The sequence below is a fragment of the Halichoerus grypus genome, chromosome 9 (assembly GCF_964656455.1).
Source record: "Halichoerus grypus chromosome 9, mHalGry1.hap1.1, whole genome shotgun sequence".
Classification (NCBI taxonomy): domain Eukaryota; kingdom Metazoa; phylum Chordata; class Mammalia; order Carnivora; family Phocidae; genus Halichoerus; species Halichoerus grypus.
The window spans coordinates 33581415-34734847 of NC_135720.1; the positions used below are offsets into that span (position 1 = coordinate 33581415).

The following is a 1153433-nucleotide window of genomic DNA, read 5'->3' on the forward strand; positions in this document are numbered from 1 at the left end:
GTTCCCTCTCTCGCGGTGTCTCTCTGTCAAATAAATAAATAAAATCTTTAAAAAAAAATTTAGGCATTTCCTATTGACTTCCCACTGGAAGGGATGAGGACTTAATTTTCTTTCCTTTCTCTGCTCCCTACTCATATATATACCTGTGCCATCCCCCTCTGCCCTAAGAGAGCTGTATCATAATTTTGGCTTGATATTTTTGGCTTGATATTCAGTGTTGTACATTATCAAAACCACATAAAAGCTCTTCACAGCTGAAGATATTAATGTTAGGGTTTTTTCTTCCTATTTAATGTATGTGTCTCTCAGGGGGCTTCTGTTTTTCTTTTTTTTTCTTTCCTTTCTTCTTTTGTCCATATCTTTCATATCAGATCTGTTGACAGTTGCTTATCTGTGCGTGTTGGTGAGAGAGGAACGATTAGAAGCTCTGGGTCCATGTGTGGGTCTTGTGAATAGTAAGCTTCACTGTCATGTGATCTGAACGGGCCATTTAATGATGGAGCCTACAATGATGGTATTTTTAGGACTTTTCCTGGAGCCAGGAAGTTTTCCTCCTGCTCTGCAGTCCAGAAACCTCACCAGAGAACAAGCCTCCAATCTTTCTCCAGGGTAGGTAAGAGACAGCTGCCTAGCCACATGGAATGCAGGAGTGGATCTGACTTTTCTTAAACAGATGGTAGACTGGTCCTCCAGTTTCCTGAATGAATAAATACTACTTGTGGTTGAGAGAAATACAGCAAAGAGCTAGCCTGAACTGGGAGGAGTGACTGAGGGGAGCCTACAAATAAGTCAAGACATAATTATGATGCCAATATATAAAGGTGTGCCAACATTTTCAGTCAGGAGAGATGAAACTGACTGAGAAACACAGGGACAAAGTTACAGAATGAACAGCAAGTTAGTTACATGGAGGCAGAGACTGTAATAAGACTCAAGATGCAGAATGGATTAAGTATTTGCATTCTGCTGCAAGGAAGGTCATTTATCTACTTTGTAGTGATGTTGTGATAGTTATAGATTGTATATGTAGCCTGTTTTACATTTTAGGTTCTTAATAAATGGTAGTATTATATCATTTTTAGTTAAGATGTTACTCCATTCACATTTTTTTTTTTTTTGAAACGGGCATATTTTAGATTACGACCAAGAGGAACCATCTGGAAAATATTTGTGAAGGGAGATATATGCTTCCGTAAACAGATACCAATAAAACATTTTAGCAGGAACTCATGGTCATCTGTATCTGAAGTTAGTCATTGTGCTTTCTTTCCTACCTGTTGTTATCTCCACCGCAGATTCAAATACCAACTAGGGAGAGTCTAGTTAGCTTGGATCTTGGTACCCAACTTAAAAGGGTAATTCCTCAAGTGATATAATAATAAAATAGTGTTAATAATATACAACTCAATGTTTCATACATAGATTCATACCTAAAAAAGGTAACATCAATAAAATGTCCCCCCAAAATGCTACAACTGTGTTTTTTTTCTTAAATGGTAATTCTTTTAATTACTAGAAAATGTGAGTCATCTCAAATCAGGGTTTTAATGCTTTGTTTACGTGTCACATTCTAGGAAATAGTTCTCAAGGGACTGAAAAGAATATGCCCCAAATGCCTTTGTGAAATTCACTCTCATTTTCTGACATTACACATGATATGAGATAGAATAAAGACACCCTAAATTGTTTTGTAAGACACCCATTATCCCCATTTCTAGAAGTTTCTGCCTCAGCACAGAAAAATTCTTGGTTGAGGACCTTAGATCACTCCAATTTTGAGGGCAATTTATCTTTGGAATCACAGCAATAAAGCATACGTTGTTATTTTTTTATGTTACTCTATTTCTCATGACAATCCAATGCCTTGCTTATATTTCAGTACATAATACTTTATTGAAATAATTATTTCACTTCAAGGAGTTTTAAAAAAAAACTGTTAATGAATAATTAGAGAAATTTGCTAATTTTTAAGTGTCCAAAACTCAGTTATACTATTTATGTTATCATTTCAGCCAAACCAAAAAGATGGAAAAGAAATCAGATTACATACTTAAGAAAAAAAAAGAAATAATAGCAGGTCATGGTGATGTTGAGGGCCAGTATATCATCTCCTTTCTTGATTTAGCTACTACTATCATCTATATTTAAGTTCTACTAATTTAAAAACTACATCAATTTTATTAATAAAAATAATTGTGTCCTACTGAATTTTATGAGTACTTAATGTATTTATTATACATTTCTGGTTTTTACACAAACACCATTGGACATTTTATATCATGGTGGTCTGCCAGTTTTTTCCAGTATGTTCCATTTCATCAAAAAAAATAAAAAGAACAACAAATGATGAATTTCTTCATGTATATATAAATGACAAAAAACAATAAAAAATAAGTGACAAAATTTTGTTCTTTATAGAATGTAATAATATAAGTGATAGTAAAATACTTATACCAGAAATGTCAGAGGAAAAAAATTGATGCTCTTATTCTGTTTTGTTTGTTTTTAGTTTGTTAATGTGGTGACATTGAGTTTTGAATGATAAACCACACTTGCATTTCAGGGATGAACTCAACTTGGGTCATGATGGCCTTTTTAAATATTACTGGATTCTTTTTGCAAGTATTCTATAATGTTCCTGAGTCTATGTTCATGAGGGATATTAAAATGTAGTCTTTTTTTGTTATGTCTTTGTCTAATTTTAGTATCAGGATAGTGACGGTATCATAAAATGAGTTAGGAAGCATGCCCCCCTCTTTTAATTCCTGGAAGTATTTGCGTAGAATCGAGATTATTTATATCTTAAATACCTGATGAAATTCAACAAAGAAACTTCTGAACCTGGACTTTTCTTTATGGGGACATTGTCAACTATGAATTGTACTCCTTCAACGCCTATAGGGCTTTTCACATAATCTATGTTTTCTTGAGTAAGTTTTGTTAGCTTGTGTCTTTCAAGGAACAAATTTATTTCATCTTAGTTATCGAATTTATTGGCGTTATATTTTCCATATTTCCTTACTGCCTTTTTACTATCTGTAGCACATGTAATGGTGTCTCTCATTCTGAATATTAGCAATTTATGTCATCTCTCCTTTATTTTCCTAAATAATGCATTTAGAAGTTTATCAGTTCTATTGATCTTTTAAAAAATAATGGTTTCATTGATTTTCTGTGTTGTCTTCATTTTCGTTTTATTGATTTCTGCTTTTATCCGTATTGTTTCTTTCTTTTTTTTTTTTTTTAATATCCGTATTGTTTCTTTACTTCTTTTTATTTTAGGTTTAATTTGCTCTTTCTAGTTTCTTAAGGTGGAGTTTAGATAATTGATTTGAGATCTATCTTTTCTTCCACTGTAAACATATAATGTTCTGAGTTTTCTTCTAAGCACTACTTTTGCTACATTCTATAAATTTTGATGTTGATTTTAATTTTTACTCTGTTCAAAAATTTTTCTCATTTTCCTTGTGATTTCTTTTTGTTTCATGGGTAATTAGAAGTTTAGAAATGTGTTTTTAAATTCTACTGGTGTCTTTTAGTTATTGACTTACAATTTAATACCTTTGATTTTAGACACCATAATTTATGCAATTTCAGACTTTTAAAATTTATTGAAACTTGTGGGGTGCCTGGGTGACTCAGTTGGTTAAGAGTCTGCCTTTGGCTCAGGTCATGATCTCAGGGTCCTGGGATCGAGTCCCACATCTGGCTCCCTGCTCAGTGGGGCATCTGCTTCTCCCTCTGCCCTTCCCCCCCACTCATGTTCTCTCTCTCTCTCTCCCTCTCAAATAACTATATAAATCTAAAAAAAAAAAAAAAGAAAAGAAAAAAACTTGTCATATGGCCCAGAATGTGATCTATTTTGGTGACTGGCCCATTTGCCCTTGAAAAGAATGTGTATCCTATTTGTTGGGTGTTGTTGGCTGATAGTATTGTTCAAGTGTTTTGTATCCTTATGACCGTCTGTCTATGTACTCTCGATTAAGGAGAGAGAAGTATAGTTGTGGTTTTGTCTATTTTTTCTTTGAGGTTATTTAATTTTTGTTTTGTGTATTTTGAAGTTCTGTGTTTAAATGAATATATCAAAAGTTTTTATATGTCCTTGATGAGCATATACATATTTATCTTTATCATTAAGAAATGTCCATCTTTATCCTTTGTAATATTCCATGCTCTGAAATCTACCTAATAGGAAAATACCTCTTCTTTCTTTTGAATAATGTTAGCATGATATATTTCTCTTAATCATTACACCTTTCACCTGGTAGAGGTCGTTTGTGAGGTGCCTGGGTGGCTCAGTCAGTTAAGTGGCTACCTTCAGTTCAGGTCATGATCTCAGAGTCATGGGATCGAGCCCTGCATCAGGCTCCCTCATCAGCAGGGAGTCTGCTTCTCCCTCTGCCCCTCTCCCCCAGTTGTGTTCGCATGCATGCTCTCTCTCTCTCAAATAAATAAATGAAATCATTAAAAAGAAAAAGTGTCATTTGTCTTTATATTTAAAGCAAGTTTTTTTTGTACTCAGCATGTAATTGTCCCTTTTTTTATTCAATCAAATAATCTCTGCTTTTTAATGGAGTGTTAGCCATTTACATTTATAGAAATTATCAATACATTGGTCTAAATCTATCAGTTTGTCATTTGTTTTCTATTTGTCTTATCTAATCCTTGTTTCTTTTTACCTCTTTTCCTTATTGGATTAATTTAATAATCTTCAAGATTCCATTTTATCTTTTCTATTGATCTATTAGCACTAACATATTTTTAAGTATTTGTTCTAGAGTTTACAACATATTAAATTAGTCCCAGTATACATCCAAATAACACTTTATTATAGTATACTTCATCTTGCCTTTTTAGCCCTTGTTGAAAACTACTGTTACATACATTTTACTTCTACATAAATTATTAATTCCCACAATATGTTATTTTTTAATTTAGACCATCAATTATTTTTTAGATCTTTTTTTAAATGGGGAAATAATGTTTCATATTTACTCACACTTTTACAATTTCCGGTGCTCCTCATTCCTTTGTATAGATCCATATTTCTATCCAGTATTATTCCCCTTCTACCTGAAGAACTTCCTTTAACATATTTTTGTAATGAAGTCCTGTAGGCAATAAATTCTCCTAGCTTTTGCTTGTCTAAAAAAGACTTTACCCTGCCTTTATTTTTTTATAAGATTTTACTTATATATTTGAGAGAGCGAGAGAGAGCACGAGTGGGGTGAAGGGCAGAGGGAGAAGCAGGCTCCCCACTGAGCAGGGAGCCCAGTGCAGGGCTGAATCCTGGGACTCTAGGATCATGACCTGAGCAGAAGGCAGCCGCTTAATCGACTGAGCCACCCAGGTGCCCCACCTTGCCTTTCTTTATTTTTGAAAGCTATTTTCGCTGAGTAAAGAATTCTAAGATGACTGTATCATTTTCTCCTCCTGCTCTTTCAGATGTCCCTCCATCATCTTCTGTTTACATTGTTTTTAGGCAAGAAGTCTGCAAAAATTCTAACCATCATTCCTTTGTATGTAACATGACTTTTTCCTCTGGCTGCTTTTAAGATTTTCTCATTATCACTGGTCCTTAGCAATTTGATTATATCACATGGTGTAATTTTCTTTGTTTTTTCCATTTGGAGTTTGTTGGATTTCTTAGATTTATGGTTTTATGGTTTTTATCAAATTTGGAAATTTTTGTTGATTTTTTGTTGTTGTTTCTCCTGCTCTTTCTGTTTCTCCTGCTCAAATTGCATATATGTTAAACTAATAGTTTTCCTCGGGTCACTGTGCTCTGTTTATTATTTTCTGTCCTTTGTCTTTCTGTACTTCATTCTTCTCGCCCTCCTCTCCACCCCAGAACTTCATTTTGGAGAGATTCTCTCACTAGGTCCTCCGCTTCACTAATCTTCTATTTTTCCAAAGTTAAAATATGCTGTTCATTCCCTCCTTTGTATTTTCAATTCAGAGATTGTGTTTTTCATCTCTAGGAATTCCATTGTTTTTTTTTCTACACTTTCAATTTCTTTCCTCATCATGATCCTACTTTCTTTTACACATTTGAGCATTTGTATCATATTTGTAATAATGCCTCAATATCATTTTCTGCAAATTCTGTCATCTCTGCCATTTCGTTTCTATTTCTAGTGACTGACTTTCTCATGGTTATGGGTTACATTTTCCTTCACATCTAGTGAATTTTGAGAGAATGCTGAATGTTATGAATTTTATATCATTGACTGTTGCATTTGTTGTACTGTCAAATAACATTTGATTAGTTTCTGGAAAGCCGTCAAATTTCCATTAGATGAGCTTTATTCCTTGGGGGATTTGTTTTTAAGCTCTTTTAAGTTGGGTCTATAGTAACCTTTATTCTACGAACAATTTTGCTCTACTTCTAAGATGTGACCCTTCCAGTCGCGTGTTTTCAATGAGATCTCTCCACTCAGTACTTCAACAATTTCTGACTCTATGTGGGCTCTCAGGATTGTTTGTCTTTCATATTCCCAGTAATTGCTCTTCCCTTGAAAGCTATTTTTGTCTGGCCTTATGGAGCACTCCCCCTACGTATGAACTCTTTGGCATTCAGATAAAGACTCAAGCGTTCCCTATTGTGGTTTCGGGAGATTTTTCTCTGCGAACCTTCTTTCTTTAGGGTAATCTGTCCCATGAATTCTAATTGATTCATCCTCTTAGACCATCAACCTTGGTCTACCCAACTCAGAATGATTGTCAGACCTTATTAAGTTTCCCCTACCTATGCTACAGAGAATTATCTCTGGGCAGAAAGTACAGGTGATGGTAGATTTAATGTCAATTTTTTTCACTTTGGAATTTACAGTCCTGTGTTGGCAGTTCTCCAACGTTTAAAAATAGTTTTCCCCTATAATTTTCAACTATTTAGATATTTATGGCTGGAAGTTAATTTGACTATATTACTCCCTCATGGAAGAAACAGAATTCCACATACTCATTATTCATGTTATTATTGTATTCCTTTGTATGGATGGAGAAGCTTGTACAGAAAGAAATTTGCTGTTATAAATTATCAAGCTTTTAATATCTTTGTATATAATGCTTCTCCTTGGGGGCAGGGTATGAGTGTAAGGTAGGAGATGAAGTCTGTTAGATAATTAGGCCTGTGGTTTCCCAAGGGAAAGAATCATGTCTAGATTATCCTTCTATTCACAGAATAATCATAATACTTTGCACATAATTGGCTCCCTAAACACTATTGGCCAATGAACAAAGGAAGAAAGGAATGAATGGATGAAAATGGAAGAAAGCTATATAATCAGAGGTAGCATTCTTTTGTCAAATAATATAAATATATTTTTAAGATCTTGTTTCATATTGCCCTTTTGCTCTTTGAAAAAATGGTACCCATTTATATTACCATCAGTCATAAAAGCATTTACTCATTTCCTTGAAGCCCTGCCAACAATTTAACTAAATCATTTTTATGTCTCTAAGAATTGATGCACAGCAAACATCCAGAACCATTAATTTAGCATGCTGGACTTTCAAACTTCTATGCCAATTTTCTTCCCAGAATTAGAATCTCTTAATGAAAATTTTTGTCTGAGAATAATTCAAGTTATTTACACAATTATCCCTTCCTAATCATTTCTGTATTCACAGTGTTCTTTAAAAGAAAGTTTAAAGAAAAGGTTGCAAAAATTCTAGATTACTGTTTTGTTTATTAACCTAAAGTCAGCATTTTAGTCTTTTAACATTAACTATTTATTGGTCATGTTGTATAATTTCATACTGAACCAAAGCCATTAAAAATATCTTCAAAATTAATATCAAAATATTTTGAGGAGTTTGAAAGATGTGAGTAAATTAATATATTTTAATATCATGTAAAAAAAAGTCTTCTGAAAACTAGGGTACTAAAGTAAAAATGGTAGTAAAATTTGAAAGATGTGAGCAAATTAATGTATTTTAATATCATGTAAAAAAAAAGGCTTCCTGAAAATCTTTCCTATAAAATATAATAGAAATGATAAATAAAAGATAGCAAACATCATTTTGATACACACAACTATACTCACAAGAAAGAGGAAAATCTCCAGAGGATAAAAATATGAAGGAAACTGACCACAAAAAGAATAAGTGTAAGTTAATACTTAAGCTTTTTTAGAGAGGTATTCACATACCCTTTATACTCTTGATAAACTAGAGGCTTAGAAATTAACTGAGCATAAATCCATGCTGAAATAGCATGCAGGGAATTGGTCCTACAGAAAAATAAGGAGTTAGAACTTATATACACATATGGGGAAGGGTAGACTAAAAATTACTCAACCCCATCACAGGTAGATGACAAGAAAAACTCAACTAAGACTCTAGTTGAAAAAATGAACAATCCCTTGCAAATTTATAATCATGAACCTGATCACACAAGTTTGAGCTGTGAATTACCACCATCTCTGTAGCCTGGTAACTATATACCAATAAATCAACATAAATTTTAGTTCTAGACTAGGTATAATCCCAAGATACCTCAAATCGGGTCACAAAGGATTACTAAAGTCCTGGGAAGATAAGCTCACAGTCTAAAATTATAAAACACACATGGCAACAATCTACCATGAAAGAGATCAGCAGAGAAAAAGAAATGATTGGACCCTACACCCAAGAATAGGATTATCAGGCACATAGTATAAAATAGGTACGTTTAAATGATTAAGATATTATAAACTAAACAAACAGAACATGAGAAAACTATATAAGTCACTATGAAAATTGCCAAGCAAATTTTATAAAGAAAAAATGAGTTTGTAGAAAAGAAATAGTCACTGGAATTTAACAATGACTAAGTGGATCAAACATAAGATTTATGAATATAGAAAGAGATTTGGCAAATTGGTAAATTCTGCTGAGAAAACTATCCCAAAAGCAACACAGTTAAAAAAGAGATGACGTGAAAGAGCAGTGAATACACATAGAGGAGAGAATGAGAAAGTTTAATATATGTGTAGCTGGTATTCTATGAGAAGACACTACAGAGAATACAAGAGAGGCAAATTTTTAAATAATATATATAAGGAAGTTTTCCAAATTTAATGTAGATAGGAATCCATGCTTTCTAATTCAAACAAGTTATCAGTAGGAGAACAACATTACATACTCAAGGTCAGAAACAAAAAGAAGATGTTAAGCACAGAGGCACCAAAAACAGACTTATAAACAGCATCATTAGAAGCAAAAAATGGTGGAATAATATATTCAAAATGTTCAGAAAAGGGGCGCCTGGGTGGCTCAGTCATTAAGCGTCTGCCTTCGGCTCAGGTCATGATCCCAGGGTCCTGGGATCGAGCCCCACATCAGGCTCCCTGCTCCACGGGAAGCCTGCTTCTCCCTCTCCCACTCCCCCTGCTTGTGTTCCCTCTCTCGCTGTGTCTCTCTCTGTCAAATAAATAAAATCTTTAAAAAAAAAAAAATGTTCAGAGAAAAATAACTGAGAAGCTAGATTTAATCTATTATTCAAATGTGAGGTCAAAATGAAGGGCTAGTAAGATAAATAACACCCAAGGGAATTTACTGTTAACAAAAGTTGCTGAATGAATTATTAAGGAAAGTATTTCAGAAAGAACAGTAATTGTAGAAGGCAATGAGATGTGAGAAGGAAAAAATCACTTTTTTACATTTTGGTAAATCATAAAAGGGGATTGGGTATATAAAACAACAAATATGATGACCAATTTGTAGCTGTAAAAACAAGGTGATATGAACATTCCAGACAATATTAGCATGTAGGATAGGTGGTGGATCATTACAGTTAAATTACTCTCCAGGAAGAGAAAACAGAGAGTAATTTTTAAAAATATTTTTAATATTTATTTTTTAATATACAGAATGTAAATTCACTCAATTTGCTATATAGTTCTGAGTTTTGACAAATGCTCAAATAGAGTCATGGAGTCACACCACCATCAAGGTATAGAACAGTTCCATTTCTCAAAAAATTCCACTGTGCCCCTCCTTTGTGGAGGATCCCTCTCTCTACTCCTGACCACTGACAACCACTGATCTGTTCACCATCCCTATAGTTTTGCATTTCCTGACTGCCATATAAATGGGATCACACAGATCCCACTCTGCTAAGTCTGGCTTATTTCACTTGACATATGCAATTGAGATTCATCACATTGTTGCATACTTCACTATTCTTGCCTGTTTTATTCCTGAGTAGTAGTCTTTGTCCATTAATTCCAATATCTTATCATCTCAGGGTTGGCATCTGATGATCCTCTTTTATGTATCTTTTCCTTTATGTATCCTTTACATATTATCCTTTATGTGTCATTTCCTGGGACCGTTTATAGATTTGTATTGGATCATGGGTATTTTGAATATTATGCTGTGAGATGCTGGATCCTCTTAAAATCCTGTGGACAATGTCTACTGGAATTGGTCAACGTCAGACTGAAAGCCCTATTGCAATCTCTGGGCTGTGGTTCTACTGTCAGTTCAGTTTTCAAACATAAGCGATGCTATGTGGTCTGCCCTTTGCACACACCACTCACGGGCCAGCCTGGAAATCAGACGCTATTTTGTATCATAGTTCAGTTCTCCAAGCCCTTGCTGTGCTTCTTTTTTATCTGTTTTGTACATAGATCAATTGTGAGCTTGGTTTGTGTCAAATTAGACACATAATTAGGGAGTCCCATTTCCCAGCTCTGTCATTTCAGGGATTCCCCTATGTTCTCAGGTGCCTAAGGCCCCCTTTTCTCAGTTCTTCTGGCCAGAAAAAAATGGTCCTACTAAGCTTTTACTAAGATCATCATGTTTGTTTTTCTTTTTGCCCTTTGACCTACTAATGGGATTAAACATATTTCCTATTACTGATCTGTTTTTGCATTCATTCAATGAATTCCACTTGGTTATAATATTTTACCACAATTATGTTCTGCTAAATTCTATATATTAATATTTAGTAGGATTTTTGCATTAACATTTTCTCTCTCTCCTCTCTCACCCCCCCTCCATACACATTGTTATGGACTGAATTGTATGCCCCCCCAAGCCCCCAATATGATGGCATTTGGAGATGGGGCTTTTTTTTTTATTATGTTATGTTAATCACCATACATTACATCATTAGTTTTTGATGCAGTGTTCCATGATTCATTGTCTGTGTATAACACCCAGTGCTCCATGCAGAACGTGCCCTCTTTAATACCCATCACCAGGCTAACCCATCCCCCACCCCCTTCCCCTCTAGAACCCTCAGTTTGTTTTTCAGAGTCCATAGTCTCTCATGGTTCATCTCCCCCTCCGATTTCCCCCCCTTCATTCTTCCCCTCCTGCTATCTTCTTCTTTTTTTTTTTTAACATATAATGTATCATTTGTTTCAGAGGTACAGGTCTGTAATTCAACCGTCTTACACAATTCACAGCGCTCACCATAGCACATACCCTCCCCAATGTCTATCACCCAGCCACCCCATCCCTCCCACCCCCCACCACTCCAGCAACCCTCAGTTTGTTTCCTGTTATTAAGAATTCCTCATATCAGTGAGGTCATATGATACATGTCTTTCTCTGATTGACTTATTTCGCTCAGTATAATACCCTCCAGTTCCATCCATGTCATGGCAAGATTTCATTCCTTTTGATGGCTGCATAATATTCCATTGTATATATATACCACATCTTCTTTATCCATTCATCTGTCGATGGACATCTTGGCTCTTTCCACAGTTTGGCTATTGTGGACATTGCTGCTATAAACATTGGGGTGCACGTACCCCTTTGGATCCCTACATTTGGGAGATGGGGCTTTTGGGAAGTAATTTTGTTTAGATGAAGTCATGAGGGTGGGGCTCTCATGATGAGATTAGTGGGCTTACAGGAAGGGACACCAAAGAGCTTACTCTCTTCATCATTGCTCTCCATTATATAAGAACACAGAAAGAAGGTAGCTATCTGCAAGTCAGGAAGAGGGCTCTTACCAGAACCTGACTATGCTGGTACCCTGATTTCTGATTTCCACGCTCCAGTTGGTTAAATCATCCAGTTTATGGTATCTAGTTATGGCAGCCTGAGCTGACTAATACACACATCCTATTGATTCTATTTCTCTGGGGAACCTTGAATAATGCAGAGGATTTCCTTCTTTCCCTGTGCCTGAGACAATTTAAATAACATTGAAATTCTTTGCACACTGAACATTTGAAACATATTATCCATGAGACCATTTTTTGTTTGGGGTTTATCTGTTTACTTTCTGAGTTTCTAATGTGGTTGTTCATATGTTAGGTCTTCTATCTTTTCTGGGGTCAATTATTATCATTTTCTAAACTTTCTAGAAAATCATGTATTTCAAGTTTTCATATTCATTTGCATAGTTCTGTAAACTATTGTCATGTAATATTTTATGCTTCTTTTTCAATTGTGGTTATTCCTGTCATTACTTTTTCCTTCAAACTAAATGTATCAGAGTGAGCTTTCAAAAGAATTTCAAATTGCATCTTTGTACCTATTAGTTGTTAATATCTTTGGTTTGCTCTGGGTGACATTTTTCAAACATTAATGAATAATGTTACAGCCCACTCCTCCATATTCATGTACTTTTTGCTGTTGTTAAATAATTTTTTGTCTTTCAAGTTAAATTTTGTACCTCCGCTCCTAGTCTGCTATATTTCTTTAGAAATTTCTGATTTTTTTAATTTATTTTTTTAATGTGCTTGTTTATTTCCTGGCACATTACTACCAATTTATTTTGTAAAAGTGAATGGTTTATATTTTTTTAGTGGCCTATATATTAATTTAATGAAACATGGTAATAGGAACTATAAAGGCTGACCTCAATTCTCTAACCATTTAACATATTCAGAATAGTTAACATTATTTTTTAATCAACTAATATTATAGAATTTAAGTATTCAACATGTTTCTAAAATGAGTATTTAAAACCAAGCAACAATTTTAATAATATCAGAATAAAGATCTTTGTGTAGTCGAGACTGCTTTCATTCTCTCTTCTGCCTTTCCTTTTAAGACAAATCCCAATCCAGCTAGAGGCTACATTTCCCATCCTACCTTGCAGAGAGTTAGAACCATGTGACCACATTCTAGTCAAGGGAATTGAGTGAAAGCGCAACATCAACATCATTTCTCTCCAAGGGAATTACTTACCATCTACTTTCTTTCTTTTCTCTTTTATGTGGGCTAGAACCAAAAGGTGCTGCTCAAGACAACATGAGCACAGTGTATATTTGCTCAAATTTTTAAATAAGTGAACCACTCTGGGAAAATAAAGATGTCCTTACTTTGTCATTGAACTGAATAAAAACACTTACCTTGCAGAGATGATTTACAAAAAGGTGACTTTTGGATGGACTGATGAAAACCAACTGCTGTACTCACTTATCCCTCAGCGAGTGTGAGAGCGAGGCATGGTCTGACTTTTGCCACTGAGCCACCTTCTACCACGGGGACATGGTAGACCTAAGGAATGGTCAAGCAACAAGAAAGAAGGAACCTGAGTCTTGGAAGACTTTATGGAGCAGAGTCTACCCCATGTCTATAAGACCAGAAAGAAACTGATTTGTATCTTTTTTGAGTCATTGTATTTTGGGGTTCCATTACTGTAATAACTAAGTCTATACCTTAGTTATACTTTGGTCCCTATTCTGTAGGAGGCACTGATTTAATACTTGATATTGACTAAGCACATTCATCTCTCAATTCAACTCCCAGACTCATTGAGTGCAGATACTATCTTCAACGTAAGTTGAAATTAGTCTTTTAATTACAACATCACAAAAAATGGATCTTGTTGATGCATATACCTAAGCACAATGAACTTGTTATATATTTGAATCGTTTTATTTTTATTTTTCCATTTTACTAGAGTCTATGTAAGGTGGACATCATGTAGCTTACAAGTATAATTACTTTTCTCATTTTCTCAGTAAATTTCTGCATAGAATAATCTGCCTCTAAAAAGGAGAGGTTTCTTTCTCTCTAGTGATTCATGGAGGAGGATTTACAGTCAACCCCAACCAAAATTCCTAGGGACTACAAAAACCCCATTTTTAGAAAATGGTGACTTACAGATGAGCAATGTGTCAATTACCACTATTGCAAGTTTCCAAACAATGGAAGTAATGGTCTCCCTTCACGCCAACTAAATCTGGGCAGACCTACTGCTTGTCAGACCAAGTGAACCTTTTAGTGCAGGATGTGATATTTATATATGCAGTACCACATTTTGACAAATGTTTGTTAAACACATAATATGTGCCAGGCACCATGCTACACATACACTATAAAAATTATCCTTACCTTTGAGACACTTACTCATCAGCTGCCTGTGGAAGAGATAAATGAATAAAGAGATAATCTCAATATAAAGTAGTGGTTTTGACAAAAGCACAGTGCCAGTCAGTTATTAATTTATTGCCTCTCAGCTCCCAATCCATCCTTCATTGCCTGCTTGTGACACGGAAACATTTGTCTCGTGCTATCTATTAAGCTTTGTCAGTAGAGGGTGCTGGAGGGACACTGCAGGAGGTAGGGAGGTCCCTTCCTGGTTGTGGATTCCTGGAAGCATTCCAGAGTTCGTCTCTTGCAGTGCTGGGCTGGCATGCAGGACATTTAAGTGGAGTTCCCATCTGGTGGGTTTCAGCAGCATCCCCATGAAAGTCTTTGCAGTACCTCCCCCAAGTGCTGTCCTAGGCTTTCCAGCAGTAAGTAGAGCAGTACCTCCCAGGCAGTTAGCAGGTGAGTTCTGCAGTCATCTGAGCAGGCTCTCCAGCGGGCAGTCCCTTGGCAGCTCCCCATCTCCGGGCAGCAGCTTCTGGATGAGTTCTGCAGTCACTCTAGCTAGTTTAAGATCAGGAAGTTCAGTGGCACACCCTCACCCATGGATTCAGCTGTGTTGTGGGGGTGCTCGGAGAGTTCCACCATACCTCTCAGGTGACTTTTTTGGTAAGCCCAGCTGGTATCTGTCTAGCTTTGTTCAACAGCAGCCTCTGGAGGCAGCCTCCCAGCAAGTGTCATCAGTATCCCAGTGGGCAATGCAGGGATCGCTAAACTAGCCTTAGCCCATTGGCACTGCTGCAGGAAGGCTCCAGCTTGGGAGTCCCAGCCCCTACGGTTCATGCCCACTAGCCTCAGCTTACTGATTGTGGACCAGTTCTGGCCTGGCAAGAGCAGCAAACTTCTTTACCATCCAGTGGGCAACAGCTATCCCAAAGAGGGCTGGATCCCAGGCTTGGGGAGGGCCTCCTTCCTCCCTCAGCCCAGGGATTGTCAGGGTGGAAAATTTTCTTCTGCCCTATGGTCCATCTAGCTGGATTTAGAATCAAATTGACATGAGACAGATTAACAGGAGAAAATCACATTTAATAGGTGTACATATGGGGAATCCACACAGACATGAAGTTCCAAAGACAATGAGGCAACAGGAAGCTTATATGAGCTAAAAGGGGGGGGGGGTGGTTCGAGGACACAAAGAGGAGAAAGCTCATTAGCAGGAAGGTGAAAGGAGGTATCACTTTTAACTTATTTTTATCTGGAAAATGTACCTGAAAGATCCATTCTCATATCTCCTAAAAATGAATGCTGAGGAAATAGTACAAAGTGTAACATGCCAGAGAAATTTATTTTCCCAGTCAAGAACCCAAGTGCATTATAAATTTAACCCAAAAGTTCAGGAATCCACTGGCCTTGGGGATTGAGTTTGTGAAAAATAGGGCATTAATCAGCCAGTACTCAACTTCACTGCCTCATGGACCCTGAAGTTTCAGAGTATGGCTTCTGTGTGGAGACTCGTTGACCTGCAGGTTTAGTAGACAAGGGACTGAGACTGTTCATTCTTTTTAAAAATATTAATCATGGAATAGTATTTGATATCTTCCGGAAGCAAGTTCTCATGGACTTTAGGGGGGCATTCTCCCTATCACTTTTTTATTTTTTTTATTTGCGAGAGAGAGCACAGGCATTCTTCCTATTACTTTTTTATTTTTTTTAATTTGACAGAGAGAGCACGAGCGGGGGCAGAGGGAGAAGGAGAAGCAGACTCCCTATTGAGCAGGGAGCCCTACACAGGGCTAAATCCCAGGACCCCGAGATCATAGGCCACATATTCTAAAATTCAGCTTGAGTAACAGAGTAACAATCTGCTGGGATCCTACTATGTGAAACATACAATGGGACAAAGATGGACCCAATTCCTACCCTTAAGGAGTCTATAATGTAGTAAAGAAGAGACTCATCTATATGACAAATAGAATGTAGGACAAGATGAAGTGAGTGATAAATAAGAAGCATGGCAGCCATGGGAAAGTGCCTCCTACCCTTCTAGCTGCAGGGCGCACAGCTGACTAAGGCCACAGCTCTTATGCCCTTGACAGTCACACAGTTTTTTGCTCAAGCCACCTACGCCACAGGCTTCTTCTAGGTAACCAGTGATGGTGGCAGGGATACTAAAGCAGCTCATTTCTGGGGAGAAGCTGAACCCCTCCCATGGAAGACTTTGGCTTGAGGATTCATCAACAGCCTCACAGAACTTTCCATAGAACTACACTGCATCCAACTTCCTTCCTTCCTTTTCTCTACTTCACTCAGGGCCAGACTTGATTCTAGTCTGATGGCTCCCAGCCTTGCCCAGCTCTCTCCTCATTTTGTTTTTTCAGACATTTTCCTTAATAAAGTTGTTGCACATATAATCCCATCTTGGCTTGGCTTCTTGGGGGACCCAAACTTACACACAGAGGTACAAGCAACATGTATGAAAATACAGAAGGTTGAAATATTAATTCTGAAAATCCGCTTCAGAGAAAGTATGTTTTAATCTGGACCTTAAAGAAAGAGTTGGATTTTTGTAGGAGAAAATGCAGGACGAAGACAGGCTGTGCAATGGGATAGCGAATGACATGATTAGAGCAAGTAGCCCAGCATGGCTAAAATGTAAGATGCCTAGCAGAAAATAATGGGAAACAAACGTACAAATGCAAAGGGGCCAGGAGAACATTTTCAAATGCTATGCTAAGAAAAGTAGTTTTCTTTTTTTTTTTTAAAGATTTATTTATTTGACGGAGAGAGACACAGAGAGAGAGGGAACACAAGCAGGGGGAGTGGGAGAGGGGGAAGCAGGCTTCCCGCGGGGCAGGGAGCCCGATGCGGGGCTCGATCCCAGGACCCTGGGATCATGACCTGAGCTGAAGGCAGACGCTTAACGACTGAGCCACCCAGGCGCCCCGAAAAGTAGTTATTTCTTAATCATTTTAGCATTTTGAATAAGAAATTGAAAAAAAAAAAGCTATCTCAGGCAGGAGGCTTTGACTGTTTAAAAGTGCCTTTAAGCAGATTTTATTGCCTCACATTCCAAGAGGTGAGGTAAGGAAGGCATTTGGGTAGGTAGATCAATTTAATGATATTCACCAAGGACCTGGGTTTTCCATCTCTGCTTTTCGCTTTGTACAATGTTGGTTCTTTATAAGTATGATCTTTTCAAGGTAGAAAGATGGTTCCCAGTAGTATTAGGGGCTGCATGTTTACCTGTTTAAAAATGAGACATTAGCGGCTTTCCATAATTCTCGCTTATGAGAAAAGAAGAAACTTCCTGACATCTGTTGCAAACTTTCTTAGCCTCTTTATGAGTTACAATTGGGTCACATACCCGTCCCTTGTCCCTTATCCAATGAATAGTGAAGGTGTGGGAAACTAGACCAGTTAGACCAGTCAAGGTATTATTGGGCAAATGGACTATTTGATGAATGAATAAATAATCATAATTGGGGATCTACTAGGAGAAACTTGGGAGGACTCGCCAAGACACCCAACAAAGTTCACTGTAATGATAAAGGAATTCTAGGAAGAGAATTTAGGGGAAGTATGGGAAAAGAATTGGAGAAAAAGAGATTAAAACAGAGTGGCTAGTTGGAAAGCTTTTGAGAACAAGAGTCACTGCAAAATGACGAATAACAAAGAGAAAAAAATGTAGGAGGTTAATGAGGGAAATGTTATAAAAAGTCTTTGCTATGAAATAAAATGTGTGTGTCCATAGGACCCATGGTAAGGATAGACGTACCTCTACCTCTATTTCTATTTGGGATAGAGAAGCAGGAATTAAAGACCAAACTGCTCTACCCTAGTTATCTGTATTTATCAGGTCTGCACAAATAGGCCTACATCTTCCTTTCCCGCTATGAAATCTTTGACTTGATTGAAAAAATTATTTTCCTTCTGGAATCACTTCTAGGAAATGTCCCTAATTTAACTCCACCAATTTTGTAATTGATCAGTACAATTAGAAGGACTCCCTAGAGTGCCTCAACTAATCTGAAAACATGTGAAAACCAGTAATTCTGCAAATGTACAATTGTATAAATGCAAACAGCCAGCATTGTCTCAGTCCTTAAAGAATTCACAGCTGGTGGTCGGTGAGGCATGATTTAGCTAAGGACAATCCAGGAAGTGTGGTTATAAATGTATGCACTGGAGAGGCACTGGGGAGGGGAGCTAGGAAATGTTCTGGACTCCAGAAGCACTCGGGAGACACCGAGTCTTAACTGGAGAATAGAAGGCGGTCAGAGGATGGAGGAAGGGGGAGTAGAGAGAGAGAAATTTTCCTGCCTAAGGGATTAGATCAATGGGCCAAGGCAACACCTGGTAAGGATTTGAGAAACACCTCTCAGCTCACCCATGTGTTCTTATGGATTCTTACAGGCCCAGCATTCAGCCATGAACGCCTCTTGGATTCACCCTCCACAGACTTGGCAGGAATGACTGGCTTGAAGTTTTTCAAAATGAAATAATTCTGTTATCTGCAAACCATGGAGAGTCAATGTCCCTGGTTTCAACAGTAGCAGAAAGAACATGCTCTGGGTTTGGCTCAGCTTGCCAAAGAGTTCTCTTAGAGGGCTGGAAAGAGAAGGAAAGGGGACACACACACAAAACAACAACACGAAAATGAAAATCATATTGAAAAACTAATTTGCTTATGTGTTGGACACTTATATGACAGACTTCAACTGTATTCCTATTTTCAGGTACTTGGCCAGCCCAAAACACAAAGCTAAGAAGGTCAAGAGTTCATATCAAATTCAAGAACTTCAGCCTTCCTGTGCCATTTACAGATCAATCCACAATTCATTCTCTTGCAAGCGTCTATGGAGTACTTGTAAGCCCTGATAAAGGGTTTGGTTCACAGTCCTGAATAAGCAACATTCCCTGGTATCTGAAGCTTGCCATCTGAAAGATTTAAGCTTCAAAATGTGAGTTATTATGATATAAATTAACATTTAAATCTCAAAAATTGCACACTTTATAAAATATGTTTTTCTTAAGAAGGTCATTGTCTTTAGGCAGTTGTGTAGACATCAACTGATTCATGACGCACTGCTAACTCAGACTTTCAAAAATAGGCAATTTCATACCGAATCTTTGAGTGATAGTGATTTTCTAGGATAAAAATCCTTTCACTGCCTACACTACATACTTGACCCCAGAGACAACTTAATTGTGCAGAGAGAAAGACTAAACAGTAGTGATAGCTTCCAAACATCTCTATCAACCTATGAATAATATTTGCTAATTGCAATGCAATGTCTTTTGGGGGAGGGGGGCGGGAGAAGGTCATCTCCACGTTGAAGAAATCACCTCCGCACACTTCTCCGTTCTCCCTTTCTCAAATCAGGAAGAGAAGTCACCGTCTGAAAGGCCCTCGCCGCGCCGGGGACAGCCGAGCATGCTCAGTAGCCGGGCCGCTTCCTGGGCTCTCCGCGAGCTCCAGCTTGCCCTGGGTTCCGGGAAGCGCCCGCGCTGTGCCACAGCTGGTCCTCGTTCCTGGAAAGCTGCTCTCTGCCCGGTAACGTGCGGCTTTAGGATCGTCAGCTGCGGCCGCGCAGCCCCGGGCTCCCCGGGCCGCACTCCGCCTGCTCAGCGTGGGGCTCGTGCTCAGCACCCCCCGGGTGCACGCTGCAACCCGGTGCTTCTAGCAGCTGCTGGGTGAGGGAGCCGAAATGACAGGCTTGTGGTTAACCGTGAAGGGCGAGTGAGAGCCACTTGTCTTCTGAGCCTGAGAGAGAGGAGGTGTGTCGCGGGAGAAAGGACCCTGGGAAGATTCTTGCAGCCGCTCCAACCTTGGCTTCCTTCTTGACTTCTTGTCACTCTGGCATTCCCGGCTCTTGACTTGGAAAGGATGGTTACGGTAGTAACGAAGCTGGTGTACTGCTTTCACTTCAGGTAAGGAGGGCTCCTTTGCATGCTTTTCTCTTTTCAGTGCTTTTGCTAGCTCTGAAATCCACAGCTGGGAAAGGTTTTGTAACTACTAGCCTTGTTCTCACATTGCAAGTTTGCTTTTAACGGAGACTGAAAAACAGGACTTTTTGTGTGATTTAAAAATCCTTGCCGGATGAAGTTGAAGTAAGCATTAGTGTTCTTTATTACCTCTGTTATTCTTAACCCTGTCCCCGACCTGCTTGGTAAAATTTAGGTCTCTATTTACAAGATGAGGTTAAAAGTACTTAAAAAAAAATTCCTGGCATATTCTAAAGAAAGATACTTCATGCCCTATAGGCAAATGGATATCATAATTGGCAGCCTTTTCGAAATGATTGATTTCACTTACAGCCCAGAGAGAATAATATTAAAATTCAACATCAACCTTGCTCAGCATTGAACTTCAACTGACTAGAAAGGAAACGTTCATACTACAGGTATCTGGTTATTTGTAAAAAGAAATGTTTAGGGTTTAACTCCCGAGAGATCAATAGGAGTCCCCAAATTTAAAGAAAAAAAAATTAGCACCCCTCATATCCTTTGGGTCTTGAGCAGGATAGCTTCTCCACAGAGGCATCAGCTAAAAAGTAAACATGTAAATCAACTTCGTGGTTGCAAATTAATATTTCTGATAAAAGCTGGAGTCAACATCTTCAGATGGATCTTCACATAAAAGAAAAAAGAGGCTTTCAGAACATAAAGAGTATTCAAATAAGTGTAAACTCTGCACTACCAAAGAAATTGTCCAAAATGACATGTAAGAGTGGCTACAGTTTCCATCACTGTTAATTCATCTGGAGGTTTTGAGAGAAAGGATCACTTTACCAAGTAAACCCCAACCTACTCAGCAAGAGTGGGTCTACAAGTATTCCCTAACATTTAGCGATTGTAATCAAATGGGGCAGAAAAATGTTTTCTTTCTAATCAGCTGTTAGATTTATTTCCTCAATTTAAAGATAAACTTATTAATAACAACTCATTTAAAAACAGTATGTTATTTCTCTAAGACAGCAAGGACCCAAACTGAAAAAAATATAACTCTTGCAGTGATAGAGGAAGGAAAAAGATAAGGAAATACTTCATGGAAATACTTGACTGGAAAAAAGTTAGAATTTCTGGACAGATTATTGCTTTTAAGGCCTTTTTATTTATTTGGGGAGGCTTGATGTTTAGTCATTTATATTTAATTTTTATGTTCAAGTATGATTAACATACAGTGTTATATTAGTTTCAGGTGTACAATATAGTGATTCAACAATTCTACACAGGACTCAGTGCTCAATATAAGTGTCGTAATCTCCTTCACCTATTTCATCCATTCTCTTCCTCCCCTAAAGCCTTCGTTTTTTTAAATTTTATTTTACTATGTTATGTTAGTCACCATACAATACATCACCAGTTTTTAATGCAGTGATCCACGATTCATTGTTTTCATACAACCCCCAGTTAAAGCCTTTTTTTTTTTTTAACGTAACAGGTGTTTGTGATCCATTCTCTTTTGGGTCCATTTAACTATGAATAAGTGAACAACTTCTAGTAAGAAAGGGTGAGGGATCAAGGTTGCCCAGACCTAAAAATTCCTATTTCTAGTTTATTTTGTAGGGGCTGGAACCAACTACCTTGAGTTCAACAGGCTTTGTTCTACAGAAAGGATAAAGTTCTTTAAAGTCACGTTACTAGCCTAGGAACTGGGAGAAATCCATTCCTTCCTCCCTTTTCTGGTGTAACTATTCTGGCTCTATACATTCCTGACACCCTGAGTTCTGAACTCTCGGCTGACCTGTGGCAAGACAAAAGCTGCCAGGGACTCTGAGGTTAATAGTCTGGCCTCTGATTTTTACAGGCTCATACTACCTGAACACAAACCCAGGTGTCCCTCAGTGGAATTAACAGAAGAAGCACCTTTTTCAGAAGCTCCAAAAGACCCGGGGTTCTACTGAGAAAAACTATCATCTGAGGCCTGCCTCTGCTCGTTCTTGGTCTCTTTCTGTGGAATGGTTTCTGAGAGGTGCTTTTTTCCCTTACCTAATTAGTAGTGATCATTCCGGTTCTAGTTAGACATAAAGTTTGTTCTAATACTAAGAACTACTCTCAGCCATCACCTAGAAGGGAGTCCTAATGATCAGTTGGAAGAAGAAGGAAACAGGAAACAAAGTTATTCTACATTTGGATGTTAGGTAGGCCATTCGGTTCCTTCTCCTCTTCTCTCCCCTGTCATCCAACTATGACAAACAAATCATGACACATGATGAGGATTCCAGTGCAACTCTTTGTTTCCCTTTAGAAGAGTTGAGAATGGTGGTGGGGCTATCCCAGCCTTTGTTACTAACCTGTCGCAGTCTTACTACCCACTGTTCATGGTTCTTCCATATCCGATAGAAAACAGGTGGGATGTCACAAACACCCTCAGTCTGTGAAGGAAACACTTGAAATATAATGAATTTCATTTTTCCTCTTAACAATCAAATAGTACTAGAACTTTAGTCCTAATAGGTATAGTTTTCCAGTCTTTTCCTTTATTAAATGAGAACTTCTGTCTGCTTCTCTATTTCTGCCACTGTTTCGGAGATAGGCTCAAGTAGTTTTAGGATTCAAACCCAGTTCAGCTGCAATACGTTGATCCTCAAAACCTAGATCAGGATATCCCATATATTTTCAAGAGAGGAGGTACATGATCAGAAATGTTTCCATTTTAATAATTACATAGAACTTTCTCAGCTATCCCTCCCATCAGACTGTTTGTAGCAGTCTAAAAAGAGCTAATCAGCTATCTTTATGGCATGAAAGTTGTCAGTCACTGATTGCCTTTGATTTAATGAATGAGTTTTCCATTATTTAGGACAACTCTTGGGTTTTAGCAATTTAAGGAAAAGATAACTGTACCCATACAGAACTCGAAATTCTCAAGTATTAACTGGAGTCTAGGCAAGAAGCCAGACATCAAACTAGTTGATCTATTTATGTCCAAAATCCCAGGAATTCTGGACCTATTTCAAGGGCATACTTAGCTTTTAGCCCAACCAGCAACTTTCAGATTGTCACTGCTAAGAACTTAATTTGGGAATACAAAGACATCCTAAGGTTTGAAGATAAGCCTGGTTTTGTTTCTCTGTGACATCGTTTTTTGCTGAATAGCTCAACAATGGGAGGATAAGAGTACAAATCCAGTTTGAATCTGAATATCTGCATTTTTTGGAACATATGGGTATCTACGTTCCACTCCCTCCTTTATCTTGAAGTTTCTTGCATTATCGTGTTTGAATGTCTTGGTTATATCACATGTAAAAAAAAATGTAAGCCATTGCAGAGTTAACCTGGTGAATTTCTTAGTTCAGTTCCCAGGAGACCCCAGTAAAAGTATACGAAGGAACAATGATAACTCAATCCTCACTTTTTGCTTCTACTTCATTCAGTATATCACACAATCTGGCAATGTGATGTCATGGTGTGCTGAGAAAGAAAATGCGCAGTCTTGATAGCTTCCTCAAACACAACATAAAATAAACTTGAGGCAATGTGCAATAAAATCTTGCCAGCTGATAACCCCTACCCCTTACCAAAAGTTCATTGTGCATCTATATGACGAGCTCTGTGGTGATATTCAGGACAGATGTTTGAACAAGATGAATAAGGTTCCTGTTCTCAAAGGGCTTATAATATGGTGCAAGGGGATGGTGGTTCCTAAATAAAAAAATATCAGGCCCTTGTAAGTGCTGTGAAGAGCAGACCAAGAAATAGTATGGAATGTGTCTTCTGGTAGGGCACTCAGGGAAGCCCTCTCTGAAGAGACAATATTTGATTCGGGACCAGTGCGGAGGTAAAGTCTGAGGACCTGTTCCTGGTTGCTTGGTTTGTTCTAGAGACAGCTGTAAAGCAGTGTGGCTGGGCAGAGAAAGGCATTGGGGAGGGAGAGGGTTAGGGAAAGGTGTGGTGGTGGAGGGTGGGTAGGAATTAGGGACAGGTATGTGGGGGAGGGGTAAATTAGGAGCTAAGATCAGAGGGATAGGCCAGGGCCAGGTGGATGGGTCTTGTGGAGAATGAATTCTTTGAGTGCAATGAACCTACTGGAGGACTCTACATTTTAAAGGAGCGTTATGGCTGCTAAAGGGAGAAGGCACCGTAGGGCCAGAGAGAAAGCTGGAAGATGTGTTGCAGACAGGAGGTATCAGTAACTTGAACTAAGGAGGTGTGGAGGTGAAGCCGGCATGAATAGACTTTCTTTCCTCTGCACGTTACATTTTATTTCTGATTACAGAAGTAATGTAGTTTTGTTACAGAAAACCTAAAAAATACACAGAAATGTCCCCAAAGATATTAAATCATAATCCTACCACCCAAGCTTAATCCCTGTAATATTTTTGGTAGCTGTCCTATGGAAAACTTAGAAAATACAGGGACCTGTTCCCAAAAGAAATGAAATATTCCACAATCTTACCACTCAATTTTACATGTAATATTTTTGGTATCTATCGTGTGAATCCTTTTTGAAGCCAAGATATTATTTTTAGGAAACTAGTTTATTCTGGATATTCTGATAAAACATCTTTAGGTTTAAATAAACTAGAAAATGTCTGCCCTAAATCTGAATGAAACAATTGGTTTATGTGCCGTAGAGTCAGTCCCTTCTTTTTTCATTAAATATTTCACTGTACCCCAGATGCTCTATGATCTATGGTGAATGCTGTCTTAATAAACCATTCCCTCCCAGGGTGCCTGGGTGGCTCAGTTGGTTAAGCATCCAGTTCTTGATTTCGGCTCAAATGGTGATCTCAGGGTCATGAGATTGAGCCCAGCGTTGGGCTCCTTGCTCAGTGGAGAGTCTGTTGGAGAATATCTCTCTCTCTCTCTCCCTCCCTCCTTCCCTCCCCTCTCCCTCTCTCCCTACCCCCTCGTTCTACCCCTCCCGCGTGTTCACTTGCTCTCTCAAATAAATAATCTTAAAAAATAAACCATCCCTTCCCATGTCCCAAACCAATACCATGACATCCCTTGGGGTTAGGAAGGCCGAATTCGACCCTTTGACCTTAGATGTAAGTTGTGCTGTTCACTGTCCCTGCTTTTGAGAAGACGTGGGCACTAGAACTCTCTGGCTGTTTCTGGAATCTTTTCACTAATGGTAGCCCAGTGAGTTTGGTAGGCCTGGCCTGCCGTGGCCTGGGCCAAGAGTAATCTTGCAGCTGAGAGGACCAAACATTTATTTTTCTAGGTTTTTGTTGATAGGCCTTCACTTTCCAGAGGTACTTATTGGTAGGGGGGCAATCTGGCAGTAGTCTTCTATGCTTCCCTAAAAATGTGACCATTTCACGCCTTACGCTGGTTTCAACATGCATTACATTTTATAGGTGCATCATATATTGGTTACTGTTAAAAATAGTAGTAGTTTGGTTTGTGTTTTTAAGCTTTCAGAGTGGTTTCATATAAATTACACTATTAAACGTTTGAGACTACACTTTATCTTTCCCCAAGTATCTGAAGTTCAACATACCCACAACAGAATAGGGTCTATCTTTCTTGCTTCTCCTGTTCTGTTTCCTGACTCAGGTAAAAGTCTCCCAAATGAGAAAGGGGAGAAATCTTCCTTAGCTCTTCCTTCCCCATCTAACAGGAAAGAATATCTATGCAAATTCAGAAAAGCCTCTCAATTTTTTTTTCTCCCATCCATTCTACTGGTCACTGTTTTGGTAGTCAACTTCTTTCATTGGGTCCATTAAGCCTGCTCCTGCAATACTCCCCTATTTGGGCCTCTGCTTCAGCAAGAGTGATTTATTGGGGCTTTTTACCTTTAAGTGTCTGATCACGGTAGTTTCCAGATTATATGGTATGATGTCATATGTTTGGATAATCTCTGAACTTCTCAGGCATAAGATACATCTCAATTTGCCTTCATTTTTTTTTTTTTAATCTCCTTTTTCTCACCAGTTTACCCCTATGGTCCAGCTATGTTGATTTTTCTCTTTGTTTCCTGAATGTTTAATCTTGAGCTTCTTGCCTCAGCAGCTACTGTTCCCTCTACCTGGAATATGTTTCTCCTTGTTCTCCAAGTGGCATAATCCTGTTCATTCCCGCTGGTCCAGACCTAGTGCTATTTCTTAGCTGCTTCGGGGGGTTTCCAGTCATCCCTACTATATTCCCAGAGCAATTTGATCAATTTTAAAGTATTTTTTTTTTTTTTTAGGGGCCACTCAATAAATGACAATTGTTTCATTTCATGTTGTTATACAATATTTATTCTGTGCCTTCCATGTGCCTGATACTACATTAGTTCTTGAAGATACAAGGATGCATAAAATATGGACTTGCCCTCTATGAATGTACAGCCTAATGGCAAGACACCTACAAAGACAGAGGCCATGATGGGAGAGAAGGGGGATGTCGTTTGGGGTCATTATTACCGTTATTACACAGTTTGGCCTGTGTTTGGACCACGCTTCTTTCTCTAGCCCTGTGGGCTCATTACACAATTAGTTCACTTAACCCTGAAACCATGAGCTGAGATCCATGAATTAATGGGTCAGGTAGTGTGACTTAATGGAACCAAACTGTCATGACTGGAACAACAGTATAGTATCAGATGTCTCACTGGCATTATTTTTACATTCTAATATCCCTCTACTAATAGTCCTATCAGATCTCTTTTTCACTCTGTGCATTGGGAATATTGTTTTTTTAATGGACTTTTTTTTTTGGCACTTCTAAATTCAAAACAAAATTGAGAAGATCCTTAGGGACATTTCCCATGTACTCCCTACCCCCACACAGGCATAGCCTCTGCCATTATCAACATCCCTCACCATAGTAGGACATTTGTTACAATTGTTGAACCTACATTGACACATTGGCATCACCCAGAGTCCATAGTTTACTTTAGGGCTCACTCTTGGTTTCCTACATTCTATGGGTTTGGACAAATCTATGATGCATGCATCTCAAGGCGTAGTATCTTACACAGTAGGTTAACTGCCCTGAAAGTCCTCTATGCTCTGTTGATTCATCTACCCTCTCCCCTAATCCCTGGCAACACTGATCTTTTTACTGTCTCCATCGTTTTGCCTTTTCCACACTGTCCTGTAGTTAGAATCCCACAGTATGTAGTTTTTCCAGATTGGCTTCATTCATTTAGTAATATGCATTTGTTTTCCCATTGCCTTTTCATGACATAATAGCTCATTCTTTGGAGCACTGAATAATATTTCATTGTCTGGCTGTATCACATGGCATTGTTTCTAATTTTTATTTCTTCTTCTGTTGGATTTGTGTTTATGGGGGTAGGGCTTTGATGTTTGGTTCCAGGCACACAGAATGCACCTAATTAGTATTTCTGTGAGAATAAGTTAGAAATGAGACACACCACTTTTTCTTTCTCTCCTTTTCTTTATAGTCTGTTCTTCGCCTGGAAGCAGCTTCCAGATTGGATAAGTTTGTGCTCATGGGAGAATGTGCATTTTTGGGTAAGGGATGGTATGTTTCATTCCTCTCCACACCCCTCTCCCCCAACTAGTCTGCCATTATTTCTTAAACTCAGGGGTCAGCAAACTATAGCCCTTGGGCCAAATCTGGCCTGACAGCTGTTTTTGTAAATAAAGTTTTATTGGAACACAGCCACACCCATCATTTATGCATTGTGAATGGCAGAGTTGAGTGGCTGTGACGGAGACCATATGGCCTGCTGGGCTGAAAACCTTTACTATCTGGGTCTTTATAGCAAAAGTTTGCTGACCTCTGTCCTAACCCAGGGAAGGAGCTGGAGGCTGAGCTCAAGGTGGCCAGAGTGATTGCTTATAGAAATATGTCCAAGGTAGCAGCTGTTAGGTCCTTTTAGGGAGAAATAAATTTCTGAGATTTATTTTGATATGCGTGTTGAATAAAGAAACCATAAAAGAAAATCTGCTGATTTTCTGGTTGCTTTGTTTTAGTAATTATAAGACAAATGAATTTGGCCTAACTCATTTTTTAATTAAACAGATATTTTCAAACTTGAACATGAATTAGAATCACCTGGAGGGCTTGTTAAACTGCAATGTGCGCTCCTCCTCCAGCAAGGTTCTAATTCAGTAGGTCTGGGTGGTAATCCAGAAGGGGCCTTACAAAGGAGTCCCCAGTGTTGCCGATGCTGCTGGTCTGGAGGCCACAGTTTGAGAACCATTAGTTTAGAACACTGGGTTCTGAGACTTAGCTCTCTGTGTCTCAGAATCACCTAGTGAATTTAAAAGCATTTTATTTAAAACAAAACAAAACCAAACCTGCTTGGGTCTTGTCCTAGACTTACCAAGTCAGAATCCCCAGTGTTGGTCTGTATTTTAAAAAGAATGATTCTGAAGAAAACTTATTTAGTTGACATGCTTTTGAAACTATCTTATGGGCTTTGCTGAGTAAGGTGTGTATGTTTTGACTAATAAATTTGAAATAACAGTGAGATTCAGATTTCATTATATTCTCAGTTTTAAGAAAAACTCTAAACTGGAATCTGGTTTCGTCTACGTACATTATGTTTATCAGTGGACTTCAAAAAAAAAAAAAAAAAAACAGTCCAAAAACTACACTGTGTTCAATTTGACAAATAATTTTTTCTTTTCCTTAGCAAACGTGATATGTTTGTAAATTTTCTTTCACTGGGTAAGATTAATTTTAAATCTGTACTTGATGATTCCCTTTTCCTCTTTCCTTGAAAGTGAGGTTTAATTTTGAATAGGAGCATGAACAGTTCCTATTCCATCACCTATGGGTTCACGATAGCAGGTGAAATGTACAAGTGCCTGTTAGAAATGGCACGAGAGGTCTTCTTCCTGACTCTTCCTCCTCTGTGCGCAGGGAGAACACCTTCTTTAACATCTGGGTAGGTGTTTTTAAAACAATACAGAGCCCTGGGGCGTCTGGGTGGCTCAGTCGTTAAGCGTCTGCCTTCTGCTCAGGACATGATCCCAGGGTCCTGGGATCGAGCCCCGCATCATGCTCCCCTCTCCCACTCCCCCTGCTTGTATTCCCTCTCTCGCTGTGTCTCTCTCTGTCAAATAAATAAAATTAAAAAAAAAAAAAAAACAATACAGAGCCCTGCTGCTCTTATATGCGCTTTTGCTCAGAGAACTTGTTCCCCCTCGACCACAATTTCAGCATGCTATAAAGTTGTGTTCATTTTAATTTTGTTGATTGCTATTTGTAATGTTCTGAAGCTGAGTATTATGTCAGAATGCAAATAAGGCAAAGCAACCATGAAATAGTAAATGTAGAAGAACCAAGTCTTTGGCACTTCGGCAGCTAATATAGTAACCTCGACCATCATGAGCCATACAAAGAACTCTTAAGCGCTGTGTTTATGAAGGGACAAGCGTTTTGGTCATGCTTTTTGTCTGTACTTTGTTCTCCCCCCTCTTTGACCTTAAAAGGTTAGGAATAAATACCAAGATTTGGGTTTATAGATCCCCAAATCCATATGACAAAACAGTCATCAATGTCTTAAACTACATAATTCTATATTATGAAATCATGATGGTTACTCACATGAAATGTCAGAATATGAGTTTGACAAATGGCTTAATAAGAATAATGTTCTGAAGTATGGAAGAGCTCGCTTATTTAGTGCATTTGGATTAATTCAAGTTTCAAGCTGGCTGTCTTGAATGAAAATTTTCACACTTTTTTTCTTTCTTTCTTTCTTTCTTTTTTTTTTTTTACATTTCCTTAGAAGATTAGAAAGGGTATTAGGAAGGTATTGTGAGCTAAGTAGAAATGAAGACTGGTTATTTTTTTCCTTTTCATGAACTCATGGATATCACTTGCTTATGCCTCTGTCAGCTCTACAAAGAGGGACTTTTATTCCTAAGTATTAATTTTTATAGCTTCTAGAAAGCAGTAGCACCCAGGAAAACCCCCAAGGTAATGGAGAATAGTAATTCATTATTCTGTGGTTATTTTAAGCTCCCTCATTGGAAGTGTTAGGACTACTTATTCAACTAGAAGAATTGATTGAAATGGAGACTCTTTCGTAATGATAAGTGTCTTTTGGTTACCTCATCACTTTTTGCCTGTTTGAATGTCATTTCTCAGGTGGGAATGTTCTAGATTCCTCCCTTATATACAGGCAAGGCCAGTGTCAAAGGCATAGCTGAGAGCTCTTGTTTTCAGAGCAAAATGAAGTACTTCCTGTTGTTTTCTGCATTGCCGTTTGTTCTGAATGTCCTTTAGGTCCGTGGGTTCCCAATATGAATATGCAGATGGGACTTATGCTTGGTTTAATGCTCTGCTGTCACAGTCCTAAAATGCTTAATACTCTTTTTTAAAAAGATTTTATTCATTTATTTGACAGAGCAAAATAGGGGGAGAGGCGACAGAGGGAGGAGTGGGCTCCCCGCTGAGCAGGGAGCCCGATGTGGGGCTTGGTCCCAGGACCCTGAGATCACAACCCGAGCCGAAGGCAGACACTCAACCGACTGAGCCACCCAGGTGCCCCTGCTTAATACTTTTTGAACAAGGGGCCCTGCATTTTTATTTTGTCCTGGACCCCATAGTAGTGTAGTTAGCCCTGCCCACAGGAACTGTATCTTATTCATCTTTATTTCCCTGCACATTTTTAGCATGGTGCCTGATGCACAAATGAGTGAGTGAATGAGAGCTCCCCTTGTTCTGAGAGCAAAATGACTTAGTTATTGTTGCTTTTTGAATTGCTTATAGGAGTGCGGTTTTGGTCATTCAGTGGGTTCCTAAAATGAATATTCTTCAGATACAGTGAGGTGGATGCTTGAGCGGTTGGGTAGAAGTGATGGTAGTGAATAAACTTTGAGAGAGTACAGATTCTCTGGCTCCACTTCAATTTTCCTGAATCAAACTTTTCTGCGAAGAGAGATCAGGAATCTGTGATTTAAAAAGCTTCTTAGGTACTCTTGTGTCTGTGCATGGAGTATGTATGATCTTCTCCCATAGCGCTCTGGAAGGTCTGTAGGTCTGTTCTGCCATGGGCATGGGTTTCTGGCTTGTCTAGGTTGTCAAAATAAAGGGCCTGATTCAAGTGACATCAAGTGCAATTTAGGAGACAACAGGGCATGGCTAGGCTAAGAATTAGTATAACACACCCAGGTCCCGGATGATACTTCTGTGATACCAACAAGGCTACCATTTTTCTGATTGTTTATGCCTCCATTGGAAGGGATTTGATGCTTTGTGCAGCTTGTGCTTACCAACTCCCCAAGCATGAGGTGAAGGTTGGCCTTACAAACCACGTTAGAGTATAAAGTACCTGCAGCCTAGTCACTGCCCTCTCCTCAGGCTTGGCAACATGACGGCTACTTCCAAGTGGAAGTAACTAGAGGGCAATGGAGTATGGAAAGGCCCGATGGTCAGCCTGGTGCCTTCATGTGCAGTTTGGATGTGGGTCTTACCAAAACCACTACAGATTTGAGGGGGCGAGGGGTGGAGCAGAGAGTGTCTAAAGGTAGCTGTGGGTTGGATGTAGGCTTGTCATTTAGAAAGCAATGATCCAGTGCAGGAGGACGTCTTACCCAAGTCATGGGTCAGAATGGTGGCGATGATGTACATCCCTTAATGAATGATGATGCTTCTAAGATGCAAGTCTCAATATGTATAGAACCGTGTAACTCTAGACATGCTGGAGAGTGCAAAATTCATGTTGCTGAATGAAAGCATCTAGTCTATGAGAAACACCTCAGAAGTTTCATGAGGAGAGGTGGAACCGTCCTGACACAACCACCCAAAGGAAAGTTGTGTCCTTCAAGCGTAGGTATCCTCAGAGCTCAGGAGCAGGCAGCTAACAGCTCAACCCTAAACAATCCCTGGCTGTCCTTGGCTGTGAAGAGAGTTCAGACTAAGGCATAGTTGTTAACCAAGGCAAGAGGAAATTGCTTATAATGGTTAGAGCCATAGCAAGGACAACAACTAATAGCAATGGATGAAAAAAATATTAGAAACAGAAGGTCATTGTTTAACCACTTGCTTTCGTTCATTACTCAGTAACTATTTTTGAGCATCTTTAATGTGTCGGGCACTCCTGGAGATACTAGGGACACAGGAGTGAGAAGACAAGATAGTTCCTGATGTCCGGGAACCTGAACTTTGGTGGGAAAGAGACACCGTGAATAAACATGTCAGAGTTATGAGTGCTGTGAAGAGGATGCAAATAGTATTACATGAAAGATTGTCGAGTTCACGCTGGGTGGTCAGGGATGGGGGGAGTCCTCCTCTTCCTTCCTTCTACACCAAATATAATTACTACAGTAACCTGTTAATTTGTCATGGGCTCAGTTCCCTTTTCTTATGAACCCTACCGATTTCACATGCTTGGCCAGGCTATTGAATAGGCTTGGCTGTATGGGATGATTTATGAGGGCTTAGACTGAGGTCAGTGCTGTCTATTATGTCAGTACAATAATAGCAAGTAGCCGCTTTCCAATTATTGAATATGTATTAATTGAGTGTTAAAGAATGTAGTGTTTCTGGGCACCTGGCTGGCTCAGTAGGGAGAGCATGTGACTCCTGAACTTGGGGGTGTGAGTTCAAGCTGCACGCTGGGCATAGAGCTTACTTAAAAAAATTATTAAAAATAAAAAGAAGAATGTAAGGTTTCACTAATAAATATTTTTTCTTTTTATTATAAATGTCTTGCTGACTTGAAAATAAAAACAAAATGCCAGCAGGTAATGTTTTCTTCTGCTAATATTCAGGTTGACTTGTGACAGATTTCCCCATTGTTTTGTGTTTACAAAAATAAAGAAATCGAGACTGGCCAATGATTAAAGAGGTGACAATTTTACCATTAAATATTTAAATATTATAAAATGAGAGAATATGTGAAATAAATCAACAAGCAAGTTTTATCATATTTTATATCTTTCATATAGATTTAATACATTGTAGATTTTAACAAGTCAGATCATGTGAGATAATTGGTGGGTTTAAATTCTGGGCTTATAGAAAATTTGGGCATTATCAAAATGACTACAGAGTTAAATGCTATATGTATAAGAACAGATATCCTTATACTTTTTGAATTCTGAATTAGATAATATCAAATTTAAACTTTTGTGGAACCGATATTGATAATTGATAACTTTTAGAACACCAATTATAGAATGCAATAGAAAAATCATGAGATGTATTTTTAAATTTTAAATAAATAAATTTCTAGATTCACCAGCCAGATGTATGAAGTAAAAATATGTGCTTTAAATTCTGGTGTTTCAGTATTTTGGACCACCTGATCTAATCACTGTCATCTTAGATGTGAGGAAAACGGGGACTTAGAGAAGCGAAACAATTTGCTTCAGGATCTGGGGATTATTTCACTTTGAAGTATTTACAGAAACTGGTTTCAACCATTTCTAAGTAGTTGTAAACATTCCTGGATTGGGATTCTGGTTGGTTTTTGTTTGTTTTGTTTTGTTTTGTTTTTTCCATACACATCAGCTCTATAAATTTGGGTAAGTTACTAAATTTCTCTAAAGGTTTTAGTTCTTCATCAGTACAGTCTGGGAAATGGTCATGCCCTCCCTGGGGATTGAGTGACACAATAACCACAAGCATTTGGTGTAATATATTGCATAGAGAAAGAAATTGGGGAAAATTTTATTAAGACAAATCCTTCAAAAACGAAAAAAAAAAACCCAGAAATCCTTCTATCAAACAGATCTTTCAAGAAGATGACATTTTTTTAAAGATTTTATTCATTTGTTTGACAGAAAGAGAGCACAAGCAGGGGGAACGGCAGGCAGAGGGAGAGGGAGAAGCAGACTTCCCACGGAGCAGGGAGCCCGATGCAGGGCTCGATCCCAGGACCCTGGGATCATGACCTGAGTCGAAGGCAGACATTCAACCACTGAGCCACCCAGGTGCCCAAGAAGATGACCTTTTTAAACAATATATATTGGAAGCACCTAAAATATAGAAGTGTTCCTAGTTATTTCAGATGAAGGAAATCAGCCTCTGTATTAATCTTTTCCTTGAAAATTTAGGTTTAGTTAAATATTCTATAACAGTGTTATTAGCACTTGTACCAAGTAAATGACTTGTTTTGTTTTGCTTTAAGTTATAGCTAATACTTAACAGAAATTATATAGCACTTTCTGTATGTCAGGTACATATAGCAACACATTTAATCCTCACAAACCAATGAGATAGGTATCATCATCCCTATATGACAGATGTTGAAACCTTACCACAGAGATATCAAGTAGAAAGTCTGAGGTCACTCGGCTGATGGGTGAAGGTGGGGTTTAGACCTACCTGAGCACTAGATCCACTACTCGTACACGTTACACTGTACTGAGTGTACCACGGGAGGAGGAGGATTGCTAGTAGAAAGGATCCTTCAGTTATTGTACAGATCCAAATTTGAGTGCCAGGATGGGTGCTGATCCGATGAAATATTGGCTTCTGAGAACCCCATTTTATAGGGATACTCATAGAATATTAAAAATGGATGCCACTTGGGGGCACCTGGGTGGTTCAGTTATTCGTCTGACTCTTGATTGCAGCTCAGGTCATGATTTCAGGGTCATGGGATTGAGCACTCACCAGGTTCTGTGCTTAGCACAGAGTCTGCTTGTCCCTCTTCCTTTATAATAAATACAATCTTAAAAAAAATGGCTGCCACTAATTGACTACTTCCATGAATCATAATCTCTACTAGAGACTTCACCCATTTTTCTTTCTCCATAATAGCCCCCTGAGATAGATATGATGATGATGATGATAGATACAGTGATGCACATTTTACAGATGATGGAACTGAGTCTGAGTGTAGTGTATAACCTTCCCCAAATCAGAGTTATTTGTCTCCAAAGTCACTGTAATACTTGAGTTTCTATTCTAAATATTGTGTGTATATATATATATATGTGTATATATATATATATATATATATATATATATATATATCTCAGTTCTGTGCCACCAAAACTGTTAATATGATTAAAAACAGTAAAGTCAACAGAGAATTATGGAGAATGTCCCCCCACTATTCTAGAATAAAATCGAATCCCATATTTATCAGCAATTATCTGTGTTTCACCTCCATAGAGCAGTGAATGCCTCATACAGAAAATGAGGGCAGGGCTTTGGACTAGATGGTCTCTTTCCACACTAAGGCTTTCATCAGCGACTCAGCAAAAATGAAAATTTAGCCGAATATTCCCTTACACAACACTAGATGGCGCACGAGAACAAAAGAGATAGAAGACATTTATAGGACACACGCAACCCTTATTTCTAATTGCGGTAGAATTTATTTTTAAAGTGAATCAGTGCGGATTTCAGACTACCGATAACTAACAGAAGGAACACCTGACCTGATATTTTGTCAGTATAAAGCTCTGTCTTATCCCCAGTTTGGAGTCGAATTTTGATAAACCTCATAGAAAACCAGTTCTTTATTTTTGGCAGAGCATTAACCAAACCTATCTGGCATTATTTCGATTAAGTAACTCTGGTTCTGCTGTAGCAAAATTAAATTAAATCGAATATCTGAAAAAGTCGGTATAGTCAAGGACTACTCCTGTGAGCGCTATAAAATGAATTTCTATGCTATTTTGGACATTACAATATATGTTCCCAGGAACACAGGCTTGTGACATGCAAGGCACAAAGAAAATAACCAGAAAGGGGACACATTTATTTCTAGAGATCTTTTGGGGGGTCATGAAACTTCTAGGCTTTGGCCTCTATTAATTCAATTTATATTTTTAACTATTACTAAATTATTATTAGCCTGAATATTAATATTACCAAATATTTTTTGTTTCTCTTTTGATCATCTGTGCTTTCTTTGAGGAGTTGCGGAGCCTTGTGAGGTAGAGTAAAGCACAAGGTAGAAAACAAAGGAAAGAAATTAGAAGGGTAAAGACAATGAACTATTCAGGTTAGATGCTCTAATGTGACCCAGGTCGATACCATTCCACCACGTTTTCTGAATGTCTCTGAAGAAATGAAAAATAGTGATGGACAGAAGGATGAGTTTCAGCCTTGTACCTTCAAATAAAACATTGGGAAGGGATATACTAACCTATGTTAATTTTAAAAACAGCTTCCCTGGAGGGGCACCCAGATGGCTCAGTCGGTTAAGGAACCGACTCTTTACTTCGGCTCGGCTCATGATCTCAGGGTCATGGGATCAAGCCCCGTGTTGGGCTCTGTGCTCAGCACAGTCTGCTTGTCCTTCCCACCCCCTCACCCCCACCCTGTTTGCTTGCTCTCTCTCAAATAAATCTAAAAAAAAAAAAAAAAAAAATTATTCCAACTAATCCACAACATGGTGTACTTCTCTCAAAGAAGACCATACTGACATTCAAAGTTGAACATTAAGCATCAGACCTGGTTCCTGCAATTCAGTAGCCATGTGACCCTGTGCTTGATACTGTACCTGATTAAGCCTCAGTTTTCTCATCCGTAAAGTGGGGATAATAACTGAATCCCCCTCACAGAACTGTTGGGAGAATAAAATGAGCTAATACAAATAGTAGCAAACGTTAGGCACATAGTAAGTACTCAATAAAGTAACTCTTAAACATGCTTCAAAATAACTGGACTATCTTTACCCCAAGCCCTCCGCCCTTAATGGCTTATGTAGTTGTGAAGAGCAAAGACACTCAGGAGGCACCCCCTTACTGCTACTATTCTTCTCTCTAGGAAAGCGTTTTGTTGTTGTTGTTGAAGATTTTATTTTTATGAGAGAGAGAGAGAGCGGGAGAGAGGGGCAAACAGACGGAGAAGAAGAGGGAAGGAATCCCAAGCGACTCCGCACTGAGTGGAGCCCGATGTGGGGCTCAAGCTCAGACTCTAAGATCATGACCCTGAGATTATGACCTGAGCTGAAACCAAGAGTCGGTCGCTTAACCGACTAAGCCACCCAGGTGCCCCCATTAATTGGAATATTTTTTAGATATTCTTTCGGTGTTGCCCTATTGCTTTCTCAGTTATATTCCAGTGTCCTTGCCTCCTGCCCCAGTTGCCCGCTCTTTCCCAGAGAACCTTGGGCCCTATAGGTCACTTTAAAAAAACAAATCCAAACCCAAAGCTATTTCACCGGTTATTGCGACCTCTAACAGGTAATCTGATGCTTGAACCCAGTTGTTATGTTAGCAGCCAGATAAAGTAGACTTTTTGATGGCTGGAGGCTGCTCTCTTGGACTTAAACACAATTTATCTCCCCCAACTCCAAAATTGTATGCAACTCGTCGCATGGAGGTGATTGACCTCATGCTAATTACCCTCATTTTGAGAAGATAAGACAAATATCAAACATTTCAGGTAGGAAGATATGTTTTGTTTAGGCTCCCAGACCATTCCCACCTACATGTTGGCCTTGTCGCTAAGAAAGTTATCTATGAGTTAATTTTTTTTAGTAACTTAGGTGAATGGGTAAGAGATTATTATGAAGTATGTTATTTTGGCACAAGCTCAAGTGAGGCCTTGGAGAACAGGATGTGGCTTATTGTATGCTAAGTCGACTTCGTGGCTGGCAAGGTGAAATCCACCATGTCCCTTAACTCTGGTAATCTTAGAACCTCATCTATAAACGTGAAGTGGGGCCCGATGGGTGTTAACAGCTGTCCAGGCTCTAACCTTCTACGATTTTTTTTTTTTGTAAGCTTCCCACCTGAAGAGAGTAACCAAATGTAGGGCACGTAATTTTTAATCACAGCCCCAAATTATTTCAGGACAGTGTTGTTATAATTAATATTCAAAAGTTCTTAGAGATACTTAGATGAAAGCTCAAAAGGAAAGATGATCATGGCTTAGAAAATTCAATGAGTAATTAATTGCAAATGACTAAGGCTCTTCCTCCTGCTTCAGGAGCACAGGAATGGGAAAAGCAATAAAAGCGACTCACATTCTCCCTGGCATCCCTCAGAGCCAAAGGAAATTTCTGATGTGATTTAGCATGCTTAGTTTTCTACCCTTGTTAATCATTGTGAAATAGAATCTGTTTAATATCAAATAGTCCTTCTAACCTCATTTGTAATTCTGAGTAGTCTAATAACATCCTTTGTCAACACTATCAACTAATCACAAATTTCACTGCACACAGAAGTTGGTCGTACTCCGTCTCTCCTCCTTCCTCAGTTCTGTATTTCTTCATTGCGCCTGTATAACTCCCCTAATGTGAGAATTCTTAAAAAAAAAAAAAAAAAAGGACTTCAGAGAGACAGTACCGATAGGTGATTGTTGGGGTTGGAGGAAATGGGTGGAGGTGGTCAAAAGGTACAAGCATCCGGCTATAAGATAAATTCGTCTTGGGATGTAATGTACAGCATGGTGACTATAGTTAACAGTACCGTGCGGTCTACTGGGAATTTGCTAAGAGAGTACATCTTAAAAGTTCTCATCGTAAGAAAAAAATATAACTGTGCGGTGATGAATGTTAACTAATTTGTGGTAATAATTTCACAATATATACATCTATTAGATCATTATATTGTGAGCCTTAAACTAATATAATACTGGATCTTGATTACATCAGTAAAACTTGGAGGGGGTGGAATTAGAGCAGATGTTTGGTCAGTCCTGTAGCAGAGTGGTCTCTTTTTTTCTTTTCCCTCTAATGAGGATGCTGGACAATGATAACAAAAATTCCAAATCAAAGTGTCAAATAGAAAACGGAAAGTTTAAAGTGGGGAAGTATTATTATAGGTTGGGTCAGTGGGCTTCAAAGCAGAGATTAGAATTGGAGGGGATTAGACTGGAAGAGGTTTTAGAAGTCCTTTGTTCATCTTTCTTCCCTTCTCACATGTAAGGAAAGTAAGGAAAGAAACTAAGGCATGTGTTCATGGTCCTATGACAGGTTAGTATGAAAGCCAGGACTAGAATCCAGGACTCCTGGCGCCCAAGTTCAGAAATCCTTCTCCGCACCACATTGCCTGTCTTAGCAGCCATTTCATATGGGGAAGAAAAATGGAAAGCAGAGAATTTGCAACCTGTGTAATCTTGCTGAATTAGTTGATTTTTTGTGTTTGACTTCTACTTTTGACACTGAGACTGAAAGTTCTGGTTTCGTGCATTCCAGAGTGCATGGCATCTGCATAATCTCATTATTACTTCCAGGAGAAAAGGTATGCAGAATCAACCGTATTTTCTTCCCAGTGAGAAATAATTGCATTTTTTGTTGGGCTTAGAATACATACTCTTGACATTAATATTAAATATAGCAGTAACTTCTAATAATACATTTGTGTGGTGTGTGTGTGTAAGCGAAAGTAAAACCAAATGAATTATTAAGACAGGATGAGGAGAGCCATGCCTCATCAGTGTCTGTCAAGACTCTTGCATAAGCCAAGACAGCAGCCCTGAGAGGCACTCCAATTTCTACCACCAGGAGCCTCGTAATGAAAGAGCTTCCGTTAGGGTGCTTTCATTCATACCAGACTCTATCAGGAAGGTTTCTTCTCAGTCGTGATCCTTTTAACTCCAAGTGCGTGGATGTGTTTTTGCATGGAAATGGAAAATTGGTGTCCGTCTGATGTAGCTCAAGAATACTCCATTTTTATTTCTCAAATCCTCTTGGGGAAATTTAGAGACAGACAGCTCTAGATCACAACCCAGGTGATAGAACTCCTGCAAAGCAAACCTAATCTTGTAGAATCTACTCCTAAGTTAGATTTTGATTAATTGAGCTATGAGTAAAAATAGAGAATTGGAGGATTCATCTCCCTATCTTGGATGCATTGTACCTGCTCTCATCTAGAATCCAGGGGGTTCCAGATATGTCCAAATTCCAGTTTGACCACGTATATCCGTATAGAAACACAAGTTTGATAGTTTCCTGTGAGCCTGAATTCCCCTTATATATGAGTTAACCTTAGGTATAGCACTTGATGCCCACCATATATGTAAATGGGAACTGCTAGTTTACCTGCGTAATAAATAGAGAAGAAAAAATACTGTGAGGAAGGTGGCTTTTTTTTTTTTTTAAGCAGCACTGAAATCTAAGAATTGAGATGTATTGGAAAAGAGGAAAATGTTAGAAAAAAGGGGTCAAGAATACATGAATGGTCATTTCCCAAGAACTCCAAAGAATTGTTAGAACATAACATAGTAAGAAGAGCTGGGTTCTTCTCTCTGGTCGCAGATCTTGTTGAATTATTAGTTTGCATTATAATGAAGTTTTAATTTTTTTAATTCATGTAATTAACATAGTGTTATGTTAGCTTCAGGTGTACAATATAGTGATTCAACAATTCTGTACATTTCTCAGTGCTCATCAAGGTAAGTGCACTCTTCTTAGTCTCCTTTACCTATTTCCTCCTTAGCTCTCCCACTTCCCCTCTGGCAACCACCAGTTTTCTGTTTTTAGAAAAACTGTTTTTTGTCTCTTTTTTTCCTTTGTTCGTCTGTTTTGTTTCTTAAATTTCACATGAGTGAAATCATATGGTATTTGTCTTTCTCTACAAAGTTATGATTTTTCTTTTAGAATTTGTTCCCTATTACATTTTTTCTTTTAAGTGAACTTTAAAAAAAAAATTAAGATTTGCCGAGGTGGGGAGCCTGGGTGGCTTAGTTAAGCATTTGCCTTCTGCTTGGGTCACGATCCTGGGGTCTTGGGATCAAGCCCTGTGTTGGGCTTCCTGCTTAGCAGGGAACCTGCTTCTCCTTCTCCCTTCCCCCCCACCCACCCAATATTCTCTCACGCGTTCTCTCAAATAAATAAAATCTAAAAAAAAAAAAAAAAAAGATTTGCCTAGGATTTTTTTCTCTTATATACGTGGGAATTCATCACTGAAATTTGAAGTCTCCTAACCCTTACAACTAACACCTTCCTATCTGATGTTCCTTATCTGTTGGGATGCCAGAGGCTAAAGCATTGCTCTTACAAATAAACTATAACATGTGATAGATACACATCGCTTGAATGAAACACTGGCTCAGGGTTAAATACTGAAAATCCACCAGAAGGCAAGCTGACTTGGAAATTATAAGTAGGGCTCTGAGAGATCTACACACAAACACATATATGTAGTCATTGTTAGAAAGTGTGGAGCTGAGACCAAGTGTTGCCAACTGAGAATGTAAGAGGTTTGAAACAGCAGATCCTTTGGTTCCTTGAAGAATGAATTTTGGGTGATGGGAATTGGGTGGTAGAGGTGCTTCACTGCAATCTTTCCCCTCTGGTATAAGGGTAGGTCAGCAAGGACCAAAAGTAATTTTCATGCAATGTGTCATTATTGATTTTTTTCCCACTAAAATTGGTCTTATGGTCTCTTCTCTTTTTTTGATAGTAAAAAAAAAAAATCCAAAATGAAAAATAGCCTCATTTTTCTTGTGATTATGTAAAGCTCTCATAAAATATTTAAACATAAATGTTTGGAAGCTAAAATTGTTCTAAGATAACTACTATTAATAGTTTAAGGACCATCCTTTCATGATTCCTTTTATACATGATGTTATTTATTGTGTAACTTTTTTCTCATAATCTTTTTTCTCTCCCCTCGCTCCCATGACTGCTTTCAAAACACTACAAAAACAGGAAATCCCTATTTACAACCTGGTGTGTAATCATATAGAAACATAAGAGCATAATGTATTTTGATGTGTGTTTTATAAAACTAAGGACCTTATGATACTAGAGCTTAAAACCTCTTCTGAATGTAGAATTCTAGATTTCTATCCATTTCCCTCTAATTTTTTTTATAGCTGTCTCGCTCTCCCCTAATCCAACAGCATTTGTCTTGGCATCCTGCCTCTGTCAAGGATTCCCAAGGCATTCGGCTTGGTTTTCATAGAAACCATTCTTTCTGAACTTCTATTTCACCAGTTTGAATAATATATAATTAAATTCCTTAATTAAAATAACAGGTCAAACTAGTCTGAATAGCTTACTAACTCTTGGTCATCATATATAACTCAGATGGTGAGAGGAGAGCTTCACCAGCCTACACAGAAGCCTGCAGGTTTCCAGCATTCTGCTGCTGCCAGTGGGCTATACGTGCGGTTGGGAGAAGTGTTGTATACATGTTTGGCATCAAAAATGGCAGAGACTGTACACATGCCATTTTGCGATGTCTCCACCATCACCCTGATGAGGTATCCAGAGATTCTTTTGAATTTGTGATTATAAGAAAACAAAACGCTTTGTTAAGAATGAACAAACTTGCACCCTATTTACTAATTTTGTATGCTGTTTTTTAAGATTTATTTATTTAAGAGAGAGCGAGCAGGGTAGGGGGAGAGGGGGACAAGCAGACTCCCTGCTGAGTGGGGAGCCCCACAACATGGGGCTCGATCCCAGGACCCTGAGATCATGACCTGAGCTGAAATCAAGAGTCTGATGTCTAACAAACTGCGCCACCTGCGTGTCCTAATTTTGTATACTTTAAATAATATGCAGTGTTCTGATACCAGTTCCCAGTTTGTCTTTACTGATATTTTGATGATCAACCTTATTCAATATGTCAAATACTAGAGTCTATCGAATCTCCTGCATATTTCACATTTTGCTAAGAGGGTGTAATCTTCCCCTTAATATATGTCACTTCTGGAATCAGAGTCCTTATTATGAAGCCTGCATCTTTGGTTTCTTCTTCTCCCACCTGCCAAAGTAGCTTGGAGCATAACTGCAAAATAACTGCATGCTCATTATTTTATGGGTTATCCAGTCTAGAAGTTACAATGACAGTGGCAGGCTGGGGGTGCCAGCATCTGGAAGGTGCTGATTGGTATTAGGGTCAGCTAGAAGGTAGGCTGATTGGTATTAGGAGTCTGGCATGTCAGGAGTCAAAGTCTGGGGCAAGGTGACCAAGCTGTGAGGGATGGGCCAGACCCACAGTCCAGGCAGACAAACTGTCAACTTCAACACATCAACAGACAGAGGAGTCAAAAACTCAAGTTTAGAATCCTGGTCATGGCACCAGGCAGAGAAATGTGCAGAGAGGAGGATGGAAGATGTATTTAAGGAGTCCATGTGTCAGCATCTAAACACTAGGCCTTAGGAGCAGATCACTTAGCAGCAATATAATGGCACTTGATAGTGGAGTCGTTTGAGGGAAGTTATGTCCCCATAATGAGGGAAAGAGCATAAAAGGTCATGCAGAACTGATAAATACTCCTCTCATTATTTAGGTACCCGCAAAGTTTACCTCTTTGGTATAGCCTTAAAAGGGTCAGAGCAAAAAGCAGAAATGAGAGGTGGTGATAATGTTTAGTGTCTGTGGAGCTCAACTGTTCGTTAATTGCTCGGTGGGGCTAAGAGGAAGAAGCTGATGGCCACTTGGCTATACTTACTCATTCTAGATGAACTGGTTTCTTCTAGTTTATGAACCTGGGTTATCAATCTACAAAAAGTAAGGGAAAACAAATCCATTAACTCAGTGTAGCCTATAGCAGATCATGGGGGTAACGACAAAAAGTATGGAAATTATTGGCCTTAGTTTCAATAAAAATAAGGTGACAGAGTATACTAAACTTATGGTCTCCTGCAAAATCATGAAAGTAAATGGACTATACTTTTTTCTTTGTCTTTTCACATTTAAGAAAAGGATAGCTGCAAAATATGAACAGAAAATTTTAGAATTGTTTGTGTTCTACAAAGTTGTTATTAATGCTATTTGCCCGCAATGCTTTAACTGTTTCTAGGAAAGTGTCTAGTGGTGTTGGCACATTTTATGTGATTAATTGTATTTCTCCATTGATCACTTTTCCTCATAGTTACATGTTACCTTACTTATAAGGGAAACCTGGAAAAATCTTAGTTAAGCCAATTTAAAAAGTGCTTTATTTTTAAGGATAGCCAAAGTAAAATTACTAGAGTGTGTCTGATCTGTGTGTTGTATAAGTCATGTGAATAATGGATTAAAGTTTAAATGTAGTTGATTTTTCTGCAATACTGGCGCTTTTGATTAAGGTTCTAGAATAAAGAAGCAGCTTGCCTATAAAGTTACTACAGATTATTCTAAAACAAACCAGAAGTGTTGTCCCCTTTGAAGAAAATTTATGAGAAAATGCCTTGGGGACCTGTTATTACAAGCATGTCATGGATCAAAGTACTCCAGCAACCCGTCTACTGGAATATCTTTTGGAATAGGCTTATGAGCCACATAAAAATCTCTCACATAGACAGTTCTTTTGTGGTACTAGAATGTGTTTTATTGTAAAGCCAGTGGACTGACTTTATAGTCACTTGTGAGCTGTAAGCTGTCCCTGACAATTTAAGTGGGACTAATGGGGTTGTCATTTGTAGAAGTGCTTCTTTGTTTTCTCTGGCTAATGGGCTCTTTGTGTTTTAATTACATAAGAAAAACTTGTATCTTCACTGGTATAACTTTTTCACTTCTGGTTTGTTTGTGTTACCCTCAGCCCAGCACATCTTAAAATTGCTGGTCTATCCAAAGAAAATGGTTGTTCTTTTTTGTTTTTGTTTTTAATGTAGTTATGGTGTTCTCCCAACAATCAGAGGAAAAAGACTTATAAATACTTCATGTTTCCATTTGCTTTTTAAAAATTGTGGCAAGGGGCGCCTGGGTGGCTCAGTCGTTAAGCGTCTGCCTTCGGCTCGGGTCATGATCCCAGGGTTTTGGGATGGAGCCCCACATCGGGCTCCCTGCTCCGCAGGAAGCCTGCTTCTCCCTCTCCCGCTCCCCCTGCTTGTGTTCCCCCTCTCGCTGTGTCTCTCTCTGTCAAATAAATAAAATCTTTAAAAATAAATAAATAAATAAAATAAAATCTTTAAAAAAAAATTGTGGCAAGTTATATAGAATATAATATTGATTGCTTTTTTTTTTTAAACCATTTTTAAGCATACAATTTAGTGGCATTAAGACCATTTGCATTCCCACTGGATAACAAATGGAGGGATCTGGAGCCATTCAGAAGTATACTTTTGGTAGGAATTCTGCCTCCACAAATCGGCTGATGAAATAAGAATATTGGGTACCTTAATCTAACAGTTATTTTATTTTGATTCCCCTCTGTGAAAAGAGCTGGTGTCATAATTTGCTATTCAATTATCATTCATTTAACTAGTATTGGGGAAGAACCTCGTATCTGCCAGTCTCCCTTAATAAAAGACCAAAAGGGAAAGGTCCTACCATCGAGGGATCTCATTGAGACTTACAGGGAGTCACAAGAAGACAGTCAGTTATAATCTATTGTGGAAAGATCTGTGATGATGCAAATTGCACTGGAAGATGGAAGTCTAGAGGAAGGTTTGGCCCTGCCTCCCTAGCAGGGCAGAGAGCTGAGCAGCGTGAAGGACGAATAGGCGTTTACCAGCTAGGGAGGCTGAAGGAGAGTAGCGTGTCCATGCTGTGGAAATGGCATGTACCAAGGTGTGGCTTTTGTGGGACACTAGGGTGTCTACAGGGAGTGGCAGTGGCCTTGCTGTGGCGGTAGGCTGGTGTATCTGGAAGGATCTAGAGGTGAGGGTGGAAGGCTGATGGGGATCATCATGATGAGCAGATAATGCTGGTGTTTCCACTGTGCGGCCTTACTCTGAGAGATTCTTAGTTGTTGAGAGTGGGGAAGAGTGGCTTAGGTAGCCAAATAAGTTTGGGAAATGTTTAACAAAAAGGAGGTTTTTGTTTCCTGTTATAGGACTTCTGAGAGCGTCACTCTACTGTGCAAATTTTCCTAGGCTAAGAAATGGCATATCCTGTTCCCTATTTTTTATTTATTTTTTAAAAATTTATTTTTTTTGATGGGGGGGAGGGCAGAAGGAGAGAGAGAATCTTAAGTAGGCTCCACAACCAGCATGGATCCTGAGGCAGGCCTCGATCTCACAACCCTGAGATCATGACCTGAGCCGAAATCACGAGTTGGACCCTTAACTGACTGAGCCACCCAGGTGGCTGTAGGTTGTTTCCTAAATACACTGACCACAGAATGCCTGACCTCTCTCCCAACCTGATTAGGAAATGCCACTGCTGCAGGCCGTGGGGACCCATGGAAACACTTGATTCTTAAGACCGACTCTGTTTTCACCCCGTTTTCTCTGTAAGGTTGGATATGGACCCTTTACATATTAAAAATTTCCAAAACAAGTGACTAAAATCAAGGATCCTCAAAGTCAAAAATGTTTCATCCAACTTAGTGTATTTTTTTAATGTGATTGAAATTTATTTTGTAAATGTGAACAGATCCTTATTCCCTTTATTTATTGTGAAAAGCTATACATAAAGCCTGTCCCTGTTGAGTTTCTTGTTGTTTGTTTCTTTAATGAGAGATGAATTGATTAGAATGGAATATTTTCAATGTTAAAGGGATCCTGGAATTTATGGTTAGAAACTCCTTGTTAACTTGCACATAGCCCATAGTAAAACAAATAATTTATTTAACCGTTATGAAAAGAAAATAATCTCTGTGGTGGGATTATGGATAATTAATCTTCTTTATGCTTATTTGGAATTTCTATATTTTCTGCAATGAGCATTTACTACTTGCATATTAAGAAAATGTACTAATAAAGACATTAAGCTGTAATAAAAATAGGAAATCAACAAGGACTGCTTCTGAAAGGTTGTCATTCAAGTTACATTATTAGCTGTGTATTTTACTCTGGTCAAAGAAGTTTAAAATCACAATATATTATTCAGCTTTTCTCTTCTTTATCACACAGTTTTGTTTACTGCTTTATCTTCAGTGCACAGACTAGAGCCCAGTAGGTTTTCTTATAAATGCTGCAGATATTTTTTCCTTTAACTTTTGAGGTATAATTTACCAATGGCAAAATGGAAGCATATTAAGTATGCAGCTTGATGAATGTGTACAGATGTATGCACCTGTGTAACCATCAGCCCAGATCAAGATGAAGTTAAATCCATCATCCCAAAAGGTGCCCTGTGTTCTTTTCAGTCAGATCCTGCCCCTACACTCCCACTATTCTGATTTCGATCACCATGGATTATTTTTGTCTATTAATGAACTTCATTTAAAATAAAATACATATAAGCCTTTGTGTCTGGCTATTTTTTTTTTTTTTTTGGTATCTGGCTTTTTTCTTAATATGATGCTTTTGAAATTCACCTGTGTTCATGTATCAAAAAAAAATTTTAAAAATGTTCATTGTATGAAAATACCACAGTTTGTCCATTTTTCTGTAAATGGGCATTTAGATGGTTTCCAGGTTTTGGATAATATAAATAAAATCAGGATCTCATCTAGATTTAAATAATTCAAGAAAGAAATAGGACCATAAAAAAGGAATATCAGAGGCAGGTTTTTTTTTTTTTTCCATTTACTCAATTTCATCTAAAGATGAAAAAATTTTTGAAGGTAAGGCTTTTTGGATACAAAGTATACAAACATCTATTGAGCACCTATTCATACTGCATTAACTACAAAGATGAGTAAAGCTTTATACAAATTTATCATTTAATAACGTAGATAAGACTAGTACACCAATATCCATAAAGCCAAACATAATATGATAAATGCAATGATAGAAATATGTTGCTGTAAGGATTGAGGAAAGAAAACAGTCCTATTTCTTAAAAAATGATTATATAATTTACTAAAATAGTGAAGTTAGGGAAAAAAGATGCTTGAGGGATGGGGGAGGATTATGCATTTTATTATAAACTGAAGAATGAGAAATAGCAAGAGCGTGGAGGGGGATGGAAGAAAACATAAGAATGAGAATTGCATAAACAGGAGTTAGTGACCTAGAGGCGAGAACACCATTAAAGCACCTTCTGAAAGGTCCACCTTTGATTTGACAGTTTGAAGCAGAGGTTCTTAGCATACGGTCCAGAAACATGAGCCTCTTTTTTTTTTTTTTTTTTTTAAAGATTTTATTTATTTATTTGACAGAGAGACCAGCGAGAGAGGGAACACAAGCAGGGAGAGTGGGAGAGGGAGAAGCAGGCTTCCCGTTGAGCAGGGAGCCCGATGCGGGGCTCGATCCCAGGACCCCAGGATCATGACCTGAGCCGAAGGCAGACACTTAACGACTGAGCCACCCAGGCGCCCCAAACATGAGCCTCTTAATAGAATTCAGTGTGCCTGTGAATTTGGACAGAAAAAATTTGCAAATTTATTTTCACTAATGTCTCACGGATTTTAGAACATACATTTTCCATAAGGATATAGGCAGTAAACCACAGTCGTATTAACAGAACCTTACTTTGTCATTAATATCACAGATCCTTCATATCACATAACAGTTTTGGCAGAGATCTTGAAGAGCTATTTGTGCTTATCATTAGTTTGAGACTTTGGAGGTGATTAAAAATCACCATTAGATCTTGTTATTGAAAGCACCAGAAAAAAACAATTGTGTTTCAATATCACAATTATTTTTTAACATTTAAAAATTCTCTTTGGAGTGTAGTTGACATACAACATATTAGTTTCAGTTGTAAAATGCAGCAATTGGACAATTCTATACATTATGTGATGTTTACCACCATAAGCTTAGTTACCATACCACATTATTACGATATTATTGACTTTTTTCGCTATACTGTATTTTCATCCCTGTGACTTATTTTATAACTGAAAGTCTGTACCTCTTAATCACTTTCGTTTATTTTGCCAATTCCCACCCCCACCTCCCAGCAGCTACTAGCTTGTTCTCTGTATTTACGAATCCATTTCTGTTTTGTTTTTTAGATTCCACATATAAGTGAAATCATATGGTATTTGTCTTTCTCTGCCTTATTTCACTTAGCACAACACCCTCTGGGTTCATCCACGTTGTTGCAAAGGGCAAGATCTCATTCTTTTTTATGGCTGAGTAATATTCCTCTGTGTGTGTGTGTGTGTGTGTGTGTGTACATGCACATCATTTATCATCTCTCAAGGGACACTTAGGTTGCTTCTATATTCTGGATATTTTGAATAATGCTGCGATAAACATAGGGATGCAAATGTCTTTTTGAATTAGTATTTTTGCTTTCTTTGGTTAAATATCCAACAGTGGAATTGCTGGTTGGTACGATATTTCTATTTTTAATTTTTTGAGGACCCTCCAAACTATTTTCCACAGTGGCTGCACCAGTTTGCATTCCCACCAACAATGCACACAGCTTCCCTTTTCTCCACATTCTCACCAACACTTGTTATTTCCTGTCTTTTTGACACTAGCCATTCTGCCCAGTATGAGGTAATATTGTGGTTTTGATTTGCATTTCTCTGAGGATGAGTGATGTCGAGCATCTTCTCGTGTCTGCTGGCCATCTGGATGTCTTCTTTGGAAAAATGTCTGTTCAGGTCCTCTGCTCGTTTTTCAATTAGATTATTTGTTTTGGTTTTGTGTTTTGGTGTTGAGTTGTAGAAGTTCTTTATAGTAACACCTGATTGGATATATATACCATTTGCAAATATCTTCTATTCAGTAGGTTGTCTTTTCATTTCATTGATTGTTTCCTTTGCTGTGCAAAAGTATTTTATTTTGGTATAGTCCCAATAGTTTATTTTTGCTTTTGTTTTCTTTATCTGAGAAGACCTATCCATAAAAATGTTGCTAAGACCAATGTCTAAAAGATTACTGCCTATGTTTTCTTCTTGGAGTTTTATGGTTCCAGGTGTCACATTTAGATCTTTAATCTGTTTTGAGGTCATTTTTGTGTATCATGTAAGAAAGTGGGCCAGCTTCATTTTTTTGCGTGTAGCTGCCCAGGTTTCCCAACACCATTTATTGAGGAGACTGTCTTTTCCCCATTACATATTCTGCCTCCTTTGTCAGAGATTAACTGACCATATAAGCATGGGTTTATTTTGGGGCTATCTACCGTGTTTCATTGGTCAATCTATTTTTGTACTAGTTATACAGTATCTTGGTTACTATAGCTTTGTAGGCTATCTTAAGAGCTGAGATTGTGATACCTCTAGCTTTGTTCTTCTTTCTTAAGATTGCTTTGGCTATTTGGAGTCTTTTGTGGTTCTATACAAATTCTAGGATTATTTTTTCTAGTTCTGTGAGTAATACTATTGTATTTTATAAGAACTGTGTTGAATCTGTAGATTGTTTTAGGTAGTACAGATATTTTAACAATGTTAATTCTTCCAATTCATGAGCATGGAATATCTTTCCATTTGTTTGTGTTGTCTTCAATTTACTTCATCAATGTCTTATATTTTCAGAGTATAGATCTTTCACCTCCTTGGTTAAATTTATTTCTAGGTATTTTATTCTTTTGGGGTAATTGTAAATGGGATTGTTTCTTAATTCACTTTCTGGTACTTCACTATTAATGTATAGAAACAACAGATTTCTTTCTTTTTAAAATTTTTTTGCTATGTATTCTTTTTTTTTTTAAATTTCCAGTATAATTGGCATACTATGTTATATTAGTTTCAGGTGTACAATATAGTGATTCAGTAATTCTATACAGTACTCTGTGCTCATCACAGTAAGTGTGCTCTTAATCCCCTTCACCTATTTCACCCATGCTCCCACTCACCTACCCTCTGGTAATCACCTGTTCGTTTTCTACATTTAAGAGTCTGGGGTTTTTTGAACTCTTTTTTCTTTGTTTTGTTTCTTAAACTACCAATATGGGTGAAATCATGGTATTTGTCTTTCTCTGACTGGCTTATTTCACTTAATATTATATCCTCTAGATCCATCCATGTTGTTGCAAATGACAATGTTTCATTCTTTTTTGTGTGTGGCTGAATAATATTCCATTGTGCACACACCACATTTTCTTTATCCAATCATCTATCAGTGGATACTTGGGTTGTTTCCGTACTTTGGCTATTGTAAATAAGGCTGCAATAAACATAGGGTGCATAGATCTTTTTAAATTAGTGCTTTCATATTCTTCAGGCAAATACCCAGTAGTAGAATTACTGGATCATATGTTAACTCTATTTTTTAATTTATTGAGGTACATCCTTACTGTTTTCCACAGTGGCTGCACCAATTGGTGTTCCTACCAACAGTGCATGAGGGTTCTTTTTTTCTCCACACCCTTGCCAACACTGGTTGTTTCTTGTGTTTTTGATTTTAACCATTCTGACAGGTGTGAGGTGATATCTCATTGTGGTTTTGATATACATTTCCCTGATGATTATTGATATTGAGCATGTTTTCATGTATATGCTGGCCATCTATATGTCTTTGGAGAAATGTCTGTTCATGTCTTCTGCCCATTTTTAGTTGGGCTATTTTTGTTTTGGTGTTGAGTTTTAGAAGTTCTTTATATATTTTGGACACTAACCCTTTATCAAATATATCATTTAAATATCTTCTCCCATTCAGTAGGTTGTGTTTTTAAAAAATGTTTCCTTTGCTGTGCAGAAGCTTTTAATTTTGATGTAGTTCCAAGGGTTTATTTTTGCTTTTGTTTCCCTTGCCTCAGGAGAACTATCTAGAAAAATGTTGCTATAGCTGATGTCAGAGAAACTACTTCCTATGCTCTTTTCTAGGATTTTTATGGTTTCAGATCTCACAGTTAGGTCCTTAATCCATTTTGAGCTTATTTTTGTGTATGGTGTAAGGAAGTTGTCCAATTTCATTCTTTTGCATGTAGCTGTCCAGTTTTCCCAACACCATTTGTTGAAGAGACTTTTTTCCCATTGCACATTCTTGCCTCCTTTATTGAAGATTAATTGACCATATAAGCATGGGTTTATTTCTGGACTTTCTATTCTGTTCCATTGATCAATGTATATTTTTTTTTGCCAGTTCCATACTGTTTTGATTACTACAGCTTTGTAATATAAATTGAAGTCCAGAATTGTGATACCTCCAGTTTTGTGGTTTTGTTTTGTTTTTTGCAAGATTGGTTTGGCTATTTGGGGTCGTCTTTGGTTTCATAAAAATCTTAGGATAATATGTTCTAGTTCTGTGAAAAATGCAGTTGGCATTTTGAGAGGGATTGCTTTAATCTGTAGATTGCTTTGGGTAGTACGGACATTTTAACAATATTCTCCCAATCTATGAGCGTGGATCATCTTTCCTTAGTGTATCATCTTCAGTTTCTTTCTTCAGTGTTTTATGATTTTCAGAGTACAGGTCATTCACCTCCTTGGTTGTTTATTCCTAGGTATTTTTTAATTTTTGGTGCAATTGTAAATGAAATTTTTTTCTTAATTTCTCTGTTACTTCATTATTAGTGTATAGGAATGCAACTGATTTCTGTATATTTATTTTGGATCCTGCGACTTTACTGAATTCCTTTATCAGTTCTAGTAGTTTTTTGGTGGAGTCTTTAGTTTTTCCTATATGTAGTACATACCATCTATAAATAGTGAAAGTTTAACTTCTACCTTACCAATTTGAATGCCTTTTCTTTTTTCTAGTCTGATTGCTGTGGCTAAGATGTCCAGTGCTGTGTTAAATAAAAGTGAGAGTAGACATCCTTGTCTTGTTTCTGATCTTAGTGGAAAAACTCTCACTTTTTCACCATTGGGTATGATGTTAGTTGTGGATTTTTCATATATGGCTTTTATTATGTTGAGGTATGTTCCCTCTAAACCAATTTGGTTGAGGGTTGTTATTATGAATAGATATTGTACTTTGTCAAATGCTTTTTTTGCATCTATTGAAATAATCATATGGTGTTTATCCTTTCTCTTAATGATGTGATATATCACATTGATTGATTGGCAAATATTGAACCAAACTTGCATCCCAAGAATAAATTCCACTTGATTGTGGTTAACATTTTTTTGTAACGTATCATTGGATTTAGTTTGCTAATATTTTGTTGAGGATTTTTGCATCTATGTTCATCAGAGATATTGACCTGTAGTTTTCTTTTTTGTAGTATCTTTATCTGGTTTTGGTATCCGGGTAATGCTGGCCTCATAGAATGAATTTGGAAGCTCTCCCTCCTCTTCTGTTTTTTGGAATAGTTTGAGAAGAATAAGTATTAACCCTTTAAATGTTTGGCAGAATTCACCTGTGGAGCCATCTGGTCTTGGACTTTAGTTTGTTGGGAGTTTTTTGATTATTAAATCAAATTCATTGCTGGTAATTGGTCTGTACAAATTTTATTTCTTCCTGTTTCAGTTTTGGGAGGTTATATGTATCTGGGGATTTAACCATTTTTTTAGGTTGTCCAATTTTTTGGTGTATAATTTTTCATCATATTCTCTTTCAATTCTTTGTATTTCTGGGGTGTCCGTTATTTCTCCTCTTTCATTTCTGATATTTGTTTGAGTTCTCGCTCTCTTTTTTTTTTTTTTATGAATCTGGATAAAGGATTATCAATTTTGTTAATCTTTTCAAATAACTGGCTCCTGGTTTCACTGATCTGTTTAACTGTTTTTCAGTTTCTATTTCTAGTATTTCTGCTCTAATCTCTTAATTCCTTCCATCTACTGGCTTTGGGTTTTGCTTATTCTTCTTTTTCTAGCCTCCTTTAGGTATAAGGTTAGGTTGTTTGAGATTTTTTTTTTGCTTCTTGAGGTAGACCTATATTGCTAGAAGCTTCCCTCTTAGAACTGCTTTTGCTGCATCTCAGATTTTGGACCATTGGGTTTTTATTTGCATTTGTTTCCATGTATTTTTTGCTTTCCTGTTTGATTTCTTGATTGATCCATTCACTGTTTAGTAACATGTTAGTTAACCTTTATGTATTTGTGGTCTTTTTAGATTTTTACTTATTGATTTCGAAGTTCATGGTATTGTGGCTGGAAAAGATGCATGGAATGATTTCAATCTTGAATTTGTTGAGGCTTGTTTTGTGGCCTAACATGATGTATTCTGGGGAAAGTTCTATGTGTTCTTGAAAAGAATATATATTCCATGCATACTTGAAAAAAGATGGGAATATATGTGTTAGATCCATCTGGTCCAATATGTTATTCAAAGCCACTGTTTCCTGGTTGATTTTCTGTGTGTATGATCTATCCATTGATGTAAGTGGGGTGTTCAATTTCCATACTCTCATTGTATTACTGTTGAATACTTCCTTTATGTTTGTTATTAGCTGCTTTATGTATTTGGGTGCTTCCATGTTGGGTGCATAAATATTTACAGTTGTTATATCTTCTTGTTGTATTTTTTTCTTTATGAATATGTGTGTTCTCCTTTGTCCCTTGTTACAGTCTTTATTTTGAAGTCTTTTTTGGGGTGCCTGGGTGGCTCAGTGTTTAGGTGTCTGCCTTCGGCTCAGGTCATGATCCCAGGGTCCTGGGATTGAGCCCCACGTTGGGCTCCCTGATCAGCAGGGAGTCTGCTTCTCCCTCTCCTGCTCCCCCTGCTTGTGCTCTCTCTTTCTCTGTCAAATAAATAAATAGAATCTTTAAAAAAAAATAATAAAGTCTGTTTTTATCTGATATAGGTATTACTACCCAGGCTTTCTTTTCACTGTCAAAGACATGATAAATGCTTTTCCATGTCTTTATTTTCAATCATCTGCATGTGTCTTTAGGTCTGAAATGAGTCCCTTGTAGGCAGCATATAGGTAGGTCTTGCTTTTTAAAAAAATATTTTTTAAGCAATCTCTACACCCAGCCTGGGGCTCCAAATCATGACCCCGAGATCAAGAGTCACATGCTCTATGAACTGAGCCAGCTAGGCACCCCAGGTCTTGCTTTTTTATCCATTTCATCACCCTGTTTTTTTATTGGAGTGTTTAGTCCATTTAGATTAAAAGTGATTATTGGTAGGTATGTATTTATTGCATTTTGTTTTATGGTTGTTTATGTAGTTCTCTGTTCTTTTCTTGCTCTCTTCTCTCACAGTTTGCTGGTTTTCTTGAGTGATACATGTGGACTCCTTTCTCCTTATTTTTTGCATATCTATTACTGGTTTTTGAATTGTGGTTACCATTAGGTTTATATGTAACATCTTATGCATATAGCAGTCTATATTAAGTTGATGGTCACCTAAGTTTGAACTCATTCTAAAACAATTAAATTTTTACTCCTTTCCCCTCTCCCCCACATCTTCAGTATATGGTGTTATACTTTACGTGTGTGTGTGTGTGTGTGTGTATTGATTTTTTTTTTAAGATTTTATTATTATTTATTTATTTGAGAGAGAGAAAGAGCACACGAGAGGGGGGAGGGTCAGAGGGAGAAGCAGACTCCCCACTGAGCAGGGAGCCCAATGCGGGACTCGATCCAGGGACTCCAGGATCATGACCTGAGCCGAAGGCAGTCGCTTAACCCACTGAGCCACCCAGGCGCCCCAATGTGTATTGATTTTTATAGATATACTTAATTTTACCACTTTTGTGCTTCCTACTTTTCTGCTGCTTATGGTCTTTCCTTTCCACTCAAAGAGTCCCCTTTAACATTTCTTGAAAGATTGATTTAGTTGGTGATGAATTCCTTTAACTTTTGTTTGCCTGGGAAACTCACTCTCTCCCATTCTGAATGATAGCCTTGCTGTATAGAGTATTCTTGGTTGCAGGTTTTTTCTTTCAGCACTTTGAATATATCCTGCCAGTCCCTCTTGGCCTGCAAAGTTTCTGGTGAAAAATCTGCTGATAGCCTTATGGGATTTCTCTTGTATGTAACTGTTCTCTTTTCTCATTCTGCTTTTAAAATTCTTTATCAGTACTTTTTGCCATTTTAATTACTATGTATCTTGATGTGGACCTCTTTGTGTTGATTGTGTTGGGGGTTCTCTGTGCATGCTATATCTGGATTTCTGTTTCCTTCCCCAGATTTGGGATGTTTTCAGGTATTATTTCTTTAAATATATTTTGTGCCCCATTTTCTCTCTCTTCTCCTGAGATAATGTGAATGTTATTATACTGATGTTTTTTCTAAGTCTGTTAATCTATTCTCATTTTGTATTTTTTTTTTTTTCTTCTGTGTAGCTTGATTGATTTCCATTACTCTCTCTTCCAGGTCTCACCTCCATTCTTCTGCTTCCTCTAGTCTGCAATTTATTCTATCTTGTGTATTTTTAATTTCGGTTATTGAGTTCTTCATCTCTGATTGGTTGTTTTTTGTCTTCTATCTCTTTGTTGAGGATCTCACTGAAGTCCTCCACTCTTTTCTCAAGTCCATTGAGTATCTTTATGACCATTACTTTAAATTCTATATCGGGCATATTTCTTATCTCCATTTCATTTAGCTCTCTTACTGTGATTTTGTCCTGTTCTTTCATTTGGGACATATTCCTCTGTCTCCTCATTTTTTCTCTCTGTGTCTGTTTCTATATGTTAGGAGAGCTACATCTCCTACTCTTGAAAGTAGTGGCCTTATGAAGAAGAGGTCCTGTAGTGCCCTGCAGTGCAATGTCCCCTGTTCACCAGAACCTGGAGCTTCATGGGTATCTCCTGTGTGTGTGGTGTGTACCCTACTGTTACAGTGCTCCCATATTTGCCTTCAGTCTAGCTGTCTGTGATGGCTCTCATTACCTGTTGTGGGCAGCATTTGGTCCTTGTGTTGTGAGTGGGCAAGTCTGGGGCCACCCTGGCCTTGAGTTGGGTCAGACCAGGTGTTTGCCAGAGATGCAGTAGCATTGAACTGCAGGGCACTCTCCCTGTGTTGTTGTCTGAGAAGCTTTTATTAGTGGGCAGGCCCTGTAGTCAGAGCAGATGTCTTCCCCAGCCCACAGCTGGGACTGCAGTCTAACTGGTGTATGTGGTTATCTTTCTCTGTTCCTGAGGCAAGAGTCATTTTGGGGTGGTGCTGACCCCTGTCAGGGCTACTTGCACACTGCCACACTTGTGACACCACTTTGGATGGACTCTTGCCAAGTCCACAGAAGAATGTGGGTGTGGGGTGCAGTGTTAGCAAGGTTTGTGCCAGTCTGCTATGGGAGGAGGCCGATTGGGAGGAAATGGTTCACAGGAGAGTGTGAGATGGGGCACATTGTGTTAGCAAGTTTTGCACAGGTCTGCTGTGGGAGGGGACATGGAGCTGAAGCTGGTTTGGAGGGGACAGATCTGCTGAATTGTGTGGGGGTTAGCAAGGGTTAGCATGCTGTTAGCAAGGTACATGGGAGTGTTCATACTGTGCTGGTTCCCACAGTTGTCGGTGTATCTATGCTGGGACATGAGGGGTGGGGGGAATGGCACCCACCAGCTCCTTTGTTCTTGAGGTCTTCCAAAGATCCCTGCCCCTCCAGCATAAGCACTGAGATTAGCAGACAAGTGCCCCTCTGGTACACCCCAGGCATCTTTCAAACGGCTGCTTCTGTACACTCAGTGGTGCTGTTTGTTGCGCTATCTCTTCAAGGGTGGGGACTCAGTTTCCCATTGCCCTCTGGATCTCCCATAGCAAGCTCATTGATTTTTAAAATTCCAGGTGTTGTGGCACCTGCATGGCTCAGTCGGTTAAGCATCTGCCTTCAGCTCAGGTCATGATCTCTGTGTCCTGGGATCGAGCCCCATGTCAGGCTTCCTCCTCAGTGGGGAGTCTGCTTCTCTCTCTCTCCCTCTGCCTTTTCCCACCACTTGTTTTCTCTCTCTCTCTCAAATATATAAATAAAACTTTAAAAAAAAATAAAATTAAATTCTAGGTGTTAAGTGCCATGAATTGTAGGAATTTGAGAAATTAAGCCCATCTGGTTTTCATAGCCAAATGTTACGAGAATTTGTCTTCCCAGTGTGGGTCCCCCATGCCTGGCATGGGATCTGTTCCTCTCCCCTCTTGGTGCTACAGCATCCCTCCCTCCTGTGGACAGTCCTGCAGTCAGTTTGGTTCCCAACTGCATGTCTGCCCTTCATACCCACTTTGATATGGCCTCTTCTTTACATTTAGCTGTGGAGAGTCTGTTATGCCAGTCTTCGGGTCATTTTCTGGGTTATTTACACTGATGTGGGTATCATCTAGGTGTATCTGTGGAATGATGTAAGCCCAGGATCCTCCTTGTCCTCCACCTCCATCTTCCCTTCAAGTCCAGATTTCTGTATACTGATTATGTATCCTGCAAATTTATTGAATTCATTTATTCAAAATGTTTTTGTGGAGTCTTTAGAGTTTTCCATACATATTCAGTATGTCATCTGAAAGCAGTGACAATTTTACTTCTTCCTTACTAATTTTTTTAAAAAGATTTTACTTAGAGAGTGGAGGGAGGAACAGAGTAAGCAGACCCTGCACTGAGCGTGAGCCTTATGCAGGGCTTGATTCCACAACCCTGAGATCATGACCTGAGCTGAAATCAAGAGTTGGATGCTTAACCAACTGAGCCACCCAGGCACTCTTCCTCCTTACCATTTTGAATGACTCTTATGTCGAGTCTGATTGCTGTGGGTGGGAATTCCAGGACTATGTTAAATAAAAGTGGTGAGAGTGGACATCCTTGTCTTGTTCCAGATCTTAGTGGAAAAGTTCTCAGTTTTTCACTATTGAGTATGATGTTTGATTTGGGTTTTTCATATATGGCCTTTTATTATGTTGAAGTATGTTCCCTCTAAACCTAATTTGTTGAGAGTTTTTCTTACTGTGAATGGATATAGAATTTTGTCATGTGTTTTCTGCATCTATTGAGATGATCATATGGTTCTTATCATTTATTTTGTTAATGTGATGTATCATGTTAATTGATTTGTGTATATTGGTTTGATGATCCTTACATCCCTGGAATAAATTCCACTTGATCATGGTGAATGATCTTTTTAATATATTTTTGAATTCCATTTGCTAATTTTTTGTTGAGAATTTTCACTTCTCTTTCATCAGGGATATTGGCCTGTAGTTTTGTTTTGTTTTTGTTTTTGTTTTGTTTTCTGGGTAGTGTCTTTATCTGATTTTGGTATCATGGTAATTCTGGACTTGTAGAATGAATTTGGAAGTTTTCCTTCTCTATGTTTTGGAATGATATGAGAAGAATAGGTACTACCTCTTCTTTAAATGTTTGGTAGAGGGGTGCCTGGGTGGCTCAGTCGTTAAGCGGCTGCCTTTGGCTCAGGTCATGATCTCAGGGTCCTGGGATAGAGCCCCACATCGGGCTCCCTGCTCCATGGGAAGTCTGCTTCTCCCTCGCCCACTCCCCCTGCTTGTGTTCCCTCTCTAGCTGTCTCTCTCTGTCAAATAAATAAAATCTTTAAAAAAATAAAAATAAAAAAAACTGGTAGAATTTACCTGTGAAGCTACCTGGTCCTGTACTTCTGTTTGTTGGTAGTTTTTTGATTACTGATTCAACTTTATTATTGGTTATCAGTCTGTTTAAATTTTCTGTTTCTTCCTGCTTTAGTTTTGGTAGGTTATATGTTTCTAGGAATTTATCCACTTCCTCTAGGTTGTCTATTTTGTTGGCATATAATGTTTTGTAGTAGTATCTTATAGTCCTTTATTTTTCTGTGGTGTTGGTTATTACTTATTCTCTTTCATTTCTGATTTTATTTATTTGAGTGCTCTTTTTTTGTTGATGAGTCTGGCTAAAGGTTTATGAATTTTATCTTCATAGAACCAGTTCTTGGTTTCATTGGTCTTTTTTATTGTTTTTATTTTCGTGTGTTGTTTTTGTTTTTTTTTTTTTAGTTTCTCTTTCTTCTCTGATCTTTATTATTTCCTTCCTCTACTAACTTTGCGCTTTGTTCCCCCCCCTTTTTTTTCCTAGTTCCTTTAGTTGTAAGGTTATATTTTTGGTAACTTCTTGCTTCTTAAGATAGATCTATACTGCTGTAAACTTTCCTCTTAAAACTGCTTTTGCTATGTCCTCCAAATTTATTTTTTAACATTTAGTTGACTACATTTTAAAATAATTTCATTTGTTTTCTTATTTAATGCATTTAAAAACATTATTCTGAGACAATGCCCACACATTTCACTAGACTGACAATAGGACCCAGGGCACAATGTTTGAGAACCCCTGACTCTTGTGGGTACTTGGGCCATTTAAGAGCCTGATTCACTCTATCCAAATAACACTCATGGAAGGCTAAAGTAAAGATCAGAATGCCAGTTCATTAATTTGCAGTAAGAAATAACTGCCACATAAAATTTACAGAACTACAATGAGAAATGCACAAATCCACAAACATAGGGGGGATTTTAACATATCTCTCCGAATAACTAATATAATAAGCAGGGAGATTAAAAGACACACACACACAACAGTAAATATGTAGAAAATGTGAACAGTATGATTAGACTTAATAAGAATATATGGATTCCAACAACTGCAGCATAGACCTTCTTTTCAGTATATGCAAAACATTAAAATTGTATGCTGAATCAAGGACAGTTCCCTAAAATTTCAGAGGATTAAAATTCTACCCAGTATATTCTCTGATCACAATATAAATAAGCTGGAAATCAATAACAACTACAACAAATACTAGAAAAATCCCTTATGTTTGGAAATATATACATAAAGTAATTCTTGGACCTAATCTGAAATTAGATAATATTTTACAATGAATGATAATAAAAAATATAATACTATGTATTGTTTATTTGTGAGATACAGATGAACCTAAGTCTTATTTAGAAGGAAATGTGTAGCTTGATATGCATATGCTAGAATAGAAGAAATTCTGAAAATCAGTGAGCTTGTCATCTAATGTGAGAAACTAGAAAAAGACTAGCAAATTTAACCTAAAAACATAGAAGAAGAAATAAAGGTAATAATATAAATTAATGACACAAAAAATAAAGTACAATAAAGAACAATTACATATCCTAAAGTAGATTCTTTGAAAGGATAAATGAAATGTAGTAACTTCTTTGCAATACTAAGATTAAGAAAAGAGATGGCACAAAAACCAACATCAAGAAAAGAACATGACATAACCATAAACTGTAAGGATACTGGATAAAGGGATATCATGAACAACTTTATATAAATGTATTTGAAAATTTAGTCGAAATAAATTTCTGGGTAATATAACCTAAGAAAACTAGCCTAAGAAGAAATAGAACATTGGAGTCTCCATATAACTTCTAAGTAGGTTGAATTTGTGATTAAAACCTTTACACAAGGGCTGCCTGCCTTGCTCAGTAGGTGGAACATGTGACTCTTGATCTTGGGGTTGTGAGTTTGAGCCCTGTGTTGGGTGTAAAGCTTACTTAAAAAAACAAAACAAATAAACCTTCACACAAAGAACACCCTTGGCCCAGATAGCTGCAGTGATGAATTTTACAAAACACTTAAGAAAAAAAATGAGTATTTTTCAAACTCTTTGAGATAGGAGAAAAAGAGGGAATGTTCAACATTTTGTTTGAGATCACAAGAACCTTGATGTCAAACACTAAGAAGGTTATTACAAGAAACTAATATGATAATATGATTATTTGCTTTTCTTTGTGGAATTCCACCTATGCTCATGTAATAGTTTTCTACTGCAGCTGTAGCAAATTACAATAGATTCAGTGGCTTAAAACAAATGAACTTATAGTCTTTAAATTAAAAATCCAATACTGTTCTCAATGGGCTAAAATTGTGTTAGTAGGGCTGCATTTCTTTTTGGAAGTTCTGGGGAGAATCTTTGCATTTTCTAGCTTCTAGAGGTCTGCCAGCATTCCTTGGCTCTTGACCCCCATCCCCATCTTTAGAGCCAACAATAGCAGTTGAATTCTTATCATATTGCATCATTCTGACCTCCTGTTATGTTTCCTTCTTCCACTTTTAAGGAACTTTATAATTCCAGTGGGCCCACCTAGATAATTGAGGGTACACTCTCTATTTTAAGGTCAGCTGATTAGCAACCTTAATTCCACCTGTAGCCTTAATTTCCCTTTCCTGTGTAATGTAACATATTCACAGATTGCAAGGATTAGACTTCGGACATCTTTGGGAGGAGAGCATTATTCTGCCTACTACAGCGTATTTTCCTATTTTATTTGTGACACTAGATGCAAAAGTCATTAACAAAATGCTAGCACACCAAATTTGACAATATATGAAAAGGATAATATGTGAAAACAGAGTTGGGTCTACTCAAGAATGGTAACGTTGGTTTAACATTAAAAAATTCAGTCGTTATAACTTACCACATTAACAGAAAAAAGGAGAAAATTATTTGCTTGATAAAATTCACCTTTTTATGATTACAAAAGTTTTACCACCCAACAAATTGACTAAAATGCAAAAGGCAACACCAAGAGTACAGTAGGAACTCTCCTATACTGCTGAGCCAATATATGGGTATGCACCCTTTGGAGAACTATTTGGTATGATCTGCTAAAGTTGAAGATAATGCATACCTATCTTAGCAATTCTTCTGGGTAAATATTTCAATTGTAATGTGTTCACGTATGTACCAAGAGACATACAAGTACTTTCATAACATGTTATTTGTATGGGTAAAAACTGGAAGCAACCTTCTCTTCACAGTAGAGTAGATAAAGTTTCATCTATCCATGCAATGGAGTACTATACAGAAATGAAAATGAATGAGCTACAGTTACTTGAACAATGTAAATGAATCTGATGAGCATATATTATTATTATTATTTTAAAGATTTTATTTGAGAGAGAGAACGAGTGGGGGGGAAGGGGCAGAGAGAGGGGAGAAGCAGACTCCCTGCTGAGCAGGGAGCCCGATGTGGGGCTTGACCCCAGGACCCTGAGATCATGACCGGAGCTGAAGGCAGACGCTTAACTGACTGAGCCACCCAGGTGCCCCTGATGAGCATAAATTATAAACAAAAAAAGCCAGGGAGTAAAGAATAAATATTGTATCTTTAAATTCATATAAATTTCAAAAAGGTAAAACTGAATCATGGCTCTCGGATGTATGCTTAGGTGGCAATTCTCCAAAAAAAAAAGGGGGGGGCACGGAATTCATTATCATGTAAGTTCAGATAGTAGGGGGTAGTGAAGGAAAGAAAGGGCATGGAAGGAAGGAGCACAAGGTTTCTGGGGGCTGGTAGTGTCCTATTTCTCAACTGGGGTAGTGGTTACTTGAGTGTTCGCATTGTAACATCAATGCAACAAGTTGCAAAGATATATATTTGTTTGTATATTTTTCTTCATGTATATTTGCTTCATCACAAGGATGGAATATTTAGACATGGCCAATTCATACTCTGTAAGTCAAGTCAGTTAGAAACCATGTTACTGACATGTTATTGGGGATCAGTAGTGACCTAGATATGGGAAGTTCTTAAGAATTTGATAAGCAGAGTATCTTCTAGGCAGACCAACATGTGAAGCCATGCCATCAAAAAAAGATTTTGTCAGTAAAAACAAGAGGTGTTAGATGCATTAGACTTGAGAGGTTTCTCTCAACAACAAGGTCTACCTAGCTTCCACATCCAGTTGGTAAGGCTGTTGGCCTCCTGGATGTCATTTGGATAGGTATTGCCATTTCCTGCAATTTATTGCCATTTCCATGCATCTGTCTGCTCTACCTGCTTGGCCCAAGTCTCTCCTCCCTCACCCCTTTGATCTTTGTTTAAATATGTTCACTCAATAAGATTATAAACTTGGCATGGTCCTGCTATCCTGAGAGTCGATTGGTCTTTCAGATTACTTTGCATCAGTAGACCCAGGGCTGCTCATTGCAGTCACTTTTTTTTTTTTTTTTAAGATTTATTTATTCATTTGAGAGAGAGAGAGAGAGAAAGCATGAGTGGGAAGGGTAGAGGGAAGGGGAGACAGAATCTCAAGCAGACTCTGTGCTGTGTGGAGTCCTACACGAAGCTCAATCTCACAACCCTGAGATCATGACCTGAGCCAAAATCAAGAGTCTGACACTTAACTGACTGCACCACCTAGGTGCCTCTCATTGCAGTCATTTTTAAAAGTTCTTTGGGAGAGGAGCCCCTGTCTGGCTCAGTCTGCAAGGCTTGAGACTCTTGATCTCAGGGTCCCTGCATTCAAGTCCTGCCTTGGGTGTGGAGCCTACTTAAAATTATTTGGAGGCATTTGTCTGTACTCTCCATAGACCAACAACATGGGCATATATAAAGTTCAGATATTGAAGGGATGCCCAATAAGAGATATCCAGCAGGTAGCAGAATGCAAGACTGGCATATTAAAATGAAGAGATTGAGAATAGAAATCAAGATTGCAAGTCATCTCCATAGAAGTGATCATTTTTAGAGTAGAATGGCTATATAACATGGATTTTCTATCAGTCTCTTAGTTTTTTTTCAACCATAACCTTAGTTTGATAGGAAAATAAATTTGTCACCTAAAAACTTTTGATATGGATTGTTCCAATAAATACTCAACATGAAGTTTTCTTGTTGATTATGGATGTTTTAAAACATTTTTCATTAGCAGTATCAAGTTATATATCTAAACTATTTGAAATTATGGAAATATTTTAGTATTTAGGAGATTCAGAATTTGTGTAGGTTTTTTGAAAGACACTGCCTTGGGAGGTTGGTTCCTGGGTAGCTCAGTCAGTTTAATATCCAACTCTTGGTTTTGGCTCAAATCATGATCTCGGGGTTGTGAGATCAAGTCCGCATAGGACTCCACGCCCAGCAGGGAGTCAGCTTGAGATTCTCCCTCTCCTCCCTCTTTGCCCCTCCCCTCTCTCTCTTTCTCTCTCTCTCTAAGAATAAATAAATAAATCTTAAAAAAAAAAAGAAAAGAAAAGAAAGACACTGCCTTGGGGCACCTGGCTGGCTCAGTCCATGGAGTATGCAACTGTTGGTGTTGGAGTTGTGAGTTCAAGCCCCATGTTGGGTGTAAAGATTACTTAAAAATAAAATCTTTAAAAAAAAGATACTGCCTTGAATAGAGTGAAAAAAAATAATAGTCAAAAGGTACACAGAATATAATTTTAGAATTTTATAATATTCGGATCCCGGGTCTACTTTTGGTTCTACTATACCATTGTTAGGAAAGAAATCAAAATACTGTACTCCTAAGGTATGGATGTATTCAACATTGAATAAATTTAAGATCTGTATTTTCATTTACATATTCTCTTATTTTGAGATTCTCCATTTTATTCTTAAGTAGTACCAGAAACACCCAGATAGTCTAGATAGTCACTGAGTCATCCCATTCATTCTAGTTCTGCCATTTAGACTAACATAAAATTCATTCTCTGTTCAATATATTTTCCAATATTTGGAGTTACGAGAATTTATGCTATAGGAGACTGTGGCAATCATCCCAACTCTTGTAGATGATAGAACAGTCATGTATTGAGGTGATCATTTACCTAAAGTCTTATTTCCCAGGTGATGGCAGCAGTGGTAGCAGAACCACATCCTCTACAAGAGAGGCTGGGTATCGTCCCTTAATTGTAGTCACTATAGCAAATCGAACTAGATATTAGTTTTTTTTTTTTTTTTAAGATTTCATTTATTCATTTGAGACAGAGAGATACAGAGAGAGAGAGAGAGAGCATGAGCAGGGGAGAGGCAGAGGGCGAGGAAGAAACAGGCTCCCCACCGAGCCAGGAGCCAGACGCGGGGCTCGATCCCAGGACCCTGGGATCATGACCTGAGCCGAAGGCAGATGCTTAACAATCTGAGCCACCCAGGCACCCCTAGGTATTAGATTTTAATATAAGGCAGACCTATAGAGAAGTTTTACCTTCCCCATTTGTCAGCTTGTGATCTTGGGTGAATATTTCTAATCCTCAGTTTCTTTGTAAAATAATATCTAGTATGGTAGTTGTAAGAAATAAATGAGATAATGCATGTAAACTATTTAGCACAATTCCCAGTCTATAATACACACGCAGTAAAAAAATGTTTGCTATTATTATTTCTGAATATTTTTTTCCTTTTGAGGACTAGCATCCCTACTTCCTTTTTCTCATACATTTTGAGATTTTTATACCATCCCCATCATCATCTCTAGGTACACATTTTTCTTGAAATGTGGCATTAGTGCTTAAAACAAATACAGTTTATTTAGCTCAGGGACAGAGCATGATGTATCTATCTTCAAGCTATTGGCAATGATTATAAAGATTTTTAGAACAATGAAAATTATAACTCACTTGTAAAATTCTCTATGGAATCGCCTGCATTTACCAGAGTACATTGTTCTTTTCTCCACTTGCATTTTTCTTTTCCCACCTCCCACAGCCCTCATAAAGGAAAACAAACACATCATTCTATGGTATTGTGTGTGGCGGAGGGGCAGGGGGTGGAAGAAAACATGGAGCCATATAAGTATTAATGCCCTGAGAAATTGAATAAAAAGAATCAAAGAAGAGGGGTGCCTGGCTGACTTAGGAGAGCATGTGACTCTTGATCTCAAGGTCATGAGTTCAAGCCCCATGTTGGGCATGGAGCCTACTTAAAAAGGAAAAAAAAAAAAAAGAAACATTTATCAAATTCCTTTAGGTCTACTTGTCAGTGACCATCAGCTATGACTTCGTCTTTCTAATTCGGTACAGGTTACTTTCCAGATTGTCTGTGTATCTCATTATACACACTGCTTTCAGTGTCAGTATTTTGGTTGGTGGTAAATACTAGTTATAACAGTATTTTCCAATTATAGCAGTATTAGATGAATGTGAGAAATGGTTATTAAATAATGTTATTCCTTCCAAAACTTCTAAGTGAAATTCCATCCAAGAATAATGATTTTGTGTAGGCGTTACTTCTGGAGTGATGTTTGGAGTAGATTGTAATTCTCATATTTTTCCAATTGACTTCAGAATGTAAAGCTGCCTTTTAAATTTGCCCCCAAAGTTGGTAATCATTCTAACTTGATAAACCATGTCAATGGGAGTTCATGTGCTTCCTCAAAGCATAAGGTATATCTGAGATGTCTAGTTAATCATTTCTCCCTACAGGATGTTACTTTGGGTCAGGCCCTTTTGGGCTTCCACGATAAAGAAGGAGTTCACAGCTTAGTGGGAAGTCACTCATGGCCTCCAAGCAGCCTCACTTGGAATAGACCCACTCCATAGTCATCACCGCTACAGGTTCTGTTCCCAAAACCTGACCTTGAACTACCCTAGGTGATGTGGATGAGTCTTCTCCATGTTCGCTGTATCCTTATTCCTTTTTTCAGGAGAACATGGTGGTAGTAGTCGAGAACTGGACTGATGGTTGGAGAGCAAGATCCACTTCTGACTGCTTACCTGTACAACATCTGATAAGTCACCTGAATTTTATGTTCCTATTCTTGAAACCAGGACAATCCTACTTCTCTTAGAGGCTGCAGAGCCTTATCTTTATAAACCATGGAGCAAAGTGCCTGGGTTTGAACACTGTTCTGTTACTTAAGAGATCTGTGTGATTTTAGACCAGTTGTCCTCCTGCATCAGTAAAAGAGAGTTTAAAGATACCAGTTATCACATACCACTATATAAAGATTAAGTTGGCTAACATATGTGGAGTTAGAGCAGTGCCTAGAACCAGCACTCAAACACTAGCCATTGCGGTCTTCAAAGTTAGTGCCTAGTGCCTCTCGGAGAGGAATGAGATGGTAGATGAAAAAGGGGCCCGAGAAAGGGGCTTAGAGTATAGAAGCTCTCTTTATATTGGTGTTTGGCCAACTGGATCATGAGCTTCTTGAGGCTGGAGCTAGTCTGCGTATGTGTTCTATTGGCACCCAGTACAGATGGTCCTGAGGAGATGGATGTGCAGGTGACTATTTCCTAAATGGATGAATGAAAAATATCCAACCCTCCTTTTTTCAATTTTTTTTTTTTTTTTTTGCTGAAGGATTGAATATTTGAAATTATAACTTCTAATTCATTATTTTGGGGGCACCTAGCTGGCTCAGTTGGTAGAGCATGTGACTCTTGATCTCTGGGTTGTGAGTTCAAGCTCCACATTGGGGGTAGAGATTACTTAAAAATAAAATCTTTAAAAAAAAATAAAATCCATTATTTTTTCTGATTCCCTAAAACTGCTTTTATTGATGGCTCTCACAGTACAGTCATTCTCCCTTACTTTGATTAATCACTGCCAAATTTACAAAAGGTTTATCTGGCTTGTCTCTTCTCAACTTGTAAAATAGCATGAAGGTTTTGTAACTCTAGGCAGTGAGTTGTAGCTCTGTTTCTAAGCCTCAACTCAGAATTTTCTTTATAGTATGGGATTACTTGGACATACCACTGTAGAGGACAATCACAGCATAATGGAAAGATCATGGGTTGATGAAGAAAAGCTGATGTCTGAGTGAGACCTGGTTTTGAATTCATTACCACTCTTGGTTGTGCAATCCAAAGTCCATTGCTTTCTTTAAAAGAGTGGCATTGATAACTTAGATCATCCACATGGTTGGGGGCTGATTAAATGTAATAATTTATCTCTAGTGTCTCGCGCACCGTGGACACCCTAAATATTAGTATCCCTTTAGAAAATAACCTGATGTCACCCAGACTTGTGTTGCGGATGATAGAGAATTCCTTTGTGTACATTTGTCCTCAGTTACCAAGCTGGTTTTGTTGTAGAGGGAAGATTTTGTCTTTTAGCCAGCAGGTGGCAACCAAATTAAAGCTAAAAGTTCATCTCATTATAATAACTGGTAAAAATATTGCCTTTTCATATTAATGCATGATGGAAATGACAGGTGGATGAAAAACATTTCGCTCTGAAGTGGAGTCACCCCTGGCCAAGGCATTTTTAACACTAAGCCCCAGATACAGATTAGTTTCCTTAAGGCTGCTTTTGATTTCAATACCAGAGTATCACAGCTGTGCATCTTGTTAGAGGTTTGTCACAGGAATCCTTGAGATTTATGCAACATTGTGTTTAAAATAATCCATTCACTTGATTTGGCAGTTTAACAAGCAGAGTAAAAAGTGAAGCTATCAGTTGATAAAATAGAGTGCTTATAAAAATACTATTTCATTTTCTTTTCAGTCTGGTTGTATGTGATTTTGTTTGGTTTTCCCTCTGTGAATTTGTGTGTGATTTTTAAACAAGTACACTTTTTAACTAAAAAGACTTTAAAAGGTATACGAAAGACAGAACCCTTTGTGAACTCTGTCTTTGAGTCTTAGTTTTTTTTTTTTTTTATCCATAAATTGGGGACAATATCATGTACTGTTGTAAGAAATAAAGTAGGCGATCTGTGAAGAGCACTTAGTGTGGTGCCTGGCACACAGTAAGCAAACATAACAAATGGTGCTCTTTAGAGGATTAATATTATCACAGAATCACTAAAGGTGGGAGGGATCTGGGGGCCTATGTTATCTAACTAACCCCTTCATCATACCGGATCCCCCAAAGCCACTGTTCTTTTTAACACTCATACCCCTGGATTAAGCATTCGCTCTGGCTGGAGGTGGATGGTAGAGAACATGGCTGTTGAGGATTGGCTACCCCTTTTCTAGGGACTGTGGGCTGCCTACTGGGAATGGCAGGTGCTGTGATAGCTGCATTTACAAGAGATGTCCTGATCAAAACACAGTCACATGATACGTGCTGCTATGCTTTGAGAAAAGTTAACTCTACATAGTAAGATGAACCTCTGATACTAGTGGTTCTTTTTTTTTTTTTCAAAGCAAGTCCCCGCTATGTCACCTTTCTCTCAACAGCAAAACCATCTAGCCATTGTACTTGATATATGCATCCTGTTCAGCATCCTGTGATTGTCAGGAATGGTTAATAGCACCATCACCACCCATGTTCTGGAAAGAAGAGTTAGCAGCACTCATTTTGCTAAGTTTTCTACCCCGCAGCTCCCTTTAATAATCTGCATTTTCCTAGAAAGGCCTTTCAAGGAGTAGGAGGCCAGAGGGGCAAACCCCCTCCACCCCCCAACCCCCAATTTTGCCCGTTGCTTGTCACGCTTGGCCATACAGTAGCTGTAGAGGTCAGCGATTTGGGGACACTGTGCCTTGAATCAGTTGATAAGGCACCATCGCTTCTGCCTAACCTGCCAGTGTGGGAGTGTGGTCCCTCACACTGTCAGGGAAATTCATGCGTGTTAAACCACAGACCTATCAGGTTGGGGCTGGAAGGGGAACAGAGGTCCCCGTGTGCCATGTGAATCCGAAACTCAGCAGAACATCATTGGGCTGTCCTATCCTGAATACCTGCAATGGCTTCCTCCTTCCTCTCTTATCCCAATACTTCATAGTACTTTGGTTGTCTCAATTCTAGGTGGAAATATTCAAACCCAACAAAATATAAGCAGTAGTGGTTCAAAGCTGGGAGCAAAGGGCTTACGTACTCGTACTCTGCCACGTATTTGTGTAGAGTCGGCAGCAGGTGTGTTTCCTCCTTTTCTGACACTTTTCCCATGTCAGGGTCCTCCCTTAGTCAGGTCTTTGTTAAACTGATAGGGCTTGGATTTACCACATTTCCTGGGACTATTCATATCAAAAATCACAGCAAGACCTCAGGGGATCAGGATCAAGTAAAACAAAAACTAAAATGGGGTGCCTGGGTGGCTCAGTCGGTTAAGTGGCTGCTTTTGGCTCAGTTCATGATTCCAGGGTCCTGGGATTGAGTCCCGCATCAGGCTCCCTGCTCAGTGAGGAGCCTGCTTCTCCCTCTGCCTGCCGATCCCCCTGCTTGTGTTCTCTCTCTGACAAATAAATAAAATCTTTAAAAAAGAGAGAGAAAGGGGCACCTGGGTGGCTCGGTCGGTTAAGCGTCTGCCTTCGGCTCAGGTCATGATCCCAGGGTCCTGGGATCGAGCCCCATGTCGGGCTCCTTGCTCAGCGGGGAGCCTGCTTCTCCCTCTCCCTCTGCCTGCCACTCCCCCTGCTTGTGCTGTCAATAAATAAAATATTAAAAAAAAAAAAAGAGAGAGAGAGAAAGAAAGAAAGAAAATCTAAAACCCAAAGGGATGTTTCAGGTGTAAGAGGACGAGAGACCTGGGTGGTAGCATACAGTTAGATTCTCAGAGATGCTCCGCTCATACCAAATGGTCGCTGCCTCTGACCCCTGGAAGCCCAAGCAAAGGATGCTGATTACAGGACTGGTTCTAGGCCAGATAACATGAGGCAAGAATGCACGAAGGGTTTCTGGCCCTGGAATCATTTCAAGTAGCTAAGTTAATAACGTCTCTAATGTCTAGGATTTATAAAGCAAAGGTCTTCTAAAATTAGATACTTGTAATTTCTAATTAGGCTTAATTACGGTTGTTGATTAGTGATGCTGGTGGTGGTTTAATGCTGTGCTGTGAGGAATTATAGACTTTGTTCTCTCCCTGCACTTTTATCACATATCCTGAAGCTCAGTAAGATAAAGACCGGTTGAGACTATTGACAAATTAGTCAATTCTGGTGTGATAGTGATTCGGGTTTCTTTAGGAAAGGGAAGGTAAAAGGATACAGCGAAATGATGATTTTTTTTCCCCTTCCCATTCCACAATGCATAGCTGGCATGGCATCACAGGTGATATAGGGTTGTATTCACAATGACTGATTCAATAGAAGAGCTTATTCTTACTACAGACTTCCAGCATTTATCTTATCAGCCAAGAAACTGTTCTAGCAGGGATTGAAATCTCTAGCATGTCGCTAGTATGCCATTCTCAGCGTTCACGTGGCTGCCTCCACCCCATCTGTGGGGAAGCCGGACTCTTGAGGCTTTTACTCGTGTTTTTGGCCAGTTCAGTGGCTTTAACTGGGGTACTTAGCATATCCAGTCAGTAAATACTAATGAGTGACTGTGTCCAAGTTTTGAGAGTACCATATGTCGAGAGTACCTCGAGAATCTCTATTGTATAGGGTGTGTGTATGTGTGTAGGGGGGATTTGTCAGGAAAACAAATAACTTCAGTATAACAGGATGAGTGGCAGGCTAGAGGGCCAGACGTCTTTTTGGGAGCATGTTCTAGATGAAATTACCATATACTGCAGTGCTGGTCCTACCTCAGTAATTCAGCCTTTCTGTCGACTGTCCAAAGGAGATCTAAGTTAATACCTAGTTCTTCCCTGTGAGAAATAAAGGCTTTTGCTTTTTAAAATGCTAGGCTATGTATATGCCTGATAGTACACATTTAACTAAAATGTCTGTAAGAACAGCCTCCAATCCCTCTCAGAGCGGGACAGGGTACAGAGAGAAAAGGAAAGTAAGTGGTAGCCAGTGCTTTGCTACAGAGCTGACTCTAATCCAAGGGGGTTTAGTTATTGGAACCAACTATTCTCTGTGTCAGAGTAAGTCACCTTTGGAACAATCCTTTGTTATGAACCAGGATTCATTGTTATGAGGTTCCAAGGACTACAATATAACTTTCCACGTATACAAAGTCTTGAGAAATATTAACATCCCTTTCCCTGGAAAGGATAAGACAAGCTCATTACAGAGAGAACGTGTAGAGCACTTGTGTGATTAAAATATGGATCCATGGGGCGCCTGGGTGGCTCAGTCTTTGAGCGTCTGCCTTCGGCTCAGGTCATGGTCCCAGGGTCCTGGGATCGAGCCCCACATCGGGCTCCCTGCTCCGTGGGAAGCCTGCTTCTCTCTCTCCCACTCCCCTGATTGTGTTCCCTCTCTCGCTGTGTCTCTGTCAAATAAATAAATAAAATCTTTAAAAAAAATAAAATAAAATAAAAAAATAAAATAAAATATGGATCCATGGTATTTCTTTTGTCAAATGAAAATAAATATGAGAGCTGAAAGACATCATAGTGTTCAGAGTGCTATAGCTCTAGTACCATGCTCAGCTGCTAGTAATTTGTGCTCTCAGTTTCCATTAATGACGCAGCAATGCTCAAACCAACAAAACGCAAATCTGCTTGAGATTGAAACTTCTAACAACACTCAAATATTCATTTAGCCAGATGCCGTGAGCAACATGCCTTAGTAAAAAGACTGTATGATTGATTTGAAGTCAGGAGACCTGGGTTCAGATGTGAACCCCACTAGTTCTCCCTCTCATAAATTGCTTAATCTTTCTGACTAATCTTTCTGTTTTCTCATTTGTCAAAGAGAAGCAAAGAAGTGAGGCTATTTGAGATCGTACAAATGAAATAGCACAGAGTAGCATATAATTGGCATTTAATAAATGCATTTTTTTTTCAATTGGGGGATCTAAGAATTTGGGCCCATTGGTTTTTTGCAAGTTCGTTATCTCATTCTTCAGTTTATTACCATCAACAATTACAGTGCCTGGCACTAGTAGGTGCAGACCAAAAGTATTTGCTGAATGAATAAACTGATGAGTGGCCAAGGAATACATCCTCATAGAACAATAAACAAATGAACTGACAATATTTATGACATGAGTGATAGTCTAGGTCCAATCTAGTGACCCTCACATTAATCCAGGAAGTGGAGGATTAAGAGGGAATTTTACAACTACCAACAGGTATTTAGGGATTTTCCTCTTTTATTAATAAATTTAAAGTTTACGGTATCAATTAATGGGGCAGGTAAGTGGCTTTGGTGTTGAAAAATGAATGTTTGTATCTGAAATCTTTCAGGCTACAGTAAGCTCACTCTTTGGCGTGAACCAGAAATCTGAAAGGAAGTAAGCCATGTCCTTGCCAAGTGATCCCAGGGCACATCAGATGGTTTCTAGGACTTCCCTGGGAGGCTCATGTGCACTCCTAGAGAACCCAGCATCTCATCCAGTAGGATTGGCTCAGCAAAAATGCTGAAATAGAAGTCAGCCAAAGGACAGTCCCAGAGTCTTTCCAGGAGCCCAACAACCAAGCCAGGGAATGTAATGGGTATAAGTGGGGACATGTGAAGTCTGGTAGAATCCAGGCCTGGGCAGGTTCCAATTAAACCATGCCCCATTGCAAGGACTTCTGTGTGACTCTGGAAGGCCATGGGCCTTTTTAAAGATGAAGAAAGATAAACAGATGACCAAATAAATCCAAAGAGAAAGTTTTCATATTAAAGATGGGAACTTTACACCTGAAGCCAGCTATTTTCAGAGAGATGAGAAGGTAACTACTTGCAAGTAAATTAGCCTTTGTGTTCTCCATAAAGAGACTGAGGACTTGTTTTATCCCTGAAAGAGCTGACTACTCCCACGCTTTGTGTTCCTGCCTGCCTTTGCAATCTTCTACTCCCATACCCTGAGCACTTACTTGATTGCTATTTTAAGTAACATTGCTATTTTCTGATAACATGTTTAGCAACTTGATTGATATTTTTTGGTAATATGTTTTTGAGGGTTGAGACAGTGCTAAGCACATAGTAGTTAAATAAATGTATAGATTAATGACTAAATAAATGACTGTATCAGAATCATTTATTAAAAACTTGAAATACCTGATAGATCTTTAAAGAACCAAATTTGTGACCTTTTGGTAAAATTAAAAAATTGGTTCTACTTGATTATTCTATTTCTGTATTTCATTGATTCTAAGATGTGTATTTCTTTCATTAACATTTAAACATCTCTGAAATTGGGATGCAACTTATAGTTGGTGGTGTTTATAATATTATAATAATTAAAATTATAATATTATTAGTAGCATTTGTTTTAACCAGTGGTTTGCAAACTATGGTGAGTCAAAAAGGGATAAGTTTCGGGGCGCCTGGGTGGCTCAGTCGTTAAGCGTCTGCCTTCAGCTCGGGTCATGATCCCAGGGTCCTGGGATCGAGCCCCGCATCGGGCTCCCTGTTCGGCGGGAAGCCTGCTTCTCCCTCTCCCACTCCCCCTGCTTGTGTTCCCTCTCTCGCTGTGTCTCTCTCTGTCAAATAAATAAATAAAATCTTTAAAAAAAAAAAAAAAAGGGATAAGTTTCTTAGATATGATAAACTATTATATATATATATGTGTATATATATATGTATATATATATATCACCTTCATAATGCATATGCTGCTTTATACAAGGATAGGATAATGGGAAAAGCATGGCTTTTATATCAGAGGAATTTTATTGTGAACCCTGGCTCTGCCTTTTTTTTTTTTTTTAATCTGAGCAAAGAGCTTGCCCTGACATTAATCCTTAGGTTGCAGTGTTGTCGTTTGTATGATGGGAATAAAGCATTCATATTAGGGTTTTGCACTAAAGACATTCAATGAAGAAATTTCGTTGAATGCCTTTTCTTTTTTCTCTCTACCTTTTCCATCAGCCTATTTGTACCTTAGGACAGCCCTATCAGGTAAGAATATGTAATTTCCATTTTACAGGTTTAGAAACAGAGGTTTAGCGCATGAGTGAGTTAAGAGAAAGACCTCCCTGGAGCCTTTGATTTTCCATTATTTCCCTAGCTCTATTAGGCTTCTCACAGGTAACTATTGATGTAGGTGAGAGCTTACCTACGTTTTTGTTGATACATTTCTGGAGGCAGCGTGTGTAACAATTTTACACAATACCTTAATAACAATGTCCCACAACTACATCCTTTTTTGGAAAGGAATTTACCTCTTGCCCTCATCCTGTAAACAAGGATGGGCTTCTATTTAAAGAAGAGGAAAAGGAAGAGGGAAAAGGATATTATATCACCTGGCCTAGCATTTTTGGGAGCAGATGTTTTCCTCGTCTCATTGTTCACAGAAAATTGGTTCAAGATGGTATAAACCAAATGTTGAAAAATACTGTGATCCATAAATCAATTCATACTATTCTTTTGTTTGGCTAGAATGAAATGATGCATCGAAATTAAAGATCAATCCTAAAACCTCAGGGCTTGGTGCAAAACCAAAAGCAAGTTATCATTTCTGTACTGTGATAGACCAACCAGACAGTGGATATTAGACCTCCAGGCCTAATCCAGGCTGGAATCACAGAGGAGCTGTGGAAATTGCTTTTATACTTTCTCAGTTTTGCCTGAAAATTTTCAATTATGGGATTTTCTTTTCTTTGCCTCAGCATTTCTCTTTCCTATTTGGCAATCACATTTTTAATTAGGTTGCAAATGGATCAAATAACAAGCAGATAGTCTTAGTTCAGGAATAAAATATCAAACGTAAATGAAGAGATGAGTAGGTGCCTGTAGTTTGAAATTGCAGTTGGGTTTCTGAATGAGCCTGGTCTGCTTCCAGACTGTTCCGGGCCTGGCTGGCTGGCTGGTGGTGAGCAGTGCACTGATGCATCTTAAAAGCTTGGGGTCCTTGTATGGAAAACAGGGGATTGAGAGGGTGAAGCAAATTTAAAGAGTTGAGCCAGTGTCTGAAACTTGATGGGTGCTCAGTAAATTCACCTTTCTCATTTTTCTTCTTCCTTTCCTTTTCAATCTTTTACCCCGATTAAAAATATTTATTGTCTGAAACAGTTTTGAAGCTTAAGGGTTCTAAGTGGACTCCCAGAGTGGGAGTTCAGCACCCCTGAGAAATGGGTAAATGCTACATTCAATAAGGAGGCAGGCACAGGAAGAAACTCTTGGGGCTACTAGTTCTCTTGGGGAGGGCTGGCTAGGGATCACAGACTTTAAGTATGGAAACCAAGTTTCCATCATTTTTTCTTAACCTACCTGCTATCTCCAAGCGCTTCATGGCCAAATGTTGCTTGAGGCTTTCCTATTGTGGGAGCACATCAGAGTCTGTCCTTTAGTTGTTTTGTTTATTGTATTTGTTTTAGATTCTTTTTTTTTAGAGAGAGAGAGTGTGTGGGCATGAGCACAAGCGTGGGAAGGGAGAGGAACAAGCCAACTCCAGGCTGAGCGCAGAGCCTGGTGCTGGTCTCTCCCATGACCCTGAGATCATGACCTGCGCCAAATCAAGAGTCAGAGGCTCAACCCCCAGCCACCCAGGTGCTCCTAGTTGTTTTTAACCATTTGTTAGACCTCTTCATTCACCCGCAGTTAGAGATGGCGGGTAACTTTGGACTTCTCCCTTCTCCGTTCCCACCTCCACACGTCTACCAGGTTCTTAAAGATTCTATTGTCCAGGGTCTGTGTGCATTGTCCCTGCTGCGTGTAGCATGGGCTGTGAGTGTAGATGAAGAACACACAGGGCTGCCGCCGCTGTAATTCTATAGGAATATGACAGTACCTTCTCACTGGTAGGGTATGAGCACAGATCTCTCTTCATCTTTTCCCTGCCTTCCACGCTATTTACAGCCACCGGAGTGTTCTTTCTCCTAGTAGAGCTGATTATGTTACTATCTTGCTCAGTAGTCTGATTATTCCTTGCTGTTTGTGGAATATAGACTAAATACTTGCAAGGCACTAGAAGTCCTTAAACATCTGGCACGGATTTATATATATATTTTTAGGTTAGTTCTCCTTCTCCTGTCTCCCCTTCCCTGATTTGCATTCCTCATAGCGCTTGGGCTGTGAACACGCCTTGACTTGGCGTAAGCAGTCAGCTAGAATCTGTGCCTTAGATGCTTTTGTTCTCCCTTCCCATGGAAAGTCCTGCTCTACCCGGCCTGATTCCAGACCTAATGGGTGGTTATTGCTTGATGTCTACTTACTAGCAATTTCTCTAACTGTAAAATAATGAATGTTTAATAGAGAAAGCTTGGGGGAAAAAATCACACAAACACCTTACTTTAGTTGCGCCCCCTTTCTTGAAATCTTAATAGATCTTGGAATTCTATACCTCCTTTTAGTTGTTCTAACTGTTCCCTTAGCATTTGTGTGTGTGTGTGTGTATTTACATTATTACGTAATGCTTCTTATTATGAATACATACATATTTGTCCATCCTAACTAAAAATAACCTCCTGGGGTTGGGTTATATCTGACTCACCTGTACTTCCCTCAGGTTATCTGTCTGAAATGAGCCAGTGGCCAAGCAATGTAACCCCACAGGGCACTTCAGTGGTGACACCATAGGCTTTTGGAGAATTTTGCTCTTTTAGAGGCAGGCCTACTAGTGTCCTTCAAAGGACCCAGCAGGCCATGGTATGTGCCCTTGGGACATTCGAGGCATCTCCGGAGGGCTCCTTTTGTGCCTGTAGATCACATCAAGGTGGTAGAATGTTTGCTCTGGACTGAAATCTTTGCAAGAATTTTTGTTGTGTTTGATGGCAACCCTAGACAGCTGCTCTCTATATCCCTCCAATATGTGAATGCTCAGGGGCGCCTGGGTGGCTCAGCTGTTAAGCATCTGCCTTTGGCTCAGGTCATGATCCCAGGGTCCTGGGATCGAGCCCCATGTCTGGCTCCTGGCTCAGTGGGGAGCCTGCTTCTCCCTCTCCCACTCCCCCTGCTTGTGTTCCCTCTCTCGCTGTCTCTCTCTCTGTCAAATAAATAAATAAAATCTTTAAAAAAAAAAAAAAAATATGTGAATGCTCAGACTGCAGGCAGTGCTGTGAAGGCAGTCTCTCCCGAAAGAAATCAATTCCTAGAGGGTTCTACCCATTTCACTTTCTTTTCTCTAAGTGATTTATTCATTTGTTCACCACAGCTTTATTTTGATGATCTTTGCAGCAAAGACAAGTATTACTTTTCGCAGGGGCAGACTCACAGTAAGGAATATGCTGATATATGTCTCATTTTTGTGACTGAAAATGTGGACCTACTGCCTTGATTTGAATCCTTGATAATTTATAGTGATATAAAGTTCCAGAACATCAGACTGTGATTTAAACTCAAAAACTCGGAAAGTTATATTCATCTTCTGGAAACATTTTTAAAAACTAATTTCGTTTAAGAGGAAGAGGCAATGTGATAGACTGTGTGTGGAAACTCTGAAAGAATAATCTAACTTTGTCACACTGAAGCACTTCTCTTCCTGCTTTTCTTCTCTCTCATGCCAATTTATGATAAAAGCTGTTCCTTGCAAATATTTCTAGTCTACAGTGTTTGTGGTTATTTGATGTGGAAAAACGATGACTGAAAGAACTTTGATTATGTTCATTGTTACTTATCCTTACCTGTAGGAGTGTGACATCTGATATTAAACATATAATTTTATTATTGGGAAAGGAAAATAGGTATCTTACATGTTTTTAAAGAAAAGTTAAAAAATGAAACATGGTGGGAAATAGGTTGATGGAAAAGAATATATTTTCTACCCTAAGTAGTGAAATTCAAATTTTTTCACTAAAATTGAATGGTAAAGAACCTTATGGGTTTTTTTTTTTTTTTTTTTTTTTTTGGAGGGGAGTGGGTAGGATAAAAATTATGGAGACATTATTTAGGAGTGATTCATAAGAGCTAGACATCAGTTATTACAATAGACACTTTGAGCCAGTGACTGTGTGTTAAGGCAGTCTCTGAACTTGAGCAATTTGCACTGCAAGGAAGTATCCTAGTGCCAGGATATGGTGTTTTCCTCAAATCTTTGAGTCCTGGCTCTGTTACCATCTGCCTGACCAGCTTTTGTGTAACCTTTCTTTCCTTAGAGCAGCTGCTTCTATAAAAGAAGTCATTTGGATGAGATATAGATAACCTTTAGACAACATCAACACTATAATTTTGGGTTTTAAAATTTCAGGAGACCACAGTTCTCATGAGTATAGCTATGTTCTTTGGGCTTTGGTAACAAACCAGCTAGCCAAATTATTAAATAGAATGAAGACAAACAAACTCCTGGAAACTCTCAGAAAATATTTCAGGAACACAGTTTGGAGCTAGGATCTAATGTAAGGAGATCATTCTCAATTAGAGTGAGGTATGGGGCATTGGGGTGAAAATGGTTCTCCATTTTTTGTGGACGCATATTGAGAATGTATTGAAACTTAAGGACTCTAGCTCAAAAATATCAGTATAAACAATTATTCTCAAAATTTTGGATATGATTTACTTCTTTCACTAGAAATTTATTCTTTCACAGAGAAATTTCCAATGAAGTAAGTACATTGTAAACAATGAAGCAAATATAGTATACCCAATGAAATAAGTATATTATACAAAAATTTTGCAGAGATTGAATATTTTCATGATACTGGATTTCCATTTATTGTAAAACAAGTCAAGTTAATAGAGTTTTGGGAAATAAAAGTGTTGCCACCATGTGAAATAGTCTGGTTCATTTCAAAAATGTTAAAGTCTGTGTCTTAGTATTGAGGGAATATGGTATAATATTTTTTAAAACCAGGAACCGTGACTCACTTATTTGAAAAAATATTAATGTTTATTTCCAAGGAACAAAATGGTCAAACAAGAAACAACGTAAGTTCTTCCCAACATAATTTTAATGAAAAGCTGTTTTTCCAGAAAGTAATATGCATATTTTCTTTTATGTATAATTTACTTTTATTTCATTTTGAAATTCCTGAAAATGCTGATTCCCAGAGGTATGTAGTAGTAGTTGCAGAGAAAGTTAGAATTCATATAACTTGCTAGACACCAGCCTATGTTAAGGCAGGTCTATCTAGAACCTTCTAAGGCCCTGAGTTGAATTCATGTTAGAAAGTTAAGGACTATTACTCTCCCATTCATCCGAGTAGAGGCAAACTTGAAAAAGGGCTCTCCTGAGATTTTTGCATGTAGCCAAACTGAGAAGTGGTAGATCCTCTCTACACCAGCATTCATTTATGGCATTCAAAAATTTGTCTAGTATTTCAGTTTCTGATCTCTGCTAGCATGATGGCTGTTTGTCTAAAACAACTCTGCTTATTCTGCATCTTTAAAAATGAAAAGATTTACTCATCCAACTGGCCAGCTATAATTATCATTAAATAAGCCTAACTCCCTGATTAAATACCTCTTTGAAATTATTTTGAGGGTTATTCTTTTCTCTTAAAACTAAAACTTCTCCAGAAAATAGAATTGGACATATGTCAACTAGGAAACTAGGGAAGCTCTGTGTAATCAAAAGCATACTGATGTTTTTCTATTATTGCTTCACACCCCTTTCTAAAAAGATAGTGCTTAAGGCCCAAACTCTTATCATGATGAGAACCTGCATACTTCTAGAGTAGTTGCTTTTGCCATTAGGTGCTCACTTGCAACAACATGTGAATCTAATTTCTATCATGACATTTGAATCTAATTTCTTCATCGGAGAAGCAAAACCCAGGGGGTGTTGCTGAACATTTTAGATGCTCCATCTGTAAGTAGGTACCAGGGTTTTTTTCCCCCCCCAGTAAAATTATGCTTCATCATTCTTGAAGTCCTTTCTAGCCTTCACAATTTCCCAAGGGGCTCACAAAATAGAAAATCTTCTTTGGTTACTTATCTCTGTGCAGTTTTATCAAGTATTTTGGTCAAGGAAAATAGAGTAGTTCCTGGAGTAGTTACACTAAAACATTAGAAGACCCACCTTCATTATGGAGTGCATAACTGCCATTTTTTCCCCCAGTATGCTTCTATTTCCTCATTTCTCTCCAAGCCACAAATCAACTGAGCCCTTTCCTCAGACACTCAGCTTCATTAAGTCTTCCCCAGTCACTGGCTTCTTTTACATTATGAGAAAAATAAGTGTTCTTCATAATCTACTTGTATTAAGGCAAGTCTGGGTATTGATACAATTCCAGATGTTTCAAACTGAGCCTTTATTCGTAATCCAAATACTACCTTTCCAGAACATACCTCCCTCCAGAGAATACACTTCAGTGTTCCCGACTTCATACTTTCAGTTGGAAGTGTATGCAGCATGGGTCTTACTGTATTCAGCAATGAAGAGAAAAACCAAAGGAAAAGTTAGGTTCATTGCACCTTCTTTTCTTGGCTAATTTCCAGGTTAGGCTAGTTTTGATAAGAGGTAGATTATGAAGCTAAATGAAGTTCTTAGAGTCCTGTTCTTTCAGGTCTCCCTCCACAAACCTGTATCTAACAAATTCTGTAAGCTTCAGGTCTATAAACCTAAATCTGTCTTTGCCTAATATTAAAAAAAAAAAAAAGATGTTTATAATCATAATGACCATAGTATGTTTCTTTCATTTCTATCAGTAATAAATAATTTTAGGTAAGATGGTATAGTAATGATGATCTCCAGTAGTTTGCGTACTAAGCCATGCTCCCCCAGTAATTTGACATAAAAAAGAAATTTCAGAGTGCTAGAAAAGAAAATATTGTTTGTGCCTGTCTGAATGTAAATTTCCGTTAACATTGCATTTACATCACTATTCTATTTGGTTAAACAGTTTAGATTTGCTGTAGCTTATTTTTACCTCATTAATTATTCATGTGGGTTTTTTCATAAACAAAAGAGAGTCAGGACGGCTGTAACCTTTACAGTGTTGAAGAGTGAGCTCAGGCTCAGTGGTTATATACACCCTGGTTTACATGTCCTGGTTCTGGGACACACTAGCGTGTGACCTCACGTTCCTTATCTCTAAAGTGGGCATAATTATAATATATCTTTCAGTTTTTGAGACGATTAAATGAGACTGTGTATGCCATGTCTAGCAAAGAATAAGCACTCAGACATTAGCTATTATTATTTATTGGTCATAAACTCTTTAACTGAGAGAGAGATCTTGTCTAGATGTTTACGGAGAAGCCTAAATTAGCCTCTGGCAATAGCAGTTACAAATTATCCCAGGCATGGCTAGTATTTTCTCCCTGGAGGAGCAGTTAAGAAAGTAACTTTGAAAACAGAGAAAGTTTTAAAGCTGTCCGGAGAGAGGCATAAGGCTTTTTTCCCCCTTATTGTTCCAGACGCAGAATTAGTAAAAATGAATGCAATTTCCAAGGAAGTAGGTTTAGATTCTGTATATGCAGTGATTTTCAGTAACAGTTCCCCAGTACAGAATTGGTTTGCTTGCAAGCTCACAAGAACTATTCACACAAAGGCTTGATAAAACGTCAGGCAGGTAAGATTGGAACACTTTCTTTTTTTTTTTTTTTTTTTTTAAAGATTTTATTTATTTATTTGAGACAGAGAGAATGAGAGAGAGAGCACATGAGAGGGGGGAGGGTCAGAGGGAGAAGCAGACTCCCCGCTGAGCAGGGAGTCTGATGCGGGACTCGATCCAGGGACTCCAGGATCATGACCTGAGCCGAAGGCAGTCGCTTAACCAACTGAGCCTCCCAGGCGCCCTGGAACACTTTCTTAATTAGTCCGTGCTACCGTGTAAATCCAGTTTTTATCACTTGTATAAAACTTTAACTTCACAGTTGATTACTTTATTCAAGTTCTTATTAGCGTAAATTGAGTTTTACTTTGCCAATTGAAAGGTCAGTTTTCACATGGCCTGTGTCTGTTTATAGGCTTTCAATAATCTGACAAGGTTTGAGTGTACACATTCTCCTTGGTTAATTCCATTTAAAGCAAAAGAAACTGATTGAGAAAAATTTGGTAAATATGTTGATTCTATTTCAACTTTAATTCCATACTACTAAAAACGCTCCTAAATCAAAATATGAAAAACAGTTAGTAAACCCTTTGATATTACAAGCACTGAATATAATAATTTTTTTTTCATTATTTTTGAACATGATTGTCAAATTGTCAGAGGCTACAGTACTATCTCCACCCTATTTTTAACAATCTATTTGGGTAGAAAAATCACAGCTGCTTTTTTCCTCCCTATGCCATCTAGTATGTCCCATTTATTTATTTTAATTTTTAAAAAAGATTTTATTTATTTATTTGACAGAGACACAGTGAGAGAAGGAACACAAGCAGGGGGAGTGGGAGAGGGAGAAACAGGCTTCCTGTGGAGCAGGGAACCCGATGCGGGGCTCATCCCAGGACCCTGGGATCATGACCTGAGCCGAAGACACATGCTTAACGACTGAGCCACCCAGGCGCCCCTATTATGTCCCATTTAAAGAGAATGAATGAAATGAATGTTTAAACTGTCTTGCTGTTATTAATTACTTGGTAAGATGTTTCATAACAGGAAAGTGTTTGGCATGCAATCAATAGCCTGGAATATTAACATCTTCAAGGACATTAGGTTTTCAGGGTTTGTTTAAAGTGATTGCGGAAGGGAGTAAAATAGTATTTTTTTTTTTTCCGTAAAATCTGCTTCTAGTGGGAAGGGTGATGGGGCATAAGGGAGGACTCTAGTTAAAACTTAGAAGGGTTTAAGGTGTGAAATAAGAACAACATTTTCAAGGGAGCATATTGATAGTGAGATTTGCTTCTGTGATGGTCATAAGAAAATTCTGAAAATCATTTTTTATCTACTTGAGCCTGTATTTAAGACAGTGTGCAGGGTGGGTGTCTGGGTGGCTCAGTCGTTAAGCATCTGCCTTCGGCTCAGGTCATGATCCCAGGGTCCTGGGATCGAGTCCTGCATCGGGCTCCCTGCTCGGCAAGAAGCCTGCTTCTCCCTCTCCCACTCCCCCTGCTTGTGTTCCTGCTCTCGCTGTCTCTCTCTCTGTCAAATAAATAAATAAAATCTTAAAAAAAAAAAAGTGTGCACCATGGCATGGTGTGTGTGTGTGTGTGCGTGCACGCACGCGCGCACGCAATCCTAGCACTGTCTGCCTATGACAAGCAAAATCCTCAGACCAGTAACGACAGGGCTTAGTGAGAGGAAAAAAAGAGCCAAGAGGACTTCCATGTACCTGGCAGTTAATAGGATTCAATCTTATGTACTAAACTATGTAAATCAACTTGTGCCACATTTTCTGCCTCACAAAAATTTAAAAAGCCACGGTTATTAGGAACCCAAATATTATTCTGAACTTACAAAATAGTTATATGTTAATGTGTGTATTGTGATTTATTTGTAATTTAAAAAGTGAAGAGAGTGTAATTAGGCAAAGATACAACTTAATCATCATTTTGGTTAAAATTGGGCAAAGATACTATCATGAATTGTTTTGTGAGAGACGGCAGTGCTCATGACTGTCAGTGGGTATGTGACAGCTTGATGATATAGCAAAGGAAGAAGGGAAAATAGAAAAATGAAGGAAGAAGGTAAAAAGGAGATCCAGGGAATTAAGGGCAAGGAAAACAGAGAAGAAAAGCATTTCTGAAAGAATGTATGGCCTACCACCAATAATTGTAGAAGGTGGTGATTCCTCTATTTTTACATTTGAGAGCAGATGCATAAAAAAAGAAGGGTGACTGTGAGGGGCATTAATCATTATCATATATTTTATGTTCTATTTTATATACATAAGGTCATTAAAAAGATAAAACTCATATATTCCAACTGACTAAACTTTCACCTCTCTTCCTGTAGTTTTCATTTTGCCTGAACTCTTGAATATTTCATCATAGGTTCACACTGTTTAGTATTACCAATCAACTGTTTAATATTACCATTTTTTTAACTAGGCTCCACACTCAGTGTGGAACCCAACACGGGACTTGAACTTATGACCCTGAGATTGAGACCTGAGCTGAGATCAAGAGTTGGATGCTTAACTGACTCAGGCACCCAGGTGCCTCAATATTACCAATTTTGACTAAAAATTTAGTAATCTTTTTTTAAAAAAATATTTGAGAGAGTGAGAGCAAGCGAGCATCAGGGGAGGGGCAGAGGGAGAGGGTGAGAGAGAGAGAGAGAATTCCAAGCAGACTCCCCGCTGAGTGTGGAGCGCCATGCGGGGCTTGATCCCACAACCCTGAGACCATGGTCTGAGCTGAAACCAAAAGTCAGATGCTCAACTAGTCAACCGACTGAGCCACCCAGGTGCCCCAGTAATCTTCTTAAGGACACATGAAATTTAGTTTTTTATTCAGTCAACATTCATTAGAGGCCCACTATGTGGAAAGATTCAGTTAGGTGTGGAAGGAAAAGAAAGGAATGACGGTGGGACCAGACGGAATGGTGTCTGGCAGATGAGATGGGAAGGTGTGTGTGTGTGGGTAAGGTAGCAAGAATGTTCAGTGGTCCACTCAGAAAGTTTGGAACTGGTTCTTTCTGTTAGCCATGCGGAGCCAGTGAAAGTTTTTTTTTTTTTTTTTTAATATTTTATTTATTTATTTGACAGAGAGATAGAAAGCACAAGCAGGCAGAGAGGCAGGCAGAGGGAGAGGGAGAAGCAGACTCCCCACTGAGCAGGGAGCCCGACGTGGGGCTTGATCCCAGAACCCTGGGATCACGACCTGAGCCGAAGGCAGACGCTCAACCGACTGAGCCACCCAGGCACCCCCGCCAGTGAAAGTTTTTAAGCAAGGACAGACACCATCAGGGCTGTGCTTGGATGTGATAATACAGCTGAGCTTGAACAACTGGGGGTGGGTGGCGGTTAGGGGCACTGATCCACACCCTCACCTTTGCAGTCAGAAACTCGCGTATAACTTTGACTCCTCTAAAACTTAACTACTACCAGCCTGCTGTTGACTGGAAGCCTTGTCAATAACATAGTTGATTACCACATATTTTATGTTCTATGTATTATATACTATATTCTTACAATAAAGTAAGCCAGGGAGAATAAAATTAAGAAAATCATAAGGAAGGGCACCTGGGTGGCTCAGTTGGTTAAGCATCCGACTCTTGGTTTCAGCTCAGGCTGTGATCTCAGGGTCATGAGATTGAGCCCCGTGTTGGGCTCTGTGCTGAGTGTGGAGCCTGCTTAAGATTGTCTCTTTTCTTCTCTCTCTCTGCTCCTCACCCATGCTCTTGCTCACTCTCACTCTTGCTCGCTTGCTCTCTAAAAAAAAAAATTAAAAATTAAAAAATTAAAATCCTAAGGAAGAGCCAACTATACCTTGAATTAAAAAGACTAAAAAAATCATAAAGAAGAGGAAATACATTTATTGTACTGTATTTATTGAAAAGAATCCACTTATAGGTGGACTTCTGCAGTTCAAATCCGTGTTGTTCAAGGGTCAACTGTAATGTGCAAAATAATTTATTTTTTATTTTTTTAAAGATTTTATTTATTTATTCATGAGAGACAGAGACAGAGAGAGGCAGAGGGAGAAGCAGGCTCCCAAGGAGCAGGGAGCCCGATGCGGGACTTGATCCCAGGACCCTGGATCATGACCTGAGCCAAAGGCAGACGCTTAACCATCTGAGCCACCCAGGCACCCATGTGCAAAATAATTTAGAAGAGAAGGCAAAGAAGGAGCTAAAAGGGCTGTTGTAATATTGGAACTAAGACTTAACTATAAGGGCCTGAAAGGGACTCAGGCAATGGAGACAGAGTGGGAGGGATGCAGAAATGCTCTCTCTTTTTTCTTTTCCTTTTTTTGGAAGACTTCTGTAAGTGAGAATTCACTGTAGAAAGGGAAGAGAAGGTTTAAAACATTTTTAAAATACTTTAAGAGTGTGTAAGTACAAATAAAGTACTTATTTCTCATGATTTTAAGTAATGAAAAAAGTGTAAACAGAATGTTTATGGAATGATGAAGTTGAGAACTTGCTTATGAGGAATTTTAGATACACTGACTAATAGATCATCAAGATCAACAACAACAGACCAATTCAGATATGGGGTATATAGAAGAGAGTAGACTTTTTTGGGGGGGGGAGAGAAAGAACAGAAACATCTCTTTTATGTTTCATAACTTTTGAGCTTGTTTCCTAATCTACAAGGTAAAGAACAGCATGCTCGTTAAAAAAAAAAAAAAAAAAGGAATTTAGAGTTCTGTTCAAATGCAGCTTCTGGCACAGAACAAATGCATTCTCTTAGCCAAGAGAACTTACCCTGACCCCTCAGCTTTATTTTTCTTAGGTGATAATGAGGCCTATCTTGTAGGGTGTGTGTGTGTGTGTGTGAGAGAGAGAGAGAGAGAGAGAGAGAGAGAAATAATTGAAATGAATGGAAGGGATAATACACGTGAATCACATGTCACAGAGGGCCTGGCATATGGTAGGTGCTCAACAAATGGTAAGCACTTCTGGTATTCTCAGCAATAACATTTAACAGAGCATTGGTAGATGTTTCTAGTACTGAAGGGTGTATTGACAAAACCAAGAGGTAAATTTGGCATGGGCTTTTTATGTGAAAGATGACATTCCAGGATAGACAATGGTCCCATGAGGACATTTTAAACCAGAAACAGAGGTAAAGCTTTTCTTCTTACCTGTATTGCACACTTTTGCTCCAGGTTCATTGGTTTTTGCTTTGGTTAATTTTAACACTGAACATGAAGGGGTTAAGAAATGCCCTTACTCATGTTACATGAAGTAGCAGAAATTATCAGATGGAAACAGGAATTGGGAAGGGGGGGGGAAGCTCTGTAGTAACTCATTGTTTTCTGACAAAGACGGCTAGTACTTCCATCGATGAGCAGAGGCCACAACCCGGCAGTTTAATCGGAATAACTCAGGGGTGGGGGCAATTCAATACCCCCCGCCCCCCACCCTTCCTTAACTAAAGCCGCTCGGACTGGAATTGCCCGGGGTTGAAACAATACTCTGAGTCACAGCTCTTCTCATTGGAGAGCCAGCCAGCCCTTCCCGGGCGAGGCCCCGCCCCTCGCGTGCGCGTCACCGGCCTCGGGAGGAGGAGCGGCCAATGCTAATGAGCGGCGCTGCCCGGAGGAACTTCATTCCCCTTCTCTGGGTCAGGATCGCAGAAATTATGCCCCTTCTGTCACCATGAACTGGCTCTCCAGTTCCCAGGGAGTTGTCCTCACTGCCTACCACCCCAGCGGCAAGGACCGGGCCGTGGGGGGGAACCATGGCAAGGGAGGGGAGGAAGCCACCGCAAGGTAAGCCCGAGAGCAAAAAAAAAACCTCTCACCTGCTCCAGGAAAAAAGTGACAGGGAAGTTGGCGCGGGGAGAACGGACCGGCATCGCCCGTCGAACCTAACGTCCTGCCGCCGCCGAAGTGTTTGGCAGGGGTTTTGTGCACTTTGCGTCTCCTCTGGTCCAAGCCTGAAATAGCGCCTATGATTGCTGGGGAAGATGAATAGGAGGAAGGAGCTGGGGATATGCCTACCAGGCTTGCTGCTTAGCAGGTGCATTTGCAAATGTTGAAAGATCAAATGACTATGTTTGAAACACTTCCTATGAGATGGAATTCTTGAATGGGCTCAAGGCACAGCCGCTGGAACTGCTAGTTGGGGAAGTGTGCCAACAAGTAAGGAGGCTGTTCACTGTACAATCTGTTGTTAGAGTGTGGGGTTCCCAGCCCCCCCCTCGCTGAAAGCAAACTTCTTAGGCAAAAAGCCCAAGACACTGGCCTGCGGCAGTGTGTTTCACATTCCTTTGTGTATGTGTGGGCATGGGGTAGAGCTTTCGAAAAGGAGTTTTTTATCAGGAGGTAGTATGCTGGGGCCAGAGTGAAATGTGGTTAAGTTAAATCACTTTATAGGCAGAGAGGGCAAGTGTTCTATAGGCCACTGAAGCACAAAGAGTACCTTTTTTTCTCTGTGTACTTTGTTCTGATTTTTCAAGAGCTTTTTTTTTTTTCTTCTTTCCCTTAATGACCTTCTTCCTAGCCGTACATTTTTACCTCCAGTCTTAGATATAAATCGTAAATATTGGCTTAGAAGCTTGCAGAAAGCAAATGCTTAAACTAGTAGTGTAGCATAACCTACCTTAGCTTTCGGTAAGCGTATTTCCTCCTTGATGTTTAATGTGATAATAAAACCTTCTTTGTTCTTATATGACTTATGCTGAAATAATGCCTTCTTTCATTTGTCTTAAAATCCTCAAATGTGGGGGAGGGGAATAAAAACCAAAGGAATGGCTGTAGTACTCTGTTAGATTCTCAGGCTGACCAGAACTTTTCCTCACATAGCTGCCACACTATGTATTCTGTTGAAAGAATTAATTTCCAGAGATAAAAGGGAATTGCTACTTGTGCTTTAGATGTGTTACCATTTTATTTTCTGTCACTTTAAGTATTTTGCGTCATTAAGCGTTTTCATTTTTTATGTGGTTTGCCAATGTATTAGTAACCTTTTAGCTGTAAGCAGCCTGTAACCCCAGCCTCATGTCATCCCTAACGTGGAGTCCACATCAGAGTCAAAATTGCCAGAATGACACAAACCTAGTACATTCTCCAGGGACTTGACTTTGGAGTGGCCTGGGGATCTGAGCTGAATTTTGGATCTTGATTGTGAGAGTGGAAAGAACCTTAGGGACATAGAGTCCAATCCTCGCATTTTCCCTTTAAGTCCTCAAACCCCGGCAATTATTAGGGTGTTGCAAGGCCTGTGGATCTAGGCCTTTGCCAAGGGACTGCATATTCAGTTCTGGAGGCTTTATTCTGTATTTGCAGTTTTGCAGCCTGTTGGTGGTGGCCTGTACTTGAGTGGGTTGAGAGAACAAAAGAGAGGACAGATTACTCTCAGTCTATGCTAAAGCAGAATCAAGAGGTGCTAAGGCAGCAGGGTAGCAGCTGAGTTGTGAATGCTCCCCCTGGGGCCTCAGCACCAGTTCTGTTCCCACCTGCTTCCCCTGCTGGCTGCCATATTGCTTGTCCACACTGGCCCCAAATTCTCACCACTGAATTAGAGCCCTAAGGACTTTTTTTTTTCTTTTTTAGTAGGCACCATCCATGCCCAATGTGGGGCTTGAACTCATGACCCTGAAACTCTACTGACTGAGCCGGCCAGGCACCCTGGGACAGTTCTTTATATTGACTGGAGAAGATGGGAGCCCTGGTTTGAGGGCTGGGAGGAAAGGCAGGAAGGAGGGAGAAGGGACAGTCTCTAGGGCTTTTATCATTAAGTATGGAATAATTTAGCTTAGTGTTATTTTGGGAGGCACCCTCTTTAGCCTGGAAGGGTTGAGATATCACAAGTGGAGGGGGAGGGGGTTGGATGGAGGCAGGGAGGGATTCGAGGATGGGATGGTGTCAGGAGTGACCCCCTAAAGTTGGGGGAGCCGGGCACACAGGGCTTTCACTCTGATCTGATTGGTCACCTGCTGCTTTAAGTACTGGGAAGCTGCTCTGAGGTACAAGGTTGATGGTTGATGCCTCTTTTAAAAAGCTCTTCAAATGCAAACCAAACCAAAACAAACAAAACTCAAAAAGAGGCCAAGTTAGACTCTGTTCTCTCCCACCCATTTAACAGTTGGTGGAGGGAGCATGGGAGTCTGAACTTCGCTTACTGCAAGATTATGTCTTTTCCAAATAATAGGCACTTTGAACTATTTAATCAAATGTTTAGTTCAATAAGAACTCATATATGTCATTTGAAAAGTATAAAGATCTATGTATATGATTTAGGGTATTTATAGAACGTGTTTGATTTTTAACTTTGCCTAACCAAGTCCTTTTTTACTTTTATTTGGTCTTTGGAGAAGCTGGGGTAGTAGGGAATTAATATTTTTGTAAGTAATCTGTTAGTCTAAAATTCCTTCCATTCCATTCCATTCCATTATCCCTCTTTATCAGGACACATTCACTGGATGACTGATTAAGGAATTCCTCCTCCTCCTGGTTAGAGTCTCTCAAATATTTACAGAATCCTGTTTTCAGTTTTTTGTCCTATTTCTTCCTTAAAACATTAGGATTTGAAGAAATATGTTAACATTAGTTGTTCTGACTGACTTATACACAGATATTTCCAAAGGAAACCACTTTTTATGACTAGCTATATTTATGAGTATTTACTTGTTAATTTTCAAGCAGGTTTCTTACTGTTTGCTTTAGCAAAGCAGTTTTTCAAAGAATACTGCATTTTGTCTATTTTTACTATTCTCCTTTGACTTTTTTTTTTTTTTAAGATTTTATTTATTTATTTGACAGAGTGAGAGCACAAGCTGGGAGGCAGAGGGAGAGGGAGAAGCAGGCTCCCTGCTGAGCAGGGAGCCCGATACGGGGCTTGATCCCAGGACCCCAGGATCATGACCTGAGCTGAAGGCAGCTGCTTAACTGACTGAGCCACTCAGGCGCCCCCTCCTTTGACTTTTTAAGAAGAACTTACTTGCTTTATATCTGTTTTTGTCAATATCTGATAAATATTAATGTCAAATGATATTTTCTTATTGAAACTCTTAACTCTAGTTGACATTTGAGGTATTTTTATGTCTTCCATGAACAAATATATAGCATTCATTGTGTAAGGTCTTGTTTTGTTGGCCCCATTTGCAGACCATTGGAACTGGGCAAGCAGGACCAAGGGGCAGTGTGTCATGGTGACCTAGGCTCTGAAACCCTGGGCTCGGGGCCAACCTGCCTGGGTTCATATCCCAACTCTCCCACTCATTAGCAGTGGAACCCTGGAGGGGTTCTTTAACTCTCTACTTGTAAACTGAACTTAATAGTACTCGCTTCATTGGGAGGACCAAGTGGGTGGTTCCGTGTAAAGCCCACAGGACAGTGTCTGCTTTTTAGCTAGCTGCTACTCTCTTTAACATTAGGTAAAGTAACTATGGAGCTTTGCAGCATACGAAGCATTCTTCCTCCTTTCAGGAGCATTTTCGTAAATACCATTTTGTCATGTGTTCAGAAACATGGGCGTGATTTATATGCTTAACTAAAATTGGCATAACTGAAAATTAACCGTAAGGTAAAAGTTCAGGCCTCTGGCATTCGAAAGACCTTGGAAATGTCCTTTTGATCTGTAGCCACATTGAGAATTTGAACTAGTGACCGCTGCTGGGGCACTGATGGGCTGCACTGAGGTCTGTAAACCCTGACTTATGGCAAGATGGAATGTGGGTGGGTCTTCTTTTGGCAGCTGGACTCCTTGCTGTCCCAAACTTCCTTCCTCCTCCTTTAAGAACTACTGCCCAGTGTGCCAGATGGAAGAGGGTGGCCATCTTCATATGCTTTGTTTAATTCCAGACTTTTTCAAATCCTACCCATTTCTTGGTTCTGTAAAATTATGTCGTAAGCATAACCATTTGGTCACTCAGTCATTCCACATATAATTACTAAGCACTTACTGTGTGTCAGGCAGTTGTCCAAGAGCTGGGGCTGTATTGGGGGAAAAAACAGACAAACACCTGCATGTGGGGGTAAAGGGGAGGCACAGAGTAGAAAGTGAAGGCCTGAGTAGGTGAGCCTTGCAGATATCTGGGGACAAGAGTTAGGAGAAGAGCTTTCAAGGTAGAGCCTGGTAGAGAGTATGGAAGCCATGAGCTGAGAGTAAGCCCTATAGCAAGCCCCCAGAGATGCAAAGAGCCTTGCTGGGCTGGAATGGTTGGGAGTAAGTGGCTTAGAGGAGGAGAAAACTAGACCAGGCAGGTAGTTCAATCTGGTGGTTTTATAGCCCACTTGAGGAATTTAATTTTTGCACAAAGTGAAATGGGAAGCCAGCGTTTGGGGAGGATAGTGAACAGTGGAGGAACAGAGCATGTTTTGGTTTCAAAGAGTGTCTCTGTCTGTTGTGTAGATTGTAGACTGTAGAAGTAGGCACACGACTCAGGAGGGTAAGGTGATGGTGGTTTGGCCAACGTTTCAGTTGTTTGGGTGGTGGGGCTGGTGGGTGGTGAAATATTCTGAAGGTAGAGCTTTTTGGATGTCCTGATGGTTTTGGTATATGAGCCAATGGGAATAAAGATTGTTGCAAGGTTTGGCCTATGCAACTCCATTTTATTTAGATGGGGAAGGATTTCAGAGTGAAAGGAGGATGGGCTGGGTAAGATCTGAAGCTCAATTTTGGACCTACAACTTGGAAATGTCTTTTTCAAAGAAGCATTCAGGGAAGGACATGGTTGTCTTTCTTGATGAGTTCAGAGTTTTTCCATGAGAACACACATTAAAAAAATTATGTACTATATATCATGAATAGAGTTTTTTTCCTTTTGAATTTGTGTTTTATCTGAAATTATGTTTATTTTTTTGGTAAAGAAAAGGATGGTCAAGAGTTTTTATAATGCAGTTATGTAGTAAGTGAAATAACATTTCTTATTATTTTTTCCCACTTTAGCTTTTAAGGCATTCCAAATGCATTTTTAACCTATCCATATGGATAACTGCTTCTAGATCAATCTAGTCATCTATTTCATGACATAAGAGTACTTTCTCAAAACTTCTTTACTGTGAAGTTTAGAAGCCTTATCCAATTTTCTCTTGAATCATTAAAAGACACACCCAATACTCCAACTGAGCAGGTCTTACCTGTAGAGTTACGGGATATTTGCCTTTTAACTGCCCTCATCTGTAAAGTTTGTGATTTCTGTGGGCCTGTTTAAAGTGATCTTCATGGAACTTATATTAGCTTTATGCCTTTCAAATGTGAGGATTTTTAAATCTCAAGAACTGCTCCCCCAACCACTCGCAAAACAAGAAACAAAACAAAAACAAAAAAACCCAAACCCTGCCAAAAACCTTTTATTATCCATGGTACACTTACTTCACTGTCCACCTGCACTGTCTCTTCTTGTCTCTCTTTTCTAAGTGGGACTTGTGCTTAATTGAAGGTTTATGTTCTTGGGGCGCCTGAGTGTCTCAGTTGGTAAAGTGACCGACTCTTGATTTTGGCTCAGGTCATGAACTCAGAGAGTCCTAGGATCAAACCCTGCATCAGGCTCTGCACTCAGCGGGAAGTCTGCTTGTTCCTCTCCCTCTTGCTCTCTCTCTCAATAAATAAAATCTTCTGCCTTCTCTCTCTTCTCTCTCCTGCCTTTTCTTCATTCAGCTCTGCCCAAGGGTCCTGAGAAGGCTTTCCACTTGTCACCCTAGTGGTGTCCCTGGGAGAGAGCTTGTAACTGCAGAAACTTGAGGCCTCCAGGCTGTTGCCTGGTGGTGATGGTGGTGGGTGGGGGTGGGCTGGGGGGAGGTCAACAGCATGTTCTCCATGCTTGGTTTGGGGAAGGTGCACTAGATTAGGTGTGATGCAGTCCTCTCCTGAACTCTCCCCTCTAGAGGATTTCTGACCCAAATCCTTCATTTCAAACAAATACTCTGAGAAGAAATTGCTGTAAAGTTTTAGTGGGTATTGATATTTAATGACGTCTTTGCTCTTTTGATAAGAGATAAAGTCTCCCTACTTGAGGGGAGTGGGGATGGATAAAGGTGTTGGGAGTGAATTAGGGTAGATGGAGCAGAAGGGATGATGTCTGGATAATTCAGAGGACACATTCTTTTGATTGCTATGTTTGTTGCTGTGACCCAGCCAAGTTTATCCCATTTTTGCAAGAAGTAAACAGAAACCATGGAGACTGGTGTGGCCAGTTTACTACATCTGGAGTCTCTTCCAAACTCAAGTGCAGTAAGTATCTGAATTTCTGTGCCGAAAGAGAGTGTGAAATGTCATCTCCTTTATGCATGCTGTTTGGTGGCTGCTTTGGCAGAGAACCCTTCAGTGTCTTTAGGGAAAATGAGGTTTATTGCAGGCAACTGGGTCCTGGGGAGAGGAGGCATTGCCTGTCTTTTTCCCTCACTGACGGGTCATGTGGCAAGTCTGCTCTCTCTCTCTGTGGACACTCTTTTATTCTTTCTGTCTGCTGGCTTTATAATCTCATCATTTTAAGCTTGAGCTCAGCTCATAATGGATGCCCCAGGCTTGTTGCCCTCTATCAACTTGTATCTCATAGCAAACTGACCCATCTCTCCGTTTCCTAATTTCAAAGTTTTGAAAGGGGATCCAATTGCCCAGTTAATCTTCTTGAGCTGCCCCAGGAAGCCTGTGATTCTTATGATTTGACCACTCGGGGTCTTTCTAGTGAGGCAGATTCTGTGGGTAGGGCAGATCCTCAGAAGGGATGTGGCATCTTTGCTAAGTTGTTGGGTTGAGTACCTCCTACCTTTATCTGTTTCCTCATCTATGAAATGGGTGTAATAATGCTCTGTCTTCTTCACAAGGTTAATTATAAAGATCAAATATGTGGCTTTTAAGAGTTTTCAAAAAATAGATGAGGAGTATTACTATAAATCCTTTCAAAACAATATCTTAAATTTTCCCTAGACATTTTACTTAATTAGAACTGTCATACTGAACTTTTTGGTCTAAGTTAAGTAACGTTTGTAAGTTCCTTGAGGTTGGAGACCTTTCCTTTTTTTTTTTTTTTGTCTCTTACACCTAGGCCTTAGCAAAGTGCCTCAGGCAGGTAATAAAAGTTTTAATGAATGAATGAGTGTGAGAGCGAATAAGGTGCAGTGATAACACACAGAGACTTTGGAGCTACACCGTATGGGTCGGAATCCTGGCTCTGTCTAATAGCTGTGAGACCTTGGGCAAGTTGTTAAATGTCATAGGTCCTCAGTGTTTTTCTTTTCCTTTTTCAAAGAGGAGAAAAAAATAACTAACTCAAGAGTTGTTAGGAGGATTGAATGAGTTAAAATATGTGATGTACTTAGAAGAGTGCTTCATTAAAAGCACAACAATTTTTATATGATGATGTAGGGCAGTCAAATTACCTGTTGGTGAATTAATTTGGAAATACTCTTAGAAAGCATTTTTGAGATTGATCTGTAAATGACTTGGGGAAAATAATGTTTGCTTTAATAGACAGTATGACTTATTGATTTTAAAAATGTGGGAAAAATAAAAATAATTGTGGAATAAGTTATGAAAATATCTCAGATTATATTTTAATAACTACTAAGAATACAAAAAATATCTTAAGGATTTAAAGGTACTGACCCCTTGTTGGGCTCAGTTTTTTACAGTTTGGTCAGATGTACATTTCTAAATCATTTGTTGCTCTTAAATGCTTTTAAATATGTGAAATCATCTCACGTAGAGCAAGGAAGACTCATTTGCTTGTGTTGCTCAAAGAGCAAATTGACTTCACATTATTTGAATACTTACAGGTAAATGTACTGGTATGTTACTGTTAACTAAAGCAAAGTATTTGAGGAAAGAATACTTCTTACTTTTTTCCCCCTTAACATATATGTATGTGCTTTATGAACAACTGTTGATTTCATAACCAAGCAGTGAAGGGGGCACCTGGGTGGTGCAGTCGGATAAGCGTCTGACTCTTGGTGTCAGCTCTGGTCATGATCTCAGGGTCATGAGATCCAGCCTGGCGTTGGACTCCATGCTCAGCACGGAGTCTGATTGAGTTTCTCTCTCCATCTTCTTCTGCCCCTCTCCACCACATGCTCGTTAGCTCTCTCTCTCTCCAGTAAGTAAATAAATCTTAAAAAAAAAAAAAAAAGGAAGTGATGTTTCATGGAGCAGATCTCTGGAGGGTATGATAATCCGTAGCACAGATCTGGGGGGATCCCCCTGAGTCCCGAGCCCCATCCCCTTTCCCATTTAGCGCACAAATTTGAAAACCGTACTGCTGATTTTTCTCTTCATCTGTGTTATACCTAATAAATTTACTTTAAATGCCTACTGGGCCCTGGGCTCTAGGCCAGAAACTCTGTCCTTTTCAGCAATTCTCAAATCCCTCCCTGCACCTGCATTTCAAATTGGTAAAAACTCTGCAGCTCTGCTTACAAAAGGCTCACAAGAGCACGTGGTTTTGCCTCCAGCTCTAAGAGACTGGGGACTTTTGGTGGAAGTAGAGGTACTAGAGGAAGAAATGAGGGGGTGAACCGGCGGGAGGGGAGAGATGGATACAGAAGCTGTTTTCCGTGGGAAAACGATAGCATAAATTATGTCTAAATTCCGTAGGTATGCAAATTCTCCAATTGCGCCATTTTATAGTTTAGTAGATTTCTTTTCACTAGCCACACAACTCAACACGCTATTTATTTGTAGCATTGTTGCTATGGGGAAAATGTGTTCAGAGCTCCCAGTAACAGGTTCCCAAATACATTTTTCAAACTCAAATAAAATCTTCAACAAAGTTGGAGGTTATTGCTCCATGTTTCCTTGGTGCCTCTCAGGACCTTCATGAATTGAGAAGTGAGAGTTGTTTTTTTTTGTTTTGTTTTGTTTTGTTTTGTTTTGTTTTCCTGCTTGTAGTTTTGCCTTATTCTAGTACCGTGTGCGTTGCGAGGCCCACAGGAGCTCTGCGCATGCCCTCAACGAAGACTTTCCCTGTCTCCTACACATGTGCCTGTCTTCCATTAGGGATTATTCACTTGTTTCCATTTGTCCTTTATTTTGGAAGAGTTAGGAAGGTGGAAATTGATGTATGTTCTTGCGATCCTAGTTGAATCAGGTGAGAAGAAAATGTGATTAAGTGGGAAATGGTTTAACATTGTGCTTTTATGAAATTGGAGGGGTGCTTGGGTGGCTCAGTCGTTCAGCGTCTGCCTTCGGCTCAGGTCATGATCCCAGCGTCCTGGGATCGAGCCCCGCAACGGGCTCCCTGCTCAGCAAGGAAGCCTGCTTCTCCCTCTCCCACTCCCCCTGCTTGTGTTCCCTCTCTCGCTGTGTCTCTCTCTATCAAATAAATAAAATCTTAAAAAAAGAAAAAAAGAAATTGGAATCGCGTGGGAGGATATGGCGTCTCATTAACAAGTATGTTTGGGTTTGGGCGGTTGGGCTGTAGAGATCTGGTTTATCTCTGAATGCTACTGTCTGTCAGATGTCATCCATATTCTGAGGAAAATCATAGGAATGATATTGATAAGCAGCATAAAATTGAAATCTTACCTAGAAAGATTCAGGTAACTTAGAAAGGTATTAGGATATGTTAATATGGAATATCTATCTTAAATTTTAAATTATTTAAAAACTTTTAATAGGTATCTTAACTAAGCTGTGAAGGTCTTTTTTTGGGTGTAAATGATAAGCCTAGAATAAAATAAATGTAAGAATTCCTGCTCTGAGGGAGCTTCTGATATAATTCAAATGGATTCTAAAATAATTTTTTTCAGTATCGTATTTAGGAAGTCCTGGCATGAGGTATAAAACTTTAAAATAATTTATTGTTGAATAATTGAGATTTGGTTTGAGTAAGAAAAGGTAAGCTGGCAACTGAAAGTTGAAAGGAACTTTGGCTATTTATAGGTGGTCTAGAAACATGTAACTTGATCAACTTATTCTATAATTAATGTTTTTACTAGAGTTACTAAGTGTGTGTCTGTTATTTCTCTCTGATCCAAATAATACGGTCAAAGGTGTGGCCCATCATCTGATAGAAGTTATTTGGGTCAAGGTAAAAGTAAATTTATATAGTGTTCTATGTTTTGAAACCAATCACTGTTAATTTTTAAAATTTATTATTGAAAATGAGTATGTGTGTGTATATATATATATATATATATTAGTATTTGCAGACGAAAATTATTTTGAATTATAACTTTTTTTTTTAAGATTTTATTTATTTATTTGACAGAGACACAGTGAGGGAGGGAACACAAGCAGGGGGAAGTGGGAGAGGGAGAAGCAGGCTTCCTGAGGAGCAGGGAGCCCGATACGGGGCTCGATCTCAGGACCCCGGGATCATGACCTGAGCCGAAGGCAGACGCTTAATGACTGAGCCACCCAGGCGCCCCTTGAATTATAACAGTTTGAGTCATTCTGTACTATAGCATAATCACACAGTGTTACCACACTGGATGTATTTAGGTAATTATGTAAGTGTGTTAATCCTTTGCTCTGCATTTTTTAGGTAAGGTTTGTATACTTAAGACTCAATAGAAGGGGGTGCCTGGGTGGCTGAGTTGGTTAAGCATCCAACTCTTGATTTTGGCTCAGGTCATGATCTCAGGGTTGTAGGATTGAGCCCCGCATTGGGCTCTGCCCTCCGCTCAGAGTCTGCTTGTTCCTCTCTTTCTGCTCTCCCCCTGCTCAATAAATAAATACATAAATAAAATCTTAAAAAAAAAAAAAGAATAGAGGTTTGGCAGGTTATATAATAAATGAATGAATTGGATGACTGGAAAGTGCAGGCCTCAGAGAAATGTGCGTTTTGGTAGAAAATTTAACTAGAATTAAAAAAATACTGAGCCCCCCCCATAATCCTGCCTGTAGGTTGGATCTGACTTAAGCACCACTGGTTTGTGACCTCTATCCTAAAGGTCAAGGTGGTGGTTTCAGTTATCTGTTGCTCTGTAATATGCCACCTCAAAATTTAGTGGCTTAAAATAAATTTAATAGGCATTTTAAGTCTATCAAGCAGGGTGGGCTGAGGGTGGAGGTCACCAGAGGCTTCTTCACTTACAGGTTTGGTACCCGGGCTGGTGGGTCATTTTCTTTGCGTGCATCTTCCCCGTATGACTAGCCTGGGCCACCTCTCCTGGCAGGGCTAGCAGGATTATCTGACCTCCTACACTCTTGCTGGCTTACCCAGAGTTAGCCTTCCAAGAAATGAAGGGGGAACCTGCCAGGCTTCTTAGGGCCTAGTCTCAGAAATTACTCAGTGCCACATGGCCATGTTCTATTGGCCAATTAGTCCTAGGCCACTCTGATTCAAGAGCATGGAGGAATACGCTTCACCTCTTGGTGGGGGACTGGCTTGCACCCAGGGAGGCCATCTTTGGCAATAAACCACTCCGTTATCATTCCAGTCTCTCTGTGTCAGGCCCTCCCTGCCTTTTTTGTCCTATTGCCTACTACTCTTATACAGAAGTCTTTGTCCCCTGGAGCTTGACTTTTTAAAATTCTCCACTAGTATATACATATTCTATGTGTATTTATCCCTCTGCCTTGCTTTGTTAGGTAAGTTTATTTTAGAGAATTTTGTTGTATTCATAGACTGTGAATGCCGTAAATGGGGACTTAATTTTTCTTACAGTAAGAACTAGATGGATTCAGTGCCCTCTATGTGATAGGAATTCAACTATATTTGTGAACTGACTGATACTTGATATTTTGGAAGGGTTAGATTTTATTGTGTGCAGAACAATTTATTATATAGCCTTTTCTTCTTTCCATCAAAAAAAAAAGCTCGATTCTCAAAAATATGATTTTCAAAAAAGGATCTAAATTTAGATTTGATTTTAGGCACAAGTGAATTTGAATTTGAGAAGAATGTAGTGCTGAGAAATGAGCTACTCCTTATAAAGAACGTGTTCTCTCTCTTCTATAGCTCCAGAGTTGCCAAAGGCCCTTGTTTGTTTACATCTAAAGGTATTTTCTCCAAGGGGCTGTTGGGCTCAGATGTAGTGTTTTGGAGTACATAATATTTTTGAGATCACATCGTACATATGGAAAACCTCCCAGAGGCTCTATAGAAATTAATTGCTAGTGTTGGAGCCACTTGTTTTTTCTACTGCCAGTACGTTAGTTACATTTGGCTGTCCAATAACTCCTAACATTGAGCCTTAACATAACCAAACAGCATCACTGTAGGATTTCCTTTCCTGTTTAGAAACTTTTGCTTTACTAATGTATTGCTAAACATGTATATATACATTTTTGGCCTCTTGCCACACTTTCTTCAAAGCAAGGAGGAAGGTAAGTGGCCAGGACACCCTCTGAACTCAGGGGGTGGAGTGTGTTTCTCTTAAGGAAAAAATTTTTTGAAACAGTACTTTAAGATTAGAAGATGTTTCTATATCTTTAAAAATTCTTTGTATCTCCCAGTTAGGGCTGCTGCTGTTTTGGGGAGAACCTATTGCATACATTCAAATTACTGGTCTACAGAAATGATGGCGATGGTTTATTTGTCAGATCACTGAATTCCTAAGATTTGAGGGTCATTTGGAGAAATACATTTTCACCAGTTTTGCCGTCTCTACATGATGGATTGAAATTGTATCATCTCCATTTTTCAGACGAAAGAAAGCCTAATCCCTTTTCAGCTTACTTTGCAGCTTGAAACTTGAAAGCAGAGTCTGTGTTAGGTGTCCTTAAGACGAAAAGCCCATTCTAATAGCTTTTTATACATTTCAGTAGAGACTAATACTTTGTTAATCTGCTTAAAGCAAAATTTCTTCAATAAATAAGTCAAAGCGTTAGCTCTCTGTTCCTGAAATTGTGTCTGAAATACTGACACTAGGTGTTCCATTTAGAAAGGGTTTGTGGAGGGGTGCCTGCGTGGCTCAGTTGGTTGGGCGTCCGACTCTTGACTTAAGCTCAGATCCTGGTCTCAGGGTTGTGGGATTGAGCCGGGAGGGATTCTCTCCCTCCCTCTGCCCCTCCCGCCCCACTCATGTTCTCTCTCTCAATAAATGAATAAATAAATAAAACCTTAAAAAAATAAAAAGGGTTTGTGGTGGTAGTATTTTGGTGTAAGCCACGTTTGCTATAGAATGTCTTGTAGCATATAATATCTTAGCATGTACTATGAATTCCTAAAAAACTTGTAGCAAGAAGCATATTCCAAGTTTATTTGACCTAGAAGTTCTTTCTCTTTTGCACAACACTTATTACCAGTGTTCTAGGGAACACAGTTTGTGAAATTTCAAAATATTGGTATCTCTTTATATGTGGAAAAATGTTAAAAATTGCATATTTTGGAATTAGTAATATAGAATTTTTTTTTTTTTTTAAGTAGGCTCTACATCCAGCGTGGAGTCCTATGCAAGGCTTGAACTCATGACCCTGAGATCAAGAGTCTGACGCTTAACCAGCTGAGCCACCCAGGCATCTCTGGAACTAGTCATGTATTTTGGGCTTTTTTGTAGGAGGGGAGAAGGAGGAGGAGGTTGGTTTAAATCACCCTTCTTCTGCTGGCCACAGTTCATTTTGCCAACACAGCCATACCCTGCAGAATCTCTCCTTGGTGAACACGTTTCCATAGTAAGAAGGTTTCTTGTTTTTTAAATACCCAAGCTTCACAGAACACAAGTTTTTATTTTATTTTTTTTTATTTTTTTATTTTTTATTTTTTTTAAAGATTTTATTTATTTATTTGACAGAGAGAGATACAGCAAGAGAGGGAACACAAGCAGGGGGAGTGGGAGAGGGAGAAGCAGTCTTCCCGCGGAGCAGGGAGCCCGATGCGGGCTCGATCCCAGGACCCTGGGATCATGACCTGAGCCGAAGGCAGATGCTTAATGACTGAGCCACCCAGGCGCCCCCACAAGTTTTTAAATACAACATTTTTTAGTGTATGTGTTGATACGGAAAATTTATATGAATGCCTCCAAACCCAATATGTCATTTTAAACACAAATGTTTGGAGAAATATCTCAAGTTACATTTGTAGTATGATGTGGTCATCTTGAAAAACATACCCAGTGTCACTGAAGAGGGTATGTGCCATATCACTGCCTAGAAACAGCACTTAAATCTTACTAATCATTTGTTCTTCATTGAACAGCCTTCTAAGCATTTTCCGTTTAACATGATGGGTTGTTAATTATGTATTGGAGTTTTACTGTGTGTTACATTTTAGAAAACTGATTGAGGGTCTTGGATGGACCTTCATATGTTGCTTTTTCCATTCAAAATAATAGGACAAACTTAGTGTTTCCTTGCAGAACATTGGTTTTCTTCAGGTAAGGATTACTACTACCATTGAGTTAGAGAGGCTATCTTAATTCATTGACTCCTCATAACGACCCAAGCAGTAGGTGGTTTTAGCTCCAGTTGACACGTGATAAAGGCATGGAGTGGTAAAGTAACTTACTTCAGGTCCTGTAGCTGGTACTGGGCGGGGGTGGGGGGGATGGGGGGCAGATTTGGACCTGGGCAGGCTGCTGTCCGTGTGTTCACCACTTGGCCATTCATAGAAATTACTTGTCTCCAACTTTTGTAAACTGAATGTGGTTTCTAGAAGTATATACAGAGGAAGTTAAATTCCAGTAGAACACCAGATTAGTAGTTTGTGTGCCTGTTTATAGTAAAAACTCTTTTTCATTTTGGTACTGAGATAAGGTTATGCCAATCTAGATTCAAAGTAATTCACTGGTAATAAAATAGGCACTTTGGGAGATCATTTTAACTACTTTCAGGCCCTAAGATACCCTTTACTGCAATGAAGGACTAAATAGTTTTACTAAATTCTTCCATTTAGTAAATAATTTTGTGTGGCCTTGAGGTGTCTCCTGGCATTTTGTGGTCAGCTATTCATGTAACTGGGGCAAATTAAATCACAGAGGAAAAGAGAAACAGATATTTATTGAGTACTGTATGTGCAAAGCCCTTTAAAATGGAATTTGTTTAATCCTCACAAGGTGAGAATTATTATCCTTTTCTTAAAAAAGGCAGCTCATGTATATGGACTAACTAGTCTCAGATCACACAGTTTGTACACAGAGTAATTCCAATGTGAAGCCTGCTCATTGTCTTTCTACTGAGAGGCATAGAGTAAGTGCTGTTCTCATTTTTCTCCCTTAAGGCATGTGTGTCTGAATGACCATGAGGCCTCCGTGGGAAAGATGTCTTCCATGGCAGGCCTTGATCTGGGTCTTTTAAAACAGCAGTCTGGGCATGCCAGGGATGTGGTAGGGGCCACAGGGGCTCATGGGGGAAGGGAAGGTTCCTGTAGATAGGGTAGAGGAGAAAGCCCTGGATGGGGGGAGGGGGTGGTTCTTTTTTCTGTCCATCAGCGGGCATTTATAAACTTGAAACTGTCTTCAGATGCATTGAGAAATCTCCCAGAAGCAGCGTGACCCCACAGCACCAAGGTATGCCTTTTTTTTTCTTTCTATTTATTTATTTATTTATTAATTAATTAGAGAGCGAGCGAGAGAGAAACAGCATGAGAGGGGAGAGGGTCAGAGGGAGAAGCAGGCTCCCCGCTGAGCTGGGAGCCTGATGTGGGACTCGATCCCAGGACCCTGGGATCACGACCTGAGCTGAAGGCAGTCGCTTAACCAGCTGAGCCACCCAGGCGCCCTCAAGGTATGCCTTTTTAAAACACCACCACCACCACCACTGTCTTTGCCATTAGGTGGTTGTAATTTTTTTTTTTAAGATTTTTTATTTATTTATTTGAGAGAGAGCGAGAGAGTGTGCACAGAGGGAGAGGCGGAAGCAGGCTCAGCAAGGAGCCAGATGTGGGGCTTGATTCCAGGACCCCGAGATCATGACCTGAGCCTAAGGCAAATGCTTAACTGACTGAGCCTCCCAAGCGCCCCTAGGTGGTTGTATTTCTCTATAAAAGATGAATAATCAATTTTTCCTTAGCCTTGAAATAGGACAGTAAGACCGCTGTGAGTCCATGTTGTCTGTAGGTCTTCTCCAACCATCTAGATGGTCTTAGGACCCTTTCTCTTGCGTGAGAAATTTCCACTGAAATCCAAATGAGCATTCTCGTTAGCTGTGAAAGTGTGGAATTCTCACAGTTGCTAAGAAACAATTCAAGGCATTCAAATACTTCAAGGGGCTCCAAGGACATTAAAGCCTTGACCTACCACAGACTCAAAATAAAATGTCCTATTTGGTGTCTCAAAAGCACTTTTGATTCAATTACTGAAGATATTTAAGAAGGTGGTGAGTGAGGGTTGGCTGGCTGGGGAGCATATACTTGTAACTATCTTTTAGCCATGGATATTTTTCATAGCAAATAGGTTTTCTTAGCTTATAACTATTAGCCAAATGATCACCTCCCCACAGTCCTCTCTGGAGCTTCTCATTTGTAGGCAAAGTAATTTGAAACTTCTAAGAAAGCTGAAGGTTTGGGACTGCCTTATTCTTGGTCCTAAACCTAGACCTGTTTTATAAATAGCTGATTTCCAGGCCAAGGTGTCCCTGCATGACATGTTCCCATAAATGTCCCGCTGCCACAAATTGCTAATCTTAGCAAAAACAGAATTCTGTGTCCACTCAAAGTGCTCCCGCTTTCCTGGGATGCCATCCTTGTGTCGCTTTACCAGGGAGAGTTCTTTGGGGGATGTCTGCCTGCTTTTCTATTTGTCTACTGTCGTTCTGTGCCTTTTTAAGCTCCTTGACATCATATCCTTTCTCTGCACCCAGGCAAATGGTTTGCATGGGGCGGTCTTACCTAACTGTCCAGTGTGCAGATCGCGTGCAGGAAGGACAGAGAGGGGAAGGAAGATGTGAATTGTGTGCTGCTGAGGAGCCCAAGTATGATGGAGTGGTCTTGAGAAGGGGGCCGACTGAGGCAAGCTTAGCCCCCTGGATAACCTGCCTCCCTGGGGAGAAGGAAGGAAGGAAGCATGCGTTTTGTAAAGAGTAAAACATTTCATGATGTAAAAACAAAATTGACAAAAAAGCCTCCTGTGAGGCCAGTGGGCCCAGTGGTCTCAGTCTAGGGAAGAGGGGTGGGCCTGGGCTTCAGGGTCAAAAACAAGCAAGTAGGCAGAGCCTAGAAGAGGAGAGCAGTTGTGGAAGTGAGGGACAGTGGCCCCTGTCACCTTAGAGAGTGTCAGGTAGTGTCAGCACTGAGGCTGTGCCTGGAGCCCCCAAGGCAATGGAGGTGAGCTGCAGGGGCGGCCAAGGACCCAGGAAGACCGCGGTGGGCTGACCAGCCGCGGGAGCATCAGGCAGGTGCGCAGAGAAGTTGCCAGACCTCTTGGCTACAGGGAGGCATGTATGTAGCCGCTTGGCAGCCTTCCGGGGACCTGAAAACAGACTATGGGGGGGAGATTACATGGATGAGCTATTTGCCGGAGACCATTTGTTTGCTGCTGTTGTGTGTGGGGGGTTCACATCCCCTCAATTATGCTTCCTGGGTATGTGGCCAGGGAAGCACCTGTTCGGGTGTAACTTCTTTTATTTTTTAATTGATAGCACTGAGATGAAAAATGTCTCTTACTAGATTTTGTCCTGGGAACCCTTGGCCAGTGAGCTTGAAAGCTTGGAGAAAGCCAGTCTTCAGATTTCCGGCTAATAGCCCAATAATCCAAGCATCTTGAAGGAATTATGGAAAGGGTGAATTTCATTAGGAAATACTAGCTTACTGAGCAAAATGTGAAAGTTCACAAAATTCATTGTAAGATGGAGAGAGATCATCTCCCGGTGATGGCTAAAGCAAAGGGTCTGCTTCATTTGAGGTCTCCCTGCCCCCATCCCTATCTGCTGGCTCTTTAAGTGGAATCCCCAGGGTTCCTAGGGCCTCAGCTGATAAGGGCTGGGGCCAAAGTCTGGGCAGTCCTTTATCAACGGGGATAGGGAAAGTGTTGGTGTATTTGTGCTGCAGGTGACCATTTCTGAGTCATTCACCGCCTTTCTTCCCCCTCACATACTCCCTGCTACTCCCCCCCACCCCTCATTTTTTCTTAGTGAACTAAAGTCATGATTGAATAGCCTGTTAAATTGTGAGGCTTTTGTGCAGTAATAGAACAGGCCTTACATTACTCATCAAAGAACAGCTTAAATGGAGTCCAATACACAGATGATGAAAGTGCAAAGCGATTGTTACACTATGTTTTTGCATACCACTGGCATCTTTTTTCCATAACTCAAAAGTAGTTTGTATTGAATCAGTGATGACAGCCTGAAGTGAATTTGCAGTTTCGGAGGTTTTAAGAAAACTTCCAAATGTTGTGAAAGCATGTAAGATTGATTTGATCCCTAATGAATCTTCTAAATTGTGACATGTATGAAATCATAGTAGGAAATGTTTTCCTTCTTTTTTGAGAGGAGTAGTAAATGCTACAAGTCTACCTAATGCAGAACTGTAGATATGTATCCTCTTCCCCATGCATCAGTATTTTCAAAGTGAATTTATGCTATTTAATATTTTATTTGCATTACATCTCAGATAAAAAGTAAACAGGGACAGTATTAATTATTTGTTTGAAAATGAACCTTATCTACAGATTCTAAAATTGTACTTGAGAGTAATGTAAACGATCAACTGTTTCTTTACTATCTGGTTTGTCAGCATGTTTTATTATATTTGAAACATGAATCATTTTCTATTTGGGGAATTAATATGTTGTACGTAGGGATAGATAACTTGAGACTAGGGTAAAAATCTCCCATTTTGGTGTAAGCCACGTCAGATATTTAAGACTTTTTTAAGTATGTGTCTCCTTCGTAGCAATCTGTCTGGTAAGCATGTATTTAGTTCAGCAGTGGTTTTATTCATTTTAATGGCATGTGCCACTTTAGACACTGCACATATGTGAGGATGATATTTGTACTTTATAAATAAGTCATTTGCTTTATTTTCACTTATAATTTCCATGCAAATCATTTTGTATACACACGTACATATGGATTTACATGGGCAGGAAATTTGTATTGATTTCATGATGAATAAAATGTTACAAATGGACTGTTTAGCCAAAGCAATCATGTTTTCTGGTTATTAGCATTAGATTCATAATTTAAATTTAGGTTGGTTTGTTTGTTTATAGTAAGCTCTAGGCCCAATGTGGGGCTTAAACTCAGGAGCCCTGAGATCAAGAGTCCCATGCTCTACCAACTGAGCCAGACAGGTGCCCCAATTTATGTAATCATTTTAAAAACAGAAATTAACTAGTCCCCTTTTAAACTTAAATGACAAGTTGACTTAAATAGTCAAACCTCTGCTAGTTCCAGAATTCAGAATGGAAATTTGAAGGCTGGGATGCCGGGGGTGAGGGAGGTCTGGCAAGAATTGTTTTTCCAGGGATTCTGTTTCCCCAAGTCCCCATGAGAAGCCAGCGGAAACATATGTGATTTTTCTGAGGGATGGCAGAGAGGACCAGAAAGATGTCTATATGTATGTGCTTTGTCTTCACACTCCCAGTGATTTCTGAAACTGTGCCCGAAGGGCATCTCCTGCAAAATAATGTGCACGTGGATTATCCTTCCCGCATCTTTCCTCCAAGTCCTCTGGTGACGTTTTTCAAATGCAAAACCATTACCTTCCCATTTCTGCTTCCTGGGGGCTGCTCCCATCTTCATCAGAGAGGAGAATCCTTGCCTTTCAGCTGTCAGATTTCTCGTCTTTTAGACTAGAGACGGATGAGTTCGTCCCCAAGCTGATGAAGGGGCCTCAGAGGCCTGGCTGAGAAGTGGTCAGCAGTGGGAAATTTAGCAATAGCCCCTCTGGTTCTGCTTGTTCAGTAAATTCCAGACAAAGAAGAAGAACAGCACATATGTTTTTGAATGTTAAAGAAGTACTTAGAATCTACCTCTTTTTTGGTCTTGTGACATTGAGATCCTCAAGGAGGTAGAAAGAAAGGAGAGATTTTTTATATTGGACAGTATTGAGATGCAGTGCACTTAGAATCAGTCTACTGAATCTCCAAAAGATGGAATCCTCATCACTGGTAGTGGCTACATTTGTTTTCATTACCCAGTGCAGAGGTTGTTAATGAGGGGGCATCTTTAAGAAAGACAAGCAAACAAGCAAGCAAACGGTGCTGTCCTAACTCCTTGAAGTTTGTTGAACAGGTGCTTGTTAGAGTGGTTTAGGTAGGATTTGGTTTTGGGGGAAGAGCATTCTGAGGAGAGGGAGGTTCATGTAGGGGCCAAGGGCAGGTAGCCCCAAGATGGGACACTTTGGCATAAAGATGATTTTGAGTTAAAAGTAACCCAGGGGCACCTGGGTGGCTCAGTCGTTAAGTGTCTGCCTTCGGCTAAGTCATGATCCCAGGATCCTGGGATCGAGCCCCACATCGGTCTCCTTGTCGGCAGGGAGCCTGCTTCTCCCTCTCCCACTCCCCATGCTTGTGTTCCTGCTTTCGTTATCTCTCTCTCTCTGTCACATAAATAAAATCTTTAAAAGAAAAAAGTTACTAAAAAGTAACCCAAACCCTGTAGATGCAGGAAAAGCTCTCTGCCTCCCTGTCAGCTGCCTAAATTTACATTGGAAAGAAGAGCCTGTACCAGGAAGAGAGCTATTAAGAGAGACTCCCCTTTACCTAAGGAACTCATCTGCATAATAGGGCAACCTCGTTTTTTCCAAACATCTCCTTTCACCTTCCTGCTAATGAGCTTTCTCCCTTTGTATCCTCAGGCCCCTACTCCTCTCCTTAGCTCCTATAAGCTTCCTGTTGCCATTTGTCTTCAGACTTTCAGGCCTGTGTGGATTCCCTGTATATACGCCTATTAAATTTGATTTTCTCCTATTAGTCTGTCTCCTGTCAATTTGATTCTAAGTCCTGCTAGAAGGACCGTAGGGTAGAGGAAGTTTTCCTCCCCGATATTCAGATGGGGGTTGATTCTATGAGGTTTATAATTTGGTAGAGAACAGGATACTTAGAGGTGGAAGGGAAGGCTGGAAGGGGAGGTTGAGGCCAATTTGTGGCAAGCCTTAAAGCTCAATCTTGACTGAAGAACTGGGATTTCTTTCAATCAGTATTAGCTTGTGACCTTCCCACTTTTCAGAATGCCCAACTGCTCATGGATCCTTGGATCTACTGAACTGAGGCAGGTATGATGTAATGACACCGTGGTGAAGAGGGAGCTCTGGAGTGTGAGACAGCATGGTTTCATATGTTGAATCCATGACTTCCTAGTTATATGACCTTGGACAAGTTGCTGGCCTCTGTGCCTCAGTGGTGATATGAAGATTAAATTAGGTAAAGCACATAAACTCACTGACTGCAGCAAAAGAAACATGTTTGGTCCCTGAGGAACTTAGGCTATCTGAGGGAGCCTCCTCCACCTGTCCTAGTATGAATGTAGCACCATGAGCTACATGACCATACATGAGATGGTCAACACAGGTAAAGATGTAGGTTAGAAGGAAGGGTGGCTTTTCGTATGAATATAAGTAGCTGCCTGGAAGTTCATTTCCTGTAGTGAAGTCTGCTTTCCTAGAACAAAATGCTTGTCTACCTCCTTCCGTGCTCAGAAAAGAGAATGAAAGAAGCATCCTTAGGCTCGGCCTACTTTGGTGGGCTTTGAGCCTGTGCTTGGGGTGTCCTGGAGAATACTACTTGATGCTCAAGGAAAGAGATTATGGCTTGTCAGCACCAGACAGGCAGGAAACACTTTCTTAACTCTCTGGGAGTGAGGTTTCAGCCACACACTGTGTCAGTAGATGCTCAGACCCTTGCCGATCCAGAGTTAACATTTGTAGTTTCTGCCATTCACAGTAATATGGAAGGTGGGAAACTGTGGTGGTTTACAATTTCTCTGAGACCCACGAACTAGAGTTTCAAGTCCTGAGGGTGTGGTATATAGAAGCTGATCCCGAACAAGTGAGCATAATACCTCCTTAGCACTTGCAGCCGGTTGACATCTTGAAGTGTTGAAACCATGTGCTTATAAAGAATGGTTTTTTGGGGGCACCTGGGTGGCTTGGTCGGTTAAGTGTCTGCCTTTGGCTCAGGTCATGATCCCAGGGTCCTGGGATCGAGCCCCATATTGGGCTCCCTGCTCATCAGGGAGTCTGTTTCTCCCTCTGCCCCTCCATGCCCCCCGCCCCTTGTGCTCTCTCTCTCGCTCTCTCTCAAGTAAATAAATAAAATCTTTAAAAAAAAAAAATGTTTTTGTTTTGTTTTTTAGGGAGATAATTCAGTGAAAGTTGACAAGGCAGCTCCCCTGACTTCTGAAAGCAATGTGAATCTGGAGAAAGCCAGAAGTTTGTTATAAATACTTCTGGGTTGAAAATCTGAGGATTCTAGAAGTCCTCAGCCCATATTTTGTGGGAATATCCAGGTGGTTGGCTTTCTTAGTATCCCAGGGAAAAGACTGAACTTGGAAGAAGTTAGTTCCCTGTGAGGAGACAAGGGAATTCTGGGTACGCCTCTGGCATTTGCCAGCTTACCCAACGGGGAAACTGGTCCAATATCTTACTGGTGGTGTGCTAGGCTAGAAGCTGCTGTCATTTGCCCAGACTGAGGGGTGGGTGGGCTTTCTAGGGCTCCCTAATAATAAAAAATAGAATTCTCAGAGAGCTTATGTGAATGGCTGGGAAAAGACAGGCTCACTAGGAGATGAGCAGCCCAGCCTGCAGAGGGCAAGTGCAGATGACAGCGGGGCTGACGGGGACATCAGCCTACCACGGCTGTGTGTGTGTGTGTGTGTGTGTGTGTGTGTGTGTGTGTGTGTGTGTGTGTGTGTGTGTGTTGGGGGGGGGTTGGCTCTCATAGAAGTTCGTATTTCAGTTTGTGCTGGCACTTCGTACACAAGTGGGTGGCCAAGCTGGGAAAAGATTTTTTATCCAGACAAGTGACTTGAAATAATCAGAGTTTGGGTTCCTAGAGACTGGGTTGCATGGTGGGAGATCTAGTTTAGAGCCTTTTGTAAATATATATATTTATTTAATTTTCCCTTAATACAGACTTTTTTCTTTTACAGTGAGTCAACTTGCTTTTGATTTTAAAAGTCATTGTCACCACACTGGATTTTTGAGTAAAGAATTTTCCTTGGTGTCTTAGGGGAGGGCTTGAGCAGGAAGGAGCATGATGCAGTTGGCAGGGGGAAGAAACATGTAAGCCTCTTACTCTTGGGATGCCATTATTTTTGCGGAACTCCAGTATCAGCTATGTTCATCTCTGTATGTAGGTCAGGAGGGAAAATAAGAGGAAGTGGGAAGGAAAAAAAAGCAACTTTGTATTTTTGAGTATGGCAAAACGATCAAATGGTTACCAACATGATTTGCACAGTCTTCGGTTGCATCTAAGTATAACTTTTGAGAAGGCTGAGGCTTTTTCAGCATCTTGCTTTAGGATGAAAACAATATTAGTTAACCTCTGTGCAGTGTCCCGTAGTTGCCCTAGTACTGTACTGTGTGCTTCACAGTGTCCTGTATATGAACATTGACTCCTGTGTGTTTCACAATATCATGAAGGTAGGTATAATCCTAGTCTCTGTTTACAGGTGGGGAAACCGAGGCACAGAGGTTGGTAAACTTGTTCAAGGCAACACACTAGGAAAGTCGTAGAGTTGGCCTCAGAACCCTGGCAGTCTGGTTTCCAGAGTCTGTTGTCTTTTTTTTTTTTTAAGATTTTATTTATTTATTGCTGAAGAGAGTGAGTGAGAGGACAAGCAGGGGGAGTGGCAGGCAGAGGCAGAAGCAGGCTCCCCGCTGAGCAAGGAGCCCGATGTGGGACTCAATCCCAGGACCCTGGGATCATGACCCGAGCCGAAGGCAGCCGCTTAACCTACTGAGCCACCCAGGCATCCCCAGAGTCTCTTGTCTTAATGACTGCTACATGGCCTCAGTCCACGGGCGGAGTTTGGGGGAGGAATAATGACCATTGTCTGTTTCAGTGATCCTGCATACTGCATTTGCATTTGCTCAGTTTACTTTGGAAGTATCCATTCTTTATTACCATGCGGTGCCTTATTTAATACTAGGAAATCTTAAATTCTGAGATCTTCTGTAATTCTAGAAGGATTTTTTACAAATCTCAGTGAAAAATTCTTTTTTTTTTTTTTTTAAAGATTTTATTTATTTGAGAGAGAGAGAATGAGAGACAGAGAGCATGAGAGAGAGGAGGGTCAGAGGGAGAAGCAGACTCCTTGCTGAGCAGGGAGCCCGATGTGGGACTCGATCCCAGGACTCCAGGATCATGACCTGAGCCGAAGGCAGTCGCTTAACCAACTGAGCCACCCAGGCGCCCCTCTCAGTGAAAAATTCTTTGTGACACTGGTCCTTGGCAGTGTCAGGCTTTAGGTTAAATAACTTACGTAGTGGGCTGAAATTTCTTGGCCATTGTGATTCACGTGGCTGAGGTATGGTCAGTCTGCATACTTCTGATACATGTGGCGTATGTGAAAGTCACCAGATGGCAGACCATGATGATCCACATTAACGTCTGTGGATGTATTCGTGCTGTTTTGAAGTGCTCCCAGTGTGCTAAAAGCTCTATGATACCTAAAGTAGGTGGACACGTGTGTGTGTGTATGTGAGCCCATGAAACTTACAGACGAACACACAGCATTCTAACATAGTTATGAAATTCCAAAACTTCTACCAACAAAATAGCGTTCGCATTAGAGAAAATTTGTAAAAATAAAAGTGCAAAGAAGAAAATTAAAGTTCCCTTATACCACTGCTCCAGGGCTAGGCACTATTGAACTTAACTTTCCCTTGGTATCCCCTCCCCCTGCCCCGCCCCCCATGGGCACATTCCTAGACATCTATGCTAAAGCAACAGTTTGTGGAAAGCAACAGTTTGTGTCATTAATACATTGTTGTTCTCCCAGTTATATTTTAACCAAGGTGTAGAATGCAGACTGTTTCACACATGCCTTCTTGCTGGAGAGACCACAGACATGTAGCTATTTATAGTGGCTCTTAGCTATCTTATGCATCATTTCCTCTCTTATTTCCTCTGTGTCACTGGCAGTCCTGTTGCTGGCCTGCCTTTTCTCCACTCGTGACATCTGAGTCATCACTGACACCTCTCTCCCCCAGCCTGCTCAAGGAGCCCCTTACTGAGCTTTGTTATGTCCCCCCCGACACCCAATCTCTCAGATCTGCACTTTATTTTTCAGCTGCTCCAACCCTAATCTGTACTTCCACCGTCTCACGCTGTCAGTGCCTGTTTCTTGGCCTCTAGCTTCTGCACTTTTCAATCCACACTTTAAAAAGTCATTTTCTCACCACTGTTTTCTCAGCATCGCATTCTAACCCTCCCACGGTAACACCTCTGTATTACTTTCCAATTCTTCCAGCATCATTTTTAAGATTCTTGATGGTGTCCTCCTTCACCTCATCCACTCCATGCACACACAGATACACCTTGCTTCTTTGTATCACTTTGTTAACGGTTAACTGGGCTGGCCCTAGTGAAAATTGTGAACTAGGGAGAGTCTTTGTCATCTCCAGCCTCTGTGCTTCATTACATATTTGATCCCTTAGAGTTTTTCTCTCCTCCAGTTTGTTATTTGGTATCTTTCTTGCTCTATAATTTACACTTCTTTTTATTTTTTTATTTTTTAAAAGATTTACGTGTTTATTTGAGGGGGGTGGGAAGGGGCCAAGGGAGAGGGAGAGAGAGTCTTAAGTAGACACTCTGCTGAGCACAGAGCCCCATACGGGGCTTGAACCCATGACCCTGAGATCACGACCTGATCTAAAACCAAGAGTTGGACGCTTAACCGACTGCACCACCCAGGCGCCCCTATAATTCACACTTCTAATCAAATATGAAAGGCTCTGATATTGGTGGCTTATACTTAAATGAATGCGATCACATTCTTTTATGTGATCAAGTGTCTTTGCTGAGATGAAGCTAGTGCAAATAGATATCCAGTTTTTCATTTAAAAAAATGCTGTTCTTTGGCAAGTAAAAAGTTTGCAACTCTGTGTTGATTCCCTCCACCCCAAAGTATTTTTTTTTTTTTCCTGGAGTATGTAAGTCTGGGAATAACTACTTTAAACCATAGGAGTAAGGAAAAAAGGAAAGGAGATGCAGAGGCGGGAGAAGGAGAAATAGAACAGACAGTAGGAGATAGTAATATTATGAAGCTATGTCCTTTGATAAAAATGTGTTATTAGGAGTATGTTTTCTTTGATAAAATGCTTTATGTGAGCGACTTTTTCAAGAACACCACATTCTCTTTTGTGTTTTATTGTGTAGTCCCTTGTTTCTTCTCAGCTACGTGTATACATTTCTTGTATCTGTCTAGAATATTAACCATGGTAGCATTAGACGTGGTGTTTTCTTTATCCCTGAATCTCTACGTCTCGTTAATGTGAGGCGTGCTCTGTACAATCGATACATGATTGCTGGTTGTATGACTGTTTGGGGGCATAATCATCCTTCTTTGTATCCCTAAGGTGTCATCTTAATGTGTTACCCAAATATGAAAGAATTTGACTCTCTAAACACCAGTATCAGCAATCCATGTTTCCACAGCTATCCACAGATAATGACCCCCAGGTGTCCAGGAGATTTCATTTGCACCCTGTTGGTGGCAGATCTGGTTTGACTCCTCTTGTGCTGCTGTTCGGTTCTAAGACCTCATCTGTTGCTTTGGGGACTGGGCCAGAAACGGAAGTAGCCCAAGGCCACATGGAAGTGAGACAAGTGTGCCTCAGTGGTCATATCCGTATTCCGGCTTGGCAAAGAGAAATTGCACAGGTGGTTTTATATTCCAAAGCTGAGGTTCTCTCATTGGTGACCCTGGCATGCCTTCATACTTACACCAATATCGTCCTTGCCTTGCTTCAACCAAAACTGGGGAGGGGAGAGGAGGGACAGAAGGACTTTTGTCTAGAAAGTATGATATGGATTGATGCAATGTCTGCTTTCATATGATCTCTAGTGACCCTACTTTTTAAAAACTCTGTGATTCTGGGCGCCTGGGTGGCTCAGTCATTAAACGTCTGCCTTCAGCTCAGGTCATGATCCCAGGGTCCTGGGATCGAGCCCCGCATCGGGCTCCCTGCTCCGCGGGAAGCCTGCTTCTCCCTCTCCCACTCCCCCTGCTTGTGTTCCCTCTCTCGCTGTGTCTCTCTCTGTCAAATAAATAAATAAAATCTTTAAAAGAGAATTCTGTGATTCTGTAATTGCAGTGTGTTCCATTGGCACAATCGTTGCATTTTTAAATTTAGTAAGTTACGATGAGTTCTATAAGAGAATGTAAGTTTTTCACTGCAGTGGAAGGATAGTGCATGATGAGATAGTGGAGGAGGCACAGTGCACACATTAGGTAGCTGCCTGTCACATCTGCTATCTGAGGCAAGCTGATAAATGATCATGTATTATGTATAGATTATGGAACCCGTGAGATTGCTCACCATACTCTTAGAAAACAAGAGAGTGAAATTCAGTGTTTTTTTGTTTTTTTTTTTAATGTCTTTGGACTTGCCCATGGTGCTTGCCCTACGTGAGATAACCCTTGAGTAGTATGTGGATTTTAGTGTACTATTCATTTTGCATTTGCTTTCTTGTTGTTGTATTTTAAGCCGATGCAATCATGAAGTGTTTTATTTATTCTGTTTATGAAAAAGCAAAAAATGTCAATAGCTTAAATAAAATGGAAATATATTTGTAATGGTGTCAGAGCATATGAGGGGGTATCTTTCTTCCTGCTCGAGAGGCTAAGAATTGAATTTATATACTGATGCGGGTCTGGAGTGGGAAGAAAGTTGATGGAGCTTGTATATAGGCTATTATTGATTCCCGTTAAATATTTTACATCAAAATGTTTTCATTTTTAGGGTTCAACCTTATATATTAACAATATTAAATACTTCTGAGTAAGAATTTTAACTAAGGATCACTGGCTTAGTGGATTCTAGAATAGCAGAATTTCTCCATATCTAGATGACCAGATAATGGGGCAGGGCAGGATTAAACTGGTCTGTGTTATTGTTCTAGTCAAATGGTTTGGTCAGGAAAGCAAAGATTTGGTCTAGCCTCCAGTATTGTAATTGTTAAAGTGCACAAGGCATAATGGCTCCTCAGTGATTTGACTGGAAATCTTTTTTTTTTTTTTACTGGAAATCTAGAGGTTTCTGTCTACCACTCTTCTTGTCCATATGATTTTGGCCTTAGACTTTTTTTTCTTTTTAAAGTAATCTCCACCCCCAGCATGGGGCTCGAACTCACGACCCCAAGATCAAGAGTCCCATGTTCTACCAACTGAGCCAGCCAGGCACCCCTGACCTTAGACTTCTTATGCATCTATAGCCAAGACTTCTGTAGTTAGAGAAAAGTGGCTATAACTAGAATGTCACCAGTGTGAATGCCCATGTCACTTTTCTTATCCTAGAGACTGGAAAAGTTCTGGCTGCAGAGTTCCGCCAGAACTATGGTCGTAAAGACTCCACAAAGAACCGGCCCTGTGCTGGGTGGGCTGCCTTGCTGAACTTTCTGGGACTCTTTCTCCCCATACTTAATATGGCAAAGAAACAAGCCAGAGTTCTGAAATGGGTAAGTGAAACTTACAGAAGCTGTTTTGCAAAGATACTTGAGGTTATGACTAAGGAGGCAGAAGAGAGAAAAATAGTAAATATTACTTTTAGTTTGTATGGTCCTTTCCCATCTCATTTAACTAAATTCTCACCATAAGTACACAGATGTAACAGGAGCAAACAGCCTTGCATTTCAGGACCTGTATAGAAGCAGGTGACCTCTTTAGATGTGTTCGGAGCAGAACACATTGTAAATGCTCTGGTTTAGTCAAGCTGGTTTTTCTCCCCGTCGTCCTTTTTCTCTCTTTGTCTTTCTATGTGGGTGTGGTAGTCTGATAATGGCTGCTAAAGATTTAAGGTCCTAATTCTCAGAATATGTAAATGTTACCTATTTGGAAAAAGGGTTTTTGAAGATGCAATTAATTTAAGGATTTTGAGATGGAAGGATACCCTGGATTATCCAGTTGGGCCCCAAATGCAATCACCATCATCCTTGGAAAAGACAGAGGGTGACTTCACAGACACACCCAGACGTCATGTGAAAATGCCAGGCTGAAGTTGAAGTCACGCGGTGAGAGCCAAGAGCAAGGGAATGCTGCTACCAACAGATGCACAGGGAGAAGGCAAGGAGTGGATCTGGAGGCAGGATAGCTTCATTGTCACCTTGGTGCCAGTGATCCTGAATTTGAATGTCTAGCTTCTAGAATTATGAGAGAATAAATTTTAAGCCACCAGGTTTGTAGTAATTGGCAAACCACATGTAACTAATACAGTAAGGACAAGAAAAGTGAAATGGAAAGCAACTGGGTCAGGAGGACTATACCATTAAATTTTGTTTTCAGAAAGAATCTCCTTTTATTGTGTACATTCTACACTTTTAATGCAAGCCTAGTCTAGTTTATTTCAATTCCGATCATCCTATTAACTTTTCAGAAGCAACACTCTAATTGTGTCATGCATGCTTGTCTGTACTCCTAATGTGACTATACATTTGGGATCCTGTTTGGCTTGTTCACAATGGCATCTACATTGCATGTGCATAGTAGGTTCTTAGTAAGTACTTTACAAAGGAGTACATGCTTAAGTATGGCTCTCTCTCTAATCAGGGCTCCAATCTGCTTTTCCAGCTATATTTCTCACTATTCCTTTTTATGTTTTTGCCAGGAAAAAAAAATCAAGTTGGTAAGATATAAATAATGAATTATAACTACAGCTTCCCTTATGAATAATAGCTGTCCAGATGACAGATGGCACTAGAATAGACTGATTATATAATATTAATTGGAACATTTTGTTACATCTTTAGGAGAAAGAGGCAAATTAGGACAAATCAAATGTATAGTAAAGATTTATTTAAAAATGTACTTTATATCAGTGAGACAAACTGAGGGTTGCTGGAGTGGTGGGGGTGGGAGGGATGGGGTGGCTGGGTGATAGACATTGGGGAGGGTATGTGCTATGGTGAGCGCTGTGAATTGTGTAAGACTGATGAATCACAGACCCGTACCTCTGAAACAAATAATACATTATATGTTTAAAAAAAAAAAAAGTAGGAAGGGAAAAATGAAGGGGGGGAAATTGGAGGGGGAGATGAACCATGAGAGACTGTGGACTCTGAGAAACAAACTAGGGTTCTAGAGGGGAGGGGAGTGGGGGGATGGGTTAGCCTGGTGATGGGTATTGAAGAGGGCACGTATTGAATGGAGCACTGGGTGTTATACGCAAACAATGAATCATGGAACACTACATCAAAAAAAATAAATTAAAAAAATGTACTTTAAAGTGTGTTTTTAGGATCAGTATAGATAAAATCCAAATGTATTCTAATACTCAGAATAATGTCAGTGAGGTACTGTTCTTTCAAAGATAGGATGGTTTTGAACTAAAACTTTTTAAAACATTTTAAAACAAGCACTGAAACAAAAGGACTTCATAGTAAAATGATTGTAGTAAGCTCAAATGAAGAATTCACTTGGTGAATTCTGAAACAGTTCCTGGCCTCTGAAAGTAGTTTTCTGCTTGGGAATTGCTGAATTTCGTACTCAGGACAATATCCTCTCTAAGACAATCTAGTGAACAAGATGATTGATTCCGTTTCCCCAACTTTTCTTGTGAAAACTGTAAGCACTTAGAAATGTGTATTTATGTGTACACATAAATCTTACATCTGGATTCAGAGGTTTAATTTAAAGAAGTTTAAAATTCCAAAACTCAAGCCATACTCCAGACTAATTAAATCTCAATTCTTGGACAGGTCAATGGCATCAGTATTGATTGATTGATTGATTGATTGAAGCTCCCAGCACCATTTCAATGTGCAGACAAGTTTGGAAACCACAGGACTATACCACTGTCACACTGAAGATAATTACGGTCTAATATGCAATCCATATAAAAGTTTCCACAGTGTTTCCCTTTTATAGCTGTTTTGTTTTCTAAACTACAGTGTATTTGATACACAAGACAGGGATTTTTGTCTGTCCTGTTCACTGCTGTATCTGCAGTGCCTAGAAGAGGGACTAGTGCAGAGCGGGTGATCAAGAAACATTTGTAGGTTGCAGGAGCTTCATCAGTGACTCCTGCATTTTGCTGGGCATCTGTTGAGCGCATTGGATGTGTGTGAGCAACATCTTTACCTATGCCATTTTTCTTGAGCACAAATGTGTCACCCTGGACTTAGAAAAAAGATTAATGGAGAACTGCAGCTTTTTTAGCCAGTGATACATTTAGGTTCAAATACATGCCCAGAGAAAGGTGGAATTTTATTTCGTGCTTTGTGTAAACATTGCTTGGAGAGATGGGAAAGGGCCCACCTATGTGGATCCCTGGGGTTCAGTGGGGCACAGTTTGATTCCACCCTCCCCTACCCTTGGGAATGCTGCTCCTCCCCCATGGGGAGCCTGGTGTTCTTGTATGCACAGATTGCCTTTTCATTTTCTTATATCCATAGGTGTAATTACACTTTGTGGAAATGTGAAGCATAATTGGTAAACAAAATATGGATAGTACTCATACACAAGTTTTTGTTTTGTTTTTATTTATTTCAGAGAGAGTACAAATATGAGTGGGAGTGGGGAGGGAGGGGCAGAGGGAGAAGCAGACTCCCCGCTGAGCACAGAGCCCCATGTGGGGCTCAATCCCAGAGACCTGGGATCATGACCTGAGCCGAAGGCAGACATTTAACCGGCTGAGCCACCCAGGCGCCCCTCATAGAAAAGTTTTATGTTTTACTTTTAAGTTACTGCTATCTTGTATTCCCTTTTCTCTTCACACATTAAAATTACTCCTAGCTTTGATGGAGTTTTGGGGTTTTGGAGCAAAGGTTTTTGCAAGGACAAGGAAAATACAGTCCTAGGAAGAAGCAACTCCTGAATGGCATTGGGAAGAGACAAGAAGATGGGGAATGTGTGTCCAGGGAAAGAGCCAGGGAGCCTTTCTCTTTTATTAGTGACAAGATTCTGAACAATGTTTTCACTATTGCTGTTTTTTGTCTGTCAATGAATATTCTCCAAGCATCCAACATTCAATTTTAGGACGGCTCTGGGAGTTTGACGAATAGCACACGTACCTCTAATCTAATGAAGAGGTAGGCTCTAAATGCTTTAAAACAGTGCCTTATTTCTTTTAAAGCCAGAATTTTTAAGTTCTTATGCTTAGTGAAAGTAACAGTTCACCAAACTGGCTAATACTAGCTACTCATAATTCTAAGTGAGTATGATTTTTATGAACAAAAAAAGGTGGTGAATATATCAGCTAGCGAAAGTAAGTTTGACCTTTGGCACTAGGACCCTGGCAATCTTTTAATTTACAGTTTCAGATCTGGCCTTGTGATTTACTTATCTAGGTTCAGAGAGATAAAAATTTAATGGTATTATTGCCCCTGAATATTCTAGTTTCTTTTCTTTTCTTTTTTTTTTTTTTTAAGTAGGCTCCATGCCCAGTATGGAGCCCAACACGGGGTCCAAACTCACGACCCTGAGATCAAGACCTGAGCTGAGTTCAAGAGTTGGTTGCTCAACCGACTGAGCCACCCAGGTGCCCCCCCTTTTTAATTAAAAAGTATACAAGCAGTTCTTCATCTGTTTTCAGATATATCACTGCTTCTTAAATAATTTTCAAGGATAATACTTTTATGTTGTAATCCTGGGGACTTCAAATGTCATTTGGTAACTCTTTTATACATGAGCAGACAGAGGTTGGGAGAGCTAAAATGGCTGTTGGAGGTAACCCACAGCCAGCTGGTAATGGAACCAAGAACAGAACCTACAATTGCTGATGAATGTTTAATGGCTGGTCAAGGTTACTCACACACAGCTGGTGATGGAAGGAACGGAACCTGGAATCCCTGATGAATGTTGTTAAGTGAAGTGCCTGCTGCATGTCTTTTATTTTTCAGGCATTTTAAAGAGTATTACTGCAACAAGGGCGCCTGGGTGGCTCATTTGGTTAAATGTCTGATTTTGGCTCAGGTCATGATCTCAGGGTCCTGGGATCGAGCCCCGTGTCAGGCTCCCTGTTCAGCAGGGAGTCTGCCCTTGCCCCTGCTCGTTCTCTCTCTCTCTCAAATAAGTAAATAAAATCTTTTTAAAAAAGTATTAGTGGGGCGCCTAGGTGGCTCAGTCGTTAAGCATCTGCCTTCAGCTCAGGTCATGATTCCAGAGTCCTGGGATCGAGGCCCACATCGGGCTCCTTGCTCAACTGGAAGCCTGCTTCTCCCTCTCCCACTCCTCCTGCTTGTGTTCCATCTCTCACTGTGTCTCTCTCTCTCTCCATCAAAATAAATAAATAAAATGTTTAAAAAAATTTTTAAAAGTATTACTGCAACAATCTAATATTGAAATTCTACGAAGTGTAGTACTTATGTTGAACTCCAAAGATGAGTAGAGTGTTTTTATTCCATCTTCATAAAAGATTATAAAGGAATGTTTTTAGCGTGAACTCTGACTTGGGAGATGCTAAGGGCGTGGTGAGCAGGTTCATGGCATGCACACCATTTTTTTTAGAGAGTCAGTGGTTGATTTGGGATAGTTTGGTGGTTCCATACATTTGTGAAGATTCAAGGACTACCTTAAGCTGTATTTAATGGATGACCCCATGATGTAGGTTCTAGTGGTGGTATTTGACCTGTTGGCCCCTCTGCAGCTCATGGGGGTGGGGGGTCATTTAACCCTTATGGGTGGTCAGAAAGCAAAACTAACAGTACTTACCACTTTCATATGTAAGCAAACATCGACTACACTTGCCACAGCTGTATTACTTTCCCATCTGCCACAGGAACACTGACCAGCTGTGTCAGATGTGAGGAAGCTTGGCCTAATCTGCTCTCCCCATTCTCTCCCACATTTCTCACCATTCAACAACCCCCTCTGGAGTACAGCCAGGAGAGAATCAGAGCCTCACGCTTGATACACCACATCAAGTGCCTGACCTGAGTGATACCAACCAGGGTTTTTGGGTGGATCTGTTTTATACTTGTAGCAGAAATGAGAGCTGCCATTTAAAATGGTCTCTGGGGGGACACGTGGATGATTCAGTCGGTTAAGCGTCGTCTACTCTTGATTTCAGCTCAGGTCATGATAGCAGGGTTATGAGATCGAACCCCGTGTTGGGCTCCGTGCTGGGTGTGGCGCCTGCTTAAGATTTTCTCTCTCTCTCCCTCTGCCCCTCCCCTCCCCCACTTGCTTGTGCATGCGAGTGCTCTCTCAAAAAAAAAAATCTCTGGCTCCTTACTCGTCGGTCCTTAGATGGGATCCGATTGCTCCTTCAGTGGTGGGCAAGTACAAGCAGAGTGGGTGGAACAGGATGGTGTGGGTAGCTGTTGGTTGAACTTGGAGTGAGAGTTGGTCTGGCATTGAGAGCTGTTTGATTGGCAGTACAGGTAGTCCTCGGGACGTAGGGAGGGGGATTGATTCTAGGTATCATGCAAGGAACAAGAGGTGTGGAAAAAACAAGTCTCCGTTTCTCATTCCTTCTGAAATACTTTCTCATATCTCTTAGGGCGGGGAACCAAGGCTGCTTCCTTGGTTATAGATCCATTTATTCAAAGTAAGGCAAAGAGCAGTAGGCGGCTGTGCTATGAGAGATGCTCCTGAGAGAAATGCCCGTCTTTTTAGATGTCTGGGTCAGTGAATACTCACATGGATTTTTATAGATTACGACACTAGGTAGTGGAATGCTAAAGCTGCTCCACCATCCACGCTCATTGTAGATGTGGACACTGAGTTCCAGGGATAGGTAGCCGGCGAGTGTCAGACTGAACTAACCTTCATATTGCTACTCAGCCTCCTCAATTTGATGTCGGCAGGTGGAGGGGTTTGCCACCTGAGTGAGTGGAAGGTGCACTGCCAGACCCAGATCTCCTACTTAGGGTATAACCTTGTCCAGTTACTTAACAACTTTGTCCCTCTGTTTCTCAACTGGCAAATCCAAAGAGTAAGGTTGTTGTGAGGAGGAAAATGCAAAAACACCCATGCAAATGCTGAACCGAGTTCCCGGCTGACGGCTAGAGCTCAGTAAGGGCAAGCTACTGGCATCATTGTGATTGTTATTCCCTTTTGGCTATTTTGCTCTTTTCCTAGCGATTTTGTCAACATTTAAAAAATGAAAAGTAGAAATGACACCTTATGAAAATGAAACTTAGGAATTATTTATAGATTCAATTGGCCACATTTAACATGAGATGATGTGCTGATGCTGTATGTAAAAGAGAGTCGTAGTTTAGCTCTCATAGAAAGGCCAACTGTGTGTGTGTGTGTGTGTTTAAGAAAAATCCATTTTCTTCGTTTAGGCATGTAACAGAAAAATGTTGATTTTTTTTGGTAACTTCCTAGAACCATAGGGTTTTGAAACTTAAATAAATAGTATGTTCACATTCGCTACTCCCTTGATTTATAAGGAAGGAAGTAGGCCAGAGAGGTAAGTGACATATTCATAATAGAGCTAGGCAGGCAGCTTGTGGCCTCACTCCTTTGTGTCATAGACATGTGTTATAGATTTTCATGAGTATCACCTGCTTAGCTCATCTGACACGAATTTGCTTCAGTATCGGATGGTTGTAATGAGAATTTCACTGAACACTTCTCATGCAGATAAAAATAGCTAATTGAAATTTTTAGACAGTTTATAAAATACTTCAGTAAGGTGTGTTTCCTTAATGATGGAGAGATGAAAAGCTTGAAGCAGAGTTGGGAAGAAGCTAAAAACAGATCAGTGATTAAAAACCTCTTTCAAAGAGAGGAGTGAGTGTGTGTGTGTGTGTGTGTGTGTGTGTGTGTGTGTGTGTGTGTACTACTCTGTGGGTCTAGAGATTAACAAAATGAAATTTGAGCCAGTATCTTTGAAGCCTTTTCCTATTTTGTCATTCAGTTGAGTGGCTTTGGGAGACTGTCACTTTCCCTTTCCACATTTTGACTGTGTTTAAAATAGAGCATAAAATAACTTCGAAGGATAGAAGTCCTTCAAAGGATCGAAACATCAGATTTTTAAGGCTGACGAAGTGCACTCAGTACAGTAATACTTTACCTGCACGTCTGAAATGAGTTGCCATTCTGGGCTTTGGCTGTGGTTTTCTTCAGATACCATTAAAATCAACGGGTGGCACATTAATTTTAAAAAGGCAAATAGTGAAAAGTTTTTGAAAAGGATGGAAATAATCCAGTCATTCAGGCATTTATCACCTTAATGACTGAGGGGTGAGAAATTGCAAGGAGACAGCTATCCTGAGCTGAAAGTGTGTGAATCGTTGCTGACTAATTCACAGTGGTTAATTAGTCAGGCATGCAAGCCACACTGCAGAACTTTAAAAAATGATTTCAGATTAAATATTGTGATTTTCTATACTTCATCCTTCCTATATAGTTATAAAATAAAGAGGAAAAGCAAATGTAAAATAAACCTGGTGTGAAACCAAAATGTTACAAAACAAAACAAAACAAAAAAAGCTTCATTTGTGATATTCATTTGGTTGCTCCATTTAAGATTGTTTGGCATGGCTATATTATCCTCGAAAGCAAACTGGAGGTGGTTTTTGACTTAAAAAAAAAACTGAAATGAACAAGGGAAATAGGAACTGGATATTTGCATTCGGTTTCCATTTAGTATGAAAATATGTAACAAATAAAAACATTTCCATTTTAAGTACCGAATGAATGGCAGTATGAAGCAAAGAATTAAATTTATCCAAAAGCATGTTTTTAAACAAAAAAAAGTGTTTTTTTTTGGGGGGTGGGGGTGGGGGAGGCTTGCAAATGTTACTCATTGGCCTATTTGAAAGAAATGGGCAGGAAGGCAGAGAATGGAGCGGCAGCCTGTCTGAAAACCACCAGTTATATGATCGGAGACTGTTTCCTCACCTCCCTGGATCCCGGTTCCTTCATCTGAAAAATAAAATGATTTGACTAGGTCATCTAAAGACGGCTTTCATCTCTGCAAATAATCTGTCATTATTAATAATTGGAGAATTCTGAGATCAGTATGGGCCGAGAGCTTGAAAGCTTCCTTGAAGATATTAACAGGGACCAGATTTTGAAGGAAATCTAAAACTTGTTTGTCAGCAAGAGGGCATTTCTCTTGGACATAGAGCATGAACAGAGACACTGGCAGGCGGTATCCTCGCAACTTATTGCCTGATGATTAGACAAGCAATAGTCATTGACTCTGTAGGGGGATTAGATCAGGGATTACCTCAGCAGATTTGGGGCAGCCACCGAAAGAAATTTCCAAGCCCTCGGAGAGAAAGTGCTACTTTGAATAGAGGTCTATGGAAGTTGACGAATATGAAGGATTGCAGGTCTGCTTAGGTGCGAACTTTAACATACTTCCCATTTTTATGAAGTAAGGACTAAGGAAAAAGTGGCAGGGGGACATTAACGGAAGACTGCAGATACATCTGCTGGCTTGGGCAGAGGGAGCCTTGTGCAATGAGTTCTCCTGAGTGCTGAGAGGGAGCTGGGGGAGGAGAGGAACTGACAGAATGAGCTGGCTGAGAGCTGGGAGGTCCCAAAGACTGTCAGGAGGTGGCTCTGCTTCAAGATGGGGAACACTGAATTAGAAATCTTTGTGATTTGAATTAATAAGGCTCAGGCTGTGACCACATGAATGAGATTTGCTGTGCAATGGGGACAAGTCAGCACACACAATTCGGGGGAGAATGCGCGAGGTGTGTGGGCAGAGTGACACAGTTGTTTAAAAGCTAAGGCTGATGATTGCAGAGTGCGGGGTGAAAAATCTGAGCCAGGAGCAGGGGAAAGAGGGGAGGGGAGGGGAAGAAGTGCGTGTGTGTTGGTTGTGAGACTTTTTCCTAAAACTGGCTGTGTCATTGTGAGTAACCTGCTGTGAGTGTAATCACTTAACCTCACAGGGCCTCTGTGTTCTCAGAGGCGAAAATGAGGGTGAACAGAGTTGAACTGTGTCTGTACTTCTCGGTGGGGGCAGTATTGCCCTCTGAAGGGCATTTGGGAAATTGGTGGGGCTGTTTTATGCCATCTCATTGTTTGCAGGGCAGGCTGCCGTTGTGATAGATATCCTGCAGTTTCAGGACAGTCCTGCCAAACAGAGAATTGCCTGGCGGCCTTCATGCCTTTAGAATGACCCAGTTGGCATTCCTGAAGAATGTCCTAGAAAAACGTTTCATTTCTGCTTATCTTTTTTTTTTTTTTAAGATTTTATTTATTCATTTGAGAGAGAGCTTGCGCGGGAGTGGGGGGGGGAGGGGCAGAGGGAGAGGGTCAAGCAGACTCTGCACTGAGCACGGAGCCCCACAGGCGGCTCAGTCTCACAACCCTGAGATCATGACCTGAGCCAAAATCAAGAGTCAGACGCTTAACCGACTGAGCCACAGGGTGCCCCTCATTTCTGCTTAACTCAAGTGTTTAATTCCATGTACCACTGATCCCTTTGATCTCTTAGTTTCTATTTTTTTTTAAATTTTATTTATTTATTTATTTGACAGAAAGAGAGACATCAAGAGAGGGAACACAAGCAAGGGGAGTGTGAGAGGGAGAAGCAGGCTTCCCGCGGAGCAGGGAGCCCGATGCGGGGCTTGATCCCAGGACCCTGGGACCATGACCTGAGCCGAAGGCAGATGCTTAATGACTGAGCCACCCAGGCACCCCTCTATTTTTTTTAAGAGGAATTTTTTCTGATCTTGTTTCTTTCCCCAAATCTAAACTCACTCATTATAAGTAGATCTAAGCAGTTGACTACTTCCTTATGTCTTTTAGTATCCAGACATCCACTTACTGAAATACATCATGTTTTAAATTTCTTTATTTTTCCTTACTCTTATGATAAAAGGGCATATGCACATACGCATATATCTTATTAAAATTATGTAGAGCTAAATGATCAGATTTTCACTTTAGTACGGTGAAGGCAGAGATGATAAACTATGTATTCTCTTAAGAGCAAGTCTGTTAAGGTTGAGAACCACTTAACCAGAGAGGTTTCAAGGTTCCCAATTTCTGACTTCGGTAAATAACTGTGGCTCTGTGAATGTTATGATTTGAAGAGGTAGGTTTTCTATACTGGGAAATGTTGAAAACTGACAGCATCAGAATGAGAACTGAGGGGAAAGCAGACACTCCTTGTGAATCCAGGAAGTCCTGAAGAGGTTGTGATCTATCTGGAGGGGAAGTACATGATGGGTCCTTGGGGAGAGAGTGTTTCCTGCTGATGTAAGTAGATGGGGTGAGGGGGAGAAGAGTGTGTTGGTTTGGCAGCCCATGGAGGAGGGGAGCAGAGGGGGGAGGGCATTAAAAAATAGGAGTTATGACTTCACACTCATTTTTTAAGCTTCATCTGGATGATTCTCCTTTTGATATGAAGTGAGTGGTGTAAGAAGTTTTTCAAATAATTTAGCTACCTTCCAGTGTGTATCCCTTTCTTCTGGAAGTTTACTTTTTTACATTATGACATGGTACCATCACTCATCATTACCGTCAAGGTCCTCTACCGGAATGCAGGAAGAAAGTTACCCGTGATATGCAATCTTCCTTTCTGTTTCAATAAGCCCACTATTGCCACGAGTTTTAAATGGGAGAATTTCTCTGTCTTCTGCTTGTAAGCTTGAATAGTATATGAAAGAATACCTAAAATAGTAGAACTACAAGCAACTATAGATACCTGCCATAAGAAAAAGTATAAATGTCAAAATAATGCAATGCATTATTTATTTATTTAAAATGCAATGTGGGATTTTTCTTAGGTTTATTTCCGTTTCTTTAAATTTATTTTTATTTTTATTTATTTTTATTTTTAAAAATATTTTATTTATTTATTTGACAGAGACAGACAGCGAGAGAGGGAACACAAGCAGGGGGAGTGGGAGAGGGAGAAGCAGGCTTCCTGCAGAGCAGAGAGCCCGATGCAGGGCTCGATCCCAGGACCCTGGGACCATGACCTGAGCCGAAGGCAGACGCTTAACGACTGAGCCACCCAGGCGCCCCTTTAAATTTATTTATTTTTAAAAGATTTTATTCAAGAGAGAATGTGAGCACGGGGAGGGGCAGAAGGAGAGGGAGAAAGAAAATCTCAAGCAGATGGCACTGAGCACAGAGCTCGATGTGGGGCTTGATCCAGTGACCCTGAGATCATGACCCGAGCCTAAACTAAGAGTCAATGCTTAACCGACTGCATCACCCAGGCGCCCTTTGGGTCTCTATTGTGTAGTATTTGGCCCTTTGCATATATTATTGCCAGGCTTCATAAACCATGCAAGGTAGATATTTGTATTTAATTTTACAAATAAGGAAAGGGATGCTCCAAGGCGTTAGACAGTTTGCCCAAGGCTCTCTGTGCAGCTAGTGATAGGGTTGTTGGACTCAAGCCTGCACTTGTCTCCGTAACACTGGACTCTCTTGGGACAGGACTCCCATCAGAATCTGGGATTGTATCATATACTCGCTTTGGACGTCAGGGAAAGTAGGGAGAATGTGAGACAGGATGGGGAGTGTGCAGACAAGGTGCTTGGGGGAAGGAAAGGTACTTGAGTCAGATGGGCTTGGCAAGTGCTCTTGGACAGAGTAGGGTCTTTGAAGGGAGAGGTAGGTTGAGTCCAGAGTCAGGGGAGAAGCTGGGGCAGAGCTCCCAGGGTCCCAGATCCTGAAGAGCAGACCGAAGGGTCTGGAGACCAAATGAGCCAGACTGCTCCTGTGCTGTGTTCTTAGGGTTTACAAAGAACATTAGAAGAGAATTTGGAGATGATGAAGCTTGTTGAATCTGTAAAATGTTTTTCCATAGCTTTGGGTGAATATTTGGATAAACTGACAGTTTGAGGATGAATGGTTGAGGATGCTACATTGCTACTGCACACATGCTCTATCATGCAGTGATGACTTTGTTCAATAAAAAAAAAAGATTGTTCTCAAGTAAATGATGGTGAAAAGCAGTGGGTTGCTGTCATGTCTTGGCCTGAAAAGCACGATTCCCTCTACCTCTAGAAAAGGACTACTTGAATGAGGAAAAATGAATATAACAATACCAAATAAACTTGTTGTATGATAATTCCCAAAGGATAGTAGGTAGTGACTAGGGGACTTTAAACGTCTGTGCTGTCTTCAGGTTGCAGCCGTGCTCGTATTCCCGGGGGCGGGGCATTTGAAAGCCAGCAGGAGAAGAGAGATGGGAACTGTTATTTGCCTCTTTCCTCGTTCTCTGTACTTCTTTTTGATAGATGTGCACGTCCTTTTTTCCCCCGGAAGAAAGGATACCAATGATGCTTCCTCCTCTTGCTTTTCCAATGTTCCATTGTCTCTCGACCTTCCTCTCCTTCCTTGTTTTTCGACTCTCTTGCACACACATATTTCCAGAAGCCTGGTGACCTTCCTCCTCTCGGCCAGGAGCTCTGGCAGACATTATCAGCCTCCAGTCCTTGGCCAGGAGCCTGCTGGGAACCACTGGGGTTCTTGTCAGTTTCCCTTTGCCCTTCACATATATATTGCCTTCTGCTTGGCAGACCCTGACCTGAGGATAGTAGCCAATACTGTGCAAGCCACTCTGGATCTCAGTAAATGTTTCCTGAATGAGTTTGTTACTCACTGGGAGAAGAGAACCCTTTCATGGGAAGACGTCCTCCTTAGGTATCTGTGGATCCCAATATATATTTCTTTTTCTGTAGACCTGGTTGATGCCTGACTCAATATTGCAGGTTTTTAGTTATTTTAGATTTATAAGTGCTCTGTGCAGAAAGCATTTATTAAAGACATAGGGAACATCTGGCTTATGGACCAAATAGGGGTTGTAATTTAATTTTATTTACCCCTGAAAAGTATTGAGATATCACAGTTCTGAAGATGTCACCATGATTTTTGAAAACATTAAACAATAGTGCCCACAAGATGGGGATGTTATTCCATGGGAAAAAAGAAAAAAAAAAAAAGGCTTTTTTTTTTCTTGGTAAAATTGGGGCAGTGTGGGATTCCCCACTTTTCAGAGTGGGAAGATAGTGGTTTTTTAAAATCTGAAAATAAGGAGTAAAAACGATTTTATAAAATGATTATTATAATTTGTGTTTCAATATTTTCTGAAATTTATTGACACTAATTAATTTCTCTGTTCTATATGGGAGCTTGAATCTATTTTTCTTTTTTTTCTTAAGATTTTATTTATTTGTGGGGCGGGGGAGCACGCAAGCACAAGCAAGGGGAGAGATGGCAGGCAGAGGGAGAAGCGGGCTCCCTGCTGAGCAAGGAGCCCTTTGCAGGACTGGATCCCAGGACCCTGGGATCATGACCTGAGCTGAAGGCAGACACTTAACTGACTGAGCCACCCAGGCATTCCTTGAATCTATTTTTCTTAACAAAAGAATATTTGTGTATAAATTAGATATTTGACCCTCAGTATAAAAACTGTGCTTCATCTCAGATTTAAGGGAGGAAGTATTCAGCATGGCAAAGAACAGGAAATAGACTTATAACAGGTACAGGAGAAGAGGATGGGGTTCCCTGTCAACAAGGAGTTATAACCTCATTTGTGCATTGAGATATACACACACAAAATGACTAGAACACCAGCTAGTGTTATTTATAACTGCATGTGCATTTGTTTTTAATCTCTACCCTGTGTATTCCCAAAAGGATTTGTGTCTGTTTGTATAGGAGTATTTATAGTCCGGGTGTAAATCAGTTTATAATGAGGTACCTTGTGAGAGAATTAGCTGGGGAAGAGAGGAAGCAGGGACCGGAGTCAGGTTGGAAGGCTTCCCAGAGCAGTGAGCCTCCGGGATGGGGATGTCTGGGTAGTCCTGGGGGTTTCTTGGCAGGGGAAGCGGTGTGAACAAACTAGTGGGTGCTCTAAAGGAGTTCACTGAGAATGTAATAGTGGTGTGGTTGAACACCTGGCATCCTTTTGGCTGCTAAACATGGGAGCATCCATTCTGATTTGGGGAACTCCTTTCTGAGCTTTGCTAGGAGGCAGGGCTCTCCTTTAACTGAAAACTAGGTATTGGCGGTGTGAGCTGCATTACCTACTGTTTCACAGTGTCCTTGGACCAATCCATGGCCTGATTTGGGGGCATTATTCCTGGCTGCTGGACATTCTGGGAGCCTGCCGGTAGGTTTTTCGTAAAATTCTCTTCTACTTAATCAGAACTGATGTCTGTAACTTACAATCAAAAGCTCTGTAGTTAGAAAAAAAAAAAAAAGAAGAAGAAATAGATACACATTATTGAACTCTGTTCTTTAAGCCAAGAAAGTTCCATGTGTTTTGTGGACATAAGCTCATTCAAGTCTCACTTGGGCTCTGAAAGGAGGTAGTGATGTTGGGCCCCAATGTACAGGAGAAAAAAACTGAGATTCAGGGAGGCTAAGTAACTTGACCAAGGTCATACAGGTAGCAAACAGAGAGCTGGGATGTGATCCAGGCTTTTCTGACAAGGAGATTGTGATCTTAACCTCTACACTCTGCCACCTGCCCTCCAAGGAGAGCAGATCTTAAATATTCACTACCTGTATGTATTTGAGAATATACTTGATTACAAAAGGATTTTTCTCAGAACACAGTTGAGGAACGATTTGACTCTCTTACTTGGTTGGCTGTCAAAAAATAGGCTTTGACAGGCATAGATTGTCATTGGTTAAACATGGAATTAGAGGTGAGGCTTTCTCACCCTTGGCCTGCTTTGCTTTCATATGTTTGGTGCTAATACAAAGGCAGACAGCAGATCCTGAAAGGCTATGCCCCTTTAGAAGGGGAAGAGATGGAGAAGAAAGGAGCTTATCACTGCTCTGTCAAGAGTTCTGCTTGTCATATCATTAAATTTTAGTAACCTGGGGCGCCTGGGTGGCTCAGTCGTTAAGCGTCTGCCTTCGGCTCAGGTCCTGATCCCAGGGTCCTGGGATCGAGCCCCACATCAGGCTCCCTGCTCGGCGGGGAGCCTGCTTCTCCCTCTCCCACTCCCCCTTGCTTGCGTTCCCTCTCTTGCTGTGTCTCTGTCAAATAAATAAAAATCTGTAAAAAAAAAAAAAAAAAAAATTTAGTAACCCCTGGGTAAGTTTTGTCTGGAACAGTCTATCCCCAAATATCTACACGGCTAAACCTCCCCTACCCCCCAGTCCATTCAGGTCTCTGCTCAAGTGTCTCATCAGAGAAGCCGCCTCTTTCCGTCTCTAACAATCCAACCTCCCCTCCCCCACCCTCTTAACCCACTTAATTTATTTGCATAGCATTTCTCACCCCTGATAGGTTATAAATATTTTTGTTTCTTTTCTGTCTCCTTAACACTAGAATGTAAGCTTTGAGAGTGGAGACTTTATTTTGTTCACTGTGGAATTCCCAGCATTTAATTCTTTTTTTTTTTTTTTTTAAGATTTTATTTATTTGCGAGAGAGAGAATGAGAGACAGAGAGCACGAGAGGGAGGAGGGTCAGAGGGAGAAGCAGACTCCCTGCTGAGCAGGGAGCCTGATGTGGGACTCGATCCCGGGACTCCAGGATCTTGACCTGAGCCGAAGGCAGTCGCTTAACCAACTGAGCCACCCAGGCGCCCCGAATTCCCAGCATTTAGAAGGTACCTAATACATAGTTGATGCTCAATAAATCATTTTGAGTAAATGAATGAATGGGAGGAAACTGAAGCTCTCAGAATTTTAGATAATTTGCCTAAGATCTCATGGAAGATGATGGAACCACGTATCAAACTCTAGTCTCTGTGGCTCCTAAAATCTCTCATGATCCCCCTTTTATTAATGTCCCTCTGGGAAAATTCATATATTTGTACATGATCAGAGTCAGAGACCGCTCACGGGATTTTTTTTAGACGGGGGTGGGGAGGGAATCTTAAGTAGCCATTCCAACTTTCCGATTTTACAAATGAGGAAATAAACATGATCCATTGAGGTTAGGTGACTTGATCAAAGTAATCCTGCACTTGACTGATGGAGGAAGGACCAGAATCACGATACCCAGTCTCCAGTTCATCTCCCCCAACCCTGCTGCATTCGCTTTCTTCTTGATAGAATGAGCCCTATTTTAATGCAGAATTCATATATCCGTCATCAGTGATGGCTTTGAAATAATGGGGTCACGTTATTTCAGTGCCTTAATATTAATGCAGTGAAGTGGAGACTGCGAACCAGAGACCCACAGGGACCAGCAGATAGCGTAACATTCTGGTAGCGAGGCTGGGAACTCCGGCACACTGGAAGCATATCCCTTGATCAAGGGGGCAGCCCCACAACACCTGCTGCCTACCCAGAGAAACCTGTTACAAGAGAAAGATACGGTAAATGAATCTAAAAATGTTCGAAACACCCTGCTGACCAGACAAAATACTTCTGCCAGCCAGATCTAGCCTGCAGGCTCCCAGTTTGTGACTGCTGAGGTTTTAGTCTGAACAGCTTTTTTCTTTCCAGAGGAGTATGTTTCAGTAAGTGGGAAGATGCTGGAGAATATATGTGAAGTTCTATCAGTGTAGTTTGTTGTTCTTTAGACCAGCCAAAGGATCAGTGGGTTGGCCTGTCAAAGTTCACAGAGGGAAAATAAGTATCAATAAAAGAGTATTTACTGCCTATCTTTATTGCCCTGGTGATAAAGTTGAAGAGTAATGTGTTTTCTCTTCCATAATACCATCTGTCCTAATGGAAGGTACTTGGTTATGCTATTTACTGACCGAGAATCAGGAAACCTGCTTGGAGATTTGGCGTAGCTATTAACTACCTGTACGTCGCTGGACACATCCCCCAGGTTTTTCTGTTCTGCTGTATTCATGTTTGAATCCTTAGGGGCTGGACCTTAGGAGGTCTAGGAAGCAAAGGATGTGAGGACTTCACGCAGGACTTGAACTCGGTTCTTTGTCTTTGTCTCTTAAAAAAGCCCTTGTTGGACTGGGAATGGATTGTTTCTGTGTGTCATGTGGGTCTGTAAGTGTATTGATAGGTATTGGTAATCACAGTGGATTTGCTGCCATTCCTCCTGCGTGTTGGCTGTGAAACGGCAGGTGTGAGAACCGTCTGACCTACTGATTGCCAGGGTCCTTCGGGCTCCAAATTCCACTACAAATTGAGTTTTGAGGTTTCAAAGGCTTTTATCATGTAGAGACTAAGAGCCTAAGAGCATGGGTGGGTCCTGGGGCCCCAAGGCGTGGGTTGCAGCCTGGCTTTGTTGGTCACGTTCATTGAGTTTTCTTTAAGCTTCAGTTTCCCCAGCCCTAAGATGGGGATAATAATAGTGACCTCCTCATAGTCTTATTGTTGAGACCATTGTTCCTGGCAAATTATCAGATGCTCCTTTTATTATTCTCGTGGAGCGGCTGTGCAGTGTGGTTAGGGAACGTTTAATTAACATTTACATTTGGAATACAGCGTGAGAATTCCCCCCTTGCCCGGCAGATTGCGGCCCTCTAAGTGTCTTTGTAGGAACCGAGACGTGTGGGGATTAGAAGTCGGCAGGGTTAGTGTGCCACCTGGGATTGGAATAACACTGACGGATGAAGTCTGGAGGGAGAGGCAAGTGAATCTTGTATCAATGCAGATGTCAGCTGTGGGTGTCCTGATGTTAACCAGACAGCTACCTTTGGGATCTGTGGCTGGGTGAGCGTGCCCGTGAGCCCCTGCACAGCGAACCCAAAGGCTCTACATGCGGATCTGGTGTTAGCTGAAGGAGACCGTCTGAGGCCAGCGGGCTGCGGAGAGAATTTACTACATGACAAGACACTGCGGAGGCTCTTCCTGTTCTAGTGGGAATGGCATTTGCACCGGAGGAACAAAACACCTCTTCACAGCCATACTGGGCAATAATTTAAGGCAAGAGGGTGGCAGTAGACAAATTGCGCCCACTTCAAAAGAAGAGTTGGGGTTTACACTGAGTGTTTGTTCCGAGTTGCCGAGAAGCAGGCATCGTCGTGCCCTCCTGGGCCCTTCAGACGGGTTGCTACTTGAAAGAGCCTCCTGCCCGGGTCTGCTGCCTTTTCACCTTCTGCCATACTGGTACTCATGGACGCTGTCTCCCACATAGGAGCACAGCTTGCTGCTCCCGGCTTTGCTTCTGTGACCTGCAGGAAAACCAAATTTAAAAATATATATGTATTTTAAGGCTTTTACATGGGATGGAAATTACACACAGTGGTTTTAATCATTTGGCCGTAGCAAGAAGCATTCTGAGGGTCTGGGGCCTCAGGGACTTGCACGGGGCTTGGGAGGGGCCCTTGGTTGCAAGGCCTTACTTAGCATTAGCATTCTGTGTGTGTGTGTGTGTGTGTGTGTGTGTGTGTGGCAACACCCGGCAGCGACGTCAGTGTCACCTGGGAAACAGAAGACACAGAAGAGCACTGGATGGACTTGAAATCAGCTCTGCACAGCCGTTGGAGTCTGGACAAAACTTCAGGAAAGTTGTTCCCCGGGTGAGATGGTGGGATGAGGGAGCTGGGATGGGCTGAGGGTGGGGAATGGGACATTCTTCATGCTCTTGTTAGGGAGTGTTTGGAGGCCATAAAGGAGCTGGGATGGGCTGAGGGTGGGGAATGGGACATTCTTCATGCTCTTGTTAGGGAGTGTTTGGAGGCCATAAATAAGTCTCACCTTCCTACCAATTTAAATAATAGGCAGTTGCAGCCGGAAATCTCCTTGGAGGAGAGTTCTCAAGCCCCCCTCATTATCCAGCTGAGGAGACAGGCATGCAGGGGTGGGGGGTGGTGAGATGCTCTGCCTGGGGTGGTGGGATCTGGTGAAGCCAGCCTGGAATCCTGGCCTTCTGATTCTCTCACTCACTCTGGTCACCTCTATCCCAGCAAGTGGTGGCCCCAAAGTTTCCACTGAATTCTGCCTCCACTCACATCAGATTTGTTTTTCAACAAATTTGTTCAGTATTTTTGAATACTAAGGAACGTTAATATGATTTTTTCTTAATCATAAGTGGAAGTTCTTTGTAGCTTTAATGGGGATTCACCGTTGTGGTTCTTTCATTATTTTTAAAGGTTTTGTTTCCTTTCTCTCCTCTTCCTCTTCCTTGTGAAGGTTCAGTTTTTATTAAATGGACTGAACAAGAGAGCACCGTTGTTTGCCTTTATGATGATTATTTTAATTCCAAACATGTGGCCTCCTCCTCAGCACACGGCTTCTTCTGTCCTATTTAAAGTTCTCTGTTTTCTGTATGCTCTCTCTTTCACCCCTGTAGTTTCAACTCATGTATATGCTGCTGACTTCTAAACTCATCTTCCCTTCGGTCAGTGGTCAGTTCCTCTTTCACGAGCTCCTGATCTCAATTTTCAGATATTCCAGCAGTTCTTCTCCAACTTAATGTGCATGGAAGTCACCTGGGAATTTTGGTAAAATGCAGATTGGGATTCAGCAGGTCTGGAGTGGAGTCTGAGACTCTGCCTTCCTGACAAGCTTGTTGCCAATGTTGCTGGTTCTGGGAACACACTTTGTACCCAAAGGACCAGTGAGTACGGTATAGAGGTGAAGGCAAATGATTCTCGTAGAAGATGGGTGTGAGCCATAGGCATCCTGATGTTGCCCCTAACATTTCAAATCCAGCACATCGTAACTGACCGCATATCTCTGCCAGACCTGCCCTTTGCTCTGTCATCCCCCTCCCTGTGAGTGACAACCATCCACCTGCCTATCGGAGAACAAACTATATGATCATCTTGATGTCTTCTGTTTCCTTCATCCACTATATATAATTTTGAGTCTACTTGGGAGAAGCTGCTCGACTTTGTCCTTTCACTTCTGTTTCTACCCATGCCCTTTGGATTCAAATCCTTACCGTCTCCCAGGGACCCCCGGACTCCAGAGCATTGTAGCATCAGGCTGTCTCTGTGTATTTTACTTCTTAAACTTTGTTTCCTGAGCATTAATTTGGTAGTGACATTTGCTTGTTTAAAAACCTTCCACCATTGCATTCCAAGTGTCTCGAGAGGACAAGTAACGTCCAACACAATTTGGCTGTAGCCTCTTTGCCCCCCAATGCCTAACACACCCCCAACCCTTCCAGCCGGTTGCACCTCCCTGCAAGTCAGTTCAGTCTGTCTGCATCAGTCTGTTCAGTTCCCGGGCTCACTGGATAGGCTTCTCTTGCTTTGTTCATACAGTTGCCACTGTCTGAATGCCTTTCTTGTCGTGTTCTACCAGGCAAAGTCCCATTTAGCCTTCAAGATCCAGCTCCTATCACCCTTGTGTGAAGCCTTTACCAAGTCCCCAACCTGGCGCTTGTGACTTCGGCCATCTGTGTTTCCATAGCAATTACCACTTGCAATTATTTCGGAGTTTCCATTGTGCAGGTCATTGTTGCCTACTAAATTCTACATCTACTGTGTCTGAAATACATCTGAATTCTATAGTTCAACATAGCGTGGAGTAAAGTAGTTTTTCGCTAAATATTCTGAGTCCATGAAAAAAAAAAACTAATATTCTGTAGACAAACGGGCATTAACTTTTGCATGTGGGAAGGAGGGGGAATTACAGCATTTGTATGTATTGGGCTCCACAAAGAGAACCTGCCCAATGCCTCACTCGTTCTGCAGCCACATTGCCAAGAAGCTCGCCGCCATCCACCTGTGACTATTGTGCACTTGAAATACGGCTAGTTCAAGTTGAATGCAAACGGAAGTTACAGGATTTTGAAGACTTGGAATGAAAAAAGTAAAAGATCTCATTAATACTTTTTATATTGATTACATGTTGTAGTGATAATATCTAGGGTATATTTGGTTAAATCAAGTATACTATTACAACTACCTGATTATTTTTTACTTTTGTTTTTAAAGATTTTGTTTATTTTAGAGAGGGAGGGAGAGCGAGCGAGCGAGCAGGGGGAGGAGCAGAGGGAGAGGGACAAGCAGACTCCATTCTGAGTGCAGAGCCTATTGTGGGGCTGGATCCCATGACCTGAGCTGAAATTGAGTCAGATGCTTAACCAACTGAGTCACCCAGGTGCCTCTCTTTTTACTTTTTTAATGTGGCCACTAGAAAATTTTTAAATTAATTTTGTGGCTTGCCTTTATTTCATTTGGATAGCAATGTTGTACAATAATTTGTCACATTCAGGAAGGTTTCCTACCACTCTCCAATTGTGCTTTCTAAGATTCAGTGAAGTATTTAATGTTTAGGGTCAAAATTTCAATCATTATGAGTTATTTAGTTAAAAATAAAATCACTTATGGGTACCTTGCTGGCTCAGTTGGTAGAATATGTGATGCTTGATCTCGGGGGTTGTGAGTTCAAGCCCCATGTTGGGCATAGAGCTTACTTTAAAAAAATCATTTATTTGAATATACTACCACTGAATTCAGTTTTCGTGTTGTAGCGTCTTTTGAGAGTGTTCTCTTGATTCTTCACTGAACTGCCAAACTGACTCTTAGGGACCTTACCATATTTCATCTGTATTAGTGTCACCTATCCATAGAAACTCAATGTTTATTTTTTTTTTTTACCGTTGTCTATGGAGTAATAAGAAATGGAAAGTGATAAATTTTATTATAAAATTTGGAATCCATGTCCTCACCTCTACTGCCTGCATGGTTTCTCACTACTTGTGCTGGATCAAAATCACATTCGTTACATACCATCATTAAAACCTTCTGCCTAATTAATTTTTCAGTGTTTAAAGCTTAAGGATTCTATAAAAGTTTTTTTTTAAACTTGAGATGCCTAAGGCAGTTGTTTTTCTAATTTTCTGTAGTCATAAGATACTTTTTCCAGTGCATTCTTAAATGGATCTCAAATCAAATCAAAGGGAAGCTGCTGTGGTTGAGGGATGAGTGGAAGACCCAGAGAGGCCCTTCCCCACCACCTCAGTTTGCCCTGCTTTGGAAAATGAAACAGTAAGGCAAAGTGGCAGGTTCAATTAAGGCTTTATATGTGAAAAATCAGTATGAACAGATTAGAGTTATATAATTTTTAAAATTGGAAGAGACTTGAGGTATTATTCTTCATGTTGTAGAGTGAATGATCTGTCATGCTCACACAAAGAACAGCAGGGCTGGAGATAGGCCAACTTCTGTCTGCCAGTAGAATTTTTCCTAAACTATCCTATGATAATAACTTAAGAAATATTCTTTCTTGGGACATTAATATGGCCCAGGAGTGATGACAGCATTTCAGGAGGGAGTAAGAACCTACTGGGCATAAGGTGAAGGTGTGTACGTACACACACACACACACACACACACACGTGTGAATGCTTAGGAGGTAGCCAGTGAATGTGTTTCTCTTCTCTGCTCTCTTCATAGCTTATTGCAAGTCACTGATTAGGGTTTAAAATGGCACAATGAATTATGCAAAAGCTGTTTCTGCAGGAGGGGCTGTCTTGCAGCCTAATGCAGTGCAGATGGAAAGATCGTCTTTTAATCATTGTTCTCACGATACTTGGAAGCTTTTTGAGGAATAAGCAGTCAGAAGTGGAAGTGAATGGCCTTCAGCAGTAAATGAATTCCTTCTGCAGAGAGGAACTGAAATGTATTTATGATGCAGATGGTTGCCCTGTGTTTGAATGCTCATCCTTGTCATCTGATATTCATGCTTAGAAGCAGAATGTATCCTGAAATACTTGGGTTTTAGATGGTTCCACTGGAGAAATTACTTCTGCTCAGGCTGGCCCAACATGTATTATTATTTCTCTTCAAAAATGGTTAGGAGTATTTAAATGCCAGTTCGCTCCAATCATGAAAATATGCAAATTACCTTTCTCTCTCTCTGATCCTTAGTTATTACTAAAGAGACTGAATTAGTTAGCATTCCCTTACTTTTATTAGCATAATATTAATGCAAATGATCAGCAAAGGCTTTTTTAAAAAAGAAAGCAGAACCATGGAAAGCAATTAATAACAGTGCTCACTTGCCTCAGTGAGGAAGAAAAAACATTTATGATTAGGTTTCTAACTTTGGTATCTGTGCCAAGGACCACCCACATGGGCCTAAAAAGGTTCTTGTTTCTAAAATCAACATCAGCTTGGAGGTTTCAGTTGCAGGGCAAAAGCCAATCTTAAAAAGGCCCAAAGGGAAGTTTTAGGATGATACGGATTTACCTGTGGGTAGTTCTTCACAATTCAGATGCTCTTCAGCATGAGTGCCATAGGATATATTTCTAAGACATTGATGTTTAACCTATAGGCAGGAAAAGTAAAGGAATGCTATTCAGTGGACACCTCAATGTATATAGTAAGGACTGAAAACTATTCCCAACAAAGGGGTTAATATAAAGAAGACACCGATTAATTCTTTATTTGCTCAGAGGAAATGGGCTTAAATGAGAGGGAAGTAAATTTGAATCCAATAACAGAAAGACATGGTTGGCTCTGGGGAGAGCTTTATAAAATTAGAATGAGGTATATAGCAAGAGCCTGGAATCTCCCTGCTTACCTGCTCTCACTGTGCTGCAAAGATTTCTTACACTTTCTGGCATCTGCGTCTGCCTCAGTTTCACCGGAAGTGAGCACTGTGATGCAACCCATTAGCTGCACCACTCACAGCATGAGGCCAACGCTGCCTTATACTGTTATTTTTCTACATGCTTTATCTCCACTATTAGAATGTGTGTACTCTCAAGGATCCGAGGTGAAGTCCTGGGTTTGGACATCAGTATGGATAGCGCTTTGCAGTCAATGAGGAGTCAGTATTTGTTGAATGAATGTGTGAATCACAGTGTGGCGATCTGTTTATTACTAAAAAGCAAGAACCCAAGCTCTAGAGCATCATTCCACCAAAACACTGAAGTATTGACTTCATTCCGGTTGCACTGCTCTTTTTAGTATCTACTTTACTACTTGAAATGGAAAATATACTTCATTATGTAGATTAGTTTCATTATTAAATCACAATCACAGTGATTTTTAAAAATAAAACTTAAATACAGAATTCTGACTGATACCCATAACGAAGGAAGACCAGTGAATAAATGTAAGCGCTGTTGTTCAGTGAAACTTTTTATTCATAAAGCTGTTGGATTAAGAAATTACCATTCTTGTATCAGAGTGGTTGGCATATGCTTAGAGCTTCACAAGTATTTCTTATAAAAAGCTACCCATTTTACTTTATAGAACCTGCTTCAGCAAATAACTGAAGTCTTTTATAGGTGGGAACCCGGGTTTTTTAAAATAAGATTTATTGGGGCACCTGGGTGGCTTAGTCCTTAAGCGTCTGCCTTCAGCTCAGGTCATGATCCCAGGGTCCTGGGATCAAGCCCCGCCTGCATCGGGCTCCCTGTTTGGCCGGAAGCCTGCTTTCTTCCTCTCCCACTCCCCCTGCTTGTGTTCCCTCTCTTGATGTCTCTCTCTCCCTCTGTCAAATAAATAAATAAAATCTTAAAAAAAAAAAAATGCAAACTTAAAAAAAAAGATTTATTTATTTACTTTCGGAGAGAGAGAGCGCGCCCAAGCAGGAAGGGGAGAGGGAGAGAATCTCAAGCGGAGATTCTGAGCACAGAGCTCAACATGGGGCCCCATCTCCCAACCCTGAGATCATGACCTGAGCCAAAAGCAAGAGTCAGACGCTTAACCTACTGTGCCGCCAGGCGCCCCAAGGTGGGAACCCTTAACAGTTGGCGCTCAAACACCTGAGTGAAAAGAAAAAAAAAAAAGGAAAAGGAAACAAAGAACAGAAAATACTTCTTAGTCTTGGATCTTTACTATAAATTGACACCTTAAGTCGTTCTGAAGACTTACCCTGGCCGATAGTAAAGGAAGTTCATCTTTGATGTCCTCATTCACCCTGAGTATTTTGGGGTACATTGCACAAATACTGCCTTCTGCCCTGGTTGGAACAACACCCTCTCAATGCCTTCATATTCTCCATTTAGAACTCACTCAGACTCTGTTCTGGTGTCTAGAGGCTCTGTTCTCTGTTCAGTAGCCCATTGGCTAATCTCTTCCACAGTGTTAGCTTCTTGAGGCAATAGTTCTTTCTTCCACCTCTTTTTCTGGCAATGAGCATCATTGGTACAAGACTGGCTGCGATGTGAGGTCCTGGGAGCCTTGGCCAGTGCAGAATGCAGGGCTCCTGAAGGTGATCCTGCTTTCACCAAAAGGTGACCTTTTGGAAAAAAGTAGAAATCAATCAACCTGGATTGTTTCTCTGTAGGGAATGTGCAGAAAGGAGAATCCACATCTAGAGCAATGGGGAAAGTAGAGGGGAGAGCAAGAGAGATGGCAAGGGAAGACTAGAGGTGGGAATCCTTGAGCTGAACATTGGTTTAGTATCAGTTTTCTACAGAGTGTCCAGGGAGGGAACTCTCAAGGGCATTGGACTTCTTGGCCTGTTTCAAATTCCCACATGAAATGACATTTTGGAACCAGATGCCATATTGCTTTCACTTAAGTGGGAATTTTGCTGCCCCACGTAAGCAACAAGTAGACTGTAGGCTAGCCTAAGCCTGGTGATGAGCAGGAGACTCAGAGGATTCCTTTTAAGACAGCAGTTAAACTAGGCCAGGTTCAAATACTGCCAGTTTGGAGGAGTTAATCCTCTGAGAATTTGATGTGCCTGTGGGTGGCATTTACCAGGGCTCAGTGTGCCCATAATTCTGCCGGATGATGTGTTAATGCTAAGGAATAGTTTTAGCTATGTTTTCATATTAAATGATTTTTTTCTTTACCTTCTGCATTTCCTCTGCTCACCCCCTGAAGGTTCCCTTCATTTCTTCCCATAAAACCCTTACCCATCCCTCATGGTTACATTAGGTCTCACTGCCCCCCTGAGCCCTGTTCCTGAACTCTAAACAGAGCTCAGTGGCTTTGACTGAAACCGCTTATGTTGGCGGGATTTTTGTTTTGTTTTCCTTCAACTGTTAAGCTTAAGATCCCCATCCACAAGCAGTATTTTACAATTAGAAATGACCTTTAGTTCCTCATGTTCTTATTTTTCATGTATCTTTCAGGTTACCTGCATTCACATGTCTTGTGTTGTGTCAGCTGATATTCTAAAACATACTAGGAAAACAGGGGTCTTAGATAATCTCATTTGAAGAGGAAAAAATTGCCCCTTGATATTCACATATTCCACTTTGTAACTGATTGTGGAAGACATGCAGTGAAAACATCATGGATGAATTGTTTCTAAGCTTGGCTAAATTATTTGATTAGCTGGAAATTATTTCTCCACCCCCTCCATCTCCTCAGCAGAGCTTTTAGCACCTGGCTTATAAAAATACTTCCTGGCCTTCAGTACTTATCTGCGGAACATTATGGTATTTGAAGGTCATTTGGAACTATCCATAAAATTACACTTCGTAGCCTATGTGAAGCAGATTTCTTTTTTCTTATCCAAGTATTTGCCATGCTGTTGCTGCCTTTTGGTTACTATTAATGTTATGTTCTTTTGAAATAATATATAAATATCCTCTTCCTATTTATTGTATGTAGCATAAACACGTAGGGTGTGTGCATAAACACAAAGAGAGCCTTTCCCTTTCAACATTTTCTTCCAGTGTCTGTGGTTGGTTTTATACTTCTATAGCCCACTGAGATATGAGATGATTTCTCTATCTTATTTCAATAAATAATCACAAAGAGAGGCGCCTGGATGACTCAGTTGGTGAAACATCCAACTCTTGATCTCTGCTCAGGTCATGATCTCAGGGTCATGAGATTGAGTCCTGTAAAGGGCTCTGTACTGGGCGTGCAACCTGCTTAAGATTCTCTTTCTCCCTCTCCCTCTGCGCCCTACCCCAGCTCATGCGCACTCCTGTGCGCTCGCTTTCTCTCTTTCTCTCAATAAATAAATAAATAAAATCAGAAAGAAGCAAGAAGAGTTTAATAATAACGCTCACATTTCTTCCAGAATAGGCCCGTGTATTTGTCTTTAGTTACTATCGAAAGGGTTTTTTGTTTTTTTTTTAAACTCCCAACTATGCCTTGTCAAACGGGTTTTTTTTTTTTTTCCCTAAATCCAGCTATGCCTTGTGCCCGTGTTTTTATTAGCATAGGAAAGTTGATGTTAATATGTATATAAAAGTCTTATGAAAGGCAAAAGTTTTGCCCTTAGGCAGTAAGTAAAACCAATATTATATTCACTATTCTGACATTAAATTTTTTTTTTTTTTTAAGATTTTATTTATTTATTTGACAGAGAGACACAGCGAGAGAGGGAACACAAGCAGGGGGAGTGGGAGAGGGAGAAGCAGGCTTCCCGAGGAACAGGGAGCCCGATATGGGGCTCGATCTCAGGACCCTGGGATCATGACCTGAGCCGAAGGCAGACGCTTAACGACTGAGCCACCCAGGCTCCCCCCAACATTAAATTAAAAAATGTTCATAGTTTGGTGTTATATCAACAAATATTTTGTTAGTACCTATATAATGATAGGCATTATGTATCAAATAGCAGCCTACTCTATGAAGTGGAGGGGGATATTGGAAAATTGTAATTTGTCAACTGACCAACGGTTAAACATCTCTCCCGGATCCCAGATTCTGAAGTATATTGTTAAGTTTTGTATGTGACAGTTGCACATTGGTGTAAATTTATCGGTTTGTATTCATGTATGGTTAAGGCACATTGGTAAACCGTAATGATGAGATTCTAGTCTAATAGAAGGCTTGATAGGGAGCTTTTGAATGACAAGTTCAAAAATATCAGGGAAGATGGGAGGACTTTTGGTTTTCATCAGTGAATCCTCTTCTTCATTTCACCTCTGAGAACCTGATGGATTCTTTAGAAAGAGAAGAGGGCACAGCTTTGAGACAGAAAAGGCAAAAACATTGATTTGTTAAGAGCAATAAAAATAAATGGATAAAAGGTTGACAAAAACTTGGGATGCTGATAACTACCTTTGAAATCAATGACTGTTGTAAAGTAAGAACCAGGTAGTAGACAGTGAGTAGACAGTGAGGAAGTTGGACTCCGTCTCAGGAACGGACAACCTTAGGAATAGGCTGGTGAGTGGGTTTCAGGCAAACCCACGAGGACTGTGAGAGACAGCAGGAGAGAGGGAGGGGTCCCAGCATGGGCTATGGAGATGACCTCAAATTATTGGTTTCTGCAGAAATGTTTGTTTGGGGAAAGGTGGGGAACATGAGGTGGAGGTAAGCTGATAGCAGTGATAGAGAGGAAGTGAACTTCTTTCTGAGGAAGGAATGGTGAACCACACACAGCCTGAAGCATGTTAGGGACAGTGCTAAAGCAGAGGTCATGACCCAGAAGCTCATGCTGGAGAGCTGTCTGGGCCACAAGTTTAGTGAGGAACTGGAAAATTCCACCCTTACTTGGTGTTGGTGTCATTTATAATCTATCTCCTGATAAATGTTTGCGTAGCTTGCTTGAACAGACATCTCTGATAAGGTGCCTGACATATAGTAGGCATTCAACAAATATTTTAAAACTTGTTTGAGCGATTGAATTGACAGCATGGAAGCAGGGAATGTCAGCTTAATAAAATGTAAGCCAGTGCTATTTATGATTTAATATTAGGTACGGTCTAATATGAAATCAGCTCTTTGTTTTGTAACCTCTATTCCCTCACAAGGAAGCCTCCTTTCAAACAAAACAGTCAAGAATTACAGAGGCGTAGAATAATTACTTATTAATTGCCTTTTAGGGTTTCCTGATGACTAATTTCTTCACCGTCTACTTTTCATGTTTCTGTCTCACTCCTTTGTAGTTTTGTGCAATTAAAGAAAAACCACCTTAGAAATTAAAAGGAGGTGGTTGTTTTAGAGGCAGCAATAATTGAACAGTTAATAATTTAACAATTTACAAGCATCTGCTATGGCAAGCAGTTTGCAGAATTTAGGGATACCTAGGTGAACAAAACAAAACACGGATTATTACTGTAAGGAACACGCAGTGTAATGGTAGACATATAAGGCCTGAGCATCACAGTGCAGGATGTGGTAGGGCTGTGGGGAGACTGAAGAAGCGGGGAAATGCTTTTATTCCAACCCCCATGGAGAAAGGTACCAAGAGATGACATTGAGTAACAACAAGTGGAAAACAGATCCAACTGGAGAGCCTATGACCAGAGTGCAAAGTAGCTGCTGGGAACGAATCTCCAGGTGGCTCTACAGCTAACTAGAAGGAGAAGAGGAAAGAGTCCTGGAGTAGAAATGTGGTGGGGTAGATGTAAGCCATGGGGATGGATAATTGAATGAAGTGTAGATGCAAAACTCAATTTGCTATGCCTAGCTCCACTGTTCCAAGATCTTGACATTTTATGTCAAAGCCCCACTCCAAATCCCTCTACCCTTATCTTGGAAAATGATTTTGGCACTGAGATCCTGTGGCTCCCATTTGGTTACTTGTTGAGTTGTTCCTTCGAGTGAGGAGGAAGGCGTGCCTCCTGAGAGACGTTTGGGGAGCTCAGGAACCAAGGGGATCTCACTACACGGAACCAGAGTCTAAAAGAGGAAGGGCCTATGTCTGTAACCATGGCCCGTAATTTCCCCTTATCCTGCCTGTGTCTGTACATTGAAATGGAGTTTTTCCAACATGCCTTGGCTGCCCCCTGCCTTTCCCACATGCCTTCCCTCCTTTCTACCAGACCTGCTGGTGGCAGCCGCCTATATCCCTGTTCCTTTAGTGTTGTTCGCACATGAGTTGGTTTTGCTCTAGTTTTCTGTGAAAGTGATAAAGCCAAGTTCTGAAAACTAGCTCTTCACAGTGTCACTGAGCAGCCTTCTCTCCTCAGCTTTGCTTAGGCAACGCTGTGTAAATAGAGGGTGATCCTTTCCCTTGCTCCTTGTTTTGCTGTGTGTTGATATGTGGTGGACACTCTGTGAATACTTAAATGTGCTGTACAGATACTCTTATTTTTAAAGAAAAAGAATGCTGAAAGAAATAATGACGAATTTTAATTCTCCCCGCCCCAAAAGGAAAGGGGTAATGTATACAAAGGGGAAAAGTAAATTTACTTGAAATGTGAAATTTGACTTACTAGGTTTTTAAAACTGTAGCAATTGGGTTGTGTAGAAGAGATGAGGGATCCCTTTTCCTGAGTTCTGAAGGCTGCCTGGGTGCGGGAGAGGCGGTGGGGTATTGCTTTCTAATCAGCTTCTCACTGCCTTCGGGCATCTCCAGTGTTCTTTCTTCCTGGATGTCAGCGCCACTTCTGATAATTACTACTTTCAGCTAAACAATAGTAGGCATTCACTTCCAAGGTAAAGAAATGACTTGGGTCAATCATAGGCTGCAGCTCTTCATAGTCATTCCAATTCAGTGTATTCTGATGGGCAGGGCCATTACGGAGTATTAATAGCTTGGCCATCTCCTGATGGCAGTGATTACTTCTTTAATGCCCCTGCCCCCCCCCCCCGCCCCCGAAGAAAAATCCATACAGCAGAAACACCGTTTTTTCGTTTTCTGTTTTGTTGTTGTTGTTTTAAACACAGAGATAATATAAAAGGAGAAGCAGAGTGAGTTAAACATTTTTGAAAATTTCCAACTTCTTCAAAACAAAGTGTTTTAAAGACAGGTATATTTGAAGTCACGTCCCAGAGTGACACAAAGCATATTTTAGAAAATGCGTTGGAAAAGATGTCTCATGCATTTTAAAGAGAGATGGTTTGATTGTTAAATGTATTTTTCTCTAGGTAAGTACACTGGTCATTTAAAAGTGTTAAGGATAGACTGTGTCACCATGATCACTTTTGGTTTTGCTGTGTGCGGTACAAACTGAGAAAGATTGGAGCGTCTGATGCAAAAAAAGTAAATTCTACTCTTTCTAGTCTATTTGGTATAATAAAATGACTACTGAAGAAGAAGTGAGGACACTAATCTTGGCTCTACCATCACTTTATTGGGTGACTTTGGGGAAAATTTAACCCTGGGACCTCATTACCTCATCTAGAAAATGATGGGATAGGTTTAAATCCCTGGGTCCAGTATCATTCTAAAGTTTATGCTTCAATAAATATGGCTTTATCTAAAATATACTTGGTCATTATGGTTAATGGTAAGTTATGGCGTAAGAAGTTTTGTTGCTGTTTTTTGGTGCATTAAAAACAGAACAAGAAACCAAACAAAAATAAACCTTATTCTCCTGTTTTGTGTCTCCCAATCCAGTCACTTCTTTCTGTGCATTGGAAATGAATGTTGGGATAAGGAGCATGAAAGAAAGTGTAGCTCTTTTAGAGAGGATCTTGTAAGAAAATAAAAGAAACACGACTGAATCTTAGCATCAAAGGACTTGCGGAAAGCAGACTTTGGGCCATGAAAGTGTCTCTAGAAGGGTCAGAACAGGAGACAGACTGATGAGTATAGCAACAGGACTCTTGATGCGGTGGGGTACAGACAGTAGAGATTGGACCACATAGTTAAATATGAGTTCAGAGAAACATCCTAGTTCAAAATAAATTTACCTTGAGATGGTTGAGGAAGAGGTATGGATGACAAAGGAGTGTTAAGGAAAATGCACATTTTCAAATGCACTGGCCCAGAGGGAAGCTTAGAGAGAATTTCTGCCCCTTATAGTTGATAAATAAAAGCAAATGATGAAAGACATTGGCAAGGCAGGGGTTTTTAAATGATGTTCTATTCTTTGTCATTGAAGTATAAATTAAATATGGTTATATCATTGGAATAAGTCCCAGTTTTGATGAAAGGCTGTAAAACTAAACTAAAATAAACAAAGAAGTAGGTCAAGAGTCACCAGGAAAGCATGGCTGTTTCTTTCAGTACGGCTTTCTGGAGCGTTCGTTGCCCATAGAATTGAAAAGTGCGGGGCGCCTGGGTGGCTCAGTCGTTAAGCGTCTGCCTTCAGCTCAGGTCATGATCCCAGGGTCCTGGGATCGAGCCCTGCATCAGGCTCCCTGCTCGGCGGGAAGCCTGCTTCTCCCTCTCCCTCTGCCCCTGCTTGTGTTCCGTCTCTCGTCGTGTCTCTCTCACTGTCAAATAAATAAATAAAATCTTAAAAAAAAAAAAAAATCGAAAAGTGTTTTTTGAGATCCATTAGGTGTTGTTTCTGAGAAATCCTAGAACAGTGGTTTTCAAAGTCTGGTCCTGGAACACCGGGGGGTCTCCAGACTTTTAGGGGTCTAGGAGATAACAACTGTTTTCATAACACAAAGACGTTATTGACCTTTTTCAATCTCATTCTCTCATGAAAACACAGTGGAGTTTCCCAGAGACTACATGATGTGCAGTATCAGAAAAGATTGAATGCAGAAGCAGATGTGAGAATCCAGATGTCTTCTATTAAGCCAGACATTAAAGACAGTTTCAAAAAATGTAAAACAATGCTACTCCTCTCACTACTTTTTTTTTTTTTTGGTATGGAAAATAGGTCCCCCCCGCCCAAAAAAAGTTATTTATGTTAAGATGTTGATTATTCTTATTAAATGATTTAATATTTTATTTTTTCTTTCCAATTTTAATAGCCAGTAGTGTACCTCTCAAAAGATATAACCTATAAAAGCAAAAGCTCTTTGGGAGTCCTTGAAAATGTTTAAGTGTATAAAGGAGTCCTGAGACCAGAATGTTCAAGAATGGCTGTCGTAGAGGTTAAGTAATTTTTCTGAACCTTAGAAGAGGGCAAAGGTGACCTTATTAAACTATGGGAGGGGCAGTTATTTATAGTAAGCAGGTTTACATGTTAACAGTGATACTAAATTGTGCTTGCTCTTCATGGTTACCCAGGAGGCATTTCGGGGGGAATTCTTACTTGGTAACTCAGACCACACAAAGCAGTCAAGGCTATTGGTATTCTTCCCATTCTATAGATAGGAAAAGTCAAGGTTAGAGAAGTCAAATGGTTTTCCAAAATCATAGGGATAGTTAAGTAGAACCTGAATTATTTGGTACCTGGTCCCATATAGCTGCCTGTCATTTCTCTGCATTGGTCCTAGGATGAATCATCAATCAGCTTGTTTTCTTCTAGCAGACCACAATCTAATGTATGGCACCGTCCACCTCCTGTGAAGAACAAATTGCGTCAGATCAATTTAACATTCTCTATGACAAAATAAATAAGAGGCATGAATGATAACACTGTGTGTGAAATTCACTGACTGGGGGGGAAATATCACAGAAAAATAGGATAAAATATACCTGGGGAAAATAAAACAAAACCCCACTTTTTATAAACACAGCATAAGAACATGTGAGCAAGAAGAAAAAGAAGGGACATTCCATGAAGGCCCGTAAGGGTCTGTTAAGTTACTATTTGCTGGTAATGTTAGCGCCCAGGAAAAAAAAAAGGCATGGTGATAATACTAGTTCTGTGGTTAGAGCTGTAAAAGGTGAGAAATGTGAGAGTGTCTATAGAGTGGCCCTGGGATGATTGGCACATGGGATTCTGGAGGGCAAGTAAGGAAGAAAAGCAATTGTTTGCCAGTAAGTCAGGAGAGGGTAATTGGTAGTTGCTTATGGTACAAACTGCACGTTTCTTTGATTTTAGCGCCATGTGTTGGCTTGGGCCTTTTGGAAATGTAAAATATTTCTGCTCTGCACTTCATTATGTCTAACAGATGTTACTTTATGGTCTTGAACCCAATTTGCAGAATGAATGTGGTATCAGATAACGTACCTCTAGAAACAGAAGAGAGGAACCAGTTAACTGGCTTCTTACCAGGACAGTTTTAAGAAGGGCTACACTTTTAGCCATTGCCTGTCTGGAGTTCAAAAGTAGAGTATATTCTAAGAAAAGAAGTGACACAACGCGTTTATTGATGTAAACTGTAATTTAAAAGATGTTCAGCTACATTTTTAGAGAAAATGTAACATCCATGGCGTGCTAAGGAGGGTAGTCTACCACTGAATGCTTGCCTCCTCCCTCCTCCCCATGCTCTAATGTTTAAAAAAGAAAATGTTTTCTTCCAACATTTACCAATGATCCAAAAAAGAAAAAAAAATCCTCCATTCCAAGACTCCGTATCATCGGGTTATTACAAAAAACCTATTCAACTTTGAATCTTATTAAAGTAAAAATATTGAGTCTATTCATTAGCACTAGGCGATTAGATTTTTGCTTTATGCCTGTTTTGAAAGCCCGGCTTGATATAAAAGGTATATTTACGTAACAGTGTTGTTGCTCAATGCCCTTGCGTTTTTCTGCACATGCTATCTTAATGGAAATTTACTGGAAAATTCTTGCCAGAATAAACACATTCCTTCAGAAGTGAAAAGCTTAATGTACTTTTAGTTCAACTGCACCTCTTTTCTGTGAGCAGATAAACCAAATTATTTGGCATTAGTCATTACACTTCACACATTCCACAGTACTTATTATGGTCTCCCACGGAACTAGGGGTTGCGGGAGATAGGAATTAGGGCTACGGCAGTCTTATAGTGAGAGAGAAGACAAAAACAAGGATGGGGCATCTATGTATTTGACATGAAATAAACCAAAAATGAATCTGGTAGACATTCTGTCAATTAGCTTTAACTATCCTGGTAAAGCCGGATTAAGGAATAAGAACGTGTGGATAGGGGCGCCTGGGTGGCTCAGTTAGTTAAGCGGCTGCCTTCGGCTCAGGTCATGATCCTGGGGTCTTGGGATCAAGCCCCACGTCCAGCTCCCTGCTCAGCGGAGAGCCTGCTTCTCCCTCTCCGTCTGCCTGCCACTCTGCCTACTTGTGCTCTCTCTATCTCTCTCTCTCTCTCTCTCTGTCAAATAAATAAATAAAATCTTAAAAAAAAACATGTGCATAGGTTGAGCTGCTGATCACAGGAATAAAAATAGAACTTATTTTTTGTTTTTAAGAGAGAGATAGCTTTCCCATTCACATTTTAATTTAAGAATCAGGAGTGTAAACTCTAAAATGACAACACTGAAGGTGAGGCCTGTGGGGCAAGGGCAAGGGACCAGGATGGGATACAGGGATGTAAACAGGACGGTTGGGGCAGGGAAGGAGGAAGTGCCCCTGAATTAAGGGATGGGGGAGGCAAACAATGGACAATGGAGACTGGAGGAAAGAGAAGCACACAAATATGTCTAGACTTCCTCCTGCTGGCCCTACTCCTAACGCCCACCCATCACCACGCCAGACTTGCTACTGGGGAGATATTATAGCGATTGTTCATTCATGCAACCTGCATTATTAAAGTACATAATCAGGGCAGAGAGAACCATCTTCAAAGGAATAAAACTGCCCTGTTAGCATATTACAGTTAAGTAGTCAGTTATATTTATTTGTAGCAATAGGTAATTAAGTGTTTTGACTTTTTCTAAGAAACCAGTTGGAATTAAACTGCTAGGTAGAATTGACCAGAGTTTAGTGACCCTCTCCTTTATGCAGTATTAAATCCTACTGTCTTATGAGACTGACGCGCTGCCCACTGCGCCAAGAGGGCCGCTTAAATCCTACTGTCTTAAATAATTATGGGAAAGGTCAGTTTAAATGTGAAAATGTTCACATACTATTAAAGAATGTTGTTTTATGGTATTTTTTTATTTTCATATGTGTAGTAAGAAAACCAATGCAGCAGAGTATTACTTCCTAACATCCTCCTGGGAGATAAAAGAGCACTTTGAAATTAGAATAACAAAACACTAGTTCCTCAATTATTGTCCCCACTCAAATTATATATATATTTTAAATATTTTATTTATTTGAGAGAGAGCATGAGCAGGGAGGGCAAAGAGGGAGAAGTATCTTATTTATTGATTGCAGATATTTGCTATATCAGGGCTGACTGAGTTTTGTTTGTAGGTATAAATGACAAAAAGGGAATACTGTATAAAAAAATCTCAATTAACTAATGACCTCTAATCAAGGTTTAACCTGTTGCTTTCTAAGAACAGTTTTAGGTTTAAAGAAGTCCTAAAATAATTTACATGAAATGGAAAGGAAAAATGGTTTATCACATTGCCAGTGAAACTTCTTGTTCGTTCTACAGGCATATTATAATTACTGGTATCTCAAGGTAAATAGCTTCAAAATACAGATCTCTTTGGTTTTGTGAAGGGGAACTTACGGAGTTTCCAAATTGTTCAGTCAGTACTCTGATGTCTTAGAATTTGTACTACTTCCTCGTGTATTAAAATGAACTGTGTTTTCTTTTGAATTTATAGCCGCAAATATGGCCAGTACACTATGAACCAGGAAGTCACCAAAGTTCCCGAAAAGCCTCCATTTGACCGGTCAAGTTCTCAGGATTCTCTGGATGAACTATCAATGGAGGACTATTGGACGGAACTAGAAAATATCAAGAAATCTAGTGAGAACAGACAAGATCAAGAGGTGGTGGTTGTCAAAGAGCCTGATGGTAAAAACTAAATAAGTAAAACTTCTGTTTGTTTGTGTACGTATTTCTGGGGGATGACTACATGGGAATGACGGGGACATCAGCAGCAGCAAGAATTAAAGATAGGACAACCCAACTAAGATCATGCTAGTTGGCCTTTCAGCTTGAAAATTACTTGCTTGTGGCAGATTTATGGATGTGGCTGCCACATTTAAGTAGCATGAGGAAAATCACTTCGTCTGAGAGATGGCTAGAATCTTGTTGGCTAGGCTTACTGTATCATGGAGCCCTAGGATTTGACTGGGTCTTTGAAGTGATCTAACCTTCCTTCTGTGTGGGATTCTAGCCACATGGTCGATTGTTCTCTAGTGAGTATAGATGCTGCTGGAAAGCTCACTACTTTGCAGTGATGTTGTTTTTCCATTGGTCAGTTAGCTTGAGTTGTCTTGATGTTCTTCATTTTATTGCTTCACGATCTGCCATCCTCTACCTTGGACATACTTTTTGCCTTTTGGAAGAACAGAACAAGCCTATTTTATTTTTACGGGATAACCTTTCAAATGTTTGAGGATGCTCATCTTGTTCCTCACCAAGTCCTTCCAGAAGGAAAAAAAAGATTTACATACCAGCCCTTCTGGTGGTTTTCGGACCTCTCTCAGTCCTGGTCATCTTGTATACCTAATTGGATATAATGCTGCAGGTTTAGCCAGCTAGCCTGGGGGTATAGATTTGGACAGTGTATGGCATTAGCGTTTTCAGCCTCCATATTTGCTTCTTTCTTCTATTTGGTCCATAATTTGTCTCCAGTTTCTTTCCACCTATATTTCCCACAATCTCTACTACTATATTTGATATTATAGAAGAAACGTATAAAACATTTTTTCCCCTCAAAATTCATACGGTTTCTTTCAGTCTCGTAATTCAAGAAGTCACCAAGTTTTTGATGACCAATTCTGGCATCTATTATATTAGCTTTCTTTCTTTCTTTCTTTCTTTTTTTTTTATTAAAAAAGCATTTAAAAACAATTTTTATTTTAAGTAGGCTCCACGCTCAGCATGGGGCTTGAACTCACAACCCCAAGATCAAGGGTTGCCTGCTCTACTAACTGGGCCAGCCAGGCATCCCATTTTAACTTTCTTTCCCTGCCTTGTGCCACCCATATGTCAGTTGATCTGGATGCCAAAAAAATAAAGAGTGCCTCCTGACCCACTAATAATGATCTCCTTTTCAGCAGAGGACTTCTTGAGTATATGACTTAGCACTGAGCTGTTAAACAGAATCCACATACATAGATTTTTCCCCTTGCTATGGCATTTTTTGAAAAATCTACCAATAATACTTTAAAAGAGAAATTAGAGATTTTTCTTAATTTAACATTTCTTAGATTTGTAAAATTATAATCAAGTCATTCTTTTGTTTGGGTTTTCCTTTATTTTACTCTCATTCTTCCTCACTTTACCAGTAAAACTGAACTTACTTGAGAAAATCAGTGCATGGCCCAAACGTTCTGTCTCAGTGTTTCAAGATGGAAGCAGCATACCAGTGGTCTGCTGAATAAGGAGAAAATATTCCACAGAAAATAGCATTCAAGCCTGATACATAGATGTGTGTCATTTATCTATTTCATAATTTTTCAAGACTAAAATGAATTTAGAGATTGTTGTTCATAATGTGATTATCAAGAAGAATTGGGAATGTTCGTACATGCCCATGCTTTTTCTTTGACCTTAAATGGTTTGAGTTTTACCTCTACTTTTTAATGGATCAAGTGATTCTGTATTCAAATCTTGTTTACTTTACCTATCATGTCAATATCTGCTTTCTTTCCCCTGGCAAATTGGTTTCATACATGTATACTGAGTTCTACCTTAACAGCATTCATGATAATGGCTGACTTTTTTATGTCCATAAACAGTTTTATTGCCCAGCATGCAGAATGCCTGGCACTACATTATGTTTCTTAAAACCGAGGGTATTAATACTAGATTCTTGCCCTCAAGGAGTTGATACAATGTGGAAGAATACACAGGTTATGGTAGAGCTCTGCAAAGCTCTTCCCATGTAATGTTCTCTCATGGTTAGGAGGAAGCCAGGACAGCTAAGCTTTAGGTTATAGATGAGAGAACAGCGTAGACTTGAGGCTGAGTGACTTGTTCAAAGTCACGTGGCTATGAAGGTGGAGAAATGGAGTGTAGATGAAGGTCTTTTGGGTCTCAATCTTTCATTTTCCTCTATAAACTTAGTGCTTGAAGGGAATCTATCCTCGTTATCTTTCTGTTTTTCTGTAATTTTCATAGATCTTACACAATATTTGCTTTGCTGTTTACTTTCTGCTTTCAGTATTCTGAATTGATTATTATGTAATTAGTTTCCCATAATCTCTCTCTATGTATTTTTGCTTAAAATAGTGTGCTTTTCTTTTTTAATTTGTAAAAAAACAAAACAAAACACATGAATCTGATGTGCTTACTATGGGGATTAAAAACTTAATTTGAAATTGATTAGTTCCTGATGTCTGGATGCTCTTTACTTTTTTGCCATACTCCCATGTCAGCAACAGTGAACAGAGAAAACAAGCCTTTCCATCAATTAGTGTTGGACTCTGGGGCAGTGCTGAATTTAAGCCAAGAAACGGCTTTATTGGATATCTCCAGCATTGAGTTCCTTCTGTAACTTGATGGAAGTAAACTATCTTTTCATTGCTTGCTCCTCTCTAGAAAGGGGCCAGTACTATCTTGCCCTAGTTAATCTGCAGGGAAGTTATAGAGGTTAATCACATGTGAAGTCATTTAATTGAGTATATATGAAATGGACCTAAAATTTGATATCTTTGTGGCTGGAGTTGATGGCAGTTGTCCAAGTTTCAGATAATGATTCTTAGCACTGCGGTTTGATTTCGATAGAAGAATGTCAGTAAGCGTGTTTGAAAAGCTTAAAAAAAATGTGCAAGTTTTCATGTTTTGTGATTTTTAAACCCCATTTTTCTCTACTGTCTTTAGAGGGAGAACTGGAAGAAGAGTGGCTTAAGGAGGCTGGCTTGTCCAATCTCTTTGGAGAGTCTGCTGGAGATCCCCAAGAAAGCATGGTGTTTTTGTCAACACTGACCCGGACCCAGGCAGCTGCTGTTCAGAAACGGGTAGAGACGGTCTCCCAGACCTTGAGGAAAAAAAACAAACAGTACCAGATACCTGACGTCAGAGACATATTTGCTCAACAGAGAGAGTCAAAAGAAAAAGTAGGTTTTCTTTTTTGATGTTAAAGCAAAGGAATAATTGCTTTGAACTGGTTGGACCAATCCAGTTTAATTCAGATCATTAAAAACTTAACGAGCACTTGTATGCCAGGCACTAAAGCTCCATGCTGGCGGGGATCAAGAGAGACGTAGTCCCTGTCCTTCTAGAAGTTATACTGCTGGGGCAGAAAATTAAACGAGTTAAAATTCATTGCATAATCCTTGCATTAGTTGTCCTTGCAGTGTTAGGAATGGCCTGACCGCTCACACATGGGACTACCAATTGTTACTTATAGAAAAGTAGGAGGTAAGGGATTCTTCCTTATTTATTAACTCCTGCAGGAATATTTGCTTTTCCTGAGGCTCATCTGGGGATGAAGTGAAGTGTAGGGAGGGGTGGTGAGGGAGCTAGCTGCAGTATAATTAGAAAGCAGGAACCCTGAAACATGAAATAACTTCCCCTTTGTGTCTAGTGCTTAACACAGTGCCTAGCACATAGAAGATTTGAGTAAATATTTGTCAAGATGATTAATTTATAATGGAAGCTGTTGGAATTGGGCGGGGAGAGACTGTGGGACTGATGGATGAAGAGATAGCAGGGTAGGCATGGTGAAAGTGAGAGGCCTAGGTGGCCTAGAACACCCCCTTGGTGGGCTCTTTGTTACTCATCCATGAGCACGTAAGGAGCTTGCACAAAAGGTAAATTAATATCACCTCTTCCTTTATCAGGAAAATCTTGCTTCTAAAAAAAAAAAAAAGTCAGCTGAACTAAATGGTATTCTTCGGGTTAAAGTGGATTTACATTCTGGATTATTCTCAGGTGTACTGACTAGTCCTGGCCTAGAAGACCCAAGAGGGTTGTTGGAATGAGAACAAGCAAAAGGAATCTTGAACAGTGATGATAGTAGTACTAATTACTGCCGCCACTGCTGAATGCTTACTGTGCTAACGACTTTGCTTGCCTTATTTCATTTAATCCCTACAGCCGTCCTGTGGGTGAGGTATTACCATTTCCATTCTATGGCTGAGCCTCATAGACTTTAAGTAACTTGCTCAATGTCCCATAGATAGTAAACCCAAATTTGTGTGACTTCGAAGTAGGTGCTTTTAACCACGATGTGTCCTACTGTATTTGGGTATCCATATATGATTCTGATATTAAGTAATCCGAACATGAGATTCTATTTATACTACAAATGAAGGGTAACAAAAATCATATGATTCTAAAAAAAGAAAGGTACCTTGAATTTAATCCAGAATGTCATGTAGAGGGTTTTTTTTTCTTTTTGTAGACATTTTATTCTTCCGAGAAATCCTTAATAGCTTCAGATTGCTACTGTATTTGCATGGGCAATTGTGGATCAACTCCGGTCTATTTGATGGGAGTTTTGGGGTCACTGGATTGCTCCAGGCAGGTCTCTTGCTCCTGAGAGGCAGTTAAACACTTGCTTACCACCCAGTGGTTATTTGGGACAACGACTGGGGTTGAAGCGCAGGACTAGGTTTCCAGATGTAGGAAAATGAATGGTAAGGAAATACAGTATTATGACATTTCCTTCCCAATTAAAGAACCCTCGCTAAGGGAGTTAAGAGGAAGTAAAAAGGGGGAGGGTGAGAGAACTGAGTCTAAGCAAAATATCTACTGTGGGATTCGTGCCAGTCTCCAAGAGGATGTTGCTACTCAGGGCTAGAAGCAGCATTTTCCAGCAAATTCCCAGTAATATCTAAGCCACATGGTTTGATTCGAAGGTAATGGGTGGATTGTATCATCTGATGGCACCATTAAGAGACAAATAGCACAAGTAAATTAAAATCACGTTAACTTGCTTACACTGCATGCCTTTAATTGGAACACTGTCACCCATTAGAAATATGTCCCCCATTCCTCAAGGAAACATGGGCCAGCCATCTTCACTTGCAGTTCTTCTGTTCTCAAATAGGTACAAATTCAGCTCTTCCATTTTAAATGCTTCCTCACGAAGCCCTTGCTGACACTAGGAAATATAATACAGAAATGAATACCATCTGCACTGTTATCTTCACTTGCTAAGGAAAACGGTTCTGACCACATGCTCCAAAATATGTGTTCGTATGGAAGATTAGCATTGCTCACTGTGTTCGTTGTGCTGTGGAGGGCTGGCCTTCCGCAGTCTTGTGGATGAAGAAAGGAGGATGATATTTGCTCTGTCCTGGTGGGGGGTTGAAGGAGTGTCCCGACCCTCATACCGCTTTTGTGATTGAGTAGTCACTGTCCCGAGTACGTCTGCCTCTAAGAGGTGCCCTGGTGTCCTCTGTGTACCTGCCCTGGTGCTTTTCTAGACTCTTCTTAGACTGCAGGTGAAGGGGAGAGTCCTTCCCGGCCAACAGCATGAGGTGAAATGTAGGCTCTGTCGTCCTTTCAAACACTTTATTTGAATGGAGATGAAAATCCAATAGAGTGATTATTTAAAAAATAATTATTTCAAGCAGACCTCTGTGTCTGATTGATCTAGACTCCCCTTCCTGATTCCTGAATTCCTTCTGAAGACTGACTTGGAAGGACGAAGTATTGCCCAGCCACACTTACTGGTGAGGGGAGCCAGCCATGTCCTACTGTGTCTATAAACCCTTGGAGGACCACAGTTTTCAGGTGTCACTGCCCCAATCCCTTCGAAAAAGAGTTTCTTTGAATATCTGAGCTCATATTCCCTGCTTGGTAATTTAGTTTTAATTTATCTCACATGTATTACTGGCTTTTTTTCTTAATTTGAAGAATTTTTATTTTATTACCTACATGTCAACTTGTAATTTTGTTTTATTATAGCGTTATCAAAATATAATTCACATACCATCTAATTCACCCATTTAAAGTCTACAATTCAGCGATTTTTAGTATAGTCCCAGATTTATAACCATCACCTCAGTTTTAGCACATTTTCATTATTTCCCAAAGAAAGCCCGTTAGCAGTCTTTCCTGTATTCTCCTCCTCACCCCTAAGCAACCACTTATCTACTTTGTATCTCTCTATGACTTGCTTATTCTGGACATTTTATAGATAAGGAATCCTATCTTGTGACTGGTTCCTTTTACTCAGTATACCGTTTTCAAGGTTCATCCATGCTGTAGCCTGTAGCAGTACTTAAGTTCCTTTTATTGCTGAATAATATTTTATTGTGTGGATAGACCAGATTTTGTTTATCTGCTCTGTTACTGGATATTACCAGTTTTTTGTAAGTTTGTCTTTACCCCTCAACTAAGTAGTGGTGTGCTTGATGGCAAGGACACTTTTTTTTTATAAAGATATATTTATTAGAGTGTGGGGAGAAGGGCGGGGAGAGGGAGAGTGAGAATCCTCAAGCAGGCTCCCCGCTGAGCATGGAGCCTGACACCTGACGTGGGGCTCCATCCCAGGACCCTGAGATACGGCCTGAACCAAAATCAAGATCAGTCCCTTAACCGACTGAGCCATCCAGACACCCCATTGGCAAGGACACTCTTAGTGTTTTTCATATTCCCTACAGGGCTTAGTATTGTGTCTTAGTGTTGTGTCTTAGTATTGTGCCCCTAGGGGGCAATCTAATATTTGTTGGATGATTGCTTGTTGATTATAAATATAGTACTTTTTTTTTCTGTGGTGGTTGTAATTCTGAGTGTGTTTCTTGTAGTCTGAAGATTGGTAATGGGATTATTTACAATACCATTTCTCTGGTTGTGAGTTGGAGATGACTCAATGGCCCACTTTCTATCTTTAGGCTCCAGATGGCATCAACTCACAGTCAGTCAGAACAGATGAAAACAAACATCAAGGAAAAGATGGTATGTTGGACCTGTTCTCTTGTATTTTCCTATTTATTAGCATAACAAACAGATACAACCTTTTAAAACATTCACCTTCAATTCTAGTAAGCAAATTTTGTTAAAATGCTAATATAAAGTGCCCAAATAGATAATTACAAAAGGCTGGGAATATAGTGGGACTTTGATTTTTTTTTTTTTTTTTGGATGTTTGTGTAGCTCTGTTCTGACATCTCTATGCATAGTCAGTTTTCCCAACTGTTTACCATGTTCTAGGTACTTTGTGACGATGTTTACCTAATTTAATTTACTCAAGAACTCTACATAGTAGGTACTGTTCTGAACCCGTTTTACAGATTACAATACGGAGGTTTATAGATAGGAAGTCCCTTTCCTAAGGCCATACAGCTAGTGAGTGGAGCTGAAGAATTTGGAGCTCCATTCTGAGATCATAAGTTCTTAATTCATAAATGGATTCCTCTTCAGAAAGTTTATAAAGGCTTAAAAAACAGTATTTTGGGGAATTCATTATAATTCTTTTCATACTTTTTCTCTTCTATACCATGGGTGAAAATAAGTATTAAGACTTCGTTAGCACTTAATCAAGAAAGAATTTGTAGCTTTTCCCCTTATTTGCAAAAAGAAAAAAAATATTCCCAATGAACCTTAAAAATTTAATCCTTACTGTGTTATTTAAAAACTGTAACAGAGGTGGTCTGTGGTTGCCAGATACCAGCTCAGGGACTCGTCCTTGTTTTGTTTATGTTCTTCAGACCTGGCACCTGGAGTGCTCACGCCATTAATAGTGTTGTATTGGGATTAGCGGTAGTAGGGGAGGAGTATCAGGCCGACTGTGGAGGACTGGGAAGTGTTTCCCGCCTTCTCATCACAATCGGATTAGTCCAAGATTACATGGGACGTCTGGGGGGCTTGGAACATCAGTATCTCTATTTTTCCTTCCATACTTTTCTCAGAACTTCTCTCCTGCACCCCTGCCTTTAGAAATAAGTAAATAAGTGTGTGCATGTCTGTATATGGACACAGACATGTCTGTATGTTTCTATCAAAGCCTTGCTATTATGTGGAGGTTTCTTTAGTTGTATGTATATTTTTATATCAGAATGAAATCACTGGGTGTTTCCCCAGCTCTGCAGACCAGCAAACACTGAAGCGGCAAGCCAGCTGGAAGAGCTAGTACTGGCCTGCTAGAGAGCTAGGTCATCGAGAGAGACAGATGAACCTTTTGTGCCAATGTCCGTATGCTTTGGGGAAGGGTGCCTGGCAATTGCTAAATGAATACTGAGTAAAACATTGTCCTTTCTTGATGTTTTCCTCCCTTGCCAGAGGTGGTAGGCTCTATAAACAGAAATTCTGGAAGACAAGTTCCTTATAAGAGTACTTTCCAGGCTCGCTTGCAGCTGCCGAGTAAAACATGACAAACTTGCCTGATTTACATCGCTTTTGCCCAAATGCTATGAGGCAGGCCTAGAGCCTCCGATCAGAATAATAAGACAATATGTGTAATAGCATCCGAGGCACTGAGTTTTTACCACTGCACCTGTGGTAGGCAAGGCCATATGCTTTCGATAGTCAGTGAATTAGCCGGTGCCATGTACATACTGAAAGGTTTAGAATGAAGGGCACAGAAAAACATTGTCTGGAGTTCAAAAATGGAGCTCATTCTGTTTGAAATCTGAAGGTGTGGGTGACCTCGTCTATTTTAAATGTTTTCCTACACTTGGGTTTTTATGTATGTTCAATGAGAGATATTTATTCTAAATGAAAAAGTCATAGCAGTCTTAATGTTGCAAGGGTTATCACATTTCAAATTAATTAATCAGCTAAGTATTATTCTTTTCATCAAATTATAAAACTCTATGTATGCGAATGGCCCATCGTTTTTATACCTACACTTAGAACATTAATAATGCCCAAATAATTTTTAAAACTTTCATGTTGGTACATATATTTACTTATTTCCTCTTGATTTCTTTGGAGGAGGGATAATTCTTTTTAAAAATAAAGGCACTTTGGAATATTTTGAACAGTTGAAAAACTAAGGAGTTGTGTAAAATATTTATAACCCAGAGCTATTGTTCACTTCAAAACCAAAGGAGAATAAAGAAATTATACTGTTTACACTTTAGGACTTTAAGAGTCAAAGGTTTATGTCAGAATTCTCTGTTAACTTTTCTCTATGAGAGTAGATCATTGATTCATAGATATTTTTATTAGCCAATTCACCATCCATTTCTTGTAACAATGCCTATTACCCCTGAAACAGTTTTTCCTACTATCTACCTTAACTTGATCTACCATTTGAACTCTTAGGTTCTTATGCTCCAAGTTTTTTTTTTTTTTTTTTTTTTTGCCACAGTTTGGAGGAAATTCGTATATATTAAATATATTGTAACTTAATTATAATTTCTCAATTTTGAAATCAACACAGGAGATTTTTTTTTTCAGGGGTACAGGTCTGTGATTCATCAGTCTTATATCACACCGAGTGCTCATTACAACACATACCCTCCCCAATGTCCATCACCCAGTTACCCTATCCCTCCATCCCCCTCCCCTCCAGCAGCCAACACAGGACATTTTTTATGTGGGGCAGTGGTGATATGGGTGTGTTGAGGGAAAAAAAAGAATAGTTTTAAAATTCTTGTCCATAAACACTCTGCTTCTGGAAAGGTAGCTTCTAATTTAAGAAAATGGCTAATCATTTTTTTTCCCCCTCTCAGAATGGTTTCCTAGGAAACCAACATACATACTCACAGTAAAACATAAAACAGTGGAAGCCAGTGGGAAAGGAAAACTAAAACTGTGCTCTGACATTTAATACTTTAAAAATTAATTGTAAAACGGTTTAGTTATTCTAATTAAAAAATTTGTCACAGGCTCTTGGAATAGCAACATAAATAGTATATAAATGTGCCGTAGATGGCAGCAGATAATTACCATCAAGGAGCTTCAAATTCATTCTTAATTTTGGAATTGGCATCGGTCAGTGTTTACCTATTATTTTAACTGGGAGATACTACCTGGCCACTGATGTAGTTTGCAGGGCCCAGTCCAAACTGAAAACGTGGGACTTCTTGTTGAGATTCCAAGGTGGCAACAGCAAAGCGTTAAACCCAGAAGGGGGTCCTTCTGAACACAGAGGCCCATGACAGCACAGGTCATGTGCCCAGAGGCCTGCCCTGCTTCTCAAACAGAAGTAATGAGGCTAGAGTTGTATTTATTCCTAATTTTCTATTGGGTGAAACAAAAACATATTTTTTTAATTTAAATGACTATAAACATATTTTTCTGAAGGCAGCAGTGTTAATAACACATGTATAGATATGGCATGCCTTTATTAAATTTTTAAATTAACTTTACCTTCTATCACCTTGTTGTGTTAGTACAGAAGCATGCAAATGCACTATGTAAGTTTATTTTGTAATACATAGCTGCTCACCATGATTTAAAAGTCTGCAATGAGAAAAAAACAGTAATCCTGTTGTTGGTTCCAAGGTTTCTCTAATGTGAGTTGTGTTTAAACCAAAAACTTACCGAATTATGTCAGTTAGAACTATTTTCTTCAAAACTTTAAAGCTAGTGTTTTCAGCAAAGAGGCTTGCCAATGTTAATTCTTTCCTAGAAGGTTAACAACAGACAGACAAAAAACAATATTAAACTAATTATATAGCCTTAAAATGTTGATGTAAATATCCAGAATTTATTTGACTAGGTTTATAGTTGTGAGAACCTTAATAGTCTTTGATATAATTGGGTACAAAACCTATTGGTTCCTGTACCAGGTACTTCCACACCTGACTCCCACTGTGGCAAGTTTTTGGCACTAACTCTTATTTTGGAATTCTTCCTCTGATAGGTAGATAACATTCCAGAAAGGAAATGCAGGGTGTGGAAGAGGTCTGTTCCAGTAATCTGTTTCACTCTGGGAAACTGAAATGGTGTATCACTAATTTCCCCCACTTTTTTTTTTTTTTTTTTTGCTTTTGCTTTTGCTTTTAATCTCCCATTGTAAAATCAAACGACAATTAAGTTTACTAAATTTTTGTGAGGCTTCTCATTCAGAGTTTGAGATCATCTATCAATGTTGGATGTGTCAACCCAGTCTAAGAATTGTGACCTCAGAGAAAGATTCCACAATTGAACTATGGATTCTAGTCTCCACCTTCCCTCCTATACCCTCCATCCGCCATTGGTAGGATTCTTGGAGTAAACTTTTTAAAGTATCCACTAATTACTGACTATAGTAAATAGTATTTTTCCCAAAAGTTTTTATGTAATTGATGTAAAGAAGTAAAAAAAAGAAACAAAGAAAATATATTAATTGAACCTTTTGGTTTTTTTCCCCAGACCAGGCATCTAGCCTACTTGTTGGTGAAAAAGAGCTCATTCCACTGGTTCCTGAGGAGGCACCTGCCTCTGAAACAGATATCAACCTGGAGGTATCGTTTGCAGAGCAAGCAGTCAATCAGAAAGAGAGCTCCAAGGAGAAGGCCCAGAAGAGCAAAGACGGTGATGCTTCGTTACCTGTACGTAGTACACTATTCAGATTTCACTAAAAGAGAAGAATGTATTTTTCAACAGCTTTTTATTTTGGAAATTTCAGATCAGGCAAACAGACAGAAGAGAAGCTGGAAGAAGAGTATAGCAAACACCCCTGCAGGATTCATGTAGACCCATTTAACAGTTAACATTTTGCAGCCTTTGCTTTTCCTCTTTCTACATCTCTCTGTTTATATGTTGTGCTATCAGCTATGAACTCACTTTTTTTTAATTTAAAGATTGATTGATTTATTAGAGTGTGGGGAGGGGGACAGAGAGAGAGAGACTCTCAAGCAGACTCCCCACTGAGCGCAGAGCTGCCCAGCGGGTCTCCATCTTCCAACCCTGAGATCATGACCTGAGCTGAAATCAAAAGTTGGACACTCAACTGACTAAGCCACCCAGGGACCCCTCACTTTTTTTTTTTTTAAGTAAGCCCTATGCCCAACATGGTTTTGAACTCAACGACCCCGAGATCAAGAGTCCCATAGTCTACCCGCTGAGCCAGGCAGGCGCCACCCCCCCAACTTTTTTTTTTTTTTTTAGCTTAACAAAGGCATACAAACACAGCTATAATACTTAAGAAATTGAACACTAAAGCAATAATTATATTTAACATATGGTCATATTAAAATGTTCCCAACTGTCACGATATTGTTGTTTATATCTTCCACCTTCTTCACCCCCATCTGGAATTCTGGGGTCCGATGTTGTATTTGATGTTGTATCTTTTTGGTTTCCTTGAATCTAAATCATGTCCCCTGCTTTTTCTTTAATATTTTTGAAGTGTGGAAATCAAATTTCTGACTTTGTTCCTCATGACTGGATTCAAGTTAAACGTTTTTGGCCAAACTACTGCTTAGATGAGGTTTATGCCTCTGATTGCATCATCAGAAGAGAGGCATGGCATCACATGGTCCCTTTATTGGTGATGGAAGTTTGACTCCTTCATTAAGGAGATGTTCACCACATCTCCCTGTTACGAAGATACCTTTTCCTATGTGCAGTTAATACTAATTTGTGATCCTTGGGACTGGGTGAATATCCTATTTGTCAGTAACAACCATTGCCCACCAGTGTCACCGTACATTTGTGATCCTTGCCTGAAACGGTAATTAAACTAGTGTTTGAGAAATGGTGATTTTCTGATTTTTTTATTCCTTCTATTATGATTGGTTGGCAATCTTCTGTAATACTTGCCCTCCCTTTTCTCTTTTTGTTTTTGAATATCACTATGGACGGAGGGCTTCCTTTTTTCAATGTTTTATAAATCATTATTGTTTTTCTTTCAAATTTGCCTAAATTTGACCCCTGGGAGCCCTCTAGGCTGGTTCCTGTGTCATTTTAACACGCTGTCATTCTTTGACTTCTTTGCTTTCTTGTATATGTTCCAGGCTCACTTTATACTTTTCTTCTCTCTGACTTGAAAGAATCCATTTCTTCAAGGAGCCCTGATTTCTTTTAGTAGCAAATGCCTCCGTGTACTGAGTGTTCTTGTTACTACTGAATATGTCTTACATTTTTAAAAAAATACATGTATTTATTTATTTTTGTAGAAATTCACACCCTACAAAAGCTAAAAGGAATTGTGTAATGAACTTCCCAGTACTTCCCCACTTGCCCCAACATTCATTAATCCACGGCTAGTTCTCACCTCTCCATACCCGCTACCAGTGCTCCATTCTGTGTTATTTTGAAACACATCTCTGAATTACATATTGTCATCTATAAATACATCAGTATGTAGTTCTAAAGGAGGGTTTTTTTAAAAACGTGCCCAGATTCCCCGTATTGTACCTAAAAAATGCTAACAATTCTTAATTTCCAATATCCAGTCAGTGTTCGAATTTCAAATTGTATCACAAATTTCATTATTTTTTTTCAGGTTTGTTTGAATATGGATCCAAGTAAGGTTTATGCATTGCAGTTGGTCTATATGTCTTTTGAGACTTTTAATCTCTCCCTCTCTCCCTTTCTCTCCATCCGTTTTTCTCCCCCTTTGTCCCTCAAAATTTATTTGTTGAAGAAACCTGGTTATTAACTTGTAGAGAATTTCCCCCTCTAATTCCTCATATTCTGTTTCTTAGAGATTGTTTGACTATAGATTTATCAGATTCAGTGTGTTTTTCTTTTTTTTATCAAGATTATTTCATATGTGATCATGTATCAAGAGACACAAAATAGCTGATTGTCTTTCTCTTTTTGTGAAATTAGCAGCTGCTGCTAATTAATGCTTGATCCATTTGCTTATTAATGTTGACAAGATGTTTTCATTTCTTCTCTTATTCATTTATTAATTTGAATACTTCTTTTAAGAAAAAGTTTCTCAAAACGGTTTTTATTTTCCAGTGTTCATTGTTTTGCTTCCTTCGCGTCTTTCACTAGTGACCAATTAGTGTTGTTGTATTTTAATTTCCTTGCAAAAACAGGATTTAGCTCATAGATGTAGACCTGACATGACCCTAGACGCGGTTTCCCGTGGCATCTGCCGTATCTACTATAGCTTCTGCTCTAGATCTAGAATTCCCTGTTTCTGTAAGAAACTGTGGTTCCATTTAGTAGAGGTATACTTTTGTAACTATGATCAGGACTCTAGGACTGTTCCTTTCTGGGGGTTGGTCATTGCTGAAAGCCTTTTCAAAGGCCAGAAGTACATCTGTTATCTTCTTTCTTCCATGCCGAAATAGTCACTGTCAGGATACCCCAGGTGATATAATTAGAACACATATAATTACTTGTTTGTTGTATCCTCAGTTAATGCCCAGCATTCTCAGAATAACAATACTACCACCGCTATCAACAATATGATTACTAGAAAAACAGTTTAAACTTGTTTTTCTTTTCGTCAGTTGTTTGTGTCCTTGAGATATGTCCCAAAAGGGCTGTAATAATAAAATGACTGTGCTTTAGGCTGCATAGGATAGTTATTCTCCGTATGGTTAAGCTACCAACTGAATACCTGGTGGGGTTAATGGTTTCATTTTATTTTCAATTTTTAAGGATTGCTTTTTTGAAATTTAATTTTGTTTGTAAGCATGTAAAATATTTACATGATCCAGAAGTCAGATTTAAAACCAAGATGCATTAAAAGTCTGGCTTCTGTCTTTGAGCCATCATTCTGTTCTTTCCCTCCCCTTACAAGTAAATTTACCTTCTAGGTAAACTCCTTTTCATTTTAACTTTATAGTTTATCCTTCCATTCTTAGATAAATGGTAGCCCACTCTACACACTTTTCTCAACCTAGAATTTTTTTTTTTTTTTTTGACTTAGTATATTCTGGAGATCACTCCATAGTAATATACAGAAATATTTCTCATTCTTTTTTATAGATACATCATACTCTATTGTGAAGATGCATCATAATTTACTCAACCATTTCCCTAATGGTAGACATCTAGGTTGTTTCCAGGTTTTACCATATATTACTAAGAATCTGTTTTTATACCTAATGGGAAAAGTAAAGGAATACATACCATTTGACTTGAAGAGATGACTTATGCTCCCAGACTATCAGGATAGTGACAGTCTATATCTCAACAGATGGAAGGGGTTGTAAATGAAGGTCACTAGAGTCTAATTTAAAAAAAATGAAGACATTGTTGGCTTTTAAGTTGTTAATTCAAAAGTGGAATAAAATATAAGTTCCTATATATTTCAGAGACTTAAGACTTCCTCTCTTATTTTATTCTCTGCTTAACATTTGTGCTCACCTCCCTTCTTGACTTTATTCATGTTGTGCCCCAAGCTTGAAATGACCTTCCCATTTCTCCTCTCTGTTGTTCCCTGTTTACCAAGGAAGTCTTACCCCATTCTTTGGGGTCTAGTTCAGTATCTAACTTTATTATTAAGTCTTCCCTGGTTGTGAATTTACATTAGATACAATATATAAAATAATACTTTAGCTATTAAGATGCCATGCTTTTGGTAATTATTATCAATGTATTCTTGTATTTATGCATATATGCATCTGTTCATCTATACAACCATTTATCCATAGGTCTCCTGGAAGGCATGGGCGTGTAAGCTTTTCACAAGTCCTCAGCATGGTTGATGGAATGAATATTTATATTCATCACTCTGAGGCAGGTGTCTAAGCAGATAAACCTTAAATTCCATTTCTACTCTATGCTCTCCTGCTTCTGTAAATAAGCAGTGAGCTTTATGTAAAAATACATTGTTTTCTGTTGACTTCATTTTTTTATTCATTTCTTTTATCTTACAGCATCAGGTAGTCTTTGTTAATTCTTCATGATCTCTCACAGCAGATTCAGATTTCTCCTCTTGGGGGTATAGCTCAGTGGTAGAGCATTTGACTGCAGATTTCTCCTCTTAAATGTGGAGATCAGGTTTCATAATCTTTAATGGGCTTCAGTTTGAAAATGTAGCTACTACTTGTTGTGTTTTGTGTACCCACTGTATCTCAGAAATTATACTCTGTAGTTATTTATCAAATGATCTCTTTGAGGTAGATATTTTGATTCCTATTTCTCATACAAGGAAACAGGTTATATTTTATGTGGCATGCTAAGACTTGGCTTTGGTGACTCAACTTTTGGAGCTGGAGTTTTTTCTGGAAGACCATGTTGACTCCACTTAATGTGCCCTGAAGGTATAAATGCATTTAATTTAGGTGTGAGTTTAAGTGGCTCTATATATTGGTGCTGCTGACAAACTCGTTCAGGATAGCTTGAGTTATTATATAAATAAGATTCTGGCTTGTTGGGTCCATCATATACAATAGAAATTTAATAATACTCCTTCACCCAACTTTGGAGACTGAACATTAAGGGTTTATGCAGAAATTTTTAAGATCATAGTTTTAAAATTATAACTGGTAAAGCCTATATCCTAGATGCATACCGATATTTAGTTCATAAGTCTCTATTTAATGCCTTTGGATTCTTATTGAATTATGTTTAATTCAAGTAAATTCTTGTTCTGTAATGACTTTGGTTGTCTGGTAACACCGCTCTGTGAATACTAAAGGCCAGAAACTAGGCATGGAGGCCCACGTTGGCAGTTTGCTACAGAACAGAACACCTTTGGAGGAAGCTGAAGGACAGTGGATGAGGTGTTGTTTCAGGATTGAGTGAGGACTCTGAAAATCAATAGCAGACACACACTTGTACACAATACAAAAATAGGTGTTTAGGGTTATGGACCTGAATTGTCAAGAGAAGGTTAAATTATGGCTCTTTGCTCTCCATTTAAAAAAAAAAATGCAAGAAATATAAAACAACTAAATTCAAAAGTTCATTTGTCTAGAAAAGTATTCATTCTCAGGAAATGACAATGAATGAAATACTGTAATAAAATCACATTTTACACGTGGAAAAATCTTGGGTAAGAGATGCATTTTCTAGCAGACCAGGGGAAAAAAAAAAGTCATCTGTGGAAATTGACCAGGTGAGGATAGATTCTCTTGCTTTCCAAGTCGAGGCTAGAAGTGACTTAATGTAGTGAAGTCAAGTCCATCAGAGTCCGTCATTACTGATGAAGTGCCTAAGGGGCCCTTTGTATTGTGAGGCCTGCAAAAGAGGGGTGCGGGCTGAGAGAGCTACCTGATTAATTTATGGTAACACATGGGAACCAACGACCTTATAATTTTTGAAAAATTGTATTTCACTTCATTCTTGAAGCAGTTTTCAGAAGGCAAAGAGCTTTTCTTTTGCTGAAATTGCATTGCCTTCTCTTAGCCAACGAACTGAACCATCCAGTCTATTAACTAAACAAAAATGACAGGAAACTTCATAAATATTTAAAGCTGTTGCTATGAATTAAACATTGGGATAAAGAACTAACTCCTTTCATTAAAGCACAATATTAAATAAATAAATAAATAAAGCTCATGACATAGATTGCTAGGTAAGTCAAATGTTGAACTAATAATATTTCAGGTTTCTCTAAACATTTACCTTGGCTAATGCTTTAAATAATTATATTACATATGTTTGGCTTATGAGATCAATAGCAACTGATTTTAATGAAACATTTAGAACTTAAAAAAAAAAAAAAAGGTTGGTAAATAGGATTGGTTCAGCCCTTCGGAAAACAATGCAATGAGCAGAACTCTGGGGCCAGGTCTGGAAGAAAATGTGAAAAGTTTTGTGTGATTTTGAACGTGAGGCTCAGTGTGAATCATAGGGCAGTGGGGAAGCATCCAGCCAGTGGCTCGTACCTCACTGAGCTTGATTCTGTGCTTTTCACCCCATAGGGCATGTGTCTTCGTTCGCTGAGTAGCCTGGGACAGAACACCTGCAGTGTGCCAGGTCTTTGGTCCAGTAGGGCTATGGAAGTGATTAAGACATGGCTCTTCTCCTTGAGGGGCTCACAGTCCTCTATCAATACCTTTCAACCTAGATTCCTCCCTGCATGCTGTGGTGGACAGAGAAAATGGAGCACAACAGAATGGTTATTGCTGAATTTAGGATCCAGAAGATCTGAATTTGCATCCTTATTTTTGTCACTGGCTGTGTGGCCATATTTAGTCTATTAGTAAGCCTTAATTCCCCACTGAGAATGTGCTGTAATAATTCTTATCAATGGGGACTTTTGCAGGATAGGACAAAAGGCCATTTATCAAATACGAGTATTAGCCTTATCATTTTTCCCCTTACCTTACAGTAATATTTAGGAGAAGAGGAAAGGCATGAAATCTTGAAATTATTGAAAAAGCTTTGTGAAAGAAAGGTAGTAATAACACTTAACACTTTCTGAGTGGGTTCTGTTGTTATTCCCATATTACAGATGAAGTGGCCGAGACGGCACAGAGGTGATGTAATTTGCCAAAGGTCACATAGCTAGTAAGTGGTGGAGACAGGATGGGCCACCTGAGGTCTGGCTCCACGTTCTCAACCCCCAGGCACGGCCCCATTAACACTTAGGCTGGAAATTCACTTAGACTGCATGTTTAATGATGTCTATTGCTGTTTTATTTCATGTTCTCATCGGGAAAAAATGTATTGCAAAAAGTTAAGAAAGACCTGTTTTCTCCTATAGTGGACTCTTTTTGAAAGTATAGCAGATTCTATAGCAGAAGTTTCTGTAAAGAACTATGTACAGAGGTTCTCTCTTGGAGTTGAGTTTGCTGGAAAGGATTTAGCTGCTGAGTTACCAAAAGTTATAGGTTTTAGGAAATGCTCTAAAACAATGATACTTAAACAGTTTGGTCTCAAAACCCTTTTAGGCTCTTAAAAAGCATGGAGGACTTCAGAAAGCTTTTGTTTCACCTGTCAGGAAGGATGTCGGTATTGGGGACAGTAACTATCACAGCTTCCAGCACTTTGATGAAACCCCAGATACGCAGCTTTCTGGCCAACAATCTGATTTCCTATTGTCGGGGCCTCTGTTGTCCTCCTGGACTTCCAGCTCTGTGGAAGTATGTTGTAGCTGAACCAAGAAAGAAGGCCTACTCATATTTCTACAGAAATTAGGATTGCATGAAAGATTTTGAGGAGATAAGAAGACTGCTATATGTGATTTTGGAATGTGAAGAATTTCTTTGGCTTGAGTTCCCTGGAAGTTTGTCACTGGCCTGTCTTCTTGAACTATGAAACATGAATATGTAGACTAAGGAATCATTTCTCGTGATAAGTAAACAACAAAGACTGTGGGAGTAGAGGTTTTGCTTACGTCAGTTATACCTATGGATATTTACCATATTAGAAATTAAAATTGAGAAATTCAAAAATTATTAATCCACTTTAAGTACAGTATTACAGTTAGCATAAATAACTTTTTTTTTAATGAAAAATAGTCCTGTTTTCTAAAAACAAACTATTAAGAAGTGTGCCATGGTTTTACATTTCAGCAACTCCAGCGTCTCACTTTAGTAGAAGTCAGTTGGATTCTCACATCTACATCTATATTCAATCTGTTGCAAAAGCACCTATCTTATACCTTTGGAAAACTCCAGTGTACACTCATGAGCGGATGGGAGTGAAAAAGGCAAATAATGTCTTAGGATTAATTATTAATAGTTTGGCCTCATAGGCTCCTTGAAAGGGTATTAGGTAACTCTTTGGTTCCCTGGACCTGACTTTGAGAACGGCTGCTTTAAGACCTGTTTTTTGCACTGGATTTTAGACCAGGAAGTGTTAATCATATGGTGAAAAAATGAGCGACGGGAATAAAAGGGAACTAGTTGAACATCCTTGGCCATTAAATGAGGAAATCAAGGGTAAACCCAAAAGACATAGCCTTTATAACCATTTTTTAAAAAAAGATTTTATTTATTTGACAGAGACAGCGAAAGAGGGAGCACAAGCAGGGGGAGTGGGAGAGGGAGAAGTAGGCTTCCTGCGGAACAGGGAGCCCAATGTGGGGCTTGATGCGGGAATCAATCCCAGAACCCTGGGATCATGACCTCAGCCGAATGCAGATGCTTAACGACTGAGCCACCCAAGCGCCCCCTTTATAATCATTTTTTAAATCAAACCATTAGAGAACAATCACAGTTTTAGGAATCAGTAAATACAGTGGGACTATAATTTGTATTCAGCGTATTAGAGAAATTCATGTTTTTACTTTGTGGTTTGTTTTCTTAGATTTAATGTATTTAATATTAAAAGTGGCTAAATAAGTGGTGGATAATATTTGTGAAAGGCAGAAAACAACGAAATACCACTTACTTGCCTGTGATCGTGGTATCTCTAAGTCTCTTTATTCAGCAGTGAAAGTAATAATAATAGCAGCCATATAAAGGTGCTGGGGAAGTGCCAGGCAGTGAAACTCCACAACAGCCCTCTGAATTAGGTGGCCTTTTCCCCCTCCTTCTCCCCCCTCCACCTGTTCCCCCCTCATCCCTCCCCCCTCTAGCTATGCGCACCTCCTTCCTCCTCCCCCCTCCCCTTCTGCCATTTTAAAGAAAGGGTAGTTAATCATTTGGCAGATTGTTAGTAGCTGGCCAGTAGCTAGATGCCTGGGAGGCATTCTGGCTTTTAAAGTCCATGCTGTTACTATCCCTTGCACTCTCCCTGTCGCCCCAATGCTATGCAGACCTTCTGTATCTACCTTATTTGGGGTTTTATGACAACATTATAATATATATTACATTACAAATATTCAATATTACCCACCATATTATACATATTTGTGGCAGTAGCATAGGTTAAGGGTACCTTGTACATTGTAAGTACCCCCTCACGGCTACTATTCCTCTTTCTCTTCCTCTTCTTCCTCCTCATGGTTTCTCTTGACTCCTAATCTTCCTTTGTTGTTGAAAGTCAGTAAGAGTTCTTTTTCTCCTTCAGTTTTACTGTCTCTGTTGTGCTCTTAGCCCCTGGGATCAGTACACCTGGTCCATAGTCTGGTCGCCTTGTCTGTTGGACTTCACATATGGACTTCCCACAGCTTTGAGGATCATCAAGAGGATGGCTCTTCATTCTGACTGGAGCAATTTTGCCATAGCTTTCATTGTCACTACTCTGAGTACAGCTTCTTTCTATAGTTATAGTTTTGTCATCTTTCACTAAAAATGGGGTTAGACCCTATAAACCCTTACTCTATTAATGGTACTTATTTTAGAATTTCAGATTGCCAAAAGACAAAACAGGGACCACCAGGATTGGTGACCTAGCACCCCAGGACATGAAGAAAGTTTGCTATTTAGCCCTCATTGAGCTGACTGCCCTCTATGATGTATTGGGTGTTGAATTGAAGCAACAAAAAGCTGTGAAAATCAAAACAAAAGGTAATTTTGAAATGAAAAACAGTTGGATTTACTTCAAAAGAAGAAAAGATGAACTTAGCTTCTTAGTATTCTTGGAGGAGGAAACACCTACAAAATAAACCAACACTTGAATACATCTAGAATTCAGATTCTAAAACATTGCCTTCAAAAACTTTGTAACTTGATAAACATGCACTATTCTCCTAGACTATAGAAAGTAAAGAGATGACCAAATACTTAATTACCTTGGAAGGAAATTCTGAATTAAAGAATCTTTTTTTTTTTTTTGAATCAAATCTTAAATGCACTCTCATTCGAAAACTATGTGTAAAAGATACATTTGGTACATAAACTTCTTTATTTCCAAAATCAGATCTTGAAAAATGACTTTAAGATAGTTGATCTTGGTTACTTACTTTTGCTTATTTATTTGATGGGAAATACATGGGGTAGTTAGTAGCCTGTCCCTTTGCTCATATACATTCTACTTGTAACTATTTTACAAAGCATTCTTCACTCTACTAAGAAAATAATGCCATTGTGGCACATAATGCCACTAAATTGTACTCATTGTGGGTATATGTAGTTTTTGTTTTGTAAGCAACTTGCTTTACCTATTGCATAAACAGACTTTGTTTTTTATAATATGATAGAGAACAGACACCTCCTCAGTTTTTATCCAAGATTTTATTGGTCTGGAAATCCAGATAATTCTCTATTAATTTAACAAAGTTTAACTGTTTAGGAATCTCTGACCTCTTATTTAACTTTTAAGTTCTCTCCTAAAGAGATACCAAGAATGAGGATTATCAAGTTGCTATGGTAACATTAATAAAGACACAAATTCACCTGATTTAAGTTTTAGAGGCAATTTCTCTATAGGACTGAAGTATACCTTCCCTCGAGGTCCTCTCTCCCATGCTGGGCCCCAGAAGACCTCATTCTGTGCTCAGCTCCTCTGAGTATTATAGCTTAAGGCTTGGGATGGTGAATTTCTGAGTTAAATGGTGCTTCTGATTTTCCGCAAGGCCATTATGGATAATGAAAGAGTTTAGATGTTTTTTCAGAAGCTTGTCACAAAGCCTTTTCCAAATATAAAATAGAAATATAATTTAAATAGCTGTGACTCTGCTCAGGACTTTTAAAATGGCTTAGAGAGGCTTTTTTATGTTTTAGAATTGCTTCCTAGCGGAGAGAGAGATATTAAGCCATTCTCATTAAGAGTATAACTATTAACAGAATAGATTTTCTTTCCATTTTTAAAATATTTTTGTAGCTCATCTAATATATTCATTTTATAAACTAGACTCTTGACATTTTTGAAGATTACATTTTTTTTTCATAATTCTTAAGCTACAAATTATTAGGTTACTGGTATTCTCTTGAATGGCATCTCTATCGAGTGTCAGTTTTCAAGGTCCTTGTTCCACAATATAATTCCGCCTTTCCTTGTTCACAAATGATTTGTATCTCCCCTGATGATGTGTGTTACACGTCTGCACTAACTGTTCATTAAGTGATGGGGGTGGGGTGGGGGGTGCCAAGCAGAAGCTATTGCTCACACCAGACTGAAGGCATATGATTTTAATTTAGAAAAATTATAAATTATTACCTTTCAGTTCTTCGTAGTTATTCCCAAATATACGAAACTACAAATCTCAATTCAAGACTACCAAGTGTCGATATTTTCTAAAGAAAAACATTTTTAGAACAAGATCATAATGTTGACTGGTTTCTTGAAAAGCAAACATTTATGTTTTGCTTATTGTAGAATGTTAAATGTCAATTAAGTATGGAAGAGATGAGTAATACTTGCTTTAACCAAAACTTTTAAGTTGATTACCTTTAGTAAATTATTTGCATATTTCACATACTCCCATGGCACTATTTCTTTTATATGACAGTATAACTTTTCTAATTATTTTGGTGATTATTTGCAGTCATTTACTTAGCTGTCTTTCCTTGCTAGATTGCTATATAAGACAGGGTCAAGATTTTCCTATGGAGAGGTATGTACCTAATGGCTAGACAGTGTCATTCACTTAGTGGGTGCTCAATAAATAGTTGTTTGTTTGAATGACAATATCAGAAATCTGATGCCTTAATATTTTTGCATTAATATTTTATAGATGGATGGAAGTTAAGAAATTTTATTTTTTGTTGCAGATTCTGGCCTTTTTTGTATTCCATTGATAGCGTTGTTAGAACAAGATCAGAGGAAAGTACCGGGAACTCGAATACCCTTGATATTTCAAAAAGTAAGTAGGCCTAAATGGGTCAGCATAGAGAGAACATACTTGAACTAATAGAAGTTTTTTTTCTTTTTTGGCATTCATAATATATAATATAGTTTTCCAATTGATGTGCTCTTTTATTTTGTACTTTGATTTTCTATTCAGGAAACAAATTTGTTTCAAGGGCTCATAATTTTTATTTCATGGTGATGTTTTCTGTGTTATTACTATAACTGTGATTACCTGGCATCATTTTCCTGTCTTATATTAGCTAGCTTTGTATAATTGAGATTTCAATTCTATAATACACAGGAGTGGGAACTGCTTATAAATTTCTAGGGAATTGAATCCTCATGAATATTTCATGCCTGTGTGTATTTCCCAAGCTTTCCTATTTACAGGGAGGATGTCCAATTTAATTTACCAATGCCTACTTCCAAAGTAGGCAAAGAAACCATAAAGTAGAATTCGAAAGTGATTGCTAAACTATCAAGTCATTGGTGTCATCAACACTCAATTATTCATAAGGGGATTATCTACGGCAATATAAAAATTCCAGTCTAATCTTTGAGCCATCCTTGTTCAGAAACACAGAGTACACATGCTAAGAGCCAGGAAAGCACAGCGAGGAAGGTGGGTCAGATCAATTATGGACTACCCACGCTGTAGATTTTTTGCAGCAGCCCCAGCACATCACAAATTTCTGATAGTTCTGGGGATAGCAGGAATGGCAGTGGGAACTTTCACAATCAACTAGCTCAACAAACTCATTCAATACTCAAGCTCAATCTACTTGGCACTGATTCTTCCGCTATTCTAAATCAGTCGTTAGCGGTCTTATCTACTAACCTCTGGTTCCATTATTTCTCATGATCACCATCACATCCAAACATGTATCTCATTGTTTCTCTTGATGAACTTTGTTCTGCACAGTTTGTTCTACTCACCAGCCTTTGCCAGCCATTGCCTATAGAACTTGTATCTGTATGGATAGTTGTCAACAGCACCTGTGATGAGCCAGGAGGTGCTGACAAATATGGGCCATATACTCATACTGATTTAAGTAAAAAGTGCACGTTACCACCTACAGATGACTGTGCAAGGCAAGGATCTCAGCAGCATCCTTTCCAAGTGGATATGGGTTCTCCAAAGAAACAGAACCAATAAGAGGTGTGTGTGTGTGCGTGTGTTTGTGCGCGTGCATGCACGCACATGTTCGTAGAGAGAGATTTATTCCAAGGAATTGGCTTATGTGATTGTGGGGGCTGAAATAGAGCAGTCCAGAGGCTGGAAACTTGGGCAAGAGTTGATGTTGCAGTGTTGAGTGCAAAATCTGTAGGTTGGAAACTCCTGTAGGCTTTCCATGTTGCAGTCTTGAGGCAGAATTGCTGCTTCTTTGGGAAACCTCAGTCTTTGCTGTTAAGGCCACCAACCCACTGGATGAAGCCCACCCACATTATGTAGGGTAATTTGCTTTACTCAAAATGTACTGATTTAAATGTTAATTACATCTAAAAGAACTTCACAGCAACTTCTAGGCTGGTGTTTGACCAAAAAACCAATGATGTGTCACGTTTGACTTTATCAAATTCACCATCACATCAGTGAAAAGTAAGTTTTGGTCTCCACAAAAATTCAGTGATGTCTCCCGATCAGGCTGAGGTTTGCATGCAGTCCTGTGTCATTTTCTCTTGAACTTGTTTTATTTATGTAGTTATTTTACCTTTCTGGTCTCTTCAATATTCTGAAGACTTGGGCTTCCAACCAGTTTGAGGTTGTTAGATAACAGCCTTGAAGACTTTTTTTGTTCACACAAAAACCAAAAGAGTATATAAAGAGTTTACTATTAGATAATACTCATCTATTTGCATCCCCTCTGAATTATAAGCAAAAAAATCACAGTGATCTAGCATTGAAAAATATTTTTTCGATTGATCAACTGTCACCTCAATTAGGTATTTCCTCAGTTTTGTACAAAGGAAAGAATTGGAAATCACTGATTTGCCAAAAGTTTTATTACTAGTTTTTAGAGGATTATACTTTCTCATTTATTAAGAATTATACCCCAAAAAGGGCTTTAACAAAGCTTATCTAATGTCTGTGAATTGTATCTGTTGTTTTCTTGTTTGTTTTGTTTTTGCTCAGAGACACATTGTTTAAACCATATTCTCAGAAAAAATTAGGGAAATAAAATACTCTTAATTTTTACCTTTAGAAAAATTCTGACAAATTAGCAAATTCTGTTCTCACTGTCAGACTAATCAGCCAAATCAAAGATACTTTGTTTCAAAAACTTCTGACTTCATTTTCAATTCATAAATTCATATAAGTATGTAATCTCTCTTAGGAAATGCTATGAACATTACTGATAAATTATGCAATGTCTCTTGTAAGATAAATTACTAAAAAGGAACACGATTAAAATATATAGGACAATATAGTTATTTTCCATTTTTAAATCTTGAAAATAAAAGAGCTATAAAGTATTATTTATATTTTAATAATGCAATATAATGTGATGGCTAAAAATGTTATTTTTAAAGTGAGAAATATGAAAAACCACATGGCATTCTTTTAGGCATTATATATACATATCTCTATTGAATGCTAGTATTCCACATTAGAGAGTATTAAAAAGAACTTAAATATAAAAATTCAGATCTTACTCTCATTCAGTTGTTTAGAAATCATCTATTTTCCTGTGTATTTGATGAAAATGAAAGGCATGTACTATTGCTAAAAACTAATTTGCTGTAGCAGCTAGCATAGAATTTCATTTTTTACTACTAGAATCTTTTAAACATTTTATAAGATGAGATAAAATGAAAATTGCTCAAACATTGAATAAATTTTGCATGGTATTATTTGATAAGTTTGGTTTTAAATCCTTTATTGAGTAATGCCCATCTAATCTAAAATAATTCTTGTAAGGTTTTTTTGCTGTGGGTTTATTATCTAGTGTAACATGAAAAATGTGGTCTTGGAAAACATTTGGTTGAATTTTTAAAAATCATGCACTGCTTTGACTGGTCAAAGATAGTTCTTTCTTTAGCTAATAATAAATCCGGAGAATTTGGAGACTACTCTTTGCTTTATTCTTACCTGACTCCCTGAAAATCAGTGCATTCTTTGGCCATAATCCAGGGATAGGAGAGATGAGGTCATTAAAGAAAAATTGCCTCTCTTCCAGTGTCTACATGCTACAATATATCTGATTTCAGAACATCTGGACAAAGGTCAAAAGACCTCATTTTATGATACCTTGCTTTGCTCCTAATAGACACTTTTATAAGCAAGGGAGAAGCAGTAAGCTTTATGTAGTTTCTAGAGCCTTGGTAAATCATTAAAGGAGGTTTCCCTGAAAACAAAAAATAAAATTTTACATCCTTTGGCACTCTGAAAGATTTTATGCCTTAGGGTGTGCAGAGAGATTATAGTAAGTTTGGGGATGAGTGAAGAGTAGGTCTGTCTTTTGTAGAGTAGAAGGCTATGGTGAATGGGGGTGGGTGGTAGGAAGGAAAACCCATGTGATGTTAGTAATTGCCTTATATTTAACCGGAGGACAAGGAAATTGATTTCCTTAAAATAGCAGAGTACCCCCTATAAAGCCTTTGTGCACTGCCCAGGGAATACATATTTCAATTGGAAGATCATTCTGCCAAGAAACTAACCACTTTTTTATCATCTTCCTAGCTTCCAACAGTATGTCATTGTAATTTCTCCATTTGCCTTATTCTTGTGGGTTTCTGCATTATTAAAAAAAATCTTTGTTATTTTAATGGGGTTCTGTAGATAGATCTGTGTGTATTCATTGGGTATCAGGTATGATTTAGAAGCCCTATACAAAAGTTGTTTTTTATCTTGGTTTATCACTAAAAGCTGCAAAGCTTAAAAATGAATATTTGCAAACAGGATTTTTTTTCCCTTCATACCATAAGCAAGTCTTTCAAACAAACTAAAAATGAGATGTAAATATGCAAATACTGGAATTTCATAAGATTTATTTGATTGCACAATGTATGTTTCTGGAAAAGCAGAAGTCATGGCTGGTCTTAGTTGCTTTTAAACAGTGAACATCTTCAGTCTCCATTTGTTTGGAGTACGGCAGCTGTTGTGTGAAATGATTACACTTCTGTAACAAAGGAGGATAAAACTCAACTTTTTTTTTTTAAGATTTTATTTATTTGACAGAGAGAGAGACAGCGAGAGAGGGAACACAAGCAGGGGGAGTGGGAGAGGGAGAAGCAGGCTTCCCGCTGAGCAGGGAGCCCAATGCGGGGCTGGAACCCAGGACCCTGGGATCATGACCTGAGCTGAAGGCAGACGCTTAACGACTGAGCCACCCAGGTGCCCCAAAACTCAACTTTTTCTCAATTGGAAGTAAAGTTCTGAGACTTCCTGGTTTAAAGGCTAGTGCTGGTGCAGTAGCATTCACAACTTTGTGAAAGCCAGCTTACACATCATTGTGATCAGTTTGCATTTATTTATATGTGAAGCAGATGTTAAATTTGGAATTGTACCTGTTACGAATAACCAAGTCGGAATGTTCTTCTGTTTGTACATAGCTGATTTCTCGAATTGAAGAGGGAGGTTTGGAAACCGAAGGCCTCTTAAGAATACCTGGAGCTGCTATTAGAATCAAGGTAATCTCTTGGTTCTACTCATGTAACACTTTATTGTTTAATTACACTTTTGCATTTTAACAGCTAATTTGTCCTCCCCACCCCTTCTTCCCATTGTTAGTAAAGTAGATACAGTATAATGATAAAACCTCTGAATGTTCAGTTTATATTTAGTTTTTCTAGGGTCTCTGCTGGTTTTTGTTAAGTTTTGATTTTTCTTCAAAATCACCGTATTAGCTATAATAATACTGTGATAAATAGAGAAGCAAATAATCTCTTTGCTGTGCAAACATAAAACAGGAACAAAAGTGAACAAGCAAAAGCCAAGAGTAGTTCCAGCCTTCTGATGAAAAGAGAACACAATGAGTTCAAAATTGACATTAATAGGGGACTGGTGATAGATTTAGTCAGCGTGAGTAATAGCAATTGAATTAAAAAAAAAAAAGTGCGGATGATAATCTCCACCAGGTGAGCAGAATAGGAGATGTGACCGTAGTCCCCATACACCAGTTCATGGGGGCTGACCAAATGAGATGTGACCGTAGTCCCCATACACCAGTTCATGGGGCTGACCAAATGAGATGTGACCTAGTCCCCATACACCAGTTCATGGGGCTGACCAAATGAGATGTGACCGTAGTCCCATACACCAGTTCATGGGGGCTGACCAAATGAGATGTGACCTAGTCCCCATACACCGGTTCATGGGGCTGACCAAATGAGATGTGACCGTAGTCCCATACACCGGTTCATGGGGCTGACCAAATGAGATGTGACCGTAGTCCCCATACACCGGTTCATGGGGCTGACCAAATGAGATGTGACCGTAGTCCCATACACCAGTTCATGGGGGCTGACCAAATGAGATGTGACCTAGTCCCCATACACCAGTTCATGGGGCTGACCAAATGAGATGTGACCGTAGTCCCATACACCGGTTCATGGGGCTGACCAAATGAGATGTGACCTAGTCCCCATACACCGGTTCATGGGGCTGACCAAATGAGATGTGACCGTAGTCCCCATACACCAGTTCATGGGGTTGACCAAATGAGATGTGACCTAGTCCCCATACACCGGTTCATGGGGCTGACCAAATGAGATGTGACCGTAGTCCCATACACCGGTTCATGGGGCTGACCAAATGAGATGTGACCTAGTCCCCATACACCGGTTCATGGGGCTGACCAAATGAGATGTGACCTAGTCCCCATACACCGGTTCATGGGGCTGACCAAATGAGATGTGACCGTAGTCCCCATACACCGGTTCATGGGGCTGACCAAATGAGATGTGACCTAGTTCCCATACACCGGTTCATGGGGCTGACCAAATGAGATGTGACCTAGTCCCCATACACCGGTTCATGGGGCTGACCAAATGAGATGTGACCTAGTCCCCATACACCGGTTCATGGGGCTGACCAAATGAGATGTGACCTAGTCCCCATACACCGGTTCATGGGGCTGACCAAATGAGATGTGACCGTAGTCCCATACACCGGTTCATGGGGCTGACCAAATGAGATGTGACCTAGTCCCCATACACCGGTTCATGGGGCTGACCAAATGAGATGTGACCTAGTCCCCATACACCGGTTCATGGGGCTGACCAAATGAGATGTGACCTAGTCCCCATACACCGGTTCATGGGGCTGACCAAATGAGATGTGACCTAGTCCCCATACACCGGTTCATGGGGCTGACCAAACGAGACTCTGCCTCAGCTCCTTCCCTGACCTTCGCGGTTCCTGTCTCACCCGATGCAGCGCAGCCTGAGTCTGGCTTGTGAAAGGGGCAAGGTGATTCCCAGACTGCCCTTTCTCCCCGCCCCCGCCACCTCTTCTGGCAAGCTGGCGTTTTTTTCCCACTATCTTGGGACGCTGTGCATCCTCCTCCTTTCCCCCTGTCACCCAGCTCCTGCTCTGGGGAATACAGCATCCAGTAAATGCATGGCGAAGGCAGAGTTACCCTACAGATGATGCATAATGCATAAGTGTCCCAGGGGATTTGCATGTTTCAGGGACCTCATGCTTGGAATTGTAGCTCTATCTGGAAAACATATCTAGGAAGAGTGGTTAGCAGCCGTGAACAGCCTCCCAAGCCTCTACATTCAGCATTAGCTCTCAACTGAGGTGGCACAAATCATTGCCCACATCCAATCTATTGTCTTCCTGAATTTGCAAATCCAAGCGAAAAAAGGGTAGGTCGAGGAGACCTTTTCTGCTCATTTCCTTAAGACCTATTCTATAGGACGTTTTTAGAGCTGGATCAGGGAGAACTGAGTGTTGGTGGGCGCACGTGCTCCTCGTCTGTGACTGTGGCCGCGGGGCTGCCAGGATTGGAATTACTCTTCAGACATTGCACTGTTTACATCACCTGCTTATGCTGATAAGCTTCCTCGATGTGGGATGCTAGTTTCGGCCTACTTGGCTCTTACTGCGTAGAGCGATCTCCGTTTAATCGGATTCGAGTAACCTGATATACCCTGCTCCCAAATTTCATTCAGCTTGTGTCCCCTGGGTTTGGTGTCCGGTTCACAGAGGTCCCCAAAACCCTTCTGGGGCCTGTGTAAGTTGGATAAGCTGCCATTGTCTCGCTCCATTTGCTAACATTTAGGGCGATCTTACCAACAGTCAAACATGGGCATTGTGTGTGTGATTCTGAGATAAGTTCTGTTGAGAGGCACATTCTCTTACAGAGAGCGAATCCCTCAGAAACAGGTCACGTGACTTCATATTACCACATGCGCAAGGGTCTCAGTCCCTTGGTCACGGCACTAATGAGCTGACTGTGAGGCCTGACTCCTAAGAGTCATAAACAGGTCACGTGACTTCATATTACCACATGCGCAAGGGTCTCAGTCCCTTGGTCACGGCACTAATGAGCTGACTGTGAGGCCTGACTCCTAAGAGTCATAAACACGTTTACTTCACTACACAGTGGTGAGCAGAATGTGTATTTTATGTTTTTGACTGGATAGCTGACAGAAGCGTAAGTTCAACTAAATGTGATTTCTAAGAAGGTCGGTTAAGTGGATTCCGTTGGCTCAACTCTTCAACCCAGCCTGTTTTGTCACATCCCAAATTATGCAGCAGCTGGTCCATTATAAATAATTTAAAGATAATATGCAAAATTTTTGGTTATCTTTCTCCCCTGCTCCACCAAATTTTTTGTACTCTTCTCTCTCCTTCCTCCCCCTTCCCCTCCTTTTCCCCCTCCCTCCCTCTCTCCCTTTTTCCCTCTCCCTCTCCTGTCTCCTCTTTCTCCCTCCTCCTCACTCCTTCTCCCTTTCATTCCTCTCTCCCTCCACCTCTCTCTCCTCTACCACCCCCCCCCCCCCGCCATTTCTAGGCTCACCTTTATGTATTTCACCAATTACAGGAATAACTGGAGGAGAGGATGGAGTTGTGTAGGAAAGAGAAAGTGTAATAAATTCACCCCACAAGAAAAACGAAGAACAGTCTTTGGGAGAACAGTTTAAAATAATCAAGGAAGTGACAGAAACTTGGAAGGATTTCTAACCTAATAGGATTTATGCCACAGTGAAAAGTCCTGTATAAAATAGTAATTATGAAACTAAATTGATTACTGATAATTTGTCTGGCAAATCTCATGGATTCCTCGAGGTAAACGAACTAGGTATTTCTAAATCTGCACGGACTCACACTGTTCTCTGCAGTTGGCGGCAGGTCGGCCGTGCCACTTAGGGCTCGTGCACCTCAGACAGGTGTATTGATGTCTCTTCAGGCCTCATTTGCTGTAGAATGTGGTTCTCCATTTCCCAGAGGTGACTAATCAGAGGTAGCCTCCTGTTTGAGGCCCAGAGATTGATTATGTCTTTTGTTATGTAATGTACTTCTAAATAATTTAAGAGACTTTTCTTTTTTTTTAAAGATTGATTTATTTGACAGAGAGAGACAAGCGAGAGAGGGAACACAAGCAGGGGGAGTGGAAGAGGGAGAAGCAGGCTCCCCGCCGAGCAGGGTGCCCAATGCAGGGCTCGATCCCAGGACCCTGAGATCATGACCTGAGCTGAAGGCAGATGCTCAATGACTGAGCCACCCAGGCGCCCCAAGAGACTTTTTAACAGATGATTTTTACAGTCGAATGAAAAATTGTAGTATCAGAAGTAAAGCCCCCACATGGAATGACTGTTTTAACTAATCTTTTCGTGATTAAACCTTTACTGCTTAAGGTCTGTTGCAGAGTCAGGAAAATGTATACAGTTTTTGAATTCTGTGGCCTTGGCTATAATTTGTCACTGGTAAATTACACTTGGCCGAGTAGTATTTTTCTGAGTGACAGAGAAGTGTTAGCCTTTGGTACTTTCAGATTCTTTTCTAAGGAGTAGAATCTCTTGGAAAGTCGGAAGTGGATCACACTCTCAGCAGGAAAAAAAAATGCACTTATTGGTAGCTTTTTTTTTTTTTTTTCTTCTGCCTTTCAGAATCTTTGCCAAGAACTGGAAGCAAAGTTTTATGAAGGGACTTTTAATTGGGAAAGTGTCAAACAGCATGATGCGGCCAGCCTGCTGAAGCTCTTCATCCGGGAGCTGCCCCAGCCGCTGCTCAGTGTAGAATATCTCAAAGCCTTTCAAGCCGTCCAGAGTAAGTGCCATCTCTCTTTGAGGCAGCCCTTGTGCTGGTGCCATCCATATTAATTGTTTTAATGACACTTTGCCTCACAAAGAATATAACCGGATATATTCGGAGAGACGTACTGACTCTCTGTCAACAGCAGCTCAAATGCCATACATTGTTGTCCTTTTCCTTTATAAATATACATCTCTGAGTAAATGGATGACAGAATGTTCTCGTCAGGTACAGACCAATTGCGTGCCCATTAAGCCATACAATATATTTTCTTGTTAAAACTTGGAACTTCACATTTCTTGTATAATAGAATGAGTCACGTAATATCTGATACATTTTTCTTGCCAAGTGTTAAAAGCAACACTTACTGGAGAAGCTGTGGATTAACAGTTATCATCAATGCACAAGGAGATGAGGCAGAGTCTGTGATTATTTCCTGAAAAATTAAGTTCTGAAATTGTCATGCAGAAACGTGGAACAAATTATTTGGCTGCCTCCTTGGAGGAGGGCTACAGACTTCTTCTACTTTGCCATTTTGGGGTCTTGGGCAAGCTCCAAATTAATGTCTCGAATAGTTCTTGATTCTTTTCCAGTGAACACAAAGGTCTTACAAGGTTTATGTACTGGTGTAATTACTCCTTTTAGTCCTAGCGGCCATTAGAAAAGGAAAAATGCCATCACCATATTCTAATGACCATATCTTTAACTTCCCAGCTGGGACACTCTGAGAGGGAAAGGGTACCACTATTGATGATTATGGTGAGCTACAATGTCCACCAGGACTATTCTGGGCTATTCTGATTTTTTTTTAAATTGAGATAATAATTGACCTACAACATTATGTACAGCATAATGGTTCAGTATTTGTATATATTATTGAAGTGATCATCACAGTAAGTCTGGTTAACATCCATTACCACACACAGTTACAGAATTTTTTTCTCTTGTGATGAGAACTTTTAAGATCTACTCTCTTAGCAACTTTCAAATATGCAATATATTGTTATCAACTGTAGTTGCCCTGCCGTACATTACGTCCCGATGACTTAACTATTTTATAACTGGAAGTTCGTACCTTTTGATGCCCTTCACCTAATTTGTCCACTCCCCTCCCAACCCCAGTTTCTACCAGTCATTCTGTATCTATGAACTTATTTTTGTTTTGTTGTTTGTTTGTTTTCTAAGATCCCACATATAAGTGAAATCATATGGTATTTGTCTTTGTCTTATTTTACTTGGTATAATGCCCTCAAGTTTCATTCATGTTGTTGCAAATGGCAAGATTTCTTTCTTTATGACTGAGTAATATTCCATTGTTTCGGTCTATTCTGAGTAATATTCCATTGTTTTCCAGGCTATTCTTAAAGCATATAATATTGAGATGATTCCCATGTGTCCTCTCATATCATAACATTTCTTCAGAATTTCTAGGAGAGACATGACTGAAATCATCTTGTGTTTAAAATACTTATAATGCTTAAGTTATGCTGTTTTGTGTACATTCTTTAGATATGGATTCAAGAACAAATCGATTCCTGAGGAACAAAATACCAGAATGACTCCAACTATCCATGAGTATTACCTCTATGGGTCAAGGGTTACTAAAAATGATAACTATCAATGATAATCATGTACCTCTTCGACTCAATCATTGCTGGTTGTTTTTCTAGTTCATTCCGTAGACATTTATCGAACACTTACTGTGTTCCAGGCTCCGTTTTATATCTTCCTGTTGGAATCGATGGACTCTTACCACATAATTTGTCCACTCACCAGCGAAGAAACAACCTTTACTGTTACAGATGCACCCTGACACCATACCATGGAAGGGCCGACTTCCTGTGTCTCTTCATTGGGGAATAATTATCACGCAGAAGTTAAAATCATTTCCAAAGCACTGTTGTGTGTCTGCAAACATAAGGCCGCTCATCATATGATCACAGTTGGAAGTGAGCATTCTGAGAGGAAGCTCTAACGTGGCAGCTGCTTCCCCTGATCTCTCTCAAACACACTCTCAAGAATGCTCACTGCTCAGTTGTTGTGTCTTAAATTTCACAGGGATGTTTATGCCAGATAACTTTTTTCTTACAAAATGATGAAAAGGAAGTAAAAAAAAAAAAAAAAATGTTTGGTAAAAGAGTTCAGATTTATTTAATCTGTCTGCAGATCTTCCAACCAGGAAGCAACAACTACAGGCTCTGAACCTTCTTGTCATCCTCCTGCCTGATGCAAACAGAGACACACTTAAGGTCAGCGGATTCATTTACATTAAATATCCCTCAGAACTCAGCAGAGTAATTTCTCGTTATTTGTGGCAAAACAATGTGATGTTTTCATGGAAATGTTCAGAGTTAAGTCTATAAAGAGAAGACTGACTTTTAAAGATGGTGGAAGTTTTTAACTCTTCATTAGTGTATGGATTAGGCTAGTCATGTTAATAGTATTAGCAGGTGTTTAATTTTTGCTGTAACGCTTCTACCAAAACCAGTGAGTGAAGTTCATTTTTTTTTTTTTTTGATGGAAACATGGGTGCTTTGGTTTCTCCTTTTTATTTTTTGTGCATTTTCCAAATTTTATTTGATGAGCATATAGTAAGTTGAAAAATGGATGTTTAAAAAGAAAGTTGTAAGGCTCATCAAATAAAACCTACTGTTGCCTAAAGATGTTATATTTGTAGTTGTAAGCAGTAGAGTTTGAAATAAGTCATGATGATGATTTTGAAATGTTTGGTTAGCCAAAAGATAGGCCAACTCAAACAAATTCTAGTTATTTCTCTAAGGGCTTACCCTGAGTTTTTGATTTACATCATCATTTCAGAGTGATTTGGTCTATATGATTTAATACCATTTATTATAAGCATTGTCAGAGGCTTTTATAATAATCAGTGGATTGCTGCACGTTGATTTATTTTCTTAATAACAAAAGTTTATAGAGTAGTCGTAAAAGTTTAGTTATAAACTTACGAAAGAAAACGGAAACTTCTAAAATATAATTTAGAAAGAGTATTTACCTTAAGTTTTGCCATTGCTTTAAAACTTATATATCTAATGGTAGAACCCTTGCCTCTTTACCCCCTACATTTCTTTCTGTTTAAAATGAAAAATCATGTCAAGAAAACAAAGCCAGTTGTTAAATCTTGGAAGTTTTTCCTGTACCTTATTAAGACTCCTTGAACTGAAACTAGGTGATAGTTCTTTCATGCCCATGGAATTGAATGTTAATACTCAACTTTTCTGGATGAAAGAGTTTGCGGGGATTACTGGAGTAAAATCCCTGCATCTCTACAGGAGAACTTCCAAAGAGTTATTCCCTTTACTAAGTCAGGAAAAAAAAATCTTGTGCTTCACTGATTGTTACATGCTGAGAAGGCTGCATTAAGTGTTGTTTTGGAGACAGAGACCAACTCCAGGAAGGGTTACATTTAACCATTGTGTGACCAGGGTTGCTGTGTAAGGGTAGATTGTGGCTGAAAGAGGACAGCGTGGGGACTGATTTCCACTCTGCTTGTCAGCTGTACCCTGACACAGAGCCCTGAAAGAGAAATTTAATCCATCTTTTTTCTTATTCACGTAGAGGTAACCTGTCTGTGATGGCTCTGTGAATGACCAATATAATATAAGGGAGGCATTGAATGATACATGATTTACTTAAAACATGTCTGCATTCAAAGGAGTACAAATATTTGTGAGAGTAAACACTTATTCCAGTATGGTTTCTATTGGGGCAAGGCTGGTCTACAACTCAGTTTTGGAATTTGCCTTCAGAGTCCCAGGCACACTCTTTTGAAAATTCTGTTTGAAGAGATATTGTCTAAAATTTTAGAAAAGCTTTAATTTTTGCATATAAGGTTACTGGGAGTACAGTTTTATAAATCAAGAGGGAAATACTTTTTTTGGAATAAAAAATTGGGAAATGCAAAAAATGTAAACTTAATAATTAAGTAAGCTTTATTTAAGAGGTTAATTAGCTAGCCTTGAATGTTTCAAACAAGATTTCTAATAATAGAAACATTGAAACAGAAATGCCATATGTACGAGGAAATAAACCATTTACGTTTAGTTCAAAGTGAAGGAAAACTCTGCCACAAGGTAATTTTAGGAAGCTTAATGCAAACTTCTCCAATTTTTACGAGCCTAGCGCCACTCTTTCAGTTGCTGTTTGGAGGACTGGGATCACGCGTATAACCTTTGTAGACTATTATTACAACACATCGAAGGGTTAGGAGGCACTACATTCTACTAGTACCATGTCCTACTTTAAGCCTAAAGAGACAGATGTCTGGGCAAACTGCTTGACCGGGATTTTTTTGACCTTGGATTATTATTGTATATTTGGATCATGATCGTAACTATTTTTGACTTGGAGGAATAATGAAGACCAGCATTAAGATATCATTGGGGGATCCATGTTAATAAAATTATTGGTGTTTATTTATTTTTATTTCTTTTTAGGAAGTTAGCTATATAATTGTCTTGCTCAATCCTGGCAGGCTGCGAGTTTAGTATTTCTGTTTTATGAGTAAGAAGACTTTAAAGGGCAGAGATGTCAAAAGTTTACCCTAAGATAAGTAACTGTGCTGGGACTCAAACTGGTTTTCAGGGAGTGGGTCCAGTAAGACTTATGTAATACCAGACTAGTGATAGATACTTCTTTTTAGAGGTGGGGGAGGGGCACAGGGAGAGAGGGAAAGAGAGAATCTTAAGCAGGCTCCATGCCCCTCGTGGAGCCCAACATGGGGCTCAATCTTACGACCCTGAGCTGAAATCAAGAGTGGGACACTTAACCGACTGAGCCCTGATACTTTTTTTTTTAATTAAAAAAGGTCAATTCTTCTATTTCAGGTAAAGAGAAAATATATCTGAAGATGAAGTGCTTTCAGCAAGGGCCAGGCTACCTTTTTATTAATTTCATATCTAAATACACAGAAACACATTCTAATATTATAGTAATGGTTTGAATAATCTTATTGCATATGCGCACCACAATTAAAATGGTTTATTACCTAATCTCTATAATTTATGCTTTGTAAAGAAAGAGATACACTGGTCCCTGAATAATTATTCTGGTCCCTGTAACAAAATTAAATCTTTTTTCCCAAACCTCACCAGTTAATCTTTTGTCCTCATTTGAGCGGGTATTGTTACCGTATAACCTTACGGTTGGATTATAGTTTAACTTTCTGAGAGCTGTACCAGAAATTAGATACATAAATCTTATTGTTAGATATTGAGGCTGTGCCTTTAGTTTGTTTCAAATGTTTGAAGTCTATATAGCAGCTAAACTTGATTTAAGATCCACCTGTTAACACAGGAATTTTTTCCCCCCTAAATCTTGTGAGAGATGAACAGTTTCTTTTTCCACTTCGGTATGGTTTATTTGACCTCTTTCAGGTTGGGATTTTAAACTAAATATGAAAACATGATTCTCTTTGTAGTTAAGAGTTCAGAAACAAAAGTCAGATAGACCTTCTCCACCATTTGCTAGCTCTGTGATCTCTGGCACATTCCTTAAACTCTCCGCACCTTGTTTCCTCATCTGTAAAATGGGGATAAGTACAGCCTCTCTCTCGAGTAATGATTAGTGAGATGGTATCTATGATGTGCTTAAAACAATGCCTCACTCCTAGAGAACATCGAATACTTGTATCGTTGTTAGTGTTCTAGACCAAAATTAATTCAAGGAAGAAGGCAAAAGAAGAACTTAAAGCCTTAAGTCCTGTCAGGAAGGTGATATAAGTTAACCTGTGGCTGTTATGAAGGGCAGGCTCAGAGGACACAGGAGTGTTGGCAATAGAGGTGGGAGCTGGGTGGTATCAAAAGGAGCATAAACCAGCCTGTTCTGGTGAAAAGTTCCTTTTTATTTGCTCATTCAGTTTTTAAAAAACTCTCTTCTCTTGGTCTCTCTTCATCCCCCCTTCCTCCACACGACAGTCTCCATTCTTTTTTTAGAATTCTTGTCAGCTAGCTATTGAGTACCTTAAAGCAAATGAAACTGAGGTTAAATGAGCCTTTCTAAGGGGGATTGTTTTAAAAACTCCTAAAGATAAAAGTGAAGCACTTCCTGAAGCAAGGGAGTATTTGTAGGATATTTGAAACTGCTTTTCGGTGCTCTGTGGCTCCGGTAGGCTCTATGTCTGATGCTTCTCCATTCCTCTCCCCTCTGCCTAGTTCAGATGTGTGTGTGTCCTGTCTGCTTCATTCCCCTGTGCCATAGCCCTTCACAGAACAAAGCACCACCTCAGGGTGCTAACCAAATGGAGAAGCTTTGATGGCAAGGCCCATTGAAGGTAGCTAGCCGACTGTGGTTATTCACAACTTACTTGTTTTTAACTAAGTAAAAATCCCATACGGGACAGTGCTTTAATCTCTTACCTTCATGAAAACACAAATCTCAGAGTCATTTCTGTTTCAGGCCCTGCTTGAATTTCTCCAAAGAGTAATAGACAATAGAGAGAAAAATAAGATGACAACCATGAATGTAGCAATGGTCATGGCCCCGAATCTCTTCATGTGTCACACGTTGGGTTTGAAGTCCAGCGAACAGCGAGAATTTGTAATGGCAGCTGGGACAGCTAATATCATGCACTTATTGATTAAGTATCAGCAACTTCTGTGGACAGTAAGTATATATTTTTAAGCTCTGTTAATGGGTGGTGATATCTAGCTTCTAAAGTCTTTTTAGAAAGGTTAGATTTTCTATAAAAAGCGAACCAAAGAGGTGATTTCAAGTGCAATTAAAAAAAAAAAATAATGTCGGGCGCCTGGGTGGCTCAGTCGTTAAGCGTCTGCCTTCGGCTCAGGTCATGATCTCAGGGTCCTGGGATCGAGCCTCACATCGGGCTCCCTGCTCAGCGGGAAGCCTGCTTCTCCCTCTCCCACTCTCCCTGCTTGTGTTCCCTCTCTCGCTGTGTCTCTCTCTGTCAAGGAAATAAATAAAATCTTTAAAAAAAAAAAAAAAAAAAAAAAAAAAAATAATGTCCATACACCTGAAACTAATATAACACTGTAAGTTAACTACACTGGAATTAAAATTAAAAAATTAATGTCCACTTATTAAATCTCAATTCTTAAAATACCAGCATTATTTCATTGTTTCAATTTGGTAACTTCTAAAATATTTTATTTTTGCTTATGTAATTTCTGAGGATCAGTTTTTCCTAGGTTATTGCTAGATCCCCGTCAGCTTTTATTGATTGGTGAGTTTTTGTTGTTTGAGGTGAGGCTAGCTGGTTATCAGAAGGGACTGCAGGTTAGCTAAAGGCTAGGTTGTTGACAGGTGGCTTCTAAAGGGACCACCTGTCAAGGTGGTGGCCCCTCATGCCAGTCACCCCAGGCAGTCCCTAATCTTGGCATATAAGGCATAGAAGATGGCCACTATGTCCTTGAACTTTACCAAGCCTCTTTTTGAACCTCACTTACACAATGGGAGGTAAATTACTTCATGTGCATGCTCTGTACTCATGGTGAATGAATAATACGATGTATTTTTTTTGCATATTTAATGAATAGTGCATGTAAAATAGCATAGTCTTATGAAATGGACAAAACCTTTACTTCCCTCCACATTTAAAACATAAAGATCATTATTTCCATAGTTCAAAATGGTGCCACTTCTTTTTCCTCCCCAAACTTAATTTTATTTCTCTGTAGATTCCCAAGTTTATTGTCAACCAAGTGAGGAAGCAAAATACTGAAAATCATAAAAAAGATAAAAAAGCCATGAAGAAATTGCTGAAGAAAATGGCTTATGACCGAGAAAAATACGAAAAGCAAGATAAGAGTACAAGCGATGTAAGAAAAACGTGAAGATACGTATTTATGCAGATTTCAGTATTTTTACTATCACACGCGCGAGAAAGAGTTTCGTATGTTTCTGCAGTAGTAGGGACTTTCTACACACTTACTGGGCCCTGGTACTAATTATTAAGTTAAAGGCCTCAATAAGGGTAACTGTGCTCCTACTAATGATCTGTATTAACAGTTGCTCAGGTGTTGGTGACTCAGCATATGAGCTGTTAATGGGGAACAAAGGAAAATAACAAGACCAGAATGTCTCAACACACACCCACCCACACACACACACAAAGGACTCTGGAGACTAGTTGCCCACTGAATGTGTAATCTCCACACAGCAAAGAGTCCCTGTGTGAACCACTGATCTTTTTTCTTCAGTTTTCTCATCTGTAAAAGGGGGAAAAATAACTAAGATAAACATATAGGTCAATGGTTGGTTATGCCTAGGATCCTTCCTGGGTTTCAGTAGGTACGGAAATAGTTCTTCATTGGATCACTAGAAGAATTTGGTGAGATTTATGTTGGAATGAAGAAGAATAAAATGTTTCAAAAAAGAAACATCTAAACATCAGCATTTACAAACTGCTGTAAGAATATATTAAGAATTCGGTTTAAAATGATAAAATATACATGAAAACACATTTATGAAGTGAGTTACCAAAGCTCTAACTTAAGATCCTGAAATGAAAGGGTTTCTATTGTTCTCTTTATGGTGGAGACACCGCCCCCCCCCCAACTAGCACCACCATTGAGGTTACTCAGTTACATGCTGACATCTTGTGGAATAATGTGGAAATGCAATTATCAGCTTGTGATTTTTTTTTTTTTTTTGGCTTTGGCTTTGTCCTACTTACGGATCTAGTAATTGTAAAAAAAAAAAATATATATATATATATATATGTACATGTATATATGATATATATTCTATATTATGGCTCTCACCATTACAAAATAACATATTTTTTGGCATGAAATATTTTTGGCCCATTTTAAGTATCTTTAAGAACATAAAATTTAATAAAGGGGAATTGTAAATAGTGTTATATATTTTTGAGAAAAGGTTTGATATTGTCATGGGTTAGAAAGGATTTTTGGCATACCATTTTTGTTTAACTTAGAACAGTTTATTTCCTCTAAAACCATTATAAATAAGTGAATATTATCTTGCTTTGTAGCTCTGCTTATTCATATTAACTTAGGTGACTTTATAGCCCTGTCTTTTATAATGTGATTCTCTGAGGTACATTATCTGAGGAAACATTTATGCTGTACATTTTAAATAATAAAACCTTAGACAAAATAATTTAAAAGTTGTGTTTTGGAGATGAAACGTTGACATGATTTTGTTATTTACAGAGACTTTGTGTTAACTTGGATTTCTTTAGTTTGTACTTTGGGCTTATTAGATGAGAGTTGGCTTGAGAATTATCTCTGTACTAGTTAGAAGCCATATTGTCATTTTAAGTCTTGGGATTTAAACCTGGATTTTATCATGTATTAGCTATTACTCAGGGAGTAAACCCTGGAGCCTGGGGTACCCTGGGCTACAAAACAGGAAGTGGGCATCAGAGAGGCTTCACTGGGAAGTAGAGCTGAGATGTGAAGAACACGCAGGTGTTATTTAGACAGCAAATTAAATAGGGAGGTCTCACTAGCAGAGGAAGTTTCCTGGCAGAGTGGTAGCCCCTAGGTAATAATGACCCATGATGGCGGTTCATTGGCCCTGTCGTTTTGGTTGAAAAATTTTAGTCACTTGCCAGAATTTTGTTCAAGGTACTGTCATTTTATTAGGGAGAATAACAGTACACAGAAAACAGTTACAGAACAACAGCGACATTGTTGGATGGAACATGGGCCATCTACTTTGTGATTGGCCGCCCAATCCCATTCTGTCTTATTAGTTTGTGTTTCCTTACTTTCCCCCCCAAATCATTTGAATGTGTAGCATGAGATTGCGGAGCATAAAACTGCCTGGGATGTTTTATTCATTTGCCAAGCAACTATTTAATGTATGGCTCTCATGTTCCAGGCACTGTTTTAGGCACCTGAGAGACATGATTAAACAAAATAGGTGAATATTGCTGTTCTTGTGCAGCTTAAATTCTATAACTAAAAATTAATAAATAAATTACATAATATGTTAGTATGTAGTTAGTACTCTAAAAATAATAAAAATAGCACAGAAAAAGAGAATTGAGAGAGGGAGCTCCTTGCAATATTCAGTTGGGTAGTCTAGGTATTATTTGTATGAAGACGTGAAGGAGGGACAGAGAGCCAAGATGGATGTATTTCTCAGGAAGCACAGATGGAATAGTCTGTCAAAAGCCTTTTGGCAGAAACTTGCTTGGGGTATTTTAGGACCAACAAGGAGTGCTTGTGACCCAATTGGAGCTGGCAAGGGGAATGGCGGTATGAGATGAGATCACAGGGACCATGGGACCAATAGATTATATAGGGCCTTATAGGCCATCTTTAGGAATTTGAATTTATCCTGAGTGGAGTGGGGTCATTGCAGGATTTGAGCAGAGGTTTGAAGATCTATGTTTTAAAATGTTCCCTCGGACTATTGTGTTGAGAATAGACTACAGGAGAGCCAGTATAGATGGGGAGACCATATAAGAGGAAGAGGTTCATGTCTTAATCCAAGTGAGAGACCAGGATATTAGCCCTGGAGGCGACGTGGTCAGGCAAGACAATTCTGTGACTTTGAAGGTAGAACCGTTGGAATTCCTTCAAGTCGAAATGATACGAGTTGTAAGAGAAAGAAGTAAAAAGTGACTCCAAGGTATTTGGCCCAAGAAACTGGAAGGATGGAATTGCCCCTTCAACAGGGAAGATCGCAGTTTTCAGTTAGGGTGTGTTGAGTGTGAGATTTGTGTTAGAAAAGTAAGTAGGGATGTTTGAGGGTATTTGGTGGGAAAATTAGGTCATACAGGCCATTGAGGTGCATGGTGGAGCAGGGGCAGAAGGAAGGCCAGACTGGGTCTCTGGGCGGAGCAGGCTTCTATTCTGGGGAATGTCTTGACCCCAGGAGTTATAGGATTATTTTTGCATTTTTTTTAAAGGTTTTATTTATGTATTTGTCAGAGAGAGAGAAGGAGAGTGAGCGAGGGCGCAGCAGGGGGAGCGGCAGGCAGAGGGAGAAGGAGGCTCCCTGCTGAGCAAGGAGCCTGATGCAGGACTCAATCCCAGGACCCTGGGATCATGATGTGAGCCGAAGGCAGGCGCTTAACCAACTGAGCCACCCAGGCATCCCTATATTTGCATTTTAAAATCATTGCTGTGATGTCAGAAGAAGGAAAGTTTGGAGCAGTGAAAAATAAGAGGTTACATAGGAGGAGATGCCAGCTAATTTCATTGCTGATGGGAGTACATAAATTGGTAGAATCCCTCTGGAGAGCAGTTAGCATGTGGTAAAGGCCTGAAAACCATGCTCCTTGTATTCAGAAATTCCTTCAAAGGGAGTAATAAGATGAACATGCAAAGAGTTATGCTTAAGTTCATTGCCATATTCTATATACTGGCCAGAATTAGAAATAGTCTAAAAGGATACAATCGGGTACATATGTTATAGCATATTTATGTAGTGAAATATCATGAAAATACAAGTGTATATATTGACATTGGAAGATGTTCCTAATATGTTAAAGAAAGGTTACAAATTAGTGAATATTGCCATATTTCTAAGGGGTAATAATTATCATGAGGTCAGGCATGGTGCTAAACATTTTGTAAACATCATCTCATTTAATATTTACAGGAGTTTAATTGAAGTATATGGTATTATTGTCTCATTTTTTATAGATGAGGAAAGTGAGGATCAGCAATCTTAAATAACTTACTGAAGGTTATCTAGATAGGAAGGGGGGGGCTGGAATTTGAAACCAAATCTGGGTCACTTTACTCTTATCCTCTATTTCCTTATAGGGCACAGAAAAACTCTGAGAAGGATATGTACCCCAGTCCTGGGCTAATGTGTAGTAGTAATACAATGAACATGTATTACTGTCATTATTAACATGGGTTTAATAGATAGCTTTTAACACAGTCCTGGGCCATGCCAAGACCCAGCAATGGGAATGGAGGGAAATGTTAAATGCGAACCAGGAGGACTCACAAGATGTGGAAACTAATTGGATATGAGGAATGTTGAATGAGGAGAAATCTAGAATGACTCGCTGATTTTACCTTGGGTGATTTTATCATTGAGAGAAACCATTAAGGAAAAGGAACAGCCTTTGATGAGGTAGTCAGTTTTTGACATTTGTAGTTGACTTGCTTGTGTGAAAGTACTTTGGCTACATGGGCCTGAAGCTCAGAAGGCAGCCAGAGCTGGAGGTGTGCTTTTGGGACTCGCATAGAGATTTCCCTTGAAGCCAAAGACACCAATATTTTAGTTGTGGGCCATGGGAGAGGAGCTGGTAAAAGAGGCCAAGAAATAATAGGAAGTCAGAGGAAATGAAAGATTATAGCATCTTAGAAGCCCAGGGAGGGAGACGAGGTTGGTAAATGAGCTTGGTTAGTAGTACCCCATGCTAGAGAGAGGTTGAGTAAGGTTAACATTGGACAGAGGTCCAGTGAATTTGGCATTTGGAAGGTCACTTCTGACTTTCTCAAAAGCATTGTCAGTAACTATTGATGGAAAAAGCCAGATTGGCAGGCATTGAAGAGGGAAAGACAGACTGTAGATCGTGAAAATTCATCAAGGTAATATTTTTTAAAGCATTCTGTATGCTATTAATGATAACTATATATAATCAGGATTCAAGCTATTGAGACATGATTGACTAGATAAATTAATAGTTTGAACCAGGTTGTAAGGGACACAATCTACTTAATAAGACAAATGTTTTTAATGACTACAGCATATTAATTGTTTGATACAAATGTGAATTTCTTGAGTACTAAAGACACATCAGTTGCAGCGGGAGGAAACACTTGGTGAAAACAACAAAATTGTAGACCATAAAAATAACCATTTTGTGATAGCCTTCAACTTGCGGTGGGATTGATATTACACATGCGCACACACACACACACACAAACACATACACACCACATCACACACCAGAAGTCATGTGGCTTGAGGATATAGTTCTAGCTCTGCCATCAACGAGCCCTTAATGACAAATCATTTTATCTCTCTGGGCCTTACTTTCCTCTATAAAATGAGGGGTAAGACCAGATTGATGCTATCTCATCCAAAGTATGCAATAGGGTTATCTGTAGTAGTAGTTTTTTTTTTTTTTTAAGATTTTATTTATTTGACAGAGAGACACAGCAAGAGAGGGAACACAAGCAGGGGGAGTAGGAGAGGGAGAAGCAGGCTTCCCGCGGAGCAGGGAGCCCGATCATGGACGCTGGGATCATGACCTGAACTGAAGGCAGATGCTTAATGACTGAGCCGCCCAGGCGCCCTGTAGTAGTATTTTTTATAAAACATGACTGGGCCACTCCCTGGACCCAGAGTCAGAATCTCTCAGAGCCGGAGCTCGGTATGTGTATTGTATAAAAACTGTAAGTATGACTTTTCCCCCCCATTTGGTATGTATGTGTGTGTAAACATATATTTAATTGTATTATGGAATTTTTCTCACCTATACATGAAAACAGAGTAGTATATGAACCCCATAAACCCCTCACCAATGATCAAACCTGTTTTTCTAATCTTGTTCTGTCTCCCACACCTTGTTTCCTTTCGGTATTTTTTTTTTTAATTTTATTTATTTATTTGACAGAGAGAGAGACACAGCGAGAGAGGGAACACAAGCAGGGGGAGTGGGAGAGGGAGAAGCAGGCTTCCCGCTGAGCAGGGAGCCCAATGTGGGGCTCGATCCCAGGACCCCGGGATCATGACCTGAGCTGAAGGCAGACGCTTAATGACTGAGCCACCCAGGCGCCCATCCTTTCAGTATTTTTAAGAAAATCACAGACTTACCATCATTTCGCCCATACTTACCTCAAATCGCATCTCTGCCTAATAAGGGTCGAGGGTAGCTTTGATGAGCATCTGGTTATGAATTGCTGAATCATACCGGTTTCAAGTCCATTGTGGACTTTGATCGGTATGATTTTTCTACCATCATTCTGGCTCACCTTTCAAAGTAAAGGGAAGCTATGCATTTGTTTTTTAAGATTCATTTATTAGAGAGAGAGAGAGAGAGTGCATGAGCAGGAGGGGCAGAGGGAGAGGGAGAGAGAATCCCAAGCAGACTCCATGCCCAGCGCAGAACAGGATGCAGGGCTCGATCTCACCACCACGAGATCAAGATCATGACCTGAGCCAAAACCAAGAGCTGGAAGCTCAACTGATTGTATCACCCAGGCGCCCTGGGAAGCTGTACCTTTATGAGAAAGAGATTTTGCGAAATAAGCCAAGCTCCTCCAATCTTCCCTTATTTGTAGAGGGCGTGTTCCCTGTGTTCCCTCTGTGGTTTAACTCAGGATGATCTCATGTCACACCCTTAATTTACAGTTGAGGAACTCAATTTTTAGAGAGCTTACATGACTTGCTAAGAGGTCAAGATGATCTTGTAACATTTTAACATTTAGGGCTTTGTGCATGGAAAAGAAATCTATTGCTGCCACTCTCTGCCATTCTTCTCCAGAAGAATCCCAGAGTTGGCAGCAGTTGCGGTGTAGATTCTGGGTTGTTTATAGCCAGGGCTGCATGTCTTTGGTCACAACTCTGTTTAAATTCCATCTCTGGTTTCATTTAACAACTCTGACCCAGAGCATCATTGCAGGTATTGTTTAAAGCATCTGCTTTAGGTCTGGAAACAGTGTCTGGATCTACTTGGGGACTCACATGGAAAATCAAATTATAGTATCAAGCACAAAATCTTGTTTCTTTTTAAGATGTTCTGTGATTTTTTTTATAGTGCATAAAAAATACCAATTAAAAGAGAAAAATATCAGAACTTAATTTCATTGTAAATTAAATGCATATTACTATAGAAGTTATTTCAGGTTCTTCTTTAAAAGTCTTTGAATCTGAGATGGATAAAAGTTTAAGCATTTGGATGATAAAGAGCTGATTATAGTCAGGACTTAGGCAGTTCAAGATAGCAGAGAATGCCTCTGATATTTCCACTTCCAATCAGACTAAGGTGATGCCATTTTTGTTCAAGATACCTTGCTAAAATGTCCTTGTTTAATTTCCTAAAATATGTGTTATATTCTTTTTCTTAGGAAAGTTGTATTTCCAATTGGCCCTTTTGAAGATAAAAGATTTTTCTGTAGCATTAAAAATGTCAGCTTTACATTTAACTTAGCTTTTAATGAATAAAAGAAGAAATTAATATCTCTTTTAAAGGTCTGACATTGAATTTCTAATCTAGAATGCAAAAATATGAGCAATGTGTGTTTATCTACATGTTTCGAAGAAATACTAAAATTTTCTATTTAACCAAATAATAAAAAGAAATAAAGTCTTCTTTTTAAAAATATACTTTAGTTCAGTATATAAAACATGTGAGGACCATATGAGATTATTTTCTCCATTATAAGTTTTTGTATGCATAAGAAATTATTATTTTGTAAGTTGTGAAATCCTTTGTGACTAAATTTTGATGGTGTCTTAGTGAAATACTGCTCTTCTCCAGTCTTGCTGTATATCACATAACTTGAGCTCACCAGCACACCAAAAATAAATACATAAAAAAAATAAGAGACAGAGTCACAGCTGTTAAGACAAAAAAAAAAAAAAAATGTGAAAAAGGAAGGTTACAAAGATGATACTATTCACAGATTCAGTCATTACTATGGCTCAAGTTAAGAACAGACTGGCTTAATGATCAGGCATGTTGTGTCTGTTCAAAGCTTGGCAGCTCAATGTAATTAGTGTACTAATAGCTTGAGTATTTGATACAGCATGATTCTGGAGCTTAATAGGAGTTGTCATACACCATTTAAACTAGAGCTTTGGCATCATTTATTGTTTATCGTCTTTAGCAAATAGCATTTGGCCACCCTTGTCAAGATATGCGGAAAAAAAGTTTCCAGAAACAACTTCTAAACTCTCCATCTTTAATCATTATATCTACCAGTTGGGCGCATTTCTACTCCAAAAGTGAAGGGCATGGCAGATCCAAAGTGAATCAGACTCTTCTATGTATGTATTATTGTGAGAACTTGGATGGGATGTCTTACTACATAAATGAACACTTAAGAATTGTTCCTGTCCTATACACTCGTGCAGACCCACATACACACACGTACACGCACCCACACCCTCCCCGCTAGAACAGTCTCCTGAGTTGTCAAGGAGCGTGGCCAGTCAGCCCAGGAGAGGGCTGTGTGCCATTGGCCCAGAGAAAAGGGTTCCACAGGCCCTGATACCCCAGATCTCTGCAAAAGGAGTCAAAATAGTATAGTCAGTGGTTCGGGAAGGGGCTAAAGCTGATCCAGAACTGGCCTGGCTTCACCTGCTCACCAAGGGGAGGGCGTGAGATAGTCAGTAGTTCGGGAAGGGGCTAAAGCTGATCCAGAACTGGCCTGGCTTCACCTGCTCACCAAGGGGAGGGCGTGAGAAAGTGTAGTTTCACAGCCAGAAGGAACCTGACCCCATGCCGCTCCCCATCCGCTGGCAAGAGCCACAACACGGCGATTACCTGACATTTCACATACACATGAGAACTCTCAAGTGTCCTCAGAAGCTAGTCCCTGAACCTCCTTTTTCCAAACTCTGTCAGAGAGACTGGATTCCTGTGTCATGTGGGCTGCGCTTGGGTGTAACCCCCAACACTTACACTGACCTCAGTGCGGTTTATAAAGAAGCATGGTTGTACTCTCGAGAGCACGATCTCTGAACTCACATAGAAGGTGTAGACCATGGCCACAGTTTTAGAGGCCTTCAGTTGTTCGTGAGGGGTCTTGTGGGACGAGCGGGTGCATCCTCAAGCAGGTGCATGCAAATGCTGGTGACTCCCTGCAGGAGTAAGTGACTGAAGTATTTCTCGTAACACCTTTAATTCCTTCCGTCCTCTCTTCTCTCAGTAGTAGAGGAAATAACCATGCCATAGATGGAGGCAACTTGTTTCTTTTAGAAAATGTTCCTAAGATGGCCTTTTTGCTCTTTAGGAAATACATGTTGGCATATGTTATTTTATTCTAGAGAAATAACTAAAATGTTAGCATAGCATTCTTGGAAATACTTTTGAGTGATTCATCTGATCAATAAATATTTGCTAGCTGGCTCCAGCTATGACTCAACTATGTGGTGTGTAACTAGAAAGCAGGTGTCATATGTTAGAATCCCATCATAAAAGAGTTTCAATGGAAGGAAGAGATTCTTTTTGATTGTGGATCATGGAAGGTTCTATGGAGTTTGATGTATTTGAGTTGGGCCTTGAAATGTTACTAGAAGAGATTACAGAAGAGGAGTAGAACACACATAAAGACAGGAAAGCTTGGGTGTTTGTAGCAAATTTTGGTTGGCCTTTTTAATCCAAACAATAGAATGTACCACAGGAATAGTGGGGGAAAAGGCAGGGAGCAAAGGTTATCATATCCCTGAACTCTCTGGCAGTGTATTATTTTTCTGGATCATTTTGCTTTTGTAACTCACTTCTTGTGGACCTTCTATATGTAAAAACTTAACTATCATTATCTTACTTCACCGTAAATGTCAGCATAGATTTGCCTGCCTTTCTGATATTTTAGGGTTGGATAAGATGTAATTATGGGGACAGTTTTTGTCACTATTACTTTTTGCCCAAGAAAACCTGTATGTAAGGATATCTGGCACTATGACTTGAGCAGATTTCCTAACTTTCTTAAATGAGCATAAAGCATTTGGGTGTCTGCAAACCCTAGCCTGCCATTCAGGGCCCTCCATAATGTAATCATAATAGACCAAGAGAAGCCACAATACCAATAATTGTTTCTTAGTTGAGGGGACAAGGTGGATTTGGGTTTTACGGACACAGGCTCTGTGCTGCAACTGTTGCTGTTACAGTTTTACTCCCAGCATTCGTGTTGTCTGCCAGCTTATTGTTTTCCACCTCCTATGAGGAGACAGATAGGTGAGGCCGGGCCAGCAGGTAGAATGACCACAGTGGGATATAGGCTAGTGATGAAACCCAGGGGAACAGGGCGTGTAGCATAATCCCTGAGTTAGAAGATACACCGTTGATTTAATATCTGCTGGGAAAGAAAAAAAGGGCACACTGCCATATAAAATGCCCCATCCATCATACGAAGCAGCTCATTTTCCAGTGTTAAAAATGAAAATAAATTGTCACAGAATCCACTAAAAAGGTAACTTAGATTTGCATTCTAGGGGAGAGGCAGAGGTGAGAGACTAGACTAAGTTATCGGACCAAAATATATGCCCCAGAAATTGAAAGTCAACAAACTGAGCCCAGGGGCCAGGCTGGGTGGGAGGGAAGCAAGCGTTGAGGGGTCTGGGAATGGGTTGGCATTGGGACGTCCTTCAGGGATGGGATTGAGCACATTACCCCCAGGAAGAGAAGTTGAAGGACACTAGGAACATGGTCCCTCTTCCAGCAGGATGGCGAGTGGGCAGCCCTGGATGCATTGTCTGTCTTTGGCTGGAGGGAGTGCTCCCTGGCCCTTCCCTGAGTGCTCAGGTGAGGGCAGCAGAGTCTCACATGTTGGCGTGAGGCCCTCTGCCATGTCTCCCCAGGTGTAACAGGTGCTTGCAGCCCTTTGGGGAGCAAAGCCATGGTCTTACACAATCCCACACTTCCTCGTATGGCCTTCTATGAGTATCACTGCTTTTCTTTGTTATTTTCACACTACATTTCACAGGTTACTGAGAAGCAAGTGTAAATCTTTTGGAGGCACCTACATCTTGACGTGGCCTGATTCTAAAGCCATGTTATTTTTATTGAACTTTGAAAGAAATCACATTAATTCCATTCATGGTATATCCGTGCTTTATGTTGGGGTGGGGGATAAAAGCACATACGAAAAACGATATTGTGAGCACAAAAAATACTGTGTACTAAAAGACTTGTGTCTTATCTCCTAGGTAAGTAGACCTAGCACGATGCTTGGTACTCAGTCAGTGCTTAGTAAATTTCAGTTTAATGAAACAGGGTTTTGTAGTATTTAAAGCATTATCTTTAAACATAATTTGTGCATGCTGTTTGTCCTAAGGTCTGTTCGTGACATATCATTGTAAATAATAAATTACTATTTACTGTGGTGAATGATTAGGAATTAATTAAGCCTAAAATTTTGAGTGTCATAGCTGATATTTTGATATTACAGTCCTTAAAATCTTTCACTGACATCTCACCAAATATATCAACAGTTCTTAACATCTATAGGCAAAGGATTTAGAATTGGTCATCTGAAGTCCAAAGCGTGTGGTCACAGTATAAGCTTCTTAGCCAAGTGAGAAGCAGATGCAGTACAGATGTATAGAAAAGTATGTTTCATTTTTTTACAAAGACGCTCAGGAACAAAAATTTCCGTGAAATTTGGTCCATGCACAGGCAGATTTTTAAAATGCATACACTGCAGTCGCACACAAAGTAACTTCTGATTCAATTTCATAAATTGCTACATGAAGAAGCACTCTATGGTAGATAATCCTCAGAAATCAGCACTTAATATGGCAGTAATGGTTATTGCTGTCATTCTTTACATCTTTAAAAATAATTAAGCATTACTGCCTAGGCATTATAAAGTTCCCCTCTCACCATTAAGAGGATATTTGAGGTTTGAGGTAATTTAGCAGATTACATTATGCAGTAGTTAAGGGTTTTACGTAGTGGAGTAGACTGCGTGGTAGTTGAGCGCACTTCCCGTATAACGCGCCGTACGGGGTTCTGAGCCGCGGCTGCCACCGGCTTGGCTCCAGTGTCCTTATTGCTTTGCAGGCCGACGTTCCTCAGGGAGTGATTCGAGTGCAAGCTCCCCATCTTTCCAAAGTTTCCATGGCAATACAGCTCACTGAAGAACTAAAAGCCAGTGATGTGCTTGCCAGGTTTCTCAGCCAAGAAAGGTAGAGGCCTGTTTTGTTTTAATCATTGCATGGTATAACTCACACGCGCGCGCTCTTTCTCCTTCCCCTTTTAAAAAACACACACAACGAGGGGTGATGGGAAGTGCTTCAGAATTTTGTCTTCCCAGCAGAAAAGAAGAGCAGACTTAATAATTAGACGGTTGGAATGGGCTGCGTTCCTGTGAGGTCGTTTATGGGCAGGTTGAGCCTGTGGCGAGCAGGATGTCGGAGCTTGCCTTCACTGTGCTTGCAACGGGCTTGGCACAATGAGAGCACTTGATATTCTTTCCAGAATGTGCGGACTGGGGGTGAATTACTGTGTGGGGGCTGTTAGGAAAATCACTAAGATACAGTGGGATTAAAACAAAGAAACAAAAAGTGCAACTTTTTCTATGAAATTAATGAATAAAGAGAAATGCTCATATTTGAAAAGCAAGGTCTGAAGAATTGAGAGAGGACAGCCAGTCCCTGGAGCTTTGAAGTCCCCTGGACACAGAGCACACCGTCCCCGTTAGGGACAACCAAGCCTTCTCCTCTGTTCTGGTGCTGATGGGGTAGGAGGAGGAGTTCTCTGAAAGCCGTTGGCATCCCTCTGATGATGATTAGAGCATACGCTTTCTGAGACATCTTACAATATCTGTTCTTAAATTTTAGAGGTTTAACAAGTGTGTTGGATTTTTACTTTTTATCCTTTTAATTCTTATTTTTTAGCTAAAGTTATTATTTTAATGATTTCCACCTCACTGAAAATTAATTTTTTTTTAAAAGGGAAATCCAGGGCCCTGGCATCTTAGCTTATGAATTCTCTTAGTCTTCCATAGGATGTCATCTCTGCATTCTAACATTCAAGGGCATCAGTGAAGTTTTCTGCAAAAATCTCTCGGTGTTAATACAGTACCACGAGTATTTAATATGCTTCTGCTCTGTTTAAGGCCCCCTGCTGGATGTCAGAAAGGGTATAAAGATGTATTTTAAAGTATCTTCCCTCAGGGTTTATAAATTGGGAGAAGAGATGAGCCTGAGCAGTAACAGATGGTGGGGAAATAGAAGAGAAGCTTATTGGTCGTATCTGGGCTTTTGGTAGCCAGCACCAACTCCCCTCTCAACTGTACGGTGAAGTAAGCACTAATATTACTCCTGTTTTACTGATAAGAAAACCGAGACTTTGCAAGGTCACACATTTCATAGGCGGTGGTGCTAAATTCTAAATGTGTGGTTTCCATCTCCAAAGGCTGCCCTTTAAACACCCTCCTTACAAGCCAGGATCTAGCAACCATCACGGATCTGGGTCCATTGATGCAGAGTCTCGGAGGAAATGGAATTTTAGGGGATTAAGCCCTGGAGCAATTAGGTGTCTTTGCTCCGCAGAGGGTGTCTCTGCTTCCTCTCTGCTCCCTGCTGTGACCTAGTAGATACCAACTCTTGCCATTCTGCTCACCAGGGATGACTGCCCATCTTTTCCCAGAGTGGTTACCTGAAGATCATCTGGCCAGACTTCAGATATATAGCAGCTCTTTCAGCCTAGATACAGTTAATTCACACAGCATTTACTTTAAGGACCCAAGTGCTCAGTTGAGTCTGTACTTTTGTTGCTGTCCTTGCAGATGATGGAAGAGGTGACTATGAAGTCAACTGTGACTTTAATATTTAGGGGATAGCATGATTGTTCTAGAAAGTACCAGATTTGTGACAATTGTCCTCTGGATATTTGGATTTTCTGCTTGGGGTGCTTTTATTAAATAAGCATTTGCTGCCCCCTGGAGTGTGGGGCCTGTTTCTCTACCTCCTTCCTTCTCCCTATCTTGCTCCACTCAGAGGGCCATCTGGTAAACTTCTCTGTCCATTGCTTAACCGCCCCCCCCCCCCAACCATTCCTCAGCTCCTTTCTTTATGCTTGGGGATGCTGAAAGCAGATGATCTGGATCCAAATGCCAGCTTTTCCTGCTTTTTTTCAAGCTAGATTTATAATCTCTTTAAGTCTCAAGTCTTTTTATTTGTAAGAGTAGACCATAATAGGACCTGCATTATAGCCTTGGGATAATGAACTAGGAAAATGACCGTGAAGCACATAGCACTATCTGGGCCATATAAGTGAAATTCTCAGTTAAGTGTTGATATATATGTTCTCTTCCACCACATTCTCCTCTTCTCCCACTTGCATTCCACCAGTGTAGGGGCAGTTGGAAACCCTCCTTCCCCCATCCTTTCCCTCCCCTACTTTCTCCACCAAAGACAAGAACACATGAATGACATAAAGTGAATATACAATAAATTTCACATTTACTTATCAGTCTTGATAAAGGCTGTTGCCTCTCTTTAATTATGGATTTTTGATTAGCATTATGCAAAGCTTGTATTTCCCAGGAAATCCAGTTGAGGTTTTTTGTTTTTTTTTTTTTTAAGTAGAGCAAGAACACAGATACTGGAGAAACAATCTGAGAGCAATATCTAGCTGGGGTTTTTTTTTCCCCCCTTACCAAGTCTCCCAAAACATTCAGCTTGATTTTCATAGAAGTAATGACTCTTTTTATACTCATAGTTTATTGTGCTATATTATAAATAAAATAATTATTATTTAATTTTAAAAACAAGCATACACTGGTTTGGAACAAAGTGAGCTGTCTCTTGGTTAGGATACAACTCAGCAGGTGGAGGCGTATAAAGCCCCAAGTGTCTATCATGTTCCATAGAGCAGAGTAGTTAAGAGTTGGATAACCCAAATGAGTCATGGGACGGTTGGTTAGGAAAGCTTCTACTGTGCCATATTTTTCATAATGGTTTGAATAAAAGTCAGATCTGCCATTCCCTTTACAATTCCAGGGAGTGTGTCTTTGGGGCCTTACAGAAGTGGTTCACAAACCCTCCTGTGTATCACAGTCCGCTAGAGAGCATTTGCAAAACAGATTCTTTGGTTTGATCGAGATGTACAAAATCAGTTTCTAGAGCTCTGGGTCTGAATTTTTAGCAGGTTTCTCAGCTAATTTGTATACAGAGTTTTGAAAACCACTGAATTTTGCCAATTTTTATTATTCGAACCTAATGTTCTGGAAGAGTTTATTCTTTGAAGAGCATAACTCTGTAAATGCATCTCCTACTTGTGAAGCCTTCATAATGACTATTTGCTTCTACTTTGAGTATATGTAACCCCTGTATTTGAACGGCCAACACAGGAAGGGTTATGAACCATGTCCTATTCTTTACGTTCATCTTGCATACTGTGAGAGTTGTCAGCACAGCAAACACATGATAAATACTTAACGGAATAAATGCAGTGGGAAAACTGAGGTGGAAATATTTCTTTTTATAGTTTTAGGAGGACCTTTCTGGCCCCTATGCAAAGTAGTTGATCAAATTAACAATTTTATTGGTAGCTAAAAGTTGTGTTACTTTTCTTTTTAATTTTACAAATTTAGATGCTGATTTATTATTTTGCCTTCAGACATATGAGTCCATTTGTTTATTTTAATTTACAGGTGTGACATTTTTATTACCTATTTGGCACACCTAACAGATGGGAAAATACAAATGTTAGATAATTACAGTGTGTCTAAGTTATGAATTTCCCATACAAGCCAGAATTCCCCAAGCACATTAAAGTGATTTACTTGCAAGCTGTTTGATGATACAACTAATCAGTTTGTTTTGTCCCTAATAGTGGGATTGCCCAGACTCTTAAGAAAGGGGAAGTTTTTTTGTATGAAATTGGAGGAAATATTGGTAAGCACATTTTGTTTCTCTCTGTGTTACATATGCTGATTTGACATTGCCAATGGTTATTATTTATATCTTTGAGGAGAAAAAAATCAGAAGTTAAATATATAATATTTGCATGCTTTAGATAGTTGATGAATTTTGTGAATTTGTTCAGTGGTCTGACTTTTCAGGCTCTATTTGAGCTCCTCCATACAAATGCCCATCTGCGTTAAACCTCAGCAAGGGCACATTCCCTTAAAATAGTAGCAACTTTTAGAATGGTAATGAACTTTTTCAAAACTTCTTTTTTTTTTTATATGCTTACATCACATTCTTAATAAAGGAAGTAGCTGAGCTTATTTAAGGCCAGGATTACATTTTTAATATGGCTCAGTACTAGATATTTTTAGTGAAAGCAGAAGTTATTTTTGCCATTGTTGATTGCCTTCTAAATAATGCACGCACACACACACACACAAAGACAAACAGATATACACACATACGAATACAAGCACATTGGTAACTTAGGAAGTAAAAATAGAATGAATGGATTGATTTTGACCATGCCCATTTTCAGTTATCAGTGGGTTGTACTCATCTCTATTAAAATTTAAAGTAAACTTTTTCTCTTTATTTTGACCTTGAAAATGGTACAGGTGAAATTGTTAACAAATAAATGAAATAGTGTTTAATTCAAAGTAATAATTGAAAATATTTTAAGATTTTAAGTTTTGTGGAATTTTTTCCTGGGACACAAAAGTGTTAGTAGATACTGAAACTTTAACATGGGAATATGAAGGCTTACTCTTAAAATTTAAATAAACTGCAGCTCTGTTAGAAGCCTGGAAATGTTAACTCTATTAGCAAGGTTTATTTAAATATTTATATATGTTTGATCTTGCATTTTTACTCTTAGATATTGGGAATGAAGTATTTTCTTACTTAGGTAGACCCAAAGCTGTTGCCACTCTTAATAAAGGTGAATAAGCTCTTAATGAGCCATTGCAGAGCCCTTCACACAAAGTCTTTTCAAATTCCTAAATTAATTTGAAACCCTTTCCTTTAGAGAAAGCCTACTAAATTGACTTTTTTTCAGTATTTTGGCCAAGTCTTATAATGTCACAGGAGATGGGAAAGGATGAGAGATATTTTGAAGTCTAAGATTTCGGAGTTAAACCATGAGGAATAAGTTTAAAATTGCATCCCAGCCTCTGCACTGTATTCAACTGATCCAGTGTCTCTTTGGTAGGAGAACGCTGCCTTGATGATGACACTTACATGAAGGACTTGTATCAGCTCAACCCCAGCGCCGAGTGGGTCATAAAGTCAAAGGCATCGTAGGAGACTGAAGCTGCAGTTAACCACGAGGACCTCCTGAGACTACTTGCTGGGGCAAGCGTGCAAATGAAAGAAACGGCGGGACTCTTCCATTGTTCAAATGTACCAACTATTGAATACTGACACTCTGAAGCCTTAAAAAGTCAGATTTGTGCTGCTGCCAGAATTATGTTCATTATTAATAATGCGATGAGCAGACAAACATCTCTGGAGTCAGAGGAAAAAGGGTTAATTAGCTTGGTGGCCGTGATGCTCTGTGAAAGGTGCCCGGATGTGGCAATTTTTTTTTTTATGTGAAAACATACTCTCTTCCTTCTCACTTTTTTCTCCTAAAATCATATACATGGTAATACGTGCTTCCTCTCCTTTTTCTCCTCCTCATGTCTGCCTTCTCCCAACTAGGTTTGCTTTTTAACCGAAAAGATCACAAATACCAGGTATTTGGCAAGTCGTGAAGACAATGCATCTTAAAATAGACTGAATTCAATAGTGTTCATGTCACCATCGAATGTTAATATTCCTCCCTTTGAATCATTTGTTCAGACAATAACATCCCACTTCTTCCCGCTGTATCACATGAAGTGATTTGCATTGTTTTCGGCTCATCTGACACATGTGCGCAGAACCGTATCCGCTATCAAGCAAATAAAACTGTCAGAAACTGCCAATTATTACTGAACTTTTAAATACTTCTACACTAAGAATAAATACAATATATCCACGTGGAATAACTGGATTATGTGTAACAAGAGAGTGAAAGCCAAATCACTTCATGTATGCTGTATCCTCCTAAGTGAAATTTATGAAGTCTTAGCTGGCTTTACCTATTGTCGTATTAGTACAAATATGCATGATAGTATAATCCAGTAATGGCTAAGAATGTATTCTACTGAAAGAGGGATTTTTTTTTTAACTCCTAAAGAAGGCTGCAGGAAGCATTATTTTTTTTCTGGGTATGACATAGTCATATGAACAAGTTTTTGTTTGTGTACTTTAAATAATCAGAGTAAATTTATTAAAATGCTGTGGAAAGTACTATTCCCAGGGAGTTTAATGCACAAACCATATTGTGACAAGAGCTGAGCCTCTGAACTGTAAATAAGAGGAACGAAGTGAGAAATGTTCAATATTTTATGAGTTTAGAGTGTAGTAAATAAAAGGTGATGTAAATGAATGTTGCACACCCTGTGTTTTTGATACTTTTAGTAGTATTTTAGGGAAAATTACACATTCTCAGAAGCTCTTGATGTCACTCCAGTTAAGAGGGAAAATGCCGTTAATGAGGACAGTCATACATTTTTAGCATGTAATTATAAGAGCAGCCTGTGGGTATGATCACTTAAATAACATTGTGGTGATTTGTGCCATTGCTTTTTTTATTTAAAAAATTTTTATAATTAAATGTGTTTTTCTAAATCATCTTCTCTTGAAATTATTACTTTTAATCCTCTATGTTTATGAATGTACTATATGTTTGTTGGTATTTGTGGTTTTTTTAAAAGCCACTTCTTTTATTTTTTCCTGTTACTCCTGTATAATGTTTAAATTGGGAAGACATGTGGAAGATATAAAACTGTTTCCCTCCTTCGTTTTTTCCTTATGCAAACTTCTATTCTTTAGGATTTTTCAAAAACACATTGTATTCTGTTTTTGATCTTGACAATATATATTAATTTCCCAAAATGTTTTATTGATAGTTTAAGTTAATGAAAGCAATTAATGATATAAACTCGAAATTAAGTGCTTAATACATTTTAGGGGTGCACAACTTCAAAAAAAGGAGTGAATATGATTTAGATAAATGGCTTCCTAAAGCATATGTCAACTAACTTACCACATTTACTCTCCCCCTGGTATGTGTGTTGGTTGCAGGCGGGTGCGATGTGGGGACACAAGAGGCTTTTGATAATGAAAAGAATGCCAGATCTTGGTAAATAAATACAAAGATGCCATTGCATTTCAAGGCCTTAGAACTCATGACCCATATTCCTTGATATTGAACAATATTGCTTTTACATTATCAAGAAAGATGTCTCTCTACAGTTCTAAAGAGGAGAAACTTAGTAGTGTAGAGCCTCAAATATAAATAGCCTAGAAATAACCCAAATGTTTTTTTTTCTATAATTTTTTTTTTCTTATTGAACTTTAAATCTTGTGGTAGATTAGTTTTTATATGCGAGGGACAATAAAAACAACAAATATATTTGGTATGAGTCTCAAACATCTTAATTCTTAAGAGTTGCTGTTGAAAAGTTGAAGAGCTGGTTTTTATAGAAGACTGGTTGACCTGTTAATATTTCAGAGATGTTTCCTCTTTTCTGAAGTGGATTATTGTAACTATTTACAATCTTTGCTTACTGCTGCTATAGAATTCAGTGTAAACTCCTTGCTAGCGCTCTTTGGGAAAAGCAGTTTATTTTACTGACTTCATGAAATTTTTCATGATTTTCTTTTCCCAATTTTTGTTAAACTGGCTTTCATTTTCTCCCTCATTGAACTGATTTCTCATCCTCTTGATCAGTAGGTGGCAGTATTGGTCAGGGATTCCTTTGCACCTGAACTCTGGGAAGTTTTAAAAGTGAACCTGAGTTCATAGGTAAGTGGTTGAGACTCAGTGCCAGGCATTTACAAGGCAGTTAGGTAAGAACACCATGGATCTCTCACTTTAATCACTGTTTTTGGAAAATTATAACTAACAATTAATTTCAGAGTTTCTGTGTTCCATTTATTAGTCTGCTTTTATTCTTAACCTGTTGAGTGGGGAGGGAGAGAGGTGAGGGTTTTTTTTTTTTTGAACCAAGATGAGACATTTTGACAATGTCTATCTCAAGCAGAAGGATCAAGACAAGAGGAAAGACAGTGAACCAGGAAAGGAAGAAGAAGAGTGTCTCAGGAGGCATAATGACATATGTCTTTAGTGTGTATGTGGTTGTTTCTTCATTCAACAAACATTTACTGGGCATTTACATATATGTGCCAGGCATGTTCTACCCTTGAGATAAATGAGTGAACAAAATAATAAGTAAAAATGAATAAGTAGAATTATCTAATATGTTGGAAGGATATAAGTGCAGTAGACACAGAAAAGAGATGAACAGGGTAAGTAGGATGAAGGGTAGAGGGATAGGTTCACTGTAGGAGTAAACAGTATCTCATTGAACATCTAATAACAAAGACTTGAAGAAAGTGAGAAAATTGCCATGTGTCTATCTGGGAGAAGAGCATTCCAGACAGAGGGAATAATTAGAACAAAGACCCCAAAGCAGTAGTGTGCCTGGCTTACCAAAGGTTAGCAAGGGTACCAGCAGGGCTGGAGTGGAGTGAAGCAGGGAGGACTAATGGATGAGATCAGAGAGGTAACACTGGGATAGGGTTGGGGGATGAGATCATGGCCTTATACTAGGACAACTATAATTCATTGTTTAAGACATTTTTGAGAGCGAAACAGGGCACCATTGGTAAGGGCAGTAGCTATGGAGTGATAGGAAGTGGTCAGATTCTGGATATAGTTTTAAAGATCGAGTCTATAGGGTTTCTGGTATGAGAGATAGAAAATGCATTTTTAATCGAGACAAATCACAAGATTTGTTACTTGAGCAATTGGAAGCATGGAGCTTCCAACCACAGAAATAGGGAAGATGAAGGTAAATTGGGTATTCTGAGGGAGTCAGGATTCAGGAGTTCAATTGTGGGTATGTTGAATTTGAGGTGCCTATTGGGCATCCAAGTGGCAATGTTAGGCAGTTATATGAATAGGCAGTTATCTGTGCAGACAGTAGGAGAGAAGTCTAGGCTGGGGTCAGCAGCATGTACATGGACTTTTCACTTTAACCATGAGCTTGCCTGAGATCACCAAGGGAGTGATTGTGGATATAGTAGAGAAAATCAGCAAGAGGTGAGCCTTGGAGATGCCTGATGTTAGAGGTTAGGAAAAGGAAAAGGAACCAGCAAAGACACTGAAAAGAAATGACCTTTGAGATAATGAAGAGATTGCGATGTACCAGATACCAAGGGAAGAAAGGCAATCAAAGAGAAGAGAGTAATTGTCATGTCAGATCCTACTTATAGCTCACGTGAGCTAAAGGCCAGGAATTGACTCCTGTATTTACTATGTGGAGGTCATTGCTGACTTGATGAGCAGTTTAAGTAAAGTGATAGGGTGGAAGACAGATTATAGCCAGGTTGAGAGAGAGAGAGAGAGAGTGAGTATTGGACAACTCTTAAAATTCTGTGATGCAAGGGAGCAAATAAATGAGACATTAGCTTAGCAGAAGAAGAAGGAGGTGTACCGAGGGCCTTGAATGCTGGACTAAATAGTTTTTGGAATTTATGCAATTATATAATACATTAAGAGGTGACATGGGTACTAGAACCAGACTACCTGGGTTAGCTAATGTGACCTAAGACGAATCACTTAGGTTTCATTTTCTACTTTGTATAATGAGAATAGTAGGAATATTTACTTCTTGGCAGCTTACAGAATCAGTCTATGTAAAGGGCTCAGCAGGCTCAGCAGCGTATCTGCCTGATAGTATTCAATAAACTTGACTAGTTTTATTAGGAGTATAGTGATCAGTATTATCAGATACAATATTATTTGCTTTCTCATTCAGTGTTGGTTTCAATGCCATATTACTTTTCCACCTAGAAATCACTGGCAATAACTCTCCCTCAGGGTATCTGTGATACTGTAAAGGGCACAGAAATAATTCCATAACAAGTTTTCTCTACTTCAAGGTCAATGCAATTTTAAATAGGACTTGTTTCATTTAAAGTAAACTGGCGTAGGGGACAGAATTCTCTCTGCATCTCAGACCAGGAAGTCCAGGAGGAAAACAAACTGGTTTGAGATGCAGAGAGAATTCTGTTCCCTACACCAGGTCCCAGAAGAAAACAAATTCTTACCCAGTTTCTTTTCTTACCTGATACCTTGATTGCTCAAAGGATAATCCTGGGCCTCTGCAGTTGCTGTTAGCTGCTCCTGCTGACAGAGGTCCCATTCCATTGTCTTGCTTTTTCTGGATTTGTGATTTCTCTAATTTTATTTTTTTTAAAGATTTATTTGACAGAGACAGCGAGAGAGGGAACACAGCAGGGGGAGTGGGAGAGGGAGAAGCAGGCTTCCCGCTGAGCAGGGAGCCCGATGTGGGGCTCGATCCCAGGACCCCGGGATCATGACCTGAGCCGAAGGCAGACGCTTAACGACACTTAATGACTGAGCCACCCAGGTGCCCCTCTCAAATTTTATTTTTAATAAATATAGCAATAGTAATTTTCCTTCCATTTCACTTGGCCTCACATCTTAGAATCTGGACTTGGCATCCAGCTTCTTTTTCACTTCTAACCTTAAGTATTACAAGGGGTAACTTGACTCTGATACAAAGGGTATTATATGAAACATTAGAATCCCCCTCCCTCCATATAATTATTTCTTAAACTCCGTAAGATTTCTTTGAAGGGTTTCATGAGCTATTTTCACACATAGCTGCCTACGGTAATAAGAGAAACAGATTGGTTGCCAGAAAAGCTGCTTCTATGGTTTTTCCAGCTAAAGCCAATATGCACTGGCTTTGTCAAAAGCAAGCTTTTTATCTTGAGATTTCAAATCTTGATTTCTCAACCAAAGAAACTCAGATAAGCTTCAGAGAAAGCAGTCTACTCTCCACTGTCTTTACTCCTCTTTTGATGTTCACCTGAACAGCTCAGTTCTTGTTGCATCTCCTACAACCTTTACAAAATGGCAGCTTTCGTGTAATCTCTGCCGTAAGTCCCATTCCCCTTCAGCCAGGGCCAAAGTGAACAAAGAACTTAACCCTGGACTGAAGGGTCATAAGGACAGTCATAGAGAGTGGCCCACTTCTGAATAGTAGGTCAGTTAAATTTTTCTCTTTCACCTGACAGAAGTCTTTTACAAAAAGGAAGTGATTTAATCATTACATGTGTCTTTGAAACTCACATTTCAGTGTGGGAACTCTTAGGGCATCTTCGCTTTGGTTGCTTGTGTCACCCAGTTTGTATTAGGCAAGAGAAAATTCTGAAAACAGGAAGAATTAACTATTGAGAGATTATGCATCCCCTTTTGTCCAAGAATCTGGAAACACATTCTAGGACATGCCTCTTTCATCCTCAAGCTTGTCTTCGTGCTAAAAATGAGGAAAGGGGGCGCCTGGGTGGCTCAGATGGTTAAGCGTCTGCCTTCGGCTCAGGTCATGATCCCAGGGTCCTGGGATCAAGTCCCACATCGGGCTCCCTGCTCCTTGGGAGCCTGCTTCTCCCTCTGCCTCTCTCTCTCTCTCTCTGTCTCTCATGAATAAATAAATAAAATCTTTAAAAAAAAAATAAAAAGGAAGGGATTAACATTCTTTATTCTTAAGAAATCATTAGGCATTAGTAGATAATGCCTTAAAATATACTGTGAGTTCCTTAGAAAATGTTATTATAAGGAATACTCTAAAGGTTCAGAAGAAAACATGGTTCTCCATTTGTTCCCCATTTCCTTTTCTTTCCAAACATTTTAGTATTTGCTATGTGCTGCACTGTGGTTTATATTTTGGTGATGTAAAAATCAATCATCTGGTGCATGCCCACAGAACACTAGATTTAGATTTGTAGATACCATTAGTATGGGCCGGTGATAGGGAATGTATTCTCAGCAAATGGACTCTGATTGGAGGGCGGCGGAAATGGGTGCAGCTAATGACAGATTAAAATTCAGTGGGAGTATAGAGAAAAGATGCTGTTGATTGGGAAATTTTAAAGGAGGCTGTGGCATTTCAGCTGGAAGCCCAGTTAGGATGCCACAGACTAGACCAGGCCAGAAACAATGAGTCTCAGAATAAAAATGAGTTAGAATGGGTTATATTGATGTTCCAGAGTTGGGGTCAAAAAGACTTGATGATTCTATGGGATGGAGAGGACAAAGAGGGAGGTGTTAAAGATTCCTGGGAGGACCGCTCAGTCAGTTAAGTGTCTGACTTCGGCTCAGGTCCTGATTTCAGGGTCCTGGGATTGAGCCTGTGTCAGGTTCCCTGCTCAGCAGGGAGTTTGCTTCTCCCTCTTCCTCAGCCCCTCCCCCCACTTGTGCTCTCATGGTCTCTCTCTCTCTTTCTCTCTCTCAAATAAAATCTTAAAAAGAAAAGAAAAGAAAGACTCCTGGGAGAAGATGATAGTGTTTTGCATTGTACCCCAGAATGGGAGGTACCGGTTTGGAATGAAGGGATTGGGGCAAGGGAGAAAGGAGTATTATGAGTGTGGTAGGGAGAGACAATGTGGATATGTTGAACTTGAGATGTATGGAGAACTTAAACAGAAATGAGATCTCTTTTAAGAAAGACTTCCCTGAAAGATGTGTATTTAGAACATATTTGCTTGGAGGTGATGGTTAAAGCCGTTGGAGCAAGAGGAGTCATCCCCTGAACGTGTAGAGCCAGGAGAGGGCTAAGAACAACTTTGAGGTATCCCACCACTTCAGGGATGCAAAAAAGAAGAGATGCTTTAGAAGGAGCAGTTCAATCCAGAAGAGTAAAAATCATAGATATCAGGGAAGACAACAGATTTAACAAGTAAGAAATGGTCAACTATGTCAAATACTTGAGAGAAGTGAACGAGACGAAGACTAAGTAGCAACCATTGAAGCTGAGGTTTACACATTCAGGGCTGGTTGACCTTGAGAGCAAGTGTTTTGGAGTGATGTGAACAGAAGCCTATTGAGATAGGCCAAGATGTACATAGGAACTAGAAGCTATGGGTTTAGTTGGGATTGTTGGGGAGGGGCAAAAAGAATAAGATTTATTGCTTTTCTTTTTTTTTCCTTTGATATTTTGCAAAGGTGGGGAAACTTGATCATAAAATAGTTTTCACACATAATTCCTAATAGCTGATATTACCTGTATTTCTTTCTTTAGTTAATTCAAGAGCATCTTGGCTCCTGCTATCTAAAATATTACTCAAAATAATTGAGTACTTTTGAAGAAAACTGACCATGATAAAGGTGAAAAAAATCCCTAGGAATGTTGTTTGTCCTTAAGAGATACCATTAATTTTGTTTCTGTGATTTTTAAATTTAAGACTCTTTCCTAACTTGAAAGCAAATGATTGTTTTAACTTTATTTCACTTTTTTTGTATAGTTGATACATAAGGTTACATTTGTTTCTGGTGTACAACATAGTGATTCCACATCTCTCTACCTTACGCTATGCTTACCATAGCTGTAGCTATCATCTGTCACCACAGAATGCTGTTATAATATCACTGACTGTATTCTCTATGCTGTACCTTTTATTCCCATGAATTACTCATTTCGACACTGGAAGCCTGTGTCTCCCAACCCCCTTACCCCCATTTTGTCCATCTTCTACCTCCATCCCCCCTCTGGCAACCAGCAGTTCATTCTCTGTATCTATAGGTCTGATTCTGTAAAAGCAGATGTGATTTTAAAATAAGCTTGTTTGGAAGCTGGTCTCAAAGAAGCTGATAATTTGATCTATTGAGTTTGTCCCATGTTAGCAGGTCTTTGAAAATACCCTTGGTTGGGAGAGATCATTCTGTCTCTCACTGCTTTTCTGCATTGCTGCATATAATGAGTCATTGCTCTGCCCACTATAATCTAGATAGCAAAAGCTGGGAACTACATGTTAGATAAATTGGAAAATATGATGCTATATGAAACAAGATGAAGACACATGTTATAAGCTTCATTTCCAAATCTTTAATTTTTGAGAGGTAAACAGAAGGCGTTGATGTGCCATATAATTCTGTTTAAGTTTTTTACTCACCCTCTAAAATGATTTTTACAAAGTACTGCATATTTTTACGTAGAAATCTAAAATTTTTATCATAAGCTTAAATAACTGCAAAGGAATTCTAATATTTTAACATGTTTCAGGTGAAATTTAATGCCATAGTGTTTTGATACTGTTACGTGATTTTTAAAAAAAATACATGAAAGCTCTTCGTTAATAGCAAGAAATTTTACATTGTTGCTTTTTTCCTATTTTCATTGTACTTTCTCCTTAGAAATTTATCCTAATGTAATATATTCAGTGGCACAGATTAATTACATTTCTCTGTAGCACAATAAGTATATACCGAAGTAATAGTTGATCAAACAACAAAAATATATTACAAATCATAATAAAGTTAATAAATACAAAATTTCAATTTTATTAAAAATGGAGTTCTTAGTGAGATAGGGTTTTTAGTTTTTTCTCAACTGTGAATGGCTAGATATAACTTATTCCTAATAAATTTAGCCTCAATTATTCTATTTTTCAATTTTATTTATGTATATATATGGCATATATAAATATGTAGGCATTGAGAAAGTTGTTAACATACACATGTAAATCAGAAGTTTAAAACTTAGTTATAGCAGTGATACAGTTTTTTTAAACTCCTTTAAAGTTCATTACATGCCAAAAATAACTGTGATCTATTACCAAAATTATTTGTGATCTACAAGCTAATTGGTCCTTCTTCATAAGTGTTGAAAGCAAACAATTTGGAACAATTTGACTCACATACAGGTTTGTTAACTCAGCTGTTGTAGTAATTTATTTTGTCAATTTCTGAGAAGTATGCTGGAGTCAGTATAAAAATATTTGAGGTTCTTGTTGCATATATTGTCAAACGGCTTTTTAGAGAAGTTGTACTTATACTTCTATCAGTGGCAGTCAAGTAATAATCTCAATGTCTTCTCACTATCACTATTTTCTTTAACATTCATTAATTTCATGGTTGAAGAAATTCTATTTTGCTGCTTTAATTTGCACTTTGTGGGTAATTATGACGCTAATTATGTTTCATATGTTGTGAATTTGCAAAATCAGGATAGGTAGCTCTATAGTCTTTGTTCCTCTATTACAGAAATAGTTATGTGTATATTTGATATTTAACCTATTAGGATACTTAGATTTATCATATTTTTGTATTAAATGAGTATAAATGTATAGTAAATATTTAATGTAAGTGTTATAGAAGGTAACCTGGCCCATAGTAAGTAATACAAATGTCAGTCAGCATTGGCATTATCGTTATCACCAATAGAAAATAGTTTCCTTAGTTTGGCCTTAAATAATTTGATTTTTTTTAAACATAAAACTTCCTTTTGTTTTCATATCTTATCTAGGTGTTCTTGAGTTCTTTTGAACTGGGAGGCCACTATTTAATAAAGAAGGCTTCCTTAGTAATGTAGACTATCCATCCTTGGGAAGACAGTGTTTAAAATAATGGGGATTCTCACCATCTCCTTTAACTTGTTGGTTTGAGTGTAGGAATTGCTAGAGAAGAGGAATACCCTTTCAGCCATTTTCCATTCAATTTGAGGTTTCTTGCCTATCCATCCTTTTCTACAAAGTTACAACGATATTTAAAACTGGGGCATCCTATATCAAAAATATATACAAATAAACTCGTGGGCGTAGGAGTGATACTCAAATTTTAATCACTTGTGTGGCATGGGCACTGACCTAGCAGAATGGACATGGTATTTCACTGCAGACCTGGTTTTGCACTGGACTGGTTGGTATGTATCACCTGAAAATTAGGCCAAATGAGGGTTAAGAGGCATTTGAGTATTTGGAAACTAGTGTGTGTGTGTGTGTGTGTGTGTGTGTGTGTGTGTATGATGTAAAACTGGTTTCTCAAACTTTTATACCAACATGTATTTAAGTACAAGGTATATCTGAGTTCAATGTTTACGGAACTGTCAGTCATTTGGTTAGGGAACGTATGGAGGAAATAATAAAGAATAAGGAAAATACGCTTAGCTGGGTAGAGAAATACAATGACTAAGATTCCAGAGATATATGGATACATTAAAACAGCCTCATCACCACTGCCGTGGTGTCACCCCACTAGGCATTGGGTAGAGAAATACAATGACTAAGATTCCAGAGATATATGGATACATTAAAACAGCCTCATCACCACTGCCATCATCATAGCTGATAGTCACTAGATAATGTGTACAATTTACAAAGCGCATTCACATAAATGGTCACATTTGCTGTCCCCAAAATTCACATAGGGGTTGGTTTACCAGAGCTCTATGGAGTATAGTGTCTGCTGGGTTATTTTTGTGTTTGATAAGCCTACCTTTTGCTCAGTTTGCTTTTTGGCCATTGTATTTCTCTACCCAATGCTTTTGGGGTCCGTGTCACCCCACTAGGCATTGGGCAGGATTCTGGGTCAGGTGATGGGAGGGAGAATAAAAAGTAGTAAAACAAACAAACAAAAAACCCACCAAAAAAACCTTTTCAGTCTCAGGACAACATATGATCATTCTGGAATGAGGATGATTCTTTGGCATCTGACCTCAAACTATAGGAAGAACTTGCACATCTCTGAATGGGTGCAAAGGTCGCAGATGACCTCCAAGGATGGTAAGTACAAAGACAAAGATTTAGGAGAAACATTAATTCCCATTTAAAATGTAAAATGTATTACTCCGGGTCTGAACCTAAAATAGAAACTTGGCAGACACTATGCAGATTGTTCCATGAAGAAAAAGACCCAGTGACCTGTGGTGGCCAAAAAGCAAACTGAGCAAAAGGTAGGCTTATCAAACACAAAAATAACCCAGCAGACACTATACTCCATAGAGCTATGGTAAACCAACCCCTATGTGAATTTTGGGGACAGCAAATGTGACCATTTATGTGAATGCGCTTTGTAAATTGTACACATTATCTAGTGACTATCAGCTATGATGATGGCAGTGGTGATGAGGCTGTTTTAATGTAACCATAGCAAGTCTACACTAGGGTTTGTAGTGACAGCATCCTCCATGGAAAAGATCATGATTCTCCAGCTCAAGAATGTGAAGACCAAGAGGTGAAAGCATTACCAATCATTACGTTGTATGAATTGTGGATTGGTGAATGTGAAGTAAGCATTAAGCTAAGTGTTAAAGTAGATAACACATCCAGGAATGAGATTGTCAGCACATTAGAACAGAGGCTGCTTTGGCTCATCTGGTGTCTGCAGTGTTTAATGCAGTAATTGGCAAATGGTAGGTGATCAGTGAATGTTTGGGGCTCATAAACACCTCGAGCTTACGCACATGCAACGTAGGTAGGATTCTGAAAAGGATTCAAAGAAGACAGGCAGATTTAGCCACAACAGAGGCATAATTAGCTTAAAGAAGCTGGTATCTTTGTCATGTTTAAAGTTGTCATTAGGGAAGATGTCCGTGTCACCCCACTAGGCATTGGGCAGGATTCTGGGTCAGGTGATGGGAGGCGTTGTCCTCGAGTAGCCATTTTTCTATTTAATTCATTTATTGTTTTCATATTTAGGTATAGGCAATGTACTCAAATATCAGTAAGATACGGACTGTTCCCGCAAGAAATAATAACAAGGTTATTAGCATTTATTGGGTACTTATTTCATACCAGGCCATGTGTCACGTGCTTTATATACACTGCTGTTTAATTTTCACACTACATCTAAGAGGGTGATATTTTTATCCCTTATTTTATCAGTGAGGAACCTTCTCCAACAAGGTCAGTGAAATCACTGCATCAGGATCCAAACTGACAACAAAGCACATACCACTCCCCATAGGCCATAATGTTTACAAACCAATCCAGGAGGTAAAACCAAAGTGCTCAATTATTACATCACTTCAGAGGAGAAGGAAGAGACGTCCTCACGAGATGGAGCATGGCAGGCCAGTACTGTCGTGCTCGGTACCTCCAAGGGCTTGTAGCTCTGCAGACGAGAGGTCGTTCACAGCCAGCTAGCATTCTGTGACTCTATTTATGAGTTGCTATGTCAACTGGGACTAATTCAACAATATACCACTGGGGATCTTTTTGAGGTAATAACGCTATGATTTCAAAATGCCTGGCTGGGATTTAAAGAGACTCAAACTACCCCAGTACCTTGGGGCGCCTGGGTGGCTCAGTTGGTTAAGCGACTGCCTTCGGCTCAGGTCATGATCCTGGAGTCCCTGGATCGAGTCCCGCATCGGGCTCGCTGCTCGGCAGGGAGCCTGCTTCTCCCTCTGACCCTCCCCCCTCTCATGTGCTCTCTCTCTCTCTCTCATTCTGTCTCAAATAAATAAAATCTTAAAAAAAAAAAAAAACAAACTACCCCAGTACCAGGCTCCCATGACATGTATGCCAGTATCCACGTATGGTTCCTGGTAAGGAACCAGCACATACCAGAGAAGCCCCACTCTGAACATCCCCAACTGGATGTCATCTTGTAACCTTTACTCAGATCCATGTCCTTTAAGCTTACCATAGTAAAATATAATTTAAGATTTATGAGTCTGGGCATGTATTCTGACCAATTCCCAAATTGAGTTCTTGAGGGCTGTGTCTGATTTCTCTTTCCAACAGGTAGATCTTAGAAAAAGGGCATTCCACCCTGAGGAAATCATGAGGAAGCCCAGAGAAAGGAAGCGGAAGGAATGGCGAATGGTGTGACGTGCCTGCGTGTAGGCAACAGGAGAGAGAGAGAGGGAAAATGTAAGCTGGGCACACTTTAGGACCTCTACAAAATCTCCAGTTTCCCTTCCCTGAGGCATGTTTGTGGTGTGAGACTTGCCATGTCTAATTGGACCAAGAGTGGACACTTGATTTGAGATGGACAGTTTTTTCCTGGGAATTTAGAATTTAGAGCAAGCATCCTCTTGTTAGTCTCCACACCTAACTGGGATTGTATTTGGGACACTTAGCGTTTCTTTATCCCATCGTGGGGACTGAGCAGAGAAAGGGAAGGTTTTTCAAAATCAGGGTAGGCAATGGGGAGCTAAAATCTTTTTCGTACGCGGGTGATACGTAATCAATCATATCTAGTCTGCCAAAGACATCTAATCCTTCTTAGTTCTGAAAATTGCCAAATTCATCTTATGACAGCCATTCAAAGTACCTGCTCTAATGTACTTTGCTGAGATGAAACCAAAGTACTTCTTTTCTATAGGATTAAATGCACTCGTCTCAGCCTGAGTTTATGGGGCATCAAAAAGAAAGAATATCAGCTAAGTGATTCTTCAGTTCCCCTCCTTTCTGATGAGGCTTGGTCATGTAGACATCTTTCTTTTTCTTATCCTTGACTTACACTTACCCTTTGGCTTTTGGAGAGTTAGATTATCTTTTAATTTTTTTTTTCTAATCACATGCAACTTAAAAGCTGTGGCAGTCCAAATCTGTTGGAAAGCTCTGAAACATGGGCTCTCTGGGTCTTGATAATATCTAATGAGATTGTCTGCAGAATTTCATTTGTTGACAATGACGGTCTTGTTATTTTTAAGTGGTTCTTTTTCATATTCCAACAATGCCCTCTGGAGAAGGCTGCAAACAGCTTCTTCCCACATTTCATTTAAGGAGGGTGAATGTGCCTATGTTTTCACAGAGAGGGCAGCTGCAGCCCCAAGAGTATGGCCAGTGTTCCCTTTTATCCTCCTCCTCGTGTGCTGTCAGATTCCTGGTGACAGTGAGCCAGACACTCCAGGAGATGAGCTGCTCAGCGCATCAATACTGTCATTCTCCCCTTGGCTCCTGCCTTCATCGTCCCTTGCCTGCTCTTAGTCTGCTCTTTGCTAACACACATTGACCACAACACAATTCCTCCATCCTTGCTTGAGTCACAGGCAAGTATGTTCTGTCTTTGATAAAGATGACTTGGTATTGACCCTAACATTCCCTGTGCTGCTTCCTTGCTGGCCTGTTTTCTGTCTCCCTTGCCTCTCAGGATGCTCTTTGCAATTCCTTGAAAGGTATCGAATTGATAAACATAAAAGGAAAAAAAAGGGACAACAATAAATAACATTAATAATAACAGTAACCATTTAGGTACTTTGGTTCATCCACACTGTTAGCACTTTGTAAGCATTTTCTCCTTAAATTCTGATGAAGAACCATGGTGAAGTATTTCTATAATTATCTTAATTTTCAGAAAGGGTAGCTGAGACTCAGAATTCACATGACTTTCCCATTGGTAAACCTAGTAAGTGACAGAGACAGGACCTGAAGCCACATGTCCTGCCCAAGTCGATGTTTCTGCACACAATACTGTTATAATTCGTTGCTTGGGGACATGAAGAAAAGCACTTTTGAGAAACATCTACATTGTTCATTTTCATAATATTTGGTCTTTGGCAGCCAAGAGTCCCAGTGGCAATTTTGTTTCTCCTTGTTTCAGTGTTACTGAAATCCGGGATCCAACATTCTCTCTGAGTGTGTAATCATCTCTTATCTCCTTTATTTAGCAAGAGGTACTTAACAGACATGTTTTCTGGACCTCATAAAGTGGTGCAGAGGTTAGCTACTATCCCACCATGCTTATGTCAATATTTTATTGTTTTTTAAATACCTTGTGTTAGATATAATCAATACCTTTTTTCCTTTTAAACAGTATCTTTGTAATTTTGTGATAGGAATGGATAGCTAAAGTCTGATTCAGTGTTACAACGCCAGGAGCCAGCTCAGTTTATATGTCCAGCTCACCGCTTTATATGTATTCTCAGTGGATCATTGCAATAGGCAGGTGAGGTTGATCACAATAAGATCTTCATTTTCAGAGAAGAAACTACAGCTCAGTATAATAGCAAGCCACTGTCACCAAGATTATTGCACATTCTCTCAACTGGTCTTTTCACATGTCCTCATGCTCTCACTTTCTTTTTCCACGTTATTACAAGAGTGATATGCTTTAAAATGTAAATCTGATCAGGCCACTTCCCTGTGTAAGTCCCCTGCGTGGTTTCCAATTTCCCTTGGAACCAGGTCCAGAATCCTGAATGTGGCTTAGGAGAGTTGCCATGTCTCACCCTGACCAAGTTCTCAGGCTCATGTATTACTTCTTTACTCAAAACTTCTCTAACCCTCTTCTGCTGGTTTTCTTTCCCAGCTCTAGTATATGCCTATTCAAGTAGAAATCGTATTGTCTGGCTTTCAAGTTATCTGAAAAAGAGCCTGAGCTCCTGTTTGGCTATCCCTTATTGGGCCTGACACACTGGCAAATACAGTAGTTTTATCACATCTCTTCAGCTGTTGCCTGGTTATGTTAAGCTTCACATACCAACCCAGAAAACCATTTTCCACATGTGCTAGGTTGAAGTATGGCCTCTCAAAGATGTCCAATCCCAATCCTCAGGACTTGTGAATGTTACTTCATGTAGCAAAAAAAAGACTTTGCGGAAGTGATTAAATTAAGGATCTTGAGATGGGGAGATTATCCTAGATTATCTGGGTTGGCCTGATGTATCATGAGAGTCTTTATGAGAGGAGGCAGGAGATGGAAGTAAGTGGTAGAAGATGTGACAACAGAAGCAAGAGGTTGGAGTGATAAGGAAGGGGCTAGAAGCCAAAGAATATAGGCAACCTCTAGAAGCCAAAAACAAAACAAAACAAAAAAAGGCAAGGAAACTGCTTTTCCCTGAACCCTCCAGAAGGAACACAGCTGTACTGGCAACTTGATTTTAGCCTTCTGACTAAGAGAATACATTTATCTTGTCTTGTGCTACTAAGTTTATGGTAATTTTTTAGAGTAGCAGTAGGGAAGTAACATACCACACACTCAACTTTCAGGAGTCTTCATAACTGAGAAACAGAAGTCATTCCATTTGTTCAACAAATACCTATGAAGTACTGGGCACTCTACTTTGGACGTTGCCCTTAATGGTCTTTATATATATATATATATTTTTTATTGTGTTATGTTAATCACCATACATTACATCATTAGTTTTTGATGTAGTGTTCCATGATTCATTGTTTGCATATAACACCCAGTGCTCCATGCAGTACGTGCCCTCTTTAATGCCCATCACCAGGCTAACCCATCCCCCCAACCCCCTCCCCTCTAGAACCCTCAGTTTGTTTCTCAGAGTCCATAGTCTTTCATGGTTCGTCTCCCCCTCCGATTTCCCCCCCTTCATTTTTCCCTTCCTACTATCTTCTTCTTCTTCTTCTTTTTTTTTTAACATCTAATGTATTATTTGTTTTAGAGGTACAGGTCTGTGATTCAACAGTCTTACACAATTCACAGCATTCACCATAGCACATACCCTTCCCAGTGTCTATCACCCAGCCATCCCATCCCTCCCACCCCCACCACTCAGGGAGACAGAAAATAAACAATAAATATCATGTTGGAATTATAAGTGCCATGTATTTAGAGAGAGGAAAAAAGGAACAGGAGGAGAATTATAATTTTAAATAAGGTGGTCAATGAGAGACTCAGTGAAAAAAATGAGTCATGTGAAGGAGTTCGGCATATGGACATATGAAAGGGCATTCCCCAGGCAGATAGACAAACCAGGACAAAGACCATGAAAAAGGACATACCTGGCATGTTTGTGGAATGGTAAGAAGCCAGTTTGGCAGAGGAAAAGTGGGCCAGAGCGGAGTAGTAGGATAATGAGGTCAGAGAGATAATAGTGGAGCCAATTATATAAGGTTATTTCTTTGGATAAAGTGGGTTAGTCTTGAAGGGTTTTGAGCAGAGCCGTAAGATGCACTAAAGGGGCCCCTGGGTGGCTCAGTTTGTTGGGTGACTGACTCCTGATTTCAGCTCAGAATCTCAGCTCAGGTCTTGATCTCAGGATTGTGAGTTCAAGTGCCACATTAAGGTCCACACTAGATGTGGAGACAACTTTAAAAAAATGCACTAAAGCAGGTTTTTGAAAGAATCACTCTGTTTCTGTTTTGAAAATAAATCCGGATTTGGGGCGGGGATGGGGATAACAAGGATAAAAGTAGAGACACAAGTGAGAAGGCCGTTGAAACAACCCAGGCAAGAGATATTGTTGGCTCAAATCAAAATTGTACCTGTGGGATCGGTGAGCAGTGGTAAGATTCTGAATATGCTTTAAAAGGTGGGGCCAACAAGATTTCCTGCTGGAATGGATATGGAAGTGCAATTCCAATATATTTTGTGTAATCAAAGGGGAACGGAGTAATCTTTAGCAAGTATGGGGAAAACTGAGTAAGTAGGACTGAGGGCAAATATTGGGGCATGTTAAGTTTGGGCATATTAAGTTTGAGTCCAGTTAGACATCCAAGTGGCGGTGATGAGTGGCAGTTGGATAATCAAGTCTGTCCATCAAGAGAGATCTGGATTGGAGTTGACAGCACGTAGATGGCATTTAAATGATCAAGTGAATGAGAGGCATAGGAGATGGAAGCAGGCTAGGCGGTATACAGAGGCTACCCCATGCAGATTAGAATACAAAAAATTAGGGGTGATTGGGAACTCTAAATTAGAAATGATTGCAACATTTGTAGGAAAAAAATAATATAGTTTATCTTAGAAAATTAGTTGTCTAGGGACTCCTGAGTGGTGCAGTTGGTTAAGCAACTGATACTTGGTTTTTGCTCAGGTTGTGATCTCAGGGTCATGAGATCGAGCCCCACATGGGGCTCTGCATCAGCGTGGAGTCTGCTTCAGATTCTCTCCCCCTCTCCCCTCTAAAATAAAATAATCTTTTTAAAAATGAAAATTAGTTACCTATTTTTACATAGAGGAAGATATTAATTTTCTATAAAAAACCCACATTTCTTACATCAAATCTTCTAGGTTTTTTTTCTATTTAATTCTAACAAAATGCAATATAATGAGTCCACTTAAGTATCAGTATTTGCATTTCTTTTTCTTTTTTTTAAATTTTATTTTATTTTATTATGTTAGTCACCATACAGTACATCATTAGTTTTTGATGTAGTGTTGCGTGATTCATTGCTTTCGTATAACACCCAGTGCTCCACGCAATACGTGCCCTCCTTAATACCCATCACCAGGCTAAACCATCCCCCCACCCCCCTTCCCTCTAAAACCCTCAGTTTGTTTCTCAGTCCATAGTATCTCATGGTTTGTCTCCCCCTCCGATTCCCCCCCTTCATTTTTCCTTTCCTTCTCCTAATGTCCTCCATGCTATTCCTTATGTTCCACAAATAGGTGAAACCATATGATAATTGACTTTCTCTGCTTGACTTATTTCACTTAGCATAATCTCCTCCAGTCCCATCCACGTTGATATAAAAGTTGGGTATTCATCCTTTCTGATAGCTGAGTAATATTATGTTGTATATATGGACCACATCTTCTTTATCCATTCATCTGTTGAAGGGCATCTTGGCTCTTTCCACAGTTTGGCTATTGTGGACATTGCTGCTATGAACATTGGGGTGCATATGGCCCTTCTTTTCACTACATCTGTGTCTTTGGGGTGAATACCCAGTAGTGCAATTGCTGGGTCATAGGGTAGCTCTATTTTTAATTTTTTGAGGAACCTCCACACTGTTTTCCAAAGTGGCTGTGCCAACTTGCTTTCCCACCAACAGTGTAAGAGGGTTCCCCTTTCTCCACAGCATCTCCAATATTTGTTGTTTCTTGCCTTGTCAATTTTTGCCATTCTAACTGGTGTAAGGTGGTATCTCAATGTGGTTTTGATTCGAATTTCCCTGATGGCTAATGATGATGAACATTTTTTCATGTGTGTGTTAGCCATTTGTATGTCTTCTTTTGAGAAGTGTCTGTTCATGTCTTCTGCCCATTTTTTGACTTATTTGTTTTTTGGGTGTTGAGTTTGAGAAGTTCTTTATAGATCTTTATAGCAGTAGTATCATTTTCCAGAGCCCCGTAAATCTCCACACATTATCGTTGAAGATATCTCTTCCTTAAGAAGTGAAAAATCAGGGGTGCCTGGCTGGGTCAGTCAGTAGAGCATGTGGCTTTTGACCTTGGCTTGAACTTTAAAAAAAAAAGTGAGGGGCACCTGGGTGGCTCAGTCAGTTAAACATCTGCCTTTGGCTCAGGTCGTGATCCCAGGGTCCTGGAATCGAGCCCAGCTTCGGGCTCCTTGCTCAGCAGCGAGCCTGCTTCTCCCTCTCCTCCTTGCTTATGCTCTCTCTCGCTATCTCTGTCTCTCTCTCTCAAATAAATAAATTTTAAAAAAGTGAAAAATCAGTATGGTGACTAGAAAAAAAATAATTTTGTGGTTTGGGAAATGGGTTTCCCAAGCGTATGGTTGTAGTCTCCTCCCTCATTTGACAGGTTGTTCTACTGTGCTCTTTTGCTGGAATTGGGTGATAGCACTTACCAGGTATTTGCCACTTTATATTTTTTAAAATCCTTTAATATATGATATCATTTATTCCTTACAATAGTCTTAGGAAGCAGATAATGTTATTCTCATTCATAGGTAAGGAAACTTAGGCTCAAAGAGGCAAAGCAATTTATCCATGGTCACTAGCAAATTTTGGACTTGACACAAACTTAGAGCCACCAGCTCTTTTCCTACTTCATTAAGATGCATGAAAAACTTTAAATTATTAAGTTGTTTTTTTTTTTGAATATCAGTTCAGGGAAAGAAAGAAGGTAAAGGACATTTTCTGGGCTTATTAGAAATGGTCTACTAGCTATTAAAAAGTGGTCTAAGGTTGTATAAAATCTAAAGAAGATTAAGCTATTATAAATTTCTTCTAAGAAATTACACTTTCTTAGTTCTTGTGTGCTTCTCTCTTGAGAAGATTACTTAACGTATATGGCATAACTGTTCCTGATTTTTCCAAACCTGCCTTGAGATTGGTCATAATCAGAAAGCATCATGTAATGGCCATTGAAGACTAGCTGCGTGCTCTGGCTCACTAAAATGGGGCTTGCTAATCATCCCCATTTTCCCATTTTGTCTGAAATTTCCTGTCACTCTTCTCTCTTATGTTTTCTAAAGTCTGTACAATGTGACTGTGAATTAAAAAGCAGTGTTTTAGGAATTCTTGGATAGATTTTATGAGTACTGTGAGAAGAAGTAATAGTATCGGAAGTGGGTGATACCATTATTGTTATAAACAAGTTGGCATGGGGGTAAGATTTCTAACTTGATTATTTGCTGCCATTGATGAAGTCTGGCTTTATGGGGATGAAGAGTGAGACTGCCTTAGAGTATTGAAAGAAAAGGGAGGTATTGGGGAGCAGAAGGGACAGGACAGATAAAGTTAGGCCTGGTGGCTGGGAACCCACTATGTGGAAAGCATCGAAGAGTGACTCCAGAAGGAGTGGGGATCTGGAAATGATGCTTATCAGTAAGATATATGTGTAATTGGAGAGGAAATAACATATCCCACAGGACAGCATCCAGGTATATTTAGTTAGATGCTTCCATGTGAAAGAAACAAGACATCAGAGTTTGGTGACAGTGTGACTCAGGAGTAAATAACCATTAAAGAGAACAATTTGGTAGAAGTGAGCTAGTGGATGGGTGGGAGCATTTGGAAACTCAGAGAGAGTTAAGATTGTTATCTGATTCCTGTTCTCTCTCCCCAAATATATAGAGTTATATACAGGGTAGGTATGTTTTCAGAGAATACCATTGCTTTAGTATAATCAATATGCCCAACCTAAATAAAGTAGGATATTCCTGAAAGCATTAAATGGGCACTCTATGACACTTACAGTCACCAAGGAGCCTATACCTGTTTTATTGTTTTTCTTAGGTTCATCTATGACTGAAAATAATAGAAAACTGATATTTACTTAGGTTAAGCTGGAAGGTAGTGGAAGAACATAATAGTAGGCAATTAAAACTTCTATTAAAAGTTTATTCTGTTAGAAGGAACAGGAAACCAAAATTTTAAGAAATTAAATCTAATATTTGGGAGAACACTGATTTAGGAATTAGAAGACAGCTACTACTGATCATTAGTTCAATGATATTGAGCAAGTCATTGGATCTTATTTTTTTATCTGTAAAATGAGGATAATAAGCCTATGTCAATGAGTCCACCCACTCAACAGACATTTCCTGGGCAGCCACTGTGCGCTAGGCCCTGTGCTAGCCTTTGGGGGTACAAAGTGGTCTCTGCCCACAAGGACTTCAGGGTTGACTGAATGATAGAGTTGTTGTAAAGAGTATATATGTTTATGAGATGCATATAACAACACTGCACATGGTAAGGCACTATATAAATATAAGATAGTATTATTTGTGTCAGTGAACATTCATTAAGCACTGAATGTGATAGACCCTGTACAAAACATAGTATTAAACCATTGTTTAAGATCTGTAGTCTTACTTTGCTTCTAATTTTTCTTTCTGTTAAGTGTTTGTGTTTCTAAGCATAACTTCCTTGAAAACAAAGACACCCTAAGAAGCAATGAGAATTTCACACCCACACCATGCCCTTTTATTCATTAGCTTTCTTTCTTTTTCTATTATTTTGAAAATAATGAAGCTGAAGGAGAGAACCTGCCAAGAAGTGCCAGGCAAGCATTACAGCTGCCACATACAGAATGGCAGAAATTCACAAGCAAAATGCAACTGTGGGTATATTTTGAAGGTAGAACAAATAGGATTTTCTGATGGGTTGAATACGAAGTGTGAGAGAAGTAAAAGATTTAAGAATGCTTCCAAAGATTATGGCTTGGGAATCTGGGGAGGATATGTTTGCCATCATCTAACACAGAGAAGCCTTCAGGGAGAGAAGGTAGGGGAATAGAGTGGTAGAAATCATATGTTTGAGTTTGGAATATGTTATATTTGAGACTTCCGTTATCTTCCAAGTGGAGATGTTAGGCAGTTAAGACATGTGAATCTGAAATTCAGGAGAGAGGTCTGGGTTGAAGGTGTAAGTTTGAGTCATCAGCATCTTTATGCTTTAGCCAGGAGACTGTGGGATCACCAAAAGAATGAGTATGGATTGAAGAGGGATGAGAGCCAAAAATAGACCCAGAGCACTGCAGCTTTTAAGAAGTCAAGGAAAAATGAAACCGATGGAAGGAAATCCAGGGAGAGGCACCCTAAAGCCATAGGAAAAAGCATAACAACTCTGTTACCCTATCAGATGTAACCTATCAGAAGTTGTTAAAAGGAGGACTGACAATTGATCATTGAACTTATCGACATGGAGATCATTGGTGATCTTGACAAGAGGAAATTTAATAGAATGGCAGGGAGAAAACCTGGGTTGAAGAGGGTTTAAGAGAGATGAAGAGGAGAAGAATTAGAGGAGATATGTGAAAATACTTTCAGAGAGTTTTGCTTGTAAAGAAGATAAGAGACAGGGGTGATAGCTGGCAAGAAAAGTCTTTTTTCTTTTGTTTGTTTTTTTTTAACGTGGGAGAAATAACAGAAAGGAAATGACCCAGGACGGGAGAAATTGATGTTGCAGGTCGGGGGAGAATTGTTGGAGACATATTCTCCAGCAATGAACTGAGAAATATTAAAGTAATCAAATGAGGAGACCATAAGACCAAGGTGACTCTACCACCTTGGTAGCCTATGTTAGCAAGCCAAAACCTAAGCCAGCGTCAGTTCCTATAAATGCCTCAGGGTGAAGAACAACCACTCACAAGCAGCTAACTAGGCTTTCCCAAATAATGCAGTAGCTTAAGCTAGAGCCAATCGAATAATTTCCTTGCTTTGTTTGTGTTCTCTATAAAATCCTTGTCCCTGGCTCTGCTTGGGAGTGCTTCGCCATTTCCAGTGTGATGCTGTTCAACTGGAATCGATGTTTGCTCAAAAACTCCTAAAATTTTTAATATGCCTCAGTTTATCTTCTAACAAAATGAATGGGATATAGTTCGCAAAATGGCTAGATGAGAAGGAATGGGATATAGTTCATAAAATGAGGGACTGGCTGTGGAGAAGTTCATGGATATGTACATGGATAGAGGACCAAGTGTTCCTTGGTAGTACTAGGAGGGAAGTCAATGGATGTGAATACAGATGCTGGCCAGTAGGTAGGTGGTGGTGGTAGGAATCTGGGAAGTTCTTTTCTGGATCCTAAGTTCTTTCTTAGTGAAGCAGGGGGAATCCAGGTCATCAGTTGAAAGCAAGCACAGAGAAGAAGTGTTGGAGGTTTAGGCAGTGTGAGTGTGTATGTGTGAAACAGTCATTCAGCAGAGCAGGAGAGTAAATGAACGAGAGAAGTGCTGTGTGATCGCCCCTTTTCTCGTTGGATAACACACTGTCCCAGTTTGCCCAGGTCTCAGGGGATTCCCGCGACCTGGACTTTCAGTGCTAAAACTGGGATAGTCCTGGGCAAACCACGATGGTTACTCATACTAGTTTTTCATCATGAATTGAGGGAAGTTGATGGGGTTACTTTTCTGCAGTCAGGAATAGCTACATGAGTGCAGGGTTAAATTAGGAAGTGAAGGAAGATTGAGATTTCATCATAATTGTAGTTTTGCCAAAGAATACAACAAACACTATGAACCACCAATGCCACTGGGAGGTATATACCCCAAAGAATCAAAAACAGAGTCGTGAAGAGAGATTTATACTCCCATGTTCACAGGGGCATTATTCACAATGGCCAAAAGATGGAAACAACCAATGTGTCCATGGACAGATGAATGGATGAACAAAATGTGGTACATATATGAAATGGAATATTATTTGGCCTTAAAAGCAAAGGAGATTCTGACACATGGTACAACATGGATGAGCCTGAAGACACTGAGGTAAGTGAAATAAGACAGCCACAAAAATATGAGAATTCACTGACTCCACCTGTATGAGGTGGAATCTAAAATAGTTAAGAGCCCTAGAATAGTCAAATGTATTGAGACAAACCAGAATGGTGGTTGCCAGGGACAGTTAATAGGAGGAGGAACCTGTCCCCATCCATGGAAATATGAGTCTGAGTGGGATTATTTGGAGGGTCCCAAGTAGGGGAACAACTAGTTTGAAGTTTGTAAAGTGAAGTTACATGAGGACCCAGGGCAGAACCTCATCTCTTGGTGCCTTTTTCAGCAACAGCGGATTTTTCCTATGTTTTCCTCCATCTTAGACAAAAGCAGCTTTTCCCTCCCAGGTTGTTAGCCTAAAAACTGAGTAATTTCCAGGTTGTCCTTCTTTGCCTTCCGTTACCATCATCCCCTCTGTGAGACTGTTTTAGTCCCTCTGCCATTCCAGGGGCACTCAAGGGTATCTTCTATAAATGGTGCCCTTAGCATTGGTGTCAGGTGGGATGCTTCCGTATGGGCCCTTGAGCAGGGAGAGAAACATGAAGAGCCTGATGTGCCTGCGGTGATTGAATGGGGGATCAACAAGAATATAATAGACATAAAAATGAAACTTGTATTTCTAAGCACTGCCAAGGCCAAGTCTCAGTACAATATCTGCGTAGACTTCAGGAATCAGATTTTGTGCCATACCCTTAAATGAATGAATTTCAAATATAAAAACACAGCTCTGCTCTGCACCTTTTGTGACATGCTTGTGAAACAGAATCTGGCCATGCATTTCGGCTACTGGGAAAAAGCCCATTGTTTACTTCATATTTTATGCTTAGATTTTAATTTTTCAGATGAATTACTTTTTTCAGCCGAGATTAAAGTGACCTGACACACGTATGAAGAGATATATGTACCCCCATGTTTATGGCAGCATTATTTACAATAGCGAAGATATGGGAGTAACCTAAGTGTACATCAGTGGATGAATGGGTAAAGATGTGGTATAGCATATACAACGCAATATTACTCAGCCATAAAAAAGAATGAAATCTTGCTATTTGTGACAACATAAATGGACCTAGAGGGTATTATGCTAAGTGAAATAAGTGAGACAGAGAAAGACAAATACTGTATTTCACTTAAATGTGAAATCTAAAAAAAAAAAAAAAGACAAACAAAACAGAAACAGACTCATAGATACAGGCAACAAACTATTGGTTGCCCAAGTAGAGAGGGGTTGGGAGGCAGGCGAAATGGGTGAAGGAGATGAAGAGGTACAAACTTCCAGTTATAAAATAAATAAATCATGGGGGTGTAATGTACAGCATAAGGAATATAATCAATAACACTGTAATAACTTTGTATGGTGACAGATGGTAATTAGACTTATTGTGGGAATCATTTTGTAATGTATAAAAATATCAAATCACTGTGATGTACACCTGAAGCTAAAAAAAAAAGTTACCTACAACTATAGGAACAGTTAGAGCATATTTTTATTTGGGCCAAGAAGATAAAGGCCATTAGGGGTATCAGACCAAAGACATCATTGTAGTATTTTTTCAGAACCTCTGACTTTAATGTCTTACTTATCTAGACTATTAGACCAGAGTCTTATAGTGCATTTCTTTTATTTATAGTCATCATAGGAAGTCAATTTGTCACTACTCTGGTCATGCAGTGGAAAATTACCTAATGAGCGCTGACTTTCTGTGTGCTAGGGTGGAGATGGATTATAGTGTCAAAATCAGGCTACTGTGGTTGTGATACTGTCCAATGCAATTCAGAAATTCTTGAATGACCTTCACATTATGAAGATTTCTGCTGTTTCTCAGCATGATTTTCCAGGGCTTTCACTAACTTGGCAATTTGCAATATTGATCAATTCAGAGTTCTATTCAAGTATCTGCTACAAAATATCAAGTTGTGAATTTTTTTAAAGGTCAGTGTACAGGTTTTACCTTAGTACATTTCATGTAGAAATTAAAATGATTCTTCTTACCTGCCTTAGATGTGTCTAAGATGGGCAGAAATGTGGGGGAACTTGGAGTGAGAGAGGTAGGAGTCTCTAGGGGGCAGCATTCCATGGGTTTAAGCCAGTTATCACCATTTGCTGAGAGCAGCCAATGGGAGCAAGGGTGTTGTTAGGAAGATGGGCACGTGGGGCAGAAATGCCAGGGGTGAAGCAGCTCTTCTTTCTGTGAAGCACTGAGAACCCCTCTCTTCCTTCCCACTGAGGAATTGTATCAGTGAGTGTCCAACAGGAAACAGAAAACACAAAAATATTGAATAGAGAAAATTCAACATAAAGAATTAACAGGGGATTTCAGTAATGAGGGATTGGCAAATCTGAGCCAAGAGAATGCTAACAAATATAAGAATAGCAGATAATAGGAGTAGCCATCACCCCAGGCATTGATGTAGAGCACCCCAGGAGAATGCCATGTTTCCCAGGGTGGAGATGCAGACATTCCTGGAGAGGGCACAGTCGCGGCTCACTGGGTATGTGAAGTTCACTAGGCATATTCCCTCTGGAGTGCTGGGAGAAGCCGTCCTCATCATGGCGGTGCTGTGCCTCAGAACTCTGCAGATTGCAGTGGTCTGGGAATGCTTTTTTAGGGGAGGAGCCATGTCCACCAGCCCTCATGGAGAGGTGCTAAGCAGTGGCTTTCCCCTAGGAAACTGCCCAGGGGGAGGGGAGGTGCTGAGAATCCAGCCTCCGTGAGACACACTACCGTGGACATGTCTGAGGGGGGTGTGCCAGTAAAGGGCTCACTTGCTGCTGGCCTATAGGCATTGCTGAGAAAATCACACACTCTGCAGGAGCCCTAGAAGCTCAGTACTTCAGACCAGGCAGAGAAGCCTCTCCCTCGTCCAGCGTCCCTCTCTTGACAGTCAAACGCTGGGCCAGCTGGCGATGGAGAGAGATTTGCAGAATTCAGCTCTGTTTTTGCAGAGCATGGAAGAAACGTGGATTTGGAGCTGAGAGATAATATATGGATAACTCACACTGTGCTCTAGATGTCTCCCTACCACCTCTCATTCTTTGAATGAGGGTGACCGTGTTGCTCCTTGCTTTCTGGAGAAAATTCTATTTAAACAAAAACGTTTGCTGCAAGGTGCCCTCTTTTGTGCTTAGAGCCAACTATGAGATTCAGAGTCTCTTAATGAAGAAAAAGACTTAGTGCACAGCATAACATGCCCTGCACATAAAACAATTACAGCTCTGTGCCAGGTGTCATTACTTTGGACAAGCCCTCACAACAATACCCAGAGATTGATCTGAGGCTCTGGTAGAGAACAGCAAGAAAGCAATTTAGAAAAGCAATAATAAAATGGATGGTGGCGGCCAAAGTCTATTCACAGGGAATTACCTTAAATATATTTGCCATTTTAGTTTTCTGGAGTGTTTCCTTTGTAATTACACGGAGGCCTCTAAGGGACTCTAGTTTCTTTATCAGCTCCTTCAAATTACATCTGTAGAAGACGAGGCAAATAGTTATCTAGGTCAGCACAGTTTTTGTATTTATTTGTCTTCTGCATATATTTCTTAACAAACAACACAAAAGAAAAAAGCACTTAGTCCTAACACAAGAAAACTGAAATCTAGTCTTCTTAATAGGACTCTAGTCAATTGAAATCAAATCAGAACCTATACTTCTTCATCTACTTGGGGAAGAGACCGCTTCTTTGGCAGATGTGGCAGATTTGCTGGTTTTTCATTTTCTGAGCTAAAGATCCCCCCTCTGTGCACCCTGCTCCAGTATATTCACATGCCCACAAAACAGTGCAGCTATAGTAGTTACTACCCTGATAGGAAACCTGCCCGTGCAGATGTTTGCTACAGCAGGAGGTCCCACGGCTCAGGCACTATGTCCCCACTGTGTAACGAAGCACCCTGGGAGGGAGAGCAAGGAGGCCGTCAGAACCGAGCTGCTAGTTCTATATGATTTGCACACAATGATTGACTTGTTCAGCCTCTTTGCTTTCACTACTCCTGAAGAGGATGCAGAAGATAATCCAGAATGAAGGCAGAAGAAGTAATTTCCTTTTTGCTTAGAAGAGAATTTGGCATCTTTCAAGACATGAACTAGGACCCATAAGGGAGTTGTTCAAAATAATCAGCACATAGCAATGGACAAATGGTGGTCTTTAGCACTTAAAAGCATGGTCAACTTTAAGTTATGTATAGATTTTATGAAAAAAGGCAATCAAAATGAAGAAAACTAAAAAAGAAATGATAACCTTGTTGCCAGTTAATAATAATGTTATATTCTGATGTTTGTGGTTTTCTGAGTGTTTTTTAAACCTGTAGTGATTTCTTTTCTCATTCTGAATGTTCACTTTATTAAGAGAAAGTATGTAATAAATACCACCAGAAAACTAACAGATTTTCCTTATATGAAAAAGTGAATATGAAATGAAAAGAAAATGAAAGGCAAGTTTGGAGTAGGGAAGGTTTTGGAGACATGGAAGGGACATCCACAGGAGTAAAGACAACAAAAAGTGAACTCTAGTAGGTTTTATAGCTATTTTTTATTTCAGGCAATTATATAAAGGGAAATATGACTAATTCTAGAGTTTAAATACACACACAGGAGACCTTAAAGTTTTGAGAAAAAGTCATTGAATAAAAAAAAACGAAGTCGGGCGCCTGGGTGGCTCAGTTGGTTGGGCGACTGCCTTCGGCTCAGGTCATGATCCTGGAGTCCCGGGATCGAGTCCCACGTCGGGCTCCCTGCTCGGCAGGGAGTCTGCTTCTCCCTCTGACCCTCCCCCCTCTCATGTGCTGTCTCTCTCATTCTCTCTCTCTCAAATAAATAAATAAAATCTTTAAAAAAAAAAAAAAACGAAGTCTTTAGCACCTGTTAAACCCATCTCTAGGGAGATAATTCATTTAATAGAAACTGTGGTCTCAGATATCCAGCAGAATAACACTAATCCCTCAAGAGCTTTTGAGTGATGAGTAATCTGATACTGTATCCCTTATCACATTTTATTTTTCTAGGAGTTAGAGTGTGCTGAATTTTTAAAAAGCTTACTGTATGCAAGACTTGAAATTATTATTATTTAGCATAGAATGACAGGGTGGGTTCAGGGACTAATAATCAACTGCATTACTTTTAAGATTGCCTGGTACACATATTCCCAGGCTGGCAGTGACCAAAGTCCATTACTATTGGACAGTTGTACAACAGACCATTGTATTTATGTTTCCTAGACTCAAGCTTGAAACAGGAAGAATTTTCTGCCTCAGGAACTCTCTCTGATCCTTAACTTTTCCATAATTGTTCGCTTTCCCTAGCTACCTCTAATACTCGTTGTTTCCTCAGGTCCTGCTGTGATATCATTACATGTTCCATGAAACTTGATCCCTTAGCAGTGTTGGTTATAGCTCACCCTGTATCAGGAGAGGATGCGGAATCAGAAATGCATCGAATCAGCTTCTCCTACTGCATAAGCTGCTCCCCCAAAGGGAGGCAGGCTCACCGGGAGCCTGTAATAATCCGGGCCACTAGGGCACCACTTCATAAATTACTATTTCTTCATGGTAAGCTTTTCTCTTCATTGCAATTTTCTTGGCTACTAGTGGTGACTACTTTTAATACCCAAAAAAGAGAGAAAGTGGGGCAATGACAGGGAAATAATAGAAGCAGGATCCAGAGCTTGGAATAATTTTAGGACAGCATTGCTGACTGTAAAACATGGTCTACTGAGTGGAGTAATGTTAGATGTTTTATCCATCCATCCATCTGTTCACCCAGATGGCAGAATGAATATTCTAAAAAAAAAAAAAAAACCTCCATGGATATTATGTAGAGAAAGTTGTAAGATTAAATGTAAAAAGAATACATATAAAACTGAAATTTAGGTATGAAAGATGAATCATACAAGTACAGCATTGAAGAACCCTACCTTGAGCACTGTGTACATGTGTAAAACACAATAGGTAATTAAAATGTTAGCATCAGCCAAATAGCTGCTGAAAATCTTTGCAATCATGTAAACAGAATTAAATGTCTGTCTCTGTGGTTTAAGAGTCATGTTTTCCTTGATTTTGTTTGCCTTACATCAGGCCATTTGGTTCTGCACACCACATTTAAGAGGAGCGCTGAACATTGGAATTCTCAGACTGAGAGTGGTCAGGAAGCTGTTGGAATGTGATTCTAGGAGCTGCTGATGGCCATCTTTCCAGGTACTTCTCTGCAGTATGAAGACTAAAGTCAACAAGTACGGGGACGGATATAGTTTGTCAGTATTTGAAGTACCTTCATCAAGAATCCATATTGCTACAGGTGAGTGCTTAGCATTTCAAATAGTATCAAATTCTTCACCAGAAAGGTTATTAGTTTAAGCAATTTTAGAAACATTTTCTTTTTTTTTTTAAGAAACAATTTCTTAATTGGCAAAATGAGTCATGTTCAAGATCAATGTGTTCGGTTAGCAACATTGTGCTGGTACAAAGTATAAAACTCCAGATAGCTCAGAAGACTTCTACAATTATTGTAATGCTTAAGGTCTACAGCCCATCAGTCTTAAGTTCTTCCAGTTCATGGGAATCCAGTCGTCTCACCTGACTATAAGTCTAGGTAGTTCTGCCATGAAAATATTGTTTCTGTACTGAAGCAAGCTTTTCATGCAAGGTGCTGTAAAGCAAAGACCACAAGCATGTGACTGTTTTTGTACCTGCTTGCTAATAAATGTTTGCCTTCTTTTTTGTGGGGGGAGTGCTGGTGAGCAGAATTTGGTTCAAGACTTGCTTTCTTTGTGATATACCATCTGTTATTGAAGTTACATACATGTGGTGTATGTGTGTTTGTGATCACGTGTGGTATCAGCTGCTACCTACCTCGATCCACAGGAAGATAGCAACATTTACCTCCCAAATCTGCTATTTGCTGAAATGATCAAACTGTGGCACATCTATTTGCAACAAGGGGTGGAGGTTTCAATACCAGTGCAGAGATGGCCTTGCAGCTTCAGGCCCCATACGTGGTAGAGTGAGCTCTGAGCTCTATTCACAGAGGTGAACAGAACTGCCTCATGGGGATGCCTCCATAGGCCAGGGCACTTTAAGACTCTCATGATAGGCACACAGTCAAAAACTACAAAACACATAAGGTACTCTACCATCCTGAGGTTGTTAAGTGGCACAAAACTTGGGAGCATTCCCACTCAAAGAATTATAGATAATAGAACAACTTAGAAAAAATTAAAATATAAGTATCTTTAAATCACAAGAGATACAGAAGAAGAAATTGAATGCATAAGATGACCATAGGATATTATTTCTTAAAAATTAGGGGAATGGGGTGCCTGGATGGCATCTGACTCATGGTTTTGGCTCAGGTCATGATCTTGGGGTCCTGAGATTGAACCCCATGTTGGGCTCCTGAGCTCAGCTCGGAGTCAGCTTGGGATTCTCTTTCTCCGTCTCCCTGTGCCCCTCTCCCTGCTCTCACGCTCTCTTCTCTCTCAAATAAATAAATAAATAAATAAATAAATAAATAAATAAATAAAAATACTTTAAAAAATAAATAAAAATTAGGGGAAGGTGTAAAAACAACAAAATAGGAATTTTAGAAATGAAAACATTATCATTGAAATGAAAAAGTGAAGAGATGGGATAAATGGTACCTTAACTCCAGTGAAAAGAAAACTGATGAAATGCAAAAAAGCAGTGAAGAAATCAAAATATAGTGGAAGGAAATAAAGAAATGGAAAATACGTAGACTCTAATTTACCAGATTTGTCATGAAATAATGATACTGTAGGCCCTTTCCTTGCATGGGAGAAATATGTCTCTTCTTAGCAATGTGTTCATATTGTTATAGGTTTCTATAAAATTTGCAAAAGTGGGATTTCAAACTAAATTGGTTAAGACTGCTGTATCTTTCCAATGCTCTTGGTCCCTGTCACATATTCCTCATGTTGGGTAGCATTGGAATGGCTATGTATATCCGTGGGAAAATTGACTTGGGGATATTTTGGGATATATTTATGTAGTGTGCAATAACTTCTCTGTGTAGCTAAGTTACCGTGGGGATCTTAAGATAGGAACAGCTTCCAGGAACAAAATACCTGGCATCATGTCACAGAAAGGCAAGGCCAGAGGTTGTTGTCATGATAGGAAAATGTCCGATAGCCCCCATCACTGAGGCAGTAAAACAAGGTTTTCCATTTGTATGTTCTTATTGAAGCATAATTAACATACTGTGTTTTATTAGTTTCAGGTGTATAGTATAGTGATGTAATAATTCTATACATTACTCAGTGCTCATTATGGAAAGTATACTCTTAACCCCCTTCAAATACTTCATCCATTCCTCCCCCCGCCTCCCCACAACCATTTTTCTGTATTTAAGGGTCTGGGTTTTTTTGGTTTCTCTCTTTTTTTCTTTGTTAGTTTATTTCTTAAATTCCACACGAGTGAAATCATATGGTATTTGTCTTTCTCTGACTTTTGATTACTGAAGCTTTGTAATAAAGTCTGGAATTGAGATACTTCCAGTTTTATGTATCTTTTTCAGGATTGCTTTGGTTATTCAGGGTATTTTATGGTTTCATACAAATTTTAGAATTGTTTGTTTGAGTTCTGTGAAAAATGCTGTTGGTATTTTGATAGGGATTGCATTAAATCTGTAGATTGCTTTGGGTAGTATAGACATTTTAACAGTATTTATTTTCCCGATCCATGAGCGTGGAGCATCTTTCCATTTCTTTGCGTCATCTTCAATTTCTTTCATCAATGTCTTTCACCCTCTTGGGTTAAGGTTATTCCTAAGTATTTTACTATTTTTGGTGCAGTTGTAAGTGGGGTTGTTTTCTTACTTTCTCTTTTGGCTACTTCATTATTAGTGTAGAAATGCAATGGATTTCTGTACATTGATTTTGTATCCTGCAACCTTACTGGATTCCTTTATCAGTTCTGGCAATTTTTTGTTGGTCTTTAGGATTTTCTTTCTTTCTTTTTTTTTTTTTTTTAGGATTTTCTATATGAAGTATCATGTCATCTGCATATAGTGAAAATTTTACTTTTTCCTTATAAACTTGGATGTCTTTTATTCCTCTTTCTTGTCTGATTATTGTGGCTAAGACTTCCAGTAGTATATTGAATAGAGGTGGTAAGAGTGGACATCCTTGTCTTCTTCCCGACCTTAGTGGAAAAGTTCTCAGTTTTTTACCATTGAGTATGTTGTTAGGTGTGGGTTTTTCATATATGGCCTTTATTATGTTGAGCTATGTTCCTTCTAAACCTACTTTGTTGAGAATTTTTATCATAAACGGAAGTTATACTTTGTCAAATGCTTTTTCTGCATCTGTTGAAATGATCATATGGTTTTTGTCCTTTCTGTTTGATGTGATGTATGATGTTGATTGATTTGTGAATATTGAACCACCCTACATCCTGGGAATAAATCCCTCTTGATTGTGGTGAATGATTTTTTTAATGTATTGTTGGTTTTGGTTTGCTAATATTTTGTTGAGGATTTTTGTATCTATGTTCATCAGAGATATTGGCCTATAGTTCTCTTTCTTTGTGGTGTCTTTATCTGGTTTTGGTATCAGGGTAATGCTGGCCTCATAGAACGAATTTAGAAGTTTTCCTTCCTCTTCTATTTTTTGGAATAGTTTGAGAAGAAGAGTATTAACTCTTTAAATGTTTGGTAGAATTCACCTGTGAAGCCATCTGGTCCTGACCTTTTGTTTTGTTGGGAGTTTTTTGATTACTGATTCAATTTCATTGCTGGTAATAAGTCTTTAAATTTCTATTTCTTCCTGCTTCAGTTTGGTAGGCTATATGTTTCTAGGAATTTATCCATTTCTTCTAGGTTGTCCAATTTGTTGTCATATAATTTTTCATAATATTCTCTTATAATCTTGTGTATTTCTGTGGTGTTGGTGAGTCTGACTAGAACCAGCTCTTGGTTTCACTGCTCTGTTCTATTGTTTTTTAGTTTCTATATCATTTATTTCTGCTCTAATCTTTATTATTTTCTTCCTTCTACTAGCTTTGGGTTTTGTTTATTCTTTTTCTGGCTCCTTTAGGTATAAGGTTAGGTTGTTTCTTTGAGATTTTTCTCAGTGCTTGAAGTAGGCCTAATTGCTATAAACTTCTCTCTTAGAACTGCTTTTGCTGCATCCAAAGATGTTGGACCATTGTGTTTTGATTTTCATTTGTCTCCATGTATTTTTGATTTCCTGTTTGATTACTTGGTTGACCCATTCATTGTTTAGTAGCATGTTATTTAAGCTCCATGTATTTGTTCTCTTTCCAGATTTTTTTCTTTTGATTGATTTCTAGTTTCATATCACTGTGGTTGGAAAAGGTTTATGCCATAATTTCAGTCTGTTTGAATTTGTTGAGACTTGTTTTGTGGCCTAACATGTGATCTATTTTGGAGAATGTTCCATGTGCACTTGAAAAGAATGTGTATTCTAATGTGTTGGGATGAAATGTTCTGAATATATTTGTTAGATCCATCTGGTCCAATGTGTCATTCAAAGTCACTGTTTCCTTGTTGATTTTCTATCTAGATGATCTATCCATTGATGTAAGTGGGTTGTTAAAGTCCTCTAGTATTATTGTATTACTACTGATTTCATCCTTTATGTCTATTAATAGTTGCTTTATGTATTTGGGTGTTTTTATGTTGGGTGCATAAATATTTATAATTGCTATATTTTCTTGTTGGATTGTTCCCTTTATGATTGTGTAGTTTACTTCTTTGTCTCCTGTTACAATCTTTGTTTTAGAATCTATTTTTTTCCGATGTAAGTATTGCTATCCCAGCTTTCTTTACATTTCCATTTGCATGATAAATGTTTCTCCATCTCTTCACTTACAATCTGCAAGCATCTTTAGGTCTGAAATGAATCTTTTCTAGGCAGCATATAAATGGGTCTTGGGGCACCTGGGTGGCTCAGTTGGTTAACTGTCTGCTTTTGGCTCAGGTCATGATCCCAGGGTCCTGAGATTGAGCCCTGTGTCGGGTTCCCTGTTCAGCAGGGAGTCTGCTTCTCCTTCTCCCTTTGCCCCTCCCCCAGCTCTTGCTCTCTCTCTCTCTCTCTCAAATAAATAAAGAAAATCTTTAAAAAAAAATACATAGGTCTTGCTTTTTAGCTATTCAGTCACCCTATGTCTTTTGATTGGTGAATTTAGTCCATTTACATTCAAAGTAATTATTGGTAGGTATATAGTTATTGCCATTTTGTTACTTATTAGTTGTTGTTTTGGGGTTCTTTTTTTCCTTGTTTGTTTCTTTCTTCTCTTGCTCTCTTCCCTTGTGGTTTGATGGCTTTCTTTAGCTATGTGCTTGGATTCCTTTCTCTTTATTATTTGCATATCTATTAGGGGTTTTTGATTTGTGGTTACCATTAGGCTTATATGTAACATCCTATGCATATAGCAGTCTATATTATGATGGGTGCTTAAGTTTGAACCAATTCCAAAAGCACTCAATATTTACTCCCCCCTCCATACTGTATGCTTATGATGTCATACTTTATATTCATTTATTTTGTGAATTCCTTGAATGAATTTATAATTGATTTTACTGCTTTTGTGCTTTAACCACCATACCAGTTTTGTTTTTGTTCTGTTTTTTAGAGTGTGAGCATTGGTTGGGGGGCGGGTCAGAGGGAGAAGGAGAGAATCTTAAGCAGGCTCCACACCCAGCAGGGAGCCCAACACATGACCATGAGATCAGAACCTGAGCCAAAATCAAGAGTCAGATGCTTAACTGACTGAGCCACCCAGAAACCCCCTCCATACTAGTTTTATAGTGATTAGTCTACTACTTTTATTATGTTTGTTTGTACCTGTGATTTTTTCTTCCTTTCCTAACTTTTTTTTTTACTCCTGATTATGACCTTTTATTTTCACCCAAAGAGTTCCCTTTAATGTTTCTTGTAAGGCTGGTTTGGTAGTGATGAATTTAGCTTTTGTTTTTCTGGAAAACTACTTATCTCTCCATCTATTCTGAATGATAGTCTTGCTGGATAGAACATTCTTGGTTGCAGGTTTTTTCCTTTCTGCACTTTGAATATATCATGCCACTCTCTCCTGGCCTGCAAAGTTTCTACTGAAAATCAGCTGATAGCCTAGGGGGTTTCTATTGTAACTGTTTCCTTCTACTGCTTTTAAAATTCTCTCTTTGTCACTACTTTTTGCCCTTCTTTAAATTACTGTGTGTCTTGGGTGTGGATCTGGTGCTTCCTAGATTTGGGTGTTTGCTTCCCCCCCACCCCAGATTAAGGAAGTTTTCAGCTATTATTTGTTCAAATAAATTTTCTGTCCCCTTTTCTCTCTCTTCTCTTTCTGGAATCCCTGTAATGCAAACGTTATTATGCTTGATGATGTCTCTGAGTTCCCATAACCTATTCTTACTTTTTTATTATTCTTTTTTCTTTTTGCTATTCATCTTGGTTGCTTTTCATTACTCTGTCTTCCCAGCTAGCTGGTTCATTCTTCTGCTTCCTTTAGTCTACTGTTCATTCCCTCTACTGTATTTTTAATTTCAGTTATTGAATTCTTCATTGATTGGTTCTTTTTAATATTTTCTATCTCTTTGTTGAAGGTTTCACTGAGATCCTCCAGTCTTTTCTCAAGCCCAGTAAGTATCTTTATGACCATTACTTTGAATTCTCTATCAGGCATATTGCTTATCTCCACTTCACTTAGCTCTATTATGATTTTGTCTTGTTCTTTCAATCAGGACTAATTCCTCTGTCTCCTTATTTTGTCTAACTCACTGTGTTTGATTCTATGTATTGGGAAAGTCAGCTACATCTCCTGGTCTTAAAAGTAGCGGCCTTTTGAAGAAGAGCTCCTCTAGTGAAATATTCCCTGTTCACCAGAACGTGGAGCTTGAGGGCTATCTCCTGCATGTGTTGCATATGCCCTATTGTTGTGGTTGACCTGCATTTGCCTTTAGTCCAGTCAGCTGCAATGGCCCTCTTTGCTTGTTGTGGGCAAGGTTTGGTCTCTGTGCTGTTAAGAGACCAGTCTGGGGCCACCTTGGCTTGTAGTTGGGTCAGATCAGATGCCTACCCTCAGTCTGTTGGAAATGCAGTTGCACTGAACTGCAGGGCACTCTTCCTGTGTCGTTCCCTGAGAGGCTTTCATTGGTGGGTGGGGCCCACCATTAGACCAGATGCCTGTTCCCAGTCTGTCTGTTGGAGTTGTAGTGACTCCAAACTACAGGGCTCTTTATTCTGCCCCCTGTGAGGTTTTTGTTGGCGGGTGGGGCTGGCAGTCAAGTCAGATGTGTGCCCCTAGCCCACTGTTAGGGCTGTAGTTGAGCCAGTGTGTGTGGTTATCTTCCTCTTTCCCCAGGGCAAGAGTCACTTTTGGAGCGGTGCTGGCCACTACTGGGGCTGCTTACAGAATGAGACACATCAGGCACTGCTTTGGAGGCACCCCTGAAGAGTGGGGCAGGTTGGATGGGGCAAGTCCACAGGAGTGTTTGAGCAGGGCAAGTGGTATTAGTAAGCTAGGTGGCAAATGTTCACTGGTTTCTGTAGGTGTCCTGGTATCTAGGCTAGGAACGGGGAGTGGGGAGAGGGAGGGAAGAGAAATGGTGCCCATCAGCTCTGTTGTTTTTGGAAAAGTCTCCTAAAGATCATTGCCCCTCCAGTGCACATTCTGAGATTAGTAAATAAACCTTCCAGTATATACAGACACTTCTCCAACTGCTGCTTCTGTGCTGTATCTCAGTAAGGTTGGTTGTTATCCTATCTCTTTAATGGCAAGGACTCAGTTTCCTATCCCCCTCCAGTCTCCCAGAGCCCATCCTGATGATTTTTAAAGTACCCAGAGTTAAGCCCCACTGATTGTAAAAACTCATGACATTAAGCCCCACTGGTTTTCAAAGCCAGTGTTATGGGGACTTGTCTTCCCAGTGCAGGTTCCCAGTGTCCAGGGTGCCTGGTATGGGATCTGTTTCTCTCCCCTCTCCCTGCTGTGATGTTCCTCCCATTTGTAGTTAATCTTACAGGGAGTTTGATGCCTGATTGAGTCTCTGCCTCTCCTATCATTTTCCACGTGCCCTCCTCTCTAGGGTTAGCTGTGGAAAGTCTCTCCTGCTAGTGTTTGGGTGTTTTCTGGGTTAGTCGCTCTGCTGTGGCAGTTATCTAGGTATATCCATGAGACAAGGTGCACTTAGGGTCCTCCTATTCCAGCATCTTCCCAGGCCCCAAGCCAAGAAACGAGGTTTTATACATCTGGAGTCAGAAGGTGCTCTTACAATTTACACATGAAAGTAACTTCCTAGAGATTTTCCCCATATTTGATAATAATCCTAAACACAGATATTACCAATGATGAGTTGAGACACTAAAGGACACCTTTTTAAAGACAAATTATCAATAATAAGACCCAAACTAGAGAACAAACTGTAGGAACAAAATCTTCTCTTCTCTTCTCCCCTCTTCTCTGCTCTCCTCTCCTCTCCTCTTCTCAGTTCTTTGGCCAGTCTAATAATTAAATTGACATAAACACAGAGTCACAGGAGAAAAACTTACTGGCATACATACAGGAGCTCATAAAGATATGAGATTCCCCAAAGTGACCAAAGCAGGCAGCTTTTGTACTTTTTAGACAAGTAAACAATAAATTTGTGAAAAATTGACAAAACAATGGGGTTTGGGCTTAGGGTAGCAAACTAGTGAAGTAACAGGTTTGTTTATACAGCTTTCTCAGCCCTGAATTCCCTATCTCTGGTGATAAGAATGCCTTCTACCCTGGTGGTATAGGGAGGGTACCCTCATATGGGAGATTTATTTCCTGCTTTTAAGGAGACAAAGGAGAGTCAGAGTGTCCTTCTTATACTGGCTGTTTCTTAAATAACTTTAATTCAGAATAATGAATATACCAAAGTGGCATATTTTGGGGTGGAATATATTGCTCTCTTTCAAGCCCAAAATATCTATTTCCTTAGCTGAAAAAGATATGACATAATTATTGTCATAGAAGAATATGCAACCAAAAATGAAGGAGGAAAAAGGTATTATGGAAGTACTCCAGCAGTTAATATACAAATTATATATTTTTAGACATAGGAAAAAAAGAAGGAAAGGGTGAAAAAAATCAAAACCTCTGCATCAAACACAGAAGAGGGGTATTATTATTATTTACAAATGAGGCTCAAAGAGTTTAAATGATTTACCTAAAATCAGACATCTAAGTGGTGGAAAGCAAACTCTGGTCTTCAGCCTTTTAGGTAGGTTACTTTTCTATCTCACCAAGCTGTGATGTTTCCTTCACTTCTAAAAGAAACTCTGAAATAACTCTGACATATGGTTATATTTGAATAATTCCAACTGACCTCAGTTACTGGAGCTGTACCTCTCTGAGAACCAGTGCCTTTTATGGAGTGGTATAAGCTTGTTCAGTGTGCCAGCATCTTTTATCAGAATTGTGTCTGCATACATATGTTCACATAATTTAATGTTCTTATTTCATTTTACTCTTTGGTGAGTGGGAAAAATTTATATGCAAGACACAGGGCTGACACAAAATAATCCCTTTACAGAAACATAGGAAAAATTTAATTGACTAGAATTCTCTCTTTAATTTCTTGTTTTCCATTCACTGTTCAAACCTATTCTTCCTCCACCAATCTCGAGAAGCAGCACTTGTCAAGGTCACCATGTTGTCTACTCAGTTTATCTTTGAAAAACACATCAACACTACCTGTATCTTGAAACACTCTCCTCTCTTGTCTTTTCTGACATCCCATTTTCTTGAAAATCTCATTTTCTGTTCCTTCTCATTCTCCTTTGTTGATATCAGCTCCTTTATGTCCAACCTCTAAATGTGGTAATTCTTTAAACCTGGTTGTGGGACCCCTCTCTCTCCCTAGATCTTACTAATCTCCATGGATTCTTGAGTCCTTGCCTCCCAGATTCATATATCTTGCCCAGATCTTTCCTTTCAATGTCAGATTCTCACATCCAACTGGGTCTACTTAACATATTCATGTGATGCTTCCCGTCTCAAATTCAGGTATGTTTGAAAGGGAACAGGAGTTCTTTCCCTCATCCATTGTAGACACTCTTAGCCACCTGTGCAACTCTGCTCATCTTATATTTGTTGCTGGTAAAACTCTGACTTTATTTTATTTCACTAGATGATATTTCAAGTAATTTTAGGTTTTGAGAAAGACTAAGTGGAAAGTACAGAGAGTTCCCATACAGTCCCCCTTTGGCCCCCCACTTACAGTTTTCCCTACTATTAACATCTTGCATTAGTGTGGTATATTTATAACAGTTGAACCAAAATTGATAAGTTATTATTAATTGAAGTCCATAGTTTGCATTAATGTTTACATTTGTGTTGTATATGGTTGGCTTTAACCAATGGATAATGTCATGTATCCACCATTATAGTATCAGATGAATAGGTTTACTGTACTAAAAATCCCTAGCATTCCACCTATTCATCTCTCCCTCCCTGACCCCCTGGCAATCACTGATCTTTTTTTTTTAAGTTTTTATTTAAATTCCAGTTAGTTAACATACAGTGTAATATTAGTTTTCAGGTGAATGATATAGTGACTCAACACTTCCATACAACACCTGGTGCTCATCACAGGGTGTTTTGTCCCTTAATCCCCATCACCTATTTAACCCATCCCCCCAACCACCTCCCCTCTGGTAACCACCAGTTTGTTCTCTATAGTTAAGAGTCTGTTTCTTGGTTTGCGTCTCTCTCTCTCTTTTTTCCCCTTTGCTCATTTGTTTCCTTTCTTAAATTCCACATATGAGTGAAATCATATGCTATTTGTCTTTCTCCGACTGACTTATTCACTTAGCTCCATCCATGTCATTGCAAATGACAAGATTTCATTCTATTTTATGGCTTAGTAGTATTCCAGTGTGTGTGTGTGTGTGTGTGTGTGTGTGTATCTTGCTTTGACAAAGCAGGAAAGAATATCCAGTGGGAAAAAGACAGTCTCTTTGATAAATGGTGTTGGGAAGACTGTACAGCAACATACAAAAAAAAAAAACAAAAAAAAACACTGGACCACTTTCTTACACCATACACAAAAATAAATTCAAAATGGATTAAAGACTTAAATGGAGACCTGAAACCATAAAAATACTAAAAGAGAACACAGGCAGTAATCTTTTTGAAATCGGCCATAACAGTCTCTTTCTAGATCGGTCTCCTTTGGCAAGGGAAACAAAAGCAAAAATAAACTATTGAGACTTCATCAAAAGAAAAAGTTTCTGCATAGTGAAGGAAACAATCAACAAAATAAAAGGCAACCTACAGAATGGGAAAAGATACTTGCAAATGACATATCCAACAAAGGGTTGATATCCAAAATAAATAATTTACAAAACTCAACACCCGAACAAAAAATAATCCAATTAAAAAATGGGCAGAAGACATGAATAGACATTTTCCAAAGAAGAGATACTGATGGCCAATAGACACATGAGAAGATGCCCAACATCACTGATCATCAGGGAAATACAAATCAAAACTGCAATGAGATATCACCTCACACCTGACAGAATGGCAAAAATCAACTACACAAGAAACAACAGGTGTTGGCAAGGGTGTGGAGAAAGGGGAACTCTCTTGCACTGTTGGTGGAAATGCAAACTGGTGCAGCCACTGTGGAAGACAGTATGGAGATTCCTCAAAAAGTTAAAAATAGAACCACTCATCTATTTAATGTCTGTATAGTTTTACCTTTTCCAGAATGTCACATAGTTAGAATCATATACTCAGATTGGCTTCTTTCACTAAGAAATATTAAGCATTTAAGGTTCCTCTGTGTCTTTTCATAGCTTGAGATCCCATTTCTTTTATTGATGAATAATATTTCATTGTATGACTATGCCACAGTTTTTTGATTCATCAAAAGATATCTTGATTGCTTCTAATTTTTGAAAGTTATGAATAAAGCTGGCATAAACATTCTTATGTAGGTTTTTGGGTGAACATACATTTTCAACACATTTAGGTAAATTACTAAGTTCTGATTTTATTTTATTATTTGCACCTTCCTCACTTAATTTGGGGACAGGATTCTGTCTTCAGTCTCAGGGAAATATCCTGATTGATACAAACCAATATGGAGATCACTTTCTTCTTGCATGCAGCTGGGTTTGAGTGGTCATATTCTGCTGATAACACCCGAGTAAGGACTTCTGCAAGACTTCTAGAAAAATCTTTCTTCACTCTTAGGAAGGAGACAATGATCGGGATGGCCACTCCCATCTCTAGACAGGCTGATGCCTAAAACTCCTACCGCTGTTGTGGCTGAGGATAGGTCCTTTGTAAGGAATAGGAGAGAGCTAAGAGGACCGCAGAGAAGTAAACTTAGAGCTCTAAAGTACAGCACCTGGATCCTGTCCTGCTTACTTCTTTGTTTTATCAGATTACACTTTTCATAAGATTTAAAGCAAATTAACTGGGTTTTCTTTAGCCAACAGCTATCTAATTGTTACCCTCCCTAGTCTTCCTTATTCTAGTAAATGACATCATTGTTGTCTACATGGTCATTCAAATCAGAAACCTAAAATCTGTATTTAGATACTCCCTCCCTGCCTACTCCCTCAGGAAACTCCCAAGCACCTAGTTCATCTGTAAGTTCAACTGCTTCTTCAAAACTTTCTGTAGTTTATCCTCTTCTCTGTTTCTATAAACACACCTTAGTCCAAGCCACCATTGTCTTTTTGCCAGAATTACTGCAAGGTCCTCTTTTGTCCACTCCAGGGCCCTTCCAATCGTGTCTCCAGAAAGCAGCAACAGAAATAGAATCAGACCCTATGTTTAATGTCCTAGGTGACTTTTCATCGTTCCTAAATCAGTATCCAAATTCATCCCCATGGCCTCCAACACTCTGCATGATGTGGCTCTGTCACTGTCCAAACTCAGTTCACACTATCATTCTACTGGCTTGCTATCCTTTCACCACACTGATTTGCTTCCCATCCCTAGAAGACATCTGACCTACTTCAGGGTCTTTGCACTCTCTAGTCCTTCTGCTTGGACTGCCTTCTAACATGATGCCCTGCCTCTCTCACACACATGCACATACATTTCACATAATTGTCTCTTCACATTTTTAGATATCAGCATAAGGATCACCTTCTCAAAAGAGCCTGCCCTGAATACCTATTCTAAAGTTCCTTCCCTATTGATTCTCTCTGGTTTAGTCTCTTGTTTGTTTCCTTTTAAGCCATTGCAAGGTTTGTTTATTTGTTTTTTATTTATTTTACTGCTCTACTTACCCCTCTCTCCCACAAGAATGGAAGAGACAAAGGATTCCCCTTGTCTTGTTCAACATGATGTCTCCAGCACCTAGCCAATGCATTACATATAAGATGCAATATTCGGTGCTGGATGAAAGAGGAGTAATAAACTTTTCTTTTATTTAATTCCAGTATAATAAACATACAATGTTATATTAGTTTCAGGTGTACAACTTAGTAATTCAGTAATTTTATACATTACTCAGTGCTCATCACTAAAAGTGTACTCTTAATCCCCTTCACCTATTTTACCCATTCCCCCCACCACCCAACTGGTAACCATCAGTTTGTTCTTTATGAGTCTGGCTTTTGTCTATTTTGTTGTTGTTCATTTGTTTCTTTTTCTTATTTTTAATAGCCATGTCTATTTATCTTAATCTGGCATTCATTAAGCTTTGACTTTTTTTTTTTTTCACGAGAGTGACAGTGGAAAGGCAGAGAAAAGGGGAAAAGACAGTTAAAAGGTAAGAGGCATTTTTTTTTTTTTTAAAGATTTTATTTATTTATTTGACAGAGAGAGACATAGCGAGAGCAGGAACACAAGCAGGGGGAGTGGGAGAGGGAGAAGCAGGCTTCCTGCCGAGCAGGGAGCCCGATGTGGGACTCGATCCCAGGACCCTGGGATCATGACCTGAGCCGAAGGCAGACGCTTAACGACTGAGCCACCCAGGCGCCCGGTAAGAGGCATTTTATAATTTTAAAAGGTAGGAGGCATTTTATAATTTAACATCCTATGAATATTAGTATCTCATTTTAGAATTTGAAAATTCTCACTTCTGAGACATTTGATTTAGAGAGCATAAATAAAGGTCATTATATAAATTTTACAATTTTTATTCCATTTGAGTGGGAAAACAATCTAGTTCAGTAGAGATGACTGTGAATCCAGTGACCATATTCCTCTTGTGTGAGTTTATAAAGGGCTTGCAGATAATAAGAGGTCACTGGGATTACTATTCACTCTTGAGAAACATTTTTATTTAATGTCTGTCTTCTTGCCATGAGGAAAAGTAGCTTTATTAATCTTTCAGAAATACATTAGATGAGTCAATTATAGCCCTTCCATTAAGAAAATTAGATTTTTTTTCATATTTGCACTATGTGGATGGCAATAAACACAGAAACCAAACATTTTGAGTAGACACTAGGCCTTTAAATTATGGAGCAATTTAGATTGATTTATCAAGCAGATGAAGTTGTTTAGAAGCAGGGGAAGAAAGAAGAAGGATTTAAAACACTCATTATCATTTAATCAATGACTAAATATTTTTTAGTTATGGTGATAAAACTTTCATTTAAAACCAGTACCTAGTTTAGAAATTCATTTATCAGCTGTCTTTTTGGAAGGATTCTAAGAGACACCACATAATTCTTAAAAATCTCTTTGGGACTATCAGAAAAGCTCTGGTTTCAACATGCCAGTTCATCTCTTTTCAGTGTATGTTCCTGTTGCTAAATATTTTATTAAAATATGATACAGGTTTCAGGTTTCCCTATTAGTGTTACCTTTCCTTCTCTTTCCCAAATCCCTTATGGCCAAGTTCAAATCTGTGGTATTGTGATTTATAAGAAGAAATATATATTTGGTGTTCCTCCGATTTATGGCACTGAACTCCTGAAACCATTGGAATTTCCTAAATGATAAGAACGAGGAAAGTTGTCTTTTATTATGTTAATGAGGTGAATTTTGGAAAACACCTAGGTAACCTAGTGATGGGGGTTGTTTGCCAGGAGACCCAACCATGTGCTTAGAAGATTGGAACTTTCTATCCCCATCCTCACCCCTGGACTTCCAGGAAGGAGTGAGGGGCTGCAGGTTGAATCAGTCACCAATGACTGATGATTTAATCAATCATGCCTATGTAATGTGATGTTCAGAGAGCTTCCAGGTTGGTGATCACTTGGAGATTGGGAGAGAGTGGCCCACTTAGAGAAGATGTAAAAGCTCCACGACCTTTCCCCATACCTTCCATCTGCATATTTCTGAGTTACATCTTTTTATAATATACCAGTAATCTAGTAAGCAAAATGTTTCTGAGTTCTCTGAGTAATGCTAGCAAGTTAACCAAACCTAAGGAGAGAGTCATTGGAACCTTTGATCTATAGCCAGTTGGTCGGAAGCACAGGTGACATCCTGGACTTAGGACTGGCATCTGAAGTTGGAGGGGCAGGCCGTTGTCTAAGGACTGAGCCCTTAGCCTGTGGGATTTGATGTTATCTCCAGGTAGACAAAGTCCAAATTGCATGAAATTGTAGGAGAGCCAGCTGGTGTCTGAGAACTGCTAGCTGGTGTCCGAGAACTGCTAGCTGGTGTGGAAAAAACTCTCACACACTGGAATTGGGTGCGGAATCATAGTTGGTGATGGGAAAGGGGATGAGAGTCAGAATCTGAAAGTCCTGCCAGGGACTCAAAGCCTCTGCTGATGGCCTCACAGAGCCCCTTCTCTCCTGAACTTCTATGCACCCTAAATTTAGCACTGACTTTTTCTGGTTTTGTCTTGCTTCTGTGCTATAGTAGAATAGATTGTTGGGTTTCTGGTGTAATCCTACTCTCCAGAATTGCTCCCACCTCTGGGCCACCAAGGAGTGTTGTTACTATACAGGTATGTTTATACTACCTGATCTTTCTCATAGCCATATCGATTTGATCACAAGAGGCCAACACTTGATTCCTGCCCAGCCAATCATGCTTTCTTTTTAGGAATTTAACATTTGGATGTGAGAACAGCTAGTCCTTCTCTGTGGGTTCCTTGAAAATAACTTTGTAATCAGAAGTTGTCTATTCACATGCAATCATAGCAGGGGATCCCATCTGGAGAGAGAAGCCTGGAGCAGCAACATGATGGGAAACAGATGAAGGTGGAATAGCTGGGGGAGAACTCAATGATTGTCAGTCCTTCATCACATGACCTTATGAGGCCAGGCTTTTGTTCTTTCTTTGGGTTCCATGAGCAACCCTGATATTTCGATAATAAATACCCTTGTGTTGATTTGGCTGGCCTGACGGTCTTAATACACTAAAGAAAGTTGGAAAAAATATATATTTCTCATCTCAACAGTGACTGTATATTCTAGGATTTGAAAATATTTGTGGAAAGAAAGGTCAGGAATGATAGCTTCTCCTCTCAATGAGAACAGCACTGGACTCACAATAACTACTTCTTAAACTTAATCTTCAAATTCCATTTATTAAAAGTAATATAAGTGTAAGAAAAATAATAATCTAGGACTTTCCTTTCGGAAAATATTGAACCTTATATGGATGTTTTCAATTTAAAATTCATGGTTCCAGACTTCCTGGCTGTGTGACTTTCGGCAAGTCACTTAATTGTTTCAAGCCTCTGTTTTTTCACATCTAAAATGGGGATGCTAACAGTGCTGCCCGAAAAGCTGTTGAGAGGATTAACTTGGAGAATGTGTATATAGGGTAGCATATAGTTAGCATGTCTGGCAGTAAGAATCGAATGTTCCAAATGAGAGAAAAACTCTAATATTGGCTTTAACAATAAAAAAAAATTATCCTAGTGCACGCAACTGAATAGGCCAGAGTTGTGACAGCCTTTAGCAGAAGTTAACTCACTGATGACATGATTTCTCTACTCTGCCTTTTGCAATATCAGCTTCATCCTTGGGTTCCATCCTGAGGTCCCTTGGCAGATGTGGGTGCTCCCCACTTAGTAGCAAATTGGATGCAACCATCCCAGCTGTCACATCCTTATGCACACAATGCATTAGCTTGGAAGAGGGGTATATCTTTTCACACATGCCTCACAGAAAACTCATTGGTTCTAATTGGATCCCTTACTATGCCAGTCACTGTAGGCCAGAGGATGGGATGGGATTTACTGATTGAATTGTCAGCACCCATTTCTGATGTAGGAGTAGTGGAAGGGATAGGTCCCCAAAGGAAATGTAGGGAGTTCTTTTCAGAAGCAAGGGGAATAAATTTGGAATACATGTCTTTTACAGCTCAATAAGTTCAATAAATGTACCTTCCTTTTACCTTTGGAGGGATTTAAAACACCTACACAAAATAGAATATATTATTTTCCCCAATATTTTGTTATGTATGAGCTCTTACAATTGTTGCATAAACTTTCTTTTTTTTTTAAAGATTTTATTTATTTATTTGAGAGAGAGAATGAGATAGAGAGAGAGAGCATGAGGGGGGAGGGTCAAAGGGAGAAGCAGATATGTCTCTTTTGGAAGAGTGTCTATTCAGGTCCTCTTCCCATTTTTTAATTGGGTTATTTGGGTTTCTATTTGGTGTCGAGTTGTAGAAGTTCTTGATATATTTTGCATAATAACCCTTTATTGTGTATATCATTTGCAAATATTTTCTCTGATTCAGTAGGTTGCCTTTTTTTTCTTGATGTTTTCCTTCACTGTGCAAAAGCTTTTTATTTTGGTGTAGTCCCAGTAGTTTTTTTCTTTTGTTTCCCTTGCCTGAGGAAACATAACTAGAAAAATGTTGCTGATGTCAAAGGAATTACTGCCTATGTTTTCTTCTAGGAGTTTTATGGTTTCAGGTCTCACCCTTAGGTCTTTATTCAATTTTGAGTTTTATTTTTGTGTATGGTCTAAGTGGTCCAGTTTCATTCTTTTGCATGTAGCTGTCCAGTTTTCCCAGCACCATTTATTAAGAGATTGTCTTTTCCCCCTTGTATATTCTTGCCTCCTTTGTCATGGATTAATTGACCATATAAGAGTGGGTTTATTTCTGGGTTTTCTATTCTACTCCATTGATCTATGTGTCTGGTTTTGTGCTGGTACCACACTGCTTTGATTACTACAGCTTTGTCGTATATCTTGAAATCTGAGAATCTCCAGCTTTGTTCTTTCTCAAGATAACTTTGGCTATTTGGGTTTCTTTGGGGTTCCATACAGTAAATTTTAGGACTGTTTGTTCTATTTCTGTGAAAAATGCTGTTGGTAACTTCATAGGGATTGCTTTAAATCTGTAGGTTGCTTTGGGTCGAATAGACATTTTAATGATATTACTTCTTCCAATCCATGAGCATGGAAATAATTTATTCTTAATTGAAAGGTTGATTTAAACAAATAGTTCTTTGTCTTTTTATTTATTTTTCTTTTTATAGGGGGTCTACTCTTCATAGTCTTCTAAGGAAAAGGGATTTTGGCACTGTTTTAATTTAAAGAGACTCCTTTGATTTTAATATCTGGATCCTGATATCTTCAGTTCCTGTTGCATTTCTGTCCAGTTATTCCTTCAAGAACTTTGTTCTTCCATGACTCTTCTTTATTATTACTATACATTTTCAGAGATGAGGTTCTGGACACACTTGAACCCACTGGTACCTGGTAGAGTCAGAACAATCACATTTGGGAAGCTATTTTAACCTATGCATTTAAATATAATATTCTAGCATGGTTTAGGAATTCAGTTTAATTATATACATTACATTTGTTTAAACCAATATTAGTTGGATTATTACATAAATTTTTTATAAATGTGTTAATTTAATCTCCCTGAAAAAATTCCTTATTAGTCCCCTTTCTTTTTTCCCCACATTATTGTTTCTGATTATCCCTACTTCAAGTTTTCAGTTATTCAGTAGGTTTACTACCCAATAGAGAGATGCTGGGCATCTTGATGTTGTGACTATAATGAAGTTAATTTCTGCAAATTTTCCTCATCAGATTCCTAATTTATGCCATCTGATAAAAAATTATGTATGATGTATCCTAATTATCTCTAATACATTAGAAGCCAATTTATAAGAGAAAATAAATTGTTAAATTATATCCAATTAATTTTTATTTACTGGCACTAAATTATTTGCAGTAACAATATGTCATTTTTGAGAAGTGCCTGCATGTAGTAGTGGAAAAATTCTTCTTTTAATTGTAATTGAGAAATAAAAAAGGAAAAATGTTAAAATCAACCAATTGATGTTTTATAGTACAAAAATATAAAAATTGCAAACATTAGATTATATAGTTTTGATCCATTTTTGATGCCACAACACATTGCTAAAATTTTAATCAAAATATATGAATTCTGTATATTAAGATCAAACAAAAGGAATTTATCAATAAATTTACTTTTACTATATATTTATTTAGTTTTTTTAAAAAAAGATTTTATTTATTTATTTGACAGAGAGAGACACAGCAAGAGAGGGAACACAAGCAGGGGGAGTGGGAGAGGGAGAAGCAGGCTTCCCGCGGAGCGGGGAGCCCGATGTGGGGCTCGATCCCAGGACGCTGGGATCATGACCTGAGCCGAAGGCAGACGCTTAACGACTGACCCACCCAGGTGCTCCAACTTTTACTATATATTTAAAGTGGGCATTGCCTTTAAAATGAGAAAAGTCTCAGTCTTTTTCTTTTTCTCTCCCTCTCTTCTTCCATCTCCATCTGTTTATATAGAAAGAGGTTGGCTGGCTTTACTCGATACCTCTTAGAAGACTCATGAACCATCATTTATTTAATTAAATAAATCCTGACAGGTTTAATCCTGGAACATACTCTGTAGAGTTTCCAATGCAAAAAACATCTCAATGAAACATTGTCACCTAAAATTTGTAGCATCTGTTCAGTGAGTTTTGATTTGGGGCTCATACTTGATATTACGTGTTTTTCCTGTTCATCATGTCTTAGTATGTATGGCATATCTTTCTCCATCTGCAGTCAGCAGTCTTTAATGTTGATATTTCAGTTTTTTAAAAAAGATTTATTTATTTGAGGGGCGCCTGGGTGGTTCAGTTGGTTAAGCGTCTGCCTTCGGCTCAGGTCATGATCCCAGGGTCCTGGGATTGAGCCCCACATCGGGCTCCCTGCTCAGTACAGATTCTGCTTCTCCCTCTCCTGCTCTCCCTGCTTGTGCTGTCACTCTCTATCAAATAAATAAACAAAATTAAGAAAAAGATTTATTTATTTGAGAGGAAGAGAGAGCATGTGGATGGGGGAGGGGCAGAGGGAGAGGGAGAGAATTTCAAGCAGATGCCCGGCTGAGCAAGGAACCCAATACCGGGCTCCATCCCAGGACCCTGAGATCATGACCTGAGCTTAAATCTAGAGTCAGGTGTTCAACCAACTGAGGCACCCAGGCCCTGGTATTTTAGTTTTAGGGTTGATTGCCCATTTCCGTGAAGTGCCCATTTAGGGTACCTCTGATGAATTCTGTGGTTGGTGCATAGCTTTCATTTTAAGTCATCTAATCCAAAACATACTCTCCAAATTTGGTCAGTCTATTCAGATATTTCCTTTGTTATTTTTAACAGTCAATTTGATTTCTATTATAGGTAAGATAATAGGCTTTATTAGAAAATATTATATAATAAATTATATAAAATGATTTTAATGTACTGATCTAATTTAAGTGTTTGATTTATCCTATGTAATTCAAAAGTAACAAAATGATTAAAAGATTCTGTGCATGATTTTATGATTAGGTGTTATATACAAGAGTTTGTCAAAAGGACTTGTGTAAAGGAATTTTAAAGTCAATAGTGTATCTGGCCACAGATAATCTGTTCCTAGCTCCAACATTACTAAATAGCTAAGACTGGATGTGTGTGTGTGTGTGTGTGTGTGTGTAAAAGTAGAGGCTGAACTAGCAGGAGAGAGAAATTATCAATAAAAGTGAGATAAAAAGCTGTTAATTCTTTTCTTCTTCTTCTTCTTCTTTTTTTTTTTTTTAAAGATTTTACTTTTTATTTGACAGAGAGATAGAACCAGAGAGCACAAGCAAGGGGAACAGCGGAGGGAGAAGCAGAAGCAGGTTCCCCGCTCAGCATGGAGCCCGATGTGGGGCTCGATCCCTGAACCGTGGGATCTGAGCCAAAGGCAGATGCTTAACCAACTGTGCCACGCAGGTGCCCCTGTAATTCTTAAGCTTTTTTTCTCTCTTAACATTATTTTAGGTTTCTAAAGTAATATTTACTTCACAAGAAAGGTAGCAATGGAAACAGAGGGTTAGGGAAAATTGAGAAAATTCACTCATAAATGAACAAATTGTGTGACTTGATTTTTGGTTTTGATTTAAGCTGGACAGATTCAGCTGGTTCCTTCTCCTCCCCTTCTGCCCTGCTAAAGTACAGTTTTCAAAAGGTTAAATATTTATGACTCTCAGGCAAACATAATGTGAACACATGTCAAAGATTTTATTTAACTCAATTAATGAGGGAAGAAATAAGACGATGAACTGGCCTAAAGAGCATTTGAGAGTCTATATACATGCATACACATAAAGGGATATTAGGATAAGATTACTCAGAAAAAAATTGTTACCTTCAACCAGACAATTTATTTACATTTCTATGAGACAAAAACCTACAAGATACTTTTGACCCTACAGAGTTGTAAAATAGTCCAGTCAATAGAGAGTCAAGCCCAGTACTGCACTGAAAGAACAGTACTTTCTTTTTCCTATTTTTAAGTTCTGAGTAATTTTTATGATACCCATACTCTTAATAATTTCGGTGTGTCCATAGTCCTCTCTCTACACTCACTCCCTTGGTGATCTCCTTCAGTCATGTGGCTATAAATAACATCAGTATTCATCATCATTTATATCTACAGCTCAGACCTGTTTTCTGAACTCCAGACTCATTATCTAACTGCTTATGGTACAGTGTCCTTAGATACCTAGTGGATAGTTTAAAAATAATATATCTAAAACCTATCACCTGGTTTTCCTTTCTGTAAAAAGCCCACTTCAACTACAACCCCCATCTCTGAATAATGGCCACTCTGTTCTTTCAGATGATCAGAAGTTATCAGTACCTTATTTTCTCATGCACCATAGGCAATCCTTCAGGAAACACTAATCCGTCTTCAAAATATATCAGAATCTAATTACTTCTCACCACCTCCACTGCTACCACCTTTTATATTATTAGCTATGTCCCTGCAGTGGGCTGAGCTCCAGAGGGACAACTTTCCTGAATAAAACAGGGATTTGATTTGTCCAAGGGTAAATTAGTAGTTCTCTAAACCTGAATATACAAACCAGAAAAGCTCTCCAGAGAATCCATTCTGATGAAAAGTTCAGTAAGTGGTGTTATTGAGAAGAACATTATTTCTTTGATTTATAATTACTGTGTAGCTATTCCTAATATCCCCAGGCACATATAAAAACAACTTCCTCTATTTAAGTATGTTGTGAATATTCTTTTTTTTTTAGTCTCAATCTTTTTTCTATTCATTTACGTAAGTGATAATGGTCACTGTTCAAAATAACTGGTTTCTCTGATGTACATGTCATTCTGAAGGAAGCTGAAATATGCTGATGCTGTATGTATGTATGTATGTATATATGTATATATGTATATATGTATGTATGTATGTATGTATGTATGTATGTATTTATGCAGAAAAGCTCTGCATTAGTTTCCTGGGATTGCCATAATAAAGTACCACAAAATGGGTAGTTTCAACAATGGAAATTTATTTTCTTACAATTCTGGAGGCTAGATATCTGAGTTCAAGATGTTGGCAGGGTTGGTTTCTTCTAGAGGCATCTCTTCTGGGCTTAGATGGCCATCTTCTCTCTCTCTGTCTTCACACGGTCTTTTCCCTATGTCTGTTCTCTTCTTATAAGGACATCTGTCATGCTGGATTAGGGCCCACCCACGTGACTTCATTTTACCTTAATTACCCCTTTAAAGCCCCACCTGCAAATACAGTCACATTTTCAGGTACTGTGGGCTAGAACGTCAACAAATGAGTTTGGAGAAGGGGGAGCACAGTTCCTGTCATAATACTCTCCCTTTGACAATGGGCACAAATTTCATACTCAGGTATCCGGCACAAATGCCAAACACTAACCTGCATTATCAAGATTCCAAAATAAGAGAATTCCAGGCCCAGCCTGAAGCATTCCTTCTCTTCAGGTACCCATTGGGTCTGAAGTATGTACTAATCTCGGTCAAGCAAATGAGTACAGTACATAGATTTGTATCTCTCTCTCGATTCAACAGAGATTAAATTTAGACATTGAAAAACAGAGATAAAGTTGCATCAAGAAGAAGTCATATCTTTTGCAAGTGGTTAGTGAAAGATTACACTCTGCACTTGTGAAAACTATTGTTTTGTTTCCATAATCATTGTAGATACCAGTTTTATTCCCAAATATTTCAGCAAATAATTAACATAAAATTGAGATTTTCAATTCATAAAGTAGTCATTTCCTCTGTTGTTAAGCAGAAAATCTAGAAGAGTTCTGTAGTTAGAGATAATAGGCTAAATCAAAGAAGGAGAAAATAGTTGTGATTTTTTAAAACCACTAATTGAAGCTTTAAGTGTCTGGCAGTGTTCTAGTGCTTTGGGGCTGAAATCTGCTCAGTTCCTTATTTTCCTTTGTCAGCTGTGTTCACCATGGTAACTTCAATAAAACTCCCCTCCTAAATGTTTTTCTTCTGAAGTGCAAAGCACCTTCTTAAAGAAGAAGGCTGGCAACCTGGTAAGAGTGGGTGTTTGAAAAATAAATGAAAAGTATTCTGCTTTCTTCATGATTGCTGTGGGTGGGAGAGGTGAGGAAATTATTGAAGGGATAATGTTGGGTGAAAGAAATGTTTTGTTTTGGGCTAAGAATCTGATTATTGAGGTAGAAAATTTATGTAAAATATGCTAGAGAAACTTTTCCTGTTCCTAAAATTTCCTTATTTCTCATCTTCGAATTTGGACAAGCTTTGTCCATACAAATTCATGATCCATTTTGGAATGTGGATTTTGTATGGAACAAATTTAGCCAATACCTGTTTTAGTGAATTCTGCTTGGGTCCAGATTAGCTTTCTTAGGACTGCTTTGGAATACTTAACTAATGTGGGACTTTGAGCACACAATCAGCTCTCCCTGGGTTTCCTCAAGTTCCTCCCCATAAAATATGGAGGCAGTAGAAACCTGAGTTCTCAGCCTTAGTCACACATTAGAATCAGCTGGAGATGTTTAGAAAATGCCAATACCAGGGCCTTATCCAGAGATTATTTAAGGTCTGGGGTGATATCCAGATATGATTCTTTTCTTATGTACTCAAGGCAATTTCAGTGTCTAGCAAGAGTTGAGAATCATTGTATTTATTGATTTCAAAGCACCCTTCCAACTCCACCACTTTTTTTTTTTTTTTATTAAAGAAAGAGAAAGCGAGTGCATAGGAGTGTGCAGGGGGTAGGGGAGAGAAAGAGGGAGAGAGAAACCCCAGCAGACTCCATGCTGAGTGCAGAGCCTGACATAGGGCCCAATCCCAAGATCCTGAGACCACTATCCGAGCTGAAACCAAGAGTCGGTTACCCAACCAACTGCGCCAGCCCGGCGCCCCTCCGACTCTACCATTCTAAGGTACTCATATACAAATTGACTTCAACAGGGCTTGACTCTGATAGGAGTGTTAATTAGGTACCTCTACTTTCAAATTTGTTATATTTTTTCTGTTCAGGCTCCAGGAAAGAAAGGCATTAACTTTTAATTTAGGAACTTAGCATCTTTACTTCTGTTTATCCATTTATTTTCCAGATAAGCCCAAATCTTGTCAGTGTTCAGTGCAGAAGTAACATCTTCACTTTCTTAAAACACATTGGTTTTCAAAGAGTTTTATTGCTTAAAGATGGCTCAAAAGGCATTAACTTGATTCAATATTATTTTTGTGTGTGAAGAAGTGGCCAAGACAAAGTCAACAATAGATTCTCAGATGACTCTACAACTGGTGGCATAGTGGATAATTTTCCTCTTTAAAATAGTGGTTTTCATTCCTGATGGCACTTTAGTATTGCCTGGGAAGATTTTTAAAAAATCCTCATGCTCAGGCTACATCCTAGGACCCTGAGATCATGACCTGAGCCGAAGGCAGATGCTTAACCATCTGAACCACCCAGGCGCCCATCAGGCTACATCCTAGACCAAATCAAGCTTCCCAGGTAATTCCAAAATGGAACCATTGTTGAAAATCACTCGCTCTAGAATGAAGCTGTGTAAGCAAATGGTAACAAGCAACTGGCCAATGATGAAATGCTAAGAGTGTGTTAGCCATCTCCTTTGTTAGAAACAGCACCTTCTTCTCCCTTGTAGATAGCACTGTCAGAAAGGATTATTCTTCTTTTGCTAAAACTACCATGTGATCTGTTCTTTTAAATGTTTGGCATTATTAGACTACAACTATTTCTACTGAAGATGGCAAATGAAACACTTCCTTCTTAAGTTGATGAATAAAATCTAGACTAGTCTTCTCACAGACCCTTTTGAAGATGATTTAAATAGTGGATAAAAGAAGAACAAAACAAAGACATTTTTAAGGAAATGAATTTGTTAGGTCAAATTACAACTCAAAAAGACTCAGCGATGTACTTCTATTACATTTTTGGTTTATTGTTTCCTGGTAAGTAAAAATGTATTTCAGCATTATTCCTCTGATTATGTATATTGTGATAGTCACTGCAAACTGAAGGAGCCCAGAGTGTCAACACTGTAGTAGCAAATGTGTGCTGAATTGTTATTCTGGAACTTGGTTCTGATGTCTCCCCAAAGCCTATAAATCATTATCAAACAAGAAAATCAAGTAATTAAGCTCTCTGGCCTGAATCTGATCTATACTCTCTAAATATATGCTCAGCATGAAAAAGTATTCACTCATATGGCTAGTTAAACTCCCTAATAATGAACTTGCATCAGGGAAATGATTTGCTAATGCCTTCTCAAACAGAGAGAGTAAAGGAGCTGATTTCCTCCCAAACATGCCAAATCCACTGTTGTTTTCAGTGGCCTGAACAGAAAGCCAAGGCTGACATAACGTGGAAAAGGATGATAAAAGTATTAATAGGAGTTAGTAAAAACAAACAAAAAAGTTACCTTCACAAATAACATCTAAGCTCTTCTTGAGATGACTCCAAGGCATGTTGCAAATTCATTAATTTATGTCAGTTGTCTTTCATCTTTAAAATCACACAAAACAAGCAATTATTTAGAATGAAATAATTGGTTTAATATTTATGGACTTGAGAAAACTTGAATTTAAATTCAGTCTGGGATCTGAATTAGCACCATCTGAGTACAGAAAGAATTCAATATACATGCACAAATTAGTTTTAGTAACATATATAGGTAAGATATATTTGTTTTACTTGATATACTTGAAGGACCTTTCTTGGAGTTAAACTTATTTGTATCAGTTGACTGGGCAGGATACAGGCTGAACGCCCCATAGCTCCAGGGCCTTGGCAAAATTGACCTCCAGTGGCTTGCTCGTGCCTTTGGTGAGCCTCAGAGATCGGATGCAACCCTGAAACCTGATGTTGGTTGTCAGACCAAACTGGTTGAGGCCATCTGAAAAACAAAGCAAAAAGGGCTCAGTTTTAAAATGCAGCTTCTATGTTAAAGGTATTTTTAAAATTGTAATTCTAGTGTAAACACACAGTGTTATATTATTTTCAGGTGTACAACCTAGTGATTCAAGAATCCCATATATAACTCAGTGCTCATCAAGGTAAGTGTACTCTGAATCCTGTTCATCCATTTCACCCATGCCCCCGCCCACCTCCTCTCTGATAACCATCTGTTTGTTCTCTATAGTTAAGAATCTGCATTTTTGTTTTTTGATTTTGTCTTTTTTCCCTCCTTTGTACATTTGTTTTGTTTCTTAAATTTCATATTTGAATGGAATCATATGGTTGTTATTCTCTGACTGGCTTATTTCGTTTAGCATTATACTATCTAGATCTATCCATGTTCCTGCAAATGGCAGGATTTCATTCTTTTTTAATGGCCGAGTAATATTCCATTGTGTGTATATGTGTGTACATACACCCACACACACACACACCATCTTAATCCATTCATCTATCAATGGACACTTGGGCTGCTTCCATAGTTTGGCTACTGTAAATAATGCTGCAATAAACATAGGGGTGCATATATTTTTTCAAATTAGTGTTTTCATATCCTTTGGGTATATACCAGTAGTGTGATTATTGGATGGTTGGGTAGTTCTATTTTTAATTTTTTGAAGAATCTCCATACTGTCTTTCACAGCAGCCACCACCAGTTTGCAGTCCCACAACAGGCACAAGGGTCCCTTTTACTCCACATCTTCACCAACACTTGTTGTTTCTTGTGTTTTTAGATTTTAGCCATTCTGACAGCGTGAGCTAGTATCTCATTGTGGTTTTGATTTGCATTTCCCCAGTGAGAAGTGATATTGAGCATCTTTTCATGTGTCTGTTGGCCATCTGGATGTCTTCTTTGAAGAAATGTGTGTTCATGTCTTCAGCCCATTTTTTATTGGATTATTTGTTTTTTGGGTGTTGAGTTCTATCAGTTCTTTATATTTTATATACTCTCTATTGGATATGCCATTTGTAAATATCTTCTCCCATTCAGTAGGTTGTCTTTTAGTTTTGTTGGTTGTTTCTTTTGCTGTGCAGAGCTTTTTATTTTGATGTAGTGCCAATATTTTTGCTATTGTTTCCCTTGCCTCCGGAGACAGATCTAGAAAAATGTTGTTATGGCTGATGTCAGAGAAATTACTGACTGTGATGTTTTTTAGGATTTTATAGTTTCAAGTGTTACATTTAGGTCCTTAATCCATTTTGAGGGTTTTGGGTGTGTGTGCGTGTGTGTGTGTGTGTTTGTGTTTGTGTATGGTGAAAGAAAGTGGTCCAGTTTCATTCTTTTGCATGTAGCTGGCCAGTTTTCCCAACACCATTTGTTGAAGAGACTGTCTTTTCCCCATTACATATTCTGGCCTCCTTTGTTAAATATTAATTGACCATAAAAAGGTGGGTTTATTTCTAGGCTTTCTATTCTGTTCCATTGATCAGTAGGTCTATTTTTGTGCCAGTAGCATATTGTTTTGATGACTACAACTTTGTAATATAACTTGAAATCTGAAATTGTGATACCTCCAGCTTTGTGTTTCTTTTTCAAGATTGCTTTGGCTATTTGGAATCTTTAGTGGTTTCATATAAATTTTAGGATTATTTGAGTTCTGTGAAAAATGCAGTTGGCATTTTGATAGGGATTGAATTAAACTGAAGATTGCTTTGGGTAGTATGGACATTTTAACAATATTTGTTCTTCCAATCCATGAGCATGGAATGTCTTTACATTTGTTTGTGTCGTTTTCAATTTCTTTCATTAATGTTCTGTAGTTTTCAGAATATGGGTCTTTCGCCTCCTTGGTTCAATTTATTCCTACGTATTTTATTTTTTTGTGCAATTATAAATGGGGTTGTTTTCTCACTTTCTCTTTTGGCCACTTCATTATTAGTGTATAGAAATGCAACGGATTTTGTACATTGATTTTGTATAGTGACCTTACTGAATTCCTTATCCATTCTAGTAGTTTTTTGGTGGAGTTTAGAGTTTTCTATATATAGGTATCATGTCATCTGCAGATAGTGAAATTTACTTCTTCCTTACCAATTTGGATTGCTTTCATTCCTTTTATCTTACCTGATTGCTATGGCTAGGACTTCTAGTACCATGTTGAATAAAAGTGATGAGAGTGGACATACTTGTCTTGTTTTTGACCTTGGTGGAAAGCTCTCAGTTTTTCACCATTGAGTATGATGTTAGCTGTGGGTTTTTCATATATGGCCTTTATTATGTTGAGGTATGTTCCCTCTAAACCTACTTTGTTGAGGCTTTTTATCACGAATGGATGTTGTACTGTGTCAAATGCTTTTTCTGCACCTATTGAAATGATTCTACAGTTTTTATCCCTTCTCTTGTTGATGTGATGTATTATACTGATTGACTTGTGGTTATTACATCAACCTTGCATCCCAGGAATAAACCCTACTTGATAGTGGTGATTTTTTAAAATGTATTGTTGGATTCAGTTTCCTAGTATTTTGTTGAGGATTTTTACAACTCTTCTCATCAGAGATATTGGCCTGCCGTTCTCTTTTTTGGTAGAGTCTTATTCTGGTTTTGGTAATCCTGGCCTCATAGAATGAATCTGGACGTTTTCCTTCCTCTTCTTTTTTTTTTTTTTTTGGAATAGTTTGAGGAGAATAGGCATTAACTCTTCTTTAAATGTTTGGTAGAATTCTCCTGTGAAGCCATCTGGTCCTGGACTTTTGTTTGTTAGGAATTTTTTGATTACTGATTCAGTTTCATTCCTAGTAATTGGTCTGTTCAAATTTTCTATTTCTTCCTGACTCAGTTTTGGGAGGTTTATGTTTCTAAGAATTTGTCCATTTCCTCTAGGTTGTCCAATTTGTTGGCAGTTTTTCATAATATTCTCTTACAATCCTTGGTATCTCTGTGGTGTAAGTTGTTATTTCTCTTTCATTTCTGATTTTGAGGTTTTTTTTTTTTTTAAATCTGACTAGAGGTTTATCAGTTTTGTTGATCTTTTCAAAGAACTAGCTCCTGGTTTCATTGATCTGTTCTATTTTTTTTTTTTTAAGTTTCTATTTCATTTATTTCTGTCATAATCTTTATCATTTCTTTTCTTCTGATTTTGGGTTTGTTCTTTTTCTAATTCCTTTGGGTGTAAGGTTATGTCGTTTATTTGAGATTTTTCTTGATTCTTGAGATAGGCCTGTATTGCTATATACTTCCTTCTTAGGACCACCTTTGCTGCATCCCAAAGATTCTGGACCATTGTGTTTTTATTTTCATTTTTCTCCATTTATTTTTTGATTTCTTGGTTGACCCATTCATTGTTTAGTAGCATGTTATTTAACCTCCATGTATTTATGGTCTTTCCAGACTTTTTCTTGTGGTTGATTTCTAGTTTCAGTGCATTTTAGTCAGAAAAGATGTATGGTATGACTGGGATCTTTTTAACTTTTTTGAGACTTGTTTTGTGGCCTAATACGTGATCTATTCTAGAGAATATTCCATGTGCAATTGAAAAGAATGTGTATCCTGCTGTTCTGGGATGGAATGTTCTGAATATATCTGTTAAATCCATCTGGTCCACTATGTCATTCAAAGCCACTCTTTGTTGATTTTCTACTTAGATGACCTGTCCATTGATGTAAGTGGAGTGTTAAAGTCCCCCACTGTTATTGCATTATTATCAATTAGTTCCTTTACATTTATTATTAACTTTTTAATGTATTTGGGTGCATAAATATTTACCATTGTTATATCTTCTTGTTGGATTGTCCCTTTAGTATCATATAGTATCCTTCTTTGTCTCTTGTTACAGTCTTTGTTTTAAAGTCTATTTTGTCTGATATAAGTATTGCTACTCTGGCTTTCTTTTCACATCCATTTGCATGATAAATGTTTCTCCATCCCCTCACTTTTGATCTGCAGGTGTCTTTAGGTCTCAGATGAGTTTCTTATAGGCAGCATATAGATGGGTCTTGTTTTTTTATCCATCCTGTCACCTGATGTCTTTTGACTGGAGCATTTAGTCCATTTTCATTCAAAATAATTATTGATAGGTATGTATTTATTGCTATTTTGTTATTTGTTTTGTGGTTGTTTTTGCAGATCTTCTCTTTTCACTTCTTCCCTTGCTTTAGTGATATACTTGGATTCTTCTCTTTTTATATTTTGCATATCTATTACTGGTTTTTGATCTAGTTACATAGGATTGTATATAACAACTTCTGCATATGGCAGTCTATATTAAACTGATGGTCACTTAAGTTTAAACCCATTTTTTATTCCTCTCCTCCCCACATTTTAGGTATATGGTGTCATACTTTACATCCTTTTATTTTGTGAGTCCTTTGACTTATTTTTTACAGATACACTTATTTTTACTGCTTTGTGCTTCCTACTTTTCTTACTCTTATTTATGGTCTTTCCTTTCCACTCCAAGAGTCCCATTTGACATTCCCTGGAGGGCTGGTTTTGTGGTCATGAACTCCTTTAACTTTTGTTTGGGAAACTCTTTATCTCTCCTATTATGAATAAAAGCCTTACTGGGTAGAATGTTCTTAGATGCAAATTTCCTTCCTTTTAGCACTTTGAATATATTATTCACTACCTTCTGGCTTGCAAAGTTCCTGCTGAAAAATCTGCTGATAGCCTTGTGGGATTTCCCTTGTATGTAACTATTTTCTTTTCTAATGCTTCTTTTAAATTTTTCTTTTTATCACTATGTGTTTTAATGTGGACTCCTTGGGTTGATTTTGTTGGGGATCTTTGTGCCTCCTGGATCTGAATTTCTGTTTCCTTCCCCAGGTCTAGAAAGTTTTCAGCTATTATTTCTTCAAATAAATGTTCTGCCCCCTTTTCTCTCTGTTCTTCTGAGATCCCTATAATGTGAATGTCCTTATGCTTGATGGAGTCACTGAGTTCTCTAAGTCTATTCTCATTTTGCATAATTTTTTTCTCTCTCACCTGCTCAGGTTGATTACTTTCCATTACTCTGTCCTCCAAGTCGCTGATGTGTTCTTCTGCTTCCTCTAATTTGCTATTTATTCCATCTAGGGTACTTTTAATTTCAATTATTGTGTTCTTCATGTCTGATTGGTTCTTTTTTTATCTTTGTTAAGGGTCTCATTGATGTTCTCCACTCTTTTCTCAAGTCCAGTGAGTACTTTATGATCATTACTTTAAATTCTCTATCAGGCATATTACTTATCTATATTTCACTTAGGTCTCTTGCTGCAATTTTGTCCCATTCTTTCATTCATTTGGGACGTTTTCCTCTGTCTCCTTATTTTGTCTCTCTGTATTTGTTTCTCTGTGTTAGGAAAGTCAGCTAAATCTCTTGCTCTTAAAAGTAGTGGGTGGGTATGCACTTTTAACAAGGCAGAGCTGGTCACCTGCCAGAGGGAATGTGCCTCTGCCACTGCGACCAGACCAATCTGCAAAATGCACATGATCAAGGTGCACAGTTTTAACAAGGTGCACATGCCCTTTGTGGGAGGTGACAGCCCGCTGCTGCTGGCATGGAGGCCCTGCAAAGCATGAGGTTGGGAGATGCAGTTTTGGCAAGGTTTGTGCTGGTCTTTGGAGGTAGGGAAGCCACAGAGCCAGGACTGAAGCATGTGGGGCTTGGTGTAAGCAAGTTAGGTAATGAATGTTGGGACTGCACTGGTTTCTGCAGGTGGCTTTGTGTTTGTGCTGGGAGGCAGAGGAGGGAAATAGCACCTGCTGGCTTCTTTGATCCTGGAGGAGTCTCCTAGCAATCTCTGTCTTTCTGGGACAGTAAATAACTCCTTCCTCTATACCCCAGGTGTTTTTTTAAATTGCTGCTTCTCTGCTGCTTCTCCACAGGCTGTTTGTTGTGCTCTCTCTTTATGGGTGGGGACTCAGTCTCTTATCATCCTTCCAGCTCTCCCAGAGTCAAGTCTGCTGATTTTTAACATTCCAGGCTTTAAGTCCTGCTGGTGGTGGTAAGAACTGACAAAATTTGGCCTCTCTGGTTTTCAAAGCCAGGTGTTATAGGGATTTGTCTTCCCCATGCAGATTCCCCAGTGTGATAGTCTATTTCTCTCCTCTCTTCACACCCGTGGCTCCCTCACTTCTGCCAATGGCCTATAGTCCTTTAGCTCCTCACCACATCTGCACCCTTCCTACCCTCTTCAATGTGGCCTCTTCTCTACATTTAGTTGTGGAGTTTTTTCTTCCTGTCTTCCGTTCATTTTCTGGGTTATTTACACTGATATGTGTGTTATCTACTTGTGTCTGTGGGACAAGGTGAGCTTAGAGTCCTCTCTGCCATCTCCTCTGAAAGTTTTTTAAGAGAATGTTTTGAAGTCGGCTGCTTTAAGTAAAGTTAGTGATTTTGTTCTTAGCTTTGCTAACAGTTAAACTTACAGTATTTCTATAGTTATGTATTCTGAAATCTGGAGACCTATAGAAATTATACATTTTAAGATAGCAATTTGGTTTGGAATGAACAAATTTATAGCTGTGATATATTATGGAATTCAATGAAAGAATTCAGTTGACCAAATACTTTACTGAATTAATTAGGACATGGGCTTTTAATGGTGACTTTATTACTTTTTTACATTGTAAAAATACATCCCCAAAGGTTAAGTTGGTTGAAAACTCATACAAATTTTGTTGTTGTTAAGAAGACACTCCATTCTTTCAGCAGGCCTTGTAGGTGCTAACTAGGATCCCATTTCATAGACCGTGAATGGAGAAATACATTACCTCCTTCATAGTATTTTGGGGGTTATCCTGATTGAAGCAGAAGTAGGTTCTTTTCAAACTTAGAAGCAACTTTGGAAAAAGGAGCTGTGAATTGGTCCCCATTGCTCCTATATCTTTTCCTCCATTAATGACTGCTGAATATATATTTTGCTTGTTTTGTTAAGCAGAGGAGCTTTACATAAATGGGAATGACAGTTTCTCTTGCCAAAATGCTGAAAGACCATTCCAAGAGTGTGTTATTACAGTATTTATAAAGAGGCAGTTGGGTTATTTCTCATCAAGTTGGGCACTCTTGTTTATGGGCACTTTAGGTAACTCTCTGTGGTTTACATGCTATACTTAATGTGCTGGATGGGGATTTTGAATGCAGATTTATTGCTTGGGTTTCTTTGTAATATAAATATAAACTCTATAATAACCTAAGGGGGAAATTAGCTTGTTTAACCCAATGATTTCCAGAACTTGAGGAAATAAGTTCCATTACATTTTATGATTCCTTTGGTATATTAATTTTCAAAAAATCAGAAAGAACACCAACTCTGGCCTTTCATTGCTGTTAAATGTCTCATATCTTTTATAAGCCAAATTCATTTCCTCTAGCCCCCATCTCCCCAAGAATGAAACTTTGGGGGCTATCATGTAAAGTTCAGTCCCATGTGGTCTATATAAGTAGTATGCTCATTTTACACCCTGGAAATTTCAGGTAAGGTGTTATTTATGGGAGTAGATTCTAAAGCTAAGAAGTATACTTAAGCACACATTCTTGGACATATTTACAGAAATATAAATATTTTAAATCCAGTAACAGCAAAGAAATTCTTGCTGGAGTAGATAAGGCTCACCTGGGAAACCACCAACAAACACAGGGTCATTTGTATCAGCTGATGTAGATGCTTGGTTGGGGCTCTGGGCTTCCACCTGATTCCCATCTACTGTTAGCTCAATGCGGTGTTTGATCTTGTTGGCTATGACTTTATGCCACTTTCCATCACACAAATGCCCTGGGATCCCAGCATCATAGACAGCAGTGAATCGGCCGGCGCCATTGTCCACATGAAACATAAGCTAGAAAGCAGGAAATTGAACAGTCACAGATGGTTTCATTACAAAGGTATCATGGTGGTTCACATAGCAAAAATTGTTGTTTTTAGGGGAGTCATCAGCTAGAATAGCTAGAAATGAACATATCTGGGCATTTTAAAAATTAAAAAGAAATGTTGACAGAAATTAAAATACAAATTTAATAACCAAGAGTCACAACGTATGTTCTTTGCTTCTGGGCATTGGCGGGGGCAAAAGGCAAGATGTGTGAGACTCGTAATAATTCTGCTTTCAGAAAATGTGACATATAATTTGAGGCTAGCTGACAAAAAAAAAAAAGACCTCATATGCACAGGGACAAATCCTACCATAGATCTTTATAGAGTGTGAGAGTTCTTAGTGAACCTTATAAAATTTCTTAAAAGATGTTTAGAGTGATTCATTCGTTCGAATTACAAATTCATTTTAGAGGATTATTGGTTTTTTTAAAATGTAAGCTTTTGATGTTTTAATTGTATGTATTCTTTTTTTCCTTCATGGATTCCATTTTATATGCAGGATTGAGAATAACATCAATTACTTTCCTGGGCAGGCTTCATGTCAATGGTGCCAAAGACTTTGAGCCAGGAGGCCAGTTAAATTCTTAACAATGAAAAATTTAGATTGGAAGTTCATGTCTAAATGAGAAAAATCTGTTTTCAGTAACATGGCACAGTCCCTGAAATTTGAGATGACAGAATTCTTTTGAAGCTGATGAAGGAAAGAAACATATTGAAACATTAAAAACAGTCTGGCAACACATTTGACAAGGTAAAAGAAAAGACATAGGGGCTTTAAAAAGATGACAAACTGCAATAGGTGAAAAGTTTGTAAACTAAATGGTGATATAAAGATTAAGATCTTACTATATTGGGTGGAGTTTGTAATAGCAGGACTTGGTGAGAAATACACATGCATTGTATTGGAACTTGATACCCCAACAAATTGATAGTAACAGTGGTTATAAGCAGGTGATGAAATGAAGCTTACTCCAACAAGATGTAGTGAACGTGTTTGAAAATCTGGCAAAGCCATTAACTATTGCTTATCCCCTTTTTTGCCTCTGTACTCCTGGATCTTTTTTGCTTTATTGCCTTTGATGATGGTTCGAAGACAAGAGGGGGAGAGGAGGCAACAGAAAGCATATTTGAGGTTACTATGTGGTCTTTCTTCTTGGGAGGCCGCAACACTGTATGAGTGGAAATATGACCAGAGATGAAGTATGATTCCTATTTAAGAGCCAGATAGAAAATTTGGGTAACTTCTTGCTTTGCCTGCTTCTTTACCTGCTGCCTGTACTACAAAGTATATACACAGGTCATTTTGTTGCAGGATACTGTTCATAGGCAGGCAGGGACTGGAGAGGTGTTTAGAATTAGCTTATCCATTGTAAGCAAATTGACAAAATTTATTATACTAATATAAATTTAGTATAAATCTGCACTTTTTAAAAAATGGTATCAGGATGCTTTTAAATAAACATCGAGCAGCTGGTAGGTCAGCTGGCCACCTTGACTTCTGAGAAGTGCCTACCGTGTGAGAAGAGGCAAAGACTGATTTTAGACAATCCAGTCCCCCTCCTCTTTTTTCCATTGGAATCTATAGTTTTATATACAGTGTATTCATGTACTTTGAGCAACACAGTAAGAGTTTGAGATCTAAAACCCTTTGGCCTATTATTTGTCAACACAAGTGGCTTACTGTAGAATTAGCACATTTAAAGTTTACACTGGTCTACAGAGTAAATATGTTGAAAACACACAATCTAGTTTCTCCCAACAAAGAATACAGTAGGGCTTCACAATAGAGGTTCTTACATATGAACAACACTATCATAAGGAAATCAGAAATAGTTAGAAAACTGACACTCACCTTTTCATCAATCATTTCAATACCCATTCCATCCATTTTCTGACTGCTGATTCCCAGAAGAACTCCAGTTGTTCTAGTTGTGCGGAATTCAAATTCTACAAGAAGGTCCAATCCCACTTTGAACCCACCAACTGTAAAATGAAGATTTTTTTTTTTAATTACAGATTAGAGTTTAGGGATTGTTAATTCAAATTTGTACAATGCAATGGTTTAGATTTCAGTTCAGATATTAGTCAATTATAGTAAGCTCCAGACTCTCTTATGGCCCATACTTCCATTGTATCATATAACACACTTTATAGTTATTGCTTATTTTCTTGGTTGCCTTCCCTCCTAGCATGTAAGTTCTGGGAGGGCAATTTTATTCCTGTGCCTACCAAAGTATCTGGAACACAGGGAGGTTTAATACATAGTTGTTGAATGAATAAATAAATGGATGACCCCACACTGAGATTAACTTAAAGAATCTCATAGCAATGTATGGTTATGTTGGAAGTCCTACTGTTAGATTAAGTCAAGCATTTCAGTGATTATTCAGTAAGATTTTACTAGGCCACTCGAAGATTACTGTGCCACAGTGATCTGAAAGGATTCAAAAGTTCCCATTTTATTAATAAAGAAAAGAATTGCAAGCACAATTTTGAAGGAAGAGAATCTGGGACATAGATTTTTCCAGTTCACCCAGGTAAGATTTTTCTATAATTTCTTATATTTGATGCATTAATTTATTTACTCTTTCAGGGAATATTTAAGACATGCCTCTTAGAAGTAAAGCCATTCATTAAGAGCGGGCTAGACCACATTGACTGCATGGAGTACTAGGGAAGAACTCATGGAAATTTTCTGCATGTCTTCTATTTATTAGGCAAGACATAAGTGCTATGTGTAACCACCATTGTCTCCAGTGAAGGGTAATGTCTGTTATGTGAAAAACTTATTGTTCTACTCAGAGCCTTGATGGGTTTAGATGTGCACAGGTGGATTCGGAGCAGATTTTAAGAGAAAAAGAAGCTGAATTGTTCTGCAAAATAAAACCGAAAGTGCTTGTTTTTGTCCCTGAAAGGGAGAAGTAAGAAGAAAGGAACAACATGAAACAGTTCAGCTGAAGACGGAGCGAAGTGGCCAGTAAGAGCCATGGTGATCAGGTGGCTGACAAGTTTTTAAGGACAAGGTTGTTAAAGGTTTAATTGAAGTTGTATGTTTCCAGTGATGTAAGCTTTTCTAAAAAGTCTTAAATAGATTGTATTTCACTGTCTGTTGAGGGGATGGCAGGAGTTGTTAGAAATTGGGGAAGTGGCTCATTTTCTGGTCCAGTCTGATCCAGAACCAAAAGAGCCCAGGCAGAATGGCAGGTCAGTATATCAACTGCAGAAGCTGAAGCTTGCCATCAAATTTGACCAAGAAAATGCCAGCCATCTGTGAATTTGCAGAAATCTTGGGGAAGGCTATGGATTTTCACTGTATGTGGAATTTCGGGCTCATCATTACCCCCAGTGTTTTAATGTTTAACATACCCTTTGTTTATCTGTTTTCTGCCTCTGCTGTAGGTGAAATTTCCCACCTCTACTCTTTGTTCGAGGGCCCTGCCCCTCCATCTCTGAAAACTTTTGCATGTGAGTATTCATCTCACCTTTTAAATCCTAGCTCAAATGTCAATTCCAGATTTCCCCAATCAAAATTAATTTTTCTTCTAAATATCCACAGAACTTTGCTTGTATGTCTTTTATAGTTTTAAATATATCTTACTTACCTTCTTGTGATTTCTGAACACACCGATTCTTACCTATTGATGGTATATATATATATATATTTAAAGATTTTATTTATTTATTTGACAAGGAGAGACACAGTGAGAGAGGAAACACAAGCAGGGGGAGTGGGAGAGAGAGAAGCAGGCTTCCTGCGGAGCAGGGAGCCCGATGCGGGGCTCGATCCCAGGACACTGGGATCATGACCTGAGCCGAAGGCAGACGCTTAATGACTGAGCCACCCAGGTGCCCCGATAGTATATTTTTGAAGGAAGGAATGACAACTTATTTACTTCCGTTTCCCATGATAACTTCTATATATTATGTGCACATTTATTCTTTTTTAAAAAACAAATGCATGTATCTATGGTAACCCTAAGACTGAATAGTCTATCCTAAAGTATGTTAATGTCTTTTTTTGTATTATATAGAAGTTATTTCATATTTTTTCCCAAACTGTACATTTACTATCAATGATCCAGACCTACTCTGGAGATGTTCACTAGAAGGTGCAAATCCTTAAAGAAAGTCAGGGAAAAGTACCAGTCATCATCACCATCAATGAGAAATGGGCACCAGTATGTGTGTATTGGGTGTATGAGTGGGAGTGGGAGATCATGACATGAAGCCTTACAAGGAATTGAAGAGAGGAAGAAAGAAAAATGCTATCTCATCTTCAGAAAGGTAGACAGGGAAAACTGGAATGTAGATAAATTACACATATAAATATATGGACCTTCTTTTGGAATTAAATTCATTTTGCTGTTATTGATCTCTAGGGGAGATGAAATAAACTCTCCAAATAGCCTTTTACTCTACTTTTTCTATTAGTTTGCTTCAGAATCAGATACATTAATCTTTGATGTTTTTTATTCTATACATTTTTATTTCTGGTTTAAGTGAAGTATACTAATTTAATAAATCCAGGACTTTTATTTTCCCATACAAGCAAGAAGTTAATATTGGTACCTGCTTAATATTCAACAGGAAGAAAATGGGAGTGCCTCACCTGCTTTGGCAAAACCTGTTCCATCAAAATATGTTCCTTTCTGAGCATTAGCAAAACATGTTCCAACATGGAAGCTGGAGGTTGGCTGTTCAAGATCAGCAGGGGCCTCCACCATCTGAAAATTCCTGATGCAGCCATCAATGCTGTAGGTCACCTAAATATTCAGGTCAGAAAAAAACAAATATCAGGTTTTACCAGAACTTTGCCTTCATATGGAATTCAGTAATTTGTGGGGATGCTCTGTGCTTGCAATCATTGGCCAGTTGTCTTAAGGTAGCCCCCAAACTACCTGGATCTGTGCTGTCACCCCGAGCTCCACACAATGGGTGCAGAGAATCCTGTGTTGTGCTTCTCAAGTAGGATGTATCTAGCTTGTTCTGATATTCTAAATAGTGCATACTGTGTCTCTAACGGGACCGCTCGTTTGGCAGAATTATGTGCTCCAAGTGAATATCGTAACTTTTAATTAGTTCCTTACGCTGGTTCTGGTCCAAGATGGTGTGATGTAGGAAGATCCTGAACTCACCTCCATGGACACGCTAAATCTATACCTATTTATAAAGCAATTCCTCCTGAAGAAGAGTTGAAGGCTGACTGAATAGCGCAACAAAAGGTAAAGAGAATGGCAAGAGACACGGCCGTGAAGGGAACCTCCGCCCCCAACACTGTGAACAACAATGGGGAGGGATAGTACTGAAGGACTGAGAGCAGATTCATCTGACCTAGGGCACAGAAAAAGAGCAACTAGTACATAAAAGGTTCAGCCCTCAAACTCTGCCAAATGGCAGGGGAGCTGCTGGAACTCTCTGGGTCAGATGGGCTGGTGAGAGCCACGATTTATCTTCCCCCTCCACCTTGATAGCATGGACCACAGCAGGGTCCAGCTTCTGGCCTATTGCCTCAGGAAGCCCCAGGCCCCTAGCTCGCACGAGCCCCAGCTGTCCCACCCAGGTGACCCCAGGGTGGTACACACTGAGACACCCCTGGTCAGTGCTCCCTCTAGCTCCAGCCATCACAGCAAGGTGACACAGGAGCAAAGCATGCTGGAACACTCCAGGCCTGCATCAGCCTCAGCTGTCCTGCCAGAGTACCCCCTGTGCAAAAAGCCTCAGGACCACTCCAGCACAGGCCCAGTTCAGTTCCAGCACAGAGTGCCCTGTGACCCTCAGCCCATGCCAGCCAGCAAGAGTCACCAGGCACACACAGTCCGCACAGGGGATGACCATACATAAGACCACTCCTTACAATTTAGGAGAAGTAGCTGTTCCAAAACACAGAAAGTCAAGCAAAATGGGGAGACAAAGAAATATGTTCCAAATAAAAGAACAAGACAAAACTTCAGAAAAAGAACTAAATGAAACAGAAATAAGTGATAGGCCTAATAAAGAGTTTTAAATAATGATTGTAAAGATACTCACTGGACTGGAGAGAAGAGTGGAAGAACTTAGTGAAAACTTCAACAAAGAGACAGAAAATATAAAAAGGACCAAATCAGTTTTGAAGACTACAATAACTGAAATGAAAAATATACTAGAGGGAACAACAGTAGATTAACAGATGCAGAAGAACAGATCAGTAATCTGGAAGATGGTAATGGAAAGCACCCAAGCTGAACAGCAAAAAGAAAAAAAGAACTTTTAAAAAAATGAGGATAGGTTAAGGGATCTCTTGGACAACATTAAGCAAATAAACATTTGCATTATAGGGGTGGCAGAAAACTTCCTTAACCGAGGAAAGGAAATAGACTTACAGGTTCAAGAAGCACAGATAGTTCTAAACAATAATTAAAATGCCAAAGATTAAAGATAAACAGAGAATTTTTAAGAGAAGCAAGAGAGAAGCAAAGGTATGTACTAGGGAAACCCCATGAGTCTATCTGCTGATTTTTTAGTGGGAATTTTGCAGGCCAGAAGGGAGTGGCATGATATATACAAAGTGGGGAAAGAAAAATAAAACTTATAACCAATAATATTCTACCCAGCAAGATTACCATTCAGAATTGAAGGAGAGATAAAGTTCATCATCACTGAAGTGGCCTTACAAGAAATGTTAAATGGACTTCTTTAAAGGGTAAGGCCACAATTAGATGTAAGAAAACTATGAATAAAAAGATGTAAAATATGACAACATAGACAAAAAATGTGGAGGGAGGAGTAAATACGTTCTTTTAGAATGTGTTTGAATGTAAATGGTGATCACTATAGACTGCTATGTACTTAGATATTGTATGTGAACTTCATGGTAACCACAAACCCCAAACATTTAATAGATACACAAAAAGAGAAAGAAAGCCAGCCATGACACTACAAAGAGTGAGTCATCAACCACAAAGAGAGCAAAAGAAGAAAGGAACAGAGAAGAACTACAAAAAACAATGAGAAAGCAATTAACAAAACGGTATTAAGTACATACTTAACAATTATGTTAAATGTAAATGATCTAAATGCTTTAATCAAAAGACATAGAGTGGTAGAATGGGTAAAAAAACAAGACCCATCTATCTGCTTTATACAAGACACTCACTTCAGACCTAGAGACACTTACAGACTGAAAGTGAAGGGATGGAAAGAGCTATACAGTGCAAATAGAAGAGAAAAAAAGCCAGGGCAGCAGTATCTATATTAGACAAAATAGATTTTAAAACAAAGACTAACAGGAGACAAAGAAGGGCATTACACAATGATAAGGGATCAACCCAGCAAAAAGATATAACAATTGTAAATATCTATGCACCCAACATCACAGCACCTAAATACAAAAAGCAGATATTAACAGACATAAAAGGAGAAATTGACAGCAATACAATAATAGTAGGAGACTTTAATACCCTACTTACATCAAAAAATACATCATCCAGGGTGAAAATCAACAGGGAAATAACAAATATATACAGAACATTCCATCTCAAAACAACAGAATACACATTCTTTTTAAGTGCAAATGAAATATTCTCCAGGATAGATCACATGTTAGGCCACAAAATATGACTGAAGAAGGCTGACATCATCTGCATCTTTCCTGGCCACATGGTTTAAACTGGAAAGCAATCACAAGAAAAAAAACTACAAAAATACAAATATGTGGACACAAAACAGCATGCTACTAAACAACCAATGGATCACTGAAGAAATTAAAAATGAAAATGAAAATACAATGGACACAGCGAAATCAGTTCTAAGAGGGAAATTTATACCAATTTATAGGTCTACCTCAAGAAACAAAAATCTCAAGTAAATGACCTAACTTACATATAAAGTAACTAGAAAAAGGACAAATAAGAACAAATGTGAACAGAAGAATGGAAATAATAAAGATCTGAGCAGAAATAAATGAAAGAGACAAAAACAATAGAAAAGATCAATGAAACCAAGAGCTGGTTCTTTGAAAAGATAAACAAAACTGACAAACTTTTAGCTGGACTCATCACGAAGAAAAAAGGACTCAAATAAAATCAGAAATGAAAGAGAACAACTGATACCACAGAAATACAAAGGATTATAAGAGAGTTCTATGAAAAATTATATGCCAACAAATTGGGCAATCTAGGAAAATGGATAAATTCCTAGAAATATACCATCTTCCAAAACTGAATTAAGAAGAAATAGACAATTTGGAGAGACCAATTGCTAGTAACAAAATTGAATGTGTAATCAAAAACTACCAACAAAGTCTTAGACCAGGTGGCTTCACAGGTGAATTCTACCAGACATTTAAAGAAGAGTTAATACCTATTCTCCTCAAACTATTCTAAAAAGTAGAAGAGGAAGGAAAGTTTTCAAAAACATTCTATGAGGCTAGCATTACCTTGATACCTAAACCAGACAAAGATACCACACAAAAAAGGAGAACTTCAGGCCAGTATCTCTGATGAACATAAAAGCAAGAAATCCTCAATAAAAATGTTAACAAACTACATTCCACAATATATTAAAAATACAATCAAGTAGGACTTATTCTGGGGATGCAAGAATGGCTCAACATTCAAAAATCAGCATACACTGCATTTAACACAATGGAGAATAAAAATCATATAATCTTCTCAATAGATGCAGAAAAAACATTTGATAAAATTCAACATTTGTTAATAAAAACTCTTAACAAGGTGGATTTAGAGGGAACATACCTCAACATAATAAAGGCCATATATGAAAAACCCAGAGCTAACATCATACACAATGGTGAAAAACTGAGCTTTTCTCTAAGATCAGGAACAAGACCAGGAAGTCCACTCTTGACACTTTTATTCAACATAGTACTGAAAATCCTAGCCACAAGCAATCAGACAAGAAATAAAAGGTGTCCAAACTAGTAAGGAAAGAGTTAAACTGTTAAACTGTAACTGCTTGCAAATCACATACCATACATAGAAAAACCTTAAAGACTCCACCAAAAAATTATTAGAAGAAATGAATTCAGTAAAATTACAGGACACAAAATTAATACCTAGAGATTGATTGCATTTTTATATACTAATAAAAAAGTAGCAGAAAGAGAATTTAGAAAACTACTCCATTTATAATTACACCAAAAAGAATAAAATACCGAGGCATAAACTTAACTGAGGAGGTAAAAGACCTGTACTCTAAAATCTGTAATGCATTGATGAAAGAAATGGTGAAGATGACACAAATGGAACGATATTCCATGCTCATGGATTGAAAAATTAATACTGTTAAATAAATATTGTTAAAGCAGTCTACAGATTCAATGCAATCCCTGTCAAAATACCAAGAGCATTTTTCACAAAAGTACGACAAATAATACTAAAATTTACTGTATGGAACCACAAAAGACTCCAAATAGCGAAAGCATTCTTAAGAAGGAAGAACAAAGCTGGAGGTACCGCAATTCTAGATTTCAAGGAAACTACAAAGCTTTAGTAATCAAAACAGTATGATACTGGCACAAAAATAGACATGTAGTGCAATGGAAAAGGATAGAGATCCCAGAAATAATACCACACTTATATGGTCATTTAATCTACAACAAACAAGGTAAAAATATACAATGGGGAAAAGACCGACTCTTAACAAAGCGTGCTGGGAAAGCTGGACAGCGACATGTAGAAGAATGAAACTGGACTACTTTCTTAACACCATATACATGAATAAAATCAAAATGGATTAAAGACCTCAATGTGAGACCTGAAATCATATAACTGCTAGAAGAAAGCACAGGCAGAAATTTCTCTGACATCAGCCATTGCAATATTTTTCTAGATATGTCTCCTTAAGCAAGAGAAACAAAAGCAAAAATAAACTATTGGGACTACACCGAAATAAAAAGCTTTTGCACAGCAAAGGAAATCATCAAGAAAATGACAAGGCAACCTACCGAATAGAAGATATTTGTAAATGACATATCCAATAAGGGGTTTATATCCAAAATGTATCAACAATTTATACAACTCAATACCAAAAATAACCCAATTAAAAATGAGCAGAGGATATGAATAGATATTCTTCCAAAGAAGACACACAGATGGCAAGCACACACATGAAAAGATGTTGAACATCATTAATCCTTAGGGAAATATAAATCAAAACCACAATGAGATATCTTCTTACACTCTCAGAGAGGCTAGAATCAAAAAGACAAGTAATAACAAGTTTCTGCAAGGATGTGGAGAAAAGGGAACCCTTGTACACTATTGGCAGGAATGTAAGTTGATGCAGCCACTGTGGAAAACAGTATGGAGGTTCCTCAAAAAAATTAAAAATAGAACTACCATATGATCCAGTAATTCCACTACTGGGTATTTACCCAAAGAAAATGAAAACATTAATTTGAAAAGATATATGTTCCCCTATGTTTATTGCAGAATTATTAACAACTGCCAAGACAGGGGAGCAAACTAAGTATCTATTATAGATGAATGGATAAAGAAGATGGTATTTATATACAATGGAATATTACTGAGCTGTAAAAAAGAATGAAATCTTGCCATTTGTGACAACATGGATGGACCTAGAGGGTATTATGTAAATGAAATAAGGTAGAAAAGACAAATACTATATGATTTCACTTATATGTAAAATCTAAAAAAAAAAAAAAAAAAAAAAACCAAACGAATGAATGAACAAACAAAAAGCAGAAACAGACCCATAATTACAGAGAACAAATTGATGGTTGCCAGAGGGGTGATGGCGGGGGTATGGGCAAAATGGGTGAAGAAGAGTGGGAAGTATAGACTTCCAGGTATGGAATGAATAAGTCATGGGAATAAAAGGTACAGCATAGGGAATAGTCAATGATATTGCAATAGCATTGTGTGGTGACGGATGGTGCTTTACTTGTAGTGGTCATAGCATAATGTATACATTTGTCAAATTACATGTATACCTGAAACTAATGTAACGTTGTGTGTCAATTATACAATTAAACAAATTTTTAATTAGCCCCTTATGTTTCGATTAATAGTTTAGTAACCTTACTATATATATACATTTTGTCATAATCTAATTTCAAATTCTATTTGAAAAGATCATTAAGTTTGGCTTAGTGCTTCTTCCTTAATGAAAATCTAATGAAAGCAGTGAACTCTTTCCTAAGAAAATGCACATACACTTTGAACTTGAAAGTTTGCATGAAGCATTTAGAGTTTAGGGACCATGGATATAATTCAATCATACTCTGCTCCACTATATTTCATCTGATTTTAGGGACACATGTTAATCACTCTTGCCACTCTCCAGAGACTCTCATTTTGATAGGCCTGGGTAGCATATCCAATAGCTATGAAAGGAGCATACTACTGATCACCCACAAGGGGAGCCAAATGCTGAGAATTACAACTATGATGAACAGATGTCTTTGATGAAGAACGGCTCTGCATTATCACATGTTCTGAGTATAGAAATGTAATACATTTCTTTCTAATATGTTCTCTAAGAACATTGATCCCCTGTATTTCTTAAAATCATGCTTTCCAAAGGAAACCCAGACACATGGTCTGACAAAACATTATTTTGTGAACACTGGTTTATAAAATTGTGAGGACTTTAAATTTTGAATCCTGTACTGTACTCTAAATACTGTAGTACAGTATTGGACAAATGTAGTTTAAATACCGCATCTCTCAATATTTGTGAAATCTCTAGTTCTGAAACAATACCATCAACATTATCTTCCTTGTTTTCCAGTACTTTCTATATGCTTAGTACTCTTCCAAGCACTTTCAATATATTACCTCATTTAATCTTTACAGTAACCTTGTTTGTTTGGTACTATTATCCTACTTTACAAAAGAGAGAACTTTGTCAAAGGAAGATTAAGTAACTTGCCCCAGACCACACAGCTAGTTAGTAGGTATTCAAACCTAGGGAGTCTGGCTCCAGGGTCAACACTCTGTTTGGTGATATTACCTCTCCTAGTCAAATCTATCTAGAAAACCTGTCACTTCTCAGAAAAGACAATTTCCTACTCATCTCTAAGTCGTCTGGGGCCGATATGACCTAATAATTCAACATATATACATGACTCAGGCAGTTATTTAAGCCACACACACACAAATAAATAAATTAGACCCTTACTGGACCAATTCTTCGGGTAGTGTAGTTGATGGGTAGCCCGCCAACATACAGCATTCCCACAACATCCAGGATATCCGCTTTCTTGGGACTGATGGTTCTGTTGGAGGCATCATCTACATAAATAATTCCTTCTTGCTTAATTCGCATAATCTTAATCTATAAAAAGAAGAAGACTCATTAAAGCCAATCATGGATAAATTTCAAATACGCAGAGTGTAAGATGTAGGAACTTCCTGGATATTCGTCAGGAAAAATGAAAGAATTTACTAAGTGCCTAATATGTGTGAAATCCATAAGTGAAATTAACCAGTTTTTACAGAATATCCCACACTCTGTCTTTTCCATGACTACCATCTCCAAAAGGGTACAAAATCATCCTGGGTGAGTTTTAGATTAAAGACTTTGCTATAGGTTGCCAAGGGAGCCTATGTATCAGGAGGCATGCATGTTGTCAGGAGCCTTGCCAATTGAGAGCTCGGTCCTGAATTAAGTGGGCTGCAAAATTCATGTCCGGTTTTAAACATGCATTTGTTTGAGCTAAGCCTGGTCTCCCCTGCACAATTTCAGATCTGCTACATCCCTCTGCCTAATAGGCACTTCTCACGCGGAATGGAAGGAAGGGCTGCTCATCAAGGCTGCACAGCCGTTTCCACGGCAGCCGTGATTGGTACAAAGGGAGGGAGGAAGACGGACAGCTCCCTGATGCTGAAATTATAGCAGTGGGGTGAATTCTCTTTGGGGGCAGGGCGAAATCAGGGGTTGTCAAGACTGGCTTGGGCATAAAAAACTTCGGTCTGAGTTTAGGAAAAGGAACGGGTGGCCCAGTCTAATGTTGGAGTACAATGATGGTTTAAAATGAATCTACATCAGGATTAGAATAATTAAGACCTCATTTTACACTTATCTATTCTGGTTTGGGAAGCAATTGTTTAAAAAAAAAATCTTCAAAAATAAATCCCTCCTTAAGTTGGCTGCTTATAGTATTTAAACTTTCTTTCTTAATCCCAGACGCATTGTGGACCAACAATATGTCAGTTTTTCAACTGTCATGTTTATTCTATTAGCCAGAGAGGAGAATAAGCCTTAATGAGAGCTCCTTCATGAAGATCTGTATTTGCTACTCATAAGCTCCCAGGCAAATAGGAAGATTCCATTTCTTATTTCCAAGATAACAAATTGATTGACTTTGCATTTGTATTGTATTTTTTCAGGTTCTCTGACTTTCTATAGGATATGCCAAGTCACAGTATGTTAATATATAAAATCCACCACCTAATAATATCACACTCTCAAAATTAAACATTTTATTGGTCGACCGAGGGAAGCTTTACTGAATAGGCGATCACAGGTGCAGAAACAAATTCTGAGTTTTCATTTTAATCAGGCAGTATATTATCTATTTGCAGTCATGCCAAAGAGGACAGTAAGGTGGCAGATGATCCTTCTGTGCCCATAATAGTACCAGTTTCTGGGGGTAAGGCCAATGTTTTAAAAGTTGTTCCAAATGGCTATCGCTGGAAATGTGGCCCTAGAGCCCTTTAAACATGATCTAGCAGATTCTCAGACTCTTGGTTTTCACAGACCAGTATGGGGTGTGATGGGGGAGGGGAGGGCAAGTGTTAGGGCCCATTTTAGTTTCCCAGCTTTTAAGTTCGTCAAATATTACTTCATAAAAGAGAGGCCATTTTAGCACCTTTTAAAAGGAAGGACATATAATCTCAGGATAAATATTACTCCTTTACATTGAAGACATAGAGCTAATTTAAGATGAACATGCTCCATCGTCCCACATTTCTCACTGAGAGTAGCATGTCTTCAACTACCTGGCCCTGGTTTGTGGACAGATGTTTGGGAACCACAGCGGTATGGTAATAATGGCATCTTGTGGTACCGCGATGCAGCATGTGAGTGCTCGAACATAAACCCACCCGGGTCCGATTACATTTCCCCAGGCTGGGCAACTGTTGTCTGTGGCGCTGGCTTTATTTTTAGCCTCAGCCACATTCCAGTAGCAGCAGGGTCAGGATCTGCACTGGCAACATTGTATCTGCACCCGGGGAAGGCCTGTGGCTGCCACCCGGCATCCCCCTCAGGGGACACTGCCAACCTCCCATGGACTATTATTACCTTGTGCCACTGACCGTCGTTGATTTTGGTGGGGATCATGGTGTGGGTGTCACCGCTTCCCAAGTCATAACTGAAATAGGGCAATCCATTTCTCAGCTGAACGGTAGCAAAATCCGCATGATTGATCCGAGCCATGTAAAAAAGCAGGCCCGATTCAGCTTCCGTTCGCACTTCAAACTCAATTGTGAGGCTGCGGAAAGAAAGCATGCAAAATAAAACCGAAAAACAAAAGCATTCTTATTCTGAGATTAAGTTGCCTCTGATCCCGTAGGTGAATTGTCATAAAGGACAGTAAAACGTTCTCTGAGATGAGGACTTTCCAGGTGATTCCAAATCCACTTTTCCTGCTGATTTCCAAAACTGAGCTCCGCAGGCTCAGGCCATTAGAATTCGATTCTCTATTGTACTCCGTGAATTAAAAGGCTTACTGCATTAAATAAGTGTAGTTGATTAAAACTTGAATAAGTGCAAATACTTAGTTCTTCCATTTATCAGTTCTTTTCCAATATCTCAGAATAATACATACCGGTTTTTAACTTTGGTGTCATCAAAAGCAATTGCAATGTGGCTATTTCTTGAAAGCCCAAACTGCTTGCTCCCTAATAAAAGAGCTGGTTCTGATTCTGCTGCACAAGGACCCTGCAAAATTACCCAGGAGAGAAAGAGGAGATTATGGACTCTGCTCTTTAAAAATTTAATCCTGTTATCTAGTTATTTCTTTTATTTTCGCTTAATGTTCTTGTGTAATCTTATTGAAGCTCCTTAAGAAGAAAAATGGTCTCTTACTTATCTCCGTACTCTACCACATAGTAGGCACTTCCTATGAAATGTTCAGTGAGTGGGAATCCGTTTTCTTATAGTGCACCCTTGAATTGCCAAATCAATATGCTCAAAAATATTTATTGATCAATTCATGTTTTCATTACCCTCTAAGAAAAAAAAAACTGTTGATGTTTCTGAGAAAACTGGAGTTTCCTTTTCATGTTTACTTACTTATGAAGAGTTATAGTCTTCGAAGATGGGATGGGGAAAATGACAAGCTAGCCACCAAGTTATAAGAGTAGAAAAAATGTGTTCCTTCTTGCCCTCCCCATTTCTGTCTCCCACTACATTACTTCTTCTTGAAAATTATCCGTCTACTAGAAGGCTTCCATGAATTTAGACTTTCAAGATGGTGTATCTAAACTTGCAAGTCAGGCCATTCAGGCCCTGAGCCAGTTGCTAGGCAACCCAGTACATTTTTAATGTAACCCACCATATACCATTTCAACTGTCACTGTTCAAAGATCCACCTCCTGGGGTTCTTAGGAGGGAGAGCTCGGCGCAGGGCTGGCTTACTTGGTTTAATGCTCTGCTGTCACCATCTTGAGTTTCTTAATACTTTTTTTTTTTGTAAAAGGGGCCCTGCATTTTCATTTTGCTCTGGACCCTGCAAATGATATAGCCAGTCCTGGTTGGGTGGACTGTGTTTGGCCAGCATAACCCTTAGCTCAGTAGATAATCAAGGCTCCTCAAATTACTGAAGTCATAATTCCTTTCTCTGTTCTCTCTTTTCACAAAAGAGCTTGAAGTACAGGCTGCTTCGGGAGTCTTTGAGAACACGCAGTACGCGAGAAAATAAATAACCTGCACACTCTCAAACAACACATCTGTTTTTAAGATCTGCACTTAATAGCTTTGGATGGGCCACTGCCCCAGTGAGCGCTGACTCAGCAGAGGTTCTCAAACAGCCCAAGGCAAGCTTTTGATGGCAGAATGTTCTTCTCAGATAGAAGATGAGATGAATCATCAGCGCACAGGACATTCTTACTTGATGAGGAAAAGCCTTGTTCTCTTTTCTCTTGAGCTTAGTCAAACGGAGCACGCGGCTACAGCAGGTAAAAGGCTTTAAGTGTTTGAAATGCTGTAAAATTGGTCTTCGTGGAAGTATTTCCCTTCTTGCTTCCCAGGAGATGGTCAATTACAAAGAGCAAACTGTGGCAGAAATTCATACATATATGTAAAAACCCAGTGGGTAGAGCAGGAAAATGCTATTTATTCGCACAGCTGAATGGCCTCTCTTGGAATCAACATGTGGCCCCTTTCTTATTACACTGCCTGTAAAAAGAGCCCAAATGGAAAGGCTTTGGTAGCTTAATGTCTCAGCCAGCCATGACGCTATTAATAGACTTGGGATCATTTATCAACCTCTCACCCTATTTCCTGTACAGAGGCCCACTGCTACAAACATTAGTAGCCTGCAGTCCTCCTCTGAAATCTCTAAGAGAATCCTCCCTGCTGTGAGTCCATCAGGGGCAAAATTTGGCTAAAACATCTCTAACCCATCAGCTCTGAAAACTGGGAGATCAGAAAAGTCAGTGGATACTGAGGAATTAGGGAACCATGATGTGTGGCCAAAAAGAAAACCACCAGCAGGTTGTTATTGTTAATCATTGCAGTCACTCGTCTCGTTACTACATACAAATATTAATATAAAATAACTTTTCTAATATAATTTTTTAAATGATCCAAGTGGTGATTATAAAGATTAGGTATTTTATTGGTAGTAGCTGTAGGTCATGGAGAACTTTTGTCTTTATATATTTTGGGCACTGAGGCCCAAACGCCATGGGAAGCTTGCTTGCTGGTGGACTGGACAGAGATTTCCAGCACTGGCCCTGAGCTGATTAGCAGTTTTCTATCACATACTGTCAGATCTTCTAGATGCAGAAGACCCTGCTTACGTTATTTTAGGAAAACCTTTGACCAGAAAAGGACAGGGACTTCGTGAGGGTTCTTCTAAGAAGCATTACATGACACATCCACTGGAAATTGAGGAAGAAGACCAGTTCCTGCTTCACTTTTATAACAGGTGGATCTTGAGGAGCAGGTAGAAATGGTGGCTAATAAAACAGTGTCCTCATACTGGCCAATGTTGTAGAAGAGAGTGATAACAAACAGGTCACCCTACTAGGTAACCTCAAAGTCTAAAAGCCATATGCTAAGTTCATTGTATGTTAAGGACACCCAGATTGATCTTTTATATCATCAATTTGCAACAGGATGGATATTATGAATATTTCTTGAATAAAACGTCTACCACCTTCCTTTATAAAATTGGCAGTTGGAAGAGGACCGAGAAATGCTAGTAGAGGAGAATTTTTATATATATGTAGTTTTGGATTTAAATGGGAAGACAGGGGCTCCTGGGTGGCTCAGTCGTTAAGCGTCTGCCTTTGGCTCAGGTCATGATCCCAGGGTCCTGGGATCGAGCCCCACATCGGGCTCCCTGCTCAGCGGGAAGCCTGCTTCTCCCTCTCCCACTCCCGCTGCTTGTGTTCCCTCTCTCGCTGTTTCTCTCTCTGTCAAATAAATAAATAAAATCTTTAAAAAAAATAAATGGGAAGACGATTTTCCCATAATGTTTTTGGTGAACGTGTAGCCCTCTCCTCTCATTTGGCTAAAGGCAAGTGGGACTGGATCTCGTCTGCGCTGCCTCACTTTCCCCTGGGTGAGTCTGAAACCAGGCTGAACTTGGGACGCATGCAGGAGGGCACAGACCCCAGTGATTCCCCCCTCTCCCTAGAGCCCCTCAGAGGCCCCCTGCTCCTCCCACTGCTCAAGCATTGTCTTTTTTTCTCCCTCTAATATCTTAAAGGGAATCTGTGAGATGGAGCAGAAAGTACCCCGTGGTTTGCACATGAATAAGATGATCTTATGCTTCCTAGAGAAATCAAATGGGTAAGAAAAAGGGTCTTCTAATGAGGTAATTCCAAGGAAGGTTTTTTTTAAAAAATTTTTTAAAAGATTTTATTTATTTGAGAGAAAGTGCAAGCAGGGGGAGGGAGAGGGACAAGCAGACTCTGTGCTGAGCACAGAGCCTGGCAGGGGAAGCAGGTGGCTCCCTCTCACCACCCGGAGTTCACAAACTGAACCAAAATCAAGAGCCTGATTCTTAACCAACTGAGTCACCTAGGTGCCCCTCTAAGGAAGCTTTGAAAAAGAATGATGGTTGCAAGACAAATTCCTCCACCAAGCTAATGTGAGCTGGAGGGAAGGCATCATCTTTATGTATGTGATACTTTACCTGTATTATTTTGGAAACACTTATCTTTGAAATGTATTAAAACAACAATAAAAAAAAAAACACACAAAAAAACCAACAAAAAACCCACAGGCTCATCAATCTCAACATGTTACAATCCTGCCACCTTGTGGGGACTCTTTGAAGTACTGCTAGTGCATAAGGGGGAAAAATGGGATCTGGAGGACACGGTGTGCTTGCTTGTCTCTGTTTGACAGGTGACAAGCTGTGGGCAGACAGGATTGGGGGGGGAGGTGGAAAGGGGGAGGTCTGAATGTGGCGATGCACGTGCTGATCAGAGCAGTGGCATAGCTGGAGAGGACTGTGAAGGAAGCCACGCTTCCTAAAGCCGAGCTTAGGCAAATGGATCATGCCACAGATTAGTAACAGTGAAAACTTTTTCGCCTCACAGTTACTCCATCTCCGGTCAGACTAAAGCAGTGGTCATTTCCAACTGCTGTTTGTTGGCTGACACTTGGACATGAGTTATTGGCTTCAGAGTAGCATGTGATTGGTAGGCAAGCGTTCCTTGAATTCAGATTGGTGCATAACAGAGATTTAAATTGCATTTATCAAAACTGGCATCTTTGTTCTTGAAAGCACCGAGTGATGAATGATCATAAAAACTGCATCATTTTCTTCTTTCATGAGTCAGTAATCCCTCTAAAAAATGTGGGCTAAAATCACATCTGAGAATTTGGAGGTTTCTTTGTGATGCTCTTTTTTAATGGATGAATACTAAGTGGAAGATACTTTTTACAGCACTGACTTTAATGTTCTGAAATATAAAATCCCTACTCAAGCTGTTTATCGAGAAAGTGAATTATGTTACCACCCTGCACAGGAGCTCTTTTGGTAAATATTGGGCATTTGTAGTAATATTTACACACTAACGCCTGAATGGAGATTTCTTGTGGTATGGAAAATGTGTGTTTTCCCTTTAAATACATATCAGTGTCCAACTGATTCATCCTTTGGCATGGACTGTGCTTAGCTTTTAAAGTTGTAGTATTAAAGTTGCTAGAGAAATAGCTTTCTTTTGGTCTATTCTTTCCTTCTCTGCCCGCTTCTTTCCCCCAACTCTCCAAAGCCCTTAACAACACAGGGACTGTTCATGGCTATTTATATCACTGTTCTTAGTGTTCACATTTCAGATTTCAAGGTTCAAAATTCAACTTTCCAACGAGCTTCAAGTAAAAAAAATACAACCAGTTCATTGTATACAAATCCGCACAGGCCATGCTGGTTATAAAGACTTGGTATAAACACCCTATATACCTGCAGATGGTGTTTGTAGAAGTCTACAGTCCTCTCTAACCCCACCCAACCACCCTCCCTGAGAAATCTCCACAAATACAATATGTAGAAATATTTAATCCAGCTCTAAATGGGCCAAAGAATAAGAGAAAAGCATAAAGGGAAGATGGGCTACCACACCAGCAAATGAGATAATATACATACGATGCCCTCTGATCAATGGCGTTTTGGCCTATATTAATGATGGGACTGACATAGTCCATTTCGTGGGGCAGGGCTTTCTCAGGATACCCTGAAACTGCGCTGGGGTCTAGTGAATGCCATCCTCATGGTGTAAGATGTTGGCAGGGAGGGGTGTGATGGTGTAAAGGAGAAGAAGAAGGGGACCGAGAATAGGGGATCGTTTCTGTCCACTCTGCTAGAACAAAGAGAGGATAGTTCCTACGTCAGGAATTAACTTGTCTTAGTTCTTAACTACATTCTTACAATCTAAATTCTGATTAGAAAAAGGGAAGAAGATGGTGAGAATGGAAAATGATGTGAGACTGGAGCTACAATAGCCATATCCTACTGGAGTCTAATTTTTTTTTTTTTTTTTTAAAGATTTTATTTATTTGACAGAGACACAGAGAGAGAGGGAACACAAGCAGGGGGAGTGGGAGAAGGAGAAGCAGGCTTCCCGCTGAGCAGGGAGCCCGATGCGGGGCTCGATCCCAGGACCCTGGGATCATGACCTGAGCCGAAGGCAGACGCTTAATGACTGAGCCACCCAGGCGCCCCTGGAGTCTGTAATTGTTGAAACGTGGAATACTCACCCCCTTTTCTCCTGGCATTTGCTCTCCCCCTAAAAATGTGAAAAGCTAACTATTCCCACAGAAGAATGAGGCGTTACTGTGAGCCAGGCAATGTGCTGAGTGCTTTGTATACAGTGTATCATTTATTGCCTCACGATAATCCTTGCAGGTAGATAGTATCCTCCTTATTTTTCAATGGGTCAGTCTTACATTTAGAGAGGACAAGTAACCCGACAGAGTCCACTGAGTAAAAGTAGGTGGGCTATGGCAGGGCAGGTGGGCAGGCCCAGTTTCCAGACCACTGGAGTAAAGGCCAGTATGCTTCCTTAGTGGCCCCCAACGTGGAGGGCGTGAGGGGGGCCATTCACCACGTCGCACTTCCCCAGAGGGGAAATCAGCTATCTAGTGGGATGTTGCAGAGGAATAAAGGTTGAAAGCCACCGCTTTTGATTTCTCTTTTTAAAAAAGTTACGAAAATAAAACACATGTAAGAATTTTCTTTTAGATGATGAAAATCATCTCTAGTCCATAATCCATCTGCTGTTAGCATCTGATATATTTTTTGCAAGGGGTTTTTTAATGCGTTTTTCTATCTGTTGATGTAGATGTGATTATGCAGTATGTATGGTTTTATATCCTGTTTTTTCCATACTTACAACATGTCATCATCATTTTGTATTGTTTCAATTGAAAGATTTTATGTACAACAGTGTGATGACATATTAAAATTTGCATTTTATAGACCTGTTTTTACACTTCCAGAAACCACTAATCATTTTGTTTGGATGGCGTTTAATGGGACCCTGCCATGTTTCCAATTTTCAATCTTGAAAACTAGCAGTTTGTGTTTGTAGCCCACACTCCACACTTATCCCAACTGACCTCCACCCATACTCGCTCACTGTCATTTATATTAATGTCTGATTTCTCAGATCTCTGTCTCTCCCTTGCTAGCAATGATGATATCGTATTCATTTTTGCATTTAGTAGGCTCTTAACAGATTATGTTATAAATTGTCAAACCTCTAACTTTTAGTCACCTTTAAAAAACAGACACTTCTCTCCACACAAAGAATGAAAATAAGAGAAAGAAATCAAATTAAAAGATATGTATAGTTCCATGATCTGAAACTGTAAAAATATAACTCAATAGGGATGGAAATTCTAAGAAATGTAATTATGACCACATAGCGTAAATAATTATAAAGTACAAGAGAAGGGGAGATAGCTGTTGGAATTTAGATATCGGGGTTTTAGTGCCAACTATCAATAATGTGTGTGATCACAGGCCATGAGGTACGTTCTAGGGCTTTGTTTTCCAATGTGTAAATTAAGAGTCAGAACCTTTAAGGTCTCTTCTAGCTCTGATGTTCTGTGAGTCTTTGTACACCAGCCCACGGGACTGCCACTCAACTTCTCTTTTGCTTTTGTCTTGTCTAAGTGGGATGCTCTGTTTTGGAAAAGTTAAAACATACACTGCTGAGAGAAAATGGAAATTGGAATTAGAACAGAAGGTTACAAGAAAACTTAAATGAGTTAAAATCTCCAGTCCCAGATGGGAAAGTATCTTTATTTTCAGAAAAAGGGAAAAAATGTGATCTCGAGAAACCATGGAGGGAAATGCTTGAGACTCCCTATAAAACACAGTTTGTGTGGGCACTTATAAAAGAAAAGCAATCACTGCGGACCAGCAAGCTTCTCCACCAGTTAACTGTACCAAGTCAAGATGGGCTGGCTGAGACACCTGATGCAAGAGAAGTTCAAGTCATACAAAGGCGCCCAAGATTGTGGTTGACTGAATAGGGGACCTGATGATGAGCTAATAGCGAGATCTGTTTAAAACATTAAAGTATTCTCAGGTGTAAAATATGAGGACAAACCAAAGGAATGAGAGGTACTGCTGTCCCCTGAACTGGGCACTTTGAGTAATACGGTCTTTTCTAGGTGCCACATTTTGAAAGGGATATTTCAAACTTAAGAATATTGATCAGTGGAAATATGGGAATTAGAAATTAGGTCACATGAGGGGGTGCCTGGGTGGTTCAGTCAGTTAAGCATCTGCCTTCAACTCAGGTCATGATCTCAGAGTCCTGGGATCAAGCCCCATGTTGGGCTCCCTGCTCAGCAGGGAGTCTGCTTCTCCCTCTCCCTCTGCCCCTACCCCCCGCCCCCCGTGCTCTCTCTGTCTCTTTCTCAAATAAATAAAATCTTTAAAAAAATAAAATAAAATATTGGGTGCCTGGGTGGCTCAGTTGGTTAAGCATCTGCCTTCAGCTCAGGTCAGGATCCCAGGGTCCTCCAACAGAGTCGCACATTGGGCTCCCTGCTCAGCAGGGAGTCTGCTTTTCCCTCTCCCTCTGCTACTCCCCCTGCTCATGCTCGCTCTCTTGCACTCTCTCTCCCTCGCGCGCACGCACACTCTCTTTCTCTCAAAGTGGGAGGACCGGTTAGCCTGGTGATGGGTATTAAAGAGGGCTTGTTCTGCATGGAGCACTGGGTGTTATGCGCAAACAATGAATCATGGAACACTACATCAAAAACTAATGATGTAATGTATGGTGATTAACATAACATAATAATAATAATAATAAATCTTAAAAAAAAAAAACAGTATGGAGTTTCCTCAAAAAGTTGAAAATAGAGCTACCGTATGACCCAGCAATTGCACTACTGGGTATTTACCCCAAAGATACAAAAGTAGTGATCCAAAGGGGTACGTGCACCCCAATGTTTATAGCAGCAATGTCCACAATAGCCAAACTACGGAAAGAACCAAGATGTCCACTGACAGATGAATGGATAAAGAAGATGTGGTATACACACACACACACACACACACACACACACACACACACACACACACAATGGAATATTATGCAGCCATCAAAAGGAATGAAATCTTGCCATTTGCACCGATGTGGACGGAACTGGAGGGTATTATGCTGAGTGAAATAAGTCAATCAGAGAAAGACATGTATTGGATGATCTCACTGATATGAGGAATTCTTAATCTTAGGAAACAAACTGAGGGTTGCTGGAGTGGTGGGGGGTGGGAGGGATGGGGTGGCTGGGTGATAGACATTGGGGAGGGTATGTGCTATGGTGAGTGCTGTGAATTGTGTAAGACTGTTGAATCACAGACCTGTACCTCTGAAACAAATAATACATTATATGTTAAAAAAAGAAGAAGATAGTAGGAAGGGAAAAATGAAGGAGGGGAATCAGAGGGGGAGACGAACCATGAGAGACTATGGACTCTGAGAAACAAACTGAGGGTTCTAGAGGGGAGGGGGGTGGGGGATGGGTTAGCCTGGTGATGGGTATTAAAGAGGGCACGTACTGCATGGAGCACTGGGTGTTATACGCAAACAATGAATCATGGAACACTACATCAAAAACTAATGATGTAATGTATGGTGATTAACATAAAAAAAAAGTTCTGATTTTTAAAAATTCTGTAACTATGTACTTTGATGAATGTTAACTAGACTTGTTGTGGTGATCATTTTGCAATATATGAATACCGAATTATTACACTGTACACCTGAAACTAATATAATGTAGGTCAATTATACTTCAATAAGAAAATAAAAATAAAATAAATTAAAAAAAATTTTTAAAAAGAAATTAGGTCACATGAAGAATGCTTGAGATTATTGACTATTTACCCTGGGGGGAAAGACTTTGCTATTTTTTTCTTTTTCTTTTTTAATTGAAGTATCACTGACATACAATGTCACATTAGTTTCAGGTGTACAACATAGTTGATTCGATAAGTCTATATGTTATGCTATGCTCACCACAAGTGTAAGGATTTAGCTATTTTCAAATCCTGGAAGGAATGCTAGAGAAGACATAAGCTCAAAATATTTCTAGTGACAAGGAGCAGACTGCTCTACAGAACAACTAGTTCCATCATGGAAACTAAGGAAAAAAATGAAATGTTCAAGAGTTTTCAAAATCTGTGCTCAAGACAGCCTGTTCCGCCCATCAATTGGCAAGCATGATAAATATGATGCGTGTGCTGTCAGAGTATAGTGAGATCCACCCTCTTGGATATATTGGTGGTGAGAATGTAAATTGATGGAACCTTTGGAAAAAGTAATTCAGATATATGTTTTGAGAACCTTAGGTATAGTCATCATTTAATCTTATAATTATCCATCTAAGAATCTATTTTAAGAAAATAAACAAAGAGAAAGTTTGGCATAGAGAAGCACTCATCAGAATATAGTTTCTAATAGTGAAAAACTAAAAGCACTCTAAATGGGCCACAATGAGGAAAAAGTAGAATAAATTGTAAAGACAGAGTGTTGCAGTGATAAGGAGCCAGACTGTAGAGTCAGACTTACTGGATTAAAATTCCTATCCTGCCATTTACTGGCTGTGTCGGTAGGCGGGCGACTGAGGCTAGATAATTCTTAACAACTCAACCAAAGATGGGGTGACATATCGTTCACAGAGCCATTATGAAAGTCACATATAATGCTGAATGGAAATTGTTTAGGCAGTGGTTGGCACTTAGTAAGCACACAGAAGCAGTCACTAGGATCATCACTATATGGTAATTACGCCATTTATTAAATGTTTAGTATATACTAGGCATTTAACAAACATTATTTTTTCAAGTCCTCACGTTAACTCTTAGACTCATGTGTCATTAATATTGCACAGATGAGGAAATTGAGGAATAGACTGGCAAAATAGCTTTCCCAAATTCATATACATGGTAGAGTGGAGTGTAGGCACTGCAACCCAGACTGTTACTCAGGAACCCATGCTCTAATCAGTGATATGATTACCTCCCATACAATGAAATATTCTGTGTGTCTCTTTGTGTGTGTGTGTCTCTCTCTCTTTCTCTCTCTCTCACACACACACACGTAATTGAGATAGGGAAACTGAAGGACTCCATAAAAATTTGCTTTTTGCTCTTTTTTGCTCCTTTGCTCCTCTCTTCTTGCTAGGACCTGTGCCCCCACCCCACTTTGCACACACCTCAGAAAGCAAACAGTGTATGTCCTCCTTGGAAGGGACAAAGAGTTAATGATTTCTTTAGAATAGATAACATTTAAGGAAGGACCAGGTGAGAATGACCAGACAAAGCTATCATATGTGTATTCCAGATCACCAGCCTAGACATCCTGATGCCAAGGCCCCCGGCTCTAACGAAAAATACCTGGGCCCTCGTGTTTGTTCTAACCAGTTCCTAGATGCCTGAGAGGACAGGACATGTACACTGGACCACAATTCTCAATAACCTCCCCCCCAGGCCCGAACAAAGACGAGACTCATACTCCTTTCCTTTTTGAGTCTCCCAGATCCTCCGAATATATCTGCTCTCTCTCTATCTCCAGTAAACTCTGCTCTCACTTCCTGTGGGCTCATGTTTGATTTCCATCCCGCGAGAAGCCAAGGACCCTCTTGGCTGGTCCTGTGAGACCCTCTCTGGGTCCATGGACATGGCCTGTCAGCATCATAATCAGACATACACATTTGTTTGATGTTTAATTATGTATTACCAGTTTTAAAAAACAGAATACCAAATGATATACATGATACGAGATCTACTACTTAAAATGCAAATAAAAGGGACTGAAAATTAATATGGTTGCCTCCGTGTGGTGATATTATATTATAGGTGGATCTCGTTTTTTATCCTGTAGACATTTCTTGGCTATGCTAACTTTTCAACTGAAAACACATGCCATTTTATAAGGAAGAAAATTAAAGCAGAACAGATATATAAATAAAAGTAATCCAGGAAAGATGTAAGGACCAATTACCCTCCCTCTAATTCTAGGAGTAGAGCATACTAGCTATCCTGAATTTTCTTCTCTCTGAAAACAACTAAAAATGAGAAAGCAATAGAATATAAACACTCACATGTGCCACAACTGGGGTGGGTGTGGGGAAGGCGGGGGTGGGGACTGGCTCCGGCTGGGTCACTATTTCAGCTGGAACTGCTCCATCTTCATCCTCAGGGGGCTTCTGATGGGCGCAACGACCAATGTCCGCATTTTTGAAGGATACGGGCTGTGCAAAGTCCATGGGGCTAGTGGAAAGGAATTAAAATCAAGTACTTTTTATTATTTTTCATTGTCTCACTGCCTTACAATTAAATTCTCCCTCCCCCTTCGAAAGGCCATCAGTGCAATTTTTAAAAATCTAATGAGAAGCTCTTGTTTCCTGTCTGCCCACCTGCCTTGGTTTTAGATAGAGTGTAGAGTGATCCTCATACCAAAAAAAAAAAAAAAAAAAAAAAAAAAGGCAGCGAGCAGATGTACTTACACAGAGTTTATAACAAGGTTCCATACACAGCCTTCAAAAGGAGGAATATTTCTGAGGGGTGGAGGCTGAAATTCAGGTGGAGCACCCCCAACGAAAAGCTTTTTAACTTGGATTGCCTGTTCTACTGTCAGGTTTTGCGTATGCCTCCTGTCTTCATCGACTTGAACAGTGAAGGTGCTGATAAAACAGTGAAAATGAGCAGTATTAAGCACCTAACATCCAGTATAGTTGGAAAATCAAACTCTTTTCCTGCTACCCCTCTCCCCTTCCTCCAGGAGCTTTTCAGGGAGCCAACATTTGATAGTGAGGAATTCTACACTAAGGTAACGATACTGCCTCTCAGGATCTTGTCCCTCTGCCTCCCTCGTTAGCTCTCCCTGAGAGCTGACTGAAAGGCGCGATGATGGGGCTGCAAGCCTAGCCTTTGGTGCTGTTGACAAGAGCCTGACACGGAGGCCCGTAGAGTTGAGGCTTCCGTACAGTGTGCTTATGTCTAATCGCATGAGGCTCAGTGGGTTTAGCACAGCATGGGGCACATGCTGTTCTGTTCTTTATTTCTTGGTTTGTGCTAGCTATTATCTTCTTGCTGGGGAAAAAACTCTGCTCCTGAGAGTTTGGATTGCAGGACTCGACAGAGAACACTTACAGGGCATTTTATAAAGAACATAGCTGCTAGCTTTTTAAATTTTTTTTTTAAGATTTATTTATTTGAGAATGAGAAAGAGAGAGAGAGGGAGAGCACGCCAGAGCACAGGAGCAAGGGGAGGGGCAGAGGGAGAGGGAGAAGCAGACTCCCTGCTGAGCAGGGAGACGGGGCAGGGCTGATCCCAGGACCCTGGGATCAAGACCTGAACTGAAGGCAGACTTAACCCACTGAGCCACCCAGGTGCCCCAGCTGCTAGCTTTTGAATAGAAGAAGCAGGCAAGAACATCATGCTAATTGTTCCTTGCAATGATTTTCCTTAGTGACTGTTTCATTAATTTCCCTAATTTGCTTATGAGAGAGAACTCACACACTATTAATTGAGAACCTCATGCTACTTATTCACAACAATCCCTGGATCCTGGTGCAAAGAATCAAAGGAGACAAAGAGTTCTGATGACAAAAATGACCAAAGGCATTTTTTTTTTTTTTTTTTTTTTAGTTTAAAGAGAAAAAGTTTTTTTTTTTTTTAATTTTTTATTGTTATGTTAATCCCCATACATTACATCATTAGTTTTAGATATAGTGTTCCATGATTCATTGTTTGTGCATAACACCCAGTGCTCCATGCAGAACGTGCCCTCCTCAATACCCAACACCAGGCTAACCCATCCTCCCAACCCCCTCCCCTCTAGAACCCTCAGTTTGTTTTTCAGAGTCCATCGTCTCTCATGGTTCTTCTCCCCCTCCGATTTCCCCCCCTTCATTCTTCCCCTCCTGCTACATTCTTCTTCTTTTTTTCTTTCTTAACATATATTGCATTATTTGTTTCAGAGGTACAGATCTGAGATTCAACAGTCTTGCACAATTCACAGCGCTTACCAGAACACATACCCTCCCCAGTGTCCATCACCCAGTCACCCCATCCCTCCCACCCCACCCCCCCACTCCAGCAACCCTCAGTTTGTTTCCTGAGATTAAGAATTCCTCATATCAGTGAGGTCATATGATACATGTCTTTCTCTGTTTGACTTATTTCGCTCAGCATAATACCCTCCAGTTCCATCCACGTCGTTGCAAATGGCAAGATCTTATTCCTTTTGATGGCTGCATAATATTCCATTGTATATATATACCACATCTTCTTTATCCATTCATCTGTTGATGGACATCTTGGCTCTTTCCACAGTTTGGCTATTGTGGACATTGCTGCTATAAACATCGGGGTGCACGTAGCCTTTCGGGTCCCTACTTTTGTATCTTTGGGGTAAATACCCAGTAGTGCAATTGCTGGATCATATGGTAGCTCTATTTTCAACTTTTTGAGGAACCTCCATACTGTTTTCCAGAGTGGCTGCACCAGCTTGCATTCCCACCAACAGTGTAGGAGGGTTCCCCTTTCTCCGCATCCCCGCCAACATCTGTCATTTCCTGACTTGTTAATTTTAGCCATTCTGACTGGTGTGAGGTGGTATCTCATTGAGGTTTTGATTTGGATTTCCCTGATGCCGAGCGATATTGAACACTTTTTCATGTGTCTGTTGGCCATTTGGATGTCTTCTTTGGAAAAATGTCTGTTCATGTCTTCTGCCCATTTCTTGATTGGATTCTTTGTTCTTTTGGTGTTGAGTTTGAGGAGTTCTTTATAGATTTTGGATACTAGCCCTTTATCTGATATGTCATTTGCAAATATCTTCTCCCATTCTGTCAGTTGTCTTTTGGTTTTGTTGACTGTTTCCTTTGCTTTGCAAAAGCTTTTTATCTTGATGAAGTCCCAATAGTTCATTTTTGCCCTTGCTTCCCTTGCCTTTGGCGATGTTTCTAGGAAGAAGTTGCTGCGGCTGAGGTCGAAGAGGTTGCTGCCTGTGTTCTCCTTTAGGATTTTGATGGACTCCTGTCTCACATTGAGGTCTTTCAACCATTTGGAGTCTATTTTTGTGTGTGGTGTAAGGAAATGGTCCAGTTTCATTCTTCTGCATGTGGCTGTCCAATTTTCCCAACACCATTTGTTGAAGAGACTGTCTTTTTTCCATTGGACATTCTTTCCTGCTTTGTCAAAGATTAGTTGACCATATAGTTGAGGGTCCATTTCTGGGCTCTCTATTCTGTTCCATTGATCTATGTGTCTGTTTTTGTGCCAGTACCATACTGTCTTGATGATGACAGCTTTGTAGTAGAGCTGGAAGTCTGGAATTGTGATGCCGCCAGCTTTGCTTTTCTTTTTCAACATTCCTCTGGCTATGCGGGGTCTTTTCTGGTTCCATACAAATTTTAGGATTATTTGTTCCATTTCTTTGAAGAAAGTGGATGGTATTTTGATGGGGATTGCATTGAATGTGTAGATTGCTCTAGGTAGCATTGACATCTTCACAATATTTGTTCTTCCAATCCATGAGCATGGAACGTTTTTCCATTTCTTTGTGTCTTCCTCAATTTCTTTCATGAGTATTTTATAGTTTTCTGAGTACAGATCCTTTGCCTCTTTGGTTAGATTTATTCCTAGGTATCTTATGGTTTTGGGTGCAATTGTAAATGGGATCGACTCCTTAATTTCTCTTTCTTCTGACTTGTTGTTGGTGTATAGGAATGCCACTGACTTCTGTGCATTGATTTTATATCCTGCCACTTGACTGAATTCCTGTATGAGTTCTAGCAGTTTTGGGGTGGAGTCTTTGGGATTTTCCACATAAAGTATCATATCATCTGCAAAGAGTGAGAGTTTGACTTCTTCTTTGCCAATTTGGATGCCTTTGATTTCTTTTTGTTGTCTGATTGCTGTGGCTAGGACTTCCAATACTATGTTGAATAGCAGTGGTGATAGTGGACATCCCTGCCGCGTTCCTGACCTTAGGGGGAAAGCTCTCAGTTTTTCCCCATTGAGAATGATATTCGCTGTAGGTTTTTCATAGATGGCTTTTATGATATTGAGGTATGTACCCTCTATCCCTATACTCTGAAGAGTTTTGATCAAGAAAGGATGCTGTACTTTGTCAAATGCTTTTTCTGCATCTATTGAGAGGATCATGTGATTCTTGTTTTTTCTTTTGTTAATGTATTGTATCACGTTGATTGATTTGCGGATGTTGAACCAACCTTGCAGCCCAGGGATAAATCCGACTTGGTCGTGGTGAATAATCCTTTTAATGTACTGTTGGATCCTATTGGCTAGTATTTTGGTGAGAATTTTTGCATCCATGTTCATCAGGGATATTGGTCTGTAATTCTCCTTTTTGATGGGGTCTTTGTCTGGTTTTGGGATCAAGGTAATGCTGGCCTCATAAAATGAGTTTGGAAGTTTTCCTTCCATTTCTATTTTTTGGAACAGTTTCAGAAGGATAGGTATTAATTCTTCTTGAAATGTTTGGTAGAATTCCCCTGGGAAGCCATCTGGCCCTGGGCTTTTGTGTTTTGGGAGATTTTTGATGACTGCTTCTATTTCCTTAGTAGTTATAGGTCTGTTCAGGTGTTCTATTTCTTCCTGGTTCAGTTTTGGTAGTTGATACATCTCTAGGAATGCATCCATTACTTCCAGGTTATCTAATTTGTTGGCATAGAGTTGCTCATAATATGTTCTTATAATTGTTTGTATTTCTTTGGTGTTGATTGTGATTTCTCCTCTTTCATTCATGATTTTGTTGATTTGGGTCATTTCTCTTTTCTTTTTGATAAGTCTGGCCAGGGGCTTATCAATCTTGTTAATTCTTTCAAAGAACCAGCTCCTAGTTTCGTTGATCTGTTCTACTTTTCTTTTGGTTTCTATTTCATTGATTTCTGCTCTGATCTTTATTATTTCTCTTCTCCTGCTGGGTTTAGGCTTTATTTGCTGTTCTTTCTCCAGCTCCTTTAGGTATAGGGTTAGGTTGTGTACTTGAGACCTTTCTTGTTTCTTGAGAAAGGCTTGTATTGCTATATACTTTCCTCTTAGGACTGCCTTTGCTGTATCCCAAAGATTTTGAATAGTTGTGTTTTCATTTTCATTGGTTTCCATGAATTTTTTTAATTCTTCTTTAATTTCCTGGTTGACCCATTCATTCTTCAGTAGGATGCTCTTTAGCCTCCATGTATTTGAGTTCTTTCTGACTTTCCTCTTGTGATTGAGTTCTAGTTTCAAAGCATTGTGGTCTGAAAATAGGCAGGGGATGATCCCAATCTTCTGGTACCGGTTGAGACCTGATTTATGACCTAGGATGTGATCTATTCTGGAGAATGTTCCATGGGCACTAGAGAAGAATGTGTATTCCGTTGCTTTGGGATGGAATGTTCTGAATATGTCTGTGAAGTCCATTTGGTCCAGTGTGTCATTTAAAGTCTTTATTTCCTTGTTGATCTTTTGCTTAGACGATCTGTCCATTTCAGTGAGGGGGGTGTTAAAGTCCCCCACTATTATTGTATTGTTGTCGATGTGTTTCTTTGCTTTTGTTATTAATTGCCTTATATAATTGGCTGCTCCCATGTTAGGGGCATAGATATTTACAATTGTTAGATCTTCTTGTTGGATAGACCCTTTAAGTATGATATAGTGTCCTTCCTCATCTCTTATTACAGTCTTTGGTTTAAAATCTAATTTGTCTGATATAAGGATTGCCACCCCAGCTTTCTTTTGGTGTCCATTAGCATGGTAAATGGTTTTCCACCCCCTCACTTTCAATCTGCGGGTGTCTTTGGGTCTAAAATGAGTCTCTTGCAGACAGCATATCGATGGGTCTTGTTTTTTAATCCAATCTGATAGCCTGTGTCTTTTGATTGGGGCATTTAGCCCGTTTACATTCAGGGTAACTATTGAAAGATAGGAGTTCAGTGCCATTGTATTGCCTGTAAAGTGACTGTTACTGTATATTGTTTGTGTTCCTTTCTGGTCTATGTTGCTTTTAGGCTCTCTCTTTGCTTAGAGGACCCCTTTCAGTATTTGTTGTAGGGCTGGTTTCGTGTTTGCAAATTCCTTTAGTTTTTGTTTGTCCTGGAAGCTTTTTATCTCTCCTTCAATTTTCAATGACAGCCTAGCTGGATATAGTATTCTTGGCTGCATATTTTTCTCATTTAGTGCTCTGAATATGTCCTGCCAGTCCTTTCTGGCCTGCCAGGTCTCTGTGGATAAGTCTGTTGCCAATCTAATGTTTCTACCATTGTAGGTTACATATCTCTTCTCCCGAGCTGCTTTCAGGATTTTCTCTTTGTCTCTGAGACTCGTAAGTTTTACTATTAGATGTCGGGGTGTTGACCTATTTTTATTGATTTTGAGAGGGGTTCTCTGTGCTTCCTGGATTTTGATGCCTGTTTCCTTCCCCAAATTAGGGAAGTTCTCTGCTATAATTTGCTCCATTATACCTTCTGCACCTCTCTCTCTTTCTTCTTCTTCTGGGATCCCAATTATTCTAATGTTGTTTCGTCTTATGGTATCGTTTATCTCTCGAATTCTGCCCTCGTGATCCAGTAGTTGTTTATCTCTCTTTTTCTCAGCTTCTTTATTTTCCATCATTTGGTCTTCTATCTCACTGATTCTTTCTTCTGCCTCATTTATCCTAGCAGTTAGCGCCCCCATATTTGATTGCACCTCATTAATAGCCTTTTTGATTTCTACTTGGTTCGATTTTAGTTCTTTTACTTCTCCAGAAAGGGTTTCTCTAATAACTTCCATGTTTTTTTCAAGCCCAGCTAGTATCTTTAAAGTGATGATTCTGAACTCTAGATCTGACATTGTACTAATGTCCGTATTGAGTAGGTCCCTGGCAGTCGGTACTACCTCTTGTTCTTTTTGTTGAGGTGATTTTTTCTGTCTTGTCATTTTGTGCAGAGGAGAATAGATTAATGAGAGAACAAAATGCTAGCAGGGTAACAACGTCCCCAGAAAATATACTCTAAACAAATCAGAAAAGACCTGAAGCAGTGGGAAAGGAAAGGGAAAGAGAGAAAAAAGAAAAGGAAAGAAAAAAAGAAAAAAGAAAAAGATAAAGATAAAAACAAACAAAAGCAGAACAAAACAAAACAAAACAAAAACAGAATGTGATCAAATATGATCAGGCTGGATTATAGATCAGTGCCACCCACTAGATTTTGGGTGTATTTTGGTCTGTTAAAAGAAAGTCCCTCCCAAAATTTTAAAGAAAGAAAAACTTATATATGTACAAAAATAAGGGTTGATATGATGAGGGGATGGAATATGACTGTAAAGATGGAAATTATAAAAAATTTTAAAAAAGGATTTGATAAGTTGTTTGAAAAAAGAAAGAAGAGGATTAAAAAAAAAAGAAAGAAAGAAAAAAGGGAGAGAATGTGATCAGGCAGGGGAGTAGAAAAAAACCATACACTAGAGATTTAGAGTATATTTTGATCTGTTAGAAGAAACTATCTCAAGATTTTAAAGAGAGAACAACTTATATATATATGCCAAAAATACGGGTAACTACTATGAAGGGATAGAATATGACTTTAAAAATGAAAAATAAAAATGTTTTTTTTTTTAAAAAAGGGATTGATAAGATGTTGTTTGAAAAAGGGAAAAAGAAAAATTCAAAAAAAAAGAAAAAAGGAAAAAAGAAAAAAAGACCGTTAAAAAAAATAATTAACTTTGAAAGACTAAAGAATCATGGTAAAAAAGCCATGAATTCTATGTGCAGTGTTCCCCTAGCGCTGGAGTTCTGCCGTTCTCATTGATCGGTAAACTTGGTCTTGGCTGGCTGTTCTCGCTGATCTTCTGGGGGAGGGGCCTGTTGCCGTGGTTCCCAAATGTCTTTGCCGGAGGCGGAATTGCCCCGCCCTTGCCGGTCCGGGCTAAGTCATCTGCTCGGGTTTGCTCTCGGGAGCTTTTGTTCCCTGCAAGCTTTCCGTACAGCTTTGGAGGCGGAGAGTGAAAATGGTGGCCTCCCAGTCTCCGCCCTGGCGGAGCCGAGAACTCGGGGTCCCGCTCCTCAGCGAGCCCCCAGAGAAAAGCAGTCAGTCACTCCCGTCTCCCCGGTCTCCGGCCACACTCCGCGCTCCCCCGGCCTGTGACCGCGCCTTTCTATCTGGCACCCGACCCCGGGTGGAGTCTCCAAACCCAGCAGATCCCCGCGATGCACTCCCGCACCTCTCCTCCCGGGGGAAGAAGGTGAGTCTCCCCGGATCTGCCGCTTGTTGGGTCCCTGCTGGAGGAGCAGTGGCCCGACTGTGCCGCGGATCACGGTTTATGGCAACCCCGAGCTGAGAGCCCGCGCCTGGGCTCCGTCTCTGCAGCCGGCTTCCCTGCTCCGATACCTGGGAGCTCTGCCGCACTCAGGCACCCCCGGTCTTTCTGTGACCCCGAGGGTCCTGAGACCACACTGTCCCACGAGGGTTCCACCCCCCACTTCGCCACCAGAGTGACGTCCCTCAGCGGAGCAGACTTCTAAAAGTTCCGATTTTGTGCTCCGTGGCTCTATCACTTGCCAGAAGCGGCCGTCGGAGGCCCCTCCCCCGCCGTCTATCCTCCCGAATATCTCCTCGGATTCACTTCTCCGCACGTCCTACCTTCCAGAAAGTGGTCGCTTTTCTGTTCAGAGAGTTGTTGCTATTCTTTTCTTCGATCTCCTGTTGAGTTTGTAGGTGTTCAGAATGGTTTGATCCCTATCCAGCTGAATTCCTGAGAGGAGACGAAATCCAGGTCTCCTACTCCTCCGCCATCTTGCTCCGCCCTGACCAAAGGCATTTTTTTCTTTTGTTCTAGAAGCAGGTTTTGAATTTCAGTCCCAAACAGGGAGCATGAGGCTATTAGTATTAGTCACTAGCCTGAGGATCACGAATGGATTACTAAAAACTTACTACATATCTGGGGAGAAAACCAAAGTACTTAGATGGAAAACTCAGTCCTAAAATGTCATCCTACTTGATTTTATAAAGAATAAAAACCACATGTGGAACTAGAAATAATAAACCAGGGCAAAGAGACTCTGAAATGGTCCTGAGCAACTGGTCCACTTTGAGACAGTTCAGATGTAAGAGAATGGAAAAATAAAAAAAAAAATGGATTTCATTGGTGCTCAAAATGTCATTGGTTCAAGGGGTGGAAAGGGAGCAGGTTGGATTTATTTTCAAAGGAAACATGGGGGGAAATGACATATTGGTTTTTTACCAGACTCTGGAAGAGTGTGTTGGCAAAAATCAGGAGGTTCAACATTATTGCTAAGAATGCTGGTGGTTTTATGAGACTTTCAGAAAAACACTGCTGGGCATGTGTGACTCACTGAGAAGTCCCCCCACCCCCCCCACCTCTTTTTTTTTTTCTTTTCCTAAAAGCAACTTCTTACTAACATGACATAGCAATGTTCCTAAGAGTTTTAATGAGGGGTTTAAGCCACTATTAAAGATTGTCCAAGGAGAGCAAATCTCTGCTCTTGGTTAGAGTTTCAGAGAGCCAGAGGCCCTCATGTTTCTGATGTAGACTGTCTGATCTGGTTCTGCCCCAAGGACCATTATAGTGGTCCTTTCTTACTAGATCACAGGGTGGAGATAGAGAATGAGCATGAGCTTTCAGAAGGAACAGACTGGAATTAAGTATTAGTGTAGAAGCTTACTAACTGTGTGACCTGGGCCAGTTATTTAATCTTGCTCAGTCTCACTTCATTCATTTATAAAATGAGGATAAAAATACCTACTTTAAGCCATGGAAAACATTAATTAAGGGATTGCACTGAAGCTGTATTACTTAATAAGGGCATCGCTAGAAGACTATAGCTAAATCCTGCTTATATTTTACATTCTAGGAGCACCAAACTAGATCACGTATTTAGTTCTTTTGTAAAGAGGAACATTACCAACATGTCCATTATGATTCTGGTGTATTTCCTCTTTTTTAAGTAATTCTTTACTGAGGACCTATTATATGCAAAAAGCACTATAATAAACATTACTATTAGTATTATGACAGGTTAGCTGTATTTTCTTACAAGTTCAACAGTTGATTCTTAGAGTTTCATAATTAAACCTTTCATTACTAATATTCTGTTTCTTGTTTGTTTGGAATATTAGTCTAACCTTTTGTTTTCAAACGACTGCCAAATGGGTTGTATATGTACAAGAAGATATTAAGAGAAGTAGGTGCCCTGACATTTGTAATTTACATGGACAACATCTGCAATTTTATTTTATTTATTTTTTAAACAGATTTATTTATTTGAGAGAGAGAGAGAGCATGCACACATGAGTCCCATCACACTTGCAATAAGTGGGGGGGGGGGAGGTGGAGAGGAGCAGAGGGAGAGGGAAAGGGAAAGAGAGAATCCCAAGCAGACTTCCCGCTGAGCATGGAGTCCAACACAGGGCTCCATCTCATGACCTTGAGATCATGACCTGAGCTAAAATCAAGACTCAGATGCTTAACCGACTGAGTCACCCAGGGGCCCCTGCAATTTTACTTTGATTGAACATATTTTGGATGGTAAGAAATATTTGGGTTGCAGTGTCCAAATCATGATCCCCATTCTGGAAATCCTGGATTATTCCTGAAATATTTGATCTAACTTTGTGGCCTTCAGTCTAATTCTGTACCTGTATGAAGAATGCTCTCACAGCGGAGAAAACTACTTGCCTATGCATCTATTCCAGACTCTTAGAGTTGAATGCTTTTGTCCAGTCAGAACAACTGGCCCCTTAGGTGGAGTCCAGGAAAAGGGTCAGAGGGCAAAACAGTTATAAAAGGCAGGGATCACTGGACCACTGGACCACAGAATTAGACACCAAAGTGACTTAAGTGAGATTTTTGCAGAGGAAGGGGTAGAAAAGGAGAGAGGTTGAGGGAGGAAGGGTAAAAAGAGGCAGAGGGGGAGAGAACAGGGCAAGAACAATCTTGAAAAATTTGCCTCTCAGTTTGATAAAAATCCAATAATTTTGTAAGGTGGTATTAAAATAACCATCTCATCCAGGGCTTTAGGGAAAGAAGTGATAATTGACATTTATGATCTGAATAGTGTTGGGAGAAAGCAAGTATTTCCAAATTAACAAGAGTATCATAATCAACATGAAATAATACAATCTTTGAGGTCACACAAAAGGGTAAGAAAAAATAGTTGGCAAGCACAGTTGGAGGTGTTAAAAGTGTCCAGTATTCGACACTGAGTGTGCCATAGAATAGGTACGAAGCATTAAAAAATGTTTCTAGGTCAAGTTCTTAGGGTCATTAGCGATCCCTGGTTAATCAGTTAATTGAAGCACTTGCTGAAAGGATAGGTGATGATTGTGTTTTGACCTTAGAGTGCTGAATGAGACATGATGGTAGCAAATGTGTTCTTGCTTTGCCACAGAGTTCAGTGACTACCCACTAATATGTCCAATACATTATCCTTTAATTAACAGCGAATGGCAAAACTGTTTGTTTATATGGCCAATTAACTGAATGACCAGTTTTCAGTGATGTACTATACACTGAACTTAATCAAATAAGGTAGATTAATGGCCAACAGCTGTGAAGTTGGCATAATAAAATGCCCTTCCTGAAGAGACACCTGTTAAAAGGACACCTTAGCGCAACATCATAATGCACTGGGGAACGTCAGAATCCTTTCTCTACAAAATAACATATTCTGGATGATTTTTTTTTTTTTTGTCAACTGTATTTCTCAAATCTGCACTTGTTTATTGAAATTCTCTAAATTTTAAAGACGTTAAAAAGTCCTTCCGACGATGAGAAGGATTAACGTTTGACAAAGAACCTGAAATCTAGTCTGGGAGATATGTAAAACAATATTTTAGAGTTGTCTGTAAGATTCAAATGAGAAAATTCAGTTTGCAATCCTCCTCAGAGACCATGACCACAGTATCTGGCTATTAGGTTAGAAAAAGTTCTTAGTTTGTCCAAATATCAATCCCTCATTTGTCTTAATCATGGTTTCTAAACATCTCACTTAGTAGATATTCTGCAAGAATGTTTAGTATCAATTCAGCCCACAACCTAATGCTCTATATAATAAAAAAAAATAATAAGCCAAGGAAAGCTTTATCATTTACTCGGAAGATAAAACATTCTTGCTACTTATCTAAACTGTTTTACACACAAGAGGATAATTAGAAAATATAGGTCTGTATAGAATAGCATCTGCTCACTTGAACTATTGCTACACATGCCTACTGTTGTTTTTTTTTTTTTTTTTAAATAACCTCTGTGTCTTGAGGTTTCCTCACATTTGATTTCCAGGTCTTTTCTATGTCTTCAGTCTAATTAAATGGCTTGCTGGCTTGGAGGTCTGAAGTCTCGGGGCTTCTGGTTTCCTTTTCTCTAATTGTCCTTCTAAACGAATTACCTGAGTTGTCATACAACATTTCGATGAAAATACAGACGACTTTCCCAGTAGAGGAAATACCAAATGCCCCAGCATTCTGGAGAAATGAGGGATCGGTTTATAACGCGGTCACTGCCAATTTTGTGACTCAGGGCTGGGAAGCAAGTGCTCTTTCAGACCCACAGAGAGGCAACCTCCACGCACTGATGGGTGGACAGCAGCCTTTTCCAGTCTTTCCCTCGGGCTCTGTTCCCTCCTGAAGCCACTCTGCAGGGACCCCCACACCTATTGGGCAGCGAGGGGGTACAGGGATGAGGCAGGCACTTAGCAGCTCTCAGGAGGTCCTGCCACGGCGGCCGCACTCCAGGTCTGTGACAGGTTTCTCAGCTTTGGGACCTGAATGAAAGACCCGCCACTAAAGGCTGCAGGGTCCAGCTGAGCTCTTCTGTATGCTTCTCTCTGCGCCTACCTTACCGAGAGGAGGATACTGGAGAGGTGCGGGGGGGAGGGAGGGATCTTTCTTATCTATAGCTTCAGAAGAGGCATTCGGTTTTTCCAAAGCGAGAGTGGAGAACTGCACAGAATAAAAACGTGAAGAGAATTCCCAGGGGCCAAGGGACATGAGGATCCCGGAAACATGAAATGTCAAGAAGATGAACTTAAGCTACTTGACAGGTTTGCAATGCATTGTATGACCACACATACAAAGGTCCAGACAGAGGGTCGTGTGAGCAGGGGAGTTGACATTAGTTACAACAAATTGTCTAGAGCTATTGTTACCCTTTAGTTCTCTCGACATGAACGGAATGTTCTCTCCCGTCGTGAAACAGACTCGGCTCTGGTTTGATGACGATTTTCCTCATTGTTCGTGTGCCCATGGAGAGATGCACTTCCAGACGGCCCTTGTTCAGGAATATCGCATAATAGGCCTGCAAGAGCAAGTGGTCATGGAAGATTAAAGAGGGGTCTCAACTATGACAGCCTTAGAGGTTCCCGGACAGAACTGCAGATTCCGTGGCTCGGAGATCTTACCTGAGCCCTTAAGACTCAATATTTTCCTAGAGTGTTTAAAGCAGCTGAGAATAGCTTTTTAATCATTGACCATTGTTACTTGTTAGATGATGTGGAGAGCGGATGTAGTAATACAACAGTCTCTGCAGAGCAAATCTGCCACGCTGAAAGGAACAGCTGTGCTTGCACCGGGGTCTCTAACTCGCAAAACCCATCAGAAAACAAAGGGTTCCTTCCTTATATTCACAAGTGGACAGCTAGCTTCTGGACATCAGATCTGACTCCTGATCTCATGGCATTTTGAGTGGTTAGCCTTCAATATGTTCTCTGAGCTGGTCGAATAGATTGCTATCACCAACATGTAACCTGTCTCCCACACTTAGAAAGAAGGAAGACAATTTTTCATCCACAAACACGACTGCTTTCTTCTTGCTATTGTTACTATAGCAACCAGTATGGTTTTGAGATCAGATTATGAACCCCAGGGAGCCTGAATGCAGTGCTAGTCCCCAAAGCCGAAGCCACGCGTGCTCCGTTTCTTGTGGAGTGTGAGGGCGCCTGCTACACGATGATCACTCGGTCCTCCACGAGTCACCGGAGGTGGTGGAGACGGTTTCAGTCAAACATCATAATGTCTCCGATGATCTACTGAATCGTCTAGGCAGCTGTGTGTCCAACACAGAAGGTCTAGAGGACCTGGACTAGTGCTCACCATCCACCAAAGGGGCAACTGCAAACTACTCACTCAATTAAAATTTTCTCAGCTGGATTGATTGTTCGAGGTAAGAAACTCCTTTAGCAGAAAAGAATCACAAATAACCCAATGGCATCAAAACGTTAGCTTTGGAAAAGAAAATATGTCAACGTAACCAACACTGATTCTATAACCGACTGGAACCATTTAACATTGTTTCCTCTTTCAAATAGCACTTATTATGAGATTTTTAAAAAATGAATATTTATTATTATTAAAATGTTGAAACATTAACATATTATTTCCAATTTACTTTGCATTATGGTACTTAATATTTTCTTTTTAATTGTTTTAATGGGCACAGGTTCTATTTTAAGAACAATCCTGAAAGCTGGTGATTTAAGTCCATTTACTTAGTCTTGATGAGGAGAAATTTGGAACCAGTAGGTGGTGTTAATTACCTGACAGTGACCTAGGAAACACATATTCTTTAGTGAAAATCTACTTCAGAATGTTTGATCTGGCCCTCTTATTATAACTAGCTCATCATTTATAATAGTGAGAAAATAATTTATTTTTCAGGATTAAAAGAGAAGGAATTTAAGAGGAAATTTAAATATATGTATTCAGTGCTTATTATGTGCAGTAAGAAATGAGAAAAAATAACACTTTTTCCTCCCTCTCTTCTTTAAAGAATATTTTTATTATGACTATTTGATAAATTCCTCAAAATATAAGAGACATGAAGCCATGTTCCCAACTATACAATTAAATGAATACCAGTAAAACTACAACCCATTTAAGAAATAATCCATTGCATCTCCTGTGAGTTTCCTCCCAACACCATCCCCCAGCTTCACCATCTCAGAGGTAACCACTAACATGGATTTTATGTTTACCATTCCCTTGCTTTTTAAAAATTATTTCTGGAAACTCACATATATATCTGTAAACAATATGTTGCTTAGTGTTACTTTTTTTTAAAGATTTTATTTTCAAGTAATCTCTACACCCAATGTGGAGCTCAAACTTACAACCCTGAGATTAAGAGTTGCACGTTCTACCAACTGAGCCAGCCAGTAGCCCCTGTTTAGTGTTACTTGTATTAGAAATCTGTAAAAATGATATCATACAGTATGTCGTACATTTTTTTCATTTCTCTTCAGTTTCTAATATCCATCCATATTGTTATGTTGGATTGTTTGCTTGTTTGTTTTAAATCAGGAATGAGTATTAAATTTTGCCAAATGGTTTCTCAGCATCTATTGAGATGTTTATATAGTTTTTAGATTTTCTGATATTGAAATACTCTTGTATTCCTGAGATAACCCAAGTTACTCATGGTTATACATCTTTGAATTTATTTTGTTTAGTCTTTATTTTTTTGGGGAGAAGAATAAGATTTATTATATAATACTTTGGATAACATGGCTTTGAACTGTGTGGATCCACTTATATGTGGATTTTTTTTTTTAGATACATATAGTATGGTACTGTAAATGTATGTCTCTTTCTTATGATGTTGTTAATAACATTTTCTTTTCCCAAGCTTACTTTTAGAATACAGTGTACAATACAGTGTATAATACATATAACATACAAAATATGTGTTAATCTAGTGATTATATTATGGGCAAGTCTTCCAGTCAATACTAGGCTATTTGTGGTTAAGTCACTGGGGAGTCAAGAGTTATAGGTGGATTTTTGACTGAGTGGGGGGGGGATTGGTGTCCCTAACTCCCATATTGTTGAAGGGTCAACCATATTACTGACTACTCAATTTTAAAGGATAAATGTGATTTTAAAAACACATAAAATCACAAACAACACAAACTGGTTTATAAGGATGCATGCGTATTTAAGGACATATTTGTAAAGCATTCCATTCTTTGGTAATGGCAGACTAGATAATTCCTATGAACTCTTTCACTGATAAAAACAAGATTAAATGGAAAAATGCATATATTTAAAAACATAAGATCAAAAGTGCTGGAGAAATATCAAGGCAGTAAAGGGTTATGATGCCTAAGAGATCACTTTTAACAGAATCAAATGGCTATAGGGTATGAAAATTGAAGTTCACACCTTACTCTGTGGGCTTTCTCTTCATGTCATGAGTGAACCTGAGCATAGGCTACTGTCTTTGCTTGTGTGGGTTGGGCTCTATTTGCCTTCTCCTATCCCAGGTCCATTCTCTGCCTTTTCTGTGTCCAGAGAGACTGAAGTGGGTCAGATTTCAATAGACTGCATCACGTTGGCTAGCAAAACTGGGAAATTGATCCTAGAAGGAATTTAAATTTGAATTTAAGGGACCCTAGCAAGATATCTATAGATGCGGTAAGTAATTGGACTTCGAGACAAGAGAAAATTATTATAATTTGAATATATTTGAAGCTTTCTCTCTTTAAACACACATATGCTAAGCCCGTATGAAATACAGGTGCAAATACAAGTGTCCATGCACCTAGAGCTGACCAACAAGGAAAATCCTCCAGGAAATAACTGTCCTAAAAAAGATGAGAGTGGAAATAAATGATGCAAACCTAAAAATACAAAGGCAATTTATAAAACCTAAATGTCTCACCAGTCTCCTTATAAAATAAGTGTTTTATATAAGCACTAGGAAAATGCACTGTCAACCAGGTATGAGGGTACCTGTCCAGTTTGCCTTCGTTTCCTCCGAGGTTGTGTTGGTGTCCCTCCACTTCCCAAGAGAATGATCCCAGACTCATTCTTGGTGCTGAAGGACAGGTTGATTTCTGTCCCTATGTCAATTGGCACAGGGGGCAGCTCTATGAAACCAGGCTTGGGGAAGCTGACTGTGTAAACGTTCTATGGGTAAAAGGGAAAAAGAGAAGAAAGCATCAGAAATGAAAATTTAAATTAATTTCTCTGTCTCACTCAGCCTCCTCCAGGCACTCAGTGTCACCATGAAATACATTGTTTTAGAAAATATGAAACTCACAGCTATATGGAGAGCTTGGGAGCAACTGGAGAAATACTATTTCTAGGTGTGACTGAACTTTCTGAGCAGTCTGGGTTAAAATAAAAATTCTGGCCTCTGTTTTTTTTTTTTTTTAAGATTTATTTATTTTAGAGAGAGCGAGCGAGCAGGGGGAGGGGCAGAGGGAGAGGGAGAGAATACTCAAGCAGACTCCCCACTGAGCATAGAGCCCAACGTAGGTCTTGATGCAGGGCTTGATGTGGGGCTTGATCCCAGGACCCTGAGATCATGACCTGAGCTGAAACCCAGAGTCAGATGCTCAACCTACTGAGCCACCCAGTGAGAACTTTTGATTTCAAATACAGACGATTATCACTGACAGATCACATTTTCTTTTGGTCTAAATCTATCTTGCTAAATCTCCCTGGTCTAAATCTATCTTGCTAAATCTCCCTGGAAAACACTCTCATAATCCCTTGAAAACCCTCAATCAACTAATTGTTTATGGAGAGAAAGCAAAAATCATCCCATGTCAAAGCTGTGTAGAAGCATATAGCATTTCTCGTTCATTCATTCATTCATCTGTTCATCATGCATGCATTCATTCATTTACTTTTCATAACCTTGCCCTCTTCCTCTCTCCTCCTAAACTAAATCTTGATAGGCACATTCTTTTGTAAATTCTTTTTTTCACTGCATCTGTGGGAGATACCTCTCTCAGAAAACACAGGTCTCATCATCACTTTTAAAGGCAGGAGATCACTCCATTGCATGAATGTGCTAGGATTTAGTTAAGCAAGCCCATGTAGTTGGGCATTTCGAGTGCTCAAAATGCTCATTTTAAAAGTCCTGGATTTTGCTGGAGTAAAAGCAAGGCATCCTCTAACACAGGATATTTTCCCGCACAGTCTTTCAGGCCCAGTTAAGTGACAGAAGTGTTGTAAAATGTATCATCTATTTTCTTTTCCAATTTTCAAATCATAGACTTTTGGATAGTTCAGATAAAACTACTGTGCAGACTTTTCAATATTTATCCACATCATTTCTGCCTCATATTTCAGTTGTAAAATAATTCCTGGTGACTGAAAAGTGCCTTTACAGAATTATGATTTTCACACATACAGGCTATTCATTTTCTGGACAGTTTTCCATCCTCATATATATATCTTTTGGATGTGGATGAGAGTTAGGCTTTGGAAGATTAAAACTCTGAATAAAACTTTCTTAAAGAAGCCAGCTTGGATCCTTAGAGTTTCAATTCTGTGTCTCCCTATTCCTTATTCCCAAGCTTCTCATGGTGGATATCTATGGCTAATTCCAAATTAGAGCCTCTAACTATGAAGACCCTGAATGCTCTGTTTCAGTCTTTAAACCTCATGTCTCAGGGATGGATTCACTTTTTCTTTCTCCTGATTCTCCTTCATTTCCCTGAATTCTATAGCCATGCCTTAAAATAATTCCAGGTGGAGAAAACAGCTAAAATGAATTGTGGTGTCATATCAGCGTAATCAAAATTTTATAAGCATGATATATTTAATATTTTTTTAAAAAACAAACTCATTACTTTAAAGATGCCCGTAAACTTTTTACTAATATTTCCTGATGACTGTTGACTCTTGCTTATAGACATTTTAAGAGAGTAGAGCTGGACCTGTGTTTCTCCTATGAGTCAGCGCCCAGTGAAGAGTCAGGGCAGAGGAGTTAAATAGAACTAGGGACATGCTTTGGCAACAAAGAAAAGATACTGAAGATACCCAATAGCAGGGGACTTCGCAGTCCTGTCAAAGATGGTCTTTGTAGATGGTTCTTAATCTGTGCCATTTTCAAAGAAAAGGAGGTTTGACTTTCAAACTATAGACAAGATGCTATGCACTAATGTTTATAGTGTAAATGGTTACTTGTTATTTGTGTAACATGGATGTGGAATGTGAAAAAAATGTGGAAAAAAAATTAAGGTTGCTAAAAAGCTATATGTAAGCCATAAAGATAAAATAAATCTAAAATAGATGACAAAAATGAGGAAAAGGGAGAAGTAGTATTGGAAATGAAGAGAGAACCAGAGAAGAGATTAATATTAAAAATACATGTTATGAAGTGTTTATTATACATGTGGGAAATTGCTTCATAATTTTGGGTCTTCATCAAACCATTTCCTACGTTTATGTGATTATGGTAATTTATAGAAGTGCTTCAATCCTGCTTTGTTATTTGAGAATTGCTAAGACAAGGGTCAGTAGGAATTTAAAATATATTAACAAGGGACTACTCCCTGTAAGAGCACCCAAACTAAGTAAATGAAATCAGAGACGAAAGTATCTAGGAAGCCATTAAAAACAAACTAACCTCCAGTGAACATCCTTTGGTAACACCGACATAATCAGGGCTACTGAGTATATTATATGGAGTTCTTGAAATTTCAATATCCTTGAGGCAGCCAGAATATTTCTTCAAATTTACTTCTGGTCTGTTGAAAAGTTTCACAGAAAACAAAAGCAACAGCATGAGGGAAATGACAGTACAGTGTTTGTGACTACGGGATGCAAGCCATACGGAGCAAACGGACACATGGGCTGGCACACATTTCTTGAACCATGCGCACGCGTACACACGTAACTAGCAAACTGTGGTTCCATTATCTACTGGTTGGATTAAGTGCATTTTTTACCCCCATCCTGCAGAAAGAATCTTTATGTAGTTAGTTCTTCTTGCTCTTTTAAATTTAAATTCAAGGTACAGAAATTAACGGATTTCTTAAGTGCTTCATATGCGTAATGAAATGCATTTTTTTTTGTACCAAAGCATAGACAGTTGTGTAGACAGTATAATAAAACTACATACCAAAAAGGTTTAAAAAACTTGCTCAAAATTTAGGGAAAAAATCTGGACTCATTTATTTTGAGAGGAAAATATTTTTGTCATTGAGACTTTTTTGGGGGGACAAGGGGCAGCTGAAGATTAAGATAATATTGTATTTCTCTTTAAAGCTTAACTAAAACAAAACCTAAGAAACATTCTTTTGGATTACATAGTCTAAAAAAATACTTCAACACTGGATTTACAGAATGACCCCAAAATCCTTATTTTATATTGGAGCAATAACAAAACGAAGCAACCAAAGGCACAAAACATACATTTTTTCCCACTAAGGTTGAATGGCTTCTATACCCAAATAACATTTGAGCATTTACTCTTTATTCATTACTTCTTAGGAAAAGACAAACATGCTAGCACCCAGTAAGTGTTCAATAAACAGAAGCTAGTATAATGTCAGTGATGATACTTCTTTATTTAGTCGAGAGCAGTGCTATCCAATAGAACTTTCTGTGGAGATGGAAATATTCTGTTCCGCATTGTCCAAATTGGTAATTACTAGTCACATGTGGCATTGGCACTTGAAACGAAGCTTATGCCAATGAGAAACTGAACACTGTTGTTTAATTTTATTTAATTGAAACCGAACACTGTGGCTGATGGCTACCATATTGAATAGTACAGGTCTATTGGGTTAAGAAATACCTTTTTTTGGTGTTAAGAAGCATCTGTAAAACCTGTCCAACCAACACCAAGATATTATTAGGATAATGATTAATTCTCTCCTCATGGTCCCATGATGCCAGGATTCCCTTTTTTTGCCTCAATATAAAACACACGGCATGAGGAAAAACAGGTGGGAAAGGAATTCAGACCCTGGCATGTGTAGCTGGTGATTTATGTCATGCCAGGTATCTGTTCTGTTTCTTTTTTTTTCTCTCTCTGGAACCGCTTCATTTTCTTTCATCATTTCCCTTTATTCCCAAGGTCTTCTCCTTCTGTTTAGTCAGTTGGTTATTACGAAGAACATGCCCAACTGGAGGGTGAGGATCTTGCTTAGAATCTTATTTATAAAGTGAAGGGAATGGGTGAATTTCATTCCAAGTGTTCATTTTCCTTTAGAGGATGAGTAATTTATCCCCAGTTTTTCAGAGGTCTTATCAATAAAGTAAATCACTTCTAAAAGTTATATATTTCACTGTTTCATGGGCGTACAATGAACTATTTCAAAACACGATGATTTAGCAGGCTAGGTGCTAGGAAAAGCATGGGGGATAAGCAATCACATATGGTGTTCGGACTCCTAATGGTAACCAAAGGCCTCTGTTTCCTCTGTTTGCCTCAAAGGCAGCATTACAAAGCTACACAGTGTCACTCCAGAGTTTTATATAGTTCCACTGAAAGCCAGGCTTTGCCTTTGAGCCATCTCAGCAAATAGCATGACTGGGCTCATCACTATATTGTGATAAAACAACTTGGATTATTTTTTGTATATACTTTCATTTCTGTATATTCTACTTTCTGGTATTAGAAGTCTGGCATTTGCTTTAAAAATTTCTTGGATAAGCTCAGCCATATTATGTCCTTTCCAGAACGATGGCATAGTTGGGCTCTGAAATACCAAAGCACCAGGCTCTAGCCAGCGTGTGCCAGCCCTGCACATCTCTGGGGTTTGATCAGCCACTTACAGGGGCCTGCACCTCATAGCTTTCATGCTAATGCCTTTCCGCAAACGGGAATTAAAATGCTCCTGGGAAGCTAGGGGGGCTGTCCACAAACTTCTTCACCATTAAGGCAAACACTTGTTTTAAGTATAGTATTTCCAGAGGTTCCTTTTATCTGGCTTCATAGCTAATTCTAAATAAACAAATCGATAAATAAGCAGCTTTGCGAAGAGGTGCAAGGGCCCTGTAAACGTTTGCGTATTTGCAGGCTTGCAAAAAGCAGCAAGGCATTGGTGAGCATTTGGGAGCACAGGCTGATTGTTCAGCAGACAGCATAGTGCTACAGAGATGGGGGTCCAGGTTTCAACCCATCAGACCGCTTTACTCTGTTCCGCTGAACTACGCCGTGCCCGTAAACCTGACCAGCTGCCCTTGGCACATGTGCTGCCGCATATCTGCGCCAGGGGGCACTGTGCGCGGGCAGTTGAGAAAAGCAGAGCAAATCCGTCCTCGTGGCTGTGGCTGGTGAAACAAGCGAAATTGCAGCCCAGTTCATGGTGGGTGAGCAGCAGCATCTTTGTAAGTAAAGGACAGCATGAGAACTCTCAGGATGCAGTACGTGCTCATGAAATGTAGTAGGAATAAAGCTGCATAGGTGTTGTTCTTCATCTCCACTGCTTTATCTAAGAAGCCACATTTACCCAACCCATGCACTTGAAGAAGGCATGCATAATTTAAATTTTACCTTGCTTTCATACTAGGTCAAAGGGAAGAAAAAAGAAAAACACAATTTACTTATAATTGCATTTTCATTTAGTAAAACAATAAACGTTAATCATAAGTCTTTTTAAAAAGTATCTCATAGGGATCTTAAAAGGAAGGGAATGTAACAAAACCAACAGAACAGAAAACAGACATAGGCCCTTGACTACAGTGGAATGAGAATCCAAAGATGACCATTTTCCATACTATTCTCTTGGGAAATTTTTATTTTGAAGTAGAAATTTAAAATACTAATTTTAATCTATTTTATGAACAGGAAAATGCACAAATGTTGCTATGCTGTAGTATTCATGAGTAGCTGATAAATATTGCCTCTCAAGGAGCTTGAAATTAATATAAGGAAAAATAATTTCTGTTTACCTCATCTTTTGAACTTTATCATATTATGATCCTGTCTGTGGGCAAAATAACAGCAAACTATGAATGCGTGGCTCCTTGCTTAATCACAGACATATGTCTAAAGATTGTATCGGAATAATGTGCCATGCCATAGAAATATTATAAAATGCTGTACTGTGCAAGTAAAAACATCTTAGTGATACAGACTCATTAGATATGTAGTCTGAAAGCTAATACATAAACCCAGCTCCACGTAGTTCAACATATACACCTTTGTAGATAATACCTAAAAATCACTTTATGGTAATTAAAACCAAGTCATCACTAGAATATATAAAGCAATGCCTTGATAGCCTTATTTTCACTTAAAGGGAATTTACTGAATGATCTTGCAAAATAAATCTTAGACTTAAGCAACTGTTGGATCCCTAGTATTTCTATGGTGTCTGACACAGAGTAGATGTTCAACAAACACTTGTTGACTGAATAAATAGATTTTTGAGTAATCACTACATCGTTACTCAAATATATTTGATCTGCAATGTTTTTTTCTGACCAGACACTTTAAGTTTGCAATCCTAACACAAGTACATTATAGTGTGGGTGAATGCAGAACCAGTTTATCTGCCCCATGAAGCTTATTAACGTAAACCCTTGAAAGACTGGTAATTAGTTGCCTGGTCTATGAGTTTAGGTACAGGGAGAAGAGTAAAACTCAGTCTGTATGCTAGCTATCATAAAATGAGGTTGAAATTCCTCTGCTCATTTGGAAAATACGAGAACAACCGACTACCATACTTTTTAATTATTCTGAGATTCCCTCCAATTGTGGTGTGTCTTTTTCGAGTAGAAACACCGACACAGGACATTTATAACCACTAAAAACTAACTAAACAAAACAAAAATTTAAAACATGGTAGTCTGTATTTGCAGCAAACTCTTATGGTTTAACCAAATCAATTCATTCCATTCTAGTTACATTCAATTAACATTTATTGAGCATCAAGTGCTTTATAACTTTTATTTCTTATGAGATGTTTTACAACAAGCAGTAAATTAATTAAATACCATATGAAATATTTTCTGAGATTTTTTAGTTACTTGCATTTATTTTTTGAACTAAACTATGAGTTAATTATATCTCCCCATCCTGCTATCTATAAAACATATGTGAAATTAAAAAAAAAAAATGTTGGCATGGGCATGAGAATACCTAATATAGCTTTAGCATTAGGCATATGGGAAAGCTCCAACATATCATTAGCATGCTAATGCTTAGCAATAAAATAGGTTATACTCCCAGGATCCTGGAACACTGACTGATTTTTAGAACACTAAGCAGTGTCAGCTTCCCATTATCTCTAGCGACTGTGCAAGGGGAACGGCAATTACAAGATGCACATTCAACTCTAGTTTCCACCTTTAATTACTTTTATAATTCTTTCCATCAGGTGAATATGAGAGAAATCATGATTTCCATCCATCTCTTCAACAAAGATATCAAATTAATCCTTGGGTTTCTAAATCCTGGTGTTGTTCTAACATGTCACATGATTTTTTTTTTTTTAAATTAAGCCTTTCTGCAACTAAAGGTTATGTGACATTCCTATTGTAATTAAACTTCAGAACTCTACAGAGTGGCCATTTAATTAAAACTTAATCCTTAGCTCTAAATAGACACTAAATTACCTCAAGTTTCTCAGTGTTGGCAGACCACCAAAATATATTTTGTCATCTGCTTTCAAGTCAAGACCAAAGTTGTTCCCGGAAGATGAAGTTGCTATGCTCTCTTCCTGGTTAGTATCTATGTCTACAATTGATATGTTGGCTGTAAAGGAAAGAAAAGGCTTACTTGAGCAGGGCCAACCACATCTGTATGGTCACTGTTACTTCAAGATAAATTTACTTTCATTCTCAAATTAACATTGACATTCTCAAGCATCTGTATAATAACTGCAGAAACAATGACATTGATAAAATAAACTATTAAACTATCCACAAAAAGGGCATAAAAATAACAGCCAGACAAAGGAAAGAAGAGAGGCATTTCCCTGTTTAAACTGTTTTTTTTCAGAAAGCAGATGGGAACCCCTTATCTCATTGATTTTCTCCCCTTTATTTTTGAGAGTCAGGCTAGGCTCTTTCTGAACTATGTGCTCTCTCACCATAATATTTGTTTAGGCCCAGCCTTTAACTGCTTTATATATTTTGGACCCGCAATGCATGCTGAGGCATCAGTTCATTAACATGACAGATTTGGCCTCTAAATCTTTGCCTGATATAGGATCTGAATTAGCAAGGGTCTGAAAATGGCTATTTGAACCAGTGGATTATAAGGGTATTTCTAAATGTTTATTCTTTGGAACACTAGTTTCCTGGATGTTCCTGGTTCAAATAAATATGACAAACATTGGGTTAAGCAAAATTAAACGTATATTTTAATTTTACGACTGCCCAGATCTTTCGACATGCCAATATTCAATGTAATGCTCCAACAGGGGGATATAGAGCAAGAAGTATTTCCCAAATTTATTTGACCATGGAGCATTATTATTTTTCCTTAACATGTCATCTTTTAGGATAGTGTTCTTTGAAAAACAAAGAAAGAATATCAAACTCTAAAATTCCACTGTAATATGTAGAAAGTATCTTCAATAAAACCAAACATAAGTATCTTATTAATAAATGACCAAAATAAAATACCAAACCAATGAATACCTCAAATCCGCAAAGTAGAGCTTTGTAAAAACAAACAACAAAAAACACCTGTTAAATAATTGTCCTATTAAAAAATACTTAGCAAGTCAAGATTTAAAAGTTTAATTACTTTCATACATATATTAATTTTATATGCACATATCCTTTTGACTGGACTGGTGGCTAAAATAAAAAAAAAATTATAAAACCATTTTCAAGACTTTTTCATACATATTCCTTTTTATCCAGATCAGCAAAGAAGTTTTCATATGGAGCTGTTGACTGGAACATGAAAATAGCTCTTTCTACAGATCTGGTGCATATTTTAATGGTATCTGTGAAAATGAGATTCTGCCTCTCTATCACAGGCAAGCCAGTGACTGGAGGTAGTTTTCCCCCTTATCCCTGAGTGAATATATGCATTTTTAGAAACCATTCTAAGAAAAACTGATTAAAGAGCAAAAATACATTGAATTGAAACTCACTGGCCCAAGCGTTAACTCCAGCAGACAGACACAGGATGGCATATTTTTACTGAGTTAAAGGAAGGGTTTTACTCTCTCCTGCATGAGTGATAGCAATGCAGTGGGCTCTGCTATGAAATGCCAATACTTGCTTTTATTTCCTGCCCTATTTCTTTCCCTTACAGAATAGCTATTCGCACAAAATTTCAGAGCTGATGAGTTCAGACATCATTGGGTAAGCAGGGAAATAAGGGTTTTATTAAATACTAGACAAAGAGTAGGGGCTTACAAGTATTTTATAATCAATGCTGAGTTGTTGTAAATGAATTGTTACTTTGGTAATTCCTTTCTTCTCTCTCTCAGCTCAATGAAAATCTAACGATCATTCTCCATCTTGTGTTCGTATGGGTGCACTTGAGGGATACGGCGTGCTCCTTGTGGTGGCCATGGTTCTACTGACTCTCAGGGAAGGTGCCGAATGCCCCCTGATGGAGTATATCTGAATTTCAAGGGACAGTGCTTCTATAAACTAGCGGAGAGCAACTCATATGAAACAACTAATCTGGTCACTAAAAAGGAGGAATGGTCACATTGCTGGAGGCTTATTTGAATTCCTATGCTACTGCTCTGAGGAATCTAATCTTGCTCAAATCTGCAGGGACCTCCCCACATCCAAACCCAGTGGGGTCTTTTGGTCTCTATCTTCGTCCCCATCTGTGCAGTATTTGATGTTGTTCACATTTCCTTCCTTCTAGGAAATTTCCTCTTTTGGCTTCCCTAATACCAGCCTCTCCGGCTCTTTGCACCTTTCCAACTTCATTCTCAATTTCCTTCTCTGTGACTTATGTCCTTGAACACTTCTGAAGTGCTCTGTTCCCTAATGTGTCTTCACTTGGCCACTTCTCAGGTTTTAGCTATCCAGGTGACCTCCAGTTTATAGCTATTTACTATATGGTGACAATTCAGAAATACACATGCCTGCGCCTGACTTTTGCCTAGAAATCCACATTCAACAGATGAGACAGCATCATCTGCATATCTTCTCTGTACTCCAGTCCCCTCACCGTTCCACAATTCATCAGTCAACAGCCCTACTAATTTCATCTCCTCAATAACGCTGATATCTACCCTATTTTTTGAAAGTTTTACCAAACTATAAGTGACATAGTAGAAGTTGCTTATGTTTAAAGTATACAATTTAGCAAGTTTTTAGATATGCATACATCCATGAGACCATCACCACAGTCAAAAAACTAAACATATCCATCACCCCAAAAGTCTTCTTATGCCTCTTTGTCATCCCTCCTTCCTGGGCCTCCCTACATAACCTCATTCTCCATAGCCTCTATCTGCTTTCTGTGACTATTGGTTCATTTGTGTTCTTTATATACTTGACATAAATGTATTCTTTTATGTCTGCCTTCTTTGGCTAAGAATATTTATTTTGCTAGTCATCCATTTTGTGTGCATATTAATAGCTCATTCTTTTTTTTATTGCTAAATAGTATTCCATTGTGACGATATACAACAATCTCTCTATTAACCTGTTAATAAATTAACCTGTTTTAGTTATTCTTTGTTTTTTGGATATATGCTTAATGTGTCTTGGGTGAATGCTTAGGAGTGGAATGGCTGGTTCATACAGTCCGTATATACTTAACCTATTAAGAAACTGCTAACCTATTTCCCAATGTGGCTGTACATTTTCTACCCTCATCAGCAGAGTGTAAGAATTCCAGTTGCTCCACATTCTTGCCAGCCCTGGGTATGTTCAGTCTTTTTTTAAAAGATTTTATTTTTTGACACACAGAGAGAGAGACAGTGAGAGAGGGAACACAAGCAAGGGGGAGTGGGAGAGGGATAAGCAGGCTTCCCGTCTAGCCCAATGTGGGGCTCGATCCCAGGACCCTGGGATCATGACCTGAGCTGAAGGCAGACGCTTAACGACTAAGCCACCCAGGTGCCCCATGTTCAGTCTTTTTAACTGTTGGCATTGTAATAACTGTATGGTGGTATCACCTTGTGGATTTATTTTGCATTGCCCTAGTGTCAAAGCCCACTACAACTCTTATTTCAAGCCATCATTTATCTCCTGCCTGGACTATTCTTGAACCTAATTTGTCACTCTGCTTTTGGTTTGATCTTCTGAAAATTTATCTTCCTCATTTCTCCTTTCTGTGATTATTTCTTTACAGCCCCCTTTGTGGGGTCTACCTTTACTATATCCCTTCAACACTGCTATTTGCTGCAGGGCTTTGGATCATCTCACTCTAGAAATGACTGCTTGGTTTTTCTCATTCCTATTCAGCTATAACTATTAATGGCATGATAATGATTCTAAACTGTCCATCTCCCCTATAGCTCTGCTAAACCTCAGGTACATGCAACTGATTGCCTGCCAATTACACAGCTTGCCTAGGCTGCTAAAGATATTAAGAGTGCTTTTAATACAATATGTCCAAAATAGAACTCAGCATCTTTTCTAGAAAACCTATTCTTTTTTATATTCAGTACCATATGATTTCACTAAAATATTTTTGTTATTTAAGGAAAAAAAAAGGAATTATTCTTGACATCCCTTTTTAAAACATTTATCCTCCACATTGAATATATCACAAAGCTCCTTGATTGTAAAATGCTTAATATCTTTCAATTCTACTCTTTCCTCTCCATTCTCATGGTTTCCTTCTCCTCACTCTTCACTTGGTTTACTGCAGACTGCAGTAGCCCCTGAAATTGTCATAAATCTACCCTCCAAAGTTTTCTAAGGAAACTTTACTAAAGCACAAATCTGATGGTGTCACATCCTCGATTAAAACTCTTAGTAGTTCCCTATAGCTTTTAGGATAAAGTTGAAGCTCATTAGCTTAGTTCACAAGGCCTTTTATGAACTGGCTCTGTTATCTCTCTAGCCTCATCTGATACTTTTTTGCCAACATTCATCCTGTTAGGCTATGGATTTACTTGTAGTAACTGTAGGGGCCAAGGGCAGGCTACCCCAAGATGGACCACTCTGACATGAAGGTTAGTTTGAGTTAAAAAGCAATCAAAACCATTTGCAATGACGTGGATGGAGCTAGAGAGGATTATGCTTAAGCTAAATGAGTCAGTCAGAGAAAGACAAATACCATATGATTTCACTCATACATGGAATTCAAGAAACAAATGAACATGGGGCAGGGGGTACAGGGAAAAAGGTAAACCAAGAAACAGACTCTTAACTATAGAGGACAATCTGATGGTTACTGGAGGGGAGTGGGGGTGGGGAGGGGTTAAATAGGTGATGGTTATTAAGGAGAGCACTTGTTGTGATGAGCACTGGGTATTGATGTGATGAATCACTAAGTTCTACACCTGAAACACATATTGCACTGTATGTTAACTAGCTGGAATTTAAATAAAAACTTGGAGGAAAAAAAAAAAAGCCATCAAAACCCAGTAGATTCTGGAAGAGCCCTTTACCTCCCCCACCAATGCCTAAAAAGAATTTAGGTAGAGGACCTGCCCCAGGAAGAGCACTATCACCAGAGAGAACTACATTATACGTGAACAATGGTAGACAGGGAGAAACTTAGCAAAGTTTGATTAAAGTCCCCTTTGTCCATTGAGTGGTTCAAGCAACATTTATTTACCAAACATTTACCCTTTTTGTTATTTTTATCTTCCTATAAATTGCATTCCTCCCTTTGAAGTCCCAGACCCCTACCTTCTTCTTAGTTCAGAAAGACCTGTGTACCTCATTTTGCCTGACTATCTTCGGAATTCCCATGTGTGTGTGGATTCCCTGCCTGTACAAAATTAAATCTGATTTTGTCCTGGTCATCTGTCTCATGTCAATTTGATTCTGAATCAGGCTAGAAGGACCCAGAAAAGGACAGGAAATTCTTGCTCCTCGGCATGAACTAAAGCATTTCCCAAAGTGTGTTCAGCAGGAATGGAGAGATTTTGGAGATTATAGAAGTTTGGGAAATGTTGGGTCAAACGGAGTTAAACATTCTTCTTAACTACTCTGCAGAGCCTCTCCCATGCAAATGTGCCTCCCTTATGTGGGAACGATGTATAAGGTAGTACTACAACTTATATAAGCGCTAACCAGTTTTTGTTCAAACAGAAGAGTTTCTCCAGGCCTCCACGTTCCAAGGAAGAGCAACTGGAAAATGATGAACGATGATGGATAATGCTCTCTGAGGCCTCCCGGCTTTCACACTACTCTCACCCCCCTGAAATGTCCAAAGGCACTGTCCATCCGGTGAAATCCTCAACTCCCGCTTGTGCCTCAGGGAGCTGACCTCTCGGTGTGACTTCAACATCTCTCTCCTGTGATTCCTAGCCTACTGTACCTATCTTGACGCAGCTACTCGCTTTCTATCCTCTCACCATTGATTTATTTACTTGTCTATCTCCGCAGTAGACTGCACGTTCCTTGAAGGCAAGGACTTGTGACAGACCTCACTCAGGTCTGGTACAATAGTTAGTGGGTGTTTGCCAGATACTTGTTAAATGCAGGAAGTGAAGGATCGTGCAAAGTTAAACTGAAATTCTCATGAAATGTCACACTGGCATGGTCAAAATTAATTAGGTTTAATTTTATAAACAGAAGCATCAAATTTCATTTGCAGATATTGGTAGTGCTATAGTGCACAGAATTAGGGGAATTATACTGAAATAACAGTAGCAGCACGCTAAGACCTAACATATTTGGATTTCTGCCTTGGTTGTGAGAGCTTACATACATACGTCTTTGACCACGTGTAAGTTTGAGCCTATGTTTCCCTTTCTCTAACACTAAAACAAAATACCTGCTTATCTCAGCAAATGAAATAATTGTGAGTATATTTTTAAAGAGTTCCTGGACTATAAAAATGTTACATTATTATTATTCAATTCCTTACTTGCATACATACAAATGTTTGGCATTTTTAAAAAGCAAAGACCTGGTCATCGTGTTCTATCACCCCTATAAATTCGACGAGTGGGCCACTGTAACTACAACATCTTGGTAAAACAAGATGGAAAGAAAAGCACACAACCTTTTCAAACCTAGTACAGGATATAATTTTACAAGTTGTAAGACAGTTTTATGCTTTCAAATTAAGCTCTCAGTTTCCAAAGAAAATGACAGAGAACCATTTGGCTCTTCAATAGTCATGTGTAACCCAAGTCACCTATAATCTAAGCCAAAGAAATGACTAGATCCATTTTTCACGGAATTTGTGAGTCCCTAAAATCACAGACACAGGGTCCTCCTCCTGATGAGGTACAGGGGAGTGTTGGATAGCATGATTAAGGCTCACAGTGCATCATTACTATAGAAACTCACCTTGTTTCTGAATTCTTGACAGGGTGAAGGATTTCCATTTCCCATCATTATGGTTTTGATTGCTGACAACGGAAGCCATTCCTGAACCCAGATCATAGCTGACTTTTACATGCCCATCAGTGAGCTCTACACTCATGAAATCTTTCTATTAATAGAGTAAAAATACACCAGTGATTCAATACACAGAGAAATATGAGTATTCACTTTTTTGTGGGGGGTTTATAATAGGGCCTTATGGCTAAGTTACTGAATGTGTTGATCTGTAAATGATATCCCTTTTGGAAATAGAATTGGTGTTACTACTTTGTGAATGTGGGTGTGACATTATGGTGTAAATGGTCACAACCAAATTACTAGGACATATCTTTTATGACAGGAGAATAAAGGAAGTTCCTTTGAAAACATATTAAGTCAACTAAAAGATATGTTCCCTGGAAGAATTTACTAAGAAATATTAACCTGGAAAAAATAATGAGGACATTTAGAACCACCTTTCAACTTAGGTCTTTAGAAGAAGACTAAGGGAGTAGTTCTGCTGCTGCATGATTCCATACTGGAGGAATCTTTACTGGGCGCTTCTCATAAAGGATTATATGGGGAGCTGCATTGAAAATAAATAATAATTGCAACTGTAATTGAATTTATCAATGAAAATATATAAGTACTATCTGTATCACCTACTCTTGGTTATCACACAGCATCCTGGAATCCTTTGAATAATAATTGATAATTTAACAATAACTGATAATTGTATTGGAATCCTATGGAAAAGAGGCAAACATTTTTAATCATGGAAGATCAGCCATGCATGTCTTTACCAGGTCTCGTGTGGCAAGGTACATCAGGAGAGCACTTGAAGAAAATGTCCTGAACTTGAACATGACAGTTGAGATGTTGGGGTACCAGCGAATGGGGCGGCTGACCAATGCGTACCCTTCTCCATCAAACTGAATAGTCCCTTCACTATCTTCTACCTGAGGACTGAAGAGAGACATTTCACATGAACCAATGTCTGTTTTGTCCATCAGTATTCAATACATCAAATTGTCTTCTGAGATTAGACTGTGAGCTGTTATAGGACAGGAACCATCCCAAATAGATCTTCCATCCTTCCATTTTTCTCCAACTCCACTGCCATCATTCTAGACCAAGTAGCAATCACTTCTTACCTGGACTTTATTTGGTGTTCAATAACTAAGTCACTGATGTTTTAAATGCTTTATGTTCTCTTGAAATACTTGGTGGATAGTAATATTGGTATTTAACTGTGTCTTAGTGGTATGAAGAGGTGGGGTTTTGGATGGACTGATAATGTCTTATTACATTTCTCATATGCATAAGATAATGGGGGGGTTTGGGTACAATGAGTGAAGGTGGTCAAAAGATACATACTTAGAGTTATAAGAAAAAAAAAAAAAAAACGCCCATGATGGAATAAAGGTCCCTACTCTCTGAATACTTGCTGTCCAATAGATTTTTCTGGGACAAATGAGATTAAGACAATAAAGGATGCCTCTACTTATCTCCGTGGTTATCTGTTGTTCTTTAATAGATTGCAAGCTCTATGAGACCAGCTAGAGATTATGGGCCAGGCTCTAGTCAGGCACAAATTTAGCACCTAGTGTGGCACGCGGGCCAGAGCAGAATAGGGCATATGGAATGAAGGAGATTTTAGTATAGCAGATTGCCCCATGGAGACTATATGTTCAATCAGTGTTGGTTGGATAATTAAGAAAATTTAAGATAAATCTTGTAAAAATAACATTTAAGAACATTTCTTTTTCAAATGCAGTTATCTATCATCTATCAATCAATCTACTTAACGATGTTATTACAGAGTAAGTCTCAAATTGTGGAGACTTTTTAAAACTTTAAAGATCTGCATGTTAGCATATATTTGAATCTCTGAAATTGGAGTGTTGTATTAACTTGAGGGTAGAGAGGAGATATGAAGAAACATTATAGTAATGTCATTGTAAAATAACAAGAGCCTAGAATATCATTTGCATGAAATCTTGGCTAAATGAGAAAAATGACAGTGTACGAACATTAACAGGCTCATGAAGGAAGAACTGTTCCACATTTTAGACAAGTTGGCTTTCTCTATGTTCCTGGATCAGAAATAAAACTGAAAGCAAAAAGAAAAGAAGGGAAGAGTCTTATTCTGTGTCTTGCACGGTCAGATCCTTGTAATTTTAAGTTATATCTAATTTGGAATAAGATCAGATGATGTCATAATTTTTTTTTCTAATGTAAACTTAAAAGATACTTTTCAGTATTCCTGCAAAGTGCTAACGGAAAGTTTGAGGAACTAAATCAGACTATTAACTGTATAATTGATAGTGAATAAATTGGCTATGATTTGGCCTTTCTTCATCATTACGACAAATTCATTAATTTCCGGATCACTGCATTAGAGAGAAGAGAATGTTGTGTGCAGTCTACTAAGGAGAAGTCCCTTGTAGTTCTCAAATACTAGAATTTTGCATTTTATGCTGTCACACTATCATTGATGACCCTGGAAAGGGTTGTGGGAGTCACTGTTAGTTTTCTGGATGTTTTAACACAATGCACTGTTATTTATAATTTAAACAAACAAACACACACAAAAACTCACTGCACAGAACAAGTATTGGAATAAAAAACATCACTTTTTTTTTTTTTTTTTGTATAAGAACTCTGGGATATTTATAACCTGATGTCCTTATGCCCTTAATCTATTAACTCCTTCGAGGTGAAAAAAAGAAATAGCCGAGTCGATGGCAGGTACCCTGGAGTCTGATGTGGAATCTCACTGAGATCCTGCAGCAAGTCACCTAACCCTTTGGGTGTCACCTTGAGATAAAAGGGTTAGATCAGTGAATGATTTCTATGGCCTATTCATACTCCAGCCCTTTAGAAAATTCTCGTATTCAAGCAAAAGGCAAATCTGCAGGGAAGGGTTTTGTGCTGAGAACAGCTAAACACACAGATGTAGATCAGCCTACTTCCCTTAACTCATTGGCCAAACCCAGGTAAGTCTGGTTTTAACTTGGTGAGTTTGAGACAGGGAAAAAAATGAGTCCTTCCAGGCGTAGTCTATAATATCTCAACATCTAACATTAGAGTGTTCTTATTCATGTTTGAATACGTTTACTAGGAAAAGTAACTACTTTTTTTTTTTTATAATTAACACTTGCTAAGCTCCTTAACTTGCCTCTTGTTTCTCTTTTGAACCTTGATGTCTGGTCAAGTTATTAAGGATTAATTATGTTATTTGGAACAGCCATGTTCTTCCACATGTAACTGTTAACTATAGAACTAGATGTATATTGGGGTTTATTTAGTATATTAACATTTCATCATTGTTTCAGTGTTGAGCTAAATACATTAAACTTGTAGCAGTTTTTTTTTCTATTTTAATTTTAATGTGAGTTTTAGAAGTTTAAGAAAAATAAGATATAGTTCTTTTCTTATAGTCCTGGCAGATAACTCTTTTTAAAGTATAACAACAATTATATCCTTTTTCCTGATTACTGAATAAATGCAAATTTCTAAAACGGACATTCTAAGATCGACAACATGTTCTTAGTCTATGTCCTATAGCCTCATCTTTTACATCTCCCACATATAATCATTTTTGCTCTAAAACTGAACGATGGGTCTTTATGTTAAAATGTGATATGTATTCTCTTGAACACAACCTAACAAACACCAGGAGTTCTGTAAAAATTATTCCTACACATACACACTAAGGCTTATGGGAAGATAGGGTTGGTGCAGGTCACTCAAAACTTATGCAACTTTATAGTCAGGGCACTCACAGAAACAATCACAATCTTGATCGAAATATTAGCATAATTCAAAAAGGTATGCTATAAAATTTAAATTGAAGAATTTTTTCAGTAAATATAGAACTTTACCTTCAAAGGCATAGGTAAAGGTAACTTGATGGCAAGGAGCTTAAGGAAGGGTTGACATGCTGAGTGATAGAGGTGGTAAAAACGCACAATGATTGGGCAGGAACTGAGCGATCAACTTCCAAGACAGAGTGCTTGGCCAAACCAAGGGCAGGTTCATGGGTGAAGAGGCACTGTGTGTAGGCTTGAGCTTGGTAAACTCAGCTGTGCTGGTAGACTTTACATTCAGCTGCCTTTACTTAGTGGGGCAAAACCTTTACACACTGGGAAGAACTGTGTAGGAACCTACCTGACTTCGGCACCTACTTACGTCATTGTCCCCTTTGCCAATTCTGCCTGAGCGAATTCACGCTTATGAAGCAGAACAGATTTTACTTGTCCCTTCCTAAAAACACTCTGGCCTTCCAGCCTTCCTACCTTTGCTCTCACTGGTCCCTGGGACTAGAATGCTCTTTACCTTCGTTTGCAGCTCCTCTCTGGAGTCTGACTCCACGGCAAGCCCACCCCAGATACCACCTCCTCTACGAAGCAGATCTAACCCTCTGGGAATAATCATACTATACTCTGAGTGTGTCCTTTTTAAAGGGATTTTTTATTATCCCTTGCATTTTGATTATTTTAGGGCTTGTCTTTTCCTCCCTTTCTGGCTGTGAATTACTTGATGGCTAGCCCTGGACTGTATTCATCTCCGTATCAGGAAGTTCTACGTGTGAATCTCTGGCACCTGAAAAACATCCTATAAATGTGTGTGTGTGTGTATGTGTGTGTATGTATGTGTGTGTGTGTGTGTGTGTGTTGTGTATACACACACACATATATACTATAATTATATTAATTCATATAATACTTTAGATACTAAGGTTCAAGATCTTTGCAGAATTTATAATTAGCATGTTATAGTCCTAACACATTATATGCACTGCTGAATGGACATTTAAATCCTTAGATGTTTTGTTGATGATAGGCTTTTGAAAATCCTTTTTATAAATTTACTAAATAAATGTTCAGGGAAAAGTTGGCATTAATTTGTGAGTAGAGGACAATAGGACAATATTAACGTGAACCTCATTGTCCTTGTCATATTGAAAGACAAGGACAATATTAACGTGAACCTCATTGTCCTTGTCATATTGAAAACATTTTACAGAAAACATTCCGTAGTAGATTTTGTTGAAGAGTATTCACCAAACCAATCTAAACTATGAATGGGTTAGGCTTTTAAACTGTCTTCAATGCTGCATTGACAAGTCCATGATGACAGAAATAAAGAGTTGGAAGTTAAACTGGAAGTAAAGTGCACTCTGCTACACTGGTGGGAATTTGGGGCCCTGGCAACGTGCATGTGCTCTTTAAAATTGGAAATAAAAAATATGAACCACATAGCACCTAATGATTTGGAGTTGCTATGTGTGTGTATTAAGCATCCAGGTATTTAATTTAAATTTTATAGTTTTAATAGGCTCAGTTGATTAGCTGGGCTCAAGTTTCTTATGCTGAGAAATCCTGCCCTTCTAGCTAATTGTTTTATATCCTCTCTTCAGGTTTGTATAAGAATATTTATTCTCTATATATGCTCTGTCTGCTTGTTAAATATTTTTAGATTCCTACACTCTAACCTCTATGTAGTAATTGATGATGTGCGTTATGGCACTTTCTCCTGGCCTATCTTGGCCCCTTCTTATCCTTCTCCACTTAAGCAGTATCTTCAAGTCCAATGGGTCTCCACTTGAAACACTGCCAGGACCCTATGTGTCATGTGGAAAATCCTGTTGGAGATAACACTTGTACTAGCATTCTATATTTTGTTATAAACGTAAGTGGAGTGAGTCCAGGCTCTGTGACACCTGAAGTTTGATCAGTTCAGGGAAAACTCTCTTTAAGAAAAAAAAGAAATGATGATGACAGCAGAGCTACAGACATGAAAAACCTCCTGGTTCCGGACATGGAGGGAAGTTGGAGGGGAAGGAGATAGTAGTCTCAACTGATCGAGGAGAAAATACCTTTCCTTGCAGATTTTACAAATACATTCGAAGTACTGCCAGGGCACCTCCCAGAGCCTTGGAAAGTACTCGTACAAATGGGTGAAAGGATTTGAACTTTTATCATGGAAAATCACCCCCGGACATAATCCTGTCCAACCTGCTCCATATCACCCACACGATAATCGAATATTGCACAACAAAATTAAAGTTTTTGTGAGGCATAGGCCAGACCTTAGGGGAGTCCTCATTTCAACTCACCTGACAGTACATCCTTTGCAGTCACCTTCTTTTTCTCGGAAATTCCACAACCCTATAGGTTTGCTGTCAAAGTAGGTTTCTCCCATACAGCCCGTGAATGTAATCACTCGCACGGCATCGGCCTTCTGCAGAGAGAAACATAATATTTGTTAGAATTTAGAATTTCACAAGAAGTCTTAGAGCACCCAGGAGAGTTACTAGCAGTGAGATCTGGAGTAGTTATTATCCGCTCTTTCTGATACTCTTGGTTTGCACCTATTCATCTTTTAACCGTATTATATCCTCACAGATCCTGGTTATTTATGGGCTACACCAGTTTATCACCATTAGTAAATGAACACTTCCTAGCTTCCGACTTCAGGTGAGCTGCTTATCCACTTTGAGATTCTATTTCCTTGTCTCTGGGTTGGGATCGTTAGAATTAAATTGGGTAATTTATTTATGGTACCACAGTCAGTGCCTGGCGCAGAGGAGCTATTTAATTAATGTTAGTGTTCGTACGCCACTGAAGAGACATCGCTCCAAAGATCTTGAGAAGGGGCGCATACTGACTACACAGAGGGAACAAAGCTTACATAGAGATCACTTAATGATAGTGCTGTCCCCAACTTTTCATTTCCTCTTATACCCCCAAGCAGGTTTCCAACGCAGGAGAATGAAGGGCAACAGTGAATTTGTAAGAGAAGGGACCATATTGTGACTGTCTGCTGGTATACACAGCACAGGGCCTATTAGGGATCAGTAAATATTTGTTGAATGACAACCCTGGTGTCATTTTCACAGGGAAAGGTCTTAAGCTTGAGATATAACACAATCATGAAGGAGGGGAATGACCTGGTCCACTCTAGAGAAACTTGCTGTAATTTAAACAACTATTTCTTTTGGCACTCACACATTGTAGATAAATTCTATATTCCGGTACCTGTAACTTTAGAAACGCTTTGCCAAAGGCTTCCCCACAATTACCTGAGTAATCTAGGGTTAAAAAAAAATGAATTGACCTGTTGGGTTCTAGAACAAATGTAGGAAGATGATCCCTGAATAGCTAAATGTTTGTAGTTACAATTTAAACTCAACATGTGCTTCTTTCTATTGCTGTGTCCGAGGGGTGCGCTGCCTTGTAGGAAGACTGTGTGTCCCAGCCACTGACATTTACAAGTCAGCACGGCCCTTGGAATTCTCCGTTATCAGTTGGAGTCTCCCTTGATTTTCTGGAGGTTGATTATCCTACTTGTGGATTCTACTGCCTTTTTGCTTTTCCTTCTTGCATCCTAAAAACTAGACTAGGGATATTTTCCTGCTCCTTTGAATTTTCATCAGCATGTTGATTCAGTTACTTGTTTTCAGCTTTTGGTTCATATTCTGATGTAGCAGGAGCCTTGAAACTCTTGGCCAAAATGGTTAAGATTTTCTGTAGATTTCAGTCGTCTGTTTTCTTTTACCTTGAGACCGGCATAAGAGAGTTTCTTTACGTCTGGTGACATCTGAATAATAATAAGAACTATTTAAGATGCAATTTCATGTGTGACTACCACGTTTTAGGCACTTGTTGTAAATTTTATGCACATAATCTCTCACTACTCACAGTGGCAGTGAAACGTGGTGACTAAGAGTGGAGGCTTTTGTGCCTGGTAAACTGTTCAAATCCCAGCTCTGCCACTAACTGCTGTGTGACCTTGGTCAAGTCATTTAACTCCTCTCTGACTCAGATTCCCTAACTATAAAATGAGGAGGATATTATCTACCTTTTGGGGTTGTACGTTAATTCATGTAAATTACTTATAATACGACTTAGCCTATCATAGGGTTATAATATGTTACAAAAGTTTATTATTGTATCCTTCACTATGCAAGCAAGGTAGATATATATTTTTTAAAGATTTTATTTATTTATTTGAGAGAGAAAGAGAGCGAGAGCATGAGTGCGCACCAGTGGGGGAGGGGCAGAGGGACTATCAGACTCTGCTGAGCACAGAGCCTGCCGTTGCAGGGGCTCCATCCCAGGACCCTGAGATCATGACCTGAGCTGAAACCAAGAGTCAGATGCTCAAACGAGGCACTCCAGGTGCCACCAAACAAGGCAGATATTTTATCTCCCTTTTCTAGTTGGGAAAACTGAAGCCCAAGGAGCTAAGTGACTTGCCTAAGGTCACATTTTAGTAAGTGAGAGAACAGGGAATCCAACTTGGATTTGATTTCAAGATTCATGGTTTTTATACTACTCCGTGCTACCCCTATATTTATCTTTCTAGGGAGGAGAGATAAAGTTGGCAATATAACTATATATTACTGTGTATCATGTATATTTATATGCGGTTCTAAGAAGTGAGGATGGTTTTAGTGTGTAGTTGTAGAATCAATTCCAATACTTTAGAGTCACATCTCGTACACAAAGCAAATAAAACAACCTCACTCTATATGAAGGTTGAGTTCTCATAAATTTGGGGTCACCCTGGCTTTTCACATTTTCTGACTAATCTCATCCCAGGATGATTCTGACAAGTCCAGGATTATCCATCGTATTTGGTTGTGCTCTCGCATCTCACCTACAGGTCGTTTTCCAACACCTAATTTCATTTAATCAACATGAGCTTCTTTAAAATGCAGGCACTTAGCAATTTGAAATGCACAAGGACCTGTCATGAAGCAATTATGAATATTAAGTGCACTGCTCTAGAAGAATGGAGAGAAGAGCAACTTGAAAACTTTAAAAATCAGGCCATGATTTGAAAGCTTATGGCTTCTGTGATATTTCCCAAGGTATTCATAAATCTTTTAATTAGATGTGAGCTTGAACTTTATAGCACTTCATATCAATAAATCATAAACTGATTCAGAAAATGGGGTATATTTAAAAAACACTTTGCTCTTGAGGCAACTAAAACAAGACTGTAAAAAAATTGGTGCCACAGATAAGGGCAAAACAAGTGTTTAAGTAAATACACACAGGCTTAAAAACATTGTGTTTCCAGACTGGATATTCACAGAAGAAAAAAATTCTTACTCAAAAGAAATGTATGTTTTCATAAACAAATTAAGTAAAAAGTCACTGAGTTTTTGCAGAGCTTTAGCGTGCCTTCCCCCAGAGCAATTATGTCAGGAGTTATAGGCAGAGATGAAACAAACAGCACGGGAAAGAACACACTACCTTCAGTTTCCCAGTCAAGCCACCAACGAACAGCATTGCGTTTGCATCCACATCGAGAATAGTGTACCCTGGAGGAGAAGCTGCGTGGTAGGTACTGGGCACAATGCTGGCTTTGGGTCCATCCAGGGCTCTCACAGAAATGGTCCCATTCCTCCCAGTTCTTGAGGGGTGCGTGTTGAAATGAAATGAAAGAAAATGCAGAACATAAAATATGTATCACATTTATAATAACTTTAGTTTTAAAGGGTACGAAATGTAGGGGCTTGTTTTAGAGTATTTAAGAGATAACTGGGTGCTTAGCTTCAAAAGATCTGGATTTATTAAGTTGCAAATCCAGACCAAGAGTCTGATCTTTGCTGGCTGTTTACTGGCAGACGTGGCCAGGACCGGTGAGCAACACGCCCTGACTCTGCACGTGAGAGTCGAGGTGAAATGACCCAGCAGGATTCAGCGGATGGCGCTGCCCCTGCTTAAACGGAAAGCCTTTTTCCCATTGCCTTACAAAACAATTTACTGTTTACCAGCACATGCTATTTAAACGAGTTGATACTACTTCGCTTAGCATTTTGTCTAATTTAATTCAGCAAGTGAACCCCAAACGAGCCACTCTTCTGCATTATAAGCTGCATCATTTCTCTTAAAATCCCTTGTTATATCTTGGCTCCAAATTTGCTGAAGTAGTCTTCCTGGAATTGTGCATCTTTTATTGTTGGGCATCCCATCTCAATATATATAGTGTAATATCTCATCCTCAGAGTCGTGTATACAAAGTGTATAGAAGAACTGCACTTTTAAATTCAATGAATGGAATTTTGGAAGCTATTATTATTTCATTTCATTTTCTTAAGTGATTGATGTCTATGAATTGTTAAATATGAAAAACTGATCTCTCTTCTGAGACAAGAAGTCATAACAAAACTTGAGGGTCTCTGTCTCTCCCCGCTGTCTCATTTAGGTAATCTTTTTATCTCTGATGGTGCAGCATTAACTGAAGCACATGGAAACAATAGAATGAATTTATCAAATAAGGTTCTTCCTCATCTTACCAGAATGTATCTCTTTTGATCAACGACTTGACCTTTGTGAATATAAATGTTCTTAAAGTCATGAAAGTACTTAATCCCTCCCCTACTCTCAGGCATGGAAGCATGTTGTCTGCTGCTTTCTCTCGCTACACACACACACACACACTCACACACACACATTCACACACACACACATTCACACATACACACATACTCACACACACACACACACTCACATTCCTTTACTGAAGATCTTAAAAAGGAACTGAAAATATTGCTTCTCATTAAGTTTTAAGCTTTTATTATGAAAAAATGTAAGCATATACAAACACAGAGTGAAACTCTCTGTACCCATCATCTATATTCAACAAGTGCTTTACCCAGCTCTAGACCCAGGCCCTTAACTATATCTCTCGACTGTTAGCTGCTTTGGGTTTCATAGGTGTGGAGAATTAGGTAAAGAAGAGAAGGAAATGAGGGGAAAGGATTGAGGACAGGAATGGGTTCTCTACGTTATCTACACACTGCTAGAAGTTAATGGAATGAAAGCTTCAGACAGAATGAATCAATATCCTGTTATTTACCATTTTAAGTAGCACGGATGCGACATGTTATATATTCATGCCAGCATTTAGATACTGCACCTGCCTGTAGGGGCAAGGCTGCTGTGTAGACCAGAAGAGGAGCTAAGCACCAGCAGTAGCCCTCATGCTCTGGCTTGTGCATAATGAGGGCCAGTCTCAGTGCTCCTTCTTCGGGGGAGATAGTATGACTGAGAGTATGATAGCATGACTATGAGACAACCAGATGAACGGCCCAAAATGGATGGGTCACTCTGGTCAATACGTGGAAGGCGTGTAGTTTCCAAACAGATATTACAAAGACACCCATTCAAACACATCTGTACATGGTCGTATAATATATAAAATTTGTATACATGCATACATAGCTACCTCCTTAAAATGGAAAGAAGAGTTTTCTTATAAACTGGGAAACTACTTCCAAATTTTGTTATTTAACTGTCTTAATCTTTATTGAGTTAGTTACCTTGATGCCTCAATACGGTACCAATAAGAGTCATCAATAGTCAAATCCGGATACTCTACACGTCCAACTCCAGATCCAACATCCCAGAGGAAGCTTACTTTGCCTTTCCGCATTTCTATAGCCAGAAAGTCAATCTGGTTCAGAGAAACACAAAAACAATAGATTCAGATATCAGATACCCCGAGGAGGCCAACGGAGTTCTTTTCAACAGGTGCTATTTATAGGTATGTGAAATAATTAGAAGTCTCACAATAAAAATTCCCAAATGATATGATTTATCATTAGGTATGATTAAGTCATATTTTATTATTGCATCTTTAAGGCATCACAAGTATCCATACTGCTGAGGCATATGTGTTAATTTAACCAATTCTACTTTGAAACAAAAGTCTTTTCTCATTCTGGTTCTTGTGGAAGAGACAAAAGAAAATATTTGGATGCAGAATCCATTATTGTTTTCACCAAGGACACTGACATTTTTAAGGGGACAGCTGTGATTTTTTTTAACCCAAGGTGACCTAAAACTTCTCAACCGAATGACAAGTATTGACTTAAGCAATGACTGGTCTGTTGAAAATTTTATTCATTTTGGAAGATTCCCATGCACACAAAGTCAAATGTTCAAATAAAAGGAATGAAAACTTTTGGGGGTAAGTGTTGGTAGAATCAACTTCTGTTTTTTTGGTTTGAGTCGTAAATTTAACATGAGTCAAAAGAGTTTTCAGTGGTAGGGAAGAAGTACACAATTTGTCATTTTCATTTAACATGAAAGTTCATTGTAATTTCTTGGAGACTTTTTTTATAAAGCTTTATTCCTCTTAGTCCTCCTTCTTAAATAGTCAGACCTGAAAACATAATTCTAAATAAATGCTTGTCTACTCATAAATGAAAGCAGATGTGCCTAAATACTGTAAAAAGTTTTCTTCATTTCATTTCTCTTCTAACTTAATTTGACACTTCAGAACTTTGCAAGATAAGATTCAGAGGTTTTCAAATCTGAAAGGCTACATCACACAATTTTGGGACCATGTTATTAGATTCTATACATTTTCCTCACTATGAGGATTAACCTCTGTGTATTCACATATCCAGGAGATGGAAGAAGCTGAACATCAAACTTACAAATTTGGCACTTCCAAGATAAAAAAGGAGGTTGTCAGCAACAGCTGTCTTTACGTTGACAATGATATTATTGTAGCTTCCTTTCTTGATTTCCGGCTTGTATGTTCGAATGCAGTCACCTCCGGAAGACACAGATACTTTGATCTTCAAGAAAAACAAGGTACAAAGAACCAAGACTAAATCTCTCGGCAAATTTGAAATACCTCCCAAACAACCACAAAACCATCATCATCTCTTCTTTGAAGTTATTTTTTTTTATCATCAAATAGAATCATTAAATACCCATATGCAGACACCATTATACTCATTAATGAGGGCACAGAAGAGCAGCTTCCACCAGGGTTTTGACAATGAGCTGTTCACAGCCCCATATCTTGTTAGCACACTACTACTTTTCGGAGCATGCAACTAACAAATTCTTACCTTCATAACTTCCTCCTTTATGAATGTGGGGACATTTTCAAAAGGTGATTTTATATGAAGCTAGTGATAATGATCTTCATTAAGGTTGTTTAATGAAATTTTACGATTCAAATTTCAGTGATTTTGGTATCACTTAAAGTAGGACACCACTTTTCTTTCTGTTTTCAAGAGGAAATTACCTACCCTCTCATGTTCTTATAGTTGGAAGAGGCCAAATAGATTTTGTTCTAGATGTTCTAACAACACGAAGAATATTAATCATGCTACTCAGGACATACATTTGAGAATAAATTATACCTATTTATTAAGTTGCCAGGAAATGAAATGGAAATAATTTTCAATGGTTATCCCTACTAATGTATTTAACAGCTCCTTTTTCTTTTGACTAGTACTTTAAAAATTACTATAAATTGCTAAGAAAGAATAGAACTGAAACTGTTCATATCAATTCTTACTTACATTTAGGGAACCTTTCTTCAGCCACAAATAACACTAGTTGATTATGGGATTTAATTTCCTTTGGTTCAGGTATACCATCAAAGGGGCATTTTCAGGATGGAAGTGTAGCTGCTTGGACACAGGAAGAAGCTGCTGCTTTGCTCCATGAAAGAGCTCAAAGGAGGAAGCAGAGACAGGGAAAGGTGCAAAACTTTTCTTTGCCACTGATTTAAAAGTTCAGCTTCAGGAAGCCTCTTGGGTCTCACTAGCGGTGAATTTTCTAGCACTTTGTGCTACTCAAATAGTTTTTGCACTTGGGAGAAAACCAACTAGCTTTATTGCTCCCCCCATGAAAGGGTACTACGGACTCCAAATAAGATCACCAGTCTCCATATTATGGTGACACAGGAAGCATCTCCAAAAGTCTCATTAGGGAATGGGTATAGGCAGCCCCAGGACTCCTCCCCAAGGGTGGTATAGACTACACCGAAGAGGTGCTGGGTGAAAACTTTTTTTAGAATTTAAATTCAATTAATTAACATATAGTATATTATTAGTTTCAGAGGTAGAATTTAGTGATTCATCAGTTGCATATAACACCCAGTGCTCATTACATCACGTGCTCTCCTTAATGTCCATCACCCGGTTACCCCATTTCCCCACGTACCTCCCCTCCAGCGACCCTCAGTTTGTTTCCTATAGTTAAGAGTCTCTTATGGTTTATCTCCCTCTCTGATTTCATCTTATTTTATTTTTCCCTCCCTTCCCTTTACGATCCTCTGTTTTGAAAAACTGGTTAAGTTTTAAAAAGAAAGCTACGGAGGGGTTTTTGGTTCTGATGAATATATAAATTCAGATGTGTCTGAGAGCTTCTGGGGATATAGCAGATGTGTTGCTTTTCCTACAGACTCTGCAGACGGCATGTATTTGTATATTATCGTTTCGTCACCTCATCTGCTAACTGACTTGCATCTTCTGCAGAGGAATCACATGCTGCAAAGAAACAGGGGCTCAGCCTAATGGAGCCCTGCGTGGTGGCCCAGGGCTAGAATAACCTCAAAGTCTACTGCTTAGACTGTTTCCCTTGTCCTTGCCTTCCTCCTAAGGTTGGGGCCCAGACCACAACTCTGGTACCCGGAATGTTTGCTCTGCATTCTGGGGGAGATTGTCTTCCTGGTAAGTGTGGTTCTCCATCAGGAAGTTAGTTCTTTGCTCCGCAAATGATGGGATTTTCCTTCTATATAAGGTGCTGAGAGTCAGTGAATCAAAATGAGTTGCAGAAAAACAGAACCAGGAAATGTGCAACTTGTGTTCTGGATGTTAACACTATAGAGCACATGTGCAGTGAAGGTTGGCCGAGGGTGTTACATGGTAGAGGAGCAGCTATACAAAGGGTTATCCGAGGGCTTAGAGATAAAAAGTACAGAGCAAAGCAAGAGAAAGATAATATAGTGGAGGGCAGGTAGGGGAAATGCAGCCTTCAGATGTTTTTAATGTTCAGGAAAAGGTACAGGATATGGTGAGTTTTTAGAAATTGTTAGCAAGTGAACCGAAACCATCATCAGAGAAGACCCTGGCACTGAGTAAATTCAATATCTGAGGCAGGGTATAAGCGTCATTGACATCATAAGATGATCAAAGAGAAGAAGTCAAGGTCTGACTGGAATTCATGAGTGGAGCTGAGCAGCAGATTGAGCTATAGGAAATCATATCCAAGTTCCTAGTGGGGCTGGATTAGTAATCAAAAGGAATTGTGTGTGTGGTCTGTTTTATCCTTATTTCACAAATGCTTTATAGGCTTGGCCATCGAGCCGTATTATGGCTAATTTAATCACAACTAACTTCTTTTTGTTTAAAGAATACAATGTGGGGTGCCTGGGTGGCTCAGTCGGTTAAGCATCTGCCTTCAGCTCAGGTCATGATCTCAGAGTCCTGGGATCGAGCCCCACATCGGGCTCCCTGCTCAGCGGGGAGCCTGCTTCTCCCTCTCCTCCCTGCTCGTGCTCTCTCTCACTATCTCTGTTGCTATCTCTGTCTCTCTCTGTCTCTCTAATAAATAAATAAAATCTTTTAAAAAAAGAATACAATGTAATAATCCTCCTTGTTTGCTGTTTAGAGAAGAAATGACTGAATGTGGGCAAAATACATGACTGTTTGATCACAGGATTGGTTTCTGTCCTTGCTTGGGTACACCTGGTGGAAATGATAGCAACCTCCATGATGGTGTGTTGAAAAGGGGATTACCAAAGTGTAGATGACAGAGCACTGAGTACCAAAGCCCAACTGAACTGAGGAAATCCTATCTGAGAATTGAAAGGCTAAGAGAGCAGCCTTTTTAAAACAAAGGATATTTAATGGCAGTAGGAGTTACAATTAATCTACTTTATGGCATACTTTACATACCTAAAAAATATGGTTCTCTGAACAAAATGACGTTGTTATGCCCTAAATGCCAGCAACTTATCTTGTAAAGTAGCCTATTGCTCAACTCTTACACATTTATATGAAAAACCCTCTGGATTTTCTGTTTTCTGGCTTGTGGTTTTGAATATACCCTCAGTACCTGAAAAATTCAGGGAGCCCAAACTCTTGGTCAGCGGTCCAAAGCTACTAATCTCTACTTTAAAATACCTTGTGTGTTGATTTCCAACTGTAGAGACTTCTTAAACAAATTAAAACAGGTAAATCAAAATACAGTATTTGTAAATTTCTCCAGAAGAAGTTGCTAGGACATTTCCCTCTCATAAGAAGGGAGTAATTTCTGAAACACAAACATCTCTTAGAATGTTTGGTTTTATCAATTATTGTTATTTCTAATGTGAGGCCTTTGTAAGACTCCTAAACAAAAATCACTAAGCCTTAGGTATCTCTAAGGCATTCCTCATACAACATTACCAATGAATCATTATGAACTCAATTAAACATTACTGAGGATCCCATTATTATATCTATTGGATTTTCACTGCATTTCTCTCATCCAGTAACTAGGTCATTTGTTTAAAAAGAGTATCAGCTGCTCAATTTCAGAGTCAACAAACTAAAGAAAGCTACTTTAAAAGAAATGTCTTTAATTTCTTGGTCATATTGAATATGTGTCAGGGCCACATACAGACACTCATACCAGGTTACAAATACATTTATAAAATCACGCAAATGTCATCTTCAATTAGTACAAAACTCTCTTGAAAAAAAAATTGGCTCGCTTACATATTTCTAACATCTTATAAAAAATAAGACACTTTGTTGTAACTTCCATTTCAAAAAATGATTGAAAATTTCCTTGAAAGTCAAGGACAATGGTTACTTTTTGTAGCATTTCTTTAAACCTGTCTTTCATTTTGTATTTTGAGACAATTTTATATACTTAACACGCCAGAATTTTATCTTTTTCCCTGCTCAGGGCGAGGGGTAGGAGGCAGCACTCACAACTGATGAATATATGGCATATTTCTAGATTTCTTTACAAGAAGAAATAATAAAAATGACCAGATTTCCCCACACGATGACTAAGAAAATATGGCTAAGTGTGTGATTCACTGGAGAATATTACTATTATTGCTTTTTAAAATTAATATTGCAAATGACAGGAGTGGTATCTCAAGCTCTCCCTTTCTCTAGCTACTTCCACCTGCTACAGTTGGGGCTCTTATTAAAGTTGTCTTCTTCGTAGTTTCCTCTCATTTATGCCCCAAACGACTTCTAAATTCATATTCAAAAAACACAGCTCTGATAATATCACATTTCATGTTCGAGAACTTTCAGCTTCTCCTTACCAATAAGATTCATCCCAGGAACAATTCTGGCTAAACGAAATTGCTTACTTTGCCATCCAAGGCCTAACAAGACCTGGCCTCCATTGACCTTTCCAGTTTAATGTTCACTCGACCAATAATCCTGGAAAACTAGACCACTCTTTCTTGAAATGATCCTGAAACTTTCTTTCCTCTCTGCCTTGGTTCATTCTCAGAATGCTCTCCTTCCTTACTCTCCCCATCCAAATCCAGCACTACCTCACTCAAGGCCTAGCTCAAATTCTTGTCTTTGGGAAATCTTCTGGCCCCTATTAGAGGGGATCTTTTCTGTCAGAACTTTATAGCACTTCCCATTGCTCATGCAATGTAGCACACTATTTGGCATTACCCTAGAGTTATTTATGTACATGTCTTATTTCTTCTATGGTGTTACAAACTATATAAGTAGAAGTTGCCTTCAATATAGGAGATGCTTTTTCTACATGGGCTAAATCTTAGCTAAAACCCCAAACCTTGAACTAACATCTACTTCTTTTCACTTTGTGCTTCACGTATACAATAATCTTATGTCATCATACCGCCCACATGGTTTTCAGATGGTAACTCAATATATGTGTTCTCAACCCTATCTGCTTCTTTACTTTGACCTTATGTACATCATCTTGATGTTCTCAACCCTATCTGCTTCTTTCACTGTGAGCTTATGTACATCATCTTGACTAATTTTTTTATCATTTTCTTAGTCAGGCATGAATTCCTTTTTAAAGTGCACCTTGAACTTACTGTCTTAACCTTGTTTAGAGGTATCATCTATGTATAAGGAGGAGAAATGATATACTGCTCTTTGGGCATTATATTCTTGGCCACTACTCAAAAAATTATAAGTTGATGGATTAAGAAAGGGCATTTCTGGTCATTCTAGTTTCAAAGTTGTTCAGAAAATGGAACTTTCGAGACGGAAAACTTGGAGATCTAAAAAGATTTGCGTTTAAACCTGACAACATAAACTGTTATTTTTTTTCTTCTATTCTAAAGTCACCATGGGATGAATTTGCTAGTCTAGATAAAGTTTCACATTGGCACTTAGCAATTCTACCCTAGTTCACCAGGTTACTATCTTCTAGAAAGTTCTTCTCTCCTAAGAGTTTTCTAATTGGGTTAATAAAGAGCCAAATTTTGATATAAGTGAGGTATTGACAAAAAACAAAAAACCCTGCAGAAATTGTAACCAAAATAATTTGTGTTGTTGTAGTACTCAGACAAAAAATATAGAAAATAATGGTTGTTCATTGCTATTACTCTATATAACCTTGTTCATTCATTGCTGATACAACCCTACTGGTTGGCCTTTTTTGCTTTCATCAAAAGCATCCATGCCTTTTAAACATACAATAGTAAGATTTCCATCTTGCTCTTTGTGCTACTCTATTCAAACAATGATGAAATATATCAAAATTCCCATTTCTATAACAATAAATGGTGATTATTCTTCCTATGAGATGTCTTTTGAAATTTATGGAAAAAAAATCTAAACTTTTTTCCTCCCCTCCGCCTAAAATTGCTTCAGGTTAAAGGAAAATGACCAGTGATTAGTCAACAGGATACACTGGGGGAAGGCATTCCCTCTGGGAATAATACCCAAAATGACAATCAATTACTGACACTGAAAATAAAAAGAGCTTACAGAATTAGCCTGTTTCCGGGCTTGGTTTATCAGTTCCTTTATCTCAGAGATGTTTTTCTTTAGGTTATCCTCAAGTTCCTTGATGGGTTTGAGTCTATCTATCAGACGATCAGCTTCTTGTTCTAGATTTTTCACAGTGGCATCGGCATCTGCAACTGCATGGGACAAGATGAGCGCATACCACACATACACACAGAGATGAGAACAGTAGTAGGCTTCATTACATAATTGGAAGGATTTCATCTTATTCACATGATAAAGCAGGGTGATGACTGCAGAAGCACAGTGTGTGGTGGCAAATGGGAATATTTCAGCTGGGACTCAGGCCGGCCAAAGCAGGAGGTGTTAGAGGTAGAGGACCAACACTCTGGCTTTGTGATCAAGGTGAAAGTTAGCGTTGAAGGTAGAGAATACGATGACCTCAATTCGACGATTAATTTCTAGCTTCAGCCCAAAAGCTAACCTTTATAGAATTTTAGTCACAGAATCAAGGAAATGAAAGTGTTTTAAAATGTCACTTCGTCTGTCCAAGCCAGAAATGTATTTAAATCATTGGTTCATTCTCAGAATGCTCTCCTTCCTTACTCTCCCCATCAATTGCTTTCTGTCACTGTGACTCTGATGAAAAAGTAAAACTGCTTAAGGACCAAGGCTGTGTGCCCTGCTCAGCTATGACTGATCAGCTCTCTGGTGGCCAATGGACCACTGAGAACTAATCTTGGGAATGAATCAAAGGTGCTCAAAAGAATGACATGATTATTTTTAAATTTTTAAGCATATTTATTTATTTATTTTTTATTTTTTGAGAGAGAGAGTGGGGGGGCACACGCACGCACACACACACAGGTAGCATGAGAGGGAGAGAGAGACTCTTAAGCAGGCTCCATGCACAGAGCAGAGCCTGAGGCAGGACTCGATCTCACGAACCTGAGATCATGACCTGAGCCAAAATCAAGAGCCAGTTGCTTAACTGACTGACCCACCCAGGAGCCCCAGAAATTATTATTTTTAAACTAGGCTTTGAATTATTTTGAACTCATGCTCGCAAATATGAACAATATTGTAAGTGATGTTTAAAAAGGACATAAGTCTATTATTAAATTTAAGTAACAGAGTTGCTAGATCAAAGCCTGAAATGCAGGTTACTGGGGTCAAAGCCCTGGTTACATAATTGTATATTCAACACAGACACAGTTACCACTTTGTTTTGTATACTTTTAATAAACCATTTGTCCATTTTTTCCTTCCTTTAATTCCCCAATATTACCCTGATATTCTACAAATTATTCTGGAAATGAGAAAAAATGATTTAATTTAGATTCATGGGAAAAAGAAAAAGGGTAAAGCAAAGACTATTTCAGCTTCATCCAAGAATGCATTCTTTCCTTTGAAAGCTCTCAGATTCTTATAAAATGTTTCCAAATGAAATCCAAAGGTTCCCCACTTCCCTCATTTTTTTTTTCCCCCTTCTATCTTCTGGAGCAGTTGAAGTCTTTTGGAAATTATCTTCTTGATGGTTTTAAAAATAAAACCTCTGTGATATTGAGTTTGATAATTTTTTATATAGTACTTTTTAAAAATTTGTGACTTTCTTCTATAATTATTTGAGTGTATACATTTTAAAATCACTTTTGAAGATAGATTATGATAATTCAATGTTTTTCTAGAAAATTATTGATCTCTTTTAGGCTCTAAAATTCATTAGCATAGAGTTTTGACAAGTACTCTCTTATGTGTTAAAAGTTCCCCCCGCCGTATCTAGTTAAAGCTCCTTTAGAACTTTGCCTATCTGCACTTTATTATTCTCGAGTAAGCCTGCCAAGTATTTAAAATGTTTTATCTTTACACTCCTAAGGATTCACCTCTTGGATTTATCAAGTGTATTATTTTCTGTCTTCTAATTCACCATTTTTTTTTCATCTTCTTTAATTTTATTTTGTCTAACTTACAGGGTTGATAACCTAAATTGTTTATTTCAGTGCTGCTTTAGTAATGTAATCACCCCCATTCTCCACTGAAGACAGCCTTGGTCATATTTTTCAGGTTTCGATATGTTGGATTTTACTATTATTATTTTCCATTCTGCAATTTTATTTTTGACTTTGAATTTAAACTATGAGATGTTTAAGAGAGAATATATCCCAATAATTGCTCATTTGATAAGATCTAATTTTATTAGTTTTATTATGTGCTTCTCCAAGTAGAATTCTCTAGAAGTTGAGAATAATTATTCATAAGGATGGGGGAAAGTGAGCATCGGGGGAGAGAAGTGATGATAACAACATACACTGAATCTATGTTAATCCTACTGCGAAGAAGTTGTTTGAACTTCAGGGGCTGAATCTGTCTTATTGGACAAATTACAATTTAGTTCAATCTGTGGAAGAATTCTGTTTTCTACTTTTCTGTTGGTATCATACAGGTATTTCACTAATTTCTATAATACAATTGAAAGCATTTTATATCAAATACATCCACATGCTAACTTTTTGTAAAAACAGATGTCTTTTTTTAATATATCTAATATTAATACTGTGACACTGGAAAGAATAGCTATATAAGGTTAAAGCAATACCAAAACATGGTAACATGCAGAGCTGAAGCATTTGCAATAGGCAGTCAAGCGAAAGTTACTGAAAAGTATGCAAGTAAGCATATACATACTGATTTCTTCAGGTAATTTCATATGGAAGCAAAACAAAAAGAAATTAGAAAATTCATGAGGAAATATTTTTATAGATTTTATAAAGCAGTGATTATCAAAAAAATGGTACTTTTCACAACAGGTACTAATTACAAATGCACCTTATTTTAAGTCAAACAAGTGTGATCAAATAAAAATCCACGAACACATGTCAGTTAGCAGGCTATTGTTCATATTGAAAGAAACTTTATTATGATGTTCTAATAAGATAGAAAACAGACCCAGTTGAATTAATATTACAGGTAACTATCTCTAGATAGAGGGTAGGATCAAAAAGTTAGAGATAAATATTATGCAGAGGCCACTGTCAGTTGAGAATCAATCTGAAATTGAATGAAATAATATCTTCAATTATAAAATAAGAGAATGACTTTAAAACTTATTTTCACTTGTGGGGAGGGAGATATTATGATCTGGCAGGCATTGGTACCATTTATTCGGATGGAATCTTTGAACTACAGAGAACAGCTATCTCTGGGCTTATATAAGAAAAAATGAAAAAAATGATTGTATGGCCTCTTTTTCTTTTTTTAAGAAATGGCAAATTATAAATCCTCCCTAGCTCTGAAATCCACGTTATATATGTTTGCACTCTTCCTTGCTCTTTAAGGAATCATGCTAGTAGCATTTACAAGAAAAAATGAAAAAAATGATTGTATGGCCTCTTTTTCTTTTTTTAAGAAATGGCAAATTATAAATCCTCCCTAGCTCTGAAATCCACGTTATATATGTTTGCACTCTTCCTTGCTCTTTAAGGAATCATGCTAGTAGCATTTACTATTTTGTAGCATCATTAGCATTTGATTTGAGGCAATTCAGCACCTGAATTATAGAACACCTAACGTCTATAACAGTGTTTTTGTTATTACACGCTACCAACATTTGGATACCCAGTGGAAATGTTGGTATATAAATAGAGGGCTAGTCTCTTCAGAGTGACAAGTACAAAAAAAATCAAGTCTCTCCTTTGGTGAAATCACATACTAAGATAATGTTGCATCACTTCAAAGAATGGAAAAAAGACTATAAAAAAATCATAGTGTTTATTAACTACAGTTTATAATTTAAATTATCATTATATTAAGTTCTACCATATTTTCTCAGTAGATCCTTATTAACTTGCTATAATTTAATGTAATACACAAAAGCTGTGAAGAACTATCGATAAACTAGATACTTTAACTTCCTGAAAATAGTTAAATAATTTATGTAAATTTAAATAATAAAATATTAATATTTTTGAATTTTAATGCATTTCAGGTTGATACCATTTTAATATCCTGCTCTAACAGGCCTGCTGGTAAGTATGATCCTCGACCTCTATGTTCCATTGAACTTCACCAACTCAGAGGATGTAATTTCCCAAGTACAACTGTATTTTCAATTACACTGAAGGATTAAAAAAGTATTTGGCATCCCTATACCAAAAATCATGCAGATTTTGATAATTCCGAATACCCTCTTGACTGGACAAAATGTGGATGAAGAAAGCACTAGTGCAGAGCCTGGGGACTCGGATTCTAGCCACTCAGTTCCTGAGCCCAGTGCGTGAGGAGAGCAGACAACATCGCTGTGGGGTCTCCTCCACCTCTGCAAGGTAGGAGTCCAGGGTCCTTTTATAGTGTGAGGAAACACATGACATAATCAAAGGAAACAGGAGCTCTTACTGTTCTTCGAAGGATCTTCTACCACAGCGTTTGTTCTGGCTACGCTGTCTGCTAGTTGATTGTAGTTTTTCCTCAGGCCATCAAGGTTCTGGTGGAGATCTCTAATCTGTGCCAGTACGTCTTTTGCTGTATCATTGGCTTGTCTTGCTTTGTCCTTAACGGCTTGCAGTTTAGCGGCTGTGTCTGTTGGCAGGAGAGCGTGTGAGGGACGAAGCAAAGGGTCTGGAGTTCGTGGCTCGCACCACGCCTGTCAGAGGGAGGCTGCAGCCGGCCCACCTCAGGGGCACACGCACAAAGGGAAAGGCTGAACTCTGTCTCATTTGGTTGGAGCAAATGAAGTAAATTTTTAGCTAAATTAAATTTTCTCAGGGACCTTTGCTATGAATACCTGATTGGCTCTTTAGATAGCAGAGTGATCATTCTAAATGTTCATTGTATAAGGGTATATTGTGATTTGCTGCCGAACATATCACGGAGAGAAATTTATCCACAAGTCATAGTTTCATCAAAACTAGGTTTAAGATTTAATCTGCACATTCCGAAGGGGGAATGATGAATGAATGTACTTCAACTTAAAGATGGAGAGACTCTCTCAGGTATTTTAGACCTTGTGTTTATGTACTTATATTTGTTTTCAGCATTGGAAACTTTCTATGTACGTCCTTACTATTGAAGGAGATGACGAGTAATCCTGGACAGTTAGTTTTTTTTTTTTTTTAATGTTGAAAAAGAGTAAAAATCATTACTATTTCCTGTGTTATATAAATGTATGCATTAGTTCCCTTGATCATAATTTGTATAAAAAACATATACTGAACATATAGATGCCTACTAGTATGTGTAGATGACTCGCTAAGGCCACGGGCTCCAAAGTTAAACTGTGGGGTTCAAATCTCATATACGCCACTTTTAACAATGGCCTTCAGCATTCTGTTTCATTTCTTAAATTCCACATATGAGTGAAATCATATGGGATTTGTCTTTCTCTGATTTATTTCCCTTAGCATGATACTGTGTCTCAGTTTGTTCCCTGTAAAGTGGGGATAACACTATTAATTTTGTAGGATTACTGTGAGGATTACACACACTTAACAAGCATACTGAGTAAGCACTCAATAAACATTAGCAGACTTTGTTATTATTGTATCACATTATTAAAATATAAAGGATAGTGCTTTCAGGAACTAATACCAAACAATAACTTCAAGTACTTATAATAGGTAGGAAGATATTACAGACACGGTTCAGACATTAATGTTTTCAAAGCTGAAACACTTAAGGAACTGAACTTTGCCAAGAAAGATGTGCTGACTGTTGCCAGAGGGGAGGGCTGTTGGGGGGAGGGGCAGGATGGGTGAAGGGGGGCGGGAGATACAGGCTTCCAGTTATGGAATGAATATGTCATAGAAATAAATACACAGCATAAGGAATATAGCCAATGATCCTGTAATCATGTTGTATCAGGATAGATGGGAGCTACACTTGTGAGTATAGCATAACCTATAGACTCATTGAATCACTATGTTGAACACTTGAAAATAATGTAACATTGTGTATCAACTATACTCAAAAAAAAAAAAAGAAGTAAAGAATGATGTGGGGAAAGGCTCTCATCTGTCATGTAGGTATTATAATCACCTGTGACTTTGTAGCAGAACATTTTAGAGAAGAGTACCCATGTGATTTCATATTTTCCCATTAACATGAGATTACAAACAATATCATTTCTAATAATCTTATTAGAAAGATTTTATGGGCTGACACATGGAAGAACAGTATAATAATAAGATGGCTATATTTTCCTTTTGGCAACATATACTAATGGATGTCAGCTAGGGTAACAAAGTATAAGAAATATCACAGGGTAAAGTATGGCTTAGTTTCTCATTCTCACAAAGAAAAATTCATAAGTAAGAAAACCAATATCTAATTTTCTGACAACAGTCCAAGTGTAATGTCAGAAAAGATGGTAAACGTTAGAACATTCTTTAATAGTTCAGGTCAACTGACACAGTTTGCAGTGTCCCAAATGCTTACCATTTGGAATGGCAGACAGCTTCCCCAAAGTGTCATTCAAAGCTCTCAGGATATCCTCATTTCTAACATCTGCATTTTCTAATCTGCTTATTAAGCCATTCAGATAGTCATCATTTTCTGTGAATGGAAAACAAAAAAAGAATGAAACAATTTTAATCATCTCTGAGTTTACACATCTCTGATATGGATATGTAATTTCAGATTAATATAAGGTTTATAAAAGGCAGGAGAACTAATTTAATTCCTTTAATTTATTGGCATCTATCAATAAATACATTTCAGATCATAATATAAAATAGGTGTTTATGAAATGACCATTTCACTCTGCAACAGGTTCAACAGCTATGTTTTCTTCTCGGTATCTGATCTTTATCTGACTTAATTTGAGGGTTTTCTATTGAGAAAAAAACTGCAAAAGAATCAATCGCTTATTGCATTTGTAATGATGCCCTCTTGACATCATTCCCATTAGTGTTACTTATTTTAAAAATTTCATCACAAAAATGGATCACTGGATTAGTTTTTAAAAATCTCAAATAGATATGATTGTTAAGTAGAATCTCCCAACTTCAGTAAATACTGCATTAATACATAGTTGAAAATGAATGAAAAAACAACTTCTAGTGCATTTCTGATAAACTGGTATTTTTGTTAAATAGAGAAAATAATATTTTACAAATTGCTTTCAAATAGGCTTTTTAGAGGTTTTTTTTCTTGCTACCTTAGCATGATTTCTTTAACATTAAAAAAAATCACTTACTGGGGATAATTTAATATTATAAGTGTAAATTTTTCAACTTCTTTCCACTAGTTTTTAACATTGCCCAAACTTTGGTTTAGTTTGTATTATAATAGCAACTGAGAGCTTCAGAGTTTGAGTGTAACAATATAAAGGGTAAAAATTATAAAATCTTTTAGGGAAAAGAAAACAAAGATCCAATCTGCTGATAGAAGAACAGAAGTTTAGAAATTTTGCTTAGGTACACATCAAACTGCAAATGTATCTTAAGACCAAATCTGCCTTTTTTTTTTTTTAAACACTATTTATTAGTGACAAGTGGAATTCAATGAATGAACGATATAAAACTCTGTGCTTCCTATAATACTTTTCACCTTTCCTGACTGGATAAAGCAGATCATTTATTTAAAAAATATTTTACATAGTTTATTTTGCCATAATATTTGTTTCCTGGGGAGATGCAGGCTGATCGTTTAAATTAGCTCTACAGAAACGCAAAATGTAAATAAAAGGCAGAGTCCTCAATTACTTGTATGTTTTGCTTGTATGTATTGCTTGTATGCAGATCCCTCGTATAGGCAGCGGACCTGACTTCTCAGGGGAACTGAGCGGGCCCCTGTCAGCTAGAGAAGGATCCCTGCCCTTTACTGGCCTTCATCCGGGGAGAAGAGCAAAGGGAAAGGAAGATGAAGGATTCTTTTTTTTTTTTTAAAGATTTTATTTATTTATTTGACAGAGAGAGATACAGCAAGAGAGGGAACACAAGCAGGGGGAGTGGGAGAGGGAGAAGCAGGTTCCCCGCAGAGCAGGGAGCCTGATGTGGGACTCGATCCCAGGACCCTGGGATCATGACCTGAGCTGAAGGCAGACGCTTAACCGACTGAGCCACCCAGGCGCCCAAGATGAAGGATTCTTAACTATCAGTACTCTGGCTGTGAAAAAGAGGACTGAACATATTAATTAATGAGCCACTTCATTTCACATAAGGCTTTTATAGGCAGACAGATTAAACCACTGTTATACAACAGTAATGCAAGGACATAGTACAGTTTAACACGTCTGCCTTTAAGTTCCAAGCCAAAGACCTGACATCATTGAAAAACAAAGCATAAAATATCCTAGCGAAGCACAGTTCGAAAACATCAATGTGTCCATTTCAGTCACTAAGATGTTATTATTTTCAATTCCAGTACCTCAAAATATACTTTCTAAGTAATTAGATTTTTTCCTCTGTCAATCATGATTCATCTTTGTTTTAATACTTCTGTTATTTTCACTGTTTGTACTAAAATAAAATCTTTGGATAGGTTATTGAAAGTCTACTTTCAGAGAGAAAGCTGGTCTGATTATGACTGTGATCGCCATATGAATTCCTTGAGAATAAAGGGCTGTTCTGTTCTTACCTTGGAAGTCTTCATCAATTAAGGAAATGGAACAGTACAAATTTTATTTCTTAGCTTCTTGATTGGATTTGATTTTTTAAATAATGAAGCATTCAAAATGTTCTGGCAAGCAAGATCTTCACGTACAGTGAAAGAACCGTTAATTTCAAGGGCATCACTTGGTTTATACTATTTTATGCATTCGAATAGCAAATACTGGCTGAACAGTCAGGCTAATTATTCAGAAGAGAGATTGATCCGAAGAACATTGTTGCTGCTATTTCTCAAGTTCCAAAGCAGTAATTTTGATCCTCTGCTTTCTGTACTCGGAGGTCAGAATGTGAATATTCTGACCCCATTCTGATTTCTATGTTTCACCTATTTGATTCAGATTCCTTCTTGATGGATCCTCTCCTACACTCTGATCATTTTTTCTGAAGTAGTTTCTGGAATGCCTTAAAACCAAATCTAAACACTTTATAGCTTTGTCAATAGAATTAGATGGGTAGAAGCTGTGTACAGAAAAGTACTGCAGATTTCAAAATGGAAAACCTGCGAAACCATAGCAATGAAAATCTCAGAAAAGAAGCCCTCCAAGGTTGGCTTTAAATGAAAAGAGATATGAGGCACAGTTTATCTATAGCTGACATATAAGGAAGATTGCATTTGACCTAGTTTGAACTGTAACATGACCAAAGAAGCAGAATTATTAATAGTTAAAGAACATCCAACCTGATCCTTTAGTTGTAAATTTTGGAGAACAAGAGAAGGATCCGATTTATAATTCATAGCGATATTTTATAGGATTTCCTCTCACTTCTTCAGCTCTCATACCCCGTAGCTGTAGTTAAGACCTTCTCTTTATCTTCTCTCTAGATATCACACCCACCAAACCTCAAAGGCTACACACACATGCTTTTTCCGCTTTGGTTCTCCCTTTCCCATCCTGTCCTCACACATTAGAACACAAATGTCAGTGGGTTTGGCAGACACAGAGCTCACACAGTGAGAGAAAGCAGCAGAGCGGTAAGGGTCGACTGTGAACCTTCCTGGTGATATCAGTTCCTTTTGTTGCCTGTCCACTGACTGTACGGGGTAGACATATTCAAAATGAAATTCACCAAATTTGTAAGTCACTGCCACTCAGAGTACACATTTACTCATTTACCATGTTCCTGATGCCGGGCTGAATATGAATGACAGTTTAGTTAAATTAGAACTGATAACTTTGAGCTATGTTATGTAATATCTCAAAATAAAGCTGTTATGTTACTTCTTTCATCATCAATAATGTTTTCTTGTACAAAATTCTTGTCATTAAAAATGCGGTGCAGTGCTGGGGCGCCTGAGTGGCTCAGTCGTTAAGCGTCTGCCTTCGGCTCAGGTCATGATCCCAGGGTCCTGGGATCGAGTCCCGCATCGGGCTCCCCGCTCTGCGGGAAGCCTGCTTCTCCCTCTCCTACTCCCTCTGCTTGTGTTCCCTCTTTCGCTGTGTCTCTCTCTGTCAAATAAATAAATAAAATCTTTAAAAAAAAAAAAATGCGGTGCGGTGCAATGACTGAGAAGTGGAAGATGAGGTGGGTTCAAATGCCATTTCTTTTTTCCCTTTCTATGTGTATAAAACGAGGATAGCGCCTTCCTTCATATGACTGATACGAGAAATAAATCTGTGGATGTGTATGAGAAAGTACTGGATTTATGACTGGCAGTAAATGATAACTAATTCACATTGGCTTGATGATTGCCCTGGTGCATTTACCAGTTTTCAATGATGTTGAAACAGGTTTCAACTAAATATAAGAATGCTTTTTATAGATTTTACTGAAATGTTCTCTTTGACTGTTGAAACTCATCTAGGGGCGCCTGGGTGGCTCAGTTGGTTAAGAGAACAGGTTAATCTCTGCAGCGTTTCTCTGTGTAGTTCTGAAGCAGAAAGTTTGAAATAGGCAAGGGATCAGCATGAGGTCACGTAAAATATCTTGATTGTGACCTTCCTGATAATGAGAGATTTTGGCTACACTTGGGTATTCATCCACTTATTCATTGATCAAGCATTTGTTAGGATCATGAATGTCACTGTGCCACCTTCTGGACTATGGCGGAAGCCCAGTGTTTTTGCCCAGCAGTAGGTAAAAGCATCAGCTTTGGAGACAGACTAATGTGGCCTAAAGTGTTGGTCCCACTATACAAATGGGGTGCATTCAGATTGTTGGTGTTTCTTCAAATGATTTTGTTTTACATATGAGAGGTGGCCAAATTTACCAAATTACATAATATGTGATTGCTTTACACAATTTTCAATTTTATTGTATTATATTATGTATTATCATCTTTGGATATTTTAAGAACATAAGAGGTACAGTTTCCCTCAAGTCACTTTACTATAATTTTTCACTCACCTATCTAGTCCTTTGCCTGCTTAATATTTCTAAATCTTAAAATTTCCAAAGAGTCTGTCCCTTAAGTCAACCCCACGACCCAGGGCAGGAACCTGGGGCCTTGCAGAAGGAAGGACAGCTGCATAAGGAAGGAAGCTGGGTGAAAGTGAGAACCGGAGTCCTGTCCCCAGCCTCCTGTCAATTGACTCGATGAGGTCGCTATGCCCAGTTTTGCCACTTTTTTTGTATTTCTAGCCCTCTTTCATGACTTTACTCCCACGCTCCCCTTTCTCCAGTTGCTGTCACAAGTTTGGGATGTGTCCTGTCTCTGACTGCCTCTTCTGCCCAGAGTGCACTAGAGTGACCACGCATGGGGACCTCTGAGATCGCTTGGTCGGCAGGTTTATAGGGAGGCATGTTATGGAGAAACCTTGTCCTGCTCTCAAAGGGCCAAACTCGGTCTTGTTCATCACGGGCACAGTGCTTGACCGGCCCTCAGTAACCATCGGCTGCCACTGAATGTGCTCTTCCTTCCGCTAGAGAGAGGCTCATAGTGAAAAGTCTAAGGAGAGGAGGTAAGGGGGGTTTGTGTGGTGGCAGGATCTCCAAAGACTTAAGAAACCAGAATAGAGGGGCGCCTGGGTGGCTCAGAGGGTTGAGTGTCTGCCTTCGGCTCAAGTCATGATCTCAGGGTCCTGGGATTGAGCCCCGCATCGGGCTCCCTGCTTGGCATGGAGCCTGCTTCTCCCGCTCCCTCTACTGTTCCCCCTGCTTGTGCTCTCTCACTCTCTCTGTCAAATAAATAAATAAAATCTTTAAAAAAAAAAGAAAAAAAAAAAAGAAACCAGAATAGAGGCAAGGCGAATCCTCTCTTCAGCAAGCATAACGAGAAACCAAAATGGCCAGACGTTGAAACCTGTTTACAGTTCCGCTAGGACAAGCTCTGAAGCCCGACTGTGGGCCTGCAGGCTCATTGCGTTCTGGCCAGCAAGGTATTCTAAAAGCACTTGAGAAGAACCACACAAGTACTGTCTGGCCCAATAGGTTCTCCCTTTCCATGTCTGCCACTACTTTGTTACTTTTCATTTTAACTCCTCAGCCAACTCCAACCTGGCTTTATTATCTTGATTTTCTTTATTCACACTCCAAAGGAGGAACTACAGCCCTGTATGAGGAAGCGGCAATATCTCTGGGAAAAGACGGTATTGTTCTCCACACTACGGTCAGCTAGGGGATCCAAGCTTGATTTCATCCATTTAGTCCAACGTTGTTTTTTGTCCATGGAACAGATTTTGTTTGTCCTTCACATGTCTATCTTCAGAAAAACTGATTCTGGCAAATGGTAGTAAGTGAAGTCAAAAGGAGTATATCTTTAATAATAAAAGAAGGCTTTGGACAAAATTTAAATCCTACATCATACTTTGGTTTAACAGCACTGCAGTATTCCTGTTTATTCTTTTTTTTCTAATCTAAAATAATAACAGAATCTCACCAGGTTAGTCAATGAAACTGTATTACATTCATGAAGGCAGAACCTTTCTGATACACTTGTCTAGACTGAAAGCCTGAGTGTTTGGAGGATCATAATATAGAAGAAAAGCATTGATTAATTTGATAAAAGATAATGTGTGGAATAATTTTTGTACTGTTCTTTGTGCTGGACAGTACCATGTGTCATGCAGTTTACTGAGTCAGTATTTTTGGGTTTGGGAATTGATCTGTTTATTTCATAGGAGTGTCATCCAGTTTATAGAAATGTTATCTATTTGCTTCTTAGTAATTGAATGATTTCACTTACTTGGGCAAAGACAAAAATTAGGGATATATTAAGAAGTAAATAATATTGAGAAGTTACTCTGTATAAGATAAGGTATATAATTGTAAAGTCTTAGTATTCTCAGGCTTCTAATATACCATCCTCTGCTTCATTCCTTGCCCTGTACACATTCTCTGAGAACCTCAACTGGCCATTTGATTGACAAACTCTCTTGTCAGTCTGCAAAGGAGCATTAATTCACCTGCTGGTATTAATTCATCTTCTAACTCTCTCGATCATCAGTTTGTCCCAAGTTCCGTATCTATCAAGGACATGATTTTTACCTCCGTAGACATTCAATCAGTGCAGTGTAGACTGGTTTCAAATTTCAAATGCGTACAAGGGCAAATTGACTTTTAACAAATGTATATTCAAAAATTAAAAAGCAAAACAAATTGCTCCTGGCAAGTTCAGACTCCCTCAAGGCAAGGACAGCATAAAAATGGCAGGGAGCAGCACTAAGTCATTCGTGACTAAAGCATGAACTCACCGGATTATACTGAATTGAACCAAGTAACAAATTAGAAATATGGAGGGTAGACTGGCCTCACCATTTTTATTCCTTCTAATTCCAGGCACCAGAGAAAGGGAAATGACTAAATCTCTATTTTAATAGCTGCTGTCAAGAGTTTTGCTCTGTAGGGCCTATTTCAGCGGTTCCTGGTGGTAATATATGGCATTTCCCTGATTAACAGCCATTTTATTACTTGTGTAATTGGCCACAAATCAGGGGAATGTCATAATGTAGCAAGAAAACATTCCCATCTCCGTCAGAGCCTTGGCTTGGATTTTTGGAGAAATTATTACTTGAGTAGTTTGTGGGTTTTCATTACTTTAAATAATGTACTACCTGAAGTACAAAAAAAGACATTTAAACTAATGAACATTTCTGTCTACTAACCCTTTCTACCGCCTTGTCTTCAGATTTCTTTTTTTCTTGAAAAAAAAAAAAATCTCTGAAAATGGAATTCTTTCTTTCTTTTTATAATGCCAGTATTTTGGGGGAAATAGAGGTGAGGGCAGAGCAGGGAGTGAGGGGAGGTGACACAGGCATTCACCTCAGGTATAAAATTTAAAGGGACACCAAAACACTCAGTAACCAAAAATATTTTAATGCAGTATTTAAAAAGATTAAAATGGATTCAAAAAAGATCAATGATGAACAAAATATTAAACTTTTAAATAATACAGGACCTGACCCTACACTTGCATGACCTAACCTCACTCACCTCACCTTAATCCTTCCTAGCACTGGACAAAGGCACTGGATGGGAAGGAGTGGCCACAAAGTAATGAGATCAACTCAGCTTGCCCAAGAGGAAAATAGGTTTTGACTCTATAGTTACTCTTCAGGTTAGAATAAGAGCAAGCTCCTGCACAAAATCATGTATACAGGTTTTTTTTTTTTTTCACCTGTGACACACAGTCCAAAACATTTTGCTATCAAAATACCATCACACGGACACCAGAAGTTGTAATCTCCTATCAGCCTCTATTAGAGACCACGGACAATTAGTTAAAGCATGACAAATATAAATGCTTATAAAACCTCTTCTCTTTCTAAGGTTAGTAAAGACCAATACCATTCTGTTCTTCTCAAAAATATGCTTATTTCCTGATTTGACTAGTCCCTGTGATATTATACACTAGAAAAACAACGCTAAAAAGAAGACCCCGTGTCCGTCCTCAAGAAGATGGACTCTAAGTACATGGTTGCAGTTTGACAAGTCTGTGAGAAAGGTACAGACTTGCAGTGAGAGATGCAGAGAGAAGGGGCATGTGGTTCAGATGCGGTGTCGAGGTTCCTGGGGAAGATGACATCTGAGCTTCATCTTGAAGGTCTGGTAAAAGGTAATTATACGAAAAAGAATGAAAGATGGAGAGGCATTCCAAAGAGAAGGATTAACACTCTGAAATACGGAGGCTTGGAATAGTAGTATGTTTTGGAAGGACCATGAATATTTCAGGAAGTTGGGGAGATGGATGCAAGCCAGAAAATGGCAAGGAATGAGGCTGCAGAGAGAAACAGGAGATATTTGAATGAAATAATAAATATAATAGCTTACCTAGAGAGCAGCTATATTGAGTAATACATTTTTAATGCAAAACCCCTAATGAATTAGAGTAGATATTTTATGCACTTTGGTGATTGAATTAGGAAGAAAATACAAGAAAAATGTATTTAAAAAGTGTGAAAACTTTTCAGGAAATGTGACCACTAAAAAATTGAAAATTTCATAAGGACATTTATACTACATCTGCCTAACTCATTCCTTTGTGACTGTCATTTCTGAAGCCAAAACAAGTGGGGTTTGGTACTCTTAAAAACTTGTTATACTTTAATTTAAAATCACTGTACTTTAGATATAAGTGAAATGATGTTATATAAATTAGGTCTGAAAATTATGAAATATTACCCAATGCAAAATGAGATGTGATGACAAAATGTCATAAAACTGGTGAAATAGTTTACTTGCATTAAATCCCAATAATAAAAACCATCATAAAAACTCTAGTGAAACAATTCCACTTTTCCAAGAGTGTAATAAAATATCCTACCAAATAGAACTACAATTAGCCTGAAAATAATAACAAAGAGAGGTCACACTAACCTTTTACGGCATTTGCTAACTTCTTGGCTTCATTAAGAATCCCAAAGCTTTTCTGAAGAGAGCCTTTGGCACCTTCCTTTAGTGAACCCTGAGGACCTGTTGCCTGTGGACAGAAAAAGAAGTGTCACATATCAAAACCCACAGAATTATGGAGTAGACATATCTGGCGGGCAGCTGGTGTACAGAGCTTACTTTCAGGAAAGCATTCTGGGCTACAGACATATAATTATAAATTATCAGCACATACTGGCGATTAAAGTCAGGAGACTGTTGGGAGAGGAGAACAACTAGAACAGAAACCTTAGGAATCTTAACATTTAAGGGGTAGGCAACTGGCAAGATAACTGAGATTCTAGAGGGCAAAGAGAAACCAGGAGAGCATGATATTATAGAAACCAAGAGATGCAGAAGTGACTCAGAGCATGATGGTCGGCAGTGTTGCAAGGACATAATTGGTCAGTATTGAATGCCATAGAATTGTTGAGCAAATTAAGGACTGAACACATCTACTGACTTTATCCCTAAGCACATTTTACTTGAGTTGTGTGATAAGTGGGGGAGCAGTTCCTATCCCCTTCAAATGAGGAAGAACACCGCTCCGTTTGAAAACATGTCTCCAAGCACTACAGCAAAACAAAATCTTCTAAATAACAATCTCTGAGCTACAGTCATCTCCTAGCAAAGATGTATTTGTTGAGGCTTGGATTAAAAAAGATGACACAAAGATAGAAGAATGATATGGGAATGGGATCATTTAACTTAATGTCTAGGGATCCATTTTAATAGTGTTTGCTCCTCAGCAATCGTCACGCAATACATTTATACCAAGAGATAAATTAAACAGGATCTTAGTGTAAAGTTTAAATTGGAGAAGTATTTCAGGTGCAAGAAGAGCCAGAGAATGCTAAACTGACTGTTGAAGTTATAAAGCTGAATTCAGGTTACCCCAGACATGACGCTCCAAATGGTACCAGCAATGCCTCTGGCACTTTTTTTTTTTTTTTTAAACCAGTCACATTATTTGAGCATTAACTAGGAAAGATCATGGAATTTGTGACTATTGTGGTAAAATTTATTTTCAGGTCTTATACTAACAGCTCTACTGTTCACAGAACAGATTGATGGTGTAATACTAAGATATCTACAAAAGGACATATTGGATACATCTACATAAATAAAAAGGGACATTGTGCATATGTAGCTAGCACTTGCAAAAAGAGCTGACAAATCCAGAAAATTATTCTATGGAAAATGGACAGTTTCTTCAACTGAGAATACAGAAATTTTTAGTCCTACAGTTTCCCTTGGAAATTAGATACAGTAACATCACATAGTGTCATTTATCTCAAAAAAAAAAAAAAAAAAGGAAAAGAGCATCGGTGTAAGTGGCACAAATCCAGTGGACCTCACTTAAAAAAAAAAATAAGCCTTAGTTAGCTACTCAGGTTCTACATCTGTTCCAGATTTACATGCCATTCTTACTCCCTTGGTTATAAGTTTTCTGTATCAAAACAGATGAGAGGAAGGAAATTACAAAGAAAGAAGGATGAAGATTCTCTAAATAGGCACGTGAAAGCAGCAGAAGTGATAGCTGACAATCTGTCTGACAATGAGGAAGGAGAAGCAATCAAGTAGAGAAAGAAATTTAAAGCTCAGGAGTCCAAATCAATTTGGATAGGGATAAAGAAGGTTTCAGTAGATGCTAATATCATTGTAGTAAAATAACTAATGTTGGTATTGACGATCTTGAGTCACCCTGATGATATGGGTCACTCAGAGTACTAGATGAAATTAGGCAAAGATGGGAAAGGGAGGAAGGGAGGAAGGGAGGAAGGAAGGAAGGAAGGAAGGGGGGAGGGAGGGAGGGAGGAAGGAAGGAAGGGAAACAGCTTCTCCCACAGCCTTGAAATGTGAATGTCTTTCTAGAAAAATATAATCTGGCAAGCATTTAACAACCACAATTTTAAAGCTTATCTTGGATATGCAAAGTGAGTCTGTGGATAAAGGAGGGAGAGAAAGTTGATTTGCTGCAAGGAAGAAATAATGAAATGAAGTGAGAGGAAAAGAGGGAGAATGGTCAGACAACATGGAAAGAGGCTAAAGTTTGAGCTGGGGAAATTGAGGGACTATGGACAATGGTGACCAGTATTCACTTTTTGTCTGCCTTTTTACACTTTTCAACAGTTTTACTGAGACATAAGTAAACTTCCCATGTTTAAAATTTACAATTTGGTAAGTTTTGACATATAGACACCCATGAAACCATCACGACAATTAAGGTAGAGAACTATTCATTTCTTTTTAATTTCTCCCTTCCACCCTTCCTTGCATCTCTACACAAACACTGCTCCTCTTTCCATCACTATTAATTTGCATTTTACAAAATCTTATATAAATGGGCTCATCTAGTTTGTTCTCTTTTTTGTCTGGCTTTTTTCACTCAGCATAATTATTTCAACCTTTGTCCACATTGTGCTTGTAACTATATGTGATCCTTTTTAAATTAAATGGATATGCCCCAATCTATTCATTCACCTCTTGATGGACATTTGGGTCATCTCCAGCATTGACCATTGTAAATTGAGTTGTAGGTGCATTTGTGTATAAATCTTTAGATAAACATATGCCTTCATTTTCTCCTGGAGTGAATACCTAGAAGTGGAGTGGCTAGATGATATAGTAGTATGTTTAACTTTTTAAGAAACTACCAACTTGTTTTCTAAATTATTTGTGCCACTTTAAATTCCTACCAGTAGTGTATGAGAATTATGTTTGCCTACATCCTTGCTAGTACTTGATGTAGTCGGTCTTTTTAAATTTAGACATGCTAATAGGTGTGTGTATCATTTTGGTTTTAATTTGCATTTTCCTTGTGACAAATAATCTTGAGCACCTTTTCATATGCTTATTTTCCATCTGTTTAAATCTTTTGCCCAATTTTTTATTGGGTTGTTTTTTGTTACTGAATTTTGAAAGATATTTGTGCATAATTTGGATACAAATCCTTTATCAGAGAAGTAATTTGCAAATATATTCCCCTAGTTTGTAGCTTATCTTAATAAATGGTTAGATTTGATCTGTAATGACTTTGTCAAGAATTTTCACATCTATGTTTATGAGGGATGTTGATTTAAAATTTTCTTTCATAATGTCTTTGGTTTGTATTAGAATGATACTGGCCTCATAGAATGGGGTGGGACATATTTTCTTCTCTTCAATTCTCTGAAGAATTTATTACTTCTTCCTTTAATGTTTCATGGAATTCACCAGTGAAATCATTTGGGGGCTGAATTTGTGTGGGGTGTGTGTGTGTATATGTGTGTGTGTGTGTGTACAAAGGTTTTTAAGTACAAATTCAATTCTTTAATGGACATTCAAGTTAGTTATTTGTGAGTTTGGGTAGTTGGTAATTTTCAAAGAATCTGTCCATTTCATTCAAATTGTTGAATTTCTGGGATAAGGTCATTAATAATTTTCTTTTTTTAAATCCTTTATTGTCTGCAGAAGTTGTACTGATTTTACCTCTTTTATTCCTGATATTGAATATTGGATATTGATTTTTTTCTGATTAGTCTGATTATCAACTTATTGATCTTTCATTGGACATTGGCATCTTTATCCAACAACATGACTGAGCCCTAACTGAAGTCCATCTGCTGATAGACTTCCCTGCTGCTAATTTCCTATCTTCTTGCATTTATGAATGTCACCTCTCTTTTGCTCCCAAGCATCTTGTCTTTCCTGCTTTTCAGGAAGCTGATGATTTATTCCTGGATTTTTAGTCAACCATTCCTTGCTCAGGTAAGGGAAGGAAAGGCAAGGATGCAGGAATTTTTTTTTTTAAAGATTTATTTATTATTTATTTGAGAGACAGAGCGAGAGAGCACGAGTGGGGGGAGGGGCAAAGAGAGAGGGAGAGAATCCTCAAGCAGACTCCCCGCCGAGTGTGGAGCCTGACGTTGGACTCAATCCCAGGACCCTGAGATCATGACCCGAGCTGAAATCAAGAGTTGGATGCTCAACTGACTGAGCCACACAGGTGCCCTAAGGAGGCAGGAAATTTTGATGTGCGGAGAACAGAACAAGTATTTCAGTTGCAAAGGACTGTAGAGTTTATGAAGGGCAGTATGAAGAACTAAGGCTGTTAGGTAGGTTAGAGTCAATTTCTGGAAAGCTTGAATGTCAGGCTAAAAACACTGGGCAATAAGCAACATGGAGCCATTGAAAGCTTCTGAGTAAGAGTGTATGGTCAGAGTTTTAGTCCAGGAAGATGAACTGGGCAGATGTGTGGCAGAAAAAGGAGACACCAATCGGCTATTATCATAGTATAGCCTAGAGAAAAAAGAGTTGTAACCTCAGGCAAGGGCAGTGGAAATGAGAGGTTTGTGTTCAAGGGATGTAGAGGGATAGACAGGTTTTCAATGTTTCAAGAAGCACTCCAAAATACTAACGTAAAGGGCTGATGACATACATCTGTCAGTCGTAAACAGTATATCCACAACCCAGGTTTAAAAGACCAGCCTTTCATATGATAACAGAATGAAAACTACTAACATGTTAGGGATGAACGGAACTGTTGCAACTCATTGGAATTTGGAGAGTTCCTTTTCCAACATGCTTAGTAAGTCACCGAAGCACATCAACAATACCAGGACAGGTGATGAAGCAGCATTTTCCAAGCTAATTATACTTCATACATATTTATAAGCATTGCATCTGAGTTTCTGAGCTGTGTCTATGGCATATGGGAAATATAAATGAGGTTCTTAGAGTTGCAAGATATGTTGTTTCTTGCTTTTTAGAGATTGTATTTTTATAAATAATAAGTTCTTTTGTGTGTATATGTGTATATATAAATTATATAAAAATGTTTATGAAAATATATCATACACATTATATGTAGGCTGCTGTATGTTTTTATTAATGATTATTTATGAAAAATATGAGATAATCTAAGACATTTTTAGAGAAGGAAAGATACAGAAAAAATTGAAATGATAAAGTCTACAAAGATTTTATAGAGGGCAGGGCGCCTGGGTGGCTCAGATGGTTAAGCGTCTGCCTTCGGCTCAGGTCATGATCCCAGGGTCCTGGGATCGAGTCCCGCATCGGGCTCCCTGCTCCTTGGGAGCCTGCTTCTCCCTCTGCTTCTCTCTCTCTCTCTCTGTCTCTCATGAATAAATAAATAAAATCTTAAAAAAAAAAAAAAGATTTTATAGAGGGCTTGGCATTTAATTGGCTTTTAATACATGTTAGTATTCTCCTTCTTACTATTTGTTAAATATTCATAGTAACTCTTGTTAAAGTACCATGTCATTGATGAAGGAATTGACTGATTTACCCAAAAAAAGTTTTTAGCTGTCTCAAGCACCAAAGTAAGTTCTGATTATCCAAAGATGGAGACAGTCTGCCTTCCCCACTGGAACTGTAGTAGAGAACAAAAAAACAATCCCTTATGAAGAAAATGTTTACTACCGTAATGGAGCATGGAAACCTGGCAGTGTTTTGTTGTCAGAGGAAGCTCTATTAGGAGAAGAAGATGTGAATATGAGACCTGAAGTTAAGCTTATCAGGGTGGTATACCTCTTTCCCAGTGATTTATTATTTAAGAAACAAATTTAAAAGCTATTTTTTAGAGGTGCCTGGGTGGCTCAGTTGGTTAAGCGTCTGCCTTCGGCTCAGGTCACGATCTCAGAGTCCTGGGTGATATCAAGCCTCGCACTGGGATCCCTGCTCAGCAGGGAACCTGCTTCTCCCTCTCCCTCTGTCTGTTGCTCTCCCCGCTTGTGCTCGCTCTCTCTGTCAAATAAGTAAATAAAATCTTAAAAAAAAGAATTTTAAAAGCTATTGTTTATATTACCTTCTATGTTATACTTTTATTACTTTTCTAAATGGTCCTCAATAATTTCTTTATTAGAGACAGAATTTCTGAATTCATTCAAAGAGTTGTCTCTAAGGACAGATGTAGAATATTTCTTTTTGCTTTTGTTTTTATTTGTTAGAGAAGTAATTGAAGATTCATCAGCATCGTTTATGACTTATTCCATTGCTCCCTCTTTATGAAATAATTTATTTTAGAAGATAAGTCTTGCGTATCTCTAAAGGAGATACTCTGCAAAGATATTACATAACTTAAATGATTTTAAGTTTAAAAATTTTTTTAATAAAGAAAATGGTTCCAATAATATGCAGGGATACATGTAAGGGCTGGTGATTCGCTGTAATGTGTTTGTATGAGGTGTTTATCAGAAGAAATTTATATTCAGGTATGTTAGAGTGCTGTTAAAAATCAGGGAGAAATTTCTTACTCTAGTAAAATAAATTCTCAGAAGAAATGGTGGAATCCAATCCTATGTACATTGTAAAAGATATAATTTTTGAGAATACTGAAAAAAAAAGTGCATCTGATGTTAATTAGATACATTTATGTATTAAGCTACAAAACAGTTCTGTATTTGCAAAAAAGTTGTTTGCACAGGAAAAGGTATGTGCAGATAAACAACATTATAAAAGTGATCATTTGTGTTTGGTGGGCTTATGCACATTGCATATTTTCTCCTTTTGCTTGTATTTTCCACTTTTCTATAACAGGTAAGAACTGATTTTGTAACAATTAAAAGAGATCATAATTTTAAAATAAGGAAATCACTATTCATTGATTTTAAAGGTGTTTTAATATGACCTATATTTTAAAAATACTACAGGATATTAAAATGAAATAATAAATAAAGAGTGAGGAACAAACAACCCAGGGAGATGGCTGTGGTCAGAAATTTGTTGAAAGGCTGTAGGTCCTGGCCTCGCACATTATGCCCTAAGATGGGAGAGAGATTAGATGAATCTCTGCAGAAGACTGAAAGCCAGTGAGCATACAGAGGAGACTTGCATGAAATAGGAATCCTCAAAACTGCAAGTTTAGAATTTGTGACTGGGCACTTTCAGCTTGATGAGAACACCGAGAAGGACAATCAAGAGAGGATTTAAAAATATATGACTAAGTGAGAACAGATTTTCACCAACTACAGCCTGACAGCCACTGCCCCAGCACCTATGGGTGCCACTAGTTTCCTGCAATGAGGCACGAACTGAACAAGTTGATGGGGGCAGAATGAGCAGATACTGTAAGAAATCTGGATTTGGAGTCAAGGCAATAGAGAAGCATCTATGGAGTTGGAGAACATTCTCAGAGGACCTAATATTTTTTTTTCCAGTTGATGTTCAAAGTCCAATCCAGCATGGCCATTTCACCTCTTGATTATTGCACGTATAGGTGGAAATCCTAAATAACCAAGTCTGAGAGCACAACTACCTTGAACGAAATTAGTTCTCACTTATGTTGCATTATAGCATCACCCCAAAGAGTTGCCATGTTTCGGACTGATGATACAAACAATCCCTTTGGTTTTTAACATTTTATGCCCTGAATTTTTAAATATGTCTAATGCTGGGTCATAAAACAGAAGTTCGCTTTTTTGTTTCCAATCTAGTTTTTAAAATTATTGACTCCAATGAGCATATCATATACAGGGAAAATCACTAAAATCAGAGTGGCTTAATGAATACTACTTTTACATAGAGATTCAATATTTTTCTAGGTGACTTCGATTCTCACTGACTTTTTCCATATTTGCTATTGTGTGAATCACTCAGTTGTTAGACAAGTTGCTGAGCTGCTGATGGAGAAAAAATGCTCACCAATCTTATCAGCAGATTCAATTGTCATATCAATTACAGGTTATGCCATTTTCCCATTAATACTGCATGGGTACAAAATTTAAATTCCAATGATTGTAGGTATATTTTTTAAAAGATTTTACTTATTTATTTGACAGAGAGATAGAGCCAGAGAGCACAAGCAGGGGGAATGGCAGAGGGAGAGGGAGAAGCAGGCCCCCCGCTGAGCAGGGAGCCCAACGTGGGGCTTGATCCCAGAACCCCGGGATCATGACCTGAGCTCCCAGAACCCCGGGATCATGATCTGAGCCAAAGGCAGACGCTTAACCTACTGAGCCACCCAGGAGCCCCCAATGATTGCAGGTATTAATAAGAAGTCAAAATGACTGTGTGAATGACTTCTAAGCAGTGGTTGACAGAATAAAATACAAGGTATATGTGATTTAAAGGGTACAACTTGACTAACACCGTATTTTATTGAGCCTTTTGAATGCAGTATGTACTCTGCTAATATTTGCACAGTCCTTTATGTAGGAAATAAAAACTCAAAAATGACCTTGCAAGTATTCTTTATGTATTTTGGTTCATCCAATTACACAAAGCAAATACTAAATAAGACAGACTGAAGAGAAGATATGACCATATTTCTAAACAAACACTCATTAGAAATGCCTTAATGTTTAATCATACTATTGCAAGATTCACAGTGTTTACCCTTATGATTTATACACCAATAGCCATGATGTCAAAGAATCTTGCTACTATAAGGACTCAAAAACTAATAAATAAGAAGAAATTATTAGGAATAATATTAATAATATTAAAGGACAGAATAATAGGAAAGAAAGGAAAACGTATAACAAAGAATAAATTAGGTAAAAGTTGAAATGTATTATTTTTATTAGCATGACAAATGAAAACATCTATGATCATTGCTGGTTTGAGGACAGGTTAGAATTCTAATTATCTCTGATTACCCTGTATGTTGTATCTTGTAATGCTATTTACAAATTAAGTACATTAAGTATATGATCACAATTTTTAAAATCTTAAAGAGAAAATTTAAAATGTGGACATGTGTAATACCTCGTACTTGTCAATAAATAGTTCATGAGCACCTCTTATAAGTACCATAACTAGGCCAATGAAGAGTAAGAAATGATCTTAAGAGTGTTGGAGATTGAATATTAAATCAGATAAAAGGATCTGGACTTTAAAAGGACCATATTTACCATAAGAATCAAGTCAAGGGAGGGATCAGAATAGATCGTACAATGCTCTCAATTTGAAGGCAGATCTTCTAATTCTCAAATTCTATCCTGCTATTTTCTTTCCCCAACTTGATTTAGAAATTCTAGCACACCACTAGAACCTAATTCCCATCCATCAAAAAAAATCCCACATGACATCTACATTCAAACAGATATTCAGACATTACCTCAAACTAAATAGGGAAAGAAAGTAATTTTATTTTTCCTTTGAAATCGTCTTCTCTCTTCAACTTTCGTATATCTCGTGACAATACAAATATCTTGTCAATTCTGAAAATCTGACGCATCCTGGCCATGCTAGATTTCTGACATTAGTGTTTGGAGATGGGAGGTGGCCATCTACATTTGTGATTGGCTACTGTGTATCAAGTGTTACCTATATGAAAATCATGGCATCCTGGGTGAGAAATAGTTAAAGAGCAAAATACTCAAAATCCACGTTTCTGTCCACTAAAGGGTCTATTATCAGCCTACATTTTAATTCTGAGAACATTGTTTTCTGGAAAAAAGCAAGTAGGAAGGAAACAAAACATCACAGTCACCAAGCAGTGAAAGAGCATGGGAGCTCACTGTGCACAGCAGAGGGCAAGCAGAGAAACTCAGCAGCTTCCAAAGCCCAGGGATCTTGGGACTGTGCCCAAAGGTTTACACAGGGGCACTGGACTGGCCAGCTTACTGCTCACCACACTGTGGCCTGGTGTATCTCACCCAGTGGGGATGCCTTTTTCTGACTCCTCCAACCACTGCATGGGTTAGTGGAGACCCTCAAACATACCCTCTCCACGAGGAAATAAAATATAGGAAGAGAGCAAAAGACTCCTCAGAAATATGGATTACTTAATTTAAAATCTGAGTTTCTGGGGCACATGGATGGCTCAGTTGGTTAAGTGACTGCCTTCGGCTCAGGTCACGATCCCAGGACCCTGAGATGGAGTCCCACATCAGGTTCCTTGCTCGGCAGGGAGTCTGCTTCTTCCTCTGCCCCTTCCTCCTGCTCGTGTTCTTTCTCTCTCTCTCTCAAATAAATAAATAAAATCTTAAAAAATCAAATCAAATCAAACCTGAATTTTCACTCAATTCTACCTCTGAAACTAAAACTACACTATAGGTGAACTAACTTGAATTTAAATAAAATTCTGAAAAAGAAAAAACATTTTTTTAAAAATCTGAATTTTGAGCAAAAGACACTGTTTTCACAAAACAGTACCAAGAGACTAAATAAAATGGAGTAAGTGTGCAGGGGAGATGGTGGGAATTAAAAGTATGGGGGTGTAAAGAAAAGGAGGTAAGAGAAAGTGTATGACTTCAGCAGAGGAATCTTCACTTTAGAAGGATAGACACGTCTCCCTCACCACATCAACACAGGTCCTTAGATACTTACTCCCCCCCTCAGTCCTCTGCAGTCACTGGACCCTCACCTTGCTCAGGAGGGGGTAAGCCAGGAAGGAGGCTCACAGACTTTGAAGGTGGCCAGGCTCAGAAACAACGGGTGAGGTAGAGGATGAGAGTCAGTCATGAGGATAAAAACGGATAATGCCCTGCAAATCCTTTTATGGAACAGAGTGCCCTTTACCCCTTCACTGGGGGCACAGGGCAATGCAGCCAGACACCAAGTGCCCCCCAGGCTTCCCGCACTGAAAAAAATCAGAGGCGGTCTTTTAAGGAAGTGCTTCCAATTAAGATTCTGGTTATAGACAAAAATTTAAATTCTATTGATATGACAATATGGAAGTTAGAAGGGTAGAAGTTGGGGGGCGCCTGGGTGGCTCAGTCGTTAAGCGTCTGCCTTCGGCTCAGGTCATGATCCCAGAGTCCTGGGATCGAGCCCCACATCGACTCCCTGCTCGGCGGGGAGTCTGCTTCTCCCTCTCCCACTCCCCCTGCTTGTGTTCCCTCTCTCGCTGTGTCTCTCTCTGTCAAATAAATAAATAAAATCTTTTAAAAAAAAGGGGGGGGTAGAAGTTGGGAGGAGAAAGGGAACTAAAGGCAGGATGAAGGCACAAAGGTCTGCATTTACAGAGTGGGGAGTCCATCATTGACAGGAACAGGAAATAAAGCTCTGAGCCCCTCCACTTAGGTTTAAAAAGAAAACAGTATAGGATCTAAACACCATAACGTACCTACACTGGGAAATGGGTGAGAGGGAGATGTGATGTGATAGGATCTATGTGAACTTCATGTCACCTATCACCGCAGTAATTAAATAGATAATTCCCTAAAGTAACGAATCGCATGATAGCATGATAATGATATTATCAAGAGAGACCAAAGGAGAAGAAATAGTTGGAAGACTTAGCAATGATTATCCCTGGGGGTGTGAGTTTAGAGGTGAGAAAAGTTAGGTCAGGGGATTGTTGCTTGAAATTTCCTGCTTCTCCTTTCAATTTAAAAGGAAATAAAATATGCATGCATCATGAATTTTAAAAGAAAGAAAGAAATGTAGGGTCTCTTGTTGGTGTGAAGGATGAGGGTTGCTCTTTCATTTCCAGGAGCCTTTAAAAACCACTTTCTTCGTATTTTTCAGGGCAGATCTTCCTGGAGAACTGATTTTCAATTTCCTCTTACTTTCATTTTAGTTAAAACACTTAAATAGGAAATAATTTAAGTATACTGATAAGAACAGAAATTAATATAGATACCTGTATCCCCATCATCCATATTTGACTAATATTAACTTTTTACTGTATTTGTCTACATCTTTAAAAATATAGATTTGGATTTGGTTTGATAATATTTTATTTAAAGTTTTACATCTCTATTTATGATTGACCCATAGTTTTTCTTTTTGATCCTGTCTTGTTCGTACAGCGTTCTGCCATCAAGATTATATCAGACTCATAAAATAAGCCAGGGAATATTTGTTTTTCTATTCTTTGAAATGTTTTGGATATTGAGTCCTTGAAATTTTGGTAGACATTATTATTCTGTTATGGGTAGATCATTAACAACTGACTCAACTCATTTAATGATGAGACTTCTACTCAGGTTTACTCTTTCTTTTTGAGTACATTTAGATTTATCGTCCCCTTCATCAAGCACTCAAATCTCTTTGAAAAAAGTTGCTCATGTACTTGAGTATATCCATATTTATTAAATCTATATTATCTCTATCGTTATGTCCCCCTCTCCATTCCTAATCCCGTCCATATGTGTCAGCTCTAGTTACTTAGTCTTGTTTTGCCTGTTTATTGTAAGAATCAGCTTCCTAATATTTCCCTAGGTCGTTAATTTCTGCTTTTATTTTTATTCCTTTCTTTATATATTATTTTGAACTTCTTGATCAGAAGCTTTAGATAATTGGGTTCAGTTCTCACCTTTTCCTAATAACTGCATTTTAAACTTCACTTGCCTTTTTAGTGCCACTGGATGTGATGTGTAGTTTTATTTCCATTTTGTTATGAAATACTTTGTACTCGTAACTTCAAACTATATTTTACTTTGACCCATGAATTACTTTGAAATGTGATTTTTATTTAAAACATTTCTGGGGAACAATATTGATGAGTAATTTTTTAATTTTATTGCACTGCGCTCAGAGAATACAACTGAGGTGCTATTGGAGTGTTGGGATTTACTTATACTTGCTTTGTGATCTAGTTCATGGCTCTCTCTTTTTTTAAGTTTCGTGAGTGCTTTATCTAATGGGACATACAGAATTATCTAATTAACATAGAGTTCTATAAGACCATTAAATCAAGCTCATTTATTATACTTTTCAAATCTGTATCCTTACATCTCTTTGCTTGACCTATCAATTTTTAAGAGAGAAATGACAAAATCTCCCTTTATTATTATAGTTATGTTGATTTCCTCATTCTCACATTTGCCTTTATTCATTCTTAGGCTTTGCAGTTATGACTTTGTGGATTCAAAATTTTTTAATCTTCCTGCTAACTTGATCCTTTTATTATATTGTGATATTTTCTTTATCTAACTCTTTTTTAAAAAATATAAAGTCTATTTTGATTATTAATATTAGTACACCAGCTTTCTTCTGGTTAGTGTTACCCTGGTGTATCTCTTTGCGCCTCTTCTTTTTCAGTCCTCTGTACCCTTACAGTTAGTGGTATTTTGTGTATACCATATATTGATGGCTGTATTTTTTCAACATTTTTAAACCAATATAAATACTATTGTCATCTAGTAATTTTAATCTGTTTGCATTTATTATGAAGACAACTTGATACTAGGACAGTTAATGTTCATCAAAAATTTGATGTGCTTATATTTCCCAGCCTCTTTTATAGTTAGATTGAAGTATGTGACCATTCCTGATCAACAGACCAGATATGGTCCAGGCCAAGGCAGGGAAGAGCATGCATATCTCTTTTGTCTTTCTCTTTCCCTGCCAGGACAACCTCAGAGGCTCCATGGTATGGTGTAGCTACGAGATGGAGTAGGGTTGCTTGACACACATTGGGTACGATATGAGACAAAAATTTGGATTGTGGTAAGCAACTGATTTTTCAGGGCTTATTTCTTGAGGCAGCTAATCATAATTACTCTGACTGCTGTATTTTGATTTAATTCTATCGTATTTCGTGTTTTATATTTACCATTTTTTTTGCTTCTGTTTTTCTATTTTTGGCCTTTTATGGAATTGATTGAAAATTCCACTGTCCACATTTTTTTCTCTTCGCTTATTGGGAAAGTATAACTGTTTGTTATGGTTAAATTTATGTGTCAGTTTGGTTAGGCTATGTCTCCAGGTTTTGGTCAAGCAAGTCTATACCTTGCTCTGAAAGTATCTCAGATGTAATTACCATTTAAATCAGTAGAGTTCAAGTAAGGCAGACTACTCTCCATAATGTAGGTGAACCTCATCTAATCAGTTGATGGTCTTAGAAGAAAAGACTGAAATCCTCCCAAAAAGAAAGAATTCTGCCTCCAGACTGTCTCTGAACTTGATACATCAACTCTTCCCTGGTTCTCCATCCTGCTGGCTTGTCCTACAGAACTCAGGCTTGACAGCCCCCACAGTGGTGTGAGTCAATTCCTTAAAACAAATTTCAAAAAAATCTCTGCATTCATCCATCCATCCATCCATCCATCCTGTTGGTTGCTTCTCTAGAGAACTCTGATTAATATCCCTATTTTTATTCTTCGATAATTATCCTCAATGTTTAAAACATATATTTAACAAAGTTTAAATCTAATCAGTCTTTTTTCACTCTCCTCCCAAAATTTTAAGGACTTTACAAACTTCTAACTCTGACCATCTGTCCATTTTCATGCTGTTGTTCTCTTGTTCTTTTGGCTCAACTTTTTAAAGCAATTACATACATTTAGTAATTATCTTCATTATTATTTTCACTATGCTTACTTAAATTGTATACATTTACTATTTTTCTGTTCACTTTGTCTCTTTAATCCCCAATTTCCTTGATTTTGTTGACTTTCCTTTTGAATTGTATTTTATAGTAGCTCAGTGAGAGTCTGTAATCGGTAAACTCTCAGTTTTTCTCTGAAGATGGCATTATTTTGTCCTCCCCTCTGAATGAGGTATAACAGGATATAGAATTCTGAGTTGAGCGGCATATTGTATCATATAATTATATAACATACCATGAGGATATTAGTGCATTGTCTGACTTCTATTGTGACTTCAATGGGAAGTATGCTAACCAGCAAATCTTATTCCTTTGTAGATAGTCTGCATTTTCTCTCTAGATTATTTTAAGATTTTGTTTTCTTTTTCTTTTTGGTTTCTGTAAGTTTAACAGTGATCTTTCCAGGTGTGGACTTATTTTTATTTATCGTGATGGTTTTCCTTAATTTGGGGAATCATATTTTTCACCAATATTTGAAAATTTTCAGTATCTCTTTGACCATTACTGTTCCCCATTTTCACTCTTTTGACTTTGGAACTCCTCATAGACTTATATTTTTACAATCTGCATTCCTTGTCTCCTAAACTCCTTTTATGTTTTACCGTATTTGTTGCATTCTGCACAATGTTTTCAACTCTTTCTTTCTAACTCATTCTCTTTTCATCTGTTACTAATATGCTGTTTGGCCCTCCCATTCAATTTTTAATTTTAATTACTATATTTTTCATTTTTAGAAATTTTATTTGGTCCTTTTACAAATTTCCATAGTAAATGGAAATTTAGTCTTCCATCACTCTTTTCTATTCATTCTTTTAACATTTTAATAATTTAAACAATTTTATATTCTCTTTCAGATTTTTCAGTAATCTCAGGATCATGTTAAGTACTTTGCCTGCCTATCCTCACTCCTACTTGATTATTTATAGTGTATCTAAACAGAGTAGTTTTCTGTATCTTCCTAGATGCTCTAGAGGTTTCAGTAGCCAAGACTAGTACCTCTGCCGTTAATTTCACAGCTTGAAAAGTCTTGTACCATATGAATGGTATAAATTTGGACTTCAATCCATAGGCTTGTGATTTTAGCATCTTATGAGACACATTTTTCACAACTGGGGGCATGAAAAGAAACAAGACTTCCGGGAATGTTCCAGGGCTGGAAGGCATGAGTGCTCATTAATGAAGACAACTGTTCCAGAGTCTCATGTTTTTGCATACCTTCAACTAGAGACTTCTGTTATAGGTCTAAGGTGATATCTGTGATGTCTCCTCTCCCTGCCTGGTCTTTAAAATCCCAGCCCCTAGATATTATGATGCATATTTAGGTTCCAAATTCATTGAGCCACGAAGGTGCCAGCTTTAGAGTGTGCCTTTCTGTTTTAACCTCCCTCTGTACTTTTAGATTTCCTTTTGTTTCTTCTTTCTAAAATGAAGTATGCATTAAATTTGGGGAGTTATGATTTATTTAGCATGTCTATGAATTTCTAACATCAGGATGGATCTGAATTAACTCAGGCTGCGTGTTGTCAGAAATCTCTGGCTTTCCTTTCTAGCGTCCTTGCTTCCTATCAGGGTTTTTTTCCCCACTGATCTGCCACGTAAGAGTAAATTTACAAAAATCCAGTTTATTCCTTAGACTCTTGACTCTAAAGCAAGAGAAAACTCCTTTTGAGGTTTCTATGGATTCCCACTCTCCTCATGTTAAAGGAATAAACACTAGAAAATCACTTACAACAGCAGTTCATGTATTTATTAGAATCAAGGCTTTAAACTTACTTAATTTTTAGGTATATTTCCTCCTATAAAAAATATATTTTTTAGACTACCCCCTCATCTCTGTAGTTTATCTAAAGCCTACACCTTGCTGATACAGCCCTGTTCTTTACTACCTCACTCTTCTTGTTTCTATGGAAAAAAAAAAAAAAAGATGTCACAAATTGCTTTCATTTTATTCTGTATTTTATATTTTTTTCTAGAAATATCTGGAAAAGACCATGTTTTAGACCATAATTTTTAGAATTATGGCTCCCTCAAATGATGGGTAATTGTAGTAAGTAACAGAACTTGAATTTGGAGACTAAAGAGAAAGAACACAATGTACTGGAGTTGAAGCCTAGTATAAATTCTTCTATTTCTAATGCTCATTCTACTGAAGATCAGACTGAACACTGACTCTAATTGAGAAGGGGGAGCCTGGGCTAGAGGGTATTAATGAACATTGCTGGTGTGTGTGTGTGTGTGAGAGAGAGAGAGGGAGAGAGAGAGAAAGAGAGAGAGAAAGAGAGAGGGGAGAGGGGGTAGAGGGAGAGAGAGAAGAGGGGAAAGAGAAGGGGGGAGACAGGGAGAAGGAGAGGGGGAGAGAAAGAGAGTGAGTTTGAGACAATGACTCCAGGGTAAACAAGAGGGTACTGAAGAGAGGAAACCTCCCATTGCCAGGGGAATGAAAGAGTGATTCATTTTTTTTTTTTTTATAAATGCAAGATACCAAGGGAAGGTGATGACTGCCTAAATTTCCTACATGTTAGTATATAGGACATAGCACATTCCACTGACTTAGAGAAAGGGAGGGAGGAAGGAAAGGAAGGGAGATGACATTGCAGAATGGGTGAGACTGTGTGATTATTACTATGTGATGATTCTTTATGATCTTAGTGATCCAGAACTATGGAATTCACTCTACATAACCCTTCTTTTCATTGTTGTTGCTGTTTGTTATTGGAAGGCACCAGATTCAAGTGCACAGCATCTAAGACCATTCGAGTGGAAAGCTCAGAGGCCTCATATCCCAGGGCCACTGAAGTCTGTTGCCTCTGGTGGTGATTCCAAGCATCCAGCAGCATATGAAATCTATTTGTCCACCTACTTTTAAAACCTGATCTGGCTGATAACATAAGTTTTAACACCCCCAACTGAAAATTTTTTTTAAAGTTTTAATTTTCAGTTGTTTTAGCATCAGAGGACTTTTTATAGACCCAAAGCAATTAAGATTAGAACAAAATAACTGGATCTTCCTATTCTCTTTTCTAAAGTGACACATTTTCCCTCTCCTTTCCTTGCACCCACCAATGAGAGGTATGAATGAGATGTTATCTTGGAGATTGTGTGTTGGAAAACAAATGCTTTATAGTATTTATCCCACCTGACACTAACAGAAAAATAGTGTTTGTTTCTTCATAATATCTACACTTCCAAAATACTTTATTTCAATATTTAAATAAATGATGCATGCAAGACACGTAGCTGTTACTCTTTACATAGGAATGCTCCACTACAGTCTTTAATTGTACAAAACCTCCACCTGCTTATTATTTAGTTAAATGATCAACTTTCTCTCACTCATATTTTCTTTTCAATGACCTTCTTGATTATGTGTGTGTTTATAAATAGGTAGACTTAAGCAGATTTTTTTAAAAGTGAAGTTGCTTTAAAAATGCTGTCAATTATGCTTTGAGGTTATTTCTACTATTCATTTGTTTCTGTCCGTATGTTATTTTCAATGCTTTGTTTTTTTCTTCTCACATTAATTCACATCCATTTTCTTCACAGTAGTAATTGGTTGTTTTATTGCTTGTCTAACAGGTCTTTTCTCTCCTCATGCAAATTCCTGTTTTGTTTCTTTGTGCTTTCTGATTCACTGAAAACATTTTTCCTTCTTTTTAGGGAGAAACTCAAATGAGTAAAGGATTCTTCCGTATTTTTATCCTTGAATTCTTTCATACATAAATAATAAACTTAGTCTCACTCTTTTGTGTTTATCCAGCAATAATACCAGATCTTACATATACAGAATGCTAGCCCTGGCTATGTAATTGCTCAACCTAATGACTGGCGAATATATTCATTTTCTAGCAAAACAGAACTATATTATCATGACATTAAAATTAAAAATTTATTTCTTTTGTTCAAGAAACAAACTTTCTGTTCAGTCCAATAAGTTTTCTGGGACAAATCAGTCTTCTGTGAGTTTGCGGATAGCCATTTAATCAATAAGGGATTTCTTTAGCATTTATTTTGTACTTTTTCAGACATTTAATTATTTTTTTTATGTGGGATATGGAAAAAGAGAAGGAATGATGATAACAAGAGGACATGTTGCAATGCATTATAGTTCATCTCAGCTCTATGTTTGAGGCTGGCTAGATTGTCATGTAAAAGCATCAGTGTTAAGGAAAGAGAACATTTTGTGCCCGCATAAAAATTACAGTCTTCTACATATAAAGTGATAGTATTAAATTTGGGTGAAATTAAACAGCTCTTTAATATAAAAATGTTAGAAGTTTATGAAGATGAAGCAAGGGCAATAGTGAGATTTTGACTGGTACAAATGATTATAGATAGACTTGAAAGATATTAGTTAGAATGACATTCATTCATTCATTCCTTCATGAGTGCCTACTATTTGCCAGGCACAGTGCTAGACGCTAAAATGGTCCTACAATAAAGCACAGGTCAGATGAAAATGGTGAACTTGGAAATTTGGGTCTTTAAAATAGATTATGAGAAGATAGATAGTTTAGATTTGAAAAATAAGTTCCTTTTGAAAAGATAACTGGGCATAGGGAAGTTTCTGCAATGACTGTATCACAATTTTGAATAAGAAATAAAGAGAGCATATGGTAATAGAGGTTATTCCAGAGGAACCAAAACAGTAGTAACTGCTGATGGAATATGATGTTTTCATTACGACCGCGAGATAAGCCTTGTAAGAGTGTGGTAAATATCTTTATTATCCCTGAGGTCCAAAAAACCTTTTGTGTCCAATACCAAAGCAAAGCAAATATTGATCTGTTTCTTTAACACTAATTATTTATGTGTATCATTCACAATCAAAGGTCCAATCTAGTTTTTTTTCTGAAATTCTGATGCGAAGACCAAAGGAGTTCAGAACATTTAGTTCAGAACATTTTAACTCAGCATGTGCTTCCTATGAAATATTTTTTAGCTTAAAATAGTATTATGAAGGTGTATCACATGACTTATTTTCAAAATGTTGCTCTACATGTAAAGAATGAAGATTTGTCAGTACTGAAGATACTCAGATAATGTGCTATACTTGGAGACCCCAAATTCTGCAATATTTCCAAATGTATTTTGAACAATGACAACAGCCCAAGGTTCCTTTGTAGGTACAGGTTTCAATTGATAAAATTGATACAGGATTCAATAGTATAAATAGTTTAGAAGCATATGATCTCATGTGTTTTGTAAAATGTATACTTTCTAGTCAAGCTTCACATATAACCAATTTGTGGGTGAGTATAAGCAGTGGTGTTAATTTTCAGGGCACTTTCTTATTGATGATATTTGGAGCAATAGCAATAAATTTCCCTGTCCAGAGTCTTATGTTTGACTGTCTTTCTTCTGTGAGTTGGTGGCAAAAAACTGCTTGGCATCTGCAATAATTTCAAGACCCTCATCAGTAGTGGGAAGTAGTGAGAGACTGAGAAAAGAGTTCTATTATTACAGCACACTGAAAGTTTATTTTGGATACAATTTAAAAGGAGCCTTTGAAAATAATTCAAAATAAATATTCTAGTTTACTGGGATTTTTCTGAGCTCATTTAAATTCGAGAAATTCCATTTAGGTACTTTTTCCAAAAGATTGACCTGCATTCTTAGTACATAACACTATTCAGTTCTTACCAGTTTTGTAGCTTCATGTGCAAGACCTTTAGCTTCTTGGGCAATTTTCTCAGCTTCATCAATAGAGTCCTTAATATGGCTGTAAGCATTGAAGGCTGCAGTGGCATTGAAGGAGATGTTTTTGGCCTCATCAAGGATTCTGTTGGGATTACCCCCAAAAAAGAACATCAGAGCAGTTGGTACTCAAATGAAGAACATTCTACTTATAACAAATATGGCTTCCAAATGATCACAGCCAAGATCATTATGATTCCAAGTCATAATGAGGTATCTACTTATTGTATTATAGCTTTCAATTTAAACTCCTATTCCTAAATAATTCAGCTGTGAAATACTACCAACACATTTTTAAACACCCGTAGTATCCTTCAAAAATTTCTGCAACCACATGCACCATGCAACTGTGAGCAGGGAGATGATCCTTTAGGGCATTTGTAAAGCTTGCTATATGTTTCAGAGCACTTGTACCATATTACTGGAATGAATTTCACAAAATCTCTTTAGGGGAGGTGTACTGCCCAGATGAGAACAAATGAATCTCAGAAGGTTAAATAGCTTGTCTCAGGTTACATGACCAACACATCCCTAATTAAGGACCTGGAGCCTGCATCTGTGGACTTCTAGCTTACCTGCTAAATGGGCAAAAGTTTACTATAAAATGAATTGTGCATGAATTGTGGCCAGGGTCTTCAAACATTAATAGTCTCCTTTGTATCAATGATATCAAGTCCTGGAATAGAACCTTACACATGTTATATATTAAATAACAGATTTGAGGCAATTGTTCTTGGGGCTTATAGGACCGATACTTATTATGACAATCCCAAAATTGTAGGGGAAGCATACCAGTTAGACCTAGAAGGCTATTTATAGGTCAAACACACTTTGCCACTTGACCTTGCTCCTCTGACCCATGTAAGAGTCCCAGCTATAGTAAACTGTTATTTCACAGGGGAATATGTAGGGTCTCCCTGGAGTTTGAAAGAGAAGAAACAGACTTAATGCCTATGTATTTGGCATTGTCAAAAGCCAATAAATAGTTTTGATTTCATTAAAAATATAAAACTAGAATTTGAAGCAGGATGTGTGTTTATCCATTATTATTTAAAATGCTAATAAAGCAACCGCTGTGCTCTCTAATAAAGAACAGAAAATATTTTTCTCAGTATAGCCTAGGGCTATGTTCACTCCCCACCAAGCCGTATTTGAATCCACTTTGAACTCAGACTTTTGATGCTGCTTCAGTGGAGCTTTGCCCAGACCCTCCTAATTAGGCTCTTCCACAGAAAGGCCATGTAGCTCGTATGTTCCTAATTAGAGAAATCAAGATTTGAAAGAGATTCTCTACCATTTCTGCTAGTCACAACTTTTGGACAAGTGTCAAGATACATGGACATTTCCAACAACAAATGACATACCCATCAAGGACAGCAGATGAGTCATTCAACTGAGATGCATGGCTCTCAGCCTGGGACACCTTCTCAGCAAGGTTCCTGTCCTTTATTTCCTGGGCAAGGTCATCGATTTTATCTTTAAGCTCTTCAGACATGGGTGGCAATTTAGTTTGAATGTCTTCAACATACTGATATATAAGAAGAGAGGGCATTTTAAGTAAGTGGATCCAAGCTTCCTCTCAGTTACTAATTTCTCTAGGAGATATAATTACACACTTTTTTTTAATGAAACTTCAATTTTACTAATATAGCAAAAAGAGAATACAGAATAAAAGCTGTTATTTAATGAGAGAGATTAGGAAATATATGGAGCCAATTCACACCAAGAAGAACCTAACTATCTTTTTCTAAGAAAATGCTTCTTCGTAGGTATAAATGCATAAATGATAGTCATTAGGATTTTTTAGAGCATATGTGTTTCTCTTGCCATATAGTACAGCATCTACTGCATTATGCACTACATTGAAAGTCTGCTTATAGGTTTACATTTCTCTTTTAACCAATTTTATATAAATATTGAAGCAGATTTTAAGAGCTATCCTGGGAACAAGAAATGCCCTTCATCACTGTGGAGAAAAATACAGGTTTATAGGAGTGTTGTGAGTATTCTCACACAGGCACTCGTGTCTGTTGGGAGAACAATGTGAAGTTTTAACTGTTGCCAAGAGCTAGGCACGGTCACAATGGAATCAAGCAGAAACGATCTGACACCCACAAGAAAAAAAAATTAGTATTTGCTTATGTTACTGAGATTTATCACTGCTTCCCACTTATGAAAACCTCTGCCATTGTTATTTTCTTTTAACTTTGGCTTTTACGAAATACTCACATCTATGACTGAGTTGATTTCACCTGCAAGACGGTTGGCTTCATCAAGTATGTCCTTGCCTTCTTTTAAAGTGTTCTCAGTTTGTTGTTTGTCACGTTCAATAGCCTCCTTTTTTTTCTGTAGTACAGTATGAACAGAACATCAAAACCCTATCCAACCCGATACTCCTTCCTGACTTCCTTCAGCTGACTGAACACAGGCTTTGCAAACAAGGCACATCGTGTTGACGATGAGGCTGGATGGGAATGACATCAACTACCTGGCCGCTCCTTCAAGAGTTATTTTATTTAAATGTCTATCTAGGTACTTTCCTCCTCCCAATGTGAGAAAGTCATCCAAGAGAAGAAAAGTTATGTGATGTTAGCTGAGGAATTAAGAACTATTTTTGAAGCAAGATGGACACCCATTTTAAACTCAAGTGTAAGTGCTGAATATATATTCCTGAGCATGTGGTAGCACCCTGAATTACATTGGAACTAGACATTACATTCCAGAATCGAAGTCCAAATGAGTATTTTGTGAGCATAAACATAAGCAGATTTAGTCTAGGGGAGTTCTGTAAAAATTGGAAGAAGTGAGATTTTTAAGGGAATTTAGGGGAAGTGCTTTTCAAAAAAAGAGAAACGAACACATGGAAGAATAAACTTAATGGATTGTTCCATAAAAAGAGAGCAAGCTCTAATTTTTCCTTGATGCTGAGAGTTTGTCTCAAAACTACATGCAACTCATTCCTAGCCTAGAAGAGTAAAATCGACGAGAGAGAAATATTGTTATTTTTCTATTCGGAGTGTACCTTTGCCTCTTTTTTTTTTTCTCCTTGATATAGCTCACTCATTCTCCCAATCACTTGTGGATTTAAAGGCATCCATCTTAAACCTCTGCCATTTATGTTTTTATATAGATAACAATGTTAGTTTTATATGCATTTATATCTCAAGATGTGTCAGGTAGCTTATGGGCTTTTCTCATTAAATTCCACACTAACTCGACAGGTCCTGTGTTTATCACCTTTTCAAAGAATAGGAAAATGAACAAATGATTTGCTCAAGGTCACACTAACTATGCAGTAGAGGTTTGGACCCTGGTCTACCTAATGATAAAACCTGGGTCTTGAGCAATGAAAGCACTGTCTCTCCTATTATGGAAATCACTTGCCTTATTTGTGCTGGAAGGCACTAATTTCATACCCTTCTTTCCCTGTCTCTTCACCAACCTCCTCAGTGGGCTAATATACATACAAAGTAATATGTTCAGTGATACTGCATGGTGTATTCGGTATGTTATGCTTCTTCAGTTATGTACGGTTCAACAGGCTGTGCATTTGTGTATGGTCCCTATACTCTACATGCATCTTACAATGAACTGGTGTCCCTGATTTTCATTAAACAGTGCTTTTAGCAACTGTCAGAAATGTAGATTCTGAGTTGGTAGATCTCACTACCTTTTCAACTCAGAATCTACATTTTAACAAGAACCCCAGGTGATATATGCAGTAAGATTGGAGAAGAACTGGCTTAGAACACTGCCTAGCACACAGTAAACACAATGTAATTGCTAACTATTATAATTATTTTATTCTTCATCTTGGCACTCATTTATCTGAATTCTATTCTATAGGGTGGCCACAAACTACAGAAACATAGGTAATGTTATTTTATATTTTCTATAGATTGAACTGTCTTGATTGCTTCTTCTGACAGTTGCTAAAAGCACTGTTACTTAATATCACTGAACATATCACTTAGTATGTATATTAGTCCATGCTCCAGACTTTATGTCCATATTATGTACTTACTTATTGGTCTAGTGACCATCTCCCTCACTTTAATATAAATGCCAGAAAGACAGTCTATATGTATCACTGTACCTTCAGGACCTAGAAAAGTTTCCTCCATAAACATTTTTGAATGAATAAATGAAATTAGAGTCCATTCCTGGGACTTGCACTGGTGACACTTGGATCATTCAGCTAGTCCCATCACTGGCTAATTCAGGGCAAGTTTTGTTATGTCAGTCTTATTCATGGACAACACAGGTAGGGGAGTCCTGGTGTTGTGATTACAAGTCACATCTTATCTTCCAAGGCTTTGACATTCTTTTCCATAATTACCAATTAGTCCCTAGCTTTTATGTGAACTGATTTAAAGTCATGCCATACTCAGACATTTGATAATCTTTTCAATTTGGCTTGTTTATATTCATGAATCAAGCTAATTTAAAATGCTGTACCAATCAGAGGGAGAGAATATTTCCACATGGATGTTAGATAAAGAGCTATATCCATTCTGATTTCAATTAAGTAGTGAATGAGAATCTTCCTAAAAGCTCTGACTCACTTTAGGGAACCAATTGTTATGCAAAGGTCAAAATGTGTTCTTTATCATACTAAAGCAGAAATGATAAGCCAGAATTTAGGGAGATTTTAGAGGTGGCTAATTTTCAAATTAGACACTAATGGAATCTAGCTTTGAGACAAGGAAAGATGACTATTTGGAGCTCCCAAATATTAATGAAAGTATTGATGTAACATTTATTTGTTTTTGCTTTATGGTACTTTATTCACTGGAAAAAAATTCGGTTCTATCTTTGCACCAGACACTGTTCTTGGCCCTGAGGATACAGTGGGCAGGAAAGACATGTGCCTTGTGGCCTGTCTGGAGGAGGGAGTAAATGAATGAATAAATTAATATGATAATATTTTTAAAGTAATTCTGAGTGCCACAAAAGTAAAGAGAAGATAGAGAATGATGTAGGATAAAAAATACCTAATGTAGGAAGCTTCAAGTGTTCAAGGAACAACAAGGGGGTCCATGGATAAAGGGAATTCTCCCAAAGTATGCCATAAGCATAACTATTAAGTGATTCCACTTGAAGACCAAAGTTGATTATATTTCTACTTTTAACTTCTAATCAGATCTTAATTCATTCCAGAGCTCTCTAAGTTTAAAACCTTTGTGGGTGGGGTGGAAGGATTAAGAACCCAAAGAAGCTTATTTTCCTGCCTGTCTAGCAACTAACTACTTTCTTTGAATCCTTCCTTTTGCATCCTTCTAATGGTCAATTTGGGGACTGACTCTTCAGTATATGTTTCCTCGCATAACTGAATGGCTCACATTCTTGGGGTCCACCAGGCACACAGTCCCCTCTGCCTTCTCTGCATTGCTGGAAGTGCACTCGAAGCCCATGCCCCTCCAGAAGGCTGCATTCAAAGGCTTCTATGATCTAGCTCCAAATGCTATTTCCAGAGCCATCTTCTGCTCCACACTTCCGGAGCTGGGCAATGAATTTTATGGCTCTCTTTGACATTTTGTAAGATCACCTTGCCCTTCTAGAACCCTGCGTTTGGGCTCATGTGACTCCATCATCTCTCTCAGTCTCTGCTATGATGCCATCATTTTTGTGACTCTTTTGTGGATGCTCCTAGCCCATATTAATCACAGTATTATGTACTGTGAAAGGTTAAACTGCCTGAATTGTAAGGTCTATGAGGCCAGGAATCATTCCTAGTCAATCTCAAACACCCTGGTTACCAACAGCCCCTTGCTGTGACTGGTATCTGACAGGCATTTAATATTACCACTGCCTATTTTCCTAACCTTATACCACACTATTTCCTAACACAAAACTAATTCTCCAGTTTATATAAACCACTCACAAATTTTCCAAAATGTAACTTTAATCCATGACTTCAATATTTCAATTGTTAATGATAGTTTCCAGGATAAGACCCAAATTCCTTCACTTGATCTCAGAATGCACTTGGTCTTTCATTACTCAAGTTCTGGAGCTTGTCTGTCTTCCTTGGCTCTCTATCTGCTATTCGTTCCCATGCAGTCTTCATTCCAGTCCTATCAAACCACCGAATTTTCCCCCAGATTTCTTATGTTTTCTTTTTTCCCCTCCATGTCTTTGCATATAGTTTTCCCTATTTCTGGGATATTCTTCCTTTTCTACTTTGACTAACTAGTGCCTTTTGTTCAAGACTCAGCACATTTATCATGTCCTCTGTGAAGCCCTCCTTAACCCATGGGTGATTTCGATGCCCTTCCTTTGCTTAGCTCCATGATAATTACTGCAGTGCATATAGAGTGACTTACTTATGTGCACCTCTCACTAAATACAAGTCACCTGAAGTCATCAGAGATGGTGTTTTATTCTTTATATCACTGGTTCTCGAACTTAAGGCTATATCCGAATCACTGGAGGGATTTTTAAAACACAAGTTGCTGGGCTCCACTCCCAGTTTCTGAGTTGATAGGTTTGGGATGGGGCTCAAGAATTTGCATTTTTAAGTTTCTAGTTGATATTCATGTTGCTGTTCTAAGGACCACACCATAAGGACCAGTCTTGGATATAATCAATTTTTGTGTTTGGCACATTTCTTGAACTTAGTAGGGGCTTAATAAGTGTTTTTAATAAAAAAAAAAAACAAAAAAACATGCTTATCTCCTTAAAATCAACAAATAACATTTGAGCTGGGTCTTAATTATAGCACCTTCTTTGTGAACACAGGCACAATGCAGTTATCTATTTAAAATACGCTGTATCCATTTGATTGAATAATCTGTATCAGTTATTCTCAAACCAGTATGCACATCGGATTAACCTAGGGAGAGTTTTAGAATATGAACCCTAGGCTACAGCCCAAACTAACCGACTGACACTCTGGGTAGGAGCTCAGGGAACCCGTCTTTGAACAAACTGTTCAGGTGATTCTCAGTTAGCTGGTCTAGCAGGAACCTTGGTAAGCAACCTAATCAGCCCTGGCAATCTTAAGTAAGCTGTGCCTTACTGGTGTTAATTTAGCCAGTTTATCTATTTACTCCAGTAAGTTTTTAACAAGTCTTTGGCTAAGCATGACACATAAAATGAAAATACAGAAAGGACCACTTAGAATCGCAATACTGACTTCGTAAGCTCTAGGCATCTCCAGGGGCGCCCAAGAATGATGGTTCCTGGTTTTAAATATCACTAAAAGAAAGGAGTAGCTGCAAGGACCATTTACTGCGCCACTATAACTCTTCTTGAAATACTTCCCAAATGCTTATTATGCTTTCCACACAGGTAATTTTAATTTCTTAAACTGTTGCCATAAAATGGAGAGGTGCGCATCTGGGTAAGTCACACCACTGGTGTGTCACCGAGCAGGATGAATCATGCTGGCACTGGGGAGAAGGTATCCCAGCAACCTGCCTCTCAAGATGGTAGTTTTCTTTAATATTTCCAGCATGTCAGTAGACTCCAAATTGGTTAAGATTAGATACTGCAGTTAAGAAAAAAAATGAACCTCCTCAATCTTCCTTCAGAATGACAAGGATAAATCCCAGGAGAGGGACTCGAAAAAAACACTTCAAAAATTAACTCATCGGGGCTCCTGGGTGGTTCAGTCGGTTGAGCATCTGCCTTCGGCTCAGGGTCCTGGGATGGAGCCCTACATCGGGCTCCTGGCTCAGCATCATATGTGCTGAATTTACTCTTGAGAAAAGTGCTCAATTTGCCATGTCAAGTATTAAGGAAAGAAAGGAAGGAAGGGAGGAAGGAAGGAAGAGAAAGGAAGGGATGGAGGGAGGAAGGAAGAGAAGGAAGAATCTATTTTAGTTCTAGCCTCATCAGCTGTCTAAAAAAGGCAGAAGCTGCCCATCATTTCTTGAGGAGAGAATTATCTCTTGTCTGTGAGGAAAAAATTACTCGGACGTGATCTGTTCATGTTAGTCCCTTTTAAAATTTCATTTGCATAGAACACATTGCAAAGAAAAAGAAAACCAAAATCTTCCCAAGCACTGGACTCTCAATGTGCCAGATTCCATTAGGAAATACTTGGTACTTTTGTGACCTATGGCAGCTAGATGTCTAAACAATGGTGTATGGGTTATGAAATCATATGATGTCAGTACTTAGAGATACCCTGGATGTGCTCTAGTGTAATGCACTCATTGTGTAGTTTGAAGACTGAGGCTTAGAGACTTGAGTTGCCTTGCCCAAGATGTATTTCTAGAAAGTGCCACAGTTGCCATTAAGATCAAGGTCCCATTTGTATCAACCATCCTCAGAATCTTCAATATTTTGTTACCTAAATTTTATTTGATTCTATAGCAATGGTCATTGGCTTTTTTTTTTTTTTTTTAAAGGGATCATTTCCTGTTCTGCTTTTTAGAAGTCTCCTTTCAGAGTTGTTCTTGATTTGGGTAAATGTGCAGCAACTTGACTTATCCAGCCATGTTCAACTCCCAACCCTCTACCCTATCCCTACAGATTCAGATGAGAATCCCTAAGACTCACCTCCAAAGCAGTCATGTTTTTCTGGTTTGCTGCAGATAAGCGATTAGCCTCTCTGATTTTCTCCATGGCTTCTCTCAACAGGTCCCAAGCATCATCAACTTTGTCTTTGTAGGCTGCCAATATTGCCTGGAGACCCTTCTCCATTTCCTCGTTTTTCCCTCGGGACTCTCCAAATAACTTCTTCACCTTCTTCAGAAGGCCTTCTGCAGCCCTGCAAGCACCCCAGCCCAATGACAGACAATAAGCCCTTGTCACTGTCTCACGGTTTATTGGTGTTAAACTGTGTTACAAAGAGATGCCAGCATTCAAAGAATGGAAAAATAAGACAGTATTTAAAGCAGATTGACTATGTACTAAATCAAGATGAAAACAGAAAAGTGGCAAGGCCATTTATAATTAATATATTAAAGTACAAAAAACCTCACACATTTAAAATGTATTAGTAATATAGCATCTTCAATTGGAAAGAGTCATGTTATTCTCATAATCTGACTGATGAAATAAATTTTATGATTCACTTCACATACCAAAAAAAAACAACCCCTAATTCACCATGGTGATACATTTTCTCTGTTACTTTGAAATATAAGGTCTGAACATTGATATATTTGGTTTTAGTATACATACTAAATGAACAGTATATATATGTATATATATATATATATAATTTAAGTATTAATAACACCATCACTTTGAAGTTAGCTGACTATAAATGTAAACATGTATTTTTTTTATTGAATGTATGGTCACAGAGTTCATTTGCATTAGTAAAATCACGATTGCTATTCCCAACCTCAAATTTTCAGCCCTAATTGCAAAGTCTTAGGTATTTATTATTTGATGACTCCTCTTTTCAGCATTTCCTAAAATGACCAAATGCACAGAATGGACTGCTAAATTCGTAACTTTATTTATTCAGAGATATTTTCATTAAAAACAACAAAAAACTATTGATGGTTTAGAAGTCCCTAATACAGGCAATTAATAAAGCAAGTCCATTAGCCTAATTATGGAAGGGACAGCTCCAGAAAAGATCATTTATTTAATTATTTAAATATAGGCAAAAACATGCTTTTAATCCATTTTAGAGCAAGAGAAATCATAACTAAATGAAAAATAAATAACAGAGCATCTTCTACTCCTAAGCATGATGAAAATTTTAGAAAACTGAAAGCAATCATTTGGAAAGCTCAGTGTATCAAATGAAAAAATAATAAAGCATCTACTCACACTAACTCATCTTCAGCAACCTCCTTTTGTTTATCTAGATTTTTCCTCCTCAGTTCTGCCATCATCTGATCAATCTCTTTCTGAAGCCCTTGCAAATTTCTCTCAAAGGCCTTGTCTTGAGTTTCTAGAGTTTCATTTAGTCTTACAGCTTTTTCATTTACAGCTGCAGGGGGTAAGACAAATTTTGTAAATTAGTAAACAAAAGTGCCACATGCAAAAATGGCACCAAGCATCTGCTCTTCCCCATGATCTCCAAATGAAATGTAGTTTGCCACGGGTGTTCCTGCTGGGAACAGAGAGGTAGTTAATAACGATCCATAACAAACAGGGAAAGGTGACATATTTCTCCAATTATATTTCTTTTGGGGGGTACAGTAATTAAAGCATGGTGTTTCTATCTCACAAGGGAAAAAAATGTAAATAAAGAAATGGCCCAAACCTTCTTCAGGTCAGAGGTAAACAATGAGACACGAAGCATAGCCCTCGGAAGATGAAAATATAAGGTCTGCGCTGCTGATAATACACAATCCTATTCAGTCAAATTTGAAAATACCCGGTACAGAAAAACTCTCGGTGATGAGATCTCTGAAAACAAACCTGCCCTTTGTTCTTCCACACAGTTCTATGTTCGTTTGTTTAAAGGAATGAGGGAGGAAGCACTGGTCTTGGGATGAGGGTTATAGATTAGGGCTCAAAGCTACCTTCTAGCAATAACATCCATTGTAAGAGTGTGTTTATTATGCATTGAATAAAGTTTCAAACTGTGCTCTTTGGAATCTTAGGATTCTCTGGGTGCTTCAGGTATTCTACAAACGATGTCTATTCTGTTAAGTATCTATTTGATAGGTTAGTGTTCTGGGCAAGATTTCATTTGAAAAAAGAATTCTATGTCAAATAAAAGTTTGAAAAACTGGTGAGTTGAAACATTTATGTAGTTCTACCATTAGTTTTAGGCCAACTTCTCCTGAAGTGTGTTTTATGGCACATTAACTCAACAAGTTGAAGGGAGATGTTTTCTCAAACTCTTGTGTGCCAAACCCTTATTTCGGTAATATCACCTGTGAACATCCCTAGAATGAAGCTTGGGGTTGGCTAAGAGACATTTTCTACTATTCAGTGCTATATCCTAAGATGTCTTTAGGCAAAGAATCCTGAAAATTCACTTCTATTCTTGGAGAAACTTTTCTGATTAATACTGGTTGGAGCTGTCCCAGGGGTAACAGTTATTCCAAGTTGTTGTAACAGGTGCACACAGGCCAAACAGAGCTGCCATGGAGGGTGTGACGTGGTGGGTTAGTACCTTGGTTCTGAAATGACTCTCAGGGCCCACCCCAGACCTATTGACCTAAAAATTCTGGAGGGAGGGGACCAGCAATCCGTGGTTTAACAAGCCCTCTAGGGGCTTCTGCTGTATGCTAGAGTTTGAAAATCATGGTTTAGCAGAAGCAATTGGGTTTCAATCTTTAATTTTACCCTTTCCAAAATGCACCTTTCGAATTCTCTTTTCATGATTAAGGTAATCGGTCAGGCAGTTGTTGCTGTCAACCCCTTATTCCGACAGCCATGATCTAATCTGCAGAACCATTTGAATCAGCTGTTTTAAAGAACAAACATGGCCATTCCTAGCCCTGTGGTAGAAATTATTGCTCAGGTGCCATATTCCTAGAAGTTAGTGAGGGTGGCTCTTTCTTGGTCAACTACTCATAGTCACACTTTGACATACACCAAAGAACCTTCTCAAGATCCCACCACTACTGTTATTAAGTTATCACCTAGGCTGCACTGTGTTTGTTAAGGAACCACAGTGACCATGGACTGATTAATTGGAAAGCTCCTTGATCCAGCAGACTTTGTGAGAACTATGGCAGAACGCCAATGGTTAAAATGTAAGGTTTATACTTCTTAGATTTCAGGAAAGGCGGTAGATTTGGCCTTCCCTGTGGTACCTCTCCTTCTTTGGTCTGAATGCCTATCTGTCTGTATGTTGACTTTAACTAATTGTATTATGTAACTAACCACTGACCTCATTTGCATTCATAAATCCCACTTTTCAACTCGCCAAAGGTGTATGTTTTTCTTTTATTAAGTGAATATATAAATGAGCTTTGATTAGAGGTATTTTTTGAAATTTGATTGAATTTAGGTCCTGGGCCTAGGTGGTTATAAGGGGGTAATGTAAGAGATATAGCCTCACTTGTGGTCTATTCTCAAAACTAAACTTCTGCAGAGAAGAACTTGCTGGAAAAAGCATGATACAAGAGAGAGGAAAGGAAAAGATGGCTGTACCTTTTGGAACGTATGCATCATTTCTTTTAAATGAAAGTAATATGTAAGCAACTAGAAGAAATTATTAAGGCACACAAAAACGACAATAGAGATACTGTAGAGATACTGTATTAAAAAAGAAAGCATCATTTTAATAGAAGAGATGTGATTGCTCCATTCCTTATATATATGGAATTTGGAAATTCTCTGAATATTTTTAAACTAAAGACGAACGTGTTATTTAGTCTCTTAGATTCAAAGGTATATACTATCAGCACTTTCAGTTCAGTACATTTTCAACAGAATTGAAATTAATTATGACATTAAGATAGCTCTGAAATTTACTTATTTATTTCTACTTTATTTCAAAGGAAATTTTAAGTAGCTTTGAAATATCTTTAAAACAAGATAAAATTAACAGAAAAGGAGATGGAGTAAAGATAAAAAATAATGTAAATCAGAAGACATCTTAATAGACAGTATCTCAGTAGCCAGGGCAGAGCAGGGGATAAAAAAGGGATACTTAAGAAGTATACAGGATCTGTAACATATAAATGCATTAATCCCCCAGGAGAAACAAAGTTGTTTTTCACACTGAACCAAAAAAAAATATGCTCTGATGGGTAAATTCATCATGAATGACAAATACTACTGTGACCTGAGAAACAGGAAAGAAGGTGTCTAGCATTTATTAAGTCCTAATATATGTCAGTACATATGCTAATTAATGAGTTGTTTATATATATATGTATATATATACACATACATGTATACATATATATATATATATTTGCTCATTAATTCTAATAGTTCATGGAATGAAATATAGAGTATTTGTGATCTAATCAGGAGTCATAGCAAAGATTTTAAAAATTATAGGGATATAAGAATACCTTAGATTAATAGATCGTGATTATCTAGGAAGAGACCATGACTTATAATGGAAGATAGAGGGAGTAAGGTATTCCAACTAAAAATAAAACTGAACTAGACAAATGCCAGGCTAACAAATTCACTTTTCCCCACAGCAATTTATTGTCATTAATAAAACCTCAAAGTACTGATACTATCTCCAATTAGTGTAGTTCTAAGAGAAAAAAATGGGTGTGGATATGTCGTATAACCTACTTAAGGCTTTGGTGAGTTTCCTTTTCTTAAAAAAAAAAAAAAAAATCTCCTGAACTGCCAAGACTTGTAGTACATATAAACATCCCAGTCAAGATTTCGTTTACCTCTGGCATATTCAAATTTAAACATTCAGGAAGTTTTAACAGTTGGATTAGTTTTGCCAAAGTTCTCTTCTAAAGGGCTGTGCATATCATGTGTGTTATCATTTACATTAGTAGCTGCTGGAAGAAGGGAGTAGTGTCCACATTTCTCCCGGGTACAGGATCACAGCTATCCCACATGGACCTTCATGTAAATTAGGAAAAAGGTGTCCTGTCTGGACAGACACAACCAGACTGTCTGATGGATGCACAATTTTGAGAATGGGAGACACTTTTGATAATACATAACCCTTTTCTCTGATGGATGATGGACTGTGGGCGATGAGCAAAACCTGGACAAAATCTCGTCTCCACCTGCCCCCTGCTGGTGCCTTTGTGTGGTGCACAGACTGGGTGGGGGGTACAATGCAGAGAGCGAGCACATGAGCAGTGCTGATGTTGGAGTCTGTTGAAAACATGGACAAGCATTTATTCTTATGCATGAATATTTGATTGGAATGATTTCAAAATAAGTTTCCAGGATCGGCTGAAGTATTGAGTGTTTGAGATTGAGGTAGAAGGAAAAGGAAAATTACTGGGTTATTGACCATGCCTTCATGGATGCAGGCAGAAATTGTTTTACCTGCAATGGGATTTTTTTTTTTTTTTTTTTTTTTTGTGGGGTGGAGGGAGTGCTGGGGGGGAGAACACTTCAAGTCGCATTAATGGAAAATAAAACCAGGAAAAGCACAAAAAACTCCATCTAGCAGAAGATAAACCATAATGAGTTAGTTAAAAATTTTCCGGTAGGTGTAACTTCTGTTTCAGGTCCTGACATGTTTTGCCTCAGATTAAAACTCTGTTGCTTCTTGCAGTGGGGAATCTTTGGGAGTTTTCTGTCTCTTTTTGGCCAGTGATTCCTAAGATTTACCTGTCAGGATCTGCCTTGAAGGTTATCTCATGTTCTGACTTATTTGGCTGTATTTCCAAGCAAAATATCTAAAACATGTAACACTGTAAAGCAATAAAAATATTTTATTTTTTAAGAGAAAAAACCCAAAACATTTTTCCTACTTTCTAAACCTGCATGTATGTTTACTGTATAATAATAGACACTTAAGATCTAGATTTTTGGGTTTTTTATGTTTTCTTTAAGAGTTCTTAATCTGGGGTTTAGCCCCCAAATAGCTTCCACTTTGATCCTAAATCAGATTGGTAGTTGCCAAGCACTAATTCCTAGAGAATGATGGACTAAATACAGTGAAGCTTCTGGTAAGGTAGCAAGTCCAGACTCCAAGCAACAGATGTTCATTAAAAACAGCACCAAGTATTTTAAAAGCCATTTTGAGAAATTAAAGTGCTGCTTTAATGTACTGAGTGGAATGATAAAATTAGCTTTTTAAAAAATTAATCTTCTCAATAGTTTTGAATACAAACAATAGCAAAGCATAAGTTTATTGGTTATTTACTCATAATAGCCATTCCTCAAAAATTAAGGCATTCCTAAGGGACTGCATTCAGTTTACCACGAGCCTGCACTCATAATGACTAATTCACTGACTATTATGCCCTATTTAACATTGTAGATTGGAGATGCTTGGCAGATAATGCCCTTGACTGTCCCAACCTAAGTACTTTTCAAAAGCCAACCCTCAGATTGAGAAAGGGCATTTCTTACTAGAGAAATTCCGGTCCTGTGTAATCCCTTTTTCTATTTTTCTGGTGGGAGACATAATGATTAAATTAAATGATTCTAATACCTTCTGCATCCTGGGAAAGCTCCTTAATGAATCCTCCTAAGGAGTCTGCTCTCCTGTTGGTCCTCTCAGCATCCTGTCCAGTTTGCTCGCCATCTGCTGTCACTTTGGTAGCCTAATGATCCAAATTCAGGAAAAGCATAATTAATTGAGATGATGAAGCTACAGCGAGATAAGCTCCCACTGGCTACATTTTCTTTCAAATATAACTCTGAGCCAAAGGCAATCGATGAATTATTGATCAGATATACTGGAAATGACACCCCATGCTCCAGTATACAATTAAACTTTATTACTTCTTCCATTAAATGGAAATCAGAGAGTTGTATTTGGGCTTTTTAAAACCCTTGCTATATGCAATGACATAGAAGAAGCGATAAAACACAATTATTTTTGAAGTATCTTTGAGGTACAGTTGCCAAAAGTATTTAATGGATTCTTCAGCCTCCACATGTTGCAGTTTTGTCCATATTTTATTTACTGAAAAAGTGTGGAGCGTAGCAATGATCTCTTGAGGAGGCACAGGCAGTCTGTCTCAATAAGCTTGATCCTATAGATGCAGTCTAGATCAATACGTTAATTAAAGAAACAAAGAGGGAGAAATGCTCAGCTACTCAGTAGTAAATGCTTGTTTTATAACACTCTGAAGATGCCAGGAAACCGTTAAAGAAGAATAAATGATAACTTTTCCCATATGTCATCACCAGAAAAGACAGCTGTTAATCACAGTACTATACATCATTGTCAACAAAATAAAACAACTCCACAAATAGCTTCACGCCCCCAAAGAATATCCCCACACATTTGCACCTTCATTCCCATTGAAGATACCACTTGACACAAAGGAATCCATTCAATGCGTTCATAGTTAAGATATGCTATATTTAGTCAAATAAAAATGGCATATGCAATATTCAAAGTTTCTTAAAAGATACTATAAGGTTTAGAGCACCTTGAAATAGGCGTACAGTTCATTTTTCTACGCATGACATATGCTAATAAATAGGACTTTTTTTTTTTTTACTAAAAAGATAGGGATAATCTAACTACAGATAATGAATCAAAGAATCACAAACTGCCTTAAAATAATTTGAAAAAGGTCCAAATTGGCAGAGTATTAATATCTATAATCCTGTACCAGAGTGTTTGCATTCTAGACATGCCCAGAGATTCTAAAATTTTTTTTTTTTACACACATAAGAGAATTTTAGATAGAAATTAAAATAGAACTAAATGTCTGGCCAACACAGAACACAGTAAGAGATGCTATAGAAATTATATTGCATTTTGTGATTTCCCAGGGGGCAATAAGAGGTTTAATTCATGACCCCTTTCAAGGTTTTACATAAAAGGTAGAATATAAAGTCCAACTATCATCAACTAATTTCTCAATCTGTGAGTGTTACCATCACAAATAAAAGGATGAAAGGATAAGATCCACTGGAAGTTTTAAAAATCCCTCTTAACAGTCTGCAGTAAATATACAAAATTATTTAGAAGGTGCTAATCAATATTTTTACATATACACACCACATGCATATACACATACCTATAACATTTTAAATGTTACTTTAACATTACTAAAGTCAGCTGCTTAAGATGTTGGCTTTCTAAGCTGTCGTAGATGTTTGTCTAGCCTGGACTCGATTGTACTCTACAATATCACTCCTATTTTCACATATCACAGACTTTACTAAGGGACTTGATCCACATTGTGGTCATTTTCAATATCTTAATTATTAATGTATTACCAGCACTGTATTACCACACAGGAAGTGTACATTATGATTTAAACTTAAAATTTATTCTTTGCTTTATCAGTATCTTATCTATATTACTAAAAGATCATAACTTACATATTCACACAACAAAGGCTACCAATTCTGGCTCATAGCCTAAAGCATTTAATTTTTTAAAATAAATATATATTGATACACTGTCTCTTAAATTCTGGATGATCACGATCCCATCCACTGCCTTTAATTCTTCTTTCTTAATTAATTTATACAACAACATGTAAGAGTCATCATTAACAAACTTGGTACTGATTATAGGAGCACTCCAATAGTAAAGATGTCAAGAATTCTACATGACCCATGATAAGAAACAAGTTAAAAGAGTTATCATGAAGACCCTGTGCAATCAATCTCCCTGGCTTCTGTTTAGTATGTGAAATATGCCAAACTCTTTCCTTCTTAGGCTCTTCTCGGATCCTGCTGTCTTTGCCTGGAATAAACTTTTCCTCGGTCCTTTCAATGGATGGATCCTTGTCATTTGTCATCTTTCATCTTTCATCTTTCAGTTTCAGTGTCCCTTCTAGGTCTGGCCATTTCTAGGGCACCTAGCCAGGTTTCCAGACTTTCACAGAACATTTTTTTTCATAATACCATGCATTTTAGAATTACTTATGGCTCCTCTATTTGTTGGTTACCTCCCTGACTAAAAGGTAAGCTCTAAGAGAGCAGGGACTTGGTCTGTTTTGTTCATCACTTTATATCCAGCTCCTAGTGTGATGCCTCACTGAGAGCAAATATTGAATGAATGTTCAATAAATGATTAAGCAATTACCTAGTGAATCTTGCCGACCTTATTACCATTCCCATTGCCTACCTTTCTATGAACACTCCCAGAAAGGGCTTTTGTTTATACTATTGTTCCTTAACTCCTCTCCAATTATCCAAAATAAATCCAGCCTTCAAGAGTCAGTTCCAACTCAACCTTCTTTGTGAAGCCACCCCTGACCATTTTGGCTTATGCTTTCCTTTCTTCGATTTTTTTTCTCTTTTCTTTTCTTCTTTCTTTCCTATTAAAATTTTTCTTTTAATATGCCATGAGATATCTTGATTGTATATTTTCCAAAGTACCTTCCAGTTGCATCTTCCAATTCTTCTAAAAGACTTCACCAGTCTTTCCAATGCAATAAAAGATTCTGTATTATACTTCTGTCCTCCTTCTCTTTTTGAAAGTAATATCATCCTAATGACATCAATGGTCATACATTCTTATCTAATATGGAAACATATTTACAAACATCAGAAACCCAGTTCTGAAACCTTTGCATTAATTCTGAACTGAATTAGCATTTTCTGGCTTTAAAGAAAGGCAGCAGTTTGAACTTGTGACTTGTTGATAAACACATTTCTGCTGAGGGAAGGGGAAGGAGAGTGAATGCTGCATTTCTCCGTTGGCCCCAAAATGCTCACTCTCACAAAGGGGTACTTCCAAAGTAAACATGCAATGGTGATTTTAAAACTTTTACTGCAACACAATAATGAAGTAAACAGTAATTAGACACCTACCAATTTTTTCCCCAAAGCAAACCAAGAAACAAACAAACCAAAAAACGTAAACAGGAAGATAACTCTGCCTACTCTTGCAGTTCCTCCAATCATGTTAGAAGGATGTCATATTCAATGATCAAAAAATTTTTTTAAAAAAATTTTTTAAAGATTTTATTTATTTATTTGACAGAATGAGAGAGAGCGCACAAGCAGGGGAAGTGGGAGAGGGAGAAGCAGGCTCCCTGCCGAGCAGGGAGCCCGATGCGGGGCTCGATCCCAGGACCCTGGGATCATGACCTGAGCTGAAAGCAGATGCTTAACCGACTGAGCCACCCAGGTGCCCCAGTGATCAAAAAATTTTCAAATCGCAGTATTTTCATTTTAGAATGTTCCCCTTTTCTCCTCCTTCCCCGTCCCCAGGTATTTAACTTGAGAGAATGGGCTTTCTTACACATTAATTTTATACATATATGAAGCAGCGACAATAAGTCCATAATTTGGCATTTCTGTTTATAGTTGCTCCAACTGTTTTTTCAATTTCACAAAGCCATTATCCAGTGTTGCTCCAAAATAGAGACTGTAGATTACAGGGAGCAAAGATTCTTTTTTTAGATTTATTTATTTGAGAGAGAGAGACAGAGAGAGAGCATGCACGTGAGCAGGGGGAGCTGCAGGGAGAGAGGACCTCAAGCAGACTCCCTGCTGAGCCCAGAGCCAGGTGCTGGGCTTGATCTCCCAACCCATGAGATCATGATCTCAGCTGAGACCAAGAGTCCCACGCTTACTGAGCCACCCATGCACTCTACATAACATTCTGAAATCAATGTTAAGTCAAAGAAATGTGAAGCAGGGCATTACACTAAATTTTTGGATTCAATACACTAAAAAAAAAAAAAAGTGAAACCTAGGAAAAGTTACCTTGTGTTTTATAGAAGAAACAGAGACCTGCAAAATCTGACTTTGGGTTGTATAGTATTTTACACACTGTGCGGACTGTGGCATCTGCTAAATGCAGCAGACATGTAGGCATTTATACCTGCCCTGTATCCCCACCCCCAACCATCTCCTGCCTGATACCAAGTATCGTGCCTATGAGCCCAAGTCATCTGAGACAATCCAGTGAATGCAGTGTGATGATCTGCGTGACATATGAGGAAAAAAGTCCCTTTCCATCTTCATCAAAGTTTTGCTATAGAAGAAAATTGACAGCCAAGTTCTCATTCTTCTCACAAGCAAACTATGCTCGTATCACAAGTCCTTCAGGAAACCCTAGCGCCTTTCATCCTTCTATGGCTTCTCAGTCCCGAGACGTTCCTTGAGTGTAGCTCACAGGCGCACTTCGGCTTGTGCAGCTCCGCCCCCGCGCCTCCACGCCCTCCTCCTTGACCACCTGCTTCTTGAACTGGTTCATTTAACACCGGAATCAAATGATCCTGGGGTTGGCTAATATGCTGCAGGAGTTGAGAATGTTCTTGACCTCTGACAGCAATGCCAGAAGCAGGGAAGGATTCTGTTAGTCCTTTGTCTCATCTGTTGAAACTGAGGCTGATCCGTAAGAATTCAAGGGGCTTCTCCAGAACTTGTAGGGTTGCAGCTGCAGCCACTGAAGACTGAGGAGCCCCCGTCCTAGCTGCTGGGGGAGGGGATCAACCACAGCCCGACTTTCTCTATCTCCGGGGTTCCCATAGAAAGATGCCCCACTGCTCTGTCAGGGTAGTTGAAACCAGCTCTTAGGGCTGTGGTCATTTGCCGGCCTTCATAGCCCATTGACGTGATCTCAGTTACCACGTTCTCACAAGACTGCCCTGGGACACGTGCACCTGTTGCGTCTTCAAAAGTGTTTGGCCGAGAAGACTCTCCTGGTGCACCATTCATTTCTGCTGGCTTTTCTGCAGGGTTTTCTTGTTTTCATTGCCCTGGCGGGTGCAGGTGTGGGAGTGGGGCCCCGAGCCACAGCCCACCTCCTGGAGGAGCTAATGGTGGTGCCCTGGCAGGATGTGATCTGTGCTGGTGCTGGGACGGCTTTAGGTTTTGCCACTGTAACCATCACAAGGTTTCTTCATCACTTTTATACTCTTTTAGAGCAGTATCATCATTGAGGACTTTGCTGGAATAAATTAATTTTTGACCTGCTACAGGAAAGACATCTTTCCCCCTTTCCAGATTCAACCTTCTCTTTCAGTGCTTTCATCGCCCCCTGGGGTCAATGTCAGTCCTGTTGCTGGAGGGTCTGCGGGGTAACCTACTTGGTGCCACCAGGCAGCGGGTCAGCTGGCCATGGGGGCAGGACCCTTTCTTAGATTTTTAAAAACAACTATCATTACCACCATTCATGACTCTGTTGGGTAGTTACTTTGTTAGGTGTTTTGCCATTTCTATCTAATCTCTGTCCTTGGGGCTGAGGCTATGTCTTATTTTTTTAATGTCTATTTTTTTTTTTTATTCCTCAGAGTGCCAGGCATAGTAGATATTGAGTGATTAGCTGGTATAATAATCATCAAACCAACTACAAATCCCTTTGAAGTTCCAACGCCTATTGAAGGAAACAAAAAATCTCTATGCCTTCCCAATACCATGCAAACTGGCCTTCTGCCAAGTGCTAGGCTTGCCAGTGAATGTGGATGGCTGGGCAGTTCCTGGGTATTTTTCAGAGCCTAATGGGAAGCTTGTGCTCAAGAGCTGCAGCTGAGTGCTTAGGAGGAGAGCCAGGCAGGAGACCCCTCAATTCCAACCACACTGTATTCTTGTCACTGGCTTCATGGTCATTAAAAACTAACCTGCAATTACACGCCAAGTAATGCGGGCAGGATTGGGTTTGGGAGGAGGCAGAACTCTTTAGGGCCAGCCCAGTTTAGGGCCAGCACAGTGCTTCCTGAGGAAGAAGGTAGCCTTCCCCTACAGAAATGAGAAAAGCCGCCCCTCTCGGCCATGCTCCAGAAGAGGAGGAAATGTGAGGTTCCTGGCAAAAAGGCATTGATTCATGGTATTAGCGCTCCAAAATATGGGTTACAGAATCAGGCTCAACCATATCCTGGATTGATATGTGTGTTCAGAAGGGCTTGTAATACTCTCCTGTGTCTCATTTACCCTTCCTGCTTTTAAAGATACACAGAGGGCATAATCCCTATTTTTACACTGATGAAAGTGAAGGTATGGAGAGGTTAAGTGACTCATCTGAACTCATACACACAGGGAACTGGGGGCAAAACACACATTTTCTCACAGCTTTATATTTTGTCCGTATCAAGCACTAACTTATATTATGCTAATATCCGGGAAGAATAGGAAAATACATGAAAAAGGTGAGCATTCTGGGTGAAAGGAGGGATGCTGCTTGAGCTTAGGTAGTACTTGAAGTGTATCACCTTTAGGTTTTAGTAAATTAACATATTTAAAAATCCATAGCAGAACATCATATAGACACATTTTTAAAAGTCATGTCTTATTACACAGTAATTAAGGTGAAGAGTCACCCTTGTCAAAACCACCCATGAGAGACTCCATAAAGGAAGCCTATGACAAATGCACTATCACCCATAGGGAGTGGTGATAGATAGCGGTATCATGGTGAAATTCACGACAATCAGTTTTACCCAGGACAGGCTATTGATAATGTTACAGATGAATGCTAAATACTACATGATAGGAGCTATCTGTCTGATTCAGTTTAGTTCTTCTTGCATTTTATTAAATTACCATTCCATCCCTTAGTCATATTCCCTCTCATTCACTATTATCTTGTCCTTTGAGTATTTGACAAATGTCTTCTCATTTATCCTACTATGCCGTACAATCTTCCTTTGATTCTCTATCTTTGATTTTCTTATTTTTACATCCTCTTACCTCAGTTCTACAATCTTTCCAGCATTCCCTTCTAAATGATGCCTTAAGCAGTACCTTGTGTTTCTCTCTTACTTTTGATTACCTTTTTTTACATTCAAGTTCACTAAACTAGGTATTTTTTCCTTCTATTTTTCTTTTTTTCTTTTTCCTTTATTTTTTTAGAGTATTTATATTAGGCAGCATGCATTACCATTAGGCACGCATTAATTTACTTCTGAACAATGTAGCTGTTACTTTCTTGCTTTAGCTCAAGCAGTTCTCACTGTGCCTCTTGAAACCTGCACATAATTTTCTTGGTTGGATATTACTAGTGTCTTTCATTTTCTGCCTTCTTTATGTTAAAACTAGAATCTAATGGGGCAAATCTAACTAGTGAATAGACAACATTGCTTAGATGCCATCCACTTTTGCATTTGCAGACTTATATGCCCTCCTGCTGAAATTAAATTTCAGATCTAATCATTTATATGATATTCTCAAGGGTCATCTTCGAAAACTACCAGTTTTGTATATCTAAGTGTCAGTGAAGGACTCCTCAGGCAAGCTATTAGACAACACACAAGGAAAGTGATAGAGAGAAGCCAAGTGGCTCTCTGGAATGGTAATAAGTGAGTTCTATACAATTTCTCCCTAAATATTTCAGGTGTCTGTTTTCAGAGTCCCAAACCAAACAAGTATGATGTGCTTTACATTCTCTCTCTCTCTTTTAAAATGTAATAGGAATAAAAAAAAATTGTAGGAAACTTAAATCTCTTAACACTATAAATAAGATAAACATATACAATATTTTTGGCACTTAAATCATTTAAAAGCTAGTTTCATCATTTTAGAAATAATTTTTATTTAAATTTGATTTTAAATAGGCAGTAAAAGACAATGAAAATAAAGCTCAATTTTGATATTTTATATAGTTCAGTCTATTACACAGCATTCTCACCTTACGGATAAACATTTAGAAGATGCTTATCAAAGGAAGTAAAACATCCAACTGAATATAATTATAAATATATGCCTGATTTTAGTGTATTTTAGAGACATTAAAAATCAATGCTTATTTTGAGTTTTTCTACCTGTCATCTAGTTGTTCAAATGCTATTTTTAAATTATTCACAGTTAATTAATTAAACAAATTACTGAACTACTGTGTGCGTGATATTGGTGATACTGTGGTGAGAAAAAAAAAAATTAAAGGACATACCTCCTGCCCTTTTGGAGCCTATAGTCTGGTAGAGTAGAGATGTATTTGTTGAGTGATCATGAAAATAAATTTATAATTACAAACTGAAGAAAAAGCACAGTGGTATAAGACAGTTATAGAGGAGTCTCATCACACCTAAAATGTCTCCCTAAGGCAGCGTTCCATGAGCTGAGGTTTGAAAGGTGAACTGGAATGAATAGAAGTTAACAAGATACAGGAGAAGGTGATTTACTTCAAAGGCTAAAAGAAACCTATGGAAAGGCTCAGCGGTGGGATGAGGTAACTGAAGGGCTGTATGGCTGGAGCGCAGATGGTGAGAAGCACAGGTGGCAGGAGATGCGGCCAACAAGAGGACTGGAAGCGCTCACTTAAGAGCCATGAGAAGTTGGAGGATGAGTTTAAGCACCCGGGTGACATCTTCAGATTTGGAATAGCAAAAGTGCATTCTGGCTACACTGTAGAGAACAAAGTGGAAGGAAAACAAGAGTAAAAGCAGAGGGAGTAGCTAGAAAACCCACGTGGTAATTCCAAACTAAAGATTATGGAGATGGAATGAGAGTTGGATAGCGGAGAGGAGATCTATACAAGAAGAGCAACCCCCTGCATTTGATAATGGGTTGAATAAGTGGGAGTACAGTGAAGAAGAAAAAGGACTGAGGAAAATTTCTAGCTTTCTGGCTTATATGTTAAATGTATCAGGGTCCCGATAACCAGGCCACGAATTTGGGGAGAGATGAGGCTGGGCAGTTAAGCAAGAATCAGATCACAACGGGAGAGCATCATATGTCATACTACACCAAATGGAGAGCTGTTGTAGAATTTGGAGCAGAGCAAAATGATCAGGTCTGTGATTTGGAGAGTTTACTCTGTTACATGATTAATAATTGGTTGGAGTTGGAGATGGCTTGGAAAGAGAGGTCATACATGGAAACTGAATTGGATTGGGTTGAAAATGAAGGTAAAGGGTAACTCATTCATTTTTTTTGGGGGGGGAACTGGCTACATATTGGAGGACAAATCACTGAGATGCTCTAAATAGGAAAAAGTATGGGTTTTAAGAGGAAGATGATGAGTTTAATTTGAGATGTCCTATCGGCAGCTAGGTTTCTAGGACTGAAGCCGGAGAATAAAGTCTGTTTTGAAAATATAGATTTTTGAATCTTCAGCAATTAAAGCCCAAAGAAAGAATTTACAAGTGAGAAAAGATGTAGATTGATGACTGTACCCCAAGAAAACCAACTTTAAAGGGATAGACAGAGTAAGAGCCTGAGAATAAAAGGACAGAGAATTAAGAGAAAACTAGAGGAGAATATGTGAAGAAGGAAGGAAGGGTCAAAAATGGCAATTGCTACAGGGGGTTCAAGTAAATTAAAGTTTTCATTGGATTTAGTGACCAACATGTCACTGGTTATCTTTTAGAAATAGCTTTAGTAGCAAGCTGGGAGAGGAAATCTAAATTGCAGTGGAGTGAGAAGAGAATGCAGACCTGTCTCCAAAGCCTTCAAAAACTTTGGCTGTGAAACAGGAGAGGGAGCTAAGAACAGTAGCTATGGAGATATATGGAGTTGGCCTCAAAAAGCATCTCGGTATTCACACACATTGTAGGACAGTTCAAATATGCTAAATATGATTCCTATGTTTCAAGAAACTTATATTTCAAGAGGGAAATCAAATGGCAATAAACCAAAATACACTGAAAGAGATGTGTGATTATGTAATATTTTGCCTGTGTAATATTTGCACTATAAATTATATAAAATGCATGTTAAGTGTTAGTTTGGGGAGGAATATGATTCTCTTTACCACAGGTTATTAGAGAACTAGATTGCTCCATGAAAAAATGAGCATAGAATATATAAGCACTTGTAGGAGAAAAGGCAAGCACCTACACCAGCTATGTAGGATGAGACTCACCAAATGCTTTAACAAATCTAAAGAATGTGTTAGTCATAAATCGACTGGTCAGCCAACAAAGCAGAAAAAAAGGAGCATAAAAAGACTGGCTGTACCAGTGAAAGAAGGGAGCTGGAATTATCAGGTGATTATAAGCTCACAGTAGTTTTCAACCTTGGCTGACATCAGAATCATCCCAAGAGCTCTTGAAAATCCCAGTGCACTTACTGCCCCCCTCAGAGCAATTACATCACAACCTTTGGGAGTGAGACCTGGCCCCAAGTAATTCCCATGTGGGCTCCTAGTTTAAGGCACTGTCTCCTCTAATGTAACCATGAAAGTCATGGCTACCACACTTCTCAGACTGTGGTCCCAATGCTGGATCATTCATGGCCACGAGATAAAGGTACTGGTGGTCTTAGGCTGATACTATTGGATATTTCAGTCATCTAGCCTTCTAGTGATGATTCCATATGTATCAATTCACCTTTTGATTATCATGCAGCATGACAATAGGGGAAGAATTGATCATGTTGACTTGAGTATTTATGGTCTCCATGATAGTTATGTCTCTAATTATAAATGTGATAGAGACAAGGTTAATTAATAAATGAGGATTTTCATTTCCTCCTCATCCTCACTTCACTGAAGAGATCTTTGCTTTCAGTAGTCTTATTTCTAGGCTTTTTGTGTTATAAAATCTGAAGATTGCACAGATAAAAATGGTCTTAGAAAAAGAATAACTTTACAGTGGACAAATCTGGCAAACACTACCTTAGCCAGGTAATCAAGATAAGAAGACATATGGATTGCATGGGTTCTTAATTTGATGTAATAAAAATGATAAAATGATAAAAATGATACTTTACTTCTTTAGCCTTTCCCACAAAAACCCATAACTCCATACTTATCACAAAAACATGAGTTAAGCCCCAACTGAGGGACATCCTACAAAATACATGAGCTTGTCAAAACTATCAAAATCATCAAAAACAAGGAAAGTCTAAATCTCAGTCCATAGCCTAAGAAGGCACGATGACTAAATGTAATGCAGTATCCTGGAGGGGATTCTGGAATAATATAAAGATGTTAAGTGAGAACTGAAGAAATCTGAATAAAGTACAGTTTTTAGTTAATAATAATGGATCAATACTAGTTCATTAGTTGTAGCAGACATATCATACCAAGAAATTAACAGTAGGGGAAACTGGGTATGGAGTATAGAGAAAATCTCTGTATTACCTTTATAACTTTTCTGTAAATCTAAAACTATTCTAAAATAACAAGTTTATTTAAAAATAATATTGAAATTAACTGAAATTGGATCATAGACCTGAATGTAAAATACAAAACTATAAAACACCTAGAAGATAATAGGAGAAAATCTAGATGACCTTGAATATGGTGACAACGTTTAGATACAATACCAAAGTCAAATCCATGAAAGAAATAATTGATAAGCTGGACTTCATTAAAATTAAAAACTTCTGCACTGTGAAAGACACAGTCAAGAGAATGAGAAAGCAAGCCACAGACTGGGGAAAAATATTTACAAAAGACATATCTGATAAAGGGCTAGCACCCAAAATATACAAAGACCTCTTAAAGCTCAATAATAAGAAAACAAACAACGCAAATAAAAAAGAAATGAGAAAAGATTTGTCTTAGTCCATCTGGGCTGCCATAATCAAATATTATACATTAGGTGGCTTATAACAACAAAAGTTTATTTCTCATAATTCTGGAGACTGGGAAGTGCAAGATCAAGTCCCCAGCGGATTTGGTGTCTGGTGAGGACTTCCTAGTACCATTTTTCACTGTGTCCTCATAAGGCAAGGAAGGGGAAAAGAATCTCTCTTCTATAGGGGTTCTTTTATTTTATTTATTTTTTATTTTTATTTTTTAAAGATTTTATTTATTCACTCATAAGAGACAGAGAGAGAGAGAGAGAGAGAGAGAGAGAGAGAGAGAGGCAGGCTCCCCGCTGAGCAGAGAGCCCAATGCGGGACTCGACCCCAGGACCCTGGGATCACGACCTTAGTCGAAGGCAGACGCTTAACCATCTGAGCCACCCAGGCACCCTATAGGGGTTCCTTTTATAGGGCACTAATTCCATTCATTAGCATTCCACATTCATGACCTAATCACCTCTCAAAGGCCTCACCTCCTATTATCATCACCCTGCCAGTTAGAATTTCAACATAGGAATTTTGGAGGGGACATAAACCCTCAGTCCATAGCAAGACCTAAAGAGACATCTCACCAAAGATGATACACATGCAGATGGCAAATGAGCATATAAGAAGATGCTCAGTATCATATATCATTAGGAAATTGTAAATTAAAACAAGGAGCTACAACTACACACCTATTAGAATGGCCAAAATTCAAAACACTGACAACACCAAATGCTAGTGAGGATGTGGAGCAATTGGAACCTTATTCATTGCTGGTGAGATGCAAAATGGTACCACCACTTTGGAAGACAGTTTGGTGATTTCTTAGAAAACTAAACATACTTTTACTATAGGATCCACCAATTGAGCTCCTTGGTATTTACAAAAATGAATTGAAAACTTATGTACTCAAATGTTTATAGTAGCTTTATTCATGCTGCCAAAACTTGGAAGCAACCGGGATGTCCTTTAGTAGATGAATGGATAAATAAACTGTGGTGCAATCAGACAATGGAAAATATTATTCAGCATTAAAAAAGAAATGAGCAATCAAGCCGTGAAAAGACACAGAGGAAACTTAAATGGATATTACTAAGTACAAGAAGTCCATGTGAAAAGGCTACATAGTGTATGATTCCAACTATATGGTGCTCTGGAAAAGGCAAAACTATAGAGACAGTAAAAAGATCACTTCGCCAGAGGTTTGAGAGGAGGGAGGGAGGTGGAGCACAGAGGGTTTTTAGGGCAGTGAAACTACTCCATATGATACTATAATGGTGGAGACATGTCATTAAACATTTCTCAAAACCTAAAGAATGTACAACATCATGAATGAACCACACAGTACACTATGAACTTTGAATGATAATGATTGTCAACGTAGCTTCATTTATTTCAACAAATGTACCGCCCTGGGGGTGGGGGTGTTAATAATGGGGAAGCTATGTATGTATAGGGTTAGGGGGTATGTGGGAACTGTCCATACTTTCCAATCAACTTTGCTTTTAACCTTAAACTTCTCTAATATATGCATTCTATTTTGAAAAATTTATTCCGCATGGGAGAGTCTGCTGAAGAGATGAAAAGATGTAGGCTAAGACATAATAAAGGTCTGACTTTCCTAGTAAAATATTTCTTGTGTTTCTAGGCTCAGATCATTAGGCTCTAATCAGATCAATGAGAGAATGCTTGTGTCAGTTTTGCTTATCCCTCTATTCCCAGTGTCTGTCATTCTGACAGAGTACCTAGAACACGGCAGCTGCCCAATAAGTATTAATAAAATGAATGAATAAATGAAATGCCTCCTGTTCCATGGAATTTTCCCTAATTACCCTTAAAGAGATTAAATCATTCCATTTATGTTTCTCAGGTACATTTCTTGTACCTTTATTTTATTTCATGTTTTATTATATATTTGCATGCAGCTGTCCCACATTACCCTCCACACATCTAAATAACATATCTTATACACACACACACACACATACACAGATATATGAGCGCGCGCGCACACACACACACACACACACACACACACTAGACCGAAGTTCCTTGAAGACAAAGACTGGGCTTCATTTATATCTTTCATCTGCAAACACTTAGCTTGGGTGAACATTCATACATGCTTGTTGAATTGAGTTTACTTTGTTTGCTATGACCAGTTTAAAATTTCTTATTTAGTTGTAATTACATAGCAAATACAAAGTTATTAGCTATTAAATTAATATGAGATAAATGTACTTATTAATCTAATTAATACCTAACAAGAACTGGCAAACAACTCTGTTCTGTATCTAGCTGGTACTAGATTCTGAAAAAGCGTTTCATATGCTATTTGTAATCTCAGGGCCATTGTTTAGTGTTATGTGCTCAGAAGCCGATTTGATTTCCTTGTGGAAATTTTCCTAAACCAGCAGCATGCATGTGAGGTGGAAAGATTACTGGACCAATGGGAATCTGGAGACTGGGTTCTACTTAGGTCCCTGAGTTTAGGGAATTGTATGGCCAGTGGTAATTCTTTTCATTGTCACGCCCTGAGGTATCGCTTCTTAAACAAACAAACAAAAATGCACTAGATAATATGTAAGAACATTCTAGCTCCAATATTTGTTGTCATTTAAAGCTCTTAGAAAATCTAACTGGATCCCTAAATGACAAGCCAGTTCTCTGCTCATGCATTTTTCTGGCCACAAGATGGCGGACTTTGTGCTGTTTTCTTCATTTTCTAACAGTAAAAAGAAACTTGACCTTCTTGCAGTTTTGAAAGTTTAAAACACCCAATTCCTTAAAAAGTCTGATAAATGTAACATGGACTTTACATGCTAACTTTTCAAAGTGTCTTAAATGCTTTGGATTTTCACAATAAAGATTTCCTCTTTTGTGTGGGAATACTGATTTAGACTGTATTTCTATACAAATGCAAATATCCCGTGATGAGATCAAAGCGTCTGTAAGTATTTTCATTTGTTTTTTTTTTCCTTACATAGTCAAAGACAGTGCTGTTGGAATTCAAAATTGATAAAAACTTTCATGTGTGACTGGATAGAATTTTCAAAATACACTGTCACTCTGATATTTTTAGCCCTTGTCCTTGGCGCTGCCCAAGCATCACAACTTCCTTTGATGCTACTGAGTTTCAGGATTTTATTTGAGGCAGAAGTAGCAAGTCAAAATACATCTACTTCATGCACCAAATTGGGAATTAGAAACAACAATAGTTGCACTTCAGAAATTTGATGTAATTTTCCTTAAAATACATGATCTATCTGCTATAAGAAGATTCATGACCCTCCCAGCTTACCCTGGTCAGAAGCTCATTCATTTCCGACACGAGCGTGTTCAGATTGCCCTCTGCCAATTGAATGAGCCTCTCTGGGGCCCGCTGAGGTGAGAGCAGGTGCTGAAAAAGATTTCATTCCACATACATTTTAGTAAAAGGTTTTGCAGTGATCATGGGGTTGTACATTTAACACAACAGTTTTCCTTTTTATACAAAGTATTTCACCATCTCGCCTTCAAAGGAAAGATAAACCATTTCAACTGGGCACATATATATGAAGTGCAATGCAAAATATCCTGGCAAGCAATGCAAATTGCAGTCATTTATTGAAAAATTACTATGTGCCAGGCTTTTTTTTTCCCCACTTAATTCTTACAACAATTCTATGAGGTAAATGTTTTTTTGTTTTGTGTCTGAAGAGACTCTGGCTCGAAGAAAGTTAAAACTTGCCCAAGATCACATGGCCCGTAAGGGGTAGAGTCAAGATGAACTCTGATTGTTCAAGGCTCCCATTTCACCAACAGAGAGTTTACAGGAAAGAAGGAGAGGAGGGGCCTGGCCAGGCACTCACAGAGGGGCCGTTTTCTTCTGTTGAACACAATGTCACAGAACAGTAACATTAGACAGGGTCACCCTGTGACAGTGATGAATGAAAGAAAACAAGGCCACTCCATAATCTTGTCTAAGCACAGACAAAGCCATGGTTTCAAAGGTATCAAAAATCCATTTGCTGTCGAATCTGAGTGACCACTGCCCCTTTGGTCATTATAGCTTTAGCCTCCCTGTGTTCTTCCCTCCTTCTCCATAAGATTCATTAGAATAATCCATTACCTCCATTTCCTAATAGCACCCAACCCAGCCCAAACCCCTGCTTCCTTACAGCTGGCCCAGAACACGCAGCACAAACCCAATACTCGGAGTCATTTCTATGACCTTCTTATGGAGACACACCCACATGCCCCAGAGTGGGCAGTGTCCCTTGTTGCAATGAGCTCAGAAACACAACTCTGTTCTCAGTGGTCTCTGGCTGGACACAGGGAAAGGAAACAAACGAGGAGGTAAAATAATTTGCTTACCATTTTAAAATATCAAAATAGGATCCCAAGGATCCAGGTATTAAATAAATTGTAGAAGAAGGACACAAACCCCGAATCAAGAAAGACTGGAATTGAAGGAAAATCAAGGTGGTGTTGACCAACGCTCAGCCAGCCCTCAGGAGGTAGAGGACTGTATCTCTTGGTTCAGGTAGTGGCCACAGATTAAAAGCTCTTCCATTAGGGCCTTTTGCTACTTCATCCAGTGCTCATGCAGTATTTTCAAAATGGTTTATGTCCTACTGAAGTATTTGCTTTTCTAGTTCAATCTCCTTTCTTTGTATTCCTCCCATGCAGAGTAGTCCCCCCTCATCCATGGGGGCTATGTCCCAGGACCCCCAGTACACGCCTGAAACTGCTGGTAGTATTGAACCCCGATATACTGTTTTTCCCTCTGCATATGAGCCTAGGATAAAATTTAATTCATAAATTGGGCCCAGTAAGAGATTAACAACAATAAAATAGAACAATTATAAAGATATGCTGTAATAAAAATTATGTGAATGTACTTTGTCCCTCTCTCAAAAAACATTACTGGAATGTATTCACCCTTCTTGTGATGATGTAAGATGATGAAATGCTTACATAATGAGGCACTGTGGCGTGGCATGAGGCTACTATTGACCTTCTAATGACAAGTCAGAAGGGGGATCATCTGCTTGTGAACCAAGGTTGACTGTGGGTAACTGAAACCGTGGATGGGGTGGCGGGGGACTAAGGAAAATTACCAGTCAGCATCTTCCTCATTAAAACTCCCATTTCTGAATATGAGGCCTACAAGGTAAACTCGGATTCCTCTGTCTAGCTTTCAAGGTTGTCCTTCATAACACCCTGCCCCACTCAAGTTTCTAGCCTTACCTTTTACGAGCATGCCTGCCTTCTCATGTAGGACAGAGAGGCCCTGTGAATTCACAGCTCCACCTCTGCTCACACACTCTCTTCTTCGACTCGAGGAAGGAGTATGAGCCCAGGGCCAGCGAGGCTTTATCGATGGCAGGCTAGGCTGGGCCTTCCCAGGCAAGTTACGTTCTCTCTCTGAGCTTGACAAAGGTAGTTTCATTCTCCCCAGCCCTAAAGTCATAGGGCCTCTACTCAAATCCTGGCTCTGCATTTAGTAGCCATGTGATCTTGTGTCTCACATTAACTTCTCTGTGTTTCGGTTTCCCTACCTGAAAAAAACAGTACTTCTTTCCTACCTCTTGGAGTTTGTAGAAGATTTATGTATGATAATTCATGTAAGACTTTAGTCATTTAATTGCTTTGCACAGAGATACCCACCACTAAGTGTTAGTTATTTTTGCTGTCATCATTATTGGCTTCCTCTTCTGGAAAATAGGAATAATAATACTTGCCTTGAAGGCCATGGTCCAGATTACAGAATATACTCCCTAGAAGAGTATCTGCCAGTGTCTAGTGAGTAAATCTTAGATTTTTCCTCCAGTCCTTGCCAACATTTCTCTGCCTATTAAATTGTGTCTATTCTTCAAGTTCCAGCACAAATTACACTCTCATTAATAATGCATTCCCTTGTTTCTCTGAATATTACCTGTTTCTCCAATCTTTGTACAATATTGTAAGTCAAAAATTTATAAAACACATGATGATTATCCTGATTGTTAAATTATTGCTTTAACCACATAGACTGTAAGCTTCCTGAGGGTAGTGACCACAGTGTACGAGTCATGAAACTCCTAGGGAACCAAGTGCAATACCGAAACATTCCAGAATTTCTCAAAAAATACCTGATCATTGACGGATAGCAAATCGGGAGTCACTTTCCATCTTTTGTTATCAGATGAAGTCCCAATTTCCTTAACATTTCCTCCTCTCCCACCCACTACCGAAAGTTTTAACAATGTTTTAGAATAGTGTTTTTCAAATTAGTTCTCATTGAAGTGTTTTCAAAGGTCTGCTAGCTCTCTAGTACAAAGTTTTAATCTTGTGTTTTCATTTTGACAGGAAACTTAAATGTTAATGTAAGCATTTCTGGAACTCAGGCCGGGCACCTGAGAGATGGCTATGGCCATCTGATTTCAGCACCTACCTCTGCATGCATGTCTGATCGTATGGCAGATTGAACACGTAAATCATGTGACCTTGTCAAGTAATGCCAAATGTCATTTTAGGACCCCTTGCAAGAGGCTCTGTAGTTCATACTGTAGAATGGTAGGAATTATATGTAATATACATACTGATGAAAGAACCTGTGTGGAAGTAGTCAGGGTCATATTCTTGTTGCAAGCAGCAATTTGCTCTCAGCAAAAATCATCTGTTATTTTATATTAATGTTTTTAATTTTAATTTTATTGGTTTTTTTTAGGCTTTTGTAAGGATTAATGTGTTTTGATTTTATCAAGCTGTAAGTATAGGAACTATACCTGATTTTATGTTTGTACATATTTAAATAACATAATAAAGCTGATTTAGGCCAAGCACTGAGGGTACATAAGCCACTTTCCCTTAACAGCAATCTGTTATAGTTAATACTCAAATTTGAAAAACACTGGTTTAGAAAATCTCTGAATTTTCCTCCTGGTTGCTTGCCTTGATTTGGGGTGAAGGGAAGATTTACTAATTCTGGCCACTACCCCTTGGGAAGCTTCTGTCATCTTTTCCCTGGCTCTTGCCATGACTGCTCCAACCTACCTTTAGTTCTTGAGTCATATTTTCGAGACCATACAGCATTTTATATGGGGCAGGTAGTGGGCCAGTGAGGTTGATACTCATGGCCATCTGCTCCAGGCGAGCCAAGTCACCGAGAAGAAGGCCCGTGCATTCATCTCCACAAACTGTGAAAGGGGAAATGACATAGAATATTTACTTCTGTTAAACATCCCAGGCAGATGTTCAAAGATTTCAGCTATGAAATATTTTATGGCCCACGTATAATTCCACGAGAGATGATGCTACACATCTTAGATAATTAACACTTTCAAATGGATGATGGTTGGAAAAAAGAGGAAAAGAACAACAGGAGAGCAGACATGCCTGTTGGCCAGAAGCTGAAATAGGGACAAGGACGTAAGGTGAGGAACCAAAGAGGAGGAGCAAATGGATTTTGAGGGGAACGAGCATGTTACAGAAGTACGAGAGGTAAGACATGGGATATAACATTTTGAACGTTCCAGCAGTTCCCACATAAGCAATCTAGAGGACATCCGTAACTAGAGCATAAGACATGCTCCCGTGTCTAAAACTGTATGCAAATAACGTGCTCTACTGCAGTGGACTGGAGAGTGTCTACAGCAATGGGGTCTCCCCGTGTTTCACGTACCATGTAGGCTGCATATCCCAAATTTGTGCAACTTTTCCGCTTGACAACTACGGAAAAGAATAATTTTTAAAAAAGAGAAGTCAAAAGAAAGAACTTTTCTTTTTATAATTTGTGTTTCTTTGGCTCATGGTATGTATGTATTTATTTACTTACTTACCGACTTATTTGCCAACTTTTCCTCTTTAGCCTTTCAACCCATTATCGCCCGTCATTACATGCTCTCCCACAAATTCCTGCTTTGCTAATTAACCTCATCCAGCCTTGTGGATAAATGATTGCTAAGGGCCAGGAAAGTGTTATTCCGTAAGTAGCCAGAAGTGCTAATATTCTATGTATAATCTTTTCGGTAATTAGAAAGAGGGAGTGCTCATGCTTGGCGTGGTGGAAGGGGGCTGGTGGTAGAGTTAGTAGAGAGAAAAAAAAATGGATGGTTTTTTCATTATTAGATTAATTTCATAAACAGTAGAATTTCTAAAATGAAAATACATGAATTCTCTTGTAGGATTTTAAATATATACATATTCAGTTTGAAGTTTTTAGTTCCTTTTTTTTTTTTTAACCCTTTGCAACGGAGGAACGAGGTGTAGCTTCTCCATGCCAAGGAGCATGTATTACCGTGTTTATGATATGCATTTATGTAGACAGTTATAATTTCTAGCATATATTCAGCAGAAGGAGGTATCAAAACTATGCACAATGAGAAGAGAGGTAAATGCATAACACGGCAAATACCAAGATTTGGAGTAGCTTTGGACCATGCCCCAAATTGGCAAGAATTCAATCAGTCCTCTAAAATAGCACTCCCCTGAGCTGCCTAATGGAGAAAAAGCCACTAACTAAAGCTTGTAAACAAAGAGAAGTAGTACAGAGGGTGATTTTTTTGATAGGACAGCAGTTAAAGGTGAGTTACAAGATCCCTTCACAGGGCTTCAACTGCCCCAGCAGGGCTTTCAGTAAATCAGCTGCGTACAGATGATACTTGCAACTGTAGAGTGTCCCCTGCAGGAGCTTCGCCAGCTGAGTGAACAAAGAGGCTTTGGAGGCAGGAGCCCAAGTGTGGAACTAGAGCTGTATTCTCTTCCTGTTCTGCTAACCGGAATGAAAGGGAATTTGCTCTACATGGAAACTCAGTGTAAACAACAGAGTGCTGTGTCTTCCTGCTCCCAGTTCAATGGGAGTGCTTGAGAAGCTTTAACACACCTGTCTACATGAAACATTTACAGAAAACACAACCGGCAACATAATTAGGTGCCGAATTGACTCTGTCTAAACATCAGAACACAGTCTGGGTGTCAAATGCTAGTGGGTCTCAGAATCATCTGAACAATTTTCTTAAATCACAGAAGACAGCCACTTGGCTGTACATTAAAATCCTATGGGGATTTATAAAGTACAGATGTCCAGGTACTTCCCACCCCCACCTTCAGAGCATCTGATTTCTTGGGTCTGTGGCAAGGACTAGGCATCAGGATTTTTAGATTACAGAGGATCCGATCATACAGCTAGGGTTTAGAGACACCATTGCAGATGATAAGCTTTAGGGATGCTCAATCCTAAAGATGAAAGTCGTCATTTTGCTTGTTGTCTCCTCTGCCTCGGATACTTCTCCCTCCATCTTCCCCTATGCAGCTCCTGGATATTCAGGTCAAGGGCTTAAGTGGTACTTCCTCGGAGGGGAAGGCCACGATGACTCAGAAATGACTGTCTCCAGCAATCACTATTGCATTCCCTTGGTCTCGTTATCTTAACACTCATGTGTGTATGAGCTCCCTTATTACTTTGTTTATATATTACTTCTTCCATACCAGAGAAGAGATCTTAAAAACCTTTGGTCACAGTGTTTAGGATAGTGTCTTACACACAGTAAACATAGTAAAAAAATATGTGCTTACGACTATCTTTGTGAAAGAAGAGCAAAAATATTTTGGAGAAGAGCAGAGTGTTAGAGGGAGAGAACAGAGAGAGGGAGAGAGGGAAAGGGAGGGAGGGAGGGAGGAAGGGAGGGAGAGAAGAATGGTCAAACAGGAAGTGTCTAAATGGGAGAACATGATAATGAGATAGGAACTGGAGAACAACACAGATATGTGAGGAACAGGAGAACAGAATAAAAACAATGGTAAGGAAAAATTGTCTTGTGATTGGAGAGGCAGAGACTGAGTACTGTCGGGATATGGCTGTTATGATACCCACATAAAGTAATTCAGGTTTTTGTTTGTTTGTTTTGAGGTAATTCAGTTTTGACTTAGGAAAGAGTTATTGGAATGGAGGAAGGGATGAGAAGCAAAAAGATAAGAAATGTTATCAAGAAAGAAACAACACAGATGGGTTACTGACCAGATAAGGGCAATGCTCAGTTCTGGGGTGGATTAAAAATGGTCACCACTTCCTTCCTGTTCTCCCATTAAGAGGTAGAGCCTTATTTCCCCCCCTTAAATCTGGGTTGGATTTATGACACACTCTGACCCAAAGAGTGTGTCAGAGGAATACTGTGTGACTCTTCAGCCTCAGCTTCAAGGCGTTCAGCATTTTCTGCTTTCACATTCTTGGAACCCTGCTGCCTTATGGATAATCCCAAATGAGTCTCCTTGAGGAAGAGAGGCAGCTGTGAGCAAGAGAAAGGCAGGCCCGACTATTCCAGCTGAGGCTCCATCATGTGAATGGGGCTATCTGAGCCTCCCCAGGCATGACAACAAAAGAACTATCCATTGGAGCCCAGCCCAATCTGTCAACCTACAGAAACTTGAGGATATATCCAGTTGTTTTAAGCTATTGAATTTTGGAGTGGCAGCAATACATAACTGATACACTTTCCCAAGTTTTGCAAGTGTGATTTAGAGTTCAAATTCAGATCAGAGACTTACAAGTTGCAATTCACAGGCTAAGAACAAGTATTAGCAAAAATTCTTAATTTTATTAAAAGTTAGGAAGGATACAAAGGTTCCTTTTCCACTGAGGCCAACTTTATCATTATTATAAAGTTCCATTCAACTTCTAGCGAAGATGGATTTTGGGCAGATGTTCCCAGGATGTAAACAAAAAATATGTTCTTTTTACTTTCAAGATCTTGAGAGATACTTCATAATAGGATGTCTCACCATGCTTTTTAGGGCAGTGTGTTCTTCAGGAATCCTTTGCTAGCTCTTTCTCTAATGTATTTATAATTTATAACCTACCTATTTCCAAGAAGAAATTGAGTCAGCTCACTGATAATAGTGTGGCTAGAGGTTCCTCACTGGTGGCTCCAGAAATTTCCAGGGAAAAGTTTTCTCAGATTTTACTTCATATAAGAATAAATCAAGCACTGGAATGCAGAACTAGATCTGATTTACTGTAATACACTACAGAGTAAATTGGTGAACTAGAATGCCAAGAGGCATGATGAATACTGATTTTTCTCTCGCTTATTCTATCCCCTGCCCATCTGTTTTGGTTCCTCATCTTCAGTTGTTGAAATAAAAATGTATTTAATTGCTCTTTCAAGGACTCATACATCCCATTTTATGTTTCTGTTCCAAAGATCTATTATTGTCCCATGTCTTATGGTCTCTGTATTTGCTTTTTGAGGAACAAAGTAGAAGCACATTTCCGTAAGTGAAAGGTAAGTTTTACAGTATGCTCCAAGTAATATACTAACATCTGTCCAAATGGGTCAGAAAGACTTATGGATATGACAGCCATGGGGATTTTCCTAAAGCTTCTATATAAGTTTAGTTCATGCAGTTAGAAGATACACCCACGAGGAAATGTGCCTTTTACATAATGGTTTGCTATTTTATTCTGACACAAAATATTTTACATATACCGCAAGCTACTTTTATTTGCCCTCAAAAAGTCTGAAGTGTCTGGCAACAAACATGGATGCAAATTAAAACCACATTTAATTCACTATAAGAGGGAAGATTTGAAGAGTGTACAGAGACATGGAATATTCACATTATGTAAACAGTTGTTCTTTGATGAGTGTGCAGTAACTGCTCAGTGTAAATTAACACCTATCTTGTAATCAGGACCCCCAAAGAACCTCTTCCAACCATTCTATTCAGCAAGAGATAAGGTTATAAAGTGAGAACCTGGCTAAACTGCATGGGAACAAAAGCAAATATTTCAAGACTATGATTATATTTTACATGACTTAATGTTTCTGAGGCTTTGCCTATAAAAGTGTCAGGATAAATTTGTGTCTAATATTAACAAATGCAGTACTAAATTCAGATCGTTATAGCTGGGCACATGTAAGGGACAAATCATGCAACTGATATTACAGATCTTTCTGTTAGCAATTAGTACAAAATACTGCATTTCTACCAGAGTCCCCCATGCATAATAACTACTGGCTTACTGTCACAAAAAATTCACACACTACGTCCACACCAAAGAAGCTGAAACTGAAATGAGTGCATTGAGTATTTTTGAAAAGGCCAAACCCATTAACCAATTTTAGGTAAAATACATAAATTGTCTGCCCTAATAGAATAGGGATGAATGAGTAAATATACATTTCTAACAAAAGACAAAATTTGTGTACCTATATTCATGTTTTAATTTAACTCTTTTATATTAAGGCCATTGATATTTCCTAGGATATGGATTTTATATTTCTCTCCTTTCTCTTTCCCTTTCAAGAAGAAACTTTTAGATTGGCATATATTTAGGGCTTATTATTATGTAGAAATAATATCTTCTAAAATAAAAATTTGGTTTTAAACTGATTAAGAAGTCTTTTTTGCCTATTATTTCTCTGAATAAAGGGAAAGGTATTCTGTAGGCTTTAGATGAGGCTGATGAATTTGTTCATGCACCAAGTTGTTTTATATATTATATATAATTTATAATATTTAAGATATCATATAATATGTAAGTATAATTATATAAAATACATAATATAAATAACAAATTTATAATTAATAAACTAATAAATTCATATAATTATGTTATATAATATAAATTTTTATATCTTAATTTTAACTTAATTTTTAAATATTTATATATAAATTTTATTTTATATATGTTAAACAAAATTCTGTACATAAGTATATATATATAACATAAGTTCAATATGGCTTAAGTATGGCATAACTGTTCCAAAAAAAAAGGAGGGCACCTGGGTGGCTCAGTTGGTTAGGTGTCTGCCTTCAGCTCAGGTCATGATCCCAGGATCCTGGGATCGAGTCCCGGATCAGGCTCCCTGCTCAGCAGGGAGTCTTCTTCTCCCTCTGCCCCTCACCCTGCTCTCAGGCTCTCTCTAGCTCTCTCCCTCAATCTCTCTCAAATATATAAATAAATAAAATATTAAACAACAACAAAAAACAAAAGAAGGAAACTTTTTTGTAAGCACTATAATAATAATGGGATAGTAACTTTTATCTTTATGTTCATTACATAGCAGGCAATACGTTCTTTCTTGCCTTCATTATCTCATCTAATGTTCACAGCAATTCTATAAAGTGCTATTAATATCCTCATTTAAAAGATGAGTAAAATAGTCAAAATAATTGTATATATGAGTCTATAAATATTGCCATGTGAAAACTTAAAGAGAGGAGAAAATATAAGGTGGTCATAAAAGGGGTTTTCAGTGAGTTGAAGAGCCTAGAATTAGAATTATAGAAAACCAGAAGTCAGCCTAACCTAAATATTTCATCAGAAACTGATGAGTTGCACAAAACATGCTTTTGCAAAAAAGTGGTCAAATAATAACCATGATGCTAATAATGCCTAGAATTTACTGAGTATGTATTATGCTTAAGTACTTCGCATATATGTATACAGTATTTTGTTTCCATTTTACAGATGATGAAATGAGGTTTAAAAGAGTTGACTACATGGTGTCACACAACTTGTATGTGACCAGCCAGGATTCGAACCTTCTAGAGACACATCATGACAGCATGCTTCCTGGCATCAGGAGATGGTCTGCTTCAGGGACACCACAGAAAAGACAATTGCACTATCTTACTTATAAGAATTCCTCTGACTTGAAGATCTTATGATTCTATTGTTCTTCGAGGTCAATGAACTCCTTCGATCTAGCACAGTGAAAACTGTAATCAAATGGAGTTTACTCTTAAAATTAAGCCCGACAGAAAATACAGGAAGTAGTGATCAGCCTCCTGTACGTGACAGTTCAATAGCACAACTCCTTCCTCCATTAAGGGAATGGCTTTCCCAATGTGATATACAAACCCAATGATTAGGAAAATTACCTAGAATCAGAGTGAGAGTTGCAATCTCGTAATCCTGGACCTGTGCTAAGAAGGTTGACAAAAAACTCAAAGCATCTTTTACTAACAAAACAGATACAAGTCAAGTGCAAACAGGGTGAACAGAAGTTGCTTCTATAGATTCTATGACATCCGAATTTGAATAACATGCCACAGCTTGGAGTTGTAAAAAACTACAGTAGACATACTGGTCTTTGGATAGGAAATAGCATTTGGGGATTAAGTGGGAGCAGAGAGAGGATGGCATTTAAGGGGTAAGGATGGAGGGTGATCACATGTCCCGCAAGCAAAGCCATAGCTCATTAAAAAGCATCTGGAGGTCAACTGATGCTTTATCATCATCTTTTATTATGGAAAGTCTCATTTTCTTTATAGTGATCAGCCCCATTGCACTATTTTGTTCCTGCTTTCATTTATAGGGGAGCAATAATTGCCATTAACAATCATCGTTGATTTATAAGAGTATAACACTGTTCTAACAATAATATATAAGGGCCGCTACATTATTATGATAAGATCCTTGCTGGCAACTGGATATTAAAAACAATAATCTTGACCATCTCTGCAGATCAGTGTCAAGGTAGGACAAAACTTCAGATCTTAGCTTTCACCAAGTGGCTGAGAAGTATGTATTTTACAGAATTAAGGTGTGCTATCACATTTAGCTAGGTTGCAGGTAAAAAACACGCTTCATAACTGCTTTTGCAACACTGGCAAGCAAAACCTCATCTTAAATGTTATATTATAGATAAATTGTGACTATAAGCAATAAAGCTCTTATATTCTTAATATCTCATAGGCAGTGAATAAAAATAGGAAGCATCAATTTGATATTTATAAAATGCTATTTCAGGCACTCTTTATGGAATAACATCTTGCCAACAGCTCCTAATTTTAATTTCTGTTCTCTATAAGAGTAATATATTTTACTATGCCACTCATAATCTATTTTAAACATTACATGAGTTGTTTTGTGCTAACTACTGATCTGTAGAAAATAGGACATGAAAAATCTGAGTTTTGTGACTCACCATACAGAACTTTACTATTAAATAAATAATGCCTTTCTTGCTCATTCTCAAATTTCAGAAAGGCAGGTGGTTGTTCTCATTTTATAAAATGATAATGTAAATTGTGAATGAGGGTTGGAAGAGGAGGTTGGATTTGTATTAACCTAACATACTAAGGAGAAGTCCGTCCTGTTTTGGGAAGTCTAACAAAATATCTCTTCAGGACTCACCAACATTTATAAGGGAAGAACACGCTGTAGAGTTGTCCCAAATTATTCCTATTAGAAAAAAGTAAAAAGATCTAGAAAGATATCTGAGCACCCAGCTAATGTGTTTTTCACTTGCATAGAAGGTAGGACTCTACTTGACAATCCTTGATGAATAAAAATCTATCCTAACTCCCATATAACTATCATAATGTTTTAAATCTTAGAGGAGAGAGTCTCAACAGTTAGTAGGAAAAAAAAGTATGTATCTCTTAACATATATATTTAAAGTTTTTCATTTTTTAGCCCATTTTATCTTTATTCTTTATTGAGGTAACATGGGCTTTAAGCCCAAGAGGTAAATGAATAAAGAGCTGAATTAATTAATGTTGAATATACTGGGAAAACCATGTCTGCTTTCAGTGTCTTGTATTGGCAGTCAGCATAAAAGAAAGTAAGATTTGCAAGGCAAACCTAAGTTCAAATCATAGCTCTATGGAAAAGTCACTGTGAGCTTTGGAAAAGCAGCTCTCTTGAGATAATGCAATGATCATGCCTAGATCATTTACTGTGTTTTTTTTTTTCTTTCTATTTTTAAAAATACACAAATCCACAATGTGGGTGAAATTAAGTCCTGTTTTCTAGAGAATTAATTAAAGAGAGAAAAATTAACTATATAATGCATGCTACTAACCTGAGTGCTAATTTATTACATAATAGGACAAACATCTTAATTTTTATAGTCACCACCATCTTAACAACCAGCACCCATTTATCTCTTTTCTTCATCAATGTAACATGGGCTCTAAGCTCAGAAGAGATTTTTCTTAGAAGACATTTCTCTTACTACACATACATATTCTCTTGCCCAAACCAGGCTACCTTCATACACACCCACTCACAGGCCTTATACAATTCCACTAAAGTCACATGTGATAAAACAGGCTTTGCAGATCAAACAGGCCAGGTGAATCATTCTTTGGTATCTTGCTCTTATTTAGCTTAAGGATATAGAAAGATACTAAAAAGAGATTTGAAGATAAGTCAGTTATGTCGTTATTTGTGTCTCGATTATCTTATCTCAAAACTAGAAGTAGAACCTGAGTCTTGGCGCAGGTCAATATAATAGAAGTATGGCATATTTTTCTGCCATAGGAGAAATTTTAAAATATGAGAAAAGAAGAAAAGCCTATGCAACAATTCTAACAGTTAACCTAATAAAGGGTAAAGAGTAAACATTACTAGAAATGGAAATCACTAATGTTTAAGAGCAACATGAGGAAAATCTACACAGCATTTATAAAATTAAAATATTTCTTATAAGTATCTTAAAATATAAAAGAAATATTTATTTATAAAATAAACACTTAAGAAAAAATGTCTACATATAAAAAAAAATCCCCATAACTTAACACTTCTTTTGTACAAGAAAAAAACACTATTATTTAATCCTCCAGAAGAATATTAAAATTTCCTGGATATAGAAACTGAACCGAATATCATGTATAGCAATGGGAAGTACATTTCTCTGTGGGACAAGAAAAATGCAAATGAACATTATAAGGCTAGAGTAACTCCGTAACTGAAGGATTGGCACTTTTGCTATTACCTGGGACCCTGGGAGGTTTAAATTCCATTGATGTGACAGAGAAAAAAAAATGAGTTTTCTTATAAATTTATTTAAATGTATATAAAGTATTAATCACCAACAGAATAAGAACTTAGAGGCACTGTTGTTGATGGGAAGAATGACAACTCCCTTTAAAATAATAGTTCAGAAAATAATCCCATTATTTTATCTCATAGACTTTAATGTGTTATTGCAATTTTTTGTGATTAACATCAAATGTGGTATTTGTATTTCAAGTTTACTTCTGGATAATTAAGAAAATTGATGATTTAAAATTCAAGGACTGTTTATATTACTGTTTATATTTGGAGCATCTATATATTATCTAGTTAAATATGTCAATGTTAATAATCTAACTTGACAACAATATTAAGATGAATTCAATTACATTAGAAGTCCGCTTCAATTATCATTAAAATATGTCATTATATTTGAAAAAGAGTTTATATGCATATAACCAATAACTGAACATGATAATGTGTATATATATATATATATATATATATATATATTATATGTTACACTTAATCTTTCCCTCCCTTCAACCTTGAAATTTATTTTTATTCTAAACGTGATACATTTTTATTAAAGATGATTGAAATACATTGAAAACATGATTTAAAAACCTATATTAGCAAACATACCCAGTTTTTACCTTTTCTGGCACATTTTAAAAGCCAGTCTGAACACATGGAGACTCAGCAATATGCTACTAAAAAATGAATTGACAAAGAAATCAAAGAGGAAAAAAAATATACATGGAGACACATAAAAATGAAAACACATGGTACCAAATCCTTGGAATGCAGCAAAAACAGTTCTAAGAAGGAAGTTTATAACAATACAGGCTTACCTCTGGAAACAAGAAAAATCTCAAATAAACAACCTAACTTTATACTGACAAGAACTAAAAAAGGGAGAATAGAGGGAAGATTGTGGAAGAGTAGGGGACCTGCATTTCATCTGGTCCCTTGAATTCACGTAGATATCTATCAAATCATTCTGAACTCCTGTGAATTCAACCCAAGAGCTAAGAAAAGAATTGCTGCAATTCTACAAATAGAAACATGACCACTTTTTGCAAGCGGCACGAAACCCTTCAGGGAACAAAAGCCACATAGAGCAACCCAAAGCGGCTTACACTGAGCTTGGCCCCCTGGCAAGGGGTGGTGCAACTCAGCCCAGGCAAAGACACCTGAGAATCAGTGCAACAGGCCCCTCCCCCAGAAGACCAGCAGGAACATCGGGTGATACCAAATCTATGGATCACACAGAACTGAAAAACTCTTGTGCTAGGAGAAAATAGTATATAGAATTTGAGGTCTTTCTCTCATGAGTCTTTAGTCTTTCAGTTTAAAATTTTCTTTTTCTTTTTTCTTGTTTTTCCTTTTCAACTAGTTGCTTATTTTATCAACTCTTTGTTTTTAAGTCTTTTTTAATTTTCATTTTTACATTTTCATTTTATAGATATATTCTTCATTTCTGGCTTCCTTTCACTGTATTCAATTTTATTTTTGTATATATATGTTTTTCTTTCCTTACAATTTTGGGATTTAGTGTCTTCTAACAAAGAGACCAAAAAATACCCAGGACCAAGAGGATCACCCTGTTTTGTCCACCTGTGAGCTTATATTCTTTTTTCCTCCCTTTTATTTCCTTTTCTTTTCTGGTTTCTGACCTCTTCAGATTTGTTTAGTGTGTATTTTGCTGGGGTTGTGGTTGATATTTTTGATTTTGTTCTCTTGTTCATCTATTCTTCTCTGGATAAAATGGTGAGAAAGAGAAATTCACAACAAAAGAAAAAAACAGAGGTAATACTCTGCTGTAGATTTAATTGATATGGATATAAGTAAAATGTCAGACCTAGAATTCAGAATAATGATTATAAAATTACTCTGGGCTTGAAGAAAGCATAAAAGACAATAGAGAACCTCTTAGTGCAGAAATAAAATCTAATCAGGCTGAAATAAAAAATGCTTTAACTGAGATGCAGTCTAAAATGGATGCTCGAACAGCTAGAGTAAATGAGGAGGAAGAGAGAGTCAGTGACGTAGAAGACAAAATGATGGAAAGAAAGGAAGCTGAGGAAAAGAAAAAAAAAACAACTAATAGGCCATTAAAGGAGGCTTCAAGAAATCAGCGATACTGTAAAGCAAAACAATATTAGAATTATTGGGGTCCCAGAGGAAGAAGAAAGAGAGAGAGGGACAGAATGTATATTTGAGTAAATCATAGCTGAGAACTTCCCTGATTCGGGGAAGGAAACAGGGATTCAAGTCCAGGAGGTAGAGAGAACCCCCAGCAAAATCAATATATAATTGATATATATTAGTGATATATAATAGTGAAGCTGGCAAATTTCAGAGATAAAGAGAAAATCCTGAAAGCAGCTCGAGACAAGAGGTCCTTAATGTACAAGAGTAGGAACATTAGACTGGTGGCAGACCTATCCACAGAGACCTAGCAGGCCAGAAAGGGCTGTCATGATATTTTCAGCGTACTAAATGAGAAAAACATGCAGCCAAGAATATTTTATCCAGCAAGGTTGTCATTCAAAATACAAGGAGAGATAAAGAGCTTCCAGGACAAGCAAACTAAAAGAATTTGTGATCAGTAAACCAGCCCTGGAGAAATATTAAATGGGATCCTGTAAGCAAAGAGAGAGCCCAAAAGTAACACAGACCGGAAAGAAACAGAGACAATATACAGAAATAGGGACTTTACAGGTAATACAATGGCACTAAATTCATAACTTTCAATAGTTATTTGAATGTAAATGGACTAAATGCTCCAATCAAAAGACACAGGGGATCAGATTGGATAAAAAGCAAGACCCATCCATATGCTGTCTAAAAGAGACTCATTTTAGACCCAAAGACACTCCAGATTGAAAGTGGGGGGGTGGAGAACAATTTATCATGCTAATAGACATCAAAAGAAAGCTAGGTTAGAAATCCTTATATCAGATGAATTAGATTTTAAACCAAAGACTGTAGTAAGGGATGAAGAGGGACACTATATAATTAAAGGGTTGATCCAACAAGAAGATCTAACAATTGTAAATATTTATTCTCCTAACTTGGGAGCAGCCAATTATATAAACCAATTAATAACAAAATTAAAGAAACACACTGATAATAATACAATAATAGGAGGGGACTTTAACACCCCACTCACAGCAATGGACAGATCATCTAAGCAGAAGATCAACAAGGAAACAAGGGCTTTGAATGACACACTGGACCAGATGGACTTCACAGATATATTCAGAGCATTCCATCCTAAAGCAACAGACTACACCTTCTTCTTAAGTGCACATGAAACATTCTCCAGAATAGATCACATACTGGAGCACAAATCAGGTCTCAACTGGTACCAAAAGAATGGGATCATTCCCTGAATATTTTCAGACCACAATGCTTTGAAACTGGAACTCAATAACAAGAGGAAATTTGGAAGGAATTCAAATATTTGGAGGCTAAAGAGCATCCTACTAAAAAATGCATGGGGCAACCAGGAAATTAAAGAATTTAAAAAAACTCATGGAAACAAGTGAAGATGAAAACACAACTGTTCAAAACCTTTGGGATGCAGCAAAGGCAGTCCTAAGATGGAAGTACATAGCAACACAAGCCATTCTCGAGAAATTAGAAAAGTCTCAAATACACAAGCTAACCTTACACCTAAAGAAGCTGGAGAAAGAACAGCAAATAAAGCCTAAACCAAGCAGGAGAAGAGAATTAATAAATATTTGAGCAGAAATCAGTGAAATAGAAACTGAAAGAACAGTAGAACAGATCAATGAAACTTGAAGCTGGTTCTTTGAAATAATTAATAAGATCAATAAAACCCTAGCCAGACTTATCAAAAAGAAAAGAGAAAGGACCCAAATAAATAAAATCATGAATTAAAGAGGAGAGATCATGACCAACACCAAGAAATACAATTTTAAGAACATATTATGAGCAATTATATGCCAACAAATTAGGCAAGCTGGAAGAAATGGATGCATTCCCAGAAACTTATAGACTACCAAAACTGAAACAGGAAGAAATAGAAAACCTAAGCAGACCCATACCAGAAAGGAAGTTGAAGCAGTAATCAAAAATCTCCCAACAAGCAAGAGTCCAGGGCCAGATGGCTTCCCAGGGGAATTTTACCAAACATTTAAAGACCTAATACCTATTCTTTGGAAGCTGTTTCAAAAAATAGAAATGGAAGGAAAACTTACAAATTTGTTCTATGAGGCCAGCATTACCTTGATCCCAAAACTAGACAAAGATCCCACCAGAAAGGAGAATGACAGACCAATATCCCTGATGAACATGGATGCGAAAATTCTCACCAAGATACTAGCCAATAGAATCCAACAGTGCATTAAAAGGATTATTCACCATGACCAAGTGGGATTTACTCCTGGACTGCAAGGGTGGTTCAATATTCACAAATCAATCAACATGATACATCACATTAATAAAAGAAAGGACAAGACCATATGATCTTCTCAATAAATGCAGAAAAAGCATTTGACACAATACATTGTCCTTTCTTGATTAAAACTCTTCACAGTGTAGGGATAGAGGGAACATACCTTGATATCATAAAGGCCATATATGAAAAGCCCACAGCGAATATCATTCTCAATGGGGAAAAACGGAGAGCTTTTCACCTAAGGTCAGGAACACAACAGGGATGCCCACTCTCACCACTGTTGTTCAACATAGTACTAGAAGTCCTAGCCTCAGCAATCAGACAACAAAAAGAAATAAAAGGCATGCAAACTGGCAAGGAAGAAGTCAAACCCTCACTCTTCGTAGATGACATGATACTTTATGTGGAAAACCCAAAAGACTCCACCCCCAAATTTCTAGAACTCATACAGGAATTCAGCAACATGGCAGGATATAAAATCAATGCACAGAAATCAGTTGCATTTCTATACACTAACAATTAGACAGAAGAAAGAGAAATTAAGGAATCGATCCCATTTACAACTGCACCCAAAACCAAAAGATACTTAGGAATAAACCTAACCAAAGAGGTAAAAGACGTATACTCTAAAAACTATCGAACACTCATGAAAGAAATTGAGGAAGACACAAAGAAATGGAAAAACATTCCATGCTCATGGATTAGAAGAAAAAATATTGTTAAAATGTCTATGCTACCGAGAGCAATCTACACATTTGATGCAATCCCTATCAAAATACCATCAACTTTTTTCACAGAGCTGGCACAAATAATCCTAAGAAATGGGCAGAAGACATGAATAGACATTTCTCCAAAGAAGACATACAAATGGCCAACAGACATATGAAAAAATGCTCCACCTCACTTGGGGGAATACAAATCAAAACCACAATGAGTTACCACCTCATATCTGTCAGAATGGCTAAAATTAACAAGTCAGGAAACAACAAATGTTGGTGGGATGCGGAGTAAGGGGAACCCTCTTAAACTGTTGGTGGGAATGTAAGCTCGTACAGCCACTCTGGAAAATGGTATGGATGTTCCTCAAGAAGTTAAAAATAGAGGTACCCTACAACTCAGCAATTGCTCTACTAGGTATTTACCCCAAAGACACAAATGTAGTGATCCGAAGGAGCACCTGCACCCCAATGTTCATAGCAGCAATGTCCACACTAGCCAAACTGTGGAAAGAGCTGAGATGTCCATTGACAGCTGAATGGATAAAGAAGATGTGGTGTATATGTATACAATGGAATATTACTCAATTATCAGAAAGGTTGAATACTTACCATTTACATCAATGTGGATGGAACTGGAGGGTATTATGATGAGCGAAGTAACTCAATCAGAGAAAGAAAATTATCATACAGTTTCACTCATATGTGGAATATAAGAAACAGTGCAGAGGATCATAGGGGAAGGGAGGGAAAAAAAGTCATCAGAGAGGGAGAAAAACCATGAGAGACTCTTAACTATAGGAAACAAACTGAGGGTTGCTGGAGGGGCGGTGGGTGGGAGGATGGGGTAATTGGGTGATGGGCATTAAGGAGGGCACGTGAGGTAATGAGCACTGGGTGTTATATGCAGCTGATAAACTACTGAACTTCTACATCTGAAACTAATGATGTACTATAAACTGGCTAATTAAATTTAAATTAAAAATAAAGAAAAATGTACATAGAATAATAAAGCAAATGTTACAAAAGATAAAAAAAGAACTAAAAAAAGAAAAAAACAAAGCCCAAAGCTAGTAGAAAAAGGAAATAATAAAGATTAGAACAGAAATAAATGAAGTAGAGGCTAAAAACCAACAAACAAAAAACCATAGAAATGATGAAATCAGGAGCTGCTTCTTTGAAAAGATAAACAAAACTGATAAACCTTTAGCCAGATTCATCAAGAAAAAAAAAAAAAGAGGACTCACATAAATAAAATCAGAAATGAAGGAGGAGAAATAACAACTGACTCTAGAGAAATACAAAGATATATAAGAGATTATGAAAAAGTATATGTCAACAAATCGGACAACCTAGAAGAAATGGATAAATTCCTAGAAACATTTAACTTTCCAAAACTAAATCAGGAAGAAATAGAAAATCTGAATAAACCAATTACTAGTAATGAAATTAAATCAGAAAAAAAAAAAAAAACTCCCAAAAACCAAATGTCCAGGACCATATGTCTTCACAGGTGAATTCTACCAAACATTTAAAGAAGAGTTAATGCCTATTCTCCTCAAACTATTCCAAAAAAAATAGAAGAGGAAGGAAAACTTCCAGATTTATTCTATGAGGCCAGCATTACCCTGATACCAAAGCAGACAAAGATACTACAAAGAAAAGAGAAAAACAGGCCAATATCTCTGATGAACATAGATGTAAAAATCCTCAACAAAATATTAGCAAACTAAAATAAACAATACATTAAAAAAATCATTCACCAGAATCAAGTGGGATTTATTCCAGGTATCTAAGAGTGGTTTAATATTCACAAATCAATCAGTATAATACATCACATTGCAAAGTAAAGGAAAAAAATATATAATCATTCCATTAGATGCAGGAAAAGCATTTGACAAAATACAATATCTATTCATAATAAAAATTCTCAACAAAGTTTATTTAGAGAGAATATGCCTCAACATAATAAAAATCATATGAAAAACCCACAGGTACTCATACCCAATGGTGAAAAACTGAGAGCTTTTTCCCTAATATCAGGAACAGACAAGGATGTCCACGCTCACCACTTTCATTCAACATAGTACTGGAGGTCCTAGCCATGGCAATCAGACAAGAAGAAAACAAAAGGCAATCATTGGTAAGAAGGAAGTAAAACTGTCACTCTTTGCAGATGGCATGATACTATATACATAGAAAACCCTAGGGGCGCCTGGGTGGCTCAGTCTGTTAAGTGTCTGCCTTCGGCTCAGGTCATGATCCCAGGGTCCTGGGATTGAGCCCCATATCGGGCTCCCTGCTCAGTGGGGAGCCTGCTTCTTCTTCTCCCTCTGCCTGCTGCTCTGCCTACACGTGGTCTCTCTATGTCAAATAAATAAATAAAATCTTAAAAAAAAAAGAAAAAGAAAACCCTAAAGACTCCACCAAAAAACTGTTAGAACTGATAAATGAACTCAGTAAAGTTGCAGGGTACAAAATTAATATATAGAAATCTGTTGCATTTCTATGCACTAATAATGAAGTGGAAGAAAGAGAAATTAAGAGAACCATCTCATTTACAGTTGCACCAAAAATAGTAAAATACTTGGGAATAAACTTAAGGAGGTGAAAGACCTGTACTCTAAAAACTATAAAACATCGATGAAAGAAATTTAAGATGACACAAAGAAACACCTCATGGATTGGAAGAATTAATACTGTTAAAATGTCTGTACTACCCAAAACAATCTACAGATTTGATGCAATCCCTATCAAAATACCAATAGCATTTTTCACAGAAATAGAACAAATGATACTAAAATTTTCACTGAACCACAAAAAACTCCAAATAGCCCAAGCAATCTTGAGAAGGAAGAACAAAGAGGTATCACAGTCTCAGTATTCAAGATATACCACAAAGCTGTAGTAATCAAAACAGTATTGTCTGGCACAAAAATAGACACATCGATCAATGGAACAGAATAAAGAGCGCTGAAGAAAACTTATATGGCTTATATGGTGAATTAATCAACAACAAAGGAGACAAGACTATACAGTGGGGAAAAGACAGTATCTTCAACAAATGGTGTTGGTAAAACTGGACAGCTACATGCAAAAGAGTAAAAGTGGATCATTTTCTTAGACCATACACAAAAATAAACTAAAAATGGATTAAAGACCTACATGTGAGACCTCAAACCATAAAAATCCTTGAGGAAAACATAGGCAGCATTTGTCTGACATTGACCTTAGCAACATTTTATTAGATATGTCTTCTCAGGCAAGGGAAACAAAAGCAAAAATAAACTGTTGGGATTACACCAAAATAAAAAGCTTTTGCACAGCAAAGGAAACCACCAACAAAACTAAAAGCCTACTAAATGAACAGGAGAAGACATTTGCAAGTGATATATCTGATAAGGAGCTAATACCCAAAATATACAAAAAACTTCTACAACTCAACACCAAAAAACCCAAATAATTTAATTAAAAATGGACAGAGGACCTGAATAGACGTTTCTCCAATGAAGACCTGCAGATGGCCAACAGACACATGAAAAGATGCTCAACCTCACTGATCATCAGGGAAATGCAAATCAAAACCATGATGCGAAATCTATCACCTTACACCTGTCAGAATGGCTAGAATCACGAAGACAAGAAATAACAAGTGTTGGCGAGGATGTGGAGATAAAGGAATTGTTCACTGTTGGTGGGAATGTAAATTGGTGTAACTGCTGTGGAAAACAGTATGGAGCTTCCTCAAAAAAATTAAAAGTAGAGACACCATACAATCCAGTAATTCCACTACTGGGTATTTAGCCAAAGAAAATGCAAATACTAATTCAAAAAGATATATGCACCTCTATGTTTATTGCATTATTTACAACTGCCAAGATACAGAAGTGAACCAAATGTCCACTGATAGATGAATGTGTGAAGAAGGTGTGGTATATATATACACAGTGGAATACTACTCAGCCATAAAGAAGAATGAAATCTTGCCACTTGCGACAACATGGATGGACCTAGAGGGTGTTGTGCTAAGTGAAATATGTCAGACAAAGACAAATACCGTATGATTTCACTTATAAGTGGAATCTAAAAAACAAAACAAACAAGTGAAAAACCAAAGTCTTAAATACAGAGAATAAACTAATAATTGCCAGAAAGGAGGTGGTGGGGGGATATGTAAAATGTGAAATAGGTTAAGAGGCTCAAATTTCTGGTTATAAAATAAATCAGTCATGAGAATGAAAAGTACAGCATTGGGAATATAGTCGTCTGTGACAGATGGTGACTACACTATGGTGACCACTGAGAAATGTATAGAATTGTTGAATCACTATGCTGTACACCTGAAACTAATATAACTTTGTATGTTAATTATACTTCAAATACATATATACATACATCCATGCTATCCAGCCTTAGCTTTTGAGGTAACTCTTATAAAACTGGAGCACAAACAAAAATTCGAATTAAAATGTTATTAAGATTTACACACACATAAGATGTGAAAACCAGAAATACTGGCATGCATAAAATAGGTTAAGTATTGAAATAAAAGCTACTCAAATATTTTATATTTCTATCTTTTTAAAAAAGAATTAAGACCACTAATGTAAATTCTCTCAAGGCAAAGAAGAACGTTAACAGTCCCTCTTAAGTTTATAAATAACCTAAGTTTAGATTAGAATTTATATAATCAAATTATATTTAACTACTGATATTCAGTGTACTTTCTATATGGCACTACCGAATCCAGCAGCAGTTCCAAAAAAAAAAAAAAAAGAAAAGAAAAAGCAAACTGCTTTCCATTTACTGCACCTGTGAGTAAAAATACTTGAGTTCACTGTCACTGCTTTCAGGATCTGCAGCTCAAGAGAAAGTTATGAAGCACTATGCCCGTGGATTTCCCTACAAGCTAGGAAAGAAAAGTCAGTTGTAATTCAAGGCCTAAAGTGCCTGTCCAGCCGATTACGAATTCAGGAGGATTCTGAAAAATTGAATGAGCCCAGGTCTTTAATCTGTCATGAAGCCTATGCCAACTCCGTGTAAAACTGCAAATTCGGAGATGGACAAAATAAAATATGCCTCCAGGAGCTGGTTGTAGGTCTTCTGCGCCCTGACTAAAGCATGCTGAGGATTTTCTCAGCTGTTCTCAGCTCAGCCGGATAGAGACAAAAACCGCATAAGGCAAACAGCATAAGGTAGATAGGTAGTGTCAGGAAGAATGCCGAGTAGCGTTAGCTATTGCAGGAAAAGAAAAACAGAAAAGTCAGTTGTTCTCATTGGAAAGGAGACAGAAGTGGAACCGAGGCCCCCAGAACGAATGGGGAAGTTAGTGTACGTACACACACACTCCATGCCCTCGCGTGCATGCCAGGGCTTGCAGCCGTCACACTTCTGCCCTGTGGCTCCGGGTCGGCACGTGCAGAGCCCTGTGATGGGGTCACAGGGGACAGGCAGCGATCCACGGGGGTCACACTTACATTCTTGGCAGGAACCTCCAGGGCTGCTGGGGCTGCCAGTATAGCCAGGGGCACACCTGGATTCAAATAGTGAAAAAGCAGAAGAGATGAATAGTAAGTCACGTCTCTTAATTGTTGCGTGTGTGTTGTACAACGCATTTTGTTGGATGGAACAAAACTGATACCAAGAGTCAATAGATCAGGAGCCAGTACACTTTTCCTGTAAAGAACCAGCCAGTACCTATCTTAGGCTTTTCCAGACTAAGATGCAGAATCAAAATCATTCAGTGAGAGAGAAATATATTTGCAAACATTTTTTTGGTTGATGGAACTCAAAACATCATCATTGTCATCATCATCAGCAAGTACAAATTATTTTGTAATAATAATCTATTAATGTAAAATCAATCTACTACTGAGAAGAAGGAAGTTCTTGTTAAGGTATCAAATTTACTTAACTAGGGCTCAAATAGTGCTTTCTATCATCGCACTGATTGTAAACATTTGCCCGTAACAACCATTCTTGGCTTACAGTGCCGTACAGAATCAGGGAATGGGCCAAATTTTGTGGGCCAGTTTGCCCACCACTGCTCTAGATCGTAAATATTGTTTTGAGGCCTTCTTTTTTAAAATTAGAAATAAATAAAATTATATATTGACACTTGGGCTGTCCTAGACTCATGCATTTTAAAGATCAAAATGACCAAATAATTCAACCCACTATGTTTACTAATGAGCAAAAAGAAGTAAGTTAAGTGGCAATAAACTACTATTTTCTATTTAATTTTACTGGTCTTTCTATCACATCTTCCTCAAGATGGATTTTCCATTATATATCCGAGGAGGTGGGTTAATGTTAGGCAAATAAAATATATAACATTAATTTGAGATATTAGAAAGAAAATCCAACTGGATGAACCCCAAATGAAATCAATTCATTGACTTCTACTCACTCACACATCCATTTACCTAAGTATATACCACTGTGGATTATGTTATTGGAAGTCTGGTAAAAACAAGATACTAGCAGGACCATATGCTCTGGGTTACCCAGGATGGTCCCAAATTACCTGTTGTCCTGGTTTAATTATTAAAACCCTTCCTATGTCTCCTTAGAGTATTGCAGTTTGGACAATAAATTATATATATGGTCAGCTAACTATAATCAACACCCACAGTTTTTGTTCCAGAGACAAGTCTGGGAGGAAGTTGAGAGACAGTAGGAGGTTGAAGCTAAAAATTACAAACATTAGACAGATAATCCTGAACTATCTTTAGTGGTCTAGGATTGTGGAAATGTGCACAGCTGATTGTGAAAGTTAATTTATCTTGTGCTGGTTAGAAAAGGCAAAGCAAAAGAAAAAAAAAGTTATCCGTAACTAGGCTTTTATACATTTGTGGTTTTTAATTATTTTATTTTCAATGTAATATTATAAATGCTCAATGCAAGTACCATTTAAATAAGTCCACTTAAATTTTTTCTTAACATTTGCAGGTGAAAGAATTCTATTCTAAGCAGGTTGAGATTGATTAAATGCTCAAAGAATTAATTACAAAAGTAACAAAGATAAAACATGGGGAGGGGTTTCCTACATTAGAGGGACACTCAAAACATGCAAGCAATTTTAGACCTCAGCTGATGAGCTTAGGCAGGTCATAAGTTGATTTAAATGATTTAAGAAGCTCTCAGAAGTGGAACAAATTTATTTGGAAAGTTACAATAAAAATTTAACCAAGACCTTTGGTTTAATTTAGCTGAATAAAAGCAATTTTTCAGGGAAATATAACTTGATCATTTATATGTTAGAGATGATGAATGTAAAGCTGTAACAACATTTGAGAACTGTGAAAACAATTCAAGACATTCACATTTGATAGTATATGCCCCTGTTCATCTATATGCTATATGATCTGTCAACTCCTATTGGTTAAACATTAATGGATATGAAAAAAAATAAATTTTCTATAATCACTTTGCCTTAAGACAGTAATTGTCATTTCAGTGCACCCTTCCAGTCTTTTCTATATACATGCTTTCATAGATAGTGGGAACTCCAATTTATAAATGTAGTATACTACCAAACATTTTTCTCATAAATTACTTCAGATAATACTGGTGTCCGGGGATGCTTTTAGTCATCATCCTACTGGTATTTACAAGGGCATGAAATGAATTTTAGCCTAACCATGAATACCAAAGCACATTAAAAAAAAAAAAAAAATATATATATATATATATTCAAATGTTGTATATATCTCCAAAACAAATGGAAATATTTTTGGATTTTTGTATTGCTTTGAATTATTTAATTGCTATTAATTTCTGTTGGCACAGAAATTGTGAATGCACTGTTATATATATGAAAGTACTGGATATTCTGTTTAGAGTTACCACATACAGAATTATTTGGAAATATAATTTGCAAACCTGTAGAGACTTCATTGGAATTTATAAAATTTAAGTTTAATTATTTAGTTATCTACTTACTTCTATTATTAACACAACCATTGCTGGTTATATCAAAAGAAGACTTTTAAATGGGTAATGATACAATTAATTAATATTGGTTTATATTTGAAAAGAGTGTGATAATTTGATATTCAAGTTTGATAATTTAAGGAAGTGGTCCTAGAAGAACCCAGCAAAGGGGTGGGTAAAGCAGGGCACGGAAAAGAAAAAATCCAAGCAATGGTACGATTCCAGGTCTTAGCCCAATTCCATGGAAAACTCTGGAGCAAGCATAAGCATAAGCATCTGGACTTTTGTACTCCCACAGTAGTCAGTCATTGGCTATGGACCACTGGAGGAAGGTGGGGTAAATTCTCAGGCCTTCTTGACCCTCCTATGGGAGAGAAGGCTTCCACGTAGGCACTTAGGGAGGGCACCAACAGTTTCCTCTACACATTCAATCTTGACAATGTTAGTGTAAAGTAAGTAGAGCATTAGTTATTCTGATAGTATAGGTATAAAAAAAAAAAAAAATGGGACCTAGCTAAATTGGTGGAGCTAGACTATATCCATAGATAAAAACTTTATATTGTTATCAATTAATGCTAAAATTATCATGTGTGTATAATGTAAATAGTTACTTTAGAGGTAATACCTAAAACACTAAAAATGGTGGTGATAAGCTTCAATATCCAAGATACTGATCTTATGGAAAATATGGATCCAGAAGATATTAATTACCTTACTAGACAGTCAGTCTGAAGCTTTGTTTCTTAATTTACCATGTGTATTACAGTTAGTATGCAATTTAATAGCTACATAAATCCATTATCAGATTTTGTAAAAAAAAAAAAAAAAAAAAAAATGGTGAACCAGAGGGTAGGTGGTGGATGGATGGGTTAAATAGATGATGGGGATTAAGAGTGCACTTGTGGGGACGCCTGGGTGGCTCAGTCAAAGTGTCTGCCTTTGACTTAGGTCATGATCTCTGAGTCCCGGGATAGAGCCCCACATGGGGCTCCCCGCCCAGTGGGGAGTCTGCTTCTCCCTCTCCCTTTGCCTCTCTCCCCACTCATGCTTGCTCTCTCTCACTCACTCTCTCTCTCAAATAAATAAATAAAATCTTAAGAAAGAGAGAGTACACTTGTGATGAGCACTGGGTGTTTATATGGAAGTGTTGAATCACTAAACTGTACACTGAAACTAATATTACACTGTATGTTAACTGACTGGAATTTAAATAAAATCTTAAAAAAACAACTTTTAAAAAATATGGTGGGAAGAAGCATTTAAATAATAATGTTTGCTTATTGGAAAGGCGAATCAAATCTATTATTTGTGTTGTTCTAATTAAGAATGCTTGATACATTTAAATTCTGAATTCTGTCTACATTTGGTGGCATGGTGCCATAACATGGCAGAACATGGTGTCAAAACAGTGACATGCACACAGTTAGTGCTAGCCAATACTTTCCAGCGGGTTAAGATGAGAATTATGTGTAGCCAGCCTTTTAGCATTGTTAACTATTGATCATATACAGACATATAGATACGTATCCAGTAGATATATATGTGTACACTAAATATAGATATATAATATGTGCCACATATATAGATATGTGTACACGAAAACATAAATTAGATCATTGTGAAATAATTTGGAATCTTTGAGAAAGTCTAAATATAAGACGGAAATAAACAACTGTCTTTTGAGAAAGTCTACAGATATAAAAATAAAAAATAGCGTGGAAAGCATACGAACTCCCAGACAAAATGAAAATAAATTATGAGAATAATGAATACGGTTCTATTGTGATCCTTTATTGTAGGATCTCTAGGTTTCATGACTGCATACCGTTCACAGTACTGGCCTTCATATCCCCTGGGGCAGGTGGTGCAGCGGTAATCTTCCAGGCCTTCCATGACACAAGAAGGGCTAAAACTGAATTGGAAAGAAAAAAAAAAAAGATTGTAAAAAATCTTTTAACCTATTTATCTTATATATTTAAGTAATTCTGTCCATTATCCAGATGATTGGAACTTATTTTGGGGGTAGTTATAAATGGCATATCTATAATTATTTATAAGTTTCTAGTAAAGGGTAGGATGTCACAACAAAATACTACTGATAATAGTTGACAAATAAATATGGTCGGTTTTTAATGAATTCGCGATGCTTCACACTAACTATATAAACATTTTGAAATTTTAATAATTATATGACAACCATAAAAATATTAGACATCCAGCAAGTGTCCTGTTTTTCATGAATTGAAAGAAAAATAGGACTAGAATTCATGCACATTTGTCTGACAGCAGAATAATTATTACTGAATATTTTTCAAGTTAAAAAAAATGGTCCTAAAAGCTATATAATTTTTTTTCCAAAAACTCAGCCCAAATTGCCACTAGCACTTCAACACATGAAGTGTGAATAAATATTTCACTTAAAATAAGAGTGCCTTTTCTAATTTACATACGGATTTCAAACTAAATTTATTTTAAACACAAAGTAATGTGATTTAGTGTGAGGAAAGAAGGGAAAGCTCTCTACATGAAAATGAATAAGATTTTCTGACAATTTTATGATCTTTTCTATTAAGTAGGTCTTATATAACTTGCCCTGTTCTCACGACTGCACTGGTAGACCACAGCCAGTCAGGCTTTGCCAGGATTTCTGATCATCTTACCCTACAAAAGAAACACTTAACACTTGAAAACTAACCTGTACTAACATGTAATTTTAGGCTGTTACAAACTTCTTTCAAATGTAAGTAGAGGATTCCCACTAGATAAAACTGCATGATGCATTGGAAACTTGGAAGGAAAAAATAATATTATTTGTTGCAAAATGGTAATGCTGCAAACACCATTTGTTGTTGTTGTTGTTGGTCTGCTAAAGAAGTTGATGCTGAAAAAGATACATTGTGTATAGACCAGGGCCACAACTCCTATCGGTCAGGTACCATTACGACCCTATTTTAACTGTCTTCTAGTGCATTGAATCAATAAATAGTATATGAATGAGTAATAAACTCTAACCTTTGCGAAGTACGTGAACAAATTGATCTACTACTCACAAACTCATTATCCAACAAATTTATTTTTTGCCTTCGTAAAATAGATCCACAAATACATAATTGACACATTCTGGCAAGCTTTTAGCTCTCTCAGTTAAAGCTTGAAGCTGAGTGCATCTGTACACACACATATAAGCTCATACACACACAAACTCATATATCACATTTTGAACTCACATATATATGAGCTACATATATATATATACACAAAATACAAGATATATATATACATATATATATATATATATATATATATATATATATATATACACGCACTTGGAAACAAGTTTTTAGACATTTCAAGTGAAACTCTAGAGAGCCAACCTAATTAAATTATAATCCTTTACAGTAATATATCTGTCTCAATTACTATGCAAGAATGTTATAATTCTCCTTGAATAGTTGATATAACTTTTTTGAATTATGATATTATGGTGTATTGAACCCTTTCCTTAAATCACATATGAGAACTTACGAAGGAGGGCATAGGGATCACAACTTACTTGAAGTTGGAGTTGATTCTTTCTGTTCACAACTCCCTCATCTACTCTCCATTCTCATATTATCTGCAGGGCCACTCAGAAATCCTTGTGCTTTTCTCTTGGTGGCCATCTTATGTCTGCTAATTCAAAATTTGCCTCAAGAGAGTTTCTAAGATTTAGAGTCTGCTAGTCTGTGTTGTTCCTGTGAATACTACAGAGATGAAATGGCTTCCTGGATCCTACCCCCTTCTCCTTTTTATCCCAGTTCACTGGTTGTTCTTTTTCAGTCTCCTTTGCCGAATATATGTCATGTCCTTGACCTCTTTATGTGCCCTTAATTTCAGTCTTCAGATTTCTCCTACCCTGTCCTGCACTCTCTCCCCTAAATGATCTCATTCAGTCTTAAAACCTTTGCATTTACCCTACCAGATCTAAAACTGAGTTTCCCACTCCAAAACAATCCCACTGACCTTTCTATAATTTTCCACATCTCATCCATGGTCACTCCGTGCTTCCATTTATTCGGCCATAAGCCACAGAGTCAACTTTGTCTCCTTTCTCTCACATTCCACATACACTCTACCTGAAACTGCTGATCTTGTTGCCATCGCTAACATCATTGCATTTCCCTGTTCCAAGCCACGTTTTGCCATTGGAAGACTGTTAGCAGCTGGGACATTTCATTAGCCACTGGAGCTTCCCTGAGTCATATCTTGGTCACGCTTCCCCTGACACCATTTACTCTGCCCCAGCTGCCCTGGATCCATGCTGTCTACCAAGCATGGGCCAGTCTCCGGGCCAGTGTCCTCGCTTTTTCCTTTGGTAGACTACTCTTCCTCCAGGCAGTCACGTGGCTCTCCCCATTACTTCATTTGTCTCTGCACAAGCCTTTGTTTAGGGAGATCTTCATGGAAGCCCCTGGCTAAAAGGGCACCCCAGCCCCTCTTAATTCACTGAGGCTGCTCTGTTTTCCCTGGTAGCACCTGCACTGTCTGATATCACATTACACATCTACTTGTGTTTTGCTCAGCTTTATCGAAGTATAACTGGCAAATAAAATCGTAATATAATTAAAGTGTGCATGGGATTTGATATACATATATGTACAAATTAATTAACACATCTATCACCCCCACATATTTCCTTTTTTTGTGTGTGGGGGTTGAGAACACAGGTTCTATTTGCTTAGCAAGTTTCAATTATACAATAAAGTATTATCAACTACAGTTACCATGTTATATATTAGATCCTTAGACCCCATTCACCTTATAACTGAAAGTTTGTATCCTTTTACCAGCCTCTCCCAATTTCCCCCCCTCCCCAACCCCTGACAACCACCATTCCACACTCGGTTTCTATGAGTTTAATTTTTTTTAATTCCACACGTGAGTGAAACCACACAGTTTCTGTCTTTCTCTGTCTGACAAAGATGGCTGGCGTGTTTGGGAAAGAACAAGGGACTCCAACGTGGCCTCATTGTAGAAGGAAGGAGAGGGCCTTGGTGGGAAAAGGTGGTCAGATTGCAGAGGGGAGAGGGTTTCTTCTACTCTGCTGAAAGATATCTGACCTTTCCTGGAGTAGGCGGTGGATAACCCCTGAGCTACACTGTCACGATGGTTGACAGTTTGTCCTATTTGTCTTGGTAGGAAATATTGAAAAACTCATGCATGGAAGTGAGTTAGTGATCACTCGCCTTACTCCTTACTTTTCATTGGCTGCACAGATTGAAGCCACTGAAGAGAGGTACCTCCACCTCCTTCAACTGTATTTCATCCTTGTATTTCTTTGCTTTGTATTTTAACTCTTCTTACCACACACAGGTCTTTGCTTTGTTAATTAATGTGCCAAGCTTTAGGTGGTGATAGGAGTGGGTCATGAAATCACTCTAGTAGGTTTGGACTTAAATTTCTTCTAATAATGCAGGAGAATAAAATTGAATAAAAGTTATAGGATATATATATACATATGTATATGTACAAATATATTTTATATTATATACACACAAGTTTTTTGTGTCCCAAGTTATGATATAAAAGAATGATTTCTTACAATGGTTGCAGTTAAGAAAGTTTGAAAGCCACTGAACTAGCCACTTGGATTTGGTATTTTGATTCTTAGAGGGTCTTTTCCATAAAAATAGACTTAAATTATACAAATCACAGAAAACAAAAATGAAAACACACCTTTTTATTGATCCTGCTAACCAATCAAGGTAGCACTCTTTCTTTTTCCTTCTCGGAAATTCCTAAAGCTATAAGCGGACATCCTTGTAACATAATGTCTGTTTCCACAATTGACTATCAAAACTCTTCCGTGACCCTCACAGGTCATGGCTCCCCTGCGAACTTGGGCTTCTCTGGAAGCAGCTGCTTTTCTCGCTGGGGGTGTCCGTAGCCCTGTAGTCTCCATTCCCTTGCCTCCCTGACAGATCCTGTCTTGGCTCATCTTTCTTTTCTGGTTTCTCTAGTATAGGGAATTCTGTTTTTCCTTTTTTTCCACATGCTCCCCTTGGGAAACATAACCCTGGGAAATCTTATCCAATTTTAATTCATTTATTAACATATCTCTTCCTCCATCTGCCCTTCCAATTCTATTTCCATTTTCTGCAGCTATTTGCATATTTCCATTTGGACAGATCTATCATATCAATTTTAACCTATTCAGAACATAAATTGTCTGTCCTCTGCAACAGCTCTCTCCTGGTTTCCCTATTTCGGTTAATCGCGCTACCATTTTTGAGGTCAACAACCTGGCTAACAACCTTGGGCTTCAACACCTGCCTGGTCTGAACTGCTCATGTCTAATTAGTTAGCACTTCTGGAGAGCTGCATTCAACAAGGCTCTCATCACACCAGTCCTCTCCTCTCCCTTCCTGTTACTATCGCCTGCCTTCACAGCCTCATTATCTTTTGCCTAAATTAGTGCAATAGCTTATATTAATCGCGCTCTTCACTTTTTTCTTTGCCTGTTTTAATTCATTTTACTTAGTTCTCCCATAACAGTCTTCCTAAAGTGTGGCTCTGGTCACATTAACCTTTTCTTTTTGTTTGTTTTAACTAAACGCTTGCAATGTTTCCTCATTACAGAGAAAATTAAATAGCAGTTTCTTAGATGGGTATTCAAGGATTTCTGTACCACGGCCTCCATTCTCCTGCTCAGTTTCATCTGCAATTATGAATTCTATTCGAACTCCATGCTCCAAACTCTTACTTATTAGTTCTTAAACGTGAAGAACTGTGTTTTCTGTTTTCTGAGCTTTTGTTCATGTAATTTCCTGCTATCTCCCCCAGTAAAAACCTTTCAATCCACTGTTGATGATCTATTATAATAGATGCTACTACTAGCATCTACTGCTAGGACTAGGAGCAGCATCTACTTCTTTCAATGCTACTACTTCTTTCAATATGTTCTTGAAGCTTCCCAGATCAAGTGTGGTATTTTGTACCTTTGAATTCCCTTTATATTTAAGTTGACTTCTCTTAAGACACACATTTTATTGTGAGCCTTTTCAGCAGACGTTATGCTTCATTCTTATCAAAGAAGTTATCAGTTAATTACTGAATCTTTCTAATCCAATGGCTCACACTTTAATAACAATACAATAAATAACATTCTCTTGTTTAAATCTAGTCATCAGAAGGAGATTAGGGAAAGGAAAATAGAAATAATGTTATTTTTCATACACCTACCACTTGGTGCTTGTGTGAACAAAAAGAACACGTATTTTATCCTTGTCAATATCCCACTTACCTAAAAATTTACATTTGACAAAAGACCTGTGATTCTCTTAAGCAGAAAAAAAAAAAAAAAGAGGAGATTTCAGAAGAAAGGGAGACAATTTACATGACAATGTTTTCAGAATAAAGCCAAGGACAAGAAAAACAAAAACAAACAAAAAAACCCTGAGTAAGCAGCGGGGGAAATAATCTCTTTATCTCAATTGCTTCGTGGTTCTCATACACTCAAGAAAAGGAGTCCAGGATTCTAATTCTGAACACACTGCCCTACATTCTTTTCAAAAGCAAATTCTTAGAGAAAAAAATGCCCTACCAGGTAGAGATTGAAGTCTATAAATCACTTATACTTTCAAGTATAGACATAGTTAGCAACAAGGGTTTTCATCAATATATAAACCAATGCAGAATGTGCAGACAGCGCTGAAATAAGATATTCTGGCTTTTGTTTCCCCTTATGGCTGTGTTTCCATGGTACCAAGCTCAGACCATCTTAACAGAACGGGACTGTGATTCTGGGAAATATGGACTTATTTTGGAGCATAAAAATAAGTCACCGTCCTTTAACTATTTTTTCAACTATTTTCTTAATAATTCTTTACAAATTGTGAATTAAATACACAAAATGAGTGGAAGGAGTCACAAAAGTCAGATAATATGTACCCAAACAATCCTTCATAGATGAGTTTATGGCAGAACTATATGCAAATACAAGACCCTTATAAAAGTGTATCAAATTACACACATGTGTACAGATATCATTTATTTCAGAAACATAAATTATGTTAATACTAGTATTGACATTTTAATTAGTGCAAATTAGTAAGTATTATTTACTTGGGACAGGCTTTTAATGGAAAAATAAACCACAGAGCATTATGTGCTCACTTTGTCATGTTTTTATATTGTTTAAAAAAAAAGTCTATCTTAAACTGAGAGTTTGTCTACATGGAAAAAATAGTTAAATCACAGAAAGCCCGTGTGCTACACAGATGGTGCTACTGATTGGGAAATAAGGTAATATTTCTCAATCTTACTTGTTGCTGGAAGAAATTAGAGGGCAAGCACACTGCTGACAGTCATCTGGCAATCCCCTGACAATTCCATAATATCCAGGAGCACATTGTTCACAGAAGTCACCAGCAGTGTGATGTTGACAATTCTGTAAAGGAAAAGGGAGAAGTTCGTTTTTCATTTACTGAGAGTTAGAATGTAATTTATCATACAGCTCCCCACCTGTGTGTGCTCCTGCATATACACACACAGACACACACATCTCATTGAAAGAGTTCTTGAGAAGTATATACTTTAGAGAGAGGGGGAGAGGGTGCGTACGGGGGTGGGCTGGGGGAGGGGCAGAGGGAGAGGAAGAGAGAAAATCTTAAGCAGTCTCCACACCCAGCACAGGCCCTGACTCAGGGCTCAATCTCACAATCCTGAGATCATGACCCTGAGATCATTACCTGAGCTGACGATAGCCCCCTATTTTCAGAGAAAAGGAAGCACTCATTTGAGTGTTCCCTCAGCTTCCTGTGAAAGACTTGCCATTTGTCTTGCAGTACTTTCCATCCCTTTAACATTTATTCCTGTCCATAGGAAGTGGTGTTTGTCCTTTGTCTAAAGCTACTCTCTTGCTAAACTGGATTCCTTGCCTTTCTGCCTCCCCCTTTTGACCAGCATCTGCATCTTTCCCTCCTTTGCTCATTTATTCCATTGGCATTTGAGGTTGGTCCAGACTTCCCTAGCTCAAAAATATCTCTGGGCCTCAAGGCTCTGGAAATTTCCATCTATCTTTGATAAGCATTTTAAAAGCATTATTTGCATTCCTGATTTCTATTTCCTTATCTCCCTTCAGCTCTCCCCACTTTAAAAAAGCTTCTCATGTCACCAGGACTCCAGGCTCACTGATAAGATCTTTGTTGATAAATAAAAATTCCCTGACAATAATAAGTCTTCATGATATATGAATTTTCTGCAGCAGCTAATATTTCTGGCTACTCTTTGAAATTTCTCTTCCTATGGTTTCTTTAATGGTATGGTCTGCTGATTTTTCTCCTAACTCTATGGCTACTCTTCCTTATGCTCATTCATGGACTCTTTCTTCCCTTTCTGTGTAGTAAGATTGGTGTCCTTGATTCTAACTTTGGCTCTCGCCTCTTTTTTTTTTTTTTTTTCTTTTTCTTTTTCTTACACACTCTACCTTGGTGATTTCACCCATTACTATGACTTTAGGTATCATCTAATTGCCAAAAACTCTAAATTTTACATATTCAGGCCAGATTTCTCTAATGAGTTCTAGACTTACATTTCCAAATGCTTCCTGAATAGATCTTACTGCATAACAAAAGCACCTTGAATTTAAACTATCAAAAATTAAGCTCATCTCTCTTTAAACCTGCTAATATTTCTGTATTGTCCATTTCATCTGGGGTCTCTATCACCTGCTCAATTGCCCAGGCCAGCAATCTAGAGGCCTCTCTCATGCCAGAGAACCCGTTTGATCAGTGCGTTCCATGATTCTATTACTCTCTGTTTCTTTACTTCCTTGTCTCTACTATTTTTATCTGGCCACTCTCATTTTTTACCTGGTTTATTGGAACAGAATTTAGGTAAAGATCCTGCTTCTAAATTTTTTTTTAAAAGAAGGATTTATTTATTTACTTTTATTTTATTCATTTATTTGACAGAGAGACAGTGAGAGAGGGAACACAAGCAGGCGGAGTGGGAGAGGGAGAAGCAGGCTTCCCATGGGAGCAGGGAGCCCGATGCGGAACTTGATCCCAGGACTCCAGGATCACGACCTGAGCCGAAGGCAGACACTTAATGACTGAGCCACCCAGGTGTCCCCTGCTTCTAAATTTTTTTATGCAGTGGTTTTCCCACACTGCAATCAGAATGACCATCTTATAGAACTTATCAAACCATGCCATTCTCTTGCTGGGAAGCCTGCATTAGTTCTCCATTGTCCTTAGGGTGAATTATAAACTTTCCAGCATGGCAAGAAAGACACTTTTCATCTGCTCGCTTACCCCTCCAGCCTTACCTCTAGCCCCTGCTACCTTTGTATGCTATGTGAAAGCCATATAGGACCATCTGAAATTCTCATATTATGCCATGCTCTCTCTTTCCTCCGGGACTTCTTATATGCAAATCCCTTGTTTTGGAATGTTTTCCCCTCCTCTTATCTGATTAGCACCTATTCATTTCAGCTCTCATTTTAAATGTTGCTTTATCTGATAAACATTCCCTGATGTCCTAAGTCTGGGCTAAATGCCCATTCTAGCTCAACACAGTGACTGAAATATGGTAGTCATTTGATGACTATTCTGAATGACTGAATGCACAATGTAGGAAGTATAGATGAAACTGGTCAGTTTTCTTAAGATGAAAAAGGCCAAGTTTCAAGTCTAATGACTTTATAGAAATGTGGTTAACAGAATAAGATAATTTGTTGTATTCTGAATTAGGATTTGCTATATAAGTACCATGATCTTCTTTTATTCAGCCATCCAAAGGAACCAGTATTTTAGCAATAAAATAACCATTCCATATTTAAGAACAGCATGGCAAGAGATGGTTCCAGGATAAATTACCCATACGTTCCAGTCTAAATCATTCAGCAAGGTGTCAAATGGTAAGTTAACCAGGGAGTGTTTTAAGGACATATTTTATAGCTATGTGAATAAACATGTGCCAAAAAAATACATAGGCTCTTGAACAATTATCAGCACTTTGCTTTTGTAAAAATAAACCCACTGCATAATGAATTATTTTATGTAACCTAATATAGCATTAATAATTGACTCAAAACACTTAGATAATATTGATCACTACCAGAAATACAGAGATTCAAAAATATGGTTTGCTGCTCTTATACCTACAACTCTATATACTTTCTTCACAGATCAAGCAAATATTTTAACCTTCTCTGGACAGTCAGTCTTTCACAGGTTACTGACATACTAAACTTGGTTAACGAAATCAAATGTTCTGGTTAGGTCCACAAACACAACACATAAATCATGATGCTATTTTTGAAACTTTTTGACACAGACCTTTTATATGACTTTCCTGTCTACTTTGAGACACAATATTCGTCTTGTACAGAAATTAATCTCGGGGCACCTGGGTGGCTCAGTTGTTAAGTGTCTGCCTTTGGCTCAGGTCATGATCCCAGGGTGCTGGGATCGAGCCCCGCATCGGGCTCCCTGCTTGGCGGGAAGCCTGCTTCTCCCTCTCCCATTCCCCCTACTTGTGTTCCCTCTCTTGCTGTCTCTTTCTGTCAAATAAATAAATAAAATCTTTAAAAAAATTTAAAAAAAGAAATTAATCTTTAGGAAAAATTCCTATATTTTAGATGTCTAACGAGAAGTTTAATTATATTCTCAAGAGTGATATTATATGTTCTAGTACCTTTTCAATAACAGATTAGGATATATGATATTTGTATTTTTTTGCACATGGAAAAACTGGTGGTATATATTCCTTCTACTAAATCAAAATAATATAACATTAATATTATATAGTACCTTAGATCTGAGGTGAGAAGTTGCTTAACTTAGTCTTCTTTCCTTAAAGAGATGCCTCCCCACCTTTTTAAAAATACATTATTGAATGAATGATCCTTATAAGGCAGCCTTTTTCATCTTGTACAATTATAAGCTATGAACTTTTTCCTTATGTTGAATGAAAACATATCTCATTCTAATTTTCAGTTAATGATCCAAGTTCTGCCTTCTGAAGCTACGAAGATTAAGTCTAATTCTCATTTCCCAAGGCAAGTCCTCAAATGTCTACAAAATACTATTACTTCCTAAATCTCTTCAAGTTAAACATTTAATAATCTTGATCACTCAGAATTTCTCTTAAAATAGATATTAAAGTCTCTACCTGTGATTTGCAAATATAGTGACTATATTCCCTTCCTCCATCTGGATCTTGGATACATAACTCTGCAGTCAAGTAAAAACTCCTATTTCACAGGAATTGCTACTACACGTCATTTTCTCTGCTCTTTCCCTAAGCACTAGAATATAAGCTCCTAGAGGGCAAGGCCTCTGCTTTCCTCATCTTGGTATCTTTTCATCACCTACTGCAATACCTACGCATTGGAAATATTTACTAAGTGCCACAAGAATGAATGAACAAGTGAGCCTCCCTAAGTTCAGAAACTCTTATATTAATTTCATCTTGTTAATTGTGGCTCATACTTCCACCTGTCAGACTCTTTTAGCTTCTTGACCACCATCTAATACATTAGATTACACTTCCAGCTTTATTTGATACATCTCATCCAGATCACTGATCACGATTTTGAACAGGATGGGGTGAAACACAAAGCCTATGTCTCATCATTGGAGATATGAACCTAGAACCCAGCACATATTCTTCAAGGGTAGAGAAACTTCTACAGTCATTAAACTTGTTAACTGATTACTACTATCTGGCCCAGATATCTCTTCAAACTTGTTTGTGAAAATATCATGAAACATTCTGTCAAATGCCTATTTAAACAAACCAGAGTTTGGATCATAGATCTGATCTTTAGCAGCTTATGACGTAAGCGAATTATTTAATTTCTGTCAACATTAGTTTATCAACTGTAAAAGAGGGAACAATCCTATCTGTCACATAAGTTTACTGTAAGAATAAGTGAGAAAAAAAATCTATCTATAATGATCAGCCTTGGTTCTGGCACATATGTAGATAGGGTTGAACATTTGGGGGCTGTTACTATTTTTGCTGAATTTGAGATATGACCTATCACACTTTCTGATGAATTTGATATCATAATGAGATTCAGGAAGGATCTCAGATTTATACATATAGTAATCTAGCAATTAGTCTGATATGTTTTATTTTGAGTGAACCTAATGAGCACTATTTTTTCTACACTTAACAGATATTAGTTAAGTAAGCAATCCTTAAGTTTTACTGGAAATCAAAAATCAATGTTTGCTACAATTTACTTTCCTTTATAAACCTGGAGTGGCATTTCACAGCTTTCCATCCTATGGCAAATTTCATAATTCCATGATTTTTGCAAATACTTTTCATACATGGCTCTTAATCATATTTGCAGATTCTATCAGTACTCTAGGATGGAATTCTAGGCCTTCAAAGTCAAATCATTTAATCAGATAACAGTGTGTTTACTCTCTCTCACAGTCTGTAGATAGCATTTTATAGTGGATTTGAAACCTGATTCTAATACACTTTAGCCAAGGCTTGTAGGTTACTGAAATTTTCTAAGCATTAACTTTCAGAGTTGTAATAAAATGCTAACTATCCCTATTTTGGCCAGATTGTTAGATAAATTCAATGAGATAGTGTTTATAAAGTACCTTAAACACAGTAGATTCTAGTTATGAGTCTCTTTACCAAATACAGGGCTAACTGCTTAATCATAGATGCTGGTGGTTTCAGACAACAGAGCTGATCAATAATGATTTTTTTTCTTTTCATTTTAAAATAAGAATTGTGATAGAGTGAAAATAATATTTTCACAAATTATTTGGTCTTCAAAAAGTTATTTGAGCTAGATGAGAATTTTTAATATTCTCTTTAAAAATTTTGCAAAAATAATACTAATCATGGGGGTGTAGTGATAATATATCCAGAAAGGTATAGATAGAGATATAGATAGATATAGATGTATGTATTATATCAACTTGGAAAAACTATCTATCTATCTATCTATCTATCTATCTATCTATCTATCTATCTATCTATCTTATCTACCTACCTACCTACCTACCTACCTATCTACCTACCTGAGACTGTCTATTGGGTGTTTGTGTGTCTACTGATTAGCATTTGCTCCCTCACCTCTGCTTCCGCTTGGCTTGGGGTTCAATATCACATAGGTTTTGCTCTTCCATTTGGAAGAAAATTTTCCTTAAGGGACAATAGTCACTGAGTTATTGGTAGTAACATGTCTAGGATATATTAATGCCTCGAGTGAAGCAACGGTTCTCTGATAAGTCTCATTAGGAATTATGAAGAGAATAGTTACAAAGTGATGTGGATTTTATTTAAAAGTAGAAATGCTTAGGCTGTAAAGTTTTCTATAGTGTTATTCTTCTCTACTCCATATTTTTGAAGAAAGATATAAAGAAAAAGTGAGGAAATCTAGCATAGCGCTGATAATGATTTTTATGTGTTTTGATTAATTATTATCTGATTGATTCTTAGACTATAAATGGTGGATAACATGTATGGTAATTACTATCTTCTTCTTCATCATCATCATCATCATCATCACTATCACTTCTCTGGAACTTGCCATGGACTAAGTAGTGTTCCACACCCTTTATACAATATTTCATTGAATCCTTACAAAAACTTTGAGTAGGTACTATTATTATCTTCATTTTATAAATGAGGAAACTAAGACCTCACTGACTTGAGATAACTGACTGGGCTCCCACAGCCCATAAAAGATGAAGCGAGGATTGGAACCAAAGCAGTCTGACCCCAGAGTCATGCTTATGATCACTCTACCCGAAGTTGAGGGCATTGCTCTGTGTAATGGCATTGATATTAAACTGGGATCCATACTACACATAGAAAAGAAATCAGTATGCTTCAGGTTTCCTCAGTTATAGCATCAGAGTAATAATAGCTATTTCCTATTGGCCTCCTGGGGTTATTTCAAAGATGAACAAAGTTGCCTAAATTCAAAAGTTATATATGTTCCCTGAAGGAAAATATAAAAATTCAGAGCACAGAAATTTATACTAGCTGTGCATGTGTGATTGCACACGTATTTATTTTTCACTTCATCTGGGGATATCTCAAAAAGATAGACCTGTAGCACAAAAATAGCTATAATAGCCAATTGTTCTAAAGAGGACAATATAAAGACAATTTTTATCCTAAAAAAATGAAATTAAACTGTATCCTTTATGAATGTTTTAAAATTAATCATATGGGGGCACCTGGGTGGCTCAGTCAGCTATGTGTCCAATTCTTGATTTCAGCTCAGGTCATGATCTCAGGGTGTTGAGATCGAGCCCTGTGTCGGGCTTTACACTCAGTATGGAGTCTGCTTGAGATTCTTTCTTTCCCTCTCCCTCTGCCCCTCCCCTCACTCACGCTTTCTCTCTCTCTCTCTCTAAAATAAATAAATAAATCTTTAAAAAAATCATATGAATTAAATATAGCCCTGCTAAGAAATACCAGTGCAGATTACATAAGAAGAAACAATGCATTTCATTCTCACTTAAGATGTATAAATTAATCCCCTCTCTTGAATTATTTATTGAATTTTACAAGCCAGCAGATTAGGGAGAGAATACTACACTGAGCAAATAATAATTGTTTCAGGAATTCAAGGATGGTTAATATTATTCAGTTATTCATCTAGTCAATAATATCATTCATCATTCTGTTTAACCAAATGAACCACCCAGGTGCCCCTATTTTTGTTTTGTTTTTTGTTTTTATTTTTACTATTATTTTTAAGATAGCAAAGAAACCAAAAAGTGATGCTGCAAGAGAGAGGGGAAATAGGGATGGGCAGAATGATGTCTTTGAGCAGAAGAAAGGGCTGGGATCTAGAGCATAAGTGCAGACTTGGTCTTTTCTAGAAACAAGAAAAGTTCATCTAAAATGATGGAAGAGTTGGAGTAACTGCACAGAGATGCAGAAAAGTGGGTGCATGCGGTAATGGAAGATCCTATTAGTTCTCTTCCAACTACTTCTAATCTTTCAATGAAATAAAAGCATGACCATCAATTGAGATTAAGTCTGGAGAAGGATTGGCGGAGGGGTTTGAGGGCTTGAAGAGGAAGGGGAAGGTATGAAATAATCATCCAGAAATGTGGGAGAGGAAATGGACTGAAGTAAAGTGATATGATTGCAGAGGAGCACAAAGGGTCGATCTGAAGCGAGTGATAATGAATTTATGGTGAGACTAGAAAACATAGTTGTTTTTCATCAGCCACATTCAGCTTAGAAGGCATAGGTGTGGAACAGTAGGATTTAACAAGCGTTAGAATTAACTGAGTGAAAACAAAGGAGTAGCAAGAGAAATGAACATTACAAGGCAGCTATACTAATGAAGGGTTGTGAATATTAAGCTGGTTGAGAAAGTGAGGGCATGAAGGAGCTAAGGAACAATGAAAAGGTGTGAGCATCAATGGTGAGACTAAAAAGGTTGGAGTTGATGTATCAAGAAGAAGTGAATTGGAAAGAAAAGAGATGGTGGTTGAAGAAGAGGACAGTTGACCTTGAGACTGTGGAGGCATTTCAGTTTCTTGTAATGACAAATTCTAGAATAGCACCATGGAGTGAGGAAAAGCAGAGTTAAGGGTATGGAAGAGTTAATTTCACGAACATTAAAATCACCAAGAATTATGATAGGAATAGTGCTAGAGAGAATGGCAAAGATACAAAGGAAAAATCTTCAAGGAATGAGGTGAGTGACCTGAGGGTTAGGAGAGAACATCGATGAGCAGGTGTAGTGGGCAAATAGATGGGGGCATGAGATTCAAAGCCATGTGTTGTTATGGGGGAGAAAGGAGGATGATAGGAAAGCGGCAGTGAGGAGCAAGGATACCTGCCTTCAGACTCAGGGAAATGAAGAGTGTGAGGCAAGAGCTACCACTTGGAGGGCTCTAGGGGGAGCAGTATGTTGGGGACAGCAAAACAAAGAGAACATTAAACAAAGAGGGATAATATGTGGGCGGTTTTGCTGAGTTTCTACTTTGAGTTCCAGAAGCCTCACTGGAGGGGTTTCAGTAGATGAGGAGAGATGGGAAATGGGTTTAGCAAACTGATGTCCAGACCTGAGTGAGGATTAGTCTGGGGAACTCTATGTGGTGACATGGCAAACCTGAATTTCTTGAGAGTCCTGACTGTTCCAAGGTGAATAGCAGTGGTGGAGGGCAGGCTGTTAGCATGAATACAACAACAACAACAACAAGAGTAGCTGGAATTCTACGGGAAGTGGTTAAATTATGGGTTAAATTAAGTGGTTAAATTAAATCTTTAGTCTTTGATAAGAGATCATAACCTGAGCAGAAACCAAGAGTCCATCGTTCAACCAACTGAACCACCCAGGTGCCCCTATTTTTGTTTTTATTTTTACTATTATTTTTTTTAAGATAGCAAAGAAACCAAAAAGTGATGCTGCAAGAGAGAGGGGGAAATAGGGATTTCGTAATCTAATCAAAGACTAAAGATTTCAAAGAACATCCAGCAACATAACATGCTCATAATAGGTATATTTAAAAAGCAGAACATAAAATGGCACCTATGGTATTATATGAATCTTATTTATAAACACATGCATAAAATTCATAGAAAATACCAAAAATATTAAATGTTTATGTTGAATTTTAGATGACTTTTATCTTTTTTTAATACTTTTTTATAATTTCCAGATTTTTTATATGTTTATTTTTGTATGTAATCAGAAAAAAAGCCCTCGTATGATTTTAAATAAATAGTAGTGTCCTCAGGTGTTCTCCTAAAATGCTGTTAATATTTTATTTCTTGACACGAGCAGTGGTTTTTGCAATGATCAATTTTTAATTACTTTAAAAAATGTATAATATGGTAAATGTCTTTTTTTCCCACGTTTTATTTCACACACACATACACAATTAAGTTCCCTGCTGTTTAGCTCACTCGCCTCTGCACATGCTATCTGAGCATGTATAAAGATAAATGATCACAGGGGCCTTAGTCAAGAAAGACGTGGTAAATACCTGGCACTTGGAGGTTTCAGGGTCACACAGGCTGCTGTGTCCATTACACTGACATGGAACACAGGTGCCCAGAGTTGGTCTAGGAGTGTGGCTACCCGGCTCAGACCGCAGTCGATAAAATCCTGGCATGCATGTCTAAAAGAAAAGGAAAGCAATTAGGACAGTCAAGTTATAAACCTTGGTTTAGCAATACTTGGGTTCCTCAGGGGTGAAAAAGGACTTCTTTCCCCCTACCTGCATTAAAGGTAATATCACTTATAAACACAAGGGCCAGTTTTGATTCCAAATGTGTATTTCTGTGTGGTCCTTAACGTATACAGGAAGCATCCAAGACCTCGGACCTTAGCAAAGGAGGGCTGTCATTTGCATATACCACTCAATCTGAAAAAGCTTCAAATAATCTCTTAATCTTTTTCTTGAGAAAGAGGTTTGTTTTTAAATAAAATTGTCATTTGGACTAAAGAGAGAATTCCAATGTCCTTGACAACCTAAAGTCTGCTTCTGCTATGCTTGATGGATAACTAGCTAATGTCCAATGAGACTCAGAGAAATATTAAATAAATAGAAAAGTGTCGCAGTTGCATTTTTTATATCGATATAATTTAAAGACGATAAAAGCAAGAAATTCAAAATTCTCATGTCTTGGGAATATTATACCACCAATAAAATTTCTCTTTCCCTGATCTATTTTTTTCATTTTGCAATAAAAAATCTGAGAGCAAACAGAAAACTTCCAGGAAAGCTGACATATGCAGAATCAAGACTTCCATCTTCATTTGGGTTTATTATGCAAATGTATCAAAGAAACATCTCTGGCTTTTAGAAGGAAGCCCATAGCCCCGGAGGGAATGAGAAAGGTCTTGGGTTCCAGGCTCAGTCCTCTTGGTATGCAAAGCTACCACATTTATCAGACATTGTTTGATTTATGAGTGAGAGATAAGAGTTAGTTCTTCAGATCCCAATGAAGATTATAAAGGGATCGTTTTACCACCTTAGCTATGTAGGATTTTTTTCCACAGGATATCTTGCTGCTGTTGATGAAAGAATGATTGCCGAATAAGCAGGAAAAATACATATGCGTTAAGAACTTCCCAGTGGGGGCACCTGGGTGGCTCAGATGGTTAAGCATCTGCCTTCGGCTTGGGTCATGATCCCAGGGTCCTGGGATCGAGCCCCATATTGGGCTCCTGGCTCCGCAGAGTGCCTGCTTCTCCCTCTCCCTCTGCCTCTCCCCCTGCTCATGCTCTCTCTTTGTATCTCTGTGTCTCAAGTGAATGAATAAAATCTTTAAATAAAAAAAATTAAAAAAAAAAAAGAACTTCCCAATGCCTCTGAGTTCTTTTGGTTCTGGACTAGGTCATCCAGAGTGGTATATACAAAAAGGTTCCTTGGAGAAAGAAAAAGATCAATAGTCAACACTCCCTCACTTATTTTGATTTGGATACTGCAAAAGCACCTCAATTAAGCATTCAATTAAGAGTCTCTCTGCTTTTATCATAGCCTGTAAGATATTTTAATGAGATTAAATAATGTCCCAGCTTTGAGCAAGCTGATAAAGAAAATCGGGAATAGTATTCAAAATATTTTGAGTCTCATTTGTCTTATAGTGGACTTAATCATATATTTTAATAAGTTTATTCATATTATTTAAAATCAAGGTTCATATCGCTATTGTTACTAAATAAGGCCTAGAAATTATGGCTGAGGAATTGATTTAAGAAACTGAAGAAACCATTCAAAGTGTATTTAAAAATATTTCACAGTATGAGTTGCTCCAGTTCTTTAGTATGCTGATTATAGAATAAAACTGGATTTTCTTTACATGGATTTCATCCTTGGATACCTATATAATTATTGTTATTTTACTGGTGTATTTGCTTGGGGTGTGTGTGTGTGTGTGTGTGTGTGTGTGTGTGTGTGTAGGTGTGTGTGTGTGTCTCTATGTGTCTGTGTCTGTGTGTGTGAATGTGAAAATCACACAAATAGACAATTTTTTTAGCTCCATTTTATACCTTAAACAGAAGTTCAAGACAAGTCTCAGAGGAAGAATAAAGTTCAGAAACAGGACTTTTCATTGAGGAATTACATGAAATTCAGTGTTATATACTGAAACCTGAAGGTGAGCGGGGCAGGTGAAGTTTACTGTAACACACACCCAATTACCCATATAACTATGACTCTTCCCGGGAAAGAGAGCAGGACAAAGCCGAAAAGCCCCTGTAATGGGAGTCTGAGCCTGAGCTCCCACTGGAGCTCTGCGTTGGAACTTCTAGGTCTATCTTTGTGGTTCCCAACCCTGGCTGCACATAGAATCATCTGAGGGGTTTTATATACTGATGTCTGGTTCCACCTCCAGAAATTCTTTTTTTTTTAACTTTTAAATTTTTAAAAAAATATTTTATTTATTTAGTTGAGGGAGAGAGAGAGCGGGGAGGGGCAGAGGGAGAGGGAGAGAGAATCTCAAGCAGACTCCCCAACCAGCGAGGAGCCTCATGTGGGGCTCGATCTCACGACCCTGAGATCATGACCTGAGCTGAAGCCAAAAGTTGGATGCTCAACCGACTGAGCCACCCAGGCACCCCCACCTCTAGAAATTCTTATTTAATTGGTGGAGATTAGGGCCAGGATTGGTTTTAAAACTCCTAGATGGGTCTAAGAAGCAGCCAGAATGGAGAATCACTGGCATGCTCCTCACTCTCTGCTGGTAATGTGTGCCTTTTAAAGGGCATACAGACTCCAATACTGTGATGCAAATGAATATGGAAGCCTTGATCTTACAAGTTAGTTTTTTCTAAGGGATACAGGCAAGTTGCGTGGCATCATTGAGATGTGGTTTCCCCACCCCACAAATGAGCAGGTGTATTAACTCAGATGATTTCTGAATCTTCTTTTAGTTCTAACACTCTAGATTAAATTTTATGTCCTGCTAGATCAAATTTCTAAGAGTTAGCAAAGCAAGAGACAATGCAAGAGTTAGAACCTTAAAACACTCTTTAAAGGAACTGGATGTATTCATTTCATCTTAATCCCCTCCTTTCTTGGATCCTTTTTGTATTTATTCTTTCCACTTTTTGGTATTTTTGTAAGTTTTTCAATATCAGATGTTCTCAGTGAACTGGGGCAACATTTATGAGAATGATTATGCTTGAGTTGGAATAAAAAGAGGAAAGATAATAACTATTTTTTCAAGTCCTGTCTACAATCCTTTCTGAAACAAAATGGAGAATTTAAAAAAAGCAAATAAACACTGTCCCTTTTTTTTAACTCAAACTTTTCCAAAGTTCTCTTTCCTTGTGCTAAAGTTATTCATAGCACAATTGTCTTCTGCAGTCCTTCTATCTTTATTTTCATAATATGGCATCTCATCAAAATGTTCGAATCTCAAAATGTTTGAATTGCATAAAAATGTGGGAGGATGGAGACAGAGAATAGAGAACCCACAGCTCCAGGTGCAGAGTTACACAACATTTCCCACCTCTCTCCTCAGACTTTAACAAGAACACTTGTGCTTGTTGCCAATGGAAACCCTATCTTATACCTTCACGCGGGTTTTGCAACCAGGCAATCCTCAGTTTCATTCTTGTTCACCTCTCACTAATATAATTTCACGCAGGTGTTGAACACTGAGGGCTGCAGTTTCCTCACCTGGAACATAAGGATCTTGTAGAACATCAGAATTGAGTATGTAAGTGCATCCAGGTTTTTTGAAACAGACTTAATTGGGCTCAAATTGCAGTTTTGCTGTTTTCTAGCTGTGTGGTCGTGGGCAGGTTTTGTAACCTGCCTGGGCTTCCATTTCCTCATCCATAACTTGGGGGTCATAATACATACTCAGTGTTGGTGTAGGTATATTAGGAAATGTTGTGCAGGATACAGTAGGCATTCAGTAAACGGTAAGTTGTTTTTTTCTTTTATAAGGTTGTTGTGAGGATTAAAGAAGATGATGTATGTTTAGTGCTTTACATATATCAACATAGATGCCTCTATTCCAGATAATTTTTTAAATATAGTCATTGAAGACAGACTAAAAATAGAAACAACAGTAATTGTTCTACATTGCATTGGGTAACAGAATATGCATGTCTGCCTACTTACCCATACCATGTGCCTCAATATTTTTGTGCACAGGAAAAGAGTCTTTGGATCTTCCACATATAACAAAAGTGGTAAAGAGTATCCCAAGAGATGTGTGTATGGAAGAAGAAAAGTCTATTTTCACGATTTTGTCTTTTGAGTTTTATGAGTTGATAATAGGTATACATTTTGGGGAGATGTAAAAAATTATTTTTAGTAGCCAAAAGTAACAGCTTTTGAATGGTGACCCAGTAGACAGCAGCCATTCAACTGTGAGCCCCCTATTATAACATGAGGGTGAGGAGACAGAGGCTGAACTGCGCAACATACGATCTAGAAATCATCTGCAACTGTTTGATCACCATGATCTTATTGCAGAGAACCATATACTCAGTGCTGACTATTTCCATTTCTACATACAACCTAACCTGAGTTTAGGTCAGTTTAGGTCAGTCAGGCAATCATGTGAACTCAGACAATGGTGAGAAACTCAATGGCTCCCACACCAATAAATGTGGTAAGGAAAATGAGTCCTCTATTTGACTTCTAAAGGTAATCTCATCTTTACACGAAATCATAGATTGTAATAAGTGGGCATTTCTAGAGCTAACATTCTCAATGAATAGGGCCGAAGCATTATAAGATGAGAGGTAACAAGCAAAGGCTAAGTGTCTTCACAATTCGCTATATTTTCAGCACTTAATTCTGTTTATTTGCAACCACATTTTGGGTAAAAACAGGAAATGAAGAGCTTGTAAATGCAAATGTCTCTAGAATACCATACATTTGGCAAAAATATTGTAAAGGAATTGCTTTGTGTATTCATGACCCAAAGCATATGTTACTGGAATGGGAGGTATTATTTCAAAACTGTCCTTAGCTCTTAACTGTCCTTAGATTAGATTTTATGCTTGGGCAATTACACTTTAGAATCAAGATGAATTATAAATAAGATGTATAATGGATTAGAGGCAATGGGATGTGGAGAGCACCTCAGGCACCTTATTATGAGAGGTAGGCCTTTATCCGCATAATCTCAACACTAGGATATTACTGTAATTATTGTCTGTAAATAGGAGCTTAAGTGAAATTCACAGGACATGGACGAAGCCACCAAAGCAGATGCTGGTTTGTATGTGTTCCTAGTTTTCTTAATCTTCTTCATTTATCAGTTTCTTTATTTGTGCTAATATATATTTTCACATAATGATGGAAAATTACTAAGATTAATGGAAAAGCATGTTTTAGAATATGTTATTTAAAAAGCCTACCAATCACAGCAAAAAGAGCTTTTAACATTCAAAATCCGGAATGGAAGGTAGACTGCATTAAAATAATTTGCTCCTCTACTCACATTTTTATTTGTAAGTGAACAGTATTCTTTTAAATACATGCAGAAAAAAATATAGCTGTGGTAGCTTTCTCTTTAAGACGGCGAAAGGTCAATCTTGACTACTTATGCAATACCTTTTATAGCAAAATAATATTGCAGAGCCAGAGAATTTTAGAACTTCAAAACCCAACCTGTTATTTTATAGATTGGATAAGTATATAGCAACTAAGGCCTATAACAACTAAAGAACTGACCAAGGTCACACAGTAAACCCACAGTATAGCCAAACGCTTCTTGGGATAAAATTCTACTTGTGTAGAAAAATCTCAAGTTCTTTCTGTCCTCCGTCTTTAAGTCTTGTATGCTCATTGGAAAGGTAGCATGTTTTATATGCACCACATTCACTGTCTCATTGTTCACATCTACACTGTGTGCATCTGTGTATTTTGGTTGGTTGTGCATATAAGTGCAATAAATACACCTACTAGTATGTGTACAAGTGCATATATGTATAGGTAGGAGTTATGACTTCACAATGAGGTGGGTTATTTGACTATTTATTAGACCAAAATAGACATATTCATATGAATATTGCCTTTCAGAGCAGCCACAAAGTTATAAAATTATTCCAAGTGTGTTTTACAGATACTTGCATTTATTCTTATGAACTTGTTCTCTGAACAGCATGGAATTTATATAATGGTAACTAAGTTGAATAGCATTTCAGATTAATAGGGCTTTCACACATATTTTCATTTAAATCAATCCTCATGATGATTCTACAGGTAAAAATCCTAAGGGCCAGCAACAAACAGAGTGAATGCCCTGCCCGAGTGGTGGAGCTAGGGAGGAATCACTGAAACCAAACTCCTTTTCTTTTCATCATAGCATGCTACATTTCAAGATATTTATATTCATTATTTTTAAGTTACTTTAGTTTTGAGCTGGTGCCACCATCTGCCTTACGAGCCATACTTACCAAAACTCCTCAAATCCTATTTACAAAAGATGCATACTGTTTTCTGTAAAGAAATCAATGCATGGATATATAACTAATTATTCCATAATAACACTACTAACATCAACCAACGTTGACTACTGCCAGGCACTGTAATAGTGCTTTAGGGTCATAGGTCGTTTCATCTTCATATGATTCATCAGCTGTAGGTAGGAGAGGTATTAAGAATATCTAACCAGCTATGTGGTGGGCCCCAACCAATGTGCCTACCAGGAAGGCATCTACACTGCAGGACTGGAGCAGATCCTGGATGCCCCTCCTACACCTTTGGTTGTTGCACTGTGGGGAGGACTATGGTCTGCAGGAGAGAAGCAAGTATGGTGGCAGTAAGGGGCTTGGAGGTTTAGTAAATGGTGCAAGGTCTCAGTCCTGGTATATGGTGAAGTCGAGATTCAAACCAGTCCAGTTTCCCATCCATCCCACTTTCCCCCAGATTATACTCTTCCTATTGATATTTAATATTCACAAAAATTAAATAGACTTCCAGAGGATAAAGATCTAGAAAATATACCAGTTCTAAAGATAATCAAAGGAAAATCCCAGAGAGCAAGATAAGCAATTTTTAAAAATATAATGACTGGTGATAGTGGCATTGTGGGAAAAATATACGTCCTTCTGGGAAGGTTATGTTGAAGGAAACAGTCTGCTATTCAGTGCCTACATTTTGTCATGTTCCATACAAAAACAATCTTTCAAAACCCAATATAATCCTATCTCATAATCATTGCAGCTTAAATGTCTTTAGCCATTCAGAAGAGGTGCCGAGAAAATAGCTCAGATATAATAAAGGTGCCTTATGAAAACATTCTTATTTCCTGACTGCTCCGTATTTTTACAAATCTTTTAATTTTCATCAAATATTTCCCTTCAGATGTGATTCCTACTTCTAGGTCACAATAACACCATCCTCATCTTACTGTGTTTCATGATGTGAGCGGAGGGTTAAAAACAAAAAATAGGTTAAGGATATGCATGAACAAGGAAAACTGATTGTAGCCAAGATAGTTCTGGAAGTATTTCCATTTGGCTGGTTAGGTGAGTTGAGCTTATGCAGGTTAGCGGTAGCCCCTTACCTCACAGGACAAACCAGAATAGCCTGGGGGACAATCACATCTTTCTATCGAGCGAGCTGGAGGAGTCACGGCTGTTAGGTGCCCTTGCTCGGCTACCTCCATCGAGATCTCAGAAATCCTGCAAACAGCGAGTACATTTAGATTATCACACCAGTAAATTAAGCTCACATAGCAAGCACCCAAGCCTACAAAAGGAGTCTTCTCGGGTCTTTGTCAATAACCTCAAGCTGCTGTTTTCAAGCTGCCTAAATTCCAGGGACTCATGTGCCACATCATAGTCCTGCATCTTTGCTTCCTCAAAGGCTGAGATTACACATTAGCAAAATATTCACATAAATCATAAGGAGTTTAGTAAATTAGATGTCTGATGTCCTGTTGAGAAGTTATTATAAAGATCTTTTTCCCCACATTTTAAAATGTGAGTGGCTTCAGGTAGACATGGCCAATTAATTAGACATTTATATTCCTTCCAATAGACAAACCAAGGTCATTCCCCATTAGAATATCTCCCGTAGTCACTAGTGAAATTGCTTTTAATTTATAACTAGCCCGATTTCTTCCTTTTGCGTCTCTGAATGTCCTTTCAAGAACTTTAGAAAACCGTCTAGAAAATGATTGAACATAATCCAGTAATATTGATCTTACTGGAGAAAGGATAAAGAACCATTCAAATCAGTGATTCTGTTAATTTTATTAAATAAGCCCTTCAACTAACTTAACTCACCTTTCCTATTGGTAGAAAGGTCCTTAAAATTGAAAAAAAAAATACATTCCTAGTGCAAATGTTGATACCTTTTACATTCATTTGAAATTATGCATTAAAAAATATATGCGGTCCATAAACTCAGACTATTTCATGACTGACTAACAGGTAACATGAAATGTTCTGCAAATAAACTTTTAAATGAGAAAATGAATAGTTTTGCTTCACTAAAAGTCACCTCCAATAGCTTAAGGAGCTTGAATCATAAACTTTATAACAAGCATAGGTAGGTTTTATTGACACTGAATTATGGATACGCACCCTGACTTCGCTAGAATGGAATCGGCCCACGGAAGACCAGCCAGCCTTTATGAAACACATGTTCAATTAAAATTCAGATTTCACTCTTCCCTCCTTAGAGTACACAGAGCAGTTTGATCTATAAACAAGCCACTCCCCTCCTGTAAGAAAGACTCTACCTTATGTTCCCCTGGATTCTCTGTGGGAATGAGCAAGTCATCTGAGGTTTGTTCACGAGTCCCCTCTGTTGGCATTTGATGGTATTTTATAACATGAGGGCTTACTAGCATCATCTTCCTTTCTTTCCCACATGCATGCACACAACAGGCTAGTGAGTATTTAAAAAACCGAGTAAAACTTGAATTGTATGTCAACAACAGATATTTCTACAATGCACCTGGTTTTTCTCAGGAGCTGAAAGAGCAACTGTTTTGCTTGAATCAGGGATTTGGCCAAACTCAAGCTTCTATTTAAGTGAAGGCTGAAATGCAAAGTTGTTACATCCTTCAAATGAATGTAAGAGAAGAAAAAAAGGCAATGTCAGCATTGACATCATATACAAAGTCTCAAACTACATGTAAAACTCTCAAACTCTCTGCTTCTGAGACTGTTTTAAATTTGTAACTGCACAAAGATGCAGGATTATGTTCTATCTTTGAGGGAAGATTCAAATATATTTTTCACTGTTGTCACAATTCCACTGTATTAGAAAATTAAGTGCTGATCCATTGCTTTATTTATATTCTCATTGTTGACAGACAATGGCTTTGGTTTTTACTGAGTCTAGAACAAGTGATGTATTTATTTATTTATCCTTAAGCTTCACAAAATGATCTCTTAAACCAAAGAATTTTATTTAGGGAGGTCTGTGAATAATATGATAAAAGAAAGAGACTTACTGGGTTGGGGGGGGTGGCACCAGAATAAAGGTGGTGTTTTACCCCATAAAAGGGAATCAGTGTGAGGGAAGCAAAGAAAGTATAATGAAAAATTCATGACAACATTGTTTCTATCAGTTCCACTAACACAATGTTCTGTGTGCTACCCAGCTCACTGCAGCATGGAAGAATTTGCAAAATAATTATTTCCACCCTCACAAAGTTACCTGCTGTCTTCCATGACATACGAACATGCCTTGGCTTCTGCCACCTGATTTCCACTTGATATTTTAAAATAATTAATGCTATTGCTGACAATATATTTTTTGGCACATGCCTTTATTTTTTAATTATTTCACATAAAATAATCTTAGAAGTGAGAAATATAAAAAGAACACCAAAGGAATACAGATTTGAAAATGAATTTTGATCCTTGATTTATTCTTTTACCCAAAGCCCCTACTTATGGTACAATCAGAAGAACAATATGGATCTTCTGGAACAAAGAAAAAAATCTTCTCCTATGTTTAGTATAGTTTAAATATCTGAAATGCAGAATTTATATATTCATTGGTTTGCCAGTAAAAGCCTTCATAATTTTTTTGTTTTGTTTTGTTTTTCTAAACTGATCTACTAATTTATTACATAAGACTGTTTTCAAACATCTATTGATTCCATATTCTTACAGGAAATAACAGAGAAACTGACATGTCAGACAAATTGAGACTACCTGTACGAACTCAACTCACCTTTCTGCCTCCATGGTAGGAAACTTAGCTACATGTGAGCAATTCCTCATTTTATCTCATTGGATAAATTGTCCCTTCCACTCTAGAAAATGATCATGCGTGCTCATGTTGAAATCTCCTGGCTTCTCCATTATTTATTTTCTCTTTATCCTATCATTTGTAATGTATATCTTGCTACAAACTCCTTTCCCTCAGGGTTTGTTTTTTTTTTTTTTTTTTTAAAGATTTTTTATTTATTTATTTGAGAGAGAGAGAATGAGAGAGCAAGCACATGAGAGGGGGGAGGGTCAGAGGGAGAAGCAGACTCCCTGCCGAGCAGGGAGCCCGATGCGGGACTCGATCCAGGGACTCCAGGATCATGACCTGAGCCGAAGGCAGTCGCTTAACCAACTGAGCCACCCAGGCGCCCTCCCTCAGGGTTTGTAAACAAGTTTACTTCTCACTCAGATTAAACAATCATCCTTGGATCTTTGACACTATCTCATTCCTCTCTTTTACATTTATCTTCATGGAAAACAATAGTCTATGCCCATAATGTTAGGGCCACTGTGTCCCATTCACAGCTCAAAACTTTGAGATTTGCACCAGGATTCTACAAAAATTGGTATTATGAATGGGACCAGTGCGATCCTAAGTGTCAGTCTCAAAAGCCTCATTTTAATTGACCTCTTTGGGTTACATGAAAACACTATACTCCTTTGTAGTATTCTCATCTTTTGGCTTCCATGACTTACTATTCTTCTGTTCTTCTCTATTTGGTGTGATTCCCAATCTTTTCACATCATGATGCACAGTGAAAGGGACAATATTGTAGGGCACACTGGGATGAACACTTGAGAATGCTCACGGTTGGAAAAGATGACACCAACTTGACCTGCCTGGCTCCCCTGAAGGTTGAAGGGGGTCACTTTCTCAGCAATCTTGTAATCTATTTATAGCACAACAGTTATCTATCTCTACCCTGCAGGGCTTTTTCTTCTGAATTTCTGACTGGCATCTAAAACTCACCAGGTCAAAGGTCAATTTGACCCCCCCCCCCTTAAACTTGCTTCTCATCCTATTTTGTTTTAGGGGGAAATGGTAGTATCTTCCACCAGGTGACTTGGAAGCCATCCTTGACTTGTCTTCTATCATCACACTCCCAAACCAAACACTTCTAAATCTTTCTTGTCGGTGTCTTACCAATCTTACCTATAGACTCTAAAATAAGAATTGAACTTTTATTCTATTACAGTTTACCTGCTTTGTCTCATGATATTTCCATAAGTTGCCTTGATAAGAATATAATGAATATCATATAGAATATCCAAGAAGTCTTCACGGGTCACTGTTCTACTGATTCGAGGATCATCACCATAATATTTCCATTCTTTCTGTTAATAGGAAAAGAAACCACTTTGATGAAACTAAATACAAAATCACTGGCGTCCTTGCACCAAACTGATAAGCTTACCTCCGTCATTTCGATTTCATGCCGTGTCAATTGGCCAATTAGAGGAGCAGCCATATGCCTGATGATAATTCTAGCATGCGTAGGGGTACCACCTCGAATGATAACTTGAGGATTATAGGTAGAGAAACCTGTCTCTTCCCGAGCCTCAAAATAGATTGCATACTTGAGTTTGCCGCCATAGGCCATCAACTGACAAAATAAAGTGAGGAGTGATGTGTCAGATAAAGCCCCAAATGGTGTGAGTCCAAAAACATATTTTACTTTGTTCTCATATGACTTTGAAGTTCTTGTCCTTACCTTCCTTCCTTCAAACTGTTCTGGAAGTTTCCAATAAAAAGGTTCCAGATGGAGTTCCTGTCTCACGAGGTCCATGTGTGCAACAATCTCTGGGTGTTGAAAAACGATGCCTTTGGTAGTGGTGTGCTGCAGGGCCTCGTCCACCAGGGGCAGAATGGTCTGCTCAGGCTTCAGAGTCGCCTGCGTGGGCACCAAAACACAGCAGGGCGCTCAGCTCCAATCTTTTGGGCACCCCTTTAAAACTAAGTTAGGGACTGCGTGTCTCTCTGAAGCCCCATTCTCGTTCTGATGAGAAATAAAACTTGTGCATCGTGAGCCACCAGGGCAGGGGATGAGTCTTTCTGCCTTTTTGCACAGTGAAAACTACAACATCTGTGAAAATTGGTCTTTTACGCTAATAAAAAGTAGAACTTAAAAGTGGGAAGAGTTAGAGAAAAATGAAAGTAAGAATGAACACGCTGCCACCCTAAAAGGCAGTGATTCTCTAAGGCTGGTTCGAGTGAACATGCAACAAGTCCTGGTTCTCGTGACTGCCTTAGCACCTGCCTGCATTCATGCTCTGGTGCCCTCACTCCCCAGAATGCAGCTGCTGCCCATCCCCCAAACATAATGCTTGGTTACAACGTCTCCCTTTCTCACTGGGCATCTATTTCCTTATCAACAATAAATGAGCTATTTTTAGGAGGGAAAATAAAAGGCATTTATCCCAACTGTCTAATGTCACACGGCCCCAGTTGTAAATGTGCACAGGGGAAAAGCTTACTTAAATGTTTCACCATTGCCTCCTCCCCCTCAGTGCCTGGCTGACGGACACCAGCAGGAACTGACATTACACCATGACATGGCTCAGCGGTTCCTTACTCACCCACGTACGGATCAGGCCTTTTGCTTCAGAGCACTGGGTAGTAGCCCCGAAACAATAGCAGTTGCTGCAGCCTAGTGGGTTCTTGGCATCAAGTCCAAATGTGCCCGGCCGGCACCTATCACAGTGGACACCTTCTACGTTCACCTGAAGGAAGAGGAGAGTTCCTCAGGGTCGATGATGAAGTTAGGAGAGAAATCAACTTGAGAATGAGTAATGCTTCTTCTTAATTAACCAAAAAGGAACACTGAGTATTAGACTCACATCTCAAATGGCATATGTAGTTAATTTCCTTGTTAGGATTTCAGAAGTCTAAAAAAGGCTTTATTTATACATAAATACATTGCAGAGGCTACTGTACATTGGTCTTAAAATCTAAGCAACACATTTCCTAATATCCGCTGTGAACAATATGAAAGAGTCATGAGAATTTCAAAAGCAAAACAGAAACATTGATTCCCAGACAGTGGTGTGATACAAAGTTGTAAAAAACAGGCAGGGTGTTAAAATAGAGGGCTTATAGAATTATCATTATGTAGCGTATATAAGCACATGGAATACATATTAAATACAGTGTGTAATCATAGTATGTAATAATGCAGCACTGGACTTTGTGTTTTGCCTGGGGACTTCAATGGCAAGGGCTGCCATTTTCTTAAATTCTGAAGACTATTTTAATAATCACTCCCAGGATTTCATTTTCCTATGTCCTCTGTCCCTCTTTGCATAGACTTTTTTCTTGAAAAGCTACCTCTGACACAGTCTTAGCAGCATTTATCCTGGGATTGATTTTTCAGAAATATCTAAGGGGTGGGGGGGAATCCCTCTTATCTTTTTTAATTGGCTGTTTTTCTACATCATTTAACAATATTAAGGAGAGCTGAATTTTGCACATAGTCGCTGTTTGTTATGTCAGTGTTTATACATGATGAAATTTTACTGAACTTCCACAGCAACAAATATATTTTTCAGTGTACAGTGACTGTGGATTAATTTGAAGAGAAATGGTTTTTTAGAAGCCTTATTATCTAGCTGTGGTTTTCCTCTGATGATGTTTAAGAGAACTGTCATTTTTTTTCCTTCCCAAATTATTCCTGTTTAAGCAAAGCAAATATGTAAAGAGAAATTTAACTTTACCATTAAAAATATACCATCTCTATCAACTGGAAACAAAGTTGGATTTGGGTGGAAAACAAGTTCTTAAAGAGCAGTGCTTATCTGTATGCCAATGAACATATATGAATAAACATTGTGTCTGGCAATGAATTTTTGTCTATTTGTTTAATGTAGTGAAGCATGAATGAAGTTAAAAGTGAGCAACGGAAAGAGAACCCAGGGAAGGTTTTCGTTTAGTGTATTTCAGCAGCACACACCTTACAGGTGCACTGCCCAGTCTGATCAACACAGGAGCACTTTTCAGTCTCTGGGTCACAGGTCCTGTCGTCAGTCCCGGGCAGGAAGCACTCGCAGGGACTGCAGTGAGGGTAGTTCCAGTGACCTCGGTTGCACTCTGTACATTTGGCACCGGAGAATTTGGGGTGACAGCTGCATTGGCCCGTGTTTATATTACATTGGAAATCCAAGGATCCCACTGTGCTGCAGTTACAAGCCTATGGAGGAGATAAAAACAGCAACCATTAACACCATTTCATGGGAAATAGCTTAAAATTTTAATTCGAGTGTTTCTATGCTTCCATTAAACACATATTCATCATGTGTCTATTATATGCTTTGTACTGTGCTAGTTTAGTCGCTTGGGAAACATCAATGAACATAACATTAAAATTGCTTCCTGCATTTACTAAAATAGATGAGTGTCCAGAAACCATAATCCTATTGAATAAGAAAGAAAATGTGTGGGTTTTTTTTCTGTCTTTTTGTGGCAAGGAGGAGGTAGGTATGGGTTTTTCTCAACCACTTTTTGTTATGAAGATTGAAATTTAGACAGTCATTTTACCTTATCATCTCATTTTTACAGAATTTACAGAATTTACAGAAATTAAGCTGTAAAGAGACTTCTCTCACAATGTAACAGAGGGAGACAAGTATATATATATATGTATATATATATATATATACACACTTATATATATATATGTATATATCAGGATAAACTTATATAAACTTATATATATATATATATATATATATATATATATATATATCAGGATAAAATAAGAATTATTTAATAGGAGAAGTACAGAAGTCTCTGAACATACAGAGAGCCCCAAACCAGATTTGGGGAAATCAAGAGAATTCAGGAAAGTGACATCTAGCCAGGATGTTGTTTTCCAGCATTTTGTTTTGCAGACAAGCCTGATTTGAGGTGTTTTGCTGGTAGCCTATTTTCTTCTTCCTAGGCATGCATAGGATTGTTCTCTTTATTTATGAAATTCAAAATTTTGCTAGAATTTTTAAAAGTTTGAGTCTTTTTAATTAATTTATTAGAATCTGATGAGTTCTTTCAGTTTGAGAACAACAGTATTTTTTTATTTAAATTTATTTTTGATATTTACTTCTGTCCTAATTTACCCATTTGCTTCCTCAGGATCACTTTCAATTTTTAAAGTACACCGTTTTTGTCTGTCTGCCCGACCTGTGATATCCTAATGTTCTCTACAGCCATTTTCCTACTTGCCTCTCAGATTTGTTGACCATTTTACAGTGGTCAACAGTGAAAATTCCATTGCATGTATATGCTACCAATGCATTTTTAATTACACTATTGTATTTTTAGCTGATTTTCAATAATTTATTTCATCTCACTCAGTTTCAATCTGTGTGTCTTTTTGTCTTACATTCTTTTAAGTCTTTCTGCTCTTGATTTACAGAGCTCATCTCTCATTACAATTTAATGAAAATGCCAATTTAGGATTTTGGAATAAGTCATTTTCAGAGATCAGCAGTGGCAATGATCAATCTACTGTCTCTGAGCTGTAAATTCCCTCCCTCCTTGTCCTGCTTTATGATACTGTGGTATCATGTCAATGTAGACATTTCTCTGTGATTGGGTAGCAGAACGTTAGGCTTGGTCAACAGTGGGCCCTGGAGAAACCTAATAAGGTCACAGTGGTGGGAAGACACTTCTGTCCTGGGTTCTGGTTCTTCATTACTATTGTCATTATTACCATTTACTATTTAGTATGAGAGCCCAGAAGCCCAGAAAGAATCGCAGCTGTGCCCTCAGGCCACTCTCTTCCCACAGGCAGCTTTCTGAGTAGCTTTGGTCTGCACACATCCTCGGACCATGACAAGTAGCTTCAGTATGCTCATATCCTGAAACAATGGTGGACAGCATCTATAGACCAGCTACTTGCCCACAATCTCTGTTTACCCTCACTCAGCCTAGAAATAGTAGCTACTCTTTTGTACCTGTTACTTCAGGTCCCCTATATCCTTCCTTTATGCTTTTTCAGTAACTAACTACCTTTAACCAGTTAACAATTCTTTATATTCTACTCCCCCTGTTTAAATAACTGTTATGGTTTCTGTCGCCCAAGTAAGTCCTGACTTGGTACCCACGTGGGTACCATCTTTCTTTGTGTCTGAGTTTTCCACCATGAAATGTTTGTATGTCATCAATGACCTGATTCTTTTTGGAGCTGTTTTATTATCCTTCTCAGATCTATATCTGTATAGCTCTATAGCAGACTTGTATGCATTTCAACCTGCCAAATTCCCAGATCCAAGTCTGGCCGGATACCCCTTTGCATTTCTCCCATTTTCATTGCTCAGCTTAATTCTTATATCCACTACTACTGGGGATCTTCTTGCCTCTGCTCTTGCCAACAGTAGTTTACTTATGAGTCTACTCTTTCTAGGGTGTGATGTACAATCACCAGCTTCCATCTATCATCTCTTTCCTGTCCAAATGTTTGGTGAAATACCTTCCCAGATTCTGATATTAAAGTAATCATCAGGCCTTATTATTTTTGATGTCTTTATGAGTAAGTATTTTTCTGTCCTCAATGCTATCCAGTTTAAAAAAAAATGCTACTGAAAGTTATTTTAAGCCCAAAGATCCAAAATATGATTATTTATTATATTATAAACATGGACATAGTTTCCTAAGCATAGAATAACCCGTTGCTGTCACCCCAAGTAACTCATTCTTATAAGAACATCAGATGTAGAATGAGATTTCAAAATAAGAATAATTAGGGGTGCCTGGGTGGCTCAGTCAGTTAAGCATCTGACTCTTGATTTCGGCTCAGGTCATGATCTCAGAGGTTGTGGGATGGAGCCCCATGTCAGGCTTCATGCTCAGTGCAGAGTTTGCTTGTCCCTCTCCCTCCCCCTGGTCTCTCTTTCTCTCTCTCTCTCTCTAAAATAAATAAATAAAGAAAATCTTAAAAAAAAGAATAATTCTTTCACTTAAATGATTTTTCCTTGACTCACTTAAATAAAATGGGCCATAATCAGAAACAGAAAATTATGATATATTATAGAAACTATATACATGTAATATATTTTAAAATGTCTCATGAGACGTTCTTATCCTTTAACTAAAATATGAAGTGTCTGCTACCCAATTTATTATATAATACCAAAGCACTAATTCTTAAAGACTAGATGACAGTCCAAGTAGACATTGGGGCCTTTCCAAATCAGGAAGTTTATTTAGGAAGTTATAGTGGAGAATAAAAGGGACCATTAACCATATGTTTAGATAGTACTATAGCCAACATCAAACTTAAATCATAATTAGATGTAATGTTTGTTTAGAATAGAGGATTTATGCACTATTCCCCTGCTAGTGAAAGGTGGCAGGCTTTGTATTCTACTTCAGTGAAATCTCAAATGATGTGTGTGGTCACACTTCAGCACAGAGAAATTACCCATGGCACAAAGGAAGCTATAAATCTCAAATCACTGTTCATTTACATTATAATCATCCCAATTTTTTCAATAGTAGAATACATGCTCATAAATATTTGTGAGGACTCTATGAATTTTTTTTGTAATTGTTCATAATGATGAAGTGTGTAGCTATTCAGAAATTCAGATTTTGAACAGTGGTTCAAAGTAATCAAAAATTTTCAATCAACTTCAATCAACATAATGTTTATTCAACGACCAGTAAAAATAATAGTATCAAACATAGAACTACTTTTTTTTTTTTTAAGGAAACTTGGTCTATATTCCATCTTGATTTATATCCACAGTAGACATCAGCTTTAATTTCAGGAGATTATTAGAGTTTGGCCACATCACAAGATTTTGTGGATAGAACGGAACCCTTTTAAGTTTCCTTGGGGTTTATTCAAGAGTCCAAGGGATGGGTAGATGCTTGGATTCAAAGTTGAAAATGTAAAGAGTCAGTCACGGAAACTGATAGCACTGTTCATACTCACAAAAAGCTTTGGAACTCTTGATAAGTTTTTGTTTTGTTTCCAAAAATATATTTCAAACTTAATAGTGCCATTGGCACTAGAAAAATGAGTATCCTGTCTAGTTTTTATTTAATCATATGACTAATTGAAGTCATATATCTGAACATCCTTGAACAATCACCAATACTCTTGTTTTCCTCCAGATTATGTATTCTGGGCCAGTGTATTCAAATGCCTTATCATATATGTAAAGATGATTAGACCCTGCATGTGTGCTAAGTGAGCAGAAAAAATGGTTTACATCTCTATTTGGTACTACCGTGGAGTCAAACAGGCCACATTTGGCCATCATGTTCTAATATTTCTCAACCCAATGTGACTGATTGGAATGACTCTCGTTAACATCAAAATGCCCTTATTGCTCTTAATGGACACCGGTCAACCCTAATCCTATTCGTCCATCCTCTGTGTTGCATTTGATACTAAAGAATATTCCTTCTTTTTAAACAGTCTTTTATTTAAAGCACTTACATGGTTTATCTTCTCTCTTTTAAGCTGTTAAACTACAAAACCAAAAACTGAAAAATGAAAACTAAGAAACAATTATTTTCAGACAGTGGATGTCAGGAAGCACAGGACTGTGATTTCTGAGAGAAGGAAAGCAAATGAGGCAGGGCATGAAGGAAGTTTCTAGGCTGCAACCCAAAAAGGGGGAACCCGAATAAAGCCAGCACTATAGCTGGATTGAGAAACACAGAGTTTGGAGAAGCTGAGATAAAATTTATGGGGCCAATAGAATATGTGTCTAAAAAACAAGAAAGTCACACACAGAGAGTATTCCAGAGATCTGCAGAAGGGTCTGCTTGAATCTTTGGCGGAGTACTGATCTGTGTATGCATGGGATAAAATTCTATGTGGCTGAGGGAAAAAAACAAAAAAAACCAAAAAACATTGGAAAGCCATAGCCTGAAAAAATTCCTAGAGCTCACAGAAGGCTTGAAATAATTCATATTCCCAACAGCCAGAGTAGAAAGACACAGTAATGCACTAGGTAGTGTTCTCAACGCACTTAGCCCCTTAGTAGTAGAGCTAAATGACCCCTGGATTAAAGCCTGCTCTAGACCCTCCCTAACTAAACTAAACTTACCAAAAACTTAAAAGCAAGACTTAAAAGGATCCAAGTGATCAGTGAGTAATTAACCTGTTTGCCAAGATGAGTTCAATACTCTTTAAAGGAATACAAGGAAAGCCAGCCAACATGCAACAATGAAAAATGTACATCTGTCATCTAAATAAAAATTATCGGGCATGGAGAGAAGCAACAAAATATGATTCATAACCAGGAGGAAAAACAACCATTAGAAATAGTATTGAAATAAAAGAAATGGTAGAATTAGCAGTCATATTGCAAAAGCTGTATTTACAAATATAAATATTCTAGAGAATAACTGGAAATGTGAATATAATGAGGAGAGAAATGAAAGATATAAAAATATCCAACTGGAATTTTTCCAGATGAAAAATTTGAAATGAAAAAAATACAACCAACTAGATTAAAAACAGATTAGACGCCGCAGGAAAAAAAAAATATCAGTAGATTTGGACACTTAACCATAGAAACTATCAAAAACAAATAATACAGAAAAAATGAGAATGAAAGAATGAACAGTCAGCTGTGGAAAAATACCAAGTGGACCAACATACACATAATGAGTTCCAGAAGGAGATAAGGGGGTAAAGAACAGAAAAGTATTTGAAGAAGTAGTGGCTGGAAATTTTCCAAATTTAATAAAAACTGTGATCCCACAGATCCAAAAGGGCTAACTCACCACATGAGAAATAAACAAGAAAACCATAAAAAGATGGCATGATCAAATTGTTAAAAATCAGGATTTAGGATTTTATACCTAGAAAAAATATCTTTGAAAACTGATGGAAAAATACTGTTTTTGAACATAAAAAATTGAAAGAATCATTGTCAGTAGACCTGAAATACTAGAAATAACAATAGTAATAATTAGCGATGCATCTAATGGAAAAAGAAACAAGATATGAAACAGAAATTTGTACACAAAGGAATGAAGAGCACGGGAATTGATACATGTGTGGAAAAACAGAAAAGCAGCATTTTTGCCTGGTTTAAACTGGCTATTTATTTAAAATAACTGACTATTTAAATCAAAATCATAAGATTATATTGTAGGATATATAATATACAGAAGTAAAATGTATGACAACAATAACATAAAGGACAAGAAAGGGAGTGACAAAGGATAAAAAGGGAATTAGAGGTCTACTCTTATAAGGTCTCTATGCTTAATATAAAGTGTACACTATTATTTTAAGATACATTATGAAAAGTTAAGATGTACATCCCTAGACAAAGACAAAAAACGTAAAATAGGTATAGTTAATAAGTCAAATGTGAAGATAAAATATAATTATAAAAATTACTCAATCCAAAATAAGACAAGAAAAGAAGAAAAAAGAAGGCAAGAGCAGATAAGGCAAAGCAAACAGCAAAATGTGGACTTAACCCAATCATACTGATAATTACATTAAATGGAAATGTGTTAAATGATTCAATTAAGATCAGAGCAACAACAAAGATTTAAATATACTCTATCTAAAAGAAACATATTAAAATATTTAAAAAGAGATGGAATTAATGATGGTGTGGAAAAATGTAAACCAGACAAATAGCAATCAAAAGAAAGATCGAACCATGGCTCTATGATTATCAGAAAAAATTTTCTGCAGAAGAAGAAACATTACCCAGGATAAAGAGGGACATTTCGTATTAATAAAGGCATCAACTTTTCAAAAAGACATAATAATCCTAAGTGAGTATACACCTAGTATTATCTATCCAAAATACATGAATCAAAACCTGAGAGAACTGAAAGAAAAAAATAGACTAATCATAAGTATAAACACCCTCAGTTATTGATAGAATACGTATGCATAAAAATCATTAGGAATAACTGACTTTTATAGAAGATTTCATCCAATGATACCAGAATATGCATTGTTTGCTAGTACATTAATTGAGATGGACACTATTATGAGACATAAAACAAATATGTAAATTCAAAAGAACTGAAACAATACAAAATGTTATATGTATTATAATACAGATATAACAGAAAGATACAATATACTTCTAAATAATCAATGTATCACAAATAAATAATAAAATAAATAAGAAGATTTTAACGATGAAAATTTAAACAACATATCAAAATGTGTGCGATGCAACTAAACTAGTGCCTGGAAGGATATTTATAACATGAAATGCTTATATTAGTAAAGAAGAGCAATCTCAAGTCAATGATCTAAGCTTTCATCTTAAGAAACTTGGAACACAAGAGAAAATTAAACTCAAAGTAAACAAACTGAAGGAATTGTTATTTTTTGTTATCAAATTCATTGATTAAAGCTGCTCATATTATTTTCATATTATTCTTTTAACATATGCAGGATCCCCATGATGTCCCGTCCTTTATTTATGATTTTGATTATTTCTTTCCTCTCTTCTTATTTTCTTGATCAATCTTCTTAGAGTATTACCAACTTTATTAATAATTTCAAAGAACCATTTTTTTGGCCTCATTGTCTTTTTCTAAAGTATTTTTGTATTCATTGTTTTTCATTGATCATGCAAACTCCTTTAGAAACTATGAGGAAGGAATACTTCCCAATCTATTTCATGAGGCTAGCAATACCCCAATAACAAAACTAGATAATAAAACTACCAAAAAACCCCCATACTATGAACCAATATTCCCATGAACAGAGAACCAGAGATCATTAACAAAATGTTAGCAAACATAATCTAAAATAATTTAAAGTAGATAATCCCTCATGATCAAGCAGGATTTATCTGAGGATTGGGTCAACATTTGAAAATGAATTAATATGATTTACCATATTAACAGCTGAAAAAGAAAAATCATATAATCATCTCAATAGATGTAGAAAATGCATTTGACAATATTGGACATATATTCTTGATAAAAGTACTTAATAGACCCAAGAACATGAGGAACATCCTCAAACTGATAAAGAGGATCTGTAAATAAAATACAGCTAACAAAATTCTGAATTATAAAAGCCTGAATGCCTTCTACTTCACGTAAGGAATAAGGCAAGGGTATTTGCTCCCAGCACTGCAAGTCAACATTTTACTCCAATAGGTCAAGAAAGTGAAATAAAAGTTACACGGATTGGAAGGGAAGAAGTAAAACTCAATTTGCAGATGGTATGATTGTCTACATAGAAAATCCTAATGAATCTACCAAAAAGTAACTAGAATAAGCTTAGCAAGTTTGCAGTATAGAAAGTTAATATACAAAAATAATTGAATTTTTCTATGCTGGCAACAATGGGAAATTGAAATGAAACAAATAATAACATTTTGTAAAAAATATGAAACACGATGATAAATTTAACAGAACACATACAAGACTTGCACACCAAAAAGTATAAAACATTGCTGAGAAAAAAAAATATAGAAAACTAAATTAAAAATTGTCATATTCATATATTGGAAGATGCAATATTCTGAAAATGTTGATTTTTCCCAAATTGACCTGTAGATTCAATGTAATCCCAATCAAATCCTAGGAGGCTTTTAATAAAGAAATTGATAAGCTGCTTTAAAAATTTATATGGAAATGCAAAAGATCTAATGAACCCAAAAGGTATTGGAAATGAAAAGCAATTGGAGTTTACACCACCTGATTTTATACTATGCTAGAAAGCTGCAGTGATCAAGACAGTACTGTGTTAGTCCAAGGATAGACATAGATCAATGAAACAGAATAGAGTTCAGAAATGTATGAGGGACATATAAGGTCACTTTATTTTGACGAAAGTAATTCAATGGGGAAGAAGAACAATCTTTTCAAAAATGATGTTGGAAAAATTGGATATCCATTAAAAAATGAAATTTGACCATTACCTCAAACCATACAGAAAAATTAATGAAAATGGAATGTGGACCTACATGTAAAAGCCAAAACAATAAAACTTCTTGAAGAATACATAGGAGAGGTATCTTTAGACCTTGACTTAAGCAAATATGTATTTCTTAGAAAATAAAAAGGATGCCATGAGAGGAAAAGATAATAAAAACAGTCTTCATAAAAATTAGATGACAATACTACAGAGGGAATAAAATACAAGCTGTATAGTGGGAGAAAACAGTTATAGAACATATATATGTTAAAAGACTTGCATCTAGGATATATAAAGAACACTTACAGCACATTACTGAGAAAACTAACAACCCAAAATAGAAAAGATTTGTATAGACACTTCACCCAAGAAGATATATAAATGGTAAATAAATAAAATTATTCCCAATATCATTGGACATTAAAGCAATGCAAAGATATAAAAAAACACCCAACTGAATGCTTAAAATTTGTCAGAGTCCTAAGTGTTGGGAAGGATGTGGAGTATGCTTGTGACAAGAAACGAAATCATACATCTATACCTATGCTTTTGACTTATACACTGGTGTTCGTAGCAAAATTATTCATAATAGCCCCACACTGGAAACGACCCAAATGCCCATTAAATGGTAAATAAACAAACAAGTCATAGCATATCAGCTAATGTAAAATTATTAAACAATTAAAAATAACAAGCTACCGATAATATGCAACAGTATGGATGAATCACAAAGGCATTATACTCAGGAAGCCAGACCAAAAGTAATCCCCCAAACAAACAAACAAACAAAACCCAAACGACAACATGGAATATGGCTCGATTTATATGAATTTGTAGAAATAACATAACTACGGTGATAGAAGGAGAAATAGTAGTTTCCTGGTGCTGATTGAGGGGTGAGGGGAAGTTGACTACAAGGGAGCATAAGCCCCGTTACACAACTGTAATCACTGGTCAAAACTCATCGCTTTAAGTGAGTGAATTGTATTTTATTTAATTAATATCTCACAAAACACTGACAAAAATCCTGAACTCATCACCTTTCCTACCTGAACTTGAGTCTCCTATAATCTCTCTAGCAGTAAATAATACCCTCATGTAATTTCCTGAAAAGCGAAACCCAGGACTCGTCCTTAAGACGTCTCTTTCTTAGCCTTCAAATCTATGCGTTTACCAAGCCATTCCAGCAGTAAAACAGCCTACTCCCTCTGTCTTCGTGGAGGCTCACTGACTGGGTGCACGCTTCTGTGATCTCTCACCAATATAACTGCAGTAGCTACTATGTATGTAATATATGTTATGTAATCTGGTCATGCCAGTTTCTATGGTAGGCCCACGGGAAAAATGAGGAGTCTTTCAAGCTAAAGGCTGTTAATATAACTCCACAGAATCCTCTCAACTGCTCCTTGAAAATTGAAACCTAGTCATAATTTGGGGGCAATTACTATAGATTTTTGGCAAATTGCTTTAGTTTGTTCCTAATTTCCTTATAGTTTGCAGATATTTCACTGGGTTTCAGTATGAAGTTGTTGCTGTTTCTGGTTTTATTATAATTTTTCCCCTGTTTTTGTAGGTATCATGAATGAAGATACATAAATGTGTACTTACTTCATCATATTTCCCACAAGTAAAATGTAAGATAATGATCAGTATCTCCAGTCAATCTATACTGATAGTTCTATACTGATTTATAATATAATATCGGCTTTTGATTTCTCCAACTAGAAAGCTTTAACAAAATAAAAAAAAATTCTTAAAACATGATCAGATAAAATAAAGCAATTAACTCACCTTACAACCAGTGATGATGCTGTGGCCCCAGGTACTAGGTGCACATTTAGAACATTTCTCTCCAATGGTATTGGGAGGGCAAATGCACTGACCAGTCTTGGGATCACAATTATTTCCCAGATGGGAACAGTCACAAGCTTCACAGGTGCAAGGGAAAAAATTGTAAAATAGTAAAAATTTGATAGAGAGTACTGAATTTATATTGGGATTTGTGTTGTTTTATTTTCCATATTATGGTTAAGGATCCTTGAAAGTGAAAACTTACCTCGTTCATCTTTTATATCACAGTAAGGTGTTTTTCGCAGAGGAGTTGATCAAAAAAATTTCATTGCCTTGCTTTTAATAATTTCAAAAGGTAAAATATTTTTAGTTTTTCAACTAAGTTTAAAGAAAGAAGTGGACTCTCAGATTCTATGCTAACTGTATCTAGATACTATAAAGTTCAAAATTTAGTTTCCATAGTTATTCTAAGTTCATAACTAATTTTTCTATGCTGTATAGATTAATATTTCCTTCCTGTTAATGACTCTGTTTTGCACTAAAAACCAATAAGCTCAACAGGCTTCTTAAATTCAGTATAGTTGCCACACATCAGGATATTTCAGTTCTACAAAAATTTAAAACAGCTGAGTTATGTAACAGTGTGTATATGTGTGTGTGTGTGTGTGTGTGTGTATGAAGGTATTTGAGTTTTATTTACCACCTGTCTATTCTTTTCAATATATTTTTCATTTTCTCAGCTATGATATACGCAGAGTAGAAATTCTCAAAGAATGTGAAAATAAGATTTAAAAAAAAAACAATTTCAGAGGCGTTTCAAAGTCATCTAAGATGAGCAATGGACTCTAATAATATAGCTATTAAGTAGCTGTAGTTGACTCAGTTAGTATGTTTTAGTGCAGCGTTTCAAACTGAAGTGAAAGCACGGGGAGAAACACCACCAGATACTCTGATTCAGACAGAAGACTAATGTTATAAGAAACCTTTGCATTGGTTACGTGATCATTAAATCTTTAAATGAAATACGTTTAGAATGTTTGATTAAGTTCAACTTTTAAGGGATCACAATTATCATTGTTCACAGCATTCCATACCAGCTGTGAAAAATGTTTAGTATAATATTGGCCCTAAACACCAAATAAAGGTTAGCTGTTTTGTTATTATTATTGTTGTTGATAATTTTAAGTCAAAGGATTTATTTTGTATGTACCATTTATTAAGAAGAAAAATAGTTCACATTATGTTCAAATTTATGTGCTAAAAAAAGTCTTGGGACGGTTTGAGTCGTTACTTGCAAATAGAAATTCTATGAGCGGGGCGCCTGGGTGGCTCAGTTGGTTAAGCGACTGCCTTCGGCTCAGGTCATGATCCTGGAGTCCCGGGATCGAGTCCCACATCAGGCTCCCTGCTCAGCAGGGAGTCTGCTTCTCCCTCTGACCCTCCTCCCTCTCATGCTCTCTGTCTCTCATTTTCTCTCTCGCAAATAAATAAAATCTTAAAAAAAAAAAATTAAAAAAAAAAAAAAAAAGAAATTCTATGAGCAGTTCTTCAATGGAATCGTAAAACTGAGTAGGGAAAAGACTTGAATCATTAGCTAGCTTTTCCCTGCCTAAACAGAATGTTTACCACAATTCAGAATACTAATAAACACTGATAATAATCATAATAGTGATAAACACTTACAGGGTGCCTACATGCCAGGCAGTACTCAAAATATTTTATAGCCATTAACTCAACTAATTCTTACAAAAACCATGAGATAGATATCATTGTTTTCTTGATTTAATAGATGAATTTTGTAGAGAGACAGCAAGACCCAGTCACTCAGTCAAGGTCACATAACTAGTTACCCATGGAGCCACTAAACTGATCCAAGCTATTTTGTGGAAGTCATACCCTCGACCATAATGCTATCCTGTCTGTTTGGGGCTGTTTTCTATCCTATTTCTCTGGATTTGAATGCTAACTGAGTTTGCATTTCTAATGTTATCACCATTTCATAATTTTGAATAATGTTCTTTTTTAACTTAAAATTTCTGGTAGTGAATATATTTGAACGCACAGTATCATTTCATTAAATCACATCAACTGAACATGTTAAGAGGAGTTGGATTTAAAGAACAGTAAAGGGTGCGTGGGTGGCTCAGTTGGTTAAGCAACTGCCTTCGGCTCAGGTCATGATCCTGGAGTCCCGGGATCAAGTCCCGCATTGGGCTCCCTGCTCGGGGGGAGTCTGCTTATCTCCTTCTCCCTCTGACCCACCTCCCTCTCATGCTCTCTGTCTCTCATTCTCTCTCTCGCAAATAAATAAAATCTTTAAAAAAAAAAAAAAAGAACAGTAAATTTTAGGGGTGACTCGTTGGCTCAGTTGGTTGGGTGTCCAACTCTTGGTTTCCACTGAGATCATGGTCTCAGAGTCCTGGGATCAAGCCCTGCCTTGGGCTCTGCGCTCAGCTCGGAGGCTGCTTGAGATTCTTTCCCCCCTCCATTTTCCTTCCCCTCTGCTCCTCCTCCTGCTCATGCTCTCTCTCTCTCAGATGAATGAATGAATGAATGAATGAATGAATGAATAAATAAATAAAATCTTAAAAAATATATATTTTAAAATGCAGCATTATAGTTTTTAGTATATATAGATATTGACTTAGAGATCACATATAGATTCTTAGAAGATCTACAATTATAACTTTCAGAATAACATAATGGCTTATCTTTATGATACAAAGTGTATATTGAAAGTGATTGAGAATATCTAAAAGGTATTGTTTTTAAAACAATTTGAAATTTTACTCCTGCCACTTCTTACATAAATTTGCTACAATAGTCAATAATAATGTTTTAAAATCTTACCACGTATTTATCATGGTACTGAAAGTAGAGGAGTATCATCAGTGTTGAATCAGTGAGTTTAGTAAGCAAAGGTGATACTCAATCTAGTGAATGTTGGAATAAGGGTCAATTCCAAATTAGTGGCAGATAAAGCAAGGCTAGTGTTCAATCTTCACTTTCATCTGCAGTATGCTAATTCCTATTTTCTTAATTCATGATTTGTGGGAAGAACATGAGAACACTGCTTGTGGGAAATCATGGTTAGAAACCTTCCCGCATTTCCCCAAGAACTAGCAAATACCTAGTGCAAATCTGTTTCTTTCTTGGAACATCATAGTTTTCAAGGCACATGAAAGTAGATGACAACATATTTTTTTGTACCTGAAAATGGTATTCACTTCTCTGATCCTTGTACCAATTTTGCAATAGGAAAAGGGAACATTGAACTGTATTAACTTGAGAGTGAAGTTTACACTAAGAGAACACTGGCAAAAGAAAAACTGAACATTTGACTTTCAGGCTACAGTAGCCTTTGAGTGAGGGACTGGCGGTCACGTAGGAAGGGACACAGCAGAATTGGGACCTGCTGATGGATTTTTCATTGACTACTCGCAAGCAGTTATTTATGGGGTGATGTTTCAAACTGCGATATATTTCGTTTGTTAGTTTATTTAAAATAAATATACATTACTTATTAGTTTAAATATTTTGGATCATATATTTGTTGTCAAGGTGCCTATGCTTTCAACCCTGGGAATGCAGAAGAAGGAACTGTTACGGTTGCCAAAATGCCAGAACCAGAGAATGAATGTGTAGGGCTTAGTCTTATTTACAGACCTGTGCAGCCTCCTTCTTGGAAGTTGAAATAGCCATGGGCACAGCGGTCACATTTCTTTCCTGTCACTCCAGGCTGGCACCAACACTGACCACTCTCTTCACAGTCGAATGATTTAGACCCAAAGGAATTGCAATTGCAGGGAACACACCCCCTTCCTGATTGTAGGCCAAAGGTTTCAGGCTGGCATAGGAAAGGAAAGAGAAAAATTAAATTTAAATCAATTAACTCGTTATGAAACAAGATGCACAATATCAAGAGATGAGACAGGAAAGAGGAATCTATGGGTTGTCGAGGTTCTTCACTGATGTTATGACAACGAGGTTGCAATTTAATCTAATGGATCATTTACTACAAAATCCAAAAAGAAGAGTACGATTACTTTAAAATTTTATCAAAGTTAACAGCAGAATTAGGGTACTATCCTTTATGTCGGCTATATTTTCACCAGTTTTTCCCTATACTTTCCAAGATTTTAACAGCAATGTGGAACTAAGCTATGAGGTGTTACTTATATTTTAATTGAAAAATTTACTTGCTTCATTCCTAATAATCTGAATTGATTAATTTTAGACCTTATGAACTCCTCTACTTGTTAAAAATGTTTCCGATATTATTGACCAGAAGCCTACAGTTAAAATAAATGTTTTTCTTCTAATATTCGATCTAATTTTTGTCATCTCTCCATAAATCTAATTATCATTCTAGAGATCACTTTATAAATATAACTTACAGATTTATGCCTATGCTGACAAAATAATTGGTTTACAAACATCTAGTTTCTTGGGTTTCATTTTAACAACTGAAATTGATTTGAGAGAACACACATTAAAGCACCAGATTAGGTAGATGAAAGGAAACCTTTATTCTCTGATGAGTTATTCCTAGGCATATCTCTTATCTATGCATAACAAATAACTTTCTATGATCGGTTTTCATTACTAGGTTTGGCTTGAAATACATGTTTTCTGACCTAGAGTGACTATGTTAGAAAATGTGGATGGATTAAAAATGACCTCTACTAGAAAAGTGAAAAATGCATATCCTACTTAAAGTACAACAGGGTTGTATTTTAAAATATGAAGTGTGTCACATCATTATGATATTTTAATCTGAAAAATTAGTCTTTTAGTTCTTTGTAAAAAATAATTCCTATTTTGGATTATTAGACTTAATAGTTACTTCCTGGTAAGAATAAATCTTGCTATTTAATGGGAGCCACCCAAAGAGAAACAAATAAGGCTCATTACATATTTTTGCCATTATTGTTAACAGTATGAAAAACAGTTCTAGAAAACAAAATCACACTGAAAATTACTCTCTTAAAATTACTATAGCTAAGAACAGTTTTGGTTTTTAAATATAAAATGGGTTGATTGAGTTTAACAATCATTTAATCTTTGTATTTACTGCTGGCTTTATTTTTATTTCCAGTTCAAATTCAGATGTCATCATATGATTAAAGAAGAAAGTGTGTTTGTGGACTCACTATATTGCACACCTGAAACTAATATAGCACCATATGTTAACTCTACTGGTACCGAAACAAAATTTAAAAAATAAAGAAAGAAAGAAGAAAGTATCAGTTCTTTTTTTTTTTTTTTTTTTTTTTTTTTTAAAGATTTTATTTATTTATTTGAGACAGAGAGAATGAGAGAGAGAGAGAGCACATGAGAGGGGGGAGGGTCAGAGGGAGAAGCAGGCTCCCTGCCGAGCAGGGAGCCCGATGTGGGACTCGATCCAGGGACTCCAGGATCATGACCTGAGCCGAAGGCAGTCGCTTAACCAACTGAGCCACCCAGGCGCCCCAAGAAAGTATCAGTTCTAACAAATGACTTAACACACAATTTTGAAATTAAATTTCATTATATAAGGAATGATTAAGACATATAAGATTTTTATTCATAAAAAGCAACTGGCTGTAAAATTCTGGACACCTGACCTAGAGAAATAATGAGAAATTGGGAAAATGGTTAAAGTATGAGCATGCCCATTACAGTATTATTTATGAGAGTAACTTCCCAATGTTAGAGAGGAAGTTGAATAAATTAAATTATGATACATTCATGCTATGAAATAATACGCTATCATTAAAATCCTGTTTTGAAGCAGTTTTAATGATAGGAATATGCTTAGGACATAGCATTATGCAAAATTTCAAAAAGCAGAATACAAAATTATATACACACTATTATTCCAATTATATACCTATAATGACACACACACCACTCAGGCACACACAAACAGAAACATCCATAGAAAAAGGACTAGAACATACTACATTAAAATGGTTTTTAAAAATCTGAATCATAAATATATTTGTATTTCTTATGCAAAGTATTTTGCATTTATTTCCTAAATTTTCTTGACTTAGAAATCTGAATTGTAGAGAAAATACTTTTTCATCTTTATTTCCTAAATTTTTCTTTGCTTGGCATATCTATATATCTTTAATGGATATATCTATATAGTGTTAAATGAACTTCCAAATCATAGTTATTATGAAAATTCCAAAGTTCATTATGTAAAACATATGTAAGAAGAAATATCTTTACCATACTTTTCAAATACTTAAATAATGTAATTTTAAAGAGTTAAATTACACCAAAACAAATAGAAACAAATTTCAGCAACAAAATTTTAATAAATTTGACGTGCAAAAATTTAATTCAGAAACTAGGGAAAATCTCTGTAGTAAACAAATTCAAAAGTAGACATTCCTAGTCAGTAATTGAGATTAATGAGGTAAAATGAACATGGGAGACAGTCCCTATCCAGTGTCAATGAGATGTTTGATGATCTCCCAGAAATTATTTTCACTTGGGGTAATAACGACAATGAGCACTTACATATGGTGCTTGCTGGGTGTCAAGTACTGTTCTAAAGCCCTTTGCAAACATTAATTCATTTAAACCTCCAGACAATCCTGGGAGATAGTTATTACCATCACCTCTCTACAGAGTGAGGAAACTGAGGCACAGAAAGTGCAAGTTGTTTGCCTAAGGTCACCAGTTAGCCAACCGCAGAGTCAGGATTCCACGTCAGCCAGCCTGGCTTCAGAGTCTGTGCTCTTTACTCTCACACATACTGTCTCAGAACAAAAATGGTCTCAGGACAAAACACCACCCTGTACAAAGTCCTATAGGACATGTAGGAAAAGGGTGTGAATAAGGGTTGAATTTTGCTAAATTTCTATTTTGGAGACGTTTCGATCAATTCCTGTCCCTTTCTTTTACTTTAAATGTATGCATTTGTTTGTTTTTTTTTTTTAATTTGTTTTTGAAAAACAATCTTTTTAAAAGATTTCTTCCTTTAATAGCAACAATAATAACAACAGCAATAATACCTAACATTTACTAAGAACTCTCCAGATGCGTGCCTTATGCACTGTTCCCACGACAATCCGGAAACAGCCATGGAGGTGCCTAGACAGATCTCCCTACAAAAGAATCTGCAGCGGGACTGTGACGGGTTGACATCCTCTGGTTTCTACTCTTGTGGATTCCCTGGAGGAGCTTGCACCAGGTCAATGACTGATAACAATAAAGTATTAGAGCCTTCCTGCCCAATCCAGGATGACTCTAACAGGCAAATGGTGCCTGGGCACTCCCCCTTGGCCTGGCACGCATTTGACGTTTTGGCAGAAGGCAAAGAATGAGGCTTTTCTACCCAACCTTTCCTTCCCTTTTTCCTTGCATTTCAGTCTGGCCTGCACTGCAGCAGAAGGCTCCCTGCGTATTATACTCTCTCCTCCTTCATCTTTCATAGGCATTTCCCTATCTGTAGTGGGTCCCACTACAAATGAAGCAGGTGAATTACAGAAAGATTGAAGGAACTGTCTTACGGCTAGCAAGTGGCGAGACTGGGATTTGACCTGAGGCATTCTGATATCAGAACTAGTTTTCTTAAAATGCCAATAAAGAGCCTAGAAATAATGCATTTTTTTTTTCTTTTCTACTCCTTTGCTTTTTACTTTACTCTCACCTTCTTCTATCTGTTACCTGCCCCTCCCCTCCCCCCACCCTGGAGCTGTGATTCTATCTTGGCAAGTCTAATCTCCTGTCATTCTGCAACAGGGTCCTGGACCTAGTCTTCCTCCTTCCTCCTTCTTTCCCTCCCCTTCCTCCCTTTCTCTCTTCCTTCTGGTATTTGCTTTCTTTTGCCTTGTAAGATGGGGGGCTAAACTTTTGTAGTACAAAACATGCTTCCTTACTTTGTGTATGTGGTACATTTGTGGGATGTGAAAATGTATGACTTGTGGTAACTATGGGCAAACTTACAACGTGGGAAAGTCCCAAAGCCATCAATTATGATAAATGTTAGCAGAATGTCAGACCAATGGGCTACATTTTCTTGGGCAAGTCACTTTCTCTGCTAGATCTCCCTTCATTTGTTCATTCGTAGAAGTGAATTTGCTCCAAATGATGCCTGAAATTCCTTCCACTTCTAAGATCATAGGTTTCTACAAATAAACTTTCATTTCTCCAGATCCACGGTTAGTTGAAACTTTTAGGAACCTATGAACTTGAATATACTTTTAAAACTACACAGATAGGGCTACTTTCAAAAGGCAAGGCTTGAAGCGGGAATTGCCTAGTGTTGACATTCGCAGCTGGCACCCTGAGCAACCCTCACGGGAACAAGGCCATCGGGGAAGGTCGGTGGCAGCACACGCAACACGACATGCGGAGGCATGAGCCATGCAGCGCCTCTGGGATTACCGGAGCTGGGGCCCGATAGGCTCCCCGAGGGCAGCCGCTGGAGCTGCTGACAGCCCACCTCGGAGGAGGCCCTGGCCCCCGCTGCGCTCTCTGTGACTTCTCCTCCTGCCGCTGCACCTGCCTGCTGAGACGGCACTGACGCCCTACGAAGCCAGATTTACACGCACATCTTCCTGTCACATCACACCATGGTGTCACAGAGCCAACGGGATTGCAGTCACACAGCACACAGAATTGCTTCTCTGGATCCCACCACATACCGGGCTTTAAAAGCCAACAGAAAAACAAAACAAAGGAACAAAAGAGCATATGCCATTATTCACAAGATCGACACAGGTGAGACTTTCAAACTTACTACAGAGGGGCCAGTTTGCCCTCTGAGAAATGCTTGTTCTGTTTAATAGTCTTTATCACCAAACATACATATTTAGAAGAAAGAGGTAGTGCGGATCCGTCACTCTCACGGAGGGAAGGAAGGTGTTTGCCATCCTGAAGGCAGGGCAATATGCTCAGGAACAGAGAGCAACGTATTTTGATATTTTTGTTTCCCTTTTAGAAAAATGATGTAACTAAAAATATGTGGATTAGCTTCTCTACTGAAAACTTTAGTTGAGTGCTCCCTGGAACTCACTTGTAAATGATAGAACTAGAAAAAAGTGTTTGCTAAAAACAAAGGATGTGATGCATTTCATTCTGCCAACATAAGAGCAAAGAGTATTTTACTCACTATAGACTGGGATTAAATTGATATGCTATTTGTTTTAAAAATGTCCGAATTACAGTAAATATGACACAAATTCACTGCCAAGGAAAAATAGGTTGAAGGTCAAAAGCTAGTGTATAGCAAATTTTTTTCTAATTTGGAAAAAATATTTCAATGATCACAGTGATGGCACATATAGAATTGGATAATCCTGGACTCCTCTTTCAATATATTTAATACGTACGTCGTTGAAAGCTAATGAACATTTTCGAGGAGGAAGTGATTCTTCATCAGCTCCTACTCCTTACCTTACACTCATCACACCGCCGTCCCTGCACGTTAGGTTTGCATTCGCACTGTCCCGTCCTGGCATGGCAACTCTCAGAGAAGGAGCTGTTGACATTACAGCGACAAGCTGCAAAAAGAAGAGCGATCTGTGGTTGGGAAAACACTTGCTGTAGTATTAATAGGCTTGTTAAATAATAATATCCCCCATATGGTAACATTGGAACTAAGTTTTAGAACAGAATGTGTTCTGATTTGCTAGGTGTTCTGTTAGGCATTATAGCATTCAATTCTTATAATGACTCTACAATCTGTAGAGATGATTCATGTAAAGCTGTATCACAGTGCCTGGCACATAATATGTTGTTAAAACATTATTGTAATCATTATTATTCCAATTTTGAGAATGAATTATAAATGTTATATTATATATTATCTAATATATAAATATTGTGTGTGTATATATTTATATACACACATACATGAACACATACACACATACACATACTCACCTTTAAGATTAGAAAAGTATGTAAGGCAGAAGAACTAAGTAGACATTTTTCCGAAGAGGACATTAAAATGGCCAAGAGGCACATGAAAAGATGTTCAACATCACTAACCACCAAAGAAATGCAAATCAAAACCACAATGATATATCACCTGATACCTATTAGAATGGCTAGGATCAAGAAGACACAAAACAACAGATGCTGGCAAGGATGTGGTGAAAAAGGTACTCTTATACAATGTTGGTGGGAATGTAAATTGGTCCAACCACTTGGGAAAACAGGGTGGAGTTTCCTTAAAAAATCAAAAATAGAACTACCATACAATCCAGCAATTCTACTACTGGGTGTATACTTAAAGGAAACGCAAACAGCATTTCAAAGAGATATATACACTCTTATGTTTACTGCAGCATTATTTACAATAGTCAAGATCTGGAAATAACTTAATGTCCATCAAAGATGAAAGGATAAAAAAAAATAGCTGTGGCGTATATACACCATGGAGTATTATTCAGCCATGACAAAGGAGAATATCCTGCCCTTTGCAACAACATGATTGGAACTTGACCACATTATGCTAAGTGAAATAAGTCAGACAAAGAAAGCCAACTACTGCATGAAATCACCTCTATGTGGAACCTGAAAAAATCAAACTCATAAAAGATATAGTAAAATGATGATTTACCAGGCGATGGATGGTGGGGCATAACATTGCTGTTGTTTAAGAGTGCACACTTGCAAGTAGTAAATAATGAGTAGTAAATAAGCTACAGTGCTCTAATACAGAGTATAAAGAATATGGGGACAATATTGTAGTATACTGTGTAATAGAATAAATATACTACATTGGCAGTCATATTGCAATATATAAGTATATCAAAGTAACACGTTGTACACCTTAGATTTACACAATGTTAAATGTCAAATATATCCATTTAAAAAGTATATAAGGTGAATGGATAAAGAAGAGGTGGTATATAAATAAAATGAGTGGAAAGATCGCCTTAACTTTATGGAGGGAGTTATTGGAAGATAGAAGAAGAGGTCACACAGCCCTAAAACAAGCAAGCCACAGATACAACGACTATGAGCGCTACTGCCAAAGGAGCTACCACGTGGGGGCAGCCCAGGCCCAAGCAGTGTGCTGCATACTGTCCATGCGCTAGATCTTTAATCCCCACAGAAAATCATGACCTTTTATGTAAATGAGGAAACTGAATCTCAGTGAGGTCAACTGTCTTGTCCAAGGTCACATAGCTAGAAACTGTAGACCCTAGATGATGTCTTTGAATGGGAGAATTTCTTAAGCTCCCTGTGATTTTACACAGGTAAACTTACAATGTTTAAAGGCACTTCTTTCTGAGACTGTTGGAAATTTTACTTTAAAAAAATACCAATTTATAGGTGATATTAATAAATGCTTTGTTATTGAAATGGGGTGTCCTACCTGGTCTTTGGTGTTTATAGCAGAGACAATAATAAGACATTACAGTGGTTTCTATAATTTTGCAGCTCCTAGGTCCTAACTGAATGACTGGAAGAAACCCTTCTTACATAATGAAGTTGGCAGAAGTGAACTGTGGGTATCATAACCTGCCCTACCTAAACATTATGGCAGCAGGTGAAGTTGAGGATGGCATGTAAAATACTCAGGTGCTGACATGGATTCATATTCCACTGGACTCTGTACAATAAGATTTCCCTTGCATATTATGTTACTGCCAATATAAAGCATTAGTAAATTCTATGCAACGCTGAATAATGCAGCTAAGGAGGTGGAGGTGACAGGAGAAATGTACTGATTAACATGGATAAGCCCTACAATAGCTAATTTTGTGAAAGGAAACACAGAAATATCATTCTGTGAACAGTCCTAAGGTGAAAGTCAATCATTTAACAGTTACAAATGCCAGTGTGTAGAAATATGGGCAGAATTTTACACCCATTATGAAATGCAAGAATGTGAAGTTCACCTATGAAAGCCTAACAGATGAACAGCTACAAACAGGCACCAAAGAAATAATACGGACAGATAAATTCATTAAGAAAATGATTACCATTGAGATAAACAATAAGGATAAATGGGGCTTACCTAATTTCTAAATTCTTCTCTCCTATCATGGGCATAAGTTTATTTTAAAATCTTCATTTGACACGTAAACAAAAACAAAAATGTGTGCATCATTTGAAAAACAACAACCCTTTGACAATGCGGCAATTTTCAAAGGATTGACTCTATTCGTCCAAAGAAATATTTTAGGATGTGCAGACTCTGTGTATAGGCTGTGCATCTATGATACATGTATCCACATAATTTCCTACCCTCCAATCCCCACTCAAGAACTCATCAGCTGCTTTGAGGTGCGAGGCATCAATTCTGTCAAGGGCGTCAATAGTTCAGGACTTACGCTGACAGTTCTTTGCATCAACTGCGTCTCCAAAATATCCATCAGCGCAGAGCTCACAGAAGCGGCCTGTTGTACCTGGCTTACATATCAGACAGGAGCCAGACAAGCTGTCACAGCTGCCAGGGATGGAGAAGTCAAGGTTGTCACTGCATTGGCATGGCTGACATGATCCTCCAGGTACAGAAGGTTGTCCAAAATAGCCTTCTGCACACCTACGGGGAAAAATTTCATCAGTGAGTATTTGGGAGGAACTCATGAAACCCATCGGGGGCAATGCTTATATATTTTTCACACTACCCTCTCCCAGGATGATAGGTTTTTCCTTTTAAGTGCTCCTTTTCTCGAATGCAAGGTGATTAAACATGTTTTTCTATAACTGCAGTGTAGATACAAGATGAAATCCTGCCAGCCCCACTAGTAATTAGATTTCAGCCAGGAAAAAAAAAAATCTTGTCACTGGCACCGAAGACGAGACCAAAGCATAATAAGAAATCTGCTGCTGGCACTCTAGAGGAATCCAGGTCCATGTTGGAAAGCCTTTGTAGTGCAACACATCATATGTATCTACTCCAATTGGTTGTTTTCTGTACAAATATGTAAGGTTCACGTTTTTTGTTGTTGTTGTAACAAAAGCTTGTTATGAGGAAACAGACTTGCAAGGAAATTTAGCAGCGAGAATTCAGAATTTATTAAATAGAAAATTGTGACTCAAAATTTGATTCTCATTATTATTCAGGTGGGGGCTCTGGGTATCGCTGCATTAATAATAGGTTTGTATATATTTGCATTTCCATACAGAGGCAGATTTTCATTGAAGAGCTTTTACCAAGAAGCAGGTATGCCTACATCTTAGGGTAACACCCTGTAAGGTGATGCTTAATTGTGCCACAACTCGTATTAGCAAACTCTAAGTCTCTCTCTCTCTTTTTTTTTAAGGACTAAGTACTCTTTTACATACTATTGGAAAAACAAGTTTGTTTATTTATGAGGCATAGCAGAGAAGATTTTTTAAATTATAATATCAAATTTCCCTTTATCCATATGCTGTTTCAAAATGCTCCTTAATGTCACAGATGCACAGATATACGGTTTTAGGAGGCATCTATTTATATTCTGCTCTGTATTCTCTTTCAGTTACATTTGTTCATGCTTCATATTAAACCACACTTGCCAGAGGAGAAACAAAAGAGTGCATCTCTAGTCTTACAGTCAGGCTGGCTCTGTCATCTGTACCATTTTAGCAAAATAAAAAGTCCTTTGCAGCAAAGATCAAAACTGAAGGGGGACAAAAACAATATGGGAGAATATAATTTCAATAGTACACACTTTTATGCTCCTCTAGTCACAGACACATAAGTAACTGTGTAGAGAAATGCTCTCTACCATTCAAAATAGAAATGATTTAAATCCATTACATCATGTGAGGGTATTTAATAACATCACAATTATGGGCCAAAGTCATTAATGACTCTGAGTTTTCTAGAACACTTGTAAGTGCCATAATAATCTTTTTTTTTTAAAGAGAATTAACCTTTGTCCATAGTTTTTAAATGAGATTACTAGTTTTAATTATATTCACAAAATATTGTACAAATCATGAAAGTCATAGTATAAATACTGCTTGGAAGAATATGTCACCCACAAATATAATTGCTTATTAATTATCCACTGTAAAATATGAACTAACATTTTAGTGCATAAAATTTCCCCACAATTCACAAGTGGTATTCCATAAAGATAATAGGAAGACACTTTTGAATTTGAACCCAATTCTCCTTGCCTTACTTGATATGCAGAGCTTATGATCACATCCACATATACTTGCATCTCATTTTGTTTACCATTAAGAGTGCGACTCCACTCCACTAGAATAACGATATACAATGATCATTATCGCCGCCAACAAAAGCCCATTATTTTCAGCTCACTTTCCTCAAAATGACTTACTGCCCTCAGGAGAGATGGTATTATATAACAAGATCTGGGAATTTTTCTTAACATAGATACCAATTAATAAGCCTAAAATTCTCCTACAATAAAAAGGAAGCTTCTGTTCATGAGAAAATAATTACAATTAAGTAGACTAACCAAAGAAGCATGTTTTATTTTTTTGTTGGAGAACACGTAAGAAAGCATACTGAATATACATGATAGATAATTCATATGCCGCTCCATTAAAAGTGTGCATTCAGGTTCTATTACTGGTGTGTGTATATGTGTGTGTGTTTCCATACATAGAATAGTAGTTTTAGAGACATAAAAATGTGTAAGTAGAAATTTAAAAGTAATTCTAGGGTCAGCGAATATAATACTGCTAATCATATAACTTTTGTTAATAATAATAGTGTTTTATAGTCTGATCAAGTTGGAGTCACTTAATTAAAATTAGTGTGAATGACAGCCTTTTAGACCTTGCCAGCCTCTCAGTTTTTCACTCTATAAAAACTAATTGTAATTTGAAATCTCAGGGTCTCTCATTTTCATACGTAAGGCAGAATGAGGACATTTCTTAGCAGAGTTTATTGTATTCCTTGCTACATATAGACGTTCTGACAATACAAAGTCGCTGTTCCTTTCCACTTTTGCTAACTTTTTTCATACCAAATTGCAATATTTTAAAAAGAGACCTTTTAATGTAGATGAGATTCTAGATGCCACATGCCGTTATGTAATATGGTTCTTTCTATCGACGACTTAGGAACAATATTAGAGAGAGAGAGAGAGAGAGAGAGATGAGAGAGGGAGAGGGAGGATAGCAAAAGTGAAGAGAAATGGCAATGAGAAGTGCACAGCAATATTGGCAAGATTTCTCTCACTCTGCTGCTTCATTTTTTCAATAACTTTTGGCTAAAATATGTGGCCTACAGTCCTATTCAGTATCTATAGACTCAACACAGTGCTTCAATCTCTATAAGCATACTAGAAAAGCTCTTGTTCTTTTCCTCTCCTGCCCTTCCTCAAATACCTACTGAACACTTCATCATACTAATATAAATAAGGCACAATCTTTATGCTGCAGTCTAGGGAGAAGAAAAAGAAATTAAAAATGTAGCAGGGAGCTACTGCAGATATGCCAATGTTCTCATAGAAGCACAAAAAGGGGCAACCAATTCAGATTAGGATTCATCAAGGACACTGTCAGGATGATAGAGTTGAATTGGAAAAGTTCAGCAGGGTGAGTCTCAAGTGGAGGAGTGGAAGGGCTGCAGGCTTCTAGTCAGAGGGAACAGTATTGGCGAAGGCACAGAGGACGGTGGCTGGCGTGTAAATGGGAGTGGCTATGCAATAGGGATGTATTCTTACTACTTCCCATGTGACTGAATCACTTAAAGACTGAGTGAGTTTGCCTGCTTATGTGGTTCCTTTCTGCAAATTAGAGGAAGAAAAGGGTCCTCTTTGAGCATATGCAGAAAAACGAAGAGATAGTGGACATATTGAGCACCCGGGATTCAAGCTCTTAATCTCCCCCTCGGCTGAGTACTTTTGTGCAGTATACAAACTTCCCAAGCACATAGGAGCAGACTTTGAAACCTTACTGGTAGTCACAATTTTGCTAATGGTACTACTGAGTTAAGTATGACTGTCTTGCTTTTTCTATTTCTGTGACTATACACTCCACATCTGAGACCCAAGGGCACAAGGAGACTCAGGCACGAGTAGAAATTCTCACCAGCATAGTGGTAATATGGTAATTAGACTCATTCAAAGTCAGGAATTTATGAAGCAGAGAATATCTAAATAGGATTTTGGAATTGAAATTTAAAAAGCAAAAAGAAACTTTTCTGACCTAGACTATGTATCATATGGATAAAATTGTAGGTAAAATTCCAAATTTTAAGCAATTAGGTTCCAATACCTTCTGCATTCTCAGTGGCCATTGTGAAATTAGTCTTGACTTTGACCTCTCTCTCCTCACTTGGGGAGGAGTTGTTAAAAATTTGCCAGCTAGGGAGGGGACAGGGCTTTGGGGGTCCCTGTACCTCATTAAGTTTCATGTGGATCCAACTGGGTCAACTTGCCACAGTCTTTTTTTCTTAAGATTTATTTATTTATTCTGGGGGGAGGGGCAGAGGGAAAGAGAGAATCTCAAACAGACTCCCTGCTGAGTGCAGAGCCTGCTCATGTGGGGCTTGATCCCACGACCCTGAGATCATGACCTGAGCTGAGACCAAGAGTCAGACGCTCAACTGACTGAGCCACCCATGCGCCCCGCCAGTCTTTTTAAGTGTTTCTCCATTAAGTATGATATATTGCTGGAGCTACAATCTTATTCTGAAAGTAGCTTAGTGACAAGTAGAGCAAGTCTCATCAGCATTTAGCTCACTGTTTCTCCATGTTCTTTTAAATTTCTCTTGATGCTCCAACACTCATCCTTTCACCCTTCAAGATACTTTGTTTTTCTATTTTTTCTCCTCCTTGATGATGACAGATGCCCAGAATCTTAGAAAAGTGCCATGATGAATACTTCATTCCCTCATTCTCTCTCTGTTTTTCTTTTGTTTAAAATATTCCCCAGAGGAAAGCAGTAATATCTGAAAATATGGGCGCTTTGGCCCCAAGCAAAAGTTTCTGAAAAGTGTAACTAGTGTTCTACATGTTATAGAATATCAGACAGTATTTTAAATGAATTAAAAAAAAAAAGCAGAATCAGACCTATAAGACCTATAAGTACAGAGAACACACTAACGGTTGCCACGGGGGTGGGGGACTGAGGGTAGGGCAAAATGATGAAGGGGAGAGGGAGGTACAGGCTTCCAGTTATGGAATGAATAAATCATGGGGATGAAAGGCATAGCATAAGGAATATAGTCAATGGTACTGTGATAGTGTTGTATGGTAACAGATGGGAGCTACACTTGTGGTGAGCACAGGATAACCTATAGAGTTGTTGAATCATTATATTGTACACCTGAAACTATTGTAACATTGTGGGTCAACTAAAAAAAAATATTAGTTAATATTTTGTTATATCTCGTTTTGCCATTCTCTTGTTTATGATTGTTTTCATTCCCTCAGTTCTAGCAGCAAGACCATCTTGTGCTACATGACTGAGTGAAAGGATCTGACAAGGACGAAAGCGGAAACACAGGAATCTTCTGGACTTTGGGCTCTAAAAGTCACCATTTCTATGAATGTGGCCCCTCTTACTGCAATTCATCCCCAAACAGAAAATGGGATGAAGTTAGAAAGGCAGATGGAGAAGGGATGAGAGTAGAGAGTTGGTGGGTCCCAGCATGGAGTGAAGGCAGCAGAATGAGTCCTGCACCCCCACTGGTGGTATGAAGTAGTGCGGCGTTATTCGGCCTGAAGGGAAAGGCAGTTGGGAGGACGGGAACAAAGAAGAGGTTGGCAGAAACACCCTTGGATGTTTGTCCCACCGTCTGTCCATTGCCCCCCACAATACAGAGCCACACGTGCGTGTGTGCACGTGCACACACACACACACACAGAGCCACACACTCATACAAACTCACAGCCACACACACACTCACAGTCACATACACACTCACAGACTCACACACAGCCACACACATACTCACTCACTCAAGCATTCAGGTTTCCGCGTACTAAGTAAGCTTGTTAGAACTTTAATTCAAGCCTGGGAGATGGGGAGGAGAGAAAAAAAAACAGATTTTTTAAATAGAAATATAATTGACATATAACATTGAGTAAATTTAAAGTGTACCTGACTGAAATTATGTTTCCAAGCTCTCACAGCTCCCACATATAGAGATTTGGTCTCAAAATAGAAATTAAATTGAGATAAAGAATATAAAGTTATAATTCCTGTCCACCTGAGCTGTAGTCTGAGATGCATTCTTGATATATATATATAGATAGATAGATAGATGGATATAGATATAGATAGATATAGATATAGTAAAGATTTATGGTCACACAAGATTAGAAAACGCTGGTTATAGGATAATGGATAGAGTTGTCTAATCACTATGTCGTATACCTGAGACTAATGTAACATTGTGTGTCAGCTACACCTCAAGAAAAGAAAAGAAAATGCTTAAAGAAATTAAACAGATTTCTTCCATCCAGGACATGTCAGAATTTTTAACATGCTAATAGATACTTCAATACTTACGTGATCACAGAACACTATTTCAAAAACATCTACAGTTTGGGAAACACTGCTCTAGTTTTCCAAGGCTGATTTTATGTAGATGATGTGCACAAACTGATTACACCAATCACTTACAGAATAGTTTTGATTATAAGATTTTCAGGGCAACCAGGATCTTCTTCTTCCTCTGACCCTTATTCTCCTCTCCTTCCACTTCAGCCGGCACATCCTCAAAAACGTTTCTTCTAATATTGTGAATCCCTCTACTAATGGACTTTTGAGCTCATATAAATACAGAGAAATGATAAACGCTGAATATTCCTGGAAAACCCTAATCCAAATTCTGGCTAGAAAAATATAATATTCCATCTTCCATATCATAATAGTTTAAGATGATTTTTGACTGAAAAACTTTTGGAGAAAAGATATGCCATTTGAGAAGCAGCATATGTCCATTTCCATTTTTTTTAAGCCAATTAATAAAGATTTTGAACAGAAAATCATGCTTACTGTCAGGTATTTCTTTCTTCGGTGATTTTGATTATTCAGATTAGATTTGTTTCCAGAATACATTCAACCATTGTCACCCACACACGTACACACACACACACACACAGAGCCACACACTCATACAAACTCACAGCCACACACACGCACTCACACACAGTCACACACACTCAAAGCGATGGGAGCTGCTTGAAGGTAAGCACGGTGCAATGCATCTGTTTGTCTCCTATATAGCAAGCCCCATGCCTGTCACGTGGTAGTTGCTAAACTGATGTTTGTTAAGTAAAATGCAGAATGCTAAACTGTACCTGGTTCAGAAAGGATTGTCTACCACGTATAGAAAATACAGAGCATGAAGCAAAGTAACATAAATACACCAGAGACTATGCTCCCCTCGATAAGTGGATTTAATGGCGTGGCGTGACAGATCAGCTATCATTTTGCAGTTGCTAAAGAAAAGGTTGCCTGTAGTGAGCCAGGGGCTTAGGCACTTGGTGGAAGTCTGTCTTGGCAATGATGTGTCCTGCGATTAGAGTAAGTAATCTACATGTGCCCTCCTTTTTATTTTTTTATGATTAACACAAAGACCTCCAGTTCCTCGGTTGCAAATAAGTCATCCTTATTTCAGTTCTAAGTCTTCCGTTACTCATTTACAGATGTTGCCATGCTCACAAACAGTCCTTGTTGCTGCTGGGAACTGTCACTGGTACCTCGTCCGCAGATGGCTAGCTGTTGGCTAAACTCTCTCTGGGTGATCGGCTCCTGCTTCATTAACTTTATGCACCCTGGCTGAACTAGGGTGACAAGAGGACAGGAAAGAAGAAGCGGAAATAGCCCTCTGTGGGCTCTGCCTTGGTGAGAATGGGTGAAAGCAGGTCACTTCCTCTGCTTCCCCCACCCCCAGTGATGGCAGCAAAGGGGAAGACTTCCAGGGCTAAAACCAGAGAGATGTTGGTGTACTTGTCAATGATATCAAGGGAGAATTTTGTACCATTTTTATACTGAGACTGAAATACAGAAGAACCTTTCCTTCAAAAATAGTTCAGGAGAAAAATAATCACACAAATTACATAAAATCATATCTCTGGTTCCACTGCAAAGCAACCTAGTAAAATCAACAGGAATTAAAATACGGGCTTAGAAGTAATTAGAAGAGGATAGAAATCATGATAATAAATCACGTTTTATTTCTATTTTCAAATATATTTAAAGTAAATTATGGACCACTTACTGAACTATGAACTACACATTTAAGCCCCATTTTAAGAACAAAAAACTAATTATGAAAAATAAATGGTGCCAACATAGACAGTAAGATAAATCTTAAAGTGCATGACTTTCCACTTGAGCAATACTTTCTAGGAAGATTGTAGGTTAATGCTTAACCTTGAAGATTAAAACATTAATCAAACACTCTCTGAGTGAACGGAGATTTACAGAGCAATTTCTAGAGAATAAATAAACTATAAGAATAAAATGCATTTGTTTGACAAGTACAGTGAGAAGCTTTACTTCATCTCACTGAGTGTGGCGGCATTTCTGAAGTAGTGCGAAGGATGATAATGCCTGTGGTTTTATAACTCCCGAGTTCGAAATCCTTGTGACAGACAGTGTAGTCCATGCTTACCTCTCACAGCGTGGTCCTCTGTACCCGACAGAGCATGCATCACAGATCAGTCCGAGACTTCGGTCTAAATGGCACGTTGGGCTAAAGCTATGTTGACATTGTCGGGGAACAAGAGAGACAAGGAAGAAGCACATACACAAAGTCATTAACGGCATATTTTCATTTCTCTTCCTCCAGGACTGCTGTGACAAAAGGGTACACAGGATGGTCATTCTTGTCCCACAGACGGAGATTAGGATCTGGCCAATCGAGGATGAAATGACACTGTTATTTCTGCAGATGTGAATATAGCCCAGTGGAGAGCAGGAGCTTTGTGGCATGTTATTAACTGACTTTGGACTGTTCTGGGTCCATGATCATCAGTAACAAGTGGCACTATACAGTCACTTTGTAGGGATAGCCCAGGCCTGGCAAGACACGGCATCATACACTTTCTTTCTAGCCAAATCCTTCTGAATTTGAAGCAGCTCAGAAAAGTCTGTTAGAGATTCTGGAAAACTCAGTATGTGATCTTGGGAGTAGTGGTGGGAGTGGTGGTGGTGATGGGGCTCCTACTTTCAGTACTGGTTCCTTGTGTGTGGGGGGGCGTGGGGGGGTGTGCACGCATGCGTGCATATGCGCAAGCTAATGCCCATGTGGACCCAGGGGCATGCTGTTTAGGCAAATGAAATCTTCCAAAAAGTTTTCAGAAGAGATAAAGCATACGGATTCTGCTTAAATATATAGTCAACCAAACAATCCCCAAAAACCTTGCCATTGCACATCTTCTGGCACATTCCAAAGTTGATCTCTCTCTTTGTACATATTTTCAGTTTGGGTCTGAAGTAACAGAACTGAAGACCACATTAGGATCCAGCAGAGTAATTACAGAATTACATGCCAGCCTTCAACAACATGTACAACCCCAGACATACTTCTTTGCCTTGTGAGAGATACCGCTCACGCATGAACACTTACCCTAAGATTGACCCAATCGCTTTCGGAAGAGCCATCAACCCTTCTGAATTCTGAGATCTGCTGCTCTACCATTTTAAAATAAAATGCCTCCTATTAATCTCTCTCCCATTATGTTTTCCCTAAATAGATTTACTTTTCTATTTTATATGACAGGACAATTCAATAGAGGCTTGCTTGATGGCTAAATGAATTAATGAGCGAACAACAAATTAAATACTCCAAGTCCTGATTGTGTTCTGCTCCTGACACTTGAATAACTTTGGAATACTTCCTTGACTTTTGTGCAGGTCAGATCACAAGTACTACTTCTGAATAATACTCCTCTGGCTTAACTCATAGCAGTCTTGCAAAGATTTAATAATTCTTTTTTTTTTTTTTTGATAGTAGCAAGTTATTAGAATTTCTGTCACTTAAAACATTTCAACTCAATGGAAAGTCAAAATGAATCTATTGAGGTAAGGCAGGGGAGAAGCCTGGCTTGGGCTACCTTGAGTTACAAACATTACCCAGATAAAAGACGCCATGTTAAGTAAGGGGTTGTGGAGGCTGCCATGAGCAGCAGAACCAAGTCCCAACTAGCCTGTGCTCTGTGAGGGAGAGCCATCTTTTGGAGAGCAGCCTGGCACTTGCTCCCAAAAGGACCTCACCATGAGTGATTTTCTTGGCAGGTGAATGACTGTGTTTTGGCACACGTAAAAACGGAAAGAAACAGATGTTTTTTTCCCTCCTCACCTCGTGATTTGCTATTGTTTCCAGACATAAAAGGGAGTTCTGGATTTTGACAAATCTCTAAAATACATGTATGTCTTATTTTAAAATTGGCATTCTATAACTGTCTCATTGTCTAGGGACAAAATGACTCTAACGAGAAGCCCCGGGTCTCCCACTCATGTGGGGCTCCAGTGATTGAAAGAAAACCGCACCAATTATTTTTTAAAATCCTAAATCAGTTTACCATAAGTCATGTCAAAGGTGCTTGACAAGGTTTCTGACACTTTGAAACTATAAAATAGATTTCAAATTCTTAAATATACTCATGTGTCAGTTAAAACCAACAGAAGTAAAGGAAAATGCACCCACTGACAAAAATCAATACTTTTTCAGGAAAAAAAATAAGGAATAACAGTATCTTCAATTTGACCAGCTCTTTACATGTTCAGGGGACTTTTACAAATAATTTTATCACATTTGCACAAAATCTTATAAGCTGGTTGGGGCAGGCATCATTTGTCTTGCCCAAGGTCATAGCTAAAATCCAGGAGCCTTTAGCATGGAATCTAGGACTTCTCATTTCTAATTTGACATTCTCTTTTCCCTGTAACCAACCAGCATTCATTCTACTGGTAAGAATTAAGTAAGTTTAAACTTTTGGTAATACATCACTTCACGTGATGCATCTAAATAAAATATCCTCATAAATTATGTCTGTATTTGTGATTCAATATTCTTTAAACAATATAAACTGAGGGTTTACTCACTTCTTACTATAATTACAGTTACTGCTATAAGGAAGAGGGCATTCAACAACAGAAATAAAATGAGAATGGGAAATAAACATGTACAACAGAAAATGTCTACAGAATTTATTTTGGCCAACGCAAGTGACTTGACACTGATTTTGGCCAAAATAGGAAGCTAACTATTCTGTGACAGAAAGAGGGAACTGTAAGATCATTGTTGATTTCCAGTGATCCCAAGATTATGCCATTTAACTCTAGTTGGCTAGCTCTCCATCAGCAGAGAGACTGTGTTCTGCTTCCTGAATTATCCACTTCATGCCACAGAAGACACAAGTGATCCAAGAATAGCAGGCATTTTCCACAAGTAGGAGGAAGATAAGAAGCTACTGGTCGACTACCTAGTAAGGATCTGCACATGGAAATAGTCCTTCTTAATGGCTGAAATTCTTAGATTTATAATGATCCATTTGTAAGTATGTAATATGTGTATGTTTATGTGTGTATATATATATATATGAATATATATGCAAATATAGGTGTTTGTGCTAACGTATGCTCCTATGTACATATACAATTGGCCTTGCTCCAAGAAGAATTTAATTCTACCTGTCAAAGTATGTCCATTAAGATAAAATGGTGCAATAAGGTTCAAGAGAAAAAACACGATAAAATCAAGGGTGTTTTTAGAGCACAAAATGCATACATATCATAAGGTTTTTTTTTTTTTTTAAGATTATTTATTTATTTATTTGACAGCGAGAGAGAGACAGCGAGAGCAGGAACACAGCAGGGGGAGTGGAAGAGGGAGAAGCAGGCGTCCTACAGAGCAGGGAGCCCAATGCAGGGCTCCATCCCAGGACCCTGGGATCATGACCTGAGCCGAAGGCAGAGGTTTAATGACTGAGCCACCCAGGTGCCCCAGGGTATGTTCTTTTGAAAGCGGCAGTCAACATATGGCTTTGAGCTTTCTCTCAGCTAACGCAAGAGGGAACTGCATTGCCTCTTGGGACCCTGATGTGATAATGAAATAACCACCCCTTTTGCCACTGGTGTGAAATTTCCAGCATTATAAAACTAGGGTTATAAAATCAGGGTGTGTTCTATGTTGCGTATACAATAGGGGAGCAGGACTCCTGCTAACTAACTGCAACCTGGAATGTTTGAGTTGGGGAAAGAGAAACCAGAAGATGATGCTGCAGTGTCCACAGAGAGCTGCAGGAAGGGCGATGAGAACACCCAGTCACAGCTGCCCAAGGAGCAGAGGACTGAGAAGGAAGGGAGAAAAATGAAGGGAAAACTCCTTTACTTGATGATGGTGGTTTGGGCCACATGAAATTCTGAAGTGTCTCTGTAAGGTTTTCTTCTTTCAGGTCAATGATCTCTGTCCTAATTCTCAGGAGAACCAGTAAGCAAACATATATACTTCTTTAATTACCTTCAGATGATATGAAATCTGATTTAATGTCCGTCCCTGAATTTTGTAATTAGAACTGGGTTATTTTCTGTGTTTTTGGATGCTCTTTGTCCTCTAAACTTGAGTTTCTCATTCAGCAAAATGAGAGAATATGATCTACCTAGTAAAGCCTTTCATACTGATCAAGTACAAAAGCAAGTGTGTCGCAGAGTGCCACAGTAAATTACGGCTGCCATTTAATAATGTTTTAGATTGTTTTTGCCAAAATATGTTGATTTGTTTCCATTTTAAGGTATTTCATTACTTGTTAATTAAACCTGCACTTTTTCATCATGCTCTAATCCCTACATTTGCGTTAGCATAACTGTTGCCAAACCCTGGGATCATTTCTTATGACGAACATTTACGGTGTGTCTAACATTGAACTTGTGTTAATTTTCTTTTCTTTCCTTTTGTTTTCTTGCTTCTCTTCAATGTCTCTGTAATTGTTTCTATTTCTATAGCTGCCTTGGAAGAAGCACAGAAAGGTGAATCAGAGTATATGGGTTCTAATATTGGTTCTGCCACAAGCAAGCTGTAATGATCATGATCAAGGCATTTAACTTCTCTGGAGTTTAGCTCTCCCTCTGGTATGAGGGACTGGTAAAATACATCATAATCACTCATGGAGACATAAAACAATGTGTATGAAAGTGCTCTGAAACATCTAACACCCTCAAAGATTTCTCAAGAATGTTGCTGAATATTTTCTTAAATTTACCTTCTGTCTTGGAATAGTTCTATTTCTCTATTAAAAGTAATAATTACAATGGCAATAATTCAATGTAGCCCTCTGAGTGAGCCCAAAAATCAGCTCTAGGAGTGTTCCATTCTTTTAAAAATTTAAATTCTAGCATTCCTGATGCACACAAAGAAGTAGTATTCAAAACGATATCAGTAAATAGGACTTTATTGAGGGCCTACCCTCTGTCCAGTCTTGTGGCAAGAATATCTTGAATTTTATTATACAAATGATTTCAATGATATTATCTATTCAAACACATTCTAAATGTTCAAGGGTGGACATTCATGTGTCTCTTTCATATTATATTTAATTTATAAGCTATGTGATGCCAGAAATTAATGAATACAAAACATTTGAAATATTTACATATTTATTTGCTTCTCTAGAGATAAATTTCACTACCTAGTTACAATCTATAGCTAGAATATATACATCACCAAGATGAGAGGGCTAAGCAAACAGTGGACACTGTGCATAGCTGATGAAGTTGATAGATATGCATAATTTAAATATTATATGCTTGCCTGTATTTATATATCATAATAATTATACCAATCTATCTTTATCTCCCTACATATTTGATTTATTTAGCAATATTATCTAAGAAATTTGGAGCCAAAATGCTTGTGATCTATAAGATTTATGATCAGGGATTAAATAGATAAATCACCAAAGCAAAACTATCACTAAGCCTTATACTTCAGATGAAGGTTACAGCAACCTTTAGCTGATTTTTTTGTTGTTGTTGTTATTAACCTATGAAAATTTGAATTCCATCTTCTGGATTATTTGTGAATATTCAATTTATTCCTCAGAGTTTTCAACTCAGTTTATAATAGTAATGACTTTTCAAAAAAATTTTTTTTTAAATGGAGAGTTTCCCTGTCTCATTATTTAGTGATTTAAAAATAAAACACTTCAGGCCATCAGATTACAGGGGATTTTTCTAATCACAATTGCACAGCTAAACAATGTTAATGTTCCACGCGGTTTTAAATTTAAAAGTCTTTATAACTTTAAACACAAAACTAAGTATTTTTAAACTAAGTGGATTATCACTGTCTTTCTACTTGGAAAAAAAAGCTATATTTGAAACTGGAATTTAAAACAGGTTGCTACTCTATTCTCAGTTCTACTTCTCAAGATAAAATTATTATTTAGTAATTTAATTATTATTTAATGTAATGAAACATCTCAAAAATTGAAGGATCTTTAAATACTTGGTGTCACTGATGCTATGGAGTTGTCTTTATTTTTTTTTTTTTTTTAAATCAAGATCTGCGTAATTATACAAAATGCGAATATATATACTTGAGGAAATACCATCTTTGGAACTGCGACCCAATCCCTTTGTTACTGATGGATGGTGATGCTGATACACAATTCTCAAAATGTATTAAGTTCAGATTTGCATTGTATAATCAACGGCAGCCTGCTGGATTGGTAGTTCTGTTAGAGACTAACATCTTGCCTGAGAAGAAGTACAGCAGAAATGAGTGGCCAGATGTAGTCCCTGTTTTTCTCAGTGAGAGCAAGTGTCGAACACTGAATTTTGAGTATATTGGACGGCCCTGGAGAATTTCATTCAGCCATAGTGAATGAGCAGGTTCTCCATTACATGGTCTAACCCTTCACAAGTACACCAGCGAGCTTGTGTCCATCCAAGCTCATGCCCTAAACTCTGGAAATGTTTTGATCACTAACATATGTTAACCCAATTTCCCATTTAATTGCTTTTAACGTTAGCACTTAAAATTCAGTGTGTTTTTTAAAAAAGTTCTCAATGTAGACTGCAGAGGCCTGGAAAGTACAGTGACTTGAAACTTAAAATTCCGACTCTGATACTTTAATATTATGACTCTAAGCAAATTATTTAATAATAATCAGTCCTTGTATTGGACTCATCATGTCCAATCACTGTTTCAAGTGCTTGGTGTATTTTAATTTACGTAATTCTCACAACAACCCTATAAGGAGGTCCTATTATCACAACTAATGATGAAAGAACTGAGACACAGAGCATTTAATTAACTTTCTCAGAGTCACACAGCCAGAAAGTACAGAACTCAAAATTTAAATCAAGGATTTCTAGCTCCAAAATTGGTTCCATAATGCTATTTTTCCACTTGGAGACTTTTTCTTAATCTGTAAAATGGGGGTAATAATATTCACCTTATTGGACTGTATATTGCTATATATAGAATATAGTAGTCTGTTTTATTTTATTTTAGAGATTTTATCTACTTATTTGAGAAAGAGAGAAACAGAGACAGAGAGAGTGAACATGAGCAGGGGGAGGGGTAGAGGGAGGGAGAAGCAGGCTCCCCACTGAGCAGGGACCCCCACGTGGGGCTCGATCCCAGGACCCTGAGATCATGACCTGAGCTGAAAACAGACGCTTAACCAACTGAGCCACACAGGTGCCCCTAGTAGTCTGTTTTAATTAAATATTAGTTCTCTTCCCCCCCCCCAATGATTAAGGTGTAAAATTCTGAAAGAGGAGGTTTGTTGGACAGGAGGATAAGGATTTCATGTGGACTGAAAAGTAGGAACCATAATTTCCATGAGGACTTTTAAACTTAGTGACAGAATTATTATCTACGTCTTTAGCTTATAGTATTCATTGACTCTAATAAAAAGACCATTTTCACTGGCAGTGTGTCTTGGGTAAGACCTCATTCAGAATATGACCAAGTTGATAACACCTTTACATTAAAAGACCATAGCTGATAGATTTAAGGAAAAATGAAGGGGGGGAATCGGAGGTGGAGACGAACCATGAGAGACTATGGACTCTGAGAAACAAACTGAGGGTTTTAGAGGGGAGGGGGGTGGGGGGATGGATTAACCCGGTGAAGGCATGTATTGCATGAAGCACTGGGTGTTATACGCAAACAATGAATCATGGAACACTACATCAAAAATTAATGATGTAATGTATGGTGACTAACATAACATAATAAAATAAAATTTAAAAAAATCACCAAAAATTTAAGCTCTTCAAGCATTATCACAGCATTTAGAAATAGCTGGAAAGTGCCTAATATAATACGGACATTATTAAGCACTAAGTTTACCTATTTTTTAAAGATTTTTAAAATTTATTTATTAGAGAGAGAGAGAGAAATAGAGAGAGTGTGTGTGCTCATGAGAGAGCATGGCTGGGGGGGAGGGGCAGAGGGAGAGGGAGAAGCAGACTCCCTGCTGAGGAGGGAGCCTGAGGGGGATCATGACCTGAGCTGAAGACAGAGGAAGCACTATGCTTACCTTTAAGAAAAGTCTCCAAAAAGATGCCTTTCACTTACAATCACCATTATTTACAATTTTTTACTAGTACAGAAGGGTTGGATTTTGTTCAACATAGTATGCCCCATTAAAATAAGAACTGTTTGTGATGCAGGGTTTTGCTTAGGTAATGGCTTAAGGTTGGCCACTCGGAGGGAATGGGAATTAGAGCAGCTGAAAGAAAGCACTCCCCTAAAAGGTAAGGGGGGGAGGCAGACAAAACACATACTCTTAAAAGTCTTCTCCAAGACTCCAAGGTTATTGTTCTAGCTGAATAATTAGAAAAAATTTTTAAAAATAAAGAATAAAAACTAGATGACTGGAAAAATGTATAAAGTTTCATTAAACTTTTTAAAGACTTAGTTTATGCAAAATAAGGTGCTTATATCACCCATATTTCAATATTCATATAATTTAAATCTAGTCCTTACCACTAAACTGTTTTAGTGAGATAAACTGATATATCTATCTATCTATCTATCTATCCTATATATATGATATCATATGATAATGTGATAAACCATGTGATAACCAAGGGATAGGATGGGTGCTTAAAGGTTAGCTAGATTGGTCTCTTTACTTTTTCTAGGAGTTTGTGACTTGCCAAAGATTCATAAATAAATAGTGTGAGACTGGGACCCAAATGAGAAGTAAATGTATTAGTGATCTTTTAAAAAAAATTATTTAAGTAAACTCTACACCCAATGTGGGGCTCAAACTCACAACCCCAAGATCATGAGTCACATGCTCTACCACTGAGTCAGTCAGGTGCCCCAGTATTAGTGGTCTTTTTATTACTATATGAAGATACGTATGTATGTGTGTGTGTGTACACAGGTGGGCATGTATATACATTTGCATAAAATATGTCTGTCCTTTATAGTTGTTTTAGAAATTCCATTTGAGTTCTGTCACTTACATATTAAATCACCAGAACTAGAATGAAAATATTAAAAATTCTGCAGAATAAATAGCCATAACTTTAAATATTTTATATTTAGAAAAATTCATGCATATATTTATTATTTATTTATGTGTGACAAGAGAAAGAAACATTCTCTATCAAAAATGCACTTGCAGAATTGGATGTCCAAATCATTAGAGAGGTAAGTTGGTTACTCACTTATTGGATGGGATATTGAGCGGACAGGCACAGGGCTGACAGTCTTCAGAGGTTCCTTTACTAGGATCACCATAGTAACCAGGAAGACATTTATTGCAGTATGGGCCACCTGTGTGATTCTTACAGTTCTGAGAAAGAAATGCACATCAAAGGTTATTATTTTGGTCTCAAGCATCAACATTTTATCAAAAATAGATCTACAGAGTTATTAATCTGTTCCCTGTTAGGAAGAATAATTTTCCACATTAAATGGTCAATTTTACAGCTGGGAAATTGCATTGAAAATTAATCTAATACATAGCTTATAAACTACATGTCAGTTTCAGCATATGCATGCTTAACAAAAAACAATGGAAATTCCTTAAAATTCTTTTCATTATACAAATCTTATTTCCTTTTTGTTAGTTTTCAATTTTTTTCATAAGGAAATACATGTGATTGTGCTTATGTATGTACATGTGCATAGTTACAGAGTCCTAATATTATATATTTAATGGAAATTGTAGCTGATTCTAGGTAAAAGTCAATTGTTCAGTTTAAAATTGCATATTTAATGAGAACAGTGGCTACTCATACAATCCACTGGGACAATGATGCTCTTACCTCAGAGATTAATTTGGACCTTAGTGGGCTCTGATGATTTGGACGATGCACTAACATATCACATCTGTGAGGGGCCTGCTTGGCTCATAATTAAACAATGAGAATACTGAAAGATTTTTAAATACATCAATATGTAATGAAACCACAAGGCACATAACAATTTTTCTCCAACACTTTTTTTTAGATGAAACTGCATTTTTCTACAAAGTAGTAATTTTTGGTCCTATGTCCTTTCCAAAAACAGAAAATCAAAATTAAATAATTTATATGTAGATTTCTTCATATTAGCTAAAGTATACTTATCAACTCAGGCTGTGTTCACAAAAGACTGGTATAAAGGTGAACAATCCCGTTAACCAAACACTGGAATTGTCTATAAAGCTTTCAATAGCACAATTTGATAAATTTTTATGTTTTGGCACCACATAGACCTAACTTGTGCTGCCTCCAATGGTAAAATAAAATGCATCTAATTCCTTTAAAAAATAATCAATATGGAATTATTATGACTGAAATACATTTTTATTTTTATAACCACATAAAATAATAATATTTTTCTCATGTTGAAAAGAGTTCATCAGAGCTTAGGGGTACAAAATCTTTATTTTTATGATCATTAATTAAAGATGCAGAAGAAATACCTAAAATGTAAATTGCCTTTTAAGGATAAAGCAAATATTTATTAATCTGGATGACCACTGGGATGGCCAGCCTAGTTTAATGAAAGGTCTGAAATATTATTACATCAGTATATTTTTAAAGAAGCTCATTTTAATTACATTTAGTAAATGGATTTAATAAAACCACAAATAAATACATGGTTTTAAATGAAGCTTGTTAAATTCCTTGGGGAGAGGGACAGCTTCTTTATTGAGTAGAAGATATTAAATTAAAATCCAATCATTTAACGCTCTGAATCTCTCACATTCTATAAAATGAGGGAGTTAAAGCCTATGATTCATGAAGTTTTCAAGCTCTGAAATCCCATGACAGTTTCATCAGCTACAAGTGAATAGGTATTTCTTTAGTATCTGGTGATACTTGAAAATAGGTTTTTCTTTAAGGTACTTTAATTTCTCTCTCAAATGCATTTAGCAAGCCTTTTTTCAAAGAGAGCACAGACATTAACTTCACTATCAACAGTTGTCTAAATAACAGCATATTAAGATGGAGTGTATAAAACATGGATCAATGTGAAGAAGGGCTTTCCTCTGATTTCATCTTCATATTAATTCCTTTAGGTCTTCAAGCTTAACTAAGGTTGGCTATTACTAAAAAATTGTGTATTTTTTGCAATAGTCTTTGCATATTGTCATGATCAAATTGTAACTTTCAAAGACTTAGGGGTTTTAAAAGATCATAAAATTAATTGTCTTAATCATGTTGAAAGTGGTATTTCTAAAATTCCACCGAAAATCTTGCATAACCCAGACACACTGCTTTTCTTTAACTACTGATCTAAAAGAAAAAGAACATGTAGAAGTTGCTTATATTTACTAATGGCATTTTTCATCTAGTGGAAATCATAAAATTAGTCTTAACACTCGAGTGTTTTTGCAACTGAGCCTATAAACATTAGACAACAATACAGTGGAAATCAGAACTGAAAAAGATAAATGTACTCTGATGGGTTGGTTATTTTCACAGGTGTCCTGATATAAAGTGCTTTCCAAATGTCCATTCACAGCACATATGACAATAACAATGAGAAGGGCCAAGTATACAATCTTCCCATGTGGCTTTGAATGTTTCCTGGGTCACTTCAAATGTACTTTGAGTTAAAATGACCTTTTTATAAAGGTCCACACTGTAACAGAGGTCTGGATTTTGATCTGATATCAAAAATATATTTCAGTCCATTTCTAATCATATTTCAAACCAAGCTAACTGAAAAGTAGTTTACCTGTAAATTTCATAAATTCTCTGTTTAATGCTGAGGAAAAAAACATACATAATAAAAAAGGAGATAAAAATGCAGGTTAAGTAAACACTAAAAATGTCTTTAATGTGCAACATTCAAATATTCTCTGTGGATCATATCAGAACCAATATGCTCAAAATGGGATATTAGCACTTAGTTATCAATATCATTTCAGATAAAAGGCATTTGAAATTCTCCAGAAATATCTTACATGATCACATATTAACCAGCCATAATGGGAAACCCAGAAAACACGAGATTCTACTTCTATTGACAAGATCTCTATTGTTTCTCTAAGATTCTCTCCGTTATTTGAAGGTGGGCTCCTATTTTTTTCTCTGTGAAACGGAGTCAATAAACAAGGTTTCATCAGTAGAAGATCTCAGATAATCGTTGTTTCCTCCCTTCTTCCTCCCCAAATTATGCTGAATGAAACTATTTTATTCTAAAAAAAGGGCTTCCATTCTCAGAAATATCACATAACCAAATGGACCAACAGCATGATTTGATTTACTCCTCATCAATTCAACATGAATAGGACTATTGGAAACAGTGTAAGTCTGGTATTGTGATCTATTTATTTTGTCTTTTTAGGTTTAAATAAAGCAAATCCATATCAGCTTTGGGCTGAATAGTTCCTATAGCATGTTAGCAAAGTGTTTAAAGGTAACTCAATATTTTTCCCAAGGTACATTTTAAAAGACTTATGGTATAATTAAAATGGAAATTGCTTATTCTTTCTATCCATAAAAATGCCATTTGAAAAATCTACTGATCCACAAATTAAGGCTATCATGCTTTATACTGCAATGCAATTAAACAAAATCTTATAGAGAGAAAACAGAAAGAGCATCAATAAACCTAAATGTCAAATTGCATTGAAACAAAAGCCCTGAATTTTCATTTCGCGTTTTTCCCAGAAGCTTTTAAGTGGACGAAAAAGGAGGGAAAACTAACAGGAAGAGAGAACATTAAGAAATAGAGATAACAGAGTCTGCCTTTAAATTCTACAGGGAAATGAGAATATGATATCCTCCTAAATTGGCACTGTTTCAAATTGTGTTTCTTCAAGACTAATGAAATGAGAAGTGTTGTTTCAAGCTTCATGCCACGTCAGACAATATGAAATGAACATGCCCTTGAGTTCATCAGAATGGTCTATGCAGCGTACATTCTCTAATCTAGAGGCTTCTCAGCAGCATGGGAAGTGTTGGAATTTGCAGAGCTTTTCTTCTGCTTAAAAGTTTAAACTTAATTGCAGAAGGGGTAAGCAGCTCTGATGACTATGCATATAATTATGCATATATTTATTATTTTTTAATCTACATACAATACTTTGTTTTTACTTAACTGTTGAAATTTTAAAATAAAAAAACATGCAGCATGCCCTCATTTTTTCACTGTGGGAAAGAACTGAATTATGTCTATTATAAAGACTATATTTTATACTTTCATATTATGAGGATACAAATCATTTCCTGTTATAGAAATACAGTCTCTTTTTGATAGATTTATGGAAGGGATTGAAGCCATATATCTTCATGGTAGATAGGTATCCCAGTCAGGAATTATATTTTATTATGATGTATCTAATTCTAATTCAATTCTCAGACTAATACTTGTTAGTCAGGATGACCACATATGAAAGAGCACTCTTGGCTTCCAACTCAGTTCAATATAAAGATCCCTGTCAAGTCACTTCTTGCCTCAAGTGTTTGTCCCACAGGTAGTAGTTGAATTGCTGGGCCTCTTGAGCTGATTTCAGCCTTGTCAATCAGCACACCCAGAAGAGAAAGCACTTACCAGGCATTCTCCGGTGATGTCATCACAGGATTCTGCATGACCAAAGCATTGACATGGTTCACAGATGCCACCAAAAATAGTGCCATTAATTCGTCTGTGCCGAGGCCAACAAGACTGAAAGGAAGATAAGGTGTCAAGTCTCAGGGATTTTTTTTTTAAGTTTGTTTTTTTGTCTTCCTTAGATAAAGGAACATATGTAGGTAGCACGTGCAGCAAACATGCTCTTCAGAGTGCGGCCATTACTGAAACATTGCTACAGAGCTAGTCCTCCTGGTACTTGGGACTTGGTACTGACCTTAGCGTTACTGGCGGGTATGAGATTAGAGGAAGCATTAGCTTGGTGTCTCTTCTGAAATGGTAAAAGAAAGAAGAGATATAAAGAAGTGAAATGGGACAGTCTCAAAGTAAAACGCACGGACAGGAAAGGAGAAGGGAAAGCACAGAAAAAAGGCAGCAGACATAAAGGACTTTCAGAGAACCTCAGCCTAAGAGAGCACCTAATGTCATCCCAAGCAATGTCGATTTTTCTGGAAAGTGTTCCCTTACCCACATAGAACTGCCCTGAACTCTGTCACTTGGCAATCATTTGGAAGAAAGGTAGTGCCCCCCTCTTACATTTGATCACATACATAGCTGACTTCTACACATAAAGAAGTCACCTCTTTCCTTCTCAATTCCCTGCATCTTTGTACGTTTTCTCCAATTGGCACAAAATAGTTCAGGATTTCTTTACCACGTATTCCCTTGATATTTTATTGCATTATTCTACTGGAACTCTACTTATATTCATCATTCCCTTTTTAAAGTGTGGAACACTATAATATACAAAAATGGAGGGGCGCCTGGGTGGCTCAGTCGTTAAGTGTCTGCCTTCGACTCAGGTCATGATCCCAGGGTCCTGGGATCGAGCCCCACATCGGGCTCCCTGCTCAGCGGGGAGCCTGCTTCTCCCTCTCCCATTCCCCCCTGCTTGTGTTCCCTCTCTCGCTATGTCTCTCTCTGTCAAATAAATAAATAAAATCTTTAAAAAAAATGGAATTCTGATTCAAAGAAATGTTCGGTTCTTAGAACTTTGTGTCAGTGCCAACTCTAGGTCCACCATCAGCCTTGATGAAGTTTCCCTTCCGTGGGGGTTACTACCAATTGTATGGGATGCAAAATTAAGGGGGGGCAAACACTGCTGCCCTCTAGAAGCTTGTGTTCTCCCTCAAGTTAGAACTGCATTTTGTGGGTTATTTATTATATTTCTGGATGGTTAACTATAACATAATGTATCATGAAAAGGCCTTTTTTTTCCCAGTTGAAAATGGAAACAAGAGAAACCACTGAAGTAATAAAGTATAGAGAATTGTGTTGTGTACTGTTGGAAACGTTCTTTCTGCCTCAGGGTGTGAAGACTCTTAAATTTGAACATCAATAACAAACACATAAAAAAAGGGTCTGCTATACTTCACATCTGAAAGGAAAGCAAAAATGACTTTCCTCTTAATTTGGGCAGTACAAAAAAGGTGTCGATTTTCTATCCCTTTCTTATAATTTCTCCTCATTAAAATTTTTGCCACCCTAGATTCATTGTAGAAGAAGAAGAAATTTCCTTCTGTGGTATGTATTTCTAAAAACTGGTGAAGCGGCAGACCCAGAAAGGGTGGAAATTAAGCATGTTGATAACAGGGAGAGAACTGATTTACTGTTTTCAGGACAAATATTCATAGAATTGTCATTTGTAAGCTTTTCTTTTTACTCTGCAAATGTACTACTCATACCACATCCTCATTGAGTCCAAAAGCATCAGCAATATCTCCATTTGCCATATTCCCCTCTAGAACAATGGGGTAGGTCATGTGGGTTCTCACTCCTCTCAAAGGAGTATCACTATACTCATAATTTGCATTCCATTATCTGTTGTCTTTCCAGTATTCTCTCTCTGGGTCGTATCAGTAATAGCTTTCTTTTCTACTGGATCACTACTATCAGCTCAAAAATTAACTAATGAGAGTGACAAAATTACTTCCTTAATATCCCATAATTTTCCAGTTACCTACCTGTTTTTCTTTTCAGTATAACTACCAAAAAAGTCTTTCATTCACTTCCCTCTCATGCTTCATTCCATTCTACTCTGTCTTGTGCTGCCACCACTCAATTAAAACTGACCGTTGGCTATGTCACCACATTCCAGGTAGCCAAAGCTAGGAGACAATTCTATGACTGCACTTTATCTGACCTCCCATCAACATATGGCTTAGTTGACTCCTCTCTCCCTCAAATGCCCTCTTCTTTCAATTTCCACATCATCACAGTCTCATTTCTGCCCTGGCTCTTTGCTTTCTCCTCTGCTTTGACCCAACTTATTGTCCGGAGCTCCTGGGAACTTGATCACTTTTCTCTTTCTCATCATGCTCTCTCCTAGGTTTTTTTTATTCAGTCCCATGGTTGATGATGCCTTCCAAATACATATCTCTAGACCAGACAGATATTCCAAATTCAAGACCTGCATATTCTAACTGTATATTGACATCTATAATTTACACTTTTCAAACCCAGTATTTCTAAGATGGACTATTGATTCTGTCCTCTCCCCACAGCTATTCCTCCCTAGTTTTTCCCAGCTCAGTAAATGACATCATATCCAAATGTTCAAGCTGGTAATCTGTGACTCATTCTTAAACTGAGTAGTTCTTTAAACTCTCCCCTGGTGTGTAATCTATCAATTAATCCTATTGGCTCTACTACCAAAATATATAGAGAGTAAACCCATATCTTTCTACATCCCTGCCATTAGCCTAAAACAAACCACAACAGCATATTCTACCATAATAGCATGCTCTACCACAGTAGCATATTAACTATTCTTCCTCTCATTCTTGCCTTCCTATATTATGTTCTTCAGACTATAGCCATAAAGTCTTTTTCAAATAATAAAACTCAGGTCATGGTACTACCCACCTTAAAATATTCTCATGAATTTCCATTGCACTTAGAATAAAATCCCAAATTATTACAATGCAGGCAAAGCTCTGAATGGTGCGGCTCTTCCAATCACATCTTGTGCTACTCTCTCCCTTGCGTACTAAGCTCTAGGCTTCCTTGCCCTCTTTCAGGTCCTTGCGGACTCCAAAAATCTCCTTTCCACTCCTTCCTCATCTACTTCCAGCTTCTTCTATAAGGTGACGCTTCTCATTCTTCAACACTCAGATTACATGTTACCACTTCAGAGAGCCTCTCCTGACAACCTTTTATAAAGTACCCCTCTCATCTACTCTTCCAACACCCATCCTTAGTAGCTCTATCAAGATATCTTATTAATTTTCTTCATGGCATTTATTACATTTACTTAAATTTGCTCTTTGGCATATTATCTAGCCTACCACTAAGTGTAATGTCCTTGAGGGAGGGACCACCTTATCATCCATGTCAAGGGTCTTGATTGTGTCAAAATACATGATTATCAATATCTATTAGCTAAAAAAAAATGTATGAACACTTCCATGAGGTGGTTAATATTACTCCCATCATATAGAAAAGAAAACAAAGATTTGAATTGAGATACTTCTTTTTTCAGTATCCCACTTTGCTTTCACTTCTTCACCTGTCCCACTGTGTAGTGAAATGAATTATGCTGGTACTAGGAAAGTCAGAAAATATTTGAAAGATAAACTGTGGAGTGATTTATACGAAGTTGGGGAGAAATGAGAAAACAACATTTCGAATCAACATTGTGACCCCAAATAAAGTAAAAGAGAATGATATTATAATGAGTGCTTTGACCTGTTTTTTGACAACCAAGAATTACGACATTCTGGTCTTTGTAGTTTACTCAGCTTTTAAGTGGTCTGTGGATATTGGTGATAGCAAAGCTAGCATGACTGGCCTTATGAACTCAATAAAAAGCAAATGAAATCAGGAAAGGATAGGAATGAATAATAGTAAGTCTAAAAATTGGAAGTTTTGATGAGGAAAAGAAGGAATTGTTAGTTGAAAAAATGAAAAAGTCAGAGAGAAATTCTGGAGTTCCGGAATTCATTGTCTCCTGATTCACTAAAATCCTTTATGGGCTTCAGAACACCTTTATTTATCAAACAATTATTGTGTGAAAATCACAGGAAGCTTTTATTTTACCTCCTCTGTTTCTTTGTTTTGACTCTTCTATGCTTCTCTCTTCCTACCTAATTGTTACCATTATTTAGCATCCAATTTGAGGTTTTTCCACTCTGGGATTTATTCTTGCAAACACTGAAAAGTGACACTGTGTTCTACTGGAACTGCTCACCTCTTTGAATGATTATTGCACTTATGTTCTGTACCATTTACCAGTCCCTTAATTATATGGTGCTGTGATCCAACTTTTCATAGGTATTTGTTCTGTCTCCCTAAATAGATTGTTAGCTGTTTAAGGACAGGGATTATGATGTAACCTTCTAGATAATCCCCTCAGCATGTAGTACAGAATTTACCAAAGATTCACAATAAATATTTTTGAAGAGAGGAAAGAATAAACAAAAAATATAGCCAACTGAACAATTCTAATATTCAGTTTTATATCAGTGGACGTTTGGGACTCATAAAGATGAAGAAGAGTACAGGGAATAATGAATGTGGGGATAGGTATTAAAGCAAGAATAGAATCAAGGTATTTATTATTCCAATTGAAATAGGAACTTAAAGGTTCAAAGGGAGCTTTCTGGCTTGAATAAAAACTGGTAGGCTCTTAATAAAAGAATATGTTTCATCAAATACAGCATGTGTTTTAAATGTAAAATCAAATTTAGGTTGACAGAACAAATTTATTTCCACAATTATTTTTCTCTTTAGATGAATTTTGGAAAAGCATGTATCTCAATGAATTTCATTTAATTTTATTTCTAGATAGATGAATCTGAGCCTAGTTAAAGAAAACACATTTGTCATGAATATGACTCTAAATCCTGCATATCCTCCAAAAGCATGCATCATTTTAGAGTACAAAAGAACTGACAAAGCAATGCCTAGAGTGTTTCTACAAATGGCATAATGGGATAGTGTGTTGAAGTGGAACATTTTGGTGTACTCAAATGATTCCTTAAAGGCACCATTTTTAAAGAATTTAAGCTCCTATATAACACAAGCTATGTCCTCTATCAGGAAAATGGTGTTTACATTTTTTTGACCAGGTTTCAAGTAAAACCAATTTCAAACTACCTAAAAAAAGACATACATATAAGTACATGAAAATTATTACCTTAAAATGACACACTGTGGTATTAAATAAGAAATGTTAATCTTATTACAAAACTAGAATATTGGGGTAACAATAAATATCTCAAATTTTAGGTGTTAAGCAAATCAAAGACATGTAGGAAATTTTCCAGATCAAGGCATTTCTTCCATATATTATATTCTTGACATTTTAAAGATTGTATCCTTCAGATGCTTGCAGTTTGGTATTCTTAGAAATAAAGTAGAGAAAGAGTGTGATACCCAAGATTAAAAACCAGAGGAAAACGGGAAAAAAAAGTGCTAATTCCTGGTAAGTACAGAGACAGAAATGAAGGGAAATTATTTTGAAATATTAAATATTATTCTGCTATCATTCATCTTATTTTATCAACCAATTAAATAGGAAATACACACTTAGGAAAATATCAGATTTTCAGCTGTCGTAAAGTAAAAATATCCAGAACAGAAACATAATTTCAAGATGACATAATGTGAGTAGTACTCTATTTGAAAGCCACGATTTCTGGCAGACACTCAAGTTTCTTCCTCAAGGAAAACACTATCATTTATTTGTGCAATCATTGATGGAAGAGCTAAACTACTTTTAAAACAGCGTATTAAAAGCGATGTGGAAGGAACTTGGAATGCGCTGAGGATTTATTCTTGCAAACTTACTTCACAAGAAGAGCCAGTGTACCCAGGAGGACATTGACAAACCTCCACAGCTGCTGCAAGGCTTCTGTCAGTAGGATAGGGGACCGCGGATTCAAGGCCAACAGAGCCTAACCTACAGTGGGAAGAAAAAGAGATGGTAAATAGCTTGAGAAATAGTGTAGCGATAAGAATGTAAATATAGGTAAACAGCCAACAGATATCCATAACTTGAAGCTCTGGTCATTCATTAAGTCTGTCCAGTGAAAAGTGCTCATCACCACTACAACAGCAAATGTTGAAAAGAGAGGAGAATATTCTTGTTCACTTCTTGGGCTTTGGCTATGTGTTTTGATTTCCTTTCTTGGGGAGAGAGTTTAAAATAACATGGTTGAAGGTATTTTTAAAACAGAAAACATTCACATGACTTATTTGACTCACTTTAACATTTAAACTACGAAATCAAAAGAAGACATTATTAACACCAGCTTGAGGATTTAAATTGGAAGGAAAGATGGAAGCAAAAAAAAAAAAAAAAAAAAAAAGAAGCTATTCTGATTTCTTTTTTCTCAGAAACAAATCTGCCCATTGGTAAGTAAAAGTGAAACTTTCAAATGTTCAGTTGAATTACTTAGAACTATTTTCTTAATTTGTTTTTGGCCTAAATTAAAGGCATTGGTCTCTGTATCTGTGCGTTTCATTTTATCAGCACTTCTGTATAATCCAGTGATTTTAGCAGAGTGATTTGGTGTCACTCATTAGTTTGGGGAAAAGCTGGTTTGGCCAAATTGAAAAATACTGTTATATTTGCCTTTTATTTATATATGTGGTATTTATGTACATTACATGTAGATGTATTTCCTTCCAAAAATATGAAAACTTAAAACAATTTAAATAAATGTTATTTGTGTCTTCTTGGCTTTTCCCATTTTTTTTCATAAAAGAAATTTTAAAAGCTTCATTGTTAACAACACAGACTTGGGAGTCAGACAGACTAAGATTCATATCCTGTCTCTGACATTTACCAGTCCTGTAGCCTAGAAAAAATTACTAATTTCTCTAGGTCTCAGTATTCTCCTCTATGTAGTGAAGATTATATAAGAGTTCATACATCATAAGCTTGATTAAAGAATTAAATGAAATAATGAATATAAAGTTCATATATACAACACATAGTAGGTGATTATTAAATAGTAGGCATTTTATTAACCTTATTCTCATTGACTGTGAGACAAGATAGAAAATGTCTACATGAGTACCTACAAGAAATACTACTTGAATCTCCAAATCTAGCTTCTTGCCATTTTAATATATTAAAACAAATTTAAAATAAACTCTAAGGGCACAAAATTAATTGATTGCTATTGACTAGTGATAAGTATTGTTTCTTAAAATGATTGTTAACCTCCCCTAACACAACATTATATGCCATCCTTTAACCATAAGAAAGATATAACCAACTCTTGCATTTTCAGTTGCTTTCCAAAAGAGTGGCAGTAGATTTTTATTAATCGGTGATTCACATTTATCAAGGAGTTTCCGAGATTTGGGAATCTATGCTGTAATCAATCCAGACAACAAAGCTAATGGGCTCATTTAATGTATCTTCAAAAGTAACAACCTTTAACCAAATTGTAAGCTTTTCAGCTAATAAGTTTCTAAAATATTACTGTTTTGGGGCAGCTGGCTGGCTCAGTCAATAGAGCATGAGACTCTTAATCTCAGGGTTGTGAGTTCAAGCCCCACGTTGGGCATGGAGCCTACTTAAAATAAAAAAAAAAATACATTAAAATCTTTATTGTTTTTACTCTTACTTTACTAATCCTAGACACTTGATAGTACCTTGGAATGTATATGACCTCAGACATAACCAAAAAGTTGAAAAGAAAAACCAAGGCAATTGGAGGGGATCATCCTCGGTGCTGAGTACTAACTGACATCTTCTAAAGATAAGGGATTTATCTTTAGCCACAGATTAATTCATTGAACACTACTTCTTGACTGCTTTCTTCTCTGGGGGTACAGTCTGGACAACTTAATAGAAGGTCCTAAAATGGTAAGTGTTAAAAATCACTCTTTTACAGTGTTCAGGTTACAGAGAGATTTTTAGGAAAATCTCTAAGTGGTCATTTTCTCCCCCATCACATAAAATTGTACAAGAAGTATCACTGGCAATTCCTCTTTTTTCCATTGGGGTGAAATTCATATAACATAAAATTAACCATTTTAATGTGTTCATTTAGTACATTCACAATGTTGTGCAACTACAACCTTTATTTGGTTCCAAGCATTTTCATCAGCCCATAGGAACACCCTATACCTATTAAGCAGTCACCTCCTATTCTGGCCTTTCTCCCAGCCCCTGGTGAGCCATGAGTCTGCTTTCTGTCTCCATGGATTTATCATGGATAATACTGGATATTTCATATAAATGATTGAATTATACAATACATGACCTTTTGTGTCTGGCTTCTCTCTTTTGGTATAATGTTTTCAAAGTTCATCCATGTTGTAGCATGTATCAGTACATCATTCCTTCTTATGGCTGAGTAATATTCTATTGTATGAATACACCACAGCATAGGGTTTGAGTTACTAAGGAGAGTACTTGCTTGTGTTGACGTGAGCTTATGAGCTACTTCTCACAAAACCCTGTTGTATCATCTGTGTACCTAGCCAGATCATCTCAATACATGCTCAATAAATTTTTGTTGGATGGATGAATGGATAGATGGATAGATGAATGAATGGATACAAGACTACATACACAAACATACATGCATGAATAGATGAATGGATAGGTAAATGAATAAGTGAATGGAATGTAGTTATATTATAAACACCGACTAACATACTCCCAAACAAATGATACACTGAAGCCTAGTATCCACATTCCAGATAAATAAAGTCAGATAAGTAAAAGACAAATTAGTTGTTTGATCTGGCAAAAAAAAATAAGTAAATAAATAAACTGAAAAATATTAGAGTTAGAACTTGAGGTCAGAGGTCAGAACTCATCTGAATGAATTGTGACATCTTATTGCCTGCAATTAATGGACTGTCACAAGATTCACTTAGATTTCTGATCACTTTAATTTCAGAATTAGATGATTTCAGGGTTGTTATACTAGTTTATTATCACATAAAAGACTGTCACAATTTACTAAACAGTAGACTGGTCAATTGTGTATATAGTCCCAGGATTTTCAATATAAAATTGAGTATTGGAATGTTTCAAAATAGAAAAGTGAGTAATTGACTACTTTAAGGAACAATTTAAAATATAACAAAACAAAAACAAATATATTTTCAATGAATTGCCAAATTTCATTTGTCTTTTGAACAACAGATGTTCCTCTCCTTAATCTGTGTAACCATTTTGAGTTAATTTCAATATTCAAACATCTTTCCCAGTCATATCCCACATTAGCATTCACTGAGCAGACCCAATGTTCATCAGGTTCTGCTGTTGGTAAATGGGATTTTAATATGTTTAACAGTTTTAAGTGTTACTCATAAAGAAGGCTGCAGTTTTTTTTCCCCCCTTCAATATAGACATGTTCTTTACTTGATACCAGGCTGCATTCATTTAAATACATAATGCTGATAGTAATAAGGTACTAAATTTTAGAAGTACATGAACTATCAAAGATTTGTCAACTAAGTCACATGCTTTAGCTGGCTATTTCCCCTTATTCATATGACTTGGAAATATGGATAAGATGATGAAGAGAAAAGACATAACTATATAAGCTTGTACTGAAAATATTAGAATCATATCAGAAGTATTGTCCTGGTACTGACTTAAAGATTGTTCTCAATATTTTTGTTTCACTATATTTCTACCAGACTCACATAGGTTAAGCTTTGCTAAGATAATAATAACAATAATATATAAAATATTCTTTGAAACAATAAAAACTTTGATCATAAAACTCTTGTAAATAATTTTTTTTCCTATCTATCTTTTTTTCTATTGAAGGCACCATTTAATTCTACTTAAACAAATGTTACTTTGGGTTAGCCACCAGAGATGAAGATTTTATTTTGCTGTTTCAGGTGCTTTGTTCTCTTTCATTTTTGTCAAAACAAGATGATGACTCAGAACTTCCCGTAGTCTCTACCTTGAGGAAGTTCCATCAAGTACCACTCAGGGGGAACGGATAATGTTACTCCACTCCTAAAAAGGCAAAGAATCATTTAGTGGCCCAGGTAATGTCTGAGTGGGCCATCTGAACAAGAACTAGACGTTTCCTACAATCATTTTTAATTCCCCATCTAGTAAGGGAAATAACTGACAGAATCAGATACCACTGAAGCCATTCACAAACGTTATATTAAATGCTAATATGATAATTCATTTCTTTCTTCTTAGCTCTACCAGTATGTACTGTGTACATTCCTAATGCACTATTTCTTATACTACTATAAATGCACATGTCTGCCTTCCATCCTGGAGTATGCCTTTTTTTTAATTCAGTGATCATTTATCCATCATTGTATCCTTTTTGCCTAGCCTAGAACTACCACATCATAATAATTACTGCTTACGGAGTGTCTGCTATCATCTGTGTACTATAATGGGGCTTGACAGACATCTCATTTAACTATGAGCGAATGCAGTGTGGTAATCGTGTTATTGTCCACATTTACAAATGAAGAACCTGAGACTCAGAGAAGTGCTGTGTCCAGTACAATACAGTCAGCCAACAGTGCAGCACAGATTCAAACCCAAAACCAATGATCATCTTGTGACCCTACGTTGCCTCCCAATGTATTGCTAGATAGCATAGCAGGTGTTTTTTGGTACATCATTTTCTCACCTAGTCTTCCATCTTCAAAGTTAGCGATAGTTTCTGCCATTTTACAGAAGAGGAGACTGAGACTTAGAAAGATATATGTGTATATATATAAAATACACTCAGTAAATGGTGGCAGACTGAATGAATCCAATATTTACAGAATTGATTTGGTATGTAGTCAAAGACAATAGGGAGGAAAAACAGGTGGGTTTAAACCCCTTACTAAGAGCCCAATGCCTAGTGAGTTGTGTAAGATTTTTTTTTTAAGTTTTAAAGGCTTTATCAGTATAATTTCTTCAAAATCCAGTTACCTGTTTCATTTATTTCAAAAGGTAGATGCATACCATACATCTCTCAACACTATTACTAAAATCATCAAGAAACTCCTTTATTTACAAGGGTTTTTCTAGATTATTTATTCCATAAATTCTGTGTAATATTTTTGGTGCAAACCCCCAATACACATTTACTCTAAAAAGCCCTATGAACATACCTTGCCTTGAAATGATTCTGAATTCATTTTCAAGCAATAAAGACACAATGGGGTATATCACAATAAAGTCATGATGGGGGCTCAGTTATGCTGTGATAACAAACAACTCCCCCAAATTCTTAGTGATTTAATGAAAACAAAAAGTTTACTCATGTAAAATCCTCCACAGTTCTGGGTGACTGTTTAGGGCAGCTGACCTCTATATGCTGTCAATACTTCAGTCTATTTTTATCTTCTTGAGGTGGATAAGCTCCAGAGAGTCTCATACTGGCAATTCAATGCTTTTCTTGTGTGTGTGTGGGTGGACGTGGGGGGGTGGCAGGGCAAATCATTTCTTCTCACGTATCATTGGCTAAACCAAGTCATATGACCACATCAACCCTCAGAGATTAGGGAAATGTAATATTACAAAAGGAGGAGTTTGGATCTGGGTATTTACCCAAGGGGAAAAAAAACCCCACGAATTTAAAAAGATGTATGCACCCTATGTTTATTACAGCATTATTTACAACAGTCAATATATGCAAACAACCTAAGTGTCTAATAATAAATGAATGGATAAAGAAGATGTGGTATATATACCAATGGAATACTACTCAGCCATAACAAAGAATGAGATCTTGCCATTTGTTACAGCATGGAAAGCCCTAGAGGGTATTATGCTAAGTGAAATAAGTCAGACAGAGAAAGGTAACTACCATATAATTTCACTTATACATGGAATCTGCAACACAAAGCAAAGGGACAAATAAACAAACAAACGACAACAACAAAGATGGAAACAGGCTCATAAATACAGAAAACAAATAGGGGTTGCCAGAGTGGAGGGAAGTAGGGGATAGGCAAAATAAGTGAAGGGAATTAAGAGGTACAAACTTCCAGTTATAAAATAAGTAAGTCATGGGGATGAAAAGTACAGCATCAGGAATATAGTCAATATTATTGCAATAACTTTGCATGGTGAGAGATGGTAACTACACTTACCAAGGTGAGCATTTTGTAATGTATATAATTGTCGAATCACTGTCATACACCTGAAACTAATGATAATATATGTCAACTATACTTCAATTAAGATTTTAAAAATAAATTAGTAAATAATAAAATAAAATAAAAAAGGAGGGGATTGGAAATTTGATGAATTGAACTAATGTCTGCCATAAGGTAAAAGGAAAAAAACTGTAGAGTTTATACCTAATTGATATTTAAGAAAAGCTGAACAGACTCCTTGTTTGAGTTAAATATCAAGGGTGCTAGTAAAGCTAATGTTTAGAGAATTTAGAGGAGAAAGATGTATGATTTGGTTAAGTTCATTTCTATTTCTAATAGAAGGATGAAATTTTTCTGTTTTCATCTTCCCAATGAGGGCAATGAGAAAGAAATCAATTTTATTGTGTGAGCCTCTCCGCATTCTGGAAAAGAATGACAGCAAAAATTGTCACCATTTTGGAACTATCACTATGTGCTTTATCCTCCATGTCTCCAAGGTCTTAATGGTACTTGGAGAAAATGGTATTGCTTGCAGTGACTAAGGTCAGACAGAAATGCTTCCTTTTGTGTGCCTATTTGCCATTAGCAAAATGCTTTTGCAGCTCTCTAATTCTATTCTCATGGTGACCTTTGAAGTTGGCAAGGCAATTGTCCTCCTCCGCATTTCACAGACGAGGTGATTGAAATTCAAAGAGGTCAAAGCTACACTTATGTTTGCAACTATTAAATAGCTGAATTGAAAACAGAAGTCAAAATCCTGACCCACAGGCTAGTTCTCCTTCAACCATTCATCTGCATCTAACCACACAGCTGGAGGAAGCGAAGTCCACGTGCTGAGAACTACCATGGAAGTAAATCTTCCTTAAATACAACTAAAACACCAAGTTTTGTGGAGATAGCTTCAATTTACTTGTGCTTGCATAAAAACTGGATGCCAGGTCGGAAGCCTACTGTGCAAGACAAGTTGAAATCAATTCAAGTGATGTTTTACAAATATGATTCAATCCACTTGTAGATCAGAGATAAATAAAATATAACAAGTTCACAGAGTCAGGATTTATGCTGACTTTCTGCTTACCTGAAACGGGTAGGAGTTTCAAATTGGACACTGGCTTTTCCTTCTAGAACAACAGTACTTTAGGTAACTTAGGCTGCAGAAAGCAGCCACCTACTTGGATTATCTCCAGTGTCGTTCCCATACCCTTGCTCTGTGAACACGTCACTCATATAGGGGAACACTTTGGAAGGCTTCAAATGAAAACGATGATTTTGATAGGTAGACACTGAAATTATCTGACATAAATCAGGAGGAAATGCCTTTGGATGAACTAGTCTGAGAAGCAAGGCTGACAAAAATAAATAAGCCCCCTAGCCACTTTTTGTCAATTTGGTTGTCATTCACATTGAAGGCCAGAGGACTCATCTCTCTGTACTGTTTAAACATCATGACAATCTCTATTTACTAAATGGGAGAAAACATAATTAATTCCTAAGTGCTGCTTCACATCTTGATGGCATTTTAACCCAGCTTCTAGCAGAATTGCCTATGCAAAAGAGGTACACTGTTTGACAATAGTTCTGTTTATGAATCTGAGTCCCCTCCTTTGGGAGATGGTAATGATGATTACACTTAGTTGAAATGGCACAAGTGAAAGACAAACTAGGCAGCAGCACGAGCAAATGATGGGGGTGGGGGAGCATCAGCATAAACAAAAAGAATCCTTCTGTAGATAAACCAGTATTGGAGACATTGCTTTGATTCTGAATATGTCACGTTGTCAGTGTTGGGTCATGTTTCATCATCTAACTTAATCTCATTTAGGGGGGACGTTGCCATGCTAGCTTGTGCTTATTATCAGAGCAGAAAAGCAGAAGGGGAAAAAAAGCTCATTCAGACATAGTTGAAGTTTACATTTCACTGGACTAATACATCACTGTTTTTAAAATGAAAAGCACAGCAGCCTACAGTTAGTGGGATATGAGCATGTTTGGTTCCAGTCAAAAGTGCTCTCTTTAAAGAAAAAAAATGGAAAACAACCAATTCCAGTTAATGAGCACTTTCCATAATTATCACGTATAATTTCCACAATGACCCTGAAAGGTAGACACTATAATCTCCACTTTACACTTGAATAAACTGTTTCCACAAGGACGAATCACTTGCCAAAGGACACACATAAAATAAGGAATTGAGCTCACAGAATTCCGAGTTAGGTTGGCTCCAAAGCTCATACTCTTTCCTTTACATCACACAGCTATCCTAGTCTTTTATAAAGAGACTTGGGATTATTTAGATGAAGGTGCTTATATTTCTTATTACAAACTATATAAATATTAAGTTAGATACACGTTAATTAATTAAGGGAAGAAAATACAAACTACTTTCCGAATATGACTACCCTGGAGTTACGCCTCTTTAGTTCCCCACAATCTGAGTCAGCATAATGGAGATTTTATTTTCCAGTATAGAATTTCTCAGAATATGGATCATTTTTTATCACGTGCTCTGGCCAAACCGTGAAGGAATCTTCAATACTAGAAAAGGGCTAACACACATTCCTTCTGGGTATTTAAATTTTGAAGTTTTAATAGAAATGCTTTTTGGAAAACTAGGGCTCGATTCTTATCTACTATTTGAAGGAAACCTACAGATCTTCAAAGTCACTCTTCTACCGCATGCATGTTTGCTCCAAAGGAAGTGTGCAAACACCGGGGGATGCAGTTCTTGAGTTTACCTGAAGATGGCATCCATCCCAAGGCTGTACGTGATTTGTAAGAGGACTCTCTTCAAATTCGCAAGCACTGTCATCAACTCTCTTCTACTGACAGGGAAATTTGTGCCATGTATGGTAAACAATTCTTCTTTAAGTGACAGTACATGAATATGTTCTTCATACGGTTGCAGATACACCTCATCTTGGGCTGTGCTGATTCTCAAGTCATTTCCCTAAAGGGGAAAAGAAAGTACAAAAGGGTAAAACTGTGAAAAGAAGGTATAAAAGGGTAAAGAGAATGCATATTTGGATTTGCCACTTGGTGAATTATCCTCAGTAGATTTTTAATTCCAGGTTGGCTTTCCTTTCATTCAGTATATTTCTGGTATATACGGAAGTAAGAGAAGGCAAATTAGCTGTTAGCCTTAACCAGATCATCCTGATCACTTAATACTGGAAATATGTATGCTGGGGGAAGAATTTTGTCATTGATTCACATGCATGAAAGGTTTAAGGCAAAGAACAACAGAGCGCAGTGCTAAATCAACATCAACCTATTGGGCGCGGTGCTAAATCAACATCAACCTATTTGGAATCACAAATGTGCATGCAAGTGTGTGCTTTTGAGATTGTCTGAGTATTGGAGGAAGAGTAAGAGAAAAGGGGGGGAGGCTCTAAGATATCTTTAGGCCTCCAGCATTTTGGAATTGTCCATGGCCCCCCAAATCCTGAAAGCAGTTTCACCTATATCTTTCTTATCTAAATTATGAGTTCTGAAGTCAAGATTTAACTACACCTAAATAAACAAGTTTCCTTTTTCATTTGCATCTGCCAAGTAGACCATAAAATTTACTTGGAAGCAAGAGAAGATGGAAAAAATTAAGCTATGTAAATCAGCATTTGCCTAAACACTTCATCATACTTATATTCTTGGGAATATGGTCAATATGTTTTTATTTTAAAGTCCAAGTCTGGTCTAAAGGTCTCCATTATCACTGGAACCTAATGAATATGGTCAGTCTTTTAGATATCTCTCAGGGTGAAACATAAGACAGGCATAAAAAAATTTCCCAAGATATAATATTCCCTAAGTCATACGTAAATTAATGTCAAACCAATCAGGTAAGGAATAACTTAAGAGTGTGAAACAGTTGAACATAAATAATCTGCTCCATACTCTACCTCTAAGATAACGATAATCTGGAGTACATGTTCTGTATCTTCTTCTTCTTCTTCGAAGTCATATGATATGGTAAACGTCAATTGTCCTCCAGCTGCTGTAAGCTACAAGAGAGGAGATACGTAATCATTACAAGACAGGAGATGGGCTATTAAATCATATTTTACTTATCATTTTAAAATCATTTTATTGTTCTAGAGGGTAGGATTTGAAAGAAACAGAAATCACAAGAGTGCAGAGTGAGAATGATAGACATTTCTTTAGCAGTAACATTTATACGAACCTTACCCATCAACAGCAAGCCTGACATAAATATAAATTCATGTATTATTTTCCCCAGTATTGCAGGCTTGCTGAAATAGGTTAAGTTCTGTGAAACCAAACACAGCCCCTCCTGTCATTTTCCTCACCTATAACTTGAGCTTTACAATTCCCAAGCAGAGAAGGATCTTCGTCAAAATTGGGAGATTTCTACCCATCCCTGAGGGTCACTCACTTTCTGTTAGTCTGAACACTTTCAACAAAGACATCACTCCATTTGACAGTGACTTTATATAGACTATAAGCTAAATGGGGAAATGTTGTGGGTCAGAGCAAAATAAAAGAATGGCAGCAAATTTTATATTATGATACAATTCAATCAAAACTCCCAAAGAAGATACGCTTTTCCCTGTGCAATCAAATACGCTTAGCTGAAATGAATGTTATTGTTCCTCTTCATTAAATAAACTTCTATATGCCAAACCCCGTATAATGGATGCTTGAGGTTCACATCTTCTGACATTGAGAGTAACCTTGTAGAAAGGAAAAAAAATAGGAAAGCAAGATCATTTATAGGACAGGAATCAACATTGGAACTTGAGTGACAGACTCGATGCAAATACTGCAGTCCTTTTTTAAAAATTCCACTCTAGCATTGTAAATAAAGACATTCATAAAACAAAGCTGATGATTTGTATTCCACTGTTTCCTCCATGCTGACACACAGAGGCCCAGCTTTGCAGCCGCTGGCTCTCTGTGGCCTCTTACTGCAGACCCTGAACACAAAGCAATTCCCGGCGATGCACTGGATGGAGGAGGAGGAACCTGGATTCCTCTCAGAGTTGCTCCATAGGGAATGCCACATAGCTTGCCATGGCTGATTAAACAGGGTTTTCAAATCACAGCTCTGCAATGTCTTCCAAGAGCTCATTACATGGAGCTCTATGAGGAACTAGAATTCAGAAAACTTTTATTCCCCTGTTCCCCTGAGAAATAGCCCTACTCTAATGTCTTTTCATATATAAAATAATAAATATCTGCCTGGACTATAGCACTTGGCATTATTGTGAGTAATGAAGGGTGAATCTATGTAAAAGGTTTTTGGTTCTATTAAGATAAGCATCCTAAATATTACCTTGCATATTTGTTCAAAATCAGCCAGACCATTTTCTCAATGAGAAGAATCTAGAGAGGCAGCAGGAAAGAATGCCTTACATATTTTAAAGACTGAACTTTTTAGAATTTTCTACACTTATAAAAATATTTAGTAGGAACCTACAGATGGAGATTGGGAAAAACACCAGGATATAGAACTATAATGTTGCAAGACTTTTAAGCTTCCAAATATATTTTGATCATTTAAAATGTGGACTACATGCTTTTATTTATTTATTTATTTTGGGGAATATGTTTCCCTAAAAAAAAAGGAAAAAAGACCAATTTTAATTCATAGTCTCTTAATTTAAAAATTACACAAATGTGAGGAACTCAGAACAAAAGGTAATGCCTATTTTGCTCATAAGAGCCAAAGCGAGTATAATTTGAATATCCAAACTTTTTTTTTTTTTAAGATTTATTTGAGAGAGAGACAGAGAGAACACAAGAGCATGTGCGCATGTGCATGGGGGAGGGGCAGAGGGAGAGGAAGAGAGAGAATCTCAGGCAAACTCTGCCCTGAGTTTGGCACTGGACTGGGGACTTGATCCCATGACCCTGAGATCATGACCTGAGCCAAAATCAAGAGTCAGACGCTCAACCAACTGAGACACCCAGGTGCCCCAGAATATCCAAGCTTTTAAGACTTCAGATGAAATAGAAAAATGTTTGATTTGTTACAACATTTCATCTGTTTATATTGTTTCCACACCTACTCATAATAATTATAAAGTCAAATAACATATAAAATAATATGAGAGAAGAATGAGGATGGAAATGGGAAAAAGAAACAAACAAATATAGAAAAAGAAAGGGCTCTTCTGCAGGTCAATCACAACCATAAAACATGAACTAAGGAGTAGAATTAATTCAACCTATTCTTCTGAGGGCTTATGATAATAATAGCAATAAAATGAAAACTTGACTTTTCACTCACATTTCATAACACAAAGTTTCCCCAACTCTTCCATGCATCTTCGATACCTATACCAAGGTATTGTTAGAACCAGTTTTTGAATTATCTAAAAATTTTCATGAGTGAATCCATTTTACTTCCACCTAAGTTATGTGGAAACAGACCATTTTAAAAAGGTATATGATGATGATGTTGGTTTTTTCTCCACATCACAAATACCCATTTCCATAGTATTAGAATTACTGTCTTTTTCTTTCACTCTAAAGCTGTATATTTATGTCCATTTCTTTTTTTTAAAGGTATTTATTTATTTATTTATTTATTTATTGAGAGAGAGAGAGCACAAGCAGGGGGGAGGATCAGAGGGAGAGGGAGAAGCAGACTCCCCATTGAGCAGAGAGCCCTGTGTGGGACTCAATCCCAGGACCCTGGGATCATGTCCTGAGCCGAAGGCAGATGCTTAACCAACTGAGCCACCCAGGTGTATGGCCATTTCTATATCACAGCTTAGTCAAGTACTTATTTAATTAATTTTCAAAAAGGACTGCTTAAGATGTGGGATCACAGTTTAGAAGTTGTCTTTCCCAACAAGTACATACCATTATATGGAAGTCTTTGTAATGAGTCAACTATAAGACAGCATCTTCTTTTCTGAGGGATATTGGGATTTGGGGGAAAAACCTGTGAGAACATTCAGAGTATAAACTGTCCTTTCCTATAGCTTTGGATGAAGAAGTCTCTGCCGCTTCTCCATCTACCCACCACTCCATATTCCAAATGTCACCTTCACTTGGCTCTTCTACATCCTTGCTTTCCCACTCTCCTATAATCCCCCTTCATTATCCCAATCATCAATCTCTCCATCAAATCCAGTGTGCACAGGGCTGCCAATCATCAACTGACTTTATTGTTTCCTCTAGCTATTATCTATGGTTATTTATTAGTTTCACTGTCAAACTCTGAGATATAGGATATTGCACTCATTTTCTTTATTCTTACCCAGCTAACCTTTTCTATTTTACCTACTGCATCCTGTCTTTCACCCTTGGTACTCCATTAAAAGAGTTTCTTGAAAGGTCATTTATCAGTTCTACCTAGCAACCACTAATGGACCTTTGGTTCAGTTTTATTCTTACTCTCTATGTGGCATGTAATTATTCTTAAAATTCTCGACTCCTTTGTCTTCTATTGCACCAAACTTCCGTGATACTCCTTCCTCTGTCTTGGTCGTACCACTGTCTCATTTGTAGATACATTTTTCTTTCTTATTCTATACTCCGTGGATGGATGTCTCCAAGAATCTTACTCCCTTTGGCTACCCTTTCTTATTGACTCTATTTCTTTCCAGTGGATTTAATTATGTTTATACCTGGTTCCTAAATCGGTATCTTCTATCCTGTGCTGTGTCCCTATATTAGTTTGCTCAAGATCTCATAACAAAATACCACAGACTGGGTAGCTTAAACAACAGAAATCTGAGATCCAGGTGTCAGCAGAACTGGTTTCTTCTGCAGTCTCTTCTCTTGGCTTGAGGCCATCTTTACCCTGTGTCCTCACATGGTCTTCTCTTTGTGTTCATCTGTGTTCTAATTTCTTCTTTTTAAAAGGACACCAGTCATATCAAATTGTACCCACTCTAATTACCTCATTTCAACTTAATTACCTCTCTAAAAATCCTTTCTCCAAATAGTTACATCCTAAGATTCTGGGGGTTAAGACTTCAACATATGAATTTGGGGGCAGGGATATAGTTCAGCCTGTAAGAGTCCTGTACTGAGTGATTGTTTAATAACATCTCAAACACTCAACATACCCAGTTAATCTTATTATCTGGATCTTCCCAGGAAACAAACTTGATTATTTTCCCAACTTCCATGATTGGGTCAGGCCAATTGCTTTATTTCTCTTTTTCAATTAGAAACCACAGGTGTAACATAATATTGTTTTTCACTGTGTTATTTATAACGAATTAGTCTCAGTCTTATTCTATTGAAATGCTTCTTGTCTAACTTTCTATTTTCACTACCAAATCACACTTACTAGGTCCTCACCAAGCATTTGAATTCAATTCTCTGACTTCAGTCATTTTGGGGGGAAAATTTTTATCAACTATTACTTCTGTTGTGGCCTTCCTAATGAAGGACCTCTAGTGGTCCTGGATCTATAATATCATTCAAGTTTCTACTCAGTCTCAACACTCTCTAGGATCTATTTAGCCCCCTATTCACAAACTGTGTGCAGAGGTGGCCCAGGGCATTGCAGTAAACTCACAAAGGCACTGTGGGATACTGTCAATGTTTAAAGGAAACACAAGCAATACTATGTATCTGTTGGACACCACACAACCAACTAGCTTGAGGTACTTCAGTTTTAACATGAGAAAACTTTATATTCCTTTCAGGGATATTCTCAAAACATTGAGCTATGTTTTTGCACTTTCAGCCATGCCGGATCTTTGTTAAGGGAAGTCTTCAGTGGATGCTGTGATAAAAACCACATATTGCACAAAAATCAATGTGAAACAGGAATTAAAGGTAGCAGTGTCCAACCTGTTTCTAGGTTTGAGAAGTTGTGCATTACCCAGCAGGCACACAAATCCCCTTTAGTAAGTCATTGTGGTTATTTATGAAAAAAAAAAAAAAGAAATTATTATATTGCCTGAACTTATGTGCATTATCTTTTTAAGTGGTTGCTCAGTTGTTAAAATGCAAGTATTTATTAAGTTGTTTGCCCCTCACTACTGTGGCATATTTCAATTGGCCTAGGAGACACTGTGAAAAAAAAAATACAGAGACAGTAAGAGTACCACAAATTGAAGAAGTTTTGGCACTTCCGACCTATCCCCTGTTTATATCTACCCATTCTGCTACTTTGATTTGCTTCAATTCATTTTCCTGCTGAAATTCTCACCCCTACAGCTCTCTGACTATTCAAATGCTGCTTTTCTTCCTCTCCTTAGCTAGTGTCCTGCTGGTCAGAAGACTGAGGAAGCAAAAAGGGTTTCTCAGTGATATTCCCAGACTCAGTGGCAACCACAACAAATAAGACAGCTAAAGGACTCTAGAACAGGGAGAGCTCTGCATGAACCATCTCATCCATTAACGCTGGAGAATGCATTCTAACATCCCACGACATTGGTAAGTTACATGTACTGTGCATAACTTTAATTTTCCACAATTTTGGACTTTGTAGACTCAATTTATTAATTTTATCTTTGAGACTTTCAAATTCATCCATTTGGGGAACAACACTGGAGCACTGCATGTACCACCAATAGAACATTTCATTTTCTCCTGCTGCTGAGGAACACAACTGTCACTATTGGCCAGAGAAATACAGTTTTCCACGGAGAGAAGTAAGCATAATTCCAGTTCACACTGAGGCAATTCTTACATTTACTAGATAGATTAGACTATATTTACTAAAGATGAAAGTTGTATTTCTTTTCAATACAAAGAGAAAGTGAATTTAATGAGAATAATTCATTTCATAAAGGTCTCCAAAGTCCTAGCGTTGTATTTTTTTTTTTTTTTTAACCTTTCTTTATATCCATTCAGCAAAATTCTCTTCAGGAAGATTCAGATATCAAATTGAGAGACACTGCAAGGAAAAGGAGTGGCATCCATTCACTCCGAGCAATGGTTCAATTCTAAGCCCTTCACTCTTCTGATCCTCAAATTCACCCCATTAAGAAAAGAGCACACAAGTAGCTGTTTCCCATGAGTACCTGTTTTAATTCTACCTTCAGGGGAAAGAAACAGCTTGTTTGCAAGTAACATTACAATTACTATGCAATATATAACCTAATGTCACACATAATAATGTAGTGTGCGTGCAGCACATTGCATTAAAGATTTAATGAGGCAGGGAAGTTCTCTCTCATGAGTGGAAAAGGCTAAAGGTAATTCTTAAAACTAAGCTTTACATTAGTATTTAGTATTAGGCTACCTGTGTTGTAGCCTCCCTTACCCGCAATCTCAAGAAATATGAATTGAAGGGTGAAGGGTGGGTGATCTATGGGGGACAATATACTTGGGGGAGAAATTCTTTTGTAAAATAAGACTGGATTATTTGGTTGTCTGACATCAGAACATCATCTCTCTTATTCCATTAAATGGGGTGTAAAATCTAATATTTACTTTTGCTTACCAGAGCAAATATTTCGGGAGGGATATACAAAAATCAAACGAGGAAAAGTCTTTGTAATATGGAGCAGGATAAATGAAACATATATGTTTCTTTTATTATGTTATGTTAATCCCCATACATTACATCATTAGTTTTTGATGTAGTGTTCCATGATTCATTGTTTGCGTATAACACCCAGTGCTCCATGCAGAACGTGCCCTCTTTAATACCCATCACCAGGCTAACCCATCCCCCCACCCCCCTCCCCTCTAGAACCCTCAGTTTGTTTTTCAGAGTCCATAGTCTCTCATGATTCGTCTCACCCTCCGATTTTCCCCCCTTCATTTTTCCCCTATCTTCTTCTGCCTTTTTTTTAACATATAATGTATTATGTTTTCTTCTTCTATCTTCTTCTGCCTTTTTTTTTTAACATATAATGTATTATTTGTTTTCAATTTAGCATCATAAACATGGCGAGGTTTCATCTTTCTAGATTTTGAAGCTCCATAGCCTTAAATTCTGAAAATGTGTCCCTCTCACCAAAGTGTTTACTGATGCATCTATTCATGGAACTCTCCTTTAACATAGAAACAGAACTTCATGTTTTGTTATGCTTTTCTGTACATTTATAACATTGAGATAAGAGCATGTTTCTCTTCTTTCAAAGTTTGATAATTAGAATAGAATGGGCGTAAGGGGATGTTGAATTAGAGAACAGGCAGAATTTGCATAGGAGGTCCTAACGTTATATCACCTTAATGCATAGAAAAAGGAGTAGGACTTGTGAGGGTCAAACAGAAACAACACATTCTGGAAACACTGGCTTGTAAGGCAAGAGACCACGTTATGTAATCTAGGAGATACAAAAGAGGAAAATCTTGAGGATTTTCCTGCCCGCCTGCCTCCATTCCTCCCTTCCTTCACTTCTTCCTATCTGTCTGGTTTTCCTGCCCCCTTCCTTCCTTTTATCCATCTCCTCCTTTTATACCTCCGCCTCTTTTACTGCCCCCCTACTCCTCCTCTTCCCCTCCCCTACCAGCTCCATCTCCTCCTCCTTCTGATTATTTTTTTCCTTTTAGATGTGGCCACATTCAACTTGATAATTTTGCATTCCTTTGTATTTTGTATCAGCTAAATTTCATAAGTATTCCAAAGTAGGGATGAAAATTATGAATGTGACTGTGCCAAGGACAGAGTTTTATGGCAGGCAGCCCATCAGAGGTACTCTCTCTCAGTGTGACACCAACTGACCACAGTGTCCCTGGAGACCAGTCCCCTAACTGCTTAATGGAGAAATCAGTTATGAGCTTCTTATATGAATTTTTATAAAATAAAATAATGCCAACCTATCTTCAGCATAAGCTTTATGTCTTCCATATTACAAAGTAAGGCCCGATTTTACTTTCTCTATATTCAGTTATGATTCAAAGCAAACAGAATTATAAAGGTTTGATCAGGTAAGAATGTTTCTGGCTGTAACTGAAAGCCAGACAATTAGCGATTCTCGTATGATACGAGGTCCAGAACTAAACAGATCAAATTTTAAAATACAACAAACAGATTATCCACACCCTCCCACAACTTCATACATTTTCTACAAACACTTAAATCCATTTGGGGACACTTAAAAATATAAGCACCTCATAAACAGATTTGCTAACCATCCTATAGAAGATGATGAAGTACACTACCCCGTACACAAATTAAGATTTAGTGTTTCCTCTAGGTTTTCCGACAGAGAGAACTACTTGTTACTTTTGTGACATGCACTGATAAGTGTTGAGTTGAAATAATACTATCTCAACAGATGTAAGTAAATGGTAGCAGCCAAATTCTCTAAACTGTTTTTTGTTACCAGGCCCAGACTCAAAAACAGGATTTTTGCAACAGCTGCTTGTCTTCTGTTTACTTACTTACGTTTGCATGGAATGTTCCATTAGTACTCTTGCTATGGGTTGGATTAATTTACGTGTAAATATTCAGTACAAAAAATACATGTAATACATAATTAAACATTGATCTAATCAAATAAGCTGTAAATTATAGTTTTATATATATGTAAATTTCTTATTGACTAGGGACTTAATTTTTTTTAAGTTCTCTGCCAAGAAAACAGAAAACTGCATGCTCATGATATACAACATGAATGTTGGTTAAAATAACAACATTTTAATCCAAGTTCCATTAAGTTAAAGAGAAACAGCCTTACTATTTTCATTTAAATGATAAATGAATATATATATTTTTATACATTTATGCACACACAAATTCTGGGGAAAAAAACTTATGAAAACATTGTAAAATGGAGATATCAATAATGGTATTTTCTATTTGAATACGAATTTTAGCTAACCTTTCTCTTAGTGCATAAGCATTTTGTCCTATAAGGATATTCTTTACTTTGGATAGTATATGGCGATTATATAGCTTTTCCCCTCTTATTGCAAAAGCAGGAACAAATAAACAGAATTCTGTAATAAAGAGAATTCCTATCTTTCCCATAGGCAATGCTCAATGTTTATACCTTCGGCAACACTAAATATAGCCAGAAGGGCTGTATGCTTAAATGAGCTCAATTAATTCCAGGTTACATTATTTAAATAGCGGTTATTTTGAAATAACAGTCAACTTCCCACAAAGGCAGATGCCAGAATATTAGTCCTGGAATATAATTTTTATTTGATTCAAAATTGGTCTACCACACTTCGTTTTCTCTTTTCTCTTATTCATGAGCTCTGCAGGTGATTATTACAGCAGAAGCTGGTTATGAATTTTAGAAGAAAAGATTCCCAAAGATGCAATGGAAACTAAGTCACACCCCAGAGGACAATCAACAGGTTAATAAAATATATTCAAGTGTCTTCTTCCAGAATGAACAGATAAAGATTTGTGTTAGTTATCTGACATGTCTGTTAACATGGAAATCAGATATAAATCACACAAAAGATCAAGCTCATTCCTGGAGATTTTTCAGACCTGGTTTTGGATTCTCTTTCTGCCTTTAAATGTTGTATGGCCCTTGGGAAAGTAATTTATGCTTTCAGAGTCTCTGTTAATTTTCCCTAAAATGAGCTGAATTACACCTACCTCAGAAGTTTGTTCTGAGGGTGAAACGAGAAAAACACATAGAAGTCCTCACTTGATACCTAGCACATAGTATCTATTCAATAAATGTTGTAAATCATACTGTTTTAATAAGAATAATTTTCAAAATTGAAATACATACATACTTCACACTAAAAGCCTAATCATAGTGATATTTATTTCATGATCTAAATGCACTTTGCAATCTTAGGGTTTCTGGAAGAGATCACAGTGTTGGCAGGATTCAGATCTTATTCATGTTTTAATGTTTCCCTATGGTACTTTGCATAAGCATCTTACAGATAGTAGATATTGCATAAATATCTGCTGAATTTTAATCAAATTCAACACCATATATCATTTCAATGTATTTTAGATGGAGAAGGCATAAAAAACCAGGACAAATTTGTACTACCCCCATGAGATAACTTGCAGTTGTTATTAGAATAGGCCTTTATTGGTTTCTCTATTCTTATCTTTGTCAGTCCTAAAAACAGACCAAAGGAAATATATCTATTTGAGTTTTTTGGTGATTCGAGCCTATTGCAGGAACTTACCGTACTGCTTACTGGCAAACTCTAAGTGCATTTATTTTAAAATAAGGCCCTTTAGCATTTGGGAAGTTTGATCTGCAGTTGAAAGGAAAAATCAACATTTAAATCATTTAGACATTTACACACATAAAGCAACTATATGCCATTACTTTTCACCAGATTCTATATGCTAGGGTAATAGTGTAAATTCCAGCACCCACTAATACATATTTTATAAGTTACAAATACATTTTCAATATGTTCTGATATATTGGCAAACAATGTACCCTCTGTATTAAAAAGACACCTAGCATACAGATTATAGAAAGCAATGAGCCAACTGCAACATAACTAGTCAGAGCACATTCTTGACACCACCATTTAAGGGAGTAGTTACAAATTAGAGGTCACCCAAACAGGTGTGACCAGGATGCTGATGGCTCTAAAAGCAGAACAAGAGGTTTAGAAAGGTAATGGGGATCTTTAACCTTAAAAACAGAAGACACAGGGAAAACATGACTGTTTTCTTTGAGTGTCTGAAGGTCTATCATGTATCATAAAAAGAAAACTTGCTCTGTTTGTCGCATAAAAATGGAGTCTATACAAGGAAGTGGGGGCGGGGATATTTTTTGATCCTGCATAAAAATTAACTTCTAATATCTAGAACTGTTGAAAATGGAATGAGGGCGCCTGGGTGGCTCAGTTGGTTAAGCGACTGCCTTCAGTTCAGGTCATGATCCTGGAGTCCCGGGATCGAGTTCCGTATCGGGCTCCCTGCTCGGCGGGGAGTCTGCTTCTCCCTCTGACCCTCCTCCCTCTCATGCTCTCTGTCTCTCATTCTCTCTCTCTCAAATAAATAAATAAAATCTTTAAAAAAAAAAAAGAAAATGGAATGAGCTTTGTAGGATGTACATATCCTTATAGATAGATGAACAGGGATCCATCTGTCTGGGATGATGGAGAAAGAATGCTTACATCTGCTAAGAGTTTGGACTAGATCTGATATCACTGGCAATTTGTAATTCCGCCATGCTAAATTTTACAGCTAATTTACTAATAGTTGGTTAGTTAAATATCAGGGTAACCCTTTTCAATTTCTATAGTAGAGTACCAGGATAGTAATTAGCTTTTTATACACCTGCTCCTTGCTCTGTGGTTTTAGAAATAAAGCATTTAAATGACAGGGCAACACATTTCATAAAGAAAATACTACTTGTGTAGACGGTATCAGAGATTTGGAATGGCATAGTGGGAAAGAGCACAGGTTCTAGAGCTAGTCTTGGGGAAGCAGGGAACAGAGTGCTCTGCCATTTATTAGCTGTGTATAACTAGATTGAACAAATTATTTAATCTTTCTTTATATCAAGTCTGCATCTGGAAAATGGAGAGGATGCAATAGTATATGCCTCACAGGGTTGTTGTGAGAACTCGACTGAATGATCTAGAATAGTGTTTGATACTTTATCAATGTTTAGTAAAGGTTAGCTAGGTACAAAACAATGGTAACAAAGGTTACCATTGTTTTGTTATTGTTGCCATTATGGAAAACAATCTCCAAAATTTTGTAACTATTCAGAGCAAGATTCTCTGACTACCACCATACCACTGGGACACATCAGTATGATCTGGATGTTTTAAGCTTGAAGATAAAAACATCTGCCACTTTTTTAGGCAAGATACAGATAACATAAAAATATGGTATGTCTCAAAATTTAAGGGGACTCAATCGCTGAGCCATACAAAATCCAGTTAATATTTTTATTGAACTTTAGAATTTAAATAGCACTTTTTGCATCATTTTATTGAATCTCTACAAATCTTATAGGGTAGGTTTATGATTATTGTTATTATATTGTAGACACGAGGAAATTGAGGCTTTAAGACGTTAAGTTGTACACAATCACACTGTTACTTTGGTGATACTGAAATGCATTCTTGATTTATGCTTATTTTTAAAATACTCCCCCCTCAAGACTGTCTCTCACTCTCTCTCTCTCTCTCGCTCTCTCTCTCTCTCACACACACACACATTCACTCTCAATGTGCAAGGTGTCTAGAATGCAAAGATCATGTGCTTCAGAATAAGACTGTCCTATTAGAGAATAAGACTGACCTATTAGAGAATCTTAGTCCATATATTTACTGTGTGACTTTGGGCAAATTAATTTAATTCTGAAGTTTACTTTCTTATTTATTTATTTATTTATTTATTTGAGAGAGAGAGAGAATGAGAGAGAGCACATGAGAGGGGTTAGGGTCAGAGGGAGAAGCAGACTCCCTGCCAAGCAGGGAGCGCGATGCAGGACTTGATCCAGGGACTCCAGGATCATGACCTGAGCCGAAGGCAGTCGCTTAACCAACTGAGCCACCCAGGCGCCCCTGAAGTTTACTTTCTGTTACGTCTAAAAGAGAATGAAAATACCACCTGGAAGGGTTTTTATAAGGAATTCACAAGAGAAACTCTGTAAAACCTATTCTCCGTGTTCTATACCAAGCATACAGAATTTCATGAAACATTATTTCATTTTCCCTCCTAATTATTTTGAGAACTCATTAAGTTCAAAATAGGTTTGCTAATTTGAATTGATGTACTTGTGTAGAAAAGAAAATACTATGGTTGCTGAAACATGAAAATATACTATCTTCATTAATAATAATAAGAAAACAAACTTTTCTAAAATGCTATTTTTTCCTCATCAGACTAGTAAAGATCTAAAAGTCTGATAGTGTACTCTACTAGTGAGGGGATTAGGGAAACAAGTACTTTCACGCCTTTGTGGTAGTAGGTACAAAATCTATGGGGTCAATCTGGCAATGTCTATTTAAATTAAAAATGCATATACATTTTGACATAACAATTTTAGCTCTGAAAATTTATCCAACAGCTCTATTTGCACATATAGGATATAGCTAGGCATGTGATTATTCAGTGCAACAATGTTTGTAGAAAAATATTGAAAATAGACCAATGTCCATCAATAGTGATTGCTAATAGACATATTAATAAGAGAATGATGGAGATGCCACTCTGCAAAGTGATTTTATATACACTAACTCTTTTAATCCCCCAAACAATATGCACACAGCCTTAGGTAATAGGTATATTACTATTACCACAGTCATTTTTTTAAATTTAAAAAAAATTTTTTTATTTTATTATGTTATGTTAATCACCATACATTACATCATTAGTTTTTGATGTAGTGTTCCATGATTCATTGTTTGTGCATAACACCCAGTGCTCCATGCAGTATGTGCCCTCTTTAATACCCATCACCAGGCTAACCCATCCCCCCACCCCCCTCCCCTCTAGAACCCTCAGTTTGTTTCTCAGAGTCCATAGTCTCTCATGGCTCATCTCCTCCTCTGATGTCCCCCCCTTCATTTTTCCCTTCCTACTATCTTCTTCTTTTTTTTTTTTAAACATATAATGTATTATTTGTTTCAGAGGTACAGGTCTGTGATTCAACAGTCTTACACAATTTAAAGACTTTATTTATTTATTTGACAGAGAGACAGCGAGAGAGGGAACACAAACAGGGGGAGTGGGAGAGGGAGAAGCAGGCTCCCCACTGAGCAGGGAGCCTGATGCTGGGATCAGGGCCTGAGCCGAAAGCAGATGCTTAATGACTGAGCCACCCAGGCACCCTTATCACTTTCATTTTGATATTGAGAAAAACTGAAGCATTGAGTGATTCCCTAACTTGCTTATGGTTGTAAGGCTGGCAGGTGGTGAAACCAGGATTTGAACCTCAAAACCTAGCAGCAGAGTCAATGTTTAGCCTCTTTTATGACAGCTGAACAAACTTGGGTGCATTCAACAAAAGACAAATAACCAACCAATCAAATAAAACAAACATATACCACACACACACACACACACACACACACACACACACGAAGAAAAACTTTATTCATTAATATAGAATTATCTTGATTATGTTAAGTAAAACAACTATAATGTGCTTTTATAATAGGTATGCCATGTAACCATTTGTGTAAAGTGAGGGAAAATATATATGTATGCAGATATGTGTGTGTATAAATATTCATATATATATTCTATTAAAACAGAAATGTAGAAATAGAGAAAATAAGAGTTAACCCAAAATACATGATAGTTACCCTTTTGATATTATTTATTCTTAAATTAATTTTATCAGATGGAATGACTAATAGAATCAGCATTGCTATCTGGAATATCTGAGTGAAGTAAAATATTTGTGATTTAAGCACCTGCAAAATGTCTCTGGTAACCAATTAGCAAGTGTGTTTTAAAATATATTTGTTGGGGTTTCTAGAGGAGTGATATTGAGAAAACACAGTGAAAAGGGGATCAGACCTGAGTGCTAGCCAGCCTTGCACAAACCAGATGTGTAATTTTTAAAGTATTTGTTTCTTAAGAATGAAGTCAAAACCAAAGTATAGAATATGGAAGTAAAGAGAGCTGACATGATGACTTACTCAGGTCATGAGAATCTCAAGGAAGTATGACTTTGAGCAAATATTTAGCTCAGTGAGCTTTAAAAATCGCCTCTACTGTGCAAATTCCAACAATTTCCCTGCTTATTTTGCTGTGTTATTTTAAGATTTATACAATGTACTATTTATTAACACATTTTGGAGACTACATACATTCACACTTTTATTATTTGATACCTTTAGTTCTAAAATCCCCTGACTTAAATGACAATAGAAATCTGGTGCCTATCAGATCATCAGATTTCAACTAGACATTCAAGATTTCTTGCTTCAGTAGGGAAACCCTCTAATATGCAGAAATTATTGCACTCAAGTAAATATATTACATGGTATTTTAGATTTTTCTTCCCTTCATTCCTTCTTTGTTTCCAGTAGATAAATCATTAGAATAAAATATCCTCACCAAATTCTATAAATTTCATCATTTACTAAAAGCAGATCAGACTCTGGCCTCGCTGACTAAAAAGACAACAAAACAAAAAAAGCCAAAAAAAAAAAAAAAGAGCCAGAAAGAAAACTATACTATAAGTCAAGGAAAAACAATGGTGAAAATTTCAAGATGAAGCTGAGAATTTTTCATAAGCTATATGAGACAGTTTGCAATTTTTCTACTAAGCTCCCCAATTCCCATAAATTGTAGGTACAAAGGGAGTACAGACAGTGTTCTTTACTATTTTCTAAGAAAACAGAGTTCCTACCATATAAAGGCAGACAGACCCTCAGGACACTCCAAAGTTCCTGCTAAGAGTTCAAAGAGGGCCATGAAAACAGTCCTATCAATCACAACATGAAACACACACTTTCTCACACTCTCGTGGGGGTGCGATGTTTATGCAGCTTTGGACACTTATTTTCTTCATGTAGTTTACATCAACACAGCAACTGCATACTTCTTGGTGGGGGAGCAACATCTATGCATTCTGTGAACTTTAACCTATTGCATTGAATTTTGTAGCGTGTATTTCATTTTATATACTATTTCTATAAGGTTTTTAAATTTCTGTTGTTTCTTTTTCTTCTCAATCATAACTGAACATCCCTCCCACACAGACCAGCTGTTTCTCCATTTAAAAAGAAGGCAAGTGATTTAACATCATAAATACCAAACTGCATCTCAAGGTCAGAGTCAAAAGCTTTTATGTCTCATTAATTTTCAAGCTCTTCATCAGTTTTTCTCATTGAGTTACCATTTATATCTTGGTATGTGGAAAAGCATAAAACTTGTGTTATCAGTTAAAACAGAAGGCTATCTCCAGCTATTAAACTAATATAAAATATTTTCAATTAAACGAGTAGTAGTTCGTATACTTTGTAAATGGCAACAGCAAAACTTCAAAAAGCTTTCGGGTCCATTTACCAGCAACTTCCCCTCCCTACCCCCAACTGAGAGAGATGAAAGTCGTCTCCTTGAGTCAATCAATGCTCTGGCTGCTGAGACATAAAAATATTGACCTTTATCTCCTAAATCAAATCATTTAGGTCACCCATGTAATTCTTAGAAATGATACATTTTAAAATATTAGCTATTTTGTAGAAATTCACTAAATGTGCATAATAAAAAACCTACACACATCACCATCTGATTTTCAGTAGTCATTTATCTATTCAACAACAAATAAGCAGTAGTTCGATAATATAAACAACCTTGCATCACTTTAGAGTTTAAGCAGTATTTCTGAAAGTAATCATATATATAGAAATTGACTGAAAATCTTACTAACTTCATTTCCTCACCTATCAAAAGACTTAAATTTTTTTTAGCCCAAAGCACTTATTTTACCATTAATAAAACATAGGGCCAGAGGTTATCTACGATCTGTCCAAGGCCAAATTGCAAATAATGGCAGAGATTCTGGGTGTTGGCTTTCACTTCCATGTCTCCACATGGGTTTGTAGATACTATTGCTTAGAACAACATGTTTTCTGTTCTATTTTATTTTGTTATAATTGTTTTAAAAGAAGGTCACAAATTATCTGACACTCATCCCATTGAGTGTCATTGGGGTCTTTATCTCCTCTCTTGAATCTGGGTAGGTTTCTGACTGCTTTAACCCATGAAATATTGTGTGCAACTTCTGGAGGTAAGGTCATTAAAAACCATTGAGCTTTTGCCTTGTTACCTGGGCACATTTTCTATTGGAGCCCCACGCTGCCAATTACCCCGAGGCCACCATGCTTGGAGGAAGCCCAACGTGCATGTATTGTTCATACATGGGATGTCTGGTTGTCTCAGGTGAGTCCAACTTTTGAGTTATTGTATTCCAGGCATTAGACATGTACATGAAGTCTCCAGCTTCTTCAACTCCCCCATAACCATTCAAGTCTGCTCTGCTGGGCCCCAAGACATCATTGAGCAAAGAGTACCTATCCCTGCAATGCCCTGTCCAAATTCCTTACTGGGTAACATTTGTAGGCATATTAAAATAGTTAACATACACTATAAGGTTTGAGATGGTCTGTCACTCAGCAATAGATAACTGGAAAACTCTCAGATCTTAATTTTCTCCAATATGGGTTAAGCACCATTGGCTAGCTTAATATTAAAGTTCAGCCACCTCCAGTCAAAAGCTATGCTGTTCTATAGCTTTGCTTTTCTTAAATGATCTTTCTTTGGAGCTACAATTGTGTCATCTTTTTATATATCATTTTTATGCACGATTACTTTTCTGAGTCAAATTTCTTTTTTTAATTTCATTCATTCACTAAACATTTACTTAATATATAATCCATGTTTTTAAAATTGATAGATTTCAAAGATCTAGAGATGAATAAATATGAATAAAATAATTGTCTTCAGGTGAGGGATGAGGGGAGAGAGAGAATTGCTACTTAATTTATTTCTCCTTTTTGTCTTTATAATGAAAGCATTTAAGACTTTATTTTATTTTTTAAGATTTTATTTATTTATTTGTCAGAGAGAGAGAGTGTGTGAGCACAAGCAGGGGAGCAGCAGGCAGAGGGAGAAGCAGACTCCCTACTGAGCAAGGAGCCTGATGCAGGATCGATCACAGGACTCTGGGATCATGACCTGAGCCAAAGGTAGACATTTAACTGACTGAGCCACCCAGGCATCCCAGCATTTAGGACTTTAGACTTACTCTTGAATGCTGCTTTTGCTTCACCTCAGAGTTTTGGCTTTCTGATACTTTGTTTTCAGAATTATAGTTGTAACTTTAATTTTTTTGTGGCTAGAATAGTTATTTTATAATATGTTCTTAAGTTTTTATTTATTTTATTTTATTTATTTTATTTATTTATTTTTAAAGATTTTATGTATTTATTCATTAGAGACAGAGAGAGAGAGAGAGGCAGAGGGAGAAGCAGGCTCCCAAGGAGCAGGGAGCCCGATGCTGGACTCGATCCCAGGACCCTGAGATCATGACCTGAGCCGAAGGCAGACGCTTAACCATCTGAGCCACCCAGGCGCCCTGTTCTTAAGTTTTTAAATGGTCTTCTAATTTATTATTTTTAGTTTATACTTGACCACACTGTGGTCACAGAGTGAAAACTAAACATTTTCTGGTTTTAGAATTTTTGAAAAGTATGTGTGTGCCTGAGTGTGTACATATCTGGTCTCTCTCTCATGAGACTGATTTTTAAAATATTCCTTTGGCATAGGCCTTATTTATAAATATAAGATTAAGAGAGTACTATTATTTTATTTTTTAATCTTCAGTACAATTTATTTGCTAAATGTTTACCTCCTCTTTCCTCACATTTCAAAGACTGAGTAATGCATTAAAGTCTATTGCTACTATAGTGGTTTGCTTGCATAGCAATAAAAAAGTATCCAGTAATATGAATATTCAAATGCAAGACGAAATTCATGATATGTTGTCATAATTTTCAATTATAACAAAGAACTGCTAATGGAAAACTAATGGGATGAATAGTTTCATAGCTGTAAGAGGTAATTAGGAGCATTTCTAATTAGGAACCAATTCTAAGAAAATATACTAATAAGAAAAGATTGCCTCCCTGTTTAATCATGTTATTTACTTACTTAAAAATAATAAGAATCAAATAATTTTTGAAAGAATCAAATAATTAAACCTAAAACAGTCAAGGAATTTCACTATTTCTAAAAAAAAGTGATCGGGGCGCCTGGGTGGCTCAGTCGTTAAGCGTCTGCCTTCGGCTCAGGTCATGATCCCAGGGTCCTGGGATCGAGCCCCGCGTCGGCCTCCCTGCTGGGCGGGGAGCCTGCTTCTCCCTCTGTCACTCCCCCTGCTTGTGTTCCCTCTCTCGCTGTGACTCTCTCCGTCAAATAAATAAATAAAATCTTTAAAAAAAATAAAAATAAAAAAAGTGATCAAATCTGACAACATATTTTAAATATATTAAAAGTTTAAAAATGAAAGTATTCTTTATGCAAGACATGTTGCGTAATAAATTTTTAACAAATTAATGTAATAATAGACATTTTTAGAGTTACATTATATTTAACTAATGAGAATTGAAGAAATGTTACATATGGCTTGGTGTTAGGTTTGGCCCAATTAAAAACAAGTACAAATCCAGGGATATAGCAAAGAGAATTACATATTCCTATTTTGGTGCAATTTACAAAAATATAAACCTCTCTTTTTTTAAATTAAAGACAGAAAGTTAAAGAAGCCTGGTGGTTTTGTCAATAGAAGAAAAAGGTGAGGAGAAGCAAACTTTGCTCTTTTGGAGAGGTGCTCACATACACAGGAAGTGAGGGGAGAAAGAAAGAGCACAAAGGATCTTTGAGTCATTTTGTTAATGCTCATTGCCTTCTCATCATGGCTGATAAAGCAAAGCAAAACAACCCAAAACTATGGATACTCTAGTAGCATTATAATTGGAAAGAACCCATTCTTTTTGTCGACAAACTCAATACATTGAAACACCTAATGTTTCTTTTATTCTAGTTCAGTTGATTCTGTGCTTCCCAGTCCCTGGAATTTTCTTGCTTGTCATTCATGTCAGTGTGAGCATTCAAGAGTGAACGTAAAACATTCTCAGATGAGTCAGTAAGTTCTTGTAAAGGTTGAAGTTATGAAATTATCTTTTTAACATTTCAGAGACATGTTTAAGATTTTACTTCCAGTTCTTTTAAATCATACATTTATGTCTAAAATAAACTAGAATAAGACTAACTTAATTTACTGCATTTTGTTCACTCAAATACATAGGCCACAATTTGTAGTAGGCTACAAATGAGCCTAAGATTAATTCAGTTGAGTTGATTGACAATTTTTCACATATATATATATATATATATATATATGCTTTCATAAAGACACAGAGTCAATGATGAGTTTTATGCCTCCTAGTATATGACCGAGGTGGTTTAACACTCAAATATTAAAATACATTCCATGTAATTGAGTTTCCTAAATAGCATGAAAGTACATATGCAATTAACAATGAGCATATGAATTTTGACTTATTCACATCAATATGGCTTAATTTAAAAAATGCATGTACTCATGAATGTACTCTCTTAAATAAATAGTCTGTTGCTTTAATGAAGTTTACTGATCCAATTTAAACTATATGCATGTCAATGGAGTTCTTACTACAAAACATAGCTCCAATATAGATGGCCCCCGACTTCAATGTTTTGACTTAACAATTTTTGACTTTACGATGGTGCCAAAGGGATATGCGTGCATTCAGTAGAAACTGCACTTCACATTTTGAATTTTGACCCTTTTTCTGGGCTAATGATATGTGGTACAATACTCTCCCATGATGCTGGGCAGCAATCCTGAGTCACAGATCTCAGTAAGCCACACAATTGCAATTAAACAACCGATACGACTATTCTGTACTCATACAGCCATTCTGTTTTTCCCTTTAATTTTTATTCAATAAATTACATGAGATATTCAACTAAAACAGGCTTTGTGTTAGATGATTTTGTCTGACTGTAGGCTCATGTAAGGGTTCTAAACATGTTTAAGGTAGGCCAGGATAAGCTATGATGTTCCATAGGTTAGGAGTATTAAATGCATTTTTTTAAAAAGATTTTATTTATTTATTTGAGAGAGAGAGAGAGAGAATGAGAGAGAGAACACGAGAAGGGGGAGGGTCAGAGGGAGAAGCAGACTCCCTGCTGAGCAGGGAGTCCGATGTGGGCTCGATCCTGGGACTCCAGGATCATGACCTGAGCCGAAGGCAGTCGTTTAACCAACTGAGCCACCCAGGTGCCCCAAATGCATTTTAAACTCACAATGGGTTTATCGGGACATAACCCCATCCTAAGTTGAGCAAGATCTGTGCAACATGTTTATGGAGAAGAAATACCACTACACATTCTTCTTTCAACTTAACTCCCATTTTTTGTTATACTTTCAAAATCCTCACTCTGTGATATTAGTGAAAAACTCATAAAAGTCAGCAAGACCAGGTGGCTTCTGAGGGCCTTCTACATATAACAAATAGCTAGACTGGTAGTTACGATGGATGATTCACTTTTTGGATTTCCATTTATATGTGTAGCATTATGTACACATCATTTAAAATGGCTGAATATTTGGACATTAATCACCTAAGGCTATTCTAATGATAAATAGTCTTTTTAACATAATGCACATACTCCCAGGCCTTACAAATCTATGGATAGAAATGAAGTCTCTCTGACACTGATGTCCAGTAAGAATAGTTCTTAGGCCCCTTTACAATTTCCAAAGCAAATCCATTTTATTTTCTCATCAATACATCTCTTTGTTACTCGGCTGCCAGTATCCAGAGTGGGAACCCAGTTTCACGTAAATCTGCCTTTGACCCTCAGTCAGATGGGGGAGAGTGGGCTTTCCTCCACCCTGTGCCACAATCTGTCTCACAACATCTTTCACAAAAATAGCTCCCTCACTTCCAGTCCTCTGCCTTTATCTCTATTGAAGTGAGGATTCAAACCAGTTTCTCAAGGCCCCACAAAGAGGGGATAGGAGAAAAGGGACACACCCCATGACATCTTCTCTATTGATTTTTTTCATCCCATTATTTCCTCTTGGTCTTATAAAAATAATTCCCACTTTCTTCTATCCAAAGATACAAGCATCCATCTATACCAGATTAGTTTCTTATTGTTTTCATAACAAGTTTAGCAGCCGGAAGCAACACAAAATTATCTCACAGTTTTGTGAGTGGGAATTCCAACATGGGTCTCACTAGGGTACAATGGCTAAAATCATGGTGTCAGCAGGGCTACATTTCTTTCTGGAGGCTCTGGGGAAGAATCCATTTTCTTGCTCATTCAGATTGTTGGCAGATTCAGTTCTTATGGTTGTAGAACTGATGTTCCCATTTCTTTACTGGGTATTGGCCAATGCACATTCCTAGCTTCTAGAGCTCATCCACATTTCTTGGCTCATGGGCCCCTCTGTCTTCAAAGACGATGATGATGGACAGAGTCCCTCTAAGGCTTCAAATCTCTCCTTCCTCTTCCTTCATTGTCACATCACTCTGACTCCCTTTCCTGCCTTCCTCTTCCACTTTTAAGGCCTTATGTGATTAGATTAGGCCCATCTGGACAATCCAGGATAATCTCTAGGTCCTCAAACTTAATCACATTTGTAAAGTCACATATTTATAGGCTCTGGGGACTAGGACATGGACATATTTAAAGGGATCATTGTTCAGCCTACCACATATGTCAATATAAAGAAATTCCTGAGGGGTCACTACCCACCAGCTCTACAAACAGACCCAGATTTGCAATTTGCAATCAGGTACAGTGACAATAATTTTGAAATAATAAAAACAAAATATTTTAGGGAAGGGAAGTAGAAAGAAAGAAAAAGAAACTTGCATATATCGATTTTGTTCTAAGATACAGGATGGCTGCATAGTTTTTAGGGAGCAATAGAAGTTAGCAGATTAAATCATAACACACAGAAAAGGAAGGCTTGCATTGAAAACTTTGGCAGGTTTCTAACAAAAGGACTGTAGCCTGAGCAGACACAGCTATAATAAGAGCATATACTTGGTCTATGTATCCGATGTCATTTTGCTGAATTTCAAGCAGGAAGATGCTGAGATCTCCTTAGAATATAAATCATGTCAAAAGTAAGAGTTAAACTCCAAAATAAATTAAGTAAAACTTAAAGTGACTTTTCTAAGCCTAGCACAGATAGACACAAATTAAGACCATATTGTACATACGCTGTGCGATCGTAATATTCTGCCAAACAAGAAAATGTCTTCTTTAAATAGACAGCTATATTTCTCAGGTTATTGAGCTGAAAGGAAAGAACATTGTATGATGCAGTTTCAATCAAGGGGACCTTAGTAACGCTATTCCTTCTGTATCATTTTTGTGCAATGTATTTGGAACTCCATATATATTGTACTGATATAGAAATGGTAACTATATAGAAGTAGACAATATCTATTCCTTCATAAGTAAATGTCACTAATAGTTCATACCTGTCACTTCAGATGTTGATAATTTTCTTTAAGCAACTGAATCAATTTATGTTTAAGACGCACTAAACAATATTTTGGAGGGCATATCTTCCATTGGCTTGCTTTTTGTTTTAAAAGAAAGTCTAACCTCTCAATTTTAATCATCAGAGTAAAAGGAAACATTGGAAGAAAGTGCATGACCAGTTTCAGGAAATACAGGACAAAGGAATAAAGTGTGTTTATGCCTGGGAAAAAAGATGCACTCTACAGTGTTACCTTAGCAGCTGGAAACTACTCAATGCCAACATATACAGATGAAAAGTGAACAGCAAAAAAAACCCAAAAAAAACAAACAAACAAACAAAAAAAAAAGAAAAGTGAACAGCCATATTATAATACTGCAAAACATTCCTCCATTCTCCTAGTACTAAGCACATTTTTATGCTGTTTGCTATATAATAGGAATAATGATAATACATACTTCAGAGCACTGTGTGAAGATCCAGTGAGATAGCTCAGATAAAACAATTAGCACTGCGCCAGGTATATATGTGAATACTTTATACATTCCAGATATACATATTAATACCTGATATATTTCAATTTCTACTATAATTATTTTACCATTTTATTTATTTTAAATTTAATTCCGGTATAGTTAACGTACAGTGTTCTATTAATTTCAGGTGTAAAATATAGTGATTCAACAATTCTATACATTACTCAGTGCTCATTGTGATAAATGTACACTTAACCCCCTTCACCTATTTCACCCAATCTCCCACCTGCCTCCCCTCTGGTAACCATCAGTTTGTTCTCTTTAGCTAAAGTCCACTTTTTGGTTTGACTCTTTTTGTTTGTTTCTTTTGTTTCTTAAATTCTACATATGAGTGAAATCATGTGATATTTGTTTTTATCTGACTGACATATTTTACTTAGCATTATACTTTCTAGCTCTATTATGTTGCTGCAAATGGCAAACTTTCATTGTTTCTTATGGCTGAGTAATATTCCATTGTATATATACTACATCTTCTTTATCCATTCATCTGTTGATGGACACTTGAGTTGCTTTCATATCTTGGCTATTGTAAATAAGGCTGCTGTAAACATAGGAGTGCATATATTATTTCAGATTAGGATTTTATATTCTTTGGGTAAATAAATGCCCAGTAGTAGAATTATTGGATCACATAATACTTCTATTTTTAATTTTTTGAGTAATCTTCATACTGTTTTCCACAGTGGCTGCACCAGTTTGCATTCCCACCAACAGTGCACAGCATTCCTTTTTCTCCACATCATTGTCAACACTTGTTTCTTGTTTTTGATTTTAGCCATTCTGACAGGGGTGAGGGGATGTCTCATTGTAGTTTTCACTTGCATTTTCCTGACAATTAGTGATGTTGAGCATCTTTTCATGTGTCTGTTGGCCATCTGGATGTCTTCTTTGGAGAAATGTCTGTTCCTGTCTTCTGCCCATTTTGAAAATGGATTATTTAGGGTTTTTTTTTTTTTTTTTTGGTATTGAGTTGGATGTGCTCTTTATATACTTTGGATACTAATCCTTTATTAGATGTGTCATTTGCAAGTATCTTTTGCATTGAGTAGATTGACTTTTAGTTTTGTTGATTGTTTCCTCTGTTGCATAGAAGCTTTTTATTTTGATGTAGTACCAATAAGTCTATTTTTATTCTTGTTTCCCTAGCCTCAGGAGATATATCTAGAAAAACATTGCTATCACCAATGTTAGAGAAATTACTACTTGTGCTCTCTTCTAGAATTTTTAGGGTTCCAGGTCTCACATTTAGGTCTTTAATCCATTTTTATCTTATTTTTGTGTGTGGTGTAAGAAAGTGGTCCAGTTTCATTTTTCTCCATGTAGCTGTCCAGTTTTCCCAACACCATTTGTTGAAGAGAGTGTCTTTTTTCCATTGCATACTCTTGTTCCTTTGTCAAAGTTTAATTGACCATATAAGCATGGGTTTCTTTCTGGGCTTTCGTATTCTGCTCCATTGATATATGTGTCTATTTTTGTGTCAGTACCATCACTGTTTTGATTACTACAGTTTGTAGTGTATCTTGAAATCTGGGATTGGGATACCTCCAGTTTTGTTCTTTTTCAAGACTGCTTTGGCTAGTCAGGGTCTTTTGTGGTTCCATACAAATTTTAAGATTATTTGTCCTATTTCTGTGAAAAATGCTGCTGGTATTTTGATAGGGATTGCATTAAATCTGTAGATTTGCTTTGGGTAGTATGGACATTTTAACAATATTTTTTCCTTCAATTCATGAGCATGGAATGTCTTTCCATTTGTTTGTGTCATCTTCAATTTCTTTCATCAATGTTTTACAGTTTTTGTAGTACAGACTTTCACCTCCTTGGTTAAATTTATTCCTAGGTATTTTATTATTTTAGTGCAATTGTAAATGAGATTGTTTTCTTAATTTCTCTTCCTGCTACTTCATTATTACTGTATAGGAATGCAATGGATTTCTGTTTACTGATTTTGCATCCTATGACCTTACTGAATTCATTTATCAGTTCTAGTAGTTTTTTGGTGGAGTCTTTATGGTTTTTTTTATATATGGTATCATATCATCTGCAAATAGTAAAAGTTTTGCTTCTTCCTTACTAATCTGGATGCCTTTTTTTCTCTTACTTGTCTGATTGTTGTGGCTAGGACTTCCAGTAGTATGTAAAATAGAAGTGGTGAGAGTGGACATCTCGGTCTTGTTTCTGACCTTAGGGGTAAAGCTCTTAGTTTTTCACCATTGAGTATGATGTTAGCTGTGGGTTTTTCTTATATGGCCTTTATTATGTTGACATATGTTCCCTCCAAACTTACTTTGTTGAGAGTTTTCATCACGAATTGATGTTGTACTTTGTCAAATGCTTTTTCTGCATCTATTGAAATGATGATATGGTTTTTATGCTCATACTGATGTGATGTATCACATTGATTAATTTGTGAATATTTAACCACCCTTGCATCCCAGGGATAAATCCTACTTGATCATGGTGAATGATTTTTTAAATATTTTGTTGGATTCAGTTTGCTAATATTCTGTTGAGGATTTTTGCATCTATGTTCATCAGTTCATCAGACATATTGGCCTGTAATTCTCTCTCTCTCTCTCTCTTTTTTTTTTTTTTTTTGGTAGAGTCTTTATCTGGTTTGGGTATCAGAGTAATAACGGCCTCATAGAATGAAACTGGAAGGTTTCCTTCCTCTTCTACTCTTTGGAATGGTTTAAGTAGAATAGGTATTAACTCTTCTTTAAATGTTTCATAGAAATAACCTCTGAAGCCATCTGGTCGTAAACTTTGTTAGGAGTTTTTTTATTATTATTGGTTCATTTCATTACTGGTCAGTTATTACTATTATTAATATATCTAAGAAATAAGACAACTATTTAAATGACTGATAAAAATTCTTGTGTGTCTAATAAAGTGTAATTTCAAAACATTAACCTATATTTTCCTTGTTGGAATATTTTGTACTGAATATAGCAAATAATTAGATGATTGGTTTGGTTTTTATGTTCATATAAGCATTTTAAAATTATATAAACTATCTTTGCTTTTTGCCATATATAGAAAAAAGCCTACTTCAAAGAAGAAAATGCAATGGGGTTAAAAAAACTGTTAAGGATTATGTACTGTTCCTTTAATTTTGGCGAAGTGCTATTGATATTTAGATTCTGGGGCTGAAGGTTACTAAATCTTTTCTTTCTTTCTTTCTTTCTTTTTAAAGATTCATCTATTTGGGGTGCCTGGGTCACTCAGCCGATTAAGCATCTGCCTTTGGCTCAGGTTCTTATCCTGGAGACCGGGATCGAGTACCACATTGGGCTCCCTGCTTAGTGAGGAGTCTGCTTCTTCCTCTGCCCTTCACCCCACTTGTGCTCTCTCTCTCTCGCTTGCTCACTCTTTCTCTCAAAAAAGATTCAATTTATTTATTTGAGTGCAAGAGAGAGAGAGAGAGAGAGCGTGTGTGTGCATGAGAGTTGGGGGAGGGGCAGAGGGAGAGGGAGAAAGAGAATCTCAATCAGACTCCCCACTGAGCACAGAGCCAGATGCAGGGCTCCATCCCGTGACCATGAGATCACGACCTGAGCCAAAATCAAGAGTTAGATGCTCAACTGACTAAGCCACCCAGGCACCCCAAATGCTAATTATTTTCTAATACTTTGTATATTCCCATAAAACAAACACCTAAAATATTAATAGCATTGAAAGAAAGGAAACATGAGAAATTGTTATGGCCTGAGGCTTTTCTATCACCATATTGAAGTCCATGGTCAGTGATTTTAATCTTTCTTTTGCATGTAGTCTCAACTCCCTTGCCCCTCTCTAGTTTCACCATACTCTCTTGGCTAATTCACACTAGAGTTAAACCCATTTCTCTACCTTCTCTGTACCTGCAGCTGTTGAGATGGACTCATCTGAAGAAATACTGGATGGTCCATTTTCTCTCCTATGATCCTGGATTCTCCTTCATACTTTCTTTTTTCTTCTCTAAACTCCAAACTCTCCTTCCATAGCCTCATGCCCAACTCTCTTCTATTTTTTTTTTTTTTTAAGAATGCAAAGGCCAACAAAAAACTTCAGTGCTTTCCAGCACCACTTCAATTCACATACAAGCATATGTGCCCTTATTTTCTTCCTCGAAACAGGGGTCTATGCTTGCTGTCTCCAAATCTTTCTCCTTGTTCTCTCATAAAGCCACACCAACCAACTTTTTGTCCCCATCACTCTACTGAAAATACACTTTTCAAGTTCACCAGTTGCATTCATTGCTAGACCCAATGGTCAGTTCTCATTCCTTATTTTATTTGAACTATCTATAGTATTTGACGTTGAGCCCTGTTGATTAATTGGCTTTCAATATACCATTCTCCTGGTTTTCCTTCTATCTTTCTGGCGGCTCCTTTTTAGTCTCCATTCTGGTTCCTCCTCACTTCTTTAACCTCTAAGTGTTGGAGGACTGCAAGGCTCAGTCTTCAGATCTGTCTTATCTTCCTTTACTCATTTTCTTGGTTATCACATCTAGTCTCCTAGCTTAAATGACTTCTGTACTGATAACTTCTTTTTAATCTTCAGTTCAGATGCTTCGCACCAGCTACTGAACTTCAGACTTGTATGGCATTATCATCTTAACATTTCCCCTTGGATGTCTAAAAGGCATTTTAAACAATAAACTAGCAAGGCTGAGCTCTTGATCTTCATCTAAAACTTGCTCTTCTCCATCTTCTCCATCTAAGTAAATGGCAACCCTATGCTTTCATTTGTTTAGATCCATAACTTTGAAGCCATCCTTGGCTCTCCATATATATTCCACAGCCAAACTACCAATAGGCCTTTTGGCTTTATATATAAATACATCCACGGTCAAATCACTCTTCATTACCTTCACTGCTACCACTCTAGTCTTCAAGCCATCTATCTGCCGACCCAATGATTACAAAGCCTCTGGTCTCCCTATTTCGGCACCTGTCCCCTTCTAGTCTGTTATCAATGTAACAATCATGTTCATCCTGTTAAAATACAGGTCAGATAATCACACTTTTGTGCTCAAAGCACTCCAATGGCTTCCCATTTCACTGTGAGAAAAATATGAGAAAAATTACAATGGCCTAAAGTTCTACAATATCATCCTCTTCATCTCCTTCTACTCTCCCTCACTCATCCCATCCTGAATGTTTTTTGACATACTAAGCATCCTCATGTCTTAGCATATTTGTAGTTGCTTTCCTCTTGCCATAAGACCTTCTTGCCCAAGATATCCATATACTTTGCTCCTATATCATCTTCAGTTCTTTGAATAAATATTTTACCTAAAGTTACAGTCAATCCACCTGCTGTCACTCTTTCTATTCCCGTGGTCCCATGCTCTATTTTTCTCCTTAGCATTTATAATCATCTAACATATTTTATGCACTTTCCTAATCAATTTTTTTTCTTTTCCAACTAGAATGTAAGCTCCAGGAGGATAGAATTTTTGTCTGTTGTATTCACTGCTCACAGACTAGAATGTTCCTGACAAATAGTAGACATCAATGAATACATAAATCAGTCATCAAATGGTAGTTTGCATTGGTACTTCCCTTAAGTGTCTATTTTGAGCACTTAAGACTATATAATGGTATAATTAAGAGCAATAAGAGAATCCTAGATAACCCCAGAAGAATAAGAGCCACAGTTGGAATGATGTTAATTATGCATGAAACATAAACTTCATCTGTTTCATAGATTTTTCTCAGGGATGGATTTACTACACCACTCAGTTACCTAAAGCAGGAGTTACTAGACTTTTGGTTTTATAATTTTATCAATAAATTTTTGTATATATGAAAGTGCACATGTATAGTACATGTTGTATCTATACACTATGTATTTATATATTACATAATATGCTATGACAATATATATTTGTTAAAAGACAAAGATAAAAATTTAAAAGTATGAGAAATAAATGAAACACTATTTTAGAATACTTAATTTAATTATTATATAAAACTTTACTCAACAATGTAATACTCTTTTTTAGCAATGTAATTAAACATGCCTTTCTATTTTTAAAAATGTTGGCTTACTACTTAGAGATATTACTAAGTATTGAAATTTTAAGGTCTGTTTCTAAGTTCCATTTAATGCTTAGTGATAACAGTTTTCACAGCTTAGAAAAGATATTACATACACACAAAATACACAGTTCCCACTGTAAGATTTACATCATTGGCTGAGAGATTATGATACTTATCTTAAATCCTCTCCACCAATTATCATAGGTTCTGGTTGAAATGTGGATAATAAATTTTCTTATGATAACTGGTTGTACTTGAACATTATTTAGAATAATGTGGCATTTTAATATATTTAACAAAAAGTTTCAAATCTCATGGAAACCTTGGGTTCAGACTTTAAAAATAGGTTAGATAATGCTATTCTCTAGTTCCAAAGTGCAGAGAAGAGTATTCATAGTTGATAAATAAAAATGAATTTGAGCCACAAAATGATAGAAACTTTCTGAACAATTGCTTTCAAATTTGTTTCTGTAAAATAAAAGCTGATTTTGCAAGACAATTTCCCACTCATTGACCAACTTTTTGTCAGGTTTGATGTTGTCATTATTTGGTCTTCATTTTGTGAAGCAGGAACAGCTCTTACATAAAGCCATGGTAAGCATGAGTATTTTCTTGTTTTTTTACTTTTATGTGCATAGAATACTATCTTCACTGTAGTTTTTCTTTTAAGAGATACATGTTAAACCCATGATTGGGGGGCGCCTGGGTGGCTCAGCCATTACGTGTCTCCCTTCGGCTCAGATCATGATCCCAGAGTCCTGGGATTGAGCCCGGTGTCAGGCTCCTTGCTCCGCGGGAAGCCTGCTTCTCCCTCTCCCACTCCCCCTGCTTGTGTTCCCTCTCTCTCTGTGTCTCTCTCTGTCAAATAAATAAAATCTTTAAAAAAAATAATAAATAAAAATAAATAAATAAATAAATAAATAAACCCATTTTATGGGGTGCCTAGATGGCTCGGTCAATTAAACATGTGACTCTTGATTTTGGCTCAGGATCATGATCTCAGGGTCGTGAGATCGAGCCCCACGTCAGGCTCTGTACAGGCATAGAGCCTGCTTAAGATTCTCTCTCTCTCTCTGCCCCTTGACCCCTCAAAACCAAAATAAAAACAAACAAAAAACATACATTTATTTGGTGAGTCTTCATTAACTAAAAAAAATAGGAAACATCATAACTTATAAACCAGCTTAGCGAAGCAAAATTATAGTAAAATATGTCATAATATTTCAGTTAATGAACAAGCAAGGTTACTACTATAAATACTCTCACCTTGTAAATGCTAATTTTTCCCTCAGAACAACTTCAGAATGGTACCTCACCAAGTGAATGAGTTAGTGACAATCTATACATTGAATATTTAAAATTTTTTTATTCTTTCTTATTTTTTAGATTAAATAAAATATGTATATTGAAATTCTAATGTTCCTACTACAAACACTTCTGTGGATTACATACTTCCTCAGTTCTTGGAGACTGCTAAGTTAGAGAATTTTTTTTTAGCCATATATTTTGACATACATGATTTAAGACATTCTTAGGATGTCTTACCCCAAACTCATGAAAACTAGCAAATTACCAGAAATTCTTGAAGGAATAATTGGCAAATCACTACTCTACCTAGGTACTTTTATCACTTACATTAAATTATATATAAATTTGTGACTTTACATATAAATATTTAACAATAAATAATAACTAGTGTTTAATAAAGATGATTACAGTTTTACACATATATCTAAATTTAAGCATCTGCCAATTAAAATTTAATATGAAATATAGAATATGAACACTAAGATGTTTTAGAAGTGTAAATTCCTTTTTTCCAATTTAAATGCTTTCTGTATTTGAATCACCATAATTCATTTATTTTACCTACGACTAGATGATAATTTTATAATGGCCAGGATCTCTTTATTATAATCAATTTTCAGAAAGTACAGAATTATAATAGGCATTTAATAAATGTACTGAAAAATGAGAAAATCATCATTTTAACTTGGAGCCTGTCGCTATCTTATATCGTGGAGGTAGTTCACACCTAATCACATTTTTTCACCTATAATTTTAACAATAAATATGCTTTAGCCAGTTTTCAAGAAAAGCTTTATAATTTGCACCAGTATGTTGTATATATATCAAACATTTTAAACTCAGATTTATAAAATTCCATCAAATACAGTAAATATGGCTGAACAGCTATTATGTCAAAGGCAGGATTAAAAGGGAGGGTTACCACAAGATGAATGAAATACTGTCCCTCTCACCAACAAGATTAAAGTAGTGAGGAGGAAAAACACTGCACAAATGAATCTTTTTCATGATAAAATAAGACATTTCAAATGAATGTCATTATTACATTACTTATAAGAGTATGGTTGTGTTTTGATACATTGATTTAATTGCCATGCCATCTGTGGTAATAGCAAGCCTGTTCTTAATGTCATCTGCAATAATGAATTTGGGGATATTATCTGTCTTAATCTAGTTTACACTTTACATTTCAATGCTTTAGGCCTTGATTCATTACTCATAGTTTCTGCACTTGCATTAGAATATGTCATGACCCCTTGGCAATAAAAATTTGGTGTTACTGATTTAAAAAAAAACAACAACTATGAATTCTGGTGATGTGAACCAAGAACTTTTGGCTTTGGGATGGTGTTGGCTGGCCTATAGGTGACAATTATCTCCACCTTTGTACACGTCTAAGAAGCAAAGTAAGAAAGATACTTCTTGCCTGTACTAGGTTTATATGGAGTCTTCTGGAACACAAACTGCTGGCTACTGGCCCAAGTTTATTTTTCCCAAGGGACTTGGAGAAATATTTTGTGAAAATTCACAGGATCTATTTGTATCTGAGCTTCAGAACCACCTCTTCAAGTTACAGAGGCTGAACTACCCTGAGCTCATAAATAGGAAGCTGTCTTTGTTCATGAATGACAGCCTAGAATAGATCACATCCTGCAGTTTTTCAGAAACTGACATTTATTTAATTTGTCTTCGTTTTTCTCTATGAAAAATATTCGAAAGGGTCCAACCAGATCTGTTCATGATCTGGTTTCAAAGGAGGAAACATCTCATGTTTTAATACGAACAGGGTATTTTAAAAGAAGAAAGGTTTGAATTTACTCACAACTTGGTAACAGATGATCTCCATGGAAAACACCATGGGCACATTTACAGGAGAAAGATTCTGGGTAAAACAATGCAGAGCTTCCCGTTTTCCTGTGGTGGTCTTACTACAGGTAGTTCATTGACATTCATTTCTCTAACTTAAAGGGAGGCTAACCTGAACCCCAAAGAGACTAGATATTTGCCAAAAAAAACTCCTGAAATTGACCAAATGATTCGATACTCATATACATCCACACAACTGACATAATTACAAACCTAATAGACACGAACTGGTTATAGAAACCAGATGTTGGAACTTGTATATGAAAAAAAGTAACTTAAGGATTTAAGATTCTAAAAACATATTTTGTATTCAAAGCACACTCTTTGTATTTACCTGTATTTTAAGAATGCGTATTTTCTTGCTCCAAAATCTAATTTCAAAATTAAGGTCTTAGTTCATGTTTAGGTGTATTATGTGTTTCTGATAATTACACCCTCTTCCGAGTGTTCTCAATAACTTTAAAGTATTTTCTAATTGTTCAACAAAAATCATGCATTGCAAATAAAATATTAAGAATTGTACTTTATATTAGTGTTCTTTTATTACTTACTAAGTTACTATTCACTGTATTAATAAAATAAAATAATAATTTCCTTTAAGAATAAAAATGCATCTCGTATTTCCTTCCATGCTTCAACCCTGACTAGCATTTATCATGATAAATACCTTTTGTTGTAACGTAGATTATTACATAATCCCTCCAAAATGTCTTTAATATTTCAACCATTAATTAATACTTATTTATAACACAGCATTATTCATTACATATTCTAGAAAAGTAAAAATCTACTTACTGCAAAAGTAGCTCAAGGCTATTCAGATAACCATGTGTCTCCATCCTCATTCCAAGGAACATCATTTTAAATATAGGGATAACTTAATACTTATATAATGTGCCAGAATATGCCCTAGGCAACCCTAATGTATGAAAGGCATGTTTTGCCCTCAAGGATAATCTTCTATCTTCAAACTGACATGAAAACAAAGGAGAATAGTTTTCATAAAGTGTCAACAATAAAGTTGCCATCTCTACAATGGTGCTTACTCCATAGAATCTAACTGGAGATTACAGTAGTTGTCTAACTAGAGACTGTTTCCTAGTTGTTTTGTGGTTATTATTTGTAAAACAGAATTTGCTTTCTGATTCATGATTTCTGTCATATATTGAGCTCATGTTTGCCCTGCACAGCAGGGTATAGTCAACCATTATTGCCCTTGTTTGTACTGATCAGGAGGGCAGCAATTTGTTGACAGTCAGTGGTTCTACTTCTTCCACAGGTACTTCTGAAAACAGAAAGGGGGGAAAATAAAGTGACAAAACCTCTTCCTCCAGATTTAGTCAACTGGAATTCACTGTATAATTTTGGATACTCTATCAAGTTATTTGTTTTTCTGGAAATGTCAAGGGAAGAAAAGGGGTAAATAATTATCCAGCTCCTGTTACATACCAGATGTTTTATATTATTAAATGAAATCATCATGATAATTCTACGAAGTAGCACTTATAAACTTTGTTATATAGCTAAAGTGACAAAGAATATAAGGTGAAAGAATTTCTTTAAGATCTTACAGCTAGTAAATACTAAGTTCTAAAAATTTTACTTAGCATAATACTCTCTAGCTCCACCCATGTCATTGCAAATGGCAAGATTTCATTCTTTTTTTAAAAGATTTTATTTATTTATTTATTTATTTATTTGAGAGTGTGTGTGTGAGTGAGAGAGAAAGAGAGAAGAAGCAGGGAGAGAGAGAGAGAGGGAGAAGGAGATTTCCCACTGAGCAGTGAGCCCGATGTGGGGTTTGATCCCAGGACTCTGGGATCATGACCTGAGCCAAAGGCAGAGGCTAAACCAACTGAGCCACCCAGGCACCCCAAGATTTCATTCTTTTTATGGCCGAGTTATATTCCAATGGATCTATATATCACATCTTCTTTATCCATTCATCAATTAATAGACACTTGGGCTGTTCCCATAATGTAGCAATTGGGACTTATGAAATCAATATGAAAAGCTCTGCACAGAGAAAGAAACGATCAATAAAACTAAAAGGTAACCTACGGAATAGTACCGGATATTTGCAAATGACACATCCAAGAAAGGGTTAGTATCCAAAATATATAAAGAACTTATAAAACTCAATACCCCAGAAATGAAGAATACAATTAAAAAATGGGCAGAAGATATGAATAGACATTTTTCCAAAGGAGACATACAGATGGCCAACAGACGTATGAAAAGATACTCAACATCACTGATCATCAGAGAAATACAAATCAAAATTACAATGAGATATCACCTCACACCTGTCAGAATGGCTAAAATCAACACAGAAAAAACAGGTGTTGGCGAGGATATGGAGAAAGGGGAACCCTCTTACACTGTTGGTGGGAATGCAAAATGGTGCAGTCACTGTGGAAAATAGTATGGAGGTTCCTCAAAAAGTTAAAAAAAAAAAAACCCACCCTACTATCCAGCAATTGCACTACTAGGTATTTACCCAAAAATTACAAAAATACTAATTCAAAGGGACACATGCACCCCAATGTTTATAGCAGCATTATCTATAATGACTCCATCACATTTGCTATTACACCACACAGCCTTCAGAAATATACTTGGGCCGGGCTGAAGTTATACCCCTCAGCATCCTAGCATCCCCAGAAACACATTCATGTGGAATGGACTGGATAAACATTATCTCTAGTTCCTTCTTTTTGAGTTTAAAAACAAATAAACAAACAAAAGCGTCTAGATATAGGGGAGTGTCTAAGTCTGAAGTTTTGATAGTAGGTTAGATTTATAGCTAACACACTACATATAACTCTGTATGAATTCACTGGGAATTAAAAACTCTGACTTGAATAATTTCTTGGGACCTATTCAGTCTTTTAGATGATAAGCCTTGCAAGGACTTTGTAGGCAGCATGTTACCTATAACCTTGAGATGCACAGGTTTTGTTTCTCAGAAGGAAGTGGAGAATTTTCAAGACACTCATTACAGCTAGAGCAACATATTTAATTTCTAAGTCATTTGATCCCATCTGTCTAAAGAAGAAAATGGTACAAAAGTCAATTGTTTCCCTATATACTAGCAATGAAAATTTGAATTTGAAATTTAAAGCCCAATATCATTTACATTAGCACCAAATAATTCAAAATGCTTAAGGACACGTGTAATAAAATATGTACAAGATTTATGAGGAAAACCACACAACTCTGATGAAAGAAATAAAAAAAGAACTAAGTAAAAAGATATTCATTCCATGTTCATGCATAGAAATATTCAATATTGTTAAGATGTCAGCTATTCTCAACTTGATGAATTGATTCAATGCAATCCCAAATCAAAATCCCAGCAAGTTATTTTGTGCATATCAACATATTAATATTACAGTTTATATGGAGAGTCAAAGACCCAGAATTGGCCAAGACGATATTGAAGGAGAACAAAGATGAAGGGCTGACATTACCAATCTTCAAGACTTTTTATAAAGCTACAGTAATCTAGACAGTATAGTATTGACTAAAGAATAGACAAATAGATCAATGGAAGAGAATAGAGACCTCAGAAATAGATCCACACAAATACAGTCATTTGATTTTTAATAAAGAAGCAAAGGCAGTTAAACGGAGAAAGGAAATCTTTTTAACAAATGGTGCTGGACCAACTGGACATCCACATGCCAAAAAAAAGAAAAAAAAAGAGAAAAGAAAAGAAAAGAAAAAGAATCTAGATACTTAGATATAGACCTTACATCCTTCACAAAAATTAAATAAAAATAAATGATAGATCTCAAAATAAATCATGTAAAATTCAAAGTGATAAAAATCCTAGAAGACAGTATGGGAAAAATATCAAGATGACTTTAGGTTTGGTGATGACTTTTTAGATATAATACCAAAGGTGTGATCCGTGGAAGTAAATTTGTTTAAATTAGACTTTATTACAATTCAAAATAATGTTCTCTGAAAAAGACACTGTCAAGAGAATGACAGGATGAGCCACAGTTTGGGAGAAACTATTTGCAAAAAATTTAACTGACAGAGAATTTGTAATAGAAATATACAGAGAATCTTAAATCCCTACAATAAGAATATTAACAATCTAGTTTTAAAAATATGAACAGACACTTCACCCAAGATTGTATACAGATGGCAAATAAGCATATGAAAAGATGTTCAACGTCATACATCAGTAGGGAATCACAAATTAAAACAAGGAGATACCACTACACCCCTCTTAGAATGGTCAAAGTCCAAAACACTGACAACACCAAATCCTGGTAAAGATGAGGGGCATTAAGAACTCTCATTCATCGTTGGTGAGAATGCAAAATGGTACTGCCACATTGGAAGGGCACTTTGGCAGTTTCTTCCATAGTTAAACATTCTGTTCCCAAATGACCCAAAGGAGTTGAAAATAAGTCCCCACTAAAATTTATGTCTACATAAAATTCTGCACGCACATGTTTATAACAGCTTTATGCATCATCATCCAAACTTGGAAGCAACCAAGATGTCCTTTAGTAGGTGAATAGATAAATAAACCATGACCCATCCAGAAAATAGAATATTATTCAACACTAAAAATAAATGAGCAATCAAGCCATGAAAAGACTGGAGAAACCTTAGATGCATATTACTAAGTGAAAGAAACCAATCTGAAGAGGCTACATACTACGTGATTCCAACTACATGACATTCTAGAAAAGGCAAAACTATAGAGACAGAAAAGAAGAAAGTGGAGTCTCCTATACGTGTCATTTCTTCTAAAAATTTTTAGATTATGAAAGGAACAAGTCTATTGGAAGATATGTGCTGCCAAAGCAAAGTCATGTCTGCTCAGGGGATGCAGAACAACAGAAAGACAACCAGACCTAGGACACCATAATAAACATTTGAAATGCTTTAAAATGCGGGCACTTCTCTTGCAGAGAGTATTTTGGAATCCAGCAGACTAAACTGTACTAAGTCAAACATTTAAATTAAAAGCCACAGCTGACCAAATATTATTGTATGTGTTTATTTTATTATCTTGAACGGCAGTTGCTTCCTTAGTGAAAGCTATTTAAACTTGGTTAACAAACTTCTTTAATTTGATGGCATGAACTCTAAACAGATGTTTGAAAACAAGAGTCATGATTTTAACATACCTTGACTGTAAAGTAAATAGCCTACTCTTTTTCTTCTGCCTTGCACAGAAAAATGGAAAGAGATCTACAGCGGAAATCAGGGGTCATAAACTTAATGTCAGTCTGATCTCCAGAGAAGCTATATGTCTTTGTCTAAGTGACTTAATCTCTCAGGGTCTCAGTTTCCATATTCCATTCCATGTACTCCCAATGTGCAGAACAGATAAAGGCACTCTGGTTCAAGAGGAAAAGGGGCTCCTTATCTTTTCTCTCATACCTCCTGCCCTAGCACAGAAGGACCACACAGAACACAGTGTGAAAACCACTTCACAGATTATTGCCTAAGTTCTTTCCAGTTCTGAAATTCTTTGTTTCTATGTAAATATTTAAAACATCTTAACTTCCTCCTGATTCACAAAGAACAAGACTTTTACCCAAACAATGCTCCTCAGGCTCATAAAATTTGGGAACTGGAAAAGAATTTGGCAGACTATTTGGGCCCTCCGCCTGGCTCTGAATGGACGTGGCCTTACATGATCCCAGAATTTTTTTTTAATAGTTAAGAAAAACCAGATAGGCAATTCTGAAAAAAATCCAACCAAGTACTTTCTCTAAGGTTTCAAATTTTTTTTTTTAATTTGGATGATGTCTACCTATATTTCCTCTGGTTCATCTTATGGAAACAAAAATAATTACCATTCGCACAGAGCATTCGTTTATTCACCCAAAAGGGAATTTTTTTTATTATTATGTTATATTAGTCACCACACAGTACCTCATTAGTTTTTGGGGTAGTGTTACATGATTCATTGTTTGCATATAACACCCAGTGCTCCATGCAATATGTGCCCTCCTTAATACCCATCACTGGGATAACCCATCCCTCCACCCCCCTTCCCTCTAAAACCCTCAGTTTGTTTCTCAGTCCATAGTATCTCATGGTTTGTCTCCCCCTCTGATTCCCCCCCTTCATTTTTCCCTTCCTTCTCCTAATATCCTCCATGCTATTCCTTATGTTCCACAAGTAAGTGAAACCATATGATAATTGACTTTCTCTGCTTGACTTATTTCACTTAGCATAATCTCCTCCAGTCCCATCCATGTTGATGTAAAAGTTGGGTATTCATCCTTTCTGATGGCGAGTAATATTCCATTGTATATATGGACCACATCTTCTTTATCCATTTGGCTGTTGAAGGGCATCTTGGCTCCTTCCACAGTTTGGCTATAGTGGACATTGCTGCTATGAACACTGGGGTGCATGTGGCCCTTATTTTCATTACATCTGTATCTTTGGGGTAAATACCCAGTACTGCAATTCCTGGGTCATAGGGTAGCTCTATTTTTAATTTTTTGAGGCACCTCCACACTGTTTTCCAAAGTGGCTGTACCACCTTGCATTCCCACCAACACTGTAAGAAGGTTCCCCTTTCTCCACAACCTCTCCAACATTTGTTGTTTCTTGCCTTGTCAATTTTTGCCATTCTAACTGGTGTAAGGTGGTATCTCAATGTGGTTTTGATTTGAATTTCCCTGATGGCTAATGATGATGAACATTTTTTCATGTGTCCCAACAGGGAATTTTTAAGCTCCTACACGGTCCAGAGCAATCTGCTGGGCCCTATAGGTACAAAAGGGAATAGAATCTAGTTGCACCCAGGAAGTTGCGGTTTAGGGAGGAGTATTTCTCATGTTGGGTGGTTGAAGGTCTCAGCGGAAGAGCACAGGAAAGGCCTGACTCAGCCAGTGCTAGGAGAAGGGGTAGTCAGAGAAGTTTCTTACAGAAGTCAATGCCTGGGCTGCATTTTGAAGGATGAATAGAAGTTAGTCACTCAGAAAAACAGTAGAAGGGAATTTCAGACAAAAATAAAAAATAAAAACTGTGAAATAGGAAAGTACGAGAGAGTATGGGATACGTATGGGCATTTTATTAGCTGGACGCCAGGTTTCCTCCTGAGCTACAAGTCCAGACTGGTCTCAGAGCTTTCACTGTATCCTTACAAGAGGAGGATTTTTAAACAGGGGACTGAGGCAATCAAATTGGGGTTTCATAAAGATCTTCCTCAATCAGACATGTGAGTAAAGTATTAGACTAGGGAAGCTGGAGGTAGAATGAAATTTCTATGGCTTTTTCTTTAATCTAGGTAAGAAATGATGTGGGCTGAGCACTGATCGTTCAGTGTCTTGAATCATTTTAGTTGCTTTGCTCTGACACATCTCACATTTTCTATGTCTGGGCTTATGTATCACCAGTGCATCTGGATATGGACAATAGCTCAGCTGAGAAACATTTGTTTCTTTTCAATTAATGTCATGTAGTCCTTTATTATACCTTGTAGAGTTACTATGTCATTGTTAGTAGTCAGCTGATTGCATGATTCTATTTGGTGTTAGAATCACAAACTTTTAAATCTGCAGGAGACCTTCTACTTCATCTGGTCTGTTTTCATACCATGGTTCCCCACATCCTAGGTTTCTTTGGGGGAGACTGCAGATGAGGTCACAGGGCTGTAGATAATGGAGACAGAGCTCGGAGCCCTGTGACTCCCGGAACCGGAACTGGTCCTGTCAGTCGCACCATGGCCATTGGCACCATTTCTCTATCCTCCTGCAGCCAGCACTGGCCTGTCACCCACCTGAACCATTTTTCTTGTTTTTGCGTGTTCTGATTTAGATTTTGTTTGAAAAACAGTTTCTGCTGCTAAGGTACTATAACCCTCCCTCCCCCAACTTCACCAATGAGGACTGGGGGCCCCGTGAAGGTAAGGGTCTTGCGGGTATTTATACTTGCCTAATGGGCTAGCAGAGCTCTTATGGCAAAGCTGTTTACCCATATTCAGGGAGAGCTGGAACCTCTTCTAGAATCTGAAAGTATCCCCAACCCCCACGTTATATTCCGGGCCTGCCCAGTGTCCTCATTCCAAATATTAATGGCAGTGCAGCTTAGGCTTCCTATTAAAGAAGAAAACAGTTCTTTCTAAGATTCACTTTTTCCTATGTGAATATGTATAGTTGTGTGTATTGTAGGTGTGTTTCTGATTGTAGTGAGATTGGTAAATAGATTCAGACTGACATATTTTGTGGTGGCTAAGAAGGGGTTATTTTAGGGTTTCCTTGTACAGGCTAAACTACTGAGCAAGAAAGTCAACCTCTGAATTCAGACTAAGGCATGTCGCACGATTCTTTTTTGTTGTTGTTTTTAAGTGTTGGCAATGTTAAGTCTCAGGAATCATCTAGAGATGCTTAACGGATCATCAGTAACTTCTCAAAGGAATCATAAAAGAGTGGCCCTCAAAATTTTATGGGTCAAGGGCCACTCAGGGAGGATATTAAAGTATAGATTCCCACACATTTCCCCAGATCTTCTGACTGAGTGAATCCAGAATGGGGGGCGGGGTCAATAATCCGCTTTCGATAAAGACCCCAGGTGACACTGAAGCGGAGGGGCCTCAACACCACACCTGAGAGACTGTCGTAGCCATAACTAGATTTTAGAAGAGGTTAGTTTAATGGTGATTCTGAACCTGTTAACCTGCCATATCTGCTTTAAGTCAGAAGACTGCACTACGTTGAGTCAGACACATGAAATCAAAGCCATTCCTGCTAAGTCTCACAGGATCGACCTGGCTCAGGTTCCTTCACAGAGCAGCCTGCACCTTCCTTGGCTGAGACATCTTTCACCAAGCACAAAGTTCACGTATTTGGCACAACAGAAAATGGTTTCCTGTTTCAAAACCTTATTCCACCCATCATCCTCCAAATACCTGCTAGAGAGTGACATACAGTAAATTGCTCTAAAGTTTCCTGTGTAAAGTTTCAAAAGAGTTTGTGATCAAGAACAGAATCATGGTTGGATGTTAACATGATCAAATTGTATCTCTCTACTTGTTTTGAAAGTAAAAGCAAAATAAAGCATTTTGACTTTTATATAAAACCATCACATCTTCATCTAAAATTATTTGATATAAGAAGAACAATGCCCTACTTATTTCTTTTCCTGTGATGATGAGTAAAAATAAGCTTAAACCAGCAAATGGCCTTGGGGACCTTCAATGGCCTATAAAGCTTTTTGCTTGTGGCTATTTCCAGTGTTATTTCATCATAAAGGACTTACTTCCAGAACACCGAGTCTGATGATCACTTCATACCCAGCCCCAGACGAAAACTGGAGAAAAGGCATTTACTCAAAGACCAGACCACCTCTTGATAAATTTGGACTAAAAGAGAGAGATCCCAATAGACAGTTACTTTCTAAATTAAAATACACTAAAAATTAAATACATATGAACAGATTCTTTCTACCCTTTTCCCTTTCCTGCTCTCTTTCTTTCCTTTTTCCTTTCATATCTTTCTTCCTTCCTTCCTCCCTTTCCCTCCCCACCCCTCCTCTCTCCTTCCTTCCTTCCTTCCTTCCTTCCTATGTGTGTATAGTCTTTCTAAAATGTCAACAGAAGAATGTCTGACTTCAAATTAGGCCCAGCTGGAGTTAAGAATAATCGCTAATACCAAGTGCTTATTATTTATTATAAGGCACTGTCTTGAATAACTCTGTGAAGTGGGTATTACTATCTCCACTTTATGCATGAGGAAAAATGGCACAGAAAAAGCTAATCAACTATGTTATGATCACACAGCTACTGTCTGTGAGAACTAAAGTTAACACAATTCCCTATCCTTGTGTTAGTGCTGGGAACAAGCATAATTCCTAACCCCTATTTTAAACCATTCTCCAAGCAAGCTCCAGGACCTGGTTCATGGGCTGTGATCCATCCAAGCTGGCTCACTCATAGACTAATTGCATGCTCTTCAACACTTGCTTCAGGACACTTGTCTCACTCTCACTCACTTGTGACAAATCCAAGGCTATGGTATCATAAACTCTGCCCAATTGCCTTCAATGAAAAAATCACCCAACCTTTCCCCTAAAATCAGTGACTATCCCCCCCCGATGTTTACCCTCTAAGACACTACTAGCACTGTCAAGGTGGTTGGTGTTCCTCTTACTGCAGTACCTTTACAAACTTAGTTTGGCTTGGCCAACAGATTTTTTTCAAGAATATATTTGGCAAGTTGGCAGCTGATATCTAATACTTATGAGGAATTAGAACATTGTATTTTGTTATAAAGCAATTAATAACACTTTCTCCTCTAATTCCTTTTAAACCAAATTATCACTACAGCAGAAAAAGAAAATTGACATCAAGCTGCAGTAACTACTTAAAGAAATTTTGGCATTTCTTTAAAATAAAAAACCAAAAATTAAAGTATTTACACTTGCTTGATTCTTAAACCAACAATCTTTACAAAAGTTGTCTACAAATAAGAGTCTGAGTGATTGCCCCAGCCCACATGAAATAAATATAAGCTGTGGAATTCAATAAGATTAAATTAATGAATTAAAGATACACGCTCCTAAATTAAAGACATATATGCTTGTGTGTATATTACAAGCTTATTCAATGAAAGAAAATATTTTTATTCTGAAATTTATTCCATCAGGAGACCAACAAGAATGAGGAATTCAAACATTGAAAACAGCAAACAAAAACCGGGGTGGGGGGGGTGGAGGAAGCAAAACCTAGTTATCTCAGAATGATGATGTAGCCAGGAAGTAGTTCTTCTTCTTAATAAAGGAAACATCATACGGTAAATATTTCAGGTGTGAACACTCAACATACAGGAGGTCCCATTTCACTGGAAATAGCTGTAAATATATTCATCTGAGTAAAACAATCATCTGTGTCTAGTCATGCATGCTCTCTGCTCCTGTGGCTGTCACTGCTGTTGATCTGAAGTTGAAAGGTAATGCCCTCATGATTCAAGGAAACTGCTGAAGTGTGTACTCAGGCTTCAGTTGGAGAGATGGGTTCATTTATCATCATAATAAGCTATTACCATCGAGAGGTCACAACTCATTGAAGAGACAGTCAGTCTAATTTGCTCAATTCCGTTAGCTTTTGACGTGCCTCAAGGAGATAAGCACTCTTTTGCAGGTAATTTTCAATCACCCAACAAACTACTTGTTTAATAATTCATCACATTTCAGATTGGGGTCTTATCACATAGCTCCCTTTTCCATGTGGCAAATGTCGGATTTCAACTACTTGGAATCACAGACTCGGGTAACAGAAGTGCTTCCGAAAAATTAAAGACAGCACCTGCTTGACTCAACTCTTAACTGGAAGTGATGAGAAAACCTCAGGAATAAAAATGTGAACTTTATGCTTCTCCTGTAGGCACTGCTGACAATAAAAGGATTACCTGAAAGTATCTGGAAAGGTAAGAGTGCTATTCCAACCCTTGTGATTAATTAAGCATGCCAACCAATTTTTAGCTCATAGGATTGGGGCACTTAATACTTATTTAAAGGATCACATTAAAGCAGTAATTTTTACAACAAAGTCTAGAATAGAGAAGCAATAGTTTATAATAGGTTAAATTAAAAATAAAGGCTGTTCTAGTTAAAATATTTTATTTCACATCTTTGATAATATTCTGTTCACAGAGGGCATAAACAGTCTCTAGGGACAAACTCCCCTCAAGTAAAATGCTAGCTGTGACTCTAAAGAGCTGAGTAACCTTATAATTATAAATATATATTCTTGTTCTCCACAATTTTATATAAATGATGGTCATATGTATACTATTCCGCTTCCAGGTTTAATTACTTAACCATATATTTCGGATCATTCCATATTAGCATACAAAAAATTTCTTTCCTTATTTAAAGTTTTATAGTGTTTGGTTACGTGTATGTACCCAAACTCATTTGTCTGTCAATGACAGACATTTTTAGGGGCATCACAAACATTATGAATGAATGACTTTGCATTTCTCATGTTTATATATACCTGTAGGATAAATTTCCAGAAGAGAAATATATAAACACATGTGTATTTGTAACTTTGGTGAAGAGTTCTAAATTGGTTTTCTTGGATTGCATCAATGTATATCCTCACTACCAATATATAAGGATATTTGCCTTTTTTTAAAGAGATTTATTTATTTGAGAGAGAGAGAGAGCATGAGCAGGAGGGTCAGAGGGAGCGGGAGAGAGAATCTCAAGCAGAATCTGAGCTGAGGGCAAAGCCTGATCTGGGGCTCAATCCCAGGACCCTGAGATCATGACCTGAGCTGAAACCAAGAGTCAGACACTTAACCGACTGAGCCACCCAGGCACCCCAGGAATTTTGTCTTTTTAAAGTCTCAGTAATTCTGTGCTATCCATTTTTTTCTCTATCCTAAGATAGATGACAAATGATTTCCCAGTATAGTTGAGTCAGGTTGAACATTGTTTTATATTTTTCCCAGTTTCACTGAGAAATAATTGGCATACATCATTGTATAAGTTTAAAGCATACAGCATATATTTGCTTTTCTATAAACTGTTCATATCTGTTGCCCATTTTTCTGTCGGACTATTGGCCTTTCTCACCAATTTCAATAACCTCTTTAGATATTAGATTAGCCTTCTGTCTGCTGTAAATTATAATAAGGAAATGTGGGATTTTAAAAAAGAATTGCTATCTTATCATTTGTATTCATTTGCTAGGGCTGCCATATGAAAGTACGGCAAATGGAGTGTCTTAAACAACAGAAATTCATTATCTCACAGTTCTGAAGGCTGTAAGTCCTAAATCAAGGTGTTGGCCAGGTTGGTTCCTTCTGAGGCTGTGGGCGAAGGCTGTGTTTAAGTTTCCCTCTCTGGTTTGTTGCTGGCTGTCTTCATGCTCCCAAAGGCATTCTCCCTATATGAGGGTCTGTCTCTAAATTTTCCCTTCTTATAAGGACACCAGTCTTACTGAATTGGGATCTATCTTAACGACCACCTTAATGACATTATAGCTGCAGGGTGTTGATTGTGTTTATTATGCTTATAAAATTTACTTCTCTAATGAGTTACTGATGGGCAGAAATTGCAAATTCCTTTACATACTTGGCCTTCGGTGAAGCAGGAATAGTGAGCTATTTATCAGGTCATTTGCTTGGAAAGACATGAAGCGATGATTGTTAGCTTTATTTTGGTACCTTTGAGATAAAGTACAAAATATTCTGCGGGTTTCTCAAACAGCTAGCTAACCAATCTAATTTTTTCACACCTGCAAAGCCACCCCTTAAGTCATATAATCTACTTATTTGCTAAAATTAACTCTCTGTGATTGTTCATTTTTATCTTTAATGATATCTTGTCCCTTACCACCACCAGATGTTCTGTCAGACAGCAGTAAACAGGGGACAGAGTGTTCTTCAACAAATGTCTTTAATTGATATAGACTACCTCTGATATAAATTCCTACAGTGCAAATTATAGAAATCCATGAAGAAATTGGCATTTATTGAACAGCTTCTGTGTGCTAAGGGCATTTTAGAGGGCTTTGCACAATTCTGAGACTGGAACTCTCATTCTGTAAATAATGAAAGACTCAACTAAGTTATGGGATGTGTCCAAGATCATAAGACTAATAAGGTAGATATCTGGAATTTGAATCAGATCTGTGAAAGGCATAAGGACCAAAATACTAAAAATAACTGACTGTGACTTTTCCTTACTTAATCCCTTTCGATCAATTCTCATGAAAAGGAAGAAGGAAAATAATGTAGGAGTTTACTAGTCAATGATTAAGGTGTCAGCAGGATTGGTCTCTTCCAAGGGCTGCGAAGGAAGACTGTCCCAAGTTTCTGTCCTTGGTTTATAGATGGCTATCTTTTCTTTGTGTCTTTATGGTATCTTCCTCTTGCACATATCTGTCTCCCATCCTTCCCTACAAACTTGCTCTTTCCACCATCAACAAGCAACAATAAACAAAAAACCCAGTATATAAAGAATACTCTGGCTAGGAAAGGTTCCAAATGGCCTAACACTGCCCTACAAAGAATATTGGGAGTTTGTCCCAGAAGAGCTTGGGCTAATGGATCAGAACGAGCAATTGGTCAGTTCCCTGTGCTTTTCCACTGAGCTGCAGGCAGAACAGGCAACAAGTGTCATTAACAAAGATCGAGAAAAAAAATGTCGTTTTACATTAAGATTTGATTGAAACTCTTTCAAACTGGCGTTGATTTTGCTTTCTCTGGTTTTGAGATGAGGAATGGAGGTTGAAGAAGGAAGAACTTTTACATTCATAGTCTTTTCATAATTTCAAAGAAAATTGTCTACAAAGAGTGCTTCAAATTCTATTTTAAATCTGTGTGTCTTGTTATTATTCAGTAACCACTGTGTTAAGCCCTAGGGCTAAAGAGATGACTAGCCTGAGGTCCTGTGTTAGGCAGCAATCAATGGAGAAAACATTATTGTATACTGTTCTAGATACTCTTAATTTTGTTTTGTAGGGACTAAGTTCTATCTGGCATCATATTCGTTTCACCAGAAGAACTTTCTACACGTCTCCTACTGTAGATTTGTTGGTGAAAAAGCAGTTCAGCCTTTATTTCTCTGAAAAACTCTTTGCCTTTCTTTTTCAAGAATATTATGGCCTGCTAAAGAATTCTGGACTGGTATTTTTTTTTTTTTTTTGTATGTTGTTGTTTCTTTTCCTTCCTATACTTTAAAATACCCGTGTACTATATTCTAGTTCACATCATGGCTGACAAGAATCTTCTATCTTTCTTATCTTTGTTCTTCTGTACATGTTGTACCTTATTTTCCTTTGGCTGCTTTTAAGATTTTCTCTTTGTCTCCCTCTATTTTTTTTTTTTTTAATAGTTCAATTCGGATATGCCTTGGCATGATGTTTTCATCAACTTTCGGTCTGTTTTCGTTGACTGATTTTCCTCCTGATTATGGTTCATCTGCCCCGGCTTGTTCACATGCCTGGTAATTTTTGATTTGATGCCAGACATGCTGAATTTTACATTGTTGGGTGTTGGATTTTGTTGTAATTAAGTAGTATTGGACTTTGTTCTGGCATGCAATTAATTTACTTGGAACAAGTTGATTTCTTTTTGCTTTCAAGATTTGTTAGGGTGAATTTAGAGCAGCCTGTAATCTTGGGCTAATTTAATGCTTCTACTAAGACAATACTCTCTGAATACTTTACCTGACGTCCTCCCCACTATGAAGATGGTTCATTTTAGGTGGTGGGAAAATGAACTATTACCAGCTCTGTGTTACCTCCAGGAATTGTTTCTCTTGCTACTTTTTGGTATTTCTTTTACCAGCCTTAGGTGGTGTCCTCCCATCCAACTCAATACTGAGCCAGGCTGGAGGTCTTACCTTATACCTTTACAGATCTCTCCCTCTGTGTCTCTCTGTGTATCTGTCTCTCTCTCTCCCTCTCTCTCCCCATATCCCTTTTCTCCAATATCCTGTCCCACAGTTCTAGCCTCCTTGACCTCTAGTCTCCATCTTTCAGACCCTGATGTTTGGGTTTTCCCTCTAAGCACTTGGAACTGTACCCAGGCAATAATCTGGGATAATCGTAAGCTTTACTTCATTTATTTCTCTTTTCTCATAGGTCACAGACCCTATATTATTTGTTGTCTAGTTTCTAAAAATTGTTGTTTCACATTTTTTCTCAAGTTTTCTTGTTTAAGGCAGGTGGGTAAATTGAGATTCTATTATTCAATTATTGTCAGAAGCAAAAATTCCAATGTATTATTTTTGATAAGCTTTTTTAGAATGATTTTTGAAATTATAGTTCTTGCTTCAACCAGAAGTTATTTTTATGTATAATGTGAGGTAGGGATGCAAAGATTTTTTTCTTCTCTCTGTCTTTAGATAACCGATGTATGAGTAGCATTTATTATATGCTCTATCCTACCATTATTATCTACAAAGTCTGTTTTGTCAAAAATCAAGTATCCATGGAATAGTTCTGGGCTGTTTTCTCAGTTCCATTTTTTTTTTTTTTAAGATTTATTTATTTACTTGGGGGGGAAGCACACCCAGGGGGGAGGGGCTTAGGGAGAGGGAGAGAGGGACTCCTCAAGCAGACTCCCTGTTAGGCAGGATCCAACACAGGGCTTGATCTAACAACCCTGAGATCATGACCTGATGCTTAGCCAACTGAGTCACCCAGGTTCCACTCTCAGTTCCATTTCATCTATTTTGTATTTTTATCTTTTTTCACACCAATATCCTTGTGTCTTTTTTTTTTTTTTAAAGATTTTATTTATTTATTTGACAGAGAGAGACACAGCGAGAGAGGGAACACAAGCAGGGGGAGTAGGAGAGGGAGAAGCAGGCTTCCCCGTGGAGCAGGGAGCCCGATGCGGGGCTTGATCCCAGGACCCTGGGATCATGACCTGAGCCGAAGGCAGACGCTTAACGACTGAGCCACCCAGGCACCCCTATCCTTGTGTCTTAATTATTATATCTTTTTAAAATAAGTCCTAAGTCTTTATAGCAGATAAGTTTTGATTAAAAACCTATCTCCAGTTTTTGTTTTAGAATTTCCTTGAATTATTCTTAGTCCTTTGCTTTTCCATATAAATTTAATCATTGGTACTTTTACTATTTATTGCTATTATAAAGGACTAATTGTAAAAGTATTTTTAAACTGATTTTTGTTGATGTAAAGAAATACTATTGACTTTCATAAATTAATTTTGTATACAGTTCCCCTTTTGATTCACTAACTAATATTTTATCTTTTGAGTTCATAAAACAGATAATCCTATCATCTACAAATGGTGGTTTTATTTCTTCCCTTCCAATCTCCATATCTTTTATTTCCTATCTTACTGCACCATCTAGATCTTCTAGTACAATGTTGAATAAAAGTGATCATAGTGAAAATTGTTTCATGTTTGTGATCTTTCAAGGGGCACCTGGGTGGCTCAGTCGTTAAGCGTCTGCCTTCCGCTCAGGTCATGATCCCAGGGTCCTGGGATCCAGCCCCGCATCGGGCTCCCTGCTCCGCGGAAAGCCTGCTTCTCCCTCTCCCACTCCCCCTGCTTGTGTTCCCTCTCTCGCTGTGTCTCTCTCTGTCAAATAAATAAATAAAATCTTAAAAAAAAAGAAGTCTTTCAAAATTTTATATTAAATATTTGCTATTCCTTTTTGTGTACTCTTCATCAGTTAAAGAAGTGCCTTTCCAATCATAGTTTGCAAATTTCTTAAAAACATCATGAATCATTATTTAATTTTGCCTATTTATGTTTCTGCATCAACTGAGATCAATCATTTCATTTTTCTCTCTCTTTCAGTCAGTCAATATGGCCAATTACTTAAACTGATTTTCTGATATTAAACCAACCTGAACTCTTATGACAAAAGCAATTTGGCCAATTTTGTTTTGCCATTTTTATACATTACAAATTCAGACTGGTTATGCTTTGTTTAGGATCTATTTTCATGAGTGACTTTCGATAGGGATTTCCTTTTCATATCTCTCTTGAAGGTTTGATATCAAGCATATTGAGTCACATAAAATTACTCAAGGAGTAATCCCTATGATTCTGTTCTCTAGAAAACTTATATAAGATTGATTCCTTTTTTTAAATTTGAATAGTCATTGAAATCACCTGTAAACAAAATAGACCTAGTGGTCTCTTACTGGGAAGATTTCCTTGACGATTGATTCAATTGTTCTAATGTTCATATGACTTTCAGGTTTTTTCCCCTTGAATCAGGGCTATTAATTTTTATTTTCCTAGACATTTACTTATTTTTATAAGTAAATTTATTGTGTGTAAAGGTTTCATGATTTTCCTTATTTTTTTCTGAAGTAATTTTAGTTATGGCCATATTTACATTTTAAAGTCTTATGTATATCTTTACCCACTTTTTTTTTTTCTATTAATCTTGCTAGAGCTTTGTAATTCTTTTAAAAACAAGTTTTTGGATTTGTGGCCTCTCTATTGATACCTGTTTTCTATTTCATTAATTTGCATTTATATAAACTCATATCTTTATTGTTTCCTTTCTTATGCTTCCCTTTGGATAAGCTGCTCAAGTATTTCTATTCCAAAGCCAAATGCCTTACAAGTACTAATAAACATAACGGAATGAAAAAATAACTAGTAGAAAAGGGCTAGACACATCTGGATTCCAATCTTGACTGCCTTACTAGTTGGGATATCTTGGCTTATCAGCTGCTAACCTTGGTCATGTATCTTAAGATATATGAAAACATAAATTCACAAGTTGAATATTTTAGGTGACATGTTTTGTGCAGAACCTGTATAACCATTACCTCCCTTGACCTGACCAGTAAACGCCTACCAATGTAGCCCTAGATTACTTTTGTTGGCAACCATATCCCAAAGTTAACTGAGATTGATATTACTGTTAAGTAAACTCCTTAATTTTTCCCACCAAATTGCTGTTAAACTGAATGCTCCCCTATCTGGTACATATTCAGTTGCTCAATTGTAAAAACTGATCTTTGTCCCCATTGCACTCCATTAGAAGGTGCTGCAAACAAAATGAGTCATATGAATATTAAAACGCTCTTTTATGTAATAATTTACAATGTTAGAATTAGTACTTTATATATTTAATCAGGAAAAATATCAAGATACTGTTATGATAAGGTTAGGTAAGTTTGAGAGATATGTATGTTTGACCTTGAGTCCTTGTAGGTGGGATAATTTTGCATAGTAGACTTTATCGTAGCTATGGGCAACAAGTGAGTTCTTGGCTTTTTTTTTTTTTTTTGAAATAAATATATTTCTTCATGTACCCCTAACAATTCATTTGGTTAGTTCTAGGGAGCAAATCTTCTTGATCCTACTCCATTACCAAATCATTCTTAACGAGCTCTGATTTATTAAATAAAAATTCAATCACAGTTGATTTGTCCTATTTACATTTTTGACCATGCCATTCTCCACATACACAATACCTTCTTAATTAATCCATTTAATCCAAGACTTGAATTGGAGGAAGGTAAGGATGGGGGATCGGGTTTGACCTTTACTTTTGAATAATTACAAGTCACAAATGCACATTCTGCTGTCGAGAGGAGAGGGGATCATGCTTATCAGTTTTTACTTTTTTTCATCATGTTTGAAATCATTTCTCAACCCTGACATAAATCCTAAGTCAAGAGTCATTTCTGAACAAACTAATCAAACCTACTTCCGTTGTTGTTGTTAAGCATGGAGCATTAATCACAAAGTATTTGTTGAGCTCCTTTTATGTGCCAAGAACGACCCTGTCCTGTGAATCTCAAACATCAATCTCCTTCAAACCCACAGCTTCAACTTGAGATCTGAGAGACAGAACTGAAAGTCAAGCAAGCACAACAGAGAGGAACCAGAGATTACTTTTGGAAGCCAGATGATATTTTGTCAGCAGACTCATAATGTGCATCTTAAGCTAGGCTATAGGTACTCTTGGCAATGACATGAAACAATTTAAAAGCTCCCTAAGTTGGAAACAGAAAAAACAATGTGATGTTGTAGAAAATAAGCATTGTTCGCTAAAGAACAAATCACATAAGATTAATTTAATAATGTTCAGAGACAGGATTGTAAAACTTAATGGTAATGCGGGCACAGTAGACAAGCCACGCCAGATTCTCAGGGAACTTTACGATGTGGAGAGAATTGGTTTTGGAAGCTGCACTATTTCAGACCACTAGGGTAACCTTAAGTAAATTACTATTTCCATGTTCCAATAGGACTTAGTTTACTAAAGCAGTGAATTATTCCAACTCTGAAATACCCGAACTGTTTCTGAATAGCTGGAGCCTGTAGCAAATCAGCAGGACGTTCTCCTCTAGTTCTTTCCATTCCCGCCTAGCCCCAAGCTTAAACCAATGCCCTACAACCAGGCGTTAACACTTGCCAAGCATTCTGAAAAACGCAATGCTGCCTAGTACAACCCTGTGGGTGCCTGACTTAATCCTCTTTGACTCTCTTGAGTGAGGGGTGGGAGGAATTAACACTGGATAGTGCCAACTGTGCTAAATAATCACCCACATGTGAGGGAAAAAAATTTTTTTTCAAGATTGTTATTGAGGAATTAATTCATAACGGAGATTGTGGAAATATTTAGATGGGCAGTATATAAAACTGTTTCTTAGGATAAGAAATACTCCTTTGCTAAATTGGCGAGTGTGCTTGAGTTTTCTCACGATCGGGTGGACCTCTATGTCAGCAAAGTGTATCCCATGTGAGAGCAGTTTCATTATTTGGAGTCAGGTTCCTAAAAAAAGGAAGAATGCCATGTGGCATCTTCATTACAATAGAATATGCACAGCACATCTCCCTTCTGTTATAAGGAGCCTTATAACCAAGTCATTTGGAAAATGTTTGAAAATTGGTTATACAAATATTTAGCAAAGCTAATAGCATCCCATAAATATTTTTTTTGACTTAGGAATTAACACTAAAAAAGCGGAGGAGGGACGATATACCCACAGCCTCCTGGTCATGGATGTAAATGAAATTCAGTATCAAAGCAGATGCACTAGATTCTTGATATACTACTTCTGTCAGATTCTGGCAATGGCTCTGATTTGAACAGCAATTACTGGTAAGGAATTTAGCCTCAACTATTTAGAAAAAGTGGCTTTATTGAATTTACAAACAAGGCCCTACAATTTTCCATTTCCTTAGCAAGATATTAAATCAACCAAGCTAAGCATGTCATCATGACTATAATTTACGTGATGTGACATGGCAGTTAAGATGTACTGTGGTAATTTGTGAGAGCTTGCAGTATTATTGTAGTATCAAAAATTTATATGGTTCAGTTATTAAAGCAAATTGTTTCATTCATACTGAGATATCTGACAGTAAACCACCAAGGGTTTCCACATTACATTAAAAAATGTCTTCCATATTCAAACAATTTGCACACCCTGTTACCATTATTTTGTTCACTGAGTGGAAATTGAAGCACCGGGAAGCAGAGCTTTTTGATGTGAAAATGATCTGTGGGGGGATATGAAGTGCTTCATTGTGGGTGGTTATTAAGAAACAGCTCAGCCAGGATAAAGGAAGTTATCTTTGGGCACCAACAACTATGAACAGGATGTCCAAATTCTTTGCTCTGGTGCTATTTAATATCCCATTTGCTTGCTTTCCTTATGTCAGTTTGATTTTCAGCCAACAGAAAGAAAAAGCATATGACCAAAGAAAAAATATGGAAAATGCCATAAAGAATATTCTACTATAAGCTATTCTTAAATAAATTTCACCATTGTAAGAAAAATAAGACCTTTGAAATGCATCCAATTTTGACCCAAGGCTCTTCTCTGAACTCCTCAGAGCAGGAGCAAAAAATTTGACAGTTTATATATTTATTTATTTTTTCCACAATTTTAAGCTGTAGACAGTCAAGTCTTATGTGCTATTTTAGTGTTGTTGGGAATACAGGAGCTTCCAAAATAGAACAGTATAGAATGACTTCTTGCTATAAAAGGCCTTGCAAATACAAGTTTAATTGGATTTTTATTACAGCTGTAGAATTTTATGCCATACACACTGTCTCTTTTAAAGTACATATTCGTTGAAAAGCAGGTTTTATTCATTAACACATTTTTCATAATAGCATTTAGAGGTCTGCTAAAAATAAGAAACTGGCCACTAGTTAAATTGTTTTTTCTTAATCAGCTAAAACCACCAGTTCCCATTCACTGAATAAGATGTGAACTACTTTTCTCTTTCTTAATACTCATATGCCATGCAAGAGAACCACATAAATATATTGTGTTTGTTTAATCAATGAAGATTTCTTCAAAAGCAACACTATATTCTTAGAGAGGAAAACCCAGAGGCTTACATAGCATCAATTTGCTAAGGGGGTTTTCTGTCACCGTTACAGTTTCTGGTGTGATTAGGTGATTTAACTATCAGCTGATAAGATACTAACTTTTGCAGAACAAGCAGAACATTTAGAATTACTATGCCAAATTTGGTTTCCAACAAATTCTTCGGCAAAGTAAAATAATAAAATAAAATAAAATAAAATAAAATAAAATAAAATAAAATAAAATAATAAAAGCCATCGTCCCTATCTAGATAGAGTTCATCCACAAAAGAAAAAATAAATAAAAAACAAAAAACACCTGCATGTCTGAGGCTGCTACATTTGTTTATCTGTGTATGTTTTTATATATGTATGAGTGGGCTTTAAAACAAACGTGCTTTCAATCTGGCATTTCTTTTAGGGTAGTTTTCTTTTTGAGCTCCAGGAAATATGGTGTTTGCATAAGCTTCATGGCAAGCATTAAGTCAGTTATATAATAAATTTCATTCCCAATTAACATTCATACAAGGTAGAAAAATTAGCTGTCTTGAATATCAGCTTTGAAATAAAATAGAAACAGATGCAGAAAATTTCAGTAAGTATCCTACCACAGACAACTCTAGAAAAACAGCGATTTCAAGTAAACACAACACAGTTTCTTCCAATATTTATCATTTGTTTCACAAAAATATCTTCAAGGTTTTGCAAAACTATCCTAGAGTCTTCATCAGTGTATTCATTCATTCAAAAAGTTAGCATAAAAATGACTTAGAAACTACTCCCCCCCCCCCAAAAAAAAGTTAGCATAGAACACCAACTATGTAAAGTTGTATATTAGGGATGCTATAGACCATTAACTTTTGGTATACGTACTTACCCAGGGGGCCTCGGAGAAACATCCAACTTAAACTGATTTAGTTGCTTCTGGCCGCCCAACGCATCATGAATTCGTTCTGACCTTTCTTTAAAAAAATACTTAATAAAACCCATTCTCTGTATTGATCCGCTAAAGCGAAGTAGCAAGAAGCCAGCACTGTGTGGACTTACTTTGCTTCCCAGATAGGGAGCTGGTGCACTCCAGTAGTAGCCCTCTGGCAAGGCACGGTGGGATTCCTCACTGCTGATGCTGATCTGCTGGGGTGGGTCTAAGTCATCCTGCTGGGGAGCCACTTGAACACGGCCAGAGATGTCCGTCAGGTACCAGCCACGCATGTCTTGTATCTTCAGGAAAACACACCATCATCTTACTTATGAAAAACAAAACCAAAAACCACCTCCAACTCTTTCTTTCCTATTCGGTATAGTGTCCACTTTTTGGAAATTAAAAAAAAAAAAAAAAAAAACTATTAAAGTTTAGAAAAACAGGAGAGCTGTGGAAAATGTGAAACTTATCGTATGTACTCATTATAGATTCTCATTGTGTTCTTGTTGATTCTAGGAGTTTGGATAGTAATATGTAATAATCTGTTTTTATTGATCCAGTACTTTTTAAGAAGTTATAACTCCAAATACTTCTTTCTTAAAAATAGAAATGTGTTCAAAGTTACACAATGATTATAATGTTGATAAATTATCAGATAGTTGGGCTCTAAATTGCATGTATTTCATTCCACTAATAATTTCTTGTTGCTTAGGGGAAAAATAATTTCAAAAGGTTTTATATATATATTTGTAAAACACAGGAAAAGAAATAAAATATGCAAGCGCCTGAAAGGTAGCTTTTAATTCAGCATTTCTACCCATTCCACTTAATTAAATTTCAGTTTTGAGGCTTAAGGACATTTGAATCCACCAGCCTGTTGCTATGGCCACAGCTCACAATGCTATACCTAGTCCATCCCATGGGGTTCGAAATGTTGTAGGAATTCATAGCCTAGATCCCTGGCCCAGAAAAGGAAGGATCCTTAAAGGAAAAATTAGGAAACACATGATGATTTGCTTTTCCATCTTTAGACTCCAGCTGGGAGAGGGCATACAGCTACAATTCTAATTTAGACTGCCCTACCTAGTTGGGACAAAACACAAGATACTGAGGTTTGTGGCTACCAGGGGCCCACTTAGATGTGTGTGAGTGGCTTGGTGTTGTAGGTGATGGGGAGCAGAATAGTGATGGTGATAATCTGTGGATGACATATTTTTAATTTTTTTTTTCATGTAGAGGTCATTTGATTCTCCATCTCCCAAAGCTGCAGAATTGCTGGGACTAGACCTTAAGATATATGTTACTCCTCTCTCTTCTTTCTAACCTCATCCTTCAGGGATGCTAAGACAGCGCAGTGAGATTCAGAGGAAGTTCATTCCAGAAGTCTTACCAAAATGCAAATATCAGTTGGACCTAATTGCTGAAAACCAAGACTAAATGCCACTTCTGCTCTTCTGCTGACCATGGAACTCTGATGTGAATGGAACAGTCTAGAGGGTGGGGTGAAACTCTACAAACAGGAGGAGGAAGTGGGCTAGATGTCTAATTGCTGTTGGTTCTATGCAATCTGTTCTGAAAGCAATACATTTAATAGTGTATAGATTTCAATTTCAATATGCGAGTACAATCAGAAACTACTCATGAAATTATAGGCTTGACATAAAAGCAACACAGGCAGAAGAGAATATTTGGTAGTTGTGTTAAGGATTACTTACCTGATTAAAGTTGAAGCGGTGTTTGGAAGGTAGTTTACTGCAAAAGTGTGCTTGGTAAAGCACAAATCTGGTCCTATCACTCCCCTGCTAAGATACCCCAGTGGCTCTCCAAGGATAAGAATCCAACTTAGCATTCGCAACCCCGTATGGTAGAGTTTCTCATTCCCCACCCCGCCCTCCCCGGGCTTCTCTTTCTCCAGCTTGCGTCCTGCTACTCTGTAGTCTTAAGAGCTGTCATACAGGCTATTTGAAATTCCTTGAGGGTCCCATTTTCCTCTCATACGTCCTCTATCAGGACACAAACCACAGTCTGTGCAGAGTTGAAAAGGCAATGGGGAGCAATTCTTCTTAATTTGTACACCAAAAATATTGGTGAATGGAATACACAATTCTTCATATCATATCTGATGCTTTCTCGATTGAATCATATGCCCCTGGGGCTATAATCACAATAATCCCATTACTGCTTCACACAGTAATCATGGACACTGAAAAGACTAATATTTACTACTTCTAAGAGATTCCAGGCTCCACATTGCTACAAATAAAACCTTCAAGTCTTTGATCAAAAATACACAAATAGCATTTGAAAGAAAAATCCATCCCTTCTTCATGATAATGGTAAGTAGAAACTTACTACCAGAAAACCATTTTAAAGAACCATTGTTCTTATGAAAGAACAATGGAGCAGTGTACAGAATGAAAAGGCTATTGCTTACATGGCCATAGGTCCAGTAGGAGCTCTGACATCTGTCTGAAACCCCGGAACAGAAACACTCATCACAACCTTTATGATTATCCTCTTGCAAATTGAAGAAGCCGGCTTTACAGCGACTGCAATCCCCACCTTCAACATTCTCCTACAAATAGAAACAGAGATGCTCTTCAAGATAAAGAACTGTTTCTATCTAGTTCCAGGAAAGGAAAATATACACTGGATCTTCTTCATTTTACCCCTCAACCATATTTAAAGGATAATGATATTTTTAAAAATCTGCTCAAAAAGCTCTTTATTAAGCTTTCTCCTTTCTAGCCACACTGATGCGAAAGGATATTGGATACCAATCTACTGTCGTAAAAGCTACAGTTTTGATCTTCATGTATGTCAAGAGTGTGGAGTAAACACCATGATAAATACAGCAGTGAGTTACACTGACGAAAATGGACGCAGTCTGGTTCACCATTCTCTGTTGTTGAAATACTTCCTCTTAGAACACATGATATATGACAAAATTAGAGAATTAAACTCATGGATGTGTAACAGCATGTTGATATTATACAGATGGCAAAATGCTTTCCACATTACATATTAAAAATGCATACACTTGGGGCCAGCATGAGAACCTGACAGGGAGAGAAACTGGAGTAAGTGGCCATAGATTTCCTTGATGCAACTAAGCAGAAAAAGAGGAAAGTTTTTTCTTGGTTAATTTTCACAGTGTTTTCTTTAATACATTGGTGTAGCCAGTTAATCATATAGTAATAATATGGGAAAAATAAATCTCGTGCAGTGACTGCTCTCCAGATTGGTATCATTAATCCTAGTCCCAACATACTGAAAAATTATTTGTTTATAGATGGGCCTATACCATGGACTCGGGCCAGGGAAAGCTGATTATCTGATGAAAAACTGGGAAGGCTGTAGTCTCTCAATTTAAAGAACAGTTAATCTTAACTAATAACTTCTAAATGAAGGCTCCTTCCTTTCTTTCTAGAAACAGATTCTCAGTATTCCCTACACCTGCATTTGCTCCACATTTTTTCTCTTCCTTGAATTCCTTCAACACCTTAATTCTGAAGCTTTCCTTCTCCTTATAGAACTTCTCTCTCAGCTGTGTTCCCATCGTCCTTTGTACATTGCTCTATTATAACCACCAAAAAAAGCATAGCTATATCTTCTGAGATTGTTCTCTCCAGTTATATACCATAATCTATTCAGAGGTAGCAACCTTGTCTTAACCTTTATAGTTCCTAGAAAATACTGGCATTCCTGGTACAACATTGAGCACTAGCTAAACCAAATTTTACTAAGTTTAAATGAATTTCTTTTTTTTTTAAGATTGATTGATTGATTGATTGATTTATAGAGTGAGCACAAGCAGAGTGAGAGAGAAGCAGACTCCCTGCTGAGCAGGGAGCCCGACTGGGGCTTGATCCCAGGACCCCGGGATCATGACCTGAGCCAAAGGCAGCCGTCTGACTGAGCCACCCAGACGCCCCAGTGAACTTCTTGGTGGTTGTGCTTTTCATCCACAGCAAAGTACTATGCATATAGTAGATGTTTAATATATCTATTTTTTGAATAAATCAAGACTGGGCAGAAGATAGGGTTGATAAGATCTGAGAACATAGGAGAAAAAATAGGAGAGAGAACAAGAGTGTGAAAAAAATGGCAAGATTTCTAAGAATAAACAAATAAAGAGGTTCTGCTTGTATCTGAGACAATAATTTATTTGAAATTAACTTTTTGACTCTTAATTTGTATGACCCACTTAAGACCACAATCACTTCTATATTGTGGGGAACCCATAGAAAGGGGTGTCTCCTGGCCTGTTTCACATGTCAAATTTTAGCATCCTGATATATATACACAAATTGAATTATTGCCACAGACATTCTTGCTAATTTTTATTTCTAAGGCAGATTTCAGATATTTTCAGATGATAAATGTCAGGAAAACTAATCAAAACTAATTTCAGACCTATGGTGACAAATAACTCCCCAAAGCCCTGAAGTTGGGAGGATCCTCAGAAGAGTATACAGGCAGAAAAGATGAAACATCTCTATAATTATAGTTTAGCTTATCCCACTGAGGACACAATACAGCTGTTCTGTAGACTGTGCTCTTATGCACTTGGTCTAATCTACTTTTCATTTACTCTAATTTGAAAGTTCATAATACTACTTTTCTGAGATTCAGACTGAGTTCAACAATTTGAAATTTTTAGACATTACATTTTCCTTATCTCTGTTTTAGCCTGGTAATATAACCTTGAAAAAATATGATTAAATAATTTCAATATTCAATTAATTAGTAACCTGAGGCAACACATTTGAGTAGGAATTCTAGGGACTCTAAAGATGGATAGGTCAATGTCTCTGTCTTTAAAAGTCAACATCTAGAGCCAGGTAAAATGATATATTTACAATCCACTATAATGCAAGGTGGAATAGGATCGTGCATCTGAGAAATCAATTAAATTATGGGAACACAGAGGAGGAGGGACTAATTGTGCTACAAAGCCTTGATGAGGCTTTGGGACAGGAGTAGAATTTGACCTAAATTTTGAAGCCTGGTTTAAAAATTCAACCTGTTGGATGAGATAAAATGAGAGACCCCTGTTAGCAAAGAGATTGGAAACAAGAAATAATTCAAAGAGTGGAAGATTCATTCGTTATTTATTCTTTCAAAACAGACACACTGAGTATTTCCTGTATGCTAGGGTCTGCACTTGGTACTTGGCTTCCAGTGTCTCTGCCCTCACATAATGAACTTTCAAGGCTACTCTGAGATATGGATCTTTTCTCTTAGGAATTGGTAAATCATTACAGGTCATTCAGCAGGAGGTAAACCAAAAGATCTATACTTGATTCACCTAAGTTGGCAGGAACAGGTAAAATGTCAACTAAGAAAGGCAAGACACTGGTACAAAGAACTCTTTCATCACCATATGGTGCAGTAAAGGGTTAATTCAATAGCCTTGGAATGCTCAAATCCTACACAATCTAAACTGAAAAGACCATCCCTTGACCAGCTCCTGGGAGATAACCTATAAGCCCTTGGAATATTCTGCTTGATAAAAATGTCTTTGTATACCTGGGGCCAGGGGTCACACCAGACAGTTTATGCTAACAATGCCATTTATGGCGAATGCCTAGTTTTGTCTACCTGAGTTCCTGAGTCACAATGTATCAGTTTGATCTCTGGGGGAACTGGAGACTGGTCAGTCATATGAGAGCTTCATACCTGAATGACTGACCTCCCAATAAAAATCCTGAATAGCAAGACTTGGGTGAGTTTCCTTGGTTGGCAATACTTCATAAGTGTTGTCATACATTGTTGCTGGAGAAATAAATACTTTCTGTATGATTCTGTTGGGAGAGGATAACTGGAAGTTTGCACTTGGTCTCTTCTAGACAATTCCCTATGCACCTTTGTCTTTGCTGATTCTTTCCCCGTAATAAACCATTACTTGAGTACAACAAATTTTCAGAATTCTGTGAATCCTTCTCACACACCGTGAGTAAACACACTTAACACACTGTGGTAAAGATAATAGGATGTTTATACCTATAAAAACAGGTTACCCAAAGTGATAGCTTTGCTTTGTTTTTTGTGACAATCTTCAAACCAAAACATTTTAGACCTTTTTATAGGTCTTCAAGCTAATCCTATTCTACATCCCCATGCTCACTTCAACCCTCCTCGCAAGTAATGATCAATTTCTACAAGATTTTCATAGACCTTACACGTGATTGCAAAGCATGTCAGCTTCATGCCACAACTTTAAGTTTCTAGACTCCTACTTATTTAGTCCTGAGTCTGCACCATATTTTTTTCTTTAGTGAGTGGTAGCTAGGTTCATTGGATTGAAAAGTGCTTGGTTCTGATTGTTCTCAGGTTCTACAACAGACAAATATTAAGCCAAAACTAAATAGCAAATATGGTGGATATAGTACCAACTTATATATCTGTCTTCATGGCCTAACTAAAAGGGCCTTTCGAGACTGACAGGAGATGAACTGAAGATAAAATCTTTTTAGAACACTAGAGCTCTGCTTTCTGGTCATGTCTCAACTTGTAGAGAATTAATTAGTTATAGCCGGTTCTACTTCCTTCCTCCTTTTCCAATCTCCCTTGAGAGTATATCTAAGTAATTTCTTATTTAAGGATTGTGTTTCCAAAGTTTTCTTTCAAGTGATATTAGCTTCAAAACAGTGAAAACATCACAGTTTGATATTTAATATATTTTAGAGTGGCACAATTCAAACACAAAGGCATAGTGTTCCAGGACTTATATTGAACCTTTGTAGAGACAAGTTCCCCACCTTCTACTAGATTGCTAACATAGACAATCTTGGCAGCTTAGTTCTCAATTCTTTTTATGGGTTCCAAGGTACATAATTGCTTTTTCAAAACTTCTTTGTGGTTCATCAACAATGCCATACATGAAGCGGCTATGATTATATCCCTGATTCATTTTTGGAAGACCATTTTGATATGAATTTTTGATTTGCAGATTGAGAGTGAATCTTCTGCTTTATGGGTAAGTTCCTTGAGCAATTTAATTTACTATGCTGTCAGTATCGAATTATTAATAAAATCTATGTTATTTTTCACTATTCCCTTATTTGCTATTATTACTCATTCATCAAATCATAGGTGATATACTACACATAAAGCAATATGCAAGATGCCTGAGGGAATATAAAAATGTTCAGGAGGATTATGGCAAAGGAAGTAAGAGTATGGACAAGTAAGTATACTACAAGGCAGAAGGAAGTCACTGCCCCTAAAGGGTTACTGAGGACATGCTGTGAGTCAGACACCAGATTTCATCTCCAGAGTCCTCCATCCCTCTGCAGGAAAAATAAGACAGAAAAATAAGACAGGTGTCAAAGTAACTGATACTAAATATCTAATAATGGTGAGTTTGCAAATTCCAGCCCAAATGCTATTTTAGTCATGAGATTTCTCTCTCCTTTAGCTATCATTCTATTACCTCTTTGTACTGATCAACTTCAAAAAGAGTTAATATATAATTTAATAAAATTTTTAAAAGTTGTTCTTTTTTTTAAACAAAAGGGGGGTCTAATTTATTCTCTCTCAGCATTCAAATGGACAGCTCGTCAATCCAGTAATTTTAATATTTTACTTATTTAGAATTCTAATATAATTCAATAGATTTTTTTTTTGTAATTTACAAATTTACTGATCATTTTTACACCTAAGCCCATGAAATAGGTAATTTCTAGAACACTCCCAACTTCCACTCTAGAGATTAATATTCCCTTATATCACCATATTTTCTTAAAACCAAATATTCCACTTTCTTGGTTTCTCAACTATCATTCTAGTTGATTAAAATAATTAAATAGCAACTAATAATAGTCAACCACTTTTCCATGGTAAATAATTAATCCGTGTAACAAATATTTTTATTCTTATATCTGCTGATGATAAACAGTGCCTCTTTACTTTAGACCAGCGCTTCCCAGCCTAGTTTTTATTTTCAAGCCCCTAAGGAGCCAATTTCATTACCTTTTCCTTTTTTTCATAATCATCCTCACCATGAAATCTTCATTCCACAGATATACTCTGTGTACAGATACACTGTGTGAATATGTTTGCCGTACCGTATATGTAACATGAAAATGGCATTTTCACCCCTCTTAGAACCAATGTTCACCCCCTTAGGGAGAAATGCATGCTTTAGATACATATTTAGCTGAGTAGGTAAGTAGATATGTTGTGGCCAATCCTACAAAATATTTATAATAACTGCCTTTTCTCCTTTGGTAGTCTTTTCCTCTAAAACCAAAGTTGAATTAGAAAAACCTTACTAGGTTCTTTTTTTTTTTTTAGTGTTTTTTATTGTTATGTTAATCCCCATACATTACATCATTAGTTTTAGATGTAGTGTTCCACGATTCTTTGTTTGTGCATAACACCCAGTGCTCCATGCAGAACGTCCCCTCCTCAATACCCAACACCAGGCTAACCCATCCTCCCACCCCCCTCCCTTCTAGAACCCTCAGTTTGTTTTTCAGAGTCCATCATCTCTCATGGTTCGTCTCCCCCTCCGGTTTCCCCCCCTTCATTCTTCCCCTCCTGCTATCTTCTTCTTTTTTTTTTTTTTTTCTTAACATATATTGCATTATTTGTTTCAGAGGTACAGATCTGAGATTCAACAGTCTTGCACAATTCACAGCGCTTACCAGATACTGTTGGGTTGACACCAATTTTCTTTTTCCTAGCATTTCCTCGGCACAGGCTCTCTCTAGAGAAATAGAGCCACAATCGGTTCTCTGTATCCGTGCTCAGGAAGCTGCCTTCTTATAAATTAGGTACAACTTCAGCCGTACATGTTTAACTGTGATTGTTAGTCAACTGGGAATTCTATTGACAAAGTTACCCGGAGTATCTCCAGTGACATTTAAGTTATTTTTTGTGATAATTGCTCCAGGAATGTTGCAGTCATGCCTGTTTTTTGGGGCGTTTGTAGTCAATTACAGACTTTCCTCTGTTATGGGCTTCATTCTAATGCATCCAAGTATTAAAAGAAGTTAACAAAAGAAGGATAATCACCTAATTAGCAGTATTTGTTGAGTGCTTACTCTTTAAATACACTGCTCCATGGCTAAATAATAAGCAGTTGGTGGTTAGGAAGAAAGAAGAAAACAGAAGAAAACGAGTCCTCACTTTGCACAACTTCAGCTTTTCATATTAAAAATTGATTAACATAATATTTCTCAACTGTCGCTGTTGCAAGAGACGAATTCCGGTATGCACTTTTCATGCTCAAAAATTTACATCTGTAATTTAGATTCAGGACCAAATATATAAATTGAATGCCTTTTGTAGAAATACCCAGGGTTTGAGCCTAACAAGTTAATGAGGTGATCATTCCTGTATATAAATGGAAAAAAAGGGAAATACAAAACCAATAAAAGTCTTAGCACACACCATGAAAATCCTATTAGAGGAAAAGAGTGGAAACTTAGCTCTACTTGTAAAAAGAAATATAAATAAACCGAAAAAGTAATTAGTACGTATTTATGATTATCCCTTATACTTGCAAAAGGCTTCGATGTTATAATTACACCTATTGAGAGTTAGGCAAGAAAGATTTAATATCATCATTTTATAGATTAAGAAATAAGAATCATGCCAATTTCAGTGACTTTCAAATTTTTGCAATTATTTCATTTTCTTTCTTCCTTCTTTTTTATGTATGAGTCACTGCCAGCTTCTTATTGATCGATGAAGAGTATAAATAACAGAAGTGAGATTGATATTAAATAGATTGCAAGTTGTGAAAAGATAATAAAGGAACAGACAAAGATGTTACAAGTGATCATGGCAGGAGAATGATTTCTATCAGGGGATCTAGGATCCCAGCTTTGCTAAGAAAGTAGAGATGAGCCTTGAAAACTGCCCAGCAAGCAATGGGCCACAGCTTGGGATGAGGTTTTCCCCCTCATCTTAATAGACTCTGGGGGCGCCTGGGTGGCTCAGATGGTTGAGCGTCTGCCTTTGGCTCAGGTCATGATCCGAAAGTCCTGGGATCGAGCCGCATATCGGGCTCCCAGCTCAGCGGGGAGCCTGCTTCTCCCTCTCCCTCTGCCTCTGCCCCTGCTTATGCTCTCTCTCTCTATCTCTGTGTCTCAAATGAATAAATAAAATCTTTAAAAACAAGTAAATAAATAAATAGACTCTGAAATTCCAAAAAGAGCTTGGTGCCCCCAAGGAATGTAAGCCAGGCTGGAAGACAGGGACCGAAGCTCCAGAACATTCTGGGAAGATAACCCAAGGTCAGATCACATAAGCTTGTAGGCCAGTAAGGACTTAATGGAAAGTGCAGTAAAAAACCCAAAGCAAAGCACAATGAAAATACACACTTTGATTTCTAATCTTTTACTTCACTATTTATCTTTCTATTAAAGACTTTGATAAAATAAAAGCACATGTTCCAACCTAGATCAAGGTCAGTTTATATTATGTATCAGAGTCTGCAATCCAATGGCTTTTGAATGGATAACATGACACCAAACTTCAAAAGAGCCAATTTCTAGCATGTGGTACTTAAAATAAATACCAAGAGTCCGAACAGCATTTACATTCAACTGACTTATACATCTGAGAATGTTTGCCTCTTGTAATTCACAAGAAGATAGAGGAATTTCAAAAATTTTAATAATGCATAAAAATTAGTATTTTCATGTCTTGAGCTAGCGCTGTTTTCATATTTTGAAATATAATGAGGATGATGTTCATTAATATCATTGTCTAAACAAGGATATAACAGAAAATTTATGTGTAAAATTGATAGTAGTTGATACATATTAATTTCATTTACCTCTTTTCAAATCAGGAATTTTTTTTTTCCTTTGATTAAAGAAATTTTAAATCAGGAATTATTTTAAAGCACCAGAAAAGTACATATGACAATTATCCATTATCCATAACCTAGAGGTTGAAAAATATTAACATTTTTCCATGTGTGCCTCAGATATATTTTTAAAGGAATATTTAGGCACATTTGAATCTCACTTCACTTCTATTGTAGTCCTTTCCCTTTTCTCTAGAGTTTACTCCTCTGAAATACACATATCAGTGTATTTAAAAATTTTTAATTTATATATGTGTGCGTCCACACAATATAAAACTGTTTTATGTCTTACAACTTCACACAAATGAAAGCATGATGACACTGGTTTTCCTCACCTCACCTGAAGTTTCTGAAATTTATCAATGCTTAGACATGAGGACCTATTTCATTCACTGGAACTGTTTCTTGTATCAAATTTTATGAAAATATTGCACTTCATTTTTCTTACTGATTTATGGATATTTCGACTTTTTTCTAATCTTTATCATTACAAGTAGGTATATGGTGAACATCTTTGCTTCTTTCTACACATTGTACAAGTTTCTTTAGCGTGAATATCTAGACGTGGAGTTACTGACAGGACTTCATTATCTTAACGATACCAGATACCCTACTGTCCTCCTAAGCTCGTAGTACTAATTTACCCAAATGACAGCAGCAGTAAACATTTCCATTTCTCCAGGTTTTCACCAGGATTTGATATTATTCTCTATTTCCCCATTTAAAATTTTATCTTACGTTCTTCAATAATCCTCTTAAAAAGTATCTCCATTTAAAAATACTTATTTCTAGGTATCATATAGTTTTTGTTGCTATTCTAAATATTTTCATTACATTTTTTAATTGGTTATCACTGATGTATAGAAATGCCATTGCTTTTTATAGACTGATTCTTGCATTCTTCAAGCCAGTGGAACTCTCTCCTGGTTTCAATATTTTTCTTGCTAATGTACATCATCGAGTAGTGTTTTCAATGCACTTGGACTGAGAATGGTAAACACACACAGTGATCTGATATTTGTCTCTTGTACATATGATACATATTTGTCTCTAGTACATATGATATATACAATAAAAATATATCTAATACATTTAACACTCTTTCAATCTTAACTTGTGGGCAAGTTTTCTACTAGGAGCTTTGGTGGTGGATTTCTTTTTTATCTACTTCAAATGGAAAATATTAAAGTTTCTTTAATTCTTGACAATTCTTCTCTCCATCATTTTTGGATATTCTTTCTCACCTCTTTCATCTAGTCTCTTTTTTGGCGACTCCTGCTACTTATGTTGAATTTTATCCTTCTATGAGCCGTGCCACTTAGCATCTCATATTTTTCATTTCTTTACCTCCCTGTGTCAATTTATAGGTAATTTCCTCAGGTCTGCATTTCTAATTCTCTCTTAAGCAGCTTCTAATATTTTTCTCAGCCCATTCACTGAATTTTAAATTTCAACTAAATTTTAAATTTCAACTCTATATAATTTTTATTTCTAGAGGTAAATGATATTGACTGCTTTTCCAAAGCTGCTTATTTATTTTAATATAGGGCCCTATTTTATACTGTTTTTCCTATTTTTTATTCTTTTATCTTTAAATCATATTTTTATGATTATACATTTTTCACATATTTTTCTGATTCATATGATAAAAATATATACTTTTATGTTTATACAAATTATTTCAGACTATCTTATTCTTCTAGGTCTTAGTGTACAAACATTCTGACTTTTGTGGCTTCTGATTTCATTTTGTAGTTATTTTCCTTTTGTGCAGTGTACTGCTTTATGGTGAGCTTATCATCAGGTGAGGCAAGTGGGAATGCCACTTGCCTGACTTGTTGAAGAATTCTAACATAAAGGGAGAATAAAACTGACCCCGTTCCCATGTGGTGCACAGGTTTGGGTGTTTGCTTCCTCACTGCACACTAATTTTTCTCCACCTAGAGCCCCAAAGGAGAAAGAAAGATACCGTTGCCACCGCCAGCTTGCAGGTGGAATTTTCTGGTGCCTGTTTCACTGTCAGGGGACAATTCTAGAGTCTAAGTGAAAACTAAGTGAACTTAGTTTTAATTTCCCTCCATGAGCCCAAACCCTAATGTCAAGTCCTAGAGAGGCCATTGAAACTCCCAACTTTAACCCACATTTTTGGATTAAGACCAGCCTCCCATCCCCCACCCTATGACCTTTGTTGTTCAGCTTTGCTTAGGCTTATGCTTATTAACTTAGATTTCCCTCTTCGGTCTGACATCTAGAAATTTCCCTCTCTTTCCTGAATCAACATGATTACAAATTTATTTACTTTGTTTCATCCAGCATATTTGTACTTGAAGTGGCAGAAATGGTGCCCATTTTTCTCAGTACAATATCTTACCAGAATGTTAGCCATTTAAAATTTACAATAGAAATATACTGAAACCCAAGACTTCATAACCAAGTGCTTTCTTAAAGTGTCTACATACTTCAGTAAAGACAATATTTCTTCCTAATGAAAATCATAAAAAAAAAATTACGTGGTATAGTGCAACCAAATAAATGTGTACATGTTTTCTGGATAATATGCATTTTGGAAATGAGCATTTATATTGATATCATTTTATTTGAATTTAAGTCTCCAGTATCTTAGCTGCTCAATGAAGTATTGCTTGTTAAATACCATTTAGATCGATCCATATTGTTTCAAATAACTAGTGGACACACCTATGTCTAATCATGTTTTTGTAAAACAGAATGACCCACTACATTTCTCTCTACATTAATAAATATCTGTTCAGTATTTAAATTGTATGCATATTTTGTTGGAACACTGGGTATTTATTATTCTTTTAAACAAGAGACTATAGGTACTTAATTATAGTACATTACATGCATGTATATTATGATATAATTCACTTGCTGTATGCATATTAGTGATTTTTAAAATTATGTTTATGTCTATTGAAATCTGTTTTCTGCAAGTTTTTATCCTAAAAAGAAAAAAAAAACATTTAGTTTTATCTAAGAGGTTATAGTCATCTATTTAAAATATCACACAGTTGAAGAGCAACTCTTTTAATGACGCTACTTATTCTTTTATGATTTCTTAATTGCTGCTTTGTGTTTTAATTGTCTGTGTAGAGCTTCAAGCATCTTTGTAAGAGGCATGTTTCTTAACTAGGACAGTAATCGCTCGGTACAAGACAGAGGCAGGCAGAGATCTGGCAGGGGGCAGGCAGTGGCTCAAGGAGCTTTCGCTCAGAGTCCTGCTAGTGGCTCTAGCTCTCTTGTTCTAGCCTTTCTCTCTATATTTACCAAAGAAAGGAAAAAATGAGGCCTGCATCCCTCACTCACTTGTTACTCTTTCCTTGCAAATACCAGACATCTCCAGTGTATGAATAGTAGGTATATAAAAACATTCCTTTTCTTTTTTCCAGTTTGATTTCCTGTATTCTAGAGACTCAGGAGATTTCTCTTCATTTTAAGTTCAGCTTTGCCTGTCCTTTATTTGAACAAGTGATAAAAGTTAGAGATTTCCGGGGAGTTTTGTAAAAGAAATAAAATCCACAAAAGCTACATTTTGGTAAATATTAGAGAAGATGAACTAAGCCTGTAGGATTGTCCAAAAAGACACACAGGATGAAGAGCAGAGGTTAGGGTCCTTAAACAAGCGACCACCCACAGACGGCGACACAGTCTTGGTCTGCGCTGTGGCAATTTGTCATTTCAAAGAATATTGGAATAAAATGTACTATATCTAGGAAATTTACTATGTTCCAGTACATGAAAACTTTTACTATAGATTATGGACTTTCTGCCAGTTTACACAGACAAAAGTTGTATAGTTTCAGTCGTCAAAAAAAGCACCTAAATGACCCATGATATAACATAAGCCTATTATGTAACTATTATAATATTTAGCTTCTTATGTCAGACATTCTTGTCCCAATAAATATACACATCACATTAATACTAATATTTACTTCTTGTGTTATATTGTAATGCTTGTATGCACATACACACATAACAAATGGAAGCATATAATTTACAGCTTCTTGGATAAGATTAATGATTTAATAAAGGTTCTTAATAAGGTTCCAACCATGATTGAGAACAAAGAAAAAAAAATAAGTAACATTCATTTTTATATCAGTACGGCATTCTAACTTTTTCAATGATTGTTCATCCTCTCGACTAATGTAGATAATAACACTGCTCAATCCCAACGTTTTGGAACTGATTGGTACAGTTAAAGGAAATCAGTTCTATCGTTTTAGACTTGGACATGCCTCTGTTTCCTCTGTGTGTACAAGCTGTGGTTGTAACGCATCCCTCCGCGTCAACATGATGAGCTATTAGCTGAGTATATACAACAGACAATGTCGTATTTCTGAAAGTACTCTTAGGAGGAAAAATTGAGGCTTTAATCAATTCCCCTAGGGCTTCTTACATTTTCGGTAATAAAACAGAAGAATCAGAAGGTAGCATTTTCAGACAATCTGGGTCTAAACTTCAGGAGATTATTTAAAATGCCAGAATGTAACCCTTGGCAGAATTACTTTCAGAGTTAGATACAAAGCTACGGTAGGTTTGAGCGTATAATCGTTTCACATGGTTGCTCTTTGTAATGCTGTTTTTCAATTCACAGGCTAGCTGGGTAATGGGGGAAAGGTGTTTTTGCTATAAAGTGACACCTCGGGCGCCTGGGTGGCTCAGTTGGTTAAGCGACTGCCTTCGGCTCAGGTCATGATCCTGGAGTCCCTGGATCGAGTCCCGCATTGGGCTCCCTGCCGAGCAGGGAGCCTGCTTCTCCCTCTGACCCTCCCCCCTCTCACGTGCTCTCTCTCTCTCATTCTCTCTCTCTCAAATAAATAAATAAAATCTTTAAAAAAAAAAGTGACACCTCTTCTTAGGGTGACTGGTCCTTCTTGAGTTGGTAGGTTTTTAGACAAATGGTGGATGTATGGCAGCCGCCAACCTGGTTGTAAAGGCACATAGAGGAGGACCACAGGGAGAATAGATGGTGGATATTTACAGGAGTAGTTGTTACAATTGGCTTACTGTCAACAGACAGAACAGAACAGAGAAGCCAAGGAAAAGGACCTTCTGTCTTGACAGCCAGCTTTACCGGCATACACAACACACCTTGCAGTTGCAGGGTCCAAAACAAGGGTCCTCATTTGTGCTCCCTGCACCACTGCAGTTGCACGGCTGGCAGTGTGGGTAGCCAGTGTAGCCCCGGGCACAGCGGTCACAGCTCACGCCTCCGAAGCCAGGTCTGCAATGACAGGACCCAGGTGCCAGACCTAGGGGAAGACGAGCCACACATCGACAAGTGAAAAACACACACACACTTCAGTTCCTAAGGCTTTAGTGATAAGAACATTCAAAATTCTATTTTGACACAAAAATGAATTCACGAATATCGATAAAAAAAGAGTTAAAACCAAAGGGTATAAGGTTTAATTAGAAGCTGGCTATGAGTCGCTAACACAGCATCTCTTACATATCTTTAAAATATGATTAACATAACATAATCATAAAAAATAAATAAATAAAATAGATTTGAATTAAATAAAAAAAAATAAAAATACTAAGAATGAACAAAAGAAAGATAAAAGTCTCGAAGATAAAAGATCTACCAAATCTAAGGCTACAGAAAAACTGCCACAATGATCAAGGACTCATCTCCATAACTGACTGACATTCAAAGAATTAGCAGTGACCTGTGATACCTGTTGCTTCATAACTCAGACTATCATGAGATGGAAAAAGTGCCTGGCAAGTAAAAATATACTGCTTAAACCCCAAATTAAACAACAATCATCAAAGTATGACATCACTGAGTACAACAACAACAAAAAGACTGAGAGTTCGTGGGGATAGATATTTTAAGGACAAGACATAGAGGAAAATGAAAGCAATTTAAATTTACTTTTTCTTTTTAAATAGAGAAATGCAAAAGACAATTTTAATTCTCCTTGTTTAGAAAAATGGAAAATGCAGATGAATAAATACAAGTTACTGACTTTCAAAATCTGGAAAAGTATGAGAGCAAATCAGTAAAATATAGCCCACTCAAAAAAGGAAAGGAGGGGAGAAAGAAGCAAAGGAATATTACAGGGGGAAAGCACACAGCAGAATGACTGTCCAACCCACATGCTAATCATATGTAAATGAGTTCACTATCTTACTGCTCCCATTAAAACTATGTACATGTAATGTTCAGAAGAGATAGGCAAAATAAGAAATATTAAAAAAAAAGAATGTAAATCTACATTAAGAGAGCATATAGAGTTGTAATATTAGTAATGGCCAAAGTAGAATCCAATGAAAATAGATTCATTAGGGGGCTCCCGGGTGGCTCAGTTGGTTAATTGCCTTCAACTGGGATCATGATCCCAGGGTCCTGGGATTGAGCCCCACTGCAGGCTCCCTGCTCAGCGGGGCATCTGCTTCTCCTTCTCCCTCTGCCCCTCTCCCCGCTAATCCCCCGCTAGTGCCCTCTCTCCCAAATAAATAAATAAAATCTTAAAAAAAAAATAGATTCATTAGGACAAGCCCTCATTTTACATTGATGACAATACAATAAAAAGCATGACTTAAGTTATTATATTTATACTCCATAGAAGCACTAATTTTAAGTACAAAAATATATAGACAACAAAAGATTTGGGGGCTCAAAAAGAAACTGGCCAAAAATCAGTGGCTGAGAATGACAGTAACTTACTCACTTCAAATATTTGTTGACGAATTAGAAAAAAAAAGACATAGAAAAACGTGAATCATCTACTATTGTTGAATTACACATTATATTGTATATACCTACCTATTGCAGCTCATCATTAATCTACAAAAATGTTCAATTTCTCAAAGCAGAAATGATCCAAGTCTTGTTTTAACATAAATTACTACTTCTATATTTGTAACAAATGTCATGATAAATTAGGATTGAAATAATTTGAAATATCAAACATGATAATAGAATATTTTGCAAAATTCCACCACTCTAAAAATGAATAAATATTTCTCCTTTTAACTCAAGTGAAAGAGAAATCAAGACTTTAATTATGATTAAATAGTTTTCTAAGTAGAATATAACAGCAGTGAGAAAGGAACTTAACAATGTTTATGGAAATAAAACGGTAGCCACTTTCAAGCTTAAATATATTAAAAAATGTAAATAAGTTAAAATTTAGCTCATGTAATTATAAAAAAAAAAGAGAAAAACCAAATGAACACCACAGGAAAGAAGATTTGAAAAATAAACAGAAAGAAAATAAGGCAAAAGAGAACTTTAAAGATAATCAAAGATATCAAAAGAGGACAAATGATCAAAGATCACCACAAAAATGTTTTAGTAGCAGTTAGTTTTTACAGTGTTTTCAATGTTTGAAACTCTTATGGAGCATCTAAAACGTGGAGAACTATGTAATTTAGTTTATGAAGCTAGTAAAAACTTGGTATCAAAATCTAACAAAGATAACCCTAAATAAACATAATAAGAGCTAACAATTAAATAGCACTTATTTTATGCTAGGCATTATGCTTGGCACTACATACGACACATGGGTTAATTCAGTTAATACTCAAAACCTCAAAATGAGGTAAACACTATTATGTTTTCCATTTTACAGATGAGGAAACTAAGGCACAGAGAAATTAATTTGTTTGCCAAGATAGCACAGCTAGCAGATGTCATAGCCAAAACCAATTTAACATATGAATTCAGAGGAGCAAATCCTAAATAAAATAAACACCAAACTGAATCCTAAAGTACATTAAAAGGCTCTTACGTGATGACCAAGAAGATTTTATTCTGGTAATTTAAATATTGTTTCATATTAATAAATTCATTTTTAACATATTATATTCATAAGTCAAATGAAAAAGAAATCTGATAATTTCAATAAAGGTTGAAAAAGCATTCCAAAAAATTAACATTTACTTCTCATGTTAAAATCTCCAGACATTGAGACTAAGTGTAGATGTATTCCATACAATGACCATGTCTTTTTTTTATTATGTTATGTTAATCACCATACATTACATCATTAGTTTTTGATGTAGTGTTCCATGATTCATTGTTTGCGCATAACACCCAGTGCTTAATATCGTGTATGTTGTAACATTGTAATATTGCAAACTAGATGTCCAAAGACCCCCTCTTGGTCAGAACATTTGACAACACAGAATAAAGTTAGAGACAGATAGACAGACAGACAGACAGAATGACTGTGCTGGTTTAAAATAAGGAAACTCCTTGAAGATCAGAAACTACAAAATTAAAAAAAGAGAGAGAGAGAGAGAAGAGATTCTAAAGAAATAAGCTAGCCCTTAACCAGTATCTTTCCTGGAGTTGACTGACTCTGATTAACTAGACTAGAGCCCTGAGCATGGCTTTATGGAACAAAAGACAAATTCTAGGTACTACTCAAGTTAGGAGATCGTATCAGAGATTATATAAACTCAAGAATCCTGAAAGGATAAACTAGGACATTTACACAAACATGCACACACATACACACACACACACAAATCATGGAACACACAAGAAAATAAGGCCCCAGTGAATAAGTTAGCAGAAAAACCAACCCCCAGCATTAGGTTCAGATAGGTAACAGAGAATGTTACTAAGAGATACAGAATATAAAATAAATATACTTAATACGCTTAATGAAAAAAATTGTATTAAATATAGATCAATTTAAAAGAGACTACAGAAAAAACAGAATACAGCTAGAAACTCTCTTTATAAAATATACCAAATAAATTCCATACCGATTAAAGAACTAAGTATCAAAAAGTGAAATAATAAAAATTAAGAAAATGAATACATTTGTCTGATCTTGGGATAGATGAGAGTTTTAGAATTCTAAAGGCATATCAGAAATTCAATTAAAATATTAAAATATAATAATCTTGACATAATACCTTATTATAGCTAAAGAAGTTTTCTAAGTTGTAATAGGTGATTATATAAAAAATTTTAACGTTTCATATATAAAAAAAATCTTAATAATAGCGAGACACAAAATCTGTTTACGTTTATAACAAATTTAACATACGGTTGTTGTTTTTAATATTTAAAGAGCTCTTACAAATCTATGAGGGAAAATCCACCTTATACCAAAAGTAACCAGTTTTCTGGTAATCAAGTTAATGCCATAAAATACCATTTCCCACTATCTGGTTACTCATACTAAGAACTCTAAAGCATTAGACTACAACTTAGACTCTCCTAAAAAATCATCAAGCTAAACATAAAGATAAAAATGTATCATGGGAATGTGTCTAATTTTGTAACCCAGGTCTATATTGAATAATATATAATTATAATATTATAAACTTTGATTATTGCATTTCAATTTTAAAATTAGAAGAATTAATTAGGTCTCAAATTAAATATAACTGTATGATCTTGTTTGGGGGGAATCACTGATTTTTATTTTTTGTTGTATTTGGTTTTTCCAGCTTTATTGACAAATAATTGACATGTCATTGTATAAGTTTAAGATGTACAATGTTTTGACTTGATAGACTTATATTTTGTGAAATCATTACTACAGTAGTGTTAGTTAACACTTCCATCATCTCACATAATTTCATTTTGTGGTGAGAACAGTTAAGATCTATGCTCTTAGCAACTTTCGAGTATGTAATACAGTACTGTTAACTATAAGCCCCATGATGTACATTAAATCTCTGGATCTCGTCAGTCTTATAACTGGAAGTTTGTGTCCTTTGACCGGCATCTCTCCATTTCCCCCACCTCCCAGTCTCTGGCAACCTCCATTCTGTTCTGTTTTGTTTTGTTTTGTTTTTTCAATATGTTCAGCTTTTTTAGATTCCACACATAAGTGATATCATACAGTTATTGTCTTTCTCTGTCTCACTTATTTCACTTAGCATAATGCCCTCAAGGTCTGTTCACATTGTCACATAACGGCAGGATTTTCTTCTTTCCCATGGTTGAATAATATTCGATGATATGTATGACATATATATTTATGTGTGTATGTATATCTATATACCTATATATAGATGAACTTTGAAAAGATAAAGATGCAACTGACAGATATGCCAAGTGAGTTGGAAGATCAGTGGGGAGTATAGGGACTTACACATAGTAGGACCTCGAAAGAGGAGTCTAAATCTAATGGCTCATAAAATAATGACTTGAACTTTTTATTTAACATGATAAAGATACCATACATAAGAAAAATGTCTGAATAGTGGAGAGAAGGAAGGAAGCAGTGTGAATGAAAACATTTCTTTGTCTTTTAAGATGGAGAGTCAGTAGGCAATATTTAATGGTGATGAAAGTACTAAGAATACTATTTAGATATTGTCTGGAAGATAAGTTTTTCCAGAACTTAATAGAAGAAATGGCTCAATGTGATAAAATTTGGAAACGAGATTGGGGGATGAATAAGTTGAAGAGGATACTATTGCTATTTATTTTATTCTCTTCCCAATTGTTAAAATTTTACTTTTACTATGTATGGTTTTTATAATAATTGAAAAATATTTATACACAAATATCTTCACTAAAGCACTGGTTACGATAAACAAAATTAGAAACAATCTTAATAGCTATATAAAGTTGAGTGGGTAAATAAATTATGGTATATCCACATAATGACATACTATTCAGGTACTAAAACCAGATTTCAGAGAAACTCTCAACAGTTTGGGGAAAAACGCATTATGTGAAGTTAACACAAACATGTTAATAAGAGTATTTATGATGAATTACCACTGCATTGTATGCTTATTTTTCTACTTTTCAATATTTTATCACTTTTTCAAAAATAATACACTTTAAAAAGTACAAAAAATAAAAAGTACAGAAAAAAGTTAAATGACATTACTGAAAATAACATGATTTAGTTGTTACTACAAAAAGATAAGGAGCCATAAAATGAAAAATGACTTCAATAATTCACCATTTGAGATTTAAAATAATCAGAGTTTTAATTTTTTAAGATTTCAGACTGTAGGGTTTACCTTGATAATCTTACAGTTTTATAAAGAAACCAGGTAAGCTACACCGTGCCAAAGAAACATTGCCAGTGTTTTAACTTGAGAGCAATGGGAGGAAAAACCCTATACTGTAGCCATGATTTATTTTAGTCTTTCCTAAGAGAAGAATCCACTCTTAGCAGTATAAAGAAACTGTTTCAGATACGTCCTAATGTTCTACTTAACTGTGGCAAGCAACTCTCCTGGAAGTCGCTCTTCAACATTTTACATCAAGGAGTTATTTTGGCATTTGATTCTTCAATGTTTGGAGTTCATCACAAATTTCAATCCTCAAAGAAAGTATTTGGCTTAAATTTCTGTCAGCCTCTTTCCCTTCATTAACTCATGACTACTATCTATTTTTAGTCCTTTATGTACAGTTTTGCTTTCTGTACTATTGACTACATCTCGGTGTGTGATGTCTGTTCTCACCTCCCATGCAGCACACACATCCCTCAGTGAATGCTGTCTTTTCAGGCCTGAAACCACAGAAACTACAAAAAACAATTCAATAAATAACAAGACATTAAAAAATTATATACATCACAGATTTCTGATTGACCAGAAGATAGATGTGCATAGATATGTAAATATGTATATATGAATATACATATATATGCATATAATGCAAAATAAATTATTTAACTCTTTTTGCTTTTAAAGCATTATAATTAATTAATTGTAATTAATTTACAGGAAAATAATTATTGAGATGAATAAAAAACTGCTTCCTGGAAGGAACATTGATAGATATGAGAATAAAATTATTAAATGAATGAAATTCACTGCAAAATGTTACCCTAAAAATAATCATATCTGACTTTTCATTGCCCTTTTATCAAAACAACAGCTCTCTGCTATCGCTCTCACCTCGTCGAGCATGTTTTTCATCCTTCACACAGACTTCATTTAAGGAACCAACTGGATCACAATGGCATGGCTGGCATGGTCTTGGATAATTTGGAGACACCTAACAAGAATATTAAATGGCTCTTAGTCAAATGTAATAAAAACGTCAATATTTTTCAACTTGGCAAACTTCTAAGGACAAAATAAATTTAATAATATATATAGTAATAAATTATATTGAGAAAATTATATAGGAAATTATCTTTAATATATATTTGCAATTTCCAAAATCCCTTTCTTCTAAATAGATACACAAATGCAAAGAAGATAGTACAATATACTTCTATTTATTGCTACCTATATTCAGCAATTATCAAGATTTTGCCATATGAGTTCCATCATTTTTCATTCTTTGCTGAAGTTTAAAGAAAACTGCAGATAGAGTATTTTAATCCTTACACATTTCAGTATGCATCCTTCTTTTACAATCATAGTATCATTATAATAAATAAAATAACAATATTTACTTGATAGTCTCTAATATATATTCCTTAATAAAATCCTTCTGATTGTGTATGTTTTTCTTTTCTTACAACATAGTTCAAAATTAGTAATTTCCCCAAATTTATTTTTTAGGAAGTTTGTTCACGTTGATCATGATGTGGCTAATTAAAAATAGAAATTTATATTTGGTGCTGAAAAAAATAATATTAAGTAAGCAAATTAAACATTTGGCTTCCTGGAAAGACAGCATCAGCCAAGGGCAAACAATGTAGTCTCCACAATTAGGAAAATGTGAGCTCACATCTCAGTGTGCCTGCTGACGAGCTATGTGACATCATGTAACTTCTCTACTTCCTTGTGATGTGAGGATCTCAGTAGCAACTACAGTGATATTATTAAACTAAAATTAAAAGGAAGAACATATAAAGGATCTGATAAGATTCCTCAGATATATTATTCAATACAACTAATTTTAATGTTAAAATTTTTAATTAAACAAACCTAGACTATGATAATATGCTGTAATTTGTAATTTGTTTTCCAGATGCAATAGGATAAGAAGAAAAATAAATTTGCCTAGGGTGTACCTAAATACTGTGCACATGCTCTCTGTCTCTCTCTCTCTCTACTCTATATAAATAAATCTATTCATATAAATATATGTATTTCCCCCCTAAAATATAGCCATACATATGTATATATCCATACTTTATTTATAAATGTAAACTTGTTTACTAATATAAATCAAAGTGTTATAACTAGAGTTATATACATGTCTGATAGAATATCAATCAATCAGCTCTATTCACAGATCAGTTTTAAAATCATCATTTAAGACACATTTATTCATTCCCCATTATGAAGTAAGAACTGTGCAAAAGCACAGATAGGTAAGGCCTGGTGTCTGCCTTAAATAACAGGCTTGAAAGGCATTAATTAAATAAAATGTGCTAAGTGATAAAATAGATATACAAACAGAGCATTAGGGCACAAAAGAGGAGGGAGTAATAACACAACACAATGAAGTCAACAATGTTTCATAGAAGTGACATTTAGACTGAAGCTTGAAGTATGAGCAACAGTTTCAGAATAGGTATGGGAGAAGGGCTCTCTACCTAGGAAAAAAACACCAAGACATGAAAACAAAAAATGAAAAAAAAAAAAAACAAAACCCTCTGTGGACAAAAGACAAAAAATTTCTTTTAAATGAGATCTTGGCTGTAATAAATATGATTCATGATTCCAATGATGAGCTTGAGTAAATCAAAGTCTCCTAATTCATTATCCTTCTTTGCGGTAATTGGGGAAATCTGCCAGATTGCTGACCAGGAATCTTTCTAACATGAGATCCTATAAATATATCAACTTTGCACATGATTTTTAATTTCATTAAAATAATTCAGATTACTAATTAGTTCTCAAAATAAACATTGCATTATATATATTTGATTTAACTATTAAATATATGGATTTAGTAAATAAATCTTAAATCAGATTTTAGGACAATAATTTTTAAAATGTTGTAGAGATGTTATTTAGTTGACAACTGCAATGCAAAAAAATTTTCTTTTTATATCTTTATAAAAATGAAATGGACTTCTGGGGCCCTTGGGTGGCTGGGTCGGTTGAGCGTTCAACTCTTGATTTCAGCTCAGGTCATGATCTCAGGGTCCTGTGTTGGCTCCATGCTCAGTGGGGAGTCTGCTTCCCTCCCACTCTCTCTGCCCCTCCCTCTGCTCATGCACTTCCCTCTCTCTCTCAAATAAATAAATCTTAAAAAAAAAAAAAAATGAAATGGGCTTCTACCCAAATATTAGGCACTTGAGAGATTTGAATTTTTAACAAATAGTGTAGCATAAGTATTTTTATAAGTATTAAAACACCATAATCTAGGCTCCGATTCACTTAATTGACTTGTAATAAAAACATGAAGCTTAGGTTTTATAATGGCCGTGTCTTGTATGGTCCAATCTACTCTCAGATAGCAATTATTAATTCTGGACAAAATATGAAAGTAAAATATTTAAGGGCCTGGGAAATTAATCAAAAGCAGGCAGAACGTGGAAGAGTTTGAGGTTTGGAAGAATTTGAGGTTTGAAAGAAAAAAAATATACTAGCTGAGATCTACGTTCAGAGATGGGGAGCACCAAAATCTGCATATCAACACTCTTCGAATGCTTAACTGATCCCCTAATCATACATCCATTCAGGAGACTCCAAGGAATCCAGTGGAAAGTAAGAGCAGGAAAGCTCAATGATGTGAGTAAAGTTTTCAGGTCTGCATACCACAGAGTAAACAGAGATTGGAGTTGTCAACCAAGTTAGCAAGATTAGACAACCACCTTGAGCTTTTTTTTATTATTATTATTATTATGTTAATCACCATACATTACAACATTAGTTTTTGATGTAGTGTTCCATGATTCATTGTTTGCGTATAACACCCAGTGCTCCATGCAGAACGTGCCCTCCTTAATACCCATCACCAGGCTAACCCATCCCCCCACCCTCTCCCCTCTAGAACCCTCAGTTTGTTTTTCAGAGTCCATAGTAGCTCTCTGTTAATCTACCCTAACACAGTGTAAAGCAAGCCTCTACATAATCTAGTTTAAAACTACTAGAACGAATAAAGGAACTCAGATATAGGATATAACATCAATATTTGAAAATCTTGATAATAATATTAAACAATTTTAAAATTATTTTTTATAATAATACATAAATATACTGAGAATTAACAAAAGACATGCAAGATCTCTGTACTGAAAACACTGCTGTGAATATTTAAAGGACATATAAATAATTGGAGAGACATGCTATATTCATGGATTCCAAGACCCAATATTAGCGTTCGTTCTCTCCATATCTGTATTTAGATTCTATACAACAGTATCAACTAATATTTCTGTCATTGACAACTTCATTCTAAAATTTGTACGGGAATATGAAGAAATCATAATGTCCAAAACAATCTTCAAAAGGAAGAATAAAGTTAGTGCACTTAGGTTTCTGAATTCTAGACTTATTAAAGGTAAAGTAAATCAAGATACAATGCTATTAATGCAAGGATGGACAAAAAAATCCATGGGACAGAACTAGGGCTCCAGAAATTGACCCACATGATCAAACCACATGATTTGCCACAAATTCCTCAAAGCAATTTATTTATTTATTTTTTGAAGATTTTATTTATTTATTTGAGAGAGAGAGAGCACAAACAGAGGGAGTGACAGGCAGAAGGAGAGGGAGAATAAGTCTCCCTGCTCTGTGGGGAGCTGGATGTGGGCTCCATCCCAGGACCCTGAGATCACGGCCTGAACCAAAGGCAGAGGCTTAACCAACTGAGTCACTCAGGCGCCCTGCCTCAAAGCAATTTAAAGGAAGAAAAGAAGTACTTAAAAAAAAAAAATGGTTCTGGAACAACAGGTTAACCATGTAGATCTTAATCACTATTTTATACCACACTCAAAGATTTGCTTGAGATGGGTCATAGATCTAAAAGCTAAAATTAGAATGTTTCTAGAATTAAAAAAAATACCTTGGCTTGAAGGGAAACTTCACAAGATATAAGAATAGACAATAAGCACTTACTATGAAAATTAAATCCAAAATGGGATCAGCTGTAAATTTATAATAGAAGATCTGCAGTAGCACCAAGCATTGATAGGAATGACTTAGTGACTGACAAATACCCACTCGCCACACCCACTGCACCCACTAGAATAGCTAATTCAAAAAGACAGTCAATACCAAATATTAGAAATGATATGGAAGGATTGGAACTCACACATTTTTGGTGAACATGTAAAATATTGTTACTAATTTGGCAAAATGTTGGCAGTTTCTTATAAAGTCATATAAAGACATTATAAATATCCTATAAAACAAGTATTCTATCCCTAGATACTTATGCAAACAAGGTAAATAAAACTTGACCACAAAAACACTTAACATAATATATAAGTCTTTCTGTGGTCATGTTTTATTTAATATAAGCAGTGTTTTGTAAGAGCTAACCAAAACCTGAAAATGACACAAATATCCACCAACAGAATGGATTAAAAATTGTAGTACATTCATGCAAAGGAATAATACTCAGTAATTAAAAAAAAAAAAAGAACTATGGATGCACACACCATGGATAATTCTTTAAATGTTATATTGAGTGAAAGAAGGAGAACAAAATTGTATTCATTTTATGATTTCATTTTTATGAAATTCACTAAGAGGCAAAACTAATTTATGTTCTAAAAATCAGTTTGCCAAGGGGTGAGGATTGACAGGAATGGGGCACAATGGAACTTTCTAGAGAGATGGAAGTGTTTTATACCACATCCTCAAAGATTTATCCAGTTTCTATTTTGAAACACTTCCAATCACCTCTTAGAATTTGCAGTCAAATTGTTCAGAGAAGCTTTCAAAATTATTTTTCCATATAATACATCTCTGTATGAAAAAGCCAAAAATAACACTTTGTGAAGGAGAAAGCATACTTTACCCCTTTGGGTCTGAAGAAACCATCAATGCATGTCTCACAGTTTATACCAGCCGTGTTTTGGGTGCAGTTAATGCACACACCCCCTCCAATGTACTTTCCATGGATATTTAAACTCAGATTTCTTCTGGCAACATTTTCATCATAGTAGCATTCTTCAGCTTTCCCATGACAATTGCATGCTGCATTAGGGAAAAATAAATTCATAAACATTAATTTCAGGTTTCAGATATTGAAAATCATTTTCTGTTATATAATAGATTTTTGTACTCTATGAGAAATTATATTGCATTAGCATATATATATAAAATCAGTACAAAATTATCTAGAAAGTATTTGGATTTATTGAATATATTAATAAATTCATACTTTTTAATGGAACTTGAAATAATTAAAACCTATAAATTAAACTGAATCATATGAAACTGCCAATATTTGACTGATTTTATCTTACAAAACTGAAATTTCTCATGGTTCAACCCATAATTTCCTATTATGACACACAATAAATTATTGAACTATGGCACTGAATGATTAATATCCAGGTAATCTGCAATGGATAATTATTATATGTGAATCTCAGTGTTAGAACCTATGGGTAAAAAAGGACACTTAGGACATAGTTCCTTTTTGCGCTCCTGATAATAACTAAAACTTGGGTTTTTTTTATATGCTATGTTCTGTTTTATATTTATTGCCGCTGATTTTAATTCTCAAAATAGCTTTACGAGTTAGGGACTCTTTTCATCTATCAGGCACGGAGATAAAGAGAAGTGAAGTAATTATAGGAGGTAACCAAATCAGTCTTGTCAACCTCACTCTAAAGTGAGGCTCCTGAGTCTGCAGGGCTAACACCTGGCAAATCCCTTCAAGTTCTATCTGATAAGAAAGATGAACTGTATGATAAGTGCCAAGGAATCAGGACAATATGAGAGCTGGTTTGCTTAGTGGCTGAGATCACACTGTTTTGCATCAGTCTTGGTGCTCCAGTACTTAGTAGTCATGTGATGTAGGGAACTTCTTAATTTCACTTAGGCTCAGTTTCTGTAAACATGGAGAGGTCAGTAGTAATTACCAGATAGGAATATTTAAAAGCTTTAGGTGAGAAAATGCCTGCAGAATCATTAGCATAATGCCTTGTATATAAGTTCTTAATCAATTTTTCCCCCCCACTTCTTCCCCCTTGATCCTCCTTGTCTTCCAATCCCCTTCCCTTCTTCCTCCTCCTTTTCTGTTTCATGTCATACTATAGGAGCTCAGGGATATGAAAAAATTATTCCCCCAGAAAGAACTGGGTAAGGCTTTAAAAAAAATGGGTAAAATTTATTTTAGGATGGGAACTAGGGAAAAAGATATATTATGCAGAATCTCCTTCCACAGATGCTGAGTTTCTTAGATGTTCTTACATGGATTTCCACATATGTGTGTGTGTGTGGGGGTGGGTACATATGTGCATATGGGTTCATGTGTGGGGCACACAGCTTAGTCTCCCTCCCCCCCCCACAGAGGGAAACATTTATAAACTGTTCTGAACTATTTCCAAATTTTTACTAACAGTAAATAGCATACTCTTTCTCTATTAGCATATGTTTCCCCTAAGGCTACACAGGGTACTTCTTGAATGGGGTGTTTAACAGATCCCTATTAATGGGTAATTATATTGTTTCCAGATTTCTCTTTCATAAGTAACACTGAGTACATACTAGGAGAACAAGGAGGTGGGAGAGGATTGGGGGTTCTAATGTCATACTGCTTCCCATTTGTCATATGAGTGACTCTGTGAAGAAAATTTAAACCTTGGTGTCATTTTTTTTTTTTAAGATTTACTTATTTATTTGTCAGAGAGAGAGAGAGCACAAGCAGGGGAGTGGCAGGCAAAGGGAGAAGGAGAAGCAGGCTCCCCACTGAGCAGAGAGCCCTACACGGGGCTCCATCCCAGGACTCTGGGATCATGACCTGACCTGAAGGCAGACACTTAACTGACTGAGCCACACAGGCGCCCCACTTGGTGTCATTTTTATGCTTCCCTCTTACGGATGTTGTGAGAATGCAAAACACCCAGTGGAATGGCTGGCACCCGGGAAATACTCCACTGCATAAATGTTAGAAGCAGTCGTAGTAGTGATTATGTGCTCCTGACAGAGTCCTAATGTGCTCTGTACAGCTATACAACGACATCTATAGGCGAAATTCCTACAAATATAATTTCTAGTCAAATTTTAACTTCAATTAATTTGAAAAATTTCCCTCCAAAAATGCTATGTCAGATTATTTTCCTTCCAATAGATATGATAAAACTTTAACTGTAGCCTCACCACCACTGTGTATTATCAACCCTCTTAATTAGTTCCTGGACATAGTAAGCATTCAGGTATTTGTTGAGTGAATGGATGATAAGCTTTGATAAGTTGAAAAGAGTATTTTCATTGTTTTAATTGGTACTTCTTTAATTATGAATAAGTGTGATAACCGCTTTAGATCGTTTTGAGTCTTTTCTTTTCCTGAGAAATGCCTGTTTTAATCTTTGCTCATTTTTAACCAGTTTATTGAATTCTTTCTTATTGTTATAGAAGATGTCTTAATATAGTAAGAATATTAACTCCTTGTCATGTTGGTAGCAAATAGCTTCCCCAGTCTGTTGACTTTGGTTTAGAATATAAGATTCTTGCTATACTGATGGAAAGTTTTCAAACTTTATTCTAGGGAACCTGTAGTCATAAATATAAATCACTAGGCATTAGAAGCAGTTTTTTATCTTTAGGACAATACACAAGAATTCTTAAAAATCCTGTTATAAAAATACATTGCAAGAAAACAGGCAAGATTCCTGCTTCCAGTTTAAGTAGAGGGAAATATAGAGGAATGCAAAGTGATTCTCACATTATTTAGATTTAGTATTTAAAACCATGAGCTAAGTAGGTAAAACACTGAGGCTGGGGGAGCCCTGCTTTTCACATTCCATGCAGGGCCCTCTGCCTACAGCTTCCGTGGCTCTTTTCAAGGCCCTGCACCTGCAAAATTCCCCATTTATAGCCTCAGAGAACACGGATGGTACCCACTCACAAAGAGCAATTTTTCACTCTGCCATCAGCAGTTTGCTATTTCACAGAATGTCCAAGACACGTGATAGAAACGTCTTTAGTACAGGCTTAGCAAGGGAAGAAATATTCTTTGCTTTTTAGAGATATACCCTGCCTTAAGTAAGCCAGATTGATGAAAATCCAAATTAAACTCAAATGAATTAGTAGGTAATTATTCATTTTTATAGAAGGATCTGTCATGTTACAGAAGGGTTTTTCTACATTTTAAGGTGATTGGAACACAATTCAACTTGGAAAAGAAAATTTTCATATAAGCTTTTAGGAATGCATACATAAAAGCATGATATTTATGTAAGGTTCTAAGGTTTGGATTCCTATCTTTAATTTGTGGATAAAATAGAAAAACATTTTTTTTTTTCAGTTTGGAAATACAGCCTCCCATCTGTCCCATAAGAAATAATTTTCAGAATTCTACTATTTAAAAAATGTATATAGTAACAAGTGGCAATGTGCTTCTGTGTTGCTTTGTCCATCCCAGTCGCTCACAAATTTGAGCTATACTTTTTGTTTCCTTGTGTAAATATATATACACAAATGGAGAGTGGTACAGGATTTTGCAGATCCACTTTACAAAACTAGAACTGTGTGAGAAAGTCAGGGGCAACAGTAAGAATCCCTGCCCTCAAACGCTGCTCCCACTTGGGATTGCTGATATTCCACCAGAGGAAGAGAAATATAATTAAATTTAGAGATATTTGAGAACATGAGTGGCATTTCCATTAAATTCACTCTTAGGAATGAATGTCTGCTCTCACTGGGAAAAGCTGAGGGATGGTCAGGAATGGGGTAGGGGATAGGTGAAGAAAACAAAAGCTGGGACTCCGGATGCCCCTTTTACCACAGTATGTGGTAGTGGCCTATTTCTGCAGATATAACTCAGTAACAATGGGTGATTTCTAACAAAACATCTTCACAATCAGGCAGACACAAATCAAAAGGCAAAAAAAGGGCACCTGCGTGGTTCAGTTGGTTAAGCGCCAGCTCTTGGTTTCAGCTCAGGTCATGATTTCAGGGACGTGAGGTAGAGCCCTGCATCAGGCTCAGTGCTCAGCACGGAGTCTGCTTGGGATTCTCATCCTCTGCCCCTCCCCCTCTATAAAACAAATAAGCAAATCTTTTCTAAAAAAAGGTGAGTACAGAAAATGGAGGGACTCAAGGCATTGATAATATATGCAGAATCTTAAACTCGAAAGAAAATATTTTATGGTTGGGGGATTTTATGACTAAAGTTTGCTATGATTCAATAGTTTTAAGAACCTACCATGTCTGACACATGATACGTGATAAAATTTTTTTCAATAAATATACAAAGTTGGTATTAGCTTAAAATGTCTACCAAGCCTGTTTTGGGGGCCATATATACCTGTGGAACTGAAAAAATGTAGCTAGGACTCACTAAAATATTAATATTTGAATTTAACTGAATTGGGCTTCGTGGCTAGTTTGGATTTATAGCTCAGCACAAGTCTTTGTTTTTAGGTCTTGTCTTGGCCTGAGCAGATCTCCAGAACACAGGTTTCTCTAGCATCCCTGTCACCATGTTGGGCCAGTTGACAATTTTAGGCTACAAAGTCATCTGCTACACTTCTTGAATATTTCCCGTCTGAAAAAACTGGACATATGGGGTTGTCTTCAAAAATGATAACATTCAAGTATTAATGAGTGTTTGTTGACACATATTTGCACAGCCGATTTTTTACTATTTTTCATTACTGGCTTTTTTCTTGGTTGTCACTGTCCCATAATTGTTACAGCATAGTTTATGCTAATGAATATCACTGGTGCCATTTCTAGTATTAGTATCTTATACTGTTATTAATGAGAAACCATACATTTAAAATATTTATTATTACCATTAAAATATTATTTTTCTACAAATTTGATTTTTTTGCCTTCTCTGTTACCTCTTACTCTCATATTCTTCCCAGCTACTGTGCCCAAACACCACCCTTTCCTAAGTATAACTAATGAATCAGAGTGTTTTTGTTTTGTTTTTTAGGCAATGATATAGCTCTAACTGGAAAGGTATAATCTCTCCTCTGTTTTTTTCTCCATTTAGTAGATGATTGATATATAAAAAGCTGTCTACTAGGGGAGGAGCTACAAAGGGAGAAGGCAGAAGAATCTGGAGCTATACTGGTTTCAGAACCATTTTACAAACATATAAACATGTTAGAAAATTAGTCTCTATATAGTGTAGGTTTTGCTGAGTGTTCATTTGCATTTCCAGCGGAGTGTGTTTGTGTGTGTGTGTGTACATAGTTGACCCTTAAACAACATGGGTTTTGAACTGCATGGATCTACTTATACACAGACTTTTTAAAATAAATATATTGGAAATTTTTTTGGAGATTTTTGACAATTTAAAAAACTCACAAATGATCCATGTAGCCTAGGAATACCAAAAAAATAAGAAAAAGTTAGATATTATTGTAAGAATACAATGTATCATACATTATATTATACATATATAAAATACATGTTAATTGACTATGTTATTGGTAAGGCTTCTGATCAACAGTAGACTATTAGTAATTAAGTTTCTGGAGAATCAGAAGTTATATACAAATTTCTAACTGTGGGTGGGGGTTGGCATCCCTAACCTCCACTTTATTCAAGGTCAACTCTGTGTGTGTGTGTGTGTGTGTGTGTGTGTGTGCGTGCGTGTGCGTGCACGCTTATATAATGCTTATAGCTTGAGATTTACTCTGATGACAGTATGTGTACTTTTATAAAAAGTATGCTTTTACTATGCTTTTATCTATTTTTCGTAATGCCCACACAGTGGTAAAGTCTAGGTGTTTAGTAATATTTGTCAAATTAAAAAACAAAACAAAACAAAACTGAGTAAAACAGCAGGGTAAAAGAGCCTACCAGCTATTGCCTTGGATAAAATATATAAACTGGAAACATGCACTTACCTAAAATCACCACATGTTTATATTACCTGTATCCCAGAAAAGGAAGAACCACATATGTTGTTGAATTCTAAGGAACATACCCTCACATTCTGTTTTAGTCAGAAAAGTCCCAGCTCGCCAAGGTTTCTGATGGAATCCCGGACAGCACTGATCACAGCTATCACCACATGTATTATGCTCACACTCACAGCGGGATTTCTAGGCAAAAATTAGGGGGAAAGCATAATTTTAGTATTTTTGGAACCACAAATGAAGGGCTTTCCCCAGAAGGTAGAAGGAAGAGAAGAGAGAACTTCGAGCCCACGTGCCAAAATGTGAAATTCCTGTCCTTCTGGAAAGGAAGAACTACCAGCCGTGGGAGTGGACATAGTTGATCAACACCAGCCTAAGGAGGTCCAGACAGGTTCTAGAATCGCTGGGCTCAAGTCTGAAAGAGAGCACAGGCCCAACTGAGATCGATCTTGAAGACTGAACTCCTTACTCTGATTCCTGAGTTCTATAGGTTTTCTGGTTTGGTGTCCACTTTAAGGCAAAGTACCGTTAACATTTAAGGTGTGGGAAGAGGAGAATAGATTCCTAGGCACCTAAGGCCATAGGTCTAATAGAAATCTAATGTCCCAGGACTGAATCTCCTGTCTGTGTGTGCTCCGAGTACAGTCCAATTCATCGTGTGGAACCGGGCCTGCAAGGCTGCCTTGTGGGCTCTCACAGCTTGGGGAACACGTGAGAGACAACACCCACACCCTGCAGAGAGCTGCACCACGGACTTGCCCAGAAGGATAGGCCAGGGTATTTGAACCTTCCCTAGGAAGTCACATTATGATGCATTAGTCAGAAAACCAGCTTTGAGAGAAATACCATTTGTATTACGGTTTTAGAGGAAAAAAAAAATCTGTACATAAGTAACTATGTTCACTGATCTTACTACTCAATATGTTTCTTCCCTATAATATACAATAGATGATTCTGTATTTCACCAGTTTATGACTGAGAAAAACAGATATCCATTCATCTTCTTTTTAGGTGATGCTTATTTAATACATGGGCATTAATAAAAAATTCAAGCCAAAAGCATTCTAGCATTTTCTACCTGGCAGTTTCATCACTCTCTTGAATACGCTCTTCAATTCCACGCCATATCACCCCAGCCCTACCTCAGCCTCCTGTTCCATGGCCTTTCCTATTTACTTCCATGTGCAGTTTTCATTTGTTTGCATTAATTTTTTTTGGTGAAAACTTTTAAAAAGAAATGGTCAGGTTGATTGATGGCAGGCATTCTCTAAAGTTAAATCATACAGCAGGCTGTCATCACTAGAGAGGTTTCAAAATAGATAGACCAGTTTGGAAGCCTTTTTGGAAAAAAAAAAAATTAATCTGTTTTCTGATACTGTGGTAGCTGACTTCAAAGTCTATCATCCTAACTGCCAGCTCTGCTTCACCCCGGCACGGCTTTCTGTTACACCGTCTAACTGGGGACCTGACATCCATTCACAGCATTCCTGTCGGCAAAGCGGCTCATGAAGCATTTGACAGTTGAGAGTTTCATTTTGCTAAGCATCCTATAAATATACATACATTTGTCACCGGATCAAGTGGACAAGCCCTGGCATGACCATAGCAGATGCACATCCCTCCGACCGAAATATCCTTGACCGAGTAGTAATACTGCAAAAAGCAATCCAGAGAGAAATCCTGTTAAGATGACTGCAAGGTGTAAGTAACAAAAGGGAACATTCGCTTAAAAATGTTACTTTCTGCTTTTATCCTTAGTTTGAAGCACGAGGGAACAACGGAGGGCTCACAAAAGGTATCGAGTTAACTCCTTGCACTGTGATCAGAGCCCAGAGAAAGAACGCTTCTGATTTATGTTTGGTGGGCATTTGAGACATTTCCTTCCCCCAGACATATAAAGTCTATGCTGGAGTATTTATTATTGAGGGCAAGTTGTTATGGCGGGGTGGGGGAGGGTAAGGGCAATAACTCTTCGTAAAAGTTGTTTTACGTAGTTCTGTGAAAGAAAACTTCCTTTATTGCCATTATAGGAAGCTCAGTGTTCATTAATCACATGCGGCCTGTCTTACTCAATGGATTTGAAGAAACTCAACATATTTAGAGGAAATCATGCTCGTAACAAAACGTTTCTTAACCATATTAAGAGGAAATAAAAGGTAATGAACTGCAAGATTGATCTAACATAATGTAAGAAGTAAACTACATAGGTGGGACACTTGCTATTTTTTTCATTTTTATGTGAAAATGTCCATGTGATTACTTTCTTATTTGAAATTAATATAGGGCTATGTCTTTAATTGTTTTAATCTACCCACCTATTTTTAAAGATAATTTATAATTATAGTACTGGACTATTTAAAAATTTTAATTAATATGCACATAACATTTTATAATTGTGAGAATACATTATCTTATAGAATCCAAATAATCATCTCCGTGGTAGATAGTTCTATTATTCTAATTATTCACATTAAAAGACCCAGCAAGGGGGCGCCTGGGTGGCTCAGTCGTTAAGCGGCTGCCTTCGGCTCAGGTCATGATCCCAGGGTCCTGGGACCAAGCCCCACATCGGGCTCCCTGCTTGGCGGGAAGCTTGCTTCTCCCTCTCCCACTCCCCCTGCTTGTGTTCCCTCTCTCGCTATGTCTATCCCTGCCAAATAAATAAAATCTTTAAAAAAAAATAAAAATTAAAAATAAAAAACCCAGCAAGAATAAGTAGGTGAATACAAATCTGAGTTCCCTAGTTACAAATTCCCTTTTTCCATTTACTTCTTTTATTTTTCCTGTTTGTTTTTGTTGTTTACATAGAGTATCTTTTATAATATTTTTTGTTACTTTTCTTTCTTGATATACCTAGACCTGGAACTTGAAATGAAACTAGCCAGAAGTTTAGGTAATGTAAAAGTCTGCTTTTCACTAACTTCATCACTTAATAATATAGAAATGAATAGGGATATTTGCTCAGAAAGCTGACACAGTATTTTGTAGATGCTTTTAAAATGGGGAAATTTGTTTTAAATATAAATGCATAATGCTTCACTTTTGAGTCATGAAGAGCTGAAATTCAATATCCTATTTTTATATATTTAAACTTATATGTAGTGTTTACTGAACTTGAGCACTTTCAAAAAGCTTATTTATATGTTGCATTTTATTGCACTATTTTAAAGGCTCACGTACAATGAAGTTATAAATAATAGATGTGCATCCAACCCCCACTCTGCCTTCTGCAAAAGATGATAAAAGGAACATATTTATTTACATTGATTTTTTTCCTCCGTTAGATATGCTGTCGGAAAAGATTAAATTTCACTTCAAAATTACTCAGTCTTCCTCAGGGTATATTTTTAAGTCATGTCAACATAATAATAAAGGTGATTTTTTAAACAAGAGGCTAAACATTGCAGTAAAATAATGATTACTTCTGCATAAGATAATTTACAATACGCTGAAATGTAATGCAAGGTAAAATTATTTCAGGTTTGGAAAATGCAGGGCACTAAAACATCCAATGTGTGTTGTATGAGGATAATCAAACTTTAAAAGTTATTTTTGGGATGATGGAGTGGTTAGGTGTGGGTAAGTTAAGTAATGAGAAGAAAATATACGTAAGGGGTATTCATGAACTGTGAAAAGTGCTGCCCTTCGATATTCACTCTGCTGGTTCAGCGATTTGTAACTGGTGGCAGTAGTCAGACTTTTAGAACTAAGTGCATTGTTCTAGAATTAAGTGCTGTGTCTCACAATCTCAGTTTCTCTCTACAATCCTATTTCCACCTTCACCTCTAGTCATAGAGTATTCTGTTAGCACAGATTTGCTTTATGGATTTAGAGTTGAATTGATAACAATGTCTTGGTTGTACAGGAGCCTATAAGGAGTGGGACATAAACTAGTGAATGTGGTAAGGAATAGGTAAGAAGAAAGGCAATTGTTACTTTAGTAACCTGGACTGATCTGCTATGTCATAATCCATAAATTCTACTTTAACGTTGGAAAACAGCACTCCTGTTAGCTCCTGTGTTCAAAGATCTATTAAAAGGAATGCCATCACCTTTCCTCCCCGATATTCTATTTATAAAAGACAATAAAACAGGGTATACAATCAGTTTTCCGCCACAGTAGAGCTTTTTAAAACTATGCCTTGCGATTCATTAATGAAACATAAAGTTAAATTATTTGATTGGGCAAAATGGTCCACAGAATAGCAACATTAGATCACCTAAAAACTTGCTAGAATTATTGTTTCTCAACTCTGCCCTAGACCTACTGGGCCAGAATCTACATTTCCACAATATCACCAGCTAATTCTATTCACATTAAAGCGCAAGATACAAAGGTGCCTGGGTGGCTCAGTCGTTAGGCGTCTGCCTTCTGCTTGGGTCATGGTCCCAATGGTCCTGGGATCGAGCCCCACATCGGGCTCCCTGTGCTTCTCCTTCTCCCACTCCCGCTGCTTTTGTTCCCTCTCTCTCTGTGTCTCTCTCTGTCAAATAAATAAATAAAATCTTAAAAAAAAATTTTAAAAAGTGTAAGATATATTGAGATGTGTATGTGCATGTGTAATAACTGAATTATGATAGAAAATATATTTCTTAGTGTGGATTGTGGCCAAAAATGTTTCAAAGCCACGGCACATCCTGAAGTAACTCCCCAATGGCAGTTATGATAGTAGTTCAGAACACCTAAAGTGACAAAAACAAATTCAGTCATCAAAAATAAGATTATGAACTAGGCACTGCAATCTTCACTTTAGGAAGAGGAAATTCAAGTTTAAAAATGTTAAAAAGTTTGATAAATGCTACATATCTAATAAATGGCAGAGCTTGGCTTTGAACAAAGGAAGGTTATGTTGAATTTTAGTCTGATAACAACCACTCCTACAAATCACTGAAAGAGAGCTTTTTAAAATTACTTAACAATTAAAAATGTCATTTACAGGCTGCGATATGATTCATCCTAACTTACTCTTCGGGTGACAATCGGGTCTATTTCTCTTGGGTCTTTGTGAGCAAACATCATCAAATCAGCATTCAAGGTCCGGATCCTCTGAAATCTCAGACGAATATAGCGAGCAGAGGTAAATTCTAGCAGTTCAGGAGAAGGGTCATCAGCACTTGGTCTCCCATTGATCAAAGAGATGTGAATCTACACAATATGGGAAATAATTTAACAATTGAGGTTACCAAAAATGAAATATCTGGCTTTCTCTGATTTTTTCTTGTGAAAATAAAGTTAAGCTTCACATCTCCCAATTAGGCAGATGCAGGTTGATATTTACTCACTGGAATATAGTGTACTAATTGAGGAAGTTTACAGACCTTCTAATATACATATAAGCAATTCATTTGTTTATATTTTAGGCATTCTCTATATACTGCAATTCCCCATATTCTTTTTTTCTAAGGCATTGCATCTACTTGATTTTGCTAGGATTTCCATAAAATCTTAAGTCAATCATTCTTTTTCTGAAAATTGTTATGCCCTAAAATTAAAGAATCTGCTATATAGTGGGAAACCAGAAAAGTTGGTTTTTTAAAAAAGTTACAAAATTTCAGATAATAGAGGAACTTAAAGTACTTCTAAGATTGAAAGTATCGAATTATACAGCCTTAAATATATACAGCAAAAATTGACACATTAGAAGAAAACTAGACAAATCTACAATCACAGTGAGAGATTTCAAAAGGTTGTTTTTTTTGTTATTTGGGTTTTAGAAATTGATAGATTAAGAAGACAAAATAATTAACAAAGATTTAACATATTCTATGAAAAATACACTCTACGAAAATACATTGAAACCTGGATGGAATCGTACATTTTTAGGAAAATAATTCCATACAATTAACACGAGAAGAAATAAAATCTAATCATGTAAAAAATGGAGAAATTAGCAAAGAACTACCCTCTAGAGGTGCACAAAGCCCATATTCTCTCACGGGCATCTCATGAGAGTAGAGAATTCTGATGAGGAAAAACTGATAAAACCAAAAGTATTCCTATTACAGATAAAGATATTGTTTCCCTAATACCTGAAGAGCTCCTATAAATCAACAACAACAAAAAGACCAACGACTAACACAAAAACACAAAACTATACAGGGACTATTCAAAGGAAAAGAAATAGTAGTGGCCATTAAGCTTTCGATAAGACAGTGAACCTCATTCATAATAACAGGACTGCTCATTTAAGTTTTTTTTAAAGATTTTATTTATTTGATTGAGAGAAAGAGCGAAAGAGAGAGGGGGGGAGAGGGAGAAGCAGGCTCCCCATGGAGGGGGAGCCCGACGCACACTGGGATCATGACCGGAGCCGAAGGCAGATGTTTAACAAACTGAGGCACCCAGGAGCCCCACGACTGCTCATTTAAAATACAGTAATAAACTGTTTCCATTTTTTCATGTTGTCAAAACCCCAAAATACCTACAGAACTCCCTCACGGCAAGACTAAGGAGATACAGGAATTCTCTGACACAGGTGTGGGAGGCACAAACCACTAGGAAGGTGAATTCAGCAATAACTATCAACATTACAAATGCCTAGAATTTTGGCCTAGAAATTCTACTTCTGGGAAATATCCTACATATATATATTCCTACAGCATTTTTTTGGTAATAGCAAAAGACTGGAAACAATCTAATATCTGTCAATAATGCATGGCTGGTTAAATAAGTTATACATCTATACAATGAATTACGTGTATGATGAAAAGGAATGAGGAAACCCTCAATATACTCAAAGGAAGAAGTACAGTACTTTTACTTTTTCTGTCCTTGGTAAATGCAGTATTCTCTATGTGATAAATTAAATCAAAATTGTCCAAAAACTTTAAACTGGCAGGTTTTAGATGGAAAACATACACATGGAGAGAGACAGACAGACAGACAGACAGACACACACACACACACGCTTACAGGAGGCTAAAGAGACAGGAATACAAGAAGAGAAGAACGTGTGCTGGGCTGAGGGCGGTCCGTACATACACTGAGAAACCGTGACTTGAGGTCACCCACTGGAATTCTCATCCACTTTTGCAAGACGATAAATCATGTGTGTTAATTATGTTTTTTGACAGGAGAGGCAATGATATGTATTTCTATTCCTATCATCCTGCATTTAGATAATCCCTGAGAGATTTTACAAACTGACTGCCAATAAACTACTGAATCACTAGAAAAATAAATATAGCAAACTCTGAGATGGGAAACTAATTCTGATGCCACAAAGAATAAACTCAAAATGGTTCAGGATAAAAAAATATGAAATGTCCCAGCTAACTGAGTCTACCTTGGATATTTAGTGGAGAATAAATTCATTTAACACATTTGAGGATGAGAGAATGCAAAATCTTCTAAAACACTGAACCTCAATATACTAAATACCCTCCCTCTAAGGTAGGAAATTCTAGAAGACTTAAGTAGGACTTGCACATTCCACAGTTCTGGTATCTAGCAGGTGAGCCAGAAATATGTTTAAAATTAAGTTGTCTCTATGACTTGAGAATGTATCAATTAAATGTAAAGCTTGAACAAATAGATGCATGAAGCAATTAAAATTAGTCCCCCTTAGAGATTTTGGCATCCAAGAAATCACCAGTGCCCTTGAATTCATGCTTAAGTTTGTATCTTATCAAACTCTCCCTTCATTGCTTCCAAAAGTACCATTTGAAAGAAAGGAAGACATCACCACAAGTCCAGGATTAATGTTTCTGAAAATTATTAAGGTTTATTTGGTGTAAATGCTATGGGAGCCATATCTGTATTGTATACGGAATCAGAAGTTCCTCAATTAAACATACAAGAACTTTAAAAAAAAAAGTGGTGCACATGTTCTCATTTAGGTTAATGAACCATATGATAGCGACATAAAGGATTCGGCAAAAGAACACTTCTCCTCACAGCTTTGGTATTTTCATCAAGCTACTCTGCCAAGAGATCTTGTGAGTTAGTCCCAAGCTGTTTCTGGGATATAAAACCAGCCAGATGTTTGGCCATGTTGTGTGCAGCGTCCTTCCGTCATTTTTCCCACTCTCCTTCAAAATAAATCCTAATATTAGATAGGATATGTCCACTGGCACTTTGCTGTGTAATTCCAAGTCCACCGGATAGCTTTGCATACTTCCTGATCTCCTGGGGGGGTGACAACTGGAGGGTGTCTATCTTCAAAAAGATGAAAAGTGTCAGTCCTTAAGACCACCGCTGCCTTGCTGAGAGGCCGTGGGAAGTCTGTGGTGGTCTGGTGTCTTCTGAAATGATTTCCATTACAGACATGTTGGAGAGTATATGTTCATGCTGTCAAAGGAATTCATTCCAACTGAAAATATCAGCCTGATTAACAGCCGGCTTTTTAGATTTTAAAATTACACACTTCTCTGAAATTATTTTCACAGATAAATAAAAAGGAAAAAAAAAACTCAAGAGAAATATCCCTTTTTATGACCAAACGTCTAAGTCAATATTATACTCTACCCATCCTAATAATTCTGTTTTTATTCGTTGTAAGCATACTATTTAAATCACATTTCCTTTGCAGATGGATAAGACCTCTGTGCCTCCATGGCGTTTTTACTTTTGTGATTAGAATACAACTTAAAAGTAGTTTTCACAGCAAATAATCAATTTTCTAGTATGGATAATTGCCCCTTATTATTATGTTTTTCTGTTTATATTATTGCATCTGCTTTAGATTGCTGGAAGAGCTATAGTCCTAATATGTTCCCCAATGATACAAGTTTATTGAGTGAATGGATGGGTGTGAGAACGATCATTAAGGATCATTAATAATCATTAGAAACTTGGAAAGAGTAGTGGAAGAGGATGGCGTTGACAACGTGCTGTGTGGTATCCTTTGTTCATACATTTTACAAATCCCATTTTTATCACCGGTCTTTAAGTGTACCAGTGGCATAAGAACAACAAGTTGAAAGTGAGGTGATCCCAGGAGATACAACAAGAAAATCCACGTGTGTAGGATGAGATCAGCTGTCTGTAGGCGTGGCCAAAGAATCTGTACAGAAATAAGTGGCTGAGACTTGTGGGAACCCCTTAAACCCAGTCATGCTTAATATGATGTTTCAGAGAGGGAGAGTAAGATTATAACAACTTTGAAAAGGGAGCCTAATCACTTTTATTTTATCCTGTGAGGGGGAAAAAAGCATGTATCTGGTGAAAGGGGGTAAGCTGTGTGAAGCCTAGGAAAAGGAGATAGTGCAGTAATTTGTCACTGTGTTTCTAGCACAGAGCAAAGGCTCTGGTTCTGGCTCCGGGTGGTCAATAGAAACCCCCAGATGATCGATTTTCAGTCCTGACCATACTGGATCTGTTGTAGCATTTAAAACAATGGGTTACTCCCATGACTTCCAGGACACCACGCTGTCCTGGTCTTCCTACCCCTCCGGCTACCTTTCTCCCTCTTCCTCACTGCTTACTACCTCCCTCCTTTCCTCCCTGACTTTCTAATATTGGAGCAACACAGTATCGCGTTTTTGGCCTCTTTTTTTCTTTGCTATCCACACTTACTTAGTGATCCCATCAAAGCTCACCAATGTATATACCATCTGTAATTGTTTATATGATTAATGAAAGTAAAACACACCCCGTGGCAAAAATACATACATACATACATACATACATACATACATACATAGCATCTATACTGATGTCTCACACACCTGCATGAATCTCCAGGCCTAACCTCTCCTCTGAAGGTCAGAATGCAGACTCCAACTGCCTTCTGGATATGCTGATGTAGCTGCCACATAGGCATCTCAAACTTATATCTCAAACTGAATTCCTGATCTTCATCCCCACAATCTTCCCAACCTCACTGAATATAAGAAACAGCACAGAGGATCATAGGGGAAGGGAGGGAAAACTGAATGGGAAGTCTTCAGAGAGGGAGAAAAACCCTGAGAGACTCTTAACTATAGGAAACAACCTGAGGGTTGCTGGAGGGGTAGGTGGGTAGGGGGTAGGTGGGGTAGGTCATTGGGTGATGGGCATTAAGGAGGGCACGTGATGTGATGAGCGCTGGGTGTTATAGGCAACTGATAAATTATTGAATTCTACATCTGAGACTAATGATGTACTATATGTTGGCTAATTGAATTTAAATTAAAAAGAAAAGATAAGGAATAGTGCAGAGGACCACAGGGGAAGGGAGGGAAAACTGAATGGGAAGAAATCAGAGAGGGAGACAAACCATGAGAGACTCTTGACTCTGGGAAACAAACTCAGGGATGTGGAAAGGGAAGTGGGTGGGGGGATGGGGTAACTGGGGGATGGGCCTTAAGGAGGGCACGTGATATGATGAGCACTGGGTGTTATATGCAACTAATGAACCATTGAACACTGCAGCAAAAACTAATGATGTACTATATGTTGGCTAATTGAATTTAAATTAAAAAAAAAAAGAAAAGAAAAAAAAATAATTTCATCCTTTCACCTACTCAGTCCTCCAAATTGGAGTCCCGCTTGACTGCTTTTGTTTTCTCTCTTTAGGCATCCAATTTGTCCGCAAATCCTCTTGGCTTTACCCTCAAAATATATCCAGTATCCAAACACTTCTTACCACCTCCCTTAAAACCATATTGCTGCCAACGTTCATCATCTCCCCCTGCTGCCCCCACCGCCCCGGGCACCACAATAGCTTCCCAGGAGTTTTCCCTGCTACCACTCTTATTTCTGTACAGTGTACTTGCAACCATAACAGCTGGTTTTTTAAAAAGTCTTTACTAAATGTTTCCATCAACTTATTCTCTGTATTCCCTAAAAACAAAAATCACAAGTTTAATATTAATGATGTAAAATACTGTGCACCAAAGCCAGCCCTCGTTATGCTGCAAGTTGGTCCATGTTCTCTTCACTTCTGTCAGCCAGGTGATCTTTAGTAATTCCGGCAGAAATTCCTCTTCAACAGATTATATGCTAGAAGCAAAAGCTGGCTAGCAACTAACCAAAGTAGTGTGAACCACAGCAAAAGAGGTCCGTTCCCAACTCAAGCCCCATGCCATAATCACATTCATCATTAGCAGACTGCACAAAAGTCATCATTTCCTGAACAGGAGCAAAAGCTTTTAGTTTCTCCTCTTCACTTAGTGCCTCAACAACTGTCCTGCAGATTCTCGAGGTTAGCATCTGTTTCAGGGATCTCTCTAAAAATTCCTTTGAAAATATAACTCCGCTCATGTCATTCTTGTCCTTAAACCCTTCCAATGCCTTTCTATTTCATGACCAATAAAAGCCAAAATTTTTGCAATGAACTACAAGATCCTAAATTATCTCAATGCCATTTCCACCCTGAAACACTGCCAAAGAAAACATTAACTTCGAGACCTCTTTTCTTACTCTTTCTCTATTCACATTGCTCTGGCCAGACCGCCATCTTTGCTAGAACATGTCAGACAGGATTTTACCTCAAGGATTTAGCACTTGGGGTTCCCTTGCCTGGAATGTTCTCTTCCTGGGTACTGCAATGCACAGTTTCTCATCTCTTTCTACCCTTGCTTAAATGAGGTCTTCTTGGTGAGTCTTTCAGTGACTAATTACAGGGCAAACTTCATCCTGGCATTTATCTTCCCCCTACCTGCTTCAGTGTTCTCCTTAGTACTTCTCTTCTAACATACCATGAGTATGCTTTGCCTATTTATCATAATGATTATTTCTCTCCACTCTTTGGGTCATAAATCACAAGAATTCAGGAATTTTATTAACTGATATAATCCCCAGCATATGGGACAGTATTTAGCAAAAATTAAGTGTTAAGTAAAAAATTTCTGAATAAATGAAACTTACATAAATCTTGAATATTTAGCAAATTCAACTAGCTTTCTACCTAAAAAGCAATTTCATAAAATAATTAATCAGATTTTTCTGATAGTAGGTGAGTAAATCTTTGAGTATGTTATTTCCACAAAATGAAATTAAAGTCACTAATCCTTTGTATCATGTTCTACCCAAGCATTTTGAGTTAAGTTAATTTAGAGAAAATTAGGAAATTAACAGCTTTGATCCATGTTTTCCTTACATCTAAGTCTACTAGATTTTTTTTAACATTAGTTAGACATTAGTTAACTTCATTCTTTATTACACCAAAATTTCATTTTGACAGGTTCCTCTCAGCTGGGAAAAGCACATTGTTTTTTCCAAGTCGTAAAACAATGTATTTAAACTTAAGATCTACTCAACTTAATTTTGTTAGTCAGAGCAAGGTAGACCTTACCCAGTGGTTTGTGCAATTATATCTGGCTATCTCAGTGTCCAACCTATAAAACTGATATACTATTATTTACAAAAAAGTAGATGAAAAAACAATAAACTATTTTAAATAAAAAATTCCTTAAACCCCATACACAAGCAGTAACAATCAATAAGAATTAAAAATTACAGGGGCGCCTGGGTGGCTCAGTTGGTTAGGCAACTGCCTTCGGCTCAGGTCATGATCCTGGAGTCCCGGGATCGAGCCCCGCATCGGGTTCCCTGCTCAGCGGGGAGTTTGCTTCTCCCTCTGACCCTCCTCCCTCTCATGCTGTCTCTCATTCTCTCACTCAAATAAATAAAATCTTTAAAAAAAAAAAAAGAATTAAAAATTACATAGTACCTTGTTTCTAGCAGAAATTTTTTTTACTAAACCATTATCTTTATGGATTGTTTGGTTTTATTATACATAACTGAATAGTTATTAAAAATACCCATCCTTATCTTTTAAGTTTTTATTTAAATTCTAGTTGGTTGATGTATGGCAAAATTGGTTTCAGGCATGGAATTTAATGATTCATCACTTACATATAACCTTCCTTATCTTATCAAAAAAGTTTCACTGCAATTTTTTAAAGCCTTTTCAAATCAATGCATTATTTTTAAAGTCTTAAATATATGAAAATATATGAATATATGAAAATTAAGGCCTGGGTAATAAAAATACATTGGCTAGATAATAATGAGGCATAATATGTCATTTATAATACAAGTTAATAAAATATTTAAACATTTCAGACTAGAGATTTTCCTATCAAGAATCTTTAGGGCCTTAATGAGGAAATGGGGCATTATGGAATCAATGTTTTTCCAGTCCATTTTTTCTAGTTATATCAGACACAGTTTATTGAAGTCCTCTTTCCAATTTCTTTTACCCCGTATTTTGTTATTTGCTCCAACAAAGAGCCGACACTTTTATGATTATTTTTATTAATTCAAACATTGCTCATTTGTGCATCCAGAAAATGAAGTACTTTGAAGGCTTATAACACATGCTTACAAAGCTTTGTCTCTGGTCCGCCTCTTCACACTTCAATATTTCTCATTCATTCACTTAGTCATTTATTCAAAAATACTTATTGGCTACTTACTATATTCCAAATCACTGAGTCATTTTCACTTCCCCTTTGTGCTGTGGTCTATCTCATCTCCGGGCTCCTTTTTCAAACTCCTTTTCTGTCTCCCCATTGCTCCCTGTTTACACAGATATAACTTTATACATCTTTCAGGTCTCAGCTGAGATGCCAATTCTTTCCTTCCACGAACATCTCCATGTCCTGTCTAGGAGACCCTCCTGTGAATTCTCTGAGCTCCCGTGACTCTCCCCTATTATCACTGCCTTTTTACTTGCTTGTGTCTGCTACTAGATTGTAAGTTAAATGAGAATGGGAATTTTGTCTTATTTCCAATGTAGTCTTGGTGCTGAACATAGTGAGTAGTACACAGTGGATTCTCAATAATTATTTATTGAATGAATAAATCAGTGTCAGAGCCCAATATTAGAGACTATTATAGAACTTTCAATGAATTAACTCTTTGCTCAAACATTCACAAATTGTGTATTGGGTATGTCATTTAAAAATTGATTTTGTATGTGTTTTATCTATATTTTAAAATCCATTTATTGGATATACATCAAGAATTTTAGCATGAATTTTGCTTACTATGATTGAATAAATCTCCCTAGAGCTGCAATAGTTCAAGTACCTAAAAAGACATAGGAGTATCTCTGTAGCCCTAATATTTGGATAAGTCAACAAAAAATTATTTAAGATACTGGTAGAGCCATTGCTGAAGAGACAAATAATAGGGTACATTTGTATAAAGGTGTACATCCCTTCAGGTATCTCAATATTCTTACTTAACAGAACTACAAAGACTTTTTGCATGCATAGTACAATGCAGTGACTTAGTTTGGATGGTCCTTAATAAGTATCCCACTACCATTAGAAGTTTACAAGTTTTACAAACCTAAGCAAAACAATGATTCTTCCATGCTTGATGACCACTGAGCTACTTGAAAAGTAATATTCTAATATATAAAATGTCAAGGACTGTGTGTGACTTTAACCTCCTTAACTAACCTATCTCAATACAGGGAAATGTCAGCTTAATGAACCGTTTAACAAATATGACTGTATCATTGACTACTCCACCCTTGACTTAGTCTTAACAGGTCTTTCACTCTCCACAAGACGATATTTTGCTTTGACACCTACTTGGTTCCAAATGCCCCCAAAACTTAGATTTTTTTTCTCCTGTTTTTCTTTGTTTCTTTCTTTTTTTTTTTTTTTTCTCCTTCTTCTTAGAATTACATTTCTTGCATTTGTCATTTCTGGATAAAAGCTTTCATATCTCCATGAAATATTTAAACAGATTCTTCACTATTAAAACAATAGTCATTAATAAATTGCAGCATAATAATAAAATCAGTTCTCTTCAAGGAGTACTTGTCATGTTTTTATTTTTCTTCTCTCCTAGTGAAACTAGTTAAATATTGTACTCCAAAGGTTTGCATAGCTTCTCTACTGATCAAAGAACATCTCCCTCCCTCCCTCCCCCCCCCCTTTGTATCAGTTACCTATTCTTTCTACCAACAGCACATCTTACGTGGCAGCACCGTCTGACTCCTATGGACAGAGAAGGGCAAAGTTTTTTAGAAAAATAAAAAAATAGAGGCAAATCTCAGCTACTTTACGAGTTTCAATTTTCTCAAAATCTCAAAACTGGTATGGTCCTTTTTTTCAAAAGTTTCTGGTGGTCTTCTTGCTTTGTACAACTCAAAGCAATCCAGAAAAACATTTATTTCTAATCCACTTGCTCAAAAGCAGCTTAGGTTAGTGTCATCTGAAACATGCCCAGATGGGTGAACTATAATCCATTGTAACTGAATGAAAGATCCGGGTAGCATTCCCACTGGTCATGATGTATAAAAGGAACAATGACAACTAAGTTGCTAAAATTTTCAAAAAGAGAAAACTATTACTAAATACAAATATGACTCCCCCCACCCTTTTATGTTTGCTCTAAAAGAACCTTGACATGCAGGTGCTCATTATACATCTATTTTAAAAATTTATAATTATTTTCAAAAATAATTTTTAAAACTACTCTAAGTTAAAAATTTTTTATTACTTGTGTTTTTCTTTTGCTAGTTAAAGTATTTAATATCTGCAAGGATAAAAGAAGAGCTGTCAAAATAGGTTTTCTCAATCTCTTTTGAGAGCTTCTCATTTAAATTTTATCAAATGCACATGCCATTACTAAATCTTTGTGCTGTCAAGCTAAGACTATATAGGGACACAGACATCATCTGATATTCATAGCCAGGAAAGAATCTAAGAGGAGTCACTTCAGAGCAGGCCATGAGGGAAAGTCACCAGAAGGAAAGTTCTCTCACTTTCCTCTAACATTTGCTTTGCTCCAAATTTTGTTTGGGGTGTGCCTCAACCAGAGAGAGACTAAGAGAATAGTTTCATCAGTCATCTATTCCAACTTCATAGCTATTTCGGAAATGCCTTTGCAATACATAGTACCTTGCACATAAAAACAATAGCATCACTGTGTCCTTACTGAATACAGACACTCTTGCATGTGATCTGTGTAGACTAACTCATAGAGTAGTCAGTCACTTAAAACTTACAACAACCGTTTTCGAGGTTGATATTATTATCTCTTTAAGAAGAGAAAACAGATACTGACCTTTTGACAAGTAGGGCTAAGTTCATATAGCTAGGATTTGTTCCAGTTCTAGTCTGACTCTGTTGGCTGAACTCCTCAGCTCAAACACGACACAGAGTAGAGGTTGTGTGAGCATTTGTTGAAGAAATAACAGCCAGTAATCTAGGCACTATTTGCAGACTTCCAGCAACAAGAAGCTCACCCCTGGAGAGAGAACTTTTCCATGCACCCTCCCACCATTCTCTTATTTGCTTTACTTCCATTCTGGTCCTTATCTATGACTGACCCCAGGATTCTAATTCCATTTTCTCTTTGTTGTCCTCTTGCTCCTCTGGAATTATCTCTATTGTTTGATTTCCCCAGCTCTTGGCTTTTCTTCATAAATTTGGGTCAAATTGATCTTACTAGTTTTATCCACTCTGGACTTGCTGAGGTAGACTGTGTACCGTGCTCCAGGGCACCACTCAGGACCTGCCACCAGATCGGATGCTCGGCCTCCTGAGGTCGACTAAAGGACAAAGGATCACTAAGCTAAGGACAGTCTTAGACCTGATTAACACCTTCTGGCATTGATCCATAGCAGGAGAGAGCTTCCCAGTAAACAGATGCGAAGCTCAAAACCAGAACCAGAACATGTCTGAGAGTTGAAGTCTAAAGCATCAATTATCCAGAAAAGAACTAACAATCCCCAAGGTCTTACTAACATCATAATAAATGAAATTGGTTATGACAGGTTTAGCATTTAAGTATTTGAGTAAGTAAAAACCATTCACTGGTGTGCGAAAGAATTAGTTGATAAGTTTATAGTAAAATCTACTAGGTAGGAAGGACTAAAACCTCAAATTATAGTAAGAAGGGGAAAATAATATGTTAATAACAAAAACAAATATCTGTAAAACTAACATGCTTTTCTTTACTGTGGAGAGCTCTTAGAGAAAGTCCCAGACAGAAAAAAAGCAACCGAGAGCACAGTGACCCACATTGGAAGGACAGAACAATCAGTACACTTGAAAGACATATAATAAGAGCACAAAGGAAAACTTAAGCAACATTTTCCTGTTTTGTTCTCAGTCCTTGTGTGGGAACACTTGTTTAAAATTAAAAAAATCTTGGAGCAGGAGGTCTAAATACTGCGCCAGATCCTGTGTCATTAGATTGGAACAAAACCTAGATGCGTGCTTGAAAAAGAAATCCAGTCTCTCTCTTCCATTCTTATTCTCTGACTCAAGGGTTCCTCAGAGAGCAACTGTGTGTGTGTGTGTGTGTGTGTGCGCGCGTGTGCGTGTGTGTGGGTTGCAAGTACATAAATGAAAAGCTGTATAAATACATTATTTTGATTTTTTTCTCCCATTTCCATAAAAGCAGCATTTTGGGGTGGCCATTGATGACCTCAACTAGTTTATTGTTCTGAAAAGTTCTACTTCAAACAACAAGATATAAGAGACTTTAGATTATGGAGTCATACTAATACTTAGAGAAGAGTCTGAACATAGACACAAGGTTCTCAGGATTGAGCATGTTCCCCAGGCTACCTGTATTTCTAACATCCCTAACATATATGTCTGCAAACTGGACTCCCTGTGGTGACTGCCCACATGCCTTCACCCTCAGACACTTACCTATCTGCTCCCTACTCTCACCAATATATGGACAGGCTCATTCTCTAACTGTTCCCTTCTTTGCCACCTTCCTCTCTCATCTTCCTTTTGCTTTCATGTTATTAATTTTTTGTTGTCTTCTTCCATATCCATATCTTTATTTCTCTCTTCCTTCCCCTCCCTCTCTCTCCCTCTCTCGCTCCTCCTCTCTCTCTTAAACTCTTGTCCTGCTTCATTTCATTATTACCTTTAGAGTGAAATTGTACATCCATGGTTGGTCAAATTTCCATGCTTTCAAGTGAAATCATGTGTTCTATTATCTAATTATGGCCTCTAGCTTAGCTTTGTAAGAGGAAAGTACAGGTTTCCCCTCTCCAATCTTAAGATTTTTCATTACACAAAGAGTAAAATAATAAACAAAAATATTAAGATTTTTTCTCGCAGAACAAAATTTCATCTTTCCCTAACTGAGGGATCTTTATTTCAATGGGTGTATAAATCTGAGTACCAATGAGTCTGTGTATAAGATGGTAAGGATGTTGGTACATGTATGCTTTCCTAATTTTGGCTAAGCTTGTGCCTGATGTTTTGTATAATTGTGTGTGTGTGTATGTGTGTCTGTGTGTGTTTTCAGATAGTTAATCACAGTGTAAGACCTTATATGTTGGGAACAGACCACCTGGATTCAAATGCTGGCTCTGCTTCTGACTGCTTGTATGAATTTAGGCACCTTAATCTCTGTGTCTCAGTTTTCTATGTAAAAGGCAAATACAAACTTATCATACTGTTTGCTGAATTAAAAGGGATAAGGCATACAACCTGAACAGAAAAATGCCTAGCACATAGGAAAAACCATTAAGCGCTAGTTGTTGTTACTCCTGAGAAAGTAAGACAAATAATACAAATGGTTATGTGTATCTCTGCTGAGCAGGATGTGCTGCGCCCTTTACAGAAGTTACCCATTACCCCCCTGGACAGCCTCAGACAACATGAGCAGCAGTGGCAAAGTTCCCTCCCACAATGGAAAGGTGATTCTGGAAACGCTAAGAAGGATATACATCCATGGGAGACTATGCATCAAGAAGAGCAGGACACGAGCCTGCATTTTGCCTTCTTATTCATAACCAATTTCACACAAGGGACAAAGACAAAGAAAGATCAGAGGGCTGCCTGATCATATGCCCTCCAGCTCTTTGCCAGGCTGCGGCTCTGGGGATGGCCTATATTTCCATCTGCTGACACGATGGCCATTGGGGCTGACGAAAGATGATAGACAGGTGACCAAGTACCAACACGAGAGTTGCAGGAAGAGGAGGCTGTGGAACCCCTGACGTGTGGGCAGTCGTTGGTGAGAAGACCAAGATGAAGAAGAAAAGGATGCGATGTGGGAAGGGACTCTCTGTAAATCTGACCTTATGCTGAAGATTTTGTTGGAGTCGCCGGCTTTGCAGGGCACACTGTGATGTCACAGAACATTCAAAAACATCAAGGTTTTCAAAAAGGGCTTCATCCAGGAGGCTCAGTGTTCACACGGCACGCTTTATGGAGCAACAACACCACCAACACGATCCGTGTCAACAGCCTCCTCCGTTCGGGGTCCTCCCATTAGTCTGTACAGAGTTGGGTCGTAATCACTTGTTTAGTGGGTTTGTAGGATGCTGGCTCTGCACACCCTTGACATCTGTGCGGCACCAACAGATCTCCAGTCCTTTCAAAGAAACAGAGAGCACCAAGGGACCTCTCCTCCCACACAACCAGGGGATGAAGTCTTCTGTAGATTTTCTGAGTACACAGTGTTCTTGTTCCTTTGCTGGACTCACACTAATAACTGACCACAGGAAGCCGCAGGGCCATGCCCTCAAAGCAGCTCAGATACAACCCGTGATGCCGGTTAGCTGGCAGGGGGTGGGGACGTGCTGAAAGCCAGGGCCTCCTTTTCTGCAGGAATTCATGCAGACTTGTGAATATTAGAAACATTAAAGCATGAGAAAAATGAATCAACAGCTGATATGAGGTCATTGATCATGATTGCAAGTTATTTGTCTAAAGTGGATTTTGGTTCACAACATTCCCTTTTTTCTTTCCTCTTGACGAACACAGTGTGAATGAAAGGTAAAGGGAATAAAACATTTAATCAATCATCCAGGGGCCAGGGCTGAATTGCTTTCTGTTATACATTTGCTGCCAAGTTCACAGAATCAGGTTTGTTTTCAATTATTTGTAATATGCTTTCCCAGAAGAATGTATAATAGGCTGTTTAGGCACTGTCCCTTTGCTATTAATGACAAAAATACAACTGTTCCTCCTTAGCAAGAAGAAAAGGAGTTAAATTAGGAAAATTGTTATAAATGTTGCTGCTGGGCTTAAGAGTGTTCGGGTTTGTTTTCATTCTAAACTAGCTCCAGTGAGAAATGGCAAGAAGATGGTTTCATTTCTTCTTCCCTCTTGCTGTGTTTATTTCCACAATATGAAGCTAACAATCTCCTTTGGAGATAGTTTATAATAATGACACCTGTACAATGTTAACAATAAGTGTATGTCATGACTGTCCATGTTGTCTTTGTGGTTGTAACACTGTGGTTCTTTGGAAAAAAAAAAAAAAAAGGTACAGTGTAACTCCAGTGAATATTCATGGGTCAGAATGCAAGGCTTCCAATCTCTCCACTTCTCACTCATCTCAGGCTTCCCTGCCCTGCATCTTCTCCCTAGGCCTCCTGTATCCCACCATCATCAGCATCCCGGCCATCTTCAGTATCTCTAAGTCTGATAAGTTGTGAATGGAAGCCATAGTCTCATTAATAGGAGATGCCATTCCTTATTAGAGGTCTGGGTATGGCAGTATTCTGAGAAACACAAGAATATCTGAATTCCTATTTATATGCATCCACAAGGGGCTGATTACCTTGTGGAAAGATGATGTATAGACTTTTCTAATTCCAATCATCTCACTCCATAGCGCAGGGCCAGAAACCACAATGGCCATGTGCCAAAGCCCCCTTCTATTCACAATGCACATCCCTAGAAAGCTGGTTTTGAAAAATCTTGGATCTATGGCTAGTGTTAATATGGAATGGGTTTATTTGTAGGTTTTTCTGAAAATCTGATCAATATTATGTCCCTTCTCTAACTTCATTTCTGATAATTCACCTTCTTTTCTATTTCTCACCCTTCCTTCATTATAATTACATATGATTTAATATATCTCATGACCTTCTATCCTCCAGTAATGTGCTTTGACTTAAACAATCCTTCCTCTTCCTGCTACATCTATATCCCTGTTTCTTTAAAATTCCTTTACTGAGTCTCTAAAGTATATTATTTAAAAAAAAAAATTAACTTATTCTCAATTCTAATTTACCACACTGTATATACCTGGCTCTCTTCTCTCACATTTATACATTCCTTTTTCCTTCTAGTGGTATATTTAACAAACAACATGATGGTACTGACAAAGAGAAAGGAAAACATTCTCTTAAGACGTAAACATCATATCAAGTTATACAATCTATAGAGAAGTACATATATACCACCAACAATCTTGTTTCTTTTTCAAGGAAAGATGCAAATACATATGTGGGTCAACAAACTAGTGAGCAATTAAAAAATAAGCATCCCAGAATTTACATCTCCAATTGAGTATTGTCCTTTTTCCAAATGATTGTTTTGAGGTGCATTACTTATAACAATATTGCCTTTTCTCTAACCATTTTAATGCTCCTGGTGTTTTTCATTATTCCTGAGAATTTCCTTAAGCGGTAAGAGGAAGACTATTTCAAAACTATTTCAAAAACAAAAATCATTGAGGGAAAGGAAAATAGGTCACAAAAATTAGAAGACTAAAAATAGAAAATGCAAGCTGGAAATAGAATAAGCTACAGCTAGCAGAGCCTGCCCGCATACTTCCTCTACCGCCCAGAATTCCAGAGCTCCTGTCAGGGCAATGTATCTTAGGAATCAACCACAGGGAAGTACTGGGAAATATTAAAGATTTGAGAAAGGAACTGGGAACCAGAGATAGTTTACTTGAGAAATCCTTCCACTCATTATAAAATCAAATCCTTGTAGCCCGCTGAAGACAAATAATCGTTCACCATGGACAGGATTTTACTATGTCAATGTCACTTATAAAAAAAGATTTAGAGTTAAAACACAAACAAACAAACAAACCTGGTGAAAATATGCAATATGCTTGAAACCTAAGTCTAATTTATAATTCTGTCTGCTACTGTTTTCAGTCATTAATAGCATTAAAACACAACTGGTGAAATCAATTTCAACACATTATCATTTCAGTGCAAAATCTCAAATTTATAAAGTAACACACCCTATCTTTACACATCACTGACTGGATTATGTTAATAAATTGTGTTTCTCTTTAACTTTGAGAAGCAGAAGAACAATTATGGGTCATCTAAAATGTCCTTCCAGCTTGTAGATTAGGTTGTGTCTGTATTTCAATGAACATCTGTTTGACAAATTGAAATGCTAATTATGATTTGTCATTTCCATGACATCAAATATCCAGATAGTAATAAACACTGATGACTATTTTTTTTCAGTTTCATCCAGATGTTTGGCATCCCATAGGACACCACCTTAGTTTTACATAAAAGTAAAGTATTTCTGGTGTTCTGGCATGTATAGTAGAGGCAACGAATATGAATGAAACAGTGGGTACTTCATTTTCTTCTCAATATGTAAAATTCAACTGGCAAGGCTTTTATAATATCATAAATGAAATTATATGTCCATTAAGATCCATAAAACAGTGTACACTCGTTTATTTGCTTTTGTTAGATATATGCCAGAGCTTGGTCTTCTCTACACCCTGCCTGGGAAACCCTGGTCAAGTTCTTCTCGATAGGTCTGAAGCCCCTTCTCTTAAAATTCTTTATCATTTAATTTTTTCTTTCTCTTAGGAAGCAAATGGAATTTGCTAGTCAATTGCCTATTATATAAATCACACCAAGGTCTGAGCGCACATTTCCCAAAAGATTATTTTCACATCTGGCAACAAAGAGGATATGTTAACACTTGCAATGTTCTTGCAAGAAACCTCCAAAACTGTGTGCTTGTTCTTTGATGTGACTAGTTTTACCTCATCTGTCTGACCTCTCCAGGGTGAAGTGACTCCAGGCTCAGTCCTAGGACTGTTTCTCTTCTTGTACTTCCTGGATGATCTCATGCAGTCTCATGGCTCTAAATTCCCAAATTCATATCTTAAAGCAGTATTTCTCATCTGACCTCTAGAATACTATATATTGTCTATTCAACCTCACTATAATGTCTAACAGACATTTTCAGCTTAACCTCATTTAAGTGTAACTCTCGTTCCTCCCAGTCAAAAGTTGCTACACCCACAGTCTTCCCCAATTCACTTCATGGCAACTTAATCCTTCCAGCTGCTGAGGCCAGAAATGGCCAACTCATCCTTTACTCATTCACTCACACCACACGGAAAATCCATCAGCAAATCCTTCTGGCAGATGCAATTGGTCAGGAAATCCTATTGGCTCTACTTCTAAAGCAGATCTTCTATTCAGACACCTCTCACCTTTGCTAAGTGCTACAAAGGGCTCTTAACCATGTTCCTGCTTCCACCCTCCCCTCCTATGCTTGAACATCAGCCCAAGGCAGCTGGGAGAGGGAGGGAAGGATGGGAATGGGAAATGACTGTTGATGCATACGGGGTTTCTTTTGGGGGTGTTGAAAAAGTTCTAAAATTAGATCATGATGATGGTTGCACACCTCCATGAATATACTAAATGCTACTGAAGCATATACTTTAGATTTTTGAATTTTGTGTTACGTGAAATATATCTTAATAAAGCTATTAAAAAAAAAAAGACTATGAAGGGTCTGAAATGTTACCTGATTTGCAAGATAACAAGTTAGCCTGACATAATTTCATGGCTACTGGCAAAACATATGAGACCTACAAGAGGGTCAAACGATGGTATTCCTCATAGCACAGGGGGTAGCATGAGCATTAGTATATTTGGTGCGGGTCTCGGAACCTCCCTTCCCGCAGGGAGATAAAATGGGCACCTGTTGATATATGCACTCCAGGGGGTTGTGTTACACATGAGGAACTTCCAGTGTAAAGAAACCAAATCTTTTACTTTGGGCAGAAAGCATACTTGTCCCCTGCTCGGGAGGGAGGCACCATCCGTATCTTCCAAGGCCGTACGCAAAACTGTGCTTTGTTTCACAAGGAGACACTAACTTCACTTGCTAAGGCTGTTCACTCGATAAATAGCCTTGAAACGATAGTCGAGAACAAAGATGATCAGTGCCTCTGGTTTCAAAATTCATCACCATTTGCTGAGGCTTGTCATCTGACAATCAGGTCTGCCATCTGACAATTCAGGCCTAAGCTTTTGGATTTCGACCAGTAACCAAAATATAACTATTATTTCAAGAAACACCACATGAATTAGATGGCTTTAAGCTGGAATATTTTTTTAAATAGGCACTTATATGCTGATTTTATCATTTAGGTTTATCTCATTTCATTGTTAGGAACGTATTACTATTCTTCATGTTTGCAGATGAGAAAACAGGCTCAGAGTGGTTAGCGAACCTGCCCATGAGCAAATGGGTAGAAAGCGACAGAGCCCAGGATTCAAGTCCCACAGTCAATGCACGTGGTGGGGCTATGTGGGTGATCTGGAGCATGCCAACCCGGGGTGGGGGGGAGAATGTCCTCCGCCACAGACACGCGCTCTGCACAACCCGCAAACCTGGAGATCATTCAATCCTCATAAAAATACAAGTTACAGATGTTCACATTAGCACCATTTGGAAAAAATCTGGTGGTAAACTTTATATATGATCCTATTTCCAATGTTCTGTCTAGTGCGATAGAGCCTCCCACAGATTTCCAAAGGCATGAAGCGAAGAACAGTACGAAGGCGTTCTGGGTTCTACTTCCCTGAATTTTCACTTTGGACCGCAAGAATTAATAAGGCTGTGTTTGGGATAATGAGCACTTTTACACACTGAAGGTCCCCAGAAGGAAATCCAGAAACTCAGAAGTCTACATTGCTGCCGTTTCAGGCAGGAACATTTGACAAATGGAATAAATTCTGATAGAAGATTTTTTCAAAAATCCTATTTTGAGGGTTGATTGTACAAATATGATTAGAAAAGAATTGATTTCCTTCAATATTCTATTAATCATTTATAAATTATCAGTTGATATGATGGAAGATTTACATAGAGTGAAGCCTAAAGTTTCAATAGGACATTTATCTACATATTCAGGTAGAGCTTAATTGGTTTAGGGAACTTGTAAGTTTTGCAATTGTAAGTTTTAGGGAAAGACTAAAACAACATTTAGTGATCTTTTTTCACATAATTTTAAGGGCTAACCGTATTTTGCAATAAACATCCTCATAACAAGTAATAATCACAAATTTGGTTTTCTCATGTTGGTTTAAGCAGTGAAGCAGCAAATAAGATACCTTTCCTTTATGTCCACTGAAGCAATTACCTCAGGAAAGATTTGAGATTTTAGGCAACTCATGAATCTTTAATAGCTCAATGCCTCCTCAGAAAATTGAATCTGGTTAATTTTAACTATAATTTCAATATATTATTTACAATTTGCTACTGCCTTATAATTTCTTTGATCTACAGCCTTTTCCAAAGTTTGCAGAGGCTCCAATATAATTTTCTTAAAATCCATTTATAATGGTACTAGAGGTTCTAATCTAATCTTAAGATTCACTAACAAGATGGTTTTATTTTTTCTAAAGCCTACAGTTTCCGGCTTTGAGGTTACTTGTTAGCACCTCCTTGCAGAGATTGCAGCTTTTAACTCCAGGTATCATGGGGCTCTGCTAGTTCTCATGTGCAAAGTTCAGGGAAATCTTTGGAGCAGCAAGCACACCATTGAAAACCCAATGATATGACTAGATATAACTGGAATAGAAAGTTGTTAACCCATAGGAGTGACTCATGCAAAATTAAACTATTCAAATTCAGTAAAAATGCACTGTAAACAATAGTGTCAAGGGGGTTTGTAATAAAAATCGTAAGTGTATTTGCAAAAGATTCTGAGGTCTTCAAAGAAGTAGTAAATATTTTTCTTATTAAATTGGTAAATCTCCCAATTTAACAGCCTAGTAGATAAACTTCCCCAAAAGGGAACAAGCATGGTGAAGAGGGTGATTCATGTGTTTTTCTAAGTGCTCTGTAAGTAATTATTTCTGAAAACACATCCCAGGCCCACCATCATCAGTGAGGGACAATGGGGAAAGCAGTCTTTGTCTTGCACTCAGCGGGGGCCTCTAGACTATTATGTATTCCCACCCACTATTGCCACACAACACACTTTGTGCAATTTTGCTTCAGATATTTTTAATCATTTCAGCATTCAAAAAGTCTCCTTGAAAAGTCCAGCTGAAGGATCATACTGATTCATGTGGTTTAAAAATAATCCTTACAATTTAAAAACAATTTTTTATTAAAGGCAACAAGTTAGTGGCATGAGAAGACATTAGGCACCTTTGTATTCGAGAGTGCTCACTTCTGCATTTTCCTGTATAGTTTGCCTTTGTTCTAAGTCATGGCAAATACAATAGCAAAAGACTGTGTAGACTTGGGACTCGGGAGGATAATAATTTCCTTGAAGATTTCCCAACCCAATTGGAAAAGACCTACTGAAAAGCTTTAGAAAGATCACTTGACGGAGGGTAAGTGAGTCTTTAAACAAAACAGCTCTGAAGACAAAAGTGAAGTTACCTGTAAAGAAGGGTCTGATTTCTTTTTTTTTTTTTTTTTTTTTAAAGATTTTTTATTTATTTATTTGAGAGAGAATGAGAGACAGAGAGCACGAGAGGGAAGAGGGTCAGAGGGAGAAGCAGACCCCCTGCTGAGCAGGGAGCCCGATGCGGGACTCGATCCCGGGACTCCAGGATCACGACCTGAGCTGAAGGCAGTCGCCTAACCAACTGAGCCACCCAGGCGCCCCAAGAAGGGTCTGATTTCTAAGCCCATATAAATCTAAAGTGCAGATGCTTTATGACATACTAATTATTATCTTTTAGTAAACATTGTAAAACGATTTCACTTTCTAGATTTTTTAATCTAGAATCCCATACATTTTTATTTACAAAATAATTACACATTTTTACTCAGTTTGAGTCTCCTAAGATCCTGTAAGTTCAAAAATGTATTCGTCCAATCGTGTCAATTTTTACGTATGTCAATGTTCCATGGAGCAAAGTTTATTCGTTTTAGTTCATTTGAATTTGACTTTTCTTTTTTCTTTTTGGAATAATAAACTTTTAAAACTTTACAAATGATTACATTATGGATCTTCACTGTGTTCAGAAATCCCCAAACATTTAAAAAAACTCAATTTTCAACCTAATCTTACTGTATCAATGATGGCTCTTGTATAGAGATACAAGAGCCATCATTGAGGGATAGAGAGATAGAAAGAATGGAATTTTGGATATTTATATAATTTCTTTTGATGTTTTTCTTGAATGCACCAAAATATGTATCTGAGGACTGAGGCTGGAACATCCTGAAATCTGCTCTGACAACTTTAAAAATGTTCTCAACATATTTGTTTTTCTTATGAATGTGACAGTTTCTGGTTATAAATAGAACTTCTTTATGACATTAGTATATAGATACTGGAAATTATATTTTAAATGTGTATATGTCCTTTGACCTACTGATTCATCTTGCCAGACTTAGTTACAGAAATATTCATGAGAGAACATAAACATATTTATACAAGATGTCCATTATAGAATTGCCTATAATCATGAAAAGCTGGATATAGCTTAAGAGGCCATCAGTGAGGATATAATTAAATAAATTGTAGGATACCTACATTTCAGTGAAGTACCACATGACAATTAAAATAAAGAACAATGTAAATCTACCAATACTGAAATGGGAAAAAAAGCCACAACATCATAGATGAAAAAGCAAATCATTAACACTATGTGGAGGATAATTTTACTTGTGAGAAAAATAAGACTCCATAATACACTTTTATACACCTTCTCATACGTGCATTAAAAATGATACCTAGAAGAAAAGATACACACCAAACTATTAATAGTTGTTAGCCGTGGAAAGAAGAGAGGGAGAAAAAGGACTCTCTTCCATCTTGGCCTATTGATCATGATGCAATTCTCCTCATATAATTATTTAATATAATTTTATACCATTTATTTCTTAAGTGTCATTCAAAAATATTAAAACAAAACTTTAAGTGTTCCATAAGATTTTTTGTTCCCTTGAGGAATTTCAGACTGGGTCGCTCACTCTTACGCATTACCCATAAGGAGCAATGACCCATCAGCCTTACTACTGGTCCTGGCTTCACTTCCATTCTTGAGGGAAGTGGTTAAAAACAATAAGGCACTTCTCATGGCTTTCAAAAGTTTCTCCTTAGCTTTTGATTCTTAGAGAGATTCTGACCCTATATACTCTTGAATGTATTCCAGTCTATTAAAGTTTCCTCAAAGACTGAATGAGAGTAGTTAAGAACAGATTTAAAACAGATAAAATTCCAACTTGAAATGCCATGAAATTGGCCTATAGATAAGCTACTTGTCTTTTTAATTGAACTAAAATAACTTGGTACAGCTTGTACATTAATTGGATGCATGTCTTTCACCCACGGCAAGTATGTGTGAATACTGGGCATCTGTAGATTGCTTTAGAATCTACGAGGGTATGCACTTAAGTGTTTTATTTGGCATCACAACAAAGCTGGGGGTGGGGGATAGAGAGAGCAAGAATTTTAAACCAGGTTACAGGTTAAAAACTGAGCTTCTAAGAAGGCACACTGAAAGCAGAACCTAGGAGGTCGCAGAGAATATGAGAAGTAGAGTTGGGAATTAAACCCTGATTTTACTTCAAATCCAAAGCACTCTCCTGTAGACCACGACCCCTTCCATAAGAAGAGCACTATTTTCCCATCTGATACCATGTGAAAGGTTAATCCATTCATTCACCTACTTCAAAGTATTTATTACTGTCTTCACTTTAGCCTGCTGATCACAATACAATTTCTTCACAATCAGATACTTGGCAGGAAGTCCCACCGATGTTCTTTCATGGTTAAAGAAAGTAGATTTTAGTTAATGCTCCTGTTATCATTGTTCATGTCCTTCTGCATTCCATGAAATGGTCTAAAGTATCCATTCTGCAGAGTCCACATGCTGGATACACATTCATAGGCAAGTTGAGAGTAAGTTCATGACTGTGGCTAAGCACTCAGGCTGTAGCATCAGCCTGGGTTAAAATTTTGGCTCTGCCATTTATTACTGTATAATCTTGAGCAAAGTAATATTGCTCATCAGTTTCCTCATTCATAAAACAGGAACACTGCACTGGGTGTTATGCACAAACAGTGAATCGTAGAACACTACATCAAAAACTAATGATGTAATGTATGGTGATTAACATGACATAATAAAAAAAACTTGCATAATAAAGGTAAACTTGTCATAAAAAAATAAAAAAATAAAACAGGAACACTGATAATGTCTCCTACATGTATTTATTGTGAAAGTTTGATGGGTTAAGAGAATCAAAGCACTTAGAAGGATATCTGGCATGTGGCAAGTGATCAATAAATGTTAGCTATTATTACTTAAAATGAATGTTGGGGTAAATACATTGGTTCTAACAACAGGTCACCCAACAATGCACTTCTGCACGGCAGTGAGCTAGCGCTTCATTTAGTTAGAAATACATTCTCTATGTTAATCACCCAGAGGACTACGCAGCAACAGGGAATATTGATGCTTAAGTCCCTGTAAGTAATTGAACCCTGTGGATTCGCCTGTGCATTTGACATTTGAGAGGGACATCAAGATGGACAAACTACGCACCCATCCTCCAGGCTCCTTCCCAGGTTGAGTTATATCGTCACAAAATTATGGAATTAAATCATATTATCTTAGTTGCTCAGAGACTCATATATCATCATTGAGCGAAAATTTTAAGTTTATATCCTTACTTTTCTTATGTGGTAGAAATAAACAAGTGATACTGTCCTTTTGTGCTAGTTATGCTTGAAAATCTTGTACTTTTTGCTATCTGAAGTCTGTACATACGGACTGCATTAAAATTTTCTTGGAGAAATCTCTGCCAAGAAAATGTTTGTTCTACAAATTTGGATGCTCTCTTTTGTTAGACATTCACTCACCTAGTATTATCTAGTATTATTGAGTACCAACCCTGCTAAGTATTGGGGAAAGAACAAAGAATGAGACAATCTGCAAACCCTCAATTTCTTTAAGGTAGCATAAGAACACAGGAAAGTATATACTTAAGAAAATTGTTGGGTTTTCAGATTCAATATGTGAAATCCATGTTATTAAAATCATTTCTCTGAAAATGTTAACTCATGTTGCATTGAAAAATGCCTTTTAATCTGTGAATGTAAAATGAAGCTAATTTTTTAACAAAGATATCAAAAATTGTAAATTCAAGTAAATGAAAAACCTTTACATTAATTGCCTTGGTTCTACACATATCCCAGCAACACTCAGGAGATTTTGGAACTGTTCAGAGCTGTATTCAGAACCTTCAGTGCATTCCTCTAACTAAATATTACAAGTTTTATCATTGAAGGTGAATAATTGGAGGGTGGGGAATAAAAACAAGTCATTTAGCCTCTTCTGAGAAGAGTTTCACAACATTTGGAACAACATTTCACTGAAGGCAATGAACTCTTTTATCCCTGCCACCACAAGACTGAAACTTATAGATTTTATTTTAGTTTGTGAATTCCGAAGGATTGCTTGAACAGTCAAGTTTCTTCACGCACACACTTCATAGTCTTCGCTACAGAAGCTCAGTAAAGAAGCGTTCTCTGGCTTTCACTACAATATCTTTAGCCAGCTTGAGTCCTTCGTCCCCTTCCACTCAAAGAGCAAGCATTTTAAAAGACAAGATTCAGTTGCAGCTCAGCAAAACCTTGTACAAAGCACCAAACTGCCAGTCACACACATAAAAGCCTTAGAACGTCAGGAAAAGAAAGAATTCTAAGTTGCATTCTGTATGTAATACACAAAAATAAATGATAATAACAGTTGCCATGTATTGAGTCCCCACCTTGAGCCAAATATTTGATATAAATCGTCTCATTTAATATGACCTATGTTGGAAGGCATGTATTTATGCTTCTCCATTTTGAGATCAAGAAACTGAATTTCAAAGATTTTGCCTGAGGTTACACAGCCATTGACTGACGGGCCAATGGTTCCAAAGCAGGTCTGATTTCTGAGGTCCATGCACTCCACACCATCACCTATTACCATTCAAAACTCTTCCTTCCATGCAGATCTCCACCACTTCTGCCGTGGGAAAAGCTGGTAGGAGAGACAATAGACTGGCAGGACTTTATATTAAACATGCTTTGTGTTTCCTCAGGAATTTCAGAGGCTGTTACACTCACTTAACCATGTCTCTTTGAAATGAATAAACAGCAGCTGGGGAAAATACATTTCTTACAGAAGTATTCTATATGCATCAGACAAGTAAAAAAAAAATCTCAATTCCAGATGTTAACATAAAATTATCCAGATGCTACTAAATGATCATCTAGGACACCAGAGGCAAAAGAAAATCAAACTGGAAATTAATTTCAAAAGAGAAATCAAAGGGGAGACACCAATTTGGTTTTGTGCCTTGTTACAGGACACTGGTTCTCTCTCTGCTTTTTACAAAATGCTCTCTTAAATGATGGAATAGGGATGCAAAATTGTTTCCTGATGTGAGTAATTAATGCACAGCCTTCGAGATAAAATTTGCGGCCCCTGTAGCATTTTGCTTATGTATTATTTTTGAATTGAAAAAATATATATCTCTTAGGTACCCCCAAGAGATGAGAGGGACTAAATAAAAATTATTGTCATACAGATATATTTTGCCCATTCATGTTCTTATGTGGATATTTACATTTGAATCCAAAATAATTGCCTTTTTGTCTTTGATTTTCCTGGAAGTTTGGTGTCGCTCCAGCACATACATGAATGACACATGAAAATACCTACAAAATTCGAAGGTGTTACTTTCCTGTCACAAATTTGAAAGCTAGCTGGTTGATTCATCGGGATAGTCAAACTAGGTAATTCAAGTCCCACTTTCTACTCCCAGGCAAGAATGATCTGATTTGGCTGTTGGCATGGAAGACCTTACACATATGTTTATGTGATGGAAGCTGAGGAGTAGAGGAACGCAAAAAGAAGTAAGTCATGGTCCCTTCCCTCAAGGAACTCAATAGCTAGCTTTTAGCAATGCCTCGTAAACAGTAGCATCCTTCAGCTACACAATGATCTATGAAAAGGTAGTGGGAAAAATTCTATGTTAAATGACTGCATATAGGATATGGAAATACTTTTTAAAAGCAAATACAGACAACCTCATTTACCTAATCTTCATTCTTGTTATCTGATTTTAAAACACACCAGCAAATGGTATTTGTATTCCTATCTCTAGAAACATCCTTTTGTAGTCTTCCTTTAGGGAATTATATGAGCTATAATCATGTCACTGGGAAGCAACAAGAATGTCATTGAGTTTTACGTCTTTGCTTGTTCTTTAACCTTGCAGTCTTCCGACGGGATGACTTGTTTACTTCTCTTTCTGCAGCTGGGAATTCTGGACGGAGTCATAGTGATGTGATTTTTTAAAATAACCCCAAATCCTTGTTCCATAACAGAATATCAAAGTATTGTTTAGTTTGGCATAGATTTTACTGATTGCTCTTGACCTAATTATTTTATATCTTTTCAACCTTGATTTGCATTTACCTTATGTTTTACAGTCCCCTCTCTCATATATATATATATATATGTATATATATTTATTTCCTATTTGTCATTATTTGATCTGCTTCCGATTTTGGAGCCTTAAGTGCCTGGAGATACTGTTTCTTTTATTATTGTAAAAGAAAATTTAGTATCATCTGAGGCACTGATATCAGCTCCTCTCCACAGTCTACCTTTGTTTCTCTTTTATAAAAATTTCATTGGGCTGAAAAATTATCTGTGCTATTTTCAGAAATGAAAGTTAGACACCAACCGTGCAATTTTTCCAGAGTTAGGGAAAAAACGCCCTGAACCATCTCTCCTCTCAGTCCTAATATAGGGCCTTAACCAGGGCAGGGCTGAGGGTGACTGCTATCTGGCGCTCCCCTTCCTGGGGTGCCTGGAAGATACTAGTGAGCCTTGGCAAATTTCAGCTGCGTGGCTCTGTGGGTAAGAAGATGGGTTTACACACATTATGTTGCCCAGGACACCATTTGCCCTCATTTTGCTGCTGTCTTGATGATTTGGCTTCCAGAGAACATCATTTGCAATCCACTGTCCAACTTGAGATATTCTTTCTGTGGTCACAGAGAGGTGCTTTTATTTGTTGCTTGCCTATTTTTAACATCATCCATGTAAGTCATTTAGCCTTGTTAGCAAGCATCAGATTCTTAATGGCATGGACTAGTTGAGACTACGTCATAGCACCCAAACAACATAATGTAAGTGCTGACAAAATATGTTACTCTGCTTTTGGCTTTTCTCTCTACAGTTCTATCCCTTCTCTCTTTCCATCAGTTCTCTAATGCTCTCATCTAGTCATTGTCTCAAGGAAAATGTGTATGCTTTCTTTAGCATGGAACCCATATTCTCCCAGGTAGCCTGCTCCATCTGTGATGGTAACGTAGAGACAAATATTACCCCATGCTTGTCTTGAGGAATTATTACAAAGCTACCTCTCAATAGAAAGACTGACCAAAACACTGGGAAAAAATGAAAGACTACACATTGCAACTCTAGTAACAGGTTACTCACACTACAAAGTGAACCTCACATGGCATGAAACTTGTCGGAAAAGAATTACAAAACAGGATACATCTTACAAACTAAAGCAAAGACAAGAACCAACCAAAAAACCTAAATGCTTTCATTCCTTATGCTGATAAACATCCTTTTTTTAAATTTTATTTTAACAAGCACTTAGTCACAATTATTGTACAGGGAAGGAATTCTGTTCCCCTAAAAGCTGTTTCTGTGACATGTTTCTGCAAGGCAGGTGTTTGGGTCTTTTCCTAAGTGTAGTTTAAAATTGAATTTTCTCAGGGCACCTGGGTGGCTCAGTTGGTTAAGCACTGAACTCCTGATTTCAGCTCAGGTCATGATCTCAAGGTCATGAGATTGTGCTTCGCGCTGGGAGTGGAGCCTGCTTAAGATTCTCTCTCTCTTCCCCCTCCCTCGGCCCGCCCCCCAAAATAAATGAAATAAAATTGAATTTTCTCATTCTGAAACTATTTTATAGCTCAGTACAGACAGCCTCTCTACTCAATTTATTCAGATATGCAGTAACTAAAATAATCCTGGTGAGGCAAGCAATTGTTTTGAACACAATGCGTATCCCATCACTTGCTTCCACATTTCCTTTGGGACAACCTTGCAGTTCCCCAACCAGGTCCCTGCCATTTTCTTGCTCTCTCAGTCTCTTTCTGTCTCTGTCTCTTCCTTCCTCCCTCCCCTAACTCCACCCCCAGTACCCAAGGCTTTTCTGTGCTAGATATGCCTTTCCAACTTTGTCCAAGACTTCAAGATGTTTTCCCTGATTTATTAATCTATCTTACCACCCCAAAATATAATGTCCTTTGTCCCAGGCACCTAAGATAGAGTTTGCTACACAGGTCGTGCTCAGTGTTTGTTAACGAAAAAAATAGCTAAATGCTAAGCACTACTAATTGGCTATATAAACTCATAACATTTCTTTGTAATATCAAGTCATTTGGTGGTTGAACTGAAATGGTATTCCAGTCGTATTTTTGATGTCCTATCTTTTTAGTAATGCATTTGTTCAGGAGTGATTAATGTGTGAGTGGCTGTATCACAGCTAATTCAACACCAAAGTTTTTCTTGTTGTAAGGTAAATGGAATGAGCATAACAAATCATAAGAAAGAAGAACAAAATGTTTTTCATCCACTGATAAAAGGAACAAATGTAAAGATAAGAAATAGCAAAATTAAATCATTACTATGATTTTTCTCTTCAAAAAACAAAAAAAAAGGTTTTTTCCCTTTTACATAATTTTCAAAAATTTTCACCAATAGTCTTGCAATAAGGTAATTCATCCTGAAGAAAATAGTGAATAACTGCTATAAACTGGATGTCAGTTTTAAAAATATTTGAAATGTGGTCTCACTCATATGTGGAAAATAAGAAACAGTGCAGAGGATCATAGGGGAAGGGAGGGAAAACTGAATGGGAAAATGGGAAGAAATCAGAGAGGGAGACAAACCATGAGAGACTCTTGACTCTGGGAAACAAACTGAGGGATGTGGAAAGGGAGGTGGGTGGGGGGATGGGGTAACTGGGGGATGGGCCTTAAGGAGGGCACGTGATACGATGAGCACTGGGTGTTATACGCAACTAATGAATCATTGAACACTACACCAAAAACTAATGATGTCGGCTAATTGAATTTAAATTAAAAAATATTTGAAATGCCTCTAAGAAGGTGGCAGCTAGCACTTCTGATAAAACCACTATCTACCCATGTGATTATGCTGCACGTATAAGGTAGTGGAATGTGTCAATGTCAAAACACAGATGTGCGCATACACGCTTTACACTCTAGGAGCCAAAACAACTCAGTTCCCAAACTTCTCACTTCTAACTTATACCTTCAACTTCCGCATCGTTGTTTCCCATGGTTCCTAAGTAATGCCTGGTTATTCAGATGAAAATGCTATTTGCTATTCTCCCCTCCACCAAAAATTAAGAAACAAATGCAGTCTGACTCATTTTTAGTTTAGTATTCACCATATCACTAACAAAGTAAGGAAAAACCTTCACAAGATAACTAGTATAAATTATTATACTTACAAACTTTAATTTCGGTGAAGAGACTTGATTTCCCTTTAATGCTTTTGCTAAAATAATGTGTACAGGTGAGGTTATGCTGAGGACAACTTAAATTTCTGCAAATATTTCTATTCATGCTTTGGCATATATTAGTTTAAACCATATGAAACTGCATATTTATTGACTAAAAATAGTCAAATATTGGCAATTCCATATGGCTCAACCTAATAGCAGGCTTGGTTTTAGAAGGCACTTATCTGTTGAATAAGAAAATAAATAATTCTTACAGAATGAAGCTGAAGAGCAAATTTACACAAGGGGAATATAATTTTCTAACTTGTAATCTTGCCAAGGTTGCCATTCTCCTTTGCAAATGAGTATCATAGGACTTTTGCTACCCATGATTAGAATTTAAATGGTATGTCTTATGTGATTCCAGGTAGCAGAATTCAGCAAAGTTATTCATTTACATATTTCCAATGAAAATACGTATTTGGCTGCAGTCAGTCTGCCATGGTACAAAATAGTATACATCCTCAGGCTAGAATGCTTTGTAGTAGATTTTTCTCCTGTTTTTATTTCATAGCAGGGGACCTGGTAAAGCAGCTCCTGATATCTTTTTAAGTTTGCTTGTAAAGTGCAATCATAACCATTCTACTCCTGCGTTATTTGTCTCAAGGACTTTTGATGATGGCTCTAGTGTAGAAATAGTTTCCCTAGAGATCAGGAGCTTATTCTATTAGCTTCAAGATCCTTCATTGTATTTTCAAATATACTTCTGCAATAAAGATAATAGTACATTATCTTTCCCATGTGAGAATGATTTTCTGATATACCCTCAGGTTCTTCTCAGTAAAGATGGTGGATGGCACTTAATTATCCACAGTGTCACACAGCCCTTGTGACCAATGGCAAATACATATTTAGAAGATGGCTTATTGGACCCAAGGGTTCAGTTTAGGAAATGAAATGATTATGAGACTTGCCATCAGAAGATTTGAACTGGGCCTGGACCAGAGATGAATGTTGAACATTTACCACTATGTTACCACAAACAAGTTATTTAACCTCCATCTGCAAAATGAGAATAAAAAATACTTTGGCCTCAAGTGTCCTCAAGCCTTTGGTGAAGGTGAGACGGCAGAGTGTATGACATGTGTTTTGTAACCAATGAAGTACCATATACAAAATTATTACGGCCAACGTTGTCATAACAATAACAATGGTTAACTCACTAATCGGCTTCCTCTCCATGGAGTTTATGTTTTAAATGAAAGGCTCAGCCCCTACTTTGGTGATGTTAAAAATAAAAATGATAAGACATCATCAAATGGAGCATGACCTGCTATTCCATCATGGAATGTTTGCTCAGGACTTCACTCTTGATTTTAAAAGCCACAGATGAGTTTCAGTGGTCTCAAGTGCTTCTTATAAAGTCCAGCACATTTAATAGTTATTTTTCCCTCTTTCGGTACACAATAAATATTATTCCTACTTCATAATTTTGTAATCTCAACATGCTTTAGAATTGAGACCCAAATAACTGACAACAATTTATAATTCTCAGTTCAGAGAACTTTAACGTAGGTGTTTTCTATGACAAGTTGCAATTAATATAACAAGTGGAACTTGGTTTACCCAGCTTTTCTGAAATTCTTCTATAATGTGCTACCATAATTAAATACTCATGCACTTATGTCTCTATAATATTTACATGGAAGAAAAGAATTAGTGTAAGCTAAAAATTCTATATAATATTAAATCTTATTCCATCCCTTGCAAATTTCCTTACATGATAGTGATTTTAGCACTGACCCAAAATGGAGTGTATGAAAATACTGTTTTTCACACAAAAAATACCACTTGTCTAAAAAATGAAGTCTGAAATTTACTGCGATCAAAACTGACAAAAATGTCCAAAGACTAAGACATTAGTTAATTTAGGGGTATAGGTGGCTGTTTTTTCTAACATTGAGATAGATAATGTGAATTCAATCCAGATAGGATTTTACCTAATTGATAATAAAAGAAACAATTTTAAAGAATTAGCATGAGCCAAAATAAAAGAAGAACACAAATTTTAAAAGTTTGGTGAACCAAAGAAATAATTCACCTGGCTTTTACTTGATATTTTTGATACAATTACCTGTAACATGGGGAATTGCTGTATCTCTGCCAAATGTAATATTTGATATAATTGTCTATACTTTGGTGAAATGAATCTCTTTGAAGTTATTTAAAACCCTGTTTTCTATTACCCTGGATGAAATTGGTAACTATTTTCAAAAAATATAATTTTATTATTGGTGTTAATAGCCAATTTTAAAAGCTTCAGAAAAGGATTACTGTATTAGGGTATTTGAGAATTTTATTTTAGAAAGTAATTATGTTATTATGATGGGTCTCAAGTCTGTCTAACATAGCATTGTATATTTTCTTATGGAAGTGGAAAAATAAGTGAAAGTTTCTTATATTCAGAGGGCTTTTGATGGGGCCTTAAAGCATGTGATTGAAAACAAACACCTATATGATGCTTAAAGCATTCTGGACTTCTATGTACACTTATACAACAGAAGTTCTGTTGTTGTTTATGAGAGTAACCCACTGTTATGGACTGTATATTTGTGTCCCACCCAAATTCATATGTTAAAACCCTAATCCTACTGTGACGGCATTTGGAGATAGGGCCTTTGGAGGATAGTTAGGGGTGGTTAGAGGATAGACAGGACTAGGGGTTTTTAGACAGGGGTGGACCTCTCATAATGGGATTAGTGCCTCTATAAGAAGAGACACTAAAAAGCTTCTTTCTCTTCCTTCTCCAGCACGTGAGGAGATCAGAAGAGTCCTCAGCAGGACCCAACCATCCTGGCACTTTGATCTTGAACTTCTTACCCCCAGAACTGAGAAATGTTTGCTGTTTAAGCCACCTGGTCTATGGTGTTTTTGTTATAGCAGCCCGAACTGACTAAGACACCCACATAGAATCAGTGAATTATGTCCCTAAGATGCTCTGGTGAGAAATCTTATCTTACCCTATTTGTCACTGATCAATTTAATATGGGGTAGCCTCTGGGACACCCACAGTCTAGAACACTCAGTCTATAACCATGCCTGGAAGCAAGTTATACGGAATAGCTAATGCCATAATGGATACAAATTATAATTAAAACATTTTTTTCTAAAACCCTCTTAATACAGTTTCTATTAGGTCTCCTGAAATGTGATTCTTATTAAAATCAAACCAGATATGTGTTTTGAGGATTCATCTCTTAGTAAAACCTGTACTATCTTCCTTATGTGTTTAAAATAGTCATTCACTATTTAACCATTTCATACAGTACAATTTTAGAGTAATTTGTCTTAAGATCCTGGAGAATTTTCACAGTTGTGTGTCTAAATTTATAGTATTATCTTGAGAAGATCTATTGGTCAGTGGATCTTCTGCATTGCTATTAGTTTTTTGAGATTCAGCTTTGAAGGCAAACTCTAAGTTCTAGAGGAACTCTTTTCAGAACAGCTAAAAGGGGTACTGATGATCTAAACTGGGGGATAAGAGATACAAGGCCCCTCTTAGTGTGGTTACTCTTATTGTGGTCTGTATGATCGCATTTCCTGTTGGCCATGTGAATACGATGTACCGAAACAACTAAACACAGACACGCAGAATAGCATTTAAATAATAAAAGTATAAAATAAGCTCAAAATAAAATGATCAAAAATAATGTAAAATACTTTAAAGTATAAGTTACAAGAATGCATGAGTAGCTCAGTTGGTTAAGTGTCTGTCTTTGGCTCAGGTCATGATCCCAGGGTCCTGGGATTGAGTCCCACATTGGGCTCCTTGCTCAGCGGGGAGCCTGCTTCTCCCTCTGCCTGCCGCTCCCCCTGCTTGTGCTCTCTCTCTCTTTCTGAAATAAATAAATAAAATCTTTAAAAAAATAAAAAATTAAATATAAACAATAAAACTGATGAAATTATAAGAAAAAGTTACTTGAGATATAAAAACCAGATTTTAAAAAAAATTTGAAAGACAAAAAAAAATTCTGACAAGTATATAATACAATTGGAACCATCAAATTCTAAAAACAATAATTACAGGTGTGTGTTTGTGTGTGTGTATAAGAGATAATATAAAAGAAATTTTACTGGAATAAAGTTTAAAAAAGAAAAACACTATATGATAAATGTAAATATGCCAAGATAAAACTCTTCAAACTAGAAATTAAAAATCATTAAAAAGGTAAAAAAATAAGATAAATAAAAAGATTACAAAACTAAGAATGCAAATTTTAGAAAAAAAGGAGGGTACAGAATTTTTTCATAACATAAAACATTAAAAGATTAAATCCCTCTAAGTGGAAAAACCAGGCAGCAGCTCAATCCCAGATCTGTGCAAGCTCATGCAGAGAGAAGCAGGGTCTGCTAAGAGGTGAGGCCTCTTGGGCTTGCAGTGCCCAGCAGATTTGCCAAGAAAACCCCAGACACAGAAGAAAATTTTTGTTCTTGTGCCTTTCTGGCGCTCAGAGGATACACTTTCTGGATTCAAATCATAGCTCCAAAAATTACTAGCTTGGAACTCTAGGCAAATTATTTGACCTCTCTATACCACATTTCCCTCAACTATAAAATGAGACAAGTATTAGTACATATGAGTTTCTACTTGTAAACCCTTGGAGTAGTGCCTGCCATAAAACAAGTATGTGATAAACATCAGCTATCATCATTATAATCTTCCAGGCCCCGGACTAACCCATGTCAGCACTTGAGACCTTCATCTATTTCTTCTATCTCTTTAAACTCCAGCAAGCTCAAGGTTTATTGTTTGCTTATTCTTTCATTCTGTTTAGTCACCGTCACCCCCCCCCCATCCCCGTGCTGATCATACAAAACAGCACAGCAGGGCTCTGCCACTTCCATGCACCCTAGTCTCAATCCAGGCTAAGCCAGCTCAGTCACACTGCAACTAGGGATGAATTTAAGCCAATATTAACTGTTGAACTAAAGAACTTGGAAGCATATTATATAGACAAGGAGGCAGTACCATAAATGACCTACTTTGATCTTTATTATAGTCAGGTGAACTGGCTGGTACACACACTGGACAGTTTACTCATCTGTCTAAGTGCCATGTTTAATCAATGGCAAAGCTGTATCTGAAAGCCAAATCTAGTGAACACCCTAAAAGACAGCAAGCTGTACTTTCGTGCCTTCTACTACAACCCTGTACTATCTTACCTAGCTTAACAGAAGCATAAATTTCTTCTGTTTATTCATTTTAATAAATCTTGGTAGATTCCTTCCATAAAACCGAGATAACCAGCCCTGAAGTATTGGTGCTACCTCCTCAAGATTCCATTCTTGCTTGCTTTCTCTGGTCTTCATGATTTTTCAATAATACTGTATTAATTTGTCAAGGATTTACTGATACTTTCTAGCACAATATTGCTAAGGGGAAACTATAAACTGATCAACAGAAAGGAAGAACACAATCCTCTCAATTTTATCTTTATTACAAAGGTCTGTTTTTAAATGAATTACGAATTTTATGTGTGCATAATTCTAAAATATTTCAAGTACTCTGTGTATTCTAACTAGAGTTGAAATTTGCTGTTTTGGAGGATGCCAGGTAAAACTCATTGTAATGAGGTACTTTCTCATGTTCTTGTTCAAGGTACTGACTGGTACCATGTTGGTCAATACAAGAATTATTTTTAGAGAAAGGAAGTCTGAAACCCTAAATAAGCATTTCCCTAAATTTCTATTCATAACAAATTAGTGATACCTGGATGCTTTTCCATAAAGGAACAACTCCAAGGATAATTGTGAAAGGCTCATTCCTCATTTCCACACAAACTGACTCATGCAATCATGCTATACCCTCAACATTATTACATCAAAGAAAGATCTCAGAAACAGTTTTAAATACATGGTTGGGTTCATTTCTTCATTCTCCAGTATTTGCAGTTCTAAGAATCACCATAATGTCAGGTGATGAAAAGAGGAAGAAAAATATTCTGTCTGTGTATATAAAATTCTGTCACATAGGAAATCAAAATTATATCAAAGCTCTACATATAGTTTACAGGGGAAAAAAAGGTGTCTTCAAGAATTAATGATGGTTTCTCAGGGATTTTTATATAAGCCTGCCATGTTTCAAAAGCAGAATCAAAGTGAATCTAAGTTCCATTTGAGTTGCAATCCAGAAGAGTGGTAAGGAGAGGAAATCATATGTAAATAACTTCTCCTCTGTATGAGGAAATTGAAGCAAAATTACTATGGTAACCATGCATATTTAGTTAGCAGTCTACTGACAACCCAAAGAAATTAAAAAGGAATAATCCCAGCCAGAGAAAGGGGAGAATCTCATATAAAGGAAAAACATTGATGACGATTTTAATTCTAGGACTCCTAAAGTAGTGCCATCTATACATCCCCATCCTTGTCAATAGTAGTAATGTGATTCTCCTCTTTCAGCCACCTCTTCAACCATCCATAATCTAGTTATAGCTCAAATTTTATTTACTCAACTCAAACCTACCCAGAGATTCAGTCAGCCAAAGCCAATCATGTTTCCTGACAGAAAAACAGAAGTCTCTTTAGTTAGAAGTATTGCAGCCAGAATGACTGATACTCTTTCCTTAAATAGCTGATGATCAGTTCTTCTCCAGAGTTCAGGAAGGCTGGAAATAATCTGAACAATAAGTTAGGAGAAGGGACATCAAAATCACCAGGACTACTTGTTTAAAATATACCTACAGCTTCCAAAACCCTTCCCAAATCTACCAAATTATAAAGCCTGAACCCAGAAATAGCTCTTTCAAATGCCCCCAGTGATGATGTCCAAGTAAAGCTGAGCTTGGGAGGAACCAGTGCTGCAAGCATGGTCTTCAGTGGTGTCTCTAAGTGGCGGTTCTTATTAGCAGGTCTCAAAAGTGTCTTGGGGCAAATGTTTCCAGCAGAGGCAGCACTTGCGCTGATAGTAGCTCCGGATGGAATTGACTCCCTGTTGCACTCCTGGAGAGATATATCTATGTAGCTGTTCCCACCACAGCTTTTCTCTTTGGCCTCAAAGTAAAGGAGGGCTCCTGGAGTCTGTTGCTTCATACCCTACAACTCCTATTAGGAAGCTCAGGATCATTTTCTCAAAGCAAGGCGAGGCATGTTGTCTGCTAAGCCCTCTCTTGGCATTACTGATACACAATTTTTCTAAAATGAAAATCCTTGCAGGCTTTTGCTCAAAGCCTTCTATTTACAGTTTGGGTAACAACATACTGGGTCAAATTATTATACCTCCATTATCCTCTATTATCTCTCTTTTGCCAGGCCCTAAGACTTGATCATCTCATAGCTCAGAGTGAACTCTTCTCCCTCTGGGTGCAAGCACAGGATGCTAGACTGCTGGACAAATCTCTTTCTTGGAAGTAGTTGAATCTAGTTGTCTAGGGGACTGGATATGTGCCCTAAAGTATCCTTCTGGTGAATCCACACGATCAACATTTGTTGATCTCTTTCAGGAAATGTGAGGTAGAGGGCAGAGAAGGGGCCAATCCAGACAGTGGAGGGAAAAGAGTGGGGGTGGCTGGAGCAACAAATAAAGTAGAAAAAATAAGCAGAGATCATGCTGCTAAAATTCAAGAGACCAGAAGGAAAAGCCAAATGGTTTCTAATAATGACATGGACAAAGGGCTGTATTAAAGTGTAGATAACAGAAGAAGCTGAATTTGAGTGCTATAATATTGAAGGATATTATCAAAGGATTTTAATAGACCAGTGAGGAATTTACCTAAGGTACCCTTCAGGTCTAAAATGATGGACTTTTCATCTGAAGTATAATATTCTAGAATGTTCTAAACATTTTAACATGTCCCCAAAATTCTCCAGACAAGTAACAATGTAGTAAACCTTAGACTCCATAGATTTTAGTCACAGAAGGCTATTTTCTATAAATATTCTATACCTATAACACAAACATTATTGCTTAATTAGTGTGTTAAAATTGAGACATGTTTATTTTATAATGCCTTGTTTCATGGGTGGGCCTTAAAAATACTTTGTTCTTATTTCTCTTATTCTCTGACTTAAATTTATATTTAAAGTGTATTGTGAAGGACTGGAAGCAAATGATCATCAATGCTTAGTCAAAAATACATATTTCAAGTCATAGCGAATATTAGACACTGTTGTCCAAAATAAAAATCTACCTAGAAGCACAATAAGACTGGGCCGCCTGGGTGGCTCAGTCAGTTAAGCATCTGACTCTTGATTTTGGCTCAGGTCATGATTTCAGGGTCCTGAGACTAAGCCTCGTATCAGGCTCCTTGCTGGGCATGGGGCCTGCTTAAGATTCTCTCTCTCTCCCTCTGCCCCTCCCCACCTTTCTCTCCCCAAAAAAAAAAAAAAAGAAACCAAACCAAAACAAAAAACAACAAAAAAACAAAAACACAATAGGACTTATAAACCAATAAAAAGGAAATAGACAAAAGATGTGCACATACAAAGAAAGAAGAGTGATGCCGTGAAAAAGCTGTTTCACCTCTGTGATATTCTTCCCAAAAACCCAGAAGCCCAGTTAAATCATGAGAAAACATCAGAGAATGCAAAATGATTAATATGCCACAAAACACTTGACCAGTACTCTTAAAAGTGATGGAGAAAAATAAGGGAAGATTAGGAAATTTTCATAAATCAGAGGAGACTAAGAAGACACAATGACGAAAACACAATTAGATATCCCAAATTGGATCCCAGAAAACAAAAAAGACCTTAATGATAACATGAATGAAATCATGTATCAGTGTATCAAATTAATGTATCAATGTTAATTTCTTAGTTTTGCCAGATGCATGGTAGCTTTGTAAGGTATTAACATGAGTGGAGCTGGGTAAAGTCGACGTGCGGATTCTCTATACTCTTCTTACGTTTATGTAAATCTAAAATGATTCCAAAATAATTCTTAAAAAATGCATATGAGACTATGTTTCTTTTTATGGTAGATTCTATAATTAGTGTTAATACACTCAATGATAAGAGCTAGACCAAGTGGAGAAACATGTCAAAACATTTACTTAAAGTCATCAGAGAGTTATCAAGAGGGTAGAATATCACCTTCTCAATATCAAGGAGAAGAAAGATGTCTAAAGAGGTAATTGGCATATCGTGATAGCTTCTGTTTGGTGGGCCTTTCCCTGTCCAGAAGGCATGGCTGAGAGACTAAGCAGTGCTTTGACGGCCTTAGTGTATTAGGAAGACAGGACTTGTATGGGTGGGACTTTGGTAAATCCCACATACTTTGGTTTAGACTCCAAAAACAGGAAGCCTAAAGTAAACTGGAATTAAAGCAGCTGTTACTGGGTTACAGCACAGCTTTGAGTCATCTAAGTCCCAGAAATTTTACTCCCTAAAATTGTATTTTTAAAAAAAAATTTTTATTTAAGTTCAATTCAATTAACATATAATGTATTATTAGTTTCAGGGGTATTTTCATAGAATTTAGGGTTCTAATTGTAGGGTTGCAGCTTTCAGGGGTAGAATTTAGTGATTCATCAGTTGCATATAACACCTAGTGTTCATTACATCAAGTCCATCCTTAATGCCCCTCACCCAGTTACACCATCCTGCACCCACATCCCCTTCAGCAACCCTCAGTTTGTTTCCCATAGTTAAAAGTCTCTTATGCTTTGTCTCCCTCTCTGATTTCATCTTATTTTATTTTTCCTTCCCTTCCCCTATGTTCATCTGTTTTATTTCTTAAATTCCACATATGAGTAAAATCATCTGATATTTATTAAGATCATCCATATTGCCATTGCCTGGCCAAAGCATCAGAAAATCCTCACAATATCTTAGGCCTCAAATTATTTCCACATACATATTTTAAAATATAACTTCTGTTATGCAAAAATAATCAGAAACCTGAAGATATAAGACATCATAAAAAAGAATCAGCAGATCAGATAACATATAGCCACAGAGGCCAGATATTAGAATTATCAAACAAAAACTCTTAATAATTGTTACTTTATGCTAAATAAGATAAAGACAAAATACTAAAAATGTAAACATAACCTTGTTAAACATATATATAAATACATAACATTTCAATATAAAACTAGATGCTAAACTATTTGAAAATGAAACAAAGATAAATTCTATGGGATGCCTGTGTGGCTCAGTTGTTAAGCATCTGCCTTTGGCTCAGGGATCATGACCTGGGTCCTGAGATCAAGCCCCAAATTGGGTTCCTTGCTCAGCGGGAAGCCTGCTTCTTCTCCCTCTCCCGCTCCCCCTACTTGTGTTCCCTCTCTCACTGCCTCTTCTTCTATCAAATAAATAAATAATTAAACATCTAAAAAAAAAAAAAAGAGAAAGAAACGGATAAATTCTAAAACTGAAAAATGTAATAAATGAAATTAAGAATCCTATGAACAGTTTTAATAGCAGATTTTACATAGCTAAAGAGAGACTTAGTGAACTGGATGTAAGCCAGAAGAAAATATCTAAAATGAAGAACGAAGGCCAAAAGGATGAGTGTATACAAAAGAGAGTATAAGATATACAGTGAGAAGTTCCAATTTACTAACTGTATTTATAGAGGAGACAGAATGGTAAGGAACAGTATTTGGACAGCTAATGGTTGAATTATTTCCTGAACTGATGAAAGATGTAACTTTGCAAATATACTAACCAAATAAATCTAAATACAGATATTAAAAGGGTATCATCTATAGCAGTTCTGCTCAAAACTTTGTGAAATGATGGAAGTGTTCTATTCTGCATAATTCAATGTGGTAACTGCTAGTCACATCAGGCTGTTGAGCACCTGATATGTGGCTGTGTAACTGAGGACTGGAATTTTCATTCTATTTGAGTTAATGTAATCTAAATTTAATAACCCCATATGGCAAGTGACTATTGTATTGGGGAGTGCAGATCTGGAGCATCATAATAAAACTACTGAAAAACAAAAACAAAGATAAAAGTCTTTAAAGAAATCAAAGAAAACAGATAGAAAATAGAGAATTATTCAATAGCTAACTTTTCTATATTAACAATGGAAACCAGAAGACAAACAAATGTGCCAAAAGAAAAAAAGCTGCAACCCTACAATTCTATACCTAATAAAAATATCCATCAACATTGGAAGTAAATTCTGTTATATGCCTAGTTTAACCCATATTCCATTTTGGAAATAAATTTGCATACTGGCCTTGAAATTGTGAGAAACCAAGAGTTGTTTCTGGTTTACCTGTATTCTGAGAAGTGACCTTCTCAGTGTGGCTCCTTTGGCTTACCTGGGGGAGTTTGTCACTCTCTGTAAACATTTCTGTTGTAGGATTTATATAATTTTTTTTTTTTTTGCATTTACTGGTTTTATGTTTGTTTTTCTTACTTGAATATGACTTCACTTCTCTGGGAAGTTTTGAACATAAGCACTAATAATTATATTTCAGGTGGTATCCAAAAAGCATCATTTTATAATGAAAAGTTAGTAACAGTAAGATTTATTTCACAGTCACTGGTCTGAGAAATATTGGAGCCAAACATCCAAAAATTTTAGAATATTTCCACATGTTATATTGTAGATGATAGCCAAAATTGTATTACTTTAGGACATAAAGATGTCCTAGGATAATTTATATATTAAACTAATTCATGTATTAAAGAAATTCAATCACAGAAAGATCAAGTGACCAGCCCAAGATACCACAAAAACTAGAGGCAAGACCAGAACCCAGTCTTCTAAGCTCACATATGTTCTTCTATATTGTGACACCTCAGAATTAGGACTCTTTCTACTTGTCCTGGATCCAGCATCTCTGTCTCCTCTAAACTCTTGAGTTTATCAATTACCAACTCTAAAAAAAAGAAAAAAAATCAACTTCCAGTCTTCACTAGAGTATGAAAGAAACATCAATCTGGGAGGTCAGGGGAACTGGATACCTGGATTCTTATCTCAGTTTTGTTACCAGTGAGCTGGAAGTCTTGGAGAATATATCTCACCTACCTTCCCTGGATCCATTTATTCCAAGAAGTAACATGTTTCACAGAGTAAGCTATATATATTGAGACAGGTATTTTAGGAGAGGTCTGAATTTAATTCTTACTCTTAAATACTACCACTGTATTTCAAATATTCTGAATTACTTTCTTTTCCTAACATCCACTTTCCTACGAGAAAGGAATAGACTTAAATGTCATAAAGAAATTTGAGTAACTTGTTCCTAATAGCCACCATCGACAAGTGGTTTTTAGTGTGTCTAGGAGTGAAAACAATAGAACCAGCTAAGCAAACAAATGACATATCTCTTCCATGTTGGCAGGCTGACATGGTCTAAAGGATGGAGAACTACCATCAATGTAGGGAGAGCAGACTTTGGGGATATGCATGTAAACCTGTAGGTTACACATCTATGTAGGTACATTTTATACTGTTCAACCAGTTTTTGAATTGGACCATTTTTTCAAGGTAAAAAAATAGCTTTATAAATATTAGATAATTATTAGTTCTGGTAAGCACTAGATCCAGGGGAAAAATAATTAAAATTCAACTCAAATATATTATCTCTGCATTTTCCTCCTTACTCCCATATCCTCAGGCCAATCTGGCCAGGATTTCGATGCCTCTGGGCACAAAGCAGGTTGAACAGCTGTTTGACTCACTGCATTTGACTCCTTGTCATTTGGCAGATTGAAATCTCTGCTGAGAGCACCATTTGGAATTTTTCTTTCCCAAAACTGATATTTTTTGAACAGGGGATTTGAAATACTGTGAGGCACTAGTACACGTTCATAGAATAATAGTGCCAAAGAGAGTGTGATCGATTGATGTCAAAAGTCTAACTTTCCCGAAAAGTGTTTAAAAAGATAATCCTCGACTGGCTGAGGTGGGCCTGATAGAATATGAATATGGGTTTACTGAAAGTGTGAATATAAAAAATGATACTAGCTTCAGGTGTGTGGATGCGGGAGGAGAGACTATCAGATTTGAGTATAAATTGAGATGTATACAAGCAGGTAGGACAAAAGTAGCCAGGCCAAACCCACTGAAGGGAGACAGATTAGGGAAAGACTAGAGAATCCGAGAGAATCACTAAGTCACGGTTTGGGATTTGAGAGGAGGACTGACTCCTACTACTACTAACAATAATGGTTATTATTATTATTATTTATTTAATATAAAAATAGTTAATGCTTACAGAACATTTAGTATAGGTCTGTCAGCACTGTTGTCCTGCTTCAAATATAATTATTTAATTTTCTTAATGATCATATGAAATAAGATCTATTATTATTTTTCCCAATTTATGGAGATGAAACTGAAGCACAGAGAATTTCAGTCACTGGCTCAAGATCACACAGATGGTAACAGGTGAAGCCATGGTTTGAATAAATGTAAAATCTTAACTGAAGGGTAAGAGATGCTACAGAGAAGCTGAATACTTTTGAATTAAGCATATAAGAAGCCTGACCACAAACAAACCAAAAATCCATGCTAGCCCTACGTGGCGAGAACTGAAAAACATGCAAAACCCAACAGAATTCCCTTTTATTTAGGACCTTCATATCAACTATATTTCTCCCTAAATTTCATCTCTTTTGTCCCCATCTTGAGACCAGAATACACACAGATCTAAGGCTTCTGTGAAGGTCTCAATCTTTCTCCAATTATTAGCAATCTCATTGTCAAAAAAGTCTCTTTATATGTGAAATTAATCATTGACTTTCTGACTTAAACCCGTTTCTGCTTTTCTGATCTTTATTGGGTTTGGGAGACACATACTGGATGAAGGTAGTTAAAATTCTAATCACCTTTGGTTTTTCCTTTTTATTTAATAACTCATTTAAATGTACTTCTGCTAAATCCTATTTTAAAATCTCCCTGACATTAATTACTGATATATTCCCATCTTTCTGACAGGCCTACTTAAATGTACTTATAGTGAGTTTTCCCCTCTTACCTCTCCATTTTCCAAGGGGTGTATCTTGGAATAAAAGGAAGTGCAGATGACCTCATCGTCTTTGGCATAGGATGGTGGTCCAGTGCGGGGGTAAATACTGTAGAGACTTAGACACTCGGTGTCTGTCACGGCATGATACTGCCAGGGCTTGTAGTCAACATTATCAAGCGAGCGTTCCAAAATCCAGTTTCCAGGCCGAGGGGAGTTTGCTGCTTTCACAATCACATATGCAATCTGGAACACCTGGGGAACAGTGATGACAACAACAGGCAACTTTGAATTTCAAAGTATTCGCACCATTTTTTAGCAAATATAAAGCTTAATGTTACAGATTTTATTTCAGATTTTATTCCATAACCCTATTATGTTCTCTGAAATGATTTTACTGTTACATGTTCATGTTTAATACCTTTTGCTAAAATGAGATGTTTCATCTTGACAGCCATGGCTTTCAAGGCAATGGGTTAAGATTAGATTTTAGGTCTCTAACAAATCATTGACATCATTTCATCTGATTTTTAAAATCCCATTATAATCACGATCACCTAAAGCATTCATTACACAACAAATTACTCACCTTACTGTGTTAGAAAGTATAAAGTATGAGTTAGAAATTCCATGTGTGGATAAGTGCTTGAAAGTTTAGAAAATATACTCACTTATATCACCTAATCCTCAGAAAAGTACCATGTAGGAGGAATTAGGTGCTGTTATGAAGAGCAAAAACAACATAGAGCTTTAGAGGCTCACTCCCGTGTTCAAATTGTGGTGTCAGCATTTATGTGACCTTGGACAGATGATTTTACTTTTCCAACATTAGCTTCCTTTTCTACAAATTAGGGGAGGTAATAGGTACAGTACTGAGTGACAACTTGAGTCAAATGATATACTGTCTGCAAAGTACCTGGCAAAGGACTTGTAAATACTCAATAAATGTCAATTATTCTACAACCCCCAAATGGAAAATAATGGAGAAGAAATTCTAGGACCTGCAGACAACTGATTGAAACTGGAACATATTAAGTGAAGGGTGATTATACTTTTTGTACAAGAAGTAAACATGTATTGGAGCACTGGGTGTTATACGCAAACAATGAATCATGGAACACTACATCAAAAACTAATGATGTAATATATGGTGATTAACATAACATAATAAAAAAAGTTAAAGTAAACATGTATTTTTTAAAAAAGGAAAATAAAGAGAAAGACGTGAAGTTATTGTATGTCAGCAGAGTGACAAGTAAGCAGAATGTAGCAAAATCCTTTATTTTGAAATCTACATAAAATATGAAGGCATAAAAAGTAAACATTCTAGATGTTTTGTGATAGTACATAACCAATGTAGTCCAAAAGAATAATGCACAAACATTATTGAGTGAGATTTATATGCAATGCCCTGGGTAGAAAGATAGATATAAAAATTACACTCCTACCATCCATGGGTTGATAATATATTGCAATAAAGAGACACATAAAAAGTACACTAATAATAAAACAACATGATATGTTTTTGTTTATTAAATGCTATGAAATATTGGGAACCTGAAAAAAACACTAAGCTCTGAGTAATTAGAATCACTGGAATGGTACAAGTGGGAGGAGGGACCCACTAAAATGTGACTAAAGGACCCACTGGACAACAGAGGGAATTGTGAAAGGAATGTTCTAGAAATAAACTTCATCAGCTTCATAGTTTTGACCTGAGACCTTCATGAACGCATGTACAGTGTCCATGGTTAACTCCAAGGGACCAAACTTAAAAATATGAAAACTTGGTACAGAAGGGGCAAAACAAATAGTTCTGAGGCTGGGCTTTTGTGGTCTTTACAAGAACATGGACACAGGTGTGCTGTGAGGGGAAACATGAGCCATCAAATGATTGAAACTAGGGCTGGTATTGGCCTTTTAGGCACAGTTGTGGAAAAACTATTTATTAAAATTCTGAAATAAATTTCTGTACTTGTTGGTAAATCACTGCTGCCCAAGCTTCCCAAATGCCTCCTCTCCCCTGAGTCCATCTTGTTAACCTCAGCATAACAAAGAACAGCCAAGACATCTGCTCTGATTGGTCTGAGCTTTGACGGTTCTGTCTTATTGCCTATCAATCCAGGTGGGAAATATTATAATTTATATTTACAAAGGTATACAGGAAAGTATAAGTGCAAACTGACACATATATGTATGATGTATGTATGTATGTATGTGCTTTGATATTTTGAGGAAGAATATGCATGTACGTGTTAAAGCTATTACTACCTCAGAGGTTTGAGAATAAGGAGTCGAGGAGGAGGAGAGATTTGACTTTCCATCCAATATCCTGCTATATTAATGTATTAACATAAATCTCTTAGTTTTTAATAAAGTTATTTTTTAAAATAAAGAATAATTAAAGCCAAATTCTCTCTCAGAGAAAGAATAAGAGTAGGAGTAAGATGGAACATACTCTATTAATCCTTATCCAAAGTATTTGTTGTTTCTGCATTTTTTTGGTGTTATTCAGAAGGAATTATTTCTCTTAGACACTCCATATTCAACAACTGATGCACATGGAATTTTTTTATAAATAAATTCACCGAGGAACATACCAATTGGTTAATCTGATACAACACGGAGATAGTTCTTTCAACTATAAACATAAAGCTCTGATCTCAGTTTCTGGTAATCCTAAAGTATTCGTGGCAAGGTTTGTAAAATGATAAAAAATATATATATTTAAGTAACTAAATTGTGAGCTCCTAAAGGGCAGAGACTATAGTTTTTATATCTTTAAAGATGTTACAATCCTTACTACAACTCTTTTGAAATAGTGGGCATTCAATATTAATTACATTTAGTTGCATAAGCAGAATCACTGCAACATACTACCAGGTTACTTCTATTAGCTTAATACTTTTTTTCCTGTTATATCTTGATTCCCAGTCAACACTAGGATATTTTTTCACTTGTGGGAACCAAGACATACATTGTTTGGGTGTTGATCATATTATATGTCTTTATGAGCCGAGAAAATTACTTAAACTCTTTTACCCTTTGTTTCACAATGTTTGTTTTCCAATGTCAAAACCATGGAAGACATAATAAGATGATGAAAACAAAACACTGCATGTTCCTTGGAAAAAGAATCTGCATAAATTTTTTAAATTAATGTGTTTCCATTCAGAAAAAAATTGCACACAGCTATTTTTTAAGATAGAAAACAAAAAGAAAAATAACAAAGCATAATTAGGGATCATAGGTACCCAATAATAAAAATAAAGACACACTGAGGTTACAAATAAAGAACTTTGTTCAAAAAGCCGATCAGCAAGTAAATATAGGAAGAGGCCAAATTCTCTTTGAGCTACAGTGTGGATTTATGACTTCGAAACTTCTGTGTTGGCTCTGGAATAATAGATGAAATCCATGAAACAAAGTTATACTAGAAACCCCACAGATTCTTTCTATAATTCAATATAACAGCCAGCACTAAGTGACACGGAAAAGCAGGCATTGCCTTAGAGAATATTAGAGGAGCCCCACTTCAAAACAATATCCCTCTTTCATTTATTTTCTATGGATTCTTTCACATTTCATGCAAAATTGATTAAATTAGTTGGCATGTAGTATTTTGAATAAACTTTTAAAAATGTGGTAGACAGCATTATTGAAAAACACAATGAATAGAAGCAGTCTTCAAAGGCATCAGGGAATGCTGTGTAAAACTTTAACAGTGATGTTCTAAGTACAACAAAATTATAATGACCCTCATAGAATAATTCTCTAATGTACCTATGCCACTTGTATTAATTATGTCTTGTGTTTTCAGGATAAAGACTCATCAAAAATCAGTAATTATAAAACCTTTTTTTCCAGATGAACAAAACCCTAATCTGTGCTGTGCAACAAGGAGAGCAAACGCCTCATTATAAGAAATACAAAAATGCTATGACAGCAAGGCTTTGACGAACCTTAGATTGCAGCACACAATACCCCAATGTTTTTTTTTCCCCATCAGTGGGCATTTTTTACGAACTTCATGCCTTAAAAAAATCCAAATAACTTTTGAAAATAATATCGAATGTTTGACATTTTACTGTAACAAAGATAACCACTTTTTATTTCATATTCCATTCATATGTCACCTAGCAAAATATCATGTAATTACTTCACAGATGCAGCATTAAATTAGGTGTTCCTTTTATCATGTGCAGAGTATTAAGAACTTGATCTCATATAGGGTGGAATTGGTAGACAGAATCTTTCTGAAGAATCCTTCAGGCCCAAACTAACAAGTAACATGTGACCAACATATGTAGTGATGCTTTTTACTATCACAGCTGAGATAAGATGATATTGGAATAGCACTGGGGTGAAAGAGGAGACCTCACAGACTAAAGGGAGCAACCTAGTAACTGGCTATTCTGGAAGCTGCCCTGTGCTGAATATCTCAGCTCATCTATAACCCATGTGGATAAGTCTGACATCTACAAACAATTTCTAACATGAATTGTTAGGTCTGGATTTTTTTTAATACATTCTGCAATGACTCTCAGGAATCCATTGTATCCCAGTTGCTTTGTGTTCAGAAGAATCACAGATCTAGGAAAATGCTACCAAAGAGTACTACATTTTGTGAATTTTATTGAGACTTTTGAGTAGCACTGGCATGCAGTTGAGAGAGCTAGGTCAAAGTATGGCTCCTTGAACACAGGCAGCAACCTCTTCGACCTCAGCCGCAGCAACTTCTTCCCAGAACATCGCCAAAGGCAAGGGAAGCAAGGGCAAAAATGAACTGTTGGGACTTCATTAAGGTAAAAAGCTTTTGCCCAGCAAAAGAAACAGTCAACAAAACCAAAAGACAACCGACAGAATGGGAGAAGATATTTGCAAGTGACATATCAGATAAAGGGCTAGTATCCAAAATCTATAAAGAACTTATCAAACTCAACACCCAAAGAACAAATGATCCAATCAAGAAATGGGCAGAAGCCGTGAACAGACATTTTTCCAAAGAAGACATCCAAATGGCCAACAGACACATGAAAAAGTGCTCAACATCACTCGGCATCAGCGAAATCCAAATCAAAACCTCAATGAGATATCACCTCACACCAGTCAGAATGGCTAAAATTAATAAGTCAGGAAACAACAGATGCTGGCGAGGATGCAGAAAAAGGGGAACCTCCTACACTGTTGGTGGGAATGCAAGCTGGTGCAGCCACTCCAGAAAACAGTATGGAGGTTCCTCAAAAAGTTGAAAATAGAGCTACCCTACGACCCAGCAATTACACTACTGGGTATTTACCCCAAAGATACAAATGTAGGGATCCAAAGAGGTACGTGCACCCCAATGTTTATATCAGCAATGTCCACAATAGCTAAACTATGGAAACAGCCAAGATGTCCATTGACAGATGAATGGATAAAGAAGATGTGGTATATATATATACAATGGAATATTATGCAGCCATCAAAAAATTAAAATCTTGCCATTTGCAACGACGTGGATGGAGCTAGAGGGTATTATGCTAAGCGAAATAAGTCAATCAGAGAAAGACATATATCATATGATCTTACTGATATGAGGAATTCTTAATCTCAGGAGATAAACTGAGGGTTGCTGGAGTGGTTGGGGGTGAGAGGGATGGGGTGGCTGGGTGATGGACATGTGGGAGGGTATGTGCTATGGTGAGCACTGTGAATTGTGTAAGATTGATGAATCACAGACTTGTACCTCTGAAACAAATAATAAATTATATGTTAAAAAAAAAAAGAAGATAGTAGGAAGGCAAAAATGAAGGGGGGGAATCGGAGGGGAAGATGAACCATGAGAGACTATGGACTCTGAGAAACAAACTGAGGGTTTTAGAGGGGAGGGGGGTGGGAGGATGGGTTAGCCTGGTGATGGGTATTAAGGAGGGCACGTACTGTATGGAGCACTGGGTGTTATGCACAAACAATGAATCATGGAACACTACATCAAAAACTAATGATGTAATGTATGATGACTGACATAAAAAAAAAAAAAGTATGGCTCCTTAATGATATAACAAGGCCATAGAATCTCAGTTTCCTATAGGCCTGATCCTCATGAAAGCCATAAAAATATTAATAAAGGTCACTCTCTATGGAGGATGACACTTCACCCTTCTCATAGGACTTGGCCTATATTACTCTCTTCCATTTTTTCTTTCGTAATCTCTCAAGAGAACAACATATGGTCATTTAATACCTGCTCACTATTGCGCTTTGCCTCCCTCCCGACGTTGCTGTCTGTGAACTTCCTACAGCACACAGTTGTTCACCTAACAAAACTGCTTAATTTTGAAGAGGTTTTGCCATATTCTAGCACCTGCTCTTGTCAATGTTACGGATTTTAACATTTCTATATGCTGTGATGTCAATTCTAATATACTTTAAAAACTCATCTGTATTCTTAGTTCTACTAGTTAGTTTGTCAAATTCTCTCATTTATCTATACAGGTATATTGGCTTTCAGGAAGCACTGAGAGCTACACATTTTCAGAACCAGAAGGGGTTCTAGGAATCAGGTGTTTCCAGGCTTAGTATCCATTGGAATAATCTGGGAAGCTTTATAGATAGGTACACATGTCTCTGTGTTTGAGTTGATAAATGCAGTTCATGGGATTATCTGCTCTTTGACCTGAGAACTCAAAAGAGGGAATACAGAAATAAAACAGAAACCAATAAGAGCAAATATAAGAGGGTGAGATGCATTCAGCTTTTTTCTGGAAGGTGCATGAGAGTTGGCTGATGAGGGAGAGCAGAGGTCATGGCCTTAAGAACTCAGAGTTGATGTAGCCCTGGAGAAGACCAGCAGAACCTCATAGAGGCTGGTCTGAACAGAAGCAGCGGTAAAAAAGTGGAGCCGAACACAGCAAATTCATCAAACGTCTGACTACAACATAAGATTCACTCAAAAGACCCATTCATCAAACGTCTGAGTACAATATAAGATTCACTCAAAAGACCCACTACCATGGGTAACCAAGTCCTTATTCCCCAGCAAAAATTTCTGGGCAATCACAGAGAAGTAGCTCATTATAATCTTAAAAATGCTCTGAAGAGATTATTCTACAGATTTTGATAATACTATTATTAGACCTTGTTTAAATCAAATTCCAACAATAAAAGCTTTTAAATGATGCTCTAAATTAAAAAAAATTAACCTAGAAATACCAGCAATTATTACTTTCTGGGTGAATTTTATGTCTCTTATAAATTTGCACAATCTTCACTAAACCTAGAGTAATGTGGTGAATTCCAGAAGGATGGTCCCCTTGCCTGCTTATACTTCCTTTCAGACAGATTCATTTACAGTAGTTTTACATCCTAAAATGATTTGTAATTATCACTCAGTGGTCCTGTACAGCCTATTTATTCCACTCACCACCACCCCCCCAAGTGTATACTTCAATTGCTGAGTGTCAACTTAATGAGTTACAGGTAAACAAATGTGTGATTTCAACTTGGGGTAAGTGCTTCCTGTGTCATGAGAGAAACAGAAACACTATGTCCTCAACTGAAACAGGCTTTTTTATACTAACATTAAACTCAAATGAAATTTATACATTTGAAAATGAATTACACTACCACTCCAAATTTGTAAGAAACAATAATCTAATTAGATGACTAACAGTAATCCTTTGAAGATAAAATGTTCAATTATATGTTGAAATTGTTTTTTAAAGGGGTTTTAATCAATGCCTAACATTTCACGGGAAATTATTCGAAGGGTTTCTCTTCCTCTTCCTCCAAAAAGGGAAATCTCAACTTTTAGCTCTGGAAAATAACAAGAGCTACTTTTCAGCTCTTACTAAATTTATATATAAATGTAAAGAAATTTCATTTTTTTCATTAAAAACATAAGTTTTTCTTTTCTCCCTAGAACTGGACAAGTTGATTATAAAGTTGATTTGGAAGAATTAGTAAGCAAGAAAGCCAAGAAAACCTGAGATGTAACAGTACTAAGTGGAGGGATATATTATTAAATGAAAAAAAGCAACATGGCGAAAATTGCAGTTATATAGGATACTGCTATTTACTACGAAGGGATGACAAAAACAAATGGAAATACATTCTATGTTCATGGATTAGAGGAACAAATATTGTTAAAATGTCCATACTACCCAAAGCACTCTACGGATTAAAACAATCGCTATTAAAGTATCAACAACATTTTTCACAGAACTAGAATGAATAATCCTAAAATTTTCATGGAACCACAAAAGACCTAGAGCCAAAGTAATCTTGAGAAAGAACAAAACTGGAGGTATCATAATCCCAGATTTCAAGATACACTACAAAGCTGTAGTAATTGAAACAGTATGGGAACAGCACAAAAACAGACACATAGATCAATGGATTAGAATAGAGAGCCCAAAATAAACCCACACATATATGGTCAATTAATCTAGGGCAAAGGAAGCAAGAATATACAATGGGGAAAAGAGTCTCTTCAATAAATGGTGCTGGAAAAATTGGACAGCTACATGCAAAAGAATGAAACTGAACCACTTTCTTATACTACACACAAAATAAACAAAAAATGGATTAAAGACCTAAATCTGAGACCTGAAACCATAAAACTTCTAGAAGAAAACATAGGTAGTAATTTGTGACAGCTGTAGAAACATTTATCCAGATATGTCTCCCCAAGCAAGGAAAAGAAAAGCAAAATTAAGGAATTGTGATTTCACCAAAATAAAAAGCTTTTGGTCAGCAAGGAAACTATGAACAAAACAGAAAAGCAACCCACTGAATGGGAGAAGATATTTGTAAAAGACATATCCAATAAGGGGTTAATATCCAAAATATAAAAGACCTTCTACTATTCAACACTAATAATAATGATAATAATAATAATAATAATAATAATAAAATACAATTAAAAATGGGCTGAAGACCCAAATAGACATTTTTCCAAAGACATACAGATGGCCAACAGACACTTGAAAAGATGTTCAGCATCAGTTATAATCAGGGAAATGTAAGTCAAAACCACAACGAAATATCCCCTCACACCTGTCAGAATGGCTAAAATCAAAAACATGGAAAATAATAAATGTTGGGGAGAATGTAGAGAAAACCAAACCCTTGTGCACTGGTGATGAAAATGCAAATTAGTATAGTCACCGTGGAAAACAGTATGAAGTTCCTAAAAAATTAAAAATAGAATTGCCATATGATCTTGTTATACCACTACTGGGTATTTACCCAAAGAAAATGAAAACACCAATTCAAAAAGATCATTTGAAAATGAAAACACTATGTTTATTGCAGCTTTGTTTACAATAGCCAAGATACAGAAGCAACTCAAGTATCCATCCATTGATGAATGGATAAAGAAGATCACACACACACACACACACACACACACACACACACACAGAAATATTATTCAGCCATAAAAAGGAATGAGATCTTGCCATTTCCAACAACATGGATGGAACTAGAGTGTATAATGCTAAACAAAATAAGTCAGTCAAAGAAAAAGGAATGCCATATAATTTCACTCGTATGTGGAAGTTAGGAAACAAAACAAATAGACAAAGAAAATGAGACAAACAAAAGAAACAGACTCTTAAATACAGAGAACAAACTGGTAGTTGCTAGAGGGGAGGTAAGAGGGGGATGAGTGAAACAGAGAAAGGTGATCAAGAGTACACTTATCTTGATGAGCACTGAATAATGTGATGACTTGCTGAATCACTATATTGTACACCTGGAACTAACCTAACTCTGGATGTTAATTGTACTTCAATTTAAAAAAGAAGAAAGAAATTATAAGGAAATAAAAACTAACAAGGTTATAGATTAAGAGAGCCTCCAGAGATGTATCGAATGCAGTATGTGACTTCAGGTGCACCCTGATTCAACCAAACAGCTGTTAAAACAAACTTGGAAGTAACTGTGATGAATCTGAATACTGACCGGATATTTGTTAGTATTAAAGTAGTAATAATACTGTTAATTTTTAGATGTGACAATGGTTTTATTTACAGAAGAGCTGTATCCTTCAGAAATACATGTTAAAATAGTTATAGAGAGAGTGATATGTATGGAATTTGTTTCTAAATAATCTGGAGGGCAGGATAGGGTATGGATAAATGTAGAATTGCCACAAGAAAGGCCATGAGTTAATTCTTACAGTGGGTGTCAGGTACACCTGGGTCTATGATATTCTTCCTTCTATAATGTTTTGGGGGTATGTTGGGAAATTTTTATAATCAGAATTTAAAATGTTACTATTGCATCTTATTTTAATAAACAAATGATTATCTTTTACACAGTGGTTTTACCACTACTGGTAATTTAGTGCTTATTCTTACTGAGCAAATGTTTAATGCGCTTTCTTTATTATCCTGATAAATGTGAACTCTGCTTCATACTGTGACTACACTGCATCCTAAGCTCAATAAATATACCTTAATAATTCTTTCAAATTAATTATCAACTCTAAAGGACATTGGTGGCCCAGAAGGTATCAAAATTTTAGTTCAGTCTTAAGAAAACTAGTAACACGAGTGAATGGAATACAAATTGGAATGAATAAGGTCCTCCCCCAGCTTATTAATGCCTTAGTACTTCATGCTTCATTTAGTTGCTATCATTTTTAACGATGTTAGCTACAGGTAAAACTCAGACAAGCATTTTCTTTCTCTTTAGCACTGCCCTTGACATCTCTTCTCTCCTCACATATTTTTCTCTTATCTGAAACAACCTCTGGTTTCAAAGATTGACCGACCTCCTGTGAACAAGCCATTGGCAAAAAGCATGGCTTTCACACCAACCACTGGCAAAAGAGCAGGTAGGCTGAGTCCCCCATCGAACCTGACAGTTCTTTCAATGAAGCCATCACAGAGCACAATATTGGTGTGAATCACAATCAGAAATGTGACCGTTTAAAGCTTGCCTTCTAAAAATTATTCACCCTTGAGAAATACCCAGCATCGCCTTTGTCTTTGTGCTTCTATAGTTACCGGGGCAAGAAGAATCTACGCATTCTCCAATTTATGACATTGCAGACATGAATGAATCACTGTGGTTCAAAGCATTTGGGGAATAATAGCAAAGATTTGTAGTGATGAGAAGAGTTAGAAACATAATGTTAACAGTGTAGAATAACAAATCAAAGACAGAATAAAACTTTCTGATCTTTGTTCATGAATTCTTTCAGCAGATCAGAGTCACTTAACACTTCTTCAATTTTAGCTCTTACAAATGAAATAGAACTATTTTTATGTTTATATACTGTCCCACTTTCTTGTTTTTCTCTAGAGACTTTCTTAAGAGTAGTCTGTACCCTCTGTTGTTTATAACTTTACTACCCATTCTCTATTTAACCCCTTGCAGCCCACCTACTTTAATCATTTTCAGAAGAGTTACCAGAAACCGGGTTGAAAAATTCATTTTTTTTCCTCATCTTTATCTTTTTTGAAATCTCTACAGCTTTTGACTGCTCTTCTCCCCCTTTTGGGAACTCTCTTTATCTTTGGGGGAAAAGAAGGTATTGCCACTATTGATAATTTAGAGATTAAAGCAAACAAACAAACATGTGTTCCTAATACAGCTTTTCACCTAAATGGAAAGTAAATAGGAGAGGAGGGAGTGAAGACAGACAGTTTGTTCAGAAGACAGCATGTCCTGAATTTCTCTCCAAACCCTGTAGAGGTACACCTGCTGTGGTTCTTTTTAATTCAAGTTTCTTTAACAAAGGGATGCCCCGATGTTCTACTTCCTAAAAATCTTTTCCTTGGGGAAAGTTACATTTTATTTAAAGCCTAGCATTTGCCAGACACTTCAGCATGCAGAAGTTTGTTTCTGTGACCAAGGACCCTACAAGATAGGTAGGACCTGATTAGAAAATTAAAATGAGAGGGTGTATAAATGCCTGAGTGGCTCAGTCAGTTAAGCATCTGCCTTTAGCTCAGGTCATGATCCTGGAGTCCCAGGATGGAGTCCCATGTGGGGGGGGGGGTGTCCCTGCTCAGCGGGGAGTCTGCTTCTCCCTCTCCCTCTGCCCCGCCCCGCTCCGCTTGTGTTTTCTCTCTCTTGCTCACTCTCTCTCTCAAATAAAGTCTTAAAAAAATGAGAGGGTGTAGGTATGGTAGAAAGAATAATGACCCTTCAAAGATGTCCATATCTTAATTCTTAATATGGAAAGAAAATACTGCAAATATGATGTAGTTAAAGACCTTGAGATGGCAATATAATCTGGATAATCTGAGTGGGCCAAATGTAATTACAAGGGTCCTTAAAAAAAAGAAGAAGAAAGAAAAAGAGATCAGAGTAATCGAATGTGAGAAGGACTCAACACATTTTTGGCTCTGATGACGGAGGAAAGAACCATGAGTCAAGGAATGTAGGTGGCCCATAGAAGCTGGAAAAATCAAGGAAATGGGTTCTTCTTGGAGCCTCCAGAAATCAGTGCAACCCTGCCCACACTTAGGTTTTAACCCAACAAGGGTTATCTCAGACTTCTAACCTATTAAACTATAAGATAATAAATTTGCGTTGTTTTAAGACACTAAGTCTATGGTAATCTGTTATGGCAGCATGGAAAACCAATACACAAGTAACTTCCACTTCACATGACTAGCAAATTATAAAGCAAGTTTATAAATCCAGTTTTCCTAATTTTGCTTTCTGTATAATACATTCTATGTCTAAGAATATTTCAACTAACTCATTTAATACAGATATTTCCCACAGCTCAACTTCTAGTCTAGCCACATTCTCAAGTCCCATTTCAAAATATTTCAAAATAACAACTCAATATTTCCTTTAACAATTTAATCTTGCTTTGTAAAGAAGTAATCTTGCCTTTGTTTTAAAACTAAATTATAAGTTGGGGTGCCTGGGTGGCTCAGTCATTAAGCGTCTGCCTTGGGCCCAGGTCATGATCCCAGGGTCCTGGGATTGAGCCCCGCATCAGGCTCCCTGCTCGACGGGAGACCTGCTTCTCCCTCTCCCACTCCCCCTGCTTGTGTTTCCCCTCTCATGGTCTCTCTCTCTCTCTCTGTCAAATAAATAAATAAAATCTTTTAAAAAAATAAAAATAAAACTAAGTTATCAGTTGCTAATAGTAGAAACTACAGAACAGCTTATAAATGTCTTTTAATGTTTTACATGTAATATATTCTTAATTATTTCTTTTAATTCAATTGAACAGGTGATCAGAAATAGAATGCCACCTCTAAAATGATTCCAGGGGCCTCTGAGGTGATTTCTACAAGTACCTACAGGGTGAACCTACCTAACCTTTATATGGTGCTAACCATGGTACGTACAGATGACACACCCCTCATCACTGACAGAGAGGTGTGACAAGATAATATTGACAAGAAAACAATCTTAAATATGTCTGAATCACATATTCTCCTTCTGAAATGAGAATTTGCAAAAGAGAGCATTCTCCTAAAGTTTGTCAAGCTGGCCTTTACCCTGAATTTTAAAGAGGTGACCCCACTTGCCAGTGAAGTGTGAAGAGTGTAAATGAAATGAAAAATGAGAAAGCTGCAGAGCCTGATGTCATTCTGGCTGCGATTTAAAACTAACGGTAGGAGATGACACTCATATAACTATGTAGACATTTTCTAGAGCTTGAGTGCCAAAAAGTTATGATAAATATGTCTGAAGGGCTACCATTTTAAGAGGACATATGATAAAATTCTTATAAGAACCGTATCGCAAATTCTTCATTTTTTTCTATTCTGCCTAGATTTATCCTGATTCTTTTTGAGTTAGAAATCATGATATAACTTTGCTGATGTCAAGTCAAAAATGATTTATGAAGTGCTGAGAGCTGGATTTCTGAAGCTCCAAAAGGATCCACAGCACAAACAGTGCACAGAGAATTTTACTGTCCTCTCTATGCTGCCTTCACAAATAAATGTTTTGCCCTGTAGTCAAGTTTGACTGCTTATGGGCTTTCCAAAGCTCTCCATGTAGGACTAATTAATTGGCTGCACCAAAATAAAAAGCTCTTTTAAAAAGAAAACAAAACCCTTACCACCAGGGAAAATCAAGACTAATCAAATTAGGACTCATAGTACAAGAGGGGAAAAAAAATGCTTAAAAAGTGACATAATTTTTTAACATTGAAATCCTTCGAACTAAGCAGGTTATAAACATCACAAAAAGTCATGGTCATAGTTGTCCAGAAAAGAGAGCAAATAATTTCAGATACTCTGTAGAACTACTGTCCTGCTGTGAGCAGCCTATTAGCTCTTAACATGATTACTTTATAGAAGATCTTTCACTAGAAAAAACCCACACGCATTCCCATTTAACGTATAACAAAGTGTTGTCATTCTATTCTGATTTTGAAATCGCTACCCAATAGAATATTTAATCACAATATCTAGAAACAAGTCATAAAGAATGATACATCTGTGGGAAACAGACATAGTATTTCACCAATGTGGAATCAAGCTCTATCTCATGTGTGATACCCAAGGCATACAACATAACCCTTAGGGCTTCTTGAGCAGTTTGATTGACTATCATTACAAAGCATCAATTGGTAAAGCTGCAAGGTCATCAGTAGTAAAATCTGACACTATAAATTTAATCCATCTACACAGCAGAGAATGATAACAGCAGAACATCCATACAATTCCACCATAAGTATATACGGAGGAATAACTAGAAAAAAGAGACACTATAAACAACAGTTTAATGAAGTGTTTCATTATGAAGCCAAGATTCTGTTAAGCCTAAACATGCTGTGGATTGTCCCAAAGTAACTGCAGCTGTTAGCAAAGCATTACAAGAGGTATGAAGAATGAGGCCTTCTTCCTTATTGCAGTGAGTATAAGAATGGTCCTGCAGTTAGGTGGGCCATAAACAGCAGGCAGTAAACACAGTCACTTTTTGGAAGCAGACTTTACACACATTTTGTGTGGAGGAGACCCTTATTCCACTGTTTGCCCCTGTCAGCACAAAACACTATCAAGTATCATCACAGAAGTGAAGAATAGTCCTATGACTACTAAAATTCTTGAATCTAATTTTTTGTGTGTCTAAGTCACTTTAAAATTATAACACAAACCAAAAGAAGGTCATAATTTAAATTGTAGATATTCTTGACATGAACAACAGTTTAGATATGCATCAAATGCTTAAGGTATACAACATACTGGAAAAACTTCAGACCAATTTTTGCAGACTAAACATAAATGCAATTATTTAAATATGAACTGAATACATTTAAATGTCTACATTCTCAGTAATCTCTTTAGAAAGGTTTGAGAGAGAATACTCAAATGGGGATGGGGTGGTTCCTTGATTAAGAAGGATGGGAAGGACAGTTATACCCAGTCAAATTTGCTTTGGCTAGCATTACTCTCACCTTTTTCCCCAAGATTCCTATTATAAATTCTACAATTCTGTACTTCCATACATATTTTAAAGGCCCACAAAGTGTTACATTAATTAGTTCATTGATTCATGCATTCTACATATCCTATTGAGCAATACACTATTTATTGTGCCAGCCTTTAAACTAAGTGTTGAAATATAGAGGTGAAGATAACAATGTTGCTCTTTCATGGGGATTATATTCTGAAAAACAGGCAATACACCAGTGATGTGCTGAAGCCAGCCTGCACTGGCTTTCAAAAGCCAATTGTTGGCGAGGGCGTAGAGAAAAGGGAACACTTGTATATTACTGGTGGGAATGTAAATTGGTTCAGCTACAATGAAAAACAGTATGGAGGTTCCTCAGAAAATTAAAATAGATCTACCATATGACCCAGCAATTCCACTTCTGGGAATATACCCAAAGAAACTGAAAATAGGATATCCAAGAGATATCTGCACTCCCATGTTTATTGTAGCCTTATTCACAATAACCAAGATATGGAAACAACCTAAGTGCCCATCAATGGATGAATGTATATGTATATACATATACACAATTGTATGTTATTCAGCCATGAGAAATAAGGATGTCCTGTCATTTGCAACAACATGGATGAACCTTGAGCAGATTATGCTGAAATAAGTCATACAGAGAAAGATAACACAAGTTATGATACCACTTATATGTAGAATCTAAAAAGACCAAACTCCTAAAAACAGAGAATAAAATGATGGTTACCAGGGGTGGGGGTGGGGTGGATAGGACAGATGTGTTAAGGTACGAACCTGCAATGAGTAGTAAATAAACCCTAGAGATCTAATGAACAGTATGGTAAATTCAGACAATAATATTGCATTATAATTATCAAACTTGCTAAGAGACTAGAATTGAATTATTCTAGCTACTAAAAAGAGATAATTATGTAATGTGATAAAGGTGTTAATTATCACTAAAGTGGCAATCATATTACAATATATAAATGTGTCAAATTAATATGTTGTATATCTTAAATTTTCACAATGTTATATGTCAAATATATTTCAATTTAAAAAAGCCAATTGTGTGGATTTCTTCCCAATTCCTTGTTCAATAGGACATCATATTGGTAGCTTGAAATCAGTCCTGATGGGGGGTTTTTTACCATGGAAATTAGCTAACACTACAGATTATGGCTTTTTATCTTTATCTTCTGGAGAGCCAGTTGTTAAACACAAGCCAGGACCCTACTGTATCAAACAAGGTAAGTGAATAAATAATACAATTTTAGGTAGAGGTTTCTACAATACATGGTGATCAGGGAAGGGTTTTCTGAGAGGATGACCTTGCAGAGACGTTGGTGACATGAGAGATAAAGCTACGTCAAGATCTTGGGAAAGGGCATTTAAGGCAGAAGAAATAGCAAGTATAGGGAGCCTGGCACAAGGATGAATTTTGTTCATCTCAAGAAGGAAATGTGGCTAGCATAAAATAGGAGCAACAGATTGTAATTAGCTACAATGCTGGAGAAGTACAAAAGGGCCAAGTCACACAAGCTCTGCAGGGTGTGACACTGAGTATGGACATCAGTCTATGTATGTTGGGAAGCCACTGAAGGATTTTGAGCAGAAGGATATAAAAATACAGTGTATATTTTTAAAAGATTATTGTGGCTTCTGTTTGGTAGTTAGGCTATGAAGAGGAGATGTGAAAGCAAAGAGACTATTCAGGGGGCTATGCTAATCTTGGTAAGAGATGATAGTGGCTTAGACTAGTGTGGGAGAGGTGCAGATAATAAATGATCAGATTCAAGATATATTTTGTAGGTCAGGTTTGCAGAACTTGAATAAGGGGTATGAAGGGAAAATAATCAAAGATAATTCCCAGAGCTTTTGTTTATTTTTATTTATTTATTTCAATAACTGGATCAAGATTGGTGCTTTACTGAGAAAGTGCATGTTTGGGGGTAGGAAATCATCAAGACAGCTGTTCTAAGCTATACAATATGGGATGCTTCATTAGATGTTCAAGCGGAGTTGCTGGTTGAGAGACAGACTTGGTACAGTGATAGATGGGCCCTGGCCACTTGGGAAAGTTTCATAACCTTTCCATGCCTCATTTTTTTTTCCCACCTGGACAATGGAAATAATAATACACCCTATCACAAAGTTGTGAGGATTACAAAACACAGTATCTGGGAAGTGCTAAAGCAATGTCCAGCCCATGTTAAGCACTCATTAAATATGTTATTATAATCAGCAGCAATACTTTCATCTATTTCCTAGCTGATACATAAGATCTAAGTTGTTAGTTTTTATTTAATCTTGAAAGGGAAAGAACATTGCATATCAAGTGGCAACAGGATCTATTTTGAAACTTTTAACTGAAAGAGACAGACAAAAAATTAGATTAGAAAATAAGTATCTTCTAATTGAGGGTAAAGTCCTCACTCCCATCTATCCTTATAATTCACCAGCCAAAAGTGTATTCGATTTTGGATTTTTTGGTTTGGTTTGGTTTTATTATTGTAATAAATAGAGAATGAAGAAAAGGGATAGTAAATAATGCAATAGTAGAATACATCTTTAAATTTATTTAATTATTGATTTATACCTTGTTTTGAAAGGTCGCATTACTTGCTCCTATGAAATATGCAAGTACTATAAAGTTGATGGTATTTCCTGAGATCCTGCTAGGTGTTATGTCTCACTTACATTACCTTTGCATTTTAGGGAGTCCACAATCCACCACCCCCAGGAGGTCTGGAAGCAGGAACATGATCTATGAGATCAGATGTTTGAGATTTAATTTTTAAATGACTAAATTTCAAAGACTATATAATTACATGAGGAAGATGTTCATAATATAATATCCAGTTAACAAAACACAGTTGAAAAGGACACACAACTTTATCTACAGTATGTTACTAATTTAAAATGCATGTGTAGTAACCAGAATGTATAAAGCACTTATAAAACTCAATACTCCCCAAAAAACACAAATAATCCGATTACAAAATGGGCAGAAGACATGAATAGACATTTTTCCAAAGACATACAGAAGGCCAACAAACACATGAAAAGATATTCAACGTCACTCATCATCAGGGAAATACAAATCAAAACTACAATGAGATATCACTTCACACCTATCAGAATAGCTAAAATCAACAACACAAGAAACATTAGGTGTTGGCGAGGATGTGGAGGAAGGGGAACCCTCTTGCACTGTTGGTGGGAAGGCAAGCTGGTACAGCCATTCTGAAAAACAGCATGGAGGTTCCTCAAAAAGTTAAAAATAGGGGCACCTGATCAAAAAAAACTAAATCTGGCCATTTGCAATGACGTGGATGGAACTAGAGTGTATTATGCTAAGCGAAATAAGTCAATCAGAGAAAGACATATATCATATGATCTCACTGATATGAGGAATTCTTAATCTCAGGAAACAAACTGAGGGTTGCCGGAGTGGTGGGGGGTGGGAGAGATGGTGTGGCTGGGTGATAGACACTGGGGAGGGTATGTGCTATGGTGAGCGCTGTGAATTGTGTAAGACTGATGAATCACAGACCTGTACCTCTGAAACAAATAATAAATTATATGTTAAAAAAAAAGAGAAGATAGTAAGAAGGGAAAAATGAAGGGGGGAAATCAGATGGGGAGATGAACCATGAGAGACTATGGACTCTGAGAAACAAACTGAGGGTTCTAGAGGGAAGGGCATGGGGAATGGGTTAGCCTGGGGATGGATATTAAAGAGGGCACGTACTGCCTGGAGCACTGGGTGTTACACACAAACAATGAATCATGGAACACTGCATCAAAAACTAATGATGTAATGTATGGTGATTAACATAACATAATAAAATAAAATTAAAAAAAAATAGGGGCACCTGGGTGGCTCAGTCAGTTAAGCATCTGCCTTCGGCTCAGGTCATGGTCCCAGGGTCCTGGGATCAAGCCCCGCATCGGGCTCCCTGCTCAGCAGGGATTCTACTTCTCCCTCTCCCACTCTCCCTGCTTGTGTTCCTGCTCTTGCTATCTTTAAATAAATAAAATCTTTAAAAAAAAAAAAGTTAAAAATAGAACTACCCTACAACCCAACAATTGTACTACTAGGTATTTAACCAAAGAATAAAAAAATATTAATTCAAAGAGATACATGCCCCCCAATGCTTATAGCAGCATTATCAACAATTGCCAAACTATAGAAAGAGCCCAAATGCCCATCAACTGATGAATGAATAAAGGAGATGTGGCATGTATATAAACTAGAATAATACTCAGCCACAAAAAGAATGAAATCTTGCCATTTGCAACAACATAGATGGAGCTAGAGAGGATAATGTTAAGTGAAATAAGTCAGTCAGAGGACAAATACCATATGATTTCACTCATATGTGGAATTTAAGAAACAAAACAAATGAGCAAAGAGGAAAAAAAAAGAGAGAGGTAAACCAAGAAACAGACTCTTAACTATAGAGAACAAACTGATGGTTGCCAGAATGGAGGTGAATGGGGGGCATGGGTGAAATAGGCGATGGGGATTAAGGAAGGCACTTGTGATGAGCACCGGGTGTTATATGGAAGTGCTGAATCACTGTATTGTACATCTGAAACTAATATTACATTGTATGTTAACTAGAATATATAAAAACTTAAAAAAATGCATGTCTATTTGTATGTGTGCTTAGGTGTTGGTGTGTGTGTGGGGGGGGCAGAAATGAAAGGAAATAAACCCAAATATTAATGCTATTAACAAACTTTTTAAGACAATAAAGCATAATCTCTATCAAAAAGTTAGTTCATGAGAAAAGAATCAATAAATATAGCTATTCTTGCTGTGAAATCTAGGTAAAAATCCCAAGATGTGTATGAAAAAAAAAATTAATAGGAAAGTTCAATGGAAAAAACAAATGTTTCAAGAATTAAATTAAAAAAGACTCATTTTAAACCATACTGGAAATAGTAAAATGTGATGATATTAAGAGATAAAGAAAAAGATGTTCGATGAATTGTACTTTATTTATTTTTAAATTTTTTTTAAAGATTTTATTTATTTTTGACAGAGAGAGAGAGTGTACAAGCAGGGGAAGAAGCAGGCAGAGGCAGAGGGAGAAGCACCGCTCCCCGCCCAGCACGGAGCCCAATGTGGGGCTCGATCCCAGGACCCTGGGATCATGACCCCAGCCGAAGGCAGACACTTAACCGACGGAGCCAGGCGCCCCGAATTGTACTTTTACAGCAGAATGTCATTCACAAATTATTTTGGAACTGGATTTTTAATGAAAATCAAGGGAATTAAAGCTAGCCAATATAGTCAGTATTCTGACAGGTAGTAAGATTATTCTCAGGAAACTGACAATATAGCTAAATTTAGGACTTTACGTAAGAGTCTTATTTTTACAATTTACAATATCATCTGCTGTAACTGCATTCTTAAAAAAGAATCCCCACATTATATAATCAATAGATACAAGTTTTTTTTTTTTTTATTAGTTTTAGTGGTAGAATTTAGTGATTCATCAGTTGCATATAACAGCCAGTGCTCATTACATCAAGTTCCCTCCTTAATGCCCATCACCCAATTACCGCATTTCCCCACCCACCTCCCCTCCAGCAACCCTGTTTGCTTCCTAGAGTTCAGTGTCTCTTATGGCAAGAGAAACAATAGCAAAAATGAACTATTGGGACTTCATCAAGATAAAAAGCTTTGGCACAGCAAAGGAAACAGTCAACAAAACCAAAAGGTAAACTATGGAATGGGAGAAGATATTTGCAAATGTCTTATCAGATAAAGGGCTAGTATCCAAAACCTATAAAAACGTCTCAAACTCAACACCCAAGTTACAAGTGTTTTTTGTTGAAACTGAGCCTTTTACAAAGTAGGCTCCTACTGGAAAAGTAATACATTGCATCCTAATTTTATAGGATGTTTATAAAATTTAGATTACTGAAAAGTTAAGTCTAGGAGGTTGGATTAGCCATTTATGCTATTCCTGAGTGAGGAATAATTTACATAATGCTATTAGAGAGGAAGGAAATAATGTAATTAAGAAAGTAATATCATAGCAACACAAAGAAGAAAGCTCAGAAACAGGCAGATTCAGCAAAACTGTCTATCGATTCAACAGCTAATTATTGGGCACCTATTGTATTCCAGTCACCACACAGATGCTCAAAAAGTAATGAAAATGTGTAAAGGAATCACCAAGAACTCTTACATATTTCTACACTTAAATAGTATAATATGAAATAATGGCTTTTAATCCAATCATCCAGTACAAATTTCATTTCAAGTATAAAATATTATTTTGTGAAAGTTCTATGTTTTTAGGAATATTTTGATTGAAATATAAGGCTTTGAAAAAATCCCAGATATTTGACATATAGGAGTAAACAAGTTAATAATAATTTTTTCCAGAAAGTTGTTTTAGCACCTTAACTTTCATTTTGTACATTTGAGAACAATATAAAAAACATGTAATTTCTTGTGTTTAAAATGTTAAATTTATTTTCTGTCTTCAGAAATGTTTCTGTTGTGAAAGTTAGAGTATGGAATTCTATTTTATGTCTTTATGTAATAAGGACTTGAAAAGATATGTTGATATGGACACAGGCAGACTTTTATTGTAATCACCAAAGAAAAGTTTAAAAGCCCTTCCTTAGGAAAATCTATGAATCATACTAAAAATGAAGAAATAAGAATCTAAACTTCTGGAAATTACTTTGACCAAGTTGGATCAATGATGATCTTTCTCAAATCTTCCAGAAGAATGTTTAGTCTGTTGTAATTTTAATTGCCCAAAGAATTTTCTTATCAAAGACCCACAAATTCTGCATGATTGTTTAAAAGTACTTAAATTGACCAATAAATAGCATTTAATAATGTAATAACTCTCTCCAAAACATTTTGAAAAGATCAAAAACACAGACATTTAAATAGTCAACTCAATATTTCAAATTATATCTATCTATCTATCTCTCTCTATATATATGAGAGGTTAGTAGTATTTTTGGTAAATCCTAAGTTTAATTTGAAGGTGGCATTTTTAAAGTTAACACTCTTTTATATTAATGTGTTCTTGTTTTTAGTGAGATTATCACAATTATTGGCATGTACACATGCCATTATATATGTCAATGTACACTGTATACAGAGAAGAACTGATGCTTTTAATTAATGCAAGGTTCAGGTAAGGAGTTAGTTAAGTTGCATGAATGTCTATTTGGAGTATAGACCGCAGGCTCTGAAATCAGGAAGAGCTGAATTTGGACTCTGGCTCTATTACTTACCAGATCAAGTTGTTAAATCTCCTTGATGCAAATGTTCTCATCTGTAATAGTATCTTTCTCACAAAGTTAAAAAAAACAACAACACCCATAAGTGATTCACTTTAAACATTTTGCCCAGTGCTCAGGACAAAATAGATTTTCAAAAAGTGCCAGTAGTTAACTCCCTAGAGACAAAAGTACCTGTGTTATATTTCTAGACACAAGTGTTCTACATACTTCTGTGATTTATATTATAAAAACCATAATTTATATAAATAATAAATAAAACTGTTTATTTCCTGACTTTAAGTTATCACTGGCCTTTTGTTGATGAGTCATTTTAGCAAGCTGAGCAAAATTATTCAAGATTTAACTTCCTTTAATGTAATTCTTGTATCTGCCATGTTTCTAGATTCTCAAATTTTACATGGGCACTCATTACCACTATTCTTTCTGACAGCATATGGCCTAAGTTATTATAAAAGAAAATCTAAACCGTTACCACTTCACACCCATTAAGATGTCATCTATCCCCCCCAAAAAAGGGGGGGGTGGAAAATAACAAGTCTTGGTGAGGTTACACAAAAATTGGAATCTTTATGCACTGTTGGTAGGAATGTAAACCGGTAAGCTGCTATGGAAAACTACAGCAGTTCCTCAAAAAATTACAAATTGAATTAATGTATGATCTAGCAATTACAGTTCTGGGTATATACCCCAAAAGAAACAAAAGTAGGGACTCAAATAGATTTTCATAAACCTACATTCATAGTAGCATTATTCGCAATACCCAAAACATGGAAGCAACATCCAAGTGTCCATGGACGGATGAATGGCTAAGAAAATGTGGTATATACAACAAGGAATTATTATTCAGCCCTAAAAAGGAAGGGAATTCTGACACATGCTATAATGTGAATGGACCTTGAGGATGTTACGCTATGTGAAAAAGCCAGTCACAAAAAGATAAATATTGTATGATTCCACTTATAGGACATATGTAGTCAAATTCATAGAGACAGAAAATAGGATGGTGGTTGCCGGGGGCTGGGAGGAGGGGTGAATGGGAAGCTATTGTTTAATAGCTTTATATTTCAGAATTTCAGCTATATAAGATGAAAAAAGTCCTGGAGCTGGATGGTGGTGATGAACTATAAACTTAAAAATGGTCAAGATGACAAATTTCATGTTATGTGGATTTTACTGAAATTTAAGAAAAATGAACCATAGCATACTCTGAGAGGCTGACCGTAAGTGAAAATATGGTTCAAAGTATTAAATATTGACCAAGTTTAAGAAAAAAAAAAGGGATAATCTTCAATGAAATGTAACTCAGGAACATAAAGTCTCTTCTTAAAGAAAGTGAAAAGTACAAAGTGAGAGTACAAAGATGTAAATGAAAACAACAGCTTTCACAAAGAGAACCTTTCTAACATATCAAAAGACAGTTTAAAAAATGGTAACTTTTTCAGGGATGAATCAGGAAGCCCTAGAAGGTTCTCTTAAAAGAAAGATATATAGGGTACTATGTATTACAGAGGATATTCTATATCCCATAATCCAATAGAGTAACAGATTGCTGTAGTCTGTTTGTGTCTATACCAAATTCAGACATTGAAATTCTAATTCCCAAGGTGATGGCATTATGAAGTGTAGAGTTTGGATGTAATTAGGTCATGAAGTCAGAGTCCACATGATTGGGATTACTGCCCTAGAAAAGAGACCCCACAGAGGTCCCTAGTCCCTTTTGCCACATGAAGCTACAATGAGAAGTCTCAGACTTCCAGCCACCAGAACTGTGAGAAATAAATTTCTGTCATTTATAAGCAACCCAGTCTGTGATTTTTGGTTATAGCAGGCCAAATGGACTAAGACACACACCTACTCAATATCTTCTCCTCTGTTTCCAGTACATACACATTATTTATTTATTTATTATTTATTTATTTATATTTATCTATCTATCTATCTGTCTGTCTATCTATCTATCTATCTATCTATCTATCTATCTATCTATCTATCCATCTATTTATGCCCCACCTGCCTCGACCCATCCCCTGGTCCCCAACAAGGCCACCAGTAATCGTGCTAATCTTTGTGAGTTGGTTGACAAGCATTCTGATGAGGGGTGCAAATCAAGATCCAAATAAGAAGACAAGACTTGCAAAGGACGCAGGAGGTCATGACGTTGAGGACAGTGGCATCAGGGAACCTCACGGATGCTAGCTCAGTCCTGGACAATTGGGGTCTAAGAAGGAAGGAGAGTGGACAACCATCCACAAAGAGAAACATGATAAGGAAAATGCTGAGACAGGCAGCTTCAAACAGGAATGCTTCAACACATCAGAGGGGGAAAGAGAGGCCCTGGGGAAACCCACCTGCTCAGTGGCCTGTGCTCTGAAATCAAATGCAAAGTGAAGGATGTGGTGAACTTGGCCAGAAAAATTGCATCTTTCCCCAAATCAACATTGGATTCCATTTTGGTTTCCTTTAAGAATTAAAACAACTGTTGGGGTGCCTGGGTGGCTCAGTCTGTTAAGCATCTACCTTCAGCTCAGGTCATGATCTCAGGGTCCTGGGATCAAGTCCACATCAGGCTCTCTGCTCATCGGGGAGTCTGGTTCTCCCTCTCACTCTCCCTCTGTGCTCACTCTCTCTCTCAAATAAATAAATAAAATCTTAATTTAAAAAAAAGAATTAAAATAACTGTCAATCTAACAACTTTTGTTCACTATTAGATGAACTTATTTTCCTAATTTTTCATTTCTTTTCTTCAAGACAAAGTCCCAAACTAATCTCTTTTTTTTGCTTTAAGAATTTGTTTTCACATTTTGGACTCCATTTATTTTAAATAGCCTTTTTTTCTAGCATGCGTTTTCCTTAAAAACTGATGACCCCCTGTTCTCATGGTCTCAAAACCAGTACTTTCTTTTTTTTTTTTAATTTTATTATATTATGTTAGTCACCATACAATACATCATTGGTTTTTGATGTGGTGATCCACGATCCATTGTTTCTGTATAACACCCAGTGCTCCATGCAGTACGTGCCCTCCTTAATACCTATCACCGGGCTAACCAATCCCCCCTCCCGCCTCCCCTCTAAAACCCTGTTTGTTCCTCAGAGTCCATAGTCTCTCATGGTTCAACTCTCCCTCCAATTCCCCCCCCCCATTTTTCCCTTCCTTCTCCTAATGTCTGCCATGCTATTCTTTATGTTCCACAAATAAGTGAAACCATATGATAATTGACTTTCTCTGCTTGACTTATTTCACTTAGCATAATCTCCTCCAGTCCCATCCATGTTGATGTAAAAGTTGGGTATTCATCCTTTCTGATGGCTGAGTAATATTCCATTGTATATATGGACCACATCTTCTTTATCCATTCGTCTGTTGAAGGGCATCTTGGCTCTTTCCACAGTTTGGCTATTGCAGACATTGCTGCTATGAACATTGGGGTGCATATGGCCCTTCTTTTCACTACATCTGTGTCTTTGGGGTAAATACCCAGGAGTGCAATTACTGGGTCATAGGGTAGCTCTATTTTTAAATTTTTGAGGAACCTCCACACTGTTTTCCAAAGTGGCTGTACCAACTTGCATTCCCACCAACAGTGTAAGAGGATTCCCCTTTCTCCACAACCTCTCCAACATTTCTTGTTTCTTTCCATGTCCATTTTTGCCATTCTAACTGGTGTAAGGTGGTATCTCAATGTGGTTTTGATTTGGATTTCCCTGATGGCTAATGATGATGAACATTTTTTCATGTGTCTGTTAGCCATTTGTATGTCTTTTTCAGAGAAGTGTCTTTTCATATCTTCTGCCCACTTTTTGACTTGATTATTTGTTTTTTAGGTGTTGAGCTTGAGAAGTTCTTTATAGATCTTGGATACCAGCCCTTTATCTGTAGTGTCATTTGCAAATATCTTCTCCCATTCTGTGGGTTGCCTCTTTGTTTTGTTGACTGTTTCCTTTGCTGTGCAGAAGCTTTTTATCTTGATGAAGTCCCAAAAGTTCATGTTTGCTTTTGTTTCACTAGCTTTTGGAGATGTATCTTGAAAGAAGTTGCTGTGGCCGATGTCAAAGAGGTTACTGCCTATGTTCTCCTCTAGGATTTTGATGGATTCCTTCGCACATTGAGGTCTTTCATCCACTTTGAGTTTATCTTTGTGAATGGTGTTAGAGAATGGTCGAGTTTCATTCTTCTGCATGTGGCTGTCCAATTTTCCCAGCACCATTTATTGAAGAGACTGTCTTTTTTCCATTGCATGTTTTTTCCTGCTTTGTCAAAGATTATTTGACCATAGAGTTGAGGGTCCATATCTGGGTTCTCTATTCTGTTCCATTGGTCTATATGTCTGTTTTTGTGCCAGTACCATGCTGTCTTGGCGATCACAGCTTTGTAATATAGCTTGAAATTGGGCAACGTGATGCCCCCAGCTTTGTTTTTCTTTTTCAACATTTCCTTGGTGATTCGGGGTCTTTTCTGACTCCATACAAATTTTAGGATTGTTTGGTCCAGCACTTTGAAAAATGTCATTGGAATTTTGATCAGGATGGCGTTGAAGGTATAGATTGCTCTGGGTCGCATAGACATTTTAATAATGTTTATTCTTCCGATCTATGAGCATGGAATATTTTTCCATCTTTTTGTGTCTTCTTCAATTTCTTTTTTTTTTTTTTTTTTTTTTTAAAGATTTTATTTATTTATTTGACAGAGAGACACAGTGAGAGAGGGAACAGAAGCAGCGGGAGTGGGAGAGGGAGAAGCAGGCTTCCCGCAGAGCAGGGAGCCCGATGCGGGGCTCGATCCCAGGACCCTGGGATCATGACCTGAGCCGAAGGCAGACGCTTAACGACTGAGCCACCCAGGCGCCCCTGTCTTCTTCAATTTCTTTCATGAGTGTTTTGTAGTTCCTAGAGTATAGATCCTTTACCTCTTTGGTTAGGTTTATTCCGAGGTATCTTACGGTTTTTGGTGCTATTGTAAATGGAATCGTTTCTCTAATTTCTCTTTCTACAGTTGCGTTGTTAGTGTATAAGAAAGCAACTGATTTCTGTGCATTGATTTTGTATCCTGCCACATTACTGAATTGCTGGATGAGTTCTAGTAATTTGGGGGTGGAGTCTTTTGGGTTTTCCACATAAAGTATCATGTCGTCTGCGAAAAGAGAGAGTTTGACTTCTTCTTTGCCAATTTGAATACCTTTTACTTCTTTTTGTTGTCTGATTGCTGTTGCTAGGACTTCTAGTACTATGTTCAACAATAGTGGCGAGAGTGGGCATCCTTGATGTGTGCCTGATCCTAAGGGAAAGGCTCTCAGCTTTTCCCCATTGAGGATGATATTCGCTGTGGGTTTTTCATAGATGGATTTTATGAACTTGAGGAATGTTCTCTCTATCCCTATACTCTGAAGAGTTTTAATCAGGAAAGGATGTTGTATTTTGTCAAATGCTTTTTCTGCATCAATTGAGAGGACCATATGGTTCTTCTCCCTCCCCTTATTAATGTGTTCTATCATATTGATTGATTTGCGAATGTTGAAGCACCCTTGCATCCCGGGGATAAATCCCACTTGGTTGTGGTGGATGATCCTTTTAATGTATTGTTGGATCCTATTAGCTAGGATTTTGTTGAGGATTTTGGAATCCATATTCATCAGGGATACCGGTCTGAAATTCTCCTTTTTGATGGGGTCTTTGCCTGGTTTGGGATTAAGGTAATGCTGGCCTCATAGAATGAGTTTGGAAGTTTTCCTTCTGTTTCTATTTTTTGAAACAGCTTCAGTAGAATAGGTATTATTTCTTCTTTGAATGTTTGGTAGAATTCCCCAGGGAATCCATCAGGCCCTGGACTCTTGTTTTTTGGGAGGTTTTTGATCACTGCTTCAATCTTGTTACTGGTTATTGGCCTATTCAGGTTGTCAGTTTCTTCCTGTTTCAGTCTTGGCAGCTTATAGGTTTCCAGGAAGGCCTCCATTTCATCCAGATTGCTCAGTTTATTGGCATATAGTTGTTGATACTAATTTCTAATAATTGTTTCCATTTCCTTGGTGTTAGTCGTGATCTCTCCCCTTTCATTTATAATTTTATTAATTTGGGTCCTTTCTCTTTTCTTTTGGATAAGTCTGGCCAGTGGTTTATCAATCTTATTAATTCTTTCAAAGAACCAACTTCTAGTTTCATTGATCTGATCTACTGTGTTTCTGGTTTCTAATTCATTGATTTCTGCTCTAATTTTAATTATTTTTCTTCTAATGTGTGGCTTAGGCATCATTTGTTGCTTTTTCTCTAGTTCTTTAAGGTGTAGAGTTAGTTGGTGAATTTGGGATTTTTCTATTTTTTTGAGTGAGGCTTCGATGGCTGTGTATTTCCCCCTAGGACCGCCTTTGCAGTATCCCTTAGGTTTTGGACCGATGTGTTTTCGTTCTCATTGATTTCCATGAATTGTTTAAGTTCTTCTTTGATTTCCTGGTTGACCCAAACATTCATGAGCAGAGTGGTCTTTAGCTTCCAAGTGTTTGAATTTCTGCCCAATTTTTTCTTGTGATTGAGTTCCAGTTTTAAAGCATTGTGGTCTGAGAATATGCAGGGAATAATCTCAATCTTTTGGTATCGGTTGAGACCTGATTTGTGACCCAGTATGTGGTCTATTCTGGAGAAAGTTCCATGTGCGCTCGAGAAGAATGAGTATTCTGTTGTTTTAGGGTGGAATGTTCTGTAAATATCTATGAAGTCCATCCGGTCCAATGTATCATTCAAAGCTCTTGTTTCCTTGTTGATTTTCTGCTTAGATGATCTGTCCATTGCTGAGAGTGGAGTATTGAGGTCTCCTACAATTAACGTATTGTTATCAATATGACTCTTTATTTTGGTTAACAGTTGGCTTATGCAGATGGCTGCTCCCATGTTGGGGGCATAGATAATTACAAGTGTTAGATCTTCTTGTTGGATAGACCCTTTAAGAATGATATAGTGTCCTTCTGTGTCTCTAATTACAGACTTTAGTTTAAAATCTAATTTGTCTGATATAAGAATTGCTACCCCAGCTTTCTTTTGAGGTCTGCTGGCATGGAAGATGGATCTCCATCCCTTCACTTTCAGTCTGGATGTATCTTTAGGTTCAAAATGAGTCTCTTGTAGGCAGCATATGGATGGGTCCTGTCTTTTTATCCAATCTGCAACCCTGTGCCGTTTTATGGGAGCATTTAGGCCATTCACGTTGAGAGTAATTATTGAAAGATAAGAATTAATTGTCATCATGTTGCCTGTGAAGACGTTGTTTTTATAGATTGTCCCTGTAAATTTCTGTTATAGATCACTCTTGGGGTCTTTCTCCTTTTATAGAACCCCCCTTAATATTTCTTGCAGGGCAGGCTTAGTGGTCACATATTCTTTCAGTTTCTGCCGGTCATGGAAACTCTGCATCTCTCCATCCATTCTAAATGAAAGCCTTGCCGGATAAAGTATTCTTGGCTGCATGTTCTTCTCATTTAGTACCCTGAATATGTCTTGCCAGGCCTTTCTGGCTTGCCAGGTCTCTGTGGATAGGTCTGATGTTATTCTGATGTTCCTCCCTCTGTATGTAAGGAATCTCTTCCCCCTAACTGCCCTTAAGATGGTTTCCTTGGTTCTAAGATTTGCAAGTTTTACTATTACATGCCGGGGTGTTGGCCTGTTTTCCTTGATCTTGGGAGGGGTCCTCTCTGCCTCTAGGACTCGAATGTTTGTTTCATTCCCCAGATTAGGGAAGTTCTCAGCTACGATTTGCTCAAATACATCTTCTAGTCCTCTCTCTCTCTCCACTCCCTTCGGGATTCCAATTATTCTGACATTGGAATGCTTCATGGTGTCACTTATTTCTCTGATTCTATTTTCATGGATTCTGAGTTGTTTTTCCCTTTTGATCTATTATGTTGTCTTCCAGGTCGCTTATTCGCTCTTCTGCCTCAGTTACCCTAGCTGTTAGATTATCTAGATTGGATTGGATCTCATTGATGGCATTTTTAAGTTCTGCGAATTCACCTTTCATTTCTGCCCTTAGAGACTCTATGTTGCCATTAATTGATTTCTCCATTCTAGCCATTGTCTTCACAATTGCTAGCCTGAATTCCATCTCCGACATCTTGGTTATGTCTGCATCCATTTGTAAATCTGCAGCATAAGTCATAATCTCTGAGTCTTTTCTGTTTTGGGGGCTCCTCCTCCTAGTCATTCTGTTGATGGGTGTTTGAGGGAATGTATAGAGTCCAAATTATTGACCAGAACCCAAGCAAGATGCACCTGTTTTCTTGGGACCTTAGGGTTGCTGGCCTCTTGTTTTCCCAGCCTGTCTTCTGCAGGAGGGGCCTGCCGCGCTGTTACTCAGGCAACCCTGTTTGGGCAGAGTTGCCCTGCCCCCCTGTGGCAGGGGATGGGCTCAGCGGGAATCAGTTTTGGGGGCTTTTGTTCTCTGGCAGCTTCCCGCGTCTCTTCCGCGAGTCAGAGCAGAAGAGACCGTTTCCAACCCTCTGCCTCAGAGCAGAGAGATCGCAGTCTGTTCTTCAGTGAGCTCTCCAGGCCACACTGTCTCTGTTTCTGTCCGTGCTGCTATAAACTGCAGCGGCCTGGGTTGTGCGCCCCTCCGCAGCGCTCCCAGTCCTGCCTCCAGGTCGGGGCACGTCTCTGCCCTTTGTGTTTCTAAAACCACCAGCCGCTCCCAGTTCACACAAACGACCCCGCTGCTCCGGGTTTCCATCCCAGGGGCTGCAGTTCGCAGGCGCGACCCTGCCGCTCCGGGTTCCCACCCCGGGGGCTGCTCTAGAGTCCTTTCCCCGCCACTATCGGTCTGCGAGTCTGCGCCCATCCCCAGCGGGCAAGGCTGTTGCTCACCGGCAGTTGTAGGATCCCCACGGCCAGGGACCCTCCCGCTGCTGTTTATCCTCTGATATCTGCCCGCAGAATCACGGCTCCCCACTTTGTACCTCAAAACCAACCATCTGCGGTATTCTGTTTGTAGAGATCCAGATCTTCTTACATCTCAGGCTGGTTTTGTGGGTGGTCAGAGTGGTCTGGTAGATATCCAGCTCAATTCCGGGACCAGTTGAAATAGGGTCCCCTACTCCTCTGCCATCTTTCCCTCCTCCCATACCCATATTTATCTAGTTACATATATAAAGTGGTAGTAGGGCCACTTGAAGTCCCCTAATGGCAGGTGGAGGCATGCTAATCATGACGTCAGGATGTTATATAATTTATGAAAAAAAATTCTGTGAGGCCTCAGTCATGTATACTATAATATGATCTCTGAGTCATGAGATCAAGACCCGAGTTGAGCCCTGCACTGAGCATGGAGACTGTGTAGGATACCCTCTTTCCCTCTCCTTTCCTTTCTCACGTGTGTGTGAATGTGGGCATACTCTCTCTCCCTCTCAAAAAAATAAATAAGTAAATAAAACTTTTTAAAAAATTAATAAATCCAAGGGCGCCTGGGTGGCTCAGTTGGTTAAGTATCCGCCTTCAGCTCAGGTCATGATCCCAGGGTCCTGGGATTGAGCCCTGCTGAGCAGGGAGCCCTCTGCCTGCCGCTCCCCCTGCTTGTGCTCTATCTCTCTGACAAATAAATAAATAAAATCTTTTAAAAATTTTATAAATAAATAAATAAATAAATAAATAAATAAAATAAATGGTAATCTTAGGTTAGAACCTATTTTGTGGCTAGTTAAATTATCTTGAGTGCATTCTAAAATCAGTGGAAAATATCTTTTTACTTCCTTACTCCATTTCTTGATTTTTCTATTTCATTTTATAAACACTGCCATAGTTTCAGAACTATTAATTAAATAAATTATTCTCAACATTGATGAATGGAAAAGCTTATCATGTGAAATGAATTAATTGAGGGCAGGTGGTAGTGAGGAGGAGGATGAAGCAAAACTGGAAATTGCATTTAAATAATATTACAGAGAAAATCACATTCCGGCCCACTACTATAAGATTTTAGGACAGAAAAAGTGAATTCTATGAAGGCAGACAGCTAAATTAAGTATTTACTCTGTATTTTGAAGATTACTCATCTTTGCTTCCCAAACTGACTTATTAAATTAATATAATCATAATAACCCAATGCAGAGAGGCAACTGCTCATTAGTGTTTTGGACTGATTTCCTTGACGGTAGTACATTATGAGGCTGATTCTTCTTTAGTTGAGTTTATTGTTTCAGCTAATTTGAGATTAAGCTACCATAACCTTCTGACAGCACATTTGGCTGAAGAGCCACATTAAAATACTTGTAAAAGCAAACAAAACTGAGGTATTTTGACAGGGAATATATTACTTTTAATATTTAGACACAACCTGGCTAATAAGTAAAGGATGCTACAAATTTTTTCTGTATAGTTTTATTAGCTGTTACCTTAATTCAAAAATTACAATATCAATATGTGCATACTTAAATAAATAAACTTAACACTAATAGGTGTTGCTGTGGTGGGAGTTTCCAAATTAAATCTGTGTATGGAGCCATTCACCTTTTATTAAGGATCTCTTAAAAGACTCTCATTCATTGAAATTTAATATTTTTTTCTATATTTTCATATTTCCAATATCCGAGTTCTTTAACTCATCCCTCTCAGCAGCTACATCACCACAGCTGATCACTCCCTCTTTCTTGATAGATTTTATCTTGGCTTCTCTGACTTTACCTTCCTCTCCTCTCTATTCCAGTCACCTCTAAATCTGAAGTGCCCACAATTCAATTTTAGCACATCTTTTTAACTCTACACTTTCTTTCCAGGTGATCTGAAACAAGGCCTTAGTGTTAAGTTTAATTTCTTTGCCAGTGATATCCAAATTCATATCACTATTTCTGGTCTCTCCACTAAACTCCAGACTTATAAATCCAATTGTTTCTTTAATGTTTCCACTTTGAGGGATAATGTACATTTCAAACAAAGCATGTTAAACAGAGCCCTTATTTACTACATAGCATTCCCATCCTGCTCCTTCTTCTGTCCATACAATCTTGGTAAAATACATTTCTTCAGGCCAAAGTCCTAGGAGTCAACATCTCTGCCCCACTCTCTACACCATCAACTCTGGCCGTATCAGCCTCTACTGTAAATCTCAACCTATGACTTCTGTCCATCTCTGCTAGCACCACCAGAGTCCAAATCACCTTCACCTCTTGGCTAGAGTTCTTCAGTGCTCTCCTAACTGCCACCTCGATTCCCACTTCTTTTCACTGCAATCATCCTCCATTTATCAAGCAGAATAGTATTTCTATCAAAATAAATGAAATCATATTACTCCTGACTTAAATCCCACTGTAGGTCTCCTATTATGCTCAGAATTAAATCTAACTCATTATCAGGACTGACTGCTCCCTACAGGAACTAACTAGATCTGGATACCTTGAGGACATCATCTCATAACTTTTGCTCTTTTTCACTACGTTCCAGCCACACAGGCCTTCTTTCCATTCCTCACCACACCAAGTTTATTCCTGCCTGATATATACTTTGCTCAGCTTTCTCCATGACTGGCATTTTCTGTTATTCAAGTCTCAGCTCAAATATCATTTTCTGAAAAATGCATAGACAGAACACACAAATAAAGTAGCTACTTTTATCACTTTCTATTATGTTATCTTGTTCTGTTTTTTCCATGACACTTTCACTATTATAATTATTTACTTAATTTTCCAAGTCTCTCCTCTCACCTCAGGAAACCACCATAGCCCTCCACAATTAGAATGTAAAATCCTGAAAAACAAGGCTTTCTGTCTCCTTCATGGACAGATGTCCAGGCTAAAAACGGTGAGAATCAAGTAGCAGTTGTTCAATTAATATTAAGTTGACAAATTCATGCATCCCAGGTTTTCCAGGATGACCCCAATCTTAAATATTCTTTCTTACTTTTTTTATAATCCATCAAAATATCCCCAAAATTAGCATATTTTAATATTGAAACAATAATTGGCACTGCTCCTTAAATTCACATAAAAAAAGAATTTTTATTAGATAATATACTCTGATTTTTGTTTTTAAAACCATAAATAAAACAGAGACAAATTTTCTATTTTCTCAAAAGAAGCACTATAAATGCTGAGTAAAATACCAAGGACAGTTTTTTGAAGGCATCAGAGAGCAACAAATGCAGTCAGGCTTGATTAAAAGGATACACATCAGAATGAGCTGGCCATTTTCCTCTCAGGATATTCACTGATTTACTGAAAGGTGATTAGAAGCTCATAGACAAAGCCACATTCTAGGGTTTTCATCAATCTCACAGGCTGAGAAGATGAACACTGGAGTTCAGAGCTATGAAGTCATGAGCCATAAAAAATGTGAAGCTAGGATGTGAAGTGTCATGAGCCATAGAAAAATGATTTCTATTTTCTGATCAGCTTCTGCCTTCAAGAAATCTACCAAATTAAGTGAAGGAGCCAGAAGATAAATACCATGCAAAAAGAACTCATAAGAAGTGAAATGCTAAGAAGATTTTTTTGGGAAATCTCATAGGGCTGAGAAGACAAAATTTGGAGTACAGAGTCAGCTGAGAAGGGAAGAAAAGGCTATCTGTTGAGACCCCTGAAGGTCTACCTAGAAATAAGGTCAAACCAGAAACAGTCATCAGAATCCCTGATCAAAGCACAAAACATTAATAGCTGATTGAATCAAGGCAAGACAGCACAATTCTAAAGGTTGCCAGAATAAAAATAAATCCATTGAAGAGAACTTTTACAGATTTTCAGACACAATGTACAATATGTAATAATAAAAAACTAGCAAGTTTTCTATGAATCAATAAACCAAGAAGGAATAAAAACACAATAGTAACAAAACTCACAGATGTTTCACATGTAGTTATCACACAAATAATTTTTAAAAACTATGATTACTGTCTTCCTGATGAATAAATGAAGAAGTAGTTTGAAGTCTATTTTTAAAATGTATCAAATGGAAATTCCAGAACTGAAAAATAGAATTACTGAAATTAAGAATTTAGTAAATTTAGGGTTTAGTGTTTAATAGAAGATTAGATCCAACAGAAGAAAGGACAAGTATACTGGAAAAAGGTTACCAGAAAATGTATAAAGAAGCCTTAAGAGAAGGGGGGAGGAAAAAATTAAAGCATGGAATACATAACAGACATGATGAAAAGCCTAACATATTTGTAATTGGAGTTTCAGAAATAGAAGAGGGAAAGTAGATAATAACAACATTTGAGGAAACATTGGCTGGGAATTTTCCCAAACCAGTGAAAGACATCAACCCATAGAATTCAAAAGTTTTGAATCCCAATCAGTATTCATATTCCTAGACATTGTAGTCAATTCCTGAACACGAGTCAAAGAAATGAAATCTTCAAAGGGGACAAAGGGAAAAGACACCTTTCTTTGAAAGGAGAAGCAATAAGAATTTAACTGACTTCACAACAAAAATTATGAAAGCCAGGCAATAATGGAATGAAATCTTTAAAGTGCTAAAAGAAAATAACTTTCACATGAAAATTTTATTTGTAACAGAGTAGGAATCAAAAATAAAGGAAAAATAAAGGCTTTCAGGAAAAACATTGAGAGAATTTGTCACCAGCAAACTCTTCCATTAAAAACAACAACAACAAAAAAGCAGAAGAGAAATGACCTCAGAGGGAACTACACTAGGAGTAAAGAGAGAGACAGAGAAAGTTAAACATGTTCAAAATTAAGCAAAAACTGCCTGTTCTGACAGTAACATTTACTTCTTATGAAGCTTAATATATACATCGAATTAACACGACAGGACACAAATCTGCCTGGATAAGGGATGGTGTAGGGTGGACAATATGAAGGTAAAGTGTTACAAAGTCTTGCTCTGTCTGGGAAGTGATGAACATACCAATTTACAGCAAGTTCTAATGAATCAAGGATAAGTGCTGTAATATTTATGGTAATCAGTAATAAGGACTACACAGAACACAAGTTAATGAAAGGAGAAATAGAATGATTAAATGGGGAAAAATCTTTAATATTCAAAAGAAGAGAAGGCAAAAATAAGACAAATAGAAGAAATGGGAATATGGCATTTTGAACCCAAATATCAGTAGTAACATTAAACATAAATAAATTAAATTAAATATCCAATTTAAAGACAATGATTGTCTAACTGGTTAAGTAAACAATTCAACTACATCATGCTCACAAAAGATACTCCTTAAATATAAAGAGGGATGGAGGGGCACCTGGGTGGCTCAGTCGTTAAGTGTCTGCCTTTGGCTCAGGTCATGATCCCAGGGTCCTGGGATCGAGCCCCACGTCAGGCTCCCTGCTCAGCGGGAAGCCTGCTTCTTCCTCTCCCACTCCCCCTGCTTAAGTTCCCTCTCTCGCTGTCTCTGTCAAATAAATAAAATCAAATCTTTAAAAAAAATAAAAATAAAATAAAGAGGGATGGATAAAAATATATTATGCAAACACTAACAGAACGAAAGCTGGTGAAGCTACAGAAGTAAACTTTAAGGATAGAATTATTGCTAGCAATAATATGGAAAAGGATTAATACAGCTCCAATCCTAAGTTTGTATGCTCCTAACAAAATAGTCTCAATAATATTTACAAAGACATACATAACTCACTGATGTATTTATAACACTGCAGCCAACAACTACAGAATCCACATTCTTCCCAACCGTGCAAAAGCTACTGACCATATATGCTAGATGAAAACAAAGCTCAAAAAACTGAGTCTCAATGAATTGAAAATATAATGACCACAGTAAAATTAAGTGAGAAAAAATAGAAACAAAAACAAAAAAATGAGAAAAACATTCAACATTTGGGAAATGAAGCACTTCACTTCTAAATAACCCATAAGTCACAGAAGAAATGACAATGGAAATTCAAAATATTTTTCAATACATGATAATGAAAAATGCAACATAATGAATCTTATATTACACAACTAAAATCATGTGCATGGGCAAATATGTACACTTAAATAAAAATATTTGGAATAAAGAAAGGCTAAAATATTGATAATTTAGGAACTTATTCAAGAAGATCAAAAAAAGTTATCTAAAATAAAAAAAAGCAAATTAGAAGTTAAAAAAAGATATATTAAAGCAGAATTCAGTGCAATATGCAATGCAATAATCAAAAATTGACAACTTGAAAAGAACTAATAAAATTATAAAAACCTATTAAAATTGTCAAGGACAAAAATGTTTGCAAAACAATGTCTCAAATAAAAAAAAGGGCATCACTACAGATCATTTATACATTGAAAAGGTAATAACAGTATATCATTCACAACTTCATGACAATACATTTGAAAATATAGGGAAAATGGATAAATTTATTGTAAAGCCCAACTCAACTAAACAGAGAAAATAAGAAAACTCTGAAGAGGCTTTTGATGTATTATAGCTATTGATCTGTAACTAACACCCATCCACAGAGAAAACTCCTAGGGTCAAATGGCATCATTGTTGAATAGAAGTTAGAACACTCATCATCTTTAGGGGGAGAGGGGAAAGAAGGACTTAGAAAAAGCATGAGGGTAGTTTCTGGGTTGCTGGTTATCTTGATCTAGACAGTACTTAGGTAGATTCACTTTGTGAAAATACACCAAGCTTTTCACTTAGGATTTGTCAACTCTTTTGTGTACGTGCTTCACTTTGATAAACATGTTAGATACATACATATACGTGGAAAATAAATATTTTTAAAAAGACACTGATATGAGGAATTCTTAATCTCAGGAAACAAACTGAGGGTTGCTGGAGTGGTGGGGAGTGGGAGAGATGGGGTGGCTGGGTGATAGACATTGGGGAGGGTATGTGCTATGGTGAGCGCTGTGAATTGTGTAAGACTGAGGAATCACAGACCTGTACCTCTGAAACAAGTAATACATTATATGTTAAAAAAAAAGAAAAAGAAAAAGAAAAAGAAGATAGTAGGAAGGGAAAAATGAAGGGGGAGAATCGGAGGGGGAGACAAACCATGAGAGACTATGGACTCTGAGAAAAAAACTGAGGGTTCTAGAGGGGGGAGGGGTGTGGGGGGATGGGTTAGCCTGGTGATGGGTATTAAAGAGGGCACATATTGAATGGAGCACTGGGTGTTATACACAAACAATGAATCATGGAACACTACATCAAAAACTAATGATGTAATGTATGGTGATTAACATAGCATAATAAAATAAAATTTAAAAGAAATTCAAAAAAAAGAAGTATACTTGTAAACAACAGTACATATTTATAACATAAACATTTTAAACACCTATGTGTTTTTAAGCATGTTAAACACACCCATGTTTTAAAAGTTTAAAATATAAAAAAAAAAAAAGACATCGTCAGACTAGATAAAATGTCAAAACTCATCTACATGCTGTTTATAAGGAAACCATATCTAAAATGAAAGGTGGCAGGGTGCCTGGGTTGCTCAGTTGGTTAAGCGACTGCCTTCAGCTCAGGTCATGATCCTGGAGTCCCTGGATCGAGTCCCGCATCAGGCTCCCTGCTCAGCAGGGAGTCTGCTTCTCCCTCTGACCCTCCCCCTTCTCATGCTCTGTCTCATTCTTTCTCTCTCAAATAAATAAAATCTTTAAAAAAATAAATAAATAAAATAAAATGGAAGGTGGCAGCAAAGTTGAAATTAATCAAAAGATTTATTTTATTTTTTAATAAAAAGTTTTTTTAAAATCCCACAAATAACAAATTGAAGTTGATATAAGTAAACTAATACCAGACAGAAAAAGCTTTTAAGTAAAGAGCATATTAGTATTGAATAAGATGACTTCTTAATGATTAAATATTCAAGTAACCAAGAGGATATAATCAAACAACAAAATAGTACAGAAAGAGTCATAAAAGTTTCAATGTCCAAGTGACACTTCTTAGGCTTTCTCTATATAAATATTAATTTTCATAAATTACTGTTTTTAAATACAATAATTTTCTTAAGTATATGCCAAGTGAAATTTGTAGGTATCATTTAAATATCTCAGTAATTAAACTGCTTTTGAGCTTAAAGTAGCTTTTGTTTTACTTTCTTAGAACACTCCCATTATAACTCCAGCCCATTTGTTCTCTGCTTAGCATTACTTCTTTTTTTTTAAGATTGTATGAATGTATGTATGTATGTATGTATGTATTTATTTATTTGACAGAGAGACAGAGAGAGAGAGAGAGCACACTCAAGCAGGGGGAGTGACAGAGGGAGGGGAAGAAGCAGGCTCCCTGCTGAGCAGAAAGCCCGAAGTGGGGCTCGATCGCAGGACCCTGAGATCATGACCTGAGCTGAAGGCAGACGCTTAACTGATTGAGCCACCCAGGTGCCCCTAGCATTACTTTCAGTAGACATCCAGGAACTAATATTCACTGAGTATCAAGTAATGTAATATGCAGCAGTGTGCTAGACTATTTGCCTACATTACATCACTTTATTCTTATAACACTCTTCTTCAGAAAGAAGTGGTACTATTAGCTCCATTCTACATGAGACCAAATTGAGGAGCATAAATATGGGGCAATTTACCAAAGGCAAATGAACTGATAAGTGATATGTCAGGAAATGGAGCTTGAGCACAATTATATCCACTCTTTTCTCCTTAGCCCCATCTCATCCTTCCTGCCATTTTTGTATTTTAGAGACTCAGGGTCATATTGAGAACACGTATTATCCATGAACTAAAACACACATGTTATCATATAACTTAAATATGTAGCCAATCTCTAAAAAAAATACAATATATGTGTATGTAATATGTAACCATATATAGGCATAATCATATATACAATTTCCAACATATTATATATATTTATATATAAAGTATATGTATATAAAGTACATCAAATAGACTTTATACATATATAAAGTAAAAACATATATATATATAAAGTAAAAACTATATACATATATAAAATAAAAACATATATATATATATTATATATATACACACACACACACACATAAAGTAAAAACAGACTCTGAGAATAAAATGAGAGAATACACAATATAGACCAACATGATGAAATGTAGTTGTGTTTTATGTGTGGAAGCCACCAGACAGCTGTGAAAAACTGCCCACATTCAGTCTATTTTAGGCAGTTCTGCTCAATCTTTCCATAACAGAATTAGTATGATTTTAAAATTTTAACAGATTTTTCCCACAGATTTTTAACAGCTATCTTCCTTATGTATTATTATTTCTGTTTTTAAATAAACAAGTGTCTTATTCCCTAGCTTCGAGAACCATTTTCAGGGCAGTCAACTTGAGACTACCTGAAATAGGATCTGTATTTCCAAAAAGTTCCCATTACCATGATGTTGCTAGAATTTATTTTGTCAGCATTTTATATCAAAATACATATAACCTATGTCTATACTCTTATTTACATAGCATCATGGTTGGTTTTTTCCTCATTTTTACATCTACATTTTCTTTTTCACTAAGAAACAATAAAATACCAATTTAAATAATTATAGTCCTAGACTTCTCTGTTACAACAGAACAGTTAAATTGATTAAAACCTGCTTTTCCTACATAAAGCTATAAACATGGTAAAGTCATACAGGGTGACAAATATGACTGAAGTTTAGAATATGGCAAAAGGATTAGTGAGAAAATTTACTTGGTGTTATTCAGCCTGAGATTTAAAGAAAAATTCACAAATTAAAAAATATACAGCGTATTTTATCATAACATCACAATGAGATTACTTCATCCTTTGTTTAATTTTAAGCTTTAATAAGGTTCTTACCTCATGGGTTACTTTGCACTGTTCATTCATTTAATCATTTATTCATTTAGCATAAATTTATTGAGTGCTTCATATGCTAGGCATTATTCTAAGTGCTTAGAACGTGGCAATTAAAAAAAGACAAATATATCCACTCCCATGAAAATTGTATTTAGGAAGGTGAGGTAAACAACATTAAACATAAATAGTAACATATACATAGTAATTTAGGCTGCAATATATTTTATGGAGAAAAAAATATAGCAAGGAAGTAGATTAGGAAGTGGAGAGGAGTTTGCTATTTTAAATAGTATTATCAGGGAGGTTCTCACTAAGAAGGTGGCACCTGAATAACAACCCAAAGGAAGTGAGGAAAAAGGCTAAATGTAAATTGGGGAAAATAATTCCAGACAGAGGAACAGAAAGTACAAAGGCCTGGAGGCAGGAATAGCAAGTACAGAACACTTAAGGCCTGATAGAACACCAGCAGGGCAACTGAAGAAGGGAGATGAGTCCAGAGATGAAATGGGGTGAAGATCCTGTAAATCCTCATTAGTCACTGTGTTTTTCCCACTGGGTGGGGTGGAAAGCCATTAGAGGCTTTAATGGAAGGAGTAATATAATCTGATTTTGTACTAATAAGATCAATGTGACTGCAGTGCTGAATGTAGACTAAAGGGGAGAAAATTAGAACTAATGTTCTGCACAATATAGACACTAAAGCTGGTTGTCACCTTCATTAATGATTAAAAGGTCAGCATAAATTTATTTAGAGGAAGAATACATTTTCTAATTAACCATAGATCCTACTTGTGACATTGAATCAATGGTCTTAAAAGAAAAAAAAAAAAACTAAAGTAGGTAAAGAACAGTGATTTTAATTATATTCTGTTATACTAAACAAGATGTATCCATGTAGGACATCTTGAACATGTAGATTATAATCTCCTCTACAGTTAGTTTTGTATTCATCAATTTAGCAGTGACCCAAATACTACTAAGAAAAAACTTCAGTGATTTGAAGAGCAGCCATGGACAACTCTTTCATCAAATCTCCTGGGTTCTTGCTAAATGCCAAGCTCCATGAGGGAATAAACAGAAACCTCCACCTTCAAGGACTCAAAACGGAGTGGGACAGTATAGTGGGAAATAAACATCTGATCACCACTTCACGGGCTAATGCTTTTGTAGAGATCTGTCCCCAGGAGGAAACCCTTACATCAAATAGACTGTGTTGAATAGAAGCAATTTCAACCAACACTATTTAAATCTTGTATCTTTTTTTAAGATATTACATGTGTATGTCTCCTTTGCTTATTTAGATAATGAAATATTAAATTATATCATTACACTCCTTTTTACCTCCTGAATAATGAACTATGAACTGTATCTATCTCACTTTTTCTTTTTTGCATGCTTTAATAGGCAGAGCTAATGTTCTCTAAGCTACAGAACAACAGATTCTTTTACAGGAATGAGTAAGAAGAGTGTCAGGAAAGAATATGCAGTGAAAGAATAACAATCTTCCTTTGAGATTGAAAATCTGATAATGCTTATTATGTCTCTTTTTTAAAAGATTTATTTTTTATTTTAGAGAGAGAGAAATAGCATGAGCAGGGGAGGAGCAGAATCCTTGAGCAAACTCCCTACTGAGCAGGGAGCCTGATACAGGGCTCAATCCCAGGACCCTGAGATCATGACCTGAGCCAAAATCAAGAGTTGGCCGCTTAACTGACTGAGCCACCCAGGCGCCCCATCCTTATTACGTTTAAACAACAAATATAGAATATATGAAAAAATTGAAAGTATTGAAATACTTCAATATATTTCATGCTTTATTATTACAAAAGTGTTCAATCATTTCATTAACAGTTTAGAGAAAATATTTCTATGCTACTCACATGGATTCTAAAAGTACAGTATTTGCACAGAAATGCTAATTCAATCCCCTTCCAAGCCTCATTTAACATTGTTAACCTAACTCACTAAATATGTCTCTATAAGATAAATGAATAAAATATTTAGGTCAAGATCTCTGTAGCTGTAAGACAATCTTTCTTGACAAATGCATTTTTAGTTTTGGGGGATAGGAAGAGAAGTGAATTGTTTATCAAAGGGAAGGAGATTCCTACACATGGGCAATACTAATTTCATGACATACCTGGATTACCCAGGAATGAAAATGACCTCACTTTATGTTAACAAAGTCTATCAAAAAGGTACCCCTCTGTGTCTGACCGCACTTGCTGCCAATCAGCTTTCTTCCTGAATATATCGAAGGGAGAGAAAATGGCCAATTTTTTTTTAAGTCATAAACGGAGATCAGATATAATACATATTGTGGTAAAAATCTGGTTTTTGGAAAGTAGCTAAAAGGGGACATTTTGGATATCCTATTAAACTTCAAATCCCATTATTGTCTTCTAAATTATTGCATATTTTTCCTTGCCATCATATGGATTTTTGCATACAAATTGGTGCAGTTAAGCTTCTCTTCAAGTTTATGCTGATACCAGGACCTCACAATACACAAAATTATTTTCCTATTATCATCATTTCAAATTTCTTGCCATGATATTGTAATATTTATTATGCTAATCTAGAAATTGGGGCACAGCATGATTAAATCATTTGCTCAAGATATGCTGTGAGTAAATAACAGAATTGGGAAAAGTTAATAATCCCTTAGTAATAAAAATATGAAAACAATCTATGTATAAAATAAGTAGCCACTATCTTCTCAATAAATTGTTACTTTTTTTTTAGTACTCATCTAAATGTTAAAATGTAAAAGGAATTTCCCAGTGTAATCTATAAAGATTTGATCAAGGAAATTCAATGGTGGCTGTTTATTTTTAAATAATAATTTTATTAAGAAGTGTTTTCAGTCAGCTTAAGACAGCATAGTAGTAGGGGGACTCTGGGCTTGCCTCATCCCCCAGACACAGCCAAATCAACATCAAATCATTTTGAACAACTAGGAAATTGATCTGAAGATTAAGAACACAATCTGCACAACTGGAGGGAGAGAACGTGGCAGATGTGAGGTTCAGGGATATGAATTGGGGGAGAGAAAAGCTGCGGTGCTGTGGGGTGAGGAGGGAGCCATTTCTTGGAGAGAAATCAGGGATAGAGGGAGAAAGTGAGAGAGAGAGCAGCACATAGGATTCCTGCAAGACACCATGGTGTGGGGATCCCCTGGGTCACACTGGGAGAGAATGTTCCCCTTCCTGGAGTACATTTGGAGGAGGGTATTTTGCCTCTCCAAGGACAAAAGATCTGCCAGGTGGCACTGAGCAGGTTTTACAGCAGGGGACAGAGGCACACGCAAAGGGCAGATAACCTATTTTATTTTTTCCTTCTTTCTTTTTCTTTGGAATCAGGCTTATAGTTTTTTGCTTGTCTGTTTGTTCGTTTCCTTTGTTCTTTTTCCTTTTCTCAGATCAGGCTTTTTTTTTTTTAACCCAGCTTATTGTAACAAACAAATCAAAGCACACCTAGTTAAAAGGTCTAAACACTCCCCACAGCAAGGAAGGAGGAATTCTGCAGAGGACTGACTGTGGGAAAGAGCAACCAAACAGAGCAGATTGCACACAGCATACACCAGAAACACTTCCTGAAGTGCCAGGCCCTGGACAGCATAGGACCCCTTCTTAATATAGTATTACTATAGGAGCAGGAAACACAACAAGGTTTCATAGCACACAAAAGACAGAAACCTAGACATAATGATAAGATGGAGGAATTCTCCCCAAAAGAAAGACAGAGAAGAAATCACAGCCAGGGATTTGCTCAAAAGAGATATAAGCAGTATATCTGAACAAGAATTTAGTATAATAGTCATAAGAATACTAGCTGGGCTTGAAAGAAGCATAGAAAACTCCAGAGAAACCCTGGCTGCAGAGATAAAAGACCTAAAAACTAGTCAGCCTGAAATTAAAAATGCTATAAGTGAGATGCAAAATCAACTGAATGTAATCACAATGATGATGGAAGAAGCAGAGGAACAAATAGGTGATATAAGAGATAAGATTATGGAAAATAATGAAGCTGAAAAGAAGAAGGAAAGAAAACTATTAGATCATCAATATAGACTTAGGGAACTCAGCAATTCCAAAAAGTGCAATAATATCTGTATCATAGGAGTTTCAGAATAAGAAGAGCAGGAAAAAGAAGCAGAAGGTCTATTTGCACAAATTATAGCTGAGACTGTCCCTAATCTGAAGAAGGAAACAGGCACTCAAGTACAAGAGGCACAGAGAACTCCCCTCAAAAATTAACAAAAACAGGCCAACACCAAGACATAGCATAGTGAAACTTGCAAAATACAAAGAAAAAGAGATAATTCTGAAAGCAGTTAGGGACAAAAGTTCCTTAACCTACAAGGGTAGAAACATAAGGTTAGCAGCAGACTTGTCCACAGAAAAATGGCAGGCCAAAAGGATGTGGCATGATATATTCATATGAACTAAATGGGAAATATATGCAGCCAAGAATACTTCATATAGCAAGGCTGTCATGCAGAATAGAAGGAAAGGTAAAGAGTTTCCAAGAAAAATTAAAGGAGTTTTTAAATACTTAACCAGTTCGGCAAGAAATATTAGATGGGACTCTTTGAGCAGGAAAGAGAGGCCCAAAACAACAAAGACTAGAAAGGAACAGAGACAATCTACAGGAACAGCGACTTTACAGGTAATACAATGGCACTAAATTAGTATCTATCAATAATTATTCTGAATGTAAATGGACTAAATGCTCCAATTAAAAGACATAGGGTATCAGAATGGATTAAAAACAAAAGATGCACTGATATGCTGTTTACAAGAGACTCATTTTAGACCCAAAGACACATCCTATTCAAAGTGAGGGGGTGGAGAACCATCTATCATGCTAATGGACATCAAAACAAAGCTGGAGGTAGCCATACTTATATCAGACAAACTAGATTTTAAACCAAAGACTGTAATAAGAGATGAAGAAGGTACTATATCATAATAAATGGGTCTATCCAACAAGAAGATCTAACAATTGTAAATATTTATGCCCCCAATTTGGGAGCTGCCAAATATATAAATCAATGAAAAACAAACTTAAAGAAACCCATTGATAATACTATAGTAATAGCAGGGGACTTTAACACCCCATTCACAGCAATGGAAAATCATCTAAGCAAAAGATCAACAAGGAAACAATGACTTTGAATGACACACTACACCAGATGGATTTATCAGATATATTCAGACATTTCATCCTAAAGCAGCAAAATACATGTTCTTTTTGAGTACACATGGAACATTCTCCAGAATAGATCACATACTGGGTCACAAATCAGGTCTCAACCAGTACGAAAAGACTGAGATCATACCACGCATATTTTCAGACCACAATGCTATGAAACTTGAAGCCAACCACAAGAAAAAATTTGGAAAGACCACAGATACATGGAGGTTAAAGAACACTCTACTAAAGAATGAATGGGTCAACCAGAAAAGTAAAGAAGAAATTTTAAAAATACATGGAAACAAATGAAAATGAAAACAGGATAGTCCAAAACCTTTGAGATGCAAAAAAAGGGGTGATAAGAGGGACATATATAGCAATACAGGCCTTCCTCAAGAAGCAAGAAAAGGGCGCCTGGGTGGCTCAGTTGGTTAAGCGACTGCCTTCGGCTCAGGTCATGATCCTGGAGTCCCTGGATCGAGTCCCGCATCGGGCTCCCTGCTCGGCAGGGAGTCTGCTTCTCCCTCTGACCCTCCCCCCTCTCATGTGCTTGCTCTCTCATTCTCTCTCTCTCAAATAAATAAATAAAAAAATCTTAAAAAAAAAAAAAAAAAAAGAAGCAAGAAAAATCTCAAATACACAACCTAACTTTCCACCTAAAGGAGCTGGAAAAAGAACAGCAAATAAAGCCTAAAACCAGCAGAAGAAGTGAAATAATTAAGATTAGAGCATAAGTAAATGATATTGAAATAAAAAAACCAATAGAACAGATCTACAAAACTGGGACTGGTTCTTTGAAAGAATTAACAAAATTGATAAATCCCTGCCAGATAGAACAGATCTACAAAACTGGGACTGGTTCTTTGAAAGAATTAACAAAATTGATAAATCCCTGCCAGATTTATCAAAAAGAAAAGAGAAAGGGCCCAAATAAATAAAATCACGAATGAAAGAGGAGCGATCACAACCAACACCACAGAAATACAAACAATTATAGAAGAATATTATGAGTAATTATATTCCAACAAACTGGGTAATCTAGAAGAAATGGATAAATTCCTAGAAAATATAAATTACTAAAACTAAAACAGGATGAAATAGAAAATCTGAACAGACCCATAACCAGCAAAGAAATTGAATCAGTAATCAAAAATCCCCCAACCAATAAGAGTCCAGTGCCTGATGGCTTCCTAGGGGAATTCTACCAACATTTAAAGAAGAATTAATACCTATTCTCCTGAAACTGTTTCAAAATACAGAAATGGAAGGAAAACTCTCAAACTGCTTCTATGAGACCAGCATTACCTTGATTCCAAAACCCCACTAAAAAGGAGAATTACAGACCAATATCCATGATGAACACCAATGCAAAATTTCTCAAGATACTAGGTAATCAATTTCAACAGTATATTAAAAGGATTATTCACCATAATCAAGTGGGTTATTCCAGGGTTCAATATCTGTGAATCACTCAACATGATATACCACATTAATAAAAGAAAGGATAAGAACCATATGATCCTCTCAATAGATGCAAAAATGTATTTGACAGAATACAGCATCCTTTCTTAATAAAAACCCTCAAGAAAGTAGGGATAGAAGGAACATACCTCAACATCATAAAGGCCATATACACAAGACCTACAGCAAATATGATCCTTAATGGGGAAAAACTGAGAGCTTTTCCCCTAAGGTCAGGAAGTTGACAGGTATGTCTGCTTTCACCACTATTGTTTAACACAGTACTGGAGGTCCTAGCCTCAGCAATCAGACGGCAAAAAGAAATAAAAGGCATCCAAACCAGCAAGGAAGAAGTCAAACTTTCATTCTTTGCAGACAACATGATACTCTTTGTAGACAACCTGAGAGACTCCACCAAAACTATAACTGATATATGAATTCTGTAAAGTTGCAGGATATAAAATTAATGTACAAAAATCTGTTGCATTTCTATATACCAATAATGAAGCAGCAGAAACAGAAATGAAGGAATTGATCACATTTACAAAATGTACAAAATGTACCAAAAACAGTAAGATACCAAGGAATAAACCTAACCAAAGAGGTAAAAGATTTTTACTCTGAAAACTATAGAACACTTATGAAAGAAATTGAAGAGGACACAAAGAAATGGAAAAGCATTCCATGCTCATGTATTGGAAGAACAAATATTGTTAAAATGGCTATACTACCCAAAGCAATCTACACATTCAGTGCAATCTCAATCAAAATAACACCAGCATTTTTCACAGAACTAGAACAAACAATCCTTAAATTTGTATGGAACCACAAAAGACCCCAAATAGCCAAGGCCATCTTGAAAAAGAAAAGCAAAGTGAGAGATCCAGACTTCAAGCTGTTTTAAAAAGCTGCAGTCATCAACACAGTATGGTACTGGCACAAAAACAGACACGCAGATCAGTGGAACAGAGTAAAGAACCCAGAAATGGACCCACAACTATGGGGTCAACTAATCTTTGAAAAAGCAGGAAAGAATATCCAATTGAAAAAAGACAGTCTCTTCGACAAATGGTTTTGGGAAAATTGAACAGCCACATGCAGAAGAATGAAACTGGACCACTTTCTGACACCATACATAAAAATAAATTCAAAATGAAAGAAAGACCTAAATGTGAGACAGGAAACCATCAAAATCCTAGAGGAGAACACAGGCAGCAATCTCTGTGACCTCAGCTGTAGCAACTCCTCACTAGATACGTCTCTGGAGGCAAGAGAAATAAAAGCAAAAATGAATTATTGGGACTTCATCAAGATAAAAACTTCTGCACAGTGGAGGAAACAATCAACAGAACTAAAAGGCAACCTATGGAATTGGGAGAAGATATTTGTGAATGATGTATCAGATAAGGGCTGGTATCCAGAATCTGTAAAGAACTCATCAAAATCAACCCCCCCAAAATAAATAATCCAGGGAAGAAATGGGCAGAAGACACGAACAGACATTTCTCCAAAGAGGACATACAAATGGCTGAGACAAATGAAAAAATGCTCACCATCCCTCATCATCAGGGAAATACAAATCAAAACCACAATGAGATACCACCTCACACTGGTCAGATGGCTAAAATAAAAAAACTCAGAAAACAACGGATGTTGGCAAGAATGTGGAGAAAGGGGAACCCTCTTGCACTGTTGGTGGGAATGCAAAGTGGTACAGCCACTCTAGAAAACAATATGGAGTTTCCTCAAAAAGTTAAAAATAGAGCTACCCTACAACCCAGCAATTGTACTACTGGGTATATATCCAAAGGATACAAAAATGCTGATTCGAAGGGGTACATGCCCCCTGATGTTTACAGAAGCACTGTCAACAATAGCCAAATTATGGAAAGAGCCCAAATGTCCATAGACTGATGAATGGAGAAAGAGGATATGTTATGTATATATAGTGGAATATTACTCAGCCATCAAAAAGAATGAAATCTTCACATTTCCAACCACATGGTTGGAACTAGAGTGAATTATGCTAAGGGAAATAAATCACTCAGAGATTTACTTCATTTTAAATCATATATCATATGATTTCATTCATATGTGGAATTTAAGAAACAAAACAGATGAACATAGGGGAAGAGAAGGAAAAACAGAATAAGATAAAAACAGAGAAGGAGGCAAACCATAAGAGATACTTAACTATGGAGAACAAAAAAAAGTGAGGGTTGCTGGAGGGGATGAAGATGGGAGATGCACTAAACGGATGATGGGCATTAAGGAGGACACTTGTTGGGATGACTACTGGCTGTTATATGTAAGTGATGAATCACTTAATTTTCCTCTGAAACCAGTACTATACTATATGCTAACTAACTTGAATTTAAATAAATAAATATTAAAAATAAAATAAAATAAAATAAAAAAGAATTTCACAAAGGATCCAAGTATATATTAACAACAACAAATAAAACTGGCACTGGCTGAAATCATACACCTCAAAATAAAAAGGAGAACTAGGGAATGGCCAAACTTCTTGCTGAATCAATGACAAACAAACGTTTAGTGATATTTACCTATTCATTATAAAACTGCTGTCCTTGACTCCTGGTAGAGTGATAGCTCATTTTATGCCCAATAACCTATTAATCCTTCATGCTGTATGTGGAAAAGACAGAAGTTATGCCATTTTAGGCGCATACTAAAATGTACTAGAAAATGAAAGCTCTAGTCTCCTGTTTACAACAAAACAGTTGTTGGTTGTACTCTCTCATAGAAGCCAGGAGATCATAGTGTGGTATTTCTAGAATCCAAACAATGTATGGGCCCCTTAACATTATATACAAAAAATTCTCTTGAGCTCCCTAAGCTAGTCTTCAAACCCCAGTTCAGGAAATACTGGTATATTTCAGGGTCTGGATTCAGACTCCCTAGGTTGAAATCTCAGCCCTGCCCATAATAAGCTTTGTAAAGAAGGCCAGGTCACTTGACTTTTCTAAACCTAAGTGTTCTTTAACTACTAAATAAGGATAATTCCATCTGCCCTTTTAAGATTTTTTGTGAGAAGTAAATAAATAATAAGGATGTCCACATTTTCTCTATGGCCAATGCACTGAAATATGCCTGCTTGCAGCTCTGTCCTTAGCTAAATAAGATCTAGGAACACATCCCACAGTTTGTTACCTCAAAGCCTAAGACCAAATAGGAGGTTTAAAGCCCCTTCCTCCCTGAGGAATTCCATTATAAAAACATCACAAAACCTAATTAATGTTTTACATCATCAGAACACTGACTAAATTAAAATCTTGAGTTAAGAAGAAATAAAGATTTATTGCATTTTGCAAATTGTGCTGCCTTTCTCTTGAGCACACAGTAGGTTGATTTGCAGGAAGTAGGCAGGGGCTAAAGTAAATAAGGACATAGGTGGGTGCCATCCTGGGATATAGGAGCAGATATAACACTTTCACTAGGTGTACTCCAGACTTTGGAGGTATATAGTCCTGTCTTATAAATAGAAACCTACAAGTTAGGAAGACTGAACTATAAAAGATGTCTTGGAGTAGTCACTCATCTTAAGGTTATTAAAGTAAATAGGAAGAAGAGTGAGTAGGAAAAAAATCCACATAACTTTATAGATATCATTTGAGAATGCATGAGTGCAGAATGCAAAGCAAATGTAGGAAAATATAAATGGCTTTAGTGTAAAATGGGCTTTCAAATGGTCTCTGATCTGTTGAATTAATAAGTAGGTATGAAATAATAGGTATGAAACATTGAAGGAAGAATTAATACCTATTCTTCTGAAACGATTTAAAAAAAATAGAAATGGAAGGAAAACTTTCAAACTCACTCTATGAGGTCAGCATTACCTTCATCCAAAACCAAAGACTCCATTAAAAAGGAGAATTATCGACCAATATCCCTAATGAACATAGATTCTCACCAAGATATTAATTAATAGGAATCAACAGTACATTAAAAGGATTATTCACCACAACCAAGTAGGATTTATTCCTGGGCTGCAAGGATGGTACAACATCCACAAATCAATCAATATAAGACACTACATCAATAAAGGACAAGAACCATATGATACTCTCAATAGATGCAGAAAAAGCATTTGACAAAATACAGCATCCTTTTTTGATAAAAACTCTCTGCCATGTAGGGATAGAGGGAACATACTTCAATATCATAAAAGCCATACACAAAAAATCCACAGCCGATACCATCCTCAATAGGGAAAAACTGAGAGCTTTTCCCCTAAGGTCATGAATATGACAGGGATGTCCACTCTCACCACTGTTGTTTAAAATAGTACTAGAAGTCCTGGCCTCAGCAATCAGACAACAAAAGAAATTAAAGGCATCCAAACCAGCAAGGAAGAAGTCACACTTCACTCTTGCAGACGACATGATACTCTATGTAAAAAATCTGAAAGTCTCCACTAATAAATTGCTAGAACTGATGCATGAATTCAGCAAAGTTGCAGGATATAAAATCAATGCACAGAAGTCAGTTGCATTTCTATACACTAACAATGAGACAGCAGAAAAAGACATTAGGGAATCAATCCCATTTACAATTGCACCAAAAACCATAAGATACCTAGGAATAAACCTAACCAAAGAGGTAAAAGATCTATACTCTGAAAACTATAGAATTATGAAAGAAATTAGAAAGCATTCCATGCTCATGGATTGGAAGAACAAATATTGTTAAGATGACCATACTACCCAAAGCAATCTATACATTCAATGCAATCCCTACCAAAATACCACCACCATTTTTCACAGAGCTGGAACAAACAATCCCAAAATTTGTATGGAACCAGAATAGACCCCATATAGCCAAAGTGATGTTGAAAAAGAAAACCAAAGCTAGAGGCATCACCATTCCAGACTTTAAGGTGTATTACAAAGCTGTAATCATCAAGACAGTATGGTAGTATGGTACTGGCACCAAAACAGACACATAGATCAATGGAACAGAATAGAGAACCCAGAAATGGACCCTCAATTCTATGGTCAACTCATCTTCAACAAAGCAGGAAATAATATCCAATTGAAAAAAGTTTCTTCAACAAATGGTGCTGGGAAAATTGGACAGTCACATGTAGAAGAATGAAAGTGGACCATTTTCTTACACCATACACAAAAATAGTCTCAAAAAGGATGAAAGACCTAAATGTGAGACAGGAATCCATCAAAATCCTAGAGAACACAGGCAGCAACCTCCGTGACCTCAGCAGCACAACTTCTTGCTAGACACGTCTCCAAAGGCAACAGAAACAAAAGCAAAAATGAACTATTGGGACTCCATCAAGATAAAAAGCTGCGCAGCAAAGGAAATAGTCAACAAAACTGAAAGGCAACCTATGGAGAATGGGAGAAGATGATATTTCCAATGTCTTATCAGATAAGGGCTAGTATCCAAAATCTATAATGAACTTAGCAAACTCAACCCCCCCAAAAACAAAAAATCCAGTCAAGAAATGGGCAGAAGACATTAACAGACATTTCTCCAAAGAAGACATACAAATGGCCAACAGACACATGAAAAAGTGCTCACCATCGCTAGGCATCAGGGAAATCCAAATCAAAACCTCAATGAGATACCACCTCACACCAGTCAGAATGGCTAAAATTAACAAGCCAGGAAATGACAGATGTTGGCAAGGATGTGAAGAAAGGGGAACCCTCTTGCACTGTTGATGGGAATGCAAACTGGTACAGCCACTCTAGAAAAGAGTATGGAGGTTCCTCAAAATGTTAAAATTAGAGCTACTCTATGACCCAGCAATTGCCCTACTAGGTATTTATCCAAAGGATACAAACATAATGATTCAAAGGGCCACATGCACCCCAATATTTATAGCAGCAATGTCCACAATAGCCAAAATATGGAAAAAGCCCAGATGTCCATCAACAGATGAATGGATAAAGAAGATATGGTACACACACACACACACACACACACACACACACACACACACAATGGAATATTACTCAGCCATCAAAAAGAATGAAATCTTGCCTTTTGCCACAACATGGATGCAACTAGAGGGTATTATGCTATGCGAAATAAGTCAGAGAAAGACAAATACCATATGATTTCACTCATGAGGAATTTAAGAAATAAAACAGATGAACATAGAGGAAGTGAAGGAAAATAAGATAAGATGAAAACAGAGAAGGAGGCCAATCATGAGACTCCTAATTATAAGAAACAAACTAAGGGTTGCTAGAAGGGAGGTACATGGCGGGGGGTTGGAGTAACTGGGCGATGGGCATTAAGAAGGGTACTTGAAGTAATGAGCACTGGGTGTTGTATGCAACTTATGAATCACTAAATTCTACCTCTGAAATTAATATTACAGGTTATGTTAATTAAATTGAATTTAAATAAGAACTTTTAAAAAAAGAGAAAAAGAAAATGCTTAAAAAATGATAGGTATTGGATAGAAGTGATTTAACAAAAGCTTCTAACTGGACCATCCAGTTTTAAATTAGAAGAAAAAAATGCTGTTATGTTTAATAAATATATACTACTGTGGTTGAGATCAAAGAGTAATATAAGTGATTTGAGTAAATTATATTAATAGATGATCTTGTCCCATGTGCATTTAAAGAATAAGTAGAGAGTTAGCTAGAGTAATTGACCATCACTATTTATTAATTCCCTATCCCAGAAGATGATACAAGGCAACAGACAGGAGACTTACTTTTGATTGGGAAGGCTAACTTTCAATAACCACATGAAGAGGGAGAACCATGGTGACTGATAAAGGACCAAGCTGTCTTTATCAGAAGAGGTTTGAAGTGCATTTTGAGGGTAAGATCCTCAGGGTATTCATGCACAAGTCTTCAATGACTTAATGCATCACTGATCAGTGTTGTAGTTTGCTCTGCTAGTCCCTGATAGTACTATGAGACTTCCTGAGAAATGCCATTAACTCAAGGCTGACATTCAGCTGTTAGAATGGTTAGACATGAATCCATGCCAGCTGGCAATTTAGCTACAGCCCTGAGCCCTTGCTGTCACCTTGTTAAGGTCCTGAGTTGTCCTAGATGGGTGAGAAGAGGGTCTCCTGTGAGACTCACCAGCCAGCAACTGTAGTTCCTGAATCTGTCTACCCTGGCAAAAAAATGGGCCCAAACTCTGGGTGGGGGCGGGAGGTTGTACTCCTGTTGATGACAAATAGCATCCATATGTGAAATGGCTGGTGCCTATCTGGTCCCCTGGGAATGTGACTAACCCCATTGGCTAGTGCTTCCCTCCACTACGACCACCTGTGGAAACATGACATCTACAGTGTATAAATAGTATCTGCACTAACTATCTCGCGGCCATTCCGCCTTCACTAACCCCACAATGCCTTGCTGCTCTGACTTCACTGGGCATGGGAGGAGTGGCTGAGAACCTTTCCTACACTGATTCCAGGGAATGAGAAACAGGCTAAAGTTACAGAAGTCATCCAAGTTAAACACCCCCAGTTTCAGCCTTTGGTCAATTAAATTAGCTTTTGTATTTAATAACAGCAAAATATGGGAACATTTTACCAGATTCCATCCAATTTGCAAGCCTAAATAATGTGGGGTGATGGTAATCCTTGATTAATAACTTCAGCCTGGCCTGAATATTGTGAACAGAAAGAAGAAAGAAATTAAGTGCAGAAGGCACCCAGGCCTCTGCCACACAAATTCTAATAACTTCAACATCAATTTTGTACAACTACAAGGCTTGTTACCTCGTTTAGTGGCCCAAGTTTAATTTAAGAATCAACTGTCACAGCTTGTTCAACTCTCAGTAATGAGAGGCAATTTACTCAAGAGCCCTGTTATCCAAGAACCTTTCAGTGCATACACCATGAGCAGAGCGGGAGCGCTGTATTATTTTAAAAGTTATATATTTTCTTTATGTAAAATTTTGTTGATCTATGTTTTCATCATTAACTCTCATTAGTCAAAACAGAATCAGCTCCTAATTCAGTTCTAAACTCTTCATGGGAACTCATTTTTGTTGTGCTTTAGAAATAAATGCCAAATATTTCTAAATAACAATATCCTAAAGGAAGAGGCCCCTTTGTTCCTTGTATTAAGAAAATGACGGAGGGCAATAAGAAAAGTATTCTTTCACCCAAGAACTACTAACTAAACAAATAGTAAATCCAAGATACAACTTTAAAAGTGGAAAATGATTTAAAAAAAAAAAAGAGGCACTATACCTGCTGTAAATCCAGTGTAATTGTCACATAATGGTATTCAATTCCATTCTTAATACTGGGACTCTGCCACCAAGTGTTCTTTCCATCAATAGCATTTGTAATCGGGTGTCTCTCTGTTGAATCAGCAGCAATATGTGGAAGGATTAAAAAAAAAAAGATCATATAATGAATTTATAGCTGTTTCTTTAAAGAAAAAAGTAAAACTAAGTTGAAAGCATCATCATGTGAATATCAAACATCAAAATAATATAAAGAGAGAGAAACTCATATCTTCAACAGAATTAATTTAATGCCAACTTTTTCACAGCACTCTATAAGGTAGCATGAAATGCCTCAATAGTTAGGCTGTAAGAGAAGAAGCTGCTCAACACTCTGGTCATCAAATCAAATAGGTGACTTTAAAGATTACTACAGAACTTAAGTGTGAAGAAATAATATTGAGATCTAATGGATGTGTCAGTCAAAGAGGCAAAAACTCTACTGTTTGAGGCAGCTCTAGTATGCCATTCACTTTGTGAACAAAAACATGAAATCCTGAATTGTGGTTGAAAGGTGCTTGAAGATTTATCCTTCTGACACATTCATTATTACCAAGACTTGGGCAGTCCAGTATGTATCTGGGTTTAATATAAAAGGCTGTCAAATCCATCCTATGAGACTTTTTGCAGTCAGGCCTTAACTGGTCAACTTCCAACCACTATTTAAAAAATATAATGAAAGATGGGGTGCCCAGGTTCCTCAGTCAGTTGAGCGTCCAACTCTTGGTTTTGGCAAAGGTCCTGACCTCAGGGCTGTGAGTTCAAGCCCCACATGGGGCTCCATGTTCAGCCAGGAGCCTGCTCGAGATCCTCTCTCTCCCTCTCCTTCGGCCCCTCCCCCTGCTCATGTTTGTGTGTGCACTCTCATAAAGAAGTATATCTTTAAATATATATATATAATGAAAGATACTCCAAATCTCCCATCTAGCATTTTCCCATCCCCATCATCACTAACTCAATGGAGGAGTCTGGACAATAATGGTAAGCAGGGAGAGAATAGCCCACGGAACTCTGTCCTACCAACAAAACGTGGATCTTCCCTCACCTTTACTCCAGATAGATGAGAACAGAACCCGGCGTGCGAATTAAAAGGAAGACTGGAGATAGACGACAGGAGGGTGGACAATCACCCCACCCCACCCTACCCCAGCAGTCTTTTCTTGCCATCCCTTTCCTTCTTGCGCTCCTCACACTTTGCATTTCCTCCAGCTTAGCACTGTGCCCCTCACATCAGCAGTCATTACCCCTAAGGTACCAAAGCCCTCATTCTGGTTTGGTTCTTAGTCATGGGTTCTTATCTGAAATCTGTTCTCCTTTTCCAAGTAATACAAATTCCGTTTTTTGTTTTTTCTTCTCTTCTAAACAGGCCCAAGCTCATTCACAGGCGAGGATGGCAGGAGTGGAGGTGGATGGAGATGTTCCTATTTCTATTCCAAGGGCTGCGCTAAGGTACTTAACTTCCTAAATTCTCACTTGAAAGTCAACATATTTAACCATTGAAATGTAAACAAACCGGAGGCTAGCTTCCCTGCTACTCTTCTGTAGATTATGGATTGCATATGACTTGGGGGGTCAGTCTTGAGAACTTTTTAACACTACTTCTCTGGGGAGATGTTTAAATAAATGGTCTAAGAGTAACCTTTTTGAGTAAAACAGGATCTTTTTTGTAAATGGAAGGAATACTTCAAATAATGAACAAACCATATCACCAAGGAGCAGTCATGGACTCTCCATTTGCCTACACGATGTAGTAATGTAAACAGGTACTCTAATGATAATGGTGATGAAAAAAGCATGAGATCTGGAATAAGAAGAGCTGGAGTATGAGGAGCTAGATAGTCCACCTGGCTCCACTATTTGGTATTTAACCATGGCAACTCACTTACATTGTGTGTGCAATTCTTGAAATAGGGATAACAAAACTCCACTCCACAGCAGGGGTTCCCAGATTATTTTTCAGAAAAAAAGTAAATAAAAAAAAAATGTACGTGAGAGAGATTTGTGGAACTGATATGAGTTCTGGCTCTTCATTGATGCAAGTCACAGTAACCTCCAGTCTACTTTACTGTCATTTAATATACCATCACTATTATTTCATCAAATAATGAACAATTGAAACCAACAAAAGTTTTAAAGAACCATAATTTTAAAATGAAGAAGAGTTCTTTAAAATGTGTTCATTTTGTTGTCATTAAAAATTTAGAATTTCTCATTTTCTCATTTTTCCATGGACCAGTAAACATACCTTGGATGAGAACTCTAAACTAACATGGTTACCAGAGGAACATTAGAGCTATTAATATTCTAACCAGTATGCATATACATAAAATAAATTATACATCTGTTCAAAATGTACACTGTTCTGAATCTTAATTAGAGCTGAATTGCATTTAATAAAAAATTTGAAAAGAACAACAAAACCAAGGAAAATGAAGTTCTCAATGCAATAGGAATTTCATAATAAAGTGAAATCCTCTTCAAAAGAAAAATTTTTATTCAAACTGAATATTCTTTGACTATATTAGTTTTATTACAGTAGCCTGCTATGACTTGTTTAATTAAAAACATAGAGGCTTATGTTCTCCAGTTACTTATGGGAATATGAGAGCATAGGACAGGACAAAAATATTCTATTTTTATTGATAAGTTATTTAGTTCAGCTAAACAACTGGATGGATTTTGTTTTGTATCAAGTCTTATCACATTTACAGTCCACTGAGATGAGGCATCCTACCTCATTACTGAAAAGTAAAACTGCTGAATGTATTTAATAATTAGCACTTGTTCTGTTGAAGCTAGGAAAGTTGTCAGGTCTTTATAATAATAGCAAATACCATAAGCAAAACCAAATATCAAATAAATGCCCTTGTGGTATCAGTGGGTGCTGAAATTGGCACATTAGGAGTCAGAACCATAAGTGAAATATTTCTGGCATTGCTTCTGAAGAAAAATAAATATCACAGCAAACATTCCCCAAACATCCTCAGGAATCTTCTTTACAGACTCTGGGTTTAATATGTGACTGAAAACACACACAAAACCACATTTCCAAATCAAATTTGTGGCTCTTAGGTAATTCTGAGAGAAGCTATCTAATTGGAAATTTTGATATCTCCCAACTCAGGTCAAATTGATAAGAGAATTAGTCACGAAAATGAGGATTGGGAGATGAATCAACAATTAACCAAATCCCCATTATGAAAGTTTAATCATAATTAATTTGCAAATACTGATTAATTGTTGGCATACTTCCCTTATTTAGAATGAGATAGAAACTTATAACATCCTCAACAGGGATAGCTACACAAGTCATTCCAAGGGCTAACTGCATCAGAAAATTGGCGAGGGAATCATTGACGAGGTAAATCTTTCAAACTGCTAGTTTTTAATTGGGAAGCACAATCTATTAACAGGAAGTTCAAGTTTCCTTTTCTTTGTATGGTAGTTGAGTACCTACCTGCCAGATTTATTCTAACTGTTCAATGAATTTGTAAAACTTTATCATCTGTTGCTCCAACTTTCCTAAAATATATTCATGTAGTTTATTGCTAGATGTTTATTCTTATAGGGTATTGTTCTTTCTAAATTTCTAGTTCCAAAACAGGACTTTGAAATGTAATGAAGTTGGTAGCTTAAAATTAATCACACAAAGTAAATCCAGACTATGATAAGTTTAAAGAACACTTCAGGTAAATAAAAACGAGGAAATACAAAAAATATCTCCTTTGCATAGTGCTTAGTTACTAAAATATTCTGTTCACTATTGTCCCAATATAAAGTTAAATTTGCCTAAATACGGATGCTTCCACTGAGACACAAGAGACTGAAGGGGGAAGTGACAGGGTCTCTCTTGGACTCAATTTGGCAAATGCATCTCATCCATTTTTTCCAACCAAGAGTCTCCATTCAATTATTTTCCACCCCAGTCTTTGCATCTTCCTTCTATCCTGTCTCTGTGGCTGTACATAGTTTCTTGTTTTTCTCCTTTCCTGGAATACTTTTCCCTCTAATATCAGGCAATTAGGCTTTTTAATGCCCAACTAAGTCTGACCACTTTCTTGGAAACTTCTCTTGATACTTCAGTTCCCACTAATGTTCTCCTTCTCAGAAATTCTACATAACTTATAATATGTACCACTAGCTATATGAGCCCTGAGTTTATAGTTTCAAATATTTGTTTAATTGCTTTCTATATTCAAACCTTATCTATCCTAACATTGTATTTATAGGCAGGAACTATGAATATGTGTATTTATATTTTTATATATATACACACACACACACACACACACATATATATACATGTATACACACACACACAATTGTACACACTTTAACTCTCCCTCTCTGCCCAGTCCAACCTAAACACGCATTCACACACTCCCAACCACCTGCCCATCACTCCCCACTCCATCCCAACCATTTCTATGCCTCTGGGCTTTCTCACATTCCTCATGAAATCATCAAGGCTACCAGTCTAAACCAATGGCAGTTTCTCCCCATCAGGCTTCATTTTCCTCCCTAATGAACCTAAAGCTCATAGTCCATCAATTCATTTATCTTCTGGCCTTTACTTCCATTTTCTTGCCAATTTATCCTTCCATTCCACTTTCTCTGTAAAATTGCATGAGGCTCAGTACAAATATTTGATTCTTCCATTTTACCCCATATGGAATTCTTACTTTATTCTCATTATGGCTCAGCAATTTTCCTATTCCCCGAAAGCAGTTAATCAAAATTTTACTTCTTTCCTTAACAGAAGACTCAGACATATATCTTAATGAGAAAATCAAGAACATTAAATAATAATTCCCTCCCAAATACTTCCTTCTCTCTGCCTCTACTCATCCTCCCTCGTTCTGATTTGATCAGTTAAAAGATATGTGTCTCTTAATTCAAGGCTTTCCACCTCTGTTTAGTGACTCATCCGTTTTTACCTCTAGAGAACTACCACCCCCACCTTTATCCTCAACTTTATCCTCAACTTTCCTGGCCTCTCCTTTCATTGAAACTTGTTCAAATGCCTCCTGACTCTGAAAACCTTCAATACACCACATGTTCCTCTGTCGAAGTCCTCCATTCCCTTTCACATCAAGGATATTTGAGGGAATATTCCTACACTCCTTTCTTTCCTCTCTACCACTCATTTATCAACTCTGTGGTGTGACTTTTGCCACCATCAATCCACTGACTGCTTTAACAAGGTTACCGATGGATCCCATACTGTCAAAATCAAGGAAAATCTATTTTACACTTCGCTTACTCAATTTCTTGGAAGCAGTTAACATTGTGGATTACTCATTCTTCCTGAAAATTCTTTCCTTTCTCACATGCATGGTACCTGAATCTTCTGATTTCCTTCCTTGGATTCTGTTTCTCTTTATTGCCTTTCTAGATTCCACTTAACCTACCTCCCTTAGCTTTTGATATTTCCACAAGGCTTTGACCTAGGTCCTTTGCCTTTATTGTTCTATACAAAAATAAGCAAACAGGTAAGATGTGTTCCATCACTCCCCACTCCTATGCCCATACCATGATAATCTACGTCATAGAAATAACCAGAGCCGTTAAAAGGCAAGGAAGGTTTCTGATGGTCACCATCTTCTTCTTAACTATTTTTTTTAACATTCTGTGATACACAAGACCACCAATTTTAGTCACAAAAGTCCCAATTCTCCAAATAAAATAATGTTTTCAGCATCCCTAAATTATACAATAGAGAGGCGACTATGCGTTCTTCCTTTTAACCAATTCCAGTAAAGAATGCACAATGCCTTCCAACTTTCTTTTGAGATAAAAAAATGTAGACTGTGAGAGAAAACTTCCTTCATTTTATAAGCTTTGCAACTTAAAAAGAGAAGGAAACTAAGCAAATTTTAAAATAATATAATTGTGAAGTTTTATTACTCACCTCACTGACATTAAGTATTTACATTATTAACCTCCCCAATATATATTTGATAATTTCCCAATGTGTATCTCTAAATCAACCTCCATCTCTAGAATTCTTGCACACCACCCTCGCCTTCTCCATATAAATTCTTTACCTGTTAAACCAAATTACTCATAATTAACTGAATATATCATGCTGTTCCATACCTCCAAGACTTGCATATGCTTTTTCTTTTATAATACTTTTCATCTTACTCTTATTTTTGCAGCACATGGGTCACTTTCCCCCAGGAATAGTTAAATAACCTCTCTCATGTTCCCTTAACACTCTATTTACTTTTCTGCTTCTCCTATTTCCCCTTTAAGTCTCTTAAGTTAAGGGCTACTTATGATTTACCATTATGCTTCAATACAATGCATTGCTAATAACAGGTGTTCAAATGCTTGCCAAATAAATACATAAATGAATCTGAGATGTCAGTGTAGTTCATAGAAGCCAGCAAGGGGGCTTTGTATGACACTTGTCCTTAAAACACTCCTCTTGTGGTGTTTAAGAACCTCCATAATCTGGTTCCAGGCTCTGCACAAGATTTATCTCTACATTCTGCCTTTTGATGCTTTTAGTTCTAGCCATTCCTAACTACTTGTAGTTCCCTGAGCAAGTAAGTTTTTCTGTCTTATTCGGAACTCTCTTCTTGGCATCTCTTCTTCTCTTCCCACTCTCTCTTTTACCTGCTCAGCTAATACTTGTCCTTGGATCTCAGCTTAGATATCCCTTCTTTTGGCAAGCCTTCATTTGCACCAGGACTGAATTTGTGACCCTCCTCTCTCTCCTTCAGGCCCCTCTACTGATTCTTTACTTTGGACTTTTTGCCCATTTCTTCATTAGTTGAAGTGAGGGACAACACCTTATTCCTGTTGAAGTTGAATCTTCACCGGAGTACCTGGCACATAAGTGACCAATGAATGACTAAAGCCTACATTAATAACCACATCCTCAGATACTATTCTGGAGGTAGTAAACCTAATGACTGGCACAGGTCTTCAGCTAGAAAACCTTCCTCAAGTAATGTACCTAGTACATATAAAGAACTCCAATGATGTTTGTCAGATGGTAGAGAAGGGGTATAAAGAAGCTCCCTTTCCCAAGTTCCAAGTTCCAGGAATTTGGGAGACCACAAACCCTTTGACTTTAATGCAACTTCACCTCAAAATCTCTCAATTACAGATCCTAGCCAGTGCCAGGCAAATACGTATTAAAATACATACGGTATGGATTGCTGCTGTTTTGATTGCAGATTCGACATTGAGGGTTCCTCACGGGCTGCCCAGGGACATGCTCTACCAATTTGCAATACATTTCAGGTCCTTTTTCTCCACATGTCGCATTTGTGGTGATGAGAGCATTAGAAGCAAGATTCAGCACAGCAGGGAATAAACCTGAAAAAGAAGGACAAATAAAGATTTGTGGGCCAGAAACAACATGGTATGATTTTGCTGCATTTTAAGATGAAATTAAGATAGGATATTTTTCAGAGCATTAAATTAATCGAAAATTAAATACTCAGTGATAATTGAATATTTAACTTAATTAAGTACTCTATATAAATAGCATGTGTTCTCAAATGAACATTTCTTTTTGGGTCTTAAATATAAAATCTAAACCTATCTTCTTAATTTTTAATCTCTAATACTTAATTAGGAAGAAAGTCCCATCTCTAACACACACTTTAAAAAAAAAATCTTCTCTTCATGTTATTGGCAAAAGATCCATCTTCCATCTTCCATTTCAGCTATTTTATATCTAGCAGTAAACTATAATCATATGTAAAGGTTTTGCACAAGTTTGCATTTATATTTTTTGTGGTCATTTTTATGCTCCAAATATTATTTAGTATTAAGTGGTTGTTATAATTCCTTTATATCCAAACTGGAGAAAATAGCAAATGATAAAAAGATTTTGGAAAACAATTCTTTACTGCCTTCTGTGCTATAAGGCCATATTATATAGCAATATATTATCAGAAACAACAAGTATAGTAGTCCATGATCCTACCAGCAATTATTTCTTAGATACAATAGAATTTTAAGCTTGCTCAGATAAAATCACAGAGACCCATCTTAGTGTAGAGTTGAGAAGGCCCTTCATTCCAGATGAACTCAGGTCTTTACTTTCTACAACTTAATATCAATTTTGCTTCATGTATACATGTCTAGTATTTGTATTTTATGGATCTATTTTCAATGACAATATAGTAAAGTCATTTATCAGAAGCCACTCTAACTAAAAAATTTGTCTTGGAGAAAGTACATTTGAGATTACAGATAATTTGACTCAATTTGTATAAGGAACATGCTAACCATTTAGGTGGTCTCTGCTCTATACACATGCCAAGTAGGTCTACATTAACTCAACCTCTGATAGAAAGTTCTTTATTAACTAAATCTTATGTCCCAGTGTTTTACTGAGATCCCTAGAGTTTTGAGTTCATCAGTGTTTTCTTCCCTATCTTCAAACCTTAGCACATGCTAGGTACAGAGTAAGTACCCAATATATTTGTAAAATGAATGGATTATAAATACTGGCCACATAAATGTTCTTTGCATTATCTGCATCTTCATCCTCCTCCTCATCATCAGCATTACTGAATGTTTATAATGTTCCAGGAACTATTCTGTCAGGCACTGTTCTAGCACTCTATCTTCTTGGACTAATTTGCTACAAATGATACCCTTAGGAGCTACATGCTATTATTACCCTTATTTTATTGAGATGTTCAGTAACTTGCCTATGACTGCAGCTAGCAAATAGCAGAACTGTGATTTGAGCCCAAGAAATCTCGCTCCAGAGTCTATCCTCTTAATCACTATACTGCATGTTCTCGACTATATCATATGAAACTACATAAATCTATTGCTAACTTGTGGTCCTGGTTGATCTTAGAACTGCATTGAAAGAAATAGCAGTACAGCAAATAAAAAAGATTTTTAAATAATTTTGATCTCTTTTGTAATCATGCTCAACAATTTCAAAGAGGTAAGCAAATTCATAAGACCAGGCAAGACCACAGTTATTGTCTCAGTCACTCTCAGGGTCTCCCAAAAAGCTGACTCCAAACAATCTCTCTCTTCCCTCCCTCACCACACTTTTACCAGTTTCTAAAATCCCTCTGGTTCTGCTGCTCCAATCTAGCCATGCCCCCACCCTCCCAGCCCTCCTGCCTTGTGCTTTTCTCCAGCTAATAGTTACTTGGGGTTTCCAATTTTTCCTTGTTTGCCAGATGTTCAGAACTTACTTTTTTTTGAGGATTTTTTTTTATTACGTTCAATTAGCCAACATATAGTACATCATTAGTTTCAGATGTAGAGTTCTCTTATTCATCATTGCATATAACACCCAGTGCTCATCAGATCATGTGCCCTCCTTAATGCCCATCACCCAGTTACCCCATTCCCCTACCCCCTTCCCTTCTGCAACCCTCAATTTTTTTCCCGGAGTCCAGAGTCTCTCATGGTTTGTCTCCCTCTCTGATTTCTTCCCATCCAGTTTTCTCTCCCTTCCCCTATGGTCCTCTGCCTTATTTCTTGTATCCCACATATTAGTGAAACCAGATGATAATTGTCTTTCTCTGCTTGACTTATTTCACTTAGCATAATCCCCTCCAGTTCCATCCATGTCAATGCAAATGGTAGGTATTCATCCCTTCTGATGGCTGAGTAATATTCCATTGTATATATGAACCACATCTTCTTTATCCATTCATCTGTTGAAAGACATCTTGGCTCCTTCCACAGTTTGGCTATTGTGGACATTGCTGCTATGAACATTGGGGTGCATGTGCCCCTTCTTTTCACTACATCTGTATCTTGGGGTAAATACCCAGTAGTGCAATTGCTGGGTCATAGGGTAGCTCTATTATTAATGTCTTGAGGAATGTCCATACTGTTTTCCAGAGTGGCTGTATCAGCTTGCATTCCCACCAACAGTGTAAGAGGGTTCCCCTTTCCACATCCTCACCAACATTTGTCATTCCTTGTCTTATTAATTTTGGCCATTCTAATTGGTATAAGGTGATAGCTCAATGTGGTTTTGATTTGCACTTCCCTGATGGCAAGTGATGTGGAACATTTTTTCATGTGTCTGTTAGTCATTTGTATGTCTTTTTTGGAGAAGTGTCTGTTCATATCTTCTGCCCATTTCTTGACTGGATTATTTGTTTTTTGGGTGTTGAGTTTGAGAAGTTCTTTATAGATCTTGGATATCAGCCCTTTATCTGTTATGTCATTTGCAAATATCTTCTCTCATTCCGTAGGTTGACTTTTACTTTTGTTGACTGTTTTCTTTGCTGTGCAGAAGGCTTTTTATCTTGATGAAGTCTCAATAGTTCATTTTTACTTTTGTTTCCCTTGCCTTTAGAGACAGAACTTACTTTTTTACTCAATTGCAATCACTATCTTATTCATTCTTCCCGATGAGTTTATTTCCCCAACCCCCTCGTTTCCCTCATCTGTATGCTCTGACCCCCTCAATGAGACTTTCTGCCAATGTGACATGAGTAGAGCTAATATGATCAGATGGTCACTGTCAGAAAAATATTAGCCATTCATAAAGCTACTGTTATATATTTCATGAGGAAATGTAGAGTGTTTTCTAAATGGTAAAGTACTATAAGTACAAATGTTATTCATCTTTTTTTTTTAGTTTTACTTATATATGCAGACTTATTGGAAACTACCTCAATTTTGTGAGGTTCACCACATTACAAATTTTAAAATAATTTGATCATTCCCAAAGCATTATCTCTTTACCTTATTTTATTCTCTAGATTGGTAAATGATATATGATTAAATAAAATTTGTCTTTCTCTTCTATCATTCATTGCCATTTTGCATTTAACTGTACAATTATTATTTCATCAAATATGGATTGAGCACAGTATGCCAGATACCATAAAAGATTTGAGAATGAAAACACTATTAAGATAGGTTTTCTTGTGAGAAGTGATATGAGATGAATCTCAAAGGAAAAATAGTAGTTTATCTGGTAGAGAAAAGGAAGTAGGGAAGAGCAAACGCAGCAGGCAGAGGGAACAGCATATGACTATGGACTTGTTTCTGAAAGCTTATGTGAATTTTGAGTGACTAATGGAGTTGTTGGCTTGGTGATTGTTTTAACCCGTAAGATTAGGTGATTGTTTAGACATGGATACAGATCTAGACACACAGAGATTACACAGAGTATACCCAATGGTTCACATATACATCAAAACAAACCGCTGCCTATTTGTCACTGTTAGTAATTTGTTTCAGTGGCATTTTTTTTCCAGGTCTTCATAATTTTAGTGTATACTGTAGAACAAAATAGGTAATTAGAAGGAAGACATATGCCAGGCATCCTGTTTCTAGGACAAAACTCTACCTCTCGTCTTGCTGGCCTGCAGAATAAGTTTAGGTAGTTAAACCCCTTCTAATCCCTCCAAACAAAACCAGTTTACTTATACAAAAGCCATCTCAGACAGTGGCCATCCATCTCTAAAACTGCCGCAGGACACTGTCAGTTTTGTTCTGTGATCTTTGTCTCCTCCCTCAACTTTGACTAGTTCTGACTTTGACCCTGACCTTGAGTCTGTTTCACAGATATGGGTAAGACTCCCCATGCCCTGCTCTGGTGCAGCCCTGTGTAGGACCTGATTTGAGTTGGCTTGACCTGCACTTTCTCAGGTCTGAGTAATCATGGGAGGGGGCCAGAAAGGAAAGACGACTGGTGAAAACTATTTTACTGTATATTGTAGGGTCTGAAAATATAGAATTGGATTACATTCCAATTCCCCCACAGAATTAAATGAATAAAATGTGAGCAAAATGACATGGCTGTAAAAGAATCACATGTAGAGAAGTAACACTGATTCAGAAGCTATTTCATATTCATTGATAGGACTTAATCGCTTGGTCACCCCATTGCATAGATTTTATCAGTCTCATTTTACAAATGAAGAACGTGCAGCCCAGAGAAAATGAACATTTCGCACAAAATTATGAATTAGTAAGATTGAAAACTAAGATTTGAACTCAGCCCTTTAACCTAGAAGACTTATTCTTATCAGGGCATGAAGAAGAGACAAAACCTGGTCCTCAGCTTATCAGTTTACATATTTAATAGAAGAAATAACTTGCCCAGTCACCACCCCTTTGTTGCTTCATAGACTTTTCTACTCATAAACAAAGATATTAATAAAATTTACATTTATTATCTTTCAGTTCTTTCCATTGATTTGTTTGTTACACTTATTAATCATGTGCTCAAAATTAACCTTTTCAATTTAATTGCCTTGCTTTGTGGCCAAGGAACAGTTGCCTTTTGAAGTTTTATCAGCTATTTTGCTGTTTATTTTTTTAAAAAATCAGTAAAGTATATTGGTCAGGGAAGGTCTCCAATTAGTTGCTAACAACCAATTTGAAGAGTCAGTCAATATCTGAGCTTTTATTGAATCTTCAGCAGGTTGTATTATAGATTGCAGCCCATTTTCATTATATGTTAAATCTATTAAGCTGTTCCTATTTATTCCCACTCAAAAGCAGGAGAGCAATATTTATTGCTATATTCAATATGGGTTGCTTGGTTAAGATTATGTAAACACTGTGAGTGTAAATGAACTACAAATAGCTGGTGAACCTTTATAGAGTATTGACTTACAGCCTCTTAATTCAATTTGAGGTCATGTAATGTTAATGACATAAAAGCCAGTCGTCATTACCCATATGATTATGATTGACATTTTTTTCTGAATAGTATCTAGACTAAGTAAATTTAGTTGGATTTGTGGCATAACGAACAAAGTCTGAACAAAAACAAATATTTATTCTCCCTATATTATATATTTTATTAGAGATAGGAATATGATTACTATATAGAAAATAATATATATTCTGTTATATAATGTATACATATAATAAATAGTCTAGAAAAAGCTAAGTTATAGCAGGTGAAAAATAGAAATTTTTTACAATATGGCAAACATTTAGAAAGTTCACCAAATTTCCACTTGGATGTTTTTATACTATATTTGCTACTCCAAATACTGTGGTGTATTCATACACATTTGCATGATTGTGATGATTTGTAACCTCAAAATCCCACACTCTGGTTTCAAAGGGCAGAAGCACTTTTAAAACCTGCATATAGAGGTTCTACTTTTAATAATTGTGGAGTAGCTTCCAATGAATCAAACCCCTCACAAATTACAGCTATGACTTCTGAACAAATTATATATTTTTAGAAACCCCAAAAACCTGAAAACAATGGAGAACAACCCAAAACAGATAAGGTAGGAGGGATGTGTATGCTTAGAAAAAGGAAGATATTGGATGTGTTTCAGACTGCACCAGGCACAGTGGTGAAAACACAAATAGAATTCCACAGCTCCTCTCAACTGTCTTTTTCTAAACAATCTTGAAAAACCAGAGAACAAAACTAAGAACAGCCATAGCTGCAATAAAGTGAGAAAAAAAATGCTGGAAAAGAGAAAACCACATAAAAGGAGCCAAAAATATGTGTATAAACTCTTCCCAAATCCTTCACTGACGCCAGACCTGAATATGGCCCAGCCTGTACTCCAACTGGGGCTAAAAGAACAAAACAGAAATCTGTGGTAGCTGCATTCCACAGGGGAGACTACAGTTTAGTGTTTGAGTCCACACAAGTTAGTCAACTCATATAACACAAAAATAAGAAATGGAGGACTATTCTTCAGAAAAACATAACAGAATCCTGGGTTTCTACAATGTATCATTCACAATGTCCAGACTGCATTTTTAAAAAAAATATTAAACGTACAAAGAAATAAAATTCTACCCATATTTAAAGAAAAGCAATGAATAAAGACCAACACTGGTATCAACCCAATGTTGGAGTTAGCATACAAATATTTTTAAGCACCTTTAAACCTATGATCAAGGACACACAAAAAAATGCTTATAATGAAAAGACAAATAGGAAATTCCAGTAGAGGAATAGAAACTACAGAAAAAAAAAATACCAAATATAAATTCTAGAACTGAAAAATGCAGTATCTAGAATATAAAAAATCATAGCATGGGATTAATAGAAAATTGGTTGAGAGGAAAAAAAGTGTAAATAAACTTGAATATAAAGTGATAGACTCTTTTCCTAAGTCTTTTTTAATTTTTTTTATTTATTTGAGAGAGAGAAAGAAAGAGTGAGCACGAACGGGGGAGGGGCAGAGAGAGAGAAAGAAGCAGACTCCCCACTGAGCAGGGAGTCTGATGTGGGACTCGATCCCAGGACCCTGGGATCATGACCTAAGCCAAAGACAGACGATTAACTGACTGAGCCACCCAGGCACCCTCCTAAGTCTTTAAATACATTTTAATGTTTAAAGAAGAAATTATAATGCTGCAGGGGGCAGGGAGGGTTACAATGTATGTTAATGTAATACAGATGACAATTATAACAAAGATATGGGGGTGGAAAGATCATGGTAAGTAGATCTATATATTTCCAAGGTTCTTTTTTTTTTTTAATTTAATTTAATTATGTTATGTTAATAACCATACATTTCCAAGGTTCTTGTGCTTTACAGTAAGTGGTAGATTATTAAAAAGATTGACAGCTTCAAATGTTTGAAAGTTTGTGGAGCAACTGGAACTCTACCCCATTGCTGTTGGGAATATAAATTAGTACAACTACATTAGAAAAGAGTTAGGCATTTTTTTGTTTGTTCATTTTTTTAATAAATTTAAACCTAGACCCCTACATTCCATCCTTAGGTAAAATCCCAAGAGAAATAACAGTACATATCTATGAAAAGACCCATGCAAAAATGTTCATGGAAGCTCTTATTATAATAACCAAATCTGGAAACCGCTCAGGTGTTTATCAATGGGAGAACTGATACAGAAACTGTGGTTTATTCACACAATGGCACACTATTCAGCATTAAAGTGGAGCAAACTACTGATACTAGGAAAGAGATGACTCTCAAAAGCATTATGCCAAATAAAAGAAGCTTTACCAAAAAAGAGTGCATATTCTATTATTCGTTTGACTTTTTAGAACAGACTAATCTATTGGGAAAATAAAACAGAAAAACCTGGTTGATTTGAGGGGTAGAGACTGACTGGAAAGAGGCATCAGACCATTTCTGGGGTGATGGTAATATTCCTGATAGGATTTTGTATTATACAAGTGTATACATCTGTTAAAGCTTACTGAATATTACACTCAATGAGTGCATGCTACACCCAGTGAGGACTTGTGCATTTCACTCTAGGTAAGTTTTACCTTAAAAAAGAAAGTAAACCAATATTGAATTCTAGTTAATGATATTCATGATGAAGAGTTGAGGATGAAGTTTGCAAGGGATCAAAATATAAGATGGAGAGTTATGTGCAGATGGATAGATGTATAATAGAGCAAATATAGTAAGGTATTAATTTTAGACTCTAGATGCTGAGTATATGAGTGTTTTGATTCTTTCAACTTCTCTGTATGTGAGGAAATTTTAATAAAATTTGGCAAAGAATCTATAGAATATTATACATGCATATATATGTATGTATATATCTATATATAACCATCTATACATATACACATATATGTAGATGCACATATGTATATATATGATTTATATCATTCTTTGGCTTTTATAAATTGTCAATACCAGTAACAATAAAATTTTAAATTGGTATTTCTTAAATCAAATGTGGCAAAGTTTGTTGGATACCACAGAGGAAATCTATCTTTTCAATCCCCTTCAGAATCAGTGGAAACAAACAAAAGCAAGCAAAACAGCTGAAAAGAATGGGTGGATGACTTGAACTTTATTTTCAGCAAAACAGCTGAAAGTCTCTCCAAGACCCCAGCAGGCCAGCAGTCAGCAGGTGACTCTGTTTTCCCTGTACAGCTCTCCAATCCTTCCAGCTTTTATTTCATAAAAATAAAGAACTTTGACTTTGAATCATATTTAATACACAGTGTTGTCTTTTGAAGACCTACAAGTGAGTTGGAGAGAAATGCATTCAACGTGCTCGTAAGCGATCTCCTGTGGGGTGCAGTTCAGACTGGTTTCTTAGGCTTGAAGTGGTATTTCTCTAGGTGACGAACTAGAAGGCTATTAACTGGTAGCAAAAAGTATTCAGTTCAAAGAAGCCTTGTAAGAATTTAAATTTTACGAATGAAGAAAATAATTCCCAGAACCTAAATGGCACTGCTAATTTTCAAACCCAGTTACTGTAATCCCAAATGGATTAGAATTAGTAAAACCCACTGGCCTCACTCCCCTCCCTGCTCTAAAGGAAAATCCCTTCCACCTCCTACACCATTCCTCAGTTTTATGCCATCCAGTTGTCCTTTCCCCGTCCATAGGCATGCTCACAGATCGACTTCCATCATGGTTTTGTAACTCCTGAAATTTATTTCCAAATTTCTCTGTCTTAAGAAAGCACTTCTTCCACCTTCTTATTGTAACTGAAGCCTTGATTTCCTCTGACAGTGACACTGTAGATCTGCCTGGTGGATCCCTAGATCCACTGGGAAAGGAAAAGTAGCCTCCTCCTGGCTTCTAACTGCTACTTACAGATCAGTTCCTCTCGTCACTTATAACTTCTTTTTTAAAAGGTTCAAATCAGGGGCGCTTGGGTGGCTCAGTCAGGTAAGCGTCTGCCTTCAGCTCAGGTCATGATCCCAGGGTTCTGGGATCAACCCTACATCGGGCTCCCCGCTCAGCGGAAAGCCTGCTTCTCTCTCTCTCCCTCTGCCGGCTGCTCCCCCTGCTGTGCGCTCTCTCTCTGTGTCAAATAAATAAATAAAATCTTAAAAAAAAATAAAGTTCAAGTCATCCACCCATTCCTCATGCTCATCTCCATTACTGGCTGACTTCATGAAGACCAACCACAAAAATATTGCTAATTGATTCGGTTATTTTTACCCCCCAGTTTTCTGCCACTCACACTCAAAAGGTGAACATAAACCAGCCTTAATGTTATTCCACAGAAGCCAGAAAACGTTAAAAGGCACTTTGAGAACAAATATGTTTTATTTCTCACTATGCTAAGATATCTGCTTCCAATTTATTTATTTATTTATTTATTTTGGTCTTTAGTTTAACATCCTTTCTCTCTCTCTCCTCATCTGTCTGTCTATACTTTTATATAACGATATCCTATCCGATCTTACCTCTACTGCAATGGCCCCCTAACTAGTCTTTCTGCATGACTCCACTTTTGTTCATCTTCCATGGTGTCATCGAAATTATCTTCCTAAAAATTAAGTCTGATCACATCACTTTTTTTTTTTCCCAAGACCTCTATGTCGTCCTGTAGTAGAGCAGCCCCTCCTTGGTCCTCCAGACATTTATAATCAGGCCCCTATCTACGTCTCTAAACTTATCTGTATATGTCACATGTACTGACACCTTATTCTTTACAACTATACCAGGTGCTTTGTTGTGCATCATCTCATCCATTATCTCATCCATTCTACAATATCTTTCTTTTTCTGGGTCATGGTCATCCACTCACCTTTCATGACCCAGTTCAAATATCCCTGCTCTGTGAAAGTGTTTCCTGACTTTGCCACAAAGAATTTGTTGTTTCCTTCTTGAGGTCTACAGAGTACTTAGTTGATATTTTATTATAACCCTCATCACACTGAAACTTTAATATCCTTACAATGGATTTCTACTCTATAACATCATTGAGTATAGAGAAAACACTAGCTACAGGCACTCCAATTTAAATTTATCGAGTGAGAAGAAATAGATGCACTTGTGTAATCTTTCTAGAGAGAAATCTGGCAAACCAAAGCCATTAAACTGATCAGACCCTTGATTTGGTAGGACTCTGTCTTGGCACTCTAGCTCAGTGAAATAATTCAAAGAACCCAAGCGATTTGAAAACGTGGTGGATCTTTACCATTTCTTGCCTGTCCAACATCCAGCCTCCATTTCTATTCCTAGGTAATTGCCACTGTATTTAGTACAGAGGGTATGCAGTACCCTCCTGATAAGGAAGTAAAAGTAGGGGAGATCTTTCTTCTTCCCTTCCTTTAGCAGCTTGGACATGTGCACATGACTTCAGCCTAGGGCTCTGCATCTTGAGCCCTTGAAGAACAGGGTTGGGGAATAAGAAAAATAAGATGACAGTGACAGAGATAAAAGTACCAGTGGTGGGGGGGAAGGAAGGTGTTAAGGGCAACGTTGGTAAAAAGACCCTGACTAGATTATTCAGGCATTGAAACCTGGAAATGGCCTTGATGAGCACCATCTCCCAAGCCTTGTGTTCAGAACTTTCTGCAAGTTAGTTATGTGATATAGTTCAAATACATTTCTGCCTAAGTTAAACAGTATTGGTGATTTCTGTTGCTTCTGGTCAAGAAGCCAGGTGGAGACAAAGACCCATATTATGTTTATACATTGCTCTAAACCCACATATGCCCCTAAAGACACACACACACACGCACACACACACACACGCACACGCACACGCACACACACACACACGCACACGCACACACACACGCACACACACACACACACGCACACACGCACACGCACGCGCACGCACATGCACACGCACGCACACGCACACGCACACACACACACACGCGCGCATGCACACCTGTACACATACACAAAGATCAAGAGGATAATTTTATTGTAACTAACGAAATAGATACATAAGCAGCTGCTTCATTTAAACATCTTTAGGACAAAATGTGAAGGAACAGTAGTGACAACTATCACAATTATTTACAGAAAGACCCAATGCTTATACAATGATCATGATCCGAAGGGGCCACTTTAAAAATTCTGCTTCACAGTGGAAGTTTCCTTTTCTTTCCTTCTTCTTCATGTGCTCTTTTTTGATTACCTTGAACTGTTTGAAGTTTGGTAAACCATCACTTTAAAATGATGATAACCTAACTCATGTCTTTAAAGAAAATCTTTCTAATGTAGTCTGGCAAAAATAATTTCTAAATATATATTTCTTGTTTTCATCAGTCTAAATATTCAGCTAAGTGAATATTGTAGACTAGTTGTCTTCATCGTCTGTGCCTAGCATATTACAATTTGTTATTACTACTCAGAAATATTGATATATATGTTTATATATTGGCATACATATTATATGTATTTTAATTTCTCAAATCACGTTTCTTGTTAACATCTATAGTCCAGCTTGCGAAGACCATCACTAACATAATTGATAACAGATGGTACGAAGCAATTTGCTATGGAAAAGTCATCCAGTCAATGACTTCTCTTCGATATAATATAGTCAATTTCTTAATAACTTTAAAAAATCATCGCATATTGTTTACAACAATACATTATGTATCTCTCTCTCTCCCTCTCCCCCTTTTAACCATCCTAGTCTTGGTACGTGATAGTTCTCCTGCTTGTTCATGCCAAGCACCTATCACCTCTCAAAGAATAAGAGGAAACTGTCTGTTTGAATGTCTCTAACTTTCCATTTAAGTCTTTCAGGTCTGTGGAGCCTTGTTAAAAATATTCATGCAAGCAAACAGAGCTGTTTGCAAGTGGTTCAGTATTTGAAAGACAAAAGAGAACCTGCCAATTTAAAATGTTCTAAGACGCATCAAGGAAGAAAAGGAGATACTTGTCTGTTGAAATTCTGAGCTATGTGGGTGTGTGGGAACACATTGGTATAAAACAAAAATGGGATAAAACAAAATGTTGCCGAAGAGAATGATTTCCAGCTGTGCACTGCAGGAAGTAACTCAATGCTCTTGATACATGACGCAGATGAAGAGTTTTAGAGAACTAGAAAATCGGTCCAATTTGAACTAATAGCCATCCAGACACAACAATGCTTGTAAGCTGGAAAAAAAATAAATGTTGAATCCAGTTGTTCAGAGGGAAAAAAGAAAGAAAGAAAGAAAGAAAGAAAGAAAGAAAGAAAGAAAGAAAGAAAGAAAGAAAGAGCATGTATTCTAGTCCTGCCTCGCATTTATAGGCCTTTCAAATTTGTATTGTACTGTTGCTTAGTTCTGCCTTTTCCATCTTCCAAAAGAAAAGGATATTTTTGGAGGCTTCTGAGTTAGTTTGGTCTCCTTTCTTCTTTTTAAATAAGAAACCAGTACATGCACCTCTCTGGAATTAATTTTAAAAACTGTTTACTCCCTTCCTTCTAAACAGATTAAGAAGAAAATGTAAGTATTTTCATTATCATCAGAAATAAAATAAACCAAATGTAACCATATGTACTCCAATGGCTCTTAAACCTGTTTTGCTTATAGAATATCAATACCACTCTATGTAGCAAATATTCTTACTAAAATAAGGACCATGAGGGCCATTGTGAACTCAAATGCCATCTAGCCACTTGGCCTGGACAAGCACTATGGGATTTTACTAAATTCCTCACAAAGGGTATCATTTATCTTATTAAAACAGGATCACATCATGAATTTGCTGTAACCTAAAACTTATGCATACACAAGCTGGTAACTGCCATTGTAACCCAGATCTCTGGTAAGAACGCTAACAGGTGCACCAGGAAGGGACGGAACAATGTGTCTGTCTCCATGACAATGACTTCAAGTAAGGCATTTGTACCCAAACTTCTTCAAACTCCTCCAGACTTTTTTCAGAACCAACCTTAACTATCCTATGCCTGGTAAATTGAAGTTGAACACACTACCTCTGATCAATAAAGGCTTCTTGAAATGCAGAACAACAACAACAAAAAAATCACATTTAGCAAACTGTCATTCTTGGGCTAGATTGAATAGATTCTTTATCTCACTTCAAATGGACCCGCTCAAAATACAGGTCCCTGCTATTCCCACTTCCATCGCTTATTGAGTATCCAGTGGACTGCTCTGATCACAAAATTTCCAGTCCTTTCACTTTGCATGGAAATCTTATCCACTCTCCATGTAAAATTAGAATCTACAAACTACTTTGTTTTGTTTTTTAATGTTCCACTTGTACAACAATCCTGATTCATCCTAAAGGTTTTCAAAATCCTATGATGAAAAATAATTATTATAGCTGGGATACTTATTTAGAATGTTCTACCATAAGGGTACCCAAAATATTCCTTGAGGGGGTGGCAGTTGGGGAGAAATAGATTGCTTCCAACTTCTTCCAACCTCACTTCATCAATATCAGCAGAGCATATGTTCAGTATCTGCTCCCTTCTGCCTGGCTTACAAAACCAAAGCTATAAACTAGATGTCTCTTTGGCAGGTCTGCCCACAAACTCAAAATGAGAAGTAAAAAAGGCAAGGAAAGGAAATGCAAAAACACTTTTAAGTCACTGAAAATGAAACCGAGAGCCTTAAATTGGCAATTACCCCATAACAGAGGTGTTTGCACTATTGAAAACAAATCGAAAACTTTGTGTCTATCTGTGGTTAACAATCCAAAATGTAAAAAGAAAAATATGATAAATCTCAAAGCTAATTGCTATGCAAGGAGCACGACCTTGCATTTGCATCCCTCAAACAAAACTATCAGAAGGGGCTCATGTAAGCTCTGCTGCATGCAATGGCAGCAGGAAAGATGCTGTTCCCCAGGGGCCCTGCTCTTTAAGGACTGCTAGACAATTTCTTATCCCTAATGATGAAACAGATACATTAAAAAACGTTGTTCTACATTGTGTTCGCCCAGGCTTAAAAGACTTAGGAAAAAAAAAAAAAGAAAGAAAGAAAGAAAAGTTACATTCATTTGCTTTGTTCTTTTTATTTGTTTTTATCAGTAAATATAAGAGTTCCTCGGGGCTTGATCCTGTATCCTTTTCTCATTTCGTTCTCCTCCCCAAATAATCTCATCCGCTTTGAAGCCATTTACATAACGTCTGCAGAGTCAACAACTCCCAAGTTATATCTCCAGGCCAGATATCTTTTTGAAGCTCCAGGCCTCCTTATCCAAATGCTGGGCTGACACTTCCACTTAGATGTCTCACAAACATCTCAAACTTTACCCAAGGCAGAGCTCATGATTTCCTATGCTCCAGCACTACCATGATCCCCAGAGCCCCTCCCCCCCAGCCCCCCACTGTCTGCTCCTAAATTCTCTCTAGCTCAACACATTCTATTTTACCTACCCGGTGTCTCATACAGAAAGCTAGGAGTCATTGTTGCTGCCACCCCACCACTAAATGCTACTGTAACTCCAAAATTAATTTCAGATATATCTTCGCCGCTACCAACACTTGGGGCCTCGTTACAGCATTTTTAACATCTGGACTTCAGCAAGAGTCTCTTAAATGGACTCCTGTTTACCCTCTGCCTTTTTTCGACCCATTTTTAACAAACTGGATTTTCTTAAGGTGCAAATGTGATCAAGTCACTGCTCTTAAAAATCTTTTAATGGATTATAATTTAGGTTTAAAATTCAAAGTTATCCTGGTTTACAATATCCTCTTATTACATTCAGGGAATACTGTCTTTAGCCAGTTTCTAGAACAAGGTTCTGCTTTTTCCTCCCTCAGGACTTTGCCTAGATATCCCTGCTCCTTAACTTTCCTCTACTCTTCACACCTCCTATCTTTGATGAGTCTTTCCTCCTGATAATCTTACTTCCTCTGAGATCTTTGCTACACCTTTCTAAACAGTGCCCCATTACAATCCCTAATTATGCCTTACTTTTCCTCTGTAGCACTGATCACAATGTATAATTTTATGTAGTGATTACTTATCCAAGGTCTATCTCTCTTGCTGGAACAGAAGCTCCCTGATAGGAGAAGCTATGTTTGCTTTGTTTACTTTGTTTACCGTTGTATTCTCAGAGCCTAGCCAGGGCCAGACACATAAAGGTGCTCCAAAATACTCCCCAAGGAAAAATTCATTTTAGAATTTAGGACATACATGGTGTGTGCCTCTTCTGAAGACGTGACAAACTTCCTTTTGCTTCCTTTTGTCAAAATATAAAAAAATAAATCGTGAAAAAAGCAAAACGTAACGACATACAAAAAAACAAACAAAAAAACCCAACAAACCCACACACAGATTTAGTTCTTTCTTAGTTTTGGTGACTTGATAACACAGAGATAATGTAGCATCAAGGGCTAAAACCAATATTCCTTTAAAGTTTATTTTGTTAATTGTCTTCTTAAACTTAAATCCCTACCTTTGGGTCGTTTCTCAGCTTCTGTCTTAGAAAATAACCAAAACCGTCTTTTGTGTTTTGTTGTAAGTCACTTTGAATTCTCGCTGGGATTAAGTTGGTTCAGTTGATAAGTTTTTTGGTTTAGGAGTTATATTGATTGACTGATGTATTTCCCCAAAACCCAGTCTATCTTCCCGCCCCCAATACTTTCCTACTAAAACAACAAAAACAAAACAAAACAAAACAAAATTTTGGAGGATATAAATGTACCATCCTAATAAATACATTGTTAAAGTTATGCCCACCGCTGGATTGCTTCTGTAAGTTTATACTGCATTTTCACTTTCAAATTGCGCCAGGTCTCAGCCTGATCCAGAGGGTGAAGAATTAGAATGAGAGTTGCATGAAAAAATACTTCACAGCTGACTCAAGCATCTAATTCTGTTTTACGCTTTAAAAGCAAATTCTATGCAGCTTCAGTATATCTATGGAAATACTTGTTTTATAGACAAATTTTTTTTGAAGTGAGATTTGACAGTGTTTATAGCAAAACACTTTGTTCTCTACCAGCTGTTTGAACACACACATAAATATGCAGGAAAACTCACAAATATTCTGTTTGCTCTTGTAAATACTTGAAGTGAAAAATCAGCATTTTACAGTCATTTAGCATAGTGTTGCTAATAATACTTTTCATTTACCAAGCACATATAAACTCTCAGATATAATGAGGTTTTTGTCAATTTTTTTTTACTATTTTATCAACATTCAATGACCATTAAACTCTAACTTCCTTGAAGACAAAGACTGTAATTTATTAATCTTTTTATTCTCAGAGACAACTAGAATCATTGACATCAAATGGGTGCTCAGTTGATATCCATAAAATTAATGAGTCTCACTAATGAATGAGATTCTGGGAATTGATTTAGTCATACCAATTCTAACTTCTTTCTTAAAAATTCTGCATGGAGTTAGTATATTTGTTCTAGTTCATCTGATCTAAAACAAATAAAAACAAAAACAAAAGCCATGTGCCTTTCTTTGTCATGGGGCATGTACCATTAATGTTTGTTTGAGCCATGCAATTCATTGATCATAATAAATGTGTAGCACTGTCCATTACAAAATATTTTCACTTATCTCTTTATTCTCATGAAACTCTAAGATATGGGATAGGCAAAATTAGCTCAATTTTATAAATAAAATAATGGAAGATCAGTAATGATAATTAATTCCCTAGGTAAGGAACATGTGTTTTTCAAACTCAATTCCAGTTCTTTAACTGTATGTAACACATATTCATTGAATGCCTCCAACTGTTGAGGCACTCAGCTAGGCAGTAATTATACAAAAATAAACAACACAGGCATGACCCCTCTCTTCACAGAGCTTCAAACCACTGCAAGAGAATTATATGATAGAATTTCTGCACAAAGTTTATTAGAAACATTTCCATATTGGATATGGTAAATAAAAAACCAGAAGTGGGGGTGTCAGCCGGCAGCAAGAAGAAAATTTCAAAGATATTCAAAGTCAGTCTGGCCAGAAGTCAAGTCCAGGGAGTAAGCTAAGATAATGTGGATGTAAGTCCAAAGAAATCAGAGTAAGCTAATCTTCACCTTGCATACCTAGATAAGGACCTGGAATCTAGGTTTGGAGATGAAGAAATTAAAGATAAGGGTCTTACAGAAAGGATCTGATTCTGAGTCAACAGCTTGCAGAAAGAAAAACTCTGTGTTCTAGCCTAGAGTCAGAGGTAGTCTTTAGCAGGCAAGCACATCTGAGTCAATGGATAGAGGCATGAAGAATCTACAGTTGGTTGGTCTGAGAAAAAAGTGACCTGCCATTCCTAAAAATCAACTTAAGATTTTCAAAAATTCAAAAATTTCTGAAAAACTGCTTTCAACACGTGACCAAAATTAGCTTTCTACCGCTTACTAAAGATTTCCAAAAATTGCCCTTGATTTTTTGGGGGTCTTTCACCACCAGTTTTTCTCACGACTCATGTATTTGGAACGTGTCTCTTTTTTCCAATTATTAATAAGCAGTAAGGAAACAGCTCATCATCATCAAGTTTATATTCTTTAATAAGTTTAGTCACCTTTAAAGTTTCTAATTTTCATTAGAGTTCCCCCAGAATAAATACTATTGCAACTATTTCCAGATCTCTAAAAAGTGTTTTGTCTTCACTGGAATCAGTGAGTTGGAGACACAAATAGAGAAGAGAGTTATTAATATGACTCTTTATAACTTGTACTGGTTACTAGTTGTCCACATCAAAACTTATTCGGTTCCCAATACTGATTGGCAGTCAAACTGACAGAGGGAAATTGATGGACTCCGGGATATAGATTACTATGGTTGAAGGAGAACATTCCTATAAACATCTGGGGTTGACTGGTCTTTGGAGTATCAATCTTACTATAAGTATAATATCCAAAATGAGACATTCTTGTTTAAAAGATGTTACAGAAGGTGGCTGTGTAACTGTTCTCTAATTAAATACGCCTAATCAGTTTCCTTTTTCAAGAGTCTCACTCTACTAAAATTCCATCCACTTCTGAGTTTTTATATGCCACCACACACGATACACTCTTATTTATACTCTAGTATTTTAATTGCATGGTAGTTAGAACTCTTCATTGCTGATGCATAATGAGCTCTCAGATCACTACAGAATCACAAGCTATTTTTTCTCCACACTTGCACACAGTGTAATTTTTTCGTCATCTCATTTTAGTGTCATGAGATTTTGCTTTCAAAGTAAACTGCTCTTCAGTTTTACTGATGAAACTTCTGATTGGCGTCTGCTCGTTTCTCTTATTGTTCTCTCCTTTAATCTAACAATATTTTATCTATTTTTTTACTGCTGATAAATGTAACAACATACTGTATCATCTAAAATCATATCTAGGTAATATATCCTGGATTATTTTGGAAGTGAAATATATATTTGGTGGATTCGGTCATGTCAAGACAGCTAAAGGTTGGTCATTCTTCATTATTAATATTGAATCTCGAGATTGTTGCCAGATTGGGTGATGGCTAGAAGTTACTGGGCAGAGTAGAATATTCCAAAAGGTAATTCATTTATTCAAAATATGACAATAATAATAAAGAGTTGATAATAGTAGGAGCTTAAACTTAGACACACATACAAGGTTGAATTTAAGGACCATATTGTTTCCCTCAGGCTCCAAAATTTATTCAAAACTCAAGAAGATCAACTTATTGAATGAAATGTTTTCAGTATATAGATTTATTCACTCACAAAACTGTAAACATTAACTGGTCCCGAACATGTTGAAACAAGACATTTAAACAACATTTTCAGAATGCTATATATTTTCTTGGCTACTGCAAGTAGTGTTATTCTTTAGAGATATATATTTTGTCTAGCCTGTCAGTAGTGAAGCAGGCTTGTAAATCATGCTTATGAAACTGATAGATGGATTTGGGGCCTTAGAATTTCTAGGCACTCATAATAATATTTGTTTATTGTCTTTCTCTAAACTAAATTGAAAGCTTGCTTAATAATATATCTGCTTAATGTAATGATGGACTCAAGAAAGTGTTCAAGAAATATTTGATAAATAGATCAATTAATGCATGAATACAACATGAAAGTCTGGTTTTAAATATGAATCAGGAAAAATTACACCGCAAAGAGCAATAGAAATAGCTTGTCATTTAAAAATATGAGTAAAATACGGTATTTTGCATATATATGTGTGCATTCTATTGTTTTAGAGGTAGCTGAGATAAATCCTTCTCTTTTAACTTCTAATTATCAGGTTCAATCCTTGTTTTTCAAAACTATGTTCTAAATTCACATTATCTTTGATCAGTATTGATGCAGCTTAAAGTCCCATTTTTATTCAAAGCAGAAATTACCATTATTTGTTAGATTCCTGTGCATTATGGTCAAATTAAGGTCTACAGAAGTCCACTTTCTTTTTGTACTTGCCTCTCTCTGGATCCTCTGATAACTCTCACTTGACTCTTCGATTAAATATAAATGTTTCATCTAGGTATTCCAAGTATTCCATAATTTGACTCTAACCCCCTTCCCTACCTAAATCTATTCTAAATTTGTCCCTTATTATTCTCAGTTAAAATTCCATGCTCTAGTGAAATGATTCCATTATATTAATCTGAAAACACTACCTCTCTAAGATTAGATTAGTACTAAGGATGAGAACTATAGTTAACACTGCTACATGGTGTATATGAAAGCTGTTAACAGAGTAAATCCTAAGAGTTCTCATCATAAGGAAAAAAGCCATATTTTCTTCTTCTTCTTCTTCTTTTTTTCCTATCTACTAAACTTATTGTGGTAATCATTTCACGATACGTATAAGTCAAATCATTATGCCATATACCAGAAACATAGAATAACGTATATCAATTACATCTCAATAAAACTGGGGGGGAAAACACTATCTCATTACCCACCTTACCCAGGTTATGTTAATTTCCCTATCTGATTTATTATCCATGGTTCTCAATTTAATATTTCCTTCAAAATCAGTTAAAAATCCATCCTCTTGATAAAAAAATTTCCCCATCCTTCCCTACTCATCAATTAATTTATATCATAAAATTCATCATTTCGAAGAATATTTTTTATTTTATTTGCTTTATGTAGATATACTCATGACATTAGAACAAAATATTACATACTAGTTTGGAAAATCCAGAATGCCAGCATGTGGTGTTCAAAGGTACACGGTCCATGCTCAAAAGGTCTCATCAAACTATTTGATTCACTTGCACTATATCAACATACATATCACACACACATCTGTGTGTATGTACATCTCCACTTATTAAAACCTATAAGCTCTTGGTAAAAATTCCTACAAACTATTATATATGGATTCTAACATATTGATTTATCATTCATTCAGCAAATATTTATAGAATGCTTGTCATTTACAAGATGAGGCCAGCCTTGGGCTAATCACTCCAGAGTTACTCATTTCTGTAACTCTGTCGGTGTCTAGCTAGAGCCTTGTACAAAATTAAACTCTATTGATGAGAATTAGGGTATCTGTTTTCAAAGTGCTTATTTATTTTGCACAGCTGTAAGACATTCTCTTTCAATACAGGAGCTATTACTAAGCAAAAGATACATCCTGCCTTTTTATTTTTAATATTGAATACTAGTTTTCTGTTCTCTTATAATCAAAACTACCTGGAATTTTCCACTTTGAAAAATGTTCAATTCTAGCTATGGCTGAATAGAGAAAGTAAGGCCTAAGCATATGGCTGTCAAAACACCAATGACTACATACTATGGCTGAGAACTTGAACACGAAAATATGCAACGTGGTACAGAGTAGACTTCTTCCGTGTAAATGCCAAGGGACATCTGGCTTGAAAACTCTGAAAAATCAATTTGATGCTATTCTATATTTGCTCTGTCTTCTACAAATATTAAATTATATCAGCATCTGCTAGAATCCCTGACAGGAAAGGCTGTGTCCCCAGAACCATTTCAAACCCTAGTGTTTCACTTTCCATCAGAAAACAGCTAGAAACTAAAAACTGACTTAAAGTGTTGCCTACATGAATGGAGCTTTTTGGGAAATAGAATCCTTATGTCTGAAAGAGTTAAGGCATCCCCACTCACAATAAATTCTCCTTTCTTTAACAAAGCACACATATACTAATTGCTTGTAAACAGCTCTATTCTTGGAGTTGGTTTCTAAATGTGTGGCTGCTACATTCATCCTTGCTGTTAGACTCAATTTTAGTGCACATCTATGCAACTGTCTTAATGCAAAATATCACTGTACTACTTGCAACTTGACAATGTCTTTGTGTTAATTAAAATGTTATGCGATTTAGTGGCACCTGGGTGGCTCAGTCATTAAGCGTCTGCTTTGGGCTCAGGTCATGATCCCAGGGTCATCGGATCGAGACCCGCATCGGGCTCCCTGCTCCCTGGGAGGCCTGCTTCTCCCTCTCCCACTCCCCTTGCTTGTGTTCCCTCTCTCGCTGTGTCTCTCTCTGTCAAATAAATAAATAAAATCTTTTAAAAAAATGTTATGTAATTTAACAAGGAAATCGATATTCAACAAATTTAGTTGACATAATATGAATGTATTTAATTACCACAAATACTTTTAATATCTGGTCAAAGTCTCTATTTCATTCTGCATCATAGAAAGATCATTGATATCGTGATCTCAATTTTACATAACCTATCATTCTATTCCGTATCAGATTACATATGAAATCCTGAACACATATACAGAGAGAGTAAGTGAAGGGCATTTTATCAACGAGGTAAATTAATATTCAAATTAAAGCACAAATTCTAGTTGATGGGTGTGACACACACAAAGAAGTACACAGGTGTTAGTAAAATTTTGCGTGTGTGTGTGCAGGTGTGTGTGTGTGCAGGTGTGTGTGTGTGCAGGTGTGTGTGTGTGTGCAGGTGTGTGTGTGTGCAGGTGTGTGTGTGTGCAGGTGTGTGCACAGCAAATACATTTCTATGACTGGATCTGCACTGCCTGTTAAGTGTAGCAAGACTGGAAAATGATTCTGAGCTGAAAAAGAGCGAGTACTTTGTTCCACTAAAAAGAAATCACTGTAAAGTTTCTTGTGGCTCTATAATGTAGTCAGAATGTTTCAAATGTAATTTCCTTAAATGGGCAAAAGCTGCCACAGGTATATTGTACCCTGCATCCAGCCTGACCACAGAGTTCACATCACTGCTGTTCAGCGGCTATGAAATTTCCCATTTCCCATTTAAAATGCATGAATTTGCACATCATACCATAAAGAAGCAAAAATGGTTTCCTTGATTTAAATTTTTTCAATTTAATTTCAATTCTGATATGGTTAGTCTCTTTTCTCCATGGACTTTTCTTATTAGGTATGAGTTCTCCTTGACCTACTAACAAAACTATTGATGAAAAGAGTAATCGTAGCTATATTATAGCAAAATGTAGTCTCTCCAGCTTATGAAAGGACAATAATGTTTTCAGATCACTATTTTTTTTTAAAAATCCTTAATAAAAACAACATTCACGATTTAAGCTTCTATTTTTTTATGTAACAGCAAGGCTGAATACACACTCTTTTGAATATAAAGACAATGTGCATGAATATTTGTACTTCTCTTAGAAATTTACTTAATACTGATAAATAAGCAATCCAGGAGTAAGAAAAAAAATATGACTTTTTTGTCAGTGGAAGGGAAAGGTCTATTTTATGTAAAAATAGCAGAGGTGCACATTTCGTTTATTTTTCACATTTTATAACACCTCAGTTCTCCTTTTTCCCAATGATTCAAACCGGACTCCTCAACAGATTCACTCAGATATGAACCCTTACTATGTGTAATGGGGACTTGCTGTCATTGCAATACTTATTTTTATACATTGTGAATCTCAAAACTAGTTAGCACTAAATTAATTTTTAAATTTTCAGAAGTCAGAAGAAAGTATTCTGCATGGCCCTTGACTTCATCTTGATGGACTTTAAGCACACTTCTGTCTAATTAAAAAATGGAAAGATGTTTGGCTATCCCATTTCTATCAAGACATAACCTGAATTTATTTAGACAAATCTATAGCTATACAGTAATTTAGTTGAATCTATGCCTTAGGCATACTATATTTCCTCTAGAAACTCAGAAATAATTTATCATGTTTCCTAAATGTTTTTCACACATCATTTAACTTATTTATCTCATGTACTCACTATATAATATAGTTCTTTAGTAGATCCAACACTGAGGTTGTATTTAAATTCTATATTAAATTTCTGAATTACCCTTTTAATACAGATCAACTTTGCAAATGCAAGGAAGAGATGGAGAACTTCTCCCAGACTGTTGCTAAAGTAGCTGCTAAAAGACCCTTCCAAACTCAGTGTGTAGGTCTCATCCATGTCCCCCTACTCATCTGGTCATTATCATCTGGCTTTGGAATAGTTGGACTGTATTTGTTCATGTACCTGTTTACCAAAATATATATATGTATATATATTAAGCATTTATAACAAGTACTATGATATGAAGTGAAAGACAAGGACAAAAATAATACTGACTTAGAATTAATTGGTACTTAATGAGGTAATAATGAAGTAAATTACTTATAAGTGAATAAGTAAAATCAAATACATAATACAAACTAATATAAATACAACAATATGATAAATGTTAAAAAGCAGGGAGATTAAAGGAATGACTGAATGAGTCTGGCAAAACTAGGGACAACAGAGCAAACCTGAGTGTTAGTCTAGCAATGCAAGCAAGATATAACCATGGCTAAAGAGTACTGCCAATAGGTACAGAAAAAAAAGGAACAATATAAGAAATAGGAGAAGGTAAAATCAATGAGATTTGGAATTCATTATATGTGGGGGTAAAAGAGAAGGAAGACTCAAGGATGGTCTCCAGGTTTCTTTGCTGGCACTCAGGTATGGAACGCAGAAAGTGCAACAGATCAGGTTGAAGGTCTAGACCTGAGAATCTCCCATGTACACTTGGAGCGGATGCCAAGGAAGTGTTTGCAGATGCACAGAGAAAAGTCTATGGAACTGAAAAGGAGCCAAAGTTTGGAATTCAGAACTTCAGTATGGAAGAATTACACAGGGGAACCTATAAAGGTTACCCAGAAGGATCAACCTACAAGGACAGAAGAGAATTCAAAGTAAATGTCATCTCAGAAGTCAATGGGAAAGAGTCCTCAAAAAAAGAGGGAGTGCTCAGACATGACAAATGCCACAAAGAATTCAGGGAAGACAGAGAAAAATCTTCACTGGATTCAGAAATTAAAGGTGAACTTAATGAGAAGAGCTTTATAGAGAGATGGAAACTGAAGGCAGATTGTCACCAGTTGAGGAGAGAATGGATATAAGGCAGCTGGTATGGACATGGATGCAAAGGACGGTAGCGTATCAATTTTCTTTGTTTATCTTTAAAAAGGGAAAGAACTGAGCAAAGTGAAATGCTGAAAGGGAAGACATGATAGGGTGTATGTTAAAAGTATAATTATGAGAGAAGAAAGAAAGTAGATGGAGAGGACTCCAATTATAGGGACTATTCAAATTCAAAGTGCCAATCTGATATCAGCATCGGATGCAAACAGTGTTCCCACATATCTAAACTAGAAGCACTGAATAATTTTAGGACCCACATTACCTTTAAGTACAATAGAGTTTTAAAGTTAGTGATTATATTCATTTTGTTATTATTTTGCCTCCTGCAAAGAAGTCCTCATTGAATAGAAAGTGGGGTTAATGCTTTCAGATTATCAAAACTGTTTTCTCTCATTATTCAAAGGAAAAGTCTACAGCTCTGAGTTATGTTAAGAAAAGCTTCTGGGGGTGCCTGGGTGGCTCAGTCGTTGGGCGTCTGCCTTCGGCTCAGGTCATGATCCCAGGGTCCTGGGATCGAGTCCCGCATCGGGCTCCCTGCTCAGCGGGAAGCCTGCTTCTCCCTCTCCCACTCCCCCTGCTTGTGTTCCTTCTCTAGCTGTGTCTCTCGCTGTCAAATAAATAAATAAAATCTTAAAAAAAAGAAAAAGAAAAAAGAAAAGCTTCTGAAGTATGATGATTTTATTTGGACACTCCTCATGTATCTATCTATTGACTTTGCCCACATTTATCAAGATCTAAGAACATGCTGACAATATATGTCAAAGTACTATTTTTGCTCAACTCTGGCTAAGTGATTAAAGTTCAATTTCTTAGGCACCGAGAAAATTTTGCAACTGAGAATGAATTTATAACATGCATATCATTGAACACTTAATTTTAGAGTAAATGAGGGTTTAGTGTGGTGATGAATACACAATGAGAGCTTGTCAATGGACAGAATTTCTTCTGAGTTTCATGAATAAGCAAAGTGTAGAATAAGCAAAAAATGTGCAACATTATAACATTCCTTTTAAGTAAAACAAAATAGAATCTCAGCCTTAAAAACCTCAAAAATGTATGATGTTATCTTACAGCCTCCTGAAAGCTTCCTTTATTTTCTTTTGTCAGCCTTGCAAAATTTTATTTATATACTAAAAATCAAGGAGAAAATAGCCAGAGCAAACCATCCAGGCAGCAAAACAACAACACCACAACTACTTAGGTCCTACCATCCAGTCATTTCTTGCAGGAGAGATTTCTACTAGCATGGTTTTTACTGCTGTTTCTTTTCTAAAACTGTTTAAAGCACTGAGGAACCCTCCAATGGATAAAATTTCCTAGAATCTTGAAGTTCATCAAGCTGCCTGGCATGCCTTATGGCCTATTTTTGGTCCATGGCCTACTTAAAACCACATTCTCAAGGAAAGTTTTTCTTTTAGAAACAGAGGTAAGTAGCATCTCAAATTAGTCCTCATCTCTTTGTAAAACCCACAGTCCCGAGAGAAATGACATATATTTAAGTGGAGGAACACAGCAAGCTTCTCTTTCTTCCCTTTGGCTATTTACTAGTCTCTTGTTTCCTTATCCACAAGTTCTTATCAGGGCAGGACACACTTCCAATTACAAAAAAGTCACTTACAGTTTCCTCCTGGGATAATAGCACTTGTTCTTGCCTGAGCTCTTCAAAGGGATGCTCAGGGCATTCTTCCCCTTACCTTTTCTCTCCAAAGCTGCTGCTAATTCTTCTGGGTACAGAACTAACTACACTATATATACATATATATGTATTTTAGCCAGAGGAGGAAAAAAATAACAGAAGAGAGCTTCTCAGCACTTAGACATTTTTATTTCCAGAATTTCATGTACTCTCTGTATAACTTTAAGAAATAAGCTGTGTTACATGAAGCATATGTCTAATTCTACCAGCCTATAATCTACTTGAAATCAATGACAATGTGATTTCCACATCTGAATAATTTGTCTTTCCAAAATTTTAACTTTTGTATAAAGAGAAGTCAACATAGAAGAGTAGTCAATTCAAAGATGAGATATTTTGGAATAAATAATATAATGTGCTAAACAATTTAACATTTTGCTTGGTGCATGAGATATTGCAGATATTCCAGGTCTTTACATAATCAAATGGATTATAGTTTTAAAACTGGGATGTTTCCTGGGGCGCCTGGGTGGCTCAGTCGTTAAGCGTCTGCCTTCGGCTCAGGTCATGATCCCAGAGTCCTGGGATCGAGCCCCACATCGGGCTCTCTGCTCAGCGGGAAGCCTGCTTCTCCCTCTCCCACTCCCCCTGCTTGTGTTCCCTCTCGCTGTCTCTCTGTCAAATAAATAAATAAAATATTAAAAAAAAAAAAAAAACTGGGATGTTTCCCAAATCCTGGGATTTAAGCCTACTACCCTTGGAAATGCACATTCCAAAAGGCAAAACTTCAGAGACTTACAAGGGGAATTAAAATTGTGAAGTTTTCTTCAATGGATCACTTATGTGAAATAAAAGTTATTCATAAAATGTGATTCTATTAAGAGACATAATTTAACAAAAAGAATGAAAAATTTTCTATATAGGTGAATACTTCTTCCATTTGTGGTCAAGAACAGCTGTGGCCCCAAATACTTGTAGCCATCTCTCTCCCAAGGAAAAGTATGGAGTTTACCTCTCTTGAGAAACCACATGATCACAGAGGGGGTAAAAAAATCTACACATTCTTGCATTTGACACTGTCCTAGCAAAAACAGCTGGCTTTCTACCTAATCAACCTGTTGTTCTGCCTCACAATCCCCTCAATCATCTCAGTCAGCTCCTCAATCATCTCAATCAGCTCCTCAATCAGGTCATTTTAGGTCCACAGTGAAATATTAATAGAGAATAAAGATATGCAGGAGCACCTGGGTGGCTCAGTTGGTTAAGCGTCTGCCTTCTGCTCAGGTCATGATCCCAGGGTCCTGGGATGGAACCCAGAGTCAGGCTCCTTGCTGAGCCTGCTTCTCCCTTTCCCTCTGTGCTTGCCCTGCTCTCTCACTCACTTTCTCCTTCTCTCTCTCAAATGAATAAATAAAATCTTAAAAAAGAGAGAGAGAATAAAGATATGCAGTTTTTTTTGTTGTTGTTGTTGTTGTTTTAGTGAAACAAAAGTACCTCATAGAAAACAAGAATCAAGATTAAAGAGGAGAAAAATTTGGAAGACAAAAGATTATACAAAGGACTGATGAAGACTTTTTTTTAAAAAAGGAAGAAACCTCCAATTAACACTCTTGGAGAAATTCAAAAGAGAAGAATAGAGTAATATAAAAATGGAAATATTTCTAAGATAAAGTTTTAATACAACTTTTGGAAGATAGAGTTGAAGATATTGTCTATAAAAGAGAAACAAAAGAAAAATAGGTTAAAATTAGAAGGGGAAAGATGACACAGATCACCAATACAAGAAAGCCAAATCTGATAAATAGGAGCTTCAAAAAAAATAGAATGGAAATAGAAGAATTTATATTAAAACACACACACAGAAAAATCATCCAAATTTGAAGGAACAAGTATATAGACTAAAAGTGACTATCATTTGGTTTAATTATTCAAACTTAAAAAAACTCAGAAAGTTTACTGCCCATGCAACATTTCTTAAGAAACTACTTGAGGATGTGCTCCAGGAAAATGAAAAAATAAACCAAAAAAAAAAAAGGAAGGATGAATTAAATGTAGGAAAACACTACAGTAAGCCTAGGGAACAATTACTCCAAATTCAGGCAAAACACAGAGGACTTTGGGCAGAGAGATCTAAAAAAAAAAAAAAAAAAAGGTAGGGCTATTTAGAATAATACACTGAAATATGTTTAAAGGGGGGGAAACAATATAATAGTACAAGAAGAATTAGAAACTCAGGAAACATAAACCAGTGAAAAATCAGCTCTCAAGATAGGACATAGATAGCCATCAAGACAGGAATAGTAGGTATTTTAACATTGAACTTACATCATAAGACATAAAAGCTGATGATGGGGCACATGGGTGACTCAGTCAGTTAAGTATCGTATCTTGGTTTCGGCTCAGGTCATGATCTCAGGGTCCTGAGCATGGAGCCTGCTTGGGATTCTCTCTCTTCCTCTCCCCCTCTGCCCCTCCCCTTGCTTGCACTCCCTCTTTCTCAAATAAATAAATAAATAAAATCTTTAAAAAAATAAATAAATAAAAATGAAATTGTGATGGAACAATATTAGAAGGATAGTCAAGGAAGGTCGGATGTAAGAAAACTAAATTGTAATTTAGAAAAATAGAATGTCAACTGATGGTATCTAAAATTAACAAATTGAGACATATGAATAGAAGTCTATCATTAAAATATCAGAAGAAATAGTTTAAAAATATTAACATTAGACACCCTAAAAGGAACATGACTGGGAGGGAGTTAGGGATGGGTGGATAAATGTGTTTTATTTCAGGCTTGTTAATACTCTTTAACTTTTGTTTAATTTAATTTATTTTAAGATTAATTTCCTGACATTTTCAACCCCCTGAGAGTTATTGCATATGCTTCTTAAAGCAATGTAAAAGATCATCACGTCCTTTCTTTTAATAAGTCCTTTTCTAAAATACTTCATTTTTTGTTTCCTAAAGGAAAATCTCTTGTTCGGACACTATTATTTCACAATCAAATCTAACCTGAAATAGCAAAAATACTATACAATGTCCAATACATCTCCTCTCTTTCATTCTTTTCCAAAGCAACTAGATTGACAAATATTCTCAATCTATTTTTTTTCATACAAAGTAGACAGGAAAATCCCCTAAACTTTTTTAAATCACATAATGGAAAGAGATGTCATCAGAAAGAAAACTTCTAGTTTCAGAACATTAGGTATTTCTATGGATTTATTTAGATCTACAAGATCTAAGGTAAGATGACTGCATTTGGTTTTATCCTCCCCTTGATGCCAACTTTTTAAGAGAATCTTTAAATATCAGATGATAGCCATCAAAGGATAGCATTCTTTTAAAATGGCTGATTTTCTCTTTAACAGGGTAAATAATAGTTTTATCAATTTTAAGGCAGAAAAAAATTCTTGTTTAAATTAACTCTTTCTAGAAATATAGGTAGCAAATATATTATCAACCATGGCATCATGTGCCTGGCACATAGCATAGCATATGCCTAGTAAATGGCAGCTCTTTGTATCACCTTTATCAACCTCCCAGATGATGCATCCCAAGTGATTATGAAAAATAGTTTTTAAAAAGCAATATATTATGCATTTGAACATTAACATGTTGCTAGATTTTATATTACCAAGTTCAGCTGTCAGGTGCCAGGCACATTTATACCAGTCTTCTACCTTTCATAATGCACTTTTTGAGTGGTAGGTAAGTAATCTATAGGTTTACATATACACTCACTTGCTATAATCAGTAGTACTCTCATGTACAAAATTTTCTAACTGGGAGGCCATATTAGAAACATTTATTATATAAAAACCATAGTGTGTCACATGAAGGAAGAGCAAAATAAAATGGTTTAACTTAAAATTGAAATGAATTGTTGAACTCAATGAAAACCAAGAAAAATTCAACTGACTTGAGTTATAGAATCCTTAAAATAATATTAAATTATGTTAAATTTGCTTACAGTTAATATACTTGAAGACTGTTCAGGAAAAGAAAATAAGTTTCCATTTTAATTCCTAACGTGACCAAAATAGGTTTCCATTTTAATTCCAAAAGTTCTATTTTGTGATCCATTAAGAAAATCTAAATGGAGTTAGTTTAGTCATTTTAACATATACATAAATTCTCCATACATGACTTGTTCATAATTGATTTATCTCTAGTGAAGAGGAAATGGACTATTTTTTATTTCCTGAGATTTTTTTCTTCCTTTTAAAATATTTAAAAATTGGTATATGTTAAATACCGACATATTACATATGTTACATATATAATAGGTAAGTTATATATATTAAATATGGCATGTATTTTGTATACATACATAATATACAGAGAAAAATGCACACCTTTATCTTTGTATAATTTCACTTATCACAAATAAAAATATTAATGTATTATAATTAGTATCATAATATTATCATGTACCGTCATAAACAAAAGCCTTTATAACCATTATGCAGGTCAAGAGAAGATATTTCCCATAACCAAGAATCTACCCTCTCAATTCCTATCTCCACCCTCCCCAAAGATAACTATTATCCTAACTTCTGACATGATAAATTGTATCTATTTTTGAGTTATTATAGAATCATGCAGTATGTACTCTTTTATGTCAGATTTCTTTTGCTCAATAATATATTTGAGGATTTACTCATGCTGTCAGGTATAGTGCCTGTTTGTTCATTTTTACTGCTTTATGGTATTCCTTATATGATTATACCACAGAATATCTTACCATACTATTATTGATGCCATTGATCAGTTCCATGCTTTGGATTTAATCGTGCTGCTATGAGCATTTTTGGATGTCTGTTTGGTACACTGGAGCTCACATTTCTCTCGGGTGTCTGCCTACAGGCTGAACTGCAGCATCAAAGAGAATGCGTGTATTCACTTCAGTAGATAATGCCAAAGAGTTTTCCCAAGTGGTTTATATTATATACCTGTTTTTAAAATGTTTTTCTGTATAATCTGAATCATAGACTTTTCTTGGCTCTATTTTGGTATTCAGATAATGGTTCTTAGCCTAGTATGCATAATAATTTAAAATATGATTTCGTTTTACTGTTATTCCCACAGATGATACTTTAAACTGTTCTTCAGCTAGACAGAAGTTTTGTGGCATTCAGCTTTCAAGCTACAAAGGGCAAAAGAAAATTTTTCTGTCAAATATTGTATGCCATGCAGATGACAGGATCTGGTTCTTCTAAACAAACTAAAAGAAAACCTCCTGCTGACTGGAGCATAGACAAGAGGGGTGGTTTTTCTCCATTGGATGCAGGGTTATATATTGCACATCACAGTTCCCATTGTCTCCAATCCAAATTTCCACTACAGTCAAAAGCTACTGTCTATCGACAGATGAATGGATAAAGAAGATGTGGTATAGATATACAATGGAATATTATGCAGCCATCAAAAGGAATGAGATCTTGCCATTTGCGATGATGTGGATGTAACTGGAGGGTATTATGCTGAGCGAAATAAGTCAATCAGAGAAAGACATGTATCATATGACCTGACTGATATGAGGAATTCTTAATCTCAGGAAACAAACTGAGGGTTGCTGGAATGGGGGGTGAGGTGGGAGGGATGGGGTGGCTGGGTGATAGACACTGGGGAGGGTATGTGCTATGGTGAGTGCTGTGAATTGTGCAAGACTGCTGAATCACAGATCTGTACCTCTGAAACAAATAATGCAACATATGTTAAGGAAAAAAAAAAGAAGAAGATAGCAGGAGGGGAAGAATGAAGGGGGAGAAATCGGAGGGGGAGACGAACCATGAGAGACGATGGACCCTGAAAAACAAACTGAGGGTTCTAGAGAGGAGGGGGGTGGGAGGATGGGTTAGCCTGGTGATGGGTATTAAAGAGGGCACGTTCTGCATGGAGCACTGGGTGTTATGCACAAACAATGAATCAAGGAACACTACATCAAAAACTAATGATGTAATGTATGGTGATTAACATAACAATAAAATTTTTTTTAAAAAAAGCTACACTACGAAACACAAATGGTGATTTTTAAATGCACACAATTGTAAAAATAAGCAGGCCCAACATGCATAAACAACCTTGGAAGTTAAAAAGATGTATTTTTATGCATCAGTTCCAATTCTTTGTGTAGACTTCATAAAAAGAAGTGATTTATTTAGAAACAATAAGGAGTACTATGTTTATTAAAAAGCAATACCATCCTTCAATAACCATACTAAAAATTAAAAAAAAAAAAAAGAACACTTCAAATTATGGAGCGTTAGGGTATTAAATTTCTTAATAAAATTAGAGTTGGTGGGGCGCCTGGGTGGCTCAGTCGTTGAGCGTCTGCCTTCGGCTCAGGTCATGATCCCATGGTCCTGGGATCGAGTCCCTCATCGGGCTCCCTGCTCTGCAGGGAAGGCTGCTTCTCCCTCTCCCTCTCCCCCTGCTTGTGTTCCCTCTCTCACTGTGTCTCTCTCTGTCAAATAAATAAATAAAATCTTTAAAAAAAAAATTAGAGTTGGCAAGAATATGGTGAATAAAAATAATTATCAAAGATGGTGTATTTCATATTACATATTTAAAATGTTTAATGCTTTTCATGGTGAAATACTTGCAGATACTATTACATTCAACAATATATTTTTAAAAAATACATTCACAATCTGTAACACAGATAAACTATAGGAAGAAGCAAATATTGATTTAGGTGCTATTTGTTTCCTTTTTTTGGCATGCATAAGTGAGGTCCCTTTTCTGGCTCTCTTATGATGCTCCCATTTGCCACCAGCGATTCTTAGATTGGACACATGACTGATGATCTTAGAGCAAAGACACTGATAATTCTGATCAGCTTAAACTTACGTATATGTTTTTAAGGGGGAAGAGTGGGAACCCTGGAGATTTGATATGATCAGAATAACTTAACATCTGTGTTCTTGATTTGTACCTTCAAATAATATCACCTGCATTTTTAACCTCTAAATTGGTATGTATGTATCCTTTAGTTAATATGTTTACATTTTTACTGATAAATGCTACATATTGAGTTCAATGTAGATGTTCTCCGTTATTTTAAAAAACATTAATTGGTTACTTTGGAGTAAATTCTATTTAATTTTTTATTTGAATAGATTCCTGAGTTATATTTCAAACAATTATGGCTTCATAATTCTCCCCAACAGAATACCTGATATACTTGTGCTTGGATAGAGTCTAATGACAATATTGAATGCTTATTACTTCATAAGCCTTATATCCTTACTTTTTCATAATGGTGTGACCTACTCTATCAGATTTTTGTATTCCTTGTTTTAATGTGCACAGGACTAAGGGCACTTTTCTCTGCTTTATACTCAGAAAACATAACTTTAGAGACTCTCAGTATCGCTAATGGGTCATCTCATCGGCAGGTAGCACTTATATACGGACTCTTCTGATGTCACTGAAATCTAGATGATGGAATGATGAAAAACTCAAGGTCAAAATGATTACTTGCAGTTTCTGCTATTCAAGAAGTTGACACAACAAATATTGGTGCATGCATGAATAATGAACCATAAATGGCAGAACCTAGAACTAGACCTGCCCACTGAAATGGAAAAAATGCAGAGGGGATAAACAGAGCTCCAGCTTCTGCTAGGTTGTCCAGGCCAGTGTACAAAGCGCACAGTAGCCAAATGTAAGATAAAGCACACAGTAGCCAAATTGTAAGATCATTGGAAAAGGCATTGGTGAGGTATCCCTATTTTCTTGTTCTTCAAATGCACAAGACACCCCTCTCCCCTACCTTACTTTCCACTGTTGGCCTTACCTCATACTCTTTCAGGAAACTAGAAGCAATGAGACAGAAACCCTCTCATGTTCACAACAACTAATCGACCAAACTATCAGCATCTGTCCCAGACACTACTTTCCCTCCAGTTGCTAGGGATGAAACCACGCTCTTCCTATCAAAGACTAAGTTCTCCACATGTGGTCTGTGAAGTCTGTATCATGACCTCTCCCACCTTCTCAAGGACTCTGCCCTATTCAGATGCCTAGAGGATATCTCAAATTCAATATAGCCAAAGCAGAATTCTTTATTCCCTGGCCTTTCCTCCCTAAAAATCTTACTCTCCTCCCAATCTATTCTAGCATATTCAATGATATCACCAGCTACATAACCGCTCAAGACCCAAATCTAGGATCTATCCTTAATTCTCCTTCCCTAACCACTTTAACTTTCTCCTTTTCCCCTCATCGCCTCCATTCAATTCACCAGTAAGTACTATGATTCCACCTACCAAAATATCCCATACATATCTGCTTTTTCTCATTTCCTTGAAACCCACCTTATGTGAACCATCATCACACCTGGATTCCTACAGCTTGTTCTCCCTACCTCAGATCTTGCACCCCAATAATAAATCATCTACATGGCAGCCAAAGAAATTTTTCAAAAATATAAGTCAGAAGTATGCCACATCTCTATTTAAACTCTATTTAGAAGAAAATGCAAATGTCTCTCCTGGTTTCCAAAGCCCTACATGCTCTGGCACCTGTCCACATTTCTGACAATTTGTTGTCTAGAATAGGGACATTCTATTTCTCTAACCCATACCTTCTATGCTCCAGCCATACTAGCATTCTTTTGGCTCCTGCAACATACAACTCTGGGGTCTTCCATTGAGTCTTCCCTGACTACCTTAATAGCTACCTCGTCATTCGCTATCACATTTTGCTATTTAATAAAATCTTTTTTTAATAAAATGCCAATCATAGAGAAAAGTTGAAAGACCAGCGACATTTGGCCGTATTTGCTTTATCTTTAAAAGTGAATTTCATACCATAGCCTGATGGCCATAAATAATACTTCAAGAAGAAATGGGAATTTGCTGGTCTTTAAAGAATGAGTGCACTCTGTTTACATTGAAGGGGAAAGGGACATTACATACTTTTCTATTTAAGGGAAACATTTAATATTTTATCATATATAAATAGTGTGTGTATCACTGATTCCAAATAAATTCTCCAAAATCTATATCCCATAGGCAAAAACATAATTAGTGAGGGCCAAGCACAGCAGGTTTGAAAATAACTTTCTTTAACTGTCATTTATTTCATTTAATAAGCGAAAATACATAACTTTTTCAATGGAACATTTACTTTTTCTTTATGAACCATCATCTTGATGAACGAAAAAAACCAACAAAACAAACAAACAAACAAAAAATACAGTATATTCCTGTCCTTCAGTGAGCAAACATTATTTCCATTGTACCTTTCTGCTAGGACAAGAATCCATTATCTCTAATGAAACTGTAATAACTCAGAGACATGTAAAAATGATAACTGGCCATTTCCAGTAAATAGTCAAGAAACAGGAAGTATTCCCAAAACAAAGTCTCCTTAATGTCTAAAATAAATGTGTATTTTATCCATAGAAGGATCCTTTTTTTCATAAATAATCTTATCAATTTTAATGATTTTAATTCCAAATTAAAGCAGTTTTGAAGAAACAAATTAAGGGTGATGACAGTACAGGAGTTTAGGATTATGCGTAGATAGAGGTAAACCATTCTAAATAAACCAACAGTGTGCAATGTGATCATTGTATTCAAATCAGAACTATAACAGTGAATGAGTTACAAAGATAGGTAAACATATTATCTATAGTCTGTGTTTCAGAATGCAAGGGGGGCGCCTGGGTGGCTCAGTCGTTAAGCGTCTGCCTTCAGCTCAGGTCATGATCCCGGGGTCCTGGGATCGAGCCCCGCATCGGGCTCCCTGCTCAGCGGGAAGCCTGCTTCTCCCTCTCCCACTCCCCCTGCTTGCATTCCCTCTCTTGCTGTGTCTGTCAAATAAATAAATAAAATCTTAAAAAAAAAAAAAAGAATGCAAGGAAGTACAAAATATAGCTAAACAAATTTTAAGTGTTCTTGCTAAAAAATAATAAAAACATATTCCTTAAGGGCTGTGGAAAGCTGAGTTTTGAACCACAGTATTATCTTTGCTCTGCAGAAAGACAAGGTACAGTACAGAATTGCATGAAATGACTAAAATTAATCTTGAGAATTTACAAGCAGGTTCTGGGTAGGAGGGGGCAAAAGGGTAAAGAAAATAAGCAATAGTAGAGTAATCGAGTGCCTTGTCTCTCTTTTTTATTATTATGTTAATCACCATACATTACATCATTAGTTTTTGATGTAGTGTTCCATGATTCACTGTTTGCGTATAACACCCAGTGCTCCATGCAGTACGTGCCCTCTTTAATACCCATCACCAGGCTAATCCATCCCCCCACCCTCCTCCGCTCTAGAACCCTGTTTGTTTTTGTCTCTTTTAAATAAATTTTCTGTATTCAATAATGTTAAACCTATTCTTTCTACAAAAAAAAATTTTTTTTTTTTAGAGAGACAGCACACACAAATAGGGGGAGGGGCAGAAGGAGAGAGAGAATCTCAAGGAGACTCCCCGCTGAGCATGTAGCATAACTCTGGCTCCGTCTCACCACCCTGAGATCATGACCTGAGTCAAAATCAAGAGTTGGATGCTTAACTGACTGAGCCACCCAGGCGCCCCAAACCTATTCTGGTTTTTACAATTTTTGTATGTTACCAAATAAAATTTATGGAAAAAAAAAAAAAAAGAATGGTAAAAGAGCCTTAGCACACTTACAATTCTGTCTACTCATCATCTTTCTCCCTTCACCACTTAAAATAAATTACCAGGCACGTGTAACAAATATACCAAAAATATATTTTTTAAAGATTTTATTAATTTATTTGTCAGAGAGAGAGCAAGCACAAGCAAAGGAAGCAGCAGACATAAAGCAGGCTCAGTGCACCCTGAGTTGGCTCAGTCGGACCTGAGCCAAAGGCAGATGCTTAACTGACTGAGCCACCCAGGCATCCCTACCAAAAATATTTTTTAGAAAAGGAACCAGATTTGGGGCACCTGGGTGGCTCAGTCAGTTAAGCAACTGGCTCTTAATTTAGGCTCAGGTCATGATCTCAGGGTCAGGATGGAGTCCCATCTTGGCGGGGTGGGGGGGCGGTTTCTACACTCAGCAGGGAGTCTGCTTCTCTCCCTCTCGCCTTCCCCCAGCTCGTGCTTTCTGTTTCTCTCTCTCTCTCTCAATTAAATAAATAAATCTTAAAAAACAAAGGAACCAGATTTGTTGAAAAGCATTCTTACTAACCCTAAAAGTCCTGGAGTAAGCAGCTGTAGGAGAAACAGGTGATCTTAGAATAGGAGATTTTAAGAAAAATCTCTGTGAATGTCTTTTCTTTGCTCAGTCTTGATATCAAGCACAGTAGGGACAACTTTGATGCTTGGAAAGACTTAATGATGGACAAACCACAGGTGCACAGAATGCAACTCCTCTCCATTAGATGGAGCCTAAACTAACTGTATGAATACTTGGGAAGACATAAAAGACACGTCATAGTAATTTCATGTGTAAAGGGGATGGGGGGGCCTCAAGGCTACCAAATTGAAAGGCTTCTCCTCATGAGGAGCTTGTGTAGCATTTCTTATTCCCTTTACCAAAAGAGCAGGGACTTGATGTTGCAAATGACCAGTGCCTACCAAGTTACCACCAAAATGATGTATGTGGTTAATTTCAGTTTCTCTTCTGAAAGCCGACCTATATGCCTTAATAGCCGAAGGCTCTATTAGTGAAGGATAAAAGAAAGAGTAGGAGGGAGGTAAAAAAAATAGCAAGGAAGTTTGCAAAATAAAATGAGCAAGGTGGGCTATTCTCCGGATAGATAAAGAAGATTAAGAATAAATCTACCTTTCTCATAAATAAAATTTGAATATCAAAAATGAACACTTGAATATATAGGGATGTATGGATGTACATGTATGTATAGGTAAAGATATAGGAAATAAGTATATTAAATAAAAAGTCAGATAATGCTTGCTTGAACTCTAGAGCATTCACCTCCCCAACAGAACCCCAAAACATCTGAATTTTTTGAGATTTTACTTCAGGGAAAACATATATTTAGACAACCAGGAATGATGGATTGCATAAAGTATGTATTACCATGAAAATAATAAAGTGAAAAACTACATTTCCCTCCTTCCTATTCACCCGTGAATGTTTCTACCTAGTTCGCCTTAATGTGAAATATCATAATATGCCAGGAAGAGAGGAATCAATTCCACATTATGACCTCAGAGTCACTTTTCCCTATTCAAAACAGAAGAAAGACGCATTGAATTTAAATATATCATGAAAGTTTTTAAATCTCTTCTCTCTTGAAGAGAATTTTCTAGATTAGTGAAAACTGATTTCCTCAAATCCACTATGTATGTGAACATTTGCTACATGAAATTCTAATTATCAGAGATGTATCCTCCGTTTTACCTGAACCAAAGAGAAAAAAACATTAAAGAAATATCATACCCTTCCCCTCTTTTCAAGCCTGTTTGGTAGGGAGGCTTTCGATGGTGCTGTATTTCTGGAATAAAACTGTCCTGGCTTCAGTGCATGTGTGATCACTAGCCAGATTTAGAAAATATAAGTTGGTACCAAGATATACGTGGGTTCATTCCAGTTCACCACTTAGAATTAACCTCTTCGGCTATAAAAAGACTTTTAAATCTTTTAAACAAACCCCTTTAGTAACCAGTTTAAATCTGATTTATTATTGTTGCCACACTGTTTCTGACAAGGAAACCTGCAATAATCTCCAACAGCTGCCAACCAACAGGTGCTGCTGAGCGGCTTTGAAACACGGAGCCATAAGCTAGAATCAATTTCGTCTCCTCCATGGTTACAATCGGGCAAGCAGAACAACTGGAACATTTTTAATCTTACCTTTAATATCCTTCAAAAACAGAGGTAGGAAACGGGACCCCACCGTATAATCAAGAAAGCACACTCCCTGTCATGATAATTGTTCTCCAGAGCCGTGCATTTTATCAGTTACATATAAAACTTACAGGGAAGGTCATCTTCGGAAATCAGAACACAGCTGGTAGGCAGTCAGAATTGCATTGTATATATAAAGACTCACTCTATGCCCAGATATCATATTCAAGGGTTTAAATTTTAAGAAGGGCTCGTTTGCAATCTATGAACATATATGAAGGCAATTTAAATTCCTTTTCTCCTCTTGCCCTGAATCTACATTCATATCTTTTCCTTCTAACTGCTTCTATCTTTTTGAAAATGGACATTTGAGAAGCCACAAAAGGTCAAATATTTAATTAATGACTTCACACTTTTTCCAAAAAATTATTTCTTCATTTTTCTGAAGACTCATTCTAAATGTCTATTTTCAGCCCAGATTTTTGAATCAAGCACATTTTGACTTTTTTAAAATAGCTATTTTAATTAGAAGAGAATGTGGAATATTTGTCAAAATTCTGAGGTTTTTGAAAAACTAATCACAATAGTCAGTTTTCAAAGAGTCTGAGCCTTAATTCCAAAGTGGTTGGAAGAACAAAAAGAAAGAGAATTCTTAAATGCTTGAGAGACTGTGGTCTGGGTGGGAAGACAGTTAACATTTCTAGGTGGCTCAAGCATTTTATAAACATTTTTTTATATTAAGTCTTTACTGGACTAAACAGTTAACATCTATCCTCTCTAAAGACCCTCAAGGGAGAAGATCGGTTCCCCATCACCACCAGGGGAGGTCCCAATGGCTGGATTTTTTTTTTAACTGTAGTTGGTAGAGATACTAGTGTGTTCAATATGAATGAAAATATTCTCTTATAGGAAAGTATTTGTTTTATAGTGAAAGTGCTAAAATCAGCCTTTTTTATCTAGGTTTTTGGATTTTGCATGCTAAAAGAAAAATCATAGACCACACTGCAAAAGCACACTACATCCTGGGTACAGTGTGTGTCTGTGGTCCCTAACGTGTTTTCCAGAAGATTAAGTTGATTCTGTGTGAATCATTTGGAAAATTCCTACAAATGATTCTATCCAAAAAGTAATCTCCCATCCTGCCAAAGTTCCTGGCAATACATAGATCCTGACTGTATCACCATTTCAGGAATATTGAAAGAGGTAGAAAAAAATGAAAGGATTATACATTCTTCAACACACATTTTTGCCAACATTTCTTTCCTTGTGAAAACAGGGGTGGTTTTTTTGCATCTAGGTTTATTTAATAAAGAATAAAAATTTAGTAAAACAAGTGCTTTGATAGCCGCCTATTTAAAATACTAATTAAGGATGTATCTTTGGATTCTTACAGACCTGGGATCAAATACCAGCACACCTCTCAGTCTCTCGTTGGTATAATAAGACTAACAATATTTCAACTCTCCCAGGGTTATGATTAAATTGGATAATGTATGTAAATTACCCAACAGTGATAGAACTCTTATCTCCTGTGTGGCTTTGTACTCTTCATTTTCAGTACTGGAAGAAAATGAACATCTCTTACGTTCGCTAACTTTAATTTTTTTTTTTTTAAGTTCAGCTGCCTTACATTACCTTATATCCCAAAGGAGTAATCTTAAGATCAAAAAGATGGACAGCAACTCTTACATCAGTGGAAGCACGCAGGGCTTCTGCAAGCTTTGGCACAAAGATTAATACCAGCCTCTGAGGTTGCATCAGTGTCCCATGGTGCAGTTAATGACACCATGTGCAAGAGCAAAATAAGCATGTTGTCATCATCCTCCGTGATTTCAGTCCTGAATTACCCTGTGTTGTGAACGTTCATTCTTTTCGTTCGCACCAGGAAGTTTCTAGAGGATGTATTTCATTAGGTGTAAAACTGCCCATAAAATCTGACAACTGGTGTCAGCATCGCTGCTGGGAAGCCAAGAAAGCCCACCATAGCAGGTTGCATGAAACACCAGCAGCATCTCATCAGATGATGAATCAACTGCACCCCAAAGACAAACTAATCAACACAGACCGTTTTACTGACAATACATTTGTGTTCTCGTATTTCAAAAAAGGCATCTGAGGTATGCCTGATGTGTAGCAGCTCTTAGGGAAAAAAAAATGGCAGCCTAAAATGGAGAAAGCAGGCTTTTAATATTTCTAACTTATTGCTTCATCAGAAGAGCACTGGTCAAAGAGGTTCCTTTCACTAAATCTCCATCAGGGAATAAAATGCTAGACCAGCTACTGGTGATATTTACATATACGTGGCAATGGTTTGGTTTAATCCCATTTGAGCCCACACATCTTCATCGAAAAGCATGGATCAGACACGTCAGTTGGAAAAAAAAAAGTTTCATTTGCCTTTTAAATAGGTTTCAATGCCACGGAGGAATTACTTTCTAAAAGCCATTTAATATGGGTGCATTGATATCATCTAGAATCCCCAATGCACTTAATATGTTTTAAGAGCCCACTATGTACATGGCATACAATCTATTTGCCAAAGACTATGTGGTACACAGGGGACACAGGGGACAGACGTAGTCCCTATTTCCAGGGGCTCACTCCACAGTGTAGGAAACAGCAACAGTGGTGTCAAGTGAGGCCTAGGATCCCTCATACTCTGCCTTTCCCCAGCGATTTCTCTGAGCTTCCCTATAATTTATGAGTATTTATATTCCTATAATATATAATCTAAGTAAAACACTGATCTGCCAATATAGATCTTAGAGACAAGTCTCCTTGGCCTCCTTCCACTAGATTGCTTCCTCTCAGCCCCTCTGCACAGCTATTCAGGCCCATGGTGGGAAATGTACACTTAAAGTCTTCAGTGGCAATATCCATGTGGTAAATGACAGAAAGGCAAAGACTGGGTAGCCCAAAGTGGTGACTGATGAGGGATTCAAATTTCAGGGAAAACTTGAGGAAATTCTTAAAAGGTGAGGACACATTATGCATGCAAATACTGGGAAGTGTAGGAGCAGAGAGGCAGAAGAAAAGGCATATGGCAAGTTCACTGCACAGTAACTGCAAGGAGCTCATTCAGCCTGCCAGGAGGGGAGCACATGAGTGGGAGAAGTGTCAAGGATTAGATTGGCCTGATGAGCAAACACCAGATTGTAAAGGGGATGCAGGCCTTATTGAATGTTTCCGCATACATTTCAGATTGCAGTTCGGGGGAGCGCTATGGGGGATGAAGCAAGAGTGATGGGACGGGGGGAGGAGCAAGGAGAGGGTGGGCAGATGACTAATGTAAGAAGCTGTTCAGAAATCAGAAGTCGAGAGAAGAAATACTTAGATTCTGAATGAAGGTACTGGCTGTCAGATTGGAAAGAAGCAGAAGGGTTTTAGAAAGATGTCAGAGGCAATACACCCAGGACTGGGTGGCTGATCTAGAAGGTGACTAAAAGAGGGCTGCACGGAGTGGCTTGTGGTGTGGATAGCTTGGTGAATGGTGCTAATCACAGAGATCAGGAATACAGAGGAGAGACGAGAGATCTCACTGCCTAGTGCCTGACCTCTCAGATTCAGACAAGTATGTCTAAGTCAGGTAAAACAAAATAAAGTCAAGATTATCACTCATTTCTTCCTGAAAATATCTATTGACACAAATGGTAAAAAGATACTACACTCTATCGAAAAGTAGTTTACAGTATCACACTAAAATCCTAGAGAAGCATAATGCAGAGAATAGCATTTCCCATATGTGGTAATAACTACAAATGACATGTCTCTGGTTCTCACTGAAGATAACATTTTAAAGATTTTACAAGTTGGTTCTTATCTAGTCTGTGATGTTTGCTGCCAATGTTGTTTGTTTGTTTGTTTGTTTGTTTATTTATTTATTTAAGAAAGAGAGAGAGTGTGTATGAGTGAGGGGCAGGGGCAGAGGAAGAGGAAGAGAGAGAATCTCAAGCAGGCTCCACACTCAGTGTGGAGCCCCAGGCAGGGTTCGGTCTCACAACCCTGAGATCATGACCTGAGCCAAAATCAAGAGTCACACATTAGCTGACTGAGGTACCCAGGCACCCCACAATGTTATTTATTTAATTATAGATTTATTTAATACTAATCTAAACTTTATGATAAATGCCTAACCCTAGGCTTTGCCATCAGAGACACCGACGGATGCTTTCCAATCTTAGAGTTCTTAATTTTTTATTACTAAAAACTAGGGATAATTACATCGTACTTAACATATACTTTCTTTGAAGATACAATAAATGGCAAACAGTGATTTCGGAACAAGAACTATAAAAATAGAGAATATCTGAAAATATTATCTTCCCAAATAAAAAATAATAATAGAGTTAATAGGTAGTTAAGTAAATATACAAAAAAGCAGAGACACAAAAATTATATATATATATTCTTGCCCTGAGTTGAGACTTCTTTGGCTCAATCTATAGACCTTTAGAGTAAATGAAAAACTTTTCCAGAATAAAAATACTGTAATTTATTCCTCCAAAAGCAATTCTCCATGTGTTTAGCATAGGAGCTAGAATTTGATTAAAATTGGATAATTACTATTAAATTACTAAAAATATTTGAAAGTAATGAGAGGTCAAAAATTTACCAATATCCATCACAAATCTAACCTCAGGGGTCAACATAAACACTGAGAATAAACTCTGGGAAAGAAATAGCATTTTTACATAAAAAGAACAGTAAGATCATAACCTATAAAAGTTTTTATTCAAAATAAAATAAAATTTTCTCTCCGGTATATTTTTTCCTTTCCAAAACAAATGTCTGAAAACTCAGGTGTTTTAAAAAAAATTTTGTATGTTTGTGAGGAATCTGATAATTCTATAAGGTTTTACTTGAAAATTAAATCACATAAATTGAAGCCATGATGAATTGGTGTCAATAAGCACTAACTATAAATATGTCCTGAAATACATTTAGTGGGAAATGTGTTAAATGCCAATTGACAGAATATTATGAAGTGTCAACAGGATATTAATTAATAGTATTTATAACTTGGCAATAATTAGAAAGTGTTCAAAATATGAACATTATACTATAATAGCATGTAACAGAATTAGAAATAAGGCCACAAAAGAGGAAAATTACATTGTTCCTAATTTGCAGATTAAAATCAAAGCCAGTGGGGTGCCTGGGTGGCTCAGTTGTTAAGCATTTGCCTTTGGCTCAGGTCATGATCCCGGGGTCCTGGGATCGAGCCCCGCGTCGGGCTCCCTGCTCAGTGGGAAGCCTGCTTCTCCCTCTCCCACTCCCCCTGCTTGTGTTCCCTCTCTCGCTTTGTCTCTGTCAAATAAATAAATAAAATCTTAAAAAAATAAAATAAACAAAATCAAAGCAAGAAAAACAAGAAACAGATTACAACTTAGTTAATGTATTTAAGTCAACTTATATTTACTGAGAAGACAATGTTAGTCCCTGACTAATGCACAGTCCACAAAACAAACATGATCCCTGCTCTCACAGAGATATATTCTTGCTAAATTGCCCAGAAATACATGTGCTTGTGAGTCCTGAGTGCTGAGACATGCTTTTATTTGAAAGGAAATGGCCACTATCATCATACTTCTGATTTGGAAGCTTAACTTTCTAAAAGCCTTCAAGACATTGCAATAGGTTACATGTGGACCTTTTGGGTTTTTTGCTGCTACTACCAAATAAGTTCCCACCCTCCAAAAAGCTCAGCTAATTTGAAGCTTCTACCATCAGGCTATACCATCTATTATATCCCCAATCACATTCATAAAACCACCTTCCAGTCATGGATTAAAGTCACGGTTGATGGTTCACCATCTTCTTTCCTACCTCTCCTTGGATAACCGAAAAATCTACACCAGTGACATACGCCAGTGTTCAGGTCTTTGACTTCTTCATTGACTTCTTTATACCTGTCCATCTCAGACACCCACTCTCATGGCTCCTTCTTAGACTTGGCATCCACATCACCCATCTGTCAGTTCACTCACTCTTGCACCACATGACAAGTCTGGGTTTTTGGTCTCATCCATCACCTCCAGCCTGCTGTCATTCCATCCTCCCTGGTTTAATGATTCCATGATCCATCACTGAAATAGCTGCATTACAAACCCCCTCAAGTCCTTTCTCTAAGAAAGCTGCTTCATCCATTAAAACCCATTGGAAAATTTTAACTTCTTATCACAGGTATGAACTGGTGAATAGCCAGCTCATGACTACAGTTCCAAACTTGAGTCCTGTTATTATTCATCTCCCTTACTTTACCCTAGCCACACTAGTTAATTCTGGAACTCACCAAACGCTTTCTTACCATTGTGCCTAGCCACTTGTTTGTTCTGTCTGATGAGCTTATTTCCCCAACTCTTGACATGCCTTTCTCTTTCTCATCCTTATCTCAGGGGGACTGTCACCTCCACAAACAGCTTTCTCTGACCATCTCATCTAAAATAACCTGACACAACTCCTTCTATTGCTTTGCCCTGTTTATTTCCTTCAGAGCACTTATCATATATATAATTACATTATTTAATCATTGACTGGCTGTCTACTGCATTAGACTTACAAGCTACATAAAGACAAAGACCTCCCCTGTTTCGTTCACTTTCATATTATTAGCAAAGAATGAATTCATATACAAATTAATAGAAAGAATAAATGGAAAGGAAGAGAAGAGTAAGATTTGGCTATATACCTGTCAAAAATCTAAAGATAATAAAGAAGAAAGTGCAATATTTAGCCATCCATACCAAAAAAAGTTAGTACATACCAAGTCTACTAATTATGCTTTTATTTTGTTTGATATAAAAAAATTAAACCTTATAAATACTTTTTTATGTAAAAACTGGTTATAACTGACATAAAAATTGACTAATTAAAAAGAATAATCAAGGGCACCTGGGTGGCTCAGTTGGTTAAGCGACTGCCTCCGGCTCAGGTCATGATCCTGGAGTCCCGGGATCGAGTCCCGCGTCGGGCTCCCTGCTCAGCGAGGAGCCTGCTTCTCCCTCTAACCCTCCCCCCTCTCATGTACTCTCTCTCTCAAATAAATAAATAAATCTTTAAAAAAAAAAAAAGAATAATCAATAAAATAAGATGATAACATATAATTAGGAAAACGATATTTGAATTCAATTTTTAAAAACTGAATTCAAAGTAGCATGAAAAACAAAGATAAAACCCAAAAACTCAGCTAAAGGAGAATCAGATTTAAATTATTAAATAACAAAAAAATGCTAAACCATTCTAGTTAGAATGAATTCTGAGATTCACAGATCATTAAGTAATCGAATGTGTCACTGAAGATTCACCAATCTAAGGAATCATGGGATTTCTCTACTAATTATCTAGTTCTTATCAATACCTCTCAACTTCATCCTACAGAAATCTTAAGTACCCAAGTATATATAGTATTATGCTAAGTATAAAAGAATTATGCTTAATAATATGTAATCTGACATATAATATCAATAAAAAGTTCCACTTACAAAATAACTTCTATTGACTATATATAATTTGATGTGATAAACTTTTACATGTATTTCATTCTCTCTGCTCAAAAAACTATACCCATGAAGATACTTTTTTTTTTTTTTAATTTTATTTATATATTTGACAGAGAGAGACACAGCAAGAGAGGGAACACAAGCATGGGGAGTGGGAGAGGGAGAAGCAGGCCTCCCGCGGAGCCGGGAGCCCGATGCGGGGCTCGATCCCAGGACCCTGGGATCATGACCTGAGCCGAAGGCAGACGCTTAACGACTGAGCCACCCAGGCGCCCCCCCCATGAAGATACTTTTTAATTATCTCTAAATTTCTACGGAGTAGAAGAATGTATTAGATATTACATTAGATTCCTATAATAAATGCAATTTAAACAAATAATCTTGACAAAATATATAGAACTTACATTCAGTTTTACCTCCAGTTTCAAAGATGAAACTATATAGGTTCAATCAAAAAGCATTCAATTAAATATTGACCAAACTACTATAAGGAATTCAAAGTGTATCAGACTCTAAATGTATCAGATTCTACCTATCTAGCATTCCTTCAGCAAAGGGAATATAAACTCTGGCCTACTGTCCAGGAGTGGTTCCATAATCTTAGTGTGATACACTAAAAATATCTTCCTTCACAAATTTGGACCATTTAGCTAGTTGGAAACTAAGCTAATAAAATGGCATATACCCCCAAATCCTTAGAGTGCTCCTTGAAATAAAAGTCCCTGGTATTCCTTGCTCTTCTTACCTGTCCTTCCCACAAAATTACAGATGTGTAATTATCCCACAAAGATTCCTAATCCATCCTTTTGATTTAGATCATTAATTTTCAGCAGTTTCATCCATCACAATCCATTATGCATTATTCCTTAAAGCTCTTTTGTTACAGATATGTAATTCTGTGGTTTGTGGCATTGACGTAACATTAACTCTTAAAATGCAGTTCTAAAAACCACTCCAGTTTTCAAATATAATACTCCCACCCACTTGAAATTATGCCACCAGTTTCTTAAAATCATACAGTATTTTTCAAAAAGCCCAAGCTGATTAGTCTTTAGTTCAAATATCCACAGTTTGGACCTTTATCCTATAAAGTTTTCTTTTGCATCTGTTAATTATTGTAATTAAATGAGAAGAATCAGGTGGAACTAAGAGACTATTCCTTTCTTTCATAGATTTCTTGTTTTAGAAACATTGCTTCTCTTTAACACACACACACACACACACACACACACTGTAAAGCTTTTATTAAAAGAAAAACTCTTCCTCCTACATCAAAAAAGGCTACATATTTTCTTCCATGTAGCCACAACAGTCAACCATAACAGTGCATATATTAGGGTTGTGTTAATTTTCAAAAAAGGGAGAGCAAGGATTCAGGTAGAGTGTCTTTCACGCATTTACTGAGGAGCCCACACAAAAGACAGAATGGAAATGTACAACTAGCCTGTAATGATGTGTGTAATACATTCTCAACACAATATGTATAAAATCTAACATATACAAGTAAATTTGAGTGTAAATTCCCCAACCCCTTTTGAGTTGCCTAGCAACACAGAGGCACCAGGAACCACTGTCAAGACAATGTTACTGAAATTTGTGAGAAATAACTGTTCACTCATTGTTAAGTCAGAACCTATCTACATTACATCTAAATTCTTGATGGATATTTTTCCAGTTTCTTCTGGTCAGTGACATTTCCATATGAAAAAAAAAGGGGCTTTTTCTATTTTCTTTTCAGCTTTCCAGTCAGAATGTTTGTAGCATGATCAATGTATGTGCATAGAAATGTGGTTGTTGTGATTTAAAATAAATAATCCGTGGCATTCACCACTGGGGTTAAGTGATTTCATCCACAGAAAGATTTCATGATGTATCTCAGGGATGGTTCTCACTGACAAGTAGAGAAATTAAGTAGGACCCATGATATATTTGGCAGATGATACTCAAAATATTTTTACTTAAAAAACTCAGCTATCATAAATGAAATTTCCATTCTTCTTTTGGATAGCCCTGTCCATAACTGAGAATTGGACCCAGCTTCATTTATATTTTTTCTCTTCATACTAGTGTATTCAATGAGATGACATACGTAAAGTATCTACAGTAAAACCATCAGTAAGAAGTGAAAACAGAAAGGACAAAGCCATATGGGAAAACTGAAATGTCATCGCACAAAATAAATATAGTTGGTGTCTGCCTACTCTGACCTAGCTAATCAGGAATTCAACTCTTCATTCTCTCCACTACACAGTAAGGTAATTGGATACTATAGAACACAGACATTTTATCTAAATTTAAATATGAAAGCATGCTGTATGTGTGTATATGTATGTAGTTCTCTTTAAATGCCAATTCCTGAGTCCCATACCCACATACCCAGAATTGAAAAAAAAAAAAAGATTTTTATCAAAAATGATAATTATGTGAATGCCTTGTCAGTTGCAAACTATTTCGAATAAGCAACATTGCAATGTTGGTACTGGGTAGTCAGCTGGGCTAACTTACTGGCTGCTGATGACTGAAGTCCGAGCACAGATTTCTGTCCCTACAAATTTCAAACTGCATTACACACCTTTGAGATTTCTCACAAATGTCTGAAACTGAAAAAGGTACAACTGTAAATGCTAAATCTATAAATGCCAAGGCTCCATCACTGCATTAGAATTTTTTAACAGTTAATCCTATCAATTATCCTAGACTATAAGCTATAATATTAAAAGAGCCAAGAAATGCACAAATAAATGTGCTCTGTCCATAAAACACAGGACAAATCTATGCTTTGATTTAAAATAATGTGAACATAAAAGAAAATTACTAGGCTATGAATGTATTTCCCAAGGTAATACTCAAAGGAACCTAATTCCAGGATTTTGAGTTCACTGGAAATTAAACACATGTATAGACATCAAGAGCCCAGGGGAAATTCTTAAGAAAATTAAATCTTGAATGGTCAGTTTGCCCAAATAGCTCATCATTTAATTAGATATGTAATTCCAATGTCATTTTATTTTGTTCTATAATAGATTTCATTGCCAACCATAAGTTTCACCTAAAGAATTTTTTAAAGAAGTTAGCAACTATCACAGACTTTTATATCTTAACAAAACAGCAAGAGTTTTTTTAAGTCATCCTTTTTACTTCACTGTTTAATATAAGAAGCAGATTGCTTTATCTTCTTCAATTTATTGTGAGGAATTCTAAAATGAGTTTTTATGACAAACATGACTGTATTTTACTTTGAAAAATCTGTAAAGCAAATATGAAAATGTTTTTGCTTCCATAATAGATTGTAGCAGTTTCATCCATTTACATTTTAGGGAGGACAAGTTTTACCAAAAAAATAGCAATAGTGTTTCATATTTCGGGACTGCAGAACAATTTTGAGATCAACAGTAGAAGGAAAAGGGACTGTGTTAGTTGATGCAAATTTCTATTTGTAAGCCAGTCATCACTGTCAGGGGGAAAAAAAAAAAAAGGGAGCAAATCTAGGAGAATAAAATAAGCTTCCCAATAGGATGCTGTTCTCAGGGAAAAAATAATAAAAATCCCAAGAAGGTGATTTTTTCTCCCTTTTATGGGACAGATTGTGCAATACCCCCAAATCCTAAGAATTTACTCTTTGAATCAAAATCCAACCTAAAGGGCGCCTGGGTGGCTCAGTCGTTAAGCGTCTGCCTTCGGCTCAGGTCATGATCCCAGGGTTCTGGGATCGAGTCCCACATCCGGCTCCCTCCTCGGCAGGAAGCCTGCTCTCCCTCTCCCACTCCCGCTGCTTGTGTTCCCTCTCTCGCTATCTCTGTCTCTGTCAAATAAATAAATAAAATCTTTAAAAAAAAAAAATCCATCCTAAATGATCATCTCTATGTTTATATTTGTTTAAATTGATTAGATCACAATCTTCTGTCCGACACTAAAGAAATAACAATGGAATTGTCCCCTTTATAATGGTTAAAAAATAATAATAATATCCACCATTCTTAGCTCTGGGTAGTTTTTGCAACTTTTAAATGTAGGGATGCATGCTAATTGAAATATCCTCTTCATTATATAAAAATATAAAATATCGGGTGATTTATGGCTATATTGACAAGTTTACCACTTGCAGCTCAAAAACATTTTTAGCTCATTTGTTTTAGGTAATAAACATGCACACAATGAAAGTATTTCAGCTTAAAGCTTTTCAACAAACAATGAACTCTCTGATTAAAGCAAGATAAACAAGAGTCGAAGGGGCCTACTTGAAAACAAAACAAAAATACAAACTAGTCTTTTACTATGTGCTTGGCTTAAGGCAAACTGATAAATATTTAATCGCCGCACCACAAATATTTAATCGCCGCACCACAAAGAAGTCCACTTCTTCCTAGATGCAAAACTCTATGGGGTGCTATTACCTCTAGCTGTGGACCCAGAGCTTCCATTTACAGGATCTACTATAATAGGAAGTTACAGCACAGAACAACTTGTTAGGAGGTCTGGCGGCCAGCCAGGCTCTAAATGCATATTCATATTTGAAGATGTAGGTTTTCTTTGTTAGACACATTTATGAGATGTTTCACATGCATCTCGTTTGTTGTTTTATTCCTATGAGTTAGAATAAAACGGTCCCCCATTAAACCATAAATAATCAATAATTAAAATAATTGCTTCCTTCAGGGAACGAATAGGAAATACCGAAGAGGATAATATTTTTTTCTGAAATAGTGCAGGCCAAGGACCTGAAAAACAGAAAGAGCTCACCACATATTGTGTGCGGTGGAAGCCTGATAAATACAAAGCTGAGACAAAGTTACATAAGATACCCTGGCTGCTGATTAGAGCTTTGCGCTCGCTTTTAACAGTGGCCATAATAAAGAGAAAACATTTTTAAATAATACATATCTATAACTACTCTTAGTTCTATTCATCAGATTCTCTAGAAAACTGGTTTTTGTAAATATAAACAAAGCCTGAGGTGAACTTACACACAGTACGTTACAGTTTATAAGCAGGTACTATGTGCCAGGCCCTTAGTATCTATTATCTCCAATCCTTAGGACAGCGTTGCAAGGCAGAGATTTAATAGACGGAGCACCTGGGGCATGAGAAGAGAATGTCTTGCTTTCTAGGAGCCCGGATAAAAAAATGTACATCAGGAATTTCCGTGCAAATTCAAAGGCTTATGCTTACATAGCCTAGGCAAGCTATATGAATGCTATTTTGTCAATTGATGCTTTATAAACTGAGCATAAATGGCACCATGCCTAATTGTACTTAAAAAAACAAAATAAATAAACAAGCGAAAACTAAAGCTCACATGATTCTTCCCTGCATTTCTCCATCCTCGTACTTTATATTGGTTTTTATAATTTTTAAAATGTAAGAACAAATGTTTCACATGTGTGTTCTTTACTACCATTCAGTTGTTAGAACTTTGGAGGATGGAGCCCTATCTTCAGTCATTTGCTTACACATTTTAAATTGAAGAATCAATAAGTATGTTCAACTACATATTACAGAATTAGAGAAACCAGACTGAAAACACAATCCAAACTTCTGGATAATCATGATTTTTAAGCAACTTGAATCCAGATACCACCACCATTCCATACTCTATAGAGTGTTATCATGAAGACAAATATTCCTTTGCTGTTCTAGAAACTCAATATATATTACTTCATAAAATAATTTTGTCCTCTTTCTTATTTAATTGCCTAGGAAAGGATAATTTCATTTTTATTCAGTACCCTATTAATTTAAATTGAATCTAATAGACTTGTTTAAATGAACAATTTTAGCCTGAAGAAATTTCTGAGTTTTCTACATCAAATATCTCAGTCTTAATTTATTTGGCTCATCTCAGATGAAATTTAATCTCCATCAACATAGGAAATAAATGTGAAGAACCAAATTTCTCTGTCCCATGATTTTCAAAAAGAAAAAAAAAAGCTCTTAATTCAGTCTAGATTCTAAGAACATACGAGAACCCCAACAACTGACTATTTAATTGTCCAGGTAATGCTTACATAGGACTGAGCTCTCTACTGCCTGAGCCCTTCTTGTGTCCATCGTACATGTTATTCCAATGCCTTAGTCTCATACTGGCCTAGCAAGTTTTGCTTAAAAAGTAAAATTTCCTTAGTAAAACATTTACCCAAATGAATATTTTTATCTGTTTTATTTTTTTTTTACTGAAAATACATTTTATAGAGAAAATTAAATGTTATTTACTCAAGATCACATATCCATAGCCTCTGTGTTCCTTTTGGCATTGCTAAGGCTATTTTATTAACATCAAGTGGACACTTTGATCTTCTCCATTAAGTTTGCATGGTTATGTCCACTCTTAAAAGTCCTTCACTTGTGCTTCTAAGATCTCAGGGGCCGATTATCAGTTCAAATGCTCAACAGTATGTGCACAAATAAAACATTACAAGATAAATAAAACCAAGCAATGACTTAGGTGGATAGACCCTTTACCCCAGGGATAGAAAATCCCTGATTTTTCTTTTAAAAAACAAATGTAGGGGGCACCTGGGTGGCTCAGTCAGTTAAACGGCTAACACTTGATTTTCGCTCAGGTCACAATCTCAGGGTCATGGGACCGAGCCCCACGTTGGGCTCTGAGCTGGGCATAGAGCCTGCTTAAGATTTTCCCTCTCCCTCTGTCCCTTCCCTTCCCTTCCCCCTCTTAAAAAAAATGTAGTGACATAATTTGAAAATGCAGCTTCCAGTTGTAGTCAGTACCATTTTTCTCTGAAACAAGAGAGTGAAGTAATATGAAAGTACATGTTTAGGTGAGTCCTCAACTAAAGTGAGTCCTCTGGTTAAGCTACCTTTCTTGCCTCTCACACTGGCAAGAGACCAAGTAAGGGTCATTCACTCAGTCAAAAAACATTACGTGATCAGTGAGTGCCAGGCACAGATCTAAGCCTGGGAACATGTGGATTGTTAAAACGGAGCGAATCAGAGACCAGCATTGAGAGCAGCCTGTTCTTTTTCTTCTCTACAACCCTATACTGAGCCCCACGAGGGACTGGCACTCCAAGGGGACGTTCACTACAACTGCAGGTTGGATCAATTCCTAGCTACTATAAAGAAGTCAGCAGACCACACACCAGGAGGATGGTGTTTTCAGTGGTCTTCTTAAATTTAGGGAAGAAGATTCTCCCACTAAACACTTTGAACTACTATAACATTAAACCACTTTGTTACTTGCCTCTAACGAGAGCATTATAGCCTCTTTTTACCCACAAGTATGGGGACGTCTGAGAATGAAAGTTGGTGCTACTAGCAATTATATCAAGGTATCAAGTATCAGCTGGCACAGGTGCAGGCCGATGAGGACCTACAGCCATGCTACCCGTACGGCACTCAACTGGTCTCTATATATTAGGCTGAACATTCTCTTCCCTCAAACCCAAACATCCAAAATACACACACACACACACACACACACACACACACACACACACACAGCCAATTTCAAATACTGACTCAACCATAATAGCTATATGATCTTGGATAGGTACTGAGTCTTTCTTACCCCAGTGTACTTATCTGATAAAACAGGGATAATAATAACCCCTATATTACAGTTTTGTGATACTTATAATTATATAATTATCAATGCAGGTAAAGCTCTTGGCATGTAGTTTTGAACACATTACATATCTACTATTATAATTATTGTTTGCACATGGATTTGTGGCCTTTGGAGGTGATGCCAGAGGTCATCATGGGATCTAGGTGGTAGCAATCAGAACATCATTGGCCAGTAAAAAATATCCCCTTATCTGTTCTCACCAAGAGACTTTTAGAAATTTCCAAAAACATTCAATAAATAATACTGATAATTCTATAAATGTTTTTAAAAAGTTAAAAATAAAACTAATTTCCTTTGACTTAAAAAAAAAAAAGAAAAATTTCCAAATACTTTAAAGATCTCTATTGCTTTACTTTTTTTTTTTTTTTAATTGCTTTACATTTTTAAAACTACATGCTGAGTAACTAGTATGGTAAGGTCTTCTGTCACATATTCCATAAATGTCATCTCATTCAGTCATCACAGATCTACGGGGCAAATGAAAAGGTTGGCTAACTTGTCCAAGGTCAAATAAGCAGTCATTGACGGGCCAGGAATTGAACCTGGGTCTCTCATTTCAACCCAGGATTCTTCCCATCATACTGAGTTTCCCCTTTTCCTCTTCCCAACCAGCTACCAGACATAACCTCAGAGAAGCTTTGGAATATAAAGTTTGGGCACATGATTTGCTGGAGAGTCTATGGGGGAGGGAGAGGAACATACACTCTTATACACTTATCTTACAACTAGAAAATACTCTTCCCCATAGAAGGGAATTTGACAATATTTAACTAATTTACATCCATGTTTACCCCTTTTCTGACTAATCACACTTTTAGGAATCTCTCCCAAAGTACACTGACAAATATATAGAAGACACATGCATAAAACGATTGTAAGACGACTTATAGCAGAAGACTGGGAAAAAAAAATCCTTAAGTGGATTGTTTGAATAAACTATTTTTATATATCCCTAAAAACTGAAAAGATAATGCAAATATATTTTTTAAAAAGGCTACACATCAGGGAGAAAAAAACAGAATGGATGGACAAAAATGGAGTCTAATCTTCTCTGAATATACTCTATTCTGTAGATTTGACTTTGGAACTATGTAAAAGTTTTATATCATTATACAACAAAACAGAAAATCTAAAAATTTCTTAAGGCAAAAATCATATGAAATAAAGCTGTAATTAGAGTCTGTGATTTAACCACAGAATGACTTTTTCAAGTGAATTTTTTTAAAGGTAATTTGACCGTACATGGGGGCTCCTGGCTGGCTCAGGCAGAAGAGCATAGGACTCTTGAACTCAGAGTCATGAATTCAAGCCCCATGTTGGGTATGGAGCCTACTTAAAAAAATAAATAAAAATAAATAGAAAATAAATTCTAAAAAAGGGTAATTTCTGGGGTGCCTGGGCGTCTCAGTCAGTTAAGCATCTGACTCTTGATTTGGGCTCAGATCATGATCTCAGGGTTGTGAGATCAAGCCCTGAGCTGTACTAGGCGCTGGGCATGGAGCCTGCTTAAGATTCTCTCTCTCCCTCTCCCTCTGCCCACTGCCCCTGCGCCACCCCCCACCCGTCCCCTGCTCACATGCTCTCTCTAAAAGAAAGAAGAAAAAAGTAAGAAAAAAAAGGTAATTTGACTGTACATGCCTAGTGGGATGTTTCAAAAACACAAAATAATAACTAGAATATTTTAAAAAATCATTTCAGTAACTATATTGTATAGGATAATATTGGTATTTTCTGAAACTGTATATATGGAGAGATAGCATGACAGCAAATAAGTTATTAGGAATAACTTTTTTTTTGAGATTACATTATAAATGTAATTTTATATTATGCCATTCCATTGAACAATAAAAAAAAAAATCAAGGTGGTGTAGCAATGAGTATGAGCACATCTTTTAGAAACCATCAGGCTTGGGTCCAGGACCTTTCAGGGGATGAGAAGAGAGATACGAATATAAAATTTAAAGAGGTTAAATATAAGCCCTATAATTATAAATGTACATATCAGCCCAAGCTCATTAGGGATTTTCTCTATTAAAAAGTATACATTTCTCATATGATCCCCTGAAAGACCTAGAAACTACTGACACATTAACAGCCAAAAGCCCTACAGGCCCAGATGGAGTCTCTAAGTATCATTTCCCACTAAAGGAACCAGAGTTCCTCAACGAAATGACTATTTCTAAGACTAGGGCAGGAAATAGGCAAGACAATCCTGCAACATCTTAATATACCAGAAAGTATAGAGAATATCAAAGAATATTGATTTGAAAAGACTAAGAAACCAAAATGAAGACACTCCCACCAGAAAAAGATGGGACAATTTGAGCACTGAAAAGAAGAGTAACTGCAATTCATTGAAACATGTATGCTAAAAATCCATGAGTTCATTAAGATACAAAAAGCAAATTGGTCACCAATTAAAGAATACTAGTGAACCAATTCATTGTTTCTAAAACCTGTGTAATAAAGAGAAAGTATGAAGTATTTGATCTGCTTTCCTCTGTGAACTCTACGTGAGGGTAAAAAAAAAAAAAGAGTTAACGATGGAAAGCTCTTCTTCATATAAGAATTTCAGCTCCTATATCAAAGGGGAATGTTAGACTTTACTATGTGATGATATGAAATAATTATTCTTCATTTTTTAGTGTACAATGGTATTGGAATTATGTTTTTATAAAAAATCCTTGTCTTTTAGAGATGCATACTTGCATATTAGCAGATTAAAGATTATATGATATAATATCTGAGACTTGGTTCAAAGAATCCAGTGGGGTTACAGATGAAAAAAAAAATTGGGTGATGAGTGGTAATTATTGAAGTGAGTAATGTGTACTTGAGGGATTCCCTATATTACACTCTCTATTTAAAATTTTTCCAAATAACATTTTGTTTTAAGCATTACGGGATTAACATCAGATCCTTAAGTAGGCTCTGAAGTTTCGGTTTATTTTTGTTTGCCATTTTATTGAGATTTCTAGATCTTAAAGTAAAAAATTCTTATTAAAGTTGATCCCCTCCAAAAAACAAAAAAAATCATCCAATTTTTTTTCTCTATTTTTGCTTCACTTTCCAACAAAATGTCTATTCCTGTCCTGACATCAAAAGACCAGAATTTTGCCATAAGCAATGACTACTTGAAAATTGCATAGTGGTTTGAAGTGTTCAGGCTGGTAACAGCACTGTAAACCTTGACTAATCCGTATTTTAAAACAGTGCCCTTCAAAAGAGCCTAGGAAGCTATCAGTTTCTCCCCAATCTGCACAAGCAACCATCTGACCCACTTTTCTTCACAGAGACCCATTCCACATTCAGGACCATGCACATCATGGACATAAATCTAAAAAGAATGAGACAGGCTATGAACAAGAGTTTTTTAAAAGCTATGCTTATAAGACACTATATTGATGATTTATATCAAAGGACTAAAAAGTAATACAGCTTTTGAATGCATAATAATAACCACGTATTTCAGACCTACCAACTAATTAATTTGTAGATCTACACAGAAGAGTAAGAAAGTGATAGTTTATAGTAAACTTTGAAATATTCATGAACCTGTATTTTATTTTCTGTCCTAATTCAATGCAGTCAAGTGATTCTCAAGGTGTATATAGGTAACTTAGGTTGTTTTGTGATACAAACACGGCCACGGGTACTCCTCCAGGGAAACTGAGGAATGGAGTCAAATTTAACTAAACTGTATCTGTCGCCATTAGAAGTGACTATCAAAATTAAATTAGAGAAATTCAGGTGGAGACCAGTAAGACTGGTGAAAAATATCTCCTTTTCCCATGGCAAATAATCCATTTAAATTCTCATCTCTACAAAGAAACGTTGTTTCTTCCATAGAAAATTGCCTTTTACTATGAGAAACGTGTAATTGGATCCTGCAGAATTTATAAGACACGGCTTTTTTTTTTCCTTTAACAGTGTCCAGAAAGTTGAAAGATGACAACGTTTTGAACAGAAAAAAATGAGAAATTTAGAGAAAAGGAGAGTAGCAGAGGGAGTTCATATCTGGATGCTTTAATGATCTTCATGTTTAAATACATACGAATGGGTCCTTAAGGGGAGAGGTAAGTTTTCAAACATCTACTATGAAAGAGGAGGCATTAGTCAAATCGGTGATACATAGTGATGACCACCACAGCAAGAACATGACTGCCGGATGAACAGGAAAAGATCTCCTCCAACGAAACATGAGAATTTGCTAGTAGCTCTGAATTACACCAGCATCACTGCAGGAAACACAACAAAAAGATGTGGTGGCTGAATCACACCTGGGGCACATGAGGATGATGAAAGATAAGAAGGGAAAGGGTAGAGTTTGCAAGAACAACCACACTCTGCAAAACACAGGTGGTCGTGTCTAGGTGTCCATTTTATTCGTTCCTGCCTGCTTTTACGTGCCGGCACTGGGTATACAATGGCAAACATGGGACAATGTTTAATACGGTCTGATTACCTTATTTTTCAGTTTAATGAAGGAAAAATAACTAATACCAGTGGTAGACCTTAAATACATATAATTAATATTTACACTATGTGCATGAAATGCCTACCTTTACACTTGATCTAACCCAGATCCTTAAAACTCAATTTCCCAAATAAATGACAAGTGCAGCCACTTCTCTCCACTCCCTCTGCTCATTTCAGACCATCACCATTTCTTCTCTGGTCAACTGCACTATTTTTCTCAGTTAACTGTTTTCCTGCTCCAGATCTTCTCGTCCTACTGCCCTGACCTCGAAAGCATCCTTCACAAGCTCATTCTTTCCAACACAGCTCTGAAGCAACTGCTCCCCTAGTTAAAACCCATCAATAAATTTCCATCACTGGAGAATAAATTCCACGCTTCTTAGCATCATCTTCCTTCCCTGTCTTCTTCCTTCGGCCACTCTTTCACTGTAAAGTGGGCACTGACTATGCCTGCCTATGTAGCCTAGAACACTCCCACTTCCTCAAGCCCACGGAATTTCACCTTTTCATCCTCTGGAGAAAAACACGAATATACAGAAAATTCAGCCAGGAACATCTGACTGGCCAATGGGAAAAAGCTTGATCACATTATTAACCAAATGGCAAAGGAAGGCAACAATGATATGACGACATGCCATTTTCACTCTTAAAAGGGACAGAAATTAAACTTTAATAACATTCTATCTCTTGGCATATTCACACAATATTCACTCAATATTATGTTTGTGAAATCTATACGAGTCAAAAAAATATTGAAATACAATTGCAAGTAGCAGCTTATAAAAGGTATAAAACAATTTTAATTGGAAAAATATGCAATATATACAATATTGGCTATAGATACATAATATGGGTGTAAAAGCATTTTTAATGGAAAAGAAAATGACAAGAAACCCATGATGTTATTTGCCTGTAAGAGGGGCAGAAAGGGATTAGGATTTGGGATAGAAAGAGAGGTTAGTTGTATTTTATTTCTTTAGTAAGAAAAAAACGGCATGCCAAAAGTTGTTATTTCTAGAAGATAGGAATATGGGTATTTATTTTATCACTTCTTTTTTTCTGCATTTAAAATTTTTTCTCAGTATGAAAAAATGAATAAACAAAGAAGATACAGTTGGTATCCTCAAGGAGCAAAGCAGTGAAGATGTAAAACAGCAATTTTGATAATATGTGACTGATGCCATGTTAGAAGACTAGACTATGCCAAAAGCAGAGAGGTCAGCAGCCTAACTGACCAGGAACTACAGAATCGCTCCTGAAGGGAGTCGCTAGCAATGGAGAGATGAGGAGAAGTTGATGAACTGAGAGCTGGGGGTTGTGTTTCTGTGTTGAAGGCAGTAAAACAGTATTCACAAAGGAAAGCCAACAAGAGAGAATGTGATATGTGGGAGGAACTTGAAGACATTTTTAATGTCTCAGGTTCAGATGGTGTGTAGACAAGCAACAGGAATTGAGGCAAGAAAGGCAGGCAAGGGTGAGATCCTGAAAGGAATGAGATCCAACTCTCAGGAGTTTGAACTATATCCTGACTGATGGTGGGGCCACTTCGGGCTTTAATTAGAGGAATATTACCAGCTGTAGTTTATAGAAAGATCACTACAGGGAGATGGAATAGTTTGATCTTACCATAGGCTCACAATAGGCTGAATTAATGAAGAAACAATAAAGCAGAGGGAAGGGAATCAGGAGGTATTTAGGGACCGAAAACTACAGGATTAACTACAGGTGACTGTGAGGGACAAAAAGAATGAGAAGATGGCTCCAGGTTTCTGACTTAGCCCTCTGGATGAGGATGATGCCCTTCACCTAGTCAGGAAATATGGAATAGGGTAGTATGTAGCTTGGTTTGGAGCAAGTGACAATCACGACTATAATTGGAAAGGTAAGTATTATGACTTTCTGAATACTATCTTGCACTGACTTAAATTTAAATTAAAAATCCTACATTTTCCAATGATTGGTTTCCCAGAGTTATGTTCATTTTATTAGTATTGATTCAAAGACATCTTAAGATATACACATTAAAATCAAATCTATTGTTGTAAGTAGTTTTCTCAAGAAGCAAGAAAAAATTAAAACACCTACCCCAATATTCTAAAACAGACACACAGTTCCCTAAGTATCTGCAGAGTATTAGAATAACAATCATGATATTTCAGCTGGTAGAAATATTTTTATATAAAAGTCTTATTATCTTTCTGGCACCATGGAAAAATAAGCTTATTTATTTATAGATGTGAAATTCCTTTAACAGATATGTGGACAGCTCAATAAACAAAACTTTTCTCAATGTAACCTAATATGACCCATTATTCCATGAGAAATGTCCCTCCAAAAATCCCCCCCCCAAAAAACAAACAAACAAAAAAAACAGGACTTTCTTTGCCACAAGAAAAATTAAATCCCAAAGAGAACCTCTTTCAATCAGTATTAATGTCTAGAACCTGGCAAGTTATTATCAGCAACCTAGTCATACGTGTGGAGTATTATTCTTTCAAGTGGCATATAATACAGAAAGTCAAGGTGTTTACGGGACAACCAGCAAAATATTTTAAAATATACACCAAATGTTAGTGTATATGATACCAATCCAGAAAAGTAAAATAATCGTTTTTCTCCTACACTGTTCTAATACTTGATATCAGAAATGATTGTTGACATCAATTCATTAAATATTTATCCTAACAGCAAATAGTCTTTCATTGTTTTGTACAATAACAGAAGTGACAACCTACATTTATTGGGACATGACCCTAAGAATGCAATCTGTCTCATCTTTGATATTCTTCCTTTCATTTCATCATCAAATCAGTTATATTGCTGGTTTTTGCAAACCATGACTGAGCTACTCTATCTCATATGGTCTCAACATACCTTTTGTTTTCTAGTTGAGTCCCGTATTCAGGATAAAACTCCCACAGTCGCAAAGGGACTCTTCTATATATAAATATTTGGGCCTTTCAATGACCTCTGTTCAGATTATCTGTGTGTTAGAAAAAGTGGAGCCCTCAAAACATCCCATCTGTTCTTCTGCAGCACTCAGATACTTTGCATTAGGTAAGGCCACATGATAGATTCTGGCCAGTGACCTTCACATATTAGGTAGAAGTGGCATAGGCCATATTAGCCAAAGCAGAGAAGAAATGCATGGGACCCTCCAGGTGTCCCTACCTCAGGCAAGGTGACCAGCAACTTTCCATACAGTGGAGCAGCCGTTCATTTGAGTCCTCATGTGGCTATGTGGAGTACAGCCCCTTTCTCTACCTCCTTAATAATCCAAATTGGACAAGTAGTGTGAGAGAGACATAAACCCCCCATTGTATTAAGCCACCAAGATGTGAGTGGTTTTTTATTACAGCAGAATAATTTAGATTAGCATGAACAAATAGAGTAAACCCTCAAGGTCAAATACACAGCATGAGAAGAGTCTCTCCTATTATAATAGGAAATAGGTGACCATTTAAAAAAATAAGTCTTAGCTCCTTCTAAACTGTATCTATTTTAAAAAGAGATTTGGGGGATATTATTTTCAATTGTGATTTTCTATCCCCTTGAAGGGTAATATTACATAGAATTCACATTCCTGATGAGTTTGACTACAAGAAGAGGCACTTTGTCTTGCAAACTCTATCATCAAAGAACTAGACTAGATAGACCTCCTCATCCACTTAAATATTTTTTGAGCCCCTCATTGTGCCAGGCACTATTTCAGACACTGGATAGGGGAAAATGAGCAAAAACCATCATAGTCCCTGCTCTTAGGTAGCCCCTCTGCCCATTAAGTTGACAAAATAGTCATCAATGAAATAATTACACATGCAAATATAAAAATATCTGTGATGGTCTTTAACGCTGGTTGCCAAATATTCCCAACTTTCTACTTTCTGGTACATGGATGGTAAGGCTGAATATCCTGGCCCACCCTGGGTGAATGGAGGCCATTTGACTAGTTCTGACCATTGCATTGTGAGAAAAACTAATATATGTCACTTCAGACCAAGCATTTAATTGCTCCAGAGCTGTCTCTTTCCTCTATCATTGCCCCCCCAACACTGAATTGATGACTGCTCCATCAGTGACTATGATTAGTAGAGCCCCTGCTGACTACAATGAACATGTATTGTGAGTAGGGGAAAAAAATGTTGGTTGTTTACAGACACTGAGCTTTGGGGTTTGCTTGTTAATGCAGCATAACTTAGCACATCCTGAGTGATAAATACCTTCTCCAAATTGTGTCCCGCATTATAATTCCAAGATTTTTAAATACCCTATATGACTTTGGTAAGAATTTTATAAACTTGTCCCTTCAGCATAAAAAAGTTTTATGAAATTACTCAAGTCAGAGCTAAATCCACTTTTTTAAAAGTCTTTTTAGCTTTTCCAGGTTTCATCTGAACACTTTTATGACAGGACATCATTCTCTATAGCATGAGCACTAAACTCAATCCTTTTCAAGTACAGAGCCTGTTGTCTACAGAGACCACAGGTGCTGTATATCAGACAAGCTGGAGCAGAGCCTTGTAATATAGTTTGTTCTTGCAAGAGGTGAGTTAATGTATGCTTTGAACAAGTTCACCTCCCAAGTGATCCTTGCTTTTCAAGAAACCTTTTTAACATTTTCTTAGCACTCATTCCCTCCAGTAATCCAGTTTCTGGCATTTCATTTTGTCTTTTATGCTCTTTCTCTTGGCAGATGAACAAGCCTGCTGCTTTCTTCTTATGATATGACTTCAAAGGAAAATCAAAGGAGTCCAATTTTTTTCTTAACCCAGTTTTCAACGTATTAAGTACATTGATGCTTGCTGACTAGGCACTGTTAAAGTCCCCAAAATATCCTTGCACCAGTTCAAATGGAGAAACTTGGAAATAAGGCAGTTAACTTCAGGATTTATCTAATCACGGAGTATGCAAGGTACAGCCAGTGCTTGTTTTTTGAATAAAGCTTTATTGAAACACAGCCACACCCCCTCACACACATGTTGTCTATGGCTGCTTCTTCCTTACCACAGCTGAATTGAATAACTGCAACAATATGTTTACTATCCGACCCTTTTCAAAATAAGTTGGTCAAACCCTGACCTAAATAGTCAATACTACTTAATTTGTATAATGCACCAAATCCTTAGTATAATCTTTGAAGCCTTGCATGATTTGACACCTTCCTCAATTCAAACTCTTTTCCTCACCTTTGTGTTCCAGTCACAATGACATTTTCAGATCTTTAAGGACTCCATGCCCTCTCTGAGTATATAAGAAGGAGACTATGGTTTCTGTGGATCCCTCTCTCTAAACATTTTCCCCAACCCTCTCTGCCCACCCCACTCTGCCTGCCTAGCTAGCTCTTACTCATTCTTCCAAGAGTCACTTTCTCAGAGAAGTGCCTTCTGACTGCTGTTTGTCACAGGGTCCCAAGTCTTTGGTGACACACTATCAACAACCTTGTTTCTTACCTTACCTTGTATTAAATTATACTTATGTTAGTTTGATTGATTCGTTTCCCCCATAGACTGAAAAGCGCCCTTAAAGAAAGGACAAGTGTGTTTTTTGTTCAATATCTGTGATTTAGGCACAGAGTAGGTGATCAGAAAATATTTGCTGAAAGAATAATTGGATTCTTGGCATACACAGACTTAATATAGGAAGTTTCAAATATTTACACTCAACTCCAATAATTCATTACAAACATTCAATGGTAATTCTCCTCGGGCCCTGCTTTGAATCTCAAAATTGGTTAAGGTGTGAGTCAGTTAGCTAGTCAGTGAATCTGGTGGACACCAAAGATACTTATTTTATTGACAGCTTGCTACTTCATACTCATCCCCTCTTACAGAGTAACTCAGGAAATAATTTTTTAATGGTGTATTTTTGAAATAGAAGTTCCTTTTAAAGGAAAGTCAACTGAAACTGCTAAGGGTATTTAACCAGAATATATACATTTGGATTCATTTAAAAGTAAAATTTTGATTTTTCAGTAGTTCCAATCTAGGCAGGGAATGAATCAACCATATTATCTGACAAACAAGAAAAAATTTAAAAAGTCTTGAAATTGTTTCAATACATTTTCCTCTGCTATAAAACTATCAAAACAGTGCTAAAATTAGAGAGAGGTTGAAAATAAATTAATTTTGTGAAATGAGGACATATTCAGAAAATACTTGTCTCAACAGAAACCTAATTCAAATGAAATGTAAAGTATATGTAATCATTCCTCTGAAGCAACAGAGGCTGAGAGCAGTACTGAAGCTAATGAGCCAGGATTTATCATATATAAAATTTGGTTCACATAGTTTAAAAATTTGGCTTTCAAAAAAAAAAAATTTAAGAGGCTGAAAGTTGACCATGAAGTTCTGAACAAGGGTTATCATAAAGAAAAAGGTTATAGGCCAGAAAGATATTCATCACAGATATCGCCAAAATAAAATGCATCTGTGAATATATACAAAGAGCAGAAATAGCCAATTATGGATTATGTCTTAAATTTGGTAGCTCTATTATATGGGAACCCCAGTTTGGAGAACAAGAATAATAATCTATGGCCGTATATTCTATTGGGTCACAAAGGTACCATATGGATCAGTTTAATAAGTGCTATATTTGGAGAATATCTTGCAACACAAAACCATGAAGCTAAGCTTTTCAGAATTTCTTGGGATTCATATGTACCAAAACGATATTTATAGATTTGAATGTCCTAAGACACATTCCTCAACAATGTCAATAGTATTCATATGGTTCCCTCTTCATTAGTAAGATACCAATGTAAAATAGCATGAAATATGGGGAAAATTTATCTCTCAAACAGAAAAATCAAAATGTTCAGTATACCCTTAAGCAAAGCAACTCTTCCTCTCCTGTTGATGTCTTTCACAGTGTTCCTACTATACCTTCTTTTCATCCTACAAACTTGTCCTGGGCAGTATTACTCATTCCCTTGGGTTCCAATGACTACTTCTACGTGAAAATTTCCCAAATCATAATCACCAGCTAGAGTTCTCCCCAGAGCTTTGACTCTAAATATTCAACTGCTGCTTAGACACTTGAATGTGGGTATCTATCAGGCACCGGAAATGAAAAGAAAAAAATATCCAAGTGGAAACTCTTGTTTTCTCTCAAAATCTGTGTTTCTTTTAACCAACTTGAAAACTGGAGTTTCATGCCTATCCCTTTCTTCATTACATTCTACATCTAATCCATTACCAAGTCCTTTAGAATGGAACTACTAAAAAAGTCCATCAGTCCATTCACACCCATTCATCTTCACTGCCACCTTCCTAGTTCAGGTCATTATCATCAATCCCTTCAATTACCTCAATAGCCTTTTAATGAATTTTCTTGTCCTGATCCATCTGATTCATTTTCCTCATTGCCTTCAGAGGAATTTCCTGAAACTCTTTAACAGGCTTACAAAGTGGTTCATGATCAGATTCTTGCTTATTACTCAACCTTCCCCCATTCCACTCTTTACTCCCGATCCCTGATTTCTCCTCCATTATTGTCTCCACATTTAAATTCCAAACATTCTAAACTTCTTTTAGTTGCTGGAATAGTTTATACACTTTCTCACCTAGAACTTCCCTATAAACGAAAGCGCTAAATTATTTGCCTGAAACATTCTGCCCCATCCACCCATTCCTAACCAGACTGCAAATTCTAATTACTCTGCTCATCCTTAAAAATCTCAGATTTTTAGTTTGTGACTTTTTCTGGGAAATCTTCCCTAACTTCTAAGAATCTGTTGTTTTTCTGTCATATGCTCCTATATCTTGTTTAATTTATTGTTGTACTTAGCTCACCATATGTTATTTACTTTTAAAATCATTTTTAGTAGATTATAAATATCATAAGGCAGATATAATTCTTATTTAATTTTGATATTCAAAGTTAATAACAAAATATTTGGTCCATAGTAGTGACTTGATAAGCACTGCATGGATGGATGGATGGATGGATGGATCAGTGAATCTACAGGCTCATTTCCACTAGATTTTCTAATTGATTTATTCTGTAAATATTTCTCTCAAAATCAATGACAGGCTAAAGCAGTACTTCTCAATCTTTTTCCAGGCATTAATACTACTGACCAAAAAAATGTGAATTAGTACCCTCAGGAAATATATTAACTTTTGGGGGTTTATCTGAAAACTGCATGTGAACTTTCAGTTCCATCTCATTATGTGTTTGAATATATTTTAATACAAATCAGTGTTTTTCTTACCACATGCCCCATCAAAAACTTTAAGTAGAATTTATATTCCACAAGATGGTATCATGTTTATCCTTCAGTTTTGGCTATCTCTTGGCATGCTGATAGGTACTCCAATAGGTATGGATACTAGAGTTTAAGATACTATCTACATACAGAATTGACTTTTTCACAAGTTATAGAGACATGTCTTTTGGTAGAAATTGGATGTTAGTAACTAATAGCAAATGCTGTATGATTTCAAGCAATCATTTTAGTAGGATACAGGAACAGTTTTTGTCCTATTGTGACCTCTTTGACCATCAAGTTTATGTTTGTTAAAGCAACTAGAAGCCCACCTGGTTGCCTAGGCATAAATGGAATACCCTGGATTACAGGACGGGCCAGCTGATGTACTGTGTACAGCATGCTGGTGTCTGACCACTTACTTTGGGCTACTACTGTGTTATATATTTAGGCCTTTTAAATGGCGCATGAGATCAGTGTTAATGTGCAAAGCTTTAAAAACAATGGAGGAGGAAAATGCACTTACTTGAAATGTGAGTCTGCAGTTGTGCTAGAAGGCAATTCTCAGGACTCCCTTTGGAAGGGGCCATCAACACTATAGTCCCACCAGATTGCCACCACAAAGCAAGGACTCCATCCATTCCCATGGTCACTGATCATTTGTAGTGAGTACTCTTAGTTATTTATGGAGACAGGTAAAACAATGGGTTTAATGCTATACTTAAATGGTCCCTTGTGTCAATGAAGTCCCTTAGTAGACTGGAAAATCAGTTTATCTTCTTTATCTACCCACCTATCTTTTCTCCCTCCTTTACCCTCAAATTCCCATGAAGAAATCCAGCAAACTCTTATAACGAACATTGTCTAAGGGCAATTAGACCAAATATTAAGTCATAGAGCTAGAGAAGTACATAGTTGTAAGAAGTAATTTTTTTAAAGATTTCATTTCTTTTAGAGAGAGAGAGAAAGAGAGAGAGAGCAGGGGAGAGGAGCAGAGGGGGGAGGAGAGGGTGGGAGAAAGAATCTCAAGCCTGACTCCACGCTGAACACAGAGCTGGACTCAGGGCTAGATCTCACAACCCTGAGATCATGACCTGAGCCAAAATCAAGAGTCAGACATTTAACCAACTGAGCCACCCAGGCACCCCTGCAAGAAGTATTTAAAAATCATACCATAAATACTGTTATAGTTTCAATATTTTAATCATCAGTGGAGTTTTTAAAGGTCTTTTGAAGAAAATAATGTAAAGAAAAAGGCAGAAAATAGTATGTTTCCAATCAAGCTTCTATTTTTAAAAGAGCTTCCTTGTTCTTTTTGATTCAAGGATTATAAAGTGAAACCAGCAGAGGAAAAATACAAAGAATGTCAAACTCTGTGGGGGGTGGGAGGGATGGGGTAGCTGGGTGACAGACATTGGGGAGGGTATGTGCTACGGTGAGCGCTGTGAATTGTGTAAGACTGAGGAATCACAGACCTGTACCTCTGAAACAAATAATACATTATATGTTAAAAAAAAAAAAAAAAAGATAGCAGAGGGGAAGAATGAAAGGGAGGAAATTGGAGAGGGAGACGAGCCATGAGAGACTATGGACTCTGAGAAATAAACTGAAGGTTCTGGAGGGGAGGGGGGTGGGAGGATGGGTTAGCCTGATGATGGGTATTAAAGAGGGCATGTTCTGCATGGAGCACTGGGTGTTATACACAAACAATGAATCACGGAACACTACGTCAAGAACTAATGATGTAATGTATGGTGATTAACATAACATAATAAAATAAAATTTTTTAAAAAAGATACACTTAATAGCCTTAAAGAAAAAAAAAAAAAAGAATGTCAAACTCTGTTATCAGTGTCCTTTTTGAAATGTGGCTATGTCTTTGAGCCAAAGCCAGAGATAGGAGTACTGAACAGTAAAGAAATCATGAATCCTGCTCTCAAATGAGCTCTAATGTCCTGAACTCATTAGCACCTGAGCCAAACTATTAAGGGGTCTGGAGTATCTTATGATGACTTTGATTTAGGATTGCCACACATAAAAATGACTTCAGCTGTTAGGGCAGTAATTGTTGAATTACCAGCTTCAGAAACTATTTTCCATTGTTAATATGGTAATTTTTAGTAACTGTTTTAATATTAATAAACAAGTTGATTAATTTATTTTTCTATGTATTTTCAATGCTGCAGTTGAAATTTCACATCTCAAGAATAAGAGGATATGAAATTTAACATATTAAGAATAAAAGGATACAAAAACTAAATTGAAATGCCAATAGCATAACTAAAACAATACCAATACTTTTCAGAAAATATTGAAAAGCCATTACAAGAGGCACAGACATAGAGATCATTTGGGATTAGAGCTATTCTCAAGGTTTTACCAAAATCATTTCATTATTAATATATTTTCCTTTGTAATGGATTTTATGGATGCTCTAACATATCTATAAACCTTCATTTCCAGTATCATTTTTTTTTCTAATTTAGCATAAAGATTTACTTTCCAATGATGTTGCAGGGCAGGTGCTCTGTGACGCAAAATTTAAGAACAGACTCACTCTCAGATCCTACAAACACAAGTGTGCCCAAGGCATATCACATCCCTCACCCTGGTCCCATCCTTGTCAATACCCCCCCAAAAAAAAATCAACAATAGCCTCAAATACTCTGTATTGAAAGAATAAAAGTTTTACTTATTTGGAGTGAAGTAGTAAACACCATTCATTGAACACTTCCAGGCACTGTGTTGAATGGTTCACATGGATTACTGCAATTAATACAACAATTGTGAGGCAGGTGTGATTCCTCACATTTTGCACAGGCAATCTGAGATTCAGCACAGTTCAGGAACTCATACAAAGCCATTTAGAGAGCAAGGGCCAAGCTAGGGTCTGAGGCCAGATCTGTCTGACTCAAAACCTAGCATTTTTAATCAATCAACTGTCCTATCTGTAGGGAAAGGAATGATATGGATCTTTTACAAAGTGATATTTTTTAAAGCCATGTCATTGCTTCAAACCATGAAGGAGCAACAGCTAATGGTTAATAAGGTCTTGCTAACTACAAGTCATGACAACTCTGCATGAATGGATATTCCCCAGCAAGCTGGTTTCATCTCTCACACCTAACATTTCTTTCCCCAGAGTAGAAAATTCTGCTGGTGCCGTGCCCAGGCCCCTTTCCCAGGCTGGAGACCCATCTCTCAGCTGCAGCAAGGGCTGGCTGCTGATGGCTTGGGGCGGCACCATTCCATCCTTGAGAACTGCCTCTGTGGGGGAGAGCCATGCTGCCCCAGGACATGCAGCAAGTTATATCACTCATTCTACCCCCACACCTCTAGCCGGAGACAGGGACTGACTGACCTGACACCCCGTTCCTTAAGGAGGAAACCCCTGTGTGGTGCAGATCTCTCTCCAGACCACACCGTGTGTTAGGTTGAGGTTCAGCCTCTCCTGACAGGATATCCTTGTCCTGTTTCTTCTTCTACCCTTTGCTGCTTCCTCACTGTCACAGGTTTCTCCCGAGAGCACCCCTCAGGAAATTGCTGGCACTAAAATCTCTGCTACAGGCTCTGCTTCTAGACACTCTGCCTGGACCTGCCTGTCTTCTCTCTACTCTCTCCCTATTTAATCCCAACACATCCTCCAAGTGCCACTTCTAAAATGCTCTCTGTGTTTATTCACCTGGCAATGATTCTCGTTCTCCTCTATATTCTCACATCACCTATTTGCCTAAGTTCTCTATATTAGTATTAAATTATGTTTTTTTTTTCTGTGACAACATTCATTTCTTATCTCTATCCATAATAAGACTATACACTTTCCTGAGGGCAAGTACCCCACTGCATTTATACCTATGACAACACTAAGCACATTAAACAATATTACCTGCTAAAATAATGTATTCAATTTTAAGTTATCAATACTATTATGTTAATTTATAAATATTGATAACAAAATGCTTGAAATGCTTCCTCTCTACAGGAAGAAAATAAACATTTTTCCTTCAGTCTTCACTGTGCCTTTTCAACGCCAGACATCGGAGGGCAAAAGAGAAGAGCTCTTCCTGACTGTCAAAGCCATGGTCACACATACTCTCTGAAGTTAATTAAAAGGAAAAGAGGATACCACATGCCAGGAACAGAAAGGAGTAGGTTGGGCCCCTATTCTTACCTTCCCACACAGCCACCAATAAAACCAGCCCTACTGCAAATGAACCTTGCTTCAAGAGACATGCCAAAGAAGGCTAGCACCTCTCACTAGAGACACTTAGCTATCAATGTTCATGGCTGTAGGCTACAGTCATTCCAAATTAGAACTTAATTCATTTCACCAGAAGACAGTTAGTGTAGACAAATCAATGGGGAAGGATCAACTTAGTGATGATAATTCTATCACTAATCATAAAACACATTTTAAGTAAAAGCATCCTGACAAGAGAAACAAATTAACAGAATAAGATAGAATATGATTTCCAACAATTGAATTTTCTATTCTACAATGCAAATTTATATGTTGTCATTCAGGAATCAATTTTAGAGAAAAATTATGAGAGCAATTTTTAAAAATATATTATTTATTCTTAAACTGTTTTTATATCACTTGAAACTTTGAACCTTATCCAATTTCAGTTATAAAGACCCAAATAAGTCATCTTTTTAACTGTGCCCACAAGGGGCTAGGAAAATCAAAGGCAGCTGAGAAGACTCTTACAGACTCTTAACATTGGTAGGTCAAGTAATATAGAAGAGAACTGTTAAAAATAACAGAATATTTGAAGGACATTCACACACTTTAATTTCTACCTTTATGTCTTGAACTCAGACTCCATTTTATCCCAGCAGAAATTTTTAAAAATACCTTTTAGCATAATAAAAGTCACCATAAGTGTGCATTCTTTCAAGAACTGATTATTAAACAAATCAAAAAGTCTTGTGGCTAAAATATGACATGGGGTTCAGAGGATTATTTCAATTTTTGTAAGAAATTTGATAATTTGTAATCATAATAATGCTGGTGATTGGCAGTTTATAACTTACACATTTTAAAGAAAACAATATCATATTTCTCCCTTTAAAAGCCAGAATCTTTAATTCAATTTATTTAGTCCTGAAATAAAAATTATTTCCACCAATATCTACACATACTGTTTTCTCATATAGATGTTTATTATCTCTTTTGAGACCTCAAAATAACTATCAGCTATCATTGAATTTGGTGTTAATCTTCATCCAGCATTAGATCTGAACCCATCTTCATGGGAATACCAGTTATTCCCAAAGTATATGATGTCTTCCATGTGTAGAACATTTTTAATTTTCTGTGTTCTATATAAATAGTAACATTGTTATGGCTTCTGCATAAAGAATATTAATTTGCTTTAAAATAAAGAAAATATTAACCCAAGTCTAAAACTATTACAGGAAGTAATATAACAGTTGAAATACATTATCAAGGAACTGGGAATTCATGTGAATTGTCTTTAGAAATTGAAATGTCAGTGGTAATCTAAGATTTCAAAATTTCTGCTAAGTTGCATAAACATGATTATTACCAAGTAGTATTTTCATCCTGTGGAGACTAAAGAAGTTAAAAAAAATGGTTTCCCCTCTGTCATCTGCCCTATAGTTATAGTAATCCTATTCAATTGACCAAAGTGTGACCAGAATTAACAGTGATTGTTCCCAAATTGTATCTGCTCAGGAGTCTTGGCCCATAACGAATAGGAGCAACTGAGGAAGAAGACCTAGTACTCTCCTTCAGAGTTTGGGAATTATAGAAACCAAATTTGGCAGTCTCCTATGGAGTCTTTCACTAGAATAACTGCCTGCTTCCAACCCTTCCTACAACCTGTTTTTTCCAAATAGCAGAGTAACCAAGTATTAAAAAAGTATTAGATTCAAAATCATAAATAGTTTTCCCTGCACTTAGAATAAAATTCAAACAAAGCCTCACAATTTACAAGATCCTATATAGTATGGCCCTCACATGTCTTCTGATTTTACCTCATATAACCCTTACCCTGGCTCATATTAGCCTTCATGGCTTTGTTTCTCTTCCTCCAACATTAGAAGTTTATCCCCACGTGAGATATTCATTCACATCTTAGGACTTCTGAATTTCTCTGTCCATTTGGAACCCCCTGCATCTCAGATCTCTTGCAGCTGGAAAGTCCTCCAGCTGGACTTACCTCTTTCAGCAAGGCCTTCCCTGACCACCAAAGTGACTCCCACCCCCATGAACTATCAAGACACCTGTTTCATTTTCTTCCCATTCCTTATCACTATCTGAAATTACTTTATTGATTTGTTTCCTTTTCATTGTTGCCCACCCCCCCGCCCCGGTCCCCATCCCTTCTAAAATGAAAGCATCACAAGAACAGAGACGTGTCCACTCCCTTTTTTTGCCTAATGGTTAGAACAGTGGCTGGCACATAAAAGCAGTTAAAAAATACTTGTTGAATGAATGAGTGAATGAAAGAACGACATGAATATGCTTTCAACCCTAATATATTTACTAAGCCTAGTTGCCCAGAACAGACGATCCCATTCAGGACATCCGTGTTGCTACAACTTCTCTTCAGTCGTTACAAAGACCAGCCAGCACGGAGGAAAAGCCTTTCCTTAATAGTTGTCTCATAATGAGTTCCTTTTGTTTGATTGAATAAACCTATTTCAGCTTTAGAAGGAAACTAGAATGAATGATATCTTTAATTTAAAGCCTTAGGGAGCAAAATTGGTCCTCACAGTTTAGGACCAATTTTGCACAAGGTATGGGATCTTGTCCTTGAGCAATGATGAACCTGGGGCTAGGAATGTTATGTCTTTAGAGATTGAGTAACTTAGAAATAACCTGAGGTGCAAAGCTCAGGCTAAAATGTGCATTGTCACTGCGCAATAAAATCTGTGCTTCCCTAGGGAGAGAATGGGGTCTTCTTCCTGGGAGCCCAGGCAAACCTTGTGTTCCTGGTTGACAGGGATCCCCCTACAGTCTTGAGCAGCGAGAATTTTAAAATATCTGGCAAATATACTCATCAATTATTGGTCAGCACACATTCCGGTGGTCTCCTCAGTACAGTCTCAGACAGGAATAAGTAGCATGAAAAGTGGTCAAGAGTGTGTCTCTGAACCTGACCTACAGCGAGGGGGCGCTCCTGCAAAGCACCCGAGGTCAATCTAACCGTGCCTGCATAGATATCCTACTCAATGAACATTTAATGAAATAATTGATAATGAATATTCTTTATGTTTTTCTTTTGTACCTTTAAAAAAAATTGTTCTCTTTTTCTTTTAAAATTGATTTAGTTAATATTTTCTTTTTTATCAGTGTTTGATTTTGTAAGCCTTTGGGAATGGTAGAGAGCTTGACTCTGTGAGTGAATTAAAATTCAGTCAGACAAACCCCACTGGGCAGAGGTGGTAACTAAGGTTCCCTGAGGCTGCTTTGTGTCACTGTGCATGGCCTAGGTCTGAGAGCTTGTAGCAGCAAAAACGGACTGAGAATTAATGTCCTGGGTACATCTTTAGTCTGTCTTCACAACAATCTTGTTACCTACCCTTCTCTAACAATCTGTGTAGAGCCTGAACACAATTCCTCACCTACACTTGAGTTAGTCATTGAAATTTAGACCTTCACTAGGAGTGTAATGAGAAATATTTTTGCCCTTGAAAGGTGTTTTAGGCAATACATCTACAATGAGATTTAATTAATCAATTCTAGATTCAGAACAAAAGGGCAGTTTTCCTGTGTATAGTACTTTGATTATCAAAAATACCCTTTATGCTGAGCTGATCTTTGCTCTTTTTAAAGAATACAGAATTAACCATTTGATAAAGAAAAGATCATTTCTTAGCACATTGACCTACTTTCTCCTTAATTTACCTCATTTTAAAATGTGAATGAAGACTTTTTTATGAATATTTAGCATTGATATAACAATTGAATTATTAATCAAAATAATAAGGATTTTTCAATCTATTCAGCTAAATGTGGCCTTTATGTACAATTCTTTCCTTAAAAAGAACTGGCACATTCTCTAAGACTTACTAAGGAAAATCCCTTGAGTTCAAATTATTTTTCTTTTGTTTCCAGCCATTGTCCTGGTGTATTGTTTTAGCTTATTTTTTTAAGTTGAAGGGTCTCTGTGTTAACCAAGAACAACAGAGGAGACCTCAAGAAGTCCATATAAGGTAAAAATTAGAGAGAAAACGTGCATTTTCTAAAAATCATTTAACTCAGATATTCAGTTGCTCTTAAACAAGGGTCTAACCTCTGAACTTCTACTAACAGAGAATATAAAGACAGTCACATTTTTAAATCTGTGGCCAAATACTTAGACCACTGCTTAGCCAAAAAGTAAATCAAAAACATTTGAATTTCAGATACCAGGTAGTACTGAAGTAGTGAAGTCTACTAATTGAAGAGTCTTTGTTTTTTAAAGATTATATTTATTTATTTGACAGAGAGAAACAGAGAGAGAGAAGGAACACAAGCAGGGAGAGTGGGAGAGGGAGAAGCAGGCTTCCCACTGAGCAAGGAGCCTGACGCGGGGCTCAATCCCAGGACCCCGGGATCATGACCTGAGCTGAAGGCAGATGTTTAACCGACTGAGCCACCCAGGCACCCCTGAAGTCTTTTTTTTTTTTTTTTAAATCTAGGTCTGATCTCTACTATTTAATATCAAAACTGTACTAAAATGAGTTTTCTATTCATAATAAGTTTATCTGTGGATCTCAATGTTCCTTACTGACAATATTACTAAGAAGTGTTTTAGATTAGTCAGATTGTTCTAACCATTAAAAAAAAAAAAAAAAGATTGGTTTACATATCTAATCTTCTAAACAGCTACATATATTTCAACAGAAAAGAGGAACTATAGGACTAGAAATATAAGACTTTTTACATTATTTTAATTTGTTAACTACACTTGAAAGGAAAACCAGAATAAAGAATGACTTTAGATGGATTCACATATTGCTATCTAAAGGTTGAATAAGAGTGGGAGACATTTCAATGATTCATTTTTAAACAATGAAAAAAAATTTTTTAAATAAATGTAACTCACTAGAAGATACTTTTAAACTGTTTAAATACATTTTTAAATGCTATCATTAATGTAATGCCACTGATAACTGCTTGTTTATTTACAGACACTCACACTCTGAAATCCATACACTGTAGATTACCTCTCATTTCTTTAGCCCTTTAGAGCATAGCCCACCCGAGCTGAAAGAAGAATAAAGTGAATGTATTCAAATATACAAGAAATAAGATGGGAGTATAATAAAAATTGACAAATCTCAATTTTTTTTTCACAGTGTTACCTATTTTGAATAATTAAATAAACAGAATAGTTCAGTTGATGACCATGTTACCAAATCTGATTCACATCCTCAGGCCAATTTTCTTCTAAGTACAACAAAGTATAACAGAGTTTGTGTTTTCCAAAATGCAAATTAAGATTTAAAGAGTTTCATCAAACTTGCACAAGAGAAAAAAGAAATGATACCAGCACAGCCATCATTGCCCCCCACGTGTCTAACAGCAAAATACTTCTGTCCTCCTTTATCTAGTTTCCTAATCGCAGTCAGCTATTCCTTTAGCAGTCAGCTCAGGACTGCTGAAAAAATAGAACCTCTTCCTTCCAATTGTTATTTACAAAAATATATATGTTTGGAGGAAGATTAATACATCTTTGAAAGTATATTTTTTTCATGATTTAAAGGAACTTAACGACACACCATTCACTGCACTTCCTTGTGCTACTGATGAACTTCATTTTATGATCCTCTGATATAAATTGTTCATGAGGGGACTCCTCTTAGAGACTCTTGAAACAAGAATGTATCCTGTACATTTATGTTACAGGTTTATTACGATAGATTGTTCTTGCCACAGAACTAGAAACTACCAAGCCAGTTTATAAAATCTGTTAATAAAAACAGTACTCACGCTGAAGTAGACTCCTTTACCAAGTGATCCAAACCCACCCAACGTATATTCAATTTCCCAAATAAAACCAGAAATGTCTTGCTATGTGAGAAGTGTAAGAACAAATATTTCTGATTTTTATTTTTCTGATTAAACTTAAATGAAGATGACTTTGAAGAAGTAGCGTGTTTTCTGGATTTCAGGTGATACATCTGTGGAACCCTTAAGGTTATATAATTGAAAGAGACATAAGATTTAGCCTATAATGTGTTGTTTGAACGCCAATATTCATCTACTTAGCTTCAAACCTATTCTTTCATATTTGCTTCGGTGTCCTGACATTTCAAAGTAGAGATTCAAAACATGGAAGAAATTCTCTCCATGATGAATGAAAGTGGAGCCAAATATGAGGACAGCTGAGCACTCTGGAGTCCCCTGTCCCATAAAATTATGCCAACATCCACTAGGGGAGAGGTGAATTATATTTGACAACCTATTCCCAGGCACTGGGTAATGAACCTTCAAACTTCAATTAGAACCTATCAGAAAGAAAAACAAACACAATTTCACTAAAATGCTGCCTTCGTAAGAAAAACAAGTCAGTTGGAAAATACAGCAAGTTCAACATCATTGGCTACTCATCAAGCATTCCCTTCCCATGTCAGGTATCATATAACCTGCAGATTCTTTTAGTCATAATAGAGATCACTCCCATTTTAAAAATACAGGGCTCGACTCTCTTGATTCCCTTTCAGTCAACAACAATTCCAGACTCCAGTCTCTATGACTGTTCTTTCCCACTAGTTACTCCAAAGAAAAAGGTTATTTTTTTTTTTAAGTGCAGTGAATGGTACTGCTTATTAAAGGTGATCAGCAGATTCAAAGGGCAAAAGGAAAACCACAACCTTGTGGAATGCCATGCAAGAAGCATATCAAACATCTGCATGTTGGTTTAAATTAATCTAGGAGAATGTGGAAGGTACGCCCCCCAGGTGGGTTACATTCTTCATGGAATGTAAGTCAGACTATTCAGATGATGAATTTCCCAGTGCTTCACACAGATAGCATTTCAGTAAATGTTTTGTCAGCTAAAATGCCATGGCATGCGTGTTTCTAACCTCTCTCTTTGCCAGTGTTCATTAGTGATTTGCAGAACTGGGGCCATGGGAAAAGCATACGTAAAAAGGGCCACAATGATGAGACTAGTTAGTTTGTAAGCTGGGATAACAATGTTGTCTCTGCTGATGATTTAAACAGACGAGTGAAATGTTTGGTTGTTTTTGAGGTTTTGCTGAGGTTCTTTTGATGAAAGTTTTCCTTTGATGTAACATTTTAAGATGTTATAACAGTAAACAAAGCACTCAGTGGAAAATACTCAGTGAATTTTACACAACACAGGGTCTAAGGATAACCAGATGCGAAAGATTTCACTCACGTGAGACACTATTTCAATTACATTGCCATGATTTGAAGTGGTAAGTGCCTACTAGGTAAGAAATAAAATTGTTTTTAAAATACTCTACATTACCTCAGTGTTTTCTACACACCTTTTTACAGTAGTAGCAATACGATCGTATGATATTCTTTGTATGTTTGTCAACAATGTGCACCAACATTTTCACACCTAGAATGTGAGCCAGTTGAAAGCAGCAATTGTATCTTAGTATCAAGAAGGGGAGAAAGGCAACAACACAGAAAGAGGGAGAATAGGAAGAAGGGGGCTTTCAAGATTATCTAGTCCAACACTAATCTATGAACATACTCCAGAGACTAAAAACACGAGTTAGTGAAAGAACTGTACCAGAACAAGACCATCTATTTCTCAGGTCAGTAATCTTTCCCCCAACACAACCATGTACTTTTTTTTTCCAAAAAAGTAGTAACAGTTTAATGACAACAAAGATATACAAGTAATTAACATAACCTCATTATCAGTTTGTTTTATTCAGAAGCAGGAGAAATGTAGGTATTTGTTTATTGCCCTTTCATTAATAGGAGAGGTAGATGATAAGCTTTTTCTTTGCCATTTCAGAAGAGTCCACTTTCAAATAAAGGGAAATAGACTCATTGACCTTGAAATAATTTTTAATTGGATTTTACCTCTGTCATCAGTTAAATAAATACATTATATTTTAGAAGTTATTCTGGGTATGATTTGGATTTAGGGACTTTTTCAGGACCCAGAGGTCAATATCACATAAATTTGAAGGCTTGGACTAAATCACTCAAGACTTTGTCTTTATAAACACATGCTAAGGAGAAATTTTACTTCATTGTTTAATAATTTAAAAAACATGACTCAACTTGCAACAAAACTCTTAATGTACTTAGACCAATTTTCATTGTCTTTATCACTATGGAGATGAGGAATAACACTTAAGCATCCTCCTCGTAATAGCCCTGCCACTGAAAAGTCTGTGAAGTCACCATATACTTCTCTGTATTAATGTAATGCACATAGAATTAAACAGTCTAACACTATTTGTATGTAATTTGATTGAAAACATAGGGCTCAGATTCACAACGTTTCAAAAGTAATGGGATGAAAGTAATATATTCTGTTTGTGCTTCACATTAAAGCGTGAATACCTGGAACTTTGATGAAAGATGGCCAGACACACACATTTAAATCCTACTTACTTATGAAACCTTTTAAAGTAAGAGTAATAAAAAATATGTCACCACTGGATAACTAGACAGAAGATGACAACAAAAGAGAAATGTCACCTACTTCGTAGAGGATGGAAAGACAGGAGATGCAGTGAGTCGTACTGGCCCAGAGTAGAGAAAGCTGGGGCAAAGATGTATGTGCAAGGGGTAGGAGGAAACCATAGCAAAAAAGAATATTTGGCCTGCTGAGCCCCAGAAAGTTTCTGAAATCTGAGGCATCAAATAATTTATGAAGCAAGAGTAAGAACTGAAGCTGCAAAATCTTTCTGTAACAATGAGATAGGTCACCAGATGCCCTCACCAACCTCATAAAATCCAGCTGCTACCCCATTGCTGACCTGGCAGGAGACAGGGCATTTATTCTTCAGAGAAGCTGAACCAGAAAGTCTCCATTCTCCATGCAGTAAAAGATAGGGGTGAAAGTAGGGTTCCATAATGAAAACAGAAAAGCAAACACCTACACACTGAATAGTGTGATTATGGTCATTCTAACTCTTAACCCTTACTCTATTCCAAATAGAATGCTAGCAGATAAGAGATTAGAAAATGCACATCCATAAAAATAGTCTACAGATACACTATTTGGAAGTCTCCCATTTAAATGACAACTTGATCATACTTAAGTGAGTTAACAAGATTTTCTGACAGCCACAGATCTAACAATTTTAGTGTTTCAGATAAATATAAATTGGACAGCCAAGTTTCCCCAGACGTTTTACATCTACCATGAAAGACAGAAAACAAATCAGAAAAGTGGAATGGAGCTCAGAGGAAACAAAGGCAAAGATAAGATAAAAACTTGAATAACTCTTCCATACCATCAGAGAACTAGGACAGTATGTGGTGTGCATGAAAGAAGAACAGGATAACATAACAACGTTTTAAAGGGTATTCAAAGCACAGATGAGTTACCAAAAATAAAGTAAAAGGAACAAAAATATTGTTGTAAGATAAAGGTGAGGAAGTCTCCTAGGTAGAAAAAATAGAATAAAAAGAAAAGGAAATCAAAATATTAGAGAAAAGATAAAAATTTAGAGGATCAGTCCAATATCCAAATAAGACAAGACCCATAGATTCATAATACATTGTTAAATAATTAGTTTAATAAAAAATAAATAATTAAATTTAAATTTAAATTAAAAATTAAATAGTTTAATAAAAATTAAAATCCAAGAGAATAGGTATAAGTTTCCAGAGTCAAAAATTTTATAGCACAAGGTATATCATCATCAAATTGCAAAAGACTGTGGATCAGTATGAGATTGTAAGAGCTTCCAGAGGAAAAAATGTAATCACAAATATAGGATGGGAAAAATTTGCAAGACTTCTCAACTTCAACATGGGAAATCAGAAAACCATTCAACAATTTTTTTCAAAAGTCCTACCATGTGGCAGATATTTTCCAGGTGTTTAGGGACATATCTAGTTGCTTTATATATGTCATTTTTTTAAATGTAAGATAAAAATCTATACCCCTTTAAAGTCTACGTTTTGTCAGGGGATGAGGAGCAGCAGGGAGGGTGTGGACAGAGACAGACAGCAAAAATGTGTACCAATACCTTCATTAATAAAATATTGTATTTGGAGATTCTAAGAAAAAAAGAAGAAATACTGGAACTTATTTAGGGAGATCAAGAATACCAGCAGGTAGGAGCAGTGGCAAAATTAATTAAAGGGATAAAGGGAGGGGGCACCTGGGTGGCTCAGTTGGTTAGGCTTCTGGACTCTTGATTTCTGCTCAGGTCATGATCTCAGGGTGGTGAGACTGAGCCCTGCATCAGGCTCCGTGCTGGGAGTCCGCTTGTCCCTCTCCCTCTGCTCCTCCCCCCGCTTGCATGCACTCTCTTTCTCTCTCTAATAAATAAATAAAATCCTTAAAAAATAAATAAAGGGATAAAGGGAGGATCACTGAAAATGGTACATTTTTGCACTTTTCAAAGAAGGGAAGGATCTTAGTCATGCAGATTATTAAGGAGAAGCACACCAGGCAGAGAACCAGGCAGTGAAAAGGACCTGAAGTGGAAATTTGGATGTTTTAGTAAAAATGCCAGGGTGGCTGAAGTGAAGTAGGAGCCTTGAAGCAATACCTTCAAAATTCTGAGGAGAAATGCTTTTCAATCTACAATTCTAGAGCTAGATGATATTTAAAAGAGGGGAGAATTAAGACATCTTCAGACATGTGAGTTATAAAAAAATATTTACTTTTCATTCACTTTTTCTAGGGAAGCTACTAGAGGGTATTATCCACAAAAATGTGGGAGTAAAGAGCTCCAGGATGGTTATTTAAAAAAAAAAAAAGAAAGAAAGAAAAAAAAATCAACTAATATATTCCCAAATGTGATTTAGTATATTGAGAGGAGTTTTACAATTCTGTCAAAGATCATGGTTTAGAATTAGAGATATGTATATAACAAACTAAGAATTTAAAAAAAAAAACAAGGCAATTATTCATGCTAGGGGAAAAAATGTACAAGAAAGAAAACGCAGGCATAGGGCACCACAGAGATCATCTATGAGTAATATTCATATAGTTTTAATGACATTAACATTAAGCACTTTAAAATATAAATATATATTGACAGATACAGGAAGAAGTATGTACACTGGCTGGATGAGAGAGCTCAATCTTTGTATTCCATAATAGGAAAGGAAATAGAATATCTAAAATTTAAAAATCAAGATATAGCTGTTACATTATTTAAAAATCTGGAGATAAATGCTATAAGAACCAACTAAGATAGATGAATTACACCTCTTAGAGTGAAGGAAGGATAGAGGAATTACAACTTTTTGTCATTAGCTTTTCAGTATTATTTAATGTTTTAACTGGTATTACTTAAATACAATTAAACTGAATGAAAATACGTCTTAATTTAGAGTGATCATAGCAAAAATATATCTAGTTGTTCAATCACTATGTTATACCCCTGAAGTTAATACAACATCATGTGTCAACTATGCTATGTTCAAATTTTTAAAAAAATGTAAAAAAAAAAAAAGCAAAGATGAATGAATGAATGAATACAATATACAATACAACACAATATAATACAATACATCCTAGAACTTGCTGGGGTAACAGGCAGGTGATGATAAAACTCAAAGCTCATCAATATTTCCAGGTTATAAAATCTATTGTAAGGATGACGGGGGTGAAAGTGTGGAATAAACACAACTACCATAACAGTTATTTGAAATAATTCATGACCACATATTATGAATTAAAAGTGGTTTCCTCTGCGGGAAGGAAGAAGGATGTGATTGTGGGGAACACAATGGGCTTCAACTGTACACATAATATTTTACTTCATAATAAACACCATGGGCACCCAGGAACATATTATTTGTCTGTTTTCAAAATAAATGTATAAAATTATACTAACATAAAAATGATAGTTTTAATAATTTTGCCTTAAGAAGCCTAGAGACTTTAATAATATCACTTAGAAGTCATGCAAAAATGTGCTACAGATTAGGAAGACCAGCTGCTGAAAAATTAAAACCAAAACACATGAATAACTGTACTTATTAGGAAACACTGCTTTGACAATCAGCATTGATTTTTTTTAAAATGAATAAATAAGCATTTTTAAAGTTTGGAATAAACTGAATTCCTTACAAATATAATTAAGTAACCTAGCCAAGATGAAACTATCCAAAGCCTGATCTGGCTGAAACCTGACAATTGTGTAACGATCAGGAAAACTGGAAGTTTTGGAAGGGGATCTGTTCATAAATTTAGTATTGCAAAGATTTTTTTTAATTCACCTGGTAATTTTATTAAGAACACTTGATAATCTTGGGATAAAAGTCATATTCAGATAATAAAAGAATATAGATGAGAGATTGAAAGCCATAAAGAAAGAAATACATACTTAAAATGGTAGGTAAAGGGTGATCACTAATAAGTAAAAATGTATATTTGTAAATAAAAAGATAATATATGCTAAATACTAGCAGACATTGTTCTTGACTAGTGATATTACTTATTTAGGCCTTTATGAATTTTGCAAATTTCAGTATGAGTATGTAATATTTTGTAATCAGAAAAAGGAATGTATGGTAATTTTTAAAATTTAAAATTTTAATTTAATTTAATTTAAAAAGCAATAAAATGGATTAGAAATAGGAAACAAGGAAGGGATAAAAAGAACCAACTCAAAATAAAATGAATTATCCCCTGTATGAGCTCAGAGAATTTTTAAGTGAAACCTCAAATTTGCAGATGACACAGCTCTTCTTGATAGTCAAATACACAGAGGGAAATACATTTCAGGAACAACTCTCAATAACATAGGCAGGAAATTGGCATGAAGTAGTACAATCTAGGAAAAATACTCTACACTATACTTAATGGAAACTGAGCTATGACCTCTCAGGAACCTCGTCGATAGTGTGTAAATGACTCCTTAAAGACAACAACGGATCTAAGGCACTTGAGACAGCCAATAAAATTACTAAAACACTCGGCAACATTGAGGAGAGTATTAAAAACAAGAGAAAAAGTATTATTCTACAATTTTTACAAAAAAAAAAGTGCCTTTCACACCTCCATAAGTAACCCTAACTTTGAGAAGACACTGACTTTAATGGGAGATCTGGAAAAAGGGAATGATTACAGTGGAGAAGTTGCCACAAAATAGATTTTTTTTTTTCAGAAAGAAATTATATTAAGGTTTTATTGGGTGACTAATGTTCTATAGTCCAGGCTATTAGCTTTTTTTTTTTTACATTTTTTTTATTTTATTATGTTATGTTAATCACCATACATTACATCATTAGTTTTTGATGCAGTTACAGAATAGATTTTTAAAAGATAAATATTTCAACCAGGAAAAAAAATGTAATGGAAATATACATTTGAAATCTATAGAATGACATAAAGACAGAAGACACAGTGTATCAAATACCAGCTGAGTATTTGAAATAATCCCTTAAAGCCTGGTGCAGTAAATTTAAAACAAAACAGAATTCCACGTATAAACCTATAGGATTTAATGGACACAATAAAAACAAAGAATTTTATTCAAGAACCGTACTAGAGTCCAAATCCCTTCTATAGTCAACCAGTAATTAGCTTTGTGCCTTGCATATAATAACTATTCATAATAATATAATAATATAATTTGAGTGAATGTTTGGAAAAACATTCCAATTTAATAAGACTAACATCATGAAGGTGAATCATTTCTCCCCCGGGCCAGTCTTTTGGTGCCACAATCAAAAACAGAAGAGCGGCCTGAGGAATTGTGTCTCCACCAAAATATTCTCCTCGGACCACAGATAGAAGGAAAGTGTCATCTTTTACTTGTGGAAGAGTTGCACTGCTCCGATATTTCTATTCAGTGTGTCTTACAGAACATTTACTTCGCATTTCTCTTCCCTCCACACATGCTCAGTCACACATAAAATCCATCCCTGTCATCATTGCATTTCACTGTTCCATTAAAAAGGAAAAAAAAAAGTCTTTTTTTTTTTTTTTTGTTAAGATTTTATTTATTTGCGAGGGAGAGAATGAGAGACAGAGAGCATGAGAGGGAGGAGGGTCAGAGGGAGAAGCAGACTCCCTGCTGAGCAGGGAGCCTGATGTGGGACTCGATCCCGGGACTCCAGGATCATGACCTGAGCTGAAGGCAGTCGCCTAACCAACTGAGCCACCCAGGCGCCCCAAAAAAAAGTCTTCTTTATGGCTTCTTCAAATTCTGAACATGAATTTGAACAACATGACAAAATGGAAATAAAAGAAGATAATATCAGAATATGTTGTGTTATCTTTAGAGACAGAGAATAAAAATCTAGAAAGCAATAATTGCCAAGATGAAAAAATTTACTAGACACTCATGTTTTTCAACCCTATGCCGTGTACAATATCATGTAGCTTTAATTTGTATTTATTCTATATTAATTGTTCTTTATTTTCCTTCACTAATCAGATTATTCATCGATCTATCCTACTTGATTAACATAGACTAGTACATAAAAGGTATATAAAAATAACCAGCACCGCCACTCTTGGGTTCATATGAAGTAAGTATCAAAAATTTACTACCGATCTACAAATAGAATATCTACGGGAAGCTGCATTAACTCAGTGCTTCTCAAATTTTTTTTTTTTCCCCCAAACATCCCTAAAGGTAGAAAAGAATAAATTGAATATACCCTGGGGTCTGGTGGCATAGCCCCAATTTATCAGCCACAAATTTGAAATTTCTTTGAAGAGTAAGACTGGATCTTTTAAAAATTCAAATGAATTTTATTCTACTGCATATGTTTATTTAATAAAAATATAGTGTTTAAAATTGCCCATGAGTAAAATGGAGGTGCCATGTTCTTGTTGTGGCTTTATATATATCATGGTATATCACTGTGCATTTTTGATAGGTATTGCTCCCCACATTCCAAATTGTGTGAATTTTTTTTATAAAAGTGGCAGTGAAATTTATGGTAATATATGATATATTGAATCATATGAATTCATGTGTTTTGATCAGCTGAGACATTATTTTTCCTTTTTGCCTAAAAAATTTTACTGAAACTTTTACACACTAGAATCTATTTAGATCTACGGATCAAGCACCCTACCTACACCCCATCCTCATTACGTTGCTCTCATCCAAGAAATAGAGGCATTTTAAATGTTTCTGTGACACTAAAACTTATAAATTCCTTAGTCTATGATAGGCAGCTCTATTTTTGTTCCTCAAATCTGACAAAATTGCCAGAGAGAAATAAAATAGATGATAAATTTATTTTAATAAAAACCATATTTAGAAATCCAAACGGAATCCAAATGCCCATAATTGGAGTGGTAAAAGTAGCATCAAGATGAAACTATTAAATTTTATTTTCTATCAATTTTATTCTATTGAAAAAGTATGCCCAATTTTGAGTTAGTCCACATATTTTGACCTTTGGATTTTGAGTTTTAATGAAACTAGGACTTGTTATCTTGGATGTAACTCACTTGCTGCAGCCATATAGGCTAGTGGTTAAGGATCCAGATTCTAAAGCCTTTTTATGCGCCCAAATCCTGGCTTGCCGCTTACTAGCTGTGTGGGCTAAGTAGGTTACTTAACTTCTATCTCTGCTTTCTTGTCTAAACTGGGGATAACAATAGTTCGTATCTCCTGGCAGCCAGTGAGAAAATTAATTCTATGTAAAGAGTTCAGAATATTTCCTGGTACAGAGTAAATATTATGTAAGACTTTGCTTTTATTAGCCTTCAGTTCTTATATAAAATAATACAAGATTTATCACTACATTAAATAGAATGATTCCAATAATTACTACATTGAACTTTTTCAAGACAGTTCTTATTACTGTGGGGAAAAAAATATGTGTGAAGCTTTTCAATAATAACTTTATTATTTAGTATTTCCTTGTGAAGTGATTCTTACTCTTAGTAATTTCCTTGCTCCCACCTGGGTCTTATAGGTTTATCTAGCTCATAAATCATAATCTTCCTCTCCTGACATACTGAAGAATGCACATTAACAGGGCTGAAATTTAAATTCATGGGGAGAGTACTTAGACTGATGAAGAAAATTAAGTTGGAATACGTACAGACTCATCTCATGCAATCTAGTATTTGGTGGTAGAATAGTTCTCTACCTTAAATGAAAGGATTGTTTTAAACGTTCTTAAGTAGATCCCCTTCTATGATTTTGTTAGCTTTTTCATTCAAATGGGTTATATCTGGCTGTGTACTTTTTCACAATAGAGATTAGCTGTAGTATAAATTTATCCCATATGACAGGTCAGCCCTGGCAGTAAAAATTAAATCAAAGAATAGGTAATATAAATGCCAACAAACCCCTCCTTCATAAAAACAACTGCTGCGTGTTTAAGAAATATTAAATAAAATCAAATATGATGACTGTTGGCAATCTTCTGCTGATGCAGATATTCCTTTAAAGAGCTATAAAAACCAGAATCTTCTTCCACTAAGACACAAAGAATTTCCAGAGCTTGCAATTTCTTCCTGAAATAATATAGTATAAAAACAAATCCTAATTTAAATATTCATATCTTCATTTAATAGTATGCTACTGTGACTATAGATATTATACTTTAATGCTCTGTGATGTTTCTTCCTGTCTTATAAGAGCTACCTTTGAGAGTCATATTATAAGGCATTGTTATGAAACTCACATTTTCTGTCTTTGAAAGATGTGTTCTCGTACTAATAATGACAACACACTGAGACTCAGAATAAGTACCTTCTCCAATGCACAAGCCACATTTTTTTAAAATTAGGAAATAAAACAATGGTCAAGGAGACAGACATCAAAATCCAAACCTACCTTCAAACAATCTTGATCTAACAGCCCTATAGAACTGAAGCAGAAGAGACGAAACATGATATTTAGCACAACAATAACACAAAAACCTGCAGGATTTAATTTGGTCCCTGAACTTCCTGAAGATCAAGAAAAATCAGCTGAGATTCAACATTTAAAGGATACTGCCAATAAATACACCTAGGATAATGCAAATGTATTTCACAGAGTTGTCATTTTGACTAGAAACATCTAAGAAATGAGCTCCTTTTAAAAGTGCCCCCAGAAAAGAAAAAAAGTTCATCTCCTTTAAATAGCACATCCAACAGTTCCCCTTTATTAGTTTGGAAGAGAGAAAAAGAAACATTCAACAAATTATCATAGTACATTGAAAAGCTAACATCATATCCTTTCCCTCTTCCCCTTGCCTCCCACACACCCACACATACATATACATACACATACACACAGACACATAAAACACACACATCCATGTGCACATACACTCATATGTGCAAACACACACTACAGCCACAGGTTTGTTGTGGCTTTTTTCACAAGGGGCCTATCTGGAGAATAGGACGTGTTATAGTACAAGCTGTCAATTATGCTAGAATCCAGGAGACATTAAATAATAAAGGATATCCTAATATTTTATAGAAACTGTTTTTCTCCCTAAAGATTAGATGTACTAATGAAATCCACTCTATGTAAAAGCTAATTTCTTTGTGAGAAGAAAATGTTATAGGACCTTTTTTTTATTGCTTTTACATAAAAATGATGATAATGGTTTTTCATACAAAATTAAAGAAACAAACAAGGAAGCAGTTTCACTTTTTTTTTTTTTTAAGGTTTCATTTATTTATTTGTCACTGAGATAGAGATAGCGAGAGCAGGAACACAAGCAGGGGGAGAGGGAGAAGCAGGCTTCCCGCTGAGCAGGGAACCTGATGTGGGACTCGATCCCAGGACCCTGGGATCATGACCTGGGCCGAAGGCAGATGCTTAATGACTGAGCCACCCAGGCACCCAAGGAAGCAGTTTCAATTGAAAGGTACTTCAAGCAGGAGGAGGATCATTTGGAAGGAGAACAGATCCCGATCCCAGCTGTCACTTACTAGCTATGGAAGCCATATCAGGCAATTTTACCTATCTAATACTCAGGAAATGTGACCTAAGCTACCCAAGGTATGTTGGTCCCTGTGGGACAGGGTTGGACACTTAAACCATGCAGGGCCTTCAGTGATTAATGGCAGCTTTAGAGGTAGGAGGCCTTTCTTCTGAGATTTAAAGTCCTAAGGACCATCTAACCCTGTAACTATTAATGGCCCGCTTAGGTGCCTTGTGGAGAGATCCTTAATAGACCACAATTTATGACAAGGGAGACAAGAATATACAAGGGGGCAAGGACAGTCTCTTCAATAAATAGTGCTGGGAAAACTGGATAGCTACATGCAAAAGAATGAAACTGGACTGCTTTCTTACATCGCACACAAAAATAAACTCAAAATGGATTAAAGACCTAAATTGAAGACCTGAAATCATAAAACCGCTTAAAGAAAACATAGGCAGTAATCTCTTGGACATCTGCCTTAGCAACTTTTTTTGAATATGTCTTCTGAGGCAAGGGAAACAAAAGCAAAAACAAACTAAGGCAATCTACTGAATAGAAGATATTTAGAAATGAAGTATCCGATAAGGGGTTAATATCTAAAATATATAGAGAACTTATACAACTCAACACCAAAGAAAAAAAAACTCAAAAGAAAAAAAAAAACCAAAAAACCCAAATAACTCCATTAAAAAATGGGCAGAGCACTTGAACAGACATTTTTTCCAAAGAAGATATACAGATAGAACACAGACACATGAAAAGATGCTCAACATTACTAATCATCGGGGATATCCAAGTCAGGATCACAATGAGATATCACTTTACACCCATCAGAATGTCTAGAATCAAAAAGACAAGAAATAACAAATGTTGGTGTGAATGTGGAGAAAAAGGAACCCTTGTATACGGTTGGTAGAAAGGCAAATTGGTGTAGACACTGAAGAAAAGAGTATGGAGGTTCCCCAAAAAATTAAAAATAGAAATACTATATAATCGAATAATTTCACTACTGAGTATTTACCCAAAAGAAAAAAAAATGGGATGCCTGGGTGGCTTAGTCAGTTAAGCATCTGCCTTCGGCTCAGGTCATGATCCCAGAGTCCCAGAATTGAGCCCCACATCTGGCTCTCTGCTCAGCAGACAGCCTGCTTCTCCCTCTGCCCTTCACCCCGTTCGTGCTCTCTCTCTCTCTCAAATAATTAAATCTTTAAAAAAAAAAGCAAAAAGAAAAAACCCACTAATTCAAAAAGATGTATGCACCCCTATGTTTATTGCAGCATTATTTAAAATGGCCAAGATATGGAAGCAACCCAAGTGTCCACAGATAGATGGATAAAGAAGATTTGATATATATATCTATATATATATATAGATATATATATATATAAATGGAATATTACTCAGCCATTAAAAAAAAGAATGAGATCTTGCCATTTGTGACACATGGATGGACCCAGAGGGTATTATGCTGAGTTATGTCAGAGAAAGACAAATACCATATGATTTCACTTATATGTGGAATCTAAAATACAAAACAAAAACAGAAACAAGATCATAACTATAAAGAAAAAAACAGTGGATGTCAGAGGGGGCAGGTGTTGGGGTGAGTGAAAAAAGGTGATGGAGATTATGAGGTACAAACTGCTAGTTATACAATAAACAAGTCATGCGGATTAAGAGCATAGCATAGGGAATATAGTCAATAATATTGTAATAACATTGTATAGTGACAGATGGCAACCACACTTACTGCTGTGAGCGTAGCATAATGTGTAGAACTGCTGAATCACTATGTTGTACACCTGAAACTAATATAACATTGTAGATCAACTGTACTTCAATAAAAAATAAATAAATAAAGACAACAAAGAGGAGCTAAGAGGAGAGAGGGCAGAGTCCTGATGAGCTGATTGCAGCCCCTGGTCAACAAGTGGCTAAATAGGCCTCCTCTGCACTCTCTAGGTAAATTAACAAAGGGCTGAATAGAGGCTAAATTGGCATTTCTATCACCTGCAACTGAAGACTAACATAAGAAAAACTATCTTTTTAAATTCTAGGAATAAATTAAGTATCTAGGACGTACATAGGAGGCATTCAACAATGTTAATAATTATTATCATTACTATTAATAGAAAAGGGTGATCCTCTTTTCTTTTACAAAAGGTCTGAACTGCCTTCTGAATACTGTTAATTTTGTTAAATTCAACAACAGTTATTTGTAATGAAGCCTATTATCTCCGTAAACTGAGATCCTCAAGAGCTGAAATGATCTCTTCCCATATATAGATCTTGAGCATCTAATACAGTGCCTTATTTACGGTAGATGCTCAAAAATTTGTTGTGGATAATGTATGGAATTAATTTCTATTCCTGTTAGCTAATATCCAGATAACCACAAACACTAGACCACTCCGGTGAATTTTCAAGAGCTATTAAAATATAATGCACTGTAAGGAAGGGATTTACTTTTCCATATATTTAAAGAAAGTCTTCTATATTCTAATTCAGAAAATAATAATTGTTAGGAATTGAAGTGTTTTTTAAATAGTTTTGAGGCTTAGTATTTCTTATAAAACATGGAAACTTAAAAAATAAATTAAAAGGATAAAGGATTTTTAAAACAGGAAAGTCAAAGTAGATAAACAGCCTTTCTATAGCACGTGGAGGTAAATTCAATATCAACAGCTTTGGGAACAATGAGAAACTTTTCTCTCTGTAAGGAGAACTAACTTTGATGACATGAGATTGAAAATACCAGCAGAATTTATCCTACAATCATTGCCTGGGGGTTGCATCTCTCCCTCAGATCACAATAGATCACTTTGTAACTCAGACTCAAGCTCTACTTCAATGGATGTGCCTGATAACGTCAATAACTTCATAACTCCTTTATTATGCATTATAAATGAATACTTTTAATTTTAGACATCATGCTGGAAGGAGATGGCTTTTAAAGGATTCCCCCTAACACCAAGCCAGGATTTTGATTTGGAAATGGCGCCATATCTCCAGTAATATCTTCCTTTTAATAACAGTTACCATTCATTGAGGACTTTTCTCGACTGGGTGCTCTACTAGTCACTTACTCTTTTTATCACGTCCAATCCCCTTGACAATCATGTGAGGAAAGAATCACTATTTCACAGATTTAAAAAATAGAGAGTTGAAGGCACTTGCACAAGGGCAAACAGCTAGTAGAAGGGGAAAAATACCACAGTTCAAATTCACACCTGATTCCACAGTCAATGCTCTTTACTGGCTCTATGGAAATTGCCGTCAGCGAAACTTCACACAGGCAAAAAAAAAAAAAAAAAGAGAGCCACATTATGGTTGAGACCGTTTGCTGAACCTCAAATATGCTTCTAGATCTCTCCTTTTCTTCTCGATCATAGATACCCAAAAGTCTGATAAAATTTCAATAGCTGAGGCTTATGTTATTTTCACATGCCCTTAGTACTACACCATGTGAGTGTTTCAGGTAAACTAAATCATAATATCTAACATTTATCCAGTGCTTACTTGGTGCCAGGGACTCTGCTCAGCACCTCACATGCATATATGGACATACCTATATATAGGTATAAGTATATACGTAAAATAGGAATATATATGGGTACATACATGTATATGCCTATGTAATCTTCACCATACTCCTATGAGAAATGTTCTGTTATGATCCCCAACTTACAGGCAAGGCTCAGAGAGATTATGTAACTTGCCTGAGGTCACACAGCTAATAGGTGAGAGATGGGGATTCATCCCCAGGAAACATGGCTCTGGAACACACCTAAATCACTTTCTAACAATGGCGCATCCCAAGTCACTGATTGGAAAACTTAGAACTTTCCAATAAAAGTTAAGTAAGCAAAATGTCCATAAGACTTATGGTACTTCTAGGACTAATAGAGTTTAGATGGAGAAACACTGATAATAAGGTCCACCCAGGGCCTCCATGGAGGCCCTGCTCTGCCTCACTCCTCTCCCATCTTCCATCTTGCTATTGCATGTTCTTTCCGGGATCCTTTGTGATGAGTTGCTTCAAAAATGATGACCCTTTCCCAGAGCACTCACTTCTTTTGACCCATCAATGCCCTTTCCCCCTCCTGCCTTGCGTGTATGCTTCCTGAGTGCCAAATCCTGAGGTTCTCCCCTGGCTGCAGCCCAGCATACCCCTTTCCCTGTGCACCCCACATTCACTAGAGGAATAAGCTTGTATCATGTTATACTTTGTTTTATTCATTTCTTCATTGGTTTAAAAAATATGTTCCTTGAGTTCAGCAATCATTATATCTTGAAACTTTTAGCATCACACACACTACCTGATATATTTTAAGCACATAAAAACTATTTTTTGTTAAATTTTTAATTCCCTAAATTCTCCATATAGCATTCACATATATTTGTTTAGGATCAAAATATTTCAGAAATAATCAGAAAATATAATAAAGGTTCACATTTTATTTTTTTGGCAGTCTAAAACCCCCAAATACATCAAAAGAATTTTTCATTTTCTCCAAATTGGTTAATCTTTAACAGTAGGGGGTAAATGTTGTCATATAAACTACATGCCCTTAAGTTTAAAGATGTGATTATTTTCCTGAAAACTGAGCATTTTACCTATACCTACAAAAATTTTAAAACTCTAAAATAAGTTATAAGAAGCATTTTAAATGAAAGCAAAAATCATTCCCCTATTTTAAATTACTGAATGTATCTGGTTGGATATTTTTTAAGTAAATGCATCTAAATATACGCACATTCAGTGGCAAAAAAAACCAACAAAATTCGTCACAAGCTCAACAAATATTCCTCTTCCTCCCTATCTCTCTTCCCTGCCTCTTCATCACTCTTTCCTCTGCTCCCGCCCTTCTTCAAAAATTTTTTTTTCTGATTTTGATACTTGTGTTCTTTGCCCTGTGAGTTACCTGGCATTTTTCTGACCTCCCACAGGGTTAATTCATCAAGCAATTTGAAACACTCTTCCCTCTACTTCACTGTAATTGAGAGAGCAACAGGTTTACCCTAAGACAATGAACAAAGAGGAGAAAAGAAGAAGAAAAAAAAAAAGACCCTTCAGCCTCAGTCTAGTTGAGTTCCAGCTCTCACAGTAGGAAGTGTGTGACCTTGAAAAATTAAGTAACCCTCTCTTCATCTTTTTAATGATATTAAAATAAGACAGCCCTCACTGGGGTTGTCGTGAGAATGGAATAAGATTAATTATTACTTCTTAAAACATTAAAGTATTCCTACTATATTTATCCCAGATCTGGAGCGTGCCCTGGGAAATAGCATCCTGGGAAATACCAAATTCTAATTTCCCTAATTTCGTAATTTCACACTAATGTTCAGAGAAAGGCATGTGATTTGGACTAACTGAAGCCCAGGGCACACTGTGTGTATGGAAAGGGGCAGTGGTGTGTCTTGGAATGAGAGCAGGCAGACTGGGTCAGGCGAAGGAATAAACCAAATAAATCTGTGTTTTAGAAAGATAACCCAGAAGTGTATACATTGGAAAGTGACGAAGGCATTTTATGGGACCAGTATAATCTCTGCATATGAAAAGAGAAATTGGTAATCCTGTAACATTCCCAAGACGAGTTCATGGTAGCCCAACCTCAGGGTGACTATCCGATCCAGACACAAATCTGATCACCAGACTGACATTAAACCAGTTTCCTGTTACGTACTTTGTTTAGACTTTCCCAGCCTTCACCTCCCCAAGACTACCCCCGTCGTCCTGTTCTTCTCTATTTTAGTTAATGACCTGGCTTCCTAATCCAAAGCAAGAATTTAGGCCACATGCATGGACCCCTTTAACCTGCTACCCTCTCATCTCTGTGTTTTTATGGCTACATCAAGTCTCATGTCCTCTCCTACAGTCTCAAAGGAAGTCTTCTCTCTCCTTCCCAAGGCTAATCCCGTCACCTGTTCTTCAAATCTGAGTCATTCCTGCTTCTGGGAAAATCTTGCTGTGCTATTTATTTTCTCCCTTGTGCTTCAGCCTCTCCCTGCCTATAATTTCTTCATGCTGCCCAAATTATAATATTTATGCCTCCCTTTTCATAGTTTCTCCAGGTCAGCATCTCCCTCCATGTCCCACAATTCCTGTTTTCCGTTACAATCAAGTTGCACCAAAAAATATATACATATATATTTATTTATTTACTTATTTTATATATTTTATATATGTGTAAGATTTGGGGCACCTGGGTGGCTCAGTTGGTTAAAGCGTTCGACTCGGTTTTAGCTCAGGTCGTGATCTCAGGGTTGTGAAATTGTGGAGTCCGCTTGGGACTTTCTCTCCCTCTGCCCTCCACCCACCTCACCACCCACCCCTCCCATGATCTCAAGCACACACACTCTCTCTCTCAATAAATTTTTAAAAATACGTAAGAATCATGGTCTCATTTCCTCACTTTAAATTCATTCACTTTTTTTAGAAAAAAAATGTTTATTTTTCTTATTATAAAAGTAATACATGCTTATTATATAGGAAAATATAATTTTTTTTAATTACCCACAATCTCATAAGGGATAAAACTCATTCACCTCATGAGTAACTTACTTCCAACTTCTTTTTTATATGTCATATTCACATATATGGAAGGAATATAGAAGTATAAAATTGGGATCATTCTGAATATACAAGTTTAAAATACTGCTTTTTTTCACTCAACATCACATTGAAAGCACTATGTCATCAGATTCCACTGTTTACTTAATGCTTTTCTTACAGATGGAGACATAAAGAAGGAGCAATTAATTTTAATGGAAGAGTTAACTCAAGCTTCCATTGGAAGCTTAAAAAAATCCAAATGAAGCATAAGGAAAGAAATATGCAAACCCCATAGCTAAAATACTTTGCCACATTATTTCTTTATGTTTCTCTCCCCCCACACTATACTAAAACATTCTATAGATTCAAAATCTTGTTCATCTTATATTCCCATATCTAGCATTCTATTTGGCACAGGATGATACCTAATCAAACTTGGGGAACAAATTAATAAACGAAGCTGATGGGGCTTGCAATTAGAAAAGCTATTTATAACATAACAGTTTACTTTCCAACTAGATGCCAAACAATTTAATAAGCCACAGAAGGTGCAGATCATTAATATTTAATGTCCACAAATAGGGAGAAAATATAAATCATCATTCTATTTTCCTTGTTTATCCTCAGTTAAAAGGTATGTCTCCCAATCTTCTTAAATAGTTTACTTTTGGTATCCACGAGACACACCTATCAAGAGTTACCAGAATTATCAACAAGAAAATCTCAACTTTCAGCAAGTTACAATGTGAGAATTAAAAGTGGGCAATGTCTAAACTGGATGCTGATTTGGAGAAAAAGTAAAAAAAAAACAAAACAAAAAACTATGATCATTCAAACTTTTCAGCTATCATCTGATCCTCTTTTAAACCAATAATGACAGACTATATTAATAGAAGTTGCATGTATTTTGAGAGAAAACATCCAGTGTTCGAGTAATGTGTTTCTGGTTGATGATAATATTTTTTAATCTTGATGTATTTGGTTTCTATTCAAATTACCACAAACTCAGTGACTTAAAAGAAAATGCATTTATTATTACACAGTTTCTGTGGGCCAGGAGTTGGCATCGATTGGTCCTCTGCTCAGGATCTCACAGACTGCAATCCAGGCATGGGCCCAGCTATGCTTTCTTGCTGGTTATCAGCCAAGGGCTGCTCTCAGCTCCTGGAGGCCCCCAAAGTTCCTTGGCATGTGACCCTCTCACAACATGGCTATTTGCTTCTTCAAGGCTAGCATGAGAATTCCTCTGACCTCTAGATGCTCTTTTAGAGCTCACTTGATTAGGTCAGGTCCACTCAGGATAATCTCCCTTTGCATTCAAAGTAATCTAATTAGGGACCTGAATTATATCTGAAATTTCCCTTCTACTTTGTCATAAAATGTAACCTAATCAAGGGATTGATATCCCATCATATTCAAAGGTCCTCATACTCAAGGCGAAGTGATTACAGTTGACCCTTGAATAACGTGGGTTTGAACTGCGTGGGTCCACTTACAAGCTTTCTTTTTAAAGAGTTGATAGCAAAGGCCATAAGGCATTTACTTACAACTCTTGCCCCAGTCTCCATGGACCAAATCCAAGGCTACTAGTTCAGAGGTCATGCCTGTTGCTCTCTGAGCACTGAGGAGGTCCACTGAGGCTGTCAGCAGCCTCTGGAGGCCCTGGGCGGCAGGGCTTCGGGTCACCCCATGTGCCAACGGGATGGTCAGGTCAAGTTGGGGGTGGGGGCAGGAGGCTGGGCTGAAGTGTTAAAAGGTGTCCAGAGAAATAGCACTGTTCAGGAAGCCCCATGTGCCCCCCACCACTCCTCTGTGCACCAGGCTCCAGGGCTATGCAAGGATAGCCATGGCCTTGGGCCCCTCCCAGGCCAGGCCTGGACCCTTCCCCATGCCGGTGTCCTGGTCCCATGGCTTCCTCCAGGCCAATGCACACACAGGTAGCCAAAACTGTTGATGGCCAAAGGCCAGTTGTTTACCTCCAAGGAGATGGAGGCAGCTCTACTATACCTTCAACAGGCCATCCCCACTCATGGGCTTCCCAGAAGCCACCACTGCTGAGCCAAGGCCACTAGGATGCAGAACACGGCTATCCCAGGGCCAGGCCCTCACCACCAATGCTACTGTTCTCCCAGCTCCAGCAGCCCCTGCCCTGGCCAGCTGGCCTATACATTACTTTCTTTCAATAAATATACATACAGTACTGTAAATATATTTTCTCTCCCTTATGATTTTCCTTTTTAATTTTATTATGTTATGTTAGTCCCTTATGATTTTCTTAATAACAGTTTGTTTTCTCTAGCTTCCTTTGTTATAATATATAATACATTTAACATATAAAATATGTATTAATCGACTGTTTATGTTAACGGTAAGGCTTCTGGTCAACAGTAGGCTATAATCAAATTTTTGAGGAATCGAAAGTTTTATGTAAATTTTTGACTGGGGTCAGGGGAAGCACCTCTAACACCCCTCTCACCCCCTTGTTGCTCTGTTAACTGTATACAGGATACGTGTCCCTGGCATTGGAATCCTTGGGGACCATCTTAGAACCTGCCTACCATACTAAATAACCTAATTGCCCCACAAATGATTGTGTATACACAAAGCCCTCAGTAATCCAGATTAGTCACTTAAAAAACAACCACAGTTAAAAATTACCAACTCCAGGGGCACCCGGGTGGCTTAGTCGGGTAAGTGTCTGACTCTTGATTTAGGCTCAGATCATGATCTCAGAGTCCTGAGATCAAGCCCCGCATCCGGCCCTGCATGTAGCAGGGAGTCTGTTTGAGATTCTCTCCCTTTCTCTCTCCCTCCTCTTCTGCCCCTCTCCCCATGCTCTCTCTCTAAAATAAAATCTTTAGTAAAAAAAAAATTACCAACCCCAAATATTCAATCTATGTGTTACTATTGAAATTGACACTCAATTTTAACTTCATTTTGTGGAAAATGAGTTGAGATTTAAACTCAAGCTATTGTAACAACTGCTTTTGGTTAAATGCCTATCCCCAGTTGATAGTACCTGGATGTCATGACAGACAGGAGGAGAATGAAATAAAAACAGCAGCGGTTTCCCACTTGCAGCTACAGGAGTGTGACATGGATCAGATGGATTAGCAGGCAAGCTAATAGCAGTGATGCTGATGAAAAAGTCCAGGAGTGAGAAGTTTGCTATAACAAATATATCTTACTGACATAAATTTTTCATAGGACAAGGTATTCAAAATTCTAACAGATGGTCACTAGAGGAAAAGGCACAATTAAATCTACTAGAATGTATTTTTAATCAAATCTTTTAGGTAAGTGAGACACATTTATGAATATACTTCATACTGATATTCTCTCAGATATTTCAAGACCACGATGCATCTTTGTTCAGCCTGCTCTGATACATGATAAATACTTGCCATCACTCCAGCCGTCCCTCAAATGACATGAAATGACATGATGTTACGTCCCTCACTGCCATTTCTACTCTTTTCTCAAAAGGTAACCTGCTTTCCCATATCCCTCTCAAGTATGGCATGTGAAGTTTATGTTTTCCATATTTAACTTAGCTAATAGAAGATAAATCAGGGCTATCACCTTTCTTATTTTAGATCAGTGGTTTGCAAACTTTGGCAGAGCATTAAAGATTTTAGTAAAAATGCACATTTCTATACTCAAATCCACAGGCTGTGATTAATTCCTTTAATCTGGGTAGAGCCCCTTGAATGTTCAACACCCTTGATGATTTGGACTCAGGTGAGCCATAGACCACTGTTTGAGAAACCATGTCTATAAAAATCATTGAAGATTCCATCAGCTCTTTTGGGATCCTACCACAGACTGACACCTAATGAACTTCCTGTTCACTGAGCCCCCCAGGATTATTATATATATATGAAGTTTCAATAAAGCAGTATTATATATATATGAAGTTTCAATGAAACAGTACTTCTAAATGCTATTATATATGTGTGTGTATATATATCTGTGTGTGTGTGTATACATATATATATATATATATATATATATATATATATATACACACACATATATGAGTATGTAGAAATGCAATGCAATGAGAGCCCTGTAGAGCAAGTCTGAGGAAAGCTTCCAGAGAAGGCACTCTTCCCCATCAAGGGCAGTCCAGCCAGCACATTGTCCACAGGTCTCCAGGACATTCCCTCAACTCCATGCCCTGCCACCCAAGTGAGTTTCCCTTTGGTAAGTACTTGGGCTTCACTACACCCAAGGCAGTGATAACAGAATCTTAAAAAAAATATAAGAGAACCACAGAATTAGTGAAATATAGTTGCTCAATATGCCCTGTAATATCCAGGTAAAAAAAAATATAAGTGATTTTTAGAATGTCATCTAAAATAAGATTAAATATTAACAATCCAATTAAAACACACTTATTTAAAAGTTTTTTTAATTATTCTTCAAAAGCATCATCGAGAGGACTTATTCTACAGAATTCTACAGAAACTAAGTTGCTTATTCTACAAAAGCATCAGCTAAAGAAATCTGGCATTCCCAATATACACAACTGGAAAATAAAAGTTTTAATCTCCATGACAACAGTGTTCAGACACACACACACAATTTAGAATCAATTTAAATGAGTCAATTCATAATTTTAAAAACTAAATTAAAAGGATAATAATTTATTCAATGTTTTTAACTGCTGTCCATCTTTTTTTACTTTTCCTTTCAAACTGAAGAAAAGGATTGCTCTAGTTCAATGACAACAGTGTAGATACTTCTAAATGCTATTGGAGACATACAGTTATTTTAAAAGCACCTGAGTGAAAACCTTTGTTGATCAAGGTTTTTTCAAGTTTCTCTTAAAATAATTCAATAAAAATAGAAGGGTGAAAATAATAGGTGCAATGGGTGAATAACCACAAAATTATAGCTATGAACAAAGCTTAATGTCCAAAACAGATCTTGAATAAATAGAGCTGGAAAAGCAGAAGTCAAGAGAAGGTCACACTATTTGTGCTTCAGTTGTTTGGTTTGCTTTTAATCATATATCTTGGAATTGTTTTCTGATCTTGTTTTAATGAGATTGTGTTTTGCTGCTCTTGGGTGGTGGAACACTTTCAACATAGCTAAATTTGTAGTTTTCTCTAGAGATGATCTTTTTAAGCTAAGATGAACAGAGACCAACATTGGCCCCCTTCATCTTCTACCTCTGAACTTCTCAGTAACAGAGGTATATGTGGATAAGGTGATGACCCCTGGCTGCAGTGTATTTGAAAAATTACCATCAGGAGATGATAGCATGTCAGGCACATAGAATAAAACTACCATCAACCACATAAGAATATGTTTGCATTTAATGGTGTATCTTGTTAATGAAACTCATTATTATGTTTCTCACTTATATATTTACCATCTCCTTTTTTTTGTTCTAAACTCATCTATTTGCTCAGCATGTCATTTTTTTGTTTCTGAATCTTAAAAACTGTATTTAAAAAATCTCTTTAAAAAAAAATTAGAGAACCAAAGAATTAGTGAAATATAAAGTCAAATTTTGCAGTCAAGAGAACCAAGCTAAATAAGAATGCACAAAATATTCACAAAAAAGCATGGCTACTTTTTCATTTCATTCATTCATTCATTCATTCAACAACTCTCCTACCTATCTTAGATCCATCTTTCAAAAGCTTTCAGATGAATCTTCCTAACACAAACTTTAATTATGTATTTTGCTTTTCAAGAGCTCACAATAAATCTCTCCCACTTCATTACCTCAATTTCCCTAGCACCTAATATTATATGGTTGGGAACCAATAGACAGTAAGTCAGTGTTTGTTGAAAATTTGAGATAGATTCACTTCACCTAAATTGTTCTTCCTTACTCTGAAGGCTTTCTATTCCCTTGCTCCAGCAAGCCTTATTTTCCACCATCACCCCCAAAAAACCAGGCAATTTATCTTAAAAGCCCCGTGCTTGTTCCATGCCATTGCTCTTGACTTCTTTATAGAATATGTGGTTCAGTACGCCTATAAATATTACACGTATCTCATTAATATTTACATTATAAATATTATATAAATATATACACATTATATTTATACATATATAGTAACATATATTATATATATGACCGTGTTCTGCATATCTAACATATTCTTTCTGATTCCATAGCTGACAGGTCATATCTCCATATGGTACTCTTAGTTGTAGCCAGGGAAGTAAACATTTACCACAAAAATGTGATATATTCTTTATTCATTCATGAATGCATTATCCATTTATTCCCTTGCTCAATATTCATTCATTCCAACAAATACTTCTTGGGTATCTGCCAGTGCCAAACAATGTGCTTAGGATTAGAGAGAGTGATGGTAAGGAAAACAGAAATAAGCTTGCCCTCTTAAAACTTAGAGAAAAAGGGAACACTAATCAACTCATTCAAAAAGTCAACAGCTATAATACATGATGAGTGCTAAAAAAGAAAGAGCATAGGAAACAACAGCACCCTAACAAGGGAATGTGATCTAGTGAGGGGTTAGGTGGCAATCTACTGAGACTTCTCTAAGGAAGTGATATTTCAGCTGAAGTTTGAAAAATGAGTAGGGTAGGTGGGGGTAATCTTCTAAAGCAGTAGGAAGCCTCAGAGATAAGGGCTTTTTAAAGCTAGGGAGAGAATGGAACATATTCAAGAAATCAAAGGAATCCAGTATAGACAAAATATCACCTGAAAAATAGTGGCACAACCCATCATGGGCTGGAATGATGGAGGCTTTTTTTGGTCTTTATTATAAGAACAATGGTAGACCATTATAAACTTTAAAATAGGGGAATGAGAACCATCTCTGGCTGCTGTGAGGAAAACAGATGAATGGGCAAGAATGGGGAAGAGAAGTCTTAGAAGGCCATGATGGGGCTTGCTCAGAGCAGTCAGGGAGAACCAGGAAGGGCAACACAATCTGCATAGGAGAAACACTTGTTTCTCATAGGAGGTGGTGCTTGAGCTAATTATCTTGTGAGAAGTAGGAATTGGTCAATAAGATAATGGAGAGATGGGTATTCCAGTCTCTACTCAATCTACTTGATCATTCCTTTCTTACTGACCCTCTTTTTCCTCTCTGCTTTTGACTATGTCCCTACACTTTGGATTCTGCTTACTTATCTTTAATCACAATACCCATTTGCTTTCTCATTGATGGGTGGACTTTCTAGATACTGAAATCTTTCTTTCTGCCTCCCTCTAAAATATTTATGCATTTAATCTTTTGTTTATTCATGTGTTTAAGTTTTGTACTGTGTATTAAATATTCTGTTAATTACCCAAAAAGTAAATGAATTATGAACAGCTGCAAGCCTTATAAAACTCAAAGTTCAGGGATGCCTGGGTGGCTCAGTCGTTAAGCATCTGCCTTCGGCTCAGGTCATGATCCCAGGGTCCTGGGATCGAGGCCCACATCGGGCTCCCTGCTCGGCGGGAAGCCTGCTTCTCCCTCTCCCACTCCCCCTGCTTGTGTTCCCTCTCTCGCTGTGTCTCTCTCTGTCAAATAAATAAATAAAATCTTAAAAAAAAAAAAAAAAACCTCAAAGTCCATTGAAGAAGAGGATGTTATAAATAGATTCATGCTTTCATTCAAGGCATATTTATTAAATAGCTACTGTGTACTAAGCATAAGGATACAGCAGTGAAACAAAAAATGGTTGATCTCTTGGTACTTACCTCTAGTGAAGAGGATAAATTGTAACACATTAAGATAAGGGCTATTACAGAGACAGGAACAAAAAAGAAAACTGTTAATATCAAGAGGATAGAAGAGTACCCATTTTTGTTGAGTCTTAACAGACAAAAGAGAGTTTGCCACTAAAATTGTGGAGGAAAGCCTTTTTACACTGGGTGATGAGCATGTGAAGAATCTGAGTGGGAGTAGAGAAATTAAAAGTTGCAGAACCTTTAGTTTTTTGAAAAATAACTTTGAACTTAGTATAGAGTGGAGGATTCTCAAAATAAAAAGAGGCTAAGCAGCAAGAAGACAAGTTAAAAGTCTGTAGTGAAAGTACTAGTGGAAAATACTGACATTTGGACTCTGAAGAGGTAACAAGCAGTACAGATGGAAAGAAAAGAGTGGGATCATTCTGAGGTCTCTGGAGCAGTACCAGGGGTCATTCACTGAGAATAAGACTACCAGACGTGGAATGTGTTTGGGAGTCAAGATCACAGAATTCTCTTCTTTTTGCTTCTCTTATTCTTCTGCTCACCCTGAAATGCTGGTACTCCCAGTACCTTCCTTGCTTTCTTTGTGATACATACAAAAATCAAACAGTAATTTTTATAAACAAACAGAAACAAAACACAAGTAGTGTAGGAAGAGGAACACCAAGAAGGTCATATTCTGTGGAGTTAAGTTATAAACTCTAATGTACACTGCCTTGATCTTTCCTTATTTCAATGCAATCCAAGCACTGAATTTATACATATTTGGGGAGGGAGATGTGGTGGTGAAGTGTTCAATTTCTGTGCTAGATATAAAAACCTAACATTTGCATCCCAGCTCCTCCATGTATGAACTGGTGACAACTTCTATAACCTACGTGTTTCTTTATTTGAAACATGTGATGACAAAACTTCCTTCATAAGACTGTGGTGAAGATTAAATAAAATACGCCATGAAAACTGTCCCTAGCACTGTAAGGACCTCATAACACATTAGTTAAAAATAATCATAGGAGTGCCTAGGTGGCTCAGTCGGTTAAGTGTCCAACTTGATTTCGGCTCAGGTCATGATCTCAGGGTCATGGGATCAAGCTCCGAATTGGACATGGAGCCTTGCTTAAGCTTCTCTCTTCTCCCTCTGCCCCTCCCCCTCCCTAAAAAAGAAAGTTATTACTTTCTTCCTACAATTCCTACAATTTCATTTGATCCTACAATTTCATCTGATCCTCACAAGAACTCTACAGGAGAGGTACTCATATGATTTTTATTGTAACTATCATCCCCATAATTACAGGTCAGGGAATTGAGACACAGAGTTTTCATGACTTGCCTAGAAGCAGATAGCTTGCAAATGCTGAAACTGTAATTAGAACATAGGCAGCCTGGGGCACCTGGGTGGCTCAGTCGTTAAGCATCTGCCTTCGGCTCAGGTCATGATCCCAGGGTCTTGGGATCCAGCCCCACATGGGGCTCCCTGCTTGGCGGGAAGCCTGCTTTTCCCTCTCCCATTCCCCCTGCTTCTGTTCCCTCTCTCGCTGTGTCTCTCTCTGTCAAATAAATAAATAAAATCTTTAAAAAAAAAAAAAAAAGAACATAGGCAGCCTGGCTTTAAAGTCAGAAATCTTAATTCTAGCAGATCCTGGCATTCCCATAAGGATCCGGGAGATCCTTGCCTCACCTCCTGGTTCCAGCCTTGTTTAAGGGCCACTCTCCTCTACCATCCATGTCCCATACTGCTTTCTCCTTTTTCTCAATTGTTTTCACTCATTGGCTATACAATGAAAATTAGAATTTAATCATTTATTCTTACATTTTTCTGTAATGGATATAAGTCTTGTCTTGAGTGCAAGCCCTTGAGGGAGGGATTATATCCCAGTCTTGGTATTCTCTTCAGTAATAGCTCAATGCCTGAGTATCAGTAAGCTCTCAGTGAATACTTGTGGAGTGATTGATTCTCAGGCTTCAAGGCATCACTACTGGAAGGAACAACAACTAGAGAGATTTGCATAAGGCCTAGTCACTCCTACAGAAGATTTCACATTAGCAAAAAATGCAGAGAGCATTTTTGCAGAGAGCATCAGTGAATGACACAGAGCTCCACTTGTGAGAATATCACTCAAGGGCCCACACAGAAGAGGCAAAGCTCTTATAATATATGATGAGGAATGACCTAATCTTGTTCTTTTGGCTATTACTGTGAAGGTTACTTTTATAGTAAAAGATAGAGGCATATTTAAATATAATTTTGTAAAATAAGAATGTTTAGTTCTTTTAATAATTATAGTTAGGACAATTTATTTTTTAAGGTTTATTTTAGAGGGAGAGTGTGAGAGAGAGAGAGAGCACGGGGGGAGGGGGTCTGGAGGGTCGGGGAGAGGCAGAGGGAGAGGGAGAGAGAAACCCAAGCTGACTCTGAGATCATGACCTGAGCAGAAACCAAGAGTCGGACACTTAACTGACTGCACCACCCAGGCACTCCCAGTTAGGACAATTTAAAAGAGTAGTTATTGACTTGTGTCCTCATGTTAAAATCAAAAAAGAATCATTGGTGCATTTAAAGCAGTTTGAGAAAAAATAAAATAAACAATTGCTATTTTTTAAAACAAAGTAATATATCTAAAATGAAAAGAATAAGGATTTTATAATAACAGTCCAAGTGCACTATTTGGAAAATAACAGTTTGAAAATAACAGTTCATTAAAGTAATATTTATCTGTTTAAAGTGCTTAAAAATTGGAGTCACAAAGACAGGCTTGAAAGTCAAATAAAATAAGTCAGATAAAAGAGTAAAAGTCAAAGTGGATCTAAGAAAAAATAATTTTTAAGAAGATCATTTGAAAGGAAATGAGTACTATGACGTTTACATTTTTTAACTTAAGAATTATTAATTGGGAGGGGAGGGGGAAAGATGGCGGAGGAGTAGGGGACCCTATTTCAACTGGTCCCCGAAATTGAGCTGGATACCTACCAGACCACTCTGAGCACCCATGAAACCAGCCTGAGATGTAAGAAGATCTGGATCTCTACAAACAGAATATCGCAGGCAGTTGGTTTTGAGGTACGAAGCGGAGAGCCGTGATTCTGTGGGCAGATATCGGAGGATAAACGGCAGCGGGAGGGTGCCTGGCCGTGGGGATCCTACACCGCCAGTGAGTGACAGCCTCGCGCACTGCGGAGGGGCACAGACTCGCAGACCGATAGCGATAGCGTCGGGAAAGGACTTTAGGGCAGCCCCCGGGATGGAAAACCAGACCGGTGGGGTCGCGCGCACACGAACTGCAGCCGCCCGGACAGAAACCTGGAGCGAGGGTCGCGCGCACGTGAACTGCAGCCTCCGAGATGGAAACCTGGTGCGCCGGGGTCCCACCGGTGAACTGCAACCTCCGGGGTGGAAACCCCGAGCGGCGGAGTCGCGCACACGCTAACTGCAGTCCCCTGGACAGGACCCCAAGCGGCGGAGTCGCGCGCGTGCAAACTGGGAGCGGCTGGTGGTTTTAGAAGCACAAAGGGCAGAGACGTGCCCCGACCTGGAGGCAGGACTGGGGGCGCTGCGGAGGGGCACACAACCCAGGCCGCTGCAGTTTATAGCAGCACGGACAGAAACGAAGACGGTGTGGCCTGGAGGGCTCACTGAAGAACAGACTGAGGTCTCTCTGCTCTGAGGCAGAGGGTTGGAAACGGTCTCTTCTGCTCTGACTCGCGGAAGAGACGCGGGAAGCCACCAGGGAAAGGCGCCAGAGAACAAAAGCCCCAAAGAGTGATTCCCACTGAGCCCATCCCCCGCCACAGGGGCGCAGGGCAACTCCACCCAAACAGGGTTGCCTGAGTAACAGCGCGGCAGGCCCTTCCCACAGAAGACAGGCTGGGAAAACAAGAGGCCAGCAACCCTAAGGTCCCAAGAAAACAGGTGCATCTTGCTTGGGTTCTGGTCAATAATTTGGACTCTATACATTCCCTCAAACACCCATCAACAGAATGACTAGGAGGAGGAGCCCCCAAAACAGAAAAGACTCAGAGATTATGACTTATGCTGCAGATTTACAAATGGATGCAGACATAACCAAGATGTCAGAGATGGAATTCAGGCTAGCAATTGTGAAGACAATGGCTAGAATGGAGAAATCAATTAATGGCAACATAGAGTCTCTAAGGGCAGAAATAAAAGGGGAATTGGCAGAACTTAAAAATGCTATCAATGAGATCCAATCCAATCTAGATAATCTAACAGCTAGGGTAACTGAGACAGAAGAGAGAATAAGCGATCTGGAAGACAGTATAATAGATAAAAAGGGAAAAGAGGAGGCCAGGGAAAAACAACTCAGAATCCATGAAAATAGAATCAGAGAAATAAGTGACACCATGAAGCATTCCAATGTCAGAATCATTGGAATCCCGGAGGGAGTGGAGAGAGAGAGAGGGCTAGAAGATGTATTTGAGCAAATCGTAGCTGAGAACTTCCCTAATCTGGGGAATGAAACAAACATTCGAGTCCTAGAGGCAGAGAGGACCCCTCCTAAGATCAAGGAAAACAGGCCAACACCCCGGCATGTAATAGTAAAACTTGCAAATCTTAGAACCAAGGAAACCATCTTAAGGGCAGTTAGGGGGAAGAGATTCCTTACTTACAGAGGGAGGAACATCAGAATAACGTCAGACCTATCCACAGAGACCTGGCAAGCCAGAAGGGCCTGGCAAGACATATTCAGGGCATTAAATGAGAAGAATATGCAGCCAAGAATACTTTATCCGGCAAGGCTTTCATTCAGAATGGATGGAGAGATGCAGAGTTTCCACGACTGGCAGAAGTTGAAAGAATATGTGACCACTAAGCCGGCCCTGCAAGAAATATTAAGGGGGGTTCTATAAAAGGAGAAACACCCCAAGAGTGATCTACAACAGAAATTTACAGGGACAATCTATAAAAACAACTTCTTCACAGGCAACATGATGACAATTAATTCATATCTTTCAATAATCACTCTCAACGTGAATGGCCTAAATGCTCCCATAAAACGGCACACGGTTGCAGATTGGATAAAAAGACAGGACCCATCCATATGCTGACTCATTTTGAACCTAAAGATACATCCAGACTGAAAGTGAAGGGATGGAGATCTATCTTCCATGCCAGCGGACCTCAAAAGAAAGCTGGGGTAGCAATTCTTATATCAGACAAATTAGATTTTAAACTAAAGTCTGTAATAAGAGACACAGAAGGACACTATATCATTCTTAAAGGGTCTATCCAACAAGAAGATCTAACAATTGTAAATATCTATGCCCCCAACATGGGAGCAGCCATATACATAAGCCAACTGTTAACCAAAATAAAGAGTCATATTGATAACAATACGTTAATTGTAGGAGACCTCAATACTCCACTTTCAGCAATGGACAGATCATCTAAGCAGAAAATCAACAAGGAAACAAGAGCTTTGAATGATACATTGGACCAGATGGACCTCATAGATATTTACAGAACATTCTACCCTAAAACAACAGAATACTCATTCTTCTCGAGCGCACATGGAACTTTCTCCAGAATAGACCACATACTGGGTCACAAATCAGGTCTCAACCGATACCAAAAGATTGAGATTATTCCCTGCATATTCTCAGACCACAATGCTCTAAAACTGGAACTCAATCACAAGAAAAAATTTGGCAGAAATTCAAACACTTGGAAGCTAAAGGCCACTCTGCTCAAGAATGTTTGGGTCAACCAAGAAATCAAAGAAGAACTTAAACAATTCATGGAAATCAATGAGAATGAAAACACATCGGTCCAAAACCTAAGGGATCCTGCAAAGGCGGTCCTAAGGGGGAAATACATAGCCATCCAAGCCTCACTCAAAAAAATAGAAAAATCCCGAATTCACCAACTAACTCTACACCTTAAAGAACTAGAGAAAAAGCAACAAATGATGCCTAAGCCACGCATTAGAAGAAAAATAATTAAAATTAGAGCAGAAATCAATGAATTAGAAACCAGAAACACAGTAGATCAGATCAATGAAACTAGAAGTTGGTTCTTTGAAAGAATTAATAAGATTGATAAACCACTGGCCAGACTTATCCAAAAGAAAAGAGAAAGGACCCAAATTAATAAAATTATAAATGAAAGGGGAGAGATCACGACTAACACCAAGGAAATGGAAACAATTATTAGAAATTATTATCAGCAACTATATGCCAATAAACTGAGCAATCTGGATGAAATGGAGGCCTTCCTGGAAACCTATAAGCTGCCAAGACTGAAACAGGAAGAAACTGACAACCTGAATAGGCCAATAACCAGTAACGAGATTGAAGCAGTGATCAAAAACCTCCCAAAAAACAAGAGTCCAGGGCCTGATGGATTCCCTGGGGAATTCTACCAAACATTCAAAGAAGAAATAATACCTATTCTACTGAAGCTGTTTCAAAAAATAGAAACAGAAGGAAAACTTCCAAACTCATTCTATGAGGCCAGCATTACCTTAATCCCCAAACCAGGCAAAGACCCCATCAAAAAGGAGAATTTCAGACCGATATCCCTGATGAACATGGATTCCAAAATCCTCAACAAAATCCTAGCTAATAGGATCCAACAATACATTAAAAGGATCATCCACCACAACCAAGTGGGATTTATCCCCGGGATGCAAGGGTGCTTCAACATTCGCAAATCAATCAATGTGATAGAACACATTAATAAGAGGAGGGAGAAGAACCATATGGTCCTCTCAATTGATGCAGAAAAAGCATTTGACAAAATACAACATCCTTTCCTGATTAAAACTCTCCAGAGTATAGGGATAGAGGGAACATTCCTCAAGCTCATAAAATCCATCTATGAAAAACCCACAGCGAATATCATCCTCAATGGGGAAAAGCTGAGAGCCTTTCCCTTAAGATCAGGAACACATCAAGGGTGCCCACTCTCACCACTGTTGTTCAACATAGTACCAGAAGTCCTAGCAACAGCATTCAGACAACAAAAAGAAATAAAAGGTATTCAAATTGGCAAAGAAGAAGTCAAACTCTCTCTTTTCGCAGACGACATGATACTTTATGTGGAAAACCCAAAAGACTCCACCCCCAAATTACTAGAACTCATCCAGCAATTCAGTAATGTGGCAGGATACAAAATCAATGCACAGAAATCAGTTGCTTTCTTATACACTAACAACGCAACTGTAGAAAGAGAAATTAAAGAAACGATTCCATTTACAATAGCACCAAAAACCATAAGATACCTCGGAATAAACCTAACCAAAGAGGTAAAGGATCTATACTCTAGGAACTACAAAACACTCATGAAAGAAATTGAAGAAGACACAAAAAGATGGAAAAATATTCCATGCTCATGGATCAGAAGAATAAATATTGTTAAAATGTCTATGCTACCCAGAGCAATCTATACCTTCAATGCCATCCCAATCAAAATTCCAATGACATTTTTCAAAGTGCTGGAACAAACAACCTAAAATTTGTATGGAATCAGAAAAGACCCCGAATCACCAAGGAGATGTCGAAAAAGAAAAACAAAGCTGGGGGCATCACGTTGCCCAATTTCAAGCTATATTACAAATCAGTGATCACCAAGACAGCATGGTACTGGCACAAAAACAGACATACAGACCAATGGAACAGAATAGAGGACCCAGATATGGACCCTCAACTCTATGGTCAAATAATCTTTGACAAAGCAGGAAAAAACATGCAATGGAAAAAAGACAGTCTCTTCAATAAATGGTGCTGGGAAAATTGGACAGCCACATGCAGAAGAATGAAACTCAACCATTCTCTAACACCACTCACAAAGATAAACTCAAAGTGGATGAAAGACCTCAATGTGAGACAGGAATCCATCAAAATCCTAGAGGAGAACATAGGCAGTAACCTCTTTGACATCGCCCACAGCAACTTCTTTCAAGATACATCTCCAAAAGCTAGTGAAACAAAAGCAAACATGAACTTTTGGGACTTCATCAAGATAAAAAGCTTCTGCACAGCAAAGGAAACAGTCAACAAAACAAAGAGGCAACCCACAGAATGGGAGAAGATATTTGCAAAGGACACTACAGATAAAGGGCTGGTATCCAAGATCTATAAAGAACTTCTCAAACTCAACACCCAAAAAACAAATAATCAAGTCAAAAAGTGGGCAGAAGAGATGAACAGACACTTCTCTGAAGAAGACATACAAATGGCTAACAGACACATGAAAAAATGTTCATCATCATTAGCCATCAGGGAAATCCAAATCAAAACCACACTGAGATACCACCTTACACCAGTTAGAATGGCAAAAATGGACATGGAAAGAAACAACAAATGTTGGAGAGGTTGTGGAGAAAGGGGAACCCTCTTACACTGTTGGTGGGAATGCAAGTTGGTACAGCCACTTTGGAAAACAGTGTGGAGGTTCCTCAAAAATTTAAAAATAGAGCTACACTATGACCCAGCAATTGCACTGCTGGGTATTCACCCCAAAGACACAGATGTAGTGAAAAGAAGGGCCATATGCACCCCAATGTTCATAGCAGCAATGTCTGCAATAGCCAAACTGTGGAAAGAGCTGAGATGCCCTTCAACGGATGAATGGATAAAGAAGATGTGGTCCATATATACAATGGAATATTACTCAGCCATCAGAAAAGATGAATACCCAACTTTTACATCAACATGGGTGGGACTGGAGGAGATTATGCTAAGTGAAATAAGTCAAGCAGAGAAAGTCAATTATCATATGGTTTCACTTATTTGTGGAACATAAGGAATAACATGGAGGATATTAAGAGAAGGAAGGGAAAAACGGGCAGGGGGAATTGGAGGGAGAGATGAACAATGAGAGACTATGAACCTGAGAAACAAACAGGGTTTTAGAGGGGAGGGGGGCGGGGGGATTGGTTAGCCCGGTGATGGGTATTAAGGAGGGCACGTACTGCATGGAGCACTGGGTGTTATACGAAAACAATGGATCGTGGATCACTACATCAAAAACTAATGATGTATTGTATGGTGACTAACATAACATAATAAAATTAAAAAAAAAAAAAAGAATTATTAATTGGTGTTATTTGTCTCATTGTTGTTGCCAATACCCACATGGTTTCTAAAGAGCAGAGTGGCAGTTTTAAAACCAAATGTAATCTTAATTTCATTCATTTATTCAACTTTAAGATATTTACGAGGGCTTGTGCAATTAAATTTGCAACAATATGGAAGTGAAAGACCATTTTCTTCCTGAAAAGAATTGGAAGATGAACCATGAGAGACGATGGACTCTGAAAAACAAACTGAGGGTTCTAGGGGGGAGGGGGGTGAGAGAATGAGTTAGCCTGGTGATGGGTATTAAAGAGAGCACGTTCTGCATGGAGCACTGGATGTTATACGCAAATGATGAATCATGGAACACTACATCGAAAACTAATGATGTAATGTATGGTGATTAACATAACATAATAAAAAAAATCTAAAAAAAAAAAAAAAGAATTAGAAACCTACTCAGAATGAGGAACTTCAGAGAGAGAATGCTTAATTGTTAAGTGCAGACTACGTTAACCTATAAATCCTGGCAGGGAGATATGATTAAGGATATCCAAAGGACAGTTAAAAATTAGGAGCTAAAGTTCACAGAAGAGTTCAAATATAGGAATAAGGATTTTAGAGTCACTGATGGAGAAGTAATGTCTAAATCTATGGGCTTAGATAAGACTACAAATTATGCATCACTAGATTGACTTTACCACATTCTTGAGCCAATAGGAGAGAATGTTGACCTTATTTTACCGGTTTTATATTCCTGGAAGAAAATAAACTACTGGGCACCTGGGTGGCTCAGTTGGTTAAGTGACTGCCTTTGGCTCAGGTCATGATCCTGGAGTCCCAGGATGGAGTCCCGCATCTGGCTGCCTGCTCAGCAGGGAGTCTGCTTCTCCCTCTGACCTTCCCCCCTCTCCTGCTCTCTCTCTCTCATTCTCTCTCTCTCAAATAAATAAAATAAAATCTTTAAAATAAAAAAAAGAAACTATTGATGATAAAAATAATGCAGAAAGGAACTCACAAAGTTGTTCAGGAAGAAGGAGCCCCACTATTTCAATTATTAAAATTGGTGATAGTTATGAATTTTCAATCCTTTAGGAGTCTTTTGTTAATACAATCTTACAGCTTGTGTATCTTTTTCCTAGAAAGTCACCAGATAAATAAAAATGAAGACTACTAATCTCCACTAGGATAATTAATAAGCATATACTTAAAAATTACCCTCTGCATGGCATTGTAACAGTCCCATGATTTTTTTAAAAGGAGCTTTTTTCCCCCTTTACCTTAACATGTACAGACATGAACTTTTAGTAAAGAAGTAATGAGGTGAATCTATTATGAAAGATTTCAAGCAAATCTCCTGAACAGAGATTCCAGCTCAAAGAAGCAGTTTACTTGTCTATTCAGTTAAATATGAAGTGATCCATTACTCAGTCAACACATTCAATTATTCTCATAATGAAGTCAAATATATGAAATGAAACACACTGGAGAGGATTTTTTAAATTATTGTTATGATCTGTGAGTGAATATTGAAATCAATTTAGTAGATTAAAGCTGGTATTAAGAATAAAGAATACAGAGTAAAAATATTGGAATGCATTGAATGTAATAAGTCTAAGTATTGCTTGAAGACATTTTATGACATTTTCTGTGTGTGTGTGTGTATGTGTGTGTGTGTTAAAGAGAGAAAAAGAACTGGTCTTTTTCTTTTGCATTTCTTACCAAAAAAAAAAAAAAGAGAGAGAGAGAGAGAGAGAAAGAAAAAAAAAAAAAAGAATTTAACGGCCAGTGCTTGTGAGGAATCAAGGAGAGAGGAGGGACATTGGTGTGTGGACCAATGAATAAACATTCCCAGTCCCCACAGAATATTCTCAGTCCCTTATAATCCACCAGGTCTTTGTGTTCTACTGCTTTCAACTTCACCACGTTAGGCTTGGTTGATGATTTTTACCCAAAACTATACCTTAGAGAATTAAATGTATTCAAACTGGATGTCAACCTTAATCAGATTCTGCATATACATATTTAATTCTCCATTTTATCTTTGTTAGAGCTAAAGTGTACTGGGATTTGTTTCACAGTCCTACCAATAATACTACGACATTATAGCTGTTGAATACTAAAACACCTTATCAACTCTGAACTTTATTACAATACTAAATATCTCTCAGTGGCAAAGTGGTCTTTACGGACTTCAGAAAAAAAAAAAAAGGGAGGGACTCAGAAGAAAGTTCAGACTTCCTGAATTTATCTCAGAAAAGGATAACTGATTTTAAAAAGGAGCATAAATACTCAAAATATAGCCTATAATACCTTGTATTAATCAAGACACAATATTAGTATTAAATAATGGTTAGACATGAGCACCTCACTGTTATTCCGGATTTCCCTATGTTGAGCAAAGAAACAAGATATGAGCTGTCAAATCTTGTCAAATCAAATTTGGGAGCCTATTAAGGCATTTGAGTTTTGAAATTTCTCTTTCCAATTCATCTTGGGTTCACACTAAATACTCAGAACAAATCGTATTACTATTAAAGTATAACAGAAATATTTGAGTAACCTCCAGATATAAATTTGGAGTATGATATGTTCTGATCCTTGAAACTGTAAACCGCTCATATCTATAGATTAGACACCTAAAAGAGAGCTAATATCTGTACTCTAATCCTAGTCCCACCACCGCCAAAAAGCTTTTTTTAAAGAAACTCAGAACAGACTCAAAGCTAAAGCAACTGAAGTGTTGTGAAAAGATCCAATTTTATCTTTGAAGTCCAACACTCCATCACACCCCTAGAAAGATTAGATAGCTAGATGGATAGATAGATAAAGAGAAAGAGAGATGCATAACCTTCAGTATAAAAGAGAATTATAGGAGAAGCAATATGGAAATGGTAGAAGTAATAGGTAGGAATCCTAGATCTGTTGGACCATGAAAAAGTCCACTACAATGGCTCAGTAGTAAAGGACTGATGCAGTCTCGGTCCAGAAGAATTAAGACCACAAAGAGAGTACAGAAGGGAATGGGAGGCTTCCCCAGTTTGGGCCTGGGGAAGTTTCCGTGTCCCATCTTTCATAATAGGACTTAAACATTGTTGGAACAAGATGCACAACAAGATAGGACTGTGTGAAAAACAAAACTAATCAAAAAATATATATACTGTCATGAGAATATATGTTGTTATAAATACATTTTTAAAAGACCTTATAACTGAAGAATAAAGACAGTGATTTTCTCTGGGTAGAACACTAAGGGTAAGAATGTTATGTTTGAATTTTTTTAATTGTAAAATACACATAACATAAAATTTACTATCCTAACCATTTTGATATTTAAGAGAGAGAGAGAGCACGCGCACATGCAAGGAGGTGGAGTGAGGGAAGGAGGGGGAGAGGGAGAGGGAGAATCTTAAGCAGGCTCCATGCCCAGCACAGAGCCCAATCTCATGACCCTGAGATCATGACCTGAGCCAAAGCCAAGAGTTGGATGCTTAACTGATCGAGCCACCCAGGTGCCCCACTATCCTGACCATTTTGAAATGCACAGTTCAGTAGCATCAAGTACTCATACTGTTAAGCAACCATCACCACTATCCATCTCCAGAACTCTTTTTATCTTCAAAAACTGAAATTCTGTACCCATCAAATAATAACTGCCTATTCCTCCTACTCCCCTCCCTTGGCAACCCTTCCATTCAATTTTCTAGCTCTAAATTTGACCATTTTAGGTACCTCATGTAAGTGGACTTATACAGTATTTGTCTTTTGTAGCTGGCTTATTTTATTCAGCATAATTTTAAGGTCCATGCATGGTATAGCATATGTCAGAATATCCTTCCTTTTTAAGATTAAATAATATTCCATTGTATGTATATGCCACATTTTGTTTATCCTCTCATCTGTCCTTAGACACTTGGGTTGATATTTTTAAAATCAAAATATATTCATATATTGCATTTGCAAACACATATAAATATCTTAAGAATACATGTGGGACTTAAAGCATATGTATTCTGTGAAAGGCTTTTGGATGCTATTTCTGGTTAAATGATTTTCTTCTCTAAAAAAACGACGTAATCTTGTAAAGAGTAATTGTAATCAGATTGATGTGAAAGGGTGACTGGCCTGTATTAGAGCCAGATAAACATCCACATGTAGGGAAATAACCCATCTGAGCTGCATCTATAAATCTAGGGGGAAGTTAGAGGGACGCCCTAGCCACCTATGCATTAAGCTCTTACAAATACAGAGGAATATACATTTTTATATAAGTGACTAAGGAGAATGTTAGGTAAAGCTTTAGTTTGTTATATAAGGGAATTTTTTCCCTGGGGTATATTTTCTTGAATTTTGATAACTGGTAATTCAATTGATAGACAAAATAATACAATTAAAATGTCAGGATGTTTCTTTTACTCTAAAAACTTCAGTGGATGCCTCCCTCTCCTGCTTTCTGTTCTCCTTTTCTACTTTTTCATTTTTTTCTCTTCTTCTTCTAATTTCCTCCTCTACCTCATCCTTCTCCATAAGCAGTTCAAACACGTTAGAACTGAATATTAATGAATGCTTACATAAGAAATTTTTTGTGGGGAGGGTAGGGCGCCTGGGTGGCTCAGTCAGTTAAGCATCTGCCCTCAGTTCCGGTCACGATCTCAGGGTCCTGGGATCAAGCTCTGCAACAGCCTCCCTGCTCAGCGGGGAGTCTGCTCCCCTCCGCTCCTCATTGCAGCTTGTGCCCTCTCTCTCTCTCCCTCTCAAACAAAATAATCTAAAAAAAAAAAAAAAATTGTTTTGGATGGAGGAGAATTTTATTAGTGTTGTCAGTCGTTCTGGCCTGGACAAACATAACACCGTGGAAATGGAAGGACTTTTAAAAGACTAATACTAGGGGAAAAAAGAAACCAAAATAAGGGAAGAGCTAAAATATTTGAGAAGATCATGTGATTGTAATAGACTGAAGAAAACTTTCTTTTACCATTACAATTATGCAGAGATAGGGGCGCCTGGGTGGCTCAGTCAGCTAAGGGTCTGCCTTCGGTTAAGCGTCCTGGGATCGAGCCCCTTGGCAGGCACCCTGCTCAGCGGGGAGTCTGCTCCCCTCCGCTCCTCATTGCAGCTTGTGCCCTCTCTCTCTCTCCCTCTCAAACAAAATAATCTAAAAAAAAAAAAAAAATTGTTTTGGATGGAGGAGAATTTTATTAGTGTTGTCAGTCGTTCTGGCCTGGACAAACATAACACCGTGGAAATGGAAGGACTTTTAAAAGACTAATACTAGGGGAAAAAAGAAACCAAAATAAGGGAAGAGCTAAAATATTTGAGAAGATCATGTGATTGTAATAGACTGAAGAAAACTTTCTTTTACCATTACAATTATGCAGAGATAGGGGCGCCTGGGTGGCTCAGTCAGCTAAGGGTCTGCCTTCGGTTAAGCGTCCTGGGATCGAGCCCCTCGGCAGGCTCCCTGCTCAGCGGGGAGTCTGCTTCACTCTCTCCCTCTGCCGCTCTACCTGCTTATGCTCTCTGTCAGATAAATAAACAAAATCTTTAAAACAAACAAACAAACAATTACACAGAGATAGTTCTCACCAAACATCCCTCCTGTCCTCTACACTTGTCAGTCCCCTCGTAGTTTGGAGGGTCCTAAGACTATTTTGTGATAATAAAATGTAGATGAGAGGAATGTGCAGGACTCCGTAGCTGAGGCCCTGAACAAATGGAGGGCCCATCCCACCCTCCTGTCTGTCTCTGTGGCTGCAAAAGTGCAAAGCCACGAGAGGAATACGGGGACCCTGAGTCTCCAGATGGACCTGTACTAGACACTGCGTGATTGAAGACTACACCTCTGTAATATACATCTCTACTGAGATTCGAGGGGTCATGTGTTCCCACAGCATGGCCTGCCACTGATCGGACCATGACAGGGGACCAGTAATTGTGTTATGAAAAGAATCAGCAGTGAGATTGAGAGCAGTAAGAAAGCACAGCACAGAATTTAAACCCTAAATAATTATTCCTGTAATCATTCTACCATTTCTAGCTCTAACCTCTCCATTTCAAACATATTGGATATACTTATTTTTCCTTTTAAAATAACTATAGTTTCCTAGAGCTACATAAATTACCACAAACTGGGTGGCTTAAAAAACAGAAATTTATTCTTTTGTAGTTCTGGAGGCTTAGAAGTCCAAAATCAAGGTCTCAGAGAAGAGTTGATCTCTTCTAAATGCTGTGAGGGAGAATCTATACTCCGTACCTCTCTGCTAGTTCCTGGTGGTGGCCAGCAATCCTTGGCATTGCTTGGCTTGTACAGTTATCACTGCAATCTCTACCTCCATCTTCACACAGCTTCCTCCCTGCATCTCTCTCTCTCTCCTCTTACAAAGACACCAGTCATACTAGATTAGGGCCCACCCTAACTCAGCATGATCTCATCTTAACTATATCTGCAGAGACCCGACTTCCCAATAAGGTCACATTCATAGGTACTGGAGGTTAGGACTTCCCATATCTTTCGGAGGACATAATGCAACCCACAACAACGGCTTGCAAACAGTAGCTTACAACAATAGCTTACAAACATCTTCCCACTTTCATTTTCTGGAAGTGAATGTTATAAACTGGATTTCGACAGCCCTACTTTTAGCCACCATTTCAGAAACTGTTTTGTTTTTGTTTAACATAACCATTATCAACTTTTAAAAGAAGAAATTATCTTAGTCCAGCATTTCCTCAAATTCAAACATAATTACATTTTGCGCTTACTGAAAATTACGTGATTATATAAGATGTTCTAATAAGTTTGTGCACGGCAGGCAAAATATACTGGGTTGCAGGCTTTTGAAGTGCTCCTGCTAAGATAAGTGGGAACAGCACTGCAAAGCCAGGATCAGATGGTCAGAAATGGAATGTAGGTGTCCATCCAAATTGTCAATTCGAAGCCTCTCAGGTTTTTTTCCACTTGTTCTTTTCTGGATACTCAAGACTTGGCCTTTTTTGGTCTTCCTTTCTCTTCTCCCTTGTTAAAGTGCTTCCTACTTGCTCAACATCTGTCTCTTCACATAAAAAGAGTAGATGTCAAAGTGCAAAGTCACCCTAAAATTATTTTTGTTTCATAAACTCACTCAATACGTATATGTATATTTTCAGTAACACTATGTGACAATAAACACTTATTAAGCCCTGGGAATACAGTTGGGAATAAACTGAGAGTCCTGTCTTGCCAGAACTAATAGTCTGAAAGGAAGCACAAAAATTATATACAAACATGGTTAAGTGGGAAGAGGATTTGATTGGGGAGGTACAGAACAAATATGAGTACAGAAAAACAGGGAAATGCAAGCTGGTCTAGAGATCAGGAAGTGCTTCTTGCAGGAAGTATGTAAATGCAATTTGTGTGACAAATTGGCATGAATTAGTGGGTTAACAGAAGAATGCTATAGACAGCAACACCATCATGGGCCCAAGTTCAGACTGAGAGACAGGATGACATGCTCCATAAATCGAAGGAGCTCAGGATGGTTACAACTTAGATTATGACTTTAAAAAGTGGTGAGAGATGAGGCTGGAGAGAAATGCAAAGGCCAGATCATGAGGTACCTTATAAAGAAGGTGACCATATGATTCATCATCCGAAACTGACCACTTCAGAGAATAAAAAGGGGCTCCTTTAATAATTAGGCTGGGGCAGGTGTGAGCCGGGGCTGTCAGAGCCTAACTGGGACATGCAGCTACAAGACTTCTAAACCACATCAATGGACCTAAGGTCAATCAGACGCCATGACAGCATTTTATACAGAGGAGTGGCTCAGTGCTATTGTAATTTATAAAGCTACTCTAGCTGAAGTATAATAAACAAATGGGAGAGGATGAAATGGGAAGTAGGAAGATCCATTAAAAGACAGCTGTGATCACTTCTAGTTGTGAGGGGACGGCTGCCTGGATCGTTGTAATGATGGTGAGCCTGTAAGGAGATCGATGATGCAACATTAGGTTGAACCCTATGAAATCACTGATACTCACCATTTTTAACCCACAGAAGTAGCAGTTTCATATGGTTCAACTAATAGATTTGCAAGAAATAGGATTGATAGGATTTCTTTGTAAGTGTGAGGTAGACAGTGAACAACTTGAAACATTAATGTGTCCTATTTTTCTCCCATGTGACCAATACTGGCTGAATCTTAGACTATGAAGCGTCCTTTTATCGTGGGAGGCCAGAGACTAGGGTCAGGGGAGAAAGAGAAAAACAAATATAGACCCCAAATCTACAGTTTCTGAATCTTAGAGGTCAGAATTCATGTGAGAGTCAGCGGGGTATTTGAGAGCAGATGGAACAAGTTCCTCCACAATCCATCAGCACCATCGCTTAGACTAGTCCAGTTCTGGACTGCGGAGGACAAAAGAACTGTTAGAGGTGAGAAGAGGAAAGTCGGGGTGCCTGGGTGGCTCAGTTGGTTAAGAGACTGCCTTCAGCTCAGGTCATGATCCTGGAGTCCTGGGATCGAGTCCCACATTGGGCTCCCTGCTCAGCAGGGAGTCTGCTTCTCCCTCTGACCCTCCTCCCTCTCATGCTGTCTCTCATTCTCTCTCTCAAATAAATAAATAAAATCTTTAAAAAAAAAAACAAAAAAAAACAGAAGAGGAAAGTCAGACGTACAGGAGTCCCCTGCAGAGATCAGAGATTAGGAATGCATACTCTGTCAGATTACCTGGGTCTGCCAGTAAATAAATACAACCTTGGGTGAGTCATTTGACATTATGCCCCAGTTCCTCATCTACAAAATGAGGACAATATTATCTACATCATCATATTGTTCTGAGAATTAAGTAAAATAGTATATTTCCAACACTTACAATAGTACATGGCAAATATCAACCACTATATAATTGTTAGATGACAACAGTAGTAGTAGTAGTAATATGAACATTGTTATTATCAGGATTGACTGACATCAGTTGTACATTGAAGTTTAAAACATAGAACAGTCAAGGGTGCCTGGGTGGCTCAGCTGGTTAAGCATCCGACTCTTGGCTTCGGTCAGCTCAGGTCATGATCTCAGGGTCCTGGGACTGAGCTCTGCATCAGGCTCCCCACTCAGAAGGAGTCTGCTTGTCTCCCTCTCCTTCTGTCCCTCCCTGTGCTTGCACACAATCAATCAATAAAATCTTTAAATAAAAAAATTAAAAAATAAATCACAGAACATTCAAAATTGCTACCTGTAGATAACAGAAGAGTTTATTGCCTATGGCTCGTGTACAAAGAGGCACAAGCAGGGAACCAACCTGAATAACAGTCCCCATGAGTGCTCCATGGTTCTCAAAAGGGGAGGAAGGAAACTCCCAACATTCTTGTGGGCCCATCATGGAAGAAAAAAGAGTGCAAATCCATTCATCTGTTAAAGATCACCAGAATGCAGTGCAAAGTGACGAGCATAGGAGAAAATCGTGGGCCAGATGGACTATATGGTTGAAGCTAACAATGAAGTTAACTCTGGAAGAACTGAATCTGTACTGGGAGGGATTCCTAATCTCCACTAGTTGAAGTAATCGCAATCTACTATGTTGACACAATTCAGTCAGAATCCAAAATGCACACCTCCCTGCCCTGATACCATGATGTTACACGTGCTTCCCCCTACATTTAGATTCCATATCAGGAGAAAGATCAATGAAATGACTCAATTTTAAATGGAAAAGTGACCCCCAAATTACTAAATGTAACTGAAATTACCTGAAAACTCCTAGTTAAGTTGTTTACCATAAGCAAACAAGAGGCTCAGAGTCACAAATCGAGTTCTATAGAAATACATAATTTGCATTTTTTTTGCACAACACTGTGAATATTACACCTGTTACAAGGGAATGTTGGGTGTGCTGAAGAGAATGAAGGAAATGAAGATTAGGATGACTACTAGGTTTGTGGCTGGACAATGGGTTGGGTGACAGTGCTTTTCTAGATTGTGCTTATTGGAGGACAGCTAGAAAAGGAGATGATAAATGTGCAAATTCTGACTTCCAACATTCTATTATTTCTTTTATTAACTCCAATATATATTTTATGATGAAATATATTAAATTTTCAGGTAAACACAACTATTACTGGAATGACTATATGTGTGCATATGTGTGTCTGTATATACATTCATTCTAGCAACTTTACTTAGATCCTAAAGCATATGTTTCCAATATTTCTAGAATCAAGTACAGAATTCCTACTTCCCTAAATTGAATTATAAGTTTAGAAAATTAACAGTAATGATAGCAGGGTTTTTTTTGGAAAAATCATCAAGTTGGGGAAAATAATTACTTTTGCTTACTTTCACAAGAAAATAATGAAACTAACCTTTCTAGGTTGACTCATACCACTTTATAACAATGAGATTAAAGGGAAGGGAATAAGGAGGACAGATGAGGGATACTGAGATTTTTTTAAAAATGGAAGATATAGGGATACAGAGTAAAATAAAGAGAAATATAGATGTATGGAAACAACAAATACTCAACATGGTACACATTCAGTAAAAGGGTTTTGGTGCAGTTAAAATTCTATGGCGAAGAACGAATGTCGATGTCAAGCTCTTCTCATTTTCCTTACATCCAGAGATAAATATAAAAATATATAAATCCTGAAGCAAGTGAGGGGAATCTCTTTCTCCACAAAGGCTAGTAGGCCATATACAAAGCAAATAAAATTCAATTTAGCTTTTGTAGCATGGAAAAGGAGTATAGAAGAAACTAAAATAAAAAATAAAATGACTTAAACTGAGAACATAAAATAAATTCTTAAATATCTAAGAAAAGTAAGGTAAAATAAACTTCTTTCCAGATAATCACAATTCTTCAAATCACTCGATTAATTTCTGGTGTGGAATGATGGAAATTTTTCCCTATTTTTGCTTATATATAGTTCTAATTATACAAGTAAGTAATAAGCATACATTATTCTATTACCAACATTTTTTTTAAGAGGAGACTTCATTTCATATTCTATTTCTGGAAGGAAAAGGACAAGAAGAAGTAATGAGACACCATGAAATAGAGGAAATGAAATCCAAAGCAAGGAGAATGAAAGAAAGAACAAGAATTAGGTAGGTTGAGGGAGAGAAGGGATAATAGTAAACACAAACATAAAGACAATTGGGTTAGAGAAATGGTCAACACTCCTCACCTAGCTTAAATCTAATGTTTAAAAATTTCTACTTCCCAATACTCCACCCCATCAGATCTAATCTTACCATCTTCATGGTGACTTGCTGAAATCATTTGTATTAAGATAGAGAAAATATCCAGCTTGAGGACCAATGGGTTTCCATTTTTACTTGACCAGTCAGATGGAAAAGAAGTTGGGTGGGAAAGCTACGAATTAGCTCTATCCCTAAATCACAGGCTGACCTTAGAGCCACTGTGGACAGGACACAGCAGCTTGGCTGAGTAGTGAGATGCCTCCTAGACAGAATGTCCAAACTATTGGAAAAAGCCCCACCCTATAAAGAAAGGATCTTGGAGTTGTATACAACAAGATTCTAACTTAAAAGCAATCTTTAGATAAAAAAAGAAATCACAAAGTGAAGAAAACTTGAAATACCAAGTTTTTTACTGAATGATCAGAGTGGTGAGATTTTTCAGATTTCAGTACTCAATTGCCATTCCCAGTTATAAGAGCATTTCCTATTCCATTTTACAAGCAGTTAGATAACTAATGAAGTATTCCTGTATCAGAAACTCAGTGATTCAAATACAAATTTTTTCAGTTGCTAAAATCGGTATTTACACTTAGTGTTCTCTTTGATTATTACATTTATTCTCAAGTGCCTAGAAACTAAATGAATGAGAATATGAATCAACAGAATTAAATTCTTTTGAAAATTTACCAAGACTTTGAACACTTGGCCTCCATTCCCATATTCCCACTAGCCAAACATGCTTTTTGGTTACCTGGCTATTACACTGCCCAGCTAGGACCATAAAACTCCTACTGTAATTTGCCATGAGAAGTAGGACTATCATCACCAGGAGACCTGGATAGTGACAAACTAGCAGCAAAGAATGGAAAAGCAATTAGAAAATGAATAACAGCAACCAAAGGCAGATAATCAGCCATCAGGTACATACACAAGTTCGATGAAAATTATATTTAGACATTTGAAAACAACGGTGACTTAATAATTATTTTATGCCTTTTATTTCAGTAATAAAGAGCAAGGAAGTTATCTCTCATCATACATATTGGATGGACCATGGCCTAATAATTGAGCTTACATTATGCTCCCACAAGGAACAATTATAGTTTTCACTACAACTATCCAAATAAAGACTTGGGTTTTATTATTGTGGCCTCAGAGGTCCATTCTTTTTGAACTACAAATAACTGGAAGACTATCCACTTGCATAAACATCATTCCAAATTGTAATATAATTCTTGTCAGACAATGTCTTTCACACTGTCTAAGTAACACTCCCTTGGAGTAGAGTTATATAGGACACTGCCAAGTTTACCTGCAGAGAAACACATTTCAATAGTTCTCACACAGCGGGAAGGCATTTATCACTATTCAAATATATTAGAAAAGAAAAGGTTCCGATGTTTCTGACATTATAACTGGCTTGTGGTAAACTGCTGTTAAGCAGGGTTCAGTGGGCTGTACTTATCCTACATAATTGGAGGAGATCGCTCATGCTGTTCCACAAAATACTATGAGAATCACAAATTCTCTGGGTAGAATTTTTCCTTAGCTCTTACCCTCTACTCCCATAAAGTCTTCAAAGTCAACCACGGACTAATCTAAAAAGCAGATGAGCAATTAAAAGAGGGGAAATACGTATGTATGTATGTATGTACGTGTTTTTGTAGGTTTTTTAAGAAGACCAATAAGGTTTTTTTTTTTCCATTATTCTTTCTGTCTTCTTCATGTGAGTCTGAGTGGAATGTTTACAAAATGTTTTGACAAAAGCAAATAGATGTTGATTTTCAGCACTTGGCCAAATAGTGAATACACAGCAATGGCATTCAGGCAAAGTTCCATGTGAAGCAAAGCATTTCAAATTAGACTATTCTTCCATCTCAGCTTTATCTCTACCATGGAATAGGGTCTAGCAACAAATCGCTACGCCATTCATAAATGGGTCTAACTCATTGTTTCAAGTGTTTCTGACTGTTACTCAAAATCAGTAATTTATACAAGGTATAAAAACATTTGGGGGGGAATATTTTTGTTGTTTGTAGTAAAAAAAAAATGTTTTTAATTTGAAAAGTACCACATATTAAGAGTTTCCTATTGAATTTAGAAATTTGTAAAATCCTGTACAATATGAGTATCCTACCAAATTTAAGAACGTTTTAGACATTATAAATGAAAATATATTTATATTCAATAGTAATGAACTCAAAAATGACTAACCCATGTTCAATTCTGTTTGTTTTAGAGAATTTGCTATATTCACCTTAACTCTCAAGTAAAAGAATTATCTTAAGATTCATCTAAATAGGGGTGCCTATTTAGCTCAGTCGTTTATTTAGCTCAGTGGCTCAGTCGTTAAGCATCTGCCTTCGGCTCAGGTCATGATCCCAGGGTCCTGGGACCGAGCCCCGCATCGGGCTCCCTGCTCAGTGGGAAGCCTGCCTCTCCCTCTCCCACTCTCCCTGCTTGTGTTTCCTCTCTTGCTGTGTCTCTCTCTGTCAAATAAATAAAATCTTTAAAAAAAAAAAAAGATTCATCTAAATAGAGTTGTTCAGGAATGTGGACTTGTTGTCTACCTAGGTAGCACATCTTTAAAATCAAAACAAATAAATTAGAAATGAAGCAAATTTTTCTTTGAGGTGAGCACAGTTATTTCAAAACTAGGCATCCTTGAGACTGGGCTGGGATGTACAGGGCCAGAAGCTATACTGAATTGAAGCAAGTATTACATACATAAATTGGAGGATTACACAGTTAAATTATAGAGGTCAGCTCTTATCATAAGTGGTATTTCTTTTTTGCCCACTTCACATTTTATTTGCTAATTTCAACTTCCAATTCTCTAACAAACATGTATATATTTTCTAAAGTGCAAAATCAAAAATACCTGAATACTATTTATGCACCATTTATCTCCCTGTTTACACTAGGAAGCCAAGGAGCACAAACCATTGATTTGAAATGTCAAATTAATATAGCATCTCCAAACCGTGTGGCTTTTAAGAGTCATGACAGTTAAACAACTCAATCAAACCTTGAGCCATCCAGGGCTAATTTTTTACATACAAATAAACTCCCTTCCTATTTTTCCACTATTAAAGTCAGAAATTATTTTGGTTAAAAACCTTGGGAAAAAAAGGATGAGAAAGTTAGCTTTCCTCTTTTCTTCTAATTTTTTTCTCTTCCATTTCCCCACAACCCCCTTTTTTATTTCTCTAAGTTTGGGGCTAGGTTTGCCATATATTTGTATTCCAGCAGAAGAGGACAGCTGCTTTTAACGGCATCCACACTTACTCTCAGAAGATACATAAGACTTTGTGATATTAAAAACATAGATAGTCTGCATAACAGATAAATTTTCTCTTTTCTTGCACACAAACCTCAATTATAAATTCATTTAATTTAGATTAACGATGTGCTGTGGTAATTCCAGTACATAAAAATATGTTTATGCCTGGTATGTTTTGACTATATTTTATTGCTAATAAGCACCTCTAATCTGCTCTGAGAACTTAACTCTGATTGCTTTAGTATGGCAGTTATAAAATATAGTGTAGACAATGCCCACAAATCAGATTCCAAAGGAAGTAGTAGCTTTTAGTCACTATATTGCTATAAGCTCCAAGTACACAATTTTAAAAGGAATTTTGTATTAGAATATCTCTAGTTAATAAGTAAAGCCAAATTATTAGTGTCATTTAAATAACAAGTAAAGAGATAGCTCAAGTTTATATGGATGTACATCCAATATTAAAAGTCTTAGGAATTCCAGGGAGTAAAACTAACCTTTCTTTCACACACACACACACACACACACACACACACACACACACACACAACACACACACAAAATGTGTCTTATTTGGAGAAAAAGTACACCAGTAAAATAAATCATTTTAATAATTGGTTAAATCAGTGATAGGGTCGCTTGTTCTTTGGCTGAAGTGATCAAATTAGAAAAGTTACTGAAAATATGAAATCTGAAAGTTAAAAAAGTCCCCAACTACTGGGGTGCCTGGGTAGCTCAGTCAGTTGAGCATCAGATTTCAGCTCAGGTCATGTTCTCAGGGTTGTGAAATCAAGCCCTGCAATGGGCTCTGCACTCAGTGAGGAGTCTGCTTGAGATTCTCTCTCCCTCTCCATCTGGCTCCCTCTGCCCCTCCCCCCACTCATGCACACACACACACACACACACTCTCTCTCTAGAATAAATAAATAAATCCTTAAAAAATAAAAAAATGTCTCCAGCTACTGAGAAATGCTAACATAGCATAACATATGCTAACATTTCTCACAGCTTCCAAACTTCATCAAAGCCAATGACTATTCTCTGCATTTCCTTTCAATAACTCACTAGGCAACCCCATTTCAGTTTTCACAATCTCTCAGAGGATAGCTGTTCAAGATTTAATTTTGAGCTTCCTTTCTCTCATCATAAACTAACCTCTTTCCTTACTAATAGTAAGCCTAAACTTAATCCTCTCTTCTCCCAGTTCATCAACCCTGTTTTAACTTACCTGCTTCTCTGATCAGCCATACCCACAGCCTACGCTTTCCTCTCCTGAACTGTTCTTCTCCATATCTGCCCATCAAAATTCTTCTCTCCTCTCAACAAAATGAGTTTAGAGGAAATATACCTCAACATAATAAAGACCACATATGACAAACCCACAGCTAACATCTTACTTGATGGTGAAAAGCTGAAAGCTTTTCCTCTATGATCAGAAACAAGATCAGAAATAAGTGGTTTATTCTTGCCCCTTTTATTCAACATAGTACTCGAAGTCCCAGCTACAGCAATCAGACAAGAAAAAGAAATAGAAGACATCCAAAGTGATTTAAAAAAAAAGTAAAACTAACACTATTTGCAGATGACATAATACTATACATAGAAAACCCTAACAACTCCACCAAAAAATTAGTAGAACTGATAAGTCAATTCAGTAAAGTTTCAGGATACAAAATTAATATAAAGAAATCTGTTGCATTTCTATACATTACAAATGAAGTAACAGAAAAAGAAATTTAAAAAAGAGTCCCATTTATAATTTCATCAAAAAGAATAAAATACCTAGGGATAAATTTAACCAAGATGAAAGACCTATGCACTGAAAACTTCAAGACACTGATGAAAGAAATTGAAGATGACACAAATGGAAACATATACCATGCTCATGGATTAGAAGATTTAATAACATTAGAATGTCCATATACCCAAAGCAATCTACAAGTCAATGCAATCTCTATTAAAATAACAACAGTACTTTTCACAGAAATAGAAAATATAATCCAAAAATTTATATAAACCACAAAAGACCCAAAATAGCCAAAGCAATCTGCAGAAAGAAGAACAAAGTTGGAGGCAATAAAATCCCAGATTTTAAGTATACTACAAAGCTAAGTTATTAAAACAGTATGGTACTGGATCAAAACAGGCACACAGATCAATAGAACACAACAGAGAGCCCAGAAATAAACTCATGCTTATATGGCCAATTAATCTATGACAAAGGAGCCAGGGATATACAATGGGGAAAAGAGAGTCTCTTCAATAAATGGTGCTGGGAAAACTGGACATCTACATGCAATAGAATGGAACTGGACCACTTTCTCACACCATACACAAAAATAAACTTAAATGGAATAAAAATTAAACGTAAGACCTGAAATCACAAAAATCCTAAAAGAAAAGTAATCTCTTGGACGTTGGCCTTAGCAACATTTTTTTTTTTTTTTTTGGCTATGTCTCTTCAGGCAAGGGAAACAAAAGCAAAAATAAACTATTGGGACTACATCAACATGAAAAGCTTTTGCACAAAACCATCAAAAATACAAAAAGAAACCTACTAAATGCAAGAAGATATTTGCAAATTATATACCCCACAAAGGGTTAATATCCAAACTACATAACCAAAAAAAAACTCAATAAGTCCATTAAACATGGGAAAAGAATCTGAATAGACATTTTTCCAAAGAAGACATACCAATGGGCCCACTGACACATGAAAAGATGTTCAACATCACTAATCATCAAGGAAATGCAAATCAAAACCACAATGAGATATTGCCTCACACCATCAAAAAAAAGCTAATATCAAAGAGACAAAAAATAAAAAGGGTTGGTATGGATGTGGAGAAAAGGGAACCCTGGTGCACTGCTGGTGGGGATGTAAATTGGTGCAGCCATTGCGGATAACAGTATTGTAGTTCTTCAAAAAATTAAAACAAACAAACAAACACACAATTCAATAATTCCACTGATGGGTATTTGCCCAGAAAAAGCAACCTAACTGTCCATCAATAGATGAATGATAAAGAAAATATACACACAACATTCATACAATGAAATATCACTCAGCCATAAAACAGAACACAATCTTGCCATTCTCAACAACGTGGATGGACCCAGAGGGTATTCTGCTAAGTGAACTAAGTCAGACAAAGACAAATACCATATGATTTCAGCTATTTGTGGAGTTTAAAAAACAAATAAATGAGCAAATAAGCAAACAAAAAAAAAAAAACAGAAACAGACTCATAAATACACAGAACAAATTGGCGGTTGCCAGAGGGAGAGGATGGCAGGATGGGCAACAGAGGTGAAGGGGGTTAAGACGTACAAACTTCCAGGCATAAAATAAGTAATGGAGAGTAAAATACAGCATAGAGAGTATAGTTAGTAATACTGTAATAACTATATATGATGACAGATGGTAACCACACTTATCATGGTGAGTACTGCATAATTTAAAGAACTGTTAAATCCCTATTTTGTATCCCTGAAACTAATGTATTGTATGTCAATTATATTTTAATACAAAATAAAATAACATGATTAAAAAATATTCTTCCCTTCTATTAGGCTCAGCCAAATTTACCACTTCTGTGAAATTGTCACTACTCCTATGAAGTGGAAATCTTTCCACTTCCCTGAGAATCTAAGAAAACATTTTTATTTTTATTTTTATTTATTTTTTTTATTTTTAAAGATTTTATTTATTTATTTGAGAGAGAGCAAATGAGAGAGAGAGAACACCTGAGAGGGGATAGGGTCAGAGGACGAAGCAGACTCCCTGCCGAGCAGGAAGCCCGATGCGGGACTCGATCCAGGGACTCCAGGATCATGACCTGAGCCGAAGGCAGTTGCTTAACCAACTGAGCCACCCAGGCGCCCAGAAAACATTTTTAATAATTTATTAAAGCCTTTTCCACCTATATACTGTCTATATTACGCTCCCTGTATATAAACATTTACTTTTCTACTTACACAATTCTTACAGGAGAAAAAAATTATGTCTTGCTCATCTCTGTATGTACAGTATAGAAAACCTTTTCTTACTCATAGTACATGTTCAACACATTCTTGTCTAATGAATAAATTGGGATTTTTCTTTTCACATTATTATTATTATTGCTTTACCCATGACTATAATACTGTAAAACAATTAACTAACAAGTAACTAATATCCTGCTTTAAAAGTGAACAAAGTATATTTGTTGTCTCCTATGTCTATGTAAAATTTTTATAGAAATCTTAAATCTGGGGGGGCCTGGGTGGCTCAATCGGTTAAGCTTCTGCCTTGGACTCAGGTCATGACCCCAGGGTCCCTGCTTAGCGGGGAGCCTGCTTCTCTGTCTCCCTCTGCTCCCCTGCTCCTGCTTCTCTATCTCAAATAAATAAATAAAATCTTAAAAAAAAAAAAAAAGAAATCTTAAATCTGCCATTAACCCTCTTAAAGAATAAAATCTTCCCATATAGAGCAAGCTCTTTAATCCTTATTTTTTGTAGTACTCTAAAAGAGAAAGAAAGGAGTAGAAAGAAAAAATGATCAATTATAGTATCATTCCTCAACCCAGAGTTAGCTTGCCCAACATTAATGCTTGGTTTGTTATCACTAGATCAAGATCATGACTTTGTTTTGAGAAAGTAAAATGATACAGCCTCTTTGGAAAAATATTTTCCCATTCCTTATAAAATTAAATGTATATTTACCATGCAACTCAGGAATTCCACTCCTAGATAAATATGAGAAATAAAAACATATGTTCACAGAAAGAAATGTACATGATTGTATATAGCAAATTCAGGCATAATATCTAAAAACTGGAAACTATCTGAATGTCATCAAGATCTAAATTAAAAATTGAGATCCTGGGCGCCTGGGTGGCTCAGTCGTTAAGCGTCTGCCTTCAGCTCAGGTCACGATCCCAGGGTCCTGGGATCAAGCCCCTCATCGGGCTTCCTGCTCAGTGGGAAGCCTGCTTCTCCCTCTCCCACTCCCCCTGCTTGTGTTCCCTCTCTCACTGTGTCTCTCTCTGTCAGATAAATAAATAAAAAAATCCTAAAAAAAAATTAATTAATTAAAAATTGAGATCCATTCATACACTGGAAACTCTTGGCAATTAAAAAGAACAAAAATTTGAACAAAAACATGGATGATTTTTACAGATATTAGGCTGAGCGAGAAAAAAGCAGACACAAAAAAGTACATAGTTGATGATTCATATAGAGGAATTTCTAGAACAGATGAAACTAATCAGATTGCAAAGAGCAAGTGGGGCCTTTCTGAGAAAGTGGAGATGTTCTATTTCTTGATCAGTGGTACTCACATGGGCAAAAATATTTGACAAAGTTATCAATCCCAATACTTCCATGGGAATTCTATTGTATGTAAATTATACCTCGAAAAAGTCGTTTAAAAAAAAAGACATGGTGACTTATGTCGTTATGTAAATATCTTACGATCCAAACAGGCCTGATTTCCTCAGTTATAGACTGATACTTGCAATAATACCAGTCTTCAGGGATTTCAGGAATTGTGGAAACAAAGCGAATAAAATGCCTGACACAAAATTAGTACTACTTCGATGAAACAGAAAAATGGTTAAAGCTTATGAAAGCTAAATGGAAATAAGAGGTTTAAATGCAAATACAAACCATATTTCCCAAAGAAATCTCATTACATGCATCTACAGAAATGTGCATAACCTAGATAATTATCAAAATACATATTTTGGAACACAACAGTGCTTTCACCAAAAGGCATCAATGAGGCCAGGGCTTTAACCAATAGTTACCATGAAGGTAGATCTTGGAAATAGAGTTGCTTTATCTGGCTTAGTAGTTTACACTATAGGAAACTATGACCCAGAATATAAGGCATATAGCGTGGTTACCGGAAGTTTATATTGCCATTCAGATGAGTACTGGTCAACTAATTTCCAATGAAAATTATAAAATGGTTTATTATTTCATTTGGTTCCTGAATTCCTTCATCAATTAAAATTTGCATATAAGCAAAAGAAAAACATATACATCTTGAGAAAGAGACATTATTCTGTTAACTCCCACACATATACGAGAAAGCTAATCTTAAACAGCTGTTTTTTTCTTTAACCAAATTAACAATGCTTATTATATTCTGGCTTCCAGATGCAGAACAACATGTTTCATGTTAAAATGCCTAGTTTTTGACCCCGCAATACTGTTGAAGAACTCAGCAGGAAATTTGGCCTCCAGATACTCTTATCTTGGGAGATAAATACAAAGGAAAACAATTCGCTGAATTACTTTATTGTGGAATTAAAAATGCTCATTAAGACTGTTGTCAAGGGCGTTTCTATTCCAAATCTGTTATTATAAGTTACAAACAGGATGCCCCCAAACCAAGCTGAAAAACTAAAACTGTGGGTGGCATAATGATGAATTACAAAGCTGTATCTTGAGGTAGTTACTAACTCTGTGACCCTTTTCCCCCCCCGAACAGAAAAGAGCAGGAAGAAGAGAAAGAGGGGAAGGAGTGGTAAGGTTCAAGCACAGACCTACTGGGTGATCTTGACCTGGATGAATTTAAAATGTTCCTCCTACAAAAGTGGACGGAGTAGATGTGGCCCAGGCATTGCTTATTCCTGGGTCTCAGACCCTTGAAATGCTTCCAGAACTAAAGTTTTTTACTATTCTAGGGCAATTTTTCCCCTTTGGGTCTGGTCCTCTGAGGGCCCCTCTGAGCCAAAAAAGGGATTACCTGCAGCTGGATGCCTACTTCTGAGATCTGGGGAGAGTTGAGGAGATCCCAGTGTGCACCTTCTTAGAACTGAAGTCCCTTGTCTTTGTCACCTCCTTCAACCCAGACTCCCCTCTTCCCCAGCCTCCACAGCAGTAGCCCTGCCATCAAATCCCCCAAACAAGTTTCCAGATAAAAGAACTAATTCCCACTAGGCTTTTTCCCCTGAGCTTGAGACAAAAGAAATATTTTCATTTCACTCTTTAAAAGAGAAAGGCAGGGCGCCTGGGTGGCTCAGTCGTTAAGCGTCTGCCTTCGGCTCAGGTCATGATCCCAGTGTCCTGGGATCGAGTCCCGCATCGGGCTCCCTGCTCAGCAGGAAGCCTGCTTCTCCCTCTCCCACTCCCCCTGCTTGTGTTCCCTCTCTCACTGTGTCTCTCTCTGTCAAATAAATAAATAAAATTTTAAAAGAGAAAGGCATTCTAAGCACTATGTAAAACACTTAATTTTCTACAAGGGCTTTCATAATAAAGTATAGAATAAAAGAAAGTTGCAAGAGAAAGCTACAGCTTAAGATCCACAAAGGCTTCATAAAGACTTACTGCTAGAGAGAATAGAAAAAACTCGCACAAGCATATTTATAATCCCTAAGTTTTATCTCATTTTTATCCAATAGTTGCAAACACATTAAAAAATATTTTCAAATGATTTCAGAAGGAAAAAAAAAAACCCACCATGAAATCAAGTGATGGAGTTTCACAGAAATCTTCCATACAACTATGTAAATCAATAGTAGTCTCTTTGAAACAGAATTGAAAGCATACATAATACATTTTAATGCAGAGTATAAAAAGACACTAAGATCTGTAATTCTACTAAATGTCAACGATACTGTAACCCACTTATTGTGGAGTCAAATATAATGAAATTCCATTTATAGTGAAGTAGAGTGGAAGTTTAAAATTACGTCAATGGAATATAATGCAAACAATACAATTCCAGTAATGGTGAATGACTTGTTAGAAAGAAATCTTGGTGAAATAATGATTTCACTGTAAGTCTCCCATATCCCTCAAAGCAATATTCAAAATAACATTAGATTTTAACATTAATATTTTACTAAGCAAATTATAATAAATTCAATTTATAATTCCCTAATATATGAAACCATACACAAAGCCACCATGAAAGACAAAAAATGTGTGTGTTAATATAAAACAATACAATATGCATATTCTAATTTGTGTTTGGTCATATTTATGAATGGAATGTAAAAATGAATTAAACATGTCAATTAAGTAGAGGAAGCAGTAAATAATATCTTAAATACATAGATAAAATAAATTCATGTTTTCCTCTGCAGAACATGAGAAAACATCATTTCTGGACTAAATAATAAAAAAATAACATGTCATACATTATTCGTAGATTCCATTTTCAAAAATCATACCTCTACTATCCATAAATATTATCATAATGCTACAATTTTCATATTAGCTTTCTCCCTTTAAAAAAAATTGCTATGTTCCATATTGGAACAAGAATTTATATAAAAGTGAAACGCATGCCTGGGATTTAGAAAATGTGGGATTCTATGTCTATCTTTTCTTATATTTATCAGGCTAAGTCATCCATCTTAAGCATTGACTCCCCTTTCTTCCAACCGTGGGAGTATACTCATTTATACAACACAATGCTCAAAAGCTTTGTGTAGAGGCATAGAAATGATGATAAAACATCCTAGACGCCAGATGCTATACAAATATAAAGCCTATGATAGCGGCATGGTGGGAAGGAAGCTGTAATTAAGACCATCAGATAGGATTTGGTTTTCTCTCTCCATGGAAATCATGATAAATATGTTATGTAGTTACTTAAATTTAAACATTTACTTTATAGGATCTGCTCTATCTAAAAGTTATATTAGCTGATCTCTGAACACAAAAAGTGTTTAATATTAATTCCCAGGTTAGGTGGCATATTTAACTTGAGAGAAATTTGCTAACATGATAATTTCTATAGTTGACTGCAGAGCTTCTTCACTAATTGATTCATATTACCTTTTCAATCACTTTACTGTCTCTCTATCCATGAGGAACACATACCAAGAGAATAAAAATTAAAGAGCATGCCACATTCCTATGATCTTTAAGTAAATTCCCAATTGAAAATGTTGCAGTGGCCTAGTGAGTTCACATAGAATTCAATCCCAAGGTCCTGCAATTGGTATTAAAAAAAGAAAAAAAAACATGATTTCAACACAAATTCCACCTGTCCCATACTCTCAGCACATAAACACATAAGAAAAATAAGAAATCAAATAATTGATACGATGACAACTTTTTACACTATATGTAATGATCTGGGAGGCTACAATAACAGAAATGATCAGACATAAGTGAACTCATCAGTGAGGACCTGGAAGAAATGAACTGTTAACTCCATTTTAAAAGTAGAAAAAGAATAGGTAGGGCATTCAAAAGTAGGATGTGCTAAGGAAAAAGGAAGGTTTCTTGATGGCTCAAATGGCTTAGTAAAGGCACAGTGGGAGAGAAATCTTTTTCACAAAAGATGGACTCATCTAGAAAAAGTAAAGAGAGAATTCTTTCCAAGTAATGAGCTTGGAAAATATGGAGTTGCAAAAGAAACAGGTGGGGAGCCCTGAATACTAGTTTTTATGATATATTTAAAATGATAGCAGGTAAACTTCTAGAAGCATCACTTAAACATTTAACTGGAATGTTATGTTTTAGCATTCCATGATCTTACACCCTTCCTCCATGTCTTAGTAAATTCTCTCTTTGGTTTCCTTTTCTGTACTTGAGTAGAAATTTTAACTGCCTACTTCTGATAGCATCATATCTTAACTATCTCCATTTTCCCCCCCCAATATCTATCAGTATGTGTTCCCTCCTGAATGTTAGCTCTTCTGTTATTCCATCATTCGACTCTCATTGTGACCACTCTACTTGCCAGGCTCTGTCCTATACAATAAGGATAAAGTACTAACAAACAAAATCAGCTCTACCTTGCCTTAGAGTTCCATTCCTAAAATAAGAATACAGGTTACCAAGTATCTTGGACTACAATTCTCTTTTATTAATTCTAAGTATGCTACCATTTTGACTGTTAATAACTCCAAGAAAGAAACCACATCTAAGGACACAGTACATACATTATTTGACATATTGTAGAGGCGTGGTGAATAGCTTTTTAAAAGCTTTTTTTTTTTTTCCCCCTAAAATATAAAGGACTTCAGTATTGTCTAAGAGGAAACAAAGAAATGGGAACAGATGCTAATCAAATCTCCCTGTGTGAGTTATCTGTATTCTACCCCTAAAACTTACATCATTTTTAGGAAACGATTTATTTTATTAAGGTTTTGTTTTAATTCCAGTAGAGTTAACATACAGTGTTATATTAGTTTCAGGTGTGCTATATAGTGTTTTAACAATTCCATATATCACTCAGTGCTCATCATCACAAGTGTACTCCTTAATCTCCATCACCTATTTCACCAACCCCCCACCCACTTTCTTTCTGGTCACCACCAGTTTGTTCTCTATACCTAAGAGTGCTTCTTGGTTTGTCTCTTTTTCTTTTTCTCATACATGTACATAGGGTACATGTACCCTTTAAATTAGTGGTTTTGTATTTTGGGGGTAAATACGCAGTAGTGCAATTACAGGATCATAGAGTAGTTCTATTTTTAACTTTCTGAGGAAACTCCATACTGTTTTGCATAGTGGCTGTACCAGTTTGCATTCCCACCAACAGTGCAAGAGGGTTCCTTTTTCTCCTCATCCTCTCCAACACTTTTTGTTTCTTGTGTTTTGATTTTAGCCATTCTGATAGCTGTGAGGAAATAGCTTGTTATAGTTTTGATTTGCATTGCCCTGATGATAAGTGATACTGAGCACCTTCTCATGTATCTGCTGACCATCTGTATGCCTTCTTTGGAGAAATGTCTGTTCATGTCATCTGCCCATTCTTAAATTGGATTATTTGGTTTTTGGGCATTGAGTTGTATAAGTTATTTATATATTTTGGATACTAACCCTTTATTGGATAAGTAATTTGCAAATATCTTCTCTCATTCAGTAGGTTGCCTTTTAGTTTTCTTGTTTCCTTCACTGTGCAGAAGCTTTTTATTTTGATGTAGTCCCAATAGTTTATTTTTGCTTTTATTTTCCCTGCCTCAGGACTCATATCTAGAAAAATGTTGCTACAGCCAATGTTGAAGAAATTACTGCCTGTATTCTCTTCTAGGATTTTTATGGTTCCAGGTCTCACATTTAGGTCTTTAATCCACTTTGAGTTTATTTCTGTATATAGTATTAAGAAAGTCATCCAGTTTCATTCTTTTGTATGTAACTGATCAGTTTTTCCAAATGCCATTTGTTGAAGTAGAACTTACATCTTGGTGGGCATTTTAATCTTATGCATTATGAGTCTTGTCCAAAAAGTCCTCACATCAGAAAGTTCTAAGCCAAGAAATATTCATTCCTCATCCGAAGCTTAAAAATTGCTCAGCTCTTACTGGAATATCCTTAGGGAAAAAATACATCTTAAAAGCAAGATAAAATATTCTAAAATACTTCTAAAATATTATATTTGTCACTTAAGTGTCATTGATAACAATACCCTGTATCTCTGTTTCAGTATTTGTGGAAATTTATAACTTATAAAAATATTAAGATATAAAAGCATTAAGAAAAATAGTACATGTAAAATTTTTTAAAATGCACTCTTTGGGTGTAACCAAAGAGTGGCTTCTTCATTCATTTTACAATTATTTAATTAAAGGCCTACCATATGCCAGACTAAGACTAGAGATAAAGCAGTAACTAAAAGACAGTCCTATCAGTGTGTCACTTATGTTATTAATTTCTAATTATTAAATAGCTTAAAATCTTAAAAGAGAAACTAACTGGTTAAATGCCATTCTAGCTTTCTGCAATAGCAATAGTTCATGAAGTTTGTCTGAATATGAGTGGTCTTTCAACTTAGTACATAATTGAAAATCATAACAGGCTAGATTCATTACATACTTCAACCAAATTTAACTTAATTCATGGAATTATATTTGGAATAACCCAAACACAGTCACGGGTTAATTAAAAAAAAAATTATGGATCTCCTAGGATATGGAAAATGGCCTCAGAGGGCAATGTTTTGTCCAAAATTATATCTAAAGATTCCAAACCCTAAATGGGTAATGCACTATAGGACAGCATTGCTTTCTTAGCACATCTTAGGTAGCACTAAGTTAGGAACCCTATGGATAAAATCAGTTCTTGAAAGCTGACAAAAAATATACAAGAATGAAAAAGTATTTAAGAATTTTTATTTTTTTTAAGATTTTATTTATTTGAGAGAGAGCATATGAGAGAGAAAGAGAGAAAGCACAAGCAAGGGGAGGGGCAGAGGGAGAAGCAGACTCCCAGCTGAGCAGGGAGCCCAATGCAGGCTCCATCCCAGGACCCAGGGATCATGATCTCAGCTGAAGGCAGATGCTTAACTGACTGAGCCACCCAGGCACTCTGAAGAATTTTTAAATGTATCATTGTCTACATATAAAATGTATCTGTGGCTATGTGCAAAATCAATAATGATATGACATGCATTTTAAAATATTTCCTTTCCATATGAATTAACTTTTTCTGTTACCTGGAGGTATATAGCAAAAAAAGGAAGGAAAGAAAGAAGATGTGTCATGATTCTCAATCCAGAAAAACTAAATACATTAAGAGCCATTGGAAGAAAAAAAAAAAAAATCAAAGAAAGGGGGTGAAGCAGAACTTCATGAACCATCAAAGTCTTTGGGCAAAACTGTCATTTATTATAATAATGAACAGTATTATTAATAATATTTGTATTGTACATTTTAATTAACTTTTATAACCCCTCCATGAGATAGATTTGAACATTATATTTTCTTTCTTTATTTTTGGATGGAGAATTGAACTTCAGAATAGTTAGATGACTTATCTGTTCTTCAAGGTGACATCTTTCAGAAGAGCTAGAGGCAAAGCTTGTATCCTAGAGTTCTAATTGCAAATCCAGTGATTTTTCTAATGTGCCAGATTGAAAAACTGAATGGTTGTATTACATGTTAAGCATGATTGAAACTTTTTGAAGAGCAAGGGGCCTATGGGAAATGTTTTTGTCTGAAGCTTTTTCAAAATCTGATATTCCCAGGTCTAAAAAAGCAGGTCTCCCTAGAGATCTGTTGAGGTTATGGGATTTCCCGAGGTAATTTTTGGTTTTGGCTTTGGTTTTTTAGAATTTTACCATTAGATTTAATATGCGGGAAGACACACTAAAAATTTTCCCAATCTAGGTTGGTATTAAATAATGTGTTCCAAGACTTTTTTTTTTTTTTTTTACCTTACTGAATAGAAAGAGTCCAAATAAAGAAGGTCTATTTTGAGAGCTTTTCTACAGTCCAATTAGACTTTCCATTGAAGACCATCCTGAAATTAACTTTCATTGTGTGTCAAACATGCTGAATTATCCTCTCTACTCAGGCAGATGTCAATGAAGACATGTGGTTCATAGGCTGAAAATAATAACTAATCTTTATAGGGTATTTACTAGGTACCACACATTTTTCTTACCTATCACACATTAAAACCCTTCTTTACAAAATAGTTTATCAATCCCTAATAAATGTATGTCCAAAATGAGAGATTCCTAGGAAAAAATGTTAATTATATCATATTTGAAATATAAATAGCCACAAAGTATTGCTAAAATTTCCATCCTGTTACATGTCTAAATCACCTCTCACATTGAGTTACCAACATAACTATTAGCTAATTATAGGACCTTGTGTTTCTTCCTATCTCTGTTACTGACTTGTGTGACCTTGTTAGAATTCTTCCATCTCTCTTCAATGACATAGCTTGCCAACTATAGTCTTTTAGGGTCTACTCAAAGAAGCTTCTAGAATGTTTCACTCTTCTTAAGCAAAAGTGCTGTCATATGTACTGCAAATATCATTTTTGAGCTTTATGATCAATCAATAAAGAAAAAGAAGAGCTAATATTTACTGATTAGCTGCCAAGAATTTGCACATGTATTATCTAATTTAATTCTACTTTAATTGGAAATTTAAACTCCATTGAGTTAATAAAAGAGGGATAACACGACTATGAATCCCATTCTTGTCATCTCCCAAAGACACTAATATTCAAAGTTCTCTCCAAAGCAGAGGAACACATATGAAAATTGAAGGGATAAAGGGGTCTATCTTGATAGCTATTTTTTGCATGCTAAGCTATAAAGTTCAGATTAGCAAAACACTACAACAGAAATTCCAATTAAAACTGAATCCATACATTTGTGTTTTCCAGTATATAAGCAAATTCCTTCATACACGGCCTCAGCAGAGTTTGGTATACCATAGCGTTGGAGAAAAAGTGCTGCTTTAAGCCAGAATTTCTTGACACCAAGACAGTTTTTAAACTTAATTCAGTTTTCTTGAAGCGTTTTGGAAACTCACATTTTTTGAGGTCCTAATAGACGCTCCATGTTTTATATTCATTGTTTTATATACTCCTCACAACAAACCAATGCGATAAAGTAGCTCCCTGAAATGACAATTGTTCTACCTCATGTTCTGTTTCGTATTTTCAGCCTTATTCGGTAATTGAAAAAGGCAGAGAAAGCAATAAGCCAGAAAACTGTGATAGCTATACAGGCTTTAGAAAAAAATATGTTCAATGTGGCAAACTCTACTAACCTTATTTCCCCTTTAGAATAGAGCTTTATATGTTGCAAGCAACTTAAAAGTTATTATACCTTAGAGTTTTAATGGTATAGCTACTGGACTAAAAAATTGAATGATCCCATTTATAATTCATTCTGTGGTTCATAATCATTTATCAAAGGCAACTAGAGGGGCGCCTGGGTGGCTCAGTCATTAAGCATCTGCCTTCGGCTCAGTTCATGATCCCAGGGTCCTGGGATCGAGCCCCACATCGGGCTCCCTGCTCGGTGGGAGGCCTGCTTCTCCTTCTCCCACCCTCTCTGCTTGTGTTCCCTCTCTCACTGTGTCTCTCTCTGTCAAATAAATAAAAATAAAATCTTTAAAAAAAAAAAAAGGCAACTAGACTTTTCTGCAAATTTAATTCTTAGATTCCCTTATTCTAGATTTTTTATAAAACTGAAAATCTGATTTAAGAAAACAAATCAAATAGCTAAATATCTTAGTATGTTAAATATACTAATATAAACATACTAAACACATTAATTAGGTACTAATAAATGGGGGGCGCCTGGGTGGCCCAGTCGTTAAGTGTCTGCCTTCGGCTCGGGTCCCCAGGGTCCTGGGATCCAGTCCCACATCTGGGCTCCCTGCTCAACGGGAAGCCTACTTCTCCCTCTCCCACTTCCCTTGCTTGTGTTCCTTCTCTCGCTGTGTCTCTGTCAAATAAATAAATAAAATCTTTAAAAAAATAAACTATAAATAGTACATACATACACACTTATTGGTGCCATACAGCCACCTACATTGTAGGAAGTTTGCACAATTTTCTAACAGAGAAGTTCAATTTCAGATTGAACTCTTTAGATCTTTATACAGAAATGCCAGTGCTCTACTTTTTTTCAAAAGGAATTTTGAGATTAACTCTCCTCTGAGTCAGGTACACATGTTTGGTTCTTGTTCTTCTCATTCACTGAAATATATATATATTGCCCTTTTTTAAAGCATTCATTATATAATAAATACCATTATGTTTCTAGCCCACTGACATTATTTATATAAGGTGACTTCAGGAAAGCCATAATCAATTAATACTTTCTTACAGTCCAGTGTCCAGTAATCTAAATTCTAAGAATTTAAAGACTAAAATTTGACAAATATTTTTATATTCGTGTGAAATCTTAAGTGCTGTGGGTGTGTTTCTGCATAGTTTTGTGTGTGTGTGTGTGTGTGTGTGCGTGTGTGTTTAAATGAAAAAGACCATTAAAGGCAACACATTTCTTGTTCTCTCACAATACCTAGTGACTCTCTGTTTTCTAATTAGACTACTAACATAACTCAGAAATGGAGATATGATTATTTCAAGGTCTTTTATAAAAGATAAGGAAGGAGCTAAAAGTCTAAAAGAGATGACAATGTAGGATGCAAAAAATCAGGAGCAGGAACATATCCTAATTTCTTGTTTTTTAAATTTATTTAAGTAATCTCTATACCTGACCTGGGGCTCAAACCCACAACCTGAGATCAAGCGTTGTACATTTTTCCAGCTAAGCCAGCCAGGCACCTCATCCTAATTTCTAATTCTAAAGCGTGCACTGGAATTTGTGTTTGTCCTTGACAAGTTGCAAGGCATCTATTTTCCTTCTGTAAAATGAAGATAATTATATTAACCTACTAAACAGCTCTACTATGTACATACACGTGTTAATGCCCACAATGGGCTAGATACTATTAAGCCAATCTAAAGCATCTGGTCCTCAAGATGCAGTTATACAAAGAGGCTGGCAGAGAAGCACAGCTTGGTGGTCAACTAAGAGGACCTTACATGGAAAGGCTTTGTTAACATTGCACAAAGTGCCTTTCCTAAGTGCGGGCACGAAATAATTCCACAGGTCTTCGTCATTCTTTATTTGCATAGATTAACTCGCTATTTGAACTAAATTAAGACTGTCACAGAAAGCCAGGGGTATGAATAATAACCCCTAGCAGACTATCTCTATGATCTTTTTCTAAAAGTCACGTGTCCAGATAAAAACCAAATAGCATCAGATTTCCATGTTAAAATCCACATTCAGGATGACTAGAAAAAAACTGTTTTATCACCAATATTATACATCTTTGACAAGCAAATATCTAGCTTTAACTCACCATGTAAATTCAGATTATGCCTCAAAACTATATTTAGATTGTAATTATCTGACTTTTGGAAGATTTAAGTGAAGTTTTGCCTACATATCTTCTTAAAAGTTGTATTTGTTAGAATTATCTCTTTGAAAACCACATTTTTTTCACAGCAGGATCCTAAAGGACGGAAGAAGGGAGGAAGGGAGGAAGGGAGGAAGGAGGAAGGAGGGAAGGGGGAAAGGGGGGAAGAAAAGAAAGAGAGAACCTATGCAATTTTTTCCAGAACTCTTGTTCTAAATGATAGAATGTAGTCAGGCCAAAACTGTATTACTTTACTCCAAAATTTACTGCAAGACTTACAGCGATCCTTAAAGAAGTTATAAAAATTGAAACAGAATATAGAATAAGTTTCTGATTGTAAAAATAGGTAACATTTCAAAGTTCATTTTATAAAAGAAGTCATCAGATCAATACATCATTGTGTCATTTTTAACAATAGTATCTAAACTTTAGCTGTGATACTGAAAGGAATAATAAAAGAGAACTTCAAGGTACGCATATTTATGTGGGACTGTGACATCCACATCCACATTAATTAAAATTACTCTAAGAAATCTATGACTTAGGGGCGCCTGGGAGGCTCAATCGGTTAAGCATCTGTCTTTGGCTCAGGTCATGATCCCAGAGTCCTGGGATCAAGCCCCACACTGGGCTCCCTGCTCAGTGGGAAACCTGCTTCTTCCTCTCCCTCTGCCCCACCCCCCTGCTCGTGCTTTCTCTAATAAATAAAATCTTAAAAAAAAAAAAGGAAATCTATGGCATATTTCTAAGAACACTGGGCAAATAAAAGGATATGTAGACGTTCCCTACACTTCAGTTGTTTTAATGTACTGAAATTCTTTTTTTAACATTTATTTACTTGAGAGAGAGAGAGAGCATGAGCGTGAATGAGTACATGTGCATGAGGTGGGGGGAGGGAGCAAGGGATAGACAGAACCTCAAGCAGACTCTGCAGGGCTTGATGGAGGGGCGCTCAATCTCACAACCCCAAGATCACAACCTCAGCCAAAACCAAGAGTCAGACACTTAACCAACTAAGCCACCCAGGTACCTGATACTAAAATTCTTTTAATTGTAATAGGACGGAGATGCCAAAAGGAAAAAAAAAAAAAAGAAAAAATTTTACAAAAATGCATCTGAGTTTCCCAGTGATAAGACTGCCAAGATGTAACACTCTGGAATGGAGTCACTTAACTATCCTCTAAGAATGGGATGTATGGGGGAGGAAATGGATCTCAATTAATACTACATTTGGATTATTGGTCTAGTCCAGTGGATTAAAGCCTGTTTGGGAAAAGAAATAATAACTATTATTTCATTCATTCATTTAACTCTGCTCAAAATTCTCCAATTCCATCCATCTTACTCAGACTAAAAGGCAATTTTTTTACAATGATCCAGCTCCCCAATGCTTCCCTGACTGTTCTCACTGTGCTCCAGCTGTAGACCTTTATAAACATGCTCCCTGTACTAAGGGTATTAGCTCTTTCATCTTATACCTGTATGAATCACTCTCACCCCACCTTCAAGGTTTGCTCAGATGTGATCTTCTTAATGAGGTCAACCTTTATCATTCTATTTAAAATAGCAACCAACCTCTCTCTATTCCTAGACCTCCTGACTCCTCTTACCCTGGTATATTTGTTTGTGCATCACTCACTACATTCTAAAAATACAGGTATTCATATATTACTTATTCACTATATATTCATCATATTTCTGCCCCCCATCTCTATCCCAACTAGAATATAAACTCCAGAAGAGCAGGGATTTTTTTGTGTGTGTTTTACTTACTTACTTCATTCATTAACCATATTCCAATATATATAGTCCCATGCCCACAAATTTCCTGCACAGATTCTGGCCTTTGAACTCCATCTGAGCAATTGGTACAGTCCAGAATTCGTCCTCTTTCTGTCTGACTGGTATACACAGCCCAGCATGGGTCTTAAGAACCATGTGCCAATCTAATTTTGTCTTTCCCTACCTCTACTTTGTTTTCTCAATCACTGCAACTGGACTTCTGCCTAAGTTCCTGCCTAGCTACCTAGTTTAAAGTCGTGACTCTACACAAATCTTAAACCCCAATGTTCTGGATTGGAAGCCTAAACAATTTGTCTGCCCGGTGACAACACTTTCTTCCTGATCTTTTTCCTAGTCTCCAGCTGCTAAAAAAGAATGTATTGCAACTCTGCACAAATGACCTGCAGTCACTGTTTATTGTTGTTATTATTATTATCCTGCTTGGAAACTTCCAGCCATGCTCCACCCAAACAGTAGAATCTTACTGAATAGTTATGCTGACTGGAATCAAGCATGCATTTGGACTCTCTAATTCAGACAACCAGTCATCCCACTAATCTTGCTCTGCATAGGCTGAGGTTAGCTGTTCCTATTCTGCCAATTCTTCTTTGCTTGCAGCCCAGAATTCAGGCCCTATAATTCTAAAGCAGATTATGAAAGATGTGAAAGCTCAAATAAAGTTTCAGCAAATTTTTTTAAATCATTTAATGCTAAATTTGTTTGGATTAAAAGGAGGAACAATAATCTGGTCTCCAAGGTCCAAGTTGAAAAGTCTAGCACAATAGTCTTTGTCAATGAATAATCAATATTTATTAAATGTATGAACAGAAAAATAGTGACAATGATGTTTTAAATAAATGGGGACTGAGAAAATACTGATATGTGAAATCTACAAAAAGTAAACTTTGTCATTGCTATCGCAATATAGTTGGATGATGTAAAAACTCTTAAGTCTTACTACTTCAGAAATTCTTCTTCCAATTTAACTAAATCTCTCCCATAAAAATATAGACTCATGCTTTTCTTACAGAGTCATAGCTGGTATTAACTCTTTGGTTATTATTATATATATATAATACATATATATTATATATAGTTTATATAGAGCTATAAACTCTGGTTATTATTGATAAAACTATGGTTATTACAGTGTAGGGGACAGTTATCCCATATTTCAGAGTGAATTAAGGACAAATTGGCAGAGCATGTACAGTTTTTTTCATAATCCCTGGCAGTTTTTTTTTTTTTTTAAGATTTTATTTATTCATCAGAGACAGAGAGAGAGGCAGAGGCAGAGAGAGAAGCAGGCTCCCTGGGAGCCCAGTACGAGGCTCGATCCCAGGACCCTGGGATCATGACCTGAGCCAAAGGCAGACGCTTAACCAACTGAGCCACCGAGGCGCCCTCCCTGGCAGTTCTTGATGGAGATTCGGTTCATTACTTTGCATGAAATCCTAGGATAGAAAACTTTTAGGAATAAGATCAATCAGCAATTTGTATACACTGATATGTAAGATAAAATACATAATATAAAGTTCATGCCTTTTAAAAAAATTTGACACCTATAATTGTTAATGTTGAATATGTTCTTATTCTGAACCCTACATTTTATCTGTTATGAATCATTTTTACTAAACTATTAGGCCAGTCTGTAGTGACCAAGCCAACATATGTACAAAAGTTACATATGTAGCAAAAGCGATTAAAAAGAAATTAATTCCAGGTTTATGGTTACAATAAATCTCAGGTAATTTACGAAGCATTTTCATATTTTATAGCACAGCATGTTTTAGAACCAGGCAATTAATGTGATGTAAGAATTCCATATGAAAATTTTAAGTCTTCTTGCCAAAAATGAGTGAGGATCATCTCAAACATGTTTTTATTTTAAATCCCAGAAAGCATCTAAAAACACATTTATATACATTTCATATTTTCTTGACATCTTTAAGAATTCAGAAGTTCAAATGCAAGTATGCACTCCAAAAACAATAGACTGTAATACTAGAATCTTGGGCTTAGCAAAGCACTGGAGACTTGATGAGTTTTAACTATGTCTCTGGAAAGGCACTTCATCCTAACTCATCCCTGACAGTTTGCACATCTGATCACACATGGACATTTCCAGAAACTAGGTGCTCCAATACAACCTAGTAATTTCTAACAGCTCAGAATGGGGAGGAACAGGGAGAAGGAGCAGGCTTCCTCTCATCTTATTTAATTCAAACCTTCCCCTTTGTCATATGCCTCATTTCTTAAGTCTTTCTTTCTCCAAATAGTTTTTTTTAAAAGATTTTATTTATTTATCTGACAGAGAGAGACACAGCGAGAGAGGGAACACAAGCAGGGGGAGTGGGAGAGGGAGAAGCAGGCTTCCCGCTGAGCAGGGAGCCCGATGCGGGGCTCGATCCCAGGACCCTGGGATCATGACCTGAGCGGGAGACAGATGCTTAACGACTGAGCCACCCAGGCGCCCCTCTCCAAATAATTTTCACTTGAAATGTCCTCCTCTGGAAATCTTTCCAGAGTCCTAACTACTCTCTTTTTCTTCCTCTGAATTGACCTACATTTGTCAGTGAAGCACCCCAATGTGTTCTAAAACAGCCCTCTCTGTTTCTATGAGTTTTTTTTAATAAGAGTTCACTTTTCTGTCACCATGTCACACTATACGTTCATATTGAACTTGCTGCAATTCAGACTGCCCTTTCTCCTCCAATTTTTGTACTCATCCCTGTATTTATAATGGAAACAAAACATTTCCAGAAGAGGGCAAATGAAATTATTTAATGCCTGCATACAAATAACAAAACCAGCTCTGCGTAGGTTCTGTTCATGGTCCAGGCTATGTAGACCTTCAAAAGTCCTGTATCTGTTATTAACCTGCTTAGCCACCTGAATCAATTTGGGACCACCAGAAGTTCTGATAAGCTTGCATTTTATGTTTTCCATCAAGCCATCACCGAGACAAATGAACATAAGGAATCCTCTATCACACTCCCAAAGGCTTCTTTCCGAATTGACCTTAAACCACCACGCGGTATTCTTTGGCAACTACTTCCAATCAGTTGCAATTTACCTACCATTAGATTTCCATTTCCACAAATTATTCATAATATCGGGAAGAGATTTTATCTACTGCCTTGCTGAAACACAGACCCACTTTGACTACATCATTCTATTCTGTCAATCATATCTAGTTAAAAAATTTTCTTAGAATATCATTCTTACTGAATCAATGCTATTCCTACAACTCAGTGAGCTAGAGAAGCTACACAAGATTTTAAAGAAAAAATTAAAAACAAACAAAAAATGTAGTTAAATTTACTCAATTACAACATTTAAGAATGATTGCTTCTTGTCAGTATTCTTAATAAAATGGCACCATACTATAAGGGAGAAAAACGCTAATATAACCAATAAGAAAAAAGTTGATAGCCAAAAACTTCATCAGTCATGCTCATATCCAATGATCTTCACTGAGAGTGTGCTTTAACAGAACAAAATTAAAAAGAAAACATGGCCCCCGCAATAAATGGAAAGAAATCTTGGTACCATAGAAAAGGGAACTTTAGCATAAACACCACTAGAAGTGTTTTTAGTTGTTAAAAATTAAGTTATTAGCAGTTGCATGAATTTAAGTCACTACTCCAAGTCTCCAGTTTTAAATTTGCCCAATAAGAATAATAATAGTTGAAGGTGAAATAAGCCAATGCACACAAGGTATTTTTAAATTACAAAACACTTATAAATTTAAGGTATTATAAAACATACATATACTTTTAATATTAACAAGTTTCAACCATTTATCCCTAAGCCAATCTTGAAATATATTACAAATGATCTATAGTAATAGATTAATAGATTCTAGGATGCAGAAGATAGCAGTCTATAGTAGATTCTATGTTATAACTATTTTGCACAGAATTCCTTATTGTATATAGCATTCAAGTGATCTCTGAACAGAACGGCAGTATAAACTTTCCCTTCTGCATTGACCTCAGCTTCTGCCTGGACCATAGAAATCAGAGTTAATTTTATCTAGAGAGAGAGAGAGAGAGACTGAGAGAGAAAGAAAGAGGAGAGGAGGGAAGGAGGAGTAGGAGAAGAAGAAGAAAAGGAGGAGAAGAGGTAGAGGGGGCAAAAGAGGGAAGGGGAGAGTTGGGAGGAGAGAGAATGAGGGGGGTGGGCAGCACACTAGGAAATTTCTCAGGGACCCACTTGATCCCCCTGCTTTGAGCTTCTGCCCCACTCCAAGTGAACAAAAGGGTTGGTGCTCCTGGCTTCCCTTTACTCCCAGCTGCTTAACGGTATTAAAGTAATATGTACTGTTAAAACATATCATATAACTAAGCAAGGCTAATATTTTGAGGCAGTATTTTTAAAAATCAGCTGCCAGAGATATTCTCAAACTCACGCTCATAAACTCTATTAATTATGCCACAGTGACCCCATTTTACCTCACAGAGAAGGAAAAGCAAAATTAGAAGAAAAAAAGTTATGTAGTGAACTTAAGGTCATTTTTATTCTAGGAATTTTAATCAGGGAGTTATTATTGTAGCAAGAAGATTTTTTTTTTTCACTCCTTTTAAGATATAATAGTACTGCTAGAAATGTTAGATTATAAGAACTATCAGAATGGGGGCGCCTGGGTGGCTCAGGCATTGAGCGTCTGCCTTCAGCTCAGGTCATGATCTCAGGGTCCTGGGATCGAGCCCCACGTCCGGCTCCCTGCCCGTCGGGAGGCCTGCTTCTCCCTCTCTCACTCCCCCTGCTTGTGTTCCCTCTCTCGCTGTCTCTCTGTCAAATAAATAAATAAAATCTTAAAAAAAAAAATTAAAAAAAAAAGAACTATCAGAATGGTTAGACATAGCTCTATTCCAGTTAACTAAAAGAGGGATAAATATATTTCAAAACTTTGACAGACTCAGTCTCATCAAAACTTTCAAAAGCTGCTAACGTCCAGATTCTGTACTCTTAGGGTAAATATTTTGATATTTGAAACCAAACCTTAAATATTTTTTACTTTAATACATGTTTTCCAACTCATAAAAATGTTTGCTGAAATTATGTATTATAAATTATGTTTTAAAATGCTATACATTTGCTTCTTTTAAAATTCATGATCACATAATGTATGGTGATTAACATAATAAAATAAAATTTTAAAAAACCATTCATGATCATAAAATAACCCTTCAAAGACTCCCAAGAGTATCAGAAATTATATGCATATAAACATTACAGAGCTCTGAAGAGAATAATTTGAGTTACATTAAATAAAACCGTTTTCCAAAGTCCCCTAAAGTGTATATCTGGTCACTGTGACCTTAATTAAAGTAAATATGACATAGAAGTCTTGTCTATATTTAAGCCAGAGGAGAAATTTCACTATAATAATAATAATAATAAAGAGGATCCCTGAGATCGGATGTGAGTCAGAAAAAGATGAGGCTGGAGGTCCCATTGGCATGAAAGAAAAAAACCCACTTACTTAACTACTTTACAAATTCTGTTCAAATAGTTAGAAACAAAGTCCTTAAAAAAAAAAAAAAATGTATCAGCTGCCTTCCATAAAGTTCCAAGATGAGCCACAGCTTGGGAAACATTTCTCTGTAGGGATGGAATCTGATTTGGAAAAACTTTTTATTTTTCAATTGGTTAAAAGTTTGCCTCTTTGGAAGATTTCGGAAATCAATTGGCAATATGTAAAAGCGATAGCAAGGTCTCTCCGAACGAATGAACAATGAAACGGGCTTCATATTCTTCTGGGGGACGTAAGCAATCCCCCCCAACACACCCGCCACGATGTACTCAGGGAGCTAACGTGTACTCGCATCAGGCTTAGCTCCTCTCGCCCCAACTACCCGAGGGCAGAGCCAGAAATCGGTCCCTGCTGTTGGAAGAAGGGACCAGGAGGGGCCGCAGCCCCCCGCAAAGGATGGAATCTAGAGCCCGTTCCTCGACTGTACCTCTTTGCTGATGTGCCTGGAGCTGCCGCTGCTCTGGCCGCTGCGCCCCGCCGCCCCCGAAGCCCCCGCTGAGCAGCAGGACCAGGAGGACCCCGGCCGCTCCTGGCATTGCGGTGGCCCGGAGCGGATCCGCTTCTCAGGAGCCCGAGGAGTAGCTGCCGCCCAGTCCCCCGGCCCGGGCTTGTGAGCTGAATGAGCAGCAGCTGCTGGGTAAGAGGAGGAGACAGCACCCCCCCCCCCCCCCCGCCGCCCGCCCCCTGGCTTTGGCTCTGCGGCCGCCGGAGGGTGGGGGGAGAAAGAGGACACTCCCCCTCCCTCCCCTTTCCCAGGCCCTCGTCCCACAGCCGTCCAGGCACAGGCCCTTAAAGGGTCCTCGGTGAAACAGACCTTTCCTATAGCCGTCCTTCCCTCCGAGAAGGGATCATTCCTTAGCTTGATCTGTTAGCTGAACTTCTTTTAAATAAAAGGAGGTAATTGATATGAAAGCACTTTGTGATCTGTAAAGTCTCTACACGTGGAAAGCATTATTTGTGGGAAATCTGCACAGCTGGGAACTTGACCGAAGCTGAGTCGATGCACCTCCCGAGAAAGGCCTGGCAAAGCTGTGTGCGGGCACTGCGTACCCAGGTGATCCATCGCTAGACACCGGACGGGCCCAAAAGCCCCCGGTGACTGCGAAGTAACCAGGGGGCGGAAGGCTGGCCCCGGGCCTCTGCAAGTCAGGCCAGGGCACCGACTTACTGCTTGATAGACTGCTGGCAGGGCAGCCAAGGTGGGACGAAATTTAAAAATCTCCCTTGCTCCACTGCAATGCTTATTTATGCTTATGAGGTAAGGTTTTCAGTTCTGCCAGGAGACCTTTATTTAAATAGGATAAAGACCTCAGCGAACGTTTCCTTTCAGGCTCCAAATTTCATCTCTTCAGTCCCAATTGCTTCTCCTTAACTCAGAATTTCTGCAAGTTTTTCTGCCACCCCAGCTTCCAATGACAGCTCCTTGCTAGTTTTTTGTTTGGTTACTTTTTATGGTCTGAGGTTCCCATGGTGCTTGAAAGCTCCTTACTGGGTCTTTATGGGACTTGCAGGATGTCTGCTGGAGTACTGATATCAGTGTACTGTGAGGTCCGAGTGCTAGTTGTCCCATACTGGGTGGGACAATCCTACTAACCAGGGACTTCTGAATGGGCCACTGGGCATTTGTGTAGGTGAAAAACCTTGGATTATATTTGGAGCCTAATTTAAATCTATGCTGCACATAAAGTGTTTTGCAGTTTTGTTTTCCAGGATACATCTACTATATAAATTGAGGAAATCATATACTTTGTGTTTCTGAACTGTACCAGGAGGTGTTTACCATCTCAGAAAATCACATCATTGATAACAAGTCTGTTCATGGTAGTGTCTTCCAGACAGTATCAGTACGCATCCGTCACATTGATGGTGACTCTGGGAATAGGTTCAGGCTCCTATTTTGCCTTCATTTTGCCTGCTAAATGTAGGCAAACTACTAAATGTTAAGTTTTACCCAAGCACTTACATATTGAGATGTATATTGTTTTATATAGATTCCTTTTTTCCTTTTTTATTTTATACTTAAGCCATTATATTGAGTTTTTAAATACTATATTGAAGTTAAGTAATATTATCTATGAATTTCCTTTCAATAAAATAAAGGAAGTATTGTTCCTACCAGGACTGATTGAGAACATCTGGTCAAATGGTGCCCAAGTAAATGGATATCTCTCAATATTATCCATCTTCTTTAGTTGTTAATATTAGTACCAAGAAACTCTAATTGTTTTTTTTTCTTTATTGTGGAAATTGCAAAATGGAGTCTGGCCCAAGCTTTGAGAATAAGACTATGATTTCTGCGGTCAACTCTACTTGTGATCCAACATAGGAAAAAAATATAAATTATTTAACCAAAAATAAGATACAGAACCATTATTATCAGAGCAGTTTTTCTTCAACCTAATTGAGGTACAATTTACACAAAATAAATGCACCCATTTGATATGTTTAAAAAATGTAAACTCCCGGGGCTCCGGGGTGGCTCAGTCAGTTAAGCGTTGGACTCTTAGTTTAGGTTCAGGTCATGATCTCTGGGTGGTGAGATTGAGCCTGGTGTTTGGCTTTGTGCTCAGTGGGGTTTGCTTGAGATTCTCTCCCTCCCCCTCCCTCTGATTTTTTTTCCCCCTCCTCCCCCACTCTCTCTCCCTCTCTCTCAAATAAATAAAATCTTTTTTAAAAAATTTTAAAAAATGTAAACTCACATTTGACAATTACCCCAAGTAACATATAGTCTGTCACTTGCCCAAAGTTTCTGCCCCTTTGCAATAATTTCCTCAATCTCCCCCTCCCCCACCACAGGTAGCCACTGCTCTGATTTCTGCCACTATAGATTATTTTAGCTATTCACAAATTTCATATGAGTGCAATAAGAAACTAATGGGTTTTTCTTCACTTAGCACAGTATTTTGGAGGTATGGTGATGTTGTTGCTTTATGTCAGTCGTACATTCCTTTTCATTGCCGAATACTGTCTATTACATGGACTATCACAAGTTATTTATACATTCACCTGAAGTGTATTTGGATTGTTCCCGCTTTAAGCTATTAAGAATAAAGCTGCCATGAATATTTGAATACAGTGTTTGGAAGGACATGTGTTTATATTTCTTAATTCCTAAGAGTGATATTATTGGGCTGCTTGGTGGGTATGTGAGAAACTATGAAACTGCTTACGATATGGTTCTATCACTTTGAACTCCCCCCATAAGCTATGAGAGTTCCAGATGCTCTGCATGTGTACCAGCCCCTGATGTTATTTAATTTTATCTTCTCTAGAGCTTGCACTGTAGTATCTTACTGGCCTTGCCATTTGCATTTCTCTGATGAGGCTGAAAATGTTTTGATGAACTTATGGGACATTTATATTACTTTTTTTTTAAATGAAATGTCTGCTCAGATCTTTTGCTCATTTGTCATATGATTGTTAAGTTGTAAGATTTAAATGTATATTCTGGAGAAAAGTTCTTTGTCTGATACACTTAATATAGTGCCTATTGTTCTCAGTCTGTGGCTTGACTTTTCAATTTCTTGACTCATGTTGGAGGAGGTCATCAAGAGGACATGACTGCCAGTTGACCTGTGGGCTGGATTCGGGGAACCAGAGGCTCCTCACCTCCTCCCCTGTCCTTGGAATGTGCATTCTGCCTGCCCTCCCAGCACTGCAGCTGCCTCAAGGACAGAGCCTTGAGATAGTAGTGTTGTTGAGAACATCTGGACCGTATACATGCCTGAACCTAGCAATGCCTGACCTCTATACAGACTCTTAAGATTCTGACAACTGGGTGTGGAGATCTGCTTCAGGCCGCTCAGGACAAGCCTCATGTAAGTTCCCTTGCTCATTAAACTTACTACCTACCAATCTTGGAGCACTCTGCCTTTCTTCTGTCTCTCCTTGACCCCTTTGTATGGGCACCAGTTTGCAAACCAACAACTGCTTTCAAAGAACAGAATTGTTTAATTCTGATTAAGTCCAATTTATGAAGATTATTTTCATTTATGCTTAAAACTTTTTGTGTCACATTTCAGAAATCTTTGCTTATGCCAAAACTGTGAACACCATCTTCTATTTTTTCCTTGAGATTTTGTAATCTTAGCTACTACATTTGGGTTTATGATTTATTTCAGTAAATTTTGGTGTTTGCTATGAAGTAAAGTACTCTAGGTAAGGACTTTCTTTTTTCCGTGCAGATACCCATTCATTTCAGCACCACTTGTGGAAAAAGACATTATTTCCCCATCTGATTACCTTGTTCCTTTTTTTGAAGTTGATCGTATGTGGGTCTATTTTCGGACTCTCTAAATATATACATTTATTTATGCCAACATCACAGTCTTTATTACTGTAGCTTTATAGTAGCCTCAAAGTTAGGTAGTGTAAGCCCTACAATTTTGTTTTGCAAAACACACCTCTTTTGACTATTCTAGGTCCTTTCCATTTCCATATACTTTTTTCAATCAGCTCATCAATTTCTACCCCCAAAAAATAATGTAGGAGGGAGTTTTCATTGAATCTACAGATTAATTTTGAGGGGACTGATATTTTAGCAATAGTAAGTCTTCCAATCCATTAATATAGCCTGTCTTCATTTATTTAGATCTTTATTCTAAGCAGTGCTCTGTAGGGTTCAATGTATGTGTCTTCAACATACTTCCTAAAATTTACCTCTAAGTGTTTTGTGTTTTGCAATTATAAACAGTATTTTTCATACTAATAGTAATACAAGTGATTTGGGTTATATACATAGGATTCTGCAAAACTTAAAATTACTTAAAGTAGCTTATAGGTAGATCCTTTAGTATATTTCATGTATAGGATCATGTTATCTACAAATACAGTGTTACTCCTTCCATTTTAATCTGTATGCCTTTACATTTTTTCTTGCCATATTGCACTGGCTATGACTTGCAGTAAAAAGTTGAACAGCAGTGGTGAATTAGACATTTTTGCCCAGTTTCTGATCAGAGGGGAAATCAGTCATTCACTGACTATTATGATGAGGTCTACAGGTTTTCAGTAGGTGCTTATTATGAAGTTTCAGGAAGTTCCCTTCTTTTGCTGAGAGTTTATAACAAAAGCATAGTAAATCTGGGCAATGCTTTTTGTATATCTATTTAAATAAATAATTTATTTCTTTATTTGGTTAATATGGTGAATTATAGTGACTTATTTTTCAGTGTTAATCAAACTCACAGTCCTGGCATAAACCCCAATTTGTCATGATATAGTATCCCTTTTATATGTGTCTAGTTTATATTTACTAATATTTTGTTAAGTATTTTTACATCTGTCCATGAGGGATATTAGTCTATAGTAATTTTTCTTATCATATTTATATCTGGTTTTGGTATCAAAGTAATGCTGGCCTTATATAAGTAGTTGGAATATGGTCCTTCTGAAAGAATTTGTCTAGAATTTGTATAATTTTTCCCATAAATGTTTGACAGAACTCACCAGTGAAACTATCTGGGCCCATTGTTCTCTTTTGGGGGAAATTTGTTTTTATTACAAAGTCAATGTTTTAAGTAGATATAGAATGATTCAGATTTTCTGTCTTATATCAGTTTGGTAACTTGTAATTTTTAAGGAATTCATTTTATCTAAGTTGTCAAATTTGTTGGCATAAAGTTATTCATAGTATTTCTTTATCATCCTTTTAATGTCTGTTATGACTGGCAGTGATGACCTCTTTTTCCTGATACTGGTAATTTGTGTCTCCTCTTTTTTATATCAGGCTTTTTCATAGATGTTTGTCAATTTTATTCATTCTTCTATTTTTTCCTCTATTCATTCTATTCTTCTATTCATCTATTCTTTCTATATTTATTCATTTCCTCCTATTGTTTGTCTATTTTTTGTTTTTATTGATTTATCCTTGTATCTTTATTTTTATTTTTTATTTATTTTTAAAGATTTTATTTATTTATTTGACAGAGAGAGACACAGCGAGAGAGGGAACACAAGCACGGGGAGTGGGAGAGGGAGAAGCAAGCTTCCTGCCGAGCAGGGAGCCCGATGTGGGGCTCGATCCCAGGACCCTGGGATCATGACCTGAGCCGAAGGCAGACGCTTAAGGACTGAGCCACCCAGGTGCCCCTGGTTTATCCTTGTATCTTTAAAATTTCCTTCCTTCTACTTATTTTAAGTTTACTTCATTCTTTGTTTTAGCTTCGAATGGTGAAAGCTTAACTCATTGATTAGAGACCTCTCTTCTTATATAATTTATGTAACTATTATAGCATCCTACAAATTTGGAATTTAAAATATTAATGCAAAATCTTTTTTGTGTGTGGTTTCTTATTTGACCTATGTGTTATTTTGAAGTGTGTTGTTGCTATGGTCTCAATGGTTGTGTCTCCACATGATTCATGCTGAAATCCTAAAGCCCAAAAGTGATAGTATTAGAAGGTGGGGCCTTTGGGAGGGAATTAGGTCATGAGGATGGAGCCTTATGAATGGGATTAGTGCTCTCATAAAAGAGATTCCAGAGAGCTCCCCTGCCCTCTTTTGCTATGTAAAGACACAGCAAAAATAGGACCCGTATGAACCAGGAACTGGGTTCTCATCAGGTGCTGAATGTGCCAGCGCCTTGATCCTTCATTTCTCAGTCTCCAAATCTGTGAGAAATAAATTTCTGTTCTTTATAAGCCACCCAGTCTATTGGTATTTTGTTATAGCAGCCAAAATGGATTAAGACAATTGTTAATATCCAATCTCTTAGGTCTTACTAGGTATCTTATTATTATTTATTTCTAATTTAATTCTCTTATGGGCAGAGAATATACTCTCTATGATTTCAATATTTTTAAATGCATTGAGGCTTGCTTTTTATTCTAGCATATGATCTATCTTAATGAAAGTTGCATATTCAATTGAAAATAATCATATTCTGCTATTCTTGGAATAGTTCATAAAGGTTAATTAAGTGAAATTAGTTGATAGCATTGTTCTTTATATTTAGTCATTAGCTGTTTATTTGTTCTATCAGTTACTAAAAGATAAATGTTGAAATCTCCAACTATAATTTTGGTATTTCTATTTTACCTTTCAGGTGTTATATTAGTTATCTATTGCTTCATAACAAATCATACCCACACTTAGAAGCTTAAAATACTAAAAATTTAGTATTTTAAAGTATTTTAAAGTTACTGTGAATCAGGAAATCAGAACAATTTATTTGGATGGTTCTCCTCACTTGGGTGGGTCTCTTTTGAGGTTGCCATCAAGACATTAGTCAGGGCTGTAGTTACCCACAGGCTATAATGGGCTGGAGGATCCACTTCTAAAATGGTTGTCAGCTAGACACTTCAGCTCTTTGCCACATATGTTTCACCATAGGGCTGCTTATGATATAGCAGTTGGCTTACCCTAAGCATATTGTCTGAGAGAGAGAGGAAGGAGGAACTATATTACCTTTTATGACCTAGTTGCAGAAGTCACATACCATCTCTTCTGACAACTTTTATTCATTAGAAGCAAGTTAATAAACACAGATCCTACTCAAGGGATGGATAATTAGCTTCCACCTCTTGAAGGATGAAGTATCAAAAATGTGTGGGTATATTTTAAAACGACCTCTTTTAGAGTTCCTAGACCCAATTCCAATGTGAGCAAGGGTTCCCCCATGTACAACACTAAGCAGAAATTCAACTCAATTCAACTCAATTCTGACACTATATGGAGATAGCATGAGATTCCAAGGTTAAGGGTTCAGTCCTACAAGACTTCCTCCCAACCCCACCACCACCCTTCAGATACCAGGTGCAAACCCCAAGCTGTTACCTGTGCTTCTGACCTACTAGCCACAGATTGGAGGTTTCAATGACTTCCTCTTTAGATTAACTTGCTAAAACAGGTCATAGAACTCAAGGAAACTCAAGGAAACAGATTTACTAATTCATTAAAGGATATGATAAAGGATATGAATCAAAAACCTGATAAAGAGATACATAGAGGAAGGGCACAAACAAAAGAGCTTCTGTCCTCGTGGAACTTGGAGGCTGGCTTGATGATGGCATGTGGCATGTGTGAGTGCTATGGTTCTCCAAGCATGGAAACTCTTCAAAAAGGGACCAAAAAGCTGTCCTCATGGCTTTTATAGAGGCTCCATTACATAGTCATGATTGGCTAAATCATTGGTTATTGACTGATTTAACCTCCAGCTACTCTCCCCTCCCCAGAGGTTGGGGAGCAGGGAAGATGGGACTGAAAGTTCCAACCCATTAATCACATGGTTGGTCCTCCTGGCAATCATCCCTCACCCTTGGGTGGGCTCCAAAGGTCACCTTCATTAATAACAAGGTCATCTAATGACCAGATATATATTTATTATAGGTCACAATATCATACCAAAGTTCTGTAAGTTTTTGCTTCATGTAATATAAAGTTCTGCTATCAGTATATATATATTAGTATTGTTAAGGTCTTCTTCAAAATCTTGTCTTTTATCACTATTAAATGTCTCTTTATTAATATTTTTCTGCTGAAGTCAATTTCCTATTATTCATATGTCCATTCTATATTTCTGATAATTAAGGTTTCTTGGCATATTTTTTCCATTCTTTACTTTTCAATCTGAGTCTTTATGTATAAAGGATATCTCTTATAGCCAACATATAACTGAGTCTTGCTTTTTAAACTAGACTGATAACTTTTGTCATCTTTTTGGAATGTTTAGAAATACATCGTCCAATGCAGTAATTACTAGCCACATATGGCTGTTTAAATTTAAGTTTAAATAAATTAAAATCAAATAAAATTAAAAACTCAGGTCTTCAGTTACTATAGCCACAGTTCAAGTGTTCAAAAGCCATTGTGGACAACATAAACTATATGTAGACAGGGGACAATTCTCTTGTAACTAAAAGTTCTATCATACAGTTCTGGTTTAGCCACTTTACACTTAATAGAATTATTTATATAATTGGGTCAAATCTAGTTCTTTTTATATGTTTTCCATATTTATTCGATCTGTTCTTTATTCTTTTTTCTTTTTCTGCTTTTTGAATAATTACTTTTTAGTATTGTATTTTTATCTGCACTATTGTACATACATATTACATATAATATGTATACATATATACTACATACATATATAATATTATAAATAGCATTATTATAAATCATAACATACAGTATTGTAATATACACATACATGTATTATACTTATATGCATATAATATGCAATTCTAACTTATCATACCTTCACATTATATTACTTCATATATAATGTTAGAATGTTAAAATAGTATGGCTTCATTTTTTCCCTTCTGCCCTTTTACTGTTAGTATTTATATATCATTTTTCTATATGTTATAATCCCCACAGTAGTTCTTATTTTCTATAATAATAAATATCTTTTGGTGAGAAATTCATCTTATCTTTTGTTTGCTGAAAAAGTTTTTACTTAGCCTTTATGCTTCATATAGAAATGTAGCTTGACAAGTTGTTTTCCTCTGAAACATTTTAAAGATGTTTCATTGTCTTCTGGACTGCATAATTCCTAACAAGAAGTCTGCAGTTATTCTTATCTTTCTCAATTTCTATTCTGGCTGACTTTAAGATTATTGTGTAATGCTTACCATAACAGAATATGCAGAAAAGACCCGGATCTAAGAATCATTAAATGGTGGTGGCTGAAATCATTCCACAACATACCCGATGGTTCACTGTAACATGAGATTTTCACACCCAAATAGGTGAATCATGCTTCCCGAATGCAACCAAAGCATGTGGAGTTTCAAGGCAATATGTTACAGGTTTCTATTTTGGAAGCTTTCAGCTGTCCTGCTTATGTACTGAATGTAAATTTATTCTTTTAAAAATAAAACCATCTTTGTTTGATCATGACTTCTTATTAAATGCTATAAAAGCCCCCCCCCAAAAAAAGATTATTGGGTAATACTTCATTTGCATAAATTTTATTATATGCCTTCATATAGATTTCTTTGATATTTATCTTGCTTAAGGATCGTTGAGCTTCTTGGACCTATGAACTTAGAGTTTTCTTAAAATTGGGGAAAATTTAAGTAATTTCTTCAACAGTCTTATGTCTCCTCTCTACTTCTCAGATCACTTCTCATTCTATTTTTAAAAATTATTTTTTCTCTCTTTGTTTCAGTTTATTTTCTATTGCTGTATCTGTGTGTCTTGTCCATTTGGGCTGCTATAACAAATTACTATAGACTGGGTGACTTATAAACAACAGAAATTATTTTTCACAGTTCTGGTGTCTGGAAAGTCTAAGATCAAGATTCTGGCAGCCTCCGTGTCTGGTGAAAGTCAATTCCTGGTTCACAGACTACATGACAGACAGGCAAAAACACTCTTTGGAGTCTCTTTTATAAGGGCACTAATCTCATTGATGAGGACTCTACCCTTATGACCTAATCACCTCCCAAAGGTGCCACCTCCAAATACTACCACATTAGGGATCAGGTTTCATCATACAAATTTTGGGGGGAATATACACATTCAGCCTATAACACTATGTGCATTTATCTTTTCTTCTGTAGCATCTAATCTGTTTTCAGACTCACCTAGTATATTTTTTGTGTTTCATATTTAATTTTTTCCAGTCTAGAATTTCTATTAGTTTTAATTTTATGGTTTCCTTTTCTTGTCTTCTTGTGTTCAACTTTAGCTCTTGGAAAATATTTACAATGGATGTTTTGAAGTTCTTATCTGCTTATTCAGACATCTCTGTCATTTAAATTTCTGTTGCATTTTTTCTGATTATGGGTCATATTTTTCTGCTTGTGTGTCTAGTAATTATTGGTCAATTGTTAAAGTGATGAAGTATTATAAATTTTATGCTGTTGAGTATCTGGACTTTGTTATCTTCTTTTGAAGAATAATGTTTTTTGTTTTGTGGATTAATTGCTTCTTGACCTTGTGGCTAAGATCAAGTGTTTTGTGGATTAGCATGATCTTTTCAGTGTTAGTTTTAAAGCTTTGTTAGGGTATCACTGAAGTAGACTTTACTATAGGTTTACTTTAGCTCTCCTAGTAAGGCATGACTCCTCTAGGGTCTGTACTAAATAATATCTCTTCACTATGGCTGGTTGGAAATGACATGTATCCCAGTCTTAAATGTTCAGTTTCAACTCCTTCATAATTCTTTTTTTTTTTTTTTTTAAGATTTTATTTATTTATTTGACAGAGAGATTGACAGCGAGAGAGGGAACACAAGCAGGGGGGAGTGGGAGAGGGAGAAGCAGGCTTCCCGCTGAGCAGGGAGCCCAACGTGGGGCTCGATCCCAGGATTCTGGGATCATGACCTGAGCTGAAGGCAGACGCTTAACGACTGAGCCACCCAGGCGCCCCTCAACTCCTTCATAATTCTGTGCATGGTTTTCAACTTTTGCATGAGAAGTATGCTATTTAGTCAAAAATACAGGGGCACCCCCACATAGATTCCTGGAGTTTTATCTCTCAAAATTGCCCTCCTCAAGTACTCTGCTTCACAAACTTAGGTTGCCTCCCCAAACTGATTTCTATCTCAGCAGTTCAGTAAAACTTCTGGGCTTTGCTTAGGTTTTCTCTCCCTGTACTATAGTCTGAGAGACAGTTTCCAGAGAGAAAGCTGGGTCAATTACTGGAACCCTCTAATGAGTTCTCTTTTCTCAGAGGGTATAGATCTGTACTACCTATTATCTAATATCTTAAAACAACATTTTTATATATCCCCAGCATTCTCGTTGTTCATATATAGTAAATTTAATACGAATTAGTCCCTCTTGGCTGTCAGTAAAAGTCTCAAAGTTATAATTTCAAATGATAAAAAAAAGACTAGTTGCATATATAATGATAAATAATCCTAATGATTTAAGAAATGTAATGAGCTAGAACAATTTTGAAGATCATAGCCTGAGACTATTCTATTACTCTTCATATTAATCATATGACCTTTAAAATACATCACAGTTTTAAAATTTTTTTTTCAAATTATACTTTAATAGCTCCTCACAAGCTGTACTTTAAGAAAATATGACAAGACCAAAAACAGAAACAAAATAAATAAATAATGTGGTTAACCCAATTAATCTTTTTGCTAAACTATAAAATTATGTCAGATTATTTATTATTGACTTTATAAATAATGGGTAAGTCTAGCACCATTTATGAACAAACTAGGGACTTATTTACCAAAATGCATTCTCTAAGTAATTAATCACAAAATACTGGATTGTAATAAATGTGGGAACATTTTATACTAGAAAGCAGCATTAAAGGTCAGAAAATTAGGGAGTTGATAGCAAAGAAGGAAATTTCCTACCCCAAAAAGGAAAGGGTATCTTGACTATATATTTTTAAAAACTGACTTAAAAAGAAAATGTATAAGTGAAAACAGCATAGATCTGTTAAGAACAAAGTAAAATTCAAGATAACATTATTAAAACTTATTCTAAAAAGAGGGGTGCCTGAGTGGTGTAGTCGGTTAAGCATCTGACTCTTGGTTTTGGCTCAGGTGGTGATATCAAGGTTGTGAGAGATCCAGCCTCGAGTCAGGCTTCATGCTCAGCACAGTCTGCTTGAGATTTTCTTTCGCTCTCCCTCTGCCCCTCCAACTCATTCTCTCTCTCTCTCTCTCTCTCAAATAAATACATCTTAAAAAAAAAAAAAACTTATTCTGAAAAGAGAAAAAACTCAGAAATATTGTTTTATGGCTCACCTTAGTAGGAATTAATTCATATCATTAAACTTCATAGCTTGTTTTTTTTTAAATTTATTTTAGAGATAAAGAGGGAGAGAGAGTGGGGGGAGAGACAGAGTGAGAGGGAGAGAGAGACTCTCAAGCAGACTTCCTGCTGAGCACCGACACAGGGCTCGATCTCATGACCCTGAGATCATGACCTGAGCCAAAACCAAGAGTTGGATGCTTAACCAACTGAGTCACCTAGGCACCCCTATAACTTCATAATTTTTAAAAAACTCCCAATATATTATAGGGCCAAAATAATATAGAAAGCTATTAAAAATGAGCTACATGGCCAATACATAATTTTAATGCCAATTATGAATGATTTTTAAATTATTTCTATTTAAAGAGGAAAAGATATTAAAATGTAAGTTCCTGGATATCTGCCACACACAAACATGTGATCTGTAGAAGAGAGAAGAGCATGAGAGAAACGAACCCCATAGGCTATGGACTTCCTATAGCTTTATCTAGAAAAGGATATTGTTTAACTGTTAAGATTCTAAAATGTAGAAAAAGAATAACAATTAAAGTTAAAAAAATAGAAAAAAGAAACATGGAAATTGAAAAAATAGAATTTAATATATGGGAAAAAATTAAGTCAAAAACATCTATGAAGAAAGGATAGATATATTCTATACAAATTTATTTTTTTTAATTAAAACTCTACAAAGAATCAGATTTTTTAAATGCAGAATGTAAGACCAAATATGAATTTAAAGATTTTGACCTAATATTGGACATTCAGTTCTACTCAAAACCTCATTTAAAATAGACTAAGATAATCCTATCACTCTTTATAGGCTAAGAAAATTATCATCTATCTTGTCCTTAAGACACTGAAAATTTTGGAAAATTTTTAAGCTGGAAAGTAACATGATCAGATCTCTATTTTTAATAAAAAATTCTATCAGTGTGGATGGTTGATTGGTAAGATGAATAAGGAAAGTGGAAGCAAATGAACCTTATAACAAGAGGGCATCGTGTCATTCACTCATTCTTACAATAAATTATTATATCATGCCTGCTGTAAGCTGGAAACTAGACACTCTGTCTACCACAGAAAACAAGAAGACAAGTTCCTGCTGTCATGGCACTTACATTCCAGTGGAGAAACAGACAATAATTAAGTAAAAAGTTTTAAATGAGTCATTACAAATTGTTATAGCACTTATGAAGAAAACAAACAAGGTGATATAATGGTAAGGGTAAGGTGAAGTTTTCTTTAAATAGGATGTCAGGAAACCCTCTCTGAGGAGGTGACACTTAAGCTGAGTTGTGACAGAACACAGGACTCCAATGAATGCAGTGTCAGTAGGGAGGAGAGAAAATGTTTTGGAGACTTTTGAGAGAGTGAATTAGCAAAACTTGCTCACCAACCGGATATGAGGATTTAAGGATTATTCTTAAGTTTCAGGTCAGAGCAACTGGCTGTCTGGCAGTATTAATAACTGAGATAGGAAATACAGGAAGACCACCAGGTGCATCAGATATATTAAAGCAACTGCCCTTGGAAATATCCAGTTGGTTATTTTTAGTTCTTCTGAAGGCACTTCAGCCATCCCATGTAGAGACCACACAGTCAAGGGAATAAATTTCTCCATGCATTTGAGGAATGGGGGTGAAGGGACTAATAAGACATAACTAGCCTAGAAGCAAGTGTAAGCATACAAAATAATTTAGTGAATGCTCATTTGCACCATAAATTAATGAGAAGAAAAAAAGGAATACCCAGCTATAAAGGTCACCCAATTGGCTGAGCATTTGGAAAAAGTAAAATTTAGTTAGCTCTTCACTAAATGCTGTACATAAAAACCCAAATAAATTTAATGATTAAATGTAAAAAATGACAAATGGTTTGAAAATGTAAAAAATGACAAATGATGATAGAGCAAGGAAGATATATATAAAAGTACTGTGGAAATAAACATAGTGTGGTATATACCAAAAACAATCAATTCAAAAATGTGAATCTATTCAAACTAGTTTTGGAAAAATTCTGTCTAGAAATAAATGTAAGGAGAACTGCATACAACTGATATGTGAAACAGTATTTCGAAAAGTCAGAATAACCTAAAAAAGAGACCAAAATAATAAAGGCTTTTAGCATGCTCTTGGCAGGTGAGAATTCTACCACTGAACCACCCAGGCACATAGCATACCCTTGTAGAAGAATATTCAACATTATAATGAAGCACTCCAAATTAATTTATAAATGTAATGCAATTCTATAAGGAATGTTTGTCTTTTTTTTCTCTCTCTCTCTTCCTTGACTTGTCTTTTTGGGAACCCAGCCATTATTTGATTCCTAGTAGGAGGGACCTTGTTGCCCAATACAGAAGACAACAAGCTTTCTGGAAACTGATGAGGGCAAGACTGTTAAGCGCTGCCCCACCCCCCACCCCCCTAGGTGCTCCCACCACATCAGGCTTTTAACCTGCAACTAATAATATAAAGAAGGAGAGACAAGTTCAGATGCATTGCAGTGGTGATGATGGTTACATTTAGTCAATAGCATTAATGCCACCACTCATTCTTTCGTTCATTCAACTGATACTGACTGAGGGCCTTACTGTGTGTTGGACATTGTGCTTAAGTGCTGGAGATGCAGCTGTCCACAAAACAGCCTGCAATGTTTGTTTTTCTATAGCCTTAGGATGGGGAAGGAGAGAAGATAAAAATAATAGCCATAATAATGAAACTTTTATTCTGGGGAAGGAGAACAGATGAAAATAATAAGCATGATGACTGAGTAAATCATGTGTTAGCTAGTAACAAATGCAGCAGTCAGGGAGATGTGGGGCTGGGGCTGTGAATGAGTGCCTGGGGTAGACATCAGTGCAAACATGACATTTGAGAAGAGACTTGTCTTAGTCTTGTGTCTCTAGAAAACAGACTGTGAAGGAAACATGTTTTTGCTAGCATTTTATTGGGAAATACAATCCCAGGGAAGAAGGAGCACCGGGAAAATGGAGTAAAACAGAGGATGAGATAGAACAAACCAAGGCAGAGCGTTATTGAGCTGGATACGGCTTTCCAGAACCCTGATCGCTCAGTTATACAAGACTTTTTCAGAGACATCACATGAACCTATTCTACCTCCAACATGAGGGAGAAGGGTGACTCCATCCATTCTCTCCCTCCCCCTTTTGTCAAACTGCATCATTTAGGAATTAGCTCCTCACACTTCTGAGTTGCATATGCATGGGTGCCTGGTAAAATGGAGAGCTAGTGCCCATTGTCTTGAAGGTCAGTGGCAATATGGAACCTCAGGAGGTAAGAGGGAGGTTGTACCCATACGATAAAGGGGGATGCGGAGTAGCAGGCATGGTGGGGACATCAATCTAAAGCTGAAGCTGCTGACACAGCAGCAACAACCCGGCTCCAGGCCCACGGGCCAGGGCAAGCCACTACTATCCGTAGAATGCAGGGCACATGTGTAATCTGATGGTGGTGTATAAAGTGAAGCCAGTGCATGCTTGAAGATGGCAAGGGCCTGAAGAGGAGGTGGGCAAGGTGGGGAGAGACCAGTTGGGAATGATAGAGCCAGAGCCTTGTAGCCATTTTAAAGACATTGGTTTTACTTTGAGTACAAGGAGCAGCTATGGCTATATTACATTTTTAAAGGATGACTCTGGTGGCTGTGCTGAAAATAGACTGTCAAGAGCAAGTGTCGGAATGAGGTGCTCAATTGGCAGGCCACTGCAGAAATTAATCCAGAGCTTTCGATGGTGACTTGAACCAGAGGAGTAGCAGGGGAGGAAAGAAGGAAAATATTCTGGACATAGTTTAAAGGTAGAGCCCACAGGGTTTCCTTGTTTCACACTTTTTGCAGAGTCAAATTTCCAGGGGACTAGGAAGCTGTTAAAACTGTTAAAAAATAAAATCAGAAAAACATTAGAAGGAACTATAGTCAGAAATAGGGAAGCCTTCTTAACATCCCCAAATTCAAAAGCCATAAGCAATAAGCAACATTAAATAGATAAAATGAACAGATAAGCAACAGAAAAGTAGAAAATACATGTTAATGTGGATGAGACCAAAGTTTAGTACCTAGAATATATAAGATATTGATAAGTCATGAAGAAAAAGTTGAACAATTTAATGGGGGGAAAAAGGGCAAAAAATATGCTGAGGATATTAGCAAAAGAGGAAATGCAAATAGCTATACACATACAAAAAGGCACACAACCTTACCAGTTAGTGGGGGGAACACAAATTAAAACAGCAATGAAATGCCAGTTTTCATCCATCAGGTTGGCAAATAAGTTGAAAGATTCAAGAGTTGGACAAAGCATTATAGAGGGAACTTATATACCATCTATGAAAGTATGTCATTGGCCAATACACCGAGAAGTACAAAGTGATAAAATATATTAAAGTGTAAAATAGCTGTCATCTCAATCCAGCAAATCCACTTGACACTTGTTTGAGAGAAATATTCTCATATCACTGAAGAAAAGGCTATGTACGTTTTTACTGTACTACTGAAAAATCAGAAGTTTCCTGAATTTCCACCAACAGAGGACTAAATAAAGCTATGAAACATACACACCAGGTAAAAGAATAAAATATATCCATAGGTCCCAATGGAAAGATACCTAATAGATAACTTAACAAAAAAGGAAGTTGACTGAAAATACATAAGACAATAAAATTTGCATGATAAAAGGGTATGATGCTTATCTAAGAAGAAGTTTTCTGAGTCCCCACAGTTGTGAGATTAGGTAGAGAAAAATATAGTCATTATTAAATAACTGTGACATTAAAATAGTCTATTTTAGGAGGGAGGAGCAAGATGGCAGAGGAGTAGGAGACCTAAATTTCTTCTGGTCCCAGGAATTCAGCTAGATAGGGATCAAACCATTCTGAACACCTACGAACTCAACGGGAGATCGAAGAAAAGAATAGCAGCAACTCTCTGAACAGAAAAGCGACCCCTTTCTGGAAGGTAGGATGTGCAGAGAAGTGAATCGGAGGCGATATTCAGGAAGATAGACGGCGGGGGAGGGGGCCTCCATCCTCCACTTCTGGCAAGTGATAGAGCCACGGAGCACAAAATCGGAACTTTTAGAAGTCTGCTCTGCTGAGGGACGCCGCTCCAGTGGCTAAGCGGGGGGTGGAACCCTCACTGGGACAGTGTGACCCCTTGGGGTCACAGAAAGACCAGGGGTGCCTGAGTGCAGCAGAGCTCCCAGGTATCGGAGCAGGGAAGCAGGCTGCAAAGACGGAGCCAAGGAGTGGGCTCTCAGCTCGGGGTTGCCATAACCGTGATCCATGGCACAGTCGGGCCACTGCTCCTCCAGCAGGGACCCAACAAGCGGCAGATGCGGGGAGACTCCCCTTCCTCCCCCAGGAGGAGCAGTGCGAGAGCGCACCGCAGGGATCTGCTGGGTTTGGAGACTCCACAGGGGGTCGGGCGCCAGAGATAGAAACGCTCGGTCACAGGCTGGGTGAGCACGGAGTGTGGCCGGAGACCAGGGAGACGGGAGTGACTGACTGCTTTTCTCTGGGGGTGCACTGAGGAGCGGGGCCCCGAGTTCTCGGCTCCTCCGGGGTGGAGATTGGGAGGCCGCCATTTTCACTCTCATGCTCTAAAGCTGTACGGAAAGCTTGCAGGGAACCAAAGCTCCTGAGAGCAAACCCGAGCAGATGACTTAGTCCAGCCCCCGGCAAGGACGGGGCAATTCCGCCTCCAGCAAAGATATTTGAGAATCTCTGCAACAGCCCCTCCCCCAGAAGATCAGCAAGAACATCCCGCCAAAACCAAGTTTACTGATCAATGAGAACAGCAGAACTCCAGCACTAGGAGAATACAGCACATAGAACTCATGGCTTTTTTCCCCATGATCTTTAGTCTTTCAAAGTTAATTTTATTAATTTTCTTTATTTTTCTTTTTCTATTTTTTTTAATTTTTCTTTTTCCCTTTTTCAACCAACATCTTATCAATCCCTTTTTAAAAAATCTTTTTTATTTTTCATTTTTAGAGTCATATTCTATTGCTTCATTGTAGTTAACCTTATTTTTGGTATGTATATAAGTTGTTCTCTCTTTAAAATTTTGGGATACAGTTTCTTCTAACAGACTAAAATATACCCAAAATCTCTAGTGTATGGCTTTGTTCTAGTCTCCTGCCAGATCACATGCTCTCCCTTTTTTTTTTTTTAATTTCTATTCTTTCTTTTTTCAACCAACTTCTTATCAATTCCTTTTATAAAACCTTTTATAGTTTTCATGTTTATAGTCATATTCCATTCCTTCATTTTATTTACCCTTATTTTTGTACATATATAAGCTTTTCTTTCATTAAAATTTTGGGAGGCAGTTTCTTCTAACAGACCAAAACATGCCCAAAATCTAGTGTGTGGCACTGATCTATTCACCAGCCTGATCATATTTGATCATATTCTTTTTTTTTATCTTTATCTTTTTCTTTTTTTTTTTCTTTTTTCTTTCTTTCCCTTTCTTTTCCCCTGGTTTCAGGTCTCTTCTGATTGGTTTAGTGTATATTTTTCTGGGGTAGTTGTTACCCTGTTAGCATTTTGTTCTCTCATTCATCTATTCTCCTCTGGACAAAATGACAAGATGGAAAAAATCACCCCAAATAAAAGAACAAGAGGCAGGACCGACTGCCAGGGACCTACAATACGGACATTAGTAAGATGTCAGAACTAGAGTTCAGAATGACGATTATAAAGATACTAGCTGGGCTTGAAAAAAGCATGGAAGATATTAGAGAAACCCTTTCTGGAGAAATAAAAGAACTAAAATCTAACCAAGGTGAAATCAAAAAGGCTATTAATGAGGTGCAATGAAAAATGGAGGCTCTAGGGTGCCTGGGTGGCTCAGTTGGTTGGGCGACTGCCTTCGGCTCAGGTCGTGATCCTGGAGTCCCGGAATCAAGTCCCACATTGGGCTCCCTGCTCAACAGGGAGTCCGCTTCTCCCTCTGACCCTACCCCCTCTTGGGCTCTCTTTCTCTCACTCTCTCTCTCTCTCAAATAAATAAAATCTTTAAAAAAAAAAAAAGGAGGCTCTAAATGCTAGGATAAATGAAGCAGAAGAGAGAATTAGTGATATAGAAGACCAAATGATGGGAAAAAAAGAAGCTGAGAAAAAGAGAGATAAACAACTACTGGATCACAAGGGCAGAAATCAAGAGAGAAGTGATACCGTAAGAAGAAACAACATTAGAATAATTGGGATCCCAGAAGAAGAAGAAAGACAGAGAGAGGGGCAGAAGGTATATTGGAGCAAATTATAGCAGAGAACTTCCCTAATTTGGGGAAGGAAACAGGCATCAAAATCCAGGAGGCACAGAGAACCCCCCTCAAAATCAATAAAAATAGGTCAACACCCTGACATCTAATAATAAAACTTACGAGTCTCAGAGACAAAGACAAAATCCTGAAAGCAGCTCGGGACAAGAGGTCTGTAACCTACAATGGTAGAAACATTAGATTGGCAACAGACCTATCCACAGAGACCTGGCAGGCCAGAAAGGACTGGCATGATATATTCAGAGCACTAAACAAGAAAAATATGCAGCCAAGAATACTATATCCAGCTAGGCTGTCATTGAAAATAGAAGGAGAGATAAAAAGCTTCTAGGACAAACAAAAACTAAAGGAATTTGCAAACACGAAACCAGCCCTACAAGAAATATTGAAAGGGGTCCTCTAAGCAAAGAGAGAGACTAAAAGTAACATAGACCAGAAAGGAACACAGACAATATACAGTAACAGTCACCTTACAGGCAATACAATGGCACTAAATTCATATCTTTCAGTAGTTACCCTGAATGTAAATGGGCTAAATGCCACAGTCAAAAGACACAGGCTATCAGACTGGATAAAAAAACAAGACCCAGGGCGCCTGGGTGGCTCAGTTGGTTGGGCGACTGCCTTCGGCTCAGGTCATGATCCTGGAGTCCCGGGATCGAGTCCTGCATCAGGCTCCCTGCTCAGCAGGGAGTCCGCTTCTCCCTCTGACCCTGCCCCCTCTCATGCTCTCTCTATCTCAATCTCTCTCAAATAAATAAATAAAATCTTTAAAAAAAAAAAAAAACAAGACCCATCGATATGTTGTCTGCAAGAGACTGATTTTAGACCCAAAGACACCCCCAGATTAAAAGTGAGGGGGTGGAAAACCATTTACCATGCTAATGGACACCAAAAGAAAGCTGGGGTGGCAATCCTTATATCAGACAAATTAGATTTTAAACCAAAGACTATAATAAGAGATGAGGAAGGACACTATATCATACTTAAAGGGTCTATCCAACAAGAAGATCTAACAATTGTAAATATCTATGCCCCTAACATGGGAGCAGCCAATTTTATAAGCCAACTAATAACAAAATCAAAGAAACATATCAACAACAATACAATAATAGAAGGGGACTTTAACACCACCCTCACTGAAATGGACAGATCATCTAAGCAAAAGATCAGCAAGGAAATAAAGACTTTAAAAGACACACTGGATCAAATGGACTTCACAGATATATTCAGAACATTCCATCCCAAAGCAATAGAATACACATTCTTCTCTAGTGCCCGTAGAACATTCTCCAGAATAGATCACATCCTAGGTCACAAATCAGGTCTCAACTGGTACCAAAAGATTGGGATCATTCCCTGCCTATTTTCAGACCACAGTGCTTTGAAACTAGAACTCAATCACAAGAGGAAAGTCGGAAAGAACTCAAATACATGGAGGCTAAAGAGCATCCTACTAAAGAATGAATGGGTCAACCAGGAAATTAAAGAAGAATTAAAAAAATTCGTGGAAATCAATGAAAATGAAAACACAACTGTTCAAAATCTTTGGGATGCAGCAAAGGCAGTCCTAAGAGGAAATTATATAGCAATACAAGCCTTTCTCAAGAAACAAGAAAGTTCTCAAATACACAACCCAACCCTACACCTAAAGGAGCTGGAGAAAGAACAGCAAATAAAGCCTAAACCCAGAAGGAGAAGAGAAGTAATAAAGATCAGAGCAGAAATCAATGAAATAGAAACCAAAAGAACAGTAGAACAGATCAACGAAACTAGGACCTGGTTCTTTGAAAGAATTAATAAGATTGATAGACACCTGGCCAGACTTATCAAAAAGAAAAGAGAAATGACCCAAATAAAATCATGAACGAAAGAAAAGAGATCACAACCAACACCAAAGAAATACAAACAATTATAAGAACATATTATGAGCAACTATATGCCAGCAAATTAGATAATCTGGAAGAAATGGATGCATTCCTAGAGATGTATCAACTACCAAAACTGAACCAGGAGGAAACAGAAAACCTGAACAGACCTATAACCACTAAGGAAATTGAAGCAGTCATCAAAAATCTCCCAGCAAACAAGAGCCCAGGGTCAGATGGCTTCCCAGGGGATTTCTATCAAACATTTAAAGAAGAATTAATACCTATTCTTCTGAAACTGTTCCAAAACAGAAATGGAAGGAAAACTTCCAAACTTGTTTTATGAGACTACCATTACCTTGATCCCAAAACCAGACAAAGACCCCATCAAAAAGGAGAATTACAGACCAATATCCTTGATGAACACGGATGCAAAAATTCTCACCAAAATACTAGCCAATAGGATCCAACAGTACATTAAAAGGATTAGTCACCACGACCAAGTGGGATTTATTCCTGGGCTGCAAGTTTGGTTCAACATCCTCAAATCAATCAGTGTGATACAATACATCAATAAAGAAAGAACAAGAACCATATGATCCTCTCAATAGATGCAGAAAAAGCATTTGACAAAGTACAGCATGGTTTCTTGATCAAAACTCTTCAGAGTACAGGGATAGAGGGTACATACCTCAATATCATAAAAGCCATCTATGAATAACCCACAGCAAATATCATTCTCAATGGGGAAAAACTGAGAGCTTTCCCCCTAAGGTCAGGAACGCGGCAGGGATGTCCACTATCACCACTGCTATTCAACATAGTACTAGAAGTCCTAGCCACAGCAATCAGAAAACAAAAAGAAATAAAAGTCATCTGAATCAGCAAAGAAGAAGTCAAACTCTCACTCTTTGCAGATGATATGATACTTTATGTGGAAAACCCAAAAGACTCCACCCCAAAACTGCTAGAACTCATACAGGAATTCAATAAAGTGGCAGGATATAAAATCAATGCACAGAAATCAGTGGCATTCCTATACACCAACAACAAGACCGAACAAAGAGAAATTAAAGAGTCGATCCCATTTACAATTGCACCCAAAACCATAAGATACCTAGGAATTAATCTAACCAAAGAGGCAAAGGATCTGTACTCAGAAAACCATAAAATACTCATGAAAGAAATGGAGGAAGACACAAAGAAATGGAAAAACGTTCCATGTTCATGGATTGGAAGAAGAAATATTGTGACGATGTCAATGCTACCTAGAGCAATCTACACATTTAAAGCAATCTCTATCAAAATACCATCAACTTGTTTCAAAGAAATAGAACAACTAATCCTAAAATTGTATGGAACCAGAAAAGACCCTGAATAGCCAGAGGGATGTTGAAAAAGAAAAGCAAAGCTGGTGGCATCACAATTCCGGACTTCAAGCTCTATTACAAAGCTGTCATCATCAAGACAGTACGGTACTGGCACAAAAATAGACACACATAACAATGGAACAGAATAGAGAGCCCAGAAATGGACCCTCAACTCTATGGTCAACTAATCTTCGACAAAGCAGGAAAGAATGTCCAATGGAAAAAAGACAGTCTCTTCAACAAATGGTGTTGGGCAAATTGGACAGCCACATGCAGAAGAATGAACCTGGAGCATTTCCTTACACCACACACAAAAATAGACTCCAAATGGTTGAAAGACCTAAATGTGAGACAGGAGTCCATCAAAATCCTAGAGGAGAACACAGGCAGCAACCTCTTCGACCTCAGCCACAGCAACTTCTTCCTAGAAACATCACCAAAGGCAAGGGAAGCAAGGGCAAAAATGAACTATTGGGACTTCATCAAGATAAAAAGCTCTTGCACAGCAAAAGAAACAGTCAACAAAACCAAAAGACAACTGACAGAATGGGAGAAGATATTTTCAAATGACATATCAGATAAAGGGCTAGTATCCAAAATCTATAAAGAACTTATCAAACTCAACATCCAAGAACAAATAATCCAATCAAGAAATGGGCAGAACACAAACAGACATTTTTCCAAAGAAGACATCCAAATGGCCAACAGACACATGAAAAAGTGCTCAACATGGCTCGGCATCAGGGAAATCCAAATCAAAACCTCAATGAGATACCACCTCACACCAGTCAGAATGGGTAAAATTAACAAGTCAGGAAGCAACAGATGTTGGCAAGGATGCGGAGAAAGGGGAACCCTCCTACACTGTTGGTGGGAATGCAAACTGGTGCAGCCACTCTGGAAAACAGTATGGAGGTTCCTCCAAAAGTTGAAAATAGAGCTACCCTATGACTCAGCAATTACACTACTGGGTATTTACCCCAAAGATACAATGTAGTGATCTGAAGTGGTACGTGCACCCTGATGTTCATAGCAGCAATGTCGACAATAGCCAAACTATGGAAAGAGCCAAGATGTCCATTGACAGATGAATGGATAAAGAAGATGTGATATATATATATATATATATATATATATATATATATATATATACATCTACACACACACACAATGGACTATTATGCAGCCATCAGAAAAAAAAAAAGAAATCTTGCCATTTGCAATGACGTAGATGGAACTGGAGGGTATTATGCTGAGCAGAATAAGTCAATCAGAGGAAGACATGTATCATATGATCTCACTGATATGAGGAATTCTTAATCTCAGGAAACAAACTAAGGGTTGCTGGAGTAGTGGGGGGTGGGAGGGATGGGGTGGCTGGGTGATAGACATTGGGGAGGGTATGTGCTATGGTGAGCACTGTGAATTGTGTAAGACTGTTGAATCACAGACCTGTACCTCTGAAACAAATAATACATTATATGTTAAAAAAAAAAAAAAAGAAGAAGAAGAAAATAATAGGAAGGGAAAAACGAAGGGGGGGAAATCAGAGGGGGAGATGAACCATGAGAGAATATGGACTCTGAGAAACAAACTGAGGGTTCTAGAGGGGAGGAGGGTGGGGGGATGGGTTAGCCTGGAGACGGGTATTAAAGAGGGCACATATTGAATGGAGCACTGGGTGTTATATGCAAACAATGAATCATGGAACACTACATCAAAAACTAATGATGTAATGTATGGTGATTAATATAACATAATAAAAAAATAAATAAAATAGTCTATTTTAATAGCTCAATTTTAAAATTAGTTCCTGGACTTAAGTGAAATATCTACCCCTGCATGTCAAACTAAATTATTTGTCAGTCAGTCTCTTACTGATTATCAGCTATGACTTCAATAAAAATGCAATGTAAATCAATTGCAATATGAAAATGAAAATCATGCCGAATTTGTAACACTGCATGAAGTCCATTAAAGTGATTTGGGGAACGACACAAGTCACAGACCACACTATTCAAAATTAGCAATTTGAAGAAGAGAAGATAAGGAGGCATAGTAACAAAAACGAAGACTTTAAACAAAATGGTTTTAGATCAAAATGTTTAGCAAACAGAGATTGCATGCATTAGCAAAAGTGTTCTGCTTTAGAATTCTGCTGTAAAAGTCAAATGTGAAATAATTGATTTCATATCATGCTCTTATATAATTTTGTCAGAAAAACTTACAGCAAAACACTCGATTCATTCTTTAGTAGGCCCAAAATAGGAGCCGTTAAAAATGATACTTCTTTTTTGGCTACAATTAAGAGAAATATTCCATTTTTTAAATTTTAGTCTTATTTTCAAGATAAAATGCCAATAAAAGCTTTTCCCATGTATCTACAGTGACATGTTGTCCTTTTTGTAAGGAATTTACATTAAGTGACATGTAGTATAAATTATAATAAATCCATAGACAAAGTGTTCAAATATCTTGGTGCAGTTTTAAGTTCTGATAACTCAGAAGTATAGATTCTACTAATCTACTCCACCCCCCAAATTTGAAATAGTATTTATTTACATTTCCAGTATATGCATTTAACTTTCTGAATCATAAATTTTTAATTTTGTTCTAGTCTTTCTCATTGAAGATGGGAAACATTGACTAAAAAGAATTTAAAATTTATTATTTAAATTCACAAAATAAATATAAAGAAATTCAAGGGGCACCTGGGTGGCTCAGTTGGTTAAGTGTCAACTCTTGGTTTTGGATTGGGTCATGATTGCAGAGTCCTGAGATCAAGCCCCACATGAGGCTCTGCACTCAGCCTGGAGTCTGGTTATCCCTCTCCCTCATCCTCTGTCTCACCCCCCACTCGTATGTGCTCGCTCTCTCTCTCTCTCTCTCTCTAAAATCAATCAATAAATAAAACCTTTTTAAAAAAAAAGAAATTCAAGTAATTAAAGTTTTGAATTATGTGTTTTGTAAGTTTGTAATACTTCTGATGTTTCTAAAGCTTAAAACTACTTACCTGTGTGTGCGTGTGTAGGCATATATCCTAGAACTATAAAAGATAAAATGAAAGACTTCTTTTTTTTTAAGGATTTTATTTTTAAGTAATCTCCACACCCAATATGGGACTCGAACTCACAACCCAAGATCAAGAGTCACATGCTCTACTGACTGAGCCAGCCAGATGCCCCAAAATCAAAGTCTTCTAACAGATGTTTCAAAAAAGAAAAAGCAAGTCCTCAGGATCTATTGAAATAGACATACAGACCATGTTTCTTGAAGAAAGAATCAAATATTAAATATATCAATTCTTCTCAAATTAATGCCAATTAAAATCCAAGAATTATTTATGAAATCTGACACTTGTTAAAAAAAAAATTATTCTGACACATGTTAAAGATGGAAATTAAGACTTTATTCAGGGGATGCCTGGTAGGCTCAGTAGGCTAAGCACCTGACTCTTGATTTCTGCTCAGGTCATGATCTCCAGGCGTGAGTTTGAGCTGTTTCAGGCTCAGCGCTCAGTGCAGAGTCTGCTTAAGACTCTCTCTCCCTCTCTCTCTGCCCTTCCCCCACCCCAGGGCGTGTGCACCCATGCTCTTTCTCTCTTGTCTCTCTCTCTCTCTCTCTCTAAAATAATTAAATAGATCTTTTTTAAAAAAGGCTTTGTTTAAGAGGGATTACTGCAATGGGAGTTTTGCAGCAGCTAAGAGACTTTGGCCTCAACTCTGAATACCACAAGAACAAGTGGATTTATAGCTGCAAGGTCATCAATGGATGGAAAATCACTAAGAGAAGATATCAAGGGTAGGGAGATTCTGGCTAAACAGACTTAACAGGATTCTTGCTGAAGGCCAGGGTGATCAGATATTGAGGCTGGAGCATGGTGGAGGTGAGGAATTTGATCATATATCCTGGGGGATTAGATATTAACCATAGGAGGTCTCACTACACGGACTTAGCAGGAGACTTGCTAAAACATGACTCTGCAGACATGGTGATGGATGCCCAAGGTCAAGGCTTAGTCCAGAAGGGGGCTCAGAAGAGCCTGACCAAAGGTTGGCCAAGGAAAGTGTCCTTATCATTCTAAGATTCTTTTAGGGAAAAAAAGCTTACAAGGCACCAAAACAAAAATTTGATTAAAAAAAAAAAAAGTTTCCAGGACTGGGCTCTGACATAGCAGCACAGCTCTCATCCAGGCCCCACCAGCTTCTCATATCATAGCCAACACCCAATGCATCCTCAACACAATGAAGCGAGAAAGGGGGTACTAAGATCTGGTAGGAGAGATCATTAAAGTCTTGATGCAAAAGGGATGCCATCTCATGACCATGATGTTCCTTTGGGTCTCTAAGGAACACCTGAAGCAGTACTATATTGACCTCATTCTTCCTGGACCTGGTTGGAACTAAGGGCTGGTTGTGGCCATGGTGTGGGACAGCCTGGATGTGGTGAAGTTGGGTGACTAATCTAGCACATTCTAAGCCAGGCTCCATTCTGGGAGACTTCTGTATTCAAGTTGACAGGGACATCATTCATGGTAGTGATTCAGTAAAAAGTGCTGAAGAAGAAATCAACCAATGGTTTAAGCCTTAAGAATTGGTCGACTACATGTCTTGTCCTTATGACTGGAGGCATAAATAAGAGGTACACAAAGCAGCTGTCTCCTTGGACACCACTTGATTTGTCTGTCCCTGGACACAGCTCTTCATTCCACTAATCTGGAAGCAACATGATCAATGATCTTTTCTAAAGCATATTTACAAAAAAAAAACCCTTTTGTCTCAGTCAGTGGAGCATGTGACTCTTAATATCAGGTTTGTGAGTTCAAGCCCCATGTTGGGTATAGAGATTACTTAAAAAAAAAAATCTTAAAAAATAACTTTGGAAACTGGAGAAAAGAAGAAGAAAGAGAAGGGGAAGGGAGAGGAGAAGAACAACTACCACCATCACCACCACCACCATCACCAGCAGCAGGGAAGATTTAACACTGCAGCAATGGGGAAATAGATCAATTTAATAGTGTATACTTAGATTTATAAATATTCATGAATTAGTGGAGAAAGGATGGCACCGTGACCACTGACTATCAATTGAGAAAAAAAATTGAAATTAGGTTGGTACTGCATACATTACATAAAAATAAATACCATATGGATTCAAATTTTAACAACACTAAAGCACTTGAAAAGTATAAATTAAAAATATGAGAGAATATGTTAATAATATAGGAGTTTGAAAGTTCTTCCTAAACAAGTCAGAAGGTTTAGAACCACAAGAGAGAAATTAGAATTGATCACAGAAAAATGTTAAATTTTCATGTGGAAAGAAACCCCAGGTAAAGTTAAATTATATGCAAAGGACTGAGAAATTTTTTTCAAAATGTTTAATGAGTACATGGTTTATATACATTGTTTTTTAAAAGTTTCTATGAACCACTAACGAGAAAGAAAACAACCCAGTATAAAAGTAGGCAAAGAATATCAGCAAATAATTCACAAGAACAAAGATCCAAATTTTAAAAATTTGATGAAAAACTTGTTCAACTAGTTACCTAGAAATCTAAATGAAAACAATAATGAAATCTGTTTCAATTCGGATGGGTAAAATAAGTTGATCAAAAAAATTTAAAGCTCAATCATACCTAGTGCTTATGAAAATACAAAAAAAAAAATACAAGCAAAACTGACATTCTTATACTCTGTGATAGTAAATTATTATCATTCTTTTGGGGAACAATTTGTCAGAATCCTCACAAAGCATGCATTGCCTTTGACCCAATTATTCCACTTGCAGAAACATATGGTTCATAAACACAGTCTGTTTTACCTCAGCCCCTGTTTCTTGAATATAAATTACTCATACTTGATTCATAAATAAGGGGATGGATGCACATATCACACAGAAGTTTTATAGGTTTATACGTTATTTTTTCCAGGCAAAGGAAGCAGGGAAAGCATGAGTAGAAATAACAACTTTGAGGAGAAAAAGAAGTCCACACCTGGGCTAATGCAGTAGTACCAGGACTCCCATTCAGCTCTTTTTTTAGAAAATCAAAACTCAGTGCCTGCACCTAGGCTTCTCCCATGATGGCTCACCCTCAGTCCTATTTCACTCACTCGATGGCAGGTTTTGTTGCCATCTATGCTCACCTTCATGGCACTCACTCAGCTCACAGCACACTTCATCAACACAGGTAATGTTCCTGCATTTCCATTTAGTGATTTTTTACATTTTTGCTCTCCATTGTGCCAGCCTACAGGCACACGGGATCTGTTGGCTGGGAAGTCCACACGATCTCCCCAAGTACCAGCTTGTTTTTGTTGGCACTCTGATTTCAAAGGTGCATAGGTATTAAGTGGTCTGCCACAACCCTATTTTATGTCCTGGTATCTTAATTGCCCTATCTCGAAGAACATGAGGTTTTTCAGGAGTTCATAGATAGCATTAGAGAAGAAAGCCATGCTCGCACAAGTTAGCAACAAGATAATGGGTGCAAGGATGTTCATTGCAGGAGTATTCACAATGGTACATAATCAGAAACCTCAAGTCTATTAAGATATGGTTAGATAAAATGTAATCAGTCCTCTCTATAGAATCCTAAGCCATTATCAAAAATAGATAGATCCATAGGCATGGAAATTTCACCATGATATAGTAAGTTTAAAAAGCAATATGTATTTTTAAAATTAAAATGACGAATATAAATTTAAATCTACTTGTACCAAATTGTCCCCAAATATGACATATAAGGATGCAAAGTTAACAGTGGAGAATTTTCATGTTTTAGTAAATATGTTTATGTATAATTTAAGGCTTTTTGAAACAGTATGCAAATAGTCATCAATCATTTTTGTAGTGATTTTTACCTAACATACTTTAAAATCCAAACACTAAAAATCAACAAGATAATTTTCAGCTCTTAGGATAGGCGAGGATAAAAGTGGGAAAAGATAAGAAAGGTGAATAGCCTTTATTAGTAAATTGCAAATGTTTATCTCAAAAATCATAAATAAAACTATAAATGCAAACTTGGATATATGCAATCAATATAACTGATGTAAGTCAATATTTTCATTAACCTGGGAGCACACCAAGAAATACATGCAGTTTTCTGAAAATACAGATGCACAGCCCCACCTCCAGAAATCCCACTTCAGTCGGGAGAGGAGGAACATGAAAGTCAGACAGAATAACCAGGTGTTGAAGAGCAGTTCGTCTACAGCAGTGAGCAAAGTGTGGGGGTGGTTAGAAGGGGGATAGATGGTTAGGGTGTAAAGAAGAGCAATGCTTTCCTTGCCTGAGTTCAGAATCAATTAAAAGACAAAGAAGTCAGGCAGAGGAGAAACGGAAAGTCAGCGTACATGATAGCACCATTGCAGAACGTTGCTCAATCATATAACCATGAGAACTTCTTAACACCAGACCCCAGAGTTGGACATTAATCCTACTTACAGTCAACTCTTGGGAACTACAAGCACCGCCCCACCCCTACCGAGCTCACCCAAATAAGATTTATTTATGAGGTTCAGGCAAATACCAAGAATAGAAAAACCTCAGCTTCACAAGCCCAATTCCTACTCCTCAGTTTATCAACCAGATCATTCACTCCTCCTCCCACGGAGGAGAGAGTGGGGACTGAGAGGTGCAGGAGTGTTAATCCATGTCCCTCATGTGGGAACAAGAAGGCAAGCAAAAGGGGGGCCCACCTCTTCTTACAAGAGTCCAAGAGAAAGTAGATATTTGGGGCACCTGGGTGGCTCAGTCTGTTGGGCGGCTGACTTCAGCTCAGGTCATGATCTCAGGACCCAGGGATCAAGCCCCATATGGGGCTCCCTGCTGAGCAGGGACCCTGCTTCTCCCTCTCCTCCCAGCTCATGCTCTCTCTACCTCTCTCTCTCTCTCTCAAATAAATAAATAAAATCTTTTTTTAAAAAAGTGGATATTTAAATGAATAATTAGGGAAAGTCTACCACAGAAGATATGGAAAGGTTTCAAAGAATAATCAATTCACATTTATAAATATATCTATATGTATATATATACAATTTATATATAATATAAATTATGAAGCATACCTTAAAACCATTTCTACCATTTTAAAGAAAATGTGGTCCTTTCAGTTTTTTTAATATAACTTCTGCAGCAGATAAACTTAAATCCTTTATATAAAACATAAAATGCATCATTAACCTTGACTTACAGTTTTAAGAATATAGAATGTTCCCTGAATCAGTGATCCTCTGAAGAAGAAAAACAGGGTTGAAATTTATATCTTAAGTATCAAAGAATATCCCTTAGAATCCAAATTTCCCACCAACCTATTTTACTTTATATCCTATTGTAATTTAACTGAAATCAAAATGTTTCCACGATCTATGTGCGGGCAAAAATCATAAAAGGGAATATATAAAGAATGACAAAGTACTTACAGATTCATTGTAACTAGTGGAGTACTACAGAAATTCTCAACTGAAAGAACCCTGATGTCAAAAGAGGTAATGAGAAACAAAATGAATTGACAGACTCTTAATTTTGAGTTAGTAAGCAAAATGCCCTTACAAAATTCAAGCACCCTGTTCTTATCAGGACACATACCTTCAAAATACCTTAACCAGAGTAATTTGGGAATGGCTAGAGATGATACTTGGGATAAAAAATCAATTTTAACTTTGTTTACTTCTTATTTGATCCTTTCTCCCTCTTCCCATATTAGAGAAAGGACCAACTTACAACTAAAACTCTTCTCCCCTTGCGTCTTTCGGGTACAAGCCTGCAGGGATTTGAGAAGGCTTCTTCTGGTTATATTTGTGATAAGTACTGCCCGTGGGGGGATTATACCTCCTCACTATGTTGAACTCAGGCTCACCATGTGACTGACTTTGACCAGTGAAATAAGAAATAGGATATCTCACTCTGTTTACTTTCCCCCACTGTGTCATGAGGACTAGCAATGTTCCAGAGAAGCTGGGACCATCGAGTGGGATGGTGGTGAAAGTGAGGTGTAAGCATTTGCTGTTACAATATGACCTTGAGAGTTTAAAGTTGTTATTGACTGTGTTAGAGCATACCTATCCCTACAAATACCAAGAATCATCAAGAGAAAGGAAAGGAAATGCCTTTGATCTACTTTCCTCTTCTGTATTAAAAGTAAGTAAAAATCCCTCTTTTAAAAAAATTTCATCCCGAAGTGCTTGAATTGACTGATTAAAACAGAAAAATGATCATCTGCTCTAGTAATATGTAGACTTTCTCCCTTACCATCTTTATTTCTGTATAAACTGGTAACTACTTACTAAATATGGAAACTTTATTTTAGTCCTGGCTTTAGTCTTAAAAAACCCATCATCTGACATCTGATCTGGATCTATGTGAATGGCCATTTATGAAAAGAAGACAAAATAGTACCAACTTTTCTCCCATTAGGAGAAAAAAATGCATTTCTTAGTTCCTGTATCAAATAATCTTCTGTTTATTTTTAGTGTGAATAAGCATACTTTAAATTAATCAGATAATGAATACTGATGGTGCTTTTGAAAAACTATGTACTTTTCATATGAAAAATACTAATCTTAACACTGTCTTAGGCAAAGAAGGTTATGACCTACCAAAAAAGAGCTTGACGCTTTCAATTAAAATAACATTGTTGGAAAGAGTCTCACCACCTTTATTTGAATTGCACTTCTGTTGCTGGAGACAAGCTGCCAAATGTGTCTAGAATTGATTAATAAGGAGAATAATTGCCTCCTACTAATTTTAATCTTTTGTACAGCTTTGCCTCTCATGGGATAAACATGGGGACTATATGGCTTTATCATCAAATCTGAATCTAACCATCCCCTTGCCAGCAGCCAATGAGCTGCAAACATAAATTAAACTAGATTGAGGATTATATTGCTTGGCTGTTCGAAAATTTATATTACTGCAAAGCATGCAAGCAAAGACTAGCAGATGGGCAATACTAAGCAAAATTTTCTTTCTGGATATTGCCCATCTGTTTTCCTTTTCGCATTTCTACTTCAAACTATTCTAGACATACTAATTTTTCCTTCTTTCTCTGTTTTGGGTGGTTTCATAAATTAGTTACTTGAATTTTCCATGGTCAAACAATTAATATAGAGTTGATAATTTCAATGTAAGCAATAATCTAATTACTAATTATATTATGTGCTTAGTAGATTCCAGTCACTCTCCCGAAGCTTTGTGCAACAAAAGATAATGTTTTTCTTGTTTGTTTTAACATAGACAAAGAAAATCTCTTATTTGCAGTCTTATTTACAGCCTTTAGCCAAGAATTTTGAAACCTGAGCAAACTATCCCTTTTAAAGAAGTCCATGCATTTAGGGAAAAAAAAAAATTCTCCTACTCATTGAACTTCCCTTCATGCTCTACTGTAACAGCCAGCGGTCTCTCACGGCCTTGCTGTTTTATAGTTGATGAGCCCAGGGGATCATTTAATCAGGGGCTCAGGTACCACATGCCACCGGCTATCAACGTTCTATCCTTTAATATCCTTTAATATTTGCTAGAATTCTTCTGCCTTTAGGCCAGTTAACAAATCCCAGATTTCTTCACGTGCCTGTGCTCTTGGGCTCCTCCCTGCTCTGACCATTCTCCCTTAGGCTTATTGGAGGCAAACGTTTCTGGCCCTAATTTTATATTAGTCAGGGATCTTCACTGAAAGCAACAAAGAATGACACTGGCTGACTTAAGATAAATATCAAAAGATATTCCAGGGTCTCCCACTGGAAAACCAGACAGAGGCCACAAGCTCAGAGCAGCACCCAGACCATCCCCTCCAAGCTGGCTGCTCTTCATGCTGCTCTTGCCACTGCTGGGCATTCACAGCCATAGGAAGCACCCCTCACAATTCTGGATGTCACTGTCAGGCCTCCTGCTATTACTGCTGCCTCTGGAAGGTGGTTATTACTGCTATAGTGATCTCTGCCTTCCACCAAACACATTCACTTCTTTGTATATTTCTTTGCATCACTATCCCGTAATTCAAAGTATAGGCTACATGCATTTGGTTTCCGAGCCTAAGTGCGTGGAAAGGAGGCTGGACTGGACACGTGAGCATCATAAATACTTGCCATTCAACTTCTAGAGAGGAAAGTCAACTCCATCCTCCCCAGGGTTTTCAGGTAGGGAATTCCCTGTTTATAGGACAATGGTATAATGGCTAGCTGTATAACATGTAATGGATAGCTTAAACAAACGGAAAGGCAAACATTCAATATAAATTCAATATAAACAGCCAATTCTTGTCAATGCCAGGCAGTGTTTTATGAGCTCTCTATCTTTTAATTCATTACATTCTTACATTATTTTCCTCATTTATGGAGAGGGAACAAAAATACAGTGAGGTTAAATAGATTCTCTGAGGTCACAGCTAATAACTGACAGAAAAAGAACTATATTTCAGGTCTGTCAGATGCCAAATCTACCTTCTTACCCATTATGGGCATTGTTTATAATTGCATAATTAACTTTCTCACAAGGTCCAAAGTGTATAGTAATTTTGACATACAATATTGCTTATCTTTTGGACAAAGCTGACAAAGTGCTAAGGAGATGTCATATGAAAGAAGAATGAAACATCATGATTGAATTTTAAACCTGACTCATTAGATTAAGACTTTTGCCATAGGCCTAAAATTTCTTAGGATTCTGAAATTGGGTCAGAAGACTCTAGTTATAAAATTACACTTTACTTTAGAATATATTGTAAAGCTCAGAGCAGAAATCAGCAGACATTTTTTTCTGCTTTGGGACAATGACTCAATATCCTGCTTTCTGGATAGCAAAGTTAATAAAGAAAGTGATATTGCCAGGGATACTTTTCTCTTCACTGGACAACAAAATAGTAAAATAATAGATTCTGACACTGATAGCAACTATATGTTATAAAAGGATGCTACTTTCGAGGCTTAAATCATTCATTTAACAAATTTTTTTTGTTGTTTATGAGTATTTTCATATTTTAGGTTAATGGTATTATTTTTGGTATTGGTATTACATTTTGAGGTGGCTTGGCCAAAAAATGAGAACAAAAAGACCAATATAAGGTAATAGGGTTGCATGATTTGTCAGATACAATGGTCTCAGCCTGCTTAGTATGGGACATGATACATAATAGATGCTCTATAATCATCAGTAGATTTAAGAAACGCCAATGCTTTGACTCATTAGTGATTATCCAGCTACTATTCTTCCCATTGGTTTTGAAACCTTCTCCATTCTACTCAAACCTACATTTTCATGTCTCTTGATCTCAGCAGTTGATTTTGCCTTCTACCTTACTGAAAAGAGAAAGAGTCTCTCACACGAACTTTAAAATGCTCTTCTCCATTTCAATGTTTCCTGTCATTGTACTTCTTCCTCTCCTCCTCTTTCTTCTCTCTCTCTCTCCCCAGTCCCACCTCTCATTTTGCTCCATGCTTTTCTCTCTCTCACTTTCTTTCCCTCTTGCTTCTTAATTCCTTTCTCCCTCTCTTTTTCTTCAGGAAAGACAAGCCAGGAAAGCAGAAACAGAAAAAAGAAAAAACAAAACAAAACAGTGATCAATTAGAAGGCAAAGCCATGAGTTTGGGTTTTAGGGACAAGATTTCAGTCCCAGAAGGGGACACTTAAGATCAAGGCAGGGTCAAATACTCCATAAGCTTAGCGGAGCCAGAGGATAAAAAGAGTGATTAAGGGACTTTGACGACACCAAGGGTAATTCCGGTTCATTTTGGTAGCAAACTATTTATTAAAGGTCCATCTGGGACCAAGCCCAGCCAAGATCATGGAAATACAAAGATAAATGTGATATGACCCTTTGCTAGAACATCTCACAGTGCAGGAGAAGTGGCAGAACAGATAAAAGTTAAAAAAAATTTTATAATAAAATCCTCTAAAGAACAGAAAGAACATGTATAAAGTGCTATAGAAAGTATATGAAGGAGTATATTATTGTGAGCTCCTCTAAGAATAGATCCTGAGCCAAGAATTAGAATGCAAATAGGTTTATGGCAGAAAGGAACACAGCCATTAAAGGGTACATTATTAAGCTATCACTGTGAAAGAAACTCCAGGAAACACAGTAAAACACATACCTCAAGATTATTCCAGCAAAACACATCCCCACATTACATAGCATTGTATAATACTTAGTAATTAGGGGCTGCTCCCAATGAATGTTAATTCCCAGGTATTTCTATACCTCATCTCTTCCTCCCCACTCTTATTTTGTGAAATAGACTGATTAGCAGGATGACAAAGTAAGTACAACAGCCCATAGGCTGCTGTTAGACTAAAATGACCACTGGAAATCAGGCCATTGTACGTGGAAAGAAACGGCAGAACCAAGGGGATATAGACAAAACACAAATGATGTCCATTGCAAAAAACAAGGGTCAGGAAAAGTTACAAGCAGAGGTGAATTTGACTGTGACCTTGAAATACAAATGGGGTTTTTTGAGGCAATAAGTAATGCAAGATCAAAAAAAGAAAAAAAGTAATGCAAGATCATCTTAGGAAGAGAAAATATGTGATTGGAACATACTGTATACATCTACAAAATAGCATGCTTTTCAGAGCAGATAGAGTATTTATGGGCATAGAGATAAGCCTGGAAAGGTAACCTGGAATCACTGTAAACATTCCTGTCTGCCATGGAGCAGATATACTCAGCAGTCATCACAGGGTGCAGATCAAAACCATGTTTTATGATCGTCAGCATTATAGAATGCTGTCTTCTAAGTGACTCAACATAGTATATTTTCTCTCCTACTCCTCACAACCACTACAGTCCCCATTTTATAGAATAGGAAACCGAGGCATGGAGTAGCTAAGCAATTCACCCAAGGTTGGGCTGACAAGGTAGAGCTAGAATTTTAATGCAGGTAGTCTGACAGCTGGGTCATGACTCTTTGCCACTGCATATATTAACTCCAATGCTTCTGAGAGTGTTTTGAACGATAAACTATAAATGGTGACCCAATAGCAATGAAAACCCATAAGAGGCAATACCAAAGACCAGACAAAAGATAATGGAATTCCTGGAGTAGGAAATAAGGGTTGGGGTAATCAGATGAGATCAGCTTTTGAAGTAAAAAGCATAGAATTTGATGAACAATTACATGAAGAATATGAAGTAGAGGGTAGAGTTAAGGACAATAACAAACTTTCTTAATTGAAACTCTTAATGTTAATGGTATTACTAAAGTAGGGAATTTGAAGGAACATGTTTCCAGTCATAAAGATAATGAATTCATTTAATTAATCCATGTACCCTATCAACAGGAGCAAGCCAGAATCCCAGTTTTCAGGAATAAAGAAGTGGGAGCTAGATTAGTGCTCATGGTGATGATTCTGAGCCTCCATCTACTGAATAAGCGATCCTTATTCTTCCTTCCCTTGTGTTTAAACCAGTTTTAGGACAAAGTTGATGGAGACAATGATTGTGAGAGAAGACAAATTGCAGAGCCTGATGAACCAGTCCAACCCTGACAGCTGGTTCAAATCTCCAAAATAATATTGTTAAAGCTGTATAGGTTTTTTAGCAATTCCATAGGAAATATGATCCATTTTACTTCAATGTCTGTTGTTCTATACAAGGTTCTTGGTTGAATACCTGAAACTAATATTTCTATTATAAGCAGAACAAGAAATACATGAAAGGCTATAGTATAGCTTACATACTTGAAATTTACTTTACAAAAATTTTTCTACTTAAAATCATCAAAAAAAATCAGAATTAGGGCAATGGTAGAGAAGTCATTCATGCCATCATATTTTCCTCATAAGTAAATATTTCTGAAATCTACTGACTTTAAGCAATCTAAGGAATTACACTCTAAAGGTTTCCAAATGTAATGCTAGCCTCCCATAATATAAAAGGGACCTATGAGTCTTTCTTAATTGATTTATTTCTCCATATCCCTGGTGATCAAACTAACCTCTAAATTTAAAGTAAGAAACCTACTATCATTCACACAACTGAAGTAAAATGAAAACAATGTAGGGAAATAGCCCCTGAAATACACAGTGTAAGTGGAATATACCATTCTTTGCCTTGAGATTCATGAGTCATCTTTGTTTTGTTCTTTTTGTTTGCTTGTTTGTTTACTTTCTAAGATCATAGAGCTCAGAACTGAGATTTTGTCTGCATCTCTTACCAATATGAAATAATCTTATTAACAGCAATCCTTCAAATATCTCTGGATTATGATTCTCTCTGTCTATGAAAAATTCTCACCACCCCCACCCAGTACCTCACCACCTGTTGTCTCATAGATGCTCCCAAATGATTTTCTGGCTTAGTTCAACATTTCCCTGAAGTTTGCTAAGTACCAAGGTACTCTATAGTGGCCCCTCACACAGCTGCTGCTCTCTGTACCCTCCATGAAAATATTATTTCAGAATAAGGACAGCTTCTCTTGTTGCTTACAAAGCTACAAACCCACTAGAGAACAAAATAACACTGAATTTCCTTGAGTTTCCACTGTGTATGTGTCATGCTGTGTTGCTCAGATAAAATAAACAAGTGGAATGTCTCTCTTTTCTGTTACACATTAAAGCAGAGTATTGAACCAACATTGCTGGAGCTTCCTTTCGTTCATGGAGTCCTTTATAGAAAGAGTCTATGGGACTGTCTCTGCATAGTGTCAAGTTCCCACCCCAACCAAGTACAAACCACATCTAAGTCTTGTCTCCTTTGTGCAAATAAATTCATGACTGGCCTGACTAAGCAGTAACTCCTTTTACATATGGTATGCAGTATCTCAACTATCAAATTGTGGGTTGAGCCTGCCTTTCTGGAGGATTTTAAGAAATATTAGAACCATAATCTTCCCGGGGAATTTAAGCATGGTTTGGCCTGAAGATATGTACACTATTGAGGTGTTCTTCCTGGAAATCTTTTCTAGCTAACCAGTATTTCCTCATCCTTAATCCTTCTAATTCCTCCAAGGCAGTCATATACAAACCCATGTTTATTTGCTCTGTGTAGTTGTTGCATGTGGATAAAAATGTATAAAAAAAACCTGAAGAATTTTGGCTCTAAAACCTTAAAAGGTTTGGTACAGACTCATATTTCATTTATTTATTTGAACTATAAGCAAAATTGCCTTTTGCAGTCCCTAAAGAATTAAAGTAACTGTCAACTTTTATCACAAACCATCCTGAGCTTGTGTTGTAATACTGACTTAATGTTCTCAAGCTCATTCTACTCGGAGTTTTGCCTCAGCTCAGCCAGGGTGATTTGCTAAAACCAAAAAGAAGAGAATGTTAACTCTTCGCCTCCCTAGACACAGTTGTCAGTTCTGGAAGTCTATTTGAAAGAAGGAGGTGTGGTTATTTGCTGACATCAGAGAAATAGGGGGAGAGATAAAACCATGTACAACTTTGATATATATTATACTCCGGCATACTTAAATCATTCATTACTCAACCAGATCTCGAAATGCAATATCATTCATGCTTCCAGAGGAAAAGTTGTCTGAACCAAGCATGATGGAACCACATGACAAGTGTCTTCCAGATGTCATGAAGAGCTAAGTTATCAGGAGGTATAGTTTTGAAACAAGTGTTCAATTTTCATAACTGATAATGCCCTCATTTGGGACACATCACCCAATACACACAACCACAGTCATTTAAGACTCTTAGATCTCCAGATCCATAAACTTCAAGAAAACCTACATAGAAAAGTAGATAAAACCTCTGGGATTAGAGGTTCTAAGTGAGAAAAAATAGTCTAGCAATTACAGTAATATCCGTGGGTATGTTCCTTAGATGTGGTTTTATTTATTTCTATACATAATTTAAGATGTACAGCTATATTTACAAGATCCTCAAGATTAGTTTCTGTTATTTTTGTGATTATTTTTGCTGATTTTGATAAAAGTGACTGTAGTGTATTTGTTAGTCATCTAGTTGGTACTTATTGGCTCCTTTCTCTTCCCTATATTCATTAATTTCAATTTGGGTATCTACCATTCCACTATGCAGCCCATGTGTTCTGGGGAAAGTTAAATCTGAGGAAGTAGTATTTAGTTGACCAAAGCCAGTCAGTATATTTCCATTCTCTTGCATAGTGACAGGTTCAACTGGACACGACCTTAGCCAATCCAGCCAGAAATTAAATTTTAAAAAGTAAATTTTAAGACTTTGACTTAAAACCTTGAGAAAAAAAACACTTCTATTTCTGCATGATGTGTGGTTTCGAAGACTGGAATTGCTGCAGCTATTTTATCAATATGAGAAAAGCTCAAATGAACTTGACAATGGAAGGGAAAATGAAAAAAAATGGGCCCTTAAGTCACTTTCACTGGAATTTTTTTTTGTTACACGTAACATAAAGAAGAAAAAATGCAGGGCGCCTGGGTGGCTCAGTTGGTTAAGCAACTGCCTTCGGCTCAGGTCATGATCCTGGAGTCCCGGGATCGAGTCCCGCATCGGGCTCCCTGCTCAGCAGGGAGTCTGCTTCTCCCTCTGACCCTCCTCCCTCTCATGCTCTCTGTCTCTCATTCTCTCTCTTTCAAATAAATAAATAAAATCTTAAAAAAAAAAAAAAGAATAAAAAATGCAGTATAATGTGATACACAAGCCAAGGCATATTTTATCTATTGATATGGAATTCTCATCTCTAGAAATGTCTTTCGCTAGAGGTTCTGCTTTTAAAATATGGCATTAGGCACAAATGACTTTAATCCTCTGCTATTTTTATGTGATAAAAAATAAAATATCACTTATTCTAATAATTTATCTTCCATTTTTGAAATATTTTTATAAATAGAAATAGTAATAATTTCTTTTAAATTCATATTACAGTTGTTGAAAGGCCACATGATTTTTGATCTATCTTGGCGATTACATGTACATATACCACATGCTTCACGAATGATGAAAAGACCAAATGGAGATGTTAATATGTTGGAATATCTTAGAATTTTATTAGAGGCAATTCCTCCAACATTTAAGGATTTTTTTTCTCCAAAAATTCACTCAAATTATTATCATATGTTTTGATATAGAGATGGACTACTTAATATTAAAACTTTATCAAAAGTCATCAATAATAAATTACTTTAAAAGATCAATAATTGCAAAGGAGAAATAATAAGTCTTTAAAACATTTAATTTACTACTATTCTTAAGAATATCATGCACTGAATTGTGTAACCATGTCACATTCTAAAGTATGAGAATGTTGTATTGTGATGATAATATTAAATTATATAAACATCAGGTTTATATAACGTAAGTTTGATACTTATAAAAACTAAATATTATCATTATTTAGATATTTTAAATATTTATAATATGAGCTATATGTATTAATAATAATTTAAATTTTTAAATTACTGACCGATCAGGAATCAATTTTCATGTATTCTTAGAGGTAGATACTGTTATTATTCCTCTTTTTTTCAGATAAAGAAACTAAGGTTTATAGACATTCAATAACTTGGTCAAGGTAAACAGCTAGCAGACAAGTGAGACTCAAAACCATTAAATCTAACTTCAAGCCTTTGGGATTAATCATTGCATGACTTTTCCCAGAATATCAGACCTTTTCCAATGTAAAATTTAGCAAAATAAAAAATTTTTAATTACTACAAATGTATGAGACAGATGATAAACAGTTAATTGATGAATAGAATTAAATCCAGCAATTAAGCAAGCTAATTATTTCCAGTAGTGACGGATATTTTGTGCCACTGGTAACTAAAGAAATAATGAGTTACAGAGTTTATATGTTCAGATAGATTGAATTTAGAAATATTTGTCTGAGGAGATAAAGTTTTAAGAACTATTTAAAAGATTAATTTTCTTGTCAATCATAATATGTTGCATTTCAGAAAGCCAAGAAACTATGCAGAGATGGGAATAAATTGATCAGATGGTAGATTTTTTATTTATAATTATTCCAATTATTTTGATAAATGATATAAAAATATTTTATAAAATGTTATAGTTTTTGCTGTTTTATGCATATAAATACTTGGTAATTTCCTATCATTCTTCCAGGATTCATTCACCTTATCACTTCATATATTTATGCTCACATAATGTCTTAAAAGTACTATCTAATTATACTGAATCCAAGTACCACTCAGCTACCTTAACAGTTTCGGAAACTGTACAACTCTTTCCAAAGATAGAAAGACTTTGTCACCAAAGACTTTGTCATTTGGGGATACTGCCAAGATCTTATTTTCAAAGCTTCTCAAAGAAACAGATTCCAGTAAGGCATATCCTCTGTACGGATTGGAAAAATACCCCACATCAGCCACGGAATTACCATGATGCTGAGCACAGGGTCAAAAAAAAAAAAAGTCACCATTGAATAAACTGGTCAGATGATTAAAATTGATTTTTGATAAAATATATATTTGCAACAGCCCCCCACGCTGTGATCTCTCTCTGTCTCTGCCTGGGCCACCACTTTTGGTTAATTACTTAGTTCATGATTGTTTCCTATTCTTTATGGCTCTGTAATTTTTTGCATGTCACTTAGTCTTCTCTGTGATTTGGTATCAGAGGCAAAATATAAACTTCATTTCATAACAACAGTCTTTAAATTACAAGTTTTCTTTTCTGTAAATAACATATCCGAATGACTGTTCTGGCAACAATCTCAGCTCCACTGCAATCTCTGTGCTGGTGATTTGCTGTTATCCCCTGGGCCAACCCTCACCACCATATATATTCTCCTCCTTCTTTCCTAATCCCAGTGGATTACATTACTGGAAGTTCTCTCTTCATCTGGTTTACTGTTGGATTTGGACAAAGGAAGACACTATCAAAGGAATGATGAGAAGGAAAGAGAAAGTGAAATTTTTTTCTCACCACTTCCTTATTTTGGGTTATGTTTCTGAAAGTAGCTTTCCCTCCCCCACCAACCCACCCACCATCTACAGCTCCCACTGTGTGTCCCTTCCTCCATGATCCCATTTCTCACTGGGATCCCATACCAGGAATTCTTTCCTCTGACCCTTCGGATCAAAGGACAGATAATGGCTTCTTCTTTGCCGATTCGGATGCCTTTTATTTCTTTTTGTTATCTGCTTAATTTCTCCTTAATTTCTCTTTCTTCTGTCTTGTTGTTGGTGTGTAGGAATGCCACTGATTTCTGTGCATTGATTTTATATCCTGCCACTTTACTGAATTCTGTATGAGTTCTAGCAGTTTTGGGGTGGAGTCTTTTGGGTTTTCCACATAAAGTATCATATCATCTACAAAGAGTGAGAATTTGACTTCTTCTTCCCCGATTCGGATGCCTTTGATTTCTTTTTGTTGTCTGATTGCTGGGGCTAGGACTTCTAATACTATGTTGAATAGCAGTGGTGATAGTGGACATCCCTGCTGCGTTCCTGACCTTAGGGGGAAAGCTCTCAGTTTTTCCCCATTGAGAATGATATTTGCTGTGGGTTATTCATAGATGGCTTTTATGATATTGAGGTATGTACCCTCTATCCCTATACTCTGAAGAGTTTTGATCAAGAAAGGATGCTGTACTTTGTCAAATGCTTTTTCTGCATCTGTTGAGAGGATCATATGGTTCTTGTTCTTTCTTTATTGATGTATTGTATCACATTGATTGATTTGAGGATGTTGAACCAAACTTGCAGCCCAGGGATAAATCCCACTTGGTCGTGGTGAATAATCCTTTTAATGTACTGTTGGATCCTATTGGCTAGTATTTTGGTGAGAATTTTTGCATCCATGTTCATCAAGGATATTGGTCTGTAATTCTCCTTTTTGATGGGGTCTTTGTCTGGTGTGGGGATCAAGGTAATGGTGGCCTCATAAAATGAGTTTGGAAGTTTTCCTTCCATTTCTATTTTTTGGAACAGTTTCAGAAGAATAGGTATTAATTCTTCTTTAAATGTTTGGTAGACTTCCCCTGGGAAGCCATCTGGCCCTGGGCTTTTGTTTTTTGGGAGATTTTTGATGACTGCTTCAATTTCCTTAGTGGTTATAGGTCTGTTCAGGTTTTCTATTTCTTCCTGGTTCAGTTTTGGTAGTTTATATATCTCTAGGAATGCATCCATTTTTTCCAGATTATCTAATTTGCTGGCATATAGTTACTCATAATATGTTCTTGTAATTGTTTGTATTTCTTTGGTGTTGGTTGTGATCTCTCCTCTTTCATTCATGATTTTATTTATTTGGGTCATTTCTCTTCTCTTTTTGGTAAGTCTGGCCAGGGGTTTAGTAATCTTATTAATTGTTTCAAAGAACCAGCTCCTAGTTTCGTTGATCTGTTCTACTGTTCTTTTGGTTTCTATTTCATTGATTTCTGCTCTGATCTTTATTATTTCTCTTCTCCTGCTGGGTTTAGGCTTTATTTGCTGTTCTTTCTCCAGCTCCTTTAGGTGTAGGGTTAGGTTGTCTCACTCTTTGCAGATGATATGACACTTTATGTGGAAAACCCAAAAGACTCCACCCCAAAACTGCTAGAACTCATACAGAATTCAGTAAAGTGGCAGGATATAAAATCAATGCACAGAAATCAGTGGCATTCCTATACACCAACAACAAGACAGAAGAAAGAGAAATTAAGGAGTTGATCCCATTTACAATTGTACCCAAAACCATCAGATACCTAGGAATAAATCTAACCAAAGAGGCAAAGAATCTGTACTCAGAAAACCATAAAATACTCATGAAAGAAATAGAGGAAGACACAAAGAAATGGAAAAACGTTCCATGCTCATGGATTGAAAGAAGAAATATTGTGACAATGTCAATGCTACCTAGAGCAATCTACACATTTAATGCAATCCCTATCAAAATACCATCAACTTGTTTCAAAGAAATGGAACAACTAATCCTAAAATTTGTATGGAACTAGAAAAGACCCTGAATAGCCAGAGGGATGTTGAAAAAGAAAAGCAAAGCTGGTAGCATCAAAATTCCGGACTTCAAGCTCTATTACAAAGCTGTCATCATCAAGACAGTATGGTACTGGCACAAAAACAGACACACATAACAATGGAACAGAATAGAGAGCCCAGAAATGGACCCTCAACTCTATGGTCAACTAATCTTCGACAAAGCAGGAAAGAATGTCCAATGGAAAAAAGACAGTCTCTTCAACAAATAGTGTTGGGAAAATTGGACAGTCACATGCAGAATGAACCTGGACCATTTCCTTACACCACACACAAAAATAGACTCCAAATGGTTGAAAGACCTAAATGTGAGACAGGAGTCCATCAAAATCCTAAAGGAGAATACAGGCAGCAACCTCTTCGACCTCAGCTGCAGCAACTTATTCCTAGAAACATCGCCAAAGGCAAGGGAAGCAAGGGCAAAAATGAACTATTGGGACTTCATCAGGATAAAAAGCCTGAGCAAAAGAAACAGTCAACAAAACCAAAAGACAACTGACAGAATGGGAGAAGATATTTGCAAATGACATATCAGATAAAGGGCTAGTATCCAAAATCTATAAAGAACTTATCAAACTCAACACCCAAAGAACAAATGATCCAATCAAGAAATGGGCAGAATACATGAACAGACATTTTTCCAAAGAAGACATCCAAATGGCCAACAGACACATGAAAAAGTGTCAACACTGCTAGGCATCAGGGAAATTCAAATCAAAACCTCAATGAGATACCACCTCACACCAGTCAGAATGGCTAAAATTAACAAGTCAGGAAATGACAGATGTTGGCGAGGATGCAGAGAAAGGGGAACCCTCCTACACTACTGGTGGGAATGCAAGCTGGTGTAGCCACTCTGGAAAACAGTATGGAGATTCCTCAAACAGTTGAAAATAGAGCTACCCTATGACCCAGCAATTGCACTACTGGGTATTTACCCCAAAGATACAAATGTAGGGATCCAAAGGGGTATGTGCACCCCGATGTTCACTGCAACAATGTCCACAATAGCCAAACTATGGAAAGAGCCAAGATGTCCATTGACAGATGAATGGATAAAGAAGATGTGGTATACACACACACACACAAACACACACACACACACACACACACACACACACACACACTGGAATATTATGCAGCCATCAAAAGGAATGAGATCTTGCCATTTGCAACAACGTGAATGGAACTGGAGGGTATTATGCTGAGCAAAGTAAGTCAGTCAGAGAAAGACATGTATCGGATGATCTAACCGATATGAGGAATTCTTAATCTCAGGAAACAAATTGAGGGTTGCTGGAGTGGTGGGGGATGGGAGGGATGGGATGGCTCGGTGATATACATTGGGGAGGGTATGTGCTATGGTGAGCACTGTGAATTGTGTAAGACTGTTGAATCACAGACCTGTACCTCTGAAACAAATAATACATTATATGTTAAAAAAAAAAAAAAAAGAAGAAGAAGAAGATAGCAGGAAGGGAAAAGTGAAGGGGGGGCATCGGAGGGGGAGATGAACCATGAGAGACTATGGACTCTGAGAAACAAACTGAGAGTTCTAGAGGGGAGGGGGGTGGGGGCTGGGTTAGCCTGGTGATGGGTATTAAAGAGGGCACATACTGAATGGAGCACTGGGTGTTATTCGCAAACAATGAATCATGGAACACTACATCAAAAACTAATGATGTATGGTGATTTACATACCATAATAAAAAAGAAAAAACAAAGGATATATAATGGCTAGGCTCTGAGAATCTCAAGATACCTTGTTTATTTCCTCAACATTGCCCATACCAGCACAGCTAGTTCTTTCATAGAAGAACCTTCCTTTGAGTCATCTAAGGTGAATTGTTTCCTGACAGGACCATTTAGTCACCAAAACTGTTCTCCACATTATTGCTATGGATAGCTTGATTTCCTTCTACTGTTGGACCTTCAGTTCCCAATCATCTCCTAAATCATTAGCTCCATTCTAGCAAAGATTTTTCTTTCTTACACAATGCTTATTGTAAGCACTCAGTACCCTGAACACAAAGCAAGTGTCCAATAAATGTCTGTTGAATGAATGGATGGAAGTCGCTGCTAAAGATCAGGAGTAAAATGTTCACAGCTATGATTAAAGTTATCCCCATTTTGCCACTTGCATCAAGAAAATCTGAATTATATCACAGAACTCTACCTCTGAAACTAATAATATGCTATATGTTAATTAATTGAATTTAAATAAAATATTTTTTTTTAATATTTAGGATTCTTTGTAGAAAATTTTAAAAAAGAAAAGAAAGTCTGAATTATATTTAGTTCAATTAGAATTTGCATTAGTTTGTGTTTGAGTTATATAGTAGTTCAACCTCATTATAAATTAAATGGACTATGATACATGTCTTTCCCTGATTGACTTATTTCGCTCAGCATAATACCCTCTAGTTCCATCCACGTCGTTGCAAATGGCAAGATTTCATTCCTTTTGATGGCTGCATAATATTCCTGTGTGTGTGTGTGTGTGTGTGTGTGTGTGTGTGTGTGTGTGTTTATACGTATATATATACACGTATATATACCACATCTTCTTTATCCATTCATCTGTCAATGGACATCTTGGCTCTTTCCATAGTTTGGCTATTGTGGACATTGCTGCTATAAACATTGGGGTGCACGTACCCCTTTGGATCACTACATTTGTATCTTTGGGGTAAATACCTGGAAAAATGAAGGGGGGGAATCGGAGGGGTTGACCAACCATGAGAGACTATGGACTCTGTGAAACAAACTGAGGGTTCTAGAGGGGAGGAGGGTGGGGGGATGGGTTAGCCTGGTGATGGGTATTAAAGAGGGCACATATTGAATGGAGCACTGGGTGTTATACGCAAACAATGAATCATGGAACACTACATCAAAAACTAATGATGTAATGTATGGTGATTAAAATAATAAAATAAAATTTTTTAAAAATCAATTAGTTAATTAAATGGACTAGGGGCGCCTGGGTGGCATAGTTGGTTAAGCATCTGACTCTTGGTTTTGGCTCAGGTCATTATCTCAGGGTCATGAGATTGAGCCCCATTGGCTCCCCTCAGAGTCTGCTTAGGATTCTCTCTCCCTCTCCCTCTGCCCTTACCCCAGTGCTCATGCACTCTCTCCCTCTCTTAAATAAATATATCTTTTAAAAACAATAATAAAAAATAAGTTAAATGGACTTTTTTAGTTCTCCTAGGAAATGGAGTTTCTACCAAATATTGTTTCTAAAGGACTATGCATCACAATTTGCAAATAGATATATTTACACATAGACATTTGGAAATAACCTTCAAAACTGAAGGCAAAGTAAGCTTCCTCCCTTTGCTCCTATAGTAGTCCTGGAAATGTTATAGCCTCTTAATAAATGGTTAATATATGGTTATAGAAATACTGATTATGGGAAAAAGAAAGATGATGTTTTGGGTATAAGTCAGGGGACAGTTTTAAAGTTGTATCCTCAAAGGTATGTTTTCTCATATCTGTGAATATCTGTATGGGATGAAATGTGTTCACCCAAAATTCATATTTTGAAATCCCAAATCCCAGTACCTCAGAATGTAACCAATATTTGGAGATACAGCCTTTAAAAGGAAAATTAAGGGGGCACCTGAGTGGCTCAGTCAGTTAAGCATCCAAATCTTAATTTGGGCTTGGGTCACAATCTCAGGGTCGTGAGATTGATCCCCACATCAGGCTCTGTGCTCAGCACAGAGTCTGCTTGGGATTCTCTCTCTCCCTCTACCTCTGCTTGTCCCCACCCATGCTTTCTCTCTCTGTCAATCTAAAATAAATAAATAAATCTTTTTTTTTATGTTATGTTAGTCATCATACAGTACATCATTAGTTTTTGATGTAGTGTTCCATGATTCATGGTTTGCATATAACACCCAGTACTCTGTGCAATGCGTGCCCTCCTTAATACCCATCACTGGGCTAAATAAATAAATCTTCAAAAAATTAAACAATAAAATAAAAAGATAATTAAGGTTAAATGTGGTCAGATGGATTGGCCTTAATCGATGTGACTGTATTTGGAGATAGGGCCTTCAAAGAGGTGATTTAGTTAAAATAAGGCTGATGGTGTGAGGCTTTAATCCAATATGACTGGTGACCTTATAAAAGAAAGACACCAAGAATGCTCAGGCACTGAGAAAAGGCCATGTGAGGACACACTGGGAAGACAGCCATCTACTAGCCAAGAAGAATAGCCTTACTAGAAACCAACCCTGCCAGCACCTTGATCTTCTATTTCCAACCTCCAGAACTGTGAGAAATGTTTTTATTTAAGCTACCCAATGCATGGTATTTTATTATGATAGCCCTAGAAAACTAATATAATATCTCAATCTGTTTATAAATATAAGATCTTCAGACCTACTTGCTTTTCAGATTTAGTGAGGTAGCTTTACACTGAATCCATTATATTTTAAGTCTAATTGTCTTAATTTGATAAACAAAACACTGATTCATTTCCTATGGGAAAAAAATGAGTGATGTAAAATTTATGTACACACGTGAAGTTGTGGTAGAAGCTGAAAACTGTCAATTATTTTGTGATATAAAGTTAACTTAGACACTCATTTAGAATTATTCCCTGCAGTGAAGGAAATGTAGCTTCTCTAAGCCCAGAAATAAACCCATGCTTATATGGTCAATTAATCTATAATAAAGAAGGCCAGAATATACAATGGGGAAGAGACAATCTCTTCAATAAATGGTTCTGGGGAAACTGGACAGCTACATGTAAAAGAATGAAACCGGACCACTTTCTTACACCAAACACAAAAATAAACTCAAAATGGATTAAAGACCTACATGTAAAACCTGAAATCGTGAAACTCCTAAAAGAAAACACAGGAAATAATCCTTTGAACATCAATCTTGGCAATATTTTTCAGGGTATGTCTCCCCAAGCAAGGGAAACAAAGCAAAAATAAACAATTGGGACTACACCAAACTAGAAAGCTTTTGCACAGCAAAGGAAACCATCAATAAAACAAAAAGGCAACCAGATGAATGGGAAAAGATATTTGCAAATGATATACCTGATAAGTCATGGATATCATGAATGTCATGCTATCCTAAGTATATAAAGAACTCATACAAGTCAACACCAAAAATCCCAAATAATCTGATTTTAAAAATGGGCAGAGGCCCTGAATAGTCATTTTCCCAAAGAGATATACAGGCAACCAAGAGACACATGAAAAGGTGCTCAATATCACTAATCATCAGGGAAATGCAAATCAAAACCACAATGAGAATATCACCTTATACCAGTCAGGATGGTTAGTACCAAGAAGATAAGAAATAACAAGTGTTGGCAAAGACATGGAGAAAAAGGACCCTCATGCACTGTTGGTGGAAATGTAAAGTAGTGCAGCTACTCTGAAAAATAAAGGTTTTCCTCAAAACCTTCGAAAAATGAGGTTCCTCCAAAAACTAAAAATAGAAGTACCATATGATCCAGTAATTCTCTGGGTAATTACCTGAAAAAAATGAAAACACTAATTCAAAAAGATATATGCACCCGTATATTTAACACAGCATTGTTTACAACAGACAAAATATGGAAGCAATCTAAGTGTCCATCAATAGATGAAAGGATAAAGAAGATGGGGTATATACACACAATGGAAAGTTACTCAGCTGTTAAAGAAGAATACCCAGGGGATGTTATGCTAAGTAAAATAAATCAGACAGAGAAAGACAAATACCATACTATTTCACTTATATGTAGAATCTAAAAAATGAAACAAATGAACAAACAAACAAGAAAGAAACAGACTCATAAATATGGAGAACAAACCTAGTGGTTGCCAGAAGGGAAGTGGAGAGGAACATAGGTAAAATAGGCAAAGGGGATTAAGAGGTACAAACTTCCAGTTAGTTATAAAAGGAATAAGTCACAGGGATAGAAAGTACAGCATAAGAAATATAGTTAATAATATCATAATAAGTTTGTACAGTGACAGATGGTAACTACACTTACAGTGGTGAGCATTTCATAACGTATGTAATTGTTAAATTACTATGTTGTACACTTGAAACTAATATTGTATGTCAATTGTACTTTAATAAATTTTTAAACAAAAGAAAATGTAGCTTCTTTACATTTTTATCCCCAGATTTTGGTACATAGTAGATACTCAAATTGGTTTGAAGGGCTGAATTAATGATTGAATAAATTCATATATCTTACGGGAGTAGTTTTTAAAATGTGGTTCTTTGGGGCACCTGGGTGGCTCAGTCAGTTAAGCGTCTGCCTTCAGCTCAGGTCATGATCCCAGGGTCTTGGGACTGAGCCCCGCATCAGGCTCCCTACTCAGCGGGGAGCCTGCTTCTCCCTCTCCCTCTGCCCCTCCCCCTGCTTGTGCTCTCTCACTCACTCTTTCAAATAAATAAATAAAATCTTAAAAATAAATAAATAAAATAAAATGTGGTTCTTGGACCATCAGCATCAACATCATCTAAGAATTTCTTAGAAAGGCACATTTCTGGGACACCTGGGTGGCTCAGTCGGTTAAGCATCTGCCTTCGACTCAGGTCATGACCCCAGGGTTCTGGGATCGAGCCCTGCATTGGGCGCCCTGCTCAGCAGAGAGTCTGCTTCTCCCTCTCTCTCTGCAGTTCCCCCTGCTTGCACTTTCTTGCTCTCTCTCTGTCAAATAAATAAATAAAATCTTTAAAAAGAAAAAAGAAAAAAAAGAAAGGCACATTTCTGAATCCAACTCCAGACTTATTGAATCAGAAACTCTGGAGCCCTAGCAATCTGAATTTTAAAGGTCTTCAGGTGATTCTGATGTAGGCTAAAATTTAAGAACCACTACTTTACATGACTACAAATCCTAGTGCCTCAAAATGAAATGACTGACTTTGATAAAGTGCATGGGGAGAAAGAGTACTTTATCTCATAAACAAATTGAATTATTTCCTCTAAATATTATTGTAGTAACAATTGATATTTTTTAAAATGGAAAGTGTTTCATTAATTATTTGGATTCTAAATTTTGCAAAATTGTAAATAGGAACTCATTAACTCATCAACATTAACATTGATAATATACTAATTATAACTTTTTAAAAACCTAATTTTTATGTAATATTTAAAATATTTAGGATGATCCATCAAGAAATATATCAGGTAATGTGATACACTAATACAGTATACTATTAGTAGCATTTGTCAAAAATTAGCTGTAGTCCTATTTCATCCAATACTACTCACCTAATAATTACATGGAAAGAAAGACTTAAGCACAATGTGAATCCCTAAGGTTTACTTGTCACCTACAATTTGATGAACCATTCTCAAAACTTAAGAACTTCCATAAACTTCAAATAAAATAGTAAAAAGGAATTATCTCTAATGGACAATGCTTTCTCATTGTCCTTTATTTTCTTCAACTTCAAGTGTCAGAGACTGGGAGCAAGGATCTGTAACTGAGTTAGATTTGTCAAAGAAATAACTTGGAATCTACTCCAACACAAACACTTCTAAGAATTCTCTCACATATTGAAACAACCTCCCTGAAATCAAGTTTTAAGTACAATTTTTCAGTATGTAAATGTTTTTATTTCGTAACATAGTGCTCAAAGGGTAGTAGGAAAAAAGAATCTCGTTACTCATAGAACTTAGTACCAATGAATAATCCACTATACAATCTGCTTATACTCATAATAAACTACATTAAATAGCAAATACTGTATTTACCTCAATGGTAAGATGTTTTCAACTTATGTGGTCTATAATCATGGCCTGTGCTTCCATTTGGTTATAAAAGGCTACCCATTTCTTGTAACACAAACTGAGAGTTTATAATATACATATGGCCTGTCCAGATCTCATGAAACCACTGTGTGGTCCCTGAATAATTATTAGACCCAGGTTTGCCCCTGAGTAGTCCAGCCAGATTTGTGGACAAGATGATTGTGATTATTTGGAATCTAATGGAGTATCTCATAATCACAGTAAAATTTTAAAGTTACGATGAAGGAAAATAATATTTCAACTTCTCTGTAACAAGTGTAATATGATATGGACGTAAAAACTTCTATTTATGACAATAGAAATAAGAATCTATATAGTCGTGCTAAAAACTTCTGTGGTTTGTTGCTTATATTCAACATGAAAGAAAAGCTAAGTTTCTGTTAGAGGCATTAAGAAATATAAAGATGTCTTTTTTTCCCCCAGCCCATATTCATAAACTTTTTTAATTCTATGGATCTGGGACACCCAGTTAAGAACTCTAGTGTGAGGGGCACCTGGGTGGCTCAGTTGGTTAAGCAGCTACCTTTGGCTCAGGTCATGATCCTGGAATCTGGGGATTGAGCCTCATGTCAGGCTCCCTGCTCATCAGGGAGTCTGCTTCTTCCTCTCCTTCTGTCCCACCCCCCCCCCACTCTCCCCCTCCTGCTCATGCTTGCTCTCTCTCTCATTCACTCTCTCTCTCAAATAAATAAAATCTAAAAAAAAAAAAATTCTAGTGTGGAAGAATGTTATACAATACCATGAAATTATTATCAGTCAAAGGAAGAGAGTGGGAAATTCCACAGGCCATATGATCTAATTACTTCAAAAAATGTACAATATGTAACAAATTTTTAAAAGACGTAGGAGGCATTCAACCAAATACAATGTCAAGATCCCAATTCAAATAAACCAACTATAGAACATATTTGGAAACTGTCAGGTATAAATGGGCATAGATGGGGTATTAAGTTTATTTGGTTAAATATAACAATGATATCAAGATTAGGCTTAAAAATTCTTTTCTAACAGAGGTATATACTCAAGTTACTGTGGATGAAAACTAATATGTTATCTTGGATTTGCTTTAAAATACACCAGGATAAAAAGTGAGGGAAGGGATTGATGAAATAAGAGTACCAGAATATTGGCAGTTGTTAAAGCTGGGTACATGGGGTTCTATTATACCATCCTTAATAATTTTATTAATTTCAGAATTTCTCTAATAAATAGATGCTTAAGGATGAAAAATTGCCAGAAGCCTTTAAGATGGGAGAAATATAGCCTAACTTAGTTGGCAATGAAGCTCCTGGAGGGGTGGATTGGGCACCTCTTTACCACACCTCACAGCCACTTGACTGGCTCTTTTATTGCAGTCCTAACTGCAGCTACCCACTGTGCAGAGGTGTAAATGGCAGCATCCTGACTCAGTTGCTTCTCATCTCTCTCTTCCTAGCAAGGAGATGGTTTTCTGCTATCCCACAGCTGGATTGCCAGCAGGAATACATTCAGCAATTCTGTTAACACAGGCAAACCTGGTGGTCCAAGGGAGTTAGCACTCAAGGTCAACCTTTGGATGAGGGATGGGGCTAATGAAAATTACTCCCTCTTTCCCTTCCTCCTGGAAACAGTTCTGCAGGGTTTGAACAGACTCCTCAACGGTCTTTAATGGAACTCAGGCCCAGTAGCTCACAGTGATCATAGCAACTACCCTTGGATTATCTGTTTCACTCTGTCTGTGGCTCCACTGATGGAATGACTTAGCAAAATAAGCTGGCTGGACATAAGCCCTCGTCGCAAGCTCTGCTTCTTTGGGAATTAATCAAGAGAGTAAAAGGAAAATTAGATTATAAACTACAGCATTTTTTTAAAGCATTAAACAAGCCACTTAAAATACTTTGTTAGGTGGGTACTCTGGAAAGCAGACTCTGAGATGAGAAGTTTTATTGAACAGTAATGCCTGTAAAAGATAAAAGGTAAAGGAAACAGAATGCCACAGAGAAAAACTTGAAATCACAATGAAAGGAAAAGAGAGCTATAAGAAGTCTTAGGCAGGGAGATCTTCTAACAGTGATACAGATCTGACAAAATCTTAGCCAGTCAACAGAGAGCTCTGGTGCAAAGATGTTCCTTAGTGGACTATTGGGCAGATGTGCCAGGACCAGTACCCATATTGTGCTCAGTCATGACTCTGAGCTGGCTGAGGACGCCGCAGAGTTGGGCCAGAAACTGAGAGAGACCGAAGGCACACCCAGCTGTGTAGATTATCAGCTCCCTGTGCTAACTGCGGTTGAACAAGTTCTCTCTCTCTCTCTTTTTTAAGATTTATTTATTTGAGAACATGTGTATGCAAGAGGGAGGGGTAAAGAGAGAGGAAAAGAACCTCAAGCAGACTGTGCTGAGCACTGAGTCGGATGCAGGATCCATCTCACGACTCTGAGATCCTGACCTGAGCCAAGACCAAGAGCCGGTTGCTTAACCAACTGCGCCACCCAGGCGCCCCTGAACAAGTTCTCTCTTAAAGAGAGATTCAAACAGCCCACCTCCATGACTGCCAAAGGTACATTTTGGAAAAGAAATTTTTTTAATTCATATATTTGATTACCCCTCTTCTTTGTAACCTCTGTGAAAAGGTCTACAAAGATGAATTGAAATGCAGTGATTACTGAAAAACACAATTACACATTGTTGGTCACTCATGCTAAAATCAATAAAGAGAATCTCTGCCAACTCTGTGAACTTTTACAGCTATCTGTGGTAGTATTTGGAGATGAGGGAAAAAGTGAGTCCTGGTGATAAAAGTAAGTTTGAATTAATATTCTAAAGGTAGATATGGTGGACATGCATTCACAGTCCTACAGGAGCTTCTCAATGGTAGTGAAAGCAGTCGCCCCAGCCAAAGATTATATGGGCTCTCGGAGAATGGGTAAATGAAAATATAAGTACATAAGCCAGCTGAGCGACATCTTGCAACAGTGCTAGGTGGGGGCTTAGAGACAGATACCTCTGTTACTCTCGCTAGAGAATTGGCTTGTCCACTTCCTGAGGACAAACTAAGAGAGGCAAAGGAAGTAACAAATTATTAGCACCAACATGTTTCTCACAGACTGTGATCCTCATTTCCAAAAGGCTCTTTTCTGGCTTTTTTTAATAGATCCACAAATTAGAGCCAATCAGAGATGATGTGATTGTAATTCTTCAAAAACAGGATCAGTCTATAACTAATTGAAGAGTTAACTGTTAACAGTTACAAAGCATGCGTAAGTGCACCACACAAAAAGGATCCTCTTAAGCCTTACTTCATCCTATGTACCACTGTAAAAAACCAATAATCAAAACCAGTAGGATTGGGACACCTGGGTGGATCAGTTGGTTAAGTGTCAGACTCTTAATTTTGGCTCAGGTCATGACCTTAGGGTCATGAGATCGAGCCCCACGTCAGGCTCCATGCTCAGCAGGGAGTCTCCTTGGGATCTCTCTCTCTCCCTCTCCTTCTGCTCCTCACCCCCACTCATGCTCTCTCTATATATAAAATCTTTTTTTTAAGATTTTATTTATTTACTTGTCAGAGAGAGAGCACAAGAGAGAGCACAAGGGTGGCAGGCAGAGGGAGAAGCAGGCTCCCCGCTGAGCAAGGAGCCCAATGTGGGACTCAATCCCAGGACCCTGGGATCATGACCTGAGCAGAAGGCAGACGCTTAACGACTGAGCCACCTAGGCATCCCTCTAAATAAAATCTTTTAAAAAGAGTAGCATATATGTCTGTATATGTCATATGGAATCTTTTTCCTCTAAAAGTTCTGCCTCTCTTTATCATATTTAATCAACTTTAAATAGCATTTTGAAAGCATATGACTGCATACTTGGTCACTCACCAAGCATTTCCAAGTAGTCCTTTAGTATTATCAATTTTTAACTCTATTCAATTTCAAGACAAAAACCAGTTGAAAGGTATTGAGGGGGTACAGCTGAGGCAGTAGACCCCAGGCACCCAGCAAAGCCCACGAGAACAGCTCTGTTTGCTCACAGCTCTCCACGGTTTTTGAGAGACTGTCTTGTTGTGGCCATTGTTGTTTTGTTTTGTCTTTGAGAAAGCATGTAATAGAGAAGAGGGCCTTCAGGCAATTTCTCTGGGGAATAACAATCACACATATTCTTAAAGAAAAATGAGTGTCTTCCCCTTCCGTGTCACAACTCAGAAAAAATCTTTTGTTACGGTCATTGGAAGTAAAAACAGAACTCTGTTTGAAGAACAAATACAGAAAATACATCATCTTGCCTTTCTAATATTCTAAGTTACTCATGAGAAAAATACTATCATAATTCAGTTAATTACATTGTCAGTTGTGTACATGATTCTCCTTTGCTGTTTAGAATAACTTAGAAAATTATGCATTCAGAAAGCTGTGTAACCCTCTCTCACGCTCCCTGCTTGTGTTCCCTCTCTTGCTGTGTCTCTCTCTGTCAAATAAATAAAATCATTTTTTTTAAAGATTTTATTTATTTATTTGAGAGAGAGAGAATGAGAGAGAGAGAGCACATGGGAGGGGGAGGGCCAGAGGGAGAAGCAGACTCCCCGCCGAGCAGGGAGCCCAATGCAGGACTCGATCCCGGGGATCATGACCTGAGCCAAAGGCAGTCGCTTAACCAACTGAGCCACCCAGGCACCTGAATAAATAAAATCTTTAAAAAAAAAAAAGAAAGCTGTGTCATAAGGATGTTGAGAGGGATAACAATTCTATAGCAATCCAGTCCAATTTATTACATAGATTTTTTTGTGCAATATTGATATCATTAATAAATTTTCCAGTGTTCTTGCCTATTTTTTCTACCTTTATAGAGCATAAAGGGAAAAGTTTAACCAAGCACTACTCCATTCTGTATCTATATAATAGCAAAGATCCTTAGATATCTGATAAACAGTTGACTAACCAAGACACTGGAGATAAGTCTATACTTAGTTATTATATTTATATATAACAGAGCAAAATATAATCAGCTATTTATGGTTACTGCTTCACCAATTCTGAGAATAAATTTGTAGTCATATGTGTATGGTGTAAGTGTTCCATTTTTGTTGTGTTCAGTAATATACTCAGAACATTCCAGTGATTAAGGTCTTACCATATCACATTACCTAGTGATGAGCAACATCTCTTATTCAGTGATAAGCAACAAATTCTTTCCATGCTTACCTCATGTCATTTTCTAATCATAAAGATCCCATAGATGCAGAACTAACAAATCCTTGGTGGCAGAAGGAAAAAAGTAGAATGACAAAAGGAAGGTCATAAAGATGTCTGACAGGAAAATAAAGTGGAAGGGGCACCATCCAGCATTGAATAATCAGTTTACCACTCCCTGTTCAGAAAGGTCCAAGTACTAGTACTATCCAGAGATTCAAGAATCCCCCACACACATGTGGCCTTTCTTTAAGTCAGCAACCACAAGCTCTTAATAATATCTATCATATGCTTGGCTTTGAATTTAGTACTATATGGGATATAAATACACACCAAAGCCTGATGGTCAAGGAGTTTATAATCTATCCATGACCCCATAGCTACACGCTAGTACCATGCAGTAAGACCTCATGAGTGGCACTAATCTAATGGTAATAGTAGTTTGACAAACTTGGTAGGGTTGAAGTGATCTTTATGGACTAGGTAGAGCATGTGGTGGGCCATAAGCATTGGGCATGATTTTGTGAGATGAAAGGAAAAAAAACTTCAAGTGTAGGAAATAAACACACAGGGTTAGGTTGACATTAGGTATCTTGCTAGAGATAATCCTCAGATTTTTAATAGAATTGATAAATATGGCTTATTGGAGAGAATGTGGATAAGCATTTTAGGATACAGGAAGGAGAGGAATAAATGTTTTCTACAGAGGAAAAGAAAAAGACAAAATGAGCCTCTAAATGAGAGGCTCACTGATAAAAAGCAGTGAGAGAAAAATGGATACTCAATATAAGGCAGAAGAAATAAAGGTGACATATGCACGACTTGGGTGTCTGAGCAATGTGCTAAATGTCTTATTTAAAATCCAGCTGCATTGGGCATCAATGGCTTTATTGCCATGTTCTCCAGATATCCATGATGGTATCCCAAGGTATTGTCTTAATATTCCAGTCAACCAAGACCTGGCTATAACTTTGGACATGATTCTTATTAAAGACTGGGTGATAATGGGAGAGAATTCTTGAACAGTAAGTGATTTATACTGTGATATCGAGTAGCCCAAATCTTAAGAGCTATTTACCCTGGCCTGCCTCCCCAGGTCCAGAGGCAATCTAGACCTCACCCCCAGAAACTCTCCTGGCATCTCCAAGTCTCAGAAATTTCTCTGCCCTGATTGAGGTACCCATTCAAAGATTTTTAAATTTTTAGAAAGGTTGAAACTCATTTCCTTCAGGAAGCAAATTTCAGGCAAGTGATTCTCTTCCATTATCTCAGCAAACTTCTATATCAAATCTTCACATTTCTGATTCATCTAAAGCGATGACTCTTGCCCATCTCTACAGGCTCTTGAGCCTTTAGAGAATTCATCTCTTCCGACAAGTCTGGCAGCCACTACTGGCTATTGACCAGACAATCAAGCTGCTTTATCCTTCTGTGCCGTTGGGCACATTGGTATGCTGTTTCCCTGCCTTTTCTAAAGAATCCGTTTATGCATCACCTCCATGGTGAAATTTAGCTTAACACTGCAGAGCAGATAATTTTTTTTTCATTCTTTTAAAAAAGTTTTGGTATTATTCTGTGCCAGTCACTATTTTAGGAACTGGAAATACAGTGTTGAACAAAACAGGTAAGGTCTCTCTCTGTCCTCCAAATTGAGCATCCATTCTGAGAATTTGAGACATAAGAGCTCTTTCATCAATATTTCATGTATGTACCATGCACACATCTCCAAAAGTACATGGTTGTTTATTTTTTGTTTCTACATCTCTTTCTCACTATATTATAAGCAACTTAAGAGCAAAGATTGGTTGCCACCTGAGAATCTCCAGAGTCTCTACTGCCTAGCAAAGAGCCAGAACATAGTTCTGCTATTCTACACCCAAGGGCAGTGCTGTCTTCAGTCAATGATGTTGGAATTATGTTTAACAAATTGACTTTTCACATATCAAAAGGCTTTTTAACATAATTATTGTTGTAATTTATGATAACATCTTTTAGGAAAACAGTTCAACTGATAAATAAGTTTGACTGATAACCAATTGATCCCCTAAACCCAACACTAAAGAGTTTATTATTTTTCTTCTAAGGACACATCCCCTCTAAAAAATACTTTATGAGTTATAAATATATCATAAATCTTTTCCTAAATGATTTCTCAATTTATATTTATTAGCTTCAATTCTGCCCTCACCCTCAAATATTTTTCTTCATAAATATTCATACTGAGACTTGGTGGGGCAAGGTGTTGGTGGTGGTTTTTCACTTGTTTCCGTTGTTTTGCTTACTTTCTAACACAATCTGTGGTTCACCTCTGAAAACTGGGTAATGACCCAGAGAGAACAAAGAACATCAGTAATCCTATGATGTGTTCATTCTTTATCTTTTTTTTTTATTTTTCACTCTAACTCAACAGTTTCTGCTCACCTCTCCTCTAAGATTTAGATTTGTAGGCTTTGCAAACTTCTATTTCTTAGTTTATATACACTAACTTCCAAAAGAAAAAAAATGACTTTTAATTACCCAGTTGTATCTCCACCAATTTTCTATAAGCTGTCACTTTCAGCTGTGGAGTTAAAAATGTTCTGTGGGGATGATGGCAGATTCTTCTGCACATCCCCTTTTCTCTCGCACAGGTGGGGGTCAAAAGCACCGCACAAAAAATGGAGAAAGATTATAAGACATTATTTTTCCAAGACAACATGACTGATTCCACTGTGTATTCTTTCTAGTCAACTTACAATCTTTATATTGCAATCTATGTTTACTATTTCTTTATATTCCAACATATGGATATGACATAAATCCTTAACTAAAAACAAGTACCTCTGTCTGCCCCTCCTTTGTAACTTTTAAAAATCTCAATAATGAGCCTGTATCTCCTTGTCAAATATCACCCACTTGTTGTTGAGACATTTCACTGTACCTTCTAGCTTCCTGGAATTGCTCCTAGTGTATTTAATCCAAACTACCAAACATTTACTATTAGAGCCATCTTGTCACAGTCAAAATGCAATCAAAATGTAGCTGTCCCAGATCAGATTCTCTAATTGTTAGACTAGTAGCTGTCTATTTCAACTAATAATTTGCATTCAAGATTCTATTTGTAACTTTCACTGGTAAACCTTTGGCAAATCAATCTCACTTGTCAATACCATATTGTTGTCTTCATCACATACTAATTTTATTTTTACTTTTAAAGCAACTTCAATTCATTTGTTTACTTTGAATATCAATATGGTATTTTTTTTACACGATAGAAGTATAATTTTCTGTCTTCTTCTTGACCTTGCTGCTCTGATCTACCACTTCCACTAGCTGAATAGGGCTGTGCTTCTTCTTCCTCCATGTAACAACACTCAGAAACTGTCTTAACCTTTTACTTTAAGATGTTAAAGAGATGTCAATCCTCTCAACAACCATATTAGGGAATTATGGGGATAGCAATTGTCTCATGCTTTAAATAGGAAGAAGCTGGGCTACAGATAAAAGTGTGCACTTTTTATACAAATAAGTCAGTGGTTGGTCTGGGAAAGGAGCCCAGGGAATTCGCATCCCATGTTAGCATATCAGTCAATAGACTAATTTTTATTTTCACTTAAGATAAAATCATAGTACTGGAAGACAGAATTCTATCAACACTATGCCGAAAGAAAGGTTACTTTCACAAATGCTTATAGAAGAATTCTTCGTAATATGATTCCATGATTTTTTTTTTACATGTTAGAGTCATCGAGCTGTAACTCTGTGTCTCAAATTAGAATTTAGACTAACCAGGAAAAATGGCATGGAGTTCTTCTGGTAGAGAACAATTATCAGTGTCATTGTGATATTCATAAAAGCTTTCTTTGACCATGCTATCCAGGTCCAAAGCTATTTTGTTCTTAAGTTGTCATTTATTTATTTGTTCATTCAATAATTATTCACTCAGCAGATATTATGTGCTTGTCCCCAATAAAAAATTTAGACATTATTCCTTTCACACAGTTTACAATCTTTTAGAGAAGACAGAAGCAATTATTTCCAGTTAACTCTTGTGTTAGAAAATGTACAGAGCTCAATAGGAGAATTTGGTCAGGGCAACTCTATAAGATTACAGAACTCAGTGAGCTTTTCTACAGGAAGCAATATCTTAAAGTTGGACTTGGAGGGTAAAAAAAAAAGAGAGAGAGATAACCCAGTCAAATAGGAGGTATGGGGGTTGAAGAATATTGCAGGTGCAACCTGTCCAGGGCCACAGATAACAGACAGCATGGTACGTTACGTTATCTGTAACAAGTTCATCGTGGGTAAAGTGCAAGAATGGAAAGTGACAGAGATGGAGCCAAAAACAGATCCAAGGCCATCTATTTGGGAAAACAAAATAGAGCAGAGATCAACAAAGTTCCTATAAAGAGCCAGGTAATAAATATTTTAGGCTTTTTGGACATGCAGTCTCTTACCTTAACTATTGCAGAGCTAAAGCAACCTGAGACAATATATAAATGAATATAATTCATTGCATATACAGATCAATTTGTAGATAATTGATATCTTAAAAATAATCTTCTGACCCATGAACACAAGTGTATCTCTTCATTTATTTCGTTCTTTCGTTTCACTCAGCAGTGTTTTCTAGTCTTTCTCTTTTTTGGTCTTGCCCTTTTCTGTCAGATTTATCTCTATTTCATATTTTAGATATCACTATAAATAGTATTGTTTTATTTAATATTCTTACTTTGCATTGTTTGTATGTAGAAACATAATTGATTTTTGATATGGATCTTGTATCCTGCAACATTGCTAAACTCAGTTATAGTAGCTTGATTATGGGTTCCATAAGATATTCTACCAAGATAATTATACTTTATGCAAATAAAATTACTTTCTTTTTAATCTGAATTTCTTTTATTTTTTTCGCTTACCATATTGTACTGGCTAAAACCTGAAATGCAATGTTGATTAATAGTGGTGGGATTGAATATCCTTATCATTTTTCTTCATCTTAGGAGGATAGATTTGGTCTTTCACCATCAAGTATGAGGTTCACTGTAGGTTTTTTATAAAAGACTTTTATCAATTAAGGATTTTCCCTTCTGTGCATTAATTTGACGTGTGGCTATGGTGCCAGTTTTTTGGTCAAACACCAGCCTAGAAGTTATTATGAAGATATTTTTTAGATGTGATTCACATTTAAATCAGTAGACATCAGTAGCTACCTGAGTAGACAGATCACCCTCTTTAATGTGGGGGGGTCTCAGCTAATCATTTAAAGGCCATAAGAGAAAAGATGCAAGTCCTCCAGAGAAGAAGGAATTCTGCCCCCAGGCTGCCTTCAGACTCAAGACTGCAATTTCTACTCTTCCCTAGGTTTCCAGCCTACCACACTGCCCTGCAGATTTCAAATTTGCCATGCCCCACAATCACATGAATTAATTTTTTAAAAATAAATGTCTTTACTCCTCCCTTTCCCCTCCCTCATCTTCATTTCCCTCCCCTTCCCCAGATAGATAGACAGATGATAGATAGACAGATGATAGATAGATGATGATAGATAGATGATAGATAGATAGATAGATAGATAGATAGATAGATAGATAGATAGATAGATGATAGACAGATAATCTTATTGGTTCTGTTTTCCTGGAGAATACTAATATACCTTCCATTCCCAGTTTGCTAAGTGTTTCTAACAGGAATGGATTTTATCAAAAGTTTTATCAAACATTTTTTCTGCATGTATTGAGATGATTATGTGGTTTTTCTACTTAGTTTGTTCATGTAGTGAATCATATCTTTGATTTTCAAATGTTAAATCAGATTTATATTACTGGAACAAACTCCAGTTGGGCATAATATTTATCATTTGTATGTATTATATTTCATTGGCTAAAATTTTGTCAATAAATTTTACATCTGTATTCAGAAAGGGTACTAGTCTACAATTTTCTTTCCTAATAGTGCACTTGTCTGCTTTTAGTGTCAGACAAAATGCTGGCCTCAAAGAATAAATTGGAAAATATTCCTTCCTCTTCAATATTCTGGAAGAGTTTATATAACCATACTAAATTTACTCATTGGCTCTAGTAGGCTTTGTTTTTTGTTTTTGTTTTCTTTTGCAAAATGCATAGAATTTTTGAAGTATACATGTCATCCTCAAATAAAAGTTTTATTTCTTCCTTTCTAATCTTACTGCTTTTTTTTTCTTCTGGCTTTATTGTAGTAGCTAAGACTTTAATTTCAATGGTGAAAAAAAAAAGCGGTGAGAGTAATAAGTCTCTCCCCCATTTTAGACAGATTTTTCAGTCTTTTAACATTATGATGTTAATTGTAGGATTTTCATAGATGTCCTCAATCAGGTTGGGGATATCTTTCTGTATTCCTAGTTTTTTGGAAATTTTTGTTTGTTTGTTTAAATCATGAATCAGTGTTTAGTCTTGTCACATAATTTCTATACATCTTCAAGTGATCCTATCTTTTTCCTACTTTCTTTCTGTTAATGCGTTGAAATTATACTGATCGATTTCAAAGTTGCTTTCCAAACTTTACAACCTTACATTATGGAATGAACTGTACTTGGTCAACATTTATTATCTTTGTTATATGTTGCTGCATATGATTTCCTCATTGATAGGGCTGCCATAACAAAAGACACAAAATGAGTGGCTTAAACAACATAAATGCATTGTCTCAGAGTTCTGGAAGCTAGAATTTAGTGACATTTAATGGCAAATTCTGTTTCCTGAGCAAGAGACAGGTGTTGAAATCTCTTCTCATTTCCTAGACCTCCCAGCTTCTGCTTTCCGCTTGGTTCTTTGGAGCCTTACTTATCATATGCATATTTTAGGAAACATCTAAAGAATTGAAGAGAATATGTATGCAGAACTGTCCATACAGAATTTGGGGATGGGCATCCCTTCTCTGAGTTTCTTCCTTTCTAAGAATTTTTCCTTCAATATCTACCTACTCCCATCTTTTTCAACCTCTGTCTCTTTAGTCCATAAGACTACATTTGTATTGAATTCTTTTTTTTAATTTTTTATTGTTATGTTAATCACCATAAATTACATCATTAGTTTTTGATGTAGTGTTCCATAAAAATATGGAACGCCTCACGAATTTGTGTGTCATCTTGCGCAGGGGCATGCTAATCTTCTCTGTATCGTTCCATTTTAGTATATGTTCTGCCAAAGCAAGCACCATTTGTATTGAATTCTATTACTCTGTATATCTCAGGAAACTGGGAAGCGTCCTCTTGGGGGGAAAACCAATAAATTAGAGTATCATTTTGTTTACTTCCTTTCTTTGAAAAACTGTGTCTTATGCAGTTTCCGATGCTTTTAATTCCTTTTAATATCTTTTAAAAGTTTTTTAAAAATCCAGTTATAATAGCTATCAACAGGAGGATCGCTTTCATAAAAGTTAATGTTACTGGAATGGGAACTCTAATCAATGTTCTTTCAGTTAAAAAAGTTTTTAATGCAACCCCCCATAATTCCTATGTATTAATTTGTTATTTATTATAATAAATGTAATACATTTATCTTTATTGTTTAATTTTAAAGTTTGCTTTTATGAAATTCATAATTTTATAATATAATAAATCAAAAGGATTTTTAAAATAACATTCAATACTAGTAATGAGGCTAAAATATATATGCCTTATGTTTTAACATGATCCCATAATTTCAACATAATAACATAATTTAACAAACATCACCATAATGTTTTAACACAAATCCTTCATTCCTAACATCATTTAAAACATAATTAGGGAAACAGAGGAACATAGGGGAAGGGAAGAAAAAATAAAATAAGATAAAGAGAGAGGGAAGCAAACCTTAAGAGACTCTTAACTATAGGAAACAAACCAAGCGTTGCTGGAGGGGAGATAGGTGGGGGGATGGGGTAGTTGGGTGATGGGCATTAAGGAGGGCACATGACGTGCTGAGCACTGGATGTTATATGCAACTGATGAATCACTAAATTCTACCCCTAAATTAATAATACAGTATATGCTAACAAATTGAATTTAAATAAAAAATTTTTTTTAAAAACATAATTGGGGCACATGGGTGGCTCAGTTGGTTAACCACCAGACTCATGATTTCAGCTCAGGTCATGATCTCAGGATTGTGAGATCAAGCCCTGCATCAGGCTCTGCACACAGCACTGGAGTCTGCTTGAGATTCTCTCTGCCTTTCACTCTACCCCTACCTCTGCTCACACACAGTCTCTAAATAAATAATAAATAATAAATAATAAATAAATAAATAAATAAATCTTTAAAAAACAAAACATAAAAAACCCATAATTCAAAATATTATATGTGAGAAACTCCTCACCCTGCCCATGTTTTCATTGTCATTAGCATCCCTCGTTTCTCTTCCCTATTTTGTGCAGACAATACAGGAACATCCTTATATTATCCATAACTTGATATAACTAAAAGAGGTCCAAAAATCATGCTAAATGCAGAAACATTAAAGACCAGAAACCAAACCAGAGAGAACGTGGAGGTAAAATGGCATTGTTGAACTGCTATTGAGCTAAATTCTATCTCCCTCAAAAGAAAGACTTTATTAGTAACTAATCATCTACTTTTTCTTCTCTCAGTTTTCTTGTTTTCATTAAACTTCTCTCAGACTACAGTAAGTAGGAGATAATTGACCACTAACTTAAGAAAAATGACTAAAGAAGTTTCTCTTTAATATATAAGACAAATAAATCTATAGATAATTAATTATATATTATTACTTTTTTCACCATTTACTTTTACTCTAGTGGGGAAAGCACAAAATTACAGAATGCTGTTTTGAATTGCATAATACTAAGATAAATGTTTAGCATTGCATTACCATAGAAATTTTTTTTCCATTTCCTATACTTGTTTTTTTTTTTTTAAATTCCAGTTAGTTAACATATATTGTAGCATTGGTTTCAGTAGTAGAATTTAGTGGTTCATCACTTACATATAACACCCAGTGCTCATCCAACAATTGCCCTATTTAGTACCCATCACCCATCTAGCCTATCCCCAATCCACCATCCCTCCAGCAACCCTCAGTCTGTTCTCTTACCTATAGAGTCTCTTGGGGGCACCTGGGTGACTCAGTCAGTTAAGCATCTGCCTTTGGCTCAGGTCATGATCTCAGGGTCCTGGGATCAAGCCCTGCATCAGGCTCTGTGTTCAGCAGGGAGTCTGCTTCCACTCTCCCTCTGTGCTCTCTCTCTCTCAAATAAATAAATAAAATCTTAAAAAAAAACTAAAACTATAGAGTCTCTTGTGGTTTGCCTCCCTCTCTGTTTTTATCTTATTTTATTTTTCCTTCCCTACCCCTATGTTCATCTGTTTTCTTAAATTCCACATATGAGTGAAATCATATGATATTTGTCTTTCTCTGACTTATCCCACTTAGCATAATACACTCCACTTCCATTCAAGTTGTTGCAAATGGCAATATTTCATTCTTTTTTATGGCTGAGTAATATTCCATTATTTATATATATGGAATATGTATATACATGTGCCCCTTCGAATCACTGTATCCTTTGCATAAATACGTAGTTGTGTAATTGCTAGGTTGTAGGGTAGTTCCATTTTTAACTTTTTGAGGGATCTTCATACTGTTTTCCAAACTGTACCAGTTTGCATTCCCACCAACTGTTTAAGAGGGTTCCCCTTTCTCTGCATCTTTGCCAACATCTGTTCTTTCCCGAGTTGTTAATTTTAGCCATTCTGACCCGTGTTAGGTGGTATCTTACTGTGGTTTTGATTTGTATTTCCCTGATGCTGAGTGATGTTTAGCATTTTTTCATGTGTCTGTTAGCCATTTGTATGTCTTCTTTGGAGAAATGTCTGCTCATGTCTTCTGCCCATTTCTTAACTGGATTATTAGTCTTTTGGGTGTTGATTTTTATGAGTTCTTTATAGATTTGGGACACTAACCTTTTATCTGATATGTCATTTGCAAATATCTTCTCCCATTCCATAGGTTGCCTTTTAGTTTTGTTGATTGTTTCCTTTGCTGTGCAGAACCTTTTTATCTTGATGAAGTCCCAATAGTTCATTTTTGCTTTTGTTTTCCTTGCCTGTGGTGACATGTCTAGTAAGAAGCTGCTATAGCTGAGGTCAAAGAGGTTGCTGCCTGTTTTCTCCTCTAGGGTTTTGTTGGTTTCACATCTTACATTTTGATGGTTTCATATCTTTCATCAATTTTGAATTTATTTTTGTGTATGGTGTAGGAAAGTGGTCCAGTTTCATTCTTTTGCATGTCGCTGTCCAGTTTTCCCAAAACCATTTGTTGAAGAGACTGTCTCTTTTCCATTGGATATTCTTTCCTGCTTTGTCAAAGATTAGTTGACCATCTAGTTGTGTTCCATTACTGGGTTCTCTATTCTGTTCCATTGATCTGTCTGTTTTTGTGCCAGTACCATACTATCTTGATGACTGCTGCTTTGTAATACAGCTTGAAGTCTGGGAATGTGATGCCTCCTACTTTGCTTTTCTCTTTCAATATAACTTTGGCTATTCAGGGTCTTTTCTTTTCTAAAGTTCCATACAAACTTTAGGATTGTTTGTTCTAGCTCTGTGTAAAATGTTGGTGTTATTTTGATTGGGATTGCATTGAATGTGTAGATTGTTTTGGGTAGTATAGACATTTTAAGAATATTTGTTCTTCCAATCCATAGCATAGAATATTTTTTCCATTTCTTTGTGTCTTCTTCAGTTTCTTTCAGAGCGTTCTATAGTTTTTAGAGTACAGATCTTTTACCTATTTGGTTAGATTTATTCCTAGGTCTTATGGTTTTAGGTGTAATAGTAAATGGGATCAATTCCTTGATTTCTCTTTCTGCTGCTTCATTACTGGTGTATAGAAATGCAACAGATTTCTGTACATTGATTTTATATCCTGCTACTTTACTGAATTCATGAATTAGTTCTAGCAATTTTTTGGTGGAGTCTTTCAGGTTTTCTACATAGAGTATCATCTGTACCATCTACAAAGAGTGAAAATTCGACTTCAGCCTTGCCAATTTGGATGCCTTTATTTCTTTTTGTTGTCTGATTGCTAAGGCTAGACTTACAGTTCTCTGTTGAACAACAGTGGTGAGAGTGGACATCCTGTTGTATTCCTGACCTTAGGGGAAAAGCTCTCAGTTTTTCCCCGTTGAGGATGATGATAGCTGTGGGTCTTCCATATATGGCCTTTATGATGTTGAGGTATGTTCCTTCTATCCCTATTTTCTTGTGGGTTTTTACCAAGAAAGGATGCTGTATTTGTGAAATGATTTTTCTGCATCTATTGAGAGGATCATATGGTTCTTATCTTTTCTTTTATTAATGTGATGTGTCATATTGATTGGTTTGCAGATATTGAACCACATCTGAAGTCCACAAATAAATTCCACTTGATCATGGTGAATAATTCTTTTAATGTACTATTGTTTTCGATTAGGCATATCTTGTTGAGAATTTTTGCATCCATGTTCATCAGGGATATTGGTCTGTAATTCTCCTTTTTAGCAGGGTCTTTGTCTGGTTTTGGGAACAGGTAATGCTGGCCTCATAGAATGAGTTTGAAAGTTTCCCTTCCATATCTATTTTTTGGAACAGCTTCAGAAGAATAGGTATTAATTCTTCTTTAAATGTTCAGTAGAATTCCCCTGGGAAGCCATCCAGCCCTAGACTCTTGTTTGTTGGGAGATTTTTCATTACCAGTTCAATTTCTTTACTGGTTATGGGTCTGTTCAGATTTTCTATGTCTTCCTGTCTCAGTTTTAGTAGTTTATATGTTTCTAGAAATTTATCCATATCTTTTAGATTACCTAATTTGTTGGCATATAATTGCTCATAATATTCTCTTATAATTGTTTCTTTTTCTGCAGTGTTGGTTGTGATCTCTCCTCTTTCATTCATGATTTTATTTATTCGGGTCCTTTCTCTTTTCTTTTCGATAAGTCTGGCTAGGAGTTTATCAATTTTGTTAATTCTTTCAAAGAACCAGCTCCTAGTTTTGTTGATCTGTTCTACTGGTTCTATTTTCATTTCTATATCACTTATTTCTGCTCAAATCTTAATTGTTTCCCTCCTTCTGCTGGTTTTAGGCTTTATTTCCTCTTCTTTTTCCAGCTCCTTTAGGTGTAAAGTTAGGTGTGTATTTGAGACTTTTCTTGCTTTGCTCTTATCACTGCCTTTGCTGCATCCCAAAGGTTTTGGACTGTCCTGTATTCATTTTCATTTGTTTCCACATTTTTTTTTTATTTCTTCTTTAATTTCCCTGTTAACCCATCAATTTTTTAGTAGGATGTTCTTTAACCTCCTGTATTTGTGGTCTTTCCAAATTTTTTCTTGTGGTTGACTTCAAGTTTCATGGTGTTGTGGTTTGAAAATATGCATGGTATGATCTCAATGTTTTTGTTTTGAGCAAATTCCTGGCTGTGCTTTCTTCTTCATCTATTTTGGGGGGAGAATTCCTCTATCTTGTCATGTCTAGGTTTCTGCCTTTTGTGTGCTATGAAAGCTTGTTATGTTTCCTGCTCCTATAGTAATACTATATTGAGAAGGGGTCCTACACTGTCCAGTGCCTGGCACTTCAGGAAGTGTTTCTAATGTATCCTCTGTGCACTCTGCTGCTGTGTTTTGGCTGCTCTTTCTCACATGTTAGTCCTCTGCAGAGTTCCTCCTTGCTTGCCATGGGGAGTGTTTGGACCTTTAACTAGGTGTGCTTTGATTTGTTTGTTAAGATAAGCCTAATATTAAAAAAAAAAAGCCTGATCCAAGAAAAGAGAAAAAGAACAAGAAAGCAAATAGACAAATGACAAACAAAAAAGCATAAACCTGATTCCAAAGAAAAAGAAAGAAAGAAGGAAAAAAGAAAGGGGGGGGGCCTGATCCAAAAAATGAGAAAAGGAAACAAACAAGTCAACAAATGAACAAAAAACTATAAGCCTGATGTCAAAAAAATAAATAAATATATTTAAAATGTTTTAAAAAACAAAAATTAAAAAATAAAAATAAAGTAAAAACAACAACAAAACAAAAACTAAAACAAAAAAACCCAAGCCTGGTCTCATTTCCACCAGAATGAAGCTGATACTTCGAAGCACTCTATAATCAGTAGTCTTGATGCATGCAGAAGGCCTGTGTTGTTCTTCTGAGGGAGAGGACCACTGTACTGGCTCACAGTCAAACCTGCCTTAATAAAGATGCCCCTGCCCAGCACAGAGGTGGGGAGTTGTGACTCCAGCCTCTTCTGGAGGTCTGTGTTTCTCTCTGAAGTCCTACCATGCTGGTGGGCAGGGGGACAGGGGAGAAAGTGGAAGATGGCATCACTCCACCCTCTCCCTCCTGGAGGGAAACTTGTGGCCCCCACTGTTCAGGAGGCTGTCACAGAAAAGTGAAAAATCTCCTCTTCTGTGTCCCAGGCTTCCCCAGAGGAGAGCCTCGCAGCAGTGTACCCGGCACCTTTCTGTCCTGGAAAAACAGTAGCATGCCTACATGAGTGCCCAGAGTCTATGGTGAAGCACAACAAAAAGCTGTGACCAGGTTATCTGCCCTCTTAGTGCATCTCTATCCCCTGATGTTGAACAGCCTCTCAATGCTACCTGGAGAGTCTTTTGTCCTTGGAGAGGCAATATATTCTCTTCCAAATGTACTCCAAGAATAGGAACATTCTCTCCCTGTGCAACCCAGGGGATCCCCACACCACAGCATCTTGCTGGAACCCTATGCACCACCACACCACTCTATCTCCCACTTTCTCCCTCTCTCCCTGACTTCTATGTGTGAAAAGTGCTCCCTCTCCTCCATAGCACTACAGCTTTTCTCTCTCCCAATTCATGTCTCCAAACCTTGCATCTGCCATGTTCTCTCCCTCCAATTGTGCAGATTCTTTTCTTAATCCTCAGATCAATTTCTTCATTGTTCAAAATGATTTGATGTTGATCTAGTTGTGTTCAAGGGATGAGGCAAGCCCAGGGTCCCCCTACTACTCTGCCATCTTAAGTCCTCCTATTGCATTCCCATAGAGATTTAAAAAGAGGCCAGTATGCTGCCACATTGTGCTGAACACGGGAGGTGGAAAAATGACTAGGTGTAATCCCTGACCTCAAAAAGTATATGATTACTCACTAACTCATACTCCTCCCCCAAGTTTCTCATGCCTATCCCTTCCTCTACCTTCTCATTGCCAAGTCTCTAATATATATCTTATAACACCTCTAAGACATAGTGACCTCTTGTGAGGCACAGCATGATAGTGGACAGAACATGAACTTTGAAGTCAGAGAGGCCTGAAGTCAAATCTTAACTTTAACATTTATGAAATATATGCTATTGAAGAAATTACTTCAATCTCTTGGACTTAATTTTTTCATTTGTAATATATGAACCTTAGCAAATACGTTAAAGTGTTTTTGCAGGGAGTAGATGAAATAACATTTGTGCAAACTTCCTTCAAAATTATCAAAGCTAAATAAGTCTTCATTTTTTATCCTTCCACCAGCACTGGGAAAATGTATGTAAATATATTTTACAAACTGCAAATTAATCTACAATTTTTACTTTGTTTTGAATCCATCAAGTATACTGCAGATAGATTAATCTTAAATTTGCTATAACACAAAATAGGTTACCAAAAGTTGTTCACATCATCACTTTCCAGTCATTTCCCAATTACTTCCAGAGGTCTACTATAATCTGTCAGTCTTCTCTGTGCAATTTGGACAGACATGAACATTCTCTCACTTCTAACCCTTTGATTTTACTTCTAGGACTTCCAACCTCCAGAACTGTACCACTCAGTCTGTGATACATTGTTATGGCAGCTTGGTGAACTAATACACATAGTTTTGAATCTTTGTTAATGTTCCCATAAAAACAGATGGGCACTCGGAGGAGCAAAATCAAAAACTATGGAAAACCTCTACATCAGTACTGGGTGAAAAGTTTACCTCATGAACCCGAAAATGTTAACAGGTAAAAATGCATACCTCAAGAACAAAACCCAAATAGTCCTGCTGCATAACTATGCAGAAGGAAGCAGAGGAAAAGCACAGGGACTTCTGTGAGCCATGAGAGCTAGAGAACCCTCAAATCACCAAGCTCTGGAAGGCTTGGAAAGCAAATATGGAAACAGTAACTGATTTGGCAAAGGATTTGACAGGGTCCAGTTTGTGAGTACAACGTGGGAAAACATGGTAAGGTCATATGGTGTTGTAGAGTCTGAGTCCTTTGAACTCTATTTAAAAAACCAACCAAACAAACAAACAAAAAAAACAATCAAAGCTTCTTCCAAAACCTTCTGGGGGACAGAATCCAAATTTATCAGGACATGGGAAAGAAGTGAGAGGGACAAAGAAAAAAAAAATGATCATCTAATGTTGGAGAGGGGGGAAAAGCCATATCTCAGAGAGTATCAATACGTATTTTTCAACACTTCACCAAACTAACAGAAGAGGGAGGTCTAGAACCATAAAGCTAAGAAATATATTATCCGTTCTTCTTTCCTAATAATATAAGAAAAGTAATCTCAAGCATGAGCAATGAAAATGATTGCAGTCAAATCACAGATGAAATTATTGTAATAAAACTGAGATTAAAGGGAAAGTTTATGTCCCTACAGACAATGAAGGTGCACTAGAAAAACATTTCTACAAACACTTACCTAAATTCATCCAAAGAAATTAAATTGTTATAAACTATGAATTAACAGCTTAAATAATAATTACACAAAGTTATAAATGTAATTACTGGACAAAAATATTATTTGAAAGACTGCTGACAAAACTTAGAATTATAAATAAAAGGAAAAAAATCACTTTGGAAATAAAGACTAAACTAGAAGGGACATGTACATGAGCATGAATAATGACTTAAAGAGAAGATGGAGAGGAACTAATGTTTAAAAATCAAAATAAAATGGAGACAAAAAGAGTTTCAAAATAAAATGATAGGTATCACCGGAGGATAGTCAAGATCCAACATATGAAAATCAAGACCATGAAACAGAACAAATAAAAAAACGCAATTCAAAACATTTTCCTGAAAAAAGAGAAGTTGAAAGTATATACTGAAAGTAAGGCACACTGTAAATGTGGATAAATGATCCAGAACTGGAAACACCCAGATACATTTAGCCAAATTATTAAATTTTAAGAAAAAGGGGGGAAAAGTGATAGGTGAGAGAAGGGTTAAGCATTTAGACAAAAACATCAAAACAACTAAAGGGAAAGGAAATTAGACTGTTGTTAAACTTCTGACAGCTAGCATTTTATGCCAGAAGACAATGAAGAAACATATTTGAGAAATACAATAAAAGAAAGTGTAAGCTGGGGTGCCTGGGTGGCTCAGCTGGTTAAGCATCTGTCTTTGGCTCAGGTCATGATCCCAGGGTCCTGGGATTGAGCCCCATGTCAGGCTCCTTCCTCGGTGGGGAGCCTGCTTCTCCCTCTCTGTCTGCCTACTGCTCTGCCTACTTGTGCTCTCTCTCTCTCTCTGTCAAATAAATAAATAAAATCTTAAAAAAAAAAAAGTGTAAGCCAATGAGTTTAATATTCAGGCAAAGTACCATACATACATACAAACATACTGCACACATAAGCAAAAAAGCATCCAACTATTAGGAACATTAAGAACCCAGAGAATATTGCTTACAGAAGCACCTCTGAAAGATCCACTAAAGAAAAGTTTCAGGCAACCTAAAAAAATTGGAAGCCATCAGCACAATGTCTAGAAGAGGCCTTAAGTATATATTTACCAGTAGAACTAAAATTAACTGATGGTTATAAAGAAAAGAGTAGAATCACAATCCTGTAAAAGGATAGACACACTATAGTTATTTTATGCTGTATGTGGAAAGGAAGAAGAGGTACCAATGTAGATAGTCCAAAAATGTCACCCAAAAATAATTTGAACCTAATTATAAACTTCTACATTTAAATTCCAGTCTATTGAAAATACTGCAGATAGAGAAACAAGCTAAATGACACCAGAGGAAGAAATGTGCAAATTCTAGAATTCCTCAGGACACCTGACCTGGTTTCTTCAATAGTCAATGGCATAAAAATCTAAAGGAGAAAAGACCATTCTACATCACAAATAATCTAAAAAGCATAATACATAATGCATAATACATAATAACCAAATACAAAATGCCTTTCTTGGATTCTAATTCAAACTAACCACAAATATATTTTTAGATAATTAATGAAATTTGAACTAGGTATTAGAACATAATAAAAAATTATTTATAATTACACAAGATGTGATAATGGCACTATGGTTATGTAAGAAAATGTCTTCCCCTTTTTTGAGTTGCATATTGACATTTAGGAGCTGAAATGACATGACTTTAGGATTCATTTTAAAACACTTTAGTAAAAATGATCAGAGAATAGTCAAGTAAGTCAAAATGTTGATAGTTGTTCAAGTTAGATGATTAGATAATTTTTCATAATAAAAATTATAAAAGGGAAAAAAATGACACTCAAAAGATATCCATATCACATCCCTGGAGCCTGTAAATATTATACCTTACTTGGAAGAAAGGGTTCTGTAGATGTAATTAAGTTAAGGACCTTGGGATGAGATCATCTTGGATTATCTGAACATGTCATAAATTCAATGACTAAAACTTTGTAAGAGACACACAAAGGAGAACAGACAAAAGAGTTGTAGGTAATTGGCCATGGAGACCAACATTGGTGCTATGTAGCAAAAGAATGCTGATTGCCACCAAAAGCTGGAAAAAGCAAGGAATGAGATCTTTCTTGGAGCCTCTTAAGGGAGTGTGACCCTTCTCAGTTTGTATGTTGGGCCTCCAGGATTGTGAGAGAATAAATTTCTGTTGTTTCAAGTTATCAAATTTGTGATAGTTTGTTACAGTAGCCCTAGAAGATAAATACACTAAATTCTTTAACATCCATATTAAAACACCAATGCACGATGATTTAAAAATAAATGAAATAATAAAAACTAGTATTATAGAATTGAAGATAATCATATTACTTGCACTGATAAAAGTAAGTGGGCTTACTCTTCTAAAGAGTAATATTCAAATTTGCTAACAAAGCAAAATCCAACATTATGCTACATCCTGAAGTTATATCTTAAAAAAAGAGTTTCAGAGAGATTAAAAAAAAGGTTGGGGAAGACAAAGCTACATCAGGAAAATGAAAATAATAAGAAAGCAGGTGATCTCAGTCTTTATTTTCAATAAGGTAGAATTCAAACCAAAAAACACTAAAGGAGACAAAGTAAAATAGTTTATAAAATAAAGTTTGCAATTCACAATGAAGATGTACAAATTATTAATATTTATGAAACCAATAATACAACAAAAACTTTCAAGAAGTAGCATCCACAGATTTAAGGAGAAAGAGAAATAAACTACCAGTAAGAAATTTTAGCATACCTCTATCAATTTAAGACAAATAAAGTAGAAAAAATAAGTAAGAATGTAGAACAATATAGGCCACAAAAAACCTCAACAAATTCCAAAAAGTAGAAATAATATAATCACCACTCTTTGGTCATAATTCAAAAAAACTAAACTAAATACATTTTCTAAATTGAGAGTTTTGTCCAACTGAAAATTAAAAACACACTATTAAGCGAAGAGAAATATAAAACAAAAATTTTTTGAAAATAATAGTAAACACAGGATATATCAAAATAAAAATATATGAAATATAATTAAGACAGTTATCATAGGCCAATTAATGGTATTATGTACTTAAATCAATAAAAACTACTATTAAAAATAATTGAATTTTTAAAATCTAGCTAAAAAAGTTAGAAAAAGAATCACAAGATAAACCAAAAGTAAGCAGAAGAGCGGAATTAATAAAAATAAATTAAAAAATAAATACTAAAACAGAAAAATAGAACTAATACATTCAAAGCCCGGAACTTTGAAATTGTTAACAAAATAGATACAACATTAGCTGAAATAGCCAAAGAAAGAAAAATAGAAGAAATGACATATAGGTAAGACAGGAAATGCCATGAAAACTAAGAATGTCAAAAAACAGAGTACTTTGCACAATGCTATGTAAATGTTATTTGATCTAGATGAAAAAGATAATTTTATCCCAAAAGTAAAACTTAACAAAATTGACCCCAATAGAAATAAAAAGATTAAACATACCATTTGTCAAAAATAAAAAGAGAAAATGGTTAGAGTTCACCTGGGACCCACTAAAGAACAAATAATAATAATAATAATAATAATAATAATAATAATAATAAACAGGGAATTCTCCTAATCCTTTAAAATCAGATTATTCCAACACAGCTACTCCAGAGGACAGAAAAAGAAAGAAAACTTCTAAATTACACTATGAAAGAAATATAACATTGATTCCAAAATGGCAATGATTACAAACAAAAAAACACGCTACAACTCAAACTCACCCACAAATACTGAAGCAAAACCACCTAAAATATTAGCAAAATTTTTTTAAAAATATATATGACATATTAAAAAATAATACAGCATAATAATACAGCATAAGGTTTATTTCATTTTATATAATCCTCATATCTTCTGAACTAAGGAGAAAAATGAAGGTCATTTCTATACATAATGAAACAATATATTACAAGTTTGACACATTCTCTTTTTAAAAAAATAAATAGAATTAATTGGTACTTCCTTAACTTAACAAAATATATCCACCTTAGTCCAAAGCCAATATCATACCTAATGGGAAAATGTTAGAACTATTCCTGTAAATTTAAAAATGAAACAAAAATACCCACTATATCCATTACTATTTAACATTTTTGTTGGAGATTTTAGCCAAATAAATTAACACAAGGAAGCAGTTAAAGCCACAATACTTGGGGATGCCTGGGTGGCAAAAGCAGTTGCCTTTGGCTCAGGTCATTACCCCAGGACTCTGGGATTGAGTCCCACCCAGGACCCTGGGATTGAGTCCCACATCAGAGCTCCTTGCTCAGCAGGGAGCCTGCTTCTCCCTCTGCCTGTCGCTCCCCCCTGCTTGTGCGCGTTCTCTCTCTCTCTGTGTCAAATAAATTAATTAAAAAAAAAAAAAAGCCATAATACTTGAAAAGACAGAGGTAAATTCTTTCTATTTACAAATCAAATAATTATATCTCTGGATAGCACAAGGAAATAATGGAAAAACTACTATGTTTAGATAGTTTGATAACATAGGTTATAAAATCAATATCAAAACAATAGCCTTCATATATATAAATAAACCTGGTTAAAACCCCATCTATGATAGCAAATGTGCATAGTTAGATTAACAAATCATATACGTAGATGTATTAATATACTTATGCATATGCATATACATATAAATTAAGAAGTAAAATTACCAAGAAATATACAAAATCTACACACTGAAATCACCAAGACACAAAAACATATGTGGACAAAAACACAGTACCATGAAGACACCAGTACTCCCTAAGTTAATTTATAAAATTAATGTAAACTCTATGGAAATATCATCAAGGATATTTTTTCTTGAGCTAGATAACATTATTATAAAGTTCATTTGGAAGAATAAGTAAGTAAGAATAAACATGAAATCCCTGAAAAAAGATTAATGTCTAGAAGGGGTGACTAGCCCTCCCATATATTAATATATATTATCAGCTTCTATAATTAAGGTGTTAATGTGCAAATAGGCAGACAGATCAATAGCACAGAATTTTAACACACATACACACACATTTGTCTGCATGTTTGTATATTTAATTATATATGGAAAATTATTGCACAACAAGACTTTTTAATAATTGGTATTGAGAGATCTGGATAGGGGAAAAATAACATTGTATCCATTCCTCATACTATATATGGTGGCAAATTCCAAATGGATCAAATTCTAGCAGCAATTAATTAATGAAACCATGGGTAAATTACAATGTAACATAGGTGTGAGGGAAACTTTCCTGGTATGACTTAGACACTGAAAGCTACAAGAACAAAAAGTTGGTATTTTTATTACATAAAACATGTATGACCAAAAAAAAAATAAAATGACAAAGTGGGAAAAATACTCAAACATCTATCACAGAAAACAGTTAATATCACAAATATATAAAGTGCTTCTAAAATTGTGAAGGAAAAAAAATCCACAAACTCAATAATAATTTCCTGGAATTAAGAACAGAGTTCACAGTAAAAGAACTGCAAATAGCACTTAACCATATGAAAAAATATTCAGTCATGATAAGATCATGCATAAGAAAATGCATGAGAAGAAAATGCACTCATGATAAGAAAATGCAAACTAAAATCACACTGAGATATTTTTCACCTATCATATTAGCAAAAATCCCAAATTTAGCACATATTTCTGGGGAAGTTATAGGGAAACAGGTGTTCTCAAATATTGCTGTGGGAAAGGAAAGTAATACAACACTTATGGAGGGAAATTTGAAACTATCTAGCAAGTCATATACCTACCATTCGATCCAGCAATTTGGTTGCTAGGAATCAATACCAAATATATATGAAAAGGCACAAATGAATTCACCAGGAGTTAGGATCCTGCAATACCATAGGAAATATATATGGTAATGACTTCCTCAGTCATTCTTCAGAGGGATCTATGACTATATTCTTAAGTCTAAAGTCTCTGTACACTAAAAATAACCAGACATTGTGAGGATTATTAGACACAGAATCTACATTGACACTGATCTCTAGAGACACAAAGAATTATTATGGTCTCTTTTAGAGGCAGGGGCAAATGAGGTGGGGGCAAATGAGGTAGGCGCAAATGAGGTAATAAATGGCATTCTGGCTAAAATCTAGTTTATAGTGGTTTCACTAGACATACAGACTCACATGATCCCTGAATGTATAAATGGGATAGGTATTCTTAGCAGATGGAGTAATCCTTGCATTGGTTCTTTGGTCTTTGGGGTAAGAGCTATTATAGTGGGGATTACCAAAAAGGAAGACTTGGAAACTCTATTCTCTACCCTTCTCACCTCCCAGATAAAATAGAAAATCAGAGAAAATATTGCATCCTGGAGGTGGGGTGGGTTAGAAGATGGTGGATGATAGAGAGTAGTGGTCCCTATCATATTACATCCATTTGTATTACTAGTTGGCTCCTACAAAAAACATGGATCCTGGAGAATGACTGTACACTGCTGCTAACTCAATCAAGTAGTAGCCCAATTGCCAAACATGGTATTTTTACTCAAGCACATTAATAAGACCTCAAGGACATGGTATGTTGTAGATTGAGAGAATGTGTGAGTGACTGGTCATGTGTGCTTTTATCCCAATCAGGAAAAAGAAACAGAAAAAGTTTGCAGTCATATGGAATATCCAACAAAATACAATCACAGTTTGCCTCAAATTTAAGTTTACTCTCTAGCTCCATGTTATTATTCAGTCTAAAGAGACCTGAATCATATGGGCATGCCCCAGAACATCACACTGATCAATGATATCATGCAATCAGGCAGGATAAGCAAAAGGTGGTTGGCACACTGCAAGCCTTGGTAAGACACATGAGCTCCAGATGAAAAGAAGAAAACATCTATGAAGATTTAGGAATCTGCCATATCAGCAAAATTTTAGGAGATCCAGTGGTCAGGGGCATGGCAGGACACTTTCTCCAGATTAAATGACAAATTATTGTATCTTGCATCCTGAACTACAAAGTAGGAAATACAGTGCCTCTTCAAATTCTTAAGTTTCTGAAGGCAACACATTCCTCACATGAGAATACCGATCTGGTCTGTATCCTGAATAACATAAAATCCTGCTATCTTTGACTAGAGCTGGAGCAGAAAAGGGATATGAAACAGGTTCAGGCTATGATATAATAAACCTGCTGCTTAGGCTATACAAGTTAGTAGATCCTATAATAAAATGGAAGTCTCAGTGATAGAAAAAGTTAGTGAGGAATTTATAGCAAGCCCCAGTAGTTGAATCACTATACAGGCAACTGGGGTGATGAACAAGGTAGTGCCATTTGGGTGAAGAATCACGTACTTCTGAAAAACAGCTCCTGGTGAGCTATCAGGCCCTGGTAATGTTGAAATACTTGACAATATAAAACCAAGTGACCATACATATGGAACTGCCTATCATGAGCTGTATTTGATTTGGTCCACTAAGTCATAAAGTCAGGCAGGCCCAGCAGCAATCCATATTAAGATGAAAATGGTACATCTGGGATCGAGCTCAAACAATACTAATGCATATTAATTAATAAGACATAATACTAATGCATATTAATTAATAAGACACAAATGCATATTAATTAATAAGACATGATACTATACATAGAAAACCCTAAAGGCTCCACCGATAGATAGATAGATGACAGATAGATGATAGATAGATAGATTTATATATAGATATATAGATATATATAGATAGATACAAAGTAATAAATGAATTCAGTAAACTTGCAGAATCCCTTATTACCCACTATGCTTATACCATGCTCACAGCAATGGCCATAAGGGAGAAGAAAAGTCAAATACAAACAACTGAAGAAATGGGAAAAAGCCTAAACTTGATTTACAAATGGGTTAGATTGCTTTATCATTATATTTACAGATGACATGGTGCAATATTGGGATTTCCTTGAAAATAATCAGCAGTGGATAGCATATAGTACTGAAAATTTGTCACGGACTGATTATTGTTAAAACTGGATGATAGGGGCACCTGGCTGGCTCAGTCAGTTGAGCCTCTGATTCTTGGTTTTGGCTGGGGTTGTGATCTCAGGGTCATGGGATTGAGCCTTTCAGGCTTCGCACTCAGTGGAGAGTCTGCTCAAGATTCTTTCTCTCCATCTCTCTCTGCCCCTCCTCCATGCTCTCTCCTTCTCTCTCTCTAAAATAAATAAATAAATAAATACATATTTTTAAAAAACTGTATGATAATGATAAAAACTTAATGAAGTGGGTTTAGAGTGAACATACCTCAACATAATAAAGGCCATATATGAAAAACCTACAGCTAACATCATACTTAGTGGTGAAAAACTGAGAGTTTTCCCTCTAGGATCAGGAATAATACAAGGATGTTCATTCTCACCACTTTTATTCAACAAAGTACTTGAAGTCTTAGCCACAGCAATCAAACAAGAAAAAGAAATAAAAGGCATCCATATTGGAAAGAAAGAAGTTAAACTGTAACTATTTGCAGGTGACATGATACTATACATAGAAAACCCTAAAGGCTCCACCGATAGATAGATAGATGACAGATAGATGATAGATAGATAGATTTATATATAGATATATATAGACAGATACAAAGTAATAAATGACTTCAGTAAACTTGCAGAATATAAAACTAATGCCCAGAAATTGGTAGTGTTCCTATACACTAAAAATGAAGTAGCAGAAAAAGAAATTAAGAAAACAATTCCATTTAAAATTCTACCAAAAAGAATGAAATCGCTAGGAATAAATTTAACCAGGAAGGTGATAGATGTGTACTCTGAAAACTATAAAACATTGATGAAATAAATTGAAGATGACACAAAAAGTGAGAAGATAGCCCATGCTCATGGACTGGAAGAATTAATATTGTTAAAATGCCCATACTACCCAAAGAATCTACAGATTCAATAAAATCCCTATCAAAATACCAACAGCATTTTTCATAAAACTAGAACAAATAATCTATAATTTGTATGGAACCACAAAAAGACCGTGAATAGCCAAAGCACTCAAGAAAGAACAAAACTGAAGGTATCATAATTCCAGATTTTAAGATACACTTCAAAGCTATAGTAACTGAAACAGTATGGCATTGGCACAAAAATAGACACATAGAACAATGAAAGAGAACAGAGAGCCTAGAAATAAACCCTCATTTATAAGGTCAATTAACCCATGCAAAGGAGGCAAGAATATACAATGGGGATAAGATAGTCTCTTCAATAAATGGTGCTAGGAAAACTGAACAGCTACACATGAAAGAATGAAACTGGACCACTTTCTTACACTGTACATAAAAATAAAGTCAAATTAGATTAAAGACCTAAATGTGAGACCTGAAAACATAAAACTCCTAAAAGAAAACACAAGTAGTAATTTCTTTTTTTTCTTTTTTTCTTTTTTTAAGATTTTATTTATTTATTTGAGAGAGAGAGAATGAGAGAGAGCACATGAGAGGGGTTAGGGTCAGAGGGAGAAGCAGACTCCCTGCCGAGCAGGGAGCCCGATGTGGGGCTTGATCCAGGGACTCCAGGATCATGACCTGAGCCGAAGGCAGTCGCTTAACTAACTGGGCCACCCAGGCGCCCACAAGTAGTAATTTCTTTGACATCAGCCATAGTAATATTTTTCTAGATATGTCTCCTAAGGCAAGGAAAACAAAAGCAAAAACAAACTATTAGCTAAAAAGCTTTTGCACAGTGAAGGAAACAATCAACAAAACAAAAAGGGCAACCTACTGAATGGGAGAAGGTATTTGCAAGCTATATATCCAATAAGGGGTTAATATTCAAAATACATAAAGAATTTATACAACTCGGGCGCCTGGGTGGCTCAGTTGGTTAAGCGATTGCCTTCGGCTCAGGTCATGATCCTGGAGTCCCGGGATCGAGTCCCGCATCGGGCTCCCTGCTCGGCAGGGAGTCTGCTTCTCCCTCTGACCCTCCCCCCTCTCATGTGCTTGCTCTCTCTCATTCTCTCTCTCTCAAATAAATAAATAAAAAATCTTTAAAAAAAAAAAAAGAATTTATACAACTCAACGCCAAAAAAACCCCAAATGATATAATTTAAAAATGGGCAGAGGACCCGAATAGACATTTTTCCAAAGAACATACACAGATGGTCAACAGGCACATGAAAAGATGCTCAACATTGCTAATCATGAGAAATGCAAATCAAAACCACAATGAGAAACCACCTTACACCTGTCAGAATCACTTGAATCAAAAACACAAGGAAAAACAAGTGTTGGTGAGGATGTGGAGGAAAAAGAACCCTGGTGCACTGTAGATGGAAATGCAAATTGGTAGAGCCACTGTGGAAAATAGTATGGGGGCTCCTCAAAAATTAAAAACAGAAATGCCATATGATCCAATAATTCCACTATTGAATATTTACCCAAAGGAAAAAAAACACTAATTCAAAAAGATATATGCACCCCTATGTTTATGGCAGTATTATTAACAATAGCCAAGATATGGAAGCAGCCCAACTATCCACTGATAGATGAATGGATAAAGAAGATGTCACACACACACACACACACACACACAGAAATATTACTCAGCCATAAAAACGATAAGATCTTGCCATTTGCAACAATATGGATGGGTCCAAAAGGTATTATGCTAAGTGAGATAAGTCAGAAAAATACCATGATTTCACATATGTGAAATCTAAAAAAGCAAAACAAGTGAATAAACAAACAAAAGGCAGAATCAGACCTATGAGGTTTCCAGTTATGGAATGAATAAGTCATGGGAATAAAAGGTACGGCATAGGGAATATAATCAATGGTATTTTAATAGCATTTGTATGGTGACAGATGATAGCTACACATGGGAATTTATTATGTCGTTCTGTCATTTTTTATGTTTGATATCTTTCATAAGAAATAAAAATTTTAAATGTGAATTAAAGGTGATGATAGATGTGACAGAAAATAAGGAAGTCCTCAGTAAAATCCCACAATGTTAAATCTTCAATATAAAATATTTCTTGAAATGATATTCCATATTTTCAATTATCAAGCCAATTAGCCTACTAAGAAATTTACAGTGATGAATAGCAGTAAACTGGAATGTTGTATTCAAAGGATTATTTTGTATGTAGGGGTCATTCTGTGCCTATCACATTGGCAAGGCGCCTGCTGCTGAACTAAAACATAAAAATGAATAATGTCTTTATGTTCAAAATCAAAAGTCCACAATATATTTATTGTCCTGATACTTTAAAATGTTCAGTTTGCAATCCAGTTTCTTTTGAATTTTAGTAGAATAAATCTCTTAATTATGCAGTCACATAAGTAGAATCACAGCATGTTAAAGTTCAAAGAAAATTAAAGATCATCTACTCTAATTCTTGTACTTTACAAATGAACAAACTAGACCTTTTGAAGTTCCCAAAGTATCACTGAGTGAGCTGAGACTAAAACCCAGAATTGCCTCCCAACTTAGTGCTTTTTCTACTACCCAACCTAAAAACATGATATGAGACAGTGTCCCTTTCAAATAGATTCATTCTGATTGTTGCTAATGCAAACTCTCCAGTGAATACTGAAAAAAGATTTGGCTCTTCACACTCCTTTCTAATAACTCCATCTCCATTGCTTTCCTAACAGACAGTGAATGACTTAAAGAAGCCATTGTATCTGCTATTGTTATTAACTTCGATGCCCCAAGATCTATCAGAGTGCCTGACATGCAATAGGCAGCTAATAAATGCTCACTGGAGATTAAATGATGTGATGTGGTACATCTATATGTTAATAAATGCAAAGCTGTATCTAAAAGCAAAATGATTGCCACTTTTTGTCATTGAGATGACAAAGGTGATATATGTTTTTAATATATAGACGTAATTAGATGTGGGGCACTATTGTTCATTTTTTCTTTGCTTTTTTTTTTCATGAAACAAAACAGAACTCACTTCCAGTAGTCCAGGTTGGTATATGCAGTATGTAAAGTGTCTCCTGGTTTATGTAAGGTTCATAAAAACTCAATATATAATTTTATTTAATCTAAGTAATGAAGAAAAGTTGGTATAATTCTAACATAATATATGAAACTTTTACAGTTCATAATTAGAATATATGCTAAAATCCTATCACTATCTCTCCCAAGTAATTAAAACTTTTTTAGAGAGGAAAACTATTTTTAACTGCCAAAGAAATAAAAATCCCTGACGAAATTCATTTTCATGCCTGAAACAATTTATGAAACAGTTTTAAAGACAATTATAAATTATTATAAAGAAATTCTTATTTACTGGTATTTTATTTGTGAAGAGAATTCATTTTTTGCTCCTCTGCACAGTATCTCTAAGAATGTAGGAAAGTTCTTTGAGTATGAACAGCTTCTTGTGAATCCAGTAGAAACATTTTATTGCCCTGGATAAATGAGTTATAGCAAATTAAATAGCTGATTCTTGTGTTTATGAGGGCTTCTTAGTGCACCCTTGTGGTAAAGTAATAAGTTACAAACGCAACCTTAAAAATTTCAGAGCATAAAGTCAGCCCTAAAAGAAACGACTGTGAGTCATCTGTTCGGTACTTTCAGGACGCATTAGCCATTATCCTACCTGGTCGTGGAAAAAAGTTTAGTGCAGTTTTGTTCTGTAAAAAGGAGATAAAAAATAAAAGATTTGAATAAGAAGGTTTAGGACAAAAAGATAATCTCATTTTTTGGAGGCCATTGAAAGTGATGGTGAATAATATCAACATTGAACAGATATTAGTGGATGAATTTACTCCAAACTGCTGTTTAAGCTTCTGTGCTCTAGGATATGAGAAAATGATATTGGACAGTGCTTCTTAGTTTTTCCCAATTTGTCAAATCTAGTCACAACTCTTACCTTACTTTTTTGAACTGAACGAAAGAAATATTGTCCCATGCAGAAATGGATGTTGTGTTCACATTAACTGATATACAAGGGAGATACAACAGAGTACTTCGCTTTTTTTGTTGTTTTTAATTAGGAAAAAGAGAATATATCTTTTAAATAAGACAACAAAGAAGAACATTTGCAGATTGAATTTAATCCTTGGACAGGAAATTTGAAATTCCCACAAAATTAACTTTCAAGAAAAAGTTAATACTTTTAAATACGTATATATAATACTTTTATTACATTTCTATACACATGTACATCACAATAAATAGAATTTGTCTGGGATACATAAGTTTATATAATAACAAAATACAATCTAAAAATGTCATATTTTTTCTCATAACTTCTAGGAAACTTACAGTTAACTCAGATAATTTTATACCAAAGAGAATCTCTTCCAAAGGTAAACCAGACTTATATGCAGAGTGTTTATATCAGTAATGTTTGTAATAGCAAAAATTTATAAACAGTAAAAAGTATATAGACAGGTAAGTGTATGACTAAATTATTATATATTTATAAAATGTAATAAGGTCAAATAATGAATTAATAAACATTACATGCAACACTATTGAAGGTAAGCAATCTAAATTTTAGTGGGAAAAGTAAGTCCAAAAAGCTAAAACACTGCATAATATATTTTTATAAGGCTAAAAATGTAAAACAATGTAAATGAAAAAAAACATAAAACAATCTGCTTGGTAAAGATAAAGCAAGATAATATCCACATATGATCCAAGATAATAGTAGTAACTAGAAGGTGGTGACAGGTAGGGGACAGAAATGGCAAGAACCAGATCATTAGATGTTCTAGTTTGGGTATTAAGTTAACTGGTATTTGTTGTATCATTGCTTGCAAACAAAAACAAACTAATAAATAAGGTATGCAAGAGTCACTGAAGAGAGTATGCGATAAAGATAAATATTAACCCAATTCTGTGTCTCTGGGATACAAACAAAGAAACAACAGGATAAAAAGAAAGCCACATTTTAATTTACATATCAGTTCTGCAAAGTAAAAAATATATAATAGTTATGTAATATTGCTAGGCGTTGTAGATGATCTAATATTTTATAGTTCAGCTCTGAACCAATAACTTGCCTTTTAGTGATCTAATCACACATAGGTACAAGAAGGGAGAAATAGGGCACCTGGGTGGCTCAGCCATTAAGTGTCTGCCTTCGGCTGAGGTCATGGTCCCGGGGTCCTGGGATCAAGCCCCACATCAGGCTCCCTGCTTCTCCCTCTCCCTCTCCCACTCCCCCTGCTTGTGGTCCCTCTCTGCCAAATAAATAAAATCTTAAAAAAAAAAAAAAAAGGGAGAAATCAATGTGCATTGTTGATCCATATGTGTCCCCAAAATCAAGCATTGTGCTTTGTACTACCTGTCCTTAGTATTTTATGACAAGTGAATATATGATTCAAATATTAACCCAGTCTATATTCAAGAAGTTCTCAAAAATTAAAAGCAGAGAAAAATAATTATTTTTCCAAAACATCATTGTACATATACTTTAAAGTAATTCAAATTAAAAAAATACCTTTGAAACATGTTCCAAAGAACAGTTTTATATGTCAATAATTCACATTGTAGTTTTTTATGAGAATATTCTTTTGAGGCTCTTTATCTAAAGCATAGAAAAAAGATTTTGTTCTTTATTTTTATCTTCTGACCATTTTTAAAATTTTTTTTAAGTTTGAAATGCCATCTTTCCTTTCTAGTTAAATAATTTCTGCTTGGTGGCTTGTAATAGGACTAGGAATTCTGCCCACCACCAGTCAAGACAAATAGCCTTTGCCTCATTAGAGAATCTGGTGTGTTATGAAAAAAGCCAAGGCAAGAGGAACCTGGAACATGAGATAGGCCACGAATATTGGAAAGGATTTTAAGAAGATGCCAGCTGGCCTGGGTAAGGAGTAGAAGGGCCTTTCCTGGAATAAAATTGAATGAGCATGCCAACCTTGAATGGGGTAAAATCTGGCACTAAAAAGAAAGCCCTGGAGAAAGGCCAAAAGACTCAGTAGGAGTGATGAGAAAAGGGAGCAGGTGGATAAACTCCATTGCAAACTTGGACTATTGAAAACAGTCATACTCCTAACTATTCAGTAGAAATAGAAAGGTGGTGAGAATATAAGCATTAGTAACATAATTTTATTTAAAATTCATTTATTTTCTTAAAGTCACAAATATCCCAGATCAATTTCTATTTTCAACTACATCCTCCCCACACCAACCCTAAATAACAATATGCTAAAGGAAGTTTGTATTGTGTACCTGTTATGTGCTAGGTACTGAATTAAACCTAGAGACGGTATATTTTAAATGAGAAAGGATGAGTAGGGGACAGCTAGGAGAAAAGTGCAAGGATGTAGTGACTATCTAAAGACACAAGACTATCCACAACTTTGAAGAGCTCCAAGCTGAGCATGGCTGGAGTATAGGGTATGAAAGAAGTACTAGAAGATGTTGGATTAGAAGGCTTAAGGCCAGATTTGAACAGAAGCCCTGTAAACTTTATTAAGCTTTTATTAGATTTTCTTCTTCATGTTAAATGCTTTGAGAAGCCATGAAGTTTTTCAGTATTTGACCAACTGTGTATTTTAAAAGAATTACTCTGGTTGTAGCAAAAGGAAGTTACTAGAATGGAAGAAGGAAGAGAAGTCAGGAAATTAAAACATCCAGAAGAAAATAGAACTAAAGTAGAATGGTGGGATTTTCACATCTGGCCAAGAAGGAGCAACAGCACTGAATTTACCCTCCTACTTGAAACAACTAAGAAAAGTAAATAAAATATATGAAACAATATTTTCAATACATCAGATGAAGGATGGTCATCCCTGCGAGATGGGACACAAATGAGGTGAGTTCTACTACTGCCCCAGCTTACTGACTTGAAAGGGTGTCCAGGCTTCTGTGCAAGAAGGGGTTCCAGAGAAAGAGACTGGCAGACCCCCTGGGAAGAGTAAACAGCACTGGAAATCCAGAAAGACCAAGGAGACAAGAGTCAAAGGAAAGAGCACCAGTGAGAAGACAGCTTCTCAAAGAATGAATGCCTGGAACTATTGAGGGTTTGCCTCCAAGATACAGATAAGCACCCATTGGTGCATGGATGTGAGGAGACCACCCATGGCTGAGGAAAAAAAAAAAAAAAAACTGAAATAGAGAGAGCAGTCCCTGGTGCTCACCCAGGCCCAGAAATACTGACTGCTCCCACCAGCCAGAGTGGGAAACCTCATAGTTCAAGGCACATTGTGTAGAGTACTCAGAAGGGTCTTGATTTAGTAATGGAGTAAGATTAGTCCTAGATTAAATGCTGCTCTTGTCCTGAAAAACAAATTGTAAAAACAAGACCAGTATGAATCAAATTCTTTTCAAGTAACTTAGCTGCACTGAGATTAAAGGCCAAGAATATTTCTAGAAATTCAAAAGTATATAGCACCCAACCAAGTAAGATTTATATTTCCTGTCATTTGATTAAAAAAAAAATCAACAAGCATCCAAAGAAGCAGGAAATTATGTTTGGAGAAAAAGCAATCAATTGTAACTGACCCAGAACTGAAACAGATGTTGGAATTAGCAGACAGAACATGAAAACACATTCATCATTATAATTGTTTTTTTATATATTCAAAAGCTAGAAAGATTAAGCATATTAAGTAGAGACATAGAAGAAACATATATATATAAAACAGTGTATTAAGATTGGGTACTGTGATTCTTCTAGCTTTATTCTTCTTTTTCAAAACTGCTTGGCCTATTCTAGTTCCTTTGCCTTTGCATATTTATTTTAAGATATATTTGTCTACGTTTACAAGAAAAAGTCTTGCTGAAAATTTGATAGGAATTATATTTAACCTATAGATCAGTTTGTGCAGAATTGACATCTTTATTATGTTGAGCTTTCCAATCCATGAACATAGTTTCCCTCTCCATTTTTTCAGATCTTCTTTATTTCTTTCACCATGGTTTTGCAATTTTTAGCATAGAGATACATTAATGAATTTTGAAGTGTTGAACTAGCCTTGCATAATTGGAATAAAATCTACTTGGTCATTTTGTATGCTTTTTTTCAATACATTAGCTGGATTCAATTCACTAATATTTTGTTGAAGATTTTTGTGTCTATGTGTGTGAGAAATTAGCTTGCTTTTTTAATGCAATTTTCATCTGGTTTTGGTACTAGGGTAATGTTAGTCCCCCAAAAGTGTTGGGAAACATTGCTTCCTTTTCTCTTTCCTAGAAGAGCTTGTGTAGAACTGATATTACTTCTTCTTTAAGCACATGGTAGAACTCTCCAGTGAAACCACCTAGAAATTTGTTTTCCAGAGCTTTCAAATTACAGATCAATTGATCTAATATTTATAGGAGCATTCAGATTATCTATTTCATCTTGGGTGAGTTTTTGTGGTTTATGATAGTTGAAGTAACTGGTCTAGTTAATTATATTTTGCCAATATCAGTATCCTGGTTTGGATAATATACTGTGTAAGATGCCACCATTGACAGAAGCTGGATGATAGGTACATGGACCTTCTCTGTACTATTTTTGCAACTTCTGCTGAGTCTAAAATTATTTTAAGATTTTTTTTTTAATTTTTAAGTGATCTCTACACCCAATGTGGGGCTCAAACTCACAACCCTGAGATCGAGATTCGTATGCTCCAACCACTGTGTCATCCAGAAATCCCCCAAGTCTATAATATTTTTTTCCAAAATAAAAAGTTGAATAAAAAGAAGTACAGGGGCATCTGGGTAGCTCAGTGTGTTAAGCGTCCAACTCTGGCTCAGGTCCTGATGTCCCGGTCATGGGATCAAGCCCTCCATTGGGCTCTGTGCTCAGAGTGGGGTCTGTTTCAGATTCTCTCTCTCTCTCTCATTCTCTCTCTCTCTCAAATAAATAAATAAATAAATAAAATCTTTAAAAAAAAAGAAGTACATACATTTTTAATAGCAATTGTTAATAATTTGTTAAATTGTGCAAAATTCAACTATTTAGTTCTAGGAAAGAATTCCTACCATGTGATTCTTAGTTTGTTGTTTACTTCGATTTCAGCCCTTTCTGGTTTGAATTAACAAAAAATAAAAATAACAAAATAACTGTCTTTTCGATCCTCAAATTAATTTAATAGAAAATAACCCTCACTACTGCTGACTGCAGTCACTTCTTGTAGGTAGTATACCATATAATTGTGTGTGTTAAGCTCTCTCAGATTGGAAGGGATCTTTTAGGATATGCTGATATTATCTCAGTTGATAGGGATTTATTTTAATTTTAACCAGTATTCCCAAGCCTTAACAGACTGTGATTTTTAAAAATGGAGAGATATTTAATTATGAGTCATCATCCTCTCTCCTCTCTGCCTAAGCATGAAATAAGCTCCCCTCAACTTGTTCTCCAAGATTTTTAATTTTTTCTGGAAGTACTCAAAGGATATTTCAATTATACTTAGAAACCAGTCTGTCAGCTGCAGTCATCATGTCACATTTATACTCCTCTTCAGCTCTCCTTCAGGCTCACAAAAGTTCTTCCTCCCTGACTACAGAAGCCCTTGAAAAAGAGCCACTGCTTCTAGTCATGAAAACTCCAATGCCCCAAGTTGTAGGCCTCTAAAGGACTAGAAGGATGCTGTATTCCATGCAGATGTGGGAATAACCTTTTCACTAACTTTGGGCTATACTTTGTGGGCAAAGACTGTGCTCTGCAGGGTCCCTGAACTCATGGCAACTACACAAACAATTCCATCATATTTGGTCACAATCTCTTGCCCTGAATAACACACAGTTCTTTTAAAGGGATGGAGGAAATCATATCTCTTTATAACCCCTTTAGCTGAGTTTAATTCCCTGTTAAAGGGTAATGGGCTCAAAATTAATAGAATCATTTTCTCTCTTCTTTCTCTCAAAAAAATCCTACTTATAACTAAAATTCTTCCCTCTTTCTCTAGTTAGGAAACAAGGGTATTTTGCATATGTAAATACTGATATTTGTGAAAGGTAGAACTGAGAAAGTGCTAACAGCATTTTTTTGCACCTTCTTGACTAGTCAAAATTTTTCTGTTCAGAAGGATATAAGGGAAGAAAGGAAAATGTGAACAGCCACAAGCCAGACCTCACAGACACTATAGTATAGTGTCAGCCCTAGCAGAAAATCAGATGCACCTGACTCTTACTGTTCTACCAGCTAGGACTTAACCATTATGGTGAGTTAGCAATGTTCCATCTCTCCATCCCATATTAATGAGATTAAAAACTCCCTCCTAGTATGTCTGATATTCAAATGCCCTAAAAACAAGTCTAGGATTGTTCACTTAATCACCATTATCCCTGTTTGGTAGAACTCATTAGGCAACTGATCATTCCTTCTTGGGTCAGGCACTTACCCATGATACAGTCAGCCATGAAAAATCATCCCTAGGAGCACTCATATGTGCAAATTCTCAACATAATAGATTCTTCTTCTGCAGTTGAGATCTTGGTAACACTTGGTGCCAGATAGTCATGTATATATATATATATATATATATATAAAGATTTTGTTCATTTATTTGAAAGAGAGAGAGAGAAAGCCCGAGCAGGAGAGAGAGGCAGAAGGAGAGCTCCCTCTGAGCTGGGAGCCCGAAGTGGGGTTTGATCCCAGGACCTGGAGATCATGACCTGAGCTGTAGGCAGATGCTTAACCATCTGAGCCACCCAGGTGCCCCCAGATAGTCATGTTCAAGATCTCCAGTATCTAAAATAAATACAAGAAGACTGTTACCTCCATCCACTGCTGGCACAAGCATCAGAGTCAGACAGAACAAGGTTTTTAACCTGTGTGTGCCTCTTATCTACAGATATAGGCCTGATACTTACATCTTGCTAAGTAAATATTTGTTGATTGATTGAAGGGATTAATCTGCCTCAGTTTATCCTTAAAATAAAAATAAATATTAGTAGTACTGCTGTTATAGACTGAATGTTTGTGTCCCCGCCCCCTAAAATTCACATATTGAAATCCTAAAACTTTAATGTGATGATATTATGAGATGGGGGCCTCTGGAGAGTAGTTAGGCCCTTGTAAGAAGAGACACAGAAGTTTGCATCCTCACTCTCTGCTCTTTACTACATGAAGATATAGCAGACAGCAATCTATAAGCCCTAAAATGGACTCTCACCAGACATGGAATCTGCCAGCACCTAGATCTTGGATTTTCTAGTATCCATAACCATGAGAAATAAATGTTTGCTGTTTAAGCCACTCTAGTATTTTGTTATAGAAGCTCAAACTGACCAAGACAACACTTAACACATAACCAGCATTTGGGAATTAGTCAATGAATGATAAGCACATGATTAGCCACAAGCTACTAGTAGGTACTACATGAAAAAAGGATACCAAAGGCAAATTAAAATCACAGATCTTTTTAGAGCACTTATATTAGGTATTACTCAAAGCACCTGATATATGTTAATTCATTCAAACCTCACAAGAAACCTATGAGGCAGTTACTATTATTAACTCCATCTTGTACATGATGGAACTGAGAAACAGAAAGATTAACTGGTCCAAGGTCTCCAGCTGGCAAATGCAGTCAGGATATGATCTTGAGTCACCTGACTGCAGACCTTGAGTTTTTTTTTAAGATTTTATTTATTTATTCATTTGAGAGAGAGAGAGTGAGCACAAGCAGGGGGAGTGACAGGCAGAGGAAGAGGGGGAAGCAGGCTCCCCACTGAGCAAACAGGGAGCCCAACTTGGGACTTGATCCCAGGACCCTGGGATCATGACCTGAACCGAAGGCAGACGCTTAACAGACTGAGCCACCCAGGCGCTCCCAGACCTTGAGTGCTTAACCAATGCACTAAACCACCTTTCAAATAAACTTGAGAACTATTTTGCCAAGCAGATTTCTTCAATAGGAAATATGAAAGAGACTATTATGTTTAAGTGCATTAAATCTACAACCTAAGATATAGTTTATATTTATTACATTGCACTTATTAGTCCATAAAACCCTTCATATTTTCGTGAATCATCCCACAAGGTTATTCTGGGGGCTTGCTTTGGAAAATGCTGCTCAAGGTATGAAAATTCATTCATTTCATAAAAATCAGTCTCATTATTCAATTATAGTCAATTCCCATTTATTAAATCCCTAAAGTTTGAAAGTGGGGAAATTTTATGCATGGACCAGCACTGTGCCTTTACCATGTCTTTCACATTAAGAATATATATATGAGTTGACACAGAAACCAGTAAGAGGCAAAATTCTAGAAAGTTATCATGAGAAGCTTGTTTGTTTATTCATATATTTGTTTGTTTCAGAGACATCAGAAAAGATTCTGTGGTTTGATACAAAGAGTATCCAATATCACTAGAACTGGAATGAGTTCTAACATCATCAAAAAGAAAATCCAAGATCTAGGTGCTGGCATGACATAAGGAACAGTCATGATAACATGTGCCAGAAAGTGGAGATGATAATGCTGGGGTTTGAGAAAGAGTAGGAAAAAGTCACTTCCTTCAGAGTGACACATTTAAATATGAGAGTAAGCAAAACATTCTCCAAGAAATAAATAACCCAAGTACCGGACCATTAGTGACTGCCTAATCTAAAACAGTAGGATACCTACTTGTTTTTTTCTGCCAATGCTTATGAGTTCACAAAAACAATACAAACCTACTGATGATGATGATTTAGAATACATATATGATATTTAAATTTGATCTTTGGTTTATTTAATCCTCAATTATAATTTTTCATATAGAATTAGTCAGAGTTTCTTATAGCTACCTTTAAGGTGTGCACTGAAGAACCAGGGGGTATAGTGTTACTGTGTTCTCAAATGTTTTGGAATGGAAATCCTAAGTCCTACTTTCACTGGGGAGAGAACACGACATTATATGAGGGCAAAGAAAGGCATCAATAATTAGGGAGGGCAAGATAAAGGAAAAGGGGCCATGTGAATAACATGCAATGGGAATCAATAGTATTGGTTGGAACTCATGAGTTTTACAGAAGGCACAATTTCAGCACAGAAACTTTGCATCTGACTCTCTTTAGTCTCCTATTCATGATCTCTTTTGCTCCCCCAGGAACTGTTTTCTTTTAAGCTCTTAACTAGGTATAGTTTTGTTTTCTCAGTTTAAAGTGAAGCCCAAGAAAAAGGAACAAATTCAAAGGGACAACCTATGTTCTGTTTTCTCACTGATACCATGGCAACCTTCATGACAATCTTTTTCTGTTGTTAGAATTGCTAGGTTGTTTGCTCGATATAAAATATATAAATACAATAAGGCATTATTTTTAAAACTAGAAAATATTGATATTAGGCTAATATAATTTATAATATTAGCATAGTTATTAGTAATGTTATAAAATTTATAGATCAAATATCTATCATTAAGAGTATATGTGCTATATATCTATATTATCACCTTTAACATTGTATCAAAATATAATCTTTATGAACATGTGACTTCATTGAAATTAGAGATTTTATATAATTTATATTCTCAACACATAACAATGTGTTATACTGTAGTTGCTAAGCTCGACAAATGTTTGTATATTGAATAAATTAATGAATGATCAAAGTTCTACAGTCAAATGAACAATTTTTTTTCCAAATATGTCTCCTACATTTACATAAGGTTTTTAATATTTATATTTCTTTCTACAAGTAATTTCAACTATACTTTCCTATGTGAATTTTTCATATCTCTATGTAATATTACATTCAATTTCAAAAGTTTATACTTTTATTGGAATTTGTTTTATTTACTTAGTTCAGTTCAATATTATCCACAAGTTACTCAATCTTCAAAAATATACTTTTATTGCTATAAGACTGAATCAAATCATGTTCTCAATTCTTTATATAAATTGTTTATCTTAAACCCTTAGGTTATATCTAAAATGTACAAAGTTAAAATTATTAATTTACTTTGAATTTGTACAAATTTTCTTACTAATAGCTGAGATATACAGTTCATTCATCTAAAATATAGCATAGAAAAAATAGAACTGTTTTAATAAGGAATGATTTATTCAGACTAATCTTTTTTGTTCTTCATCAAATCTAAACACTACTAAATAATTAAATTCATAATAATACATAGTTCACCAAAGTAGGGTTAAATTATATTTTTAAATGAAAGAAGAAAAACCTTTGTGTATTAATACATATTAAATATAAATATATACAATCTTATATTCTTATATTTTCATCATAACATATCATACCTAATCAATCATAAGAAAAGAAAGATAATTAGAGGGTATTACACTACAGGACAAAACACTTCTTCACCAAAACAGGAAAAAAACCTAATTAAGTGCCCCACAAAAGAATACATATTAATGACAGATAACTAAATGGAAAAAGGCTCAATGTGATTAATAATCAGCTAAATGAAAAAAAAAATTTTTTTTAAAGATTTTATTTATTTATTTGACAGAGACACAGCGAGAGAGGAAACACAAGCAGGGGGAGTGGGAGAGGGAGAAGCAGGTTCCCGCGGAGCAGGGAGCCCAACGAGGGGCTCGATCCCAGGACCCTGGGATCATGACCTGAGCTGAAGGCAGACTCTTAACGACTGAGCCACCCAGGCGCCCCTCAGCTAAATGAAAATTAAAACCATACTAAGTTACTACTATACTATAGACTGGATGTTTATATCCCTCAAAATTTGTATGCTAAAATTTAATCTCTAATGAGATGATATTTGGTAGTGGGGACTTTGAGAGATGATTGGGTCATGATGATGAAGCCCTCATAAATGGGATTAGTGCCCTTATAAAAGACCCAGAGAGTTCTCTTACTCTCATCCTGTCATGTGGTACAATAAGGGTACAATAAGAACATAGCCATCTATAAACTAGGAAGCAGGTTCTCACCAGACACTAAATCTGCTAGCACTTTGATCTTGGACTTGCCATCCTCTAGAATTATAAGAAATACATGTTCGTTGTTTAACCCAAACAGCCTATGGTATTTTTCTTCTAGCAGCCTGAACTAAGACATACTATTTACCCATTATTACGGTTATAACAAGATTGGCATATCCAAGTGTTGTAAGGATGGGGAGCTCCTGAAACTCTGATATACCACTGGTAGGAATGTAAAATGATTTAACCACTTTGAGAATTTCTTTTTTATAAGTTGTGCACATACCATACAACTTACTGATACCATTCATTGTTATTTACCCAGTTGGAATAAAAACATATGTTCACATAAAGAATTGCATTTGAAGATTCTTAGCGGCTTGATTCAAAATAGCTATAAACTGGAAGGACACAAGAAGGCCATCAATAGATAAATGGCTAAACAAATTTTGGTGTATCCACATAACAGAATACAACTCAACAACAACAAAAAATAGTGAACTTCTGAGAGATACTAAAAGCTATATAGCCCAACAATTTTATACTAAGCAAAAGATCCAGACACAAAGAGTACATTGTATATGACTCCATGCAGGATAAATCTTTTTATAGTGACAAAAAGCATCAGTCACTGACAGGGGCCAGGGGTGAAAGGAATTTGTGTACAAAAGGAAAGAACTGTTAAGTAAGACAAAAATCCAAAACTTGGAAATAAGCAGTTGGATGATTGCATGCCCTTTCAATGTCACAGTAGAGACTTATGTAGCAGATTTATCTAACTAGGATTATCTAACCCCTAGGGACATGTAGGTTTGATTATAGTATTTTACAACTCTGTAAGGGTACCAACTGGTGAGGAGAAAACTCATAGTGATGCAGATGATTCTGTTTCTATAGCAATGCAGATTAATTTTGTCCTATAGAAATGCAAATGGTTTTTATGCCATAGAAAACTTTACATACCATATAGGGCATTAAAATTTTTTGTATGTAATTTAGAAATCTTAATCTAGCATTTTTTTCTTTTCATACCTATAAATAATTCTATCCACCCTACAATTTTTTAATCAGCTTTAGCATACTGTTGGTTGCATCAATAATGAGTTAAATACATCTTTGATAGATACCATTTTTTAAAAATAGCTTTCTCCAAAGATTCCTGTTGGTCAAAATATTCAGATCACCACCTCATTCCTACTGCCAATTGCTGTAAAAGTACGTACCTTGTCTTTGATCCTATTTAAGCTCTGACACTTAGCTTCTGTCACTCTGGATCCCATCATCCCTAATAAAATCAGGGAACCTAACTCACTGGCAGCATCTCCTGTGGTCATGACTAGCCTACAAGGCTTTTCAGGGACACTGGTGTTCCATGCTTTAGTTAAGCAAGAATCCTTTGGTCTCTTTAGAATATATAATGGATAGGCAATGCACTGTCATGCATGATAAACATTCCAACACTCCTATTTGCTTAGACATTTAGATTCCTTCCTTTACATTATGCTAGGGAAGTTCTGGGTATCAACTTCTCTCAATCAAAATTTCCATCACCAACAAAGCAAATTATTAAAGCTATTACCTGCTGCTCAAGTTAACATATAAAATCTAGAATATCTAGTAAGTAATATATTTCAAAAAATTGGTCCAATCTAGTGTTACATTTTGTCCTCCTTGGTTTAATACTGTCATGCATTCCCAAATCTATTCCTTAGATCTCTATAATATATATTAGAAAAATCTTGCAACTTTTTTTTTTTTGTAAATGAGCTATCTCCTCCTTGTTCTTTGTACCTGCCACTCTGAAGCATGCTAATAAATGACCATAGTTATGGGTCCAGTGGCAACTAGTAATTGAGTACTTGAGGTGGATTCTGTGGTCTTGTCATTATCAGGATAATGGTGACCAATGATGCCCATGTCCTAATCCACAGAAACCTGTGCATATGTTGCTTTAAATGGCAAAAGATTTTTCAGATATGATTAAGTTAAGATCTTGACATGATAATCTTCAGTTATTCCAGTGAGTCCAATGTAATCACAAGGTTCTTTAAACGTGAAAGAGAGAGGAAGAAGGGGAGGTCAGTGTGGTGGAATGTGAGAAGAATCTGATCCCCATTGCTTGTTTTAAAGATGGAGGAAATAGACCATGAACCAAGAAATGTAGGCAGCCTCTAGAAGCTGGGCAAGGCAAAGAAATAGATTCTCTCCTAGAGCCTCCAGAAAACTTTTATTTTAACTTAGCAAGACCCAGGTTGAACTTCCAACCTAGAAATATATAAGACAATACATTTGTATTGTCTTAGGCCACTAAATTTGAAGTAATTTGTTATGATAGCAACAGCAAATCAATACAGAGTGAGGAAATTAGGTATTCCATTTCCAGCAACTGACTTAGATGAGAATATTATAAGGGATTCAAGAAAGAGGAGGCTGGTCTCGGAACAGGAAAAAAGGAGCTCTTCGTTGACAAGGGAGTATCTGAAAGACTCCATTTGAGTCAACCAAGTCTCAGGTCCTATTCCTTCCTTATTTACAGCCAAGTCATACCAGGTTACTTGGAAAGTCTGTATGTTTAGTTACCTTATAATTCTGCAAACTGCTCAATTCAATTTTGCATCTGATTCCAGCAAAATTGTTCCAGAAATAACCACCAAAAAAAGGCATTTTTTTCGGGACAACTATAGAAAACTTTCTAGCATCATTGAATAGAATAATAGAGAAGTAGCTTAAGCAATATAGGTTAAAAAAAACTTTTTCTTTTTAATGTTACTGATTTGAATTCTTAAGTGTCAATGCATACAAATAAGTAAAAAAAAAAAAAAAGGAAAAGTTGATAGCAAGGGGAATAATCAACCAAATGGAAAACCTGCAAAAGTGCAAAGCAGAGAAAGAGATAGAGGTAGGGAATCTAGAGCACAGGTGGGAAGATAAACAACTGAGATGAAGGAAGAAAGAAAATACGAGTATGACAAGATGAATTTGTTGGCATCGTGTCAGGAAACTGAAGGGATACTTTCTTGAACTTCTATTTTTTCTCTCTAAAGAAAGCAATGACAACTCCTGAGAATAAGAGAAGAAAGGGAAGGACTAGAAGAAGAAAATATGCAATAACTGTCATGGAGAACAGAAGAACAAAATGATTAGGAATCAATATTATTTAGGAAATGGGGTCTAGTTGTTGTTATTAAAGAATATGAATTTATGACTATATAATTTTCTCTAACAGTGCTCAGCAGCCCATGTACAGGTGCAATGAGGAAGCCAATTGGATTAACATAAACTTGGTATGTCAGGTCTTGGCCATCTGGCTTCCAAACACTTTTATTTACTATTTGGGAGAAAATTCTCATCTTGTGTAATTGATGGGATGTCCTGCCTCACCTCCCACTACAAAAGATAAAGATGAGAGAACTTTGTATTTCCCACTCTTAAAATCAGGATATAAACATTTGAACCAGGGTCACTCTGATGTGGGAAACAAAGGCAGAAGGGAATATAAATAAAATTAAATTTTCTTATAACTTGTAGCCCATTGACAAATATTTGAGATAGAATATAACATTCCTCCAGGAAACTCCCAACTGTCTTAATGTTAATGCCTTACTAGAAGGAAAAACAACCTTAACTTGAAGATAGCCAGGCCTCCAGGATCCCGAGCATATGAGAAGTCCTTTTGGACACCTCCCTTTGTCCTTACCCGCCCCCCGCCAACTCCCAGGGATATAATCAACCTCACAACTCCAGTGCAGCAGCTCTTTCTGCCCATGGGTCTTGTCCCCGTGCTTTAATAAAATCACCTTTTTGCACCAAAGACATCTCAAGAATTCTTTCTTGGCCATTAGCTCCAGACCCCAGCACTAATACTACTCAAAACTACATCAATTCTAACACACTCTCCCACCTGAGATTTTGAATCTTGAGTGAGTGATGCAAAGACTTAAACCCAGTTCAGAAATTATTTCTGGCAACAATACAGCTCTGATAATCCACCAGTATCAGTATTGGGGTACTACAGCAGCACTATTCAGAGGCAGTCACATCAGTGTGGCTGGCAGTTTCAGAGTCAACATTGTAGGGGAGGAAAAGTTATCTTCAACCATCTTAAGGTCCCTAGCTAGGTCTGAAAATTACACTAACAAAGACAGATTAATAGGAACAAAGCATTCAAATTTTACTAAATTTTTACACGTACATGATGATGTAGGAAACAAAGACAGAAGGAAAATTATTGTATTTCCTTTGACAAGTCCTTGAAACAGGCACAGTGACCTTCCTCTAGGAGCTCAGCTGCCTCAATGTTAATACTTTGCTAAGGGCAAAAGGCAATCTTAGCCTGACCCCCCAGGATCCTGTAAGTCTACTTTAACATACAAAAATTCCTTTGGAAACTTCCTTTATCTCTACCCCGCAAGACACATGTTGGCAATCATCCCCCAAGCATATGACCCACCGATATACATCTGAAGGGTCTCACGACTCAGGTTTTATTAGACAGTAATAGATGACCTTTTCCCAACAATAGCTATCCCCCTCAAAAAAATTTTGGAGGGCGCCTGGGTGGCTCAGTTGGTTAAGCAACTGCCTTCGGCTCAGGTCATGATCCTGGAGTCCCAGGATCGAGTCCCACATCGGGCTCCCTGCTCAGCAGGGAGTCTGCTTCTCCCTCTGACCCTCCCCCCTCTCATGTGCTCTCTCTCTCTCATTCTCTCTTTCAAATAAATAAATAGAATCTTTAAAAAAAAAAAAAATTTGGAAACCTTGCTTCCAAAATTCCTTAGAGACTTACGCTATCCCTAACCCCCTCCCAACTTGTAAGTATATAATGGGCCACTCCTCATGACCACAGTGCAACTCTTTCTCACCACCGGTCTTAACCCCGTGCTTTAATAAAACCACTTTTTTGCACCAAAGACGTCTCAAGAATTCTTTCTTGGCCATTGGCTTTGAACCCTAACATCCTATATCACACAGGAGCCTTCACAAGAGAATGAAGACCTGAAGAAATTAACAAAGCAGGAAGATTTTTTTTTTTTAATTTTATTTTATTATGTTATGTTGGTCACCATACATTACATCATTAGTTTTTATTTTATTTTATTATGTTATGTTAATTACCATACATTACATCATTTGTTTTTGATGTAGTGTTCCATGATTCATTGTTTGCATATAACACCCAGTGCTCCATTCAATACATGATTTTATACCTTTTAAACAAAGAAACAATACATTTGTGAAGAATTGATAGGACAAAGGGGATTGGCCTAAGGGTAGTAAATGGTGAAGAAGTAACTAGGAAGATAAGACTTAGTTTAACAAGATGTGTTTATACTTGGTCCTAAATTCTCTCTGGTGATAAAAACGTCTCCCTTCGGGTACAGGGAGGGTACCTTTCACATGTAAAATTTATCTCCTGCTTTCAGGAAAGAAGGGAAATAGATGGAAGGTTCAGAAAGACCTCCCTACTTCTCAAACTCCTTCAGCTGAAGATATTTGATATGCCAACTTGCATATTTTGGGGGTAGCATGTCCTGAACCCCATCAGCATCCTAACCAGATGTCCCTGTAACCTGACCTTGCTTGAGAGCTCATTTTAGAGCCTCCACCAGGGCCTGCCCATTTCCTGTGCCCTGTTCTCCTATCTTCCCACCAATTTGTAAGCTATTCAGTATCCTTCCAATAAATTATTTTGTCCTGTAGTGATCCAGAAGTTTCTGTTTCTTATAACCAGGATTACTGATGTATACATATCATCACAGTTTGCCCAACGGATAGGGTGGAAGAAGAATTTGATACAGGATGGAAGACTGTGAATAATACACCAAGGTATCTGCACTAAGTAAGAATGAACCTAAAGGCTGGAGCAGGCAGAGAAGGAAAATTAGAAGGTCCAAATGTGGGAGATTCCAGTGAAGGCAATGTATGTTGGAGGGACTCAATGGGAAGAGACTGTGGACAGAAACTAGAATTTGGGATTGACTATTAAGAGTTGGGTAAGTCCTGGGTGGTATAAATGTCTAAGATATTTGACTGAAGGAATGAAGAAAAGTAGAGATGAAAACCTAAGAAACTGAGAAGTTAGAATGTTGCAAAAATCACCCACGTTTGCTGCAGTCACCAAGGATGATACAGAAATATGGCATAAAATGAAAAACTGTCATCCATTCAGTGAATGGGAGGGAAAGACTGAAAAGCCTGATCATGAAAGCAATGAGGAAAGTGCCTAGGAGTCACGGTAAAGGTTTCAAAAGCAGCAGGGCATTCCACATGGTGCTAAAGGAATAATGGTTTGTAGCTGAAAGAGGACAGTTCTGCTTTCTGATAACAATGTGAACAGAATAAGTGATGAATTCCCAGTGAAAAATGGGATATTTCACGAATGAGATTAAAACCACATTTTAAAAAATTTTTTGGAGACATTCTTACTTTTAGGAAACTGGAAATTCTTGGTTTGTGGCTTATTTTCTTAAATAAGTGGTAGATTTGGTTTCGAATATCTGATAGCATAACACCATTCTTTCAGAAAAATAAGACAGATTGCTATTGGAGCCCCTCATGCAGGATATTAACATAGTACACAAAATATTGTGTCAAAACTGGAAATGTTTGCATTTTGGTACACTATTGTATTTTTTAAATTACTACGTCCATTTGAAAAGCATTGTTTCCCCTAGCAATAAAATATCCTGGATTTTATGAAATGCAGACATACAAATCAAAAAGCATACATACAGACAAAAAAAAAAAAAGTCCATTTTACAAACTTGAATGATTTTACATATTATTTAATTTTCTGTTAAGTATCTTTTTCTAGTTATGCTGTTTGTCTAATAATTATTTTTCTGTCAGTCTGAGAATTATCACTATATCTAGTATTTCTAGATTTCTCCTTTCTGCTCTCAGGACTGAATGAACAACAAATATTTTCCTGATAATTAAAAAGAAAAATTAAATTGATTTAATTTTCAGCATTTAAATATTTAGTACTGATTTAAAATCCAACTAAGGGAGGTGGGGAACCTCCCCAATTTCTTTCATATTAGCAAATAGATAATGAAGTAATGAATTCAGTGGTAAGATTGAAATTTTCTTTTTTTTTTTTTTTTTTTAGGTCACTCTCAGCCCCTAAAGCCACTTAAGCAGTCATTGTTTCTGCCCGTCAAGCAAGATAGTTGTTAGCCTCTGTGAATATTTCCCTAATAGCTCCACCAATCATTTTTATCTTGGCTGCCAACCCGAGCTTTCATTAGCAAGGGTGAAAAATGCTCAGGAAGTAACATAAAGAGGTACTGAACCAATTCAGTCTTTTGGAGGCATTTTTACTTATATCCAGCAGGAACTGTTAAACTACTAGGAAAGGTTCTGGAAATCACTACTTACCTAATATTATTTTTACCTCTCAATAAAATGGCTATGTCTATTCTTGGGGATTCTCAGGCTAAAACATGGAGTCATCTTAGCTCTACTTCCTCTTGGATTTCATATCCAAGACAGCAGCAGAGCCTGTTGGTTCTACCTTGGAAATATATTGAAAATCTGACCCCTCTACAGATCCCATATTGGTCCAAGTACCATCATTTTTTGCCTGTATTATTTCAACAGGCTCCAAAGGTGTCTGCCCGATTCTATGCTAATTTCACTACAGTCTATTCTTTATATCACATACATTATATTTTTTTAAACATAAACCAGGTTATGTTCTTCCTCAACCCAAAACCTTCCAGTATATGACCAATGAATAAGAATAAAACCCAAAGACATTATTAAGGCCCCCAAAGCCCCCAAATGACCTGGCTCCTCACATCTCAGACCTCATCTCTTCTTACTCTACAATCACACTGCTCCAGCCATACCCCTTCTTTTTTTTTCTTAATTAACATATAATGTATTATTTGTTTCAGGGGTACAGGTCTGTGATTCATCAGTCTTACACATACACAGTGCTCACCACAACACATACCCTCCCCAGAGTCCATCACCTAGTCACCCCATCCCCCCACCCCCTTCCCATCCAGCAATCCTCAGTTTGTTTCCTAAGATTAAGAGTCTCTTATGGTTGTCTCCCTCTCTGATTTCATCTTGTTTCATTCTTTCCTCTCTTCCTCTATGATCCTCTGCCTTGTTTCTTAAATTCCACTTATCAGTGACATCATATGATAATTGTCTTTCTCTGATTGACATATTTCACTTAGCATAATACCCTCTAGTTCCATCCACGTCATTGCAAATGGGAAGATTTCATTTTTTTGATGGCTGTGTAGATATAGACACAATGGAATATTATATATATATATATAATATTATATATATATATCACCCCTTCTTTCTAAAGCCGCATTCAGACAAAGCAAGCACCTCTCTTGGTCTGAAATATTCTTCCTTCAAATATCTCCCTGGCTCATTCCTTCACTTAATCTATATTTCTCCTGGAGTGTTACTTCATCAGGGAGGCTTTCTCTGACCAGCTAAAATAGTATCCTTGTGAATTTCTCTGTCTCCTTACTCACTTTATTTTTTATTAGCATGTATCACCAAACACACACACACACACACACACACATATATCTACATGTATGTAGACATGCATATATATGTTTATGTAGAATATATATGCAATATATGTGTGTGTGTGTACCTAAAATCTTTAGAACTACAGTATAAAACTCTAAGCTCCAACCAGACTATAAGTTTCATGAGAACAAAGATTTTGTCTTATTGACTGCTCTGTGCCCACGACCTAGGATAATGTCTGGCACATAGTAGGCACTCAGTGATTTTTTTATTTTAATAAATGAATGAATCTCTACTAAAAGAATATAATCCTGATAGGCATTTATATACATACAACTTTAAGAGATAAAAATGAAGTTTAAGACATAACAAAAAAAGAATATCATTCAAAGCTCAGACATTAAATTGAAGGACATGAGAGAATTCACATGGTGAGTATGTGAATGAAAGGAAGAGTCATTTTGATCCAACTCAATTGCTTGTGAATTGAAGCCCCTAGAGATTCACCCAAGGAGCGTGTACCTGGAGCAGGGACTGACAGATTGCAGCTGCGTAAGGATGCCTCTCGTCATCTACTTGTGCCTAGCACCAGAAAAGGAATGTAATCTTCACGGTCTGCCATCCCCTAAGATTATCCTTCTAGTTATAGTACTGTCTGAATTTATGAAATTAGTGAAACCATAGTATGGAAATGCAAACCAGACTGGTTGTATGAGTTAATCAAAATTAGTCATTAGAGCAAGAGCTCTGACATTTTTCATCCTTGATTAAACATTCTAACAATATGTTCCAAAACCTAAAATGATAAAAGAAGATGAAATCTGCTTAAAGACTGGTAAAACTGTATTGATACCTCTGGGTTTGTCAGGAAGCATCAAACTCAGAATAACTCAGGCAATTCCTATTTGAGTATTTCTCTGCCAGAGACCTTCTGTTTTATAACAGTTAAGGGAAATCAGGTTTGTTTGTTTGTTTTTTTTAAAGGAGGTCAAAGAATCCACAGGCATTTATGAACTGAAGTGATAAATCATTACTGACACTAAGATAATTTTAAGAGGGGTGCATTAAAACATGATGCATTATAAGAGTACTACATTTGAAAATGGGAGACATGGGTTCCAATTCTAACTTCTTGCCTAATTATCTGGACATTGTTAGACAACTCAATTGCCTCGTTAAACAAACAAACAAACAAACAAAACATTAGAAAGAAGATCCTTAAGGAAGGAAAAGGATATCAGAATTTTTTGGAGAACTTTATCAAACTACCCATACCTCTCTGTAATCTCCCAGTCCTTCACCAAGGTGCTGAACTTGCCCTCAGCAAGTAAAGATAGATGGAACATACCTCAACATCATAAAGGCCATATACAAAGAGCCACAGCTAATATCATCCTCAATGGGGAAAAACTGAGAGCTTTTTCCCTATGGTCAGGAAGAAGACAAGGATGTCCATTCTCACCATTACTATTTAATATAGTACTGGAAGTCATAGCCTCAGCAATCACACAACAAAAAGAAATAAAAGGCATCCAAATTGGCAAGGAAAAACTAAAACTTTCACTATTTGCAGACAACATGATACTTTATGTAGAAAATCAGCTAGAGCTGATCCATGAATTCAGCAAAGTCACAGGATATAAAATCAATGTGCAAAATTGTTACATTTCTATACACCAAGAGCAAAGCAGCAGAAAAAGAAATCAAGGAATTGATCCCAGTTGCAATTGCAACAAAAACAAAAAGATACCTAGGAATAAATCTAACTAAAGAAGTAAAAGATCTATACTCTGAAAACTACAGAACACTTATGAAAGAAATTGAAGAGGACACAAAAAAATGGAAAAGCATTCCATGCTCATGGATTGGAAGAACAAATATTGTTAAAATGTCTATACTACCCAAAGCAATCTACACATTTAATTTAATCCCCACCAAAATCCAGCATTTTTCACAGAGCTAGAACAAACTATCCTAAAATTTGCATGGAACCACAAAAGACCCCAAATAGCCAAAGCAATCTGAAAAAGAAAAACAAAACTGGAGGCATCAAAATTCCGGATTTCAAGCTATATTACAAAGTTGTCGTCATCAAGACAGTATGTACTGGCACAAAAAACAGAAACACAGATCAAAGCAACAGAATAGAGAACCCAGATATAGACCCTCAACTATATGGCTAACTAATCTTTGACAAAGCAGAAAAGAATATCCAATGGAAAAAAGACGTCTCTTTAACAAATGGTGTTGGGAACACTAGACAGCAACATGCAGAAGAATGAAACTGGACCACTTTCTTACATCATACACAAAAATAGACTCAAAATAACTGAAAGACCTAAATGTGAGACAGGAAGCCATCACAATCCTGGAGGACAACACAGGCAACAACCTCTTTGACCTCGGCTACAGCAACTTCTTACTAGACATGTCACCACAGGCAAGGAAAACAAAAACAAAAATGAACGATTGGGACTTCATCAAGATAAAATAACTTCTGCACAGCAAAGGAAACAGTCAACAAAACTAAAAAGCAGCCTATGGAATGGGAGAAGATAGTTGCAAATGGAATATCCAATAAAGGGTTAGTATCCAAAATTCATAAAGAACTTATCAAACTCAACCTCCCCCCCCAAAAAAAACCAAATAACCCAATTAAGAAATGGGCAGGAGACATAAATAGACACTTTTCCCAAAAAGACATCCAAATGGCTAACAGACACATGAAAAGATGCTCAATATCAGTCATCATTAGGGAAATCAAAATCAAAATCACAATGAGATATGATCTCACATCTGTCAGGGTAGCTAAAATGAACAATATAAGAAACAACAGGTGTTGGTGAGGATGCAGAGAAAGGGGAACCCTTTTGCATTGTTGGTGGGAATGCAAACTGGTGCAGCTACTCTTCAGAACAGGATGGAAGTTCCTCAAAATGTTAAAAATAGAACTACCCTATGATCCAGCAATTACACTAGTAGGTATTTATCCAAAGGATACAAAAATATAGATTTTAAGGGGTACATGCACCCTCATGATTATAGCAGTATTATAAACAATAGCCCAACTATGGAGAGAGCCCAAATGTCCATCAACTGATGAATGGTTAAAGAAGATATGGTATATTTGTGTGTGTGTGTACACACACACACACACACACACACACACACACACACACACACAATGGAATATTACTCAGCCATCAAAAAGGATGAAATCTTGCCAATTGCAACAATGTGGATGGAGCTAGAATGTATTATGCTAAGTGAAATAAGTCTGTCAGGGAAAGACAAATATCATATGATCTCACTCATATGTGGAATTTAAGAAAGAAAACTGATGAACATATGGAAAGGGGAAAAAGAAAAAATGAAGAGAGGGATATAAGCTATAAGAGACTCTTAAAGATAGAGAAAAAACTGAGGGTTGATGGAGGGATGTGGGTGGGGGATGGGCTAGATGAGTGATTATTATTATTAAGGAAGGCACTTGTTATGATGAGCACTGGGTGTTGTATGTTAATGATGAATCACTGAATTCTACTCCGGGAAAAAAAAAAAAGAAAATTGACAGTTTCTAATCAACTCAAATGTATGCCCTAAAAACAAACAAACAAAAAAAAGAGATGCTGAACTTGCAACCTTTGGGGACCAGTCACAGTTTCCATCAACTGTATTGAGTAGGGGAGATGTAGTTGAGGATCACAGGAAAAACAATACCTTTCAACTCTAAAATTGAATTTGTTGTACAGAAATAAACCACAGATGAGTCTTTAGAATGTACAATCATCAAGAAGATATCCATCCCAGAGTGATGATTACTAGTGTTCTGAAAAGTGTCCACAGCTATCTTTTCTAGTTTATACACTCCAAATACAAGTATTTCCTTATATTCAATGTAACAATTGTTTTTGTTATAATCTGAAATCTCTATTAGCCCATAAAAATAAAGTGTGTTCTTAAAACTTTCATAAAATTCTTATTTTACCTGAAAATATTTCATGATTTCTTTTTTTCATCCTCTCTTGTAATAATAATACTTTCTGAAAGGATCAACCTAAATCTAAATTACTAAATGAAAGGGTTCTCTTTAGGTCCAAATGCAAAAATTCATCTAGTTGGATGAATATGTTAGATAGCAGTTTATTTCTTCTTGGTTCCAATTGTATTGTATCTTATTTTCTGATTTTCTGCTTAATTTAATAATGGGGAAGTTTTGGTATTCAATAAGTATATATGATCTGGAGAGAAAAAAACACTCCTCATGTGAGTAATTTTGTGGGTTTAGTAACTGGTTTCAATTGAGTTTTCATAATAATTTTTCACTAAATTTTTAGAACCTAGACTGCAAGGGATCATTTGAAATTTTAAAGTATTCCAAGAAAATTCCTTAAAATATTTTTAAATAACAACACTCCCCCAAAAGAGTTTTCAATTATATTAGGACCAGGTAGCCAATAATCACAAAGTCTATATGCTACTGATCCCAACAAGGAGGAAATGCTCCTCCTAACATAGGTGTCATTAGCAGCCATGTTACTAGGCTGTTTTGAAGACAACAAATTTCTTTGCTTTTTGAAAATACCTGTCTCTGGTTTGAAATTTCCATTAATAGACTCACACATTTTGGATTATGACACTAATTCCAAAACACCACTATTACCTTGGGAATATGTTTCATGAGAGTTGAACATTCCAAAATTAACTCCCTATTATTCATTTACAACACAGCTTAGTTTTGTCAATTTGCTAATTGTCATCTTGAGAAACAGGAAGAAGAATACAGAGGAAACTGTCCTCATAAGAGAACTGGGATTCAAGGGGAGATCTTAGTTACAGTCCAAAGAAGCTAAACTTAGGAAGTGTTCAACAGTGGGGCTCTGGATATCTAGTTGTAATGTGAATAAGATTGCCAAATAAAAGAGGGACACCTAGTTAAACTTGAGCAAATATTGTAATTTGAGACATAGTTATATTAAAACATTCTTTGTTATCTGAAATTCAAATTTAACTGTATGTTTATTATTATTACTATTATTTAGTAAATCTGGCAACCATGGTATAAAAACAACATGACTTTGGGGTAAGCGGTTTGAGAAAAACACCATTGTCTATTGTCTTCTTGCCTTGTGATTTATTCTTTTTTTTTTTAAATGCTTATTTATTTTTTTTAAAGATTTTATTTATTTATTTATTTGAGAGAGAGAGAAACAGCATGAAAGGGGAGAGGGTCAGAGGGAGAAGCAGGCTCCCCATTGAGCCAGGAGCCCGATGTGGGACTTGATCCCAGGACTCCGGGGTCATAACCCGAGCCGAAGGCAGTTGCTTAACCAACTGAGCCACCCAGGTGCCCCAACCTTGTGATTTATTCTTGTCTGCAACTACAACTAAAGGGGGAAAAAAGCTTCAGTATTTTACCTGGCTGACAGAAATGTTTTTGCTTTTTCTTTGTGGCGATTATTATTACACTCTCCATACATCAGTTCCTCCATTGAGTGAGAAGTGTGTGCAATGTTATCACACCAGGCATGCACTCTGATATAAAGAGCGTAAGGAAAATCTCTTCCTTCATTGAACTTTCACTCTTGTAGTACAGGTAGTACAAGCATGCAAACTAGCAGTAATATAGAATGATATAGGAGAGAACATGTTAAGTGTCATAAAAGGAGAACTGAAATGTACTGGAGGGTTTCTGAGGAGGAAAAATAGTATTTCCAGATTGTGTAGATTAAAGGTTAGAAGTTACTGAAAGCCTAAGAAGTGACTTATGTTTTCCATCAATACGGCATACTTGATATTGTCCAACCACAGAGCACTTGAATAACATATAGAAAATAAGCTTTTATAAGCAGAGTTTAGCTCACTTGAGGGTAAGGCAATTCCCAATGGTCGCTAAAAGAGTGAGTGAGAAAAGAAAGAAAGGAAAAGAGAAAGCACTGACAACCTGCATGGTATGCTAAGACCTAATGAGATTCTTCATGAAATGTTTATTGATTTTAGTGAATGAAAGTCTCAGATTTTAAGGCAGATGAAAGAGACAAGATTGTGGACATAACCATAAGCTGGACCCATGCAGGACTGAACCTTTGGTAAAAAGGTTTAGTAGAAAAAAAACACTGGTCTGTCAGCAAACAGAGATAATAAGAATAATTCTGTATCTTAACAAACAAAAAGCACAATATAAGATAGTTGAAAGAATTTCTGCTTCTGAGTAGGATGTAGAAGGATGTCAAACAATATATACTTTTCATGATAGCCACAAGAAAATGTGAAAGATAACAAACCTGTGCCTAATTTTTTTTTTTTTTAAAGATTTTATTTATTTATTTGAGAGAGAGAGAATGAGAGAGAGCGAGTACATGAGAGGGGGGAGGGTCAGAGGGAGAAGCAGACTCCCCGCTGAGCAGGGAGCCCGATGCGGGACTTGATCCAGGGACTCCAGGATCATGACCTGAGCCGAAGACAGTCGCTTAACCAACTGAGCCACCCAGGCGCCCTGTGCCTAATATTTTATGAGACTATCAAAGGTTGATAGATTCATGGAAGATTTGAGAAGCAGAATCCCAGCAAGAAATGAACTATACATACATAGAGAAGTAGCAAGCCAAGACAGCTTCCATGCCTGAAGGCACATGCCTTGTCTGGGTACAAATGGGCAGTAAGTGGCCCTGTCATAGATGGAAAGACTGCAGAAATGAGGAGAAACCAGCTTAGCTTTTAAAAACAATGTATGCTGGCAGAGAGGACTGAAATCTGGAAGCACCCGAGATGCAAAAAATAAGTCCATGTCCCAGACAATTTCTCCCACAACTCCTTGAATTTTATTGAAAAGTAGTAGTGGAAGAAGAGTGTGAAACAGAATTCATGCAGTCTTATGCCTTGTGGGGTGCAGGGTTTCCAAAGCCCTGCTGAAACATGCACATTAAAAGCAAAGAAAATTATAGAACAATATCTTTCATGAATATGGATGCAAAAATCCTTAACAAAATATTAGCAAACCTAATCCAGGATTATACACAAAGATAATATGTACTGACTAACTGGGGTTTAACACAAGAATGCAAAGTTGGTTTAAGATTTGAACATTTATCCATGTAATTCCACATTAACAAATTAGGCCATATAATCATAGATGCAGAAAATCATATAGATGCAGAAAAAACATCTGACAAAATTTAACACCCATTCATAATAAAAATCCACAGCAACTAGAAATAGAAGACAACATCTTCAATCTGATGAAGGATACATACAATAAACCATAGCTGCTTTTGTAAAATATCAAATGCTTTCACTTAATGTGTGAAATAAGGCAAAGATGCCCACTCTCAACACTTCTATCCAAAATTTTACTGAAATTCTTAGGAGGTGTAATAAGGCAAGAAAAAAAATTAAATAAAGATATGAAAGCAAGAGGTAAAACTGCATTTATTCACATAGATTACATCACTATATACAGAAATTTAAATAACCTAAGAAAACAAACTACTACAATGAATAAGTGAATTTAACAAGGTCATAGAATACAAAGTCAATATAAAAAATCAGTTCTATTTTTCTATATTAGCAACAAACAATTATGAAAGGAAACTTTCAAAAATACGTTTATGCGCTGGGTGTTGTATGTAAGTGATGAATCACTAAATTCTACTCCTGAAACCAATATTACACTATGTGTTAAACAAGTAGAATTTAAATAAAAACTAGAAAGAAAGAAGAAAAGAAAGAAAGAAAGGAAGGAAGGAAGGAAAGAAGGAAGAAAAGGGAAGGAAGGAAGAGAAAGAAAGAAAGAAAGAAAGAAAGAAAGAAAGAAAAAAGAAAGAAAGAAAGAAAGAAAGAAAGAAAGAAAGAAAGAAAGAAAGAAAGAAAAGAAAAGAAAGAAAAGAAAAAGAAAGAAAGAAAGAAAGAAAGAAAGAAAGAAAGAAAGAAAGAAAGAAAGAAAGAAAGAAAGAAAAAATACATTTATATAGGCATTAAAGAACACAAATACTTGGGAAGAAATTCAAGATAAACTAAGCCAGTCCTATATACTGAAAAGTAATCTGAGAGAAATTAAGGAAAACAAACAGAAACATAGTCTATGTTCATGGAGGAGATTGATTTTGTGATAGGCTGCTACAAGGCACTTCTCATTTGTCTCCCTGGCTCTAGTGATAAACAAGATTCCACTTACCTCTCCCTGCTTTCTCTCTCACTTCCTCATAAAGCTGTAGGCTATGGAACTATTTAGCTATAGTCTATATATAAAAAATATCTAAGATATAGTCATTGCCCTCAAGTAATGTATCATTTTTACAAATGACCAAACTTTTTTTTTTATTCTGGCAATGAAATATACACATTGTTTTCCAGTTTTAGCCCTGAGGGCAAAATGAATTATCTCACAAATACATATATATAATCTAGCTCTCTATATATACATATAGAGAGAGAGAGAGAGGAACTCATTGTTATTGGTCTTGGCAGTGATTTTTGAACATGATGCCAAAAGCACAAATAAAAGCAAAAATCAACAATGGAACTCATCAAACTCCAAAGCTTTTGCATAGCAAAAGAAAGAACAAACACATACCTTGCTGTCTGCATCTCTGCCATCTAGCTGTTCCTGAGTTATATCTTTTTATAATAAACTAGTGACCTAGTTTTAAAAAAAAAATTAACAAAATGAAAAGACAACATACAGAATGTGAGAAAAGTTTTGCAAACCACTTATCAGATAAGGAGTTAATATCCACATTATATTTAAAAATTCATACAACATAATAACCAAAAAAATCTGATTAAAAGATGGGCAGAAGAACTAAATAGACTTTTTTGTGTGTGAATCACTGTTTATTAACTATTAATACAGCAAGTTGTGAATTCTTCTGTACATTTTTTTGAAAATTGCAGTATGGCCTTAGGCATTTTTTATTTAAATTCAATTAATTAACATATAGTGTATTATTAGTTTCAGAGGTAAAGTTTAGTGATTCATCAGTTGCATATAATACCCAGTGCTCATTATATCAAGTGCCCACCTTAATGCCCATCACCCAGTTACCCCATCCCCCACCCATCTCCCCTCCAGCAACCCTCAGTTTGTTTCCTATAGTTAAGAGTCTCTTATGGTTTGTCTCCCTCTCTGATTTCGTCTTATTTTATTTTGCCCTCCCTTCCCCTAGGATCCTGTTTTGTTTATTAAATTTCACATATAAGTTAAATCAAATAATTAAATAGACATTTTTCCAACAAGGTCATCAAAATGGCCATCAGGCACCTGAAAAGATGTTCAACTTCATGGATCAACAAGGAAATGCAAATCAAAATTACAATGAGATATCACCTCACACCTGTTAAATAGCTATCATCAAAAAGACAAGAGACAACATACACTGGCAAGGATGTGGTAAAAAGGCAATTCTTATACACTGTTGGTGGGAATGTTAACTGGTCTAACAGCTATAGAAAACAATATGGTATTTCCTCAAAAAATTAAAAATAGATCTACCATATGATCCAGCAATACCCTTCTGGGTATAAACCCAAAAGATTTCAACAAGGTATATACACTCCCAATTGTATTTCATTATTCACAATATCAAAATATGAAAACAACACAAACACCCATCAACAGATGAATGGATAAAAAAAAAAATATATATATATATATATATATATATATACATACATATATATAGTATATATACACAATGGAATATTATTCAACCTTAGGGAAGAAGGATATCCTGCTATTTGTGACAACATGATGGACGATGAGCACATCATACTAAGCAAATAAGTCAGACAGAGAAAACAAACACTATATAATATCACTTATATGTAAGTCTAAATCTAAGATTGATAGGGTTTAAGGGTACAAACTTGTAATGAACAGGAAATAAGCCATAAAACCTATGCACAGTATAATGAATATAGACAACAATATTGCACTACAATTATGTAATGTGATAAATATTGCTACAACAATCATACTACAGTATATAAATGTATCAATATAATAGGCTATACAACTTAAATTTATACAATGTTGCATGCCAAATTTATTCAGTATAAATAAATATACACATAAATACACAAATACATACCTCACAGGTAGGTCTTCATCCACTTTGTCTATTCAAAAAACTCCGTTGTAAACTCCAAATTAAAATCCTGTGTCAAACAAAAGAAAAATCAACAGATTGATTGCAGTCTTAATGATTATTATAAATTATAAAGTTTAAATCAATTCATTTGCTATCAAGTATAAAAAATGCAACTACTATATTCAATAATAAATCAAGGACAAAATGAACCACAATAAAAATTTAATATGTATTTGATCAGATCTAATTAGCATTTAATATGATCTTTAAAACTTTTTAATGGTGTCTTTATTATGTCATACTGGAAGGTGCCTTTTGAACAAGAACCCAGTTTGAGTGAATGAACTCAGTGTTTTATAGACACAATTTTTCAGCACTAATTTAATAAGGATATTGAAAATGGATACCTGTGAGAGGTTTTCATTAAAGCTAAATGGGTTGAGCAAATTATAGGAAGCATAAGCTCAGTATATAAGATTGAGCAGTTTCTAAACAGCCATCTCATTTGATTCTGAGCTGCAAATAAATATATCCATGGATGAATGTAATTGTTTTAAATGTTTCTATTTGTAAATTAAAATCTAAAAAGTAGTGCTTCTGTATTAAATAGTTAGTATGAATAATCAAGAGTTGATATTTAACTTAGATTTAATACCGTAAGACACATTTTTATGTGCTATATTGTTATTGCATCTCACAAAATATGTTCTCCGATTAATTGGGCTTGATACTGCAGCATGTATCTAATATATGCAAATAGCCTGTAAGTTTGAATTTATATTGTCAAAATAGTCATCTCTTTCCTCTGGAGGTATGGGCTTAGGTCACAGATGAGAGGACCATAATTACCACTTGTTTCTTCCAGTGTTATAGTATGAGTGACTTTGAGAAATTAAGCATTTCAGCATAATCTCCTTAATTACACACATTTTTATTTGTTGTATACCCTCCCATATTTAAGAGGAGTGGGTTTTGAAAGGCTAATTTAAATCTTAAAAGTTTGTATAACAAGGATTCTTTTGCTATTGCAAGCAGAATTCAAGGAGGATTCATACAGATCCACATATAAAACACTGTCACCAGTACCTTTTCTTTATTTCTAGTGTTTTTGACTCATTAAATTAAATAAATTGTAGGTAGGTTAAAAGACATAAATATTTCTTTCAGGTAAAATGTATGCATTTTCCAACAGATACATAATAGATTGATTAAATTATTGTGTTCAACATATGTTTATCATTTTAGTGACAGATACTCCTAAACAAGTGATTTAACTGAGTTTTCTCATAATGACAAAAATATATGGCATTTCCATCCCCATGCTATAGATACCTCATCAAGTCTATTTAATTATGAAGGTGGTATAAAGTTACTATAATAGGAGGTCAGCTTTGCTTATAAATTCATAATCCCTCTATTAGTAATCCATTCAAAAGCCTTCTGTGATAGAACTGGTTAAATGTCCAACAAAAATTTATGATCTGTCTTTACTTATGTAAGAGTCACTATGAGAAGTCTATTGTCTATCCAAAGTCCTCAATTCTAATTCTTTGCCACCTTTAGTCAGTGACAGCAATGTAAAGAGTCAAAGTGATGTCACCTCGGGCTGAGAAACAGCTCTGCTTTATGCACACTCTTTTTTCCTATTTGCCATCTAAACGCAGAGGATTTTGAAGTTCTAAAGGATGCTAGAAACATAAGATGAAAGGAGCCTGAGGTCATGAATCACTTGATACAAGACGAATTATCAACTGAAAGTGCTTGTATTGGATATTACTTGAGCAAAAAAAACTTTCAGTTACATAAATCCAACAAAATTTTGTTTTGCTTGTGTTTTATTTATTAATTGTATAGTATCTGATGTAATCTTAACATAGATATTAGTAATTTGAAGTGGGATTCTTCCTTTAAGAAATACCTTGTATGTGTGATATAGGGGCCAAAGGTAGGCTGCCCCAACATGGGTCACTTTGGCATCAACATTATTTTTTATTTAAAAGCAATCAAAATCCTGCAGCTGCAGGAAAAGCTCTTCAACTTCCCCCTCAACGGCATGCCCTGTACCAGGAAAAGAGCTATTAACAGATTCCTCTTTACCTAAGAAACGTACCTGCATGATAGGCCAACCTTTGTTTTCTAAACATCTCCTCTCATCTTACTGCTAATGGTCCTTCTCGAGACCCTTTGTATCCTCAGACCCCCACCCTCTCTTTAGCTTATATAAGCATCATTTGGCTTCCACTGTCTTTGGAATTTCCATGCCTATGTGGATTCCCCATATGTACACTACTAAATTTTATTTTCTCCTGTTCATCTGTCTCATGTCAATTTGGTTCTTAGTCCAGCTACAAGATCCTTTGAGGAGACAGGAATTCTTGCTCCCCAACAGTGGCATTAGCTTAGTGATCAGGCAGTTAGTAAGGAAACTGATATTAGAAGTGAAAAGATGGAGGACTATATTACTCAATGGTAAAGTATTTGGTAAAACTGTCAGTATCAATTTGTTGGAAGTCATCTAGCTTGTAGCTCTAGAGAAAAAGATGGGAAAAGTCAGAATGTTAACCATTTAAATTGATTGTTACCCCTTCTTATATTTTATATTATTGTATATTTTAATTCTTCACATTTTTTAAGCATCATTAATCATTACAATTATTTTGTATGAACAGTATCTGTTGGGATTTACCCATCTATTTATCTCCTGAATTTCCATATTTCTATCTGGAATTCTTTTACTTCTTTCCTAAATATTTCTGTTCATTCAGATCTGCTGATAGTACCTTTTCACTCTTTGTTGGTTTGAAAATGTTATTAATTTGTCTACCTCTTTGGAGGATTGGAGGATTATTTTGCTTGATATAAAATTCATGTAGGCATTTTCCCTCCTGTCTGGCATTTTTAAGATACCATTCTATTGATTTCTGGCTTCCATCATTTCCACTGAGCAACTGCTATAAGTCTTTGAACACGAAGTATCTTTTTTTACTTTTGCTGCTTTTAAGATTCCTTATTTGTCTTTAGTTCTCATAGTTTTGCTATGATATGCCTGGGCATGATTTCTTTGTATGTATTCCACTAGAGATTTTCAGTAGCCTCTTTAAGTCTTTTTCTTAAGTCTTCCATCAGTTTTAGAAAACTAATTATCTAGTCAAATATTGTCTCTGCCACATATTTTCTCTCCTTCTAAAACTCCAGATTGTATCCATGTGTTCTATATATTTCTGTTGTTCTTTCTCTTTCAAGGATTCAGATCAGATACTTTTCCTTGAATTCTATCTTAATTTTAGTCCAAAGTGTCATTTTTTTGTTTCTAATTCTATAGTAATATTCTCTAACTTTTCGTCTTTTCACACACATTTTCCTGTTTTATTGAACATATTATTCATAGTTATGTTAGTGTCCCTATCTGCTAACTTTAAAACTAGATCAACTATGAATCTGCTTCTATTGACTGTTTTTTTCTCTTGTGATCATATGATCCTATAACATGCCTAGTATTGGTGAAAGAGCACAAATATGTGTAAAAAAATTATAGTGACTTCAGATAACACTGAGTTCCTCCAAAGAGTTTTTTCTATTCTCTTTGTTAGCAAATAGAGTTGGTTGGGGTAGTTATCACCATAATCTAATCAGAGGCTGAGCTAAGTAGGGTGTAGATTACATTTTGTCAAGACTCCTCTGATTTTTACCCACTCCTAAGGTGAGCCACTCAGAGTTTCCATCTGAGATCTAGGTTTACTAGTGCTCCTTCTCATGATAGATCTTGAATATTATTGCTGTATAAGAGATATAAGAGTAGGCCAGGTCATGTAGGTATTTATGGGCCATTGTAAGAACTTTAGCTTTTTTTCCTATCAAAGAGGTGAACCAATGGAGTTTTCCAGCAAAGAAATGATATGTTTTAAATCCATCATTCGGTTGTTGCAATGGGAATAAAATGTAGAAAAGCAAGACATGAAGTAGGAAGTCCATTAAGAAGTCTGTTGACATCTAATCTGTAGACAAGTCTAGTTGCAACCTAGTCTCAAACAGAGAAGTGATTAGATACTCTGAAATTATTGCAAACAGAATTTCCTGGTAACTGGATGTGGGATAAAGGAGAGGGGAATTGGCGATAAATCCAAATTTAGGGACAAGAGAAATTGGAAGGATTAAGTGCTATCAATTAAGACATATATGACTTTAATGGAGTTTGGGTAGAGAAAGGTGGGGGAAGGGGGCCAGATTGGGAGTTCAGTTTGAAATTCATTAATCGTAGGCAGATAGATATACAGTCTGATATTCAGGGGAAAGATCTGGCTAGAGACAGAAATTCGTGAGTGGTGTCTGACAACAAAATTGATCTAAATAAAGCATTAAGAATATCTAAGTGCATGGAACCAAATTGGGAATATTTACTGTGAGATCTTTTTTTTTTCTTTGTTTCTGTCATCATTTTAAGGCTATGTTGTCCATGAAGAGCTAATTGCCTAAATTCCAATAAAGAGAATATTGGTTTTGCTAGAAGCAGCAAGCTAATCAGTACTCAAACTGAAGAAATTTTGAAATCCTCAACACATATTTAACTGTCAGTAAGACCCAGGCTGTCAAATTCAAGCTGATGTAAAAGATGTTCAGGATGGTCAGATTTCTATCTAGGAGGATGACTGGATTTTATCACTATGGTGCATCCACTCTCTATTCTTATATTCACTTTAATCATTTCCATTTCTGTTTTTCCATTATCACATCACTTCTTACAACCTCAAAAAATTTTCAATATGTCTTTATGTCAGTAGAAGGCAATAAGCTAGTTATGACATAATTTTCAATTGTTTGGAAAGAAAATAAGCTGCTAAAATAGAGATTAGTGTAAAAAAATGAAAAATAAAACACTAGATACCTTCTCATAATTGGGAGTCAAAGATCTAGAGAGCAGCTATATGTGAAGTTGAATGATTTTGACAACAATGTTAAATAGGTTGGTGATACTTGATTTGTTTTTCAATATCTGACCAGAACTGGCACTTAGAGAAAAGGCGGAAAATGTAAGATCATCTGCAGATACTTCAGAATGTCAGGCTCCTCATTTCAAATAATTTGGTGATAAAAGAGAAGAAATAAAGTTATTATTTGTTTAGGAAGGTCCATTTAAAAAAATAAAATATATGTGATGCATGTATATGTATATCATCTTTTTAAACTATGATGTTTATTTTGAAAATAAATTTTAAGTTAAAGTTTAAAATGAATTACAGTATTTCTATAATTAGTAGATACGCTTAGGCTTAGGGTGCTAAGAAATGATACACCATGGGAGAGCCAAGCCCATCTTAAAAACTAATCCATGTGCAGTCTGTGAAATATATCTCTAATCATTTATCACTCCCACTTACAAAATGACATTTCTGTGTGTGAGCATAAGCCAGAAAAACTTTCAATTTTTTTTCATGTTAAGGAAGAGTAATAAATTGTGTCTAGAAATATTAAGTATTAATAGAATCTTTTCAATATATGATTTGCATCCTATGCAAAGAAAGAGAATTTTTTTTTAATTGAAGTATAATTGACATGCAGTATCTTTATTAGTTTCAGGTGTACATCATAGGGATTTGGTATTTTTACACATTACAAAATGTTCCCCATGTTAGTCCAGTTATCATCTGTCATCATATGAAGTTATTACAATATTATGGACTATATTCCCTATGCTGTACATTATATCCCCATGACTTATTTTATAACTGGAATTCAGTAAAGTTGCAAAATACAAAATTAACATACAGAAAACAAAACAGAATACTTCTAAAAATATATGATGATACAAATTTTAAGGGCTCTGCCTTTAAAATATATTCAGAATCCTACCACGCAAAAACCTAGGGTCTGGATCGCCATCATTTCTCATCTGTTTTATTTCTCAGAGCCTCCCAGCTGTTCTTTCCACTCCATTCTTTGGCCACATACACTTTATTCTCAGCACAGCAACCAGAGTGATCTTTTTGAAATGTTGAGATCATAGGACTCTACTGCTCTGACTTTTCTCTTTCTAATACTCCCTTCAGTCATTCAGCTCTGCCTCCTGGTTCCCTTGCTATCCTCCATCATCCCAGGTAGACTTGTACTCAGAAACTCTAGCAGTTTTCCATACCATATCTATAAACTTACCCCCTACCTCTCTCAGAGTTTTGCCCAAACACCACCTTCCAAATGGGGCTTACCCTGACTCTAGCGTTCCCCAAACTCCCAATCCTTCTTACTCTCCTCTGCTTCTTTCTCCATAGTGCTTATCATCTAACACACTATTGTTTATTTCTTATGTTTATTTTTTATCATTTATCTTTCCTGCTAGAAGGTGAACTTTGAGAGGACAGGAATCTTGACTGTTTTATTCACTGCGATATCCTAAATGCTTAGACTCATGCTTCCTTCTTAATGTTTAGTAAACACTTAAAGAATGAACAAAAAGTTTAGCTTCAACTTGAAAACACTATCAAAACTATTTTCTGAAAACCAGGAAAATTCAAACTGGCCAAAATCATTTCCCAAACCCGCCAAAAAAATCAAGGGACCTCACCCAGCATGTTATAACTGCTTCTTTTGGATTCTAAGCTCACTACACCACTTAATTCCCATCCATACAACCGACTCTGCTTTGCCTAAAATTGCTCCATAAGAAAACACAATAGCAACAAAAGGAAAAACTGCAATTAAGTTGAGTTTGTTTTGGTAAAAAGAAAAATAGGAAGAAGCAAAGTTGAAAAATAGTGTTTTATTTACTGACACAGGGGGAGTATTCTAATGGATACATTATCACATTATATATGTTTAGTGTTTGTGTTTATTTGAAAAGAGCCTCAGTCCTCTTGTTTCTTTTCTTCACAAGGTAAAATAAACCAAACATAATTTTTTCTAAATTCCTTTATAACTTATTTCTGAAGTACTATGACATAATATGCTATAAAAGAAAAGTACTGAATAGATTTAACAAACAAGTCATTGAAAATAAAAAGTTTTAGAAACTTGGTTTGTGGCACTGACAAAAATAGTTATAAATAAACATATTCCTTATTTTTAAAATATTACTTTTTGAGGGGCACCTCAAAAAGGTGGTTGAGCATCCAACTCTTGATTTCCACTCAGAGCATGATCTCAGGGTTGTGAGATCAAGCCCCACCTTGGGCTCCATTCTGAGTGTGGAGCCTGCTTAAGATTCTGTCTCTCCCTTTCCCTTTGCCTCTCCCCCCGACTTACGCATGCACACATTCTCTAAAAAAGCAAAAAATAAATAAACAAATAAATAAATAAATTATATATATATATATATGGCTTTTTGATAAAATAATATATCAAAAGAGGGTAAAAGCAGCATTTATATTTCCTGGAAGAAAATATTTTCAGTGTACCAATCAGAAAAAAATAATAATAACATGCTTAATTGTATTCCTGTGCCCCAAAATCATAATGTAATAACAAATACATAGGAAGATTCAGTCTACTTAACTGACTCAAAAGAGTAAATTACTCTCTCCATTCCTAATTTCTACTATAAAAGTACTGACTAATGTCTACTGCAATGCTGTCAACTGTTCTTTAAGTGCCGTTATACTTCTGTTCAAAGAGCTCATGCTGGAGAAAACATCAACCAAAGTATTTACCCATGTTGCTCAAAGATAAAAAAAAAAAAAAAAACTCATGGTGGATGAAGAAGGTGAATGAAAAGACTGGTCACATCTTCAGCCAAATCATCTTTTTCAACTTCAGAGAGTTAATACTGCTGAGAATAAAGTGTATGTGACCAAAGAATGGAGTGGAAAGAACAGTTGGGAGGCTCTGAGAAATAAAACAGATGAGAAATGATGGTGATCCAGACCTTAGTATTAAATACATTGAATGTGGGAAGGGCCATTGTAATAGCTTTTAACTTCAACACCAGGGATCTCAGGCAGGGAAAGGACTATAGGCATGTTGTGAATGTGGGAAGGTATTCAGGCAGAGAACATCCTGATTTGTCATAAGAGAGGCTATAGTTATTTACTAAACTATATATTTATTTACTTACTAATCGATCTTTTCATGCTGGCAGGGATTCTCATCTGTTTTATTCACTCGTGTATCACCAGGATAAAGTACAGAGCTCAGTACCCCTAAGTACTGAAGGGGTTCAGAACATGCCACCTCAAAATACGCCACTCTGGCATATTGATTTTTTTGAGTTAAAGCACTTGAGAAACAGCACATGAAGAAAGGACTCTCTAACCTCCCTCTTTCTATAAAAGCAGGTTATAAAATTCCCCAGGAGAAAGGTGCCCTCCTTATAATAGGAAGAGAAAAACAGTCCTGTCACCAGAGACTAGAAGTTGACACCAAAAAAATTACCTGTTTAGGGACATCTGGGTGGCTCAGTTGGTTAAGTGCCTCTTGATTTTGACTCAGGTCATCATCTCACAGTTATGGGATCGAGCCCTGTGTCTGGCTCCCTGTACAGCGGGGAGTCTGCTTGAGATTCTCTCCCTCTCCTCTTTCCCCTCCCCCCTGCTCACTCTCTCTCTCTCTCAAATAAATAAATATATCTTAAAAAAAAAAAAGGACCTACTTAAGAACCTACTAGAAAACCCTTTTCTTCCATTAATTTCCCCCACATATTTCCTAGGTCATACTGCTGTCCCACTTGCCCCTAGCTCAAACCCCATTTCATGTCATGTTTCCCAAATTGCTTTTCTTGTTTAAAAAGGTATATAAGCTTTTGGGCCTAACAGCTTGTTTAAGCCTTCATTTTTCTTTTGAAACTCCCATGTACATTTAAAAGTATTAAATAAAATGTGTATGCTTTTCTACTGTTAATCTATGTCAATTTAATTCTTAGGTCTAGGCTCAGAATGTAAGAGGGTATAAAACTTTTTCTCTGCTGTAGTACTCAGTAAATTTCTTTAAGTGCATATGTTCTCACCAGTAGAGTTGTATGCTTACCAAGATTCACTTGAATTTCTTAAATTGTTTATGCCAGTTGTAGTTGTTACTACAATTATGTAATTAAATTTTATGCAAATTGATGAAATGTGATTGATGATGGGTTTGCCATGTAAACTAAGTTAAATACTTTGAAAGATTTCATAATTGTGAGTCACTAACATATATTTTGTGCTGTATGAAGTATAGACAAGAAAACTATAAAAACTTGATAGACTTGAAAAAATCTTGAAGGCATTTGTACTCAATTTTTTTGCAAGTACATAAGCTCTCATTCTGAGTGTAAGGAAACCAAAATTGGAAATCACAGAGTACATTATAGGTGTATTTATATAAGAAAGAAAAAGTAAAACTTCTCTCAGCAGACCCATCAAAAGTAAAGGTCTTGGATCTCCATCAACAGATTACCAAATGAATACAATTCACTTGTTTTAATTTATTTTATTTTTTAAAGATTTATTTATTTATTTGAGAGAGAGAGAGAGAGAGAGAGCACAAGCAAGAGGGGCAGAGGGAGAGGGAGAGAGAATCAATCCTTAGACTCCGAGCTAAGGGCAGAGCCCAATGCAGGGCTCAGTCTCACGACCCTGAGATCATGACCTGAGCCGAAACCAAGAAATGGACACTTAACTGACTGTGCCACCCAGGCTCCCCACTTGTTTTAATTTAAAGTGAAGTGTTAAAATATGTATCTATTTTTTTTCTTATATCTACATTTAAACTAAACAAGTATTTCAATTAACTTTCACCTACAGGTCCTGAATTGAGTAGGAGGGATATCATTATATAAGGTAGAGAACATGTAACCTAACACTTATCTTGGAAAGTTATTTTTTCTTAAATTATTTTATGTTGCTGATGAAGGTAACCAAATTCTGCTAATCATGATGAACCTCAGCATAAAAATATTTTAATTTTAATTCATGCTTTAACTGGGACAAACTATTAATATTTCCCTTCCTGTGGAAACATTAACTTGATAAAAACATTGTTTATGTAAATAACTGATCCAGACAAGGACGTTTCCAAGGAAACATGCTTCAAATTCTTCAACAGAATATGCATATGAAAGCCTCTTTTCTGTAAAAACTGCCTCTGAGTGAGGGACAAAGCCTAAAACAATAAGCCAATTCAAAGAGATAAAAAGAAACAACAACTGACAAAGTAACTACAGTGATTTTTTTCCAAAAGCCATGAAAATTATTCTCTTTGCTTTACAGATTTTAGTGGCCAGTATCAATATTTGCCTCTTGCCAACTGGGGAAAGATTAAAAGTAAATTGGGTTTAAATGCTTTTGAATTTGCTTGGTGGTATCTTTGCCTTTGAAGGATTCCATTCAGCTAGCTGATTATTGAGATAACATTGCCTTGTAGTGCAGTTTGTGACAGCATCTAGCCTTCTTTCTACAGCAGAAATCAATGTGACTTCCCTGCTAAAAGAAATAGAAAAAACAGAGACCAAAACAAAAAACAAAACAGAGGAAACTAGAAAGTTCCTTCCAGTTGTGGCATAGCGATGTCTGCAGAACACATTCACAAAGATTTATCATTTTACCCATTAGACAATTATTCATCACTATACAAGAAGAGGAGGAGGAAAAGGAGAAAGAGAAATAGCAGTCTTGTAAGACACCACTGTCTCTGAACCCGATAAGCCAAGTGTTTGATCATACCATCCACCGCTCTATTCTTTTAAATTCTCAAGTCAAGCAAACAGGTCTAGTCTACTATCCCCTAAACACACCATGAAATTACACCTTTGCTGATACAAAATGAACCAACTCACAGAATCCATTTTGGAAGAGAACATTAAAGGTCTGCCCGTACCTGCTCCAAACGGCAACATTGGTTGTAAACTGTGAATTTAGCTTTTTTGTTGTTGTTGTTAGGAGCTTCTCAATGTTTTGAAAGAAAAATAAGAAAAACCAAAATGAAGAGCTCTGTCAAAGAATTTCAAAGAAAACCAGAGCTAGACAGCAGCTATTATTCAGGACTATTGCAATAGAGAGAAAAAGACCTCATGATAGAACTGGGCTCAATTCCAAATACAAAAAAAAAAAAGTAAATAGCAGGAATAATAAATGGCAGGAAGGGGGATCCTCTGGATGGAAAATTACTCAGAGGAAACATGAGGGTTACATAAGGGAGGATTCTAGCTAAACTGACCTAATGGAATTTTTTGTTGAAGGCAGACCAGGGTGATCAGACTTCACCTGGGGGATGGTGAGGATGAAAAACCTAATCAGGTATCAAGGGCAGAGGGATTTTGGCTAAATGAACTTAGTACAATTCTTGCTAAAATTGGACAATGCAAAGAACACAAAAGTCTAAGTAAAGGCCTATTTGGGAAAAGGATTCAAAGGAGCCTGACTAAAGTTTGATCAAAGAGAGACTCTTCATCAGGCCCTAGGGGTCAGTGAGGGGGAATTTTACTAAATATCACTGCTAGGATCTTGCACATTTTGCAAAAATAAGAGGATTTCTCTTAAGGAGTAGGTAAATAGTTCAGTACATAGAAAAGCAGACATGTGTATAAAGAGCCAACTAAAACATCAGGAGAGATAGTCAAAATGTGCTGCCAATATCTGCTATGAGATCAAATAGAAATGGATGAACACTAGGTAAACAGAGTATGTAGACAAGATAGTTGATATCTGAGTTTGAATTATCCCAGAAGCGAACCCAAACAGAAGCGTTAGAATATAAGTAATTTGTCTGGGAAGTGCTCCAGATTAATACTTACAGAAGAGTAGAGAGAAAAGAAAGCCAATAAAAGATGCAGTACAAGTAAATTACCACTATGGGCAAACCAAATCCTACTAAGACACTATGGCAGAGGGTGTAGAACATGCTTCAGAGTTATCCCAAATGAGAAGCAAGGAACCTGTCAAAGCTCCACATCACCTCCTCCAGTATTTTTGAGAACTGTTTCTGGAAACATTAACACTCTAGCACTTTTGGTGTGTACTGAATTGGAGCCAAGCAAGCTACTACAACACATAAAATATCTGCAAGGGGAGAGTCATGTGTGTTTGCAAAGAGCAAACCTCAGCATTGAGTAAATACCAAGAGCGTATGGATGAGCCAAAGTTAGAATAACCAAGACATGATATGGTCGCACTTAACAAGAACACATCCCATAAAATCAAGGGCCCTGTTGTCAGGCAGCTAAAACTGAGAGTCTTTAAAATAAGATCTATATTTTGGAGATTAATAGAAAAACTTTTAAAATGCTACATTTCAGAGAATATGCAGAACACAGCAAAAGAGTGCAAGAGAAGAATAGAACATGGCACAAAGTAAAGTGCGGAGGACAAAGGGAGGGTGGAATAGCAGCTCTAACATTAGTAGAAGGACTCTTAAGAGAGTGGTAGTGGCTCATAATTCAATAGCCAGATGCAAAACAAATTTAAAAGAGGCTTGGAAGACCTGTAGTCAACTTTCAAAAATGATCACAATACTAAGAAGACAGAATATGGGTCAGGACAGGAAAGAATGATGAGAAAATGAACATGAAGTTGAATAAACAAATATCCAGGTCAAAAAAGTACAAAGGGTACACCTTTCATAAACTCCCCTGATGTACAGTAATGACAAACAAAATATAGAGATCCAAAGTGAGATAGCCACTTTCAAATTCAAAATAAATATTTCCATTGACCGGTAATGGAATATAAATGCGAAACAGTGTGAGAGGCTGATATTTTAGAACTAGAAAAATAGACAAAAAGATATACAACTGTGTTCCAGGAGGCTGAACCAAACTAATCACTGGCTTTGTGAATAGATCTGATATTGTCAATATCACCATCTGCCATGAACTACTAACTGTCATTATCTGACCTCCTTCTGAAATAGAGGATCAGAGAACTGGTTAGAAGTAAATGAAAAATGCTTGGCAGGGTGGTGTGACAAAGTGGGAAAAAGAGATGGAAAGAGGAAGTAAGGGAGGGAGGGGGAAAGCGAAATGGGGAGAGACAGTGAAAATTCTAAAACATATAAAGAAATATAACATTAAAAGACAGCCAAGGACATCAGTGATTAGAATATAAATTCATCCCAATTAATTTCAGTCCCTTTAAAAAAAGTGGGACAAGAGTTTTAAAATAAATATGTTGAATATTTGCAACAGAAAAAGGAGACCTAGTTCCCTTTAAACTTAACAAATTGCAAAACTTAGAAATCCTTAAGAAATAAATTGTGAATATAAAAAGATCATTTAAACATACCAAAAATGAGAAATAATATCATTAAAATAAAATGCAGTATGTGTGATTAAAATAGAAATGGAAACAACTATGGAGTGATTAGGAAAATGAACATAAAGGAAGGAACACATCAAGAATACAATCCAGAGGAGGAATGAAACTGACAAAGCAGTGAAGAATATAGAAGAGACTGAAAGGCTAAAACACTTGTCCAATTGGGGAAACTGACAGACATGTAATATTTGAAAAGATAAGTGTTTCAGAATTCTCCAGAACAGAAAAAAAGCATGAGCCTTCAAACCAAAAGTACACTCTGATTTGTTGGTAACTTCCATACATAGACACTGTAGAGCACTGGGGATAAAGTGACACTCTTGAAAACTACCAGAGCAAAAAGGACAAATTACTTACAAATGACAGTCAGAGAGAAGACATACCTCTCATCTGTAAAAATGCATTTCAAAATTCTGTGGAATAATTGTATCTGAGGACAGAAAGAAGAAAAAGAATTAGAAAACTGTCAACTTAATCAAACTATTACTCAAGAGTGAGGGCAAAATTAAGGTGTTTCCAGACATTCAGTATCTAAGTTCATTTATCTACTAGCCATTCTCTAAAAGAAAATTAAACCATGTATTTTATCAAAAGAAAAGTGAACAAGGAGGTAAGGTAGAGAAAATAGAAAAAAAAAATGGTCAGCATTGAAATTGATAAAATACTGTATTAATTTCAATTAACTACACTTGAAAAATAATGATTTTGTGTTTTAAAATGGGGAATTAAAATTCTTTGCTAAAATAACAAGGAAGTTTTAGGGGTTGTTCAATGAGCAGATCATGCTAAGATCTTTATTATTTTGTGGTGGGGAAAGAGAAATTAAAAACAAAAGAGATTTGAATAAAAAATTGTACTTATTTATTTTAATTTAGGATTAAACAAAAAAAAATTTAACTTCCAAATCCATACAAGAAAAACTTAAACAAATATATATATTTGAATATGTAGATATTAATCTGTATTCTACTTATAGGTATCAGGCTACAAAGCAACACAGAAAGTTTGAAAATGAAGGGGTTAAAAAGCTATAGATACAAAGATGTTGAAGCAATATTGATATTGCTATCAGGGAAAATAGAATTGTAAGCAAAAAACATTAATAGGAATAAAGAAGGTTGTTATACAATCATAAAAGAATCTTCCAAGAAGAAAAAATAATCATGAAATTGTATGCACATAACTATAGAGGCCTAAAATATAAAATGCAAAATCTGCCTGAATTACAAATAGAAATCTTAAAACCCACAAACATCATGATAATTTTTTAATGACACCCTATCAGAAATAGATAAAAGACATAAGAAAGGCTATAAAAATTTTTGATATAATTACTTAGAATATTTATAAAATATATGGAAGTAGGCACCCAACTAATTTTCCTCAGATTAATTTTTCTCTTCTCCCTTTAAAATAGTCATCACTTTTGGGGCACCTAGGTGGCTCAGTAGGTTAAGTATCTACCTTCGGCTTGGGTTGTGGTCCTAGAGGATCTGTGGGGAGCTTGCTTCTCCTTCTGCCTCTGCCTCTCTCTGTTTTTCATGAATAAATAAATAAAATATTTTTAAAAAATAGTCATCACTTTTTATCTGAACACAAGAACTAATTGTTTTGCCATAATAACTGAATAATGAGTAGAAAAACTGAAGAAACCAGTAACAAAGAACTTCATTTTGTTAAGAAAAAAATATATAATATATATTTGTACACATACACACATTTACTTACTCATTTTGCACCCAGAAAGGTGACTTCCACTAAAAAGTCAAGGAACAAAATGTTTCCAAGATAGAATACCCTCCAACTACTTTAAGAGTGTAGTCCTGATACTAAGACTGGTCTAGGATAGTTAGGAAAAAGGAAAATTAAATATCAATATCTTTTATAAGCATATTTACAAAACTTTTTTTAAAAAAATTCTAATATAAGCAAGTCATAGTTGGCAGTATCTTAAACACACACACACATATGTCCAGTTTGGTTTTGCCATAAGGATAATTGAATATTAATGTAAGATACCACTGTCTCAAACCAAAAGAGTAAACACATACGACAATCTCAATAGAGAAATACATTCGACCAATTTCCACACTAATGGTTTAAAAAAAAAACAAAGAAAATAGAATTAAAAAATAATTATTATATCCTGAAAAAGGAAATCTTATAAAAATTAAATATTAATGTAGGATACCATTGACTCAAATTAAAAGAATAAACTTATATGACAACCTCAATAGAGAAAAAGATTTGGCCAAATTCAACATTGATGGTTTTTACTTTTTTTTTAAGATTTTATTTATTTATTTGAGAGAGAGAGCGAGAGAGCGCACGAGCAGGGGGAGGGGTGAAAGGAGAGGGAGAAGCAGACTCCTCGCTGAGCAGGGAGCCCAACCTGGGGCTCAATCCCAGGACTCCATGACCATGACCTGAGTCAAAGGTAGGCACTTAACCTACTGAGCCACCCACGTGCCCCAACATTGATGGCTTTTAAAACACACACAGAAAAAAATAGAATTAGAAGAGAATTACTACATCCAGGAAAAAGAAGACTTACAAAAATTCTTAGGAAACATAATAAATATTGACATTGAATTAAGAAGGAGAACAAGGAAGCCTGTTGTTACTTATCTATTGAACATCATACTGGCGGCTTCAACCATTTCAATAAGACAAAAATAATCAGAGAGTTACAAGAATGTGAATGGGAAGATAAAACGCCATATTTTTAGAAAATATGGTTGTTTAATTAGAAAATCAAAAGCAATCTAGGGTCATATTGTTAGAAATAATAAAAGGCATTGCAAAAAAGTAGCATCAGTAATCATCTACTACAAAATATAATAGAAAATTATTATTTATATTATATATAAATAATTTCAGTAGCAATAAAAAGTAATTTATAATTTCAATGCAATTCCAAACAAAATCCTGATCATGGAACTTGATTTTTCTATTCCTAAAATTCATATGGAAAGCCAATGATTTTACCAATAAAAAATAAAGTTTTGAAGAAGAAAAGCAACATGGAGATACTGTCCTACCATTGTTTTTTCTTTAAAAATCATAATAATTATGTCAGTATTATCTCAATGCAGGAATAAACAAATAGAGAAAAGAAAGCCTAGAGATAGATATTCACACAAATGGAAAAGATATATAATAGATGTAATGCATATCAGTGGAGAATGAAAAAATATCCAATACTGAGTTTGTCCAAGTGATTGTAAGGATATCATGGGAGCATCATTCTGTGTTTGTTAGACCAAATGCATTAATATGATGTATCTTTACTATTTATTTTGTCTCCTTAAGCTATCAATTCCTGGAGGAATAGGTTTTTAAGTCTTCTACTAAGACAGATTTGTTCATTTACTATTTTAATGTTTTTGTTTTATAGTGCAGGAAAACCTTCCTTTGCCCTATGGTCCTTCTAGCTGGACTTAGAATCAAATTGACATGAGACAGATTAACAAGAGAAAATCAAATTTAATAAATGTACATATGGGGAATCCGCACAGACATGAAATTCCAAACAATGAGGCTACAGGAAGCTTATATGAGCTAAAGCTGGGGTGGGGAGTGGCGGGGGAGGGGGGAGTTGAGGACACAAAGAGGAGAAAAGAGGAGAAAGTTTATTAGCAGAAGGTGAAAGGAAACAGGAAATGTTTGGAAAAACAAAGTACATTCTTCCTGGTACAGACTCTCCTTTCCAATGTAAATTTAGGCAGTTATGGGGGAGGCAGAGAACTTGTCCTGCATCTGTTGGGTTTTTATTACTTTTAAGTCAAAATAATCTTTATGCCAAAGTGGCACCTTTGGGGGCATCTCATCCACACCCCTTCAATAGCATTTAGTACCTTTTTCATATCTAATAATGCTTTTTACCTTAAAAGCCTATCTTGTCTGAAAATAATATAGCTTTCTTTGGTTTCATTTTTGGGGGGGGCCCTACCATTTTCTCATTTTTTTAATTGTGTGTCTTTAGAGTATTATCTCATACAAGCAGCAGATCATTTAATTTTTACTCTCATTTTGTATTTTTTCTGTTAACTAGAAATTTGGTCCAGTCATTTATATTTATTATGATTATAACCATGTTGGATTGACTTGCATCACCTTCTTATGTATTTTTATTGTCCTATTTACTTTTTGTTTCTTTTTTCCTCTTAGGAATTTCTAGCCTTCTTTTGGATTAGAATCTTAGAATCTCATTACATTCTCCTGTTAGTTTGAAAGTTATATGATTAGAGTTTTATAAATTTATATTTATTGTGATTACTGCTATGTTTGAATTAATTTATACCAACTTTCTATGTGTTGTTATTGACCTGAATTTTTTTAATTTAAATTCAATTAATATATAGCGTATTATTAGTTTCAGAGGTAGAGTTCAGTGATTCATCAGTCTTCTATAACACCCAGTGCTCATTAAATCCCATGCCCTCCTTAATGTCCATCACCCAGTTACCCCATCCACACACCCACCTCCCCTACAGCAACCCTCAGTTTATTTCCTATGATTAAGAGTCTCTTATGGTTTGTCTCCCTTTCTGATTTCATCTTTTATTTTTCCCTCCCTTCCCCTATGATCCTCTGTTTTTTTAAATTCCACATATGAGTGAGATTATATGGTAATTGTCTTTCTCTGATTGACTTATTTCGCTTAGCATAATACCCTCTAGTTCCATGCATGTCGTTGCAAATGGCAAGGTTTCATTTTTCTGATGGCTGAGTAATATTCCATTGTGTGTGTGTGTGTGTGTGTGTATCACTTCTATATCCATTCATCTGCTATAATGTATTAACATATAATGTATTATTTGTTTCAGAGGTACAGATCTGTGATTCAACTATCTTGCACAATTCACAGCGCTCACCATAGCACATACTCTCCCCAATGTCTATCACCCAGCCACCCTATCTCTCCCACCCCCCACCACTCCAGCAACCCTCAGTTTGTTTCCTGAGATTAAGAATTCCTCATATCAGTGAGGTCATATGATACATGTCTTTCTCTGACTGACTTATTTCGCTCAGCATAATACTCTCCAGTTCTATCCATGTCGTTGCAAATGGCAAGATTTTATTCCTTTTGATGGCTGCATAATATTCCATTGTATATCTATACCACATCTTCTTTATCCATTCATCTGTCGATGGACATCTTAGCTCTTTCCACAGTTTGGCTATTGTGGACATTGCTACTATAAACATTGGGGTGCACATACCCATTCGGATCACTGCATTTGTATCTTTGGGGTAAATACCCAGTAGTGCAATTGCTGGATCGCATGGTAACTCATGGTAACTATTTTCAACTTTTTGAAGAACCTCCATACTGTTTTCCAGAGTGGCTGCACCAGCTTGCATTCCCACCAACAGTGTAGGAGGGTTCCCCTTTCTCTGCATCCCTGCCAACATCTGTCGTTTCCTGACTTGTTAATTTTAGCCATTCTGACTGGTGTGAGGTGGTATCTCATTGAGGTTTTGACTTGGATTTCCCTGATGCCGAGCGATATTGAGCACTTTTTCACGTGTCTGTTGGCCATTTGGATGTCTTCCTTGGAAAAATGTCTGTTCATGTCCTGTGCCCATTTCTAGATTGAATAATTTGTTCTTGGGTGTTGAGTTTGATAAGTTCTTTATAGATTTTGGATACTAGCCCTAGTTCCTAGGGGAACCCTCCTACACTGTTGCTGGGAATGCAAGCTGGTGCAACCACTCTGGAAAACAGTATGGAGGTTCTTCAAAAAGTTGAAAATAGAGCTACCCTACAACCCAGCAATTGCACTACTGGGTATTTACCCCAAAGATACAAATGTAGTGATCCGAAGGGGTACGTGCACCCCAATGTTTATAGCAACAATGTCCACAACAGCCAAACTATGGAAAGAGCCAAGATGTCCATCAACAGATGAATGGAGAAGGAAAATGTGGTATATATATACAATGAATATTATGCAGCCATCAAAAAAATGAAATCTTGCCATTTGCAATGACGTGGATAGAACTAGAGAGTATTATGCTAAGCGAAATAAGTCAATCAGAGAAAGACAAGTAGCATATGATCTCACTGATAGGAGGAATTCTTAATCTCATGAAACAAACTGAGGGTTGCTGGAGTGATGGTGGTGGAAGGGTTGGGGTAGCTGGGTGACAGACACTGGGGAGGGTATGTGCTATGGTGAGTGCTTTGAATTGTGTAAGACTGATGAATCACAGACCTGTACCTCTGAAACAAATAATACATTATATGTTAAAAAAAAAAAAAAAGAAGAAGAAGAAGACAGTAGGAAGGGAAAATGAAGGTGGGGGGCGGGAATTGGAGGGGGAGACGAACCATGAGAGACTATGGACTCCAAGAAACAAACTGAGGGTTTTAGAGGGGAGGGGGGTGGGGGGATGGGTTGGCCCAGTGATGGGTATTAAGGAGGGCATATATTGAATGGAGCACTGGGTGTTATATGCAAATAATGAATCAGGGAACACTACATCCAAAACTAATGATATGACTAACATAAAATAAAATTTAAAAAAATAATAAAAAATAAATTTAATTTAATTTAAAAAAATAAAAATAAATAAATAAAATATGACATATATCATTTTGTTCTTTCTGATTAAATAATAAGAAGATAATCTCAAAGACACATACTAGGTTCTAAAATCACTGACTCTTAAATTATACCAGTAAAAAACTATTATGAGGACAATTGCATGAAAGGAAGAATGTGAATTGTACCTACATTGATACTTCCCAAGATTAAATGTTTTCTAACTATAAAGGTAATATATTTCTATTTTAAAAATTTGGAAATATACAAAAGTAAAAGGAAGAAATTATCAATCATTTAAAAATTCCATCTGTCCAGAGTAACCATTGTTAACATTTTGGTACATATACAGAATCCTCTCAATTATATGAATAAACACATGCTTTTTATATTTCTTACAAAACTGGTTATGTATTATTTTGCAACGTGATTTTTTTGCTTAATAAAAATATTTTAATATTTTACCTTGACAGTAAGTATTCTTCAAGGTGATTATTAAGGCTACCCAGTATCCAGTCACATGATAAAGGCATAAATATATTTCAGCAATCCCTTATTATTAGATTTGGGATAGTTTCTGCTATTTGTAATAATCATTCTTGTGCTTAAATCTGTGGGGATACCACATACTTTTCCTTAGGATGAATTCCTAGAAGCGGAAGTTTTAGGTAAACAGATATGTTTTTTGGCCTTTGATATGTGGATCTTTTACACTGGCCTCCCTGCTGCCAATATAAATGTGTCTAACATGGTGTGATAACACAAATTAGGAGGGAGTTTTACTCTCCTAACTATTCCTCCTGGAACTGCTGGCCTAGAGGAGTGGAGGGAGCTATCGCCAGTTCTGTGGTACCCTGGTAGTTGTCCTCCAGTCTTCCAGTCCTCCCTCTCTCTCCCACATCCCCTCAGCTGCCCACACACTGTTCATTTCTGGATCTCTGAATACTGGTGCTTTTTTCACTTAGCCAGCAAGAAAGCTCTCCCCTTCTAGAGTCTTGCTCTTCCACATTGGGCGCCTGATAACATCATTCTCTCCTTTCATTTAACCATCTAGCCTTTTTCTCAGATAACAAAGGCAGGACTGGGGGTGGACAGATTGGTGGCTTAGTGGATGGTCAAGCATGCCCCATGCGTGGACTCTACGCCTAGACTCCTAGGTAAGCGCCTACTTCCCAGGACCTTGGAACTCAGAAGTTTGCGTGACCAGACAATGACAACCGCTAGGGGGCAGTATTGCCTAAACCCACAAGCTAGCTTGACAGTCCTAAGTGACTCCGCCTAAGTACTGCTCCCTAGAAAAAAATGGTGTCAATAGAACGTCCATGTACTAGAGTGTCTATTTCCCCACACCTTTGCCAACACCGCTATTTCTTCTTTTGCCGTTTTAAAACGATCTGAAAGACAACAATGGTATTTCATGTTGTTTGAGTTGAATTTTTAAAATTACTAAATAAGGCTGCACATTTCTGAGACTCTGACGGAACAAACAAAATGTACCTTTTAGAAAACATATTCACACCACGTAGAAGTATACAAGGAAAGGACAGGCTGTCAGAATTCAACCTCCAGAGGAAACCATTTTATATATATATGCTGCCAGAATTTCTCCTATGCAAGTATGTATACACATTGATAAATAATCTTTTATGCCTGAACATACAGACCCAAACCTGCCTTGTTATTTTTAATAGCTACAGGAAACTTTTGCACAATTAATGCCATAACTTATACAGCCAGTTCTATATTGATGCACTTTTAGCTTGTTTCTAATTTTTCACATGACTAACAGTACTACAATGAATATCATTTCACATAAACCTCGGTGCACTTGAGCAAACTTTCCTATTCGATAAATTTCTAGAAGTATAATTACTGAGTCAAAGGATTTGCACCAGCAGTTTGATAGAATGAAATTCTGGGAGGTCAGACATTTTTATCTATCACATTCATTGCTCTAACCCCAGTGCCTAGAACAGTACTTGGGACTCAATAAATATTTTTTAATGCACCCAGATTTTGAGAACTTAAAAGTGAAATATTTATACAAGAAAACCCATTAGATACAGAGGAGATGCTTGAATATAAGAGAAGGATTGGAGAAAGAAGAAGGGGGTATTTGAAGAGCCTCACAAACCTCTCATCAAGTCTAGGGTGCCATAAACACAGAACAAAAATCTCCAGTCACAAAACATGTACACACCCTGGCAGTAGAAAGACCTTGATCTGAAGTATATTCAATGCACAACAATGTGCATATACTTAATGCCTCTGAATTTTACACTTAAAAATGGTTAGAATGACAAATTTTACATTGTGCATATTTACCACAATAAAAATAAGTAGATTGTTCCATTTACTGGATAGTAACACTGGGCAAGCATTTCAACCATATGGAGGTTTAGTTCTTTTTCAGCATGTTAGCACAAGCCATAACTTGATTAATAGGATGTTAACTGAACTGTTTTAATCTCAATTTTTTGCCACAGCCCTGAGATCACCTATCGAAGTGAGGTGCAAGAATATCTCCCCAAAAAGAGATTTGCAGAAAGTGCTGAGAGGAATTGGTGTTGGGGTCTTTAATTCCTACCCCATACTGAGTGTATAAAAGGGTTGGAGAAACTTAGTGGTGAATTTTTGGAGAGCTGTTTTGCTGCACTTCTCCCCAACCCAAGGGAAAGGGAATTGGGATTTCTTTTGTCTTCACGTCAAAACCAGAGGATGCCTTTAAGAAAACCATTTAGAGAGTGATGCCTGTTTAAATATAAAGGTGAGCAAGGAGCTCTCCCTCACAAGGAAACTACAGGTGTGAGACCTTCAGCAATGTGAAGTGGAAGGAGGGGAGCCTATGAGGAACCCCCGAAAAGTGCCTTATAAGAAAAAGGTAATTTGAAACCACGTCAAGTCCCAGGGAGCTCAGTGCCAGCTCATGGAAGCATTAGCCATGTAAGATCTCTCCTGCTCATTTCTTCTCTTTGCTCCACCTGCTAGTGGCAAGGCCACACGAGGCAGAGAGGAGTTAGTCAGAGAAAAGAGGAGAGACACCTGCACTCTCTCTATGGCTGGAGAGAGCACAGCCAATATAGAGTGGGCATGTGACTGGTCTTGATGCCCTCATCAGTCCCAAAGAGAGTTTCTAAACTCAAAAATACTGAGTGTGAGGGGAAATTTTGTGGCAAACATGGGAAATTGGCCGATTTCATGGGTAGACTGGGGCAGAAGAACAGAAGCAGCATGTGTGGATGCAGCGACAGAGGTGCCTCAACCGGCATCAGATTGCAAAGCCGTGATTCCCCAGCCCCCAAAGCGAGTTTCAGTCAACTCTGAAAACGAAGTGAGGAAAATTTCATCACTTATATCAAACCCAATTTGGCAAAAGATTATTTTAACCTTTCAAGTACAATAGAGAGACTGCCATCTAGAAATTAACAGAACAGCTACCTTGGTCCAGGAATGGGATGAGCCTCACCACTTCCCTTCCTTTTCTGAAAATTTAATTTGGGCTTGCTCTCTCTCCTTGTCTCTCTCCCAATTAACCATAGCCTGCTTCATTGGCATCCTCACACGCACCCCAGCTCCAATCCACTTCTCTAGGGTTCAGCAATATTTTAGTCTCATGTTGCAAAACATGGCGAAGAGCCCTTTAAAAATGGAGAGTTCATTTCTTCACACCCATTGTTTTGAGTTTCTCATACGTCTGACATTATGATACATGTCAGGAATGTATAAAGACTAAGACATTGTCTCAGCTTCAGTGAGCTAGATTAGGTGCAGAAATAGGAAACTAAAGACATAATTATGAGGTAATGAGAAAATTATAGTAAATACACACACACACACACACACACACACACACACACACACACACAATTGCTATAGGAGCACAGAGGAAGGAGACATTTGTTCTTCCTCTGGATTTGGGAAAACCTACCCAGAGGGGGAAAATTAGCTAAAGAACCAACGAAATGTCATTAAATCTTCATTTAACCACTGCCTTCTTCCTGTTCAACACACTCAACCATCGCTGCAAACAAGCAGCAGAATCTGGACTTGGTTATTGCTATGGAAGCTGCTCATCTTGCCAACACCTGAACCAGACTCTTTCTTCTAAGTCGATGTGGAAAAAGCTTAGGGTGTGGTGCGATCTCCAGCTAGCTGCCCTATTCATCCCACTACCAGGTCCAAAACGCCACAACTGGAATTATTCCTTTGAAATGGTCTCACTATCTTCAGAGGGTTACAGATAATCTTATATCTGCCACCTAATGTGACGCTAGGTACTCTTTGGGTATTTCTCCGTGTGTGACTGATAACACAGTCGTGTGGTCAGCCGGCAAACTCGGCACAATCTAGAGCTTAGGAGATGCTTTCTGCAGCCAGACAGCCTCAGTTCAGAGCCTACCTCCAGCACTCTTATGCCACTGAGCCTCCATTTCTCGACCTATAACATAAAGATGTGAAGACTTAATGCCTGGCATATAATATGCATTTAATAATGGAGCGTATTATCTTTATTACCTAGATGTCTGAAATGAAAGATCAGTGGGTGCCGTTCACAACCTGGAAGAAACATAAGGGAGAAGTAGGCAGAGGTAAGAGTTATAAAGGAAAGAAAAAAGAATTTAAGGCTGTTAAAATTCTTGGAAGAAGAAGCACTCTCTCTGATTCTAAGCGATCTTTTTTAGAGTCACATTATGTTTGAAATATTCCAGCTGAGAAGAGATAGGTACTGAGAGATACAAGCTCCCTAATAAAACCAAAAGACCTATCTTCAAAATTGAACTGTGGAGCAAACCTATGGACTACTGATTGCGACTCTCCATGATCACGATCTTCGCATTATTAAGTAGATGGAAATACTCTTGCAGTCAGACACACACACACACAGACCAAAGAAAACATGAACAAGCAACAGGATATGGTTCAGTATGTATTTTTGTCTACAATTTCATTCTTAGATATTTTTTTAGAAACTTATAGTTAGGATATGCATAATCATTAATTACCTAACTCCTCCCATTTTGTTTTATAAAGATATTTATACTATTTTATTAAACAAAATTATTGTCACACTTATAAGTAAATTATTAAATTTAGAAGTCATTTTTAAATTTAATGGTTTCAAGTAAAACCTCTTATATTATGCCTAAAATGCTTATTGTCTATAGGGTCCTGCTTCAAATCAACAGGGTTAATTCTTATGCTCAAAATATTTTTTGCCAAATTAAAAACGCAACAGCATTCTCTCATTCATAAAACTCTGTTACAAATCTGGGCTCCATGACAGAGCAAGGACAAAAAGCAAAATTACTAACAATCTTAGAGCCAAAAGACTTTTGCTTTCCTTTACAAAACTGCTTACTTTCCTCTGAGATTAAGGGACTGTCAGTGGGTTTTAGGCAATGACTAAAACCTTAAAATAAGGAAGGGTGACCCCTAGTGTTGGCCTTTAGAAACCAAATTCATGTAAGACCAGAAAGCTCCAAAAATGTGGGGAAGAATTCAGTAGCATACGTTATAAAGCAAAAACAAATCAAAATACCTAACTCACTTACCTTAACTGTCTGTAGACACATAAAATCACTATCATTGAAGATATTATTAAAATCCTTTAGGAAAATCTTTCAAACAACAACATATACCCTCCTACATACACTCCCTTTGACTCATGGCAAGTGTACGAATCAGAAAAGAATAAAATAAGAGGAAAAGGCACAAGCTTTGCTTGAATGAGCAAACAGAAAACCGGCCCAGGAAAAAATAAAACATTCACTTAAACATTAAGCCCACATTGCTCGGAAGATGACAAATTATTTTGGAGCCACAGCGTTAGACCCATGTGAAGTATTGAGGAAGGAAATCATGCGAGAATCATTTACTTCCGCACTAGTGTTTGCATAGAATAACTCATCTTCCACAAACTCAAGGTCACCAGTCCTGCAGAAAAAGGGAAATAGTTTGGCTTGAACACCTGTCACTTGTGACAAAATGAAGTGAAATGAGAGGTCAAAAGGGACTTACTGCCTCTTGTGAACTCACTGTCACTCAACTAGAGGAGTATGTGGCCAAAAGAGGACGTGCTGGGACAGGGAATCCTTATATGTGAAGAGCAATTGTTCCTGGAGAAAAAAATATAGATGTAAGAAAGCCATGAAGTTCTTTGCTGGGAAGTTTTATTGCCATTATTTACTAAGGCTCTTGACTGGAGCTGGCTTGGCACCAGCATGGAGCTAAGCAGAAATTAGACACGTAATGCTCTCTTTTTGAGTTTCAGGTGCCATAGTGACAGAAGAGTTGCCTCGGCAAAGTTTGTGCTGAGGACAGCTCTGCCACTTTCTTTTACTCCCTCTGGGCTTAACAAGGAAAAAATACGAGAATGATGGGGGAAACAAGGAATGAGAAGGAAACCGAATATGGCGACGAGATGGCCAATATAATACGGGCGGTAGAACGTAAAAGGACAAGAGAACTGCCGCTATCAAAGGACTGCTGGTACCTCAGCCATCAGCCATCCAACACATTTGAACTCATGCTTAGGATAGGGATTCCTTCTCTTGCTTGGTTCTAAGGATTCCATGAAAAAGACAACCTTCCGCTCAGTGAGACGTTCACAGCCAGTATCTTTAGCTTTCTAAGTGCCAGTTCTACCAGCAAACTATTTCTGTTAGTCATTTAAAACCCTCAAGCCTTATCAAAGTCCCTCAGTTTTGTTCAAAGTGGATTTTCCTTTTGATTTTCTCTTACATCCTCTGACTTTACCCTGTAGGTGCCCCCTCACCTTTACCCAGAAAGATATCCCTTTTTTGTTTCACAGAAATGGTTCCCCAGTAAACATCTGTTATCTAACTCGTAACTGTAAATTATTTAGATCACACACGCTAAATTATTTAAAATAATGCTTTGAAAGAATGGTATTTATATTAACAAAAACAAGACTGTACTCTCCGAGACGACTTAGTACTAAAAGATTTATTTTATTCCTTTTATCTCTGTGATTTTAAACATTTGGAAGAAAGTAAAATACCCTTTCTTAATCTGTGTTTTCAATATTTTTATAAAAAGAATTCATTCAAACAGGTTGCCTCAAGTTTTGGCTGTCATTATGCCCCAGCGATCAAGGACTTCCAATTACAAGCAATGTGTCTATCATAAAATTTTTCATTTGTTTAGCAGGAAGGTAATTTTTAATAGGTGCATACATAATTTCATTTTGTATGACTGATTTACCTGCCTACTGATGCTCATTCTAGCAGAGCATTAGCACTCTCTGGGAACTTCCATTTCTTTCAAAACCTGCATCAATTCCTTCCAGTGACTAATTTCCTAAGACACTGAAATGGCCTCTTTGAAATGCAGCTTTCAAAAGTGCACAGAATCCTGGGAAGGAGCTTATGCATACATTTCGCTTTCTTTACCTATAACTCCTACACATAAGCATTGCAGGCTCCTAAGAAACATTGGGAAGGTGATCTTTCCTTGCCAAATAATAATACAAAATAATACCCTACGTACACACACACATACTCCCAAACACAAATGCACAAAATAGTGAAGTAGTAAATATCGTGCTTTGGGAAGGTGGTGTGCAAGGAAGCATGAGAAGTGATGGTATTAACAGAATACATCTTGGAGATGGAGAGTCAATTTTATTAAAGATTTTGTGGAATAAATGATTCATTTTATTTCATATTTGAAGCCATAATTTCATATTAAAATAAACATATAATAAAGTAGAACTCGGCAATACTTAAATTATAGAGATAAACCATGGGTCTTCAAAGAAATTTAGTATTTGCTGGGATGCTTTAAGCTATTTTCCCAAGTCCTTTGGTTTATAGAGATCTTTTTTATTTGGAATATTTCTATGGAAAGAGTTGCAGTTAAATTCTCTGTTCAGATTTAGATCTCCTGGGAGAGCTAACATGTAAAGCTGTTAAAATAAAAGTGTTTATCATATCCATGTGAAAATTAAGGGCAGTTGCCTATACTAAAAAAAACCAAATGATAGATAGATAGATCAATGACAGATGAGAGAGAGAGCAATTTGACAGAAGGTGAGGTCCATATCTAGGGGCTTTTTCGGGAAGCAGGAACAGCTATGGGGAAAATTGGGGAAAGAACGGAGAGGACAATGCTTCTGGATGGGAACAGAGTACTTTATTTTATCCCATGACTGGAAGGCAGAGCAACAAAAGGAAAGACTGGAATGTGGGAATATCTCAAGGATAAATGGCTGACATAAGTGACTTTCTTTAACAAATATTCTTGAAACAAGGAGACTTTTCTTCTTATTATGTGAGTATCGTTGACACACAATGTTACATTAATTTCAGGTGTACAATATAGTGATTTGGCAAGTTTATACATTATGCTACATTCACCCCAAGTGTAGCTACCATCGTCACCATACAACGCTATCATTGACTGTATTCCTTATGTTGCGCCTTTTATTTCCATGACTTATTCATTCCATAACTGGAAGCCTGTATCTCCCTCTCCCCTTCATCCATTTTATCTATCCCTCCAACCACCCTCCGCTCTGGCAACCATCAGTTTGTTCTCTGTATTTATCTCTGATTCTACTTTTTGCTTGTTTCTTTATTCATTTGGTTTTTTTAGATTCCACATATGAGGGAAATCATATGCTATTTGTCTTTCTCTATCTGACTTATTTCACTTGGCATAGTGCCCTCTAGGTCCATCCACGTTGTCACAAATGACACAATCTCATCCTTTGTTATGACTGCATAATATGTATTGTGTGTGTGTATATCTCACATCCTCCTTATCCATTTGCCTACTGATGGGATTAATATCCAAAATATATAAAGAACTTATACAACTCAACACCAAAAGAACAAACAATCTGATTAAAAAATGAACAGAGGACCTGAATAGATATCTATCCAAAGAAGGCATACAGATGACCAACAGACGCATGAAAAGATGCTCAACACCATTAATGATCAGGGAACTGCAAATCAAAACCATAATGAGATGTCACCTCATACCAGTCAGAATGGCTAGTAAAAAAGACAAGAAATAACAAGTATTGGCGAGGATATAGAAAAAAGGAACACTCGTATACTGCTGGTGGGAATGTTAATTGGTACTGCCATTGCAGGAAATAGTATGGGAGTTCCTCAAAAAATTAAAAATACAATTGCCATATGATCAAGTAATTCCCCTACTAGGTACTTACCCAAAAAAACAAGGAGACTTTTAACATTAAAACTTGGAGTATATTCTGTCCTTAGTTCTACACAATGAAACCATTTCAGCAATAATTTAGATAAATATGCAGTTTGTCATAAAACTAGAAAGAAAAATATGTTGTTTTGATCTACCCAAGGTTCCCAAACCATCTGGATTAAGGTGCGAATAATAGTTTAAATTAACAAGGTAACATGAAATGAGACCAACATGAGGTCTTACACTTAGGTCTAAATGTTTGACTGCAGAAGCTATAGGGTGGTTTACATGAAGTGAGAGTGAATCTGGTTTCTAACATGGATCTGTCTCTAATTACTACATGGAAAGAGGCTGTGAGAAACTAATTTTTCTGAGTCTGACTTCTCCCCATTGGTCTATATCTCTCTGACTGTAATTCCAAGCTAAGTAACATGTTTATCCAATAGCCACTGTCAACCTATGATTTTTCCCAAGACCAGACTTTTATTTTAATTATCAAAAATTGTGTTCTTGTTGTTAAAAAAAAACAAACAGAACTAATATTACAGAACTGTATGCAATAGGTAGAGAATTCTCAGTGCCTCATGAGTTAACATTTGAATGTGTATCTTCTGAGATATTTTCCTCTGTATATCCAAATACATCTAAATATATAAATATGGATTTTTAGCAAAATGAGATGACATTAAGCATAGTTTTCAACTTGCTTTCTTCCCTTACTAAGATCCCCACCAATCAGTTAATATCTACATCACTGCTAGATCAAAGACTATGCACATTATTCATCACATATATTATGCCATATTATTCTCCTCAAAATATTGTAACAAATGGCACTTCCACCAAGAGTGTCTGAATATGCTCATTTCTTTGCACATATTGATTAATTTAATTCAGATAAAATTTGAAATCATGATTCCATTGAAATTTTATTTGAATTACACACCTTTTTAGGATTAACTTAAGGAAAATTGATATCTGTACATATTGAGCTTTCCTATCCAGGAATATCCTATCTGTTGCTATTTCTTACATCAGCAGTTCTCAATATAAGTATCTGGCTTTCTTTTTTTCTTGGTCCCATGAGAGCAACAGTTTCTCTAATATGTCAGTACAGTTGTATTCCTAGAGTAAACTTGGATTTTTAAATCATATTTTATAAGTGGGATTTGTGTTTGTGTGCATGATTTCTTTGTGTGACAGGTTTTGCAATCACTATCATTCTGGTATCAATATGGCAATTTCCACCTTGTCCTCTTTTTATTTTTTTTAAGATTTTTTTTTTATTTTTAAGTAATCACACCCACCCAGTGTGGGGCTTGAACTCACAACCCCAAGATCCAGAATCACACGCTTCACTAACTGAACCACCACCCCCACCTTGTCCTGTTTTTAGAGCCAGTTTTTAAAAATCTAAACATCTTATACAAGTTAGAAGAACTTAAAATATCAAATCTCAATACCGTTTCAGGTAACAGTTTCTTCTATAACTGTTGATCTGTTCAGGCTTCCTACTTTCTACAGGTAGAAGTTAGCAATGTATATTTTCTTAAAGACAAATCCAATTCAGTTTTTCACAATTACTTTGTCAACCACTTGTTTAAAATATTCTAATATTCCCTTCTCTGTCTTTAATTAGAGCCCATTTCTTCATTATACTAACAACTGATATTTCAGATTCTTACTGTATGTCAGGCACTGTATTAATTCCTACAACAACTTTTGAGATTGGCACCGTATTTTTTCCTCACTTTTCAGTGAAGAAATTGAGGAATCAATAAGTATGTTACTTGTCCAATATCATACAGAAAGCAAGTAGCCAACTGAGGGTTCAAACTCAACGCCTATAGGTCCTTAAGCTGTACAGTATAAAAATCTGGCACTAGTTAAAGCTCTTTTCATTGCGGATGTAACTTACTTTGTGAAAGGAATACGCTTTCCCCAGACCTCTGCAGCACAGGTTCCAGGAGCAGGTCTTCTCTCTAAAATAGAGGTCATCAAACATTATGCTTACATATCTCCGTAAGAACTTTTTTATGAGATATAGTTGACATATAACATTAGTTTCAGGTGTACAACATCATGATTTGATATTTGTAAAGAATTTTTAAATTGAAAATCAAGGTGTTGCATTGTAAACTCAAGTAATTGCAAAAAGATAATTTTAGGTATATACTGTAAATATAGAACTTTAAAAATGAAATTGTTCTATCACTTTAAAAGGTATCCAGTGGAATCTAAATACCATCGTGATTTGACACCCGCCACAATGCATTTTTTAAAAAGCTTTTATAAGTAAAAAATTTTACATTATTCCTTTTTTTCTTTTTATATTTCACTTAACCCCATAAAACTTTATACCCAGACGATACATATTTTTATGCTCAAGCAACTTTTATCAGCCTTTAATATTTTTTATAAGAAAACTATGCTTATAAGTTTGATATTTAATTTCCTTTGACTATAAGTTTCTAAGTGTTAAATGATTTTTAAATCATTATTATATAATTACTAGTTGTTCTCAATTGATTTAAACAATAAATTCACAAGTTTTCACAATTATCAATCATAAAATGTAAATTTTAATTGAAATTGCTTTTCTTAGTGAAATGGATGAGACTAAAGATTTTCTTTTTTCATTTTTTAATACATAAATTCAGTGATGAGTGTTATTTCTCAAGTGAGATATCCCTATTTTCATTTTCATAGATAAGTGCTGAGAAAGCTTATTCATATACATTCATAACTGGTCTTAGAAGGAGTTTTGTTATAGTGACGTTATTTAGTTCTTTGAGCTCATTATTGGTTATATGACAAAAATTACTTACTGATATTTCTTTAAAAATTATTTTTAATGATTTATCAATGAAAATTCTATTAGATTCTCCTTAAATTTTGTTTAATTCGATGAAAAAGTAATTCCCTGATTTGCAAGAGGATTTGTTACCCAATTATTAGGCATTTACTTTCTCAACACCAACATTAATGTTTCTAAAGTTTTTTGCTTGGCATCTTGGTGGTTTTAACACATTGGTGCAATTTACCACTGAGTGAGGTGTATGCCTTTTTTTGTAAAAGAAAAAGACTATCGTGAAAATAAAAATGAGGAAAGCATAATGCTCAGTCTCTCTCAAAATTTTATTTTTTTTAAAGATTTTATTTTTAAGTTTTTTAAAGTAAACTCTATGCCCAACATGAGGCTCAAACTCATGACCCCGAGATCAAGAGTTTCACACTCCACAGACTGAGCCAGGTGCCCCATACCTCTCATAATTTTAAGTGCTAAATTTCCAGGGGGGGGGAAACATAATTGGCCCAGCCCTGGGGAGTTCTCTAGTCCTTGCTCAATGAAAGGCAGCCACTGGGAGAGGCCCATAAACCATGGATGAGGCCACCATGAATCAATTACTATATACTGGAGGCCTAGAAAAGGTGGGATTTTGAGTTGTACAAGCCTCACAAAATTTACGTGTAACCGGAATTAATGTTTCTTCTTCCTTCTTCTTCAAGCTTTCCAATTTTCTCCTTCTCATTTGTCTTTTTGCTGAACCGGTTTTTAGTCTTCTTTTGTTTATATTTAATTCCTGCTTATTTCTTTCTCTGCCCTTCCCACCTAAATTATTTTAGCCTACTTTCTTAATCCAACTCTTGCTTAGCTAAATGTTCAGTTCACTTTCAACATTTTAAATAGATGTTCTTATTATTATGAATTTCTCCCCAAATTCCACTTTGCCTATATCTTTTAGGTTTCAATACATAGTAATGTCATTAATGTCTAAGTCTTCTGGAATTTCAGTTGATTTGCAATATCAAAACCCAAAGCTGTTTTTACAGCCTCCTTTCAGTGGAAACCAATAAAGATCTTCCCTGCTTGTTCTGTACTTGTCTGTTGTCAAATCTCAACAGACTGTCCATAACGGTCATTTTAAAATGTGAATAGTTCACAGCATGCTCTGCTCAAAATCCTACAATAGATTTTCAATAAGTTGAGAATAAATGCCAAACTCCTTACCCTGGCTTGGATCACTCTCCTTGATTTAGCCCTATGCCTCCCCTGCACCCCACCCCCTCAACCCCCCCACCCCTGTCACCTCATCCGCATTCTCCCCAGCAGACCACACTGGCCACGCTGTTTCTCCGGGAGCACAGCAAGCTTGCTGTCATGTGAAGGACTTTGCAATTGTGGTTTGCTTTACCTGGGATATTCCTTCCCCAGATCTTCACCCAACATGCTCAATCGCTTCATTCATATTTCTGATGGAATATGACCTCTTTGGGACAGCTTCAACACTCCCTTTGTTATCTGTACTCAAAAGAGGGGTGGAAAAGAGATGAGGGGAGGCCATATATAATATTGTTTATACACAGAACAGCTCTGGGAGCCAAGAAATGGGTAGTCACTGAGGGACAGAGACTTTATATGTCCCATGGTACCTTCTGAATCATATACCATGTGACTAAATCATCTAGTTCAGACTATCTTAAAAGACAATGTAATGCTATTAAGAAAGGGGGAAGATTAATAGAGGAGTAAAAACATTTGTTGGCTCATAGAGTTTGGGCAGATTTATATAAGGTGATGGGAGAGAAGAAGGCATTCCAGGAGACTTAAATGGCATGCATAGAAGCATAGAAGGTGAGAGAAAAATACGGAACATGCTACTGAATATTTTATGCAAATTTTTATCTTCAGGGCCTAGTTTACTAGAGACAAAAAAATATACCTGTCTCAGTAGGGCAGTGGAAGCTTGTTAAGGAATAATGGAAAATAATATTGCCTAGGAAGAGCAGAAACAGATGGAGGATTTTAAAATTTAGGGGAGAAGTTTAGCTTTGTTGTGCTAGAAAAAAACAAGCCATTGAAGGTTCTTGAGCAAGGGAATGGTATGGCCAAATAAGTGTTTAAGGAGGATTTTTCTATATCCTGGTAATGAATGGATTAATAGAGCTAAAGCCTGGAGGCAAGGCAGCCAAGTAGGTGGTACTTACAGTTATTCTCAGAGGAGATCAAGGCCTGGTTAGGAGAGTGGCTTTGGGTTACAGGGGAAAGTAATAAAGATAAGAGGTTTTTTCTTAATCAACAGAATCTGGAAAGTGTCTGTATTTGAGAAATGGAGAATTGATATCAAAGTTAATTCGATCAACAACCAAATGCTTTTTATATATAAGTCACTCTATTATTCATGTTTGTTTATGTAATTAATGTTTGTTCATCTAATGAACAAAATGCGAAGACGTACAACACCTGATTCCTCGGTTCAAGCGTTCATTTTAGTCATTGTTTATATTTTACCAACAATCTTAGTTTATGAATAACTTCACAGAAAAATTTCTCATCCCACAAATATTTATTTGCATTATAATCCATCCCACTTTGTAGCACAGGTAATAAAAGTACTATGAGTTTAGTTATCATGACCAGGTCATAATACTGTAAAGCCAAAGGGTACAAAACTGGGAACTGGATTTTCAAATTCCACATTTGGCATATTTTCATAATATAATGCTTTAGGAGGTGAGTTAGCCAGTAACTTTTTGAGCAATTACAATGTTCCAGCTCTGTGCATTATCTCATTTAATCCTTTTTAAGCATCATACAAATGAGGCATTATTATTATTGACATTGTTTACCACTATGGAACAATGAAGCTTCAGAAAGTTAAGTAACTTGTAACAAAGTCATCTGGCTTGTAAGTACCAAGGATTAAAGCAGGCCTGGTTGACCCAAGATCCTGAGCTCTGACAGCCACATTATTCAGCAATATGAGGATGGGGGCAAACAAGTGCCACAGAACAGAGTCATGAGCCATTCCTGGGAATGTTGGGATCATGTGAAGGAATGAACATTTGAATGGGCTTTTAAAGGATGAGTTGATAGGTAACAGAGAAGGCCACTGTGATAACGTGGGGCAATGAAAAATGTATGGCACCGAGCTCCTAAAACCCTTGGAATTTCCTGAATGCTAGTGTGAGAGGGGTATCTTGTTATCTATAATAAGCCCCTTTCAATGATATATGTGTTCATGTGAAGAAGGGCTCTTGATGACTCTTAATGAGCCCCTAAATAGCTTCATAACAGGGGCTGGTTGCCAGAGGAACTAACCATATGATTAGAGCGTTGGAACCTACCTTCAGCCCCACTCCCTGACCTCCCTCTTCAGAAGGATGAGGGACTGGAGGATGATTCAATCACCAGGGGCCAATGATTTAATCAATAATACTTATGCAATGGAGACTTCATAAAAACTCTAAATGGAAGGGTTTGGAGAGCTTCCAGGTTGGTGAATGCATACACATGCCAGGAGGGTGGTGCACCCCAAACTCCATGGGGACCCTACCCTGCATGCCTCTTTCTCTGGCTGTTCATTTGTATCCTTTAGAATATCCTTTATATCCCAGGAATATAGAGTATTATATACTGGGATATCACCTTTTCCTCCTTAATAGCACCTTACTCCTTTGGTGTTGGAGTCTGGGAGTGACAGTGGAGGAGGAAGGGTAAATATCTTTTTACCTAACAACCAGCAGCTTGTGTTCTCTGCTGCTTTTTCCTGCCAGATGTGTGTGTGTGTGTGTATACACATACATATATACATATATCTTTCATAATAAACTGGTAATAATAGGTAAAGTGTTTCCCTGAATTCTGTGAGCCATTATAACAACCTGAGGATGGACTTGTAAGAACCTCTGATCTGTAGCCACGTTGAGCAAAAGTGTGGGTAACCTGGGAACTCATTACATGTAATTGTCATCTGCAGTGGAGGGGACAGTCTTGTGTGACTGAGCCCTTAACCTGTGGGGTCTGCATTAACTCCAGGTAATTAGTGTTAGAAGTGAATTAGATTATAGGACACCCAGTTGAGTCCACAGAGAATGGGAGAACTGCTTGGTGTGGAAAACCCACAGATTTAATGTCAGGAGTCCTGTGGGTAGAAACAAATCATAGTTGTGACCAAGAGACAATGATCCAGATTAATTCCATTGAAAGCCCCTACTATTTGAAACAGAACTTAAGTCCAGATTTTCAACTAAATGACTTGGCTGGTAGTTGTATTATTAACCCCAGTAGGAATGTTGGGGAGGGAGGACACTGGACAGGAAAAGGATTATAGGTTGAATCCTGAATATGTTAGTGCTTTATATTGAATGCCCAAGTGCCATATACAGCTAGTTAACTTTTGGAAGGTTGCCAGATAGTTGGAAGCTGAAAAATATAAATTTTGTACTCTGTAAAATGAGTATAAGATCTACCTCACAGATTTGTATTGGAGAGTAAATATAATTATGCAAGCAAAAACCCTTTGAAAACAGGAAACAATTGTTATTTTAAGATTATTTTACACAGAAGGGAGAGTTGCAGTCCTGGGGGAGGTGAGATCCCTGAGGTGTAGTATTTAATAGCGAGAACAGAGGAGTAAATAAGAATATTTGAAAAGACAGCATTTAAAAGATAGGAAGAGAAGAGGAATTTGAGTATGGCAGAGCAATGTGATATGCTATCCCAGAAGTTGAGAAAGAGCAATCTTTAGGGGTGAAATGCATTAAAGAATTAAATAGTTTGAGAATGAATAAATGCCAGTTAGAGCTGACAATGAGTCGGTCTCCCAGTAGAATGAGGAGAAGAGAAAACAATTAAATGAATTTAAGGTCACATGGATAGAGATGAAAGCAACACTGAAGATGTTTGGCAATAAAGGGAAAGAAGGAAAGAAGACAGTAGCTAGAGAGGATGTGGGAATAAATGTGTATGTTAAGCAGGGTGTGAGATTCTAGACTAGAAAAGAATATCTGTAAGAATAATACCCCTTCTGAAACAGAAAGAGCTAGGTCAAGGACAAAGAGCTGGGTTGGTTTTATAATAGAATCATCTCTTTCTCTAAAACTGAAGCAAATCACAAACTGGCAAGCCAAGGAGGAAAAAAAAGAAAGTGCCCTAAATCTCTGAATGTTTTCAAATAAGTAGGAAGAATAATCATTTGATGAGGAATAGGATGAAACCTGAGGAAAGGGGGAATATGGGATTAGAAAGATAAGGGGGAAGATATAACATCCATGGCAGCTACTCTTCTGAATATTTTGTTAGAGAACCAGTAAGAGATAAATTTAAAAGGAAGAGCAGGGGTATGGGCTCGGTTAAAATTAGCATGAAATTGCCGTGAACCAGATCTGAGCAATTCCTGGTTCTCTCCGTATGGAGTTGTGCAGCCAGGGATAAGAATCAGAGTACAGAGGCAGAGCAGAACCCTGGTAAAGCAGAAAATCAAAAGTGTTCAACCCATTTTTTTTTCTTGCAAACAGTACATTGAAGTTAGCGTCCAGATTTCTACACTTCAGCTTCATTAGGAGATAGATAAACCAGTTTGGGGATCATTCTTGGACCAAGTCCCATCCTTTTAATATTACTGCAGTGGGGAAATGATTTCCAAGATTTCTAAACAATGATCTTTTAAGTGAAATTTTAAAAATCTCATTCATAAGTCAATAACTTGTGCTAAAGAAGGTGATCTTTGAGGACTATGTTTAATAACTACTTGAAGAAATTAATTATGATATTTTCATATTTGCAGTTCCATAGCTGGAACCTTGAGAAAGGTTATTATAGGGAGGTCTATGTGTGACTATATCATATTTCAAGTTAAAATAAGTCAATATAGGGATTTCTAGTATGAAATTTTAAGGAAAGAATATGACCACAGAGATTCTGAACTATTTACTGCAGCTTTGTTTCCAAAACTATGTAGAATTTATATAAAATGTTAGGCAAAGAGAAAAATAATAAATTCAAATTTATATTTCAAATTTTCCGAGAATAAAAACTTCTCCAATACACACACACACACACACGCACACACACACATATCTCGAGCCTGCAAAACTAAATGAAAGATCATTGAAATTCTAAAACCCTTCCCAGAGTGTAAACAAGCCTGTGTGTAGCAAAAAGTAATTTTGGTAGAATAAAAAAAGAAAAGAAACAAAGAAATGAGAAGGGAAAGAAGAATTGAAAAAGGAAAATAAAGGAAAAACCAAATATTAAAAATTACAATCTAAAAACCTTATAACATTTGCCAAATGCAAGTGTTGGCTATGAAATTTCTCTCATCTCTAACTTTATTTTTTTTTCTCAATTTTAATTTTTTCAGGAGTAGTTTGTGAATATTCTCACATTTTCCTACACTATACCTATTTTCCCGTTAGAGCCAGAAGGGAAAATGCTTAGAGTATAACAAATTATCCTTCAGAGATAGACTTTGGGAATTTACTACCTGCTAGTAAAAACCAGTGAATTTATACAGCACAAATATGAACCATGAAATTCTTTAAATCAGGCATAGTTCTAAAGTTTGAAGCCTTGTAAAACATCAGCTAAGAATATTATCTTACTTCAATTGTCATACCTATCTTATTTTACATACAAATAGAGAAACATTTCCTAAAGTAAAACAAAACAAAACCCCTAAAAACAGAAGAAACAAGCCATGACATTAGATTTTAAAAAGTCACAGAATGTAATGGAAGCTTTCCGTACAAAATATTATGAGTCCAATATTTCTTTTTAATCTCAGCAAAATCAAATATTCTAATTTAATAGCTTCCAGATAACTAGCTTATTAGCAAATGATATAAAAGTAAAAAGCTCCAGGCATATCCACAAGCCTTCTCAAATGATACTTTACTTTTAGAAGCCTATTAACTCTGACCCAGATGTAGTTTTCCATCCAAATAAATGAATCACCTCCTACCATTTTCGGCTCTAAAAAAAATAAGAATAAATTAAATCTGCACCCAGAAATGAAAATGAAGCTTGTTTTTATTATAACAAGCCTACTCCTTGATTATGAAGTCTGATAGCCTTTAAGCTGTTGATATATGTTTTTAATCACATCAGCATTAAATTTTAAATAGGAAATTTCTTTCTTTTATTTTATTTTTACATCTTTTCATGCACATAAGTTTTAGGGGATTGGCTGTCGGTAATTTAATAACTTTAAACTCATGTTTAAATAGCCATGATTTACTGAGACCACAAAATGCAGGCACACACTTTCAAAAGCCACAACTAAAGGAAAGCATATTTGTAAATACAAAATTCTTGCCCTTAAGGTTTTCTTTCTCTTACTCCTTCTTTGCCTCTTACTTCCTTTTTGCTTTTTTTCTTCTGTATGGACAATTTGCATCTCTCCTGGCCTAACACACACTCTTCTCCACCTTCACATCACTAGATCGTGACTTACCAGGTCTTAGAGCTTGGTTGTTAAACAGCAAAATTCCACTTGCCTGTCAATAGGCTAAAGTAAAGAAGGGTGGGCAGAAGAAAGAGAAGCTCAGATGTTGTTGTTGGCACCTGGTATAAGGAGCTATTACTCAAATGAGATGCCCGTGTTATCACTCTGTCCAGGTCTTGGATCATGACTTACAGTCAGCATATTCTTGTTTGTCGCAACTTGTCAATATTTAGAATTTCATCTGTCCAAGAGCAAGAATTGCATGTGCTTGTAAAGAATTATTATTATAATTTTTTATACATTTGTGAATTTATTTTATCTTCAAGTTATACCATACATTCATACCCTGTTTTATTTCAAAGACCACTTCAAATAGGGATTATATTTAATTTAATTAATTTATTTATTTTTTGTTTAGAGAGCAAGACAGTATGCGTGCATGAGTGGGATCGGGGAGGGGGTGGATGGAGAGAGAGAGAGAGAATCTTAAGCAGACTCCGCATTGCATGCAGCGCCCCATGTGGGTCTCCATCCTAAGACCCTGAAACCATGACCTAAGCTGAAATCAAGAGTTGGAGGCTTAATCGACTGAGCCACCCATGCACCCCAGGGATTATACTTTAAATGCTGGTTCCCTGTGTGTATCCAAATTTTCAAATTTATAACTAAGTCCACTCTGTTCAGTTTTTTCATCCATTTCATTTTTGTTTTCATGGTAAAAATATGTTACCTGATCAAAATATATGAGGAGTCCTAAAAGAAATTCATACTGTCCAGTGAGTTTGCAAATTGAGATAATTTTCAGATATACCTCTCATAATCTTCCTTTCATAAAAGAGAGGTCAGGTATGTGTTGAGCTACACATTCTTTTTGTCCAGTTACTTAAGGCGATTTTCATACTACATCCCTCACCCAAGGAAAGACACCCAAAGGAAAGGACCATTAGTACCTGTCACCCTTCTTTCAAATGCCAGGGAACCAGGACCTCATCATGAGCACTCTGTTGTCTTTCCTTCAGGTATACATGCAGGAATACTTAATACTTGGACATTGTTGTCAGTTGGTTTCCTCTCCAAACTTCAATTGTTCTTAAGTGCCCTTCCATGTAAGCTAGGCTTATACTATCTGTGCCACATGGGCTAGATCAGCAACATCAATGGGGCAACCATGAATTTTACTCTTTCCCTTACTTGTTCAATTGAAGATAAGAAAGTGGGGAACAGAGGTGATTCTTTTTGTTGAAATGTAAAAATATTTATGTTCTTTTAAATTTAATTTATAACCTACAAATAATAATATATACAAGGAAAGGATTATGAAAAAAATTTGAAAGAAGACTGCTCAAATGCTAAAATTTTTTATTCTTCTTAAAAAAAAATTCAAATGCAGGATGCCTGGGTGGCTCAGTAATTGGGCATCTGCCTTTGGCTCAGGTCATGGTCCCAGGGTCCTGGGATCAAGCCCCACATCAGGCTCCCTGCTTGGCGGGAAGCCCGCTTCTCCCTCTCCCACTCCCCCTGCTTGTGTTCTCTCTCTTGCTGTGTCTCTCTCTGTCAAATAAATAAAATCTTAAAAAAAAAAAAACTTAAATGCATTAGAAAAATATATAAATCTGTGAAAATTTGCTTTTTCCTTCATATTATATCTTTCTAAGACCCACAACAAATAATTTATTTCCCTGAATTTAATTTCCAATCAATACATCCTATTATTTTATAAGCTGTGCTCTGGGTAACATATTAAAATCCACAAAGTTTGGTAGTCAAAGAGACTCCAGAATAATTGAAAGAAAAGTCAAATTAGTTTTTCTATGTCATGTTGACCAAAAAATTATATTTGATTAACTAATGTTTTGCTAATAATAGAATTTATTTTAGACACACACACACACACACACACACACACACACACTTAAGGTATTCATTTTAATAAACCACTCAAAGCAAAATTGATAATATATAAGAATTTTTAAAATAATAAAAATACTACTAATAATTGCTTAAACAGGCAAAGGACCTGAATAGATACTTTTCCTAGAAAATATACAAATGGCCAAAAAGCATCTGAAAATTTGTTCAACAGCATCAGGGAAATGCACATCAAAACCACAATGAGATACCCTTTCCCCCCACTAGGATGGCCACAACCAAAAAGACAGACAATAACAAGTGTTAGCAAGGTGGCATAGAAATCAGAACATCTATATGCCACTGGTAGGAATGTAAAATGGCATAACCTCTTTGGAAAACAGTCTGGAAAATCCTCAAATGATTATTCATAGAGTTACCATATAATCCAGCAATTTCACTCTTAAGAAGTAAAAATATATACCCACTTAAAAACTATACCGGAATGCTCATAGCAGCATTATTCATAATAGCCAAAGGATGGAAACCACCCAACTGCCCTTCAACTGATGAACAATAATGTGGTATATCCATATAATAAAATCTTATTTGATATTAAAAGGCAATAAACTTTTTCTCTGCCATCATGGTGTGTGCAATTGACTGTTCTTCTCCATGTCTTCTCACAAGAATTTTGGGATCAAATGATTCCTGGCCAAGAAGCAAAAGCAGAATTGCCCCATTCCTCAGTGGATTTAGATGAAAACTGGTAATAAAGTCAGGTACAACTCCAGAAAGAGGCACTGGACAAGGACCAAGCTGAGTCTATAAGGGATCACATATGAAATGGCACACATATATATTTATGCTTCATGAAGGTCAAGTGCTTGTATCCTATCACTCTGTAAATATCACTACTACCTGAACAATTGACATGTTTTATTGGGGAAATGATTTTTCTCTGTTACTATGCTTCTACAGCAGTAGGTTGGTTCAGTAATAAATATATGAGAACTTTTGTTTGGAAAAAATTTGAAAATAATTTTTTTAAAAAGCAATAAAGTACTGATACACACTACAACATGGATGACCTTGAAACATTATGCTAAGAGAAAGAAACCAATCACAAATTGGTTGATTGTGATTGTCTGATTTTGATTCTGAAATGTCCAGAATAGGCAAATCTATAAAGACAGAAGGTAAATTAGTGGTTGCCTAAAGCTGGGGCAGTAGGAGGGTAGTTGGGAGGAAGTGGGAATGATTGTAAAGGGGTATGGGATTTCTTTTTGGGGTGATGAAAATGTTCTAAAATTGATTGTGGCAACGGTTACATAACTCTGAATATGTAAAAAAATGTTGCATTGTAGACTGTAAGTAGGTGAATTGTATGGTATGTGAATTATATGTCAATAAAGCTAGTACCAAAAATATATATATAAGAATAATCACTGCTGAAAATAACACATCACTTTTAATATTCCCTAAAAGGGACCTGGCACGTTAAGTCACACCAACTAAATAACACTGTCATTCCAGCACTATTATCACCACTGTGGTGAATAATCCCTCTCCTTCCAAAAGAAAACCAAAAGCTGACTTCTAAAACAACTAAAAACAGTCTTGAGGTTGTTTTCCTGCTCTCCTAAATAAATTTGAATTTTGGAAAAAGCTTTAAGTGGGTTACCTTTGTTCCAATAAAATCCAATAGGCAGGGGCGGAGCAAGATGGTGGAGGAGTAGGAGATCTGGATTTCATCTGGTCTCAGGAATTCAGCTGGATAGGGATCAAACCATTCTGAACACCTACAAACTCAACAGGAGATCGAAGAAAAGAATAGCAACAACTCTCTGAACAGAAAAGCGACCACTTTCTGGAAGGTAGGATGTGCGGAGACGTGAATCCGAGGCGATATTCGGGAGGATAGACGGCGGGGGAGGGGGCCTCTGTCAGCCGCTTCTGGCAAGTGATAGAGCCGTGGAGCACAGAATCGGAACTTTTAAGAAGTCTGCTCCGCTGAGGGACGTCGCTCCAGTGGCTAAGGGGGGTGTGGAACCCTCATGGGACAGTGTGGTCTCAGGACCCTCAGGTCACAGAAGGACCGGGGGTGCCTGAGTGCGGCAGAGCTCCCAGGTATCGGAGCAGGGAAGCCGGCTGCAGAGATGGAGCCGAGGCGCGGGCTCTCAGCTCGGGGTTGCCATAAACCGGGATCCGCGGCACAGTCGGACCACTGCTCCTCCAGCAGGGACCCCACAAGCGGCATATCCGGGGAGACTCACCTCCCTCCCCCGGGAGGAGCGGAGCGGGAGCGCACCGCAGGGATCTGCTGGGTTTGGAAACTCCACACGGGGTCGGGTGCCAGAGAGAGAAACGCGCGGTCACAGGCCGGGTGAGCATGGAGTGCGGCTGGAAACCAGAGAGATGGGAGTGATTGACTGCTTTTCTCTGGGGGTGCACTGAGGAGCGGGGCCCCGAGTTCTCGGCTCCTCCGGGGCGGAGATTGGGAGGCTGCCATTTTCACTCTCGGCCTCCAAAGCTGTACGGAAAGCTTGCAGGGAGCAAAAGCTCCTGAGAGCAAACCTGAGCAGATTACTTAGCCCGGACTGGGCAAGGGCGGGGCAATTCCGCCTCTGGCAAAGACATTTGGGAACCACGGCAACAGGCCCCTCCCCCAGAAGATCAGCAAGAACAGCCTGCCAAGACCAAGTTTACTGATCAAGGAGAACGGCAGAACTCCAGCGCTAGGGGAAAAATGCACATAGAATCCATGGCTTTTTTACCATGATTCTTTAGTCTTTCAAAGTTAATTTTTTTTAACTGTCTTTTTTTTTTTAATTTTTCTTTTTCCCTTTTTCAACCAACATCTTATCAATCCCTTTTTTAAAAAACATTTTTATTTTTCATTTTTAGAGTCATATTCTATCCCTTCATAGTAGTTACCCTTATTTTTGGCATATATATATAAGTTGTTCTCTCTTTAAAATTTTGAGATAGTTTCTTCTAACAGATCAAAATATACCCTAAATCTATAGTGTATGGTTTTGTTCTACTCTCCTGCCTGATCACATTCTCTCCCTTTTTTTTTTTTTAATCCTCTTCTTTCTTTTTTCAAACAACTTCTTATCAATTCCTTTTATAAAATTTTTTATAATTATCATCTTTACAGTCATATTCCATCCCTTCATCATATCAACCCTTATTTTTGTACATATGTAAGTTTTTCTTTCTTTAAAATTTTGGGAGGCACTTTCTTCTAACAGACCAAAATACACCCAAAATCTAGTGTGTGGCACTGATCTACGCACCAGCCTGATCATATTTGATCATATTCTGTTTTTTTTTTTGTTTTGTCCTGTTTTGTTTGTTTTTATCTTTTTCTTTTTTTTTCTTTTTTCTTTTTCTTTTTTCCTTCTTTCCCTTTCTTTTCCCCCAGCTTCAGGGTTTTCTGATTTGTTTAGAGTATATTTTCTGGGGACATTGTTACCCTGTTAGCATTTTGTTCTCTCATTCATCTATTCTCCTCTGGACAAAATGACAAGATGGAAAAAATCACCTCAACAAAAAGAACAAGAGGTAGTAACTACTGCCAGGGACCTACTCAATATGGACATTAGTACGATGTAGATCTAGAGTTCAGAATCATCACTTTAAAGATACTAGCTGGGCTTGAAAAAAAGCATGGAAGTTATTAGAGAAACCCTTTCTGGAGAAATAAAAGAACTAAAATCTAACCAAGTCAAAATCAAAAAGGCTATTAATGAGGTGCAATCAAAAATGGGGGCGCTAACTGTTAAGATAAATGAGGCAGAAAAGAGAATCAGTGATATAGAACACCAAATGATGGAAAATAAAGAAGCTGAGAAAAAGAGAGATAAACAACTACTGGATCATGAGGACAGAATTCGAGAGATAAGCAATACCATAAGACAAAACAACATTAGAATAATTGGGATCCCAGAAGAAGAAGAAAGAGAGAGAGGGGCAGAAGGTATATTGGAGCAAATTATAGCAGAGAACTTCCCTAATTTGGGGAAGGAAACAGACATCAAAATCCAGGAAGCACAGAGAACCCCTCTCAAAATCAATAAAAATAGGTCAACACCCTGACATCTAATAGTAAAACTTCAGAGTCTCAGAGACAAAGAGAAAATCCTAAAAGCAGCCCGGGAAAAGAGATAAGTAACCTACAATGGTAGAAACATTAGATTGGCAACAGACCTATTCACAGAGACCTGGCAGGCCAGAAAGGACTGGCATGATATATTCAGAGCACTAAATGAGAAAAATATGCAGCCAAGAATACTATATCCAGCTAGGCTCATTGAAAATAGAAGGAAAGATAAAAAGCTCCCAGGACAAACAAAAACTAAAGGAATTTGCAAACACCAAACCAGCCCTACAAGAAATATTGAAAGGGGACCTCTAAGCAAAGAGAGAGCCTAAATGCAACATAGACCAGAAAGGAACACAGACAATATACAGTAACAGTCACCTTACATGCAATACAATGACACTAAATTCATATCTTTCAATAGTTACCCTGAATGTAAATGGGCTAAATGCCCCAATCAAAAGACACAGGCTACCAGATTGGATAAAAAAACAAGACCCATCGATACGCTGTCTGCAAGAGACTCATTTTAGACCCAAAGACACCTCCAGATTGAAAGTGAGGGGGTGGAAAACCATTTACCATGCTAATGGACACCAAAAGAAAGCTGGGGTGGCAATCCTTATATCAGACAAATTAGATTTTAAACTGAAGACTGTAATAAGAGATGAGGGAGGACACTATATCATACTTAAAGGGTCTCTCCAACAAGAAGATCTAACAATTGTAAATATCTATGCCCCTAACATGGGAGCAGCCAATTATATAAGGTAATTAATAACAAAAGCAAAGAAACACATTGACAACAATACAATAATAGTGGGGGATTTTAACAGCCCCTCACTGAAATGGACAGATCATCTAAGCAAAAGATCAACAAGGAAATAAAGACTTTAAATGACACACTGGACCAAATGGACTTCACAAACATATTCAGAACATTCCATCCCAAAGCAACGGAATATACATTCTTCTCTAGTGCCCATGGAACATTCTCCAGAATCAATCACATCCTAGGTCACAAATCAGGTCTCAACCAGTACCAAAAGATTGGGATCATTCCCTGCCTATTTTCAGACCACAATGCTTTGAAACTAGAACTTAATCACAAGAGGAAAGTCAGAAAGAACTCAAATACATGGAGGCTAAAGAGCATCTTACTAAAGAATGAATGGGTCAACCAGGAAATTAAAGAAGAATTTAAAAAATTCATGGAAACCAATGAAAATGAAAACACAACTGTTCAAAATCTTTGGGATGCAGCAAAGGCAGTCCTAAGAGGAAAGTATATAGCAATATAAGCCTTTCTCAAGAAACAAGAAAGGTCTAAAGTATACAACCTAACCCTCCACCTAAAGGAGCTGGAGAAAGAACAGCAAATAAAGCCTAAACCCAGCAGGAGAAGAGAAATAATAAAGATCAGAGCAGAAATCAATGAAATAGAAACCAAAAGAACAGTAGAACAGATCAACGAAACTAGGAGCTGGTTCTTTGAAAGAATTAACAAGATTGATAAACCCCTGGCCAGACTTATCAAAAAGAAAGAGAAATGACCCAAATCAACAAAATCATGAATGAAAGAGGAGGGATCACAACCAACACCAAAGAAATACAAACAATTATAAGAACATATTATGAGCAACTATATGCCAGCAAATTAGATAACCTGGAAGTAATGGATGCATTCCTAGAGATGTATCAACTACCAAAACTGAACCAGGAAGAAATAGAAAACCTGAACAGACCTATAATCACTAAGGAAATTGAAGCAGTCATCAAAAATCCCCCAACAAACAAGAGCCCAGGGCCAGATGGCTTCCCAGGGGAATTCTACCAAACATTTAAAGAATTAATACCTATTCTTCTGAAACTGTTCCAAAAAATAGAAATGGAAGGAAAACTTCCAAACTCGTTTTATGAGGCCACCATTACCTTGATCCCAAACCAGACAAAGACCCCATCAAAAAGGAGAATTACAGACCAATATCCCTGATGAACATGGATGCAAAAATTCTCACCAAAATACTAGCCAATAGGATCCAACAGTACATTAAAAATATTATTCACCACGACCAAGTGGGATTTATCCCTGGGCTGCAAGGTTGGTTCAACATCCACAAATCAATCAACGTGATACAATACATTAACAAAAGAAAGAACAAGAATCATATGATCCTCTCAATAGATGCAGAAAAAGCATTTGACAAAGTACAGCATCCTTTCTTGATCAAAACTCTTCAGAGTATAGGGATAGAGGGTACATACCTCAATATCATAAAAGCCATCTATGAAAAACCCACAGTGAATATCATTCTCAATGGGGAAAAACTGAGAGCTTTCCCCCTAAGGTCAGGAACGCAGCAGGGATGTCCACTATCACCACTGCTATTCAACATAGTATTAGGAGTCCTAGCCACAGCAATCAGAAAACAAAAAGAAATCAAAGGCATCCAAATTGGCAAAGAAGAAGTCAAACTCTCACTCTTTGCAGATGATATGATACTTTATGTGGAAAACCCAAAAGACTCCACCCCAAAACTGCTAGAACTCATACAGGAATTCACTAAAGTGGCAGGATATAAAATCAGTGCACAGAAATCAGTGGCATTCCTATACACCAACAACAAGACCAAAGAAAGAGAAATTAAGGAGTCGATCCCATTTACAATTGCACCCAAAACCATAAGATACCTAGGAATAAATCTAACCAAAGAGGCAAAGAATCTGTACTCAGAAAACTATAAAATACTCATGAAAGAAATTGAGGAAGACACAAAGAAATGGAAAAACGTTCCATGCTCATGGATTGGAAGAACAAATATTGTGAAGATATCAATGCTACCTAGAGCAATCTACACATTCAACGCAATCCCCATCAAAATACCATCCACTTTTTTCAAAGAAATGGAACAAACAATCCTAAAATTTGTATGGAACCAGAAAAGACCCCAAATAGCCAGAGGAATGTTGAAAAAGAAAAGCAAAGCTGGCCGCATCACAATTCTAGACTTCAAGCTCTATTACAAAGCTGTCATCATCAAGACAGTACAGTACTGGCACAAAAACAGACACATAGATCAATGGAACAGAATAGAGAGCCCAGAAATGGACCCTCAACTCTATGGTCAATTAATCTTCGACAAAGCAGGAAAGAATGTCCAATGGAAAAAAGACAGTCTCTTCAACAAATGGTGTTGGGAAAATTGGACAGCCACATGCAGAAGAATGAACCTGGACCATTTCCTTACACCACACACAAAAATAGACTCCAAATTGTTGAAAGACCTAAATGTGAGACAGGAGTCCATCAAAATCCTAGAGGAGAACACAGGCAGCAACCTCTTCGACCTCAGCCGCAGCAACTTCCTCCTAGAAACATCACCAAAGGCAAGGGAAGCAAGGGCAAAAATGAACTATTGGGACTTCATCAAGATAAAAAGCTCTTGCACAGCAAAAGAAACAGTCAACAAAACCAAAAGACAACCAACAGAATGGGAGAAGATATTTGCAAATGACATATCAGATAAAGGGCTAGTATCCAAAATCTATAAAGAACTTATCAAACTCAACACCCAAGAACAAAGAATCCAATCAAGAAATGGGCAGAAGACATGAACAGACATTTTTCCAAAGAAGACATCCAAATGGCCAACAGACACATGAAAAAGTGCTCAACATGGCTCGGCATCAGGGAAATCCAAATCAAAACCTCAATGAGATACCACCTCACACCAGTCAGAATGGCTAAAATTAACAAGCCAGGAAATGACAGATGTTGGCGAGGATGCGGAGAAAGGGGAACCCTCCTACACTGTTGCTGGGAAAGCAAGCTGGAGCAACCACTCTGCAAAACAGTATGGACATTCCTCAAAAAGTTGAAAATAGAGCTACCCTACGACCCAGCAATTGCACTACTGGGTATTTACCCCAAAGATACAAATATAGGGATCTGAAGGGGTACGTGCATCCTGATGTTTATAGCAGCAATGTCCACAATAGCCAAACTGTGGAAAGAGGTAAGATGTCCATCAACAGATGAATGGATAAAGCAGATGTGGTGTATATATACAATGGAATATTATGCAGCCATCAAAAGGAATGAGATCTTGTCATTTGCAATGACGTGGGTGGAACTGGAGGGTGTTATGCTGAGCGAAATAAGTCAATCAGAGAAAGACATGTATCATATGACCTCACTGATATGAGGAATTCTTAATCTCAGGAAACAAACTGAGGGTTGCTGGAGTGGGGGGGGGTGGGAGGGATGGGGTGGCTGGGTGATAGACACTGGGGAGGGTATGTGCTATGGTGAGTGCTGTGAATTGTGCAAGACGGTTGAATCACAGATCTGTACCTCTGAAACAAATAATACATTATATGTCAAAAAGAAGAAGAAGAAGAAGAAAATGGCAGGAGGGGAAGAATGAAGGGGGGGAATCAGAGGGGGAGACGAACCATGAGAGACGATGGACTCTGAAAAACAAACTGAGGGTTCTAGAGGGGGAGGGGGGTGGGAGGATGGGTTAGCCTGGTGATGGGTATTAAAGAGGGCACGTTCTGCATGGAGCACTGGGTGTTATGCACAAACAATGAATCATGGAACACTACATCAAAAACTAATGATTGTATGGTGATTAACGTAACAATAAATTTTTTTTTTTTTAAATCCGGTAGGCAATTTAGGTTTTAACACAGAGAGTATTTGCAGTAGCAGAAATCCGGAAATCGTGGTAAAATTTCTGTCCTACGTTTAAGTGTGCCTTCAAACCCGTGTTATCCAGCTCAGATGCAGCATTTTAGGGTATAGAATAAAACCAGAAACAGGCACTTATTTAGTAAACATATATTTAATAATGTAAATTTTTAAAATTAATTGCTATAGAATTCCTCTAGCCTATTTCCTGCGATTCATGTCTGCATGAGGAAGCATTCTGATCAGTTTATTCCTATTGAGATTAGTTTTTTATTTGAAGTATTTAGTATATGGTTCACTTTTCTTATTACATAGAGTTATGCTGTTTGAGTTTCCTTCAACTAGCAAAAATCAGTTTTTACAATTTATGATAAAGTGATGCAAAATTAAACAAAACCAGAAAGAATTTATGTTTATTCTTAAGAAATACTAAGTAAAGAGATCAAAGTCATAATTTACTTTACACTGTATACAATATATTATGATAGGCATCAACTCATAAAGGACTCTATTAAATACATATTGTTTTACCTTAAAGCTGTGAGTTAATTTAAGTGATTAAAACAACTTAAAAGAAAAAATTTAAATTCTCACCATGAGTAGTGTCAACCCTTATTGAATTATATTGACTTCACCCATCAACATAAACTTGGACATAATATCTGTCCTTTAGTAACATACAATTTATTTCCCAATAATATTTTATGCAAGTCAGACTCTGAAACAGCTTAAGAAGTATTTGGCCAAAAAAATCCAATTTCTTATCATTTGATATAAGCAACTAAAAGTCATTTTAAGTCATATTTTTGAGATGTGTAGTAGCAGAGATCTGAAGTATACTGTGAGAATTGAAAGAATATTAAAATTAAATTCTTGTACAAAGTTGCAAATATCTATAGAAATTTTAGTACATGTTAACAAGGAACTGTAGTTTTCAGATGTCTGTGAATTTATTTAAATAACAATCTTTCTCCTTAAGAAATAATATAGCCTTTTTATTTTTATGCATTATGTACAATAAAAGATAGAAGCACTGCGTGGTGATGTGGTTGAAAGGTTATTATTACTCCAATGATAGAAACAAAAGTATATTATCACTTGGATGATGTCAATGAAAGGGTATCATTACTTTTTCTGAGGAGAACATTCTGGTAAGTAAACACACAAGTGCAGTATTTATTACATTTTATTCCACGTGTGTCTCCAAGGAAATCAGAAAGAAATGTAATTAGTTTGTGGTATTGGGGGGAAAAAAATCTTTGGTTTCATTTGTTCAACAAAAAATCTCTGAATCAATTATACTTTCATCAAATTTCCCTTCACATCACAACATTCTATTTTGCCATCCACCCTTTCTTTTCACACAGATCTCAAAGTTAGCTTGCTACAGAGAATGAAAATAAAAATCCCAATTCTGAAAAAAAGTACTTAAAACTTTCAATGTTAACTCTGTCCATAGTTATATATATTAAACAGACTCATGTATATCGCATCCTTATAAGCCTCTGAAAATAAGCATGTTTTTCTAAGAGATGTCACTGTAATATACAAATAAGTAAATCTTTCTAAAATGTTAGATTATTGTAAACTAAAATTAAGCAAATTTGTTATGTAAATTACTTACTAGCTTCTTAGAAACCAGTGCTCATTGTGCTCTGCATTTGTCCAAGTGAACTGTCAGGCTTAAAGACATGTAAATACCACTAATTATGCTATAGATACAACAGATCACACCTGAAGGACTATAACTCAAAAGTGAAGAATTATTTTTAAATATAAGTTAGCAGCTGAATCTTAATATATGTTCACAGTAATGTTTTTCTCACCAAACTTTTTCTTTCCAAATCTACAAAGTACCAACCAAAAAAAAAAAAAATTAGATAGGAAACTACAACCTCCAAAGAATACGCACGTCTTACCTCTATCATCAGTCTGGTATCTAGAATAAAATATGTCGTCTCTCCATAGACAAAGCTTTCATCATGGACATCAAGGAAGATCCAGCTGGGCATGCTGGCTGATTGACATTTTCCAGTTGCCTATTGTTGTTCTCAAGTAGAGAAATGTCTGTATAAGTAATGGTCAGAAAAAATACATACATCAATTTGCAGTCTTATAGATGCTATTCAATTAGCCTATTGGTGGGTGGATCAAATTCAGAATAATCACTTTTTATTTCTTAATTCCTTTTTTGGAGATTTCTTCTTTTGAGCTTCCCCCCCCCCCCCATAACTGATCATTTACCTCTTCTCTTTCTTTCCTTCTTCACAGAAATCTGTCCTTGATATTTTTATTTCTTTAGCTTTTATGGAGTGTTGTTCTACTTGTTTTCAATTCTCTAGGATAAAGATCATGACTGTTGCCTGTCCTTATTTTAGAATAAGTCTATCCTCAGCTTTCTTCACAGCCTTTGAAAATGGACCATCATTCACTGTAATTATGGCAAGAATGAATTCCCAGCTTTCCCAACCAATTCTTCATCTACTTATCAAATAAGTATGCATAACAGGTGCTAAATTTTTGAGGATTATATGGCACTTACCACAGTAAGCACTGCATGTGTCTTAGCTCATTTAATCTTTCCAACTACTCTATGAGGTACATACTATTACTATTCTTATTTTACATATAAGGAAACTGAGATATAGAGATGAAGTAAACTTAACCTGTTCACACAGTTGCTGTAAGGCAGAGCTGGGATTTAAAACCAAGCTCTTATGCAACTGCTTCTAAAACCACCATATCGCTACCATTTATTAGTCTTTCAAGCCCTCATGAAGCTAAAAAATCATGCCTGTAGAATAAATATGGACTTTAATATCTTTTATTATTTAGGGTTGTAAAGCAGGAAGGGAAGAAAATAATGTCTATTTAAAGTGATTTAAATTAGCATTGGACCAAAGGGTCTAAAATAAATTCTGGAGTCAAATTAAAATTCAAATAAACAGCACTATTCTGGCTTCCCTTTGGCTATGATCATACATGCTTAAAATACATAATATCTATGCACTATTAAGTGTTGGAGATTGTGGTGTGGGCACTAAATTAAATTTTCTCTCTCTCTCTTCAAATGCTAAACAATTCAGAAATAGAATCAGGTATCAAAGAGATGGATATCAAAATACCAGCACTACTATTAACAATGCTAGACTGGAGGATTCGTTTTAAACCTATAACTCTATGGGCTTCCTGGTACTCCCGCCTAAGTGCAGACTTTGAGACACCCCTCCGAAGGATAATTTAAGTCTATGGGAACAGACAATCCTACCCAGATAGCTGGGTGTGTTGCAAAGTGCAACAATTAGTGTGTTCCAAAGATAGAGTCCACATGGGTGAGTGACTTTTAACACCCAGCAATATGAAGCAATGGTATTCCACACTCGCCACTCGCCATCAGATCATTCTTTTTGCCAAAGGGAAGATAGATTAAGAAGTGGAGAGAGTTACTCAAGATAATATGCATTATTTTTGTTACGTCCTTGAAATTCCTGCAATGCATATCAAGTACAAAATGGCAAAGAATATTTTTAAAAATTCAAGTACATTTTCAGACCATATTTTTTATAATAATGTGATATATATTACATAATATATATGCTTATATAAAATATATCCTGTCTGTGTGTATATACACACACTTCAAGAAACATTTTAAAATAAATTATTTTTGCAGACTACCAAACAAATCTTTATTTGACTGCAACCTAATGACATCTAAGTGTTGGAAACAGTTGACATACCTGACTTCTACCTAGACATAGCTGTTAGACAGACTCATGCATTTGAAATGGTGTGTGCCACAGCGGCATATGATTAATATAATAGTACCAGGATACCCAATTTTTGTAATTCTCTCTTATATGTATACGTTTTAATTATTTTGTTGGTATTTTCTTGTTGAGCACCAGGTGACAGAATGAAGACCAGTAGGTAGTACTTAAAAGATTTTCATTCTAGGGGCACGTGGGTGGCTCAGTCATTAAGCGTCTGCCTTCAGCTCAGGTCATGATCCCAGGGTCCTGGGATCAAGCCCCACATCGAGCCCCATATCAGGCTCCCTGCTCAGCGGGAAGCCTGCTTCTCCCTCCCCCACTCCCCCTGCTTGTGTTCCCTCTCTTGCTCTGTCAAATAAATAAATAAAAATAAAATCTTTAAAAAAAAAGATTTTCATTCTATATGAAGACTTTGGAAGCAATTAAAACCCACATTTTTGTACATTTTGTAAAACCTAAGTTTAAAACATTTCAGCTCACATATCCTCATAAGGACATGCTTCTACTATCACAACTGAAAAAACTAGTAATTTCAACGTCATCTCATTCAGTTGTTATTCAGATTTCCCCAATTACACTAAAAAAATTCTTATAGCTTTTTAAACTCCAGTATCCATTTAAAAAGTCATATATTGCAAGAAAGATTCTTATGTCTCTGAAATCACTTGTAATCCAGAGCATTCTCCTGCTCTCTGATTTTCTTTTTTAAAGGTTTTATTTATTTATTTATTTATTTATTTATTTATTTATTTATTTGACAGAGAGAGACACAGCAAGAGAGGGAACACAAGCAGGGGGAGTAGGAGAGGGAGAAGCAGGCTTCCCGCTGAGCAGGGAGCCTGATGCGGGGCTCGATCCCAGGACCCTGGGATCATGACCTGAGCCAAAGGCAGACGCTTAATGACTGAGCCATCCAGGTGCCCCCTTCCTCCTACTCTTTTAGAGAGCAATTTTTCTTTTCTCTTGACTTTGACTTTCTTACAAAATCCAGACAGTTGGCTTTGAGAATGTCCCAAATTATGGATTTGTCTGATTATTTCAAAATGATGTCATTTACCTTGTTTCTCTAATTCCAATATTTCTAAACTACAAGTTAAGTACATGCTTTATTCAGAATAAACATTTTTGTCAAGACTACTTTATTGTTAATGATTTATATACTTTACATTGCATAGCAGAAGAGATCCAAACTGTCAGGTGGTCCTATTATTAGCAAATGCTAAGACTATCTACTTGGTTGGGGTCATGACAGCCAGATCTCTCCATAATAAAGGTACATTTTTCCCTTCACAATTAGTAAGAAACCTGTGGAGGGATACTTTATCACTGAGAAACTATCATCCTCCCCAACAATCTATGGGCCACAGGTTTTAGCTTCCCTTGATCTTCCTGCCTAAATCAGATATTATATTGGTGCTTTTTAAATCTACTTTTTTTTCCTACATTAGTTTCTCTCTCTGTCTCTTCTTTCTTTTCTGGAATACATCTATTGACTCCTGGAAATTTTTTTGTTCAAATATTTTATAAGTATTTATGATCATTGCTATTTGTTCTCTAATATAAACGTTCAAGTTTTTTTTCAAATTAGATCAGTGGGAAACCCTTCAATGTGATTCCTGTCTTTTGATACAAGCCAGTTAGTCTCTGAACAACTTCTCACTTAACTGCAGCACACCATAATCAGGACTTGATTGTATTTTCCTGGCCACAATCTATAATCAGCCATTTCTCCAAGGTGCTTTTGTTTCCTTCCAGAAGTCAGTGGTTTTCAGAAACCAAGATCCATGCTATAAGCATCTGCTAGGGGGATATCGCTCCTTCCATGGTACTACTTTATTATTAAAGGAGAAATGCACAAATAAAGGAACTTAGTACCTACCTTAAAATATTAGAAAAGGATTTTAAAATATATTAAAAAGACTACAAGTATTTTAAGAAACTACATTGAGTCTAGAGATGAAGATTTTCTTCGGCAAGACCAAGATCTATAAAATTTAAAAATTCTTACAGCAAGGAATACCAAAAACAAAACCAATAGTCAAACAATACAACTGGAAGAGATATTTGTAATTCAGATGGTGAAAGATAATATGTGTAATATCCAAATACACTTTTATTCTGAAAAGAATAAAGCAAACAACCAATGGAAATATGTATGAAGGTTTAAATGGAAGTGAACAGATGAGCAAATCCAGTCAAGCAGCAAACATGGAAAATGCCCAAATTTCATAGTCATCACAGAAATTCAAAAGTCCAGGCACATTTTACTTTTCTCACTGGCAAACATTTTTAAATGGACATCTTGCTGACTCGTGTGAATAAGCGAGAAAGGATGCTCACACATTTAGTAGAGGAGTGAGTTATCATATCCTTTTCCGAAATCAATACAGCAATATCTATCAAAATAAAAGTATTTACAGTCTTTGAGCCAAATCTCGAACTCCTCATCTCCAAGCTATAGAAAGAAAGGCACCAATTCTTAGAATATACATATATGGATATGGATATGGTTGTTGCTTCACTGGCTATTGTGGAGAGAAAAAATAAACCTATTGTGGAGAAAAAAATAAATTGAAAACTCATCAACAAAGGAATGCATACCATGGCATAGTATACAGTCATTAAAAAATAAAGAATTAGAACCAGTAGAAGAGTTTCTGCAAGGTAATGTTGAGTGAGATAATCGAGATTCTACTTTAACAAAACCAAAAAGGCCAAATAATCCCTCCATATATTCCTTATGGATACACATATTTATATAGCCATGGCTTTACAAGACATTCTTAAGAAAAGAAAAAGACAAGCCACAGGCTGCCTATGCTTTCTTCTAGGAGTTTTATGGCTTCAGGTCTCACATTAAAGTTTTAATCCATTTTGAGTTTATTTTTATGTATGGTATAAGAAAGAGGTCTGGTTTTATTCTTTGGCATGTAGGTACCCAGTTTTCCCAACACCCTTTGTTGAAGAGACAGTCTTTATCTCATTGTATATTCTTGCCTCTTTTGCCATAGATTTGACCATAAACACGTGGGTTTATTTCTGGATTCTATTCTGTTCTATTGATGTGTGTGTGTATTATCGTGTCAGTACCATGCTGTTTTGATTACTGCAGCTTTGTAGTATATCTTGACATCTGAAATTGCAATACCTCAGCTTTGTTCTTCTCTTTAGTTTGCTTTGGGTATTTGGGGTCTTTTGTGATTTCATACAAATTTTAGGATTCTTTGTTCTAGTTTTGTGAACATTGTTGGTATTTTGATGGGAATAGCATTAAATCTGTAGATTGCTTTGGAATATGAACTTTTTTTTTAAGATATTTTTTATTTATCTATTTGACAGAGAGATAGCTCAAGTAGGTAGAGTGGCAGGCAGAGGGAGAGGGAGAAGCAGGCTCTCCGCTGAGCAGGGAGCCCGATGCGGGGCTCAATCCCAGGACCCTGGGATCATGACCTGAGCTGAAGGCAGCTGCTTAACCAACTGAGCCACCCAGGTGCCCCTGGAATATGAACATTTTAACAATATTGGCATTTCTAGTCCATTAGCACAGAATTTCTTTCCATTTTGGGGGTCTTCAATTTCTTTCATGAGTATTTTATAGTTTTTGGAATAAAATTCATTCACCTTCTTGGTCTGATTTATTCCTAAGCATTTTATTCTTTTTGATGCAATTTTAAATGGGATTGCTTTCTTAATTTCTCTTTCTGCTCTTTCATTATTAGTGTATATATATATACAACAGATTTATGAATATTAATTTTGTATCCTTCAACTCTACTGAATTCATTTACAGTTCTAGTAGTTTTTTGGTGGAATCTTTAGAGTTTTCTATTTATAGCATCATGGCATCTGCAAATAGTAAAAGTTTTACTTCTTCCTTACCAATTTGGATGCCTTTTATTTCTTTTTCTTGTCTGACTGCTGTGGCGAGGACATCCCATACTAATAAAAATGGTGAGAGTGAACATCCTTATCTTGTTCTTGATCTTAAAAGTTTTCAGTTTTTCACCATTGAGTATGATGTTAGCTGTGTGTTTTTCATATATGGCCTTTATTATATTGAGGTATGTTCCCTCTAAACCTACCTTGCTGAGAGTTGTTACTGTGAATGGATGTCGTACTTTGTCAAATGCTGTTTCTGCATCAATTGAGATGATCATATCATTTTTATCATTTCTCTTGTTACTGTGATGTATCACATTAATTGATTTGCAAATATTGAGCCACCCTTGCATCCAAGGAATAAATCCCACTTGATCATGGTGAACAATTTTTTAAATGTATTGTTGGGTTCCGTTTGCTAATATTTTGTTGAGGATAGCTACATCTATGTTCATCAGAGATATTGGCCTATAGTTATTATTTTCTGTACTGTTTTTATCTGGTTTTGATATCAGGGTAATGCTGGCCTTGTCTAAAGAATCTGGAAGCTTTCCTTCCTCTTCTATTTTTTTAATAGTTTGAGAAGAATAGGTATTAACTCTTCCTTGGCAGAATTCACCCGTGAAGCCCCCTAGTTCTGGACTTTTGTTTGTTGGGAGTTTTTTCATTCCTGATTCAATGTAATTGCTAGTAATCAGTCTGTTCAAATTTTCTATTTCTTCCGGCTTCAGTTTTGGAAGGTTATATGTTTCTAGGAATTTATCCATTTCTTCTAGGTTATCCAATTTGTTGGCATATAGTTTCTCATAATATTCTCTTATAATCCTTTGTATCTGTGGTGTCAGTTGTTATTTATCCTCCTACATTTCTATTTTTTTTAAGATTTTATTTATTTGAGAGAGAGAGAGAGAGCACAAATGCGGGGAGGGGCGGAGGGAGAAGCAGACTCCCCCCTGAGCAGGGAGCCCAATGTGGGGTTCAATCCCAGGACCCTGGGATCATAACGTGAGCCAAAGGCAGATGCTTAACTGACTGAGCCACCCAGGCACCCCTCTCCTCCTACATTTCTGATTTCTTTGAGTCCTCTATTTTCTGATGGGTCTGGCTAAAGGTTTATCAATTTTGTTTATCTCTGCAAAAAACCAGTTCCTGGTTTCATTGATCTGTTCTATTGTTCTTTTAGTCTCTATCCCATTTCTTTCTGTTCTAATCTTTATTGCTTCCTTCTACTGGCTTTGAACTTAGTTCTTTTTCTAGCTTCTTTAAATAAGGTTAGGCTGTTTGAGAATTTTCTTGCTTCTGGAGGTGGGCTGCATTACTATAATCTTCCCTCTTAGAACAGATTTTGCTATATCCCAAAGATTTTGTGCCAATGGGTTTTCATTTTCATTTGTCTCCATATATTTTTTTGATTTCTTCTTTGATTTCTTAGTTGACTCATTCGTTGTTTAGTAGCATGCTACTTAGCCTCCGTGTGTTCATGGTCTATCCAGATTTTTCCTTGTGACTGATTTCTAGTTTCATACTATTGTGGTCAGAGAAGACATATGATATGATTTCTGTGTTTTTGAATTTATTGAGATTTGTTTTGTGGCCTAACATGTGATCTATTCTGGAGAATGTTTCATGTGCACTTGAAAAGAATGTGTATTCCACTGTTTTTGGATGGAATGTTCTGAATATATCTGTTAGATCAATCTAGTCCAATGTATCATTTAAAGCCACTGTTTCAGGGCACCTGGATGGCTCAGTCGGTCTGGCATCCAACTCTTGGTTTCAGCTCAGGTCGTGATCTTGGGGTCATGGGATTGGGCCCCATGTTGGGCTCCACACTCAGTGCAGCGTGTGCTTGTCCCTTTCTCTCTACTCCTCTCCCCCCTTGCACTCTCTCTCTCTCAAATAAATGAATAAATAAAATCTTAAAAAAAAAATAAAGCCACTGTTTCCTTGCTATTTTCTTTCTGGATGATTTATCCATTGTTGTAAGTGTGCTGTTAAAGTCCTCTACTATCATTGTATTACTGTCAATTTTTCCCTTTATGTATGTTAAGATTTGCTTTATGTATTTAGGTGCTCCCATGTTGGATGCATATTTACAATTATTATATCCTCTTGTTGGATTATTCCCTTTATCATTATGTAGTGCTGTCTTTCGCTACAGGTTTTGGTATAGTCTCTTTTGTTCAATATAAATATTGCTACCCCAACTTTCTTTTTGCTTTCATTTGCATGTGTTTTTCCATCCCTTCACTTTCAATCTGCATGTGTCTTTAGGTCTGAAGTGAGTCTCTTGTAGACAGAATACAGATGCATCTTGTTTTTTTATCCATTTAGTCACCCTATGTCTTCTGATTGGAATATTTAAACCATTTACATTAAAAGTAATTATTGACAGATATGTACTTATTGCCATTTTGTTACTTGTTTTATGGTTTTTATAGTTCTCTATTCCTTTCTTCTCTTGCTCTCTTCCCTGTGGTTTGCTGGATTTCTTTAGTGATATGCTTGGATTCCTTTCTCTTTTTTTTTTGCATATCTATTACTAGTTTTTCATTTGTGGTTACCATTAGGGTTGGATATAATATCTTACGCATCTGGCAGTCTATATTAAATTGATAGTCATTTATGTTTGGACCCATTCTAAAAGCACTAAAATTTTTCTCCACCCATTCACATTTTATGTATGTATCATACTTCACATTCTTTGTGAATTCCTTGACTGATTTTTATAAATATATTTGGTTTTTACTGCCTTTGTGCTTTAACCTCTGTACTGGTTTTATAAGTGATTAATCTAGTACTTTCATTATGTTTGTATTTACCCATGAATTTTTTTCCTTTCCTAGTTTTCTTAATCCTGAAAATTTCTTTCTACTTGAAGAATTTCCTTTAACGTTTCTTGTAAGGCTGGTTTAGTGGTTTTAATTTTTGTTTGTCTGGGAAACTCTATCTCTCCTTCTATTCTGAATGATAGCCTTGCTGGGTAGAGTAATCTTGGTTGCAGATTTTTTCCTTTCACAACTTTGAATATATCATGCCACTTTCTTCTGGCCAGCAAAGTTTCTGCTGAAAAATCAGCTGCTAGCCCTGTAGGATTTCCCCTACATGTAACTATTTTCTCTTGCTGCTTTTAAAATTCTCTATCACTACTTTTTGCCATTTTGATGATTATTTGTCTTAGTGTAGACCTCCTTAGGTTGATTTTGTGGGGGACTCTCTCTGCCTCCTGGATCTGGATGTCTGTTTCCTTCCCCAGATTAGGGAAGCTTTCAGCTACAATTTCTTCAAATAAATTTTCTGTTCCCTTTTCTTTCTCTTCTCCTTCTGGAGTCCCTATAATGCAAATGTTATTACTCTTGGTGATGTTGCTGAGTTCCCTTAACCTATTCTCATTTTTTAATTATTCTTTTCTGGGTTTTTTGTTTGTTTGTTTTTGCTATTCAGCTTGATTGCTTTCCAATACTCTTGTCTTCTAGCTCGCTAACCAGTTCTTCTGCCTCCTCCATTCTAGTATTGATTCCTTCTAGTGTATTTTTAATTTCAGTTATTGAGTTCATCTCAATTGGTTCTTTTTTATGTTTTCTATCTCTTTGTTGATGGTCTCACTGGGATCCTCCACTCTTTTTTCAGGTCCAGTGAATGTCTTTATGACTGTTACTTCAAATTCTTTCATTTAGGACATATTTCTCTGTGTCCTCATTTTGTCTAACCCTCTGTGTTTGTTCCTATGTATTAGGAATGTCAGTTACATCTTCTGATCTTGAAAGTAGTAGCCTTATGAAGAAGAGATCCTGTGGTGTCCTTTGGTGTAATGTCCTCTGTTCACCAGAACCAAGTGCTTCAGGGGTGTCTCTTATGTGGGTTGTGTACACCCTACTGTTGTGGCTGAGCCTTGTTTGCCTTCAGTCCATGGAACTGCAATGGCCCACTTCGCCTGTATGCAGGGTTTGGTCCCTCTGCTGTTAAGGGACCAGTTTGGGGCCACCAAGGGATTTTAGTTGCATGGTGTCAGCAGTCAGACCAAATGCCTGCCTTCAGCCCATTTGCCAGGGCTGTGGTCACACTGGACCGCAAAGCACTCTCCCTGTGTTGTCCCCTGAGAGGCTTTTGTTGGTGGGTGGAGCCAGCAATCAGACCAGATGCCTACCAGGGCTGCAGACACACTGATTGGCAGGGCACTCTCTGCACTGAGAGTTATAATGTTGAGCCACTATAACTGTGAGTGTACTGGTGTGTGTGGTTATCTTCCCCTCTCCCCAGGGCAAGAGTCACTTTGGAGTAGCACAGTCCCTGCCAGGGCTGCTTACAGGATGAAAGGCTTTGGAGGGTCTCCTGCCCAGTGTTATCAAGTTAGGTGGAGAGTGTTTGCAATGTTTCCTGCAGGTGTTCGGCTACCTAGACTGGGGTTGGGGTGGGCTGGGGAGAAAATGGCACCTGTTAGCTCTTTCATTATTAGAGAATCTCCTAAAGATTCCAGCTCCTCCAGCATGCATTCTAAGATTAGCAAATAAGTTTCCTTCACGTATACCCCAGATCGTTTTCAAACTGCTGCCTCTATGCTGTGTCTTGGTGGTGGCTTTTTTGTTTTGTTTTGTTTTGTTTTTGTTACACTGTCTCTTTAAGGACAAGGTCTCCATTTCCTATAACCCTCTGGCTCTCCCAGAGCTGCGCCCACTGATTTTTAAAGTACCTGGAGTTAAGCTGGTTATAAAATTTTTTAAATATATTATATATATTTTATATAGGTCTATATTAATTTTAGTAGTTGATATTTTATACATGTTAATTTTTTGAAGTTAAGCCCCATGGGTTTCAAAGCCAAATTTTATGGGGACTCACTCATCTTGCCAGTGCAGGTTCCCTGTGTCTAGAGCAACTGGTATGGGGTCTGCTCCTCTCCCTTCTCCATGCCTGTGGGGATCTCCCATTTGTGGTTAGTCTCTCCTGCAATTTGGTTTCTGACCACATCTCCAGCCCTCCTTTTTCTATGTGTCCTCCTCTCTTATATTAACTGTGTCAAGTCTCTTCTGCCAATCTTCTCATTGTTTTTGAGTTTCATGCACTGATGTGGCTGTTGTCTAGGTATGTCCATGGGATGAGGTGAGCTTAGGATCCTCCTACTCTACCATCTTTCCAGAAGTTGACAATAAATCATTTCAAAGATGAGCAAAAGATGTGTATGGATATTCATAAAAAAGATATGCAAATGTCCAGTAAGCACATGAAAAAAAGTTCAATATAAGTACCCATTAGGAAAACACATATTAAAATACAATATGGGGGCACCTGGGTGGCTCAGTCAGTTAAGCATCCAACTTTGGCTTAGGTCATGGTCTCAGGGTCCTGGGATTGAGCCCCATGTCCTCGGGCCCCCCAATCAATGGGGAGTCTGCTTCTCCTTCTCCCTCTCCAGCTGCCTCTCATCCCCACTCATGTGCACTCTCTCTCTCAAATAAATAAAATATTTTTTTAAATAAATAAATAAAATAAAATACAATGTGAGGGGCACCTGCGTGGCCCAGTTGGTTAAGCAACCAACTCTTAATTTGGGCTCAGGTCATGATCTCAGGATTTTGAGATCAAGTCCCGCATCAGGCTTGTTCTGGTCATGGAGCCTGCTTAAGATTCTCTCTTCCTCTCCCTCTGCCACTCCCCCCGACCCTCAAAATTAATTAAATAAATAAATAAATAAATAAATAAATAAAATGGATAAAATATGATGTGATACCAGTGCACATCCACTAAAGTATTTAAAACAACTGACAATATCAAGAATTGGTAAGCATATGGAGAAACATGGCTGGTGGGAAACATACAGTGGTATAGTACTTTGAAAAAAAATGGTAGTTTGGTAGTTTCTCAAAAAGTTGAACACATACTTACCATATAACCCAGAAATCCAGTCCTGGGTGTCTACCCAAGAGAAATGAAAACATACATTTACAAAAACACTGTGTATAAATAAGCATTATTCATAAACACTTGTTTACAATAATTCATAATAGGCAAAAACTAAACAATCCAAATATCCATCAACTGGTCAATGGATAAGTAAAATATGGTATATTCAAACATGGAATACTACTCAGCAATTAAAGGAAAAAAATATTAATACATGCAGCAATATGGATGAACCTCAAAAACACTATATGAAGAAACTAGACACAGAAGACTACACAGTACATGATTCTGTTTAAATAAATTTCTAGAAAAGGCAAAATTATAGAGATAAAAAGATCAGTGATTGTCTGGGGCTAGGGTAGGAGCAGGAGATAACTGCAAAGGGACACAAGAGAATTTTTTTGGTAAGTGAAATATTATAAAACCAGATTGTGGTGATGGTTGCATAATGATATAAATTTACTAAGCATCATTGAGTTATACACTTTATTTATTTTTTTTAAAGATTTTATTTATTTGAGAGAGAGGTGGGGAGAGTACAGAGGGAGAGTGAGAGGGAGAAGCAGACTCCCCACTGAGCAGAGAGACCGATGAGGGTCTCAATCCCAGGACCCTGAGATCATGACCTAAGCCAAAAGCTGATGCTTAACCAACTGAGCCACCCAGGTGCCCAAATTATACACTTTAAATGGTGAATTTTGTGATATGTAAATTATACTCCAATGAAGTTGTTAACATATGAGGGGATACATACATCACTGGGAAAGGGAGATGGTTTTTGGTGGTGCTGGTGGATAGAGGGGAAGAAGGGTTGGGACAGTAACTGAAAAAGAACTTGGAGATGATCAAATGCATATCTTCAAAAATAAATTATAATTCCAATTCCTCAAATTCAGTTGACCGTTGAACAATACAGGTATGAACTGCACAGGTCCGCTTACATACAGATTTTTTACGATAAATACAGTACTAATAAATGTATTTTTTCTTATGATTTTTTAATAACATTTTCTTTTCTCTAGCTTACCTTATTGTAAGAATACAGTATATATTAATACAGCATACAAAATATGTGTTAAGTGACGATTATGTTATTGGTAAGGCTTCTAGTCAACAGTAAGCTATTAGTAAAGACTTCAGGGAATTAAGTTATATGTGGATTCTTGACTGAGCCCCTAACACAACATTGTTCAATGGCCAATTATATTTATCTGAGTATATCAGATATAATATACCATAAAAATTTTGTTGTTTTCAACTTTCAAAAAAAATATGTGGCTAACAGACATTTTAATCAGAAATATATCATTCGAGCTAAAAATATTAATATTTTTTAAAATTCTGTAACTAAAACAGACACTGGCCTGATAGTAACTTTATTATATAACCATTATTATAATCCCTCAGGGTGGAAATCTCAGCATTAACTAAAAGGAAATACCTCCCTCTTTAATGGGAAAAAAAAAAAAAAATGATGCTCCAAGGTTGGCCCTCAGAGAGTATCCCCTGCTGAGGAAGAATCACTGTATCACACCAACCACCCTCACTTTGTTCTGAGATTCATATTGGTCTTTGTTTTTTTTTTGTTGTTTTTTTTTAAGATTTTATTTATTTATTTGAGAGAGAGAGCAGAAGCGGGGGGGGGGGTGTGGGGGGGGCAGAGGGAGAAGTAGGCTCCCCACTGAGCAGGGAATCCGATGTGGGGCTTGATCCCAGGACCCTGAGATCATGACCTGAGCTGAAGGCAGATGCTCAATGGACTGAGCCACCCAGGCGCCCCGGCCTTTAGTTTTCTTACAGCTTACTGCTACTACCACCATGCTAATCAAGGAGGATTCTTCCTTTTATCAAGTTGGATAAATAACCTATTCTTTGGTTCCCCATAGCACAGTTGAGACATAGTTAGAAAGAAGATTATTAACTGCCCCTTGAAGGCAGAGACCATATTCTTATTCATTTCTGTATCCCTCGATACACAAATGTATACACACTTGATACACACTTGACAGTGACTCAAAAGTATGTTGTCCAATGAGTGTAAATTAATTCAGCTGAACAAAAAAGAAAATATAAAGAGTACCTTTGCTTCAGCTAAACTACTTTGCAATAAATACATTTCCCCCACCCCTAGGGAGTACAGACTTATTTCATCCAAGTGGGACCCTAGGACAATGATGATATTTTACCTAGGTCTCTTTGTGGTCCCTCTCCATGTGGTCCATGCAAACTTCCATAGGTTCTTCTTGATGTAGAGACACTGAAAAAAAATTTCTTTAAGATTTTATTTATTTATTTGTCAGAGAGAGAGAGAGAGAGCACAAGTAGGTGGATTGGCAGGCAGAGGGAGAAGCAGGCTCCCCGCTGAGCAAGGAGCCCAATGCTGGGATCATGACCTAAGCCGAAGACAGACGCTTAACCAACTGAACCACACAGGCGTCCCTGTAGAGATACTTTAAAGATCAAAAGAGGGAGATAGAGTCCCTTCTTCAGTCTATTTAGGGTCTGCTTTTGAAGTTCCAGTTTCTTGTAAAAAGAATCAGTTTTTCTCCAGTGAATTCACACCAGGAATCACTTTAACTGAGTCTCTACTTACCTAAAGCATTATTGTGAGGACCCAGTGTTCTGACCTCATCTCAATAAAATTCTAACCTCAATATTCATATGAGATAGATGCAATTGGTAGCTATAAAGGCATTCAGGGGAAAGAGTTTGTTTCTTTGCCTCATGTTTTACATTTTCATTACCACCTTTCCCTGCTTATCCTATATCAGCATTCTGCACTCTCCTATCCAACAAGCAAACTATGCTAACATGCTCACTTACTCATTCTTGCTTTCCCTATCAACACTAACACTGAGTTCTTATCTTGACTTTTTAAAGTACTATCTTTATTTCTTGAGAATTAAAAAAGGAAAGGGAAATTGGCGGAATAAAATATTAATTACTCAGTATTGACTATGTATCTTAGTTGCTCTCCTTGCCTCATTAACTCCTTCCCACCTTTGCAATACATCCACCAGAATAAAGCATAGCTTTTTGGATCCCACATCAGTTTTCAAAACCTTAAATTTGTTCTAAAACCAAATATAGCAAATGTAGAATTACATAGAGAATATCAAAATTGTTCTGTGGAATAGCCAAATCCCTGAGCTGTGCCACACTTTAAAAGTAAGCCAACAAATAAACAGATAAATTCTTCAATAGCTTCTCATGGGTCATAATACAAAATTTAAACTTTGCTGGACTCCTTGCTATGCAGAACTTTTATAAGCAGCTACCACATTAACATTTCCTAAGTCATGTGTTCCATACATAACAATGAGGTCCTAGATGGGTAATTTGAGGAGATCTTAATAAAGGACTTTTTATAAATGTGTAGACAGATTCATAAAGAGGGATAATGTAGAATCATAAGGCTTATAATAGGTGAGGAGCATTGCCAGCCCTAGGTCTGAAGGGGTAAGGAAAGGGAGAAGTTACAAGAACCCAGAGAGGGTGGCTCTATGAGAAAGGCCATCTGATAAGAGTTAAAGGATGTAGCAAATCTGTGGTGACCTGGTTTCTTGGAAGAGGAAGCCAAGGAAGACATATCCTAACTGCTCTTTCCTCTCACTCTCCTCTCCTGTGGTTGCAAATGTCCCAGTTGAGCCAAACACAGGGGCTCTTGAGCATGAAATCCACAAAGGTTAGCATCCTGGGCATGGAACAGTGTGGAGAAGAGTGGAGAGTGAATCTGGAAGAGCCAACAGTGGAAGCGGTCCAACACGTCATAGGTTGCCAATAGTTGTTATAGAAAAAGAAAGAAAAGGTACAATAGAAAAATAACTGCTGGCTGAAATAAAGCCAAACAGATTATATACAGAGAGAGAGACAGAGAGAAATATATACCCGTTTTAGGTAGTCCCAAGGTATGAGGAAGGATATAGTACACAGTCTTTTCAAAACTTTATTTTCAATGGAACTCTTTTAAAACACACTTAGAATTGGTGTTTCATAGAAATCACCAGGCAAAGACTCACTGAACATGCAGTGGCAGGTTTACCCGACTCTCTCCAGCTATGCTGTAAACTCCAGAGCAGGAACTCTGTCTTGCATCTTTCTGTCCACATTGCCTGAGATATAAATATTTATTGAACGAGTAAGTGAAAGAATAAATTAATTAAAATTATTAATTTTCATTTTTAATACTATCTACCTCTATTTTCTACTCCCAATACATATCCTACACTTTTTCCATCTGGTACCTTTGATAGTTCTGTATTCTCTATCATGAAAAGAATTTCTCAAGTTTGGCCCTATTGACACTAAGGTCATATAATTCTTTGTCACAGAGGGCTGTCCTGTGCATTGTAGGATGTTTAGCAGCATTCCATTACATACCAGTAACACTTCCCCAGCTGTGACAACCAAAAATGTCTCCAAACATTGCTAAATGTCCCAGGGGATTGGGGGGTGGAAGGAGAGAAGGAGTCAGGTTCCTTGTTAAGAACCATGGTTATAAAATACTACTCCTCTTATTAAATATAAAGACATCTCTAAGATGTTACCTTTACAGAAATTTTGTTTCCTGAAACCATATATGATGTCTTCCCTTTTTCAGCCATTATGATACTGAACTTTACCCTTCTATAGAGTACCTATCACTTTCCACCTTAAATTTAATTACTTGAATTCTTTCAGTAGATGAAAATGCCATGAGAATGAAACACTTCTATATTTCCCAATGTACCTGGTGATGTATCTTTTGTAGGCTATAGTATATGCTCAATAAATATTTTTAAATGAATTAATAATGTTGTTTTTTCATATGCAGAACTGTCATTATATAGTCACTTTGTCTTTGCATTAAGTGAAGGGCTTTAGAGAAAGATGAATCTTAGAAGCTCTGACATGACAAATTTCTTTTTGTAATAGGGAACTGGAATAATACTTGCTCACTTGCTGGGATACGAGAGGCTTATGACCATGAGAAAAACAAAATTCATAAAAGCAAGTTACCCATGATCTCACAGTCCAAACATCAAGATCCAAAGCAAGATTTTGCTTTTTTTCTTAAGTGTTATTTTTTTAAGTTCCTAATTAATATAGAGATCCAAATGAAGCATTACAAAAATAAATTGAGGAGACCAAATGCATGACTTTGGTTGGTTAATACTTACCATAAAAATTTACCTTTAATAATGAAGCCTATAAAATTGTTTTCATCTTCAAAGTACTTTAAAACATTAATTAATTATTGCAAGACTCCTGTGCAATAAATAATTAAGTATTATTATCACTCTTTTTATTGATGGGAAAATGAAACAAAATTGTATAAGAACTCTCTCCAACTTGTTTAGGTCAGCTACAGTGTTAGAGATCTAATTTCTTTCAGTGAATCTTTTTTTCCCTATTCTAAAACCTGATTTAGAAATCATTTTTACAAAATATATTTTATGAAGTTTGGTAAGAGAAACCTCAAATAATATCTATTATCAAAGATATAAATAATAAACTCTCCTCTTTCCACTAAATATTAAATCAAACTTCAATCTTTAGTATCCCAGTTCATGAACTATAAAACTTTAAAAAGTGGTAAGTAATTTCTAGAAATTACATTTCCATTCCTCCAGCATCATTATTAGCAAAGCAAGCGGATGAACATTTCTTCAAGAAAATATGTAATCTTTTAAAATTCTAGCTCAAAAAGAAATGAAGTTCAAAACACAGTTTGATGATATTCTAGGACTTACAAACATAGCACTTCCCTTAGTAAATAAAATGACCTGAAATTTACTATGTTCTGTCATATTTTGTAATATATTCAGAAGTGAACTGCTGGAAAAGTTTTACATATTTCTGTCAATTTCATGTTTGTAAATTTGCTATTTCTGATGAGTTATAGGGTCCGTTCACAGATTTAAGAAAACAAATTGATTGTCCCCTTAATTCCATACAGAGTATGGCTGTGTCTTTGTATTTGCACCACTTACTCATAATACAGATATTCAAAATGATGTCTGCAGCCGCACACTCAATATGAATGGATCTACATTACCTTGGGACTGTCAACCACTCCTGCGCCTCTTTTCCAAAGTGGTCACTTAAGTAGCACCCAATTTCTATAATCATAACTGCCTTCTTTTGAGTAGTTTTTACTTCTACATAATAGGTCAACCTGTAACAGTTTCACTTCTTAAGAAAATAAGAACTAATTCATCAGTTTTAAAATTGTATGCATCAGGGGGTGCCTGGCTAGCTCAGTTGGTAGAGCATTCGACCCTTGATCTCAGGGTTGTGATTCAAGCCCCATGTTGGGTGTAGATTTTACTTTAAAAAAATGCATTTAAAAAACTGTATCCATCAGTTGCATAATAGTTTAGTGTTACAATGTGCTTCTTCAGAAAGGAAGAAAGCAAAGAGAGAGGATGGTGAGAGGGACACTGAGATCAGTGCTTAACATTTCAAATAAAGGTTGTCCACTCAGTGTAAAGGAAAGCGAGGGAGAAGAAGAGACATCATGGGGAAGCACTAGGAGTTTCTACAGTAGCAGGGAGGAGAGCTTTAGGAGCAAGCATTGTCAATGATGCTATTTCTTCACTAGTGGGATGGCTCATGACTATGACCTATCACGGAAGTCTTGAACTCTGTCAAGAGAGAGATAAAGTTAACTCCCACAAAAAGAGCCACTTCAAAAGCCTGCCTTGAAACAGCCTCTTAATACTATTTATACATTTTTAGGCATCTACATGCTTGCCACTACTATGACGTTAATCAGGATGTGTAGGCGAGTGAAATCAAGAGTGGAATGAGAAAATACTCCTGAGATGATACAGAAAGAGCAAACGCTAACATTTCCCCTAAGTTCACACTGAAAATGCCAGTATAAAAATATCCATAGTCAGAAATATTTTGTTTGCTCCTTTGTTTTTGTACAGAAGTCATCTGAGTCTCCAGTGATTTGAATAAAAATTTGGCAAAGTGTGAGTTAAGAGGTGTACTTAAGTTAAATCTTCGATTAGGATACAGTTGTCTGTTAAAGTACAAATATGTTATTTTAGAGAAATGAAGGGGAAGAGGGAGGCTGGAAGGACAGAGAGACAAAAAATAAGGACAGAAAGAAAAACCTTAGAGAGTCTATAAGATGCAACCACTGACCATTTTTTGGTTTTACATTTTTAAAATTTTAATTGAAGTATAGTTGACATACAATATTAATATTAGTTTCAGGTGTAAACATAGTAATTCCACAATTATATACATTACAAAACACTCACCACAGGAAATGTAGTTACCATCTATGTCACCATACAGGAGTTATTACAATATTATCGACTCCATTCCCTATGCTGTACTTTACATCCCTATGTCTTATTTATTTTAAAACTGAAAGTTTGTACCTTCACCTATTTCCATTAACTATTTTTATATGTGTCATATCATTTCAGCCCCACAGCATGCCTGAAACAGATGTATTTATATACCAAATTTTATAAATAAAAAAATGTTTGAAGCTGTTAGATAAACTGCCCAAGGTTACTCAGTTAATATGAATGATTTTAAACCAGATCTTGTGTAAAGATCTTGATCTTGAATCTAGAAAAACAACCTTTTTGTACTTCACCTTTTACTCATTTATTCTAACGAACACTTAAAAATCTAATATCTTAGTGATAATATTCGAGCCAAAGAAAAAAGTAGTAAAGGATAAACCGTGGGGTAGGTGGAAGAGACCATTAAAGAAAAAAGGGCAAGAAAGAAGTTCTTGAAGTAAGTTGTGTCCTCTCTAAAAGCTTTTAAAAAATAAAGAAAACAGATCGGGAGTCTATAAAAGAATCTTGCAACCACCACATTTATAAAATGCAGCTTCATGGAAAGCAAAGACATTAAAATAAAGCAAAACAACCAATTTATGATCAAGTCATCAGTTAACAATAATTAACCAAAGTTCTTGGTCAGCACAACAGTCCAGCATGCAATATAAATTTATTAATTGGTTAGAATATGACATGATACTGTCCTTTCAGAAGACTAATAAAAATATGCTGAGAGAGATAGAGAAGAGAGAGAATCATAGAACTGATTTGTTTCTAGATAGCTCTGCCAAAATTCAGTGCAACGTCACTAATCTTACCATGCATTTATCACCCATAAGACAGTTTTCAATTCATTCAATGCCATTCATTTCTCAGCCAAAATGACCGTGGCAATTCATATTAATTTTTCAAATATTTCTTCAGGTACTTCTAATGGTTTATTAAATTCCAGGAACTACATATTCAATCTACTGTTTTTTTCTCTATTCTCAAAGTTTGTAATTCTACATGAACTACCAATTTCAACATGATTTATCCTTTATTTTTTTATTTTTTTTTTTTTAAAGATTTTATTTATTTATTTGAGAGAGAGAGAGTGAGAGAGAGAGCCCAAGAGGGGGTAGGGTCAGAGGGAGAAGCAGACTCCCTGCTGAGCAGGGAGCCCGACGCGGGACTCGATCCCAGGACTCCAGGATCATGACCTGAGCCGAAGGCAGTCGCTTAACCAACTGAGCCACCCAGGCACCCCAATCCTTTATAACACCATGTTATTTACTGCCCATTGATTCCATTGCCCTCTAAATTTTCCAAGATGTTGTAGCCTATAGGAAGAACAGGTTTACCAAAATCGATTAAGTTTTTTTATGATCACATACTCTTTTTATTTCACCTTTCATAGAATCTCTGTATTTCATATAGAGATAAAAACCTAAAAGTAGAACCTAGGAAAAGTCTTCTTAGACGATGATTTTCCAAAGATATCGGTTCCTTAAACACCTAGAAAGTCAGAGAGGTTGTTTTTGTTACAGAAAGAAAGATAACAGGAAGCTCTAGATATTTTTTATTTTCTTGATTAAAAAAATTATAATTTTGAGTAGATTGAGAATCACAAAAAAACAGAGGTTACATCTTCTATTTTTTTTTCTTTTGCTATCATGGAACTTTGATGCTTATCTGGAAAAATCAGAAATATGAAGTATCAAATCTAGTTTCAGTGTACCATTTTTTGTGTTAAATGTTGGTATTCCTTGATGTACTATTTAGGATTTGGACCAGCTGCATGAGACAGAAAACAAAAATTAATAGTGGCTTGAATAAAATAGTACTATAATTTTCTCTCCTGTAAAAGGATTCTGGAATAAGGCAGAGCTTTCAGAGACCAAGACTTCTTTCTTCCTACTCCAGCAACCCCGTATATGCTTCCCATCCCAAAGGTCAGCTCATGATTCAAAAAAGAAAGAAGAAAGATGAAGAGCATAATTCCTTTCTTAAAGAAGACCTCGCAGAAATCTCACATAATATTTCTACTTATATATCAATGGAAAGAAATTAGTGATTTCTTTTTTTTTTTTTTACCTGGGCAGTAAATCAGTTTTGTTACAAAAGAGGAACAAATGGACAATAAGAGGCAATTAAAAGTCTATGCTGCAGGAGAATTTCCTCTTTCCAGTGTAGAATTTATAGTGCTAACTTCAGCTTTCATTCTCTCTCCCCCCAAGCCCCTGGCCTTTTTTTTTTTTTTTTTTTTTTGGCTGGCTTACCTCTTACATGGAGTTTTATCATCTGATCACTTTCACTAAAACCTTCATTTGGGTCTTTCCTCTAAATTTGTATTTGTGAAATGAATCAACACATATAAAATCTTACATGGCACCATCATCTTTTCATAAAAATAAAGTGCCTTCTCCAGAAATCCAAGTGTCAACACTTGCTACCTCACTTTTTTCCAACCAACACCTAAATAATTAGTCTTTTAATGTCTCCATGCCCTGAAAGAATTCACAAGAAGGATTCCCTACTCAAATTAAGAAGAATTAGAATAAGTAAGTAATACTGCTAAGATAAAGCTCTATGCATACTTTTTAGGCACTTAAAGGTGAATTACAACATGGATAAGTGTTTTCAGATGGGAAATACAAGGACAGTCTTTTTCATGCTATGAAATGTGTGGAGAAATAATAGCGATATTTGTTCTAGTCATTTGGGCAGAGATCACATTAAAGTCTTACAGAAGATGGGACAATAGGGGGAATGAGGAGAAATTTTACACAAACATAATAAGACTCCTTTGAAAAATAGCTTTAGAAAAATTAGGAGGCTTTTACTGTTAACTAAGACAAGAAGGACAAAGGAGAAGAAAGAAAAATGAAAAAAAGGTATTCAGAAGAGAAGGAAAAGCATGGACAAAGGATTTTTGTTTTGTTTTTTTAAGTAGTGCAAAAAAAATGAGATATTACAAAAAGCACAAAATAATACAGACTTATCCTGTTCTACTTTCTTCCAATTTTCTCTGAAAAGAGAAAATGGTCATGAACACAGAAAAGAGACTGGGTTATCCCAGGTGTGAAACCGCTGGGAAGTGCAGGGACAGTGTCAACTAGGGAAAGAGACTGTTGCAAGTACAAAGGAGAAAATAACCCACCCTATTTGGAGACAGACCACACCCCACAAAAGAAGATTTGAGAAAAAAAAATTCTTCACAGTTCCATAGAAATAGAGCCAGCTGATACAGAACTTAAAAGGCCCGCACCTGTGTTTCCTCCCATCTGCCAGCCGGAGTCTCCAGCTCGAGTGTCCACCTTACAGAGAGCACCAGGCATAAAGCACCCTGTCACTAAGTGCTTGAGGAAATGCTCATGAATTTGAAGTGCTGTTCTAGAAAGGGGGACAAAAAGCTTTCTTTATGTCCAGTGATGTTTTATAGTTGGGGACTTCAGTGCACTGTTAGGTTTATGTAATTGATTTTCATAACTCTGATGACAATCCTTCTTTTTCTTAGAAAGTATCTTTAAAATGTCCAAGATCTTAACCCAGTAAAGAACAGAAATGGACCAGTAGAGGAGAAAAGGGATAATCAGAAAACAAATTAATTCAGCCAAATCTCCCTCAGTGATTAACGGAACGATAGATGTCAGTGACAAATCACCCTCATATACATGGAATCGGAGTGTTGCTTTTCCAGATGTTGCTGCTGATACAAATATATTAAAGAATCAAATTAGATATTCATAAAACAATCATTTTTGACCTGCTGAGAGTGATGTGTAGGTATGAAATAAAAACCACAGTTGGCAATTCTATAAAAAAAAAAAAAAATCCCTATCAGTTCTATGTGATATGTTCCTTAAAAACCTAGAATGTCAGAGCTTGCTTATTTGACATAAAGGAAGATAACAGGGAGCTTTGTGAATTTTTTTTCCTTCCTGAAATAGATCATAATTTTGAGTGGCTTGAGAATGACAGAAAGCCATAGGCTACCTCTTCTATTGATTTGTTATGCTTTTGATATTAGGTACTTGTGATGACTACCTAGAAGTTGTCAGAAATATGCAATATCAAATCTGGTTACAGTGGGCCATGGAGTTAGGTTAAAGGAAGCACAAGATCTATAGAATTTAATCTTTAAAAATTTATCTTTAGAAGAACAATGTGGGGATAATATAAATCAGGAAAATATGAAGAAAAACATGATGGAATAGATATCAGTGTAGAGTACTTTGTTTAAAAAAAGGAAGAAGGAGCAAAACCTAGACCTACAAGGACCCCAGACACAGGTCTTCCACCGATTAAGCTCACAGAGAAGTCATAATCACCCACTGGAGACAGGACATTGCTGGCCAAACAGCAGGAGGGAACTGAGGAAGAGAGTTAAGAGGGAAGAATTTCTCCCTGAGGAAACAGATCAGAACTTAAAAGAAGGATATTTTCACTGACTTATTCCTCTACAAAGGGAATTGAATAAGGACTTTCACTTTTAGCCCTACTTTGTATCTCTTCCCCACTGATTTTTTCTGAAACCACTACAATCTATTTCTGTATCTAGTGTTCTACTGACTCTATTCTCAAAAATCAGCTCCCTACTGTAAAATATTTTTGTGAAATACTTGCAACAACAAAAAATTGCATCTATCAACCCTGCATAATTAATTTTGTATGACAATCTTGTTCTGCAAAAAATGTTCTTGGCCTTAGTTAGTACTTTTAACTATTATTCTATAACAGGATACAACTTCAGTCTCTATAATGTTTTTAATTTTTCAAAGCTGCTTCACTTATGTTCTTATGCTCTGTGAGATAAGATAAATATAACTTCTGGTTTTGAAGAGGCTGAAGAAAATAAAGCACCAAAAGGTTACATGGCTAAATCTTAGAACACATCTCATGGTTCCCAGCTCATTAAACAATATAGAAGTTAAATTCTCTGCCCTGTATATATCCCAACCTTTACCCACCAGTACATTTCAACCACAATACTTAACCTAGTTTGTAATTAAATGTTAGTGAGATGTTTTAATTAATCTCTTGCCATCCAAAAATAATCTCCATATGTCTGTTTTGTTTACATCTTCACTCTCCATCCAAAAATAATCTCCATATGTCTGTTTTGTTTACATCTTCACTCTCCACAAAGCATAATAGATACTTGTTGCATGAATGGATGGATGATTTTCTTTTCATCAAATGGTATCTAATCTTTGTCCCTTCATCTAATTAGACTTCAACTGTATCACCTGCAGTTCCTTGTTACACTTAGATATGGCTGCATGGACACATCTATTTCTCTCTATTAGTCTGTATATTCTTAATATCTGCAGTCATCAAGAACTCAGTACAAGCCTCTCTCCTGTGGTAGTATCCAATAAATTGTTGAGAAAGTAAAGTTTTTCTCCATGTAGTCTAGGCAACTGTTAGAACAATTTTTAAAGTGCTATGATCACTTGTTAGGCCAATCGCATAGTAAACATTTGATGAATTTCAGGACATCAAATCCTACACTTACAACATTTTCCGAGTGAATAATTTTCTCTTAATCTAGAGCCATGATTCATATTATAGGCGTCATGACTGCTGTCTGTCAATCACAGGAGATCATAATCTTCCTTTAAAAAGGACCCTTCTTAAGCCAGTATCACAGAGCAAGTAAAGTAAAAAGTGAACAGAATGGACATTTGAACTCCGACATCTCTTGTCAGTATGTTGATATTGCCAGTAATTGCTCTCATTTGGGTACTGAATTCCCTAAAATAGGTGGAGATGTGTGTGTGTGTGTGTGTGTGTGTGTGAGTTCTACTTCCTGTTTTCACATGGACATCAAGTCCTTATGCTTGAATATGAAAAATGCCAATAAATACAAAAGTTTGACCTAACATTCCATACAAGTATAAGTTGCACTTGGTGGAACTAGAAAACTGAACATTTCTAAAAGATTTCCTCCACACCTCATACCTCAAAGGGAGAAGTGACATTTTCAGTTCCTGCTTCTCAATCAGGAATAAAGTTCTCCCAATTTAAGAAGGGAAAACAGCAGTAATTCAGAGACATTTTAAAGGTCAGTAATATATGACATAGAACTGAAGTCTGTGAAGAAAATCACTACTTTGAAAGGATAAAACTCTCCATTCAACCTTCAAATACACTAATTAAAATGATACCTTCCTAAAGAAAAAATGCTAAGTCAGATACTTCACAAAGTAACAGCCTAGTTTCACTGAAATTCAATTTCATATAACTAAGAGGTTCTTAAATGTCATTCAAACTCCTACACAAATGTATCAATAGTGACGTAAAAAGAGACCTTTCATTGATCTTATGATTCAAATCTGAATTTCCTTACACCCAGGCTGTATTTATTAAGGGTTAAACTTTGTCTTATGTATATGTCCGTTTTAAGGGTCAGTTGGGGGTCATCCACTTCCTTTATTTTCTCTACAAACTGCATTTATTTTTATACCTGAAAAATTGCTGTCTTCTTTATCCATCGCTAGTTCTTGATCACTTGCTTTTGATCTGTTTTCACTCTTAGTAGTCATAAAAATAAGAAAAATGCCTTAATAGTAAACTATTAAAGACTTAGTTTAAAACCTGCCTATAAATTGTTTCGATTTTTTTATTTCTCATTTATCACTTCCAGCTTCACTCTGATAATTAAAATTGGTTTTACTACAGACATAAAAATTGTTATAAATATGTCTAACATGAAAAGTAACCCCCCCTCCAATCTGCTTTAGCTCCTAAGGAAGTACAAAATGTACCCACCAGCCTAAACAAGACGCTCAAACTCAACCTCTGGGAACACAAGAGTGGATGTCTTACTTCAGGTTGCTATAACAAAATACCATGAGCTTATAAACAACAGAAATCTATTTCTTACAATTCTGGACACTGGAAGTCTAAGAAGAGGGTGCCAGTATGGGTGGGTTCTGGTAAGAGCCCTCTCCTGGGTTACAGACTTATTGCTGTATCCTCACAAGGTAGAAAGCAGATAGGGAAGTGGGCTCTCTTTTGACTATTTTAAGGGCACTAATCTCACTTATAAGGGCTCTACCTTCATGACCTCTTCTAATTTTAATTACCTCCTAAGTCCACAACCCCTAATACATCACTTTGAGGGGTAGGGTTTCAACATATGAAATTTGGGGAGACACAACATTCAGTCATAACATGAAATAATTGCTGTATTAGGTAGGACATTGAAAGGGATCAGAATATACCACCCCAAAATATGTTATTTGGCATAAGGATTATTTTGAGCTAAAGGTAATTGAGAAGTAGGAGATACAGGAAGAACATTCTGCCCTCCCCCTTTCTGCCTAAAGGCAGAGCATAAATTTCCTTTTGTAAAGGTGTCATAAGTTCCTATTTGTAGATATGCTCCCCTTTCCAGGAAGGGGAAAACAACTCTTATCTGCATATGAAACCATACTCAAACAATCCTTACTTACTATACACTTCCTAGTCATCTTCCCACAATGTACTGTTCTTGGTAGCCCCAAATCCTTTTTCCTTTGTCCAATCATTCTCTGCAATTTATCACTCCTTGTTAAAATGGTATAGATGGCCCAAATCGAACTGCCTTTTTACGTTTTCACTATTTTTCTGTGGGGCTGCACATACAGAAGATATTATATCAAGAAACACATGCCTTGTCTCCTGTTAATCTGCTTTTTGTCATTTTAATTCACAAGCCCCTGAAACTCTGATCCTAAGAGGGTAGAGGAAAAGTTTTTCCATCCCAGCAATGCTTTTTGGCTGCAAGAGAAAGAAAGCCAGTACAACAATAGACTTATTAGTAAAGACAATTGTTATGTTATATAGGAGTTCACAACTGTGGCGGGCATCAGTTAGTTGGTTAATTCAAGAATCCATTATACCACAAAGAACTTGGGTTCTTTCTATCTCTCCCATACTGCCATCATCAGAATGTAGACATAGGTCGTTAGGCTTGTCCTTTTAGGATAGCAAGATGTCTGCAGTAGCTTCAAACATTACATCCTCACACAACAATATCCAAAAAGATAGAGTGAAGAGCGGACATATTCTCTTCCTTATATCCTTAAATAAGAAGGGCTAAAACTGTCCCAGAAGCTGTCCAACTGATTTCCTTTCACATCTCACTTGCCAAAATTCTGTCACATGCCCCTGCCAGAATGAATCACTTGGCAGGGGTATGGAATTACCATAATTGGCTTGGACTAATCAAGCTTCACCCCTGGAGCTGGGGAGGAAGCCAAATTCTCCTGATGCTCAACACCCCTGGACAGAGCACAAACAAAACCAGTGCATGTCTACATGGAGACCACCAACCAATACTGTCCGTCACGGTTTCTAATACTACCTTTTTTGTTCTGCTCAAGCATTCTTTTCTCTCTTACTTTCATTATATACTTAAGTACTGACTTATTTTTCACAGCCCCAAGTTCGTAGCACCAGCTTAAAGAGTTCCCACTAGACCACTTTGTGGCATGTCTTATAAATAGGCTAACATTCAGTTCACAAAAGAAGCACTTACAAGCACATTAAGAAATGCAATTGTCCATTAACCTTCCTAATCTTGGAAGATCAGCCACATAATTCACTCAAGATACCCGGGGGGGCAGGAAGTAGCCACAACATCACTCAGTAGATTCTATTACTTTAGCTCTTCAGACTCAAAGATTGTGATGTTTGTGGTACCTTATAAACTCCTCAAGAGCAAAACTCTGATCTCCCACGGTGATATGTTATGAACAGTTAGTAAATATTTATTGGATAAATTAATAAATTAATGTTATCCTTTTTGTGATTCTGTTTTATATTCTGACTAGGTGAAGACTGCCTTTTGGAAGCTCATTAAATGTCCTTTATCTGTTTATGGTCTGACTCTCCTTCAACCCAGAGAATCTAAATTCACCCTACAGATATGACCACTGTACATTAGACTACACCATCCTATTTTACAATACTTCATAGATTTGTGGTATTGCTTGACATATTATGTTTGGAGATTATAAGGATAGCATTATTTCTCCTAACATCACAGGGTTTGAAGGACTCTGCTTCAGGATGCTCTCTAACATGTGCTGGTGTGGAAGGTCTTTCATGAGCTGGCTTTTGCCACACTCCAGGACCGTGTTTGTTTATTGACAATTTTGCCAGCATTCTGCCATTTAGTTTGCAATTCCTTTAGCATTCTCTACTTTACACCTCTTTGATTCATTTGTCTGTGCAGTTTCCTCAACCTGAAATGCCCTTTCCTACCTGGTCTACCTTTGGGACTTACCTTGAGATTCTAAAATGTTTAATATAAATACTCTTGAGTTACTTTATTCTTTAGTTCAAATGAAATATTAATGGCAAATAATACATCTCTTTCAAACTCCAATGAACAAATTTCTTGCCTACTGTTTTAGCACAAAATTTTGAAATTGCTCCACTACTTTGTGACAGTTGCCCCTTTCACAGCTAGTATTTTGTGCCACCATAACTGTTCCATTCACTAAGGATTTCCTATCATTCCCTAGAATGGAAACACCTCAGGAGCAGTAACCTTGCTCTGTCCACTGATGTATTTCAAGTTCCTAGAATAGTGCCTGGCTCATAAATAGGCACTCTGCCATTTTGTTGTTGTTGTTGTTGTTGGGGTGAATGAATGTATTTATAGCTTCTATATCCATGCACATCTAGTTGAAAAGTCCTTGCAGGTTTTTTTCTTATCATCTTCTCTCATCCTTTTTCTTCTTTTTCTTCCTCATATTAAATCTTTTATGTACTTATATATACTATGTTTTTTAAAAAAACACCAGCTTCATCTTTTTTCACTTCCCAATCTGTTTTATACACCACAATTTATACTTTCAAAAATATTTAAAGTTCCCATTCTACCAATATGTCTTAATTGGAAACCAAAGTCTTCTGTAATTTGGCCCAATTTAATTCAGCTCTAATTCGACTTGGCTGCCTACTCATCATTTCTGAACAAATTTACTTTACACTTTCCTGCCTTATATCATCCATTGACCTCTCATAGAATGCTCCCTTTTCCTCTGTATGTGTCCCTACCCACGGGCATCTTACACTACTTTTAGGTCCTGCATTTATCTTACTTCCTCTAGGAGGTGATCCCTGATTATTCCAACAGCTCCCCAAACAATGAGAGCAATTACAATTTTAAAGCTGAGGAAAAACTAAAGGAATGTAGGAATCCTTTCTACAGAGAACAATGCATATCCACATCTGCCCAATATCCTAAAGAGTCAAAAATGCCTTTAGTCTTCTGTGCGATTCACAAACTAGCTTATATCTTCATGGTATCAACCGTTTTTCTCTCCAACTAAATTATAAATCCTTGGAAGGCATAGATCATGTTGTGAACATGTGTATGTTTCCATATAAGTGCCACAATGTCTTGATTAGAGCTTAAATTTTTTTAAAAAAATCAAAAATCTGTAGCTATTGAAGTCCTTCTTATAAAAAATTTTCAACAAGATTATTAACAACTAAACTTGTACATTTTTCTACTCGTGCTACCTACTGCAAAATTACTTATACATGTGTTCACAAATATACTTTTAAGAATCTCCAAATGATATTTAATTCCATTCCAATTTGGGAAATTCCAAAAACTTAAATATAATTTTTATAACACTTTGATTACATAGGAAGAAAAAAAATGAAACAATACTCTGGAGAATTCTGTGCCTTAAGTTGTCCCATATCTTCACTTTGCCTTATCCTTTCTTCTCCAAAATCAGCCATATGTGTGTGTATGTGTGTGTGTGTGCACGTCCTCAGTATGAAAACAAATGGATACATCTCTGAAGTCAAAATTGTAGTCGAATGCTTACATGCCAAAGTACAAAAATGTGATGGGGGCTAGAGAAGGAAATCAGAAAGAGAGAAAGGATCTCCAGGAAGGAGAAAAATAATTTCATGTCTTTAAAAGTTTCATAGTAACATGTAAAGAAAATATATTTTTAAATCCCTAAATGGATTTATTTTATGTTATGAAATACTCCTCTCTAAAAGAAACTAAAATCTTTTCTCTACTATAACTTGTTTCTACAATCTTGTCTTTGCTATTAAAAATATGAAATATTGTAGCTTTTTAATATACAGCATCCAATTTGTAGAGAATTCATAGAATCAAAGATAAAGCAAATTTCAAAGGAATAGGTAACAATATTAGGTTTCTTCTGCAAGAATATACTTGTTTCACTCAGATTCTCCAGAGGAAATAAACACATTTAGAATATACAAAGAACCATTCAGCATTTTGTTAAAAGTATAAATAATCCACTAGGGGGAAACGTGGGGAGAAAAGCCTAAGAGCAATATGTGACTCTGGAATACAAAATTAGTTTGGACAAATTATTTGAAAATATACTGTAAAAAATAACTTTGCTCTCCATAGACTGAACAAAATGACATAGAGAGAAATTCACATTTTTGTCATCCAATAGAACTCTTCCCTTAGAATAACAGAATATATGAACTAACCTTTCAACAGGACAATTAATCATTTCTTAATCTGCAACATTCTCCAACTTCAACAAAATATCTTCACATTTTTAGGACTCTCCAAATGGATATATCATGGACTCAAATATAGAATGAGACTTTCAAATGTCAAAAAGTCCCAGGTGCTACCCACAAAAACCGTACAAATCACAAGAGTCAGCTATTCATTAATGGGCCAAACATGTGTATCAGCCACTGAAACAGCTTTAAAATCCTTTTAGCTGTTCTGTTTGGCCTGTTTGTCTAATCTATGGACCAGTGTGGACTGTGTGATATGGTATTTTTATCAGAAGCCCCAAAGTTTCTACACCTGAAGATTAGTAAGTCTCCCGGAAAGAGAAGTTCGGTCCAAATTTTGCTAACTCAAGAGTGGATTGGGGGTCACAACAATTCTTGTATCTCCAAATAAGAATTTGAAATCTTAGATTCTTTTAATACTTATATGCCTGAGCTTACAATATATCCAGGCTAATTTGGCATGCCTGGGCGAGAACTGGATTGGCCTCATAAAACTAGAGGAAATAAATTCTAGATCCATTCCCTCCCTTACGTACCGCAAGCCACACTTCTAATCCAAACCCCAATTACCCAGCATTTGCTTTTGTTTGTAATGGTAGTATTTATAGTTTCTGTTATGAACTATTTATGCATATAGCCTTTAATTTTTTAAATATATTTAACAATGATTTACTATCGGCCAGGCATTATTCTAAGCACTTTATAAATATTATTTCAATTGATACTTATAATTCTATGGGGTGTGTACCATTATTTTCTTCAGGTTAAAGATAAGAATACTGGGACACAAAGAAGTTGAATAATTTGCCCAAAGTCACATAATTTATAAGCAGTAAAGCTGAGGTTTGAATCCAGGCAGTCTGACTTCAAAGTCCATCACAACCAATCAATTGATTTTTTTTTTAAGATTTACTTATTTATTTGAAAGAGAGAGAGCACAAGCAGGAGGGGCAGAGGGAGGGAGAGAATCTCAAGCCCCACACTCAGCTCCATCTCACAACACTAAGATCATGACCTGAACTGAAACAAAAAGTAGGACACTTAACTGACTTCACCACCCAGGCACCCCTAGTTAGTCAATTTAAATTAATGTTCTTGACAAGGGCCCACCCTATTCAGTCAACTCCACCATGGTCCAGCTATTGCTCACTGATGAAGACAGAAAGATTTTGTTTCTTATAATGAATTTGTTTTCTTTGAAGACCCAAGTCACTAATTATGCCTTCCTTATTTTGACCATCCATGCTCTTTTTCTTCACCATGCATTTTCTCGCATAAGGATCTGCTAAAAGTCCATGTAAAACTGTGATTGGTTTGTAATTTCCTTACCTGAGTCATGGTCTAATAGATCCTCCCTCTGCTAGCTGGAACATGACCTCTTGCCTGCTAGACCTACAGAGCAGGTCTATTTTGGACTTGGTCCTAAATAGCCAATTTTGCCCTGATTTAGTCCTTGCCCACTTACGATACTGTCCCTGCAAAAGTATGGCTCTTTCCTTCTTCAAATATTGCTCAAGGCTAATCTTAACAGTACTTTTAATCTAAGAAATATTTGCTTTTGTTTGCATGGCAATATATTCGTCATTACATTAATACATTTTATATTCAGTAAGCTCTCAATAAATACGTGTGGGTGGAAAAGAAGAAAGGAGGAAATGACAGATGTGAGGAGAGGCAGAGAGCAAAGAGAGGAAAAAAAGACACCGAAAGAGTTACCCATATAAGGTATTATCTAACAGGATAATCTTACAGCAAATGTCTACTGCTCTTAAATTTTTACCTAAATTTTGACCCCCCAAATGACAATTATAACAATTAACTCTTTAATTATATCTATAGCCTCACAGACAAAATAATGTAAACTAGGATAATACATGCACCACCACTACCATCCATGAAAACTTTCATCTAATAACTTTGAATTCCATTTTAAAACCCAATCTTTTAAGTAATGATTTATTTTTTATCATTTCTAGAAACGTTACTCCAGGGGGAAAATGAGACCCAAAAAGATAAATGTTAGCAATTAAACTAGAATCTTCTATCTTATGCTAGATGGTGCATTTATAAAGCCACATAGAAAAATACGAATCATCTTTATGACAATTGTTACAAGAATCATTAGTGCTAGTCTCACATTAAGTAAGGAAATAAATTGCTTTGCTAAAAATTTAATCCAACTATTCCTTTACATATTTGCTAAAGTGAACAACATTTTACATGCTAGAAGGGCAGCTAAGGATCCTAAACTTCTTACAGCAAACAATTAATATGCTTTCCTATTATGAAACATCTATGTGTTGACAGTATAATTAGACCGGATAGAGTGTAGAGGCTTGTTTCATTGTCTTGATTGATCTGACCTGTCAAATCAAGTCAAAACCATCAAATCAATCTTGACATGGACAAACAATCATACACATGTGAATCCCATTTCATAACCCACTACAGTAGAGATTTTGAGCAGTGTAAATAAGAGAAAACTAAAAAATAAAGACATTGTAATAGCAATAATACTAATTATAACAGGAGTCCCTACATCCAAACCCCATGACATCTTGTCTTTTCAAGTTTCAATTATAGAAGAATTAAATTATCTTTTGATATGTTCCTTATTCACATACTTTTTCCTTTTTTCTACAGCCAACTGCTCGTTGGATATTTACCTAATAATTTACATTATGTCTGCTTTTGAAGAACAGTCAAGTAAAAGAGACCAAACACAAACCAATTGGTTGTGCCCTTGGGTATGTGCAAAATGTTGATAAAGGAAACACATATTTACATTAAAAATAGTTTTTTGGGTTATAATGGAGTTAATTCATCAACCTGATGAACCTCTCTAGCAACATGTAAAATAGTAACTTGGACATATGAAAACGTTCCTAAAACTTGTAAAAAAAAAATGTAAAGATATACAAAAATTCATCATAGGATGATAAATTTTAAAAAATTAGGTGTGCACAGTAATCTTTAATCTTCATACATTTTATTATCATTTAGCAGTAAAACCAATGTTTGTATAGGACACAGATAAGAGAGAAATAGCAACTTTCTTCCTAGAAAAACCCATGGTTTTATTTCCTGCTGGAAAAAAAATCTCACATCACTACCATTTCTGTATAATTGGCTCTTCTACCAGTCTGTTCCTGTTTAGTACAACCTCCACACCATCACTTTATAATCTATTTACAAAAATCTATTAATTTATGTCAGTCCTCTGCTTTAAAATATTGGCTAGCTCTCCACGCCTACAGAATAATTCCTTATCGTGGCAATAATATCCTTAATTTGACCTTAGATGAATTCTATGCCCTTTATTCTACTTTTCGACTGTCTTGTTCCCTTACCCAATTCCATGGGCTTCAACTTCCCAGCCTTCTCTTAATTTGCTATATTATTTCATACTTTTTTTTTTTTCTGTTGGAATGTTCTACATTGCCTGGTAAACTCTTATGCATCCCACAAAGTCTAGTATAAATGTTACTTCCTCTGTGAAATCATTATCTACCATTCAAAGAAGAGTTAGTTGCTTCCTCCTGTTTTCAAAAGAGACATTTATTCATAATTATTGTGCCATGCAAGTTGGGTCATGGATATTTGTACAGAAGAAGTCCTGTGGTATACTGACAATAGCTAGCCATGCAGAGTCAGCCTCGTTAGTTCACAGGCTTTCCACACCAGCTGATGTAGGTGAAGTGCCCAGCCCATTATATGCGTTTTATTAAATGGATAAATGATTTATAAAACTTTCTATTTTGAGGTAATAACCTAAGAAGATACTTCAAATATTAAAAATATTTTACTTTTAAATGAAATGGAAAAGAGAATGCACAAGAGTGGTTATATGAGGCTTGGTTTATTTACATGTTCAAAGTTAATCTCTATGAAGTAGGGATTCTATATCCCATATGTTGACTATAATGCCACGGAAATTAAAAGTAAAACATGTCATCCCTAATGACTTTAAAATAGTTTATTTTTTTAGTGCTAATCATGAGTCTTTCATTGGCAATCCCAAGTCTTTTTTAAAAATACTTTTGTTCAGATTTTACATTTTTAATTTTCTATCTCATCTTTTTCAAGGCCTATGATTTTGAATAAAAGGCAGGATAAGCTATAAAGCTAATAAAATATGTTCATAGCTGGAGAAACCCCCACAGGTGACACATTAAAATGAGTAATAAAAGGAGTATAAAAAGAGGGATAAAACAGAGGATATGAAAACCAATACCCACCTTCCCCTCCACTAGTGATGAATAAATCACTAAACCTAAAATAAGCCTAAGATAAGAAAATCTAAAAAAAAAAAAAAAAAAAAAAAAACTATGTCCCTGAAATAAGTGGATTGAGGGGTTACATGCAGACATTGCTACTAATTTAAATATTCAACACTTTGGTTTCACAGATCCAGATTGTAATATAATCTTTATGCAAATTCTTTGAATGTGTATTTCCTGAACAATTTGGAAGTTTCTACTATAGAGAAAGGGAGTTGAGGGTGCAAATCTAACTTGCCTATGCACAACAAATACAGTATTTTTCCTATAAATTATATTTGGATTGGGGCCACATTATTAAAGCAACATCACTTGAAATAAATACCAGAAAGCAGATTTTGTGTTTTGCAATAATTTTACAGTGACTGAAAAGCTACAGAGATTGGATCATAATCACTGAGACCCTGATAGAGCAGATGGATTCATTATCTAAGCACACAAGCTAGACCAGCAGAACCCAAGAATCTTTCTGCCCATGGCTGTTTTCAGGTCCTTGTTAAGTAGGTAAATTTTCTGTATGATTCCCAATAAAATGTCCTCACAGACAGCATTGTAAACGGGGACAAAGCAGAGGTATACTCATGTCTGTATATTCTCTATATACAACATTTCAAATTTATGCCTTGCAAATTATTTAGAAAAAAACCTGTATTATAATTCCAGATGGCTACTTAATTTTATCATGAAATTTATTTCAAAATCTTCAAACATTTTACCACTGATAAACTATATTGGCAAAGATATATGTGATTGATTAAAATTGATGTTTATAGCAGGTGGCCAAATTACACAAATCTGCTTTGCTGTGAAGCTGTATTAAAAACACCACTAGTAAAACTAATCTGCCATTTTAAGGAAACCGTTCAAGCCAATCCACTAGCAGTTGCTTTTTTAAAAATTTTGACCATGCCCTACCAATATGCTAATACCCATCTGGGACACAATCCATTAAAATAATCCAAAGATGCCAAATGCAATGATGACCAGATTCTTTCATTTGTTCCCCCCAGAAAGGCTGAAAACACTCTGAAAGCTTTCTTTTCCTTACCTATTTTTAGTCCTGTATTATGTTGGGAACTTGTAAGCAAAATGTCATGCTGATCTCAGAAACTTCCAAGTCCTCTTAATACTAGTATCTGTTATATACTTGTGTAATACTGGTGAATGTTTCCCCATATGCCATTTGCCACTCTAGTTTTCAGAACCCAACACTATTTACAAAGACTGTATCTAGGAGGTAACCCAATTATGTAGACGATAATGGTCAGAAAATAATTGACTCACATTGCCCATCTCATGTTTAGTAACAGTGTTGATGGATATAGGACCAGAGATCAAAATACGTCATTTATATCTGGTGAGTAATAGGCTAATATCAGCTTTGTATGAGCACAACCAAGTGGACCATTTTGTTAGAGCTCATTACTAAAAATAAAATCTTAATAAAACAAATCAAAGCAAACAAAATAAATCAGTTTGTATTTTAAAAATCATAGATCTAACTTCAAGGAAATACTCATAAAATTTGAATTTCTATCAGAAACTCTAATGAGCTAATATTTTTTGAAAGTTTTCAAAATTTCATCTCATGGAGTTTTTAAAAACCTAATTAACAGTATGTGTACATGTGTATAACATTAACATGTATGTTAGTGTATATATGTGTTAGTGTATACATATATGTTAGTGTATATATGTTAGTGTGTGTATACATATATATGTACATATATACGGCATTTTGGTTTTATCATTCTAGCAGCACTTGATATTGTCACAGCTCTTGCTGGTATAATTTAAAGGCTTTTAATGTCACAGAAAAAAACATGTTATTAGGCCTGAGAAAGATGGATTGGTTATAGTTCATAGGATACTGAACCACCAAATTTATATCCAAGTACAAGATGTTTTGAAGTTTCTTTATCATTTATTTTACTAACTCCCTCCAAAGCTTGTGGGCAAACTTCACATAAATTTAAATATGTACAATGTTGGGGACGATTTTCTCTGAAAAGTTGTGTCTGTTCCCGTCCATCTTACCTGTAACTTTGCTCAGTCTATCAAAAGAACGCTAACATTTCTGATCACAAAGAGGGAAACACTTTATACTCATGGTATCTCCCCGGTATCTACACGATGAAGACTCAAATCCTCCATTAGGTATTCAAGGCTCTTTTTCATTCATTCATTCAACATTTATTGAGTGAGTATAATTGCATCTGTCACTATGCAGACTATAATATGCCCAGTTTTGTGAGTCCAACTTTATTTTACACTTGGTTCATAAACGCATACACACATAGCATTCAGATGGACTGATCTGTCCACTCTGCCTTCAGATACACTCATTCATTCCCATTATTGTTGTTTTCCACATGCTATTTCATGCAACAGACCCTGAGCCAAAGCACAGACTCAGAGGCCTCATCTTCAAGAAGACTACAAGCTTCTAAGGTCAGAGACTGTCTTTGTTAAACTCTTAAAATCACCCTCTCAACAGTTCTCGTTATTTCTCAATAATTACTCATTGCAGGAAGAAATATGTATAATATACAGGATTATAAAAAATTAATATGTTGCATGTGTGTCTTTAAATAAGTTCTACATAATAAACCATAGCACTACTACAGAAAAAATGTTTTGAGGGTTTTATACAGTATAATATCCCTTTTAAATCTAATTAAAATAACTGCTCTGCAAATTGCTAAATCCATAGATTCTCACTGTCAGTGTTACTGAGATTATTGTTCAATGAAAAGAATAAAATATCATTTCAGGCACATTCTTTTAATTCTGAATTTGCTTAATGCTATGAGTGTGTAATCCAGTGTCTCTAGTTCTAAACCAAATCATGTTTCTATGCTCCTAAAAGTCAAATTGCTCTGATATCCCAGTATGATGAGTAACACCTATTAGTTTGGGGAGAGTAAACCTGCATTTGTATTAGTTCTCTTAAACATTCAGTATTCTCATTGGCAAATGACCAAGAGATCAGCTTAGCTGGATACAGAATATCACACTTTGAAACTCAGGACAGCCAGCAGGATGTTGGGATGACCATTATTCTTCTGAAGCAAGTCACCTTTTCACATCACTTAGCCCAACCTTACAAGGCACACACTGGCCAGCACTCCTGGACTATTTCCCAACCTGTTAGCTTGTGTCCAATTGCAGTGCATCAGAGAAAAGTAGAATAAGCCAAGAGAATGGTACCCCTTAAAGTAGAAACCAGGAGAGATTAAGTGGATTGTAGGAATGAAGCAAAAGATTTAAACTGAAACTCTTTAAATGACACTTTTATTTCTTTTCCTTTTTCTTTTATTTAAAGAGTAATCCATGATAGTTATGGAACGGGGCATGAGGGAGGAAAAAGGACGGGGCTGCCTCTTTCTTGGCCCTTTCTTCCAACGACTGTTACAGGTGCTTACTTAATGCAGAGAGCCCCTATGGCAACCTTACTCAATGTTATATAGCTCTTTATGACAAAGCATCTTACCTCAGTCAACTGCAAGACTTAAAACTTGATATCAGAGGAGGGGGGAAAGATGGCGGAGGAGTAGGGGACCCTATTTCAACTGGTCCCGGAATTGAGCTGGATATCTACCAGACCACTCTGAGCACCCATGAAACCAGCCTGAGATGTAAGAAGATCTGGATCACTACAAACAGAATATCGCAGGCGGTTGGTTTTGAGGTATGACGCGGGGAGCAGTGATTCCGTGGGCAGATATCGGAGGATAAATGGCAGTGGGAGGGTGCCTGGCCGTGGGGATCCTACACTGCCAGTGAGTGACAGCCTCGTGCGCTGGGGATGGTGCACAGACTCGCAGACCGGTAGCATCGGGCAAAGGACTTTAGGGCAGCCCCTGGGTCGGAAACCCGGAGAGGCAGGGTCGCGCCTGTGAACTGGGAGCGGCTGGTGGTTTTAGAAGCACAAAGGGCAGAGACGTGCCCCGACCTGGAGGCAGGACTGGGGGCGCTTTGGAGGGGCGCAGAACCCAGGACGCTGCAGTTTATAGCAGCACGGACAGAAACAGACACGGTGTGGCCTGGAGAGCTCACTGAAGAACAGACTGCGGTCTCTCTGCCCTGAGGCAGAGGGTTGGAAACGGTCTCTTCTGCTCCGACTCACGGAAGACACACGGAAAGCCGCCAGGGAAAGGCGCCAGAGAACAAAAGGCCCAAAGACTGATTCCCACTGAGCCCATCCCCCGCCACAGGGGGGCAGGGCAACTCCGCCCAAACAGGGTTGCCTGAGTAACAGCACAGCAGGCCCCTCCCGCAGAAGACAGGCTGGGAAAACAAGAGGCCAGCAACCCTAAGGTCCCAAGAAAACAGGTGCATCTTGCTTGGGTTCTGGTCAATAATTTGGACTCTATACATTCCCTCAAACACCCATCAACAGAATGACTAGGAGGAGGAGCCCCCAAAATAGAAAAGACTCAGAGATTATGACTTATGCTGCAGATTTACAAATGGATGCAGATATAACCAAGATGTTGGAGATGGAATTCAGGCTAGCAATTGTGAAGACAATGGTTAGAATGCAGAAATCAATTAATGGCAACATAGAGTCTCTAAGGGCAGAAATAAAAGGTGAATTGGCAGAACTTAAAAATGCTATCAATGGGATCCAATCCAATCTAGATAATCTAACAGCTAGGGTAACTGAGGCAGAAGAGCGAATAAGCGACCTGGAAGACAATATAATAGATAAAGGGAAAAGAGGAGGCCAGGGAAAAACAACTCAGAATCCATGAAAATAGAATCAGAGAAATAAGTGACACCATGAAGCATTCCAATGTCAGAATAATTGGAATCCCGGAGGGAGTGGAGAGAGAGAGAGGACTAGAAGATGTATTTGAGCAAATCGTAGCTGAGAACTTCCCTAATCTGGGGAATGAAACAAACATTCGAGTCCTAGAGGCAGAGAGGACCCCTCCCAAGATCAAGGAAAACAGGCCAACACCCCGGCATGTAATCTTGCAAATCTTAGAACCAAGGAAACCATCTTAAGGGCAGTTAGGGGGAAGAGATTCCTTACATACAGAGGGAGGAACATCAGAATAACGTCAGACCTCTCCACAGAGACCTGGCAAGCCAGAAAGGCCTGGCAAGACATATTCAGGATACTAAATGAGAAGAACATGCAGCCAAGAATACTTTATCTGGCAAGGCTGTCATTTAGAATGGATGGAGAGATGCAGAACTTCCACGACAGGCAGAAACTGAAAGAATATGTGACCACTAAGCCGGCCCTGCAAGAAATATTAAGGGGGGTTCTATAAAAGGAGAAAGACCCCAAGAGTGATCTACAACAGAAATTTACAGGGACAATCTATAAAAACAATGTCTTCACAGGCAACATGATGACAATTAATTCATATATTTCAATAATCACTCTCAACGTGAATGGCCTAAACGCTCCCATAAAATGGCACAGGGTTGCAGATTGGATAAAAAGACAGGACCCATCCATATGCTGTCTACAAGAGACTCATTTGGAACCTAAAGATACATCCAGACTGAAAGTGAAGGGATGGAGATCCATCTTCCATGCCAGCGGACCTCAAAAGAAAGCTGGGGTAGCAATTCTTATATCAGACAAATTAGATTTTAAACTAAAGTCTGTAGTTAGAGACCCAGAAGGACACTATATCATTCTTAAAGGGTCTATCCAACAAGAAGATCTAACAATTGTAAATATCTATGCCCCCAACATGGGAGCAGCCATCTACATAAGCCAACTGTTAACCAAAATAAAGAGTCATATTGATAACAATACGTTAATTGTAGGAGACCTCAATACTCCACTCTCAGCAATGGACAGATCATCTAAGCAGAAAATCAACAAGGAAACAAGAGCTTTGAATGATACATTGGACTGGATGGACCTCATAGATATTTACAGAACATTCCACCCTAAAACAACAGAATACTCATTCTTCTCGAGCGCACATGGAACTTTCTCCAGAATAGACCATATACTGGGTAACAAATCAGGTCTCAACCGATACCAAAAGATTGAGATTATTCCCTGAATATTCTCAGACCACAATGCTCTAAAACTGGAACTCAATCACAAGAAAAAATTTGGCAGAAATTCAAACACTTGGAAGCTAAAGACCACTCTGCTCAAGAATGTTTGGGTCAACCAGGAAATCAAAGAACTTAAACAATTCATGGAAATCAATGAGAACGAAAACACATCAGTCCAAAACCTATGGGATACTGCAAAGGCGGTCCTAAGGGGGAAATACATAGCCATCCAAGCCTCACTCAAAAAAATAGAAAAATCCCGAATTCACCAACTCTACACCTTAAAGAACTAGAGAAAAAGCAAAAAACGTTGCCTAAGCCATGTATTAGGAGAGAAATAATTAAAATTAGAGCAGAAATCAATGAATTAGAAACCAGAAACACAGTAGATCAGATCAACGAAACTAGAAGTTGGTTCTTTGAAAGAATTAATAAGATCGATAAACCACTGGCCAGACTTATCCAAAAGAAAAAAGAAAGGACCCAAATTAATAAAATTATGAATGAAAGGGGAGAGATCACGACTAAGACCAAGGAAATAGAAACAATTATTAGAAATTATTATCAACAACTATATGCCAATAAACTGAGCAATCTGGATGAAATGGAGGCCTTCCTGGAAACATATAAGTTGCCAAGCCTGAAACAGGAAGAAATTGACAACTTGAATAGGCCAATAACCAGTAACGAGATTGAAGCAGTGATCAAAAACCTCCCAAAAAACAAGAGTCCAGGGCCTGATGGATTCCCTGGGGAATTCTACCAAACATTCAAAGAAGAAATAATACCTATTCTACTGAAGCTGTTTCAAAAAATAGAAACAGAAGGAAAACTTCCAAACTCATTCTATGAGGCCAGCATTACCTTAATCCCAAACCAGGCAAAGACCCCATCAAAAAGGAGAATTTCAGACCGATATCCCTGATGAATATGGATTCCAAAATCCTCAACAAAATCCTAGCTAATAGGATCCAACAATACATTAAAAGGATCATCCACCACGACCAAGTGGGATTTATCCCTGGGATGCAAGGGTGGTTCAACATTCGCAAATCAATCAATGTGATAGAACACATTAATAAGAGGAGGGAGAAGAACCATATGGTCCTCTCAACTGATGCAGAAAAAGCATTTGACAAAATACAACATCCTTTCCTGATTAAAACTCTTCAGAGTATAGGGATAGAGGGAACATTCCTCAAGTTCATAAAATCCATCTATGAAAAACCTACAGCAAATATCATCCTCAATGGGGAAAAGCTGAGAGCCTTTCCCTTAAGATCAGGCACACGTCAAGGATGCCCACTCTCGCCACTATTGTTCAACATAGTACTAGAAGTCCTAGCAACAGCAATCAGACAACAAAAAGAAATAAAAGGTATTCAAATAGGCAAAGAAGAAGTCAAACTCTCTCTTTTCGCAGACGACATGATACTTTATGTGGAAAACCCAAAAGACTCCACCCCCAAATTACTAGAACTCATCCAGCAATTCAGTAATGTGGCAGGATACAAAATCAATGCACAGAAATCAGTTGCTTTCTTATACACTAACAACACAACTGTAGAAAGAGAAATTAGAGAAACGATTCCATTTACAATAGCACCAAAGACCATAAGATACCTCGGAATAAACCTAACCAAAGAGGTAAAGGATCTATACTCTAGGAACTACAAAACACTCATGAAAGAAATTGAAGAAGACACAAAAAGATGGAAAAATATTCCATGCTCATGGATCAGAAGAATAAACATTGTTAAAATGTCTATGCGACCCAGAGCAATCTATACTTTCAATGCCATCCCAATCAAAATTCCAATGACATTTTTCAAAGTGCTGGAACAAACAATCCTAAAATTTGTATGAAATCAGAAAAGACCCCGAAGCGCCAAGGAAATGTTGAAAAAGAAAAACAAAGCTGGGGGCATCACGTTGCCCGATTTCAAGCTATATTACAAAGCTGTGATTGCCAAGACAGCATGGTACTGGCACAAAAACAGACATACAGACCAATGGAACAGAATAGAGAACCCAGATATGGACCCTCAATTCTATGGTCAAATAATCTTTGACAAAGCAGGAAAAAACATGCAATGGAAAAAAGACAGTCTCTTCAATAAATGGTGCTGGGAAAATTGGACAGCCACATGCAGAAGAATGAAACTCGACCATTCTCTAACACCATTCACAAAGATAAACTCAAAGTGGATGAAAGACCTCAATGTGCGAAGGAATCCATCAAAATCCTAGAGGAGAACATAGGCAGTAACCTCTTTGACATCGCCCACAGCAACTTCTTTCAAGATACATCTCCAAAAGCTAGTGAAACAAAAGCAAACATGAACTTTTGGGACTTCATCAAGATAAAAAGCTTCTGCACAGCAAAGGAAACAGTCAACAAAACAAAGAGGCAACCCACGGAATGGGAGAAGATATTTGCAAATGACACTACAGATAAAGAGCTGGTACCCAAGATCTATAAAGAACTTCTCAAACTCAACACCCAAAAAACAAATAATCAAGTCAAAAAGTGGGCAGAAGAGATGAACAGACACTTCTCTGAAGAAGACATACAAATGGCTAACAGACACATGAGAAAATGTTCATCATCATTAGCCATCAGGGAAATCCAAATCAAAACCACATTGAGATACCACCTTACACCAGTTAGAATGGCAAAAATGGACATGGAAAGAAACAAGAAATGTTGGAGAGGTTGTGGAGAAAGGGGAACCCTCTTACACTGTTGGTGGGAATGCAAGTTGGTACAGCCACTTTGGAAAACAGTGTGGAAGTTCCTCAAAAATTTAAAAATAGAGCTACCCTATGACCCAGCAATTGCACCACTGGGTATTTACCCCAAAGACACAGATGTAGTGAAAAGAATCACCATATGCACCCCAATGTTCATAGCAGCAATGTCCGCAATAGCCAAACTGTGGAAAGAGCCGAGATGCCCTTCAACAGATGAATGGATAAAGAAGATGTGGTCCATATATACAATGGAATATTACTCAGCCATCAGAAAGGATGAATACCCAACTTTTACATCAACATGGATGGAACTGGAGGAGATTATGCTAAGTGAAATAAGTCAAGCAGAGAAAGTCAATTATCATATGGTTTCACTTATTTGTGGAATATACGGAATAGCATGGAGGACATTAGAAGGACGGGAAAAATTGGGGGGGGGAGTTGGAGGGAGAGATGAACCATGAGAGACTATGGACTCTGAGAAACAAACAGGGTTTTAGAGGGGAAGGGGGAGGGGGGATTGGTTAGCCCGGTGATGGGTATTAAGGAGGGCATGTACTGCATGGAGCACTGGGTGTTATATGAAAACAATGGATCGTGGATCACCACATCAAAAACCAATGATGTACTGTATGGTGACTAACATAACATAATAAAATTAAAAAAAAAAAAAACTTGATATCATATATGCCCCAGAGGAAATGTGGAGTAGGTATCACTAGCTTCCTATGTGGGTTGGAGGAAAATAGGTACTGTTGTAAAAAATACTCATACAATTTTAGTGGAACTCTCCTCACATTTCAGTAGGACATTCTGTCTTTCCAGATCTCTGCCAAAAACTAATTTACATTGTTAGAAGTCATGATGATAGAGAAGTGGGTAGACAGTGGCTGAATAGAGAGTTTGGGGGTGTTGGTCATGTTGCATATCTTGATTTGGGTGTTTGTTACACTGGCATATTCACTCTGTGAGAATTCATCAAGCTCTCCACTTATAATTTGGGCAACTTTTAATTTACATAATATATATGCGTGTTTTCTAAAAATAATAAGATAAAATCTGCTGCTAGTTAAAAACCCAACACTTTCCCTACCATCACATGACTCAGAGCCTTCTTAACTTGTCATTCTATCTGCTGGTATAGAAATGGCCATCAGTCTTGAGAAGAAGAAAAAAAAAGAAAACAACTTGAAAATTAATAAGGAAAATGAGGCTTTTTTTCTATCCTTTTTTTCTATCTATAACATATCTTCTTATATAATTAATATGTAGTGTTGCAAATCTATTTATTTTTCTTTAAACCACTGGAATAGAATTATAATATTCCAGTATCTAACACTCTTTTCCAAGGAAAAAACTCAGCTACAGATATTTTGGACCATTTCAGTGAGAGCTGTTTCATTCTCTCATCCATGTCCTTCAAAGTTACCAAGAATGAGTGATTAGTGTCCATGATCTCCTGCAATGCTACCCTTGCTGGATAGGAAGAAGCTGTTTATAAGGCAACAATTTCAACAGTAGGATCCCAGCTGAGCAGACTGGAGAATAGAAGTATCATGTTGTTCACATCTCCTTGTAGCCTCCTGGGCTCTACCAAAGGGTGTTGACAGTGATCTCTCTTTTAAAATACCAGCTTTCATTGCTCTTTGTACAGACAAAAAAAAATTCTAGGTGAAGATAAATCTACCTTGTTCACTAACAAGGGAGGGAAATATTTATTATTATGCTATCAGCATAAGAGAAATGACCCATGGCAGCTATTTGTAGAGTGTGCCTGGCTGGCTGACACTCACGCTGCCTTCACTGTCCTCTCTTCAGATGGTGAAGCAATACAGAAGGAAAGTGGATTCTGTGTAGAGTTCTCAGCATTTGAAATATAGAAGCACCCAACGTGCTTTATGGGTGTGGAAACAAAACACATTTTATTACCTAGGACTGCTCTAGTTATGAGTAACGTAAACATGCAAGTCATGGTGTCTTGTGAAGATAAAGGGCAGTAATCTATAGGCTCAAGAGTCTGAACATTCAGAAGATACCAGATCCAGTGCCTCAAGTTATATGAATAAGGACTTGGTCTCTCTTCTTATCTCAGGTCTGCTTTTCTCTGTATGGGCTTTGTGCAGTCAAGACTATCTTAGGAAATAGCAAGAAGGCTGCTAGCAGCTCCAGCCTAATTTCCACCATTAGCCATCACACTGGAAAGAGCTCCTCCTTTTCAATAGTTGAATAGCTCTGAAAAACGTGAAACTCTCATTCCCTACCCCACCCCAACCATGCTCTCTAGGCACAGGGATTGAATATTGTCTGCCTAGATCATAGCCATCTCTGGATCTAGGTTAGTGGTCAAACCTTTCAAAATACAAGCCCTAAAAGTGAGAGCAGGATAGTTTTCCAAAGGGAGGGAGAGGTAAAGACAATGTAAAAGAGAAAAGGTAATGGGTTCTAGGTAAGCAAGAGTAGCAGATATATTCAGATTAATATTTTAAAATATAATGTCAATTTTCTAAGGACAGTGGAAAAAGAAAAGGTATGTTAATTTACAAATTAGGTAATCACAGCTACGTTCAAAGTCCTGTACCAGCCTGAATTGATGCTCTCAGTTCACCTGGTCCAGAATGTTCTCTGACAAAGACACTAGCCTGCCTCTCCAAGACGCCTCCTCTGAAGACATAGTCCCGTCCTTCCTTCTTATTTGAGCAACTACTTACTCAAAACCCTTCAACTCACCCCCAAATCTCTCATTCAACTTTAATTCTACTACCGTTTTAAATATCCTTCCTCATTATTTTTTCTAAACCTTGTCTAAAGCCAAAGAGAGTGTTGAATAGAATACAAAAGAAACGACATGATCTGGGGATATAAGTTTACACTCTAGATAAACCTAAGAAAGGAAATCTATATATCATTTCCAAGAGATAAACTCATTTTCCTTCTCCCCAGTTCTATCCGTTAAAGGGCTAGAATGACATGATATTAGCATGGGCTGTTGGCAACCGGCACCAGTACTATATTGAGAAAAGCCTTGGAAAAAGCATAATCTTTGAAAATGTACCTTAAAATAGACTACCAATTAGATGCTTTCCATAGAGCCTATAAAGGGAAGACTGTGGTCTCTCTTTCACAAAAGAACCAAGAGTGATGTTTTTAGGTTAGAATGCTGTTGGGCCTGGAGTCAGGAAAATAGACTCTCTATAAGCCTTCCCAGCCTATGATTCAGAAACAGTCAAACAACTCAATGATGGGATAATCTACAAACCAATTGTTATGTGAGACATTCAGGAACAGGCTAAGTAAAAAACTTAAAGACAAATTACATGGTAAAATCCTGGACTGCTAGAAGATGGAGTCTTTTATCCAATTTTACCTGTTGTTCTTGCTGCTTTACTAGTTGTTATATGGTAGACTCTCTTTGGGAAAAAAAAATAATGTTTAGTACCAGCTATTGTGAAAATAAGATGCCCTATAAAATCTGTATGATGGTGTCTTTATTTCTTTAGAGATCTGAACATTCTAAGCTTTCAGGCTTTTGTGTGGTTTTCTAACATTAACTTTTCCCCTTTAAGGCTTAGTTTCATGAAGATCTAGGCTTCGTTTTTCTCTTAAAGTTTACAATTCTTATATTTGTCTTTCTGTCAAATTTCTGTTGATTTCCACATTTCCACCTTTACTTATCAATGTTAGAAGGTAATTTGTAGCTTTATTCTTCACTCATTTTCTATGTCTCAGATTGTTGCTAGATTTGGTTTCCCTTTTCTTAGCAAACCAAACCTAAATTAGGCTTATTTTTTCTCCTTGTATTCAAAAAGACGTGGCAAAATTTCCAGCCCAGCTAATGGCATTAGAAGATTTAAACTATTTAATTCTTTTACTATTAGCTAATATATATTTTTTTTTAAGATTTTATTTATTTGACAGAGAGAGACACAGCGAGAGAGGGAACACAAGCAGAGGGAGTGGGAAAGGGAGAAGCAGGCTTCCTGTCAAGCAGGGAGCCTGATGGGGGGCTCGATCCCAGGACCCCGGGATCATGACCTGAGCCGAAGGCAGACGCCTAACGACTGAGCCACCCAGGCGTCCCCATACTATTAGCTAATATTTTAATTTCCTACTTCATCGATTTGGGTCACTTTGTATGTTTTGTTCAAATTACATCATCACTAAATTTTACAGTGTAAAAACTACTATATTTATGCATCATTTCTCCCACAAGAGCCTATTACCTCCTCTGTGTTCTCTCTTCCAAACAGTATTGTGATTGTATTCACTTGATTTCGCAACTGTTCTGTAAATACTTTGAGGGTAGATACTATGTCCAACTTGCTCACTGTGGAATAGTGAGCTTTTAACATAATTCCCAATATACAGTAGTACATGCTTAATAAATGCAACATGCTTTAAAGGAATAAATTAGTACATGAACGAATGGTTTTAGTGCTTGGCATACAGTGGAATCTCAATCATTTGTTTAGGAAATGGATATAGATGGTGTTTTCTATATATGGAACCCATATTCAGTTACCAGTGTATAATATATTATGGGTGGTATATAGGAATAGTAATGATGTACCCCATCAAGATATTAGAAATAAGAGTAAAAAACTGCCACCTGAGAATAACTATAAACAAACACATAACTGATTTAAGCACAATGATGAAAGTTAACTAAAAAGAGAATAACTCCAAAGTTGACCAGCTCTGACAATGAAGGTATTATTACACCAAATAAAAAGGAAGGGGGAGGTCCATCTGAGGTGAGGATCATTAGGACTATAATCCTGGAAAAGTGTCTTACTTACAGAGATAAATAATGGAAGTGTTCTTGTAGGTATTATTTAGGAAAGGACTTATGGCCCAAAGATGTGACCTATCCAATTCCAATAACAGGTGTATCCCTATTGTGCAGATGGATGTATCAGGTTCTTTTTGTCAGATGCCATTAAACATCACATTATATAACTAAGTCTCCTTTCCAGTCAGGTAGGCTCCTGAGTCTCTGGTTATGTACTAGGATATGGTATCCAGAGAGCCTAAGATGGGTACAGGGATTGTACTGCAGGGTGTGAAAACAAAAATTAGTCACTTGCAAGGCAACATCCAAGGGAAAAGTTGATAAGAATGTCCAATCAGACATCTGATCAAAACATCAATACAAAGAGATTCACCAAAAAGGGGGAATTGGGAAGAGGCATAAAATGGGAAGAGTAGAACAGATGAGAGAAAACAGGTTCAAAGAGGAATACAGGTAGAGGGTTGAAAGCAGAGTATCTGAAAGAACATCCTTAGCTGAAGCATGTAGCAACTTCCAGCTGATATCTGCAATCTCAGATGGACGGGAAAGTAATTAGGAGGCAGCCATTCCATGCTTTCCAGAGTCTTCAGTAATGAATAATGAACGCTCTGTAAAATGTGGCCTTAATGAATCTAATTTTATACACATTTTCTGTATGTTTGGTCAAAATGAGTTCACTGCTTGAGACTGATCTATCCTTGATGTGTGATGGATCGGAAATCCCTGCCTGAAAGGCTCCAGGGCAGACCTGATAATGGTGACGGACACACTAAGGCAAAAGCTGCCCTCTGGTCAACAGTCTGCTGAACATCTTTCTCCAAGCTCAAGTCTCGGGGCCATCTTCTTTTTACCATAAAAATGTAGAGTCTAAATTTTGAAGCTCGTAATGAAGGTTGTATTGTTAACATGCCAAATATTTATTGCACATTGACTCTGCAATCAACTTTCTCAATATTCTTTTTGTATCATCTCTATTTTCTTCTCTCCTCCACCTTAAAATTATCAGTGGTCTGCCTAAAACACAGAAATTGTTGACTAAAGCAAATATAAATATAACTTGAGGGACTGATGGCTATGTGTGCTATTACTCTGTTCCTATTTCTGCACTAGTTTCTCCTCCCATTAAAACTTTTGTTCAGGGGCGCCTGGGTGGCTCAGTCATTAAGTGTCTGCCGTCAGCTCAGGTCATGATCCCAGGGTCCTGGGATTGAGCCCCGTGTTGGGCTCTCTGCTCGGCAGGAAGCCTGCTTCTCCCTCTCCCACTCCCCCTGTGTTCCCTCTCTCGCTGTCTCTCTCGGTCAAATAAATAAATAAAATCTTAAAAAAAAAAAGCAAAACTTTTGTTCAATGCTAGCTGCACACGTCACCATGCTTCCACATAGAAGGCACTGAAAAAAAGTTGGACGTATTATAATGTCCCCACTCCCACTTTAAATTTCTCTTTTATTTAAAAGATTTCATTTATTTATTTGAGAGAGAGAGAGAGCATGAGAGGGGAGAGGTTCAGAGGGAGAAGCAGGCACCCCGCTGAGCCGGGAGCCCGATGTGGAGCTCGATCCTGGGACTCCAGGATCATGACCTGGGCCGAAGGCAGTCGCTTAACCAACTGAGCCACCCAGGTGCCCCCACTTTAAATTTCTAACACAAAGGGCTGACATTATGAACACAGTGAGAGAACCAAGGTTTATGTGACTAAAAAGGCAAGGATTGGTTTAAAAAGAATAAATTCAGTTGCTTTACCTGTGTGCTTTCCCAATTTAGAACTGATGCTCTAGGAATATGCCAATGTGAAACAAAACCTAGATCAGGAGTATTTTTTGTCAGGATAGAGAATATTTCTTAAACTTCGGATAGGTGATACAGCCTTGAAGTTCCAGTTGATAAATGAATTAGCTACAAGTAGGAATTTTCCTCTTTGGTTTTTCTCACCTTCACCTCGGAAAATAGAAGCTAAAACTATACCAAATTGCTGTGTTCAAAGAGTAACTATATTGTGGTTCTAAATTAGGATGATTCAAAAATAAATTTGGTAAATAGAACTCAGCAGAATGTTCTGATTTCTTAATCTTGTTTCCCAAAGAAAGATAAAGTAGATAAACAAATACAACAATGCCACCATATACAAATTTTGACTGGATTATGAGGAAATAAGCCAAAAAGAATTGTGCACCCTTTCTGAATGCACGCAAAACTCACCCAAATTCCAAATTCCTCCGTGCTCTTCTTTGTTGTAACAGTATTAGAGAAGGGGAATCAGTCAGCAGGAGAGGCCACATTAAGAAGCCTTGTTAGAGGAAGTTCCTTTAAAAAAAAAAAAAGATTTTATTTATTTATTTGACAGAGAGAGACACAGCGAGAGAAGAAACACAAGCAAGGGGCATGGGAGAGGGAGAAGCAGGCTTCCTTCCTAGGATCAAGACCTGAGCCGAAGGCAGACACTTAATGATTGAGCCACCCAGGCACCCCAAGGAAGTTCCTTTTAAAAGATCTAAACCCTAATCATATAATTTGACTACCACAGCTGGTGGTACATCCACATCTTCTCTTTCAAGACAGTTTGAAACCTAGCCTCCTTCCTCCCCAGTCAGGAAAATATGGTGACTTACAAGACTGAACCATGGTCCAGAAGAAGGCTTTATATACCAAAATAAAGTAGCTTATCAAGAGCCAATATTTGTCTGAATTAGGAGGGTATTTCTGAGAAAGGTAAGAATGTGTAAATAGGCATTCAATAGGCACTCTTTTTCCTTTTTTAAGAATTTGTATAAGGAATATTTAATTGAGTTGAAGCTTGCAGTTGGGCCAGGAACATTTGATTAAGTTTTTACAAATTAGTTAGCAGTCCAAGAAGTCGTTCTGCAAGAAAAAGTCATTCTGTCAATTATATTCCAGTAACCCACTCAGGCAGATCCAACTCAACCAGTCCAAAGGAGAAAAACATCAGAGTGTTATTTCCTATACTTGAAGTATTTGTAAGTACTTTTGATGGAAAGAAAAAAAAAAAAACAAGATCAATATAAAATATTCAGTAACTAAGCTTCTTGCTTTAGAATCTTGAACTCTTCAAACAAAATATGCTTAAAAAAAACAAAATAGTGTTTCAAATAATTAACAAAAGATAAATAGAAATTCTTATTTATACAAATGATATGCAAGAAAGAAGGCGTAAAGCTCAGATAAAACAGGCAGCTTATCTTTCTTCTAAAAAAAAACACATTTTTTTATTCCCCTGCTTAATAAGAAAGAAGCTTCAGAGGAGACATCATGGTCATGTAGGTGAATATTGTTTAAATGTTTTCATACAATACAGGTCTCTCATGTAAACATTTTTTAGAAATGTGATAAAAATTTTCTTATAATTTAGGTTCCATTTCTAAAACTACTATCTAAAGTGTGCCTGGGTGGCTCAGTGGGTTGAACATCTGCCTTCAGCTCAGGTCATGATCCCAGGGTCCTGGGATCGAGCCCAACATCAGGCTCCCTGCTCAGCGGGGAGTATGCTTCTCCCTCTGACCCTTCCCCCTCTCATGCTCTGTCTCTCTCTCACTCTCTCTCAAATAAATAAATAAAATCTTTTAAAATAAATAAATAAATAAATAAATAAATAAATAAAATACTATCTAAAAGTGAAATACAATCTTGGAATTCTAGAAAATTACTTGTTATTGATTTGATAGAGAAAAAATCCTCAATTTAGTGCAGTGACACATTCATAAACTCTTGAAACATGAGATTATAATATATAGGAATCTCACTACAATCTTTTAACTTCAGATCGTTTCCACAACAGATCAGCTTTAAAAAGTCCCATCTGTACCATCAATCTCCTTACTTTATTTCCTCTGTTCTATTAATACCTAACGGAGATATACATTTAATCAGAATTGTGGACTTTAGTCAAAACCTTTAAAATAATTGAAATAAGTTAAAACACGTGCTTTTCTGCTTGATGATTTCAGTCCCTTGTATTTATGGCTAGTCTTTTCTGTGCCATTTACTGTTTTTTTCAATCTGCTTCAATACCAATGAGTCTTAGTTGTTTCTATTATGTTTTAAGAATATAAAAGTTTCATAGGCACTTTTCCAGTTTCTTTACTAAGGTAAAAGCCATTCAATGACCCCGAGTTAATATTTATCACCATTTTACAAATGATATAACTGAAACTAATAAAGAAATTAAGTATTTTGCCCAACATAGAGCTCCATCTCTCTGATTTCAAAGTATCACGACTGTGTTTGAGATTCTCAGGCAAAACACTAAAAATGTGAATGCTTTTAAAATGTAAAAGGCATGATTAATCATTTTAAGTTAAAATAACGGTAAAATTTCACTTGTCTCAAAACTGTGTTCCCTTTTAGGTGTCATCTCAACTTGCTATGTATTTCTTCCTTACCACTCCTCTTCACTTTTCTCATCTTTGTGTACCTTTCTTTTCATCAAGATTTATACTGTACTTCACCTGCCATAATGCTATATTTTCAACAGCTCATCTTTATCTATTCCGATCTGTCCTTTTTACATGAACATCTTTCATCCCACATGCCAAATTATTCCCACTATAATTTATAAACATCATCACTCGGTTAGACTTGCCCCTACCTGTCACAACTGCCTTCAAATACATTTTTTTAAAAGAGGGCACAGAAAATATTCATGTTGTAGTGCTCTGTCACCAAGATAAAACAGTTACAGTGCAGAACTTCTTTAAGTCTGGTGTTTGCAGTTTATGTTCGTGCAGTGCTGTATACACATAACCGAAAATCAATAGGAAGTTAATGGAAAGCAAATACCATAGGGAGAATCAGGCACTACACATAATGTACTTAGAGAGCAAGAGAGAAAACATTTCAAGCAAATGGATAAAAACAAGTTTGGAAAGTTGAAGAAAAAATGGATCGCTTGTTTTATATGATGCTTACCTGTAGGGAATCTATAACTTGGCCTTACATTCGATATGCTTTCACTTTCTCATACTATAAAAAATGCCTTTTTGGTACACCTTGAGGGAAACACCCAGATTAAGATGATTCACCAAGGTATGCTTAGGAGATTCATATATCTTCTTGTTCTCAAAATTATAAGAGTGAGCTCTCAAAGGTTTGAGTATCTCTCAAATGATTGATGTAATGAACAGCTAAGATAGAAACAGCCAAGCTCAAAGTCACTCCAGTCACTGACACCTCTGACCAGAAGGTAGAATAATTCCAGCCTCCTGAATATTCTATTGACAAAAGTACTTCTCTTTAGAACATTAAGAATTGGATTCTAATAGAAAATTCAATTTATTAATTATAATATGAATTATTCACAAGCACTTTCTGAGCACTTCATACATGCTCTGTATACACGCGAGTTGGCGTCACATATCTCAATTATTCATTCAATGATTTATAAAAAGAAGAGTGTATAGCATAGTGGTTAAGACCATAGGCTCTACAGTCAGATCTTCATACAAAATTTACTTTTGCCCTCTGCTGTAAAAGTCTAATATATAAAGTTGTGAGAGCTTAAAAAAAAAGTATATAAAGTATTTAACCAATTATTCTCTGCATAGTATATAGACAATAACATAACCTAATATTATTCCTACCAGGTAGTGTATATTAAGTTTCCTCTTCTTACTGTAGCAAATTATCACTAATTTTATAGCTTAAAACCATACAAATTTACTATCTTACAGTTTTAGAGGTCAGAAGTTCAAAATGGGTCTCACTGGGCTAAAATCAAGGTGTCAGTAGGGCTGCATTCCATCTGGAGGCTCTAGGGAAGAGTCCATTTTCATGCCTTTGCCAACTTTTAGGGACCACCTGCATTCCTTGGCTCATGGCCCCTCTCCATCTTCATAGCCAATGATAGACTAGTGAGTCTCTCACATCAAATCACTCTGACTCTGATCCTTCTGCCTTCTTCTTCCACATTTAAGGGCCTTTATGATTACACTGCACTCACTTGAAAATATCGAATAATTTCCTTATTATTCTTTTTAATTTTTTTAAGATTTATTTATTTATTTTAGAGAGAGTGTGCGTGTGTGTGTGCACGTGCACATGGGAGGGGAGAGGAAGAGGTAGAGAGAGAGAAGCAGACTCCCTGCTGAGCAGTAAGCCCAAACTCCTCTTGATCCCAGAACCCCAAAATCATGACCTAAGCTGAAGTCAAGAGTCGGTCACTTAACTGACTGAGCCACCTAGGCACCCCAAATAATTTCCTTATCCTAAAGTTACCTGATGATTAGACTTAATTCTATCTGCAATCTCTTTCTCCCTTGCCGTGAAATTATGCCAACATAATTTATTGACAGATTTGAGGATTAGCTGGTGAGTATCACAGGGATGCTACTATTCTGATTATTATATACTGAGTAAATAATATTAATTTACTAACTATACCATTTTTTTAAAAGATTTTATTTATTTACTTATTTGAGAGAGAGAGAGAGAGAGAGAGAGAGAAACAGCATGAGAGGGGATAGGGTCAGAGGGAGAAGCAGGCTCCCCGCCGAGCCGGGAACCCGATGCCGGACTCGATCCCAGGACTCCGGGATCATGACCTGAGCCGAAGGCAGTCGCTTAACCAACTGAGCCACCCAGGCGCCCTAACTATACCATTTTTTAAAGTTAGGCATAATAGGAAAAGATTGACATTTATAAGATCTCTTTTCAAAATAACCCAATGATACTAGGTAATAACAAAGTCAACTAACTGTATGTATATTTTTCATTAAACTAAACATATTTTGGGCACCTGGGTGGCTCAGTTGGTTAAGCGACTGCCTTCGGCTCAGGTCATGATCCTGGAGTCCCTGGATCGAGTCCCGCATCGGGCTCCCTGCTCGGCGGGGAGCCTGCTTCTCCCTCTGACCCTCCCCCATCTCATGTGCTCTCTCTCTCTCATTCTCTCTGTCTCAAATAAATAAATAAAATCTTTAAAAAAAAAAAAAATAAATAAACTAAACATATTTTTATTGATATTTTTACAAATAAAAATATTCCTGTAAACAATAATTGAATACAATTGTAAATTACAGAAATGTGGACATATATGATGGTAGATAAATTTTCACTAAAAAAATCCATTTTTTTTAATTTTAAGGAGCAAGGATTTATGTTTTTATTTATTTTTTTAAGATTTTATTTATTTGACAGAGAGATAGAAGAGCACAAGCAGAGGGAATGGCAGAGGGAGAGGTAGAAGTAGGCTCTGCACTGAGCAGAGAATCTGATGTGGGACTCGATCCTAGAACCCTGGGATCATGACCTGAGCCGAAGGCAGACGCTTAACCATCTGAGCTACCCAGGCGCCCGGATTTATGTTTCTAAAAGAAATTTTAATTACTCTTTAAAATTAAATCCCTGTGCTAGAAGCTAAGGAAGTTACAAAAGACATAAAAACTATATCTCTAGGAACTCTCTGATCTGCAAGAGAAGATATTCATTTCTCAAACCAGTAAGTAGCATGAGCATCAGTTTATGTTTAAGCACATTACATCTTTCAGAACCGCTTCCAGAATGAGATCAATGTGGGATAGAGTTTTCAGAGACAAACAAGGATTTTGGGGCATGGCTGCCTAACAATTTCAACTCTGCTTTCTCTTAAAACTGGTAAATATTATGGACCCATTTTTCTTACCCAATCCTCACTCCAAAATTCACTTGCAATTATGTATACAATTTCTAAGTTTCACTGACTCCTTGAAGCCTAAACACAAACTCCAAAGGTCCATGGCCTTAGGAAAAATAGTTCTGTTCTGTTGGAGTTAGATATGATATATGATTGGATATGACTAGACTGGTGAATAAAAGAATGGATTTCTAAGAATAAGGAAACAGCCAAAAATGGCCAACCACTCCTCTACAATATGACGCATAATTCATGTTTAAAATCTGGTTAGTTCTCCTATCTTCTTTCCCTTTCCAGCGCCTGATGTTTTGGAGAGAAGTCTGAGCAATGTCAGTTGTGCAGCAGAAAGAAACAAGTCTTACTAAAACAGTGTAAGGAAATATATATAACCAGCATTGTATTTATTTGATAGTCAAAGCCTTTCCACTTAGAATGGTAGATTTCTAAGGCAGGATAAGTCTTTGCATTCACTACTTGCTTCTGACAAAACTAGATAAAGTGTATTATTCTCTGCATTTTAAGTCACAAGACTAACACTTATTTCAAGAAGAAAATTAATGTCAAAGGCACAAAAAAAGAATTCAGAAATTTATACTCATCCACTTTTACATTTCTGCCACTTTTTTGTTACAAGTAATTATAAAGTGATTTTTTTTTTTTTTTAATCCACAGGCCCATTGGAACAAGTCTGGCACTTTAGCATCTGGCTTAGAAAATATATACAAAAACACTTTATTTTAGTTCCTCCAAAAATCATTTCATATCATGCAGACCTAGTCAAATTTCTTCTCTCAATGGTTCTCTGAATAGCACCCATCACCATAACAATGAATTAAATAATTAAGTAGTTAATTATTTAAGATCTTCCTCTTCATCCCCACAAGAATATGAGATCCATAAGGAAAGGGCATTATCTGCCTTGGTTTGTGCTATATATCCAATGTCTTATGCATTCATAGCTGCTCAGTGAAAAAAATAAGTGGTTAACTAAACTCTGTATCCTTGAGATTCATCCTAGATTGATTCTGCATGGATTACCTCATTTTACTAAATGCTACTTCCAGTCTTCTTATTACCCTTGCATTTTGCTTCTGTCCCTTCTCCAGCTCTAGGGTCCTGGTACTTAAACTACCCACACAGAAGTTTTGGGGTTTTTTTTGTATTTTTGTTTTTTTAACTTTGCCCAAGGACAATCTTATTTTTCTTATAAATTATAGCCTCTGATAGATTTCTTCATAACCAGGCTCTGACTTGACCTTAGCTTCCTTCCTCTGCAAACTGCCTTCATATGCTGCCCAGAAGATGGCATACAGTTTACACAGCTTCTATTCTTAGGGTGGATGTTGGATAACACATCTGACAGCTTATATCAAAATTATACTGAAAAAAAAAGTTGAATAGTTTATTAGTTGGAACTCCTGTGTTATTAGCACTATAAATTAAATTTAGCTAGATAAAGCAAGAAAATGAGAAATAGAATTTATTATAAAGATATAGCTACATTTCATTAATGCCTAAGGACAGAAATGTAGGTTGGCTTTAGAGAAAAACTGAAATAGAAAAGTGGAAGACATCAAAAACCCAGAAAATTCCCTTTCTTCTCCTCTCCCCTTTGCTTCTCACTAAGCACTAACTTCATCCATTATTTTTCACTGCAGACCTCAGAGACACAATTAAGAAAGATGTCCATTTTACAGCATCCTAGGAATGCATTATATCCATTCAAGTGGTTCCCCTTGTTTCCAATTTTAATTTTAGAGCTCATATTTAAAATCCCAGGAAAATAATGCCAATTAGATTGTCTTGATTCAGATGGCCACTGTGTTATAATAAACCATCATCAAAAAGAAAGAATCATATTGTGCCAACATGGCTCTCATAGACCCATCCCAATGATGTTATAGATTAGCCAAATGGTGGGGTGGGGGCAGCCAGGAAGGAAGGAACTGGCTTCATTATAAGGAGGGAAATATGCAAGATGAGACAGCACTCTAAAATGTCTGCAAATATAAATATTCACCAATCTAGCAGAAAATAGTATTTAATGATTATCAGGTCTTTGGATTAGAGATTAATTCATTCATGTGCATTGAAGTGAGAGAAGGAACAATAAATGTAAAGATTAATAACTTTTATTATATAAGAATTTAAATTTTGTAAATAATAAAATATAACTGAGGGGCCACCTGGGTAGCTCAGTCATTAAGCGTCTGCCTTCAGCTCAGGTCATGATCCCAGGGTCCTGGGATTGAGTCCCGCATTGGGCTCCCTGCTCAGCAGGAAGCCTGCTTCTCCCTCTCCCACTCCTCCTGCTTGTGTTTCCTCTCTTGCTGTCTCTCTCTGTCAAATAAATAAATAAAATCTTTAAAAAAAATAAAATAAAATGCAACTGAAACAAAAAGGGAAACAGCAAACCAGGAAATGTTAACAAATAAATGATACTTGCCCCCCAAAAATCTAGATCATAAAAGAATTCATACAAATTTAGATAGAAGGCCCTAGCAAAGATTTTTTTTTTTAAATTAGGAATATGTTCCAAGATTCTTAATTCACAATAATTGTAGTCACAATCTTTACAATGGAATTGATCTCTGAAAGTAAAACTGTTAAAAATCAACACATAATTACTGAGTTACTCATTTATGGGGATGATTCATGTGACTATCAGTATATGTGTGTAAAGAGTTCTGGAAACCCCAAGTCAGATGACTACTTAGAAGATAGCAATGTGACTAAGACAAAGAGAACTATAAAATTATCACTAAAGAAAGAGGGTTCATCAAGCAAAGTACGTCAGCATGTAGCAAAGACAAAGGACACTGAGGACTAGAGTCACAGGGAGTCTCTAGCACTGTCCAGGGGAGAGGACTTCTAGTCAGCTGACATGAACTTTCTCCCATGCATAAGAAATGGTGCCCTAAAACTGACTGGATAGCCACAACAACATTTCATCTCCCATCATTTCAGAACAAGTGTACTCTAATCCTTGACAAACTCCTCAGGTCTCTTTGGAGAAGGCTACATTTTGCTGGTCAGGGTGCCATAGTGGAGAGAGTTGCACCCAGAGAGATATTCAGTGATCTTCAGAGGATCTCCCTTCCCTCAAGTCCTTGGCTGAGTCCTGCTGAGGACATATCTGTGAGGAAACAGAACAACCCAAAAGGATCTGAGGGGGAAAGTCACTAGGTTCTCACATGGCCAGGAATAGTTCTTCTCTCACAAGCCACAGTGGAAAATAGGGCATTGGGCAGAATACACATAATGGTTTTTCCTTAGTCGTGTGGCAAAATCAGCTGGTCTGATCCCACCTACAAAGATTAAACTCAAGACCTAAAAGAACCAATTTGTTTCCACATAACTTAATATGTCTTAGAACAAAGCTCAAAAACATTTATGGTAATACAAAAATGTCTAGCACTCAACACAGTAAAATTCACAAAATCTGTTCTCCAAAAATAAAAAGAACAGAAAAATAAGACTCCTAATGAGGAGAAAAATATCAAAACTGATCCAAAATTATAAAGATGACAGAATTTGTAAACAAGGACATTAAAACAGTTATTACAACTATGTGTTGTAATATGTCCCACATGTTCAAATAACTACAGGAAAGATTGAGCATTTTAAACAGAGACATGGGTAATATGAAAAATACCTAAACCAAACTGGAGATGAAGGCTACGATGTACAAATAAGCCTCACCCTTACCTCAAATCATACATAAAAATTAACTTGAAATAGATCATAGTCCGAAGTATAAAAGTTAAGACTATAAAACTCTAGGATAACACATGAGAAAGTCTTTGTGAACTTGGAGTACTATTTTTATCACTTCTGTGTACTATTTTTAGGTAGTACATAAAAAACTAGAACACAAAAGAATTGATATTTGTACTTCATCAAGATTAAAAGTGACTGCCCTTTGGGAGACCTTTACAAAAACAAAAAGGTAAGCCACAGACTAGCAGAAAACATTCAAAATATACATATCTGACAAAGGGCTTGCTTCCAGAATATATAAAGACAACTTACAATTCAATAATAAGAAAAATAACAAAATTATAAATGAGCAAAATATTTGAAATGATGCTTTACAAAACAAGAAATATAAGTTACCAATAAGCATTTGAAAAATCACTAATCAGGGGCGCGTGGCTGCTCAGTTGGTTAAGCATCTGACTCTTGATTTTGGCTCAGGTCATGATCTCAGAGTTGTGGGATTGAGCCCTGTGTCGGGCTCTGTGCTAAGCATGGAGTCTGATTCTCCCTCTCCCTCTGCTCCTCCCCCCACTCACGCTCTCTCTCTAAATTAAATAAAAATCTTTTAAAAAGTAATAAAAATCACTAATCAACAGGAAATGCAACTTAAAACCAATCAATGCCCAATAGAAATTGCTAAAATTAAAAAGTCATACAATAGGGCGCCTGGGTGGCTCAGTTGGTTAAGCGACTGCCTTCGGCTCAGGTCATGATCCCAGAGTCCGTGGATCGAGTCCCGCATCGGGCTCCCTGCTCGGCAGGGAGTCTGCTTCTCACTCTGACCCTCCCCCCTCTCATGCTCTCTCTCTCATTCTCTCTCTCTCAAATAAATAAATAAATAAAAAATCTTTAAAAAAAAAAAAGTCATACAATAGATAGTATTGGCAAGAATATGTAGTAATGGTAACTCTCATATATTGCTGGTAGGAATGAAAATTCTACAACCATTTGGAAAACATTTTGAGAGTTTCTCATAAGGTGAAATATACACTTGACATTTGAGTCATTAATTCCATTCATAAGTATTTACCCATGAGAATGAATAACAAGTGTTTATAAAACCCATCATGGCGATGGGTAAAGAAGTTAAGGTATATTCATAGAATTGAATATTACTCAGCAGTGAAACAGAACCAACTACTGATACATGCAGCAACATGCATGGATTTCAGAAATACTATAGAATGAAATGAAACAAGACACTGAAGATTTATACTGACTGCATGATTTCATTGATATGAAATTCTAGAATAGTCGAAACTGATTCATAGTGATGGAAAACAAATCAGTATTTGGGAAAAAGAATAAGTGGAGTTATTGATTGTAAAGAGGCACAAGGTTACTTTTTGAATGAAGGAAATGTTCTATATTTTGGGTTTTGTGGAGGTTATACTGTATACATTTGCTAAAATTCATCAAATTATATACCAAATTATCCAAAAACGAATGCATTTTGTATATAAATTAATGCATTCGATTTTTTACTTTTTCTTGAGATGATAGATCTATATCATGGAAAATGGATAACAGTTTTCCCACTGATCTACACTTTGAAAGAAACAATAATGGATTGATAACAAGATCAGAATAAAAAGTGGTGAACTTTTGGAAATGGGTAAAAATGAAATTATTTGTATCCCAAGTAAGTGTTCACAAAAAGGCAACAACTGTGAAGAATTTTCTCAATAATTCTTCTTCACTTCACTGATATTGAAGAAGATAACACTTTCTGTGGAATGGATACTAGCCACTCTCTTTCCCCAGCCACTCTAGCTTGTCCATGGGCTCATGAACAAAATAGTCAAGCATCAGGAATAGAGGCTATGCGTGGGTTTAAAAACATGGTCTTAACCTTCAACAAGACTATTCTGGCTACCATTATTGCTAAATATCTAGCATGCCATAAGCTGAGTCTGATGCTGATTTCCTTTTATGACACTATACCCAAGGGGATCAACTAGCCAGGATGACCACTCCACCTCTTCATGGAAGAGGAAGCAACATGTTTCATAGGAATAAATGCAATACATATGGATATGCCTTTGCTATCTGTGCTGCTTTGAACCACCACTACCCAAAGGCTAATGGAATTTCTGATTCTCTATCCCAAATCCCACAAAACTTTGCTTCAGACCATAGAACACGTTTACCAGCAAAGAATGGGGAAAAGTTCAACCCCATGGAATTTATTGATCTTATCATGTACAACATCACTTCAAGGTTCTTTGTCTGATACAACAGTGGAATACCCTAGTAAAGACCCAGTTAGGGTGCTGGCTAATAATACCTGGACCAGCTAAGGGCTTTCCTGCAAGATTTTGTGTATGTTTTGAACCAGCAACCAATATTGTGCTATTTTTCTTATAACTAGAAGACATGGATCAAGGAACCAAGAAGTGGGAATGGGAGTGGTTCCTCTCACTGTTATCCTTAGGAACCCAATCACAAAATATTTCCTTCCCATTTTCCATCATTGGCTCCAGTGGACCTAACAATGATTCCACTTTGGGCGCCTGGGTGGCTCAGTTGGTTAAGCGACTGCCTTCGGCTCAGGTCATGATCCTGGAGTCCCTGGATCGAGTCCCGCATCAGGCTCCCTGCTCGGCAGGGAGTCTGCTTCTCCCTCTGACCCTCCCCCCTCTCATGTACTCACTCTCTCTCATTCTCTCTCTCTCAAATAAATAAATAAAATCTTTAAAAAAAAAAACAAACAAACAATGATTCCAGTTAACTTGAAGTTTAAACTATCCTCTGTCACTTTGAACTCTTCACACCACTAAGTCAATAGGCAAAGAAGGGTTTGCTGTACTAACTGGAGTGATTTATCCCAATTATCAAGGATAAATAGAGTTGCTGCTATATATTGAAGGCAAAAAGGATTCAAGGAATCCTTCGGGTTGCATCTTAGTACTCATAGGTCCAGTGGAAACAGTTAATAAAACAATGGAGCAACCCAAATAAACAGGGCCACTAATTACTCCAGCCCTTTGAAAAATAAGTGTTGCATCCCTGCATCAGGTAAAGAACCATGAGCAGCTAAGGTGCTTACTGAGGGAAAATGGAATGGATAGTGAGAAAAGAAAATTATAAATACCCACTATGGCTTCTTATTCACTTGCAGAAATAAGGCATGTAGAAACTAAGCTCATTTCCTTTTCTGCTTTATGATATATATATATTTGTGTATATCAACCAGTTTATTTTCCAGCCTTCCACTTCTTCTAATATAAAGTGCAGTAGTAGAGATTAACCTTAGAGTTCAGAATAAAGTTATGAGATCAAAGGAAAATTCAAACCAAGTTTGAAAAAGAATGGACATCACCCAGAGATACAGCGATTCATAGAATTTTGAGTCTACTGTTTTGATGAAAGGGTGAGTTGTGTCTGGCCATATGTATATGTGGCTACATAATGCAGACTTACTTCATTCATATCATGTGGAAGCCTGAGGTTGGGTGGCTGTTATTTTTGAAGGTAGAATATGGGTAGAAGGGCATAAGTGGATGCAGAGGTGACAAGGGGTGAACTAAGTCAGGTTTGTGTTCAACTTCGCATCACTCCTGTGCCTGTTTGCTATGGACTGAACATTTGTGTCCACCCAAAATTTGTATGTTGGAAATCCTGATCTGCAATGTGATACTATTTGAAGATACAGCCTTTGGGAAAGAATTAGGATTAGATTAGGTTATGAGAGTAGGGCCCTTATAAAAAAAGTCAGAGACGTAAGAGCTGTCTCTCTGTCATGTAAGGACACAGCATGGAGATAACCATCTGTAAACCAGGGAAAGCTCACTCACCAAACACTGGCTCTGCCAGCACCTTATTCTTGGACTTCCCAGCCTCCAAAACTGTGAGAAATCAATGTTTGCAGTTTGAGTCACCAAGTCCATGGTATTTTTGTTATAGCAGCCCCATCTAAGATAGCATTTTATCTTCCAGTCTGCATCAAAGAAGAACCTGAAACTCCATTTCCCAGACCCAAGACCCCCTTTAACTGGATGGTTCCAGGTTAGCCTGCAAATGGTGAGCAAGCATTAAGATGCAGAAAGTAACAGAGAAGAAATTAGCATTCTTTTCTGACAACAATTAAAAAAATATGAGCAGATAGACATGAGACATAGTGAGGACTTCCAAATCATCCACTTTGGGTGCCTCAGGTAACGGAAACATTAGTAGCCACTTTTTGGAGACTCTTAAGATTCACAATAACATGCAGATGAACTCTTGAGAATCCTCTCTAGGTCTACTGGCCACAGAGACCAGCAAGTTGGCTTCCCTTACCTTCACTCCCAAGCCCTAACAATAGTTATGCCTGTAATTCCTGGGCCAAACCCCTACCTATTTGAATATCTAGAGAGAATTCTGATCTTCTGACTGAAATCTACAATACAGGAAAATACCACAAGTTTGATATGTCCAAAAAAAATGACTGAGAATTAATCCTTTAGAAAATTAAAACACGAGGAAATAAACAACAAAAACCACCCTTCTGGTGAAGCCATAGATCAGTGTTTTTGCTATGTAATGATCTATTAAAAGGGCTACTTATATGGGAAATAGAATATCTTAATTTACTACAAGAAATTATTCAAAAACATTTTATTTTGGTTATACACTTTTTGATAGGAATTGGACAAAAGTAATTCATCACATGAGTGTGAACTCTCAAAACTTGAGTTGAATGAATTGGGTTCTTACTCCAAGTCAGGATAATCTCCACAGGCAGATCTCACTCGGGTTTCAATTAATCTCATCAAATTCATTACCAGTGGGCTCATGTTACTATATACAGCCTACCATATTTGGTGTTATAGCAAGAGAATTGGAATATTTTGTAAATTATGCATCATTTTAGATTATTGAAAATATGACATTCAATATCAGAGGACATTACATGATGAATGAGTTACTGCTAGAGGAAAACAAATTCCAGTTTCCTGCTCCAAGAAACATTTCATGCCTGTGCCTAAAATTTAGGGTTTTGTTTCAAAGTTAGTCACAAAACTAATGCTGATTTAGAAGAGATCTTTATGCACGTAACAGTTAAGGAAAACACCTCCGTGAGCAACCTGAATAAAAGCTCACTTCAAAGTAATAAAGAGTTCAAAATGAAGCTCTCTATGTTTGTGATTTTATGTTCAGCTTAAAGAAGATTACTCTCACTTAATAGAAAATACTTGTTGTTGCCAAAAGAAACGTTATGGTCCATTAATGCTCCTGGTAAGAGCATTTAAATATTTCATTGTTACAGAGAACCCATCATTCAAATCACTGAATATTTATTCCCTTTTCATCTGTTAAAAACAAGGTTAAATTACAGAAGTTATTCATTAAAGATCTATTTAGCCTATAAGAAGTAAATGAAGCTTTTCCAACTAAAAATAATCCTGGGCTCTTGCTACATTTTTAGCATGCTAGCAAATGACATACTGATATGTGAAGAGCTAGACAGCTATAGTGAACCCAATGTGCTTTTGGCACAAAGTCAAACATGTTCTATCAGGCAACACTACTGCCTACTCTATAATGTGACACCTAAGTCTATCAGTAACATCATATTCAGCTTCCAGATAAGTTCTACTATTGACATGGTCCTCTTCGCATCAAGTGACAAGAGAATGTGTCCAGTAAAAAGTTCTGAACCTCAGACACACCAGAGGCATGACAACCTAATCTATGTTCAACTGAGCATTTTGGTCAACTGATAACAAATGTTGCAAGTGACAACCAATTGTGGGAGAAGCTGATTCTAAAGCAACTGCAGAGCACAGAATCCCTCTGATGGTTCTAGAACATATTACAGTCCATCTGAAACAATGCATGAACAAGTAGAAGAACCAGAAAGTGATAATAGCAGAGCAGCTATTTTTGTTAGAGTGGAAGCAGAGGCGAAAACATAAGTTTGAGAATGACTGCATAAACTACAATCTGCGAATGATCTTCAAGGCAGCAGCGTTTTCTAAAGGACAGACATTGGTAGAGAAAATTGCCTGGATATTTTCAGGCAATAATGTTTAATTTCTTGAAAATATAATGTGACTTATGAGAAAATAACGCTAATATCCATTTGCTGACACCCACCAGATACCAGACATCGTATCATACCCTTTATTTCTTTAACTTATTTAATTCTGGCAACAACACTTCAAGAGAGTCATTATTATCTTCATGTTTCAAATGAGGAAGATAAGGTGCAGGAGCTTAGTGACTTGCCCAAGATCACACAGCAAGTGGAAGAGCCAACATTTGATCCCAAATTTGTATGGCCCAAAGTCCAAGTTTCTTTCCTATTCAAAAATGTGTGAATTCCATATTTATCATTGTTTATGTACATATATAAATAAACATGTATTCACACTATGAATACACATATTTTAGAATATCATTCATATACAATTTCCTGGGCATTTTGAAAACTGTAATAGGCACTATAAGGGGGAAAGCTGTGCAGACTATATTTCTGCTCTACTACTTTGAAAGACTGAAAAATTATAAAATCATGAAAAAAATGGAAACGTATTTAAGAGAGAAAGGGTTGTTGGTGCATACTAAGAATATGTAAATGATTTAATCAATTTTCTGGGATTGATCTTCAGAGTACTGAAAACAATCTCCCTAGGAAAGGTTAAGTATTAAATATGGTTTTTATAAGATATAGAAATAGAGAAAGGAATGGTCATGAAGATTGTTTTTGAGGAAAAAGCATCAGCACTTAGTAAAATTTTGGATATCTCAGAGAAAATTCAAAAATTCTTTTGCATTATTTGCCATAAAATAAGCAGCTTTGGGGATACTGCAGAAGATAGATTAGCAGGATTGTAGAAACCAGCCAAAATGATGCAGAGACTAGAGGCTGATTTCCTAGAGAAAAAGCTTAAAATATACTTCTGCATCACACAAAGAAAGTTCTGGAGATTGGCATATACTCTATTATGTTTTTCCTCTAGTTTGAAAATAAGAATGGAACCCTCTTCAATTTACTGAGACTGATGATTCAATCACAAAATACCTCTTCATTTGGTTACCTTAGGAAGCTCTCTTCAGCTGTCCCGAGATTTTTTTTAGCTTTTTTGTTTTGTTTTGTTGTTTTTAAATTTCTTTCTTTGCTTTGTTTGAGTCAACCTAGTAGAAGGTTTAGAATATCTAGGGTGTGTGTCCTGGTAGCTCAAGAGAAAAATCAGCTGTATAAAAAGCATTTGTATCTTTAGGTGACATAGGAGCAAACCAACATCTTTCTCTAATTAGCTGGGCAAACTTCAACAACCCAGTAGCTTTGTTTGTGCCTCATTTTCCTCCACTATATAAGGGGATAGGCTGGATGACATTTTCAAATTTATCAACTCTAACTTCTACAATTTTGTATAGCAAGCTGTTAACTGTGGCTGACTCCAAGGAGTAGAGCCTGGCAATGTCACCCTCCATGGGGACGCCTACGTGGCTCAGTCAGTTAAGCGTCTGCCTTTGGCTCGGGTCATGATCCCAGGGTCCTGGGATTGAGTCCCGCATCAGGCTCCCTGCTCTGCGGGGAGCCTGCTTCTGCCTCTGCCTCTCTCTCTGTCTCTCATGAATAAATAAAATCTTTAAAAAAAAAAAAAAGTCACCCTCCACGTTCTATGCCTTGATTACAGCTCTTGCCGCCTTATTTCTAAATAATGATATGTATTACTTTCATTAACAAATGTCAATATTGATTTCTTAGCCCATTATTTTGGGATAGTTGACATAATTCTATTACCTTCCGTGCATACCATGGTATCTACTAAGTGCCCTCTAGAAATAATCCTGAGTCCACACATTTTAAATACCTAGCAGAGTACCCTCCCTTCCTCCTTTTACACAGAGAAGGGATTGATTTCATTGGTCCTTTCAGTAAATAAATACCCCATTCTTTTCAATCTTGTCCTTTCTTTCCCAACTTATTTTACATACTCTAACAAGTGACTTAACTGGGCCCCTCACACTATCTGACCAAACTCAGTGTGACTTGAACCTCTGAAAAGAAAACCTTTGCATTTACTCTTTTGATCGTTTTAAGAGTATGTCAATCTCTGCATATCACTTTCTTGTTCTAGCAAGGGTAAGTCTGGTCACCATTGCCAGGTCCTTATCAAATTTCTCTTGCTTTTGTGATAAGCGTTTGGGATTTCAACTAACTGAGGGAGGCTCCCTGAGACCGTGGCTGCAGGTGGATTCCCTGAGTTATCTTCATCTGTCCCACATCTCCCTGCATGGGTGGAACTGAGGCCTGACAGCTAGATTATAATGTTGCCTTTGTGTAACAAGGAAAACTTTTCTATTTGTCTATCAAATGTAAATTTACTAGGTCTGGCACCCACAAGGTAGTTTTGAGGAAAGAATGCTTTGGAGTGGATCAAGTTTGAGTTCTGAAGCCACAGTTCTCTTTGTTTTGTTTTGTTTTTAAACAAGTAATTTAAACCATTTCCTTAAAAAGGATTGTTCTCCAAGTCCAGAAAGATGAGTCTGGCAACTTCCCTTCCATGGGCTCCCATGGTGATAAATGACAGCATAGATTCTATTTACCCAGCTATGAAATTTTGAAAAATAATTCAAGATTTGGGTAAATAACCCACAGAGTATCAGGCTCCAGTTCCAACCCCACCCCCACCCCCGGTATTGTAACTAGAGCAATTTCCAGCTCACCTAGGTGGTTAGATTTAATGTTTCAAATAAGAGAGAGACCAGGGCACTCTCTTATTCTCCCTTCCTTTCACTCTCCGGTTCTCTTGCAAGAGCTGACATCATTGCTGCATTGTACTCAGATCCTTACCACCACTGCCTACCTGCTCTTCAGAATTGATTGTACTTTTCACCATATCACAAGCACAATGTTTAGAATCAGGTTTCTCACCAACCACTCGTAATGAGACTGTTCTCATTAAATACATAAATAAGTATTAAATAAATTCTTATTAAAATAAGAATTATTTTATGTATTCATTTCCAAGGGGTGCAGCAAATTACCTCACATTTAATGGTCTAAAACAACAGGACTATATTCTTTCACAGTTCTGAAGGCCACAAGTCTGAAATCAAGGGGTCAGCAGGACTGTGTTCTCTCCAAAGCCTCCAGGGGGATATCTTTCATTGTCTCTTCCACCTTCTGGTGACTCTAAGCATTTTCTTGGGTTGTGATGGCATCACTCCAATCTTTGCCTCCAGGCTCACATTACCTCCTCTTTTGTATGTCTTTTAGGTGTGTCCGTATGCAATCTCCTTCTGCCTCTGTCTTATATAGTTATAAGGACTTCTGTAATGGTATTTTGGGGCCCACTGGATAACCCAGGGAAATCTCTCCATCTCAAGATCCTTAACTTAGTCACATCCACAAAGACCCCTTTTTTTCTTTTTTTTCAAATAAACTAACATTTACAAATTCCAGAGATTAGGATTGGTATCTTTCAGTGACCATCATTCAGCCTGCTACACTCAGCCATAGAAGGTCTGGGTCATAAGTAATTTTACTTCTTTTGATCTTTAGAAAAAACAGTTTATGATTTCTCTTAATGAAGAGTTGATATCAAACATCTCTATGTACATTTATATAATATCAGCCTACATTTTTCCCTTATCAATCTGGAGTATTTATCCCAAGAAAGGACACTGTCCCTAAACTTTCCCTACCCCAGAGTGATTTCCCTACCTTCTTCATATGTCTGCCCCACATCCTATCCTCTGAAAAACAATATATTTTCCATTAATAAAAATATTTATTATAGTAAAATATTTATTATAGTATAGTAAAAATTTATTATAGTAAAAAATATTTATATAAAGTATATATCTTTATCTTCCTCTGTGTTCCTTCCTTCATCATGTATTCCTTGAGTCCCCATAATGCTCCAAGATCTGTAACAGCCACTGACTTTTTTTTAACATTATTTTTTTATTATTATGTTATGTTAATCACCATACATTACATCATTAGTTTTTGATGTAGTGTTCCATGATTCATTGTTTGCATATAACACCCCGTGCTCCATGCAGTACGTGCCCTCTTTAATACCCATCACCAGGCTAACCCATCCCCCCACCCCCCCTCCCCTCTAGAACCTTCAGTTTGTTTCTCAGAGTCCATAGTCTCTCATGGTTTGTCTCCCCCTCTGATTTCCCCCCCTTCATTCTTCCCTTCCCGCTATCTTCTTCTTTTTTTTTTTTTTTAACATATAATGTATTCTTTGTTTCAGAGGTACAGGTCTGTGATTCAACAGTCTTACACAATTCACAGCACTCACCATAGCACATACCCTCCCCAATGTCTATCACCCAGCCACCGCATCCCTCCCACCCCCCACCACTCCAGCAACCCTCAATTTGTTTCCTGAGATTAAGAATTCTTCATATCAGTGAGGTCATATGATACATGTCTTCCTCTGATTGACTTATTTTGCTCAGCATAATACCCTCCATCCACATCATTGCAAATGGCAAGATTTCATTCCTTTTGATGGCTGCATAATATTCCATTGTATATATATATACCACATCTTCTTTATCCATTCATCTGTCGATGGACATCTTGGCTCTTTCCATAGTTTGGATATTGTGGACATTGCTGCTATAAACATCGGGGTGCACATACCCCTTTGGATCCCTACATTTGTATCTTTGGGGTAAATACCCAGTAGTGCAATTGCTGGATCATATGGTAGCTCTATTTTCACCACTGATTTTTAATCTGAGAAGTCTCTTATCTTTAATTGACTCAGGAGTCTTAGGGACTTTTATGAAAACTTTCTTGTATGCTGTTTTGCCAGTCAAGTCTTCAAAATAGATCGGTAGGTGTGTAGAGGTATAACCACTCCTCTGAGAACGGAGGACTACTAGACTTCCCCTGTTGATATCCCATGATTTCAAGTACCTTTCGAGACACTCATTATATCCCCAGAAGTCCCATCAGAGTACCATCAGTAAAGCATGAAGCTAGCCAGGGTGTCAGTGAGTAACTAAATGTAGAACGGGATAGTTTGCCTGAAGGATCCCTTCACCAAAGGGCGGTGCCACAATCAACAATCTACTATGGGGAGTGGTTTCTTCAGAGGAAGGAAACTAAGTACTCAAAGTCCAGAAGAAAATTGATCTAACCTGGAGATCCAAAAATTACCTCAAAGAAATTATCAGATAAGCAGGAGGTCCCATTGACAAGGTAGTTGGGCAGGGAGACAGGCGAAGGGAATCTTACTATAGAGAAGCCAGGAATTATATTGTCAGGATATTTCCTGAGTTTATTTTTCTAATTATAAATTAATGTATACTTGTGGAAAATTTGGAAACTGCAGACACGAATTTTAAAAGATTTACTAAAGTCATTCAGAATTCCTATCACCCAGATAAAACCATAACTAATGTTTCACTGTATTCCCCATAAGTCTTTTTTATAAAAATGCAGGTTTATTGTAACATAGAAGATACCTTATATCTTATTTTGCATCCTACTTTAATTTTGCTTAATGCTGCACGGAGACCATTTTCCAATTTTCTTAGATATTCTTTGCAAACATGATTTCAATGAGTGCATAATTATCCCATCATGTAACTTTACCTAAGCATTCTTTATTGTTGGACATTTGTTTCAGATTCCATGCTATATAATGTTATAGCAAACATCCTAGTACATAATGCTTTATATGGATCATTAATTATTACTATAAGTTCCTAGATGTAAAAATACTAGGTCAAGAAAATTAACACTTTTAAGACACCTGACACATAGTAATAAAATTATATATAAATAACTTAGCATAGTTTCTGGCATATAGAAAGTACTACTTAATGCTAGCCAGTGTTCAATAATAACTTTTCATTCAAAAAGATGGTAGCAATTTATACTCCCGTTTCCATCCCGCTTTAACTACAGTTTTGTTAGAAACACATCTCTGAATCTCCTTTGAAGTTTGGAGGTCGATTCTAAGTTCTGGCCACCCACCAATACCAACTACCTACTCCCCGATTCTGTTCAGGGTTCAGGTGTGACACTTGCTATATTTCAAACTCTCTAAACAACTTTCAGAAATGTTCCAATGCTCGGGCAACCCTCGCTAAACCTGATCCATCAGAGCCATGCTGTACATAGTATATATTTTCTGAAATCTGGGGATAAAGCTAGAGGACCAGACACCCAGCACTAAACAGATGGCACATATACCTACATCCAAATGAGAAATGTTTCTATGTGGTTTGATATCCTCTAAGGAATAACTTTCTATTTTATCCATGCCTTGTCCACTGAGAAACTACCAAGGTAAATTCTCTATTTCATAATGCACTTAGCATATTGTCACTATGAATATTTGCTCCTCTCTCCCCTATTTTGAAAAGCACTTTCAGTTTAATACATGGAGTTGCAGTATAGTTGCCTTGCTCTTGAACATGGGGATGATTTATAAGGGTTTCGTACAAGTGTGTGCTGTGCAATCTGCGAGGGCTGACCTTTCATCAGTCCTAAAATTGGGAAGGAATTAGCTCATTAAAAGCAATATCATATCCCTTATTCAGCTGTCATGAAGTTCATCTTGAAATACAATGTATTTTAAGCCTAAGCATGTATGCTATCCAAGTATGGATTTGATATCATACTTCATACTATTACAATGGTAGTTCAATATGTTTTGTGTAATTCCATAAAATTTCACCCTAATGTTTCTTATAGTAGCAAGGATTCAGCTACACTGCAAGAAAATCATGTCCTCTTACTTAGAAGTTCATTATGAATTTCTCTTATTTGATCACCAAGTCTACACGTGGCCATTATCCAAGTCTCTCAGCTCCACTATACATGTGAATTCTACTGTATAACAACATGAGCTACACACATTACATCAATTAGAACAGTCATTTCTGTTTGAAGGTCAGGGGTGGGTTTCTGCCCATAAGCACATAACTCTTTACAACACAAGCCATGTATTTAGTATTAGATTTAAGAACTAAGAACTTGTTTAGGCAGAAAATACATCTTATTCATTATTAGAATAAGTGCTTAGCATCGTGCACATAGTAGAGGTTATTTTTCTTTGTCTTTTTTTAGATTCATTTATTTATTGGGGGGGAGAAGCAGAGGAAGAGAATCTTCAAGCAGACTCCCCACTGAGCACAGAGCCTAACATGGGGCTCCACCTCATGACCCACGAGATCATGACCTGAGCTGAAACCAAGAGTCAAATGCTTGACTGAGCAACCTAGGTGCCTCTGGGTTATTTTTTCTAAAAGGAAGGGAAAGAGGGAAGGTAGGAAGGGAGAGACAGAGAGAGGAAGGAAGTCAGGCAGGGAAGGAGGCGGGGAAAAGGAAGAAGGAAGGAGATTGAAGTAACACACAACATGCAACAATTTACTTGAGCCTCCCACTCACCTGTTTCTGGCTACCTTTGGTGCTGATTATTTATGCTGATTCATGACCATTATCATACTTTACCTTGATTTTGTCCCCTGGCTTTGTTTTGTGTGTGTGTGTGTGCGTGTGTGTTTTGTTGTTGTTGTTTTTAGGATTTATTTATTTATTTTAGAGAAAGGGGGAGGGAGGGAGAGAGAGAGAGAGTACATGGGGTGGGAGGGGGAAAGGGAGAGAGAATCTCAAGCAGACTCCCCACTGAGTGCAGAGCCCAACAGGACTAAATCTCATGACCCTGAGATCAAGACCTGAGCCAAAATCAAGAGTCAGACACCCAACCTACTGAGCCACCCAGATGCCCCTTTGTTTTCTTTTATTGCTGATTTTGTCTTTGTTCAAATAGATTTCTTTCTTTGTTCCAGGATCTTCTCTGTGCACCATTGGTTTGGTTTGGAATTTTCTAACCTGGACCTTGGTAAAATTCCCTTGAGCTGAATATCAGTGTCACAAAAGTTCTGGCTGGTCTACCTATTCTAAGAGAATCTATACCCAAATTTGCCTAAAACTCTAAATTTTTAAATGCTCTGAAAGTAATTATAAATATATTTATGACTTTGCAGTAGCAGCCAACAAAACTCAAAAATTATCCTTATGTGCTATTTGGAAAGGACTTTCAGATCTGCACAAATAATTAGTAGGAAGGAAATCTAACATAGACAACTAAATGTAAACTCAAGCTTCTTGGGATTTCTCCCCCTCCCCCTCTCTGTCACACATACGCCCACACACAAACACATACCAACAGTGTTTGAGTGTTTTTCCTTAGACTTAGGTAATCCATCTTTGATGATGGTAGAAAGAATATAAGCTTATATTTCAAATCTCAGCTCTAATATTTACAATTGTGTGATATTAGGGTGTCATTTTTTAATAAAAGATTTATTGTAAAGAAATTTACTTTATAGGGTATAATTAATTTTTTTAAGATTTTATTTATTTATTTGAGAGAGAGCATGAGGGGGTTGGGGAGAGATGGCCAGAGGGAGAGGGAGAAGCAGACTCCCCACTGAGCAGGGAGCCCGACCCCGGGCTGGATCCTAGGACCCTGGGATCATGACCTGAGCCAAAGGCAGACGCTTAACTGACTGAGCCACCCAGGCGCCCCGAGGGTATAATTTTATAATTTGCTTTAGAAGTTATAAAAGTAAAATTATTTCAAAATTAATTTATTGTTTATTCAAATAAAATAATGTTAAGGACATCATCATTTTTACCATGCATATTTAAGTTTTTTAAATACCAAATTTACCTTCTTACCAATTTATTTTTACTCATGTCTTTATTTCCTAAAAGCTATGATATAGATCATCACAGAATATCCCAAGTTTCTATACACCTTTAAGAGCATATAAAATCAAGGATTTTTGAGAGTCAAAATACTGCTTTCTGAAATTTCATCTCCTTTGATTTTGAAATTCCACGGAAATAAATTCTCATGTCCTCCAAATTGAATCAATTGCTTATAACTTGACTGCAAATTTTTACTTAGGAATATTGGAAGTTATAGTCAATTAGTAATCAAGAAGATAGAAACCCCAAGCTTTGAATGTTCTGGACTGCATTTGATCTATGGAGATCATTATAGATACAGAAGGGACCCTAAGAAGATTTCAGGATCCCTTGGCATAGCAACAACTATCAGGCAAAATTAAGGACAAAGACAGCAGCAAGAGCTACATGATAATAATCACATAAATTTTTTTTAAGATTTTATTTTTAAGTAGTCTCTACACCCAATGTGGGGCTCAAACTCACAGCCCCAAGATCAAGAGTCACATGCTCCACTGACTGAGCTCCACTGACAGTTGCCCAAAAATCACATAAATTTAGGTAACACTTAAAAGTAGTCAAATTTATTTTCTTTTGTACTATTCTCCCACCTACCTTTCTCTTTAATCTAATAAAAATACCCAAGAAGAACCTTACAAAGATCATGTCAGGGTTATGAGTTACTGAGAGAGCCAAGAGGGATTTGGGATCCAAACTCTCAGAATTGAAGGTCCTACAGTGGGATCCGAAGCGAGAAGCAACATTACTTTCAGGAGTTGGAAGTATACAAAGGCCAAAGATCGAGATGAACTAAATAGTTGATTAAAAGTTCAGGAGTGGGGCACCTGGTGGCTCAGTCGGTTAAGGGTCTGTCTTCTGCTCAGGTCATGATCTCGGGGTCCTGGGATTGAGCCCAGTATGAGGCTCCCTGCTCAGCAGAAAGTCTGTTTCTCCTTCTCCTTCTGTCCCTCCCTCCTGCTCGTGCACGCTTGCTCTCTCTCTCTCTCTCTCTAATAAAGAAATAAAATCTTTAAAAAAAATTCTTAAAAGTTCAGGGGTAAGGTGATCTTGAAATTAAAATAAGCTGGACTCCATAAGTAAACTCCTAAACATTTCCTGCTCTGGCCAGACTGAGATATGACCATTCTAAGACCCAGCAGTATAAGGCAAGTGAATTAAGATCAAAATATAATAAAAAAGCTATTGTGACAAGAGTAAAAAGCATGTGTTGACCAAAAAATGACCTAGTTCCCACATGGATTGGCGTAATACTTTCAATTATAGACCATTAATATCCTGATGATGAAGATCTTTTTGGCCAAAGTCTGTCTTCTCTCTTTCAAAATCCTTTTATGTCTGCCTGTTTCTCCTCTATATAATTTCAATTGAAAATAAAATATTCAAACATCAACTATCTATCTACCTTATCTATCTAATACTGGGCTAAGGAGATAGACAATACAAAGTTGAAGAAGAAACTCTGCCCTCAAGGGAATTTGCCACAAAATGTTGTGGCAAATGAACAGATTAAACAAGTCTAACAAAGTGAAGCATAGGGCAGTTGGTAGAGTCAGAGGAAGGAGAGATTATACTCAGTTGAAAAGATTCAGAGAAGTCTTCATGAAGAAGTGATATTTAAGATAGAATCTTAAAATGATTAAGATTTTTGTCAAGTAAAACTGGGGGAAGGGCTATTTGCCAGCAAATATGCAATTACTGAATATTTTTGAACAAGAATAGTAGGCATATGACATCAGAAGGATGTCACCCTCTGTAGCCAGGGTTTGACAAATAAGAGCTAAGGAATTACCTCAACATTTTTAGTGGCAATTTTATTCATTTCAAAGGGAGATTTTATTTTATTTATTTATTTGAGAAACAGAGAGAGAGAGAGCATGAGTGGGGGGATGGGCAGAGGAAGAGAGACAAGCAGACTCCCCGCTGAGCATGGAGCTCCACACAGGTCTCGATCCCAGGACCCCGAGATGATGACCTGAGCCAAAGTCAGAACCTCAACTAACTGAGCCATACAGGCGTCCCATCCAAAGGGAGATTTTGACACTCTTTCTAAGACTGTTGAATTCTAGCAACCCTCACATATTTAAAACTGGTAATACATTTCATGCAATAATTAGCTCTTCCTATGACATTTCACAAGATCAAAGAAATTTGAACAATTACCTGTTCCTTGTTGATAACCAGGCTTTGGTTATCTTGTGGTTGATGGTCTTTCTAAAGAAGTGTTTTTCTAAAGTAACTTTGTATAATTCTTGTAAATTTTTTCTACTCAAATCTAGCAAGATGGAAATTATTCTACAGATATAAATATCAGGAACCAAAATTTTCCATCACAGAGTATAACTGTATATTTCCTTGAGTCACACCCTGAAAATCTTATGTTCATGTGTATGTGATCTATGTGCTTATATGGACATACGCAGTGATTTTCAAGGTTTATCTTAAGTCAGATGCACAGTGCTAGATTATTGAAATATTTAGGTAAAAATTGTAATTGGTTTCTACATGGACCATTTCTTAAGTCAATTAGAATTAAAAAGGAAATTCCTACTTCCAAATATAGTGTCATGGGGAATTTCTGGAAAGTTTTATGCATCTGTCACCTAAAGCCTAGAGTAGAGTGCCTCTTTGACCTTGAAAAGACAAGAGCTCTTCTGTCCCTCACAAGTTGGATTAGAGGACATCAAAGTCCTGAGGATGTTCTAAAGGCCAATAGCTTCAACCAGCTCTGCTAGATTTTTGAGAGAATAAAAATTATCCTCCTTAGGCTGGTCTCTGCCCATTGCATGAACAAGAGATGACAGAAGTAAGAATACATCTTCTCATTCACAAAGGAGACCCTGGCTTAGGAAGCGCCACCTTTTCTGGAACTTTCCTTTGTTAATTGTAGAGATATTCTATTTATTGAGAAATATTTGCACTGGCCTGCAATGAAATAATCAATTCAACTTCTCCAAAATGCCTAACCATCTACATTGCAGGTGCTGTATATCTAGGAAACACAATTCACAGAATCCCTGTTCAGGGAGTAGGTAGCCTCTTGGAAATATCCTAGTCGTTCCTAAGCCCAAAATATTACCCCTGCTGCCATTTATTCACCTGTTCTCCTCATGAAGTTTCATCTTTGGCATCCAATTCAGTGCTTTCTCTGCTCTCCTGTACTGCCCAAGGCTATCTTGAGCTTTTGTGATCATTTTACTTTGAAATAGAAATTAATCTATTGCTTAAAACAATAATGCTAGGTAACACAAGTTTTTGTTTTTGTTTTTAAGATTTTATTTATTTATTTTGACGGAGAGAGAGAGAGACAGCGAGAGAGGGAACACAAGCAGGGGGAGTGGGAGAGGGAGAAGCAGGCCTCCCGCTGAACAGGGAGCCCGATGCGGGGCTCGATCCCAGGACCCTGGGATCATGACCTGAGCCAAAGGCAGACGCTTAACGACTGAGCCACCCAGGCACCCCAACACAGGTAAGTCTTTATATTTTCTTCCCCTTCTTGCCTTCATTGTCACCAGAGTCAAACTTGATGTACAGTGTTTCCCACATTTCAGAGTTAACTGAAAAACCTAAATGAGCTGGGGAGAAAACCAGCTCTGGGCATAAATTTTCCTTGATGCTTTTAATTTACTGATTAACTTAGGGAAGTCCCTCTTCCTGAGAGATTCTATGGGTTTGAAAAGAATTAAATTCTCTTAATTTCATCTAAAGTTAGTGTTAAATTTCACACCATATATATCATCTCACTTCTGTTAGAATGGCTATTATTAAAAAGACAAGAGATAACAAATGCTGGCAAGGTTGTGGAGAAAAGTGAACCTTTCTACACCTTTGGTAGAAATGCAAATCAGTGCAACCACCATAGGAAACAGGAGGAAGATTCCTCAAAAAAATTAAAAATAGACCTATCACATGATCTAGCAATCCCACTTCTGAGAAATGAAATCACTACTTCAAAAAGATGTCTGCACCTTGTGTTCACTGTCGCATTATTTAGGATAGCCAAGACATAGAAACAAAGTGTCCACTGATAAATGAATGGATAAGGAAGATGTGATATATATACAATGGAATATTATTCAACCATAAACAAGGAAGGAAATCCTGCCATTTGTGACAACATGAATGGAACTTGAGAGCATTGTGCTAAGTGAAATGAGTCAGAAAGAGAAAAATAATGTATAATCTCACTTATATGTGGAATCTAAAAAACAAAAACAAAAATGAATATATAGAAAAAGAGAGTAAGGGGTGCCTGGGTGGCTCAGTCAGTTAACCATCTGCCTTTGGCTCAGGTCATGATTCCAGGGTCCTGGGATCGAGCCCCACATCTGGCTCCCTGCTCAGCGGGGAGTCTGCTTCTCCCTCTCTCTCCGCCCCTCCCCCCTCTCATGCATGCGTGCTCTCTCTCTCTCCCTCTCTCTCTCAAATAAAAATAGAAAAGAAAAGAAACAGAGTAGATTGGTGGTTGCCAGAAGAGAGTAGGACAGGGAAATAGGTAAAGGTGGTCAAAGGGTACAGACTTCTGGTTGTAACACGAATAAGTTCTGGGGATCTAATGTATAGCATGGTGACTATGTTAACAATACTGTATAGTGTACTTGAACATTGCTCAGAGAATAGATCTTAAAAGTTCTCACCATAAAAAAAAAGAAAAAGGTAACTGTGTGAGGTGATAGATGTGTTAACTAACTTTATTGTGGCAATCATTTCACAATATATATGTCAAATCATCACATCATACACCTTAAACTTACACAGTGTTATATGTCAATTATATCTCAAAAAAGCTGGGAAAAAATTCACCTGATAATACCTACATTATAAATTTAGAACCATTAATGCTATTCTAGAAAATGACATTCAAATTTAAATCAAGAAAAGAAATTCAAATAATATAATGAAAAGAAATAGAATCTGAGAGGCCAATTTCATCATTTTGATTATATGGATTTACTAAAATCAACAATTGGCTGAATGAATAAGGATGTTGATGTGGCAAATATAACTCCTCCCCCCCTTTTTTTTTCCAACCAAATGACCAAAGGGTCTTGTAACATTTAGAAAAATGAGTACAAAGAAATAATTTACTGGTACCAGACTGTTTTTAGTTTGGTTTGGTTGGTTTTATCCTTTCAAGAGCAATTCTTTTCCTTAAAAATCCTTACAATATCACCTGGCTTTGCACAAATAAGGCAATCTAGCCAACAATGGCTTTCTTGAATTTTTTTATTTGAGTATAGTTGACACATAATGTTACATTAGTTTCAGGTGTATAACATAGTGATTCAACAACTCTATACATTATGCTATGCTCACCACAAGTGTAGCTACCATCTATCACCATTAAATACTATTACAACATCACTGACCATAATATTTCTCACGCTGTACCTTTTTTTTTTTCCATGCAGAACATGCCCTCTTTAATACCCATCACCAGGCTAACCCATCCCCCCACCCCCCTCCCCTCTAGAACCCTCAGTTTGTTTTTCAGAGTCCATCATCTCTCATGGTTCATCTCCCCCTCCAATTTCCCCCCCTTCATTCTTCCCTTCCTGCTATCTTCTTCTTCTTCTTTTTTTTTTAACATATAATGTATTATTTGTTTCAGAGGTATAGATCTGTGATTCAACAGTCTTACACAATTCACAGTGCTCACCATAGCACATACCCTCCCCAATGTCTATCACCCAGCCACCCCATCTGAATCACAGATCTGTACCTCTGAAACAAATAATACATTATATGTTAAAAAAAAAAAACAAACTCTGAGCAATGTTCAAGTACACTATACAGCAACCACTCCAGCAACCCTCAGTTTGTTTCCTGAGATTAAGAATTCCTCATATCAGTGAGGTCATATGATACATGTCTTTCTCTGATTGACTTATTTCGCTCAGCATAACACTCTCCAGTTCGATCCACGTCGTGGCAAATGACAAGATTTCATTCCTTTTGATGGCTGCATAATATTCCATTGTATATATATACCACATCTTCTTTATCCATTCATCTGTCGATGGACATCTTGGCTCTTTCCACAGTTTGGCTATTGTGGACATTGTTGCTATAAACATCGGGGTGCACGTACCCCTTCGGATCCTTACATTTGTATCTTTGGGGTAAATACCCAGTATGCTGTGCCTTTTATTCCTGTGACTTATTCATTCCATAACTGGAAGGCTTTATCTCTCACTCCCCTTTACCCATTTTGCCCATCTCCCCTCTTCCTACCCCCACCCTTGGCAACCATCAGTTTAGTCTCTGAATTTCTAGGTTTGATCCTGCTTTTCCAACAATGGCTTTTTAAATCCCAAATTGAAGGGACACTTGTAGATCTCCATCTTACTTGACTTCACAGTCACTTTTGACCCTGTGATTATTCTACTTTGAAATCATTTCTTCCATCATGTTCCAAGATTCTGCATGTCTTGGTTTAATTCCTATTTCAATAATACTCTTTCTCAGTCTCTTTTAAGTTTCACCTTCTTCTCTTCCCTGTAAATGTGTGTTTTTCCCAAAGTTCCTTCACTTGTACTCTTCTGATTCCAGTTAACCCTCTGTCCTGGAACATCTTAGCCAAGTCTCTGATTTCAGCTACCATTTGTTCAGCTGTGAATCTCAAATCTATATTTGCCTCTCAGATCTCTCTCTTGAGCTCCAACCCATGTATCCATATGTCTATTACACATCATCCATCTTTAAATCAATAGATCCCCAATTGAACTCACCATTTTTCCTACTTGTTTTCCATACCCACTCCTTCAAAACACTTTGACGTGGGTCACCATCTAACTATTAGGGTAAGCCAGAAACTGAGCAATCAACTTTAACCACTTTATCTTTTCCATTCCCCATTCCCTCTCTCATCCAGTCCTACTGATCTAAACTTCTTCAATCAGCCCCATCCTCTCAGTTCCTACCACAGCTCCTTTAGCTCAGGTACTTATCACTTCTTACCTGCAATACCTGATAATGTCCTAGCAGATCCCCCCCCAAGTTTATTCTGAAACTTTATCCACATGCCACGCAGATGCTAGAGCTGTTATTCTTAATGGAGTGACTGGAAGGAAATCATAAAATCCTATCCAAATGTTGCAGAAGAAGGACAAAAAAGAAAGACTTCTTTAAACAAATCGTATTTATGATAATTTGAAAAATCCTATTGGAGATTATAAGATTATACTGTTTGCGGTAATAATTTTTATTTTGAACTTCAAAATATTTTAAAGAAGGCTATATGTTTATGTATATTGAAAGATGGCATGTGGTTTTTTTTTTTTTTAAAAGAAAGAAAAAAGAAACTGTACTGTATAAAATTCTTCAGTGGGTCCACATTAACCTTAGAATAAGGAGCCACTTGTTTAGCATGTTTTATAAGGTTCTCAATGACCTGGCTCCTGTTTATCTCCCCCAGCTTCTCATCAGTGATTACTAAACATTAACACTATATAACGCTACAAGTGATAAAGAGCTATTTGATGCCTTAATGTCTTTGCACATGCTGTTTTCTCTATTTGAAATACCCAAACTACAGGCTAGTGCACACACACACACACACACACACACACACACACACACACATACACAAACATACACACATAATTTCCCCCTGGCTGATATCTTCTTTTTCTTCAAGAAAGTCATCAAGTATAACCACCTTTAGAAAATCTTCTTTGACAACAAAATAAATTATTTTCAGGGTAAAAAAAAACATGCCTCTAACGCTCTGCTCTCATCTTTAAATATCATGTGAATTCCTCTATTATATTACTCATCACACTGGAATGAAATGCTTGGTTTCCTTATCTATAGTCCCTACTAGACAGTGAGCTTCCTCAGAACAAAGATGACATTTTTCATTTCTATATCCGCAATATCCAGCCTGGATTTAAATAAATGTTTTCTGAAACCATTTAGACATTTTTTAAATGTTTTAATAAATAGTAAACAAATTCCTTAATATAGCTTTGTTTTGAGCATTTCAGACTGATATTCTTTAGCTTATAATACAACACCTCCATAAACAGAGAATAGCCATTAAATGACTCACCCCATTCTACAGATTATGTATCAGAGGCACTGAAGTCTAAAGTACAATGAAAGCCTTTAAGACGAAATAAGACATAAAATACATATTTTTTTTAAAATTCTTTACAAGCCAACACTTGTCAGTTAGCTAAATAAATTAGGTTTAGTTCATTTGGTGATTTTCTCTTTAATTGGCTTTAAAACTCAAATTTATAAGCCTATTAACAAAAGAAGACAAATAGCTTCCAAAAGATAGTACATAAAGAAATTTGGTGAATGCAAAGTAGCCCAAATAAATTATATTGCAAATTGTTTTAGAAGAAAATAGTCCATTTAAGGAAGATAAACTTGCTATTATTAGCTAAGATGGTCCTTTAATGTCTTTATTATGTGTGTTAATTATTATACAACCAACTATTTAGGTCAGCATGGATTTGTTCCTATTGCACATACACTTAAATTCCAAAAATTTGAGGAATTACAATAACAATGTATTCATGGCCACCCAAAATATGTGTAAAACATTTGACTGCCAAAATTTTTTATCATCTCTTACGCTAAAGATTGCATAGGGAGTTTAAGAAATGAAAACAGCTTTTGTTTACTGCTCACCTGGCTTGTTGCACAATTACTGTATACAGAGTGTGTAATCCGAATCCAGGATGAGATGAAAGCTTTGCTGCCATCCTCACGATCAGAGAGAAGAGTTACCATCAGGTGTCACAATGCTCCCTGGCCATGGTCAACACCTGGGCACTCAAGCCACTCTTACCGAACAGGCCATAAACCAGGGCACAGAGCACAGAAACTTTAGTCTATCATTCAAGGTCACCTCTGCTGACTCTCTATGGTATCCTTGGATTTAACTTCCTTCATTGTCTAAACCTCTACTTATCTATGAGACTCATTCATTCTTCCACTCATTCATTTATTCTTTCACAAAAATATGTTGAGTACTCACCTTGCACAGGCTCTGCGCATTATGCACAATATATAGGGGATTCAAGATGAGGAAAACCAGCAATATTCCTGCCCTTGTGGATTTTAGAGTTTATTTGGGAAATAGGCATTATTCACTCAAATATGCATAATTCTAAACTCACTAAGTGTCATAAAGGAAAAATACATAGGATAACTAAGGTAATGCTGATGGTGAAGTAAGAGAAAGATCCCCTTCCCCATTTTATTACATTCTCTGAAGTCCTGTTGGTCTTATTTCCCAGCTCAGAAACTGTCTAGTAGCTATCCATTGACCAAACCCTATTTCTCAAACATCTTCATGGCTCCAGATACAGTTTGGCTCTGACCATTCAACTGTTATAAAAATAATGGTCTCGCATAATATTTTCAAGTGATAGAGACATTCCTTAGACATGTCTAAATGTTTTTAAAATATTAAGTATATACCTTTTAATTCTGCACATATTTTCAGCTTGTGCAATTTCTTGGAGTAATGATACCATAAGCTTATTGTCCATTTTGTAAATGTAGAGAAGAGATATTTTGGGTAGTGAATGGCCCTAAAGGAAGCTTTTGGGCTTGTTCCAAATGCTGAAGCCTTGACGGAGTTGTACAAAAGTTATGGGGAAAATGAACATTTAGTTAAGGCTCCTTTCTGAGACAGTTTGTGACTGGAGTTAGACAAGAGAGAAAAAGAATAGTTTTTGAGGGATAATAATAAAGTTATCTTGTGGGAGACACGTAATTACTGAGCACTAAAAGTGGCCCAGCACTCACTTATATACCACATTTCTATGCCAAGTGAAGACTCAGTCCTACTGGGATGATATTTAAAGCATCCCAAACTGGAAAACTGGTGTCCATTGTTTAAAAACTTGAGCCTCTTTTTGCATATGGAACAAATTCTGTATAAATATTAATTGGACAACTGTCAGGGCCACACATTCAGAGTTAGTGTTACATAAACTGTCAACCCACAGACAGGTTGAAGAGGGGGTAGATATTCTCCGGGGAACCCATCTTATCAGTCTGCCCCACATCCTTTCTATAAGTAAGGGAGCTGACAGAATCAAGGGCAAAGTAAGGAGAGCTGCAGATTTTAAGGATCCTCTCAGGTTAGCATTTTACAGCTTCCGCACAGATGCATCCTTGGCTTTAAAATTCCCCCTTCACTAGCATCATGATTTTACCACTGAGGCCAACAATCAGTAACAAGTTCTAATTCAGGACACGAAGACTCTTCCTGGGAATAAGGATATGATACTACTCTCAGGCAACAAGGCTTTTTCCCAACATTCTGAACCTTTTGGACTTGAGAATTGCACTGCATGGGGGAGCAGAAAAAGCAAGAACAGAGCAGCCCTTAACCAAAAACACCTTCAAGGTCAACTACCCCTCTCAAAGCCACAGGTTCATGGAGCTCTTGCCATGCTTGCCTCTGCCCAAGCTGGCTGACCTACTTGACTTCGTGCCCGTTCAAACCTTCAAATCAAACCACCTGCTCAGTCCCTCCCTAGGACCTTGATCCAGGCCGACTGCAGTTTCTCAGCCCCAGGCAAGAGACTAGGCCAGCTCTTTAGCGAGCACCGAGGAGCCTAGCCGGAGCTGCTAGCTAGTCCACACTCCCTCCTAACTCCTGCTGCTTCCCATCCTGTCGAAGCCATCAAAGCTATGGGCACATGAACTAGTTCTAGCTTTGAAAACCATAAACACATACACAGACAATTCTTTTTACAGAGCCTTACCCTGGGCATGCAGCTCTACTTTATACTCAGTCGGATCAGCTCAAAACTTTTCTTGAAAAGAGCTGGTTTGTATTTTGTGCCTGTTCTTCTGCCTGCCAAGGTTATTTTTTAGCTGCATCTCACTATACGACATCATTTTTGTTTATTTTTCACCAACCCCTGGTGAAGCTTTTCTACCTCAACCCCCTAGAATAGGTATTTAGATATCCTAAAACTATTAATTACCCATATAACCCCCTGCCTAACAAAGCGGTGTGCAATAGCATCATTTCTTTGCCCAAAAAGTTTTGAGACTGTCACCACTTGTCAGTTAATATTAATTGTGGTTTGGAGATGACAATGATAAAAAAAATATATGGTATATTTAGCAGGTAACAGCTTACTAAAGCGTATACAAGATTAGAAAGTACTATATCATCCAGCCTGAAGTGTTACTTCCCTGCATGAGTGGCTATTTGCAAAGCTGATTTACAATGTGGCAAATAAGAAAATGGGATGACATACAGCAGCAGAGATGCTGTCCGAATTTCCATGCAGGCACTGTTCTCAAGTACTACCTACCATAAATTCTCACAAGATAAAGTATATACCAGAGGAAGCAGTGAACCATTTTCTTTATACTTCTTCCATCCTGCCAGAACTTGAAAATTAAAACAGGAAAAAGTGAAAAAGAGCCTCTACTTTGAAATCAGAGTGGACAGCATCAGACAAAGAACAGTTCCGTGACTGGTTCCAACTCTGTATGGGTGTACGTGACCTTGGGCAAGACTGAATCTTAATCATTTAAAACTATGTCTGAAACCAATAAAAACATACCAAACAATGGAAATGAATAGTTGATCCGGTCAGCTGTCGCTCAGCTCTCGCTGATATATCCTTGAGATGGTCTTGATAGAAGGAACAACCAAAAGATATCTTCCTAATCCAAACTGGTGAATTTATAGTACATAGAAGTTATTAATACTAGCAGTGTTGGTGAACTTTGATGCTCACTTATATTCTAACATTTTTTATAGAAAGATATAAATAATCCCAAATATTGGGTGGAATTTTGTTTCTTAAAATTTCTAGGCAATAATAATAAGTCATCATTCATATAGCAACATTTCAAACAAATCTCTTAAAAGCTGTTAGGATATTATGCAATTAAAAAATAGTGGATAGGACAAGCGATGCAATTAAAAATTACTTCAGGCTTTCTTCAAGTTCGGTGAAAGTTGGCATGTAAAAAGTAAATTTTAAGAGTAAGTTATTTGGGAAAGTCCTACATCTGCAATCATTCAACAAAATGTCTGACATGCACCGGGCAAAATGTTAAGTGTGGGAGATGCATTAGTTAAAAAGACAGACAAAATTCCTATCTTCCTGGAGCTTATACCATCAGGGAATGTACAAATTAAACAGATAATTACAAGAGTTGAATAATTACAAGGGCTCAAAATGCTGCAAACGGAGTGGTGGAAATACATATATGATCACTATACAGCAAATGAAGTTTTAATTGGATGGAGTTAATAATAGGGACTATGAGTCATCTGAGATTCTTGATTCATGAGATGAGAATTACACCATTAGGAGTAAAGATCATCATCAGAGAGCAAGACTGGCCAGTGGATACAGAGATCTTTCCAATTCAGGTAAGAGTTAAGAATCTCTTTCAGCAAGACTTCTCAAAACATAGTGAAAAAGGACCTATTGCCATTTGTATCCCCAGATTTATGTTAGTACAAAATCCTGAAATTTAGTGATCAGAAGACAGAGGACAACAATTTCCTGGATACTGAAATTTGTATGTACAGTCAGTTGTCTTTAGCACAGTTTTCTGCAATTGATAAACTTGATGCAATTGCACCAATTAAAGCAGAAACATAAAATTATTCTTTGTGTGTCAATTATACTCAAAAAAATTTTTAAAGATTTTTTTCCTAAGTTAAACACAATTTTTATTTTTTAAATTTTTTTAAGATTTGAGAGAGAGAGAGCCCCTGCACAAGAAAGGGGAGGGGCAAAGGGAAAAGCAGGCTCCCCACTGAGCAGGACACAGGGCTCCATCCCAGGACCCCAGGATCATGACCTGAGCTGAAGGCAGACATTTAACCGACTGAGCCACCCAGGTGCCCCCACAATTTTTATATTTTAAGTAGCATATAGGGGATGAAACAAAAATCCAAATGAATATGTAAGATATATGAAGAAACTTCAAAGAAACTACCTTTCCAGACACCCCCCAAATACACACTTACACAATTTCCAGCGGAGACATAATTTTACTCTTCTGACTTTAGAGATGCTGTAGTTGAAAGTTTTCTGAGAAGAACTTTGCAGTTTATATCCACCTTTGCAAATAGGCGGCTTTTTGACCTTCAACAAGTTACTTTTTGAGTCTCGGTATCTTCATTTGTAAGATGGAGTTAATAATCCCTCTACAGATTTGTGAGTTTCCGACCATGAAATGCTAACCCTTGCCTAATGTAAAACAGGTACTCCATGGAAGCTTCTGAGTCTCTTTTCCTATCTCTGTCCTGCTCACTTTGCTAAAACCAAACAAGAGAAAGGGAAAAAAGAGAGAGAGAGAAGAAAGAGGAGAGAATAGAACAGAAAATCTGCTTCTCTTTCTAACAGAGCCGGAGTCAGAATGAGAGACACCTTCCAGGCACAGGAGAAATGAGTGAAAACAGATTTGCATTTTAGGTATCACATGGTGATTGAGTGGAGAATCTCTGCCCTTAATTTAGTGCCAAATACAAAATAGGTGCTTAATATTGAGTTAATTAACTGTAATGAAAAGAATGACTAAATTGAATGCCTAAACTGCAGGAATAAATAAGTGAATGGCATGGCATCCATCTCAAAGTTCTTTGCACCTCTACACAAATTTATTTTTTTATTTTTTGGTGCTACTTTCTCTTAGATCAGTGGCTTTTCACCCTGGCTACATAATAAAACCAACTGGGCAACCTTTAAAATTGCCCAGACTGGGGCACCTGGGTGGCTCAGTCAGTTAAGCGTCTGACTCTTGATTTCAGCTCAGGTCATGATCTCGGGGTCCTGAGATCAAGCCTCCACATCAGGCTCCGCACTTAGCAGGGAATCTGCTTCAGATTCTCTCTCTCCCTCTCTTTCTGCCCACCTCCCCCACCTTGCGTGTTCTCTCTCTCTCTCTCAAGTAATCTTTAAAAAAAAATTGTCCAGATCAATTGCCTCAGAATCTTGGGGGAGGGGGAGCATCAGTAATTGTTAATGTTCCCTAGGTGATTCAAATGTAATGTCAAAGTTGACCACAGTAAAAGGTTCAGCTCTTTTATACTAGTCCGTGCCCTGCCTCATACATACTAATTTGATGACAAATATCACCATTCCCTTTTAACCCATCCTTAACCCGTGCCTCTGAGTTAATAATTAATCACTCTGTTTTGCCCTTGTTTACTGACCAGTGAGCATTAAATGATGCAGTCCTCATTGGATCTTGGCCCTTCTAGAAACTAAGCTAGATGTGGAATGGTGTGTAATAGCAGAAAAATTAGATAGATTTGAAATTGATTACAATTCTACAATTCCAGCTGAGCAATGAAATGACCTGGGGATTAAAATCTCCCTCTCTCTACTCTATATTTCTCTATCACTGTATATCTCAAAAACCCAGCCCAATCACCATACCAATTGAATCAGAATCTCTGCATTTGGGACCCAGATATCAGACTGTTTTTTCAAACCTAGGGAAACTTTCTGCAAAGCAGGACTTTGTTTATATTCTTGTACATAGATGGCCACTTCTCATAGCCTTCCGTACAACTGGCTCCAGCTGTCAATGGAGAAAGCAAAGCAGAATGATGAGACCCTTGTGTAAATATAATCCTGTTGGTTCCTTTTGAAATGTGTAGTTTCTCCCTTTGAAGAAACCCAAGCCCTGACTCCATCACTACTCTTCCAGGTAAGGTAAGGTCAGTGTAAGGACAGCAGCTTGTGTATGCCCTCTCTGATCTGCAGGATACAAATGTAGCCTAGACATGCCACACCCTTCTTAAATCCAAATTTTCCATGTAATTCCACATTTTTGGAGCCTGATAATCTGATAAAGTAAGGCTGCGTGCCCATTATTGGGTCTTTCATTGCATTTATAAGTAAGCCTATTAATGGTGAAATATCAATCTATCTCTTCTTCCAGAAAGCATAAGACTAGAGGATACTAATTTACATAGATGAATAAACGTGACCATATCTTGGACATTTTGGCTTCTTATATTCTGTTATTGCTTGTTTTTCCTTTTCTTTGTTTTTTTTTAAGATTTTATTTATTTATTTGACAGAAAGAGAGAGAGCATGTGCACAAGCACGGGGAGCAGCAGAGGGAGAGGGAGAAGCAGGCTCTCCGCTGAGCAGGGCTCAATACCAGGACCCTGGGGATCATGACCTGAGCTGAAGGGAAATGCTTAACTGACTGAGCCACCCAGGCGCCCCTCCTTTTCTTTGTTCTTGAAACCACCTCTCCCTCCTTCCCTTCTTCACATTCATTCTATCTTTCCTCTCCAAGGAAATCATGTTAAAAATGTAGTACTATTTGACCATATTTTTCAGTATGTACATGAATAGAGAGATTATTTTCAAGATTTGCTAACAAACAAAAAATCTTATTACATATACTTTTCTGATTCTTTTCCTTTTAACCCAGTAATACCTCATAGAAATCCTGCAAAGCACTTCAATATAGCTCTAATTCATTTTTTTTTAAGATTTTATGTATTTATTTGACAGAGAGAGACACAGTGAGAGAAGGAACACAAGCAGGGGGAGTGAGAGAGGGAGAAGCAGGCTTCCCGCCGAGCAGGGAACCTGACCCGGGGCTGGATCTCATGATCCTGAGATCATGACCTGAGCTGAGATCAGGAGTCAGACGCTTAACCAACTGAGCCACCCAGGCACCCTTTTTTCCTGTTTTTGTGATACTATGAACAAGTTTAATTAATCATCCTTATATATTTATACTTACATATTGGTGCCTTTAATTCTATGGCCTAAATACCCAGGATGAAATTGCTGGTAAAGGGGAATATGAGGGGTTTTTTTTTTCCCTTTTTAGTTACAAAAGCTGTTACTAGATATCCTATCCCCCCCAAAAGTAAGAAATCACACATCCACTAGCAATTTCTGAAAATACTCTTTTCCCCATAAGCAGTAGGAAGATATCAGTGTTTTGGTGCTGTTTTGTTTTTGTTTTTTAATTTTGGCCAATCTAACCAGGTTATAATGCCATCTCAGTTAATTTAATTTGCATCTCCAACTCCTATTGAGTTTTATTATCATTTCATTTATTGACATTTTGGATGTGACATTTTTAATAGTAGTGGAAATTGACATTTTGGATGTGAATTGTCCATTCATGTCCTTTGTCCATTTTTTTTTTTTTTCATTTAGAAACACATACCTTCAATGATTTTTTTAGGGATTTTTAACATTTTATTTTATTTATATTTTTAAATTTTTTAATTTTTTAAGCTCCACATTAGATGTGGTGCTTAAAAACTCACGACAGATCAAGAGTCACATGCTCTACCAACTGAGCTAGCCAAGTGCCCCCTTTTCAGGGATTTTTAGCCTTTCATCATTTAGGAAAGAAATAAGCTTCAGCTGTGTTTTTGGTAAATGGTCTTTTTAATTGTAATGTGGTATTTTTTTCTGTTTTTTTCTAAATGTTTTACTGGAAGTCCCTAATAAATTTTTTAAATGCTGTTTTCAACATCTATTGTTATGAACATGTTTATTCTCTTTAAGTTTGTTTTATATTAAATCATGGATTAAATTCTGGTGGCAGATTTCCTGATAATAAATCACCATCCATTGCTAAAATAAAACTTTTATCATAGTATATTAATTGATAAATTGTAAAATTCTTTTTCTAATATTTCATTCTTTTACCTGTTAAAACATGAGATTGATCTATAATATTTTCTTTACTTAAGGGATATAGTTATATTTATGGTCACATATATGTACATGTGTATACATATACATTCGATATTGTTTTACTCAAAACAATTTTTATTTTTTCCCTACCAGACCTGTTCAAGATTGAAAATGTTATCCTAAAATTTTGTCATAAATTCTGCTGGATCTAATTTGGTTTCTAATAGATTTTAGTTTATCTATTTAGTTGCTATGCTGGGTACGTAAACAGTATCAATATATCTCCTTTATATATAGTAATTTTATTGTTGTAGAATATCTTTCTTTATTCTGATTAGTGCCATTATCCTTAAATTTCAGCTTTTCTGATATTTATAATACTACTCCTGCCTTATTTTGTTTGAATTTACCTCATATTTCTCTGCTCTCCCTTTGTTACAATGTGTTTCCCGTAAAGTCAATACAGAGCTGTGCTTTTTTTTTACCTCAATTTGATGGTCTCTTTCTTGTAAAGGGAGTTCTCAATTAACATTTAATGTAATGACAGAACATTTTATCCCTTATGTTACTTGTTTATCATATATAGTCAGTTCTGCTATGGTGATTATTTTAAAATAAGAATTTGTTCCAACATGATTGACGAAAAATTGGACATAAATTTCATGTTTTCTTATGAATCATTTCATGAATATCCTTAAAGGCAGAAAACTACTGGTTGGCCTTAACCAAAAATAAATGAATAAATATTTGTGCCTGGAATGACTCCAAGTGCTGTGAAAATCAGTAAGAACAAGACCTAAAAAAAAAAAAAAAGAAATTGAAAGATTGTTGAGCATGTGAATTAAAGATCAAATAGTACAACAATGAGTTCTCACTATCAAAGAGAAAGCATTACTATAGACAAAGACCTCAGTCACCAAACCCTGCAGAACTGGCTCCTTTTAATGCTACTAGCAACTGTTTTGGTGGTTCCAAACATCACTACAATTCCCTGTCCGTAAAGCTGTGAGTGCACTTGAGAAAACCACAGATTAGGTATCTGTCCAGCAGTGCTACCCAAGTCAGTCAAAGAGAACGCCAGGCATTGGATCAAATTTTAAATACTGATGAAACAAGTCTCTATTATAAACATGTGCCTCGAAGGACCTACATCTCAAAGGCAAACATGCTTCCGGGTTTCATGCTGCGAAAGACTGCAAATGTTGATAGCCCTCCTTCTACCCCTTCACAGAAATTCAGTCTGCAACCATTCCAGCTCCCACTTTCACAAGCATACTGCAGTCGTTTTCAAGGTAATTTGACATGTTTATTGCAGTCCTTATGTATTATTTTAACAATTTGGCATGTATAAAGCTGTCCCACTCATTTTTATTAGGTTCTAATCTTCTTATTGTCTCTGATAAAGGTTTTGAGTGTTGTACTCCATTTTTTCCCATAAGCCTTGTGGTTTTTAAATTCTATGATTTTGCAGAAGGCAGTCATTTTGGAAACGAGTATGTTGAGTCATAGAATCGATGGCATTTTTATATTCACTTTCCTTCTTTTTCCTTTTCCTTATTTTTGCTGGTTAGATTATGAACTTATTTCTGCTTTTATTCATGTTAATTGAGCTATATTTTTCCACCTGTTAATGGTTATATTAATGAGACTCTTTATCAGACACATATCTTTCCTATCTTTCCACTACTATTAAAAAGCAGATGGCTAGGGGCACCTGGCTGGTTCAGTGGGCAGAGCATGCAACTCCTGATCTCGGGGTTGTAAATTTAAGCCCCACATTGGGTGTAGAGATTACTTAAAAATAAAATCTTAAAAAAAAAAAAACCCACAGATTCAGTTTTTGTGAACTTGCCATATTTGTATCTCTCTATAACCTAAAATAAAGGTTGAATATTTAATAAGATTTTTTTTTTAAATCAAATGGCAAGTCTTTTTTCAACCAAGATGCTGTATTTCCATCCTAGCTCCTGCTTTTCTACCCTTACTCATAAACACACACACACACACACACACTCAGACCCACATCCCACAGCAATGAGCTGTGCTTCGTTTTTCCCCCTCTTCAGCATGGCCCAGATAAAGCTATTTAAATGCTTTTACTTTTCTCTTCTCCCACCCACTGCAAATTCTTGGGTTTTGCTCAAATAATGTAGTGCTTTGGGTTGTAGGCTAATATTTAGTCCCCATATTTCCTTCAGTTTCAAGACTCCATAATTAACACTTACGAATCAGTAGGATACTATTATCCATACAGGGTTAGCTATATGGCTACATATCCTCTCTATCACAGAGTCTCTCTTCTATTTTCCCTACAGTTTGAACACATTGTTTTCTCAGTTATTTTCTTCTAATGCAGCATATACTCCATGGTTTGCATAATCATAAATATCTTTCTCACACCCTGAAATATGAATATCTGTTATGAGTACATTAGGATTCCTGGCTTGAAGCCTTTCTCCCTTCAAGATGTTATTCCATCTCTTCTATATTTACCTCTTACAGATGAGGAGTCCATTGATAGTCAGATCCTCTTTCTTATGTAAGAATTATTTTCCTTTTTTTTTTGGATAGAGGCTTATAAGGATCTTTCTCTTTTTTTTTTTAAGGATTTTATTTATCTATCTGAGAGAGAGAGACAGAGATAGCAAGAGAGCATGAGCAGGGAGGAGAGGGAGAAACAGGCTCCCCACTGAGCAGGGAGCTCAATGCGGGGCTTGATCCCAGGACCCTGGGGTCATGACCTGAGCTGAAGGCCGATGCTTAACCGACTGAGCCATCCAGAAAGGATCTTTCTTTAAACATTTTACCATGAAATCTTTATGTCCATGTCTTTTCTCATCAATTCTACTTGAAAATAGCTAAGTTCTCTTGGGTCTCTACATCTGAGAAGCTTTCTACTATTGGTTTAATCATTTCTCTCCTCTCTCTGTTCTTTGTTCTCCTTCTGGAACTCCATTTGTTTACATTTTTTTAAAGATTTATTCATTTATTCTAGAGAAAGAGAGCGCACGAGTGGGTGGAGGGGCTGAGGGAGAGGAAGAGAATCCTCAAGCAGACTCCCAGCAGAGTGCAGAGCCTGACATGGGGCTTGATCCCAGGACCTTGAGATCATGAGCCAAAACCAAGAGTCGACTGAGCCACCCAGGTGCCCCTCCATCTATTTATATTTTATAGTTATCTTCAAATGTTGTACAATTAATATAAATCTACTTTTATAAAGTATACATTGAGATATTTCTTTCCTTCAATCTTTCAGATCACTATTTTCAGCTCACTGTATTCATTAAGGTATTCTTGAAACATAACAGATAAACTCAGTTGCTTAATAAAATTAAGCATTGTATTTCTTAATCATATAAAGTGTAAATGGTCAAAATAAGAGCAGTCTGCTCTGCTCAGTCAACCTGGTCTGATGGAGACTTCTCACCTTCTACATAGGGCTTCCTAGGTCACCTCAGGCATCTACCTCCAGCTAAAATATAGGGAGAGTGGGGGATCACCATTAGAAGTTGGTATGTCAGTTCTATAATTTGTGCACATTAATTCTACTCGGTCTTCATTAGCAAGAACTTGACTGTATGAGCATGTGTAAGTGCAAAAGTGGCTAGGAAATGAAATCTACTGTATGGACCAAGGTCAGGCTGTCCCAAGATGGGCTACTTTGGCATGAACATTATTTTGAGTTAGAGGCAATCAAAACCCAGTAGATTCAGGAAAAGCTATTTACCTTCCCCTCCATTGCCTGCTTATACCAGGAAGAAAGCTGTTAACAAATTCCTCTTTACTTAGGAAAGTTATCTACATAATATGACAACTTTTGTTTTCCAAACATCTCCTCTCACCTTCCCACTAATGATCTTTCTCCCCTTTGTTTCCCTCAGACCCCTACCCCTCTCCTTACCTCGTATAAGCATCATGTTGCCTCACTGTCTTTACAATTCCCATGTCTGTGTGGCTATGCTTTTAAACTAGATTTTTCTCCCATCAATCTGTCTCATGTCAATTTAATTCCTGGTCCAGCTAGAAGGAACTTGAAGGGCAGAGAATTCTTCCTCCCCAATGCTACTGTACATGCCCAGAACAAAGAGAGGCCAGGTCTTATGGAATACATAGCAGTCTCTGTCATCTTCACCAAAGACTACCACTCCTTCAATTCTTCTGATAAATTCTTTGGTGTGGAAATCTTTTTGGGGGAGGGATTGCATTTTATTTTTGCTTGTTTATTTGTTTTAGCCCCCAAAAAAGACATCTTGAGAAGTACTTCAATCTCCTTGAATATTCTGTATTCCAATTCAAATTACTGTCTCTCTCTTCCAGGAGCTCACTTTCATTTGACATGTTTTGTTTGTTCTGAGTGATCTTCCTCTCTTTGGCTACCAGACTTTTTAGATGTTTTTGGCTTGTTTCATTTTTTTCTGCTCAGTGGAACTCGAGGCTGATTAGAATGTACCAAAGTGAAGAAAGGGCACAAATATTGAAGGCCTCTCTGGTGGCCCACCAGCCATTAAGAAGTCCTTGCTAAAGCACCTGTTGTTCTCTCCCTGGCTTGAGTACATGGAAGAAGTCTGAGGATTGTCCAATTCTCTTTTATTAAAAGAAAAAAAAAAAGTCTTCCTCTTTAGAAACTAATGAACATCAGGCCCACAAACATGTTGATCTTCTACTGGGTTTCCACTAATCTCCAAGGGCAGTGCTCTCTACAGATTCCAGGGATTTTAACAGTTTAGTTCAAGCCTGCTTTAATGGTCTTGGGTACTTGCCCCACTAGAAGAGGAGAGATGAAAACCTTTTCACCCAACCGTTCTATGGGTTCCAGCAGCCATTTGAATCAAGAGAGACAGACAATTTGGGTGGAGTAGGTAGTAGAAGGGAGGAACACCAATTCAGGTCACTGTCTTCCTAGAACCTCCTGTTTTGAAACTCTGCATATTAACTTGCAGAGATATTTTTTCCATCAGCAAAGATTTAATGTTAATTTTTTAAATGCTGTCTGTTTGTCCCTTGTTTAATGAAGAAATATATGAACAAATTGTAAAAAAGTAAGATTCTATGATATTTTAAAAGAAATGTAATTGCATCCACCCCAAGTATGTATAATAACAGAAACTCAATTATTGATGTATCAAATCTTATATTTACATTGGTAAATAACTATGAATCCACTGTAATTGGCATTAATTTCATAAAAAGGACTATGCATTTTTTTTTTTTTTTTATACACTAAGTAGGGGCACCCAGGTGGCTTAGTTGGTAAGCATCTGCCTTCAGCTCAGGTCATGATCTCAGGGCCCTGGGATTGAGCTCTGATCAGGCTCTCTGCTCAGCGGGGAGTCTGCTTCTCCCTCTCTCTCCCCCTCTGTTCTCTCTCTCTCTCTCAAATAAATAAATAAAACACTAAGTAAATAAACAAAGATTCTGAAATTTCATCTTTAACGTCAGCATCTTAAGCTTCAGACTACAGTATTTGACTTATTACGTCTAAATAATTATCAATTTAATGAGATTTTTTCTGAAGATAAAATATAAAATAAGACTCTATATAACAATAATATTCATATATCCTCATATTAAATTTTAGTAAATTTTCCTAACTCTACTTGTACTAATTATTTTATAGAGTAATTATGAATAACAAAGAAATTTTCTGTTCTCTATTATTTTAACAATCATTTATTATAATTAAAATGGCTTGAAAATATCTTATTTGCCCTGGAATGAAGGGAAAAGCTTAGAAAGAACTAAAAGAGCTATTATTTTGACTTGAACAACAATTACCCTTTTGCTCCCTTCACAACTCTTACTTCCAATCCAGGGTTTGATCATTTAGACAAAAGAAGAAACAGGTAATGAAAAGAACTGTATGAAACTACCTCTTTT

The 1153433-nt window shown here is 37.2% G+C and overlaps 2 protein-coding genes, 1 non-coding gene and 1 pseudogene across 8 annotated transcripts; 1 reads left to right on the forward strand and 3 right to left on the reverse strand.

The window, feature by feature from the left end:
- The first annotated feature begins 19733 nt into the window (after window positions 1–19733).
- ARHGAP18 (Rho GTPase activating protein 18) lies at window positions 19734–212164 on the forward strand. 5 transcript variants are annotated; one of them, XM_078054751.1, is made up of 16 exons: window positions 19735–20199; window positions 27614–27683; window positions 153086–153279; window positions 156259–156494; window positions 160224–160287; window positions 164635–164813; window positions 174353–174518; window positions 176664–176755; window positions 181297–181374; window positions 185803–185962; window positions 188114–188196; window positions 192359–192565; window positions 193597–193737; window positions 205593–205717; window positions 209373–209434; window positions 210660–212164. In XM_078054751.1, the coding sequence occupies exons 2-16, from the start codon at window positions 27670–27672 to the stop codon at window positions 210749–210751; spliced, it is 1893 nt and encodes a 630-aa protein (XP_077910877.1). In that variant the 5' UTR covers window positions 19735–20199; window positions 27614–27669; the 3' UTR covers window positions 210752–212164. The 5 variants fall into 5 exon arrangements, with proteins under 5 accessions (XP_035976747.1, XP_077910877.1, XP_035976746.1 ...); XM_036120854.2 differs by lacking the exon at window positions 27614–27683 and having other exon boundaries at window positions 19734–20199; XM_036120853.2 differs by lacking the exons at window positions 19735–20199; window positions 27614–27683 and adding an exon at window positions 87913–88116.
- Window positions 212165–267351: 55187 nt separating this feature from the next.
- LAMA2 (laminin subunit alpha 2) lies at window positions 267352–889364 on the reverse strand. 2 transcript variants are annotated; one of them, XM_078054753.1, is made up of 64 exons: window positions 889169–889364; window positions 738137–738307; window positions 730938–731050; window positions 674716–674958; window positions 630330–630509; window positions 626927–627016; window positions 625432–625549; window positions 619333–619511; window positions 614352–614451; window positions 607602–607762; window positions 594090–594230; window positions 591781–591954; window positions 536259–536360; window positions 535098–535309; window positions 526102–526213; window positions 520234–520347; window positions 515907–516034; window positions 506884–506970; window positions 498674–498885; window positions 495780–495886; window positions 490050–490230; window positions 486384–486520; window positions 475674–475910; window positions 474304–474447; window positions 473439–473618; window positions 473142–473330; window positions 472928–473061; window positions 469059–469176; window positions 461561–461695; window positions 451883–452007; window positions 445405–445491; window positions 440984–441177; window positions 420803–420945; window positions 417084–417182; window positions 401895–402006; window positions 396662–396824; window positions 395432–395642; window positions 389153–389269; window positions 388288–388451; window positions 386870–387008; window positions 366955–367057; window positions 358028–358144; window positions 355991–356173; window positions 351620–351774; window positions 345323–345466; window positions 344201–344334; window positions 342129–342288; window positions 338981–339105; window positions 333660–333822; window positions 332842–332986; window positions 326050–326188; window positions 323984–323995; window positions 321107–321227; window positions 318475–318651; window positions 314895–315043; window positions 302247–302423; window positions 301842–302010; window positions 290368–290480; window positions 289842–290031; window positions 287715–287870; window positions 280183–280336; window positions 277426–277556; window positions 275316–275538; window positions 267352–267717 (listed from the first exon to the last, which is right to left on the reverse strand). In XM_078054753.1, the coding sequence occupies exons 1-64, from the start codon at window positions 889275–889277 to the stop codon at window positions 267560–267562; spliced, it is 9360 nt and encodes a 3119-aa protein (XP_077910879.1). In that variant the 5' UTR covers window positions 889278–889364; the 3' UTR covers window positions 267352–267559. The 2 variants fall into 2 exon arrangements, with proteins under 2 accessions (XP_077910879.1, XP_077910880.1); XM_078054754.1 differs by lacking the exon at window positions 323984–323995.
- On the reverse strand, window positions 406275–407073 carry LOC144379154 (UV excision repair protein RAD23 homolog B pseudogene; annotated as a pseudogene).
- A 64487-nt stretch (window positions 889365–953851) lies between the features above and the next one.
- On the reverse strand, window positions 953852–953955 carry LOC118541812 (U6 spliceosomal RNA). Its single transcript, XR_004920280.1, has one exon. It is a non-coding gene; the product is annotated as a U6 spliceosomal RNA (small nuclear RNA).
- Between the last annotated feature and the right edge of the window lie 199478 nt (window positions 953956–1153433).

Excerpts from the sequence above, each read along its gene's own strand:
- ARHGAP18 (XM_036120853.2), top strand. The coding sequence starts at position 88,004 with ATGAACTGGCTCTCCAGTTCCCAGGGAGTTGTCCTCACTGCCTACCAC. Across the intron at positions 153,280-156,258 it reads GGTTGTCAAAGAGCCTGATG|AGGGAGAACTGGAAGAAGAG; the intron begins GTAAAAACTAAA and ends TACTGTCTTTAG. Across the intron at positions 164,814-174,352 it reads ACGGTGATGCTTCGTTACCT|AATTTCAGATTGCCAAAAGA; the intron begins GTACGTAGTACA and ends TACTTATTTTAG.
- LAMA2 (XM_078054753.1), bottom strand. The coding sequence starts at position 889,277 with ATGCCAGGAGCGGCCGGGGTCCTCCTGGTCCTGCTGCTCAGCGGGGGC. Across the intron at positions 417,183-420,802 it reads ATATGACTCAAGAACTAAAG|CACCTGCTCTCACCTCAGCG; the intron begins GTAGGTTGGAGC and ends AATCTTTTTCAG. Across the intron at positions 332,987-333,659 it reads ACCTTGCCACACGAGACCTG|AAAGATTTCATGAGTGTAGA; the intron begins GTAAAGACATGC and ends CTCTATTAATAG.